This window comes from Pleurodeles waltl, chromosome 5, assembly GCF_031143425.1.
Source record: "Pleurodeles waltl isolate 20211129_DDA chromosome 5, aPleWal1.hap1.20221129, whole genome shotgun sequence".
In the NCBI taxonomy this organism is placed as follows: Eukaryota; Metazoa; Chordata; class Amphibia; order Caudata; family Salamandridae; genus Pleurodeles; species Pleurodeles waltl.
This window is the reverse complement of record NC_090444.1, coordinates 786,845,635-787,954,072: the sequence shown is the minus strand read 5'-3', so window position 1 is coordinate 787,954,072 and position 1,108,438 is coordinate 786,845,635. Positions and strand designations below refer to the sequence as shown.

The following is a 1,108,438-nucleotide window of genomic DNA, read 5'->3' as shown; positions in this document are numbered from 1 at the left end:
CCGCCTTTGGAGGGAAGGCAGATCTACATACCAAGGGTGATGGGCTTCTTTGAAGCTCCATGCCTTGGAAAGCAGATTTGCAGTTCATCCTGTTGGGAGGGGTGTTTTAAACACCCCTGCCAGAGCAGGCTTTGTTACTGATCAACAGAAATCTGAGGCTCTCACCCCTGGGGGTCAGAAATATGTCTGTTGGTGGCAGGCTGGCTAAAAATAGTCCGGTAGCACACCAGCAGCTGGTAGACTTTCAAGGGACACCTCTAAGGTGCCCTCTGGCTGCATGTAATAATAAATACATCACTGGAATCAGTGTGGGTTTATTAATAAGATTTGTTCGATACCAAACATCCCTAGTTTCAGTGAAGCCATCATGTAGTTGGGAAACTCGTATTGACCAATGTCCAGCACTTGTACTTAAAATGGCTACTCTGATCAATTACTATGTCTAAGAATAGGCAAAGACATAGGGCATATTTGCTATTGTCCACACGTGTAATATCCTGCCTTAGGGCTGGAAGGCCTTCTGTATGGGTGATCTATATGTATTGAATGCAGTGTTAGTGGACATGGCACACAGGCTGTGTGCCGTATCGTGTTTCCGCTTTTAGCTGCACCAAGCCACGCAGCCTGCAATGGCAGTCTACATGTCCTAGGTGAAGGGTCCCTGACTGTGGCACAACACATGCTGTAGCTCTTGGGGACCCTCTTTGATGCTCATGCCCTAGACACCTGGTGTACCATTTACTAGGGACTTACATGGGTGCCAAAGGTATTTCCATTTGGGAAACAATTGTACATTTTTAGGGAAATAGATCTGGCACTGGGGACCTGGTTAGCAGGAACCCAGTGTACTTTCTGTCAAAACTGCATCAAATACCAGGCAAAAAGTGGGGTGACAAAAAGGAGTACTTTCATAAAGTAACCCACTCAGCTAGCTATATAAAACACAGTTATGTGTTTTGATTAGCAGCAGGCAAATTAACATGCTACAGTACTTTATTATGAGTGAGAACTGTGACCAGGCAAAACATTAATCTCTCCAGCGAGTGCATAGTTATCTTACTGTTATTATTATCATCCCCTGAAAATGACTTGGCCCACAAAGAGCTCTGCAGCAGATGTCTTAAATTTTGTTTTTAAAATGCACCCTGTTTGTGACCAACTAAGTAAGCCAGAACAGATTAAAACATTTGTTCTTGTTGCCAATTAATTCGCAAGTCTAAATTTTTATATATATATATATATATATATATATATATGTGTAGAAGTTGACTGTGAGAATCCACATTTCCTGACTCCAAACTCTTTCTGATACCACACTGTGACCCCTAAATTGTGGGACCTTGTTTTTCCACTCTTGATGTTGACTGATAATCTGGAGTTTTGGAACTCGGTCATTAGCTGGAAACTTCACAAAATATCAGAAAACCGTTTTGGACTAAAGACATTTGCGAAAGAATAACATTTTGTATTCCAGCTAAATAAACCAATCACTGCAAGAAAGACAGTATCCAGATTCAAAAACTGAGCTACAGACAGTGTTTAAACAAGATGGTAAAACCATGCTTTACAGAAATGCCTGCTCTTTGTTTTACACACCAGGCTGGAGCCGAACCCTGGGAAAAGGGAAGAAGTAACCAGAACCAGTTTATGGTTTGACAAAGCAGTGACTCCAACACTCAGACTGGCACTCGGTATAAAGGTGGTACTCTCAGAACCCTTTATCAAAACACTCTTGAACCTGTGGGTGATTCAGAAGAAAGACTGCCCTCCTGTCTGAAGAAGGAAGATTTGACCTGTTTGCCTTCACCTCCTGATCCCCATAAGTGTCTTCCAGGGTCAATTGGCAGACCCCCTGTTTGAGCTACAGGGGTACAGCAAGCTTCCACAAGCCTTCCTTGAAATTGCCCCACTGACAGCAGGAACTGAACCTGCCTGAGCCGTGCAGCTGGCCCTGCTGAAGTGAGTCCTGATCACTAAGAGGTGCTCCACCAGGTCCTGGACCCTTGGTTTGCATCAGAGTAGATCTCCTTCTTCAAAACCTCAAAGACTAAGGTACAGGTGACAATCCAAAGGTTTTGGGCTCTTCACAACCACGAGAGGACTCTTCGTATCAGCATCAACCACCAAGTCTCCCACCATTGCAAAGATCCAACAGTGACCTGTTCTTTGTGGCAAAAACGACGGACCATGTCTTCTACCAAAGTGATGTGCCAGTGTTGACTTGCTCTTCGAACCAACCACGGTCTCTGCACAGCTCCTCCCATTGCTAAGGTCTGGCTGAGGCTCCTCACAAAGACAGACTGTGTGAGAATGTAAAGTCTTTACCAGAGCGAACCTGGTCCCTGTATCTGATCCATCGAAGTTGGCCTGAACTTGTGACTTTGACCTGGTCTAGAGTGACTAGATAAACACAAGTGTTGTTTTGTGCTTTTGTGGAGCTATTTTCATCTGAAAAATCATAACTCCAGTTCTTCTTAATTTGGAGTTTGTAATTTTGGTGTCAATTATATATTTTTGTAAACATTTACTTTTTTTTTTTAATTGGATTGGGATTTTACTTGTATTACGCTTTCACTTTATCACTGCTTGAGTGCTGCATAAATACTTTCCACTTTGCCTCTAAGATAAACATGACTGCTTTTGTGACAGACTACCAAAGGGTAAAGCACAGGTTTATTAAGTGAGTCTTGGACCTCACCCTGGCAAGGATTGTGTTTGTTATTTAAGTAGAGCTTCCACCCCTGTCAGCTAATAACCAAGTTTCTTACAAACTTTAAAAAAGTTCTTTGATTAGAAGTGTACATCCCGGAAGACTGAGTACACTCCTCAAATCCAACCTAGACCATAATTTAGACCCAACGATCGGATAAGTGCATGGAAGAGGATTTTAATGTAAGTACAGACAAGCTTGAATGGTGTCAAAACATAATAGTGGTTATTGTAAGGTACCTTCAGGTAAAAAAGCCCACAAAATATCAATGGGGTGAATTTACCAAAGCAATTACAGAAAAGGAAAATAGTTTTGAATCCGATTGTCATGAGTTAAGGAAGAAACTCCATTCATTACAAACTCACACACAGGGAATTGGCTAAGGACATTGAAATAAAAGAAATAGCAAATAATTTAAAGGGGGAAAAAACTTGTCTATTTAATATGCAACTGTGTTTATTGTTTTTATAACAACAAACATAAAGGCATATCTGCCACCATCATAAATAATTTTTTCTTAGGGAGTTAAATGCAGCTTCATAAGAGACAGTTCTAGGATTCAGTCAAGAATTGGCCTGTCCCCATGTGAGTGAAATCAATAAGCAGATAAAGGCTGTAGCCTAATATCTTTGTGCTAAGTCTTGTTTTATCGACACCATCGTGATTGAAGGGTGGGTAGTTAAGAGTTTCCCTTTGTTCTTGGGGATATGCACTTCAGATATATAATGGACCTTGTAGGAAGTTGGCTCTGTATGTGCTATTTCAAAGTAAGGAATAGCATGCACAGAGTCCAAGGGTTCCCCTTAGAGGTAAGATAGTGGCAAAAAGAGATAATACTAATGCTCTATTTTGTGGTAGTGTGGTCGAGCAGTAGGCTTATCCAAGGAGTAGTGTTAAGCATTTGTTGTACATACACATAGACAATAAATGAGGTACACACACTCAGAGACAAATCCAGCCAATAGGTTTTTGTATAGAAAAATATCTTTTCTTAGTTTATTTTAAGAACCACAGGTTCAAATTCTACATGTAATATCTCATTCGAAAGGTATTGCAGGTAAGTACTTTAGGAACTTCAAATCATCAAAATTGCATGTATACTTTTCAAGTTATTCACAAATAGCTGTTTTAAAAGTGGACACTTAGTGCAATTTTCACAGTTCCTAGGGGAGGTAAGTATTAGTTAGGTTAACCAGGTAAGTAAGTCACTTACAGGGCTTAGTTCTTGGTCCAAGGTAGCCCACCGTTGGGGGTTCAGAGCAACCCCAAAGTCACCACACCAGCAGCTCAGGGCCGGTCAGGTGCAGAGTTCAAAGTGGTGCCCAAAACGCATAGGCTAGAATGGAGAGAAGGGGGTGCCCCGGTTCCGGTCTGCTTGCAGGTAAGTACCCGCGTCTTCGGAGGGCAGACCAGGGGGGTTTTGTAGGGCACCGGGGGGGACACAAGCCCACACAGAAATTTCACCCTCAGCAGCGCGGGGGCGGCCGGGTGCAGTGTAGAAACAGGCGTCGGGTTCGCAATGTTAGTCTATGAGAGATCTCGGGATCTCTTCAGCGCTGCAGGCAGGCAAGGGGGGGATTCCTCGGGGAAACCTCCACTTGGGCAAGGGAGAGGGACTCCTGGGGGTCACTTCTCCAGTGAAAGTCCGGTCCTTCAGGTCCTGGGGGCTGCGGGTGCAGGGTCTCTCCCAGGCGTCGGGACTTTGGATTCAAAGAGTCGCGGTCAGGGGAAGCCTCGGGATTCCCTCTGCAGGCGGCGCTGTGGGGGCTCAGGGGGGACAGGTTTTGGTACTCACAGTACCAGAGTAGTCCTGGGGTCCCTCCTGAGGTGTTGGATCTCCACCAGCCGAGTCGGGGTCGCCGGGTGCAGTGTTGCAAGTCTCACGCTTCTTGCGGGGAGCTTGCAGGGTTCTTTCAAAGCTGCTGGAAACAAAGTTGCAGCCTTTCTTGGAGCAGGTCCGCTGTCCTCGGGAGTTTCTTGTCTTTTCGAAGCAGGGGCAGTCCTCAGAGGATGTCGAGGTCGCTGGTCCCTTCGGAAGGCGTCGCTGGAGCAGGATCTTTGGAAGGCAGGAGACAGGCCGGTGAGTTTCTGGAGCCAAGGCAGTTGTCGTCTTCTGGTCTTCCGCTGCAGGGGTTTTCAGCTGGGCAGTCCTTCTTCTTGTAGTTGCAGGAATCTAATTTTCTAGGGTTCAGGGTAGCCCTTAAATACTAAATTTAAGGGCGTGTTTAGGTCTGGGGGGTTAGTAGCCAATGGCTACTAGCCCTGAGGGTGGGTACACCCTCTTTGTGCCTCCTCCCAAGGGGAGGGGGTCACAATCCTAACCCTATTGGGGGAATCCTCCATCTGCAAGATGGAGGATTTCTAAAAGTTAGAGTCACTTCAGCTCAGGACACCTTAGGGGCTGTCCTGACTGGCCAGTGACTCCTCCTTGTTTTTCTCATTATTTTCTCCGGCCTTGCCGCCAAAAGTGGGGCCTGGCCGGAGGGGGCGGGCAACTCCACTAGCTGGAGTGTCCTGCTGGGTTGGCACAAAGGAGGTGAGCCTTTGAGGCTCACCGCCAGGTGTGACAATTCCTGCCTGGGGGAGGTGTTAGCATCTCCACCCAGTGCAGGCTTTGTTACTGGCCTCAGAGTGACAAAGGCACTCTCCCCATGGGGCCAGCAACATGTCTCGGTTTGTGGCAGGCTGCTAAAACTAGTCAGCCTACACAGATAGTCGGTTAAGTTTCAGGGGGCACCTCTAAGGTGCCCTCTGGGGTGTATTTTACAATAAAATGTACACTGGCATCAGTGTGCATTTATTGTGCTGAGAAGTTTGATACCAAACTTCCCAGTTTTCAGTGTAGCCATTATGGTGCTGTGGAGTTCGTGTTTGACAAACTCCCAGACCATATACTCTTATGGCTACCCTGCACTTACAATGTCTAAGGTTTTGTTTAGACACTGTAGGGGTACCATGCTCATGCACTGGTACCCTCACCTATGGTATAGTGCACCCTGCCTTAGGGCTGTAAAGCCTGCTAGAGGGGTGTCTTACCTATACTGCATAGGCAGTGAGAGGCTGGCATGGCACCCTGAGGGGAGTGCCATGTCGACTTACTCGTTTTGTCCTCACTAGCACACACAAGCTGGCAAGCAGGGTGTCTGTGCTGAGTGAGAGGTCTCCAGGGTGGCATAAGACATGCTGCAGCCCTTAGAGACCTTCCTTGGCATCAGGGCCCTTGGTACTGGAAGTACCAGTTACAAGGGACTTATCTGGATGCCAGGGTCTGCCAATTGTGGATACAAAAGTACAGGTTAGGGAAAGAACACTGGTGCTGGGGCCTGGTTAGCAGGCCTCAGCACACTTTCAATTGTAAACATAGCATCAGCAAAGGCAAAAAGTCAGGGGGCAACCATGCCAAGGAGGCATTTCCTTACACAACTCCCCCCCAAACGAAAGAGGATGAGACTAACCTTTCCCAAGAGAGTCTTCATTTTCTAAGTGGAAGAACCTGGAAAGGCCATCTGCATTGGCATGGGCAGTCCCAGGTCTGTGTTCCACTATAAAGTCCATTCCCTGTAGGGAGATGGACCACCTCAACAGTTTAGGATTTTCACCTTTCATTTGCATCAGCCATTTGAGAGGTCTGTGGTCAGTTTGAACTAGGAAGTGAGTCCCAAAGAGGTATGGTCTCAGCTTCTTCAGGGACCAAACCACAGCAAAGGCCTCCCTCTCAATGGCACTCCAACGCTGCTCCCTGGGGAGTAACCTCCTGCTAATGAAAGCAACAGGCTGGTCAAGGCCATCATCATTTGTTTGGGACAAAACTGCCCCTATCCCATGTTCAGAGGCATCAGTCTGCACAATGAACTGCTCAGAATAATCTGGAGCTTTTAGAACTGGTGCTGAGCACATTGCTTGTTTCAGGGTGTCAAAGGCCTGTTGGCATTCCACAGTCCAGTTCACTTTCTTGGGCATTTTCTTGGAGGTGAGTTCAGTGAGGGCTGTCACAATGGATCCATATCCCTTCACAAACCTCCTGTAATACCCAGTCAAGCCAAGGAATGCCCTGACTTGAGTCTGGGTTTTTGGAGCTACCCAGTCCAGAATAGTCTGGATCTTGGGTTGGAGTGGCTGAACTTGGCCTCCACCTACAAGGTGTCCCAAGTAAACCACAGTTCCCTGCCCTATCTGGCATTTGGATGCCTTGATAGAGAGGCCTGCAGATTGCAGAGCCTTCAAAACCTTCTTCAGGTGGACCAGGTGATCCTGCCAGGTGGAGCTAAAGACAGCAATATCATCAAGATAAGCTGTGCTAAAGGACTCCAAGCCAGCAAGGACTTGATTCACCAACCTTTGGAAGGTGGCAGGGGCATTCTTTAAACCAAAGGGCATAACAGTAAACTGATAATGCCCATCAGGTGTGGAGAATGCTGTTTTCTCTTTTGCTCCAGGTGCCATTTTTATTTGCCAGTACCCTGCTGTCAAGTCAAAGGTACTTAAGAATTTGGCAGCACCTAATTTATCTATGAGCTCATCAGCTCTTGGAATTGGATGAGCATCTGTCTTGGTGACAGAATTGAGCCCTCTGTAGTCCACACAAAACCTCATCTCTTTCTTTCCATCTTTGGTGTGAGGTTTGGGGACTAAGACCACTGGGCTAGCCCAGGGGCTGTCAGAGCACTCAATTACTCCCAATTCCAGCATCTTGTGGACTTCCACCTTGATGCTTTCTTTAACATGGTCAGACTGCCTAAAGATTTTGTTTTTGACAGGCATGCTGTCTCCTGTGTCCACATCATGGGTACACAGGTGTGTCTGACCAGGGGTTAAGGAGAAGAGTTCAGGAAACTGTTGTAGGACTCTCCTACAATCAGCTTGCTGTTGGCCAGAGAGGGTGTCTGAGTAGATCACTCCATCTACTGTGCCATCTTTTGGGTCTGATGACAGAAGATCAGGGAGAGGTTCACTCTCTGCCTCCTGATCCTCATCTGTTACCATCAACAGATTCACATCAGCCCTGTCATGGAAGAGCTTAAGGCGGTTCACATGGATCACCCTCTTGGGGCTCCTGCTTGTGCCCAGGTCCACCAGGTAGGTGACCTGACTCTTCCTTTCTAGCACTGGGTAAGGGCCACTCCATTTGTCCTGGAGTGCCCTGGGAGCCACAGGCTCCAGAACCCAGACTTTCTGCCCTGGTTGGAACTCAACCAGTGCAGCCTTTTGGTCATACCAAAACTTCTGGAGCTGTTGGCTGGCCTCAAGGTTTTTGGTTGCCTTTTCCATGTACTCTGCCATTCTAGAGCGAAGGCCAAGTACATAGTCCACTATGTCCTGTTTAGGCTCATGGAGAGGTCTCTCCCAGCCTTCTTTAACAAGGGCAAGTGGTCCCCTTACAGGATGACCAAACAGAAGTTCAAAGGGTGAGAATCCTACTCCCTTCTGTGGCACCTCTCTGTAAGCGAAAAGCAGACATGGTAAGAGGACATCCCATCTCCTTTTGAGTTTTTCTGGGAGCCCCATGATCATGCCTTTTAATGTCTTGTTGAATCTCTCAACCAAGCCATTAGTTTGGGGATGGTATGGTGTAGTGAATTTATAAGTCACTCCACACTCATTCCACATGTGCTTTAGGTATGCTGACATGAAGTTGGTACCTCTGTCAGACACCACCTCCTTAGGGAAACCCACTCTGGTAAAGATACCAATGAGGGCCTTGGCTACTGCAGGGGCAGTAGTCGACCTAAGGGGAATAGCTTCAGGATACCTGGTAGCATGATCCACTACTACCAGGATATACATGTTTCCTGAGGCTGTGGGAGGTTCTAGTGGACCAACTATGTCCACACCCACTCTTTCAAAGGGAACCCCTACCACTGGAAGTGGAATGAGGGGGGCCTTTGGATGCCCACCTGTCTTACCACTGGCTTGACAGGTGGGGCAGGAGAGGCAAAACTCCTTAACCATGTTGGACATATTGGGCCAGTAGAAGTGGTTGACTAACCTCTCCCACGTCTTGGTTTGTCCCAAATGTCCAGCAAGGGGAATGTCGTGGGCCAATGTTAGGATGAACTCTCTGAACAGCTGAGGCACTACCACTCTCCTAGTGGCACCAGGTTTGGGGTCTCTGGCCTCAGTGTACAGGAGTCCATCTTCCCAATAGACCCTATGTGTTCCATTTTTCTTGCCTTTGGACTCTTCAGCAGCTTGCTGCCTAAGGCCTTCAAGAGAGGGACAGGTTTCTTGTCCCTTACACAGCTCCTCCCTTGAGGGTCCCCCTGGGCCTAAGAGCTCAACCTGATAAGGTTCAAGCCCCAAAGGCTCAGTTCCCTCAGAGGGCAGAACTTCTTCCTGAGAAGAGAGGTTCCCTTTCTTTTGCTGTGTTGTAGTTGGTTTCCCAACTGACTTTCCTGTTCTCTTGGTAGGCTGGGCCATTCTTCCAGACTCCAGCTCTACTTGTTCACCCTGTGCCTTGCATTGTGCTCTTGTTTTCACACACACCAGTTCAGGGATACCCAGCATTGCTGCATGGGTTTTTAGTTCTACCTCAGCCCATGCTGAGGACTCCAGGTCATTTCCAAGCAGACAGTCCACTGGGATATTTGAGGAGACCACCACCTGTTTCAGGCCATTGACCCCTCCCCATTCTAAAGTAACCATTGCCATGGGATGTACTTTTCTCTGATTGTCAGCGTTGGTGACTGTGTAAGTTTTTCCAGTCAGGTATTGGCCAGGGGAAACCAGTTTCTCTGTCACCATGGTGACACTGGCACCTGTATCCCTCAGGCCCTCTATTCTAGTCCCATTAATTAAGAGTTGCTGTCTGTATTTTTGCATGTTAGGCGGCCAGACAGCTAGTGTGGCTAAATCCACCCCACCCTCAGAAACTAGAGTAGCTTCAGTGTGGACCCTGATTTGCTCTGGGCACACTGTTGATCCCACTTGGAGACTAGCCATACCAGTGTTACCTGGATGGGAGTTTGGAGTGGAACCTTTCTTGGGACAGGCCTTGTCTCCAGTTTGGTGTCCATGCTGTTTACAGCTATGACACCAGGCCTTTTTGGGATCAAAGTTTTTACCCTTGTACCCATTGTTTTGTGAAGAGGCTCTGGGCCCACCCTCCTGTGCAGGTTTTTGGGGGCCTGTAGAAGACTCTTTACTATTTTTAGTTTTGGTTGTCTCATCACCCTTCCCCTGGGGAGTCTTTGTGACCCCTTTCTTTTGGTCACCCCCTGTTGAAGTCTTGGACACCCTTGTCTTGACCCAATGGTCCGCCTTCTTTCCCAATTCTTGGGGAGAAATTGGTCCTAGGTCTACCAGATGCTGATGCAGTTTATCATTGAAACAATTACTTAACAGGTGTTCTTTCACAAATAAATTGTACAGCCCATCATAATTACTTACACCACTGCCTTGAATCCAACCATCTAGTGTTTTCACTGAGTAGTCAACAAAGTCAACCCAGGTCTGGCTCGAGGATTTTTGAGCCCCCCTGAACCTAATCCTGTACTCCTCAGTGGAGAATCCAAAGCCCTCAATCAGGGTACCCTTCATGAGGTCATAAGATTCTGCATCTTTTCCAGAGAGTGTGAGGAGTCTATCCCTACACTTTCCAGTGAACATTTCCCAAAGGAGAGCACCCCAGTGAGATCTGTTCACTTTTCTGGTTACACAAGCCCTCTCAAAAGCTGTGAACCATTTGGTGATGTCATCACCATCTTCATATTTTGTCACAATCCCTTTGGGGATTTTTAACATGTCAGGAGAATCTCTGACCCTATTTATATTGCTGCCACCATTGATGGGTCCTAGGCCCATCTCTTGTCTTTCCCTTTCTATGGCTAGGAGCTGTCTCTCTAAAGCCAATCTTTTGGCCATCCTGGCTAACAGGAGGTCATCTTCACTGAGAGCATCCTCAGTGATTTCAGAAATGTGGGACCCTCCTGTGAGGGACTCACTATTTCTGACTAACACAGTTGGAGACAGGACTTGAGGGGTCCTGTTCTCCCTATTTAGGACTGGAGGAGGGACATTGGCCTCCAAGTCACTAATTTCTTCCTCTGTGAGGTCATCATCAGAGGGGTTGGCTTTTTCAAACTCTGCCAACAGCTCCTGGAGCTGAATTTTGGTAGGTCTGGAGCCAATGGTTATTTTTTTGATATTACAGAGAGACCTTAGCTCCCTCATCTTAAGATGGAGGTAAGGTGTGGTGTTGAGTTCCACCACCTGCATCTCTGTATCAGACATTATTCTGCTAAAAGTTGGAATACTTTTTTAAGAATCTAAAACTGTTTCTAGAATCTAATTCAAACTTTTAACAAACTTTTAAACTCTAAAAAGACAATGCTAAACAGGGACTTAACACACAAGGCCCTAGCAGGACTTTTAAGAATTTAGAAAAATTTTCAAATTGCAAAAATGAATTTCTAATGACAATTTTGGAATTTGTCGTGTGATCAGGTATTGGCTGAGTAGTCCAGCAAATGCAAAGTCTTGTACCCCACCGCTGATCCACCAATGTAGGAAGTTGGCTCTGTATGTGCTATTTCAAAGTAAGGAATAGCATGCACAGAGTCCAAGGGTTCCCCTTAGAGGTAAGATAGTGGCAAAAAGAGATAATACTAATGCTCTATTTTGTGGTAGTGTGGTTGAGCAGTAGGCTTATCCAAGGAGTAGTGTTAAGCATTTGTTGTACATACACATAGACAATAAATGAGGTACACACACTCAGAGACAAATCCAGCCAATAGGTTTTTGTATAGAAAAATATATTTTCTTAGTTTATTTTAAGAACCACAGGTTCAAATTCTACATGTAATATCTCATTCGAAAGGTATTGCAGGTAAGTACTTTAGGAACTTCAAATCATCAAAATTGCATGTATACTTTTCAAGTTATTCACAAATAGCTGTTTTAAAAGTGGACACAGTGCAATTTTCACAGTTCCTAGGGGAGGTAAGTATTAGTTAGGTTAACCAGGTAAGTAAGTCACTTACAGGGCTTAGTTCTTGGTCCAAGGTAGCCCACCGTTGGGGGTTCAGAGCAACCCCAAAGTCACCACACCAGCAGCTCAGGGCCGGTCAGGTGCAGAGTTCAAAGTGGTGCCCAAAACGCATAGGCTAGAATGGAGAGAAGGGGGTGCCCCGGTTCCGGTCTGCTTGCAGGTAAGTACCCGCGTCTTCGGAGGGCAGACCAGGGGGGTTTTGTAGGGCACCGGGGGGGACACAAGCCCACACAGAAATTTCACCCTCAGCAGCGCGGGGGCGGCCGGGTGCAGTGTAGAAACAGGCGTCGGGTTCGCAATGTTAGTCTATGAGAGATCTCGGGATCTCTTCAGCGCTGCAGGCAGGCAAGGGGGGGATTCCTCGGGGAAACCTCCACTTGGGCAAGGGAGAGGGACTCCTGGGGGTCACTTCTCCAGTGAAAGTCCGGTCCTTCAGGTCCTGGGGGCTGCGGGTGCAGGGTCTCTCCCAGGCGTCGGGACTTTGGATTCAAAGAGTCGCGGTCAGGGGAAGCCTCGGGATTCCCTCTGCAGGCGGCGCTGTGGGGGCTCAGGGGGGACAGGTTTTGGTACTCACAGTACCAGAGTAGTCCTGGGGTCCCTCCTGAGGTGTTGGATCTCCACCAGCCGAGTCGGGGTCGCCGGGTGCAGTGTTGCAAGTCTCACGCTTCTTGCGGGGAGCTTGCAGGGTTCTTTCAAAGCTGCTGGAAACAAAGTTGCAGCCTTTCTTGGAGCAGGTCCGCTGTCCTCGGGAGTTTCTTGTCTTTTCGAAGCAGGGGCAGTCCTCAGAGGATGTCGAGGTCGCTGGTCCCTTCGGAAGGCGTCGCTGGAGCAGGATCTTTGGAAGGCAGGAGACAGGCCGGTGAGTTTCTGGAGCCAAGGCAGTTGTCGTCTTCTGGTCTTCCGCTGCAGGGGTTTTCAGCTGGGCAGTCCTTCTTCTTGTAGTTGCAGGAATCTAATTTTCTAGGGTTCAGGGTAGCCCTTAAATACTAAATTTAAGGGCGTGTTTAGGTCTGGGGGGTTAGTAGCCAATGGCTACTAGCCCTGAGGGTGGGTACACCCTCTTTGTGCCTCCTCCCAAGGGGAGGGGGTCACAATCCTAACCCTATTGGGGGAATCCTCCATCTGCAAGATGGAGGATTTCTAAAAGTTAGAGTCACTTCAGCTCAGGACACCTTAGGGGCTGTCCTGACTGGCCAGTGACTCCTCCTTGTTTTTCTCATTATTTTCTCCGGCCTTGCCGCCAAAAGTGGGGCCTGGCCGGAGGGGGCGGGCAACTCCACTAGCTGGAGTGTCCTGCTGGGTTGGCACAAAGGAGGTGAGCCTTTGAGGCTCACCGCCAGGTGTGACAATTCCTGCCTGTGGGAGGTGTTAGCATCTCCACCCAGTGCAGGCTTTGTTACTGGCCTCAGAGTGACAAAGGCACTCTCCCCATGGGGCCAGCAACATGTCTCGGTTTGTGGCAGGCTGCTAAAACTAGTCAGCCTACACAGATAGTCGGTTAAGTTTCAGGGGGCACCTCTAAGGTGCCCTCTGGGGTGTATTTTACAATAAAATGTACACTGGCATCAGTGTGCATTTATTGTGCTGAGAAGTTTGATACCAAACTTCCCAGTTTTCAGTGTAGCCATTATGGTGCTGTGGAGTTCGTGTTTGACAAACTCCCAGACCATATACTCTTATGGCTACCCTGCACTTACAATGTCTAAGGTTTTGTTTAGACACTGTAGGGGTACCATGCTCATGCACTGGTACCCTCACCTATGGTATAGTGCACCCTGCCTTAGGGCTGTAAAGCCTGCTAGAGGGGTGTCTTACCTATACTGCATAGGCAGTGAGAGGCTGGCATGGCACCCTGAGGGGAGTGCCATGTCGACTTACTCGTTTTGTCCTCACTAGCACACACAAGCTGGCAAGCAGGGTGTCTGTGCTGAGTGAGAGGTCTCCAGGGTGGCATAAGACATGCTGCAGCCCTTAGAGACCTTCCTTGGCATCAGGGCCCTTGGTACTGGAAGTACCAGTTACAAGGGACTTATCTGGATGCCAGGGTCTGCCAATTGTGGATACAAAAGTACAGGTTAGGGAAAGAACACTGGTGCTGGGGCCTGGTTAGCAGGCCTCAGCACACTTTCAATTGTAAACATAGCATCAGCAAAGGCAAAAAGTCAGGGGGCAACCATGCCAAGGAGGCATTTCCTTACACAACTCCCCCCCAAACGAAAGAGGATGAGACTAACCTTTCCCAAGAGAGTCTTCATTTTCTAAGTGGAAGAACCTGGAAAGGCCATCTGCATTGGCATGGGCAGTCCCAGGTCTGTGTTCCACTATAAAGTCCATTCCCTGTAGGGAGATGGACCACCTCAACAGTTTAGGATTTTCACCTTTCATTTGCATCAGCCATTTGAGAGGTCTGTGGTCAGTTTGAACTAGGAAGTGAGTCCCAAAGAGGTATGGTCTCAGCTTCTTCAGGGACCAAACCACAGCAAAGGCCTCCCTCTCAATGGCACTCCAACGCTGCTCCCTGGGGAGTAACCTCCTGCTAATGAAAGCAACAGGCTGGTCAAGGCCATCATCATTTGTTTGGGACAAAACTGCCCCTATCCCATGTTCAGAGGCATCAGTCTGCACAATGAACTGCTCAGAATAATCTGGAGCTTTTAGAACTGGTGCTGAGCACATTGCTTGTTTCAGGGTGTCAAAGGCCTGTTGGCATTCCACAGTCCAGTTCACTTTCTTGGGCATTTTCTTGGAGGTGAGTTCAGTGAGGGCTGTCACAATGGATCCATATCCCTTCACAAACCTCCTGTAATACCCAGTCAAGCCAAGGAATGCCCTGACTTGAGTCTGGGTTTTTGGAGCTACCCAGTCCAGAATAGTCTGGATCTTGGGTTGGAGTGGCTGAACTTGGCCTCCACCTACAAGGTGTCCCAAGTAAACCACAGTTCCCTGCCCTATCTGGCATTTGGATGCCTTGATAGAGAGGCCTGCAGATTGCAGAGCCTTCAAAACCTTCTTCAGGTGGACCAGGTGATCCTGCCAGGTGGAGCTAAAGACAGCAATATCATCAAGATAAGCTGTGCTAAAGGACTCCAAGCCAGCAAGGACTTGATTCACCAACCTTTGGAAGGTGGCAGGGGCATTCTTTAAACCAAAGGGCATAACAGTAAACTGATAATGCCCATCAGGTGTGGAGAATGCTGTTTTCTCTTTTGCTCCAGGTGCCATTTTTATTTGCCAGTACCCTGCTGTCAAGTCAAAGGTACTTAAGAATTTGGCAGCACCTAATTTATCTATGAGCTCATCAGCTCTTGGAATTGGATGAGCATCTGTCTTGGTGACAGAATTGAGCCCTCTGTAGTCCACACAAAACCTCATCTCTTTCTTTCCATCTTTGGTGTGAGGTTTGGGGACTAAGACCACTGGGCTAGCCCAGGGGCTGTCAGAGCACTCAATTACTCCCAATTCCAGCATCTTGTGGACTTCCACCTTGATGCTTTCTTTAACATGGTCAGACTGCCTAAAGATTTTGTTTTTGACAGGCATGCTGTCTCCTGTGTCCACATCATGGGTACACAGGTGTGTCTGACCAGGGGTTAAGGAGAAGAGTTCAGGAAACTGTTGTAGGACTCTCCTACAATCAGCTTGCTGTTGGCCAGAGAGGGTGTCTGAGTAGATCACTCCATCTACTGTGCCATCTTTTGGGTCTGATGACAGAAGATCAGGGAGAGGTTCACTCTCTGCCTCCTGATCCTCATCTGTTACCATCAACAGATTCACATCAGCCCTGTCATGGAAGAGCTTAAGGCGGTTCACATGGATCACCCTCTTGGGGCTCCTGCTTGTGCCCAGGTCCACCAGGTAGGTGACCTGACTCTTCCTTTCTAGCACTGGGTAAGGGCCACTCCATTTGTCCTGGAGTGCCCTGGGAGCCACAGGCTCCAGAACCCAGACTTTCTGCCCTGGTTGGAACTCAACCAGTGCAGCCTTTTGGTCATACCAAAACTTCTGGAGCTGTTGGCTGGCCTCAAGGTTTTTGGTTGCCTTTTCCATGTACTCTGCCATTCTAGAGCGAAGGCCAAGTACATAGTCCACTATGTCCTGTTTAGGCTCATGGAGAGGTCTCTCCCAGCCTTCTTTAACAAGGGCAAGTGGTCCCCTTACAGGATGACCAAACAGAAGTTCAAAGGGTGAGAATCCTACTCCCTTCTGTGGCACCTCTCTGTAAGCGAAAAGCAGACATGGTAAGAGGACATCCCATCTCCTTTTGAGTTTTTCTGGGAGCCCCATGATCATGCCTTTTAATGTCTTGTTGAATCTCTCAACCAAGCCATTAGTTTGGGGATGGTATGGTGTAGTGAATTTATAAGTCACTCCACACTCATTCCACATGTGCTTTAGGTATGCTGACATGAAGTTGGTACCTCTGTCAGACACCACCTCCTTAGGGAAACCCACTCTGGTAAAGATACCAATGAGGGCCTTGGCTACTGCAGGGGCAGTAGTCGACCTAAGGGGAATAGCTTCAGGATACCTGGTAGCATGATCCACTACTACCAGGATATACATGTTTCCTGAGGCTGTGGGAGGTTCTAGTGGACCAACTATGTCCACACCCACTCTTTCAAAGGGAACCCCTACCACTGGAAGTGGAATGAGGGGGGCCTTTGGATGCCCACCTGTCTTACCACTGGCTTGACAGGTGGGGCAGGAGAGGCAAAACTCCTTAACCATGTTGGACATATTGGGCCAGTAGAAGTGGTTGACTAACCTCTCCCACGTCTTGGTTTGTCCCAAATGTCCAGCAAGGGGAATGTCGTGGGCCAATGTTAGGATGAACTCTCTGAACAGCTGAGGCACTACCACTCTCCTAGTGGCACCAGGTTTGGGGTCTCTGGCCTCAGTGTACAGGAGTCCATCTTCCCAATAGACCCTATGTGTTCCATTTTTCTTGCCTTTGGACTCTTCAGCAGCTTGCTGCCTAAGGCCTTCAAGAGAGGGACAGGTTTCTTGTCCCTTACACAGCTCCTCCCTTGAGGGTCCCCCTGGGCCTAAGAGCTCAACCTGATAAGGTTCAAGCCCCAAAGGCTCAGTTCCCTCAGAGGGCAGAACTTCTTCCTGAGAAGAGAGGTTCCCTTTCTTTTGCTGTGTTGTAGTTGGTTTCCCAACTGACTTTCCTGTTCTCTTGGTAGGCTGGGCCATTCTTCCAGACTCCAGCTCTACTTGTTCACCCTGTGCCTTGCATTGTGCTCTTGTTTTCACACACACCAGTTCAGGGATACCCAGCATTGCTGCATGGGTTTTTAGTTCTACCTCAGCCCATGCTGAGGACTCCAGGTCATTTCCAAGCAGACAGTCCACTGGGATATTTGAGGAGACCACCACCTGTTTCAGGCCATTGACCCCTCCCCATTCTAAAGTAACCATTGCCATGGGATGTACTTTTCTCTGATTGTCAGCGTTGGTGACTGTGTAAGTTTTTCCAGTCAGGTATTGGCCAGGGGAAACCAGTTTCTCTGTCACCATGGTGACACTGGCACCTGTATCCCTCAGGCCCTCTATTCTAGTCCCATTAATTAAGAGTTGCTGTCTGTATTTTTGCATGTTAGGCGGCCAGACAGCTAGTGTGGCTAAATCCACCCCACCCTCAGAAACTAGAGTAGCTTCAGTGTGGACCCTGATTTGCTCTGGGCACACTGTTGATCCCACTTGGAGACTAGCCATACCAGTGTTACCTGGATGGGAGTTTGGAGTGGAACCTTTCTTGGGACAGGCCTTGTCTCCAGTTTGGTGTCCATGCTGTTTACAGCTATGACACCAGGCCTTTTTGGGATCAAAGTTTTTACCCTTGTACCCATTGTTTTGTGAAGAGGCTCTGGGCCCACCCTCCTGTGCAGGTTTTTGGGGGCCTGTAGAAGACTCTTTACTATTTTTAGTTTTGGTTGTCTCATCACCCTTCCCCTGGGGAGTCTTTGTGACCCCTTTCTTTTGGTCACCCCCTGTTGAAGTCTTGGACACCCTTGTCTTGACCCAATGGTCCGCCTTCTTTCCCAATTCTTGGGGAGAAATTGGTCCTAGGTCTACCAGATGCTGATGCAGTTTATCATTGAAACAATTACTTAACAGGTGTTCTTTCACAAATAAATTGTACAGCCCATCATAATTACTTACACCACTGCCTTGAATCCAACCATCTAGTGTTTTCACTGAGTAGTCAACAAAGTCAACCCAGGTCTGGCTCGAGGATTTTTGAGCCCCCCTGAACCTAATCCTGTACTCCTCAGTGGAGAATCCAAAGCCCTCAATCAGGGTACCCTTCATGAGGTCATAAGATTCTGCATCTTTTCCAGAGAGTGTGAGGAGTCTATCCCTACACTTTCCAGTGAACATTTCCCAAAGGAGAGCACCCCAGTGAGATCTGTTCACTTTTCTGGTTACACAAGCCCTCTCAAAAGCTGTGAACCATTTGGTGATGTCATCACCATCTTCATATTTTGTCACAATCCCTTTGGGGATTTTTAACATGTCAGGAGAATCTCTGACCCTATTTATATTGCTGCCACCATTGATGGGTCCTAGGCCCATCTCTTGTCTTTCCCTTTCTATGGCTAGGAGCTGTCTCTCTAAAGCCAATCTTTTGGCCATCCTGGCTAACAGGAGGTCATCTTCACTGAGAGCATCCTCAGTGATTTCAGAAATGTGGGACCCTCCTGTGAGGGACTCACTATTTCTGACTAACACAGTTGGAGACAGGACTTGAGGGGTCCTGTTCTCCCTATTTAGGACTGGAGGAGGGACATTGGCCTCCAAGTCACTAATTTCTTCCTCTGTGAGGTCATCATCAGAGGGGTTGGCTTTTTCAAACTCTGCCAACAGCTCCTGGAGCTGAATTTTGGTAGGTCTGGAGCCAATGGTTATTTTTTTGATATTACAGAGAGACCTTAGCTCCCTCATCTTAAGATGGAGGTAAGGTGTGGTGTTGAGTTCCACCACCTGCATCTCTGTATCAGACATTATTCTGCTAAAAGTTGGAATACTTTTTTAAGAATCTAAAACTGTTTCTAGAATCTAATTCAAACTTTTAACAAACTTTTAAACTCTAAAAAGACAATGCTAAACAGGGACTTAACACACAAGGCCCTAGCAGGACTTTTAAGAATTTAGAAAAAATTTCAAATTGCAAAAATGAATTTCTAATGACAATTTTGGAATTTGTCGTGTGATCAGGTATTGGCTGAGTAGTCCAGCAAATGCAAAGTCTTGTACCCCACCGCTGATCCACCAATGTAGGAAGTTGGCTCTGTATGTGCTATTTCAAAGTAAGGAATAGCATGCACAGAGTCCAAGGGTTCCCCTTAGAGGTAAGATAGTGGCAAAAAGAGATAATACTAATGCTCTATTTTGTGGTAGTGTGGTTGAGCAGTAGGCTTATCCAAGGAGTAGTGTTAAGCATTTGTTGTACATACACATAGACAATAAATGAGGTACACACACTCAGAGACAAATCCAGCCAATAGGTTTTTGTATAGAAAAATATATTTTCTTAGTTTATTTTAAGAACCACAGGTTCAAATTCTACATGTAATATCTCATTCGAAAGGTATTGCAGGTAAGTACTTTAGGAACTTCAAATCATCAAAATTGCATGTATACTTTTCAAGTTATTCACAAATAGCTGTTTTAAAAGTGGACACTGCAATTTTCACAGTTCCTAGGGGAGGTAAGTATTAGTTAGGTTAACCAGGTAAGTAAGTCACTTACAGGGCTTAGTTCTTGGTCCAAGGTAGCCCACCGTTGGGGGTTCAGAGCAACCCCAAAGTCACCACACCAGCAGCTCAGGGCCGGTCAGGTGCAGAGTTCAAAGTGGTGCCCAAAACGCATAGGCTAGAATGGAGAGAAGGGGGTGCCCCGGTTCCGGTCTGCTTGCAGGTAAGTACCCGCGTCTTCGGAGGGCAGACCAGGGGGGTTTTGTAGGGCACCGGGGGGGACACAAGCCCACACAGAAATTTCACCCTCAGCAGCGCGGGGGCGGCCGGGTGCAGTGTAGAAACAGGCGTCGGGTTCGCAATGTTAGTCTATGAGAGATCTCGGGATCTCTTCAGCGCTGCAGGCAGGCAAGGGGGGGATTCCTCGGGGAAACCTCCACTTGGGCAAGGGAGAGGGACTCCTGGGGGTCACTTCTCCAGTGAAAGTCCGGTCCTTCAGGTCCTGGGGGCTGCGGGTGCAGGGTCTCTCCCAGGCGTCGGGACTTTGGATTCAAAGAGTCGCGGTCAGGGGAAGCCTCGGGATTCCCTCTGCAGGCGGCGCTGTGGGGGCTCAGGGGGGACAGGTTTTGGTACTCACAGTACCAGAGTAGTCCTGGGGTCCCTCCTGAGGTGTTGGATCTCCACCAGCCGAGTCGGGGTCGCCGGGTGCAGTGTTGCAAGTCTCACGCTTCTTGCGGGGAGCTTGCAGGGTTCTTTCAAAGCTGCTGGAAACAAAGTTGCAGCCTTTCTTGGAGCAGGTCCGCTGTCCTCGGGAGTTTCTTGTCTTTTCGAAGCAGGGGCAGTCCTCAGAGGATGTCGAGGTCGCTGGTCCCTTCGGAAGGCGTCGCTGGAGCAGGATCTTTGGAAGGCAGGAGACAGGCCGGTGAGTTTCTGGAGCCAAGGCAGTTGTCGTCTTCTGGTCTTCCGCTGCAGGGGTTTTCAGCTGGGCAGTCCTTCTTCTTGTAGTTGCAGGAATCTAATTTTCTAGGGTTCAGGGTAGCCCTTAAATACTAAATTTAAGGGCGTGTTTAGGTCTGGGGGGTTAGTAGCCAATGGCTACTAGCCCTGAGGGTGGGTACACCCTCTTTGTGCCTCCTCCCAAGGGGAGGGGGTCACAATCCTAACCCTATTGGGGGAATCCTCCATCTGCAAGATGGAGGATTTCTAAAAGTTAGAGTCACTTCAGCTCAGGACACCTTAGGGGCTGTCCTGACTGGCCAGTGACTCCTCCTTGTTTTTCTCATTATTTTCTCCGGCCTTGCCGCCAAAAGTGGGGCCTGGCCGGAGGGGGCGGGCAACTCCACTAGCTGGAGTGTCCTGCTGGGTTGGCACAAAGGAGGTGAGCCTTTGAGGCTCACCGCCAGGTGTGACAATTCCTGCCTGGGGGAGGTGTTAGCATCTCCACCCAGTGCAGGCTTTGTTACTGGCCTCAGAGTGACAAAGGCACTCTCCCCATGGGGCCAGCAACATGTCTCGGTTTGTGGCAGGCTGCTAAAACTAGTCAGCCTACACAGATAGTCGGTTAAGTTTCAGGGGGCACCTCTAAGGTGCCCTCTGGGGTGTATTTTACAATAAAATGTACACTGGCATCAGTGTGCATTTATTGTGCTGAGAAGTTTGATACCAAACTTCCCAGTTTTCAGTGTAGCCATTATGGTGCTGTGGAGTTCGTGTTTGACAAACTCCCAGACCATATACTCTTATGGCTACCCTGCACTTACAATGTCTAAGGTTTTGTTTAGACACTGTAGGGGTACCATGCTCATGCACTGGTACCCTCACCTATGGTATAGTGCACCCTGCCTTAGGGCTGTAAAGCCTGCTAGAGGGGTGTCTTACCTATACTGCATAGGCAGTGAGAGGCTGGCATGGCACCCTGAGGGGAGTGCCATGTCGACTTACTCGTTTTGTCCTCACTAGCACTCACAAGCTGGCAAGCAGGGTGTCTGTGCTGAGTGAGAGGTCTCCAGGGTGGCATAAGACATGCTGCAGCCCTTAGAGACCTTCCTTGGCATCAGGGCCCTTGGTACTGGAAGTACCAGTTACAAGGGACTTATCTGGATGCCAGGGTCTGCCAATTGTGGATACAAAAGTACAGGTTAGGGAAAGAACACTGGTGCTGGGGCCTGGTTAGCAGGCCTCAGCACACTTTCAATTGTAAACATAGCATCAGCAAAGGCAAAAAGTCAGGGGGCAACCATGCCAAGGAGGCATTTCCTTACAGACCTTGTGGCCCAACAAAAGGAGAACCCGGCTCAGTTTGGCTACCTCATCCTGCCAAGTGTCAAATTCAGGGCTTCCGATTTATAGTAGTTAGTTTTATAGCCAAAGACCAAGTTGAAGGAGTGAAGAATATCTATAACCATGGGGAGAGAAGATCGAGGAGAACCCAAGGCTAGCAAAACATCCACATATAGAGTGATTGTTCATCAATTCCAAGTTCGAATTCCCACAACAAATCTGAATGCCTAGTCAGACAGGCCACTGGTTGGATAAAAAAAAGCAGGGGGTACAGGTGGCATTGCTGTTTGGTGCCCCTGCACAAATTACTGAGAGATTAGAATATTCAGTGCTATGCTTGCAAATCAGTCTTGGTGCTGCTCGCCATGGAAACAGTTCCTGAACTGCCAGATCCTTCCTGGACCAGAAACAAACATCATAGGACCAGTTTCAGGTTTTTTTTTTTTTTTTTTTTTTTAATTTGCCATCCTAACTGGGAACGGTATGTCCCAACGTAGGTCCCATGCTCACTGTGCCACTGGATTCAAGCTAGCCAGGCTGGTGAAGGGTGATACCCCAAAACCAGCCCCAGAATGCTTGTTTCCAGACCAAGGAGGGCCTGGCCTGGCAGGTCTGGCTAGACTGTTTCCATGGGGAGCAGGGTCAAGATGAATTTGCATATTGCTGGGTCCAAACTGGGATGACCTGGTGAGGAAAAACACAATGGATCAAACACAGGTGTGTGATTGGGGTGAATGTTTGCATTGTTCAGCATTCCGTCAGTCATCTGTTATTTTTGTTGATGTAATTTTCAGGGTCTGAGGCTTCATTGGCCTTCAGAGTCTTAATAGACTACTTAATGTCTTCTACTTGGATCAGCAGTTCCAATTGATCTCTGCAAAGCTGTACGTTTAGGCAGGTGGACCTCATCAAGAAATTCATGTTGCCTTGTTTATGGGCAGGGTTCATTAGCATAATTGGCTGGCTTGCAAAAGTGGTGAAATTCAGTTGCTTTGTCTTCATCTAATAATTATTCTCTCTATGGGTTGGTAAGAGCCTGGATAAATTCCCTCTCCCATTTGCCCTAGTACAGCCTAGGCAGTGGTTTCCCTGTTTTGTGACCTTCCACATACATCAGTCGCTTGAGGTGAAGCACAGCCAATTTAGCGTTGCTCCATAATATATATATAGAGCTGGCCCCTATCTGCAATCAATATGTGTGTGTAAATTGTTGGGTGGGCATGGGGACCTTTCTCTTGCAGCAGGGAGGGGTGAAGATGCCATCCTATAGGACGTAACAGTAACTCCAGCTCAAGGGCGTAATCTGAAACCAAAATGACACCAATATCCAATGAGTACAGTGCTGCCATAAGGGTGTTGCTAACCAGGGCATAGCCGATACGAGTGTTTCTGGTGTATATGGAATTAAAAGTAATTTGCAGATTGAAGCTCCTGAGCAAACCAAAGGCCTAATTTCCTCAGTGAGCTCTATAGGCACTTGGAAAATGCATCCTCTTGTTCCATCCAAAATGCCTCTATACTTATTGAGAAGCACACTGCATTAAAGTCCTTAAAAGGCAGACTCTCATCCTGAGTTGTGTCACTTACAATTCTCAAGAATTCGATAATGAAAGTGTTTTGTGTGGTATTAGGGGTTTAGACCGTAGCTATAGTAAACGGTCGGCTCTCAAGTGTGCTTAGACTGTTCTTCTAAAGAACTGCACAAAACTCTAAAAGAATTACACAATCCAGAGTGCCTAAACAGAGAGGGCTATATTTACAAGGTATTGGCATAGGGCAGCGCCATAAGTCTTGCTGCGCTGCCCTACGCCAATGGGAAAGGGCAGGAATGAAGTGTTTTTATGCAATACAGTACATATCTGTCCTCTCCCCCTGCACTGACGCACAGTTGGCTGCTTCGTGCCAATGCAGGCACCCTTGCACTATGGTGTAAGAGTGCCTGCGTTGCATGCAGGATTTTATTTGAGTAGCAAGGGTCACCTTCAGACACACACAAAATCCAGACAGATGCTTTCCTCTTTCTGCAGTACACATGGAAAGAGGAAAAATTGGGAGAAATTTAAATATTTCTCCTCATTATGCCTCCTCTGGGGAAGCGTTAGGTTCCATTTAGTTGTGGGGGGCCATGGCCACCGTTCTATTTTCTTTTTAAAATCACTGACGTCTAATAGGGTTTCTGCTGCCGACAGGGGCCAGATCAGGGGTAATTACCCCTATCTGTTCTTCAGGGGCAGAAAGACTGTTTGCCCATTTATTTGGGGTAGGGTCATACCAATGCCGATGCTGGGCAGACCCACCCCTATATTTCTATATAATTAAATAACCCTTGTGCCTAGTGGGATTTCTGAACCTCTGGGGGTCAGGTCAGTAGTAATTGTTCCAATCCGCACCCCAGAGGGTGGGGGGGAGGGAACAACAGACTGTTGTCCCATTTAGTGGAGGTGGGGTCATGACAATGCCCATGGTGGCGCACACCACCCCTCTATTTGTTTTAATTTTTGTATCTTATTTCCCTGGCATCTAGTGGGCTTGCTACCCCCTTGCCCTGGCGCAGATCAGGGGTAATACCCAGATACTCTTATAGCCTTGGTAGTCCATATTAACCTGGAATGGTGGAATAAATTATATGCTATTTTTGTTCAGGTGGATATCAGTGACAGGTGAAATCTGTGAATCTTGGCAGAGGCAGTAATGAAATCTATTTCTTAAAAAAGGTGTGGAAGTTTATTCCAAAATTATAGGTTAATTTGTCTCACCAATGTAGGTTGGAAGATTTTTGAATATATTCTCCTATTCCGTTTACAAGAATGGAGTTTAACAGAATATTGTATTCCTATAGAGCAAGGTGGATTCTGAGAAGATCATTTATGGCAGAGAACTGTTTCACATTGTGGGCTATGAATGGAAGTCACTAGAGCTTAATTAAAGACTCTGCGCATGTTTTGTTGATTTCCGAACAGCTTTGGACACAGTACACAGAGTTCAACTTTAGAATAAACTGATTACCTTGGAAATACCACCTGGACTACTTTCCCTTATCTAACAACTGAATAGTGGGCAGAGGGAGAGCTAAATGGATGCTCTTACACAAAATAAAATATTGGAAATTTATCTGAAATTAAATATTGATAAAATAAATATAATAGTATTTGGCAAAAAGCAACAAAAATGTAAAAGGTACACAGCAACCACAATTCTGGTTAGGTTCAACCACAAAACTCACTAAATTAACCTATGCTTAACCATTTGATAGCTTGGCACAAAGCAGTCACATTTAACTTAGAGGCCATATGTAAAGTATTTATGCAGCACACAAACAGCCATAAAGTGAAAACACAACACAGGCAAAATCCCAAACCACTGTAGACAAAAAGAGTAAACTTTCATAAATAAAATTATACCAGAGCGATAAAAATCCAATCAGTAGAACGGCAGATAAGCTATTTTAAAGTTAACGTAGATACAGTGCGTAAAAACACAAAGTGGTCATCTAGTTGTGCCAGATTGAGGAAGAAGTAACAATTTCATGCCTACCGCAATGGAGCAAGTTAGTCCGGTTGAAAGAGTTATCTTCTCAAAGCTTGTCATGATGCGTTCCATTTCAGAGGGAGGAGGTTGCGAGGAGCAAGGACAGCACTGCAGATAGTCGTTGATGTAGCACAAGGAGCAGGACAGGTCTTGTGGGCTGTCTTTGCTGCAGTGCGAAAAACGGGTCAGACGTCCTGGTCAGTCGTTGTGAGAGCTTAGGGTAATTGGTCACCGCAGGCTGTAGTTGCTCTAGTGGAAAGTGCAGATCTTGCCTTACTGTTTTTTGCTGGCAGTCGCTATAATGTGAAGAGCAGCTCTTCACTGGAGCTTTACGTTGGCTGTTGTCACAAGTAGAAGAGTCTCAATGCAAGGCAGCCCGTTCGTGGTCACAAACAGCCCATAATTCAGGATTTTACCTTTCTTCTTCGGAAGAACTTCGATGATGCCAGACAAGGATTCTAGCATGTTTTAGGAATCAGGAATTCATTCTCTGAGGCCAGCTGGGCCCAGATAGGTCACGTTGGAGGCCCATGAAGGTCCTATGTAGCAGGTCAGCTGGGCAGTTACAGGGAGGCCTTTGGAGCTTATCATGTCACGGTAGCTCAGACAAGAGGTCAGCCAACTGACTCTAGGAGTCACTCCGATTAACCTGGGATGAAAAACGCAGGTCAGGTCTTTCTTGTCAGTGATTAAGGCAGTCCTCAAGCATCAGGGGATTCCTCTGGTAGCTGCAGGGAAGCCCTCTGGTGACAGAGCAGTCCTTCTGTAATCTCCACAGGTCCAGGAGAGTCCTGATGAGTGGCTCTGGAGATCCAATATTTATACCTGGTGCCAGCATTTGTGTGGTGGTGATTCCCTAAACTACTGCCACATGTGGTTCTAGAAATTCTTCTGTTATCAAGACTCCAACAAATGTGGGTGACAAAAGGCTGGTGTCGGGGTCCTTTGTGTGTGTTGGATGTAAACCCTTTGGAGTGCAAGTGGGGCAGGGCACAGCTCTGTCCTCAGTCATCCTGGCAGGATGGCCCATTCTGCCCACTCCTAGTTCCCCTTGTGTCATTGTCTTGGATGAATGCACAAATGCCAATGGCAGAGCCATTCACAGTCATATGATCCAGGAAACTGGCACAAGGCACAAACCGTTAGGAAAATAAAGTGCCAATTTTCTTAAAGTGGCATTTTCACAATTCTCACTTTAAATCCGACTTTGCCCTTGAAGAGAACTTTAAATTTCAATTCATTTGACTCTAAGCATGACAGCTCTTGCTGCTCCCACTACAAAAGTTAGCACTTGGTAAATATAATGAAGCAACCCAGTGATAGTCAACAGGAGAGATAGGCATTACAGCAATGAAAAACAAGTGTAGGAGTTTTTCATTACCAGGACATGAAAAACAAACCCACATGTCCTACGTTTTTAAAACCATACATCCTGCACTGTGTTCTCTAAAGGTCTAACGTAGGAGTAGGAAGGTTTAGACTTGGTGAAAGCTTTACTATGCCAGGTCGAAAAGGAAGTTTACAACTGCATGACAAGGTTCAGTGACAGACCTGAGACATGTTTTAAAGTGGTCCTTCAGTGGGTGGCACAATGAGTGCTGCAGGACCACTAGTGCCATTTAATTTACAGGACCAGAGTACTTGTAATAGCTTATACTAGGGACATGCAAGTACATTAAATGTGCTAATCAGGTGTAGACCAATTTTACCATGTATTCGGGAGCAAACTCAAGCACTTTAGCACTGGTTAGCAGTGGTAAAGTGCAGTCCACAGAGGCTTAATGCCGGAAAAGAACAGATCCATAAAACAGAAAGATGAAGTTGCAGGAAATGCCATGCCACAGATGTCAGGTATAACACTGAAGGAAAGTGTAGAAGTTAAAAAGTTACAAATATTTAGGCCTGCTTTTTACAGATAACCTACAATGATCAGGTAATTTCCTGGCAAATCTGGATTAAAAAAAAAAAACTGTTGCTATGATTCCAGATCAATATGTTATTAAACATTTGTGTACAATGCGCTCTATTGACTCAACACAAGAAGAACTAGTAAGTGATGAAATGTTCCCTTATCTATATAAATGAATAGATACAATTTTACGTCAAGTGATTTTTAGGTTTTAGAATTTGATTTAGAACTTTACAAACAAAATATAAGCAAATGATGGCAAGTCTGTTTGCTTACTTACCACTTTAGTCACTTTGATATTTCAATGGACTGTTTTTTTTATCTATGAACATTTGTATACAGTTTTAAAATACATTACCTTGTAAAAAAAAAAAAAAATGGCGATTTAATTATTGGTTAATATGTGTTGTTTAAACATGGCCATATTTTAGGCGCTATATCTTGATGCTATAAGAAGAATTCATTTAATTGCTTTAAATATGTAAGTCTATAAATCAGATTTAAGTATCTTTTTATAGGATTTTATGGACTTATATGTCCCAATACATTTATTTTTTCTTGACTTTGGAGTCCACATAGAAGTGACACTGGAGCAAACCATCAGAATGGTCACTATGCAACTAGCCATCATATATGCTCTGAGACACAGGGACCACAGAAGAGCAATCTTTAGGAATGGACATTGTACGACGAGTCATAATATGTGATCTGATGGAGCCATCCAGCAATGACCTTGGAGCAACCTAGGAGAACAGGGAGTATACAACCAGCCGTTGTATATAGTTATGGAACCCACTTCCCTCCTCCTCCCCCTCCAGCGGCCCAAGAATGAAAAGACACCACATGTACATGGGTCAATGAGGACCACCTAAAATTCACTATATCATGGTGTGGGTGTTACTAAGGAATCAAGGGGCATATTGATCAAAGTTTTGTGACTCCCTTGCGCAAAGCAAGGGGATGTAAGGATGGCACAAAACTTAAATGAGATGTATCAAGCCATGCAAGGCCCTGAGTGGCTTGATAAATCTAGAGTAATGCAAGGCAGTGTAAATCGCTGTCCTGAGTTATTCTGCAGCAAGGAGGTGATAAATCTAGAGTAATGCAAGGCAGTGTAAATCACTGTCCTGAGTTACTCTGCAGCAAGGGGATGTGCCATGGGTGGAGCATGGGTGATCCCATACATCCTTCCATGGTTTTTGACACATTTCCAGATTTACCAACACTAGTAGCCCTTGAAATGCATCAGACCTGAAAACCTCCTCACCAGAGGCACAACAAGGAGAAATAACTCTATTTCTCCTCCTTGTTTCCTATTTCTAGGAAAATGACTCTGAGGATTGTTTTTGTGCAATATGGGACTCATTCTTGCACAAAAAATCCTATGTCACAGGAGATCAGGGATTAAAATCCCAGGCATTGCCACCCCTGTTTAATGGGTTAAGTATGATAATCATTTGTCCTTAAGAAGGAAGAGCCCCTAACCCATTCACGCTGAGTTTGCCGTATAATGTAGGACGGAGCCGATTTGTGCTGATATTAAGTCATGAGATAATATTGTTAGCTTCAGAGCGTTACAGAGCTACAATTGGTGCACAGACTCATGTTATGTTTATTTCAGTATAAGGTAATCCTCTGAAGTTTAAAGATGAGGACCCCGAAGATCAAAACATACAATCAGCATGTGTTTCGTCCCCTTCTGGCATGAAAGCCTGACTCATTTTCAAGGCTGACAGTCCATCAAATCGTATATCCTGGAAAAGATGAAAAATCATACCAGAAGTACAGTGTATGGTAACAAATAGGTAATATTTAATATAGAGATAAATCTTTAGCCATAATAAAGAAGAAAGAAAACAGAAAGAAGGTAAACAAGGAGTAAAAACAAAGAGAAGAAAAAATCCTGCCTGCAACATGATGCAAGGGTATCTGCATTGGCGCTAGGCAGTCAAAAGTGCTGAGGCCTTTGGTTTTGTACAGCCTGGCATGCGTGAATCAACAGTTTTGAATTTACATCTTTCTGTCTGGGGAGCCAGTGGAGTGTTCTGACGTGGGAGGGATCAATGAGGGCAGTCAAGGATGAGTCTTTGTTAGAAATGGGATTTGTGATTGGCTAGGGTATGCACCTAAGCCAGGCAGAACCCACCCATTCTAGTCAGGATGAGGGAGTTACACACCCAAGATAACCCCTGCTCACCCCCCTGGTAGCTTGACATGAGCTGTCAGGCTTATCCCAGAGGCAATGTGTAAAGCGTTTGCACAACACATACAACACACGTGATGCACTATCCCCACCACAAAGGAAACACACCACCAAGTTATATAAAAATAAACTGTATTCTACACAACATCATTAGACCAAACACAATATGTCAGTAATACTCTGCTACCCAAGCAGTTGTCAGAAGATTATACAGTACTATTACTTGGCGAAAGTCAGCAGTAGTCACATAGAACACATAGGTTACTGATTATTCTGCAACATAAGCAGTAGTCCGGAAAACATTACTAAAATAATGCACGTCATAAAATCATCATAAATGCCCATAAAAGGAACATCAGAAAAAACATGTCAAGTCATGAAAAACAGATCATCATAAATGCCCGTAAAAGGAACATCAGAAAACACATGGCAAGACATTATCACTGAAATTATGCATAGCATGGAACATTCCCATCTGGTAGGTCATCATAATCCCCCAAAATGGCCATATTATCATAACCCTGAGAAGCATAGAAGCCTGAAATGCCACATTACCCTAAAACAGGGTGAGCAAAATGGGGACATCTGTGTCTCAACTGTGGAGCTCCTCTGCTCCATTTTCCACCCTGTGGCAATGTGGGGTTAATTTCTGCAGGACCAGGGACCTCTGTCGAGGGCTACCACCCCAGCCTACCTACGTGTCTTTAATAACCTGTTGGGGGGCCCAGCGGGGACGGGATACCTCCAGCGAGGTCACTACCCTGTCCGCAAGCCAAAAATAGGAGGAGGGGGCCCAGCGGTCTGGGCGGCCTCTGTTGAGGCTTCTGCCCCGCCTGCGAGGCACACAGCCTTAATGGGGGGGTACAGTGGAGCGGGGGTGGCCCTTTGATGAGGCGTCCACCCCACCTGTTTTCCTTACAGCCACTGTAGGGGCCCAAAAGTAACGGGGGCAGAGCTGCAGGGGGTCTCCATTGAGGCTTCCACCCCACCCGCAATGCACGCCCACTGGATGGGGCCCGGTGGAGCAGAAGGTCTCCGATGAGGCTTCCTCCCCGCCGGTGCAGCGCCCGCACCTGACGTGGTACACGAGTTCGTATGGGCCATGGCAGTGATCCTAGGCCAAAGAGGATGCTGGCTGGTGCCCTGGGGCACTCTTCTCAGTGCACCTCTCCCGAGGGACACTGCTAGGAGTGCGCTTGCTCCAGGTTCTGCTTTTCGTGCTCTGGGGGCACAGACCACAGCATGCTTCAGAAGCGCTTTGGCAAAATGCCCAGGTCGCGGCGGTGATTTGCCCTCGCAGACAACAAGGAAAGCGCTCTCCAGGCACTTTAGAAAATAGCACAAGGCACTCTCAAGGCGCTTTAGCAATCTAAAGGAGAGGTGCTCTCAAGGCGCCAGGGGCTAAAGCATAGCGCTCACCAGGTGCTGCTGCAACCCAGGCAAAGCTCTCCTTTGCGCTGGAAAACAAGTAGATGTAGGGGCCACAGCACCCAGTCCCAGGAGGATAACAAGTGGAGCATAGGGCTGTAGGGCCCAAAAGCAGGCCAGCACAAGGGATATGCAGTCAGTGGTAGTTCCTCCTAGTGACCCAGCAGGTCACAGGTCAGCACAGCAGCAGCAGTCCAAGGTGGTTCCTGATGAGTCCCTCCAGCAGCATTCTGTGTCCATATCCTTAAGATGTTTCTTGTGTGTTTTACATGGGGAAAATCTCCTGTAATTATACCTAGTTTTGCAAAAAACTTTCAAAGAGGGCGAGAAGTGGGTGCAACCAGTTACAACTGGTTCTAGGAGTGTCCCCTCACTCCTCCAGCACAGGCTCCAGATATCAGTTGTGGGTAAACAAGCCCTTTGTGTGAGGCCAGGGCACAGCCTTTACAAATGCAGGTGTACCCCACCTCCCCTTCGCTCAGCCCAGGAAGACCATTCAATATGCAGATGCACCTCTATGACACCTCCACCTTCCCTGTGTACAGGCTGTCTGAAAAGTATGCACAAAGCCCAGCTGTCACTCTGCCCCGGACATGGATTAGAGTCAAGCTGCAAAACACCAGAGTAACAAGCACAGAGAAATGCTCACTTTCTAGAAGTGGCATTTCTATGATAATAAAAAAATCCACCTACACCAGTAATCCGCATTTCTCACAACCATTTCAACCGTACCTAACATGCCTGTGCTACCCCTCATAATTCAGACAATACCCTCTAGACATATGGCACAGCATTTCTAATGCGAGCCTATGAGCAAGGCAGCACTCACAGCAGTGAGAAACAAAATAGGCTGTTTGTCACAACCAGGACAGACCACGCAACCAGGCACATGTCTTGCCTTCTACATACATAGCACCCTGCCCATAGGGCTAGCTAGGGCCTACCTTAGGGGTGACTTACATGTAGTAAAAAGGGGGGTTCTGGGTCTGGCAATTAAATTTAGATGCCAGGTCCATGTGGCAGTAAACTGCGCACACAGGCCCTGCGCTAGCAGGCCTGAGACAGGTTTGAAAGGCTACTTCTGAGGGTGGCGCAAGCAGCGCTGCAGGCCCACTAGTGGCATTTAATTTGCAAGCCCTGGGTATAGGGATACCACTGTACAAGGGACTTACAGGTAAATTAAATGTGCCAACTGGGTGTAAGCCAATCATACCAACTTAAGAAGGGACAGCACCTGCACTTTAGCACTGATCAGCAGTGATAAAGTGCTCAGAGTCCTAGAGCCGACAGCAAGAGGTAAAAATAAATAGGAGGAATGAGGCAAAAGGTTTGGGGATGACCCTGCGAAAAGGGCCAGGTCCAACAGTCTGGTTTTGGTGTTCTGTATGGTATGAAGTTTCTGTAAGGGGTGGGTGGAGATGCCTGAATAGAGAGTGTTGCCATAGTCCAGTTGCTGGTGATAAGGGCTTGTGTGACAGTGTGTCCTGTGTCCTGGGGGAGCCAATTGAAAATTAGATGTAGCATGTGCAGAGTGAGGAAGCAGGCAGAGGAGCCTGCATTAATCGGGACTTCATGGTCCGTTTTCTGTCCAGGATGATGCTGAGGTTTCTGGCGTGTTCCGCGGATGTGGGTGATGGTTCTATATCCAAGGGCCACCAGGAGTTATTCCAGGGAGTGGTGTTGTTGCTGAAGATTAGGACTTCCATTTTGTCAGAGTTCAACTTCAGGCAGTTGTCCTTCCTCCGGTAAGTGACACTTGTCATGCACCTAATGAAGCTGGGTCTGGTGGTTGTGGGGTCTTCAGAGAGGGAGAGAATGAGCTGGATGTCATATGCATAGGATATAATGTGGGATCGGAAGATGTTGGCCAGAGGGGACATGAGGATGTTAAAGAGGATGGGGATGAGGGATGATACTTGGAGGACGATGCATGTGATTTCCTTGGGTTTGAAGTGAATGGTGGTAGGCGGACCTTCTCAGCTCTTCCTGTAGGAAGAAGGCAATCCATTTGAGTATGTCTTCTTGTATTCTATTGTGGTACAGTCTTGTGATCAGTATGTGGTGGGATAAGGGCTGAATGCTGCTGTCAAGGAGGATCAGTTCCGCCATTTCTTCCTTGTCGAGGAGGTTTCAGATTTTATCCGTTGCAGCTATCAGATCGGTCTCTTTGCTGTGGTTGCTGTGTCCAGACTGAGAGGTGTTGAGGCAGTGGGTGTGTTCCAGATGCTTTGTGAGTTGCTTGTTGATGACGTTCTCCAAGACCCTTGCTGGGAAGGTGAGCAGGGAGATGGGGGCTACAGTTTTTGAGTTCGGTGGGGTAGGCTGATGACTTCTTGAATAGTGGTTTGGCCCTGGATTGTTTCCAGTCTTCTGGGAAAGTGGCCGTTGTTAGTGAGGTGTTGAACAGAGTGGCAAGTTTGTGGCTGATCCTGTGGCTTCTGAGATTGAAGATGGGGGTGTGGAGAAGAATCTCTGGGAACTCCTGAGTGAACGGTGTTCATGATGGTGGTAGTGTCCTGGGTGGTGAGCTAGTTCCATATGATCAGCAGGTGGTCAGTGCTGGTTACAGCTAGGGGGGTGAAAGTAGAGGGATTCTGTCGGCAGGGACTGGGATTTGCAGTTTCTGTAGATGGTGATGATCTTGTCATGGAAAAAGTAGGCGAGGTTGCTGCAGGGATCTTAAGAGGGGGGTTATGCTGTTTTTTTTGGGGGGGGGGCTGCGCAGTTGGAGATCTCCCTGATGATCTTGAAGATTTCTCTGCTGTTGTTGGAGCTGGAGATTATCTGATCATCTAGGACATTCTTCATCTCTCTCAGCATTCTGTGGTGGGGGTTGAGGGCGGATTTGAAGGTGGTCCTGTTGGTGGTGTTCTTGCTTGTACGCCATCTTCTCTCCAGTGGTTTGCAGTCACATTTTGCTGTTCTCGGTTCTTCGGTGTACCATCTTGCTTGCTTTATTGATCTCATATGCCTGTTGGTCTTGATGGGGCTGATGCTGTTAGCACTGTTGGTTATCCAGGTGTTGTAGTTCATGATACTCTAGTCCAGGTTTGTGGTGGTGTCTGGGTTGGATGTGTTGAGGGGTTCAGTCCAATGGTTCTGTGCCATTTTACTCCAGCTGCAGTGGGGGGGGGGCATTGGGTGGCATGGTAGTGGCAGTACGCCGGCTGGAGATGTTGAAGTGGATGATGGTGGTTGGTCCAGGTGAGTTGGTGATGTGGCTGTATTTGACTCCTTTTCTGGAGGTGAAGATAGGGTTCATCGTGTGTTCTCCAGAGTGAGTGGGGTCGTTGATGAGTTGGGTGAGGTCCATTGTGTTCACACTGTCGAGAGGGTTAGTAGTGTTTTGGTCATTGGGGTCATCAAGATAGAAGTTTAGGCTGCAGAGGAAATGGTAAGATGTAGTCATTTAAGTCTATGGCAAGAAGGGCGATGAAATCAGCGATGATGTTACAGAAGCTGGGGCGTGGTCTTGGGGGTCTGTAGACAAGGGTGTCTGTGGTGGATTTGCCATCTGTTTAGAGCTTAAAATTGAGGTGTTCCAAGTATGGGATGGTATTGTGTGTTGTGGTGGAACACTGGATGAATTCCTTATTATCAATGGGGATTCTTCCTCTGTGTTTGTTGCTGTGGCTTGGTGTGTGATCTTATATCCTCTGGGTGTTGCCTCAGAGATGCCCAGGGGAGAGAAAGAAGTTAGCCAGGTTTTAGTGAGGAAGATAACATTGGTGGAAGAGGGTAATGATGAGGTCCCATAGCTCAGTGGCATGCTTGCAGAATGAGCGTGTGCTGAGGAGGATTCAGGCAAGCCATGGATGTGCCGGGGTTGTGTGTTGGTGGTGTGCTTGTGTATGAGTCATTGCAGATGAAATTGCAGTAAGTGCAGGTAAAAGATCCTATTGCAGAATGTGGTGAGGCATGGTAGCAAAGTATGTTGGGGAGGCCTGGGTCCAAGGTGCAGACTTTGGCGGCAGTGTAGCTGCATAGGAGAAGGGAGCCAGGATTCCTGGCATTGAGCAAGGTTCAGGTGCGGACAGGCACAGATGAACTTGCCTTTGGTGCACCAGTAGGTAGTAAGTAGGTCTTGGAAGGTGGGAGGAACAGTGGGTGGCGGTGGGTGGGGCTTGCAGGAGGCAGGAAAGCAAGGTGAAGCAGCATGTGTAAAAAAGACAGGAAACAGGAACAGGGCGAAACAGTAAGAAATGCAAAGGGAATTAGCAAGAGGTGAGACGAAGATAAAGAGGCAAAACAGTGGGTAAAGTTTTTAGAACAGAAAGAAAGGCAGAAAGGCAAACGGCAAAAAAGAGGATAAAGAGGCAGAGAAGGGATAAAGAGTATAGAACAGAAAGAAAGGCAAAAGTCAATAAGCGCAAAGAGGATAAAGAGGCAAATAGGGATAAAGTGCACGCGGAGAGAGAAGGCAGAAAGGCAACAGGGCTGCTGAGGGTTCTAGCTGTCCAGGAGCCTGACAGCCATGGAGAGAGCATGTCTGTGTTTGCATTTGCTAGCACGCTAAAGCCAGGATTTTTTTATTTGCCTTTACTTTTTGGTTTTGGTTTCTGTATGTTAGATAAACTCAGTGGCGTAACGGAACTTGGGCGGGGGGGCTAACCTGCAAAGTACATGAAGGGCCGCCCCATCCAGTCAGGACCTCTCAGGCCAGGCACCCGCTGCCCATGACCAGTGTACTTTACTAAGGGGCCCGAAACTCGAAGGCCACCGTGCACCACAGGGGCTGCGGGGGCTATTGTTATACCAATGGATAGACAGAGTCCATTCAATGCAAAGCACAAGGGGAGTAGGATATGTTTCGTTCTTCTCCACAAATGTCTCCTTCCCATTAGTCTGTTTGTGAGGTTCACATCTATCATGGTCTCTAGCAGAGGCGCCCCACTAAGCCATCTTGCCACACTCTGCATCTCTTTGCTTTAGTATTGCAGCTTTTACATGAAAAAAAGCGGTCTCGCAGATCATTTGTTTGCATGCAAAAGCTGTAATATCACCTTGCCAGCAGAAGAGGCTCCACCAGCCGTGTCGCGCATGTGTCAGGTGAGGGCCATTACAGCCCATCCTAGCACAACACAATACATATCCGACACAGTGCACTAGAGACAGACAGTGCAGCCTATCAGATAGAGGTGATTTAGGGCAATGTCCATCATGCACCCTTATGCCCCATCAGAAGCTACATAGGAAAATGGATAGCCTCCCGTCCTTTCTAAGGTTCTAATTGGGCATTAGGTAGTGAGCCTCGCTGCCCTTAGAAAGTTTGGGGGCATATTTATACTTTTTGCTGCAAAGCTGCACAAACACAGTTGTGCGGCAAAAATTATAGCGCCGGCTTGCGTCATTCCAAAGCACCAGCCGGGCGCCAAATTTATGGAATCCCGAAAGCCGGCACTCAGGGTGAGTTAGCGTCATGCAGGGGAAGGGGGGTTTGCTTCTAAAAATGACACTAGGCTGGTTAGAGGCAAAAAAATGCCTCTAAGCAGCCTAGCATCATTTCCGGACACAAAACCATCCATACCACATGACTCCTGTCTTAGTAAAGTCAGGAGTCATGCCCACCACCCCAATGGCCAGCACAGGGGACAATGGTCCTCTGGGCAAGGCCATTGAACCCAGTGCCATGAAGGGGGGGCCCCATGTCAGGGCCCCCAATGGCACTTTAAAAAAAATACTTACCTATACTTACCCTACTTACCTGGGATAGGGTCCCCCATCCTCTGGTGTCCCTCTGGTGTGGGTGGGGGTGTTCCTGGGGCTTGGCGTGAGCACCATGGAAATGCGTCCACAGGTCCCCTAACACCTGGTCTGACCCAGGTGTTAAATAATGATGCAAACCAAGCTTTGCACCATTATTGAGCTCCTTCTCCCACCTGTGAGTCATTTTAGCACGGGGGATAGATTTGAGGCTATGGGGTTAGCACCATTTTTTAGATGGGAACGCTTACCTTGCATCTCATTCACGCAAGGTAAGTGCACACATCCCAAAAATGGTGCTTACTACAATATTTTGACACTAGACGTGTCTAGCATCAAAATATAAATATAGAGTTAAGTTTATGCCAAATTTGTGTAAAAAAATGACGCAAATTCGGCACAAACATGAGGTTGTCATTTTGTCAGAGGGAAAGAGTAGCAGACAGTGGAAGTGGGAGGCCAACTGCCGAACAGGGAGAGCCCATACAGGCCTTTTTAATGTGTGTCCTGGAGTGAAACAAGGATCACGGAGCCTGAAGAGTGGTGCTCTTGCTGGCGGCCAGCAGCAGGAGTTTTAGACTGACACCTTTAAGCGGCGCAATGGACATGAGGTGATGGAGGAGAGCACCACTGGCGGAAAACTCTGGACAGGTGGGACCAGAACAGACGCCGATTCTTCTCCATGCTTGGGCGCAGTAGTGTGCTGTTCGCCTTGGAGCGCTTCTGTGTCTTATCCGGGGTCGGAGTGAGTGCTATATGGATGCAAACGCAATTGCAGTTAAAAAGGAGCGTCGTAAGAGAAAACTGTAGGGTGAATTTCTTTGACACCCGATGCATTTACCTTAGGCATGTCAGATTGTGTCACATCACTGAAGAGTATTTATTTAGGTGTCACATTGAAAAGTATATATTTAGGTGAGAGTTTTTCAACATGAGCTTCCTGCTGCATTCACCGTTCCTTTCATCACTGTTGCCTTTTACTTTGTGCTCTTAGCTTTCACATTCAGCAGGACTGTCTTGTAATTTGCGCTGTTGGCTTTTCTCTCGCATCGCTGTACCTTTTATGCGGGCTAGATGCTTTTTGTGCACGTAGCAAGTTGGTGACCTGTTGCACCAAACTGAGAATTGTTTTTGGCTGCAGGGCATTCCCTGAAGTCATTGTTTAAAGGTCCTCTGATGTATGATGGTGAATGGGAGTAGGAGTTTAGGTTCAGTGAAATGGAGTGTTTGCCTAGCATCACACCGTTTAGTTGGGCAGAGAAGCTGAGATTTTCCCTGATTTTTTATTTCACACTGTGCAGTTTGATCACTGGATACGTGTCTTTTTCTGACATTACATTTTGCTTCTTTGTCCTTGATTCTTAGGATTAGAGCGTCGGATTGGAGACACATACAGAGTTGCGTCTTTTCAGCACAGGGAGATTTGCTCCCATTCGGGGCGGCTTCCCCATGTTGCATGGTTGGCAGCTGTGTCCACTGGGCCACCTCGCCCCCTGTGTTTTTGGACATGAGCTAGAGCCACGCCATGTCCCCAAATAGCCCCCACCGTGACAATGCCATTGGTGAGCTGATGGGAGAGGATGTCTGTTGTGGTGCGCACTCTGTATAGCCCAGTTTCTTGTTATATATGAAGCAACATTATAGTCTTTTGATCAAACACAGGAGAGATTTTTATGTGGCACTTATCCTGGGCTACAGTGTTTTGGGTGCTCATGTCTGGTGATGGAAGAGGGGGAGGCTTGCTGACGTGGCGTGCTGGAATTAGTTCCAGGTTTTCTGCTTCCAGATTGTGTGGTTCTGCCATTGGAGTGGTGTCTCTCGCTCCTGTTTTTCACCATGGTGTTGTTCTTTGTGTATCATTCTTGGTGCATGGGTTTGGAGTGTGGATGACAGTCAAGGGCGACATGGAGCGTTTGGTTATTTATCCTCAAGAGTCAAAGAGGATCTCTGACTGAATCAGGCATTTAGCTCAGGCTTGTAGTGGCTCACACACTAGATGGAGTTTTAGGTCAATGTGTGAGAAGATTGTGCTGTGGGTTTTTTTAGGCAAACTTTTTTAGATGGAGGGCTCAGTCAAGGTCATGGACTTTGTTTGCACCCTACCACTTTCTAGATTCACCAGCCACAACTGGTCTCTGGGCTCAACTAACATAATTAACATTGTTCCCACAGTTATATATGTCTTGTCACATTTAGATTCCACAAGATATAAGGATTCTGTAGAGGTTTCAGACTCCTCTTGATAAAGCGTAGTGGTGCAATGTATTAGGGAGTGAATGTACAATCGATGCAGAGTCTGATTGGGAAAAAATAAAAAAGCTGCATGGCAGGCCTCATGTATCGTGTGAGCGGTTTGTGGGGCACTGTAACAGATTAGCAGGTTACCAGACAAGCAAAAAGAATCTGCCAAGAAAAAAGCATTGATATCACATTTAGGGCCATATTTACAAGAAATGACGCATCACTGCGTTGCGTCAGCAGTGCGTCACAATAACTTGAGTGTCGGTATGTCAGAATGCTATGCCATGGATGCATCATATTTATAAAATGCTACACCATGGTGTAAGGAACCTGGCTGCATTAGAAAAAATTATTCTTCAATGTGCACCATGTCATAGCGAAATCTGCTGCTACTGTTACAAAAGTGATGCAGGGGCTGACTTGCAGCACATAAAGTGACACACATCGGCCCTGCATCACTTTTGAGTGTGGAATGCGCCAAAAACATACAAAACATGGTGCATCTTTGAAACAACAAATGGCACACCTCACAGAAGGCAGCATGTACCAGGGTGTAGCAACAGAGACAATAACCCCAGCACCAGCCAGGATGCCTGGACAGACTCACAGGGGAAGAAGAAGTGTAACTTAATTGATGAGGAGAATGCCATATTAATCACTGAGATAACAGGGCACCAACATCAGCTTTTTGTTACATCTAGATTGCCACTAGGGAGGAAGGAGACCATTTGTCAGTCCATCGTGGAGAAAGTCAACAGTGTGGGACAAGTGAAAAGGACCATTAATGACTGCAAGAAGTGCTGATACACGATTATAAGAGCTGTACAAAGGAGAAACTGGCTAAGAACTTGACAAAAGCAATGCAGACTGGAGGAGGGAGCCCTGCACCACAGGAGGAGCTTGATGCCTTGGAGGAGCGGGTGGCAGCTGTCATCCCAGATGAGTTGGCTGCTGGAATTCACAGACAAGACAACACAACACAGCACACTGGGAACAACCACAGACACAGGGTAAATATCAACAAAGGGCAATGGGGGCAAAAAACGTCATGTTGTACAGTTCAGCTAGCTATGTCCCAGTGCTCCACTCTGCTGTCTGCAGGGCATAGAGTAGGAATCTGGATCATATCCTGTCAAATGCCACTGAAATGTTAGTTATACTGCCCAGTAATATATTGCACAACTCACCCAGGCTCCATCATATGAATCCATTACATGTTTTAAGTGTACTGCCAGTCCAGTCCAACCTTTGTATACTCTCACTGTAAAACAATGCACAAAATGAGTCACCAGAACTTCAAGTCATACAATACAAAGTCAAAAACATGGGGGCCCTATCACAAACTAAGTGGTGCAGAGCAGCAATGCAAGTTATCTTGCTGTGCTGTCCTGTGCCACATGGAAAGGGGAGTATTGGCCTGTACCAACAATATGACATGAATTCTTGTCCTCTCCCCGTGCGCTGATGCACACTTGTCTGCTGAAGGTCAGGCGCCAGCACACTGGCATTCATATTGCAAGGATGCCTGCATCACAGACAGGATTGTCACTGTGTAGGAAGGAATACCTTTCAGCACAAAAACAATCATGTCAGGCTTTGTCCTCTACCTATGTGTGTGGCAGAATGCACCACACATAGAAAAAGTAACACACCTAGGATAATAAAGATTTCACTCCTTGTTATGGCTCCTCTGGGGAGGTGTAACACCTGGGGCACAAGACCTTGGAAATCAGGAAATGCAATTAAACATGTGTTTTGCATCTGAATACTAACCACAATGCCCATGCTATGGCCCCCTGATCCATAGTTAAGCATTACAGCAACTTGTGCTGCCTTACCGCTTTCCACATCTCCAAGCACAGGAAAAGCCATGTAAAGTGGCCTTGTCGAAAAGGGTCTTCAGTTTGCACCGCCGCTGTGTCACAAAAAGTGATGTAGTGGTGATGGAAGCTGCATCAACATATGCCCCATAGACTGGAATTACACATCATGCATGGACACCTGGCCCCTATACAACCTGACGTTAACAATTAATACCACCTTGTACTATGAGGCCACTGTTGTGTTGTGCCTGGACACAAAAACATTATTCTGCATTGTTTCAGAACTCAAAGGAATTTGCTTGTCAAAGGAGTATCAGCTCACCTAAGTCAGTGGTCGGGTGTGGGGGATGTGAAGTATAAACACGTAGGAAGATACCAAGAGCCTTGTGTACATTGACTGGCATGACGATACATCATACACAGCTGCCTTGATGTGCAGGGTGGAACCACACTTGTTAGCTGCCATCGTAGGGACCACATGAACTCATGCTATGTACTGAATCTGACTGGGTCAGAGTAAATACAAGTGATGCACATCAGAGGGCCATGTGTGTTGAAACCAAAGATGATCTGTTGCCGAGGTGGGCCCATGGTTGTGCATTGTAAGTGATGGCTGAGTAGGTGGCCCTGCCACTGTGTCTGAATGGGGAGACCCTGCATAGCAGGATATCTGAATGGATATGTGTTTGTCAAGGTAACCTAACCAATACAGGCGCACTGCTGTGTCTGATGGTGTCACACTTGTGTTGCAGCTGGGAAGGAATGGCAGAGAAGAGCCCATTGGGGTACAACATGCTACATGTCATGTGGTCCTGGGTGAATAGGTATCATCTGGCAGGAGGGAGTCTAAAGGGAAATTATACCACCTTGCCACATATTTCTCAGTTGGAGGATGTGAAATATGGATCGATCAAGGGATATGGTAAAATAGAATGCTAACACAAGGGGCAGGAGTAATGGTTAGAGACTGAAGTGGTTGCTATTGGAAACTGAGGTGGTTGCTATCAGTCATGTTGCCAAACTAGGTAGATACATGTCACCATTTCCAGCAATACTACCATGTGGAGTACAGCTCGAACCATAGCCCGTAATAACATCCAGACATGTAAGTACATTGGAAATGGTCACATATATTGTTGGTTTTGTAGGTACCTGAGAGTCAGTGTATGATCTGGGTCACATCACTGTGTGGCAGTAAGTTGTATCCCTGGGCCTACGTGAGGAGTGGCAGAGGAGGCATGTGCATGTACAAGTGAGCTGCCCAGAGTCACAGGATGTATCAACCTATGCAGATAATCTAGTCTGGCAAGTATCAACTGGGGTGAGTGTCAGTGCTAGTAAACCACCTAGTGTCACATTGACCAGAGCCACAGATTTGGTACAAAGTGCCCACTGTCCACATTGAAGGACTCAAAAGTATATTCAGTCATTACAGATGAGGAGACAGAAATAGCAATTACATGGGAAGTACATGCTCTCACACATTCCTGTAGTATATCAAGTTAGTTTATGTGTGTAGGGTTGTGCGGTATAAGTGTAACAAAATCAACCCTTGAACACATGAATGCATGATGTGCATGGTAGACAGCACAACAAGGCGGAGGCACATAGGCCCTCATTCCAAGTCTGGCGGGCGGCGGTAGCCGCACGCCAGGCGGGAACCGCCATTTGGCCGCTACGCGGCCAAAAGACCGCTGCCGGCATTACAACATTCCCGCTGGGCCGGAGGGCGCTAACCATGTTAGCGCCGGCCGTCCCAGCGGGAAGGAGGCCTGCGACACAGAAGCCGGCTCCGAATGAAGCCGGCGGTGTTGCGGGCGTGCGACAGGTGCAGTTGCACCCGTCGCGCTTTTCACTGTCTGCTAGGCAGACAGTGAAAAGCTTCATGGGGCCCTGTTAGGGGGTCCCTGCACTGCCCATGCAGGGGCCCCCAGGGGCCCCAAGACACCCGTTACCGCCAGCCTCTTCCTGGCGGTGAAAACCGCCAGAAACAGGCTGGCGGAAAGGGGGTCAGAATCCCATGGCGGATTTGCCCAGCCGGGGGAAAGACGTCGGGAAACCGCCGGCCCCGGTTTAAAGCCGCGGTCAGAATGGGCTTGGAAGCACCGACAGCCTGTTGGCGGTGCTTCCGTCATTCGCGACCCTGGCGGGCTAATGACCGCCAAAGTGTTCAGTGTGAAACCCAGATGGCAGAATCATAACAGAATCACAATCAGAGCCACCTCACATGCACAGGAGCAGTGGGATGAGTACTGGCACAGGAAATGCAGCCACCCCGGGTATTAGGTGCTATCTGAACAGTAGTGGGGTCAACATGTCAAAAGACAATCACTGTAGGCATCATGTCTACCAATTCAAATTACCTTAACAGATGTTGACACTATCTCTTTTTCTATGTCCAGGGTCTGTAGGCCCAGTGACCTGTGTTACAGTGTTACAATATGTGTCATGACTCCAAAAGTCTGTCTGGGCGCACAGTGGTTGTGTTGATAATGCAGAGATACTGCATTTGAAAGGCAAATACAGTACAGTTCGGAAACAAAGACTCAGTGTAACAGACATCCCATATACAAATGTTGTTTGGAAAGTCAAACTTTACCAAGTCAGGTTGTAAAATAGTTTCCCCAGTCAACATCTCACCTACGACACCCTTAACAGTGCACTCTCATTGCAGAGTATGTAACTACACCTCCTGAGTAGCTGCCTGTCCGGGATGGTGATCCGGCTGAGAATGACAGTCTGCCCACCCCACGAGGCATCTACACTCAGCAGCTCTTTGGAGTCCAACAGTTCCTGGCTGATATTCCTGGTGTCAAGAGGCAGAGGCATGAACAACTGCCCTGCCAAAGTGATACCATGTAGGTTGCCGCACAGCTGGGGGCTATACACCTGATCCTGGAGTCTAGGGATTGGAAGCAGGACAAATACATCACCACTATAGGTGCCTACCACTGTGACCTTGGTGCATTGCTCGCAAACCAGCAGGCTCATCTCAGTGCAGTGCTGCCTCACTTGTTTACACAGAGAAATGCTGCTGCGGACTGGGGATCCACATCTGCCCCTGATGTGTGTGTGCATCCTTTGCCGTCATCATCAGCACCTTCAACAGGCCCCTCACTTGAAGCACCACACACATCAGAGGATGAATATGTGGACTTGCCCTCTTTCCAAAGTAAAACTGCCTGGTAGCAGGCGCGGGGGTCCTCCGGTGAGGCTCCCTCCCTGCCCACAAACTCCTTATACTAATAAGGGGCCCGGTGGGGTGGGGAAATCTCCTTCGAGGCTTTGTCCCCACCCAGAGTGAGAAGGGGCCCAGGAGAGGAGCGGGGGTCCTCTGATGAGGTCTCCCCCATCCACAACCTTCCAGTGGGCAGGATGCCCGCCCAACAGTCCCCTGAAGCCACAGAGTGGCTCCTGGCTCTCCCCTTGCCTGTGCCAGGAGCCGCACTGGTGAGGCACTGAAGTAGGTGCCTGCTTGTGCCCCGTCGATGCCTCTCTCAGCGCTCTTCACCCCATGGGCACTCCTAGGAGTACACCAGCTCCAGCCATCACTCCTTCGTGCCCCGGGGGCACCAGATGCAACGCATCTCCGACGCGCTCAGACGTTCAAATAGCCCGGGTCTCGGCGGTGATCTCCTTCATGGCAACACACTCCCAAAGAACTGGGAGGGGCAATTTTGAAGAGCGCCTGTCACGGCAGTGCAATTGGCACAGCAACACGCTTTCAGAGCGCGAAGCAAGTAAAAAGAAAAGCGCTTCCAAGGAGCTTCAAGATAAAAGGAGCCCTTTCCAGGTGCTATGCAATCAGGGTGAAGCGCTCCTCCTGCTCTTTAGCAGATTATTGCAAAAAGAACAGATGATGGACTGAGCTGGAATGGCATGGCAAGCAAAAAAACTGATGGATTAAACCCAGATCTGTGACTGGGGGTGAATGTTTGATTTGTTCTGCATTCTGTCCATCTTTTGTTGTTTTTGCATTTGTTGCCCCAAGTGGGAAGGGTATGCCCAGACGTTGGTCCTGTGCTTGTCATGCCACCAGATTCAAGCTAGCCTGGCTGATGAAGGGTGATACGCTGAAACCGTACCCAGGATGCTTGTTTCTGGTCCAGGGAGGACCTGGCCTGGCAGATCGGGCTGGACTGTTCCCATAGGGAACAGGGTCAAGACTGATTTGCATATGGCTGGGTCTGAGCTGGAATGGCATGGCAAGCAAAAAAACAGATGGATTAAACCCAGATCTGTGACTGGACGGTGAATGTTTGATTTGTTCTGCATTCCGTCCGTCTTCTGTTGTTTTTGCATTTGTTGCCCCAAGTGGGAAGGGTATGCCCAGACGTGGGTCCCGTGATTGTCATGCCACCAGATTCAAGCTAGCCTGGCTGATGAAGGGTGATACCCTGAAACCGGTCCCAGGATGCTTGTTTCTAGTCCAGGGAGGACCTGGCCTGGCAGTTCTGGCTGGACTGATCCCATAGGAAACAGGGTCAAGCCTGATTTGCATATGGCTGGGTCTGAGCTGGAATGGCATGGCAAGCAAAAAAACTGATGGATTAAACCCAGATCTGTGCGCCCTAAGTGGCAGGGGTATGCCCAGACGTGGGTCCCTTGCTCACTGCGCCATTGGGTTCAAGCTAGCCTGGTTGATATCCTGAAACCAGTCCCAGGATGCTTGTGTACTGTCCAGTGAGAACCTGGTCTAGCAGTTCAGGCTGGACTGTTCCCCTGGGGAACAGGGTCAAGACTGATTTGCATATGGCTGGGTCCAAACTGGGGTCATGTGGCGAGCAAAATAACAATGGATTAAACCCAGATCTGTGACTGGGGGTGAGTGTTTGAAAAGTTTCAACACTCCGTCCATCGTTTTATTTTGTGATGTTGCTTTGTGTATTCTAAGTGATAGGGGTAGGCCCAAATGTGGGTCCCTTGCTCACTGCGCCACTGGATTCAAGCTAGCCTGGCTGATGAAGGGTGATACCCTGAAACCAGTCCCACAATACTTGTTTCCTGTCCAGGAAGGACCTGGCCTAGCAGTTCGGGCGGGACTGTTCCCATGGGGAACAGGGCAAGACTGATTTTCATATGGCTGGGTCCAAACTGGGGTGATGCGGCGAGCAAAATAACGATGGATTAAACCCAGATCTGTGACTGGAGGTGAGTGTTTGAAAAGTTTCAACACTCCGTCCATCATTTTTGTTGTTTTGTGATGTTGCTTTGTGCGCCCTAAGTGGCAGGGGTATGCCCAGACGTCGGTCCCTTGCTCACTGCGCCATTGGGTTCAAGCTAGCCTGGTTGATATCCTGAAACCAGTCCCAGGATACTTGTGTACTGTCCAGGGAGGACCTGGTCTAGCAGTTCGGGCTGGACTGTTCTCATGGGGAACAGGGTCAAGACTGATTTGCATATGGCTGTGTCCAAACTGGGGTGACGTGGCGAGCAAAATAACGATGGATTAAACCCAGATCTGTGACTGGGGGTGAGTATTTGAAAAGTTTCAACACTCTGTCCATCATTTTAGTTTGTTTTGTGATGTTGCATTGCCTTTGCGACCCCTGGCACCAGAGGTGGCAAATTTAGTGCCAGGAATACATTATGCAGCTCTTCCTTATAGATGTCAGTTGGAGCTTCACTTTCTCTGTTTTCTGTCGATTTTTTATTACACTAATAGTGAATAATAATATATTAATCACAATTAGTGTAATAAAAATACAGTAAAAGTAGCTGCAATATGTCCTTCCATGGCAGCTGAGGTAAGTAATAAATGCTTTTAAATGTATGTTGTGTGCATGCTTGCGGATGAGAGTGTTTCTGTGATAGAGAGTGTATGTAAGTATGAATTTGTGAGTATGTATGTAGTGTGTGTATGCGTGCGTGTGTCTGTGTGTGAGAAAGTGGAGGTTGAAGGGCCTGTGATGTCACTTCCGCTACCCCTGGCATTTTGGTGAATTAAAGTCCATGGGAGATAGCACAACAGTGCGATTTCTACAAAAATGTAGCGCTATTCTGCTCTCTCTCCTTGCACCAGCAAACTTTACGCTATACTGTCATGTGCAAACGAAGACACCTTCTCACCATAGTACAAAGTTTTCTGCATTGTGTTTAACATAGTTTGTGTGCAGGAAGAGTCCCTGACGGGGTGCAGTATTTAGGGGCAAACCCATATCTACAGATACTAGATATATTTATTGTTCTGCTACTAAAAACAATTCCAATAATACATATGATAACATACTAGGAAACAAAATTGAAGACAACGTACAAATGTGGTAAAAGTTACACAGTCACTGTGCAAATATTTAAAGTTCAAAGATTCAGTGCAAACGTCCTTGTAACAGCCTTCCTTCGCAAGTAAAGTTATTTTTTTCGAGGAAAATCAGTCCTCTAGTCCGAGGCTGTAGGGACTGCAAGGCTGGGGATACTGGCAATACTAGAGAAGGTACCACTGAGTCACGATGCTCAGGGTAGTTATCTATAAACATGGTTGACCCGACGTGCCTTATGCTTTTTTAATATGATGTATGTTTGTGAAGAAGCTGCTGCTTTGAGTTAGTACACAAGCCATTTTACGTTTGACATATATTTAATAAACCTTGCGCTAGTTGCTGCTGTTTTCTACTGAATCAGAAGGTGACTGCATGCCGGCAACTACTGGTACAATGCACAAGGAGCAGTGGTCTAAGGCAGTGGTTTTATAACCTCTTACTTATGCGGAGCGCCACTTTGTCATTACTCGAGCCTGAGGAACGCCAATGAACCACCATTGGAATCACCCCCCGACTCGGAGGACGGAGAGCAAGATGGCGGCCGCGTAACGCAGCCGTGAAGCGTCTGCTCCGACCAAGGAAACCTCCCAGTGTTGCGGCAGCTCTCCCGCGGGTCGGAGCTTCCTTCGGCAGTTGCGCTTAGAGGAAAACAATGTAGCGGCATTTTAGCAACATTGTGCCGACTCGCGTTGCTTCACCTGCTCCCTCTTTTCTTGGGGATGACTGCCCCAGGACTCTCAGGAGGGGCGGCACAGGGGAAATATTGCGGGTGACATGGCTTTTTGAAGGACTGCTTCTCATGTGAGGATTGTTCAAGGCTACTTGGCTCTTGGTTTCTGCGGGGCCTTTCCTTTTTTTTTTTTTCTTTCTTTCCTGGGAGAAGTAAAACTACGTGGATTTGCTGACGGAGGCCAAAAGGATTGCAAAGTGTTTTCCCGGGATGCGATCTGGACTGCTCCTGCTCCTACCTGAAGACAACTACAGGTCTGTGCTCACGGGTCCCAATTGGGGGCAATTTTCGACATGGACTCAAAAAACGGTCAGAGTTTCTTTATTGTATTACAAGTATTTGACACTGGGCGTATATTATAATAACGCATTTTGCATTAAAAAGCAAAAAAAAAAGGTAAAAATGCCACCTAAGGGAGTGAAAAATGTGACTCTGTCTGGACGAGGCAAGCCGGTAAGAGTAAGCCTGTCGGCACGGCAGGGGGGGGGTACGGATATAAAACAAGGCTTAGGTGAGAAGGTTGTCTCCAAAAACAAGAGTGCTTCACTGGACAGGTATTTTGAGAAAGGGAAGGACATACTGGTGGGGGGCATAGATACCCCCCCCCGCCGCTGTGGAGGAGGCTGATCCTCTAGTAAACGAAGAGATGACGGCTATAGATGTGCCCCCCCCGCATAAAGGTGGGCAGAGTGATGCTGAAGATGTGGCAACTTTACAAAAACAAGCTACCGGGAGTCAGATGGAGCAGAGGGAGCAGAGGGAGGGCGCACAAGGCGCTAGGTCATTATTACAGGTGGAGCGGAGGCCAGTGGGATTACGCGATAATGAGACAATACAAGGAGACAAGTTTTTCTCACTATCAGATCATTCAAGTTGGTCAAGCAACGAGCAGCTGGATTTGGAGGCGGATAAAACTTCTTCTGAATTCGAATCTGAGGTGTCCTCTTTGGCACTGGGAAAGGAATTACAGGAGAGTGGCAGGAGTGCCACTGTCAGGAAAAAACAGAGGAAGAGAAGTGAGCAAGTAGGACCTAATAAGCACTCCACTAACCCATTGGACACTAAGGGCCTGATTCTAACTTTGGAGGACGGTGTTAAACCGTCCCAAAAGTGGCGGATATACCACCGACCGTATTACGAGTCCATTATATCCTATGGAACTCGTAATACGGTAGGTGGTATATCCGCCACTTTTGGGACGGTTTAACACCGTCCTCCAAAGTTAGAATCAGGCCCTAAGGGTCTTCAGGGGCTTCAGTGGGAGTATTCCAAGGATGATTTAACTCTATTTGATAATGGTGAAAAACAGCCTAATCCTGTGTCACTGGAAACCATATATCAAAGCATTATGGAACATCGAGAGGAATCTAAATTAGAGAGCCGTAGGACTCAAATGGTTTGCCGCAAGATGCAAATCCAAATTCGTCGAGTAGCTAAGACATGTTCAGAGTTTACTACACGGATGGAAGAAGCAGAGACCCGGATCTCGCGTCTGGAGGATGAGGCTGGAGCTCGCCAGTCATCTCGAGAAATGGTGGAGAAACAACTTGAGGACACTCAGTGGAAATTGACAGATTTAGAGGACAGAATGAGGAGGAATAATCTGCGCATCCTGGGTGTACCAGAAGGACTTGAAGGATCAGATATACATAGCTTTATGGTCGCACTTCTTAAGGAAGCATTTCCGGACTTACACCAGTGGGACTGGGACAAAGAGGTTCAAAGAGCCCATCGATTTCCTTTTAGTAAAATAGGACCAAACTCAGAAGGAGGAAGTGGTAGACCTAGAGCAATATTAATCTCTTTGCTTAATTATCAGGCAAGGCAGGCTATATACGACCGAGCTCGACCCAATGCTAGAAGTAAGGCTAAGGGATGTGAGTTTTTTGTGAGACCAGACTATTGCCATATTACTGTTGAAAAAAGGTGGAGGCTCCGGCAGTTAATTCAGCCACTTCAAAGTAAGGGGGCACAGGTTTTTTTATTAAATCCGGCTAAACTGAAAGTAGTAATGGAAAATAGGACTTACTTCTTCACGACAGAGGAGAAAGCAAGGGCTTTTTTGGGTGGACTTAACGGTCCGGTTCCCTAAAATAGATTTTCTGGATTGGGACATAGGGGTGGGGGTAAAGTAGAGAGGGTTAGGAGTTAAGCCCTGAGAAGTCGAGCCGGGGGTAAGATATTGTTTTGGCTGAAACAGGGTTAGATAGAGAGAGATAAAGACAAAGAAAGGGAGAAAAGGTAAAAGAAAAAAAAGAAAAAGAAAATCATGCACTGGGTAGGGACGGTCGGAGCGGAAGCTTTACCATCATTAGGGACAGTGAGATCCCATACTCTCCATAAATTGGGTGTAAGGGTAGGGGTAAGGGGTGTAGGGGGGTGGGGGGGGGGGGTTGGTAGCAGGGTTGGGGTATAAGGGGTGGGAGGATGGGAGAGGGGGGAGAGGGGTGTTGGGGAGTGGGGGGGGCACTAATATAGGTAGAAATGTTCAGAACAATTTAAAGAAGACATATCAAAAGAAGAGGATGTATAGGATTCAATATCAACAAGTTGGTTTCTTTAAGGGAGAAAGTATTGACGTGAGTTTGGTACATCAAACTGAGTGATATGGCAAATAGATTAAGGATTTGTACACTGAATATTTGCGGTCTAAATAGCCCCCAGAAAAGGAAAAGAGTGGCAGCTGGTCTTAAATTAATTAAATCAGATTTATATTGCTTGCAGGAAACACACATTGCATGGAGTAAGCGAGAGCTCATACGAGAGCTTGGGTTGACGCCCCTTGTTTGTACCAGACAGGAGGTTTCGACACGTGGGGTGACGATACTTGCCAGAAATAACAATGTACAAGTTTGTAGATCTCGAGCAAGTAACGATGGGCGGTGGGCTCTCTTAGAATTATCTGTGAATACATTTAAATTTACCCTCTGCACTATATATGGATCAGTTTTGGACGAGGCTGAGCCTCTGGATACGTTGAATATGGAACTAGTTGGATGGCCCTTACCAATAATTATTTGTGGCGACTTAAATATTCATTTAGAGGTAGGTAGCAGGAGCATGGACACCCAGAGTTTATATCAGGGACGAAAGCCTAAAGTATGGAAAGCTCTAAGGAGGTTAGTAAGGGAACATGGGTTGAGAGATGTCTGGGAAAATATTAAAACTGTAGATCCAGGGTATACCTATTACTCGTTCCCACATGCTAAATTGGTAAGGTTGGATTCTTTTTTCGTATCACAAAACTTAATCCATGGGGCTGAAATAGAATGCAAACCCAGATTCTTATCAGATCATAATCCATTAATATTGTCCATAACAATTAAGGGACCATCTAATTCGCGTCGCGTATGGACATTTGATAGGAAATTGTTGGTTGACCCAGGATATGTATCCCATATGAAAGAGTGGATTCACCACTTTTTTGATATCAATAGGAATACGGCAGATCCGGGGATGGTATGGGATTCATTTAAAGCTGCAATGAGAGGTGAAACTCTTAGTTATAGTTTGGGAATACAGAAAATTAGGGGGAAGGAAATTGTAGAACTTCAAGAAAGATTAATAACAAAAGAGAGGGAATTAGCTAGTAAAATTACTAGTAGAGAAGACATTACTCTCACTCAGACCCAAATGGTGATTCTTAAGGCTAAAATAAATGCTTACTTGAATAAAACAGTGGCAGCCGTCTATCAAAGTCACCGATTGGAGTGTTATGAATATGGTGAATCCACAGGAAAAGTCTTAGCTAGACGGGTCAGACAAAAGGCAGTTAAACAGAATGTTTTGAATATAATTGATGGTAATGGGCGGAAACATACAGAGTTAGAAGGAATTCTAGAGGTTTTTAAGGGTTACTATCAGGAGCTGTATAGTGAAGATATAGTGTATTCTGAACAGCTACAAAAAAAGGTTAGTGAATTTTTGGGGGGATTAAAGAGTACAAGGCTCTCTTCTGAGGAACAAATTACATTAGATGCACCAATTCGTATTGATGAGATAATTGAGGCAGTAAGCTCCCTGGCAACAGGGAAAGCTGCTGGACCGGATGCAATACCACTTGAATTTTACAAGACCTTCCTGATAGACATTAAAAAGGATATGCATAGCATTTTTTGTATAGCGCAGGCAGGTCAGGCACCCTTATCGTGGGAATGTGCAAGTATTATAGTGCTAAAAAAAAAGGATAAATCAACAGAGTTCCCCAGTTCATACAGACCCATATCTTTGTTAAACGTAGATGGAAAGATTTATGCAAAGATTTTGGCCAGTAGATTGGCAAATGTGATAGTCAGGCTGGTTAGAAAACAACAACATGGGTTTATTCCGGGTAGAGATACAATAGATCATATAAGAAGAATAATAGCCATGTTTGATCTTGCAGAACTATATCAAACAAATTTAGGATTATTACTTTTGGATGCCGAGAAGGCATTTGATCGTGTATCGTGGAAGTTTCTATGGGAAGTCATGCGCTGGAAAGGTATAGGGAGTGGATATATTACAGCTATAAAAACTTTATATGTAGCCCCAAAAGCTAGAATTTGCATTGCTGGTTTGGAATCAGATACTATCTTAATCTCTAGGGGGACTAGACAAGGGTGTCCATGTTCCCCCTTGCTCTTTGCTCTATATATTGATTCTTTCTTGCTGAGATTAGAAGAATGCAAAAATATTCAACCTCTATTATATCATGGAGAAACATATAAGGTGTTTGCATATGCTGATGATGTAGCTATAGTGACAAGCAACACGGAGGAAGCTATTAGGGCAATAGAAATAGAGGCAAGAGAGTTCGGAAAATACTCCGGATATAAGCTGAACTCAGATAAAACACAAATAGTATGTTCTGGGCACGTTTCACTAGTAGATAGACGATTGGTATCTGAAGCAGTGTATTTGGGGGTGAAGATTACATCAGTGGTTAATCGGTTGGTGGAAATTAATTTTATCCCATTATTAAATAGAATAAAGAGGGATTTAGACCGAATGCATAATTTGCACTTATCGCTAGAGGGTCGCTGCAATGTATTGAAAATGATGGTTCTGCCAAAAATCCTATATTTATTTCGGGCTATTCCCCTTGAGGTTGATAAAAAATGGCTTAAAAGATTGGAAAAGATGGGGAATCATTTTTTATGGGGGTATGCTAAAACGAGAAGGGCAATGAAGTATATGACACTTCCCAAAGATCGAGGCGGGTGGTCAGTCCCTAATTTTACACTGTATTACTACGCCTGTTGCCTTCAACATATGGATGAACTTATAAGGGGAAGTTTTAAGGGTAATGAAGAAGTAAAACCAACCCCTATTTATACTATGATGGCGGGTGGGGAGGCAAGTGGTTGGTTATCAAAATTTGAGGAACCAAGTTACTTTAAAAAAGTAAGATTTAAGCCTTTTTTGTCCGCCTTCAAGGTTTGGGCTCAGACAAAATGGAGTATGGGACTGGGAAAGATTACGGCTTATACACCAGTGAAATTTTCAGCTATCCCAAATCATATCTTTAGGGATCCCATACTAGATTTTTGGCGTTCTAGGGGAATAAATAAAGTCGGAGACTTGTATTGTAAATCCGGTTATAAATCATTTACGGATCTGCAGTCTCAATTTGGCTTACCTAAGACCCATTTTTTAAAATTTTTGCAAATACGAAATTTTTTACAGTCTCAGAAGTGTGTTACAGTACAGTTGTCGGAGATCCCGGTAGTTGAGGCTGTTAAAAATGGGGCAAAGATTGGCAAGTTATATAAGTTACTAACAGAGCTACAAGTAGATGATATGGCACAACAGAATGAGAGATGGATTGCACGATTTGGGGTGGCTGGAGAGTGGGTGGACCAATCCTTAGCCATGGCTGAGACAACATTTCTATCAGCTAATTTGAAAACCCAGCATTACAAAACACTGATGGACTTATATTATACTCCAGCAAAACTGAAAAAGTGGGGGATATCCTCTGGAAGCTGCAATCGATGTGGGGAAGTTGAAGCTGAGATAATGCATATGTTCTTTGTATGCCCAATGTTGCAGGGAATATTAAATGAGATAGAGGTATTCCTTAAGAAGATCACGCATTGCAATATTCAGGTTACTGTTATGCTGGTAGTATTGGGAGTCGTGGACTCACCTGAAAGTACGGAACCTGCACTGTATAAAATAAGGCGATTTTTATTTTTGTCCATGGCAATATACTGCTTATGTATTGCTACAGATTGGCTCAAAAAAGAACCCCCCACGTTTGAGAATTGGCGCTCTAGATTACTTACCATCTATAATACTGAATTAAGTCTTTATAAGTTAAAGGGTCATAAGAAGAGACATAGAGGAGAACGAATGTGGGCACCACTGACTAGATGGTTGGAATATCAAGACACAGTTTAAAAAAAAAAAAAAAAAAAAAAAATGCTAATTGTTTCGATATGTGATATATATAACTGAGGTTTTTTTTAAAGGTCTTCTTTCTCCCGTTGTTTTGTTTACTTTACTTTCTTCGCACGGATATATTATGTCTTCTTCTTTTTTTTTTCATGTAACCCCCTCCCTCCGACATATTAAAATAAAATAAAATAAAAAAAAAGGAATCACCCCCCACCCCAGAGTCATTACTGCAACCGGAAACTCTGGCAAAAACACCTTCGATTATTTGAGCTGCAAAACAATACACAAAAAATACAGATACAAGCAATCATCAAACAAATACAAAAATGACGAAGTATTTTATTAATTCACAAGCAAATATAAAGAAATCAGAGTTTTAATTTTGGTGCAAAGGTTGGAGCTTTTCGAAGTTCCACAGGTATCCCTCATTGTCCATACTATATTGTGTCCGATGTACATACACTGCTCCCACCAATCAATCTCAGGATACTAACTTAGCGAGTATATTTATACTTTTTGGTGCAAAACTTTATTAACGCAGTTTTGCACCAATAAGTTTAGCACCAGCTTGCGCCATTTCTGAGCACCAGCCAGGCACCATAATTATGGAATGGCACAATGGTGCAAAGCGTGGGCTAGCGTAAAAACAATTATGTTAGCCGGGCTAGCGGTATGGGCACCAAAAATGACGTTAGGCTGGTTAGAGTAAAAAAAGATGACTTTAACCAGCCTAGCGTCATTTTCTGACGCAAAACCATCCATACCACATGACTCCTGTCTTAGAAAAGTCAGGAGTCATGCCCACCACCCCAATGGCCAGCACAGGGGACCAGTGTCCCCTGGGCATGGCCATTGCACCCTTTGCAATGCAGGGGGCCCCATGTTGGGCTCCCGATGGCACTTTAATAAAATACAAAAAAAGACTTACCGGAACTTACCCTACTTACCTGGGATGAGGTCCCCCATCCTCTGGTGTCCCTCTGGTGTGGGTGGGGCTGTTCCTGGGGCTTGAGGAGGGCACCTGTGGACCCATTCCATGGTGTTTAACCATGGAAATGGGTCCACAGGTCCCTTAATGCCTGGTCTGACCCAGGCGTTAAATGATGGCGCAAACCAAGCTTTGCACCATTATTTAGCCCCTCCTCCCACCCGTGCGTTTTAGCACGGGGGGATAAATATGGGGCTATGGGGTTAGCACCGCTTTTTAGATGGGAACCCCTACCTTGCATCTCATTGACGCAAGGTAGGTTCACACATCTAAAAAAATGGTGCAAACTCCAATATTTTGACGTTAGACGTGTCTACCATAAAAATATAAATATGGAGTTAGTTTTGCACCGACTTTGCATAAAAAAATGATTCAAATTCGATGCAAATGGGGTATAAATATGCCCCTTAATTTTTTGCCTCCAATTTCAAATCCCTTCACCTTTCAGAACATTAAAAAAGTTTCAACCTTAAATTGGGCTTCTTCTTTTATATTAAATTTACTTAATCTGTTATTATTTGAGCCCAGACTAGTTGTGCATCAAAAAACTTACCGTGAGCTGACACCATTCCCTAGCGCCTTCTGTGCGCCATATTAAAAAAGGGAGCAAGAAAAAAACTTTTGGGAAGACAAGATGGAGAATGCAGGCCAGGAGAGACCCCAGGGAGATCCCAATCAGCCAAGTACCATCCAGGAGGGGCCAGAAATGACCCAGGAGAAGGAGAAGAGGAAGCAGAAGTGTTGCTTCAGTGAGGAGGAGCATGACATCTTGGTCAGAGAGGTGACGAACACCAACAGCAGCTCTTCGTCACCTACAAATTGTCAATATGTAGGAGAGAGGCCACATGGAAGGCAATAGTAGACAAAGTCAACAGCGTGACAGAGGTGAAGAGGACTGTTAACGATTACAAGAAGCACTGGCACGATTGCAAGCGCAGAACTAAGGAGAGACTGTCCAGGAAACGAAAGGCAGCACTGCAGACAGTGGTGGAAGTCCCATACACCAGGAGGGCCTGGATGAGCTGGAAGAGATGATGGCAGCCATCATCCCAGAGGAGCTGGTCACTGGAATCGCAGGACAGCGCAGACTACTAAGAACTACCACAAATGCAGGGTAACTTGCAGGGGAGGACTATCTGGAATCTCACAAATGGCAGAAGGTGGAGGATATTCACTATGGTGGAAGGATCCCTACATTGGTGCAGGGAGAACAAATCTGCGCAGGTGCTGGGGGAAATGCAGGGTATGCCGTATTCCAGTAAACATTGCACATTCCTGTGTTCCAAAAGTGGCACAGCGCCATGCAACTTATATTGCTGATACACTAAACTGTGCCACTTGAGAAAAAAATCAGGGCCTACGTTTGTAACCTGTGTAACACAAACCACACAGAGTGGACCAGCAACAACTCTCACACACCTCCATGCACCATTTGGGAATGGACACCATAGTGAACTCATACAACACATGGGGTATGTCTGTGACCATCATTTGTGCTGCTGTACAAGTAACTTCAATCTTACCATGTGAAAAGGTTGTCTGTGTTGTGTGAATGGTTGGTGTTCAGCATAATGGGACACCTACATGCGTAAGAACTGGCACAAGTGGAATCAAAGTTGCACAATATCTATAGCCCGTAATGCAACTGTACCACCGTACAAAGAGTTGCCCATGTGGATCCAACCTGCACATTGCCCTTGTGCCACATCAACAGTCTCAAAATGCATGCATTGATCCACATTCCACATCCTTACACCAACATATGCCTTTGGCAGATATGCTGTGTTAGAAATGGGGTCTTTGATTGACAGTCAGGTTAACTCCTGTCCAAGCAAGGACCCTCACTCTATTCAGGGTAAGTCACAAAAAATCCAAATTATCCTGTGCACACCCTCTGGTAGCGTGGCACTTAGCAGTCAGGCTTAACTTAGAAGGCAGTGTGTAAAGTATTTGTGCAATAAATCATACAATAACACCTTTTAGAACCACAAAAATAGACCACACAGTGTTTAGAAAAATATATAATATTTATCTGGATAAATGCAGGTCAAAACGATTTAAATGCAATAAGTATCTGTTGAGATATCACTGTACAGGTAATTTAAAGTGTCTTACGTCTTTTAAAAGCAATCAAAGTCTCTTTCAAACACAAAGTAAATGGTTTGCATGCAAAATCTCTGCAGAGAACCGCAGAGGAGGAGATGCGTGAAAACAAAGGGGGTGTGCATTGATTTTTTGGGCCGCACACTGCGATGTGTCATTTAGTTGTCACGCAGGGATGGCTGTGCGTCGATTTCCGGCACTCGGTTGTGGATCCTCTTTAGGTTGCAGGGTATTCGGACGCCCCGGTAATGATCTGTGGATTTCCTGCGCTGGCAGGACAAAGTTACAGGAGCTGCGTCGATTCGGTGGGCGTTGCGTCTAATTTTCTACCGCACGGCAGGCCTGTGTCGATTCCTCCCTGGAAGTCGGGCTGCGTTGTTCCAGCTTGGCTGTGCATTGAATTTCTGGTTGTTACGCTGGCGCTGCATTGATCTTTTCGATGTGAAGTTGGGCTGTGTCGTTCGGTTTGGCGTGTGGTGAAAATTTCACCGTGGTGCAGGCTGTGCGTCGTTTCTGGCAGTCTGTGCTTCAAATTTTGCCGCACAAGGAGTCCTTCTTGTAGAGATGAAGTATTTTTGGTCCAGAGACTTCAGGGAACAGGAGGCAAGCTCTATCCAAGCCCTTGGAGAGCAGTTCTTCACCACAGCCAGAGGGCAGTAAGGCAGCAGGGCAACATCAAGGCAGGGAGTTAGGGGGTGTAGGGTGGGGTCTACCCTCATCATGATAGCTCTTCAGTAGAGCAATGCGCAGTCCCCTGCAGACAGACACCTGCACAAATGTCATCACATGGCCTGGGATTTTCAATTTCCTTTGGGGTACATGATGTCAGGTTTGCCCTACCATGTACATGGGACTGGCTGCCTGTACGTGTAGGACATGTCTTATCATTTGGCATGGTCTGACAGAAATGGTTATACATTGTTAGTATTTTCCATATCCAACTTGGTTATGGCATGTATTTCTTGTGTAACTTGTTTATGTTTTACGACCAAGGGGACAGATGATGTCATCTGTCACTGCCTTCTGTCAGAATAGTATGTTGTTGTAGCAAACATGAATATGTACTGACCTACAGATCCTCTGTGAACATATGTCAGGTGATCCCATGGTAACGGTGTGTTGCTCAGTCAGTATTGGTCTATGTGTGTACCTTCTCCAACATTAACAGCATATCTTGTTTGGAATACATTTGGCCCTACATTGCTGGCATTATTTAGGCTGCTTACACTTTGCACAGATCTTCTATTGCACATTGTCCGGTCATACATGGACAGGATGATACGTGTGACTTGTGTAATTTGAAGATGTACACATCTTCTACTACTGGCTATGTGATAGTTTCCCTCCCATTTCCAGGCTTTGCGAGATTACATGACTTCCACACACACAACAGTACACCAGTCACAGCACTTGTGTAGTCTCCAAGTGACCCCCACATGTTGTATCTCCAATTGTCTGTGGGAGTCTCTCAGTTGTTCTTCCACATCCTTTGCAGTACATGAGGATGCATTCACATCTGCATTCCACAACCTATGTCACTGTCACCATGAGTGTATCTTGTTAGTATGCAACATCATCTCAGCTCTGGATTTTTGATTTGCCACATGCAACATATCTGTCTACTTTTTCACACGTACAATTTAGGATGGGTTTGTGACATGTTTGGATATTGCTAGACACATCTTAAACTGGACTGGCATGTTGGAGACCTAGATATTTTCGGGATTTAGTCCCAGTAGGTAACTTTCTCTTGGTCAGGCATGTGAGTGTCAGTGAGAGGTGTGTTTTCATATCTGGTGTGTGTTGGACTTGGCCCTTTTTGCAGGATCATCCCCAATCCTTTTGCCTCCTTCCTGCAATTTTTTCTGACCTGTTTTTGTTGGCTTTAGGACTCTGGGCACTTTACCACTGCTAACCAGTGCTAACGTGCATATGCTCTATGTGTAAATTGTATTGTTGATTGGCTTTCCAACGATTGGCGTATTTGATTTTAATAGTAAGTCCCTAGTAAAGTGCACTAGAGGTGCCCAGGGCCTCTAAATCAAATGTTACTAGTGGGCCTGCAGCACTGGTTGTGCCACCCTCATTCGTAGCCCTGTAAACATGGCTCAGACCTGCCACTGCAGTGTCTGTTTGTGCAGTTTTAAACTGCCAATTCGACTTGCCAAGGCCTAAACCTTCCCTTTTATACATGTAAAGCACCCTAAGGTAGGCCCTAGGTAGCCCCATGATCTGGGTGCAGTGTATGTTAAAGACGGGATATGTATTTATGTGTTTTACATGTCCTGACAGTGAAATACTGCCAAATTCAGGAGCATACGCCGGATTTGCGTCATTTTTTTTTACGCAAATCTGGCGACAACTTAACTCCATATTTATATTTTGACGGTAGACCCATCTAGCATCAAAATATTGGGGTTAACGGCATTTTTTGCCTGCCGAAAACTACCTTGTGTCAATGAGATGCAAGGTAGGCGTTCCTGGGCAAAAAATGACTCTAAGGCCTTTGCACCTTATTTATCCTCCCCTGCAAAAATCACACATGGGAGGAGGAGGGCCTTAAATAATGGCACTAAGCCTGTTTAGCACCATTATTTAATGCCTGGGTAAGGGCCCATGGAAACAGCCCACAGGTGCCCTTCCCTGCACCCAGGGACACCCCCACCCACCCCCACCCACACCTGGAGGACACCTAAGAATGGAGGGACCCATGCCAGGTAAGTCCAGGTTTTTTTTTTTTTTAAGTGCCATGGGGTCCTAACTTGGGCCCCCCTACATGGCACTGTGCCCAATGGCCATGCCCAGGGGACAGAAGTCCCCTGGGCATGGCCATTGGGCAGTGGGGCATGACTTGTGTCTTTACTAAGACAGGAGTCATGTTCATGGGGTTGTGCGTCAAAAAATGATACTAGTCAGGTTAGAGTCATTTTTCCTACTCTAACCTGACTAGCGTCATTCTTTGACGCACAACCTCCTATTTCCCTACGCCTCCCCCAATCAGTTAGCATCATTTATTTTGACGCTAATCTGGCCTTACCGCCGGCTAGCATAATTCCTTAAATATGACGACCGGCTGGTGTCCAGGAATGGCGCTAGCTGGCAGTAAATGTTTTGAGGCAAACCTGCGCTAACCCAGGTTTGCGTCAAAAAGTATAAATCAGGGCCTCAGTTTTCACTGTTACAAGGCCTATGTCTCTCATGGGTTAACATGGAGGGGCTGCCTTTAAATATTACTAAAGTGCAGATTCCCTTTGGGAGCAGATAGAAATGAGGGGTTTAGGGTCTCTAAACTCACAGATTAAAAATACATATTTTAGTAAAGTTTCTTTTTAGATTGTGTGTTTGAAAATGACACTTTTAGGAAGTAGGCATTTTCTTGCTTACACCATTCTGTGACTCTGCTTGTTTGTGGATTCCCTGCCTGGGTCAGTTTGACAGTTGGGCAGTTTGCACCTCTCCTCTAGACAGTGACACAAAGGGAGCTAGGGTGTAGCCTGCATATCCTGATGTGCCATCTGGGCTGGAGGGGAGGGGAGGAGTGGTCACTAACACCTGAAAGGGCTGTGCCTGCCCTCACACAACGCAGTCTCCAACCCCCTGGTGTGTGTCTGTGGCCTGGCCTGGGCAAGGCAGGATCTTGTAAACAGAGACTTTTCTTTGAAGTAGGCCTACTTCAAAGGCAGAAAGGGGTATAAGAAGAGCACCCAAAACCCCTGAAAATTAGATCACTTCTAGAATCAAGAGGAACCTCTGCCATGGAGAAGAGCTGAAGAAAAGTGCTGCCACTGCTTGTGACTGTGCTTTGTTGGACTATCATGCATTTGCTGCTTCTGCCTGTGAAAGGGGACAAAGAGTGGACTTTGTGCATTCCTGCTTGAGAAGAATCTCCAAGGGCTTCGACTGAGCTTGCCTCCTGTTGTCGAAGTCTCAGGGACAACAAAGACTTCTCTCTGCCCGCGCTTGGGCTTTCTGCTGAGAGTCCTGCCTGACAAGTATTGGCCTAACCTTTCTCTGGGCCCTTGAAAGGTGCAGCTGGTGGAAAAGGACAGAAATCCATGCAAAGACCGCCGTGCTGGGAAACGTTCAACGCACCACCTGCTTTGCGGCTGATAAACAAGGTGCTGCCGGCCTCATGGCTAATATCGACACTTTACCTGCATCGCGGCTAGGAGATGACGCAACATGGCTGGAGAAACAACGAGCAACACCCGCAGTGGCAGCTGTTAACGATGCAAGCCCCCATGCAGCGTAATTTCTGGACACTGTGTGAAAGGATTTCAACACATCGCTGGGTGCTGACAATCAACGCAAAGCCTGCGCAAACTCGAGGTGCCCATCTGGATCACTCTCTTCTGGGAGAGAAGAAATGACGCACACGCCAACCTGACGGAAAGAGGAACGATGCACGTTCTCGCTTGCGGGTGAGAAATCAACGCATCGCTGCCCTTTTTCGACGCACACTCGCCCGTGCAGCTTCATTTTTACGCTACCCAGGTTCTTTTGAGAAATAACAGCATTCTCACTGTTTTCTAAGGATTAAGGCCCTCATTACAACCCTGGCGGTAAATCCCGCTTACCGCCGTGCTGAAGGCCGCCAACATACCGTGGTGGAAATCCGCTACAGGTATTACGACCCACATCTCGTAATCCGCCACAATACAGACACCCACACAAGTCCGCCACACCAAAGATCAGTGATAAACTGGCAATATCAAAACCCATACCATCACGCCAAGAAGAATACTCCCACACTATCACGACCCACGAATCAACGCGGTGGTCATTCAACCGCGGTAATCCATTGGCGGTACACACTGCCATGCTCAAAATACACACACACTTACAAAACACAACCACATTGGACAATTCGAAATACACACACCTGATACACATACACACACCACACCCACACACTCACAACACTATAAAACACACACCCACATTACCCACAACCCCTAACAACAACATTTTTGGAAGAAGCATAGAGAGAATAGCAAACACAACACTAGCATCCACAGGCACACAACACCATCACTCATACAACATCCACACACCTCAAAAAACACACACCAACACATCCCCCCACACAGCACAACAAACATCACCTCACCCACACCACATCATGGCACCTCAAAGACACCCTAGGTTTTCTGAGGAGGAGCTCAGGGCATGGTGGAGGAAATCATCTGGGTAGAGCCACAGCTAATTGGATCACAGGTGCAGCACACCTCCATTGCTAGGAAGATGGAGCTATGGTGGAGAATTGTCGACAGGGTCAACGCAGTGGGACAGCATCCAAGAACACGGGATGACATCAGGAAGAGGTGGAACGACCTACGGGGGAAGGTGCGTTCAGTGGTATCCAGACACCAGATGGCAGTACAGAGGACTGGCGGTGGACCCCTACCTCCTCCCCCACAACTAACAACATGGGAAGAGCAAGTCTTGGCAATACTGCATCCTGAGGGCCTCGCAGGAGTAGCAGGAGGACTGGACTCTGGTAAGTCATATCTTTACTACTATATCCCCCTCACCCCATCTGCATGCCATCACATACCCCACCCTCACCCTCACCCTCACCGCCATCACTCCAACACCTCAAATATGCCCCACCATCACAACCCACCCATCCAAATACCAAGCACTGCATGCAACACCCCTGCATAGACACCCATCACCAAAGCATGTCCAGTACAGATACTTACCCAGGCCCCAAAATCACTAATCACAGAAGGGCCAACACAATAATGCAAGCACAGGAGTAGAGGGTAACTCACCCATTGCACATGATGGCACACACAGATACAATAACTATGCATTTACACCCCAACAGGAGCCATACCCACCGTCACCGGATAGGAGGTGCCAGACATATCCAGTCCCCCCACAGAAGAGACCCACAGTGATGACAGCAGCTCTGCACGCCTGGATCAAGATGACCAGCCCGGCCCATCAGGGACCTCTGGACAGTTGGTTCCCCTGCCACTGTCACAAACCACCACAGACCCTGCCCCCTCAGGAAACACCAGCACAGCACACACCCAGCGGGTCCATCCCTCTGTCCTCAGGACACGTCAATCAGCAGTGTGTCCACCACTACAGAGACCCCAGGACACCCCACTAACCCAAGACAATCAGGGACCTGGGATAAGTGGCAGTGGGCACACGGTTCAGGGGACAGAGGTACAGGATAACAGGGAAACTGGGACGACTGCTGTGCGACAGGGGGAGGACAGGCCCAGGGAACCCACTCTCCACGAGGTACTCTCAAACATCTTGGGAGCATACCATCATTCCCAGGAGACCATGGGCACGGTACTGGACAAGTTTCAGGAGACCCAACGGATGCAGGAGGAACACTACCTGGGGATCAGGGAGGACTTCAAGTCCATCAACACCATCCTGGTCACAATTGCAGGGGTGCTGGCAGACCTGGCCAACACCATGAGGGACACAGTGGCACACAAACGGGCTCCTGACAGTAGCCTGGATGATGAACAGCCCTCCACCTCCACCGGCGCTAGTGGACAGGAGGTCCCGCCACAGGAACAACAGGCCATCAGCACCCCACCCCCTGCAGAAGGAGAACCACCCCGCAAACGGTCCCTGAGATCCAGGAACAAAACAGAGAACATTGCCAAGACCCCCGCCAGGAAATAACACTCTCCTGATTGTCACCCTTTTGTCCCACTTTGTCACCCTGACAACTTTGAACTGCCATTACTCCACTTCCTATGCCCCCTTGGACAATGCACCTGTGAGACCAATAGACTGCACAGCCCCCTCCACTTATATGCGCAGAAATAAACACCCTTGAATCACAAATGAATCTGGAGTCAGTCTGCACTTTCACAAATGTGTAATTGCAACCTCTCAGAAATATAGCAATGTCAATGTTCATGTTCACATACCAATGTTAGACATTTGTTGGGCAGCAGTAAACATAGCAGAAGGCAGAAAGTGGGACCCAGATCTGTGAAATGGAAAGCCAAAGTGACATGTCAGTGTCCATACACAGAGGTAAAAAGGCAGATTTATGCTATGTCCTACATTAGTATGATATGAGAGAAGCAGTGCCATCCTCTTACCTGTGTCTCACTGGAAGTATTGAATGATGATGTTGTTTCGGTTGTCTATATCTTCTTCTTCTGCCTCCTCTTCTTCACTGTCCAGAGGCTCCACAACTGCCACAAGACCATCATCAGGCCCATCTTCCTGCAGAAAAGGCACCTGGCGTTGCAAAGCCAGGTTGTGCAACATACAGCATTCCACGATTATCTGGCACATCTTCTTCAGTGAGTAGTATAGGGAGCCACCTGTCAGAAGGAGGCACCGGAATCTGGCCTTCAGGAGGCCGAAGTTGTGCTCTATTATCCTCCTAGTTCGCCCATGTGCCTCATTGTAGCATTCCTCTGCCCTTGTCCTGGGATACCTCACTGAGGTCAGTAGCCAAGACAGGTTGGGGCAACCAGAGTCACCTGCAAATATCGAGGGACAACTGTTAGACATCCTCCAACCCTTAGGGACTCTCCCATACCTAGACACCTATGCCAACTGCGTTGGGACCTTGGGCTCACCTATTAGCCACACACATGGTCCCTCTGGAGTTGGCCCATCACATAAGGGATGCTGCTATTCCTCAAAATGTAAGCGCCATGCACTGAGCCAGGATACTTGGCATTCACATGGGAGATGTACTGGTCTGCCAAACACACCATCTGCACATTCATATAATGGTAGCTTTTGCGGTTTCTGTACACCTGTTCATTCCTGCGGTGGGGGGGCAAATGCCACATGTGTACCATTAATGGCACCAATGATGTTGGGGATATGTCCCAGGGCATAGAAGTCACCTTTCACTGTGGGCAAATCCTCCACCTGAGGGAAAACGATGTAGCTGTGCATGTGTTTCAGCAGGGCAGACAACACTCTGGACAACACGTTAGAGAACATTGGCTGTGACATCCCTGATGCCATGGCCACTGTTGTTTGAAAGGACCCAATGGCCAGGAAATGGAGCACTGACAGGACCTGCACTAGAGGGGGGATTCCTGTGGGATTGCGGATAGCTTACATCAGGTCTGGCTCCAACTGGGCACACAGTTCAAGGATTGTGGCACAATCAAGTCTGTAGGTGATAGTGATGTGTCTGTCTTCCATTGTCGACAGGTCCACCAGGGGTCTGTATACCGGACGATGACGCCATCTCATCACCTGCCCCAGTGGAAGTGCCCTATGGAGGAGAAGGGTGAGCAGAGGATCATACACCACATAGGTTTCACAAGGCTGTTTAGAACAATCGTGATGTAATAGGTGTGTGGCGCTGTCTCTCCGTATTCCTGGCCAAAAGTGCTGTGTCGCAGTTAGTTGCCCTGCCATGTGCCCCCCTGAAATGGCGGCTGCCTGACCTGTAAGGAGGGACAAGGGGAAATGAGGTAACTGCGCTGGCGTGGTGCGTCGCGGTAGGCGGTCGAAGACCGCGGCGCAATTCAGCGTTGGTTATCATTGGGCCCTATGGGTTCCAAGAGCCAATGACGATGTACGCCGGCCGCGGACGTGACCGTCATTTTCTATCTGTTCACTCACTTGATACCTGACCTTCAACAGGAGAGGACCTACACTGTAAGTGCTGCTGTGACCTAAGTCTGGAAGCGACAATGGCTACAGTGTCTGTGGAAAGGGCCCCTGCCTTCACTGCAGAGGAGTTGGAGAAACTGGTGGATGGGGTCCTCCCCAGTACACGCTACTCTACGGTCCTCCAGACAAACAGGTGAGTACACTGTGAGCATGATGCATGGCACATGAATGTATGGAGTGTCGTGGATGGTAGAGACAGGGGTGGGCAGAGGCCAGCATGTGAGGATGGTGAGTGTAAGTTATTCTGGGCCAGGGTGGGAGGTTTGGGGCCAATGAGTAAGAAGAACCGGACGGGGGAGTAACAGCCATTCTTACTTCGCTATTCCTCTAGGTCAGCACCCACCAGAAGAAGGGTATTTGGCGTGCCATCGCCAAGGAAGTGCTGACCCTGGTGGTCTACCATAGATGGAGCACCCACTGCTGCAAAAGATGGGAGGACCTGCGCCGCTGGAGCACAAAGACGGTGGAGGCCCAGCTGGGGATGGCCTCCCAACGTGGAAGGGGTGCCCGTCGCACCATGACCCTCCTGATGTGCCGGATCCTGGCGGTGGCATATCCTGAGATGGATGGGCGCTTGAGGGCATCACAGCAGCCACAAGGGGGTGAGTACAGTCTCATTCAGCTGACTCTGCACGCTATATGAGGTTTCTGGGTGGGGGAAGTGGGCTGTGGGTTCCCCTAGGCCAGGGCAGATGTGCCAAGGTAGATCCATTGTTTTGCAGGCTCAGTGCCAATCCAACCCTAAAAGTGGTAGTGGCCCTCTACACCAAGTCAGGCTCCAGTGGGTTCCAGCTGTGCATCAAATGGGTCTAGGCAGAGTCCCCCATGGGCAGGTGCTTTTCCCCTGAACTGTTAGTGCATGGGCTAGTGCATAGGGCTGCTCCCTGTGTGTTGTGTCCACCAACGGTAGTGGTGTTGCAGGCATTGACCATGTGTCTCTTCTGTCTTTCCCCCCCTTTTTGTTTTGTCACCCTGTCCTTGTGCGCATTAGCATAATCTGGCGGAGGAGTATTGGCACCGGAGCAGGAGGGAGCTGAAACCCACACGGCCCTGGAGGGTGAATTAACGGAGTCTGAAGGCACCAGTGGGACGGAGGGTGAGGGGAGCTCTACGACGGGGACAGGAGGAGACACCAGCGACAGTGATTCCTCCTCTGATGGGAGCTCCCTTGTGGTGGCAGGCACCTCTGTGCAGGCACAGCCGCCAACCCCCTACCAGCACCGCCCTCCCAGCAGCCCCTAAGCGTGTTTCCCGTGCCCGCTCACCCAGGAGGGTGGGCATCTCCTTTGCCCCAGGCACCTCAGGCCCTGCCCCAATCAGCCCTGCTGCCCTAAGTGAGGAGGCTATTGACCTCCTGAGATCCCTCACTGTTGGGCAATCAACCATTTTGAATGCCATCCAGGGTGTTGAGAGGCATATGCAACAAACAAATGCATACCTGGAGGGCAATCATTCTGGCGTGGCGGCCCAACAGAGAGCATTTCAGGCTCTGGCCTCAGCACTGATGACAGCATTTGTCCCTGTGTCCAGCCTCCCCCCTCCAACTTCCACTACCCAGACCCAATCCCCTGTACCTCAGCCCATCCCAAGCACACCATCAGACCAGCATGCACACTCATGAACATACAAGTGTGGACATTGCAAACATAAGCACCACACATCCCACAGGCACTCACACAAGCACCATCCCCATGCAGACACAGCAACATCCACTGCCTCCACTTTGTCCCCCTCCTCCACGTCCTCCTCCTCCCTCCCAGTCTCGTCTCCACTCACACCTGCGTGCACTACATCCTCAGCCACTACCTCCATCACCAGCACGCCCATCACCACACACCGCTCACGTGCAATCACCACTGCACTACCATTCACACGTCCCCTGTGTCCTCTCCCAGTGTGTCTGTGAGCCTTCCTCCCAAAGTACACAAACGCAGGCACACACCCACTCAACAGCCATCCACCTCACAACAGCCTCCAGCCCATGCACCTTCACCCAAACTCAGCAGACGTACACCTCCTACAACCACTACCTCTTTCTCCACTCCCATATCCCCTCCATCTTCCCGTCCTAGTGTGTCTAAAAAACTTTTCCTGGCTAACATTGACCTCTTCCCTACACCTCCCCCCTGTCCTTCCCCTAGGGCCAGGATGTCCAGATCCCAGCCCAGCACCTCAGCCACCAAATCCACCAGCACTGTGGTCCCTGCAAGTCAGGGAACATCGAAGGCGGCACCCATCAGGGCTGCCAGAGTGCCACCTAGCGAGGCCAAGGATCAGCCCATTCCGCCACCTGCCAAGGTGAAGATGCCCTCATGCCGTAGGGAAAAGCCGCACCAACCACCCAGCAAGGCCTCCTCCAAGCCAAAAGGGGACAGTGCTAAGGTCCCAGCAGCCACTTCCAAGGTGGGGAAGGAACACAAGGCTAAGGAGAAGTCAGCACAGGGCACGGAGCCTCCGGCTGAGTGACTAGCAAACAGAGCAGCAACCTGTACGGCGGTGGACACCGACACCTGCCCCGCCACCTGCACCGCCACCTACACCGCCAACTGCACATCTGCTGCCTCAGCAACAGTCCCCAGCATCATCCCCAGTGGGCAGCCATCCGAGGCTGCAGGAGACGTCCTGCTGTCTCCCTCCATAGGTGCTGACACATACACCACCGGCAGCATCTCCACCACAGACACCGCCGCTGCCACCGCCACCAGCCCCGCGACGTGCACAGACAGTGCCACCACAGCCGACATGGACAACATTCCCAGTGGACAGCCGTCCGAGGCTGCAGGAGACATCCTGGACCCTGCACAGCGTACATGAGGCACCACAACCAGCACTGTTAGTACCAGCAGTTGGCAGGCAAAGTCGCAGCAGGGTGGAGTGTGTCTCTGACTCCATGGATTATCATGCAACCTGTTCCCAGGCAATCTCGTGGCATACGCACCCAGGTGAGGGAATGGGACCTGCCACAAAGCATGTGCAGCAAATCTGGGCACAAAGCCCCCTCCAGAACCAGTGGAGAGATACATCCACTACCCCAGTCCTTTGCAGGATGAAGCACTCTGGGCACAAAGCCCCCTCCAGAACCAGTGGAGAGGTACATCTACTACCCTAGTCCTTGGCAGGATGAAGCACTCTGGGCACAAAGCCCCCTCCAGAACCAGTGGAGAGATACATCCACTACCCCAGTCCTTGGCAGGATGAATCACTCTGGGCACAAAGCCCCCTCCAGAACCAGTGGAGTGATGCATCCAGTAACCCAGTCCTTTGCAGGATGAAGCACTCTGGGCACAAAGCCCCCTCCAGAACCAGTGGAGAGAGGCATCCACTACCCCAGTCCTTGGCAGGATGAAGCATTCTGGGCACAAAGCCCCCTCCAGAACCAGTGGAACATGTCACACACTTGAGAGACTGTGGCTTTGCACTCCCCAGGAGCAAGCAGTGGGCAAACCGCCCACTTGAGAGACTTGAAAGACTGTGGCTTTGCACTCCCCAGGACCAATCAGTGGGCAACCCACCCACTTGAGAGACTTGAGAGACTGTGGCTTTGCACTCCCCAGGAGCAAGCAGTGGGCAACGACCCACTTGAGAGACTTGAGAGACTGTGGCTTTGGACTCCCCAGGACCAATCAGTGGGCAACTCACCCACTTGAGAGACTTGAGAGACTGTGGCTTTGCACTCCCCAGGATAAAGCAGTGGGCAGTGCACCCACTTGAGAGACTGGCTTTGCACTCCCTAGGATAAAGCAGTGGGCAAACCACCCACTTGAGAGACTTGAGAGACTATGGCTTTGCACTCCCCAGGATAAAGCAATGGGCTTGGAGCCTCCTTGTGGAGCAGTGGTGTTGTCCCTTCATCCGGCTGATGTGACCCCCCTCCCCTTCCCCCTGAGGTGCCTGTTTATTTCTGACCTGATGCCCCAGCAGTGTTCTCTCCGTTTACAGTCAGGTATCATCTGTGGGCTTCACCCATGCATTTTGGGACCACTTGTCCACGGACAATGATTGGAACACTATCAGGACTTGTGTAGTTGCTGTACATATTTGTATATACTGATCTGTTACAGACCTGTTTCCATATCTGAATTTTCGATGTTTACACTTGTTACAATCATTTCCTTTTGTCCTTGCGTTCTTCCAGGGGGTTTCAGAGTGTATATGTAATGTTGCGGCATGTATTTGTGTGTATGGTGTTGTGGGTGAGGGTGGGGGTGGGGGTGCTGCGTGTTGTGTGTGTGTGTGTGTCACTCTCTTTTTCTTTCCCCCCTCCCCTGTGTGCTAGGTGCAGTACTCACTGTGGTCATCGCCGCCATCGTAGCTGCTCCTGGTAGAAGAGAAGGTAAACCAACATTGGTAGCACCTGAAGTTCGGGCTCCATGGCATCCTGGTTCCTCGTAGGGTGTCGAGAGGTGAGTGGTTTCCTTTCTAAGACCTGTTTCTGCCGTGCTTTTGATGGCATTGGTACCGCCCCGGAAAAGGTGGCGGATTGGTGCCTTGTAATACAGTGGGCGGTACATTGTGTTCCGCCTGATTGTTGGCGGTTACCGCCACGGTGTTTGTTTCTACCGCCGTGGCAGTTGGAGTGTTAAAGTGGCTGTCTATGTTGGCGGTTTCCGCCATGGTCGTGATCCCATTTTTTTTAACGCTGGCCTGTTGGCGGTATTACCGCTGCTTTAACACCGACCGCCAGGGTTGTAATGAGGGCCTAAGACTCTTATTCCTCTAAAAATTCATAACCTGATTTGTGAATGTTGGATTTTTGTCGTTTTGGTCTTGTTTTGTTTAGATAAATATTATCTATTGTTTTTAAAATCTGTGTTTTGCCATTTTGTAGTGTTTTTTTTTTTAGTTACTGTGTGTGTTGGTACAAATACTTTACACATTGCTTCTGAAGTTAAGCCTGCCTGCTCGTGCCATGCTACCAAGGGGATGGCTGGGATTAACTGAGGGTGATTCTCCTTTACCCTGACTAGAGTGAGGGTCCTTGTTTTGACTGCCAACTAAAGACCCCATTTCTAACAGTGTGTGATGGTATATACTGGGTTACCTTGCTGACACATATCAACCATTGTAGTTAATTGCAAATTCTTTCCAACCTAGGCCATACACTGGTACATCAGTCTTCACATGTATATCCGGATTAGCTGCAGGCATGTGTCAATACAGCAGAATTGTGGGGCATGTGTGTTAGAATGTACAAAGGAAGTGCCACAGACTCTGCCTACATTCCACCCACACATTCATGTGGTGGTGCATTCTCCCATTTTTGTTAATTCCTGTCTATGGGGCTTTTGTGTGGAGAGTGGACCAGCACTCATTGCTGATTCCCTTGTCTAGCAACTATTAGCGCACTCCACAGCCAACATGTGTGTGCTATATTTGAGGTACGGCACACCATGTGGCAGGGTTGGGGCCAATAGTGGTGATGGTACATAACGCCATTGATATATGGTGCAGGGTTAGGCTCAAACTTTTGTGCCTAACCCTGAATAGTCCATGAAGGTCCATTAATACCAATGGTGTTCCCCCCTGTCGCACGTGCTTAGGGCTGGTGTTACAGCTACCCTCCTGAGATGTGACACAGTTTAGTCCCTTATTTTCATTTACACCATTTGTAAGCAGACCCTACCGTGTGTACGCCCCCTTGCATACATCTTGCCTGATGTGGGTATGATGAGGGTAAAGGGGTATGAATTTGCATTATGCCTAATTAAACTCACTTTGTTTTTCTGGTGCATGGATCTAGGCCCCCGACAGCCACATGAACGTGCGCTTTGTGACTCTGATGTGTGGCATAGAAACGCTAAACCCTCTGACATCACAACCTATGTTCCAACCATCCTTGTAACTGTTGTGTTTCTTTTGTGCTCTCTGATGTATGAGCAACTCTCCAATGGATTATGTAGTGGAGAATTAGTACACCATGGACATTCTGGTGCAAAGTGATTTATTGGTGATATTTATAAGGTGATATTAGTTGTGCAATGTCTAGGTGTAGAAGTTCTGTACAATTTGTTGTCTCATGCGAACTCCAGCTGTAGTGTTTTGTTGTTCCACCACCACCTGTGCTGCACCATTGTCATCCTCCTCCTCATTGGGGACATCTTCCAGTCATCCCACGGGGCATTAGTCCAAATACATATGTTATGCATGATAACACATACAAGGATCATCTTGCATACCATGGGTGGTGCCTACAACAGACTTCCTCATGTCAGGGCCAGGCACATGAGCCTTGACTTCAAGAGCCCAAAAGTCCTATCCACCACATTTTGTGTCCTAATGTGCCCATCATTGTATGCCCGCTCTTCCACCATTGTCGGGTGCCAAAAGAAGTCATCATCCATGGCTGGATGCCGTAACCTTGGTTGGCTGCAAAGGAATGAGAGAACATGTGTCGGTCATGCATATTTGTGGTTTCGCATGTGCCATGGCAGATGTTAGTTTTAAGTAGAGTGGTGACTCAGACTTGCTTCTGGTATTGTGTGTTTTCCTGTTTTGTGGAATGGTTGCAATGGTGTGGGTGATGGACATTACTATCATCGGTTGTGGCTCAGGGACCTGGTGATTGTCAAATGAAATCTGGACTGACAGTGCGACCATGCCAAATATGTGTTGTGCTGCCCATATTTGAGGCTGTGTCCTAATGTTAGTGAAACCTACCACCTCCTTGCACCACAATGGTGTCATTTGTATTGACACCATGATAGCCCTACAAGGCCAAACTCAGGCCTCCATGTTACCATGTGGAACTATGCATGCTGTGCAAAACTTAGTGACCCTTTGTAGCAGATTATGCCTGTGCCAAACATCATGTGTACAAGGGTGAGATTCATGCAATTGTGGGAGTTGCAAAATTGTTGCAGAGGAATCTCCAAGGTTCCTAGACATTATTTATCACAGACACTTTCAACACCTGCACAGAGCAGGCATTAGGAGGGAGCACACCATAGTTTTGAATGTGTCCCCATGTACGGTTCATGAAAGGTCAGGTGCATGATAACACATACAAGGATCATTTTGCATACCATGGGTGGTGCCTACAACAGACTTCCTCACGTCAGGGCCAGGCACATGAGCCTTGACTTCAAGAGCCCAAATGTCCTATCCACCACATTTTGTGTCCTAATGTGCCCATCATTGTATGCCCGGTCTTCCACCATTGTCGGGTGGCAAAAGAAGTCATCATCCATGGCTGGATGCCGTAACCTTGGTTGGCTGTAAAGGAATGAGAGAACATGTGTCGGTCATGCATATTTGTGGTTTCGCATGTGCCATGGCAGATGTTAGTTTTAAGTAGAGTGGTGACTCAGACTTGCTTTTGGTATTGTGTGTTTTCCTGTTTTGTGGAATGGTTGCAATGGTGTGTGGTGATGGACATTACTATCATGGGTTGTGGCTCAGGGACCTGGTGATTGTCAAATGAAATCTGGACTGACAGTGCAACCATGCCAAATATGTGTTGTGCTGCCCATATTTGAGGCTGTGTCCTAATGTTAGTGAAACCTACCACCTCCTTGCACCACAATGGTGTCATTTGTATTGACACCATGATAGCCCTACAAGGCCCAACTCAGGCCTCCATGTTACCATGTGGAACTATGCATGCTGTGCAAAACTAAGTGACCCTTTGTAGCAGATTATGGCTGTGCCAAACATCATGTGTACAAGGGTGAGATTCACACAATTGTGGGAGTTGCAAAATTGTTGCAGAGGAATCTCCAAGGTTCCTAGACATGATTTATCACAGACACTTTCAACACCTGCACAGAGCAGGCATTAGGAGGGAGCACACCATAGTTTTGAATGTGTCCCCATGTACGGTTCATGAAAGGTCATGTATGTTCTCAATACTCCTAAAGAGTCCTACTATGGCATCCATTATCTTGACAGAATTGCACCTACTGTGCACCATGGTGAGCCATTTCTTGTATTCGGCGCACACATGGTGGCATTGGGGGGGCACTAAGGGGCGCAAGTAAAGTGGCGTTGGACTAGGTGCTGTGCCAATTTTTATTGATCTGCCCCATGGTTTTTCATGGCTGGTGATGTTGTATTCCTATGGTTGCGGCACAATGCACCAGACAGATGAAGTTGCGCAAAACAGGTAATGGCAACACTTCGATGGCATTTGATATTGGTGCCGCCAGAGGCTTCGACACCATGACAAATGTGGGGCTGTCTCTATATGTGACTTTCTTTATATTGACATGGGCAATGCCATTCACATAGCTGCGCTATTCATTGTTAGGTGTCATGTGTGTGGAATCTGTATTTAGTTGTCAACCAGTGGACACCTGTAGTGGTTTGGGCCCAGCTTCTGTACGCTCCACCTGTCCTTCATGTGGTGTGACAGTCAGGTTGTGGCTGTATTATGTACATATGGGTGTATGTGTGTGGGATGTGCAATGAATGCGGTGCAGTGTGGCATGAAGCATATGTGTTGTTGTCAGTACATCTGCGTTCCCCTGCTCATGTGTGTGTACTGTGGTGTATGTATTATTTGTCCTACAAGGTTGGTTTGTTGTCTTTGCAATGATTGGTATGGTGGCTGACCTACGAGTAGCCCATTGCCATAATGCCCATCCTGGAACCGCTCGTTGATGGTGGAATGCCAGGATATGTAGACATCATGGACGCTGCTGGGATATTTGGCTGGGCTGTTCATGAAGTGCCCACAGTGGTCCACAAAGGCCTGCACATTTATTGAATGGGTGTGTTTGCGGTTCCTGTAGAGGTGTTCTGTTGCAGTAGGTGGCACAAGTTGGACATGGGTGCAGTCCACTGCACCCAGCACATGCGGGAACCCAGCAATTTATGGCACTAGAGGAAACCCAGCAATTTGGTAAAAACCTTGTTGGTCTCCTGCTGCAGTTGCTGGATGGTGGGGAAGCAGATGTGGTGGGGTGTGAGGCAGATGATTGCGTCCAGAACCTTTGGTAAGAAGGCCGAGAAGGATGCCTGGGAGATACCAGCCATTTGTGCGCCCTTTGTCTAGAATGGTCCTGAAGCAAGCATATGGAGGAAAGGCAGGAGTTTGGTCATGGGTGGAATAGTTGTTGTTGGAGTTTCCACCCTTGCAGTGATGTCTGGTGCAATGTGGTGCAGCAGGCGTACAATGGACTCCCGCTTCAAACAGGAGGTTCTGATGATATCTTGTTCCCTGAGCGCAAGGATGGTTGTGTGCTGTGTAAAAATATCCTCTCTCACCTTCTGTGCTGCCTTTGTGGCTACTGTAGAGGTGTTTGGGGTTGCTGTGGTGGTGCTGGTGGACCTGTTGTTGTCGCTGTCATCTGCAGCGGGTGCTAACCTGGAGCATTAACAGTTCCGTGTTGTCCAGGAGGTTGCTAATGCTCCTTCTATGTATTTTCCTTAAGTAGTAGTGTGTGGGTCTCATTTTGATGCCTGGTCTGACCAGTCATTGAAATTTGACGATAAGCAGACTTATCTTCATTTTTTGGGACCGGTTCCTTGAAGTGCGTCGTTTTAGCATTGGGCTGTAAATATGGCACTGGACGGCTAGAGTCATTTTTTGGAAGGGAACGCCTACCTTGCATATCATTGTCGCAAAATGATGCAAGGCTGGATGGCGCTCCCAAAAAATGACGCTAACTCTGAATTTTTTTCGCTAGATGAGTCTAGCGTCGATTTTGCAGAAACAAATGGCACAAAGGTGGTGCTAACTTTTCTTAAATATGGGCCTTAATTTGCTAAGCAGTCATGGATGCTTTGAGTAGGCTTGGTGGATTCCTAGACATCCCCAGACCAAAGGTTGAGAACCACTGGTCTAAGCCATGTCCACAGATTTTTGTAGATATAGATTTGTATAAAAATCCATGGGTGGATGTACGGGAACTCTTCCTTGATGTAAAGTAATACAAGGGAGCGCATTGCGCTGCAATGCATTACTTTGGGTTACAATCCAATGCAAATCGTGTTTTGTGATCTCATCTGAGTTAAAAAAAAGTAATGAAAACCCAACACACAGCATATGCAAATCTGGGCCTATTAATTTACCCAAGATCTACATATTTGCTGTGCTTCCCTATTTCTTTTGGCTGGAGAATCTATTGCAGGTGACTGGCCCATGGCATGGTAATAGTACATTTCCAAATCCTCATGCTTTATCATTACAATGCTCAATCTGTGCTTTTTCCACCTCTGCTAGTAGGCTATGGAATAGTATCTTCTTTACCTGGAAGGTGCACATTGTCTTAGTTTTCACAAACTACTAAAATGTGGCATTTTGACAGAGTTTTTCCTTCTTGGTGCTCCACTGATAAGTTTTGTGGATGCTGCTGAGCTGTGTATTATTTTGTGTAGGATTAGTCACAATTAATCTTTTTCCAGCCTGTCTCAGTTTCGGTTGACATTGTGGCAAAACCGATAGAATGTAGTCTGAGCTTTTTCCAGTAGCTGGGGTTATCCTAGGCATTCCTTCTATCTATTTGTTGTTTGTTATAGTAAATGGCTTAAGAGTGGATGAGTTCAGTTGTTGGTCTGGTGCTTAATGTGTCACAGAACACAAGCTATATCTCACTGTCTAGGTCTTTGTAGACTGAAGCTAGTCTGGGGTTGGTTGTGTTCCCATCTGGAATTGACATAACCTGGCAGTTCAGCCTCAACGTTTGGAGCAGGATCAAGACTGATTTGCATATGGCTGGTCTCGATCCATAATGGAATAGTGGATGACAAACAAATATTACCCCCAAGCGCTTGCTAGTGTCATTATCTCAAGCAGTCCTTTCATCACTTTTTTGTTGCTTTCATACAGGCATAAAGGAAGGAATTAAAACTTTGAATGAGCTTTTGAAAGAGGAATGCCGAAGTGTTTTTAAACTACACATATTTTGAGGAGTGTTTTTATACAACTGAAAATAAATATTCTTATTATGAACACTCCTTTTATACTAACAAAAATCCCTGACCCATTTCCACTTCCATTTATTACAATGAGGTTTGAAAATCCCATTACTTGCCTTCTAATAGCATTCCATGTAATACCTTCAGGATTAAGAGTCCTATCACTTTACTACCTCTGAATGTTTTTGCTGTCAAAGGCCATTTGGTGTGCTACTTAATACCTTAACCCCCAGATCATCCTGAAACGTGGTTTCACTTCCTGTGATCTCATGAGGGACTTGTAATGTAATTCTGCTACCATTCACAATTTGGTGCATTGATGTCAAGAAGCAGTGGCCAGTGAGAGATAGGGAATGCCTGTCTGCTGAAAGTAATACAGCATTGTAAAGAGAAACATGAAGTCATGGGTCATATAAAGTCTTGGGAAATAGTTATTGGCTAATCTGAATTATAAAACTGCCAAAATTATTTCAGAGAAACATGATCTTATATATTTGTATACACAGCCCTCTATTGACTTAACAAAGGAAGGACTAGGAGGTGATGAAATGTTCGCATATGCCATTAGTGGTTGAGGATGACAGGAGATCTGCTTATGGACGACCTGCCTGATCCCATCATGGCGGCCTGAAGCTTTCCATGTCTAGATGCTAATTCGGTGGTCTCTCCTCGTAGTCGCCACCACCACTGCACTGTTTGTTTTAGGATAGCTAGGAAATGGTGCACCTCAAGGAAAACATGAGAGGGGAGATGCCCACAGCATGTATGACGAGGGCACTGCTGTGGCTTTGTAGTGGCAGCAAGTTGAGGTGTTGCACAGACATCTGAAGCTAGTTCTACAGCGGCTAAAGGTTTCCAGCTGCTCGGAGGCTCACTGCTAGGGCCCTGGAGGACTGTCCACAATAAAGTCGGTATGCGGATGCAGGGGATATGAAGCCGAATAGAAATGGGATGTAAGCTTCTGTTTTTCACTAGTTGAAGGTGGCTATATCTACAAACAAAGTGTGCTCTGGTCTTATTCTCTTTTTTTATCCTGAGACTGGATTTTTTGCATGTCAGGACTGTTTTTGCTACTCCTCCCTTCAGCCTAAATAAACTAAGTTCTATTTGAGTGATACTCTTTTAGAGACAGATAACAGAACATTTTTTTTCCAAAATAAAAAGTCCTATTTTGGGAGAAAAAGTTCAGAGGTTCCTTAAGTACAAGTAAATTGCTTGTGAGTAGTGGTAGTTTAAGGGATCGACCGCAGGGGGCCAAGCAGACAAGTGGGGGCAGTAGAGGAAATAGAAAGCCCTCAAACACAGATTGTGATATCACAGCCACTGCTGCGACAGCCCCAGGAGGAGATTCCACAGCCACCACCACAAGATCTGAGGGTGCACACTTGGGGAGTGCTAGAGATGAGAGACATTGGGAGTGCCGAGGTGGAGAAGCCAGGATGCCATAAAAGTATCATAGGATTTGCTTTGCCAAGAACTAAGTCTGTCCCTAAGAGTAGACAAGAGAACACAACTGCAGCTGGTAGACTAAAACTGAATACAGTAGTCCTGACAATGACCCCATAGGCAACAGATCCACAGTCCACCTGATGTGTGCACCACAATATCTCATTTTTAGTAGATGTTCAACCTGAGGTTTACAGGAGGCAAATGTGCGAATAACTCAGACTCTTGATTAGACTGACACAGCGGCAAAAAATAGTGAGAATTTGCCTGTCAAATTAGTAGCTTCTTCAATCCAGTCACGCAAAGATGTGGAGGGCTTATATATCTAGACATCCCCTCGTTGTCAAACAACAATCAGCTCAGGACATGGAGGTCTGCTTTGAGCCACCACAACCAATTCTTCTTGAGCATCCGGCAGTGAATGGAGCAACTGAGCAAAATCTTGAAAATTCCAGTGCTTTGTTCTGTGTCCTCCTTAAACAGGCTGGTGCTAGAGGTTCAATTAATGAAAGCTGCATATAAGGAAATGACAGAGAAAATAGACAGGCGGCTGGATTTGATAGAAAAGGGTCTGCAAAACCTGAGCAATTGATGTACGGAGCTGAGAAAAGGATATCCAGCTTGGAGGATGCTCAACAGCTCCATTCTGAGACTACAACCAGACTTCTTATGATATGTAGCTAGTGAAGGATAATGTAAAGGACTTGGAAAACAGATCTAGGCAATCAAACCTGAGGCTCACTGGGATTCCAGAGACTTTTGGGCAGCACAAAGCCTTTTCTGATGAAATTACTAAGTTGCTATCAAAACATGTTTTGTCTGATTCACATATGGATCTTTTATCACAAGGGCCCATAGAGTCCCCCCGACTGCCCTCAAGGTTGACGCCAAACTGTAGACTAGCTTAGACTGCATTCAAGATTTCAGAATACAGGAGGAGATACTCAAAAAAGTTATTCAGCTGAAATTTGTTAAAGTGGGGGACAATTTTTCATGTAATGTCTTTCCAGATATGGCATATGACACTGTTGTTGCCCCAGCTAAGTTAAAGGTTTGTGGGGTGGGAGATTCTATATGTTTACTAATCCAGTTGTTGTTGACGATCTACTGTCCCAAGTGGGGGAAAACCCTACGGTGTAATTTGGGTAAGCTTCAGGTCGCCATTTGTGCAGAACAAAACGTACCACGGTAGCTGATCTTTTAGCTCCTGGCTTCCGGGGCCAGGAGATAAGGAGGTGGTTGGGGGGTGTTTCACCAGATGGGAGATAGGGAGTAGGAGATGGTGGGGGGATGGTGGGAGAAGGGGGGTGTTTGGTGATTGGGAGGCCACTGAATAGGAAAATGTTTGCTTGAGAGCAGTAGATAAGTATTGTCGAGATGTATTAATTGTGTCAAATGGAAACATTGGTTTCAAGTGTGGGAGATTTGATTTAAAGCTTGTGAGGCTTGCATTATTAGCCTTGAAGGGATTTGTAAGTAAGTAAAAGCTTATATAGTGCACAAATGCTGAATGACGTCTTGGCACAAGCGTTCTCAGAAGATGCCATAAAGTATTTACAATTTGGTGAGAGACAAAAAAACAGGTTTTCAGCATTTTCTTAAATTGTGTCAGAATAAATTGAGATCTTAAAAGAAAGGGAATAGAATAGCATAGTTTGCAGGCAGAGTAGGAAAAGCTCTGACCTACCCATCTTACTTTATTGATTATAGGGATGGCTATCAGTTTGGCTGCGCTAGACCGAAGGTCACGGCTGGGCACATGCCAGCAAAAGATTGTTTGAAAGTGTTGAGGGCTGGTCTTGTGAAGCACTTAATGAACCAAGCAGAGGGCCTTAACTATGATCCTCTCGCAAACAGGCAACCAGTGAAGGCCAAAAATGTTATGAGAGACAGGGCTAAATTTCAGAGTGTCCAAAAGTAGCAGTGATGTTGCATTTTGCAGGGATTAAAGTTTATGCATCAGATGCTTCTGTAACCCCATGTACAAAACATTACAATAGTCAAGTCTGGACAAGACAAGAGCCACAATGACTGTTTCTGTAGATCTTGGGGAGTGTAGGGAAAAACCTTTTTCAGAGTCCTGAGCAGGTAGAAAAAGGAAGGAACAGGACGTTTAATTTGATCAGAAAAGCAAAACCTTCTGTCAAACAACAACCCTACTAAGTGCTTAGCTCCACTGCAGCGCAGATGTGATCAGAACCAAGTGCATCAATAGTATCAGTAACAGAAGGGGCAGTGTCCTCGCTCAGCATATGAGTCTGGTACAGGTGGGAGTAAGAGCGCAGTTGCTGTAGCTAGCCGCTGCAGAGTGTTGAGCCCTGCGGGTTCACAGAAGTGGCTCAACTAGGTCTGGGTGGGGCTTGTGAACTCGTTAGTGAGACCCACTTGTTCTCGCTTCTAGAGTGAACCCCTGAGACTTCCGCTTTCTTCAAGCAAAATGGGAAACCTTGTTAGTAAGGTTGCAGAATCTATTCAGCACATTACATCAAGAGCTAGTGCCAAGTAGCACGTCAAAGCAGCACGCAAGTAATGAACCTTTGATTGTTGGGGAAATAAGGACTAACATGAACAAATCCCACCATTGGTTACTTCCCCTTTCATTGTTAGTAAGCTAGTATAATGCGTTCCGGCAAGCGTTGGGTGGATCCCGATGGTGGGAGGCCGAGACCCCAAAAAAGAGCAAAGCATTGCCACCCAGTGAGCTCCCCAGTAGTATGTTTAGGCACCTCTGGAATTGAAGGGATACAGTCCACTAAACAGAGGGAACCCAATTTAGAATCATCTTCAATGCCATCAGCAAAAAAAGTGGAGTACAAAATCACAGACTTTTTTACTACTGGGCATTGACGTTCGCAGGAAAATAAAGTATCGACAGATCTACCAGTGCGGTAACAGTTGTGGTAACCAGGCTCAATTCTGAGGAAGATCCCCTTCCGGAAGATCATTCTTTCACTCCACAAGATCCTGAGAGGTGGGACTTCAGTAAGGAGAGATCGAAAGTCGAAACTGACAGACCAGATTGTTAAGGGTCGATTCTAGACCTGGATTTCAGTGTCTAGGAGGATCCACCTCCAAGCACTCAGATAAGGAAGGAGTCGGACTTGCCAGCCGTGGATAGGATTTCTGACCATCCTCTGATAGAACTCATCGATATGGGCTCCCTTGAGGGTGATACTAGTACGGTACAAGGGAAAACTGTTACTCCTCATGAATCCAGTCAAAAGCACGAAGAAGACATGTTGCGTACCACCATTTCCCTTAGTCCATTTCAAGATAGTACCCGCAATTCCCAATCCCAATCGGATGTTCCAGTCAACACGTGGGGCTCACTCCTGTCGACATTGGATGTCATGGAAACCACAATAAAGCATCAAGCAGACAAGCAAGATAATCAAGTCGACTTACTCAACATCATGGCTAAATATATTGTGGGTATTGATTCAAAGCTACAAGCCCTCAATGATTTGATCCAGAGAGCTCAAAAATAGAATTATGTACAACAAGTGGCGTGTGGTTGTGTGGTCTCAGGGAATAATCCTTAGAGCATCGTCCCCATACTAAATGATATATTAGTGGAAGTCAGAGCCCAGGCCCTAAGTACAAGGGAAAGTCTCTGTGTTTTAAAACCCGACGGATCTGAAAAATGTAAAGAAGAAAACACTGTCATGGAAAATCTGTCAAGAGAACCCTTTAATGCATTTTCCCCACAAGCTACGGCACAAAGAGTCCGTAAACTCACTTAGCAGTTCACATGAAGGGGTCCACGACATAGGGAGCCAATGCAAGAATTTAAGTACTATTAGAAAAATTGAGGTGAATGCTTTCCATAGTGCCTCACAAAACCGAGTACATTAAAGGTCAAAAAGGGAAAAGGAGAAGGAAAGGAAAGCAAGGAAAAAAGCAAAATCAGTTAAGAAGAAAAGTATATGTCAATATTTTATGCATCACAAGCAGCCAGCCGTCAGCAAAGTAGTGACATCAAACTATCCACAATGGTTGAGGAATGTCCTAGTTCAGGCCCAAATTCTCAAAGTGCTTCTGTACCCCAGCAACAACGGTTGAGGAATATCCTAGTTCAGGCCCAAATTCTCAAAGTGCCTCTGTACCTCCCACAACAGATGGCCAGAGACACAAGGAACAAAGCCCTCTCTTCGGTCAATCAACGGCGGGAAAAACTAAGGTGGCAAAACTGTCATATTCAATTAGAAAGTTGATCAGTAAAAGACCAGTTCACAGGGTATGTACGCCAGTGAATTCTCCATTAGTCACAGAGTCTCATAGCATAGTAGAACATCAGCATTTCATAACAGAGGATATCAATCAGGATTATGAGAAGGCGGGAAAGGCCCAAAGATGGAATGAAAGGAGTTCATCCAGCCCGAGCACGCAGTCAAACTATCTGCCGCAGCATCGACCGGATACAGGTTTTAAGCGCTCAATCCATAGCAATGAAGCATTTACAAATGTCTTATTGCCGGCTACGCACATAGAGGTGCATAAACTACTTCTCATTCCCCATTTTAAATCAGAGGGAGATTTTGACACCCTGAATAGAGGAAACATTCTTAAACTGACCGGGGAAATAAGAGGCCTATCCCAGATCTCATCAGTGGATCTGCTCTTTGTTAAATTTAAATTCCATCCACTTGGGAGCAATCGAGAGACCACACTCACCACTTGGTCTACAGCAGTCCATGTGCAGCAACTAATGTCATAATCCGACACCTTTTTATCATGGGGCATTGAACTACGTCAAATAGACCTTCCTCGCTACCCAGGTCCATTGCGGGCCCCCAGGGACTGTAATAAATCAATGTTAAGAGGGGCGACAGGGGCAGATACAATCCCTTTGGCAAGGGGAAACTTAGTAGTTGTGAAACATGATGGCGAAACAGGAATAGGCGACATATTTTGGGCCTCCAAAGAATCTCTCCCTTCTATTTTGCAGAAATGTCCCTGACAGCAGTCAAAAGGTCAGGAACCAGGGTGCAGTTAGTCCATATGCCAAAATTTGTTCATGGAACATCCATGGTATTCAAACGCTTTTACATGATCAAGAAGTACAATCCTTTTCCCAGGAATACAACATTATCCTACTCCAAGAAACCTGGTGCACAGAGCTGATTGCGGTGGGGTACGACGCCTCATACATTCCAGCAAGGTCCAATGGCAAATACGGCCATGCAAAGGGAGGCTTGGTGACCCTGATTTCCACGTCCCTCAAATACCACAAAACTTCAATCGATATAGAGTCAAACTGGATCCAGGCAACTAAGATCACATTAGGCAGACCAAGTCCAGCCAACTAGATCTAATCCTCATAAATGTGCACATTCACCCGAAAAAAGTTCTTAAGAGGGGGAAATTGGAAACTCTGGGTAAATTCATCAAAACCATATTGCGCAACCGGAAATTACAAATTGCGCGTCAAACCAGGAAAGCGGTAAACGCGTTCCAATGGGGAGAAGGTGGAGAAAATCACATTTTATGGACATTAAAAAAAAAGTATTGTCTCGATTGTTGGTCCGCAAAAAGAAGCTATCAGGAACATGCATGGTCCAAATTATTGTGGGCAAGCTGAATGTCAAACAGCAAGCTCTTTTAGGGGTTAGTGAACGACCTGGCAGTGGGGAAAAGCAGACACCACAATTGTGGGATAACTCAAGCAGCCTGGGTGAGCCATGTCACTAGTCTGTATGGGCTGACAACCAAGCCGTCAAAAGGCGGAGCCAGGCTTCTTCCCATAGGGATGGGGTCCAAACCATCGATAAGTAATAATCAATTACTAAATCTCCAAGCCGAGGGTAGGACCCTGGATACCGCCGAAAAGGATGATCAAAAGCAAGTTTGGGAGCTAGCGCAACTAGTCGGTCTGCTCAAGAAACTGAAGTCTGAAGGGGCAGCTGGACCAAACGGACCTCCGAATGCAATCTTCAAAGCCGACCTAGAATATTGGGCACAATACTTTTTGCCACACTTCAATTCTATTGCCCACTTCAACCCGATCCCAGAATCTTAGAGAGGCAGTATAATACACGCCATCTATAAAAGCGGAAATCCCACTCTGCCTTCAAATTATAGGCTAATATGCTAATAGCCCTTACTGATGTAGAAGCCAAGCTATATGGCTCTTGTTTGCTGCAGCATCTTCAAGCCTTGGCTGATGAAAACAAGATGCTCCTGAGGTTTCAAACAGGTTTTAGGGCAGGCATGGAACGTCATCAAATTTAATTGCACTTTCCCTTATAGTGGAAAAAGCCAGTCGCAAGAAGCTGGGCCTCTATGCATGTTTTATAGACCTGAAATCGGCCTTTGACTGGGTTCCCAGGGAAAGGTTGTGGGCTAAACTGGCTACATTGGGGTATTCCCAACAACCTACTGAGGGCCGTTATAGATCTCTACACTGATACCTGGGTCCAGATTAAAATCACAGACGGTTCAAAATTAACAAATAGAATACCTACAAAATCTGGCCTAAAGCAAGGCCTAACATCAACTCTCTTTAACCTACATCTGGCAGGCCTTGCTGGCATATTAGCACAAGTGAATAGTCTTCCCCTGAACGGGGGCTTACAATATGCAGATGACATCATCCTGCTGAGCCATATCCCCCAAGGTTTGCAACTAATTCTATCAGCACTTAACATCTTTATGGCCGAGCAAGGCCTAGAAATTAATTTGGATAAAACTAAACTGATTCGGTTCCTTGGGGCTAATTATAAACAATTTAATTGGTAACTGGGAGAGAAAAAAATAGAGATGGTGCAGTCGTACAAATATCTAGGAGTCCATCTTGAACCACGCTTGAAACGGAAGCGCCAACTACAGTTGATCAAGGCAAAGGCCAACTCACTAACATATAGCTTTAACCTGCTCAAAAAGAAGCTGGATTGCTCAATCTGGTCCCAATTAATAAAAATCATGTCTACACAGCTGCTTACAGCCATCTCATACGGGTCCAAAATATTGAAGGGCAGCGAGATCGATGCTCTGAATAATAGTCAGATTAAAACATACAAGGCTGTTTTTAACATCCCGAAAAGTGCCTCCCTGGCACAGGTTAGACTGGAGATGGGCTTAAAAAATAAAAGTTTCCAGCGTCAGGGTGCCTTTCTTAAAGCATCATGGAAGTTACGTGCGGCAGACGATTCTTCCATACTCTATTCTTGCTGGCAAGAAGTGTAGGCACAGCAACTTGGTAATACGAAAGGAACATGGGGAAGCTATCTAAGCCAGGCTAACATTAGCCTGGGTATGGAAGAAGTCTGGAAACATACCATTGGGAAGGCAGAATTTAACATATTAGTTAACATTACTGTTCGCTCACTCTCGCTCATCACAGACAAAGCTATTCTGGCCAAAAGACGGCATGCCTCACAGTCCTGGGGTCCTACTCGACATTGTCCCTACAGGGGTACTTGGCCGACCGCTTTTCTTTTCACACCAAACATCAATTCCTGCGATATGGGTTTTTTCGACACCAAGGAAAATAGCCCTTCCTGGAAAGGCCAACATATCAACCAAAACTGCCGCCTATGAGGCTATAATCATGAATCTTTGCTGCATGCCTTTAGTATTTGTCCCGCTCTAGGTCTGGAAAGAAGAAAATTGTTAAAAAATGATTTTTTAGCTAATAATATCCGCTCATGTAGACCGGCGGTAATAATTAGGCTTAAGTTAAGGGCAAATCTATTTCATTTTGCTGTAAGGGAGTAAAAGTTTTACAACTTCTCCGTAAGAAATTGAACAAAGTGGACTTGGGAAAATTGCTGCAGGTTAGCTCTTAAAGATTGAACTTAAAACTTTATGTTGGTTAGAAATGATTTTTAGCTGTTTAGCTTTTTTAACTTGTTTTATTGTCAAGTGTTAAGCTTATTATGTTTATTACGTTTGTTTTATATTGCAATGGTTTTTACTAATTGAGCAATAACATTATCATTCATTCATTCATTCAAGTGCTTAGCTTTCTGTACAGGTGTAGGAAGTGGGCCAAGATTGGAAGGCCACCAAGAGGTGGTCCAAAAAGGAGTACCTCCGTCTTCATGGAGTTCAGTTTCAGACAATTCTCATGCGTCCATATCACAATTTGCATCAAGCAGTTGCTTGTTGGCCACCTTGTCGACATTGGATGATACTGACACTACTATTTGAGTGTTATCGGCATAGAAGACAACAGAGAAGCCATGCGATCAAATAAATTTGGCTAAGGGGGCAACACAGATTGTAGGGCTTAACGAAGAGCCCTGAGGCACCCCACGCTGGAGAGAAAAAGATGTCCAAATAAAATCTCCAAAAGCAACCATTTGCTGTCTGTCAGATAGAAAGGAATTGAGGATGGCAAGGGTTGCTCCTTGAATGCTGATTCTCCCAAGCCATTGATAAGCAAGGAATGTTTCACTGTATCAAATGCGGCAGAGAGATTAAGAGGAATCAGCAAAGCCCTTCCTCCCCTGTTGACCATCATTCTGATTTTCCTCTGTAGCAGCAACCAAGGCTGGCTCCGTACAATGGTGAGGTCTGAAGACATATTGCGAAAGGTCCAGAAGATGATTGACATCAAGAAAGGACACAATGTCCTTATTTATAGTTTTTTCCAGTATCTTGGCAGAAAGTGGAAGGCACTAAATAGGCCAATAACTCTTCAGATCACTAGTTTCAAGGGAAGGTTTCTTCAAGAGAGGAAGCACCAAAGCCTTTTTCCAGACTGCCAGAAAGTAACCTATGGTTAGTGTGTTATTCAACAACTCAGTAAGATGGACTAAGACTGTAGAAGAAACCTCAGGGCATATTTATACTCTGTTTGCACCGAATGTGCTTCAAAATTGTTGACGCACATTCCGCGCAAACTTTGCCCCATATTTACACCACAACGCCCGACCCTGCGGACATCAAAAATCCTTTGTGTGCGTCATTTTTGGATGTGGGAAACCGCCTTGCGTTAATGACATGCAAGGTAGGCGTTCCCGTCCAAAAAATGACTTTAAGACCTGTGCACCTTATTTATACTCCCACGTCATTTTGGTGCACAGGAGGGGACGGGCCTAAAAAAACGGCGCACAGGCTGATGTGCGCTGTTTTTTAATGCCTGGGTGAGGGCAGGCGTTAAGGGGACTGTGGGCTCACTTCCATGGTCTCTGACCATGGAAGCAGTCCAGAAGTGCCCTTCCCTGCCCCCAGGGACACCCCCTGCCTGCCTCGCCCACCCCTGGAGGACACCCATGGATGGGGGGACCCATCCCAGGTAGGTACAGGTAAGTTGGGGTAAGTATCATTTTTTTATTTTTTTTAAGTGGGGGGCCTAATCTGGGGCCACTGTGCCCAATGACCATGCCCAGGGGACCACGCATGACAAGATGCATCAAAAAGTATAAATATGGGCCCTCTTGTAAGAAACACGACGGGCAAGGATCAGCTGGAGAGCCAGGCTTGGTTGTTTCAACAAATTTTGCTACTTTTTCTTCCAAAAGAGAGGTGAAATTGGTAAGAACATTAGGAGCCAATCGATGTTCAGTATCAAGGCTTCTGAGACTGTAGGAATCGAGATAGGGGCTTCTATGGAAGTACCGCCCTTGGTTTGAGGTAAAGTCATTAAATATAATGTTAACCTTTGACTGAAAGAAATCTGCTAACTTATTGCTTATTGACCTGGGCTTAAGACTTTGCCGTTATTATAGTTGGGCAGAGTAGTGACTGTCTAAAATATTTTCTTAGTGGAATCTTTGACCGTGTTGATTCTTTCAGTACAATGTCTTGGTTTTTCAGAAATGGTTACAGCTTTATAATCATTGATAAGAAGCTTATATTTGATTTTTTCTTCAGAAAAAAAAAAGAAAAGATCAGGCGAGTACGAAGGAGCCGGTCGTTCCCTTCTATGGTTAGCCATTGTTCTTTCAGGAGCCAACAGAGTGATGGCAGAATCAATCTAATTAGTAAAATTAGTGGTTGCATATTCAATATTGCTTCATAATATAGTAGTAGAGCTTCTGGGAATTATGTCAAGTTCCATTTTCACACTTTTCTGCCACTGACGAAACTTAAATGATGTTTAAGAAATAGATTTAAGGGAATTATTTGTGGGAACTGTGAGGGTAATTAAAACAGCTTTATGGTATGACCATGGTAATGGTAGAAATTGCTGGTGAATACCCCATCCAAAATATGGTTGGCCTGATTTGTTGGAAGATTGACTGTCTGAATAAGGTTAAAGCTGAAAATGCAATTGACTAAATTGTTGGTATCTTTATTTTCAGCTAGATCTAAATAAAAATAGAAATTCCCCAAGACAGAGAAATTGGGGGACTTCATGCAGTATTCGGGGTAGGTTTGCAGTGGTCTAATTAATCTCTGTTTTGGTCCACGCAGCTGGTAAACAAAAATGCCATTAAAATTATTAATATTATTAAATTTAAAATTAAACATAAGAGCTTCACCATCCAACTGATTGGCAGGCTTGAATGTGTTCTTAAAATGGTTTTCATAGATAATCGCAGTCCTAGCTCCGTGTCTAAGATGCCTATCAGCGCTGAAAATAACGTAGCCCTCTGGAATTGCCACTCTTAAATCAGGGTCAGACATTGTGTCAACCTATGTTTCTGTTACAAACACTGGGCCAGATTTTAGGAAAAATGACGTGCGCGTTGCTGCGCCAAACTTGGCAGCGTTGCGCACCGTAATTTTCACAACGGAGGGATGCACCGCATTTAATAGAATATGGCGCACCCATGTGCTTCCCCCTGCGCCGGCGCTGTATTTGCTGCCATTGTGCATGGATGGCTGCATTGAAGGGGAGATTGGTTTTGTACAGGAAGGAACCCCTTCTTAAAAGCCGATTTGCTCTTCAGAGCAAAAAACGATGAGAAATGATAGCATTTCTCCTTGTTGTTCCCTGCTAATGCCACCCCTGGTGTGGCGTTAGATTTTGGAGCTGCCTTAAGTTTACGAAAACTCAAATCTGGGGCAGGTTCAAAATGCAATGGGTGTTGCTGTGGCACTCCCACAGCTACACCCATTGCACGCCCATTCTGCGTGTGAAGGGGCCATATTTACAAGGTGGCGTTAAGCCACTTTTTGTGGCTTAACACCAATTTGTAAATACGGTGCAGTGCATTGCGCTACCCGAGCGTCACTAAAAGTGATGCTCCAGTGGCGCTAGGGGGCTTTTAAATATGCCCCACTATATCAGGAGCATAGAGCTTGACAAAATCTGCAAATTCATGCTTATTTTTTGATCAGCGATCTTGTGTTTTAAGAGAACACGCATAAGGGACTCTGGAACGTTTTGTAGATCTGCAACTATAAGAGGGAGAGGTAGGAAAGTGTTACCTAGTTGAAAGCTGGTAAGTTCAGGGCTGAAGACATAGTTACCGGCAGAACCCTCAATATTGAGGAGAGATCACATTAAAATCATGAATGTTACACTGCTGTTGCCTACCCGAGCAGTGGAGTTCCAATAACAAGTCCCTTGTATGCGCCAAGTCTGGGAAATCGACATGGTTCTTGGCGCATGGCACATTTGTGCTGTGGACCGGTCCAGACAGGCTTGCCCCTGACATGACAGCGGTGTGCCCACTGTGCACTCCGCTGCATGGTCGTGCTAGTGTTCATCTTTTGTAGTCTTTGTCAAACAAAACATTTTAAAGCTGCACCCAAGGTGGCAGCCAGGGATTTGATTGCTCTAACAGATGAGTCAAACAGCTAAAGTGTTAAAGTGCAATAATAATGATGTCAGGTTAAAATCTCTGCCCACTTCAAATGCCTCCAAAGGGGGTGCGTGGTCTGGCCATGGGTAAAATGGGCACCTGATTACCTCCGTGGCCCGGTGTGTGCTTGGGGGTGACTGGCCACTGCGGGAGCCTCATCCCTCCTCCTTCCCCACCCAGACAACAGAGTTCACCATCGGCTCAGACTGGGGGCCTCCGGCAGCCTTGCAGCACTACAGAGAAGCCCACAGCCTGCTACGAGGAAGCAGCCGCGGGCTCAGTTTTAAATATGTGACTTGGGGACCACGGCGGTGCGCACTAACAGATGCCTGACGGGGAGGCCTCAGGTGCGATTACCGCGCCTCACGAAGTGTCAGTAGAGCCCGCGGCCTGCAACGTGGAAGCAGCTGTGGGCCTGATCTCCAACATTCCTAGCATTTTCAGGCATCTTCCCATTCATGGCCTCCAGGTTGTCAGGACTTTCTGATTCCACACGCTCTATAGCGCTCCCAGCCCTTGTCAGAAACCCACAGCACTCTGGGTGACGACAGCATGTACTGGTGGAGACTTCATTGGAGATGTACCATACGTGGTTGATAAGTTGCTGTAAATTTGCACTACCCGTGCATTATGGCCCCCCTCCTTTTTACTACACGTATTACACGCCTGGAGAGGCGGTGTGAAAGGCAGCGGGCTGGACTTTTCTGACTCATACCCATGCCTCCCTCACTATTTTCACCCGCAGATTGCCACCTCTGCCTGGGGTGGGCATTATCGATAGGGTTGTCAGCCGACGGGACCAGTCGACGATCTGGTGCGTCCTTTCACCTTCTCCTCCTCCCCAATGGGCTGTAATGACCTACGGACCGCCACACAGGCCCCCTCGAGGTGGCCCCTCATAGCCCTGGATTACTGGGGAAGCATTTTGCATGCAGCACTCCTCCTCCTGAACCATGGACACGTGTGTTCCTCCACTGCCAGCCCAGATGGAGTACTCGCCTAGCCACTTGTACATAGACACATATTAGGGAAATATTTCCCTGCGCCTTGCTTCTCTCTTCCACCCTCAGGGGACGGAGTTGACCTCTAATAGTTGCTGGGGGTTGCAGAGGCGACAGCCCTCATCTCCAGGGTCTGTGCCCAATACTGCCGCGAACTTAGCCGACTGCGTGATCCTCAATACTGGTGAGCCCTACCACGCCACATTTTCGCGGTGGGACAAGAGCCGCTGGGCGACACGGCCCTACAGATCCGATGAAGTTGGGATCTTTTGAACAGCCCTCAGGCTCCCACTGAAGCTGCTGCCCCTCTGACACGGGGCCTCCGGCGTCCCTCCCGGGACTATTGATGCCCCCCTCCACAGAGATGCCCTTCGGAAAACTGCCTGGTAAATCTATGCGACAGCTATTCTTCTCTGAAACTGTCTCACAACCACAGCCAATGTCCCTAACTGCCGACACACCTGGCTGCAGCCCGGCAGACACCCCAGTGGATTCCTGCTCAGACACTGCCATGGAACGTATTCTGCAGGAAATCTCCGCAGTAGATCATCACCTGGAAGAATTGGACTCCAAGATCATGGATCTATCTGCAGACTCCAAGTCGATCCGTGCAGACATAGTCGGCTTCCAGGACAAAGTCACACAACTGGACCATTGCCTGACTACCGTTGAGAGCAGGATAGTAACCCTGCTGGACATTGACCCAGAACTACAATTCTCCTGACATAAACTCACAGACCTGGAGGACAGGAGCTGAAGGGATAATGTCTGCTTTTTTGGACTGCCAGAGAAAGAGGGGGGCGCAGATCTGATGGCTTTCCTTAAGGACTTTATCCCTTCTCTCATGGGCCTTACTTTTTCTCCTATACTGGAATTTCAGAGAGCCCACAGGATTGCCCCCCTCCACAAGAACACTGCCGGAAGGCCCCCTTCCATTATAGCGTGCTTCCTATGACAAAAACAGGTCCGCAAACTACTATTACTAGCATCGAGGGCACATGGACCATACCGCCAAGAAATTTGTATTGCTGCAGACTTCTCCCTTGAAACAAATGAAAAAAGGAAAGCATTCCTTGCATTCCCCAGTTGCGCCATCTGAACATTAAATTTGGACTCTTAGAACCAGCCCGCATGTGGATAACGATGGACTGTAAATCAAGGGACTTTTTTGAGCCAACTGACCTATGCACTTTCTTGGATGGCCTTTCTGACCAAACCATGGACCACGTATCCGTGGACCTGCCGTCAAGCATCTCCACGCTCAGTGACTCCACTCGCCCCACGGACACCGACCTTTCCGCCCTCAGCAATTACTTTGCAGCATAGAAAAGGGGACGATGTATGGATCGCCTGCCGAGATCTCAGGATGGCATAGACATGGCTCTTCGGCGGTGGCAGACATTACCCAAGGATTGCACAGAGACAAATCGAGATCCCCCTTGAAACCCCTGCCTCCTGCCGACTGATTCACTGGTATGGCTCCTTGGGACAATTGCTGGACCGCCTGTAGACTACCAACGGATGTCCGGAATGACCATCCGCTGAGCGGTAGGTACCATGCATATTTACCTCAGCTATTCTGTCATTGCTATCACTGTTCTTATTGTTGTTGCTGTTATTGATGTTATTGCCGCATAGATTGCCTTGTTGGGGGTTCCCCCCCGTCTCTCTAGATCGACACCCTTAGGCCCAGTACGTACTGGTTATTATGAACCTACCATTCTCTTTGATTCAAGACTATTGTTTATTTGTGTATTGTTCTCCTATGAGAAATGTCTATTTCTATGCTCAGGGTTCTGTTCTCCTACAAGGTACGGTGCCCCTCCACCAGTTCGATTCTGCTGGGCTGCCTCCTCCTCCTGTCCTACCCGGCTGGTGACTAATAGGAACCCCAATCCCCCCATATTCTTAAGAATTTGTCTCTACTTCTTTGCCCACATGCCTCTGTTCTCAACCACCATGTATCTGTAAGCACATTTCTGCTGTTTAGGGAGCACCTCCAGCGATGCATTCTTTCTGCCCTTGTCTGCCATAACCTCTGTTATCACCCAGGTCTAAGGGCCCACCTGTGGCTATACCAGGGTCCCCCATCCCTCATCCCCCCTCAAACCACCTCCCCCTTCCTCTCAGACCCCCTTCCTATCCTCTCCCCTTTTCCCCCCTTCCCTGATAGTTTCACTTATCCTCGCCCCGTCATCGCTGCCCCTCGTCTGAGCTCTACTATAACCATTTCCCCCGCCAGTGCCACTATCTCTGTGAGAGTCTAATGGTTGGGCCTCCATATTCAGACTATATCTCCCCTCCCTGTCGTCTCCATCCCTCTACTGCCCCCGTCGCTCACTCTCTCTCCCTTTTTCCTCCTCCCCTTTTTTCTCCTTCTCCCCCACCTCTCTGACTCTTGGCCTTCCCACACTCATTCTGGTGCTGAAGTTTTCTTTTCTTCCCGTTGACTCCTTACATGACCCCCATGCGTACTCTGCTGTGGGTTTCACAGGATTAGACTCGCAGTTTAGGAGTTTAGCTCACACAGGGTACCCCTCCTGGTCACAAAACAAACCTAGGTTACATCTCCCTCACTCTCTGTGAGCCTTGTAACTTTTTCTCCTCCTTCCTCTTTGCTTCTTTCTTTACTCCCTCCTCTTCCCCCCTCTTTTTCCCTTTTTTCCCTTCCTGCCTCTCGCCCTCCTTTCCTCTTTGCCACTTACTCCGACATAGAAAGTCTGAATCACCGCCTCGTGCTTTCTAGACCTGGAAGTACCTATTTTACCCTCACAGACCCCTATGACAGTCCCAGGAATGGGGACTTCCCTGCCATTGACGACAGTATCGTGGAATGTTCATGGCCTCACGCACTATATCAAAAGAAAGAAGGTCCTCTCCTATTTACACTCCAAATGTACAGATATTGCCCTCCTGCAAGAAACACATCTCTTACCCTTGGAATCGGAAAACTTTGCAGCGACTGGGTAGGCCGAGTGCTCTATAGTGGTAGTCTGCCGTCCATGTCGGGAGGCTCTGGCTCCACGCACCAATGTGGGGTTGTGATTCTTCTTTGCCGTTCCCTACAGTTTAAGGTGCTCAAGTCATGGTCTGACCCGTATGGTCGATGTATTCTTACCAAAACTCAAATTCAGAGATCGCACACTTTGCATTGGGTCAGTGCATGCCCCTACGGACTCCAAGCATTCATTATTTTTACGTTTAAACTGTCTCTTGACTGAGATTGGAGCCTCCCAGTACTTTCTAGGTAGAGACTGGAACCTGGGCCAAGCCCTGGTTCTTGATAGAACGGGCAGATTGGACATCGGCAACAACATGGACAAAGACTACTTTCTCATCTCTCATAAACTGGTTCCCATGGTCAGAGAATCCCGGATACTGGAAGCAGCAATCTCCGATCATGCCACAGTTTGTTTGGTGCTAGACTTGGGCCTTGCTTCTCCAGTCCGCAAACCATGGCGCCTAAACACATCGAGCTATTGTATGCTGCAGGGCAAGGATCAACTACGTGCCCACGTCTCTTCCTACATAACTGACAATAAAGGCTTGGTCTCTTTTCCTCAGGTGTTCTGGGCTGCGGCGAAGGCGACAATAAGAGGACAACTTATGAGACACAGCCCTCACTAACGCCCAGAGACGCGCTCGACAACATGCACCCGTGACTACACTGCGACTCCCTCCCCGGCCATGCGCTGTTGTCTCAAAAAGGCAAAGATGGAGCTCAATGCTCTATACACCTCCCAGGCAGAGTACACTCAACAGAGGTTGAAGGGCAGACACTACAAGCAGAGTGAAAAGGCAGGTCGACTGCTAGCGGCCCAACTACATCAGCGGGTGGCAGCGCTCGACCATCCCTGCCATTCGGGATATTGACAGGACGCTCCTCACACATCCACAGGTTATAGCTGGTGCATTTGGGCGCTTCTATTGGACCCTTTCTACCCCCGCAACGGAAGCGGACCATGACAGACTCGCTGTGTTTTTTGAGGAGGCCCGGATACCTAGTCTCACCGTGGAGGGCAGAGGGCTACTGGGGGGAGAGATCAGCAAGAAAGATAATCTGCATGCTGTATCCAATTTACCCTACCACAAGGCTCCTGGGGAGGACAGATTCTTGGAATATTACAAATGGACGGGAGCGGAAATGCTGGACTCCCTCTATGAAGCCCTCTGGGATGTGGAAAATACAGGCTTTCTGAATCCTATTTCTAACAGGGCGTCCATAGCGGTCCTCCCGAAACCAGGGAAGGACCCTTTATTATGCGGCAGCTATCTCCTCATTTCCCTCCTCAACGGGGATGTTACTGGCTAGCGATTGGCAGCTCACCTCAAAAAGGTAATTCCATCCCTTATCCATCACACCCAGGTGGGCTTTGTACCCAGACGATCCTCTAGGAACCACCTTCGCACGCTACCACATGCACTCTGGGCCACCAGAGACTCTAGAGAGGAGGCAGTGGCTCTCTCCCTTGATGCTGAGAAAGCCTTCGAAAGGATTGAATGGTGGTATCTCTCTGAGACCCTGAAATACTTTGGTCTGAGAGAGGAGTTCATTAATAAAGTCTGTTGGCTGTTGGGATTCCTCTCTGTCGTGTTTTCCATTAAACGAGGAACTCAGCAAGGCTGCCCACTGTCGCCGCTGCTACTCCTTCTGGCAGTTGAGCCTCTGGCAGCTTCTATCTGACCTATACCGGGAGGACGCTCCACGATTTACATGTATGCCGATTAAATATTACTCACACCCACAGACCTTCCATGCTCCCTCCCAGCACTGCAACCTATCTTGGCGGAATTTGAAGCAATTTCAGGATATAAAATGAACTGGGATAAGAGTGAAGAATTACCCCTGTCCCCGGTGACCATGAGCACAGCTATTACTGCCTTCCCAGTTTCCTGGAAACAATCGTGCCTTAAATATCTGGGAATCCTCGTCAAACGGGGCCTAGACCAGATGGTGGAGGAAAATCTGGAACCTCTGCACGACTGCACCAAACAAGATTTTGAAAAATGGTCCCAACTGGGGCTCTCCCTATGGGGGAGAGTACAAGCCGTACGCATGGTCACCTTGACAAGCACACGGATGTACTAGGGATGTTACTGCTACTAGAACCTCTGCCAATGCTCAGGAAGGTAGATACCTGCATACGTAAATTAGTATGGGGCTCTATTAGACCACGGCTTTCCAAAGCTAAACTCATTGCGCAACGGGAATGCGGGGCTGGGATTACCTTTAGTAGAACACTATGCGTTGGCGATACACCTTTTGCAGTTGACCTTTATGCTTCTGGGTGTACCAGACCCACCCTGTGGGTCAAGGCAGAACGAACACTTTCATATATGCCGCCGGGCCTGAATGTGCTTTATGGCACCAGAGCCCCCCCACCCCAACCTGCTCATCCAGTGGTACAGGCCATGCTGCACTCTTGGCGCCAGGCTCACTGCCTTCTGGGAGTGGATCAGCGGATTCATAAACATGCGCCACTCTGGGGCAATGCCGTTTTACTAATAGAAGGAAAGTGGTTGACTGGGAGGACTGGCCGGCTAAGGGCATCCTATCTACTGATCAACTCCTAGATAATGGGACGCTGAAGCCGTTCCCGGCGTTACAAGCTGAAATTGTGCTCCACGGACAATGCTCTTAGCAATACCAACAGCTCTCACACTGTCTCCAGAGCCGATTGGGGACCCACCCGTGGACCGTACAACATTCACCGGTGCTGGATTATTTACAAATCTGGGGTTCCTTCCGGGGAGTGACTTAAGGACTGCACAAGCTATTAAATCAGCACTTATTCTCACTGACCCTTTTAACCTCCCTCAGGGCCAAATGGCAAACCCAATTACAGGTAGAATATGATATAGAAAAGTGGACTGCCTTATTGGAGGCACGAGAACGGGGGGCTCGGGAGGCAAGAATGAAATTCTATCTTTTCAAATCCTTACACAACTGTAACTGGACACCCCAAAAGCTTAGAACTGCTGGACCATTGCCCCAAGCGACTTGCTGGCGCTGCCCCCACCGCATTGCAACTTCCTACATCTACTCTGTGACTGTCCAAATATACAACCATACTGGGAGGCAGTTGGAGTTACGTTGAGGGAGATCTTGCCTTTACCGCCTTCACTTCCGAAAACCCTGCTCCTTTTGCATAACACTGTCGATATCCACGGCATGTCCCGCACACAACTCTGCCTCTTGCACACAGGGCTGGCTAAGGCTAAACTTTGTATTCTTCAACACTGGCGTGCAGCATTGTCTCCCTCACACGACAAATGGCTGTCCGCAATGTTCCAACCAGCTGCCCATTAATGTATTATTTACAACCTACAGGATAGGACAGAGATATTTCTACAAACGTGGTCCCCTTTCCTCCAGCTAGCGGACAGTTGAACCTCCCACTCATTCCTCTATTCCTTTCTCCCCCCTCTCACTTCCCCTCACCCCCACACTTCCACCCTCCCCCTCTTTAATCTCTCCGCTCCGCCCTTGCCTCCCCCCTCTCCCTCTCTTTCTGTTACCTCCCGCCCGTCCCGCTCGCTCTCTCTTTCTCTGTTTCTTCCTCTCTCTCTCTCTCTCTCTCTCTCGCTTTCTCTTCTTCATTCTATTTCTCCTTTTCTCCTTTCTATCTCTACCCTCTTACCTTCCCTCTCTTCTTCTCTCTCCCTCTCTCTTTCTCCATCTCTTTCTCTTTTCTCTTTTGTCTCTCTCCTTATCTTTATTATTTACTCCCCTTCCTTCCCCTTCTTTATTTCTTTATACCTTTCCTTCTCTTCTCCTCTCACCTCTCTGTATTTGTTTCCCCCTCTGATCCACCTCCTTTTCACCCTTTTCTTTTTTTCTTTCTTCTCCTCTCGCAAGAACTTGATTCTAATCTCCATTCCTTTCTACCCTTCCACCCATGCATGACCGTCACCTCTATCTCCATAATAATGAGATATTAGCTCCCAGCGATTGATATTACCCCTCTGACGCCCCCACCCCCTTCGTCGTGCTGCTGAATCCCGCTATGACACTGACATACCCAGGGTTCTGGACCTGTTATTGATAACACCCCCTCCAATCGGGCGAGCAAACAAGTGATCCCTCTGGCTTACTGTTCCTATGAGTTTTGGCGTCGAGCCTTGATCTGTTCCTTCACCTGCGGTCAGCATTGTCACCTCCTAGAACTTGGCCTTTCGCGGCTGGCAAAGCTGGGGGTCTTGCGCATGCACTCATATACGCCCGCATCCATACCGCTCAGTTCTTATAAAATTATCGCATTGTAGGTCTCTGCTGAGGTCCCGGTTACTGCTAACGATCTGGGCGTACTACTGGAGGAGGCTTGGTATGCCCCCTCGTTATGCTCCTTTGTAATGTCACTGTCATGCATTACGCTTTTTTCTTGTTTATAATTTTCAATAAAGAATTGCAAAGCAAAACAAAAAATGCCCCTAAACACAGTACCAAATGCAATGTAAAATGTGGCAGGTCTCTGAGAACACTGGGCGGTCACACCAGCGTTCGTCTTTTGTCATCTTTGTCAAAAAAGGACTAAACTGGCACCCAAGATGGTGACCAGCGATTTGCTCGCTCTAACTGGCATCCTAACTGGAGCCTTTTACATTAAACAAATCTATACAGACAGTATGGGAGTGAAATATATTTCACAATAGTTTGCCATAGTTCCTGTAAGAGGGATGTTGTCTTTATTAGGTTGTTGCAGTGTGATCTTTCTGTCATTCTTTTACAAAAAACTGACTTTATTCAGGGGAAGGAGGGCAACAAACTCCATACTCTTCGGTTAGTCAGTGTTTTTTTTATCTGCACAGTGGGACTGCAATCTCACAGTGGGACAGCATTGGTGATAGTCAAAAATCTCAGGTCAGCTGTCTCCTTCCTGTACCAGATATTGAGTCATAGTTCCCATCGTAGCTTCTAACATGATATATAATGTTGCTTCTTTCTTTGGCTCTATCTACGATATTTTCAAGCTTCTTCAGTCACTATTATGGGAGCTATGCAATCTTCCTGTCATACCTATACTGGCGAGAGGGGGAAGGGAGGAGGAGATTCGAACTATCTTCCCTCACCAGGATTGAATTCATCAAACCCAAACAGCAAGCAACATGAGAAAAATAGAGAACAGATTTTAACAATCTCTGCTTTCAGCACAAGTTAAATCCAACAGCCAGAGTGTATTTTTGTTACTCTAAGAAATAACGGTCCACTTTGCGGATAGATTTATTCCTAGTACCCTTAACTATTCCAAAAATGTCTTCACAATATATCATGTCGGGGCCTTTTCAGACCACTCGGTAGTTGTTTTAAAATTTCCCCTATCACATTTGAGAGTAACCAGGATATGGGTTATGGACAAAGTATTGTAGGGCCAGGAAGCTTATTGTCCGTGTCAATAGAGATCGAACACTATTAATGCCCATACAGCGGAAAGTGCCACAGTCTGGGAGGCATTTAAGGACACAATCCCAAGGTCTCTGTTTTCCATCTCGGCCTTTCAAAGGAAGCAAGACAAAGAAAAGCAGGATAGTCTACAGAAAGCGTCTGATTGTAAACCTCTGGCCGAGCAGTCATCTCATTCTCTGCGCCTACGGCAGGAAAAGAAAGATGCCGAGAAGAATTTCTTTCAGGGGAAGGAAATCCTTAATAGCCCTGTTAGTAATTGCCAGGTGTATGAAGAGAGTGAGAAAATGGGACACTTTCTGACATGGATGGCCAAGGAAAAGACAAATCAAAACTTGATCATTAGTATTAATGATCCTGGTATTGGAGAAATAGAAAATGATAATGGAAGGATCGGGCAAATATTTTTGGATTACTAAGAGTCCCTATATAAGGGGGGAATGGAAAAAGGGGATCCAGCCTTGCAGACTCATTTTTGCAGGAAGGGCACCTCCTAGAATTAAGTAGCAATTCTGCTGCTCTCTTAATACATCCATTTAGTACCGAGGAGGTTAAAAGAATCATAAAAGCACTACCTGAGTCTAAAGCACTGGGGGAAGAAGGGATAGAGGCAGAATTTTATAAGTGCTTTTGCTCTTTATTAGCCTCCTCTCTTTCCAATTTGTTTAACTCCATTCCACGGGGGGTCACTGCCCACCCTCCTTTAAAAAAGGAGTTTTAATAATGTTTTTAGCCAAAGGGAAATATGAATTTGCTATTTCCTCATGTAGACCTATAATACTCCTAAATATGGATTACAGGATTTTCACAAAAACTTTAACTAATCGTATTGGTGTTTTGATGAACCGTTTGATTCACCTTGATCAAAGTAGTTTTATTAAGGGACACAGTTTGACAGCCAATACTTGCTACTTGGCCAGGTTTATTAATATGGTTACTACTGACAATATCCCTGCTGCTGTCATTTTTCTGGACGCAGAAAAGGCATTTGACCTTGTGAGCTGGGATTTTATTGTTTCAAATTCTGGAGAAATAAAATTTCCCGATACAGCTCACAAGGTCTATAGCTATATTATACGAAAATACTTTGCCACAAGTTATAATAAATTGCCAAAGTGTGGGAACTGTGGGCCTGATTTATACTTTTTTAGTGCCGCATTTGGGTCATTTTTTTATGCAAAAGCGGCGCAAACTTAAAAAATATAATTGAATTTTGTTAGTTTGTGCCACTTTTGCATCAAAAAATGACACAAATGCAGCGCTAAAAAAGTATAAATCAAGCCCTGCGTTTTCTTGCAGAGGAACCCGTCAGGGCTGCCCTTTATCACCCACTTTGTTTGCTTTATTCATAGAGCCCGTGGCCCAGTTTATTCCTTTACATAAAGATATATGTCTTCCCTTACCTTGTGTGCAAAAATAAAATTATATGCAGATGATGTTGCCTTATATCTATCTCATGGCAGGCAGAACATTGAGACAGCTCTGCAAGTGATTTGGAGATACACCAGGTTGGTGGAATATGAAATTAACAAATCCAAAACTGAATTGCTTTTCTATAGTACTGCAAACAAACCTCCGGACATTAGGGCTAATTATAATTCATACCCCAGAAGATATTTAAGGATATTCTATTCCGATTCAGTTCTAGATAGCTAATGTCAGAGATTACCCATTAAATCAAACTTCCACAGGAGCAGATGCCTTTTACCAAACTCCCTCCAACAGATGCATGCTCAGACTTTAACTGATTATCTGAACCCTGCATCCGCTAGACGGGAAATGGGAATGGGAATAGAAAAAGAGAGACAGCCTTAAGATCCAGTTCCAGCCTGTGTTTCCCACTTGAAGATAGGAGATTCAGGCCCATATTTATACTTTTTTTGCGCCTCATTTGCATCACTTTTTGACGCAAAAGTGGTATAAACTTACAGAATACAATTATATTTTGTAAGTTTGTGCCACTTTTGTGACAAAACGTGATGCAAATGCGGCGCAAAAAAAGTATAAATATGGGCCTCAGTGTGTGTCCCTGAAAACCTGCACCTTTCTTCTTATAGGGATTTCTTTAAAGGAAGGACCTACAGTCGGTTGATAAGAGCATAGATAAGTACATTCCTACTGTGCATTCAACTGTTCAGCCATTCACATTCACCCAATTCTATTGTTCTCCTAACCTGGATCTTTTGAGAGACTAGCCTCTCTCTAAGAGAACAATGTTAACTTAATATCTTCTTTTCTCCAGGAGTCAGAGGTTTCCAAGGTTCTCTGGAGAACAGTTCAAAGGTTCACGAATATACAAACTACTTATTTCTTTTAAAGGAAACGAAAACTCCTTGTCAAGGTTCAGTTTTCTCAATCACAGTCTCTAGGAATTAGTCTGAACACTGGGGTTTTATCTCTAAGACTGCCAAGTCTGCAAAGCAAATAGTTCTTGAATATATATGTACATATATATATATTGGCAAGTCTGGAAATCATACAAAAGGATTCCTTACTGCAGTTGTTTGAAGTTCTGCTAAGCCAAAACAAATTCTCCTCAGAAAGCCAAAAGCCAGTTGTTGAAAAAAGGAAAAAGTTCAGCTTCTTCAAAAGCGAAAAAGTAGCTGGTGTGCACACCATAACAAAAAACAGAATTAGTTACTCAAAACTGGAAGAATTCTCGATGAAACGAAACACCTCAGGAACACTGCTCTTTCTCCTCAGGACGACAGTTGAAGTGCAGGGCTCCCAGAGAGAAACAGCTGGAGGGAAGCTTCAGCACGAGACTAATGTAGAAACACTAGAGCGTTGACCTCACAAGCATTTGCGGCCATCATCTCGAGTGGCAGTTAAACCTGAAGAAGCTAGTTCTAAGAACAGCCTCCGCAAGAGCCACCCAGAGTGAGGATGCCGCTGCAACCAACGTGGGTACAAGGAAAAGGGGAATCGTTTTTGCTGAGGGAAGAACTTAACAACTCTGGCAATAGTTTTTTCTGACAGCTGTTGACTAAATTCTATCCCTCTTTTATAAAAAATTAATTCTCTTTTAGCCATCAGGAAATCACTTCCCATCACGCTGATTGGTTGGATATCGTTAAGAAAAATGTCAATTCTACCTCCTTTATTACTTCTTTTTATAAATGTCCCTTGCAAATTGGAGGCAGATTTTTTCAATAAGCTGGGGACTAGTCTGATATCATTTATATGTGGAAATAAATCTCCCAGAGCCAGCCTAAAGATACTACAACTGTCTAAGACTGAGGGAGGCTTGGCACTCCTTTGCTTTAGAACTTTGGGGCATAATTGCAAGCACCTTGTGCTGCCGGAGCGTCATTTTTTCTGATGCTCCAGTGGTGCAGAGTGCAGACCCATATCTATGAGGCCACACAAAGTCACTTTATGTGGCTTTTCCTGGCCTAGTAGATATGGTATAAGGCAACACAGCACAAGTCACTGCATTGCCTTACACTGCGTCAGGGGGGCATTCCATGAGAATTGTGGTGGGTTTTCCCATGCAATACTTATGGGATTTGATGCATTCCCAGATTTACAAGGATGTGTAAACCTAAGAATGCTTCAAAACTGTACGCCTCGCCAGGGGAGGCGTAACGAGGAGGAATATCTTTATTTCTCATTTCTTACTCTTTCTATGTGTGCAAGGGTTACTGCTTTGGCACTAGGCACCAACTTGTGTACCGGATGAAATAACTGGAATACACCGTTCCTCGTAAATACGGTGCATTCTTGCACTTTCAAATTGGAGTAGGGCAGAGCAGCAAAAAGACTTGCGGCGCTGCCCTACGCCAATTCATTGTAAATATTCCCATTCTTATTTAGCTTCCATTGCTGTTCAGATGCGTCGTTTTTCTGTGCCTGGGTCTCAGTTTGATAATTTTAATATTTCATATTTCTGCACCACTGTAGTATAGCCAGTTTGACAAGAGCCAGCAATGAACCAAAAAAAACAAAGAAAGTGAGGTATAAGACCTTGCAGAATGTTAATGTTGATAAGCAACAATTCTTGCACATGTAAACTATCAGCCATTCAGCTGTCCCTTAAAAAAGCCCTGGACCTGAATGTCGAATGTGGGTGAAACACGTGTTGGCTGCAAAATTACCGACTATAAGCTTTACAAATTTGGACAAACAAGACCACAAGTTCTTCAAGTGAATTAAGAAAACAACTTCTTGCAATGCGTAATTGTGTTTTGTGTTACTCAAAATCTAAATTAACTTATTACAATTTCCACAATTGTAATAATGTAACCATATCAGACACTATTGAAAGTCCCACTTATCTTTGTGGTGGCTGTATCCCATATTTTGTATAACTATTAGGTGTCTTAGTCCACTTGTTGAAGTATGCTTCCCATTGAAGTGCCCTAACGGTGAAGCACAAATGCCATACACTGCAATGAGGCATGTTTGTGCTCCAAAAAATTGTTTCCACACACCTGTTGATGCTGGATGAACAGAAAATTTGCACTTAAGTGTGTTTTTGCTTTTATGTGTGTTGCTGTGCTTTTGCTGATTCTGCATCAGGCTGATTTTACTCCTAAAAGTGATTTTGTTCCCAAACGTGATACTACACTGCGGCTCACTTTGTACCAAGTGCGATTTTTTTCAATCCAAAAGTTCTTTTACACCTAAATATGATTGAGACCCCATTATGTTTTTCACATTTATATTACTGTTGCATCAAGACTAATTTTGCACCTAAATGTGCTATCAACCAATGTGATGTCAAATGTATGCACCTGTTTTGCACCCAATGTGGCACATTACCTCAACATTTTCCTCCTCCGTCTATACTATATCCTGTTTGATGCACATGCACTGCTCCCACCAATCAATTTGAGGGTAACTAACTTTTTAGCCTCCTTTCAAATTCCTTCAGCTTTCAGAACATTTTAAATTTTTCAACTTTATATATTGCTTCTTCTTTTAAATAAACATGTTTATTCAATTTTCTAAGCGTTCGCACATTCCCTGAATAGGCTCTGCAGACCCTCAAGGATCCCCTCACGACAGGCTGAGAACCACAGGTGTAAGCCATATCTATGGATATGGATTTACATCAAAATCCATAGTTGGATGCAGGGGAACTCCCATGCACCACCCATAGACCGTCTCCTTGATTCAAAGTAATCAAGGCAGTGCTTTACGTTGCAATGCACTTCTTTAGGTTACAAATTGTGAATTGTGTTGGATTATAAATATCAACCCAACACTTTGGATTGGATCTGAGTTCAAAAGTAATGAAAACCCAACACACAGGCCCTCATTACAAACCTGACGGTCTAATGAACGCGATATTACAACCGCAAGGGTCGTGCCATGGTCAGACCGCCAGCACCGCCAGGATTAGTTGTCTCCATTGTCTTGTGGTCCTAATCCACCAGGGCAGCACTGCTCTGGGGATTACTGCTTCATTTTCGGCCAGTGATTTCATGGTGGCAGCACCGCTACGAAAAGGCTGACAGAGAACGGGTGCAGGAGGCCCCAAAGGGGCCCCGGCACTGCCCATGCACTTGGCATGGACAATGCAGGGACCCCCCTGGCCAGCACCGTCGCAATGTTCAATGTCTGCTTTGCCTGCGCACTACAGCATTGCTGCTGGCTCTATTACAAGCTGAAGACAATGCTGTATGCCGTTTCCTGCTAGGCAATTGGGTAGAAACTGAGGATTCCACCCAGTGGGAAATTTGTAATGGGCGCGGCAGGGAGGCAGCCACAATGGCGGGCACCTTCTCGTCGGAATTTCGTCGGACGGGCTTTTCTGTCCACCGAAATCGTAATGAGGCCCACAGTGTTTGTAATTGTGGGTCTAGTAATTTACCGAAGGTCTGCCGGTTTGCTTTGCTATTGTAGGTGACTAACCCATAGCAAGGTAATATTAAATTACGAAATCCTCATGCTCAAGCATTCCAATGCTCATCCTGTGCTTTTTACATTGCTGCTAATAGGCTCTGGAAATATATCTTTTTTACCTGGAAATTGCAAATCATCTTCATTTTCATAAACCACCAAAAAGTGGTATTTTGCCACAGTTTTTCCTACTTTGTGTCCTGCTGTGATGTGTTTTGGATGCTGCTGATCTGTTTATTATTATGTTTAGGATTAGTCACAATGAAACTTTTATCAGCCTGTCTCAGTTTAGAGTGACACTGTGGGAAAAAGGATGGTCTGGAATGTGGTCTGAGCTCTCGTCAGTGGCTGGGGTTAATTCAAGCATTCCTTCCATCACTTTGTTGTTTGTTGTAGTGAATGGTATAAGAGTAGATAAACTCAGGTGTTGGTCCATTGCTTAGCATGCCACCAAACTCAAGCTATACCTCACTGTCTAGTCCTTAGTAGGCAGTTCAGCTGCCTAAACTGTTGGAGTAGTATCAAGGCTGATTTTTATATGGCTGGTCTTCATCCAGAATGGCATAGTTGATGAAAAACAAGGGACTGTAATGTTACCCCAAGTGATTGCTAGTGACCATGATTAATTCAAACATTCATTTCATCACATTGTTTTCTTGTTGCTTTCATAGAGGCATAAAGGAGGGAATTAAAACATCTGAAAGAGGAAAGATGAAGTGCTTTAAATTACACATCTTTTGAGGAGTGTCTTTATAAAACTGGGTATGTATATTCTCATTGTGAACACTGCACTTATAGTAAGAACATTCCTGCTCACTTAAAATGTCCATTCGGTTTGAAAATGCTGTTGTTTACTTTCTAAAATCATTCCATGTGATACCTTCAGGGTTAAGAGTCATGTCACTTTATTACCTCTGATGTTTTTGCTGTCAAAGGCCATGTGGTGTGTTACTTAATTACTTAAACAACCACCAGATCATCCTGACACTGAAATAGCCACCTGAGTTAGACTCCTGCAAACTAGTATCTTGCCTCCTCACTATTGATGATCATGTGATCAAGAATCATTGGAAACTGAACAGAAACAAGACTGAAAGCACTGACGTGTTGCATTTGCCCGTGCTCCCAAATATTCTTTTTATGGTTGAGAGACCTCCTCCCATTTCTTCCAACTATTTGAGGAGTCTCAGAGTCTCCTTGGGTGTTGACTTCAACTCAGTATCCACCTCATCATAGTCTTTTAACAACTGCTTCATTTTCTTAGAGTGTCATTTAGAGTACAGGTACAATTGTGTTTTGGTGTGTCTAATCCAGACTATACTAACGGAATGCATTTTGTTTCACCACAATACTTTGTGTGCAAACTCTAGAATGTTCCAAATTCACTTAGAAATTACCTTGCACATCACCATGAATTGGGGGAGGGGGGCACATTTCACCAGTTCACTGACTGCCAATTGCCTGAGGACTTTCTTTTGAAGCACTTTGGTTTGTAAATTAAGCTCCATGTGGAATAGGGCCAGTGACATGCTACTAATCTAGACTTAGGTTGTCATGTAGAGTATGCCTGATAAAGATCATCTACCAAGAAGTAGCAGACGTCCAGGCCATAAAACCAGCTGGTCGCCCACAACATTTATGGGTGGGTGAAGCACATTTTCATCTGGCGGTGCCTCAGCTGGCTCTGTTGTCTGAAAGATCTGTAGCAAAAGGATGATGAGCAGAGTGCTGAACAATGCAAACACTCACCCCCATTCACAGATCTGGGTTTAATCCATCGTTCTTTTGCTCACCATGCCACCCTAGTTTGGAACCAGCCATATGCAAATCAGTCTTGACCCTGTTCCTCATGGGATCAGTCCAGCCCGAACTGCCAGGCCAGGCCTTTCCTGGACCGGAAACAAGCATCCTGGGACCGGTTTCAGGGTATCACCCTTCATCAGCCAGGCTAGCTTGAATCCAGTGGCACAATGAGTAAGGGACCCACGTCTGGGCATACCCTTCCCACTTAGGGCAACTTTAGCAAAACAAAAGGATGATGGACAGAGTGCTAAACAATGCAAACACTCACCCCCAGTCACAGATCTGGTTTAATCCATCAGTCTTTTGCTCACCATGCCACCCCAGTTTGGACCCAGCCATGTGCAAATCAGTCTTGACCCTGTTCCTCATGGGAGCAGTCCAACCCGAACTGCCAGGCCTGGTCCTCCCTGGACCGGAAACAAGCATCTTGGGACCAGTTTCAGGGGATCACCCTTCATCAGCCAGGCTAGCTTGAATCCAGTGGCACAGTGAGCAAGGGACCCATGTCTGGGCATGGGGAACAGGGTCAAGACTGATTTGCATATGGCTGGGTTTAAACTGGGGTGACATGGCGAGCAAAATAACAATGGATTATATCCAGATCTGTGACTGGGGGTGAGTGTTTGAAACGTTTCAACACTCCGTCCATCATTTTATTTTGTTTTGTGATGTTGCTTTGTGTGCCCTAAGTGGCAGGTGTAAGCCCAGACGTGGGTCCCTTGCTCGCTGCGCCACTGGAATCAAGCTAGCCTGGCTGATGAAGGGTGATACCTTGAAACCGGTCCCAGGATGCTTGTTTCCTGTCCAGGGGGGACCTGGCCTAGCAGTTTGGGCTGGACTGTTCCCATGGGGAACAGGGTCAAGACTGATTTGCATATGGCTGGGTTTAAATTGGGGTGACGTGGGAGCACAATAACGATGGATTAAACCCAGATCTGTGTCTGGGGGTGAGTGTTTGAAAAGTTTCATCACTCTGTCCATCATTTTATTTTGTTTTGTGATGTTGCTGTCTGAAAGATCTGACCTACAGCCATTGCCAGAGGGAGGTCAGTCAGTATGCATCAGAAGGTCTGCCTTATTTACGGCAATCCATTGTTCCTGTCCGGATCGGCAGCACATCAGGATCTGTGATTTTCATTTCTTTTCTTTTTCAATAATAGACTTCAGCTTTGGGAGCTTGGTATTGAAAACAATACACTTTGCAGAGATGGCACATCAAAAAAGATGCCTGCTTGGCAAAGGATCTGCGACTTCAATGAAGGCTCCAGAGTAGCAACTCTACAGAAGGCACAGATATCGGCAGGCAGGTGATACATTTCTAAATCTAGCCGGCACACTTCTACTGGAACTGGAATGAGACAATTGCCTCCTGTGATCTTGCGTGCCACATGCCAGACAGAAAATGACTCTTAAGGGTAACTTTACAAACATTTTGTGCTGGGTTAGTGTCACAAAAGTGAAGAAATGGTTTTTAGTAATTTACTTTCAAGTGCAAAACTTGTTGTACTCTAGAAAGTACCCTAAAAGTAATGCAAGGTAGCAAGAAGAACTGCTTTATGTTACTTAGGGGCAGATTTCTACTTTTTGCCGCCAACCTGCGATAGTGCAGGTTGGCGATAAAAATTATAGCGCCGGCTAGCACCATTCCTAAACACCAGCCGGGTGCCATATTTAAGGAATAGTGCTAGCCGGCGCTAAGGCCCTGTTAATGTCCTTTGAAAGGACGCAAACAGGGCCTGGGAGGCGTAGGGGGAACCGGGGCTTGTGCGCAAATTGTGGCGCTACACTGTTTAGAGACAAAAAAATTGCGTCTAAGCAGTGTAGCGCCATTTTCTGGCGCACAAGCCCCATGGGCATGGCTCCGGTCTTAGTAAAGACAGGAGTCATGCCCACCACCCCAAAGGCCATGCCCAGGGGACGAATGTGGCCACTGGGGCCAGTGCCGTGCAGGGTGCCCCAAGTCAGGGGCCCCCAACGGCGTTGGACAGAAACAAAATTACCTACCCAGACGTACCTTTGGATGGATCCCCCTCCGTGGGTGACCTTCTAGTTTGGATAGGGGTGGATGTAGGTGTCCCTGGGCATGGGGAAGGGCACCTGTGGCCAGTTTCCATGGTCTTTGACCGTGGAAATCTGCCTGCAGGTCCCCTTATGTCTGCCCATATGCAGGCGTTAAATAATTGCGCTATGCAGGCTTAGCGCCATTATTTGAGGCCCTCCTCCTCCTGTGCGTGATTTTTGCACGGGAGGATAAATAAGGGCCTTTGAGGCATATTTTTGCCTGGGAATGCCTACCTTGCATCTCATTGACGCAAGGTAGTTTTCCGCAGGCAAAAAATGTTGTTAACTCCAATATTTTGGCGCTAGACATGTCTAGCGCCAAAATATAAATAAGGAGTAAGTTCGCGCCGGATTTGCATAAAAATATGATACAAATCCGACACAAACAGAGTATAAACATGGACCTTAGTGCCAAGGGGGCGTTACCTGGGTGGTACATGTTCATTCCCATGCAACCTCCCATGCGTTTAGATGCAAAATCCTATATACTGACAATAGTAGACAGGGTTCCGCACCAAATGTTAACGCAATTTGAAAGGAGAAGTCAAAAAATAATATTTTAATTTCTCCTTTCTTTTTAGACTTTACATGCATGCTGCAATGTGCAGCACACATAAAAAACTGAAAAAAAGTTTTAAATTGTGTCTAAGCGTAGTATTTTTTACTGGAAGGGAACCCTTCCAGTACAAAGCCTACTCTAGCCTCACGTGCACACCCTTGCACTTTGGCAGAAAGGTGGGTGTGTGTGTGGCGTGTGGCAGCTAAAATCAGCACCTGCGCTAGGGAGAGAGGTAGTTCCATATCTCTGTAGATATGGCGCTCTCCTGCTCCCTCACTGTCACGCAATGCAGCACAGCAGTTTTAGCTGCTGCGCTGCGTTCTGTGTCCGTTTTGTAAATCTGGGCATTATTCTCTGAAGAAAAACTCATTTTTAGAATTGAGGAACTCATGACTCTACAAATCGTGCTTGGAAGACATTTGGGGCTGATGACGCAGAAATGAAGGTTTTACATTTATTAGTGCATAAACGTAGTGTGAAATAGTCATGTGTGACTTTAACCGAACTAATAAAGATTGTACGGGGACAAAATGTGCCCTTAGAGTAGTTTGCCAACATTTATAAGCGTGCTTTATATAACGTGATGTATTAGAAGTGCACTAATCCGACATAATCGTAAACGTGTGCTATGATTAGCTTGTTTGAAATGTTTTAGCTTAGCATAACTTTAGTGCAGGCTTCGGCCTAGTTGCCTGGTCTCACGATTTAGATGCTCGTATTTTTCCAATGTGCTAATAAACGTGTATTTTTGCTTGAAGCTGTACTTTTCCACTGAGATCGTTCACATGCTTATCTTAAGGTTTCGTGCCAGCCTGGCATTTTTCTCTTTGCTCCAAGGTCAATCTGCAGGTGCGGAAAATGGAAGCTCTGAAAGTGAGTTAATTGGTATAAAATGTTGCAACTTGCGTACCCGTCTCCAAGGATAATGTATGCTTAAGTAAAAGCTTGAGAACTGTTGTTTTTGATTGGACAATTTGAAGCCAACCTATGAACCCTCCAATGGAAGACCCTACTGGATTTGAACTTTTGTCTATTTAAACCAGGTGCACGAGAAGAAAGTAGCTATTACCCGACATTGCACCCATTGCGCCATTTTGCAGCTATTATGGCCCATCTTGCTGCGACGCCATTTTGAAAAGGACTTTGATGCTTTCTCTAATCGAGAGAAAGAGACTTTAAATGATTCTTACCCTAGAGACTTTAACTTTGATCCCTTTGCATGAAGTAGTAGTTTATCTTGCCGCCGTGAGGCAACTGCCCCGTCCACCCCTGCCCCTTTGCCCCGTCCCATGCTGATCGAGAAACGGTACCTGTGAGACGAAGACTTCCTTGAATGCTGATTGTAATTGGTAAATATGAAAGGAAATTGTACAATTGCATTGTGTTTCTTTTAGGTAACCAACTGCTGATTTTTGATAAGAGCCCTAGTTAGAAGTTTTTCTAAATTAATGTTGCTAAATTGTTTTTGCATGAAGTCCCACATGCCGATGCTAATTTGAGGTTAGATGAGGATTCCTTTTGTTGCACGATGCAATTTGAGACCTTGTTATGCTGACTAAATGTATGCAATTAGCTCATTACAGATTATAGTTTTAGTGATTTGCATTGCTATCATCGAATGCCTTGTTATTCAAATGCTGCATAGATTGCACATGTTTCGTCGTTATGGACAGCTATTAATGTTCATTTACGTTTATCATTTGGTGTTGAGACACATCTATATTGTGCTAGCTTTGTTAATATAGGGAAATAAATTCATTAACTTTGAATAAACTGGTGTGGTTATTCATGACCAAAAGGTCATGGTTCGCCGAAATGTATTCTGGATTAATTGTTAAGTGTTATGTTGATCAGGGCATTGCTTATGTTCATTATTGATTATCGATTACATTAAGTTGGCTGGTCTCGGGTGAAGAGAGTCCCACTTAGCCAAAAGATTCATCGGCCTAAAGAGCGTCCAAGTACAGGTAAATTATTAGTACGGAACGCTCTATCAGTAGATGGTAGCAGAAGACGGTTTAGACTTTTGGGACCCCACTCGAGACATACATGGTGTTGAATTAACGGTTTAGACTTTGGGACCCCGCTCGAGAGGTATATGGTGTTGAATTAGATTTTTCTTGGGTAAAACAGATTGAGAAAATGATGATGGGCTAGGTCCACCGCGACTTTCCCGGGATCTCGGAGCTTGCGAATGGAGAGAATGGAGGTGTGAGATCGGCGTTGGCGGTACTAGTGATGGTATGAGTGAAGTTAGGATTTTGCGCTTGCACAGCTTATTGCCGCAGATTGTGTGAAAAGGTTGCGAGGATTTTAGAGAATAGCGGAGGTGCGACTCCGAGTGTAGGAGTAGGGAAGTCGTCGAACTTCATAGAAAATAGCGGAGGTGCGACTCCGAGTGTGAGAGTAGGGAAGTCGTCGAACTTCATGTGCATGTGGCGCTTTGTGCAGAAAAAGGTCCACGTGGTTGTTGTTGTTGAGACGGGCCCTGCGAGGTCAAGAGACTCCGGAGTATGTTGAAAAGTGTATGAGACACTTGTTTTATGTTGTGGTCTGGTCGGTTTAGTAGGTTGATCGGGCGTGGTCAACGAGTCAGTACGTGTGTTAAGGGAGTGAAAGGAACTTCGACTTCGGGCTTTGACAAAATTCTAAGTGCACTAGAATAGATCACTGACAAGTTGAGAGCAGTCTGCGGGTCAGATTTGCTTGCGAACGTGGGGACCGAGAAAGATGGAATAACTGCCGAGGCTAGTGAAAAATCCCTAAGGTCCTGAAGCGATCGTGTTACCCTTCCTGTAGTAAACCGACAGATCTGTTTTATTATTTTTTTTTTTGGTAGCTCGCAATACATGCCAGAAGTTGTTACGAGAGGAGCTGAGTGAAGGAGGACTAGCCGCGAGGCTTTGTCAGCCGCAGTGTGTGAGTGTGGCGTCACTAGGAGCCGCGCTGGGATAGGTTGGTTGGTGAGAAGGGTCGTGCACGGATTGGACGCAGTCCGTGGGGCTCGATTGGAAGGGGGAAAGGCAAGCGAAGAGTATTCCGGGAATTAAAGGTCACCTATTGATTACAAACTTTGTGAAATAAAAGACGAGAAAATGAAATTTTTTAAAGCATTAAGGAGTGCGATGAAGGGGGAGTCTTACATTAAAGCGAGCGTAGGAGAGGAGACGCCGCCCGAAGGTACACCAGCTTACATTGTAATGGAGGAAAAGGGGGTAGCTCCGTGCCTTTGGCTAAAGCAATGGCACAAGCTGACAGAGAAACATGGGAGCGTAGCGTTCCCGATCCATGGGACATTCAATATAAGGATCCTAGAGAATTTGAGATTTGCGATGTACGACATGAAGGTACCTCCAAGGCCAGCACAGTTTGAGGCTCTAGCAATTTGGGAACTGATGGCTAGACAGCAACAGCAAAATAAGTTCGAGACCAGGATAAGAAAGGTAGAAAAGACACTAGCGGACGCTAGGTGGGATAATGCACAGAAGGTGTGGAGGTCAGATGTATTGCAGGGGATAAAATTGTTTCCCGCAATTACTAAGGAAGAAGAGGAGACAGGTAAGAAAGCTACCTGTAAGACAAACAGGAGGTGTTCCAAGGATAGAGAGGACGAGGAAAAGTTGAGAAGAGAAGAGGAGTTAGAGGATGAGGAGTAAATCATGCAATTGCTGAACGACCGTCCACCACCTTATGCAGAGAGTGGACAAGGTCCAAGTACCAGTTCTGCCCCTCCGGTACCGGTACAGAACAGTGAAACTCAGAGTTCAGGAGCATCATCGGGATCTAAGGACCCGAGTTTACTGTTCACCCCGCAGATACCGCAGGTTAGGAGAATATATCCAGATGTGCCCATATTGAAACCAGCAGAAAATTATCAGCCGCAGGTCCCAAGGTACTACAGCAGTGACAACAGTACGGGAATGATTCTAGATCCAACCGTAATGGGAGGACAGAATGGTCACAACCCAATATTGGCACAAGCTGAATCAACCCAGTTTTTGATGCCTCAAAAACAGATGCAGGGGGGAACCGCACATGCTCAGATGACGGGGAGTCAGATGGGCATGCCGGCAATGATGACCCATAGTGTGGGAATGAACATGTCTCAGAACATGGGGAATGGACAGAACGCAGATGCGATATCCCTACCCATTACTGTAGGTCCACTGGTACCTTTGTACATTCAGCCTAACCCAGGTATGAGCAGTCAAAGCTCAATGGTGCAGAGCGGGATGGAAAGGAGGTGCATACAAAACACTCCAGAGACAACTCCGATAGCGGCTCTGCCAACTGGATCTGGGTCCTTGATGGAGTTTAGTCCCATATGTGCTCAGTCAACAGTGGTGAGGTCGAGTCCCCCACTGATGATACCGCTATAATCGAATACTGAAAAGTTGCCGCAACCATCAATGGCAGTCGATGTAAATGCTACACTGATGGGGTTGAATGCGCAACAGCTGACACAGTGGTTCAACAGTCTGAATTCCACACAAAGCTCAGCCAGTGGGAAGGGAGAAGACTATCTGAATAGGGTCAGGTTGAACATGGAAGCACAAGAATTGGTGGAAGGGACTATGGGTGTAATTAGGTTAGAGTCCTACTCGGAAGAAGAGCTGAGGTATCTATGTCCCAGGATTACGAGAGAAGTGAACAAGGTACATAGAAGGTTGCAAGAAATAGCTGACAAAAACGGGGTGGAGATAGACAAGACAAAACACTTGAGCAGGAGCTATAGATTGGATTTTGGGACCACAGACTTTGAACACATGAGGTCAGCAGGCATGAAGGCGCACCTTAGAGTATTGCTGCAGAGTGCACAAGTGTGGAGGTGCTTAGACAAATGGGAAAGCAGATGGGTAAAGAGAAAGGAAAAGAGGAAAGACAGTGTTCCAGAGCTCAACGAGAAAAGACCACAGAGTAGTGATGCAGTAACCATGTTACCAATGAGGGAGACAGCAGGGGGAAAATTAATACATGTACCATGGCACAGAAGCGACATTCAGTCTTTTACGGATGATTTTCCCAAACTGAGAGAGAAACCGATTGAATGGAATCAACAGACTGATAGGTTTGTGAAGCTTGCAAAATGTCTCTGGGAAGACCTGAACACTCTCTTTGAGATTGTGGTTCCGGCAGATTTGTGGGAGGATTGCAAAAGAGCTGTAGGTTGGCCGACAAGTGAACCGGAGAGAGACAGGGATACCGGTGCACCATCACCTATGGTGATGAGCTTGTACTATAAGGTGATTGAGCATTTGAAGACGAAGGTTGCCGCGAAAAATGTGGATTGGCAGAAGATCGATCGAACTGCCCAAGAGGCTAAAGAGTCGATTCATAGCTACTATATAGGTTGTTGAAGGCGTTCAAGAACTACAGTGGCACGGAAACAATAGAGGCGAAGGACATGCTTCATTTTGTGTTTAGATTTGTGGAAGGGCTGAGACCAGAAATAAGTCAGATGATAAAGTCGCATTTGATTTGTTGGCAGTCGAAACCTATTGATGAGGTGTTGAATTATGCGAAATACTGTAGCGACGAAATTGAAGTGAAACAGAAAAAGTTGAAGGAGAAAGTGATGATGATGCAACTTAAAGCAGCTCAGACAGGTCTGCAAGGTTTGCAAGGGTTGCAAGGGTTCCAACAGCAGGTACCGCAGCCGCAGTTGCAGGGAAATATGATGTTTCAGCCACAGGCGAGAGGCAGAGGCAGAGGAGGTTTTGGAAATAATGGTCCGGATTTGAACACTGTTGTGACTCCGAATGGTGTGCAGGCATTGAAAAAGGTGATGCCATGTCACGTGTGCGGAATTGTCGGTCATTGGAAACGCGAGTGCCCGATGGTGGTGCAGGAAGGTGCAGGTGTTGGTCAGCAAAACAATGATGTCAATGCATTTCAGACAATGAGGGGACCGAAAATGAGAGGTCCAAACCCAAATTTTCAGACCGTAAATCAGTTGCAGGGATTACAACCTATGCAGCCGCAGCAGATGCAGATGCCCCGTATGCAGATGACGCAAATGCAGCCAATGCAACAGCAGTTTCCCATGGTACCTAATCAGCAAATGCAAATACCTTTGGCACCAATGAGTCAGCAGCAAGTGATGGTTCCTCCACAGGTCTCGGGTCAGGTAATGAATACAAATGGCACCGTACAACAGTTCCCATTACACAGTGAGAGTGGAATAAACAATGTATGGGAGAGTGAAAGTTCAGGAGAGGAAGGAGATTGTGTGCTTGCAGCATCCTTGGAAGTTGATCAAAAGGGTCCGTACGTGGAGGGAAGAGTAATGGGTCATCGTGTCTCATTCTTGGTTGACACAGGAGCCACACGTTCAACTGTTAAGAGCGTTGAAGTACCAAATTTGCCACTCTCAGGGAGAACAGTTCAAGTGGTGGGAGTAGCAAACAGGCACCTGACAAACCCAATTACAGATCCGGTACCAGTCAGCATCGGTAACTATCAAGGGTTACATAAATTTGTGGTATGTGATTCAAGCCCGATAGCACTGTTAGGGAGAGACCTATTGTGCAAGTTGGGATGTTCGATTATGTGTTCGAACGATGGAATTAAAATTCAGACGAGCAGTGATGGGGAAGAAGAGGACAGTGTAGAGGGGGATGAGATGGAAACTGTCGATGAAGAGTATCCTCTGATTTGTCTTTTCCCGATGATAACTGAAGAAGATATTCCAGCTGAATTACAGGAAACAGTCGGAAAGGAAGTGTGGGATATGACAGGGAAAGAGGTGGGATTGATGAAAGGAGTGGAACCAGTGAAAGTGACTGTAAAGCCCAATGCAACCTTTCCCCAGACCCCACAATACCACATGGCACAAGACACCCTCATGAAAGTTGCCCAACTCATTGACGAATTTGTAAAGCAGGGAGTACTGAAAGAAGTGTTAAGCAGTCCATGTAATTCACCAATCATGGGACTAATAAAGCCGAGTGGAAAGGTCCGAATTGTACAGGACTTGAGGAAAATAAATGACATCATAATTAAATGTTGCCCTGTCGTACCAAATCCAGCTGTGATAATGTTTCAAGTCCCTTGCGATGCCGAGTGGTTCTCAGTCATTGACTTGTCACAAGCATTCTTTTCGGTGCCTCTTCATGAGGACAGCCAATTTCTCTTTTGTTTCAAATTCTTAGACAGAGTTTACAGTTGGTGTCGAATTCCTCAAGGGTTTTCTGAGTCACCGTCAATATTCAATCAGATTCTAAAGAAAGACTTGGAAGCGCTAGAATTGCCATTCGAGTCAACCCTAGTACAGTACATTGATGACTTACTGATTGCATCGAAGACAGAAAGTGGCTGCACAGCCGACACCATTGCTCTGTTGAACCATTTGGGAAGGAATGGACACAAGGTGTCTCCTTCCAAGTTGCAGTTCTGTCAGAAGAAAGTGAAATACTTGGGTCACCAGATAGAGAAAGGGTCACGGAGAATAATGAAGGAAAGAATAACAAGTGTACTTCAAATGAGTCCACCAAAGACAAGGAGGGAGGTGAGGAAGTTTTTGGGGATGGTAAGCTACTGTCGCCAGTGGATTCCCAACTTTTCAACTCTAGCGAAGCCTCTACTGAAACTGACCCAGAAGGATGCCTTGGATCAAATTGAGCTGAAAGGAGATGAGATGGATGCTTTTATTGAATTGAAAGAATGCATGTTCAGGGCTCCAGCTTTAGGTATGCCTGATTACACAAAGCCTTTCACATTGTTTTGTCATGAACGTGATGCATGTTCTTTGTCTGTCTTGACCCAAGCCCATGGTGGCATAAACAGACCAGTAGCGTATTTTTCAGCTACTTTGGATCCGGTCGCAGCAGCACTTCCAGGGTGTTTGCGCGCCGTAGCAGCAGTTGGTATCAGCCTCACTCAGAGTGAAGGAATAGTGATGGGACACCCAGTAACAGTCATGGTCCCTCACTCAGTTGAGATACTTTTGACCCGCTCCCGAACGCAACACATGACTGGAGCAAGACTCACAAGGTCTGAAACAGTAATTCTGGGCTCACCGAACGTGCAGCTGAAAAGGTGCACTACGTTGAATCCAGCAACCTTGCTTCCTGGTGAAAATGCTGAAATTGAGAACGCTGAAGACGTCGAGCATGACTGCCTTCAGGTGACTGAATTTTGCACAAAACCTCGACCTGACATTAAGGATACTAAGCTTGATGAAAATGACCAAATTGTTTTCGTTGATGGTTCATGTCTAAGAGATGGGATGGGAATTTTGAAAGCAGGATATGCTGTATGTACTGTAACAGGTGTCTTGGAAGCATCCTGGCTCCAAGGAGTCTATTCTGCACAAGTAGCAGAACTTGTAGCCCTTACAAGAGCATGTCAACTGTCTGCATTGATGAAAGTCACCATTTACACTGATAGTCAGTACGGGTTTGGAATTGTGCACGACTTTGGACAACTATGGTCACAGAGAGGTTTCCTGACTTCTTCAGGATCCCCAGTGAAAAACGGGGAGAGAATAAGGGAATTGTTACACGCCATTCAAATGCCAGCTGAAGTTGCAGTGGTAAAGTGTAGTGCTCATACAAAAGGATCACCAACAAAACAAAGGACTAAAGAAAATTTGAACGACGGAGAAAGGCCAAAAGTGAAAGAAAAAAGAAAGGAAGTGTCTGTCGTGGTACCATCCTCAAGTGAAGGAGAAGACTTGGCCAAAGAGGAAAGTACCAGTGAGGCAGAATCGAAAAGAGAAGCAAAATTGAAAAGGAAAAGGATACCAAACAGGAGATATTCCGGTCCAGAATGGGCATATGTAGTCAATGACGATTGGACTGACGAATTTGTATCTCTTAGCCTCGAGAACGAAGAAGAAGAGATACCAATAGAAAAGAAAAGTTTTATGGACTCTGTCGATTGAAAGGGTAATAAATGATATTGCTTGCTACAATCTAACGTGATACAACCAGCTGAGACATTGCTAAACCGGATAAGACACTTGCTGAACTGATAAAAGACTGAGTTATTGCCGAATTGAGACAAATGCTGCTAACCGATAAATGACTGGCCTCTTGAAGAAAACTGTGTGAACATTGCGCTCGTTCAGCTTTGTAACTGAATTGCTAAATAGTTTCTTTATAGGTGCTTCTAGCTCTCTGATTCTATACAGATCATGGCTACACAAAACAGTAGAGTGAAATATTGTAAATATGCGTGTATAGGCTTAATAATTGCATGTGTACTAATAATAATGGCAATAGTGCTTGCAATGCATGGAAAGGGTGAGAATGAGAAAATTGATGCTTCTACTTTTGCTCCTGTTACTGTCACTGAACTAACCGCATTGAAAAGACTAGAATTAGATGAGAGACACTTGCATGATAAGAAAGAACTTTCGTATAATGTTTTCTATCGCTTGCTAACAGAATATGTTGAGACTATGGATGCGAAAGATTGTTATGTGTGTACACAGATACCGACATCAGTAAAGGAAGGGGTGACTTATCACCACATGCCTCTTACATACGGGATTACATGTAGTATAGTAACTTCTAGATTTTATGGTCAGACAAACATACAGTATTTTTACTCAAATTATGATGTTACCTTTGCATATGTTCCTATAATAGCGCAGCTAAGCCAGATTGCTAAAGATTGGGATGCTAAAATAATGAGGGAATTTTTCGAGCCAATACAACCTTTTGAAACGGCTCACGCTCATAGGGAAAACCTTACCTGCTCGCTCTCTGCAGTAGAAATAAGCTTTTTAGATCGCACAGATGATAGAAGGGCACAAATGAATGCGAAATTAGAAAAGGAGCTAAGTAAGAGGACTTCAGTAGATCATTATGATTTTGCCGCAATAAAAACACAAGGGAGAATAGCTTTAGATGCTTGGCATGTAGGGAAATTTTGTATATATCGAGGTGAATCTTATTATGACAACATTTTCGTAGGAGCGAGTGAGTGTAAACATACGTTTATCTTTAAGGCCAAATGGACATTCATGATGAACGGACTTGACCCTGTCATACCAGGTGTATATTACATTTGTGGGTATAATGCCTATTATCGTCTTCCGAAAGGATGGTGGGGGAGATGTTATTTGGGTATAGTGTTCCCAAAGGTTTATCAACTGGATGACCTATCGATGATTCCAAAGACATCTGGATCCCATCGTATCCAGAAAAGAGAGACCGCAGCTGCTGTGGTAGGAGATATATTTGGAGCCATGATTCCTTCATTGGGAGTTGTGTTGAATTCCATCAAAATAAGAAAGTTGTCTACTATAGTGGATAACATGTTGACAAAGTTTTCAGGTGCTATAATCCTGATAGATGCTGAACTTGCAGCGGAAAGAGCTATGACTCTTCAAAACAGGCTTGCCTTAGACATTCTTTTAGCAAAGGATGGCGGCGTTTGCAAAATGCTTGGTGCGCGCCACTGTTGCACGTATATTCCCGACAACAGTGTGAAAATTAAAACTATGCTTGCTAATCTAACAAAGGAGAGTGCAGACTTGAAGGAATTGAAAGAACCAGGAGTGTGGGAGAAGGTTGGAAAGGGACTTGCTTCAGTGGGAAATTGGATTGGGGGAATTTGGAATGGAATATTACTAAAAATAATACAGGGAATATTAATAGTACTGATTTGTATATTTGGAATTTGGGGAATAAAAAGGGGAATAATAATGATTATGGCAAGAATTAAGAGAAGAAAGGAAGAGAAAATGATGAAAAGAATGGCAGAAGAATACAAAGCGAAAACTAGGGGAATTAAAAGGAAAAGAGAACTGACAGAATTTTAATGGAATAAAATTTGTGGGAATAGTTTGTGTGATGACAAGTAGTCATCAGAGGAGGGATTGATGATGCAGAAATGAAGGTTTTACATTTATTAGCGCATAAACGTAGTGTGAAATAATCATGTGTGACTTTAACCGAACTAATAAAGATTGTACGGGGACAAAATGTGCCCTTAGAGTAGTTTGCCAACATTTATAAGCGTGCTTTATATAACGTGATGTATTAGAAGTGCACTAATCCGACATAATCGTAAACGTGTGCTATGATTAGCTTGTTTGAAATGTTTTAGCTTAGCATAACTTTAGTGCAGGCTTCGGCCTAGTTGCCTGGTCTCACGATTTAGATGCTCGTATTTTTCCAATGTGCTAATAAACGTGTATTTTTGCTTGAAGCTGTACTTTTCCACTGAGATCGTTCACATGCTTATCTTAAGGTTTCGTGCCAGCCTGGCATTTTTCTCTTTGCTCCAAGGTCAATCTGCAGGTGCGGACAATGGAAGCTCTGAAAGTGAGTTAATTGGTATAAAATGTTGCAACTTGCGTACCCGTCTCCAAGGATAATGTATGCTTAAGTAAAAGCTTGAGAACTGTTGTTTTTGATTGGACAATTTGAAGCCAACCTATGAACCCTCCAATGGAAGACCCTACTGGATTTGAACTGTTGTCTATTTAAACAAGGTGCATGAGAAGAAAGTAGCTATTACCCGACATTGCACCCATTGCGCCATTTTGCAGCTATTATGGCCCATCTTGCTGCGACGCCATTTTGAAAAGGACTTTGATGCTTTCTCTAATCGAGAGAAAGAGACTTTAAATGATTCTTACCCTAGAGACTTTAACTTTGATCCCTTTGCATGAAGTAGTAGTTTATCTTGCCGCCGTGAGGCAACTGCCCCGTCCACCCCTGCCCCTTTGCCCCGTCCCATGCTGATCGAGAAACGGTACCTGTGAGACGAAGACTTCCTTGAATGCTGATTGTAATTGGTACATATGAAAGGAAATTGTACAATTGCATTGTGTTTCTTTTAGGTAACCAACTGCTGATTTTTGATAAGAGCCCTAGTTAGAAGTTTTTCTAAATTAATGTTGCTAAATTGTTTTTGCATGAAGTCCCACATGCCGATGCTAATTTGAGGTTAGATGAGGATTCCTTTTGTTGCACGATGCAATTTGAGACCTTGTTATGCTGACTAAATGTATGCAATTAGCTCATTACAGATTATAGTTTTAGTGATTTGCATTGCTATCATCGAATGCCTTGTTATTCAAATGCTGCATAGATTGCACATGTTTCGTCGTTATGGACAGCTATTAATGTTCATTTACGTTTATCATTTGGTGTTGAGACACATCTATATTGTGCTAGCTTTGTTAATATAGGGAAATAAATTCATTAACTTTGAATAAACTGGTGTGGTTATTCATGACCGAAAGGTCATGGTTCGCCGAAATGTATTCTGGATTAATTGTTAAGTGTTATGTTGATCAGGGCATTGCTTATGTTCATTATTGATTATCGATTACATTAAGTTGGCTGGTCTCGGGTGAAGAGAGTCCCACTTAGCCAAAAGATTCATCGGCCTAAAGAGCGTCCAAGTACAGGTAAATTATTAGTACGGAACGCTCTATCAGGGCCATATGTATGAACACATTTTCCCATAGACACAAAATGGGTAAAACTCTTTGATACATCTGGCCCTTCATTCTCTGTATAACCTTCTAATTATATTTTTTAATCAAAGACACACCACCACATCTCCTTGACACTATTACGTGTAGCTGGTGCCTCAGGTTTGTTGTGACATGTTCAACGATATGTAGAAACTGTTCTGCAATACATTGGACAATGGAAGACCACTTCAAGTCCATGCTTATGGCAATAGCAATTACCAGAGAATATGCGTGTGATAATGTCAGTACAATGAAGGTTACAGTTCAGACAAATTACGCAGTTTTTCTGAGACAACAGTAATAAGAACAATAAAAAATATATTGTTTTGTAAAAGCATGCAAGTAACAGTTATTCAAGATGTGTTCCTTTCAATAAGAATATCGTTTTAATATATATTACATGAACTACCGGTCTGTAACAATTTAGGTTTTTGGAGAAACACACATGTTTGCACATAGATACTGCAATACAAGCCTACTGTCACAGGGATATAAAAACAGCCTATATTTGTTTAATAACAAAATCCATTACTTGTAATATGTTTCTGATCAATTATTATATCAGTCATACTGGGGTCATCCCATCACATAATTTGCAAGTGGAAAATATGTACTCCAAAACATACAAAACACTTTTATGTCACAGCTGTCCTACATTCCATGTGTAAGAAATGGCTAAGAATATAGTTAATTGAACACTACCTTGAACCCTTAAAATCCCCACACTTTAAAAATAGTTTTGTAAAAATACATTTATTTGCCTCTTATCTCATTTCGTATTGTAACATTACATTACATGGGGTAGGGTAAGCTAGGTGATGGCATGGCAATGGGCCAGTGCGGCTAACGATTTATAATGTACGACTAACAAATCTATTATTTCTGAAACATTTGCAGATTTTTTCTTATTTTATAAAATGATCGCCTCCTAGAAGCCTATGAGATTCAAGTTGCTGCTAAGCGACTTCAGCCTTCCTGGTAGACCGCCAATGCTTGTGCGACTCATTGCTTTGTTGGGCTATGATGTTTCATTCAGCCAAATACAATTACTTAAATATAATATTACATCTATTATGGGCCCTTTAGTGAGATAGTGCACTGAAAAGGGAAGAAAATATAGGTTTTTAATTAATCACTGCCTTCCATGCTTATAAACCTATGGAAAAGTGAGTATATGTCATTATGTTAGAGGCATGTGTATACATTTATTTTTCTGTGTAGAACTTGGAGTCCATTACCTTCCAGCCCGAGGTTCAAAGATTTTGTCCCCGGAGTCTGGTTTAGGTTATGAAACTGTAACATTCTGTTATTCTTTTACTTTTTCCAGCTAAGCACATTTTAATCACTGATATGGCGGCCAGTTACGTTGTTTGATTGGTGTAATTGGCTGTAGATCTAAGGGCCTCATTTACAAAGTTTTAGCACAGGCCAGCATAGTGTCTTTTTGCTGCACTGCCTTATGTAAAAAAAAGTCAGGAATATGCCATATTTACAAGATATGGCACATTCCTGTCCTTGTCCCCTGCGCTGGTGCAGAAATTGTTGCCAGGCACCAATGCAGGCACCCTTGCACCATGGTGCCAGGATACCTGTGTTGCAGGGATGATTGTTTATTTTAGGAAGGGGAATCTTGTAGAATGCAGCACACATAGAAAGAGGAAACAACAGGGAGAAATAATGTTATTTCTCCCCATTGCGTCGGGGTGGCATAGGAAACTGACTCTTTCCCATGTTTACGAAACCTTGTAAACCTGGGAATGCGATAGATTCGATGGGTCTTGCGTGAGAACACCCACAGCAACACCCATGGAACGCCTGTTTCACATAGAGTAATATTTTAAAGGTGGCCATATCTACAAGCCCATGTAAAGCCACTCAAAGTGGCTAGGTGTGGTCTTGTAGATATGGCCCTGAAGCCTGCGCCTCTGGTGGGTATAAAAAAGTGACACACCGGAGGTGCATGCCACTTGTTAATGAGACCTTATATTTCTTGGGTGTTGTTAGTCTGAAGTACATTCATTTTAAATTACACTTGGAATTGGATGTGTACCTGTCAAGGATGTTCTAGATTCATGTGCCACACTTTTTTTCTATTGGTTTCCTCAAAGCAAGTGAATTGCTTCACTGCCTGTAAAAGCACATGGCAGTGATCCAGCACTGCTCTTTCCTTCTCATTTCCTTCTCAGTTTGAAGTTATTTGGGATGGGGCTTTAATTCCAAGAGATTGACAGTTCATGGATGTCAATGTGTATTGATTGCACTGTGGTTACATGAATCCACAATGGCACTTTTGCTTTAATGGATCTTTTTAAAATAAATATTTTGCATTTACATTACATCATTAAACAGACATGATAATGCTATTTGTAAAAATAAATTATGTTTATTCACATTTAGATTGACCTTAGCTGATGCCGGCCTGATTTTTAGAATGTCTGATATCGTTTACCATCTTTGCTTTGGAGCACATGACCATTTTTTGTCTGACCAAGCTGAAGTTCTAATTGTTGGATGCAATGTTTTTTGTCCTTCTTTCCAATGTGAAGAAATATGTGTTTTCTTTGTAATCATTATGGAAAATTTTAATCAATAGCACATTCAAGAGACGCCTCTAGTGTGTAGATGAATCCATATATTTTATATAGCTACTGATAGGGTAAGTTTGAAGGATGCAGAGGGAAGTTTGTTAATGAGAAAAGTTTGACAAACCTACAGAGTGTGTGATTGTATCATCTGGCTTTAACCTTATTGAGCAGCCTTATGAGAACCATTTGTAGGTGTGTTTTTAATACAGTGAAGAGCTGAAGTGAGCAGAAGCGGACCGAGAATTATATTTAGAAAAGAGCAGAGCATGAGCCTTTTGAGTATTCTCTTGCCAAGAGGGCTGATTTCCTTTGTCCTTCATTCGAGGTGACCACATGCAGGAATGTACTCCAAATATATGACTTTGATTTAATTTGATTTGCATATTATTTGATTATAATTTGCTACAAACCTATTTTTGGTCTTATATAAACCATTAACTTTTAATAAACATTTATGATTGAAATTGAATATTCTCTGTCCATTTTGTGGAGCCTAATGCGCATCACATATTGTTGAATGTATATGATTTGCTGACATAACTCAGTTGAGGAACTCAATTGCTTTTTGGTTATGCTGTTCTAATTGTGATTTTAGAGTTATGGTGTTTGCAATTTTGATAATTTGTCATGTTTTTCAGTCAAAAGTCCAAGTGTATTGAGACTGAAAATCTGAGTGTTTTTTCATGTTATTGCTTGCACTTGTTGCAATAAATGTGCTGATTGTTCGGGGTTGAGGTTTAGATTATTGGATTCATTGAAATCCAAGATCCCGGGATAGATCAATTGAGCTGGTATTTGATTTGTCTCTCAAAACTGAAGATTTGGACTGTGAGGTGTTACGGCTGCACTAATGATAGGGACTTATTACCTTCTACTGTGAGAGTGTAATAAATGGGATTGGTGTTCATTTTATCCTAAGCATGCAGAACTAGGCTGTGGGAAAACAGGGCTGATTGCAGAGGCCCCCTAACTTTTTGCCCCCATTTTCCACTTTTTGCTGGTGTTTTCCTGACTCAGATGGTGCCCTGGGTACTGCTAACCAGTCCCAGGGCCTGTGCTCTGTGTAAAATGGATATGCAAATTAGGCTAATTATAATTGGCTAAGTTAACCTACCTATAAGTCCCTAGTATATGGTAGGGCATGTAGGTTTAGGGACCACAGTATAGGTGGTGCACCCATAGGTGCACTGCTGAGGTGCCCAGTGTCATTTTAAAGGCAGGCCTGCCTTGCTGGCTGCTTTTAAATTAAAGTTACATGAAAATTCGACTTTGGAATTAAAAGTAGTTCCAAAGTCTTAAACTACCTTATTTTTACATATAAGTCACCCCTAAGGTGTGCCCTATGTGCCCCTCGGGCTGGGTGCCATCTAACTATAAGCAGGGACTTTATAAAAATAGTTTTATAAGCCCTGGTGAGGTAAAAACAGCCAAATTCGTTTTTCCCTCATTGTAGTAAATGGACTTCATAGGCTAGAATGGGCAGACTTTATTTTAATTTTTAAAGTCTCCTTAAATGATGCATACCAAGAGTTTGGTATCAAATTAATTGTTGTAATAAATCCCACAACTTCCAGTTGTTGGATTTAATATAACTTGTTCAGGTAAAGAGTTCTAAACTTTACCTAAAAAGTTGCCAATTTCAGCCCTGCATTGTTTTTGCAGCTGTGCTCTGATTGGCCAGCCTTTAGCAGCTTGGCCAAGCTGCCTCGATGAGGTGTGAAGTGGCCTGGCTTCACACAAAGGAATGTGCCTGTGGGAGGGAATCTCCCCTCAGCAGATGGTGAGGCAGGAAGGGGGAGGGCTGCCAAACTGGTCTTCAAAGGCAGAGAAGGACATTTGGAGCAACCAGCAACACCCCCACATCCTGCAACCCCAGACAACTAGGTGCCCCCTTGATTAGATTAGGAGAGGGCAGGAGAGGGGTGTGTTTATGATTTTTAGCCACACCAGTGGGGGGGCTCAGCCAGATGTAACCTCCAAAAATCAGATTCAGCCATGATGGATTTTTGGAGGATGTTGCCTCCTGGGATTGATTTTTGCCACACTTCCCAGGAAGTGGTCATCACAGGGGGAAGGACCCTGCACCTGATTGGAGAACCAGGACCCCCCTGCTTTTCACCCTGGAGCAAGGATAAAACTGGCAGACCTGCACCCACACCTCAGTTCCCTACCACATCCAACAAGGAAGAACAACAGAAGAAGAAGGACTGCCCTGCTGGACCCCTGGCCTGCACCTGGAACCTGCACTCAGAAGGACTGCACCAGCTGCACACTTGGGCTTCACCACAAGAAGGACTTTGCCTAGCTTCAACTGGTTCAAGGAGGGACTCCTTGTTTGCTACAGGTGAAAAATTGCTAACCAGAGTCCCCTGCACCAACTCCTGAAGAAAGCGACCAGCTGACCACTGTCCAGTGGCCAAAAGGGAGATTGCGCCAGGTGCATTCTGGGAGTTGTAGTCCGCACCCCCCAAGGACCATCTCAGAACTTCTGGACCCTTGGGGTGAGCTGTGGACCCCAAAAGAACCTTAAAAGGACATCTGGGAGAAGCCCCAGAAGTTTGGAGAAGTTTGGACAACTTTTGTAAAAAAGCTCCATAGAGGGACCGACCCGCCGCGGCAACTCTAGCCGGCTTGCCTCAACCGCGACCCGGCCTGATTTGCTGGTTCGTCCCGGTAAAGAAAATCTCCGAAAAAGAGACTAAGTCCGAAGGTAAAAAGTTGACCGGGACCTTCCAGCCAGCGTATCCGAGGAGGGCTCCATGGACGTCGGATCAAGATCCAGGTTTACCCCGGTAGAAGGATTATTACCTCGAAAAAACGACTAAGTCCGAAGGTAAAAATCTCCACCGAGGATTCCAGCATCGCGTATCCGGAGAAGGGCTCCAGGAGGTCGGATTGGACTGGCAGGTTCGTCCCGCTGAAGAAAAATCTTCAAAAAAGAGACTAAGGGGGTCATTCCGACCGCCAGGGCCGCGGATGATGGAAGCACCGCCAACAGGCTGGCGGTGCTTACCTGCCCATTCTGACTGCGGCGGTAAAGCATGGCGGCACTGCGACCCCCTTACCGCCAGCCTCTTTCTGGCGGTTTACACCGCCAGGAAGAGGCTGGCGGTAACGGGTGTCTAGGGGCCCCTGCACTGCCCATGCCACTGGCATGGGCAGTGCAGGGGCCCCCTAACAGGGCCCCAGCCTGCTTTTCACTGTCTGCCCAGCAACTGCACCCGTCGCACACCTGCAACACCGCCGGCTCCATTCGGAGCCGGCTTCAGTGTTGCAGGCCCCCTTCCCGCTGGGCCGGCGGGAGCTAACAATGTTAGCACCGGCCGGCCCAGCAGGAAGGTCGGAATGGCACCAGCAGTCTTCTGACCGCAGTGCGGCCAAATGGCGGTTCCCGCCAGGCGGGCGGCAACCGCCGCCCGCCGGGGTCAGAATGACCCCCCCAAGTGTGAAGGTAAACTTTTAACTGAGGCCTCCCGTGGCCTGTAGCCGAGCAGGGCTCCATCGCGGTCGTCCTGAAACTTTGACTTTGTCCCGGTCGAGGTGCAACCAGATGACCCGTTTGGCGCTTTTTGTTTCTAGGCTCTAAAAAAAAGAAAAAAATCTTTAAAAATTTATAAATTGGTTTTGGATTTTTAAACTGTTTCCTGTGTTTTATTTAAATACTGTTTTGTGATATTTGAATGCTTTACACTCTGTCTCCTAAGTTAAGCCTTGACGCTGGTTGCCAAGGCACCAAGGGTTGAGCTGGGGTTAATTTACTGAGACCTAACTGGACCTTAGTGGAGGTTAGTGGCCTATTGCTAAGTGTAGGTACCTACCTGCCCTTACCAATAACCCATTTTCCAACATAGGCACACCAGTCAAAGTCGGGTTCCTGCTGGATGAAAACTCTCTTGTGTGCTTGGTAGGACCATGAGGGTACTATTCCCTATGCCACGTGGTTCTAATTTTCTTTAGGTAAAGTAGGCAAGGAGTTTAGTAATTTGTGCTGTTTTTGCTTGTGCAAAGCAGATAGAGTGAAGTGAGAATCAATGCATGCTTTGCTGTGGGTGACATAATTAGGTGTCACAGTTACATATTGTAATGTAGCTTGCGTGCTATGCTGGGATTAGTTATTACATTGTTAGGTGTTGCATTGCAATTAGCGGGGTCTGTGGAGTTGCACTGTCATTTGGTGTTTGTGTCGCTGCGTATTGCATTGTCATTTGCTGGAAGCTGTTACTAATTTCAATGGAATTGACAAATTCTGTGCTTATATCTCAAAAACTGCAAAGATGAAGTTCTTTAAGAAAGTAGGAGCTATATAGGAAGTGATGATGTACCTGTTTGTGAGGGGAGGAAGCTCCTCCAGAACACACATCCACAACAGAAATGGCCACAAATGTTCGACTTCACACACGTTTGGGTCAACCAATAGAATAAGATCACAGCAACAGACGGATGTTTGTAATTTACCCTGTATGATATATTCAATATGAAAAAAAGTTGAAAAGTTGAGAAGGGTGATGATTGAGACAAATCCTCGACCTAGGCCTGTACAGTTTGAAGCATTGAATGCATGGGACCATGCTGCATACAAAAAAGAAAAGCAGAAATAAAAGAAGCAAACGACAAATAAGATCCATAGTCGGATGGAGTAAAAATGGAACATGAGACAACAGGGGTAGCAAGAGAGGGCACTTGAGGGTGTGGGTGTTTATCCTGCAATTGTAAAGGAACAGACATGGGTGATCAAGAGCTGGGAATAACAAGAGACAGCCTGAGAGTGACAGCAACATGGATGATGAGTTCTTGGATGACTGCTGAATTCTTAAGCACTTACTTAGAATGTTGTCCCTCAACCTGCAGTTTAACATCAGTTGGGGGTCATAGGAAGGGGCACAGACCTTGTAGAAAGTGTGAATGTGCCAGCTGAGCATGGCTGCCTTGAGGGAGGTTTATCCCCTCTCACATCAGGTCCATCTCCAGAAGTCCCTAGTTTATCTGCTGTCACCACAACTTTAATTGCAGAATCACAAACTATGGAAGTCTCTAGTGCATCAATTGTTATTACAGCTTCAGCTTCAGAATTATAATCTCAATTGGAAGAGGCTCCCATCAAAGAGACTAATGTGGTAAAATTAGCAGCATGTGAGGAGATTGTAAGGGGAACTCTTGATCTAGAATTCATAACCCCATATGATGAAGCTGCACTCTTGCTTTCTGAGGAGAGAAGCTGCAAGATTTGCTTGCAAGGCGCATGCCAGATTATAAGAGTTGGATGAGGAGTTTGGAATTGATTTGACTAGAAATAGGAGCTTGCAAAAGAATTTCAGGATGGTGATGAATTGAAGAAAATAAGAGTGCCAAGTTTGAAATTGAATGCTAAGGAGCTGATGAAATGCATTAGAGAGTGGAGGACAGTAAACAATAATAAGAACCAAAGGTCAAAGCATGAAGGAGATAAGAAGAAAAAAAAGGGAGGCCACTGGAGGAATGACTCACAAGTAGGAGAGTTCCCGTTAAGAAAGGTACATGGTGGTGCAGACATTGTGCTGATCTTTTTTCATTCACAAATCAGTTTCCAAAGTTGAAAGGATCCCGACAAATGGTACACTGATGTGAGTAAACATCTAGAAAGTGCTTTGGGTGGACCAGAACACATTTTTTAAAAAGAATTCTGTCCCCCAAGGATTTGTGGGCAGAATGCAAAGTGGTTGTGGGTTGGCCAGCCAATGACCTGCAGAGAGATGCCCAGATACAAGCACCTTCCCATACTGTCACAGACTAATAATGCTAGGTAATTGCTCATTTGAAAACAAAAGTCCAGCAAAAAGAGATGGATTGGATCAAGTCCAAAGAGTTGGTACATTTATTATCACGAGAGTTTGAGGCAAGTCTTTAAACAGCATAGTGGTGTTGAAAATCCAAAAGGCATCTTAGTGTGCTCTTGCCTTGTACTTTGTTTGCATCCAGAAGTTAGCTCTCATAAACAGTATACACAGCAGAATGTGATATGTCGGTAGTCAAAGTCCTTAGCTGGGACGCTTAGATATGCAAAGTATTGTAGTGACAATTTAGAAGCAAAACAGAAGATGATTTGGGAGAAATTCATATTTGCACAGACTAAGGTGGCACAAAAGGGATGTCAGAATGTTCGGTATGTGGCGGATTCAGGGTTTAATTTTGTTCCTGGTGTTGGTACAGGGCTGCAAGGAGTTGGTTTTCATTGTAGTGTGCTCCTGGCAGTGACAGGGAATTTTGGTCTGCCAAGGCAGAGGTCAAGCGATGCCTGCTGACTTGCATGTAGGGATGGACGTAAACATGTTGGAGAAAACACTGCTTGGCGTATTTGTAACAAGGATGGCCACTGGAAGTGAGAATGTAGACTAAACCCAAATCAAGTGCAAAATGATGTTTGAATGCAGATATGGACACAATTCAATGCAGAATATGTAAATTCAAAACTTATATAATGTTAAGGTTCCCCAATCTCCAATGGTGCAGAAAAACATGGTAACCCGAAGATGCAATTTAAATCCAAGCTTTAAGATTCAGCAGAATCATTTCATAATTGCTGACAACCTCCATCAGTTAGCAGTGTTTCCCACTAGAGTGGACCCAGATCAATCACAATGATGGTGTCTGAAAGGGGAGGAAGATGGTGTGCTTACCGCATTTTTATAGGTAGACGAGAGTGGGCCATATGTGGGTGGAGAGGTGAATTGGTACCCCAAATCTTTTCCAAGTGATAATGGTGCTTCCCACTCTACTGTGAGAATATTAGATATCCTTAAATTACCCATCTTGGGAAAACAAGTCCAAGTTGTAGGCATCTTCAATAGACAGAGTACGAACACAGTTTCAGCTAAGGTCCCTGTAAGATAGGTTTCCAAGAAAATGACCAACAATTTGTGATATGTGACTCAAGTTCCATCAATTTGTTGGGCAGGGATTTACTCTGCAAAAATGATAGTGTGATGTATTGCACACTGGAGGGTGTAGAGCTTCAAACACACAATGATGATGTAGACTTTAAGTTGAAATCATGAGAAGCAGCAGTAGGGTTGTTACCAGTCCTAACAAGGGAATACTTCCCTCCCGACTTAAAGTGTAAGGTGAATAAGAAAGGGTGGGTCTTTGCAGGCAAATACATTGGACTGATTATGAAGTGTTTAGCCAATAAGAATCAGAGTGAACCCTATTGCAGAGTATCCCTGAACACCTTAAAACAACCATACACCTGAGATGGTAGCAGGAATAGTTCAAATCCAGGCTAGTAAAAGGTGTCTTGAAGGAAGTGGAAGAGATTCTTACATCTCCATAGTGATAGGTTTGCATAAACCTTACAAGAAATGGCAGATAGTTTAGGGCCACAGGAAGCTGAATCACCTTGCAGACCACAGACAAAAGGTGTCCCCATTAAAATTCAGTACTGCCAGAGGAATGTTCTCTACTTAGACACCATATTGAGCGAGGAGCTAGAAGAGTGTCCCAAGAATGCATTGCCACAATCTTTAGAGTAAACACCCCTACAACATATAGAGAATTCAGGATCTTCCCTGGATTGGTGGGCTTCCCCTAGTGGCCAAGCCTCTACTGAGACTTATACATAATTATGAGACTTATACGCTACCCTGGGACAACACATATATGAGATCCTTCCTAGAGCTCATAGAGAAACTATGACATGCACCAGCACTATTAATGCCTGTTTACAACAAGGGTTTTTTCTTTATTGCCAGAGAGAGAGAGAGGGGTCCGCGCTGTCAGTGTGGACATAAACCCATGGGGAAGCAAAATGGCTAATGGCTTATTTCACTGCCATTCCTGAACCAGTGGCCGCAATGCTTCTTGGATGCCTAGAAGCCATAGCAGCTGTGTTAGTATCCAACGGTGCAAGGGAATACTTACTGTATCCTGACTTATTGTGATAGTCCCAGACTTAGTTAAGAGCTTACTGAGCCACACTCAACTCAGCACATGATAAACAGCAGGCTTACTAAGTATGAATGAGTGAGTTTGACAGCAAACTTTTTTTTTCATAGGAGGTGTTATCTTGTAAACCATGCTACTCTTTTGCCTCTCCCAGAGAGTGATTCACACTGTAACAATGTTGACCATGGCTGCCTTGATGTTACTGAATTGGGCACCAAGCCAAGACCTAACATTACAGATGTCATACTGGAAGACCCTGATTTTACTTTAATTTTGGATAGCTCTTGTTTAAGAGTTAGATGAAGAATTTTGAAAGCAGCAAATGCCATTTGTACTATAGGTGGTGTTGTGGAAGTCTCCTACTGCAATGTAACCTTCGGGCATGTGGGTGAACTGATAAATTGAATATCACCATTTACACTGATAGTCAACATGGTGTTGGCATGGTCCATGATTTTGGCAGCTGGGGTCATAGAGGGGTTTTTCTAATCGCCCCTATTTCTCCCATTCATAACGGAAGTTGTGATATGGATTTGTTGGAGGCATTGCAGTTACCTAGAGAGAAATCAGTCATGAAATGTGCAGTACACCACAGCGGATGTGATGTTGTTATCTCACGAAATCGCTATGTGGAAGAAATGCCCAGGTATTGCACTTGAGTCCTGTACATTTTATCTTGATGAACAGTGTGAACTTGTCAATGGTCCTGTTTCAAACAAATTAATGAATACTGTTAACTCTTATGAGGAATTGGGAGCGTTGCAAAATGAAGACTCAGAGAAGAAAAGTGGATGAGGTCTGGATGTGTAAAAAATTAATTTAAGCAAATTTTGTTTTTTGATTGATGGGATACCTGTTTTACCTGATGCTATGCTTTCCTCAATGGCCAGACAATTCCCTGGTTCTACCATGTAGGAAAAGACACTATGGTCTGTACATTCAGATATTATTGGCACATTCTCAATTTCTGTGTCACTACTGAGAATTTGTTTTAAAGGTGCATCACTTGATAGCAGTTAAATGTGGGCACTAACACAGGTGTGACGGTGAACCACACAGGGAAGTCTGATTGTCCCTTTAATCACATGCACTTGGACTTTGTAGAAATGCCCATCTGCAATGGGCTTTGTTATATTTTAGTAACAGTTTGTCTCTTTCCCCGTTGGGTTGAAGCATACCCAAATAGGAGGCGTGACAGTTTCTCTGTTGCCAAACCTTTTTTGAAATAATTGATTGCGTGTTTTGGATTACCGGTTTCTATGGAGTCTGGCTGTGGGAGACAGTTTAAGAATGAAATCATGAAATTTCTATCTGTAGCATTAAAGACTGGCCAGAGATTACACTGTAGTAAACCGACCAGAGGTGTCACGCATACTGGAGCAGATCAATTGTACTGTGAATTCCCAAAATGGCTAAGGTGTATGCTTCTCCTCTTTGAAACGGCCTGATGCTCTTCCAATATTCTGATGAACTTTTGAAGCACTCCCAATCAAAAACTGGACTTTCCACACACAAAGGCCCTGATTTATACTTTTTGACGCAAACCTGGGTTAGCGCAGCTTTGCGTCAAAAAGTATACCACCGGCTAGCGCCATTCCTTGACGCCAGCTGGGCGTCACATTTAAGGAATGACGCTAAGCGGCGGTAAGGCCCGGTTAGCGTCAAAATAAATTACGCTAACTGGGTGGGGGAGGAGTAGGGAAAACAGGAGGTTGTGCGTCGAATAATGGCGCTAGTCAGGTTAGAGTCTGAAAAAATGAAAAATGACGCTAACCTGACTAGCATAATTTTTTGAAGCACAACCCCCAAGGACATGACTCCTGTCTTAATAAAGACAGGGGTCATTCCCCCCTGCCCTATGGCCATGCCCAGGGGACCAAGTCCACTGGGCATGGCCATTGGGCACAGTGCCATGTAGGAGGGCCCAAGTTAGGCCCCCGTATGACACTTGTAAAAAACAAAATGTAAACTTACCTGGACTTACCTTGGATGGGTCCCCCCATCCTTATGTGTCCTCCAGGTGTGGGTGGGGGTGGCTGGGGGTGTCCCTGGGGGCAGGGAAGGGCCTTCCACCATGGAAATGAACCCAGAGGTCCCCTAACGCCTGCCCTGGCCCAGGGATTAGGGGACCAGGCTTAGCGCCATTATTTAAGGCCCTCCTCCTCCTCCTGTGCGTGATTTTTGCACTGGAGGATAAATAAGGCGCAAAGGCTTCAGGGTCATTTTTTGCCCGAGAACGCCTACCTTGCATCTCATTGATGCAAGGAAGGTTTTCACTGTAAAAAAATGACGTTAACTCCAATATTTTGACGCTATGCGGGTCTACAGTCAAAATCTAAATATGGAGTTAAGTTTGCGCCGGATTTGCGTCAAAAAATGACTCAAATCCGGCACAAACAGAGTATAAATATGCCCCAAAGTGTTAATCGGGAGAGCCATTAGAATCCCACCTCTTGCGCTTCTGAATATAATGGATGATATGGTTCTTTATTATTGCAAAGGAATGGCTGATTCCATTCTGTTTCTCACCCAGTTAGCTTGGTGACTCCAACCTGCAAGACAGGAACTGTGCATTGACTTTATTACAGGCAATTGGATATTGTTGAAAAAACATGTCAGGAAAAAATGCCTTGAGCTGAACTGGGAAAGACTCTTTGAAGTGATTCTTTTGACGAATACTGTTGTTAATTTTGGTGGATTATCATGGATTCATGCCTCCCACACCAAGAGAGTGAGACAAACCCGTGGAAACAATCACAGATTCTCAGAGCCAAACGCAAGTTGAGAATGGATGTTCAGAGGGAGGAGAAGATTGTATGCAAAGGTCCCTAAGTCAAAACAAAGAGCATGAACAGAGACTGAGGCACCAAACCTCCTAAAATTTGGATAAGAGTTGTGATGCTGTGAATGATCAGTTTGTGACAAGTGCACAATCTGTGGTGAATGAGCTGAGAATAACCCCATTCAAGCAGCTGAGGATGTGTGTGTGTGCACACCAGAGACTGGAAGAAAGTCCAAGCACTTTAGTTAGCAGAGTGCAGCGGGAAGAGAAGTGGCTAAAAAGTGGAGAAAGACTGAAAACAGTTGTGAAAGAACAACAAATTCCAGAGACAATTAAGAAAAAACTAAAGCCAACCGAACAGTGTGCTAGTGACAGCGAATAACCAGAAGTAAGAAGAACTAAGTGACAGAGAATGCAAAATCAAGAGTATTGATCTCCTGAGTGAACCAACTGTGTAACTAATGATCGTTGTCTGAGAGTTTATGAATATGAACATTGTCCAAATGTGTTTGAGAAACCCAAATAAACAATGCTACCACAGTTAAAGAGTGAACAGAATTGTGAATGATGAACTCAAGTGAGGCACATCTATATGTTTGAAATTTTCATGTTTTGCACTTTAGGTTACTAGATGAAGATATTATATTTCTATACGTCTCCTGTGCAAGAGTATGATTTCCTTCTAGTTAGGAATTCAAAGATATTGGTTCCTTAACCTTAGAGTCTGATATGAACTAATCTTTTACAGTGAAAGAAATTAAAGTTTTGCTGATTTTCACAGTAATGCCAATAAGTAGATTTTTTATTTGTCCTCTTTTCTTTTTGATCTGACTTGAGAAAAACCATGGCGCCAACCACAAACAAGGGTTGCAAAATGATATTAGTAGTTTTGTCATTAGTCACAGTTTTATTAAAAGTAGGTTCATTGGTGAGGCTTACCTCTACTGTTGAGCATGTTTCAAGTAATCTTACCAGACCTATTTCGATGAGCAACATACATTTGATGTGAAAAACATTTGCATAAGCATGTTTCAGAAGGAAATGTTTAGTATATATTGCTAAATGAGCATTCCAAAGTCAGAGGTGTTGTCTGTGGGAAAAATATATAATTATATGTGGTCTATCGAACAAATTAATGTGACTAACCTGACAAATTTTTTAATTGAGTAGGGGGAAGAAAGATTGTATAGAGGAATTGAATAAGCGAAGGGCTGAAGAAGAGGGAAGGAAAGAAGAAGGTACTGGTTGGGAAAAAGAAGAAGAAGCAGACAAGGAGTTAGGAATGCATCAAAACCTTATTTTAGATTTACAAAGGAATATCAGGGCCAAAGGCCAGAGATGGCGTGCCGGAGTCATTGTATACAAGAGTTCAGAAGTTTGAGTCATCAAGTTCTGATAGGGAACAAACCTATTATTAGAGGAGTCTATTATGTGTGTGGAAAGAATGACTATTTTCAGCTTAAACCAAATTGGGTAGAGAGTTGTTATTTAGCTTTAGGGGCATATTTATACTCTGGTTGCTCCGAATTTGCGCCAACATTTTGGGTGCAAATTTGGCGCAAACCCAGCACCATATTTATACCTTGACGCCGGACCCTGCGAACGTCAAAATTCCTACGTGTGCGTCATTTTCTGGATTCTGGAAACCTCCTTGCGTTAATGTCATGCAAGGTAGGCGTTCCCGTCCAAAAAATTACTTTAAGGCCTGTGCGCCTTATTTATACTCCCACTTCATTTTGACGCACAGGAGGGAGCGAGCCTTAAAAAATGGCGCACAGCCTGATGTGTGCCGTTTTTTAACACCTGGGTGAGGGCAGGTGTTAAGGGAACTGTGGGCTCATTTCCATGGTCTCTGACCATGGAAGGAGTCCACAGGTGCCCTTTCCTGCCCTCAGGGACACCCCTTACCACCCTCGCCCACCCTTGAGGACACCCATGGATAGGGGGGACCCATCCCAGGTAAGTACAGGTACGTTGAGGTAAGTATAATTTTTTTATTTTTTTAAAGTGGCATAGGGGGCCTAACTTGGGCCCCCCTACATGCCAATGTGCCCAATGACCATGCCCAGGGGACAGACGTCCCCTGGGCATGGCCATTGGGCAAGGGGGCATGACTCCTGTCTTTGGTAAGACAGGAGTCATTTCAATGGGGGTTGTGCGTCAAATAATGGCACAAGTCCGGTTAGAGCCATGATTTTTTACTCTAACCTGACCTGCACCATTTTTTGACGCACAACCCCCCATTCTTCCCTACGCCGGTGCTGCCTGGTTAGAATCATTTTTTTTTTACTCTGACCAGCCCGCAGCGCCGGCTAACGTCAATCCATAAATAAATAAGGTGCCCGCCTGGCGCGTTGGAATGGCATTAACCGGCGGTATATTTTTTTAAAGTATAAATATGGGCCTTAGTGTTTCCTGTGTTATATGGTGCGGATGACATAAATGACAGGAGTGTATTGCTCTTTGAAAAAGTAAATATAGCTCTTCACAAGTAGTAGGCAATATAGTTGCAGCAATAGTGCCTTCTGCAGGTGTAGTTTTAAATGATTTTAAGATTAGAAAATTGCTTTGGTAGATCGTTTGGCTACTAACAAGGCTGGTGCTTTAATTGCATTGAATTCAGAGTTTAAGGACATAGGAGATAGGATTTTAAAAAAGACTTACTTTAGACATCTTATTAGCAAAAGGGGATGAAGTCTGCTGCATGCTTCTTGTTCAGCAACGTTGCTTTTAAGTAACCGACGCAAGTAACCAGATTAACAAGTTCATAGCTAACATCATAGTTATCTCTCACGAGGTAAAGGATATCGAGAAGAGAGGTGCTTTGGAAGTGAAAGAGAGAGGATTTTCAAACATTGGTAGGTGAATTTGTGGTATTAGAGGACTGTACTAACCCCAATACTAATTGCTGTGATTTGTGTGATATGCATTAAAGAGATTTCAGTAGGTGAAATTGCACAGGAAAAAAGAAGCTGTCTGGAAGGAGAAGAATGAGGCAAAGAGAAGAACTCAAAATGGACGACATCTAAGACAAAGTGTATTGTGAACCCATAGGGTTTGAGGAGTCCAGAGTCATGCTGCCAAAATCAACAACTTTTGTGTAATGGACAGTTCAATTAAGTGATTTTGTGATTTGTGGTGATTATCAGAATAGCTGGATTTTTGGTGCTTTTTTTTATATTAAATGTTTTGTATTAACGGGACATTATTGCATAGACACATAATGCTATTTGTAAATAAAAATGTTTACTCACGTTAAGATTGACATTATCTGAGGAATAACTGAATTATAAAATGTCTGCTGTTGTCTACCATTTTTTCTTTGTGACATATGACCATTTTATTTCTAAGCAAGTTGTAGTTCTAATTGTTGGACACAATGTTATTTTTCCTTCTTTCCCATGTGAAGAAATGTTTTGTTTTCTTTGTAATCATTGTGGAATGTGTTAATGAAGAGCACATTATAGTGCAGAGTGAAACCGAGTGGAAGAGAACCAAATATTGGAATTAGAATAGAGTAGTGCATGAGACTTTAGAGTACTCGCTTAGGCCCATATTTATACTCAGTTTGCACCGAACCTAACTCCATATCTATACTTTGGCGGTAGTCACGTCTAGCGCCAAAGTTATGGAGTTTGTGTTGTTTTTTGCTTGCGTAAAACTACCTTGCGTCCATGAGATGCAAGGTAGGCGTTCCCGGGCAAAAACCCACGCTATGGCCCTAGCGCCATATTTATCCTCCAGTGCTGAATTCATGCACGGGAGGAGAATAATGGTGCTAAGCCTGCTTAGTGCCATTATTTAACGCCTGGTTATGGGCAGGGGTTAGGGGACCTGTGGGCCTTTTTCCATAGTCAGAGACCATGGAAACAGCCCACAGGTGCCCTTCCCTGCCCCCAGGGACACCCAAACTTACCCGCATCCACACCTGGAGAACACCTAAGGATGGGGAGACCCATCCCAGGTAAGTCCAGGTAAGTATTATTTTTTTTTGCTTCCAAAGTACCACGGGGGAGGCTAACTTGGGCCCCCCTACATGCCACTGTGCCCAATGGCCATGCCCAGGGGACATTTGGCTGGGGGCATGACTCATGTCTTCTCTACTACAGGATTCATGTCCATGGGGGTTGTGTGTTGATAGAATGGCACTGATCAGGTTAGCGTCCGTTTTCGGACTCTAACCTGACTAGCTCCATTCTATCACACACAATCTCCATTTTCCCCTACAACTCTTCCACCCGGTTAGCGTCAAGAATTTTGATGCTAACCAGGCCTTACCGCCCGCTAGCGGCAATCCATAAATATGGCGCCCGGCAGGCGTCCAGGACTGGGGCTAGCCGGCGTTATACTTTTTGACGCAGGTTTGCGTCAAAAAGTATAAATATGGGTTTTAGTGAGAGGACCGTCTTTCCTTTGCCCTTTTCTTTGACATGACCCCATACTAGATCCTTCTCTGATTAAATGACTTCGATATCATTTGCATTGCATATTATTTGAAGCATACACATTCTGATTGTGGTTTACTAGTTTACTACGCTCTGTACTTTTTGTGGAGCATAATGTGGTCAACATATTATTGAATGTATCTGATTTGTTGATCTAGCTCTTTTGTGGAATTCAGTCCATCCAATATTGCTTTATAATCCCTGAAATTAGCATGTAGAGCTAACAGCTTGAAGCACTATAAATGTATAACCCTGTTAAACAGTTTTTATCAGATGCATAAGACGGGTGTAACAGCAATTAGAAAACTAATTTAGACAAATTTAGACATCCTCACCAATTCAAGGCATAACTGAGACTAATGTGTAAAAAAGGTTAAGGCCACAGTTATTAATTAACAATATTACAATAATGCAGTTAAATGTAATGCCAACTTCTGCTTTACAATTCAAATATAGCATAAATGAGAGGTAAAATAGCGATAGCAGATAGTTATTTTGGCAGCTGAAAATATATCATTGGCAGAGATGGTAATAACAATGATGCTTTTCTCAAAAGTGTTATACTCAGTGAATAATATTTTTAACACATTAAATCTCAGCACTATTAAAATTATATCTGGCCACTCCCTTTATTGCTCTTAGTTACATGCAATGTATGCATGCTTGTCATCTCCCAGATGTCCCCATTTATGAGGATCACCCTTGTTTTTAGGACATTTAGGGCCGTATTTATACTTTTTGGCACACAACTGCGCCAACGCAGTTGTGCGTCAAAAAGTTTAACGCCGGCTAACGCCATTCCAAAGCGCCATGCGGGCGCCTTATTTATGGAATGACGTTAGCCGGCGGAGCTGCCTGGTGTGCGTAAAAAAAAATGACTTACACCAGGCAGCGCCGGCGTGGGGGAAAATGGAGCTTGGGCGTCAAAAAATGGGGCAAGTCAGGCTGAGGCAAAATTTTCGCATCAACCCGATTTGCGCCATTTTTTTTTACTCCCAACCCCCATTTAAATGACTCCTGTCTTAGCAAAGACAGGAGTCATGCCCCCTTGCCCAATGGCCATGCCCAGGGGACTCCTGTCCTCTGGGCATGGTCATTGGGCATAGTGGCATGTAGGGGGGCACAAATCAGGCCCCCCTATGCCACCCAAAAAAAAAGAAAAAAATACTTACCTTAAGTTCCCTGGGATGGGTCCCTCCATCCTTGGGCGTCCTCCTGGGGTGGGCAAGGGTGGCAGGGGTGTCCCTGGGGGCATGGGAGGGCACCTCTGGGCTCCTTCCAAGCCCACAGGTCCCTTAACGCCTGCCCTGACCAGGCGTTAAAAAATTACGCTAAAGCGGCTGGATGTCATTTTTTTTTACCCGCCCACTCCCGGGCGTCATTTTTGCCCGGGAGTGTAAATACGGCGCACATGCCTCGGAGTCATTTTTTAGAAGGGAACGCCTACCTTGCATATCATTAACGCAAGGAAGGTGTCCACGCTAAAAAATGACGCAAACTCCAAGATCTTTGGCGCTAGACGGGTCTAACGCCAAAGTATAAATATGGAGTTAGTTTTGCGTCGGATTTGCGTAAAAAAAAACGACGCAAATCCGGCGCAAACAGAGTATAAATATGCCCCTTAATTGTTTATTTTTCATATATTTTAGTTCCATTCGCATCTGTAGGTCAACCTTTCTATAATGTTTTTTTAAAATATTTAGGGCCACAGTCTGATTGATATGGTAATCCTGATTCTGGTAGAAACAGGGATTTGAGTCTGAATTGCACCAGAATTGGAAATGGAAAATGTACAAATTAGTTTTTTTTATTTGTTTTTCATACATTTCTCTGGGTTAAATCTGCTAAGTGTGTGTAGGTACAAAGATGTATGTTTTGAGTCTGACAGCTTGAAATGGGGAAAGATGATGTTGGATAGGTTATCCTCCATTATCTTGAGCTACGGAACTCGGATTGACTTGGTAATACTGCAAAGGGGAAAATCTGAAACCTTTACTATTGTTCAGCGGTAGTGCACCAAAATACTTTGAACAGCAGACTAAAAATTAAGGTGTTTTGGTGGCATTCAATAGGTGAACCCAAATATATACATTATATATTGACATAATGTATAGATTTATTCCTTCAAATGAGTTGTTTTACGTCTTTTTGACGTTTTACATTTTCACATTGCTAGGGAGATTTCTAGACACCAGGGCAGACCTCCTCTGGGGGCTTCTGCATACTCAAGAGCATCTCTCATCCCAAAGGACTTTCAATCAGCTGTTCTGGCCACTTAGGTTTGAAAGGGAAGGGATAACCTTCAGATGGCAGAGATATCCGAATATGGTATCTATTGTCAGGGGGAGATTCTTCATTTTAAAGCATTTCTCAGGAATGGTGTTGGTGATTAATGCCATTTAGGTCACACTTATTGAAAAATTGCCTGGTTGTGGTGGGTAAGGAGTTTTGTATTTGTGATGACCTTGAGTCCCACTATAGACTCAAACTCTGCCTCGGTTACTAGTAGAATATCAGAGGTACATCAGTTACTGCTTACTTATGGCTTACAATTCGAAACCCATTGTCTAGCACCTCATGGAGACCGGGATATCAATCATCAAGTTATATTGGTATTTAAAAGTTATAGAATATATATGATTAGGTTATATGAGACTTTAAGGTCACTTTCGCCAGTAGAAAGAACACTCACATCTCTAGCAAGTATTGGCCTGCACTTATTTTTAACTTTAAGTTTCTGCACATGTGGATAACGGTATGGTCGCTTTGTTTGATAATGGTGATTTTATAGCCATAAACAACTAACTAAGGCCCATATTTATACTTTTTGACGCAAAATTGCGCTAACGCAGTTTTGCGTAAAAAAAATTAGCGCCGGCTAACGCCATTCTGAAGCGCCATGCGGGCGCCGTATTTAATCAATGACGTTAGCCGGCGTTAACCGCCGGCGCTGCCTGGTGTGCGTGGAAAAAAAACGACGTACACCAGGCAGCGCCGGCGTAGGGGAAAATGGAGTTTGGGCGTCAAAAAATGGGGCAAGTCAGGCTGAGGCAAATTTTTCGCCTCAACCCGATTTGCGTCATTTTTTTTCTCTCCCAACCCCCATTGAAATGACTCCTGTCTTAGCAAAGACAGGAGTCATGCCCCCTTGCCCAATGGCCATGCCCAGGGGACTTATGTCCCCTGGGCATGGTCATTGGGCATAGTGGCATGTAGGGGGGCACAAATCAGGCCCCCCTATGCCACAAAAAAAAAAAAAAAAAATTACTTACCTGAACTTACCTTAATGTCCCTGGGGTGGGTCCCTCCAGCCTTGGGTGTTCTCCTGGGGTGGGCAAGGGTGACAGGGGGTGTCCCTGGGGGCATGGGAGGGCACCTCTGGGCTCCTTCAGAGCCCACAGGTCCCTTAAAGCCTGCCTTTTGCAGGCGCTAAAAAAGGCGCAAAAGCGGCCGTACGTCATTTTTTTTGACCCGCCCACTCCCGGGCGTGAATTTTGCCTGGGAGTATAAATACGACGCACATGCCTCGGAGTCAATTTTTTAGACGTGAATGCCTACCTTGCATCTCATTAACGCAAAGTAGGTGTCCACGCTAAAAAATGACGCAAACTCCATGGACTTTGGCGCTAGACGCGTCTAACGCCAAAGTATAAATATGGAGTTAGTTTTGCGTCGGAATTGCGTCAAAAAAAACGACGCAATTCCGGCGCAAACGGAGTATAAATATGTCCCTAAGTGTAATTATGCTCACTAGACACAAAAAACGTTTAATGTTGGTTGAAGGGTTTGCTAATGTGGCAAGGGTAAAGAAGTTTTCACTTTTAACTTCACCTTCAAGGTCAGCCTCAATTTTTTGTGGTATGGACAGGCAGAGAAAAGGGTTTCTCTTTCGGTTGACAGTTGTTTTAATCATTTTAAATGTGATTTAGACAACCAATCTAAGTCTGACACCAAATCGGGGTATGAACAAAATGATCTATGTCCAATAGTAAGTTGGGTAATATTAACACAGGATATCTATGCTTCACAGAATATGATCGACATTGAAATAGAGTAAACTGGGCAATTCCCCATATGTTTCAATAGACAGCAATTTTTATTCTACATGTATCAATTCTTCGAAACTCGCAGGGCGTGCCACCCAACATCACAAATTTGCTGCAGACCTTAAACATTCAACACAAATTTGAATTTGCAGCAGTGTCTTGAAAGAATACCCAGTCGACCACTCAAGGTGACATTTTGTTTTATTTGATTATTTTATATTGTTATTTGATCTGGAGGGAGATATTGTACCTCCCATCCCAAGTCCTGTGGTTTGAGGGGCCTGACAAAGTAACAAGAGATTCATCATTTTGATGACTGGAATTCAGTAACTTAATTGAATTAAACTTCTGATTTCATTAACCTATATGGACTCCTTGAATTTTGAATGGTACAGCAGACACAATAAAATGCCTGATTTTGCACTGTGGTAGCCAACTGCAAATTTTAGAAATCATTTGGGGAATAAGATTTATGTAACCTACCTGAAAGTCAGTGCGTGAGTCAGGCACACTATTTGTCAGAATAAAAGTCCACATTTTGATCAGACTTTCTGAAGCCTTAAAAATATAGAGGTAATGTTGTCGGTCTTGGTAAATTCTGAAAAGATAAGGCAACTTCCATTTTTGTCTCTCTTCATTGTAATACACAAGTAGCAATTCCCCGGCTTTCGGTGTGAATATTTGTATTGTGCAAAGAAGAAACAGTGCATTTGTTTTTGTTCTTCAGCTTGCCTCAATAAATGCATTTACTGTGTTTTCCTGCACTTTAATATCTTGAAACAAGTAGCACTGCGTCAGACTCCCAGCTTGCTCTCAAAATCATCTCCAAGTTAATGTATACAATGGTGCCTGTATAACGTCTGTATATTGACACCAAAGTTTAAGGCCTATATATTCTATGAGTTCTGTTTTTTTCCACATTGGTATAATCAGTGTACTTTCTTTACATCTGCATTCTATATTTTGTGCCATATGTTTTTCCACATATTACTGTCAATTATTTTGTCAAGAATCAGTTTCAGTTTATGCTTGTCTATGCATACTGGATAAAAGCATCACTCTTGTTTACACAACCCTGTTTTGAAAAGTGTAATGAACTACATTCTTCTTGTTATTTATATTTACTTTTAGTAAAAAAGTGTATTTTATAAACACCTGAAACAAAATATTGTTCTCCGGTCATGATATCTTAAGTGAGATTTCCATAGATCTCAGCGAGTCGTCATTTTAAATACATCGCAAAATAAATTGTCAGTTGAGTTTACACATCCCTAAAGTCTCTGGCTGCCTATGTCTTTGGCTAGTGATAAAAACTCCTGACGTTTGGGACTGCCTGGAGTGAGATCTCGGGAGCTTGAATTAAATTCAGTTTTTTACCTATTCTTTCAGACACTGGCGTTTTTCACAGCACACACTGATGGGACAAATTTCATTCCACTCCATCAGTTTAGCTTGAACAGATAAAAAGTGCATTATGTCTCATGCCTCGCTTTGGATAATTTTATGTGCATTGCATCTCACACAATTAAAATGAATTAGGTATTGACGTAGGATTCCGAAACTCATCATAAAACCTGAAATATAAACAAATGTTTAAACAATTTTTGTGTGTCTTAATCGAGACATATTAAACGCGAATTGTTTTGTGTGTTGCTCTCCCTTCTCAACATTAGAATGTAAGAAACTACAAGTAAATCAATAAACAGCTTTTCTGTGTTTGTGCTCTTTAGTTCAACATAAGACACTAATAAACTATAAGTAAACCAATGATCAGCTTCTCTGTGTTTGTGCAGTTTTGTAAAAATACTAGAACAATATCAGATCTTAAACACAGACGTAAAATTGAATCTAAATTATGAAAACTGGGGAAATGAATTTGCATGGCAATCTATTTAGGCTGAAATAAACTATATTAAGGTGAATTGAGAACTGATTCCAAGTTTTTGAACTTTGCCATAGAAGTCTACATCAATTGTGACAAATGTAATGCAACTATGGCTGCTTTGTCCCTACATTTGCTATTTCAATTGAGAAGTATGTACATACTTTAGGGGTCAGCCCAAAAGGAATCATCAAAATGAAGACCAGAATATATGTTCTGATAGCAACTGTACAACATTGCACACAATATCGGTCACAATAAACGGCCATTTAAAAAATACATTTATACTTATAAGCAAAAACATCGTTCAGTCCTTCATCCTTGGGAGGTCTTTCAGTAAAGGACCTTATTTTTATTTGCTCCTCATGGAAAGATTATTCTAAACGACCCATTTTAGATACTTTTTCAATTTTCTAGAACAGAAAGAAGCAAAGATAAAAGAATGTACGCATTGAGTGAGCATGTGCATGGGAACTCAGTTCCATGTCAAATAAGAGTAACATATAAATTCAGTTTAACACTGGATATCCTCTTCATCTTCTGGCAATTGAGTTCCAGCAACAGAGCAGCTCTGAGCACTAGCATGAGCAGTAGAGTTTAGAACTTCTTCAAAACTTGCTCCAACATTACTTGCTCCACCAACTTTGGTCTGAAATGAAAATATGACAAATAGGTCAATAGGTTAATGGAATTCCACCGAACAAGGTAATTTAATTCTAGTTATAGAGCTAAAGTTTCCCCCAAATCCTAGCTATAAGCCATGACTTCCCTAAATCCCGGGTCTTTCGGGACTGCAGGATTTGGAAAATGTTTAATCAACAGTTTGCACATCAATATTATGAGCCAGTAAGATACCTAAACAAATACAGAACTCACTGCTGAGTTCTATGCATAATTTATATGTTACAGGCTAGAAGTCCAGCATGGAAGAATTAATGGTTTTCAATTATTAATGCTCCACCATGTGGCTGAAGTCTATCCAAAGCAATGATTCTAAAAACTGTTTGACTTTAGGTTGCTGAAACACTAATTAGCAATTCCAATTGATTATTATTTATCGTGTATAAAATGATTTTAAAGGGATTTCGATGAATTGGTATCTAAATAACATTATTATTACAAGTGGGATACATTAAAATAGTCTGCTCAACCACTATATGGTCTTCACCATATTCAAGTTCTATAGATGCCTTGAGATTAGAGACTAATTTTAAAAAGCTGCAAAGGAGATGGATGGCCACAACTTTCCTCATTGATCACTTTTTAAGGTAATCTTTGAAAGGGATATCACATTTTTAGCATATCTTCAACATACTTCTACAAGTTGATATTGAGATGTTGTAAGAAACTGGGGTATTGATGGGGTGGTGGGGTGTCTGGAAGCACCACTCAGGCAACAACCCCAGTCCTTTGCAGGGTGAACCACAAAAGTCACTAAATTAACCAGTGCTTAACATTCTGGTAGCCTGGCACAAAAACAGCCAGGCTTAACTTAGAGGCAATGTGTAAAGTATTTTTGCAGCACAAAAACAGTAATAAAGAGAAAACACAACCCAAGAAAAATCTCAAACCAGTTTAGAAACATAGAGTACTTTGTAATGAATAAAATGACACCACAACAACAAAATCAGTAGGACGGGAGATATGCATTTAAACGTTTTCAGTATATGTAGCGCCTAAAAGCACAAAGTGCAATTTGAAGTCATCTGGTTGTGCTAGACCAGGGGAAAGGCACAAGCTCAAGCGGACAGTCTATGGAGCATGGGTCGAACACAGGGATCAGATTAGTCCCACTAAAAGAGTTACCTTCTCAAAGTCTGGCACAAAAGCCACAAAGAGCTTCACAGATGGTCACCGCTATAGCAAAAACAGCAGGCCCGCCAGCATGCGCTGTCATCGCTGTAGCAAAATCATCAGGTTGGGTATCACAGATGGTCATGGCTGGAGCTTTGTACTGTGGTCACTGAAGGCTGTTGTTGCTCCAGCCCAAAGTGCAGATCTTGGGTTGACGGTCGTCTCTGGAGGTCATTATTGCACAAAGAGAAGGGCTTCACTGGAGCTTCGCATTAGAGGTCATCATGGAGAGCAGTGTGTCGGTGCAAAGAGGCACGTTCGCAATTACAAAGATCCCAAACTTCAGTATTTCATCTTTTTTTCTTGGGAGGAGATCAGCCTGATTCCAGCACAGGATCCAGGAAGTGGGGGGCACGTCTTGAGAATCAAGAACTCAGTCCAGTAGAGGCCAGCAGGCAGATCCAGTAGCAGCATGTCAGTAGCAGCATTTCCGCTGGGCAGTTCCAGGGAGGCCTCTGGAGCTTGTTATGTCCCTGTAGCTCAAACAGGAGCTCAAGGCACTGAATCTTGGAGTCACTCAGGTCACTCTGGGTTAAAGCTAAGCCATTCCAGTTTTTCCTTCTCAGACAGCAAGGTAGTCCTCAAGCAGCACAGCAGTCCTCTGGCAGCAGGGCAGTCATTCTTCTGTAAAGTACACCGGTCCAGAAGTCCAGAAGTGTTTTGAAAATCTGTTCTGAGGGTCCAATATTTATACCTGATGCCAGCCTTTGTGTGTGTGCAATACCCTGTTTTACACCCCACAGCTGGTCCTGGAAAGGTCTTCCCTTCCCCTGTCAAGGCTTCAAGACGTCTGGGGTGACAAAAGGCTAGTGCAGGTTCCTTTGTCTGTGCTGGAGGCAAGCTCTTTGAAGTGTAAGTGGGGAAGGGAACAGATCTGACTCCAACCATCCTAGCAGAACGGCCCTCCCTGTCTACACCAAATCCCCTTTGTGTCCCTGTCTGGGAGGAATACACAAACCCCAATAGCAGAGCGAATCACAGTCATGTGGCCCTGAACACTGGCACAGGGCACAAATGATTGGGGCAAGAGGAATCCAACTTGCTACTTAAAATCCGGGTTTATCATTAGAGCATTTTAAATTTCAATTCATTTGAGCTTAAACGGCATTTCATGATCTGTTCCTGCTCCAATGTTAGCATTTACTAAATCCAATAAGGTAGCAAAGTGTTAGTCAATGGGAGAGATAGACATAACAGTAGTGAAAAACAACTTTGAAAGATTTTCACTACCTAGGCATGTAAAACTTAAACCCAGAAGTCCTACTATAGACATACCATGAACCCTGCCCTGGATCTTTATAAGGCCTACCTTAGGGGTGACTTATAAGTATTAAAATGGATGGCTTAATTCTACAAAAGATGTCTTTTGTCAGTTTGAGATGACAGTTTAAAACTGCACTACAGACCGTGATGGCAAGCCCAAGACGTTGTAAAGTACTACTTTAGTGGGTGATACAATGAATGCTGCAGGCCCACTAGTAGCATTTAATTTAGAGACCCTGGGTGCATGTAGTCTCATATACTAGGGACTTACAAGTAAATTAAATGTGCCAATTAGGTGTAGGTCAATTCTACCATGTTTTAGGGAGAGGACACGATGGCACAGGTTAGCAGTTGTACAGTGTTAATGTCAACAAAAATGTATTCAGCAAAGCAAAAGGGAGTAAAGGCAAAAAGTCTCTGCAAAGAGGGCCAGGTCCAACACATGTGGACATGTAGATTTTTTTAATGGATCTCCTATATACAGAAGACATAAGTGAATGACCAACAACAGAACCTCACCACTGGGTAGTTATAGTTAGGATCATGTTTCCATAGGAAATTCATTTTTTGTGTTGCTAAAAACTTTGGCACCGTTTTTCGAATCACCACAAAACCGTCTAAAAAATTGCTACTTTTTGACTAGAATAGTTGTGCATGGAAAGTTTCGGGGTGATCTGTCAAGTGGGTGCTGAGAAAAAGGGGGGTCCCAATGTGCGTTTCCCCCATTCATTTTTGCAAAGGAACTTTATACACAGCTACATTCCAAACCGCTGAACGGATTGACACCAGATTTGGCAATAAGCTAGATCTCTGTCCAGAAAAAGTGCTTTTTGTGATTTGATGTAAATCTGTGTAGTAAGTTTTGAGCAATTAGTGCTCAAAAACATTATATATCTACGGACACGGAGCCTCCACGAATCCAACAGATCTCCTGCTGGGATCTGACTGGCTGCCATCACCTCAACCAGGAAGTGGTGGCAGCCATTTTAGGACTCAAGACCCAGTCCAGAGTTCTAAGAAAAACTGTTAAAAAAACATAAGGGGACAGGAAACCCAGCCCACCCCCCCCATTGGTCTGTTGGTGGGGTTCCAGAGGGACCCTGCCTTGGGCCATTTGTTTTTTTGATCTTGCCATGAATACTCAGAGAATCTGTGGCAAAATATAAAAAAAGAAGTGCTTTGTTTTGAAAACTCTTCAGGTGGACCAGGGCATAGTGGGAATGACATGTTTAGTTTTATTTGGGAGGGGATGCGTGGTCCCCTCCCCAGGCTGTTTTCGGCCATGGGGACCCCATCCTCTGAAACCTGTAGTATTTTTAAGTTGTACTTATCTGAAGGAACTATAACTCATTCAGAAAAGTAACTTTAGGCTACAAGTTATAGTTTCTTAAGATAAATTTAACTATAAGTATAGCTAAAACTGTTGAATTTCTATGGTTTATTGTGGGTAAAACATGAACCTAACTATAACGTCCCTGTAACCTTTGGCTTTTCCAGTGACTATATAATATAGTTGCAAATAGGAGCTTTTAGCCAGCACTTTTCAGTCATTTGCCTGTTGTTAGTATTTCTGATATTTCTTCTGCCCACTGAAGCACACGTCACAGGCTCAGCCTACTCCAGCTATTGGCTCACTTCACTGTCTGTGACGGCTTACTGCTTTTTCACAAGGAGCACATCTGCTGAAAAGAAGTTCCCATAAATGCCAGGAACTATATGACATTCTATGCTTTTTTAACGCAAAAATGTTTCTGCTTTCAGCCAATGGTTATTTTTTATGGTGGCAGGCCCCCCATATCCCACCACATCAAAGTTCTACAAAAAACAAGCATTGGCAAAGCCGAAAGACTAGCGGCCAATGCAAGACCAAGTGGCTTTGCCTACGTTTGTTACTGATACACATGATTGACTGGTTTTACATGTGAGTACAGTCTCATTCTATCTCACATATGTAATGTATGTCAGAATTATAGCGTTAAGGGATTTTTTATATATATTGGTTTAATATTTGTTTATATCACACCTTTTATCTTGTTCATTTAAGTTTCACTTTTGTGACTTTCTCATGTACTCCATTTTTTCAGTTCTCCTCTCGCTATACTTTCTCTCACCTTTCATTTTCTTCCTTTTCATTGTTTTCTACAATACTTTTCTTCTCTGTTTCTTTTTTTTACTCCTTTACATTATGGAAAATCCTTTACGTCTCCCTGCCGTAGTTTACAAATGTTTGAAAGTCAATCATTACATTTCTTAGAAGAGACACGCTTATTGCAGCTGTACTGCCCGTGCAAGCGTATCACATGATTCATTTGCACGAGAGGCAGTATTATTATATACGGAGGTTGATGTAATAGCTCTAGTCAGCACCAAGGAAGAGTGAGCTTTGTGATTTAATTAAATCGTTTTCTCTAACAGCGACTCGGAGGCCGAGCAGTCACTTTTGCTCTAATCAGGGGAGCTAAAATCCATGACAGTTTTTAGGAAGCACTCAAACGTATATACGTCTGTCACGCCCCTGGAGATTACTGAAGGCAGAAGGAGTGGAGGGGGCGCTCATCCCTGAGGGTAGGTACCACAGCACCGTGATCATGTGAAGCTTTTCTTCCTCGGAACTAGAATATATTTTATTTGAAGTACACTCTACAGTGCGAACGTTTCCAAGGATTATTTTACTATATGAGTTAATAACTATAAAGGTGACTGCCGTCCAAATAAAAAGCTGATTTAAGGAGGATTTCTGTCGTGCTGCATTACCACGTTTATATTAAAGCATTCTGCAAACAAAATTGTTCATACTATTTCAGAATGACTACTCCTCCAGTCACAATGGCTGTGAGTTCCCCCCACGGTATTTCCACAAGATCTTTTTTTTTCCTTGTTGGTGGGATTTCGTGAAAAAAACGAAACATTTTGTACAAAATGTGATGGTACTGAGAGGCACCATGGAATCTACACGCCACAATAAGAAACTCTGCATGCTAAAAATGTTTAAAGTTTATTGGAAAATGTGAAAAATCAAACATTGACCAATTTGGCGATCAGCACTAACTGTTTTTCTGATCCAAATTATACCACAGATCACTGCGGGCTTGATTATGAGTTAGCAGGGAATGGGTGTTATGTTTACCTCACCGAATACATGCCACCCCTGTGGAGTCTGCTTTTTCCCGGGTCCTGTAAATATTTCCTATCTCAAATTTGTCTCCGGTAAATCAGAAGATGCATGTGCAATCTTGTGCTTTCTGGGCTATATTCTGCCTGTATCGGAATGTACTCAGGGGCATATTTATACTCTGTTTGCACCGGAATTGCGTCGTTTTTTTTGACGCAATTCCGACGCAAAACTAACTCCATATTTATGCTTTGGCGTTAGACGCGTCTAGCGCCAAAGTCCATGGAGTTTGCGTCATTTTTTAGCGTGGACACCTACTTTGCGTTAATGATATGCAAGGTAGGCGTTCCCGTCTAAAAAACTGACTCCGAGGCATGTGCGCCGTATTTACACTCCCGGGCAAAATTCACGCCCGGGAGTGGGCGGGTCAAAAAAAATGACGTCCGGCCGCTTTTGCGCCGTTTTTTAGCGCCTGGTCAGGGCAGGCGTTAAGGGACCTGTGGGCTCAGAAGGAGCCCAGAGGTTCCCTCCCATGCCCCCAGGGACACCCCCTGTCACCCTTGCCCACCCCAGGAGGACACCCAAGGCTGGAGGGACCCATCCCAGGGACATTAAGGTAAGTTCAGGTAAGTTTTTTTATTTTATTTTTTTGTGGCATAGGGGGGCCTGATTTGTGCCCCCCTACATGCCACTATGCCCAATGACCATGCCCAGGGGACAGAAGTCCCCTGGGCATGGCCATTGGGCAAGGGGGCATGACTCCTGTCTTTGCTAAGACAGGAGTCATTTCAATGGGGGTTGGGAGTCGGAAAAAATGGCGCAAATCGGGTTGAGGCGAAAAATTTGCCTCAGCCTGACTTGCCCCATTTTTTGGCGCCCAAGCTCCATATCCCCCTACGCCGGCGCTGCCTGGTGTACGTCGTTTTTTTTCACGCACACCAGGCAGCGCCGGCGGCTAACGCCGGCTAACGTCATTGAATAAATACGGCGCCCGCATGGTGCTTCAGAATGGCGTTAGCCGGCGCTAATTTTTTTGACGCAAAACTGCGTTAGTGCAGTTTTGCGTCAAAAAGTATAAATATGGCCCCGAATGTCTTTCGTCGCCTACATTTCAGTAGGCTAACCTGCCGAAATATAGAGCGAGAGAGAGAGAAAGAGAGCGTGTGTGTGTGTGTGTGTGTGTGTGAGAGAGAGAGTGTGTGTTTTTTTTAACACACTTCAGACATTTAGCCGTCGATGCTTCGGATCGATCCAGTTAAAATATATTAATTTAAAAACAAACAATGGACCTGAAAGGGATTCGTGGTTTATATTTGATGATTGATTCCAAAGCGGTAACCTCCTCCTGTAATCTATGGTAGAATCATGTAGGCAGACTGCAAGTACTCTGTGAGTTAAGTGTTTTTTTTAATGTAAGCTTTGCAAGGTTGTCAGCAGAGCAATTGAAAGCATCTAATGATCGTGTAACTCAGTATATCTGCAGCCTGTGGGTAATCTCTCGCTCCCTCGTGGTACCAAACATGGGACCCTAAAACCTGCAAGAAGAGCTCTGTTGTTGGTATTCAAATGTTACAAATTCGAGAACACTCGGGCGGGATAACTGTTTTCTGTCAACGTTTCCTGGTTCTCTGCCCTCTAGTTCCGAGTAAAGCTCTCAGGCGAATATCAAAATGGCCAATTTCATGTTTTGTAATGTGTTGTTTTTGTGTTTTAACAAAATAGGAAAGAAAGCAACTGAAATGCGAATGTATGGTACAAGTAAAGGAAATTAAAACTGTAAAGTCACAGCCTGTATGTAATAGTTTGCATAACTTTTCAGCTTTATCATTAACTCCGTTAAAGAGATACAGTCGGAAAAGAGACAGAGGAAAAGTAACCAGTTATCTCCATTTTATGGCAAGACCGGAGGCTCATATTATTATGCATTTCTTTTCTTGTTTTAATTAATAGCAGCAGTCAAGACAAAGATAAACAAATCCCAGAAGGCCAAAGAGACATGGCCAATGGGAGAAAACTAGTAGTCCCAGTGAAAGCACCAATCACAGAACAGTGTTGCTGTAAATACTCATCTTGACTGTGAACAGCCCTCTTTTCTTGCTGCTCGCAGTCAAGATCAGTATCACAAATCATTTACCTACTTTATTTATGTCTGCTTTTTTACATTACTAACTTGTGCTGCGCTCCATTCTAATGCACTGTAGCTTTTATATTTCACGTTCAGTTCGGCTTGTAGCCGCATTATCAAACGTGCATCTTCTTCCAAGTGTGCGCTTCCCTTTAACGTTTCATTTCAAATGTTCGGCGTTTCTCTCACCGCGCAGCCATTTTCCTGGGAACGGTTGAGAGAAATGTCGTTCGTGTGCCCATAGTTTCCGTAACTGCTATTTATTGTTATTCTGGCATTTTTTGCTTACCGCTCCTCTTGTTGCTGCCTTCGGTCCTGCTCTTCCTCCTCTGGCGTTATTTTTCTCCTTCCTGAACCGCCCTTTTCCCCGTCCATAGGCGGAGCAGAGTTAGTTTTCCTCTAAGCTGAGGAATTCTTAACCCTTGCTTTTCCACTTCGTTTTTAACAGTTTTTTCTGCCTTACTTGATGGAAATAGATAGTTCCCCTCTAAGGAAAACAATGAATGAGGAGGAAGAAGTGGTCAATGATAATTTAAATAACTTTATTAAACTTTCTATTGAACAGGCTGTTTCAGCCTCCATAAACAAACTTTCAAAATATTTGGAGAATTCAGTTTTGAACTTGGTATCCAAGAAGATTTTAGCCCAGTCTGCGGGGGATAGCAGAAAACACCCTAAAAATACTCCAAAAGTGGCATTGGTTAGTGAGGTTTCCTCACAAAAGGCAGAGGACACGGCTCCTCACAGGCCTCCCTTGGGGAAGGGGTTTCCAAATAAAAATAAATCAGCTTCAAAATGTCTAAAAAAATCCAAACATATTAATATGCCTATTGTCATCTCCAGTATTTTGGATACCGGTGATGAAATGCCAGAGGTGGTTTCAGATGTAGACAAATCTGAAAATGATGATGGGGATACTGTCAGTTCTCCTCCCCCAAAAAAAGCATGGTTTTCGGCTCAAGAGGCTTCCAAACCTCTATTAATTACCGACTCGAAAGGGGTTCCTATGCTTGACCCAAATGACATACACCATCCGCACTCCACTGAATGGTTTCCGGCAGATAATGTTGGAGATTATGTTGTTTCCATACTGCGCACTCCCCTAGGCAAACAATCTAGAGCGAAACTTCGTTCTTAATGTATGCGTCCTTCCCTACATTCAAAATCACTTCTACACCGACTATTGATCCTTTCCTACTGACATTCTTTACTAAGTTCGGTAAGAATCCTCGCAAGGGGGATGATATGGCATGGTCCTCATGCCAAGACAAACTCTTGGACGTCGTGGGTCCGTTGACTTGCATATTTGACATGGCGGAAGCAGCCCACATAGACAATTCATCTATCAATCTTGCTGATTTATCCTTATGGGTCCAAAGATCATTGTGTCTTTTGGGGAATGCCAACGCTGCAATCACTCACAAACGCAGGAAAGGTTTACTTTTAAAACTTGATCCCAAGCTGGCCAACCTGGAGACCTCAGATCCAGGCATCAAAGCAGAGGGTCTCCTTTTTGGTGATTCCTTTATAAAGGTAAGCAAGTACGTGTTAACCTTCGCTTCACTGGATAAAACCCAGCAGTCCCTCAAAAAGATGTTTCACAATCAGGTTTTTGCCATGGCCGGGAGAGGCAGGAACCGCTTTGCCAGCCACTCCTACTACAACCAGGGTTCCTGTGGTGCCTTCAATTCCTCCTATCAAGAGTACAGACCTCAATTCTACCCACAAAGAGGTTGTGGATTCCGCAACAAAGGCAACAGAGGCTCCAGATTCTCAAACCAAACGGTAAGTTCTGTTTCTGGCCTTCCTATTGTAGGAGGTCGTTTTGCGTTATTCCTTCACAAATGGCAGTCGGTTACTGCGGATCCATGGGTGTTAAACACGGTTCAGGGCTATTCTATCGAACTTTACTCAAAACCTGTTCAACGGGTGTTTCCTCATCCTCCCAAATTCTCTGCAGAGATGACAAATCTAATTTCCACAGAGATACAATCTTTACTGTAAAAGCACGCAATTGTCCTTTGCCAGTTAGATCCTACATGTTTCATAAGTTCTGTTTTCCTGGTTCAAAAGAAAAACAAGAACCTGCGTCGGGTCATAAACCTGAATTCTTCAACCGATTTGTCGTTTATTGACATTTTAAAATGGAAACCATTCTCCATCTCAGAGATTCTCTTCTAACAAGCGATTGGATGGTTCGTTTAGACCTTCAGGATGCTTACCTTTCCGTTTCCATGCATCCAGAGTCAAGGAAATTCTTGCAATTCGAATGGTTAAACCAGATTTATCGTTTTTTTCTCTCTTCCTTTCGGTCTTTCCTCAGTTCCCTGGTGTTTTACAAAGCTCATGAGACCCGTAGTAGCCTTCCTCAGAGCCGAAGGAGTCAGACTTATTATCTATCTTGACGACATCCTTATCAGGAATCAGAGCGTTTCGTCTCTTAGATATCATCTCCAACTAACCTGTTCCCTTCTGTCGAACCTTGGTTTTCTCATAAATGTTGAAAAGTATTTTCTAGTCCCAGTTCAACGTCTAGAATTCCTGGGTAAAATCCGAAATTCTTCAGACCTTACGCAAATTCGCTATATCTCTAAGATCCCTAGCAAGGATAGTAGGTCTTCTCTCTTCCTCGATTCAGGCCATCTTTCCAGGCCCTCTCCACTACTGAGCCCTCCAAAGATTCAAAATACGTCACCTTTAAAAAGGACTCTGTTATTCAGACATCGTTCTTTTAGATCAAAAATCTCGTGCAGAACTACAGTGGTGGATAGACCATTTAGATGCCTGGAACGGCAGGACAATCTTCGCATCAGCCCCAGATCTAGTATTAGAATCCGAGGCAAGCCGCTCCGGTTGAGGAGCCTGGTGTGGACCAATCTCGACTGGATGCACATGGTCTCTTCAGGAGTCAAAGTTGCCCATCAACTGTTTAGAGATGCTTTCCGGCTGCTTTACAATAAAAAGCCTAGCCAGAGACAGGATTTGTTGCTCAGTTCTGCTCAAAATGGACAATATCTCAGCGGTCCGTTATATCAACCACTTGGGAGGCACAAGATCCAAACCTTTAGGGGAATTAGCGAAAGGGTTTTGGGAATTTTGCCTCCAAAACAGAATCTTGGTTCAGGCAGAATATTTACCGGGCAACCTCAATACGGTGGCAGATTGGCATTCCTGATATCTTCTAGACTCAAGTGATTGGAGGCTTCATCCTTCAATTTTCATGGCTATTTCTCACAAATGGGGCCCTTTGAACACAGACCTATTTGCGTCTCGTCTCAATGCTCAATTACCCCTTGTCTTCAGTTGGTGTCCAGATCCCTTAGCTCTAGCATTCAACGCTTTTTCTCAGGATTGGTCATCCTCCCTCAATTACACTTTCCCTCCTTTTATTATGATAAGCAGACTTCTAGCCCAGGTCAGACGTCAGCATGCCGTGGTGGTTCTCGTAGCCGCCTTTTGGCAATCCCAAGTGTGGTTTCCTTCCCTTCTAAAGTTATCAATATATACTTCCCTTGTCTCCTTCCGTCCCTTCCAGACCTCCTCTCCAATCCACTCGGTCTTCCTCACAGCTTGATTCTACAGAATCTTCTCACCCTTTCAGCGTGGAAATTGTCGGAGATTCCTAACCAATCCCTTCTATTTCGACAGAGGCTTCAATCTTCATTGAACATTCATGGACCTCAGGTACCAAGAAAGCTTACAAATCAGCCTGGTCCTTTTGGCATAGCTGGTGTATGGGAAAATATATCAATCCCCTTTCAGCGGATGTAACTTTTATAGTTAATTTCATTGCGGCTGAAGCTAGTAAAGGTAAGTCTTATTGTACCATAAATTTGTATAGGTCGGCCATTTCCTCTGCTCATCCTTATATCAATGGAAAGCCGGTCGACGAACATCCTTTGGTTTGCCGCTTGTTAAAGGGGGTAAAGTTTTCCAATCCTCCTACTCCAAGGTACAGCACTCTGTGGGATGTTAATACTGTTTTTATTCTCTTTTTGTCTTGGTCAGATAATACTATGCTTTCTTTGAAAAAACTTTCAGCTAAACTTGCTATGTTGCTATGCACGGTTTCGTCTAAATGACTTTCAGATGTTAGAGCTCTTTATATCTCCGCTTGCCATTTTACTCCTTCAGCTGTATTGTTTAATGTTCATAGACGTACTAAAACCAATTTGTCAACAGTTTTTTATCCTTTCTTTCCTGATCAGCCTAAACTTCGTGTGGGACAATGTTTAAAAACACATGAACAAAAGACAGCCGATTTGAGATCTTCTTCTGCTTCCCAGCTTCTGATTTCCTTCAGAAAACCTTTCAAACCCGTTTCCTCCTCAACTCTGGCCCGTTGAGTTAAGTGGGTCATGTCTCTGGCAGGGGTTGACATTTCTGTCTTTGGGGCTCATTCTGCTAGAGGTGCTATATCCTCTAAAGCCTTCTGGGCTGGTTCTCTATTGCAAGACATTTTCAAATCGGCTGACTGGTCTAATGATAATGTGTTTTGAGTTTTTTATTGTAAACCAATTCAACATGCCTCGTTAACTGTGATTAATTCGCTTTAAACTAGCATAATATGACCTCCGGTCTTGCCATAAAATGTAGATTTTCCTAGTAATTTATGAAGGAAAGTCTTAATTTTATTAAAGACACAGCAGCGAGTATTATCCTGCCTTAACATATCTTGATACTTTATTGTTTCCCTTCCGTTCAGCACCTACTACTCCTTCACAACCGTCATCCTGATCATCCCATTCCGATGAGCCTACGTTGGACTCTTCCTGCCCCTCCAGTTGGTCAACACTGCCTCCTGCATCCCAACAACTTTCTGTTCTCCAGTTCCAAGTCTCTGTTGCTGAACTTCGTTCAAGAGCTCTTGGCTTTGGTTATGGCTATTTGCATAGTTTGTTTCATTTTTCCTTTGTTTTTGACTTTCTAATCCCTCGCATCAAGAAAAGAGGGCTGTTCACAGTCAAGATGAGTATTTACGGCAACACTGTTCTGTGATTGGTGCTTTCACTGGGACTACTCGTTTTTTCCCATTGACCACGTCTCTTTGGCCTTCAGAGATTTGTTGTTCTTTGTCTTGACTGCTGCTATTCATTAAAACAAGAAAAGAAATGCATAATACTCGCCTCCGTGTCTTTAATAAAATGAAGACCTTCCTTCATAAATTACTAGGAAAATCTACATTAGCTCCCAGAGTAGAAAGTTTGGAGCTGGCCATGTGTGGCTGTCAGCTCCCTGTTTCTCTGGTGTGCCTTGCGCCAGGACTCACCATCATCCCCAAGGACACCATCATCTGTAGCACTTCCACCGATGAGAACACAACCATAATGGAACATTAGCATTCCCGATTACAAACTGGAAACCACACCACCATCAAAGGCACCCTAGCTTACTGACCACTCGCCACCTTCAGCAATCTCCTCATGGACTTCATTGTCCCCATTGCCATCAGCTTGAATGACTTCATAGTGCTCGGCAACCTCACCTGTCATCGCAACAACCAAAAAGATCCCAATTCGAAGGCTCTAATCGAGGGCCTGGGAAACCTAGGACTCACCTAGATCATCCAAGGTCCTATTCACAACTTAGGGCACACCCTGAACCCCATCTTCACAGTCAGAACCAAGGTCAAGTTTAGCCACCTCACTCCACTCACCTGGACAGACCATTCCATGGTCCACTTATTCATTGATGCATCTGAACCCCAACTGTCGACTACTAACAACCTCTGACGTAGCTGGAACAAGATAAAGGACACAGACTGGACCACCACCTACAATGCCTACCAACAAACCTCATTGGCGACATGTATGCTGACATCAAAGCCTTCAACAACTGGATCACCACTGACACAAACACTCTAGTCCCCACTTAAGAATGTCAGACACTCAAGAACCAACACACAAGCTAGCTGGTCCACCGAAGAACTAAAAAACTCCAAACACCACTGCAAACAGCTGGAGAGAAAATGGAGAACCAGTCAGGACACCACCGCAAGACACACTTACAAGTCTGTACTCAGGAAATACCACACTCAACTTCACAAGGCAAGAAAAACAGCCCTAGCTCTCATACTGGAAAACAGCTCCAACAACCAAAAATAGCACTTCAACATTGTCAAAAAAATTCTCCAACCACCACCAACAGCCACCATCTCTGTCATACCTTTGCAAGACCTCAGCGACAACCTCTCAAATTTATTTCACAACAAAATCCTCAAGATCTACAGCAAATTGTACCTCCAATGCAAGACACAAGAACTCATCAACCAGTTGTCCACCACCACCAAACTGGACCACCAGATCACAAACTGGAAACCCCTCATCCCAGAAGACACTGACAAAATGATGAAAACAATCCACTCTGTGGCCCCCACTGACACTTGATCCAACCATATCTACACTCTAGGAGGAACACTGATCAGCTCCCATCTTACCACCAACATCAACACTTCCATTCAAGGTTGAACCTTCCCAGGCAACTGGAAAAATGCAGAAATCACAGCTCTCCTAAAAAACAACGGCAGACCCAAAAGAGCTTAGCAACAACAGAGCCATCCACACCTGCTCTTCCCAAAGTCATGGAGAAAGCTATCAAGAAACAACTCTCCAACCACCTTGAACATCACCACCTACTAGAAATCTCTCAGTCTGGATTCCGCTGCAACCACACCATGGAAACCGCTCTCATCACAGCAACTGACAACATCTGTACCATCATGGATATAGGGGAAATCACAGCACTGCTTGACCTCTCTGCAGCTTTTGACACCATCTGCCACAGCATACTCGTAACAAGACTCCACAATCGCGGAGTATGTGGGCCTGCCATGAGATGGCTAGCCTCTTTCCTCTCCAAAAGCACCTAGCGAGCCAGGCTCCCACCCTACACTTCCAAACCCAAGAAGCTCATCTGCAAGACCCTCACGGATCATCGTTGAGCCCTACCCTCTTCAATGTCTACATGGCACCACTCACTCACATCATAAGATCACATGGAATCAATATTGTCTCCTTCGCAGACGACACCCAGCTCATCATTTCCCTCACAGACAATAACCACGCCACCAGCACCAACTTCACCACTTGCATGTCACATGTAGCAAACTTGATGAAACAGAACTTCCTATAACTCAACATGGATAAAACAGAGGTCCTAATCTTTGGGAACAAGTACTCTTCATGGGCCTCCTGGTGGCCAACAGACCTGTGACCCAGGGTCACCCCTAGTGACCATGCCAAAAACCTCAGCATCATCTTGGATGACAGACGCACAATGGCCAAACAAGTGAATGCCGTTACCTCCTCCTGCTTCCTCATCCTATGTATGCTTCACAAAATATTCCAATGGGTCCCCACTGAAACCAGATGCACAGTCACCCAGACCCTCATCACCAGCAGACTAGAGTATGGCAACGCACTCTATGCCGGCATTACAAATCAACTCATACAAAGACTCCAGAACACCCAGAACGCCGTCGCCAGAATCATCCTCAACATTCCCTGCAGTGCACATATCATGCCCAACCTCAGAGAGCTACACTGGCTTCTGAACCAGAGGGATGCCAATTCAAATGGCTCACCCACGCATACAGAGCCCTCCATAAATTTGGACATGCTTCGCTTAACCACTGCATCAACTTCTACCAACCCACCAGGAAACTGCGCTCAGTTACATTCCACCTCATGCGGAAATCCCACATCTGCAGGAGCAAATCAGGAAGATGCTCCTTCTCTTACATCGTTGCTTAATCCTGGAACAGCCTTCCGCACCACATCAGGACCAACCCATCCCTACTCAAGTTCCACAAGAAACAGAAGACCTGGTTATTCAACTAGGAGCCCAGTCGGCTTACTCATCTACTCCAGCATCTGGGCACCACTCAGGTGACAGGCGTGCTATACAAATGCTCACAACAGTTTAACAATCATAGTAGTGGTCAACAACTGACGTTCAATTCAAGGTAGTGGGCACTCCTCTGAAGGCTGTATAGCAGCATTTTCATAGGAAACTACTCTCACTTTGCATGCCATTCCCTTTTATTGCTCAGCGGGAAATGTTAAACCCTAAAACCCTCAGAGAAGTATAACAAAATAAAAAAAACTTGTGTTTGCCTTTTTTTTGCTACTGTTCTGTTGCATCTGAGTTCATCTTCCCACTTTGAGAAGGGGGGGGGCTTGTAGAGAGTGAACGTAAGAATTGCATCTGAAAAAACAGCTGCTACTGCAGCTTTCAGAGGAATGCCGGCACCTTGGACCGAAGGTGAGCTGAATTCATCGCTGTGGAGGATGGGAAGGATGTGGTCGTAGACTTTTTGTGCTTATCTGCAGGACAATAACACTGTCTGCTCAATATGGGCTCTTGCCCCTGGCTCAGTGCCATAACTGTGGGGGAAGGTAATTAGCAGCCATTATTAGATGAGGCAATAACGCTTCAAGCACAAAATTTGGGAGAAGCACTCTGTATACATCAATCTAAAATTGTTTTTACAACCAAAGCCAAAATATGTTGAAAATCACATATGTATATTTTGTGCAAAAGTCCAACTCTTTGCTTATAAATGGAAGTATACACAGGAATCCATTTAGTTGCTCGAGATACCATGGTTGACTGCATAGGTATGTTTTACAACTTGTTCTTCTTGTTAAACATAGACATACGTAGATAAAAAAGGCAATGGCATACAAAATACAAAAATCTATTCAGTTTAGAATTAAGAACCTTAGCCAAGTTCAAGTCTAAACACTGAAAAAACACACAATCATATTATTTCAAGATATAATTCATGTCTGTTCACCCAAACAGTTAGTAAACTATATACGTACCTATGTGTTCAAGATAAATATCCCGAATCACATGCTTTTTGATCATTTGCTGTTTTTATCTGTTATTAAAATCTATTGGAATCATGTGGCTTTTGAGTGTGCTATGCACGTTGCTATGTCTGTTGCTTATTTTGGCATCTTATATGTTTTTTTATCAGCCCTGAAAAAGCCTTTTGTCTATGGGGTGAAACGCATGGGTTGTGTCCATGTTCTTTTCATGTTTAACAGGAAGAAAATGAAGAACAAGTTTTAAAACATACTTTTATAGTCATCTGTTGTAGCTTAACCCATTAATTGGATTCCTGCGTAAACATCTATTTATAACAGAGTTGGACTTTTGCACAAAATGTACTTATGTGATTTCCGGTATATTTGGCTTTGGTTATAAAAACTATTTTTTGATTGACGTATCTAGAGTGCTTCTCCCATATTTTGTAAAAAAGAACAGAGGATGGATGGATTGCTGAACACCATGCCACCCCAGTTTGGACCCAGCCATATGCAAATCAGTCTTGACCCTTTTCCTCATATTTTGTGACCCATTTCTGAAAATGCCTCTTTCAGAAAATTGACATTTTCTTGTCCTAACCATTTGCTGCCTGTACCCTGTTTCTGGGTCACATGACTAGGTGGTGTTTATATTTGGTCTTTGTGTATTCCTCCCAGACAGCTACACAATGGAAGGATTTGGGTGTTGGCCGGATGGGGAGGGGGCAGGCGGAGCTGTGCACAGCCCCATCTGTACTTCAAAGACACTGTTTCAGCACAAACACAAAGAACTTCACACTAGCCTATTTTGCCCCCCGACATCCTGGGACCAAGGCAAGGAGTCAGGAAACTCCAGACACATCTGTGGGTGAGGAGCCTCCAGAAATTTATCCTACTTAAAAACAGGCACCAGGTGTAAGTATTGGACCCTCAGGCCCAGTGTTCAGATCAGTTCTGGACTCAGAAGGACTGCTATGCTGCCCTACTCATAGAAGGACTGTTCTCAATCAACAATCAGTTATTTTAGAGCGCACTACTCAACCATAGGGTCTTAAGGCACTGTGGGCTATGCTCTCAGGGTTCATTCGAAGAGCCAGGTCTGGAGGTCATTCCTGAATTTAGGTAGCGATGGCGACTGTCTGAGGTGGAGAGGTAAGTTGTTCCAACCTTTTGACACCAGTTAGGTGAATGACCTTCCTCCAGCCGAGGGCTTCTTTATGTGGGGTTTGGTGGCGTGTGACTGCTGGGAGGAGCGGAGGGGTCTGGAAGGGGAGTACAAGGTGATGCAAGGTTGAGGTTGTTGGGTCTGACGTTGTGGAGGGCTCTGTAGACATGTATGAGGAGCCTGAAGTTTATCCTCTTCTCAACGGGGAGCCAGTGGAGGTCTTTCAGGTGTCCTGTGATGTGTTCTCGGCGGGGGATGTTCAGGACAAGTCTGGCGGTGGCATTCTGGATTTGTTGCAGCTTGCTCAGGTTCTTCTTGGTTGTTCCGGCATAGAGAACATTGCTGTAGTCGTCTGCTTGTGATCAAGGCTTGTGTCATGGTTTTGCGGCAGTCGCTTGGTATCTATCTGAAAATCTTCAGTAGGAGTCGAAGGGTATGAAAACAGGTGGATACAGCGTAGTTGACCTGTCTGGTCAAGGTGAGCGCTAAGTCGAGGACGCAGCCGAAGTTTTGTGTGTGATCTGTGGGTGGGCTGCTGAGTTTTGAGGTCCACCAGAAGTCATCCCAAGCTGAGGAGGATGATCCCAAGATAAGTGTCTTGGTAAGGCAGCTCTCCTTCATCCAAGCGGCGACAGCTTCCATCCCTTATTTGAAATTCTTATTAGCTGTTCAGGGCTTTCGTTCAGGGATATGATCAGCTGGGTGTCATTAGCGTAAGAGATGATGTTCATACAGTAGTTCCTGACGATTGGGGTGAGCGTGGTCATGTAAATGTTGAACAGCGTGGGGCTCAACGAAGATCCTTGGGGTACTCCACAGCTGATTACTGTAGGGTCTGACAGGTGTGGCGGGAGCCTGACTATCTGTGTTCTGCCTGTCATGAAGGTGTGTGTCCATCGAAGGGCCTTGCCGTGTATGCCTGCTATGTGGAATCTGGCACATAGGGTGCGGAGGGACACATTAATGAAGGTGGCTGAAAGATCTAGTAGGATGAGGGCTGCTGTTTGGCCGCAGTTGAGGAGGGAGTGAATGTCATCTGGGGGAGCGAGTAGGGCGGTCTCGGTGCTGTGGTTAGTTCTGAATCCTGATTGGAAGCTGTCCAGAATGTTGTTGTCCTCGATGTGTTGGTGGAGCTGTTCTTTGATTGCTTTTTCAGCGACCTATGCTGGGAAGGGCAGCAGTGAGATGGGGCAGTAGTTCTTGAGATCCGTTAGGTTGACTGTGGGTTTCTTCAATAGCAGGCGGATCTCGGCGTGCTTCTAGTCCTCGAGGAAGGTTTCTGACTCCGAGGAGCAGTTGATGGCCTTGCGGAGCTCGGTGCGATCGAGGCACTGGCCTTGTTGAAGATGTAGTGGGGGCAGGGCTCTAGAGGAGCTCCGAATGGATACTTCTCATGATGGAATAAGTCTCATCAGTCGCGTGGGCGGTCCAGACGTGCAGTAGCTGTAGGGGTTCGGTGGATTCTGGTTGGGGCATTATTGGTGAGTTCAAAGAGGCTTGGGGTCTTAAGCTTTCGTAAATGCCCTTGACTTTCTGATGGAAGAAGGCGGCTAGTCTGTCGCAGAGGTCCTGAGATGGAGGGATGTTAGTGGTTTCAGCTTGTGGTTTGTGAATTCTTTGATGACGTTGAAGAGTTCTTTTGTGTCGTATGTGGTGGCGTTGATGCGGTCCTGCAGGGCTGTTTTCCTGATGGATCTGATGAGGCTGTGGTGGGATCTTGTGGTAGATTTGAAAGCTGCAAGGTCTTCTGGGGATTTGCTGTTCCTCCATTTCTCCTTTAGCCTCCTGCAGGTGCGCTTTGATTCTTGAAGTGCAGGTGTGAACCAGCTGGCTTTCTTGCTGGCTCTGTTGCCATGCTACAAAAGGACTGCCCTGCTACCTGAAGAAGGAAGACTGGACATGATCATTGAACCCAAAACTAGCAAAGTGACTTTAAGGGCTTGCTGAGTGGCCTCCTGGTTTGAGCTACAGGGACATAACAAGCTCTAGAAACCTGCCCTGTGTCTACCCAGCTACCCAGAATCAACTGGACCTGCCTGTTCCCAGCTGCTGGCCTCTGCTGGAGTGAGTCCAGATCCCCAAGGGGTGCCCCCCAGGTCCTAGATTTGTGGCATCAAAGTGTACTCCTCCTGGCCTGTGGGTTTCCTCAGAACCGATGCAGCACAATGCTACTCCGAATAGCCCAACGCAGGACCTTGCATCACAGCACCTTTCAGCCCCTAATCAGTGGCCTCATCGGAAGCAACAAAGCACGGTGCAACTTGACGCAGGACCTTGCATTGCAGGACTTCTCAGCCCCTGATCAGCAGTCTTATCAGAATGAGTGGAGTGTGACGCAACTCGATGCAGGACCTCTCCTCACGGCCCTCTCATTTCCTCATCCGAACCAATGCAACTCCTCACCAGAAAAGAGATAGCGTGACTCAACTTGATGTAAGACCTCGCTTCACAGCCATTGCAGCTCCTCATCAGAACCAACTTATTATGATGCAAATCTGAGCAGGACCTCGCATCGCAGCCCTTGCAGCTCCTCCTATACCGATATAGTGTAGCAGAACGCTCCACATCAAGGATATAAGGTACAAGTCACGGACTAACCTGGTCCTGCATAAAGCCTGCCCTCCATCGCAGTGGGCCTGAACTTATGACTTTATCTCTGCCCTACGTGACCAGATAACCTAAGTTTGCCAAGGTACCAAGGACCATACTTATACTTTTTGACGCAAACCAGCGCTGGTGCTGGTTTGCATCAAAAAATTTACCGCCGGCTAACACCATTCCAACCCGCCAGGCGGGCTCCTTATTTATGGATTGACGTTAGCCGGCGCTGCGGGCTGGTCAGGGTAAAAAAAAATGACTCTAACCAGGCAGCGCCGGCGTAGGGGAAAATGGGGGTTGTGCGTCAAAAAATGGTGCAAGTCAGGTTAGAGTAAAAAATCATGGGTCTAACTGGACTTGCGCCATTTTTTGATGCACAACCTCCATTGAAATGACTCCTGTCTTAGCAAAGACAGGAGTCATGCCCCCCTGCCCAATGGCCATGCCCAGGGGACTTCTGTCCCCTGGGCATGGCCATTGGGCACAGTGGCATGTAGGGGGGCCCAAGTTAGGCCCCCCATGCCACTAAAAAAAAATAAAAAAATTACTTACCTCAACTTACCTATACTTACCTGGAATGGGTCCCCCATTAATGGGTGTCCTCCAGAGGATGGTGGGGGTCGCAGGGGTGTCCCTGGGGGCAGGGAAGGGCACCTGTGGACTGCTTCCATGGTCAGAGACCATGGAAATAAGCCCACAGGTCCCTTAATGGCTGCCCTCACCCACGTGTTAAAAAACAGTGCACATCAGGCTGGGTGCCGTTTTTTAAGGCCCGCCCCCCTCCTGTGCGTCAAAATGACGCAGGAGTATAAGTAAAGCGCACAGGCCTTAAAGTCATTTTTTGGACGGGAACGCCTACCTTGCATGTCATTAACCCAAGGTGGTTTCCCACATCCAGATAATGACGCACACAGGGGAATTTTGACGTTCATGGGGTCGGGCATCATAGTATAAATACGGTGTAAGGTTTGCGCCGAATGTGCATCAAAATGTTTGACGCACATTCGGCGCAAACAGAGTATAAATATGCCTCCAAATGTTTAAGCACAGTTTAATTAAATTACTTTTTTTTGTATTTCACCCTGCCAATGATTGTGGCTGTTGGTTGGCTAGGATTTCACTCTCTGTCAACCAACAACCTAGTTTCTAACACATTCTTCAAAAATGAATTGTCCTTCTGCAAGTATTGCAAAATGCTACAACAGCTCTACCAAGTTAGCTAAACTTCGGAAGTTCAGGAATTTGTACTGCTTTTCTTTTTTCTATTTTGTAATGATATACTTTGGTTATATCTTGTGACGGTAATTTGTTGATAACTGCAACAAATTTAGGACTAAATTAGTGAATTAATTTTCTTCTTTTAGTTTTTAAAATGCAGATTGTTTTTTCTTTGATACTGTGCATTTTGTTTTTTGGCATTTACTGCAGAATAAACATATTTTTGATTTGCGGTAAATTGATAAACCCACAAAAGACCTACTCTGATTACCAGTCCTTCAATACAAGGGCATATATTCAATTCGATAGTCGCGAGACTGCTCGAGTGTATAACCTCAACTTCAACGAGCAAACGTCTTTGATTTGGGAGTGCTGTTGTATTCAGTTATGGGGAACGCGCAGAAGATTACTTTATTTGATTTACATTATTTTCTGTTGGGTTTGTGCTGTTGTATGACTTCCTCGGAGGGCAGACAGGGTAAATATCAGACAAAAGACACTTCTTTTCCTAGCCTAACAAGGCAGTTGACCAGGAATCAAATAGTAATGTCACAGCATACGCAAAAGGGGCCGTTAAAACGATGTAAGCAGCTATGATGCTGTCAGCCACACCCCAAGATAATTCATACTCGCCATAAATGATTCTTACCTTAAGGGTTGAGACAGTGCTGTCAAGCCTTTCCTCAAAGGACTTAAAGGTAGGAGTATTCCTAGGAAATGAAAAAAATCAGTTATAAATGATGGGTTCGATATAACACTGTATTCAAATTGATCTGTAATTTCTGCATTGCCCTACCAGATGATTCAGTTATCTTCCAATGATAAAATACGTTATAGGGACCGGACAGTGCACAAATTTACAATGCCATATGCAGTGTGACACACCCTGAATTCTCACCTGAAGTCAATAGAATGCAGTTAAACTAGCTACAATAAACACAAGAAACATCAAAACCATGTCAAATGGATTTTGAGGAAGTATACACCCTCACTTGCATCTCTATAGGCTTAAAGAGCTTCCTCACATGTAACTCCAGGTGAGGGTCGAAGCGCCTCGCTCTGGGTCACCCAAACCAGTGGTTGCACACACAAGCAAGGGATCTACAGAGAAATACTGTCCAAGGGAGATGCCTCATAGAAGCCCTGTGGCTTGGAGTGGGACATTGGGGGTTAGCGTTATTTCTCAGATGGTGGCCCATCGCCGATATTTCAACCCTCTCCCTTGCTTCCTGTCCATATTGTAATCAAATGACGAGCGTCGCTTCACAATTCTAGCATGATATTTATTTGATTGGTGTCCCACTGGTCAGAATAGAGGTGAGAATACCACCACATGATTTGCCATCATTACCTATGAGGTGAGCCTCAGAGAGTTGGCTGCCTGGATGAGGTGGAAGACAAACAAAAAGAGGCGACCCCGCCATTAAGGCAAACGTGAAAAATAAGGTTTTATTTTTCACTGCTCCCAGCCCGAGCAGTGTTTGGGGGCAGGGAATTGCTGCTGACTGGCAGCATGGGTGTGGTGCTCACTCCACCAGGTTACATTGCATATGGCAGTTTGGCCAGCTGTTTTGAGCTGGCCAGCCTCACATGCGCTGTGCCTTCTGGAGCATTGAGGCTGCCCTCTCCAGCCAATTCTTGTGCTGCTCTCATGCAGCTCATCTGCAGCATGAACGCAGCATCAAGGTTTGGAGAGGGGAGATGCCTTGTGCTCCAGGAAGTGCCGTTGTGCTGACTGGATGACGATGACGAGGAGCAGAAGGAGGAGAGTGGTAAGTATATAAATATTTTTTTTTGGGGGCCCACTGACAGGCACTGTGAAACTCCCTTTGCCTTCAGCTTTACTTCCAGAGCTCTCAGTCACGGCCCGTCATAATAACGAGCCATGATTAAGAGCTTTGGAATTTGAGCCTATAGGCACTGTGTTTTTCTCACAGTGTCTGCCACTGAACTGAGGCTTGTCGACCCTCCACTATTAGGAGTCATCGGCCGCTACTGCAAACAAACGAGCATTAATATTTTGTATGTGGAAGTGCTGTTCCTTGTGAAAGAGCAGAATACAGTTACTCACAGCGAAGTGAACCAGTGGTTGAAGAAGGCTAACCTATTGCCCCATATTCTATACTGTAGTGGGTGGACGAAAAATGTGAATGAGACAACAGACCAATGAAGGAAGTCGGTTGACTAAAAGGCTCAGATAAGTAAGCATATTACATATATTATTCTACAAAAATCAAGAGTTATTGACTAACTCTAGATCTAAAAATACCAAAGGCTGATTTATAGGCCAGGTATTGGGATCAAGGGGGCTATCAGCTCTTTCCAGCTGTGAAATATTGGACTTCTTGCATTAAGCTCTTAACACAGATGATCCAAATAAATAGGCTGCATCCTGCATAGCTATCATTGGTGCAACAGGTTCAGTGGCACGGTGGTCCAGTACCCCTGATTACTGCTTTCATTTACTACAAAACCAGAAATCATGTGGGTCATTTTCCATGCTTACTCTAGGGTACATGGCATTCTCAGCATACCACGCCTCAGCATTAATATGCAACCAAGTAAGGAAAGGAGGTATCACACAGGAGACCCTTGGAAGCGGCTCACTGGTAAAACACCAGAAGCATAACCCTGCTAACACTGAGGCCCATATTTACACATGTTTCATGCAGTGTAGCACAGTATGCACATTTGTCTTGCAAAGGATTTGTACTGATGCAAACCCATCCATTCCAAATTTGTATGCATAGACAGTTTCCCCACATTGGATACATGCTGTGCACTGTTTTTTAAATAGAAGTTAACATATTTCCTCTATTTTGTGCCTGCTTGAAGAAGGTGAAGTCATACCACTTCGTAAAAACCATCTGTTGATCCCAGCGAACATAAAAACTACCAGCTAATCACCCTGCTCCCATTCCGAGTGAAGGTACTGGAAAAGATAATCAAGAAGCCACTCATGCAATACCTGCAGCAGAACTAGTTACTGGACACCTCCCAATCCGGTTTACGCAGCAATCACAGCACTGAAACTGCCCTGATCACAGCCACCAATAACATCCAAACCCTCCTCAACAGAGGAGAAACAGCAGCTTTGATCCTCCTTGACCTCTCGGCAGCCTTCGACATCGTAACCCCCACATCATGCTGATTGAAAGGCTCCACTATATTGGCATTCTTAGGGGACATGTTCAGATGGATCACCTCCTTCCTCACTGGAAGAACCCAGAGGATCCACCTCCAACCTTTCACCTCCAAACCCAAGGAGATCACCTGTGATGTCCCTAAGGCTCATCCATCAGCCCCATGATCTTCAACGCATATATGACCCTGCGGGCCAACATTGTCATATCCCATGATCTCAACATAATTTCCTGCCCAGACAACACCCAACTAATACTCTCTCTCACCGACGACCCCTCTACTACCAGAACCAACTTCCACAGATGCATTACAAGTGTTGCTGACTGGATGAAGAACAACTACCTGCAGCTCTACACAGACAAGTCAAAAGTACTGATCTTTAGCAACAGCAGCAACACATTGGTGTCCATTAGATCTATGATCAGCACTCACTCCCTCCCTCTGACCATGCCAGAAACCTCAGAATCATCATTGACAACAAGCTGACCATGAAATCATAGAACAATGCTGTTTCCTCGACCTGCTTCCTCACTTTGTGCATCCCACAGAAGATCTTCAAGTGGCTACCCCTACACACAAGGCACACCGTGAAACAAGCCCTCATCACCAGCCGACTGGACTACGACAACACCCTCTACATAGGAATTCCCGCACACCTCCTACAGAGACTTCAGACCATACAGAACACCATAGCCAGACTCATCCTCGGCCTCCCCCAACGAAGCCACATCCACCCCACCTCAGGCAACTCCACTGGCTCCCCTACAGAAGAGATGCCCATTCAAGCTGCTGACCCATGCACACAAGGCTAAACACAACCAAGAAACCGTGTACATTAGCCACCACCTAACCTTCCACCAACTGTCGAGAAGACTACACTCTGCTTCCCTTTCACTTGCCCATACTCCCCACATCAGCAGAAGTGGAAGTTGGTCCTTTTCTTGCATCGAAGCAAAAACTTGGAACAGCCTCCCCATGTACCTCCGGATCATCACCTCACTTCCGGAATTCCAAATGGCCCTCAAGACCTGACTGTTCGAATAAGCCTTGGGGACCTCCAAGCGCCTCAATACCCTATCAAGTGATTAGCAGCACTTTATAAATCCTGATTGATTGACTGAGTTATCCTACTGCAGAGCTCAGTAACAATAACAGCTGTTCCGTCAAAGTGTAAATAACACAGGACATAATATGGCTGTCTCTGTGTCCTTTGTTGTTCATTGTTCACGTAATACTCTGGGCCTCTATTTAACATTATAAGAAAGCATTCTGATGTCGAACGTTGTATACCTTATCTGCATTTTGAGATTTGTCATCATGCAGTCATTATAGTGTTTGTTTTAAAAAAATATATATTTTATTGGATTTTGCATATCATCATTCAAACTGTCAGCAGTTCCCCCCTTGATCCTAATGATATAATCTATGTTCACAAACTTCCATCATAGCACAATATTTCAGTAGTGTTCACACAAGTTTGCAATATCTGCAGTTAGCATCAGAATCACTGCTTTGCATCCTTATCTGCCTACTACTTGGGGTAGAACGACTAACCCTTCCATGCTGGTGTGGTGCAGCAGTATGCCTAGTGTGTTCTTTGAGCCCATGCAGGTCAGCAGCGTAGCTGTTGTGTATCTGCTGTTTTTTGGGACTTTCTCAGTCCTGTAGGCTTTTCTTCTCTTTCTTATTCATCCTGGGGGGTTTTCAGGGCCATGACTAATAGTTCCCAGGCTTGTGCATTTTCCATTGTTCCTATCACTTTGTGTGCCTCTCTACGCAGTAGGGTCCCTTCACATGCTGCCCATTTCTCCAACTCCTTTATCCAGGACTGCAAGGTAGGGTCTGCAGGGTTTTTCCATTGTCTCATGATTTTCCTCTTGGCTAACAACAGACCCAGATCCTGAAATCTGCTGGTGGTTTTGTTCTTAGTAATGTGTGGATACCAGTGTAGTAAGCAAGGGGCGGGTGTGGATGGGATACATTTTTCGATAATTTCGGCTAGTCGTTTTACAACCTGTGTCCATTATTGGTTTAGAACAGGACACATCCACAGCATGTGAATAAAGGACACCCCCACCTCTCTACAATGGTAACATGCCGCTTCTTGTGTGTTAAAATATCTATTAATCCTTTCTGGGTATAAATATGCTCTGTGTAGGATATAGAAATTGATGAGCCTAAATCTGGCATTTCTGGAGGTTCTGGGCATTCTATCCAAAATGCCCTCCCATTCAGTCTCTGATATAGAGGTGCCCAAGTCTGTCACCCACTTGGTCCGTACTCCATCTTTGGGCCTGGGAGGCTCTGTTTGTAAATGTCAATATAGTCAAGTAATCGCTTTCACTGTCCCTGTTGCTTGTAGAACATAAGAACAGCATGCGTGAGTTCGCGGTTCTGCATCTCCCGTTTCCCATTGCCTACGTATGATTTTCAGTGCTGCCCTGTGGTTCAAAAATGTACCTCCTGGAAGATTAAATTCTGCGCTGAATGTCTCGAAGGGGGGCAGGACCCCATCCCGGAATGAGTCACCCAGTTTAGGTATGCCTGCTGCAGTCCATGTCCCCAGGCCATGCTAATTCCGCCCCCCCCTCAGTAGTGGTAAAACAGAGAGGGGGAGTTCTGGGGAATATGGCTATTGAATAAACAAATTCTTTCATGACTGCTCTCCAGCAATTCTGCATTGTCTTAAACTTAAAGGCCTGCAGGCCCAGTCCAGCAGGGGCCTCAGCTCTCAGGATCAATCCAAATAGCGCCCGATATGCAGGTATAAACCCATCTATGGGCCCATCCTGTTGCCGCCTACTTGTCATCCATCTAGCAAGCCACTGCAACTGCGCTGCCAGATAGTACAGTTTGAAGTCCGGAGCCACATGTCCTTTCTGCCGTACCAGACACCGGAGCATAGTATATGCCACTTGCTCCCACCCCCGTCCCATACCAGTGCTGTACTAAGTGAGATTAGTTATTTAAAATAACACTGGGGCACCCACAGAGGGAGCAGTAGTGCCACCTTTTTCAAGAGAGCAATTCTGGCCTTCACCGAAATGGGCAGTGTTTGCTGAAAGGCTATAGATGACTTCAGGTTGCAATTGCCTAGCCATTAATTACCCTCAACCATATCCTGAGCAGTTTGATATATTTTGACCCCCAGTTATGGTAAGCAATGGGGCCCCACCTCCAAGTCCCTGGGCAAGTCAACCGGGATCTCATTTTCCTCGATAAGGAACAATTTTGTCTTGGACCAATTCACCTTCGGTCCTAAAACCTCTGCAAAGTGGTCTAACAGGAACTGTGCCCTCTGGAGATCGCTCCCTGTGTCTCGAAGAAATAATAACAGATCATCCACGTATAATGTAATATGCTGTACATCTTCCCCTGCTGTGATGCCTTCAAAGTAAGTTCCCTACCTGGCTAACACTGCCAAGGGCTCCACGGAGATAGCGAAAAACAAGGGGGATGGTGGGCATCCCTACCTCATACCTCGCTCCACCCCAAAGCCCTCTGAGATAGTCTGGCCAGTCTGCACCCTGGCTGTGGGTCTAGTATATAAGAGCTTTGTCCAGGCCACAAATCTCTGTCCGAGTCCCATATGGGTCATGAGTTCGTAGAGATAGTCTTACTCGAGGCTATCAAATGCCTTTTCATTATCTATAGATAATATAGCAGCAGTTGTCTGGTCATATGAGGTATCAGCTAGTATATCCATAAGACGACTGATGTTAGCTGCTGTGTTACGTTTGGGAATAAAACCTGATTGATCAGGGTGATTTAACTTGGGCACGAAGGGAAGAAGTTGAAAGGCTAAAATGCTACCCAGGATCTTATAATCGACATTCAGCATGGAAAGCGGCTGATACACTCCCACTTCCGAAGCCTCTTTTCCTGGTTTAATTAACGGGATGATCAGTGCCTATCTGCTAGTTGGTGGCAGATGACCTAGTGTATATGCCTCGTTAAACATCTTCACGAGTCTCAGGGCCAGCTCTGATGAGTAAGTACTATAAAATTTGATCGGTAGGCCATCCTATCCTGGAACTTTGCCTTGGGACGTTCTTTTAATGGCCCCCCGTACTTCAGGCACAGTTATTCCTTCCCCCAGTGCTTCTGCATTGTCACGACTCAGGCGAGGAACAGTGATATCTTGCAAAAATCTAGTTCATTCAGTGGGGTAAGCTAAAGGTCTGCTATGGTATAAGGTGCGATAAAAAGTGGCAAAGCAGGCATTTATTTCTTCCAGAGTTTCCAGAGGGGTCATGGAGCTCGAGTGTATTTTCACTATTAGGGAGCCCCTTTGCGCTGAGTTTGCAAGCCAAGCCAAAAGTTTTCCCGCCCGATCCCTTCATTATGTTGCCATGCAATATAAGCCTTATAATCGAAGGAGCAGAGCCACTCTGTGAGCTCCGCTACTTGCTCCCTGACCTCCTGCAGCTCCAATTCTGGGTGGCCTGGTCTATCCGACTCCAAAGATCGTAGTTTAATTTCTGCATCCCTAATGTGCTTTAGCAAGGTGGAGTGAACACTAACCCTTTCCGAAATACAATGGGGCAGATTTATGGAAAGTGGTGCTGCACCAAGTGCAGCGCTACTTTCCCTGTGCCCCTTAGCAACCCCCTACCGCCACTATGTGTGCGCCGTACTTAAAATACCGCTCACCATGGCACAGGGTAGGGGGCAATAGCATAATTTCTCATGATGCTATTGATGTACTCTGCAGGAGTAGTGCCAAAAAAGTGGAGCTACTCCCGCAGAGTACATAGTGCCCCATTCTAAAGAATGGAAGCCCTCTTTTAATGCCTGCTCTTGAGCAGGCGTTAAAAGTGCCATAAAAAATGGCACAAGGAAATCTCATAGATTTCGTTATGCCATTTTTCTAGCTCCCCTAACGGGGGAATGCCCTCTTTGCATACATTATGCCTGGTGCAGGCATAATGTAGCACTAAGGGCTACAGAGTGGCGCAATGCATGCGCTGTAAATACGGCACAGGGATTTTGGCCTCGTTGGGCCACATTAGCGTAATAAATAATGACGTTAATGTGTGGCGCAAGGTGGCGTTAGGGCATTATAAATATGCCCCCATGTCCTCTAGTCACCACCTTGAACGTTTCCCACTCTACTCGAGAGTCCGAGGCTGAGCCCTCATTTTCGGCAAAGTAATGCACTATTTGCTGTTATGCCTTTTCTCGAAAGGGGGGATCCTCCAGCATTTCCAGATTCACCCACCAGCTCGGTATCGGTACGAGCGGTTTCCCCCAGGACAATCTAAGCAGCACTGGGTTGTGATCTGATAGTGTGAGAGTGATTTATTAGATACCTGCCACCTTGATGTGAATTTCTGGGGAGCATAGGAAAAAATCTAGGTGGACATACAGCTCACGTATCCTTTTAAAAAAATGAAATAGTCCCTTTTTAGGGGATGGAGTATATGCCAGATATCCTGGAGCCCCCAGTGTTCCTACCACTCCATCAGCGCCTTTGCTACCCTGCGAGCAAGGGGGGGTGAGACCGATCCATCTTGGGGTCCAGTACACAGTTAATATAACCCCCCTAAAACTACCCTGCTCATTAATACATGAGGTAAACGTGTTGAAAATTGATCGAAGAAGAGTGACTGGTGTATATTGGGGCTATAAAGGTTAATCAGTGAGATGTCCTGTCCATCTAGCCCACCCATCACATGTGTTATTTCAGAAGGCTATAGAAAATAATATCAACAAGATGTTCAAGGGAAGCTCTGTTTTCACAACAGTAATGTATATATATTATAGTTTCCACACTAAGCACTATGAGGAAACGAAAATGATTATTGGGTGTTAACATTGTATAAGTTACTAGCTCCTACAGAAGCAATGGCAATCAGTTGGTAGCTCGTTTCTTCTTCTCTTCATGAGTAGGCAGGGATGTTGTGTGCGATGTTGGCTTTGGGAATGTTAGGGTGAAAGATGTAAATATGAAGTGATACAGAAGTTACGGTGGATTACCTAAGGGGATTATCACAAATGCTATCCTGCCCTAGAACATTGGGGTCCATCACCATGCTTTAGGTTCCATGATGTGAAGCATAGGATGTTAAATGGGGACTCGCCTTTAAGACTCCAAAGAATGATCACTGACAAACGCATAAGGTGGACTGTTTAAGTGTAATAGAAGATTTCAGGTCATCTGGCTCACCTGAGGTTGGGTGCTTCCAAAATCTTAGGAAACCGTGGTAGGTCTTTGAGGAATGAATATTTGATTATTTTTGGAACTTCTTTTAGCTAGTTAGTAAAAAATCAATAGAATAGCTCAGATTAAAAAAGAAATACCATCGCAATAGAAACATTTTTTGTTTATGCTACACACATCTCACCCCAAGTCTTTATGAGCCAGAGGTGTGAATGTGCCCAACTGCTACCAGCAATTCGTTGTCTCTATCAATAGCCAACAACCAATGTCTACAAGACTTAAACTATGAACGTCTTATACAACTGCAATATAAACAATGATGGAGTCTGCCACTAGTGGGTAGAATCCACTCAAAATGATGGTCATACCCCAATTTAGGTTTCTTCCTTTCCCTGCTTCTTGCGCATTGTCACAAACATTCTTTCGAAATCTAATATTTGTGTATCTGGAAGTAATAAGAGATCAAGAATATGCAGGTGGAATATAGTCTGCGCACTGGAGGCTGTCCCGGACAATGCAAAATAATATAATGCTCCCTCATTAGTTCATCTAATATTGCCAATTACCCCTGAGAATTGAGAGAAATTTGATTGCTCTGGCCATGGTAGCATGGCACACAAGGAGCTTAAGTGTGGCTTTCTATTTAAATTCCAGAGCCTCATTTGAAAAGACGACCTAGTGCTCAATGCCGACTCTTGCAAAGTATAATGTGTGGGTACATGAGCCATATATATATGAGTTCTACCTAAAGTAGGCAAAGCCCCCGTGCACCTGCTAGTATTACATCTACCGGATATGAAGGTTGGAAATAACACAATTTTCGTAATTGGATTCATATGTCTTCTGTTCTAATGTTATTAGGCTGTTCTCAGAACTAAAGGGACTCTTTGGGCTTCCCTACCGTTGCTGTATCTACAAGGATATACAGCTCTGGAGTTGGCACTGAAATTAATTATGGAAGAATTGTTAGGACCTGATAAGATTAAAACATTCAGAGCAGTTTTTCTATAAACAAATGATAGATAAGGAAATCATAGAAACATGGAAGGAGAAAGTGGATACTAATGTAAGCCCAATCACCCATTCCACCATTAAGGAAGCCATTGTTCGTAGCATACAATTGTTTTACATGGATGTTTGTGTGACAAAATGTCGAGAACAACATCAAGTTACATGAATATCATGGCAAAAACATTACCTACAAAAATATTGTGTTTACATAATTTGCATATAAACTACAAAAATATAATGTTAAAAAAATCTCGGAAGAGGATATTGCCAAAACAGGTAAGAATTTTTTTTTTTAATAAATATTGACGCATAAGTAATGTATTTAAAATATGAAATTTGTAAGAAAGAATATAAAATAAATTGTTTTATTAAGTTATATTAACAATTTTATATATGTATATATCTGACTTGCTCATTAAGTTGTATTTTAAATTGCAATTAAATGAGCCCCGGGATCATTTTCAAGCATCTATCAAACCGAAATTAAGCACTATAAGTTTTTATAGGGTAAGCTAGTATTTTTCTGTGAGAGAGCGATCCTTGACATAGTGAAAATTACTTTGGAGGTTTTCACTGCCAGGACATGTAAAACAATAAATATACACACACCCTACTTTTTTAAATGCCATGCACCCTGCTGCATGGGCATTTAAGGCTTGCCTTAGGGGTGACTTATAAGCATTAAAAAGGATGGTTTAGGCCTGGCAAAAGGTTTACTTTGCCTGGTCAAAGTTGCAGTTTAAAACGTCACAGCGAGGCTCACTTAGCATGCCTGGAGACATGTATTACAGTGCTACTTTAATGGGTGGCACAATGAGTGCTGAAGTCTACTAGTCGTATTAAAGTTACAGGCCATGAGTACATGTAGTACAATATACTAGACACTTATAAATAAATTAAATGTGCCAATTAGGTTTATTCCAGTTTTGCTAGGTTTGAAAGGGAGACTACAAACATATTAACACTGGTTAGCAGAAGTAAAGTGTGCAGAGTCCAACAGTCATCAAAACAGGGTTCAACCAAAGGTGGCAAAAATCTAGGAGAATACTACTCAAAAGTTGTTCATTTCCAATGAAATGGGTAAATAGTGCAGCATGCCGCAGATGTAGGTCTAGATGGGAGTCCTGGGAATATGTGGTGCAGATTTGTATGTAGGTTTGTGTTTACTGGATATTAGTCTTCAGAGACGTAGCTACTACCTTAGAGTGTGAGCTTACCCACTATGAGGTGGTCCCTGCTATGTAGGCTGTTATATCATGGTAGTTTATGATAGTTTAAAGTGTCCAAAATGTTGTACGATCTCATTTAATTTATTTTTCTCTCTCCCAAATAGTTGTGATAACATTTCTTTTTGCTCTTCATTTGTAGAACTTATTTTATGATTTTTGTGACTGCCCTATGTGACCAAATGAAACAATTAGGATGCATTGATAATAGCACACCCAATCGCACTAAGATGTCAAGTCGCACTAACCCTGGCCAACTATATATCAGCTCGTGGGGATACACTACATTTGTGCAGCCTGATGAAGGAGGTTACCTTGAACGAGCCATTACTGTTTGTATAAGACATCACTATAGCTCCAAGCTACGTAGGTATCGATGGTGCAGCAGGTGCAATGGCACCAGTTGTCTGCATCCTAATTACAAGTTCTTTTACTACTCAGAATGGGAATAGGGCCTAATTTACCGTTTTTTTAATTAGGACACATAGCACTGTTGCTAAGCAACTTGCCAGACTTTGAACTACATCCAGATCTGGCAAAAATGATTACATCTGCAATTCATTGGCGCATGCAAGCGAGTGCAGTGAGCAAGAAGCATCCATTCCATTGAGCTCGAGGGTTTGTTCTCTAAAGAAACGTCTTGAAAAAATGGTTATCACACCACTGTTTTTAAAATTATAATGTACCTCATCCAAAAGCAAAAGCAGCTCAGTTACTTGCAGCTTGTTTGGCTTATGCCAGAATGGCCTAATGGCAGTCCCTCCCTGACAGTAGGATCACAACCTCTCTCCAGGTCACTATGACAATGTCTCCATTCCTAAACTCTTCCGCAATAAATCACTGCTTTCAGGTGTGTTAGTCTAAGAAGGTTCAATGGAAACGAAGCAGGACTACAAAAAACAGAATGCATTAGGCTATCACAGAAATGCCAAGGACAGGAATCAGTGTCCATAATGACCATAAAGGAGGTGGTGACCATTCTTGACACCCACCCCTGTTGAAGTCTTATTTTTACTAAATATCAACAGTATCTTCAACTGAGCCTCTTTAAGCTCTCTCTGTCAGCAATAACACACTTCTTGGACCATGATTCTTTAGTGATTGCCTTGCACAGAATATGAGTGCATCTGGTAAAATTCCAAACTAGTCAACAGATGGTTTCTCTGCCAGATGAGACATCTCAGTATCTTTTTCTAGCCGGATATATCGCAACAAATATAAAACAAAAAGAATACATGTTTTCCCTCATGCTTGCTTAGTGCCTGTTTTTTTTATTTGTGATCCTACCTACCTCAGATTTTCTAAAGGGGACGATCTTTTCTGTCTCCTGATCATGTTAAAAACCATCACCAACGTTCCTGAGGCGGCTAGCGTGTTCTACATATCCCAGATGTGATGCTGATATCACAAATGTCTATTTTAAACTTAGACTGTTATTCCTCTTAACAGTGATGAGTCCAATTGGCTCTATCTCTCGTTACAAAGAATATTCACACTTTCACGCTGACCCGTGCTTTCCCATAACCACTTCAGTTTTTCTAGCAATGCAAATCAAATCTGCTGAGGCCCAAAACAAGAAAGTCACAAAGAGAACTACTCAGACACACAGAAAAAATTCTATTGCAGTTCGTAGAAAAAGTATATACATGTGTTCCTGAAAGAACAGTAAAACATTTCGGGCCATATTTATACTTTTTGGCGCACAACTGCGCCAACGCAGTTGTGCGTCAAAAAATTTAACGCCGGCTAACGCCATTCCAAAGCGCCAAGTGGGCGCCTTATTTATGGAATGACATTAGCCGGCGGAGCTGACTGGTGTGCGTAAAAAAAAATGACTTACACCAGGCATCGCCGGCGTAGGGGAAAATGGAGCTTGGGCGTCAAAAAATGGGTCAAGTCAGGCTGAGGCAAAATTTTGGCCTCAACCCGATTTGCGCCATTTATTTTTACTCCCAACCCCCATTGAAATGACTCCTGTCTTAGCACAGACAGGAGTCATGCCCCCTTGCCCAATGGCCATGCCCAGGGGACTTATGTCCCCTGGGCATGGTCGTTGGGCATAGTGGCATGTAGGGAGGCACAAATCAGGCCCCCATATGCCACAAAAATATATATATATATATATATATATATACTTACCTGAACTTACCTTAAGTTCCCTGGGATGGGTCCCTCCATCCTTGGGCGTCCTCCTGGGGTGGGCAAGGGTGGCAGGGGGTGTCCCTGGGGGCATGGGAGGGCACCTCTGGGCTCCTTCCGAGCCCACAGGTCCCTTAACGCCTGCCCTGACCAGGCGTTAAGAAATGACGCAAAAGCGGCTGGACGTCATTTTTTTTGACCCGCCCACTCCCGGGCGTCATTTTTGCCCGGGAGTGTAAATACTGCGCACATGCCTCGGAGTCATTTTTTAGAAGGGAACGCCTACCTTGCATATCATTAACGCAAGGAAGGTGTCCACGCTAAAAAATGACGCAAACTCCAAGATCTTTGGCGCTAGACGGGTCTAACGGCAAAGTATAAATATGGAGTTAGTTTTGCGTCGGATTTGCGTAAAAAAAAACGACGCAAATCTGACGCAAACAGAGTATAAATATGCCCCTTCCTTTTTATGCTAAAAAAATATCAGGGGGCACATTTATCAATATATGATGCAGCGCAGCAAGCCACCTTGCTGTGTAAGAGGTAAAGGGCAGGAGTGCGCTATATATAATATAATACGGCATATTCCTGCCTTTTCCCAGCTCTGGCGCACAATGTACTGCCCAGCACCAACGCAAGCACCCTTGCACCATTGGTGCAAGGGTGCTTGCATTGCAGGCAGGATTGTTTTTGTGTAAGGGGGGAGACCTTCCTTCTGAAAAACTACTGTCGTTTTTGTCTTTGTAGGCGTGCGGCACATTGCAGCACACCTAGAAAGAGGGAAAAACGAGGAGAAATAAATATATTTCTACTCATCATGCCTCACCTGGAAAGGCGTAGCAGTTTTGGTGCATTCTCAGGTCTACCACTCATGGAAAATCTGAGAATGTGTCAAAATCCATGGGTGTTGCGTGGGAACACCCATGCACTATTCATGAAATGCATCCATGAGGCAGAGTAACTCAATGCAGCGATTTGCGCTGCATTGTGTTACTCTGGATTTATCAGATCAATCAGAGCCATGCAAAGTGGCCTTGCTTGGCTTGATAAATTGGACTTAAGAGTTGTGTTGTGCTTGCACCCTGTTGCATGGTGCAAAAGCAATGCAACCTATTAATAATTCTGGACCCATATTTTTCATGCTGTGGTGTAGATGAAGTGAAATATTAACACTGAATTAAGTACCTGCCAAATCTTCAATCCCAGTGTTTTATGATCTCCAAAGATCACCTTCCATTATACATTCATCATATCCTGAACATGCCCTTGATCAAAGTAGCACTATAACGCAGAGGGCATTTTGAGTTCCGCGGATCCAGGGCATCAGCTATTATACCATGGATTCTCCACCAACTACATTTGGGTACCTTTCCCCTGCTAGGTGAACTGCAGGGTGTCTGCTGACTAGGTCACAGATGGCTTTGTTAGAGGAAACCTTCACATGGCTGCCTATGTGTGACAGGGCTGCTAGGTCACAGTGACGGTTGCCCTGCCCTAAATAGTTTTTAGCCAAGGCAAGGCAGTCCTGGGCAAGGAAATCAATCAATTAAGCATTGTATGCAAGTCAGAACATTGCTTGTTTGGTTTTCTGGAATAAACTCCTGATTTTATGAAAATCATAAAAAAATGTATGAAAAAAGCTTTTGCTGAGCAGAGCCAAAATAAAAACACAGCACCCACTCGACAAACTGTTCTGCTCACAGTGCATCTGCCATAGCGGCGGATGCACTGTAGGTTGCAAGATCTCCACCCGGCCACAGGAATATCAAAATATGGTGAGACATTTTACATAAGGGCTTGGAGGACAGGGCCTCTGCTAATCTCATAAACTATCTGTTGATGTTTTAATGACCTTCTCACACTCTTCAGCTGGTTGCAACAATGTCCTCAACTTTAAAAGGAGTTTCCTGCTTTGCTCATTTAAAAGTAGTTAATACGGGATTCAAAATGTCCTCACTACAGGGGAGATTCACAACTGTCGTTCTAATTATATCTTAAAGGACAAGATACAGTTCTAAAATGAATAGTGAAATCTGGCACGTAGTACTTGTGAAGGATGAATATCCGAAGAATCCCTTTTAATGACGCACGAACCTCATTCAATATTAGTTGAACAAACCATAAAGGAAAACATGTCTCGCCTTGACTTTGGACAATGAGTATAGCTTTGTGATCGAAGGGCTTTTGCTTAGCAACTTCCGTTACACATGTTTGAGGCTCTAAAGCATAAAGAACTATTTCCAGGGTGATGTTGGAGGTTATCTAGGGTCCCACAAGCAGAGGGTGTCAGATTGTAAATACAAAAATCCAAGTTCGCTCCCTGGCACAGCAAGACCTTGTGGACCTTGGAGACCTTGGAGACGCAAAATGTAACTTCCTTATTGCAGCAACAATCCTAGCATGGGCTTCTCACTATGTCCCTTTTAGTTGCCAGTTTTGTATGTTATGGGGAGGCTATAAAGGTAAGAAGACTGTGCATGCCAGCAGAATACCGTATATTGAACAGCCATCATAAACATATCCAAGATAAAAAAAAAAAATCACGCTGTTCTCTCACCGGTCTAGAAATACCATTATCGCTCTCCAGAAAAGGCAGCACTAATTTGACAGTTCCCTTCCTCAGTTAGGGCTGTGCCTTGCTACTCTACAGGTGAAACAGTCACAAAAGATCACAAAGAAATGTAAGGAGTTTGCAGGCAACCTGCAGGGGAAATGCGTGGAATTATTAAAACCTACAATTATGTATGTCAATTCACCAAAATGCCTAGGATACTGGAACTGACATCACACTCACTTGACCTCGATGACACAGCACACTTGACTCAGAGTTGGGACTGAAAAGTCTCCTGCATGGTAAGGACATGAACTCCTGTCCTGAGTGCCCAGCTACTGTGATAGCTGGATCCCTGGTATCAATGTTTGGTCATAGGTGAACAGGGAACCTACAAGTACACCATAACCTAGTCCTCTGGTTAGACCAGGAGAGGTGGACAAAGTGTTATCTTCACAGGGGTAAAGGGCACCCTCCCATGGCCTGTGTTGTGGGTCAATCAACCTTGAAGACGCTCTTGCTATAAGACACTGCTTCATGGATAAAGGACATTACACAGGAGAGGGCACTTCAAAGTGGGCATCACCCATAGCATGAACATCAAAGACTGAGGCCCTGATTTATAAATTTTGGTGCAAAACTGCACTAATGCAGTTTTGCACCAAAAAGTTTAGCACCGGCTTGCACCATTTCTGTGCACCAGCCGGGCACCATATTTATGGAATGGTGCAAGGTGATGCAAAGGATGACGTTAGTCGGGTGGGCGGGCGGTATGGGAGAAGGGGGTTTTGCACCAAACAATGACCTTAACCTGCCTAGAGTCATTTTCTGATGCAAAACCATCCATACCACATGGCTCCTGTCTTAGAAAAGACAGGAGTCATGCTCACCACCCCAATGGCCAGCACAAATAAAATACTTACCTGTACTTACCTGAGATGGGGTCCGCCAAACTCCGCTGTCCCTTTGGTGTGGGTGTCCCTGGGGCCTGGAAAGGGCACCTGTGGGTTTATTCCATGGTGTTCCACCATGGAAATAGGCCCACAGGTCCCCTAACGCCTGCCCTGACCCAGGCGTTAAAAAATGAAGCAAAGCAAGCTTTGCACCATTTTTTGACACCTCCCCCGTGCACCATTTTTACACAAGATTATAAATATGGTGTTAAGGCCATAGAGTCATTTTTTGCACGGGAACACCTACCTTGCATCTCATTAAGGCAAGGTAGATTTCCACGTCCAAAAAATGACTTTAACTCCATACATTTGGTGCTAGACAGGTCTAACGCCAAAGGTATAAATATGGAGCTCATTTTGCACCGAGTTACAGTTAAAAAAAATGACGCTAATTCGGTGCAGAGTATAAATATGCCCCTGAGACTCTACATCACAACTGTGCCAGAAAATGGATTATAAGAAATGGAGTTTGAGTTCCCCAAAACAAACGTTGAACAGTGAACCCGAGCTGTACAAGAGTGTCGAGCAGGGCAGCAGAACTTTGGTCTCTTGTGACCAGGACTGGCGATCAAGGTTTGCTTGTTTACCTACTGGGAGAGAGGACATCACTCAGGAGATTAAAGGCCACTTGACCAGGAGCCTGGAGCACCAGCATCTGCCTGCTGCAGACACCAGAAGACCCTGGTCAGAGGAGGAGTGTGCCTGGAGGGAGTAAGATCTAGTGGGATCCTGTTGAGTGGATCCCTGAAGTGAGGTGGGAGATTCCAATCCAGTTGGTTCCGCAGTACCGATTGAGCCATCTGTCTGTGTGCCACTGTGTGTGAACCTGTTGTGCCATGTGGGGGACATGGTGCAACGCTATGACCAAAGAGGGCTATTGCCATGTGCAGTTCTGTGACCTGGAGGGGCAATAGCCCTGTGTGCCGCTGTTCGTGGCTCTCATTGAAATGTGGAAGCCACAGTGGAGAGAGAGGGCTGTCAACCTTGAGCACTATGCAAATGTGAAGTGTAGCCAGTTGTAACATGTGTAACCAAAGTATGGACTGAAAGAGCCAAGAAGCTCCTCAAGGCTTGCGGTTAGAATCAGAAAGACTCAATGCACGATGGGAGGACTGCCTTGGATGCCGCCACCTTGCAAGCAGCATTCAGACTACTGCTCATCGTTAGGCCAATGACACGCCTCCCAGGCCTTTCATATTGCAACAGCAGTGACAGTGAATAAGTCTGATCACCGGGCCACAGAGCTCGTGGGGGAATTTGCTCTGATTGTGGCACTATGGCACTGAGAAACTTTGGCCCAGAATTAAGAGGGCCTAGCGCATACTTGCACCACATTAGCTTCATCTGTTTTTTACGCTAAGGTGGCCCAACGAGGCCAAAATCACTGCAACAGATTTACAAAGTGGAGCAATGCATGCATTGCGTCACTTTGTAATCCCTTGCGCCACATTATGCCTGTGCCAGGCATAATGTACACCAGGGGGTTGTGCCCCCGTTAGGAGGGGGGAGCGAAAAAATGGCACAGTTTGCTCCAATTTTTTCATAATTTTTTACGCCTGCCCAGAGCAGGCGTTAATAGGAGGCAGACCGTTGCTTACAATGGGCCCCTATGTACTGTTCAAGGTTAGCGCCAAAATGTTGGCGCTAACCCTGATCAGTACATCAATAGCGTAAAAAATTATTTTGCTACTGTCCCCTACCCTGCGCCATGGTGTACCCTATTTTAAATACGCCGCACACATGGTGGCTTTAAGGGGGGCTAAGGGGTGCAAGGGAAGGGGTGCAAGGGAAGGGGCGCAAGGGAAGTGGCGCTGCACTGGGTGCAGCACCACTTTTCTTAAATCTGCCCTTAGACTTTTAAAAAGCCATTGTGGAACATCAGACTCATACTCACTAGCGTGATCTTGTCTGCATGTTGTCCCATATACATGCAGAATAACCCTAGTCAATAGACTGGGAGTGGACTTAGGATTTTACTCAGTCAATGCTAGAGTGACAGCCTCGGGGAGACTGTGGGGGTGATTCTAAGCTACCGCCGCCGCCAAGCGGGAACCGCCAGAAGACCGTACCGCGGTCAAAAGACCGCGGCGGTCATTCTGGGTTTCCCACTGGGCTGGCGGGCAACCGCCGAAAGTCCGCCCGCCAGCCCAGCGGGAAACACCCTTCCCACGAGGACGCCGGCTCAGAATGGAGCCGGCGGAGTGGGAAGGTGCGACGGGTGCAGTTGCACCCGTCGCGAATTTCAGTGTCTGCAAAGCAGACACTGAAATTCTTTGTGGGGCCCTCTTACGGGGGCCCCTGCAGTGCCCATGCCATTGGCATGGGCACTGCAGGGGCCCCCAGGGGCCCCACGGCACCCCATACCGCCATCCTGTTCCTGGCGGGCGAACCGGTATGCGGTGTCAGAACCCCCATGGCGGCGCAGCAAGCTGCGCCGCCATGGCGGATTCCCATGGGCAGCGGAAAGTCGGCGGTAATTACCGCCAGGGTCAGAATGACCCCCTGTGTGTGTTATTCCTGATGTGCTGTATTTCACTTTGTGTTCTTTCATATATAAATATAACTTTTTTAAAGCAAGTTTCTGGCCCGGCATTCATTTATTGGGCTGCTGAATGTATTTTGAGTCTTTGTTACCATGCAAACCTTGCATCTACTGCTCCTGAGAAGCCTTTGACTGTTTCACCCCCACTACCACTGAGAGTGGTGTGCTGAAGAGGTAGTACTTGACCAAGTTACTTAGAGCCCAAAGCAAGGCAGGACCTGGGATATCAACAGGTAAAGACCTGAACCCCCATGGTGGGGTCCAGTAAGTCCTGTGTCCCCTTGGACCTCTAAGAGGAGTTCTGACAGACAATATCCCACCCTTTCCTTTCAACTTTTACCTATTTGCAGCTCAGGGTTTGAGAAAAAGGACAATGAATGCAACATGCATACATTGCTCTCATCTGCTAAGATGTATGTGTCTACTAGCCGAATCTCCTAAACCAAGGAGTATTGGACAAAGTAAGAACAGACCAGAGAGGCAGGTCTCTCTCCCAGTAAGTGAATCCATGCAGCACATCCAGATGCATAGACAGCTCGAGTCGAGAGCGCACAGAAGTGGCCATAGAGTGCCCATGCCCCATCAGTCTCCTCTCAGTTTCTCCTCATCTGGCATTCTGAACCCGCTCTTCGTGGCCACTAAAGGATTCCCATGCACGGTCAGACCCTCACCAGCAGAGGCTTAGCGGTGAGTGCAACAGGGGACAGGCGTAATGGGGAGGGTACAGAGTGGGGTTTAGGTTTTTTACCTTGGTGTTCTGGCCCATGTGGCTTGCGAACTTGGTGCTTACCTAGAAGTATGTCAGTCTGGCTTGAAAAAAGTGGAAGTTTATTATTTCACGTAAGAGAACAAATTGGACTTGCGAATTGGAATTTCTCTTGTATATACAGATTTCTGCTTTGGTGGGAATTTGGTCTTTTTTTCTAATTTACCTAAATCTTGCTTCTGTGTAGTGATGGACCTGATGTTGATACTTCATAAACATACAAAAAGTGGTAACTAAGCCCCATATTTATACTCTTTTTGCCCGGATTAGCAGCATTTTTTTTTACGCAAATCCGGCGCAAACGTAACTTCATATTTATATTTTGACACTAAACCCATCTAGCATCAAAATATTGGAGTTAACGTAATTTTCTGCCTGCGGAAAACTACCTTGCAGCAATGAGATGCAAGGTAAGCGTTCCCGGGCAAAAAATGACTCCAAGGCCCTTGTGCCTTATTTATCCTCCTGTGCAAAAATCACGCACGGAGGAGGAGGGCCTTAAATAATGGCACTAAGCCTGCTTAGCACCATTATTTAACACCTGGGTATAGCCAGGCATCAGGGGACCTGTGGGCCATTTTCCTTGGTCAGAGACCATGGAAATAGCCCACAGGTGCCCTTCCCTGCACCCAGGGACACCCCCACCTACACCTGGACGACACCTAAGGATAGGGGGACCTATCCCAGGTAAGTCCAGGAATTTTTTATAAAGGTGCCATAGGGTGGCCTAACTTGGCCCCCCTACATGGCACTGTGCCCAATAGCCATGCCCAGGGGACAATAAGTCCCCTGGGCATGCCCATTGGGCTGGGGGCATTACTCTTATCTTTACCAAGACACGAGTCATGTCCATGGGGGTTGTGCGCCAAAAAAATGACGCTAGTCAGGTTAGAGTCATTTTTTTTACTCTAAACTGACTAGAGTCATTCTTTCCCGCACAAACTCCAGTTTGCCCTACGCCTCACCTACCTGGTTAGCATCATTTATTTTGGCGCTAACCGGGCCTTAGCGCCGACTTGTACCATTCCTTAAATATGGCACCCGGCTGGCGTACTGGAATGGCACTAGCCTGCGCTATACTTTTTGACGCAAACCTGCGCTAACGCATGTTTGCGTCAAAAAGTATAAATCTTAGCCCTGCCATTTTAGAGCAATTATTTTTAGGCTAAAACATTTAAAAGCGAGGCTGTGAGGCCAGATTAACAGTGTTATGTTATTTTGTTATGTTATTTTTTATTTGTACCGTGCACAGCTGCCCCAGCAAAGTGGCGTCCCGGCGCTTTGAGAAGGAAAACACAACACAGCACTAAAAGCGGGCAAAAGAAGACAAAACACAACAAACAAACTTAGACAAATAGGAAGGTCTTGATAGCCCGCCTAAACTGAATAAGCTCATCAATGGCCCGGATTTGAGGAGGAAGAGAGTTCCACCAACACGCTGCCAGGACTCGAAAGGAGCGACCCCCAATTCTGCTCAGCTTAAAGCGCGGAACGACTGCTAAGTTCTGGCCTAACGATCTAAGAGTGCGAGAGGGAACATAAGGAATCAGCAATTTCTCCATGATTTTCGGGGAAGTACCCTTTAAGATTTTAAATGCAAAACAGAGAACCTTAAATCTAATCCTCTGTTGCACAGGGAGCCAGTGGAGAGAGCGCAGAGTGTTGGACACCGAACATCGTCTGGGGAGACCAGTCACCAGTCGGGCCGCAGCGTTTTGAACCCGCTGGAGCCGCCGAAATTCTGACTGGTTTATCCCCGCCAATAGGGAGTTGGCATAGTCCAACCTAGACAGCACTGATGCTTGAACCACCAGCTGTCTTGTAGGTGCATCAAAGAATTTGAGGATAGGTCGAAGTCCTCTGATAATGCCATAGCAGGAAGCCGCCACCTTCTTGGTATGACAGATGAAACTCAGAGAAGAATCAAACCATACCCCCAAGTTTTTCATCTCTACCGCTGGGAGGGGAGTCACACCCAACTCCGAAGGCCACCATTTATCATCCCACAAAACCGCCTGTTTACCAACCACCATAATCTCAGTTTTTTTGGTGTTTAGCTGGAGACAGTTGGATTTCATCCAGTTAGCCACTTCCCGCAGACCCTCACAAAACCTGGGAGCCTCCAGGTCTGAGTCCCCACTCAGTGTGACCGCCAGCTGCGTATCATCTGCGTAGGACACCATAGTTAGGCCCCACCGCTTGACGACCGCAGCCAATGGTCTCACATACAGATTGAAAAGGGTGGGACTCAGTGAAGACCCCTGTGGGACTCCCTGGTCTAACGGGTAGAATGACGACTTACCGGGCGGGATCGCCACCTGGAATGACCTATCCGTAAGGAAGGAACGTAACCAGTGCAAGGCGGAGCCCGAAACGCCCACCTCCTCAAGACGCCGAACCAGAATTCCGTGCGAGACCGTGTCGAAGGCGGCACTAAGATCTAATAACAACAGTGCCGCCGTCCGACCGGAATCCATCACAGAGCGCAGATGCTCGACCATCGAGAGGAGGGCCGTCTCCGTACTATGACCCGCGCGGAACCCGTTCTGGGTAGGATCAAGAATGTTAAACCTACCAAGGTGGTCTGTGAGAGTGGCATTCACATGGGCCTCTGCTACTTTCGTGGTCCAAGGAAGAAGGGAGATAGGGCGGTAGCTCTCAGGTTTAAGGGGGTCAAGGGTCGCCGTCTTCAGAATTGGCGTAACTACTGCCTGCTTCCATCTAGCGGGAACCACTCCAGAAGAAAGAGACAGGTTGATCAAGGACAGTACCGGGGAGCGGTAGTAGTGTGTAGTAAGGAAGTGGAATACAGTCTCCGACACTAGAGGACAGGACAGGAATATTATCCTGAAAGCAGCACGTTTATCTATATGTTTCTCATATGGTTCCAAAAGCTCAAACCTGGTCTGAAGAAAATCAACACATAGAGAAGCCATGAGTGCTTTGCCTCCAATTCCTTCCTTTTTTCAACGAATGAGCAATGGAGATGTTGATCGAGTTAGGGATGTCAATCAAGTTACACATTCAGAAGAGCCTGCAGACTTGGGTACAATAGGTCGAGTGCAAAGTCCCCAAACCTGCGCCCTAGAGACTCCGACAAGTCTCACGCCTTCGAAAGTTGAGACCCACAGCAAAATGGTAAGCGCCTGGGAAGTTTCTAGAAAATGCTCAATCTTATAAAATTATACTCAACTATATAGTTCTGGATAACAGTTTTGATTACCAACATTCTCAGTATAGAGTGGACAAATCTTTCTTGGAAGCTTCAAAGGAACTGGATAATTCCCCTCCACCAAGAGAATTTCGAACACATGCTGGAAACTTCATTAGCCACTCTCTTCACTTTAACATAGGATGCTGTTAAGGTGGGAGGTCACAAGGGAGGTTCATTTAACTCTTCAACCCCTACCATTTAAGACAGAAAAGAAGAATAAAGTGAAAAATATAGGGGTAAAAGTAGGGTGCCCTCACTGGGTAAGGTGATTAAAGAAGAAAAAAAACAACAAGCAGAGGACTATATCTACTCCCTTCAAACCCAATTTTCCCCATCTATCTGTTTCAGTCGATGCTATAGAGAAACTGGCACTAGTCCCTTCCCTCTTAGCATCTACTGATCAAACGACCTTGTTACCCTCGATCAATTGAAAGAAAACAAGCATTGGCAAAGCCAATAGTGTCTTTCGTAGCGTATAACGATGAAGATTGGAGCAGAGTGCTGTAGAGTGGTGTGGCATAGAGTGTTGTGTATTGGTGCATTACCTGGGAGTGTTGCAGAGTATAGTGGCATTCAGCGGCATATAATGTAGAGTCATAGAATGCATAGTGGTGCATAGAAAAGTGCAGTGGTGCAGAGTGGAGCAGCAGAGTTGAGTGACGATGAGTGGAGTGGCTCTGAGTGGAGTGGCGCAGAGTTGAGTGATGCAGAATACAGTGGCATAGAATAGAGTGGCAAAGAGTAGGGTATCTCACAGTGTAGAGTGGCACAGAGTAGAGTGACACAGAGTAGAATAAAGTGGCATAGAGTGCAATGATGTTGAGTTGTGCAGAGTACAATGGAATCGAGTCGAGTGATGCAGAGGGCAGTGGTGCAGAGTAGAGTAGAGTGGCATAGAATGCAGTGAAGTAGAGTGGTCCAGTGTAGAGTATAATGCCATAGAGAGAAGTGACATAGTGTACAGTGGAGTAGAGTGGAGTAGTGCAGAGTAGAGTGGCATAGAGTTCAGTGATGCAGAGTACAGTGTCACAGAGTAGTGTGGCAGAGTGCAGTGGAGTAGAGTGGCGTGGAGAGCAGTAACAAAGTACAGTGATGCAGAGTACAGTGCAGTGGCACAGAGTGCAATTGTGTAGAGTGTAGTGGTTAAGAGTAGAGTGGAGAAGAGTGCAGAGGCATAAAGTGAAGTGGCGCAGAGTGGACTAGAGTGGCATAGAGTGCAGTGGCGTAGAGTAGATTGTTTCAGAGTAGAGTAAAGTGGCATAGAGTGGAGTGGTGCAGTGTAGAGTGCAGTTGTGTAGAGTGGCATAGAGTGTAATAGTGTAGAGTAAAGTGTTGTAGAATGCAGTGGCATGGATTAGAGTGGTGTACAGTGAATTGGCGTAGAGTGCAGGAGCACACACTACCACACTTTTTGCTCTGCACCTATTCTCAGCAAATGCTCCTCTCCTTACACATCCAGATTGCTGCAATGCAAAAGCTTGCTCAGGGCAGTCAGTTAGTGTTGAGTAACATTGGTTCTCTCAACTTTTCAATAATCATAACCATGCAAAGGTACTTGCAACGCATAAACAGTTCCTGAAGTAATTGCAAGTAAACACAGAACCTTTGCTGAAGGGCAACCTTCACTAAGCGCTGCCTATCAGGTGTAAAAGCATAAAATGCAACCACATACTCCTCCCAGGACAGGCTGCCTGACACAACGCCTAATTACTACACCAATACTACATAAGCAACTGATCATTCCTGGCATCCAAACCAAACGTGCACCCATGCATGACCAGATAGCCAAAACAAACCCTACTCTAACCTGAGTCAGGTCCTTCACCTTAGCCCATTTCCTGGAAAACATGGCTTAGCCATTCTTCACAATATTACTTGCAGCACCTGCAACTGGGCTTGATTGAGGCAGAACATCCTACAGATGCTACAATTCTCCATGTATACCAACAAGGCCGGACTGGCAGTACTGGGCATTAAGCATTTAGGTGGGAGGTTTGAGGGTGGGGGGCTCTTTTGTTAATGAGGGATTGGTTTTGTATTAGTGCAGCAGTTTTGAAAGCACTGGAGAATTCCTTGTACATCCAGCAGTTTTCATTCAACAATAATTGTACCAAGATAACTCTGGTCATTAATGTACCTCCTGGAGAAAGATAAAGTTTTGTCTGGTGGCAGTTTTGACTCATCTAAGGTGGCGCAGAAGGTTAATATGCCTGCTGCAGAGAATATGTACTATGCAGATGATAGAACAGTATTTTATGTACAATGCTCAATAGGATACTACTTTTGTCACTGTGATCCTTTTGTTACTGTGCAGTTCATAAGTTACAATCATACTGTATACTGTGAAATGCTGTCGAAGAGCTGCATGCAAACTGCATGGTACAGGTTAGAAAGTTCTGTTTTTCCCAGTCTTTCATTATCCTAATTTTGCTGAAAAAGGTATGTTTGGGTAGAAATAAATTCTTATTAGGAAAGTCAATCCTAACCACTGTTACATTCTGAATCCTGTGTTTATGCTTCCTCAGACCAAGCACTCTTAAAAAATGCCTAATAGTATGGATGACATGAATCCTACACCCTGTAGTCCCCTTTGTCTAATGTAACATTTTCTATACACTGATTTACACATGTACAATTCACTGTCATTGTATGAGTGTGTGATGTAAAGTACTCCAACACTCTGCGCCGGTAAGAGAGGCGCTATAAAACAAATGAAATTCATGTGAGAGAAGGGCTATAGAGAGATGAGAGACACTGTTCGAGGGTGATGGTGAGGGAATCATTGAAGTGCCCCAATAAAGTTGGCCATATCCTGGTGCACAGTAAGGCCATCATTTAATATGCTTAAAATTTAATACAATTGAATAAATAATCAAAAATGTGTTGCAAAATGCACCGTTTTTGCCATTCTTCCCTAATTGTCCGAGGGGAGAACTCCCCAAGCTATGTTGTATAGGTCAGGGTTGCTTGCTATGCACTCTATGGGAGCTGGTCTGACAACATTTGCAGGGGCTACTTTGGGTTCCCAGTCTGGCCCTTATATGCCAATTATAACCTATTCATCACCACCACGATCCAACCTTGCGCTGACAAATCAGCCATAAAACATGATAACCAAACTTCTGAGCATGGTGGGTGCTTTCACATGAGAATAGAGGTTTACCACTGGGGTCTGGCAAAATGGTAATCCAGCCCGTCAGAGCTTTAACCAGGAAATATAAATATGGGGCAAATGTGAGGATAAGGCGAAACTGGAGATGGCGAAGAATGAGTCTGTCTTGAAATAAGTTCAAAGAAATCCACTTCGGTGAGGAGGTGAAACAAAGCTGAAAGAGTCCACCGCCTAGGCTGATGAACTCGACTGACTCTAACTTTTCCCCTGCTGCCTCCCCGCCTAGAAAGGAAATCGCCTCCCCAAAGCCTGAAAACAATGCACAAAGGGGCAAGAAGGCTGATGTAGATGAAAGTAACATAGGCAGTTGGTCAGGTCCTTCTTGCCCTAAGGACCAGCACCACCATGTTCATTGTAATGTGAATACACATTTGCTTTCGGAAAAATATTTGAGAAGGCCGCTGGTGTAGGTTGACCACCCGTCCGTAAATTTCACGGACTCCCCGTAATTTCACCCTGCCGGTGTCCGTGATGGATTACTTAACAGACGGCATTTGTCTGTGATTTTAGCTTTAGGGTAAATGCACAAAACTTAATTTGACAATTAAGTTGCCCCAGCTGGAGTGCAAGGGAGGGAGTCTCTGTGCTTTGATGCTAAGGGAGGGGCAGACAGATAAGAAGCAGGCCTTCTTGCCAGGGTGCCTACTTCCTGAAAGAAATGCAAATGTGGGCAACTGGTTAATCTGCAAATGCAAAGGGGCTTGGAAGCATGTATTAGCTTTAATGGAAGGAGTCACTTGAAGCTTTTTGAGGGCAAAGATATTTTCTTTTAGAGATGTACTGGACAGGTGTTCCAAGCTGAGCTGTGGATTGTGTGTTTTTAATTGACAGTTATAAAAAATATTTGCCCTAAGTATAATCTGTATATTATTAAAATCTATAATTTAGAAGCACTTTTAATGTTTAACCTAAATTCATATGCACATTTGTGGCAGACTTGCACATTCACAGTGCTTTCAGGGACCTCGGTACCCCATAGCACTAATAAACATTAGCAAAGCTGATAGGTCTCGTCTATGCAAGAGTTATTGGCTTTGCCAATGTGTTTTAGCCATGTTGGACACCAGACTGGCTGCTGTTCAGCATGGCTAAAAGTTAGTGGCATAGAGGAGAGTGGGGCAGAGTAACATAGAGTGCTAGGGTGAAGAGTGGAGTAGAGTGTTGTGGAGTGGCAGAGAGTGTTGTGTTTAGGAGTGGCCCACAATAGAGTGGACTGGTGTAGAGTGCATTGGCATAGATTGTTGCAGAATACAGTGGTGTAGTGGTATTGAGCACAAATGCATAGAAGTCAGTGGCGTGCGATTCAGCAACATATAATGCAGGGGCACAGAGTGGTGCATAGTAGAGTGCAGTGGCACAGAATAGACTTGAGTGGCATAGAATCCGGTGCAGTATAGAGTAGCATAGAGTGGTGTAATGCAGAGGAGAGTATAGTGCTATACAGTGTAGTGGCATGAAGTGATGCAGAGTAGAGTGGCTTAGAGTGCAGCGGCGTAGAGTGTATTGGTATAGAATGCAGTAGTACAGAGTAGCGTGGTGTAGAGTACAATGGTGGAGAGGGCTGTGGCATAGACAGACATGGCGTGGACTACAGTGGTGCAGAGTAAAGAGGCGTGGCATACATTGCAGTTGCTTAGAGTGATTTGCCATAGAGTGCATTGACATAGAGTGCAGTGCTTTAGAGTGCAGTGGGGCTGAGTGGCTTAGAGTGCAGTGGCGTAGAGTGGAGAGGTGCAGGGTAGAGTGCAGTGGCGTAGAGTGGGGTGCTGCAGGGTAGAGTGCAGTGGAATAGAGCGTAGTGGCGTAGAGTAGGTTGTTTCAGAGTGTAGTGCAGTGGCATAGAGTGGAGTGGCATAGGGTAGATTGTTTCAGAGTAGAGTGAAGTGGCATAGCGTGGAGTGGGGTAAAGTAGATTGTTTCAAAGTAGAGTGAAGTGGCATAGAGTGGAGAGGTGCAAGGTTGAGTACAGTTGCGCAGAGTGGAATTGAGTGGAATGGCATAGAATAAAATGGTATAGAGTGCCATGCCACAGAGTGCAGTGGTGCAGAGTAGGTTAGAGTGAAGTATAGTGTATTGGCGTATTGTGCAGGGGCATAGAGTTGAGTGTTACATAGTAAATGCACAGATAACTTAGTGGGGTATGGCTTTCCTTTGGATGTGTCTGTAAAACTTATTTTGATCTTACATTTCTGTCCTGAATTTTGACCCTTTGTCCTGAATTTTTGTCCTGAATTTTGACCCTTTGTCCTGAATTTTTTAAAGTCCTGTCCAGAATTCGCCTCCATGCCAGGTGGTCACCCTATGCTGGTGAGTGTTTTTTCCATTGAGAATCTCTGCCCTTCAAATAAAGGGCTCACCCACTGCTCAGTGATTGTAAGTGCTCTGTAATTCTGGTGTTTGCTTATTTCAAGCTGGAAACGTCTTAAAGCTGCTATTTTTCTCCAACCGAATGCAACATTTCTACTGATTTATCTTTGGCTCGGCATCTCAGCGGATGGTGCCTGACAGGCGGTGATTCGGCCCCACACACGTCAAGCATTAAAGTGCGAGCAAGCTGCCTGTGACATCAAATATATGCTAATAACAGCACTGGCGTCCGCCGAGTTAGACTGTATAATCCTTTCCCGCATCTTTAAAGTACAGAGACTGCAAGAGTGAAGGAGTAAGTGCCGAGAAAGTTATAATTAGCTCAGAGACAAAAAAGACATCAGCGTTGCTCAGCCGGACGAAAGTCGGGCTCAATTTTAGCAGCTAATTTGCACAGTAAGATACATGTGCACAAACTAATTTTCAATCAATGCCCGGCAATTGTTTACAATGTGCTTCTAGACTTTGAACTCACAAAACCCCAGACTTATGTTCAATGATAACTGTAAGCTTAAACGTCAAATCGAGATACCCAGGGGTATCAACTGCCACACTGGCATGCGTGTTACTATCCCTGGCACTTCCCTTTCCACATCTAGTCTAAGGGGTCATGAAGGTATTGGCAAGTCTTTTGGAGCAATGTATGTCTATGGTATAATTTTGGAAATTCCTAACTAGAACAAAATTTCACTCTACTATAAGAGAGATCATTTTTGTCAGGAAGGATACTCTGAATTTCAGCTGGCGATAGTGATTTCAAAGCTGGAAACGATTATAACAACTTTAAAATATTGGCCCTTTTGAAAGGGACAACTTCCAGACTAAACAGCGAACAAAAAATAAGTAGGGTGGGGGTAACAATAAACCCTCTTCAGAGACATTTTGCAGGCCCGCAATCTTTGTAGAAGGCCTGCAGAGTGCAGGAGAACTAGAGTAAGGAATCTAGGAATTGATGTCAATTTCAGGGAGCTTACTAGAGTTAAGAAAGCTATGGCTAAAGGATTCAGACTAGAACCTTAGGAACATTCCAAAGAACTATTCCTTGCTGAGGCCATTTGTCCTGTTTGATCGTCCCCCTCGATGCGGGCTCTCAATGCATTACTAGGTAGTGCCACAGAAAGTTGTAAATTGCTAGGATTAGGGCTAGCTGAGCTAGACTCGTCTAGGTACACCGTTAGCTTTCTTTTACCTTTTTTGAAAACCTCAGTTTTTTTTTTACTTTTCCCTTTTTGTTTTATTGCTTCCTGGAGGTTTTAATACTTGGATTTGAATAACACTGTATTTCCAATGCTCATCCTCTTTTTGAAAAAAGAACAGTTTATGGATGGAATGTAGACCGATCAAACATTCAACCCCAATCACAGATCTGGGTTAAATCCATCAGTTTTTTTTGCTAACCATACCATTCCAGTTTGGACCCAACCATATGCAAATCAGTCTTGGCCCTGTTCCCCATGGAACAGTCCAGCCTGAAGTGCCAGGCCAGGTCCTCCCTGGACCAGAAACAAGCATCCTGGGGCTAGGTTCAGACTATCACCCCTCTTCACCCAGGCTAGCTTGAATCTGGTGGCATAGTGAGCACGGGACCCACATCTGGGCATACCCCTCCAACTTGCAGCAACAAATGCAAAAAGCACAGTTGATGGATGGAATGTAGACCAAAGCAAACATTCACCCCCAGTCACAGATCTGGATTAAATCCATCAGTATTTTTGCTCACCATGCTATTCCAGTTTGGAAGCACCCATATGCAAATCAGTCTTGACCCTGATGCCCATGGAACAGTCCAGGCCGAACTGCCAGGCCAGGTCCTTCCTGGACCAAAAACAAGCATCCTGGGACCGGTTTCAAGGTATCACCCCTCTTCAGCCAGTCTAGCTTGAAACTGGTGACATAGTGAGCATGGGACCCACGTCTGGCCATACCCTTCCCACTTGGGGCAACAAAAGCAAAAAGAACAGTTGATGGACGGAATATAGACCAAATCAAACATTCACTCTCAGTCACAGACCTGGTTTAAGTCAATCAGTTTTTTTGCTCACCATGCTATTCCAGTTTGGACTCAGCCATATGCAAATCAGTCTTGACCCGGTTCCCCATGGGAACAGTCCAGCCCGAACTGCCAGGCCCTCCCCGGACCAGAAACAAGCATCCTGGGACCAATTTCAGGGTATCACCCCTCTCCAGCCAGGCTAGCTTGAATCTGGTGGCATAGTGAGCACAGGACCCACGTCTGGGCGTACCCTTCCTACTTGGGGCGACAAATACAAAAAGAACAGTTGATGGACGGAATGTAGGCCAAATCCAACATTCACCCCCAGTCACAGATCTGGGTTCAATCCATCAGTTTTTTTGCTCACCATGCCATTCTGAGGCCATTTGTCATGTTTGATCGTCTCACTCGATGCAGGCTCTCAGTGCATTAAAAGGTAGTTCCACAGAGAGTTGTAAATTGCTGGAATTAGGGCTAGTTGAACTAGGCTCATCTAGTTACACCCTTAGTTTTCTTTTACTTATTTATATAACCTCAGTCTTTTACATTTCCCTTTTTCTTTGATTGCTTCCTGTAGGTTTTAATACTTGGATTTGAATCAAACTGTAGTTCCTATCTCTTTTTGAGTCATTGTCTTTTCGGCTGACCTTTTTAGGTCGTAGCTTACCCATCTGGTTTGCTAAATACATCTAGGGAACTTTCAGAAAGTTGACCTTGGAATGCGTTCCGCTCATTGATTAACATTGTCTTTGTGGTTTGTAACTGACATCTTCTGGCTTTCCATTTTCTGGATTTATTTGCTTTAGGCTCTCCAGGTTCAGTTTATCCCTCCCATTGCTTAAACCATGTTTTCTGTATCCTTCCATGAACTCACTTCCGGTTAACAGGCCTTTAAATCTTGTTCTTAGCTCATCACATATGTTGTGTATTCAAATACTAAGGCCAAATGTCAGGTACTGTCTTCCAAGAAAGCTTGTTTACTTTCTTTCTCTGACTTCAGAATGAGAAGATTTATGTGACAATCTTGTTCCATACTGGAGGAAAGAACGTTTCTTTTCTAGCACATGACAACATTTAAATGAACTGTGTAAGTATTTCAGAATATATCATAATTATAAACGCCCAAATGAAGCAAATGTTTTGTTATTTCTGATTTGTGTTGATAACAAATACTTTAATATGATTCTAAAAAATCATTAATGTAGGTGATGTATTTTCCACACATTTTCCTCTATGCACAGGATTGGTATATTAGTAAAACTGTATTTCTGTGTAAATGTAATGGCCATTTCAATTGAAAATGTGTTGTTTGTAATGGCAGTCGGCTACAGCACCATGAATACTTCACTCTATTCTGCACCATTCCACACCACTGCATTCTACTTTGCACCACTTCACTTTAACACCACTTCATGCCACTGCACTCTGCACCACTCCACTCTACGTCACTGCATTTTATGCCACTTCACACTACGCTTCTCTACTCTACCCTGTACCACTCTACTCTTTGTCACTCAACACCACTGCACTCTTCGCCACTGCATTCTACTGCAGTCTAGGCCACACCATTATACTCTGCATATACTCTGCATAACTCCACTCTACGCCACTGTACTCTATGCCACTCTGCAACACTGCGCTCAATGTCAATACACTCTATGCCAATGCACTTTAATCTTAACTCTATGAGCCAGATGTACGACTGTATGTTTTGCAGCTCACAATGTGTGACTTATTTGCAAGTCGCAAAACCAAATGTTCAATAGTATCAATGATACTGTTTGTGATTCCCAATGGGATCGCAAATTACCTACCTCATCAATATTTATGAGGGAGGTCGCAATTTGCGACCCCACTGGGAATGGCTGCCCTCACAGGGATGGAGGCTTGCTGGGGACAGCAGACCACCATGTCTATGACTGCTTTTTAAATACAGCAGTTTTTTTTTCTAAATGTACCCCGTTTTACTTAAAGAAAAAGGGAGGGATTTAAAAAAAAAAAAAAAAATGATTTTCTCTTTCATTTTCAAAGGAAAAGGGGTCCCATGGCGATCCCTTCCCATTTGCAAATGGGTTAATACCAATTTGAAATTGGTGCTAACTGCGATTATTTTGTGATCACATTCACGGTCACAAAAAAATCATGCATCCCCTTGCGAGTCGCAATTAGGAAGGGACGCCCTTGGGATACCACTTCCTAATAGCGAGTCGCAATCCTTTTTTTGTGAGCTGGTAATTGTGTGCCGACTTGCAAAATAGGGATGATACAACATACCTGCCCATGTGTGGTTGCAAATGGTGATTTTTGCTGTTTGTGACTGCAAAAAAGTGTCAACATCGGGCCCCAAATCCCTGTCCTGTATGCCAATCCACTGTACACCAATCCACTGTACACCAGTCTAATCTACTCTGCACCACTGCACTCTACAACACTTTACTCTATGCCATTAGACTCTATGCCACTCTACGCAACTGCACTCTACCCTGCACCACTTCATTCTACACCACTTCATTCTACACCACTTCACTCTACACCACTTCACTCTACTCAGAAATATTCTACTCTACACCACTACACTATACGTCACTCAAGTCCACTTTATCTCACTGCACTCTTAACCACTACAGTCTGCACCAATGCACTCTACACAATTGCACTCTGTCACTGCACTCTATGCCACTGCTCTCTACTATGCATTACTGTACTCTACACCACTGCTCTGTCCACTAGTCTACTCCACTCTACACCACTGCACTTTGTCACTCTACTCTGCAACACTGCACTCTCTGCCACTGAACTCTGCGCCACTCTACTCTGCACTACTCAACTCTACAAACAAACACAAATGATAGACGGAATGTGGAACCAATCAAACATTCACTCCCAGTCACAGATGTGGGTCCCTTGCTCTCCCTTGCCACTGGAGTCAAGCTGGCCTGGCTAATGAAGGGTGATACCCTGAAACCAGGCCTAGGATGCTTGTTTCCAGTCCAGGGAGAACCTGGCTTGGCAGTTCGGGCTGGCCTGTTCCCATGTGGAGCAGGGTCAAGACTGACTTGCATTTGCCTGGGTCCAAACTGAAATGGCATGGGTAGCAAAAAATGATGGATTTCGGCCCAGATCTCTGTACTGGGGGTGAATGTTTGACATTGTTCAGGATTCTGTCCTTCACTTGTTTTTTTTGCACTACTCCACTCTATGCCACTGCACACTATGGCACTATACTCTGCACCACTCTATGCTACCCTACTCTGCACCACTCAATGCTGCTGCACTCTATCCCACTTGACTCTACTCTGCACTCTGTCATTGCACTCTATGCCACTCGACTCTACTCTTCGTCACTGCCATCTACATTACTTAACTCTATGCCTCTCCACGCGGCACCACTCTACTTTATGCCACTGCACTTTACGCCACTGCACTCTACTCTGCACCACTCCACTCCGTGCCATTCTACGCCACTCCACTCTGAGCACTACTCTAATCTACACCACTGCATTCTATGATGCTGCATTATATGCAGCTGAATTCAAAGCTACTGCACTCCATGCCACTGCACTCTACACCAATATAATCTACACCACTCTATGCCAATGTTCTCTACACCACTCTGCTCTACTCTATGCCAGTCTAGTGTATGCCATTCTACGTGACTCAACACTATGCCACTCCAATACATGCCACTCCCTGCCATTCCACTCTACAACACTCTATGACACTACATGACACACTCCTCAATGCCACTAATGTGTATCCATGCTGAACAGCAGCCACACTGATGAATAACATGGCTAAAACATATTGGCAAAGCTAATAGCTCGGCATAGGCGAGGCCTATTAGGTTTGCCAGTGCTTGTTTTACATCTGCACAATAGGTAGCCAGACCTTACCTTTCCTTCCCCCTTACCTCTATTTAACCCCTTTGAGGATGTGGTAACATCCAATATCGGGCATATGAATTACTGTTGCACCTCAGGAAGGCAAAATTGAGGACGTGCTGATGGGTTATAACACAAAAACCATTTATAATTTGCACTGCAATTTATCTGGAGGGAGTGAGGTTTTGGCCATTGCTGGAGACAGTGTATTACCGTTTAGCCAGTCTTCCTCACTACCTTATTTACATAATGAACTTGCGCTCCCCCAGAGAATCCTCGAAAGCACATTTTACAGTCTAGGCATTCCCATCCCTTCCCAATATGACTGACTTCCTAAATACAGACTCACAAAAGTAAATCATGTCCACCCCTTTTCCTATCCATTCCCAAGACTCAAAAAGACATGAAGCAGAAAAAGAAAAAGGAAAGGAGGGCTGGGAAATTAACTGTGGCAAAGAGTATTAGGGCTCGAAGTAATGAAGATGATTGGAAAGTAACCAGGGCATTCTCTCCTTATTGGTGTTGTAAGAGTGGTAGAGGAAAAGAAAGGTACATAGTTTTAGGGCTTGGATGCATTTTATCATCCTTTAAAATGTCACTTAAAGGGGACATCAAGTTAATGATCACAAAACCCCAGATGACATTATCAAACAGAGCACATTCTGGAATAGTGCCTTTTGCTGGTGATTATTTGTTAGAGACGCAGAACTGGATAAACATAACTGTTTTTTTTCTCTATATTGAATGGTCCTTTTAAGGTTAACAACTAAATCCCAATAATCCAGGCTATACCATCAGTGTCAGATAGAAGATGTACATGAGGTCCTTTGATAACTCAATGATCGCCAGGATAGACAGTAAAAAGCAGAGGGAAAACAGGCCAGTTAAGGATCATGGATCAAATCAGCAAAATTCTGTGACCTCTGGCGCCATTCCTCTCGAGCTAAACCAAATAGAGTTAATGGGGCAGCAGATGGCAATGTCCCATGTTAGACACACCTGTTAATGTCTCTAGTTGACAAAAGAGTTGACTCGGTTTCTTTGACTTTCCCCAGATCACAAGACCAAGTAATTTCACCCAGTGGAGACCTGACAAACATTCTCACAATAGTACAAACTATCTAATTGTTGACATCCTCACTCAGAATGTAAATGTATGGGGAACCAGGCAACCACGGACAATTCAAAAAGTGTGGGGTACCCATTGGTCCTGTAATTTTCTGCGATCTCACCACTAAAAGTGGCTTTAATAGTCTCTTCTGAAGCACAGTTTCCCCATTTCCCTATTCTTCAGTGGCACTTTCGGTCAACAGAATAGCTTCATGCCTTGGGTCGGGGTGGCTTCAGTGCTTTGTATTATATTCTGGGACACAGCTTAATACTCATAGTTGGCAAGCAGAGTTTTCATAAAGCTGATGCAGTAGTGGCTATGATAAAACACAGGTTACAGGCAGAGGTTGTATTAAAGTAGATGTTTTTTGGAAGCAGGCCTTGTTGTTTTACCACTGATGATATCATGCTACAAAAATAAGAGCTGGTGGATTGCAACCCTAACATAAACACATCTGCAGGGCCTAGAGGGGAAACAACTTTGGGAGGCAGCACCCAAACATATGGTATTGATGGTAAAACAAAAAGCTGGCAGTATGCTGGTTAGGTGATGGGGGATCAACACAGTCCTGTTAATTCACCAATCCTTAACTTACCGGCAATACCATCGTTCTATTAGGTGGCCAGGTGCTCGATAAGAGCTTATGCATATAAAGCTGAGCGAGGGCATGGACAATGCCTTAACTTTGTAACCCAGCTTCCCAGCCCTGCATTTAAAAAGGCAAGTGAAGGATAACATTTGGGACCAGATGTATGACTCTTGTTTTGCAACTCGTAATTTGCGATCCATTTGTGAATCAAGAATTGCGAGTCGCAAAACAAAATGTACAACATTGTTAACCACACTTTTTGCAAATCCCAGATGGGCCACAAGGGACCTGCCTCATAAATATTCATGAGACAGGTCGCAATTTGCAACCCATTTGGGAATGGCCGCATGCACAGGAATGGTGGCCTGCTTGGGTCAGCAGGCCACCATGTCTGTGACCGCTGTTTTAATAAAGCAAATTTTTTTTAAATGCGACCCGTTTTCCTTAAAGGAAAATAGGATGCATTTCAAAAATAAAAACGAAAAGTTTTCTTTTAGTTTTTTTCAGAGTAAGCAGTGTTCTGTGGGACCACTGCCTGCTCTGAAAACTTTGTTCGCTACCATTCACAAAGGGGAAGCAGTCCTGTGGGGACCCCTTCACGTTTCCAAATCAGTTTGAAGTTGGTGTTAACTGCGATTGTTTTGAAACCGCATTTAGGGTAAAAAAACAATCCTATATCCCCCTGCAAGTCGCAATTAGGAAGGGACGCCCTCAGGACGCCCCGTCCTAATAGCGACTCGCAATCCCTATTTTGTTAGTCGGTAACTGGATACCGACTCGCAAAATAAGGATGGTACATTGTACAAGGCCATTTTGAGGTCGCAAACGGCGATTTTCGTCTTTTGCAACTGCAAAATCACTTCGTTCATCCAGCACTTGGTGTAATGAATATATAAGTATCTTCTCCCTGCTTAATTCAGGGTAAAGAGTCTTGAAAATACTATGTCTCTCATTACAAGTTCAGGACTAACTTACTAACCCATGCAAATCTGAGTTTACACAGGGTCGAAATTACGAGTTGTGCTGTAATTATCACACACTCACAATTTTCCCCTGATAAATTCCAAGAAGTCAAACCTGCTGAAATATATTGGTGCAAAAAGCTCTGAAAGCTGCTGAATTTGGTGTGTTTAAAACCAACTCTGTGGAACAAAACTGACAAAAGCACTTACAAATCAGCCCTAAGATTCTACCACAAGATACACCAGGTGATCAGCACTAACAAACAGATCAGAAACAGCACAAACAATGCTAGAGAAATCTTCACAATTGTGAAGAATTTCACCTCATCTTCTGCAGGATCTACAACCATTAATCCCTTGCAAGACCTCTGCGCCAAGCTCTCCCACTTTTTCTGCAAAAAGATTAGCAACATCCAAAAATTCATCCAACAGCCAGATCTGTCCACTATCATTGCACACCTGCTCATTTAGAGTAATGCCCAGAGCCTCACCATCACCAGCTGGCCCACCATCACCACATCAGAAACCCAAATGACCATGTACTCCATGCAGTCAGGAGCACCATGAAACCCCCTACCCACAATACATCCTCACCAAGGGACTGGACCAGGTCAGCCATGCTCTGACCCTGATACTCAACAGCTGCACCAACAAAGCCAATTCCATAAACACCTGGAAGCACACCACAGTACTAAAGTTCCTGAAGAAAATTTCAGCCGTCCGAAAACATTGGCCATCTATTAACCAATCGCCTTGTTGCCCTACCCACCTTACGTTATGGGAAAAGGCAACAAGCTACTATCCAACCAGCTAAACAACAACCATCTCCTTGACCCCACCCTTTCCGGATTCAGGCACAACCACAGCACCAGGACCACCTTCATTGCTGCCTTAGACAACATACAACTGATCATGGACAGAGGAGACACCGGCAGCCTTCATCTTACTTGAATTATTTGCCACTTTGACACCATCTCCCTCCCATTCTAATTCACTCATGGAGTCGGCATACAAGAACAAGCCCTCCATTGGATCTGCTTTTTCCTCACCTAGTCAGTAATCCTGGCCCCTTACTCCTCCATCAAGCTCATCTGCAGAGTACACTATGGATCTTACTTCATTTCCACACTGTTCAACACCAACATGGTACCTTTTGCTAAAATCATCCGAGCCCTGGAAACCAATATCATTTCCTATTCCAATTACACCTATGTCATCCTTTCCTTCTCTGACAAAACATTGCGCACTCAGACCAACTTTACCGCCTGCACATCTGAAGTTGCCACTTTGATGAAGAACAACTGTTTGAAACAAAACTCAAGTGGCAGTCTTCACCAAAGACATCTCACAATGAACTCCAACAAGTGGCCAGCAGATTTAGGGCACACACACCCTGTCCAGCTAACCAAGCCAAGAATCTAGCAATCGTGACGGATATCCAACTTGCGACAACCTACCAAGGCAACACAGTCTGCACCCTCAAGATCCTCACAAAGATCTTGAAATGGCTCCAAATCAACACCTGCAGAGCTGACAACCAGGCCGTCATCATCAACAGGGTGGACTATGTTGCCATCATCACCCAACTAAACAGAAAACAACACACCATTCAAAAGGTGACAGAAGATCCAACTCAGGCTTCTACCCTGCACACAAATCACCTCACACCTCAGAGACCTCCAGTGGTCCCCTATTCATAAATGTGCATTCTCCAAACTCCACACACACACACAAGACATCTTGCACAATTTAGATCTCTCCTACCTCAACAACCAGATCAATTTCCACATCCCTTCCAGAAATTTCAGTTCGGTTGACCTCCTGTTTACACACATCCCCAACATACGGAAAATCAGAGTCAGAGATTGCACTTTCTCCTACCTGTCTCTTAAACCCTGGAATCACTTCCACCCACACATCAGGTGTGCCTCCTCAGTCCTTGAATTCTACAAGATACTGAATGCATGGCTCTATACCTAGGCCCCAGGCACGGCCAGTGCAGGCCCCATCTTAATAGTACTAGGAAACCCTCTCAGGTGAATTGTGCATTCTACAAATAAACATAAGATAATATAACATGTTATGCCTTATTTTCCAGAAGAAAACTCAGAATAGCAGGTATTTTTCTACACATTGTAAATACCTCACTCTGGGGTAATGTTATTTATTCCGACAAACTTGTATTGAGGGCCTTAGAAGAACGAGGATAAGGAAAAAAATTGGGTTGGCAAGATGATGACCAAAATTTTATATCTCTGTGAAAAGTGTCCAATTTTATTCCACAGATCTCTGGATCCCTAACTTTGAAAAGCAATGCTCAAAATGTTTATACTAGTAATTCTTAGGTGAGTACGACATCAGGTTTCACCACAATGAAGGCGAACATGCATGAAACGGGTTGGTATGAGAGAGTGTTGAACCTGTTGCCTTGGGTTATGAACACCATCTTTTAGGCCCTAAGTCAAACTATTTTGCAATAAAATGAAGAGAGATGAAAACAGAGGATATATCAAACATTTTGATAAGCCTTGCAAATACAAGCATGCCTGCTTATTTATCGTAACAGCACATCAACCATTAACGGAATGTTCCAAGAATCCTAATTCAAAGATATAGCCAAATAGAATACTTTTTTATAACAAGTGTCATTGTTCATTAAATATTAACAGCCCCTTCGATAGGGTGTTTGAAATTTTCCCAATTCGCTTTTGCACAATAACATCTCATTTTGGAAATATTATGTGAAATATTCTCCAAGACAGATGAAGTGCAACTTTTATGCAGAAGTGTTAATGAGAGCTTTGTGATCCATATGTTCAATACCAACTCACAGTGCAGCCCAGAATTAGAAATTCTCTTACCACTCACCAAAGGCAAGGAGAGGAACCAGAAGGAGCTGGACATGGGCAGAGCTGTTGACTCCTCCTTTGAACCACTAATGGTGGACGGAGGGACAGATTTATCTACACGTTGCACCAGTGCAGAGTCACCAAAAGTGAAGTAAACCGTGTTGATTTTGGACTTGCTTTACAGCACAAACCCTGTGTGTTGCCTAAAAGTAAGACATCGTTATGCCTAGTGGTCGTTTCATGGGTGGTGCATGGGCTTCCTTATGCAACCAACTATGGTTTTTGGTGCAAGCCTCATTTACATATATCTGTGGACAGGGCTTTGCACCAAACAATACACCCCCTTAGGACAGGTGCAAATAAGAAGAAAAATGCTATTTTCTTCAAACGTTTTTAACATTGGATGTGTGCAGCTTTGTGCAGCATACAGTATTGCGAAACTAAAGTAAGTTTAAGCAAAATATTTTGTACTGGAAGGGTAGCCTTTCAGAAGAAATCCAGTGCTTGATTCAAGCTGACACCGCAGCACTTTGATGTTAAGGTGTGTGCTTGACGCCATGTACCTATTACATGCACCAGCACATGGGAAGAGAGCAGCATCACCATATCACAGTAGATATGGCATTCTCTTCCTCTCACACAACATAGTACAACAACTTAGGTTGCTGCTCTGAACTGCATAAAATATTAGAAAAACTGATCCATTTTTTGCCCTCATCTAGGATGAGTTCACATGACGGACCCAGTTTAGGATGTCATAATCTCCTTTCACTAACACTACTTTACTGAATGATGGTTCAGCTTAATATTGTTCATTCAGTCAGGCAGTACACAAAGTGCATTGGGTGGGTAGGAGGGACATTGAAGCCATGTCTGATATAGTGTTGGTCAGGGCCGGCTCTTGGGCGGTACGACCAGTGCGACCCCACCAGGTGCTGACCTCCGGTGGGGGCACTTTGTTTGCAGCTATAGTATGGCTTTAAAATCACCTGCTGTGGCTTTCCTTGCCTCCAGCAATTTTCAGGCTGCAATCAAAATGTCAAGAGAGCTCTAGTGATTAATAGTCTGCCTGGGGAGGGATCAGACTTTTCCTGTAAGACTGAGCAGAGGGCTAATGTACCTGCTGCAAAGAATGTGTACCATACACGGAGCGCATATAATGAAAAAAGGTCAGTGGGTTACTCCTCTTGTCAGAGAGATCCTTTTGTTACTTGTAGTTTATTAGTTAAAATCCTAATATAGAACAGTAAACTATAAACTATCATCAAAGAGTTGCATGCATACTGCAAGATATAGATTAGAGCTCATGATTTTTCCCCAGTCTTTCATAATTCTTATGTTGCAAATATGGTTCATTTGTGTAGAAATCAATTCTTATAATTAAAGAGAACACTCAACCATGGTGTTACATTTTAAATTCTGGGTTTGTGCTTCTCCAGACCAAGCACTATTAAACTATACAGCCTACCAGTATGGATGGCATGTGACTCCTATGCTGGCATAATGAAACCGGAGTCCCCCCTGCAGAGAACTCAGGCCAGTTGCTTTGCTGAGGGGGCTCCCTGAAGCTCGGAGGCCCCATTGCACTGCAGGGGCAGCGGGGGCTTTATTATGCCACTGGACTCCTAGACCTTGTAGTCCTTTGTCTTATGTAATATTTCTTCTACACTGATTTACACACATATGATTTATTGTCTCTGTGTAATGTGTGCAATGTAAAGTGCTCCGACACCCTACACTAGAATAGGTGGTGCTATAAAATGAATTAAATGCATCTGAGAGAGAGTGGTTATGGAGACTTGAGAGGCACTGTCAAAGATTGGTATTGAGTGAGTGAATCTGTGGTGTAGGTGATCATTGGCGGGTGCCAACAAATGTTGTCGCACAGGGCACCACCTGTGCTAAAGGCGGCCCTGGTGTTGGTGTTTAAATTACCCCCAAAACTACCTTAGAATTTCTGTGTCCACGGATTGATGAATAAAGAATCGATTTTTCCTTGACAATCCATCTCATTTGCTGCTTTGTGTCTTGTGCTAACTTTGAAATGGTTAGTTGTTTCTTTACAGTAAATGATTAAATCAACAGAGCGATCGGAGTACATAACCCCCAAAGCCCCAAGGAGTGTAGCATTATATTAAACATGCAGATATTCTAGGCCTGCCTCACTCCATGAGAGGGCTCGAGGAAAAGAATAAGGCAGATCAGGGACAATGATATTTCTGCCTGAACTGATGTTATTGAGTCACACACTTTAACAGCGTACAAGAATTCAATCACTCCTTTCTGACATGCTTAGGATTGAAAATTTTAAGAATGCACCATTGCTGATTTTGGTAGGGCAACAGGATTTTAGTTCAGTGCATCATTCGTGGGGGCTGTGCATTTTCCAAAAATATAGCTACTGCGCTGTCTTCTTTCGGAAAAAGCACCAGTATAGGGTTGCAGCTACGTTAAGGGAATGACAGGCAGATACGTTATGGAACCAGTAAAAATGACCACAAAATGCTGTGATGCTGAAGCCAGAACAGGCCTTGTTGAGTTGAAAAAAAAGTCATAACTAGACCTGAGAAGGGTCACTGCCTGCACTACCGAAAAACCTTGGATCGGAGCTGCCACCATACGAGACTATCTATCCTGCAGTTGTGGTTGCATTTTCTGCCATTGTGGTTATGGGGGGTAGCTGAGCGGGGGAGGTCTCCCCCCTGGAATTATTAGGGCAATGGAGCAGTCCATGATTGCTCCGGCTATTTTTGGGCTATTTTTGCGTGGTCTATTTATACTGCCATTTTATGGGATTGTCACCATTTTGTCGTAGGCGACACAGTGGCTAACTGGCTGTAGGAGCAAGATTGAATTAAGGATTAAGTTATTTGGGTAAAATACTAGGATCACAGTAGGGATCTAAATACAGTGAATACGCAGTTATAGCAAAGAAAGGTAATTACATCAGGTGAACTGACCATGTTGGAGGAATTGGTGCATCAGGCCTTGTCTTTGCTTGAGGAGGTGGGTAGATTGGATTTGCTGGTGCCGGCTGCGCATTCCCATGCGCGACTGGTGAGAAGAGCGGCGGCAGGTGTGGCGGTGGTCGTGTTAGCGTGATCGCCGCCACGTGGTTATGTGAGCACAGCAGTGGAGGTGAGTTTAAGAGGCTGCTCATGTACTCGGTGACCGGCCCCCATGGGGAGGAGCAGGCAGCAGGCGACGCGGCCTGCATCAGAAGGCCGCTTAGTGAGGCGCGGTGTGATGCAGGGTGGAAAAGAACACATTAAGGGCAACGAGCGCGACGGAAGTGCGCCTCACTTGATGGGTGGGGATGACGCACAACAAATAAAGAAAAGGGGCTGGGACTCTCATACGCTTGGGCTAATGCGGTGAAAGGCGGAGGAATGGGAGGGGGGGAAAGGGAGAGAAGAGAAGGACAGTTTTTTGGAGCAGGGTTTGCTGATTTCAAGCAAAAAATGGGTACAGGGTAGGATGAGGAAAATAGTAGTGGGGCTAGTTTAGAGCAGTATGGAGTATTGGGTGCACAGGTGGAAGGGGTTTCGCAGTTTGGCAGTCATGGAGAGCACACGGAGATGGAACTCCAGGGTGGTTTAATGTGATGCAAGGTGCTCAGACCATTGACTTAGATAGGGATATGGTGGGGAGTGAAAAAGTGGAGGGGTATGGTGAGCATAGCTTAGAAATAGGGCAGGGCCCGGCAACATCGCTGGTAGCGTCCCTTTAAGAGTGGAGTGCTGAGGAAGATGAATGGCACTGTAGGCCCCCCTCAAAGGTCTATTGCAGAGGAAGCAGTTTAGGTCAAAGGTTTAGGGAGCGTGGTGGAAAAGCAGCAAAATTGGAGTTGAGAGTACAGGGACGTCAAGGAGTGGAAGGTTGTGTGGGGATGAGCCAGAGTTGGGAGACGAGGTGACGAAGGTAGGCGGCAACAGTAGAGAAGTGTTTGAGAGGTTTAAGGCCAGCACACCGGGCCCTTTTTCTCTTCCTTTTTCGCAGCAAGTGATGGCGGATATGATTCGGAGTTCGAGGGAGCCTCGGACGGCTCAATACCCTCGAGGAGAAGAAAAGGCTGAGCCCTGAGCGGCCGGCTGGATCTACGAGGGATCGGAAAAGTCAGCTAGATTCCACGGCCGTGACATTGGAAGGGTGCCATGGGATGGCAGATCTGGTTCATCCGCCGGCGTCTCAAGGCATCAACAGACAGCAGGTATGGTGGCTAGGTGGGAGAGTGGGTTCCCAGCAGCCCCTCGACGCCCATCAGCGGCTACCCAACAAACCCAATAAGAATCATATAATTACTTGGAAGAACAACCAGGGCCGTCGGGTGTGGCGTTGCAGGTTTTCAGTGGGAACACGGTACTTCATTTTGATGAAGAGAGTTTAGAAGAAGGGGAGATGCAGGAGGAGTATGGGGTAAGAAAGAGAGACGTTGAATGGTGGCAGGGAGAGAAGATACAAAAAGAGAGGGTGGGGGAGACAGATGGTCCTGTTTTTCATATTTTACAGGGTTCATGCTCTGGGGGACAGAATGGCTTGCAAGGTGCGGCAAAAAGGGAAGAGCTGGCAAGGCGGAAGAGTCATGAGCGGCCACTGACCTTGGCGCCAGGTGAGAAAGCTCAGAAGCTAAAGGAAATGGTGTCAGCGGCAGTGTAGACCACTGAAACAGTTAGCAGTGAGGCACACTTTTGGAAAGGGGTATACATAAGGACATGGCTGTGAGCACAGAAGGGTGTTTGGGGTCAGAGGTCGACTCAGTTCCTAAGAAAGGCATGGGTGGTCAGTCAATAGAAGGAAAGGCAGTAACTGGGGGGGAGAAGGGGATGGGAAAGTAGACACAGAATCAAGGGAGAATAGGAAGGAGGGTTTAGAGACTAAAGAGGTTAAAGTTTAAAAAAAAAACTCCCATACATGGGGACTTCTAAGCCCTTGGGATCCCACTTAATGATCACTACTAAGGAAAAGATATGGGAAGGAGAGTATGTTGAAATGTTGAAACTACTCCATAGAGAATTACGAGTAAAGGAAGGGTCAGAGGAAGAAGAAACTGAATTGGCTAAACACCTTAGGGCACCTGTAACAATTGAGAATTGCACTACACCCTTTTTGATATTCACTAGTGTGTACTGTGAAAAGTACCTGGAGCGTTCAGTAGCACTTCTTAAATACTTGGATGTGATTAGGTTAGCGCAGTTGAAATACAGCGGTTATGCCTGGGTGCAATATGATGAGGAGTTCTGGGCCCGCATTGGCGGTGACCCCGAAATTCAATGGAGAGAGATTGATGCAGATCTTTGGCAGCATACCATGGGTCCGGCCAAATGTGGGAAGAAGGTGTGTACTGCTAGTGGTCTTCCTATATCGTATCGTCCCTTTCGGGACCATCCCACCCGGGGTGGGTTGGGGGCTGCAAGAGGACAGGCCAGCCAGTTTGGTAGTGGACTATTGGGAGCATGCTGGGACTTCAACAAAGGGCTATGTACAAGAGAGTATTGCGGTTTTAGGCACGAATGCTCCAAGTGTGCAGGCAGGCACGCCTTGGTTAACTGTTGGTGGGGGGGGCAAGCAGCTGGGGGTTCAGGAGGTCAGTGGCAATCATCACAAGGAAGTGGAGGATCACAACAGTTCCATACGAACACAATATGAGGAGGAAGAGGCGCACATGGCTCTGGGGGGTAAAAGTTCCTACTCCAGTTAAATTGGAGAAGTTGGAGATTTGGTTGCACAAATATCACAGGCAAGGGGATGCTAATATATGCTAAGGGAAGGTTTCACATGGGGTTTCAGGCGGGGTTACACAGGTCAGAGGGGGTGTAGATGGGCAGAGAATTTTAAATTAGTAGCACCAAACAAACAAGTAGTGAGGGAGAAGTTAAAGAAAGAGATTTTGGAAGGTCGCATGACCACACATTGTCCGACGTGTCTGTGCTAACTTTCATTTATGCCAGCATCATCTAAAATAATTTCTTGCATTTCAGGTAACAGTTGTTATGTGAAATGTCTTAGAGTACACCAATTGGCATATTTGAGATTTAGGGTAAAAATCCTATTGTGGGATTATGAAAAGAACACAAATTAACTGTGTATAACCAGGACAAAAGTGGATGCAAGTTTACTTTTTTCAAACTAAAAATACAAAACACCACAACCTGCATTTCCTGCAGTCACGTGTAATTTTGTGGGCATTTGGGACTCTCACGGAGGTCTAATCTGGTTCCCCTTCTTCCAGGACTGACTGCTTTTAATGTATATGATCAGTGTCTTTATGCTGGTTTTGTTGGTCAATGATTGTGCGCCAATTTCTTGTAATTGGACGCATATTCTCCAGAAAGCAGTAGCCTGGCATTTTCTATTTCTAAACTAGGACAGTTAGAAGGATACTATAAAAATCCACATTAGGGTATGGTAGGATGGACCACGTTTCATCCGCCTCCTGCCAAATTGCACCCACACCATTCCATCAATTCTCCGAAATGCCAGGCGTAGCGGAAATGACATCCCACTTCCATTGATCTCCACTTTCAATCACACACATACACACAAATTCACACTTCCATACACTTTCACATAAACACATTCTTTCCTGCAAGCACACACAACAAACATTTAAAAGCATTTTGTTACTTATTTTAGCTCGAATGACGTATTCCAGCAACTGATACTCCATTTGTATTACACTACATTATTTACTTAGGCCCTGAATTACACTTTTTGGTGCAAAACTGCACTAATGCAGTTTTGCACCAAAAAGTTTAGCACCGGCTTGCTCCATTTCTGTGCACCAGCTGGGCACCATATTTATGGAATGGTGCAAGCCGATGCAAAGGGTAGGCTGGCGTAAAAAAAAATTACGTTAGTCGGGTGGGGCTGGTGATATGGAAGAAGGGGGTTTTGCACCAAAAAATTACGTTAGGTAGGTTAGAGTAAAAACATATGACTCCAACCTGCCTAGAGTCGTTTTCTGACACAAAACCATCCATACCACATGACTCCTGTCTTAGAAAAGACAGGAATCATGCCCACCACACCAATGGCCAGCACAGGGGACCAGGGTCCCCTGGGCATGGCCATTGCACCTAGTGCCATGTAGGGAGGGCATTTCAGGGCCCCCAATTGCACATTAAAAAAAAAAATACTTACCTGTACTTACCTATACTTATGTGGGATGGGGTTCCCGATCCACTGCTGTCCCTCTGGTGTGGGTTTGGGTGGGGGTGTCCCTGGGGCCTGAGGAGGGCATCTGTGTGCTTATTCTATGGTGTTCCACCATGGAAATAGGCCCACAAGTCCCCTAACGCCAGCCCTGACCCAGGCACGCTTTGCACCATTTTTTGACTCCTCCTTCCCCCCGTGCGTGATTTTTGCACAGGAGGATAAATAAGGCGCTAGGGCCTTAGAGTCATTTTTTGCATGGGAACTCTTACTTTGCATCTCATTGACGCAAAGTAGGTTTCCACATCCAAAAAATGACTTTAACTCCATATATTTGGCGCTAGACAGGTCTAGTGCCAAAGTATAAATATGACGTAAATTCAGGGCAAAACAAGTATAAATATGCCCCTTAGTGTTATAAAAAATTGACAGAAAACAAAGTGATTGGAGCCCCAACTGATGCCATAATGATGTTCTTTTTCCCCTGTGCTCCTGGCACTGATTTGCCACCTCTGAGGCCAGGGGTCGCAAAGGCAGTGCCAGGGGTCGCAACAGCAGTGTCAGGGGACGCACTGCGCAAACATATAACGTCCATGCCACCAAGTGGCCTCTCAGCTTCGGTAAACTCTACCGCTTGATGTTAACTCAATCTAGCGTCTATTTGCGTAATGTCAAACAGCCGAATCCTAGTCGGCTGTCATTCTTCTTCACAATTAGAGACGTTTAAAGCGAATTCCCCACCGCTTGCATACATTTGTTAAGGAAATTAATGCAGATGTAGGGAAAAACGGGTGGCTGTGCTAGTATAAAAAACGAGCGATATTAAGGAGAAAAGCAAACACCAGTTTAATATGAATTCCAGGAAAGGCTTCAGCTCTAATTACAAGTAGGCGGAGCTGATCTGTCAAAATACACATCTCCACTGGGCGCGCACAGAAACAATGTCGTCCTTTTTTACGCAGTTGCTATTTTTGTCTCTTTTTAATTTCTATTATTCACAGGGTGAATGCATGAAAGTAGGAATTGCCCAGAGCTAAACGTAAATGGACGTGGCAGCTGCTAATGAGAAAAACAGGAAGGGAGCATGCAATATATAATAAGCTTTTTCCTTCACATTGGCATTTTCTCAATTATGGAGTAAACAAGAGAGTCGAGCTAACACCCTGAAATAAATGCATGTTTCGGTTTGTGTATACCAGGAAGTAGGATAGCATTGCCAATTAATTACCTCATAGCCGGCATGCTCATGGAATGGCGGATTGAATACCTTCCGTATGTAAGCAGTGTAAAAAGAAGCAGAGAGAGAAAGAGCAATGAATATCAAAACCATCCAAAGCAGCAAAAGAAAAGCACAGATGAATGCGAGGAAAGGAACTACATCGTCTGTGCAGCGCATGTGCCAATCGATGACGTGATCAAAGAAGTGGACTCTCAGTTACTCACCTCCAAACTTCATTATTTATTTCTAGTTTAACGACTCTAGATGAAGATGATGTAGAGTGGAAGTCCATGTGCTTTGAGAAAATTGTTATACATTCCCCAGGCTGTCCTGGGAAATCATCCCCCCCCCCCCCAAAAAACAACACCCCCACCATTTCAAGGCAGCTAGCACAATATATTCTCTGGTGCCATTATTGGTAAAATCAGTGTTTTTAGTTTCTCACGTTGTCGCAGTGGGCCCCCATTCAGCTAAGGCCTATGAATATCTGAGAGGTACAGGAGTGTCTGGTATCCATCACAACATTCGGGAGGGAGGGGAGGGTCATCGGTTAGCATACGCTCCTGGAAGTGACTGTTTGGGCATAATAGAGACGACCGAGTCGAAAAGCAGAACAGTTCGGAGGTCCGCACGCAACATCTCCCTGGGGCGGGATGAAGCCGGGGCGGGCAGAAGAAGCCTGCGAAAATGGTGCACCCGGATTGCCCGGCAACCTTTGAACCAGCCAATCCAGGAGCGCAACACTAGTCAATAAATGAAGGCCGGGCAGGGCCTTCCACGACCAACGGTACACACTCACTGGTGTTTGGTATATTTACAAATAGTGGAAGTGCTGGGGAGGCAGGGTGGTCGCTGGTTGGGCGTGAGTCCTTGCACAGATGGGAAGGGTTAGGCTTTAGGTTCGAAGATGCAGTAGGTCGCATAGGAATCGCCTTGTGTTGTAAGGCAGAGTGCTCAAAGTTTGAGAAGCAAAAAGCAGGATAGGCCAGATATAGAAGTAGGACTAAAGACTTTCAAGCACTGACAACCGTTTGAACATTTGACAAGGCTACATTCCTCCGCCCTGTGCCCTCCTGGCCTCCTCAGCCACCCCACTCTGTCTCCACTCTGCTGTGCATGCACCCGGACTCCTCTTTAAGTTTTTTTTAGACTGTGTGGGAACAAAAAATGTTTCAATTCTGTTTTACAAGGTTACTTTACGCTTGTCTCAAATACCGGGACATGTTTTTAAAAGTGAGAAAAGCATCAGGACATATACAGTCCTCTGAAAACTGTGATTGTCTGGGGAAAACCTGGATGTCTGGTCCACCCTGTATAAGGACACTAGATAGTACTCTACCAGTGGCACCTTGTAGCACTAGAAACCATTGCTCAGTTTGTTTCATTTGTTCAGCTGGTGGGCTGCAGCACTCATTTTTAAGGATCGGGGAAAAGAAAGACAATAGAAAAAGACACGAACAAACTTACATAGGAAAAAGCATAGATTACAAACAAGCATTAAAACGTCCATTGGTTCGCGCTATTCCAACATCAGTAAAAATCTCCTCTCTATTCTTCATTTAGATCAGAATATCTTCTTTACATTGCCAATTGGAAGAATTGTCATACAGGTAACAAACACACTTACAGCAGGCACATGCTCGCGGTAATCCCGCATTTTCAATACATAAAGTGATTAATCTTGTGATTCATAACAATTGATAATACCAAAATTGTTTAGAAGACAGCACTGGAAAATTACTTTTTTTCAGCCTAAATCCATATTTTCTCTGTGTCAAGAGTCTTGTAATATATTTTTAGGTACATTCTAACAGTATTATCATCATGTTTTTCTCTCAGGAAGGTGACACATTTTGGTTCAAATCCAACCATCACGTAACCCAGATGTTCCATTAGTTTATAGCTCTACCAGAACTTCAATAGCCTTTAAATGGGCCTGAAGAAAGGATTTGAGTAAATGGGAAGACTTAAACAATTGGAGTGATGTGTACATCTTAGAGAGAACCACAGTGTGCATCTGAAGCTTGTTGTGGAGCCGAATGGCTCCAGTTTATTCATGCTGGTCACATGACTGTGCTTCAAGCCATTTATCACATTTTGTCTGAGTTTAAAGAGACACAAGAAAACACTCACACTCCTCTTCTACTCCGTCACCTTTTATCTTCAACAGCCAGGAAAACAAGAAGTTAATTAAGAACTTCAATATTTATATTTAGGCAAGAGGGAAACACGCCTCATTGTAAAGTTAATCCTGGCACTTCCCACTGAACTGATTTAAATGAATAATGGCTACTATGGTCCTTGTCTTGTTTCTTGTAAAGCCACATTAGTTGAGTCTACCTAGAGGTCCACTCTTCCTACTACCAAAACTGCAAAATTTCAAAAAACGCTGCAAGAAGGCAACCCCATTCTTTTGCGTACAAGACCATGCAGAATTAGCCCCACACAATGGAATTATCCATCTGTACCCAGTTGCATTTTGCCATGATCTGCATTGTCAGGACAACAGTTGGTATTTTAGGATAACCATGTCAGTTTTCACAATCCTCAGTAATGTAAAATGCTATAATACCAGCTATATTAACATTGCCACAGTATAGGAAACAACAACATGATTGGGTTCATTTCCACAATATCAAAGATTGTACACACCAGTCAAGTCAAAACTACAGTATAAACAAAGCACCCCAACAAGGTGAGATTTTCCTCAGTATCACAAGAATCACAGCTAGATCAGTTTCCAGCTAGTACCCTCGAGGTTTGTAAAGCACCATGTCTAGGTAGGTATCTGCATTGGCTGCAAACTAACCACAATGTTCCTGGATGCAAAGCACTACACCTTCTACATTGTCGGCTCAGTATTTATTTAGCTGATGTGGCAATCCTAGACTGTCTGTGTTGCTTTCCATTTTTCTGGTACACACATACACTCAGAGCATCTATGTAGTTATGGTTAGGTTTGAGTTTCCACTGAAAATCTATTTTTTTGTTTTCCTAATATCTTTGACATCATTCAATGAATCTACATGAACATTTTAAAAAAAGTCATCAATTATGTCATTTGAGACGGCAGTGCACATGATAGGGCCTCACTATGGTTAGCTTTCTGAACTATAAGAGTTTTTTATGTTTGGTTTTGTAACCATAACTGCACTTTTTGTTGTTTCAGTGAATGTCTGTCTATCTATCTATCTATCTATCTATCTATCTATCTATCTATCTATCTATCTATCTATCTATGTGTTTAAATAGATGTTATAGTTAGGTGAAAATGTTAGTTAAAACATCCTGTTTCAAATGAAGAAAACCACTGAAATTCAGTATCAAGTACCTATTGCTCATGCCCTAAAGTAACTATATCCTGCGTCCAGGTCCTGTGACCAGCCCTACTTAGGCAGCCAACCCCCTGGTGTGCATGGTTTTTGGCTGTGTATGGTTTAGGGTTGATGCTGAAACCCACTTTATGCCAGACCCTTCACCCAACTCCTGTGCTCAGCAGGGGGTTGGTCAAAGGGCCTAGCGCCCAAAACCACAGCCGCGCACAGCTGACATTTTGATATTACAATATAAAGGGTATCATTGAAAGTAAGGAAGACCTACTGACTTTGTCAAAGGGTCAGAACATCAAAATATAAAAAGTAAGCCTAGTGGCTTTATGAAGGGGTCGGCATATCAACATATATAAAGCAAACCTATTGTCTTTGCGTAAAAATCACCAATAATTATACTTAAACATATATTTAATTCATTCACACAATGCAAACGTTGATAAAAGTGAATGTCTTTCATTTTTTTAAATAAACTTCTATAAAAAAGCACCAACATAGGTTTGAGTCGTTCTTTTAATATTTTTCATTCCACAGCATGCAGCCATAACAAAAACCACATCACGGTCCTTATCTCCAGCAGAACATAAAGCTCCAGTTAGGAGTGCTTTAAAAAATATATGGCAACCTCTCCTGGGATCATGGATTTAATGACCCTGGAGACGTACTGTTTTTGTTTTTTAATTTTGCTGGGGGCTGCTGCACTTCCCACACCTCCTTTATTATTAATTTATTATTTATTTTTGGGATGTCCCGGCGCCCCCACAGGACACCATATGTTTAATTTTTGTTGGGGCTGCAGGGGGGGCCCTAGGGTCATTGCGGCTCTGCCAGCTCCCTGCAAGAGGAACCATAGGTCAGTGACTGTTTTTTTTTTCAACTGTGGTTCTCCAGTGCCCACCTGGTCTATCCCACAACATCTTTCATGTTGGGGGCTGTGGAGGTGCTCCAGGGCCCCCATGAACCCACTGGCTCCCTGCTAGCACTGGAGTCAGCAACACTTTGTTTATTTTTTTCTGGGGTGCCCCCCATGCATCCAACACTATTTCTAAGTTGTGGGCTCTGGGGATATGGAGCCCCAAACCCACACAGCCCCACATGCTCTCCTGTCAGCTCATATCCCAGGTGCAGCAAGAGCTGACATTGCTCCCACCGACAGGAGCAGCTTTAGATTTTCTCCCACTGAGTGGGAGCAATTTTGTGTTCTCTGACCAAGAATGTTGGCATAGAGAATGTTTTTTGCTCCCATCCAGAGGATCATCCTTAAGCAAGAACAAGAAGATTTCCCTGCCCACACTCTTAGGCAAGAAAATATGGTGTCCCAGTGGATGGGGTCTCTGGGTCACCATCCCTGCAATCCCCTCCCTAATTAAAGAAAATGACCCAAGGGTTGGGGTCCTGAGGCCCGTAAAGGGTCAAGGATGGTGGCCATGTGCTATCTACCCTAATATTCTAAAAAAAGGGGATCCAGTGGGGTCCGTGGGCTCCCCCCACAGCCCACCCCCAAAAAAATGATCTGGGTGTCTAGGATGGACGCTGGGACACCCAATGTAAATATCAAAAGAATGAATAATAAATGCGCCGCAGGAGCCACATATTTATTATCTACTGCTCCTAGAAAGAAGCATCCCATAATGCCCTAGGGCATTTTAAATTATTATATTTTCATGCTTGTGGTGCACCTACAAGAGGCAGGGGGCCACCAATCATTTTTTTAATAGTGTGGGGGCTGCAGGGAGTTCAACAGCCCCCTCAACAATGTTAAATAAAAACAGTAAGTCTCCTGGGTCATTAAATTCACAATCCCAGGAGAACGTATTATTTTCTTAAAGCCGTTCTCTACTCTTGAGCTGTAGTGTAAGACTCTCTTCTGTTTGTTTTTATGATTGATTTTGTGGGCTGAAAATTGTTAAAAGAAAGACTCAGAGATATGTTTTTTTGAAGAGTCTTTTAACATTTTTAATGTCAAAAGAAACACTCACAGGCATGTTGATTTTGTCTTATTAAAACTTTATTAAGCATTTTTAGAATCGTCACTATTATTAAACATAGCATTGGGTGTTTGCTGAAATACACGTTTAATTAAAAATATTGGTGGTTTTTGGAGAAAGATGATAGAGTTCCCTTATATATTGATATGCTCACCCTATGATAATGCCAGTGAGCCCACTTGTTACATATTCATGTTGTGACTCTTTGAAAACGTCAGTACGTCTGCCTGAGTGCAGCCAGAACCTGCAAGGCCAACCATACACTGCGCATGCCAGACTGCCATGTGCGGAGGGGGGTTTGGCTATCCACAAGAGGAGGCCTTACGGCCAACCCCACGCCGCATGCAGTTGATGATGTCCATTGTGTGGGCTTGACATTAGGTATGGTAATAATATATTACTTTACTTAAAAAAACTCTACAAATTCACTGGAAAAAAAAAACAATGGTTAGAGTAACATAATAGTTAGGTAACTATGGTGGTCATTCTGACCTCGGCGGTAAAAGGCGCCTACCGCCGGTCAGAAATCCTCCATAATCCCGCCGCGGTCGCGGAAACCCGCCACGGTCATTCTGACCCGCAGAAGGCAAACCTCCGAAAATCCGACCGCCACAACAGACCGCCAGACCAGCGGTCGGCGGAAAGGTGGAGGTGACCAAACCTCCACCGCCACGCCAACAGAAATACGCCCATCCCATTACGACCCACGAATCCACGCGGCGGTCATTCAAACGCGGTATTCCATTGGCGGGACACACCGCCGTGGTCAGAATACACACAAACGAACAAAACTCAGCCACATTGGACGATTTGAATCCCACACACCTGATACACATACACACACCACTCCCACACACACAATACAATATAAAACACACACCCACATCACCCACAAACCCCTACGCTAAAAAATTCGTCAAGAAGGCAAGAGCGAGACACCAGCATCCAAAAAATAACAGCCACAGCCACTCAACACCATCACCCACACACTATCCACACACAAAACAACACACACCACCACACTCAACTCACTTAAATACACATACTCCACCCCACACATCATACACACCACCCCATGGCACCCCAAAGACAACCCCGCTTCACAGACGAAGAACTCAGGGTCATGGTGGAGGAAATCGTTCGGGTAGAGCCCCAGCTGTTCGGCACACAGATACAATACACCAGCATTGCCCGGAGGACGGAGCTATGGCAGAGGATTGTCGACAGGGTGAACGCAGTGGGACAGCACCCCAGAAATCGGGAAGACATCAGGAAGCGATGGAACGACCTACGGGGGAAGGTGCGTTCCATGGTATCCAGGCACAACATCGCCGTGCAGAAGACTGGCGGAGGACCCCCACCTCAACCCCCACAATTCACATCATGGGAGGAGGAAGTCTTGAACATCCTGCATCCTGACGGCCTCGCAGGAGTCGTCAGAGGAATGGATACTGGTAAGTTGAAGCTTCAATACTGCTTCCCCCCCACCTGCATGCCAAATCAGACCCCAACCCTCACCCCCATCCTCGAACCCCACCCTCACCCCCACCCCCATCCTCACCCCCACCCTCACCCCCACCACCATCCTCACCCCCACCACCATCCTCACCCCCACCACCATCCTCACCCCCACCCCCAGCACACCTATTCCCCGCCAATGTCTCACCATCACAACCCACACATCCCAAAACCTAGGCCTGCATGCGTCCACTAAGCATGGACACCCATCACCAAAGCATGCCCAATGCATATACAAATCCCCCCCACAAGCCACCCTCACCAAAGCCCCCACACACGAATGCCAGCACTTGGGGACACGAGAACCCACAGATACACCCATATGCCACACATTGAAACTATAACCATACCTCTATACCCCTGCAGGACCCGACCGTCAACACACCGCGGCGGAGGGGCCAGAATTCTCCACACCCCCCCACCCAAGAGGCCGTCAGCGATGACAGCAGCTCTGTCGACCTGGACACCGATGACCAGCCCGGACCATCGGGGACCTCTGGACAGTCGGTTCCCCTCACACAGGCCCAGGCCACTACAGACCCAAACCCCTCTGGGAACACCAGCACAGCTCCCACCCAGCGGGCCCATGCCTCTGTCTCCAGGGCGCGTCAATCTGCGGTGTGTCTACCACTACAGGGCACCCAGGATAACCCACCACCCCAACAACAACAGGGACCTGGGGGCAGTGGTAGTGGGCACACCGGCCAGGGGGCAGAGGCCCAGGGAAACAGGGGAACTCGGAGGGCAGCTGTGCGACAGGGGGGGGAGGAGAGGCCCAGGGAACCCACTCTCCACGAGGTCCTCACCACCATCATGGGAGCATACAACCGCTCCCAGGAGACGATGGCGACGGTACTGGCCCGGTTCCAGGAGATCCAGGTGCTGCAGGAGGAACACTATCGGGGGTACAGGGAGGACATCAGAGCCATCAACACCACCCTGGTTACCATGGTAGGGCTGCTGCAGGACCTCGTCAACAACAGGGCGGACACTGAACAACACCCAAGGGCCCCTGCCACTAGCCTGGACCAAGAACAGCCAACCACCTCCGCCGGCGCTAGTGGACAGGAGGCCCCCGCACAGCAGCAGCCCACCAGACCCCCACCTCCTGCAGGAGAAGAACCACCCCGCAAGAGGGCCCTGAGATCTCGCAAGAAGACAGAGTAGGATGTCAAGACCCCCGCCAGCAATGGATACCACCTGATGTCATCCCACTGTCCCACATTGTCACCCTGTCCATCCTTGAACTGCCCATGCTCCATCTCTCCACAGGCCTCTGGACAATGCACCTGTGTGACTGTTACTCTGGACTCTGCCATGGACATTCCTTCACCATAGCCCCCACCCACTTGAAACCACCCATCCCATTTTGAGCACTTAAATAAACACCTATTTTGCACCAAAATATCAGGAGTCTGGCTGTGATTTCAATAGATTGTAATTGACATGACAGTGCAAATATGTCCTTGTACATGGTGAAGTCAACAAACAGCTGCCACAAAGCTGTAGTCCATGGGGAAACGAAGCACAGGACTCGTAGTGGGGACCCCAGATCTGAAATAGGGAGGGAAAAGCCAAAACTCAGTCATCATACACTGGGGCAAATAGACAGGCAGCAGAGATGCTGGAGAGTAGTTAGCATTTACTAAATTATCTTTGAAATGTTACCTGTGTCCTATTGGAAGTACTGTTCAATGATTCTGTCCCTGTTGTCTGTTTCAGCCCCGTCGTCTTCCTCCTCGTCACTCTCCTCAGGTTCCACCGCTGCCACAACACCACCGTCTCGACCATCCTCCTGCAGGAAAGGCACCTGGCGGCGCAAAGCCAGGTTGTGAAGCATGCAGCAGGCCACGATGATGTGACACACCTTCTTAGGTGAGTACATTAGGGATCCACCTGTCATATGCAGGCACCTAAACCTGGCCTTTAGGAGGCCAAAGGTGCGTTCGATCACCCTCCTAGTACGCCCATGGGCCTCATTGTACCGTTCCTCTGCCCTGGTCCGGGGATTCCTTACTGGGGTCAGTAGCCACGACAGGTTGGGGTACCCAGAGTCCCCCACTAGCCATACACGGTGTCTCTGTAGCTGTTCCATCACGTAAGGGATGCTGCTATTCCTGAGGATGTAGGCGTCATGCACTGACCCTGGGAATTTGGCATTTACATGCGAGATGTACTGGTCAGCCAAACACACCACCTGGATGTTCATTGAATGGTAATTTTTTCTGTTCCTGTACACCTGCTCCCTGTCTCTTGGGGGAACCAAAGCCACATGGGTCCCATCAATGGCACCAATTACGTTGGGAATATGTCCAAGGGCGTAGAAATCACCCTTCACTGTAGCCAATTCGCCCACCTCAGGGAAAATGATGTAGCTCCTCACGGATTTCATCAGGGCAGACAACACTCTGGATAACACCTTCGAAAACATGGGCTGAGACATCCCAGAAGCAATTCCCACGGTTGTCTGAAATGACCCACTTGCCAAGAAATGGAGTACTGACATGACCTGCACCAGAGGGGGAATCCCTGTGGGTTGGCGGATGGGGGACATCAGGTCGGGCTCCAGCTGGGCACACAGTTCATGGATAGTGGCACGGTTAAGACGGTAGGTCAGGATAATGTGGCGTTCTTCCATTGTCGACAGGTCCACCAGCGGTCGGTACACGGGAGGATTCATCCGTCTCCTCGCCAAACCCAGCGGACGGTGCCTAGGAAGGACAACATGGAGCACACAGTCAAGCAACCCACAGGTACGTACTCACAGCTAGCACAGTAAACGATTCTCTATGCAGTGAATGGCATGTCTGAGTGGCTATGCAAGGCCTAGGCCTGTGTGACGCTGTTGAAATTGAGCCATGTGGGCCCTGGAAATGGCGGCTGCCTGACCTGTGAAGTGTGACAATGGGATGTGAGGTCAATGCGCTGGCGTGGCACACCGCGGCGGGCGAAGACCGCGGCGCAAAGCCGCATTGGTTAACATTGAAGCCTATGGGTTTCAGGAGCCAATGGCGAAGGGCGCCGGCGGTGGCGGGACGCACCGCCGCGGTACGCACCGCCGCGGACGTCACCGCCATTTTCTATCTACTTATCCACTTGCGACTTGAACTTTCACAGGAGAGGACCTATACTGCAAGTGTTGCTGTGACCTCGGTCTGGAAGGGACAATGGCTGCTGCGCCTGGGGAAAGGGCCCCTGCCTTCACTGGAGAGGAGTTGGAGAAACTTGTGGATGGGGTCCTCCCCCAGTATGCCCTACTCTACGGTCCTCCAGACCAACAAGTGAGTTTAATTGAATATGGATTTGGGGCCACTGGCTGGCTTGGGGGCCTGGCGGGGGGCCTGGCGGGGATGGGGGGCATGTTGGGCCTGGCGGGGGGCCTGGCGGGGATGGGGGGCATGTTGGGCCTGGCGGGGGGCATGGCGGGGGGCCTGGCGGGGATGGGGGGCATGTTGGGCCTGGCGGGGGGCATGGCGGGGATGGGGGGCGTTGGGCCACTGGAAAGGAAAATGCTGAGAAACTTGAACGTGGTATTTCTCCCTCCCTGTACGTGTCACATAGGTCCGCGCCCATGAGAAGATCGGGATTTGGCGTGCCATCGCCAAGGAAGTCCGGACCCTGGGGGTCCACCATCGACGGGGCACCCACTGCCGCAAGAGGTGGGAGGACATCCGCCGCGGGACCAAGAAGACCGCCGAGTCTCTGCTGGGGATGGCCTCCCAACGTAGGCGGGGTGCCTGCCGTCAACTGAGCCCCCTGATGTTCCGGATCCTGGCGGTGGCCTACCCTGAATTGGATGGGCGCGTGAGGGCAGCACAGCAGACACAAGGGGGTGAGTACAAGCATTATCTACTCTGTTGTCGCGCAGTGGAGGTGTCTGGGTGGGGGAGGAGGGCTGGGGGTCCCCCTAGGCCAGGGCGATATCTGTAGGCTGGGCACCCCCGTAAGCCCCTGTGTCCCCAGCCACCACCCTCAGTAGTTTGTCAGTACAGCCATCCCTGGGCCGTGTCATCCATGGGTGCAGTTGTCAACTCTAGGCGTGTAGGGCATGTTCCACGGAATGCGTAGCGGACCCCAAGTGCGCAACTTAGTGCAGGGGGCATCTGTGTCTGTCATGTCCGCTAACTGTACCGGAGATCCATGTACTCAATATCCCTTTATTTCTCTCTCCCCCCCCTTTTTGTTTGTCTTTCTGTGCTTGTGTGCATCAGCATCATCAGGCGGAGGAGAAGTGGCATCGGGGCAGGAGGGAGCTGCATCTCACATGGCCCAGGAGGGCCATGCCACAGAGTCAGACTGGACCAGTGAGACGGAGGGCGAGGGGAGCTCCACGACGGGGACGACTGGACCCTGCAGCGACACGGACACGTCCTCGGAAGGGGGCTCCCTTGCGGGGGTGGCACCATCCGTGCCCCCCGCCATTACAGGTACAGCCGCCACCCAGCGCACCATCTCCGCCCTCCCAGCAGCCCCTCAGCGTTCGCCCCGTGCCCGCTCTGCCAGGAAGCCGGGCATCTCCTTCGCCCCAGGCACCTCAGGCCCTGCCCCTGTTACCCCCGCTGCCCTCAGTGAGGAGGTCATTGACCTCCTCCGAACCCTCATTGTTGGGCAGACTACCCTTTTGAATGCCATCCAGGGGGTGGAGAGGGAGGTTCATCGCAGCAATGCGTACCTGGAGGGCATTCATTCGGGTCAGGCTGCCCATCAGCGATCGTTCCAGGCTCTGGCCTCAGCACTGACGGCAGCCATTGTCCCTGTCTCCTGCCTCCCTCTACTAACTCCCTCCTCCCAGTCTCCTGTTCCTCTGCCTGTCCAACCCACACCATCAGACCAGCCTGCACACACCTCAACACCCAAGAGAAGCTCATCCAAACATAAGCACCACAGATCACGCAGACATTCACACACGCAACATTCCGATGCAGACATGCCAACAGTCACTACCACCTCTGTGACCCCCACCTCCTCGTCTCCCTCCTCCCTCCCTGTGACGTCTACACTCACACCTCCATTCACCTCACCATCAGCCAGTGTTTCCATCACCAGCACACCCTCCACTCCAGTCCGCACACGTGCAGTCACCACCCCCACTGCCATTTACACGTCCCCTGTGTCCTCTCCCACTGTGTCTGTCACCCCCTCTTCCACACCACACAAACGCAGCCACCCACCCACCCAACAGCCATCCACCTCACGACAGCCTATCCCTCCTGCACCTGCACCCAAAGACAGCAAACGTGACTCACCTACAACCACATCCTCTCCCTCCACTCCCATTCCCACTGTACCTACCACTCTCCATTGTCCCAAGAAGCTCTTCCTCGCCACTACTAACTTCTTTCCTGACCCTGAGCCCCCCCCTCCTTCTCGTCGGGGTAAGAAGAGCACCTCAGCCACCACCAGCCCTGCAGCCCCCTTGACAAGGGTGCAGGGGTATTGGAGCCCGCCAGCCCGCATGTCTGGATCTTCGCCCAGCAGCAAGGGGACAGCCAGCCCACCCCCTGGGAAGAGGAGCAGAAGGCGGAAGGGTCGCCGCAGGAGCCCGCGTTCTACATCCCCCCCGGACACCACCCAGAGACAGTCACCAGCCACAGCTCCAAAGGGAGGAAAGGGCCACAGGCCCACGACTAAGGAGGGCAAGGGCAGCAAGTCGGAGAGGTCAGGCAGCAGGCCTGCTGCCCAGGAGGAGCCCACAACCCCCATAGCCGCTGCCCCGGGAGGAACCGGCACAGCTGCCCCGGGAGAGCCCACCACCCCCATAGCCGCTGCCCAGGGAGGACCCAGCCCAGCTGGCCAGGAGGGCCCCACCACCCACAGCCCAGGTGGGCAGTGAAGGAGCACCATCCCCGCTGCCCAGGAGGGCACCACCAGGCAATTAGCAGTTGGCCATAGACCGGCCGCCGTCTCAAGAACCGCTGAACTGGGCCCTTCAGGGCAAGGACCGCTGAACTGGGCCCCGCCGTCTCAAGAACCGCTGAACTGGGCCCCGCCGTCTCACGCACAGCTGAACTGGGCCCCGCCGTCTCAAGAACCGCTGAACTGGGCCCTTCAGGGCAAGAACCGCTGAACTGGGCCCCGCCGTCTCAAGAACCGCTGAACTGGGCCCTTCAGGGCAAGGACCGCTGAACTGGGCCCCGCCGTCTCAAGAACCGCTGAACTGGGCCCCGCCGTCCCACGCACCGCTGAACTGGGCCCCGCCGTCTCAAGAACCGCTGAACTGGGCCCTTCAGGGCAAGGACTGCTGAACTGGGCCCCGCCGTCTCAAGCACCGCTGAACTGGGCCCCGCCGTCTCAAGAACCGCTGAACTGGGCCCTTCAGGGCAAGGACCGCTGAACTGGGCCCCGCCGTCTCAAGCACCGCTCCGCTGGGCCCCGCCGTCTCACGCACCGCTCCGCTGGGCCCCGCCGTCTCAAGAACCGCTGAACTGGGCCCGCCGTCCCACGCACCGCTGAACTGGGCCCCGCCGTCTCAAGAACCGCTGAACTGGGCCCCGCTGTCCCACGCACCGCTGAACTGGGCCCCGCCGTCTCAAGAACCGCTGAACTGGGCCCTTCAGGGCAAGGACCGCTGAACTGGGCCCCGCCGTCTCAAGCACCGCTGAACTGGGCCCCGCCGTCTCAAGAACCGCTGAACTGGGCCCTTCAGGGCAAGGACCGCTGAACTGGGCCCCGCCGTCTAAAGCACCGCTCCGCTGGGCCCCGCCGTCTCAAGGACCACTGAACTGGGCCCCGCCGTCTCAAGCACCGCTGAACTGGGCCCGCCGTCTCAAGAACCGCTGAACTGGGCCCTTCAGGGCAAGGACCGCTGAACTGGGCCCCGCCGTCTCAAGCACCGCTCCGCTGGGCCCCGCCGTCTCACGCACCGCTCCGCTGGGCCCCGCCGTCTCAAGAACCGCTGAACTGGGCCCCGCCGTCTCAAGCACCGCTCCGCTGGGCCCCGCCGTCTCACGCACCGCTCCGCTGGGCCCCGCCGTCTCAAGAACCGCTGAACTGGGCCCTTCAAGGCAAGGAGCGCTGAACTGGGCCCCGCCGTCTCAAGAACCGCTGAACTGGGCCCTTCAGGGCAAGGACCGCTGAACTGGGCCCTACAAGGCAAGGAGCGCTGAACTGGGCCCTTCAAGGCAAGGAGCGCTGAACTGGGCCCCGCCGTCTCAAGAACCGCTGAACTGGGCCCTTCAGGGCAAGAACCGCTGGCCCTTTGGCAGACGTGGCAGGGCAGGATCTATCTCGGGCAGGGCTGCAGGATGTCCTCTGGCCAACTTGCCTCCTCCAGTGGCAGTGGGGTCTGTTATGGACTGTATGGACTGTGGCTTTGCTCTCCCCAGGATGGCCCAGTGGGCAGGCCACCCACTGTATGGACTGTTTGGACTGTGGCTTTGCTCTCCCCAGGATGGCCCAGTGGGCAGGCCACCCACTGTATGGACTGTATGGACTGTGGCTTTGCTCTCCCCAGGATGGCCCAGTGGGCAGGCCACCCACTGTATGGACTGTATGGACTGTGGCTTTGCTCTCCCCAGGATGGCCCAGTGGGCAGGCCACCCACTGTATGGACTGTATGGACTGTATGGACTGTGGCTTTGCTCTCCCCAGGATGGCCCAGTGGGCAGGCCACCCACTGTATGGACTGTATGGACTGTGGCTTTGCTCTCCCCAGGATGGCCCAGTGGGCAGGCCACCCACTGTATGGACTGTATGGACTGTGGCTTTGCTCTCCCCAGGATGGCCCAGTGGTCATGGAGTCCCCTCGTGGATCTGGCGTCGTGTACTCAAGTGGCTGAGGTGCCCCCCCTTCCCTTCCCCCTGAGGTGCCTGTCCTATTTTCTTTCTGATGCCCCTGCAGTGTTCTCTCCGTGGAGTTCTTGTCGTGGGACTGGGCCTTGCCCCTTTGCACAGGACCCCTGTGATCCACGGACAGTGGTTGGACTACATTTAGTAGCTGTATATATTTTGTACATAGTTTATTTATTTATTGGGATTACTGGTGTACATATTTCAATATATCTGCCCGTTTATGATCTCTTCTTTTGGTCTTTGCATTATTTCGGAGGGGGGTGGTTTGTGGGTTGTGACAGTGATCTGTGGGAATGCATTGATGTGTGTGTTGTAGTGGGTGTGGGTGGGTGGGTGTGTGCCGGTAATCTTTTCCCTCCCCTGTGTCGTAGGTGCAGTACTCACCGATGTCTTCCGCGCCGCCGGGCGTGCTCCTGGTATATGAGCAGGAATAGGAGTGCGGGGATGACCTGCAACTCTGGTTCCATACTGCCGGAATCTCGCGTGGAGTGCGTAGAGGGGAGCGTTTTCCCGTTCGTAGTCTGTTTCCGCCGTGTTCTTATCGGCGGTGCTCCCGCCCCGGAAAAGGTGGCAGATTGGTGGGTCGTAATAGAGTGGGCGGTACATTGTCTGCCGCCGGGCTGTTGGCGGGAACCGCCGCGCTGTTTGTTTGTACCGCTGTGGCGGTCGGAGTGTTAAGTTGGCGGGCTGTGTTGGCGGTTCCCGCCAGGGTCAGAATTGCATATTTTAGACCGCCGGCCTGTTGGCGGCTTGGCCGCCGCTTTATCACCGACCGCCAGGGTCAGAATGAGGGCCTATGTGCCCTAAAGTAGCTATAACACGTGCCCCTACTGTGCAGTGCTAATTACCCCACATATTACATTATGCATGACATATTCTATGACATCACTGATAACATCACTGCAACATTTGAAATGACTTCATTGATGCCAAAACTGTGCATAACTATAACTGGTGAATTTCAGTGGTTTGTTTTAGTTTAAAATGTTACATTGTCACTGAATTTTTCACCTATTATGTTACTTTAATCTTTGTTTTTTTCACTGAAGCTCCAAGTTTTGTTTTTGTAATTGGAAGTAAGATATTACAATTCCTAACTATAATGTTACTTTATCCTCAGTTCTCCATCACAGACTTTCAGACAGTCACTGAGCATAAACGACTAGTTGAATACATACTTCATACAGGGTAATAGTGCTTGTGTGACAAAAGAGTTTGGGTAACATTGTATGTGATGAATTTTGCAAATTGATATTTTGTTTATAATTAAAAATCTTCCATTGAGGAAATATTAAAAAAATATACATTAGATTAGAACGCATGTTTTTTAAATCAAACATATTAAAAAAGCAACTGTAGCTATGGAAACTCGGCAGGTTTTCAGACAAATAGTGAAGGATTGAATCAAAGCGCCATTTTCACAGTGATGGCTCCTCCGGGCCTCTAGTGGTGCCTCCTGCTGGCCCTGCTCCCAGGAGAGGCCCGTTGGCGTAGGAAGGGTGCCATTGGCCGTAGTGCAAACAATTAAAATGGACTTTCATTGCACTAGATTAATAGTTAAAAACAACCAGAGTTTGGGTGCAGTTTCCCCTTCCACTCGTGAGTCCTGGTGCCTCTGCTCAAGAAAGACTCTTTGCTTCAGGCCCTACTAAGGCTCTCCCTGACTGTACCCAGGTACAACAGGCAGTGAAAGCAATAAAAGCCCTAGTCCACCGCTGCACGTTCATTTTTCAAACTGTCCTTTCGGAGTGTCAGATACCAGCTTTGATCGGGGACCCCTGAAAGCAAGTTCGGCAGCATGAACTGTAATGCATTTCACTTTTCAAATGTAAAACAAATATTTTGTAAAATTAGTCACTCGTTACCCCACGTGTGAACTTGTGTGGCTGTTATAGATCATGGAATGATTGCCTTTTAATTGTAAATTGCAAGTAATAATCTTGATGTATCTGAGGCTTAAGAACAGCAAAGTGCCTCCTACCTTCCCTATTAGTTTTGACACTGCCCTTATGGGCCTGAGACAATAACGAATTGGCCTCCTGCTGGTCTTTGGGTGCGTTGAGGTGCAGGATTTACAGGCCAAGGGGTCCGGATAGGGCCCTAGACGCCACATGCAGATGTCATTACGAAATCTTTCAACACAGTTGACAGTGTTCAAACCACGAAAGCTTAAAAGGTGACGGAGTTGACAGCTATCAAATAAGGCTAAGGAATTTTTGGGTGGCATAAAGAAGAGTTCCGGACTCGTGTCAGTAAGGCTTAGGAATAAAGGAAAGGACGGCAGCGCTAGGTGATGCCACATATAGTCCAAAGTTGTCACATGCTGCGCAGATGGAGCTGTAAATGGAGCCACATGGCACCGCCTGTCAGAGCTGGCGATACGGTTTTCCAGATGAGGTCTGGTGCCTGGACAATATTCATAAAATGAGAAATCTGCAGGAATATGTATTCATGAGAATCCATCAGAGGTAATTCCTTACATAAGGATTCGTATTCCGTGCCAGTGAGGACGAACATATCCTTTTACTTGTACCCAATGCCTGCAGCAATGCTGGAGTAAAGCACATATTTTCTAATTTACCAAGTGTTGTAGTAATTCACACTGTTTGGCTACATTCAACAATGACAAAGTAATGCACGTTTGCCAGTTTTCCTCATCTGCAGTGGTAATGCACACTGTTGCCCAAAGCCCAGAGTGACAGCACTTAAAGTATTTTGTTTGACAACTGTTATATCTCTTGAAGTGTCATTGACTATGCCCGGTGTTAGCCACAACCATTTGATTTTAGTAAAACACTTATATATAAAATACTTGTTTTTAAGGGGATTTCAGCCAGACTTTTTCGTCCATTGTTCTTTTGTGCCATTCACATTTTTCTACATACACTATGGGGATAAACCCACTCCATCCACTGGCTAACTTCACTGTGAACGAAAGCATTCCGACTCTTTCATAAGGAAAACATCCACACACAAGCTAGTTCCCATAAGCGATAGTGACTACTGTGGCCAAAAAAGTATTTTTGCCTTTTGTCAATGATTTTTAGGTTAGTGAGGACCCAACTGGCAGAGAAAGCCATGGATATACACAAGGCAGGAATTTGCTCAAAGCACAATCTTGAATTAAAGCTATTGATTGAACCTAATACAACAAGAAGTTGTTTCACTGTAGCAGGGCAGTGCCAGTCTGGAACAAAAAGTAGACCGGGCAATAAAATAAAAGTTGCCCTGATTAACAAACCACATAGCTTAAAAAAAAAGTGGCCCACCTTCGCAAATCAGGCAGTTTCAGGCTTCTAAAGACATGCTGGATGGGTAATTTTCAAATAATGGGAGACAGAGTGCTCGTGAGTATGCTGCAGGCAATGTTTGTTGTGTATGAAAGAAATCAACACTAAAAACGCACCCACCTTGTCGTAAAACAGGCCCTCAATCTGCTAAAAAACCTGCCCAAACACTGATCTATCAGACTAGCCCATCGGGAACTGCCTAATTGCTCTATAGGCCAGTCCCTACCCTGTATCAAATTTACACATATAAAAACGTAAAAATGAAATATTTAGCTGTATGTTTGTACATTCTTCTCATTTGGTATGTAAGTTTGTTATAGATATGAAACATACAACGCGGGCCAACAGCCTCTGTTATCATCAACTCCAGTTTTCACAGACAACTGTGGTGCAGGCATGGATGCCCAGACTGTTAACTTGTAACTAATACATTTCACTGAGCCCTCCGTATTTTACTTCTGAGTTAATTTTGTGATGTGACTTAAATTAGTTTAAATTAGCACTTGAGTCACACCTTAACCGACCCTGCCCCTCACCCATCTTGTTAAAAAATATGACGATAGAAGGTGCAAATCCAATGTACAAAGCACCAAAGCCAGTTTCCTTGAAGATCAAATAAAAGCATTAAAGAAATCGACCTAGAAAACTAAGATCACAATCAGTGACCAATGTATTGTTAGCAACACCTTAAAAAAAACCTTATAAAACCCATCATATATAAGGATGACCTGGATGGCTGTAGCAACTATTGTCCTGTCACTGGGCTTTCTGTTTGTTGCCAAAATTACGACAAAACATGTAGCTCAATAAGTAAATCAATATGAACATGAAAATCAACTATTCAGCAATTGCCAGTCTGTTTTTAGATCACACAACAATTAAACTGCTTTGCTGTGATCACAAATGATGTTCACAAGATGCTTTGTAAGGGTGACGCTTGTCTGCTGATCAACCTGGGCCAAATGGCAGCTTTGCTACGGTTGACCCTGACATGCTGTCACTCACGTTGCACGCTTAGAGTTGTTGGAAGTACTGCAGTGGTTCATCTCCTCTTTACACAATTCCACACCGTTAAGCAACATCTCCTCAAACCCCATAACGAGGATTGGTGTTAGAAAAAGATTGATTCTAACCCCATTCTACTTAATCTGTATTTCGAACCTCTAGGAAATTTCTTAAATACACTTGGCTTCTCTTAACACCAACATGCAGAGGATACACAAATGCATATAAGAAGCAAAAAGTATTTTTCCACTATTCAGATTATGGTGTGTCTATCTAAAATACAAAATTGGATGACTGTTCAGCAATCAAAACGGAATCAGAACTTAATGGACGTCCTCCTAATTAGCCACGCCATTAACATTAGGATTGCAAAAAGACAGCAAACACACCTTTGCTGTCTTTTTGCAATGGTAAGCCTTGATAAATCTAGCCCTCAGTTCCTGAATACAAGTCCAACGCTAAAGTCTGACCCCTTTGCAAACAGGACTTTGCACAGTGACTGAAATTACGAGTTGTATCATAAGTAGCCGGGATTCATCCCATGTTTTCTGGTTTCACATTGTGCAATCCTATTGCATTCCAGTTCAATATACAAGTTGCTCGACTTCTCTTCTATAGACTAGGGGCTTATTTTAGAGCACAATATGGAATAAAACCCTCAAGATAACTCCATGAATCGCTGACCACATCATGTGCATGCTTCACTTACCCTACACTCACCTTACCCCTTGCAAAGCTCCACTCCTATCTAGCTGGCATCAACGCAGCTCTCAGGCACACCACAGAATGTGGCCTCCAGGAAAATGTTTGCGAGTACCAATGGAATGGATCTTCATGCCCGAAAAGCAAATTGAATGGCTATTATTGTGATATACAGAGCTGCTCCTGAAGTTAAAGTAAAACACCATCAGAACATGAAAACATGTCTTCAATGGTGTATCCCTACAACCAATTTTCTAGTTTCATGAAGTATCACAGAAAGAATCATAATCCTACAAGTTTGCAATGATACACTCATTACTTGGATCCCAATGCTAAGCAACATAGGTTAGAGACACTAGGGCCCATATTTATATTTTTTTAGTGCCGCATTTGCGTCATTTTTTGATGCAAATGTGGTGCAAACTTACAAAATACAATTGTATTTTGCACGTTTGCATAGTTTTTCCATCAAAAAGTGGCTCAAATGCGGCGCTAAAAAAAATATAAATATGGGCCTAGATTTCCAAAGCCAAAAAACAGAACAGGCCACGGACATAGTAATAGGACAATAGTTTGTCAGCCATCATGACTATCTGACTACAGTGAGAGAACTTACTCCCACGGAACTCTAGTAACTCAGTGCTCACACGCCATTGTTATATATACTCCACTTTTAAACCTATCACAAAGATAACCACTTCATAAGTAAAACATACCTGAATCACACAGCGAAACAAAATCATAAAACTGTAACCCATTTGTAAATCTGGAGGAGTGAAAACTCTAGGGTTGTAAATCTTGCCATCGAGGCTGCTGTGCTGTTAATGTCATATGATGAATATTTACATTTTCTTTCCCGCCAGCTAGCCCCAGCCCATAATGCAAAGCACAAAAAGTTTACCTTTCTGTAGATGGGATGCACTTCATACTGACGAGTTAGTCTATATATGTGTTAAAGCCATTATTCCATGTACAGTTTTATAAACGACTTTGCTCCTAAAGACTCACAGAGATTTGATTGTGCCAGCACGAGAATAAAGCTATGAAAACAACTCGATAGCTCCTCTCATAAGGAACCATTTTTCTAGGTACTGTATTTGTAACAGTCTCTAAAATTGAATTTCATAAATGCACATTGATATTAAAAAATTACTATTATTAAGAGGAAAGGAAATACATGTACCAGTTAGGCATTATAAAATAAGGCTTAGACACACATAGCTGGGCTCTGCCCTCTTTACACAAGGTCACTCTGCCGCCTCTTTCTTATCTTGTAGGTGATATCTCTCCTCCTTTTCTCTCCTTTTCTGTGTTTGTGTTCCTCTGTCTGACCACCCGAATCATAGTCTAACAATTCAACCAAAGGAGGCACAGCTAAAACTTTACACAATGGAGTGAAGCTCTGCTTAGAGCGAGTCAAGAGAATAGAATGATAAATTGTGGAAGCTACCAGGCCTAAGGAATTTGCAAAAAATAAACTTTCCATGAAATAACTTTGCAATATATGGTGCTTTAGCATGCAAAAGATAGGAGTATTCCTACAAGCCCCTGAACAAAGAGAACATGTGACTGATGGTCAATTTCCTGGAAAGAGGACACTCCAATAGATACAGACACAGGGGGTCATTCTGACCCTGGCGGTCACCGACCGCCAGGGCCAACGACCGCGGAAGCACCGCCAACAGGCTGGCGGTGCTTCCTGGGCCATTCTGACCGCGGCGGTAAAGCCGCGGTCAGAAAAGGGGAACCGGCGGTTTCCCGCCGGTTTTCCCCTGGCCCAGGGAATCCTCCATGGCGGCGCTGCTTGCAGTGCCGCCATGGGGATTCCGACCCCCTTCCCGCCACCCTGTTCCTGGCGGTTGTTACCGCCAGGAACAGGATGGCGGGAACGGGTGTTGTGGGGTCCCTGGGGGCCCCTGCACTGCCCATGCCACTGGCATGGGCAGTGCAGGGGCCCCCTAACAGGGCCCCATAATGATTTTCAGTGTCTGCTTTGCAGACACTGAAAATCGCAACGGGTGCCACTGCACCCTTCGCACCCCAGCAACTCCGCCGGCTCCATTCGGAGCCGGCTTCATCGTTGCTGGGTCTTTCCCGCTGGGCCGGCGGGCGGCCTTTTGGCGGTCGCCCGCTGGCCCAGCGGGAAAGTCAGAATGACCGCCGCGACCGCGGTGCGGTCTTTTGGTGGTCTCCGCCCGGCAGGCGGCGCCCGCCGCCTGCCGGGGTCGGAATGACCCCCACAGTGCCTTTTAACAGCATTTGCTAGAATAAAAATCATGTTTTCAATTTTGTTCTGAAGCCCCCAGCACATTAAGGGGGTCATTCTGACCCTGGCGGTCACCGACCGCCAGGGCCAACGACCGCGGAAGCACCGCCAACAGGCTGGCGGTGCTTCCTGGGCCATTCTGACCGCGGCGGTATAGCCGCGGTCATAAAAGGGGAACCGGCGGGAAAAGCCGGTTTTCCCCTGGCCCAGGGAATCCTCCATGGCGGCGCTGCTTGCAGCGCCGCCATGGGGATTCCGACCCCCTTCCCGCCACCCTGTTCCTGCCGGTTGTTACCGCCAGGAACAGGATGGCGGGAACGGGTGTAGTGGGGCCCCTGGGGGCCCCTGCACTGCCCTTGCCACCTGGCATGGGCAGTGCAGGGGCCCCCTAACAGGGCCCCATAATGATTTTCAGTGTTTGCTTTGCCACTGCACCCATCGCACCCCAGCAACTCCGCCGGCTCCATTCGGAGCCGGCTTCATCGTTGCTGGGTCTTTCCCGCTGGGCCGGCGGGCGGCCTTTTGGTGGTCGCCCGCCGGCCCAGCGGGAAAGTCAGAATGACCGCTGCGGTCATTTGACCGCGGTGCGGTCTTTTGGAGGTCTCCGCCCGGCGGGCGGTGCCCGCCGCCCGCCGGGGTCGGAATGACCCCCTAAGTGTCTAATCCACTGGAATAACAATGTTGTTTTTGTGTACTGTGATGGTAATATGCTTTATAAAGTGCAAAGTTTGTTACCATTTTCTTCAAAATTCCTTTAAAGAGAATCACCACAGGGGTTCCTAAATGTCTATACTAATTATAATAATTAGCCTGGCTTAGATAAAGAACAGGACAACCGTGAATGGGGAACAAAAGAGATTCCAGGCAGACAACATGGTTTTGTTTGTCACTTGAACAATTAGTGCACAAAGTAGTTTTTCCATTGTGCAGTGCTTGTGTGTTTCTAATGTACCATACTAATATCAGAGTTATGCAGCTGTTGACAGACCCAGACTTACTTTGACAGCAGAATAACATTTCACCAGAATTTTAGCTGCATGACTTCACAAGTTTGAAGAGTTAGGGCATAAGATGTAATACCTACATAAGGGGAGTGCGGGTGTAGTATCTCTGCATTAACACCATCCACAAGACAAGGTATATGTTAAATCAAACTGTACATCTGTCTTACAATGCACATTGAGAAACTGATCATAGAAGTGTTTGCTTTAGGTGCCAGAGGTATGCCTCTGGTTGCACCTCAAATTATATGTTTAGGCTTCACATAGCTGAGCTATCTCTCAGTCTGCCCCTAAGCCAGACATCTGACACTTGAGCTACCACTTAGGTGACAATGATTCAACACAAAAGAATAAGAGCTGCAAACCATAATTTCTGCTGGATTTAAAATTGCCATGGACCCTGAGTTTAATGCATGAGGGCATGCACTAAATATACTGAAAACATATACATGTAAGAAATAAGGTGAGGTAAGTTGTTACCTATAAAGAGCAACACACTCACAAATACATCTTTGTGCAGAAGTGACAAACAACACAATAAAACATATAAAGATAAGCCATAAAACAGTTACATTTTCATAGTCTTCTTGTGAGAAAATGGGTTATTGTTTTGGGTGAATGGGAGTACACCAAAAGTCATAATGTTACTATCTTACTAGGTCCATTGAAGGTTTTAGTTATTTATTTAAACTTGAGCTTAATCTCGAGTGGCTATGGCACAGAGCAGACAGGCTTAATTTAAGAAAATGTGTAAAGCATTTAGAAGTAGCTGAACACTTAAAAAGTTGAAAACACAACACAGCACCAATCCTGCTCTAACTTTTAAAATAGAGAGTAACTTAATGAAAAACATTTCACCAAAACAACAAAAACAGTCAAGGTATCAGAGATATGATTTTTTGAAGATTTAAATTTGAACAAATAGCACCTAAAGGTGATAAGTTCCAACTGAGGACATCTGGTTGCACTTGACTGGAACCTAGGTGTGATTTACCAGGTTTGACCAAATTAGAAGTTTTACCTTCTGACTTGGTCTCTGAAATGGAAATTATTAATCAGCAATGGCACAAAGCAGCAGGCTGTGACTAAAGAGGGATCCAGAAGGCCGGATAGCCATCAGGAAAGGTCCTAGTGAAGCTATTGACTTTTGACAGGAAAGCTCAGAGAGGGAGAAATTCAAAGCTCACTTACGAGTAAGGCCCCTCGCTGACTGGAGAAGTAGTGAAGATTTCTCTATTCAGACACAGTCACTTTTTTGTAGCTTCGGTTCCTCCAGCGGGGCAAGGCTTCAAGTTGTAGAGAAACAGGGTTCTACAAGGCCAGATACCCTCTGCGTGTATCCTGCTGAAATTGATTTTCTGCTACTAAAATACTGAACCTTTGGCCCAGTGGCAACACGCCTTCATCAGATTGACTTGGCAGGTTTCTCCAGGTCCTCTGGGCATTTTTGGACCCAAAAAGTTTCTAAGTCCCAGGTTTTTCAGGATGCTAGGAAGAATACACTTCACAGTAGCCAACAGTCCCAGAATCTCAGGATCAGCACTTGAGGATCAAGGCTCACCCTGGCAGAAGCCATCAGCATGGGCCAGGACAGGTCTTGTTGGAACTGGACAGCTAAGATCTTTAGCTAAAGTAATGTTTGGCAGCTTTAAGTTGCCCTGTAGCTTAATTGGAGGTCAGACAACTCATCATTGCAGTCCACTTCTTTATCATGGGTACAAGTGGGAGCAGGCCCAGCCCTTTAGGTCTCCTCATGGGTTGCAAACAGCAGGTGCAGTACTTTTCCTGTTCTTCCACAGGTCCAAGGTGCTCCAAGGAAGGTACGCAAGGGTGCCACATTTATGCCTGTCACCAGCTTGTGGAAGGGGAGACTCTTGGTCCCTCCTTGACCAATAGGGAAATGTTCCCAGGGGTAACCCTACCCATATTTGCAGAAGCTCCTGTTTGCTGTAAGGTAAACAATCCCACACATCACCTCTACCTAAATCTAAGATGGCAGAACCCCTCTTGCTCTTTGCAGAGCCTGTGTGCAAATCCCACAAGTGTGGCCAGGAAAATGAGTCACCTCTCCTCTATGATCACTTCAAACCAGTTCTGGGGGCAGCTACTATCCCACTGGCATTGGTGCCTGCCTGACTGAGGGAACAAAGATGGGCCGTGTCCAGGTGTCAGCTAACATTTGCCTGTGACAGGCTAGGTGTCTTTGAAGGGCACAAGTTCCAGGGTACAGGCCAGATAGTCGCCCTGCCAGAGAAAAAGAAACACCTCCCCACATTGAAGGTCTTTGTCCTTTTCTGGGAGCAGTTTTCACACCTCATGAACAGGGCTATGCAGCTGTCAGTTGACAGTTGGAGCTCATGAAAATGGGGCTCCATAAGCTTTAGGCATGGACAATATTATTTTCTAAAAGTACCTTTTTCTTAATCAGTTATAAAAAAATAGCTTTTACTGTCAAACTGCATTTTGATTAACTTTTAAAATCAGTCTTTGAATTAACCTTTTAGCTGTTTCCTAAGCAGAATTAGCAATATTAAATGTATTATTGTGATCACTGTTTTCTTATGGAACAGCAAGCACTGTTACAGTAAAAATAGCTTTTGGTGCAATTTTTACTGTAAGGACATGTTTAACATTAAACATTTATATGTCCTACTTTTAAATACCATGCACCCGCCTTATGGGAAGTAAGGCAGGCGTAGGAGTGACTTATTATTATATAAAAAAGGAAGAAGTAGGCATATCAAAAGGGGTCCTTTGATGGTTTGAATTTGCAGTCTAAAACTGCAACAGCCAGTCTACAATGGCAGGACTATGGTCATGTTTGCACTGTCACTCTAGTGGGTGCCACAATGGGGTCTGAGGTCCTATAGTGACATTTAACTCACAGGCCCTGGGTACACTTTGTACCATATAATAGGGACATATAGGTAAGTTAAAAATGCCAATTAGGAGTAAAAACAATTTCAACATGTTTTAAGGGTCAGAGCACATGCAAAGAGGCCTGGTTAGCAGAGACCCATGCACAGAGTCAAAAAACCAACAGTGTCAGTCGAAACAAATAGGGGGGAGGGGTGATCATGCAAAAAAAAAGAGGTATTTTCCTTACAGAGAATGGTCCTGTATTTTACACAGGAAAGCAACACAATAGAAGGCACATGCCCCCCACACCTCCACACACACTCTCAGCCTTTATAAATCAGAGAACGAATAGCAGGACGTAAGAGCCACAATGAAGAGGTTGTCCAGACTTGGAATCAAATGCATAAGCATTGGAAGGTTATGTTTCATCTAAAAACTGTCAATCAGTGCAGCTTATGGTAAGCCTCATAGACCCTATCTACTTACTTGAAATTAATGAAAAGTCACACAACCATTTTCTGAATGCCTTGAAGCTTGTGAATAACTGACTCCGGAAGGCCAGCACAGCAAGCATTAGCATAGGTTAATGAGGGATGACTAGGTAGGAAGCACAATGAGGCAGGTGGAAATGTCATAATTGTGCCACAGGGCAGTGTTGTTGCCTAAGTCTGGACTTAAATCCATCTAATTCACAACTAATAAATCGTTTTCTTCAAGATGTTTAGCAAGCTATTGAGCCACCAATTTTAGTCACTGTTGGCAAACCAAAGGTAAAACCTGTGGTCCATGTTTGACCTCTATAAAAGGAGATTGACGACCCCTTTTTCCATTCACCTGAGATAGGGCTAACTGAAAACAAGTGTTAAGGATATAGGTAAAAGCTGGTGCAATAAATGAAGATAAAGATTTTAGAGTACTGACTGGAAATACAACATCTAAGCTAATAGAGGCTATAAATTGTCAGTATGTAGAAAAATGGTCAAACTAGGTGAGCTTGGTGACCCCAAACTAAGACTAACATATTGTTTCCACGGCATTAGGAAGGGGGCAGGGCCAGGAGCCCCCATAAGAACTTGCTCGCGCTCCCGCTTTGCGGGAAGCGCGTTTCCACAGCACTAGGAAGGGGGCAGGGCCAGGAGCCCCCATAAGGATCTGCTTGCGCTCCCGCTTCGCAGGCAGCACGTTTCCACTGCACCCTTCCTGTGGACTTGGAGGTGCGCGGGTATTAGGATTTTTGACAGGTACTTTTAACTGCTGTTTTCTGTTGTCGGGTGACTAATATTGTATTACTACAACTATTCTCCCAAACAGACACCTTTTTTTCTTCTCTCTGTGCAGGTTATTCATATTAATATCTATATTTATGTCTTTTACGTTTTAGATTTTATAAAATAGTTTTATCTGTGTTAGCTCCTTCAACCCTAGCTCTTACCCAGGAGTGCTTCAGAGCAATATTGGTTGACTTTTCTAGCACAAACATCAGCTAAAATGGGTAAGAGGAAGCAACTCAGTGTAAAAGATATCACTTCTCAGAAAGACCATTCCTCAATATTAACATTGATTTCAGGAGCAATGGGTGCTATTGACAAACAGATTACTAATGTTGAGGAAAAGATACTAACTCAGAAGGGTCCGATGGGGCCCTCCAATAATTCACCTTTGCTAGTATCAACCTCTCCAAATCCGACTAAGTTGCCGGAATGCGGAATTCAAACCAAAGGGTTAAATGGATGCACTCAATTCCGAAATGAGTCCATTTCAGATATAGATGAGCATCCACCCTCACCCAAACGCATAAGGGGACCTAAGTCAGTTAGAAAGGGTAGAGTCCCTAGTCAAGAGCTACCTGACATAAATAGACATGGCAAGTTCGGCGTCCAACCTACTGAACAAGTTCAAACTGATCGTGAAAACATTAAAATTGGTCAGAAGCCTAAACAGCCCACAGCGAAAGCAATAACTCACACTTTAGACACTATTAATGGCTTGGAACATCTAGTTAGGTCATCCTTCGAGCTAATGATAAAGCATCTGACCCAAGTGGAGGAAAATGTAGAGTTAATGCTCAATCTAATGAAGGCTCAGCCTTTGGGCTTAACATCTGCAATTACTCAACATAGTGGAGACATTGACTCAACTCGAAATCCAATCTCCCGTAAAGAGTGTCAACACCCACCTATCATCCCTCAGATCCCCCAACGACATGTAGACTCTTGTTTTCCATCAACCAGTATTAGAATTTCCCAACATTTAAAGGTAAACTCTTATGGTTCGGAAACACAGAACAGTCTGAAACCTCTCCAGGATATTCCTCAAGCACCAAGACACACATTAGATCTTCCTCCTGCGGCAACTCTCTATGTGGTAGTCCTCGCAAATGTCCCTACCCTTTCCGTGGATAATAGGGAATCATGGTCAGCTTTGAGAAATAAATCCCTGAACTGGATAGGGACACACATGAAACCTGGTATGACAGAATCACTCTTTGAGGATATTAAAATGGTCAGAAGGGTAAAATGGGTGGGCAGAAACCGTAAAATATTTGGACGTGATTGCGTGGTGCTCTTGTTTAAAACTCCAAATTTGGTCGAAGACATTCTGAGAAACTTAAGTTTGCGACAGATTCCTGATCATGGCATTTCACTCCTTCCTTTAGGTTTCTTTTATAATTGTAATGTAAAGCACGATCGACCTACCCTGAATTCTGCTAAACAATCAAGCAGGTTTGAGAGAAATTACATTGTCCCCACCAAGAATAGATTTCACGCCCTTTCCTTAGAACAAGTCGATTGACTGTCAACAGATCATGGAGCGGGCAGGATCAGGTGTATTTCTACGAGCTCTACTCCTGATCTGTTGAAGGGTGGTGATGGTCTGGCAGGGAGTACTGGAGTCGAAAAGATGGTCACAGGAAAATCACTAAGACAGAAGGTTAGTGATGAAATTTTAATAGGTGGAGTGCCTGCTCAAATGACCTCTCTTATAATAACTTCCACATCTCACACAGAGAGTAATATCCCCCCACCAACAATGAATGCAACACAACATGCACTTCTGGGACAGGGCACAAACACATTGAGAGATTATATTTTATTTTGGAACGTTGCGGGCTTGCGCACTAAAATTGAGAATAAGGATTGGCTAGATTTTATCAGACCTTTCTCCTGTGTGTGCTTACAAGAAACCTGGTTAGTGTATCCTATCCACATAAACGGGTTTAGGACATTTCATACCCCTGCAGTTCCTGGCTTACGGTGTAGGGCGAAAGGCGGATTGTGTACTTTTTATCTCCAACAAGTTTGATTTAATAAAGCACATTAGTATAATTTCCAACACGTTTTATCAACTGATCAAATACAAATTAAAAAATAAAGCACAATTGGCGATTATTAACTTTTATAATAATGTCCCCCCAACTAAGATTTTTATCTATACTTAGGCTATTGCAGGATGACTTGGATCGTGTATGTGAGTCCTCACATAAAGAGACTTTTATTGTTTGGGGGTGATTTTAACTTACACCTGTGCCCTCAAATTGATGTAAAATCCTGTTCCTCTGGCACAGGAGGAAATGAAGATTCACTTCATTTTATACATAATAATTAAGGTAATTTGCTGAATGATGCATTATTTAAATTCAACCTCCTTTTATGTAATAGCCTAAATGATAGTAATTTACAGTTAAAACCAACTTGTGCTAATACAATAATTGATTTTATATTAGTGTCTAACAACTTCGTTTTTTGAATATCTGAGTATAGAATTCACGATATCGCCTTTAGTGACCAATATCCTCAAAGCTTAAGCCTTGTGTTGCCTCAGCTTACAAAAAAAACATAAGGGTCCAGTAGAGAAGGTAGTGAACATCGAACTGGGTGCAAGAAATGGTTATACTATTCGGTGGTCACAGATCGAACCTATAGGCTTTATGACACAGCTGTTGAGTAAATTCACTAATGAGTTTGAAATTTGTCTATCAGATAACATCAGCCCACAGCATTGTATTAAAGCATTCACTGCAATTACTACTGGAATCAAACAGTCTCTCACTGCAAGTTGGGGCAAGTCTCGATCTCGGGGAGACAAATGATGGTTTGATAGCAAATGTACACAAGCCCATAAGCGACTCAAAGAGCATTTACATAGCCAAAACCCCGACAAACATGGAACTACTCTCCTCAGGAAAGAGTATTACAAGGCCATACAAATTAGGAAACAGACCCTGAAAAACGAGGTCTGGCACTCTCTTCACGAAGCAAGTCTCCAGAATGATAATGTTAAATTCTGGAGGATTGTGAACTCCCCCCTTCTGTATGATGGAACGTCACCAACTATTGAATTAGCCATCACGGAAGAGGAGTGGGTTACCTACTTTTCTGGAATATATTCCTCAAAACACTTAGCCTTGGACTCAAACGCCCATAGACTGGATTTCCACCCTATTACTCCACCATTTAGCTTAAATGAGGTTATTGATGCTAACAGCACGAGTAAGAGTGGGAAAGCTCCAGGCCCAGATGGGGTTCTAATTGACATCTATCAGTCCAATGTTTCGTTATGGGGCCCACTACTGACACAGGTCTTGCAAGCCTATTGTGCCACAGCCTTTATCCCAACCTGGGCAGAGTCCATTATTGTCCCAATATTTAAAAAAGATCGACAAAATCCTGCATCTTATCGCCCAATTTCCCTGCTTGATACCCTTGCAAAGATTGCTGGATGAATTGTCCTAAACAGGTTGCAGGAATGTACGGAACTTAACAAGATTCTCTCGGACCTACAATATGGCTTTAGGGCTGGAATAGGGACCATGGAACAGGCCTTGAATTTAGATTTTATCATCGGTAAATATACGAAGGCTAAGTCAGGAGCCTTATATCTTGTATTCGTGGACCTGACCTCAGCATTTGACTATGTGATCCATAGCAAAGTTTGGTCTATCTTATCGGATATGGGGGTAGATATCACTGTAGTTCATTTCATCAGGGAACTATATACTGGAGCTAATGCTAGGGTACATTACGGGTCTCAGGGGGAATGCACCTCAGTTTTTTCTATAAAACGGGGGGTACGTCAAGGTTGTGTTCTAGCTCCTCTATTGTTTGCTTTATATATTAATAAATTAGAGGAGGCACTATCTACTGCTTGCAGAGACCTCCCACAAGTTGTCCCCCGAAAGATCCCAGCACTCTTATACGCGGATGAGGCTGTTCTGAAGGCACGTACCCCAGTAGCTTTGCAGCGATTACTAACAGTCTTTGATAATTACATGGAAGACTTAGGCCTCAGAATTAATTATTCTAAAAACTTTTCAATGACATGTGGTATAAAAACTGTTAAAAAAAAAAACTCATGTTAAAAGCCGTGAAACTAGATGATACAGAAACCTTCTCATATTTAGGCGTCATGTTTGACAACAAAGGCTCCTGGTTGCAAGCTGTGAGGACTAGAAAATTATTATTCATGAAAACTATTATGGCTGTTAAATTGTTTTCTAAAATAGGTTGGTAGGGTTATCCATAGAGACATGATGGCAATTTATAATGCAAAATGTGTTTCTGTTGCACTGTATGGGGCAGGCCTCTGGGGATATAGGATTTGCAATGCCCTACAGCTAGTTGAAAATGATTTTTTAAAGAGTATCCGAAGTGTTCCAAAATCTACTTTAACCTTGGTGTGCCATACAGAAATGGGGGCAACATACATTACAGATCTAATAAATATGCAACCAATTTTACTATGGGACAAAATTTGGACTTCTGAATTTCCCAGGCTGAATAGGGCTATCATAGAAGATGTTCAATTATTAACCTATTTGTTGCAAATCCCATGGTTGAACTATATAAAGAAATATCTTATGGATCTGACCATCCTGAGCTTTATTATACTCCTGAGAAAATGGAAACCATTTCTAGGAAAAACTTGAAAACCATCTGCCTTACTCATTTGGCTGATCTGAGGTGGGCCACCGAGGCAAAAAATCTAGTGTAAGAAGGAATCTACTGCTACAAGTTGATGGCATGGAACCATATCTAAAATATGTATCGAACTCGAGACATCGATATGTCCTCACACGCCTAAGACTAGAAAATTTCCATCGCCTCGTCAGTTTCCCGCAAACCAATGATTGGACTTTAGCTCTGGAAAAATGCCCTTGTGATTCAGTGTCTGGTCAAAGTACCATGCACACAGTCTTGTTTTGCAAATATTATTCTGAGTTGAGGAAAGTGTACGTGATTCCTCTTTTAAATTCCATGCATTTTACACAATGTCACCCAGCTTTTATATACTTGCTGTCTCTTCCATCAATTACGATCTGCAATGGATGAGCTTTATATTTATGTGCAATAATTAAGGCCAGATCTTATTATTAGGTAAATCAGGGAGGTCTTCAACTTTTATATTTTTTTAAGCTAGACTTCTTTTTAATGACACTGTCTTATCGATTTTATATTGTTTTTAAGAATAATATATGAATTTAGATTTTTGCAGTGAATTTATCATATGGAACCAATTGTTGTATGGTTTGATCTATTTTACATTCCCCTTTTTTTCTTTTTATGTGATTGTCGATTGGTGCTATTTGTATGTATTACCCGCTTTTATGATTGTGAGATACAATCGAATAAAGAGATATTGATGATGATGATGATGACTAACATATTGCAAGCTATGTACCCTTTTGGATATCATCATAATAAAAGCACAAAACCTATTTGGGGACTAAGATTCCACGTTATGTATAATTTGAGTGATATTTATTTCATACAGTAAATTATGTTACCCTGGTGTTCACTGCATGCTTTGCATTTATGTCTTAGGGCCTCATTACGGCTTTGGTGGTCTTTTAAGCAGACCATTGAAGCCGCTGCAGTCACAGACTGCCTGTGCCTGTGGTCTTAAGACCGCCCTAATACAACTGATCTCTGACTTCTACCCGAAATCGGGTGGAATTCCAAAACCAGTAATGCTGGTGGTCGGCGGTGCAGAGGTGGTACCGCCACTCCAAAAAGAGACCGCACACCGTATTACAACCCGTAATACGGTGTGGCAGTGTCCAGATGGCGAGGCACTGCTGGCAGTGGAAGTGCCAGGACCCGTCCCCTCCCCGACGACCTCCTCAACGGACGAGGTAAGTGGATCATCCGACAGTGGAGGTTGTGTGTGTGTGTGTGAGTGCGTGGTAAATGTCATGAATGCGGGGGGTGTTTGTGGGTGCATGTCTGCGTGTGTGAGTGATTGGTTGTGGACGGGGTGATTGGGTGAGGGAGTGTTTGTGGATGGGGTCGAGGGGTGTGAGTGTTTGTGGATGGGGTGAGTGCAGGAGTGCAGGTGTGAGCGATTGAGTGCATGAATGCGATTCAGCAGATGGAAGGGGTGAGTGCGTGTGTGCATGTGCATGTGTATGTAAGTGGACGAGGAGGAGGGTGCGTCTTTGTGTGAGTGAATGGGGAGGGGAGTGGGTGTGTGTCAGTGGACGGGGAGAGCGGTGAGTGCGTGTATGCAGTGCAGGGGGGAGTGAATGTATGTATGCGATGGGGAGGGGGTGTGAATGTATGTATGCGCTGGGGGGAGGCGGGTGTGAATGTATGTATGTGCCCGGGGGAGTGACTGTATGCATGAGTGCTGTGTTTGTATGTTAGTGTGAATGGGGGTGTATGACACAAGTGTGTGGGTGAGTGGGAGTGTGTTTGCTCGTGGGAGTATGTGGGTGTATGTGTGCGGGTATGTGGATGTGTGTGCGAGTGTATCCTGGTGACAGGAATGCTTACTTCTGTTGACAGGGTGCAAAACGTCCAGCTGTTTCTGGCAGTGCGACTGCTAGAAAAATGCTGGCGGTCTCCCGCCATGTGATACCACTAGCGATGTCACGCCATCCGCCGTGCTGAAGGTGCTCACCTCCAGCCCGGCGGACCGCTGTAATTTGGCGGGAAGGGTGGAAGCTCGGCTGTTTGGCTTTGGCCAAACCACCAAACACCTAATTTGCTGTTCTTCACCGCCGACCCGTCAGTGATGAGACCGCCACCACGGCCCTGGTGGTCTTCAGACCACCAGAGTCATAATGAGGGCCATAGAGTCTTATCCTGACAGTTTTCTTCAAGATATTTTTGTGAAATCTGTCAGGAGAAAATTTGCAGAATGTAGTAAAGGATACAAGCCAGGATTCCAATATGCATACAAACATCCATTTGGCCATGGATTGGAATTTAAAACACAACTTCAACCAGGGTTTGAGGAAAGCTCTTATGTTCAGTGAAGACGGGATAGATTATGTAAATAGAAATTGGCCTAGCACTGTGTGGCCGTTAGTATGGACTCATAGTGATGTAGGGTTTGACTATGTTGTATCATAGTTGTAATCATAAAGTGATTCATACTCTTAATGAGACAGCAAATTGCATCTGCAAAGGAGATGCATGCTACTCCGTGGAGTGCCAATGATGGAATAGTGCATGTTTGTCATGTAGCGTGCATAGAGAGTTTTTTGAGGTTATGTGCCAGAACCAGAGGTATGCTCTTAATAGATTCTGTTGCTGTGCCTCTACATTAATTAGAAGAGAACATGAGTGAGAGATAGATTTCTTAAGCTTTCAATTCTAATTGATGGACAGGCATTTGTGAGTTCTAACTGGACTATGTTTAAAGTGCTTTGGTGTGTGGATATGCCGCAGCGTCTAAAGCAGTGTTAAAAACAAGCATTTAGCTTACACATTGGTGTAGGATAGAAGTGATAGATGTGGCTGCAAAAGCCAATACCTGCCATCCGTGGAGTGGTCTGTGTTTATCCAGTTCGAACTACATAGAATACAAATCTAAGAGAGTGCGCAGAGAGTGCACAGAGATGACAGGAGCTACCGTTGGGTGGTGCAAACTCAAAGATTAAGGCAGTGATGATGCCTAAGAGTGCACGTAATGAATACCCAAAAAACCCAGGTGGAAGGAGAACGCCACTTCAACCTCACAAATCAACAAGACCTACAGCAACTACAATAGACTTTGCTTACAGCAACATTTATCTTGGTTGAGAAAAGTAAGCCGGCTTCGGAGGGCTGGGCCTTTAATTAGAGTCAGTGCTAAAACCTGATCAGAGAATATATATTTTTTCAGTTTGAATAGTGGATAGTGTTATAAATAAGTTCAAAGCATTAGGAAAATAATAAAATGCAATGTTTCTGCTAGATATGCACGCTGGGCCTCTCAAGGGTTAGGAAAGTCTCATATAAATGACAATACGGTATAATACCACTGTCTCTCTATATTACATTCTTGTAGAATCTTGCATTATCTGTCTTTTGTTGAAGTTAAAGTGTGGTGAAATAACCCTTTTATGTATTTCAAGAAGTAGTGGGAGTTGATAAGTGGGCCCTTTCATTCTGACATAAAGCCCCTAATGTTCAACTATGTGATATTCAAATATTGTTTTGTTTTTCTGCTGCTGGCTCTTAAACAGTGAGGCAACACTCCTCTGCCTACCCCTGTATATTATATACATATATAATTATAAGCGATACCTTTCAAACTTTAAAGAGGAATAAAGCATAAAGGACGAGTGGCTCTGCGATCCAAGGCCCACCGGTGTAGGCTTGACAACAGGCTATATGAAAAGATCGCAATACCCTCTCTGAAATGCATTAGTCAAAACAACTGTAGCATTTTTAAATTACGGAGCAGAGCCATCCACAAATGAAGCACCAAACTCTGAATTAAGATAATGGTCAAATTCACCATATTGTCTATGTTATCTAGCTCGGAGACTTCCGGTGCGAGTTTTAGACTGTTTGAAAAAAAATCTACAGTTGGGGTTATACAGTGCTTAATTTGTAAATTAAAACATTCCGGTGCTCTGAGCCCTTCTCTTAAACATGCGACTTCTGCAATCAAATGTGCTAACAAGAAAACTGAGGCAGCGTAATCTTGAAGCCATCTCTGGCCTCTCCAATCCATTTAAAGCCACCCCTTGTCCCTTTAGTTCACTCTTGCAGCTTTCTGCTTTCTCCCATTGTGACACTTTTTCGTTTTTCTCTGTCTCTGTCTTTCCCATATGTGTCTTTTGCTCGCAGCAAATGCTTGGGGCAGAAGAATAAGCGCCGGGCCTTAAAAATAAGTGCCGGTGCTCAGCACCGGAAACAACAAGCACAAATTAAGCACTAGGGTTATATCACTTCGCTCCTTATTGATCGGCTTAACTAACAATGCATAAACGTACTTTTTGCTACAATTTTGTGACCTTATCAAAAGTGCACAAAAAATAATCAAATGTGTGGATGGGTCTTAAGAGTTAATTCATTATCTAATGGTGCTAATCGATGAAGGTCACTACAGTAAACTTGGATTGAAACTGTGGATATATATAAAAATACTACCGCAGGTCCAGGTGTGTTTCATCAGTTTTCCACAAGCAACAACCATGAGCTAAAAGAACAAAGGTACTGTCGAACTAAGGGCCAAATGTACGAAGATCCGGTTTTGCGACTCGCAAACTGCGAGTCTTAGCGACTTGTGAGTCGCAATACTGGATGTACAACAGTGTCAATGACACTGTCTGCGATTCGCAATGGGGTTGCAAATGACCTACCTCATGAGTATTCATGAGGTAGGTCGCAATTTGCGACTCCATTGGGAATGGCGGCACTCACAGGGATGGTGGCCTGCTGGTGTCAGCAGACCACCATGTCTGTGACTGCTTTTAAATAAAGCAGTATTTTTTTAAAAATGCATTTCGAAAAAAAAAATGAAAAGTTTTCTTTTAATTATTTCAGAGCAGGCAGTCGTCCCTGGGACCACTTCCTGCTCTGAAAAAATGTTTTTGGATGTATTCACAAAGGGGAAGGGGTCCCATAGGGCCCCCTTCCCTTTTGCGAATGGGTTAGCACCAATTTCAAATTGGTGCTAACTGCGATTGTTTTGCGAGCACATTCGCGGTCACAAAACAATCATACATACCATTTAGATTTGGTATTAGGAAGGGACGCCCTTGACACGCCCCTTCCTAATACCGAATTGCAAAACCCAAACTGCGATTCGGTAACAAGTTACCGAATCGCAGTTTGGGCTTTGTACATCCCAAAAAGCATTTTTCTAGTTGCAAACGGGCCGATTCAGCGAATCGGCCCCTTTGCGACTGGAAAAGCGCTTCATAAATCTGGCCCATAGTCACAGAAAATGCCCTTCAGCTTTTATTTTACATCTGACTTAAAATCACAAAACTGAATGTTAATTGCGTCACAAAATGATGACTGAACATTAGTAAACCTACACAGCAGGGAGTTAATGTATCATGTATGCATGTGTTTGTATGTTTATTCTGGTGAATCTGTGTTGCTATGAAGTCCCACAGTGTGGCACTTAATATCGTTAATAATATGCTTAGGAGCCCATAATTGGCACTGCTTGTCTACATTTTACTAATATATTTATGTTGCTATTTATGAAATGCACAGCATTTGGGAGTAGTGCAGTTTCTAGAGACAGAAGACAACAAATAAACAGACAGAAACAAACACAAATGGGCAATAAGTTTGGAAGCATGGCAGCTCAAGGAGAGAAGAAACAGTCGACAGTAAAACTGACAGCAGAAATAACACATCTGGAGTAAAATGAAAGGAAGGTGATAAGAGGTAGTCCGGAAAGATAACCTATGGAGGAGACATAGGAAAGAGATGGAGCGGAGTTCAGGGAGGGAAAAGGCGTGGCAAAATATTCTTGAAATAAAAATAATAACTATTTGTAATCTAGAGCATTAATCATTTTCAGCTTTGCCTATGGCTAGAAAGGTTATTGATCAGTCAAGAGTCTTTGGGAGATAGTTATGGTGACGTATTATGACAATCATGTGTGCTGTTTGAGCGGGAACCACTTTAGGCTTCTTGTGAAGCTCGTGAGGTTGTTAATCGATCCGAGGTGCGAACGGGAGGTTGTTACACAGTTTTGTATATCTTACTTTCACTGATCTGACTCAAAATGTGGATTGACGCCTTTTCGGATTTAATCAGTGTGCAGCCCGGAGTGAAGTAAAGGGGAGTAACATGATGGTGAAATTGGAAGAGATTAGAGAGGTAGTTGTGAAGTTTTATTTTAGTTGCTTTCCAGCATCTGCCAGGCAAATTGGGATCTGAAGGCTGATACATGGTCATCCTTTTCAGGTCAGGGATGATGCCGATGGGTCTGTATTGTACCGAGATGGCTTTGCTTCGCATGTTTAAGCAAACAGACATGCACTATTGTAGCATGGCAATTGCAATTGCTTGGGCTACATTTTGTGGTGTGGGACTGTCACTACTACAAATTTATGATAGTGTACATAGGTGTAAAATTATTGATCTGATGGTGCCTTGACAAGTACTCCAATACTTCTGGTCACCTCTGCAGGGGCTAAAGAGTGGTCTAATTCAAATGAGTAGTCACCAGTTATTGGAATAGTTAGATTCTTAATTATAAAGAGGATTTACGTTTTGTCGCTGTTAAGACAGAGGTCGTTGATATTCACCCACTGTTTGATTCCCAAATGGCAGCCAGAGGGCAGTTTTGTTAGAGTTGTTAATTAGGTCTACTAGAACATTGGTGTCATCTGCACACATCGAGCAGTGAAATACTTTCTATTTTTTCAGATTCACCATTGACACTGCTAGTGCGCCTGGTCCTCAGTTAGTAAACTTACAAGGGGACGCGTATAGGCCGATGAACCTTTTGGATCGCATGGAGTATCCTAGCTATGTAGTAATCGGTGAACATCAATTATCAATGTAATCAATCAATAACCACTAAGAGAATCATTAAGCATGAGGCAATAAATCAATATTTCGTGAATAACCACAACTCAATTATGCGTTTTATCAATTTTATTTCCCTATCAGTTAGAATACTAAGTCATGAGGTTAATTCAAACTTTATTCAATCAGCTCAGAATTAGTTCATTAATGACTACCAATAACATATTCTAATCAGAACTTGAGAAAACATATGCTTTAATGTTTCAGCATAAGCAATCAAACATGAATATATTGACATTAATAGTAGAGTTCAGCAATCAGTTTGTCAATTATTTGTCACTGTTAGCGTCACCCAAAGAATACCTTACCTAACCCAGATTAGCATTAGCATGTGGGACTTCATGCGAAAAAACAATTTAGAAACACAAATTTGGAAAACATCTAGCTAAAGGAAAAATGTATTCAAACAGCACAGTTGGTACCTAGAAAGAAAAGGCACAAAAAGTTAACAGTGACATTGTCATAGCTACCTATCCACAGAATGGATCAGCAACAAAGTCAGTCTTCTTTTTCAGGTCATCAATCGATCAGCAAAGTATCAGGCTCTCAAGCCCATAAGCCCAATGACAGAATCTCGAATCACGTCTCCTGACATCAGCAATTCACCCCTTACATCTCCTCATCGCATCTGAAATGTTTGCCCCTTGTCATTACTTTTTATTAAGGTTTTCCAGTCCATCCCCCTAATTCCTATTTAGTCAGTCAATCACCAGTTATTACCCTAACCAATAATAATATTTTTACAAATCTATGAATTCTAATATTTCACCGTTCTCAGTTCATTGATTGGTTCACTGTACGATGTCCTGATCATCCGGCTCATCAGGTATTTAAAATGTTGCATCTTCTTCTCTAGTCAGTGCTTCTATTGTTCAAGTTCTGGGAAAGTACATCGAGTCTGTCTTACACCAAAGTTGTTACATATCATAGTCCCTCATCTCCTGTTCGTCGGTACATTGCAGAAAATTCTAGCTAAGCAGATTTTATTAACGTATGCAGTTCAGGGACAGGTCAACGCACCAGCTTCTCTGCAGTGCGCTAGAAATTCAGCTTCTGCATGAGGCCTGGCAACTAAGCCACAACTTCGACTAAGTTAACTCTACAATATAATGCAAAACATAGGTCATACATCTTAATATGACATACTAATACATTATTTTTGTTCATTTTCAATATTTTATGCATTTTTAATCATTTTAGTACAAGTTCGTATAAACTGACTGCCACTCTCCATGGGCACATTTTAAAACGTGCACATTAATTTTTCTACAATTAATTTCTCTATTAACTTTTTGTTATTCAAAACACGTAAACATACATTTATAATTTATAATTTGCATATCTGCTTCAACAACACCATGTAGAAGTTGAAAAGGAGGAGTGTTATTCCACAGTTCACAGCGGGAAGCTTCTGAGATACCTTCAAACCACTTTCATTTGTTGTCTCTACTAATGTAGCAAGGATTTAAGTTATTTACAGACATTCTCATAGGTGTTGAACCACGTTTGAATTTGTTTTAAAGGCACATTGCTGTCCACAGTGTAGACAGCTGGAGAGAGGCCTAAACGTGTGATGCTTGCGCTATAGTGTATATAATGTAAGGCCTGTTGACAAGAGGCCTTAGTGTGGACCCTAGAAAGTTACAAGTGCATTCATTTTGTCAAATAAAAAATATGGCGATACGCTTTGTAGCATCGTTTGAAGTAAAAAAGGTCAGTGGTGGAATGTTTCTTACCCGACAACCAATCCTCTCTCGAGTCCTAAAGGAGTTTTGTGGTCTGACTGGTGGAGAAATTATGAGCATATTGTATTTCGATAGTTATATCTAAGAACATGAATTAATGTATGTAGGGAAGAATGACTCATCTGTGATCTATTCCATACGGGTAGTGGATGGTTCTGTACCAGATATCGAAATCATGTCTGTGAATAATGACAGTACTGAAACCAATGATGGGTGAAACAATGTTAGAGCACAGAGGAAGAACCATAAGGCATGTTCAGATTAGTTAGACTAACCTATTGTGTGGTCAACAGGTAGCACTGATGGAATATAGGCCAGAAACAAATAATATAGACAATGTCAAGAAAACAACTTTTCAAGCAACCCGTCCCTTTAATGTATTAAGCTAGATTTCGGGGAAGGTCCCAGTATTCACAGAAGTGGCTTAGTAAGACTGACAGAAGCCTTAATGAAAATAAGGAAATGGGTCAGTGGCCACAGGTTGGATAGTAAAAGACAGCTGTAATAGAGATGCACTGGAACCTAACAGCCCTGGAACCCACTGCCACTGCACATGCTGCGCTAATGATAGAATGCCCCTGCCTTACTCAAGTAAAGTGCAAATGGAGACAAGTATGATCAACCCTGGCCATACGCTTTCTCTTCATGAAACAAAAACATGAGGTCTTCACTGTCGGACTTGTTGAAGTGAACGTGGAACGCAGCATATGCTTTGAAATTACATATTTATTAGGGTTACCTCCGATGTAAAGGGCACAATCAACTAAGCTAAAAATTGCACCAGAAACCATTCAGCATTAACAAAGACAATCTTGACCATAAAGAAATACCAATGCCAAATGCCTTAATCAAGCAAATATATCACTGTCAAAGTTCATGCAAAGTGTAAGGGTAGATCCTTGTCAAAACCCCTTTCAGAAGGCCACAGGGCCCAACCATGAGAGTTGTGGCATTTTACTCTTGCTGTCTCAGGATCCAATCTTCTATGGGACCTGAGTAACTGGAAAAAGTAGTACCCCTTTCAACACTTGACTCTCGTGGTAGCATAGGTCACACAGTTCAAGGAGCAGGTAGGTGTAAGGTGTACATAAGGGAAAGACTCAAAAGACAAACAGTATTGACAATAGGTTGATTACCCAGTGAAATGCTTACTTTTAGGTAAAAAACAGTATTTTAATATAAACGCGCAAAACATAGAAACAACACTCCAAATAATTCTTACAGTTTCTAAAGTTCTGTGACCTTGCATCACCAGCGCTGAATCCCCAAGTCTCTTTTTCCCCTATTGTGGGGTTAGTTATTTTCCATACAATAATGGAGCCAACATCCTGATGTGTCCCATGCTAGTTCCCATGCAACAAAGTCCACATTTGGCGTTAAGAATCAATTTTGGCAGGCCTAGATACTAATTTTGTGCAGGTCCCCAGTAGCCCCAAAGGCCTAGAATAGTCTTTCCTGACCCCATGGCAGCTGGCAAGGTCAGGATAACCAATGTGCTTCTTCGAGGGCTGCGGTCTCCTGCTGACATGTGGGGCCTACAAAGTGTTTGGATGACCCACTTTGGTGTTGGGCGTCCTCTCACAGCTCCTGCAGCAGTCAGCAAGTGTTTACAGGCACGATGATCCAGGGTGATGGCCCAGACTGCATGGAGACCCCATCCTATCACATGGGGGGGTGTCACTGACTTCAGGCCACACTCAGACAATGGCCTTTGCTTCACGCTAGTCACCCTCCTTGTCAAAGAAGGGTATCGACTTTGGATTGCAGATGGGCGACACTGTCATCTTCATTGTGGTCCCCTTCCTGGCACACAGGGGGTCACTGACTTTAGCACACACAGAGGCGATGGTCCTAGCTTCATGTTGGCCCCCTCCTGCCAATTGGGTGTCTCCTATCTCAGCTCTCACAAGGTCGATGGCACTAGCTTCAGGGTGGCCCTCTCCTGGCACCTGGAGAGGTCATAGGTTTCAGATGTCACAAGGGCAACAACCGTAGCTTCCTTAAGCGCAGGTGGATGGCCTGCCTTCTTGCAATGGTCCTAATTGGACCTGTAGTTCCACACTCCTCTCACTGGGATCCACACTGCGGAATTCCTGGTGGGCCTTGCTTCCCATTAGGAATTCCTATCTTCCTCACAGGATCTGTGGATCTTGTCAGGCAGGCAGGCAAAAGGCTGGTACTCCAGACTCAGGGCAAGTGGTCTTGAATCCCTACCATTAAGAGGGCAGTGCTTGGTGCACCCCTCCTGATATAACACAACTACATTACCCTGTGACAGGCCTAGGTCATGGCACACATGCATGGTCTGTGTTCCCCAATGACCACAAAGGGACCTTTTCCGTTCCAACAATCCCAAAAAAACAATATATGGCCACAGATTATGAGACTATCATACACCCACAAGGAAGTGAGCTCTCATTCAAGTCACTTTCCTTTTATGCATACACATCCAACAAATGCAATAATACATCGGTAGCTAGTTGTAACTATGCATAGGTAAGATATCAAGGCCAAGATAATTTTCAGTCAGGAAAATGTACATAGTGTTACACAATCAACAAACATTGTTTAAAAAGGGGATAACAATAACACAATGAAGTCTATTGTTTAGATATAGCTTTTGCCAAATTACTTTACACATTACATTATTGTATACACTTACTGTATACAGCCTAAGCATTGAGTAGCCCTCTTAGCACAGATAACACAATCTGACAAGGCACAGCAAGGCAGATGGTGCTGAAGACACAAATAGCAAGATAATACACATGGTCCAATAGGTCACAGTCATAGCAAGGAGCAATATGAAATAAACAACTATGCCAAAATGGCCATACAATTTATGGTGGCTGCAACAGTAGCCATAGAAATTGTCCAATGGCTAGTATAAAAAAGATGTTCTAGTACCACTGATAATGACCACAGGACTGCAAAGTGACCCACCTATAAAGTAGACCATATATCTCAAGCATTGCAGGCTGCAACGCCATGACCAGGGTATAGCACTATTCAACCAACAAGTCAATACTGTTCCAAAACTCAACATCTCCTTCTTACAGATAACCACAGGTACCCAGGGGTGGTAATTGTCACAGCCCATTATCCAACCGGAAAGCCACATCTGAACACAGTAGCAATATCACCACCAGATTTTCTTCATGCATTTCTAGCCCAACACATATACACAGTAAGGAGCCATAACCTAGTTAGAAGGACCCAAAACATAGAAATGCACCTGAAATCATTGTACAACCCGTCAAACCCAGGACAAGAAAACTCATACTCAATCACACTGGTCATACAAGCTAATGCAAACCACATCTGCAAACCTGCAAAACAATAAATATCCAGAGAGATACATATTTCCCGTTTTTACACTGAAGCGAGGGAAAACAATCGGATTAGGTAGGCAAGGCTAATAGAATTAGACATACCAAAGAACATGACGCCTGTCTTTCGGGATTTAGCAGTGAGTCATACTTTGTTAACAATATTGCCTTCCCCATGAGAGATGAAATCTGCATGTTCCTGCTTGTCAGAGGTCATTATAAGCCTTGTCCATCAACAAGGGAACATTTTCTGCATAAAGCCCCCTTCTGCTAAGGGAAGTGTTCGTTGAATGAAGTCTTGGTTTTGTGAACGTGATTGTCGGACTTATAGGATGACAAAACAATTGCAAAAGCAAATTCATCATAAAGATACCACGACAGCTCTAATAAACTCTGTTGGCACAAAAAAAAGCTCTGTCATATGCCCTTACAGTATATTGATGTGGCTAGACATAGAAAACAGTATGACCCCCATAATCGGCCTTCTCAAGTGACACTACATATGTACTGTTTTATTGTTAATTCGCAATTGTATAGACCAGATAGTCCGGGGTATGCCTTTTCAACGTTTCCATCTGAGACTGGAGTCTAATTCGAGCTTGTTGAAGTGTGCGTTCATTAGGCTGGTTATGACAGTTAGAATGAGTTGTGACACTCTCTTAGCATATTTGACGGAACTCTGAACATGCATTCACCACATACCAAGAAGGCAATTAACAAGGTATCAAACAGTACTTGCATCCCTAAGTTACCTACCTACCTGCACCTTTTGGAATCCAGTATATACACATATTAAGCATCTCTTTGCTGCTTTTTTTGCTGTCACAAATGCTAAAAAGCATAAGATCTTTCAGTATGTGTTAGACTTTTCATCCTTGGCGTGGTCTCCCTTAACATTTTGCCTCTGTTTCCCAGGTTGTTGATGTGTGCTTGACTCTGTTTTTGCTGTTTTTGTTACTCTGGGCACTATACCACTGCTAACCAGTGCTAAAGTGCAAGTCTCCTATATCAAATGTGTATGTAATTGGTTCATCCATGATTGGCATATTTGATTTACTAGTAAGTCCCTAGTACAGTGCACTAGCGGGCCTGTAAATCAAATGCTACTAGTGGGCCTGCAGCAGTGGTTGTGCCACCCACTTTAGTAGCTCTGCAAACATGGCTCAGACCTGCCACTGCAGTGTCTGTGTGTGCAGTTTTAGGCTGTAAATTTGACTTGGCAAGTGTACCCACTTGCCAGGCCTAAACCTTCCCCTTTCTTACATGTAAGACACCCCTAAGGTAGGCCCTAGTAGCCCCAAGGGCAGGGTGCAGTGTATGATTTAGGTAGGACATATAGTAATGTGTTTTATATGTTCTGACAGTGAAATACTGCTAAATTCGTTTTTCACTGTTGCAAGGCCTGTCCCTCTCATAGGTTAACATGGGGGCTACCTTTAAATATGATTAAAGTGTATATTCCCTTTCAGAGCAGATAGACATGTGGAATTGGGGGTCTCTGAGCTCACAATTTAAAAATACATCTTTTAGTAAAGTTGATTTTAAAATTGTGTGTTTGAAAATGCCACTTCTAAAAAGTGAGCATTTTCTTGCTTAAGCCATTTCTGTGACTCTGCCTGTTTGTGGATTCCCTGTCTGGGTCAGTTTGACAGTTGGGCTGGTTGCACCTCTCACTAGACAGTGACACAAAGGGAGCTGGGGTGTAGTCTTCATTTCCTGATGAGCCATCTGTGCTAGGAGAGAGTGGAGGAGTGGTCACTCACACCTGAAAGGGCTGTGCCTGCCCTCACACAATGCAGTGTCCAACCCCCTGGTGTGTGTCTGGGGCCTGGCCTGGGCAAGGCAGGATTTCACAAACAAGAGATACTTTCCTTTGAAGTAGGCCTACTTCAGAGGGCAAAATGGGTAAAAGAAGGGAACCCAAAACCACAGACTTTAGAACACTTCTAGAAACCAAGAGGAACCTCTGCCTGGAGAACAGCTGAATAGCTGGTGAAGAAGAGCTGCCCTACCTGTGACTGTGCTTTGTGGAGCTATCCTGCAGTTGCTGCTTCTTCCTGTGCTAGAGGACAAAGACTGGACTTTGTGTTGCTTTCCTTCTTGTCAAGAACTCTCCAAGGGATTGATTTATAGCTTGCCTCCTGTTGTTTGAAGTCTCAGGGACAGAAAAGACTTCTCTCTGCCAGCACCTGGAGCCTCTGGAGAGACTCCTACCCTGCCAAGTGGTGCCCATCCAGTTACTGAGACCAAGAAAAGAGAAGCTGGCAGCCTAAGAGGGAGAAATCCACGCACAGACCGCCGTGTGGGGAAAAGATCGACGCGACTCTGATCTGCGGCTGAAAAATCAATGCGCCGCCCGCTTCAAGGCTCAAAATCGACGCTCGTCTGCAACGCGACCGGAAGATCGACGCCCGCGGCTGGAGAAACGATACGCAGCATCGCTGCCGGAGGCTGGTAAGAGCGCAACCCGCGCTGCGTGGTTTTCGGACCATCGTACGGCTGAATTTCTGATGCAAACACCGCTGGGCATGTAAAAATTACGCAAGGCCTGCCCGGACCCGAGAGTGCTGACCGGATCGACGCATCGCTCTCCTGCGGAGAGAAGAAATGACGCACGCTGACCGAACTAAAGGAGAAATGCCGCAAGGTCTCACTCATGAGTGAAATCAACGCATCGCAAGCCCTTTTTGACGCACACTCGCCCGTGCGGGGTTATTTTTGACGCACCCAAAGTACATTTTTCACACTAACAGCATTAGCCTTGTGTTTAAAATTACATGAAGACTCTTTTTGTTTTTTAAGTGATAACTTGACTTGTCTATTGTGGATTTTTGTTGCTTTGGTCTTGTTTTGTTTAGATAAATATTTTCTATTTTTCTAAACCTGTGTTGTGTCATTTTGTAGTGTTTCATTAGGTTACTGTGTGCGTTGGTACAAATACTTTACACCTAGCACTCTGAAGTTAAGCCTACTGCTCGTGCCAAGCTAGCAAGTGGGTGACCGGAGGTAAGCAGAGGGTGATTCTCTTTTACCTTGACTAGAGTGAGGGTCCTTGCTTGGACAGGGGATAACCTGACTGCCAACGATATACCCCATTTCTAACATTGGTGATCAGCGGTTGGGATTAACATGTAATTGTACTTGACATACAGTGATTAAGTGCACACTACTGTTTTGAGTTCAGACCACTAGGTGACCACATATGACTTGTCTTGTGATTTTTTTTTTTTTTTTTTCTTGGATTTTTCCCTACATCAATTTTTGTGGTAATCTTTGCTTGACTTGTGAACTTCATTGGGAACTTGTTTTCTGCCTTTTGAAACTTTGCACTTTTGTTGACTTTTCATCATGTCCCAATCTGGAGATGCATTAGTTGGAGCTGCTTTTTATCTAGAGAAATTAGAGAGCTATACAAAGGCTCAGTTGAAGCAGGTCTGTAAAAGCTTTGACTATCCAATTAAGAGCTCATCCAAGAAGGAGGAGCTGCAAAAGGCACTGAGGGCCTGGGTGACAGCCAAGAGCACTGAAGGGCACACAGAGGATGAGGAGAATAAGGAGGAGGAAGAGCATTCCATACACAATGGTATTGTGGGTGGGCCTGTTATGTCCAAGGAGAGGGTCTCCAGGGCAGGTAGCAGTGTCTCATCTAAGGGTCTGACCCCTGAAGAGTTGCAGGACAGACAGACAGAGAGGGGGCGCCAGAGGGAGTTGCAGAAAATGAGGATGGCCATAGAGGAAAAAAAGTTGTTGTTGGAGCATGAGTTCAGCTTGAAGGAGCTGGATCAGAGGAGCCAGTCTAGTAGGGATGGTGGCAGCCGCATCACAGTGCAGCCTGAGAGGAGGGTGCACATTCCTAAAGATCTTGTGAAGGATTACAAAAGGGAGGATGACATATACTTGTGGTTTAAGGGGTATGAGTCTGCTCTCCACATGAATCTGGTCCCTGAAGCTCATTGAATGGCGGGTCTCTGGAAGCACTTTGAGGTAGAGGGGAGTGATACACTGAAATCCTTAGGGGATGCTCAGAATCTCCCCTACACTGTCATGAAGAATGCTCTACTCACGAGGTATGGTCTCACCCCTGAGCAGTATAAGGATAAGTTTAGGTCCTATAAGAAGAAGGAATCCTAAACATGGTTGAAATGTGTTGATTCTTATTGCAGGTCACTGGCTGGTTGGGTGAAGGGCAGTAAGGTAGCTATGTATGAGGGGCTTTACAATCTGATTGCTTAGGAGCATCTGTACAGTTTATGTTTGCCAGAGCCGCGCCAGCACCTGATTGACAGCAAGCTGACTGATCCTAGGAAGCTTGTGCAGGAAGCGGACAGCTCGGAGAGCACCATGGTCCAAAAGAGGTATGGGGGAGACCACGCCAAGGGTGGGCAGGGTCCTTCTCCGAAGACAGGGGGGGTAAGGGTATACAGGGGGAGCTCTCTAAAGGGCCCCAAACTGATTCCCAGGGTAAGGATTCTCAACTCCCCAGTGAGAAGAAGCCATGGTTCTCCAAAGGGAAGCCAGTGGCAGGTGGTCCCTGACGTAAGTGCTATGCATGTGACCAGGTGGGTCATGTGAGGGGGGACCCCAAATGCCCCAAGAGTACACCGGCACCCACTGGTGTGCCATCCCAGGGTTTGGCGAGTGTAGCGCTTGGGGAGGAGTGGTTCCAGGTGGGTGGGATCCAGCTGAGATGACCCTTGTCTCACTAAGGGACAGTGAGATGGTCCAGAGAACCCTCGTGCCTGAGAACACTAAGATGTACAGGCAGTGGGTGACCTTCAATGGACAGAGGGTGGAGGCTCTGAGAGACACAGGAGCCAGTGCGACTACAGAGAGGAGTCAGCTGGTGTCTGAAGAGCAGATTGATCCCCGGGTACTTCACCAAGTAGTTGCAGTGGACAACTCAGAGCGCCAGTGCGCCAGGTCTCAGGTTCCTTGAAGGTAGATGTGAGTCCAACCAGGCCTGTTGATTGTTTGCTAGGCAATGACCTGGAGGATTTCCCTTGGAAGGAGGTGGAACACAGGTCTCACTTGGAGATGTTGGGTCTGCCTGGGTGGGTACGCATATCCACCGGTCAATGGCAGCCCGTCAGGGTGGTCAAGAGCCCCAGGAGCCTGAAAAAGTGGCCCAGGGGACCGACAAGAAGAGGAAGGGCAGGGGGCGCAGGAAACCGACCCAGAAGTTCCCACAGTCTGGGAGGAGGCAGAGCCTGAGGGTGAGGCCCCGGAGCTTACAGGGAAACAGGTGGCTGAGCTGGGTGATGTCCTTGAGCTGTCAAAGTGGCAGCAGGAAGGGGGGCCCACCAGGGAAGCATTCTGTGCACCACAGAGGACATGCCCTACTCTGGAGGGTTTGCGGCAGCAGGCTGCAGACCAGGCGGCTGGCAAGGAGCCAGAATCGCACTTGATCTATTGGGAGGATGACCTCCTGTATAGTGAGCCTAAGGTTCCTGAGCCTGGGTCAGCCCGTGTGCTGGTGGTACCCCAGTGTTTCAGGGCCTTCCTACTGGGGTTGGCTCATGATGTGCCTTTAGCTGGACATTTGGGGCAGGACAAGACCTTTGAGAGGCTTGTCACCCTCTTTTACTGGCCCCTAATGCACAGGCACTCGGATGCACATTGCAGGTTCTGCCAGACTTGTCAGTCAAGTGGCAAGAGTGGGGGGAAATGTAAGGCTCCCCTTCAACATTTACCTGTTGTCAGTACTCCCTTTGAGAGGGCAGTTATTGACATTGTGGGGCCTCTGGATTCCAAAACAGCCATGGGCAACAGTTTCATCCTGGTCTTGGTGGACCACGCCACCCGGTACCCAGAAGCGATTCCTCTGAGGTCAATCACTTCCCCTATGGTGGGTCGTGCTTTGATGGGGGTTTTTACCCGCATGGGGTTCCCCAAGGAAGTGGTATCTGATAGGGGTACCAACTTCATATCCACGTATATGAAGTCTCTGTGGAAGGAGTGTGGGGGTAACCTACAAGTTCACCACCCCTTACCACCCCAAAGTAATGGTCTGGTTGAGAGAATCAGCCGAACCTTGAAAGGCATGATTATGGGCCTGTCAGAGCCCTTAAGGCAGAAGTGGGACGTCCTCTTGCCATGCCTTCTGTTCGCTTACAGGGAGGTGCCTCAAAAGAGACTTGGGTTTAGTCCTTTTGAGCTCATCTATGGCCACCCTGTGAGTGGACCTTTAAGTCTGGTCAAGGAGGCTTTGGAAAAAGCTCCTAGTAAACCCTCCCAGGATGTATTCAGTTACATGCTGGCTTTGAGAAACCAGACTGCCCTCTTCAGGAGTCTCGCACAGGAGAACCTGGAAGCAAGCCAAGAGGACATGAAACGCTGGTATGACCAGAATGCCACTCTGGTCGACTTTCAATCAGGACAAAAAGTGTGGGTGATGGCACCAGTGGAGCCTAGGGCGCTCCAGGACAAATGGACGGGCCATTTGAGGTGATGGAGCTCAAGAATGAAGTCACGTACCTGGTGGACTTGCAGCCTCCAAGTAACCCTTAAAGGGTCCTGCATGTCAACCGCCTCAAGGCGCAATTTGAACGGACTGAACTGTCCATGCTCCTTGCAACAGATGATGGGGTGGAGGAGGAGAGTGAGCCTCTTCCTGACCTCCTGTCTGCAGGAGAGAAAGATGGGTCTGTGGAGGGAGTGATCCTCTCTCCCTCCCTGACTGAAGAGCAGCAGGGTGACTGTCGCCATGTGTTGGGACAGTTCGCCTCACTATTTTCCCTGATCCCAGGGGTCACACACCTGTGCACACATGATGTGGACACTGGGGATCGTACACCCATTAAACAAAAGGTTTACAGGGTGACTGACCGGGACAGGGCTTGCATTAAGGATGAAGTATCCAAAATGTTAACCCTAGGGGTGATTGAGCATTCCAGCACTCCTAGGGCCCGCCCAGTGGCATTGGTCCCAAATGCTGCTGCACCTGGTGCCACTCCAGAACTCAGGTTCTGTGTGGACTACTGGGGGCTCAATGCGGCCAGCAAGACTGACGCACACCCCATCCCCCGAGCTGATGAGCTCATAGACTGGTTGAGAGCTGCCCAGTACCTCAGAACGTTTGACTTAACATCTGGGTACTGGCAGATTGCCTTAACTGAGGGGGCCAAGGAGAGGTCATCATTTTCTACCCCAGATGGACACTTTCAATTTAAAGTGATGCCATTTGAGATGAAGAATGCCCCTGCCACCTTTCAGAGGTTGGTCAACCAGGTGTTGGCTGGGCTGGATGAGTTCAGTGCTGCCTACCTGGATGACATTGCTGTGTTTAGTTCCACATGGGAGGAACATCTGCAACACCTCTGGAGAGTGTTAGAGGCCATGCAGAAGGCAGGCCTCACTATTAAGGCAAGCTATTGCCAAATAGGGCAGGGTTCTGTGGTGTACTTGGGACACCAGGTGGGGAGTGGCCAGGTGGCACCCCTACAGCCTAAGATTGATACCATTCTGGCTTGGGAGCCTCCCACGACCCAGACTGAAGTGAGAGCCTTCTTAGGTCTCACAGGATACTACAGAAGGTTTGTCAAGGGATATGGTACCATTGTTTTCCCCCTTGACTGAGTTGACTTCTAAGAAGCAACCCAGGAAGGTGATCTGGACAGAGGCTTGCCAGACCGCTTTTGATGCCCTGAAAGCTGCCATGTGCACAGCACCTGTGCTGAAGGCACCTGACTACTTCAAGGAGTGTGTTGTGCAAACAGACGCCTCAGAGCATGGTGTTGGAGCAGTACTCTCAAAGCTTAATGAAGAGGGCCTAGATCAACCCATAGCCTTCATTATCAGGAGGTTACTTCGCAGGGAACGTAGGTGGAGTGCCATAGAACGTGAAGCGTTTGCTGTGGTCTGGGCGCTGAAGAAGCAAAGACCCTACTTGTTTGGGACTCACTTCTGAATTCAGACCGACCACAGGCCCCTCAGATGGTTAATGCAGATGAGGGGTAAGAATCCAAAACAGTTGAGGTGGTCCATTTCCCTACAGGGGATGGACTTTACAGTGGAACACTGTTCTGGTACAGAGCACATCAATGCTGATGGTCTGTCCAGGTTCTTCCGCCTTAGAGATGAGAACTCCCATGAGGTTGGGTAGTTGCTCCACACTTTCAGCTGGGAGGGACACGTGTTATACATTTCATCCTTGGCATGGTCTCCCTTAACTTTTTGCCTCTTTTTCCTAGGTTGGTGATGTGTTCTAGACTCTGTTTTTGCTGTTTTTGTTACTCTGGGCACTATACCACGGCTAACCAGTGCTAAAGTGCAAGTGCTCCTAAACCAAATGTGTATGTAATTGGTTCATCCATGATTGCCATATTTGGTTTACTAGTAAGTCCCTAGTACAATGCACCAGAGGTGCCCAGGGCCTGTAAATCAAATGCCAATAGTGGGCCTGCAGCACTGGTTGTGCCACCCACATTAGTAGCTCTGTAAACATGGCTCAGACCTGCTAATGCAGTGTCTGTGTGGGCAGTTTTAGACTGTAAATTCAACTTGGCAAGTGTACCCACTTGCCAGGCCTAAACCTTCCCTTTTCTTACATGTAAGATACCCCTAAGGTTGGCCCTACGTAGCCCCAAAGGCAGGGTGCAGTGTATGGTTAAGGTAGGAAATATAGTAATGTGTTTTATATGTCCTGACAGTGAAATACTGCTAAATTAGTTTTTCACTGTTGCAAGGCCTGTCCCTCTCATAGGTTAACATGGGGGTTACATTTAAATATGATTAAAGTGTAGATTCCCTTTCGGAGCGGATAGACATGTGGAGTTTGGGGTCTCTGAGCTCACAATTTAAAAATACATCTTTTAGTAAAGTTGATTTTAAAATTGTATGTTTGAAAATGCCACTTCTAGAAAGTGAGCATTTTCTTGCTTAAACCATTTCTGTGACTCTGCCTGTTTGTGGATTCCTTGTCTGGGTCAGTTTGACAGTTGGGCTGATTGCACCTCTCACTAGACAGTGACACAAAGGGAGCTGGGGTGTACTCTGCATTTCCTGATGAGCCATCTGTGCTAGGAGGGAGGGGAGGAGTGGTCACTCACACCTAAAAGGGCTGTGCCTGCCCTCACACAATGCAGTCTCCAACCCCTTGGTGTGTGTCTGGGGCCTGGCCTGGGCAAGGCAGGATTTCACAAACAAGAGAGACTTTCCTTTGAAGTAGGCCTACTTCAGAGGGCAAAATGGGTATAAGAAGGGCACCCAAAACCACAGACTTTAGAACACTTCTGCCAACCAAAGACCCCATTTCTAACAGTATGTATCTGTTCAACAAGTTAATTGTTAAGTAATTGACATTAACACTAATAGACCTGGAATGTGACAAATTAAACTGCATAGGCGTATCTCTATGATTGTACCCTGCAAGCCAGAGAATTAAGCCTATTCTTCAGTAAGTATTGGAGCTTTTATTCTGGTTATCTAGCATCGGACAAATACTAACTTCTGTTCATGCTATTGTCGAAAGTTATTACATTGTAAATTAGTTGTGAGAAGTTTATATTCCTTTTTGTTTAATAGTCAAAAAATACAAATCATGTGCTGCTTAGTTACACGAGAACTGGTCTCTTGAACTTCTGGTACATTATTCATTTTAAAGCAGCATTCATCTTTATCAGGTCTCTTTGAAATAAATGTTGTAAATTGAAATTCCTGTGACTGTGGATAGAGCCACATATGTATGGGTTTGATGTGGGGCAAATTGCGAAAGGGGAATCTGCCAAAAGAGTCTCCTTTCGCACCTTTTGTGATGCAGCAGACATTTCCACCAGTTGTGGAAGATTTGCTGTTGCAGAGATTGAGATATGATGGTGGCTCCCCCTCCCATCGCACCCCACCAGTTTAGAATGACTTATTAGCCACCATGTCTAGCAGAGTCCACACTCTGGAAGGCTGTCATGGAATAGGTGGCAGACTTTCATAAAATGTAAGCAAAGTGTCCTAACAGTGTACCCGCACAGTTGGTGTTAGATATTCTGCTAGCAATATCACCATTGAAGAGTTTTATGTCAAGTGCATTTTTTCTTAAAGTCCTGTATTGACAGCAGATACAATAACTTCTCTGCAGTGGTGCTGAAACAGTTTTCAGAGTGGGGGTGCTGCCAACAATGTTACTTCACAGAGGTCAAAGGGAGTGCAAAAAATCCATGCAGCACACAAACAGTGCACCAAATGTGACAGGCTCATACAGAAGGAGATTGGTAACGGTGTTGTATATAGTCAGTGGTGCATTTTGGAGCACACTGTTGCAAATATATCACTAAAGCATGGTATGATCTCACACTATCATTTACAGACAGCACACTTTCTATCAAAATGGCTACTAAATTTGCAAAGATGGCATGGTATCAGACTGTCCTAAACAGACCGTTTTCAAACGGCTGCTAAATTTGCGAAAACGTGCAGTTTTATTGCTAAAACTAAATAGTGCACAAACTATGACGATTTTGAAAATTAAGTTTCAGTGAACAGTATTCATTTGTGTTTCACAAAGTAAAGTCTCTTGATTTGTTTTAATCCTATTAAAATCTTGTTTCCATCACTTTTAGACTTACAAACAATTGCTGGTATATTTTCAAATATTTGTAAAGTTCATTATAGTGTTTTACACTTTGTCCTGTGTTACAAAAATAGACATCCCACAGCCTTCCCTTTTACACTTCCTGTAACCCAATATGATAATAAGAGTGCTCCACACCTCTCTTTACAAACATTAATCCGTATATTAAAATAGTAAGCAGCTATTTGCCTGAAAACATTGCCTGACATTTGACCTCTGTCTTTGAATGCACAACAAATGTGACAAGACAGAAACACAATTTAAAGGCGTCTTTATTGCTAATTCATCTTCTGACATCCAGCATGGATATGTTGGGGGTTCTGCAGTAACGTCTGCACCCCCACTTCCAGCACCTATGCTTTTGTGGAGGAACCTTAACTGCACTGCTGGCTCACACTAGATGTGGCAGACTTTCCACCACTACCTGGGCAGATTTAGTTAAATTAATAATTGTTTAATCCAGACTTTGAATGGTTAACCAATTCAATTATTCAATCTACTTTAAATATGAAATACAAGTCCCAAACACTTTCAGTTTCAATGTTTTAATCACTGATGTCTCCATATTTGTAAATAGTCACCCAATTCCGTTTACGGTCATTCCAAACCTACTTCTAAATTTCTCGTATTTTGGTGTCCAGGTTGTCTCGATCACCCATTGAATGGAAAAACAAGATCAATCTCATTAGCCTGATATTTCTGAAGAAAAGCTATGTTTGTGTTGAATAAGGTCATTCTGAAAACAGTGCTGTAAAGACAGTAAGACAGCAGTAATTACCAGCAACCTAAAGGCGGGATTTAATCCAACCTATTACATATAATCCTTTGGCTTTTTATCATTATTATTTGGCAGAGGTGTAGAGCAAGAGGTACGTATGTTAAAATTGAAATAACTCAGAATGGCTCACTCAACTCTACTATATTTGCATGAGCGTCACCAAAAGTATAATATCATAATATCAGGGTAAGCAATAAGGCTAGCATGTCCTGAACTCACAAGTACACATCATTAGAAACCTCATACCCAAGCCTTCATTGTATAACCAGTATGTACATACATAAGGATCTTTAAAAAGATTACATACTATTATATCATACCCTCTATCTGTATATGTCCTCATGCAGTTTTAGCCCTTTTCAAAGGGGTAATCATACTTTTAGATTTTTCAAGCTAGTATATTTCTAAAACTTCCTGTACCCCACAATAATAAGGGTTTGTAAGAAATTGGGTTTCTGGTTGATGGGATGAAACCCTATTCAAGCAGCAACCACAATGTTTGTCAGGATGAAGTCAAAGGCAAACCCGAAACTAACCCATCCTTAACGCTCTTGTACCTTGGCACACAAGTAGTCAGGCTTAACTTAGAGGCAATGTGTAAAGTTTTTAGCCAGCACTTCAAACAGTAGTAAAGTGAAGCACAACACAAGACAAATCCCATATCACTTTAGAAAAATAGCGTAACACTTAATAAATAATGTAAGACCAAAATGACAAAAATCCAATCAGTAGAACCGGAGACATGCAACTTTAAAGATTTAAGTGAAAATAGTGCCAAAAAACCACTAAGCGTCAACTGTAGAATCTTATCGCCCAGGACCAGGACAATGTCAGAAGTTCAGGCCAACAGCAATGGAGCGTGGCCAGGCTGCAGGGACCCAGTTAGGCCCAATGAACAAAAGTACCTTAAATTCTGGTTGCGGAGCATTGCAGAGTCCCCTGTTGAGGATGCGCTGCATGCGGAGTCCTGTGTCGTCATTGTCAAGGACGTAGTCGACGAGGAGCTTGCAATGTGAAGGCCTGCATTGAGACTGTGTCATGCTGCAGTGGTTCCTGAAAAGCTGTGTCCAGCAATGCGAAGTTCTGCACTGGAGATAAACCGCGCATTGGTTCCGATGTTGAGTTTGGTGAGGTGGTGCATCAGGCAGCGGGGCTCTGGTGCTAAATTTCTGGTTGGCGATGCATCACACTGCGGCCCGATTCATAGATCCTGCTGGGGCCACAGTTCGGCTGGCAGAGCACCTTTCAGGCCCACTTCCAAGTGTCTAGGGCTGGAGTGGCACCACTTAGGAGGGCAAGACTCACAGTTGGCACAGTCCTGGTGCTGGGTTCAAGGTAGCTGGAGTTTTTTGTCCCTGAAGTTCAGGTCAAGAGGCCAGCTAACTAGCCCTTGGAGTCTGGCGGTCCTGGTTCCAAGAAACCAGTCCTTCACGCAGGCAGCAGGGCAGCAGAATGGGAGTCCTTCTTGCAGAGGAGCATAGTAGTCCTTCTTCTGAGTTTCTCCACAGCTCCAGATGCTGGGACTAAGGGTCTAGTCTTTATACCTGGTGCCCACTTTGTAGTAGAAGAAGGCTCTGGGGCTTTACACACCCCTGAGGTGTCAGGTGATCCCTTCTTCCCTCCTCTGAACCCAGCTTTTCTGGGGTCGTTAAAGAACAGTGTCAACCCCCTTTGTGAGAGTGCTCAGGCAGAGCCTTTGTTATGTGCAAGTGTGGTAGATAACAGCTTCTCCCCCTCATCAACCCAGAGTGGCCTTTCCAGCCAACACCTATCTTCCTTTATTTTTAATCTCGCTGTCTGGGAGCAATGCACAAAGACCAACTGCCAGATTCACCTAGCATGTGACCCAAGGACAGGTTGTAGACTCTAAGGCGGTCATTCCAACCCTGGCGGTCATGGACTGCCAGGGCCGGGGACCCCGGATGCACCGCCAACGGGCTGGCGGTGCATCCCAGGGCATTCTGACCGCGGCGGTACAGCCGCGGTCAGAAACGGAAAACCGTCGGTGTCCCGCCGGTTTTCCGCTGCCCTGAGGAATCCTCCATGGCGGCGCTGCAGGCAGTGCCGCCATGGGGATTCCGACCCCCTTACCGCCAGCCTGGTTCTGGCGGTTTTGACCGCCAGAACCTGGCTGGCGTTAACGGGTGTCGTGGGGCCCCTGGGGGCCCCCTGCAGTGCCCATGCCAATGGCATGGGCACTGCAGGGGCCCCTTAACAGGGCCCCACCAAGATTTTCAGTGTCTGCATAGCAGACACTGAAAATCGCGACGGGTGCAACTGCACCAGTCGCACCCTTCACACTCTGCCGGCTCCATTGGGAGCCGGCATCCTCGTGGGAAGGGGTTTCCCGCTGGGCTGGCGGGCGGCCTTCTGGCGGTGCCCAGCGGGAAACTCAGAATTACTGCGGCGGTCTTCTGACCGCGTAGCGGTATTCTGCCGGCGGAACTTTGGCGGGCGGCCTCTGCCGCCCGCCAAAGTTAGAATCACCCCCTAAATGGTTAGGACAAAAAATGGCAACTTTCTAAAAGTAACGTTTTCAGAATTCTGAATAAAATTCCATCTTTATCGTTAAAGAGGGCTTTTAATTACAGTTCTTTAAACACCAAACTCGAATTCTCTACCTGATCCTAATTGAAAGTTAGCACTTATTAAATGTAAAAATGGTAACCTAATGTTATCCTATTGAAGAGGTAGGGCTTGGGGTAGTGAACATTTTTTTCACTACCAGGTTATGTAAAACATAACTGTACATGTCAGATTTTTTAAATACACTGCACCCTGACATCTAGGCTGTTCAGGGCCGAACCTAGGAGTGCCTTATATGTACTAAAAAGGAAGGTTTAGGCCTGGCAAAAAGTTTATCTTGTCAGGTCAAAATGAAGTTTAAAACTGCACACACAGGCTGCAATAGCAGGCCTGAGACATCTTGAGAGGGCTACTTAGGTGGGGCACAATCAGAGCTGCAGACCCACCAGTAGCATTAATTTACCCAGAGTATATTTAGTACCAATTTACTAGGGATGTACAGTTAAAATAAATAGTCCAATTGAATGTGAGCCAATTTTAGCATGTTGAAAGGAGAGAGCACACACACTTTAGCACTGGTGAACAGTGGTAACATGTGCAGACTCCTAAAGGCAACAAAAGTGAAGTCAGCATAAACAGGAGGCAAAAACTTAGAGAGAAAACCATGCAGAGGATGTCAGGTCCAATGGGTGAAACTGTTATTTTCCATAGCTGAGCTGCTTGCCAGCTACCCGTAAAATGGCAAAAAGAAATGGGTTATTTATGACTTGTTATTAAATCTCATCATAATCAAGACTGTGTCAAACATATTAGAGTCTAGCACAACAAAAGGTATCCGAGTTAATACTTCCTCCCAGAAATCTCTAATCACTGGAAGATTGTAAGCATATGTAATCAATCTGCTCCCTTGAGCTGACATCCAGGGCAAGTAGAAACTTTAGACAGATACCACTTAGTCAGCTTTGCAGGTGTAATGTAAAAATCACAGCAATTCTGGTAGTGTTGCAATCACAATTCGGCTATTTGAATAGTTTGCTTACATAGATGTACAGATTGCACAATCTGATCCTGGGTGGGGTGATGTCTATTTCTAACCATTGTGATCATTCCTTAGCCTCTGCAGAGATAATACTTTATTGGTTTCCATAAGTATTTCATAGTATCCAAACTATCCCTTAAGGGTTCTTTTCAAGAAGGGTAGTGTATAGCTTTGGAAAACAACCTAGCTACAAGAATCGGCCTTTAACCACAAAGACTACTCTAACTTGAAGGTAGCAGAAGAATTCTTTTGTGTTAGTTTTACATTCTTCTTGTATGTTCTGAAAGTATTTGAGAGTGTCCTTATCGAATAGTTGGTATATGAACTGTATGTTGTGACAAGCAAAGTTTTTTGGGCAAATCTATTTGTTCATCTATATGCCCCAAAAAAGTAGTAAATCCATGTAGCTTGGGTATTTACATAAGTGTAGTGATATTTAGCTAGGTTGATCTTCAGTCTCCAAGACATCTGTATGATGTACATTTCGGATCATGTTTACTGTGAAAGGAGTGAAAGAGATCTTATGGAGGGTGAGCCAATGTTGCCTCCATAAATATCGAAGCGCTGTTTGATTTTTGAATAATTTAGTAAACCTTTCACAAAAAAGGGCCCAATAATAAAGTTGAACATTTGTTATGGCCCATCCTCTCTTTACATAAGGTTGTTTTAGAAAATGCATTATCCTATGTGACTCTCTGTGGGTCCCAAAAAGGCAAAAAAAGAGGATAATACGTTTTCTAGGTTTTTGAAGAAGATAGAGAAACGATATATGGGTAATGATCTAAACAATCATAATAACCTAGGGTGTATTATCATTTTGATGATATTTGCACTACCTAATAGTGTAACTGGAAACCTTTCCCATTTGTTCAGTATACAAGAGATTTCAGATAGGGCTTGCTTATATGAAGTCCGTTGTATGTGTTTGTGAGCCTAACCCCTAAGTATCACATACTTGAGACTATGTAGATGGGAGTTTCAGAAGCACCTATGCAGATACATTTGTTTTTTCCTACATTTTGCATTTAGCAAGAAAGAGTACAAAATTCTGCTGTAATCTCATTTACTGCTGATAGTAACAGGATTCAGAATGGCCAATAGGTTTCAGTCTGTGCCTGCCATTAGCTTAATTTTGTCTCTAAGCAGTTTAATAGGTTTGAGATCTGGATTGTCAGTTATGATTTCTAAATGGGGCTCAGCATACAAAGCAAAGAAATGGAAAAGAGGGCATCCTTAGTGTGTGCCCCGTGTAATAGATAAATAGGAGTTATACCCCATTGACTGAGATTGTTGATGGGGTGTCTGGTTAATGTGTTTAATTACTTTCCCTGGCTGTATTAGGATGCCTGCTGTTTGGATATCTGCCATAAAAATGGCCCTTCCACCCTATGAAATAACCTTCTCGGCATCTAGGACAATGAGGGCTAGGGATTGTGCTGAGTTTTCTTCCCAGTGAATGAGTTACAAAGCTAGATAGGTATGTGTAGTGGGGGTCTCTGGCTAGAACAACTCTGAGCTGCCAGGTTGATATTAAACTAATATTTATACTATTATGCTTTGTGGTGATATTGGGTGATATGAGGCTACTAATACTGGAGGTTTATTCTACTTACGAAATACTTTGATACGACCATGGTTGCATGGCTCCAATATTGTCACCCCTTACCATATCTCAATGAGCAGCTGGAAAAAGAGATGTGCTATTACTGGAAACATCAGTTTTTATACATCAGAAGGATTTGCTTCGGTACTGTTAACCTTGACTAGTGGAAATGATTTGATGGTGTTGACCATTTCCTGTTAAGTAGTAGGCTGAATCAAGACCGCCATATCCTGCTCAATAGAGGTTAGATACGTTGCTTTCCTCTAAGGACCTTGTAATGTTTCTTTCCTAGGATTCAGTCTCTGTAGTATTATGGTGACATGTGAAGTAAATGATTTGTAATAGCTCCAAAACTCTTCAGCAATTCCTGATTGATTAGTAAAAGGCGCGCCCTCATAGATTTGATAGACAGAAACCTCTGAGGGGTGGTGTTTATTTGTGTTTGTAAATAAAGTACAATTTTATCTCTCTGCTCGATTAGTAAATGGTTATATCTCCTAGCTTGCCTGGCAAATTGTAATTTATAGTTTTAATTTGTGACTAGGATTTTAAAATGTCCTGCCAAGTAGCTGTTTTTAAATCTGTATCATCTAAGCATTTGGTAAGTTTGATATGCACTTTCTCTGGAGCCACTCAAAGAGGCAAACGATTATTTTCTTCTGATTGTTTCAGCCATCTAGTGTGAACCATATATTCTCTAGCAATCCCTCTTATATACTAGGCCTTTAATGTAACATCAAGGTGTGCCCCAGCCCCCTTTCTTTTCACACTTTATATAAATAAGTTGGATAGTCGTTTTAGGCTTAGCAGGCCGGACATGCTACAGATAGGCTCCTGCCAGGTCCCATTTCTCCAGTATGCTGAACACGCAGTCCTAATGTTCCATATGGAAAATTGGCTGCAAATATTGTTGCCTCCTTTTGAAATGTTCACAAAGTACGTGGATAAAAAAACAAGGTAACAAAATCTTATATGATGGTATGCAGCCTCAGTTCCACAAAACAAAGCCCCATTATATTGATGCCATGATCATACACAATGTCAAAACGTCTCGTATTTGGGAGTGCCTTTTGCGGTATCTTTTAATTGGGTCAATTAAAGAACATCTCGAATACAATAATTTGAAAGATATTGAGAAGCTGTCTTTAGATTTTCCAGGAAACTGAGGTTTAAACCTGTCAGAGATTTGTTGGCTGTTATAATAATAAATGCTTACCAGTAGTAACTCACGGGCTGAATTCAGAGACGTTTTATGCCAGGGGCAAAGAGGGCTCTTGCCCCCAACCTTTCGGAGGCGGGGGCTCTGATCGAGCCAGTCCTGTTCAGCCCAGATTATCTTGAACAATTCTTAAACAGATTGTTTAAAAAAAGTTTTTCATTCATTTATGTTTTGTGGGTGCTGTTTTAGAGTCTTACACACATTTTACAGAGAAATGTTGTGTTTATGTTTTTTGGAACAACCAAAAAAACGTCTTTTTTTAGATCAAAACAAGACCTCATATGAGAAGTGGTAGGGTGTCACAAAGATTATTTACAGTAATATTAGTGAGCTGCTGCTGTCTTGCAATTTTGAAAATGCGTATCACTATCCCTGAATTTTGGGGCATATTTATACTCTGTTTGCACCGAATTAGTGTCATTTTATTTTACTCTAATTTGATGCAAAACTACCTCCATATTTATACTTTGGCACTAGACCCGTCTAGCGCCAAATATATGGAGTTAAAGTCATTTTTTGGACGTGGAAACCTACCTTGCCTTAATTAGATGCAAGGTAGGCATTCCTGTGCAAAAAAAGACTCTATGGCCTTAACGCCATATTTATACTCCCGTGCAAAAATAGTGCATGGGAGGAGTCAAAAAATGGTGCAAAGCTTGCTTGGGTCAGGGCAGGCGTTAGGGGACCTGTGGGCCTATTTCCATGGTGGAACACCATGGAATAAGCCCACAGGTGCCCTCCCCAAGCCCCAGGGACACCCCCCCACCTACACCAGAGGGACAGCGAAAGATGGGGGACCCATGTAAGTACAGGTAAGTATTTTATTTTATATTTTAAAGTGCCATGCATGCCCTGAAATGGGTACCCATACATGGCACTAGGTGCAATGGCCATGTCCATGGGACCCTGGTCCATTGGGGTGGTGGGCATGACTCCTGTCTTTTCTAAGACGGGAGTCATGTGGTATGGATGGTTTTGCGTCAGAAAATGGCTGATTGGTTAGAGTCATGTTTTTTTACCCTAACCAGCCTAACGTCATTTTTTGGGGCAAAACCCCCTTCTTCCATACCGCCACCCCCACCCGACTAACATCTTTTTTTTTTTTTACACTTGCCTACCCTTTGCACTGGCTTGCACCATTCCATAAATATGGTGCCCAGCTGGTGCACAGAAATGGTGCAGGCTGGTGCTAAACTTTTTGGTGCAAAACTGCGTTATTGCAGTTTTGCCCCAAAAAGTATAAATCAGGGCCTTAGAGTTTGGACGAGTGAGTCTTTAGAATGTCAGTGATCTGTCCGAAAAGAGGACATGAAAGAGCCGAAATTGGATCATAAACTCAAAGCTGTTCCAAACAGGGGGCCCCAAAGTACATTTAGCCCAGGACCCCCACAATCCTTAACATGTCCCTGGCTGATTATTTAATTAAAGGAAATACAATGGGCAGAAAATGTTATTTTTTTTTTTACATGGACTACTTTCACTCACGGCCTTGGCGAGTTGGGATTCAGAACCCTGGAGGTTTGTTGTGGCTTACACTTTGGTACAAACAGAAGTCCTCATTTAATCATAAGATTATCTCTGATTGTTTGTCTCTAGCTAATGGCCACTTTGTCTGTTGGTTTAACTATATTAAGGAGAGTTTTGAATAGCTAGGTAGACTTGACATTTTTAAAACGTGCATTACTGCTAATCTTTACACGAACATTAATTTGAAAAAAAACTGTAGTATGGAAAATGTAACAAAACGATGGATCTAACTTAGTCACCTAAAGCAATTGTGATTTAGTATGTATTTCTACATCACATCAAATTTGATTGAATTTTATCACATATACATAACAGATGTCAACCGTAGATTTCTCTTTTTAGGCTAAATATAGTTGCAAGCATTAGTCACTTTTCCTTACGATGGGCTATGGGTGTATTTCTCCTGCCGTCCCTGTAACAACATTTCAGAACAATCTACTATTCATTTTATACTGTTTTGTACATTTTATACAGAGTCAAGGAGTACAATTGTGTTACCACTATTAAGTCTCTCTAATCTTAAACACCACAGGCCTTTGTTTCACTTTTACAACTATTCACTAAGGAATTCAGGTGTTGCACAGGTATTAAATTTATCCAGCACTTACTTAGAAATTTGACTGACGAGTCCACAAAATATTTAGGGAGTAATACATGCTGCAGTTGCACGAATATCAAATATGTTATTCTGTTGATGTGTTTACTTTGTAAACATTTTAAAAGCTTTTCTAATTTATTGATCAATGAATTTTATCCTTCCTGGTCTGGCAAATTTGTGGGCGAGCACTGATATGTGTAATGTATAATACAGAGTATTGGTTGCATTTAAAGTTGCCTTAATCAAGTAATCCCCTAGTGTATCCAACACAACTGTGCATACTTCAGTAAAGAAGGTTGGATCATCCTTATTTGTTCCATATACAGAGCGCATACTAAGAGTGGTAGTTTCTAGATGTAGTGTAGTTATTATCTACCTCCATGCCAGATCACTTTTTTGATCTATAATTTGGAAATGTGTTTTAAAAAATAAAATAGTCACCCCTTTTATCGATGCACTAGCAGAGGTTGTGTCTACCAATTTATCTCCTACCCACTTATATAGTAATTTACCCTTTTCAGACATTTGGGTCTTCTGTAAACAAGCTAAGTCTGAGTTTAACCTCATTTCAAAACTGAGGCCTATGTTACAAGTCTGGCGATCCGGCCTCCACATTACGACCGTGGCGAAAGCGTCACAGTCGGACCACTGGCACCGCCACATTTGCGCCGGCCAATGGACTGGTGGTGCCGGCGGTGAAGCGCTGCCCTGGGGTTTAGGACCGTAGTGTCTGCCAGATTTGGCATGGCAGTTCGACTGCCATGCAAAGGCTGGTGGAGACGGGGTGCCCAGGGCCCCAGGGGAGCCGCTGCACTGCCCATTAACTTGGTATAGGCAATGCAGCGGCCCCCATGGGCAGCCCCGTCGCACTTTTCACTGTCTGATTTGCAGGCAGTGAAAAGTGCAACGGGCGCTGTCGCACCCGATGCACTGCAACATTGCAGCCGGCTCTATTATGAGCCAGAGTCAATGTTGTAAGTAGTTTCCTGCTGGCCCAGTGGAAAACTCATTATGGGGCCAGCGGGCGGAATACCGAAATGGCAGTCTTCCAGGCACGTGAGTTTGGCGGGTGGCCTCTGCTGCCCGCCAAACTTGTAACGAGGCCCAGAATCTTTTCTCATTTAATCTCGTATTTAACCCTTTCATGTTGAGTGTAACTATTCAGTGGCGGCTGGTGACATTTGAAAGTGGTGGGGTGTAAAAGTTCTGGTTGAGTGCCCGGTGGCGAGCGAGTATAGTGAGCGAGCCTGACCGTGATAAGATGGGTTCGGGGGGTTCTTCCCCACAAACATTTTGTAACAAGAGTGGGCAAACTGTACATTTTCAAGCAAATTTGAGAAAGCCAGAAATTTACTGAGGAAATACACGTCACTGAGATTTGTCAGACTGGATACAATGAGAGAGCAAGGAATAAACATTCCATTGCCTGCATTTCTGAAAGCGTCTGCAGCAAACCAATTTACGTAGGCTGCAATGCCTGCTGCAAAGAACAGATCTGTATGCTATATGAATAGCTGAGTGGGTTGGTAAAGCAAGCCTTTACCAGTGCTTTAAAAGAAATTAAATGCTTGTGGTAGAGGGGTTACGGAGAGATGAGGGGCTCTTTTGGCAGGATGAGGTGAGGTAATCTACGGAGGTGGTCATGGTTGCACAAAAGAAGACCGTCGCACTGGGCGCCAGTAGTGCTAAAGCCGACCCTGACTGCAAGCCATTTGTCACTAGGCCATAAAGACACACAACTGTCTGAGGGCTCAGGAGTCAGATGGGCTAAACTGTTGCTGGAGAACTAAGAAAATCGACAACAGCCCGAGTCCATTTTGAAAATGTTTTTTACATTGCATCATGAGAGGAGGCGGCGAGCCTTCTGGCATTATCCTCTTACGGAGATAAATCTGTGTGACCTGCTGCTGCAATTGGGTGCTTAAATAAAAATGATATGCAGTCACTTATCCACCATCTTACTCCTTGGCCCACTGTTCTCATTTAGTCCCCCGCCCCTCACCGGAACCTCTGCAAGGCTGAACCAAAGTTACCTCAAATAGCCTCCTAGGTTAGCAGCACGGCTCTCTGATCCGTGAATATTGCTTTCAAAAGTTAAAAACAATGCTAGAATGTGGGGCCAATGAAACCACCAACCTACGTCTTGCACTATGATGTCTGCGGAAGAGATGCAGTGCCTAGGAGCAATTAAATTATGCAATGCGTGAGCTACTAATAAGCAAAAAACAAACATAGGCATGTGAAATGGGGCCACGTGGCAGCTTTGGAATTGTAATACTTGTTTATAAATAACAGTTCTATGTAATTAAAGAAATAAATCAAAATCCAGGATTTGTAAAGGGCAGCAGACAACCTGTGACGGTTTTATGGCGCTGAATTGTAGACTCTGGAGATTTGCCAAGAATCACATGATGATGATACCGACACTGAGACTTGAACCTGCCTCCCACTGGCTCAGAGGTCAGCAGCTCAGACCATTACACCACAGCCTCTCCCAAATTTAGAATGAAAGTTACACAGTAAACAAATAACATTACATTTCCCACTACCCTGTTAAGCTGCACAATAGTGCTGTAATGATTTCGGACTATAAATTACACTGTAAACAAATAACATTTCCCCCTACCTCTTCAGCTTCACAATAGTGCCGTAACGCCAAATAATGCCTCTCCCCTCCCTGCAGAGCGTGACAAGGGGCCACTAAAGCTCCCATATTCTCACAAATATTCACGGAGAGGGCCGCGTGTCATGGTGCTGCAATTGGATGCTTTAATAAAAATGATATGCAATCAATGCACATATCCACCATTGTTAAACACCACACAAACGTCCTGTCCTGAGTTCGAGCCAGGCTGAACTGTTGTTGATGAACTAAGGAAATCGACAACAGCCTGAGTCCATTTTGAAAATGTGTTTTACAGTACATATATCATGCGAGCAGACGGCAAGCCTGCTGGCATTATCGTCCTATGGAGAGAGGGCCGAGTGACTTGGTGCTGCAACTTGGTGGTTAAAAATAACATGCAGTACAAATGGTAATAACGAAAATTAACACCGACACAAACTCGTGCCTAAACTATAACTTACAGGTGGAAGGCTGAAGCTCAGCACGTTTCAAATGCATGCCGTACTGCAAATCTCAAAGGGAGAGGCGGGCGAGTGGAGGGACAGAGGGGTTAGGAGGGTTAGGGGGGGATGGAGCGAGGCAGGGGATGGGATAAAAAATTTTTTTTAAGGTCAAATACTTACCTTTTGCCGTTGCCGCTGCATGCAGATCACTTCGTGATCAGCCAGCCTCGTGTACACCGCAATCTTTTCCCAGCTACTCCCGGAATGAGGTGGGACCATGGAGGCTTTTTCCCACCCACCCTGTGACGAAGGGCTGCAGTGCTACAGAGCCTTGCTGATTGACAGCCAGCTTTGGAAACCCAGGGCTTATGCTAAAGCGCCCAGGCTGTTTTCTTTTTCTGAGGCTTCAGTGTGTCATAAGAGGCAGTACCTTACAGTGTTGTAGGCTGCCGGAGGCCAGGGCTGAGATCAGGCAAGCCCTATAAATCCTGCGACGGCCAGCACATGCGCTGCAGCACATGTGTCTTTCAAAAGTGCCTGGTTTTGCCTGACCCTCGCGCAGAGCGAGGGTCACACTGTTTGAACTTTAAATGTATGAAACATTTTTTTTGATGCAGAAATTGAAGCTGGGGAAGAAAACATTTTGATGCAAAATTTAAGCTGGGGCGGAGCCCTGCCGCCCTAATGAAGAAACCGCCACTGTAACTATTCTAAATACATAATGGCTAATATGCATGGCCCGTAAGTAACAGCAATAGCTGTGGTACCTTCCATCTTTTATATGGTTTTTCCCTTTAGGCCCTCCCTTTACTTTCTTACTTGCCTCCACTGCACTTCCATCCTCTCCACCGCCACACCTTAGGTGCCTTAAGATGGGTACTCTACTCCTAAACCAGCAAAAAATAGGACAAGGGACAACTCTGATAGAGTCAAGTAATGATGAGGTTCAGATGCTGCTTACTTCCAGCTGTGATAAACTGCAGAGCTTCTTAGGGTTAAAACAAATCTGACATATTTCATGCTAATTAATTCTTAAGGTGACATCTTTCATTGAATCAGCAATCGAAAGAGGCTTAAATTCAGGGATCAGGGCCCTCCGCTCTCTTTGTTTCTTGTCAGTACTGCATGTCAAATCCTGCAATATAGAGATCGAAAATCATTGTCCTGTGGTATTTGTGTCCTTTGTACTGGCCAATGCCAGTACTACTTCCTTAATACTGAAATTCTGAAAAAAGACAATGATAGTCCAAAGCTTAGTCACACTTTGGGTGGGACAGAGGGGAATCAGTGAGCAATATTGATTGACAAGTCCTTTGTCAGGGCATGGTTTTTCAAATCAGTATCAATAGTGTCCTGCACCAGTCGAGAAACCCACTGACTCATATCCAAATGACCAGTATCTGACCTCTCTACAATCCAATTAGTTGCAGGTTAGCACACCTGGACCAATTTTCAAAGGTCATCAATTTTCAAGGGGCCCCGGAAAGCTCACTTTGTAGTGAAGAAAGGCTATGCTGTGAAAAGGGGCTAAACTAGGCTCCAAAATTGTGACCAAATAAAGGTGTGATTAAACCACAGGGGTCCCTCTGTGCGTACAGTTATCAGACGTACCATGGAGTCAACAGTCCAGACAGGAGAATAAGAGGGTGGGTTGTAAAACATGGGACTGCATAACTGTGAAGGCAAAATAAGGGGGGGCACCCAGAAGAGATACCAGCACATGGGATAGTGGAGACTAGAGTATTTTAAGAATGTGATTCAGTAATCTAGGGTCAACCACAATAGGCACATGTGGGAATATATCAGGCCACCCACTACCTCACTGAATCACTTGACCCCCACAGAATGTCTTCATTGAGCCCTTTGGAATTCGTTGCCAACTTATAGACCCAACTTTGTTCCTTGTTGAACAGTCTTGATTCACAGTTAACATCTTCCTATGGGTGCTCCAAGATTACCCACCGGTAATCTTGTTCAGTGTGCCCCTTTCCTAAGAAATGGCTTACATCTTTGTAGTAGCCCATCTGCACATAAGCTTACTACGATCTTCTAGTATTCTTGTCTTAATATTCCGGGTGGTCATGCCTATGTAATGGAGATTGCACGGGCATATTATCAGATATTTCACCCGTTGGGTGCTACAATTAGTGAAGTCTCTTAGGGCCAGTCTGGTATCATGGCATACGCTACAGTTAACACAAGGATAGTGACCTACCATTGGAACATCTGAACAGTTCCTCCTGAGCCTGAGGAACTGGACAAAAGGGAGATTGTTGCGTAGATGGTGTGGGTGGAAACTATCATGGAGTAGCAAGCAATTCTTTGCAGTGGGTTTTCATGGGTCGTGGGACGTAAGACCCCTTGGTCTCCTACGATGTTAAGATCTAGATAAAACAGCTCCTTGTTGCTTGTCGTGTGGATGAATTTAAAGAACTGATCTTGTCTGTTAAGCCAGCTCAAGAAGTCTGTTCACTTAGCTTTACTCTCCTCCCATAGGACCAGAACATCATCAATGTACCTTTTCCTTAGTTTGATGTGATTTTATATGAATTTGTGGATGTCAGGATCTTGTGAACTTCAAAATAATGGACATAAAGGCCAGCTATTCTCGGTTGCTCATGCTCATGCTGGTCCAGTGTTTCTGGAGGTATAAGGTGTTCTCAAATTCAAAGAAATTCTTAGTGAGGGCCCAGTTACAACATTCCATAACCATATTACGTGATGTCTGATGTTTCCACTCCACATCAAAAAGGATGTCCTCGATTATACTCAGGGTCTCCGCATGGGGAAGGCTAGTATAGAGACTATCTATGTCCAAACCAATCAGGAGGTGAGTGTCAGGGTCAAAAGTGAGATCTTTAATTATGGGTAAAACATCTTTCGTATCCTTTAAGTATGTATCAGTATTCTGAACAATGGGTTGTAGAAAAGCATCCACAAAAAGGGATAAGCATTCCAAAATGGATCCTATACCTGACACAATGGGTCGTCCTGGAGGATTCTCCCAATTTTTGTGTATTTTAGGAATGGTGTAGAAATAATGGGTCGTCCTGGAGGATTCTCCAAATTTGTGTGTATTTTAGGAATGGTGTAGAAATAAGGGTGTCTGGGGTTCTTATTAATGAGGAATTATCTTTCCTTCTGAGATATCCCATTGTGAGCCAGAGCCTGCTTAACAAGGCTGCTGATTGGCACCCTCAAAAAGTCTGTAGGGTCCTTGGTACGTTTCTTGTAATTTTGTGTGTCCTCTGGAGGGCAGAAGCATTCATTCCGGTATGATGTGGTGGACTGAATCACTATGGCTCCACCCTTAACCTGCGGTTTTATGACTATGCTCTGGTCACTTGATAGTTCCTTATTGGCTGCCTTCTCCTCCTTTGTGGTGTTGTGGAAAGCCTTTAGGATGCCTGAGTTAATCTCCCCATTATCTTTCAAAACTGCTTCCTCCAAAGCAATAAACTCCACTGGGATAGATGTAAGGGGAGGCTTGAAAGCGGACTTGTTTCTCAGGCCCGCGTCTCCCTGTGTGTTCTCCAGCACAAGTTTACCATCAAAGTAAGCTCCAAGTTTAATCTTTCTGATAAATTCATGGATCTCACAGCTGAGCTTGAATTTGTCTACAGGGGCTGGGGTACAAACCCCGATCCTTTTTCTAATACTTGCATTTGGATAGGTGTGAGTCTCTAATCATAGAGATTCACTACTAAGCTGGTCAGCTGCCAGGTTGCTTGGGCCCGAAGCTGTTTCTTTGAACAAGCTCCATGTTGTCATCCCTACTTGTTCTAGAGTAGGAGCCTATTGGACTTGGGACTGCTGTTTTGTTTTGCCCCTCATGCGCCCTTGGCCTGCCCCTAAAAAATGGCCTGGGCTGCTTGGTATTGTGAAAAAGGGGCACTAGGGGATCCCAATGGTTAAATCGTGGTGCATACATCTACGGAGGTGGTAGTAGGGTTGCCGGTGGTACACGATAAAGAAAGGGCCAGGCTACATGCGTGATCTGGTGCAGGGGCCCCACCCTCTGGTTTGTCTATATCCTGTTCTCCTGCTCCTCCTGTTACTCCATCTGGTTTGGGAAAATTCCCTTGCTCCCATGCTAGAATTGGAACCACTGGAACTTGTGTCTGACAGGTCTGAATCAGTATTGTAGCCCGGATTTCTCCAGAGACCACATAGTCATCCCTAATATAAGGGTACACTCATTCATGTGTGAATCTACTTGTATCTTTTTGGAGTTTATGAAATTTGGTTGGTTTGAGATGGATCTCAAACTCATTCATAGTCTGATTAAGGTCTTCCAATCTTTTCTTAAGGGCCCCAATAGTCTGATATTTTTCAAACAGACCTCAATCGTGTGTATTTTTGTTTTCAATTCTTCTGGTAACCTAGCTGCAGTTTTAATTATCAGGATTAGCCAATCCTGTGTGCAGTGCCAGGAAATCAGTGACCACTAAGTGGCTGTATCAGTTTATGCTCTATAACTCTCCTTTTATATGTTACAGGTGATATACAGTGAACAACTCACCAAATAATAGGTGTAGTATTCTTTCATTAGTAACACATTAGGTGTGTTATGGCACTATCCTTTATGTCAGGAGTGGTACCAGGGAGTCACAGCTGGTCCTTATGAAAATGAAAAGCTAGGGGTAGGCCTGAAACATGTAGACCTTGTACTGGAAAGATAGGTACATAGTATACCACCCTTTCCACCCACCCCACTTTTAATCACACTGCCACCCATATAAAATTAAAAACATTGGTTGTTCTAGTAGGCAGCTGTTTTCACATTTGTATGACCCCCCCACTCCGATTTCTACACCATCAAAGGGAATTACAGATTAAGTGCTCCCATGAATCTGTTTGTCGCAGCACGTCTCGTTCTACAACAAAAATTAAAGTCTATATTATCTGTACTACTTATACTACCAGAGGTACTAGTGGCACCTGGTGAATTCATTACTGCTTGTCAAAATGATCATTTGTTGTACCTTGGATAAGTTTAGAGTGAGGGTGAGAAGGAGTCACAGATGTGTTATGTGTCAACAGATGAATGTAGGGAAAAGAACTGCAGTGACTTTAAGACACATAGGAAGATCAGGTGGCCCTTTTAACAGGATGCAGTTGGACTTCATTGAAATGTCTGTGTGTAACATGCTGAGATATATCCTGGTGGTTGTGTGCATTCTATTGCGTTGAAGCTTCTCCGACCACAAGAAATTATAGTCTCACAGTGGCTAAACTGTTGTTGAGTGAACTCATTCCTAATTTGGTTTACTGACTTCTCTGTAATCAGACCGAGGGAACCACTTCAACAATGAGGTCCTCAAATTGTTGTTTGCAGCATTGCCGGTGAGCAGAAACTACATTGTAGCTATCAACCTGAGGGTTCAGGGATAGTGGTACATTTGAATTGCACACTGAAATCCAGACTGGCTAAAGTGCTTTCACATATTTGACATGGCCTGATGCTTTGCCCCTTGTGTTGATGAGTCTTCGCAGTATTCCTGATTGGTGGACAGGATTGTCCCCCCATGAGATAATCAATGGCATAGCAATGAGACTGCCAGCTGTGCCCTCGAATGCACTTGTGAACATCACAAATGATATGATTCTTGATTACTGCAAAGGACTGGCTGACATGGTGTGTCCTCTGTCACCAGGTCGGAGCAGCCACAACTCCGCCACATCAGGAGCAGTGCCACAATCTCAGTACCAGAGACTGGGTCCTGTTGAAGAAGCATGTGAGGAAGTCCTGTTTGGAACCTCGTTGGCCGGGCCTTTTCAAGTTATCCTGACGACAACTACAGCTGTTAAATGCGGAGGTCTCCCTAACTGGATTCATGCTTCCCATACTTGCAAAGTTGAGTGTCCCCTTGATGATCTGACAGCACATCTCTCAGTTGTGACTGAGGGACCAGGTCAGACAAGCTGTCTGGGACCAAGCAGATCCTGAAACAGCACATGTTCGGTCTGAAAGGGATTCGAATAAGTCAATTGCGGAACCTGAGACAAGAGATCATTGGCATGTGTTGGTGGATGAGTCAGATTTTGACCCTGATGAAGGAAGTAGTGCTGTGAGAACATGAGTGGGAGCTGGAGACCACTGGCCGAGGAGGCAGGAGAGAGAAAGGCTGAGTACGCCTGAGGAATGTGTACCTCAAACTATTCCTGAGGATACCAAGGATTCTGGCTTGAGTGGCAGTGAGGATGAACATTCTGCATTAAGGAGGTCAAAGAGAGAAAGGGTACCTTGTCGCACCTACTCCTCACCTGAATGGACATACTTTGCTACTGATGCCACCCCTGGCCTAAATGGACATACTTTGCCACTGATGCCGTAGAGAGTGAACTTTTGGACCTTGAGAATAACAGTGGAAATGCAACTGATCCTTTCGAACTGAACTTTGTGGCTGGATTGTGTTTTAAAATTACTCTGCCATTGAATGGATTGGCTTGATTAGTTATTACTGTGATTTCTCAACTGTGTGCATAGTAGAGACTTTAGATGAATGTTGATAGAGCCTTAAGAAGAGTACTGAGACCCGAGGCAGCTGAAGGAGCGTAAGGGTGTCATTTAAAAGAACATGGAGTAGGGTTAAGGAAGCCTCATTAATATTCTGTATATAAAATCATCACATATATTGGACTTTGCTTCGCTGTTTGCACAGGTGGAACTCAACAGAGAAGACTCTGCTGCTGCTATATTTAACCCAACAGTCTAGTTTTAGAGAAGACATGGAAACTAATAACACAAATAGACATAGAAACATATTGTAGGCACACTAATGGTTGTAGTTGTAGCACTAGTTGTTTGCTTACAGGGTTATTTTCACCTACATCTAGTGCAGAAGAAGACCAACCCAAGATTAACCCCACACCTTCACATCCCGGTGATAATAGTAGGTATTATTCACTTAGTGGAAAGGAGTTACATTTAGACATATCTGGAGGAGATTTGTCTTCAAAGGCTTATTTCAAATTGCATTATGAGTATTTTGACACTATGGACGCAAGGGATTGCTACTTTTGTACACGATTATCCACATCAGCTGTAGAAAGTATCACATACCATCATATTCCCTTTACTTGTGGAGATGTATGTTGTATTTTGTTGAGCTTGTTTTGTGTACCAGAACACTTCCAAAATTATTTTTCGAATTATGATTTGGTTCTTTCAGAAATTCCCACATTGGAGCATTTGAACTGTTATCCCACTCCAAAGGAAATAGGGGTAATCGCAAGATTTTTTAGACCTAGTATAACATCTGACAGATGTTGAGAAGAAATGTTTGAACTTAGTTGAAGACAAAAGGAGGGATTTGGAGTCGAAGTCGAAGACAGAGAGAGACCTTAGGAGTCAGCATAGATGGGCTAAAGAGGAAATCAAGCATCAAGTAACAGGAACTCTAGATGTTTTGAGATTGGATTGGAAACATAAGGGGAACCTGAGTATACTTACGGATAATCTACAGTTGAAACTGCATTCCTGGGAAAGAGTGAATGTGATTATACATTTGAAGTAAGAGGAAATTGGAGGTTGTTCCTGGATGGAGAAGATCCTGTTTTACTTGGAGTTTATTTTATTTGTAGAGAACATGCCTATTTTAAGTTGCCCAGGGAATGGTACGGCATCTGTTATCTAGCAGTAGTTTTTCCAATCATGGGGAGCATTTTAATGATTTTGTATGAGGAGGGCGCAGGATGATAAAGGTTCAACAGTATTCTACCTACATACCTGATGAAAATAAGGATTTGAATGTATATATCAAAAACATTTCAGGGTTGAAAGAAGATTTGATGGAGCTAGAAGTGGCAGGTGCTTGGGAAGCATTTGGAAATGGAACAACTGCAGTTGGCAGATGGTTTGGAAATTTGGGAGGTTGAATAGTAGGTTCAGTTGTGAGACCACTTATGATAATTGCTATATCTTTGGTTGTGATCTTTAAGGTGTATAAGAGGGTTAAAGCAAGAAGAGGAGTGACCAAGAAGAGAGAAGAGATTGAATTGGAGAACAGCCCACGTAGATCTTATGATGAGATGAAACATCTGGAGAAGGCTAGATGAAAATACATGAAATCTATGAGGTTTTGTTGATCCATCTGATAAATGTCTTTTCTGGATTGTGATGACTTCATTTGCCATGAGGGGGGGGATCGGAGTAGCGAAATTTTGGCTACACCCCTACATGTTACAGAAGTAACACGACAATGAAAGCAACATCATATATTCTGTTTGCCTTAACCTTATTAACATAAAGTGAAGCATCAAAATGTATTTTTTTTAAAGCATTCAGTGAGGAAACTAGTGTTTTCATGTACACATGTGAGATGTAATGTTTAGCTTTAACATACAAATTTGTGGTTCTCATGCTGCATTTATTGAAAAGTGCATTGCATATGTAAGCATGAGTATGCATTTATTTTTATATCATGGTTGCAATTGTAATCAAGTGTTTAAAAGTGCACATTAACAGTGATTCATTAAGTTAGCATGAGTACGCCTTCATCAAACACATGAAATGTATTTTCTGTGCTTTGTATGTTTTTCTGTTGCAGGTGCACATTATTGATTTCTTAGCTAGGGAAAGGCTTATTGGGGCATATTTACAAGAAAGTGGTGCATCATAAATGATGCACCACTTTTCTTGCGCCTTTTCTACCGGCACCTAATGATACCATGGTTGCGCTGTATTTGCAATACAGTGCACCATGGCGGTCGTTAGCACAATAGCGTCAAAACATTTGACGCTATTGTGGCGCTTTGCTACAATACCGTAAAAAATGTTGACGCTAGTGCATCAAAGCACAGGGATGCCCATTGAATATAATGGGTGTGTCATTTTAATGCGTGTTCTGAGTAGGGGTTAAAAATGACGGAACAAATGGTGCAGTGAAATGTTGTAAATTTCACTGCACCATTTCTTTGGACCTCCCTGTGCCGGAATGCCCCCCTTGCATACATTATGCCTGATGCAGGCAAAACGTGGGGCAAGGGTTTACAAAGTGGCGCAATGCAAGCATTGGGCCACTTTGTAAATATGGTGCAGCAGAAAAGCCACCTTAGCGTAGAAAAAATGACGCTATGGTGGCACAAATGTGGCACAAGGGGCTTGTAAATATGCCCCATTGTATATTAGAGATAGAAAGTTCTGAGAAAGGAGATCTTGACACAGATTGAATGATTTAACAAGCAGAAGAGGGGTAATCATTGTCTATTGGAGGTGAAAAAACTCAAGGCTAACCTGGTTGTTTGATTCGTGGGATGGGAGAATTACTCCAAGTTGCGAGGGTGCTCCATGAGAAAGAGAAATATCTGGGCTTCTGGGGACATGTTCACAAGACACAGATGCTCCTAGAACTTTCCACTTTAAGTTAGTGTTCACATTGTTAGAGTGACAGCAGATTCCTTTACACTTTGAGAGGTACAGTCCTCTTAGACCCTTTGCTCTTACAGTGCATAGCTTCATGTTAACACTGAATTCTTCATTTCTGAAGACTTCTTCTGGAGTATTTGCAATGCTGACACCTACCTTGCTCTACCCACAAACCTTTGAGATACAATCCTATTTAACTTAGAACTCAACTAGATGCCTTTAATTGTGTTAATTTTGAGAAAGTGTAATCCATGTTCCTTTAACGAATGCCAATGTCGGTTTCTTAGTTTCTGTATTGTTGTGACTGTAATTTCTATATGCTTTATGCTATTGTGACTGAACTTTTTTCAGCAGTTCAGCTACCTTGTTCTGATTCTGTACCTGTATATTCTGATTTTGATATCCTCATACATTGGAGTGATTACTAATCTGTAATTAATTTACTAAACTTCAAAAATGATTCCTGGTCTCCTTTGTGTGGCCAAATTGGTATAACGACTAACAATTGTGAATTTGTCAGTAACCCCCTTGCCTCCCTGGACACTCAAAGATTAATCAGTTGGAGATCACCAACTCCTTCTATATACATCCCTTCACCTGTGTGGGCTTTGTCACTTCAATTGAAGAGCTCAGGCAAGTCAATCCTTTGCCCACAGGGTGTATTACTTGTTCTTTTTTGTCTTCGCTTTTCAAAAGCATAACGGAAATCTCTGAGCTCTACATTTAGCTGAGGGAAATCTACTAGACCCAATGAACATAACAAACTGCCAGGCACAGCAATAGACAACACCCAATAGTCAAGTTATCCACTTAAAGTATCACCACAATTGTCACTTATCCCTCTTTGACCTCTTCCCTTTTGCTTTCCACGTCCCAGGTCACAAATAGTAAAGAGCAGCCACTAACCAGGAAGGTGAAGGAAAACGTGTTGTCTAGTTAAGGCTGCTGGCATGAGCATTCATAAAATAGTAGGGTCTGAGCAGCATTCACAATGTACCTCAGATGAAAAAGAGTGGTCTGTGTCAAAGTAATTGCCCAGATAATCAGTTTTCAGTTTCTGGCTCCTTTTTATCACCACATTTGGGCCCATATTTATACTTTTTGACGCTAAACTGCGCTAACGCAGTTTAGCGTCAAAAAATTTAGCGCCGTCTAACGCCATTCTGAAGCGCCATGCGGGCGCCGTATTTATGGAATGGCGTTAGCCGGCGCAAGCAGACCGGCGCTGCCTGGTGTGCGTGGAAAAAAAACACGTAGACCAGGCAGCGCCGGCGTAGGGGGAAAATGGCGTTAGGGCGTCTTAAAATGGGGCAAGTCAGGTTGAGGCAAAAAAATCGCCTCAACCCGATTTCCGCCATTATTTTCGACGCCCAGACGCCATTTAAATGACTCCTGTCTTAGTAAAGACAGGAGTCATGCCCCCTTGCCCAATGGCCATGCCCAGGGGACTTATGTCCCCTGGGCATGGTCATTGGGCATAGTGGCATGTAGGGGGGCACAAATAAGGCCCCCCTATGCCACACAAAAAAAATTAAAAAATATAAAAAATTATACTTACCTGAACTTACCTGAATGTCCCTGGGGTGGGTCCCTCCATCCTTGGGTGTCCTCCTGGGGTGGGCAGGGGTGGCAGGGGGGGTCCCTGGGGGCAGGGGAGGGCGCCTGTGGGCTCATTTTGAGCCCACAGGCCCCTTAACGCCTACCCTGACCCAGGCGTTAAATAGTGGCGCAAATGCGGGGTTTTTTGACCCGCCACCTCCCGGGCGTGATTTTTGCCCGGGAGTATAAATACGACGCATTTGCGTCGCCGTCATTTTTTTAGACGGGAACGCCTTCCTTGCATCTCATTAACGCAAGGAAGGCGTTCACGCAAAAAAATGACGCTCTTTACTCATACTTTGGCGCTAGACGCGTCTAACGCCAAAGTATAAATATGGCGTTAGTTTTGCGCCGAATTTGCGTCGAAAAAAACGACGCTAATTCGGCGCAAACGGAGTATAAATATGCCCCTTAATGCTCCCTTTATCACTTTCGTTATGAGAACAAAAAAAGTTTACCTTAGGTCCAAACCCAAGCTGAAGCCGCCAAGGCAGCTGACTCAAGCTCTTGTTTTGATCTTCGTGCCATGTCTGTGCCTCTTCAAGCAAGGATCCCATAGGGATTAACAATCAAAGGTCGGCAGGAGGTTGTAAGCTGATTGGCTGTTCCTAAACTGTTCCTCAGCTGAGCAGAAACTAGCCACCAGACCATAACAAGGAGTTTGTGCAACAGACAGACTCAATGTGCTCTGACAAGGTGAGTGCTTACTATCCAGCACAGATGAACCACCCAACTTGTAATCCTGCTGGTAGTATTTCTCTTAGAGAGCTGCATGAACGACAAGTTTACACAGACCCCTTTAATGGCCCATACAGGAACTGTAGTATTTGAGCCAGATAGCCAAAGTACAACACCAAAATAAAACAGGTACTGATAGTAAGTACTCATTGGCAGTCAGCCCTGAGAGGGCTAGAGGGTAATTAGGCAGCATCCTGCCTCTTGAACTAGCTCCCGGCCACCATATTTCTTTCTAGATTCACCATTATGGCTTGTCTACTGTTAGCAAAACCAAAATAAAATGATGTACAGAGTGTTGAACCTTTTTAAACACTCTCTCCCAGTCACATATCAGGGTTTAATCCATTGTTATTTTGTTTGCCACGTCACCCCAGTTTGGACCCAGCCATGTGAAAATCAGTCTTGACCCTGCTCCCCATGAGAACAGTCCAGCCTGAACTACCAAGCAAGATCCTCCCTGGACCGGAATCAAGCATCCTGGGACTGGTTTCGGGGTATCACCCCTCACCAGCCATACTAGCTTGAATCCAGTGGTGTAGCGAGCAAGGGACCCACGTCTGGACATGCCCTTGCCACCTAGGGCACACATAGCAAAACCAAAAGAAAATGATGGACGGAGTGTTGAACATTTTCAAACACTCACCCCCAGTCACAGATCTGGGTTTCATCTATTGGTATTTTGCTCACCACATCACCCCAATTCGGACCCAGCTGTATGCAAATCAATCTTGACCGTGCTCCCCATGGGAACAGTCTAGCCATATTAGACATATTGTCGTTATGACAAGGTCCTTCTTAATTTTCCTACACTGCTTCTAATGTGCTATAAAAGTCCTCTGGAAAACTGAATGTCTGGGAAAGAGATTGCAATTATTATCTGTTAGATTGAGTACCAGTATATAATGCTCTGCTCATCCTCCTTGGGTTGGAGGAGATTACCAACTTATCGTCATTACTCTGAGTCCTTGTCTTCCTTATCACAGTCATTGATTGAGGAAGTGATACCTTCACATACACATTGTTTGCCTATCCAAGCAAGCTTTTTTTAAACCACTACAAGGCCTTCTCCTATGCTTCTTGAATGCCCCTTTCTAGAATTTGCAAAAGTGAGACTGCCTATTACCTTTAGTCTCAAATTTAAAATAACGTACAATAATATAAGAAGAAGCTGGTTGACCAAGTCAAAATATTTCAGGCAGGTGGGTGGCAAACTAGGACTTTGAAGAGGAAAAAATCAGGATTCAGTGTAAGGAAGATTTCAGGTAAGTGATTGGCCCATTACTTTCTCATCAGTCTTCCTCGTCCAAGACCTTATATGTGAGGCAATACTCAAGCAGAAGAAAGCTGAGTGATCCAGACGAACATGAAATCACTCCCAGGTTTTAATATTGCAACACCTTGTAACTTAATTTAAAGTGACATTTTTTAAACCAGATGTTTAATTGAGTCCAGTACACACATACCAAAGTCAAAATCATACACTGTCTCCTACCTAGAGACAATAATGTGTCATGAAAGCATGTGCTCTTGGTTGGTGGAGCTGTCAGGGAGGATGGAGCGGATTAAGAGATCGTTCTCATAGGACCTGTGACTTCCCCATTATCGTGATGCTCAGGGACCCATCATGCAACAGTATTCTCCTCCACTGAATGTGGGGAGCTGAGGGACCCCCGCTGAAGAGACCTGAGGAGACCTGGCACCTCCACTATAATGGAGAGAGGACTGGTCCACATTTACAATTCTCCTCCAAGGCGCCAGCTGATTAGTGAGGCGTGCCTGCTGAATCCAGCACTGGCGGCCCTGCCACTGTGCCTGATCCCCTCACTTGTGGTCTCTCTCCTGGTGCCGCAGAAAGATTTGGATCAGAACAGTGGGAGGCTGGGTTGGGACTGTGCCGCACCTATGCTCCTCTGTAGCTTTCACTTGGAGGTGAGCGCCACCTGCATGCTGGCTAGCATCTTGGCTCATGCTCACTGTGTTGCTGGCACAGCCTTGCCTCCTGTGGCCGACCTCACAGCTCGACTAAGTATTTTGACCTGTGTTATCTGGTGCCCATCTGCTCTACTCTGCACATCTTCTTGCTGTGGCCCAGTTTTTTTGCCCTCAGTTCTGACCCAGCTTGATCCGGTGAACGCGACGCAGTGCCCTAGTCCATCCCCACCACTGCCTTACCCTCTAGCCCCTAGACCCTTCCTCCCTGTCTTCCTGTACTGAGTGCCCTGGACAGACCAAGGGATGGGCGGCCCAGCTACAGCACTCTGGTTCCCCTGATTGGACTGTGGGCACCCTGTACCCGAGTTTCAGGAAGTCAAAGTCACCTTCTGGGACTAGTTCCCTGATGGCCCACCATCCTGTTTGCACCCTGTCTCTGCTCGATCTCTGGGGGCCACACTTTTTGTGTGGGTTCCTGCAAAATGATGGCTAAAGTCTTTCATTTGGTGGACTAGGTACCTTATATTACAGGAGAGGGTAACTCAATCTTGGCTCTGCACCTAAGTTTGCAGCCTCATGGGGAGCGGTTTCTTCTTTCCAAGTATTAGAGGGGGTTCCACCTCAGGTTTGTTGTAACTCACTTGCATCTGCTTCTGGCCTTTAGTGGATTGTTTCATTGGCAGTCTCCTCTCGCCTTTGACCGGAGTCATGGGGAGCTCTTATCACTTTAAAGTGGATGCTCGCTGCTCCCCTTCTTACTACTCTGGCCCCTCCTGATGAATTGGATACCATCTTAGCTGCTATAGGTTCCACCTGAGATGTAATTGACACCAAATCGATTCACAGGTTGTCAACATACGACTTTTGCAAAACAATCATAGGAGAATGTCAGAGCATGTCAAACATGCAGATTCAGAATATTTCCTGCTACACCAGGCACTCAGTCATTGTCCCTATCAGGTGGATAATACTGGAGTTTCAATCCTACTCGACTTCACGACAGCAGTCCAGAAGCAGAGAGTGTCCTTCCTGACTATGCTTTGGGATCTGGGGGTCCCCTAAGCACTACTGTTCTTGGCAAGCTACAGGTCCTCCTATAAGAGAAGTTCATCTTTTTCATCACCCCAGAGAAGGCCTGGCAGTGGCTGGATTAGTACGACAAGATAGGCCACTGCTGACAGATGTCACCCCTGGCATGGCTGATGCAATAATTTAACTGGTACTTTGTAATATTCATCCCTCCTTTTCTTTCAGGGTTGTACTCCTCTGTGCTATTGCTTGGTGCCCATGGGCCTAACATTTTAGGCCCATGGGTGCCCGCCCCCAGGGATTGGAATTAACATTCCCCCCTTGGTGCTATGAGAGAATGGTCCTGTGCCATCCTTTCTGAGAGCACATGTATAGTGTATTTTGTGTTTGCTTTGGACATTGCACACTGGTATCATTGTCCTGACAGAGGTCAGTTGGTGTTTCTTTTCAAAGTTTCTTGTTGGACCCTGCTGAGGGTTTCCTGTGGGTACGGGGTAAGGTGCGGGGAGTGGGGCCTGTGGAGTAATGCAGAGTGCCCCCTCCATGACAAATGCTATATCCATAATCCGTCTTACCCTTGGAATGTGAGGGGCCTTGATTCCCAGAGTAAAAGATACAGGGCTACGTTAAAAGGCATAAAGTGCAGGTTGCTTTCCTACAGGAAACATACCTAACTACGGTTGAGTGGCTTGCATTGCAAAAACAGTGGAAGGCCGTGTTTACCATACGACCTTCTTCGCTTTCTTTCGGGGAGGTGTTCATCTGGGTGTAGCCCGGGGCAACCCTTTCTTCGACAGATTGAGAGGACTGACCCTGAGGGTAGATATATTGTACTTGGGGGTGAAGTAGAGGTTAAGGATGGTACATTGATGAACCTATATGCCCCAATACCGACTAACCTACTTTTCTTTTCTCTCTCCCTCTGTGCACCTTTTTACAATATTACATTACCCATTGGTCAGGGGGGTGAATTCAGTTGCATCCCAGATGTGTCACTAGACATGTCACACCCACTGTTATCTGCCTACCTGAACCACATTGTTGCAAAGTTCTTTTGAGGTTGGATGGGGGTTGAGGGCTCGCTGATACATGGAGGGAACACAATCCACAAGTCTGTGAATATTTGTACCACTTGGGATTGCATGACTGTTTTATTCAACTAGGTACCCTGCTGTGTAATGGCCTTTCTTGGGATAGGGAGGCCCATTCTGAAAACCTTGCCAAGACTCACTCAGATTACAACCCCTTTCTTCCGACAGTGTGCTTGGACTCCTCTAGGCCCCAGTCCAGACTTGGAGGTTGAATACAGAGGCCCTGGAGGATCCAGTTTTTAGGAATCCTCTGGGACCAACTTATGCTATTACCTGGCTCAGAATGAGGATACAGCTTTCTCCATTCTCGACAAGTAGGAGGCTCTTAAGGAGGTGGTGAGGGGCCACTGCATAGCCTCGTCACTTGGGAGCCGCTTGGAGCTCCATTGTGAAATTCTACTGCAGTAACCTCTCCTGCACTCATTAGATAGGCTGGGGCCTCACGACCATGAAGTGCGCTTTTGAGAAAGGGAGAGGGTGCTTGTGTTAATCAAACATCTTAGAGGGCACAACAACCTCCTCTATATTATCAAGGCACATAGGGAACAGGATTAGGCTGGGTGACTATTTGTAAGGCTTGCTAACCCCGCTCAGCAGGCAACTATACTCTCCTTGGCTGATCATACAGGGCATAAGGTGTACACGCTAGTGGCCATAAATGCCATGTTCTGCGACTACTACACTACTGTGTACTTCGCTAGTCCTGGGCCCTGCCAACAAGAATTGCATGCTTATGTCATGGCCGCCAGGATTTAACATCTTCAGCTGGATATGGCTACACAACGTGGCAGTAACATACTGGTTCAGGAAGTGAGAGAGGCCATTAAGTCCCTGGCCAGGGTAAAGGCACCAGTAACAGATGGACTTACAATCTGGTTTTACTCAACCTTTGTAGACATTCTGGCTCCTTCGCTAACAAAATTTTATAACTTTGTGAGGGAGAGCGGTGACCTTCCCCTTACTATGCAAGAGGCTTTGCTTGTCACTCCCCTTAAAACGGGGCAAGGAGGTGGATCAGCTTTCCTCCTACAGGCCACATAATTATGAAATATTAAGTAATATCTTAGTCACTCGCCTGCTGCCTTGACTCTTGACCCTGAAATACCGTGACCAGTATGGATTTATCCCAATTTGTCGCACAGTCCATAATATTAGACAAGTTGTTCATATACAGCATTCTCCACTTAGGGATTACACCAAGGCCAACGTCCTTGCGGTCGACATAGAGAAAGCTTTTGATTCGATAGGTTGGGACGTTCTCTATAGAACTATGGCTAGTATGGTCATCTGTAGCGGATTCCTCTTCTGGTCAAAACTACTGTACGCCTTCAACACTGCACACGTTACAATGGATATGTTCATAGCTGACTCTTGCAGCACCGAGTGGAGTACCAAGCATGGTTGCCCTCTCTTTCCTTGTGCTGTTTGCCATGACGATTGAGCAGCTGATCACAATGCTTCAGCAGAGCAGCTTTCCAGGGGCTGCAACTGTGTGGTATGCGTGTTATATTATATGCAGATGATATGTTGTTATATCTCTGAGGGGAGGGCACAGATGTACAGGGGCCTTGCACAGGACTTGTTGTGTTTGATGCTCTGTCAGGAGTCTGGGTAAATTGGTGTAAATCTAATGCTTGCTCTCTGACCCCCCATGTCTCAGAGGATAGACCCTCGGAGATTGGAGAGTAGATCAGGTGGGAGCCACTCGCCTTTCGCTATCTAGGGGTGCAGATCTATCACACTGAAACTCAAATAATTGAGAGAAACAACCGTAAGTCTCTTGCATCCTTATGACACTCTCTTGCCTTTTGGCACACTCTGCCTCTCTATCATGAACCGGCTGCCCTTGCGCAAAGATGATAATTCTTCGCCCCCCAACTCCAAGTATATTACTTCATGGCTATTCCTGTGTGTATGCCTCAGCCTGTCTTTCGGGAAATCGATGGTTTATTATTGTCCTTGCTGTAGGACAGAGGCAGATGCAGGGTCTTGTTGGTTAAGCTCAGGTAACCTTCCACTTAGGGTGGTTTAGCAGTTCCAGACTTTGGGCTTTATTATTTGGATGCCCAACTTGTCTGCTGACATGGTGGAGAGTGACCCCAGGCAGCATGGCCAGACTGGAGATGGAGGACATCCCTAGCTCTCTACCTCTTGCTACTCAGTACCATGTGGCGGTGTTGGAGTACACTGGAAATATGCTACTCAAACACTTTAATATGTCTGGGCCAAGGCGCCTCAGCAGACACACAGTATGCTTCACTACTGTCTGAAACTTCCACTATCGGTTTTACTTGTCTTGCACCCAAGGGGTGACTGGGGTGGGTTACATGCCTGCTTGAATTGGGTGTTGGTGCCTTGGGATCTCTGTTTGGAAATGGTGTGCTCAAAGATCTTCAGTTCGTCAGAGTGGAGTTCAGGATTCCTCCACACCATTTCCTTGTCTATGGCTCCGTTAGGGCCGCACTACATGCCCACTGGAGGCTGGAGTCAACATAACCTCCAATTCATGCTGCTCTGCAGGTTATCTACATGATGTTGAATAATATCGGAGTGAACTCTTTATCATATAATGCCTTACTACAGCAGGCTAAATCTCATTTATGAGGCTTAAGCTTACTCAATATTATTTCCTACCTCACTCCAATGAGGATCAACTTGATGTGTCTCCGAGAGCACATGAGGTGTGCCCCAGATGTGCCACTCAGGGGTCAGACTTTCTTCATATGGTTTGGTCTTGCCCTGACATTAATTCGTACTGGGACAAGGTGATCCACTTTACTGCAGTGACTACTTGACTGCACCTCCTGAAATCTATTGCTTACTGGGGCTGTTTCCCTGGCCTCGGGCATGACTATTGAAGACCAAATTTATGGACCTTGCATTACTATTGGGGCCTCGCAGTTGGCAATGGCCTGGAAGCCTCTTTGGGGACCTAGCCTCATGCTGTGGCGGTCTGAGGTGATGAAGTGAATGGATGGAGTGTGAAGGGGCAGCCCTCCGGGGGAAGCATGATGCAGTCTTCAATCGCTCGATCATCCACAAGCATGGGACACAATACTGAAAGATTGTCCTCAAATAGATGACTCTGATGGTCTCCGATTGCTCCCTGCAACTCCACAGAGTGTTCCTGACTGATTCAGCACCCTTCCTCACCGTCTTGTCATGTCATTTGGCCTATATATTCCCCCCCTTTTATCCGTGGGCCCTGCCTCTTTACCTTCTTTCCACCCCATGGTTATAGTACTGACATTAAATCCTCCTGGTCATCTTTCACTCCTGTTCGCCTATTTTTCAATTACCTAAGCAGGTTGTTCAGTTTAATTGGTTTTTCATTCTATTAGAATTGATCTGCAATGCTTACATTGTTGTTTAAACCCCCATAGACTGCTCTGCCATTATATGATAATGTCTTTGAAGTCCTCTCTGCTCCTTCAGGTAGCTGATAGGCTAGTCTATATCCACTTCTTTTGGACCATGTATTGTCCCTTATGCTCACATGGCTTAACTCATGTAACTTTGGGTGGGGAACAAAAGCGGCATATATGTATTGGTCATTATCCTATGTGCATGGAAAATCAATAAAGCATGTTACAAAAAAAAATGAAAGCATATGTGTTAGACCTGGCAGCTTTTTGGCATGTCTCCTCTGTCTTTTTGCCTTCTGACCTCCTGTTTTTATGGTGTACAGGACTCTGTTTTTGCTGGTTTATTGTCTCTGCGCACTTTACCAATGCTAATCAGTGCTAAAGTGCAGGTGCTCCCTATATAAATTGTTCTGTTGATTGGTTTATCCATGATTGGCATATATGATTTACTCGTAAGTCCCTAGTAAAGTGCACTAGAGGTGCCCGGGGCCTGTAAATCAAATGCTTCTAGTGGGCCTGCAGCACGGATTGTGCCACTCACATGAGTAGCCCTGGAAACATGGCTCAGACCTGCCATTACAGTGTCTGTGTGTGCTGTTTTAAACCCCCTTGCCAGGCCTAAACCTTCCCTTTTACTACATGTAAGGCACCCCTAAGATAGGCCCATGGGCAGTTGTACAGTGTATGTCAAAGGTGGGACATGTACTAATATGTGTTAGGTGTCCAAACAGTGAAATACTGCTAAATGCAGTCTTCACTGTTGAAAGGCCTATCCCTCTCATAGGTTAACATGGGGGCTGCCCTTAAATAACTTTAAAGTGCAGATAGAAATATGGAGTCTGGGGTCTCTGAGCTCCCAATTTAAAAATACGTATTTTAGTGAAGTTGGTTTTTAAATTGTTAGTTTGAAAATGCCACTTTTAGAATGTAGGCATTTTCTTGCTTAAACCATCCTGTGACTCTGCCTGTTTGTGGATTCCCTGTCTGGGTCAGTTGACAGTTGGGCTATTTACACCTCTCCTCTAGACAGTGACACAACGGGAGCTGGAGTGTAGCCTACATATCCTGATGAGCCATCTGAGCTAGAGTGGAGTGAGGAGTGGTCACTTTCAACTGAAAGGACAGTGCCTGCCCTCACACAATGCAGTCTCCAACCCCCTGGTGTGGGTCTGGGGCCTGGCCTGGACAAGGAAGGATCTTGCAAACAACTGAGACTTTCCTTTGATGTTTGCCAAGCTCAAAGGCAGAGAGGGGTATAAGTATTGGACCCAAAACCCCTTACTTTTAGAATCTTTTTGTAAGCAAGAGGAACCTCTGCCAAGGAGAAGAGCTGAAGAGCTGGAGGAGGAGTACTGCCCCTTTGCTGTGCTGCTTTGCTGGGTTGGCCTGCAGCTGCTGTTTCTGCCTTACAAGAGAGCAAAGGGTGAACTTTGCTGTGTCCTGCTTGAGAAAGTTCTCCAAGGGCTTGGAGTAGAGCTTGCCTCCTGTTGGAAGTCTCTGGGATATCAAAGACTTCAGTTTCATCTGCCTACAGCACTGGAAACTGTGTGTTTTGTGCTGTTCCAGAAGAAAAACCACTGCAATGCCGCCAACAATACCGCTGGCCTGCACCGTGACCTGCTGACGCCGCACAGAGTCGCACTGCCCCGCTCTGCACCGCGATCCTGGTCTCACCGATGTGGTCATCTGACACTGCCACTTCTTGCACCGTGACCTGTGGGCCCCACAATCCGGCATCGCATTGCTCACACCGCAACCTAGGCATCCCCAACGACGGTGCTCCAGCTGACACCGGCACTGCTGCATGCACCGTGGCCTATGGACACCGCTCATGAGGTATACAAAGCACCGTCCCATCACGCACCGCAGCCCCGGGCCACCGACGCCAGACCATTGACACTAGTGTCGTCAACAGACGTCCCTGTCTACAGTGCGACCCATGGATGCCGCACGGAGCCCATGCCGCACTGCCGCTTTTGCCTACCGACGACAGCGCTTCAGCAAGGACGACGACGCTGCCTGCACCGTGACCTGGTGACACTGCACGTCACACCGCCCTGCTTCACACCAAAGCCCTGGTCTCACGGACCCCGCTGAACGACCGTCACGAGCCGCTGCCTGCACCACGACCAGCCCAACGCCATCCATGCCGGCGCTCCTAACTTCATTAGCACAGAGTTCGATCCAAACAGCATGTGACTTCAAAGGCCCGACGACCCCCGCACTGACTCCGGATCTGACACTGCAACGCCAGCAATGCCGCACTCTGGAGCTCACCATGAGGATTATGACACCGTGCAATTCCAAGGTACTGTTTGCGGGTCGTCCCGACACCGTTGCTAGCCTGTGATGCCGCGGCCGGCCTGACATGTTGGTTTTGTTGAACACGATGCCATGATAGCCCCAGGTGGAGCAATCAACTTCAAGGAACTGTATTTTTAAGTTAATTCTTGCAAAATGTATATCTTTATTACTGTATGTTGGATTTTTCTTAATTTGGTCTTGTTTTATATATAGATAATTATTGGATATTTTTCTAAAAATGGTGCGGTGTCCTTTTGTAGTCTTTTCACTGTATTACTGTGTGTTAGGTGCAAATGCTTTACACATTGCTTTTGAGATAAGCCTGTCTGCTCATGCCAAGCTACCAACGGGGTGAACAGGGGTTATCTGAGTGGGTATCTCCCTTATCCTGACTAGAGTCAGGGTCCCTACTTGGACAGGGTGCAAACCGACTGTCAACTAGAGACCCCATTTCTAACAATGTGGATTTGACAAAATGACAGCCAAACATTTATCCCTCATCTTCACACCTTTAAATACTGCCCAGGAAGTTGAAATACCTCGGGTCAATCTTACTTGGAATGGTCCTGCAAGTTATTGTCCTGCTTTCTCATAAGCCAGTAAAATTGTCTCTCTGAGCTGGCTATTAACAATATTAGAGATGGCCAGAGACCTTGACCAGAAATCTCACTCTCACAAATGAACAGTCCATCTTCCTAAAAGGATTGGTTCTACTCACATACATGGAAAGTGCTCTGGGAAGATCTAAGGAATGCAAAGTTTATTCTAGTGAGGCTGAGAATGGAAAATACACCATTGGTACCAAATCATTGGATGAATTAAAAGAGGATAGAATTCCTTGCAGAAAAGGAGGACTTGGATGCAAAGGTACTTTATCCAATAGAATGCAATGAAATAGCCCCTATTATCCCATTTCTTTTTCCTTAAACAAACCCAAAAAGAGGCAATTAATTGAAGGGAATTTGTGGTTTAAAAATGTTTAGGGACAGAAAAGAAGGTGAATGTAATGCCTACAATGCCAAGGGAAGATCCCAGGACGGAACAGGCAAAGGTAATGCTAGAGCAGAAATAGGCAGCACCATTTCTCATTTAAATGCCTGGATTGCCACTCTTGGGCTTATAAAAGTAATACTGGCAATCCTAAAAAGAAGTACAAAATTCAAAGCCCTTGCTGGTGCACAGGGAAAAAACTAAGTCCCTTTGATCAACACCATTTATTGAGATTACTCCAATAGCAGGAGTAATCTTTCAGGGTCTATAGACTTCTTGACTGTTGAAAGCAATAAACAACCCCAGAAGAACAACCGTGTGTCTGTAAACCACAACTTCTGAAGCTCCAAACACCCAGATTGAGCCATACTAAGGTGGACTCTTGAGGAAGGAAAGTTCTGAGGGGAGAAGGACCAACTGTGATTATTCAGTTGGACCTGGGCGACAGCAATAGAAAAAGATTGTACCATGGACAAAGTGGACAGCATGGAACACCCACTAATCAAATTGCCCGATCTTCCTGAATCCTCTGCAATACCCTTGAAATCAGAATTATTGAGATGAAGGCATGTAGTAGACTCTGCAGCCATAACTGAGATAGAACATCCACTCTGCATGCCTTTGGAAAGGGAATCTGACAGCAAAACCTAGGAAGAAGACAATTCTCTGAAGTAACTAAACAGTCTAACCATGGACTCCTGAACTCCTGAAAAATCTACTGAAATATGAGGGGATGAAGGGACAAATAGGTTTATGATGGAAGTACCTGACTCAAGTGGTCTGCTGGCCCGCTGGTCCTCCTTGGAAGATAAACTGCTGTGAGAGACAGGAGATTCTCCATTGCACATAAATATATATTGTGAGCTAGGACAGAAAGCCTGAATGGTCACATCTGTCCTTGATGGTTGAGGTAGAATTTAATAATCTGGTTTCATTCTAGATTCAGACTGCTAATGTCTCAGAGATTGGGAGGGATAAAGTGGACTACCTTCAATCTATTCTGATTGGATTAATTTTCTAGTTCCATGCGATCCTACATATGCTAAGCTGACTCCTTCCACGGCTGCTCCTGTGTGCAACCCAGACCACTAAATTAGAGGCTTTGCTTAGTTCAATTAGTACAATATCTGTATTCCAAAATTAACAGGCTTGTATTAGCAATGGGAATGTGTGGTTGTTAGAATTTGTAAGTTATTTTTTGCGAAAAAATGGGTGAATTCCCAAACTATATTTAAAACTGATATTTTATTGATACATCATATGGCTTTGTGAAGACTTATTACTAATATTACTACATTGGGCATTGCAGCCATGGCTGTCATATATTACTGATGTAGAGGAATTCCGGACTGATAAAGCCTTTTTTACTGTTAGCACCCTGTGTGATGCGCTGAGGTGATCACTACTGGTAATATGCTGGTAATCGTGCATGTGGGAGCCACTAATATAATCTTAACTCATGGGGTCACATTTACAAAACTAATAGCTTTAGTACCTAGGGATGATTTTCATTGAACATAAATAGCTCTTATTACACAAAAAGGCTGAAAACCCCTGATCTAGAGCCTTGTGCATCTGAGAACTCGGACTCAATTAATACAGGAGATGTACCAATACTTGATAGTGAACTCACACACCAGAGAGAATTGCTTGATTTGATTTACTCTCCCCTTGAAACTGTAGTCAGTCTCTTGCTGTCGCTTCTGGCCCTAAAAGAAGAGACTTGAGGCATGCAATAAGCTTTTGTTTCCTCGGGCAGGAAGAGCACGGCCCTCACTGCATCCTTTGGATGGCACCATGTGGGATTTCTCTAAATTTATGTATGGCAAATGCATCGTGCGAATATTGCAGACAAGTTAAGTCTCTTCACATCCCTTCAGAAAAAGAAAACTAAGATATTAGCCAATTGGTTAAGTATAGAAATGTTTGAATGCCCTGGGAATGTATTATACCCACCACATGAGCTAATAGATACGTGTAACTTCTTGGGGCTGACGTAAGGCTAAATGGTAGTAATTGAAATTGAAAATGTTAATTCTGGGATCAAAATGTTAGGCAATCTTGTGCATGGGAACATGAAGGCAGGTGTTCAACAAATTCAATGATGTTAAGAAGTTTCCTTATTTCACAAAGGTTAAAATGTCCCTTACGGAAATCATTTTTTAAGTTTGAAACATAATGCGTGAGATCCCTTTCCTCGAGTCTAGTATAGTTTCCCGAGTCTTCCTGTTCCTAAGGAGGACAGAATAACAGCCTATCCTCTTTTCTTTCTGTGAAACAGGTACAATGCCTGCCTTAGTCAACACGCTCCGGTAGCACCTTCTGAGGAATAACTACACACTAACAGCGTTTGGCAACAACGTCTTTCTGGAGTAGAAGGGAAATATATTAGGTACCCTTTTGTTACGACCTCAACGGCCCACATAATACTGACTTTTCCAAAAATACAAAAATAAAGGAAAAATATTGTCAGCGAGCCTTAACTGGAAATTCGGCTGGTGTTCAGATGAGGAGATGGGTTTGTTGAAGGCACTGGCTGCAACTGTTACTGGTCTGCAAAATGGTCCTGCTGCCCTCACCCCCTGTCATGAAGCCTCCCTCGAAAGGGCTGGTTCAGAGTTTTTTGTGCAGAATTAGGTCCAAACCCTCTTTTATGGCCAAAGCCTTTTTCTCTAAATTCTCTGCACAACTTCTAGCTGCAGATCAAACAACTTACCCCATTAGAAAGGGAAGTGTATTAACATGGCTTTCTCAGATGCACCTGCCTTCAAGGAAAGCATCCATAAGTGCCTTCTTTCTGCAAACAACAAACCTGAATCTGCAGCTGCGAAAGTAATGAATCAAAAGAAATATCCACCCAAAAACAGGCATTTTGTTCTGCAACTAATATATGTGATACAGTGCTGGATCTGATTTGCCAGTATTTAGAAGAGGTGAAACTGTATTGTATAGTTTGTACTTGCAGATTCTGATGCTGCATTTCATCTTTTTCCTACGGTCACTCCTTTTAATCCACAGAATATGTTGATGCTTCTGCACCGTTTTCCTTGGCTGCTCCACACTGTTTTATATGGGAAGAGCTTACTTCCCCTTTTATTTCATTGCCTGGAAAATTAAACATGTGGACATTGGAACCCTTGTGATGCTGCTGCCACTTTAGCTTCTAATGCCACCATTTTACCTCTGCCACCAGCAGCAGTTGTTTAATTTATTTAATCCATGAAAATATCAAATCGGGGAATCTCGAAAATCTATATGTATTTATTTCAGCCGAAACGTGATAGCAGATTTCTCTGGCCGTGCGGAGGAACCTTAAATACGCACATAGCTCTGCCATACATGCCAGCATTTTAGAAGAATAAAGTAGAAAATTAAAAAACAATATTCGGGAGACTGTATTTCCCCCATGCACCTCTATTGAAGCAGAGGCAATTCAGGTCGGAGACAGCCAAAATAAATTAATAAATGAAATAAAGTTTGGCAGGGCTGGTCCTAAGACTTTTGGGGCCTCGGGCAGAAAGGGAATGTGTGAGACCCCCTAATCTGCATACACGGTCAAACCACAGAACATGACATCATAGGAATGACCATCAATTGACTATTGTTGACTGACTTTGCAAGAAGCAACTTCGTGGTGCAGATATCAGTAAAGCAAAAACGAATTTTAACACTAATAAAATAAGTGCATTTAGATTACATTTCAATTAACTGGAAATATATTATAGTAGTCACACTGGATGGAAAGGTTTGGCCTAGGTCTCTCCTAAATTTATAAATTCAATCAAATGTAAATTTGTTTCCAGATTAGTGCATTAGATACGTAACTATGTATGCAGTATTTATATAGCACAAAACAAGCCAAAAGGCTGCTAAGCACTCTACAGGGTCAACAGTCAACATGTGGTAGGAGGAGTAGATGGTTTATGTGTTGTGACTGATTCACAATTAAGTTTTTTTTTAAATAAAAAAAATGGAGAGTATTCACCATTTTCTAAATTGGAGCTGACTTTAAGGCTGTCCGGATGCATAAGGGAATATAATTCCAGATTCTTGGGGCCTAGACGGGAACTGACTTTTCCTTGTTTTCTCTCTTTTTAGCATCTCTTCTTCTTCTCTCTGGAGGTGGTCTTGCGGTGGGTGTGTGACGAGCCACTGGAGAGGGCATGCTTGTTATCCAATAGGGCAGGGTGTCAGTCAAATAGTACAAACCTAGCCAAAAGCAGCAGAGCACTGTGCAGGGTCAATGCCAGGCATAAAGTCAAGGAGTGATGGGAAAAGTAGCTAGTTTGTGGACTGTTACCATATTGTGATATCTTTGCAGATAATGCAGCTGAGCTTGAAGATTGTGTAGGACAGCAAGGAAGACCTGTGGAGTTCCATCAATGTGTTATGATGTGGTCATATTTCTTTATGCCCATGTTAGGTGTACTGTAGCATAGAAAGCCCTTAAGGGGCAAAGTGTGGTTTCCAAGACACCCAACGAAATAAACGGCATGTGCAAAAAACAGATCTGAAAGCAAATAAAATAGTTGAACATATCTTGACCTCTATTAAAGGAATCATCCTAGTCTCTGAAAAATACCATAAGCTACCAGAATACAATCATATGTAGCCTAAAAGAGTTTAATGTCATGTGCCATGAGCCATGGGTACAACACCCCATTCAACACTCTATGAAGCCTTTAAACATTCTAATAGTATTAATTAGTATATACTTACAAGGTTCTGGAGTGCATTTCCTTTCCTAAATGAGTATGATGCAAATTCAGTTAACAGATTTGAGGTACAGCTCCTCTCATTTGATTTCTCCTAATTTTGAACAAAAGCTGGAAAGCACAAGTTCAGATGCAATTACAAAATGCTGCATGTCAGGCCTACTAAACGGTCCATTCCCTTCGGCCTCACAGTGCTGTACTATGCCTGCAAGGCCAATGATAGAGAGGCCAGGTCTCTAGGGGTGTGTCTGGTAAGCATTTTAGTAATTGATAATTTTTTCATGTCTAAAAGAGAGACTTGACAGCTCCCAATTGCATATTGTGAGCGACAAGTTTAGAAAACGAATTCCGATATTCAACCAGAATGAAATAGTCTTAAGCTTTGAAACACCAGTAGTGAATATCAGCATCTACCAAGCATACTGTCCGGTAAGTACCCACTACCACAGGACCTTGTCCAACTGGTATGTTTTAACCAGTGAACTAGGATATTTGACATCTTATCTCAGTTCTATGATGGAAATAATGCCCATGTTCTAAAGTTGAGCAGGGCCCATAACAAAGTGGTGATTCCCTAGGATGGGCAGCCCATTCGCCTTGCTATCAAAATCACTGACACCCCAGTTGTGGTCTAGTAGACTAGTTCGAGATATAGAACTAGAGACGTGTTTTTTAATTCTGTATTCCCATTTGGCCAAATTGTGTCTCCTTGTGCAATCACTTTCCTGAATTTATTGTCAGGGCCACTGGAATTATGTAATTGTGCGACAGCTGCATTTTTTGCATAATTGTAGATTTTCCACATTTGCCACATAATCCACCATCTACTGCATAATCTGAAGTTGATGACTACATCTTTTATACTGAGGTGCTATGCGCTGAGTATGCAATTTAATGTTCCATTATTAGCTTTATTTCGGTAAATATAAATACCATAAAAGCACATCACATTTAAAAAGGGAACAACAAACTACATAGTAGACAGTTTTAGTAATAAAAGTTTAAAAAGAAAAAGAAAAGGAAGAAAAAGGTATTTAAACATAAGCATTTCCCTACTGTAAAATCGCACCTTATAATTTTATGTAAAAGCGCATAGTGGGTATTAAAAGATCAAAATACAGACCTGGCAAAACATATCAGATAAAAAAGACATTTCTGTTTAAAAGTATGAAAATATCTGAGACAGAACAAAATAAGAACAACAGATGGGAGATATGTCTAGACCAGTTAAAATAGTAGGTGCATACAATAATAGATGCTTCAATTACTGCTCCCCACGTTCATTGTTAGATTTCCCTCTGCTTTTTTGAGCGTGTTCAATCTGATATGCCAGATTGAATCTAAGTATTTTGCCAGACAACAAACCACTAAAACAGATAAGTCAGATTTTAGAATTCTCAGAGCTGGCGAGCAATTTTTAAAACCCATTATCCTGCATAGAGGAATGATCCAGCGGGCTCTTTGTTTGCGGTATGCGGGGCATTGGAAGAGAATGTGAGTTACTGATTCTTCTCTGGCACAGCCCATCGGACACATCTTAGAAGAACAACTAAAATTAGACCATTTATATGTGAGGGTGCGCAAAGGAAGAGAGCCCACCCTAAATCTGATGTATAATGCACGAGCGAACGGAGAAGAAACTATATCCATATATTGGGCAAATTCATAATGGCATTTAAAATTTAGAAAATTTCCTGTCATGGAAGATGCCGAGACAGCAGACAGTTGTGTAAGTTGAACGTGGAGCCAGAATGCATCCTTTAATTTCTGAGTTGCATTCTTTGGAATGGATAATGGGTCCTTCCAATAAGACCCCAAGCCAAGTAGCGAGAGGGTCCGTTCTACATATGCACACCACTTAATTTTGGAGCTGGTGTTATTGGCCATCAGGTTAACTAGCCCACATCTATAGTGGACGAGAGAATCTGATGACCATAAGCGAATCCAATACAACAGGGGCCTAAGTGCGACGATCTGGCTAATGGAAGGCAGATTTAGGTCCATTCGTATTGGAAGCAGTGGGGTGCTGGAAGGAACTCTTAGCAGTGACCTTAAGAAAGAGTTTTCCACTTTTGACAAGTCATCTAAACAACAATGGCCCCACAATTCAGCTCCATAAATTGCTCGCCCTCTTGCTTGTAATTTATAGATTTCCACAGCGGGCGTCATGGCAAAGCTGGGGGATCTAGCTGTGAATCTTACAATGCCACTCGCTCGCTGTTGCAATCGTAGGGTGGCCTTCTGGATGTGGCACTGCCACTTGTGTGAGTCTTCTAATTTCAGGCCTAAATAATCAAAGTCGCTGACTCTTTCCAACACAACACCCTCTAAATAAATAAGTCGTCGCATTCTGCCTTTTCTATCTCCAAACACCATACACTTGGTTTTTGATCGGTTAATTTCAAGGCCATAATCATTACAAAAGTCCATGAATCTTGAGAGCAGGGTTGAGAGGCCTGTGGCTGTTTGAGATATCAGCAGGGTGTCATCGGCAAATAGAAGGCAGGGAATCTTCTGCCCTCCTAGTTTAGGGGAGTCATTGGAGCACTCCATGAGATAAGGGATGCATGCGTTTATGAAAAGGAGGAATAAGGTAGGGGCAAGCACACAACCTTGTCTTACACCTCGAACAGTAAATAATTTTTCTGTTAATTCACCTTGTGGGCCCCATCTGATTCTTCCATGGTTACCAGTGTAGAGATCTCTGATAATGTTTAAGATAGGGCGCGGGACTCCTATTTTAGACAAGACTTCCCACAGTTTATGGCGGGGTACTAGATCAAAGGCCGATTTTAGGTCCACAAATGCTACATATAGGTGGCCTAAATCAACATCGACGACTTTCCATTTAATAGAAATAAAACGAAATATCTGATCTATTGTACTAATTTTTTCTCTGAAGCCCGCTTGAAGGTGGTTTAAGATTTGGTTTTCAACTAACCACTTGTTCAGCCTGCTCAACAACTGATGGCAGAATTTTTTTTGGAGGTTGTCGAGGAGGCTGATAGGTCTATAATTACCCGGAATGTTCCTCTCTCCTTTCTTGTGGATGGGCACTATAATTGCCTCTTTCCATGAGTCAGGATAAATTCTGGTAGTCAAGATGGCCTTAGAGAGCCTATTGATATATGGGCCCCAGGTGCTCTGGTCCGCTTTAAACATATCAGAGGGGATCCCATCCAACCCAGGAGCTTTCGCTGCTTTCTGAGCTGCGATGGCCGACACAGTTTTGTTCAATGAAAAAGGAGGCAAAAAGGACGTGGGCTCGTCAAAAGTTATTAGCTCCCCTGGGGTTATGTCAGGGATATGGCTGGCCAGAGAAGGCCCATACAATTCCTTAAAATAGGAGAGACAAATATCAGGAGGGATATGGGACTCCAGAAGAGGTGCTCGGTTCTGATCGCCGCAAGAGACTAGAAGCCAGAACCGTTTGGAGTCATGGACGGTAGCTGCCTCAAGTAGATTGCTCCATAGCCCCTCTTCATACTCGAGTTTGCTTTTATTACAGGTAGAGGCATAATGGCGTCTAGCATTGATGATACCTAATCTATCCTTAGTCCTTAGCGCGATGGTCAAAGTGTTTTTGGCCTCCCTGCACCTCTTGTTAAACCATTTAGTGTGTGGTTGGATACAAGAGATAGTCAGTGGCCTAGAACGTTTAGTAAACAGCTCTTTCAAGGTAGCAAAGAGGTCCAGGTGGAGAGGCAGTACTTCTGATGGAGCCAGAATAAGATTGATATCAAATAACTGATGGGAAGAGGTTAAAGCACGCAGATTTCCTTGAAGCTTGTTTGATTGCGCAAAAAATTCCCATCTGACTGTACGCCTGTTACTAGACAACTCCATAACAATAGAGGAGACAGGGGAAAGCGCGACCCCTGCTAGGAGAGGTCTCTTATACGTGATCTGGAGGGGAGCGTGATCACTAGTATGGGGAGTGCCCACCTCTAGATCTAAAATGTGGTGCCAAACTCTTAGGTCGAAAAAAATATAATCCAATTTGTTGCTGTATGAGCCCCTGAAGAAGGTTGGTCTGGCCGGAATGTCCGCTGGGAAGCGGCCATTGCCCAAACGGAGGCCATGGGATATCATAAGATCCACTATCTGTGTGGCCCTGACACATGGTTTATATGAGTTTTGCTGGATGGAATGAGAAATCACGGGAGAAGGGATATTCCACACACTATCTTCAAGCTGCATGACCTCTATGTGGTCTGCGTTAAGTTCAAGTAGAACGTTAAAGTCACCAGCTATTATAATATGATATTTAAGACGGAGGTCTGAGATTAAAGTATTCAGTAGCTCGATAGTGGAAGAGCGGTGATTGGAGGGTCCCGGCCTACTGTAAATATTTACACAAAGGACAGGAGAGCCCGAGGCTGGGTGGATGGCAACAGCCAAAATATCATGAGAGTCCACATATATCTCCTTTGTACCTCTCCCCTCTGTAGATTTTACCCATGTGATTGGGCCCCCTGCCGCCCTGCCAGCTGAAGATGGCTTAGCAGGTTTGAAGAAAGAGCTATACCCTTGTTTGTATGTGCAATGTGTTGCCCATGTTTCCTGGAACATGCAGACATTGAAGTTTCCGACAAATGCCCCCCACTCAGTGTCAACGAGTTTGCTGTTAATACCAGCCACGTTCCAGGACAAGAGTTTTGCTGTGTCCTGGGTGCTAGAGATGTTTAAGTTCGTAGTAGTATCAGCTTGAACGTAACTGGCAACAGGATTCGCCTTGGATGGGTTTGTGGATTTATTAATAGTTCCAGGTTGAGGATCCAGTGGAAGGAAAAAGCCCGGGCTAGGTGGATTAGATGGAAAGTTCATAGCTGCTGTAACTGGGCAAGAGTTGGTGAGACATAGTCTGTCAATGTCCGAGGTAGCCCCAGGATCATGTATTATTTGGGCCCTTAAAACAGGACCGGAGCAGGTCATAGAGGCCAAATCAGGTAGTAGATCTCTCTGGACCTGATGGCCTATTGGTCTTGAATCTTGAACAATTGTAAAGTGGTTCGGGACCAAATTGGCTGATCTAATGGAAGGATTCGGGCACATATGGCTGGCAGTAGGACAGCTAGCTGAAAGAATAATTGCTGAAGGCTTCCTGCTTGTGGTCCGTGCTTCCATTTCCAAAAGGCCTGCTACCAATTGGGGACTTTTAAGGTTAAGTGTTATAAGGTCACTGGGACCAAGGAGACCAGGGGAACCGTTAGATCGTTCAACAGATACAATGTCATCGTGGATGATTGAACCACAGCCCCTGACATGTCTCACCCAGTGCGAGACCTTATTTGCTAATGAAGCTTTGTCTTCTCTCACATTTGGAGGCAAGGGTGGGACATTGCACACATATATATAGATAGTTATTGTTAATTGGTTTATGGTTGTGTTGTGAAGCTTTAGTAATGTCCCATTTAAAGGGAACATTGGGAGGAAGGGAAGTAGTTCTTCCAAAAGAGGGCATAAACTGTTTTACGGGACACTGATCTTCTATGGGACCAGCTGCGCAAGCTAGCGGCAGAAGGGGCCCGTTTGATAAGACGCCTTTTACAGGTGGATGCTTGGTTGGCAAAAGATTTAACTTAGGCTCGCTGATGGAGGAAGAATGTTTATTTTTAAGGAGGGTGGTGATTTCAAGCAATAATGATCTCAACTCGCCAACTTCAGTCTTAAGGCTACACACCAGTGTGAACAGATCATTTTGTAGAGGAGCACTCACTGTACATGGCGAAGTTGGGGAGGCTGATTGGTGATTGGCCAGGTCAATGGATGCCAGAGGAGAAAAACGATTGGAGCATGGAATTGTAGGGTGTGGTGTGTAATCTCTAGGTGCTTCTGAATCAGAATAGGGTGTAGAAAGGACAGTGGGGTCTCGGCAAGCCAGCGACTGTTGAGATGGCTGGTGAGATAAGGCGACAGATTGTGAATTGACTACAATATGTGAACTGGATGTTTAGAATGGAATGAGCGTTCCAGATTTTAGCCCCTTTCGTTTAGGCCTCTCCTTGTTATTTAAGATCTGTTCTACCTCTTCTATTAGATCATCTATTTCCTTGGCAACGCAGCTGGTGTGGGGTAACATAGCCTTCTTTGTTTTAGGTATTTTCGATTTGCCAGAGCCTGAAGCCGGGCTGTCTTTTGCCTTACGCTTCCCCATTGGAGAATGATACTATGTCACGATATAAAGGAGAGTTTGGGGTGCTTCCCTATACAAAGGGGGCAGTTGCCGTGCCTTAGGGCCAAGAGGGATGGCCCAGCCCGGCCTCCTTCGGCCTCTGACGGGCATGGACGGGCCCGCCCTTGGCCCGGACTTGGCCCGGGCGCGCCCGTGCGCGTCCCGCGGGGACGCGGGAGCGCAATGAAGGAATTTAAAGGGCTCCTGCCCTTTGGCTCCGGTGCTCGGCCCCAGGTGGAGAGAGTCAGGCAAACAGACAGCGCGTCCCGCGTCCCCGCGAGCGGGAGCGCAATGAAGGAATTTAAAGGGCTCCTGCCCTTTGGCTCCGGTGCTCGGCCCCAGGTGGAGAGAGTCAGGCAAACAGACAGCGCGTCCCGCGTCCCCGCGAGCGGGAGCGCAATGAAGGAATGCAATTTAATGTTGATTCAGGGGCCTGAGCGATTAATAACAGTGTGCAAAATGTGCTTGTGACCATAACAGGCCAAGTAGAAGCAGTCTCAACGAGTGTTAAGCTACTAAAATGCAGTCAGCATTGTTAAGAGCAGTGTGCGAAAAATGCTTGTGACCATGACAGGCCAAGTAAAAGCAATTTCTTCTAACATTGAGCAACTAAAGTGCAATAGGCAAAGTATTGCAGAAAACTTTGAGTGACCCAGCGTATGTACATCCGCTTAACCATACATTAATAAAACCAAACGAATAAGCATAAGGTCAGAATGTAAAATACACAGCAAATGCAATTCGATATTCGAGTAGTATACTGTTGGGTTTCTAAAGAAGCTGATTTTGTCCTATTCAGTTGAGACCACCCCTAGATACTTAACAGTTTTGACATTTAGAAGAGTATTAACAGGATTCAAGCTTGCAATTACTGCCTGCCGGCAGGTGCGAACTCAAAGGCGGATGAATTCAGGTCGAAGTATTCTTCTTAGCTGCAACAGAGCAGGGCAAATGCATAAAATATGAATTAAAGTTTCTTTACCTTGGCCACAAAGATGGCAGCGCGTTTCGTGGCAGTCCGAGCCCCCCCATGCTGGAAGATGGGCATTGAGGTTCCACTCACCCAACCTTATGGCCATAAGCCCAGCCTTGATCTATATAGGGTAGGTGGAAGTGATATAGGCTGCTGCCTGCTGGGGGCATAAAAAGTTAATGACTGACCATGCATGAGAAAGCTTAATTAATACAGCCAGGACCTCCCGTTTTGAACATTTTGTTGCTGTTAAGGTTGTTATTTTCTTGAAAGACTGGTAGGAAATTCAGTTGTTCCAAGTGCTTTAAGTGAAAATTCAATCAGTCTGTTGTCAAGGTGCTGCCTGTACAATGAATGTAGGAAAGTCCTCCTTTTTGCCCTGATCACCCCCACACTTTTTGGACAGGTACTGGTGGTTACTGACTCTTGGCTGTGCCCTGGGTACTGCTTACCAGTCCCAGGGCCAGTGCTCTGTGTAAAATGGATATGCAAATTAGGCTAATTATAATTGGCTAAGTTAACCTACCTATAAGTCCCTAGTATATGGTAGGGCATGTAGGTTTAGGGACCACAGCCTAGGTAGTGCACCCAAAGGTGCACTGCTGAGGTGCCCAGTGTCATGTTAAAGGCAGGCCTGCCTTGCTGGCTGCTTTTAAATTAAAGTTATATGCAAATTCGACTTTGCAATTAAAAGTAGTTCCAAAGTCTTAAACTACCTTATTTTTACATATAAGTCACCCCTAAGGTGTGCCCTATGTGCCCCTAGGGCTGGGTGCCATGTAACTATAAGCAGGGACTTTATAAAAATAGTTTTATAAGCCCTGGTGAGGTCAAAACAGCCAAATTCGTATTTCCCTCATTGTAGTAAATGGCCTTCATAGGCTAGAATGGGAAGACTTTGTTTTAAATTTTAAAGTCTCCTTAAAAGATGCATACCAAGAATTTGGTATCAAATTAATTGTTGTAATAAATCCCACAACTTCCAGTAGTTGGATTTAATATAACTTGTTCAGGTAAAGAGTTTTAGACTTTACCTAAAAAGTTGCCAATTTCAGCCCTGCATTGTTTTTGCTGCTGTGCTCTGATTGGCCAGCCTGTAGCAGCTTAGCCAAGCTGCCTTGATGAGGTGTGAAGTGGCCTGGCTTCACACAAAGGAATGTGCCTGTGGGAGAGAATTTCCCCTCAGCAGATGGTGAGGCAGGAAGGGGGAGGGATGCCAAACTGGTCTTCAAAGGCAGAGAATGACATTTGGAGCAACCAGCAACACCCCCACATCCTGCAACCCCAGACAACTAGGTGCCCCCTTAATTAGATTAGGAGAGGGGTGTGTTTATGATTTTTAGCCACACCAGTGGGTGGGCTCAGCCAGATGTAACCTCCAAAAATCAGATTCAGCCATGTTGGATTTTTAGAGAATGTTGCCCTCTGGGATGGATTTTTGCCACACTTCCCAGGAAGTGGTCATCGCAGGGGGAAGGACCCTGCCCCTGATTGGAGAACCAGGACCCCCCTGCTTTTCACCCGGGAGCAAGGATAAAACTGGCATACCTTCACCCACACCTCAGATCCCCATCAGATTCCAACAAGGAAGAACTAAAGGAGAAGAAGGACTGCCCTGCTGGACCCCTGGCCTGCACCTGGAACCTGCACTCAGAAGGACTGCACCAGCTGCACACTTGGGCTTCACCACAAGAAGGACTTTGCCTGGCTTCAACTGGTTCAAGGAGGGACTCCCTGTTTGCTACAGGTGAAAAATTGCTAACCAGAGTTCCCTGCACCAACTCCTGAAGAAAGCGACCAGCTGACCACTGCCCAGTGGCCAAAAAGGAGTTTGCGCCAGGTGCATTCTGGGAGTTGTAGTCCGCACCCCCCCAAGGACCATCTCAGAACTTCTGGACCCTTGGGGTGAGCTGTGGACCCCAAAAGAACCTTAAAAGGACATCTGGGTGAAGCCCCAGAAGTTTGGAGAAGTTTGGAGAATTTTTGTAAAAAAGCTCCATAGAGGGACCGACCCGCCGCGGCAACTCTAGTTGGCTTGCCTCAACCGCGACCCGGCCTGATTTGCTGGTTCGCCCCGGTAAAGAAAGATCTCAGAAAAAGAGACTAAGGCCGCCAGGGCCACCGACCACGGGAGCACCGCCAACAGGTTGGCGGTGCTCCCACGAGCATTCTGACCGCGGCGGTTCAGCCGCGGTCAGAAGCGGAAAGTCGGCGATCTCCCGCCGACTTCCCGCTGCTCGGGGGAATCCTCCATGGCGGCGGAGCGCGCTCCGCCGCCATGGGGATTCTGACACCCCCTACCGCCATCCTGTTCCTGGCGGGTCTCCCGCCAGGAACAGGATGGCGGTAGGGGGTGCCGCGGGGCCCCTGTAAGAGGGCCCCACTGTGTATTTCAGTGTCTGCAATGCAGACACTGAAATACGCGACGGGTGCAAACTGCACCCGTCGCACCCCTGCAACTACGCCGGCTCAGAATCGTTGCAGGGGCATTTCCTCTGGGCCGGCGGGCGCTCTTTTGGAGAGCGCCCGCCGGCCCAGAGGAAATGTCTGAATGGCCGCCGCGGTCTTTTGACCGCGGTGCGGTCATTTGGCGGCGGTACCTTGTCGGACGGCCTCCGCCGTCCGCCAAGGTCATAATCACCCCCTAAGTCCGAAGGTAAAAAGTTGACCGGGACCTCCCAGCCATCGTATCCGAGAAGGGCTCCATGGACGTCGGATCAAGATCCAGGTTTACCCCGGTCGAAGGATTTTCACCTCGAAAAAACGACTAAGTCCGAAGGTAAAAATCTCCACCGAGGATTCCAGCATCGCGTATCCGGAGAAGGGCTCCAGGAGGTCGGATAGGACTGGCAGGTTCGTCCCGCTGAAGAAAATCTTAAAAATAAAGACTAAGTGTGAAGGTAAACTTTTAACCGAGGCCTCCCGCGACCTGTAGCCGAGCAGGGCTCCATCGCGGTTGGCCTGAAACTTTGACTTTGCCCCGGTCGAGGTGCAACCAGATGACCCGATTGGCGCTTTTTGTTTCTAAGCGCTAGAAAAATAATAATTATTTAAAAATTCATATCTCCGGTTCCCTTTATCCGATTTTATTTGTTTTTGTGTAATTTTAAAGATAAAAATATAAACTATTTTTATAAATTGGTTTTGGATTTTTAAACTGTTTCCTGTGTTTTATTTAATTACTGTTTTGTGATATTTGAATGCTTTACACACTGTCTCCTAAGTTAAGCCTTGACGCTCGTTGCCAAGCTACCAAGGGTTGAGCTGGGGTTAATTTACTGAGACCTAACTGGACCTAAGTGGAGGTTAGTGGCTTGTTGCTAGGTGTAGGTACCTACCTGCCCTTACCAATAACCCATTTTCCAACAATGAAGATAGACTGACGCCCTCTGGTTCACGCCAAATTAGGCCATGGATGGACTCCTCCTGTGCAAAGCAAAGTCTGTGGCCGAAGTTGAGAAAACAGCTACCTCCAGCCCAAGACTGTTTTGTAATAATAAATTCAAGCTTCACTTGGGCTGGAGAAGCTCTCTTTGGAAGTCGGAGAACGGTTTTATAGATTCCAATGATCAATTTGTTTGTTACCCTAGCCTCCTTGCCCAGGGTATTTCACTTCCATAAGTTAGCACAGCAACAACCTTTGCTTTCATCACCTGGAGGAGGGGGTCCGGGCTTGGGCTTTGTAGTTTAGTTGCGGCTACTGATAGACCAAACTTTAAGCTAGATCCTTTATTGTTCCGAGCACGCATTGGTGATGAATGATCCTTTACTGTCCAAAAGTATGCTCAGATATTTATAGTCAATGCTGTGGCGTGCTCCATTAAGATGTCATCTGCTTTGGCAGGATGTTTTCAAACCGAATGTAACTATCATATTTTTTGCTTGGTTGATTTCCATTCCTTCCCTGGCAGTGTAGACACTTAGGGGGTCATTACAACCTTGGCGGTCTGCATGGCAGACCGCCGAGGTTGCGGGCACCAGAATACTGCCATTGCTGGCGGTATGGCTGGCTCCCTATTTTGACTTTTCCGCTGGGCCAGCGGACAGTAACAGAGTTACCGTCCGCTGGCCCAGCAGAAAAGTCACATCAACATTGCCGCCGGCTCGTAATTCAGCCGGCGGCAATGCTGATGTGCAGCAGGTGCAGTAGCACCCGTCGCGCATTTCACTGCCCGAAATTCGGGCAGTGAAATGCGCAACGGGGCTCTGCCTGTGGGCCCCTGCACTGCCCATGCCAAGTGCATGGGCAGTGCAGGGGCCCCCAGGGGCCCCCTGAGTCCCCTTACCGCCAGCCTCTTCCTGGCGGTGCAAACCGCCAGAAACAGGCTGCCGGTAGGGGAGTCATAATCCCCAGGGCAGCGCTGCTTGCAGCGCTGCCCTGGCGGATTATCACCGCCGGGGCTGAAATGGCGGTATACCGCCGGCCCTGGCGGTGCGACCGCGGCGCTACCGCCGCAGTCCGAATACGCCGGGAGGCACCGCCAGCCTGTTGTGTAGACACTTAGGGGGTCATTACAACCTCGGCGGTCTGCATGGCAGACCGCCGAGGTTGCAGGCGCCAGAATACTGCCATTGCTGGTGGTATGGCTGGCTCCCTATTTTGACTTTTCCGCTGGGCCAGCGGACGGTAACAGAGTTACCGTCCGCTGGCCCAGCGGAAAAGTCACATCAACATTGCCGCCGGCTCGTAATTCAGCCGGCGGCAATGCTGATGTGCAGCAGGTGCAGTAGCACCCGTCGCGCATTTCACTGCCCGAAATTCGGGCAGTGAAATGCGCAACGGGGCTCTGCCTGTGGGCCCCTGCACTGCCCATGCCAAATGCATGGGCAGTGCAGGGGCCCCCAGGGGCCCCCTGAGTCCCCTTACCGCCAGCCTCTTCCTGGCGGTGCAAACCGCCAGAAACAGGCTGGCGGTAGGGGAGTCATAATCCCCAGGGCAGCGCTGCTTGCAGCGCTGCCCTGGCGGATTATCACCGCCGGGGCTGAAATGGCGGTATACCGCCGGCCCTGGCGGTGCGACCGCGGCGCTACCGCCGCAGTCCGAATACGCCGGGAGGCACCGCCAGCCTGTTGGCAGTGCTCCCGTCGTTTTGGCCCTGGCGTTCAAAGACCGCCAGGGTCATAATGACCCCCTTAGAGTGGTGAGCAGCCTCTGGAGGCCAATCCTTGTCTGACTGAGAAGGGCAAGGTCATCGACATAGAGTAGGTGGGTCATCCGATAGTCACTCGATTTGGGTGGGTGACAGTTTGCCTTATTCAGGAGCTTTGACATATTGGCTACATACAGATTAAAAAACAGGGGGCAAGTACACTACCTTCCTTCAAACCAGATTTGGTAAACATCTTTCTTGAAATGTGTGATCCGTCTCCTAACATGACCTGCACCCAAGTACTGGTATGCAGGTGTTCTATCACTCTTAGCAAGGCAAACAGCAGCACCCAGCACCACAGTTTGCACCAAAGTGGACCTCTTGGGATACTATTGAAGGTGGCTTTGAAGTCCAGAAAAGAGTATTAGAGCACCCATTTGCCCCTTTGAAGCTTTGTCAAACAGTAGAGTCAGAGCCATCAGATTTGAGGTGGTACCACATTTGTCTCTGAAGCCGCGCTGGTTCTTTGGAATGAGGTGTAGCTCCTCTTCCCAGGGTCTGAGGCTGTCAAGTAACAGGTTTGCATAGATTTTAGCATTGCTGTGTAATAATGCAATAAGACGGTAATGATAGGGGTCATATTTTGAACCCCTTTTATAAATAGGCGAATAATTGACCTTCTCCATGAGTCTGGGATAATATTAGTTGCCAAGCAGTAGCTCAACAGGGTGGTTAGCACCTTGATACAAAAAGCTGTGTCAGATGTAAGGAGAGTCATGGGAAGCCTGTTGGGGCCTGGAGCCTCATCCTTCCATAACTTTGCGAGCTTCATTGCACAGCGTTCCTCTAGTTAATTGGATGAGTATGTGGGTGATGATACACCATCTTCCAACAAGGCCTTTTCTGGAGAATTGGTGCCCTCTGCAGCATCGATTGGCAAGCTGGATGCAGGATTAGTGAGCAGGCAGTGGGTCACGGAGAAAAGTGCGCCGTCCGGAACAAGACCCAAGCGGATCTGGTCATGTTTGAGTTGTAACCCCTCTTGCAACCAAATATAACTTGATTAACCAATGGCCAAATGTTTTTTGGGTTCCTTGCCTTGGTAGCAACCAGCAGTTGTGCACAAAAGACCTAATTTATTTCCTTTTATGCCTGCCAGATTGCTCTCCTCTAGAGGGACCTGGCTTTACTTAAGTTGGATTTCGCAATTAGTGAGGAAGGCTGCTTTGCAAGGGTTTGCATTTTGAGATTAACTTCACGTTTCATGATTTTCAAGATCCCCTTCATTTTGAGTTTCAATAGAGAGGGCTCTAACTGCTTACTGCATGCAAAAACGTGGGCCCCGATTTATACTTTTTTTGCACCGCATTACCATCATTTATTGTCACAAAAGTGCCGCAAACTTACAAAATACAATTGTATTTTGTAAGTTTGCGCTGCTTTTGTGTCAAAAAATGATGGTAATGCGGTGCAAAAAGAGTATAAATCAGGGCCTTGGTTTGACATTTCTGGAGGATTTGACCGACGAAGGGAGACCACTGCCTGGTGGGAGAGGCACTTTGAGCAGTCAGAGCAGTGAATAGGGCTCCAACGCATGGCAAGGCAGACCTGCTAATTTCATCATACCGTTTGAGTCTTTTAAAATCTTCGGTCCACACCCCAGAACTGGTGGACGGGGCAGCTTCCAGTTTTAATGGGCACATTGAGAGCCCAATATGCTGTGGTCTGTGATCGCTGTCAGACCTAGGGAGAAATTCTCAATATGTTTGAAAAGACCAATTGTGCAGTAGGAAAAGTAAGTATAGGACATCGACTCTCCCGCAGACCTTGTCCAGACCAGTGGAATATCGCTACTGAAGCATCCATTGAAGAGCCTAAGACCTATGGAATCAGACCCAGTTAAGAAAAACTCTGCTATTTCGCTCCCGTGATTTGTCCCTGGTAAATTGTGAGCTGAAAAATTGAACTCTATGTTCTCTTGGCCTGTTAGACCCCCAACCAAGTTGGTGTTGAAGTCACCGGTTAACAGGATGTTTTCAGATGGCAGGCTTAGCTTAAAGTTGGTGAAAATTGAAGCTAGAGGTCTGAGTTTCTCCTTCTTTCCAATTTTTAAGGGATTGATGTGAACATTAATGATGACAAGCAAGTGGTTTTCGTGGGCATGCTGTATGCTTAGGAAAATTGCTTGGGCCCAGGTTACTTCCAGGGCAATCTCTTCTGACAAATTATGTAATGATGAAGAAATATAGGCCCATAATCATACTTTTTTAGCTCTGCATTTGCGCCACTTTTTGATGCAAAACCGCGCTAACTTACAAAATACAATTGTATTTTGCAAGTTTGTGCCGCTTTTGCATAAAAAAATGACGCAAATGCGGCGCTAAAAAAGTATAAATATGGGCCATAGATTGGTAAGCCGCCCATTGGGCACCTGTATCTGTGCATTTTGTTGGCCAGTTTCTGAAACTCGATGTAGCTGTTCAGTGGGATGGTAGTTTGAGCCCAGGTGTAAAATAAGAATATCAAAACCCCTCCATTTTTTGTGTGAGTTCATGTATGTTCCATGTGCAAAGGCTAAGGTTGGGCCTGCCTAAAAGCTTTGTGTCACCTCCAGGCTTGCCTTGTCACAAATAATTCCTTGTCTAAGAGCGGACGTTAGCCAGTTCCAATCAAATTGATTGCTTGCTGTCTTCCTAAGACCATCTGCCCCCCTGTTGTTACTTTCGCCAAAGAACCTGATCTGAGTGGTCAAACTGAGAGGCCATATAGAAGTAGTTGGATCTTCTCTTCCTTGTGCGTTTTTTAAGATGGAATATGTTGGAGAGTTGTGCTGGGGTATAAACACTGTTGGGTAGCCACTGCCCTTTGGTCTCTCAGCCTTTATACCCCACGCTTCGAACACTTCGGATTTCGCCATGATCTATTTCACCCATGTTGGAGAGGAGAATGTGACCTGAGTTGGCTCAGAGTTGCCCCTTGTTTGTGACTCCAGAAACTCAATTGTATGAATGTCCACTGATGTCATATGATGGAGGTCAAGGAATGATTTTAGCAGCAGAATAATGTTGCCCCTATTTAAGATGTTGTGGGCCCCCCTTGATTTGTACTCCGGTACCAGTTTTTTAGAGCCCAAAGGGCTGGGCAAGTGCATAGAAGTGACACAGGCATTCGGCATTGAAGGAGGAATGCTGGGAGGTGAGATGTCCATTTCCCTGCATTCCCTATGGAGAGCACTGCCAAATGCTAGGAAACCAAGACCCTGGGAGGAGTCGGGCCTATTGCCTATTTCAATTACTTCATGTTTTTGCACAACGCTCAGGTTGTTTGGGCTGCTTAAATTTATCAGTGCTGTTGGACGGGTCTGAGATGGCTCTTCTTGCTTAGTTGGAGACACTTGTCCTTGGCCCTGGCTAGGACTTATAGCCAGAAGACGAGGAGTTTTCGAATGAGTTTCCACTCCAGAAAGTGTCAGGGGAGCTTGATTTGTCTGCTGATTGGAAGCTGATGTTACAGGAGATGCCAAGACTTGAGCTGCCGAGCCCGGAGGATCTGTGGTTCTGACATGCCTGTGCTTACTGGATATGGGAAAGAACCGCTTTTGCACCGAGTTTGTGATGATAGATGCTTGATTATCCTTGTTCCGTTACCTCATTAGTCGTTTGCGAGATCGTTTACGTTGCTTTGCCAGAAGCAGGTTCCCAGATGGAGAACGGGAGACAGCGGGATGTCGAAGAGGCTCGAGCTGTGACGTGGATTCAGGGGAAAGTAATTTGTTCATAGATGGAGAGGCAAAAGGTATTTCTGCACCCATAGCGCTCCTGTTTCTAGGCAGGGAAGAAGAAGCAACAGTATGTTGAAGAGGCTCTAATGGAGAAAGGGAAGCAGCAGGATGTTGGGGTGGCTCGAAATGTCACGTGGATTCGGGGGGAGGTACTTCATTCACAGATGGAGAGGCCAAACGATATTACTGCTACCGTAACGCTCCTGTTTTTAGGCAGGGAAGTAGAAGCAACAATTTGTGGAAGAGGCTCGGTGATGGCACAGGTCCAGAGAAAGGAGCAGTTATTGCAAAAGGAGAGGAGAGCAAAGACTCTGCATCCTTGGCTTTGATTTGTAGAATTTGCGAGACATTGGTGCTCCTTTTAAGATTCTGTATTGCGCACTTTCTTGCTGAAGGGATAAGAAGGGAGGTGGAAACTGTGCCCTGAGATCCTGAAGCAAAGTTTCCATGGCTTGTGGGAGAGTGGACAGCTTGCTTAGAATCGGAGAACACAGGCAAACGTCCAATGTCCTTAAAGTTGCTTCATCCAGGTCTGCTGCTGATTGCACTTGCTTAATTAGACCATTCAGGGTGTCCAGCTTTCTATCCATGCTCTTGATAAGAGTAACTAAGGAGCTGAAAATATTCACTTGGGCTTCTAATTTATCAGAATGGTATGTTAAAGCAGCTACCGTCAATTGAATAGTGCTCAGAAAAGAGAGACACAGATCCTCTGATTGTGACGTTGGAAATCATGAATTGCTGACTGATGGCTTGTGGTCAGACTTTATGGGGCCCAAGTGGACAGGAAAAGCGTTGGCCCATGGGTCCCTTTGAGCAGGTGCGACAGCTATGTCATGTGTTATTTCTTTAGAGAGGCTTGGTGTAAGCAGGAGGAGCCCACATAACAGGTATCGAGTTGGTGATAACTGAGGAGACTGAAGTCGGGGGCACCCTGAGTTCCTCATTTGTACTTTCCAAGTCCAGGCATGTGCAAGCATAGCACTGGGCCAATGCCCCTCATTTGCTTGAATAGCTGGGGCTACTTTGACGCCTCCAAATCTTCCATATCAGAGTCCGGGCCCAACAGACCTCAGTGCTCTAATGGAGCTGTAGAGCTAGACAGACTGATATGGTGACCCTGCAGAACTATGTTGGCAGCATCAGCTGTAGTAGTTCTAGCTTTGACTGTAGTGCCTGTGGCCTCTCTGGGGGATGAAGCTCACTCGAGGAGCCTCGATGTCTGGCGGCGACTGCTCCCATGTGTGTACCTGTGCTTGAGTTTAGGAAATCCTGGGCGGTATGACAGGCGGTGTGTGTAGTAGTGCAGTTGTTACGTCCACGCCTGTCCCATACAAGGTGACTTCATCGGCACTGATGCCGGTATCAGTGCCAGCCTCAGTGCCTTCCACAGCTGCTCCATCGACCGTCCTCCAAAAAAAGTCAGTGATCAAGTTCCTAGAAACAGATGGATGGTCATCAACTAAATTGACCATAGGAACTGCTACGGACCCTAACTGCTCTGTAGAACAAGGGCAGGGGCCCAGAAATGAGACCGTAGGTACATCTACGTCAAAGTCTATGCAAATTGTGTATACTTTTGCGTAGTTTGTGACCAGAGATGATATTACTGGTGAAAACCCAGCCTTCTTCAGTGAGACCGTATTTTGGGAGATCAGAGCATGAATTCCAGCCAACAGAGGGACTGGCTTTTCTTCTTTCTTCAGTCCGAACCAAATCAGCAATATGATAAATTCAGTTAAATAAGCTTTGCAACAGCAGCATCAGGTAGAAGAAGATCCATGTCCTCAGCCACTTTGAAACTTTCTGGTAGGCTGTGATTTATTAATGACTTGTAGTGATTTTCCAAACGTTGGCAAGGCAGTTGGGCTTATAAGTTTGCAACTTCATTTGTTTTTGCCTAAAGCTGACACAGCTTTTTTTCCAGCAGCCACTTTATTGGTACAGTCTCGAAAAAGCACCATGGAAGTATTATGTGTGCTGGATATTCCAGACAAAGAAGAGCTGTCTTCAAAATCAAAATTATCAAAGCAGAAATTGTACTATATCCATGGGAACCTTGTAACTATGTCATGAGGTATTTGTGGAATGTAGAATGCATCATGACATAGTACAAGGGAGATGCTATTGACAGTTGGTTGTGACGCTATTGCTGACTGGATGGGACTTCTTGGATTCATTACTTAAATTAATAAAGGAACCCTCTATCATCAAACAACGTCTCATCTAATATGTATATACCACAACATTCTCACTAGAAAAATCCTAATTTCATTATTATGGCCCAATACAGTTTCATCAATGTTGACCATTATTTCTCAGATGTCAGAAGACGTAGCCAGCACTCAAGAGTGGCTTTAAAACTTAATTTGCTTTATCAAAGAGTGCAAACTTAACTGAAGACTGGCAGTTACGTTGCTGCTGGGAGTTAATTGTACATTCATATTTTAAAATGTACACATGCATGCGTGCAGCTCGGGTGGGCATACACATCCAACTGCAGATACATTCACCTTGCTGATTAGATCAGCTATTTGGCTGAAAACTTCATCTTGGAAGAAGCTAGCTGCAGATAAAAACACGTTTGCCCTTTGAGACTCACAAACTCTGTAGTTTTTTCTTTTGTCAATCCATTGGGCCCTTGTTCTGGCTAAACCACATATAACACATTGAAGATCATCTGCTTTCTGATCAGTTGTTGGAAGTGGATAAGGTGTAGCCATTGATCTTCTAAGTGAATGGGCATTGGGTTTGGTTGTTGTCGCTTTCTCAGACGACCCAAATTCTTTTTGTGATTCATTGGTTTCTGCTATTCTTTTACAGTTTTTTCCAGGCCTATTGTATATGACTTGTAGCACTAGTTGTTGCAATGATAAAATAGTCACCCATCAGTTTCAATCTTTTGTGAATTTTGTCTTGCCATACTTCTGCAGCATTTGGAACTCTCTTTTGTTCAGCCACAGTTGATGTTAGCTTTTCGTTTGGATTAGTTTGGCACATGACACATTTTAATTTGTTGAAGGAGTCCTCAGATTTTGTAGTTAACAACACTCTGTCAAGAGGTAAAAATCCTCTGCTACCACCTGCTTTACCCATGTTTACAAATTTGAATCAATTAAAAACCTGAAACAAAACTAATATTAAAATAAATTACCAATATGATGGCTAAAACACATCATTATAGAACCGCCATTTTGGAAAGAGGCAGAAGGGTTGCTCTGAGGAGTTATTTTCCTTCTCTGTAAGACTACTGGACCCCCAAAACCTATGTTTTCACACCAAAATGAAGTATATAGGTCTCATGGTTCCTGAAATATTACATCATCACTGCAACACATCTGCCATTCTTAAAAATGTTGTCCACAAAAATTCAGCTCCGCTCAGCAATGTTTACGCATGATAAATTACTTCTCTAATGATCCATAAATATAAATCAAAAATGAAAATCTCTGGACAACACTTTTTTTACAGAGGGGCCAGAATTATCTGTAATGTTACCCGTCTTTGGGGTAATATGACACAGGAATAAATCCTTACCCATGATAGTGAGGTAATGTTCTAAGGAAGGGCTGTCGTGGAATGTTTGTGCACATCCACAAACTTACATTTTTGTTAGCATTCAGAAACGTGCTCTAAACCCATTTCCAACTTTAAAACAATTCTTTCAAGGACAGGAGTAAATCTGTTACATACATGCAAACACCTGATTTAGGCAGCAAGCTACCAATCATCAGGCAAGCATACTACTTACTTCAGAAAGCTCTACCGCTTTGCAGAGCACTGCAAGGCCTTCTCTCACTAACAATAAGTCACAATCACTGCAAAGGCTTTTCTGCTTAGTCATGATGAGCCCCATCTCTTTAATTAGCTGTGCTCACGCATCCACTGGTGGCCGCTGTTGTGCAGTCCTGCTTTCTCTGGTTAACTCCATGGTTAGAGCTCATGGGTTTAAAAACGATCCCTTTCTCATACTGCATGCAGAGCCAGACTGTAGAGAAGGAAAGGGACACCTGAGCAGCAGGTAAGCTGCACATTGAACCTCTTTGCAGGAACCATGTGTGGAGAGCAGAGACGCACATGAGCACCCAGAGGGTAAATCTGTTTGTGTAAAGCTGGGGAGTGCCCTGTCCTGTCATTTCAATGTGTTTGTGGGTTGATCATTAGCATTTGAAAAGGATTTGTAATTCAAATGTGATCTGCTTTACATGCTTCATTACACTGATGTGTTGAGACCTAGCATTTGGAGTTGGGGCACCAAAGATAATCAACAATGTTTGAGAAGATGGCCTTGACAATTAGGTGCACTTTGGTTCCTAGTCTCAGCTCTCTATTCTTTCTTCCTATGTATCACTTGTATCCCTTTACCCCTTTTTCCTTGTATATTGAGCCTTACATTTCTTCTTTCCTTGACTGCCTACCTGTCAACATTTCACTTCCTTTTCACCTTTACCTCTTTTCCACCCCCTTCCTCTGTGCTTCTTCTTTAATCTCCTCTATCTGTCACCTCTTTTTCTCTCCCTTCTTCCCCTACCACTATTTCTCACTCACACTGCATGATCTCCCACTCATCTTCAATCTTTCTCTCTAAATCTTCCTGATTCACTCTCCTATTCTTTTTTCCTCTAACTCCCTCATTTCTCTGCGCGGTCCTCACCTTCTCTTCCATGCATTTCTTTCATTCTCTACATCACACTGTTCTGTCTCTTCCACTTCTTTTCTCTTCCTCCTTTCTCTTCCAACCCTTCTTTTAGTGACTTGTCAAATTAATTATTCCTATGCTTCCTTCCCCAGATCGTTTGCCTTTTGCTACACCTTTTTACTGCTCTTGTCATTTTGTTATCCATCTCTCTTCCCTCTTTTTCTCACAATAATATCTCTTTGATTTCCTCTTCTATTATCTTACCCCCTCCTTTCTTTAGTTTCCTCCATCTTACTAACACTCTTGCATTTTCCCTCATTCTTAGGTCCATCTTTTATCTTCCCTGTTTCCATTTCTTTGATATCTCTTCTCACTTATCTCCAAAGTTTCTTATGCTTTCTAATGTTCTGCATATTTCCATTTCTGTCTTCCTCATCTTTGCTCCTCCTTCCCTGGATTTTTTCTATATCCTCCCACCTTTGTCTATATCCCCAAACCACCTCCCATTTGTCAAAAATAGCCCCCCACCCTTTTTCACCTACCTCCTCTTTCTCTACCTTGCCCTTTCTGATCTTATGCCTGCTTTTGTATCGTATGTTCTTCTCTATGTTATTGCTTCATTTAAAGATACAAACAGATAATGACTAGACTATCGTAATGACTCATTGGGGTTCAATAACATATCTCAGTTTAGTCTAGCGCCAAGAGGTGATTCACTCTCTATTAAAAAATCACTGTCATTATCTGCAATTTGTTTTACATCACTCCATGTGAAGTCATATGCAGTGATTCCCCAAACCATGAGTGATCTTAACACCAAAGCATAGGGGATTAAAAATATGTCACTGTGTAAAATATTAGTTTTGGGGATTCAGTATTATATCTATTTGAATAGCACAGTACCAGTGCTTGTGTATTAATCTGTCTTTTCATTGGCAAATATTTTCCTAAATTATTTATTAACCTGACGTTCCACTAACCACTCAAAAAGCAATTTTGTCACATCAAATTTCTATTTTATTGTTGCAAATGGGTGACAATAAACCACCAACCTTAGGTTTTTTTTATTGGTGACTCTTAGCAACTCTAGTAGTGACAGGCTTCACCATCAGGTTGCATCCTGGCCCATTAAAACCAGGGTGCGCTCAACTGTATTTCAGGGAGCATTTTTTCAGATTATAGTCTTTCAATGTCTAGAACAAAAACACCTTAAAACACCTGGGTGTTACTTCTAATAAATGGTGTGTTAGGTATAGATAAAAACAGAATTGTGGGTGAATGGCGGGATTATGGCCAGGCACCCTAAAACCAAGTCAACATATTTCTGGCCTTACTCATAAACGGCCCAAAAGGGGTCTGTGGGCCTTCATCAGGGCAAGATGATGCCCCGGTCTGAATGTTAGGGATTTTAGGGAGGTTCTATGGGCCTCCTAAACATTGTCTTGTGTCCTACCCTATTTGGTAGGCAAACACACAGAAAAATACACACAACATGCAAAGGGGCTACTCGTGCTACACATGAGTCAGTCACCTCAGATTCCTTTTGGGAAGAGAAACAAATCATGGAATGTGTCAAAATGGGAATATATTGGAGTGCAATACTTCTGATCATTGCCCACATTAGCTTCCCTTTTCCATCATGATTAGTCTAGCTTCGGAGATCATGTACTACAAGCCATGTTTGGAGTAAACCTTTTTTCCCTCCTCTCCCCAAACTGTGAACCATCTGGTTCTCTTGGGCATTTTTAAGGGCACCTAGAATTGGCCAGAGGGACCTGCCATCTAGAACTTTGGACCCCCGTTGAAAACTAGAAAGAGAGAAAGAGGGTGGACCTTGGAACTGGATTGCATCAGCAGCAACAGAATGGAGAGCTGGAAGGACAAGCCCCCTAATGGACTGACGACTCTGCCTATAGCTGACCCAATGGGTCTCCCAAGGACCAGTAAGGCTAGTCCATTTACTCCTTGTAAGGCTCAGTTGGAGAAAGTTGTGGACTTTTGTGGTACAACAGGAGGTTAGGAGCACCAGAGTCCAAGAAAAGGAGAAGGCTGGCACAAGGAGCCATTGAAATCAGCTTCCTGCAAAGTGCGCTCTTTGGAGGCCAGGAGGTCTGCTTAAAATGTTCCTGGTGGCTAGGGCTCACCACCAGGACTAATACGAGCCCAAGATTATCAGAATTGGCCCAACAGTGCCTGAGTTATGAGCCTTTTGAACTTTTTCCCCATTAGAAAATGGTGCATGTGGTGTTCCGGCTGCTTTAAAAACTACCCCCAGGGTGAGCCAGTGCCTGGGGGTTGGTGCACATTCATTAATTATTTATGAGCTCAAGAGTGGGCTGTGTGGGGCTCCCTCCCCAGAGCTCCAAGAGGCCTCAGCACTCCGTTCCCTAGTTCAGTGTACGCAGTTAAGAGTCCTAGGACCCTAACCCCGGGCCTCCCATTAGAAGCAGTGGGAGCATCATTACACCTCCCCCCCACAAAAAGAGAAAGGGGCCCAGGACCCTATTCCTGTGCCCCTAGCACAGGAGGAACAGGGAAAAAATCACGCCACCTCCAATGATGGTTAGAAGTGGGCCCAAGCCTGAGGGGGGGGCCGGACGGCCACACGAGAAGATCCCTGCCCACACAGAGAGTGCAGGGGAAAATCTAGCTGCTGGCTCCCATGCCAGCAGTCAAAGGAGCCTGGCGGGGAGCTAGCTGGGCAGCGTTGGAGTGGGCTTTCCATGCTGCCCTAACCAAAAGAGATGTAAAGGTGCCTGGGTGGGACCGGGCATACCCAACAAAAGAAAAATAAAATGCATAAGGAAAACAGTTTTCCTGGATGCAGCAGGAGAGCCGCTCATAAAACATTCACTGCTTCCTGACTGAAAGCACCCCATAGTGCCCTGTCAAACTTAATTTAAAAATGTTTTTCTGCTTGCTGTGGCCCCAGGATGGCAGCAGCATCATCAACATTCACAAAGGAGTGTTTGAGACTGCAGGAACATAGCAATCCCCTTTCACCAGCTTTTAGAAATTAACCCTATATCTCTGAAGTCAAAGGAAGCATGACCGTTGGGTACTTTTTAATTATTTTTAAACATTGCCAAGGCTGGACTTTCTGATCTACAGTCTGAGAGTGCAGTGATCTCTAGTGGTTGGTCCTATGGCTACGTTTCGTCGCCTGAAGGCGTTTAAGAAAGATACAGACACACATTATGTTCATTTTAAATGCTTTATTAACAATATATGGCTGACAGTGTTTTTTGATAAACACTGAAATTCTTTATTGGTAACAATTATTGCATTTACACATGGTTATTCATTATGGTGATATAATGATGGAATTTTCAACGTGTGGTTATGGGTCTTTATAATATGGGTCTTTATAATGTGGTGACCCTTGACAAAATCCAATAGTCTTGCCTGTGTTGACCTTGACAAAGTCAATAGGCTTGCCTTACTTAAAGTGATACCCCCTATATATTCTGAAGTTCAGTCTGGTATAGCTATTGGGATACAGGGGTTTGGTGGTCATGACACATTAGGGGTCAAATGTGATGTCAGAATGTCACACAATGTATTTCTATCTGCTTGATCTATATATTTTTAAAATATTGAGCAGTGTTTAGTTGTGTGTGTAATAAAAGTACTTTTCATTTTTCTAAACATAATTCACTGACTAGACAGTCATTTGTTGAGAGTTATTATTGCATGTCAGTGAACGGTGATTACTAGCTCACACGACCACCCCTAAATAGGCCTTGGACTGCTCTGCTTCGCTACCCTGAGAGAATCAAGTGGTGCAATGGGGTGCTTAGTTCCCAGTAAGGAGAAACTGTGAGCCTATTACTTGTGCATATCTCAGATCCTGAACAACTAATAGCCCAATTTCTTACTTTCATCAAAAGTTATACTACACATTATATACATTTTTATAATACAAATTGTTCATTTCGATTAACATGGTAATTTCCAACAGATTTCCCTATCAAAATCAAAAACTCTTGTCATCTACCCTGTCTTTGAGATTTCTGTTTAAACCTTTCTTACCTACCCCTGTCTTTCTTTTCGTGAGCTACCCTCAACTGATAAAACAGGAAATTACATCAGAAAATAAAGCATTTATATCAAATGATGCAGTTAGGCTCAAGGCAAAACATTGTATTTTCCTGCTGGTGGAAATAATGTGTAACCTATTGCTTGCATTTTGGATGCTATATACTTCTTTGATACCACTAAGTGTTTAAAATGTTGAGGATAAATCACCAATGACCATATTCACAACAGGAAAGGAAAGGAACACACAGTTGTAAATATACATTTGTAGGGTTACTTCTAAGTTTGGAATAATTTTGTGACTCTTGAAATATTCACTGAATGTCATGAGAACTGGTGGAAGTCTTTACAAGTTACAGATTTGCAGGAATACACACATGCATTCAATTTTCACAGACAGAATGTTAAAACTATGCGATCATTTAAATACCATAATTATTTTTTTATGTTTCTTTATGAAGAAAATATAAATCCCCAGTGGAAACCCTTTACCCTACTGCTTGCCACTTTAAATAGAGAATGCTCCATTCCCACCTTGAAAACACAGCTACTACAGCCCTGTACAGGAGTACATTTGCCTGTATTTCCATGGTAGGAAACTACCTTCATATTAATAGGGATTACTTCAAAACCTATGAGACTGAATGTCCACCAACATTCCCACCTGTTATAAATACAATTGAATTAAAACAACTCCACTATACAAGAAAAACTTTCATCTTAGCAAAAACACTCTTTGTGAGCACCAGGATTGGGAACTTCTGTGTGCAAAGTAGACAAGTTGTACTTATTTCCTTGAAATACCCAACCAATATAGAATCAGGCATATGACATGCTTTACACTTTTCCCATCACCCATTTTCAAAGGAACTGACATTGCTGGATTTCCCATCATCCATCTGCAAATGAAGTGACATAACTGGTTTCCCACCCACGACATCCTGTTCTCCTCCCCTCTCCCATGACCTATTTTATGAATGCTATGCACATCCACACCTTGACTATGCCCGTGCCAGGAAACCTGGTACTCCCCTACTCACCTCTAACTTGCAACTCTCCCTTGTGCCCTCAACCCCGGCCGCTGCTCACCCCACTGCTGCCACACTGCACTACACAACACAGAAGCCGTGTTCACCCACCACTCCTGCACCAACATCAGTGAGCACACCACTCACTCACACATTCCAGCCACCAACTCGCACTCACATGGACCAAACACCACCCACACAACATGCTACACTTGCATGCCTTCTCCTAAACACCTGCACACGCACCAAACCAGCCACTGAGATATAGGACCTACTACACAACCATGCTATGTACCTGCGTTTCCTCATGGAAATATAGCTAAGCCCAACCTCTGCATTAGACACCGCTACAGCCATCCCTGCCGGCTGCATATTGCTAGGCACAAGCCTTGAGATGGAGTCGCCATTATATTCAAAGATACCATCAAAATATCATCAGCTGCTCCACTTATATGAACACTCCCACGAGCTACATGGAACACCTCACGTTCAAGATACACATCACAGCCATCTTTTCCCTGGACAGGACCCTCATATACATACCACCAGTACCATGCACCAATTTTTCGCTGTGACACCAGTCACTTTTTCACAACTCTCATCACCATCAGCAGCACTTTTATCCTCCTCAGAGATCTTAACTTTCACCTAGAAGACTGCACCGAACCAAACTCTATGTCCTTTCTAGAAACCTTTGGCCTTAATCAGCATATTATCAAACCTACCCACACCACTGAGCACCTGTTGAACCTAATTCTCTCCTGAATCAGCAACATCACAGTCTACAAACCAGCAGGAAAAACCTGGAGAAATCATGCCATCAGTTTCAACATACCCATTCTGCAACACCACAGACCTATCACCACCGGCTGCAGCTGGAAAAGCACAGAAGTGGGCTTCTGTCCTATCCATGCACCGGCCCCTAGCACACCAGCAACTTGCTGAAAGCCATCAAGAACCTCAACAGCTGGATCACCGTAATGCTACAAGACCCTGGCTCTCCTCAAGTGTAACCCAACACCATGAGTGAGACCCCAGGTCAGTTGGTACACAGAGGAACATGGGCTAAAGAAACACCACTTCAAATAATTGGAGTGCAGATGGAGAACAAGTCATGACACCACAGATAAAGGTATTTTCAGATCAGTCCTAAGACACTACCACAAGCAGATATTGAACACCAAGTGCACTGCTCTTACAGACTGCATTGACGGAAGCAGTAACAGCAGCAAAAAATCTTTGCCATCATCAAAGATTTCACCATGCCTCCTGATGCCTCCAGCAACATCACCCCCTCGCAAGATCTTTGCAACAAGCTCTCTGTTTTTTTCTGTAACAAAATCATATACAGCAACTTTGACCCTCAACTGGACCCCACCACAGTTACACCTCATCTTCCTGTCATGATCTCATAGCCTGCAATCATCACTGCCGAAAATGCTGCTAGCATGAAGACCATACACTTGTGGGACCCATATGACCCTTGCCTCCACCACACCTTTACCAAAGGTCTCCTAGTGATCAGTGAAGCACTAACACCCACTGAGTCAGTTACATTCCTGGACACCTGGAAACATGCCACCTTCATGCCCCTGCTCACGATACCATATGCTGACCCAGCCACACTTTCCAACTACAGAACAATCTCACAGCTACCATACCAAGCAAAGGTCTTAGATTAACTAATCAGCCAACCCCTCACTGACCACCTCAGCAATTATTAGCTCCTTGTCCCCACGCAGTCCAGATTCAGGTATAAACCACAGTACAGAAACTGCACTCATCACCGCCACAGTTGCATGATCATGGACAGAGGAGACCCACAGCCCTCATCCTCCTGGACCTCTCTGCAGAATTTGACACAGTATCACACCCTATCCTCGGCATGAGATTGGCATCCAAGTACCCACTTGCCACTGGATCTTCTTCTTCTTAAAGGATAGAACACAACCTTTCAGCCTCACACTATACTACGCAGAAGTCCGAAAACTCATCTATGGATTGCCTCAAAGTTCATCACTCATCTCCACCCTGTTCAACATGTACTTGACTCCTTTGGCCAGTGTCAACTCCGCACACAACAACCACATCCTCTCCTACTCCAATCACATGCAACCCATGCTCTCTCTCTCAGACAAGGCCCCTAACAGTAGAAACAAGTTCCATGAATGCATGACCGAAGTCGCTAACTGGATGAAAGCCAACTGTCTCAAGCTCAACACTGTCAATAAAGAAGTAGTGATCTTTTCACCATGGAACTCCAGCAGGTGGCCAGGCCAAACTCAAAACCCACATCCACACCCAGCACCCATGCCAGGAACCTCAGAATAATAAACAGTAAAGTGGACATGATCGCACTAGTCAATGGCTTCACTGCATCCTGCTTTTACACCCTGAAGATGCTGAGGAAGATCTTCAAATGGCTCATAAGCAACGTTAGGAAAATTGTGACTCACACCCTAATCACAAGCAAGTTGGACTACAGGTAAACCATCTATTCCGGGATCACCACGCAACTCACTAAAAGACTGCAAACCATCCAGAACTCGGGAGCCAGACTCATCCTCCACTTCCCACACAGAACTCGCATCACACTGCACCTTAGAGAGCTCCATGGCCCCCTGATGAATAAACGTGGTAATTAATTTCAAACTCCTCACACATTCAAGGCACTACACAAACTACACTTAGAGTGGCATCTCCTTCCGCCAACCAACCAGATTCCGCCGCTCCACAGGACTCCTACTCACACACATCCCTTGCATTCACAGCACATGATCAAGAGGACAGGAGTTCTCTTGCATTGCTCCACTCCACATCAGAGCCTCCTCCTCCCTTCTTGAATTCCACAAAAATCTAAAACCTGGCTTTTCAGTTGCAGGTGATACTGTATTTTACAAGTGCACATAACATAACAAAGATAACATAAAAATGAGGTCCGTAATTTGAAACAGCAACATTAGAAAAATGTTCATTCAAAACTCAAGAACACAATACAGGGAGTGCAGAATTATTAGGCAAATGAGTATTTTGACCACATCATCCTCTTTATGCATGTTGTCTTACTCCAAGCTGTATAGGCTCGAAAGCCTACTACCAATTAAGCATATTAGGTGATGTGCATCTCTGTAATGAGAAGGGGTGTGGTCTAATGACATCAACACCCTATATCAGGTGTGCATAATTATTAGGCAACTTAACAAAAAACAAATATATACCCATTTCAATTATTTATTATTACCAGTGAAACCAATATAACATCTCAACATTCACAAATATACATTTCTGACATTCAAAAACAAAACAAAAACAAATCAGTGACCAATATAGCCACCTTTCTTTGCAAGGACACTCAAAAGCCTGCCATCCATGGATTCTGTCAGTGTTTTGATCTGTTCACCATCAACATTGCGTGCAGCAGCAACCACAGCCTCCCAGACACTGTTCAGAGAGGTGTACTGTTTTCCCTCCTTGTAAATCTCACATTTGATGATGGACCACAGGTTCTCAATGGGGTTCAGATCAGGTGAACAAGGAGGCCATGTCATTAGATTTCCTTCTTTTATACCCTTTCTTGCCAGCCACGCTGTGGAGTACTTGGACGCGTGTGATGGAGCATTGTCCTGCATGAAAATCATGTTTTTCTTGAAGGATGCAGACTTCTTCCTGTACCACTGCTTGAAGAAGGTGTCTTCCAGGAACTGGCAGTAGGACTGGGAGTTGAGCTTGACTCCATCCTCAACCCGAAAAGGCCCCACAAGCTCATCTTTGATGATACCAGCCCAAACCAGTACTCCACCTCCACCTTGCTGGCGTCTGAGTCGGACTGGAGCTCTCTGCCCTTTACCAATCCAGCCACGGGCCCATCCATCTGGCCCATCAAGACTCACTCTCATTTCATCAGTCCATAAAACCTTAGAAAAATCAGTCCTGAGATATTTCTTGGCCCAGTCTTGACGTTTCAGCTTGTGTGTCTTGTTCAGTGGTGGTCGTCTTTCAGCCTTTCTTACCTTGGCCATGTCTCTGAGTATTGCACACCTTGTGCTTTTGGGCACTCCAGTGATGTTGCAGCTCTGAAATATGGCCAAACTGGTGGCAAGTGGCATCGTGGCAGCTGCACGCTTGACTTTTCTCAGTTCATGGGCAGTTATTTTGCGCCTTGGTTTTTCCACACGCTTCTTGCGACCCTGTTGACTATTTTGAATGAAACGCTTGATTGTTCGATGATCACGCTTCAGAAGCTTTGCAATTTTAAGAGTGCTGCATCCCTCTGCAAGATATCTCACTATTTTTGACTTTTCTGAGCCTGTCAAGTCCTTCTTTTGACCCATTTTGCCAAAGGAAAGGAAGTTGCCTAATAATTATGCACACCTGATATAGGGTGTTGATGTCATTAGACCACACCCCTTCTCATTACAGAGATGCACATCACCTAATATGCTTAATTGGTAGTAGGCTTTCGAGCCTATACAGCTTGGAGTAAGACAACATGCATAAAGAGGATGATGTGGTCAAAATACTCATTTGCCTAATAATTCTGCACTCCCTGTAGAAGGAAAACGTTTTGTTATTGGGAAATCTATGAGAAGGAACATCTTTAATAGTAAGGAAAAGCATTAAAAAAAAACATTTACTTCCTTTATCTGTACATAAACACAAACTGTTACAATATATAGAAACAAGAAATTGCATCAAACACATTTAGAAGCGCATGCTCGTAGACTCTTTTGGGTTATCACAATGTGGCTTAGCAAGGCCTTGTCAAACCACAACTACTGTGCAAAGGCAAAGAAAATCAACACAACATGCATCTTACCCAATTGAGTGTGATCTTCAGCAGCAGAGGGGGAAACAAATGTCAAAGTAAGAGTTAGAGAGACAGAGGTTCAAAAGTGGAACATGATTGATCGAATGCTTACATTTACTAAAAGCACATAATTGTGTAGATGAATTGGTCCTGTAAATCACTTCATAAAAATAGACGTTTTAAAAAGAAGAAATCAGCTCTGATTCAGCCCTGATTAAGCTGTGCCATTAGCAGCAAGAAGAGTAATTATGTGGCAATTACATGTTGCACGAATTTCATTCAGAACATATTATTTTCTCCCTTAGAAAAGGTTGTTAAAACATTTATGGTGGATAATTTTAAAAGATGAAAGTACTCTTCAGTGAAAAATGTATAGAAAGGAAGACGGTTTCACAATGGGTTTGCGCATATTAATTGTGGTTGCATAAATTGAGAAACTGCAGGAAAATGATAATGGAAAAGACATCTAGTTCAGAGGAAAGATTATTTTCTTGGTCCAGCCTTTTAGCCTGTTTTCACGGAATTGCACGCACAAAACACATTTGCATTTCTTGAAGCTTAAGGTATGGTATACATTTATTGTTTGGTTAATTGACATCATTACAGTCACCTATTTCAAAACATTAACAATATCATTAAAACATAGCTTAAGGTACATTATCCATAAGATGCTTATATGATCATATTGACAACATTATTATAAGCAGCTATAAAAAACAAAACGTATTTTTCCAGAGTTCCAACCCAGATGATAAAAAACACATGAAAGTTTTCTCAAGTGCAACGAGCATAACGAACAAATAAACTAAACATTACATAGCGGCAGAGCTAGGACCAGTGAGTAAACATTTGCATACATTTGCCTGCTGGTCTTATAGACAAGTATCTCATGAGTTAAAAATCTTTATGTCCACTAAATTAAAATTGGTCAAAGTTGCTTATTGGCAGAACATGGGCAAATCATTCACAGAACATGTGCAAATGTTCTAAAACGCATACTGATAGATGATTTTCCTTTTCAATACTCGAGTAACTCAAAGACTCTACTAAAAGATTAAGACGTAATGAACCAGAAAATTAAACTAATGTAGTCATATATGCAGCATTACAACAGGAAGGGTTGAAAAGCAAAATACATTTTTCCAATGTTTCAGTGCTGCGGATAAAATGTATAAAGGTAAGTCATAAAAGTGCAAAGCGCATGTAAACGAAAAGATAATCTAATTTTTACTTGGCAGTAGAATTAAAACCTGTGAATTAACAGATTGTACCAATTTGCTGAAATTAAACTGTAGGGAAACCTACTGTCAAGCTAGGGGAGAGAAAAATCATTGCATTGATGTGATCCCCGACTAAGCTCTGGTGATGCTGAAACAGAAAAGCCCTTTAGAAATAACAAGTATTGCCAAAGCAAGTGCTTGGCTAAATTTGACAGTTTGGAGCAAGCAGAAACGCCAACAAACATGCATGAGGGTTTTTTTTTATATAACAAAACTTAGAACAAATAACACAGTTTGAAAATACAGAGGCCTATTGACAACGACATTTTGGAGTATGTAAAGAGTACATAAAAAAAGTACTCCCGAAGTACTGCTTCTCATACTTATAAATGATTTTGTGAATTAGGCCTATGAAATGTAATAGTGAAAATCAGTTTTAGACATAAAATACATGTGCATATTCACAACAACACTTTGGAGTATGTAAAGAGAACATAAAAAAGTACTCCTGAAGTACTGCTTCCCATACTCGAAAATGCAGTTGTGAATCAACGAAAAGATCATACATAGTCCAGTGTTGATTAAAGAAAATCTATCAGTTGCATAAGAAATTATGGAAATACGCATTTCAGTGTAACTCTAGGTAGGAGTTGAAAGCGTAAGAAAATATAAATGTTCCTTGAGTACCAGATGTACACCCAATTAGGTAAATGTTAGGGGATTGTGGTAGTCAACATTTTTAAGTTGACACATAGAAGTCTTTCTGGGTATTACTAAGAACACAAAAGTTAAGCCAGAAGGCTTCATCTGGCAAGACACACTTAAAGCTGACATCAATCTAACAGCTAGGTTTTCACAAACTGAATGCCAGTTTTACTAAGATATTGTATCGGATGCGTGACTTTTTTGGTGCAGCAAGACGCAAAAGCTATATTGGTATTTACAAAGCCAAATAAAGCCTGATCTTTGTGGATTTGCGTAAGTTTGTAAAAAAAACAAAAAACAAAAACAAAGGCAATGCTAGCACTGCCTTGCATTACCCTGCATCAGGAAGGTGTAACATAGTGGATTATGGATGTTTCTGTGCATCCACCCATGTATTGGTAAACTGGGATGACACCAATATGGTGAGCCTACACAGATTTGGTATAACAAGGAGAAATATCGTTATTACTCTTTGTTACTTCAGCTTTGCATGTATGCTGCATTCTGCAGCACACATACAAAGAGAAATACACCTCTAAAGATAGTTTTTATGCAGGAAGGTACCCTTTCCTGCACTAAAACGATCCTCCCACAATGCAGGCACCCTTGCATCATGGCACAAGGGTGCCTGAGTTGGTGCTAGCGAGTCACAAGTGCTCCAGCACAGGAAGAGAGCAGCACCATATCTTTGTAAATATGATACAGGTCAGCTCCCTCCTGATCACCCAAAGCAGCTCTACAACTTGCCTTGCATTGTAATGACTGTGAGTAAATCTGGGTCTTCATCAGGGGCAGAATTAAGAACTCTATAATCCAGCTTTGCCCATGCTACTTGTGTATGCTGAAGCAAACTGACCACAAATTGTAACCCTATTTGGGTGATGTAACACTTAGGCCCTCATTCTGACCTTGGCGGGCGGCGGAGGCCGCCCGCCAAAGTCCCGCCGTCAGGTTACCGTTCCGCGGTGGAAAGACCGCAGCGGTAATTCTGACTTTCCCGCTGGGCTGGCGGGCGGTCTCCTTCAGACCGCCAGCCAGCCCAGCGGGAAAGAGGCTTCCACGATGAAGCCGGCTCGGAATCGAGCCGGCGGAGTGGAAGCTGTGCGACGGGTGCAGTTGCACCCGTCGCGTATTTCACTGTCTGCGCAGCGGACAGTGAAATACATTTAGGGGCCCTCTTACGGGGGCCCCTGCAATGCCCATGCCAGTGGCATGGGCACTGCAGGGGCCCCCAGGGGCCCCGCGACCCCCCCTACCGCCATCCGGATCTCGGCGGTCCGACCGCCGGGATCTGGATGGCGGTAGGGGGGGTCAGAATCCCCGCGGCGGTGCAGCAAGCTGCGCCGCCGCGGAGGATTCAATGGGGCCGCGGTACACTGGCGGGACCCCGCCAGTGGTGCCGGTCCGACCGCGGCTTTACCGCCGCGGTCGGAATCCCCATTGAAGCACCGCCGGCTTGTCGGCGGTGCTCCCGCGGTCCTCCGCCCTGGCGGTCAAAGACCGCCAGGGTCAGAATGAGGGCCTTAGACTCTATAATATGTAAACACATCACAAGAGCCTCAGCAAGAAAACGTGGCAGAGTGAGGTACACTTCTATTGTGTTTACAGGTTAAGAGAACACACTACTAAACATTTTCCTTCATCTTGTAGGAATAAACAGTATACCTAGATTGCTCTATAACAGTTTCAGAGGGATTTGTTTTACCACTTTTGAACTTTTATTCTGGCTGTGGTGTACTCAAGGATGAGGTGTATTTGCGTTATCCTCAAGGCTGCATTTGTCTACAACCTGGGATTACCAAAATGTATGTGGCACAATTACTAACATATTTCAACATAATTCACCACTTACCTAGTTTTTTTCAAGCATTGATCAAGTTGATTCAGGCCAAGACAAGTAGTAATATCTTGTATGGCGCAGAGCTCTGGGGTCAAAATATGGTGCCACAAAAGGAAATTCTGGGTGGTACTATTGATGCTAACCATAGGTTTCCCTCATTTGCCTTAGAAACAGATATTGGCTACTCCTCGACCCTGAATAGGAGTCTAATGGCACCGATAAAATATGGTTTAAAAAGGCACAGGTCTGCCAACTCCAACTTGGTTGACAAGGCCTGGTAAGAGCACTTTAATCAAAGCCTCAATTCGGCCTTCATAATCAGCCGACCCACTCTAACTCGAGAGGCATTCCTCTAAAAAAATGACATAAAAATATAAAGAAACAAGTCAAGAAATGCAAACAAAGCTCAAAACCATTGAAACCGTTTGACCCTCAGGTTACAAACCTGCAAATCATGCACAATCATACATGGTCAAGTTAACTGATTACATATAAGGGAGGATGTTCGCCAAAGCTAGAAGAGGGACGATCCCCTTAACAGGCCTACTAAGAAGAAGAAGCTAGTGCCTACAGCTCTGTGCATAAATGGACAAATGGAAGACCTGGTTTACGTTCTACTACACTGACGAATTTACCAGGAGATATGAGATCACACCATTAAGTCACTTCTGGAAAAAGAACAATTACAGAACGACGAGGAGTGTACATTCTTACTATTAAGTGACATTTCAGAGAAAGTAATAAAACACATAGGAAGATATTTGGTGGACAGCTGGGATATAACAGTGAAGTAACTGCGTCTCTTTTAAGATGAATTTGCGTTACGTTTTGAACAAAATAAATGTAAATATAAGATCCCTATAGCATATACCACAGATTAAGGATCAAATCTGAATGAACTATGAGTGACTTTTGTTTCATTTTACTTTACAAACTAAATTCACTCCAAATTCATTTGCATTTAATTAACATTGACTCACACGTTCTGTGATTTATTAACATTGTTCTTAGTGTGAAAGGCACAGGCACTATACCAAAAGCACCCTTTAGTAAAAGTAATTGATTAAAATAATTCACCACTGAGCTGTAACACAACACCGTCAGATGCACACAAAAAAAGCACATTTTATAACCTCATCCCCTCACCAAAACCAAAAATCCATTACGTTTAACATGACACGTGGTGCTGAAAAGGCTGCACACATTTCATACCGCATTACAGTGGATCTGCTATCTGTGTGTATGACTACCCTCCGCCCACCCCTCAAGCCAATCTTTGGCAAACTGTATGAGTTTTTTCTCGAGCAGCATGTGTCAGTTGTATAAGTTCAAATATACCATTCTTTGCCTTCAAGGCTGCCCTGGCATAAAACCAAGATATCTATAAACCATAAATAGAATACTTTGTACCTATTGAGTCTTTTATGTTAATTTAGTGTTGTAATGGAACAGCCTCAAATTAATTCACTCCCACCCATTTCCATAGCCTAGCATGGGTTCCCGATGCAAGACTCTTAGCACAAGCGTTTGCAACAGACATTGCAGTCCACTGCATTGTGACAATTCTGCTCCCATTCTCCCAAGGAGCAGGTAAGATGTAATCCTTCTCTCTTCTGCGTGTACGGTGGCTGCTTGTCGCTAGTCTTTGGGAACCAGAATGACCTCCATCTGGTGGTCTATTTCCAACCATTCACTCACGTGCCCTTCCTGCAGCCACCCTTAGCCAGTGGGTGAAGTACAGTATGTGGTGTTTCCTAATCCATTACTCATTTTGAAATGTTTATGTTACTACATTTTAGAAAATACATATTTTAAGGGCATTACATAGAAGATAAGCACTGGCAAAATAAGTACATAAGGGACGATTCAACAATGCATTTAGGAGTATGAATAATATTAATGGATGAGCACAGTTTTTATGTACTCACAAGTACCTTCGTAAATAAGCCCGAAAAGGTTTAATTCTAAATTAGAAAAAGTACAAAGAGGGCACTTTTTTTTTTGGTACTCTTTATGAATATTTTCTAAGCGTACCCATTTTAATCGCATTCCAAATGTTTTGGGGAAGTTCACAAATGCATGCAGTGTTTACTTTCTAAAAGATTAAGAGCTGGGTCTTAAGTATTTGCTTATCAGCACAGGGCAGGTGCTACAGAATGTTGGGGTGATTTCACCTAGTGCCTCTTTTATCAACCACCAGTCTCTCCTGGCCTTTTACCTCACTCATGCAGGTTATTTTTAAATTTTGCTTTCTCCGTTTGTCACTGTTTTTCCATTGTTCTATTCCTACTTCTTTTACTTTTTTGTGGTTTCCTCTCTCCTTCTCTGGGTCAACGTTGGATGAGAAAAAATAAGTGATGATCCCCAAAAATTAATGCTGGTAGGCCCCATCTGCCCACACCGGCTCGAATTAAGAATTGGAAGCATGTAAGATTATGTAAAAGGGAGCTACTGGTGTTACTTCTCAATGCCTTTGTGTATGGGCACCTAAAGAATGAAAGGCCGTTCATGAATGTTATATGTGTGAATTGACTTTTCAGTCAGTTTCATCTGAAAGGCTGATTCTTTCTTTAGGTATCACTTGACAGTTTTAGATGTCTGAAAGACCTGTAGTTTACAATACAAAGAGAGTAGGATTACGGTTATCCCACTTCAGACAGTGGAGCCTAGATTTACAAAGGTTTGAGATATTTTTTTTAATGCAGACACGATAGAAAATCCTGGATTTCCCCAAATCCTGTTTATGATTGCCAAACACACTACGTTTTTACTAAACTCCAACTTCACATGCTGAGAGATGAAGTTCTGTCTTTTATGAATTCCGGTTACAAAGCCTAATTTGAGCTAAATAAAATACCTTTTAATGTGTTATATGGGCTTATTAAACTAAAAATGATTTCGAAAGGCAATATCAAATAATTACAGTTAGCAGTGAATATGGGACATAGCTATACAATGTGTGTAATTTCACATAGGTAGACTTTCTTTGAGTCTTTACTGCCTGGCCTATATGTGTCCTCATGCAAGGAAATACTGTTCAAAATGAATGGCTTGAATAATACAAAAAAGTTGATCAGTACGGGTCATTTACATCACTTACTTACCTTCCGAGAGCACAAAACGGTGCACACTATGATAACACAGCATTCTGGCCCCATACATGCAAGCCTGACCTGTTTTTGTTATCGCAATTCAAATATTTTGCAAATAGCTTTGAAACTGCTAATGCACTGGTACTTCTCAATAGTCCTGGCCTCGCTTTCAGACTAGCCCACGAAGTCTTCTGAGCCATTTTATTATACACTCCCTTATGAATAGTGCTGTACTTAATTTGTGCCACTGTTTGCAGGGGTTTGACAGCGGTACTTGTTTTTGAACACTAGCACAGTTTTTAGGACTTTCCACTACATGGTGGTGATGCTCATCTATTTTTAAACAGAGACCATAAGCAGTGTATTTAATACTGCAACGTATATTAAAAAGAAAAAAAATACCAGCACGCTTAGGCCATTTTTATAGCTTTGAGTGATCCAGAACAAGCCAACCTGTCACATTTTTTGGAGTTTGATGGGTAGCAGGTAGCGCTGGTACTAGTGGTGTAACAAAAGCCCCACAGCCCGAGCTCTAGGGGGCCCCTCAGCACAGTACATTGTGCATGGGCAGCAGGCCTCTGACTGGGACCAGGGTGGAGGGGACGTCCTACAGGTACTTTGCAGGGGGACCCCCATTATGTTTCGTTACACCACTGGCTGGTTCTGCCATTTGTACATGCAGTTTTCAGTCAAGCTATCCTCGTCTGTTGCATAATTGCATTCTCTTGTCTGTTTCAGACGTTCATCCATGCTGCCTGCTTCTGTCTGGGATACAAACCTCAACAGCTGTGCAGATGCTGCACATCTGGGGCTCTTAAGAAGAGGGATATCCGGATTAGGCAAAGAGTTATACTCAAGCTGTGCACATAGTGTGTGTTGGCCTTCTTAATGTTCAATCAACAGTTAATGTGTTTAGGGTCTTTGTGCTTTGGTGAGAAATGAGGCACCTCATCAAAAATTCAATTTTCATAGCTTCCCCAAGCATTGCTCATGTCAGGCCAGATTTCTGCTTGAAGAGTGCTCGGATCTTTCATCAACTTACTGCACTGTGCCCACTACATCAAGCCCGCTATTATCAATGCATCTCTCTAAAGGACATGTAGAGTTCGCCACATTTTATAAGCATCAGTAGAAGTGGACGTAGGTAAAAGGGCCCTGCTGCTGATTTGTTATGGCATAAAGAACAGTAGGTCTAGGAGTTAAGGAAAGATCTTATGGTAGTAAGGCAAAGAGGGATGGAATACACTGCCCTCAGAATAGCTATACAAGTTGCCAATGGACAGGACAAGGGCAGATGTAAGGAGTCAGTCACTAACATAAACAGAATAAAATTCTCATCAGTGTACATTCTAAGGATATTGCAAGTCACTGAGGAGGTCCATGTCTAGATAAAGAAACAAGATCATATGCCAAGTTCTTTTATAAGGTCATGGAAGTCCAAGGGGACGTGCAACATCATTTTAATGTATAGCTGAGGGAATTCAATTAAATATAATACATGACAACACCATCACCCTTCCCACATACCAGTTAATCTTTGGTGTCTTGATCTTTCATATGAAAGAGATATTACCTTTGCAGACATGAGACATAAAAAGAGAATCCTAGTGCAAAACTGAACATACAAAAAAGCAGTCTGCAATTTGTTTAAAAAATACATTAGAATGAGATTAGGGTAAATTAGATTTAAAATAGCTGTAACTCAGAATGTGTAGAAATAAGCAGAGATTCCATCTTTTCTGTAATGATCTATAGAATACAAAAAAGAAACATTGCTATGAATTGCTCCTTTCTAACATTCAATATGCACTTTATAAAAAACAATGAGAGGAATGAAAAAACATGTTTTTGTTGTTTCAGCTGGAACTGTAGTAATGCACTGCGACCTGCCTTTCGCCTTGGCTCTTGGCCCTGGCTACAGGCATTATGATGTCACAACTCAACGGAAATAAGCTATTATGGTTGAGCAACTATGTCATTCATTATCATAGGTGACTAGAGATGTCACAACTCAACCGTATTAAGGAAATTACTGATGGGCTGGGACTGGTTGGAGAGAAAACTAGAACCTGGATATTTGGTGCCTAGAAGCCAGCGCCCTGGGAAAGCTGAAGGGAATAGAGTCCTAGGGGAATGTGATTGTGTAATCTCAACGATTTTCGAGTAAGAGTCCTTCTCTGTGAAAGGTCTTGCTATATTTACAATATTTATTCAGCAACCAACCATGGCACGAATCGCTTGTCCCCAGGAAGTATGAAAGAACTAGCGATCAAAGTTACTTTTGTTATTAGGGTGGAATATGATTGAGTACTGTTAATGCAGCAAGTCACCGATCTCGCTTCCAAGTCCCAGCAGGCAGGGATCTGCACAAACGTTTGTATTGCTAAACTTTGTGCATGTGTCTTAGGGATACCACCTGAACCCTACTTCAGGAATTCACTCTAAAAAAGTTGATCCATTAAAAGTGATGATTTCCTGAAAGGCATCTGACCTGCAGATTCACAACTAAATGTCTCTTCTGTATTGAAATGCCAGGGAACTAGAGGAATAAACCATTCCTGATTAATAGATTTACACACAATAAACCTATCAAAGTTAACAGAGATAGGCAAAAGAATCTTATCTTCTTATGAAGCCATTTATTGCCATGACTCTATCAAGCTCTCGCAGAAGAGCATAGTTAGTGATTTCAACCAATATCCAAAAATGACAGCATAGAAGGCTAACTCTAATAGAGGATCTCGACTCTCAGTTCAAAATATACCAAGATTCATTTATTAAAATATTCTGCTTTGACAGACGTCAGTACTGGTCAGCTTAAAAGAAAGAGTCATATTAGTGGCTACAATGATCATTTTACCTATACTGTTCCAAATTCATTCTCCACAGGATAGGGGCTCTGACAAGTTAGACATGTAACATAATTGAGACACTATACAATTAGAAAACAAATGAGGAGTTGTCTTACCCCCAGTTAAAATTGTAAAATTGTTCTGCATCAGGATTTTGGAGTTGGCATTGTCCAGAAGAGCAATTTAAAAATCTTGAGCTGAAATATTGCAGGGTTGAGTATGAAGATAAAGGACACAGTGGTTCACTGTTGTCACAAAATAGTTTCTATATTATGCAAGAAACATGGCCCATGGTAAAGTTACATTTAAAATGGTGACTCAGCTTTTTTTTAAACCAGCTTACAAAGGGTTCAAATTATCTCCTTCCTGAAAACCTATGATATTGAGTTCTATTACGACACCCATCACTACTTTCTTTATTACTTCATCTGATGAAAATGTTATATGAATCAGACTTAAGAATGTGTGACTATTTGAGTTGGATAATCTAATTCTATTATACTTAGAAACTGATAGTACTCAATATTGTCAGAAATGAACACCATAGTGATCCTCAGCAATTCTAACATAGTCTGATTATAAATAAAATCAATGAAAAAACACTTTGGATGGGACAGTTTCAAGGGTGATACATCACCTCATTAGAGTTAACAAGGCAGGCCCCCAAAAGCCCAAAAGTGGGTTATTTTGAGCACCTACACTGTAAGCCTTTTGAATGCCAGGGCCCATGTGAGTCACCTTGCTAATTAGGCTTGTAGATCAGGTTCAATGAAGCAGGGTGCTAAGAGGCATTAACCTTTTCATTAGTCTATGAATGACCATGATCTGATGTGGACCTACTGGACCCAGGAAAGCCTCATAAGTTGTGAGTAGACATCAGGTCTCTAAGAAACACCTGGGGACCCTGCACTTATGTTTCACCAGAATAAGGGAGGCACACCCTGTTATTGGGTATTGAATCAATTTATACCTTTCCAAGGATATAGTGTGGGAAGTAAGGAGTTCAGGGTCTATGTTTTCTATAGGATGGAGTGTATCGCAACACTCTGGGAAGCGGAGGTTCTGAAGGTGCTGGGTGGGATTCTAAAGAAGGATGGGGAGAAGTTCCTTGGGGTTGTGAGCGTGCCCAAGGCTTATCTGTTTAGTTACAGTAACTATTAAGAAGACGTGTCTTAAGGCCAATGAACCTTTTGACTTGTTTAAGATATAACTATATCCTAGGTAGCACATAAAACCTCAGATTAAACAATACAAATCATTAGAGAGTCGGTAAAGAAGGCATCATGACCTGTTTGGTCACAAATAATTACACCTTTGATATCAATTAAAATGTTTATTTCCCTATTTTAGCAATGCTAAGATCACGTAAATTTGTCTCAAAACCATGTAATAAAAATATAAAAACAGCACAGGCTGTCCAAAAGGCCTAATGAATCTTAACTTTATCAGAGCTACAACAATCATGATTTCAAAAGCGACAGTACAGATCAATAGTAATAATAATTGAGCAAGGGTAAGAACATACATTTGGTCAGCAAATTAATGTTGTCAGTTTGTTGTCAATGCATATGTATAGAAGAAAACAACTCACTAATCCAGATTAGCATTAGCATGTTGGGCTTCATGCAAATGTTTTAGTAACATGAATTTAGAAAACATCTAGCTATGGCTCTATCAAAACAGCAGTTGGTACCTGGAAACAAAAGACAAAACAACAATACACAACTTTCACATATTATCTATCCTTAAGGATCAGCAAACAGCATAAACTTCATCAGGAGGACATCAGCATTAGGACAGGGGGAATTTTGAAAAAGAATAGAGGGTTCAGAATGGGGATTCTAAGTTCCTCAAACCATCAAGTTAATGTCTAAGGCAGGCAGAAACACTACAAGCTCTAAGCATTGAGCGCTAAAGTAAGCACCAGCATCATTGCATGGAGCACAGGAAAATAAATCAAAATAATAAAGTACCAGAATGTCAGTAGACAGGCTGGCAAGAGTAAAAGTGACTCATCAATCAGTAAAGAGAAGTGGCTCCATGAAACGGCAAAGAAAGAAGCGCCTCAACCTCCAAGTGCAGCATAGTTAAGACAAAATTGTCCCACGTTGTCCATTGGTCAGAAACATCTTGCGGTGAATATTGTCCAATTACAGATTTACTACATAATCGAAAATATGTTAGACAGACATCCACACATCAATGATTAGTTCTTCTCCATTTGCGTACATCCAGTCGATACAATAAGAATCAACGTATGGAACCTTCTGTTTGTTATCAGAGAATTAATTGTTTTAAATTAACAGTTACATGATGTAGAAACATTTTTGGATTATACACCATTTCCTCAGGAGAAATACATTTTGTTAATACAAGCTCTGAACAAGTTTGAAATTCAGACAAATAACTTGTTATACAGCGGACATGAGATGGTTCTACTAGTGTAACAACTTACAATGTTTTGGCAGATACTCAATTTAACCATATTCTTGTTAAAACTTGATGCCTTTTAGTTACTACAAAATAAAGTCCATAATATTTAGTTGCAAGTTTGACAGAGTAATGCATTGTCAAGCATATATAGATTCTTAATTCATATTAATACATTATTAATGAATGAATACACGGTGGTAGCCAATCAAGTAGGCACATTATGAGTCACACCTTATTTTCTATGTTAATTACATCTTATATGTTTAGTCAAATACAGGAATACATGTCAAAATTATTAATGTTAATTTCAACGCTCACAGGGGTACTTGATTTCTATGGCATCATTCTTCAGAAACCTTTATGTTCAGAAACATCTATGTTTCAAGGAAATATTTGCTTCACCGGCTCGATCAAGCTTGGTCTTTCAGGTGCTGAGATGTTAACGAGGTACTGATACTGAGGATAAGAAATGTAGATAACTGCAACAATCATAGGATTTTTACAGCTGCATGTCATGCACTTTCAGAGGAGAGCAGAATATGGCCAGTACTGTGAATAAAATAGCACAATGGGATTGAACAGCTTAGGCAGACAAGATGTGCAAGATTTTTGGGTAGCTGAAAGGTACAGTTGAACATGTGTACATGACATTTTTTGTTAGAGGGTAAGCCTTTCTCCACTGTGTCTTAACCAGACTTACCAATGAGAGGGTTTACTGAGTTGGTTGTAGTGAGTGTATCTGCTGGGATGGAAAGGTGCTCTGCATAGTAACGGATGTGCACCCCTGCCCTTAGTGCTCAACTGTGCTGATGTCTGGATCCCAACATTGATTTTTGTTGTCACAGGCAAACACAGACCATGCATGTGCACCTTGACATAGGCCTGTCTTATGGATTGCGGTCTTATTGGATCAGGAGGGCCCCCCAAAGTACCACCTCCATAGTGGTGGAAGGCTACTGCCTTCACCAGTAGTTAAGAAGCGCAACCACAGTGGTGGTGATCAGTAGGTGTGAACAGGTTATTTTTAACCTGTGTCACTGGTTGGAACCCTACTACCTCACTCACCTTTAAAGATCTGGCACTGTGTGCATAACTCAACCATGGCCTCCTTTAGGTTGAAGTGTTGCTTAGAGGTGGTGAACCTGTGCTGGGTGTATGTGTGCTTGGGAACGGTACAATACAGGAAAAATGCAGTACTAAGCAGTGAATGCATGGTGAATGCATATGTTGGATGTACTTGTTCCTATAAACGGTAGGATACCTGAAGTATATAGTGCTGGGGAGTGGCTGTGGGACAAATGCATGTGCCGGATGTATGTGTACAAAGGAGTGGTATAATACATGAAAGGTGCAGTGCATGCATGTTAAGTGCATATGCTTGATGTATGTGTGCCTATGAGTGGTACAATACAGGAAGTATACAGTCTGTGCATACTAAATGCATATGCTGGATGTATGTTTGTACTTGAGTGGTACAATACATAAATGAACAGTGTTGTGCAGTGCATGCATCTTAAATGCAGGTGCTGGGTGTATATGTGCCTATGAGTGGGACACTACATAGTTGGTACAGTACTGTGTAGTGCATGTATGCTGTATACATGCACTGAGTGTATGTGTGCCTGTGGATGGTACAATATATGGAGGGTCCTGGGGTCTATTTTGGGAGGCCCAGGCCTGCATGGTAAAAGATGAATAGGAGGTAGAGAGATTCCTCCAGACAAATCTGTGGATTGCTGTATTCCTGTAAGTTCTCAGGAAGGAGATGGGCTGATAAGGAAATCAACAAGAGTAGGGCTGGGGGCCCTGGGCTAAACCTCTGAGTCACATATCACTCTGGCTGACATCCAGGTGTGAACTCTAGCCACTGTCATGGACAGTGTTGTGGGACTATCAGCTTTGGGGGCACTCCTGCTGTGACAGACTGCATTTCAAGAGGAAGAGGGTGCAGAGGAGTGGACCCTTTAAAAGAAGCAGAACCCAAGTATAAAACGTCAAAGACCCAGACCCTAAATCACACTTGGTGTAAGGAAATGGAGGATAAGAAGTGTGGTTTGAGACCCCAAAAATTGTTATCTGCCAAGCAGACAGATGGGATGCATGGGGAGGGGAACCTCTGCAAGACTTCTGTCTGGCGCCAAGATTGGGGGACAAGGCCTGGTAGTCTCCTTACTGAATGAGGGAACATCACACAGGGAATCCAAGACCATCTGCCATTGAGCCTGAAGCACCAGCGCCTATTTGCTTGCCTGACAAGACCAGTGTTCTCTGTGAAGAAGAGGAGAGCATTGGAGGGAGCGAGATCCAGTGGGGAGCACTGTTGAGTAGACACCCTGAGTAAAGTGTGAGAAAATGGATGCTGCACCGATCAGGTCAAAGTCCATGTGCAGGACACAGGGAGTTACCCTTATACACCAGGAAAGGGGTGCCATAAATGTAGCCATGTGTTGTATTGTGCTGACTGGGCTGGAGCCCGTGCATAGCAGTGAGACAGGGACCCAGAATGCCAGGAGGAGCCACTGTAAAAAAGACTACCTTGCGGTAAAGGCCGTACCCTTATGCTGTAGAGTGGCGGCTAGCCCATATGCCAGATGTTGCCTCTGTTGAAAAGAGTGCCAAGCTGGAAGGGCCATAGCCTTGTGCAGTAGCCAGGTGGCGACCCCGTGTGCTAGGAGGTTCCTCTGTGGAGAAAATCACCATGTTGATCAGGCTGGAAACCATGGACTGTGAGTTGTGGTGACCATAGGTACCATAGGTAAATGGGATCACCAAGCATTGTGACTTTTTCTGCCTCCCCTGACGGAACGTGAGAATGCAATGGGAGCACCTCTGAGCCATCACCCAGGTGAGGGACCCCGACAGAGTCATCCTAGCCAATTACCATTGGGATACGAACCAAAAATGTGCCCTCAGGAGAATTCATAGAGGGCCTTAAGTTGCTTCAGGTTTCAGGAGCCCGAGTGAGAGACTCTGCACCCCCTGAGTCTGCTGCCCGGTCCACTTCACCCCATTTACCTGCTGCTGCTGCGATTGTCCTCACAGGGGATGCACTCAGGAACTCTGAATGCTTCACATCGCTGGTGCGGGTAAGAGTGGTTTTGGGCCTCTTGGCCCTAGGGAAACTTTGCTGCCAATTTAGCATGATAGTGCTGGAACACTATTGACTTAAAAGTTAGAATCGTACTGGACTCTTGAGACTTGGATTACAAGAGGGGCAAACCCTGGATGTTACCAATAGTGAATAGGGAATAACTACTATTGCTAACGTGAGGAGGGAGTGGCAGAGGGAGTCGATATAGAAACACTAGAGCCCTGATCTCAAGGGTGATTGTGTAATTGTTTGTGAATTTCATATTTCTCCTTTGTGTGAGTAGCACTAGAAAATGAAAGAAGTCTCTTTTTTTAAGTGAATATTTGGCTGGACAATGATTTATTTCTACTCTGCGTGCTTTATGAGTTGTGAGCCCGTGTTCACTATCCTGTATCCACACCACTTCCCCGACGGAGCCTTGGAGTGCTCGTTCCTCGCATAACCTGAAAGTAAAGTGCATTAGGGGTTCTTGGATCCGTTACACAGAATCTATAGTAAGTCAGGCTCGAGAGGAGTAATAGGCCTCAACCCACAAAGTTAGGCCCAGTAGCTCCTGCATGCCCCATAGCCCTCTGAGTGGGGTTCTGACAGTATTCATATGTACCAGACAGTACAAAGTTGTCACAATTACTGTGATATGAGGGTCAATCCACACCGAATGGTGACTAGGAATAGCAGACGTTAGACAATGTGAGGACTCTATGAAAGACTTATAGATGAAAGTGGCATTCTGAATATGGCCCAATGGACAAATGGCAGAGGGAGTGGATGGAGTGACAGTGGGTGAGCATGCAACTATACTAGACAATGCTCAACAAGCTCTGGAGAAGGGAAGGCTGAAGATGAACAGTAGGAAAGGTGACATAGCTTGCAAATAGGTACCATTCCCAGTGGTTGTAGGCAACACCATAGCGTAAAAACATAGCGAATGACTGATTGCAGCTGATGATGAATCTACCCAGTCAACAAAAATGGCACTGATCTTTAATTTGCCCTCAGATTTGTGGGTTATACTATGATTTAAATATCCATATTTTGATTTTGTTGGTGGTGTCTTCTTACTGATAGATCAAGGATTGCCAGTCTGTAACACTGTACACAACTGTATGGCGTATTACATGTAATGTCGAGCTCTGTGTCTCAGATACAATCTCTGATTGAATAGAAGTGCATGTGTGAACACAACATGCTGGTGTTACACTAGATTATGAATGTTTTTGAGGAATGGAATGATTTCCTGTGTGGATTTCCTCTCTGCACACTTATAAGTAAGCCAATGTTCCAGCAAACAGATTTTATGGTTGTGGGAACGCTTGACCCAGTGTTACCGGATAGAAAACCTGTCCATACAAATTGCATTAGGAAAGTGTTTCTTTGCAGCCCGACCCAACTTCCTTGTTCTCGACCCCTGCCTGACCATCACCCAAAGCATGGAGGGAACATGGAATGCTCTCCTCTTTGACAGGTAACATCCTCTCCATTCCTCTATCATCCTTGCCTCCACAGCCCACCCTTCAACTCCCGCTTTGCACCGGCCTTCTAGTACATACTGAACACCTGCTCAGAGCAGATGTAAAGGTGTGTGTTATAACCCATGTAACTGGGAATTAGAATTCTGCCTAGTAAATCTGGATCTGCATATTTATTTTTCATTCCATTGGGTTTAACGCATAAAAGGGTGAAATATGTGTGGAAATACAATGCGGTAACAGAAGTACCAACCACCTGGACTTTCCACACATATCCCTTCACACTAGTAATCAGGGCTTAAGTGGACATTCAAATTGAAAGTGTCAAATACCACTCCACCCTCTTGCCACATCCAGCTGGTTGGGAGATTGTGCATGCACAATGGCAGTAGCGGAAGTATTTCATGTGAACTCTGAATCACTTGAATTTTCAAGATTTGAGATTTGAATGCTCACTAAACACGTGCAGCAATCAGAAGTCTGACTTAGCATTTTTTTTTAAAACATATATTGTTTCTTTATTTTTATTTTGAAATATTATAGAATTTCCTAATGGAGTTCCCAAACACCTAACAGAATGACCATACTTTGCAATGAAAAAGATAGCCGTATTGTTACGTGTTAATACCTAATACAGGAACTATCTTCTGCAACATTTTAGATAGATCTCCCTAAAACAGTGATTGTAATAAGGATGTTGGATGGTGGAAGAATTGTCAGTGTTTGGTGCAATGAGGTTCTGCTATGTAAACAATGGTCAGCTGTGCAGTGGTCCAGCCTCCTCTGTAATATATAATTATTATGGATAAATAAATATTACTATTCTGTTGGGGAAGGGGTCACAAATATTTTCCCAAAATTGAATGAAACAATATTTGTAGGTCACTCTGCAATTGATGTGGTCATGCACTTCAAATATTCATGGGAGAAATCTGAAAAAATGTGCATCCAACTGATAGTGATGCTAAGAAACAGTGTCAAATATCTGGTGGAGAAACAGCAGTTCATGGAGTAACTTTGATGGGGACATGTCAGGTCGACCTCATCAGCACACTTGACCTAATTCTCAAGAATGTGCATTTAGATACAGTGCCCAGGTACATAGTGGTATGCTGATAGAAGCCAGTACTGTGCAGGAGTTGTGAGATCAGCAGCGGGGTGACAGATAAATAGTACTATGAGTAGGAAGGTAAAGAGCCATGGAAATTGATTCAAGTATGGCCATTAACCAGATCTGCCCTATAAACTGAATTGTTGGCGGCAGTAATTGCCCTGGACCACACAAAGAAGGAGGAACAAGCTGCAGGTATTTTGTGGAAGGACTACACTGCACGATTACTGTTCTGACTTGGACCAGATTTGTACTATCATCAGTGCATCCGCTTGCATTTTCCACATGCTAAAAAGTAAAAACGTGCAATAAGCAATCCAGCAAATACTGGGACTTGCAGACTATTCTGATTCAAAGACTCAAGGTTGTTAAGGCTGGTAAATGGAGTGGTAATACCAGCCGATAACGACAATAATGTGCCCAATATTACTGCCCAATTTTAACGGCCAACTCGTAATGGAACCCTATTTCTTTGTGTCTCTTGTGATGCACTTAAACTATTGATCTTAGAATGGATTCAGACCTTGTAATGGAAGAAAGATGAACTTTGCAGGAGTGTGGCTTTAGATGAAGAGGCCATCAAGGCAAATTGAGCAAGTTTTGGTGGTAAAGGCTAACACTCATTAGAAGAAAGTATGTGGGGTGCACAAGATCAGATCTCCAAACAAAGCAGCAGAATGAGAGTTCCTGCAGCAGTTGGCAGTGGGATCTGGGATAGATGGTGCTGGCAGTAGTTGCATTTTCCCAGGTAAAATGTATAAGGGAAAAAGGTGAGGGGGAGGAGGTCTGAGGGGATGGTAACTCATTTGACGCAGAGCAGGTTCATGCTCATCAAATGAAGGCAGCTGTAACCCAATTAGTGAAGCTTATAGGAAGCTAAGGGAGAAGATACAGAAAAGCTGTGGAAAGTGCAATGGTTTTTTAAATGTTTTTGGGACATGCATATCTTATGGATGTACAAATATTCACACTATGATGTGTGGGCTAAATTGGATACAGACAACTGATCACTGATTCAGCACTGGAAACACTAGCAAAATTGGGAAGGAACTTTATTAAGTGGGCACACAGAGCACGGGCACACTTGGGAATCAAGGAATTATTTTTTAGCACTGGAGCATGTGTCTTGATGGGTGAGTGACAAAAAGGCATGTGGGAGCACACTTCCAATTGTATCCAATTCTCTGGCATAATCAGTAAAGTTTAAAGTTCAAGAAGATCTTCTATTAAAAATGAACCCAGCTGAAAGACTAAATGGTGTGGTGCAGCTCCACAATTTCTTTTCTTTTCCCTGGTATTAGAACAATGGGTGTTCAAATAATCCAACTAGTATCTTTTCTTCCTACACTGTTAAACAGTTGAACAGATAAAATAAACAAATGGTTTAGAAACTTGGTTGTGATGAAACATTTGAAAAAGTGTTAAGATGTTTTCCTTTTTGTTCTTCTTCTCATACAATAAATGTTTGAAATGTGAAAAGTCTTCTTACAAAATATATAAAAATTATGAGAAACTGGGTTATTAATTTGGGACGGACTTGCCCTCTACTATAAACACAATCTTTCTAGGCCAAAACACATTTCTTAGAAAAGCTCTGCTGATCCCTTAGTAATTATGGCACAAGCAGTAGGCAATACTTCCAAACTTGAGTGTTCAGTTGGGTACTAATACGTTTAAGGTAAAGAACACAATGCAATAAAATCCCAAACTAATTTAGATGAATAGGGAAAAACTTAATTAGTCAGACTGTTGGACCTGGACATTTTGGCAGGGTCATCCCCACACTTTTGCCTCATTCCTCCTAATTTTATGACCTGTTTTGTTGGAGTTAGGACTGCTAACCAGTGCTAAAGTGCACATGCTCTCTGTCTAAATTGCATGGGTGATTGGCTTATCCATGATTGGCATATTTGATTCACTAGAAAGTCCCTAGTAAAGTGTACTATGTGAGCCCATGCCCTGTAAATTAAATGCTACTAGTGGGCCTGCAGCACTGATTGTGCCACCCCCATGAGTCGCCCTGTAAACCTGTCTCAGACCTGCCACTGCAATGTCTTGTGGGTACAGTTTTGAAGTGCCAGTTCGACCTGGCAAGTGCACCCACTTGCCAGGCTCAAACCTTCCCTTTTACTACATGTTGGTCACCCCTGAAGTAGACCCATGGCAGCCCCATGGGCAGGGTGCAGTGTATTTAAAAGGTAGGACATGCACTGGTGTGTTTACATGTCCTGATAGTGAAATACTGCCAAATTCAGGCCCATATTTATACTTTTTTAGCACTGCATTTGTGTCATTTTCTGACGCAAAAGTGGCGCAAACTTACAAAATACAATTGTATTTTGTAAGTTTGCACCGCATTTGCGTCAAAAAGCGGCGCAAATGCAGGGCTAAAAAAGTATAAATATGGTCTTCAGTTTTTCAGTTTTCACTATTGTAAGGCCTAGCTCTCCCATAGGTTAACGTGGGAACTCTTTGAAATATCTTTTGAGTGTAACTTCCTATTGGGAGTAGATCTCTGAACTCAAAATTTAAAAATACATCATTGTTAAAGTTGTTTTTTAGATTGTAAGTTTGAAAATGCCACTTTTAGAAAGTGGGCATTTTGTTGCTTAACCATTATGTGCCTCTGCCTGGCTGCTCAATATACGTCTGGGTCAGACTGACAATTGGGCAGCTTATGAATTCACTCTAGACAGCAACACAAAGGGAGCTGAGGTGTGTCCTACATACCCTGATGTGTCTTTCTTTCCTAGAGTGGAAGGAGGCACTGACACTTGCACCTGAATAGGGCTGTGTCTGTCCTTACAGAATACAGTCTCCAATCCCCTGGAGTGTGTCTGGAGATAGGACAGGGAGAGGCAGGGTCTTGTGCACTACAAAGACTTTTCTTTGACGTTTGCCTACTTAAAAGGCAGAAATTAGTATAAGTATTGGACTGCTGACCCCACAACTTTAGAACACTTCTGGATCAAGAGGAACCTCTGCCAAGGAGAACAGCTGAAGAGCTGTGAGGAGGACTACTGCCCCTTTGCAGTGTGCACTTTGCTGGATTGGCCTGCATTTGTTGCTTCTGCCTTAGAGAGGACAAAGACTTGTCTTTGCAGTATCCTGCTTGTGAAGTTGGGCTTGGACTGAGCTTGCCTCCTGTCAAGAAGTCCCAAGGCCACCAAAGACTTCATCTGCCAGTGCCTGAGCTCTTCCGCTGAGAGTCCTGATGTGCTAAATCCAGTCCCTGTGCTCTTAGAAGTAGAAGCTGGTAACGTGTGAAAATACATGCACTGGAACTGTTGCGGCAGAAACATCGATGCAGCACCTGTACCGCGGCTGAAAAATCAACACAGCTCCTGTCTCACGGCTGCATTATCAATGCATCACCTGCTTCAGCAGTGATCCATTGTTGCAGTGCATCTGGATTTCCATGCATCATCCCTGGGAGTCAAATCTTAAAACATCACTGCACAGACCTGAGGCTGCGTGTCCATAAATTGAAGAATCACCCTTCTGCAGGGAAAGAAATGATGTATCACCTGCCTGGCGGGGAAAGAATCAATGCATGACCTCACTTGCAAGTAAGAAATCAACAAATAGCTTGTCTTTCTGGTGCATCACTTCGCTTGCGGTTGCGGCTTTATTTTTGATGGTGACCAGGTACTTTGTCCTAAAACAATGCAATCATTGACTTTTAGAGATGAAGATTCTTTTAATTTTAAACAGTGGTATATTTACTTGTGTATGTTGGATTTTTGTTGTTTTGGTTGTGTTTGATTCAGAAAAATATTGACTATTTTTCTAAACTTGTGTGGGGTCCTTTTGTGGTGTTTTCACTGTATTACTGTGTTTGTATGTACAAATAATTTACATATTGCCTCTAAGATAGTCCTGGCTGCTTGTGCCAAGCTACCAAGGGGCAAACAGGGGTTATCCTGGTGGGTGACTCCTTACCCTGACTAGAGTGAGGGTCCCTCTTTAGACACGGTGTAAACTGACTGCCAACTAGAGATCCCATTTCTAACAAAGACAATAACAAAATCATTTAAATTGGATAAGGTGAACTGAAGATATGAATTTTAAAATGTTTAAATGAAAGAGCCCCCAGAAAAAGTAAAGTGGCATTGAAAAACAGAAGTTCACAATTGACTTTGGTGTGATTTCAGGTCAACCGCGATGGTGAAGAGATCATAATCAAAAACAAAAGATGATGGACGGAATGCAGAACAAATCAAACATTCTCCCCCAGTCACAGATCTGGGTTTAATCCATCATTGTCTTTGCTTGCCATGCCATTCCATTCCAGTTTGGATCCAGCCATTTTGCAAATCAGTCTTGACCCAGTTCCCCATGGGAACAGTCCAGCCCGAACTACCAGGCCAAGTCCTCCCTGAACCAGAAACAAGCATTCTCAGACTGGTTTCAGGATATCGCCTTTCATCAGCCAGGCTAGTTTGAATGTGATGGCATAGCAAGCCCAGGACCCACGTCTGGGCATACCCTTCCCACTTAGGGTGACAAATGCAAAAACAACAGATGATGGACGGAATGCAGAACAAATCAAACACTCACCCCCTGTCACGGAGCTGGGCTTAATCCTCTAGTTTTTTTTTGCTTGCTATGCCATTTCAGTTTGGACCCAGCCATATTCAAATCAGTCTTGACCCTTTTCCCCATGGGAAGAGTCTAGCCCAAACTGCCAGGCCAAGTCATATACACCAAGCGCGCCACCCGAACAAAGCTTATATCTCATCACTTAGTTGACGAAATGGAAGTCAAAATCCTTCAGCTGGACTAGGTCCAAGGGTGAGGCCAGCGAGGGTCATTGTTGAGCTCCTGCTAAACTGTTGGTTTTGTCACCAAAAGCTGAGTGTGGGATAAAACTAGTTTCCACAGCAAGCAAGGTCACTCAGTGGGGTAGACTAATTTGCCATTTCACTATGGTCTAGACTTAGTCACTTTCTGGTCCTCCAGCAGAGCAAAACTGGAAGCAATAACCCAGTAGGGTACGACGAGATTAATACCATACCACAAGATCACGCTCAATGTAGTATCAGCACAGCAAAAAGCTCAGAGTGGGATGAACTTGGTTGTATTGCCTTTCTGTGGTGTGAATTCCATGGATCAGACTCAGTAACTTTTTTCAGTCCTCCAGAGTTGGAAACAGTTACAAAATCTGACTTTTCTCCAACTGCTGGGAGAGTTTTCTGTGATCAGCTCTTCAACCCCAAATCCTCATGGCAGACTTCTCTGCATTAGGCCTCTCTCCAGTCAGGGCTCCTGCAGGGTCCAATCCTCATCTTGTTTACCCTCCTGGAATAAGGAGTCCTTCTTTCAGTGTCCCTGAAGCAGCCAAATAAGAGGCAAAACATTTGACCCATTGAAGCAGTTCATGTCTCTGGGAGCCATCAGGATACCAGAGTTCATGAGTCATTGATTCTTCTTCTCCCAGCAAAAATCAGGAGTCATCTTTCTTCAAACAGGGTCTTCTTCTTCAGGTGGAGCCATCCACACTCCAGAAATGTTCTGCAAATGTGGTAATGAGATGCTAGTCTTAACATGTGCACTAGCCAGTATTTAGAGAATTTTGCAGAACCCTTCTGCCACCAAGTAGTTCTCTCTCCAGCTCAGAAGCCACTCCTTTATTTAGACAAACTCAGCTCCCACCTGGCACGGTTAGAATTTGTTCTCCCTTATGCCAGATTTTGGAATCAAATGGTCTATAAGGGCTCTAGGAATAAACTGGAACAGATTCCGTCATCCCCATTTGGGATCAGCAACTGAGAATTAAAAACATCAAGGCTGCCTTTGTTCTACCAGCTGAACTGCTGCCCCTCCCTCCCCCCACACATCAATATTCCTTTCTAATTGACCAGCAGCTATCACCATCCTGTTCCTTATGGGTTCAGAGTGAGATTATTGTCTCCTGAGTTGTTAACTCTCCCAGTTCTAGCTCAAACAGCCTAAAATACATTTTTATGAGTTTACTTTTCCACTGAATGTACCAAAAATCAGATCTCAACATTAAATCATATGCTAAAGTTAAATGGAAAATAACTTTTAATTATTTTTCTAGAAATATCCAAAATTAAAATAGAAGTTATCTTACATGTGTTACTGGAGTGCCTTTAAACTTCAGCCCAGCCAGATCACAGTGCAGCCCACTTATTTGACCAGATTTACAAACACCATTTTGTAGTATGTTTAGTCCTACTAGACTAGCACTACTAAAGTACCTCAAAATGCAATTCATTAACTTAGGTGTTAAGATCCCCTGCCTTCTCTACTCCTATATTTCCTGTTTGGGGAACTCCACCATGTGATCTAGGCACATATATGCCTATGTTTTGGCAGTATATGTGGGTAGGACTTGGGGAAGTGGCTGGAAAATGCATAATATGTATTAATAGAAGGGGTTTGGGAAAAGTAGGGACTGTTAAGGAGGTGTTTAGGAGAGGACAGGTGCTTAAAAATGACCTCCCAGAAAAAGAATAACATCATTGTTATTAACAAATTGCACTTCTACAGTTCCTACTGGTAAAATAGTCTGAAAACAGTAGTAAATGTGCTCCAGTTCAGCCTTGGAATATGTCTAGAACTACACATGTCCACTCACAGGTAGTGCAACATGAGTAGCCCTGACCCGGTCTGTCGCCACTCACCTGCCGCTGCCCAGCACAGAGGAACCACTCCCAGTCCTCCAGCTGAAACAGCACTGTTCAAGACTGGCAGATGCGCCTGTCTTGCCTTCAGCTCGCTCCTGCATCTGATCCTCCCTTTATTACCTTTTCACTCCTTTTTCTTGTCTATTACTCTTTTTTTCACTTTGTCACTCCTTTTTCTTCCTCCTTAACTTTTGCCTTTTGCCTCCCCTTCTGCCCGCTTTGCCTCCTCTTGTGACCTCGCCCAGCCACCTGCCCCCCTCATCCCTCTGGTTTTCCCACCCTCTGGTCTGCTTCTCCCTTCTCCCAGGGCTACATAATGGAGGCAACTGCATGGCCACACAGCTGGCGTGCCAAAGGCAAGCACAACTGTGCCCATCCACCTCTGGACCATACCCAGCGCAAGGACCCCTGGCACTGCTGACTGCCACCGTTACTCCTCTAACGAGATCCTCAACCTAAGACCAAAGACACAGAATGACCACTGCATCATTGCCTCACCCCAAACCACGAAAGGTCTTTTTCCTGCCACCACTGCCACTTTTCCTGCAAATTAACACCCTCCGCACACACTAGTCAATGCTCCCTCGGCCACAGACCCAAAGTCCATTGTGCACTACTCAACGTCCAATCCCTCAGAAAACACACCATGGAAATTTGGGACACCATAACCACCCTCGCCTCTGGCGTCATGTTCATCAACAAAACTTGTCTCTCTCCTTCATCAGCCCTTGACATCGCCACTGCAACACCCCCTGGATAGGATGCAAGATGATCCACCACGACCGCCCGGACAGACAAGGCGGAGGCATTGCCATAATCCACAAGGACTCCCTCAACTGCATCAACTCAAACAATGACACCACTTGCATCATGGAACACCTCAACTTCCAAATAAAGTCAGATGCCAAAACCACCATTATAGGAACCTTTGCCTACAGACCTCCAGGCCGCCGCCACAAATTCTGCAACACCATTCTGGACCTCATCACCCCCCTGGCTACCGACTCCAACCACTACATCCTCCCTGGCGACCTAAACTCCCACCTAAAAGACCTGAAGGACCCCAATCCTACCTTGCTCCTAGAAAATGTGATCATCATCGGCCTCCCACAACTAGTCACCTCCCCACGCACCGTGCAGGACACACTCTGGACTCCATCTTCTCCACCACCAGTGGAGCCTTTGACTCGCACACCACAAAGGTAACCTGGAAAGACCACCACATTGTCCACTTCACCACTGATGGGCAACCACCAGCCCTGGAAGGTCCCCCCTAACTCCATTACCGAAACTGGAGTAAAATATTGGTGTCCCCCTGGATCTCTGCCCTCAAAGAAACCAGGCTTAGCCCCGTAGATACTCTTGAGCTCTGTATCCAAAACTTCTCCAACTGGATCACCTCGACCGCCGACACCATCGCTTCCCTAAAGAACTCCACCACCAGCTAATGCACCAAGGAAGCAAGCTGGTTCACCCCAGAGCTCCTGACCCTCAAACGGCACTGCAAGAACTGTGAGAGAGATTGGCACTCTAACAAGACCTCCGCCAACCTCTACGCCTACAGATCCATCCTCAACAAATACCACCACAGACTCAGAAAAATGAAAAAATCCCTCACCACCCACTTTGAGGCAAGCGCATACCACACCAAAGAACTCTTCAGCATCATCAAAGAATTCTCCTGCCCCTCTGCCACAGAAAATTCGATCCACCCATCCCAAGCCCTCTGCAACAAGTTATCTGACTATTTTCACCACAAAATTGTCAACATATACAACAACTTTGACCCCAGCACACGATACTCAAACACTTCTGCATCCAAAACCACACCCTCCTCCCCTACCTGCTCTCTGACTGGAAACAACTCACCACAGAGGACATCATCTCCATCATGTTCTCCATCCACTCCTGATCACCTTTGGTTCCTTGCCCCCACCACATCTACAATCTAGGCAGTGATGTCATTGGAAGCATCCTCACAGAATTCATCAGCACCTCCATCTCTACGGCCACTGTCCCTGACAACTGGAAACACCCCGAAGTAAGCCCCTCTGAAAGAAACCTTCAGCCAACCCCTACGAACTTAAAAACTACTGTCCTATCTCACTGCTCCACTTCCCTGCAAAGGGATAGGAAAAAGCCATCAACCACCAGCTCGCAGACTGCCTTAAAGGTAACAGCCTTCTAGACTCATCCCAATCTGGATTGAGACCCAGCCACAGCACAGAAACCTCCCTTAGCACAGCCACATCGGATGCCTCATCGACCAGGGAGGTTCCACCACTCTCATCCTTCTTAGCCTATCTGCAGCCTTTGATGCTGTCTCCCACCCCACCCGCATTGCCAGAGTACACCGCATCGGCATTCAAAGCAATGCACTCAGCTGGATATTCTCCTTCCTATATGGCCGAACACAGACAATTCACCTACCACCCTTCGTCTCCGAACCCAAAGCCTTCATCTGTGTCATACCTCACGGCTCCTCCCTCAGCATCACCCTCATCAATACCTTACATGACACCTCTCACAGACATTGCCCACCCCCAGGGGCTCAGCAGCATCTCTTACGCCAATGACATCTAGCTAGTCCTATCCCTCTCAGATGTTGCCGTCACCCCGAGGACCAACTTAAAGACCAATTGCCTCAAGCTCAATTCAGACAAAACAGAGGTCCTCATCTTCAGAGACAGGCCTTCCCCCCGGGATGACACGTGGTGGACTGCCGCTCTCAGCCCTCCACCCACCAGCCACGCACACAGCCTCGGAATCATCCTGGACACCCACCTAACAATGAAGCAACAGATCAATGCCATCTCCACCTTTTGCTTCAACCTCCTCTGTATGCTCAGAAAGATCTTCCACTGGATCCCACTGTCAGTCAGGAAAACCATCACTCAGGCCCTCATCACCAGCTGACTTGACAATGGCAATGCACTGTACACCAGAACCACGAAACAACTCATTAACTGCCTCCAGAACATCCAGAACACAGCTGCTAGACTCACCCTCAACCTCCACAGAAGAAATAGGATCGCCCCTCACCTCAGGGCTCTCCATTTGCTCCTATTCCAGCAAAGATGCCTCTTCAAGCTCCTCACCACAGCTACAAAGCCCTTCACAACTCAAGTCTGCCTACATCAACAACTGCCTCTCCTTCCACCAACCAATGAGATCCTCCTCCCTCACCCAGGTCCACATCCCTCGCATCCGACGTGACTGCTCTGGAGGCCGTTCCTTTTCCTACATTGCCGCCAAGGCCTGGAAGTACTGCCCTCTCCATCTGCGAACCTCCCTTTCCCTACAAGAGTTCAGGAAGCAGCTGAAGACCTGGTTCTTCGACCAACATCTCCTCCCTGCCAAAGCTCGCTGAATCTCAACAGCGCCTGAAGACCCCTGGGTGACAAGCCGCACTTTACAAGACAATAGATTGATTGATACTCCCATAGAAAATAATGGCGGCAGGGCTTAATTTACCATCCCATTGGAGATATTATATAAACTAAATTATTTGACCTTTTAAATTAAACATATAATTGTTTTTAATTTTGAAAAGTTAGATTGAATAAAACATTAAATATTTCATATTTTTACAAAGTGATAACTAACCTATGTTTTAAAAAATAATTATATTAAACGTTCAAACTTTTAATTAAAATTTAAAGTTATCTCTAATCAATGCAAAAAATAACTACAATTAATTTACTAAATATTAACAATTTGAATGATAGTGAGGGTGGTACTTTGTAATTTTGATAAAAAATTATATTTATGAATTAATTTTTTATACCTGAATATTTACTTATTAAACATTTTATTTGCTGGATTAATGTGCAGTTATATTTTATTTGACTAGTTCTTGGTTAATAATACGTCTTCTAAAATACTTACATCTTTATTTTACATCAAAATGTATTTTTAAGAATTAATAAACTTTATTATTTTTCCCTGTACTTTACCATGTGGCGGAAATCTCTGCCTACATGTAAACAATTAATTGTGGTGACTTTAGACTACTGAATTCTGTCATAGATGCCTCCATCGCCGGAACTGTCTACATTTATGGAGAACATCTACACTCGGAAATGGGGAATGGCAAAAAGTGTAGTCTTACACCTAGTAATTCTAAACTTGTATATATACCGTTGTGAATCAGGTCATAACATTTATCTTCCAAACTAAGGGTGATTTACTGCACCATTCACTATGGCCCAAAAGGAAAGTTAAATATGCCAAGTAGGGTAATCCAATGCAAACTACATACTTTAGGGAGAATGTACAGACGTGATAATACTACCTACCAGAGGCGTAGTAAACAGATCCCTGCAGTAAACAAAACCGGACAGGAAAAAATATGAAGGGGAGGGATAATGGCAAAAAATATGTACTTTACTGTGAAAATATTTCTCCCCTGCTTTCTATCTATTCCATTAATAATGAGAGAACGTAGTTTAAACATTACCTATTTTTAGATGTGAAATGCTTATATTAACAACGCTGCATTAATAATATTATTCATTGAAACGTATTTAAACGTGGAGAATTATCACATGCATAAACTAATGTCGACTGTAAGAAATAATTGCTTGTATTATGATTAATTGAATATGTTAACACGTACGATGATTGCATTTATTAGAATCCATAAGCTTTAAGTTAGCGTGAATCGAAAACTAGCTGTGTAGCTCTCATATTAAAGCATATTTTTTCTGTTTCTCCAGTGTGCTGACTTGCAAAAGGCCATGACCCAGCATTTGTTCTTTTTCTCTGCTTATTGTATCATTGACCGTTATATTCTCATCCGCATGCTAGTTGCTTTAGTATAAAATTGTACGCTTTGCAACAAAATATGGACACTTTCAAGGACACTGAACCACGGAAAAGAGAACTCTTGACCCGAAGAACGTGCCAGAAAATGAAGTAACCCCGGAAGTGCCACCTACGAAAGACGTCAATTATGAAGACCAATCAAAAAGTTGTAAATTATCGTAAAATGACAAATGCATTACTTAATGTATAATTTGATAGGTTACAGATAGTGGGGTGTAGTGACTATCCAATAGAATTTTGGGGGAATGTATTATGAAAAAGGGATAAAAACCCATGACACAAGAGACTCGAGAGCATTAGTTAGGGAATGATATCGATTGCATCCAGAAACTCTGTCACTTTGTTTGGTGACTTGAGACTTAATAAAACCATCCTCACCCTTAGTCGCCCCATTGCATTTTCCTCCTTATGAGGGAAGTGCCCCCTGCCCTTAGACTAGATAGACTGACGGCGATCTAACTGATGTCCTGAAGATGAAGACTGATCCTGTATGCTGACCTATTCCGAGGAGGGTAATTATGTTGTTGCTATTGAAATTCATTTATTTGCCTTTTCTTTCTAGGTACCAACTGCTGTGTATTTTTGATTAGAGACCTTAGTCAGATGTTTTCCAAATTGATGTTCTAAATTGTTTTGCATGAAGTCCAATATGCTGATGCTAATTGTGGTTAGATGAGGCATTTCATCTTGACTGACGTAACTGACGTGACTGACGTGGTGCTATGCTGAACTAAACATATATGAGGTTTTACGCGTTTAGATTTGTTTATCTTCATATTACTATCTTATGTTTGTGATCTTTGCATTATTACCACATTGTGACTATGCTCTTTTGCTTCTTGGTTTTGAGATTAATACATTTGCTATTAGATTGTAATCAATAGGGAATAAAATTCACAAAAACTTCAATAAGGTGTGGTTATTCATGACTGAAAAGTCATTGTTGCGCCGACGGTTTAACTAATGTCTAAAGTGTAATATATTGTGGTGATATATGTTTACAATATTATTGATATATTGCTTGATATATTGATCAGTTATCTCGTCTTACGGTGTCTCACCACTGGGTCCAAAGATTCATCGGCCTAAAACAAGTCCTGATGTGTATAAATTAACATAGAAGGACGCGCTAACAATAATATTTTGAGTACATGTGATTCAAACCTCAACGACAAACAAAAATTCGAGAAATTAAAAAATATATATATATATGTTTGAAAAATATTTCTCCTTTTGACTGTTTTAATTAAAAAATCAATTTGAATATGTCAATTCCATCGTGTGGCTTCCATTTGGAAATGTTACAGGCCTTTATTGAATAGGTAAATTAACTTGCATTGACAGCTTGCTGTTTGCACACATGATAAGTTCAGTCATTTGTCGCGCACTAGGTTTTATAAAGGGTGCCCCGGAAGGAGCACCGTCTTTCTCATTTGCTTGATTTTCAGGATAACCAATCATTGTTTACATAGGTTCCATTTAGAATTAATATGCAAATGTATCTAATATTGAGTCCTGAAAATCTAGTTTAGATGGAACCCTTATAGATCTACACGATTGTTTTATGGACACTTCTTTCAGCTTGCACTGGCCAAATTGTGTGGGGATCAGTGCTTAGTTTGTGCTTATTGTTTCCGGTGCGGGGGCACGGCACTTATTTTTTAGGGCTGGCACTTATTTTTATGCCTCAAGCATTTAGGCCCTGATTTATACTTTTTTAGGCAAACCTGCACTAGCGCAGGTTTGCGTCAAAAAGTTTACCACTGGCTACAGCCATTCCTAGATGCCAGCCAGGCATCATATTTAAGGAATGATGCCAACCGGTGCTAAGGCCCGGTCAGCATCAAAGTAAATTACACTAACCATGTAGGGGAGGCATAGGGAAGACTGGAGGTTGTGCGTCAAAGAATGACGCTAATCAGGTTAGCGTAAAAAATATTGACTTTGACCTGACTAGCGTCATTTTTTGATGCACAACCCCCATGGACATGACTCCTGTCTTAGCAAAGACAGGAGTCATGCCCCCCTCCCCAATGCCCATGCTCAAGGAACTTTCGACCCCTGGGCATGGCCATTGGGCACAGTGCCATTTGGGGGGCCCAAGTTAGGCTCACCTATGGCACTTTAAAAAAAAAAAAAACTTACCTGGACTTATCTTGGATGTGTCCCCCCATCCTTGGGTGTCCTCCAGGTGTGGGTGGGGGTGTCATTGGGAGCAGGGAAGGGCACCTGTGGACTACTTCCATGGTCTCCGACCACAGAAATTAGCCCACAGGCCCCCTAACGCGTGCCCTGACCTAGGCATTTAATAATGGCGCTAAGCAGGCTTAGCGCCATTATTTAAGGCCCTCCTCCTCCTGTGCGTGATTTTTGCACAGGAGGATAAATAAGGCGCAAAGGCCTCAGAGCAATTTTTTGCCTTGCATCTCATTGACGTACCGTAGTTCTCTGCAAGCAAAAAATGATGCTAACTCCATAACTTTGACGCTAGACGGGTCTAGCACCAAAGTATAAATATGGAGTTAGGTTTGTGCCGATTTGCATAAAAAAATGACAAAAATACAGCGCAGAGTATAAATATGCCCCTCAGTGCGCGCAAAAGACACATATGGTAAAGATGGAGGAAGAGAAAAATGAAAAGGCGTCACAATGGGATAAAGTAGAAAGCTGCAAGAGTGAGCTGAAGAGGCAGGGAGTTGGCTGTAAATGGACTGAAGAGGCCCAAGATGGCTTCTGGACTACGCTTCCTCAGTATTCCGTGTTCGCACATTTAATTGCAGCAGCCGCGTGTTTAAGAGGAAGGCTTTTGAGCACCAGCACGTTTTTATTTACAAATTAAGCACTGGTGGAGATTCCTACCCCAGCTATTGCTTGCTCATATGTTTACTATCCGGGTGCCCCTCTAGGACTGAGTGCATTTACTGACACACAAAAAGGAGAATTGGAGGAAATCTCACCAGCTGACGTCGCCACCACCAGAAAACCACATCATCACTTTACAAAACCACAGCTTCATCAAAGGTTTTTCAGAGTACACACACGCACCAGGAACTCTTTTTTATTCTTCAGGTATAAACTCTTCCTTTACCAATATTGCCATTGATAATATCATTAGAATTAGAAGCTTTAGGTGAGACTGTTCCCTAAAGTGATGGTACTCAGTTTACCAGCTTAAAAGGTTAGAAGGCTGAGCTCAACTTGGTTGGATTGAACTTGCGAACTGCGATTTACAATACCTGGAAAAGGCAAGAATTTATCACACTGAACCACCTTGCGAGCTGTGTGTTCTTTCCTTCTTAAGTGTCAATTCAGAGTGACTTATTATATATATTTTTTATATAATATATATTTATGATATATTTGTCTTTTTGTTTTAAACTCATCAGTCCACAGCCAGAGACGTGCCATGATGATGAGGCGCCCTAAACTACATAATTCTTTCAAACTCACTATCAGTGGAGACCTATGAACATTCCTTGCAGTTAGAAATACATGACATAGGGGACTGGGGCAAGGTGTCTGGTGTGATTGAATGTGCCTGTAAGATTTATTATGTTGCAGGTTACGTTTACTGTGTTGAGGTTTCAAGGACATTGTACGAGCAACTAAAGTTCTGGGAGGTTATCTTGGGCCCCACAGTGCATTCAATGCAGGAAGTAGCTGAGTGTTTAGTAGCTCATCCATGTCAATTATCAACACAGGCTGTAAAAGAGCAAGACAGGAGATGTGAACAGATCCCGACTGCAGGTTTTTATTTTTAAAACATAAGTGCAGGGGCCCAGAGCATTTTCTTAGAAGCCCTCCCCTTGATCCTACCTCATGCCTCTTTTGCCACCGCCCAGCCTTTTTAACTCATTTTTGCTTCCCCCTGCTTTTTCCCTTTGTCAGCATTTGCTTTTCTTTTTTTTCTGCCTTTCACTTCCTTTCTATTGATCAAAGTCTGATGATGAAAAATAGGTCAATGTCCAAACAAGCATTTGCAATGCAATGGGTCTCGCATTTGTTCGACTTGGAGCTATTAGCATTATAAAGTCCTAACCAGACTTTTATTGTCACATAAAATGAAAATGAAAAGTAGTACAGTATTACATAAGCGAGCCAATTTAAAGTGTCATGCCATGAGCGTGAAGGAGTACACAAAATTAAACAGAAGTCCGTTCGTAGTCAAACGTATCGGCAAATGTGCAGCGAGATCGCGCTGCATAGGAAATAAAAATAAAAGTAGTCCAGAAACCATGCTGAAAACATGGAGCCTCGTATGTTTTCAGTAGTTGGCTTGTGTGCTCGAGGAGAGCTAAACACCAGAAAAGGCATGATATATGCATGCCTTACACAAGTAAAATCAAGCGATTTTTAAAAGCCAAGCACACGAACTAACCAAACTGATGGGCATGCGGTGTTTAAAAGCCCACAGTGAGATTACAGCAGGCTACAGTTGCTTGCGCGTTCGACCCTAAAAACGGAGTGTGGAGGCCCACCTCCAGCAACCACAAATTAAGCACTACCAATGTGAAGAACGAACGAACTAAACTCTGTAGGTGCTGAGATAATTAGGAAACTAGAGCAGCAGTGCTAAAAGCTAACAAGGAAATAGATAAGCTAAGAAAGGAAAAGATACGTGACATTAAAAAAAAATAATACGAAGATTGGAAACTGCAGTTTATCATTTGTAAAAAAAAATAATTAAATAAAAACAAGACAAAGGTTAGAACAGAAGTACCGACAAACAACTGTATCAAAGTACGGACTTGAAACAAAAGTGATTTACAAGGCAAAGGGCCGAAATGCGAAATCAACCTTGGCAAAAAAGTTCGAAAAAGACCCATATTACTCCGTGGGACAAGGGCTCAAACCTCCCCAACCAAAAATATTTTTTAAACTAGGAAAAAGCCGAAATAGTACGTTTTACGGTCAATATGTCAACAAAGTGTCTAAAAAATGTACATTAAGGAGAGGGACCTGGAAGCTCTCAGTGTTGCATCCATCTTTAAATAAAGTGCACTGGGAAAATACAAGAGTGCCGGGAAGGACAGGTGGGCCATGTCAAGTCAAGACATTGATTAAATATATAGCCTGGGGAAAGACAGAGAATGCTTTTGTTCCAGAAGCATTTTTACAGCTTTCCTGAAAAATAAAGTCAGGTCGTATTACAGCAGCATTCCAATACCCCTGTCACATTCCTGGAAAATAACCAGTGTTGTGAATGATGCAGAAATGCATATGCAGATATCTTTGTTCTTATTTGTGCGGTGGTTGTCTCAGTTATTAGGACTGCGGTGGCGATTTACCAATATGTTCTTGCAGAGTGATGTCTCACATTTTTAAACAACTGGTGTCACACCCACACTTTATTAATGTGTGGCATACGAGTTAGAATCCAATGTGCATGTCACGATTTGTCGGCGCGCTTAAATAGCTGCGTCTTTCCTGTGCCAGTGTGCCAGTCTCAAGATGGCGGGTAAATGCTGTCTAGGTCACATAATCGTTCGTATATTGCTACTCAGCGCCATAGAGCAAGTACAGAAGTTCAGGGTAAAGAACGACATTAGCCTACAGTACACATCCGTGCATCTCCTATGAAACACTCTCTAGATCTATAGAAGTCTGCATCTAGTCGGAGGAAAAGGTCCAAGTGTCCAATTGCACACTGCTAGCACATTCTTTCCATCCAGTGATGTTTTGGCCACCCTCATTTCAAGCCTGACAAGTTACCGCTGGGCCCTCCAATTAGTCCCTCGAGTCCATTTTGATGAAATTCCATCTGCCGATGGGGACCCACATTTCTCTGCTTTTTCGACGATCAAGTCTTTGCCGTTTGCATTGGACCAGAAATTGGGGACGCTGAGCTATGTTCATAGTGTTCCCTTCACTCCCTTTACAGTTCTGTTACCTGATGCGAGGGTAACACTGTGATAGGTCACAAGGCGATAGTGGAAGCTGGAGTCAAGTAAAAGCAACCAGCAGCCTATAAACTGACTGTAGTGCAGAAGGCAACCGCTGTTTATTCACATACGCATTTAGGCTACATCGCTGGGGAGAGTGTAGTATATTACCCATATGAAATATGTCTTGCGTGTTCCTTTTATGGAGACACACAACTAACCACAAGGATTCCACTTCTTGCTGTCCCGTTTTCCAAATGTAAAAGTTCTGTAAATTAGGATCTGCGACTCGTGCCTGTCGTTATTTTGAATATTTGAAGGGCATTTTACCTTGGTGCGCAACACTCCCACAAGTAAAATTAGAAATCTCTCTATTGGGTAAAATGTTAAGAGGTATATACAGAGCTCGAGACAGAATGTTATTAAATAATGCACACCTTTATGTAGCCCAGTTGCTCTGCACAGCTTTAATGGATTCGTACACATTAGGGGATTAAGGAGAAGAATATTTGGCCTTGCTTGGAATCTGAACAGAAAGTGAGAATTTTTTGCCAGCTAGAAGTCTCTGGTGCAGTGGCACTAGGATCCACTGAAGACAGTAGGAAAGTTTGAAAGTATTTTGTAGTGCAGTAGGTCAGTTCACTGTTGAAGAGAGGTCTTGCCTGTAAGAAATCAATCAATCAATCAATCAATCAATCAATCAATCAAGGTATTTATAAAGCACGCTACTCACCCGTGAGGGTCTCAAGGCGCTGTGGGGGAGGGGGGTCACTGCTGCTCGAAGAGCCAGGTCTTGAGACGCCTCCAGAAGGCGAGGTGGTCCTGGGTGGTCCTGAAGTGGGCAGGGAAGGAATTCCACGTCTTGGCTGCCAGGTAGGAGAAGGGTTTCCCTCCAGTGTTGGTTCGGTGGATGCGAGGGACGGCGGCAAGAGCGAGGCTGGTGGAGCGTGTAGAAGGTGAGGCAACGGTTGAGGTATTCGGGGCCCTTGTTGTGGAGGGCTTTGTGTGCGTGGGTGAGGAGCCTGAAGGTGATCCTTTTGTTGACGGGTAGCCAGTGCAGGTGTTTCAGGTGGGCAGAGATGTGGCGGGGTACGTCGAGGATGAGGCGTGCAGAGGTGTTTTGTATGCGCTGAAGACATTTCTGAATTTTTTAGGTGGTTCCTGCGTATAGGGTGTTTCAGTAGTCCAGGGGACTTGTGACGAGGGCGTGGTTCACAGTCTTTCTGGTGTCGGCGGGGATCCAGCGGAAGATCTTTCGGAGCATGCGAAGTGTGTGGAAGCAAGAAGACGAGACGGCGTTGATTTGCTTGGTCATAGTGAGGAGGGGGTCCAGGATGAATCCGAGGTTGCGTGCGTGGTCTGAAGGGGTCGGTGCGGTACCCTGGGCCGTGGGTCACCAGAATTCGTCCCAGGCGGACGGGGAGTTTCCGAGGATGAGGACTTCCGTCTTGTCTGAGTTCAGCTTCAGGCGGCTGAGTTTCATCCATTCTGCAACATCTTTCATTCCATCCTGCAGGTTGGCTTTGGCGGTGGCTGGGTCTTTGGTGAGGGAGAGTATCAGCTGGGTGTCGTCGGCATAGGAGATGATGTTGATGTTGTGTTTGTGATCGATGTCGGCGAGGGGGCTCATGTAGACATTGAAGAGAGTGGGGCTGAGCGAGGAGCCTTGTGGGACGCCGCAGATGATCTTGGTGGGTTCTGAGCAGAAAGGTGGGAGGTAGACTCTTTGGGATCGGTCTGAGAGAAAAACGATGATCCAGTCCAGAGCCTGTCCTTGGATACCGGTGGAGCGGAGGCGGGTTGTTAGGGTGCCATGGCAGACGGTGTCGAAGGCAGCCGAGAGGTCGAGGAGGATGAGGGCGGTTGTTTCTCCGTTGTCCAGTAGGGTTCGGATGTCGTGGTTGACTGCGATGAGGGCGGTTTCCGAGCTGTGGTTGGTCCGAAAGCCAGACTAGGAGGGGTCGAGCAAGTTGTTTTCTTCGAGGAAGTTGGTCAGTTGCTTGTTGACGGCCTTCTCGATGACTTTGGCCGGGAAGGGGAGGAGCAAGATGGGGCGGAAGCTCTTCAGGTCATTGGGGTCCGCCGTAGGTTTCTTCAGGAGAGCATTGACTTCCGCGTGTTTCCAGCTCTCGGGGAAGGTGGCAGATGCAAACGAGCTGTTGATGATGCTCTGGAGATAGGGGGCAATGCTGGCGTTGGCTTTGTTGAAGATGTAGTATGGGCATGGGGCCGAGGGGGCACCGGAGTGGATGCTGTTCATGGTAGTTCTGATCTCTCTAGCGCTGATGGGTGTCCAGGCGTTGAGGGTGATGGTTGGGGTGTGAGTTCCGTGGTGGTTGGCGGGATCTGTGGTCCGAAGCTGTCGTGTAGGTCGGTGATCTTTCGATGGAAGAAGGTGGCGAGGGAGTTGCAGAGTTCTTGTGAGGGCATGATGGAGTTGGAGCTGGTGTTGGGATTGGAGAGCTCTTTGACGATGTTGAAGAGTTCTTTGCTGTTGTGGGTGTTCTTGTCCAGTCTCTCTTTGAAGGATGCTCTTTTGGTGGCGTGGATCAGCTGGTGGTGTTCGTGGGTGGTGATTTTGAGGGCTGACATATTTTCTGCGGTGTGTTCTTTGCGCCAGGTTTTTTCGAGGGTACTGCAGGTTTTCTTGGATTCTTTGAGGGCGTCTGTGAACCATGGAGGTTTCCTGATGTTGGTCTGTCTTGGGAGGCATCTGAGGGGGGCGAGGTTGTCAGCGCAGTTGGTGATCCACTGTGTGAGGTTGAGGGCTGCATTGTTGGCGTCGGAGGTAATGGCAGGTTGGTTATGGTTGAGAGTGGAGAGTAGCTGTTCTGTAGAGATTTTGTTCCAAGGTCTGCAGTTGATTGGTTGTGTGCGAGGGTGGTGGGTCTTGCGTCTGAAGGTGAAGTGGACACATCTGTGGTCGGTCCAGTGTGTCTTGGAAGAGTGGCTGAAGGATACGTGGTGGCTGGCGGAGAAGATGGGTCGAGCGTGTGTCCAGCGATTTGGGTGGGGGTGTTCACCAGTTGCTTGAGACCGAGGTTGGCGAGGTTGTCGAGTAGGGTGGTGGTGTTGGTGTCGTTGTTTTTCTCCAGGTGGAAGTTCAAGTCTCCGAGGAGGATGTAGTCTGGCGAGGCTAGGGTGTGCGGGGAGATGAAGTCTGTGATGGATTCGCTGAATAGGGTGCGTGGTCCTGGGGGCCTGTAGATGAGAGTTCCTCTGAGGGTGGTCCTGGGGTCGGTGTGGATCTGGAAGTGCATGTGTTCGGCGACGAGGAGGGTGTCTTCGGTGGAGGTAGTGACGTTGATGGAGCTCTTGTAGATGATGGCGATTCCTCCTCTGACTTGGTTGGTGCGGTCTTTCCTGGCGATCTTGAAGCCGTCGGGGATGGCTAGGGCGATGTCGGGGGCTGATGAGGCGTTCATCCAGGTCTCAGTGATGAAGGCGACGTCTGGTGCGGTAGAGTACAGAAGTCCCATAGTTCAATGGCGTGCTTGTGGACGGAGCTGGCATTGATGAGGATGCACTTGAGGTGGTTGTTGGAGCGTGGGCTGGTGGACGGATTGCAGTCGCGGTGGAAGGTGTGCTTGCATGTATGACAGGCGAAGGGTCCATGGGTGCGTTTCAGGCTGGCTTGGTAGCAGGTGGTAGTTCGTCCGGGGTTGAGTGCATGGAGGGAGGCGGCGTCGTATCTGTGCTGGGGGTTTTGGGAGCGCTAGGGGCCAGGGGTTCTGGCGCTGGGCGCGGTCCAGGCGTGGACGGGCGCAGATGGGCTTGCCTTTGGCGCGCCTTCGGCGTGCAGCGGCCGCCATAAGAGGGAAGGGGGGGAGGAGGAGTCAGCTGGGAGGCGGGAGGCAGGAGGGAGAGCGATGAATGGGAGCAGGGGGGGCGGGGCCGCACGGGTGGCAGCGGCGGGAAAGCGGGGAGTGGGGAGGCAGGAAAAGTGAAAAATGTGAGAAAAAAGAAGAAATTCACTGGAGAAAGGCGAGGATGGCAAGAAAAAATAGAAAAGTCAGAGGAGGAGAAAGCGCAGTGGCAGAGTGTAGAGTGGGAAATTCACGAGGGGAGAGCCAAAAGGAGAGGGGAAATGAGGAAAGAAGAAATGGACAGGAGAAGCGCAAAGAAGTTCACGAGGGGAGAGCCAAAAGGAGAGGAGAAAAGAGGAAATGGACAGAAGAAGCGCAAAGAAGTTCACGAGGGGAGAGCCAAAAGGAGAGAAGAAAAGAGGAAGTGGACAGGAGAAGCGCAAAGAAGTTCACGAGGGGAGAGCCAAAAAGAGAGGAGAAAAGAGGAAATGGACAGGAGAAGCGCAAAGAAGTTCACGAGGGGAGAGCCAAAAGGATAGGAGAAAAGAGGAAATGGACAGGAGAAAGCGCAAAGAAGTTCACGAGGGGAAAGCCAAAAGGAGAGGAGAGAAGAAGAAATGGACAGGAGAAAGTGCAAAAGAGCACCTACGGCCTACAAGAGGTGGCAGGGGCCTGGGCAGGTGGAGCTGCAGCGGCAGGGAAGCGACCTACCCTAGGGTCAAGGGTCGCTAAGAAATACCTGTGCCCTCTTGATTTAGACAGGATTTTCCTTGTGAGTCTAAGCAACTGTCACAGAACTTAACTACTCAGTGCTCCAGGAAAGGAGGTAGTAAGACATATGAAACACAGAAAAGGATGAATCTAGGCTTCTACAGGCATCTACTGACATACCAGGATGTATCCCAGCTTTTCCAAAGACAGCGCAGTCATTGACTCCTGGGCACAATGGAACCCCAGTCCGCTGCAGGTGCCTGAGGTGTGCTGCTGCAGATGCATGCCTTTGTGCTGCAGCAGGTACGTGCTAAATACTGATGCAGAGCCTTCCTTCTGAGTACTAAGTGCCTTGAGGCTGAAAGATCCCGAAACAGAGCAAACCGTCTGCCGCCTGCCACCTTGAAAGACTTCCTATTCATTGGTATTGTACTTTCATGAGTCTTGGACCAGTTCTCTAGCATGTGGAAAACTCCCACAGCGGTCTTGAAGTTGATTTGGTCTATTGAAACCAATCCTTAATATCCAACATTAACCAGTTTTACTAAACAAGCATTGATAAATGCATTAGGTGTCACTGAGAGGCTGATGCAGTGTAGGATCTTGAAAATATGTTGGCAGGAAGAGGATGTGTGGGGAAGGACATGAAAGAGTGCATCTAGGTACCAGACCAGAGTTTCATTCATAAAAAGTGGGATATGGTGGACTGGACATTTGGCAGGTAAACACTGCACCTAAAAAAAGGAAGACAACAGCACATAGTTGCATGGTGAGGCAAGCACCCCCCCCCATGATGAAGTCGGAGCAACAGATTAATTGATCGGGTTGGTTGCAGAAAAGAGGGTAGTGCAAGGCAGTTAATCTGAACCCATCCAACCTGAAGTCCTTGACTCTGCTTCGTACCAACAATCTTTCTTCAAGGTGGCAGTCTATCCCACCATCCTCTCCCATGCCCAGCACAAAATATTACCATACCCTGATGCAGGGATTCAGGGTACAACAGGAAACATTGAACTTGACATGGCAGTCTAGGAGGAGACCAGAGATAGATGAGGGGCCAGGTAATGAAGACTGGAAAGGACAGGTCAATGCAAGACAGCACTGGGCCAGCAGCAGGCACCATCACAATGAAAAACATTGGAAAGAACTTGGTGGGACGGAGTGGCAGAGAGAATACTGGTTAAGAAAATATAGGTATAAAAGTGCCTATCTGTAGCTTAGTCTCCCAAATAATAAACTTGAATAGTGTCTCTAGAACCCCATAAGTCACTTCCAAGTGGAGTTCATTCTTCTCTCCGATCACGAAAATTCATTTCTGCTTTATTTTTCTAAATTCGTTTGTGAATTGTATTGTGTTGTTCTTTTACTTTAAACTTGAAGGTACTGCTTAATTTTAACAGATATTTGTCTGGGTGATAAACTGCTGCTTGTACCACAGCTGCAAGGGGTTTGGAAGTTACTTTTACACATTTGTTGAGCCCTAACTAGGGTGTGTTTATTAAGCTGGTAAGGGACCCCCTCCCCAAAGAACCATCTTTCTGACAGCGGTGGTAGCTGTGGGACCATGAACAAACATGTGGCTTCCCACTTTGTAGGCTAGATCCTTCTCGTTACCCCTGGGCATGGTTAGTGGCCCAAAGGTGTACAATTGCAATGTGTGGCTCACTGACTTGATTTTAATTTGACCCTAGGGAGGGCCAGTGCCATGGTGGCAGCAGAGAAGTGAATGGGGAGAGGGCATTTCATAGGAGCATGCAGTTGTTTCACAACCCTGCTCCCTGACGCCCTGCACCTCTGTTCCCCATGTCTGGGAGAGTAGGGCTGAGGCAAGGAGGTAGGATACAGGAGAGCATGACCAGCAGAGAGTGAAAATGTCTGTCCCTCCTGTCCGAATCAGCAGTGTGCGTGTGGCCAAGAGGAAAGAGAACTCTGGCTACTATACAAACAGAGGAGTGCTGAGCTGGTAGGAAGCCACCCAAGCCACACAGGACTGGGCTCCTGTGCAATGCCTTTGCCCAGCATTTGCATTTGTCCAATAAACATACATGGTAATAGGCCCAATTTAGGTGGGAGGCTCCCTCCAGTGAGCAATATAATGGATGTTTTTACTGGAAACAAATGTTTTCACTGTTCAGAAGAAATATAACCCACTACGAAGAAAAGTAGGTAGAAGTTCAGCATGTAGAATTTCAACAAAATCACCTTCTTCTGTGTCAGGCGTTCATCCACTAGTTTTTTTAACAACTACATTCTGATTCTTCCAGTATTGCTATTTGCACTTTAAACATAGAACTACAGGGACGTAAATGCAAAAAGGGAGAAGTGGGGATCTCAACCAGTGCACCACTTTACCTGTGAAGCTCCTTGCGTTAACTGTCACTCTCAAGGCATGCAAATATCATCCAAATGCATAAAGATAACACAAAAATCATGTCACACACACTCAGGCTTTAAAAATTGTTTGCTATCCACCTGCGTGATGGAAGATCTACTTCATTTCGCTATGGGAGTCCTTTCTTTACTTCAGTTAAGCTGTGCAGTGTGACATTAAAGATATGCAGATGGGAGATGGAGTCTTGTTGGATCTCAAAATAATTTGGTGTTATCAGTAAGGAAGACAAAATGGAATACATTTCCCAAAATCCAATGCTTGATTGAAAGCCTTTCTTATTTCCAGGTACACAGCCAAGCGTAAGTGAGGAAGTCAGTTGTGACATTGCTGTAATTTACTTTGAAGTAATTTTACTATGTTCTTATCCTTAACTCACAGGAAACCATTTTTATCATCTGAATTATCATTTGTGGACATTTCAAACTATGCTACGCGCGTGTGAATATGACCCTGTGTTCATGGTGGCCTGTATGAAAAAAGAAGAGCTGGTTTAAAAGTCTGAATATACCACGTGTTTTAATATTGCACTTGAGTACTGACATTCTTAACTATACAAACAAGTGCTGGCCTCTGCAACAAAAGGGAGTACTACAGTGGCTCTCTGTTTCAGCCCCAGGGGGACTGGTGAGTGTGGATTGCCCCAGAGGGATTGGTGAGTGCCGTTGAGATGGGAGTGTTGGCTTCTCACAACGCACACAGAACTGGGATCACAAGAGCTTCACTGAGACCAGCACAGCGCGCAAAGCCCATGGCACTCGGGCAGCGCTGTAGCTTCAAAGTAAAGATCTGGTGGTATTAGCAGGGCTACTGACAGCTTAAAAGAAGTTCCAGCAACACAGATGAAAACAGTACTTGGCCCTCAGGAAACTGATAAGAGCAAACACAGGAGAAAAAAAGCATTAGTAAATATAGGGCATAGTGCTACACCAATAGAAACGGAGGAAAAGTAAGTGGCAAGCACAGGGACCAATCAAAAGCAAGGAAAGCTAGGGGGCAGGATGTATGCCCCTTTTAAATTTTATATTAAATACCATAGATTTTACAAGCACAGCACAAGCACTGTGCAGGCAAAACCTAAACACTATCTTTACCTATATTTTGTTGCTGGACTCCAATTTTACTACCAGTGGAAAAATTATAACTTTTGTGGACTTTCACTGAAGGACCAGGACAACTCTGCCCCAACAGTCCAAAAAATATGTCACCTTGACAAATAGGATATGCATCTTGCACTGCTCGAAGGATTTATATCTCTGCAAAACCTGTCTGTATATAACTTAGGTGCTGCCTCACCAGGCATAAGCTTTTTGTCTGACCTGCTCAAAAGATGTCTGCACATGCAAGAGACGAAGGACCTGACATATTGTTTGCCAGGATACCTGCCTTCAGTTAGTGTGGTAGATGAACTTACACCCGTTACCCTGACTGAATACTGCCACCTGCCAGATTTAGAGATCACCAACAGCCCATCAGTGATCTCTGTGTCTTTAGAGGTACCACTGTCACGACGGATCCTCCAATGGTACTACGTTTGGTGGATTGCGGCCACCTGTTAGGCAGTCGTTCACCAACATTTTCTTTTTTTAAAAACAAACTCCAAAAGCAGGAGTTTTTTTTCCTGAAACACAAAAAGCTATTGGCCCCCATAACCTGGGAGTTTATTTCCCAGGGTGGAGGGGTCATTATTTTTTTTTTTCTGGCCACCACTGGACAGAAAAAGAAAGACATCAGACCATCTGCTCTAAATAGAGTGATGACCTGGTGTTCTTATTAAGAACGCCCCCATTCAGTGAGGCCATCTGAGTAAACTTTCCAAAGGTACAGCCAGGTGGGAACTACCATTGCAGAGATGTCTGTTCACCAAACTCAGACTAGAGTGAGTGGCCAAGGGGTTGGTGGACAGGGAACTGTTTCACATTTCTGCTGGAGTACGCTTTCTGCCAAAGTCTAAATCAGGCCCTAAGTCTAAAGATAAAATTGCAGTCTTGCCAAAGTCCCCAAAATCAGTGTGACCATGTGCACTTGTGAATCAGCTAGACCTGGTTCCAGGGTGCAACTGAACTTCCACGGGGAGACTTTGCCTTTTTACAGATAATTCACCTTTCCTACTGAATTTCCATTGCTCCAATAGGAACATTTTTTATTTCAATATTATTTGAATCCTTTCTCAGATTCACTCCTTTTCTCTTCTTAACAGACATTAGTGTGGAACTTTGGCCGTACTATACATTCAATTGCTCTGTTATTTGGGTGTGCTGTTAATGAGCATTCAGCACACATGAGCTATATGTTGGTTTACCCTTGAAGTTCATTCTGTCCAGGCAGTGTGGAGGCACAGCCACAGGTCACAACACTGCCTGTGACCACTCTCCTCACAATCTGCTTGTTGAATTTTCTCTAACGTTCTGACAATAAATTATCATTGCTTAAATCTGCAACATTCAGAGTGCTAGTCCTCAATCTTTTTGGAGAGGCAGGTGCTGAGGGCTGAATTTCACAAGTTGATTGGTTTCGATGTGAATGCATTCAAATCCCTCAGGGTCAAAGAGACAGGTGTCAATCCTAGGCACAGAAATGAGTAGCATCGGCAATCTGCACATATTTGGCACAACGTGTATCTCCTACACCCTAAGAAAGGTACACAGTTCAAAAGATTCTACATGTTCTAGCACATTTCGTAAACAATTAATTTAGAACATGACGTTGTGGTACAAGGCCTGTGAAAATGTAACAACACATTTAAAGACACATTACCCTGAATCTGTTATCTCTATCTACATGTACACCGCTTCCTGAGCCCAGCGATATAAGTCAAGGCTCAGTAGCCAATGCCAGTTATGTTGGAGTAGAGCATGTCAAGTACTGTTGTTATCAGATAGTATTTTGTTATTAGAGCCTAGTGCTAAGACAAAATTAAGCTCTTATCAAGCTAAGCGCTGCACTTTTTATCTATTAGTGTTGATTCGTTTTCACTTAGTGTACAGTGAAGGACCCACTCTCACACTAAATACACCACCTCCATATCAATAGCCCGCATGTGCTGCTGGTGAAGTATCCATCAGTTACTTTCTACTCACACCTTCTTTAACCTGTCGTCAATTCATTGGCCTCCTTCTTCCAATGCTTCGTTCAATTTGGGCCCACCCTACATCCAGTGCTATCCTTTACCCAGTGCTTTCTCCTCTCTGCAACTTCCCTTTAACAAATCCCCTTTAATTTTGTGCACCATTCTAGTACTTGTTCCGTTTTGGGCCCACCCTCCATTCAGTGGTTTACCTCAGTTGGTGCATGTTCCAGTTCCAGTGCCTTTGTTTTGGTTTCCCCTGACCAGAAGTTCACAGCTTCCTCCTTCTTCTTGCAAACAATAGATTGCAAAGAGAGATTCCTGAAATTGGTCTCAGTGTTAGACCCGTCAAATACACAACCTCTGTCTACAAACAAGTTATAATAATGTGGCAGGAATTCTCTTTGACTAGTGTCAATGGATAGAGACATCTAAGACTAGTGTTGGGTGTCACTGATTTCCAACCCTTTTTGCCAGGTTCAGGAATAGGAACATGGAAGATCTGTAACCTGGCATGAGAGCTGCCTTGAAGCCACCTTGAAGGAAAGAGCCCACTGACTACTAAGGAGTGACACTGGAGGCATCCTTGCATGATGGAAATGCTATCTAGAAAAGGAGTGAGAGGACGAGGTCTTCAGAAAGAATTGAAGCTGGTCTGTTGTAGGCCGTGGAAAGATCAGCACTACCAGGGTATGCAGTGAGCCCTGGTTGTCCTGCAGAGTACTCCAAAGCAAGATAATCTGTGAAGAGTCTGTGCTGGTGTGGGTAAAACTAATCTTCCTCTGTCGTGTTCAGAGAGCACTGCGGAAAGCAACCTAAAGTGGCACAAATGATATAAAACAGTGAATTGACAAAGGAAGTGATGACTTGGATTGAAGGAAACTCATAAAAATAATGGTCAGGTTGACATTAGAAGGAGAAGCTCCTGTGATGGCTAGGCGCTAGGAAAAATCAACCTTAACAAGATCACTGTTGCAATTGGGGTGGGCTCTTCACTTTGTTTGAGTGGTAGGTTTGACCTCTGACATACAGCTAATGAAGATTTTAGTTACCTGAGCAAAAACAGCTTTTATCCACCAGTTCATATGCAGCCTTACTCTGCCTGAATCAAAGGTGTGAGACTGGAGACTGCAGGGCCGAAGGTGTTACTACTTACAGAGAGTGTGTAATTGTGCAATCCAGCAAGTTTAGTGCCTGAGACCAGACATCAACACAAAACAGGAACGCCCGCACGGCAACATCCAGGGGAACTGTGTCCAGTGGAGGCTGCGCGAAGACAAGATTATTTGATAAACCTTAGGACACTTATACTCGGAAGCTTAGACCCAACAGCATAGTACCTGCCCTTGTCTAGCAGTACTTTCCCAATTGGTGTGAGAAAATAAAGGTACTGTATCACATGTGCCTTTGTATGCTGCTGACCTTATGATGCCCCTATCTTGTTTCGTTACCTGAAAAGACTTGCGAGTAGATACCAAATTGTGTCATTTTTTTGTAAATGTGTATATTTCATTAACGTGCCATGTAGCTGTGGGTCACGAATATTTGGTTATAGCATTGCCATCCATGCAGTTGGCTATTGTGCCCAGTATTGGGCTTCCTGTGCTTAATCTTCAATTCCAGTACCTTTGTATTAAGAACAGACGATCATTACCGTTTACCAATAAGTGTTATCCTTAGGAACTAGAAAGCAAACATCAATAGACTTTACCTTTTGCCTGCCGCAGTGAAAGTGGATAATGCTCCTAGGAGAGGTGGAGGGCCATACAGACTCTTGTCGAAGGGAGCGTCATGCAGTTCCAAATTGTGTTATTAGTGATATATATGATATTTACACCATCTGTGTCAGGCCTCTTCAATCGCTTAGTTTTAGCTGTCTGACTGCAAATCGATAATCAATTCTAATAGAGTATGATCTATTCCCCAGTTAGACAAAATTCGACATAAATGTATTCTGGTCTACCTTATCAAAAGTGTTGGAATCATCTATGAAACAAGTGTATCCTTTCTTATGTTTCGCATTTAAAATGTTATTAGCATGGCTTGAGAGCATCATATAGATGAACAAAGAAAAAAAACCTTTTATTTCTTAAAGCTAATTTATTGAAAGTTGAAATAATCATTGCTCTCGCAATAATAAATTAAACATTTGTGACAGAATGAAGGCAAGATCAAAAAACACCAGAATACTTCTTAGAAATGAGGTACCTTTTGGTGTAAATGCAAAATGTTGAATTGTACCGGCCCATAAATTCAGTCCGCCCAGTCAGTCTCATAGCCACTAGACAAACAGATTACTGGGGAGGGCTTCTTTTTTCAACTCCCATAAACTTGGAACACAAATGAGAGGCAACGGTCAGGGAAGTTGGAATGAGGTGGGGTAGCCGGGGAGTGGGGAGCTATAGGTGGTATGCAGGAGGCTTCACTGGTTCTCTGCGTGGGGAAGGAGTGTCAGTGACCACTCATGGAGGGGTGGAGGGGAACAAGAGGTAATGTCCAGAACTTCAGAGTCAAGGCACCCTTGTCAAATCTCGTCCCGTCATTGTCAGTTGGAAGCGGGCCCAAACTTGCAGGTGAATAGGTAGCTTGTCAGGAACTGTGTAAATGATGCATTTATAGGACACTGTCTTAAACATTGTTATAAGCGCTTTTGCCTCTACTAGAGCAGGTGTTCTAATAAAAATATTAATGAATATTCATGTATTCTGAGTAATGGATTTGCGTAGAAAATGTAATAATATAGATACAAATAATGCCCACTTTTGAAAATGTGTCCAAGTGAGTGGCCGCCAATGTTCTCGAAGTATACTTATTAATATGAAATATGGAGCTCATGTTTGATTAATATAGTAGTACATCATATTAACGGCTAAGCATTATGTCTTAGCTTCATTAATGGTAGGCCTTAATTTAGCGGAGGTCTTGGCCTAGTTGCACAGCCTCACGTCAAGCTATATTTCTGAACCGATAAATAAAATGTCTGCTCAGGGAGTTAAATTGTAATTTTTCACCTTGCTGTCTAAATGTGCTCGTAGCTAAAAGTCTTTCTCATGAGAACCACTTGCTAGAAGATGATGTTCTTCTAAAATGTAACAGTATCAGTGTAATGCGTGTAAGACTGACTTTCTCAGGAGGAGAACAATAGAGGCACTGACTGGAGTATAAGCTGCAACAATATCATTACCTGACAAGCCGGACGATGAGCCAATCAGCGACATGTGAACCAAGTACTAGTAGAAATTATAGATGTGATATTTTAATTTTATTGGACATAGTGCGAACATGCGATCCCTTGACCAAAAGGGACTTGGGAAGTAATTTTAGGAAATCTAACTTAGCCGGGCTGCACTGATGAAAGACACCGCATTTGCCCATTTTTCTTCTTGATGAAAGGCCATTACTTTACTAAGCGTCTTGATGAGAGACATGCTTTAATTTAATGCTTAAAGGCTTTGCGGATTCCTGAACTTTGATGTTGAATCCTGATGCCTTGCTGACCGGACTGATGTCCTGATGACGAAGACTATCTTAGCTTGCTGATCCACTTGAAGAGAGGTATACTGATACGCATGTGTTATGTTATGCCTATTTGCTTTTTCTTTATAGGTACCAACCACACTATTTTGATATAGCCATAGTTAGATGTTTTCTAAATTTGTGTTGACCAAATTTTTTGCCTGCAGCCCAACATGCTAATGCTAATCTGGTGTTAGGTAAGGATCCTCACTAACGAAAGTTTGCTATATGGAGTAACAATCAATGTCTTTTCTTTGCAGAATCCAACTGTATGGGATATCGTTTGCGCAATTGTTCTTGTTATTAATTTGCACCATAACCTTAGAATGTGTAATGGTTCAAGCTTTGATTAGATGGCGTTTCTTTCGTAGATTTGGACAGCCAGTGATGTTTCTGTATGTTGATCATTTGATTATGAGATTATCCGACGTGACATTAACATTGTTAATGTAGGGTAATAAATATTCTAACTTCTACTAAAGGTGTGGTTATTCGTGACCATGAAAGGTCATGGTGTGTGATAATTACTGACTCCAATTGATTATTGATTGATTATTGATTATTGATCCGCATGTACTGGATCTATGGTGGGAACATCTTAAATGCGAGTCAAAAAGTTCATCGACCTATTCGTGTCCCCTCGTAAGTTTACTAATTAAGGTACGACGCGCTAACAGACGTGGTAGCAGACTGATGGTTAGTCTCCCTAAGAGCCCATCATAGATGCCTGGTATATGTTTTAGATTTCTTTTTTCATTGATACAAATTGGAGATTCCCTTAAGACCTGAAATGACTTTCCCAGAATCTTGGATCTTGCCAATGGTTGTTTGAGGATGTTCTCTACATTCTAAGTGATAGTGTGAATGGAGTGGGTTTTGTGCTTGCACAGCCTATGCAAATCGCAGGTGAATTGTGAGGTTTGTGAGGGTTTAGGGAGTTTGCATACTCCAAATAAAGTTGTAGAAGGAGTGTGCGTACGCCTCAGTGTGAGCGTAGGGAAGTCGTTGAACTTCACATGTGTGTGGCGCTTTGTGCTAAAAAATTGTCCCCGTGGTTGTTTATGTACGAACCCTGCGTGGTCTAAGACTCTGGAGTATATTGAAAAGTGTATGGGACACTTGGTTTTATGTTGTAAGTTGTCTAGTTTAATAGGTCGATCGGGCATGGTCGAAAAGTCAGAGTGTGAGTTAAGGAGAGTGAAAGAAACTTTTGACTGAGATCTGGCGAGTCATGTGCACCAGGACAGAATAGTTGAGAGTAAAATTTGCGGGTCAAATTTTGCTTGTGAATCAGGAAAGCTGAGAAAGAAGGAGTAGCTGTAAGAGCGGGAATAGCCGTCAGTGAAAAATCCGTAAAGTTTCTGAAGCGATTGTGTTATCTTTTCTGTAGTAAAGCAGCAGATTTGGTTTTTGATTTTGGGTTAGTGCTCAAAATTTTGGCATTAGTTTTGTGTGAATCAAAGTTTGGGAGGACAAGCCACAAGACTGTCAGCTGCAGTACGTGTGAGTGTGATGTCATTGGAGCCACGCTGGGATAGGTTGGTTAGTAAAAAGGGTCGCGCACAGGTTGGCAGCCGTCCATGAGGCGCAATTGGTTAAGAAGGTAGGTGAAGAGAATTCTGGGATTAAAAGTCACTTCCTGATTTGATTTTGAATAACAAAGGTCGAAAAGATGAAATTTTTCTAAGCTTTAAAGAGTGCTTTAAGGGGAGATCCGTACATTACAATGAGTATAGGCAAGGCTACAGTGGCAGAAGGTACACCAGATTACATTGTAATGGAAGAGAAGGGTGTCACGCCATGTCTTTGGCTAAAGCAATGGTGCAAAGTGACAGAGAAAGATAGAAACTTAGCATTTCCTACAAATGGAACGTTCAACTTGAGGGCTTTAGAGCATTTAAGGATGGTGCTATATGAATCGAAGCCCCTTCAGAGACCAGCACAGTTTAAGGCATTGGCGATCTGGAAGCTTGTAGCCAGACAGCAACAGCAACAGAAATTCGAGAGGAGAATAGGAAAAGCAGAAAAGACTTTACCAGAGGCAAGGTGGGACAGTGTTCAGAGAATTTGGAGAAATTAGATTTTGCATGGAATTAAGCCCCATATTTATGCTTTTTTAGTGCCTCTTTTGCGTCATTGTTTGACGCAAAAGCAGCGCAAACGTACAGAATACATTTATATTTTGTAGGTTTGCGCCTCTTTTGCTTAAGAAAATGATGCAAATGCGGCACTAAAAAGTATAAACATGGGCCTAAGTTGTTTCCAGTGATTACGCAGGACAATGAGAAGGAAGGAAGAAAAGCTACTGGAAAGACTTACAGAAGCCCGTCCGAAAGCAGGGAGGCTAGAAAGTCTTCAACAGTGGAGGAAGAATCGGATGATGATGAATATATTTTACAGTTATTGAGAGATTGTCCACCACCATATGCAGCACATGAGAGTGGTCCGAGCACCAGTACTGACTCTACAGCTCTGATACAGGTTAATGGGACAGTGAGTCCGGTACAGGTTAATACTAGCCTGACACAGAGTCCGATGCAGAGTAGTCTTAACGTGTCTACTGCTCCAGTGGTACAAAATCAGGTGCAACTTTCCCAGGTTCAGAGAATTTACCCTGATGTACCCATTATGGAAACGGCTACAAATTTAACAGTGCCTATGGACAGGTTTTCCTGAGACCGATGTTGGTTCAGACAGAACCAACTCCACTTTTACTGCCCCAAGTGCAGCCACAAGTCATGCCGAAATTCACTCCAGTAACAGGGACACAGTCAAATACGTCTTCAATAATGAATCAGAACATGGGAAATACTTTCCCACAGAACTTATGTACCAGACCAAACCCAGATACTATATCCCTACCTGTTACTGTTGGTCCGGCCGTACCTTTATTTGCACAAAAGAAACCCAGTGTATGTGAACAGGGTGTCAGGACACAGAATTCAATGGAGTGAGGACATAACGAAAACACTCAAGTAGTTTCTCCCGTGTGACAGACTTTTGGCAGATTGAGATCACTGTTAGACCTTGGTCCATTCGGAGTACTTCCAGATACTATGGTAGGGTTAAACATTAGTTAGAGTTTGAAATTACTGACACCACAGACCCCAAATGCAGTTGAGCAGCATGTATCACCTGTCCAAGCCACCAACATATTGTTGCAAGGTTTGACTGCTCAGACCGTAGACTGAATGTTAGGACAAGCTGAATACCCCGCAGAGTGCTCTCAAGTGAGAGGAGTATTTGAATTACACTAGCCTAGGCATGGAAGCGGGTGAGCTCATTGAGGGAACTATGGGTGTGAACAGGTTAGAATCCTACACAGAAGCAGAGTTGAGATATCTGTGGCCGAAGATTATTAGGGAAGTGAGCAATGTGCATCAGAAGCTAGCAGACCTGGCAGAGAAGTATGGCATAGAAATAGAGAAAGCGAAGCATTTGAAAAGGAGTTACAGATTAGACTTCAAGAGATTTTTAACACATGAGATCTGCCGGAATGAAGGCACACCTTAGGGAATTACTTCAAAGTGCCCAGACCTGGGGAGCATTAGACAAACGGGAAGGCAGATGAGTAAAGAAAAGAGACAAGAGAAAAGGGATTCTGTACAGCTGACTGCAAATGTGCAGCAAGGTCAAGATCCAGTGAAGATTTTGCCAATGAGAGAGATTCCAGGAGGGAATTTTGTTCTTTGGAGCAGAAGTGATATTCTATCATTTACAAATGATTATCCAAAATTGAGAGAGAAGCCAGTAGAATTGTACAATGTAAACAGGTAGGTTTGTAAAACTTGCTAAGTGCTTGTGGGAGGATTTGAACACCTTATTGGAGATAGTAGTCCCAGCTGATCTGTGGATAGAATGTATGAGGAGTATAGATTGGCCAACAAGAGAACCACAGAGAGATAAAATTACAGGTGCACCATCTCCCAAGGTAACAAATTATTAATATAAGGAGATTGAATGTTTGAAAGAATTTTGCCCAAGAACATTGAGTGTCAGAGAATTGACAGGACAGCTCAGGAAGCAAAGGAATCAATACATGCGTATTATGAGAGATTGTTACAGGCGTTCAAGCATTACAGTGGTACAGAGACAATTGAGGAGAAGGACATGATTCATTTTGTGTTCAGATTTGTGGATGGATTGTGGATGGATTGTGACCTGAAATTAGCTAGATGATTAAGAGTCATTTGATTTGCTGGCAAGCAAAGCCGATTGATGAGGTGTTGCAGTTTGCAAAGTACTGTAGTGATGAAACTGAGTTGAAGCAGAAAAAGCTGAAAGAGAAGGCAATGGTGATGCAGATTAAAACTGCTCAGACAGGCATGCAAGGGAATTTCTACAACAGCTACCACAGCAGAAGTAGGGAAACATGGTATTTCGGCCCCAGATGAGACGTAGAGGTCGTGGAGGTACTAGGAATCGCGGACCAGACTTGGGTACTGTAGTAGTTCAGAATGATGTGCAGGGGATGAAGAAATTGTTGCCTTGTCACGCTTGCGGAGCCATCGGACATTGGAAATGAGAGTGTCCGATGTTGGAGCAGGAAAGTGTTGTTCAGCAAACTAATGATGTCAATTCATTCCAGAACACGAGAGAACCAAGAATGAGAGGTCCTAATCCAGATTTTCAAAATAATATGAATCAGGTACAAAAGTTTCAACCCATGCAGCAGGTGGAAATGCCACATGTACAAATGACACAGTTGCAGCCAATGCAACTGCAGGTTCCCATGGTACCTAGTCAGCAAATTCAAATACATCAAGCCCCAATGGATCAGTAGCAAATTATGCTTTCTCAACAGGCCACAAGTCAGAAGCTTAACCAAAGCAATAACACAGTACACCAATTCCCATTACACAGTGAGAATGTAAGAAGCGTTGATTGGGTGAGCGAAAGTTCAGATGAGGAGCCATGTGTGCTTGCAACCTCCTTAGAACTAGATCAGAGAGGTCCCTATGTGAGGAGAAAAGTCATGGGTCACAGAGCTTCATTCTTGGTAGACACGGGAGCTACACATTCTACAGTAAGGGCAGTTGAGGTTCCAAATCCTGACCCTTTCCAGGTAAAACAGTTCAGATTGTAGAGGTAGCGAATCGGTTTTTGACCAACCCGATTACAGAACCAGTTCAGGTTAAAATTTGCAACTTCCAGGGATTGCGCAAATTCGTACTCTATGATTCAAGTCCAGTATCGCTACTGGGAAGAGACTTGCTGTGTAAAACAAGATGCTCGATTACTTGTTCAAATGATGGAATAGAGATTCAAACGAATAGCGATGATGAAGATGCCCAATCCCCAGAGACAGATTGTGACACAATAAATGAGGAATACCCTCTGATTGAATGTTTCCCAGTGTTCACAGTGAAGGAGCTTCCTCCTGATTTACAGGGAACTGTTAAGGAGAAGGTGTGGGATATGACAGGAAAAGAGATAGGTCTGATAAAGAGAGTTGAGCCAGTTAAAGTTACAGTAAAGTCGAATGCTATTTTTCCTCAAATTCCCCAGTACCACATGACACAAGATGTTCTTACGAAGGTCACCCAAATAATTTCAGAATTTGTAAAACAAGGGGTTTTGAAGGAAGTATTGAGCAGCCCATGTATTTCACCGATAATGGGTTTGAAAAAGCCCAGTGGGAAAGTTTGAATTGTACATGATCTGAGAAAAGTGAATGACATTGTGGTCAAATGTCCTGTGGTGTGATATCCAGCTGTGATAATGTTTCAGATTCCACGTGATGCTGAGTGGTTCACTGTCATTGACTTGTCGCAAGCCTTTTCTGTGCCTCTTCATGAGGACAGCCAATTTCTCTTTTGTTTCAAATTTTTGGACCAAGTTTACTAATGGTATCAAATTCCTCAATGGTTTTCAAAGTCACCTTCCATATTCAATCAGATCTTGAATTTATATATGGAGTCATTGGAATTGCCTTTCCAATCGTCCTTGGTACAGTACATTGTTGACTTGCTGATTGCGTCCAAAACCAGGGACGAGTGCAAGTATGACACGATTGTCTTGCTGAACCATTTGGGAAAGAATGATCATAAAGTGTCCCCAGTTAAATTGCAATATTGTCAGAAAGAAGTGAAATACTTGGGTCATCAGATTGAGAAGGGATCGAGAAAGATATCCAGAGAAAGTGTTACAAACATATTGCAGATGACTCCCCCGACCACACAGAGAGATGTCAGGATGTTTCTAGGGATGGTAGGCTACTGCCGCCAATGGATACCAATTTTTTCAGTCATTTCAAGACCATTGCAGAAGCTGACTCATAAAGAAGTCACCGATCCCATAGTATTAGACCAGGCTGAAATGAAAGCTTTTACTGAATTGAGAGAGAGTCTGTGCAAGGCTCCGGCTTTGGGTATGCCTGACTAAACAAAACCTTTCACATTGTTTTGTCATGAGCGTGATGCATGTTCTTTGTCTGTCTTGACGCAGGTCCATGAAGGTGTAAACCGCCCAGAGGCATACTTTTTAGCTACTTTGGACCCAGTTGCAGCAGCCTTACCAGGTTGTTTGCGTGCAGTTGCAGTGGTTGAACAGAGCCTTGCATAGTGTGAGGGCATTATGATGGGATATCCCTTGACTATAATGGTCCCTCACTCTATTAAGATCCTGCTTACAAAGACAAAAACTCAATATCTGACAGGTGCCAGATTGACCAGATACGAAACGAGTATTCTAGGGTCACCAAATGTGTAATTGAAAAGATGTACAGTGCTGAACCCGGCAACCTTACTTCAGAATGAAAATGTTGGAATTGAAAAATTGGAAGAAATTGAGTATGATTGTCTTGAAGTAACTGACTTGTGCACAAAACCAAGACCTGACATTAAAGACACTCGATTGGAGGATAATGACCAAATTATCTTTGTTGATGGTTCTTGTCTAAGAGGAAATACAGGGGCACTCAGAGCAGGATATGCTGTGTGTACAATTACTGGTATCCTGGAAGCTTCTTGGCTTCGAGGAGTGTATTCTGCCCAAGTAGCGGAACTGGTGGCCCTTACTAGAGTGTACCATGTTTCTGCCCAGCTAAAAGCTACCATCTATACTGATAGCGAGTATGGGTTTGGAAAGGTCCATGATTTTGTCCACTTGCGGTCACAGAGAGGTTTCAACCTATTCTGGTTTACCTGTGAGGAATGGTGAGAGAATTAAAGATCTGTTGCATGCTATTCAAATGCCTGAAAAGATTGCAGTGGTGAAATGCAGTGTACATCTGAGGTCTTAGGACTTTGTGTCAATGGGAAATGGATATGCGGATCAAGTCGTAAGGTTTTGCGAATTGAGCTGTATATCGTTCAAAGATAAGTGGGAACTGCTCCCTGGAGAAGATGAAGCATGTCCAAGTTTAGCAATGAAAGTAATTGATACATTGGAGAAATTGAAAATGTTGCAGAATAATGATGAAAGGGAGGAAAAACGTTCATGGAGCAAAATGAAATGTGTGCAATGACAAGATGAATGGTGGGTTTCATAAGAGGGTCAATTAGTTTTGCCTAATAGTCTATTGTCTCAAATGGCTAGGTATTATCATGGCCAAGTATATGTTGGGAGGGATGCCATGATTCGTTTGTTAAAGCACGATTGGTTCAACCCAAGGTTTAGACAAGTTGCTGAAGCAGTTTGCCATATTTGCGTCATTTGCTAACAAATTAACACGGGGAAAGGGACAGTGGTTAATTTGAGCCACATGGGAAGAGCAGGAGTTCCATTCAGCAGAATGCAGATGGATTTTATTGAGATGCCTGTGTGTTGAGTTTGAGGTATATGTTGGTGATTGTTTGCATCTTTAGTCACTGGATTAAAGCTTACCCTACACAGAGAAACGACAGTCTCACAGTAGCGAAACTACTGCTTAGGGAACTGATACCACCTTTCAGGTTTCCGATTTCTTTAGAATCAGATAGAGAATATCACTTCAACAATGAAGTAATGAAATTACTGTGTGCAGCATTGAACATTGAGCAGAAGTTGCATTGTAGTTACTGCCCTGAAGCATCAGGACTAATGGAACAAATGAATGGTAACTTGAAGTCAAGAGTTGCAAAGATGTGTGCGTCCATGAATCTGAAATGGCCCGACACGCTGCTTTTAGTTCTGATGACAATGAGAAACACACCTGACAGGAAAACAGGATTGTTTCAGCATGAGATCCTTATGGGCCAAGCCATGAGGTTGCCAGCGGTGCCAGAAAATGCACTTGTAGACATTACAGGTGATATGGTGTTGGACTACTGCAAAGGTCTGGCTGATGTGGTTCGCTCTTTCTCTCAGCAGGTGGAAGCCACCACACTACCACCGATCCATGACTCAGGGCACAATCTGAGGGCCAGTGACTGGGTTGTGGTCTGCAAGACGTGAGGAAAACATGTTTGGAGCCTTGTTGGAAGGGTCCTTTCCAGGTAGTTCTGACAACTACCACAGCTGTGAAGTGCGCTGGAGTTCCAAACTGGATCCATGGCAGTCACACAAAGAAAGTGATATGCCCAACTGATGAAGAAGAAGAGTTGTTGAAGGTACCAAAAACTGCAGAACAATTCTCAGTGCCGGAAGGAGAACAAAGGGGAACTGAGACCGCATCTGAGCCCGTTGAGAATGGTTCAGTCACTCCTGTGAGAGACAAAGGAGAAGACTTTCAGGAGGAAGACAGTGAGCCTATCTCAATTGAGGCAGCAGGAGATCCTAATCAAAGGAGGGCTTTCCCAGAAGCAGACGATTTTGAGAGACAAACAGAGCAATTGTCAGGCCAGAGGTGGAAGGAGTTGAGGCAGATCAAAGTCACTGTGATCTGACTCCTCCTTGACCAGTTGAAGGTCCGTCAAGAGAAGACACCATAGCATAAGGAGATGTTTAAAGTTCAACACCGAAAAGAACATTGACCAAGTGTTCACTGAAAGGAGATAAGTGGCCAGAGTCACAAGCAAAGGCAAAGGAGGTAGATGTTGAAACAACAATCGAAGAAGAAGTAGCTACAAGGAGAGAAGCGCTAAGTGAAGGAGAATTGAATGGTGATTTACAGATCTAAAGTAACATTAGCCAGCAGGGTAGGAAAAATAGGTTTTGTAAATATATGAGTATTGGTTTGGCGATTGTATGTGGGATATTGTTTGTGGTATTGATTGTGGAAATGCTGTTCTTGATAAGAGTAAAGCCAACCATACTTCTGCTTTTGAAGTAACCTCTGCACTAACAGCAATAGAGAAGTTTAGGTTAGATGAGAAGTATTTGTATGAGGGAACTAATGCACAAAGAGAACTTTCTTCTAATGTCTTCTATTGCTTATTGAGTGAGTATGTTGAGACGATGGATGTGCAGAATTGTTATGTGTGTACGCAGATTCCACCATCAGTTGAAGAAGGAGTTACTTATCACAATTTGCCTCTCACTTATGGGATAGTTTGCGGTCTGTTACTAAGAAGATTCTATGACCAGGAGTACATCCAAAACTTTTACTCTAACCACGATGTTGTGTTTTTGTTTGTCCCTATAATTAGGTATTTGAGTAGAGTAGCTAAGGATAATGACATAGCATTAGGACCCAGCGATTCTGGGATATATTACATCTGTGGTCCTAATGCTTATTACCGTCTTCCAAGAGGATGGTATGGGACATGTCATTTGGGAATAGTTTTCCCAAAGATCTTTCAAATGAATCACTTGAAGAAGTTTCCAAAATTGACTGAATTACATCATGTGAGACAGAGGAAAAAGTCTCCTTCTGGTATAGTGGGAGATGTATTTAGAGCAATAATTCCTTCAGTGGGAGTTGTTCTGAATTCAATAAAGATTTGAAAGTTGTCTACTATTGTGGATAACATGCTGACAAACTTTTCAGGAGCCATGCTCCTGATAGATACTGAATTAGCTGCTGAAAGAGCTATGACTCTTCAAAATCGCCTTACTATAGACAATCTTTTAGCAAAGTATGGCGTAGTTTGTAGAATGCTTAATTCTAGGCATTGTTGTTCGTTCAGTCCTGATAATAGTAAAGAAATGAGAAGCTTACTTACTAATCTGACTAATGAAAGTGCTGCTTTGAAAGAATTTAAGGAAACAGGTGTTTGGGAGAAAGTTGGCAAAGGTTTTGCTCCAGTGGAAAATTAGCTCAGCAACATTGGGAACGGGATCTTATTGAAAATTATACAGGGGATGTTAATTATCATGGTTTGCTAATTGGAATATGGGGAATATGTAAATTGTGTAAATTAATACACTTGAAAAGTTCAAAGAATAATCAGAGGAGGGAAGAAAACAAAATGGGAGAAATTGTTTAGGGAAAATTCGAAAGGGTAACAAAGATTTGATGGGATTGAAATGACAGAATTTTAGCTGATGCAAAACTTTTGAGTGATAGGTTAGTGTGATGACACACTTGGTCATCAGAGGAGGGATTGCTAGAGGAGGTGTTCTAATAAAAATATTTAATGAATATTCATGTATTCTGAGTAATGGATTTGCGTAAAAAATGTAATAATACAGAGAAAAATAATGCCTGCATTGGAAAATGTGTCAACGTGAGTGGGCGCCAATATTCACAAAGTATACTTATTAATGGCTTATTAATATGAAATATTGAGCTTATGTTTGATTAATGTAGTAGTACATCATGTTAAGGGTTATGCATTATTAACTGTAGGCCTTAACTTAGCGGAGGTCATGGTCTAGTTGCACGGCCTCATGTCAAGCTGAATTTCTGAACTGATTAATAAAATGTCTGCTCAGAGAGTTAAATTGTAATTTTCCACTGTGCTGAATAACTGTGCTCGTAGCTAAAAGTCTTTCTCATGAGAACCGCTTGCTAGAAGATGATGTTCTTGTAAAATGTAAAAGTATAAGTGTAATGGGTGTAAGACTGACTTTCTTAGGAGGAGAATAATAGAGACAGTGACTGGAGTATAAGTTGCAACAATATTGTTACCTGACGGGCCGGACGATGAGGACATTACAATAGGAGCCAATCAGCAACATGTGAACCGAGTCCTAGTAGAAATTATAGATTTGATATTTTATTTTTTGGGACAAAGTACGAACATGTGATCCCTTGACCAATAGGGACTTGGGAAATAATTTTAGGAAATCTAACTTAGCCGGGCTGCACTGATGGAAGACACCACATTTGCCCATTTTTCTTCTTGATGAAAGGTCATTACTTTACTAAGCGTCTTGATGAGAGACATGCTTTAATTTAATGCTTAAAGGCTTTGCATATTCCTGAACTTGATGTCCTGATGACGAAGACTATCTTAGCTTGCTGATCCACTTAAGGAAAGGTATACTGATACGCATGTGTTTTGTTATGTCTATTTGCTTTTCCTTTTTAGGTACTAACCACACTATTTTGATAGAGCCATAGATATTTTCTAAATTTGTGTTGACTGAATGTTTTGAATGGAGCCCAAAATGCTAATGCTAATCTGGTGTTAGATAAAGATCCTTACTAATGAAAGTTCGCTATATGGAGTAACAATCAATGTCTTTCCTTTGTTGAATCTAAATGTATGTGATATCGTTTGCGAAATTGTTCTCGTTGTTAATTAGTACTGTAACCATAGAATGTGTAATGGTTGAAGCTTTGATTACATTATGGTGCTTTGTTATATTAGGACAGCCAGTGATGTTTCTGTATGTTTATCATTTGATTTTGAGATTATCTTACGTGACATCAGCATTGTTATTATAGGGAAATAAATACTCTTTTACTAAAGGTGTGGTTATTCATGACTGAAAGGTCATGGTGTGTGATAATTACTGACTCCAATTCATTATTGATGTTATTGATTGGTTATTGATTATTGATCTGCATGTACTGGATCTATGGTGGGAACATCTTAAATGCAACTCAAAATGTTCATCGACCTAATCGCGTCTCCTTGTAAGTTTATTTATTAAGGTCTGACGCGCTAACACCTCTGTAGGTATATTACGAGAGCGCCAGTGTCGCAGGAGGCAGAACTTTATAGAGCTTAATGCCATGGCTAAAAAACAGTGTTTTGGTGTGTCTTCGGAGGGTGTCTGTGAAGTCCTGCAGAAGTGGGTTAGTTGAGATAATGGGTGGGACGGAGTAATGTCTGTCCTATTGTGCCCATAATTGCTGTCCACAGCTCGTGGACGGCACGGCAATCATTCAGAATTTGCAGAGTATCGCAGCCCTGTTGATCGCACTGCCAACATCGTGGAGGGCTTCATTAACAAGTCTGTCTTTTACATGTTTATTAAAAGTTCTATTGATAGCGTTCCATTTGAAATAGGTGATCTGCCCCATTCTAATAGGGGTTACAAGCTCTTTTTTGGGTTGAGCAGAGCAGCGCACAAATGCTGCTTTTCCGACATGCTGGTATGTATCTGGGCTTTTAACCACACCCATCATTATGACTCGTTCAAGGGCTTGCCTTTCAAAAATACTTTGTTTTCGTTGGTAAATGCTTTCTGTTTTCGCTCCTTATGGCGGTTTGGTTACCGCCTTGGCCATTGACCCTGTTACATGGATAAATGTACTTTTGCCGAGTTTAACTGCAAGCAAACTTCTTTCTCCTTTTGTGTCTCTCCTTGGCACTCACGCTCATAGCGGCGGTGGAGCCTTGAATCGGCTCACTTATGTCAACTATTGTAGTTTTTATTTTCAGTTTGTGTGGCAAGAAAAGTCCAGTTAGGAATTTACAATGCTAATAGCTCTAACTCGAGCAAATGCAAGACCCGTTGTATTGCAAATGTTTGTTTTCAATATTTTTTTTAAAACCTACAGATCTTTTTTAGCTACTGTTTGATTCCACACAATATTCTCTTATGAAACTGATTTGTTTTATAAACACATTTAGTTGGTTTTAATGGCAACAAATCAAGATAGAATCAAAAACAGAACCATTGCTCCCCAATCCTGCCCCTGCTCCCTGTCCTCTCCCACCACCAGCCGATCACAAATGTAAGACAACATTTCAAGGTACAGATATCACTATGGATGACAATCTGTAATAGTCCGACCAATTTCTGCAGACACCTCTGGGCAATATAGACTGGTTCCTCCTGTTTGGCACAACAATCCATGCCAGCATGCCATATCTTCAGATTCAGTGGGCTCTGTTCCAGGATCATGCAATGTCTCTTTTGACCACCAGGTTTACCAATCCCACCAGAACTCTGTTCCCTTTTGTTTCCCCAAATTCATCCAGTAACCCAGCAGAGCCATCTTTTGAGTTAATGCAACAGGAGTATTGAGAACCGCTGCTAGGATGGCACCTATATGTGTCCAGTAGTGGGTAATCTCGGACATTGCCGTACTATGTGATATAAGTCTCATAATACTTTTTTACTATGGAAACTGCAAACGATGAAGAGAAAAAACAACGCAGACTACAGTTGTTGAAGGAGGTTGCTTTCAATGCAATCTTGGTACTAGTGGGTAGATTCCAGAGAAAACGTGTTTTATATTGCTACTTAAGGGCATTGAAGATTTTCCTTACTGAATAAAAAGCCATGCATTATTTATCATCTTTAATTGGCAGGCATTATATAGGTTTCCAAGTGTGTAGTATTTTTATAACAGATTCACAAAACTTTATTTAGATACACAACTCTTGGAGTTGTAGGGGGAAGACTGTATGACTTCCCTTGTGAGACACATTTGGAAATAACATAGCAGCATAGCAGTTTTATTTTTCTGTTATCAAAGTTATGCTGAGTATGCACCAGGGCAGAGGACAATCAACATGCTGAAAATAGGTCTAAAGATCCAGGCCATCAGGACTATAAATCATTGTGAGAAAGTGGATTATTAGTTGAGGTGGATGGTAGTCTACCACATACAATAATGGCACTATTTTGTTAGGTCTAGTAAAGGTTTCAGTAATTCAAATCTGAGCTGAACTCCTGGTAGCTGTGGCACACACTCGTTACTTAAGAAGATATGTAAAGTATTCTAAACAGTTAAAAAATTCAAAAACAAAAAACACAATAAGAATCTAACTCCATTTGATAGCAATAGAGAATGTTTCTAATAACAAAATAGAACCAAAACATCAACAATTTAATAAGGGAAAACTGAGATATGAAGTTGTAAAGTTTTAAATAATAATAGAACCAAAAAGCACAAAGCGTCGATTGAAGGCGACCAGCTGCAATAGACTGGGTTAAACTCAAAAGTGAAGGATGATTGGAATGAAGGATGTGCAGAAGTTTGGTCTCACACCTGAAGAGAACTGGAAGATCCAGGTCACACACAAAAACAAACACAATCCTCATTGACCTTGTAGATGTCTCACTAAAGGCACTAGAGAGCTGGGTGAATTACCATATAGTCACTATTTATGCAATCCGATTACGGACAAACAGTAATTGTCATTAAGAGTCAGACCTGCATCTATTAGAATCCAAGATGTTTGACAACTGGCAGCTTGGTAAGGCAGGTCGTGTGGAGACCACCAGCATGTCTAAAAAGTCCTGAGGAGTGGGGGTCATCACAAGAAAGAGGGGAGCGACAAGGATAAAAATAAGGTCTCACTAGGGCCCCAAAAGTCTACTCAAGAGGGAGAATCCTATGCCTTTTCCAAAACCAAGTGGGAGGGTGCAAAGGGAAGAAGTCTTTTGAACCCATGATGGCTGGCATGTGCCTGGACTGTCACAAGGCAGAACATAAAAAGGGGGCCTCAGCCTGTTCCAACAAGTCCTCCATTGGTGGACAGACCAAATGGCTTGCTAGGGCAGGAACTGGAGTGGGTGCTTTCACAAGGGAAACCAGGGGTTGGACTGAAGCCACCGTAGTCTCTGTGGGTGAGGCGGATGTTGAAGTACCGGTCACCTTAGCACCTAGAATGGTGAAGTACAAGCGAAGTCCTCATCAATGAGACCAAGGTAGAGACTGAGGGATTCCGGAGCCAAAATGACCAAAGTGGTGGTGCACAGGCTGGTTTCCCCAGCGCAGATAATCCCAGATACTCTCCACAGGGTAGTCAATGCTGAAAATGAGGTCATGTTTCATTCCATGGCAATGATCACCTTTGACAGGGAGGGGTTACTGGCCTAAAGAAGGTAACTGTGAGCCCTGCCATTCCAGTGGATTGTCTGTTGGGAAACAAACAACCGTGACATCACTGCATGGGCTGAGGTGGAAGGGAAGACTCCTGCAGAAATGATGGGTCTGGCTGAGTGGGGATTGTGGACACAAGGGCCCAGACAGCTGTCAGAGATGTCAAGGGAGCCTGGACTCTGGAACAATGGCCCAGGTTCCCACAACCAAGAGTAAGGGCAAGGGGAGTGAAAATCTAGCCTCAAAATGGAATCTTACCCCACGGGTAGGATCTGGAGACTAAACAGGAAGAACAAACTACCCTGAGAGGCCTGCCATGACTCCCTGAGTTGCATGGAGCAGGAGGACCCTCCAATGAGGAATTCTGTCAAGCACAGAGAACATACCCAACCTTTGAGGGCCTTTAGCATCAGGCTGAAGTCCAGAAGCTGGGGGATACCACTGGCACCCATAGGATCATCTGGGAGGAAGGTGTCTTATTCAGTTAGTCTAACCACCGAAAGCATTGGACAACCAGGAGATTAGCGGTCCCCGAACAGTACAGGGACTTTCACTTAAATGTAGCCCATTATATTTCCTTGGCTGGGCATTTGGAACAGACCACAACCTAAGACAGGTTGGTCAACTACATTTACTGGTCCCAAATGTCTGTAAAGTAGAAGGTGTTCTGCTGCTCCTGCACCACCTGTCAAGGCAGTGGTCAGTTCCACTATCTGTGGTTTGAGCACCTTTCGAGAGGGTGGGGACTGATATAGTCGGCCATCTGGTCCCTAAAACTGCTTCAGGCAATATGTTCATTGTGGTGGTGATAGACCATGCCATTAGATATCCTGAAGACTTAGCTCTAACAACAATAACTTTGTTCGGTAGGGCACTGCTTGAGATCATTACCGCAGTAGGTTGCTTAAAGAGGTCATCTCAGATAGGAGAACAAACTTCATGTCTGCATACTTGAAGGCTATGTGTGATGACTGTGTGGTGACTTATAAGTTCACCACACCCTATCATCCCAAACCAAGGCGTTGTAGAGAGATTCAACAAGGCCTTAAAAGATTTGTTTATAAGGTTGTCTGTGAAACTCCTTAAGAAGTGGGATGTTCTACTCCTATGCCTTTTATTTGCCTCTAGAAGGAACTTCAAAAGAGAGTGGGCTTAAGCCACTTTCAGCTTTGAAAGGGAATCCTGTAAGAATCCCATGAGTCTGGTTTGAGAAGGGCAGAAGAAACCTCTCAAGGATCAGAAACAGGAAATTTCTGACTATATGCTGGGAATGCGTTCGCACATGACTGAGTATATGAAAAGGGAAGATGGGTGAGGTCACCTAACAGATGGGGCTTGGTACCCCCTTACACCCTCACTGGGTGATCCATTTCAATGGTCTGAAGCTTCACTTCGACAAGGCTGACATGCTGTAGTATGTAGGAATCATTTAATGCTAATTAGGTGCTGGACAGGGGCACTCCTATGATGAATGTGTGACACTAGGCATTTCCTGCTGGTGACTAACTATGGGACCTTTAGGTCCATAAAAATGAGTACCAATGGGTAATTCCCAATGCCTAAATTATGCTGGTGGTACAAGGAAATTACAGTATTAGTACACATGTGATTTCATGCGTGGTTTGAGTGTGTGACACTGTCTCTCATTCATTTATATTCATAAGTGATTCATTTTAACAACCATTACAGGACTTGAAAGGTCATGAAGGAAGCTGGATGACCTTTTATCAAAACCACCTAAAACATGGTGAGCCTGGGAGCAGAGTTTATTAATCCATCCCATACTCCCCATTGCTTATTTTTAATGATGCAAAGGATGCTAGATATTATTAGAGGTTTATTATGCAACCTTAGGCATTTTTAAATCTCTGTTTCTCTTCCTGTGCCTTTGTCATAATATCTTTCAGCTACCTAATGAAGTGATTCCCCTCATAAGCGGGCTTGAGCCCATCCGGTGGTGAAATATCCATACCAGTTGTGGACTCAATGATGAAACCCTCCGCATAGTAATATGTGGGTGACAGTCAGCTAAAAAAACAGGAGCTCTGCCTTATCTCTGTTTTCTGTAGAACTTTTAAGCATTACTCTCTTTTGATATTTGCATGTGTACATTAAATTGGCACTGGTAACAGCTTACTTGATAAGACTAAAGTCTACAGGTTAAGGGCAAGTATCAAGGAGGACATTTACAAAATGCTGTCCCTGTGGGTAACTGAGCCCTCCAATAGTCACTGGTCCAGCCCTGTGAAACTGGTATCAAGGTCAACCCAAAAGGGGGAGACTCAGAACTAAGATTACGTGTGGACTACAGAGGACTAAATGCTGTCACCAAAACCGATACAAACCCCATTCCCAGAGCTGATGACCTCAGTGACCAGTTAGGGGCTGCCAAGTACCTCAGCATATTTGATCTAACTTCTGGATATTGGTAGATTGCCCTAACTGAAAGAGCAAAGGCGAGATCAGCATTCTCAATTCCTGAGGTCAACTTCCAACTTAAAGTAGTGCACTTTGGGTTGAAGAATGCCCCTGCCACCTTACAAAAGTTGGTGAGAAGGGTACTGTCAGGAGTCGAGACCTTCAGTGCAGCATATCTGGATGATATTGCTGTCTTTAACTCCAACAGGCAGGAACAGCAGATGGCTCTCAGGAAAGTGCTTCAGGCCCTGCAGGAAGCAGGCCTGACCATCAAACACAACAAGTGCCAGATAGGGCAGGGGTATGTAGTGTATCTCTGCTACCATGTTGGAAGAGGACATGTGCAGTCTCTCCAGGCCAAGATCCAGACAATCATGGCTTAGGGACCTCCCAGAACCCAGACTCAAGTCCAAGCTTTCCTGAGTCAAACAAGTTTGTGAAGGAGATTTCCCAAGTGGTATGGCTCCATAGTAGCCCACGACAGAGCTAACTTCCAAGAAGCAGCCCAAGAAAGTCACACGGGTTGAAGAGTGTCAGAAGGCCTTTGACATTCTGTAAGTTAGTTAATTTCAGCAAGATGTTTGTGACCTAAACAGATGCTTAAGAACATGGGGTTCGGCTGTGATATCACAGCTGAACAAGAGCCAAGTTTAACCAGTTGCCTTTATCAGCAGCCGTCATCTACCAGAAAGCAGCAATCGTATAGAGAGGGAAGGTTTTGATGTGGTTTGGTCACTGAAGAAGTTGACAGCATACCTGTTTGGGACTCATTTTAGGGTTCATTCTGACCTGGGCCTTTCAAATGGCTCATGCAGATGAGAGGGGAAAACTCCAAACTACAGAGGTGGTCCTTCTCCCTAGAGCATATGGACTCTATGGTGGAGGAGAGTCCTGGATGTGGCCATGCCAATGCAGATACCCTTTCCAGAGTCTTCATTTTAGATGATGAGAACTGCCAAGGGAATAGCTTAGTTGCTTCTTACCTTTCCCCTGGGGGGGGCATGTATGAAAATGCCTCTTTGTGCATGGTCACCCCCCATTTGTTTGGACTGAAGCTGCTGTTTTTGGACTCTGTTCACTGGAACTCTGCTAGCAAGGCCCCAGTGCAGATGCACTGACCACTAAAACATGTTGAAACTGGCTACACTCCTAACTGGCATATTTAACTTACCTATAAGCCCCTAGAATATGGGTCAAAGTATCCCCAGGACCTGTAAGTTAAATGTCACTACAACATATATTGTGCCACCACTAAAGTGACAATGCAAACATGAATGCAGGCCTGCCACCAGTAGCTGGTTGTGAGGGTTTAGATTGCAACTCCAACCTATCAAAATAACCCCTTTTGACTGGCATAAACACTCCTTTTGAATATGAAGTAACCCTAAATTAGCCTTAAATGCCTATAAGGCAGGGTGCATGGTATCTGAAAAGAGAACATGTAACATTTTTCATTAAAACGTTCTTACAGGGAAAAGGCCTCACTGTAGCAGGGTTAGCCTATCCACACAAAAGCATTGGAAGTTAGCCCTATGCGTGCACTTCAGCATCAGCCCTCGAATCACCTTTCCACCCATTTGTGATGTCACAGATTCTACACTGAAGTTCCGGGCAGAAGGAGGTGAGTGCTCTCTACTACTCCTCTGGTGAAAAAAGCTGAAAAAGGCCTCCCCACATTTCAGGAAGGAATCATTGGAAAGGAGAGAGTTTCCCCTTTCCAATGAGGCCTCTCTGAAACTGTTTGTTGGCTGTGGATTGTGGTCAAGCCCTGAACCACAGCCAGGAAACCCAGAAGGGCACCAGGGATCTATGTTAGTGGGTCGACGTTTGTGGCAACAGGCAGAACCCACCCCCTAGGCGACAGCAGTTTCTTTCTCTTTTCTTTTTTTTTAAAGGTGGCTTTCCCATGGGGGGTGCAAGTGTGCATCCAGGTGAATGTAAAAAATTAAATACATTTTTAAAAAAGGGGTAAAATTGTCAGCAGTCGGCCCTTGCAACATACGCCAGAGGACTCCCATTGACCTTTGTGTAATTGATTTCTGTCACAGCCAGTTGGCCTAGCCACACAAGTAGGACAGCACTTTTTATCAGCACAAGTGGGGTAATTCTGGGTGGTTGGAATTTTGTAGGTTCCTGCATATTCCGGCAGTTTCCATCACAGAAATTTAAGACAAATGCATCATTTCAGGCACTGTTTGAAGTTTGCAGGGCATTATGGGTAAGAAAACCTTGTGGGGTCCATGCAAAGCACACCACCCTGGACTCCTCCGGTTGTCTAGTTTTAAAAAATGTCAGTGATTTGCATAGGTGATGCCACAGTACAGCCCCAAATGCAGCAACTACCCCTATTCCTTATATCTCAATGTAGTGCTTTAGGGCCTTTTGTGTTGTGGTCTCTTTGCGTACCCACACAGTGGGGTACCTTTCTTTTCAGGAGAAGTCTAGGGGCTCGGAGTGGCAGTGTCGCATAGGTTCTCATTATAAGGCTACTGGATTTGGGAAACAGGATCACATGGATTGTGGCTACTAAGTTCCACACCACATGACGCCTGTCGCCGAATCCAGGTTCTCCTGCTAACTAGCAGTACCTCATTTCGAGTTGAGATGATTGTGGCAACCGGGCATATGACAAAATGACTACTCAGGGGAATTGTGGTCGATCAGATCTCATTCCTTTCTCTCAGCTACCAAAAGTCTCATGCAGACAGACGGCAAAGGCAGGATATAGTTCAATAAGAATTTATTGAAGTAACTGCAACTGTCACTAGAAGTGATGCATATATTTCTCCTACCTACACTATGTCTGAGCACAGCATAATAGGCCTAATCTGCCCTTCGGGTTTTCCCCCTGGGGATACACCATCCCTCATACCTGGAGGAAGAAGCCTGTAGTCTAGAGAGACACTGTGCCCATGTGGATCAGGGGTCCGGCCGTCTAGGCAAGTACCTTCAGCAAAGCAATCAGCATACAATCGTGATCATCTGGCTGGAATCTCCCTCTGTCGTGTCTGGGACAAGGGGGTGGTTTTATAATAAAACAGCTGACATTCTAAGAAAAGGTCCCCAAGTATGAGTGTGTGTTTTCCGTGAATGTTGGAAACACATTACCCCACGTTTGTTAGCAACCCTATCTGACTGTAGCCTTGGAGAAAGCACAAAGTGAGATAAATGTCCTACAAAGAACAGGCCCTCATTACAACATTGGCGGTAAATGCCAACACACCGCTGCAGCCGCTGAAATCCGCTACAGCTATTACGACACACAGGCCAGAATCCACCAAAATCTAGACACCCACACAAGTCTGCCACACCAAAGGTCAGTGATAAACTGGCGGTACAAAACCTCCACAAAACCTCCACCGCCAAGCCAACAGGAATACGCCCACACTATCATGACCCATGAATCCACGTGGCAGTCTTTCAACTGCGGTATTCCATTGGCGGTACAACAAAATAGACACACTTTAACAAAACACAACCACATTGGACAAATCGAAATACACACACCTGATACACATACACACACCACACACACCCACTCAATACAATATAAAACACACACCCACATCACCCACAAACCCCTATGACAAAAATTGAGAACGAAGCACAGAGAGAGACACCACCATCAACAAACTAGCATCCACGCACCTCACACAACACATACAAACACATCCCCTCACACATCACAACACACACCACCTCACACATCACCCACACCACACCATGGCACCACAAAGACACCCCAGGTTCTCTGAGGAAGAGCTCAGGGTCATGGTGGAGGAACTCGTCCGGGTAGAGCCACAGCTATTCGGATCACAGGTGCAGCACACCTCCATTGCTAGGAAGATGGAGCTATGGCGCAGAATCGTAGACAGGGTCAACGCAGTGGGACAGCACCCAAGAACACGGGATGACATCAGGAAGAGGTGGAATGACCTACGGGGGAAGGTGCGTTCTGTGGTCTCAAGACACCAGATTGCAGTTCAGAGGACTGGCGGCGGACCCCACCTCCTCCCCCACAACTAACAACATGGGAGGAGCAGGTCTTGGCTATACTGCATCCTGAGGGCCTTGCAGGAGTAGCAGGAGGAATGGACTCTGGTAAGTCAGATCTTAACTACTTCATCCCCCACCCTACCTGCATGCTATCACATACCCCCACCCTCACCCTCACCCCATCACTCCAACACCTCACATATGTCCCACTATCACAAACCACCCATCCCAACACCAAGCCCTGCATGCAACACCAAAGCATGGACACCCATCACCAAAGCATGTCCACTACAGATACCCACACAGATCCCCAAACCAAATATCACACAAGGTCCTAGACAAGAATGTAAGCACTGAGGTACAGGGTCACCCACCCATTGCACACAATGGCACACACAGATGCAATAATAATGCCTTTACACCCCTGCAGGACCCCTATCCAACATCACTGGACAGGAGGTTCCAGACATGTCCACCCCCTCCACAGAAGAGGCCCACAGTGATGACAGCAGCTCTGTCCAACTGGATCTAGATGACCAGCCTGGCCCATCTGGGACCTCGGGACAGTTGGTTCCCCACACACTGGTGCATGCCACCACAGAGCCTCCCCCCTCAGGAAACACCAGCACAGCACCCACCCAGCGGGCCCATATCTCTGCCTTCAGGACACGTCAAGCAACAGTGTGTCCACCACTACAGGGAACCCAGGCAAACCCACAAACCCAAGAACATCAGGGACCTGGGGGCAGTGGCAGTGGGCACACGGTTCAGGGGACAGAGGAACAGGAAAACAGGGGAACTGGGAGGACTGTTGTGCGACAGGGGGAGGACAGGCCCAGGGAACCCACTCTCCACGAGGCCCTCTCCATCATCATGGGAGCGTACCATCATTCCCAGGAGACGATGGCAACAGTACTGGCCAAGTTTCAGGAGACCCAGCGGCTACAGGAGGAACAGTATTTGGGGATCAGGGAGGACTTGAAGTCCATTAACACCACCCTGGTCACCATTGTAGGGGTGCTGAAGGACCTTGTGAACACCAGGAGGGACACTGTGGCACAGCAAGGGGCCACTGACACTAGCCTCGATGATGAACTGCCCACCACCTCCGCCGGCGCTAATGGACAGGAGGCACCGCCACAGGACCACGACACCAGCACCCCACCCCCTGCAGATGGAGAACCACCCCGCAAACGGTCCCTGAGATCCAGTACAAAGTCAGAAAACAATGCCAAGACCCCCGCCAAGAAATGAGACCACCCTGAATGTCATCTTTCTGTCCGAATTTGTCACCCTGTCCATCCTTCAACTGCCATTGCTCCACTTCCTATGCCCCTTTGGACAATGCACCTGTGAGACTAATAACTGGACTCTGCCATGGACATTCCTCCACCATCACCCCTGACCATTTTCCAACCCCTCCACTAATTTGCACTTAAATAAACACCCTTGAATCACAAAACAATCTGGAGTAAGTCTGTGCTTTCAAAAATGTGTATTTGCTATAACTAACGAAAATAGCAATGTCCATTGTATTGTCAACATACCTATGTCTCACAGCTCTAGTCCATGAGGTAACATAGCAGAGGTCACACAGTGGGACCCACATCTGTGAAATGGAAAGGCAAAGTAACAGGTCAGGGTCCATACACTGGGTGAAAGTGATAGACATATGATAGGTCTAACAATTGTATGAGATGAAGGAGGCAGTGATGTCTTCTTACCTGTGTCTCACTGGAAGTATTGCTGGATCACGTTGTTTCTGTTGTCGATATCCTCTTCTTCTGCCTCCTCTTCTTCACTGTCCACAGGCTCCACAGCTGCCACAAGACCTCCTTCTGGACCATCCTCCTGCAGAAAAGGCACCCGTCGTTGCAAAGCCAGGCTGTGCAGCATACAGCAGGCCACGATGATCTGGCACACCTTCTTTGGTGAGAGGGAACCACCTGTCATATGAAGGCACCGGGACCTGTCCTTCAGGAGGCCGAAGGTCCATTCGATTACTCTCCTAGTTCGCCCATGTGCCTCATTGTAGCATTCCTCTGCCCTAGTCCTGGGATTTCTCACTGGGGTCAGTTGCCATGACAAGTTGGGGTACCCAGAGTCACCTGCAAATGTTGAGGGACAACTGTTAGACACACATTAACCCTTATGGACAACCCCAGACCCAGACAACTATTCACAGGGTATAGGGTCCTTGACCTCAGCTATTAGCCACACACGGTGCCTCTGGAGTTGCCCCATCACATAATGGATGCTGCTATTCCTCAAAATTTAAGCGTCATGCACTGAGCCTGGAAACTTGGCGTTCACATGGGAGATGTACTGGTCGGCCAAACACACCATCTGCACATTCATTGAATGGTAGCTCTTCCTGTTTCTGTACACCTGTTCACTCCTGCGGGGGGTACAAAGGCCACATGTGTCCCATCAGTGGCACCTATGATGTTGGGGATATGTCTGAGGGCATAGAAGTCACCTTTCACTGTGGGCAAATCCTCCACCTGACTGAAAACGATGTAGCTGCGCATGTGTTTCAGCAGGGCAGACCACACTCTGGGCAACTCGTTTGAGAACCTAGGCTGGGACGTCCCTGATGCAATGGCCACTGTTGTTTGAAAAGACCAACTTGCCAGGAAATGGAGTACTGACAGGACCTGCACTAGAGTAGGGATTTCTGTGGGATGGCGGATTGCTGACATCAGGTCTGGCTCCAACTGGGCACACAGTTCCTGGATTGTGGCACAATCAAGTCTGTAAGTGATAATGATGTGTCTGTCTTCCATTGTCGACAGGTCCACCAGCAGTCTGTACACCGGAGGATGCCGCCATCTCCTCACCTGCCCCAGCGGACGTGCCCTATGGAAGAGAACAGCGAGCACAGAGTCAGCCAACACTGAGGTAGTAAAAAAGAATTTATTGCACACATGTGTCAATCCGCTATGTGCCTGTCACTGTGTGTACGCAAGGCCTAGATATGGGTGACGCATTTAAAAATAATGCCATGTGGCCACGTGGAATGGCAGCTGCCTGACCTGTAATGTGGGACAAGGGGATATGAGGTAACTGCGCTGGCGTTGTACACCGTCGCGGTAGGCGGTCGAAGACCGCAGCGCAATCCTGCATTGGTTAACATTGGGCCCTATGGGTCCCAGGAGCCAATGACGATGTATGCCGGCGGTGACGGTACGCAGCGCCACGGACATGACCGCCATTTCCTCTCTGTTCACTCACTTAATACCTGAGCTTCGACAGGAGAGGACCTACACTGCAAGTGCTGCTGTGACCTGTGTCTGGAAGCGACGATGGCTCATGTGTCTGGGGAAAGGGCCCCTGCCTTCACTTCGGAGGAGTTGGAGAAGTTAGTGGATGGGGTCCTCCCCCAGTACACGCTACTCTACGGTCCTCCAGACAAACAGGTGAGTACACTGTGAGCATGGTGTATGGGCAATGCCTGTTTGGAGTGGTGTGGATGGAAGATACAGGGGGGGGGACTGAGGCCTACATGAGCGGACGGTGAGCGTATGTGTGTCAGGGCAAGGGTGGGAACGTGGGCCAATGACTGTGATGGTCCGGACGGTTAAAGATCATCCTTTTCCCCTGTACTATTCCTCTAGGCCAGCACCCACCAGAAGAAGGATATTTGGCGTGCCATCGCCAAGGACGTCTGGACCCTGGGGGTCCACCACAGACGGAGCACCCACTGCTGGAAAAGATGGGAGGACATTCACCGCTGGAGCAAGAAGACGGCAGAGGCCCAGCTGGGGATGGCCTCCCAACGTGGAAGGGGTGCCTGTGGCACCATGACCCCCTGATGTTCCGGATCCTGGCGGCGGCGTATCCGGAGTTGGATGGGCGCTTGAGGGCATCACAGCAGCCACAAGGGGGTGAGTACAGTCACATCCATCTGACTCTGCGCGCATTAGGAGGTGTCTGGGTGGGGGAGGTGGGCAGTGGGTTACCCTAGGCCAGGGCAAGCTTTGTAGGCAGGGACCCTTTGTGAGGCAGGCTATGTGGCACCCCAACCCCACCAGTGGTAAGAGCCATCTACACCTAGTGAGGCTTCTGTGACTTCCATGTGTGCATTAATAGGGCATAGGCCTTGTTCCCCATGTCCCTGTGATTAATTAGGGAACTCTAAGTGCATGGTGTAGTGCAGAGGGCTGCTGTGTCTGTAGTGTCCGCCAACGCTAGCGGTATTGCGTGCACTGAACATGTCTTTCTTCTTTCTTCCGCCCCCCTTTTTGTGGTCTCCCTGTTCTTGTGTGCATTAGCATCATCAGGCGGAGAAGCAGTGCCACCGGAGCAGGAGGGAGCTGCATCCCACATGGCCCTGGAGGGCGAGACAACGGAGTCTGAAGTCACCAGTGGGATGGAGGGCGAGGGGCGCTCCACTGCTGGGACAGGAGCAGAGATCAGCGACACCGACTCCTCCTCTGATGGGAGCTTCCTTGCGGTGCTGGGCTCCTCTGTGTCCTCTGTGCCCACCGCATCTACAGGTACAGCCGCCACCTCCCCACCAGCACCGCCCTCCCAGCAGCCCTCCCAGCAGCCCCTCAGCGTGTGTCCCGTGGCCGCTCACCCAGGAGGGTGGGCATCTCCTTCGCCCCAGGCACCTCAGGCCCTGCCCCAGTCAGCCCTGCTGCCCTCAGTGAGGAGGCTATTGACCTCCTGAGATCCCTCACTGTTGGGCAATCTACCATTCTGAATGCCATCCAGGGTGTAGAGAGGCATTTGCAGCAAACAAATGCATACCTGGAAGGCATTCATTCTGGCCAGGCAGCCCAACAGCGAGCATTTCAGGCTCTGGCCTGTGCACTGATGGCAGCCATTGTCCCTGTGTCCAGCCTCCCCCCTCCAAACTCCTCCACCCAGACCCAATCCCCTGTACCTCAGCCTATCCCAAGCACACCATCAGACCAGCATGCACACACCTCAACACACAAGGGTGGCTCAGGCAAACATAAGCACCACACATCCCACAGGCACTCACACAAGCACCATACCCATGCAGACATACCAACATCCACTGCCTCCACTGTGTCCCCCTCCTCCACGTCTCCCTCCTCCCTCCCTGTCTCGTCTCCACTCACACCTGCATGCACTACATCTTCAGCCACTACCTCCATCACCAGCACGCCCATCACCACACACCGCTCACGTGCACTCACCTCCCCCACTACCATTCACACATCCCCTGTGTCCTCTCCCAGTGTGTCTGTAAGCCCTCCTCCCAAAGTACACAAACATAGTCACACACCCACCCAACAGCTATCCACCTCACAACAGCCTCCAGCCCATGCACCTTCACCCAAAGACAGCAAACGTACACCTCCTACATCCACTACCTCTTCCTCCACTCCCAAACCCCCTCCATCTACTCATCCCAGTGTGTCTAAAAAGCTGTTCCTATCAAATGTTGACCTCTTCCCTACGCCTCCCCCCCCGTCCGTCCCCTAGGGCCCGCCTTTCCAGGTCCCAACCCAGCAGCTCAGCCACCACATCACCGGGCACAGTGGTGCCAGCAATAGCGGGATTTTGGAGTGCGCCAAGCAACAGGGCTGCCAGTGTCCCAAGGAGCGAGGGCAAGGACATTACCCCACCTCGAAAACAGAAAAGTTGCCCACATCCCGGAGGGAGAAGGCGAAAACACCTGCCACCAAGGGCTCAGGCAAAACAAAAGTGGAAAGTGGGAAGACAGCTGCGCCACCATCCAAGGTAGGGAAGGGCCAAAAAATCAAAGGCAGGTCCACGTCGACGCCAACCTGCACGTCGACACTAGGTCTACACATGCAAGTAAGGTACCATGTTTATCGGAAGGCATGTGAAAACAGAGAATAGAATAGAATTTGTTATTACCAGTTGTATTTCACTGCATTTGTGCAGTCTAAATGTAAGCCAGTGTGTTAGAAAGAAATCATTTTTAAAAAGACCATCTAAACCAAATGCTAGTTCAAGTACCCACAAGCAGAGATGTACAAATAACCACTGCTCTTAAACTCTATTTCTTGTACCCATTTCAGAAATACATAGGTTTCCTCGATACCTGTTGGAAATGGCCCTTTGTGCAGGGTTACCCCCAAAGTTTTTGCCTTTCTCCTTCTATTTTTTTGATCTTCTTTTTGCTGGCTTTGGGATTCTTGGCACTTTACCGCTGCTAACCAGTGCTAAAGTGCTTTTGCCCTCCCCCTACAATGTGGTATGGTTGGCTTACACCTGTTAGAATAATTAATTTACCTGTAAGTCCTGTGTAAAGTGATGTACCATATACACAGGGCCTGTAACTTAAATTCTACTAGTGGGCCTGTGGCACAAACTGTACTACCCACAGAAGTAGCTTTTCAAACCTGTCTCAGGCCTGCCACTGCAGGGCCTGCGTGAGCAGTTTATTGCCACATTGACTTGGCATTTTAAACCATTTGCCAAGGCCTAGACTCCCCTTTTACTACACCTAAGTCACCCCTCGGGTAGGCCCCGGGTAGCCCTATGGAGAGGGTGCTGTGTGTGCAAAAGGCAGGACATGTAATTTTATGTTTTGCATGGCCTAGTAGTGACAAACAGTCTATTTCATTTTTTACTACTGTGAGGGCTGCTCGTCTCATACGATAGCATTAAGAATTCCCTTACGTCTTTCTAAGTGGTAATTTCTGATCCTAAATGAGTAGCGTTGGCGTGTTTGGTATGTTTAGAATGGTAGTGAGAAATCCTGCTTACTGGTGTAGTTAGATTTTATATTACTATTTTAGAAATGCCACTTTTTAGAAAGTGGGCTTTATTCTGTGCTTATAACTCTATTGTTTTGCAGCCTGCCTCCAATCCTTGTCTGGTCTGTGCTGGGTGACATTTCCCCTTGTGCATTACATCAAGGCGTGGGAACACCTACGCTCCACCCAGGGAACGCCTCCCCAAGGCAGAGTAATGCAACACAGCAATTTGTACTGTGTTGCGCTACGCTAGATTTATAAAGCCAGGCGAGGCCAGGCAAGGTGGCTTGATAAAACTAACTGAAGAGTTGCGCCGCTCTTGCACCTCGTTGTGTGACACAAGAGCTACACAACTCTTTGTTAAATATGCTCCTATATTTTTGCTTTGCCATTGGCAGGTAGCGCGAAGAGCATGTAACATAAACTTTTTCTCCGCTGGTCACCTCTGTGTAAACAATGAAGCATGGAGTTGTCATCCTCCTCAAGGAAGCAATGGGATATTTGACATATTCTGTTGTTTACTCTGGTCTGGTGACTTTGCATTTACTAGCATTGAACGTATCTTTTCTGTAAATGACTACGTGGAATCGTACATCAATGTTTTAGAGAAGGAAAGTGTGAAATTTAAAATAAAAAACCAAGAGAATATATTTCCCCATTGACTTCTGCTGAAGCAGAGGCAATTTCAGGTGGGAGACAACCAATATAAAGCAATTTTTGGCTTAAACAATTGGGAGTCTGCCGCCTGAATCGGGTCTCTTGGCATACATGCGGAATGATCTGATGAAATGTGTACAGAACTGCTGTTTGCAGAGCTGCATTTAAACATATTTGTAATTTGTAGAATTTAACTGCAAACATATCAGACTTAACAGGGTTGGCTGAGACAAAAACTGGGAGAGGGAGAGTAGGTGCCTGGAAAGGAGACACAGGAGTATCTAAAATCAAACAATATCTCTGGCCATTTACTATAAAAGTTCTGATATAGAATGTTTTCTTTTTTGTATAAATTTATTTTGTACCTACTGTACTCTCTTTAATTGCATTAAAAGTGGCTAGGTAGAAGATTTGACCTTTGTGTGGTGAAAAGGCTTTCTCAAGCGGTGGCCAGCAGCAGTGCACGTTTCACTCAAACAAAGAATAGAGGGAGTATAGCGGGGCAGCATAAGATTCTCATTTATTTCAAACATGGATATCACAAAGCAACCATGATATGATTGAAACCAATAAAAGGCCCAATTTTAATTGATTCTGTTGGTGAGCTATCCTTTCACATCACTTGTGCACTAACTTCTTTTTGTGTGCTCTTGTAAGTTTTTTTATATGTATATAGTTTAGCCACATCACATTAGCAACCTTGAGTAGGGCATGCTACTTCAATTCAGTCTCCTCTGCATTTTCCTAATTCAATTAGTAAAAAGAAAATAAGGAAAATGTGCATTTTAAAGCAGATGATGCTATGGATCCTCAAGAGATCTTTTTAAATACCCATTGTAAGCTGGCCATGTATTTTCTGGGTAATGCTTACTCCTTGCTTCATGAGAGTCAAGAGCTCAAGGCTAATATAAAAACCCTTAGTACAGCAGATAAAAGGGGTCTTGTTTATTTATTTCTATGTTAGTTTGTTGCCCTATCTCTTGTGACATGCCACTGTTATGTATGTTCTCATTACAGTCCCCCCATCTTATCCATATCTGATAATGACAACAATTTGTCCACCTCCTCTGTATCAGAACCAAGTACTAGGCATCATTTTGAGCCTGAGTCACAAGCTGGAATATTCTTTTTTGTTTTCTTTGTTCTGCTTGAATGCTTTGGCACCCTCTTAACAGACCTGGGTTTATGAGGTTCTCTGTCCTTTATGAAGGTGTGTACAGCTGCCTGTGTCTCAGGAGAAAACAGACGCCATCCTCTAGGCAAGGGTGCCAGATTCACATTTTGAGATGAATGTTCGAGACCTACTATTGATTGCATGCGTTTAATAACTCCATGTTATTAGTAACCTGGTATTATTTCTCCTGAGTTGTGGAAGGCACCCTAGGAAGAATGCAGAACTCAACTTAAAACATCACAGGATCACCTAGAAATTCTAAACCTCCTTGAAAAGCACCTAGATACGTTGGACAAGGCTTTTCCTCTGCTATCATGCTCTCAGGATCTACGTGTGGCTGGCCTTGTGTTTCCTGGATAATTCTAATGCCACTACTACAGCAGAGGGCCACAAGTCTTCCATTAAGATGTTATACAATAAGATTGCTTATATGGCTCCATCAAGACATCTTGATCTGCTTGTAGACCTTCTCTTTAGAGACCAGTTCCTCAAGTACATTTCCACCTATTCCTCTCCCTTGGCTTAGGTCAGCCATTCATGTGCTACATCTTATACAAAATGTGTTTATTAGACCTGGCAACTAACAAGAAAGTTTGATTCTTTGGTAGAAGGTGCCTGTCCTCTGCTTCTTCAGACAAAGCCTTGAATGTGGACAGAGGTGCGGTTCTATACCCAATTACAAGCCCTTCTTACAATGAGGAGCTACTAGAGATGGAACAGGCATCAGTACAATCCTTAGAAACTTCCTCTGGAACCCAATCAGGTAAGTCCTCTTATGTCACTGCCCCAGATGAGGGTGGGCAAATGCATAATACTTTTTCTTCTAAGTTAAGAAAAGTTACCCCAACTTCATAAAATAATCAGAGGTCACCATAGAGAATTGTTAGGACCTCCCATGTAACACTACAAACCCTGTGCTGTGTCTTTTCTTCAGAAGGAAATTATTGTGTGAATCTGAAAGTAGCACAAATAGTCAAAAAGGAGGAAGTTAAGTTTGCCCTCCAAGGCTTTCATCTCCTTCATCTTCCTAGTCTATAAGAGGTTTAAATGCTTACACCCAGTAATAAATATGCAATCACTGAACAGATGGGCCCTGTACCAAAATTTCAAGATAAAAAGGGTTTATCTTCTTGAAGATACCCTTGTCACTGCAAATTGAGTGGTACACCTAAACCTAAACTGTACTGGTTTATTGATCCCAATTTGCAAAGACAATAAAAAAATCCTAAGTTTCCATTAGGGTGGTTAAATGTGGCAATTATGTTGTCTCCCTTTCTGACTGTCCTAAGACCCTTGATATGTTACCAAGGCTGTCTGGGCTGTGATAGGCCATCACTTTGCCTGTGTTTTTGATTTGTGTTCTAAATAGATGACATTCCACTTTTGGCCCTGTGTCCTCACGCGCTTCCTCACTACAGTGTAGATGTCTCCATCAGCTAAGATTGCTGGTGAATTTCAGCAAGTTAACTTGTATTCCATCCCAAGTTTCAGAGTTCCTCAGCTTTGTTATGGATAGCAACTTTTTTTTTGTAACATATTTTTTATTGGTATTTTGACAAAAACATACAATCAAATAGCAACCCTTTGGGACCAACAGTGCAAGAAAAGTACCCATCTGGATGATAGGTGTTACTCAATCATGTGCCCACAGTTGTTAGTAAGCTGCTACCTTCATGAGGACTCTGCCCACCCCACCCCTAGTATCCCTACATCCCCCACCCGCATCTGCTCATTCCGTACTTCCACATTTTTAAAGTATTATGACTTCCGTGACTGTGGTGTGGACCCAGGTTTCGAGCTCAGAAGTTTAATTCTGCTCTTGTTCTCCTTTTTCAGTGAGCACTATGGATTTTGTGGAGGAATTCAGTGATGTAGAATCTGGCTCTTTTAGGCAGTCTAACAAGCGGTCCCAGGTTCTAGCTATATCTATTGGACTGCAGCTGCCTCCAGATGTGGGCCCCGCCGATCCTTCCAATGTAGGGTGATTTCTCGCTTTGCTAGAAGCAAGGCTAGGTCTATGTATTTATTTGTTACCTTTTTAGTGTTGGGTCGGGGAAATTCTCCCAGCAGAGCCATCAGTGAAGAGACAGGCAATTCACGATCCGTCACCTCTGCAATGTTTTGGAACACTTCCTCCCAGTATTGCTTAAGTTGTGGGCACACCCATAGCATATGTGCGAGGCCTGCTTCCTGCTCTGTGCAACATGGACACCAACTATTCATCCCATCAAACATCTTGAATATCCTTTTGGGCATGAGATATGCCCTATGGAACACATAGAAGCTAATCAGGTTGAATCGAGCATTTCTGGATACTGTGTATATATGTGATGTGATTCTAGCCCACTGGTTCTCATCTATGGGTGTCCCAATGCCTCTTACCAATGCTAGCCACTGAGTGTCTAGTGGGAGTGTTGTGTATTTTTTCAGAATTCTACACAATGTGGATATGGCCTTCCCTTCCTCATTAATAGTGCATATAGCCTGACATCCTGCATGTGTTGGTGGCTCTACTGCCCCTTTTTTCCAGAGATGCTGTATGATGGTTATCAGTAATCTGTGTAGTAGAAACAACCCTGGGGGAGGTCGAAATTGACCGCAAGGGCTTCAAAAGACAAGAGCTCCCCATTTCTGTTCAGATCCCCCATTGTTGAGACATTGTACTCCGCCAGTCATGTTACTCCCACCAGATCCTGGCCTCCTGGAAGTATGGAGAGTCCAGTGATGGGCATTTCAAGTGCATAAGGCAAGGCAGTCCTAGTGCACTGTAAACTGCATAGCCAACAATTGCACAGCATGTGCATTCCCGGTTGGCTCTCAGGGTGTCACCCTCTATGGTTTAGCAGGAGCTGAAGCAGGCCATTTCTAGAATTCTCCATTTGGTGCCCTGGTCCTGGAAGTGGAGATGCTGTATGCATCTCACTTGCGAGCCATTGTAATTGCCACACCAAATAATAAACTTCCACATCAGGCGTTGCCAACCCTCCCTCGTCGGTGGGTCACTGGAGTTTAGTTAGGGCCACTCTTCATCTGCCCAAGCCCCAGATAAGGCTGACCAATATGGAGTACCTGAAATTGGGAGCAAGAAAGAAAAAGTGGTAGAGGGGCAAGTAATATGTTAGTCTAGGCAGGGCCACCATTTTAATCAGGGATATCCGCCCTGCCACCGACAATGTAAGTGTTTTCCAGAACAGGGCATCCGATTTTAATTTCTGAATCGCTTGACCCACATTGCCCTCTAGGAGATCCTCGGGCATGTGGTATATTTGGACTCCAAGGTAATGAAAGATGGAGGCCACCCAAAAGAGACCATTCATGTTCCCCACTGTAGGAGCGCCTTTCCACAGTGGAAAGATATGAGATTTCTGCCAGGTAATACACAGTCCAGAAAGGTCTCCGAATTTCCCAAGCAGCTCCATCGCACCTGCCAATTCCTTGTCCTTGTCAACTTTGTGTAGGAAGAGCACCATATCATTCGCATACATCGCAATTCTGTGCATTCGACCCTCAAAGCTTCACCCCAGGAAGTAGTCGCCCGTTTTTGCAGCTTGTGCCAGAGACTCTATTGCTATGGTGAATAATAGGGGTGCTAAAGGACAAGCCTGTCTGGTCCCTCTGCCGACTGCATATGGCTCTGATATTGTGCGACCTGTCCGGACACGGGCCGTTTGTATTCGTGTATAGTATTTTCGTCCACTTGATAAATCCCTGTCCTCAGCCCATGCTCTCCATCACTTGGTATAAGTAGTCCCATTGGAGACTATCGAAGGCTTTCTCTATATCAACCGATATAATCACTGCTTTTTGCAAGTCTGGGGATTGATGTTGAAGGACAAAGATTAAGCACCTAATATTGATGGCTGTATTATGATGAGGAATGAATTCGGTCTGATCCGGGTGAATCAACCTGGTCATATAAGGTAAAAGGCGCACGGCTAGGATCTTACCTAATATTTTGTAATCCATGTTCACATCTTCAGCAGGGTACCCGGGTTTTAGAAGTAGTATAACTACGGATTTGTTTGTGGAAGGGGAGAGAGTTTCCATTTTCCGCGCCTCTGAGTGTTGTCGGGGAGGGGTCAACAGCCATTCTAGTAGAATTATATAATTTTTATGATCGAAACACCTTAGTTGTTCAATTGCTACCGCAACCTTTTCCCTAGCCTCCACAAGTAAGGGGTATAGTTCCGGAGCACCCGGTCTCCCCCGTTCTAATGTTCTGAGTCTACCTTCGCTGTCCTCAATTTCTCTCTCAAGGGTCCTGTTAACCCCTCTACACTGGCCATGCACTTACCCCAGCTCACAGTTTTAAAGGCCTCCCATTCCACTGTGCAAGAGGACGCAGTTCCCTCATTGTCCACAAAATAAGTCTGAATGGTCTCGCCAGTCGATTGCCGGAAGGCTCTATCTTCCAGTGTTTCCACTCTGAGCCACCAATCTGGTATTTAATGGTGCTCTTTGTGCCATGCTATCGGAAGCAGTAAAGGATTGTGATCTGAAATCATGCGGCAGAGGTATTCTGCAGCGTGAGCAGTGCTGTTGACCTCTGGTGATGCCAAGAAAATGTCCAGTCGGACATGGAAATCATGTAGACTCAAATAGAATGAGTAATCCCGTTCCATGGGATGTAAATGTTTCCATGAGTCTATGAGGGCACAGTGCTCCTGCCAAAAAGTGAATGCCTTGGCCGATCGAAGTGTAAGGGATTGTAGCAGCGGGGTGTGATTTATCAAGTTCCGTGCTAGAGACACAATTGAAGTCCCCTACAATGATAGTTGTCTGTATTGGCTGAGGCCCTAGTGAATGCAAAAGTAACGCCATTAAGGATCCCTGTTCATGGTTAGGTGTGTAAACCCCCTCTATCATGATGTCTCTTCCCTCTGCCTTCCAGAAGTCAATACGTAGTGGCCCTCCAGGTCTATTGTATAATTTGTTATTTGAAAGGGGACCCCCGGCCGAATCCATATTAGGAACCATCTGACGAATGCTGAATATGTTGTAGCATATACCTGCCCATGCTATCTCTTGGTTATAGCCTTGGCCTCTGGACCTGTAAGATGTGTTTCCTGGATGACATCTATATGTATACCTCATCTTTTAAATTGTGAGTAGACTTTGTAGCGTTTAGCCATGCTGTTCAATCCGCGGACGTTCCATGTCAGGAAATTTATAACCAAACATCCCAACTCCCCTTCCCCAGGATCGGTATCACAACCATCCCCGTCCAAACTTTCAATAATGTTTCTAACAGCCATTCCAAAACCTGTTGTGGGGAGGTGAAGAAAAGTACGTTGTTGTTGGTATTGATCCGTAGCTTGGCCGGGAACAGCATAGCATACTGAATTCTCCGTTCCCTGAGCTGTTTTTTGGCCTTAGCGAATTATGCTTTTTGCCTTTGAGTGTCCCTCATGAAGTCTGGGAAGATCATTATGCGTGGTCTCCTATCCTTATCTCTCCCCTCAATCTGGCCTGAGAGAGGATGTGTTCCCGGTCATTAAAGTGGAGAAACTCTGCGACTTCCGGCTGGGGTCTTGCACCCGACGGTATGGGCAGGGATGGTACTCGATGGGCGAGCTTGATCACAAATTATGGGGAGAGGTCTTCAGGGGCAACTTCCTTTGTATCCATTGTTCCAGAAATGCAGTCATATTTGTCCCTTTCTCCTTTACATTTTTTGGTAGGCCCACTAGTCATATCTTGCTTCTTCACGCCCTGTTTTATGCATCTTCCGCTCGTGTCTCCAGAGTTTTGATGCGAGCTACCATTTCAATCGTGGTTGTGTTCAGCTGCTGCCAATTTGGAAGAAGTTGTTCCAGGGACCTTTCATTAGCGGAAACTCTGTCCAATAGCCGACGATGCTCGTCCCTCAGGAGGTTCAGGTCAATGGCAATGGTGTCTATTTTCAGCTCAAGGGCCTCACAGGAAGCCGCTATGGCCTGGAGAATAGTGTTGAGGGTAAGTCCCGGTTTGGAGCTGCCGATCCAGTGCCACCACTCTCATCATGCAGGCCCAGCACGGCACCCCGGTCCGTACCCTCTCTCTTTTTCATCTTGCCCATTGTATGCCCTGATTGGCAACATCAGTGTCCAGATGGCCGCACAGGTCATTCTTATTTTAGTATTGTTCTTTGATTTCTGTGCTTCCTGGCGGTTGCATTTGATGTACGGCACTGCAGGAGAGTGGTGTGGATTCAGGGGGCGTGTCCCGTCGTTCTGCCTCCAGCGCAACTTCTTTCAGCCCTTGTTTGTCTATTGAGCTGGGACTCGGTGTTAGGTCTCGGTTTCTAGTAGTTTCAGTACCGTGGAGTCAGGGTGTTCACTCCGCGTCACGTTTCGCTGGTGCAAGTATTCCACGAGAGTCCCACTCAGCATCTACCCACCTCGTTCCAAACTCAAATGTTTCGGGTGGGGGCCTGTCTTTGGTTTCCTCCCTTCAGGACACCTCCAAAGTCCAGGCATCATCTCCTGGATCAGGGAGTGCCGTTTGCTGCCACACTTCCTGGGCCGGTGCCACAGCAGCAATACCCGCCCCCACTCATCCAGAGTCCAGCGTTGTTTACTCCTCCGGTGATCAAAAGACGGCATGCAGCACTGCCCAGCAGCCCGCCAGCTCCTGCTATTCCTGTCTCTCCACTCAGTATCTTGGGCCACTCTGTTTTCCCCATCCTCCGGTCTGTCCAGGGTTTCAACTATCAACATCTAATCCCTCTGGACATGGCATTTGTATAAGCCACAATGGCGGATGGACAACATGTAGGCTTGGAATGGAGGTGTAGTTTTGGTTCCAAATGGATGGGATTCCAGAACCAGGTACAAACTGGCTTGTTAGGGTGCTAACCTGTGGGAATCCACTACTGAAAATGGCTGGTTCCACAAAGACCTTCTATTCATATTGACTACCGCTAATTGCTAGCAGAGACCTTCCCTATAAAAAGCCTGACATGGAAATTCCCCAGATGCATCATACGTCCTTGAATGGACAACATCTCTACAGTCACCTACATCAACACGCTGGGGGGAATCAGACTAAAAAAGCTAACTGCAATAGCCAAATACTTTTCACTCACTTGCATACTATGACCAGTTAAGGAATCTCAAAGGCTCCAGCTACTGAATGCTAGAAGCCTGTTTTCCTGATGCCGGACTGCCCCACTAAGCCATCTCTTTTAGTCACTGTCTTTCAAGCTCCAGCCCCATCAGGATGAACTTGATTGTTCATAGTCTGATGAAGAGAAACTACATTTGTATACTATAACCTGCGGTGTCATTTTGGTTTCCATTGAAAGAATAATTTACTTCATTTTTCAGAGAACCGAGATGAGATGCTGTTCGGTCTTGTAAAATTACTTTCCAGACTACCACAAATTGTATATTGCAGTTTCTCCTAACGAGAATGAGACATAAATAGCTTCTCTTCGCTCCCACAAACATGCAGCTCAGGCCTCTATCAGGTAACCTCATCCTATCTCCTCACCAGGGCACATTGGCTGTGATGGATGATGGTGGAGTTAGGGATTCAGATATCCAAATCTGGAGCATCCTCGGCCCGTGGCATGGTTTGCTCTCAGTTGTGTGGTTTGGTCTAGCTCACACATTATGGACAGCTGGTTGGCAGAGGCAATTTCTTTATTAGGGTGTGTAGATTTGCCCTTTTGATCCCAGACCCCATATTACATAATTTCCCCAGCTGATTCCCTTGTTTATTAGCCGCAGTAGTGCACAGCATGGCCCGGGTAAAGTTTGCCATTTTGTAGTCAGGTGAGGGAGGCCGAGTCGGACGTGGGTGGGGGGGTGCTGATTGAATGGTGCTTGAGTGTGACACAATACTGTTCCTCCTTAGTGTGAAATGCGAATGTAGGTGAACAGGTGCCTTGCTCTGACCAGCCTGACATGCGCACTTGAACCCTTGCCTGCTTGCAATGCTAGGAGCCAGAGGGATTACGTAACACAGCCCCCAAGTCTCCATAGGAGCATTGGTATCCCCTGACTGAGCCAATCCTCACGCTGCTCTCTTGCAAGGGAGCAGCATCTACATTGGCTTAGGTGTCCTAGGGGTTGGAAGTAAAGGGCATAGCTGGTGAACAGTGAACCCCATGCATGTTTAGATGCAAAATGTTATCTTCTTTGTGACTGTGATGGACAAGATGGTGAGCATGCCTGCTCGTTTTTGTTTTGAAAAGTGGCTTTCTGGTGCCTCAGCATGTGTTTCCTTTTCCCTGGACCTATGTTTTTCTGTTCCTCGGCCCTGCTTAAACACATTGACCCCATATAATTTTCGGAGGGTAAAGGCATGAGGGAGGAGATCAGCAGCTCTGCTACAGCATGGATTTCCCAGGCCAGTCCAGTGGGGAAGTTCACGTTACGATGGAGAGTTTCTGAGGCTTCATGTTTTACTTCTGTTGGAGGCTGGAGGGCAGCAGCCATTGCAAGTCATATTTGGTGTGTCCTTGTCGGTGCCTCATTGGCTGACTTTCTGGCTGTCCTGTCTGCACTGGCGGGTCGTGCTGTCGGTCTCCTAGTTTCCTGTTGTGCTGTGCAGAGTACAGTGTATTGCTCAAGATGCTTTTGAAGGGCTGCACACTGAACACTGAGAGAAATTCATGAATGCTTAGGTTTCAGAAAGGCTGAAGTGGTGCATATGTGGTTGTTGAGAGTAGAAATGTCAGAAGTGCCTTTTTGGGGCAGCGCAAGAAGAGTTCTTGGTCGTGGGACGGGTTATAAGAGCAGTGCATGCATGACTGAAAGGCTGTACCAAGGGTTCCAAACAGGAATACTTGACCAGGAGGGCTTGTAAGAGGTCAGGCACACTGATAACAGGATGGCTATGAGACTGCTCTAGTGCCTGGCTACCCTACTGGGTGATAAACCACGCTAGACAAACCAACCTAACATTAACATATATACATGGCAAAGCGGGTGCTTGCATACAAAGAGCTGGAAGAAGTGTGCTCACTTTTCATTGAAAAATTAGCAGTAAATGTATTCTGTAAAATCCATTTGAATCTATCTTTTCACAGTTTTACTGCGGGGACCAGTGCCCTACTCTCCCACTCTGGGCTCGCTTGCTAATCGGTCACGCATTATACTCATGTCTGAAATTTTCGCCTCAGCTGCCACTGCTGATTGGCCCATTGCATCTACCTTGAGATACTTCTATTCAAGCCCATCAAGCCGGAAGCCACATTGGTGCTTTACAGACTTTAAGAATGAAACTTAATGTGCACCGATTTGCCTTTCAATGGAGTAGAGATACTCTTAGCTTATGCTAAAGAAATAAGATTTTTTTGAAGATAAGAAAGCAAAATTATATTCTACACCTGCAATCCCTGGTTCTTTCCTTTGTAGGGAAATGCCATCTATTTTGCTTTCTTTCTTTTCTTGAGTTGGGTCTGGAATCTGGCCTTGCCGGTAGTATCATTTCTCTATGGTTCTGATTGTCATTGCTTCAACCTGTTGCAATCACATTGTTTCAGTTTTATTCCTAGCTGTAAAATATGGTTTCTCCTAGCAAGTTAGATTTCTCTTACCATTGCTCTTTTGACCGTCTCACCAATTTCCCTCACTCTACCCTGATTTGAAATTGGGCAGCTACTTGCTTATATGTTCCTCTCAAAGCTTCCTGTTGATTGTTTTGATTTCTGATTTCTAAGTTGGGAACCTTCTTATTACTATTTTTTTTTAAATAATTCTATCTTCCCTATTGGAGTTTATAAGACTTCGATAAGCTCAACAGAATACATCTTATCCTATTTTGTTGTTTACGTTTGTCATTCATACTAGTGCATTAGTTGTTTATTCTCTCAAGTCATACCATCAACTTAAAGAGGGTGTATTCTTTGTGTCCGAGCCTTTTGTTTAAAAAAAAGATGGTTACTTTGTGATGCCCATGCTGCTCAGAGTTGCAATGAAAGAAAACTTCCATTATAATATCCGCCTTAAAATCAGAAATGAAATCTTGATTTTCTCTTCTCAGACCCGGATATTCTCAAATGTTCTTAGTGCTATAACTTCTATTACATTAAAGAAAGCAAGATAGGTATTACTCTACCCTGCATAAAAAATGAGTTTATCTGATAAATTTACCCTGCTCTGATATGCTTTATTCTCGTTTTCTGACCCTGCATCTGCATGCGCAACAATATTACTGTGGTTGCTCTGCAAAGCACATTGTTTTGATTGCTTTAGCCTGTATTACAATGCAAAACGTAATTACTGCAATTACGTTGCTCTTATTTGATTAAACATTCATTCCACTCTGGCTGCCTAACTTTACATTAGCTTAAAGGAGTGCGTTATTCTTTGTTTACAAACATAAATTATTTTACAGTCATTATCATTCAATGATTAAAAAAATGTAATACTTTCAGTGCAGAAAGTGAATGCCCTGATTGCATGACCCTACATTGAATTTCGGATTACAGTGATTGCTTTGTCCTGTATCGGATTACACAATGTGATTACTCGAATTACTTTTTATGAGCGTGTTTGCAGGAGGAGACTAATTTGATTCCTTTACAGTTTAATGGATTACATAACGAGAACCAGTTCGATGTTTTTCTCTGCCTGTCGTTGTAGAAGACATTTGTTCTCACTCCCTTGCCCGCCAGTTCATAAAGAAAGAGTTTACCCTTACTCCATTGCCTGCAATGAACTATAAAATGATATGACTTTGGTTAAACTGAATTGCATCTGATTGCAGGAGATTACTCAAACTACTTTATCTTGTGCCAGTTTACAGAAAATGACAGTGGTTCATTAATTGAATGTTATTGGCAGTGGATTAAATACTTGTAAAACAATGCGAGAGCTTGCAGAGGCCGGAGTAAAAGAACAAGAAAGTGGTCAGGGTAAGGAGATAGAAACTAAATGTGAAAAGGTTTTTACTCCTTCTGTTCCATTATCAGGGTCATCAGGAGAAAGAGCTGATAAATTTCTCTAAGCCCTCAGTTTATTACAGGTAGACCAATTTACCTCTCGAGCGGGGGAGTGTGTTAGGAATGTGACAACCTGATTTATTTGTTGCAAGTTACCGGCATCCTTGTCCTCTACTCGAGCACACATATGGAAAATGTTGCAGAAATAAAAATAATAGTAATTAATATGCATGTACAGACTAACAGAATTACAGAGGCAGGCAGCAGGTTGAATTGTGGAATTTTCCTTAAAATCTAACTTAGCTAATAACATATTCGCTTAAAGGCATGCCGTTCTAAGAGAGTTCAGCATTTAGACGTTTGTCGTCCAATACCTGAATTTCGCTAATATTTTCAGAACAAAGCCTATCTGCAGAACAAGGATACTTTTCGCCTATTTGGTCGCTTCTTGTTATCTAGTGATAAATAGCCTTGGTGCTATTACATTAAGAACTGTTCTTCTCCTCTGGAATTCAGAGCTATTTTATCCCTAGAGGAGTTGTGAAGGCTCATATTATATACTTTCTCAACATTAATACGAGAAAATATGCTGTGATGCACGATGTAAGGTGGGACTAAAAGCCTAGGAACTCACATCTTCAATTTAAAGTCACTGTGGAACAGTATTTTGTTTTAGCATAACTGTAACTTGCATCACGCATGTTATTTTCCTGATGCCTAAAGGAAGTGCCTGTGTCTGACATTGTAAGTTTTTCTATCACATCTTTGCTCCTGAGACAAGCAAGCATTGATTAGTTTGCTGGGATGAAATGTTTTCAGACTTGTTGAAATGTCGAGGTCGTCTTCTTCCTTTCTCGGGATCTCATTGTTCGGATGCCCAGCCACTGGTCTAGCCCAACGTGTTTGTCCACCATACAAACTCAGATTATGCCCAATCCGATACAAATCAGCCTTGGTCCTATTGCAATAGGAACAGTCAACCCCAAACAGTCAAGCCATACCCTCTCTGAACGGAACATAAGCAATCCAAGATGGGTTTTGGCCTAGTTTGGCGTCTTCAGTCAGGGACCCATGCCTAGGCACCTAGGAAGTTGAACTGCATAATACAAACAAGTGATAGGTGTAATGCTTAAAATAATCTTAGTCTGTGGTAATTACTTGGGCTGGTTCCCAGTACATCATTTTTTGTCCACCATGCCACCTCAGATGAGACTCAGCCGTTTGGAAATTAGCCTTCATCCTGTTCCAGTATAAACAGTCCCGCCCGAAACGCCCAGCTAGGCCCTTTCTGAACTGCAAACAAGCAACCCAAAACTGTTTTTAGGCTACTTAGACCTCTTCAGGCATGTGCAGGTTTGTTCCCGTGGCACAGTGAGTACTAGACCCCCGTCTGGGTTTACCAGTCACACTTAGTGTGTTGCACTAAGGAATACAAAAAAGGGATGAATGGACTACTTGAATTAATCTCAACCACTGGTGATTAATTACTTGGGGCTGCATTATAGTCCATTGTTTTTTATTTAGCCCACTATTCCATCTTAGGTTAGATCCTTGTCGAGCATACTAAAGCCAGGGGCACATCTGTCTGACTTGATTGGCCATTCAGACAACTTTTTTAGGTAGACTGCAAGCACTCTGGCCTGTTGTAATCTCTCTGTGGGCTTCTAACCACGCCCACTGCATGCCCATCACTATCACTCGTTCACTGCCTTTCAAAAATCCTTTGTTATCATTGATAAGTGTTTTACGTTTGTCCCTCCTTGGGGCAGTTTTGTTACCGCCTTAGCAATCTACTGTGTTACATGGATAATTAAATTTTTGCTGATACATCTGACTGTAAGCAAACTTCTTTTTCCCTTTGTGTCTCTCCTTCGCGCTCATGGGGGCCGTGATGCTATGACTCGGCTCACTTAAGTAAACTGTTTTACTTCTCATTTTCAATTTAAGTGGCAAGAAAAGTCCAGTTAGAAATTTACAACGCTGATAGCTCTAACTCATTCCTCTTTGACAATACTTGTTTTGTTACAGCAGCTGATGCAGCCTTATAGGCTTCAAGTACAAAACACATTGGCACATTCATTGTCTCAGAAAGAATAGCAACGAGCCAGCAAGCATTCTTTGACGTAGAGATATAAAAATCTTCTTCTTTGGTGCCAGTGGTCCTCACAAAAGCCCATATGAGGCACCATGAAAAATGTGCAGAGTTAAAGAAGTCAACATAACGATATGAACAAAGAAACTATTGTGGTGCAGCCTTTCCTGTCAGGTGACCTACGACTAAATTTACATACCCATAATTCCGTGTCACTTCTGAGTCCTCCTGTTGCTTCTTTTTGTTGCAACCATTGTTTTATCAATGTACCGGAATACAGCAATTATTCTAAATTGGTTGTACTTTAAAGGGTTTTCTAAGATGAACTTAGTCAACTAAATTACCCTGACAGTCCGTGGAAGGGTGTTTGCTGGCACCACAGACAGCAGCGACTAAATATATACTCAGTTTTCTCTTCAAACTGAATAAATCTTTCGCCTTTAACTAAAGATTTCTGTGGAGAGAAACATTTAAGAGTTTCACTCAATTTTTGAAAGCCCTGCCAAGTTCAGGGTTACCTTTATTTAGTAAATGAAAGTATAACTATATTATAGACAGATTGATTGTTTGCTAGTTCCTCGAGTGTGTCAATGTGGTTAATCTCCTGTTACATGACATATAATAAAGGTGCAATAACAACAGGTAAGTAAGGCTCAGTTGGTAAATGAAACACGTAACTGTATCCAATCTGGGTTTTATTTCTTGATCAGCTCTTGCTTCTCTCTTCTCATTGATTATTGAGATTTTATTCAAATCCACTCTGTGACTTAATTGTAAAGATGTATTAAAGTATATATTTACACTTTTATAGATATATATATATATATATGTATATCCCCTTCGCTGCCAGGCCTTTTCCCCCTCCTGTGCAGAGCCTTTTTTTGGCTATTTGGGGCAGTTCGCGCTTAGGCCCTAATAACTATTTGTTCACATAAGCTACCCATGCCAAATTTGCGTCCTTTTTTTCCAACATCCTAGGGATTCTAGAGGTACCCAGACTTTGTGGGTTCCCCTGAAGGAGACCAAGAAATTAGCCAAAATACAGTAAAAATTGTGTTTTTTCAAACAAATGGGAAAAAGGGCTGCAGAAGGCAGCTCGTGGTTTTTTCCCTGAAAATGGCACCAACAAAGGGTTTGTGGTGGCAAGATCACCATCTTCCCAGCTTTCAGGAACAGGCAGACTTGAATTGGAAAACCCAATTTTTCAATACAATTTTGACATTTTACTGGGACATACCCCATTTTTACTATTTTTTGTGCTTTCAGCCTCCTTCCAGTTACTGACCAAAATGGGTGAGAAACCAATGCTGGATCCCAGAAAGCTAAACGTTTCTGAAAAGTAGACAAAATTCTGAATTCAGCAAGGGGTCATTTGTGTAGATCGTACAAGGGTTTCCTACAGAAAATAACAGCTGAAATAAAAAATATTGAAATTGAGGTGAAAAAAACAGCCATTTTTCTCCACGTTTTACTCTGTAACTTTTTCCTGCAATGTCAGATTTTTTAAATCAATATACCGTTACGTCAGCTGGACTCTTCTGGTTGCGGGGATATATAGGGCTTGTAGGTTCATCAATAACTCTAGGTACCCAGAGCCAATAAATGAGCTGCACCTTGCAATGGGTTTTTATTTTATACCGGGTATACAGCAATTCATTCGCTGAAATATAAAAAGTGAAAAATAGGTATCAAGAAAACCTTTGTATTTCCAAAATGGCCACAAGATAAGGTGTTGAGAAGCAGTGGTTATTTGCACATCTCTGAATTCCGGGGTCCCCATACTAGCATGTGAATTACAGGGCATTTCTCAAATAGACGTCTTTTTTACACACTGCCTTACATTTGGAAGGAAAAAATGTAGAGAAAGACAAGAGGCAATAACACTTGTTTTGCTATTCTTTGTTCCCCCAAGTCTCCCGATAAAAATGGTACCTCACTTGTGTGGGTAGGCCTAGCGCCCACGAAAGGAAATTGCTCAAAACACAACGTGGACACATCACATTTTTTTACAGAAAACAGAGGTGTTTTTTACAAAGTGCCTACCTGTGGATTTTGGCCTCTAGCTCAGTCGGCACCTGGGGAAACCTAGCAAACCACCGCATTTTTGAAAACTAGACACCTAGGGGAATCCAAGATGGGGTGACTTGTGGGGATCTGACTAAGTTCTGTTACCCAGAATCCTTTGCAAACCTCAAAATTTGACCCATAAAAAAAAAACTTTTTCCTCTCATTTCGGTGACAGAAAGTTCTGGAATCTGAGAGGAGCCACAAATTTCCTTCTACCCAGCGTTCCCCCAAGTCTCCTGATAAATATGGTACCTCACTTGTGTGGGTAGGCCTAGCGCCCACAAAAGGAAATGTCCCAAAACACAACGTGGACACATCACATTTTTTCACAGAAAACAGAGGTGTTTTTTACAAAGTGCCTACCTGTGGATTTTGGCCTCTAGCTCAGCCGGCACCTGGGGAAACCTAGCAAACCAGTGCATTTTTAAAAACTAGACACCTAGGGGAATCCAAGATGGGGTGACTTGTGGGGCTCTGACCAGGTTCTGTTACCCGGAATCCTTTGCAAACCTCAAAATTTGACCAAAAAAACACTTTTTCCCTCTCATTTCGGTGACAGAAAGTTCTGGAATCTGAGAGGAGCCACAAATTTTCTTCCACCCAGCGTTCCCCCAAGTCTCCCGATAAAAATGGTTCCTCACTTGAGTGGGTAGGCCTAGCGCCCACGAAAGGAAATGGCCCAAAACACAACGTGGACACATCACATTTTTTCACAGAAAACAGTGCCTACCTGTGGATTTTGGTCTCTAGCTCAGCTGGCACCTGGGGAAACCTAGCAAACCAGCACATTTTTGAAAACTAGAAACCTAGGGGAATCCAGGATGGGGTGACTTGTGGGGCTCTGACCAGGTTCTGTTACCCAGAATCCTTTGCAACCACAAAATTTGGCCAAAAAAACACTTTTTCCTCTCATTTCGGTGACAGAAAGTTCTGGAGTCTGAGAGGAGCCACAAATTTCCTTCCACCCAGCGTTCCCCCAAGTCTCTCGATAAAAATGGTACCTCACTTGTGTGGGTAGGCCTAGCGCCCACGAAAGGAAATGGCCCAAAACACAACATGGACACATCACATTTTTTCACAGAAAACAGAGGTGTTTTTTGCAAAGTCCTACCTGTGGATTTTGGCCTCTTGATCAGCCGGCCCCAGGGGGGGTCAGAAATGGCCTAAAATAAATTTGCCCCCGTCCCCCCAACCCCTCCCGGGGAGCGACCCTTGCCTACGGGGATGCTCCCCTTGCGTGACATTGGCGCAAAAAAAAAATCCCCGGTGCCTAGTTGTTTCTGCCCCCCGTGGGGGCAGATTGACCTAAAATCAGCCAATCTGCTCCCAAGGGGGGCATAAATGGTCTAAATACAATTTGCCCCCCAGGGGAGCGACCCTTGCCTAATGGGTCGCTCACCATCTCTAAAAAAACAAACAAACAAAAACAAAACACAAAAAAAGAATTTGCCCTGGTGCCTAGAGGTTTCTGCCCCCCCCCTGGGGAGAGATCGGCCTAATAACAATAGGCCGATCTGCCCCCCTGAAATGGCCTAAAATAAATTTGCCCCCCTAGCCCCCCCGGGTAGCGACCCTTGCCTACGGGATTGCTCCCTTTGCGTGATGGCGCAAAAAAAAAGATCCCTGGTGCCGGGGGCAGATTGACCTAAAATCGGCCAATCTGTCCCCAAAGCGGGCAGAAATGGCCTAAGTACAATTTGCCCCTCTAGGGGAGTGACCCTTGCCTAAGGGGTCGCTCCCCATCTGTAAAACAAAAAAAACAAAAAAATTCCAGCTGCCTAGTGGTTTCTGCCCCCCTTGGGGGCAGATCGGCCTAATTAAAACAGGCTGATCTTCCCCCCAGGGGGGGCAGAAAAGGCCTTAAAAAAAATGCCCCCCTGGGAGTGACCCTTGCCCAGGGGGTCGCTCCCCTTGCGAGTTTCATTTCCAAAAATAAATCCCTGGTGTCTAGTGGGCGTTTCAAAAGCCAGATTGCTTTAGAATCCGGCTTTTGAAACGCTGAGAGAGACTTCAAAGGGAAGGAAATTCCTTTCCTTCCCTTTGAAGCCTCTCTTGCCTCCTCCACGTGATCGGAAGAGAAATGCTTTGCATTTCTCTTCCGATCGCGATGGAAGCTCAGCTTCCAGCGCGATGGAGGAGGCCCTCTGTGACAATCAGCATGCAATCGCACGCTGACGTCACAGAGGGGAGTGGGGGGGTCGGGGGTGGAAGGGGAAAGTCTTCCCCTTCCACCCTGACTTTGAAACTGGTGAATGAAGTTCGATCCTGGGAAAATCACTTAATCAACCCTTGCCTAAAAACCACAAGCAATAGCAAAGCAAATAGGTTGTACTTATGCAAGATCTATTGGCTTTGTCTATGCTATTTCTTAGCCAGGTATAGCAGTAAAAAAATAAAAAGTGATATGGCACGGTCAACTCTTGCTCCATCATAGCGCTTTTTAATTTTATTTTATTTCTAAATGTGCTACACAGCAGACGCGCAGCTGTACAACATGGCAAAAAAGATTGACAAAGCCAATAGGGCTTGCATAGGTGAGACCTATTGGCTTTATCAATGCTATGGGAAAAAAGCGATATGATGAGGCTAGTGCTGGATGTGTCTAAGATATTCATTAGGTTGAGCGCGCAAGAGCTTTGACCTGTTGTAATCTATCTGTGGGCTTTTAACAACGCCCATCACATGCCCATCACTGTCACTCGTTCATGGGCTTGCCTTTCAAAAACCCTTTGTTATCCTTGGTAAAGGCTTTATGTTTGTCCCTTGATGGGGCGGTTTTGTTACTGCCTTGGACACCAATCCTGTTACATGGATAATTGCATGTTTGCCGAATTGTTTGACTGCGAGCAAACTTATTTTTCCTTTTGTGTCTCTCCTTTGCACTCTAGTTGGCTGTGGAGCTTTGAATCAGCTTGCTTATGTCAACTGTTTTACTTTTCATTTTCAATTTATGTGGGAAGAAAAGTCCAGGAATTTACAACTCTAGTAGCTCTACTCAAGCAAACGTAAGACCCATTGCATTGCAAATGCTTGTTTTCTGTAGTTAATGAAACTCTTTTCAACTTCGATTTTATTTAACACACCTGGTGAAGTTGGCCAGCAAGTGCCTGCACTTCACTGGATGCGGTAATCAAAGTAAATCCAGACTCCACATGACAGCCCCAAACACCCTATGTAAGACAGAAGATTCTCTATGGTGGGAGTCGGTTGAGGAGAGTCTGGCATTTAACTTTCATTTAACCTGCTTTTAACTTGCAAATTAGGTCAGGCAGTGTCAGCACACTTCCAAATTATAAAATTGGAGGTCTGATTTTGCTTATCTACTGTGAAGGGATATTTTTTGTTCTAGAAATTGAAATATTATTACCTGGGCAGGTGTCGACAGCCTAAACCAGTTTGAGTATGTACAGTAAGAACCAGGATACTAGACATCACATTTGTGCATGAAATCCACAGTACAAGAGCAGAAGGCTCAAGATAAATATTTAGGAAACAAGGGTTGCCTAGGATTCCTAGTACTGATCCATAGGATGAATGTGTGACTGAAAGAAGTATGCTGATCTAGCCACTCCCACAATGTCTACAAGCCCCAAAAGGAAGTGACTTGTTTTCTCTGAACACAAGGGTTTCTTTCAGCGGACAAGCATGAATGCACCTTCTTACCTCCCTCCATATGAATTGATGGGAAATTATGTTAGACATATCTTTTCTGTTACTACTCTTCTACCCAAACCCTTCCACAGGGTGAGTTACACACAAGGCCCCCAGAAAATTAAATGTTTACCAGGTTGTGAATGAAGGCGTAGAGAAGAAAGTGAAGACAGGTAAATTAGAACTGGATAATCCATAGTAAATAGACTCCAGCCCGTGTGCTCAAAGCACGAGCTGGATATCGAAGATGACAAAAAGTGCAATAGGAGTGAGGACAAGATGTATTTTGCAGAAAAATGTACCTTTCAGATTAAGCAATTAAATAACCTTCAAAATTATTGAAAGATAAATAACCTTAAAAATGATTGCAAGATCCTAAATATAAATTGAACCACGAGCCGTGGGCAGCCTTCAGAAATTGATATGAAGGAGCTATGAATCAAAAGAATAACCTCAGGTGTGAGAATGGTAAGACATCCAAGTGAAAGTGAGATATCAAATTAGCCGTATCTGGGACAAAGTTTGTATTTGTGCACCTATATGTCAGTTGCAGCTCCTCCATTAGGGCAAAGGAGAGTCGCCCCCCCACCTTAGCTGCTGGTGCAAATCCTTTAACAATGCAAATCCTTTATCATTTCGTTTGTTAAAGGGGCAGGGCAATGGGGAAGACAAGATGAGAGGAGTGCACTGTGCACTCCCCTCACTGCACATGTATGTTTGGCCGGCCATCTCGGGTCGGCCAAACAAACATGCGCAGTAGGCACTCTCCAGCCCAGCAACAAAGTTGCCCCGCTGGAGACAGCATGCACAGGCTCCCAGTCTGCCGGGAGTGACCTGCCTGGGCACTCTCAGCCAATCCTAATGCTGCTCTGAGCAGCGTCAGGATTGGCCGCAGGGCAGGCTGGGGGCCTGTGCCTGCCTGCAGCGATGGGAGAGGAGGGAAGCAGGTAAGTGATTTTTAAAAAATGTTTTGTTTTTTTTCCGTTCCCCCCCTCCGGGTCCCACCCGCACCCCCTGGGGTACCCCACCCCAACAAAGCCCTGCGAGCGGCTCCTGTGATTTGTTCTCCCAACTTAATACGGAAGCCCCAGAAACAGCAGGTGTTACCGGGGATTCAGTGCAAGGATTGCCTGGGAAATGAATCAGCGCCAGTAAATCGACTGGCAGGAGGGCACAGATAAACCCTACTCATGCAAGGACAGTGTTATAGCAAGAGTGCTAATTGCAGCAAGGAGTACCATGTCAGGTGTAAGAAGAGAAGCTAACACACCACTTACCATTTTAAAGCTATCTTGTTCGCCACCAATCTGAAGTACCACATCAAAGCCGTCAGCCTTGCAGTCCACACAAGATAGTCTAGGGACGACTGCATGACAAAGAGCGAGAGAGCTCCCTGACTAGAGAGACACATGCAAAAACAACAGATGATGGACGGAATGGAGAGCAAATCAAACTTGCACCCCCAGTCACAGATCTGGGTTTAATCCATCAGTTTCTTTGCTTGCTGTGCCATTCCAGTTAGGACCCAGCCATGTACAAATCAGTCTTGACCCTGTTCCACAGTTCGGGCTGGACTTGGGGAACAGGGTCAAGACTGAGTTGCATATGGCTGGGTCCATACTGGGGTGGCATGGTGAGCAAAATAATTGATAGATTAAACCCAGATCTGTGACTGGGGGTGAATGTTTGATTGGTTCTGCATTCTGTCCATCATTTGTCTTTTGTTTGCTTTTGTTGCCATAAGTGCATCGGGTATGCTCAGACGTGGGTCCCGGGCTCATTATGCCCCTGGATTCAAGGTAGCCTTGCTGATGAAGGGTGATACCATGAAACCGGTCTTAGGATGCTTGTTTCCAGTCCAGGAAGGATCTGGCCTGACAGTTTAGCTGGACTGTTCCCATGGGGAACAGGGTCAAGACTGATTTGCATATAGCTGGGTCCAAACTGAGGTGGCATGGTGAGCAAAAGAACTGATGGATTAAACCCAGATCTGTGACAGAGGGTGGATGTTTGATTGGTTCTGCATTCTGTCTTCATTTGCATTTGTTTGTTTTTGTTGCCATACGTTTGCTGGGTATTCCCAGATGTGGGACCCGGGCTCACTATGCCACTGGATTCAAGCTAGCTTGGCTGATGAAGGGTGAAACCAGTCCTTGGATTCTTGTTTCTGGTACAGGGAGGACCAGGCCTGGCAGTGCGGGCTGGACTGTTCCCATGAGGACCAGGATCAAGACTGATTTGCATGTGGCTGGGTCCAAACTAGGGTGGCATGATGAGCAAAAGAATTGATGGATTAAACCCAGATCTGTGACTGGGGGTGAATGTTTGATTGGTTCTGCATTCTGTCCATCATTAGTGCTTGTTTGCTTATGTTGCCATAAGTGCGCTGGGTATGATCAGGTGTAGGTCCTGGGCTCACTATGCCACTGGACTGAAGCTAGCCTGGCTGGTAAAGGGTGATACCCTGAAACCAGTCCCTGGATACTTGTTTCCGGTCCAGGGAGGACCAGGCCTGGCAGTTCGGGCTGGACTGTTCACATGGGGAACAGAGTCAAGACGGATTTGCATATGGCTGGGTCCAAACTGGAGTGGCATGGTGAGCAAAAGAAATTATGGATTAAGCCCAGATCCATGACTGGGGTGAATGTATGATTGGTACTGCATTTGTCCATCATTTGTGTTTGTTTGCTTTTGTCGCCATAATTGCACGGGGTATGCTCAGACGTAGGTGCCGGGCTCACTATGACACTGGATTTAAGCTTTTTTGAATGCTGAAGGGTAATACCCTGAAATCAATCCCAGGATGCTTGTTTCCGGTCCAGGGAGGACCTGGCCTGGTGGTTCGGGCTGGACTTTTCCCATGGGGAACAGGGTCAAGACTGATTTGCATATGGCTGGGTCCAAACTGGGGTGGCATGGTGAGCAAACCAATTGATGGATTAAACCCAGATCTGTGACTGGGGGTGAATATTCGATTAGTTCCGCATGTCGTCCATCATTTGTGTTTATTTGCTTTTGTCACCATAAGTACACCGGGTATGCCCAGACGTGGGTCCCGGGCTCACTGTTCCACTGTTTTCACGCTAGCCTGGCTGATGAAGGGTGATACACTGAAACCAGTCACAGGATGCCTATTTCCGGTTCAGGGAGGACTTGGCCTGGCAGTTCAGGCTGGACTGTTCCCATGGGGAATAGGGTTAGGACTGATTTGCATATGGCTGGGTCCAAACTGGGGTGGCATGATGAGCAAAAGAATTGATGAATTAAACCTAGACCTGTCACTTGGGGTGAATGTTGGATTGGTTCTGCATTCCTTCCATCATTTTTGTTTGTTTTCTTTTGTTGTCATAAGTGTGCTGGGTATGCACAGACATGGGTCCTGGGCTCACTATGCCACTGGATTCAAGCTATCCTGGCTGATGAAGGGTGATACCATGAAACCAGTCCCAGGATGCTTGTTTCCGGTCCAAGAAGGACCTGGCTTGGCAGTTCGGGCTGAACTTTTTCGCATGAGGAACAGGGTCAAGACTGATTTGCATATGGCTGGGTTCAAACTGGGGTGGCATGGTGAGCAAAAGAATTGATGGATTAAACCCAGATCTGTGACTGGGGGTGAATGTTTGATTGGTTCCGCACTTTGTCCATCATTTGTGTTTGTTTGCTTTTATCGCCATTAGTGTGCCGGGTATGCCCAGACGTGGGTCCCAGGCTTATTATGCCACTGGATTCAAGGTAGCCTGGCTGATGAAGGGTGATACTCTGAAACCGGTCCCAGGATGCTTGTTTCTGGTCCAGGGTGGACCTGGCTTGGCAGTTCGGGCTGGACTGTTGCCATGGGAAACAGGGTCAAGACTGATTTGCATATGACTGGGTCCAAACTAGGGTGGCATGGTGAGCAAAAGAATTGATGGATTAAACCCAGATCTGTGACTAGGGGTGAATGTTTGATCAGTTCTACATTCCCTCCATCATTTGTGTTTGTTTGCTACAGTGACACACTCCTTCAGCTTCTGAATGGGACAATGACGACCCAAGTGGCTTTTCTCATATTCAAACAGATGCCCTTCCCTGGATGACGGGGGCGTTTTACCCATATAGTTCTCCATCTAATCTCCTAAATATAGCATGCTAATCTCCTAAAGTGCATGATAATCGCCAAATGTTTAGTAAATAATATCAAACGTTTTTGAATGCTCTACACTCAATTTGGCTGATGTCGATCAATTGTTAGGTGACAGCCTGATTGTTAGACAAAGCTAATTGTCGGCACCAAGTGCCTTTTTATGAACCTGCTCTTATTGCTTTGAAAGATGCACTGTTGAATGCTGTTTTTTGAAGTATGTGAAGTATGTCCTCTTAAAACTAATTTAAAGATTATGACTTGCAAACAAAACAAACGTGAAACCCCTAGAGATTATCACAGCTATTTTAAGATGTTTTCAACTGCTCTTCTGGCATTCTTAATGATATGTAAACAGCTCAAGAGGATGTAGGGGTGGTGTTCATACAAGGGCTATTGTCAAAGATACAGGAACAATTAAGAGCAATATGTATTTTCTCGCAACTTTAGTTCAGAATTTGCTATATTTGCAAATCACTGTGTTGCTATGCAAGAATGAAAGAAGAAATCAAGAGTATTACAGAAGCTAAACTAATACCTTTCAAGAGCAATCCTTCCAGCAAATGGCCAGAAGAAGGGGCTAGGTACGAATGGGGCACCAAAGTTATCCTTGATGGAAAGGCAGGGGTTCTGGCAATTCTGTATAATTAGGTATTGTAAATTAGACTATCCAAACATACCCCATTATTCACATGATCAGTCCAAACAAACTGATTTCCTTCCTCTCCTACAAAATCCATACCCAATTTTATGGGACAACCCATGGGGAATTGACTGCTCTGTCAATGCTTTTATCCCGGTAGATTAGCAGGGACTGTACTGATGATGTGCCATTAATGGAAAGCCTATGTGATACCTCATGAACACTGGTGCTAGCAGATCTGCATTGAAAACCGCTGAGCTTTCCTCACTACTTCAATCAAATGAATCAATTGAAGCATTTGGTATTTCTAACTCTTCTGTTTCTCACTTGAAATGTGTGAGGTTTCACCAGTAGCAACTACAACTTTATGCTCCTGGCAGCTGTTAGATGGACTCTCATTTCTGATTTATGAGGAGGTCTAGTATGTGCATTCCAAGTGAAAAATCAAGACTAAACAAGTGAAGTAGTAGAACACAGAGACACAGTTAAAAGCAAGATATTTTCTACACTACAAAGAAAGGTCCATTATGAGTAGATGACTAGAGTGCAAGAGGAGAGTTACCAAGTCACCAGCGACAACTGCTATTATCTATGAACCCATAATATATGTATGCGAGTCTTGGTATATTTGAGAAAATAAGCATGCACATGCACCGATATCTGTATCACTGACCAGTAGTCTTAATATAGAAAGTGTCCTAGGGTATGTGCGCCCGTTGTTGGTGTTCTGTTAGGATGAGATGTCCCCCGCATGGTGCACAGTCATGTCTCCTTTCTAGAGAGCCCCCTGCAAGTACCTGCTGCTAGAAATTAGGGCCCGTATTTATACTTTTTTAGCGCCGCATTTGTGCCGCTTTTTGACGCAAAAACAGCGCAAACCTACAAAATACAATTGTATTTTGCAAGTTTGCGCCGTTTTTGCATAAAAAAACGCAAATGCGGCGCAAAAAAAGTATAAATACGGGCCTAGGTCTCTAGTTGGCCGAGGTATGCACCCTGTCCAAGTAGGGATGACAGTCCTAGTCAGGGTAAGTCCGACACACACCATAAATTAACCTGTGCTCACCCTCTGATAGCTTGGCACAGAACAGGCAGGCTTAACTTAGGTGGCAATGTGTAAAGTATTTGTGCAACACTTAAACAATGACACAATGAATAAAGTTAGAATAATAGATTATGATTTTATAAATAAAACAAGACAAAAACTATAAAAGTCCATCTAGTATCAGTCGAGATATGAATTTTTAAATATTTAAGGGAAGTACAGGGCTTAGAAGCAAATAGTTCTCAAAGAGTTAATGGGTCGCGCTGGACCAGGACAAAGTCAAGAATTCAGGCTGCCCGCGATGGAGTGCAGGCTGGATACAGGACCCACACGGACCCTGGAACAACAGTACCTTGATTCTGGTGGCAGCAGCGGTATGAGTTACTGATCCCAACATAGGTGAGGTGTTGCACCGAATTCCTCCATGCAACTGCAGCAATGCGTCAGATCCATGAGTGAAGCGTTGGATTTGAAGTGCAGCAGTTCCGAATGGGATACAGCAGGTTTCTCCATGCTGTAGAGGTGATGTGCTGATCTTCTTCATGCAGTGGCGGCAATGCATTCCTTCTGTAGTGGTCGTTCCAAGTGCGATTCGCCACTACGGTTCCCGCAACAGCAGCTATGTGTCGATTCTGCTCTCACTGCAGAGGATGCATTGGTTCCACTGGAGCCAACCCTTAGGTCCACTTCCAAGAGTCCGGACTGGGGGTGCACCACTTGGCAGGACAGATCCAGAAACAGATGAGCCCAAGGGTTGGAAAAGAAGGGTTCTAAGGTACATATTTACAAGGAACTGGGCATCAGCTACGATGCACCAGTTTCCTTGCATCACCCTGCGCCCCCTTAGCGACACTATGGTAGCGCTGTATTTACAATATAGTGCACCATGGCTCATGTTAGGACAATAGCATTAACATTTTTGATGCTATTGTTGTGCTTCGCTGGACAAGCACCAAAAATGCTGGCAGTAGTCAAGCAAAGCAAAGGAGGACCATAGGCTAATTCACTAGCATCACATTAATGCTTGCCCTGAGCAGGCATTACAAAAATTACACTAGAGTGATGCAGTGAAATCTTGTAAATTTCACTGCACCATTTTTTGGGCCTCCCTGCGGGGGAACGCCCCACTGGTGCAAGTATGATGTGGCACAAGTGGTTACAAAGTGACTCAATGCTTGCATTGCACCACTTTGTAAATATGGCGCAGGGTGGGAGACTGGTTCGTGCCGCCTTAGCGTAAAAAATGACTGTAAAAGTGGCTTGTAAATATGCCACTGAATCATTTGTGTCCGTGAAACTTAGGCAAGAGGAGGCAAGTCAACAAGTCCTTGGAGACACTCTGGGGTCATCAAGTGATGCATCTCCAGTCTTTCTCACCCAGGCAGGGGAACAGCAAGGAAGCTTAGCAAGCAAAGAGCACAGCAAGGCAGAGCCCAGCAAAGCAATAGTCCAGCAGAGTAGCAGACCTTCCAGTACAGCAGTTATTCTTCCTGGCAGAGTAGTCACAGGTCCAGAAATGCCCTGAGTTGGTGGTGTCAAGGGTCCAGTACTTCTATCCAGCTGTGCCCATGGAGTGGGGAGACTTTAAAGAAAAGCTTTAAAGTACACAAGGTCCTTGCCCATCCTGCCCTGGCTCCAGACTCACTACAGGGTGGAATGCAGCTCTTTGTGTGGGGACAAACCTAGCCCTTTCAGGTGCAAGTGTCAGCTCCTCCCTCCCATCCAGCCCAGGAAGACATGTGTGCCTGATGATGGGCTCAGAGTTCTAAAGCCAGCAAAACAAAATCAGAAAAAATTGAAAGAACCCACATTGTTGCACTAAAATCCTCAGTGCATGTGAGTCATATGCTTGTTACACACTTTGTGAGTGTGTGAGAGAGCCAGAGTGAAGGCGGCCTGTGGGTTCCATATGTGCAGTCCCTGGCCTATTCATGTGTGCACAATGGCAGAGAGGTTCCTTTCGCAGACAGTGGAAGAGTATTGCTGACATTCCTGATACTGAAGGGAGGGAACCTAGATACTGTAGTGGAGAAAGACGAGACAGGCTCCCCAAAGAAATTCAAAAAAGTTATTTTGCCGCGGAGGGCTGCCGATTAGTCTCTTACCAAGTACTGCCATTTGGTTGATGGTGTTGGTGAAGGGTAGAATTGTAGTCCCTGTTGTTTAGAGTATGAAGGGTTATTTAGTAAGGGTCAGCCTTTTGACTTGGTTTGTGATCAGTGTCAGATATGGCCAGGTGCAGACTGCTCACTCCTCTTTAAGCCTCATTTGGGGTTGATCCAATGTGGAGCCTGTTGTGAGGAGTGTCACTCTAGCCAAAGACTCAGTCTGGAAGACAGCCTGAGAATGACACATGAAAGAAGAACTGATCCAAATTGATTCTGAAGGTGCAGACAGCAAACACACACATCCTCTGTCTGCTGTACCTGTACAAAAATGTGAATCATTGACCCTCTTGTTGTTCCAGTTCCAAGTTCAATCTGACCATGAAAAGGTTGTTCCAGAGAGTTCCCAGAGAAAATACTGGACAACCAGAGGTGGTGTCTGCCCTATCAGCCAGCTTACCCAAGGTGAGAGGCAATTATGTGGTGTCAAGAGCTAATTAAGCATCCTGGAATGCCTGGAGACTCCTGCTTGAAAGATGAGGGAAGGCACAAGCCAACCCTACAGGAGGAGATGACTACTGGTGTGGGCAAGAGCACCTAACCGCAGTGCTGTGGGTCTCCTAACAGAGACTCCTGAAAGTGAGACTGGCATGCCCTAGCTCAGAGTCTGCCACCATCACTGAAGCAGAGGGTTTGGGCACTGTCAAGATGTGCTGCATTGACCACCATGCATCAGCTGTGGCACTTGCTGAAGTGTACTTAAGCAGTCTGTGCCATTGGGAAAAGACTACTGCCAAGCCATTGCACTTGTCACTTGTTCCTGAACCAACTGTGCTGCTTAGACCTGTAGCACATGACCAAAATGTGGCTGAGTAATCTGTGCAACTGAGAAGAGACCCACATCAAGCCTGTAGCATTACCAAATTGTGCCTGAATGGACTATGACACTATAAGTGACACTGAAGCCTCGGGGACTTCTGCACTGTGTGCCTGAGTGACTCTGCTTCTGACAGAGCAGCTGACCAGACGTGCACCTGATTGGACTAAGCTCCTACCAATGAAACTTGATGCAACTCTCCTTTTGTGCCCAAACAAGAGACTGGAAATGGACTGCATGGCCCCTTTGACTCAGGGAAGCAGGTTCAGCTGAATCACTGACTCATCAAATAATCCATGAGGAAGGATACCCTGCCACAACCTACAATGTCCAGCCACCACTGTGAATAAAGCAGGACTGCTGACTGAGAAAAGGTGTGCTCCTGTCACTGCCTTCATACTCTGACATGCAACCCATGTCAACTCCCAGGGAATGGCACGGACGACAGAGGCATCAAGCTCTGGCACATTTTCCAACCAAGAGGGAAGACCAGGACTGAAGTGCAGGAGGCCAGAGTGAGGCCTACCACAGACTCAAACTTGAAATACCACTTTAGAGACTGAGGCCCTCATTTAGGCTGCGGAAGTCTTTTTCAAAGACGCTGAAGCCACTGCAGCCAACAGACCACCAGTGCTGGTGGTCTGCTGACTGCCATATTTGGAGTTGATGGAAGACCTCTGCCCATTTATGGGTGGAAGTCCCACTCCGTCGGTCTGGCCACTGGAATCGAAGAGGTGGGTGCATCGCCAGCACTGCCACGCCGGCAAGACTCCGTCTGCTGTATTACAAGCTGTTATATGGCTTGGCGAAGTCTTGCTGGTGTGGTGGTGCTGGCGGTGCAAAACCACCAGGACCCATCCTCTCCCGGACAACCAGCCCACCAGAAAGAGTAAGATGATCATCTGAGTGGGTGGAGTGTTGGGTGCATATGTGTGGTGTGTGCCTGTATGTGTGTGCGAATGGGGGTGTCTGAGTGCGTGTTTGTGAGTGAGTGAGTGGGATGTTTGTGAGCAAGTCTGCGAGTGAGTGGAGTTGCATGTGTGCAACTGCGCATATGCAGAGGGGGAGTGTGTTAATGTATGCATGCGTGGAGGGGGTGGAGGTGTGAATGATTGTGGATGGGGGTGCGTGTGTGAGCGATTGTGGATGGGGTGAGTGGGTGTTTGTGGATGGGGAGGTGGGGGTGTTTATGGGTGCGTGGGAGCGTGTGCATGTGTTTGTGTGAGTGAACAGGGAGAACGGGTGAATGTATGTATGCGGTGCATGGGGGAAAGTGTGTGGGGGTTTGAATGTTTGCAGAGGGGTGTGGGTATGTGTGAGTGGGTGTGTGTGTATATCAGTGTGATAGCGGGTGAGTGTGTTTGGATGGATGTGTACAGTTGTAGGTTTTTTGTAAGTGCATGGACGGGTGTTTGTAAGTGTGTGGACGGGTGGAGGGGGGTACGTGGAGGTGTGGGGACGTGTGCGAATGTGTGTGCCCGCGACAGGAATGAAGATTCCTGTCGCTGGGTGCATTTCCACCAGGGTTTTCGTGGCAGGGTGACCTCCACAGAAAGCCTGGCAGTCTGCAGCCTAGTAAACCGGCTGGCAGGCTGAGGCGGGCCGGGGGCATTGTGGCAGTTTGGCTTCTGCCAAACCTTACAACTTATAATGTGATGGTCTTTAAGACCACCACAGCGAAGCTGGCAGTCTGATGACTGCCAGCCTCGTAATGAGGGCCTGAGTATCTCTTATGGCCTTCCATACAGGAGAGAGCACTGCATCTGTGCCCGAGACCCACACCAGGGCACCATTAGGGAGGTGGAAAGGTGTGTAGAGGGGGCATCATTACTGGAAAGTTGTAAACCTGCAACAAAGACTGTGAGTACCTTATAATGTTTGTAGTATGTAGTATTAGTTTATTGTGTATGAAAGTACCTCTCTTTTACAAAGATAGGTATTGGGCTGGATAATCAACTTATTATGCTGTTTGGTGTCTGTTAAGTTCTAACTTGCTTTACCCCCACTGTAACCTCCCTGAAAGTCTGTGACTGCTTACCATAACTACATTGAGAGGCAAGCTCTGAAGGGGGTGTACATGGCCTGGTTTGCAGAACCATTGTAGGATAGGTCATAACAAGGTCTTACATGTCCCCATGGTTCTGTGGTATTACAGCATGTGCTGCAGCTCTTGTGCAGACCAGTCAGTAATATAGATTGTGCTGGCACAAAATACACGCTACCACAATCAAAAGCGAATGCCCTCTTATTTGCATGGGGCATATTCCATGCAAAAGATTGACCCCCTCGCCATTGCACATGCGCCCTATTAAATACTCAGATGCAAATGGCAAAGAACTATCAGGAGGCACACTGATTGTGACTCATATACAAGATGGTGCACAATAAGTGCACTGCCATGAGCACATTACCTTATACACACCTAAGGTGTATTCCCTGCCCCCATTTGAAAAAGAGGCCAAGTCTCTGCCTTCAGTGAAAGGTAGACTAAAAGCTTTAAACAGCCAATATGCCTTTCACTTCTGCATTCTTCACAGTGCAGACATAAGGTTGAACCTGTACTGTGAATAGTGCATTTACTTTAATATAATGCACTGTCCTCATATTTATTAGAGGTGCACTGCAGCTCAGAGGCAACTCTGCACCCAATTTGCAGTACAGCCCCAGCTGTGTGGTGAACTTATCTGCTTCTACTATTTTGAAGTAAAGGCTCTAACTTGTGAGAAGACACATTGGGGATGCAATAACATACACATCAAACTGCATTCTTAAGTGATCTGGTAATCAAAGTGGGATGTGGGTTTCTAACATCATCGCTTCCATAAAGAAGAGGGGCACAAATGTTAGATGCTAGGCATACATGCAGTTTTGCGATGTTTCCAATCCTCTTCATTTGGACAATTCAGTTCCTCCTCCAAGTGGAGTACAGAAGAATATGTTCTGGAAACATGCATTTCTGAAGGCGTTCAGAAAAAAATTGCTTTAGTGAAAACAGTAGCATATGGTCACTGGTACTGTGTCATTTATTCAAGGACCAACATGGCAGGCTGTTTCTGTGCCTGACCTACTTTGTTAACCTACTCAACTTAAGTTTGGAATGGGCATCTCATGAAGCTGTGAAAAATATACTATGCATTCTGTGTAATTTCCATCATCAATATCACTTGAAGCCTTTGCATAGATTATGATAGTTGTGAGAAAGTAGCCTCTTTCTAGCATGGTTACCCCCATTTTTAGCCTGTTTGTCAGTGTGTTTTAACTGTGTCACTGGGATCCTGCTAGCCAGGACTCCAGTGCTCATGGTGTGTGGCCTACTTGTCAGTCTGTTTCACTGTTTTTGTCAGTATGCTTAACTTTGTCACTGAAGTCCTGCTAACCAGAACTCCAGTGCTTATGCTCTCTCTGGTTCCAAATTTGTACATACATACTGGTAACCCAGTATTTCACTCCAAATTTACATACTGAACCCCTCTTATAAGCCCCTAGCATTTGGTACATATGTACCCAGGGCATTAGGGTTCCAGGGGATCCTTATGGACGGCAGCATTTCTTTTGACACCAATAAGGAGCCTATACAAAGGCTTTGACAGGACTGCCATTGCAGCCATTTTAACTGTACCAGATCACTTATAAGCCACCTGTATATCAGGTCTTCCAACCCTGAAGGCTGGGTGCAAAGTACCTCTGTGTGAGGGCACTTTCCCGTACTTCTTGAGTGCGGGGATGCCATTTTAAGTGTGCACTGTCCATAGGTCAATACCTATGCACAGGTTCAAAATGGTAACTCCGAATATGGCCAAGTAAGGTGTCTAACAATTGGGAATTGTACCCCAATACTTATTTAGTATTGGTTGCACAATCCCATGCACTCTGGGGGCTCCACAGTGGACCCCCAGTACTGCCATACCAGCCTTCTGAGGTTTCCACTGCAGCCCCAGGTGCTGCCTCCTCACAGAGAGGCTGCTGCCCTCCTGGGGTTGAGCAGCTCAATCCCAGGAAAGCAGAACAATGCATTTCCTTTAGGAGAGGGGTGTAACACCCTCTCCCCTTGGAAATAGGTGTTACAGGCATGGGAGGGGTATCCTCCGAGAGCCTCTGGAAATGCTTTGAAGGGAAATACTTAATCCAGTCTACACTGGTTCAGGGACCCCCAGTCCCTGCTCTGGTGTGAATCTGGACAAAGGAAAGGTGAGTGACCACTCCCCTGTCTATCACCGAACCAATGGTGGTGCCCAGAGCTCCTCCAGAGTGTCCCTGGGCTCTGCCATCTTGTTTTCAGGATGGTCAGGGAACTCTGGGAGCATCTGAGTGGCCAGTGCCATCAGGTGACATCGGAGACCCCTCCTGATAAGTGCTTACCTGGTTAGGTGACCACTCCCCCTCTCAGGACTGTTTAGGGTCTCTCATCTGGGTGTTTATTCAGATTCGGATTGCAAGCCTCCAGCAGGAATCCTCTGCATCCTTTACTTCATCTTCTACTGACGGATAAACCCCTGACTGCTCCAGGGTCTCTACAAAACTGCAACAAAGAAGCTAAGGTGAGTTCTGCAACATTGTATCTTCAGCTCCTGCCAGCAACTGCAATGGTTTCCAAGTCATGCATCCTCTGAGAAATGCCTGTCTTCAGCCTGCACCAGAAGAACCAAAGGAATCTCCCGTGGAGTGATGGAGTCACTTCCCTGCTTCAGCAGGCACCTCTCTGCAGCGACGATCGGTGGCTTGGGTCCCCTCTCCAGACGACAGGCGTGGATCCAGTAACACAGATGGTGGACTAAAGTGACTCAGGCAGCCCCAACGTCCAGCTGTCCAACTTTGGTGGAGGTAAAAGCTTGCTTCTCACGCAAGACAGTACCCCCGTACACGGCGTGACTTGCAGTTGTTAGGGCTTGTGTGCGACCTTCCAAAAAGTTCTTTGTGCACAGCACAGCTTAGTCCCCCAGCACTCCATCCTGCGAAGCACAGCTTCCTGAGTGGTTCTCTGGCAGTGTAGGAATACTTTGTGTCGTGCTGCATGGGCCTCCATTTGCACCTTCTTTGTCCCCGTGCTGAGGGACTCCTGTGCACGCTGCCTGGTCTTCTGAGGGCTCTCTGAGTTGCTGAGAGCCCCCCCGTCTCTCCCTCCTGGGTAGAGCCCACCAGGTCCCTCCTGGTCCCGGCAGAACAATTTTCCACTAACTGCGAGCTTTGAATGTGCCAGGGCTTGTTGGCGGAATCCAGCGACGCAAACCAGAGTGCATCCATCAATCCGGAGTGCAACATCTTCTGCACCAACCAGGAACCCGCATCTGTCTTCTTTGGTGCAATACTGACTTTGTCTTCTCACCGGTGGTTCTTCTTTTGCACCTTCATCCAGGTTAGCAGGGGCTCCTGTTCTCCCCGGACTCTTCAGTGCCTCTTGGACTTGGTCCCCTTCATCCACAGGTTTTCTGGTCCAGGAATCCGTTGTTGGTGTCTTGCAGTCTCTTCTAGTTCTTGCATTATCTTCTATCACGACTTCTAGTGTGTTTTAGGAAAATTGCTGTATTTTACTCCTGCTTTCCTGGGCTCTGTGGTGGGGTATTTTATTTACCTTTGGTGTTTTCTTACGCTCCCAGCACCACTCTACACACTACAATTGCCTAGATGGGAAACCGACTTTTACATTCCACTATTTTAGTACATGGTTTGTGTCCCCCCTAGGTCCATTGCAACCTATTAGGAGTTTCACTGTTTGCACTATTGTCTGACTATTTACTTACCTGTTTTTGGTTACTAGTGTATATATTGTGTAATTTACTTACCTCCTAAGGAAGTATAGTCTTCAAAGTATTGTTGGCATTGTGCCACTAAGATAAAGTACCTTTATTTTTTATAACACTGAGTATTGCCTTTCATGTGTGTGAGTACTGTGTGACTACAGTGGTATTGCAAGAGCTTTGCATGTCTCCTAGTTCAGCCCTGACTGCTCTGTCTATAGCTACCTCTAGACAGCCTGGCTTCTAGACACTGACTACATTTTACTAATAAGGGATAACTGGACCTGGTATAAGGTGCAGGTACCTTTGGAACCCACTACAAACCAGGCCAGCCTCTTACAACAGCCAATGCACTTCATGTGCTGTATGTACTGGATAGTTATTTATAAAATAATATTTGACAGCATGAAGCAGAATTTCAAGTGCCAACTGTGACTTTTTCTGCAAAGGTGAAGGGAATTGCCATGATAGGTGGTGAGCACAGAGGTGTAAACTAAGGACGTAATTTAGAATTTGGTGTATGGGGTACTTCGAAACAATGTGACGGATATCTGTCAGCTGAATTACAAGTGCCATAGGATCTACAGTAATGCACTTGCAATAAGACAGACAGGATATCCATCACGTTTGTGAAGAGTAACCCATCCGTCAAACTCTAAATCAGTCCCTACGCTACAAAATTAACTTATTATTGCTCCAAATGGGTATGAGGTAGGAACCTACCGACAGAGCAACGGAGCTCTTTCCAGGAAGTGGGGTAAAACAAAGGAGTAAGTGTCCTGCTAGGGTATGACGGAAGTGGCAGGAGAGGCATTAGAGAACATATAGGCAGGGGCAAAGTACAACAGAAGGAGGAGGAGTAATGTTAACCACCTGGCGACAGAAGGGGTTGCTATGAAACAAAGGACTCCAAGCTTCTCAATGCCACAATCCCTACTTAGGCTAAAAAAAAAATTAATCCGGCCCTACAGAAAATTGGTAGCTCTGAACATATTTAGCAATTCAAGCATTACAGTTATGTTCAATTATCCCTTTAAAAAATGCATTCATGTACATGATTGCAAATGTGCCAGTGGCAGGAATTGTCCCCACCCCTCCCACCTGAGATCAATTTGGCCCCACCAGAGAGCCCCACTCGTGGGCCCCACCTTCCGCCTGGTTCGAAGATGAACACTTCTACTAAAGATACAGTTGCATGGCAATAGTGTCATGGACGCTGATGCAAATGCAGAAAATGCCCGCCCTTCCCGTATTTGGGGTAGTAACACACAACCACTAATGAGGCTGGTGTGCCCAAGTATCCATGGGCTAGGTGCCACTGCCTTTGTTGTTCTCTTGATAGTCCTGGCCCCTTGTTATACCTCCATAAAAAATGTTGTTCAGAGATTTTCATTTTTGATTTGTGTTTTTTTGACATTAGAGAAGCAATTTATCTTGGGTAGACATTGTTAATCTAGGTCGATTTTTTCTGGATGACATTTTCAAAAATGGCAGATGTGTTGCAGTGATGATGTAATATTTCAGGAACCTTGAGACCTAAATACTTCATTTTGGTGTCAAAACATAGGTTTTGGGGGTCAAGTAGTCTTAATAAGACAGAAAATAACTCCTCAGAGCAACCCTTCTGCCATTTTCCAAAATGACAGCTAAATAATGATGTTTTTAGCCATCATATTGGTAATTTATTTTAATATTGTTTTGGGTCAGGTTTTTGTTGATTCAAAAATTTGTAAACATGAGCAAAGCAGGTGGTAGTAGATGATCATTACCTCCTGACAGAGTGTTGCTAACTAGAAAAGCTGAGGACTCCTTCAACAAAGAAAAATGTGTCATATGCCAAACTAATCAGAAAGAAAAGCTATCATTAACTGTGGCTGGACAGAAGAGATTTCCAGATGCTGCAGAAATACGGCAAGACGAAGTTCACAAAAGATTGAAACTGATGGGTGAAGAGGATCAAATATTTATCATTGTAGCAACATGTGCTACAGGTTGTATACAATGGAAAAAAGCCTGTAAAACAATTGTCTAAAAATAGCAGAAACCAATAAATCACAAGAATCTGAGTCTTCTGAGAAAGCAATGACAACCAATCCCAGTGCCCATCCACTTAGAAGATCGATGGCTACCCTTTGTCCACCTCGAACAACTGATCCGAAAGCAAAGGATCTTCAATGTGTTATCTGTGGTTTACCCAGAACAAGGGCCAAAGGGATTGGTGAAAGAACAAAGTACATAGTATGTGAGTCTCAAAGGGCAAACATGATTTGATCTGCAGCTAGTTTCTTCAAGATGATGTTTTCAGTTGAGTAGCTGGTCTAAAGAGCAAGGTGAATGTATTTGTAGCGGATTTGTATGCCTACCCGAACTTCATGCATGCATACATTCAAAAATATGAATGCACAGTGAGATCCCAGCAGTACGCAAGCAGCAGCCTTCAGTTAAGTTTGCACTCTTCGAAAAAGCAAATGAAGTTTTAAAGCCACTCTTGAGTTCTGGCTACATGCTCACACTGAGTGAGATCAGAGGAATAATGGTCAACATTGATGAAACTGTATTGATCCGTAATAATGAAATTAGGATTTTTCTGGTGAGACTGTACAATATAAGAATTCGTTTTTGGCAGTCTAACAAAAAGAATAAGCCACTTATGGTGTTCTCAGCTGATTTGACTTCTGAAGTTCTTGCTGTCAAAATAAGATCACAGGACACAGTAAAATCAAAAGGAGCCATTTTAACAAATATCCTGAAAGATCTTGAATTTGGACTTAATGACAAATTTTGTGATGCTCTAGGGCTCCACAGATCATGGGAGTCAACAAGAATGGCTGGTGTTGTCTTAACATTTTTTACATTATTGTTTAATATCAGCAAAACTGTTACAAACTAAAGTTCTTGAGTTTGGAACAGAAGCCAACAACATTGGTGATGGCTTTGAAGATATAAGCGAAGAAGTAGAAGACAACCCCATTAACTGGCAGGCTTATGTGTACAAATACACTGTCTTTTCGAAATTGTGCTTTAGGAATTACACCACGACAAAAGAATACTCTGCTACACTTGATGACTGTTCACACAATCTATGACAAATGCAAAAGTAGGGAGCTAATCACTTCAATGAATAGGATTGGTGTATCAACAAGTTATAATGGCATAGCATGGAGCATGAACTAGTCAGCAGCTCGTTCTGTAGAATCTTGTGAATCTGACACCACACCACTTCCAAATCACTTTACCAGGAAAACATTTACAATTGCTGCTCTTGATCATTTTGATTTTGAAGACAGCTCTTTGTCTGGAATATCCAGCACACATGATAATGCCTTGATGCTTTTTCAAGACTATACCAATAAAGTCGCTGATGGAAAACAAGCTGTGTCAGCTGTTGGCATATACAAACGAAGCTGCAAACTTATAATCCAACTGCCTTGCCAACGTGTGCAAAATCACACATTGGCAAGGCAAGTTGTCAGAACGTCCCAGTCTACCAGAAAGTTTCAAAGTGGCTGAGGACATGGATCTTCTTCTACCTGATGTTGTGGTCTGCAAAGCTGATTTAACTTAATTGATCAATTGCTTATTTGGAGCAGACTAAAGGATGACAAAATGTCAGTTCCTCTTTGGGCTGAAATTCATGCTCCGATCTCCCAGAATACTGTACCACTGAAGAAGGTTGTGTGTTTACCAGTAATACCATCTCCAGTCACAAACTACTCAACAGTATACTCAGCTCTAAAAAAATCCCAAAACGTGCATGCTCAGCTTGAAGACCAGCCTATCCTGCCAATTTTCTGAGATGAAGGTGTTTTCTGTATTGTAGTTGCCATTTTTATGAGCAATCCAGTAGAATGTGATGATCTTTATTCCATGATGTGCATTTGCCACATGACAAAAGTTGGGTTGCGGTGTGTAGGATGTTATCTCAGTGGATGTGGCATAGACAATGCACTTATTGAGGCTGAACTCTTTGGAAGCAAAACTGTCCAGTCAGTATTGAGGGGAACTCATTATGCTTGTTCATTACAAAGTATACTCATCAATCTGAAGCTATAGAAACATTGCGTTGGAATGCTTTCAGGAACAAGAATGACAAATTAGGTTTTGCATCTTATCTCACAAATAAACAAGACACAGGGTGCACTTCCTTCAAAAGGCATAATGCAAAGCCAGGCAATGTTCAATAAATACAGTTCAAAATCAGAAAACCTGATAACCAAGTGTGTAGAGTTTGTCAAAGAATGTGAAGAAAAATCAGAACTTTGCAGGTACTGGGGAAATGGTTTATACATGATAGCTCTAGTGAAACTTGGGGGCATATTTATACTCTGTTTGCACTGAATTAGCGTCATTTTTTTTTAACTCTAATTCAGTGCAAAACTAACTCCATATTTATACTTTGGCGCTAGACCCATCTAGTGCCAAATTTATGGAGTTAAAGTCATTTTTTGGACGTGGAAACCTACCTTGCTTAATGAGATGCAAGGTAGGCATTCCCGTGCAAAAAATGACTCTATGGCCTTAATGCCATATTTATACTCCAGTGCAAAAAATGGTGTACGGGAGGGAAGAGGGGTCAAAAATTGGTGCAAAGCTTGCTTTGCCCCATTTGTTGATGCCTGGGTCAGGCCAGGCGTTAGGGGACCTGTGGGCCTATTTCCATGGTGGAACACCATGGAAATAGGCCCACAGGTGCTCTCCCCAGGCCCCAGGGACACCTCCACCCACACCAGAGGGACAGCGGAGGATGGGGGACCCCATCCCAGGTAAGTATTTTATTTAATTTTTTTAAATGCTATAGGGGGCCCTGAAATGGGCTCCCATACATGGCACAGGGTGCAATGGCCAGGCCCAGGAGACCATTGTCCCCTGTGCTGGCCATTAGGGTGGTGGGCATGACTCCTGTCTTTTCTAAGACAGGAGTCATGTGGTATGGATGGTTTTGCATCAGAAAATGACTCTAGGCAGGTTAGAGTCATTTGTTTTTTTTTACTCTAACCTGACTAATGCCATTTTTTGGTGCAAAAGCCCCTTCTTCCATACCGCTAGGCCCACCCGACTAACGCCATGTCTTTTTTTTACACTAGCCTACCCTTTGCACCGGCTTGCACCATTCCATAAATATGGTGCCCTGCTGGTGCTCAGAAATGGTGCAAGCCGGTGCTAAACTTTTTGGTGCAAAACTTTGTTAGTGCAGTTTTGCCCCAAAAAGTATAAATCAGAGCCTTGGTACATGCTGATCGAGAAGGTGATTGGGAGCTGCACGCAAAGACTGTGGAGTCACTGATTACTGTGTTTCGTAAATTCGATTGCAGAAACTACCTGAGATATGTGTCCTGGCATTTGGAAAGAGTGAAGAAGCCAGAGGTGGAAAAACCATACCCCTAAAGAAAATTAATCCAAAGACATTTTGTGGTTAAAGACAAAGAGAGGGAAGGTTCAATGTTTGGGCTCCAGATATAAAACTGGAACAGACGATCCAGAGATCACAGAAAAGCACCAAAAGAATTGTTGGTCAGACACATAAAAGTGAATATGTTGCCCAATAGCAGCTAGTTTAAAATGAAGTAATTTCTAATTGCAGTGTTTTATAGAGATGACAAATTAAAAAATAATGGACCATCTTGAAACTGTTCCTCATCACAAACTTGTGGGAAAGAGAGGGGAACATTTCAATAAACATGTTGACAGTCTTCTTCATTTAATGCAGCAGCAAGGAAACGCCTTTGAAATGACTGAGCCTGTGCGACTACACAACTTCGTGACCAAACAATGTGTGGATAACGATATAAAGACACATCTACTAGATGTCCTGGAACATGGATCGAAACCATACTCAGAACTGAAGCAGGAGGGATTTGTATTGAAAGGGAAAAAGCTGTTTGACATAATCGCTAAAGCTAGACTTCCATGCTTTAATTGCCACAGTAAGATTTTCATTCAACCAGCCACTACAAAACAGGTTACAAAAAAAAAAAAAAACTTTCGCAAGTACGTAGAGAGATGGATGTAACAAAAGAAAGGGGTGAATTTATCAAGGACATTCTGTTGCATGATCTTCTTCCAACAAACGCATTATTTGATGAAGATGTTGCAACCAAACCAGTGTAGCACAAACTTGTACAAGAGATTGAAAACTGTTGTTGTTGTGGACTATATGTCACAATGCCCAATGGTCAAGATTTCATCCAAGCAAAACTTTGTTATCATGAACTATCTGTCAAAGAATGTGAGAGAATCAGATGAATGTCTACACGTGTAACAGTTGACCTTGCCTGCATCAACAATTTCACACCTATACTTGTGCAACTTGTTCAATTCTGGCCATTAACACCTAAGAAGATGAACGTGGAGATGTTAACTCACGAAAACATTGCAGATGGCTCAGTGAACACTGAATTCCACTTATTGCAAGTGGAAAGATTCTCAATGAGGAGTTGGTGCCTGCAGAGAGATATTCAAAAGGCATGAGCAGTATTATTCAAGAACTTAACAGCAAATTGGAGGAAGCTGACTTTCATGTTGTGCCATATGTTGAGTGGGCTGTTCGAAATGGTTCTAATCGAGTTATTGTACTGTCAAATGACACAGTTGTTAATTTTATGATACTTAGATTTGTTGCAATGATCATTTGTCAAGGATTGTCAGAGCTATGTATACGTTAAGGAACAGGTGAGAAAAGACACTTAGGGGGTCATTACGACCTCGGCGGTCTTTTCGCAAGACCGCCGAGGTACCGCCGTGCTGAAGACTGCCAGTGGTGGCGGTCTTCCGTGCCGCGTATTATGACCGCTGGCAGGCAGCCGTCCTTTTTCGTACGGAAAGCCGCCAGCAGCCATACTGGCGGACGGCAGGAAAGTGGTGGTTGCTCAACCTCCACCGCCACGTCAACAGAACACCGCCCACTGAATCACGTCCCATGATTCAGTATGGTGGTGTTCTGATGACGATGTTCTGGTGGCGGAGCAGCCCCCATGGATCCCGTCCCCTCCCAGAGGATCAACGGACAAGGTAAGTTTATCGTGCGTTAGGGAAGGGGGTGGGGGGTGTTGTGTGCGTGCATGGGGGTGTGCGTGTGAGAGTGTAGAGGGGGTGAGTGAGTGAGTGTATGCGTGCGGGGGGTGCTGTGTGTATGGGAAATGTGTGCGGGTCAGACGGTGCGCATGTCTGTTTGTATGTGTGCGGGTATGTGTTGTCGGGGTGTATGTGTGCGTGTGCGTGTAGGGGTGTGTATATGTGCATGTTGGGGGAGTGTGCGTGTAGGGGTGTGTATACAGGGAGTGCAGAATTATTAGGCAAGTTGTATTTTTGAGGATTAATTTTATTATTGAACAACAACCATGTTCTCAATGAACCCAAAAAACTCATTAATATCAAAGCTGAATATTTTTGGAAGTAGTTTTTAGTTTGTTTTTAGTTTTAGCTATGTTAGGGGGATATCTGTGTGTGCAGGTGACTATTACTGTGCATAATTATTAGGCAACTTAACAAAAAAATATATATACCCATTTCAATTATTTATTATTACCAGTGAAACCAATATAACATCTCAACATTCACAAATATACATTTCTGACATTCAAAAACAAAACAAAAACAAATCAGTGACCAATATAGCCACCTTTCTTTGCAAGGACACTCAAAAGCCTGCCATCCATGGATTCTGTCAGTGTTTTGATCTGTTCACCATCAACATTGCGTGCAGCAGCAACCACAGCCTCCCAGACACTGTTCAGAGAGGTGTACTGTTTTCCCTCCTTGTAAATCTCACATTTGATGATGGACCACAGGTTCTCAATGGGGTTCAGATCAGGTGAACAAGGAGGCCATGTCATTAGATTTCCTTCTTTTATACCCTTTCTTGCCAGCCACGCTGTGGAGTACTTGGACGCGTGTGATGGAGCATTGTCCTGCATGAAAATCATGTTTTTCTTGAAGGATGCAGACTTCTTCCTGTACCACTGCTTGAAGAAGGTGTCTTCCAGGAACTGGCAGTAGGACTGGGAGTTGAGCTTGACTCCATCCTCAACTCGAAAAGGCCCCACAAGCTCATCTTTGATGATACCAGCCCAAACCAGTACTCCACCTCCACCTTGCTGGCGTCTGAGTCGGACTGGAGCTCTCTGCCCTTTACCAATCCAGCCACGGGCCCATCCATCTGGCCCATCAAGAATCACTCTCATTTCATCAGTCCATAAAACCTTAGAAAAATCAGTCTTGAGATATTTCTTGGCCCAGTCTTGACGTTTCAGCTTGTGTGTCTTGTTCAGTGGTGGTCGTCTTTCAGCCTTTCTTACCTTGGCCATGTCTCTGAGTATTGCACACCTTGTGCTTTTGGGCACTCCAGTGATGTTGCAGCTCTGAAATATGGCCAAACTGGTGGCAAGTGGCATTGTGGCAGCTGCACTCTTGACTTTTCTCAGTTCATGGGCAGTTATTTTGCGCCTTGGTTTTTCCACACGCTTCTTGCGACCCTGTTGACTATTTTGAATGAAACGCTTGATTGTTCGATGATCACGCTTCAGAAACTTTGCAATTTTAAGAGTGCTGCATCCCTCTGCAAGATATCTCACTATTTTTGACTTTTCTGAGCCTGTCAAGTCCTTCTTTTGACCCATTTTGCCAAAGGAAAGGAAGTTGCCTAATAATTATGCACACCTGATATAGGGTGTTGATGTCATTAGACCACACCCCTTCTCATTACAGAGATGCACATCACCTAATATGCTTAATTGGTAGTAGGCTTTCGAGCCTATACAGCTTGGAGTAAGACAACATGCATAAAGAGGATGATGTGGTCAAAATACTCATTTGCCTAATAATTCTGCACTCCCTGTATGTGCATGTTGGGGGTGTGTGCGTGTAGGATTGTGTATATGTGCATGTTCGGGGTCGGGGTGGGGAGGGGGGTTGTGTCACCTTTGGGGGGTAGCAGGGGGGGTGGGCGTTGTGGGGGGAGGATTCATGGGGGATAGCGGGGTGTGGGGGAGACCCCTATCAGTGCCAGGGAAGGAATTCCCTGGCACTGATAGTGCCTACCGCCATGGATCTCATGGCGGTTCCCAACCACCGAGATCCATGGCGGTATGCAGGGTCCTGATACCGTCGGCGGTCTAGTGACGACTGCCGGGCTGGAGACCGCAATCTCCAGCCCAGCGGTCTTCACCGCCATGGCGGTCGGAATGGTGAAGTGGCAGATGACCGCGGCGGTCATAATTCAATTTTTTTTCCACCGGCCTGTTTGCGGTCTTACCGCCGCTTTACCACTGACCGCCAGGGTTGTAATGACCGCCTTAATCCTGCTTCATATTCTGTACCAGAACCTTGACCCAGAGATGCCCAGTGTTCTTATCAAGGCACATAATCTTGTGGGTGATGACACTATGAGCAAAACTGGAACAAAGTTTGGAGCTTTAACTGCCGAACCTGTGAAGTTTCTAAAAGCCTTTACTGAGAAAGAAGAAGAATATGACTCTAAAGACATAGAAAGATACCTTATGCATGTGCGGGAAAAATTAGTTCTAACTGTCACAAATTTGACGATCTTCGGTACAGTGAGTTCAAGAGATCAGTCCCACTCATTGTCCTTCCACCGACATCATATTCTGTGCATGGACACATTAAAAGAGTGTTCTACTTGCTCAGAAGATGTTTGAATGTTTTGGATCATGCATATGTAGAGAAAGATCCATGTGCATTTGGTTGGGAAGATATTGATAGGGTGCTAAAACCTACAAAATTTCTTAAGGCTCTACACACAGAACTTACACGTACATGTACTTGCAAAACCTGTTCTACAAACGATGTCCCTATCGATATGCTCTTCTCAAATGTTCAACATTCTGCAAATGTAGCATGAGCAATTGCTGAAACAAATAAATAAAGTGAACTATGAAAATATGTGTAAAACAGGAGTGATACATTTTTCTCATATTCAGATCATAAACACTGGTATATACATAAAGGATTAAAAACTCCTATTATTTTTTTCATTTCTGTATATCACTTCTTCCTCTATTATAGGCGCCATTTTCAAAAATAGTTTTTTTCTGTCTCTATAAGACCCTCAAAACCTATGTTTTGACACCAAAATGAAATATGTAGGTATCATGATTTCTGAAATATTACATCATCACTGCAACACATCCTCTTTTTAAAAAAATGTAATCCAAAAACAATCATCTCAGCTCAGCAATATCTACCCAAGCTAAATTACTTCTCTAATGATGCCAAAACACAAATCAAAAATTAAAATCTCTGGACAACAATTTTTTTTACAGAGGTGTATCAGAGGCCAGACTGATGATCGCTACATCACTGTTTAAAGGTCGGAGAGTTGTAGCAAATATTGAGAAGTCTGGTGTAACAGGACACTGCAGAGGCAAACCATTTAGCAATACAAAGAACTTTTCAAGGTACAAGCTGTAACCCAACTAATTATGTTGTTCAGTGTGTGCTACTAAAAGCGAAACAAAACAGATTTAGAATGTATTTTGCAGTACCTCATGTCGCCGAGCTTTTTGCCGATTGCACTTCCCACGTTAGTAATGGCGGCTGTGGCTTTCTGTCCTGCCTGGCTCAGCGTCTCTTGCGTTTTCTTGTAACTGGAAAGAAAAAACGGCACGGTGAGACTTCTTTTGTGTTCAAGAAAAATCAAACTGCACAAGAGCAAAAGATGCAAAGTGCTTCTTACGATGCCAGCTCTGATTCAAATTGTCTTCCACTTAAAACACAGCTTGACTGTGAGAAGCTAAGAACTGGCAGAGACATTTTTCATATTCATGAGCAGGGTCACAGCATGAAAAAACGCTGAAAATATAAATCTGTAATGTTCCAGGCTATGGGTTGTACCTTCAGCAATAAGAAGTTGAATTTATTAATATAATAATAAAACGCTTTCCCTTGAATCGTACACAATAAGGACAGTTAAATAGACTCATAAAACCATGCATAGTTTCAAGCAATTTTGTAGTGTATTAATACTCATCAAAGCTATTCTGACCAAAAGGAAAAAAATGTTCAGCAACTGTAAGCATTATTCCTGACTGAAACAACCAACCTCAGTGGATGGTGCCTATATGCAGAATATAAATTAGAATGTAACTATACTCTATAATTGTCCATGTAGTAATCATGGAACTAGCACATGCGGCTGATTGATTCAGGCAGTAACGTGGTATTAGTGGACACAAACCATATCAGCCAGTGAAACATGTCTAAAGGAGAACGTGAATTATCACTGTCTCTTCCTCCCGAGGGTACGACAAAAATCTTTCAGTGAGAAATTAGAAATATTGGTATAATAAGCAAAAAGCATCCCCAATTATTTTATACCTATTTGACACGTCTTAAGAACATAAGTGAATAGAAATGAACAGTCCTTTAATATATTTTGTATACCACAGGTTTTTCTTTCTCTTTTTGCGTAGTTATTTCTTTAGAACAAACAAATACGAGACACCATGAATACTTTGAAGGGGTCATTCGGGGGGGCATTTGCAATGACCAAACAGAAATCCGCCATTTTGCTAAGCGCATGATATTTAACATTGACTTGAAAAAGCTGAGGGAACATGGAGTCTAAGCGAAACATGTTTCGGATGTATAATATAACAGCATCTTTTAAAAACCAGTGCCATCAAGAAACTCATAATTGACTTGTATTGAGTTTTTTAGAGACCACTTTGTTACAGTTAAATACATGCTTGAACGTACAGTGGGCAGGAGGGCTTCCATATGATAGGCTCTGTTCTAACACTCCTTAATTAGGACCTATGGAATGTTTGTGCCTATTGTATTAATGTCTTGTTATTCGTTACCGGGAGGGCGGTTTCTGAGGAGAATGAGCAACTTCAGACTGGCTAGCCATAATGAAATGTCGTATATGCCCATATAAATGACATCTCTGGGGACTGGAGCCCAAATCTGCATACATCAGGTGTGGCTTGGGTGTGACAGGAGTGCCCAAAGTATCTTTCTTTAACAGATTGCTGTTGTCTATGTCTATAGAACCGACATAAGCCTAGTGCAGAGGTCTTCAAACTTTTTGATTCCGGAACCCCACTCAAATGTTTTTAAGCATAAGGACCCCCCTCCTGACAAAGGGTTCTAGAACCTGGTACTTCCCATCATCATTACGGGGAGAAAATAATATTAAACAGAGTTTAGCAAACCAAAGGTCAGCGAGGTTGGGGGTGTGGTCAAAGGCTGGCTAAAAGCAAAGGTCCTCATTTATGAGGAACTGGCGTAGGGCAGCCCCGCAAGTCTTCTTGCTACATTTCCACACGCCAATATAAAAGGGCAGGAATGCATCATATTTATGAAATACAGTGCATTCCTGTCCTTTCCCTTTCACTGGTGCACAAATTGCTGCCTAGCTCCAGCAAAGACAGGGTGTTTTTTGTGCAGGAAGGGTCGCCTTCATGCACAAAAAACATCTCAAGAGGCATTTTCTTTTTCTGTGTGTGCTGCAGAATGCAACACACATGGAAAGAGGAAAAAAACGAGGAGAAATGCTAAAATTTCTCTCCATTACGCCTGCTCTGGGGAAGCATAAAATATTGCCACTGCCCCAGTTTACGTGATTTTGTAAATCGGGGGCAGCATCAAAGTCCTTGGGTGTTGCGTGGGTACATTATGAAACCTCCATTAGTTAATGTGCTGCAGAGGTCTGTGTGCAAACAGAGAGAGAGAGTTACATCTTGGTTGGTTCAGTGGAGGATAGAGACTTGTGTATTTTTACTGCTTCAAGGACACAGCCTGTGACAGAAAGCACTGTGAATATGTAAGTCATTATTTTATACTTGCAATACGCACAGTATACGATAGACTGCTACAATACGTGCAAATAGTTTTACCATAAAATGGTGCTTCCAAAATGTAGATTTAAGTAATACCAGACCATATGTAATACAATCTTTTTAATAGCTGACCCTTCAATACATCCAGGGATAGTAAGCTCTATGTGAATAAAATTAAATTTAAAAGCACCACTCCACAGCTCAGTTAACTCTTTGCACTACCACTCAAAATGAACAAATCTTTGTCATCACAAGGCTTCCAGCGAGTTGACCAATTAAAGTCAGAACCCACTCCCAAGCATCCTTTAGGTTTGCATATTTTATCCTTTGCATTTTGAGATAGTGCACATTTCAATTTCATTCAAGAAGCAGGCACCCTGGAAGGAAGGCTTCTTTCACTGTCTGTAGGGCTTTGTTTCACAGCCCAGGAGACTCAATGAATGAAAGTTCAGCTGAAGCATTTTAAGGATCGGGTGTTTGGTTGTCTTTTTCCAAAAGTAGTGAGGCTGGGGGAATAGGTGTGCAACCCCCTTCCCAGGACTCCATGGCCCCCTCGGTGGTCGTGCCTGACAGATTGTAGACCTCTGGTCTGGAGGTAGGGGAACTGCATATGCAAATGTAATTGGAACTCAATCCGAAATCCAGCAAGGAGAGGCAGGCAGCGTTTTATAATCAAATAAGACCTCATTATGAGTGCTGGGCTGGGAAGGTGATTATTGCACCTTTTAAAATGAGATGCCACAGGGATCAGAATTCAAAAGCTGTGATAATTATCACTGTTTACTATTTGTTCCCTTTAAAAAACACACCAAAGTCCGCATGTTTTGTCTGTTTTACAGGCGTCTTACCACGACCGGCCAGAATTTATCAGAGGAACACTCCGAGGTTGCGATAATTCTCACACAATTAAGGTTCAGTAGGCCACTCAGGCCCCCGACACCCCCTCCCACCAACTAGGTTGATCTGCTGTCTAAATCACATTAGGAAGGCATTTTACTTTGAACTGATTTTGTTTATTCTGTAGTTGTTGGACGCAAAAAAACAACAAATTTTCACTTGCCAAAAGCAGTCATTTTGTCACTATGTTTCTATTACCTTTCTCTATAATACTGCTTGTTAACTTAGCATTTTCTCAAACTCCCTAAGCTGGCACTTTATCCTTAAATCTGGTGTTGTGCTAGATTCATCGTGGTATTTGATTCCTAGGGAGTCTCCATGTGATCACCATGTGTGCGCCATATCTAATATATGGCGCACCATGCCACAGGGTAGGGGGCAATAGCATAATTTTTATTTACAGTATTGATGTACTCTGCAGGAGTAGCGCCAAAATATTGGGGCTACTCCTGCAGAGTACATTGGGGCCAATTATAAAAAATGGAAGCCCTCTTAACGACTGCTCTGATCAGGCGTTAAAAGTGCAGTAACAAATCACTGAAGGAAATCTATTAGATTTCCTTGCACCCTTTTTTTGACCCCCCCTAATGGGGGAACGCCCCCTTTGCATACATTATGCCTGGCAAAGGCATAATGTAGCTCAAAGGGTTACAAAGTGGCGCAATGCATGCATTGCGCCACTTTGTAAATATGGCACAAGGATTTTGGCCTTGTTGGTCCACATTAGGGTAAAAAAAAATGACACCAATGTGGCACAAGGTGGCGCTAGGGGCTTATAAATATGCCCCTTTGTTCTCAAATTCATGTTTATCAAGAGCTAGTCTGTAACAATGTCGTTCCATTTATCTGTCGGTACTAGTCGTTTCAAGTTTTGGTACTGTTATGAGGGATCAGTCGGCGATGTATTTGATGGGTTCAAAGCACAGTAAAAGCTTTCATAGTTTCTATTATTTTTTTTTAAATTATTTTATTCTTCTAGCACACCAAAGATTAAAACTGTCAGTGTTCTTTATTTGTTAAAAGGATCAGTAACATAAAATCTATTGGTTCTCGAAAATGAGCTGGGAACAAACTGACCACACATTAGTGGACAAAACATTACAAATATTCAGAAGGGTCTTTTTTAACCTCCTATTTTTAGATCTGGCATTAGCAAAAAAATGTATTTTATAAAAATTATCCAGCCAGCCCTCTTCTTCCACTGATCTGTTGTGTAATTGACATTTTTCTTCGATTCACTACAGCACACTGTATGGAGCTATAGATCAGCCCACTGTACAATTGGCTAACTTCACTGTGAGTTAGGATATTCTGCTCTTTCACAAGGAGCACAGTCACACACAAAGTAGTTCTGATCAGTGCCAGGGATAACTAGGGAAATACATGCTTTATGAAATTAAAAACTATTTTCTTTTTCCCAATATTTTTGTTTAATGGTGGGTCTTCTGCAGCCCAACTAACAATAAAGTTTGCTAAAATTATGACAAAACAAACATTGACAAAGCCAAAAGGCTTGCATCTGGCCTCAGTTCTACTGGATTTGCCAATGTTTGTTTACAATCTGCGGTCAAAATATGTATGACTGTTTATTTTTAAAAGTGCACAGGACATTTAGAAGTGGTATGTTCATCATGCTTAATAACCCTTGTGATGCATGATCTTCAGGGAAGTGACTGTGAGAGTGCGTAGAAGCAGATTCCATAAGAGTTATCTGGCTTACTCTTCCTTAGTGCTTTGTGTAAGGGCCCTGAAACAGCCTGGTGCTTCATGTTGACATTATGAGCATGTGTTCAACATAAAAAAGTAGTAGGCCTTTCTTCAATTTGATGTTACTGTTTTTATTAAATTATGAGCTGTTAGCCTTAGGGTGGTCTTCCCCCAAACATTTTGTCTTCACCCCTCCTAGTTTTTGCTGAACCATTTTTTGTTGGCCTTAGGCCTCTGTGCACTGTACCAGTGCTAATGTGCTTGTGATCTCTCCCCTAAACAGAGTAGAATTGGCTTGTACCCAATTGGCACCCAATTGGCACATTTATTTACTTGTAAGTTCCTAGTAAAGTGGTATCCTATGTACCCTGGGCCGCAGCTACTGGTGGGCCTCCAACACTGATTGTGCCACCCACCTAACAAGCCCTGTAAACCATGTCCCAGGCCAGCCATTTCAGTTGTGTGTGTGCAGTTTTAAACTGCCATTTCGATCTGTTAAAATAATCCTTTTTAGTAGACCCCAAGCTTCCTTTTTAATACATATATGTCGCCCCTATGGTAAGCCTTGAATAGCTCAGAGGGCAGGGTGCAGAGTATTTAAAAAGATGGACACATTATTTTAAGTTTGACTTTTTCTTGTAGTGAAAAATACTTAAACTTGAGGCCTACCTCTCCCATAGGGTAACATTGGGTTGCCTTATTACATTTAATAAATGATAACTTTCAATTGGGGGCAGGTAGACAGGCCGGTAAGTAGGTTGAGTTTGGTGTCTAGAAAATTTTAATTAAAAGCCCTCTTTAATGGTAATGTCAGATTTTGTGTCACATTTCTGAAAATGGCAGTTTTAGAAAGTTGGAATTTTCTTGTCCTAACCATTTGGGAGCATATTTATACTCTGTTTGTGGTGAACTTGCATCATTTTTCTTTACGCAAATTCAGCGCAAACTTAACTCCATATTTATATTTTGACACTAGACCCATCTAGCGTAAAAAAAATCGAGTTAACGTAATTTTTTGGATGCGTGAAACCACCTTGTGTCAATGAGATGCAAGGTAGGCGTTCCCGTCCAAAAAATGACTCAAAGCCCCTAGCACCTTATTTATCCTCCCGTGCAAAAAAGGTACACGGGTGCCTAAATAATGGCGCTAAGCCTGCTTACCGCCATTATTTAAAACCTGAGTCAGAGCAGGCATTAGGTGTACTGTGGACCCATTTCCATAGTCAAACACCATGGAAAGGGCCCACAGGTGCCCACCCCAAGCCCCAGGAACACCGCCACCCACACCAGAGGATGGTGGACCCTATCCCAGGTAAGTAGGGTAAGTATTGGTAAGTATTTTTTCCTGCATGGCACTGGGTACAAAGGCCATGCCCAGGGGACGCTGGTCCCCTGTGCTAGCCATTGGGGTGGTGGGCATGATTCCTGTCTTTCATAAGACAGGAGTCATGTGGTATGGACGGTTTTGCGCCAGGAAATGATTCTAGGCTGGTTAACAGCACTTTTGCCTCTAACCAGCCTAGCGTCTTTTTTTAAGGCAAAACCCCTTCCCCCGTACCACCACCCTCAACCGGCTAACGTAATTTTTCCTGATGCTAGCCCACCCTTAGCACCGGCTTGTGGGATTCCATAAATTTAGTATTCGGCTGGCGCTTTGGGATGAGGCTATACTTTTTGCACAAAACTGTGTTTGCACAGTTTTGTGGCAAAGAGTATAATATGGGCCTTAGTAGCCTGTCCCTGGGCCTCATGAGTAGGTTTATCTGGCTGTTGGTCTTTTTGTATTGTTTCCAGACAGTGAGACAAAGGAAGGATAGGTGTTGGCAAGATGGGCCACTCTAATTTGACACAGAGGAGGAAGAAACATCACTTACAATGCAGTCAATGCAACGCAATGCATTTACCACGCTGCCATCGCCACCCATATGCATTTAGCACGAACGCCTTTACTATGCATATGCGGTTTAGCTTTCCATGGGCGGAACAGGCAGGAGCAGAGGAGAGAGTAAGTGGGGCTGGGGTTGGGAGAGGTTGGGAAAGTTTTAAGGGCAGGGTCGTGGGTCGGGGTAGTTTTTAGGACAGGACAGATTAGGTTTTAGGGTTCAGGGCAGGGGCTGGGGGTTGAGGTTGTTTTTAGGACAGGTGAGGTAGGTTTTAGGGTTTAGGGTGGGGGTCAAGATACTTTTTAGGAGAGGGTAGGTTTTAGGTCGGGGTTGGGGTAGTTGTTAAGACAGGGCGGGTAGGTTTTTTGGGTGATGGCCAGTGGTGGGGGGTCAGGTCGTTTTTTAGGTCAGGGTGGAGTAGGTTTTAGGGTTCAGGGTGGGGCGAGGGTCAGGGTAGTTGTTAAGACAGGGCGGGTAGGTTTTAGGTTTCAGGGCAGGGGTTGGGGTAGTTTTTTTGTTTTTAGGACAGGGCAGGGTTACATTTAGAGCTTGGGGTGGGGAGGTTAGGGGAGTTTTTAGGACAGGGGGAAGTAGGTTTTAGAGTTCAGGGCAGGGGTCCTGGTAGTTTGTAGGACAGGGCCGGGTAGGTTTTAGGATTCAAGGTAGGAGTGGGGGGTTGAGTAGTTTTTACGACAGGGTGGGGTAGAATTTAGGGGTCATGGGGGTCAGGGTAGTTTATAGTTCGGGCAGGGATAATTTTAAGGCTTAGGGAAGGGGGAATGGACGTTTTTAGGACAGGGTGAGGTAGGTTTTAGGGTTCAGGACGGGGGTGGTGGGGGCAGGGTCGTTTTTAAGACAGGGAGGGGTAGGTTTTTCAGTTCAGGGCAGGGAGGTAGGGGTAGTTGTTAGGAGCGGTGGAGTAGGTTTTAGGGTTCATGGCGGTGTGGGGGTCACTGTAGTTTTTAGGATAGGGCAGAATTGCTTTTAAGGCTTAGTACGGGAGCGGGGTAGTTTTAGGACAAGGCTGGTTAGGTTTTAGGGTTTAGGGCAGGAGCTGGGATCAGGGTTGTTTTTAGGACAGGACAGGGCATTTTTAAGGGCTAGGTGTGCTGGATTGCAGATTATGGTATCAGGTGTAAGGGGGCATGGCGGGGGACAATTTATCACACATGTTCCTTTACCAAACATGCTTTTACCACAAAATTTGTGGTAAAGGAATGTGTGGTAAAGATGCGGTCCTTGTTGAGACCGCGTTCTTAAGGCATGCATGGTTCAGGCATGCCTGATTCCATCATACAACCCAGGGGAGGAGCTGCCACCTGCCACAGTTGCACATCACAAAGACTCTGCCTGAACACACTCTCTAAGAAATTGTCTCCAGACTTTTGTTTCCCCAGACAAGCCAGGGCAGGGTAGAAAGGATGTCCAGCACCTCAGGGGTGGGGAAAGCTCCAGAACCTTCTCCGATTTCAAAGTGGGTACCAGGTACAAATAATGGACCCTCACACCTAACTCTTCAGTACACATCTGGACCTGTGGAAGAATCAGAAGAAAGACTGCTTTGCTGCAAGTAGGACTGCAACTCTTCTGCTCTTCTGTGCTGCCAGCTGCCCCCTGCCTGAGTGAGAAGGACAGGACAAACATTTTGAATCCGGGACCACAAGAGTGACTCCAAGGGCTAGTTGGCTTGCCTCCTGATCAGAGACTCAGTGACAGAAACAGGCTCCAACAATATTGTACCCAGCACCAGAACTCTGCCACCTGTGATTCCTGCCCTTCCAGGTGATCTCACCCCAGTCCTGGACCCTTGGAAGATGGCCTGAAGGTGCCGTGCCAGCCCAGCTCTGGTCTCAGCAGAACCAATGCAGCATGACCCATCACATCCCACAAAATCTGCATTGGAACCGCAGTGCAATGCGTCGTCTCACAAAACTCTGTATCAGGATTGCAGTGAGATGTATCCCTGACACATTGCAGCCCTGATGCATCCCAGCCTGTGGCTTCATTGGAACCATCTGATGCCTGGCGCATCCTTGACGCTGTTCTTTGCATCATAAGCCCCTCATTGACAGCATCCTCAATGATGAATCAGGGCCTTAAATTGCAATCTTGAAGTTTCCCTGAACCATTGCTACAAGACGCATCACCATACCAGGCCCTTAAATCATCTTGAATGCGCAGCACATCCTCAACACGGAATCACCAACACTCTGCAGCTGGGATTTAAGATACTCCTGTCCAGCAGCCTAACTGGGTCCCAGTAGCTGGCCTTTGCTCCATCATGGTCAGCTTGAACTTGTGACTTTGTCCCAGTTGAGCACAACCAGATTACCACAGATGGCGCTTTGGGATTTTGGCACTATTTTAACATACATCTTTAAATTTGGATATCTCTGTTTCTACTGATTGGATTTTTGTCATTTTGTTCTTAAATTATGTATTACATTTTATTAAATTTTTCTTAAATTGATGTGGGATTTTTCTTGTGTTGTGTTTTCACTTTATTGCTGTTTGACTGGGTGCATAAATACTTTACACATTGCCTCCATGTGAAGCCTGAGTGATTGTGCAAAGCGACAGTGGGCTCAGCACAGGTTAATTTGGGGAATCATGGAACTAACAGGGGATTGTGGTTGCTGTTTCAGTACGGTTTTAACCCCCCTCAACCAGTAACCCAGTTTCAAACATGAGTTATTAGCAAATTAGCCCTTTAAAAATTGTCAAAATCCTCCTTCTCTGGTATGTTCTTTGGTATGCTCCTTATCATTACTTATCTACAGATTAATCATTTTTATGCATTATTGGGTATTGCTTTCCACAGCTAATTCTCAACCTTATAAAACATTAAGGCAAACGTTAGCAAATTAATCAGATATAGCTATTTGATGGGTGAAATTGCTCCTTCAATAACTGGGTGAATGCAAGGATTAGTGGTGAATAAGTGAATGCATAGATGGATGTGTTCACTTCTAGAAGATTGGGAGTCAGGGTTTTCAGGAGGGATATGAAGAAGCTCCTCACTGACCTGCGGCAATGAGGTTTCAGCAATTGCTACACTGGTGAAGATAACATCAGGGTCCCATTCAGGGATAGGGAAACAGACACCATAAACACCAGAGGAACGAGAATCAAGAAAAATGGTAAATACTTGGAACATTGTGGAATCGCAAAACCCTGTATTTTCACTACTTTATTTGCTGTCCTAAGTACTCGATTTTCTCAATGCTATCATCCATTTGTGGAATCTGGCAGGTCATAAAACAAAATAGAGGAACAGCTAGGACTGACGAACTAGAACAAGAATCAGGGACTCAGGTGCCAGGGGTCAACACCTAGATGTCAGGTTAGAATTCTGTTGAATTAAAAGAGATGGTAAAAATGACAACAGGCAGGAAGCAAGTGAAGTTAAATATCTACAGTGTGTCAGAAGTAAAGAGGCTGTAGTACAGCTGGACTGACAAGGTTCTCCAGAGTCAGTGATAGCTGCAAAAACACTAGATTCTCTTTTCTATTATTTTACTGTTGTAGTACAACTGTTCCAGCCCACTCCCGCCCTAGACAGTCTGTTCTCTGGTGCGTGTACTTCTGTTCATGTCAGAGGGAGGAGGAGCCAGAGCAGAATCAACATTTGCTACCTTGCATTGCAATAGACCTGAATTCCTTCTAGTCACTTCTGCTAAGCAGGATGCCACAGCAAGAACAGCCCAGTCCTTCATAAAAGCCACTATCTCCACCCACTTAGACAAAATAATTTTCCCCGGCCCTGAGGCATGCTGTCTTTCATATCCACCCAAGGAGCGTTTATGTGCATGATTGTATAGGAACCTTGGTCAGTGTTCGGAGTAAAAGGGAAAATTTGGTAGGTGTGTGAACGCTGAATTTGTACTAATACCTATTCATGTATTCTAAATTTTGAATCTGCATGGAAAACGAAGTAATATACAAAATAATCCACAACTTAGAAAATGTGCCTACTTGAGTGGCCCCCAGTAATCATGAATTGTCTTTATTAATTGCTTATTAATATGAAATGATGTGCTAATGTTTAGATTAATGAACTAGTATGTTATATGTTATGTGTTCCTCCAAGCACAGTCAAAAGGTCCCTCGAACCTCTAACACGTCCACTTATGAATTAAAGATAAGAAACCAAATAAGGTCAGACGCGATAACAGAGGTGGTAGCAGAGTATGATGGTTTGTCTCCTTAAGAGCCCATCGTAAATGCCTGGTGCATGGTTAGTCTTCTTAAGAGCCCATCATAAAAGGCCAAATTGCATTTTCCCTCTAGAGAAGGTAAGAGAGTAGGATGGTTGTGTCTCCTTAAGAGGCCACCACAAGTGTTTGCACTTGAGAATAAGCTGGTACCCAGATATTGTAGTGGGGTAATGGTTAGTCCCCTAAAGAGAGAAAATAATTTGCACATTGTTTAAGAGAAATTGGTGAAAGTTCAGATTTTCAGATTGGATTAAACAAAGTGGAGATAAAATGTGTCCATAGGAACTTAGAATGACTTTCCCAGAACCTTGGTGCTTGCCAATGGTTGTTTGAGGATGTTCTCGGTGTTCTAGCATCAGTGTGAATGAAATAGGTTTTGTGCTTGCACCTCTTATGCAAATCTCAGGTGAATTGTGATGTTTGTGAGTGTTTAGGGCATTTGCGTACTTCAAATGAAGTTGTGGAAGGAGTTGCATACTCCTAAGTGTGACAGTAGGGAAGTCATCGAACTTCGCATGTGTGTGGCGCTTTGTGCTCAAAAATTGTCCTTGTGGTTGTTGGTATACCGACCCTGCGAGGTCTGAGACTCCGGAGTATATTGAAAAGTGTATGAGACACTTGGGCCCATATATATATTTTTGTAGCCCCACATTTGTGTAATTTTTTTATGCAAAAGCAGCGCAAACTTACAAAAGACAATGTTATATATATATATATATATATATATATATATATATATATATATATATATATCATTATATATATTAAATACAATTATATTTGTAAGTTTGCGCCACTTTTGCTTCAAAATATTACGCAAATGCAGCGCTAAAAAAGTATAAATATGGGCCTTGGTTTTTGTTATAATTTGTATGGTTTAATAGGTCATTCGGGCGTGGTTGACAAACTCTAGCGTGCGTGTTAAAGTGAGTGAAAGGGTTTTGTCTGAGATCTGGCAAGTCATATCTGCACCAGGACAGACCCACTGAACAGTTGAGAGTAAAATTTGCAGGTCGAATTTTGCTTGTGAATCAGGAAAACTGAGAAATAAAGAGTAGCTGTTGAGCAAAAGGCCGTCGGTAAAAAATCTGTAAGGTTTCTGAAGCGATTGTGTTACCCTACCTGTAGTAAACGGACAAAATGGGTCTTGATTTTGTTTAGTGCTCACAATAAATTTTACATTAGTTCTGCGTGAGACCGAGTTTAGGAGGACAAGCAGAAAGACTTTGTCAACCGCTGTACATGTGAGTGTGACGTCATTAGGGCCGTGCTGGGATAGGTCGGTTAGTGAGAAGGGTCATGCACGGATTGGCGGACAACCGTGAAGCATCATTGTTTAAGGTTGGCGAAAAGGATTTTGGAATTGAAAGTCACTTCCTAATTTGATTAAAATTAGTGTGAAATCACAGAAGATGACATTTTTCAAAGCTTTAAAGAGTGCCCTAAGGAGAGATATGTATCTTTCAACGTGAATAGGAGAAATTACACCGCCAAAGGGTACACCCGCCTATATTGTATTCGAAGAGAAGAGTGCTGCGCCATGTCTTTGGCTGAAACAATGGTGCAAAGTGACAGAGAAAGATGGGGGTTTAGCGTTCTCTGCCCACGAAACATTTTATTTGAGGAGCCTAGAGAATTTGAGGAGAGTATGGTATGACGTAATGAAATATTACTATAAGTTGATTGAGTTTTTGAAAACGAGAATTTCGCCCAAGAACAGTGACTGGCAGAGAAAAGACAGGACAGCCCAGGAAGCGAAAGCATCAATACATGTATATTACAAAAGTTTGTTGCATGCGTTCAAACATTACACTGGTACAGAGACAATTCAGCCAAAAGATATGATTCATTTCGTTTTCAGATTCATTGAAGGATTGAGACCTGAAATCAGCCAGATGATTAAGAATTATTTGATTTGCTGGCAAGCAAAGTCGATTGATGAGGTATTGCAATACACAAAGTACTGTAGTGATGAGATGAGTTAAAGCAGAGAAAGTTGAAGGAAAAGGTAATGGTGATGCAGATAAAGCGGCACAAACAGTGACATCAATTATTTTCAAAGCATGATAGGACCGAGAATGAAAGGTCATAAGCCAAATTTCCAAAACAATGTGAATCAGATGCAAGGTTTTCAGCCCATGCAACAAGTGCCAATGACATGTTTGCAGATGCCCCAGTCGCAGCAAATGCAACCACAAGTTCCAATGGGACCTAGACTGCAAATTCAAATACCTCAAGCCCCAATGGAGCAGCACCATGTGATGCTTCCTCAGCAGGTCAAAGGTTTAATCAGAGTAATAACACAGTGAACCTCACCCGAAACCTTACCACCGCCAAAACCAACCACCATACTGGACTCCTTGACACCGCCACATGGATGACAGCAAACCACCTCAAGCTCAACTCCAACAAAACCGAAATCATCATCTTCGGCCCCAACAAAACCATATGGGACAACTCCTGGTGGCCCACCACCCTATGTCCCCCACCAACAACCGCAAACCACGCATGCAACCTCGGCATCATCCTGGACCCCTCCCTCTCCATGACCCAGCAAATCCATGATCCATGACCCAGCAAATCAACGCCATCACCTACTCCTGTTTCAACACCCTCCGCATACTGCGAAAAACCTTCAAATGGATTCCTTTAGAGACCAGAAAGACCGTCCCCCATGCACTCATCAGCACCAGGCTAGACTATGGAAACTCCCTCTACGCCAGCACCACACTCAAACTCAAACTCCAGAGGATCCAGAACGCAGCCTCCCGCCTCATCCTGGACCTCCCACGACATGAGCACATCTCCTCACATCTCCGCACATCTCCTCACACCTCAGATCCCTTCACTGGCTTCCGATCGACAAGAGGATCACCTTCAAAATCCTCATCCATGCACACAAATCCCTCCACAACACTGGACCAACCTACCTCAAAAAAAGAGTGAACTTCCACACTCTGACTCGCCACCTCCGCTCCGCCGACCTCGCACTAGCCACAGTCCCCCGCATCCAACTCACCACCACCGGAGGCAGATCCTTCTACTACCTTGCCCCCAAGGCCTGGAACTCCCTCCCCACCAACCTCCGCAAGACTCAGAACCTCCTGCTCTTCAGAAAAAACCTCAAGACGTGGCTGTTCGAACAGTAAGCGTTATTGTGTAAAACGAGATGCTCAATTACTTGCTCAAATGATGGAATTGAAATCCAGACAAACAGTGAATATGAGGATAACCCGACTCCAGCGACAGATTGTGAGGCAGTGAATGAGGAGTAACCTTTGATTAGCTTCTTTCCGGTTTTCACAGGGAGAGATCTTCCTTCTGACTTACAGGGAACAGTTAAAATGAAAGTGTGTTTTTTTTTTTTACAGGAAAAGACATTTGTCTAATAAAAGGGGTTGAGCCAGTTAAGGTTGCAGTCAAGCCAAACAAGATTTTTCCCCAGATTCCTCAGTACCCTATGAAACTTGAAGGGATCGCCCCCCATAATTGCAGAATTTGTAAGCCAAGGAGTTTTACATGTACTCACCAATAATGGGATTGTGAAAGCCCTGTGGGAAATTTCAAATTGTCCAGGATTTGAGAAAAGTAAATTACATTGTAATTAAATGTTGTCCCGTAGTGCCAAATCCAGCAGTGATTTTGTTTCAAATCCCATGCAATGCTGAATGGTTTACTGTACTAGACCTGTCACAAGCATGTTTTCTGTACCTCTTTCTGAGGATAGTCAATTTCTTTTCTGTTCCAAATTTTTGGATCGAGTATACTTTTGGTGTTGAATTCCTCAAGGGTTCTCAGAGTCACCCTCTATTTTCAACAAGATTTTGAAAAAGAACCTGGAGTCATTGGAAATTGACTTTCCAGTCGACATTGGTGCAGTAAATTGATGATTTGTTGATTGCATCCAAAACAAAAGAAGAATGCAAGACTGATACAATTGCCTTACTGAATCATTTAGGTAAGAATGGTCATAAAGTGTCCCTAGTGAAATTACAGTACTGTCAGAAAGAGGTGAAATATTTGGGTCACCTAATTGAGAAAGTAATTAGGAAAATCTCTGAAGAAAGTGTTACAGCCATATTGCAGATGAATCCACCAGCCACACAGAGAGATGCCAGGATGTTTTTGGGAATGGTAATCTATTGTTGCCAGTGGATTCTCAACTTTTCAGTAATTTCAAAACCATTCAGAACTGACTCACAAAGGAGTTACTGATCCCTTAGTCTCACATCAAGCCTGTATAAGAGCAATTTCGGAGCTGAGAGAAAGTCTGTGCAAACCCTTGGCTTTGGGAAAGCCTGACTACACAAAACCCTTTACTTTGTTTTGTCATGAGCGTGATGCAAGTTCATTGTCTGTCTTGACTCAAGTCCATGGTGGTGTAAACTGCCCAGTAGCATATTTTCAGCTACTTTGGACCCAGTTGCAGCAGCTTTACCAGGCTGTCTGTGTTAAGTCGCTGCAGTAAGATTGAGCCTTACACAAAGTGAAAGCATTGTGATGGGACACCCTCAGAAGGTTATTGTCCCTCACTCCATTGACGTTTTACTAACCAGAATCAAAACGCAGTACTTTACAGGTGCCAGGCTGACTCGTTATGAGACGAACATCCTGGGGTCCCCAAATGTGTAATTGGAAAGGTGTACAGTGCTTAACCCAGCAACCTTACTCCCGAAAGATAATGTTGAAACTGACAAATTGGAAGAAGTTGAACATGATCGTCTCGAAGTAACTGATCTGTGCACAAAACCGAGACCTGATATTAGAGATACCCGATTGGAGGAAAATGACCAAATTATTTTTGTCAATGGTTCCTGTTTAAGAGACAACACGGGAATAATGAGAGCAGGATATGCCGTGTGAACCATTTCTGGCATACTTAAAAGCGTCTTGGCTTCGAGGAGTATACTCTGCACAAGTGGTGGAACTGGTAGCCCTTAATAGAGCATGCCATGTTTCTGCACAGCTTAAAGTTACCATCTATATGGACAGCCAGTATGGATTTGGAATAGTCCGTGATTTTGGCCAGCTGTGGTCACAGAGAAGATTCCTGGCCTCTTCTGGTTCACTAGTCGGAAATGGCGAGAGAATTCATGAATTGTTACAAGCTATTCAAAAGCCTGAGAGGATTGCCGTGGTGAAATGCAGTGCACGCCTGAAATCACAAGATTTTGGGTTAATGGGAAATGGATATGCGGATCAAGCCGCAAGGATTTGCACATTGAACTGTATATCGTTCAAAGATAAATGGGAATTGTTATCTGATGAAGACAAGATGTGCCTGAGTTATGCAATACATGTTGTAGATACCTTGGAAGAATTGAAAGCTTTGCAGGATAATGTTGACAAAGGGGAAAAAAAGACTTGGATCAAATTAAAATGTGTTCAGCGTGAAGATGATGCTTGGATTTCAGGGGAGGGACAATTGGTTTTGCCAAATAGTTTTCTGACTCAAATGGCTATAAATTATCATGGTCAAGCACATGTTGGGAGGAATGCTATGATTCGAGTGTTTGGACAATATTGGTTCAATCCAAAGTTTAGACAGGTTGCCAAAGAAGTTTGCTATTGTTGCATCATTTGCCAGCAAATGAACGTGGGGAAAGGGACAGTGGTCAATTTGAGCCACATTAGAAGAAGCAGGAGGTCCATTTAGCGGAATGCAGATAGATTTCATTGAGATGCCTGTGTGTGGAGGATTGAGATATGTGTTGGTGATTGTTTGCATCTTTAACCATTGAACTGAAGCTTACCCTACATGAAGATATGATAGCCTTACAGTAGCAAAATTACTGCTTAGGGAACTGATACCACGGTTTGGGTTTCCGGTCTATTTAGAATCAGAAAGAGGAAGTCACTTCAACAATGAAGTAATTAAATTACTATGTTCAGCTGTAAACATTGAACAGAAGTTGCATTGTAGCTACCGCCCGAAGCATAAGGACTTGTGCAGCAAATGAATGGTATTTTGAAATCAAGAATGGTGAAAATGTGTGCGTTCACAAATCTGAAATGGCCCGACGCACTGCCGCTAGTTCTGATGACTATGAGGAACACACCCAACAGGAAGACAGGACTGTCACTGCATGAGATCCTCATGCGCAGAGCAATGAGGTTGCCAGCAGTTCTTGCAAATGCTCTTGTGAACATAACAGATGATATGGTGTTGGACGTCTGGCTGATGTGGTTCGCTCTTTCTCTCATCAGGTGGAAGCTACCACACTGCAACTGTCTCAAGATCAAGGACACAACCTGAGAGCAGGTGACTGGGTTGTGATCAGAAGGCACGTGAGGAAGACGTGTTGGAGACTTGGTGGAAAGGTCCCTACCATTTGTAAAGCATAGTCTAAGGACCAGTATCAGAAGTCTGATCACTACTACAGCTGCGAAGTGCGCTGGAGTTCTGAACTGGATCCACGCAAGCCATACGAGGAGAGTACCATGTCCGTTGGACAATGAAGATGAGTTGTTGAGAGTACCAACAACGTCCAGACCAACTCCAGATTTGGAGAGGGGAGAAGGAGAGACTGAGACTGAATCTGAGCAAATTGAAAGCTGTTCAGCCACTCCTGTGAGAGACGAATGAGAACACCCACAGGAAAGTGAAAGTGAATCAACCTCAACTTAGGTAGCAGGAGAGTCTATGAGGGCTTTCCCAGAAGCAGAAGGTTTTGAGAGACAAACAGAGAAAACAACAGACCCCGAGGGGGAAGGAGTTGAGGCGGATCAAAGCCAATGTGGTCTGACTCCTCCTGAACCAGTTGCAGGTCTGTCAAGAGAAAATCCTGCAGAGCAAGGACAAATTACAAGTCCGACTCTGAAAAGAGTGTTAACGAAAGGTCCACTGAAAGGAGATAAGTGGCTGAAGTCACAAGCAAAGAGAAAAGAAGCAATTTCAGTGACAACGATTTAGGAAGAAGTACACACAACAAGGAAAGATGACTTGAGCGATAGAGAGTTAAATGGAGATCAAAGATTGAAAAGAAAGAGAATTGCAAGTCGAAGGTACACTAGTCCTGCATGGGTGTATGCAACAAGAAGTGACTGGCAGAGTGAATTGGTCTTTTTGTTTTGATCGAGACATCCCAAGTCAATATTTAGGCACTTGAAGAGAATAAATGAACTGAACTGTTGAGAACTGTAAACTGAGAAAGTAAAAGAGACGATTGAAAGCAACTGGAAAATACTCTTTTTGATAACCTGATTTTGACAAATTACCAATTTTTGAAAAGGATCCTGGAAGAAAGACTGAAAGCTGTAAATAATTGCTAAAGAAGACTGAAGTTTTGTTTTAGATTTTTGCTGCATAGTCATAAATTTTCTCTTCTACTTTCGGATTCTTTTCAGATCATGAGTAACCTTAGCCAGTAGGGTAGGAAGAATAGGTGCTGTAAATATATGAGTATTGGTTTGGCGATTGTGTGCATGATATTGATTGTGGGTATGACTGTTCTCGACAGGAGTAAAGCCAACCATACTACACTCACAGGGGTAGAGAAGTTTAGGTTAAATGAGAAATATCTGCTCATAGATGGCACAAAAGGAGAACTTTCTTCTAATATTTTCCATAGCTTATTGAATGAGTATGTTGAGACGATGGATGCAAGAGACTGCTATGTTTGCACGCAGATTCCTTCATCAGTCGTGGAAGGAGTTACTTATCATAGTTTGCCCCTTACTTACGGATAAGTAGTCTGTTACGAACAAGATGCTATAACCAGGAGTACATTTAGTATTTCTATTCCAATTATGACGTAGTATTTTTGCTTGTCCCTATAATAATTACCTGAGTACAGTAGGTAAGGAAAACACCATAGAATTAGTGAGAGATTCTTCGAGCCTATGTTGACCTTTGGCACAGCTTATCCACACCGCCACAATTTAACATGCTTGCTTACGTCCATAGAAAAGAGCTACTTAGATCAGACAGATGATAGGAGAAAGGCATTAAAGGAGAAATTGGAAAAGGGCTTAGAGAAAAGGACATTTAGAAATTATTATGCATTTAGTGAGATAAAGACACAAGTAAGGTTAGCTTTAGATGTGCAACACGTAGGAAAGCTTTGTGTATATAGGCCTAAATCTAGAACTGATATGTTGTTTGTGGGAACGAGTGAATGCAGAAGTTTTTTTGTTTCAGAGTAAATGGACGTTCATGTTGAATGTACAGGATCCAGCAATTCCAGGAGTTTATTACATCTCTGGACCAAATGCCTATCACCGTCTTCCAAGAGGATGGTATGGCACATGTTACCTGGGGATAGTTTTCCCAAAGATATTTCAGATAGAGAACTTGAATAAATTACCTAAAATGAATGACTTACATCATGTTTGACAAAAGCAAGAATCATATTCTGGCATAGTTGGAGACATATTTGGAGCAATAATTCCTTCATTACGAATTTTTCTGAATGTATTGAAAATTTGAAAGTTGTCTACTATTGTTGATAACATTCTGGCAAATTTTTCAGGAGCCATGATCCTAATGGATACAGAAATGGCTGCGGTAAGATCTATGACTCTTCAGAACAGCCTTGTTTTCGACATTCTTTTAGCAAAGGATGGCAGACTTTGCAAAATGTTGAACTCGAAGCATTGTTGCTCAAACATTCCTGATAATACCAAAGACATTAGAGGCTTGATTAGCAATCTGACTAATGATAGTGCTGATTTGAAAGAGTTGAAAGAACCAAGAGTTTGGGAAAAAGTTGTCAAAGGATTTGCTTAAGTGGGAAATTGCCTTGGAAATCTGGGAAAGGGGATAATATTGAAAATAATACAAGGGATATTGATTATTGTGATTTCCATAATTGGAGCATGGTGAATATGTAAATGTTATCATGTAATTAAATTAAGGAAAATTAAAAAAGATCAGAGGAGGGAAGAAATTAAAATGGAAAAATATTTTGGGAAAATTCAAAAAGAGGAAGAAGACGTAGGGAAGACAAATTTTATCAGAGCAAAAATTTGTGTGGGAAGATGCAAGTGTGATGAGATATTTGGTCATCAGAGGAGGGATTGTGAACTCTGAATATTTCCTAATAAATATTCATGCATTCTAAATGTTGAATCTGCATGGAAAATGAATTAATATTTAAAATAATCCACGACTTGGAAAATGTGCCTACTTGAGTGGCAGTCAGCTATCACAAAGTGTCCTTATTAATTGCTTATTAAAATAAAATGATGTGCTAATGTTTAGATTAATGTAGTAGTATGTTATATGAATGATTACTTATTATGTGTTTGCTTTATTAATTGTAGGCCTAAGTTAGCGAAGTCTTGGGCCTAGTTGCACAGCCTCATGTTAAGTTCCACTGCTTAAATAATTCACATAAGATAGCTGTTTAGAGAAATGAATACTTCCATTCATGGTTTCTTTTCCCATAAGAACTGCACGCTCGAATATGCTGTATTAGCTATTGTTACAATGTAAAGTTTAGTGTGTGTGAAAGCAATGTTCCCAGGAGCTAACAATGGATTCACTGACTGAAGGACAGAGAGATACAAAATTGTTACCTGTCGAATCTAACAATGGGAACAGGAGAAAAGGAGCCAATCGTCGACATGTCAAAGACAGTTTAGTTATATCTTAGATTTGAAGTTCTACTTTCATTTGGACTAAATGTAAACATACGATTCTTTGACCAATGGCAATGTGGGAGGAGTTTTAAATGATTTTAACTTAGCCTGACCGCACCGAGGAAAGAGAGACATTTTCACGGTTTCCTTCTCCATCGATGAGGTGTATTTACCTTGATGCCTTACTTAGAAAATACTATGGGGCATATTTATACTCCGTTTGCGCCGAATTTGCGTCGTTTTTTTCGACGCAAATTCGACGCAAAACTAACTCCATATTTATACTTTGGCGTTAGACGCGTCTAGCGCCAAAGTTCATGGAATTAGCGTCATTTTTTTGCGTGAACACCTTCCTTGCGTTAATGATATGCAAGGTAGGCGTTCACGTCTTAAAAAATGACTGCGATGCTATTGCGTCGGATTTATACTCCCGGGCAAAAATGACGCCCTGGAGTGGGCGGGTCTAAAAAACCCGCATTTGCGCCGGATTTTAGCGCCTGGGTCAGGGCAGGCGTTAAGGGACCTGTGGGCTCAGAATGAGCCCAGAGGTGCCCTCCCCTGCCCCCAGGGACACCCCCTGCCACCCTTGCCCACCCCAGGAGGACACCCAAGGATGGAGGGACCCACCCCAGGGACATTAAGGTAAGTCCAGGTAAGTATTTGTTTGTATTTTTTTTTGTGGAATAGGGGGGCCTGATTTGTGCCCCCCTACATGCCACTATGCCCAATGACCATGCCCAGGGGACAGAAGTCCCCTGGGCATGGCCATTGGGTAAGGGGGCATGACTCCTGTCTTTGCTAAGACAGGAGTAATTTCAATGGGGGTTGGGCGTCGTAAAAAAATGGCGCAAATCGGGTTAAGACGATTTTTTTGCCTCAGCCTGACTTGCCCCATTTTTGGACGCCCAAACGCCATTTTTCCCTACGCCGGCGCTGCCTGGTGTACGTGGTTTTTTTTCACGCACACCAGGCAGCGTCGGTCGGCTAACGCCGGCTAACGCCATTCAATAAATACGGCGCCCGCATGGTGCTTCAGAATGGCGTTAGCCGGCGCTAATTTTTTTGCCGCAAAACTGCGTTAGCGCAGTTTTGCGTCAAAAAGTATAAATATGGGCCTATGTTTAGCTTTATTGCTTAAACTTCTGATACTGGTCCTTAGACTATGCTTTACAAATGGTTTGGATAGCGTAGAGTCCCCTGTTTGGAACCATTTCCTTTCATGGTTCAATGCTGATGCTGACCAAACAGATGTCCAATTGACGAAGACAGTCGTAGATTGCTGATCCATAATGAGGAGCGGTATTAATCAAATGTTATTGTGTTTAATGCAATTTGCCTTTTGTTTCTAGGTGCCAACCGCAAATTTTCATAGAGCCATAGTTAGATGTTTTTCCAAATTTATGTTGACTAAATAATTTTGCATGAAGCCTAAACATGCTATTCTAATCAGAAGGTTAGCTAGGAGACCCACAGAAAATATTTGCTAAATATTAACAACAGTTGATGTTGTTTCTTTGCTGAATCTAAAAGCATGGTATTTCCATTGCGCAGTTATTCTTGTTAGTGATTTGTACTGTAATTCTAGAGTGCGTAACAATACATGCTTTGGTTACATTGAAATTCTTTCAAAGATTTGGTGAACCGGTGTTATTTCTGTATTTGTACCATCTGATTTTGAGACTATGTTATGTGATATTAGCATTGTTATCATGTAATTAAATTAAGGAAAATTAAAAAAGATCAGAGGAGGGAAGAAATTAAAATGGAAAAATATTTTGGGAAAATTCAAAAAGAGGAAGAAGACGTAGGGAAGACAAATTTTAGCAGAGCAAAAATTTGTGTGGGAAGATGCAAGTGTGATGACATATTTGGTCATCAGAGGAGGGATTGTGAACTCTGAATATTTACTAATAAATGTTCATGCATTCTAAATGTTGAATCTGCATGGAAAATGAATTAATATTTAAAATAATCCACGACTTGGAAAATGTGCCTACTTGAGTGGCAGTCAGCTATCACAAAGTGTCCTTATTACTTGCTTATTAAAATGAAATGATGTGCTAATGTTTAGATTAATATAGTAGTATGTTATATGAATGATTACTTATTATGTGTTTGCTTTATTAATTGTAGGCCTTAAGTTAGCGAAGTCTTGTGCCTAGTTGCACAGCCTCATGTTAAGTTCCACTGCTTAAATAATTCACATGAGATAGCTGTTTAGAGAAATGAATACTTCCATTCATGGTTTCTTTTCCCATGAGAACTGCACGCTCGAATATGCTGTATTAGCTATTGTTACAATGTAAAGTTTAGTGTGTGTGAAAGCAATGTTCCCAGGAGCTAACAATGGATTCACTGACTGAAGGACAGAGAGATACAAAATTGTTACCTGTCGAATCTAACAATGGGAACAGGAGAAAAGGAGCCAATCGTCGACATGTCAAAGACAGTTTAGTTATATCTTAGATTTGAAGTTCTACTTTCATTTGGACTAAATGTAAACATACGATTCTTTGACCAATGGCAATGTGGGAGGAGTTTTAAATGATTTTAACTTAGCCTGACCGCACCGAGGAAAGAGAGACATTTTCACGGTTTCCTTCTCCATCGATGAGGTGTATTTACCTTGATGCCTTACTTAGAAAATACTATGTTTAGCTTTATTGCTTAAACTTCTGATACTGGTCCTTAGACTATGCTTTACAAATGGATCGGATAGCGTAGAGTCCCCTGTTTCGAACCATTTCCTTTCATGGTTCAATGCTGATGCTGACCAAACAGATGTCCAATTGACGAAGAAGGTCGTAGATTGCTGATCCATAATGAGGAGCGGTATTAATCAAATGGTATTGTGTTTGATGCAATTTACCTTTTGTTTCTAGGTGCCAACCGCAAATTTTCATAGAGCCATAGTTAGATGTTTTTCCAAATTTGTGTTGACTAAATAATTTTGCATGAAGCCCAAACATGCTATTCTAATCAGAAGGTTAGCTAGGATACCCACAGAAAATATTTGCTAAATATTAACAACAGTTGATGTTGTTTCTTTGCTGAATCTAAAAGCATGGTATTTCCATTGCGTAGTTATTCTTGTTAGTGATTTGTACTGTAATTCTAGAGTGCGTAACAATACATGCTTTGGTTACATTGAAATTCTTTCAAAGATTTGGTGAACCGGTGTTATTTCTGTATTTGTACCATCTGATTTTGAGACTATGTTATGTGATATTAGCCATGTTAATATAGGGAAATAAACATTCTAACTTTTACATAAAGGTGTGGTTGTTCATGGCCGAAGGGGTCTTGGTGTGTGGAATTACTGACTCCATAGAACACTGATACTGTTGGTTGATATTTGTTATTGATTTGTATTGAAATTGAGTCCTAGGGTGGGAGTTACTCTAAGCGCAGTCAGAAGGTCCATCGAACCTCTAACGTATCCCCTTCTGAATTAAAGATAAGAAACCAAATATGGTCAAACGCGCTAACAGGTGTGATCCCTAACAAGATGGTTGGTTAATTGGGTGAGTGAGTAAATACATGGATGGAGTCAGGCAAGTTACACTAAATATATAAACCAAAGCCTCATCACAAAAGAGAATGCAATTAAAATACTGAAAATAAACAACACAATGCCAGTTCAACAGGGCTACTCACATTGGGTCAACAATGTCCATGAAATATAAAGAATTATCACCAGTATTCAACTGAAAGCATTACATTGAAACGGGCACAACATTGTCATAGATTTCAACAGTAGGTCAAGAATTAGCACCATTAAGCCATGAACAACATTGCGCTTGCGGTGGCCATGACTGTGCAGTGGATGGCCACATTCTGTCAAGGATTATCACCATTATGCCAGAAATCGTCACCTTAATGCCAGGACAGCATTTATGCCTGAAGCAGGTTCCATCATTCCATGGGTGTACATAGTACATGCATAGAAATAACATCATTTTGTTAGGGCATGTAGTATGTTTTGGACGCCCATGACCAAGCTACAGACTGTTTACAATGATTTGCAATTCTATTTATATTGTGCTTCAGATTCTGTCAAGAGCTAAAGAGCTTTAGTTGCACTGGAGCATGCAGGTTCATAAATTATGGACCACGAGGGAGGTCTAGAGGAACCAAGATTGACTTTGATCCTCAATTGGATAAAAAAAAATGTACTGCAGGCACCTCCTTGCCCAGATACGTCATACCCACATTAAGTCTCAGAAGGGTGCCTTATATTCCTTACATTCAACTACACATGCATGCAATGTCTAATGTGTAGCCCATCAAAAATGGACACCAAGGGCAAAGCCTCATAACATTAACTTTCTACAGCAAATACATGTATATGCGTTGCCAATGCTCCTCCTTCCTACACTCCCAGAAATGTTTCAAAATCATGGCACTTCCTTCCGAAAAAAGACCATGATGTATGATGCTTCTCAAATAGGCCGAAAACCCACAACAGAACCCTCAACATACTACAATAAGACACCATAAAACAACATCATAGGAATTCAACAGCACATCACAATAAAAACACACCACAACAAATAAAACAAAAACACAACACAAAAGCAATACAAACCTACAATTCACAAACACAGAATACAAATGCACTATTCGGTTGTTGTTTTCTTAGGGCCAGATGTATCAAGTGATTTTGCATTCTCAAACGGTGTGAATCGCAAAATTCGGCCGTTTGCGAATGCAAAAATGCCGTTCAGAATGTATGAAAGGCATTCACAGTGCAATTTTAAGGAATCGCTAAAATAGCAATTTCTTTAAAATTGCAACCCCATTTAGAGAATCGCAAATTGCGATTCTCTAAATAGGAAATCGCAAATAAGGAACCCTTATTTGCGATTTTTTAAGCACATGTATCAAGCATTTCCTAAATGTGAATTGGGCATTTAGGAAATGCAATTACAACAAACTAAAGTTTGGTGGTAACCATGTGCAAATATAAAAAATGCATTATAAATGCATTTTTAAAATTGACATTGTTGGAAAATGGGTTATTGGTAAGGGCAGGTAGGTACCTACACTTAGCAATAGGCCACTAACCTCCACTATGGTCCAGTTAGGTCTCAGTAAATTAAACCCAGCTTAACCCTGGGTAGCTTGGCAACGAGCGTCAAGGCTTAACTTAGGAGACAGAGTGTAAAGCATTCAAATATCACAAAACAGTAATTAAATAAAACACAGGAAACAGTTTAAAAATCCAAAACCAATTTATAAAAATAGATTATATTTTTATCTTTAAAATGACACCAAAACGAATAAAATCGGATAAGGGGAACCGGAGATATGAATTTTTAAAGAATTATTATTTTTTTAGCGCCTAGAAACAAAAAGCGCCAATCGGGTCATCTGGTTGCACCTCGACCGGGGCAAAGTCAAAGTTTAAGGCCGACCGCGATGGAGCCCTGCTCGGCTACAGGCCACGGGAGGCCTCGGTTAAAAGTTTACCTTCACACTTAGGGGGTTATTCTAACTTTGGAGGAGGTGTTAATCCGTCCCAAAAGTGACGGAAAAGTGACGGATTTACCACCAGCCGTATTACGAGTCCATTATATCCTATGGAACTTGTAATACGGCTGGTGGTATATCCGTCACTTTACCGTCACTTTTGGGACGGATTAACACTCCTCCAAAGTTAGAATAACCCCCTTAGTCTCTTTTTCGAAGATTTTTCTTCAGCGGGACGAACCTGCCAGTCCAATCCGACCTCCTGGAGCCCTTCTCCGGATACGCGATGCGGGAATCCTCGGTGGAGATTTTTACCTTCGGACTTAGTCGTTTTTTCGAGGTGAAAATCCTTCGACCGGGGTAAACCTGGATCTTGATCCGACGTCCATGGAGCCCTCCTCGGATACGCTGGCTGGGAGGTCCCGGTCAACTTTTTACCTTCGGACTTAGTCTCTTTTTCTGAGATTTTTCTTTACCGGGACGAACCAGCAAATCAGGCCGGGTCGCGGTTGAGGCAAGCCGGCTAGAGTTGCCGCGGCGGGTCGGTCCCTCTATGGAGCTTTTTTTCAAAAGTTGTCCAAACTTCTCCAAACTTCTGGGGCTTCTCCCAGATGTCCTTTTAAGGTTCTTTTGGGGTCCACAGCTCACCACAAGGGTCCAGAAGTTCTGAGATGGTCCTTGGGGGGTGCGGACTACAACTCTCAGAATGCACCTGGCGCAAACTCCTTTTTGGCCACTGGACAGTGGTCAGCTGGTCGCTTTCTTTAGGAGTTGGTGCAGGGGACTCTGGTTAGCAATTTTTCACCTGTAGCAAACAGGGAGTCCCTCCTTGAACCAGTTGAAGCCAGGCAAAGTCCTTTTTGTGGTGAAGCCCAAGTGTGCAGCTGGTGCAGTCCTTCTGAGTGCAGGTTCCAGGAGCAGGCCAGGGGTCTAGCAGGGCAGTCCTTCTTCTTCTGTTGTTCTTCCTTGTTGGATGTGGTAGGGAACTGAGCTGTGGGTGCAGGTCTGCCAGTTTTATACTTGCTCCTGGGTGAAAAGCAGGGGGGTCCTGGTTCTCCAATCAGGCGCAGGGTCCTTCCCCCTGTGATGACCACTTCCTGGGAAGTGTGCCAAAAATCAATCCCAGGAGGCAACATTCTCTAAAAATCCATCATGGCTGAATCTGATTTTTGGAGGTTACATCTGGCTGAGCCCACCCACTGGTGTGACTAAAAATCATAAACACACCCCTCTCCTGCCCTCTCCTAATCTAATCAGGGGGGCACTTAGTTGTCTGGGGTTGCAGGATGTGGGGGTGTTGCTGGTTGCTCCAAATGTCCTTCTCTGCCTTTGAAGACCAGTTTGGCAGCCCTCCCCCTTCCTGCTTCACCATCTGCTGAGGGGAGATTCCTTCCCACAGGCACATTCCTTTGTGTGAAGCCAGGCCACTTCACACCTCATCAAGGCAGCTTGGCCAAGCTACCAGAGCTGGCCAATCAGAGCACACCAGCAAAAACAATGCAGGGCTGAAATTGGCAACTTTTCAGGTAAAGTTTAAAACTCTTTACCTGAACAAGTTATATTAAATCCAACAACTGGAAGTTGTGGGATTTATTACAACAATTAATTTGATACCAAACTCTTGGTATGCATCATTTAAGGAGACTTTAAAAATTAAAATAAAGTCTCCCCATTCTAGCCTATGAAGGCCATTTACTACAATGAGGGAAAAACGAATTTGGCTGTTTTTACCTCACCAGGGCTTATAAAACTATTTTTATAAGGTCCCTGCTTATAGTTACATGGCACCCAGCCCGAGGGGCACATAGGGCACACCTTAGGGGTGACTTATATGTAAAAATAAGGTAGTTTAAGACTTTGGAACTTCTTTTAATTCCAAAGTCGAATTTGCATATAACTTTAATTTAAAAGCAGCCAGCAAGGCAGGCCTGCCTTTAAAATGACACTGGGCACCTCAGTAGTGCACCTTTGGGTGCACTACCTATGCTGTGGTCCCTAAACCTACATGCCCTACCATATATTAGGGACTTATAGGTAGGTTAACTTAGCCAATTATAATTAGCCTAATTTGCATATTGATTTTACACAGAGCCCAGGCCCTGGGACTGGTTAACAGTACCAGGGCACCATCAGACTCAGGAAAACACCAGCAAAAAGTGGAAAATGGGGGCAAAAAGTTAGGGGGCCTCTGCAATCAGCCCTGTTTTCTCACAGACATGTAGCACACACATGCCCCTAAAGCATGTGTGTGCTTCACATGTCCGTAAAAATATTTTTGGGGTGCAGCAGAGGGGCCTTAGGCCCCCAGCACCCTGGGATTTGCATTTCCTAATTTGCGAATTCCTAACTGGAATTCGCAATTTGGGAAATGCAAAAACATTCACAACAGACTCATAGGCGCAAATAGGGTCTGATTCTCTATTTGCGATTCGGTAATAGCATTTGCAAATTTTAAGAAATCACTATTACCGAATCGCAAAAATCCTACGTACCATTTTGCATTTCTTAAATAGCGATTTCTTAAAATTCGCTATTTAAGAAACGCAAATCGGTTTCTTGATTCATCTGGCCCTTAGTGTCTTGTTGCATTTTTGCTAATGGTACTGTGTTGTGCAACTCTCCTGTTATCGTTTTCTTCTCTGTTGGTTTTGTAGTAATGAACTTTTGCCTTCTTGGGCATTGTGGTGCTGCTGTTATTGTGTTTTGTGCTATGTCCTTTTGTTAGCTTGCAGTTTACTGCTTTGCTATATTTTTGTGTTGTGAGTGTAATGTTATTGTTCATGTGGTTTGCATTTTATATTGTTATTCTTGTATTGCTACTACAGAGTGTTGGTCTGTAGTAATTATTTTAATGTGATTTGTTGATTGTGTTGTTGTTCTTTTACACTCCTTATTGTCTCATTGTTGGAGTGTTGGTGTACTGTTGCTGTGTATAGTTGTTTTGCATTGTGTTGGTGTGTCATGTAGTTCACATTGACCTATTTTATCAAATTTTGTTTTGTGGTTCTCTGTGTGATGCTGGATTGTGATGTATTTTTGATGCAGTATTGTTATTGTGTTGTTTGAATATATGCATTTTGTGTTGCGTGGTGTGTTTTCTGTTGTCTTATTCTGTTGTTGCAGTTATATTTATGTTTTGTTATCTTGTACTAATACTTTGTTGTGTTTTCTGTTGTTTTGTGTGTAGTTCTGTATTTTTTTTTATTGTTGTTTCATTGAGTCTGTATTGTTGTTGGTGTTGTGCTATTGAAGCAATTTTATGTCATATTGTTGTGTTTTGTCACTGCTGTACCTCAGCTGCAGTTCATCAACAGTGAATGGCTGCACAACAATGTGCGGATTACAGTGTGATTTTAGGGGTGTTAGATCAGAGGCTTAATTTGGTGCTGTGATTTGGTAATGCAGTGGTAAAGGGTGGTGGTGCTTTGGAGGTGGGTGCTGTTTATTGGTGGGAGCAGGCAATATGCTGTTAGGTGAAGTTCTTTGGTCTGCAGTAGTGGGAGGTGATATCATAATGGCAGGTATGGGAGGGAAGATAGGTGGTATTGTGGTTCTGTTAGGTGGTAGACCAGTGGTGGGGGTCACAGTGCAGTGATGCAGTTAGGTAGTTTGATGGTGATGAAAGAACACCTGAAACTGTGAGGTGGTTTTGGAGGGGGTAGTGTCTGCATGGCGGCATTGGTAGTGAGCTGCTATGGATTGGTTTTGTGCTGCTCTAAAAGAGTGAGAGTTTGGTTTTATTTGTGATGATGTATAGTGATGAAGGGACTAGTACATACATAATATAACTGATAGGGTGGTTGCAGTGGTAGTTCAGTAGCAAGAGGTCGTAGACTGGTTCTTTCGTGATAGAAAGATGCTGTTTCAGTGCGAGATGCTAAGAGGTGATAGAGTATTTGCTGTTTTGTGGTAGTCTAATGGGTAAGTGAAGTACTTTCAGATGGAACTGTAAGAATATAGACAGCAGTTGAGTTATGGTGTTTGGCACTTTCATGGTGCTGAGTCGTAGTATGCTGCTTGGAGTGTTCTTGTAATGATAAGGGTGGTAGTGTCATGGTGGGATGGATGTGCTTTGCTGTGGTGTAGGAAGATTACAGGTCAAGGTTAGTAGTGGAGTAGTCCTAACATGGTAGTGTATCGTAATGGACTCATACTGTGGTAGTATGGGGTGGCAGTGTGTTAGTATTTGGTGGTAAAGTAGTGAAACGCAGATAATGGAGAGGTGATCTTGGTATTTCTATAGTGTGCACTGTATGTATAGTGAACATAAAGTGACAAAGGTGTGATAATGCATTGTAGTTTGGACAGGTAAAATAACCCCTCCATGAGCCTCATTCCCTGCAGTTGAAACACTTCAGGCAGAATGACACACAGGAAAACAAATTACGTTTGAGATGTGATAAGAAAGAAATTCTCCAGCAAAGCCACAATTTAGGCAAGCATTGCTAAGCCAACAGGTCTCACATATGCAAGAGCTATTATCTTTGCCAATGTGTTTTAGCCATGTTGTACACCAGTGTGGCTGTTTTTCAGCATGGCTAAAAGTTAGTGGCATAGAGGAGAATGGCCTTGAGTGGAGTGTCATAGAGAGGAGTGAAGCAGAGTGTCAGAGTGGAGGGTTGTGGAGTGAGTGGAGTAGTGTAGACTGGAGTAGAGTGTCATAGAGTGAAGTGGCATAGGGTGGTGTAGAGTGGATTGGCATAGAGTGGAGAAAATGAGTACAGTGGAGAAATGGAGTAGAATGGAAAAGAGTGTCGTACAGTGGAGTGGCATGGAGGTGGAGTGGATTGTTGTGCATTGGAGTGGCATAGAGTGGAGTGGATTATTATCGAAAGGAGTGCTGTAGCGTGGAGTGTTTCAGAGTGGAGGCTCATAGCATGGAGGATCGTAGAGTAAAGAGTCGTAAAGTAGCAAGGATTGGCTTGAGCATAGAGTGGAGCTAAGTGGTGTGGTGTGCTGAAGAATGGAGTGGCATAGAGTGTTGTACAGTGGAGTGTCATACAGTGAACTGTAAGAGTGGAGTGGCATAGAGTGGAGTGTCATGCCCTAGGATGTCAGAGTGGTGTGTCATAGAGTGTCATAGAGCGTAGTAGAATGACGTAGAGTGGAATAGAATGAAGTGGGGTACAGTGGAGCATGCATGGTGTGGTAGTGCATAGCCATTACAGACAATACATTTTCAATTGAAATGGCCATTACATTTGCATATCCAGTTTTACTGATAAAACTATACAGGTCGCAAACGACTTTATGTAGAAATGGCATCATCTAATGTATAGAATTGTTTTGATCGTATTAAAGTATTTGTTTTCACTGTGCTTGAGAATTACAATAAAATGTGCTTGATTCTTGCTTTCCTAATCCTGATATATTCTGAAAAAAAATTCAGTTCATTTACAGAGATTTAAATTGTTTTGTGGGCTAGAAAAAAGCCTTTCCTTTCCTGCAAGATTGTTCATAAATCATCTCACTTTGATGCCAGAGAATGAAAAGTAAAGACCAAGCTCCAACAGACAGAGCCTGACATTTGACCTCCGTCTTTGAATACACAGCAAATGCTACAAGATAAAAAATAAAATGTATAGGTCTGTTTACAGAAAGTGAGCACTCATGGAATAATACAGTAAACAAGCCATGCACCACAGGATTGACTAGCTCAAGCTCAACAGCCTAAAACAAGTAAAGCCAGCAAACGGAAATCAAGCAAACATGAGTTACAACAGCAAAGCCAATAGGAATCAATGGGAGGAATGTATTCCTAGGGAAGCTTTCAGAATGTCCACAAGAAGTCTTTTTGCAACCAAACAGCCTGCTGTCTGGTAGGCTTTGACATAAAAAGTAAAAAAAAGAGATGGCAGACAGTGAAAGTTGGTTGTAGCCAGAGCAGATGACTTGGTGTAGCTAGCTACGGAGAGAAAAGTGCAGGTTGATCCAGTTTTTGCAGTTGCATAGGAAAAAGTATATCCGTCTTGTCTGCTACAATGGATAATAGTAACCTTAAAGTTATGGATGGATGAGAATTGTCGAGTATGCATGGTAATGTCTTAAAATGCAAAATTGGATAAATGAAAGACTCAACATTAAAAAACACACAAGATAAACAAAAGATCGAGACTGCTCACAGCATGTTGACTTATACACAAGCACTTGAAAATGATTCTCTCTGTAATGGGTAGTCAATATAAGAAAACAATTGTTTTCAACCCACATATCTGCAGGGTAGACTATAGAGGAACATAGCAGTGGCATTCTGGGTGATATGTAGCCACATGACAGAATGTTTGGGCAAACTGAGCAGCAGTCTGACTAACATGTTGCTATGGGATGCACAAATGATTTATGATTCTGCATCAGAAAAAGAACAATAATGTTTCTTTTTTTTCAGAGACAAAACGTGAAAGTATGGTTCGTCATTCATGGTGAAAAAGACTGAGGTTTGTTGGTGAGGGTGCGCAGCCTTCATACAATGGTGGAAGGGCTAGCAAGAAAAGCCATTGAAGAATACCCACAAAGTATTAGAGCTTCTGTTGATTCACAGATGAGCTTTAAATGGCTATGGTTTGTGAAGAAATGGCTTTTGCAGGTTTACCCCCACTTCTTGCTCCACTTTTTGACTAATTGGTACTGGTGTAATGACTCAGAGTGCACTGAGACCTGCTAACCAGACCTCAGTGCCAGTACTCTGACCCTTAAAAGTACTTTTTAATTGGTTTATCTCTAGTTGTCATTAGTTACCTTACTTGTAAGTCCCTAGTTTATGGTACCAGGTGTACCCAGGACGTGTAACTAAAATGTGCCTCAAGGCTTCAGCGCTTACTGTTCCACAATGATTGGTGACAAAGTAAAACATATCTCCCAGCCTGCAATTGCAGACTAGTAGAGCAGTTTTAAACTGCTAACTTGACTTTGCCATCTAAACTAATGAAAAGTCTAGACCTTTCCTTTTAATATCTAAAAGTCACCCCTAAGGCAGTCCTTTTGTGCCCTAGGTAGGATGTTGTATATTTAAAAGAGGGATCATGTATTTTTTATATGTCCTAACAGTAAAACCCCCAAATTGTTATTTTTACTTTAGAAAGGCTAGTAGCCCCATTAGCAAGTACAGGATTACACACTGACAACTCAGCTGTGCTAACAATGGGTGAGCTAAAGTTGGTACTTCAACATATCAAAAGAATCATTACATTAAACTCAACTTGATGCCCAAGTTGAACTTAATGTAACTTTTGAATAAAACGCAACTTTGGAAAGTTGCCTCTTTATTGCCAAAGTTTTCTGTGACCAGTCGCAGATATGTGTAGCAATACAGCCTTCTGTACTCCCAGGAAAGGACACAATAGAGGCCTGCCATTGGAAGAGGTGTTAGCTCTCCCTGGCAAGAAGCCATACAGGGTGTGAGCCCCAAAGGTGCGCTTCAAAGAGAAAGCCACCTTTGAAGGCATATGGTGGACACAAATGAGAAGAGCAGCTCTTTTGTTCTCCAAGACAGGCTGGTGTTGGGGATAAAGAGGGGAAAACAGTTGCCAACCCAGTTTTCCTGTGGGTGTGTATCTACTAGGTAGCCACACATCTAGAGTGGGCTATGAAGCTCCACGCACCAAGAGAAGGGTTCTTCCATCTTGGCAGTGGACAGGATTTTGCACTCTGGGATAGCTAGATGTCACACATTACAGGAAGTGATCATCAGGCAGGAGGGTACCAGGTAGCTCATAGGTTGCCAGTCACCACATCCCCTCAAATGCAATTTGTGGGCATAAAAGTGGCACCTCCAACACCCAGACCTGAATTTGCATCTGCATTGGATGGAGGACTAAAGATTGACTGCACTGCTGTTCGCTGAATCTGGCAAAGGAATTCTGCACTTAAGACTGGACTGCACATTCTGACCCTTGGACTAACACACAGAGGACTATACCTGTAGTTCCCTGCTGTAGATAAGTCATCATCAAGTCCAAGTCAGAAGAGGGGAATTCCAAGAGTCAGTTGGCTGACTTCTGTTACAGCTCCAGGGCAACAAAAGCTGAAGAGGATGCCTTTGACAAATTGGTATCCACAGTTGCTCGTTCGCTACTGAATGCCAGAGCGAAACCTGGGAGACCAAACCCTGACACTCAAAAGTTGCTCCCGAGTCAGCTGGATCCAGGGGAGTTGTCAAAGTGCTATTTTGTCACCCAAGACAGACACTAGCAAGAGTAAAAGGAAATTTCTGGTTTTGCTGTGATCGGAGACAAGTAGATAAGTGGCAACTGGTTTTTGTCTGTACTCCGCCTGGACTTCAAGGGATATCAACCTTTGTGGCCAAAGTGGCTCCACCGTGTTTGTGGACAGAGAGGTGGCCCCAGGAAGACACCGTTGACTAGATCAGAATCCTCAGAATCTTCAGCATCCTGTATCTCTTGCATCAGGACCACTCCATTGATGTTTGCTCTTAGAGCTTGGAACTGGACTGAAGACTGCTTTGACTAAAAGGTAAAAGGTCCTACTAAGCCTTATTGGCCCATCTGACTTGCTTACGGCCATCATTGGTCAGCCAAAGCAGGACGTAGAAACCAAACACAACTTTATATAATGTTTTCAAATGTTTCCATAGTAACCATTGACTGTGGTATTTGCCAATGTTTGTTTGCATTTTGAGTTAAAAGCACTGATTTACGAGTTGCTTAATAATGTATCTCTACAGAACCCTGTGATGGATGTACATTTTGTAATCCAAAAATTCATAAAAATAAAATTAATTTTTACAAATTGTGGTTGGATTTACTTTGTGTTGTGTTTTTTTCTTATCCAATTGTTTGGTACTTGTTAATGCTTTGCACTCATTCCTTTGTTAAAGCCTAAATGCTCTTAGCTACAGCTACCCCGGATTGAGCGAAAGTTTTACAAACATGCCTGATTTGTTCCAAGAAGGTGTTTGTGAGTGTATTACACTGTGAGGTCACAAAACTACACCATATACTAAACCACATTTGCTCACAAGGCTTATTCATTAGGCAATGATCAAGGTTTGGACGCATTGCAATCAATGTATTGCCTAATGAGAACAATGGGCATTTACCGTGTCTGAGTGAGTTCATTGCACTGAATATTTCAGAAAGCCTATCTATATATTGCAGAATACTTTGGTTGAACACGCTGAAAAGAAGAATTGTCCTAACCTTACTCAAAACCAAATTCTGTGCTGTACAAATTTCATAAAAGCCTGTTCTACTAAACTGCAATATAGCCTGCCACTCCAGCATTAGGGTACAGTCTGCAGAAGCTGATCAGACCACAAAAGTGATGCATCAGCTGCATACAGTATAGTCTTTAAAACAGATTTTTGTTGTCCACCTCCACATTTTGGACATAGCGGTGGCTAAATAGAATACACAAGCCAAGGTGGTGGTTGGGGTGGGGGAGCAAGAGCTGGTATTTTAGTGGCATATTACCATGACACCCTGCACTAGCCCCAATCTCCATTGGTTAGAATATTGAGCCATCCAAGAACATTCTGAAGCTGAGAACGGGGATAGTAGCACTCCATATCCGACAACCCTAGTCTACCCTATAAATATAACAATTTCAAAGCTTTCAACTTTACTCTGGACTTGGCATCTGACCAAATCAGGGTGTAAGGCATGCTTTCTAACTCACTAGTTAATCACTTCAGGACAAGGTAAAATTACACTTTGGAAATTGTATGAGAACGTAAGAAGAATTACCGCCTTACTAAAAACAATACTTCCATTAATGGACAGTGGATGCCTCTTGCGGAGAGGTAAAGATTTACGAATATTAGTGGGTATTCTATCCATGTTTCAATTAATTCAATCTTCCTTGTCAAGAAATGCTTTTATATCCGATCTTCCATTCTAGACTAAGGTTCAAATGTTCACTCCTATTCATTGCAAGTAACCCTAGTGGGAAGAAGCATGTCTTGGGCCAATTTGTTTATAATCCAGATACCCCAAAATGTTTATTTAGTTTGTCATGGATATTTGGGTTGGACCATCCCGGTAATTTCAAGAAGGCCAAATTGTCATCCACACATAAGGCCAATGCATGCTACGTTCCCTGCTGTAATCCCCTGTCCTTCCGCGGTATCACCTTCTGGATTCTCCTTGCAATGGCTGCATTTATGCTTATGAATAAGAGTGAATGGTAAGACCTAACTCAGCAGTCATTCCAGGTTTTGGACTTGCCATTATTAAAACCTCTGGCATCCTATCTAGAAGCTTTCCTCTCGCTAGAGACTCCCCTTAAAACTCTAACATTTTGCACACAAATGTATCTGCATATGAGCTACAAAGCTCAACCTGGAGTGCATCAGTGCTGGGGGTTTTCCATTTTTTCATATGTGCTGTCATGACTGAAATTGTCTCTCTAATAAATGACCTATCAAGTTCCACTGTTTGTTCCTCATGTTAGTCAAGGCACCGAGGTTCTAGGCACCAAGGTTCTGTCCAAGTAGACTGGAATGCAGCTGTTGCATTTATGAGGTACAAGTAAACTTGTCTCTCAATGAATGCAGTTCTCCATATTGACATCTGCATTCCACAAACCTATAATTGTTTTTGTGCTTCTGGAGAACCCTCACCCCTTTAGGACAGCTTTTTATTTTCAGGTTTTGAAATAGTTAATGGTCGGCATTGACTTACTCCATAGGCCTTCTTAACACATACTCCCATCATCACCACTTTCATTGCTTCTCAGACAATCACGAACCAGACAATTAAAGTCACCTGTCAAGATCATTGGGTCATCAATCCATGAGGTTCCTAATCACTACATTTAGAAACAAAAGGATATCTTTGGTATATTTGAAGTGTATATATTACATAGACCTAACTCTTCTCTTTCCACTGTCCCAGTAAGCAAAGTGCTAGTCCCTTGGGCTAACTAAGTATCTGAAAGACCTCAAACAGGGCTTCAATGTCCATATTGCTTGAAGTGTGAGGAACAGAAAGAAAAACACAGTCTGTCCCTCCATTTCCTGGCACGTTTGTATGTTCTAGGGAGCATAAATGTGTGTCTTGTAAATATGCTATGCCTACACCTGTCAATTTAGAAACTTGTGTCCTCTGTGCCTTTTCATTTAGTTATTAAGTCTCTGGGCATTACAAGTCATGAATTCTACCTTGGTCAGCATCAGAGTAATTTACAGTAATGGCCTGTAAAATTCAGAAAACACAAAAAGGCTACCCTTCTACATGAATGATAAAACTAGGTCACTAATAGCTAGAATTTAAACCAGCTACCTGTTGTCCCTTTCTCAATAATACTGACAAGTAGAAAAACTGCAAAAGAAAAATAAACCAGGAACTGAAACATTTGTAGGACAAAGCATTAGGAAGACACTGGCAATGTACTGTGAGCATGACTAGGTTTATTTTGAACTTGCCTCATGGACCACTTCTCCACAAGTTGTCACCACTGGTTGCCTTGTTTTACACTCTCTTCTCAAACCTTTATTCTCGTGAGCCAACTGGCATCACAACTTCCCACCCAGCAAGCGACGCATGAAAAACACATAACCACGCCTCATTCAAACACACGCACAAGACATGACAAAACTAAGAATATAATACAGCTGCCCCACATTTTCTAATTTAACTACCCACAAATGGAACACAAATACAAACTCATCCAGTACCTTGCTCTAAACAGGACTTTTCCTGGAACGGTCATCTCAAAACCATTCCCTTTTGGAATTTTTTCATTCTTCTTGATTGTCCAGTTTCTTCTTTGTTCATGCTCCTATTCACTCTGGATTTTTCTGGTTGGCAGTCTCTCAAATCTCCTTTGTTTAACTGCTTACTATCTTTTATCCTTATCACTTGACCTTTGTTTCGCCACTAGTTGGATTCTACTTTGACAGCTGGAGGAGAAACCTCTTTCATGCTGGTTACCTCCCAGGTGAACCAAAGTTAGGCCCACCCTTAACTGGCATTCCATCTGGAAACTTAAACATTACTTTATCTTCTACTCGTACATATAAGCCTTTATGCACTTCAACCGATCATATCACGATTTTCTCATCTTGCACTATTTTGAATTTAGCTTTCATTGTTTTGGAGATGCAGTTTTAGGTATACCTTTTCCTCATCAATTAGGTGCAACCATACTGGAACAAGTTCAGAAATCCCTTTGTGCTCTGTAAGAGCACTGAGGAGAGCAACCTTTATAGTAGAATTTGAGTGTTGCGCTATTTCTCACACAGTCAGAAAAATTCAACTTATTTCTCACAGCCAAGCTTACAGGCATGCTCTAGATGAAGGAAGGTTAGAATCACTTACAACATACAGGAGAGGTTTGTGGGCAGTCCTCAATATAAACTTCTTAAGAGAGACAACATTATTAAACCTGTTTACAGCCCAAGTACATGCCAGTAACTATTTTTCAATAACAGAGTACATAAAGTATACCTTCTCTAGATCCTTCAGAATCCTTAACGCAACATCCACTATGGACTCACCACCTTCACTGTTTTGTGTCACGATTACACCCAAGCTTTTATCACTGACATCTATTGTTATACAAATCTTCTTTTTGGAATCAAACCTATGAGGAAAAGGTGCAGATCATAGGTATTTCTTAATGTTGATAAAAGCATAGTCTTGTTCCTCAATCCACCTGAATTGCTCCTTTATTTTATTAGTTTGGAAATGGGTCCCATACTAATCTGCAAAATTGCTATTAATGACTCTTGCAGAGTCATAAAGTACATTATTTCCTTCTTGCAGGTGGTTTAAAATGCGTCCGTAACAGCTTTAATGAAATTATGCTTGGGCTTAATATCCATAGATGCCAACAAGTGCCCTAAATATTGAATTTGTCATTTGGCTAAAATACATTTGGTATTTCTCAACCACTCACTATTTTTCCAGATTAGCAAAACGTCTCTCATGATGTTATGCTCTGTCCTATTCTTACCAAAATGACAATTATCATATTTACAAATAAGCAGTCCTTTCCCCTTAAATTTACCATTGATCTCTGAAATATTGCTGCTGCTGATCTAAAAGCTAACCTATAAGGTAGTTTGCAGAATTAAAAATTACCACCAGGTGCTATAAAGGCAATTAAGTACCTACAGCCTTCTACTAAAGGAATATGGTGATATGCTGACCTCGGATTAAGCTCTGCGAGCACATTCCATTCCAGTACTGTAGCTAACAGTTCTTCAGTTGGATGAATGTCCATTCACCCACATTTGCCAAGTCAAGCTGCTAAGGTCAATGCATACTCTCTATTCACTGAACCCCTTTTGTGTTACACTTATAGGCAAAACCCAAAGAAATGTCTCTATAGGTTCTATTATATTCTCTTAGCACATATTTTCCAAATATTGTGTCAAAATGTGTCTTATGCTTAAAAGAACAGACCAAAGCTTATGTCTTACTGATGTAGCTCCTTCTTTGAACTTGATAGCATGTTCAAAACCATTTAGTTTACTCCATCTTTTAATCAAAAACCTCTTTAGATTCATACATAATTCCCTCTCACTCGCCTATTGGTTCATCCACATCAACCAACATCTTTTTCATTTCATTCAATTCATATAAGCCCATTTTATTTAAAACCATGTCATTCACAGCTTCATTCTCTCTCTCTTTCTCCAAAACAACGTGCACAGGTTTGCCTGGTTTAAAAACCATGTTGAATAAAGCTTGATGTTGCAATCCTTAAAAATGTTTACCACATTTCATAACATATACTTTGTAAAAGTATTTTTTTATGTACTTGATGTTTGCCCAGAAATAACTTTCTAGGTCAATTTGTTGTTTATTGCATGCTGTAGGTGTAACATCAGATAGCCACAACTCATCAAATAGCTTCAACAATATTGAACAATATTGTGAGTTTGGCACCTGAATTAATCAAAACATAAATCATCTCACCCTCACTCATTACGTCTCCTCTTATGTCTTTGACCCCATCTCTCATGTTTCCGTCAATTGTATATACACATATGTAGAGAACTAAAATGATATGTAAGGCTACATTTGGCATCTTGCCAATGCCAGGATAAAATTTAGATTTGGCTAAATATCTAAGAGATTTACATCTGTAACATGCGTTGCCAGTTGACTGCTTACAAACATCCATGAGTTGTCTGTCCTTTATTTCAGTTGTTTTGTAAAGTTTTGAAAGTAGCAATTGCCATATTATCTGTGTGATTAATTTGCCAAGCTTCACCTTGTGCCGATTGAATACCTTTGGCAAAGCCAACCACGTTTTGCAGAGATGATCCTTATTAGATTTTTTTTTTAACCAAAACAGTTCACAAATAGAAGATCCATGATGTCAGAGTTAGTTTGATCCCCAATTTCACATTGAGTTGCGAGACCCCTTGAAGTAGCAGTATATGAGTAAATGCTTTGTTACCTGGTAAAGAATTTAAAGCTTCTTTAAACAGAACTTTGTTTGCATGCCAGAGGGCTTCCCTAGTTTCTTTAATGCTTCCTCTTATTCATTCATTGTTTCTTCTGCTGCTGGCACTAATTCCTGGTCTTCCATTTCCAGGCAATTTTTAAGTGTAAACCTTTTCCTTTTGGCTCTGAATCTGTGACAATCTATAATCCTAAAAATTCAGTAAGGCCTGGATTTACTAAGGCTTCGTGCAACAGCACAGCAAGAGAAGTTTCTGCACTGTGTTGCTTGAAAGGGAGAGAGCAAAACTGCACCATATTTACAAAGGTAAGGTGAATTTTGCTCTTTCCTAGCACTGGTGCACTACTGGCTGACTAGAGCCAATGCAGGCACCCAGCTCACAAGGATGGCTTCAATGTGGTCAGGATACCTTCCTGCACAAAAACTATCCTTTGAGGCTATTTCCTCTTTGTAACCGTGGTGCAGAATGAAGATATTTATCTTCTTTATACAGCCTCGGGTACGTGCACCATTTTAGCTCAAACCCATGTTTACAAGTCTTTGTAAATTGGCATCAAAATACTTGGCCATGCTCCACCAATGTAACACCACCTGATGCAAGGTAACCCAAAGCAGAGCTATGTGCTGCACAGTTAAATTTTTCTTTTTATTTACAAAAACACGCAAATCAGGCTTTGCATGGCTCTGTAAATACCAAGACTAGAATGTGTGTCAAGCTGCACCAAAAAGTGGTGAAACCTGATGCAAAATCTTAGTAAATCTAGAACTAAATGCATTGTGTCATTCCTTCCAAGGACTAGGCAATTCTCCTGGAACTTGCAAAAATTGTGGTATTGGTGACAGAGCATCCACAATGTTCACAAAAACAGTGTAACAGATGTCCATGTGAGCAATATCAGGGTCACCCAAGCAAAATAACATATACCAGAAAATGTGTTGAAGTACTAATGAAATGCAAAGAAAATAATAAGGGTAATAATTAATTCGAGAAAGTAAGTCAATTAATTAATCTTAATGTTTAGTTTTATCTCCTTTCTGTTCAGTGTCTCTCAGTTTGCTTCAAAACGACACATGGACCCACATTTAAAAAGTTGTCACACAATGTAGTGCAGCACCCAAAGTTGCTGCACTGTGCTGTGTGAGAGAGCAGCAAAGAACCAAATCCGCTAAGATATTGGGCTGTGTAGCTCTCTCCCTAGTGCTGGCGCACAGCTAGAATGCCTAGTGCTAAGCACATACCTTTGTACTGTAATGGACTGCTGTCTGGGTCATATCTAGCATGAGGATTGTACTTGAAAGGTACCCTTCCAGTACCAATTGCTATACATTGACAATCAAAAACATTCCTACTTTTGATGTGTGTTGTACAATGCAGCACACATGCACATTTAGAAAAGCTTGGAGAAGCAAAAAGCATTTCTTCTTTTAATATCTGTCTCAAAGAGCCATTATATTATAGTGCAAAACTTTGGGTCAGATTTAGAATTTTGCAGATGGGGGTTAATCCGTCACAAACCACCATCTAAAAGTATTATGATTCCATTATATCCCATGAACATCATAATATGGTGGGTGGGATATCTGTCACATTTGTGATGGAGTAACCCGTCTGCCAAAGTCTAAATCAGGCCCTTTCTCCATTATTGTTAGTAGGCAGGGTTTTCTTTCCACAAGTATGGGTGGTTGCATTGAAATCACTTTTGTGACACAAACGTGGTACAAAATGTTAGTAGCTCTGCCTCAAATATGGAATCATACAAACCACTAATTATTCAAAATTAACATGACATTGGCATTTGTAAACTGAAGTTAACTGAATGAGATTAAGTGTGCCACTCACAACTGAGGACTTCACTTCCCAGGTAAATTGGACTAAGTTGACTACAGATGAAGTCTGGGTAAAGACGAATCAGCCAATAAGCACTGAGAATAAATTTCCCTGTTTACCACCCTTCCTTCCAGTTCCTCAAATCTGGCTGGTTGTCGTTGCACATGCACCATAACCATTGTGTAATTCACCCAGCAGATCAACAATCAACTGCCGCTGCTTCATAACTGCCCTCTGCACCGAGAAGCATTTGGAGACACAATGCTTAAAATAAATATGCTCACCACCAGTATTAGGAAGACACAGGCACCGCATCGTAAGCATGACTGGGTTTATGTTGAATTCAGCTCATGGACCGCTTCTCAATCTGTCCTGACCACTAGTGATTATACGTCACGTCATAACCCCAATCGCACATCACAACTCTCTTTCCACTCATGTATGAGGGGTCACCAAAGCATTTCTGGCATTTTAAGTGTATCCCCATAAAAGGACGAAAGGAAAATGCGAGCAGAGGCCATCCTCTTCTGCTACTCTCATCAAGGATCAACCAATGCCATTCAGTTGTGTTTGATTCATTCTTGACTCTTCCACATGGTCTATTTCAATAGATTGTTTGTGAGCATGTCACCTTGAGGATTCAAACATATCTGCTCAAAGTCCTTTAGCCGAAGTGCTATCTTCCATTACAAGTATGCTGTGGACATAGTTCATACTTCGGTGCCTGTCTCCTGATGCATTTCTCAATGGGCACTGGAGGTGATGTTCTGTGCTTCTCTCCTTTTTGTGTAATTTTTGGGGTTTGGCACGGGTTCCTTCTGCCTTCCAGTTAATCTCAGGCCATCTCTGGTAAGCCTTAAAAGTGTGATTTTCAGCATTTTAGAGAAATATAAAATATATGCTTGTAGCCCATTTTTCAAACCTTACTTTTCACTGCATCAAATTGTTTGGAGGATTGTTTGGATTGAAGTGGGGCAGACTGGTTTGGATTGCAGAGGGGAAGATTAGAATGGGGTAGATTGTTTTGGACTGGAGTGAGGCAGATTGTTTTGGACTGGAGAGGGGCAGATTGTTTTCAGTTGGAGTGAGGAAGTTTAGAGTGGGGCAGTTTGGAGTGGGGCAGACTGTTTGGGATTGGAATGGGACAGACTGGTGTCGTGCAGGTTGCTTTGGATTGGAATGGGGCAGATTAGAGTGGGGCAGACTGATTTTGATTGGAGTGAGAATTATTTTGGATTGGAGCAGATTGGAGTGAGACATATTGTGGAGTGGAGTGGGGCAGATTGAAGTGAGGCAGACTGTTTTTTCAACCGGAGTGGGGCAGACTAGAGTGAGGCAGAATATTTTGGATTGGAGTAGGCAGATTGTTTTGGAATGAAGTGGTGCAGACTGGAGTGGGGCAGATTGTTTTGGATCAGAATGGGGCAAACTGGAGCAAAGCAGATTTTATGGAATGGAGAGTGGCAGATTGTTTTGGAGTGGAGTGGAATGGTGTTAGGCAGATTGAAGCATGGCAGATTGTTGTGGATTGGTGTGAGGCAGATTGGAGCATGGCAGATTGGATTGGAATGGGGCGACTGTGGTGGACTGAATTGATTGGGGTGCATTGGGGAGTTGTAGGGTGGATTGGCGTGGGGTGAGATGAAATGGATTGTGAGTGGGGTAGATTGGATTTGGGTGGATTGTAATGGTTTGGTGTTGTTGGAAAATGGGTTATTGGTAGGGCAGGTAGGTACCTACACCTAGCAACAAGCCACAAACCTCCACAAAAGTACAGTTAGGTCTCAGTAAATTAATCCCAGCTCTACCCTTGGTAGCTTGGCATCGAGCGTCAAGGCTTAACTTAGGAGACAAAGTGTAAAGCATTCAAATATCACAAAACAGTAATTAAATAAAACACAGGAAACAGTTTAAAAATCCAAAACCAATTTATAAAAATAGCTTATATTTTTATCTTTAAAATGACACAAAAACGATTAAAATCGGTTCAGGGGAACCGGAGATATGAATTTTTAAAGTATTATTATTTTCTAGCGCATAGAAACAAAAAGCGCCAATCGGGTCATCTGGTTGCACCAGGACCGGGACAAAGTCAAACTTTCAGGCCGACCGCGATGGAGCCCTGCTCGGATACAGGTCGCGGGAAGCCTCGGTTAAAAAGTTACCTTCTGACTTAGTCTTTATTTTGAAGTTTTTCTTCACCGGGACGAACCTGCCAGTTGGATCCGACCTCCTGGAGCCCTTGTCCGGATACGCGAAGTCGGTTTCCTCGGTGGTGATTTCTACCTTCGGACTTAGTCGTTTTTTTCGAGATGAAAATCCTTCGACCGGGGTAAACCTGGATCTTGATCCGACGTCCGTGGAGCCCTTCTCGGATACGATGGCTGGAAGGTCCCGGTCAACTTTTTACGTTCGGACTTAGTCTCTTTTTCGGATGTTTTTCTTGACCGGGACGAACCACGAAGTCAGGCCGGGTCGCGGTTGAGGCAAGCCGGCTAGAATTTCCGCGTCGAGTCGGTCACTTTATGGAGCTTTTTTCTAAAATTTCTCCAATCTTTTCCAAACTTCTGGGGCTTCACCCAGATGTTCTTTTAAGGTTCTTTTGGGGTCCACAGCTCACCCCAAGGGTCCAGAAGTTCTGTGATGGTCCTTGGGAAGTGCGGACTTCAACTCCCAGAGTGCACCTGGCGCAAACTCCTTTTTGGCCACTGGGCAGTGGTCAGCTGGTCACTTTTTCAGGAGTTGGTGCAGGGGACTCTGGTTAGCAATTTTTCACCTGTAGCAAACAGGGAGTCCCTCCTTGAACCAGTGGAAGCCAGGCAAAGTCCTTCTTGTGGTGAAGCCCAAGTGTGCAGCTGGTGCAGTCTTTCTGAGTGCAGGGTCCAGGTGCAGGCCAGGGGTCCAGCAGGGCAGTCCTTCTTCTCCTTGTAGTTCTTTCTTCTTGAAATTTGGTGGGGATCTGAGGCGTGGGTGCAGGTCTGCCAGTTTTATCCTTGCTCCTGGGTGAAAAGCAGGGGGGCCCTGGTCCTCCAATCAGGGACAGGGTCGTCCCCCTGTGATGACCACTTCCTGGGAAGTGTGGCAAAAATCCATCCCAGAAGGCAATAGTCTCTAAAAATCCAAAATGGATGAATCTGATTTTTGGAGGAGAGATCTGGCTGAGCCCACCCACTGGTGTGGCTAAAAATCATAAACACACCCCTCTCCTGCCCTCTCCTAATCTAATCAAGGGGGCACCTAGCTGTCTGGGGTTGCAGGATGTGGGGGGTGTTGCTGGGTGCTCCAGATGTCCTTCTCTGCCTTTGAAGACCAGTTTGGCAGCCCTCCCCCTTCCTGCTTCCCCATCTGCTGAGGGGAGATTCTCTCCCCCAAGCACATTCCTTTGTGTGAAGTCAGGCCACTTCACACCTCATTAAAGTAGCCTGGCAGAAGCTGCTGCAGGCTGGCCAATCAGAGCACAGCAGCAAAAACAATGCAGAGCTGAAATTGGCAACTTTTTAGGTAAAGTCTAAACTTTTTACCTGCACTAGTTATATTAAATCCAACAACTGGAAGTTGTGGGATTTATTATAACAATCAATTTGATACCAAATTCTTGGTATGTAACATTTAAGGAGACTTTAAAATTTAAAATAAAGTCTGCCCATTCTAGCCTATGAAGGCCATTTACTTCAATGAGGGAAAAACGAATTTGGCTGTTTTTACCTCACCAGGGCTTATAAATCTATTTTTATAAAGTCTCTGCTTATAGTTACATGGCACCCAGCCCTAGGGGCACATAGGGCACACCTTAGGGGTGACTTATATGTAAAAATAAGGTAGTTTAAAACTTTGGAAGTACCTTTAATTCCAAAGTCGAATTTGCATATAACTTTAATTTAAAAGCAGCCAGCAAGGCAGGCTTGCTTTTAAAATGACACTGGGCACCTCAGCAATGCACCTAGGTGTGCACCACCTATGCTGTGGTCCCTAAACCTACATGCCCTACCATATACTAGGGACTTATAGGTAGGTTAACTTAGCCAATTATAATTAGCCTAATTTGCATATCCATTTTACACAGAGCACAGGCCCTGGGACTGGTTAGCAGTACCCAGGGCACCATCAGAGTCAGGAAAACACCAGCATAAAGTGGAAAATGGGGGCAAAAAGTTAGGGGGCCTCTGCAATCAGCCCCAGTTTCTCACACAACCCCCCCCCCAGCCCACACGCCCAGGAGACTCAGCCCAACCCTGGGAGAGTCTTCCTGGCTTGTTAGGCGAGGAAGACAGTGAAGAAAACTGGCTGTCCCTTTGCAGGGCCTACTCTGCCTTATATCCTCCTGTCAGGGTCACTCCCTCTGGGTAGTGAAGCCATTCCAACAGTAAAAGGACCCAACCCAAACTGAAACTTCCCTCTAGGGGGGTCTTCCTCCTCTCTCTCTGCCAACTTGGGTAGTGAGGTGCCCACCTCCCCTACTCCTAACTTTGCTAGGGCAAGACCTAGCTTACCCAAAGAGGTCACCCAACACTTGAGCAACCCCACCATGACCAACAGGGTCAGGGGGCCTACTTTGCTATTGGCCTTGGGGTCTGCCTCCCAGGCCAAGTACAGTGCTGCCAGGAAGGCTAGCACCCAGCAGAGGCTACTGACAGCTGTCAGTACCCAGAACCACACCCTAAGCTCTCCACTGACAGGTGGCTGAGCTGCTTTAGGGGCATCTTTGGGGTCCTGGCACCCCTCTTGCTGTCTAGAGTGGGGGGCTACCACCTCCTGTGGCAGACACCCTCCTTCCACTCTCCCTTCTGTCAGTGCAGGGGCAACACCTTGCATCTGGACAGCTGCCTGACTACTCAGGACTTCCTTGGGGTCAGGTGAGGCCTCACCAGTGCCAACTCTGGGCTCCCCCCCTACTGGGGCAGAAGGCCTTTGGCTCCCTGGAACTCTCTTTAAGAGTGGCCTACCCTTCCTTTTCTTTTTTCCTTTTCTTGGGGACCCCTGTCTCCTAACTGTAGGGACTGACTCCCCAGGACTTTGGGTTGGGGGGGGCGCCCTGGGCGACCACCCCATCTGTGACCAGACTCACCTCTGGGAGGTCATTGCCCAGGATACAATCTAGGGGAAGGTCAGCACTGACTACCACCCTAATCCAGTCAAGGATACCCTCCCTCTCTAGGGGCACTATGGCTACAGGTTTGGAGGTGACCTCCCCTGTGGCTATCCTGACTTTCTTTGTCTTTCCTGGGACATACATGTCTGGGGTCACTAACCGGTCACTCACTACAGTGTGACTGGCACAGGTGTCTCTCAGGCCAGTGGTAGGGATCCCATTCACTTGAATGTGGTGGAAGTGCCTACTCCCACCCTCAGGGATCACCAGCTTACCATCTGGTCCTGTCTCCCAGCACAATGCTAGGAGGACTTCATCATCTGAGGAATCCTCCTCTATGGCTACACTGGACAGCCCAGTGCTAACCACTTTCTTTGGACAGGCTGCATCTCCTCTGAAGTGACCTGTCTGCTGACAGTCAAAGCAAGCCCTACTGTCCAAGAGCTTTTTTAACCCTGGGTCTCCCTGTCTCTGCATGTCAGAGTGGGAGTGGGATTTACTCTCCTCCTTCTTAGGGTTCTGGGGTACAGAGGGAGTCTCTGTGGTGGGCTTACCACCTCCCTCCTTAGGTTTTTGGGGACCTGTCCCCCCCTTCTTGGAGTCTCCCCCCTGGGACTTGACAACCACCCTGGTTCTCAACCACTCATCAGCTGCCTCCCCTAGCTCTCTAGGGTTGGTTTGCTTAGAGTCCACTAGATGCTGGCGTAACCTTTCTTGGATACAATTGGTCAAGATGTGCTCTCTCATGATCAGATTGTATAACCCCTCATAAGTATTTACTTTGTTGCCAATAATCCAGCCCTCTAGTGCCTTTAGTGAAATGTCCACAAAGTCAACCCAAGACTGGGTACTGACCTTCTGGGTGTCCCTGAACTTCATTCTATATTGCTCTGGGGTCAGACCAAACTTATTGACTAAGCACCTCTTCATACTAGGGTATGAATCTGCCTCCTCCCCCCTTAAGGTCAGAAGCCTATCCCTCCCTGAGTTGGGGACCAACTCCCACAAAAGGGAACCCCAGTATTGAGGCTTAACCCTTCTCATTTGGAGTGCCCTCTCAAAGGCCCCTAGCCACTTATCTATGTCATCCCCCTCTACATAAGCAGGGACCACCCCCTTGGGTAATCTGGGGCAAACTCCCCCACCCATGGACACCTCAGCTTCTTTATCGCTGCTTCCATCTCTTTTTTCTTTGTATGCCCACTTTTTCTTCTCTAGGGCCAGCTTCTCTGCTTCCAAAGCTATGTAGGCTAGCTGGGCTTCCAGCTCTCTTTCCCTGATGGATGGGTTCTCTCCTCCTGAAAGGACCCTCTTCCTACCACTAGCTTTGGGTCTGCCCCTAGTGACTGTATCCAGTGAGGACCGTTCCTCCTCTTCCTCACTTGGGGTCTGATGCTTTCCCTCCCCTGAATGGTTAGAGTTAGCATCTTCCTCTTTTTCTTCCTCCTCTGGAGCTTCCTCTGTCTCTACCTCTTGGGCCTCAGCCCATGCTGTCAGGGATTTAATTAGGATTTCCTTCCTGAGATTAGTGGTTGCAGGCAACCCTCTCTCAACACACAACCCCCTAAGCTGGACTACTGTCAGTGTAGGTAGGCTAGCCAGATCAAGCTCCATGGTTCCCTAGTTTTGTGTCAACAAAAACTTTTTGCAAAAATTGGTAACAGGAATTTAGAAAAATTACAAAAATTCAATAATTGAAATTAATCCAAATTAATTTTTTTTAAAAAATTAAAATTAAAAATTAAAAACAATTTTTGCACTAGGACAATTTAAAGGATTTTTAATTTGTTTTATCTAAAACTGTAACGTGATATTGAACACAAGTACAGGATCCCGTCGCTGCTTCCAATTATGTTGGAAAATGGGTTATTGGTAGGGCAGGTAGGTACCTACACCTAGCAACAAGCCACAAACCTCCACAAAAGTACAGTTAGGTCTCAGTAAATTAATCCCAGCTCTACCCTTGGTAGCTTGGCATCGAGCGTCAAGGCTTAACTTAGGAGACAAAGTGTAAAGCATTCAAATATCACAAAACAGTAATTAAATAAAACACAGGAAACAGTTTAAAAATCCAAAACCAATTTATAAAAATAGCTTATATTTTTATCTTTAAAATGACACAAAAACGATTAAAATCGGTTCAGGGGAACCGGAGATATGAATTTTTAAAGTATTATTATTTTCTAGCGCATAGAAACAAAAAGCGCCAATCGGGTCATCTGGTTGCACCAGGACCGGGACAAAGTCAAACTTTCAGGCCGACCGCGATGGAGCCCTGCTCGGATACAGGTCGCGGGAAGCCTCGGTTAAAAAGTTACCTTCTGACTTAGTCTTTATTTTGAAGTTTTTCTTCACCGGGACGAACCTGCCAGTTGGATCCGACCTCCTGGAGCCCTTGTCCGGATACGCGAAGTCGGTTTCCTCGGTGGTGATTTCTACCTTCGGACTTAGTCGTTTTTTTCGAGATGAAAATCCTTCGACCGGGGTAAACCTGGATCTTGATCCGACGTCCGTGGAGCCCTTCTCGGATACGATGGCTGGAAGGTCCCGGTCAACTTTTTACGTTCGGACTTAGTCTCTTTTTCGGATGTTTTTCTTGACCGGGACGAACCACGAAGTCAGGCCGGGTCGCGGTTGAGGCAAGCCGGCTAGAATTTCCGCGTCGAGTCGGTCACTTTATGGAGCTTTTTTCTAAAATTTCTCCAATCTTTTCCAAACTTCTGGGGCTTCACCCAGATGTTCTTTTAAGGTTCTTTTGGGGTCCACAGCTCACCCCAAGGGTCCAGAAGTTCTGTGATGGTCCTTGGGAAGTGCGGACTTCAACTCCCAGAGTGCACCTGGCGCAAACTCCTTTTTGGCCACTGGGCAGTGGTCAGCTGGTCACTTTTTCAGGAGTTGGTGCAGGGGACTCTGGTTAGCAATTTTTCACCTGTAGCAAACAGGGAGTCCCTCCTTGAACCAGTGGAAGCCAGGCAAAGTCCTTCTTGTGGTGAAGCCCAAGTGTGCAGCTGGTGCAGTCTTTCTGAGTGCAGGGTCCAGGTGCAGGCCAGGGGTCCAGCAGGGCAGTCCTTCTTCTCCTTGTAGTTCTTTCTTCTTGAAATTTGGTGGGGATCTGAGGCGTGGGTGCAGGTCTGCCAGTTTTATCCTTGCTCCTGGGTGAAAAGCAGGGGGGCCCTGGTCCTCCAATCAGGGACAGGGTCGTCCCCCTGTGATGACCACTTCCTGGGAAGTGTGGCAAAAATCCATCCCAGAAGGCAATAGTCTCTAAAAATCCAAAATGGATGAATCTGATTTTTGGAGGAGAGATCTGGCTGAGCCCACCCACTGGTGTGGCTAAAAATCATAAACACACCCCTCTCCTGCCCTCTCCTAATCTAATCAAGGGGGCACCTAGCTGTCTGGGGTTGCAGGATGTGGGGGGTGTTGCTGGGTGCTCCAGATGTCCTTCTCTGCCTTTGAAGACCAGTTTGGCAGCCCTCCCCCTTCCTGCTTCCCCATCTGCTGAGGGGAGATTCTCTCCCCCAAGCACATTCCTTTGTGTGAAGTCAGGCCACTTCACACCTCATTAAAGTAGCCTGGCAGAAGCTGCTGCAGGCTGGCCAATCAGAGCACAGCAGCAAAAACAATGCAGAGCTGAAATTGGCAACTTTTTAGGTAAAGTCTAAACTTTTTACCTGCACTAGTTATATTAAATCCAACAACTGGAAGTTGTGGGATTTATTATAACAATCAATTTGATACCAAATTCTTGGTATGTAACATTTAAGGAGACTTTAAAATTTAAAATAAAGTCTGCCCATTCTAGCCTATGAAGGCCATTTACTTCAATGAGGGAAAAACGAATTTGGCTGTTTTTACCTCACCAGGGCTTATAAATCTATTTTTATAAAGTCTCTGCTTATAGTTACATGGCACCCAGCCCTAGGGGCACATAGGGCACACCTTAGGGGTGACTTATATGTAAAAATAAGGTAGTTTAAAACTTTGGAAGTACCTTTAATTCCAAAGTCGAATTTGCATATAACTTTAATTTAAAAGCAGCCAGCAAGGCAGGCTTGCTTTTAAAATGACACTGGGCACCTCAGCAATGCACCTAGGTGTGCACCACCTATGCTGTGGTCCCTAAACCTACATGCCCTACCATATACTAGGGACTTATAGGTAGGTTAACTTAGCCAATTATAATTAGCCTAATTTGCATATCCATTTTACACAGAGCACAGGCCCTGGGACTGGTTAGCAGTACCCAGGGCACCATCAGAGTCAGGAAAACACCAGCATAAAGTGGAAAATGGGGGCAAAAAGTTAGGGGGCCTCTGCAATCAGCCCCAGTTTCTCACACAACCCCCCCCCCAGCCCACACGCCCAGGAGACTCAGCCCAACCCTGGGAGAGTCTTCCTGGCTTGTTAGGCGAGGAAGACAGTGAAGAAAACTGGCTGTCCCTTTGCAGGGCCTACTCTGCCTTATATCCTCCTGTCAGGGTCACTCCCTCTGGGTAGTGAAGCCATTCCAACAGTAAAAGGACCCAACCCAAACTGAAACTTCCCTCTAGGGGGGTCTTCCTCCTCTCTCTCTGCCAACTTGGGTAGTGAGGTGCCCACCTCCCCTACTCCTAACTTTGCTAGGGCAAGACCTAGCTTACCCAAAGAGGTCACCCAACACTTGAGCAACCCCACCATGACCAACAGGGTCAGGGGGCCTACTTTGCTATTGGCCTTGGGGTCTGCCTCCCAGGCCAAGTACAGTGCTGCCAGGAAGGCTAGCACCCAGCAGAGGCTACTGACAGCTGTCAGTACCCAGAACCACACCCTAAGCTCTCCACTGACAGGTGGCTGAGCTGCTTTAGGGGCATCTTTGGGGTCCTGGCACCCCTCTTGCTGTCTAGAGTGGGGGGCTACCACCTCCTGTGGCAGACACCCTCCTTCCACTCTCCCTTCTGTCAGTGCAGGGGCAACACCTTGCATCTGGACAGCTGCCTGACTACTCAGGACTTCCTTGGGGTCAGGTGAGGCCTCACCAGTGCCAACTCTGGGCTCCCCCCCTACTGGGGCAGAAGGCCTTTGGCTCCCTGGAACTCTCTTTAAGAGTGGCCTACCCTTCCTTTTCTTTTTTCCTTTTCTTGGGGACCCCTGTCTCCTAACTGTAGGGACTGACTCCCCAGGACTTTGGGTTGGGGGGGGCGCCCTGGGCGACCACCCCATCTGTGACCAGACTCACCTCTGGGAGGTCATTGCCCAGGATACAATCTAGGGGAAGGTCAGCACTGACTACCACCCTAATCCAGTCAAGGATACCCTCCCTCTCTAGGGGCACTATGGCTACAGGTTTGGAGGTGACCTCCCCTGTGGCTATCCTGACTTTCTTTGTCTTTCCTGGGACATACATGTCTGGGGTCACTAACCGGTCACTCACTACAGTGTGACTGGCACAGGTGTCTCTCAGGCCAGTGGTAGGGATCCCATTCACTTGAATGTGGTGGAAGTGCCTACTCCCACCCTCAGGGATCACCAGCTTACCATCTGGTCCTGTCTCCCAGCACAATGCTAGGAGGACTTCATCATCTGAGGAATCCTCCTCTATGGCTACACTGGACAGCCCAGTGCTAACCACTTTCTTTGGACAGGCTGCATCTCCTCTGAAGTGACCTGTCTGCTGACAGTCAAAGCAAGCCCTACTGTCCAAGAGCTTTTTTAACCCTGGGTCTCCCTGTCTCTGCATGTCAGAGTGGGAGTGGGATTTACTCTCCTCCTTCTTAGGGTTCTGGGGTACAGAGGGAGTCTCTGTGGTGGGCTTACCACCTCCCTCCTTAGGTTTTTGGGGACCTGTCCCCCCCTTCTTGGAGTCTCCCCCCTGGGACTTGACAACCACCCTGGTTCTCAACCACTCATCAGCTGCCTCCCCTAGCTCTCTAGGGTTGGTTTGCTTAGAGTCCACTAGATGCTGGCGTAACCTTTCTTGGATACAATTGGTCAAGATGTGCTCTCTCATGATCAGATTGTATAACCCCTCATAAGTATTTACTTTGTTGCCAATAATCCAGCCCTCTAGTGCCTTTAGTGAAATGTCCACAAAGTCAACCCAAGACTGGGTACTGACCTTCTGGGTGTCCCTGAACTTCATTCTATATTGCTCTGGGGTCAGACCAAACTTATTGACTAAGCACCTCTTCATACTAGGGTATGAATCTGCCTCCTCCCCCCTTAAGGTCAGAAGCCTATCCCTCCCTGAGTTGGGGACCAACTCCCACAAAAGGGAACCCCAGTATTGAGGCTTAACCCTTCTCATTTGGAGTGCCCTCTCAAAGGCCCCTAGCCACTTATCTATGTCATCCCCCTCTACATAAGCAGGGACCACCCCCTTGGGTAATCTGGGGCAAACTCCCCCACCCATGGACACCTCAGCTTCTTTATCGCTGCTTCCATCTCTTTTTTCTTTGTATGCCCACTTTTTCTTCTCTAGGGCCAGCTTCTCTGCTTCCAAAGCTATGTAGGCTAGCTGGGCTTCCAGCTCTCTTTCCCTGATGGATGGGTTCTCTCCTCCTGAAAGGACCCTCTTCCTACCACTAGCTTTGGGTCTGCCCCTAGTGACTGTATCCAGTGAGGACCGTTCCTCCTCTTCCTCACTTGGGGTCTGATGCTTTCCCTCCCCTGAATGGTTAGAGTTAGCATCTTCCTCTTTTTCTTCCTCCTCTGGAGCTTCCTCTGTCTCTACCTCTTGGGCCTCAGCCCATGCTGTCAGGGATTTAATTAGGATTTCCTTCCTGAGATTAGTGGTTGCAGGCAACCCTCTCTCAACACACAACCCCCTAAGCTGGACTACTGTCAGTGTAGGTAGGCTAGCCAGATCAAGCTCCATGGTTCCCTAGTTTTGTGTCAACAAAAACTTTTTGCAAAAATTGGTAACAGGAATTTAGAAAAATTACAAAAATTCAATAATTGAAATTAATCCAAATTAATTTTTTTTAAAAAATTAAAATTAAAAATTAAAAACAATTTTTGCACTAGGACAATTTAAAGGATTTTTAATTTGTTTTATCTAAAACTGTAACGTGATATTGAACACAAGTACAGGATCCCGTCGCTGCTTCCAATTATGTTGGAAAATGGGTTATTGGTAGGGCAGGTAGGTACCTACACCTAGCAACAAGCCACAAACCTCCACAAAAGTACAGTTAGGTCTCAGTAAATTAATCCCAGCTCTACCCTTGGTAGCTTGGCATCGAGCGTCAAGGCTTAACTTAGGAGACAAAGTGTAAAGCATTCAAATATCACAAAACAGTAATTAAATAAAACACAGGAAACAGTTTAAAAATCCAAAACCAATTTATAAAAATAGCTTATATTTTTATCTTTAAAATGACACAAAAACGATTAAAATCGGTTCAGGGGAACCGGAGATATGAATTTTTAAAGTATTATTATTTTCTAGCACATAGAAACAAAAAGCGGCAATCGGGTCATCTGGTTGCACCAGGACCGGGACAAAGTCAAACTTTCAGGCCGACCGCGATGGAGCCCTGCTCGGATACAGGTCGCGGGAAGCCTCGGTTAAAAAGTTACCTTCTGACTTAGTCTTTATTTTGAAGTTTTTCTTCACCGGGACGAACCTGCCAGTTGGATCCGACCTCCTGGAGCCCTTGTCCGGATACGCGAAGTCGGTTTCCTCGGTGGTGATTTCTACCTTCGGACTTAGTCGTTTTTTTCGAGATGAAAATCCTTCGACCGGGGTAAACCTGGATCTTGATCCGACGTCCGTGGAGCCCTTCTCGGATACGATGGCTGGAAGGTCCCGGTCAACTTTTTACGTTCGGACTTAGTCTCTTTTTCGGATGTTTTTCTTGACCGGGACGAACCACGAAGTCAGGCCGGGTCGCGGTTGAGGCAAGCCGGCTAGAATTTCCGCGTCGAGTCGGTCACTTTATGGAGCTTTTTTCTAAAATTTCTCCAATCTTTTCCAAACTTCTGGGGCTTCACCCAGATGTTCTTTTAAGGTTCTTTTGGGGTCCACAGCTCACCCCAAGGGTCCAGAAGTTCTGTGATGGTCCTTGGGAAGTGCGGACTTCAACTCCCAGAGTGCACCTGGCGCAAACTCCTTTTTGGCCACTGGGCAGTGGTCAGCTGGTCACTTTTTCAGGAGTTGGTGCAGGGGACTCTGGTTAGCAATTTTTCACCTGTAGCAAACAGGGAGTCCCTCCTTGAACCAGTGGAAGCCAGGCAAAGTCCTTCTTGTGGTGAAGCCCAAGTGTGCAGCTGGTGCAGTCTTTCTGAGTGCAGGGTCCAGGTGCAGGCCAGGGGTCCAGCAGGGCAGTCCTTCTTCTCCTTGTAGTTCTTTCTTCTTGAAATTTGGTGGGGATCTGAGGCGTGGGTGCAGGTCTGCCAGTTTTATCCTTGCTCCTGGGTGAAAAGCAGGGGGGCCCTGGTCCTCCAATCAGGGACAGGGTCGTCCCCCTGTGATGACCACTTCCTGGGAAGTGTGGCAAAAATCCATCCCAGAAGGCAATAGTCTCTAAAAATCCAAAATGGATGAATCTGATTTTTGGAGGAGAGATCTGGCTGAGCCCACCCACTGGTGTGGCTAAAAATCATAAACACACCCCTCTCCTGCCCTCTCCTAATCTAATCAAGGGGGCACCTAGCTGTCTGGGGTTGCAGGATGTGGGGGGTGTTGCTGGGTGCTCCAGATGTCCTTCTCTGCCTTTGAAGACCAGTTTGGCAGCCCTCCCCCTTCCTGCTTCCCCATCTGCTGAGGGGAGATTCTCTCCCCCAAGCACATTCCTTTGTGTGAAGTCAGGCCACTTCACACCTCATTAAAGTAGCCTGGCAGAAGCTGCTGCAGGCTGGCCAATCAGAGCACAGCAGCAAAAACAATGCAGAGCTGAAATTGGCAACTTTTTAGGTAAAGTCTAAACTTTTTACCTGCACTAGTTATATTAAATCCAACAACTGGAAGTTGTGGGATTTATTATAACAATCAATTTGATACCAAATTCTTGGTATGTAACATTTAAGGAGACTTTAAAATTTAAAATAAAGTCTGCCCATTCTAGCCTATGAAGGCCATTTACTTCAATGAGGGAAAAACGAATTTGGCTGTTTTTACCTCACCAGGGCTTATAAATCTATTTTTATAAAGTCCCTGCTTATAGTTACATGGCACCCAGCCCTAGGGGCACATAGGGCACACCTTAGGGGTGACTTATATGTAAAAATAAGGTAGTTTAAAACTTTGGAAGTACCTTTAATTCCAAAGTCGAATTTGCATATAACTTTAATTTAAAAGCAGCCAGCAAGGCAGGCTTGCTTTTAAAATGACACTGGGCACCTCAGCAATGCACCTAGGTGTGCACCACCTATGCTGTGGTCCCTAAACCTACATGCCCTACCATATACTAGGGACTTATAGGTAGGTTAACTTAGCCAATTATAATTAGCCTAATTTGCATATCCATTTTACACAGAGCACAGGCCCTGGGACTGGTTTGCAGTACCCAGGGCACCATCAGAGTCAGGAAAACACCAGCATAAAGTGGAAAATGGGGGCAAAAAGTTAGGGGGCCTCTGCAATCAGCCCCAGTTTCTCACAGGTGTGGACTGTGGTTGATTGGAATGGGGTGAATTGGAATGGAATGGAGTGGATTAGATTGGGGTTAGGTGGAGTGGAATGAAGTCGGGCACATTGGAGTGGGGCAGACTGTTTTGGATTGGAGTGTGGCAGATTGGAGTGGAGCAGACTGTTTTGTATTGGAGTGGGACAGACTTTTTGGGATTGGAGTGGGGCAGATTGGACGGGGGCAGATCAGAGTGGGACAAACTGTTTTGAATTGGAGTGGGTCAGACTGTTTTGAATTGGAGAGGGGCAGATTGTTTTGGACTGGAGTGGGGCAGATTGGAGTGGCTTAGTGCGGGTGGATTGGAGAGGGTGAATTGGAGTGAGGCAGATTGTTTTGCACTGGATAGGGGAAGATTGGAGTATGGCAGATTGTTTTGCCTTGGAGTGGGGAAGTTTGTTTCTGACTGGAGTAGGGCAAATTGTTTTGGACTGAAGTGGGCCAATTGAAGTGGGGTAGATTGGGGTAGATTGGAGTGGGATCGATTGATTTGGATTGGCGTGGGGCAGATTGATTTGGATTGGAGGGGGACAGAATGGATAGGGGCGGATTGGAGTGGGGCAGATTGTTTTGGATTGGAGTGGGGCAGATTGCTGTGTATTGGAGTGGGACAGATTGGAGTGGTGTAGGTTGTGAGGATTGGGGTGGGGTGAATTGGATTGGGGTGAGTGGTTTGGATTGGAGTGGTCTTGATTTGAGTGGGGTGGATTAGTTTGGGGTGGAGTGAATTGAGTGAGGTTGATTGGATTGAGTGGGTAGAGTGGGTAGATTGGTGCAGGTGGAGAAGGGATGGATTGGAGTGAGATGGATTCGATTGGTATAGGGTGGGGTGGATTGGGGTGGACTGCACAATTATGTGTTAAAGCATAATTCTGGAAATTACACATAAGAAAAAAATATGTCACTTTGCCATATTTAGAACAAGATAATCCTCATCCTTGGAGAACAACGCCCCGGGGCAAATACAAAAGACAACATGAGTGCAAAGTGAGAAGAAGAGATCTGAAAAACTAAAAGAATAGAGTTAACTATAGAACAAAAAAACTTCACAATTTTGTTTGTCCTGCTGGGAATGTTTTGCCAATCACACATCTTCGATTTGCAGGACACTGGAAGTTAAAAAGAGCAAAATAGTACCTCAATCATGTGGGAGCAGAGGACGGGCACTGATTAAGTCAAATAGTCAGTTCTTGGAGCCTGCTCCACAGTCAGGAACGGAAAATATGATATTACGAGGCTGTAAAGAAGAGTGCCACGCAAGCCAACAAATGGTGAGTAACAGACAGTCTCCAAGCTCTTTTTTGTTTAGAAGGATGTTTCGCAAGTGAGAGTCATGTGCTAGCACATGCGATCGCGGGTTCAACCCTAGAAAAGGACTAAAACACAAGGGTGGAGGCAAATTACAAACAAATCAAAGCAAGCAAAAGCTTAAGAATCACATCATATTAACCCGGTGGGTGGGGGAAAGAGGGTGAGTTATGGGACGTAAATGAATTTTAATGGGGCATGCAGGTGGCAGCCTGAAAAGTGCTAGCATTGTTTTCCTGTAGGAGGGACCATTGCCTGGTAGCACGCCATAGAAAGAAGTAAAAATAAAAGGGACATGTGCCATCCTTACAAAAACACTAATTCATCTTCTAGAATTATAAATGTACATACTGGAGGAGTGAGAAGGAAACCCAGTGACATGAATAATAACATACATTTAAGAACAAATTGGTTTAAAAGACTCCACAAGGATAACTACACCGGTAGCAAAGAGGACCAAAACACATGTAACACAACACTTCCAAAAACACTGTATTTGATAACATTGAGTCTACTAACAGTGTCAGAAATAATGTTTAATTGCATATTTAGTTGTTTATTTACTTTATATGTAGACTCTGTGTGGGTGCACCCATAGCCAAAAACAGCAAGGTTATGGAAGGAATTCATCTCTGCCACTGGCAATGCTCGGGCCGATTTCCAAGCCATCGTTCTTTACTCACTGTGTAATTCTAGCAGATACCCCCCTTATGCAAATCAGTCTTTGTCCTGCTTCAACAAGAGCAGTCTAACTCGAACTGCATGGAGCACACGAGTTAAAGAGGAACTACACAAACAATCTCTCCCCACAATCACATCCTCATCCCAAGAATATAAGTATATTACATACATTTTCATTGTGTGAACTGTTTTTTGCTTGCTCCCTCACCAACCGTCATTTATTCACCCTCTCCTTAAAATGTTAGCATGCAAAACTTTTGGCGTTCTAATATTATGCTTGTTGCTACTCAATATAGCACCACCGGTAGAAATTACTCTTCTAAATAATTAGAAAAGCAAAAATAATTTAGACTATTTGCAACAGGTTTGAAAAGGCTACCGAGTGCTCTCATTTTAAGTAATCCGAGAAAACAGGCAGGCCCAGATTTAGAAATAAAACAAGGTGTAGTGGGGATTTATTACCAAAGGCTTACTCTTCACCCAGAGCATGCAAATTACCCAGGGGCCCAAATGGTAAATTAAATCTACACTTTTCATAAATCCTTTACAAAAAAAGGTCCTCAGTCTCCAGTGCCATCATCATTCATATATATTTATATCGAAAACAACACTGTCTTGTGAACGCATTCACACAATACAATCATTACATGATTTTCACCAATTAAATAACATCAGTGTCTTCTACTAATCACTTATTTTCGGTTGCATCCTTATTTCTAAAGCAGTCACTGGACAGGAGGAGCATCATGCTGAAAACAGTGCTGTGTTTTTAGTGAAAGAAGTCGGTAAAGCACTATGTAATGGCCCATCATTAACTTTTTTTGTCACTCGTGACTTGGCTGGTACTAGGTGCCAATCTGGGGGCGCTCCAAATAATCCTCATAGTCCTGCTACCCCATTTCGCAAAAAGGAACACACTTAGAACACATTTACACTTTTGGTAGACCAGGCTGTCCATAGCATGCTGGCAATCATTTATTTGATTGCATTTTTAAAATATGTGACTGTACATAACTGCTACGTTTGAATTGTTAAACGCATTCAGACCTGCCAATTTGATCAGTGCCTTTGAAATATATTTGTCATTCTGGGGAGCCTGTGGGGTAGGGCATTAAAACTTTTGAGGACCACTCGTCTAAATGATGAAGTATGATCAGTGCACGGCAGGAATGAAACCAGTTTAGTTGGCCCAGTGATATTTCCGGTCTCAGTATATACCATCACACCATTTTACTGATTGATTCAATAAATGTTATTGTGTGGTTAATACAAATACATGCACTACAGTAATACATATCAACGTAGCTCTAAAAATAAGATACAAATCTTTCAAATACACAAAAGTAGAAAATCATCTGCCTCCAGCCAGATCTTGTAAAACAGAAAATAAAAATAATAGTAATTATGGCTGGGCAAAGTATATGTAAATACACAAGAACACATTCAGCAATGTTTCCTAATTAATTTAAAAAATCAACACACTTGCATAATTGTAAAGCATAACTTCCAATAACAATCCAAATCTTTTACGATTCACATAAAAAGGTACAATAATAACATACACCATGAATTTCTATAGGCTTTTTCAACAGCATGCTTGAAGTCTTTCTCAATTCTGTCCATCAAATTGAAATTATCCTGCATAAATTGTGATTTATTCACTGCTTAATAGTTTGGATCATCAACGTAAAATATAGTTGAAGCTGGGTAAGGTGACTTGTTCTTAAACAATGACAGCAACACAAAGGGTGGTCAATATCTAATGATCAAGATCTATGTAGACTGCAGCAGCCACATGTGAATGTGCTATTTCTCCAAGATAGACAAATGTCCCATTACAAGGGGCCATATCCAGCCTGGAGCGTTAACTCAGAGGTGTTACCACACTAGGCCAGTAGTAGTAGGCCAGTGCCTGGGGACTTTATATGTCCTGGCTCAGAGACACCAGATCTATTTTCACCAGGTTAGGATAGCAGGGGCATGGGGGTGCAGTCCAGATCACAAGTGTCCTCTGCTGACCTACAGAGGGCCACGGAGAGTGCACAGAACTCTCCCCCGTGCATCACCATACCCTGGCATGGCTTCACCCAACATATTGCCTCATGTCCCTGACATTTTCCTTCTGCTGTGAGCTGGGATTTCTTGTGGGAATACTTGCCTGAAAAGGAGAGTCCAGCTCTGTGATATCCGCACACTAAGATCTGGCAAACTGGTAATGGAGGCCTAAGTACGTATGTGGCATAGCCAGTAAGCAAACGCGCCAGTGTGGTCTCTTAAGATATTTACCAGGAGTGTTAGCCTGTAGGCCTAGGGTCTAAATTCCTCGTAAGACTGATTCAAAAGTAGACTGAACTTTTGTGTTGCAAATTTGGTAACAGTCATGTTTAAATGAGAACGCCAACTACTTTTCTTTAATTGCTGGCTTAACGAGTCCATATGGGGTGAATGAAAACTATAATGAGTTAAAGCAAAAGCAGAAGGATATTTAACCAAATAATGAGACCAGTAATTAGTTTTCTGTAGTAAATAATTTAATTGCTATCCGGATCAGTGCCTTAAAATTATGAGTTAGTGCTGCACACAGTGAAAACATATTGCAAATATGATGTCGGTAGCTCAGCTGCTAGTGATGCTCCCAAGCACAACTCTACCTGAAATAAGGGGTGAACTTAATGACTTTTCAAAGTGACATATTAGCTCCAAAGGGCAGAGAGGGAAGAAATATAGGTTTGATAAATGTAGTTAATTTACCTACTGTTATAATGGATGGACAAGAGACTGTGGAACCAGCCTGCTTGAGACAAATTACAGCACACTTGCATTAGACAAAATTGTGTGTATGAAATGTACAAATGCTCAAACGAGATTAGGCTAGCACAATTTCAATTCTATCTTGTAAGATATTCTTTTTTGTATATATTCTATCTTCAATTTTATCTTGCTTTTTCTACGTAGTCACCCTTGATTTTTCACCATCTGTTGGACCATATATTTTTGATGGTTCAAGAAATATGCATTTTCCCTCTTTAAACATGTGTGAATTGGTATATTCTTAATTGGTCTATTTAACTTACCTATAGTTTCCTAGTATATGGTACAAAATGTACTCAGGATTTGCAAGTTAAATTCCCACTAGTGGACTGCAGCACCTATTTTGCCATCCAGTTCAGTGACAGAGTAAAATATGTCTTCAGGCCAACCATCATAGCTTAACAGTAGCAGTGTAAAAACTGAAATTCAACCGATCAAGGTAAACCCATTTGACAAGTCAAAACCTCCCTTTTAAATGTTAATGGCCTATATAGGCCTTGTAGTCCACAAGGTATGGTGCATTATACTCGAACAAAGGATATGTAGAACGTCTTTACAGAGACTAGGAGTAAAAATCTATTTTTTATCTATCGTATCTATCCTAGGTAGAAAAGCAGAGTACAGAATAAAATCATAATACTGTACCAATTAAACAACTGTTTTTAGTAATTATTTAAAATCGAATTCAGTGGTGAAGATGGACTTTATTAATATTATAGGGAAAGTAACTTTTAGAAATGTACCTGTTCCATACCAGAAAATCCAGGAGGCTAATTTGCATTTGCTCTCAAACTTGTCCTAGCCACTGATTAGCATTTGAATAGGAAGGAAAAAGCTGTGAAATGCCACCTAGGCACATAGAATAGAATGGGAAGATGATCCTCTGAACAGCCTGGAATATGCAGGATGGGGCTGTGACCATCCTTTACGACATTACAGCATCAAATCTTGCTTGAGTGCCAAAGCCTGAGTTTCTACTATGTCTCTGGATTCTACAAGTAACAATTCGGGCACACTTGAAAGGATGGTAACGAGAGAGCAAGACAATTGTTAGCTACCCACTTTATGGTTGGTGATGAACCCTGTTTTGTTGTACCAGGCTCCTGTCGCTGGGTTTATTGTGGCTAAAACTGGGTTTTAGTGTTAGATGTAAGAGGACCCTAGGATTATCATTGTACACTCTCCACATATTCCCTCAGCCCTAGAAGACCAAGGGCATATTTACAAGCCTCTAGTGCCTCTTCGTGCCGCCCTAGTGTCATTTTTATTACGCTAAGGTGGTGTCAAGGAGGCCTTTTCCCCCACCCCAGATTTACAAAATGGCGCAATGCAAGCATTTCACCACTTTGTAATCCCTTGCACCGCATTATGCCTTTCTTGTAACTATGCCCTCAAGTTTAGTGTAGCCAAATAATTTAGCTATCTTGAAAATGTCCAAGATGTGTAGGGCTGGCCCTGGGAACTTTTAACTCTTTGGTTAAAGCATGCCCAGGAGTCATTCCCATCCACTAGCTCGCACCATTCATAAATGGGACACCTACAGACACCCATTTCTGAACACTACTAGACCTAAGGAAGAATAGAAGGTGACATGACCTGCTGTCTGTAACACAAGGAACTAGACATGCTCCCTCTTGTACCACGGACAAAGAAGTAGCCTCCAAGGGTCATAACTCTGACCTCCTGTTCTTTATTTAATATTTGTTTGATCAACTCAAATCAGAGCAACCTAATTACATATGAACATTTAATCTATTTCAAGTTATAATCCTACATCCACATTAATAAAATGAAATTAAAACACATTTTTAAAAATCAATTATGTTAAAAACTTCCCTCTAATAAGCCATGCGGACTCCAAGAAAAGAGAGACTGAGAATACCACAAGGGTACTCAAATATATTTTGTATATCTGCAGAGCTAAGATGTGGTGTCTGATCACCAGTAGTCTGAGGAGGGGTGGGTTGGGGTGGAATCCATTTTCTTCTAGGTCTACAATATTCTAAGCAAAAAATAAATAAATAACAAATGCTCCTCACTCTGTTTGGCAGTGTTAAAGGGTGCCAAAAGCAAAATGCCATGTTTAAACTGAGAAAAAGTTTGATATACAGTGCTTGCTGGATTAATTGTACGAATAAAACAGGGGAAAAAACAGTCAATTATGCTAAAGATTATTCTTTTATATGCATTGCAAACTCCAAGAACTTAGAGACTGCGTAAAGTACCCTGGTATTAGAATCTGTTCTGCCTATACATAAGGCTGTTCTGCAGGGACCAATATCCAGGAGTCTGCACAGGGGCACAACCTACTTTATTCTAGGTTTGCAGTAATCTCTGCCAAAAACACATAACAAATGTTCCTCGAAGTCTTAGGGAGTGGTATAGGCTGGACACCTAGTGGAACTTTGCTAATTATTTTACTACTGAATGGTAAAAACTTCCAAAGGCAAAATGCCAAATCTGACTTTCATATAAGGTTCTCGGGTACTAGCTGGACAAATAGTGCTAAGGACTCTTCAGATTTCAAAATCCGTTTAAATTCAAGAAAGCTGTTTATTAGACACATACCATCCTCATGTAAGCATCTTGCCTTTGCAACTTTGGAGCCACTTTGGGGGGTCGAAGAAGGGTTCTCCCAGTAAGCTCATATGCTTAACTTCTCACATCAGGTGTTACGTTAGGAAACAGGGACAATATGAGGACAGTTGGTCTCTGTAATATAGACTGCGTGGCCGCACTGTTTGGTTCAAGTTCTTTTATTGTCCAAACACCTGACTTTAAGATTAAAGATTAAAGATTTGAAATTAATAACATGAGAAAGGGGTATAATGCAAAATCTAGTTGTATCTGGACTGTAGGAGCACTCTTTGGGACCTTCAGTAGTGATTTCACGAATGTATTTCCATTCTGTAGAGGTTACCTCGGCTTAAATCAACTGTTTTCATTTCACTATAAGGGTGTGAAAGACCCGGTCTACAATGCTAACTCTTGGCTTGAAACCTGCCTGAAGATGAGAAAGAATTTGATTCACTTCCATCCACACATTTAGCCCATTTACACAAGTTTGCAAAATATCTTTTGCAGATTGTCTATTAGACTGATGGGATGGTATTTCCAGGACTAGTACAGGAGTTTTTTTGTATACAGAGTTGATCTCAGCAAACCAGCATGTATCAAGGATCGGCGCCCCAGATGCTATTTTTATGGATTTTTTCTTTAAATATGGACCCCATATATTAGGCTCAGAACTAAAAAGGTCATTGGCAATTTTATCTAGGCCAGGACCCATCCCAGTTAATTTTTTTATTGTTTAAGCTTTATATGTATCATTCAAAGAAAATTGGATTTCCAAGTTTGACCTAAAATTTCAAATAACTCAAGATTAGATGAGTTATGAGTTGCCAACTGTGTTGCCCCATGTAAATCAGTTAAATGAGAGACCCGCTATTTTAGCTATATTTGGTGGCTCCATTCAATATGGGCTATACTATGCCAAAACACCTTTGCATCCTGGTGTTTGGATGCATCAAACAATTCATTCCAGTATTTACAATTCCAGTTTTGTTTTGCTAACTTTTGTATAATTTTGTAGTTTGCCCCAGATTATAATATTCTAATGTATCCCCATCCTTAGTAGCAAGGATTAAAGCTTACTTTGCTGTTCTGCAATCAGTGGCATACCAACCACACTTCCTTGCAGTTGGATGAAATATTCTAGCTTCTCTTGTAAAGAACTGATTTACATGCTTCAGCAATCTTTCATGACATTACTACATCAGTGTTTAATTCTGCAGCAGCATTTAAAGATAACACTGTTATGAGGGTTCATACATTTCATAAATTGTATTCTCTGAGGAGATAATATCAGCCCACTTTACAATTTCTCTATTATTAGTAAGAAATTGTGGATTGTGTGGCAGTCTCAATTTACAATGGATTGTGCATTCCTCAACTAATGGTAATCTGAGCTCCAGCGATACCAACCCTTGGACAAGAATTAGGGCCATCAAAATGATCATAATGTGGTCCCATTGGTCAGTCGGAGCTGAGATGTTGTTTGGCATACATTATTTCAATGGACAGTATCTATGAATACACCAGATCTAGTGGATGGATGTGTTCTTTATAGGTTCCTGATTTTTATGCACAGTTTTATCACAAATTTTTGAAACTTTTTTTTACAATTTTGGATGGAATATTTTTAGGAACCTAACATTCATCAGTGATTCAGTCTCTTCTTCTGTCAAATTGTCTGTATCTTCATAGTGAACATTTCACTGAATGTTTGTTCACTCATGTGACTTTGAGAGGCAACAGGACTACTCTAGCCTTATTTTTGTCCATAATATAAATGATAAGCTACTGGTCTTCACAACTCTAAAATCCACAAAATGTGATTAATGTCAATGGAAAGGTTACATTTTAAGGGAAATGTCCTGAACAATGCGTTGGGAACAACATGGATGTTTCCCACACAATCGTAACCACACTTGCTGGAACAACGCATGGCTTTTTCTCTGCCTTGACCACGCATGTGCTGAACTACGCATATGCGTGGTTAAGGCAGTGAAACATGCATAGTCGGTTGGGAGAGGACATAGTCAAGTATGTGGGGTTGGGGTAGGGCTTGTGGTAGTATTTAGGGGTGGAGGTGGATAAAGGGCTTGGGACGGGGGTTGCACTATTTACTTTTTAGGGGTGGGGTTGGGAGGAGTTTGTGTTTTTTTGTAACGGTATTAAGGGTAGGGTTTAGGGTGGTGGGTCACATAGGGTTGGGGTTAGTTTTTAGTGGTGAGGGGTAGATAAAGGGCTTGGGGTGGGCTTTTTTTTTTAGGGGCGGGGATGTTTTTTTTTTTTAGGGTGGATTGGGATAGGGCACAGTCAGGTAAGTGGGGCTGGGTTGGGGATAGTTTTTAAGTGTGGGGTGGATTAAAGGCTTGGTGTGGGGGGGTTAGGCTACTTTGTTAGGCGTGAGGGTGTGGGGGTCGGGTTGATTTTGTTTTTAGGATGGGTGGGGGTCAGGGTAGTTTTGTTGTTATGGGCAGGGTGGGGGTTCGGGTAGTTTTGTTTTTAGGGTGGGTGGGGGGTCAGTTGTTTTTAGGTTGGATTGGGGGGTCAGGCACGTTTTTAGGACTCAGGATGGGTGGGGGTGTCGGGGTAATTTAGTTTTTAGGGGCGGTGATGAGGGTGTTAGGATAATTTTGTTTTTTGGGGCGGGTGAGGGTCAGGATAGTTTTGTTTTTAGGGGCAGAGGTGGGGGGTCGGGGTAATTTTGTTTTTAGGACTGGTGGAGGTGTTGGTTGTTTATTTGGAAGAAGATCATTACAAGGGTTATCCATGAGTATTATAGGAGTACCTGGAAGGCAAGTGGACTACATGCAGACTATAGGAACAACTAAGTCCTCTCTGGCATGGTTTGTTCACCTTTGATCCAACAAAGTCCATTTAGACATGCTACACTTTAACTTTCTGTGGTATAATAGCTTACTGGTTGTGCTTGAACAGCTGGGTTTTCATGTCACAGCCACAATTTCCATCTCTTAGCTACAACAGATCTGCTGTGCTGATTCTGCATGCGGAATCCTTACCCACCTCATTGTTCTTACACACCGACGGATAGATTGAGGCGAATAGAGAGGCAAACCCTTAGATAAGTGGCTTCATTTTACGTTGCCATATTGGAGTGGGTATCTTAATCCAGAGCTTTACTATCTACAATATTTTACCGCATTCCAAGATTTACTATGGGATTTCAGCTAATTATTTTCTTTTCTCTGATGAGCAATCCCAGTCCCTCATGGAGGAGAACCACTTCCTGTTCCCTAATTTTCTGTTCAATCTCATTGCACTACACAAGGATACCTGACGGCTGGCTTGGTGCCTCATAACATTGTTCTATCTGGTTAATGTACACTCCAGAAAGCCTCTTGCTCTGAATTCTGCTGTCTTCTTCAATTCTCCAGTTCTTCCATTCTATCTACGTGAATTTCTTAGAGGTTTTTGCTTTAATATTTTTTTCCTCCATAGGATTTATGTTTTCTTCTGTGTGCTTCCTTCCACTCCTTGTCTAATTATCATCAAGGTGTCAGAGGTGCTAGTACAAAGCAGCATTCCCAACTATGTGTTAAGGAGCATTCACCTACATTATCATATAAATCTGCTCATGACAATGAGTCTTTTCAAAGAACATTGTATGCCTGCTGCAGTGTAAGCTAATATTACTTCTAACAGTTACCATCTGCAGAAGACATGACCTGAATCATGTTTTTTTTTGTTTTGAGGACAGCATTCAAAGTGCTCCAGTTCTAAGCCTGTCTGCAGTGTACACAATAGCTGACAAGTTTTCAGATTGCTGATGTATGACATCTCTATGGTTTAAATGTGGATATGACTGACATTTTAATGTCAAATGTGTGACACTTTGAGTCATACTTTCTCTGGAGTAAATCAAAGGATTATTCACTATTTGAGTCACTGTGAATTGTATTCTCTTCTATTGAGAAATTACACAGCAATGAACATAGGCCTAAAACTAGCCAGTCTGTTTGCCTTTCTAATGCATTTTAGCAGTATCAGATCAATAAGGAGTACCAATGATTGTGTTATGAATGAATGGAATTAAACATATTTAAATTCTGAGAATAATAGACTATGAATTGAAAATTGATATGGTCTACGGAAGGGACCATGCACGCACACACACACAAACACACTTTCCTCACCTGTAAATACAGCAGTATTTCAACAGTTGTATACCTCCTTCAAACAGAATTATTATAATTGTCACATGTGTGATATTTGGTATGTGGGCTTTGTAGAAGGGTAACGAATAAGCATGTAGTTGAAACAACGTAATAACCCATCCAGAGGCACTGAGAGGAGCTTTTACTGACTTCATCATCGATTCCAGAGTAATCAATTGTGCACTGTCATGCACACTGAAAACCCAGCTCCTTTGAGTCAACTATGTTCACGTTATGCACTATACAGACAGATGTTACATTCTAAAAATAAAGAAACATAACATCAAAAAAAGGATGAACTATTAGGAAATGCAAGGTCAAGTAAAATGTAAACAGAGTATGTGTCACTGACATGACTTAACAGAAGGGAAGTGTTTACTGTCTTCCTGTGCTCTCTGTAGAGAGGTCAATGATTGGATGCAGATCCAAGGTATGAACACGTTTATGAGTCACCAAGAGGCACTGCAAGAAGCTTTCACTGACTTAATTCTCACTCCAGATCAGTGGTTCCTAACCTTTTGACTTCAGTGGACCCCCGCGTAATCATTACTGGAATCTGAAGATACCCACTGTGTCATTATTGGAATCCAGAGAGCCCCTATGGCTCCCCAGACTAGCGATTAACAACTGCAGCCCTAGATCTTTCAGACATGCTCCATAATCCACACCACCCATAATGTGAATTTACACAGACCTTTAGAAGTAACTCAATTAAGCTTTTATGCACCGTACAAGAGTCACACATTGAATGGTAATAAACTACAGAAACACAACTATTAAAAGTCTTATTTATACAGCATACAACATTAATTAAAACAAGACTGCATCTCTCACATGGATTCACCTTGTTTAAGCACTGAATAATCTACCTGGGCCACTGTGCTGGGTACCTTGTTTAGGGATTGAATAATCTACCTGGCGCCACTGTGCTAGAAATCCAGGCTACAGTCCGGGTGCACCACCCCGGCCGTGTTAGTGATCTGTCAGTTTCAGACTGGAGCAGGGCACGACTGGGACAGAAAATAGGCTTGGACATCAAACTAAAAGTGACACCCATTATCAAATTAGCTATAGAAATGGCCCACACTTTCAAATCAGGGTAGTTTTAAACTTGCTAAAACAAGCTGTACAGATGTTTTGAAAGGCACTGGAGACTACATGGATTTGTGCTTGCTGCAGGCAACAACAGTAAAACAAAATCCCAAGCAGTCTGTAAGGCAAGCCCACAACAGCCATAAACTGGCCCACACTGACTTTATAAGACTAAGGGGCATATTTATACTCTGTTTGCGCCGGAATTGCGTCGTTTTTTTTAACGCAAATCTGGCGCAAAACTAACTCCATATTTATACTTTGGCGTTAGACCCGTCTAGCGCCAAAGATCTTGGAGTTTGCGTCATTTTTTTGCGTGGACACCTACCTTGCGTTAATGATATGCAAGGTAGGCGTTCCCGTCTAAAAAATCACTCCGAGACATGTGCGCCGTATTTACACTCCCGGGCAAAAATGACGTTCGGGAGTGGGCGGGTCAAAAAAAATGACGTCCAGCTGTTTTAGTGTCATTTTTTAACGCCTGGTCAGGGCAGGCGTTAAGGGACCTGTGGGCTCGGAAGGAGCCCAGAGGTGCCCTCCCATGCCCCCAGGGACACCCCCTGCCACCCTTGCCCACCCCAGGAGGACACCCAAGGATGGAGGGACCCATCCCAGGGAACTTAAGGTAAGTTCAGGTAAGTATTTTTTTTGTTTTTTTTGTGGCATAGGGGGGCCTGATTTGTGCCCCCCTACATGCCACTATGCCCAATGACCATGCCCAGGGGACAGAAGTCCCCTGGGCATGGCCATTGGGCAAGGGGGCATGACTCCTGTCTTTGCTAAGACAGTAGTCATTTCAATGGGGGTTGGGAGTAAAAAAAAATGGCGCTAATCGGGTTGAGGCGAAAATTTTGCCTCAGCCTGACTTGCCCCATTTTTTGGCGCCCAAGCTCCATTTTCCCCTACGCCGGCGCTGCCTGGTGTAAGTCATTTTTTTTGACGCACACCAGGCAGCTCCGCCGGCTAACGTCATTCCATAAATACGGCGCCCGCATGGCGCTTTGGAATGGCGTTAGCCGGCGTTAAATCTTTTGACGCACAACTGCGTTGGCGCAGTTGTGCGCCAAAAAGTATAAATACAGCCCTAACTCTTCTACCAGATTTCCCGAAAGACCAGTCCGTTCCTGGGTTAGAGGACGAAGCAAATCACAAAAAACTTGCTTTCAAGAATTGTATGCAGCTCAGAGTCGGTGTGTCTTTGCAGAGACTCTGATCAGTGTTGTTTTCAGACTAGAGCCAGAAACAATGTATATAAATTGTAACACTCTGGGCCCAAAGGAGGTTTCCATAGTAACCAGTGGTACTTCTTCCCTGGGCCGGCTCACACTGCAAAGAGATAAAATAAATGAGCTCTGGCTGTACTCAAGCCAGTTGAAAGCAAATCAGCTCAAGCAATGCACAGAGGAGTTATATATGAGTGAAAATTGCATTAAGTTCAGGAATGCGGGAATGAGCACTACATTGTGTCACAATATCCCCTTATGCGTGGCAGGGCTGATACACACCATATAACAAATGAGTCTTGCTTCACCCTAAAGCAAATTTTCCCTCGCCAGATTTTGTTCTAACCCAGGTGGCACACTAAAGACGAATCACTTTTGGAATGGATGGAGGAATAGCCCATTTTCTTTACTTAGCCCATACTAACGCATAATTCATGTTAGAACACAGCAGTTTAGTCGACGATGCATGTGCTATGTATGAATTGTCCACCTAGCTAAAATTAGCAAATCAATAACATTGTCAATGATTTCATTTTTAGCTCTGACCCCTGCTTGTTATATTGGTAGAAACAATGAGTTTGATGTTTTCTGAAAGAGAGTGCTTAACCAGGGTACACATGTGCTTTTCTTATTTAAACCATATATATATATATATATATATATATATATATATATATATATATGTGTATACATGTGAATGCCGTTCCTGTCAGACTGTTCTAGAATCAGCCAGGGCGAAACACTCTGTGATATCACTTTGGAGTTTGAGGCAGGTGCTGAGTAGAGAGAGAGCACGTCAGTAAAAAGCCTAAATCCAGCGTGCAAGGTTCCAATTTATGACAAGAGATGGATGGTGGTCCGATGCGGTGCTTTCAGTTCTTCTGAGGATGCCATCATGCACACATCCACTGGAGAAATTCTGAAATGTACAGCCCTAGCTGAGATTTATCTAAGGCAAGGCTCCAACAAATGTGTCAACTAAGCAGACTTGCTACATCAATGCAAAGCTGCTGCTTGAAAGATGGGCTGGGTGTAAAAAGTTTCCAGGTGAGCCATGAGGAGCAACCTCAGCCGCTTTATGAAATAGATGACATCCCTTTGCTAAAAAAAACAGTTACAAATAGAACTCCATGAAGGATGTGAATTAGAAAGCACACTTTCTGTCTGCAATACGTTGCAGCATGTGCTGATTTCCGTTACAGATTGTGTGTGGAAATGTACAAACCTCAGAGGAATGACGTGTGATTGAAGTAACAATTAGTTCACTACAATAGAATGAGTACCTAAAGCTGATGAAGACTGAGATTGTTACTATGCATTTGATATATATGTATATGTATATATATATATATATATATATATATATATATATATATATATATATATATATATATATATATATGTACATATATATATATATATATATATATATATATATATATATATATATATATATATGCTCAATCCAAATGGTCTGAAAATAATTATACGTTGCACGCACTCCACTGCCGGTCCTAATGGCGGAGGAGACCAACCTCAGTTAAAATCAATATCGACGAAGTATTCATCGTACTCCAAGAGGTTTTCCAAAACTCTATTTTATTGTGACTGCAACCACCAGCGTCTTTCGACTTCCAATTATAATATATATATATTCACATCAGCGCCTAAGTGGTGGAATACTTAAATATTTTATGCCAGACTGAGGTGTCAGTTGGTTTAGATATTATGGTGCATACTACTGAAGGCTTGATTAAAGCTATAGTTCATGATGTAAGTTGGCCAATGGCAGGGTCGGTCTGACCTATAGGTCAGTCTGCAAGTGCCAGAAGGGCTGGCCTGACAGGTGTTAACGCAGTAATCATTAATGAATATTCATGTACTTGAGTGTTGATTTTGCGTAGAAAATGTATTAAAGTACAGAAAAATAATGCACACATTTGAAGGTGCGCCTACCAGAGTGGCCATCAATGTTCACGAAGTATACTTGTAAATGGCTTATTGATATGAAAGGTTGAGCTTATGTTTGATGAATGTAGTTATATGTCATACTGAGGGTTATGTATTATGTATTAGCTTTATTGATCGTAGGCCTTAACTTAGCAAGGTCTTGGCCTAGTTGCATGGCCTCATGTCAAGCTGCATTTCTTAATCGACTTATGAACTGTTTGCTTAGAGAATTAAAATGTGATTTTCCGCTGTGCTGACCTAATGCTAATAGCTGAAAGACTTTCTCATGAAAAATTGCCTGCTAAAAGATGCTGTACTTGCTAGTGCAACAATGTTTAATGTAATGTGTGTAACACTGACTTTCCCAGGAGAAGACAATGAATGCACTGACTGGATTGTAAACTCCAACAATATTGATACCTGACGAGCCAAACGATGGAAACAGAAGTAAAGGAGCCAAGCATCAAAATGTGAACCATGTACTTGTAAAATTATAGATTTTAAGTTTTAATTTCATTGGACTAGATGTGAACATGCGATCCCCTGACCAATTAGGATGTGGGATGCAGTTTTCGGAAATCTAACTTAGCCAGACTGCACCGAGAGGAGATACGCCATTCTCCCCCATTCTTCTTTAGAATTTAGGCCCATATTTATACTTTTTGACGCAAATGGGGGTTGTGCGTCAAAAAATGGTGCAAGTCAGGTCTGAGGCAAAATTCAGGCCTCAAACCGGATTTGCGCCATTTGTTTTGACGCCCAACCTCCATTGACATGACTCCTGTCTTAGCAAAGACAGGAGTCATGCCCCCTTGCCCAATGGCCATGCCCAGGGGACTTATGTCCCCTGGGCATGGTCATTGGGCATAGTGGCATGTAGGGGGGCCCAAATCAGGCCCCCCTATGCCACAAAACAAATCGGAAAAAAATACTTATGCGAACTTACCTTTAGTTCCATGGGATGGGTCCCTCCATCCTTGGGTGTCCTCCTGGGGTGGGCAAGGGTGGCAGGGGGTGTCCCTGGGGGCAGGGGAGGGCACCTCTGGGCTCCTTCCGAGCCCACAGGTCCCTTAACGCCTGCTCTGACCCAGGCGTTAAAAAACGGCGCACATCAGGCTGTGCGACGTTTTTTAAGGCCCACCCCCTCCTGTGTGGCAAAATGACACCAGAGTATAAATAAGGGGCACAGGCCTTAAAGTCATTTTTTGGAAGGGAACGCCTACCTTGCATATAATTAATGCAAGGCTGGTTCCCCCTTCCAAAAAATGACGCACATGGTGGAATTTTGACGCCCGCGGGGTCGGGCGTCAAAGTATAAATATGGGGCAGGGTTTGCGCCGATTGTGCGTCAAAATTTTTGACGCACATTCGGCGCAAACAGAGTATAAATATGCCCCTTAGTCTATTATTTTCTTGACTGTCTTGAGAAGAGAAGTGCTTAACTTTGCTGCTCAAAGAGACTTTGCTTTTCCTGAACTTTGATTTTGAATCCTGATGCCGTGTTGACCAGACTGATGTCCTGATGACGAAGACTATCTTGGCTTGCTGATCGAAATGAAAAGAGGTATACTGTCACTGTTTTGACTGCTATGTCTATTTGCTTTTGTTTCTAGGTACCAACTGCTATTTTGCTAGAGCCATAGCTAGATGTTTTTCCAAATTTGTGTGACTAAATTATTTTGCATGAAGCCCAACATGTGATGCTAATCTAATGTTAGTTAGGGTTCTCAAAGATGAAGTTTGCTACATATAATAACAGTTGATGTCTTTTCCTCGCTGAATCTAAATGTATGTAATACAAGTTACTCTTACTATTAATTTGTACTGTAGCCTTAGAATGTGTGGTAGCTCAAGCTTTGATTAGATTGCGATTCTTTCGCCGCTTTGGACAGCCAGTATTTTTTCTGTATGTTTATCATTTGATTTTGGGATTAAGTTATGTAAGATTAGCATTGTTAATATGGGGAAATAAACATTCCAACTTTTACCTAAAGGTGTGGTTATTCATGACTGCAAGGTCATGGTGAGTGAAATGTGCTTACTCCTAATGATTATTAATGTTATTGATTGTTATTGGTTATTGATCTGTACCTGTACAGGATATATGGTGGGAAAACCTTGAAGCGAGTCAAAAGGTCCATCGACCTATTCGTGTGTCCTTGTAAATTTACTTATTAAGGTCCGACGCGCTAACACAGGTCAATGAGTATATCGTTTTTGTCTGTTTGCCTGGCTGTTATGTCATCTGGAGGACTATTTTTTTACTGAGGATTTTCTAGATTACCACAATGTAATTGTTCAATACGATGACTGTGTGAATGAAGGTTATTGAAGTACTAGTGGCCCTTAAGGCAGTTTCTTGCGCTCCTTTATGGAACCTCTATGTTATGAGGATTCTAGGAGTGTTGGTTAGGAACACAATTGGGAGCTGACTGCGAGCAGCCTGCCTAGGTTGACTGTCGACATCTGAGTAAGGAAATAAACACAAGAACCAGTGTTCAGTGCCTGCATGATTATTTCTACTTACTTCAATGGCGACGAACGGATGTTCTTCCCAGTGGCAATGAACCACCATGTGTGCGAGCGAGATTGGGCTGTGAGGATGAGGTGAAGCGCAGCCTTCGAAATAAAAGATTGAGGCATCGGACAACGGAGGTTGCAACGATTGTGCACAGCACTAGAGGATTGACGGGAGCAGCTTTGCTGGTGAGGAACAGTTGTTTGTTTGTCATTTTGCCATGTGGAACGTATCTGCACTCCATCACCATGGTTGACAACCGGCATGCTCAATTTCCTTTAGAAACAAGGAAGCAGATTTCCAAACAAGCTCTACTTGCTTTAGAAAACGCACTGAACGTTTCTATATCGCAGCCATTATGGAAATTTCAAAACAGGCTCTACTTGCTTTAGAATACGCACTGAGCATTTCGACATGGGGGCCTTTTTGGAAATTTCAAAACAAGCTCTCCTTGCTTTAAAAAATGCACTGAGCGTTTCAACATCATGGCCATTTTGGAAATTCAGGAAAAATAAGCTAATTTCCCATAGGAACAAGCCACATTGCTTGTCAGTAGATCCATGGTGGCCATCTTGGAGGAGTTTTGCATTATAGATGGAGAACATATTTGCACACTTTGAAATACACTAATGTATCCTATCCAGCATTTGTCACATTAGTGTACATACACTAATACTATTGAGTTGTAATCAGTTATAGAAAGTACTACTCGCATACATTTATAAACTCGATTGCACTCCCTTGGAACGTTTATTTACAGGTGTGTAGTGGTTGTAACCAAAGATTGCACATTGTGTGAACCCATCTTACTGACATTTCAATTACCTTCATTTAAGAGTTCAATTATTCCACGTCATGCAAACCGTTTCACCACCCCCACTATTTTTGGAGACACCGGGAGAAACACCTATTTCACGGAGACAATGGTACAACACATTTGAGATTTACCTAGGTGAAATTGGAGCATCAAGATTTTGTCGGAAAGAAAAAAAATGTACTTCTTCATTCACTAGGATATCAGGGAAGATCTATTTTCAAACATCCGCCCAACATTCATGTGGCAGAATGTGAGGATCTTGATGAATTCCAAGAAGCGGTTAAAAATAGTTGAGAGACTTGATGTACCACCCAGCTTAGTTATACTGAGACACAATTTTTTTAATAGAGAGCAAAAAGCCAGTGAGGGCGTAGATACTTTTATATCTATTTTACGTAAACTCATTGCAGAATATCAATTTCAGAGTTTAACAGAACAATTGATTTGTGATCAGTTTATCTTCAATTGCACTGATAGCGTGATTAATCAAAAGTTACTCTCAATGGACAATCCCACGTTGGCTGAAACTATTAAAGTGGCAAAAAGCATTGAAACTTCTTCAAAAGTGGCAAAAGAATTAGATGAAAAAACTCAAGAGCAGTTGAATAGCTTTAAAGCTAGAGAGTGTAAGGGTAGCAAGACAACTGCACATCAATATTTAGAAATGAGATTTTCTCAAAACAGTTCATTTTTCAAGCAATCTAATGTTTGCAGCAGGTGTGGTAATCCGCCTCATGCTAAAGGAGGAAGGGTATGTCCAACGGAAAATGCCCAATGTCATCTTTGTAAAAAAATTGGATATTTTGCAAAGATCTGCCACAGTGCCAAACAGGAAACTAAGAACGTCAGTGCAGCATGCTTAGACTGTGCAAGCAATGTGAACGAATTGACAGATGAATTGCATGACATGGTGCTTGTGTTGTCTGACGTTGTCAAGCAGGGTAATCTTGAACATTGCATAGATCCTTATGATGATGTTCAGATTGGTGACAAAATGAGAACGTTACTGGTTGATTCCGGTGCCAGACTCACTATGGTCACTCAATAATTATATTAGCTAAAATGGGGTGAACGTGATTTTATGCCACCAGATAGATCTCCAGTATCCTATGAAGGAAGAAAAATAGAATTCCAAGGATATTTTGAAGGTTTCTTGAAGTTTAAGGGAAGGAGGATATTTGGCAAAGTATATATGGCAGTTAAAGGTCTTAACATATTGGGTTGGTTTCACCAAGGACTTTTTGTTATGAATTTACAGCCTGGTATGAGTGAACAAGTATCTGTTGTACGTGATGACAACACCATTGAGGAAACTTAAAATCAGTTTCCTGAGGTGTTTTCAGGAAAACTTGGAATGATTAAAGGTTTTCAACATAAGATTAAGATCAAAGACAATGCCATACCTATTAAGCACAAAATGAGAGGAGTACCTTTCAGTGACAGGGAAGATTTGTAGGGTTTATGCCGCAAAGGTATTATTGAAAAAGTTGAATCTTCTTTGTGGCTCTCTCCTTTAGTTATAGCTCAAAAGAATGGAGAACTCCAAGTGTGTGTGGATCTTAGAACACTAAACAGAGAGATATTGGTTGATGTTCACCTTCTTCCCAATATTTGTGAAATGTTGTCGTCCATTTCAGGAGCAAGGTACTTTACTAAACTTGATCTAGCTTCGGCGTATCATCAAGTGGTATTAGAACCAGAATGTCATCGTCTTACTGCATTAGTTTCTCCATGGGGCACTTATCAGTTTTGTTGCATGCCATTGGGCCTAACATTGGCGGCATTGGTTTTTCAAAGGGTGATTAGCAATATGCTTAAAGGTATTTCCAGTGTAACTGTCTTTCAGGGTAACATTTTGATATACACCAAAGAGCGAGAGGAGCATGATGTTGTGTTACGGAAAGTGCTATCTATTTTCAAATCTTCTGGCATTGTATTAAAAAGAAATAAAGGTGTATTTTTAAGGGAGTCTGAGATTACTCAGGACATGTAATTTCATCTAAAGGAGTAAGACCAAAATAGGGGCTCATTGAAGTCATTATGAAAGCGCCTCCTCCAACAAATAAGACAAGTGTCAAATCATTCTTGGGTCTTTGTGAATTCTATTTGTGGTTCATTCCAGACTTTGCTGCAAGAGTCAGGCCTATTTCGTTGTTGCTGAAGTCATGTGTTTATTTTATATGGGCAACTGATTGTGTTAAGGCCTTTAATGATACCAAATGCCAAATATCGTTGGTAGATGTGCTTCAATCATATGATCCTAATCTTACATACTTTCTATCGGTTGATGCAAGCAATGTGCTCATTGAAGTCATTATGAAAGCGCCTCCTCCAACAAATAAGACAAGTGTCAAATCATTCTTGGGTCTTTGTGAATTCTATTTGTGGTTCATTCCAGACTTTGCTGCAAGAGTCAGGCCTATTTCGTTGTTGCTGAAGTCATGTGTGTATTTTATATGGGCAACTGATTGTGTTAAGGCCTTTAATGATACCAAATGCCAAATATCATTGGTAGATGTGCTTCAATCATATGATCCTAATCTTACATACTTTCTATCGGTTGATGCAAGCAATGTGCGTTTAGGTGCAGTGCTAGCACAGAGGTCCGGTGTCCAAACTTTTACCATTGGCTTTGCATCAAAAGTTCTTAGAGACTCTGAGAATCACTATTCTGTCATAGAAAAAAAAGTTTACCGTTTTGGTGAGCCATAGAAAAATTTAGGACTTACCTATGGGGAAGACATTTCATTTACATTCTTCAAACTGACCACAAACCACTGGTAGCTATTCTCAATGGAACTAATGCCAAAGCCAACACACCCAGGTTAGCTAGGCTTGCCACAAAAATACTCCAGTTTCATTTTGAGGTAGACCACATATCTGGTGGAAAGAATGATAGAACTGAATACTTGTCAAGATTTCCTGTCACAGAAGTAATTTCAGAAAGAAATAACAAAGAGGATGAGGCATGTTTGATTGCAGCAATTGAAATTGAGAACGTAAGTTCATTTTCAGAACAAAGTTGGAAGGAGGCCACTGAAAATGATTATGTACTTTAAGATGTTTCTAAGTATATAGTGGAAGGTTGGCCAAGGGAAAAAACAGTAAGTGTGATGATTCAACAATTCTGTAAAACTGCTGAAGAATTGACAATTGAAGATCGTATTGTCATGAGATCAGACAAATTGGTTCCTCCTGTTGATCTTAGGAACCAAATTGTGCAAAAGGCTCATGAGGGACATCTAAGGGCTTCTTTAACCAAAAGTAGGATACGTGAATTGTATTGGTGGCCACAAAAGGACATGGACGTCGATTTGTTGGTAAGGAAATCTGTAGTGTGTTCAACTTGTGACAAGTCTTCAAAAATGTCAACTCCACCATTTATATCTATAGAGTATCCCTTGGAAAAAACTAGGTAGAGATATGGTAGTACCTTTTTACTCCCTTCCACACCATTCCGAGTATGCGTATGTAATCATGGATTATTATTCTAAGTGGCCACATGTCAAATTTATGAGTGAATCAAATTCTAAATCAGTGATAACATTTTTAAAAGATGTTTTCATGTGTGAGAGTTTCCCTGAAGAACTGGTTTCAGACAATGGAGTTCAGTTTGTGTTGGCTGAGATGGAAACATTTTTAACAGGGAGCTCTATTAAACATTTAAATAGTTTTTTATATCATCCTCAAACCAATGGTTTGCTTGAGTTCTTTAACAGAGTGCTAGAAAAATGTGTGAGATGGGCTTTACTGAATAAACGTGTGGTTTCTTCTGCGGTCAAACCATGTTATGGTTCTACAGGACAATGCCTCATTCATCCACAGGTGTATCTCCATTTGAACTTTAAAAAAATAGAAAACTAACTACAAAGTATAGACCAGCTTGGATGGCCAAATTATTGAAGAACAAACAGACTCCAAAATAATTAGAATGTTTTGCGCAAGCTAATGCTGAAATAGCTCAAGCTAAACAAAGAACTTATTATGATCAAAGACATGGGACACAGCAAAAACCCATTGAGGTTGGTGACACGGTACGCATAAAAAAAACCCGGTTTTGTTAAAAAAGTGAACAAAAATTCAATGAACCTACAGTGGTGGATAAAGTATGTGGGTCTGCTGTGAGGGTGTTAGGTTGTTACTGGTGGAACAAAGCAAAGGTAAAAGAAAATTCAGACAAAGAAAATAAGGAAGATGCATTGGGTTTTTCTTATGGTATGAAGTTTCAGGATCATGTGGTCAATGATGGGACTAGCCAAAATCAAAAGAGTCTAGTGGCTGTATGCAAAAGTGCTAGGTGCAGTCAAGTGCCTTTGAGATGCAGATTTTTTATTTGAATTCATTTTTGTTTACCTCATGCTTTTCTCATTCTTTTTATTGTTGTTTGTTTATAAGTCCTGTTGTTTTTTGTAAAAATATTATGATAACTGTGTGAATAAAGGTTATTGAAGTACTAGTTGCCCTTAAGGTCATTTCTTGTGTTCCCTTATGGAACCTCTACGTTGTGAGGATTCTAGGAAAGTTGGTGAGGGACACAGTTGGGAGCTGAATGTGAGCAGCCTGGGTTGACTGTCGACATCTGCGTAAGGAGATAAACACCAGAACCAGTGTTCAGTGCCTGCATGATTATTTCTACTTACTGCATGCGTGTGGTGTCTGAGCTTGGCTGCCCGTGGAAGTGCACACTTATGTCCACATAGGAAATAAAGTGTGAACATGTGTGATGAGCACTACTAAAAGTGAAGGTTAGACCACAACTGAATGTTTCATTGCATGCAACTGATTCTGTAAAACAACAGGGAGAGGTGTGCGTGGTTATGTGTGTGTTTGGGTGAATGTTCTGTGTGTATTTTTCCATGTGTGCAGGCGTGTGCGTGTTCGTCTGCTGTGTGTGCATGTTCCAATTTGTGTGCAAAATAACCTGCATTATAAAGAAACGGAGGTTTGTTCTCACCTCCTTTGGATCACCTCCTTTTTTTTGTTTAAATGCTCTAGAAAAAAAGACTCCAAATTCATTTCATTCACGTCTGTGTGTATCTGTTGCTGTCAGTGGCACTATCCTTGTCTATGAGCTGCACGCCTTCCCTTCCCACAAGCGTGAGCACACAATGCTGTACCTGTGGGGGCATAGGGTGCCTATGCACGATGGCTAGTGGCAGTGATTAATTTGAGCCGATGAGTTCTGGTGCGGGACACCAGCACTTATTTTTGAGGGCCGGCATTTATTCTTCTGCCTCAACTATTTCTTGCGAGCAAAAGACACATATGGGAAAGACTGAGAAAGAGAACAATGAAAAAGCATCACAAAGGAAGAAAATAGAATGTTGCAAGGGTGAGCTGAAGGGGCAGGAGGTGGCTCTAAATAGATTAAAGAGCGATGGCTTCAGTATTACACCTCCTCAGTATTCTGTGATTGCACATTTAATTGCAGCTGCCACATGTTTCAGAGAAGAGCTTTGGGCACCAGCATGTTTTTATTTCCACATTAAGAACTGACATATGGGAAATTAAAGTGTGAACATGGGTGGTGAGCACTACTAAAAGTTAAGTTTAGGTCAGGACTAATTGTTTCATTACATGCGACTGATTCTGTAAAACCGCAGAGAGAGGTGTGCATGCTTGCGTTGTCTGTGTGTGACAATATGTGTGTATGGGTTTATATTGTGTGTGCTTGTTTCCATGTGTGTGCGCGGGCGTATGTGCATTTCCTGTGTGTGCATGATTCCTTGTGTGTGTGTGTGGAATAGCCTGCATTATTAAGAAACAGAGGTGTGTTCTCTCCAGAAAAGTCACCGCCTTCAGATAGCCTCCTTTTTTTTTGTTTACATGCTCTAGAAAACTTTTCTTGCCACCCAAACTGAAAATAAAAAGTAAAACAGTTGACATAAGCAGGCTGATTCAAAGCGTTTATCAAAACACAAAAGAGAGTGGCGGGAGTGGTGCAACCCCACACGTACTCCAGAGAGAAATGAGCACATCCATATACCACTGGAAGTGTGGGGTGATACAATGAGGGTAAACTGGATTAGTGGACCCTCGACTAGTGGCGCTGTCTCAGCGCATAATTGCTGGATAAAGGGCTGTGTGTAGAGAATGTCTATAGTAGTGGCTGTATCTACAAGAGGTAGTTCCTTTTACGGACTAGGTGGTCTCACACACATAATAGTGCCATACTTCATCATTTGACCACCTAGTCTCACCCAGGTAAGATAGTACTACCTGGGCGGACTCAACCTTGTTGTTAAAAGAACGACAGAGGGAGTGCTGAAATAAATCTAACTGGATATTTCACTGGGATCCAGATGGGGTGAGAATAAAATTACCTTACACGTCACCTATCACGGTTAGTCGGATACTTTAATAGAGGTGTATGTAGGTAAGGTTAAAATTATGATTGGGACTCAGTTGAGTTTTAATGACTCACGGAGCCTAAAAACTAGGGACCAACATGTTTCTGCCCTCTCTATGTGCTGGAAGGTCAGGGGCATTCGTCAGGGTCATGGATCCCCTAGGGATGGATGCTTTGTAGCATGCTCAGTGGGTGGTAGAGGGTAGAATAATGAGCCTACCAGAACTGATTGTTCATATTAAGGTAGGTCTGTAGAAAGAATAAAATAGTAGTTATAATAAGGGTGGTGAATAAGTGTCATAAAAGACAGCACACAACACAGCACACAGGGTGATAAAATGCAGTGTAGAAATTTAAACACACGCAAATAAGGTGATTTGCCTCTGGTCTTGGAGATGCCGGAGGGAGGGTATCCCTTGTAGTCACACTCTGTGAGGAGATTGAACAGTGATAAAAAAGAAGAAGCAAGATCTACAAGATGCAATAGTGGTGGAAGGCATAAGGAAGCACGCCAGGTGGTAGCTCAATAGCTCAACTAATAGGCTGAGTAGGAAATGCCTGGTAGGAAAAAATTTAGCTGCAGGGAAAGAGGAATAGCCCCCGTTTAGAGTAATGCTTTAAAGAGAGAAGTCATGATGATAACAAAGCTTCTACATGACTTACCACTCGAAAGGGATTACCAATGGGTGTACCTACTGCCCGGAAACCAGCCGCTCAAATGCCAGGACGAGTGAGCGCTGGGTATTTAAGAATGTCTGTTGAGTCAATAAGGCATGCCATTAATAGTGCGCCGGTAAATTCCGACGTAGGAAAAACGTTGAGGCGCTGCCGCGACTTGTGTTTAGAAACACGGTCGGAAACGTGGTGATGATGTGTCGCGGAAAGCCGCGGCGCGTCACGTTACTCCCAGGGAAGACGGGAAGTGTAGTCTCCCTGGGTGAAGTGTGCAAGGGGAGGCGCGTTGAGAAGTGGCGTGGTGCAACCCAGCCAGCATCGGTTCGATGGGGGTTGTAGTCTCCCCAGTAGCTGGTTGCTAGGAGACTAGGAGCTACCAGAGCAGTGGCTCATAATGAAGCCAAGCGGCCCTTTAGAGGAAAAGAGAATCTGGAAAAACTCCGGAGGGGGAGAGAGGATCGGAGGAGGAGGAGGGAGGGGGGGTTTGAGGAGATGAAAAGAGGAGAGGACGAAGGTTTTAAGAAAAGCGAGTCAGCGTCACAACCGCCGTGAGCGCGAAGCAGAGACATAAAAGGAAAAAGAAGTTTGCTCACAGTCAAAGTTATCGGCAAAAGTGCAATTATCCATGAAAAAAGGTCGATGGCCAAGGCGTTAACAAAACCGCCCCAAGGAGGAACAAACGCAAAGCATTTACCATAGATAACAAAGGATCTTTGAAAGGCAAGCCCATGAAAGAGTGATAGTGATGGGTGTGCGGTGGGCGTGGCTAAAAACCCAGATATAAACCAACACGTTGGAAAAGCAGCGCTTGTGCGCTGTTATGCTCAAACTAAAAAGGGAACGCTTAAAAGGGGTAATATAATACTATGTATATATATTTACATTAACTGATAAACAAGTGTTAAAGAAGCTTAGATTCATGAGAACTCTGAGTATGTTCTCTAAACCCAATCTTTAGTAGACAAATCCTGGTCTATGCTAGTGTTGCTAGCGCAGGTGTTTTAATAAAAATTATTAATGAGTGTTTATGTATTCTGCTTAATATGTTCATGTAGAAAATGTAATAATGCAGAAAAATAATGCATGCATTTGAAAATGTGATCATGAAGAATGGCCACCAATGTTAACGAAATGTACTGATCAATGATTTAATAATATGAAAATATTGAGCATTTGTTTGATTAATGTAGTAATATGTCCTATTTAGGGTTATGTATTTTGCTCTAGCTTTAATTAATTGGAGGCCTTAACTTAGCGAAGGTCTTGGCCTACTTGCCAGGCCTCATGTAAAAGCTGTATTTCTTGACGTTTAGTAAAATGGCTGTCCTTGAGAGTTAAACTGTGATTTCTATTGTATTGTTTAAATGTGCTCATAACAGAAGTTTTTTCATGAGAACCTACTGCTAGAAGATGATGTTCCTGCTAGATGTAACATTTTATGTGTAATGTGTGTGAGACTGACTTTCTCAAGAGAAGAACAATGGAGATACTGACTACAGTGTAAGCTGCAACAATATTGTTACCTGAAAGCCGGATGATGAGGACATTGCAAGTCAAACCAATCAATGACATGTGAATGGAGTAATAGTAGAATTCATAGATTTGGAGTTTTAGTTTTATTAGACAAAGTGTGAACATGCGATTAAGTGACCAATAGGGGTTTGGGAAGTAGTTTTAGTAGTTTTGACTTAACGGGACTACACTGAGAAGAGACAGACATTCTACCTGTGCATTTTGCCTTAAGCATATTGCATTTTGCCATAGATTAATTGCCCATTTTCTTCCTGACCGAAAGGTCATTACTTTTTTATGCGTCTTGACAAGAGATGTGCTTATCTTTAATGCTTAGAGACTTTGCGTTTTCTGAACTTTAATGCTGAATCCTGATTCCTTGCTGATCGACTGATGTCCTGAGGACGAAGACTGACTCTGCTTGCTAATCCACACTGATGATAGGTATTACGACTCAGACTGTTGATTATTATGCATTTGTTTTTTCTTTCTTGGTACGAACTGCACTCTTTGATAGAGCCACGGTTAGATGTTTTTCCAAATTTGTGTTACTAAATTGTTTTGCATGAAGCCCAACATGCTGATGCTAATCAGGTGTTAATTAAGGATCCTCCCTAATGAAATTATGCTAATAGGGATTAATGCTTGATGAATTTCTCTGCTAAACAATGTATAAAATTACTTCGACTTAGTTGACTTTGTTATTAATTTGCACCATAACTTTAGAATGTGTTGTAGTTCAAGCTTTGATTAGATCGCGTTTCTTCCGCTGCTTTGGACAGCCAGTGTTGTTTCTGTATGTGTTTAATTTGATTTTGAGATTAATCTACATGACCTTAGCATTGTTAATATAGGGAAATACATATTCTAACTTTTACTAAAAGGTGTGGTTATTCATGACTGAAAGGTGATGGTGCGTGACAATTACTGAATCCATTGATTATCGATGTTATTGATTGATGTTTATTATTGATTATTGTATATTGATTATTGATTATGTACTGGAGCTACGGTAAGAACATCTTAATTGCGAGTCAAAAGTTTCATTGACCTATTCGCGTCCTCTTGTAAGTTTACTTATTAAGGTCAGACGCTTTAACAGTGTGGAAGAAAAATCACCACACACTCCTGTGTAAATTTCTGTGGTATACGTATAGAAATATTTTTAAGACAACATTGATCAATGTGAGCCCAAGCCAACAAGCATGTCCTAAGGCTCCACAGATATACAGATGAATACTTTTTGATTCACTTCCTGTGGATACCGAGATCATTTGATTATACACAGCCAATTGGAGGCATACCGTGGCCAGTTGACTATGAAATAAACTATAGGTGCTGATCACAAATTAATGACACTGCATGTCAGACATTATTGCTGAATGAAAAATGAGGCATTCTGAAATCCGCCTATCCACAGCACATTTTCTAAACAAAGGTATTAAAAATACAGGTTCTAGGTGTGTCACCATAAGGAGGAAATTCCTTTACTACCTATCTGACCCTCAAGTTCTAGATCATGGGCCTAGTTACCAAAAAAAGGTTTGTTCTGTTACATAAGTATGCTGAAAGCATATGATTGCTGCAAGTCCTTTGCCACATCTGTATCTTTTCTCCATGCATCCTTGCAACAGGTTGCTTGCTCAGATGGCATAGCACTGTCATTTTTCCTTGAACACAAGAGAGCTGAGAGCAGATTTACAAAGATGTCACTCAACGCAGGCCAGTAACCAAAGCTGCTGCTCTGCACTGCATGAGGGGTGAGAGCAAGAATGCACCACATCAATGAAGAAAGGACACTGTTCTGCTCTTTCTCTAGCAGTGGTAACAAAAAGGCTGCCTAACACCACACAAACCTTTGCACTTGAGTGCAAAGTCGTCTGTGTCATATCTACCATAGGTTTGTACTGCCAGGGTACCATTTCAGATTTTAAAAAACTATACCTAGCCACACTTTTCTGAAGTTGGATGTATACTTTCCAGGGTAGCACAAATGCAAAGTCAGTAAAGTTTGGAGAAACAAAAGCCTTTCTCCAAGTTAACACCAATGTAAAAGAGGTGTTATTTTGTGGCCCAAATCTCCGTCTGATATTGTTAGTAGCTAGAGCTTTGTTTAAAAAACCACAGGTGTTTGTATGACAACGACCCAACTATCTGTGAACTACAGAGTGCGTCCACCCCCACAATGCAAAGAAAAGCAGCACAAAACGCTGATTTGCATTTCTTTAATGCAATTTACAGTTTTTGTGCTGGAAAATAAATTCCAGATAAACATTGTGCACCAAGTTTACGTCACAAAAGTGATGCAAACCTGGAACAAAAAATATTACTAAATCTGCGCCATAAGATTTTCATGTACATGGTTCAGTAGTTGAATTAAATGGAAAACTATACACCCAAACATGACAGTATAGTATTTTATAGCAGTTCACAAAGTATATGTAATGTGAATTACATGGGAGACACTAGAGAACAAGCCACGAAAGAAAATCACATCATACATTACATTAGTATCATTACTTAGGCCCTGATACCCAGTTGGTTCGTATTTCCTGGCCTCTGCAAACCGCTGTTTATGGTGAGTCGGATTCCCGCTTTCGGAGGACTTCACTGCAATTACTGGGTGCGGTAAATGCCCGACCCTTCATTAAAATTTCGAAGCTAAAACCTGCCAGAATTTAACAGAGGGAAACAGTACAGTATTTCGAGCACCAAAATCCTCATGTCGTCCCCCAAAATCTCGGAATAAGTGCTATTTATCGCACCTGATATGTCGTTTTCATCAGGCGCACTAAATAGCACTTACTCCTTGGATTAGAGGCTTGAATATCACTTTAGGTGGATTACTACTATAAGGAATGACGTCAATTTATATTCATTGATGATGAGAGGGTGATATCTCTTCTCATGACTTGTCTGACAGTAGAGCTTTGGGTAAAGTAAAACAGAACCTGGCTAAGTTACCAATGTTCACTAAAGAAGTAATGGATCCATGTGCAAATAAAATAGGTAGTTGGGTGCTGCACGACCATTTTCTAATGAATTTTTGAAAGTAACAAGTCTTCCTAGTTTTTGGAAAGATTGCTTTCAAGCAAGGACACATTATATTTGGCTTTCTGTATGCCCTTAAAAAAAGGAAACTTACATTCCATCACCACAAATGTAACAGATATCCTGTCCTCTGTACTACAAGTCCCATTGAATGTGATGCACTTGTAATATTGTGAACAGGGTAACCATCACATTTGTGAAGGAGTAACCCACCCGCCGAACTTCAAATCAGGCCCTTAGTTTGTTATTTTTATAGTAAATTATCCAAAATAAATTTCATTATTACCATCTATGTATTGTTAAAGCGGATTCAACAATCTGAAGGCTGCTTTTAACTACTGCGATTTCTTGCATTGTACGTTCAGTGTCAATAGGAAGCACAAACTTGAAGCAGTCTGACATTGTGTGAGTCGGTTGCTGCTGGGTGAGATTAAGGAAATGGACATTAGTATTCTCTCTGCTCACCTGCCTCAAATGACCACTTCAAATGAATGTAGTTATGGTTGTCATGAAATTACATGGTCCGCAGACACTGGGCCTCATTACAACCCTGCCGGTCAAAGACCGCCAGGACTGTTTTGACGATTGTACCGCCAACAGGCTGGCGGTACAATCTGGCGTATTACGAGCACGGCGGTAGCGCGGCGGTCGCACCGCCGGGAACGGCCGTTTCCCGCCATGGTGGTCCCGGCAGTTTTAATCCGCTAGGTCAGCGCTGCTTGCAACGCTGCCCAGGGGATTACGAGTCCCCTTCCCACCAGCCTGCCATGCCGGTAGAGACTGCCATGGAAAGGCTGGTGGGAAGGGGACTCGCGGGCCCCTGGGGGCCCCTGCACTGCCCATGCACTTGGCATGGGCAGTGCAGGGGCCCCCAGGCACAGCCCCACCCTGCTTTTCACTGTCTGCACAGCAGACAGTGAAAAGTGCGATGGGTGCAGCTGCACCCGTCGCACGGCTGCAACACTGCCAGCTCCATTAGGAGCAGGCTACAATGTTATGGCCGACATCCCCGCCGGCCAAGCAGGGATGTCATAATGGGGCTGGCGGGTTTGCGGCCGCATAGGCGGCAGCTCAGCGGTAAAACCTTGGCGGGAAGCCTCCGCCATCCGCCAAGGTTGTAATGAGGGTCACTGTATTTAGAAAATCCACTTGGGATATTTTGAATCTTCATTCATGACCAACAAATGCCTGCCCTTGGGTAGGCTCCCACCATCAGCACTTTTACACCAAAAGGAGAGCATGAATTCCTTCCATAATTCTGTGCACTAGTAATATGATAATGTGGCCAGTCATCAACAGTTCATCTAACCTCAGGAATCAGACTTTAAAGTACACTTGGGTGGTCATTACAACCCTGGCGGTCGGTGTTAACGCGGCGGTAAGACCGCCAACAGGCCGGCGGTAAAAAATTAGCAATTACGACCGTGGCGGAAACCGCCAACAAAGACAGCCACTTTAACACTCCGACCGCCACGGCGGTACAAACAAACAGCATGGCGGTCACCGCCAACACACAGGCGGGAGACAATGTACCGCCCACAGTGTCACAACAGGCCAATCCGCCACCTTTTCCGGGGCGGATTCACCGCGGCTAAAAACATGGCGGAAACTGGAATTCCGAAGGGAAAACGGTCACCTCTACACACCCTACGAGGAACGAGGACACCATGGACCCGGAACTCCAAATTCTACCTGCGATAGTCTTCCTGCTCCTCTACCAGGAGCACGAACACCGGCGGCGAAGACCACGGTGAGTACTGCACCTACGACACAGGGGAGGGGGGAGGGAAAAAACAGGGACATACACACGCAACACGCAACACCCCACCCCCACCCACTACAACACACACACTAATGCATATTAATACATCACAGTTACACCCCCCAAACCCCCCGGAAGAATGCAAAGACAATAGAAAATTTGTGTTATCATTGTAATATATTAAAATCAAGTAGGCAAAAATATATATATACACCATTTACAAAATATATACCAAGCATAGTAGTCCAGGTAGTGCTCCAATTAAGTCCGTGGAACACTGGACCCACACAATATGGGCGAGGCCCACACAAGATCCCCGACCATGACGGAGAGAACACTGCAGGGCCATCAGACAGCAACTAAACAGGCAACTCAGGGGGAGGGAAAAGGGGGGCACCTCAGCCGGTTGAGTGCACGACGCCAAATCCACGAGGGGGCCACATGCCCACTGTTCCATCCTGGGGAGTGCAAAGCCACAGTCTCTCAAGTCTCTCCAGTGGGTGGGTTGCCCACTGTTCCATCCTGGGGAGTGCAATGCCACAGTCTCTCAAGTCTCTCCAGTGGGTGGCTTGCCCACTGTTCCATCCTGGGGAGTGCAAAGCCACAGTCTCTCAAGTCTCTCCAGTGGGTGGCTTGCCCACTGTTCCATCCTGGGGAGTGCAAAGCCACAGTCTCTCAAGTCTATACAGTGGGTGGTTTGCCCACTGTTCCATCCTGGGGAGTGCAAAGCCACAGTCTCTCAAGTCTCTCCAGTGGGTGGGTTGCCCACTGTTCCATCCTGGGGAGTGCAAAGCCACAGTCTCTCAAGTCTCTCCAGTGGGTGGCTAGCCCACTGTTCCATCCTGGGGAGTGCAAAGCCACAGCATCTCAAGTCTCTCCAGTGGATGGCTAGCCCACTGTTCCATCCTGGGGAGTGCAAAGCTGCAGTCTCTCAAGTGGATAACAGTCTCCACTGGTTCTGGAGGGGGCCTTGTGCCCAGAGTGCTTCATCCTGCTAAGGACAGAGGCAGTGGATGGATCTCTCCACTGCACTGGTTCTGGAGGGGGCATGGTGCCCAGAGTGCTTCATCCTGCTAAGGACAGAGCTAGTGGATGGATCTCTCCACTGGTTCTGGAGGGGGCAGGGTGCCCAGAGTGCTTCATCCTGCTAAGGACAGAGGTAGTGGATGGATCTCTCCACTGGTTCTGGAGGGGTCATGGTGCCCAGAGTGCTTCATTCTGCCCATGACGTACTCAGTAGCATCAGTGCCCTTGGCGCTCATGGGCCAGTGGTTCTTGAGGCGGCGGTGCCCTGTTCAGCGATGCTTGAGACAGCAGTGCCCTGTTAAGCGGTGCTTGAGACGGCGGTGCCCTGTTCAGCGGTGCTTGAGGCGGCGGTGCCCTGTTCAGTGGTGCTTGAGACGGTGGTGCCCTGGTCAGCGGTGCTTGAGACGGCAGTCTCCATTGCAGGGACTCAGCTGCTGGTGGTCCTTCATGGCCCAGCGGGGCTTGTGCTGGCGGTCCTTCATGGCCCAGCGGGGCTTTCGCTGGCGGTCCTTCATGGCCCAGCAGGGCTTGTGCTGGCGGTCCTTCATGGTCCAGCGGGGCTTGTGCTGGCGGTCCTTCATGGCCCAGCAGGGTTTTCACTGGCGGTCCTTCATGGCCCACCAGGGCTTTTGCTGGCGGTCCTTCATGGCCCAGTGGGGCTTGTGCTGGGGGTGGCCTCCTGGGCAGCTGGGCTTGTGCTGGCGGTGGCCTCCTGGGCAGCTGGGCTTGTGCTGGTGGTGGCCTCCTGGGCAGCTGGGCTGGTGCTGGCGGTGGCCTCCTGGGCAGCTGGGCTGGTGCTGGCGGTGGCCTCCTGGGCAGCTGGGCTTGTGCTGGCGGTGGCTGCCTGGGCAGCGGGGATGATGGCGGTCTTCTCCGCCGTGCTGCTCTTCCCAGACTTGCCGGGTTTCTTGTGGCCCTTCCCCACCTTGGAAGGTGTCACAGCTGACTCCACACTCCCACCGGGACTCCTAGGAGGGGCTTTGGTGGCTGGAGTCTTCCCCCTTTCCCGCCGGGCCCTGGCCAACTTCTGATGCTTCACAGGTGGGGGACTGTCTGTGCTGTGGCTCCGTGCCACACTGGCTGCCCTGGTGGCCGGTGCACTCCAGATTCCGGTGACTACAGGCCCCACTGGTCCCGGAGATGTTGTGGCTGAGGTGCTAGTTCGGGACCTATGAGACGGACGGGGTGGGGGAGGTGTGGGAAAGAGGTCAAGGTTGGACAGGAAAGGTTTTTTTGACACACTGGGACAGGGAGCTGGAGGGGGTTTGGGAGTGGAGAAAGAGGTTGAGGTTGTAGGAGGTGTTCGTTTGCTGAATTTGGGTGAAGGTGCATGCGCTGGAGGCTGTCGTGAGGTGGATGGCTGTTGGGTGGGTGTGTGCCTGCGTTTGTGTATCTTCGGAGGGGGCATCACAGACACACTGGAAGAGGACACAGGGGACGTGTGAATGGTAGTGGGGGTGGTGACTGCACGTGGGATGTGTGGTGCTTATGTTTGCCTGAGCTTCCGTTGTGTGTTGAGGTGTGTGCATGCTGGTCTGTAGGTGTGCTTGGGATAGGCTGGGGTACAGGGGATTGGGTCGCGGTGGAGGAAGTTGGAGGGGAAGGCTAGACACAGGGGCAATGGCTGCCATCAGTGCTGAGGCCAGAGTCTGAAAAGCTCGCTGAGGGGCCGCCTGACCAGAATGAATGCCCTCCAGGAATGCATTTGTTTGTTGCAACTGCTTTTCTACACCCTGGATGGCATTCAAAATGGTAGACTGCCCAACAGTGAGGGACCTGAGGAGGTCAATGGCCTCCTCACTGAGGGCAGCAGGGGTGACTGAGGCAGGGCCTGAGGTGCCTGGGGCGAAGGTGATGCCCACCCTCCCGGGTGAGCGGGTACGGGGCGAAGGCTGAGGGGCTGCTGGGAGGGCGGTGCTGGAAGAGGGGGTGGCGGCTGTACCTGTAGATGGGGGGGCACAGATGTTGCCGCCACCACAAAGGAGCTCCCATCAGAGGACGAGTCCGTGTCACTGGTCTCAGCTCCTGCCCCGCCGTGGAGCTCCCCTCGCCCTTCGTCCCACTGGTGAACTCCGAGTCCGTGGTGGCCCTCCATGGCCATGTGGGATGCAGCTCCCTCTTGCTCCGCTGCCACTGTTCCTCCGCCTGGTGATGCTAATGCACACAAGAACAGGGAGATCACAAAAAGTGGGGGATGACAGAAGAAAGACATGTTGAGTGCATGCATTACCGCTACCGTTGGCGGACACGACAGACACAGAAGCCCCCTGCCCTACACTGCGCTCTTAGGCTCCACTGTTCAATTCCTGGGAAATGGCCTACAAGGCTATGGACGACATCTGCACACATAGATGACACAGGGGCATGACTAGGTGTAGTTGGTACTCTACAGAGGTGGGGTGGGGTGCCACAGGGCCTGCCTTACGTAGGGACCTTGCCTACGGAACTCACCCTGGCCTAGGGAAACCCACAGCCCACCTCCCCCTCCCAGACCCCTCCACTGCGCGCAAAGTCAGCAGAATGCGAGTGTACTCACCCCCTTGTGGCTGCTGTGATGCCCTCAAGCGCCCATCCAACTCCAGGTACGCCACCGCCAGGATCCTGCACATCAGGGGCGTCATGGTGCGACGGGCACCCCTCCCACATTGGGAGGCCATCCCCAGCTGAGCCTCCGCCATCTTCTTGCTCCAGCGGCGAATGTCCTCCCATCTTTTCCGGCAGTGGGTGCTCCGTCTGTGGTAGGTCCCCAGGGTCCGGACGTCCTTGGCGATGGCACGCCAAATATGTTTTTTCTAGTGGGCGCTGACCTACATGATTTGTACAGGGGGAAGAGAAAGTTATTACCAACTGCACCGTCAAAGTGATTGGCCCCATCCCTACCCTTGCCATGTGGCACATGCATTCACCGTCGTTTCATGCACGCCGCACTCTCCCCCCTTCCTTCTTCCATCCACCCCTCTCCACACAGGCATAGCCCATACATCATGCTCCGAGTGTACTTACCTGTTTGTCTGGAGGACCGTAGAGTAGCGTGTACTGGGGGAGGACCCCATCCACGAGTTTCTCCAACTCCTCCGATGTGATGGCAGGGGCCCTTTCCCCAGACACTCGAGCCATTGTCTCTTCCAGACCGTGGTCACTCTCCTGTAGAAGATCAGGTATTGGGTGATTGAACAGATAGAAAATGGTGGTCACGTCCGCGGAGGTGCGTACCGTCACCGCCGGCGTACATCGTCATTGGCTCCTTGGAATTTGCGCCTACCGCGACGGTGTTCAACGCCAGCGCAGGTACCTCACATTCCATTGTCCCACTTTAGAGGTCAGGCAGCCGCCATTTCAGGGGCCCACATGGCTTCATTTTCAACTGCGTCACGCATACCTAGGCCTAGACTCAACACACATACAGGCCACTTTTTGAGTATGAATGGTGTTCTTTGTAAGCTGTGGGTACGTACCACTGAGTTGTTTGACTCTGTGCTCGCTGTTGTCCTTCATAGGCACCGTCCGCTGGGACATGTGAGGAGATGGTGGCATCCTCCGGTGTACCGACCGTTGGTGGATCTGTCGACAATGGAGGAAAGACATGTGATAATCACATACAGGCTTGACCGTGCCACAATCCAGGAACTGTGTACCCAGCTGGAGCCAGACCTGATGTCAGCTATTGGCCATCCCACAGGAATCCCCCCTCAAGTGCAGGTGCTGTCAGTGCTCCATTTCCTTGCAAGTGGGTCATTTCAAACAACAGTGGCCATAGCATCAGGGATGTCCCAGCCTATGTTTTCCAACGTGTTGTCCAGAGTGTTGTCTGCCCTGCTGAAACACATGCGGAGCTACATCGTTTTCCCTCAGGTGGAGGATTTGCCTACAGTGAAAGGTGATTTCTATGCCCTCGGACATATCCCCAACATCATAGGTGCCATTGATGGGACACATGTGGCTTTGGTCCCCCCCCACAGGAGTGAACAGGTGTACAGAAAACGGAAGAGTTATCATTCAATGAATGTACAGATGCTATGTTTGGCAGACCAGTACATCTCCCATGTCAATGCCATGTTCACTGGCTCAGTGCATGACGCTTACGTCCTGCGGAATAGCAGCATCCCTTGTGTGATGGGTCAACTCCAGAGGCACTGTGTGTGGCTATTAGGTGAGCACCTGGAAGCTAGTCAGTTGAAATGGTTGTCTGGGTCTGGGGATATCCCTCCAGGTTAGTGTGTGTCTGACAGTTGTCCCTCGCCATTTGCAGGTGACTCTGGTTACCCCAACCTGTCATGGCTACTGACCCAAGTGAGGAATCCCAGGACAAGGGCAGAGGAACGCTACAATGAGGCACATGGACGAACTAGGAGGGTGATCGAACGCACCTTCGGCCTCCTGAAGGCGAGGTTCATTCAGGTGCCTCCATATGACAGGTGGATCCCTATTCTACTCACCAAAGGTGTGCCAGATCATCGTGGCCTGCTGTATGCTTCACAACTTGGCTTTGCGACGACAGGTGCCCTTTCTGCAGGAGGATGGTCCAGATGGCGGTGTTGTTGCAGCTGTGGAGCCTGTGGACAGTGAAGACGAGGAAGCAGAGGAAGAAGACATGGACAACAGGGACTCAGTGATCCAGCAATATTTCCAGTGAAACACAGGTAAGAATGCAAACCTGCCTACTACATGTACTTATACACTACTACCTCTCTACTGTCTGTCTTTTTCACCCAGTGTATGGTCACTGAGTTGTCACTTTCTGTTACGATTTCACAGATCTGGGTCCCACAGTGTGACATCTGCTTTTATTCCTCATGGACTAGAGCTGTGTGACATAGGTATGTTGACATTACAAATGAAAGAGCTTTTTGCCACAGTTATTGCAAATACAGGCCCTCATTCTGACCCTGGCGGTCGGCGGAGAGACGGCGGTCGGACCGCGAACAGACCGGCGGTATTAAAAATGGCATTCTGACCGCGGCGGTCCCCGCCGCGACCGACCGCCACTTCTCCACTCCGACCGCCATGGCGGTCATGACCGCGGGGCTGGAGTTTGCGCACTCCGGCCCGGCGGTCGTTCCAAGACCGCCAAGGGTATTATGACCCTGCCTACCGCCGCGGTTTCTTGCGGGCGGGAACCGCCGTGCGAACCATGGCGGTAAGCACTATCGGGGCCAGGGAATTCCTTCCCTGGCACTGATAGGGGTCTCCCCCACCCCCCACTACCCACCCGAGTCCTCCCCCCACACCCTCCACCCCCCTGCCACCCCCCAGAGGTGGTACGAACCCCCTCCCCACCCCCACCCCGACATGCACATACATGCACCCCGACATGCACACACCCCCAACATGCACATATACACACCCCCTACACACACACATACACAACGGGGACACATACCCGCACACATACATGCAGACATGCACACCTGCCGAACAGCACACATTACCCATAGACACAGCAGCACCCCCCGCCCGCATACACGCACTCACACACCCCCTCTACACACTCACACGCACACCCCCATGCACGCCCACATCACACAACACCCCCCCACCCCCTCCCCTCACGGACGGTCAACTTACCTTGTGCGTTGGTCCTCCGGGAGGCGACGGGAGCCATGGGGAGGTGACCGCCAACAGAAGACCGCCAACAGAAGACCGCCACACAGAAATGTGGGTCGTAATTCTGTGGGCGGTGTTCTGCTGGCGTGGCGGTGGAGGTTGACCAGTCTCCACTTTCCCGCCGACCGCCAGTGTGGCTGCTGGCGGTTTTCCGGCGGAACGCTCCCAGCGGTCAGAATGCGCACAGCGGCATACCGCCGCGGTCGGCGGTCTTCACCGCGGCGGTAACTCGGCGGTCTTGCGAAAAGACCGCCAAGGTCAGAATGAGGGCCACAGTATTCTGAAATCACAGACAGACTCCAGATTGTTTTGTGCTTTAAGGGTGTTTATTTTAGTGCTCAAAATTGGAGGGGGTAGCAAAATGGTGAGGGGTGATGGCGGAGGAATGTCCATGGCAGAGTCCAGTCTATTAGTCTCACAGGTGCATTGCCCAAATGGGCATAGGAAGTGGAGCTGGGGCAGTTTAAGGATGGACAGGGTGACAAAGTGGGACAGTAGGATGACAATCAGGGTGGTCTCATTTCTTGGCGGGGGTCTTGGCATCGTTCTCTGTCTTGTTCCTGGATCTCAGGGACTGTTTGCGAGGTGGTTCTCCCTCTGCAGGGGGCGGGGTGCTGGTGTGGTGGTCCTGTGGCGGTGCCTCCTGTCCACTAGCGCCGGCGGAGGTGGTGGGCAGTTCATCATCCATGCTAGTGTCAGGGGCCCCTTGTAGTGCCACAGTGTCCCTCCTGGTGTTGAGTACTTCCTTCAGCACCCCTACGATGGTGCCCAGGGTGGAATTGATGGTTCTGAGTTCCTCCCTGAAGCCCATATACTGTTCCTCCTGAAGGCACTGTGTCTCCTGAAACTTGGCCAGTACCGTTGCCATCGTCTCCTGGGAGTGGTGGTAGGCTCCCATGATAGAGGAGAGGGCCTTGTGGAGAGTGGGTTCCCTGGGCCTGTCTGCCTCCTTTCGCAGAGCAGCCCTCCCAGTTCCCCTGTGTTCCTGGGCCTCCGTCCCTTGGACCGTGGCCTGTGACTGGGTGTGGGGAACCGACTGTCCCGAGGTCCCCGATGGGCCGGGCTGGTCATCTAGATCCAGTTGGACAGAGGTACTGTCATCACTGTGGGCCTCTTCTGTTGGTGGTGTGGACATGTGTGGACCCTCCTGTCCGGTGACGTTGGGTAGGGGTCCTGCAGGGGTATAAGGGCATAATTATTGGATCTGTGTGTGTCAAGGTGCGCAATGGGTGGGTGACCATGTACCCCAGTGCTAGCATTCCTGTGTGGGACCTTGTGTGATGATGGTTTAGGGGGGTGTATGGGTATGTGCAGTGGGCATGCTTTAGTGATGGGTGTCCATGCTTTGGTGTTGCATGCAGGGCTTGGTGTTGGGATGGGTGGTTTGTGATAGTGGGACATTTGTGAGGAGTAGGAGTGATGGTGGTGAGTGTGAGGGTGGGGGTATGTGCTGGCATGCAGGTAGGGTGGGGGATGTAATAGTAAAGTTTTGACTTACCAGAGTCCATTCCTCCACCTACTCCTGCAAGGCCCTCAGGATGCAGAATCGCCAAGACCTGCTCCTCCCATGTTGTTAGTTGTGGGGGAGGAGGTGGGGGTCCGCCGCCAGTCTGCTGAACCGCCAGGTGGTGTCTGGAGACACCCGATTTCTTGGGTGCTGTCCCACTGCGTTGACCCTGTCCACTATTCTTCGCCATAGCTCCATCTTCCTTGCACTGGAGGGGTGCTGCACCTGTGATCCGAATAGCTGTGGTTCTACCCGGATGATTTCCTCCACCATGACCCTGAGCTCCTCCTCCAAGAACCTGGGGTGTCTTTGCCGTGCCATGGGGTGGTGTAGGTGATGTGTGGGGTGGTGTGTGGGGTGATATGTGTGCTGATATGTAGTGGGGTGTTGTGTGAGGTGCGTGGAAGTTATGTGGGTGATGGTGTTGTGTGCCTGTGGATGCTAGTGTTGTTGATGGTGGTGTCTCTCTCTGGCTTTCGTTCGTGATTTGTGGTCGTAAGGGTTTGTGGGTGATGTGGGTGTGTGTTTTATAGTGTATTGAGTGTGTGGGAGTGGTGTGTGTATGTGTATCAGGTGTGTGTATTTTGATTTTTCCAATGTGGCAGTGTTTTGTAAATGTGTGTGTATTTTGAGTGCGTCGGTGTGTACCGCCAATGGAATACTGTAGTTGAAAGACCGCCGCGTGGATTCATATGTCGTGATAGTGTGGGCGTATTTCTGTTGGCGTGACGGTGGAGGTTTTGTTATCGCCAGTTTATCACTGACCTTTGGTGCGGCGGACTTGTGAGGGTGTCTGAATTTTGGCGGATTCCGAACCGTGGGTCATAATAGCTGTGGCGGAATTCCGCGGCCGCGGCGGTGTGTTGGCGGTCTTCTGCACGGCGGTAAGCGGCTTTTACTGCCAATGTCATAATGAGGGCCTTGGTGTTTTAACTGTGCTAATTGGCATGCATGGACAAGTTGCATCATCTTTAGGATAAGGGCTTAAAGAATAACTAGATTTCTGACATAAAACTTGGGTGGTCCTACATTTGTAAGTTCCACTGCTCCTTGTCGGTGAAAACGATTGCTAATTGCAGACCGTTATCCTCCAATGTGGCACAGTGGGGGGCTCATTCCAACTTTGGCGGTCTTTTGCTTAGACCGCTGAAGTCGCGGGCGCCAGAGGACTGCCAGTGCTGGTGGTCCTTCGACCACCATATTCCGAGTACTGAAGGATTTCCGCCACATTTTCGGCAGAAATCCTCCAGTACTCGTACTGGTGGTCGGCGGTGCAGAGGCAGTTCCACTGCCGGCCCTGCCCAAAGGACTCCGCCAGACGTATTACGACCTGTAATACGGCCTTGTGGTGTCTGGATGGTGGGATGAGGCCGGCGGTGGGAGAGCCGGGTCCTGTCCCCTCAGGGAGGAGCACCACGTAGGACGAGGTAAGTGTCCTCCTCAAGGGGAGGGTGGTGGGGGGTGTGAATGGGTGTGTTTGAGTGTGTGTGTGCGTGTCATGAATAGGGGGGTGGGAGTGCAGTGTTTGTGCATACGTGCATGTGTGATTATGTGATGATAGTGATGCATTTGTGTGCACATCAGTGAAGGGTGTTGTGAGTGAGTGTGTGTCAGGGTGTGCATGTCTTTGGGTGCGTGTGTGTATGCGGGGGTGGGGTTAAGTACGGGGATCAGGGTGGGGGAGTCACTACTGGGAGTGGGGAGGTGGGGGGGTCACTACTGGGGGTGGCGGGGTCACTACTTAGGTCACCTACCGGCAATATGAATGCAAATTCCTGTTGCCGGTAGCCTTTCCATCAGGGATTTCGTGGCAGTGCTACTGCCATCGAATCCCTTGTGGAAAGGGGACTCGGAATGCCAGCGGTGGTACTGAGTGGCCTGCTGGGTCGGAGATGCTCGTCTCCGGCGGGTCCAACCACCCTGGCGGTAGGAACAGGGAAATGGCGGTTTGGCACAGGCCAAACCACTACACTCGTTATATGGCGGTCTGCACAGCCACCCTGGCGAAGGTCAAAAGACCGTCACCGGCTTGGTGGTTCAGTTCCCGCCATAGTCGGAATGATCCCCTGGAAGTCTTCAAAGGACACTGGAAATGGGTGAAAGCATATTACAAATAATTGGACATATTAGTCTCAATTGTACACTGTATTTCTGCTGATATGACTGGTCGCAGACGCCTTGACAGATAGCCAGGTTATGCGATCCTGGTTAGAATCCAACAGGAAAAGAGTATTTTTGTAAGTGCATAATTCATTTTATATGTATGGCAAAGACATTGAAGGTGATTCATGGAAAAAAGAAATCAGAGTTTTATGGTCCCTAGTGACTGTGAGGAAATGTCTGTACCAATAAAGATGTCCTTTCCTTTTCTTAGATACCTGTTTTTTTAAACAATTTATGTGATACTATTATCATATTTGCAAGTGCCTAGCACTGTGCAGGCACTTCATCCATGTTCCCCTCTTCCTTTGTGCCTCAGACAAAATGCTTGCTCTCTGGTCCAGCCCCTTTCCTTAAGAGAAAATTTGAATTTGCAGGGCAGCACTCTGTGGAAATGAAAAGCTGCTGAAGCAACCAAAGAGTGACTGAGCAGCAGTGGGAAGTTAAACCCGCCCCTCTTGACTGCTTTTAGGTTTTGCAGCTGTGATAGTGAAACAGAAAAACACTTTTTTAAATATTTTGCTTTAAAATGATTCATGGCTTTTCAATCATTAAACTATTCTTCCATTGTCACTACTGTGAGAGCTTATTGCACAGATTAACTTTATGGGTGCTTTGGTTATCAGTTCTGCTTATTATTAAGGGATGCTCTAGAAATAGTGAATTAAAAAATGAATGTTCCTGAATCAAGGATGTATTCCATCACTGTTGAATAGATATCAAAAAGGGAGTAAGCTGATTATTTATGGCTGTTCCAGAAATCTGGAAGAAAGAGCTACAATAATTAGGGTCTGATCGCACACAAAACATCCTTTCCTGAAGAAACTTGCAGAAAAAATGCTTTGGGATGTTTACTTTTCCATTATCTGTCAGAGGTGAAGAAAAATCCAGTCAGTTAAGGTTTTTCCTCTTTCAGGAGCTGTGCCATATGGATCGCCCCACCATCACCAACAACATTACTTTAGCACCACTATCACCACCATGACTATCCCCATGCCCATCTCCATCACTGCCAATGCCACTTCCGCCATTAACACTGCAAACAGCATTATTTATTTTGTGTATTCATTTCTAAGAAAAGACAGGAGGTATCCAGTTTGTGTCCAGACTCTTCAGGTGATTAGCACCTGAGAACTGGCCTCCACCAACAAAGTAGAGGAAGGAGGGAGGAGGAAAAGAGGAGAAACGGTCTCTTACCCTTAATTCCTCCTTGTTGTGCCTTGTGTCTTAATCATTGGACTTTCGCCAGTTTGATTGTCAAAGCGGAATTAGGTATCCCCCAGGTTAGAAACAGGAAGACTAGCTTAGTAAAATGATAAGAAGGGTTCCCACTTTCCAAGGTATTTCTCTGAACCATTACTGTAATCTAGGTTGGCTATTCTTTTAACTGACAATAGCCAGTCCGCCTGAGTAGGGGGAGACCTAGATAGCCATTTAATGCAGATTTCCCAGTGGCTATCAATACCAAATAAAAAATAAGATGTGCCTGATGCTTCCCTTCCTTCTCATGTGGACTTGTCACAGGTCCCTCATGCAGACCAAATATAACCATTGGTAGGTTTACCTCTATTCGTCTGTTCATTATAGCTGAAACCATCTTACCCACTTCTTCCCAGAGGTTTTGGATTTCCGGGCACTGCCACCAAAGATATACATCGTCCGCATCTTCGAGGGTACATTTCAAACAGGAGCTCTTCCTCAGGGCTCCAATTGTAGCCAATTTTCTAGGTGGCGAGTAGGTCCTGTATACCGTGAACAAATGGTTCATTCTGAGGGGTGCAGACTTCACAACAGACCAAAGTGTACACATTGATACTCGCCAAAGATGCAAAAGATTGAAGTACAGCAGGCCCGGTTCCCAAACATCTTCCGGTAGTGACAGAGAGGCATCATCTGCTTGAACTAATGACCAGTACCATCTTGATTTCTCCTTCCTTAATTTCCGCGTATTTATTATTTCATTTTCCCATTCCATTTTAAGCCCTACCTCAGATTTTCCTTGTGCCCAGCTTTTAATTTGTATGTATTTGAACCTGGATAGCCTGGCATTGGTCCCGCTGGATAAAGAGTCCCACGAAATTGCAGAGCCCCCATAGCTAATTGTCCCCAATGTGTAAATCCTGTATCTATTAATGGAGTTGCCAGCACATCCTGTAGACATACCGGGGTGCCACTAGAATTCCAAATTCGAGCCATCTCACTAGAGTATGGAATTCCTAGCTTTCTTCTCACTTGAAACCATGTCCTACAGGCCACATTAAGAACTTTTAACCTTACTTTTCTGTAATACCTTGGATGTCCACATTTGTAGAGAAAATATGAACCCTGTTCTCAGAAATCTTTTGTTAATGCCTGTAATTGAGGGGATGTATAATCCTTAGCCAATAGTAGTCTAATATTTTTTAAATGAAAAGCCCAACAGAATAACTGGAAGTCTGGCAGTACAATTCCCTCGTCTAGCTTATTTTTCCTCAATTGTTTCCAAGCAATTCTTGGGTTTTTATGTGACCAAACAAAACTGATTATTTCCCCCTGAAGTCTTTGCAGCCAGTCAGTCATGAAATGAAGAGGTAAAGCATTGAATATGAAGGTAAATTTGGGCAAGATCATCTTTTTCATTAAGTTTGTTTTTCCTAAAATAGTAAGTTGTAGATGTGACCTTTGCTGAAGGAGCCTCTTCATTCCCATCATATGGCCTGAAAAATTTACCTGGGCCATATCCCCCAAGTTCTTCATCACCTTTCATCTTTTTCTAATGGATTATCATGTGGTCCATTCCAAGTCATCAGCTCTGATTTATCAGCATTGACAAGGTAACTGGAAATTTTCCGAAAATCTGTTATGATTTCTAAGATTGCTGGAAAGGACCTTTGGAAGTCTTGTGTATAAATCAACAAATCATCTGCATAAAGAGCTTCCTTCTTAACCCAGCTTTGATGCTGCAAGGGTAATTTTCTCTGATCTTGCCTGATTCTCCTGGGTAATGGTTCAATATATAAGTTAAAGAGAAGTGGAGAAAGTGGGCATCTCTGTTGTGTTCCTCTTCCTATTTGAAAGTGTGGCAAGAGGTTACCATTGACGAGAATCCTAGCCGTAGGTGATTTGCAGATTGCCTTAACAGCGTTAAAGAAGTTATCTCCTAGATTATTCTGCTTGATTATTGTCTGCAAAAAGGGCCAGCTCACTCTATCAAATGCCTTTGCAGCTTTAATAGTCATAATGGACAGAGGAGAGTTAGTAGTTGTTGCAATGTCGATTGTGGAGGCCAGGTCATGGATCAGATCTTCTAGATGCCTATCTCTCATAAAACCTTTCTGATTGTCATGGATGAGCCTACCGATCACTTTATCAAACCTCTTAGCCAGCACTTGTACGAAGATTTTATAACCGTTATTTAGCAGCGAGATAGGTCTGTATGACTCGCATCTACTTGGGTCTTTTTGTGGTTTTAAAAATAAGGTTATAGTAGCTTCATTCCACGAGACAGGGATCGTAGAAGTCTCTATGAACACAGAGTTCATCAATTGAGTTAAAACTGGAGTGAGCTCCTCTTTTAAAACCTTATACAGCTCAGCTGGTATACCATCCGAGCCCGGTGCCTTCCCATTCTTTAATCTATCAATGATCCCATCTACTTCCGCTGTCAGGATCCGCTGATTAAGGATATGATTATGGTCTTTCTCTAACCTGGGAAGATTATCCTCCCCCAGCCATTTATCAATTTCCTCCTCCGAAACTGATATATCCTCACTGTATAGATCCGTAAAGAAGCTGAGAAAGGCCCTCTCGATAGCTCGATCTTCTAAGCAATTATCACCAGTCTCATCAGTCATTATTTCTTTAATCACATTCCTGGCACTCTCTGTCCTGGCCTTGCATACTAATAACATCCCTCAACACTCGCCTTACTCAAAATGTGCCAATTTACTGGCTTCCCATTTTTTTCTTACTATTGCCCCTAGGAATACCTCAAGTGAGCTTTTAGTTTGACAGATAGGGTTCTGTAGAGCCGCTTCAGCTGTTGGATCGTTACACATATCAATCAAACTCTGTAGTTCACTAATCTTTCCCTCCAATTTCTCGGCTGTTCTTTTACTCCTATTCGTTCTAAATGCTGCATAACTATTCAACTTCCCACGAATAAAGAAAGGCCTTGTATGTTTTCCAAACCATACTTATTGGGGCCGAACCCTCATTTAATGAAATGAAGTCCTTGGTATCCATTTTTAGCAGCCTATAATCTCATCTCTTCTAGCAAGGAATGTAGTATAGAGTCGGTATAACTTGTTGCAGACAGTACATTATTTGCCTCTTGTATTAATACAGAAGCCCCCCTCTGGCTGCCCCCAATACTGCCCCTGGAAAAGAAAGGCTCTGAAGTTGGTTTAAAGATATTGAATCTGTTCCTGCCAGGGTAGGTTTCATACTTAATGTAGGGGTCAACATGTTCTGTTGGTTAGAGACCCCTCCCTCGTGATGCAATAATGGCAAATTTGCCATCTTCACTTTAATAACTTGCCCATTCCTTACTACAGGACCAGATAGTGGTTGACTTGTGGAGGTTACTGAACCCTGATTGTCCACAGCAGAATTAGTTGACAAGAGATTTCCCTGCCCTCTGTCCTTGCCATCTCGTCCTGGATTCAGGCCCCGATGAGCATTTGGGGGTCACACAAATATGATCGGGAGCAGTCTGTGTGCCCTTTGTGACCAATACATGCTATCCAGAGCAGCCGGCGAAACACCCTGCAAACAACGCTTCCTGGGACTGCGGGGAGCTTGTGCTGACTCTTCCGAAGCCGCCCCAGAACGCCAACCTAGCTGTGGCTCTCTTGCCGTGACAGACCTGCCAGGCTGCCTGAGACCACAGCAGCAGGCACAGCGGGATCTCTGCTTTTGCGGAGAAATGTTCCACTGATACTGGTGTCGGGGAACCCATCTGCACCGTGCCAAACCGTTGCTGCCGAGGAGCCAGATGCCTCCACTCGGGTAAGCTCCTCTATCTGTCCGTTCAACTTCTTGTGGTTCCAGAGAGGTGGAAGACTCGCAGCCGGCATGCTTAGCTGGCCGCCATGTTCTCCGATGTCACACTCACGCCAACAGCATTATTGCCATCACATTGTACCAACACCATTACCATTAACACACCACCACCTTTAACGCCAACACAACCACCATTATTTCCATCCCCAGCATCACCATCTCCATCATGACCACTATCAACTTTCCCACTGTCACTGCCACCACTATGCCTAACACTTCTACTGCCATCATCACCACTACTACAGCCATTACTATCTCAAACATCATCACAACCATCAACATCACCACCATTATAAACACTGCTGTCACTGCCTCTACTACCTACATTACTACATACACCACAGTCATCATTACTACTACCAATGTCACTCCATCACCAGCATAATCACTATTGCCGCTCTCACCACCATGATCACCATAGCTACAAAAGACACCGCTCTCATTACCATTATTACCACAAAGTCCACCAGCACCACTGTGGCCATCACCATTATCACCATCAACACTATCACCACTGCTACCAGTACTACTATTATCACCACTGCTACCAGTACCATATACTGCCACTAGTATCACCATTACCACAACATTCCCTGTAACACCACTATTAATGTAACTACCAACACAACAGCATTCTTGTGTGTTTATGTGTGATAAAGCATTGCATATTTGACACTGTCATGTGCGTGGCTTTCTGAGTATGTTTGTGTGAATGTGTGTGTGTGGGTGTGCGTGTGTGTGTGTGTGTGTGTGTGTGTGTGTAAGAGAAAGGATGGTGTGACTATGTACGATTGTGAGAGAGGAACTGTGTGTTTGCTATCAGTAGCAAAAACACCAGAACTTTTCCCATGCTTATTATCTTAATGGTATATTTACACCCACAGATTTCCCCCACTTTATCTTCAAAGACATTTTTGTACCTACTCATTGTCCACCATAAAAGAACTTGTACCTTCTTTTCAGGTCTAAATGCCATCTTAAAATCTGACTCATGCCACCATCGAAGAACATGAAGGGCCTGATTTAGGTTCCGGTGGATAGGTTACTCCATCACAACCTTGAAGGATATCCCATCTGGCAAAACATAAATCCCACTATTTCCTATGGCATTTATATTTCAGCAGATGGGATATCTGTCACCGTTGTGACGGTGTAACCAGTTCACCGAAATCTAAATCAGGTCCTAAATCCTTTCTTAGCTAGGTAGACTTTAAATTTAATGGCTCTGCCTTTAAACATACTACAAGCCCAAAGTACCCCAAAAGATAATCTTTCTGCTTTCAAAATCCACAGTGGTGACATAGGGTGGTAAAAGAAGTTTAGGGTGCCATCCTTCCTCAGAATTTTAAACAAAGATGATAATGATTCTTCCTCCGGAGTAAAACCCAAAACAGTGTATTTATCATCAACTGTCGTTCAAACTTTTGGGTCCTTGTGTTTCTTGAGAGAATGTTCATCATGGATGGAATTAAATCAACAGCAGGGACTACTTAATTCACTCCGTCATATACATCACCATCTCTGATTTCCTCTTTCATAACACAGCTGAAACCAAACCCAGAATACACACACTTTTGAACACTTTGCTATAATGGCCTTCTTTACTGCTTTTCCTGCAAATCTGCCCAACTGCCGAACATCATTTGAATTGGCTAAATAAGCGGGTGAACCAGATTTAAAACAGAGTGCCCCTTGCTCTTTGGCTCATGTTTGTTTAGGTATAACTACAGAAGATTGGTGCTTGCCACATGATTTATGGTGATCTCTGCTTTTCATACTTTGAGCCACTGGAACAAGTTGATCAGATGTATGCAAGTTCAGCTGTTTGGAGTTCTCATGGAAGTTTCCATACTACTAGCTGTATCAAGTGTGTTGTTTATTGATGGATTTTCACAAGCTTTAAACTCTCTCTTGTATTTCCTTAGAGTTTTATCTTATAACTAAGTGGATACAAATGAGCTAAGTCAAATCCTGAAACTCACATTTTGATGCCAAGACCTTTAGACCCATATTTATACTTTTTAGTGCCGCATTTGCGTAATTTTTGGACACAAAAGCGGCGCAAACTTACAAAATACAATTATATTTAACAGCTCAGACAGACAGCCACTTTAACACACCGACCGCCAGGGTGGAAGCAACAGGCACCACGGCGGTAACTGCCTACAGCCAGGCGGAATACAATGTTCCGTCCACTGTATTAAGACATGCCAATCCGCCACCTTTTCCGGGGCGGTACCAACGACATCAAAAGCCTGCGGGAAAACTGTACAGAAGGGAATCAACTCGGCTTTGGAGACTCAGGGAAGAACTACGCCACCACGGAGCCCGAGTTGCATGTCTTCGACATGATCTTCTACGTGCTGCTCCACTACGAACACCAACGACAGCGAAGACAACCACAGTGAGTACAGCGGCCTAGCACACAGGGGAGGGGGGAGGAAAAAGAGAGTGACAAACACATGCATCACCCCCACCCCCAACACCATACACACAAGCAGATGCACTAACATAACATATTGACCGTGTACCCCTCAGGAATAATGCAAGGACAACACCAATAGATTAAAGTGAGTGTAATAGGATAAATATAGTAGGAATACGTGCATCCAAATAAAAATGTATGTACATATTTAAAAATCAAGGGACACTGCCCAGTCCGCAATATTCGTGGGCCACAGGGCCACATCACAAAATCCAAGGCCCCACCTCACTCCTGCAACTACATGGAGAGAACACTGCAGAGGCATCAGGTCGAAAATAGGCAGGCACCTCAGGTGGACGGGGAACGGGGGGCACCTCAGCCGGAAGATGGTACAATGCCACTGGTCCTGGAGGGGGCAACATGCCCATTGCTCTGTCCTGGGGACTGCAAGGCCACAGTCTCTCAAGTGGATGACTTCTCCACTGGTTATGGAGGGGGCATCCTGCCAAGTGAGCTTCATCCTGGGTAGGATGGGGTGAGTGGATGGCTTCTCCACTGGTTCTGGAGGGGGCATTGTGCCCAGTGAGCTTCATCCTGGGGAGGATGGGGTGAGTGGATGGCTTCGCCACTGGTTCCGGAGGGGTCATCGTGCCCGGTGATGCAGATCTTGGGGAGTGTAAGGTCACAGTCTCTCAGCTGGGTGTCATACCCACAGGATTTGCCGGGGCCAGTCTACACAATAGCCCAGGACTACACACTGTTTGGTGGTGGGGGCTCGGGCTGAGTCCCAGCACCAGGCCCCTTGCCCTTCCTGCCAGCAGCTGGGGATGACTCCTTGCCCCTTTTGGCCTGCCGTAAACCCCCAGGGTCCTCACGTCCTTGGCGATGGCACGCCATATACCCTTCTTTTGATGGGCTCTGACCTGCAGGAAAATACACATGAGGAAAGGTATTAGTCCGACCGTCCTGCTTGTTACACTTATGGCCCACCATGCCCCATCCCATCGCCATTAGCACAGATATGGCCCAGCGTACATGCTGCACGCTGCCCATTGCCCATCCACCAATCCCCCCACACGAGGCCTTCACACACAGTACTCCATGCATTCATGGCCCATGCATCGTACTCACAGTGTACTCACCTGTTGGTCTGGAGGTCCATACAGCAATCGGTACTGGAGTAGGACCCCATCTACCAGTCTCTCCAACTCCGCCAAGGTGAAGGCAGGGGCCCTTTCCCCCATGTCACATGAGCCATGGTCTGTTGCACACACAGGTCACAGCAGCACATGCAGTGTAGGTCCTCTCCTGTTGAAGGTCAGGTAGTAAGTGAGTGAACAGATGCAAAATGGCGGTCACATCTGCATATCGTCACCAGCGGCGTACATCACCATTGACCACTGTACCCCATAGGGCCGAATGACAACCAAAGAGGAGTTGCACGTCTGTTCTCGACTGCCTCCCGCAACGGCGCACAACGTCAGCGGAATTACCTCACTTCCACCTGTCCCTCCATACTGGACATGCAGACACCATTTCAGGGGGGTTGCAGGCCATGGATCCTAACTGCATTACAGTACACAAATTCACATTTTGGACCTATCACACCTAAAAAATGTAACAATCACAATATGCATGGAACTGTAGTGGTTGCAATGTATAGATAATGACCAGCTACTCACTCTTTTGCCACATATATTGCAACCGCTGTGGATGAATAGGAGATGGAGACATCACCCGTGTACAGACCCCTGGTGGACTTGGCAACAATGAAGGACAGGCACATTATCATCACCTATAGACTTGACAGGGCCACAATTTCGGAGCTGTGTGCCCAATTGGAGCCTGACCTAATATCTGCTATCGTCACCCCACCGGGATCCCCCCTCTTGTGCAAGTGCTATCTGTGCTCCATTTCCTGGCAACTGGTTCTTTCCAAGTGACAGTGGGCTTGGCAGCAGGAATGTCACAGCCAATGTTCTCAATAGTGCTGAACAGAGTGTTGGCTGCCCTAATTAAACACATGTGCAGCTACATCGTTTTTCCCCAGGTGGAGGATTTGGCCACAGTGAAAGCTGACTTCTATGCAATGGGACATATCCCCAACATCATTGGGGCAACTAATGGAACACATATTGTATTTGTCGCCCTCCCCCCCGGCAGAATGAACAGGTGTTCAGAAATCGAAAGAGTTTTCACTCCATAAATGTCCAGATGGTGTGCCAGGTGGACCAGTACATCTCCCACATCAATGCAAAGTATCCTGGGTCTGTGCATGATGACTTTATCCTGAGGAATAGCAGCATCTCAAATGTGATGGCTCAACTCCAGAGGCACAGGTTGTGGCTAATAGGTGAGCCCTGGTTCCCACCCAGTGGATGTTGGTGTATGGGTATGTTGTGGGCCCTAAGGGTGAGTGTGTGGCACAGTTGTCCCTCGATATTTTCAGGTGACTCTGGTTACCCCAACCTCTCATGGCTACTGACCCCTGTGAGAAATCCCAGGACAAGGGCAGAGGAATGTTACAATGAGGCACATAGGCGAACAAGAAGGATAATAGAAAGGACATTCGGCCTCCTGAAGGCCAGGTTTCGTTGCCTCCATCTAACTGGTGGATCCCTGTGCTACTCACCCAAGAAGGTCTGCCAGATCATTGTGGCATGCTGTATGTTGCACAACCTTGCCTTGCACCATCATGTGCCTTTTCTGCAGGAGGAGGAGGCTGGAGATGGCTGTGTGGCAGCAGTGGACCCTGTGGACAGTGAAGATGAGGAGGCAGAGGATGAGGACAACAGAAGTGCATTCATTTGTCAATACTTCCAATGACACACAGGTAAGACAGTGTTATTTCACATTTCATTTACAGTTTGATGTGTGACATTGTCACTGGCAGGCTGTGAATTCCTACTTCTATGCCCACTCACTGTACCCTTTGGCATCTCTTTTTGCAGATGTTGGTGCCCCACTATTGCTCCTGGTGTGTTCAGTGCTGCCAACTACAGGTCGTACCTATATAAACATTACTGTACATTTGAATTGTAATGTTTTAACCTTGTTAAATGAATACATTTTGAAATCATTTGACATACACCATACTTGTATTTTTTCGAAGTATGTTTATTGCAGTGCTCTGAAGAAGAGGGTGTAGTGCAATGGGCTGGGTTGATAATGGAGAAAAGTCCAGGGTAGAGTCCAGTCTAGTTGTATCACAGGTGCAGTGCCCAAGGGGGCATAGGAAGAGGAGCAATGGCAGTTCAAGGTGGACAGGGTGACAGAGTGGGACACAAGGGTGACAATCAGGAGAGTCTTATTTCCTGGCGGAGTCTTGGCAATAGCCTCTGGCTTCTGCCTGGATCGCAGGGAATGTTTGTGGGGTGGTTCACCTTCTGCAGGGGGAGGGGTGCTGGTGGCCTGTTGGTCCTTTGGTGGGGCCTCCTGTCCACTAGCGGCAGCAGAGGTGGAGGGCTGTTCAGTAGTCAGGCTAGTGTTAGGGGCCCGGTGGTGTGCCACTCCCTCCCTCATACTGTTGGCCATGTCTGCCAGCACCCCTGCAATAGAGACCAGGGTGGTCTTACTGGACTTCAAGCCCTCCCTGATCCCAGGTACTGTCCCTCCTGCATCTGCATGTTCTCCTGCATCTTGTCCAGAATCTGGCCCAGCGTATCATGGGAATGTTGGTAGGCTCCAAGGATCGCGGTGAGTGCCTCCTGGAGGGTTGGTTCCCTGGGCATGCCCTCCCCCTGTCACACAGCAGTCCTCACAGCTTCCCTGTTGTCCTGTGCCTCTGTTCCCTGAACCGTGTGCCCACTGCCACGGACCCCAGGTCCCTGATTGTCCTGGGTTTGTGGTGTGCCCTGGGGTCCCTGCAGTGGTGGACACACTGCTGACTGCCGTTTCATGGGGACAGAGGTATGGGTCCTCTGGGTGGGTGCTGTGGTGGTGTTTCCTGAAGGGGGAGGCTCTGTGGTGGTATGAGACTGTGCCTTGGTAACCAACTGTCCAGAAGTCCCTGATGGGCCAGGTTGGTCATCCAGATCCAGGCGAGCAGAGCTGCTGTCATCACTGTGGGCCTCTTCTGTGGGGGGGCTGGATGTTGCTGGAACCTATTCTCCAGTGACATTGGCTGGGATACCTGTGGGGATGTAAATGCAGTGTTATTGTTTCTGTGTGTGACATCTTGTGCATGGGTGAGTTGCCCTCTATGGTTGTTATTGCCCTGGCAGCTTTGCCTTGTGTGAGTTGGGGGTAGTAGTAGTATAGAGTTGACTTACCAGTCCTCCTGCTACTCCTGCCAGGCCCTCAGGATGCATGATTGCCAAGACTTTCTCCTCCCATGTTGTTAGTTGTGGGTCCACTGCCAGGCCTCTGTACAACGAGTTGGTGTCTTGCTGCAATGGAATGTACCTTCCCCAGTAGGTCATTCCACCTCTTCCTGATATCCTCCCTTGTTCTGGGGTGCTGTCCCACGGCGTTGACCCTGTCCAAGATTCTCCGCCATAGCTCCATCTTCTTAGCAATGGATATCTGCTGCACCTGTGATCCACATAGCTGTGGCTCTACCAGGTTGATTTCCTCCACCATGACTCTTTGCTCCTCCTCAGAGAATCTGGGGTGTCGTGGTGCCATGAGTGTAGTGTGAGTGGTGTGTGTGAGGGTGTGTAGGGTGATGTGTTGGGGTGTGTGCTGTAAGGTACGTGGGTGGTGTATAGGTGATGGTGGTGTGTGTGTTTGGTCTTGTCAGTAGTCGTGATGTCAGTCTGTCGGCAATGGTTTGTAGTCGTAAAGCGTTGTGGGTAATGTGGGTGTGTGTTTGATAGTGGGGTGGGTGTGTGGGTGTGGTGTGTGTATCCGTGTCAGGTGTGTGTAGTTTGAATTGTCCAATGTGGTGCTGTTTTGTTTGTGTGTGTGTATTTTGAGCACAGCGGTATATACCGCCAATGGTTTACCGCCATTGAATGTCCACCGTGGTGATTGGTAGATCATAATGCCAATTGTTCTGTTGGCGTAATGGTGTGGGTTTTGCTACCGCCACTTTATCACTGACCTTTGGGCCGGCAGATTTGTGTGTGTGTCTGAATAGTGACTGATTGGTGTGTGTGTGTCATAATATGGTTAGCGGATATCCGCGGCGGTATGTTGGCAGCAGTCGGCACGGCGGTAAGAGGAATTTACCGCCAATGTCATAATGAGGGCCATAGTCTTGTAAATATGATGGACGCTTAATCTCTCTGCCACTCCTGCTGTTCATCTGTATTTACTTATTTTTTTCACCTATTTTATGCTCCACAACCACACTTTTGCCTCTATTCCTTGTAACAATATCATTCTCCTCATGAAGATCTTCAAATCTACTAAACCCATCACTACTGCCTGACATCCACAAATCATCCAGCCAGTTGTGCTCATACAAATCAACCTTAATCACTTCCTCTCCTTTCTTACATTTCACCAAATGACTCACGTGCCATACTTTCCCATCACTTAACTTCATGGAATTAGTGAATATTTCCTTTACTTCTGTTGGCTCAGAATACCTGGATCCCCCCTTGCTATTTTAGAGGGAAAATAACTCACACTATATCTCCTTTATCAATCTTACAATCCCTAGGTCCTCTTTTGATGTACTGCAGTCTCCAGCCAGGCCGCCGTCACAAGCCCGCCTGCGGGATTATGACCCTGCCTACCACCATGGTTTTGTGGCTTCCTTACCGCCACGAAAACCATGGCGGTAGGCACTATCAGTGACAGGAAATTCCTTCCCTTAATTTTCTCCCTTAAATTCTAGGGCGGTACAACTGTCACACCTCTTAAAATGTTACTGTTCATCTCCGTTAAGTATTTGCGTATTTTAAAAAAACTCTTATATTTTTCTTTCAAAAATCTTTTTCCTGGCCAATCTTCCACCACATTTGTTCTAATCTTTTCCAAACTAACATCCTCTTCATAAGCCTTCTTCTATTCTTCCTCAGTTATAGCTTTCATTTTTTCTACACCTGTCCATGCAATGTTAAGATCGTCACCTGCACTTCTGGAAATTTCTTCCAATGGTAGAAGAAGTCTGCTCAGTCAGTCAACCACTTTGTTTTTAAGTCCTGGTATGTAGCAACATTTGTACCAAAAATCCTTTAATCTCACAAACATTCTTGCTAAAATAGGTGTCACATGTACAAATCCTTCTGGAGATAAAACTTTAAGTAAGATCTTATGGTCACATCTTACCTCAACTTCATAACCCTAAATAAAGTTCCTAAGATGTTCAAGGCCCCATACAATTGTTAACATTTCCCTTTCAATAACAGAGTATCTCCTTTCAGAAGGTGATAGATCTCTTGATGCGAAAGCTACAGAATACTCCATATGCTAATTGTCTCCTTGACTCAACACACCACTAATTCCCTTACAGCTGGCATCTGTTGTGAGAATACATTTCAATTTTGGATCAAACCCCTGCAGGTTTCCTGCTTTACAAATACTTCTCTTTATGCATTCAAATTCTGAATAGAGTTCTTTTGACCATTTAAATTTCACTCTGTTCTTTAGTAACTGTCATAAGTTGTATGTCTTTTCTGAAATTGTTTTGTCAAATTTGGCATAGAACTCAGCCAGTCTAAGGATCTATTCATCCTTGGTATTCAGAAAAGGAGCTTCTTTGATAGCACATAAACGTTCTTCCTTTGGTTTTATACCCTCTGATGTGACTTCATTGCCAAGGCAAGTTCAACTTTTCACCTTGAATTTGCCCTTTGTAAATTCAGCAGTTAGTCCATGATCAGGTAAAATTTGGAGAACTTTCACTACCCTCATATCATGTTGTTCTTCACTCTCTCCCACATCCAATATATCCTGAAAAAAGATAGTGCCTGTTACATCCTTAAATAATATGCACATACATTTTTGAAACACAGCTGCTGCTGAAGCAAGTCCAAATAGCATACGCAGATATCTGTAACAACCAGATGGTGTCATGAAAGCTGTTAGATTCCTGCTGTCTTCATGTAATTTGATCTAATGATATGCTGAAGACAGATCAATTGATGTGAACCATTTCATTCCCCTGGTGTGTGCAAGCATCTCATTTATCTTAGGCAAACAAAATTGTTCCACAATAATATTGCTGTTTAAATATCTCAAATCTACGCATAAATAGAACTTTTAATTAGCTCAGCTCGCAACCACCATTGGAAAAATCCATTCTGTGGCATCAACTTGTTCAATTATTTTTTCTTCAAGCAATCTTTCTATTTCCAGGTCAATCCCATTTCTACCTCTCCAAGGAAGTTCCCTACATTTGTGTACTCTAGAAACAGCATCTCTTTTCACTATTATTTTGTGTACACAACCCTTGAGCGTTCAAGTGCTTCTGGAAAATACCCCCCCCCAAAATTGTAATTTAAATTCACTTCCATCACTCTCACCACGCTTGGTAACTAGGACTTGCTCCTCACTATTAGGATCTAAAATAATACCTAGAGCTCTCTGATCAACCCAGCCCAAAACGGATGGACCATGTTCTGTTACATATAGTTTAATGACCATTTTCCTTCCCTTAAATTCAAAGGTTAATTTTCTGTAACCCACCATAAGGATAGGTTCTCCTGTGAAACTTTCAGGAGTCACATCAGATGGGCATAAAGTGTTTCCTAAAACTCTTGCAAATTTTTCTTCCCAGACTTCCTTATCTACAATAGTACATGGTGAGCCTGAATCTGCAACTATGAGTATTTCTACCCCCACCACATTTAACATTGCAAACAGGTGTATTTCTGGATTGTTTGGAAAGTAGGTTGACACTACCACTAGCCATAGTATCTATTACTCCCAATACATACTCCTCTTTGTTTTTTATATAATCTTCATTTGACTTCTAAGATTGTACATAAGAATCCGAATCAGAATTGCTCTGGACAACTTTGATTCTCTTACTAAACTTACTCTTCCTTCAGACTTTAGCGAAATGCCCCACAACCCCACATTCACCACAATTTTGGTTACGAGCAGAACACCTCCTAATATAAGCTAAATGGTCATTGTTGCCACAATGTAACATCTTTTCTCTTATTTTCTTTCTTTAATTTATCCTTTTGGAGTCTTCGTGTTCCTGAATTTCTTTTTCTTATTTTGTTTGCCCTTGCAAGAAAAAAAATGTGGTTCCTCCTTTTGCCCTGTGTCAGCTGCTTTGACACATTTGTTGGAAAGCTCTGACTTTACAACTACTGCAATGACTTCCCTGAGAGGTGCTGCACCATATATCCACAGCCTCTCCTGCACATTCTGGTTGTTTACATGCATGATAATTTGGTCTCAAACTAACTCATTGTGTAATGTACAAAACCTGTAAGTGAGTGCTAATTTGTTTTTTATAGCAGATACGTACTCTTCTATAGACCCTTGTTTATTTTGTTTTCTAGAAAATAATTTGTTGCTTTTGATTGCTATACACTCAGAGGTAGAATAATATTTGTCCAGATCTTTCAAGGCATTATGAAATACATCTGTTTCACTTAAACTGCATAGTTGTTCTCCATGGAATTACATACAATAAGACCCTGTGGTCAAAGTGAATGTAATAAAAAAGAAGTCTTAATTTGTGAGAGTTCTTTATCCTCTATAGTTTCAATGTAATTCTAGAAATATTGTTTCCATGTATTCAATTTGATAGGCAAATCCCCTAACCTTGTCAAAAATGGTTGTGGTGGTGTCAAAGGAATTGTGTGTAATGCACACATGTTTTATCCAGAAGCTAACAACAGGATATGTGTACTGCAGAATTACTATTTGTAAAATATTCACTACTAGAATACTTCAGTATTATAGTTCCCAAACTGAAACTTTACTCTAAACATGGTCAAACAAAATTGTACAAATTCTTCAATCCGGTATAAATCCTCTGTGTCACATTGTTCTATTTAAGAAACATAGGTAAAACTAAGGCAGCGTATACTGATCAACGTGCATTGCCAGTGTGAAACATTGTGTGGAAGTTTGTTTACTTACCAATGAATCCAAGTCTAGAGTGTAAAATTCCAATAGTTTAAAATTGTTCCTGGTGTGTAGTTTCCTTCAGACTCAGACGCAATCAATATCACATTTGCGTCTCAACTGCCAACTACACCACACAGGATGACAGTGCAACATACTTTACTTATCTGATGCTGCCTCTTGAGTGCCAGTCTGTGTGTGCTTCCAGTTTCCGTGTGCCTGGCAGTAATCCATCTCTCTGCGGCCCCCAGTCGCCGTGCACCTGTAGTAATGCATCTAGTAAATTATTGTGGCCCAAAATCCACCGCTTACTTCTCTTGACTTACTCATCTTGCCTCTTGGCATTGCCAGTGTTGACCCACTATTAGCTCTGGCTTACTGCAATTATATATCAGCCACAGTACTGATCGCGTTCTGCCACAGGAACCTCAGTGGACTAAAAATGTCTATCTCATGAAGCTGAAACTCGTCAAATTGTTGTAAGAAGAAATCGTTAAGGTACGGAAATTTCCTGGATAAGGTTTATTAGATGAATCTTGTAAGGGCCAACACTTCTCACCTTGCCAGCCCCAGGGGTGCAACTGATATTCGTAGAATGTCTGGTGCACATCGAAGCACCTTACATCATTACATTCCATACTGGCCCACAGAACATAATACAATCTAGAACTCAACACAATTTTCAACCCCTGTTACAAATGTAAACACAACAACTTTGTTGACGTATTGATGTAGGGATGATTGTATGTCTAGTTGCATACAATACTTCTAATTGGAGAGAAGATGTGTAAGTGCATTGTGATTTGTAGGTATGGTCATAAAAATGTCTGAGTAATGTTAACTGTTAACTGTAATGAATTGTTGCTGAACCTGTACTGATTAGTTTGAAAAAAGTATTTGTGTTTAAAAAGTTTGCTCTAAATGTAAATTGTTTGGAAGGCAATCACAATCAATATTCCGGATTAGTAAAAGAATTGACCTCTCCCAGGGTTTCACAGAATCACACTGCAAAAAAGGACTTGTTTTGAGAGCGCCCCTAGATAGGGACAGAAGGAGAGGGTAGAACTCTTAACTCTTTTTAAGCAGGTACCAAACCCATATCAGAGAACACATTTCATCCCATATGATCAAATATTCCCATTCTCAGCCAAAGTGGTATACCAATGGATACTCCTGGAGAAATCAAGCCAGAGCAAACCACAGCACCAGCAATCTAACTTGACTTCTCATCTTTCTGTCCTCCTCTTTCGGCAGCCTCCTTCCAGTGTTTATTTTGTAAAAAGTAAGTGTCACGGCCCAACTCATAAGGTCACTGCAGCATACACCACCCATCGTACCTGCCTGTGCTACCAGTGACAGTATCAACACAACTACTAACCATTGCACTCCTACAAGTAGGTCAATTCAGACTATTCCAGGCCACCCACACCTAAAAAGGTGTGGGCAGCAGGTATTATTAATTCATGTGTGCTTAATTATTAAACACTGTTGTGTTCATCTCAAAATAAGAGAGATAGCACCATCATGTGGGGGACGTCATTAGTGTCCGTGTTGAGAATTAAGTGCCAGTACTAAGCACTGGAAACTACCTGCTTAAATTAAGCACTGCCTCCTTCATAATTACAGATCTGCTATAGCTCGTAATAATTCAGCTGACAACTACATGGTTTCCTTGGATATGGACCTTCTAATCCTCAAAGTGGCTTGATTTAAAAAGTGTATGAATGCACAACTTATTGCCACCTCCGTCTGGGGCTACTCTGACATACATATTTTCAGAGATGGCAGTGTAGGAGGGGGTGTAGCCTTAGTCCACAAAAATACTGTCTGCTGCAAACCTGTAAAATATTCTTTCCCAACTTATTCTCTTAATGAAGAATATCTTCTTTACTGAGGTTAGCTTACATTTGGCAATTACTCAGCAGAGCTGTCTCCACACTTGCCTCTTTCCTAGATAACAAAGTCCTCACCAAATACTGTTGCATGGTATAAAATTCATCCTCTCTGCCACTCCTGTCTTTTCTGATTAGGAGATTTCCACCCAAGTGCAGAGTCTCCACAAATGTAGGCATTTATTTTAGCAGTGAATACGAAAGGGACACGGAGACGGTCTGCAAATGGGGAATACTAATAATTAAAAGGAAGGGGAATGGGCAGAAATAAGTTGGTGTTAAAGGAGGTTATGGACGATTAGCGAGGGGTTTAATGAGGAAATATGTCCAGCCAAAAAAGAGGAAGCCCATTGCTATTCACAAACAGCAATTCTGAATTTACTACAGCCAAAAAGGGACCCAACACAGTGGTAAGTTACTCAAGATCAGCGCTGAAGTATGTCCAGCACCACAAATATCCAACCACTTGTGAGTTGAGCTCTTTAAATTAAACTATATAGACATAGGCCCTCATTATGAGTCTGGCGGTCACTAGACCACAAGACTCGCGGATGGTGGTGGGACCGCCGCCATAGTGGTGGCTCGAGTGCCATATTTTATCCCTGGCGGTCGGGCCGTGATGGGACCACCAGCTCTGCCAGGATCAGGGATCCCGGCAGTCTGGTAGTAGGTGGCGGTCCTAATTCGCCAGGGCAGCGCTGAAAGCAGTGCTGCCTTGGGGATTACGACCTCATTCTCCACCAGCCATTTCATGGTGGTAGCACGGGTGCAGGCAGCCCAAGGGGGGGGCCCTGCACTGCACATACACTTCACATGGGCAGTGCAGGCCCCCTTCCTGGCCAGCAGCCTTTCAATGTTCACTGTCTGGTGTCAGACAGTGAACATTGCGAGGGTGCTGGTGCACCCTGCATCTACAGCATTGCCGCTGGCTTGATTACAAGCTGGAGACAATTCTGTAGGCTGTTTCCCACTAGGCCAGAGGGCAGAAACTCACGTTTCCGCCCCCTGACCTGACGGTAAACTCTTAATGGGCTTGGTGGGGAGGTAGCCAATATGGCAGCAACCTCCCCATCTGAAGTTCAGCAGACGGTGTAAACCGTCCTCCAAACTTATAATCATGCCCATAGTGTGAAATGAAATAAAATAGTTAGAAGTATATAAATATAATTTGATGTTGAAAAATATATAACATTTGTACATATTTCTTGTTTAATTATAAAATATTTTAATAATCATTTTTCAAATGTTAAATTAATGTAGCAATAAATGTTATTACATTTACTTTAATTAATTAATTAGTTCTAGACATCACCTTTAATAATTAATGATGCATACTTCAAATATTTCAGTTTGGAATTTATTGTTTAATTTAAACTTGAGAACGAACAGTTTTATTTAATGTAATATATTTACATAAATTAGAGGTTTATTTAAAATAGTTATAGTGCTGTAGCATTCTGGTTTAGTTCTACATTTAAAATAAATGACATAAATATACATTGCTATTTAACATTAGAATATTGTTGCAATTTTTACCACATTTGTTCAACGTTTTACTTTTTCCTATGACTTACCATAGGGAGTTTCTACAGGTGGGTTGGAGATCTCTGCATGGTAAAGTATAGGGGAACGTAAAAAAGTTATTGAAGTTGGAAACATTTTGAGAAAATATTTTAATGTTAAAAAATACTTTAGTAAGTAATCAATGTTCTATACTTATTTTAACCATAGAACAAAATGCTACATCATTAGTAACTGCATTTTTCAAAATACATCTTTATTGTAAGTATATTAAATTACTTACAAATGTTTTTTCCCCAAAGTAAAAAATAAATCCCAACTAAAATTATAATCTTTTTAATTGTGCATTAATAACTTTTAAAAGTAATGCATGGAATTAAATGAAGGTAATTTAATTTTATTTTACTATCATATACTGTTACATTAATTTTAAATTGTAAAAAAAATATTGAAATAGTTTATAATTAAATAAAAAAATCCATACTATTTGTACATAACTGTTTAACATTAAATTATAGTTTTTGTATTTTAACTATTTTAAATAATTTAATTTAAATTAGCATTATTTTCTACGGGCTTTACATTTAAGTCTCTGCGTCCATTGTTTCCTATAGGAGGGTGTTGCCATACCAGGTGTTGGTGGTAGACTTACTACCACCCTATTTTTCAGTAGCAGTAATGTACACTTGGATGTTAGGCTCCTCACATGTTTTTGAGGGGGTCAACTTGTGTGAGTCAACACTTTTGAGTAACTTTACACTTGATTTTATGAATAGCCAAAAGTAGTTGAATTACTCAAAAGTGTAAGAGTAAAGTTACATGTGTAAATTATTCACAAGTGTACGTTACCATTGTGAATAGCCCTGATCATCTCTGAGTTAGGAAGTCTCCAGATTGACGATCCAGTAAACTTTGACAGGTCAGATCAACTCTAAATTCCATTCTTTCCATGCTCCAACAAATCCCTGGTCAACGCAAATGAGGCTCAATTTGGCTGATAAAATTTATTGTGAAGAACTATAACTTCATTAGTCACTTGGTGCCTTGGCACTCCACCTTTACTGATGGCAACTCACTCATCTTACAATACAATGAACCTGTATAATGAGATTCTATGCTTCCCCTTCAGAAAAGGGAGACTGTCTAGAAATGATCCAAATGGTTCCTGTGGAAACCAGAAAATTGTATTTTGGAGTGATTGCCCATGTGTGACAAAAGACTTACCATATGGCGTAGGTTGTTGTCATGGTGTCTTAGTCAGTGTGTGGCTCTAGGCAGTTATTGTTACAGTTTCTTTTGTGATGGCCTCTTGGTGGCAGCCTCTCTGTAAGCTTCTAGGCCTAGCGCAGCTTCCTGCGCTAGGAATTATGAGACGAGACTCGATTTCATTCAAGTGCTGCACCTGTGTAACACTGCCTTGGAAAGTTCTGATTATTCAACATCTATTGCATCTATGTAATGTTGCAGAATCTTGAGTATGTTTTTTAGTGAAACGTTATCCTCTTCCTGAAAAATCAAATCACTTTTTTACTGTTGGATTTCCATTCCATTTTTGACACTCTGCATTATTATTTCCCAACCTTACCTGTTGTGGTTTTACTTCCTATTTATTACAGAACTACTTTCTGGTTTATACAAATACAAGGAGTCTGAATTGAATTCACGTTGTGTTACAACTATACTTAATGCTTGTCACCCGTTGACACATTTGGTTCTTCTTTCATGCTCTAACTTTTCTGTGCCAACCGGCCTGTATTTGGAATTCTGTCCTCTCTTCTGATCATCCTGTTCATTGACCTGAAGTGGCTGGAAGATTTTTCTGATTTCCTTTTTTTTCATTCCTTCCACATACTTACCTTCTGTGAAACCTTCAGGTTTTTTTTTAAACCTGGATACTGTTATTGTTGCTGGAAGTTGCAAAGTTTTGAAGCCTTTGGCTAATGTATGTTTTTTAATACATATAAATATCAACTAGGTTAGGTCTTTTCTATCTCCATACACCCACAGAGTCTACCTTGACTCCTTTCTGTTCCCAGATGCAGTTCCTCCATTTGATCTCCCACATGCTTCCCAATTACACCCTGTTCTTTTTAGTAGCTACTAAGCCACATCATTTTACATCTTTTAACAACAGATCCATTCAGACACCAATAACATTCAGGACTCTAGGACTTTTGCAATGGCAAATGAGCATTGCACCCCCTGGCTAACCCAGCCGTTGAAAAATAAAACAATAGTTAGCTATTGTTTTATTTTTCAGCTGCTGGCTTGGCCAGCAGCATGTGCAGGGAGAGGCGGGCTAGGCCATGGGAGGGGGAGAGGTAAAGGGGAATGGAGTGCACCTAAGTGTGCATCTGTGTTTTGCCAGCCATCCTAGACTGGCCAAACACACTTGTGCACTTAGGTTTCTCCAACCTGGCTGTATTAGACAGTCGGGTTGGAGACACTGCACAGACTCCTATGCAGTGTGTGAGCGGCAGACCAAGCCACTCAGACTAATCCTGACACTGCTCTCATGCTAGGCATAGCATGACAGCAGCACCAGGATTACATGGGGAGCCTGAGCTGATGTCCCAGGGACTGCTGGGACACAAGAAGAGCAGAGCAGTGAGGTGGCAGCATCGGGACAAGTATGTTTTTAAAAATATATATATTTTTTTATTCCACCTGTTCCTGTCCCCCCCACTTGAGATTTGAGGCAGCCGCAGCTGTAGGCCTCCCATAATAAGCGCCTAAGACTAGCACCAAGAGATTGTTTGGGTAATGCACACTATAGAAATGCTATGATGATAATGAGGAATAATGATTAATTGATAAAAAGGTGGATTGGGATACGGCCAAATGATCACCAGTGCCTAAGATTAATTCAAGCATTCCATCTACCACCTTTTTGTAATACGTTGTGTCAAGGGGCATTCCATGAGTGCTGCATAGGCATCGCTATGCAACCACACATGCCATGGGTTTGGATGCAGACCTCTATCTACAAAGAATTGTCCGTTGGAATTTGCTCTAAAATTGTGCGCCTCCTTGAGGCAAACATAAGGAATAGAAATGTTTTCATTTAGCCTTTTATTTCTTACTTTGCATGTGTACTGCATCGTACAGCACACATACAAAGTGAGAAAAACCTTAAAGCACAGTTCTCGTACTGGAAGGAATACATTTGAGTAGTGAAACTATGCTTCAGATAACAGAGACACCCTTGCACTATGGTGCAAGGGTGTCCACTTTGGCACATTGCTGCCTGAAAGTGTGCCGGCACAAGAAGTGAGCAGAACAACACTTTATCTTAATAAATGTGGCACGATTCTGCTGTCTCCTGTTCACACAACGCAGCACAGCAGCATTACTTGCATGACTTCTCTGTAAATCTGGACCCAACACATCTCCTAGCCTAATCACATGCAGAATATGTCATCACAGCATATAGAAGGCTAAACAATTATTACAAACAAAAGATCCCTTATGCACAACACCTTCCCTCACAACACCAAAAGAACATTTCATTCAGATGATCAAACCACACACCTCAGACAACCTTGTTTCAAACAAATATTAGAAGATACTATCTAAAGAGCATCACTTAAACACATATCCAGCTCAGTAGCTGAAAATTCTCAGAAGATGTAGAAAGGGCATCTGGGTTCAGAAATCAATAAAAAACCAAACACAATGCAAACATGGAATATGAAAATGTTTTAAAATTAATTGCTGAAATACTTTGGGTCACATAACCTATGTGGCTCGAGATTAACTTTGACTGTAAAATAGCATTACTGTTTTTCAGCTGTTACACATGGGATTACTGTCATTTTCTGTTCGAGAGCAGTAATTAGTCTCGTCCTATTTTGGTGACAATTACTTGTCTCTTCCTTTCCTGTCAACAGCCAGGGACAACAACTACAATAATTCCATACGAGGAATAATAAGATGCAGACGTACAGAGACAAACAATTAGATTGGGTTTGATTCATAAAAGCAGGCTTCAGAAACACAGAGGACTGCTCCTGTGCAGATGATCCACGTTTGGAGTAGATTTCCAACGGCACCAGGACATTTTCAAGAGTGCTCCAATCTGCATGATTCTGTTAGTGCGTCAGACCTTAACAAGTAAACTTACAAAGGGACGCGAATAGGTCGATGAACCTTTTGACTCACAATTAAGAAGTTCTTCCCATAGGTCCAGTAAATAATCAAAAATCAATACACGATGATCAACAATCATTAGTAATCAATCAAATCAATAATCAATGGAGTCGGTAATTGTCACGCACCATGACCTTTCGGTCATGAATAACCACACCTTCAGTAAAAGTTTAGAATGTTTATTTCCCTATATTAACAATGTTAAAGTCATGTAGTTGAATCTCAAAATCAAATGAAACACATACAAAAACAACACTGGTTGTCCAAAGCGGCGGAAGAAACGCAATCTAATCAATGCTATAACATGTTCTAAAGTTACGGTGCAAATCAATAGCAGAGTCAGCTGTGTCAACAAGATGAAATACATGAAGTTAAGCAGAGAAATCTATCAAGCATAAGTCTCTATTGTCATGAGTCAGGGTCCTCAACTAACATCAGATTAGCATCAGCATGTTGGGCTTCATGCAAAACAATTTGGTAACACCAATTTGGGAAAACATCTAACGATGGCTATATCAAACAGCGCAGTTGGTACCTAGAAAGAAAAAGCAAATAAGCATAATAATCACAGTTCAATTTTATACCTATCCTCGGTATGGGTCAGCAAAGCAGAATCAGTCTTCGTCCTCAGGTCATCAGTCGATCAGCAAGGCGTTGGGCTCTCAGTCAGGGAATATGAGCCCAGTGAGCCACAATATTGGAATGATCTGTCTTCTCTAAGAATGTCGGAATGAATTGTCTGAATTGTCTCCTTCTGCAGTGTTGTTATATCAAAGTCATCTAAACTATCCCCTAATTCCCTATTGGTCAGTTAATCATATGTTCACACTCTGTCCAATAAAACTACTATATCAAGTCTATAAAATGTAATATTTCTTCATTCTCATATTGTTGATTGGTTAGTCTTGCGATCTCCTCATCATCCGGCTTGTCGGGTAACAATATTGTTGCGGCTTCCACTCTAGTCAGTATATTCATTGTTCTTGTCCTGGGAAAGTCAGTCTCACAAACATTACACATAAAATGGTGCATTAGAAAGAACATCATCTCCTAGCAGTCGGTTCTCATGGAAAGCTTCCATTATGAGCAAATTTAAACAATACAATAGACATTTCACAGTTTAATTCACTTGGTCGGCATTTTTATTACTGCATTAGTCTAACACATATTCAATATGTCATAAGTATTAATTATTGATTAGTACACTTTATTAACATTTGGTGGCCATTCTTCATGATGACATTTTCAAGTGGGTGCATTATTTTTCTACATTATTTCATTTTCTACATAATCTCATTATTCAAAATACAAAAAACTCAATAATAATTTCTTATTAAAACACCTGCGCTAGCAATCCCTCCTCTGATGACTAAATATGTCATCACACTAACTATTACCCACAAATGTTCTCACCAGTTAAATTTCTCTTAATTCAATCCCTACATAATTTTGCTTTCCCCTTAAATTTTCTCTGTAAACTTTTTCCCTTTTCTTTTCTTCCCTCCTCTGATTATTCTTTGACTTTTTCAATTTAATCCTTTTACATAATTTGCATAATCCCCTTATCCCCAATAAACAAACCACAACAATTAATATCCCTTGCAGTATTTTTAATAGAACCCCATTGCAAATGTTGCTGAGCCAATTTCCCACTGAAGCAAACCTTTTGCCAACCTTTTTCCAAACACCTGGGGCCATAGGTACGAACACATTTTCCCATAGACACAGAATGGGCAAAACTGCTTGCTACATCTGGCCCCTGGTTCTTTCAATTCTTTCAAATCAGCACTTGCATTAGTCAGATTAGTAAGTAAGTCTCTTATCTCTTTACTGTTATCTGGAATATACAAATAACAATGCCTAGAATTAATCATTCTACAGACTCCACCATCCTTCGCTAAAAGAATGTCTAAAGCAAGACGATTTTGAAGAGCCATAGCTCTATCAGCAGCTCACTCAGTATCTATAAGGGGTATGGCCCCTGAAAAATTTGTCAGCATGTTATCCACAATAGTAGACAACTTTTGAATCTTAATCGAAGGAATCACCACTCCAAATATATCTCCCACTATAGCAGAAGAGGACTCCCTCCTCTGTCTCTTATGATGTAATTCAGTCACTTTCGGAAACTTTTTCAAAGCCTCCATTTCAGAAATCTTTGGGAAAACTATTCTCATACCATCCTCTTGGAAGACGGTAATAAGCATTAAGTCCACAAATACAGTATATCCCTGGAATTGCAGGGTCCGGTCCATTTAACATAAAAGTCCATTTACTCTAAAACAAAAACACATGCCTACATTCACTCGTACCCACAAATAAAGTGTCAGTGCACGATTTAGGCCTATATGTCCAAAGCTTCCCTACGTGTTGTGCGTCTAAAGCTAATTTCCCTTGCGTTTTAATTGCACTATAAGCATAATCATTCTTGTAAGTCCTTTTCACTAAGCCTTTTTCCTAATTTCTCCTTTAATGCTTTTCTTCTGTCATCTGCGTGATCTAAGAAGCTCTTTTCTAAAGGTGTAAAGCAAGCATGTCAACTTATTTCTATGTGCATAAGCTGTGCCAAATGTTAATGTAGGTTCAAAGAAACCTCTAAATAATACTATGTCATTATCCTTAGTTACTCTACTCAGATACCTAACTATAGGAACAAACAACATGATTTGAATAGAAGTATTGAATTTACTCCTGGTTAAAAAACCTTATTAGTTACAGACTAAAACTTATCCTGTAGGTTAGAGGTAAACTATGATATGTGACTCCTTCATCGACTGATGAAGGAATATGCATACACATAAAACAATTTTTCTCATCCATTGTCTCAACATACTCACTCAATAAGCGATAGAAAATGTTAGAAGAAAGTTCTCCCTGCAAATTAGTATACTCATACAAATATTTATCATCTAACTTGAACTTCTCTAATGCCATTAGTGCAGTAGTTGTTTCAAAAGCAAAAGTAAGGTTGGCTTTTCTCATTTCATGAACAGACATACCCACAATCAAAACCACAAACAATATCCCACACATAACCGCCAAACCAATGCTCATATATTTACAGCGCCTAGCATCCCTACCTTGTTGACTAATTTTACTCATGATCTGTAAAGAATCAGAAATCAAAAGAAATTTAGGAAACTTGCAGGCAAAATCCAAAATAGGCAACTCTTCTTTCAGCAGTTCAGTTTCACTTCCAGGAACCCTTGCCAAAATCGGTTAGCAGCTTTGTCAAAATCAGGTTTCAAAAGTCAAATCAGGTTATGGATGTCTCTTCTGGTCACTTTGACAGTCTTTTTCTAGAAAAAAAAGTGTTCCCTCAGATTGTTTCAACAGTTCGGTTCATTAACTTCCTTCATGTGCCAAAATACTGACCCGGAACTTCCCTATCAAAACAAAAAGACAAATAACCTTGCTGCCATTCGTTAGTAGTTGCATACGCCCACCAGGACCTGCGTATCTTCGATTTGCTATTCTCGTTCTCTTCAATATTCAATCACCATTCAGCTCCCCTTCACTTAGATCTTCTTTCCTCGTGGTATCTACTTCTTCCTCGATTGTTGGTTCAACAACCACTTCTTTCCTTTTCTCCACTTGTGATTCCGGCCACTTATCCCCTTTCAGTGAGCCCTCTGTGAGTATTCTCTTCAGGATTGAACTTGAACCTTTTCCTTGTCCTGTTGTGTTTTCTCTTGACAGACCTGCAACCGGTTCAGGAGGAGTCAGATCCCCTTGACTTTGATCTACCTCAATTCTTTCCCCTTCTGGGTTTGGCAATTGCTCTGTTTGTCTCTCAAGATCATCTGCTTCCGAGAAGGCCCTCTTCTTACTAGGGTCTCATGCTGCTTCAGGTGAGATAGGCTCTCCGCTACCCTCCTGGAGGTCTCCTCCCTTGTCTCTCACAGGAGTGACTGAACCGTCCTCAACTAGGTCAGATCTGGGTTCAGTTCCACTTTGCTCTCTTTCCGCCCCTGAGACTTGTCTCACTGTTGTTGGTACGCTCAACAATGCTTCTTCATGATCCAGTGGACATGCCACTTTCTTCATGTGGCTTGGGTGAATCCAGCTCGGGATTCCAGCACACTTCACAGCTGTAGTAGTTGTTGAGACCACTTGATAGGGTCCCTTCCAACCAGGCTCCAAACACGTCTTTCTCACGTGCTTTCGGATGACAACCCAGTCTCCAGCTCTCAGGTTGTGCCCTGGGTCATGCATTGGTGGCAGTGTGGTGGCCTCCACTTGCTGAGAAAAAGAGTGGACTACATCAGCCAGACCCTTGCAGTAATCCAACACCATATCATCTGTAATGTTGACAAGTGCATTTGCTGGCACCGCTGGTAACCTCATTGCTCTGCACATGAGGATCTCACAGGGCGACAATCCTGTCTTCCTGTCAGGTGTGTTTCTCATTGACATCAACACTAAAGGCAATGCGTCAGGCCATTTCAAATTCGTAGCTGCACACATCTTTACAATTCTCAACTTCAATGTGCTATTCATCTGTTCCACTAGTCCTGACGCTTCAGGGTGGCAACTTCTGCTCAATGTTCAATGCTGCACACAGTAATTTAATCACTTTATTGTTAAAGTGACTTCCCCTGTCTGATTCTAAAGGGATCGGAAACCCGAAATGCGGTATCAGTTCCCTAAGCAGCAGTTTCACTACTGTGAGATTATCATTTCTTCGTGTAGGGTAAGCTTCAATCCAGTGACTAAAGATGCATACAATCACCAACACATATCTCAAACCTCCACACATTGGCATCTCAATAAAATCAATTTGCATCCTGCTGAACGGACCTCCCGCTGGTCTAATGTGGCTCAAATTAACCACGGTCCCTTTCCCAGCGTTTAACTGTTGGCAAATGGCACAACAATGGCAAACTGCTTCAGCAACTTGTCTAAACTTTGGATTGAACCAATCATGTTTGAAAATATGAACCATGGCATCCCTCCCAATATGTGCTTGTCCATGATAGTACCTTGCCATTTGAGACAACAGGCTGTTCAGTAAGACCAATTGACCCTCCTCAGAAACCCACAATTCATCTTGTCTTTGTACACATTTCAATTTGCTCCATGAACATTTTTCCTCCCTGTCAACATTATTCTGCAAAGATTTTAATTCTTCCAAAGTGTCAGTTATTTTCAATGCATAGCTTGTACAAGTTTCGTCTTCTTCAGGTAACAGTTCCCACTTGTCTTTGAACGATATACAGTTCAATGCCGAAAACCTTGCGACTTGATTTGCATATCCATTTCCCAATGACACATAGGCCCTCATTACAACCCTGGCGGTAAATCCCACTTACCGCCGTGCTGAAGACCGCCAACATACCGTTGCGGCAGCGGAATTCCTCTACAGGTATCACGACCCACAGCTCGGAATCCGCCACAGTACAAACACCCACACAAGACCGCCACACCAAAGGTCAGTGATAAACTGGCAATACCAAAACCTACACCGTCACGCCAACAAGAATACGCCAACCCTATCACGACCCACGAATCTACGTGGCGTTCTTTCAACCGCAGTAATCCATTGGCACACACACCGCCGCGCTCAAAATACACACATCTACAAAACACAACTACATTGGACAATTCGAAATACACACACCTGATACACATACACACACCACACCCACACACCCAATCCAATATAAAGCACATACCCACATTACCTACAAACCCTTACAACCAAAAATCTGAAAGAAGGCCAGAGAGAGAGATTAGGTAACACAACACCAGCATCCACAGACACACAACACCATCCCTCATACAACATCCACGCACCTCAAACAACACACACCAACACATCCCCTCACACATCACAACAGACAGCACATCACACATCACCGACACAACATCATGGCACCTCAAAGACACCCCAGGTTTTTTGAGGAGGCGCTCAGGGTCATGGTGGAGGAAATCATCCGGGTACAGCCACAGCTATTCGGATCACAGGTGCAGCACACCTCCATTGCAAGGAAGATGGAGCTGTGGCAGAGAATTGTCGACAGGGTCAACGCAGTGGGACAACATCCAAGAACACAGGATGACATCAGGAAGAGGTGGAACGACCTACGGGGGAAGGTGCGTTCCGTGGTATCCAGACACCAGATTGCTGTACAGAGGACTGGCGGTGGACTCCCACCTCCTCCCCCACAGCTAATAACATGGGAGGAGAAAGCCTTGGCAATACTGTATTATGAGGGCCTCGCAGGAGTAGCAGGAGGACTGGACTCTGGTAAGTCAAATCTTTACTACCATATCCCCCACCCCACCTGCATGCCATCACATATTCCCACTCTTACCCTCACCCCCATTACTCCATCATCTCCATATGTCCCCAATCATAACCCACACATCTCAATACCAAGGCCCTGCATGCAACACCTATGCATGGACCACTGTCACCAAAGCATGTCCAGTACAGATACCCACGGAGATACCAAACCAGCTATCACAAAAGGGCCAACACAATGACGCAAGCACAGGAGTAGAGGGTGCCGCACCCAATTCACAAGAAGGCACACACAGATACTAAAATTATGCATTTACACCCCAACAGGACCCATACCCAACGTCACCGGACAAGAGGTGCCAGACATATCCAGTCCCCCCACAGAAGAGACCCACAGTGATGACAGCAGCTCTGCACGACTGGATCAAAATGACCAGCCTGGCCCATCAGGGACCTCGGGACAGTCGATTCCCCTGACACAGTCACAAACCACCACAGAGCCTCCCCCCTCAGGAAACACCACCACAGCACCCACCCAGCGGGCCCATGCGACTGTCCCCAGGACACGTCAATCAGCAGTGTGTCGACTACTACAGGGACCCCAGGCAAACCCACCAACCCAAGACAATCAGGGACCTGGGGTCAGTGGCAATGGGCACACGGTTGAGGGGACAGAGGCACAGGACAACAGGGAAGCTGGGAGGACTGGTGTGCGACAGGGGGTGGACAGGTCCAGGGAACCGGCACTCCACAAGGAACTCTGCAACATCATGGGAGCATACCACCATTCCCAGGAGACCATGGGCACAGTACTGACCAAGTTTCAGGAGACCCAGCGGCTGCAGGAGGAACACTACCTTGGGATCAGGGAGGACTTGAAGTCCATTAACACTACCCTGGTCACCATTGCAGGGGTGCTGGGAGACCTGGTCAACACCAGAAGGGACACAGTGGCACACAAACGGGCCCCTGACACTAGCCTGGATGGTGAACAGCCCTCCACCTCCACCGGCGCTAGTGGACAGGAGGCACCGCCACAGGAACAACAGGCCACCAGCACCCCACCCCCTGCAGAAGGACAACCACCCCGCAAACGGTCCCTGAGATCCAGGCACAAGACAGAGAACATTGCCAAGTCCCCGCCAGGAAATAAGACCCTCCTGAGTGTCACCCCTCTGTCCCACTTTGTCATCCTGTCCACCTTAAACTGCCATTGCTCCACTTCCTATGCCCCATTGGACAATGCACCTGTGATACAAATAGACTGGACTCTGCCATGGACATTCCTCCACCATCACCCCAGCCCATTGCACACCCCCCTCCACTTATTAAAACAGAAATGAACACCCTTGATTCACAAATCAATCTGGAGTCAGTCTGTACTTTCACAAATGTATAATTGCAAAATCTCTGGAATATAGCAATGTCAATGTACTTGTTCACATACCAAGGAAACACAGCTGTGGGCCAGGAGTAAACATAGCAGAGGGTACAAATTGGGAGCCACATCTGTGAAATGGAAAGCCGAAGTGACAAGTCAGGGTCCATACACAGAGTGAAAACGGCAGATTTCTGCTAGCTCCTACAATAGTATCAGATGTGAGAAGCAGTTGCATTTTCTTACCTATGTCTCACTGGAAGTATTGCATGATGATGTTGTTTCGGTTGTCTACATCTTCCTCTTCTGCCTCCTCTTCTTCACTATCCACAGGCTCCACAGCTGCCACAAGACCAACATCAGGCCCATCCTCCTGCAGAAAAGGCACCTGGCGTCACAAAGCCAGGTTGTGCAACATACAGCAGGCCACGATGATCTGGAACACCTTCTTCGGTGAGTAGTATAAGGATCCACCTGTAAGATGGAGGCACCAGAATCTGGCCTTCAGAAGGCCGAAGGTGCGCTCTATAATCCTCCTCGTTCGCCCATGTGCTTCATTGTAGGATTTCTCTGCCCTTGTCCTGGGATTCCTCACTGGGGTCAGTAGCCATGACAGGTTGGGGTAACCAGAGTCATCTGCAAATATCGAGGGACAACATTTAGACATCCTCCAAACATTAGGGAATCTCCAATACCCAGACACCAAATGGAACTGTGTGGGGACTTTAGGCTCACCTATTAGCCACACACGGTGACTCTGGAGTTGCCCCATCACATAAGGGATGCTGCTATTTCTCAAAATGTAAGCGTCATGCACTGAGCCCGGATACTTGGCATTCACATGGGAGATGTACTGGTCTGCCAAACACATCATCTGCACATTCATTGAATGGTAGCTTTTGCGGTTTCTGTACACCTGTTCATTCCTGCGGGGGGAAAAATGCCACATGTGTACCATCAATGGCACCAATGATGTTGGGGATATGTCCCAGGGCATAGAAGTCACCAAGTCACCTTTCACTGTGGGCAAATCCTCCACTTGAGGGATAACGATGTAGCTGTGCATGTGTTTCAGCAGGGCAGACAGCACTCTGGACAACACATTAGAGAACATTGGCTGGGACATCCTTGAAGCCATGGCCACTGTTGTTTGAAAATACCCACTGGCCAGGAAATGGAGTACAGACAGAACCTGCACTAGAGGGGGGATTCCTGTGGGATGGCGGACAGCTGAAATCAGGTCTGGTTCCAACTGGGCACACAGTTCATGGATTGTTGCACCATCAAGTCTGTAAGTGATAATGATGTGTCTCTCTTCCATTGTCGACAGGTCCACCAGGGGTCTGTACACCGGAGGATGCCGCCATCTCATCACCTGCCCCAGAGGACGTGCCCTATGGAGGAGAACGGTGAGCAGAGGGTCATACAACACTTAGGTATCACAATGTGTTTTTGGGAAAAAAGTTACAAATTCGCCATGTGCCTTTGTCTGTCCATATTCCTGGCCTTAATAGTTGTGACACCGTTTTTTTGCCTGCCATGTGGCCCCATGAAATAGCGGCTTCCTGACCTGTAAGGTGGCACAAGGGGAAATGAGGTAACTGCGCTGTCGTTGTACTCCGTTGCCATAGGCGGTCAAAGACCACGGCGCAATTCAGCATTGGTTAACATTGGGAACCTATGGGTTCCAGGAGCCAATGATGATCTACCCCGGCGGTAACAGTATGCACCGCCGCAGACGTGGCTGCCATTTTCAAACTGTTCTCTCACTTGATACCTGACCTTTAACAGGAGAGGACCTACACTGCAAGTGCTGCTGTGACCTGTGTCTGGAAGCGACGATGGCTACAGTGTCTGGGGAAAAGGCCCCTGCCTTCACTTCGGAGGAGTTGGAGAAACTGGTGGATGGGGTCCTCCCACAGTACACACAACTCTACGGTCCTCCAGACAAACAGGTGAGTACACTGTGAGCATGGTGGAGGGCACATGATTGAATGGAGTGTCGTGGCTGGAAGAGGGTGGGGAGGGGGACAAGCCAGCATGTGAGGATAGTGTGTGTGTATGTATGTCTGTGCCAGGGTGGGAGGTGTTTAGGCAATGCGTGAGACGAACTGTACAGGATAGTAACATCCATTCTAACTTCACTTTTCCTCTAGGTCAGCGCCCACCAGAAGAAGGGTATTTGGCGTGCCATCACCAAGGACGTCCGGACCCTGGGGGGTCTACCATAGACGGATCACCCACTGCCACAAAAGGTGGGAGGACCTGCGCCGCTGGAACAAGAAGACGGCGGAGGCCCAGCTGCGGATGGCATCCCAACTTGCCATGACCCCCCTGATGTACTGGATCCTGGTGGCAGCTTATCCGGAGTTTGGAAGGGCGCTTGAGGGCATCTCAGCAGCCATAAGGGGGTGAGTATAGTCTAATTATCTGACTCGAGGTGTCTGGGTGGGGGAAGTGGGCTGTGGGTTCCCCTAGGTCAGGGCGAACTTGGTAGTGTAGGTCCCTTGTTAGGTAGGCTCTGTGGCACTCCAAACCCAATAGTGGTAATAGCCATCTACAAATAGTCAGCCTCCTGTGGGTTCCAGGTGTGCAGCAAATGGGCTTAGGCATAGTCCCCCATGGGCATGTGAATTTCCTAAGAACTGTTAGTGCATGGCTTAGTTCATAGGGCTGCTCCCTGTGTGTTGTGTCCGCCAACGGTAGTGGTGTTGCATGCACTGGCCATGTGTATCTTCTGTCTTTCCCCCCATTTTTGTTTTTTCACCCTGTTCTTGCGTGCATTACCGTCATCTGGCGGAGGAGCAGTGGCACCGGAGCAGGAGGGAGCTGCTTCCCACATGGCCCTGGAGGGTGAAGTAACGGAGTCTGAAGGCACCAGTGGGACGGAGGGCGAGGTGATCTCCACGACGGGGACAGGAGCATACACCAGCGACTCCTCCTCTGATGGGAGCTCCCTTGCGGTGGCGGGCACCTCTGTGCCCACCGCATCAACAGGTACAGCCACCACCCCCCTACCAGCACCGCCCTCCCGGCAGCCCCTCAGCGTATGTCCCGTGCTTGCTCACCCAGGAGGGTGGGCATCTCCTTTGCCCCAGGCACCTCAGCCCCTGCCCCAGTCAGCCCTGCTGCCCTCAGTGAGGAGGCTATTGACCTCCTGAGATCCCTCACTGTTGGGCAATCTACCATTTTGAATGCCATCCAGGGTGTTGAGAGGCATTTGCAACAAAAAAAGCATACCTGGAGGGCATTCATTCTGGGCAGACGGCGCAACACAGAGCATTTCAGGCTCTGGCCTCAGCACTGATGGCAGCCGTTGTCCCTGTGTCCATCCTCCCCTCTCCAACCTCCTCCACCCAGACCCAATCCCCTGTACCTCAGCCTATCCCAAGCACACCATCAGACCAGCATTCACCCAAATCAACACACAAAAGTAGCTCAGGCAAACATAAGCACCACACATCCCACAGGTGCTCACACAAGCACCATACCCATGCAGACACAGCAACATCCACTGCCTTCACTGTGTCCCTCTCCTCCTCCCTCCCAGTCTCGTCCCCACTCACCCCTGCATGCACTACATCCTCAGCCACTACCTCCATCACCAGCACACCTATCACCACACACCGCTCATGTGCCACCACCACCTGTACCATTCACACATCCGCTGTGTCCTCTCCCAGTGTGTCTGTGAGCCCTCCTCCCAAGGTTCACAAACACAGGCACACACCCACCCAACAGCCATCCACCTCAAAACAGCTTCCGGCCCATGCACCTTCACCCAAGTTCAGCAAACGTACACCTCCTACAACCACTACCTCTTCCTCCACTCCCAAACCCCCTCCATCTTCCCGTCCCAGTGTGTCTAAGAAACGTTTCCTGGCTAATATTGACCTCTTCCCTACACCTCCCCCTTCCATCCTTCCGCTAGGGCCAGGCTTTTCAGGTCCCAGACCAGCACCTCAGCCACCAAATCCCCAAGCACAGTGGTGCCAGCAACTCCGGTCTCATCGAGTGTGCCACCCATCAGGGCTGCCAGTGTGCCACCTAGCGAGGCCAAGGAGCAGGCCATTCCACCATCTGCCAAGGTGAAGAAGGTGCCCACATCCTGGAGGGAGAAGCCGCACCTACCAGCAAGCAAGGGCTCCTCAAAACCAAAAGGGGACAGTGGCAAGACTCCAGCGGCAACATCAGAGGTGGGGAAGGGACACAAGCGGAAGAGAAGGGCAGGACAGGGCATGGTGGCTCCGACTGAGGGACTAGAGTCACCCCTTCTGTCAACCACTACACCAACCTGTATGGTGGTGGACACCGCCACCTGCACCGCCACCTGCACCGCCACCAGTGCCGCCACCAGCACCGCCACCTGCACGTCTGCTGCCTCAGCAACAGTTCCCAGCATCATCCCCAGTGGGCAGCCGTCTGAGGCTGCAGGAGACGTCCTGCTGTGTCCCTCCACAGGTGCAGACACATGCACCGCCGCCAGCACCTCCGCCATAGACACCGCTGCAAGCACCGCCACCAGCCACGCGACGTGCTCAGACAGTGCAACCACAGCTGACATGGCTATCATCCCCAGTGGGCAGCCGTCCGAGGCTGCCGGAGACGTCCTGGACACTGCCCAGCTTCCATGAGACATGACTCTCAGCACTGTTTGCACCTGCAGGTGGCTGGCGAAGAAGCAGCAGGGTGGGGTATGCCTCTGCATCCATGGCGTATCATGATACCTGTTCCCAGGCAATCTCGTGGCACACACACCCATGTGTGGGAATGGGACCAGCCCCACTGCATGTGAAGCACTCTGGGCACCAAGCCCCCTCCAGAACCACTGGAGAATCACATCCACTACCCCTGTCCTTGGCAGGATGAAGCACTCTGGACACCAAACCCCCTCCAGAACCACTGGAGAATCACATCCACTACCCCAGTCCTTGGCAGGATGAAGCACTCTGGGCACTAAGCCCCCTCCAGAACCAGTGGAGAATGTTATCCACTTGTGAGACTGTGGCTTTGCACTCCCCAGGATAGAGCAGTGGGCAAACCACCCACTGGAAGACTTGTGAGACTGTGACTTTGCACTCCCCAGGATAGAGCAGTGGGCAAACCACCCAATGGAAAGACTTGTGAGACTGCGGCTTTGCACTCCCCAGGATAGAGCAGTGGGCAAACCACCCACTGGAAAGACTTGTGAGACTGTGGCTTTGCACTCCCCAGGATAGAGAAGTGGGCAAACCACCCACTGGAAATACTTGTGCAACTGTGGCTTTGCACTCCCCAGGATAATGCAGTGGGCAAACCACCCAATGGAAAGACTTGTGAGACTGTGGCTTTGTACTCCCCAGGATAGAGCAGTGGGCAAACCACCCACTGGAAAGACTTGTGAGACTGTGGCTTTGCACACCCCAGGATTCAGCAGTGGGCATGGTACCCCCTCGTGGAGCAGTGACGTCTTGCATTCATCCGTCTAAGGTGCCCCCCCTCCCCTGAGGTGCCTGTTTTATTTCAATCTGATGCCCCTGCAGTGTTCTCTCCGTTTCGAGTCAGGTATCTTGTGTGGGCTTTGCCTTGCATTTTGGGACACTGATCCACGGACGATGTTTGATTATTATCCGGACCTGAGCAGTTGGTGTACATATTTGCATATAATGATTTTTTAACTTGCACTATCTGATTTTTATTGATTACAATTGTTACAACCATTTAATTTTGTCCTTGCGTTCTTCCAGGCGGTTAGGGGGTGTACATGTAATGTTGCTGCATGTATTTGTGTGTATGGTGTTGTGGGTGAGGGTGGCGGTGGGGGTATGGCGTGTTGCATGTGTGTGTCACTCTCTTTTCCCTCCCCCCGTGTTGTGGGTGCAGTAGTCACTGTGGTCGTCAACGGCATCTTTCATGCTCCTGAAACAGAAGGAAGAAGACCAGCATGGGCAGGATGTGTAGCTCGGGCTCCCTGGCGTCCTGGTTCCTCGTTGGGTGTCGAAAGGTGAGTAGTTCCCATTCCAAGTACTGTTTCCGCCGTGCTTTTGATCGCGTTGGTACTGCCCCGGAAAAGGTGGCAGATAGGCCTCTTGTAATAGTGTGGGCGGTACATTGTCTTCCGCCTGTCTGTTGGCGGTTGCCGCCGCGGTGTTTGTTTCTACCGCCGTGGCGGTCGGAGTGTTAAAGTGGCTGTCTGTGTTGGTGGTTTCCGCCATTATCGTGATTCCATTTTTTTTTCCGCCGGCCTGTTGGAGGTATTACCGCTGCTTTAACACCGACCGCCAGGGTTTTAATGAGGGCCATAGTCTTGTGACTTCAGATGTGCACTGCATTTCACCACAGCAATCTTTTCAGGCATTTGAATAGCATGTAACAATTCTTTAATTTCTCACCATTTCTCAGGAAACCCCTCTGTGACCACAATTGACCAAAATCATGAACTATTTAGAATCCATATTGGCTATCCGTATAAATGGTAACTTTTAGCTGAGCAGAAACATGGCACGCTCAAGTAAGGGCTACCAGTTCCGCTACCTGGGTAGAATACATTCCTCAAAGCCAAGAAGCTTCCAAGGTACCTGTAATTGTGCGCACAGCATGTCCTGCCCTCAGTGTCCGTGTATTGTCTCTCAGACAAGAACCATTGACAAAAATAATTTGGTCATTTTCTTCTAATCTGGTATCTCTAATGTTGGGTCTCGGTATGGTGCACAAAGTCAGTTACTTTGAGATAGTCACATTCAACATCTTCCTCTTTTTCAATTTCAACATTTTCACTCGGAAGTAAGGTTGCCGGGTTCAGCACTGTACACCTTTTCAGTGTTACATTTGGCGACCCCAAGATACTCGTTTCATATCTTGTCAACCTAGCTCCCGTCAAGTATTGGGTTTTCATCCTTGTCAGTAGAATCTCAATAGAGTGAGGGACCATTACAATCAGGGAATATCCCATCACCACGCCTTCACACTGTGTAAGGCTTTGACCAACTGCGGCAACTGCGCACCAACAACCCGGTAAGGCTGCTGCAACTGGGTCCAAAGTAATGGAAAGATATGCTGGGCAGTTTATGCCTCCATGGACCTGTGTCAAGACAGACAAAGAACATGCATCATGCACATGACAAAACAATGAGAAAGGCTTTGTGTAATCAGGCATACCCAACGCTGGAGCCCTGCACAAACTCTCTCTCAATTCAGTGAACGCTTTCATCTCATCCTGGTCTAAAACTATGGGATCAGTGACTTCCTTATGAGTCAGCTTCTGCAATGGTCTTAAAATAACTGAAAAATCTGGAATCAATTGGTGACAATATCCCACCATTCCCAGAGACATCCGGACATCTCTCTGTGTGGTTGGGGGACTTATCTGCAATATAGTTGTAATCCTCTCTCTGGATAACTTTCTCGAATCCTTCTCAATCTGGTGACCCAAATACTTCACTACCTTCCTACAGTACTGCAATTTCAGCTGAGGCACTTTGTGACCATTCTTTCCCAAATGGTTCAAGAGGGCAATCGTACCATACTTGCACTCGTCCCTTGTCTTAGACGCAATTAGTAAGTCATCAATGTACTGTGCCAAAGTTGATTGGAAAGGCAATTCCAATGTCTCCAAATTCTTTTTCAAAATCTGATTGAATATGGAAGGTGACTCTGAATACCCTTGGGGAATTCTACACCAGCAATAGACTCAATCCAGAAATGTGAAACAAAAGAGAAATTGACTATCCTCATGAAGAGGCACAGAAAAGAATGCTTGTGACAAATCAATGACAGTGAACCATTCAGCATCATAAGGAATCTGGAACATCATCAAAGCTGGATTTGGCACCACGGGACAACATTTGACCATAATCTAATTTGTTTTTCTCAAATCCTAAACAATCCGAACCTTCCCACAGGGCTTCTTCAAACCCATTATCGGTGAGTTACATGGACTGCTCAACACTTCTTTCAGAACCCCTCGCTTCACAAAGTCTGCAATTATCTGAGCCACTTTCATCAAGACATCTTGTGGCATATGGTACTGTGGAAGTTGGGGGAAAACTGCATTCGGTTTTACAGTAACTTTGACTGGCTCCGCTCCCTTAATCAAACCCACTTCTTTTCCTGTCAGATCCCACACCTTCTGTTGTACCATTCCCAGCAAATCAGGATGGCGCTCTTTCACTGTGATCTTGGGGAAAAACTCAATCAAGGGGTACTCCTCATTCTTAGATTCACACTCTATCTCTGGGGCTTGGTCTTTATCATCACTATTCATCTGAATCTCAATTTCGTCATTTGAGCAAGTAATCAAGCATTTTGTTTTACACAACAAGTCTCTTCCCAGTAGGGATACCGGACTTAAATCACAAACTACAAATTTATGCAATCCCTGAAAATTGCCAATCTCGATTAGAACCAGATCTGTAATTTGGTTTGTCAAATACTGCTTGGCTATCCCCACAACCTGAACTGTTCTACCTGAAAGGGGTAAATTCGGAACCTCTTTACTTCTCACTGTAGAGCGTGTAGCTCCTGTGTCCACCAAGAATGAAACTCTGTGACCCATAACCTTTCCCTTCACATAGGGTCCTCTCTGATCTACCTCAAAGGAAGTCACAAGCACACATGGCTCCTCATCTGAACTGTCACTTGTCCATTCATCATTTATTCCATCCTCACTGTGTAACGGGAATTGATGCACTGCATTACTACTTCTGTTTTGCTTCTGTCCTGTGACTTGTTGAGAAAGCATCATCTGTTGCTGCTCCAACTGGGCTTGAGGTATTTGAATTTGCTGTCTAGGTACCATGGGAACCTGCTGCTGCATCGGCTGCAACTGTGACCCTTGTGCACTGGGCATTTGCACCTGCTGCAAGGGCTGACAATTTTGCACTGGATTCACATTATTCTGAAAATTTGGATTAGGACCCCTTAGTCTCGGTCCTCTCACATTCTGGAAAGAATTAATGTCATTACTCTGCTGAACAACACCTTCCTGCACCATCATCGGACACTCCCGTTTCCAATGTCCCACGGCTCCACAAATATGACATGGCAATAGCTTCTTCATTCCATGCACATCATTCTGAACCACTACAGTATTCAAATCTGGACCACGATTCATATTACCTCCACGACCTCTACTTCTCATCTGAGACCGAAGTATCATATTTCCCTGCTGCTGCTCTGGCAACTGCTGTGAAAAATTCCCTTGAACTCCTGTTTTAGCTGCTTTAATCTGCATCACCATTGCTTTCCCTTTCAACTTTTTCTGCTTCAACTCAATCTCATCACTACAGTATTTTGCATACTGCAACACCTCATCAATCGGCTTTGCTTGCCAGCAAATCAAATGACTCTTAATCATCTGGCTAATTTCAGGTCTCAACCCTTCCACGAATCTAAACACAAAATGTAGCATGTCTTTCACCTCAATTGTTTCTGTACCACTGTAATGTTTGAATGCCTGTAACAATCTCTCATAACACGCATGTATTGACTCCTATGCTTCCTGAGCTGTCCTGTCAAATCTCTGCCAATCAATATTCCTTGGCGAAATCTTCATTTTCAGAAACTCAAACACCTTATAGTAATATTTCATTACTTCGGGAGATGGTGCACCTGTATTTTTATCTCTCTCCAGTTCACTTTTTGGCCAGTCTACACTCCTCTTGCACTCGATCTACAAGTCAGCTGGAACCACTATCTCTAGTAATGTGTTCAAGTCTTCCCACAAGCGCTTCACAAGTTTCACATACCTATCTGTCTGCTGATACCACTCTCCTGGCTTTTCTTTCAATTTTGGATAATCATTTGCAAATGATAGAATGTTACTTCTGCTCCAAGGGGTGTGAACAAAATTTTCCCGGGGAATCTCTCTCATTGATAAAATCTTTACTGGATCTTTATCCTGCTGCTCATTTTCAGTCAACTCTAAAGAATCCCTTTTTCTCTTGTCTCTTTTCTCTACCCATCTGTCTCCTCATTTGTCTAATGCTCCCCAGGTCTGAGCATTCTGCAGCAACTCTTTAAGGTGTGCCTTCATTCCGGCCGACCTCATGTGTTCAAAATCTTCTGCTGCAAAATCTAATCTGTAGCTCCTTTTCAAATCCTTGGTTTTCTCTATCTCTATGCTGTTTTTCTCTGCTAAGTCTGCTAATCTCTGATGCACCTTGCTCACTTCTCTCACAATCTTTGGGCATAAATATCTCAATTCTGCCTGTGTGTAGGATTCTAACCTATTCACCCCCATCGTTCACTCAATGAGATCACCTGCTTCCATGCCTAGCCTAGCACAATTCAAATACTCCTCTCCTTTAGGGACATTCTGTGGGGTATTCAGTTAATTGCTGAGCTGTCAGTCCCTGTAACAAAATGTTATTTGCTTGGACCGGGGGCACCTGTTGTGCAACTGCATTTGGAGTCTGAGGTGTCAATAATTTCAAACTCTGGCTAACATTTGGTCCTGTCGCCGTATCTGGAAGCGCTACGAGTTGACTAAAATCTAACAATGATCTTGAGCCATCAAAAGTCTAACCCACAGGAGAGTCTACTTGAACATATTCCTTAGATCCTCCCCTAATTAGGCTCTGGGTCATTGCTCTCTGTTCACTTACAGTCGGTTTATTTTGTGAAAATAATGGTACGGCTGGTCCAACAGTAATTGGTAGCGATATAGCATCCGGGGCTGCTCTGGCACCTACACTCTGTGGGGGAGTAACTCCCATACTCTGATTCATCATCGGAGTCATGTTTGACTGTGTCCCTGTCACTGGTGAATCTCAGCATTACCTACGGCTGCACTTGGGGTAACAATATCGGAGTCAGCTCAGTCTGTACCAGTATAGGTCTCAGAAAGACCTTCTCCGCAGGCACCACTAAGTTCGAAGTCGTTTCCATAATGGGCATATCAGGGTATATTCTCTTCACCAGTGGCGGTTGCATTTGTGTCTGCACTACAGGAGTAGTTGGCACATTAGGACTACCTTGCACCGCATTCCGGGTCTGGTTATCATTATCCTGCACCAGTTTCGCTGTCCCATTACCTGGGTTGGGGGTGTCGGATCAACACTAGTACTCGGACCACTCTCATGTACTGTATATGGACGTGGTCGATCTCTCAATAATTGTGTAAGGAACTCATCATCGTCCAATTCCTCCTCTTCTGTTGAGGACTTTCTAGCTCCCTTACTTTCGGACTGACTTTTATTAGTCTTCCTAGTTGCCTTCTTTCCTTCCTTCTTGTCCTCTTGTGTAATTGCCGGGAACAAATTAATCCCTTGCAAATTCTCCGTTCTCCATACCTTCTGAACGCAATCCCATCTAGCCTCCGCTAGAGTCTTTTCTGCCTTTCTCATCCTCCTTTCAAATTTCAATTGTTGTTGCTGTCTAGCCACTAGCTCCCAAGTCGCTAATATCTCAGCCTGTGCTGGTCTTGGCAGGGGCTTCGATCCATATAGCGACATCCGTCAATGCTCAAAAACCCTTAAATTGAACATCCCATTTGTAGGAAACGCTAAGTTCCCATCTTTCACTGTCAATTTGCACCATTGCTTTAACCAAAGACATGGTGCGACATCTTTCTCTTCCATTACAATGTAAGCTGGTGTACCTTCCAGTGGAGTAGCCTTGCCTACACTTGCTGCAATATACGTATCTCCCCTTAGGGCACTTTTTAATGCTTTGAAAACCTTAATCTTTTCTACTTTTTGTTTATTCAAAATCAAATCAGGAAAGGACTTTTAATCCCAAGATTCCTTTCACCCACTTTCTCAACCAATTGCCTCTCATGGACGGCTGCCAATCCATGCGCAACCCTTCTCACTAACTGACCTATCCCAGCGCGGCTTCAATGACGTCACACTCGCACATACTGCGGCTGACAAAGTCTTGCGGCTCGTCCTCCTAACCTCCAATCCACACAAAACTAATGCAAAATATTGCGAGCACTAATCAAAACCCAAAAAATTAAAACAAATCTGCTGGTTTATATAGGAAAGGTAACACAGTCGCTTCAGAAACCTTATGGATTTTTCACTGATGGCTCTTCCCGCACTTACACCTACTCCTCTTTTTCGGTCTCCCAGATTCGCAAGCAAAATTTGACCTGCAAATTTTACTCTCAACCGATCAATGGGTCTGTTGTGGTGCACATAGGACTCGGCAAATCTCAGTTGAAATTTTCTCTCACACACTTTAACTCACACACTGACTTGTTGATCACGCCCGATAAACCTACTAAACCAGACAAATTACAACATATAACCAAGTGTCCCATACACTTTGCAACATACTCCAGAGTCTTAGACCGTGCAGGGGATCGTACATCAACAACCACGTGGACAATTTTTTTGCACAAAGCGCCACACACATATGACGTTCGATGACTTCCCTACTCTCACACTGCAGAATAGGCACACTCCTACTACAACTTCATTTGGAGTACACAAACTCCCTAAACCCTCACTGTTAGAAATGGGGTCATTGGTTGACAGTCAGGTTACCCCTTGTTCAAGCAAGGACCCTCACTCTAGTCAGGGTAAAAGAGAATCACCCTCAGCTAACCTCTGCTAACCTGGGTGGTAGCTTGGCAGAGCAGTAGGCTTAACTTCAGAGTGCTAGGTGTAAAGTATTTGTACCAACACACACAGCAACTTAATGAAAACACTACAAATGATACAACACAGGTTTAGAAAAATAGGAAATATTTATCTAAACAAAACAAGACCAAAATGACAAAAATCCACTATACACAAGCCAAGTTATCAATTAAAAAGCAAAAAGAGTCTTTAAGTAGTTTTAAACACATACCAACGCTGTCAGCATGTAAAAGTACCTTGGGAGTGTCAAAAATAACCCCACATGGGTGAGTGCGCATCAAATAGGGCTTGCAATGCGTTGATTCCACTCACGAGCGGGACTGTGCATTGTTTCTCCTTTCACTGGGTCGGGCGCAGAGTTGTGCGTTGATCCGGTCAGCACTCTCGTGTCCGGGCAGGCCTTGCGTTGTTTTTCCACGCACAACGGTACTTGAGTCGGGATTCCAGCCGCACGATGATCCGAAAACCCTGCAGCACGGGTTGTGATCTCCTAGCTGCCGTCAGCGATGCTGCGCGTCGTTTCTCCTGATCCGTGCATCGATTCTTCGGTTGCGTTTCCTGCGAGCGTCGTTTCTCAGCTGCGGAGCCGGCGGAACGTCGTTTCTTCAGCCGCAGATCAAAGTCGCATCAATCTTTTCCACGCACGATGCTCTGTACGTGGATTTCCTTGACTTTAGGCTGCCAGCTACTCCTTTCAGGGTCCCAGGAACTGGATGGGTACCACAGGGCAGAGTAGGAGTCTCTCCAGAGACTCTAGGTGCAGGCAGAGAGAAGTCTTTGCTATCCCTGAGACTTCAAACAACAGGAGGCAAGCTCTAGATCAAGCCCTTGGAGATTTCTTCTCGAGATGGAAGGCACACAAAGTCCAGTCTTTGCCCTCTTACTCTGGCAGAAGCAGCAACTGCAGGATAGCTCCACAAAGCACAGTCACAGGCAGGGCAGCTCTTCTTCCTCAGCTCTTCAGCTCTTCCCCAGGTAGAGGCTCCTCTTGTTTCCAGAAGGGTTTCTAAAGTCTATGGTTTTGGGTGCCCTTGCAACAGTGAAAAATGAATTTAGCAATATTTCACTGTCAGGACATATAAAACACATTACTATATGTCCTACCTTAACCATACACTTACCCTTGGGGCTACCTAGGGCCTACCTTAGGGGTGTCTGACATGTAAGAAAAGGGATGGTTTAGGCCTGGCAAGTGGGTACACTTGCCAAGTCGAATTTACAGTTAAAACTGCACACACAGACACTGCAGTGGCAGGTCGGAGACATGATTACAGAGCTACTTGTGTGGGTGGCACAACCAGTGCTGCAGGCCCACGAGTAGCATTTGATTTACAGGTCCTGGGCACCTCTAGTGCACTGTACTAGGGACTTACTAATAAATCAAATATGCCAATCATGGATAAGCCAATTACATACACATTTTGTAAATGAGCACTTGCACATTAGCACTGGTTAGCAGTGGTAAAGTGCCCAGAGTAACAAAAACAGTAAAATCAGAGTCCAGCACACATCAACAACATGGGGAACAGAGGCAAAAAGTTAAGGGAGACCACACCAAGGATGAAAAGTCTAACAGCGTGTATGGGGGATCAGAAGGTGGGAGCTTGGATGGAGGGGGTGGTGGGCATCTTGGGAGTGTTTGAGGGGGTGGGTGAGCCTCCTACCAGTGACAGGGAATGAATTCCCTGTCACTGGTAGGGCCTACCACCATGGTTTTTGTGACATTGCTAATGCCATGAAAACCATGGAGTAGGCTGGCTCAAAATGCTGCCGGCGGTACTATAGCGGCCGCCGGGCTGGAGATTGATATCTCCAGCCCGGCAACTGCTACCGCCATGGCGGTATGAACCAATGGCATAATATGGCAGGATGTACCGCCAGCCTGTTGGCGGTACTGCCGCCACATTTACACCTACGGACGAGGTCATAATGACCCCCATAGTCTTTCAAGCAGAAGCCACACTTTTACTTCAGCGTCTCACAGGAGTCTTTCTGATAAAATCCTGGACAAATTTGCCCTGGCTCTACTCTTATTGCACAAGCAGTCACACCACCAGCTTTATACTTTCCAATCAATCCATCGAAATGCATGGGACTTACTTAAATGTGCTAAAAAAGGGTCCCTCAGCGTACTTATACTAAAATATCCTTCAGCTTCTTTCAATACTGTGGGTCATAAATTCCGCTGCTTCCAAAACAAGGCCAACGTATCTGACAATGCTCTCAGTTTTAATCCTCCCAGAAACAAAGATTAAGACTATGCATCCTGGCTTCCGCTCCTAAACAAGTCTCCTGTAGAGTCACACAGGTTTCTCCCTTCTACTCTTTTCATTAACATATTAAGCCACTCATGGATCTCCTTCATTCCCAAAACCTCCATTTTTGCTCCTGTCAACAAAACTAAAAAAAAAACAAGTCTTAATTTGAAAAAAGACCAAATCTAAACTGTGACTTGCAGTCTAAAAGACAGAGAGAACCTGAATGGGATACATGAATTGATGAAGTGCGGGTATCTTCTTCCTGCAGGGTTTTTCCCAAGGTGGCGGCTTAGGAGCATGGTAGGTGGTAGTAGTAGTAGTAGAAGGCTAGCACACAGACAGGGAATACAGAAGGTATGACTCCCACGAATGTGAATTCCATCCGCAGGATTAATCAAAGGATCATCCATCACTGTCAAGTAGATTGAAAGAAAACAGAGTTGGTGAGTCATATTACATCCGAACTTTAGGAAGACTGAGACTAGACTACCATAGTGACAGTACTTAACACACAACAAAGTAGACCTGATGTGATGATAAAAACTAATGATGTCAACTTTTCTGAGCAATGGTGGGGAGCTAGTATTTAAAAACTAAACTTAGGAAATGAAATCATAGAGTCAGGAGAAGTGGGCAAGGAGTTAAGAGTGGTTGGACAAGGTTAATCGTTTAAGCAACACACAATACAAGGCATGAATGATGATACTGAGGGGCTGGTGTGGAATATTACTCGGCTAATAGAAGACGATGGAGTGAGTTGGTGTCGCTTTCACCACATCCACCGCAGCAACGTGCGATCCATTTATGGTGTGAAATAAGTCACACCTCAATAAGTCACAGAGCCATGGGGAAAAGGGTTAGGGGCTCAAGGAATGGATGGGAAAGGGGATTTGGGGAAAGGTGTGACAAAGACAAACACTACACAAAAGAAACCACAACAATATTCATCGGGGCACTGAGTAGCACACCATCATCCATCTGTTGTGGAAGGAAACGATGAAGGGATAAGTATGGCACAGTTCAGTTAAATGCATTGCAAACAGTCCTTCTGCCCCAGAGGGACCCAAGAGAGTATATTTCTAAATGTTATGTCTTCTAGTCTTATGGAGAATTCAAGTACTATCACCCACTTCTGAAAAATATGATTGTTAAAAGGAAAATGATACTGTATTTCCAAATTGAGCGGTGCATCACCATTCTTCTTGGAATGCACATCACTCTTCGGTGCCTGGCTGAACCTGTCTTGTAGGTAAGCTGGGGTCTTGATCTTTTACCAAGTTTTGTTTGTGAAGGAGGGGACTAGGAGAAGGGCTGAATATTTAAAAAAACAGTAACTGTATTATAGCATAAAGGAGAAGGACAAAAGAAAGCAATGAGGAGTCAGGAGCGTACCATGAAGACTCAAAGGCAGAGCAAGCACATAAGAGGAGTTTGACGTTTGCTCAAGCAATGCAGCAAACACATACTCAGCAGCATATCACTTCAGTCCATAGAGTTGAGTGAGTACTAGGCCTCAGAGTCTTCACCATCATCATGGTTTCTCTTTGAAGTTGATAACTTTCTTCTTCAAGCTGCTGAGGTAGTTTCACCCTGGTTCCTTCCATCTACCTCCTCCTGATTCTGGGGAACACTGCCTCAGTCCTACACCAAGCGAGGTAGACATGTGCAGTTGTGTGCACTGCTGTTGAAGAACAAATATAGAAACAGAACTGGAGCATTTTGTTCAGATTTGTGTTTGGTAACTAATGTGACTGATCCAGTCTGAGAAACCAGGAAAAGGAGTAAACTTCACTAAGTTTGAAAGCCCAGTCACTTTCAGGAATAAAAATATCACCCATCAGCCCCCAAACATTGCCAATCATCACAATCAAGTTTACAAATTAGTTGAACTGAACTCCCTCCCTCACTGTCAGCTACCACATACATCATCAATCATAACTCACAATCACTCAATATATCACCACTCATTGGTGCAATAGTTAGTAGCTACCTCTTCCAATCCAGGCATGGTGGTTGAACAAAATATTATCGCCTCCATTGGTAGCAAGTAGCAATACATTGGACTATGGCATTGGCACGGGCAGTCTTTTAATCAATGGTCTTCTGGGTCAGCCCTGCAAGGCGATGTAAAAATAGGATAGGCAATGGCACGTGAGGTAAGCATGCATCATCTCCAATGTCCCGAAGGGAATGTGGGGTCTTCTTCACTGCACAACCCTGCCGTATAATTTGTGACCAAATAATGGTGGGGCAGCATAATTCTGACACAAACTTAATGTTCCACTAGAAGTTTTATTTTTTGGAAAGAAAGAAAAAAGAAGTTCAATGAGAAATAATTAAAACGTTCAATGTTGGCACTGGCATACTTAGTCTGGGAAGTAGCATCCGTCCTTCACCCAGAAGTTGGTCAGCAAACACATTTGATTCTGACCAATCATCCTCTTCCTCCTCCTGTGGTGTTTCGGGAACAGTGTAATCAGGTGGTATAAAAATCTGGTTCATTTTGATCATCGTTAATCTCTCCACATTCTGAGGTGAGAGACTGGTCCTTCTCACTGTAACAACTGTACCAACTGCACTGAACACACATTCAGCAGACACACAGGCTACAGGACAAGCCAGATATTTTATTGCCAGCCTGCTGAGCTCTGGCCATTGGCGCATCTTCCCATACCAATACACCAATGAGTTTTGATCCAAATACACCTCTTTTGGGTCATCCGGATACTCATGGAACATTCTCTGAAGTGTCATTGGTCCTGCCACTTGCTCGACCTCTTGTGCCTTCATCTCTGCACTGGACTTAAGACCTGCCACTTGAAACCAAGCAGATGCAGAGGTTGGGTCCAATTCTTCTGATGCTGTTGTTGCCGGTGTTCTTCTTGCTGGTGTTGGCTCCCTCTCTGAAAGTTGAGGGCAGCACCCCAGAACTGTGGAGTGGATCCCTAAGTTCCAGCCGTACTTCCAGTTTTCTGGCTTGCTCAACAATCCACCTGCTGCATTTTGAACCATCCCCTTCAGAAAAAGGAGTGAAAGAGAAGATAATTTTTTGTAGCATGGATCAAATAGGGTGGCACAGATGTACTCTTTGGATGACATAATGTCATTTTGCAACATTGCATTACAAGTCAAGTGATAGATTAGGCTCTCAACCAAGGCATGCACTTCTGGGTTTTCGTTCACATCTCTGAGTGCGAACCTTTCAGACACCTTCTTTAGCTGGTCCTATAGCACATGCAACAATGCTTAGTCCATTGTATTGTCCTCCTTGCTAACTTCCCATGGGAGAATCTCAAAAGGTAGCAGCATCTGTGTCAGGCATTTGACTAGGCCCCATTTGTCCGCATCCATAGTCATAGCTTTCCCAATAGCATCCTCTCCTCTTTGAATGACAGTCATTGATCTGCCTGTACTGCTCAAACAGGTGTTGCATCATATAATAGGTTGAGTCTTCTTTTTTGAGAAATTCTTGCACAACCAGGTTGATGATGTGCGCCAAACACAGGACCCTGAAATAGACACCATCTACCACGGCCTTAACTATGTTACTGCCATTTTGTGTCAACAAATCCAATTTGAAAACCTCTTGGTCACCTTGCTATTAAATTTGACCAAGATGTTTGCAGCTGTGTGTGATTTCTCCATCACGTACATGTTTGCTGTTGCATGCCGGTGAACGGTTTTGCTTTATCCCCACAAAAGAGATCAAGTGAGCAGTGATGCACATGTAATCAGTAGCCTACATGTATGTCTCAGGTGGATAGTGCGGACAACACTTTGCTGCAAAGCTTGCCCAACCAATCGCAGCACTTTGTGGTGCAGCAGTGGAACAGCAACTCTGACAAAATAGGTCTGACTTGAAAACCTTCCATTTCGGGCAGAATCCTACTCCTTCCACCAAAAAAAGGGAGGAGGTCCAGCACTAATGTTTTTGCTAGCTTCCCATTGTGCAAAGGTGCCACTGGGTGGTTGCGGTTGTAGGGCTCCTCCTGCCTAACCATGTCTGTAATTGTAGCCTGGATTTTCTTCTTTCTTTCTGGGGCTATTGAAGCAGACGTCTTTTTGAGATGTAGCCGGTGGAAGTCTAAATGTGTGTTGTGGTGAAGTCACCTTATGCCGTGATGCCTCCATCTGACTCTGAGTCTTCTTGTGCCATTGTGAGGTTACTGTGGTGGGTGATTCTGGTACACTGCTAGAGACAGAGATGCTTTGCGTATGGATGTCATCCACTTTTTCCTCACCTTCCACTGTGATTTGACCAGCTGTAGGTGATGTTTCCTTGCTCTCCTCCCACCGGATTGCATGATGTGTTTTCATATGGGTTGTCTGGCCTCCAGTACCATAATGTGAACCAGACTAAACTCAGTGAACACCTGTGTGGCAAGTGGAGCATATTGCAATGTTCTCCTCCTGTTTTCTAATCGTAAAAAAGTCCCAACCTGATGAGGGGTACTTTCCTATTGGGCCACAGCCAATGCCTGAAGAACTGGAAGTAGGTGGGTGGATTGATTGCCTCTCTGCAGTGCATATTTCTACTGAGGTACGGGTTTGTGCAGGTCTCTGCTGGGCCCTTACAAATATGGGAACTGGCAGTGCTGATTGTGCCACATCCCTCAGAGCAGATGGGATAGTAATTTTGGACTCTTCTGTGCCAGCTTCCACAATGACTCACTCGTCGTCATCATCCTTCTCATCATCATCCCCTTCCATGATTCTGACCTTTCTGGAACTTTTCTTTCCCCTTGCCTCTCCTTGCGTCTCCTGGACTCTGTCAGGGTCCAATCCATGTCCCTGTCATCATTATCAGAAGTGGTGCTTGGAGAAGATGGTGGTGTAGTACCATTCCTTTTTCTTGCTGGAGATCTAGTAACTTTTGATTCTGAAAAAAGAGGCTCTTGCTCGGCAGGAAGCTCAACCTCCTTTTCTGCTCCAATTTCGGGAAAATCTACAATTGCTAACTGCGACTGCTATCCACTTTCCTCTGTTTCCTGAAACAATTGGTTACTACTTTGCGAAAGGGGCAAATCTAATTCAATATCATTGCTTGTCAGCGTTGCTATGATTGCAGTGCCTGCCCCTCTGACAGACATGATCTTAGGTTGGGGTGGTGCTGTTGATATAGGACTACTGTTCCCAGGTTCCTCCCTTGAGGCCAGTGTGGCAGGCACACATCTCCAGAAAAAGGTTGCGGTTGGCACGCCACCGGTGGAAAGCTGCTTCTTCTCACTGATCACTTTCCTGGGAGCAACTTTATTTGGGACCATCTTAAGCTCTAAGTTTGCAGTGGCACTAAGATGCACAAGTGAAAGAGTTTGGAGGACCAAAGTAACTATGAGGCCTTCTCTTTGGCAGTACTGCAGGTGATATGAGGTCTCTTCTCTTGTACACCTAAAAGTAACGAAGCAAGAAAAACATGTAGTTAGGGAAACATGACATTGTCGCAGGTTGAAATACTAGAGAGAAATGAAATCTTAGTGCGGTTTGTTACTTACGTAATAAATACCAATTTAATAAAACATTGTAAAGTCAAAGCACACCACCACACCAAAAAATGTCATTTCAAATCAGGCAGCACAACATGCAGTTTATCCCCATCTGTTGTAAAGGAGACACCTGGGGTAGTCAGAGAGAGGTGCATAGGTAAATAGAATAATCATTAAAAAAACATATTTTGGGAAGGTGATCTAGGGGAAATAGAATAATCAATAAAAAAAATAATCAGTCTGCTGATTTGTCAGCAGTGCTCTGCAGCCAGGGTGTTCAGGAGGAAATGGAATTATTATACACCTAAAGAAACCGAATGCTGTGGTGCGACTGTGCTCCTCTGGTAGATGGATGGGTGGATGAATGGATGTGATGGATGAATGAATCAAGGCAAAATGCAGAATTAAATAAAATGAAATATAAAATTGAGAAAAGAAAACAATCTATAAAAACTTTTTTAAACTGACATAAAAATTGAGAAACTAAAGACATTAAAATATTAAAAGAAAACTAAAATACAAAATAAATAGAACAATTCAAATAAAAAAATTCAATTAAAAATAAAAAAGTAAAAAAAAACAAGTATAAACTTAAAATAAACAAATGATCAATTATTAACAATGTTTTTATGAAAGCCTACAGCAAAGACACACTGGCTGGATGCCATCCACATGGTAAGACAGCAACAACAAGGAGCAATGAGGCATGGGGAACAAAGAAAGAACACATGCAAGCCAATAGCAAAGGAACATTGGCTGTACGCACAGAATGGCTGCAAGCCCCATGGTAAAACAACAACAAAGAGCAAGGAGGCATGGCAAACTAAGAACCCATGCAAGCCTATGGCAAAGGGAGACTGGCTGGATGGACAACACATGCAACCCTAGGGCTAAGGATCACTGGCTGTATGTACAAAATAGCTGCCAGTCAGTGGTAAAACAACACCCAGGAGGCAAGGAGGCATGGCAGTCAAAGATCCCATGCAGGCCTATGGGAAAGGGATACTGGTTGAATAGACAAAACAGCCACCAACCACATGGTCAAACAACATCAAGGAGGAATGGGGAACAAAGAAAGAACACATGCAAGCCTATGGCAAAGGATCACTGGCTGTATGCACAAAATGGCTGCCAGTCAGTGGTAAAACAACACCCAGGAGCAAGGAGATATGGCAAACTAAGAACCCATGCAATCCTATGGCAAAAGGAGACTGGCTGGATGGACAAAATGGCTGCCAACCACATGGGTCAAACAAAAACAACAAGGAGGAATGAAGAACAAAGAAAGAATACATGCAAGCCTATGGCAAAGGAGCACTGGCTACATGCACAAAATTGCTGCCAGCCACCTGGTAAAACAACAAGAAGCAAGGAGGCATGGCAAACAAAGAACATGTGCAAGCCTATGGCAAAACAACTCTTGATGGATGGACAAAATGGCCGCAAGCCACAGGGTCAAACAACAACTGTGAAGAAGGAGGCATGGGGAACAAAGACGCATGCAAGGTCTTGGACATAGACTACACAAAATGGATCCTGGCCACACAGCATGGAGAACAAAGACAAATGGTGGACGGTGACAAACACACTCACACACACACACTGACCATAAGCAGGCATGAAGGTAACACTGAAGAAAACATTAAAATAATTCAGCAATGCAAAACACAAAAAATAACTGAGCATTAAAACTTTCACAACAAAAGTACATACATCCTCCTATGCCAGCAAATATTACCACACGACATATACACATTTTGCGAAAAAAATGAAAAGCAAAAATAGCCAACATTTTTTATTTAATCCAATGCTATCCCTACCCTAAATGAAGTTTTAAAGACATATACCACTGAAATATGTATTTCATGCACTAATGACTACTAGTACTGAGCCTACTGGCTAGATGGCCCTTTGGAAATGTAGGCCACACAGTAAAATATTATTGCAAAGGTTCCAAACATGTAGAAGAGGACAGCTGTGCAACAATTTTCCTTTACAAAAGATGAAAAATCAATGAAATGCAAAATAAATAATTTGGCCCATACCTAAACCCACCACTATAAATTTTTAAAATCAAATTAAAGTACAAAGAAATATTAGTGCATGTCCAAGCAAGCAAACAACACAAATTTTCAATAGTTTTGGAACTTACTTGTGTGATTTCCCAAAAACAAAGTCCTTAAATCTAAAGGTAAATCCAGGAGACAAAGATAGTGATGTTTCCACCTCAAAATCCAAGTGAAAAGTGACTAGGAGATGAACAAGGTACTGGGAGGAGCCTGTTTGGCAGGTACAGGAAGCTGGATTCTCTGGAACACTTCCTTCCTGTTTAACAAAAATGCTTCTCAATGTAAAACACAACTTTAAGGGTCCATTGGAGAAGAAAACCCACTCAAAAAACACTTTTTGGCTAGATTTAGATGTATCTGGAGTAGAAAATCTACTCCAGGTGCATTCACACTAGTGAGCGGGACTGTTTTGGCTGCCATCGCAGCCGTAAGCAGCGTGAGTAAATGCAAAGTTTTGCAGGGGCCAGAAACAGCACGATTGAACCCAAAATCTTGCGTGCGCTTGCTAGCGGGCCAGGTGTAGTGTGACACTCAGAAGAGGGCGCCAGAACCCAACCTCACGTGCTTGAACAAACTCCATTCCGTGCTGGATTGCAGAATTCTGGAACTCAATGATCCTCCGTACAGCACAAAGTTACCAAATTCCGCAAACTCAGGCGGTGGATTTTTATGCCCTGGCCTAACTTTGATTACAGCAACAACCGCTACACAAGGCAACTCAAAAGACTACCAAAAGCCCAAAATGCAGCTGTCCACTAATCTCCGGGTGCAAAATATGGTAGATTACAGCACAAATAAGAAGCCTTCCTTTGTTTCTTGTGTGAGCTAGAACATTTGTCAAAACACTATTTCCTGGCCTAGACAGGGTCCATTCCTAAATTCTTGAAAGGAAAAATACTCAATACCAAATTCATCTCTACCCAGCAAAATGCAACCTGATTTTCATCCCTATAACCAGATGTAAAAGCAAAGGTGGCAGATGCCTTTCAGCAGTTCTGCCATGCCTTTGGAACAGCGTAACCAAAGACTTCTGCAACACACCTCACTCCTGCTTTTCAGGTCTAAGCTGAAAACCTACCTCTCCTAACCCATGAACTCAGGGCATTCATGTCTGTCTAAGGATAAAGCTGAACACACGCTATCCTATAAGGGTGCAAGGTTTACCCACATCTCTACCATTGCCATGTCTTATACCCAAATTACTGCATGATAACATTTCATTTGTGTCAAACGGTCAAGGCCACTATGACAGTACGGCAATGTTTCTTCCAGTCTCAGAATGTATGCCATTATTCAAAATCTTCCAATTGAAGGTGACACATATACATCTATTCTATGTTTTTCTCTTTTGCTAGCACCTAGAAAAAAGTAGGTCCTGAAGTGTTCACTACACAACCAAAACTATATAGAAGTAGATAAAAACAATAACTTATACGTGCTGTGCCATAAACAATCCATGCAAAGTCCCTCATTACATGGTGCTCCAAGTCACATCCTAGGGAGATACAACTTCATTCAACTAGTAGATTTCTGGTGTCTGGATCCAGAATTAGTGGGTACTCAAACTCTGGACCTGAAGATTCCAGGCCCAGAGGTGCCAGACCCAGAGACTTATGAAGAACTGTGGGAGCTGCAGGCAGTTGATCTGCCTGGACTCATATTTCAGCAAAGGAGAGCAGAATAAGTTCTTCCCAGGTGAAGTTACTGAAACTCTGCCCTACCACTACCATCCACCCTCTGACCCCTCCGAGCAAAGGAAAAAGCCACAGTTACATTTACCATCTGCTCCAAGCAGATTTGGAGCTGGTGCTCTGTTGCAAATAATTCATGGGAAGATATCTGATGGAATAATTAAGTCTGGCCCTGGATCTCCCCAAGGAGTTAACATGGAATGTGAAATTAAGGCCTACGTGATAAATGTCTAGCTTATGATAGAGGGTATTTTAACTTTGCTAACTAAAGCTTTTGTGACCTATTAATACCTTCTATTTCCTGTGCCATGATTATTCTATGTATTTCTTTTGAGACCATTTTTATATCTCAGCTATTTCACAATTTTTATTTAGTTACCTATTTGTATAGGTTTTGTAAAGTAGCTAGCACAACCAGAGGATGCTTCAAAGTGCGTATAGAAAAATGGAGGTTGTGGAAAGAGAAACAGCAGACAGAATGCATATTCTAACTCAAGTTTAAATTATAAAACATGTAACTATTGGTCTGTACATATGGGTGAGTGCACGTATGCTCATCCATGTGTATAGGTGCCTGTAGGTCTTTTTGCCTGTGTAGCTGATTCTCTGCTAGTCTATGAACATAGGTGGCTGTTGGCAGATTGGTCTATTTCAGCATATATGTTTCTAGGTATTTTCGGCCTGTTTTCCTGTATATGTTGCCTATGTCAATGTATGAGCTAATGTCTGCATGTGTGAATACACTATACAAAAGCCAATCCTAATAGCTTTATCAGTTTTTATTCTATTTACTGTAATAAAAGCCATAACAAAAAAAATGTCCAGGCCCAGCTGTACTGCTGCTCCATCCTTACCATTTATCCATTATGTCTTGGGTTTCCCATAAATCTTTTCATTTTAGCCTGTGATCCCTTTGAAAGCCTTCAAACTGCAAATGTGGTGCTCCTCAGGAAAACCCTGTAAATTGCTCTGAGATGGGGGCAGCTTCCTTTGGGTTCCAATGCTCTAGTCTTGAGAGACATAAAACAAAGAAGAAAACAGCACAATAGGGCACAAAACAGTAAAAACAGAACACAACAACCACAGTACAAAACAAGAGTAAGACAATGCAATAATGCAGCACAAAAACACAACACTAAAAACAACACAATGCATCAACACCACAGCGGATTTCAACAGAACAAAGATGCACAAACATTCTTCTCACACATTACAAACTCCACAAATCTGCTTTCTGAATACAGAGGTAAAAGTGTTTGCACTAATCACTGCTTTTTCTTTTACTGCCAAGCATATCTAATAGTGCTATTTCAAAATACTTTTGACCTGACTCTTGAAGCCTAGATCTATGACTTTGTTTGTCTCTCTCTGTTAAAATAGTTTTCGTCCACACCCTATGCAGGCAAGTGAGAAAGTGATTTTTGATCTCCTGGTATCTTGAGGGACAACTGAAGAGTGATTCCTCAACTTACATAACTCCTTAACAACTTTGGCAGTCTCTGGAGTTGCTGTAAGGGTTTAAATAATTTTGTACATGATAAGGAAATTGGGTTGCAAGTTTTTTAAACATTATTTCCAGATGATGTTACACTCAAACCTATTCATTATTTTTTAGCTAAGTTAATGTAGCAAGTGGGTTCAGACCATTTAATCTCCCGATATTTTCTTCTGTCAGACTACCTGAGTCTTACTTAGATAAATCCTGTGTAAATACACGGAGAGTGCTCATCGCCAGTGTCAGTCTTTTAAGTTAAGGTCCACTGATGTGCAGCTTGCGTAAAAGGCTTTAGGCTGGTTACACAAGCATTTGTGCATATGTGCGGGCTGCACATGAGACTACTGTGTCTCTCCGCCCAGTATCTGCACTCAGGTAGCCTGTCGCAAAAGGGGTGGTGCTGACTAAGGGTATGCCTTATAATGTGAGTAGGCATTCATGGTGTAGGTCTGCATTGTTTATTGAAGGGCTTGAGGTGCTTAACTGAATTACACATAATAGGAAAAATCTGCACCAAAGAAGAGCTTTGCTTTAGTTAGGTCTGGAGTGTAGAAGATCCACAGTGCCTTTCATCCTATCTACAATTTTTATGGCACTCTGAGAATTTTAATATTTCTCTGGCTGCGCTCATAATCAGATTCTAGGCCTCTGTCCCACCTACTGGGCCAGCAGCATTATCAAATGCATCCTCACACAACAGAGCCATTAAGAGAGCTTGACCCAGTTCCTGGGAAAGGAATGGGAGGGGCAGAAATCTGTATATGCTAATTAACTTCTCACACTGCACCCGGACTGGTAGCCCAAGCATACAGAAACAAAAGAGGAAGGCCGAACCGCTTCAGCCACGAGGAGGGGCTCCTGCCTGAAGTTTTGGTGGGAATGGATCAGCCAGCTATGTGAGGTGGGGGGCGGAGATGAGGCTCCCAAGGAAGGATTTTTCATAGACCACTTGAAGTTGCCACGTTTAAAAATCCCAGAATGCTGCTTAGGAGGGTTGGTGATGGGGTGGAGTGATGACGTGGCATCCTAGGATTGACGAGGGGTGCCTGGCTTCAATAGAACCTTCCACGCCTACATAAAAATAGAGACCAATGAAAAGACACTGGCCCTAGGTGCAATGATAGCATAAGAATGTTAGCAAGAAGGTGAAGTCACCTGATGCCATGCAAGGATTGACTGAAGGGTTTTACATCTTGCTTTGCCCCCTGGCCTTAGATGGTTCTCTCCAAAGCCAGTGGCACTTACCCCCTTATGCCTGCAGAGGAACCGTTGGAGGAATTGACCTGTTGGGGAGCCTGGACAGTTCCCCTGCAACTTTTGTAGACTGGCCCTTGACACATATGCACCATTCAAGACGCCAGCAGGATGTGTGATGTACTGAGTGTGGTATGGACAGTGTTTTTCTGGCTGGCTGTGATGGGCTGTTGAAGATGCTCACCAAGCAGGAGAAAGCACCAGGAACCCAGGCAGAAGACCGGTCTGGGTGCAGGGAACAGAAAAATAAATCCCCCCCCACAAAAGTATCCTTTAGCAGATAGGAAGGCAGGTGAAAATTCTCCTGGTGGCTAGGGCTGGCAACCAGGAGCAAAACGAGTTAAAAATCATCAAGATCGTACATACAGGGCCAACAATATCAACATTTAATGCACAGTCACCTGGGGAGACCAAACACAAAAGGAATTAGCACTCATGTATTGTTTCTAAAAATCCCCTGGGGAGGGCCAAGCCTCTGAGATTGGATGTTCCCTGACTTAATAATTTCCCTAGGTAGGGGGTATGTATTGGGTCTCCTCCTCAAGCCAAATTTGGCCCCAGGGCCTGATGCAAATCAGCAATGTCTCAGGGGATCACATTGAACAGAACACACAGATAATAATGTTGGGTGTTTTTAATGCCACTGTACCATGGGGTGGGGCACACCTGTACACTGCCTCTTGCCCACAAACAGGAGAGAATAAATTTGCTCCTGCATGCGGGAGGAGCCAAAGGAGAGTTTCATTGCTCCTACCTAAGGCAGCAAAGATTGTTGCTGGCTCCTGCAATGGATCAGCCAAGGCAAACGGAGAGCCGGTAGGGTCTGTGTCAGCACTGTGGCCCCTCCACAGCACTTAACGAGAAAGGTCTGTAGGTGGGATCCCTGAATGGGGTAGGGACACCCATAAACAACAAAAGAAGTGCAGCATGAGGCTGCCAGATCCAAAGTAACATGGCACAAAATTGCTAGTATTAACTTTAAGTGTTGAGCAAATGGAGTGCCCCATAAGAACTTGCAGGAACTTCAAATTAGCATATGTGGCTTTTTGTTCATATCTTAAGAATGACCCGGAACACCAACAATGGTTTCAAGGTGTTGTGGGGACTGCAGGAGGTGCAAAAACACCCCCAACTTGAAGGTTTCTTCCACAGTCACACTTAGGGCTCAGGCTTAGAACTTGGCACATGGAATAATCTATCACAAACGAAACAAATATCCCGTCCGCCATATTACGACCCCCATAGGACATAATGGGATCATAATACAGAGGACGGGATGTGGAATCATAACATGGAGGATGGGATATCTGTCACATTTGTAATTGAGTATTCCCCTTTGCCAAGTTCTAAATCAGGACATTAGTGTTCCAGGGCATAAAAATTGTGACATCAGGAAAGGCTCTCTACTGACTCCATCAGTGCTGGAGCTGGGGCTGTTGCACCTCTGGTGGATGGTCCAAAAGCTGCAGTAGCAGCATAGTGAACAGACAAGAAAGACTCTTGGACACATATGATTAAATCTGATGCTTTATTATCAACGCTGATGGTTGACAATGCAATGTTCTACGGTATAATGAATGCCATTGAATGTTGGTGATATCCACAACCACTTATATGGTGAGTTATAACATGTTTTGCATAGTGCTATAGTCCTCACTTATTTTTAAGGTGCTTCAATTGTGAAGTGTAATATGCTGCTGCTTTTATAAATGTGGAGACATCCTGCAAAGCCAGGAGGCATGCCTTATTGGTAATTATATCCCTATATTGTGATATTTTATCTAGTGTGGGAGGTAGTGTGGTTATAGGATTCAGGACCCACTAAGGGTGTTCATGATACGAGGACATCACCAAAGTCAGCTCCATCTAGCTGATTGTATATATTTGTAATTGATGTGTAGTATTTAGTAGTGTGTGTACCAAAAGTAAGATTCCCTTTTTTATAAGAAAATATTTATTCCATGTATTGCTGCAAACCAGTGAGATGGGGTTACTAGCCCATCACACATCGTGTGAGGTGGCTTTGGACTGCTCCACTTCGCTACCCTGAGAGAATGAAGAGCTACAATGAAGTATGTCTTTGTCAGTAAAGAGAGACGAACTACTAGTGAATTACTCACATCTTTCACAAACCCAGTCTCTTAACTTTAACATTTGTGGCACACAATAATGTTCTATTTTTTTCTTAACTGGTCTTCACTGACAAAACTGATTTTGCACTTTCAGGACAAACACAAAGTCTTTCCAAAAGATGGAGAAAAGGTGACTACATGCCATACTGAGGAGTTGTTTCTTAATTTCAGACCAGCATGCAGAGGTTAGAGTTTTTTTATTCTATGCATAACTACTAGGTTCCATCATCAAAGTAAATGGGGCAGCCAGACTGGCTTCTCTTGGGACAATATGTTTTGCTCTCTCTCTTAATCACCAGAAAGGTGTACAATATAAAAAGCATGACTGTTAAGATTCAGTGCTTATTCAGTAGGCTGATAAAGAAAGATAGATGTCATTATAAAACAAGAGGAGACCAGCTCATCCATCATCCATGAAGGGCCGGAGTCAAAGGGCAACATTTGAGGACCCAGGAAGATGGCACAGCATTTATCCAAAACTGGAACTAAATAAAATGATAACTATGCTGGAGTTCAGAAGGTGAGTAAACAGTAAAAATGCCTATAAATTGGAGTGCATATTTATGGCCAAGTCACACAGTGTAGCAAATCACCTTGTTGCATTGCGTGACAGGGAAAGGGAAGGAACACTCCATATTTAAGAGAATACAGTGCATTCCTGTCTTTGTCCCTGAGCCGGCGCCATTTTAGCCGCCTATCGCCAATGGAGGCACCCTTGCACCATGTTGCACGGCTGCCTGCATTGTAAGAAGGATTGTTTCTTGTGCAATAAGGGGCATCTTCCTGCACAAAAACAGTCCCCTGGAGCATTTTCCTCTTTCTACGTGTGCTGCAGAATGCAGCACACATAGAAAGCAAGGTGAAATCAATATATTGCTCCTCAATACGCCTCATCTGGGAAGATGTAGCATTTTGGCACATTCTCAGGTCTACCACTTCTGGTAAGTCTGGGAATGCATCAAAATCCATGGATGTTGCATGGAAACACCCATGCAACACCCATGGAATGCCTCCCTAGGGCAGAGTAACGCAATGCAGTGATTTACTCCACATTTATGAAGCCACTCAGTGCCATGCAAGGTGGACTTGCATGGCTTCAAAAATCGCATTTTGGTATTGCGTTGCACATGCACCAGATTGCATGCTGCAAGAGGGACGCAACCCCACTTATAAATATGTCACTTTGGCCCATATTTAGACTTTTTTAGCGCCGCATTTGCGCCACTTTGTGACGCAAAAATTGAGAAAATTTACAAAATACAATTGTATGAGGCAAATGCAGCGCTAAAAAAGTATAAATATGGGCCTTTGTTTTTATCTTTTCACATTTGCTGTGCATTCAAAGATAGAAGTCAAATGTGATTCTATGTCGTCTGACAAATTGCTGGCTATTTTTTTAACATTCAGATGTTTACTTTTCTTTCTCTGATTATAAAGTGAGATAATTTTGTAAAGTGAACTATGTGACAATCATGCTGGTGGACAGGGAGTGGAAAGGAGAGAATGTAGGATATAATTGTTTTTCTAACATAACAAAATGTGAATTACTGCAAACATTTCAAAATATATCAGCAGTTATGAAAGCATAAATGAAGCACATTTTGGTTTGTGATTCTGAAGTATGATGGAAACAAAGATTGTAATAGGCTCAAAATAAACCTTTGTGATGCACAGCTGATAACTATTTTATTGAACTGCATCACTGGTATCACGCCTACTACTTACCTACAAAGGCAGCAAGCTTCGCAATATAGGGTTTGTGGTTGAAGGATGTTGCCTTTGTTTTGTGATCCAATATGGAAAGTATTCCCATGTCATGAATGATGACCACCAAGATGCAGTTATCATAGAATAGGATGCAGCAAATGGCAGTGTGGTGGGAGATGTGGTGTGAGAGACACAGGCATGCAGGACATGGATTTTCAATATGTAGGCAGGTTTGAAGAGCTCTGCAGGTCGCTTTATGGTATTTCTTATGATTATAGTCTGCTAGCTGGTCACTGCACTAGGTTGTTCAATTATAAATGTTGTGTATGGTTGGTGCTTAAGATGGCATGGATGGAGTAGAGAGGTCTGCTGAGATGGGCATTGTAACTATCATACCATATCTCAGTGTTATTGTGAGAGGTAAATAAGGGAACATAGTGTACAGATATTTGGGACTACATTAAATTCCGCAATTGGCACACAGTGTGTGACAGACATCTTCCGTTACTCCATGCCTGTTCATATGGTGATGGCTGGTTCATTGTTTGGATAGTACTGGTGATGGACAACCATTGTAGCAAACATGGCTTATATGAATGTAAGAGGTTTAAATTACAGTTGGCTGCTGAATGAGTGTTATGGTACTAGTGCGGGCAAGAAATGTTATATTTGAAATTATGTAACTATTTAAGCCCCCCAAAAAAACATAAATGAAACCTTCTTTACTTACCTGCCTATAGAACTTAGTTTGCTGTTTGGATTGGGTTTCCATCCTGTGAATTGTAAGTTGGAGGTTGAGTTTCAGGGTGCAACTACTTTTCCAGGTTCTGTTGCTGGGGTGTGAGGTGTGTAGTTGTCTTGGAAATGCCATGTTTTCAGCTGTCTTCTGAAGTGTACATAACTCCTGGATGCTTCAAATGCTGGAGGGTAGTGAGTTTCAGATGTTGGTGGCTTTTACTGAGAGAGCAGGGTTTCCTATGAATTTCTTATGGTATAGTGGTATGATTATAAGCAATGCAAGCTCAGAAGACAGTGTTCTGATTTGTTTGTATTGCTTGCATTTAACGTGTAGGTATAGCTGAACTTTTTCCAATAAGGCATAGTGCTTTAATTAGCCTAGTGGGCTGGGGCAGAGTCATCATAAGTCAGGTATGACTTAGATTTAACTAACAATGCTTCACTCTACAGCCATTTCTAGGGGCACTTGTCTGTTGTGAAATATAGCCTGGCGAGATAAGGTATCTGTTCTTGAATTATTTATTTTGTTTGCAGGAGCTAGGCACTTTGGTAGGTTAATTTGCCTGCTGCAGAAGGCTGCAAATACCATAACTACCAGTAGTGTGAATCTGAAATAACCCAGTATAGCCTGCCATGTAACAGATTACCTTTCAAAAATGGTTTAATATCTAGATAATCCTTTCAGGGTCAACACACCAAGAATTCATCTTATGGAGCTAAATATTGCAGAAACCATAATCAGGGCATCGGAGACTGAAAGCATTTTAATTTTAATTGATCTCTCTAGACATCTCTGCACAACATCTACTAACAATTTCCAATTCTTTTTCTGTAAATTTAAATCTGTTGACTCTATTGAAATTCTGCTTTATCTTTATCTGATGTATGGTCATAGCAAATATATTGTTGTTATGAGATATTATGTAATTAATGAATAACACTTGGTGAATATTTGGGGTGCTGTTTTTATTGGGAGACGTGAGAATGCCGGGGGGATTGGAATTTTATGGATCTTGCAGGATTCTAGAGTTTTCCTTCTCCGAAATAAGAGGAAAATCTATGATTTAGACAAATGGTGATTTCAGGGCATTCTAGGTAAGAAAAGGTATTGAGATCAATGTAAACCACAACACCCTATGTACCTTGTTTTCAGAAATGTCTGGGTCTTGCAGGTTTCCAAGGGTGCTGACCTAGCCCTAGCATAAAGGCCACAATTGTCAACATTGCACTTACTTTCTAAAAAAGATCTTAGTGTGAGATCCAGAAATCACCTAACAGTGTGATCTTTGAAATCTTTTAAGGTCTAAACATTGTTATTTTATTCACATTGCTTTTTATAAAATGCTTAACAATGGAACCCTCGTGCCATGTTGGAGAGAGCTCAATGCGTGTGTGTGTTTGGACGGCCAAACACATATGCGCACTGAGGGGAGTGCTGTGTACTCTCCCTCCTTGCTCGTCATGTCAATTGCCCCATCCCTTAAAGTCACACAATAATCTATTCTTTACCATGCCTACCGGTCTTGCTAGCTGATGTGTGACAAAGGTGTCCTTTTGTTCAGCACCTTTCACACAACCTGAACGTAATTATGAGGAGGTATGCCAATGATGGATCCTGCTTCAAGTCTATGTAGGACTGACTGATGCTTTTGATGAATAATATATTAACTATCCATCTTTTATCACAGTCTTATAGTTAAATTCATTGTGGGACCTTCCTAACTTCCCTGTAAATGTCAAGGTTTTCACTGGGCTTACCGTCGAAGTTGATGAGAGTTGGGGAACGACCCCGGTTCCGGCAGGTTCTGCTCTGGCCGAGGTAGGGGCGACCCCTTCCGGTAGCCACGGTGCTGTTTGACAATAGCAAGCCACTACAGTCCATGCCCTCCAGAAGGAGTCCCAGAGGAAAAACCCCAAAAGGGTAAAATACCTCCAACAGGAACTCCCTGAAACAGAAGGAGGACACAAGGACGTTAGAACTGAAGATCCGAGAGTACAGGAAAACTGGAGACGAAGATAGGTCAGAAATAACTGGATCCACGAGAGGAAAGCAGCCGGAGCGTGACTACCACCAAAGGAGTGTTGCAACGCAATGAGCAAGAAGCTGAATTCCCCTTATATACCCCTAGACAGGAAGTAGAAAACAGGAAGTAGAAACACCACCATCTTGGATTGGGGAAGAGATTATAACAATGAATAAAGAACATGCGTCCAAACAAAGAGAAACAATGCATGCTGGGAAGAGAGGAAGTGAGCAGCATGCTGGGAAAGAGAAGGACATGTATAAAAGAGAATCATGTGCAAACATCCGGCTTTTGCTGGTATGGCCGGTAAGTGGTGGAAAAAGAGGGTTTCCTAATAAGCCTAATGTGCCAGAATGTTAAGTGCACTAAATGCGCTATGCGCGGCAGGTTCGAGACCCAACTCGGGGTCTCATCTCCCGCCGTCGGCAGGGCTTGGACTTGCGGCTAACCCCTATTACCACCCAACCCTGCATAATCGCCCCCCCCCCCCAGGCCGATGTCACTCTGTGGACACCTTTCACCAGAGCCTGGCCTAAACATTTATTTTTATTGGGGGGTGAAGGATGTACACCCCCTCCCTAGGCTGATCTTGGCACCGGGTACCTTATCCCCGAGGCCTGGCCTAATTTTGTTTTGGTGGGGGAAGGAGTGGCCACACAGCCCCCTCCCTAGGCTGATCTTGGCCGTGGGGACCCCACTTCTCAGGGCCTAGCCTAATTATTTTTTTGGGGGGAAGGGAGGCTGGGGGCTGTGTGGCCTCCCTTCACAGGGCTGATCTCTGCCCTGGAGACCCCAACCCCCAGGGCCCAGCCATGTGATGTGGGTGCCTCCAGAGCGGGTGTTGGGGACTTTGGGAGAAGCCTGAAGGCCCCACAGTCCCAGCTGGCTCCCCACCTCCTGCAAGAGCCAGGATTGCTGTCACAGAGCGGGAGCTGCTAAGAGAAATGTTTCCTCTGTCTCCCTGCCCGCATCTCCGCAGGCAGGGAGACAGGAGAAACCTCCACTCCAATGAAGGGGAAGCTGTTTGCTGTGGCTTGGTGGCAGCTGTCAAAGCTGCCATCAAGCCACAGCAAACTGGTATGTCCCGGAGGTGGGCACCCAGTGAAATAGCAGGAGCCGGGCCTGGGGTGTGGTGGTCCCAAGGGCCATTAGTGCCTCCTTGAAGGGGGTCGTGTGGCTCCCATCCCACAAAAATAGCCCCAGGGAGGTGGTGGTCCGCAGGGCCTGGGGGTCTGAAACGGACCACCATTCTATTTTTTCCATTTGCCCCAGAGCTGTGGGGGGGTCATATGCCTTCCCCGCAATGAATTACATTATAGCCCCAGGGCGGTGGTGGTCCCAGGGGATGCAGGCGGGCCACGCAGCCCAACGCATTGAATTTGACAATAGCTCTGGAAAGGTGGCAGTCCCCAGGGGTGCGGGTGGGGCGTGCAGCCCCCGCATTACATTTAATATTAGCCCCGGGGAGGTTGTGGTCCCCTGGGCTGTGGGGGGCCCAGGTGGTCCCCCCTTACAATTCAAGAATGCCCTGGGGAAGTGGTGGTCCATGGGGCTGGGGGGGACCAGGTTCCCCCCCCACATTAAAATAAATTAACAATGCCCCTGGGACTTGGCCCACCTAGGTGCTTAAGAATTATAAAGCTAGGAAGTCCACGCTTCTTTTTTTTAACAAATGTTTTGCCACAGATTCATGACCCTGTGGTGAATCTGCAGCAAAAAAAAATATATATGCTTTTTAGCTCTGGGGAGGTCCCTCTGGGACCCCACTGCCAGAGATAAGAGGGCCAGGGTGTCCGCACACTGCCCCCTATCTTTATTTTTAACCTTTTTCCTGGTGTTTAAGACAAGCCCCAAAATGGCTGCCAACACTTCCTTGTTGAAGTGTTGACAGCCAATTAGATCTCAGCACGAGATCAGGAGGGGTCGCAAATCCTAAGTGTCCCTGTATATACAAATTTGGACTTTCTTTTATTGCCCTAAAACTACTGAACAGATCTACACTGAAGAACAAAAAAGTTGCTTCTGGATCAAGAGCTACCTTTCTGCCAAATTTGGTATAATTCTGTCCAATAGTTTCTGCACTATCGCTGCTCACAATCCCTATGGACAAATTAATGGGGAAAATGCATTTTGGGACCCCTTTTTTTCTGGGCCCCTATATGACAGATCACCTTGAAACTTTCCAAACAGCAACTGACGTGATTGGTGAATTTGTTTGGCAAATTTCATGAAGATATGTCAACCCGCGCCAAAGGTATAGGCAAGTAAAAAGACTCTATTTCTATAGGAACTAGGACCTAACTATAACTACCTCTATATCTATATGCACTTATTTGTCAATATATTGCCTTTGATATTTTTGTACCATGATATTCTGTAGGACCAACAATGATTTAAAAAAAAAAATGCATTGAGTGCTTCAAAACCTTGCATGCTGCACCTTTTTCTCTACAAATAATTGGGAAAGAAAATACCTATAATGCACAGCCTTTCGTTCAGAACTCAGGGCCATGACCACATAAAAATATGGATCTGACTAAGGCCTGTATCAGTGGCATGACAATTCAACCATTCAAACTGTTCATGAAAAATTTTGTAAGACATCAAAGTCCATTGCCGGTATTACAAAGGATCAAGACCTTTCACGGATCCTGACATTTTGTCCATTTTCTCTATATGTTGAAGTTTCAACCTGTCATCTGGGTCTTTTTCCTCGTCAAACTTCCGTGGCTTGCAGCATCGAAACCTGTGCTTATTGCTGCGTCCAATGCGCTACTCGTAGATTCTTTAGAACTTCAATAGTATAAAAAAAGAACTGCAGAGGCATAAAACTATAATGTAGATCTATTGTCTTTCAATACTGAAATAGCCCTTCTTAAGATTTTCCCAGCATGCTCCTTGTTGCCAGGGGAACCTTTAAGCTATAACGGTAAGTCAGCAGCAGGGTTCTCAATTATGAAGAATGCTATAAAAAGTGCACGATCTTTTTCTTGGTGTTTAGTTGTATTTAGTACTACGTGTAAGTGCATAAAATTTGGCAGCAACTGACAAGGCTACAATTTCTATTCTTGTTTCTTCCTCCAGCAGCGGCCCCGTACATCTTTCTCGATTAGCAATGGCTTATTTCTGAATGTGAATTGATGCAACCCGTCCCAGGGTACCATGCAGCATTATAATCGCTAAAGTTGTGTGGAGTAATTATGCAAGACATGAACAAATAAACTATTTTCATATTCTACTTGAAACACAGAAACCTTTTCTTAAAAGTGCGGGCACAACCTTTAAATGCGGACCAAAATGAATTTGAGTGTTTCACTTTACCAAACTATTTGTTGGGTGCTGTTGCGTCTATATTTTGCACATGAAATGAAGGAGCCTGATTGAAAGAAATTGGGTCTCTCTGCAAAATTTAGTGAAAGCTTCATATGATTTTACCTAAAATGGCTCCTACCCACATATATAGTGATCTTAGGACAAATGAACGCAGGGCTAGATTTTGTGGCGTCCTTCGTGACAATCTTTGTTGGTGCCCTTTCCTTGCAGTGACCTCCGTCACGGATTCCTTCACTAATACCCTCTAATGGTGCCACTCCTCTCTCCTTAGCCCCTGTCTTACATTTATTTATTTTATAACGCTACTCACCCCAGTGAAGAGTGTCAGATCGCTTTACATCCCCACATATATGGAGACAGTGAGCCATACAAGTGTGGAATTCGATGTTATTTAAGAAAAAGAGAACAACAAGGTTTATGAGTCACATGTCATCCATACAGATACGCATTATATTTTAGGAGTGCTTGGTATGGAGATACAAAGGTGCAGATTTACTAAGCTGTCACACAGTGTAGTAACCAAAGTTGATGTGCTGCGTGAAAAGACAACTGTACAACAACTCCATATGTACTGCTGTTGCTCTCCCCTCTAATGCTGGCGTACCTTAGGCTGCCTTGCACCAATGCACACACCATTGCACCATTGTGCAAGGGTACGTGTGTGATGTCAAGCATAGGTTTTATATTGGGAAGGCACACTTCCGGCACTAAATTCCATAATTTGACAAAGTTTAACACTTTACCACTTTGCATGTGTGCAATACGGCGCAGTACACATGCTATGCGCCAAAGGGTTGGAAAAAAACAAGGCCCTTTTTTTATAACATCCTAGGGATTCTAGAGGTACCCAGAGTTTGTGGGTTCCCCTGGAAGAGACCAAGAAATTAGCCAATATACAGCTAAAATTTCATTTTTTAAAACAAATGGGACAAAAGGGTTGCAGAAGAAAGCTTGTGTTTTTTCCCCTGAAAATGGCACCAATGAAGGGTTTGTGGTGCTACAATCACCATCTTCCCAGCTTTCAGGAACAGGCAGCCTTGAAACAGAAAACCACACTTTTCAACAAACGTTTGGCATATTACTGGGACATACCACATTTTTACTATTTGTTGTGCTTTTAGCCTCCCTCCAGTTAGTGACAGAAATGGGTGTGAAACCAATGCTTGATCCCGGACAGCTAAACATTTCTGAAAAGGTGACAAAATTCTGAACTCAGTAGGAGGTCATTTGTGTAGATCCTTTAAGGTTTCCCAACAGAAAGTAGCAGCTAAAATAAAAAAATATTGAAATTGAAGTGAAAAAAGAGCCATTTCTGTCCACGTTTTCTTCTATAACTTTTTCCAGCTATGGCAAATCTATTAAAGCAATATACCGTTACATGTGCTGGACTCTCATGGTTGCAAGGATATATAGGGCTTGTAGGTTCGTCAAAAGCCTAGGTACCCAGAGCCAATAAAGGAGCTGCACCTTGCAATGGGTTTTCATTGTATACCGGGTATACAGCAATTCATTTGGTGAAATATAAAAAGGGAAAAATAGGTATCAAGGAAGCCTTTGAATTTCCACAATGGGCACAAGAGAAGGTGTTGAGAAGTAGTGCTTATTTGCACATCTCTGAATTATGGGGTCCCCATACTAGCATGTGAATCACAGGGCTTTTGTCAAATAGTCGTCTTTTTTACACACTGTCTTGAATTTGGAAGGAAAACAATGTAGAGAAAGACAAGGGGCAATAACACTTGTTCTTCTATTCTGTGTTCCCCCAATTCTCCAGATAAAAATTGTACCTCACTTGTGTGGGTAGGCCTAATGCCCAGGACAGGAAACACAACATGGACACATCACATTTTTACATTGAAATCTGACGTGTTTTTTGGAAAGTGCCTAGTGCTAGTGGATTTTGGTCTCAAGCTCAGCTGCATCCTAGGGAAACCTACCAAACCTGTGCTTTTTTAAAAACTAGATACCTAGGGGAATCCAGGATGGGGTGACTTGTGGGACTCTCACCAGGTTCTGTTTCCTAGAATCCTTAGCAAACCTCAAGATTTGGCAGAAAATAATGCTTTTTCGTCACATTTCGGTGCTGCAAAGTTCTAGAATCTGAAGGGAGCCACAAACTTCCTTCTACCCATCATTCCCCCACATCTCTGGATAAAAATGGTACCTCACTTGTGTGAGTAGGCCTAGTGCCCGCGACAGGAAATGCCCCAAAACACTACATGGACACATCAAAATGACCAAATACAAAACTACCTGTTTTTGCGGAGGGCACCTGCGTTTTTGGTCCTGGGCTCAGTATCCATCTTGGGAAACCTACCAAACCTAGACATTTGTGAATACTAGACACCTGAGGGAATCCAGGGAGGTGTGGCTTGCGTGGATCCCCCAGTGTTTTCTTACCCAGAATCCACAGCAAACCTCAAATTTGGCTAAAAAAAAATAATAAATACCACATTTCCCTGTGTGGGATCACCACACCGGCACAAATTTCCTACCTTCCAATGTTTCCCTCAGTCTCCCAATAAAAATGATACCACACTTGTGTAGGTGGGCCAAATGCCTGTGACAGGAAAGAGCGAAAAACATGTTGAAATTGAGGGAGAACCAAAGCGGGTCCAAAAGGGCAGTTTGGGAAAAAAACGCTTTTAGGCTGTCATGTGGGGGAGAATTTTTATTTGTATAGATGTGAAAATGCTGGGTGGTAGGAATTTTGTAGATTTCTACAGATTCTGGAAAGTTCCACCCCAAAAATGTGGGGAAAATGTGTGGTTTCAAGCAAAGTTGGAGGTTTGCAGGGCATTGTGGGTAAGAAAATGGTGCATGGTGCATGTGACGCACACCACCCTGGACCCACCCAGATGTTTAGTTTTCAGATGTGTCTCGGTCTCGTAGATCTTTCTACATGGCATCGTCCCAAAGTCCAAAAAGTGCAGCCCTCACCATTGGAAGTGGGATGATTTTGAGAGTTAGACAAGCTCTCAGGGCCCAAATGTAAAACCAAAACCCAAAATAATCAAATGTCCTCTTGCTTGCCGTTGGGATAAGGTATTTTAGTGTGCAGAGGGGACAGCTGAAAGACTGTTACACCCTTCAGTTGGGGTGGGGACATAACCATGACCACACTGGTTGGTAACCACCACCCCACTATTTTTCTTTTAATTACCTGGCATCTAGTAGGCTTTCTGCCCTCTTCCCCACCCCGCGAGTGGATCGGGGCTAAGTGCCCCATCTGCCCACCGGTGGGCAGAAAAAGTTTGTCCCCATATATTTGGGGTGGGGGTATGGCCATTCCCCCACCCTCTTTTTTTTAAAACAAAATCTTCCCTGGTGTCTGGTGGGCTTTCTGCCCCACTTGGGGACTGATGGGCCTTACAAAAATAGGCCGATCTACCCCCAAGTGTAGCGACCCTTGCTCAAGTGGCTACCCCCTCAAACAAAACACACACACACCTATCTCTGGTGCTAAGTGGTTTCTGCCCGTCCTGGGAGCAGATCAGCCTAATTAAAATAGGCCAATATGCCACCAAGGGGGGCAGAAATGGTCTAAAATAAATTTGCCCCCCAGGGGAGTGGCTCTTTTGTGAAATTGTCACAAAAAAAAATCCCTTGTGTCTAGTGTTTTCTGTCCCCCTTGGGGCAGATCAGCCTAATTAAAATAGGCCGACCAGCCCCCAAGGGGGGGCAGAAATGCCCTAAAATCAATTAAGCCACCAGGGCAGTGACCCTTGCCTAAAGGTTCGCTCCCCATGAGTAAAAAAAAATGTTCCCTGGTGTCTAGAGGTTTCTGCCCCCCATCGCTTCACGATCTGGCTGCAGAAATGCTCAGAAACACACCAAAGAAAGGAAAGGCCTTTCCTTTCCTTTGATGCTTTTTTGACCGCACCTACCCCCCGATCAGAAGAGAAATGCAAGCATGGGGTGGGGGCAGGCAAAGAGGCAAGCATTTCTCTCCTGATCGTGCTGGAAGCTGAGCTTCCAGTGCAATGGGGCACTGACATCATCAGATGTCACTGGAGGGGGAGGGAGTGGTTGGGGTGCCTGCCCTGGGGGGTGGGTGAGAGGCTCATGGGGGGAGCGCTAGCGTTCCCCCCATGAACTAGGTGCAGGATGTAACCGTTACGTCCTCAGCACCCGAGCAGTGCTGCCGAGGACGTAACCGGAACGTCCCAGGCACCAAAGGGGTTAAGAAACAGTGGTGCTGATGCGCCACTTTTTCTGCATCCCCCCTTCCGGCACCTAACAACACCATGGTTGCTCTGTATTTATAATAGTATGGTAGTCGTTTGCACAAAAGCGTCAACATTTTTGATGCTATTGTGGCACCTTGCCACACTCGCATCAAAATTGTTGACCCTAGTGTAGGAAAGTGCAAGGAGGTCCATAAGTTTCTATGATAGCTTCATTTTAATGCCTGCTCTGAACAGGTATTAAAAATTATGCCAAAAATGGTGCCGTGAAATCTGTTAAATTTCACTGCACCATTTTTACCGGCATCCTAGGACGAGAACGCCCCCCTTGCATACATTATGCCTGGCTCAGGAATAATGTGGTGCAAGGGTTTACAAAGTGGCACAATGCATGCATTGAAAAAAAGTTGCTATAGCGGCACTAAGGTGGCGCTAAGGGCTCTTAAATATGCCCCTAAATCTTTTTTCTAACGTAATTCCTACCTCGAGAAGGCATAATTTTTTGATGCAAAATTCTGCCAAATTAAGTAGATAGGGATTAACATAAACATCTGTGGGTGGGTACATGGACAAATCTATGTGCCACCGACGGTGCACCTCCTTAATGCTAAGTAGCGCCTAGAGCTAGTTTGTTTTACTTTAGGGCTGCTTTGAAATATAATTAAGTATTTTGCTGGAAAGTAAACCTCAAAACACACTATGCACCAGGTTTGCGTTGCTTTTGTGATGCAAACCAGGCGTGAAGTGTTTGTAAATACATTTCACAAAAAAAGGATTTGTTTGTACCTAGCATCCTTGGTGTGTTTTTTCCCCTAATTTTTTGCCTTCAACCCTCCTGTTGTGCTGACTTTGTTTTTGCTGGCTCTAGGACTCTGCACACTTTACCACTGCTAACCAGTGCTAAAATGCTTGTGCCCTCTCCCTAATGATAGAATTAGATTGTATCCACCTGTCATATTTAATTTACATGTAAGTGCCCTGGAAAAGTGGTACTACATATACCCAAAGCCTATAAATTAAATGCTCCTAGCTGGTCTGCAGCACTGATTGTGACACCCACTTAATTAACCCTTTTAAATATGTCTTCGGCCTGCCATTGCAGCCTGTGTGAGCAGTTTTAAACTGCCATTTCAACCTGGCAAACTGGACATTTTGCAAGGCCCAAACCTTTCTTTTTAATACTCATGTCACTCCTAGGTTAGGGCCTGGACAGCCCAGAGGGCAGAGGGCAGAGGGCAGAGTGCAGTGTATTAAAAAAGTTTGGCATGTACTTTTAGGTTTTGCATGTCCCAGTAGTGAAAGACTCCTACATTCACTATTGCAAGACCTACCTCTCCCAAAGCATAACATTTGAGTTACCTTATTACATTTAATAAACAGTAACTTTCAAATGGGAACAAGAAACCAGTTTTTGTTTGGTGTCTTTGGAATTCTAATAAAAAATCCTTGGTTATTGTAAAGTCAGATTTTAAATTACAATTTTGAAAAGGCCACTTTTAGAAGATTGCCATTTTTCCTGCCTTCTACATTTAGTGCCTGCACCCTGTTTCTGGGGTTCATGACTGAGTGTAGCTGACAGTTGGGCTTTGTGTGTTCCTTCTAGACAGCCACACAGAATGATAGCTTAGATGTACCTGGATGGGCCATGACTGGCAAGATGGAAGGGTTGAGCTGGGCACAGCTCTACTTACACTTGAATAGCCTTTGTCCTGCCTCCACACTAAGGGATGCATACTCCCTGTAATTAGTCTGGAGCCAGAGCAGGAAAGGCAGGAAACCTGTGAAGTTCAAAGGGAAACCTCTAGAAGCTTCTGCCACTTCAAAGGAACACCGGGTATATAAATAATAGACACCAATTCTTCTGTTCTCTTCTGGGCCTGTGGAGACTCTGCCAGAAAGAAGCAACGCTACCCGGAAGGACTTCTGCCCTGCTGTGCTGACCTGCTGTCCTCTTGTCTGGTTAGTAAGGACTGGACCTGCATCTGTTGAACCCAGGACCCCAGAGCCACTCCAAGGGCTTGTTGGCTGGCCTCCTGACTAGCACCTCAGAAACAGAAGGCTTCAACAACCTTGAACCCAGTACCTGGACTCTGCCATCTCTATCATCTAAGCAAGGGGTGGGAACTGTAGGTTCAAGGCATGGTCAGTCCTAATCATTGTTTTATTTTTCAGCTGCAGGCTCTGAACCAGCATGTGAAAGGAGGGTCCGGGATGGGCCATGGGAGGGGGAAGGAGGAGTTGAGTGTGTGCACCTAAGTGTACATGTCAGTTTGTCCAGCTGTCTTAGGCTGACCAAACTGACAAGCACACTTAGGTTTCTCCAACTCAGCTCTGTAGTACAGCCAGGTTGGAGAAACAGCACAGACTCCAGTGCATTATCTGATCTGCAGACCTAGCCGTTTAGATCAATCATGGCGCTGCTCTCATGCAAGGTATAGCATGAGAGTAGCACCAGGATTGCATGGGGAGCCTGTGGTGGTGTCTCAGGGACTGCTGGAACACCGAAACCATCGGGAGAGTAGCGAGGTGGCCGGCGGCAGCAGACTTGTGATTTTTTTTTTCATGTATTTTTATTTTATTTTATTGTTTTCCCATCTCCCCACCCCCTTTGAGACTTCTGGTGGCCGCCACTGTTCGCAAGATGCTCTCCCACTGCTTCCCACCATGGAAATGGCTGGAGATTTACGCTAGCAGCCAAAAGTTTTGCATTTCAGTGAAATTTTCATTTTATTTTGGAATAGCTGCTCAGATTGAACTTGCATTGTTCTTTTACAAAAACATATCAAAAGGTTGTGCTTAAAGAAATTGTTTATTCAGTTTTTTTTATCAGGCTATAGCCCCCTTTTCTCATATGATCATTTTACTTATTGGGAACGCAGTGTGAGGTAAAGTTAAAGGCATTACACGACTACACGCAAAGCAAAATGAACAGACGTAGCAAACAATCTTTGCATCTAAGATGAAGCCAGACACACACAATTAGCTTGCTGAGTATTACCAGTCCCATTCATACTTTTCTTTTTCGCACAAAACACTTATAGAATATATTCATTAACCTTTGATGTGGGCTGAGGGGGATGGCGTCCTTTGGATGTCCACCCCTGGGTTTTCTCAGATGGGTGGCGCAGTCCAAGCCACACAGGGTTCTAATTGGCTAGTTGGGGTCAGGTGGGGTGCATTGGCACTTAGTGATCAGTTGGACTATTACCCTCTCAGCGCTGTGGCCCTTGTCAGGCAGGCCAGATAAATCATTTTTCCCTCCCTTGCTACCTATAATTATTTTTAAGTTTAGCTCTTTGTACTATTTCGTATTGGAAGGGAGAAAACTGAGGCTTTGTGTTGTACATAGGACAGGTGACAGAAAAGCAGAGCAGTCAGGAAATGGGACGCAACAGTTGAGGATCGGCAGGGCAGTCTTGGCAGACGGTGCACAACGGAGTGAGGGTTGGGGTTTCGATGAATGCAGGGCAATGAAATGAGAGGGGGTGGTGTGAAAGGCTTGCATGGTTTGTTGGGGGCTTTCTTCGTGGGGATGATTCAGGGTAGGGGGAAGTTAGTTTGAACTTTGTATTAGCAAGGTGGGTAAGTCAAATATCTTGTAATGTATTTAAGGTTTCAGTGGCATGTCTGAATAAATAAAGCAGCCTTTTAATCTCTAAGCTGGTGTGGTTTTATATGCGCTGTCACGTGTGATAATGGAATCTGTTGATTTCTTATTACATTTTGTAAAAAGATAGCTGTGAATATATTTTTAAGAAGTATGCTTAGTTTATCAGTCTGCTCCTTTGGCTGTTCTTCACAAGGAAGTGGGCCCTGAGTATGTGGAAGACAGCATAAAAATGTCCCCACTCTTCTTATGGCTCACCCTGTGGAGTAAACCAGCAGCAACGTTTAATAGGGAACTCAAATTTGACTGTCTCTCGCTCAGTTTCAGGAATAAAATATCCTGGCTGATATACTTTGAGGGCGTTAGCTGAGCTGTGGGCCCAAACTGAATTATTTAATAAACTGAAAAAAATGCAGTTCCAGACAAATTGGGCTTTAAATCCTTGTTTTAAGCCTGCAAGACAAGTGAGAGTGATTGCCTGGATTTTTTAAAAGTTTAGTCAGAATGTACTCCGTTTATAAAGTATGCTAGTGGGATGGAACCTTATCTGAGGTTTGCAGACAATCTTTTTGAATATTGTTGGACTTGGCCGTTTTTACAGGGTCATCCCCAAACCTTTTGCCTCCTTCCTCCTATTGTTCCTGACCTGTTTTTGTTGGCTTTTGAACTCTGAGCACTTTACCACTGCTAACCAGTATAAAGGTACATATGCACTCTGTGTAAATTGTACTATTAATTGGTTTATCCATGATTGGCATGTTTGATTTACTAGTAAGTCCCTAGTAAAATCTATTAGAGGTGCCCAGGGACTGTAAATCAAATGCTACTAATGGGCCTGCAGCACTGATTGTGCCACCCACATAAGTAGCACTCTAATCATGTCTCAGACCTGCCACTGCAGTGTCTGTGTGTGTAGTTTTAAACTGTAAATTCGACTTGGCAAGTGTACCCACTTGTCAGGCCTAACCCTTCCCTTTTCCTACATGTACGACACCCCTAAGGTAGGCCCGAGGTAGCCCCATGGGCAGGGTGCAGTGTATGGTTAAGGTAGGACATGTACTTATGGGCTTTATAAATCCTGACAGTGAAATATTGCCAAATACGGTTTTCACTGTTGCAAGGCCTATCCCTCTCATAGGTTAACATGGAGGCTGCCTTCAAACATGATTAAAGCATAGCTTCCCTTTGGGAGCAGATAGACATGTGGAGTTTGGGACCTCTGAACTCACAATTTAAAAATACATCTTTTAGTAAAGTTGGTTTTGAGATTGTGTGTTTGAAAAGGCCACTTTTAGAAAGTGGGCATTTTCTTGCTTGAACCATTTTTGTGACTCTGCCTGTTTGTGAATTCCCTGTCTGGGTTAGTTGACAGTTGGGCTATTTGCACCTCTCTCCAGAGAGTGACACAAACGGGGCTGGGGTGTAGCCTGCATATTCTGATGAGCCATCTGTCCTAAGAGGGAGGGAAGGAGTGGTCACTCGCACCTGAAAGGGCTCTGCCTGCCCTCACACAATGCAGACTCCAACCCCCTGGTATGTGTCTGAGGCCTTGCCTGGGCAAGGCAGGATTTCACAAACAAGTGAGACTTTCCTTTGAGGTAGGCCTACTTCAAAGGCCAAAATCGGTATAAAAAGAGGACCAACAACCACAGACTTTAGACACTTCTTAGGGTAGACACTCTACCTCGCAGACACTTCTGGACAAGAAATCTGCTGGTGAAGAATCCCTGAACCAGACCTGCCAAGAGGAACTGCCTGGCTGCCCAAAGGACTCACTGGGACTGCTTTTCTGACAAGGAATGCTGCCTTGCTGTTGCCCTGCTGCCTTGCTGCTCGATAGCTTTGCTGAGAAGTACTCTTCAAGGGCTTGGATAGAGCATGCCTCCTATTCCCTGAAGTCTCAGGACCAAAAATACTTCACTCCTGCAACTGGACTCCTTGTGCGGTGAAAATTCAAAGCACAGCCTGCCCCGTAGTGAGAAATTCACAGCGCGACGAACCAGGACGACACAGCGTGACTTCGCAAGGAGAAGATCGACGTAGCGCCTGCGTTGCGACTTGAACTTCGACGCACGGCCCACCGGATCGACGCACAGCTGACCTGGGACGACGCAGCCCAACTTCCAGAGAGGAATCGACACAACGCCTGACGTGCTGGAGAAATTTCCACACAGCGCCCACTGGATTGACACAGCGCTTGTGACTTCGCTCCACAGGCCCAGGATTCCACGCACAGTCCCAGGGGCACCAAAAAAAAACACAACGCAAAGAGGAACCAAGTCTACCCGCCAGAAATTGATGCAAAGCCTTTCCCTGCGTAGAAAATAACGATGCAAGTCAGTGTGCGAAGGGGCTAAACTGACGCACACCTCCCCATTTTCCATGCATCGCCTCCTCTGCGGTCCCTTGCAGAGATTTTGAACGCGAACCAGGTACTTTGTGCTTGCAAGAGACCTTTATTGTTTTTAAGAGACATTTACTTGTTTTGCAAAGACATAAGACACTTTGGCGGTCATTCTGACCCTGGCGGTCATGGACCGCCAGGGCCGGGGACCGCGGGAGCACCGCCAACAGGCTGGCGGTGCTCCCAAGGGCATTCTGACTGCGGCGGTATGGCCGCGGTCAGAGACGGAAAACCGGCGGTCTCCCGCCGGTTTTCCGCTGCCCTGAGGATGGTGGTGAGGGGTGTCGTGGGGCCCCTGGGGGCCCCTGCAGTGCCCATGCCAATGGCATGGGCACTGCAGGGGCCCCCGTAAGAGGGCCCCACAAAGATTTTCAGTGTCTGCCATGCAGACACTGAAAATCGCGACGGGTGCTACTGCACCCGTCGCACCCTTCCCACTCCGCCGGCTCCATTCGGAGCCGGCTTCCTCGTGGGAAGGGGTTTCCCGCTGGGCTGGCGGGCGGCCTTCTGGCGGTCGCCCGCCAGCCCAGCGGGAAACACAGAATAACCGCGGCGGTCTTCTGACCGCGCAGCGGTATTCTGGCGGCTCCCGCCGGCACCGCGGTTACCGCGGCCGGCGGGAGTCAGAATGACCCCCTTTATATCACTTTTAAAGTGATATCTCAACATCTTCTTATTGCATTTTAATCGTTTTGACCTGCATTTATCCAGATAAATATTATATATTTTTCTAAACACTGTGTGGTGTACTTTTGTTGTGCTACACTGTGTTATTGTATGAATTATTGCACAAATACTTTACACATTGCCTTCTAAGTTAAGCCTGACTGCTCAGTGCCAAGCTACCAGAGAGTGGGCCCAGGATAATTTGCATTGTGTGTGACTTACCCTGACTAGAAGGAGGGTCCTTGCTTGGACAGGGGGTAACCTGACTGCCAACCAAAGACCTCATTTCTAACAAATATCATTTGATTTAATTTAGAAGTAGCACATTTCATCACCTATTGCTGCCAACTAGAGGCCCGATTATGATCTAGATGGAAAGGGTTACTCTGTCACAAGTGTGACGGATATCCCGTTCAGCAAATTACAATTCCATTATATCCTATGCAACTCGTAATATGGCGGACTGAATATCCATCACGTTTGTGATGGAGTATTCCATTTGCAAAATTCTTAATCAGTCCCCTATTCTTCATCTGGGAGGCACACCCATGACCTATGTCCGTGTGATGATCTATCAAATAGAAATGAACTTTTTCTTCTTCTGTTACATTTGTGTTTGGGGCCGGCACTAGCCACGGCAGTGTGGGCAGCATCCAAAGAACCAACACTCAGCCCACCAACATGGGGCCCCAGACCAGTGGGACACAGCCAGGCCTCCGTGGCACCCCAGTACTCTTCTGGTCCCTGACAATCCAATTGAAAGAAAGATGTCTTGGTGCATTCGGGCCCATAAGAAGAGGCCTCCTCCCCTGTGCCTTACAACCATGGAGTGGTGTAGCAAGGCTTAAGGGAGGGGAACTCATCCTATGGTCCCAGTTGCAAGAAGACACATTCTGCAAGTTTGTCTTCCAATCAGGCCACCTTCCCTGTTGCCCATTCAGAGGCACATCAGGATGCCCATTGTTTGCACTGTAGAGGGGCAGCCACATTTCCTTTCTGCCTTCTGCCCGAAAAAATCATAGAATTGTTACTGTTTATGATACACCCAAAGGCAGTACTTAGATCTTGTGTTGAAAAAGAGTCAGCTTAGGAATTGCCATCCAATGTTATTGTTTACTCAGCTACTTTCAGACCCTCTGATTATGCCTGCCGTAGTATGGTTTTTGATATGTCCTGTTGGCATTAATAAGAAATAAAGAGTGAGTTTTTTGCTGGGTTGTTTTGTTAAAACTTTTAATCCAATGTATTTGTTCTGTTTTATGTTAATGCATATTGTTTGTTGTTTTATTTGTTGTAGATGTTATTTTTAATATTTTCTTATTCCTGATCTTGTATGGTTTATGTAAACTGAAATAAACTAATTGAGAGAATATCACACATAAGAATATTTTTTGTTAATGCATGTGAACTAATGCCTGCAATATTGCACAGAAAAATGACAAAAGGGAACCCACAATATAAGATAAAATACTATTTACAAATATAATTTAAATAAATATATCAATATACTGAAATATGAAAGGAATGACTAAGAGTGTGGTTCTTTTGACCATCAAAACCAGGACAAGTCTTTTAAGAAGAGAAAAAAGTATATTTCTCATTTTTTATCTTCTGTGCCACATTCAACCTGGAGAGCTATTCTACCCAGTATTTTAACTTATTTTTCAATACTGCTGTATTCCTAGTAAAAATTAACTTGCATGCAATCTACATTGTTGTACAGACGTACAAAAGGAAGAACCTTAAATAAGAAACGGGAGATGGAAAGAAAACATTAAGGCCCTCATTATGTCAATGGCGGTAATGACCGCCTACCGCTGCAGCGACGGCTGCCAAAACACCATCGCCGCGGCACCTACCGTCCACCGTATTATGACCAAAGCCGGAATTCCGCCAGAAGGTGGGCGGAATTCCAGCTACGGTCATGGCGGCGGATGGCGGTAAGGTGGCGCTGCTGCCAGCAGCAACACCACACCAGTAGACCGCCACAGACCGTATCATGATCCATGATACGGCCTGGCGGACTGCTGCTGCTGGCAGCAGCGTCACGTCCCGTCTCCTGCCGGAGGACCCCCTGCAAGCAGGTACGTCGGGTGCTCCGACAGGTGAGGGGGTGTTGTGTTTGGGGGTGTGGGTGTATGTGTCTGTGTGCATGCATGCGGATGTGTGGCATGTGGAATGTGTGTGTGCATGAATGGGTGTGAGTGTGCATGTATGTTGTGTTGTCTGAATGCGTGGGTGCTTGAATGTATATCAGTGTGTGTGGATGTGTGTGTGAATGTATGTATGCATGCATGGGTGAATATGGGTATGAGTGTGTGTATGCGTGTGTACATTGGTGCGTGTATGTCATGGGGGGCTGGGAGGGTGAGGGGGAAGACTCTGGGGAGGGGGGCAGGGGAGACCCCTAAAAGTGTAGGGGAAGGAATTCCCTGGCACTGATAATGCCTACCACCCATGGTTTTCGTGGCGGTAAGGAAGCCACAAAAACCATGGCGGTAGGCGGGGTCATAATCTTGCAGGTGGGACAGTGACAGCCACCTGGCAGCTGTTACCACCCTGACAGACAACGTGGTACATTGGCGGTTTGGCTTGAGCCAAACCGCCAATGTCATAATGTGGGGAAAGGTACCGCCAGCCTGTTGGCAGTACCTTTCTCCAAAATACCGCCGTCCACCAGGGTTTTAATGAGGGCCTGAATATTTTCAAACTCCACCTGTTTGCCGTATTGAATCTATCATCAAGCAGCTTCTAGCCACTCGAAGAATCGAATAAAATACATTGCAATATAAGATGAAAATATTTCTTTGTCGCCTTCCAAATTGTATCAGTTTTTCAGATTTGAAAATGATTTCCAAAGAGAACGTTTACATAGGTGGAACAATCTCTCATCCATTTTAGCCTTTTAGAATAAACTGTATGATAGCGTGAACGACTAGTACATGCACCACTCTTATCTGATTCACCTAATTTCTTCACAGTCGTTTACACTCTACACACAAATAATACTTCTGATGCATACTGATTTGATTGTTCCATTAAACTGTTCTATGGCAGTCTTTTTATCAGGATGGATTGGAGCGATCCTCATGCGTGGTGAGGTGAGTACATGCACAGTGAGCCAGGAGAGGGTCCCCAGGTGGGATGGGTTCGGAGATGTGCATTGTACTCGAAGGTAATCAGAGAAACTTTTTCAAACGGATTCATGTGAGAAGAGGTACGTAACAAGGGATTGAGGTAGATGCAGGGCTTGTTCTGAGCTCTACAAGCGTGTTGTCCCTAATATCTGCAGCTGTTTACGTCGATTAAGAGTACAAAAAACAAAGTATTCACCCATTTTGAAAGTTGTGATAATTTATACACTAAAAAGAAACTAGCAAAATGGTGTTTATCAGTAAGGTGACTGTGACTGTTACAGAAGGCAATTTATACGCTAGATCAAGCTAACTGACGAGTCTTTGCACTCAGTGATGCGATAAACGTGGTAATCAGTGCTTACAGAGCCTACGTGCTAAAATGATCAGAAACTGCAGCTGATGCCCTTCATGTGAGAAGCTTCAGTGGTGTTCAGGTCACTGATGAACAACTGTGTTCATTAGAGTGTTTGAGCTGATGCAACAAGGACAAGATTTGCCATTAGTGAGGGTGTTTAATATGCACACTGATTTCTGTGAGCAGATAGTCTACCATATAATTAAACATAGGTTCCTGCATCTTTCCAACATTATGAAACAATTGATTTTTTTCATTACATTCTATGCTTCCAAATGAGTCTCTGAATTAAATTATCGTTGGTAATGATTTCATTACATTTCCAAAATTGCACATAGAAAAAGCGTTCATTAATTAAATCTAAATTACAGCCATTCTCCAATGTCAACCCACATTTTAAAACAACAATCATTACAATTTGTTTGCAAAAATAACACTTCTCCAATCATCAAATCCATACAGAGCCACATAAAATGCTTTATAACAATCATAATAAAGTGTCCGCCAAAGCCCGATTTCACGTCTCTTCAAAGCACATCTAATAGAATCTGTAGCTGACTATTTAACCTTGTCGTTTTGCACACTCAATAAAAGTAAAGGTGCATCATTTTTAACACATACCCCATATTTGATTAAAACCATGGGCACAACTTCCTTAAATCAGCATGTCCTCAACTATCTACAAAAAAGGGGGGTAACATTTCTAGTGATCCGATCCGACAGCTGCACAAGTTATTACAATACACACTTATTTGAGTGGTCTTGTAGTAAGCGCTCATTCAGCCTCTTGTAAATGCCACTCAAGGGGAGGCCCTAGTTGTCAAGTACTACTCCTTGTTCTAAACTGTGTAAATTGAGAGTGCAAAAAGCTAATAGCTGTCCTGACCATAGTTTGGTCGTAAATAGCCAAGTCCTCCTTTATAGCAAGTAACACAACCATCCCACTCCAAATCCCACATCATCGACCTTACCTTCTCAAGATCATCAACAATCCAATGCAAACCGCTCATACTCCTAGACTGGGCTGCCCAGATTGCCATCCATATCTCCAAGCTTTGGGTCCTACCAAGAAACCAAGGTTAACACAAAAGAGAAGAAAACTTTTCAGATCCTTCAAAGATGTCTCTATACACGACCTAATGCTTGAACTAATCTCTCAGCCTATCAACCCCATGTCTAACACAAACATCCATCTAAACAACTTCAACAATTTTTGGGGATGCTATGTGAACATCCACAACACACAAGTTCAAGCAAAAACCTTCATCACCCTGGTAGTCTAAAGACCTTGCTGACTATGAACTATCTATCTATATACAAGAAAGAAAATGGAAGAAAAACAGATCTCCTGAGGACCTCTTGAGGCCCTTCACCAAAGATGCAACGAGCTTATCACATCAGCCAAAGCAAAGTACTATACTAACAGAAGCAGAATGCTGTTCAAGACAATCAAGCACTGCATCAACTCACTGTCGGTCCCACCTAGTCCTCCCTCCACAAAATAGTGCAATGCCATCAACCTCTTCTCGTTTGAAAAGTACAGACGATCTGACATCAGATTAATGACACCAAGCCTACTTCAATTCTTATAGCCACCCTCCGTATATCCTTACAATGGTCTGATCTGAAGTACTCAACTATCTCAAAGCCACTTCTTATGAAAATGATGTCTTCCCATTGTCCTTCATCAAAGCTCACTCTGGAAATGCTCTCTTAGCCCTACTTACAATTGTCAATGCCTCTCTCACTGAAGGCATCTTCAGAGGAGCTCTCAAGACAGCCCAGATCTTCCAACTCCTAAAGAAACCCACACCAGACCCTGATTGCTTTGCAATTACTGACCCGTCACTCACCTACCATTTATTGGCAAGTTAATTGAAAAAGCTGCCTCTGTTCAACTGCAAGATCACACCATTTCTAACCACCTCCTGCACGACTACCAGTCTAGCTTCAAATCATGCTGTGGGCATGGAGACCGCTACCTTACAAATTGAAGATGATGCAATCTTGAAGACAGATGAAGATGACACCTGCCTCTCTTCATACTTCGTCTTCTCAGTTGCCTTCGACACAGTCAACCATTCACCTCTCACATCCTCCTATGTTCCCTGGAGTCTCCTGAGGGATTCACTAACAATGCCCTTCACTGGTTCCCCTCCTAACTTTCTATCCAACACCAGTGTGTTTGCATCAAGGTCACTAAACATCCCTGTTGCCTGTGGGCTCCATACTGTCATCTACCATTTTCAGCATTTACATGAAACTGCTTGGTGCTCTACTCGCAGACATCAGCATCAAGATTGACCAATATGCTGATGAGAGACAAGCCTGCTTAAAAGTCTCCTCTGCATCAGACTTCCAACACCTCATACACCGATTGCCCATCATCCAGACCTGCTTAATCAGTGCCTACCTTAAGCTCACCCCAACCAAGACAGTATTCTTGTTATTTGCCAAGAACAGTAAATAATATGCAGTACAAATCTGTCTCAATGACAAACCTTGACGGCTTCGAACCAAAGCTTTGAATAAATAGCAAGTCACCAGGCATTCCCTGGAAACTGTGTTCACCCTTAAGAGAAACATTGCCAAAAACACAAAGAAAGATGGCTTGGTATCAGATCTCTCCTTGAAAGAAAGTCAATTCATTCCAGAAAGGGACTTCAGAAATGCTGTAAGAGACCTCGTGCATCTGTATGGTGGTAAAACCCTAAACTATGGCCAGCCTCCACTCTGACACATCTCGACGGGCGACCTACATCCTGCAGCACATCTCATCCAGGAGAAATGTAATATTAGATCACTCCATGCTGATGGAACTATATTGGCTCCACTTGCCAGCCTGCACCATCTTCAAAACCATTCTGTATAATTTACAAATTTATCACAACCAGAAATCCCACTTAACTTGCAGACAAGTTCACCATCTCTAATGGATTTCAGACACCATCAGAGTGCAGGCGATGAAGTGTTAAAAGAAAAAACAAGAGAACATGCCTTTTCCATCTATGCACCCATGTTCTGAAACAACAGCCACATAAACACTGGGACCATCCCAACACTGCTCCAACGTAGGAAAGGGTTGAGGACTCATCCCTATAGAACACACTACATCACAATGCACTAACCATCCATAACCCAACTTCCTCTCCTCTTAGTCATAGACTTTATGCTTGTCTTTCCCCAATGACAGCAGTCTGCTGCCATTTGGCTAGGTTTGCGTTATAGAAATACCGAAAACAATCACATGTACATACATACAAAAGTTCATTTACAACAGTTGGTATGCACTCAGTTTTGATCATAACACCACAATACCATGATACAAGTTAATTCTTAGTAAAACATTATAGTCAAAGGAAGAGTATTCTTCAAGTGGGTATGTCTTTTTCGATCACTTTAATCTCTATTATTCATCAAAATTCAGTTAAAAGTTTCACATTCCATCATTTATTGGCAGCTGACACATTTCGTTTACATTTAGACTTTTTCAAGGCTGTAAGCGACAGACACATACTTACCATTATCAAATTTTATTTTAAAAACAGTCACTGCCAAGCTTGGCAGTGACCGTGCATCTCCGCATATATTTTGCTGGTGAAATTGAAGGTAGCCATCTAGAATAGGTCAATAGCACCATATGAATTCAGAAAAGATATTTATTCAGTGGGAAAAAATGACACACATTTGTCCCTACTCTTTCCATTTGCTAAAGATAAAGGTGGGGCACATGTGATCCTTATCATAAACTGATGTAGAGATGAAGAATACCTTCAGACCATATTCCTTAAAAATAACTCATCTCAGCCCATATATGGTTCCAAATGTGTTTTTTTGTGCATCATCTTGACACTAATGCTACCTTTAAGACTATTCACCCCATAGTGTAGATGGTATAAATTATTAACCTTCATGTAGGGAGCGGGAAGTGTGTTAGATGTATATCAAACTTTACCACTCCAGTATTTAAATAAGGTCCCAGTCTCTGGAAGTTAGGTCAATTCTTTCTCACCTAGAATGAGGGTTATTTCTACATGACTTCCTTTATGATTGTGCAGAACCCAGGAAAATATCTGAGTGATTCAATAATTAACATTAAAGAAGCAAATGAATATAAAAATCCCTGAAACCACAAACTGCAGCAATTAGAAGTGTCTCACTCACTTCCACATATCCACCATTTTCTGTTTTCCTCGAGTACATCAGACTACATTTAAAATAGGAAGTTGGTTAAATAAGAAGAGCATAAATTTGTTCTTGCTGTGAAATAATTTGGGTGGTTAGAAAGCAAGTTATAATTTGGGGTGGATGGTAGTCTACCACAAGTAATAATGTCACTATTCGCGTTAGGTCCTCCAAAGGTTTCAGTAATTTAAAACTAAGCCCAACCCTTGGTAGCTATGAAATACAGCAGACAAGTTTAACTTAAGAAAATGTGTAAGCATTTAGAAGTGCTAAAACATCTAAATGGTTGAAAACACAATACAATAAAAAAACACTTTGATCTATAAAATTAGAGCATTATTTAATAACGAAATGACGCCGTAATGACAAAAATCCAATAAGGGGAACTGGAGATTTGAATTCTTAATGTTTTAAATACAAAATAGAGGCAAAATGCTTTAAGCACAATATGCGGTCATCTGGTTGAGCATGAATGATAACTGCGCATGGCATGCTTGCGCTTGATCAATATCTACACGTAGCCAGCCACTATGGAGCACAGGATTCAATACAGAAACCAGTTTTGAACTGGGTAGAAGTTTTGCCTTCTGATTTAGTCTCTGAAATGGAAGTCAAAAACCTTTTGTGGGCAAAGGCAGCAGACTGTGGCCAAGAAGGGCTTCACAAGGGCAGATAGCCATTAGACAAGGCCCTGGTGAAGTCGATGACTTTTGGTGTGAAAGCTTCCAGCAGGAGAAGTTATAAAAAATAACAACCAAGAAAGGACCATCACAGGCCAGATACTTTTTGCTACTTCGTCTTGGTCAAATTTCTACATTTTGTGACTTTTTTTGAGCTCTGATTCCTCCAGCGGAGCAACACTGAAAGCTGAACAGGGCTCCACAAGGCTGGAGTCCCTCACTGCGATGTCCCTCTGAATCACATTTGCTGATGCGAAAAAGCTCATTGTGGGAGCAACCTGAATCTTTGGCTCAGCGGCAATGCACCTTAACTGGATTGACTTGGTAGATTTGTCCCAGTCCTCCAGAGGTCTTTTTAGCCAAAAAGTTTCTAATTCTCTGGTTTCCCAGGTTGTTAGAAGGAGTACACTTTGACAAAGTCAAGGGTTTCAGGGCCTCAGGAACAGCACTTTTGCATCTAGACTCACTCCAGCAGAAGCCATCAGTGGTGTCCAGTTGGAACTTGTCAGTTGGGTCTTCAGGAAAAGGGCTTATTTTAGATTGTTGTGTCCATGTAGCTTAACAGGAGGTCAGTAGAATAAGGAGATACCTTTCCTCATCAACTGTAAAATGACAGTTATCCCGCCCTGGAAGTGAAGTCACTTCCGTTACTGGGACTTCCTGTGCCCCAGAGAGCCCTCCCCGGAGGTGACATGGGGTGTAGAGGTGTCACGTAGTTTATGACCTCATGATGTCACGTGTTAGCCATGTGTCTGGGTCCTAGCCCCTGGGTGTTGGTCTATGGCCTGTGTAAAATGAATGCTTTGGTGTTGTGCAAACAGTTTTAGAGCCTAAGAGGACAGGTCTGGACATGTCAGACATTCCGGACCAAGTGGCTGTTTGGGGCTCCCCTCACAGGGCTGTGAAGTGGGCGGGCTGGCCAGACCTCCTCCCGGTTGGCTAGTCCAAAAAGAGGGAATGGTCACATGGTGCAAAAGCCGTGACATGTGGTTAGCACCACGTGTAACCCGGCAACGTACCAGAGTCGCCAATGGGTGCATGTGATAGTTGTGGGTTGTAGAGGCATACGCCCTTTTTGAACCATTGAATACATATAAGTGAAGGTTAGAGCAACTAGCATTGGAATAGGGTGTCTAGGCAACATGAAGAGATATAATCCGATAGCCAGAAAAGCCACTGCCTCAGGAGTCCAGAACCCCATCAGCAGATACTATTGGACCATCGCACCGATGGTGACGGATGAGAATGCACAGCAGACTCCTCCTAAAGACGGTGGTTCCGACGTTACAGGGTTGCACGAGGAACTCTGCCAGCGACTTGAAAAGCTCAGCCTCAAGGATTTGCCGCAACTGGTGTCACCCATCAAGGTTGATAGCAGCGACAGTGAAGCCTCGAAAGACGAACTAAGTGATGCAATCAACTTCAACGACGTTGAATATGTTGAAGGAAGTGTAGCACCACCAAATTCGCCAATCTATGAAGACATGGATTTTCAGGAGGGCCCAGATCCAGAGACCATCCTGATGCAACCAGCAACTGTAAAATCCGAAGTAACTTATACACCAATGGACCTGTGTGACTCGCAAGATTTCAGAGGCGCCGCAGAGGGTTGCGAAAATGTTGAGGTTAATAAAGACTCTATGGATAAATATCCTGTATACAGCGTTATCATAATTTTAACTAATACTATGGCCCTCATTCTGACCTTGGCGGTCGGCGGAGAGGCGGCGGTCGGACAGCGAACAGACCGGCGGTCAGAAAAATGGCATTCTGACCGCGGCGGTCACCGCCGCAATCGACCGCCAATTCCCCACTCCGACCGCCACGGCGGTCATGACCGCCGGGCTGGAGTTTGCGCACTCCGGCCCGGCGGTCGTCCCAAGACCGCCAACGGTATCATGACCCTGCCTACCGCCGCGGTTTCTGGCGGTCGGGAACCGCCATGCGAACCATGGCGGTAAGCACTATCGGGGCCAGGGAATTCCTTCCCTGGCACTGATAGGGGTCTCCCCCACCCCCCACTACCCACCCGAGTCCTCCCCCCACACCCTCCACCCCCTGCCACCCCCCAGAGGTGGTACAAACCCCCTCCCCACCCCCACCCCGACATGCACATACATGCACCCCGACATGCACACACCCCCAACATGCACATATACACACCCCCTACACACACATACACAACGGGGACACATACCCGCACACATACATGCAGACATGCGCACCTGCCGAACAGCACACATTACCCATAGACACAGCAGCACCCCCCGCCCGCATACACGCACTCACACACCCCCTCTACACACTCACACGCACACCCCCATGCACGCCCACATCACACAACACCCCCCCTCCCCTCACGGACGGTCAACTTACCTTGTGCGTTGGTCCTCCGGGAGGCGACGGGAGCCATGGGGAGGTGACCGCCAACAGAACACCGCCAACAGAAGACCGCCACACAGATATGTGGGTCGTAATTCTGTGAGCGGTGTTCTGCTGGCGTGGCGGTGGAGGTTGACCAGTCTCCACTTTTCCGCCGACCGCCAGTGTGGCTGCTGGCGGTTTCCCGGCGGAACGCTCCCAGCGGTCGGAATGCGCACAGCGGCATACCGCCGCGGTCAGCGGTCTTCACCGCAGCGGTAACTCGGCGGTCTCGCTAAAAGACCGCCAAGGTCAGAATGAGGGCCTATGTCTTTTACCTTTCTGTTTGAACCTGTATAAAACAACTACCGAAAGAGATGCACCAGAGGGGACTACGCCAAAGGTTAACAATGTACATTTTCACTGCTTATGCTGTTCCAGACAGTCTGAAAGTATTACAAGCCAGAACAAAGAGCAGAATAAGTAATGTGTCAGCACTTACACTAGCACCGATTATGAAAAGGAAACTCCGAGCGTGCCCTACGACGCCATATGGCCTGTTAAGGTTTTACGGCAGCTGTTGTGAACACATGTGTTAAACGTGACTATTATAACCTGTGTTACGGGCATAAAATTAACAAGCCACAGCAGGAGGCTCACGACTGTCTATATGAGTTGTACACTGCCAGAACAATTCGAAACATATGCAGTCGTTTAGACCCGCACAAAGTATATAGGTTGTTAAGGCTGGTGTATGGGTTGGCAGCTGTGAAGAAAGGGGTCCACGATGATATGATTAAGATCTTGGCAGATACTGTCAATGAGATCCGATATGCTTCTGAGCCCTGTTCAAAACTGGAGCGCATGCAGGGGCTATGTACCTATTTTGACAAAAGTTTGATAGAAAAGGTTATAGAAAGACGTATGTGTGATATTTATTATAAAAATAGAAGAATTACGTCTTTAGCCCCTAGAAAGTTGTTTTAAAGAAAGAAAAAAAAAAATTATAATAATAAATAAATAAAAACAGCGGTCTTGGAAAGCAGACCATAACGGTGTTACTTAACGATCCATACTTACTCACTTTTAGGACGAGAATCAGAGTGTCTTAGGGCAAGATGTCTATGAGTTACACCCTGGCTACATCTTTATTGGGAGATTGATATATGTGATGGTTAAAGAGAGAAGAGCTGAAATACACGCTGTGACTCTGCGTTATCGAAACATCACGGAACCGGCGACGGTGCTGCAGTGCAACAGTTCAGTGTGTATAGCCAAATGGTGCATCAACGCATGGCTACCCGCAGCGGATAAAAACTGGAGCACGGCCTGAGACTGGACGTGTGAGTTAAGACTTTCACCAATGATGGGACTGCACAGTGCTTTGCAGCTCATGACTGAAGATTATTTCACAAATAAAGGTTCTGTACTGTCCGACCTAGAACTGAATGAACTGCTTAATGCTGTCAGCATCCTGAGCGTCCAGAGTTATAGGCGGGGGGAGCGGGATGTCATGTCTAGAGCTATTGAGAGTACAGCTATAAAAATATCAAAGCTTTTAACGCTGAGACCTTGTAAAAGGAACAACTTGGAGTAACATGTGTCATGGTATGTATACGCCGTCATATGACCTTAATGTGACTAGCAGTCTTTTATGTTTTTTATGTTTAATAAAACGAGCTTACACAAAACAAATGTCTTTCATTTTGTGGTTGCTGTGTGTGACAACATGGCAGGGTCTACTTTAAGGAGGTTTTATTACAATGCACGGGGGTTGGAAGTTTTGGTGGCAGCGAAGCTCTATTTAGAAGGGCGCAAGCGAGTCTTTAAACCGCTCAGTGGTGAAGACCTGGTTAGCGGGGGAAGAGGCGTATTTGCTCCACAAGCCGGCCAGGAGACGTTTTAAGAGGCGGGCCACAGTCGTTGGCGCGCAGCTAGATTATCAGTGGCAGGTGGATATAACCAGTCTTCAAGATCTAGCAAAACATAACAACGGGTTGTTGTATATATTAACAGTCATAGACGTGTTGTTCAAGTATGCCTATGCAGAGACGTTAAACAATAAAAGTGGTAACAGTGTTACAGCCGCCTTTGAAGACATCTTTGCGAGAGGTCGAGTACCTCAAAAACTACAAACAGTCACCCGAAAGGAATTTTTAAACAAACCTTTCCAGAAACTATTAAAGCAACACGCTGTTCAACATTTTGTAATGCATACAGAGGTAAAAGCAGCGGTTGTAGAGCGTTTTAGCAGAACTTTAAAATCAAAGATGTAGCGATATTTCACAGCCAACAATACCTACAGATTTGTGGATGTTCTACAGGCTTTTATAGCTAGTTATCATAGAACAATCTAACTGGCCCCCGTGGAGGTAACAGCTGATAATTTGTTAAAGGTGTGGAGAACCATGTATGGCAGTCGTCTCTCGTCAGGTGTGAAGAAACCGGTTTTAAAAGAAGGGGATCATGTCAGGGCCTTTGACCTTCATGCAGACCTTGTTGTTAGAGGTTTTGTAACTGTAGGTCTTGGGCCCTGAGGACGTATATTTGAGTATGTACTCAGGGCCCAAGACCTACAGTTACAAAACCTCTAACAACAAGGTCTGCATGAAGATCAAAGGCATCACTTTAAATATTAACAACACAGTTAAAATAAATTTTGACAGTCTGAAGGGGCTTGTGCATGAGTACTATGCATCAAGCGACCATGAAAATAGCAGAGCAATGGTTGTAAATCACCCCAGCATAGTCAGGTCCAAAAAGAGGTGGGAAATTACAACACAACCATTGTATAAAACACTGCACGTAGTGTTTGATAAAAGGGTTCTTGCTCAGGACTACAAAACACTACCGTACGGTTATTAAAAAACATTAGCGTGACGACCCCCAACCACTATGGACACCAGGCTGCAACACCAATTCTCATGCGTTCTAGCCGGCCCCTCAAATAGCGGTAAAAGTTATTTTATAAAGAAACTGCTTGAAAATGCTCCTGGTGTTTTATCTCAGACCCCTAACAACATTGTATGGCTTTATTCTTGCTGGCAAGATCTTTACACGGAACTCTCCCTAAAGTTCCCACACATCAGGTTTATAGAAGGCATCCCTAATAACCTCAACGATGACGACTTGTTACCTAAACTCCTTGTAAACATGGTTGTGAATGATCTCATGCGTGAAGGAGGTGACCAACCCGACATCGAGAGAGCTTTTACTCAATATTCACATCATCGTCATCTGAGCATATGCTACATCATGCAGAACTTGTTTTACAAGGGCAAAAGCAGTAGTTCTATAACTCTCAATGCCTCATAACTGGTCTTATTTAAAAACCCCTGCGGCAAGCTACAGATATCAATTATAGCGAAACAGATGTACCCCAGAAACACCCAGTTTTTCATGGAAGCTTTTAACGATGCCACCATAAAACCCCATGGTTATTTACTGGTCGATTTAAAACCCAACACTCTAGAAGACTACCGCCTACACACCGGTATTTACCCCCGGACTTTCCAGTCGCTCACATACCTAAAACAGCCCCCAAAGCTTATAAGAAGACTTTTATAACATTATACTCTAAACCTTCTAATATACGGTCACCACAATGTCTGCGTGGCTATGGCGGAATTTAGACCTCCTAAAAATGCTGGTCACAGCCAGCCCCATGAAAAGAAAAGCTACTGCTGCCTCGGACGATTTAGTTGTGGCCATTTCAGAAATAGTCCTAAACACCCTAAAAGGTAATGTTCCGATATCAACGAGCCAGTACCGTATGCTGAAGAAGAAGCACCACATTATTAAGAAGCTCAGCAATAAAAGGGCGTCGCTCCTTTCTAAAAGGAAACTGGTCAAACAGTCAGGAGGCTTTATAGGTTCCCTGTTGGGTATAGCTATACCCTTAATAACGGGTCTCCTGTAAAGGACATGATGGAGCACTCCAAGAAAATGTACCTTGTGCCTCGCCATCAGCTGGAACAGTTGGGCCCCTTGACCGCCGATGTTTGGGACATCTGCAGAAATGAGACACAGCGTCTCGATGCTGAGATCAAAACCACTTTGAACTGAACCGATTTAAAACGACACAACAAAGCGTGGCTTTACCCAGGAACACTTCAAAACTTTTTACAGTTTTACAAGCAACTACACGATGAAAAAAACAAACTAACGCTGTACACCCCTGCCGAGGAACAGCTGGCCGCTGACACAGTAGCTCCTCAAGACCTTGGACCCTCACCCACCACGGACTCCTTTGTCGTAGACCTTTTAAAAAATATATTCAGACCTATGGAGGGGCTGCTCAAATGTTGCTCAGTAAAATGGATGCTACTAAAGATTTGACCTCATGGAACGACAGGGGTGAATTCATTTGCAAGGGGCAGCCGGTTGCTGGATCCCACATGTATGATCTGGTCAGAGGTCTTACGCACGGTAAAACCCTATTGACACAAGACGCTCCTAGAGGTTGGGAGCAGTTCCTAAGCGCCGCTGCGGAACTCAATATCCCCTCCACGATCATTGGTAACGCCGACCACCGGCAAAGGCTTGAAAGTTTGAAAGGTTCCAGCGCTGGTGCTTTTACCAGGGGACCCCTCGAGCTGACATCGCCTTTCTACCCGCAGCGAACACCGTCTAGGAGCGCTGGCGCTCTACAACTGGTTCCTAAAAAGAGACTGTTCAGAATGGACACCTGGTTACCGCTCTATTATAATCCCGAAATCTGAACCAATGTACATTATTGTTAAAAGGTTCGCATGTTGTAAGATTTTTACCTTATTTTATTTTTACCCTTGTACATGTTTGTGGTGAAAACTGTTTCTAATAAACGCATTTAACATTTCATCAGTAGTCTGACATCTTTATTATTTTATTTTTTTATGGTTTTAAAATGTGTCCTGGGGGGATGAAAATGCAAAGTCTGTTTTCAGGTTACAATGTTTGTGTTATTTTTTTATTTTAGACAATCACCAGTACAATAGAGGCTTTACAAAGCTTTGTATACACCATAATCTGTTTTAACAATGCTCGACAGTGGCCTAGTCTTTTCATTCACATATTTCATAACAGTACCGTCGATGTTTACTATATCAGTGGAATACAGTATTTAAAAAATTCTAAATGTCATACCCTCAGACATTTTACTAACAAAATATATACAATGTTCCCCACATGTGATGGCTAGAGAATCCTGTACACGCAGTTTGTTATACACAACAGTGGGTGATGCTTTTTTTACATATTTGAATATCGTTTTTGTATAAATGTCATGTTCGGGGAACTCAGCTAAACTGTCAAACACTATAACCTTGTCTACATCGAGAAACATTGCAGCCCAATGTGTACCGCCCTTGTAAGGTGGGTCAGTGTTAAAGAGTAGGGTGCGAGGTCTTTACAGGGCCTATCTTTTCAGGTAGTCCATCGTTCAGAAATACACCTAAAAAGTATTTCTTAGCGTATCTATGCCTACTTAAGAAGTCACGTATCTCAGTAGTGTCCATATTACAAGCTTTTAATGATAGTCAAACATAAGTTGGCGGGCGTGATTGACCTGAATAACGCTGTCAAATACAGAGAATACAATCATGTTCACATTGGTCGCCAAGGCCTGCGTAGAACGTATTTCAGCTTTTGAATTTCTTATTTTGATCAAATTGTAGTGGTCACCATCTTCTATATCAGGCTTCAGGTCGAACGCAAACAGTGTATAGCCAGCCCCCTACCCCTCTCTTGAAACAACGACTCCTGAGTCCCGCAGATGGACCAGAGTGGCGTAGTTGATATCATAGTGTTTGAAGTTGACAGGGTTCGAGGTATAGAGTCCGCTAAAAGATGTATTGTCCACAAACCCTATGATGATGAGTTTCGGTAACTGACCCGGAAACAGGTTCTGCTGCTGTGTTAATCTAGTTCTAATCTAGTTCTGGCGGGGATGCTGAATATCTTCAGAGCAACTCTTTCAATGGCGTACTTTGCGTTCGATAGTTGTAAAGCTTCAGCATGGGCCAGTCTGACACTCAGTGACACTTTCACTTTCACTCTCTTTACAAACAGACTTGCGGTCAATATAAACAGTTTATACTGTTCCGCATCGCCGCTGATGAGACAGAATGCGTCCTTGATGCGGGTGAGCTTGATTTTAAGATCTATACCGTTGATTAGAAGCTTATCTTGGAAGAAAAGGTCTGAATATATGCGCCCCAGGAGATCAAATTGTCTACTGCCGGCTGCGAAGCTGGCTCTTTTTTTAAACCAACGTTGGAACCGTTCAACGCCGTGGCCTTTAAATGATCTTCAGTATCTTTGTAGAAGAGGCCTGCTGAAAGTTGTGTGTCCAGGGTTTCGCGACTATAATTTAGAATACTCTCTATGTATGCCCTGTAGGCATACATGTTATCACTCTGCATGACGAGTCGATCGCCCAGGTTAATGTCCACTTGATTAAACATGGTTGCGATGGGGTAGGCGATCGACGCCACTTTAGCATCATCCTCGATGTTGGTGCCGTTCGCTTTGGTTATTTTACATACGAGGTGTAACAGGGTGTTGTTCAGATCTAGATACATGTCCGTTGACCCTCACACATAAAACTCTATTGGCGCCAGAGGTGTCAGAGCGGCTAGAGGTGATACTTCCATGAAAAGACTGTTCTCGATGCTGGTCTGGGTTGGTTTAAGTGAAAACAGATCTAGCTCTGATTTGGCACATTCACCCTAGGCACAGTGTACGAAGGCCATGATTGCGGCTTTAAAAAATATTTGCACTAGAACGCACCCTCTTCTTCTTCTTGGAAGATTTCCTCTGTCTTATGACTCTTCTTTTGTGTGGGCCTTTTGAAGAAGTCCTCTGTTTTTTAGACGGCGTTGGCGGACCCCTACGTCGCGAAGTCCTTTGCCTCCTTTTAACACTAGAGCGCGTCTTGTACAGCAACCCTGCTCCTTCCTGGGGTTGTTTATTCATGCTCTCTGCGACAGCCGACGTTACAGAGCCCACAACATCATGGGCTACGTTCGAGGCAGCGGTTTTAACGTGAGGTTTTGCAATTTCGTATCCCTGTCTCAAGAACAGCATGGCACTTCTAAACAAACTCCGAAAGAAGCCCCCCAATCCGGCCCCGTACATAATGAGGGCCCCTTGAAAGTAGGGCAGTGGGCCCCCATAACCGGCCTGAACTCTATAATAATCCCTGTACATCGAGGGATCCCCGTACATTTTCATAATGACCATTGCGTCTGCCTAATAGTCACCGTCACAACGAGGCCTTAAATTAAGCTTAACAATAACTTTCCCGTATTTAAAGGCCACCGGCTCTGACTGATCGTCGTAGATCATGATAGTTATAGTGTCAAAATGTTTTTGGGAAATTGCCACGTAGTCGGGTTTGTGATGTTGTATATTAATCATCGTGTTATTTTCCCCCTTCACTGGGACCCATCTCAACAATGGCGAATAACTATCACCAATCCTCTGTGGATCTATGATGTCGCTATACAAGTAGAGTGTATAAAATCCACAGTTAATATCAGGGCACGTAGGGTCTGGATCCAACTGCCTTTTCACATGTTTTACAGTCCCTAAAACCCTCTGTAATTTACCGGAGCAGTTGAACACTGTACTGAACTCCGGGGCTTTAAGAAACACTTTTCTTCTAACGTTATCCGACCCCAGATGTATATTCGCATACGTCTCGATGCTGCCTATAGATTTGGTGATGGCATCGACCACCGAGGAAACGGTTGGGTAATAGTATTGAGGAAATCCCACGTGGATGCTCAGAGGGACCTGCTCACGCTTTATACTAAATTTAGCCTCTAGCTTTGTAAATGTATTCCACATTCTAGGGTATTGTATCTCTGTTAGGGCCACCTCCCATGGCCCTTTCAAGTCCATGGGTTTCACCAGTTTCACCGTATAATTAGAAATCTGATTGCTGGGGAACATGCCCTTCGAACCGTTGGATGGTAGCGTAATATAAAAAGGTGAGTTCTCCATCGCATCGCTTACAGCGTAGCCTCCCACCCTATGTAGCGAGCTGTCCAACACCCAACTGTTAAATTTCTCAGGCCACCCCCGCCATTTGACCAGCGCCTGTCTCCTAGCTCCAGTGCCTTTCCTTTTCAGAACCTTTTCAACCCTGTACACCCTGTTCGGATCGTAGGGCACCTTTTGTAACTCTTCAGTGTAAAAGACACCCAATACCTTTTCCCCAGCGTAGTCCTTAAACCTGTAAATATATACCCCTTCTTTAAGCTCCACACTTTCCCCTATGAATATCTCATCGCTGAATGTCTTCTTGGTAGCCTTTTGTGAAGACACCCTTCAACTCTGAAACCTTGACATGATTCCCTTCTTTTAAAACCGGTTTCTTCACCCCGATGAGAGACGACTGCCATACATGGTTCTCCACCCCTTTAACGAATTATCAGCTGTTACCTCCACGGGGGGCATTTTGAATGTTCAATGATAACTGGTGTTATAAACATCTATAAAAGCCTGTAGAACATCCACATATCTGTAGGTATTGTTGGCTGTGAAAAATCGCCACATCTTTGATTTTAAAGTTCTGTTAAAACGCTCTACAACCGCCGCTTTTACCTCTGAATGCGTTACAAAATGTTGAACAGCGTGTTGCTTTAATAGTTTCTTGAAAGGTTTGTTTAAAAATTCCTTTCGGGTGACTGTTTGTAGTTTTTGAGGTACTCGACCTCTCGCAAAGATGTCTTCAAAGGCGACTGTAACGCTGTTAGCACTTTTATAGTTTAGCGCCTCTGCGTAGGTATACTTGGACAACACGTCTATGACTGTTGATATATACAACACCCCGTTGTTATGTTTTGCTAGATCTTGAAGACTGATTATATCCGCCTGCCACTGATAATCTAGCTGTGCGCCAACGATTGTGGCCCTCCTCTTAAAACTTCTCCTGACTGGCTTGTGGAGCGAATACGCCTCTTCCCCGCTAGCCAGTTCTTCACCACTGATCGGTTTAAAGACTCGTTTTTAGCTGGTGCCCTTCCAAATAGAGCTTCACTGCCACTGAAACTTCCAAACCCACGTGCATCGTAATAAAACCTCCTTAAAGTAGACCCTGCCATGTTGTCACACACAGCAACCACGAAATGAAAGACATTTGTTTTGTGTAAGCTCGTTTTATTAAACATAAAAACATAAAAGACTGCTAGTCACATTATGTCAAAACCCAGCTCACCTGAGTTCTTGTTCAGTTCTGATGGAGGTTGAAGACAATCCGACCCCACCCTGAAACTGCTTGTTCCAGCACACTAGTTTTTAAAACTGTGCACTAAGAACAGAAGCTCAAGGGAAGGGGGGAAGTGGATAAAATAAAAAAAAGAGAGACAACACCGTTCTTGCGTTTCCACTGTTGAAGTGCTGCACAAATCTGCGGCCCTTTCTGACTTCTGTAGAAACTGGTGCCTAATGAAACATAAACAAAGAACAGATAAGTGCAACCTATTCCTAAATGGGTTCCTGACTATCCCTTTATTTATTAGAAATTCTCTTCTAAAAGTACCTCTTGGATCCTGGTCTCTAGTTTCCAGGTTTGGAATGTGTTACTGCTCTGGGATGTGTTTTCTATTACTGTAAAACTTTTTTCCCATATTTCCAGAATCTTTTATAAAACAAATACTGTACTTTTACATCAAAATACAGCATGTAATTTGTGCAAGTCCTTGATTTACTGTTTGCCTTGCTGTTAATGGTTTCCACTGTTCGATTCTTAAAAGTTCCATGAGAAAAAACAATGTTTGCTTCACAAAGTTCTGCAAAATATTCTTGTAACAAAGAGTTTGAATCACAATGTTCGTGGAAGGTATTTCGTTTCAAATTGTCTATACACGAATCCAGAAATTGTTGTCAAAGTTCTTTCAGGTAATAAAAGGTTTTGCACTTACTTGTTGCTGGAAAGAGATACTGATCAGTCTAACCTTGTCTTCTTTCTCTTTTGCAGGTTACTCATAGGAGAGAGGCTGAAGCAAGGAGGAACCGGAAACCGGAAGAAGGAAGAGCCAGAAGCTGCGCCCATTGAAGTCAATGAAAGTCTGTAAAGAGCAGGAGTGCCAGCGCCGAGGGATCTGTTCTCAGGTAAGCGGGAGGTAGACGAGCACAAGCACTGGGTGAGGCTCGGGGGATGCCTTTTATAGACAGGGCTGGGTGTGGTTTGAAGGGCTGGGTGTGGTCCTCACATGCTGCACATGTTCTTGGAAGGTGTGCAGAGCTGGGTGTGGTTTGAAGAGCTGGGTGTGGTCCTCACATGCTGCACATGTTCTTGAAAGGTGTGCAGAGTTTCAGTTATTATGCAAATGAGTTGGATTAACACATGGCCTAGGGAGGAGTGTTTTAAAGAAGCCTTGGTAAAAGCAAGGCCCAATGTGTAAACAAACCAGCACATTAAACAACATACACAGAAGCCTAGGGGGGGGAGGTGAGATAACAAGAAAGGCTTTCAATAGTAAGTTTAAAAGGGAGCTATTACAGAACCCACTAGTGCAGTGAGAGGGGACATGCTCTTTGCTGTGTACAAACCCTAACAGTTGCCCCCCTCAAAGGCCCTCCTACAGGACGGGGTTTTCCTGGATTTTTTAAATAAAACCGTCTAATCAGCTGTGGGGCATGTACATATGATGCTGGTTCCCATGAATTCTCAGATTCATCATATCCTTTCCATTCTACTAAATAAAACAGACGTCCACTAATTCTTTTTGAGTCTTTTATGCTTTTCACTTCATATTCCAGATTTCCCTTAATTGGTATGGGTGGAGGTGGTGGTTCAGGTCGGGTTTTTGAGTTGTACGGCTTAAGCAAGGACACATGGAATGTAGTATGTACTGGATATTCTTTTGGTAAATCTAATTTTACTGTTACCAGGTTTACTATGGCAGTTATACTAAAGTGTCCAATGAAACGTGGTTGCAGCTTTCGGGATCCCTCTATGTTTAGGTTCTTTGTGGAGAGCCATACCTTGTCACCAATTTTATACATTGGGGCCTCAGACCTGTGTTTGTCTGCTTGTCTTTTCATGCTTTCCTTGTACTTTAATAAATGTTTCCTGGCTTTGTCTTGTATGTCACCTAACCTCGTTAGTCTATCCGTTACTGTAGGCAACAGGGAATCTTCTAACAAAATGGGTATAGCTCTTGGATGATACCCCTGCAAGAAATAGAATGGTGAGCAAAGTAGAGCTGAATGCTCAGTATTATTATAAACAAACTCTGCTACAGGGAGAGCTTCCAACCATTCACTAGAATAATCAGTCAATAAACAACGTAGCGTTTGAAGTAAGGTTTGGTTCAGTCGTTCAGTCTGTCCATCTGTCTCTGGGTGGAAAGCAGTGGATAAGGACACATCTATTTTCAGTTTTTCACATAATTTTTTCCAAAATCTGGAGTTGAACTGGCTCCCCCGGTCTGAAACCACTTTGCTTGGCAAACCATGTAAACGCACAATTTCCCTTATAAAAATATCGGCAAATTCTGCCGCCGTGGGTAATTTCCGTAATGGTACAAAATGTGCCATTTTAGATAAAAAATCCACTATAACCAACACTGTTGTGAAGGATTTTACAGGTGGTAAACCTACAATAAAGTCTACGCTCACAGTGTGCCAAGGTTGTTTGGGTGTTTGCATTGGTATTAACAAGCCGTCAGGAGCCTTATGAGAAGATTTATGTCTTGCACAAATTGGACAGGTAGTGACAAATTGCTTAATGTCCTTTCTTATAGTGTCCCACCAAAAGTGTTTTTGCACATTTTCCAGGGTTTTTACCCAACCAGGATGACCTGCCAAGGGTGAGGCGTGATGCCAAATCATCACCTGTGTTTGTAATTCAGAGGTGGGCACTAACAGCATGTTGTCGTGATACAATAAACCTCGTTGTATTGTGTTATGGGAATCCTTTAACCAATCCTGAGGTGCTATTTGCATGTGTGCATTATATAGATCTGTGATGAAATCCTTCTGTTGTACTGGTGCCAACAACTTTTGGGGCGGAATAATGGGTTCTCCTATTTTATCTTGTTTCATGTCTGAGGTATGTCCGTATCTAGATAACACATCAGATTGAATTTGTTGTGCACCTGGTCTATAGGTTATAACAAAGTCAAATGTGCTAAAAAAAATTAACCACCGCATCTGACGTGGTGTTAGTGCTTTAAGTGATCCAAAAAACTGTAGGTTCTTATGGTCAGAAAAGATTGTAACTGGGTACTTGGCTCCCATTAAATGGTGCCTCCATTCTGAAAAGGCTACTTTGATAGCTAGTAGTTCCCTTTCAGCCACAGTGTAATTTTGTTCAGCTGGCAATAACTTTTTGGAATAGAAGGCTATAGGATGTAACTGGCCATCTACTGCATCTCGTTGAGAGAGAACTCCTCCTAAAGCTACTTGTGAAGCATCCGCTTCAACAAAAAAGGGCAAGTCAGGATCAGGATGTTTCAGAATTGGGGCTGAAGTGAACTTTTGTTTTAGGAGTTGAAAGGCGTGTGCCGCCTCATCAGTCCAAAGAAATCGTTGCCCTTTCCGCAACAAGGTAGTTATTGGGGCCGCAATGTCTGCAAAATGTGCAATAAACCTCCTATAAAAATTGGCGAAACCCAGAAATTTCTGAATATCTTTTACAGAGGATGGTTCTGGCCAATCAGCAATAGCACTGATTTTCTTTACATCCATAGTTATTCCTTGAGGTGACAGGCAGTATCCTAAAAAGTCCACCTTGTTGACATTAAAAGTACACTTTTCTAACTTAGCAAAAAGATGATTTTCTTTTAACTTTGATAATACTGCACGAACATGTTGGGTATGTTCTTCTGAGTTCTTAGAGTAAATGAGGATGTCGTCTATGTATACTATGACACAAACGTCCAGGAATTTGTGTAGGACCTCATTTATAAAGAACTGAAAGGCCGCAGGGGCATTACATAACCCAAAGGGCATTACTGTGTACTCAAATAAACCAAACTTTGTCTTGAAAGCTGTCTTCCACTCATCCCCCTCTTTTACTCGGACCAGGTGGTAAGCTCCCCGCAGATCTAGTTTAGTGTATACAGTAGAATGTCTTAATTGATCCAACAACACAGGTATTAGAGGAAGAGGATATTTGTTCTTTATTGTAGCCTTATTTAGTCCTCTATAATCGATACACGCGCGCAGGGATTTATCCGGCTTCGGGATAAAAAAGAGTGGAGATGACACCGGAGATGTGGAATGACGGATGAACCCAGACTGTAGTAGGTCATCTAGGTAGGTTCTTAAGTATTTGGTTTCTTCGTCAGTCAAAGCATATACTCTGTTATTAGGTAAAGGGGCCCCTGGGATAAGATCTATACGGCAGTCATAAGACCGATGTGGGGGCAGCACACTAGCCTTTACTGGATCAAAGACGTCTTTAAAGTCAGAATATTCAGGAGGGAGACTTGGTTCATCTTGTGTAACACTAGCACAGTGTAATACTGTGCTCTGTTCTGTACCTGCTTCTTGATAGCAATTGGGTCTACAGAAAGAGGAATCCAAAGTAACAGTTCTATTCACCCAATCAATTTTTGGGTTATGAGTTGTTAACCAGGGTACCCCGAGAATCAAACCAAAATTAGGAGTATCTATCAGATCAAAGCTAATCACCTCTGTGTGCCCGTTCTGACAGACCATAACAAGTGGACTTGTTTGTTTTGTGATTAATCCAGAGGTCAATTCTGACCCATCCACTGCACATACTGCTTCTGGACAAGGCTTTAGGCACAGAGGAAGTCCTAAGATTTCAGCTAAGTTATTATCCACAAAATTTCCTGTCGCGCCTGAGTCCAGTAGGACAGGGAGAGAATGCCTCACTTGGGTAGTAACAATTAAAACGACCTGAATTATGAAATGTCTAGGTATGTGCGGTACCCTGAAGGCTGCAGCATTAGAGGTTTGATTAAGATGTTTTCTCGAACAAGTAACCTCTCCCCTTGTCGAGCTTAATCGTTTCCCGATTCAGTTGAGGAGGTGGAGGAAACAGCACCCTTTCGTGGAGTTTTCGGCTTTACTGGACATTCTCTGGCAAAGTGACCTGCCCTGCCACAATATAAACATAATTGAAATTTTCTCCTTCTTTCTTTTTCCTCTGATGTGAGTGGACCTCTGAGTGTCCCTATTTGCATAGGCTCTGGTTCAGGGAGTTTATTATCTGTGTCTTTCTTCTCGTGTCTAATAAAAGTTAACCGTGATTCCAGTTTGTATTTATCTCCCTTTCTTTCTCCTAGTCTATGTTCTAATTTCACAACTAAATCTACAAAGTCCGAATAGTCTTTTGGCAAATCAACGATATGAGCCAGCGCGTCTTTTAACTCGTCTCTCAAACCTTTATAAAAAAGGGAGACATGCCTTTCTTCTGGCCACAGTGTCTCGGTGAGTAAACGATTAAAACTAGTGAGATAGGTCAATAAATCCTTGTTACCTTGTTTAAGATTTAAAAGCTCATTATCACTTGCCTGCATGAAAGTGTGTTTTGCAAAAAGGCTGGTCATGGTACGTTTAAATTGATTCCAATTATGGAGGATGGGATCATCTCTATCCACAAAAGGAATTGACCAATTGGCTGCTGTGCCACCCAAATAAGACAAGACGAATGCCACTTTCGTATCATCAGTAGGGAACTGTTGTGGCTTACAAATGAAGTGTAATTGACATTGATTGATAAAAACATGGAATTTGTTACTATCTCCATGAAAACGTTAAGGTGCTGCTAAGGGCACAACATTAGGAACATTAACAGTAACCTCAACTGGGGAAGGCAAAGTTGTATGTTTTGATTGCGCCCCTGTCTCTGAGGAGGTTTTAAACAAAGGCGTAGAAGCTGTGTTCCACTGAGATCCCCTAAATATATACCTGCTTAAATCCTGTTTTAAAGAGGTATTCTCCATCTTTAATCTCTCTATTTCCTCTTGCATATGTTGCAAGATGCCAGACACTGATTCATTATGAGCCAAGTCCTCATTTAGGGCCTGCGCCATATCCGTGACGACAATGCCCTCTATTTCTTCCCCGGTATTCATCGTCTACCAGAACTGAAATTTTTTAAAGGCTTGTGCTTCTGTCAAAGCCCAGCTCACCTGAGTTCTTGTTCAGTTCTGATGGAGGTTGAAGACAATCCGACCCCACCCTGAAACTGCTTGTTCCAGCACACTAGTTTTTAAAACAGTGCACTAAGAACAGAAGCTCAAGGGAAGGGGGGAAGTGGATAAAATAAAAAAAAGAGAGACAACACCGTTCTTGCGTTTCCACTGTTGAAGTGCTGCACAAATCTGCGGCCCTTTCTGACTTCTGTAGAAACTGGTGCCTAATGAAACATAAACAAAGAACAGATAAGTGCAACCTATTCCTAAATGGGTTCCTGACTATCCCTTTATTTATTAGAAATTCTCTTCTAAAAGTACCTCTTGGATCCTGGTCTCTAGTTTCCAGGTTTGGAATGTGTTACTGCTCTGGGATGTGTTTTCCATTACTGTAAAACTTTTTTCCCATATTTCCAGAATCTTTTATAAAACAAATACTGTACTTTTACGTCAAAATACAGCTTGTAATTTGTGCAAGTCCTTGATTTACTGTTTGCCTTGCTGTTAATGGTTTCCACTGTTCGATTCTTAAAAGTTCCATGAGAAAAAACAATGTTTGCTTCACAAAGTTCTGCAAAATATTCTTGTAACAAAGAGTTTGAATCACAATGTTCGTGGAAGGTATTTCGTTTCAAATTGTCTATACATGAATCCAGAAATTGTTGTCAAAGTTCTTTCAGGTAATAAAAGGTTTTGCACTTACTTGTTGCTGGAAAGAGATACTGATCAGTCTAACCTTGTCTTCTTTCTCTTTTGCAGGTTACTCATAGGAGAGAGGCTGAAGCAAGGAGGAACCGGAAACCGGAAGAAGGAAGAGCCAGAAGCTGCGCCCATTGAAGTCAATGAAAGTCTGTAAAGAGCAGGAGTGCCAGCGCCGAGGGATCTGTTCTCAGGTAAGCGGGAGGTAGACGAGCACAAGCACTGGGTGAGGCTCGGGGATGCCTTTTATAGACAGGGCTGGGTGTGGTTTGAAGGGCTGGGTGTGGTCCTCACATGCTGCACATGTTCTTGGAAGGTGTGCAGAGCTGGGTGTGGTTTGAAGAGCTGGGTGTGGTCCTCACATGCTGCACATGTTCTTGAAAGGTGTGCAGAGTTTCAGTTATTATGCAAATGAGTTGGATTAACACATGGCCTAGGGAGGAGTGTTTTAAAGAAGCCTTGGTAAAAGCAAGGCCCAATGTGTAAACAAAACAGCACATTAAACAACATACACAGAAGCCTAGGGGGGGGGAAGGTGAGATAACAAGAAAGGCTTTCAATAGTAAGTTTAAAAGGGAGCTATTACAGAACCCACTAGTGCAGTGAGAGGGGACATGCTCTTTGCTGTGTACAAACCCTAACACCTTAAGGTCATATGATGGCGTTTACATACCATGACACATGTTACACATATTACTCCAAGTTGTTCCTTTTACAAGGTCTCAGCGTTAGAAGCATTGATATTTTTATAGCTATACTCTCAATAGCTGTAGACATGACCTCCCGATCCCCCCGCCTATAACTCTGGACTATCAGGATGCTGACAGCATTAAGCAGTTCATACAGTTGTAGATTGGACAGTACAGAACCTTTATTTGTGAAATAATCTTCAGTCATGAGCTCCAAAGCACTGTGTAGCCCCATCATTGGTGAAAGTCTTAACTCACACGTCCAGTCTCGGGCCGCGCTCCAGTATTTATCCGCTGCAGGTAGCCATGTGTTGATGCACCATTTGGCTATACACACTGGACTGTTGCACTGCAGCACCGTCGCCGGTTCCGTGATGTTCAGATAACGCAGAGTCACATGGTGTATTTCAGCTATTCCCTCTTTAACCAACACATATATCAATCTCCTGATACAGATGTAGCCAGGGTGTAACTCATAGACATCCTGCCCCGCGACACTCTGATTATCATCCTAAAAGTGAGTAAGTATGGATCGTTAAGTAACACCGTTATGGTCTGCTGTCCAAGACCGCTGTTTTTTTTTATTTTTTGTTTTTTTAAAACAACTTTCTCGGGGCTAAAGACGTAATTCGTCTATTTTTATAATAAATATCACACATGCGTCGTTCTTTAACCCGTTCTATCAAACTTTTGTCAAAATGGGTACATAGCCCCTTCATGCACTCCAGTTTTGAACAGGGGTCAGAAGCGTATCTGATCTCATTGACAGTATCTGCCAAGATCTTAATCATATCGTCGTGGTCCCCTTTCTTCACAGCTGCCAACCCATACACCACCCTTAGCAACCTATATACTTTGTACGGGTCTAAACGACTGCATATGTTTCGAATTGTTCTGGCAGTGTACGACTCATATAGACAGTCGTGAGCATCCTGCTGTGGCTCATTGATTTTATGCCCGTAACACAGGTTATAACATGTGTTCACAACAGCTGCCGCCAAACATTTAACGGGCCATATGGCGTCGTAGGGCATGCCCCGAGTTTCCTTTTCATAATCGGTGCTAGTGTAAGTGCTGACACATTTCTTACGCTGCTCTTTGTTCTGGCTTGTAATTCTTTCAGACTGTCTGGAACAGCATAAGCAGTAAAAATGTGCATTGTTAACCTTTAGCGTAGACCCCTCTAGTGCATCTCTTTCGGTAGTTGTTTTCTATGGTTCAAACAGAAAGTTAAAAGCCATACTATTAGTTAAAAGTATGGTAACGCTGTTTACAGGATATTTGTCCATAGAGTCTTTACTAACCTCAACATTTTCGCCACTCTGCGGCGCCTCTGAAATCTTGTGAGTCGCACAGGTCCATTGGTGTGCAAGTGACTTCGGATTTTACAGTTGCTGGTTGCATCAGGATGGTCTCCGGATTTGGGCCCTCCTGAAAACCCATGTCTTCATAGATTGGTGAATTTGGTGGTGCTACACATTCTTCAACATCTTCGTCGTCGTTGAAGTTGATTGCATTACTTAGTTTGTCTTTCGAGGCTTCGCTGTTGCTGCTATCAACCTTAATGGGTGACACCAGTTGCGGCAAATCCTTGAGGCTGAGCTTTTCAAGTCGCTGGCAGAGTTCCTCGTGCAACCCTGTAACGTCGGAACCACCATCTTTAGAAGGAGTCTGCAGTGCATTCTCATCCATCACCACCAGTGCGATGGTCCGATAGTATCTGCTGATGGGGTTCTGGACTCCTGAGGCAGTGGCTTTTCTGGCTATCGGATTGTATCTCTTCATGTTGCCTAGACACCCTATTTCAACGCTAGATCACCATTTGACATGTTGCTCTAACCGTCACTTATATGTATTCAATGGTTCAAAAAGGTCGTATGCCTCTACAACCCACAACTATCACATGCACACATTGGCGACTCTGATACGTTGCCGGGTTACACGTGGTGCTAACCACATGTCACGGCTTTTGCACCATGTGACCATTCCCTCTTTTTGGACTAGCCAACCGGGAGGAGGTCTGGCCAGCCCGCCCACTTCACAGCCCTGTGAGGGGAGCCCCAAACAGCCACTTGGTCCTAAATGTCTGACATGTCCAGACCTGTCCTCTTAGGCTCTGAAGCTGCTTGCACAACACGAAAGCATTCATTTTACACAGGCCATAGACCAACACCCAGGGGCTAGGACCCAGACACATGGCTAACACGTGACATCATAAGGTCATAAACCACGTGACACCTCTACAACCCATGTCACATCCAAGGAGGGCTCTCAGGGACACTGGAAGTTCCAGTAACGGAAGTGACGTCACTTCCGGGGCGGGATAACTGTCACTTTACAGTTGATGAGGAAAGGTATCCCCTTATACTACTGAGGTCAGCCAACTGACCTTTGGAGTCCATTTCTTGGTACTGCATTTCATAAATCACAACCCCTAATTCTAAAAACCCTTTTTCTGAAACTCAAGATTACCTAATCACCGCCAGCCTATCTCACCCAACCATTCACATGAAACCACAGAGCACTAATAAGCACACCTAATTGGTAATAATATAGTCTATCACAAAGTGACTGGAGTAAATACATGTGTTTTTCTTCTTGAGAGCATGTGACTAATTTCAGTTACTAACAATAACAACTTGTTTTACAACTAACTTTGGGTTCCAGAGTAGCATTCAGTAGCATCCAGTGTAACGTACTTCAACACCTCATCAGGGGTAGTAAGTGCTATATAAATACAATTGCATTTACAAAAACAGGCATCTCCAACATGAACTAACCAAATACTTTTGGACCTAGCCATGGACTGAGTTCTCCAGGCATATTGAAAGGATTTTATTTGCTTAACTGCTCCCAACTCCATGACTTGAGCAGCATTTAAACATTTAAAGCTTTTGGGCAGCAGTTCTTAACTTTGGGTCTGCAACACCTACTCTGGGGTCTGTGACTGTTTTAAAAATTAAGTAAGATTAATAAGGTGTATACACAAAAAAACTTTTTGAAAATGTTAAAATACTCTGAAATTTTGAATTGGAGGCAACAAATTACATGGGGATCCTTAGCATAGGAGCAGCTCAATGCAAGAATTAGAATATAGAAAGGACCCTTGGTGCTCTAAATTAAACTACTGGTATGCCTTAACACAAAATGGAGCATGCTTTAGGTGAAAACAAAACAAAGTGATCTGCTAGAGTCTAGCAGATCACTTTGTCTTTTACCCATAAAACCACATTTTGAAAAGCTTCAACCTTCTCCTTAAAAACACATTTTTTATTGTAAGTGTGGTTGATATATACTTGTTTCCCTATGTTGTGCATTGTTTTTAGGTTCACATCATTGAAATTGCAAAGGCTAGCGACCCCAGATTCCAGTAGTGAGTCATTGGTGGGCAAAAGAATTCAAAGATTTAACTGCATCAGTGATTTCTACTATCCATGGTAGAGACCTGGAACTCACCCAAAATTGAAGTTTTATGTATGTGACTGGCATTCCCAAGTACTTGCACTGCAGGGTTATGAATATCTCAAAAGGTAATAACAATTTACACTGTAGTGTCTAAGCCTTTACCGGGAACAAGAGCAGGGATCACTGCTTCTCTTTGTGAGGCAGGCAGCTGGGGAGATTTTGGGGAGATCATCCTCCTCCCGCCTCACTTCAAATTTGCAGATTGTGCTCCTCAACCAAAACGAGCACCCAAAAAAGAGTGGTCTTGTGTTTAGTACCAGTTTTTGATCTTTCTAAAATGATACCATGGCCAGGTATTATTATTACCCAAATTGATGGTGGGGATTCAAACTAGTAAACTGCACATCTCACCAGTTCTCTGCTGAAGTATAGAACAACCATTTGAGAATACCACAGACCCCGCTGGAGTCGGACTCTGTGAAGCGGGACTTAAAGTGCAATGCCATGTAGCACACTGGGTGTGAAGGGCTATATAGAATGTCCAAAGGCTGACCCTCCCTGTGGTGGAGATCATGCAGTATACCTGGACTACAGGTATTCGTCAACACTCCACAGGGAAAATGGATACACTTGCACATTGCGTTGCTACACTAAGAGGAGTACCTGAGGCCATGAGCTGCTTTTAACTTGCTGCTATAATTTGCTATCCGATGAGAACACCATTGTTAGACATGCCTCTTCTTCCAATCATGTATCTGACATGGAACTTAAGTGAAACCTATAATCATTAGACAGGTAGGATGCTAATTTGCATGTCCTGCTGTCTTCTTAGCATTCACTGCCAGTGTTAGCAAACCAACCCTGGCTGGGCTTTCTGAGAAAGAGGTGGATTATGGAAAATCAGCATTTTATCTTATATTCTCTCTGGGTAGCTGGAAAGCAAGAGCAGCAGCTTTGTGCCTTGAGCAGGCACAAAGAGAAAGGACCTTATGTGAAAGGGGCAATCAGTGAAACCAATGCCCTGAAGCTTTCTTCAATGTGGGGGGCTTTGGCATGTGCCATTACTTGACAATCCCTGTCAATGAACTGAGATTCTTTCAATAGATACAAAGACTACCAGCATGGGCACGCTGAACTTACAGCCCACTTTGTTTTCCTTGGGACAAAGTAAGACCTCCCAGCTCTTACCACACTGTACACATGTGATGTCGAGTACACCTCTGACTTTCACCAAGCACTGATCTAACTGTGCCATCTTCCCAAGAATGGAAAACCAACAAGTGTGCACAGAATTTTGTACCACTAAGGGTACAAAAACACTGTTACAACCTCACAGAAAATTAGATATACAAGGCATGAATTAATAATAGTGGTCATCTGGTTCAAACCGTGACAGCTGAGCTGTACACTACCAAGTCTGCTCCACAAGAAGTGCTGCTCTCCCTCACCAGCTTTATTGTAGCGCCTGTCATTCTTATACCGGATTGAAACCTACTGTGTAAATGTTACACTGGCCCTTCAGAACTAGAATTCGGAACCCTTAGCCAGTTACCAGAAAAACAAGTTCCACAACTGCCTACTCCAAAGCACAGGTGACACCAGTAAGCATGCCGAACAGAAGAAAGTGAGACTGAATTCACCGAGTCAGGTAGTGCGGAAGAACAATTTAGACTAGGATAGAAAGTGGAACCCTTAGCACTCCCATAGAGAGGATAATCATATTGCTGAATTCCATTTCGTGTGTCAAAAATCTCCAAGCCTCGGGAGTGAATACGAGCACCTCACCCAAATCTGCTCATAAGAGTGTAGCGCTGGGTAGTATCACCCAGGCACAGGCCAAAAAAGGGAAGGGAGGGGGAGAGTAGACTCAACTGACAATAGAAGGAACATTTTAAGCCCACACGCCACTGTAAATGCTCTGCCCTGGCTAACTCGAGAACAGCCATGGAGCAACCCAGGGAACAATGAAGATATGCCCCATAGCTCGTGGCAGCAGAGCGGGTCAGTTGTTATAAACAACATCCACAAGCAGAATGTACACTGAAAGCAGCACTTACTGACCACCTGGCAGTTCTGTGTGAACATGTGATCCTTCTATCAATGTGGACAGAAACTAGTGGAGCAAGGTGTAGGTCGGGGGCTTTTGTAGACAAATGAGGTGGAGCGAAAACATTTTTTTTTTAAAGTCTTAGGTCTAAGAGAACAACTTTATCTTTTTTTGTGGGAGAAAGCACATAGCCTTTTCCTGATAAAACTTGGTGACGAGGTTTTGCACATGATTGCCTTGAGATGGTTTTCTCTTACAAAATAAATTGTAAGAATACGTTTTACGGTCGGTGTCATGGGCAAAACTTCCAGAGGAGTTTGAAAGGGAGGATAAAACAATCTTCAAAAAAACTGTACTTTCCTACACTGTAAGAATCACAACTTCTGAAATTCTATATAACAAAATAAATTCTACGAGTACCAGCCGTATTGTCTCTTTGAAATGCAAGACTTCCATACCAAGGAGTCATATCGCAGAAAGGATCATCTTTGCACTTGTTCCAAGATGTGTATCAGTGTAGCGCATCGAGCTAAATGCAACAGGTGCTGTCTCTCATTTCGTGGTGCCAACCACACTTCAGAGCTGCCAAAATGTTTTCCTCACTGGCTGGCTGGAAGCTTGTTGTTCCCTGGTGTGCCTACGCACCTCTGTTGAACGAGAGCACTTGCTCATTATTTCCTTTTAATGCTGCAGATGCTTCATAACATTCGCTCCCTACCCCAGCAGCACACCAAGTGCCTGAATATTGTTCGTTTCTGCAGAGTCTTCTTGGAGACAAACAAGTGTAGTGAACCAAGAAAGTAACCCACTCGACTTTGAATAATAGCCAATCAAATGGATGGTGGGCTAACCAGGTAATCAACTAGAGTTTGAACAATAGGCATTCACATTGGTGGTGGGTCAATCAGGAAATCAGTAGGACCTCGAACCATTGCTAGTCACAAAGGTGGTGGGCCAATTACTTAATCGACGGGCCTTTGAACAATAGTCAGTCAAAAGGTTAGTAAGCCAATCAGGTAATTCATGAACTTGGAAAAATAGCCAATCACAAGTGTGGAGGGCCAATCAGGTGATCTAAAAGACTTCCTATAACATCCTATTAAAATAGCGTGCCAATCAAGTAATCTACGGCACTTTGATAATAGCCCATCATGCGTGCATGAGGCAATGCTAAACAAATATTTTTTTTTACAATAGATAATTAATACCAAGGGACACAATTAACATTAATATCCTCTAGTCTGGGCAGCTAGGAAGTAGCCAACAACTTAAATAGTTCAAGCAAACAGATGGTCCTTTCGAAATTGCATTTATAATGATCTTGTGTTCAATCTGCATGAAGTCTTGCCATAACGTCTACATGCAACGAGAAATATCGTAAGTGTGGGTGTTCCCCAAATAATGCAGGGGTGTAGTGGGCATTCCTTGTAGTGTGGCAGGGTAACAAATCATAATTAATTTAAACACTCAAAGAGCTGTACCTGTTTGGATAGCCACAAACATTCCCAATGCATTTACCACACTTATGTACACTTCGACACTTAACCGTGGAATGAACTAGGGTGATGTACAATGTATGAGAATGGCCATGAATTTTCTTTCCATTGTGTTCAGGACACGTGACGAAAGGGAGGACGTCACTAGGAACTAACATTGGGAAAGCAGTCGGTTTAACTTGCATGCACATGTTCCGACCTAGCCAGCGAAGTGGGCCGGTGTTGTCAGGCACTGAGTACCTACCCTTTTTAAATGTGAAAGGGAGAGTATCAGCATTACATAAAGTTTAAATGGTTGAGCACCACCACAGCTCAGTAGCAGAAAATCATTTCAGGAATGTGGCAAAATAAAAAATACATTTTCATACAGGAAGGCAACATATTAATTGTACGTGTATGAAGACAAAAACTGTAGAAAAAAGACTCATACTAAAATCTAGGAGAAACATACATTTTTATTAGGCAGAGAGGGAAGGTTGTATGTAGATTACATTTGTAAGGAAGATAGTCCAAGTGAAAAAGGATTAGGAAGTTATTTGGAAGCTGGTGGATGTGGGACTTCTGCCAAACATTGTGGGCTACCTAGTCCATACTATTTAGGGTGTATCACCATGTGATGTCCTGCATCTTCCAAACTATAAATAATCTCATCTGGACTAAATAAGGGATTCAGGAGGAGACTTGGGACATGAATTCCTATTATTCAATTTCCAAAAAGTGAAAGTAAATTCTGTACTGACTTTTTGACCGGAACAGTATTCTGTGAACTAACCTCTTTACTAATAATATGTCACTTCGCAAAAAACGACCTGCTTAATTAATATTCATAAGGTGGGTCACACCCTCTGACCACTTATGAGTGACTGCAGTCACAGGGATGTTTATCTGCTGGGGACAGTAGATCACTTAATCCATGACTGAGTACTAATGAAAGTGCCTGGTGATCCTGAAAGGAAGAAGTGCTACTTTTAAATAAACAAAAAGTTTTCAATTTTAGAAAACCTTAGGGCGAGCAGACAGTGGTCGGCTGGACCACTGCCCACTCTCATGCCCCCTCCCAGAGGTTGCCAACACCATTAACAAAGGGGAAGAGATCCTAGAGGGACACCTTTCCCTTTGTGAATCAGTTATCAACTAAACATGGTGGTCGAAACAATTAATACATTTATTTTGCATAGGAAATAAGGAGGGGGACACATTTTCTACACCTCCACCTATTTGCAATTTTGGAAAAGATCGTAAAAGTCTTTTTATGAGGTGGAAAGACTTTTTGACACATAAGATGGCTTTTCTACATAGAGAAAACCCTTTTTTGCAGCTGCAAACCATGTGAGTTTGCAAATTGTAGGGTTTACAATCGCAAAATGGCTTTGTACATGAGGCCCTTCATGTCACACCAAGAAACTTGCTAATGATGACGCACAATACATGATCTATTGTGTGAGACTGATCTGTGTCACTGTTTTCTTAGTGTTCAAATGTTGATGCCATGGATTTCATATCAATGTAGAGCTAAAGGAGGGTCTCCTTGCTCGTGCATCAAAAAGAGAGCATGGTCTGTCACAGAGTAAAGGAATGATCCAGAAATGAAGCACATTGCTAGATGTCAGTGTTTGTTCAAGTGAATGATGTGGACTTGACATAGCTGGTCATTATGACCCAGGCAGTCTTCTGATTGCCAGGGCAAACGTGGCGGTATCACCGCCAACAGGCTGGTGACAATGTCTGCCAAATTATGACCATGGCGGTGATCCCTCCCATAGACAGCCAATGTACCACACCAACCGCCAGCACAGTCCGAACACCGAACACAGTGGTAGCCACCTACAGGCAGGCGGAAGACAAGGATCCACCCACCATATTATGACATTGCACACCACCACAATTTCCGAGGCGATAGAAATGACACTAAAAGCCTGGTGGAAACACATCACTTAAAAGGAGACACTCACCTCCAGGGACACACAGGAGTCCGCGGCTGCCATGGAATCAGAACTGCAAGTATTCCCGATGCTGTACCACACCATGGCTGTCCTAGATGCACCAATGTCGACGAAGACAACGACAGTGAGTACAGCCGGCTAGCACACAAGGGTAGTAGAGAGTGGGGAAAACACACACCATACACACACCCCACACCCAGAAATGCATGTACAGGAATAAACAGCAACAGAACCCCAGAGTAAATTAAAGCAGGACACATACACAGTTCCAACCACTGTATTTCTTTTGTATGAATATGTAAACTTTAAAAACATGCACAACTGCAGAAATAAATAAATGTAGGCCCAAAGGCCAGTCCAAAGTCACTAAAGCCCACGGGGCAATGTCCAAGCCCCAACTTGACTCCCGACAACATCGGGACTCCACTGTTCAGGGGCATCATTTTGGAAATGGGCAGGCATCTCAGAGGGTGTGGAGTGCTGTGGGTGGGGTTTGTAACTCATTGTGAGGGAGCTCCTAGCACACTGGTTCTGGAGGGGGCTTCCTGTCCACAGTATGAGGAGGAGGCTGGCTGCCCACAGGATGAGGAGGGGGCTGGCTGCCCACAGGATGAGGAGAGGGCTGGGTGCCCACTAGTTCTGGAGGGGGCTTCCTGCCCACAGGATGAGGAGGGGGCTGGATGACCATTGGTTATATGATGGTAACCCTTGGCCTCTGGTTCTGGATGCTGCTCCTTGGCCTCTGGTTCCAGATGCTGCTCCATGGCCTCTGGTTCCGTATGCTGCTCCTTGGCCTCTGGTTCCGGATGCTGCTCCATGGCCACTATATTGTAGGACTCCTGGTCCAGGGATTTCTGGGGGTCCTCCTTGTCCAGGGATTTCTGAGGGTCCACTCTGTCCAGGGATTTCTGTGGGGCCTCCTTGTTCAAGGATGTCTCGGGCATCCTTGGCCTTTGATTTCTGGGGGGACCTCCTTGGCCTTGGATGTCTGGGTGGCCTCCTTGGCCTTGGATGTCTGGGGTGCCTCCTTGGCCTTTGAATTCTGGGGTGCCTCCTTGGCATTGGATGGCAGGGGGGCTTCCTTGGCCTTTGATTTCTGGGGGGCCTCCTTGGCCTTGGATGTCTGGGTGGGCTCCTTCGCCTTTGATTTCTGGGGGGTACTCCTTGGCCTTGGATGTCTGGGTGGTCTCAATGGGGAAGGACTTTGTTGGGGCCTCCTTGGCCCTGGGTTTTGGAGGCAGTCCCATGGTCTTGCCAGTCTGTTTGAAAGCGGGCAGCACTTTAGCCCTCCATTTGGGGGGAGGGAGGAGTGTCCATGTTGTGGGGGTCCGTCTTAACACTCCCATGTGCCCCAGAGTGTCAGCTGGAGACTTTGGGGGTGGAGATGTGTCGGACTGGGTGCATGAGGTATTGGCCTGGGGTGGTGTGACCTTCCTTTTATGGGCAGGACGGGGGCAGAGGGAGGGAAGAGGTCAAGGCGGGCAAGGAAAAGCTTCCTAGGGACAATGGAGCGGGATGTGGGAGGAGGGATGGGAGTGAAGGTAGAGGGAGTGGTTGTAGGAGGAGGAGGTGTGCTAGACTTGGGTGCAGGTGCACGGACAGTGTGCGTGTGTGAGATGGATGGCTGTTGGGGGTCTGAGTGCGAGCGTGTGTGTGTTACTGGAGGGGGCAAACAGGGTTGGGGAGGACAAACATGACGTACAGATGGATGTTGTGGCGGTGTACGCAAGTGAGGTGGGTGTGCTGCATGTGGTGGTGGTGGTGACTGCGCATGTGGTGTGTAGGGTGCATGTCTGTGGGTCTGCTGTTGTGGTGACTGTGGACAAGGCTGTGCAGGTGGCAGGATCTTGGACTGTTGATGCAGTGCATGCAGGTGTGAGTGAGTATGTGACTGTGAGGGAGAAGGAGGAGGAGGAGACAGTGGAGGCAGTGGTTGATGTTGTGTGTGCATCTGTCTGTTGGCTGTGAGAGTGCTTGTGGACAGAAGTGTGCTGCTTGTGTTTGCCTGTGTGAGTCTTGTGTGTTGTTTTGGGTGCATGCTTGTCTGAATGTGTGCTTGGGATGTGATGGGCTGGGCATGAAGAGACTGGGACTGGGTAGTGGTAGTTGGAGGGGAGACGGATGAAACAGGGACACTGGCTTTCATCAGTGAAGAGGCCAGAGCCTGAAACGATCTCTGTAGGGCAGCCAACCCACTGTGGATGCCCTCTAGGAAGACATTGCATCGCTGCATCTAGGATGCCAGCCCCTGGATGGCATTCACAGTAGTTGACTGCCCTACAGAGATGGATCTCTGGAGGTCAATAGCCTCCTCACTGAGGGCAGCTGGGCTGACTGGGGCAGGGCCTGAGGTGCCTGGAGTGAAGGAGATGCCCACCCTCCTGGGTGAGCAGGCACGGGTAACTCAGTGGGGGGGATACTGGGAGGGTGATGCTGGTACAGGGGGTGGCGGTAGAACCTGTAGCTGGTCCCAGAGGGGTCCGCCACCACCACCAGGGAGCTCCCATTGGAGGATGAATCAGAGTCAGTGGTGTCACGTCCTGTCCCAGCTGTGGTGCTACCCTCGCCCTCTGTCCCACTGGTCCCCTCAGCATTGGTGGGCTCTTCCTCCTGGCTCCTCTGGGCTGCAGCTCCCTCACTCGCTAGGGCCCCTGCTCCTTCACCAGATGATGCTGAAGCACACATGGACAGGATGACAAAAGGAGAGGGGGGAGAGAGAAAGGCAGCACAGGGTCAATCTCAGCACCAACAGCACAGATGACAGACACATCACTGTCACACACTGAGACTGAGAATGGGCAGTATGGACCACACTGGCATACCATTGGCTAAGAACCACAGCAGTTAGGTGCTAAACACTGCCAGCTACTCACCAACTGGGACCAGCTGAGCCCTGCCTGACATGGGAAGCCACCTACCTAGCTATCTAATACATGATTTCACCATATGATCCTGAGCTGGACCACAGAGTAATATCTGAACTGGCATACTGGGGCAGCCACAGACTAGTACCCTGCACCCAAATCCCATGCCAGGCAACAGAGATGGTTGACATACACACTGTACTCACCCCCTTGTGGCTGCTGCGATGCTCTCAAGCGCCCATCCAGCTCTGGGTAGGCCACTGCCAGTATGCAGGTCATCAGGAGGTCATGTTCTGATGGGCACTCCTTCCCAGCTGGGTCCCTGCAGTCTTTCGGGCCCAGCGTCTCAGGTTCTCCCACCATTTCCTGCAGTGTGTGCTCCACCTGCTATAGACTTCCAGGGTCCGCAAGTCCTTGGCAATAGCATGCCACAATACCTTCTTCTGATTGGCACTGACCTGCAGAGGAAACACAGAAGGCGGTACACCATGAACCTGACAATCCAGCCTGTCACACATATGGCCAACAAAAAGCATTTCCCCTCATTAGGCACACACATGACCCATACCCCTGCATTGACGCTGCCACCAGCCATACTCCCCCACATGACACACTGCCAGCACACACACATCACCATGCAGTCATGTCCCATGCAGTGTACCCATGGTGTACTCATCCGTTGGTCTGGAGGCCCATACAACTGGCCATACTGGGGTAGGACCCCATCCATGAGGTACTCCAAGTCCTCCGACATGAAGGTTGGGGCCCTTTCCCCTGTAGCACGAGCCATGGCAGGTTGCAGATGCAGGTCACAGCAGCATACGCAGTGGAGATGTTGTTCTGTGGAAAGTCAGGAATCAAGTGAAGTGATAGAAAGGAAATGGCGGTCACGTCCATGGCATCACCACTGGTGTTGATAATCATTGGTTCCCATACTCCGTAGAGGGCCATGTTAGCCAATGAGGCATTGCACAGCGGTGCGGACCGCCTTCCACCATGACACCGTCAGCGGTGTGAGGTCACTTCCACCTGTCTCTGAATACAGGACAGGCAGGTGCCATTTTCTAATGCTGGTTCACATGTACAGATTAATAAGTGTGTCATTGTAGTTGAATGTAGTCACCTACACAGTTCCAGTGTCCAACATACAAACATGCTCTGTGTACACTGCAGTAGTGTGTTTATGGTTCCTGACAACACTCCTTTTCTACATTTGGGTTCCTTAGGTACCAGCCACTGTGGAGGAATAGGAGGAGGCAAGCATGCATGTACAGATCCCTTGTGGACTTGGCTACACTGGAGGACCGGTACATCATATTCACCTATCGTCTCGACAGGGCCACAATCACAGAGCTGTGTGCACAATTGGAGCCTGATCTGCTACCTGCTATCCGTAGCACCACAGCAATAACCCCTCTTGTGCAGGTACTCTCAGTGCCCCATTTCCTGGCAACAGGCTCCTTCCAGGTGACAGTGGGTTAGCTGCAGGTATGTCACAGCCAGTGTTCTCTATTGTGCTTGCAAGGGTTTTGTCTGCCTTTCGCAAACACATGTGCAGCTACATCGCATTCCTCCAGGTAGATGATTTACCCACTGTGAAGGCTGGATTTTATGCAATGGTACATATACCTCATGTTATTGGGGCCAGCAACAGGACCCATATTGCCTCCCCCCCAGGGCCAATGAACAAGTGTACAGGAATCGGAAGAGTTTCCACTCACTCAATGTCCAGATGGTGTGCCTCGCTGACCAGTACATCTCCCACATCACTGCCAAGTATCCAGGGTCGGTGCAAGATGCCTTTGTCCTGAGGATTAGCAGTGTCCCACATCTGATGGCACAACTACAGAGGCACAGAGTGTAGCTAATAGGTGAGCCTATGTCCCCACCCAATGTTTGTGAGAGTATGCCTTCATGAGTCATGGCCGATGCTATTGCGCAGGCAAGGCTAATGTGTGTCCCTTATTTCTTGCAGGTGATTCCGGCTACCCAAACCTGTCCTGGGTCATGACCCCTGTTAGGAATCCGAGAACAGGGGCTGAAAATAGGTACAATGATGCCCATGGATGTAACAGGAGGATTGTTGAAAGGACCTTCGGTCTCCTGAAGGCTAGGTTCAGGTGCCTCCATCTGACAGGTGGAACCCTATGCTACTTCCCTGAGAAGTCTGCAGAATCGTTGTTGTGTGCTGCATGTTGCACAATTTGGCCCTCAGGCAGCATGTACCTTATCTGCAGAAGGAGGAGGGTGACAATACAGCTGTGACAGCAGTGGACACTGAGGACAGTGAGGAGGAGGAAGACGAGGAGGATGAGGACAACAAGTCACATTTAATCCAGCAGTACTTCCAATGACACTCAGGTAAGACTGTTGAAATAAGCAAGACTACATTTTAATGTTGCACTGTGTGACTGCATCATGATGCCAGTCATTCTATTTGCATCCCACCTGACTGTCACCTATATCTTCCCGTATTGCAGATGTTGGTGTTGTTCCAACAGTGTACTGCTGTGATGTGTACAGACTGCTGCATTTGTTGGATGGGTCAACATGTTACTGGACATTTACACAGGATCATGCAGTTCATTACTCTTCGTTACATTTTACATTACCTGTAGATAAATCACTATTACTCAAGTTATGTCCAAGGGTGTTTATTGAAAATAGTTCTACAATGGGAAGTACAATGGAGTGGGGTGGTGGTTGGGAATAGTCCAGGGTAGTGGTCCGGTCTGTTTGTAGCACAGGTCCAGTGTCCGAGGGGCCGTAGGAAGGGGAGCAATAGCAGTTCAAAGTGGACAAGGTGACACAGTGGAACACAAAGGGGACATTCAGGAGGGGCTCATTTCCTGGAGGTGGTCTTGGTAAGTGTCCCTGGTGTCTGTCTGGGTCGCAGGGAACGTTTGCGGGGTGGTTCACCTTCTGCAGGGGGAGGGGTGCTGGTGGCCTGTGGGTCTTGTTGCAGGGCCTCCTGTCCACTAGCTGCAGCAGATGTGGTGGGCTGGTCAGTTGAATGGCTAGTGGAAGGGGCCCACTGGTGTGATGTGTACTCCCCCATGATGTTGGCCATTTCACCCAGCACCCCTGCTATGGAGACCATGGTGGTATTCAGGGCCTGAAATTCTTTCCTGATCTCCTGGTGGGGTTCCTCCTGCAGCCACTGGTTCTCCTGCATGATGTCTATCAGCTGATCCATCTTGTCCTCGGATTATTGGTAAGCCCCCAGGACAGTGGTCAGTGCTTCCTGCAGCGTTGGTTCCCTGGGCCTATCCTTCCCCTCCAAGTGTCCCTGGCCCCCTGTGCCTGTGTCCCCTGAACAGTGTGCCCACTCCCACTGACCCCAGGACCCTCAATGTCTTGCCTGTGAGGTGTGGAGTGGGGTCCCTGAATAGGTGGGCACACTGCTGATTGACATGTCCTGGGGACAGAGGTCTGGGTACGTTGGGTGGCTGCTGTGGTGTTGGATCTTGAGGGGAGAGGCTCTGTGATGGACTGGGTGTGGGCTGGGGTATCCGACTGACCAGTGATGCCTAATGGGCCAGGGAGTTCATCCAGATTCAGGACTCCAGAGTTGCTGTCATCACTGGGGGCATCTTCTGGTGGGGGACTGGGCAACTCCTTGCTGCTGAGATTGGCTAGGGCACCTGTGGGGGTGTAAGTGTTGTATTTTGCAACATGTCTGTGACATATTCTGCATCCTTAGCGTCCCCTATATTATTGCTGTAGCCCTGCCACCTTTGTTTGTGTATGGTGATGTATTGTGGGATTGTTAGTTCTCCATGCTGTGCATGCATTGGTGGTGGGTGTACATGTAGGGCTTGAAGGGATGTGCATGCAGTGGGTATGGCATGCAGGGCTTGGCATTTAGGTTAGTTAATTGTGGTGGTGCACTGTGTGGGATGGTGTGGAGTGGTGGGTGTCAGGGTGAGGGGTGGTGGTGGCATGCAGGTATGGGGGGCTAGGTAGTAAAATTGACTCACCACTGTCCAGTCCTCCGGCAACTCCAGTGAGTCCCTCAGGATGCAGGATTGCTAAGACTTGCTCCTCCAATGCTGTCAGCTGTGGGGGAGGAGGTGTGGGTACACAGCCAGTCCTCTGGATGGCTAACTGGTGTCTTGCGGCTATGGAACATACATTCCCCCCGTAGGTCGTTCCACCTCTTCCTGATGTCGTCCCTTGTTCATGGATGCTGTCCCACACATTCACCTGGTCCATGATCCTCCACCATAGCTCCTTCTTCCTGACAATGGATATCTGCTGGATCTCTGTGCCAAACAGCTGTGGCTCTACCCTGACTATTTCCTACACCATGACTTGCAACTCTTCATCTGTGAAACAGGGATGCCTTTGTGGGGACATGTGCGTGTGTGGTGTGGATGTTGTGCAGAGGGTGTTGAGTAATGTGGTGGGGTGTGGGGTCTGTGGTGCGTGACAAATGAATGGGTGGTTGTGGTGTGTGTGTGTGTAGTTGTCTCTGTGATTTGGGTGGCTAGCTACTGCGGTCTTTTTGTGTTAGCAAAGGATTGTGGGTGATATGGGTGTGTCTTTTATAGTGCTTTTTGTGAGTGTGTGGGGTGTGTATTTGTGTCAGGTGTGTTTTTTGTTCTGGCCAATTTTGCCTTGTTTTGTCTTTGGGTGGCCTTATCCGCCGCAGTGGTGTTCACTGCCAATGGTTTACCGTCATTGAATGTCCACTGTGGTGATTGGTGGATCATTATTTGGAAGGCATAGTGTTGGAGGGGTAACGGTATGGGTGGTAGTACCAACAGTTTATCATATTCAGTGGGTCTGGCGGGTTTGTGGTTGTGGCTGTTTTCTGTCAGTTTTGGATGTATGTGTCATTATGTGGCAGACGGAGGTCCTCCTCCGTGGCAGCACGGCGGTATTAGTTTTTTACCGCCAAGGTCATAATGAGGGCGATAGTCTTTACACTTTTAAACAAAGATGACTCTTTTATAGAAGAGAGTGGATTGAGGGCCAACATCACTGTAGCATGGGTATGTCATTGGCTTGTGCTATGGGTTTTGTGGACTACAGCAAAGATTTGTCTCTCTGGTTTTATTCCTAATGAGACCAGGATAACTGAGAAATAATACTTTAAAAAAAATTGACCTCATTTTCTGCAGTATCTTCTGATGGTCAATTTTGCCAAGCCTGTTTTACTTATTATCATTACAACGTTACTACCATTGTAATTGCGTTGTCTCTGTCTACATCCGCCATCTAGTGGGTCCAGGTTGATGCTACCATTAGAAATATGGACTCTTTTATTCCCTTCGCAATGCCAAAAAGACATTCTTTGTGTATCAAGCCAGATGGTCTGCACATAGTTCTGTGGACCATTTTATTTGGAATGAAGCATAATTTAGTAATGCATGTTTGGCATGTCCTACAGTGACATAGCAACCAGGTCTTAAATGTAGTTTCCTCTCCTCTCATTTTTTTGTTTGAGTATGGTACTTCCTTGCAGATACACTGGAGACATTTAATACGAGAATGGTAGGTCCTATGTAGGAAACAGGGTTCCCATGAGTTGGATATCAGGAGATTAATGGAACTGCCCTCTTCCATTCGAGCCTAACGCCAGTTCAGAGTAGTGTAAAACACAATATGTTAAACAGTTCTTCCTGACTCAGGGCGCGGCTACCGCCAAAGACTTCCTAAATGCGCCACAGCTAGGATTTCCTAACTTTCTATCTAGGGCCGATGACAATCAACAGGTAAATCAAAGGCTCCTGAATAAATATCTTCGCCTCACCCTGTTTTACCATTAGCTGAGCCCATTCTGCCGTTGGAGGGAGAGTGGATCACAAACTTAAGATAGCAATAAAAATAAAGAAGTGCTATTCAGAAAGCCAATTGCTCCTTGTAGTGAAGTGACCCTTTTGACATGGTCACACTCCACATTTTGCCTGGTTTCTGGGATACTTGCGTCTGAAAATGCACCTGGTTCTTGCTAACCAGCATCTCAATGCCAGATCTCTTTTAGGCCGTACTGTTACTCTAGGCCAGTGGATTCCCAGTTTCTCCTTATTGATATAGGCACTCAGCTCTATGCTCCAAATGTTTTCCTAAGTGCAGCATAGTTTTAATTTAAAATCCACAATTGCCATTTTGAAGACTTTGAGGACTCCAAATAAAGAAGGGCTAATCAGAAAGTCAATTGCTCCTCCTGAACACAAGCAGCCAGCAGGGTCATGGACATAAAGACTTACAGGACTGTCCTCAGAAGTCTCTGGAGCTCCTAACATATGGTTAAAAACACATAAGAAATTCACTTAAAACAAAGATAAAGTACAGATATTTTTATGAATTATAACTGAAAATGCATTGATACTTGCAAGTTACATTCAGTTTTGCAATCAATATTTTCCAACAGCATTGCAAACATTAACTTGCACACCAAATGCAATGTCTATGAACTCACAATATTTATACCAATTATTGGCAACGCTGAAAAACACAATGTTATTGAACAACAAGAATTCCTCAAACTAATAAATAATACTACATTAATAGCTGTCTTCCACTAAGTTATGGGTGATTTGATATGTAATCTGTAAGATTATGTAAAAAATGTGTCTTTGCATCTCTCACATCAAGAGTGAAGTCATGGTAATGCATTTGGCGGGTGTGGCTTTTGTGCAAGTCACAGATTGTGGTGTTAACTGTAACTTGGTCATTTCACGGTTTGTAGTCTTGATTCATAGCCATAACTGCAATTTAACTGTGTTTTTTAAGTGAATTTCTGAGTTATAAAAAAAAGTTAAATAGTTATAACCAAAGCGACCATTAACTTCACTCTAATATAAATACATATAGATGAAAAAGCCAACGGTTACAGGGACGTTACAGTTAGGTTGGCATTTTACCCATACAAAACCATAGAAATTCAACAGTTATAGTTATGCTTATATTATGAAACTATAACTCATTGCCTAAAGTTACTTTCCAGCATGGGTTATAGTTTCTTCAGCTAAGTATAACTATAACTGCTGAATTTCTCTAATTTTGTATAGCTAAAACGTCAGCCTAGCTATACTGACCCTGTAAACTTAGTTTTTTTCAGTGTATTTCCATGATTTTTTTAAACAAAAAGTAATATAAAATTACAGCATGTTAATACACCCACCACCACATGTGGTTTTTGACCGTGTATGGTGTGGTTTGGCCGCAGGACCTGGCCTGCGGCCAGAGCCTGCAGCCCACCCCCATATGCATCCAGCCCCATGCCGTGAACGCCCAGAGTGGTGCTGGATGCAGTGGGTGTAATTTTCCCATTTCTTTTGGATCCTCAGATTCTTAGTGAGTTTACACTGGCGTGGGGGGGAGCTGTGATGAGCCCCTTAGTGGAACGCAGATATGGGTTTCGAAAAAAATTAGACAGGTTTTTTTGCAATGTGTCCTATGATGTCAGGATACTTGTGTCCTGACCCTTATATGTTTTTACATATTTTTTTCCCACCTTTCCAGCCAATGTGAGAAACAAAATGGCAGACACAACTTTTCTGTCAGGTTGCAGCCAGCCAATCAGGGCCTTGCTTTTCCCCCTAATCCTCAACTCCTTCGCAAGTGGATCTGCAGAGGATCTGCATCCTTAGATATACACCTTTCTTTTTCCTTTAATAATTCCAAAACTACTGAAAGGTTTTACACCAAATCACAAAAGTACAGTTTGTGACCAAGATCTAGCTTCCTGACAAATTTGGTGTAAATCCGTTCAGTGGTTCGGGCCTTATCCATGTCTAAAAAATGCAAAATCCTCATAGACACAGAATGGGGAAAATGTATTATGGGACCCCTCATTTTTCTTGGCCCCCGCTTGACAAATCACCCCAAAAAATTAAAGGAAGCAGCTGAACTAGTTGGCATGCCAATTTTGTGACAATTCATCAAACGGTGCCAAAAAACAAAAAAAACTTTGTTAATCTGAAAAGTTGGCCATAACTGCCTACCACCAGTAGGTTATATATATATATAGAGAGAGAGACTACACGAATAAAGGTTAAAGTGACATCACATTTAGATGAAAATGTGAAAAGTACAATTTTAAGCCTAAAAACACTGAAAAACACCAGGTATAGTTAGATGAAATAACTCTTGCACATTTTTCATGCACAGAGACGTCACTAACATTTTCATATCATATGTCATCAGTGATGTTACCAATACTATCACAGAACAGTCATGAGAGGTGTAACATGCAAGGTTATAAGCAGTGCATGGTCAGTGCAAATTTCAGTGTTTTGTTTAGTTTTAAATGGAATTTTTTAACAATGTTTTCACCTATCTATAACATCACTGTATCTTTTGTTTTTTTCAGTGAATTCTAAGGTTTCTTTTAAATGTAAAGTAAGGTATGCCTTGCCTAACAATAAGGCTACGTAAACCTCTGTTTTTTCAGTGAATTTCTAATTTTTTTTTTAACATGAAGTAAGCTTTTATTACCATACCTAACTATTGGAACCCACCTGCAGTGTATAGCCTTTGGTCATGGGTGGACGGGGGATGGACGCAGGGCCTAACCTGTGCCCAGACCCTGCAATCGACCCTCTGCGGCACCCAGCCACAACGCCGTGCACAGACTTTGGCCCTACAAGGCTTAGGGCAGAACCCCGGACACTCAGGGTGTTTAGTAGTGTGCTTTAGTTGGGTTGTGAGCAAGGCTTGGTCTGTAGCAAGCGCCTGTGCCCAAACTCCTATGGTTGTGTAACACCAACAGCCACCCATTTACCTTTTTGTCTTTTTTTGGTCTCTCAGTAATCTTGCAGTAATTTTGTGATACTTCTGCAAATTTTCAGAGGTGGGTGTGTTATAAATACCACAAGAGCATTGCAAGTCTGTGGCGATGCACAAAACGTTTTGTTGTAAATCTGAACCCAGGGGGTGCCCCTCAAGGACCCTGCCCCCAAGAAGGGCCAGAATATCAGGGTGCCCCTCCCTGCCCTCTTATATTTTGTATTATTTTCCAGCTGTATTTCTCTTCATGTTGCAGCCAACTAATGACAGTGCTCTCTCTCTGGCAGGACCAGTGAATCAGCAGGCTTCATTTGTCATTTTGTACCTTGGTACTCTTGTGGTGATACCTCAGTACTTCAATGGCACTCCCTCAAGAGTATCACAAGTCTGTGGTGATGTGAAACAAAATGCTGTTTGACCCTTCGGAGGGCAGTCCTTCTGAACCGCCATCTCAAAAGGGACATGGGGTCAGGGTACCACTAACCTGCTCTCTTATATGCCATTTTATTTGAATATATATTTTACTTCAATATATATTAGGTGCTTTCCACCTGAACCTGGGAACTACCCAGAGTTCTCTCTTCTTTTTTGCATAATGCAGCATGCCACTTTAAGACTGCATTGCTTTGACTTATACTGGGTGCTCCCTGGTGTCTGGACAAAGCTAAACCTCTCTGGAGACCTATGGTGATACTGAGACATGAGTAGGGGGTTACCTTTTCTCATTCCAGCATTACTTGGGTGGTGTTTTGCCAATCTAAAGCTGTAGTACTATGCCTGGAGTGGTGAAAGACTTTGTCAGTTTACACATTGGAGTGGATGGCAATCCTACGCCTAAAGACGTGGCTGTATAAATGGCAAAAGGCTTTGTCCCATTCTAGCTTGGTGTGGATAGCACTTTGCTAATGCTATGCTTAAAAACCTTTTTAGAAAAGCAGACATTTGAGGTGAGCAATTTTTGAGTGTTGCTGGTCTTGTATGGCGCTCTGTACTGGAGCTGCTCTCTACCTAAGTGTGGGAGTTACCCAGAGTTCTCTTTTTTTGCATAATATATGTGTAACTCAAAGACTGAAAGGGTATTGCTTTGACTTATGCTGGGTACTCCCTTGTGTCAGGTCAAAGCTAAACCTCTCTGAAAAGCTATGATGACGGTGAGACACGTGTCAGGGTTGCTTTTGCTCGTTACGAGTTGGATTGCTTAGTATTTTCCCAAACCAATCCTGTAGTACTGTGTCTGGAGTGGTGAAAGGCTTTTGAAATTTTACAGCTAGGGGTGGATGGAACTGTTCTTATCCTATGATTAAAGAATTTGCTGTATAAATGGCAAAAGACTTTGGGGCATATTTAAGAAAAGTGACACTGCACACAGTGTAGCACCACTTTTTTTGCACCCTTTAGCGCCTCATGTGTACGCCGTATTTAAAATATATGTATATATACACCACTAGGTAGTTCTAGTTAGGACCATGTTTTCTTAGAAAACAAGTTTTTTGACTTGCCTATATCTCTGGCACTGTTTGACGAATCCTGACAAAATATTCCCAAAAGAAGGGGCCCAGTGATTCTTGTTGCAAATGGAAAGTTTCAGGTTGATCTGTCAAGTGGGTGCAGAGAAAAAGGGGGGTCAAAAATGTTGCATTTACCATGTTAATTTCCATAGGACCTTTAGACATAACTACAGCCTGAACCGCAGGGCAGAATTAGACTTAATTTGGCAAAAAGCTAGCTTTAAGAACACAAATCATGCTTTCGCTTATTTTGTGACTATCCATTCAGTAATTTTGGAGCTATTTGAAGGGAAAATAAATTTGTATATCTAGGACCGCTGATCCTTCACCAGGATTGGCACAAAAAAGATGTGCTGTGGAGGGAAATGAACAGCTCTGATTGGCTGCTAACACTTCAAACCAGGAAGTTCTGGCAGCTATCTTGGGACTCGGCTTAAGCTGACTCCCAGAAAAAAAATAAAAAAAAAGAAAAGGGGCTAGGGTAGGGATACCCTGACCCCCTTAGCTCTGGTGATAGGGTCTGAGAGGTACCCCACCAAAAGCATTTTATTTAAAAAAGCGTTGCTGGAAATCCACAAAATTCGCAAATTCGCAGCAACCTTTTTGTTTTTTAAAGCTCACTGGTGAGCCAGGTCCAGGAGGCATTTATAATTTTTAATGTGGAGTTACATATTACCTACTGGTCGTCACCATTAGGTAGCTATATCTGGGACCAGGTTTCCAGAGAAAAAGCATTTTTTTACTTGCTTATATCTTTGGCACCTTGCCAAATCTTCACACAATTTTCCGAAAAGAATGTATATCAGTGATTTTTTTTGCGCATGGAAAAAGCAGGGTGGTCCGTGAAGTGGGGGCTGAGAAAAGGAGGGGGTCAAAAAAAGTGTGTTCGCCATGTTAATTCCCATAGGAGTTTTGAACAAGACTACAGCCCAAATCGCTAGACGGAATTACACCAATTTTGGCAAAAAGTTAGCTTTTACTCTTCAGATTATGCTTTTTGGGTCAGATGTATCAAACGTTTTTGCATTCGCAAACGGTGTGAATCATAAAATGTGGCCTTTTGCGAATGCAAAAATGCCTTTCATAATGTATGAAAGGTGTTCGCAGTGCAAATATAAGGAATCGCTAATAAAGCGATTCCTTGCAACTGCGACATGTACTTGCGTATAGCAATTAGCGACATGAATTTGCGAATCGCATTCTGTGTATCGCAAATTGTGACCTGGATTTGCGAAGCGCAGAATGCGACTTGCAAAATCATGTCACTATTTGCGATAAGCAGAATGCGATTCGCAAACTCCGTCTCGCAATGCAATCCATCAACAATTCGCAAAATCAATTATTCGCAGAATGGCCTTGTGCACGTGCAATTTACCATGAAGTGAAATCAGGTGGTAACCAGGTGCAACCTCCATAAAAAGGCTCAGAATGACTCAGCCTCTTTTCCACAATGGCTGCACTCTACATCATAACAAGGAGGATGAGGATCCTGGCAGGTTTGAGGAGAGGGAGGAGGAGACAGGAGCGCATTTTTAGAGTGTGCATTACCCCTTGTGACCAGACAGAGGAGGAGATGTATGAGAAGTACAGGTTAAGCTCAGCCATGATACTTGACCTGATAGCTGATCTACAACCCATACTGCAGCGCACCACACACAGGACCAATAGTATACCCACCCATGTGCAGATATTATGCTCCCTGCACCTATTAGCCTCAGGGAGCTATCAAGGGGTTAGAGCAGGAGCTGGAGGGGTCTCACAGAGTGCTCTCTCACGATTTTCAATGCATTTCTCAATGCCATCCTGAGCAAAATTCAACAGCACATATGATTCCCCAAAACCCGACAGCAATTACTACAGACAAAATTCTATTTCTACCAGATTGCCCGATGCCCACATGTAATAGCTGCTGTCGATGGGACACGTGTAGAGATCTGTCCGACATCGGCCACAAAGTATGTTTATCGGAACCGTAAAAATTCACATTCCATGAACATACAAGTAATTAGCAATGCCTCCATCATTATAATTGATCTTGTGGCCAGATATCCAGGTAGCACACATGAGTCCTACATCTTTCGGCACAGTGGAATTTACACAAGACTACTGACTGGGGAGTTTGGTGAAGGATATCAACTGGGTAATGTAATAGTTGACAATGTCGCATTGATGTAAATGTGATGTCACATATAACAAGTACTCATTTTACTCTCCTGTCATTCCAGGAGACAGTGCCTACGCCGTGCGGTCATTCATACTGACGCCCTATCTGAATCCTGCAACGCCAGCCGAAAGGAGGTATAATGCTGCTCACAGGACAACCCGCAGTGTTGTAGAGAGGACCTTCGGCCTGCTGAAGAGCCGTTTCAGATGCATACACAAGAGTGGTGGTGCACTACAATACAGCCCTGAAACAACATGCAAAATCATGGCTACATGTGTTATGTTGCACAATATAGCTACAACGAGGGGCATACCTGTGCAACCCACCGAGCTGGACTCAGATGAGGCTCTTGATCCCTTGCCATCCCTTCACCCAGTAGACAGAAGCAGCGTAGCAGAGGGCAGACAAAGACGGGCTGACATCACGCGCAGCCATTTCTGATGCATGTGATGACAATACCAAGTATATTATATGTATTGCTGTATGCAGAATCTTTATTGCCTTGACTTCAGGTAAGATATGTGTGATTAGGACATAGCTATGCACTATACACAAACAGGTGCGAGTAACAGTGTCACACTATTAACATCATAATATAACTGTTTTGCTACATGTTAAGCTAGTCCCCGCCACCCCTCAACATTACTTCCTACGTCCACGCACTCCACTTGAGTGCTCAGTGGCCTCGGTGGCTCCTCTGGTAGTGGGTTCAAAGACAGTACTGTGTCTGGTACTGCGATGCCTAGGATCCATCACAGGGGCTGTGAGACTGCTGAGGCTAGAGAGCTCCGCACTTTCCCCACCACCCAGTTCGCTGTTTGCGGCACTCCATGCTGTCTGCATTGTCTCCAAAACATTGGTTATTTGCACCAATCCTTGTGCAACATCCCCACTGCAATGTGCCATCTCCACTTGTATGCCCACAGCATGTCGTGATATCAAGGCAGTTGAGGCGGAGAGCCGATTGACAGATCTGCAGAACCCATCCAACCTGCCCATCAATTGGTGATGGCGCCTACGGTGGCTGACATGCTCCTGCTGAATCACAGTGCAGAGTTTCCTAATGGCGTTTGTCATCTCCTTTGCATTTTTTGCTGCAGTTTGCGGTCCCTCATGCAGCTTGCCCATGTTTTTATTAAGAGACTCTAACTGCTTGTGCATTACTCCCATGTTGTCATTGTGAGAACCAAACTACCTTGTGCATTGTGCCAATGTTATGATTGATTGACACCAACTGCCTGTGCACTGACCTCATGTGTTTACATTGCAGGCGCTGCACTTTCAGCATGGAAACCTCAAGGCCGCCAAAAAGTGATGGGCCCTCACCTTCCTCAGTGCACTGTCTGCCTTCTTTGTGACGCCTCGTGAGTGGAGTGGACTGATGCTGGGGCAGGGACTGCTGTCTTACTGTGATTCTAGCCTCTGGGTGTGGTGTGGGTTCTTCATCCGGCCTTTCATCAGAGTCCAGGTTATACTCTGGGAGAGGTAGCACTCTTGCCCTGTGTCTAGTTGGTGCAATAATGAAGGACTGACTGGTGTTTGAGTCGGACTGTGGCTGTGTTCCGCTATCCCCCACATTTCCACCTTCTGCTGCATCCGGGCCCGTAACATCTACAACAACAATGTACAGCATGTCATTTTTGATTATTACACAAATAGTTGCATAATAGTATTAAATGTACACTGGCATAGTATCACTAAGAGTCCTTTGCGTTGCTTCTCTATTTGGCTTAACACTATTTTGCTATTTATGTGGTATTTGCACTTTAGGGGTGTAGACTACCACTCCCGTAAGGCATTGTAGTGTTGTATGCAAGATGTGGCATGGACTACTTATCACACTGCATAGTGCCAATAGCTATTTTCTAAGGGGCATTTGTACATGCACATATGGGGAGACACATAATTACTGCCCTTACCTTTGCTAGTGCTGAGTGTGCCTAAGGTGTCAATGTCAGTGACACCACTGACAGCTTCAGGAAGCAGTGTCGACTCCACCATGTCGTCCATTGGTGTGGATGGTGTCTGGGTGGTTGGTCCTCCTCCGGTGCTCCTTGCCTCCTTTAGCCTGCTGGCTACCCTCTCTTTGGCACGGGAACGCAAGCCGTACCAAAGCTTGCATATCTTCTCCACAGAGCGCTGCGCAACACCCACTGCACATATTTTGGTCTAGATGTCTGACCACAGTTTCCTCTTCTCACTTTCAGGTACTTGGAGTGAGTTCTTCCCAAAATGTTTGTCATGGTTTCTGACCACCCGCTCAGTGAGCACCTTCAATTCCTGCTCACTGAATTTGAGCTTGCGCTTCCTGTCACCTTTCTCCTTCACATTCCCATCAGTGGCCATGTTCCTATTTGGTCCTGGCTGGCTCACAAGACTGCCTCCCTGGTGCTGAGCATTGTCTCTCTGCCTGCTCCTGTGGGTGTGGCTTCTGGAAACAGCATGGGCTGACTCACCTCATGGTTGTGATGTCATCAGGCTGTTCCGGTTTGCCGTTTTTTTCACAATTTGCGATTTGCAAATACCAATTAGCTATTTTTTGCGATTCGGTATTTGCAACTCGCAAATTGCATTTGCAAATTTTAAGAAATCGCTATTACCGACTTGCAGCTTTCATACATTCCATTCTGCATTTCTAATATAGCGATTTCTTAAAATTCATCATTTAAGAAATGCAAACCGGGAGCTTGCTACATCTGGCTCTTTGTTGTTTGGTGTAAGTAGTTTAAGAGAAATTAAAGGAAAAACAAATTTGTATATCTGGGGCCACGATTTCTCTCCAATGGAATTGTGAATGATAAGAGCTTGTGCAGAGATCTGCAGCGCTCTGATTGGCTGCCAACACTTCAACCAGGCCATTTTTGGACATCCTGATGCCTTAGCTCTGGTGCAAAAAAAAAACATTTTGTTAAAACAAAATTGCAGCAAATTTGTGACATAATTGCAAATTTGCGGCAACATTTAAAAAAAAAAAAAACAAGTGCAGTATCCTGCGCTTGTATTACTAAAGCCACTGGGTGGGCCAGGTCAAGGGGGCATGTCAATTTTTTTTTAAAGTAAAGGAGGGGGTCACAAGGGGCCCCCCTTCTAGAGCATTTTTATACCCTGGGGACCACCACCTCCCCTGGGCTCCTATTTATAAGTATCCCCGGGGCAAAAGATGAAATTAACATATGGGAGCCTGCGTGCCCCCCTGCACCACCAGGAGCTGCCACCTTCCAGAGGCAATTCATTCATATTAAGGGGGGCCACGCAACCCTTCAACAGCCGAGGGACCCCCACCTGCTGGGGCTGAAAAAAGATAATGAAGAGGGTCTGTTGCGGACCCCTGTCCACGAGGACCACCATCTGGGGTCAAATGCAAATCTTGGAGGAGGGCCAAACGGGTCCCCCTCAAGGATGAAATGATGGTCCAGCAGACTGCCATCCCCAGGGCATACTCCTACTCACTCTGCCCACCCCCAGGACATAGCTATTTTCTATGACTTGGCAGGAGCTTTGACAGCTCCCGCCAAGTCAGAGCATACACAATTCCACTGCCAAACAGCTCTCGCTTCCACGGACATGGAGCTGCATGTTTAGCAGCTTCCTGTCTTTGACAGCAATGCTGGCTCCCTCAGGAGATGGGAAGCTGATTGGGACCACAAGTGCCTTGAGGCTCAACCCGCGGTCACCCTGCAGATTGGGTTCCCTGTGAGGCACACAGGACAGAAGGCCAGACCCCAGGGGATGGGGTCCCCGGAGCCAAAATCGGTCACCCCCCCCCCCAAAATATGTTAAGGTCAGGTCCCGAGGGATGGGGCTGCCAGGGTGGAGATCAGCCAGGGGAGGGGGCCATGCAGCCCCCTCCCACATTGATTAAAGGTGGGCCACAGGGGATGGGATCCCTAGGCTGAAATCAACCCAGTGAGAGGGGCTGTGCAGCCTGGGTCCTGGAAACTGACCATTCACCCAGCGAGGTAGCACTTACTCACTAACCAGTAAAAAGCACTCAAGTTGTATAGAGAGATTGTGCAAAACCGTGGGCTCTTGGATAAACAGGCAGGTGAGCTTCCGTTTGGGCCTTGATATTTATTTTCTAGAAATTAAACCTCAACAGGAAGCATTTACAAATATAAACAGAGTAGGTGCCCCAGTTGAAGCGCCACTTCTGGAAAGGACAAATGATCCCACCTTCTGGGCTTGGGAAGGCAAACCAAGTGTGTTTAATTCATGATTCCATATTGAAAAACAATCTGAAACTCTTCATGGAGGTGAATGCATCTTTCATCTATTGGAGCGCAATCAGAAACTCATACACCCACTATCACACCTACTCACACCAACTCCCACACCCAGACAGACACTCTCACACCCACTCCCACACCCAGAGACACACTCCCACACTTATTCTCCTACCCAGAGAGACATGGCTTGCGGCCAGCTCCCACCATGCATGGCCACAGGCCGTGCACAGCATAGGGTTGGGTGGTAAGGGAGGTTGGTTGCGTAGGGTTGGGTGGTAAGGGAGGTTGGTTGCAGGGTCTGGCTGGAGGCAGGCCCTGTGGCCAACCCCTACTGCACACAGATAAAGGCCTTGTGGGATGTGGTGTTGATGGTTATAGGGGTTATGATCCTGTGCTGAATTTCATTTTTTCTGGCTTTAGGACTCTGGGCATTTCACTACTGCTAACTAGTGCTAAAGTGCAAGTACTCTCTATCTAAATTGTATTGGTGATTAATTTACCGATACAAATTGCCATATCCTATTTACTAGTAACTCTCTAGTATATGAACTGTGTGCCCAGGGCCTGCAAATCAAATGCTACTAGTGGGCTTCCAGCACTGATTGGGCCACCCAGGCCTACCATTGCAGTGTCAGTGTATGCAGATTTAAACTGTTATTTCAATCTGGCAAGTGCACCCACTTGCCATGCCCAAACTTTCCCATTACTTTTACTACATACATGTCACTCCTAAAGTAGGCCCAAGGCAGCACCATGGGCAGGATGTGATGTATCTAAAATGTAGGACATGTACTGGTGGGTTTTACATGTCCTGATAGTGAAATACTACTAGATTTGTTTTTCTCTATTTGAAGGCCTAGAGTGACATGGGGATCTCCTTGAAATATCCTTTAAGTATAATTTCCCATTGGGAGAAGATACAGATTTGGAGTTTGGGGGTCTCTGAACTCACAATTTAAAAATATATCCTTTGGTGAAGTTGGTTTTTGAACTGTAGGTTTGAAAGTGCCACTTTTGGAAAGAGGGCATTTTTTAGCTCAAACATTCTGTGCCTCTGCCTCTCAGCTGAATACATGTCCTGGTCAGGATGACAGTTTAGCTGTTGGTGCATTCACTCTAGACAGTCACACAAAGGGAGCTGAGGTATGCCCTGCATATCTTAATGGCCCCATCAACAAGCTGATGGGTATTCTTGAGCTACAGTTTTGGGCTGAGCTGACACTTGAACCTAAATATGGTTGTGCCTGTCCTCACACAAAGCAGTGTCCACTCCCTGAAGTGTGTCTGGGGCCAGGGTAGGGAAAGGCGAGTCCTTGTGCACTATAACTACTTCTCTTTGAAGTTTGCTTACTTTAAAGATAGAAATGGATATAACTACTGGACCTGCTACCCCACATAATTAGAACACTTCTGGACTGAGGACATTTTGAAAGGAAGAAGAGCTGGATGCTGTAGCAGGTACTGTCACTCTGTCTGTTGCTTGGTTGTGCTGGCATGCTGCTTGTTGCTTCTGTACTGCGAGTGAAAGGACTAGACTCCATCCTGCTTTCCAAGGTTCTCCAAGGGCTTGCACAGAGCATGTCTCCTGTTAAGAAACCTCAGGGACATTAATTACTTCACCTGTCAGTGCCTGGGCTCTCTTGCTAAGATTCCTGACTTGCAAAGTGGTGCCAAATCCAGTTCCTGGCCACTTAGAAGTGAGCTCTGGTGCAACCAGGAATAAAACAAGCACATCGACTTCCGAGCGACTTCGGAACGAGCCCCGCTGTCTGACTCCGTGCTGCTGCCTGCACAGGAGCTGTGGTCCCCGCTGAGCACAATGACCACGACATGCAACACAGGCCTGACACCACCACAGCGCTTCCAAAGCCCCCCACCACAGCTTGAGTCCTGAGTGTCGTGTAAATGGCGTCAGTAAAACCAGACTCTGACTCCGGTGCAGCACCTTTGGCCCCATGGTGTGACTGCCACATCATAAAGTCGACGCCTCACATCTTGACCTGCTGGATTCATATACCCCGCCTTGTCGTAAGGAACCGATGCCTCGCAACCAATGCTGCATCACCTCCCCTGCAACCGTGACAAACTGATGTTTCACCTCCTCTGCTTAGCAGTAAGGACCCAATACCTCACCTCCCCGGTAGCAGTAAGGAACTGATGCCACACCTGCTCCAGCGAACCCTCACCTCCAACTCCATGGAACATCTTTTTTTCCTCAGTGTTTTCCAAGGTACTGTACCTGGGGTTCATGCAACTTTGTGGCGGGACCCCACTCTCCTGCAAGTGGCGTTGGACTGTTGGGAACGACTCCATGAAGACTCCATGATAAGGCCAGTAGGAGCTATTGTGTTTCTAAACATTTTATTAAAATTTAACTTTTGAAAATTAGTATCTTTACTTGTGTGTGTTGTTTTTGTTGTTGTTTTGTTCTTGTTTTACTCATATAAATATTGGCTTTTGTTCTAAACTTGGGCCAGATGTAGGTACAGAAAATTTTGCGAGTTGCAAATTGCGAGTCATACCGACTCGCAATTTGCAACTCGCAAAAGTTTATGCAGAAAGGTGTCTCAGACACCTTCTACGACTTGCTATGGGGTCGCAAAGACCCACCTCATGAATATTAATGAGGTAGGTCGCAAATTGCGATCCCATAGCGAGTCCCTGCACTCACAGGGATGGTGGCCTGCTGGAGACAGCAGACCTCCATGTCTGTGACTGCTTTTTTAATAAAGCAGTTTTTTTTTTTTTTGAATTGCAGACCATTTTCCTTAAAGGAAAACGAGTTGCAATTCAAAAAAATAATGAAACCATTTGGTTTCATTCTTTCAGAGTGGGCAGTGGTCCATTGGAACACTGCCTGCTCTGACAAAATATTTTCAGCGACATTCACAAAGGGGAAGGGGTCCCATGGGACCCCTTCCCGTTTGCGAATGAGTTACCACCCACGTCAAGTGGGTGTTAACTGCGAATTGCTTTGCGACCGATTTCGCGGTCACAAAGCAATTCTACATCACGGTGCGATTCGCAAATAGGAAAGGAACACCCCTTCCTATTTGCGAGTCGGATTCACATTTTGCGAGTCGGTACCGACTCGCAAAATGTGAATCAGCATTGCGATGGCCGTTTTGCATGTCGCAAACTGCGTTTTTCGCAGTTTGCGACATGCAAACCGGTTGCTACATCTGGCCCTTAGTGTGGAGTATTTTTGTGGTGTTTTCACTCTGTTACTGTGTGTGTGTGTGTTTGTGTGTGTGTATATATACAAATACTTTACACATTGCCTTTGAGATAAGCCTGAGTCTTGTGCCAAGCTACCAATGGGGTGAGCAGGAATTATCCTAGCTGTGTGACTCCCTTATCCTGACTAGAGTGAGGGTCCCTACTTAGACAGAGTGTAAACCACTGTCAGCTAGAGACCTCACTTTTAAAAATGGGTCTCTGAGGTACCCCTCTCGGGCACGAAAATGCCCCAAATGTTTTTAGTGGGGTGCGCAAGGATCTGCGGATCATCTGCAGTGCTGAGCACAACCGAACTGTGTGAATCTACAATGGATCTGCAGATCTAGACCCCAATTAAAAAAATACACCAACTCACATACACCCTCACACACTCACTCACACACCCATTCACACATTACATGCCCTCTCACAGACCCACAAACCCACTATCACACCATTACAGACCCACACATGCACTCACACATCCATTTACACACCCACAAACCCACTATCACAGTCACAGACCCACACAGCCCTTCACACACCCACTTATACACTCACTCATACACCCACTCACAGACCCACAAAACCACTTGCACACTCAATCACAGACCTGTACAGCCACTCATACACCCACTTACATATCTACTCACAGATCCACAAAACAACTACCACACCCAGTCACAGACCCACACAGTCACTCACACACCATCATACACACCCACTCACACACCCATACAGCCACTCGAACACCCACTCAGAGACCCACAAAACCCCTCACAAACCCATTCACAGACCCATGCAGCCACTTAAACACCAACTCATACAGGTGCATGCCCTCTTGCATACCCACACAACCACATACACCCAGTTACACACCCATACATCCATTCATACACCTACTCTTAGACCCACAACGTGGGGTTGGCTGCATGTAGAAGGTCGACAAAAGGCCTGGCTGCAGGCCAGGCCCTGCAGCCAATTCCCTGCTTCACATGGCCAAAGAACATGTGCAAGGTGGGGCTGGCTGCATGAGGGGGTTTATCTCCATGTGGCCAATTCCCCATCATGCAAAGCCAAGGGTGGTGCATGGCGGAGGTTGTATTACTGTATAGTAATTAAGTACTACTTTATGTCCAAAAAAACACAGAAATTCACTGAAATAAACAAAGGTGACAGGGACGTTATAGTTGGGAAATAGAATTTAAGAAACCTTAGAAATTCACTAAAAATATAAAGGTTACATGGACATTGTAGTTAGGTTAAAATTTTACATGCACATAGAAATTCTGCAGTTATAGTTATACTTATCTAAAAAAAACTATAACTCATGTCCTATGGTGATTATAACTTGTGCCCTCACCATGCACTGACAATTACCTCATATATTACATCACCTATGACCTCTTCTATCACATCATTGATAATACCACTGGATCATTTGCAGTGAAATTATTGATGAGAAAACTGTGCATGGCAGGGGCACCAGGTATAGTTACCATAGGACTTGAAAAGCCTATGACACAATTGGGGCCATTAAGCTTTAGCACAACAAGTTTGGATACACTTGGCAAGACAACGAGCTAACCTGGATTTGAAAATGACAAACCACTTGTGTGGCTTGGACTATGGCATGAAGAGTTGTTGGGTCTTATGAAAGGGTTTTGTTCTATCCACATAATACATCAATGCCCTTTTGACATCCAGGGTATGCAAGGCACATTCCTCTACAGACTCTTGATGTGCAAAGAAAACTGGCAACTCTGATGTTTGATTGAGATGAAAACTGGAAACCACTTTTGGGAGGAATGTGGGATTGATTCTGAGGATTACCCTATCTAGATGAGCCCGGAAGAAAGGCTCTTCCAAGGTGAGAGTGTGTACCTCACTGACTTGCCTAAGGGAAGTAACAGCTACAAGGAAGGCTACCTTTCATGAAAGAAATTGAAGCAGACATAATAAAGGGGATCAAAAGGAGGACCCATGAGCCTAGCTAGAATGATGTTGCGATTCCACATTGGAAGAGGAGGTGTCACTGGCGGTATAACCCGCTTAAGCTCTTCCATGAAAGCCTAAATGACTGGTACTCTGAACAGTGAAGTGTGATGCATATTCTGTACTTAAGCAGTCACAGTGATCAGTTACACATGAACGGAGATTTGCGCAAGACCTGACTTCTGAAGGTGAAAGAGGCAATAGACAATGTCTTGTACAGACATTTAAATTTTACCGAGAGGATGTACTTGTTGAGGGGCTGGAGGTCGAGTATGGGCCTGAGGGAGCCAGCTTTCTTGGAAATGAGAAAGTGAAGGGAGTACACCCCTCTGCCATGATGTAGTGGCGGCACCAGCTCTATGGCCGCATTGGCAAGTAGTGTGTGCATCTTCTCTTGGAGCAGGCACTGATGTTCTGTGGACAACTTGTGTGGGTATGGGGTGGTGTTTGGATAAGTTCAAAACAATACCCCTCCCCTATGATTTCTAGAACTGAGTGGTAAAAGCTAATTACTTTCCAGTGAGGCAGTAACCCCTACAATATGCCTCTGACAGGTGTTGGATGGTCGAGGGAAAGGAGGAGAGCATCTCTGTTGTAGTTCAATGGCTCCTTTAGGAATTGCCCCTTTGCCTCTACCGTTACCATTGTCCGCCATGCTCCCCCTGTAGGAACCCCATGAAGGTGTCTGCTGCTGTTGCCTGGATAGATGGTGGAAGTCTCAAGTGTGGCAACTGTCTTGGCTACACCACGGTACTGGGGGTGCCAAAAGGAGCCGTGGGTAATGCAGGTCTGTAGGGCACCCATGGCCTTAGCTGTATCAGTGTCCTTCTAGATCTTTTTGAGCATCTCATCGACCTGAGGGCCAAAAAGATGCTTGCCTTAGAAAGGCACATTTAGAAGGTGATTAAAACCAGAGACACATAGACATACATGGCGGTGGAGAAGGAGACTACAATTAATGTCTCAAGCAATTGTGTCCTCAGCATCCAGAGCACACTGGATGTTGATATTGGAGATAATCTTCTGCTACATTATCAACTCATGGACCCCTTGAGTTGTTGTTCTGGGAGATGTTAGATTAGATCCTTCATGTTGTCCCAGTGGCCATGTTCATACGGGGCATGCAAACTCACAGAGTTGGTGATGTCCCACTGCGTGGCAGATTGCTCTGCCACACATTTGCCAGCAGCATCTGTTTTCTTGCTCTGTCGGTCTAGAGGAGGGGCATCACCTGTGCCCTGCAAAATTAGCTCTCTTCCTGGATGTATGTACCACTAGAGAACTGGGAGTAACTGCCCAATGATGTAAGAGAGGGCTGAGGGAGTAGCCTTACATTTTTTGTCAACTTGTGGTGTGATGATACAGGCTATCATGGGCTCTTTGTAGATGTGCTTTGCAGGCTTGAGCATGCCCTTAAAATACTGGAGAAAGCTCTATGTGGAAGAGAGGGTTTCCAGTAGGAAATCATCTTCCTCAGATTGGACACACAGATCAACAGTAGCTGCTCTGTGTAGAACCTCGAGATACAAGGTGGTATTATCAGGGGTAGAGGATTTTATGGGGGATAAATCCAGGTTGGTGTTTGCTGGGGGATCAGCCTGATAATCTTCCCGAGGGTCAAGCAGGAGCCTTGAGTCACATGGAGGATTATAGGGATCATAGGGAAAGCCGGAACTGTCCCTATCCCCTGAATATGGAGATCCTCTTGTAAATGTGGGTGAGAGTCCCCAGGCAGCAAGGAGAAGGTAGGAATAGGAGGATATGGAGAAGGTGGTGGAGGAGGCGGCAAATGAGGAGGAGCAGGCATGGAAGGGCCAGGCAGCAGTGGAGATGTGCCGCTATCCTGGTGCTGTGGCTTTTTGGGCTTCTGTTCCAAAGGAAGGTAGAAATCCTTCTCAAAAGTTAGTCTCCTCTTTTGGGGATCCTTGGGTGGTGGAGCATGCCGAGCCAGGATCCTGTCCATGTCCGGCTGGATGTGGATCCTCTACTGGCCAGCCTCTAAACATTTCTGAAGCCTCTGTGGGATGGGTTGGTCAAACTCCTCCGATGATCGCGTGAATGGAGCTGTAGACGGATGGCATCCAGAATGCCCCCAAGTGAGTTTTGACTCCTATGCATTTGACTCCAAATGTGGCACAGCAAGCATCTTTAGATATGGTGCCAAAGTGGGGGTCGATGTCAAGGGGCGAGGCTTTGAGGCAGACTTCGACACCAAGTTTTCCAAGGGCATCAGATCCAGCTCGGTAATTTGGTACCGAACATTGCCATGAGCCAGGAGCTATTTCAAGAGGCACAAGAACTAGATGCTGGTACCTCAGAAGAATGGGTGATAGTGGTACTCACTGTTGTCCTGGGCAATGAACGTTTGGCTGGCGGGGGCCCTTTGGCTTGCACGTATGACTTGGAGGCAGGCTTCTCCTCAATCAGATGTGCCTGGCTTCAGCAGAGCTTCCTCCTTCCCTTTACTGAAGGTTTCTGGAGTGTCCTCCTCTCCTCTGCACTGTGCCATTGAAGCCAAGGCAATGCAATGCACCCTACAGTTCCGAAGAGGTTTCTTGTTACGGAACGGAAGACATGCTTCACAGGAATCCTCTTGTTGGTCAGGGGTCAGGCACAGGTTACATACTTCATGGAAGTCTGTCCTGGGATACTTGCTCTGGGATACTTAGCATAGCAAGATGGGCAGAACCAGAAAGGAGCCCTTTACATTATGTGGACATTCTTGACTGTTAAGGGTGAGGGGAGTCAAAGGGGCAAAGTCCCAATAATGACAATCCATTGAATACGAACAAACCACTTTGAAGTAACACCGGACGGTTGACCAAAGTAAAGTGGGATTGTTGGAACCGATGAGGGACGGTGCTGAAGGCCCAGTGAGAACACCAGGTGGTGTCAGACCAGAGCTCCTGTATAAATGTCTGAAACAGACAGTGTAGAAAAACAATTTAACTATGGAGTTGATGCCCATGCGTGTTACCTACAGCAGGTGGAGTCACCACACCTTATGACTCGAAAAGACTTCTTCAAACAAAAACAATTTGCACATGTTCAAGCCCAACACCAGAAGGCTGGAGTATGCACATCTGTATCTACAGCTACACATGCTACAAACAAAATGTTATTAAAAAAATACTTACCTGCAGGGTAAAATACTGCATGTTAAAGTATAAGGGGTAAACATAAAAACTAATTAGCATTACTTACCTGCACGGTATTTTCCTACGTGGTAAATACTGTGGGGTAAAGGTTACATACCCACCTGCCTCCACGTAGGTTTACCATGTTGGCATTGAGTTAGGTACAATTTATCAAGAAGGGGAAAGGTGGTGGTTAACTGCACCCTTCTCTCAGCTCAGATCCAGAGCATCTCAGGTCCACATCCTCACTTTGAAGAGGAGGCTGAATAGGCCCCACTGAAGAGATGAAGTCATTAAGGCTAAAGTCTAGTTTACATCTCAAGTATACAGGGCTTGAAGGAGTCGCTTCAGTTGCTGAGGTAGACATTAGACCAATCAAGAGTGACTGAGAATCACAGTTCAGCAATTATAGAGAGTTGGAGACAGAAATTCCACTGCATAGTAAGAGTTCCTTCTACTGCAGTGTCATCTTTACGTTTGCAGATCCCAATGTGATCAGGTGGTTTTCAACATGCAGGGGCCATGTTCCAGCCCACTGACATAAGGCATGGAAGGAGTGAATAGTGACTTTTCATTACATCCATCTTTACTCTCAGGGAATAATTTTGATATTCTGCCTGATCTCCACATTGAGAGAGATATGGTTCAGTACCTCAGTTAACTCTACTGATGTACAGAGATTTCCAACATTCCTTATTATAGCCTTAGAACCCGCCGTAGCGGGCTCTACCAGCTATTAAAGGCCCGCTCCCTGCGTTCGGCGAGGGCATTTAACAAGGGAGAGGGACTTTAATAGCCGGTAGAGCCCGCTACGGCGGGTTCTAAGACTATTAGAACATTCTGCCACTCGGGGCAGAATGTTCTATTAAAAAAAAAAATGTTCACGGAGCCCGAGGGGATTAAAATCCCCTCGGGCTCCGTGAGGCTTTGTTCACAGCTGTTGCTGTCAACAAAGCGAACATTGGAATGTTGGCACTGCGGGCTTTTACCAGCCAGTAAAAGCCCGCAGCACTCCATTGTTTTCAATGGAGCCCCCAGCATTCCAATGTTCTAATGAGTATTTCAAGTGGAAATGTGATCATAAAGAAGAGCAACTCCTTGGCATAGTCATGCCTCCACATGCCAGTATATGAGTTAAAATTAGAAACATATCAGGGTGCCCTCCCTTCTAGGGGTACAGCTAACAACAGTTGTCCTGGGACCAAGGACTGTGAGATGCTCAGCGGACCCCGATTATGGCTGTCTTTTGCTACCCAACCAATGGGCTGAGGTGCTCCTTTTCTATCCGTGCATTACGATATATGGTACACATTTTACATTACTGGTCCCTTCCTTAGTTTTGCAAACAGGGCTTCTTTTTGTTCTGTCGGTTTTTAGACCTGTTACTAGTAAGGAGGGATTAATTCTGCTATCATGTAAAAAGTGGCAGTTGTCCCGCCCCCAGAAGTGACACCTCTTCTGTTACCAGGACTTCCAGGCCCCTGGGGGTCCTTCCCCCAGCAGTGACGTCACTTCTGGGGAGGGGTGGAGTCACATGACCGTGTTGGGTCATATGTGTTATGGCAGCATCCTAACCACGTTTTATAACTATGAGCACGTGACTAGGGCTATGCGGCAGCCCTCAACAAACCAGTTTTGCTTGAGCCATTTTTTAAATATTGGCGAGGGAGTCGTTTCTCCCCGAACAATAAAGCATGTATAAACAAAGCAAGCACTGACAAAGCTAAAAGGCTGCGAGCGACACCAGACTTATTGGCTTTGACTTTGCTTGTTCTTTTCAACTTGTTTCTCACCAGAAGATTTATTGCTGTATCCCTTCTGAAAGGCGAATCTAAATGCAATTGATGAATTAAAAAAAAACTCAAATGGACATTTTTTATACATGTTCTCTTCCTACTTATGAACGTCATCTTTGCACGGATGTCCTAGATCTGTCAGTCATTTCCATTTGCGCCCCCGAGTAGAAGCTCAGATTGCAAGCTCTGTCTGCTGCAGCTCTGTCTGGGCGCCTTTCTGCTCAGCTTATGGCGCATCACTTTTAACTTTCTTTGCAGGCCTTGCCTTCTGCAGCTAAGCAGAAAAGAAGAAAGAAGCCAGCACACACTTGTGATACCGCTTTGCATCAAGAGTACCTTATTAACACAATGAGAACTGTATTAAGAAATAGATGAAAGCCTTTCAAGTCTCGGCTCATTCAGATGAAGCACTGTCGAGTTTTTGCCTGCTTTGTAGCGCAGTAACTGCCTTTTCCGAACGGTCTATTCTGCAAATGCTCTTAGCAGAATTGAATATTATGAGGTACTGGGCATCACATCCTTTTTTAGTACATGAAGGTACAGGGCTGCATTATAATCGAGTGCAGATCCACTAGGTATTCTTATTCATTCTAAAATATGCGCTTCTCTGTCCACATCACTGTCCTCCAAGACCCAAGCCGCTTACTCACAGCTTCAAGTCACAGCAAGTTCACCTCACCTCTTAGGACCGCAAGAATAGCACTGCTTAAAATGTTCATTACAGTGCAGTGCAGTACATTGAATCATAATTGAGTAACATTTGGCATTCACATCACCGCATTATTTTTAGTTATTACATGCACGATACCAATTTTGTGCCTTTTTGATACACATCATTAGTCACTGATACTAGAACTTTATGTTGCCCAGGGGAGGATGTCCCAACCAGGCCCTGCAGAACAATCCACATTTAACGACTATTTAGTGACATTGTGCCCCACCCCCACAGAACGTATCATTCAGGATCATCTGTTTGTGGGTTGGTGCTAGAAACATCAGTTGTTTAGATGTATTGGCACAGTGACCCTCAAGGACCTATAGGTCGCTATGTCATTGTTAACAGTTCCACATAGATTTCCAACTGTTCATTACAACACACAGGCTCTCATTTCCAGGAACAGAGTGTGGGTACTCGACCTTTACCCCACTCTGTGGCCAATTGCCCTTAATCTAACAATTATGCCAGGCCAACTAATTTCCTACAATCTGGGACATAAGATGGTACATCCGGCATTACACTTACAGGTCCCAAGCAAGTCAGTCTACATTCATTGAGGGAAACCACCTCATTCTATGTCAATACCACACTGTCTTCAGTCTTTCACTTTTTACCTACAAATAATTGATTCTACTTAGTTCAATAGAAGCAAAACAAGACTACAGCACCAAGAGCACACTTGGTGATCACATGAAAGTCCAGGAATGGCAACAGTGTCTGTAGTGACCTGAATGGATATGGTCCCCCAACATTTGTGTGCTTAACCAACCAGCTTCAACCAGTGCGGAAAAGGGAACTGTACTTAAGCGATTGAGTCTAACAGGGCTGACAAGGCCTACAAAGTGCTATAGAACCACATCAGTGCAATAATGCGCTATACAGGTACCAATACAGTACAAAAGGATACTTACGCAGAATGGGTCTGAACATCATACCAGCTCTTACTAAAGTTCTGTTTCAACTCATTCATCACGTTAACTCCAAGCTTGTGTTTGATCTCCATCAGGTGTTTTTCCTTGTCTGCTAGTACTTGCCTCAGGGTTGAAATTTCATCTTCAAGCTGAAAAGAAAGTAATGAAGACTTACTTTAGAATAAACAAATCGGTTTAAAGTGAAGTCCAGCCCCAGAGCTACACAGCATAGACTGTATTACTATTGGGTCTTCTATTTGCAACAGACGGGATCAGTTGCCCAGTTACCGAAATTGCACACAAATACTTTCTGTAACTTTTCTTATGAATTTTCGAACGAGAAATGTTATCAATGAAATTTGTAGATAATGACTGAAAAATATGTTAAAAATTCACTGAGAATAAAATAGTACATTAATTATGCAATCTTAATATTCAAGTACACATGTTGAAAGAATGTGAATTGTAAATTAATTGCTCTTCAGACTACAAATGAGATGAGCAATATTCAATATGTGGTGGTGATTTTAAAACTGTGCTACACAACAGAAAGAATCTTTAGAAAAATAATCATTGGCAAACGCTTATTTGTCTGTCATTGGCTGCAGGGCAATTTGGCTTTGACAATGTATATTTTTTAAAACGTTTCTTGTAAAACTTTAGTACAAAAACTATTCAAATATAGCTGCCCGTGGAATTGTTTTTGTAGAAAATGTGTACAAAAACATTCACAGATGACTCAAATGTTTCCATTTTTGAATTTGTTTTAAAGTATCAAAAATGTGTGTATGACCATGCAGTGGCAAGCATGGCAGGCCATCTTTATAAAACGATGTAAATCTCAATCAAAGTTTGATGCAGTGCTCACGTGGGCTGCGGTGCACTGCAGGCAAAGGCGACGGCCCACTATCAGTCCCTGCCGAGCTGCGGGATCCTCACAAAGTAAAAAAAAAATATGTTTTATAAAAGGACGCATTAGCCCATATGTCTGCGGCACTGAAGGTGACTACTTTCTATGTCAGTGAAGACACTGGGGGTTATTACAACTTTGGAGGAGGTGTTAATCCGTCCCAAAAGTGACGGTAAAGTGACGGATATACCACAAGCCGAATTACGAGTCCATTATATCCTATGTAACTCGTAATACTGCTGGTGGTATATCCGGCACTTTACCGTCACTTTTGGGACGGATTAACACCTCCTCCAAAGTTGTAATAGCCCCCATTGTGTTTGGGTAGAATGTTGCTACTCACACTGAAGAGAGCACATGGCTGAAGGGGGGATGACCTATTGTCTATGCTGTTTTAGGTCAAACAAAAATATTAATAACAGTACAGCAGACCAATGGATATACAGGACTCACAGAAAACCCCTAGTATTTATTTTATCTGGATATTGTTAGCAAAATATCTTGGCTAATGCTATACCTGTTAATGTATACACTGAGGTATAAATGTGATTATTGGCTCGTTTTGTATATTTCGAACAGCAGCAAAAGAGGTGCCAGCTTGAGCTGAACGCCTTAGGCGCGGCTAATCTGTTTGGTGAAGAGAGCCACCCGGGCTCTTCTATACTTTGTTGCCCTTGCAGGACGCAAGGGCGGAGTTAAGCCGCAAGTTATAAAGTGTTGGAAATGCGTAGGCAGTTCTCGGACGTGCACCGAAGACAGTGTCCGTGTGATTATTGTGCTGGAGGGTACGCAGGCCTAGGTGGTAGTGGGGGCCCAACCTTACACTGGTGATGAGGCGGACCAGAAACGAACCCGCGCCTCATCAACGGAAGACGGGCGCTCAATCGTGCATCCTCCGGTGTCGGTGACGCAGTTTCCCTGGGAGAGGGAAACAGCAGTAGCAGCAGGCCACGAGGCCGGCATTCTCCCTGTTTTTCCACATAATTCAACGGTGAGGCTCGGGCTGCTGCCTGCGACTTACCAGGAGAGCTTCGTGTTCCGGCATCGCTCGCCGAGGTGGGCAAAGGCTGCAGCGTGCCTACAGCCAGCGGGGCGTCCTCTGCTGCTCCTCGCATCCATCGCCTGTGGCAGCTACGCGCTACGCGCCATCTGAGTCTCGGAGGCGCCTGCCATGCCGCCCAGCTCTCCAGGCCTGCCACGCCCCCAACAGCCGCGTGTGTGGAGCAGCTGCTGAAACGAGGTCAGAAACGCGACCCTGGCCCCCAGCGTTCAGAGACACTAAGGAAAAGCATACTGCCAGCAGCATAGAAGGTACAGAAAAAAAAATAAAGACACACGTGGAGAGGAAGGTGGTGTTTGGCTCTGCCTTAAAGACAGCGTGTTGTGCTGTGACACTGGACACTACAGAGCTTTGTGTGAAAAGACACTTACCTCCTTAGTTTGGTTTTCTTTTCCAAAGGGCACTGGCAGTCTTACCCTTCGAATTCACATCCAGAGAGGGTACAGACAGGTTAACAGGGTGCCCCACCTCACTCCATAGCCTCTCTCACTGGGAACAGTGACATTAGTGCACCACAGCAAGAGAACGAACCGCACCCAGCACCTACTACCTCCAGCGCCCAATCCTCGGTTGCTGCAGTCCCTGTGCTGAATAAGCACTTTGATCCCCAGCTGAACCCGGATTACGAGCGGTTCAAATTGCGCCAGGCCCAGCAAACAGACGTTGAGTCTGTCGACCTGTTTTACGCACGGCTCAGGAAGCTGGCCAGCAAATGCGTTGGCCTAAACCAGCACGAGGAGATCAGACCCCAGATCATCCAGGGGTGCAGGTCCAACATGCTTCGCAAGCTCATCATGCGGCAACCAGGCATTTCCCTAGACAAAATCCTGATACTGGCTCGCTCCCATGAACTATCCACTGTCCGCGTGGATGCTATTGCTGCGGCAAGAGGACAATCCATTTCTGCTGCGTCAGCAGTGCACCCAGGCCGGGTGAAAGAAGAGCAGGTGGATGCCATCCAGCCTCGGCAAGCCCCAGGGCACCGGCTGCCCTAGTCAAAATCAGGAGAGGGAGTCTGCGGCAGTTGTGGCTATGAACATAGGTTGGCGAGTGGATGCCCAGCGACAGGGAAGTCATGTAATCACTTTGCCAAGATGTGCAGGACAGCAAGGGGCAGACTGCCTGAATCCAAAGGGAAAGAGGCCAAGGTCCAGAATGTCACCACAGACGAGGAATCGCCCAGAGGACAGAAAACCAAGAAAATGGCAGTTTTCAAGGAGGACGAGGAAGAAGACATTTTTGTCATCTCGTTCACAGGGGGAAGACAACACAAACGGCGACCACCCCCGATGAGCAAGGTGCTGATCAACGACACCCCAGCGACGGTGCTCATAGGCACGGGGGTATCAGTCAACGTAATGGACACTGCCATGTATCAGCAGCTATCCCCCAGACCGCGGCTGGTCCCGAGCAACACTAGAATTTACACATATGGGGAACGTGACCCCCTTCCTCTGAAAGGAACACATAACACCCACCTTGGACGACATCATAGCAGATTTAAATGGAGCACAGTGGTTTTCCAAACTCGATTAGAATTCCGGATACCACCAGTTAGAGCTTGACCCGGACAGCCGAAACATAACAACCTTCTCGACTCATGTGGGACTACGCCGTTACAAAAGACTGAGCTTTGGAGTGTCCTCAGCAGCAGAAGTATTACAGAATGCTATCAAGGAGACACTGTCTGGCCTGTCTGGGGTGATCAACCTCAGTGAAGATATCTTGATCTACTCAAAGACATGGGAAGAACATCATCAACATTTCAGGGCCACTCTGCAGAGGCTTGCTGATGCAGGTCTCACACTCCACAGGCGCAAGTGTGCATTCTATCAATCGTCCATCGAATTCTTTGGATACATCTTTTCGAAGGATAGTCTGAGAGTGGACCCACGGAATGCAGATACCATTCGCCAAGCCCCAATTCCTAAGAACGCCACAGAAGTCAGGAGCTTCTTGGGGATGGCAACATATTGCGGCAGATTCATACCCCAACTAGCCACAATGGCAGAACCCCTCAGACAACTCACCAAAGTGTCTCATCGTTGGGAGTGGGACCAAGTGGCGGAGAAAGCCTTCAAGAATATCAAGGCGGCACTTCTTGACAAATCCACTATGGCCTATTTCAACTCCCAGCGACAAACCGACATAGTGGTGGATGCCAGCCCAGTAGGTCTGGGGGCTGTTCTTCTACAAGAACAGGGTCATCAGGAGTGGGTTCCTGTTGCGTATGCCAGCCTTGCCCTCTCGGCTGTAGAGACACGGTACGCCCAGATCGAAACGGAGGCGCTTGCGATCCGATGGGCGTGCAAGCACTTTCATCTCTATGTCTATGGGCACGAATTCTGTATAATAACGGATCACAAGCCACTGGTTTCACTATTCGAAGGGACGGTACGCTTGGCACCGCCGAGAATTGCGCGATGGGCTGTTCTGCTCCAACCCTACCGATTCCGAGTTCTTTACCGGACTGGTGTAAATAATCCAGCGGACTATCTCTCCAGACACCCGTCAGCAGCTCTGGCTGGAGAACCCCAAGGAGAGGATGAGGAGAATACCGAGGAGTTCGTAAGCATGATTGTTCAATCGGCTTACCCAACCACTCTAACTGTGAGAGATAGCGTACAGGCAACAGAAGAGGACACAGTGCTCCAAAGAGTCAAAGGAACACTCGGCAGCCAACAGTGGAAACACTTCCTGGGAAGAGTAAAAGGAACCGATCCAGAAGACAAAATGGCCATGCAAGGAATGTGGAGAGTGCGAGACGAGCTGTCCGCAGGCAGCGAAGGCTTAGTTTTGCGAGGAAGAAGAATAGTACTGCCAAATTGCTTAAGGCATTGAGTAGTAGAACTCGCCCACCAAGGCCATCAAGGGGCTGCAAAGACAAAGGCGCGGCTTAGGGCCAAGGTATGGTTCCCTGGGATGGATGCAAAAGTCGACAACGTAGTCGGGAACTGTCATTCATGCCTAATCACACCAGGGGAGCCGCCATCACTGAGGACCCCAGTCTCAAGCCATGGTCTAATCTGAGTATGGACTTTGGCAGCTTCCCAGACGGGAGACTGACAATGGTCATGTTAGACTCCCACACCAAATTTCCTGTAGTGGAAGTGGTGGTGTCCACCTCATTTGAAAAAGTGAAGCCCGTGTTAGACAAGACTTTTGTTGTGTTTGGGCTCCTGGAGGAAGTCCGGACGGACAACGGGCCTCTCTTTCATGGGCAAGAGTTAAAAAAACACCTCGAGCAACTTGCCATACGCCACCGTAAAATTACGCCATATTGGCCTCAAGCTAATGGCGATGTAGAACGATTTATGAGGACCCTTAACCGTGCCCTCCGGATTGGAATTGAGCGGAAGGAGGATAGCGAACAATGCCTTCACCAGTTCTTAAGAGCATACAGACAGACCCCCCACAGCACAACTGGTTGTGCTCCTGCCGCCCTATTGTTCAAGACACCGCCGCAGGATTGCATTCCAGCAGACTCGCAATGGGAGCACCCTGCACTGGATATAGAAGCCACCCAAAGACGCCGGCAACTGACCAACCAGGAAGCCAATAAGAGAAGGAGAACCAGCGATCGTGGCTTTCGAGTTGGTGATCGTGTGGTGGTGAAGAATCGCCGTGGAGGTGGAAAGTTCCAGACACCGTTTGAACCAGAAGTCTGGGAAGTAGTGGCCGTACGAGGGTCCATGGTGACTGCCTGTCGGGGTTACCGACGAGTGACCAGAAATGCCTCACACTTCAAACCAGTGGGCATCCGGATGATGGCTGAAGGCGAGGAAGAGGAAGCAGCGGATGATGGCTGGGTAGTACCCCAGGGCCAACTTGATGGGTACGGTAATGCTCCAGAGGAAATGCCCCGTGATGAGGCCAATCGATCCGGGGTTATGGACCCTTAGGGAGCAGTTAGTCGGAGTGAGAGCTTCGTCTCCGACCCAACCCTGCACCAAACAGTCAGCTGTGAGATTTTGCATGTTGAGCTAATGCCGCAAATGTTAAGGGGGACGGGTGTTGGGGGGTCACAGCAGGGACAGAGCAAACAAACAATAAAAAAAAAATCAATTACCTTTCCCTCCCCCTCATGCTGCCTCGCTCCTTTGCTCGTCTGGAGTCCCAGCATTCACTGGGGCACCAGCACAGGCTTCCCAGCAATCCTGATGCTATTCTCATGCCTAGCAGTGTCAGGATTTGTCTGAGTGGCATGGTCTGCCACCTTGACAGTGCACTTGGGGCTGTGCAGTTTCACCAGCCCGGCTGTGCAACACAGCCGGGTTGAAGAAACCTAAGTGTGCATGTGTGTTTGGCAGGCAGTCCTAGGCCGGACAAACATACATGTGCACTCCACTCATCATCTCTCCTCCCATGGCCCAGTCAAACCCCTCCCTTCATATGCTCGCTGAGCCAGCAGCAGAAAGATAAAATGATAATGAAATATCTTTTTATTTTTCTGCTGCTGGGTCTTAGCCAATGGAGCGACGCTCCTCAGCTATTGCGGAGGAGCCACCCCTGGTTGAAGGTGTTAACAAATATCAGTGAGATACCTCTAAAACTGTAGCCCATAGTGATATAGTAATAGCTTCATTTTTTAATAACTTATTTTTTGTAGAGTATGTAATACTGTACTTCTGCCACCTCTAAGGGCTATAAATAACAGATGTTTCAATAAAGCAATTTAATGCCCATTTACAAACCTCGGAAATAAGGAACGCTGAGTTTGTCTGCCTTGAATTCGAACTTCTGACCTTCAGATCACTGCAGATGAGAGAAGCGTGCGTTTACTTGCCAAGCTATTTTGTTCTGACGCTAAAGAGTCTTTTCAATACTCTGCTCGCAGATGATAAAAAGGGTATAGAGGAATCAAGATAATATCGTCTAATTCTCTTTCACAAATGAAGTCAACCTTTTGCTTTTCTCAAGCCGGTACATTGGCATTTTGCCTAGTTGTCCACAGACTTTGAAATGTTCTTATCTTGGTCATTAGGGCTAGCATAACACAATCCTTCTTACAGAAGTCAGTTGAAACAATCCCGAATTTTATGACAAGACCGGAGGCTCCTATTATGCTTTTCTTTTCTTGTTTAATTAAACAGCAGCTGCAGTCAAGAACTACAATTCCCAGGAGGCTAGAGAAAATTGACCAATGGGAATAAACAAGTAGTCACCCCTAATACACCAGTCATTAACAGGCTGACCCTATAATACGTATCTTGACTGAGAACAGTCCTCTTTTCTTGCTGCTCGTAGTCAAGATAAGTATTATTTCATTCATTATATTTTAATATATCTGGTTTGTTTGAACTTATTGGTCTTAACATATTTCTGTATGTTCTGCTACGCGCGTTATATTATCGCGCTTCATTTCATATGACAAGTCGGCTTGTAGCCACACATTCTCCCTGCGGCGCACACGCTCTGTGAAAACATTTGTTTGAGCGTTTTTCTCTTCAGTGCGACTGCCATCTTTCTTCAGCAGTCGCAGGGAAGAGACAGCATCTCCTTTAGCCTCCTCACCTCAGACAACAGTACTTGCCCCATTTTCTTCATTGCCGGCTCCTGTTTTCAGCCGTTGGACGTTCCGACAGCTTCTTCGGCAGTGCCATTCTCCCAGCCTTCGTTTCTTTTGGTTTTTTTCCCCATCCATATGCGGAGCCAAGTGCCTCTCCAGCTTGCTGAAGCAATTTTAACCCTTACCTCACTGTGTTCTGTCTCCTTCAGGTTTTCTATATATATATTTATTATACTATGGATAGTTCACCATTTTCTCATGCTGCCACTGAGGAGGAGGAGATGATTAAAGAAAATCTTAATGATTTTATTCAATCATCAGTGGAACAAGCAGTCTCTGCTTCTTTAGAAAAATTATCTAAGACATTAGAAAATTATGTTGTGCAATTAATGTCCAAGACGATTTTGGCCCATTCTGCGGGGAAAAGCAGAGAGCGTCCTGGAATTTTAAAAAACAATAAAACAACGCTATTGAGTGGTGAGGATCCCTCACACAAGGCAGAGGACGCGGTTCCTCAAAGGCCTCCCTTAAGGGAGGGGTTACTTTCTAAAAAATCATCAAACAAATGCGCATTCAAGACAAAGCATATTACTCCCATAGTAATTTCAAAAATTTTGGACACTGATGACGATGATTTGTGTGACAATTACCTGGATTCAGATCTTTCCAACAAAGATAATAGAGACTCTGTCTCTTCTCCTCCTCCTAAAAAAGCAAAAATGCAAGCCCCTTTGGGTTCCAAATCATGCAAAGTTATGGACACAGACGGAGAGCCTATGTTTGATTCCAATGACATCCAGCATCCACACTCTACCGAGTGGCTACCTGCGGATCATGTGGCAGAATATTTGACCTCCAGATTACGTTCCCCCCTTGACAAACAGGTCAGAGCAAAACTCAGATCAGAATATCCCCGTCCTTCCCTTTCTTCAAATCTTGCAACAACTCCTATTATTGACACTTCCCTCATTACCTTTTTCTCCAAATTCGGCAAAGACCCACGAAAAGGAGTTGACAAGGCCTGGTCCACCTGCCAGGATAAGCTTTTTAGATGTGGTGGGCCCCTTGTCCCGTATTTTTGATATGGCAGAAGCAGCCCATCTGGATAATGCTGTTTTGGACCCTGTTGAACTGTCGTTGTGGGTGCAATGGGCCGTTTGCTTATTGGGGAATGCTAATTGTGCTATAACCCATGAACGTAGAAAAGGATTGTTGCTTAAGCTGGATCCTAAGCTCATCAGTTTGGCAACCTCTGATCCGGGGGGTCAAAGTGAAAGGTTTCCTATTTGGAGACTCATTTATCAAAGAACTAAGCAAATACGTTGCCACGTTCGCATCTCTGGACAAAGCTCAGCAATCTTTAAAAAATATGTTTTCCAGTCGGGTTTTCTCCATGGCCGTCAGAGGCAGGAACCGCTTTGCCGGCTGATCGTACAGTAATCAAGGTGCCCGTGGTGCTTACTCCAGCTCCTACCAAGAGTACAGACCTCAGTTTTATCCCCAAAAGAATCGAGGATTCAGGAACAGGGGCAGCAGAGGCTCCTGATTCTCTTCTCAACCCGGTTAGTCATTCCATTATTCTTCCGGTGGCAGGTCGTCTTGCATTGTTCCTTCCAAAGTGGTAGTCTGTCACAGCAGACCCTTGGGTTTTGAACACCGTTCAGGGATACACTATAGAGCTTTACTGAGAGCCTTTTCAGTCAAAGTTTCCTCATCCTCCCCAGTTATCGTTGGAAATGAAAAATAGGATTTCCGCGGAAATTTGATCGCTTCTCCAAAAACAAGCTATTGTCCCTTGTCCCCTCAATCCTTCGGGCTTTGTCAGTTCAGTCTTTCTAGTCCAAAAGAAAAACAAGAAGATGCGTCCTGTGATCAATCTCAAACTTTTCAACCAATTTGTAGTTTATCGTCACTTCAAGATGGAAACCATCTTACATCTCAGAGATTCTCTTCTACAAGGCGACTGGATGGTTCGTTTGGACCTCCAGGATGCTTATCTCACAGTTCCCATGCATCCAACTTCAAGAAAGTTTTTGCAATTCCAATGGGTCGGTCAAACGTATCAATTTTCATCCCTTTCTTTCGGCCTGTCTTCCGCCCCTTGGTGTTTCACAAAACTTATGAAACTAGTGATAGCCTCCCTCAGAGCTCGGGGAGTCAGACTAATTATCTACTTAGACGACATCCTCCTTATGAACCAAAATCATTCGGCTCTTCTTGATTACGTTCATTTGACCTCTTCGCTTCTCTCAGATTTAGGCTTCATTATCAACAACGAGAAGTCTTCCCTGGTTCCAGTCCAAAGAATCGATTTTTTAGGTTTCCTAGTGGATTCTGTTTCTGCCATCCTTCTTCTGCCATCAGCAAAAATAAAGTCTATCAAGTCAGAAATTCTTCAGACTGTGCGCAGTTCTCGCCTTTCCATTAGATCCCTAGCAAGAATAGTAGGCCTTCTATCCTCTTCAATCCAGGCCATTTTTCCAGGTCCATTACATTATCGAGCTCTTCAAAGACTAAAGAGTCATCATCTTCAAAGAGGGTTGGCTTATTCGGATTCCGTTATCCTAGATCAAGACTCTCGTACAGAACTGCAATGGTGGATAGACCATTTAGATGCCAGGAACGGCAGGACTATCTTCGCATCAGCCCCAGATCTTGTATTAGAATCAGATGCAAGTCTGTTGGGTTGGGGAGCCGGGTGTGGTCCAATCTCGACTGGAGGCACATGGTCTCTAGAGGAGTCCAAGTTGCACATAAATTGTTTAGAGATGCTTGCCGGGTCCTTCGTGATCAAAAGTCTTGCAAGAGACAGGGTTTGTTGTTCAGTTCTTCTCAGGATGGACAATATTTCAGCGGTTCGTTACATAAACCACTTAGGAGGAACAAAATCCAAACCTTTAGCGGAATTAGTGAAAGGGTTTAGGGATTTTTGTCTTCAAAACAAAATACCAGTCCAAGCAGAGTACTTACCAGGCAATCTCAATACAGTGGCAGATTGGCAATCTCGTTATTTTCGAGACTCAAGCGACTGGAAACTTCATTACAAAGTCTTCCAATCCATCTTCCGCAAATGGGGGCCTTTTCGCATAGATCTTTTCGCTTCTCGTTTCACCTCGCAACTTCCGCAGTTTTTCAGTTGGCGTCTGGATCCCTCGGCGTTAGCCGTCGATGCTTTTTCTCAAGATTAGTCAACCTCCCTCAACTATGCCTTCCCTCCTTTTATAATGATCGCCCGTCTATTAGCTCAGGTTCCTCGTCAACAAGCTACATTGGTCCTCATTGCTCTTTTTTTGCAGTCCCAAGTGTGGTTTCCCACTCTTCTGGAACTATCAATCGAACCCCCATTTCTTATTCCCTCCTTTCCGGATCTACTCTCCAATCCCCTCGGTCTTCCTCACCCCCTCATCCTAGACAATCTTCTAACCCTTTCAGCATGGAAAATATCAGGGAATCCCACTCTTTCCCTTCTATTTCGACAGAGGCTTCAAACCTCATCGAACTTTCCTGGGCTCCAGGAACAAAAAAGGTGTATAGATCAGCCTGGTCCCTCTGGCATAGTTGGTGTTTGGGAAAACATGTTGATCCCTTTACAGCAGATGTAACTTTCATAGTCAATTTTCTTGCAGCAGAAGCTAGTAAGGGTAAGACTTACCGTACTATTAATTCATATAGGTCCGCTATTTCTTCTTCACACATACACAGCAACGGAAAACCAATCAGAGAGCACCCTTTAGTGTGTCGCCTTTTAAAGGGAGTAAAAGTTTCCAATCCTCATAAACCTAAATATAGTTCTTTATGGGATGTAAATGTTGTGTTTAATTTGTTTATGTCGTGGCCGGACAATGCTTTGCTACCTCTCAAAAAATTATCGGCCGAGCTTACCATGTTGTTATGACTTGTTTCTTTTAAACGTCTTTCTGATGTTAGAGCGTAAGATATTACAGCATGCCATTTTACCCCAACAGGTGTTCTATTCAATATTCACAGATGTACAAAAACTGGTCTTTTCTCAGTCTTTTATCCTTATTTTCCAGAGTACCCTAAATTATGTGTGGACCAATGTTTAAAAGCTTACGAACATCAGACAGCTGATTTGAGAACTTCCTTGCGTCCCAACTCCTTATCTCTTTCAGAAAACCTTTCAAACTTGTATCCTCTCCTACTCTGGCTCGTTGGGTCAGATGGATTATGAATTTGGCAGGTATTGATACTTCCGCTTTCGGGGCCCATTCCGCTAGGGGAGCTATGGCTTCCAAGGCCTTTTGGGCTTGTTCCCGTATGGAGGACATTCTCAGATCTGCTGACTGGTCTAATGATAATGTTTTCAAAGTGTTTTATTGTAAACCTGTTAACCATGCTTCTCTGGATGTTATTGATTCGCTTTAAAATAGCATAATAGGAGCCTCCGGTCTTGTCATAAAATGTAGATTTTCCTAGTAAATTTATGAAGGAATGTCTGAATTTTATTAAAGACACGGAGGCGAGTATTATCCCACCTCTACAAATTCAAATTTTTATCTTTTTTCCCTCCCAGCAACATCTTCAACGACTCCACAGACTTCCTCTTAAGGACTTCTGCGTTCACCGCCACGTTTCTGGTACCACCTCGTCTGCAGCGTTTAAATCCAACTTTCAGGACCCCAATGTTCAAGATCTACCACGTTCTATTTCTGGACTTTTGATCGTTATTCAAGAGCTTTTGTCGGTGTTCATGGCATTATGTATATATTGTTCCATTATTCCTTTGTTTATTACCTTTTAAGCTTGCATAAGAAAAGAGGGCTGTTCCCAGTCAAGATACGTATTATAGGGTCAGCTTGTTAATGATTAGTGTATTAGTGGTGACTACTTGTTTATTCCCATTAGTCAATTTTCTCTAGCCTCATGGGAATTGTAGTTCTTGACTGCAGCTGCTGTTTAATTAAACAAGAAAAGAAAAGCATAATACTCACCTCCGTGTCTTTAATAAAATGAAGACTTTCCTTCATAAATTTACTAGGAAAATCTACATTAATACATACTAGACTTCTTGACGTAAATGTCTCAGTGTTCTCAATAATGCTTTCTCACAGCACTACAGCCTTAAATGGTGTGAACATTCTGGAAACCAAACAGCAATTCCACAACATACAAACATCTGAGCAGAAACCAGCAAGGGTTCCACCAAGCTTTGTGTTTCTTTAGCCTCGGGGACAAAGTACTTTCAGTTTGTGATCGCATGCTGTGTGTTGATAGAACCGCATTAACAGCCTTTACACTACTGGACTGGAAATCAGTAAAAGCGTAAAAAAATACAAGGAAATAAAACGTAAGCATCCGGCCCTACATTTCAGAAATGAGCTCTAAACCCTATTTTCATGGGGCAGCTCTTCAACTCATCCTGTCTATAAATGTTTTTTCTCCACTAGAACCCTGTGGTAAAGAGAGAACTCCCCCTTTCCCCACACACACTTCAGAACTGTTCATTCGTCTTTGATGTGGTTAGCTCTCTGCTGCTTGCCTACTAGAATTGCACTTCGTACGTTCCAGTAGCTGCTTGCATATGTAGACGCAAAAGCGCTTTCCCCCATACCTGCCAAGTGCTGGGTGGGAAAGACCGTTGTGAAAAGATTATAAATCACTTAAATTGGTGCCTTGTCTTCAGACTAGCTAAGGGCATATTTAATTGAAACAGTATTATAACTGAGCACCAAATACACTCACTTGAGATAAATACAGAAAAATTGAGAGAAATGTGAGAGGAAATGTAGCAAAGCGGCCACATTCGAATCCTGGTCTCAGCCGGATATCTTGTGATTTTGAGCAAATCACTTAACCTGTGCCTAAAAAACATGTGGGACGTGTAGGTCTCTTGTGAAGTATTCTATGCTCTTGGGCAATGTTCGCAATACATAAAAATGTAAGAACATGCCGTAGCTTTGACATTTGTTTTCTCAATCAGTACATCTACAGGCATGGCTGGCTTAACCTTAGGGGAGAAATGCTGTCAAATTGCCCATTACTGGCATCAGAACCTGCGAAATAATACTGAAATGCATTGGTAGATGCAGAGCTGTCATCTGTCGTGTTGGCGCAAACACAGGAAATACACCATTTTGAGTGTGAAAAAGGCCGCATTCAAGAGACAGGTATGTATTACAACATATAAACCTCTTGAACTTCCTTACAGACTACCTGAAATCTCACTCAGCATTTTAACATTTTTAAATCTGTTTATGAGTTTTTAGCAGGGATATTCGAAAGCATGCCAACATTCAAGTATCTTGGGCTTATCTTGTAGCAGAGTAATATCAGTCCCAATATTTTATATATCATTTCTCATTTTGAGGTTAATATTGCCTCGATCACTTATAAAAGTTTTTCGGATCATTGGAACATTTTAGTGCACCCCGTGATTCCCACAATAGATTCCCACGTTGCTTAGCAACGGTCGAACAATAACAGACAGATTTATTTTATAGAACAATAAACAAAACAGTCTCAGTGAATCCATTGGCCTAAACGTTCATAATCTAAAGTCCGTAGTACAGAATTCCATTTATAACGCATACGAATTCTTGAACGTGTCAGAGTCAAGTAGTTACAAAAACCTCTTTCACTCTCCCCACAAGAGTCCTCTTTCGGGGTTGTGTCAGGATTATCAAAGCAAATAATATTTCATACCATAGATAATCTTTTCGGCGTTTACTACAAAACTTTTATTTCTCCATATCATACTCTCACACACAGCACACAAATCTATTGAGGCAAATAAAGGCCAGATCGAAACACTTATTTCCAGCTCTTTAGGATTCAGGTCTCGGAAATTTCCTCAAAAGGCAAGCCTCGGGGCTGTGCAATTTCTGTCTAAGAAGTACTAGCTCCAAGTGACTTGTGACTGTTCCCCAAAACGTTTGCACAGACACTCGACCATACTCTATGAAAAAAATTCGCATCAGGGTAATCTTATTTGGAACTCTGTGCAGCAATGGAACCCTTAATCAGGCTCAAGCTTAGTCTTATATATTTATGTCATATGTAAACAGTTAAAGCGATTATATTTGAATGTCATGTTCCTAGATACTGTCCCTGTAAGCGCCAGAATGGTGTTAACTCTTATTGCTGAATTACTTATTAAAAAATAGCTTTAATTTCTCTCGGAGTTTTGCTAAGGATGCTTTGGTAATATTAAGCAGGGATTTATACATCCACGCTGTTGGGAAGGAAAAGTCATCTGCATGGTAAGAGATGTGTCCCCCTACCCTAGTGCCCAACTGTATTGTTGTCTGGATTGCTTATGCTGATTTTTTTTTTCATAGGCGAACATGGAACATGCATGTGCACCATGATATAGGCCCGTCTCACAGATTGTGGTCTTGTTGCACTGGGAGGGGCTCTGAAAGTGCTATCCTCATAGTGGTGGAGGTCTACTGCCTTTACCAGGAGTTAAACAGCACTTGCGAGGTGGTGGCAGGATACCATGTAGTGATCAATAGTAGTCAACAGGTACTTTTTAACCAGTGTCACTGAAGTGAGGCCTACAGACTCACTCACCTTTTGAAAATGTCTGCTCCTCTGTGTTTAACTCACCCTTGGCCTATATCGGTCCCCAGGTATGTGAATTAGCCCAGGAAACGGTATTGTATTTTGTATAAGTTCCTTTTCTTTATTAATCAAAATAAGTATAGTGATATTTGAAAACCAGCGTTGGTTAATCTTTCTTCTCTTTCCTTTTAGTGATGTTGGCAATTGGGACCAGCGTTCTGGAAAGTACCCCTCAAGAGAAGGAGAAGAACTCCAGTAAGTGTTTATTTTAATGAAGTAAATATCAAGGTTTGTGCTCAAGAGAAGGATCATCACCCTATGCTCAATGTTATCGAGTACTTACTTCACCAGATGAAAAAAAAACATGACTGGGCCTTTGCGCAGAGGACCTTAGCTTAATTTCTAGTTCCCAGCCACTAGAATGTTGATGCCACAGAATACCAAAAGATATAAAATTAATAAACACAGCTCTTTTGTAACGATTTGTCTAGATTGGGTCTAGCGCACCCAACTTCTGGCTCCTCCTACCGCTCCTCCTACCCCTCCCTCCAAGAGAAGCTGTTTGATTACTCTCTCCTAGCCAGTTCCTTTCCCCACCTCCTGCTTCTACCTAGGAGCCAATCGCGTAGCTGAGTGAGACACGTTTCTCCAAGAACGTGGAGGGGCGACTTGTATCGATAGTGGCCTCCTGGCATCTCAGTCTTGCCGCCCTTGGCCCCTTCTTCGTTCCCTCTTCTTGGACCTTGTCCCGCTTCTCCAGCTTCTTCTACGTCTTGGAAGCCTTTGTGCACACCCTCCAAACTCTCCAGCTCTCTAAAGGGCTGACTTTCTTTTTTTTCCTCCCCATGGTCCAATCCCATGAGACTTGTCTGTCCTCCACTCCTGGAAGTAGAAGGAACGGGAATGTTTCCCTGATATCTCACAGCTGACCCTGCCTGACCCTCAGGAAATGGCTGTAAACAGAGGACATCACTTTCAGCAGCGGGCCTCGGGACGTCCTGCACATGCCAAGGGGAATCGCCCAACCTGTCCTCAGCGGTAAGTCCGTAGTCACCCTCTTTGTGACACACTTCCCCACCCCAGGGTTTTCCCGATCGGGAAAAATGAGGAACCTGTAAAGGAAATCAGTGTTACTCTGTGCACAGCCCTTGAGATGACATACCTCGAATTGGAAAGGTTGTGAAGACAGGAACCACCTTGAAACCATGCCATTGTTTCCTTTGTTATGACTCATCCACGGAAGAGGGACATGATCAGTTTAAAGAAGAAAGGGCTTACTCTCTATGTAGTAACACAATTTCTCTACAGCCCATTTTACTGCCAGGCACTCCTTTTCGATTATGGGGTACCTGTGCTCCCGTGGAAACAGTTTGCTGCTAATAAAGATGATGGGAACCTCAAGGGCCTCTTCATTAGTCTGAGACAAGACACTCCCTACTCCTACTTCGGAGATGTCTATTTGTACTATGAAGGAGATGTCAAAATCTGGGGAAGATAACACAGGTTAGTGGTTATGGCTTGCTTAAGGTGTTGACAGGCCTGTCTGACCCTAACTGAGGAGTTTTGTATGCCCTTAGTGGAGGTACCCTTCTTCATGAGATCTGTTAAGGGTCCAGCAATGTGGGCATATTGGGAGATGAACCTCCCATAGTATCTCAAAAGTCCTAGAAAAGCCCCAACTTACTTTTTGGTCTTGTGAAGTGGGCTTCAGTTAAGCCTCGGTTCTTTTCTTCGTGGGTCTCTATTAACCCATTTCCAAGAATATAGCCCACCTACTTCACTTTGTTACAGGCTGCCTTAGATTTCTTTGAGTTTATGTTTGGAGTGGCCACTTGTAATGTTGTGTCACCTTTCATTTTCATTTCATTAGCACCTTGTTACAATGAAGAAGGTGTTGGTTCCAGCTTGGGATGAAGATGGTTATATCATTGCGGTAAGCAGAGGAGTAGGCTTGCTGGTTCTGTAGAACCTTGTTCATAAGTCTTTGGAATGTTGCGGGCACCCGGTGTAGGCCAAAAGGGAGGACAGTGAACTGAAACAGCCGTGAAGGGGTACAAAAAGCGGTTTTCTCTTGTTCCTCTCTTTTAAGAGGGTCCTGCCAGTATCCCTTAGTGAGATCTAGCGTGGTGATGTATCTGGTCTCTCCTAGTCTTTCGATTAGTTCATCTATTAGAGGGAGTCGGTAAACATCAAACTTTGATACACGATTCACAGCAATAAAGTCAATTCAGAATCAGATTTTCCCATCAGGTTTTGGTATCAGCCTTAAGGGAGAGGACCAGTTGCTTTGGGATGGTCTTATTACCCCCATCCTTAACATTATTTGTATCACCTATTTTATGGCTTTCTTTCGGGCTTCAGGTAGTCTATAGGGATTTTTGTTAGATCACCATGCCTGTGGGACTAGATATGACATGCTTGGCTAAGTTTGTTCTTCCTGAGCTGTCTGAAAACAAGGAGGCAAGGGATCCGAAGGTGGATTTCAGTTCCTCCTTCTGTTCTGCAAAAAGTTTTTGTTGATAGGCAACTGGTCCAAGGTACTCAGGTTAGAATCTACAAGCTGGAGGTCCTGTATTTTCTTTGGTAAGCGACCCAACCATTTCTTTAATAAGTTGATGTGATAATTCTGTTCCTTTCTAGGGATCATTTTGAGTCGATAGGTGACTTTACCTATCTTGACTATGATCTTTTAGGGCTCCTACCATTTCATTTTTAACTTATGTGTAGAAGTGGGCAATAAAACCAATATCCAGTCACCCACGTGATAGTTATGCCATTTATTACCCTTATTGTGTATGGCTTTCTGTTTCTTTTGGCTTTTGTCTAGATGTCTATGGGGAAAGTCTCTGTGTTTGCCAATCCTAGATTTTAACTTATTGACATTGTTAGAAGTGGGGGTCTCTGGTTGGCATTCAGTTTGCCCTCTATCCAAGCAGGGACCCTCACTCTAGTCAGGGCAAGGGAGATATTCACTTAAGATAACCCCTGCTCACCCCCTTTGCAGCTTGGCACAAGCAGTCAGGTTCATCTCAAAGGCAATGTGTAAAATATTTGTAACAACACACACAATAATACAATGAAAACACTACAAAATGGACACCACACCAGTTTAGAAAAATAGCAAATATGTATCTAAATCAAACAAGAGCAAAATGACAAAAATCCAACATACACTAGAAAAGTGAATTTTTAAAATAATAGAATCTTACTCCATAGGAAACAATGGAAACGTTGTTACACAAAGCTCCTGGTTTGCGTAAAAAATAAAGCCGCACAGACAAGTGTGCACCGGAAAAGTCAGCAATGCGTCAATTCCTTACTCGCAAGTGAGGCACTGTGTTATTTCCTCTCCGGTCGGGTAGGTGATGTGTTGTTTTTCTCTCATGCAGGAGAGCGATGCGTCGATTTCTGGACGGTCACCTCAGGTCCGGCAGGTTCACGTTGATTTTGATGCCCATCGATGTTGCATGTGCAATCCGGCCACACAGGATGAGAATCTGTGCTGCGTGGGGTTTACATTGATTTCAGCAGCCGCAAGCGTGTGTTGCCTCGTTTCTCCAGCCGGGATGCAGCTGATGCATCTATTTCCCAGCTGCGATGCAGGTGGTGCATTGTTTTTTTGATGCATCAAAAGTTTTCCCGCACTGCTTGTGTGCGTGGATTTCCACCTTTGTTCTACCAGCTTCACTTTTCAAAGGCAAAGGTACTGAACAGGGCACAGCTTGGCAGGGTAGGAGTCTCAGCAGAGAGTCCAGGTGCTGGTAGAGGAAGTCTTTGATGGCTCTGAGACTTCAAAACAGGAGGCAAGCTCAGTCCAAGTCCTTGGGGACACTTCACAAGCAGGAATATACCACAAAGGCCAATCTTTGTCCTCTTTCAGACAGAAACAGCATCTCCAGGCCAACCCAGCAAAGCACAGTCACAGGCAATGGGGCAGTACTCCTCCTCCCGCTCGTAAGCTCTTCTCCTTGGGAGAGGTTTCTCTTGGTTCCAGAAGTAATCTGAAAATCTGGGGTTTGGGGTCCCCTACTTATACCTCTTTCTGCATTTGAAATAGGCAAACTTCAAAGGAAAGTCTCTGTTGTTTACAGGATCCTGCCTTGCCCAGACCTGGCCCCATACACACAGCAGGGTGTTGGACACTGCATTGTGTGAGGGCAGACACATCCCATTCAGGTGTGCCAGCTCCTCCCTCCATTTTAGTACAGATGACCCATTAGAATATGCCGGCTATACCCCAGCTTCCTTTTGTGTCTCTGTCTAGTGGAGATTCAAAACAGTCCAACTGTCAGTCTGACCCAGACAGGGAATACACAGCAGACAGAGTCACAGAATGGTTTAAGCAAGAAAATGCCCACTTTCTAAAAGTGGCATTTTCAAACTGACCATTCAAAAACCAACTTTACTAAAAGAAGAATTTTTAAATTGTGAGTTCAGATACCCCAAACTTAATATCTTCATCTGCTCCCAAAGGGAAACTGCACTTAAAAGGTATTTAAAGGCAGCCCCCATGTTAACCTCTGAGAGAGAGAGAGAGAGGCCTTGAAGTTGTGAGAACCGAATTTGGCAGTATTTCACTTTTAGGACACGTCAAACACATCAGTACATGTCCTTCCTTTAACGTACACGGCACCCTTACCACAGGGCTACCTAGGGCCCACCTTAGGGCTGTCTTATATGTACAAAAAGGGAAGGTTTGGGCCTGGCAAGTGAGTACACTTGCTAGGTAGAATTGGCAGTTTAAAACTGCAAACACAGACACTGCAGTGGCAGATCTGAGCCATGTTTACAGGGCTACTCAAGTGGGCGGCACAATCAGTGCTGCAGGCCCACTAGTAGCATTTGATTTACAGGCCCTGGGCACCTCCAGTGCACGTCACTTTACTAGGGACTTACTAGTAAATCAAATATACCAATAATAGAAAAGCCAACAACACATACAGTTTACACAGAGAGCACTTGCACTTTAGCACCGGTCAGCAGTGTTAAAGTGCCCAGAGTACCAAAAGCCAACAAAAACTGGTCAGAAAAAATAAGAGGAAGGAGGCAAAAAGTTTGGGGATGACCCTGCAAAAAGGGCCAGGTCAAACAAACATATTCTAGTAATGATCTCGGTTCTTCTTCAGTATCCCTTTCCCAGTCGTTTCCAAGAGACTACAGGGTTGTCTACAATACAAGATCTCAAAAGATGACTACCCCAAACTACTTTGCATGTGTCCCCTGAAGACAAAGAGGGCTAATGGTAATAGCTGGTCCCAGTTCCTCCCCTCACTGGTTAACAGCTTCTTTAGGGTGAGTTTTAAGGATCCATAGTACTGTTCTACAAGTCCATCTGTCTGGGGAAGATATACCAAGGTTTTAATGTGGGAGAGGTTTAATACCTTACAGACCTGCTGCATCAATCTGAACACAAAGGCGGTCCCTTGATCTGTTAGGATCTCCTTAGGGAATCCTAACCGGCTAAAAACTTTGATCAATGCCCGGACACTGGTAGAAGTCATAGGGGAACACAAGCGTATGGCCTCGGGATACCTAGTTGAGTAGTCTACTATGACTAATACATATTGGTGTCCTTTGCTGGGTCTTGGAAGAGGACCAATTGAATCCATCCAAATGCATTCATAGGATTTTCCTATAATAGGAAGGGTCTAAAGGGGTACCGGAAGGGGATGATAGGGATTGCTCTTTTTATAGACCTCACACTCATAACAGTATTTCTTTATTATGGCATGGATCCAGAGCCAAAAAAAGTTGCGTAAGACAGCTTGTGCAGTTTTGCATGTACTGGCATGACCAGCCCTCAAATGTGAGTTAGAGAAAAACGTGATATGTTCCCAGAATTCATGAGGTACTAGCAGCTGTGGATTTCTCCCCCATCTCACCTATCCAATACAGCAATCCTCTTTTTATGATAAAGTGGGGAAAATGGTTTTCTACCTGACCTCCCTAGAGGCATGCCGTTGCCACGCATTCTGCAGAGTGGCATCATTCATCTGAGTATGTTTAAAATTCCTATCTATTCATTACCCATGGTTAAGGGGTGAGGATCATGTTTTAGGTTTGGGGTTTCTAATTCATAGGTGGTGGGTTAAGGGGTCAACTGTTTGGGGTTCGTCATGAACATGTCCAAAAAGTCAGGTTTATCGGTGCCTATAATAATGTCCTCTGGAAGGTTACGTAACGCTCCTACCTCTATTGGTCTTGCCTGGCCCTCAGAAGTGACAACGGATAAGTGTGCCATGGGACAGGTCTTAACATCCTCATGTATGCACAGAATATGAGCAACTCTTCATGAGAGAACCTAGGAGTGGTGGATTATCATCTTCTGGACTACTGACTGTATAAAACTGGAAACTAATAGGGCAATGACTCATTTGTTGTTTATGTGGAGAATTACATCAAAACAATGTCCAAGATGCTGGGTGTATAGAATAGAGCTGGCGCATAGTTGATTTTCATGGGTTCCTCCCTGGTCTTTTTCAAAGGGTAGAATCGAGTGATGTGTCCCCACTCCCTGCAGTCAAAGCACTGTGTTCCCTTTGATACCGTGTACTCAGCCAGAGGGGGAGGGGAGAATTGATTTTTGTTGGATCTGCCTGAAAACTCCTCCCTTTTTTCTCAATATTTTCTGAACTGTTGGCAATTGCAGGGGTGATGCCTTTTTTCAGTCTCTTATGAAGAGAACCAGGGTTGGGCTCTGGAGAAGGTGGTTGCAAATTCTATGGCATGTTCAACTGTAAGGTTGGGGTGTTGGAGAGACCACTTTTGGGTGGTCATAGGGAGGGCCTCCAGATACTGCTCCAAGTATATCATAGTCATAATATCCTTTTTACTGCTTTCTCCTGGTTTCAACCATTTATCAGCAGCCATCTTTAACTTAAAAAACAATGTCTTCGGATTATCTCCTAGGGCTTCTTATTCCTTTCATAACCAAACCTGGTAGGATTGGGCATCCATACCCAGATTATCCGGAATGAAGGTTTTAATCTCCTCATATGGAGTGTTTCCATCTACCTTGGCTACTTGATATGCTGCTTTACTTTCCCCCGTCAGAGGGATGCTAGAAAGAAAGACCGAAAGGCCACTTTGCTGGCGTTCAGCCACAGGCCCTCACAGCCCTTTCAAAGTTCAGCAGAAAGGTGTCTGGTTCTTCTCTAGCCACGTATTTCTGTAAAGATACGTTGTGTCCGGTAGCTCCGTGGGCTCCTGACAGGCTAGAGGTGAACTGGAATTGGTCATCTGCTACTTTGTGGAGACTAACTACTTGGGCTTTCCCTGAGTCACAGAATATTTCTCGATCCTCCTTGGTGAATGACATTTGCCTCTCTGTGGCCCTTTCTGGCTTTCCCTGTCCCTGTATCAGTTGTTGGACAACCGCCTCCATTATTACAACAATGGAGCTATTCCTGCATACTCCACCACATGTCCAGGTATGCAGGAATTAACACAGGAAATTGTAATGTATTTTGAATTACATTTATTTTCTTTATAATTCAAAAGAAGTATAGGGATGTTTGGAGCCCAGCGTTGTTCAATCCTTCTTCCCTTTCCTTTTAGCGTTGCTGGCCAACCAAACCTCCGTTCCGGAGAATACCCCTCAAAAGAAGGAGAGGAACTCAGGTGTTTATTTTACGGAAGTCAATATCAAGGTTTGTGCCGATACGAGGTATCTTCCCCCTATGCTCAATGTAATCTGGTGCTTTCACCATGTTGAAAAAAAAAAAAACACTAGGCCTTTGTGCAGGGGAATTTAGCTTACTTTCTAGTTCTAAGCAACAAGAATGTTAATGCCACAGCATAACTAAAACACATAAAAATCATGAACACAGCTTTTTTGTAATGAGTTGTCCTGGTTGGGTCTAGCGCACTGTGTGACTGCCCCCAACAAGAGAAGCACTTTGAACTTTGCATGTCGATTGTTTACTCTGTCCCAACCGGTTCCTTTCCCCACCTCCCACTTCCACCTAGGAGCTGAACACGTACTTGAATGAGAAACGTTCCTCCAGGAATGTGGTGGAGTGACTCATATGAACAGTGGCCTCCTGACATCTCAGTCTTGGCATCCTTGGCTCCTTCGTTTTCTCTTCTTCTACATCGACCTGCTTCTCTGGCTTCTTCAACATCTCGGTAGACATTGTGCACACCTGCCAAACTCTCTGGCTCTTTAAAGGGCCCTCTTTCTCTTTTTTCCTCCTCGATGGTCAATCATGTTGAGTCCTCATCTGTCCTCCACTCCCTGAATTAGAAGGAAGGGGAGTGGTCTCCCCATGTCTCACCTGACCCGAACTGACCCTTGGGAAATGGCTGCAAACAGAGATCATCACGTTTAGAAGTGGGTCTTGGGACGTCCCACACATGCCAAGGGGAATCGTCCACTCCATCCTCAGCGGTAAGTCCATCTTCACCCGCCTTGTGACAATCAGTTTGATGTGGAAATGCATGCTTGATGAAAACATGTGGTGAGTACATGTGTACTTGCAAGAAATAAACTACACCTAGGGTGAAGTGTGGTACAGTGTGCATATCGTAAATGTGTGTGTGCTGGCAGGTTATGTTTTTCAAGAACACTCTTATGCAGTACAGAGAGACTGTAGTACTGAACAGTCTGTGCAGACTAAGGGGGTCATTCCGACCCTGGCGGCCGGCGGTATGTTGGCGGTAACACCGCCAACAGGCTGGCGGTGTTCCGCCAGCAATTCTGACCGTGGCGGAAAAGCCACGGTCATACCGCCGGCCCCTCCACTTTCCCGCCAGGCTTCTGCCTGGCGGGCATAATCCCCAGGGCAGCGGTGCAAGCACCGCTGCCCTGGGGATTATGAGTCCCCGACCGCCAGCCTGTCCGTGGCGGTAAACACCGCCATTGAAAGGCTGGCGGTAAGGGGACTGGGGATGCGCCTGGGGGCCCCTGCACTGCCCATGCACTTGGCATGGGCAGTGCAGGGGCCCCCAGGCATAGCCCCATCGCACATTTCACTGCCCGAATTTCGGGCAGTGAAATGCGCGACGGGTGCTACTGCACCCGCTGCACATCAACATTGCCGCCGGCTCTATTACGGCTACAATGTTGAAGTGTCATTTCCGCTGGCCCAGCGGAAATGTCGGAATACGGAGGCATGAATACCGCCAGCAATGGCGGTATTCTGTCTCCCCCGGCCTCGGCGGTCTGGAGAAAAGACCGCCGAGGTCGGAATGACCACCTAAATGTGCTGCAGATGGGAATGTTGGTGGTAGCATGGTACCTGGGCACAACAGTACTAAACAGGGACGTGTGTTTTGAATGTACACTGAGTGCAGAAGTGCCTGCACTGGTACATTACATGAAGTACCTTGGATTACATTTTGGGAAGCCCAGGCCTGCGTGTGAAAACATGAGGAGTAGGGGAATTCCCCCCAGACAGAATTGTATATTGCTGCATTACTGCAAGCTGAGTAGGACAAGGACTGCATGAGTGGAAGACAGGCTCTCCTCGTGCATTCCAAAGGGCTCTTTGATTCAGTGACAGATCACAAGGAAAGGGTCTTGGCACATCTCAGGAAGACAGAGATGGGGCTGATAAGGGAATCATAAAGGGTAGAGCCAAGGGCCCAGAATTACATTTTGATGCACATATCACTGTGGCTGACATTCTGGTCACTTCAATTAATCCTGTTGTGGGTTATTTAACTTCAGAGTCCTGCCTGTTGTGACAGACATCCTTCAGGAGGAAGACTAGAGGGAGAGATGTATATTCCAAAGAAGCAGAGCCCCAACATAATGCTTCAAAGGTCCAGACCCTAAATCACATTTGGTGCCTGGGGAAGAACTATAAGAAGGGGAGTGTGAGACCCCATACTTTGTCATCTGCCGAGCAGCCAGCCAGGATGTGTGAGGAAGGAAAGCTCTGCATGACTTCTACCTGTGACCAGGACTAGGGGCACAGGCTGCTAGTCTCCCTGCTGTGGGAGAAGGCATCACCCAGGGAAACTAAGACCACCAGCCCTGAAGTCTGGAGCACCAGTACCTGCCTGTTTGCCAAGCCTGGTGTGCCCATGAAGAAGAAGAGCATGTTGGAGGGAGTGATAGAGCGTTCCTCCCTAATAATTTACCTGTGTTTGGACGCTCTTTGGGTATGAATCTTTTGGCTAAGTGAGACTCTCTTCACCCGAGATCAATCGATTTAATCTAATCAATAATCAGTAACGAACATAAGCAATACCCTGATCAACATAACACTTAACAATTAATCCAGAATACATTTCGGCGAACCATGACCTTTCGGCCATGAATAACCACACCAATTTATTCAAAGTTAATGAATTTATTTCCCTATATTAACAAAGCTAGCACAATATAGATGTGTCTCAACACCAATTGATATATGTAAATGAACATTAATAGCTGTCCATAACGGCGGAAAAGATGCAATCTATGCAGTATTTGAATAACAATGCATTCGATAATAGCAACGCAAACCACTAAAACTATAATCTGTAATGAGCTAATTGAATACATTAGTCAGCATAACAAGGTCTCAAATTGCATCGTGCACCAATGATTCCTCATCTAACCTCGAATTAGCATCTGCATGTGGGACTTCATGCAAAAACAATTTAGTAACATTAATTTAGAAAACTCCTAGCTAGGGCTCTTATCAAAATCAGCAGTTGGTTACCTAAAAGAAACTCGATGCAATTGTACAATTTCCTTTCATATTTACCAATTACAATCAGCATTCAAGGAAGTCTTCGTCTCACAGGTACCGGTTTTCCGCTCAGCATGGGACGGGGCAAAGGGGCAAAGTGGACGGGGCAATTGCCTCATGGCGGCAAGATAAACTACTACTTCATGCAAAGGGACAGTTCAAAGTTAAAGTCTCTAGGGCGAGAATTTCTTAAAGTCTCTTTCTCTCGATTAGAGAAAGCATCAGAGTCTCTTTCAAAATGGCGTCGCAGCCAGGTGGGCCATAATAGCTGCAAAAATGGCTGCTTTCTTCTTGTGCACCTGGTTTAAATAGACAACAGTTCAAATCCAGTAGGGTCTTCCATTGGAGGGTTCATAGGTTGGCTTCAAATTGTCCAATCAAAAACAACAGTTCTCAAGCTTCTACCTAGGCATACATTATCCTTGGAGACGGGTACGTAAGTTGCAACATTTTATACCAATTAACTCACTTTCAGAGCTTCCATTGTCCGCACCTGCAGATTGACCTTGGAGCAAAGAAGAAGATGCCAGGCTGGCACGAAACCTTATAGATAAGCATGTGAACGATCTCAGTGGAAAAGTACAGCTTCAAGCAGAAATACACGTTTATTAGCACATTGGAAAAACACGAGCATCTAAACCGTGAGACCAGGCAACTAGGCCAAAGCCTCCACTAAAGTTATGCTAAGCTAAAACATTTCAAACAAGCAAATCATAGCACACGTTTACGATTATGGCAAATTTGTACAATTCTAATACATCACGTTATATAAAGCACGCTTATAAATGTTGGCAAACTACTCTGAGGGCACATTTGTCCCCGTACAATCTTTATTATTTCAATTAAAGTCACACTTGATTATTGCAATACTACGTTTAAGCGCTAATAAATGTAAAACCTTCATTTCTGCGTCATCAGGAGCGAGATCCAGAGGAGAGCCTGAACTTGTGGGGCTCCTGAGCATGGGGTGAGGAGCAGTGCTGCATTGATCGGGCTGTCCCCCTGTGTGAAGATTGGTGAAAGTTTGGTGACCCTGTATGCCAGGAGGCGCCATCAGATGCCAAGGAACTTTTTTGCACCGATCGGGCTGTGCGCAGGGAGTTGCCATGACCCTGTATGCCAGGAGGGTCCACAGGGGAGAGGGGAAGGTTGGTGGCAACCTGAAGACAGCATGACCAGACAGTGAGGATCATTAGAGCGACCCCTCATGCAAGGAGTGATCACTTGGAACACTAAGGCCAAAGGTACATGTCCTTGCCTGTAACCCAAAACCGCTTCTACAGCTAAGATGTGGGCGTTTTATGTTTGAACAAGAACACTGAAAACGCTGTCGGTGCCCCACCAGAGCAAGGAGACTGCTCCCGGAGCGGAGTGAAGGAGAAAAAGAACCTACCACTTGTGTCTGGAGCTGGAGCAACTCCGATCGCCTGGAGCCTGGCAAGCATGGCGCAGGGAAGAGAGCCGGTGACTGCCAGGAGCTGCATGTGTGAAAGCCTAAAGCCCGACTTTGCTGATCCAGGCCAGGCTCGCACTGCACTGCTGCCAGGTTTTATGTTGGCAGAGCGGGTAAGCTGAGAACTGAAACTTAACCTCCCCGCCCATAATTAATGCTGTGCCTGAATTCCCAAACACCTCTGCTAAAAAACAGCATCCAACAACGTGATCCCCCATAAAGGACATCACTCCCTGACCAAGAACCCTGTTAAAACGTCATGATGGTTTCATAACTCACGTCAACCCTACACCCTGTACCCTCTCCTGAGAAAATCTGCCCAACCTACAGAAAGAGCATCCATGAATGCAATTTACCAAATATCCTACAAACTGCCACCCAGAGAAGCCCTATTTAGAGGTAATTTTCTGTCCCTTAACAAACTTACCAAACCTACACTCTTAATAAATGTGCCAAGCATCTTTAATAGAGCTTCAGACTCATAAAGGCAAGACGAATGCCATAATTCCCGAAATGGTCATCAGCATTACAATTTCTCTATATTCCCCATCTTAGGCACCCGCTTATTTGAAAAGACCCTCAGAAAAATGCTATAACATTCTCTACGGCCTTTATGAAACCCTCCTTTTTTAACAAAAACATGCCTCTAACACAACTATATCACCCCAGCTACCCATCAGAGCCCTCGCTCGTACCCTAGAGGGTAGGCATGTGGGGCTTTATTATTAACCTCACAGCCTCAGGTAACACAATCGCCTGTTGTGTCCACTAGCCAGCACAACTCACATGAAAAGCCATGGGGTAGAGCGCCACCTGTCACCTCTCCTCAAGGTCTACATTTTAATAGCGAGGATGGCAGAACCATACATTGTTTTGACACTCAGTGAACGTGGATGTAGAACAAGAAGAGGATTGTATTACCATGTTATCTATTTAGGTTGTGTGATTTATCAAGCAGCTCAGATTAAGTAAAGCAAGTCATAGACCCAGAAAGGCAGATTACTCGAAAAAAGTATGTTTGCAATTCACTTACAAGTAAAGCTAAATTAGCTTGCCTGTGGCTGTATTGTAACACGAAGTCGCTCTATATAAAATAACACTTCTCCACTGAGACCACGTAATGTGGGAGGAAAAATACTTTCCGAACATATAAACGCAAGCATTTCTTTTTAAATAAGCACAACGTGACATTTGAAGCACAGCATGATGCTTGAAGTACAAAAAACAATGAAGGAGGACTTTCTAATTATTATTTTGAAAATGCACTTTCCAAATCTCAAACTTTGGACTACTGTAGATCAGTACACTTGATGAGGAATTCAAGAACGTCAGCTGGCACATTGCCAAACCCTCGTAGAGCAGCAGCACATAGCGGAGCGAACTACAAGCAGCACTGGTGTGGTAAAACACGCATGTGTACAGCTCTTGGAATTTTGAGGCTCACAGATGGAGATATATAAGTGAGAAAAATGCCTTCACTTCCTGTATTGGGGATCCAGGCTGGAACCGGTGACTCATGGAACCAAGGTACATCTCAAATGCATCTCTGGTGCCGGTGACACAGATGATGCTGTCTGTATTTAACCCAGGGATGGCAAAGCAGTGAAAAAGCCAGTAATTATATTACGAGGTTTTAAGAACGTATATTACAAAGTTTAAGGCAGTTTTTATTTTTTATTTGTTTGGTTTTATTCACTTGTTTATTTCATCTTGTTTGTTTGAAAAGAAGGAGATGTGTAATAGTGAATTTAGATTTTAGAATCTTGTGAATGGAACGTTTTCTGTCGGCTTACGATCAGAAGCGTTTTGTTCGTTAGGAGCGTGTGTGAGTGCTCCAATAAAGGTTACTTGCTTAAGGACATCGTTGTTCCTGGTGTCATTTGATTACAACAACCGGTGACTCATGGAACCAAGGTACATCTCAAATGCATCTCTGGTGCCGGTGACACAGATGATGCTGTCTGTATTTAACCCAGGGATGGCAAAGCAGTGAAAAAGCCAGTGGCGTGATGGACACAGCAGTTGAAAAGACAAGGCCTTTGTTAGTGCAAATTTTTTAATAGAGATTAATATTCAATTTGATGTGTTTAGGTTAGCGCAAGCAGGCCATAAGAATAATTTACTGAACCTCCGGGCTGGTTGCATAACATGCATGATTTCTCGAAGTTTCTGTTTTTTTTAAAATTATCATAAAATAGATGAACATTGGATCTGTTTCATTATGTTGTTTATTTCTACTGCATCAAACATCAAATGATGTGCTTCTGAGGAAGCCTGCTGGAGAAGATGTTCTGTGTCTTAAATTGAGGCTATTGTTTATTCACATGCTAATAGTTTATTGTTCAAACATGTTATGGTAGCTCCCCCGTATATATGGTGGGGCGGGAGCAACTTATTATTCATCCATTGGGTGTTCTTTAGAATAGCTTGTTCTTTGTAACATAACTTTTGCAATATTGATTGATTTGTGTCATGTAACTTTATTAGTTCAGCCCATGTTACCACCACACCTCCTGAAGTTTTGTGATGGACTCCTGTGAACCTGCAAATATTACTTTATATGGGATGTGTGCCACAGCATTTATCATTTCTCATGAGGCAGACTTCATGTCGGCCATCTTGTTGATCTTATATTTAGTTTTATTTCTTGTGACTATTGAGATGATCAACTTTTAGTTGGAGAATTACCTCAATAAAGGTGTGGCATTTGATTTACCTTTGGGTTTTGAGGCAGGGTTATGGCGATCCAAGAGGTAGGAGGTGTGCAGGAAATTTGAGGTCACTAAAAGGACATGATGAGGTGATGCAGTCAAAGCTAGAGAAAGATGGCTGAGAGCAGAATGGAAGGCTTTTGATCTTTAACCATTACTAAGCTTGATACCTTAACTGATAGGTGTGGTGCCAAAGAAAGAGAAGGGACATTTTTAGTTGATTCAGATCCTATTGTAGCTGCTAGGGCAATCAGCCAATGACTTCACTGAAGAAGAAATTTAATAGGTGCACTATTCACAACATGGTCAGTCTTCAGAATAGGCTATTCAATGTAGCATAATTTCTGCATTGTTGATTGATTTGTATCTTGTAACTTTATTAATTCACCCTATGTTACCACCTCACCACATCACGTTATGTTACAGGCATGATTCTCTACCCCTGTGAACCTATAAAAACTTCCTTATAGTGGATGTGTGCCAGAGATTTTCTCATTTCTCGAGAGACAGACCTTATGCCATTCCTTTTGCTGATCCTATACTTAGGTTTTTTTTCTCTTCCCATATGACATATAATGATGCTGTCTTGAACAGACTAACCAGTTGCCTTTTTGCTATCTGTAAAGATTCCTAATTTTTTAATACAACTTAATGGTATGGACTTTGAATCTTGTATTGTGTAGGTTTCCTTATTTTACAAAGGGCCCTTGTCCTGTGGGATTCACACAGCTTGATCCATAAAGTTAGCCCTTTGAGCGCAAGCCTGACAGATTTTGGTGGCAGAGGATGTTTTTGGTAAATTGGATGGTTGAAGCAAATTGAGGAAATTTGTGAAAATTTATGTTCATTATTTAACTAAAAATCTACACCTGAAAAATTTACAGAAATAAGGAATCCTACTCTTGTTAAAATTGTCATAACTTGCATTATGTGAGAATCAATAGGACTTTGTGAAGTGAATTGTCTTGAGTGGTCAGTTGCTTTTTGCAGATTTTCATGAGGATTGTGACACCATATTTGTGTTGTCTTGTGGTTTGTGATTTGGAATGAATGAATTGTTCTGCATTGTGTGCAAATCATATTACAGAGGTATCATGTCAATGGAGTTTTGTGTTCGGTGTAGAATAAGTGTCTAAGTTGAAGTTGATATTGAAATTTGATTGCCATTGTAATGTGTTACATGAACTGCTAAAGCTGCTTTAAATTGTGCTTTAATGAAGAAATTCTGAGATTTTATGAAATTGATATGCACAGGGTCATTAGTTGATTTGTGGAAAACTATGATCTTAAGATAAAATATTGAGATTGTCTGCTGACAGGGTTGTAGCATCAGGTCAGGTTAGAGATCAGAGTCCTATCAGTTAGAGTCATATGAAATCCGTAATAGTCTAGTTGCATGTGAACTAATCAGAGTGGTGTTATTCATTTCTTTTTACACAGGAACAGAAGTACTGACTCAAAAGATGGGTTATCACTGGCTGAGAATGTGTTTTAGTATGATTGAAAGCATTTAAGTTGTTTACCTATTCATCACTGAGTTTGATTTTCCATCATGTATCCCTATAGGCAGACAAGATACTTCTTTTGTTTGCATTTTGCGTTTCAAGTCTGGTTTTTAAATTGTATAGTGATTGTTAATGTTAGCATTGCGTATTGTTATCTAGGATGAGATTACAATGGATGCATTTTGAAAAAGCAGGTGACTTCTGATGATGGAGAAGATGATCCGCCCCCAATTGGTACCACCTCCCATGAAATCCTGATGGATAATGGGTTACATGCATGTCTATGACTCAAAGTATGGAATCAAATTATTGGTCACAGTAAGAAGGTACTCCTTCCTGTGCATGGATGATTTGAGGTCAAAAATATTGAGAACTTGAGGCATGCTATGTTTGAGATGAAGCCACAGCCTAGACCTCCACAGTTTGAGTCCTTGAATAACTGGGACTATGTGGGCAAATGAGAAAGCACATAGGAAAATGGTAAGGCTGTAAACCATTGGATAGATATGAAATTGTGTTTATAGAAAAAAAGCATGGTGACAGGAAGCATTAGAAATTATAGGTGCTTACTCTGTGATCACTTATGAAGCAGACATAAAAAGAAAAGAATGAGAGCTATTCTGCAGGAGAGGATGAGTTAATGGACAGATTGTTTACTGAAGCGAGACCACCTCTGTATAACGAGGCTCATGTGCATGCACAAGCAAAAGAGGTGGGAGCAGGAGAGCAGAGTGTCAGGAGGAATGAGATAGTGTCTAGTTTGTCTTCACGTAGTGAGGCAAGAAGAGAAGTGAAAATTAAAAGTTTCAATCTCCAAGGAGAGTTGGACATAATGGCTGAAACAGGAATTTATAAAAATACAATTTCAAAGAATAACAAAGATGGATTGCCACATTTGAATGCAGAAGCAGGAAATGACCTGTTTCTATTATCTGAAGTTTAACAAAACATTTGAGAAACTTCATGAACTGGTTAAAGAATTGGGAGTAAATATAAGACAAAAGAGAATTCATGAGTATTATATAAGATAGCAATGTTGATGAGTTAATTCATGAATCTGAATCCCAACGTATTGTAAGATACTTTTGTTGAATTATTACAGACAATTATGAAATGGGAAGAACTAAATATCAAAAGGAAAGTATGGAACATATGATAAGTCTGAGCCGTCAAAAAAGAGTAGAACAAAGAAAAATGTGAGGCTGAGTGATTCTAAATATGAACAGATTGTTGAAAGGGGGTTTCCATTAAGACAAATGCATAGAGAAGTAAAATTGAATGTGCCATGGATGAGAAGTAATCTGTTCACATTGACAACACATTTTTGCAAGCTTACAGCAATACAACAGAACAGGTGGAAAGGGTTGTAACTATTTCAATTGTGTTTTGGATGGATTTAAATATGCTATTTCGAATTATTGTCCAAGAGACTTAGGGAATGTCTGATTTAGAGCTTGGCAGATGTAATACTCCCCCACAAATGTGACAGATATCCTGTTCTCTGTATTTTGAAATCCATAGGATGTAATGGGATCATAATACAGCAGATGGGATATCTGTCATGTTTGTGATGGAGTATTTCCCTCCGCCAAGACCTAAAGTAGGCCCTAGGTCAGTTGGAAATTGACCAAATGAAGAACCTCAGAGAAAAGCACCTCAAAATAAACCATCTCCAGTTGCTATGCAAAAGTATGAAGAGATGACTTAACAAATTAGTTCACATATTCATCAAAGTGAAATGTGCCAGCTGGCAGGCCAGATCTTTAGATGAGATCCTGACCCATAAAGTATTGTTGTGATTGTTGTGATGCTAAGAAGAAAATGACAAAAGAGAAATTGATGGTGACTCAAGCAAAGTTTTTCCAAAATGGTAGTCATGGTAAATGTGGTTTTCAGGTGCCTATACCTGGTTTTGCATGTGGATATGGTCCTGATTTTGATGTTAGTACTGGTGTTGATGTGCAAGATGGTAATGCACAGTGCAATTATATGCAATTTGCATAAGGTGTGAATGCTGGTCCTTATAGCAAAGGTAGGGGTTTTATTCATAACATGCCTAATTAAAATATTAACAATGCACAGATGAGAAATGACCCTTGCCACATCTGTGGAAACAATGGCCATTGGAAACAAGGTTGTAGGTTAAATCCAAATGGGTTTCAGAATGAGTCCCAAAAGGTACCCAGACGGCAGCAGAATATGAATCTTATGGCCCAAAATGGGAGGATGCATTCAATTGCCCAGCCCTACTGGCTTGTGTGCAAAATATGCTGAATCCAAGAAAGTTCATTGGAAATATACATTTAGTTCTATTTATGCAACCACCAATGCAGAATAATATATACGATTTTAAATACAGTTTTAGATTTCATCTAAATCCCTCATTGATTATTGGCAAGTTCCCACAATTCACAAAAATGCTCAGCAGAGTTCCTGTGGGACCGAGTTCAGAACAGTGACAGTGCCTGAGGGGGGAGGAGGATTGCATGCTTGGTGCAGTCACAGAACTAGACCAGACTGACCCTTTCATTGAAGGACAACTGAATCACCATCCATTATTATTTTTGATTAATACAGGTGCTTCCCATTCCTCGGTTTGACCAGTGGGGTTGTCGCACTGCCCCTATCAGGAAAATTAGTCTAAGTTGTACCCATAGTCTAATGAACAAGTGATTAATGAAGTGTCAGCTAATATCCTGTTAAAAATGCCATAATCAGTGAAATAAGTGCAGTTAATCTGTTAGGACGCAACTTGCTCTGCAAATTAAATTGCATAATTTACTGTATACCAGAGGGTGTTGCGATTGAGGCAAATGGTGAAGACTCAGATTTTTCCATAGAATCATAAGAGTCAAGAATTAAATTGTTCCAGGTTTTTAGGAAAGACTTGGTTCTAGATTTAAAACATACTGTGAACAAGGAGGTTTGAAATTTTTCAGCAAAAAAGAGATTGGATTGATCAAAAGTGCAGAGGCTGTGCAAATCACTGTAAAACCAAATGTAGTGGATCCCCGCACTCCTCAGTACAAGTTTACTCATAAAAAAGAGGAGGAGATTTCACTGGTTATTGATAAAATGATTGAACACCTCATTCTAAAAAGTATTGGGAAACTTATGCAGATCTTCAATTATAGGAATAAAAAAGCCTAGTAGAAAATTGAGGATAATAAAGGACCTGCACAAAATGAATACATTAGTAATTCCTTGTTGTCCTGTGGTACTGAATACTGCTGTAATATTGCCTCAGATTCCTGCAGGTGCCCAGTGGTTTGCAGTGATACATTTGTGTAAAGCGTTTTTTCACAATTCCTTTTCATGAGTAAAGTAAATATCTCTTTTTGTTTAGATTCTGCAATAGAATTTTGAGGTGGTGTAGGATCCCACCGAGCTATATGGAAAGTAATCCAATCATTTCCCAAATCCTGAAGAAGCATCTGCAAAGGCTGAATTTATCCTGTGACTCAGTTAAAGTCCAATACATAGATAATCTGTTAAACTCAAGGAATACCAATTTTGAGAAAGATTGTTTTGATTCTGTTGTGAAAGAAAAAGGTGGTACTCCACAAATGCAAGGGGACAAAGAGAACAAAGCTGCCCATTGCTTATTTTTCTGCCACACTAGATACAGTGGCCGATGGGGTTCCTGGGTGTTTCAAAATGTTGCAGCTATATTCTTAGCATTTTTACAAACTGAAACAATAGTGATAAGACACTCACTTATTGTATTGGCTCACCATTCAGTTTTGACATTTCTGACTCATATACACACTCATCATCTTACAGTTGATTGACTACAGACAAGCAAATTGTCCTGGCAGCAGAAAATATTTTATTTAAATGGTGTAGTACTGTGTATTTTGCAGCTCTTTTGTAATTGCCAGGAAAAGAGCTTAAAAATGTAACAGATGAATGTAACCACAATTGCAAAAATGGGACAAAATTGAGCACCAAACCAAGAACAGGTATTTGAGATGTTCCACTTGAGTTGAGCAAATCATGAGAGAAATGAAGATGAAAACTGAACAAATCAGGCTGAAGATTTAAACTTACTTTATTTAAGCTGATTGGTCTGATGGTGTGAGAGAAGTAAGAAAAGAGTTGCAAAGAGTAACAGATTGGAATGTTCAAGATGCTGAAAAGCCTAAGATCAGAAGATCAACAAGAATAAGAGTGCTAAACAAGAAGTACATAGCATCTGTATGAACATATCTGATGAAGGTTGAACCAGAAGGAAAATAGACATTGATCTGAAACACTATTCATTTCTGCTGGAAGATCCTCCATGAATAAACATGAACTGTTAATGAAGATGATTAAAACTGAATAATTATCAAATTGAGTGATAAGTTGACGTTTCTAACCATGAGAAGCAAATATTTGACCTTTTGATTTTTCATTATTATGAGAAAGTGTGTTAATAGTTAGGGTCACCAGTAGTCCACTTAAATATTAGTGGCACTATTCTAATTAAGTACAGTAAGGTTTCCGTAACTTAAACCTGAGCTCAACCCCTGTTTGCTATGGCACAGAGCAGACAGGATTAACTTAAGAAAACAGTTAAAAGGTTAACAATACAACACAAAAATCCAATAAGAATAACCACAGATATGCATTTTTAAAGATTGAAATACATTTCAGCAGAAAAAGCACCACCAGCTGGCAACTGATTGCGTAAAACAGAGTCAAAGTTAAAACCAACCACAATGGAGTGCATGTTGGATATGAGGCCCAGGCAGGTCCTTGTAAAAACGTTACCTTCAGACTTTTACGTTTTTAGTTTTTCTGTAGAAAAGGTGGCTGTTGACGAGTCATCCAGCTGCAAGCTGGATCCACGTTAGAGCTCAATGATGGCGGTTTGCTGAAGAGTGAGGTCCCGGTACACTCCAAAACAAAGGAAGGTCTGAGAGGGTGAAGTCTGACCACCATGGCCAGGAAGGTCTTGACAATGAGTGGCTTTGGCATCACTCTTAGTGAGCCCCTCTATGTTGAGACAGAGAAACTTCTCTGGAAATCAGTTCTCCATCAGCAGGGTAGACCAGCAAGTTGAAGCGGCATTTCGACATAAACAGGTTCAGCATGACAGCAGTCCTGGTCTCCCACTGGTTCTTTTGAGAAAAAGTTGACAGTCTCGGGTTCTGTAATTTGGACAGGAGGAGTTCACTCAGACACCTATCAAAGGGCCCTAGGACCTTAGGGACATCACTTAGGGATCAGGGCTCACTGCAGAAAACACGAGCAGAATCAAGGGCACATCCAGTGGAACTGGTCAGCTGGGCTCTTCAGGAGAGTGAGCCTCTGGCAGCTTTTGTGTCCCTTTAGCTTAGCAGGAAGTTAACCAACAACCTATGGAGTCCAATTCTTGATCCCAGTTACAAATAGGAGCTGGTCCAGCCCTTAAGGTTATCCTCAAAGGTTACAACAACAGGTGCAGTCCTTCTTCTATCTTTCACAGATCCAGCAGTGTTCTGAAGAAGGCACTGGGGTCTGTCCCTCTTATATCCAGTGCCAGCCTGTGAGTGGAGGGAAATCCTGGAAACTTCATAACCTGTGTGAATAAAATTCCAGGAGTGACCGTATGCACTTTTGCCGCACTTCCTGTATTTCCACTGTACACTATTCCACAGTGCCCCTCTCTGCCTAAAACCAAGAAGGCAGAACCTTTCTTCCACTGTGCAGACAATGATAGCACAAGCACTCTTTGAAGCTATGAAAGGGGGTTGGGCACAGCCCCTCAGGGTGTTCTACTCAGGGAGTAAAGTTTCTCCTCACATCTAAGCCCCATGTCTGTCTGGAAGTAATACACATCCAACCATAGGGAGACCATTAACAGTCAAATGACGGTGAACACTGGCAGAAAGTCACATTTAGCTTAGGCAGGAAAATTACAACTATCTAAAAGTGTCATTTTCAAAATAGTAATATAAAATCTGAATTCACCATTATTTTGTATTTTAATACTATTACAATTAGTAATGTATTCCTTTTTGTAGCTCTTCCCAAACTGAAGATATGAATTATGAGGCGTTATAGTGTAACTTATGCTTTTCAACAGGAGAGCCAGCTTTACCTCAGTGAAAAATTACTTTGAAGGTTTGTTTCACTACCAGGACATGCAAAACATAAGCACTTATGTCCTACTTTTTAAATAACATGTGCCCTGTACTATGGGCATTTAGGGCCTACCTTGGGAGTGACCTAAAAGCATGAAAAAGTAGGAGTGGGCGATAAATTCCACTCTGCCGGTGGAGTTGGCAGAAATTTCACCACCCTGCATTTTTGCAGCCAATTTCTGCCAATCTCTGCATTTCAGAATTTTTTCTCAATTGTAAGTTGGCAAGCGAGAATTAGTGTGATGATTTTAGGGCATGAGGTGGCACCCAGCAAGATTTTCTCTACTCGAATGGTCGTGGACAGTCGTGACCATTTGCAGTGAGAAAGCTGCTGCTTGAGTAGAAAATATCCTTGAACAACAGCAAAATAAACTCTAGCAGCAGCGCCCTATGGCACGCAGTGTGGTGCTGTTTGTGCTAATTATTCAGTGCGAAACGAGCTTCTGGTGCTAAAAATCAGCATGAGCTGCATGACATACAGATTTCCGCCAATTCTGAACTCCACAGAATCTCACAGAGTTTTCATGTAACTCCAGGGAATTTTACAAAGTGAAACTTTGTGAGTTCCACCCACCTCTATTAAAAAGGAAGGTTTAGGCACTCCAAGTGGTTTATTGTGCCAAGTCGAATTGGCATTTTTAAAACTGCCTACTGAGGCTTCAGAGGCAGGCCTGGAAACATGTTTTGCATTGTCACTTTAGTGGTGACACAAGATTAGCTGCAGTCCACTAGTAACATTTAACTCACGGACCTTGGGTACATTTCTGTGCCATATACTAGGGAATTATGGGTAAGTTAAATATGCCAAACCAGAGTGTAGCCAATTTCAACATGTTTTAGGGGCCTGTTCATTATTCCAGAAAAAAAATGGACGGTGGCCACACAAAAAGAGCCATTTTTTCCATGTCCCTCACAGATGAAATTAAGGTAGTAACTTAGTGATTCCCCTGGCAGTACCCATCGCTTAAGTAGAAGGACCTATAATGGTCAACTGTATTGGCATGGTGAGTCCCAGGTCTGTGCTCTACTGTAAAGCTCATACCCTGTAGAAAGATGGACAACCTCAACCATTTGTGGTTTCTCTCTCTCATCTGCATTATCCATCTGAGAGGCCTGTGCTCAGTTTGAACCCTGAACTGAGGCCAAAGAGCTATGGTTTCTGTCTTCCACAGCTTCAGCAGTGTCCAGAAGAGGACGCTGGGACTGCCACATTTATGCTAACTACCAGCTTGTTATTGGGGAAACTCTTGGTAATACCCTACCCAATAAGGTGAAAGTTCCCCAGGGGTTACTCTACCCACGTTTGCAGCAATTACATTGTGGTTTACTGTAACATATCCCATAGTGCCCTTTTCTACCTAAATCCAAGATGTCAGAACCTTTCTTCCCCTTTTCAGAGGTCTCTCTGCCCAGCCAGAGGTGTGGCTATGATAATGATCAAACCTTCCCTTGTGGTCATTCCAAACCATTTCCGGGGTATCTCCCCGCCCCCCCCCCCCCCCCCCACTGGGGTTGGAGACAGATTAGCTATGTAGACAAATGAAAAGCAGGACTAGATGTGGGGTATATTTGCCAGTGACAGGATTGGCACCCTTTGAAGCTCTGGCTTGGCAGAGGTCCCAGGCTATCCTGGTCAGGGAGAAAATCATCGCCCCACACCTGTACCCTTTGTCCATTTTCTGGGAGCAATACACATCTCACCACTGGGGAGCCAGTAACAGCCAGGTGACACTAAACTCTGTCAGAAAAGGCACATTTGGTTCAGACAGTAAAAAGACAACTTTAAAAAACTGTAATTTTCAAAATAGCAATATAAAATCAGACCTAGCCAATAAGTTGGGCGTTAAATTATTATTGAAATGAGTTCTTGAATCATTGTTCTAGCTATTCCCAAACTGATGTTTTGCATTATAATTGTTATTCTGTGGGGAAGTCAGCCTGGCCACAGTGAAAAACGACATTGGAGGTTTTTCATTGGCAGGACATGTAAAACATAAGTACACATGCTTGCTTTTTAAATATCATGCCCCTTACTCTGAGGACACTTTGGGCCTACCTTTTGGGTGACAATATTAAAAAAGGAAAAGTTAGGCTTGGTAGATGAATTATTTTCCCAGGTTAAATTAGCAGTTGTCAGACTGGCTGCCCACACTGCAGGGGCAGGTCTGGAGGCATTTGTTTGCATTGCCATTTTAGTGTGGCAGACTATGTGATGCAGTCCACTGGTGACATTATAGGTCCTACAAACACTTTTTTACCATATACTAGGGACACATAGGAAAGCAAAAAAATGCCAATCAAGAGTGTAGCAAATTACAACAGGCACTGGGCCTGGTTAGCATTTCCCAGTGTGCATAGTCAAAAAACCTGTAGCATCAAGTTAGAAAAAAATGGGGGGAGGGTGATACCAAAAGAGGCATTTTCCTAAAATAGACATGGCTGCATAACTCACTTAGATTAGAAATAGAGTTAGAAGATTATTCATTTATGCTCTCTTTTTTAATAGTTAGTTCATTTTTGAAGAATTGTTTACCTTCTGTTTCCTGCTGAAGATAGCTTGGTGTCTGTAATTAACTCTATGAATTGTCCTTCTGAAGTATGTTTGTATCTGCTTGTAGCAATTAACTTTGTGAACTTAAAATACATCAGAATATGTAACATTTTGAAGAACGTGTTTTTTAAATGTCTGCCTTTGTTTTGAGATTTTGGGCCTCAAATATATTTCGGAGGTCAGCTCATCCTCTGCCAGGGTGATAGAGTAAGTTACTGTGTTGTCCTGACAGAGGTGCCAACAGTCAAATTTAAAAATTTCCACCTGCCTGTGGACATTTGTAGCATTGCCAGGAACCACTATCACGCTGGTTTCTGCAATGCCTTGCAATTTTGATGTATGTCTATGTCAATATGACGGAGCCAAACAGCAAACTTACCAAAGTGTTTTTTTCTACTCAAAGAGAAAATCCTAAAATAGGATTTTATTTTTGAAAAATAAAAAACAATCCTCCCTTCAAGGAGGGCATTGTGCCCTTACAGCTAGATTTTTCCTGACCCTGATAGGCATTAGAAAAATGTCTATATATCCAATATTCTGAATTAGGTGGGCAGAAAATTAGGCAAACCTCCAGCAGCCCTTTCTTCATCGGGCCATTGGAGAGCTTGACAATGGCCGAGATGGAGTAGTCTATGCCGTCGCCAATCTATGGTTCACTCGCAGTTAAAAAGGGCAGCCGGACCATTGTGTTGGTGGGTAGGGAACTCCTATGCCTTTGTGATGGAGTTCCCTCATCATCAACATTTAAATCAAGCCCTTGGTTTTTGCTTTTGATAGAAGAAAATGCCTACTTATAATAAATGCTTGGCTCTACAAAAAAATTATTATAGGGAACAGGGGTCCCTCAACAACAATATAAATCACAATCTTCACATAGAGATACAATTAAATCTATTTACAGTTCAGAATACAATATTTATTGAATAAATAATAATTTCAAAAGAATTAAGAAAACAACAAGAAGGACACTTAAAATGTGTGACATGACTCTTTCCAGCATAGTTATCACAGTTATTTAGCATCTGTATTTACAGAAGTGATAAGTAATGGGAGTCACTAATAAATTTGTGCCAACGTCCTTTAGCCAAACTCAGGCATAAAGAACTGACTTGATATAATATATGACAGATTAAGGTAGTACCCATACTCATACTGAAAACTAATTGGCAATCACATTATGAGTTATGGTACAACTGTTGACGTTTTGATCCCTTAAAGCAATGTGCATGGGATCATCATCAGGACTCAACCACAGAGCCAGAAAGTCAAGATCTATGTATTTGCTGAAAGGAACAAAGAAGGGAAGAAAGGGGGGAGAATTAAATAGAATCTAAATTAAAACCGATATAACCATGTTGCCCAATTCCTGTAGAGCTTAAGTGATCACTCAACCAGTACCAAGACAGTCGTGAAATACATCAATTCATGCTGCAGAGTGCAAAGTGATGACAGAACCGGAGAGAATCAAAAGCTGGGTAAAAATGCTGCTGACTCATTAAAAGGGAAGAAGATTGTATGCTAGTTACCTACAAGAGCAGACAAGGAGGAAATATATGTGTCCAACAAATAACAATTAACACCCGAATGGAAGGCGGATAGGAGCTTCAGTTAGAAATGATAATGTAAGCATATGCCATCATGCAGCCAAGAATCAGAAAGTACCTTGCAAAAACACTGTAAATCAATAGTTAGAAGCAGCCAATAATATAGCCTGCAACGGGAAAAGGGCATACAAATTATCAATAACAATCAATGGAGATATTCGGAAAAGAGAGAGGCACACCTAAACTTAAGGCCATGGACAAACTTTTACAGGAAGAAACAGTCTGGCCTACATTCAATAACTATGCATAGGATTGTGACATTAAGCAGATATTGAATAAAGTTCCTAAAAAATATATAAAGAAAATGGAACACAATGTCGGCCATGCTCTGATCGCCCAAAACAATATATAAGGAAATCAAAAAATAGTCGCTCACAGACACGGAAAATTACAAAGTAAAGAACGACTAAACTCACCAAAAAACAATAAATGGGAGCATCATCACTCAAGGGCAGTGGAAAGTGGCGTCGTCCAGGAGAGTGCAGGTCCAGCTCTCATTAGTCAAGAATGTAAGGACAGGGGAGCGTCTGAGTGAGGTTAATGGGGTAACGAGTTGAAGGAGAAACAGACGACGGCCTGAGGTAGTCAAATCATGTTGAACCACCCAGAATAGTCACTCAAAGGAAAAAAAAGGGCCAGACTGCCTACTACTACATAGTAATGAGAGAGCGTATTTTGATATTACATACTATAGACGTGAAATGCTTATGTCTAACAATGCTGTATTAATAAACATATTAAAAGTGTATTCATAAAATGGAGAATCGTTCACATGTATAAACTAATGTCAACTGTAAGGAATAATCATTTATAGTTTACCTAACTGAGCACATTAAAACGTATAAAACTGCATTCATTAGAACTCGTATATCTTAAGTTAGCGTGAGTCAAGCAGAAGCTGTGTAGTTCTTATATTAAAAGTGTATTTTTCCTGTTTCTTCAGTGTGCTGACTTGCAAACGACTATGACCCAGCTATTGTTCTTTCTGTATTAGTTTGTAACATCGGGATATTTTCCCATTCGCATGCTAGCATCTTTTAGTATAAAATGATTGTGCTTCGAAACATTTGTAGATACTTCCAAGGACAATGAGACGAGGGAACGAGAACTTTTAACCTGAGACGTGTGCCAAGCTGATGAAGTAACCCCGGATATGCCACCTACGGAAGACTGATTATGAAGACCAATCAGAAGCCAATTTTTTATCGAGAGATGACAAATGCATTACTTAATGTATAATTTGATAGGTTAACAATGATGGGGTGTATTGACTGACCAATAGAATTTTGGGGGAATGAATTACTAGAAAGGGATAAAAACCCATGACACAGGAAATAATCGTCCATTAGGTAGGGAATGATATCAATTGCATCCCGAAACTCTGTCACACTATTCTGTGACTGGAGACTTAGACAAACTATCCTTGCCCATATTACTGCCCCTTACACTTTTCTCCTTATGAGGAGAGTGTCTCTTGTCTCTAACTTAGATAGACTGACGGCGATCTGACCGATGTCCTGAAGACGAAGACTGATCCTGAATGCTGACCTAATCAGAGGAGGGTAATTATATAATTGCTGATGGAAATTCATTTTTGCCTTTCTTTCTAGGTACCAACTGCTGTGTATGTTTTGATAGAGACCTTAGTTAGATGTTTTCCAAATTGGTGTTCAAAATTATTTTGCATGACGCCCAACATGCTAATGCTAATTAGAGGATAGATGAGGTATTCACTCTGTGAGAAAACAGGGCTGATTGCAGAGGCCCCATAACTTTTTGCCCCCATTTTCCACTTTTTGCTGGTGTTTTCCTGACTGTAAAGGTGCCCTGGGTATTGCTAACCAGTCCCAGGGCCTGTGCTCTGTGTAAAATGGATATGCAAATTAGGCTAATTATAATTGGCTAAGTTAACCTACCTATAAGTCCCTAGTATATGGTAGGGCATGTAGGTTTAGGGACCACAGCATAGGTGGTGCACACCTAGGTACACTGCTGAGGTGCCCAGTGTCATTTTAAAAGCAAGCCTGCCTTGCTGGCTGCTTTTAAATTAAAGTTATATGCAAATTCGACTTTGGAATTAAAGGTACTTCCAAAGTCTTAAACTACCTTATTTTTACATATAAGTCACCCCTAAGGTGTGCCCTATGTGCCCCTAGGGCTGGGTGCCATGTAACTATAAGCAGGGACTTTATAAAAATAGATTTATAAGCCATGGTGAGGTAAAAACAGCCAAATTCGTGTTTCCCTCATTTAAGTAAATGGCCTTCATAGGCTAGAATGGGCAGACTTTATTTTAAATTTTAAAGTCTCCTTAAATGTTACATACCAAGAATTTGGTATCAAATTGATTGTTGTAATAAATCCCACAACTTCCAGTTGTTGGATTTAATATAACTTGTCCAGGTAAAAAGTTTAGACTTTACCTAAAAAGTTGCCAATTTCAGCTCTGCATTGTTTTTGCTGCTGTGCTCTGATTGGCCAGCCTGCAGCAGCTTCTGCCAGGCTGCCTTGATGAGGTGTGAAGTGGCCAGGCTTCACACAAAGGAATGTGCTTGGGGGAGAGAATCTCCCCTCAGCAGATGGTGAGGCAGGAAGGGAGAGGGCTGCCAAACTGGTCTTCAAAGGCAGAGAAGGACATTTGCAGCACCCAGCAACACCCCCACATCCTGCAACCCCAGACAATTAGGTGCCCCCTTGATTAGATTAGGAGAGGACAGGAGAGGGGTGTGTTTATGATTTTTAGCCACACCAGTGGGTGGGCTCAGCCAGATGTAACCTCCAAAAATCAGATTCATCCATGTTGGATTTTTAGAGACTGTTGCCTTCTGGGATGGATTTTTGCCACACTTCCCAGGAAGTGGTCATCACAGGGGGACGACCCTGTCCCTGATTGGAGAACCAGGGCCCCCCTGCTTTTCACCCAGGAGCAAGGATAAAACTGGCAGACCTGCACCCACGTCTCAGATCCCCTCCAGAATTCAACAAGAAAGGAACTAAAGAAGAAGAAGGACTGCCCTGCTGGACCCCTGGCCTGCACCTGGACCCTGCACTCAGAAGGACTGCACCAGCTGCACACTTGGGCTTCACCACAAGAAGGACTTTGCCTGGCTTCAACTGGTTCAAGGAGGGACTCCCTGTTTGCTACAGGTGAAAAATTGCTAAACCAGAGTCCCCTGCACCAACTCCTGAAGAAAGCGACCAGCTGACCACTGTCCAGTGGCCAAAAAGGAGTTTGCGCCAGGTGCATTCTGGGAGTTGAAGTCCGCACCCCCCAAGGACCATCACAGAACTTCTGGACCATTGGGGTGAGCTGTGGACCCCAAAAGAACCTTAAAAGAACATCTGGGTGAAGCCCCAGAAGTTTGGAAAAGATTTGAGAATTTTTTGAAAAAAGCTCCAGAGAGGGACTGACCCGCCGCGGAAATTCTAGCCGGCTTGCCTCAACCGCGACCCGGCCTGACTTCGTGGTTCGTCCCGGTAAAGAAAAACATCCAAAAAAGAGACTAAGTCCGAACTTAAAAAGTTGACCGGGACCTCCCAGCCATCGTATCCGAGAAGGGCTCCATGGACGTCGGATCAAGATCCAGGTTTACCCCGGTCGAAGGATTTTCATCTCGAAAAAACGACTAAGTCCGAAGGTAAAAGTCTCCACCGAGGAAACCCACATCGCGTATCCGGACAAGGGCTCCAGGAGGTCGGATTCAACTGGCAGGTTCGTCCCGGTGAAGAAAAACTTCAAAATAAAGACTAAGTCAGAAGGTAACTTTTTAACCGAGGCCTCCCGCGACCTGTAGCCGAGCAGGGCTCCATCGCGGTCGGCCTGAAAGTTTGACTTTGCCCCGGTCGAGGTGCAACCAGATGACCCGATTGGCGCTTTTTGTTTCTAAGCGCTAGAAAAGTAATAATTCTTTAAAAATTCATATCTCCGGTTCCCCTGAACCGATTTTAATCGTTTTTGTGCCATTTTAAAGATAAAAATATAAACTATTTTTATAAATTGGTTTTGGATTTTTAAACTGTTTCCTGTGTTTTATTTAATTACTGTTATGTGATATTTGAATGCTTTACACTTTGTCTCCTAAGTTAAGCCTTGACGCTCGTTGCCAAGCTACCAAGGGTTGAGCTGGGATTAATTTACTGAGACCTAACTGTACCTATGTGGAGGTTAGTGGCTTGTTGCTAGGTGTAGATACCTACCTGCCCTACCAATAACCCATTTTCCAACATAATTGGAAGCAGCGACGGGATCCTGTACTTGTGTTCAATATCACGTTACAGTTTTAGGTAAAACAAATTAAAAATCCTTTAAATTGTCCTAGTGCAAAAATTGTTTTTAATTTTTAATTTGTATTAATTTCAATTATTGAATTTTTGTAATTTTTCTAAATTCTTGTTTCCAATTTTTGCAAAAAGTTTTTGTTGACACAAAACTAGGGAACCATGGAGCTTGATCTGGCTAGCCTACCCACACTGACAGTAGTCCAGCTTAGGGGGTTGTGTATTGAAAGAGGGTTGCCTGCAACCACTGATCTCAGGAAGCAAATCCTGATCACATCCCTGACAGCATGGGCTGAGGCCCAAGAGGTAGAGTCAGAAGAAGCTCCAGAGGAGGGAGAAAGAAGGGAGGATGCAAGCTCTAACCACTCAGGGGAGGGAAGGCATCTGACCCTAAGTGAGGACGAGGAAGAACGGTCCTCAGTAAATACAGTCACTAGGGGCAGATCCAAAGCTAGTGGTGGGAAGGGGGTCCTTTCAGGAGGAGAGAACCCATCCATCAGAGAAAGAGAGCTGGAGGCCCAGCTAGCATACATAGCTTTGGAAGCAGAGAAGCTGGCCCTAGAAAAGAAAAAGTGGGCATACAAAGAGAAAAGAGATGGAAGCAGCGATAAAGAAGCTGAGGTGTCCATGGGTGGGGGAGTTTGCCCCATATTACCCAAGGGGGTAGTTCCTGCTTATGTAGAGGGGGATGACATAGATAAGTGGCTGGGGGCCTTTGAGAGGGCACTCCAAATGAGAAGGGTTAGGCCTCAATACTGGGGTTCACTTTTGTGGGAGTTGGTCCCCAACTCAGGGAGGGATAGGCTTCTGACCTTAAGGGGGGAGGAGGCAGATTCATACCCTAGTATGAAGAGGTGCTTAGCCAAGAAGTTTGGTCTGACCCCAGAGCAATATAGAATGAAGTTCAGGGACACCCAGAAGGTCAGTACCCAGTCTTGGGTTGACTTTGTGGACATTTCACTAAAGGCACTAGAGGGCTGGATTATTGGTAACAAAGTAGATACTTATGAGGGGTTATACAATCTGATCATGAGAGAGCACATCTTGACCAATTGTACCCAAGAAAGGTTACGCCAGCATCTAGTGGACTCTAAGCAGACCAACCCTAGAGAGCTAGGGGAGGCAGCTGATGAGTGGTTGAGAACCAGGGTGGTTGTCAAGTCCCAGGGGGGAGACTCCAAGAAGGGGGGGACAGGTCCCCAAAAACCTAAGGAGGGAGGTGGTAAGCCCACCACAGAGACTCCCTCTGTACCCCAGAACCCTAACAAGGAGGAGAGTAAATCCCACTCCCACTCTGAAAAGCAGAGACAGGGAGACCCAGGGTTAAAAAAACTCTTGGACAGTAGGGCTTGCTTTGACTGTCAGCAGACAGGTCACTTCAGAGGAGATGCAGCCTGTCCAAGGAAGGTGGTTAGCACTGGGCTGTCCAGTGTAGCCATAGAGGAGGATTCCTCAGATGATGAAGTCCTCCTAGCATTGTGCTGGGAGACAGGACCAGATGGTAAGCTGGTGATCCCTGAGGGTGGGAGTAGGCACTTCCACCACATTCAAGTGAATGGGATCCCTACCACTGGCCTGAGGGACACCTGTGCCAGTCACACTATAGTGAGTGACCGGTTAGTGACGCCAGACATGTATGTCCCAGGAAAGACAAAGAAAGTCAGGATAGCCACAGGGGAGGTCACCTCCAAACCTGTAGCCATAGTGCCCCTAGAGAGGGAGGGTATCCTTGACTGGATTAGGGTGGTAGTCAGTGCTGACCTCCCCCTAGATTGTATCCTGGGCAATGACCTCCCAGAGGTGAGTCTGGTCACAGATGGGGTGGTCGCCCAGGGCGCCCCCCCAACCCAAAGTCCTGGGGAGTCAGTCCCTACAGTTAGGAGACAGGGGTCCCCAAGAAAAGGAAAGAAGAAAAGGAAGGGTAGGCCACTCTTAAAGAGAGTTCCAGGGAGCCAAGGGCCCTCTGCCCCAGTAAGGGGGAGCCCAGAGTTGGCACTGGTGAGGCCTCACCTGACCCCAAGGAAGTCCTGAGTAGTCAGGCAGCTGTCCAGATGCAAGGTGTTGCCCCTGCACTGACAGAAGGGAGAGTGGAAAGAGGGTGTCTGCCACAGGAGGTGGTAGCCCCCCACTCTAGACAGCAAGAGGGGTGCCAGGACCCCAAAGATGCCCCTAAAGCAGCTCAGCCACCTGTCAGTGGAGAGCTTAGGGTGTGGTTCTGGGTACTGACAGCTGTCAGTAGCCTCTGCTGGGTGCTAGCCTTCCTGGCAGCACTGTACTTGGCCTGGGAGGCAGACCCCAGGGCCAATAGCAAAGTAGGCCCCCTGACCCTATTGGTCATGGTGGGGTTGCTCAAGTGTTGGGTGACCTCTTTGGGTAAGCTAGGTGTTGCCCTAGCAAAGTTTGGAGTAGGGGAGGTGGGCACCTCACTACCCAAGTTGGCAGAGAGAAAGGAGGAAGACCCCCCTAGAGGAAAGTTTCAGTTTGTGTTGGGTCCTTTTACTGTTGGGATGGCTTCACTACCCATAGGGAGTGACCCTGACAGGAGGATATAAGGCAGAGTAGGCCCTGCAAAGGGACAGCCAGTTTTCTTCACTGTCTTCCTCGCCTAACAAGCCAGGAAGACTCTCCCAGGGTTGGGCTGAGTCACCTGGGCGTGTGGGCTGGGGGGGGGGGTTGTGTGAGAAAACAGGGCTGATTGCAGAGGCCCCATAACTTTTTGCCCCCATTTTCCACTTTTTGCTGGTGTTTTCCTGACTGTAAAGGTGCCCTGGGTACTGCTAACCAGTCCCAGGGCCTGTGCTCTGTGTGAAATGGATATGCAAATTAGGCTAATTATAATTGGCTAAGTTAACCTACCTATAAGTCCCTAGTATATGGTAGGGCATGTAGGTTTAGGGACCACAGCATAGGTGGTGCACACCTAGGTGCACTGCTGAGGTGCCCAGTGTCATTTTAAAAGCAAGCCTGCCTTGCTGGCTGCTTTTAAATTAAAGTTATATGCAAATTCGACTTTGGAATTAAAGGTACTTCCAAAGTCTTAAACTACCTTATTTTTACATATAAGTCACCCCTAAGGTGTGCCCTATGTGCCCCTAGGGCTGGGTGCAATGTAACTATAAGCAGGGACTTTATAAAAATAGATTTATAAGCCCTGGTGAGGTAAAAACAGCCAAATTCGTGTTTCCCTCATTGAAGTAAATGGCCTTCATAGGCTAGAATGGGCAGACTTTATTTTAAATTTTAAAGTCTCCTTAAATGTTACATACCAAGAATTTGGTATCAAATTGATTTTTGTAATAAATCCCACAACTTCCAGTTGTTGGATTTAATATAACTTGTCCAGGTAAAAAGTTTAGACTTTACCTAAAAAGTTGCCAATTTCAGCTCTGCATTGTTTTTGCTGCTGTGCTCTGATTGGCCAGCCTGCAGCAGCTTCTGCCAGGCTGCCTTGATGAGGTGTGAAGTGGCCAGGCTTCACACAAAGGAATGTGCTTGGGGGAGAGAATCTCCCCTCAGCAGATGGTGAGGCAGGAAGGGGGAGGGCTGCCAAACTGGTCTTCAAAGGCAGAGAAGGACATTTGCAGCACCCAGCAACACCCCCACATCCTGCAACCCCAGACAATTAGGTGCCCCCTTGATTAGATTAGGAGAGGGCAGGAGAGGGGTGTGTTTATGATTTTTAGCCACACCAGTGGGTGGGCTCAGCCAGATGTAACCTCCAAAAATCAGATTCATCCATGTTGGATTTTTAGAGACTGTTGCCTTCTGGGATGGATTTTTGCCACACTTCCCAGGAAGTGGTCATCACAGGGGGACGACCCTGTCCCTGATTGGAGAACCAGGGCCCCCCTGCTTTTCACCCAGGAGCAAGGATAAAACTGGCAGACCTGCACCCACGCCTCAGATCCCCTCCAGAATTCAATAAGAAAGGAACTAAAGAAGAAGAAGGACTGCCCTGCTGGACCCCTGGCCTGCACCTGGACCCTGCACTCAGAAGGACTGCACCAGCTGCACACTTGGGCTTCACCACAAGAAGGACTTTGCCTGGCTTCAACTGGTTCAAGGAGGGACTCCCTGTTTGCTACAGGTGAAAAATTGCTAAACCAGAGTCCCCTGCACCAACTCCTGAAGAAAGCGACCAGCTGACCACTGTCCAGTGGCCAAAAAGGAGTTTGCGCCAGGTGCATTCTGGGAGTTGAAGTCCGCACCCCCCAAGGACCATCACAGAACTTCTGGACCCTTGGGGTGAGCTGTGGACCCCAAAAGAACCTTAAAAGAACATCTGGGTGAAGCCCCAGAAGTTTGGAAAAGATTTGAGAATTTTTGGAAAAAAGCTCCAGAGAGGGACCGACCCGCCGCGGAAATTCTAGCCGACTTGCCTCAACCGCGACCCAGCCTGACTTCGTGGTTCGTCCCGGTAAAGAAAAACATCCAAAAAAGAGACTAAGTCCGAACGTAAAAAGTTGACCGGGACCTCCCAGCCATCGTATCCGAGAAGGGCTCCATGGACGTCGGATCAAGATCCAGGTTTACCCCGGTTGAAGGATTTTCATCTCGAAAAAACGACTAAGTCCGAAGGTAAAAGTCTCCACCGAGGAAACCCACATCGCGTATCCGGACAAGGGCTCCAGGAGGTCGGATTCAACTGGCAGGTTCGTCCCGGTGAAGAAAAACTTCAAAATAAAGACTAAGTCAGAAGGTAACTTTTTAACCGAGGCCTCCCGCGACCTGTAGCCGAGCAGGACTCCATCGTGGTCGGCCTGAAAGTTTGACTTTGCCCCGGTCGAGGTGCAACCAGATGACCCGATTGGCGCTTTTTGTTTCTAAGCGCTAGAAAAGTAATAATTCTTTAAAAATTCATATCTCCGGTTCCCCTGAACCGATTTTAATCGTTTTTGTGTCATTTTAAAGATAAAAATATAAACTATTTTTATAAATTGGTTTTGGATTTTTAAACTGTTTCCTGTGTTTTATTTAATTACTGTTTTGTGATATTTGAATGCTTTACACTTTGTCTCCTAAATTAAGCCTTGACGCTCGTTGCCAAGCTACCAAGGGTTGAGCTGGGATTAATTTACTGAGACCTAACTGTACCTATGTGGAGGTTAGTGGCTTGTTGCTAGGTGTAGATACCTACCTGCCCTACCAATAACCCATTTTCCAACACACTCTGACTGACAAACTGACGTGACTGACGTGGTGCTATGCTGAACTAGTATCTTAGAAAGTTTGATGTGTTATAATCCACTTATATCTATCTGATTATTCATGTTACTGATCTTTGCATTATCGAAAGCTTATTGTGGTTGCCATCTTATCATCGTGCTTATGTGTTTATTGACTTTGAGATTAATGCCTTTGCTACTAGATTGTAATCAATAGGGAATAAAACTTATTAACTCCATTAAGGTGTGGTTATTCATGACTGAAAGGTCATGGTTGTGCCGAACGTTTATTAATGTCTAATTTGATGTTAAACGTTGACAATGTTATTGACCTATTGATTGATATTTTGATTAGTTATCTCGTCCTACGGTGTCTCACCACTGGGCCCAAAGATTCATTGGCCTAAAACGAGTCCTGATGTGTATAAATTAACATAGACGGACGCGTTAACAGTTCTACCAAGGATGTAATACCCCAAAATTAATATTTTAACGGAATACTGCCATACAAGTACTATAGAACAATAAAACAAGGGGGATCGGGGAAATGAGAAACTGACAACAGCCAGAGGCAGCCAAGCGCGAGCAAGGTAAATTATCCATCATATTGAACTGCCCAGGATTATCATCTGTTTTCACAGTCATACCAAGGATATAAGACATACTGCCATACAAAAGTGATCGAATACTAGCACATAATGGAACAATGGAGAGTCGGGCCCGCAATCATTCTGATGAAAAGTTAATCTGCATTACAAATAGTGCAAGGAGTCTTGTATCATAAGTAGGACATGAGAATAAAGCTTAGAAAATTAGAATATGGAGCCATTGTGTCTTAGGTGAGTGACAGCGCATGATGTCACAGGGACGCAATTGTTCACAAGACAATGGACCGCTAGTATGCTGAAAAACACCCATAAGTGAATGAAGTAAGTGACAGTGCATGACATCAAAAGGACACAATTGTTCTCAAGGAAATGTAAAGTGAATAACGTGATCAGTATAAATACAATACTCCATAAGATGGGAGCATTTAATCAGGTGACACAAAAGACTCTGTATACATTGAAGGAAATTTCGCCAATTAAATCAATGAGGACCAATCTTCAATATGGTGAAGACCAGTTTTAAAGCTATTCACACGTAAAATCCATTTCAGTTCTTTTTTGTTAAGTAGTGCACCAATATTGGCTGCTCATGGTGGGGATTTGATGACAGTGATTACTTGCCAATGAAGGTCGTTCTCATTATGGCCAGCTAATACAAAATGCTCCACCAGCGGGGCGTTGACAACTTTATAACGTAGACAACTTCTGTACTGACAGATGCAAATCCTGATTTTCTGCATTGTCTGTCCAATGTCAGGACAAAAAATTGCATAAATAACATTCACGGTATTGTAATTAGAAAAATCTCATAGTACATATTTAAAGTTGCAATAACAAAACTCTTTTGATTCAATCGCAAATTGACAGACAATATATTTGCCACACTTGAAATGTCCCAGCAACGGGGTCATACCCCATCATCATTTAATGTATGCCCGCCTAGTATCGATGGATGGCTGGCTCGTACCAAATGTCCTCTTAAATTCTTAATTTTCTGAAATACAAAAAGCAGGCCCTCAATGTTGAGGTCTCCCATATTCAAAATTGGCCAGTGTTACACTTTTTAACAATGTTTGAAAAATGGGAGAAGGTTGTCACACAAACCAAATGTTCTTTATTTCTTTTTTATTTTGGGAGTTAATGGCACTTCAAGTGGACAGCACAGAGCCCTCTTCATAAAACGTTTCACTAATTTGCGTGGGTAACCCCTGCGATGGGTTTCTTAGAAAGAGTGTTGGCTTCTTGGAAGAAATTTTCCTTGAAAAAACCATTCCTTCTGATTCAAAGAAATTGTGGGTAAGGAAGTGAGCGGTGCAGTGCCCTGGGGGATTACTTGTGTATGACAAAAGAGTGTTATGCTCTATTGGTTTACGATTAAGCGTAGTATATAGTTCACCCCCTGAAGGCTTTATTAAAAGATCTAAAAAAGGGATCTAGGATTTATTGTATGTCACAGTGAACTTGAGCCCACTGCAATTGCCATTGAGCCATTCTGAAAATTCAATCAAAGTCTCTGTGGGGCTTTGCCAAATCATATAGGGGGTCATTCTGACCCTGGCGGTCCATGACCGCCATGGCGGAGGGTATCGGAAGCACCGCCAACAGGCTGGCGGTGCTTCCTGGGCTATTCTGACCGCGGCGGTAAAGCCGCGGTCAGAAAAGGGGAACCGGCGGTTTCCCGCCGGTTTTCCCCTGGCCCAGGGAATCCGCCATGGCGGCGCTGCGTGCAGCACCGCCATGGCAATTCCGACCCCCTTCCCGCCAGCCTGTTTCTGGCGGTGTGCACCGCCAGAACCAGGATGGCGGGAACGGGTGCCGTGGGGCCCCTGGGGGCCCCTGCACTGCCCATGCCATTGGCATGGGCAGTGCAGGGGCCCCCTAACAGGGCCCCACAAAGATTTTCACTGTCTGCTTTGCAGACAGTGAAAATCGCGACGGTTGCCACTGCACCCGTCGCACCACTGCAACTCCGCCGGCTCCATTCGGAGCCGGCTTCATTGTTGAAGGGGCTTTCCCGCTGGGCCGGCCGGCGGTCTTCTGGCGGTCGCCCGCCGGCCCAGCGGGAAAGCCGGAATGGCCGCCGCGGTCTTTCGGCAGGAACCGCTTGGCGGGCGGTGACCGCCAACCGCTGCGGTCAGAATGACCGCCATAATCTATATAATGTTTCCATATTACAATTTTGCAAAAATGGGTTGGTATGAGAAACTATTGTTTTATTGTCAAGGTCATCCATAAATAGTAGTAAAGTTTGGGGCGAAAACAGCTCCTATGGATGTCCCTTTCACCTGTTGATAGTACTGTCCATCAAAATAGAAAAAAAAGTTAAACATAAATCTAGGAGTAACAAGATAAATGAAGTTGGAACAGAGCGTGCCCTTTCATCTAATAGTTTCTCAATGACTTCCATTCCATCATTTTGAGGGCTAGTAGTATAAAAGGATTCAACATCCAAAGTATACAACAAACAGGTGTTTGGGTCAAAAGGAAAGTGTTAAAGTTGATTTATCATGTCCATGCTGTCTCTTACATAGCATGGGGTATTTGGTACAAGGTCTTTAGCAAAGGAATCAACATGGCGGGACAATGGTTCTAAAATAAACCCACATCCTGATACTATTGGCTGTCCTGGGGCAGTGTTGTATTTTTATGTATTTTGGTCAGAGTATAAATAACTGGTGTTCTTAGAGATGTAGTGTTTAGAAACAGGAACTCATTTTGAGTAGGGAATCCATCAGCCTTGCCTTTTTCAGTAATAGTTTGGATAAGCCCCTGGATGTCTTTGGTCGGATCAGACTGCAGTTTGAGGCAGTGATCAGTATTGGTAAGATCTGTATATTTCAGTTTTATATGAGTCTATATTTTGTATAACAATGCCGCCACCTTTATCCGTTGGTTTGATCACTAAAGATGTGTTACTTTTAAGCTTACTCAGGGCCTGTTTTTCAAGAGCAGAAAGATTGTAGGGAATGTACTGACATTTTCTTTCCAAGGCATCAATGTCTTTAGGGACCATTTGTTCAAAAGTCTGTATCTTCGGGGTTAGGGAGTTAGTCGAGGTGGGGAGAAAGTAGAGGGTGTAAAGACTATTCTGAAAAAATAGATCCAAATAATATACACACAGTTCCAAAACAACAAAAAAGGAGGGTTCTCTAGACCAAAGGTTTCCAAAGGAGAAAGCAATATGCTTGAAGCAAGGGCCCTCACTAACCTTTCGGTGACATGCTTCATCATAGGGCCATGCTCCTCGTCAGGCCGGCACTGCAATGCCTGACGGGCCCCACAGGCAGACTTTTCTAAAGAATCGTAAGAATTCTGTCTTGAGATCAAGAAGAATAGGTTGAATGGTGGGGACAAAGGATAAGCCTTTAATCAGTAGGGAAATCTCAACTGAGGACATTTGATGTGTAGAAAGATTGAAATGGATATAGAGTCTAGACTAGATATTGCATTGTCAGTGCCACGCGTCAGTAGCCCAGTATTTCTGTCAGGTCTGACGGTCGCCTGGAGTACTGAATCATCGCTGTCTCCAGCCTTTTCTTCACCTTGTTGGATGTCCCTAGCCCCTCCCTAAAAAAGTAGTTTTGGGTGTGCTTAGAGTGGAACTAGGTCCGTCTCCAGAATCTGAGTTGTAGGATGAAAAAGCAAAACAATTTTATGCATTTTTGTTATATTAGTTTTAATCAGCATTTAGTGAGTTTATGTGCTCCTGTTGGATATGCTTCTGAAGATAATCATGGCTCGTATTATAATAATGCTACAAAGGAGAATGGATCAGGTCATACTGATGTCTCTGCTGTGAATTTTAAGAAAAATGCTCCTTTTAGTTAGCTTTCCAATTATAAAAATATAACAAATGTCTCCAATTGCTATATCTGTACGTACTTATCTGGTCCTGTTTCAGAGGTGGTGCCCTACTATCAACTTCCGATATAGTGCTGTATATAGTTGTCAATTTTATTGAAACAGAATTTGTTGATCAGTTTGAAACAGACTATGAGCTACTGTTTGAAGAGGTTCCTAAATTAAGAGTTTGATTTCTGAGAACAACAATAAAAGACCCATTACGCTATTTCATGAATCTAACGCATCTAACAAGAACACTGTGTAAATGGACTGATGTGGGATGTAATGCTATTAAAGAATTTAATAGCACAGAAGTGAACATTAATAGAAGAAATGCTGCAGATGTGAGGGAGATTTAATTTTGAGAATAAGCTGGGGGAGTATTTATAAATTCAAAGATGCATCCTAGACTTAGAATAAATCAGGAGAAGAAAGAAGGTGTGTGAAACATGAAGGATGGGAAATTTCAGAAAGGATTGCAAAAAAGTGAGCATAGTTATAATTATAGTTAGCAGAGATAAAATATTGGGCAATGTTCCTATATTTAGGGGCATTTACCTTGCCTGCGGAAAAACATTTTTTTTCACATTCAATGTAGGATCATGCTACTTAGCATTAGTCTTTCAGAGAGTGTAACGCGGGAGTGAAATTAATACGATGAGTGAAACAAGGCTGAACGAGTGAGTTTTAGATTTCCACAGATGCTAATGAATATATTTGGTGTGATGATTCCTTCTTTTATTTTGGCTTTGAATGATGTGAAGATCAGAAAGTTGTCTATTTTAGAAGGTTGCTTGGCTGCTAATACTGCAGATGCATCAACTAAGATTAATCAAGAGACAATTGCCATCCTTGCGATGACTATCCAAAACCAAATGAGAGAAAAAAATTGACATGGATTAGATCAAATCTAGAAATGCAGATTTTATATTACATTAGAACATTGAAATGTTGGGAGCTCCATTGAAGACAATAGAGTGCTCTGGTCTTTTAATGGCTGGTAAAAGCCTGAGGCTCCAACATTCCAATATTTATCTCACATCAACAGCTATGTACAAAGGCCTCACAGAGCCCGAGGGGATTGAAATCCTCTTGAGCGCCACAAAGCCTTTGTTTTATTTATTAGAACATCCTGGCCTCTAATGTTCTATTAGCCTTACAGCCACCAGTAGATGGGCTATACTGGCCATTTAAGGCCCACTCCCTTGTTAAAGACCCTCACCTTTGGCTTGGGCCTTTAATACTGGAGAGGGCCTTCAAAAGCTGTAGAGCCCTCTACAGGGGATATAAGGCTATATTAAAACCCTTGGACACAATGAAGAAGTCAAAAGTAATGAATGATCTATAGAAGAATTAAGTAGTATGATTTTCAATGGTTTCAAATACTGTCAGAGAAGGGGGGGTTAGAGGAGATATGTTAGTAAACATTAATGTTTATTTTTGTGTGTTTAAGTTAGCATGAATAGGCCACAAAACTAATTTACTGGGTTTCTGGCCTAGTTGCACCAGTAGCTAAGAAAAGTGACTTTTTTCAACGTTTTTCCTTTTTTTTATAAAATAGACAAAAATGTGATCTGTTCTGTGGTGTTGTTTATTTCTACTGTATCAAATAATGTGCTTCGGAGGAAGTCTGTCAGATTTTCCACTGTTTGACAAATTCAAGGCTTTGCTTCTTATAGTCACAACTCTAATGTCTATTCACATTTTAATAGTTTACTATTCAATCATGTAATGTCAATTCCCCTTGTATGTATGGTAAAGTGGACAACTTCTTATTAATAATGTGGGTGGTCTGTAGAGTAGCATGTTTGATTTAACATTATGTATACAATGCTGATTGGTTTGTGTCATGTACTTTATTAGTTCAGTCCATGTTACTACCTCAATCTTTGTTGAGCAAAATATTCTCTACTTCTGTGAATCTACAAAAAGTGGTTTATATAGGATATATGCCAGAGCTTTTCTCATTTCTCGCAGTGCACTCTTTCCTGTCAGTCCTCTTGCTAATCCTGCTCTTAGACTTTTTCTCTTGACTTAGGATATATATTCAAGTTGATTTGAATTGACTAGCAAAGTATCCACCTCAAATCTCCTTGGGAAGGTCGAAGTCTCAATTCATAGTTTCTAAATCAGCCAGTACCAAAATGTGACCTCTTTCGTCCTCTGAGGCATTTTCCACAGATGTTCTTCCAATTCATTAGTGTTCCAGTCCTTCGCCCTCAATGTCCTTGACTAACCTTTTAGTTGGAAGTATTTATAATTGAAGATATTTCCCTGGGCTACACTCTGCAAAACCTCCCCTGGGTGAAGCTTCCCTTCCCGTATTAGCTGGCCCCAGCTGTGTACACCCATCTCCCTAAGATGGTAATTTATCCTTTAGGCATTCTGGTGTACCAGGCTATTCCAAAACAGGATCAGGTCTACTGTAATACAGGGGCTTTGTAGCTTGTCTGATCTGTGACCACAGAAGAGCTGTTGCCAGCAAGACTTTTAACCTCACCTTTTGGTAAACTTTCACAGGTCTGAATTTGTACAAAAAAATGATTCATCCCCTCTTATATCCTTCAGCATTACTTTAAACAGGGCACCAGTTCATGGGTCTTCTATCTTCTTTAGCAGACACCTACTGTTATTAACTGGAATGCCCATGCATAAAGCTGAAGGTCCAGCAGTAAGTGCACACCCTTATCTCATCTCCTACAGAGCTTTTACCAGGATATCCTTGCTCCCTTTGATGCTCAGATGAAAGAGTTGACTTTCTCTTGCAACTTCTCCAGCCACTCTGTCTTAAAATATAGGGGGGTTGCGTTAAAAAGGAAGGTGATTTTTTTGAACTTTGGTAGAATAGTGATTTTTATCAAATTGGTCCTCCCAAATATTGTTAGAGGTAGGTAAGACCAGCTTGTTAATAGTTGGGTCCTTTCCATCAATACCCTACGTAAGTTAGATTCTGCAATATTGTCTATGGGTCTTGGGGAATTTTGACTCCGAGATATTTCAGCTCTGTTTTTTATTAGTCAATCTATTAGTCAATTTCCCCTCTACAGTACAAGTCATTATTTCTGTCTTTACAGGATTTGCAGCAAAACCCATCACTTCCCTTAAAGTCTGCTGTCAGCTACTCAATAATCGGGAGGGCCGAATGTAGATTTGAAGTGTAGGGCATAAATCATCGGCATATAGCGATACCTCTTTTTCCCAGATGGCACATCTAAAGATGCTTACTGCACTTTCTTTACTGATCTTTTGTGCCAAATGATTTATAAATGAATTGAATAGGATGGGTAATGGACATCCCTGCCATGTACCCCTTGTGGTTTTAATCTCTGAGGTCTACGTACCATTTATGGAGATTAAAGCTGTGGGGTTCTTATAGATTCGCTCTACTGCCCTACAAAACTTATCCCCTAAGCTGCATTGTTTTAAAACTGTATTCAGGTAGGTCCAATCGACTCCGTCATAGGCTTTATCAGCATCCAATGTCATATTGGCCAACAGGATTTTAAAATTTGTGGCAAGGTCTATTGAGCTTATTAGCTCATGAGTCAACCAATACAGGTGGCTCATGAAGTCCTTCTGATCCTTCTGAAGGGTAGGTTCTGAGTTGTTGCAAGATGTCAATCCAGGTATTTGCTGGAACTTATGAGAAGGAGTGTCCCACGTTTCTGGCCTTCTTGATACGAGGGAAGTGTGCTCTTGCCTGGGATCTAGATTGAAGATGTCTGATGGGTTGGCAGAAGTTGAGATGGTGGTTGGGTGTTGTGGAGAGCTTTGTAGGCATGGGCAAGGATGACTAATAGCCCCTTTATTAGACTGACATCCTTGGGTGATAGTTCCCTAAACTTTTTGCCTTCACCCCTCTTGTTTTTCCGAATTTCCTTTTGTTGGCTTTAGGACTCTGTGCACACTACCACTGCTAACAAGTGCTACACTACTTGAGCCTTCTCCCTAAAAGAAGGTAAAATTGGCCTACATCTAACTGGCACTATTAATGTAATGGTAATCCCTAGTAAATAGTACTACATGTACCCAGGGCCTGTAAATTAAATGCTACTAGTGGTCTGGAGCACACATTGCCTCCAACCATTAACGCAGCACTTTAAAAGATGTTCCAGGCCTGCCACGGCAGCCTGCAGTGCAGTTTTGAACTGCCATTTCAACCTGGCAAAATAAACCTCTTAAAGGTCCTGGTGAAGGGTGCATGGTAATTTTAAAGCAGGACACGTGGGTTTAAGTTTTACATGACCTGGCATTGAAAAGCTCCTAATGTTGTTTTTAACTTTGGTAAGGCCTCGCCCTCTCCACTAGGACAACACTGGGTTGCCTTATTACATTTTATAGGTTCTAACTTTAGTTTGGGAGCAAATAATAAAATACTTCTTGGTCTCTTTTTAATTGTAATTTAAATCCTCCATACTGGTCAAGTTGGATTTTAAGTTACAATCATAAAAATTCCACTTTTATAAGGTTGGTCTTTTTGTGCCTACACTAACTGTGCCTTTCTGCCATTACCCGGTGTCAGATAACTCTGCTGTTATGGGCTCTGAATTGCTGCCAGACAGTGGGAAAAAGGAAACCTAGGTGTGCTCATGATGGCATATAAATCTTTATGTACTACATGTCCTAGTAGTGACAAACAACCTATTTAGGCTCTCACTACTGTGAATGTTGCTCCTCTCATAGGATTGCATTGGAAATGCCCTGACATATATCTAAGTGGTATCATCTGATCTATAAGGAATAGCATGTTTAGTATGTCTGGAGTGGTAGTGAGAAATCCTGCTTACTGGTGTAGGTGGATTTTGCATTGCTATTTTAGAAATGCCACTTCTAGAAATTGGGCATCTCTCTGTGCTTATAGCTAGTGCTTTTGCTACCTGACACCAATCCATGTCTGGGACAGAGTGACAGCTCCACTTGGTGCATACTTTCCAGACAGCCATCTCACAGGAGGGTCTGGGTGTGACAGAATAAGCATCTGCATACTGACAGTCTTCCTGGGTGTGGGGAGAGAGAGGGTCGTTTACACCTTATATATGAATAGGCTGTGTCCTGCCCTCACACAATGGAATGATTACACCCTACTAATGTCTGAAGGAAGGGCTGGGTTGAAAGGGTGTTGTGCTTGACTTGAAAGGACTCCTTTGCGGTTACCCCCCCTGAACAAAGGCATTTTTGAGTGTAAGTAGAAGAGGCTTGCCCCCTGATTTTTAGAGCACTTTTGGAACTGGGACTGAAACTCTGTCAGAAGGATTGCTGGGCTGCACAAAAGACTCATCTGGAGTGCTCTTCTGTGGTCACCCTGCTACGAGATGCTGATGGGTGGCATAAAGGACTCCCCGGATTGTTTTTCTGCTTGTTGCCCTGCTGCCAGCTGCTCCCTGACTGTGTCCCCTCCAAAGGCATTGGGGTACTGCCAGAAGGAACCGCACGGGAACCATTGGCTCTGTTGTATGTTGGTCTGCTGCATCACTGCCCGACTTTGGGCCCAAGTGTTCTCCAAGGGGCCCCAGAGGAGGGGGAACACTGTTTCTTGCCCTTTATCCACTCAAACCTTCAACTATAGGGCTTGGAGAGTGCTGTATTTTAAAGCTGGTTCCCCCTCACCAAAGAGATTGCATATGGTGAGTGCTTGATGAATTCTCCTCCTTTCTATGCCAGCTCAGTACAAGCACTTCACCCTTTCCCTATATTGATTTTCATCACAAGTGCATCATGAGTGCTGGGTCCTCTCCCACTGTCATCCTTTAGTAAAGTCAACGTGAGGCTGACCATGGTGAAGCTATCCCCCTCCTTGCACCCAGCACTGACCCATACTGAGCACAGGGTGTCAGTGGGAGAGACATCAGATCACAGAGGCCACGAGCATGCCGATACAACACCCAGCTGACAGCCTTGGTGACGGGTGTGCATCACAATGCCTTACTGCCTCTGCTCCCCAGACCGACCATCCATCGGAGGGCCACACAGCAACACAAGCTACTACCACGCAGGAAAGGAGGCACCTCATGACGGCGGCTTGGCTGTCACTCACACTGGTGAATTCCCATATTTCTATTTGAGTCGCTGGCTGCTGGGTTATCCAGATGACAGACCCTTCCCCCGAGGCCCAACTCACAGCCCGTGCCTGGTGGGCAGCTCAGTTGCCCGTCACTGCTGTGGGACTGGGGGAAATTAGGCCCGGGTAGTCCCGAATCAGTTCTCCTCATTTTGGCCAAGGAGAATAAGGCCTAGGTAGCCCCAAAGGACACTGGACTTACCAGTTGTGGGGACACTGTTTCTTGGGCTTTATTCTGGTGGGAGGGAACCTTGACATAGGCCTTGGACGAGGTGCCGGATCATCACTATGAACTCCCTGTTTTGGAAAACTGTGGAGTACCGCCTTTCTGGTAATAGATGCACCAGTGTTTTGATGCCCCATCTGGGGAAAAATGAGTACCAAATAAAACGTAATTGAATGGCAGGTGTGCCGCACCCCACGTGTTTACCATAATATTTGGTGACATAGTACATTATTCATTACATGCTTTAAAAGTGATGGCGTGTCGTTTTATTCCTTACATTGTCAGGATAGCGCATGCTATGTCAGCAACTGCAGAATGTGCACAGTAATCATGCTTTAGGGTGCCACATAGGACCATATGTGTTATTATGTCCTGTTAGTATGCTATTTACCATTTTCCATGTGTGGTTTTTCACTTTGTTACCATTTGTGTGTTCCTTGAATACTTTGCATATTAACTCTAAGTGAAGCCTCACTCCTATTGTGCCACATTATCAGGAGTTAAGTACAGGTTAATTTTGTGACTTTTCGTGGTTCTCCCTGAAAAGTATTGTGTTTATTATTTGAGTGTGGCTTCCATCCCGCTCAGCTAATAAAGCAATTCCTTACACTCTTTATATAAGTTTCTATATATATATGTATGTTTTATCACTAGTGTTTGGTGAAAAACAAACATTCTTGGCTAGCGGCAGAGGCATAAAATAAGGTAATGATAGAATGAAGATATATTGGGAAAAAATTATAACTGAAGTTGGAAACCAACCTTGTTTGATTATAGAGTGTCAATGGAAAATAATTTATTGAATGTGTATTTGTCCAATTGCAGATTACATCAAACTTTGAAACATATCTGAGGCTGAAAGTTCCATCCATATCAATTTGAAGTCACTTCATTAGAGGGGCAATGAAACTTGTTTTTAGGTGGAGTGTTTGTTCATTCTATCAGGTGATACACTTCTGGTGTCAAGGATTGGAGGGGTTGAGGAAGTGGATGTGGGATGTCTCTTTATCAACTTCTCAGGCATCCCATTTATTGAGTCACAGACATTTTGGTCATCAGGTTTATTACTCAGGAGAGTTGAGAAATAATTTATTGAAGTATGTGGGCTTGTGTGGCATCTCTGTGTCTGTAGGTGGACAAGGCTTGCTCTGCTGGAATACTATCTTTTGAAAATGTTGGCGTTTTCATAGCAATATTTTGATAATGTAGCTTCGGTACTAAAAATAGAAATTGAATTCTATAGATAATGTAGTTTCTGAACAATAGTTAGTGGATCAATGCAAAAACTTAGGGTGTTTTGTTGGTTGGATTGAATCTCTATTGTGCTCCATTTTAAAGATGAATGCTGGCGTATTTGGAGATGGATATCAATTAAGTGGTGGTAAGTGGCACCAGTTTCTTACCTCAGTTTCCTGTTTTCTACCTTAGATTCCAAGAGTGTAACTTGTGGCAGTAAGATGGTAGTCACAAGGCAAAGGAAAGGAAGTTAACAGGGATCTCTAAAAACCGAAATCACTTTCTGTTGCTCTAACTGTACCCCCCACCTCCCGAGACCCACATCAGCAAATGGTAGATGATGAGAGGTGAAGGGAGGGACACAAGCTGGAAGGCCCATCGTGGGCTCCTCTCATAGCCCAAAAGAAGAACACATATTTGATTCTGATGGGCTAAAAGAGGGCCAGGGGATGAGACATTTTCCTCCTCTTCCACATGACAAGAGCATGGAAGTGGGAGACATTTGCAGAGGGAGTCAGGTCTACTGAGAAGGGGAAACCACATGAAAAGACAGGTGTCCACATCTTATCAGACCCTAGTGGCTCTCTAGCGCTGAAAGAAACTACAGCATACACACTCTCCTGCTCTCATCCTCTCCAGTACCTCTTTACTCCTTGCATCAGGATAGGAGAGTATGAACCACTCTTAGGGGTGGAGAGACACTTGCTTGTTCCTCAACAGCAGTACCAGTTATATCTGCAACAGACTCACAGGCTTCAGCTTCAGCTGCAGCCTGATCCAGAGTTCTTGCCCACCCTGCATAGGCAGGTGTGTTTAAATGGTAAAGTGTGCAAGGATGGGGTAGGATCAAGGCTAAACCGGGATAACGAAGCTGGACTGTACATAGATTGAGGAGTTATAGATATGCCTACAAATCTGCATTGACAAATGCTACCCATCAGTATACTTAGTGTTAAACCTCCGTGAATGAGCCTAGACTGTTCATATGGAAATACACATACTAATCAGATAGGACAAGACTTGAGTCTGTACCTCAGTGTATCAGGTTACACTAAGATAATACGTCTTTACCAATCTGTATAAGGCTGCTTTGAGTAATAGAGCTTTACCACATAATTTAATGTTCTATGAAACATATGAGACTGTATCTGTGCCTTTGATGCCTCACTAAACAAATGAGGATATAGATGCCCATTTGACTTTGTTAATGGCCACAGTAGGTACACATTATTTGGGGGCTAAACATGAGCATATTTGGCTATACATATGCATGTGGGACAGCAGTCGCATGTACAAGGCCATACCTATGCGTTTGAGGCTTAGCTGGGCATCGGAACCCATCTAGGGACTTATTATGGTTGTGAAATGGCACATGATGGTAGTATTTGGCATATGAAAGTTGCCACCAAGACTTTTAGACCATGTCTAGGCAGTATGAATAGTGGCCCCCACATGTGTAGCTGTGCCTGGACAAATGAGACCGCATTTGGGCACTTTAGGCATTGTCTGGGTGACACAAACCATGACCTATGATTTTGGGAGGCACCAGGATTTGGCAGTTCTCAACTGTGAAGTCAAAGGAAGTTCTTCTCTGAAACCTCTGTGTATCTGTGTACTATCGGTGTTATTGGGCATTTAATACAGAAAATCCTTACAATGTTAATCTACTAGTCGACCTGAAACCAAAATCAGTTTACGCTGCTGTGGTGCTGGGTGTCATGGACATAGAAGCTGCATCTAACACTATGTTCTGCTCCGATTGACTGGAATATACTTTTTGCAATTTCCCCTTCCGCTGTAACTAAAAATGTAACCAATGTAGTGGGAGCTTATACATCCCACGATTCATTGAATTGCACTACCAGTTATTGCAGAACTAAAACTTGTGTCTTTCTGACTTTCTGATTCAGTAACCATGCAACCAGAAACAACAGTTTTTAGGAGCCATTGCAGCTGTTCACGGACCTGAGTGCCAATTCCTCGCACGGTGCTCTGTTCCCGTTATTCCTGCAGTGAGTTTGCTTCTCTAATTCCATGTAAATCCAAAGCCTGACTTTCTCTACTTGCAACTGCACATTCCTGATGCCAATCTGAGGCCTTGTCCTTTAAGCCTGTTGTTTTCTTTTTTAAGATTCTATGATGTGGAATCTAGAATTTATTTCAGAAAAGTCTGCCTTTGCGCACCTAAATTGAATTTAGGTGCATACAGATTTGGTCAATCAAGCGGGCAGATGTATTATATTTATTACAAAATAAAAAAATAGTGCATGGCCAGTTTGCCTTATTTTACCTACTTTATTTACTTTCAGAACATGTTTTTTATTTAAAAACTATTGTGCGCAAAAGATTAACTATAAACATTAAGAATGTTATGCATTCCTACCAATGGATCCATAATCCATGTCCTCCATTGCTGCCCTAATGCAAAAATCTTTCTGTCATGTAGAATGAAGAATATTTATTTGTTCCATTTCCTATTAAATGAGCATAAAATAGTGGTAATGGATTTATGCTGGCTTAGTTTCAGTGCAGGTATCCATAATATAGCCACTGGCAGCGTATTTGAGATTTAGGGCCAGATGTAGCAAAAAAACATTTTGCGACTTGCAAATTGCGAGTCATAGTGACTCGCAATTTGCAACTCGCAAAATGTTATGCAGAAAGGTGTCTCAGACACCTTCTGCGACTCGCTATGGGGTCGCAAAGACCCACCTCATGAATATTAATGAGGTGGGTCGCAGTTTGCGACCCCATAGCGAGTCCATGCACTCACAGGGATGGTGGCCTGCTGGAGACAGCAGACCACCATATCTGTGACTGCTTTTTAATAAAGCAGGTTTTTTTTCTTTTTGCAGCCCGTTTTCCTTAAAGGAAAACGAGCAGCAAAAAGAAAAACTTCCGAAACCATTTGGTTTCGTTTTTTTCAGAGTAGGCAGTGGTCCATAGGACCACTGCCTGCTCTGAAAAACTATTTTTTGGGCCATTCACAAAGGGGAAGGGGTCCCATGGGGACCCCTTCCCTTTTGCGAATGAGTTACCATCCACTTCAAGTGGATGGTAACTGCGAGTTGGTTTGCGACCGCATTCGCGGTCACAAAGCAACTCAGCATGGCGATGCGGTCGCAAATAGGAAGGGAACACCCCTTCCTATTTGCGAGTCGCAGCCTCAAATTGCGAGTCGGTACCAACTCGCACTTTGCGGTTGTGCATCACGTTTGTCCTTTGGCGCGTCGCAAACTGCATTTTTCGCAGTTTGCGACGCGCAAAAGGCTTCCTATATCTGGCCCTTAATTTCCACAGAGTGAATGCGAGTTTACTGCCACTCCTCAAGGATTAAGGCCTTGTGCTCAATGTACATTTGGGAAGGTGGACCCAAGCTTGTACACTATGAAGTTATTGCAAGTCACCGAAGTGTTCCATATCCAGAATTCATTCACAAGGTCTGAAGTGGCATGCAATCTTGTTTTAATGTAATGCAGAGGGTATATTTTATTCCTAATAATACATGGTCACTCCATCACCCTTCCCACAAACAGCTTAAGTACTTAGGGCCAGATGTAGGTAGACAGCAAATTGCGACTTGCAATTTGCGAGTCCAAGCGGCTCTCAAATTGCAACTCACAATTTGCTATGCAGAAAGGTGTCTCAGACACCTTCTGCTACTCGGTATGGGGTCGCAAAGACCCACCTCATTAATATTAATGAGGTGGGTCTCAGTTTGCGACCCCATAGCGAGTCTGGGCACTCACGGGGATGGTGGCCTGCTGTAGACAGCAGACCACCATGTCTGTGACTGCTTTTAAATAAAGCAGTTTTTTTTTTCTATCTGCAGCCCGTTTTACTTAAAGGAAAACGAGCTGCACAGAGAAACAAAATACCGAAACCTTTTGTTTCGGTTTTTTTCAGAGTAGGCAGTGGTCCTTAGGACCACTGCCTGCTCTGAAAAAATTATTTTGTGATCATTCACAAAGGGGAAGGGGTCCCATGGAGACCCCTTCCCTTTTGCGAATGAGTTACCATCCACTTCAAGTGGATGGTAACTGCGAGTTGATTTGCAACCGCTTTCACGGTCGCAAATCAATTTACATTGCGGTGCGAGTCGCAAATTGGAAGGGAACACCCCTTCCTATTTGTGAGTCGGAAACGCATTTTGCGAGTCGGTTCCGACTTGCAAAATGCGTTTCTGCATCGCGGGCGGGCCTTACTGCCTCGCAAATGGCGTTTTTTTGACGTTTGCGAGGCGCTAATGCCTCGCTACATCTGGCCCTTACTGTTTTGCTCTTTTTTGTTCTTTGCAGACAGGAAATGAAAGCAGAATATATAAGGAGAAATTAAACTCACTAAAAAGCAGATATTATATATATATATATATATTTTTTAAATGCAGTGGTTTAGATTGTGTAGAACCATGAAGAGAGTCTATCTTTCCTTCACTTACCTACTGGGAAAACAGTAAACATGTTGTCATAAATATTTCCGTCCTGCTGATCCCCTTTTCTTTTTAGAGAAATATATAGGAAGAAAAAAAAGCCAGTTTCTACTTTCTTTGTTTAAATTGTGCATGTAATTAAGCTCTATGACCTGCCTTTTGCAATGGTCAACTTAATAACTTATTACATGTGAGCAGCTTTTCATTATTGCAGGCGATTAGAGACCTCACAAGTCAACTGTAATAAGGAAAAGAGTGACAGCATTTTGAAACAGGAATTGCTGTCTCCCATTTATTATAATGTGATATGTATTTAGTCACCAGTGGTTATACAAGCCTTGTGTATAAAGAATAAGAGATTTACTACAAGAATATCAGAGAATCTGTAAAATGGATTAGGTCGAACACCGAAGTATCCACCTATTTAAAAAAAAAATGTGTTTAATGTCGCCTTCTTGAAGATAATATGTTTGTTTTGGAACTTTGTTAGCACAACTATATTAAATTACTTTTAGAAATACATCACAAATTGATAAATTAACTGAGGAAATCTATTTTGTTAACTAGAGATATTTTATGGCTAACTTTAAAAAGAATGAGTGATTTAAAGAGGTCTTTTAAGCAAATATCTGCTTTACAGACTTAACATGCTGAAATCATTCTCCCTAGTTGGGTGAAGAATTTGAATCTCAACAAAGATAAATAGAAAGATGTGACTAAAGAGCAACAAAAATATACATTATTTTAGTGCTTTCTCTGAGATGTGTAATCGTTGCATAGCAATAAGCACACCTTTCAACTATAAAGGCAAATGTAGTGCCTCAAAAATAAATATAGTTGTGTCTCTTTACCACCTCAGAAAAAATACATTTTGGAGCCAAAGCAAAACGTAAATAAAGGTTTATGTGATTTCTTCTGCAAGGAAATTTAGGAAAAGTGGAGCTTGGAGATGATCATCAAAACACCATAAGTCTAAGTTCCGCTCTTGTGTGTGATCAGTAATATCTGACTCTGATGCTTGGTAAATGAACAAGGTGAACACAACTGGACACCAATAGCAACTTTTTCGCATTCTTATTGCCATTATTACTTAAGGAGTGATGAAGAGTAAGGCCAACATTTCAAATACCAAGGAAATTCCAATTCGGCTGGTAGAGGGATTTGCCAGCCTTATTGGAATTGTAAGGGTTGTGTTTTATAAAGGAACTATTTTGCAAATCCAACCTGGCTGAATAAGTCTTTTGAAAACTGAAATGTGGGAAAGCGCTGTGGAATTTGGTACAGGAGCACCAACATTCTAAAGTAATTCCTCATTCCTTATGTGAGCATTCAGAATAGTGTGGATATTCCATACCCCAGAGTTAGTGAACCTTGAAGTAGTGGTAATTCTGGATTTGAAAATATGGGTGTGGTGTACCTGCAGTACTCATAATGAGATCTTAACTGGAAAAATGCTAAGCAATTTGCATGTTTTTACTCAAAACCAACACCAATTATCCAAATAAAAGGAGATTTGGATATTGTACATTTTGTAACTAGAGAAATACGAGCCACTGGAAAATAATAAGAGGAGGTGCAAACTACACTTTGAGTTTTGATTGATTCTTGGGTGTAATGAAAAGCCTTCTTACATCTTTTTGTATGAGGCTGTAAAGAACTTTAAGTCTGTGTGTTGTTTTGGTACCTGCCTCTATTACTACAGCTAGCCTTCCTGAAGCACCGACCTCCCATTTTTTTTCAACAGTTTTGTTGTAGAGTATTTCAGGTTTTTTGGATCATTTAATGTATCAAAAACAGTACAACATGTAATCACATTTACTGTCAAGAGACTATATGGACTGCAACAGTTAGCAATTAGTTTAAGGTTGCTAATTTAAACAAGCCCATGAGTTTCATATACCACCGAATTATTTGTTGTTAAGAAGAAACTCATACTAATGGGCTACATGGAAATGCTTCTACCCAGTGCCAATTTGTGCTGGTGGTTGCAGGTGGTGAGGACTAGGCTCAGTCTTGGAGGTTTATTTTAATCATCAGATTTTTGACTCAGAACAAGAGAGAAAAGAGAGAAAGGCGGAGATAGAGAAGAAGACGAAAACACAAGGATGAAATAGAAATAAGGATGAAAATCACAATTCAGGAGCGAGATAAAGATATAGGCAGTGTAGGATGGGACTTAAAAAGAGGCATGAGGTGGGATAAAAACTAGGCAGTCTTGGTATACGGTAAACCTGGTATTTGGCAGCACAGCTGATGGGGCGATAAGAAAAATATTGGAGCCTGGACTTATACTTTTTAAAAATTAGTTCAGAATTTCAGGATTCAGCTTCACCTCATATCCCTGACAACATTCCTTCTGCCTACTTAAAGTCATTGAATTTGAAAAAAAACAGTTTTAATGTGAGCATTGCACAACCATGCTGTACATACCACTGTGGTGTACAGTACACCAACCTTTAGGTTACATGTCTGCACAGCATTCCTGAATGGTGAATGTTGAAGCTTCTGAAGGCTTTGTCAGGCACATGGTTGAAGGCCCTCGTTACAACCCTGGCGGTCGGTGTTAAAGTGGTGGTAACACCGCCAACAGGCCGGCGTTAAAAAAAAATGGGATCACGACCATGGCGGAAACCAGCAACACAGACAGCCACTTTAACACTCCAACCACCACGGCGGTAGCAACAAACACTGCAGCAGTAACCGCCAACAGCCAGTCAGAAGACAATATACCGCCCACACTATTACAAGGCACCAATCCGCCAGCTTTTCCGGGGCGGTACCAAAGCCATCAAAAGCATGGCGGAAACAGTACAAAATGAGTTTCACTAGTGTAATATTGGAACAATCAGATAGATCAAGAGAACAGCAAATAATCAGTATACACAAATATTTACAGCAAGTACACAAGTCCGTACACTGTCCCATTAAATGTCCGTGAACTAGTGGTCCCAAAAAGCATGGGCAAAGCCCACACATGACACCTACCTCAAAACGGAGAGAACATTGCAAGGGCATCAGGTCGAAAAAAAAACAGGCACCTCAGGCGGAAGGGGAGGGGGGGCCCCTCAGCCGGATGATGGTACAACGCCACTGCTCCTCGAGGGGGCTCCATGCCCACTGCCTGGTCCTGGGGAGTGCAAAGCCACAGCCTCACAAGTCTCTCAAGTGGGTTCACTGCCCACTGCTTGGTCCTGGGGAGTGCAAAGCCACAGTCTTTCAAGTCTCTCAAGTGGGTGGTTTGGCCACTGCTTGGTCTTGGGGAGTGCAAAGCCACAGTCTCTCAAGTCTCTCAAGTGGGTTCCCTGCCCACTGCTTGGTCCTGGGGAGAGCAAAGCCACAGTCTCTCAAATGGATGCCTTTCTCCACTGGTTCTGGAGGGGGCTTTGTGCCCAGAGTGCTTCATCCTCCCAAGGACTGGGTGAGTGGATGCCTTTCTCCACTGGTTCTGGGGGGCTTTGTGCCCAGAGTGCTTCATCCTGCCAAGGACTGGGTGAGTGGATGCCTTTCTCCACTGGTTCTGGAGGGGGCTTTGTGCCCAGTGATGCTGCACCTGGGGTGTGGCAGTTGACTTCGTCTCACCTGGGTGTCCTAGCCATGCGATGCACCTGGAACAGGTAGCATGATACTCCATGGAGGCAGAGCCACACGCCATCCTGCGGGGAATTAGGCTGCCATTTGCTGGTTCGTGTCAGTGCTGGAGGTGGTGACACAAAAGGATGATGGACGGAGTGCTGAACAATGCAAACACTCACCCCCAGTCACAGATCTGGGTTTAAACCATTGTTCTTTTGCTCATCATGCCACCCCAGTTTGGACCCAACCATGTGCAAATCAGTCTTGACCCTGTTCCTCATGGGAACAGTCCAGCCCGAACTGCCAGGCCAGGTCCTCTCTGGACCGCAAACAAGCATCCTGGGACTGGTTTCAGGGTATCAGCCTTCATCAGCCAGGCAAGCTTGAATCCAGTGGCACATTGAACAAGGGACCCACGTCTGGGCATACCCTTCCCACTTAGGGCAAGTTTAGCAACACAAAAGGATGATGGACGGAGTGCTGAACAATGCAAACACTCACCCCCAGTCACAGATCTGGGTTTAATCCATTGTTCTTTTGCTCACCATGCCACCCCAGTTTGGACCCAGCCATGTGCAAATCAGTCTTGACCCTGTTCCTCTCGGGAACAGTCCAGGGAAGACCTGGCCTGGCAGTTCGGGCTGGACTGCTCCCATGGGGAACAGGGTCAAGGCTGGTTTGCATATGGCTGGGTCCTAACTGGAATGGCATGGGCAGGATGGATTTAGGCCCAGATCTCTGTACTGGGGGTGAATGTTTGACATTGTTCAGCACTCCATCCATCACTTGTTCTTTTTGCATTTGTCGCCATAAGTGGGAAGGGTATGCCCAGACGTGAGTCCTGTGCTTCCCATGCCACTGGATTCAAGCTAGCCTGGCTGATGAGGGGTGAAACCCCGAAACCGGTCCCAGGATGCTTGTTTCTAGTCCAGGGAAGACCTGGCCTGGCAGTTCGGGCTGGACGGTTCCCATGGGGAACAGGGTCAACACTGATTTGCATATGGCTGGGTCCAAACTGGAATGGCACGGGCAGCAAAAAAACAATGGATTTAGTCCCAGATCTCTATACTGGGGGTGAATGTTTGACATTGTTCAGCATTCCGTCCATCACTTGTTCTTTTTGCATTTGTCGCCATAAGTGCTGGAGGTGGTGTCTCAAGTGGCGTGTCCAGGGTCCAAGACGTCACCTACAGACTCTGACGGCTGCACACTGGGGATGGGGCTGACGTCTGACAGAGTGGCATCGGCTGTGCACGTGGCGGTGCTGATGGTGGTGCAGGTGGCAGTGTCTGCGGCGGAGATGCTGCCAGTGCTGGCCGTGGTGCAAGTGACTGTTGTGGTGGATGGAGACACCATACTGTCTCTGGCAGCCTCAGATGGCTGATCCTTGGGGAGGATGCTGCAGAATGACGTTGTAGCAGTGGCGGTGCAGGTGGCGGTCGTTGCGGTGGTGGTGACTGTGGTGCATGTGGCTGCCATCCCTGATGATATGGTGGTCACCAGCCCCTCACCAGGAATCATCGTGCCCAGAGGTGATGTGCCCTTTGGCTTGTGGCCCTTCCCCATATTGACAGTCGCTGCAGGGACCTTGGCACTGTCCACTCGGTGTTTGGGCGAGGCCTTGCTGGGTGGGTGGTGTGACTGTCCCCTGCTGGAAGCCAGCCCCTTTTTAGGTCGAGCGTTAGCGTTCGGCCTGCTGTATACTTTTAAGTATACTATAGAGTGAGTTCCAGTCTTTTTCATTTGTTAGTTGCAGTGTCCTTCAAAAATCCTTGCTTGCTAGTGGTCAGTTCTGCCTCTTTGTCCTGCCTTTTTTCACTTTGGGAGCAGCACAAAGTACTGTGTAATTACGCTATGTACTGTTTATCTCTTCTGTAAGGGACTTTTTTGGGGCATTTGCCTGTTTCACCTCAACAGGGTGGGTGCTTGTTCAGTTACTCCTCCCCACCAGCCCCCTCTGTAAACAGAAACCGACGGCAGAGGGGGACTTTTCCAGGGCCAGCTCCCCCTCGCTCTCTTCCTTTTGACATTTTCAGTCTGTGTGGCAATAAAAATCCAGTCAGTAATTTACAACGCTATGAGCTCTAACTCGAGCAAACACGAGACTATTGCATTCCAAATGCTTGTTTTCCTGTTGATGTTTTGTTCTATGTGCACACTTTATTTGTAACTCCTGTGTTTTTAGCTCCTGTTTGCTTTGTTAAAGGTGTGCATGTTTTTTTTGTTGGCTTCTTCAATGTGTACCATGTTAACGCTGTTGTAATGTAATAGCCAGAGTTATAGGTTCGCTTTATTCTAATTATTTAGGGCATTTAAAATCATGCTTCTTTGCTGTTTGTTTGAAGTGCCAAAAGTGTATTTTGTAATTGCCTTAGTTGTTGAAGTTGCTGTAATTTTATGTCTGCTTATTTGTCTGTTTTATTGTAATTTTTGGGGGGTTTAAAGTCACGCTTGTTTGCTGTTTATTCGATGAACCCGCCGTTTTTTTTTTGTAAGTGCCTTTTTTGTTAAAGTGGCTGTAATTTTATGTGTGTTTATTTGTTGTGAAAAGTTCATTAACTAAATTAGGAAGGTTGTGTGTGTTTTTTTGTGTAATGGGTGTAATTAAAATGTTAACATCTGATCAATATTTAATGATTTATCAGCTTCTAAATGTTATGATTTTCCAAAAAAATAAACAATTGGAAACACTCAAATGCAATGCTATTGCTTAAAAATTCATGAAAGCGTTAGCCTTGATTTTAATATATAATGAATTATTTGCTTTGTAGCAGGATAAAAGATTAACTTTATTTTTCGGTATGTTTATATGTTGTTGAACGTTTTTAATTGGTAGTTGAAATGCTGTGTGGCTTTGTATTTAATTTATTTATTTGCGGCATAATGTATTATGTTTAGGCTTGGAATACATTTTGCTGTAAATAAATAAATTAAAGAAAAATGCCACGCAACCTTCCGAAGGCCAAGGTAGAGCTTTTAAAAACAAAGTTATTTTTTTATCCTGCTAGAACACAGATACATTATTGACTCTGAAATGCAATGTTGACGTTTTCATTGTTTTTTAAACGCTGATGTTGCATTTGTGTGTTTCTAATATTTTGCTTTCTAGGTAAAATTAACAATTATTTGCTTTGTAGCAGGATGAAAGATAGACTGTATTTATAGGTATGTTTATATGGTGTTAAATGTGTGCTATTGGCATTAGGTAGGTCACTTGGCTATTTTAATTTATTTATTTATTTATGGCAAAATGTGTTACAAACTTAACCAAAACATAATAAGTCATAAAAATTAATTAAATACAAAGGCACAGAATATTTTCACTGTCAATTAAACGTTTCAACATCTCATAAACAAATCTTACCGTTTCCCTAAAAAGATTAGAAACACTTCAATGCAACATTAACGTTTAGAAAGGAGTGAAAACGTCAACTTCGTTTTTTCACATTTAGTGACGTATCTGCATTGTGGCAGGATAAAAGATTAACTTTATCTTGAGGTGTATTTATGCGGTGTTAGATGTGTCTAATTGGCAGTTGTGGGCTTTTACGTGTCTGTGTGAAGCTCAGCATCCATGCATTCAGCCATATCACTCACAGTCTTTCTGAAAGAAACATTCACAGATGCTGGTTCTAAGAAAGATACAAATCTTTATGGCTGTGTAAATTCTCTTTTTGCTCGAGAGGTCTGCTACTGTAACACATTGACAGACTATTTAACTGTTTCACACCACTCCAGACTTCGTGTTTGTTATTTGGTGTTGTTCCGTGGTTCGTTTCAAACTTAAAAATACACGCAGATAAATTATTCACTTTTGAATGCGATGTTGGGGTTTTCATTGATTTTTAAACATTGGCCTTGTCTTTGTGTGTTTCAATATCTTTTTTTTTAGGTAAATATTATCATTTATCTGCTTTGTAGCAGGATGAAAGATAGGTTGTATTTATAGGTATGTTTATATGATGTTCATTGTGGGCTATTGGCATTAAGTAGGTCGTGTGGCTATTTAATTTAATGTATTTATTTACAGCAACATTTGTTACAAATCTAACTAAAAGACAATATGCCGTAAAAACATAATCTACCATTTATGCTGCTATAAAACAAATCAATGTTAAGAGTTTCCCTAAAAAGAACAAACATTAGATACTCTCAAATGCGACTTTAACGTTTAAAAAGCATAAAACACTTCAATCTTGCTTTTCACAATTTATGACTTATCAACTTTTTAGCAGGATAAAACATGAGCTTCACTTTTAGGTATCTTTATACAGTGCTAAATGTTTTTAATTGGCAGTAGAAATGCTGTGTGGCTTTCTGTTTCATTTATTTATGGCATAATATGTTATGTTAAGCTGTGGATCAAATTTTGACGTAAATAAATAAATTAGAAAAAAATCATGCATGCTTTCGAAGACTGAGGTTGAACATTTAAAAACAGAGTTAATCTTTTATCCTGCTATAAGGCGAATACATTATTGACTGTTAAACGTGCCGCTCTATAACTTCTAGCAGATACTCCCCTTTACACGGCAGGGGAGACATTGATACTTGGACCTTATAGCTATATAAAAGACTACCTGAGTCTCACTCCCAACAGGACAAAACTTTAATTGGATACTTACAAATATTTGCTTTGTAGAAGGTTGCAGGGAAGCTGATGAGACTTCTTCTTCTGTAATGTATTTACTGTCCTGTGGCTGCGAGCATGAGGAACTATAGGGGGTGATTCTAACCTTGGCGGACGGCGGAGGCCGTCCGCCAAGGTACCGCCGTGAAATGACCACACCGCGGTCAAAAGACCGCGGCGGCCATTTAAACATTTCCTCTGGGCCGGCGGGCGCTCTCCGAAAGAGCGCCCGCCGGCCCAGAGGAAATGCCCCTGCAACGAGGACGCCGGCTCAGAATTGAGCTGGCGTAGTTGCAGGGGTGCGACGGGTGCAGTTGCACCCGTCGCGTATTTCAGTGTCTGCAAGGCAGACACTGAAATACTTTGCGGGGCCCTCTTACGGGGGCCCCTGCCGTGCCCATGCCATTGGCATGGGCACGGCAGGGGCCCCCAGGGGCCCCGCGGCACCCCCTACCGCCATCCTGTTCATGGCGGGTTTCCCGCCATGAACAGGATGGCGGTAGGGGCTGTCAGAATCCTCATGGCGGCAGAGCGCGCTCCGCCGCCATGAAGGATTCCCCCGAGCAGCGGTAAGTCGGCGGGAGCCCGCCGACTTGCCGCTTCTGACCGCGGCTGAACCGTCGCGGTCAGAATGCTCGTGGGAGCACCGCCAGCCTGTTGGCGGTGCTCCCGTGGTCGGTGGCCCTGGCGGCCACCGGCCGCCAGGGTCAGAATGACCCCCATAGTGTCTAGAAACGGACTTCATCTATAGCTGAACAGTATATACAAGTTTAGTTGCAACAAGTTTACATATATGTATTTGCTTGATATGTATAGTATTTCGAAACAGGACAAACAAAAATGGCTTTTATAAAAGTTTGCATCTAAATTTAAGTCCTGGGCACGGCTAGCCATTGTAACTAACTAGGTGGTATACTAAGTACTTGGGAGAGTGTAATGTAGGCGCTACAGGGAAAAACAATGAGAGCTGTAATGCTTGCCTTTGAGTAGCTGCAATCACTTGTCTCCGTGCTTCCCCAGTAGCTGGAGGCTTATACTCCCTTCTCCCTGGTGAGTTAGGCTTGTCAGGAGCTAACCTTCACTCTTCCTCCTCAACTTGGGCTGCCCACTGCATGAGTATTGCCATAATGCTTTACAGGGCATTCCTTTACAAAATATGTTCTCTCATAACTCATCACACAATGTGCTCTTTATGTAGATATCATCTCTGGGTCCCCCGACTACAGTAAGAGAGACTCCAAAATAATAATATAAAACAATAAAATAAATATTAGAAACATTTTCAATTTGTACTTCAGATAGAGGAAAAAGGTAAATTGAAATGCTTTCGTTATATACAGGGCCACTAACTTTGTATGGCAAAAGGACCTAATTATGCGGCGGAGTTGACCAATTTATATGTCAAGAAAAGTCCACTTAAGCATTTACAACACCAATAGCTCTAACTCGAAAAAATGCGAGACCTATTGCATTGCAAATGCTTGTTGACCTTTGCAGGTGGTGGAATAGGATGGTCCTTCTTTTCTGTTGGTGGCACACTGGCAGCTCTGACGGGTGCCCACTTAGACCTTACTGGAGTACCAGGGACCACAGCGGATGCAGATTTGGTGGCTGAGGTGCTGGGCTGGGATATAGACATCCTGGCCCTAGGGGAAGGACAGGGGGAGGTGTAGGGAAGAGGTTAATGTTAGCGAGGAAAAGTTTTTTTGACACACTGGGATGGGAAGATGGAGGGTGTGTGGGAGTGGAAGAAGAGGTAGTGGTTGTAGGAGGTGTACGTCTGCTGAGTTTGGGTGAAGGTGCATGGGTTGGAGGCTGTTGTGATGTGGATGGCTGTTGAGTGGGTGTGTGCCTGCGTTTGTGTACTTTGGGAGGAGGGCTTACAGACACACTGGGAGAGGACACAGAGGACATGTGAATGGTAGTGGGGGTGGTGATTGCACGTCAGCGGTGTGTAGTGATGGGCGTGCTGGTGATGGAGGCAGTGGCTGATGATGTAGTACATGCAGGTGTGAGTGGAGACGAGACTGGGAGGGAGGTGGAGGACGTGGGGGAGGGGGACACAGTGGAGGAAGTGGATGTTGGTATGTGTGCATGGGTATGGTGCTTGTGTGAGTGCCTGTGGTGTGTGGTGCTTATGTTTGCCTGAGCAACTTTTGTGTGTTGATGTGTGTGCATGCTGGTCTGATGGTGTGCTTGGGATAGGCTGAGGTAGAGGGGATTGGGTCTTGGTAGTGGAAGTTGGAGAGGGGAGGCTCGACACAGGGACAATGGCTGCCATCAGTGCTGAGGCCAGAGCCTGAAATGCTCTCTGTTGGGCCGCCACGCCAGAATGAATGCCCTCCAGGTATGCATTTGTTTGCTGCAAATGCCTCTCGACTCCCTGGATGGCATTCAGAATGGTTGACTGCCCAACAGTGAGGGATCTCAGGAGGTCAATAGCTTCCTCACTGAGGGCAGCAGGGCTGACTGGGGCAGGGCCTGAGGTGCCTGGGGCAGAGGAGATGCCCACCCTTCTGGGTGAGCGGGCACGGGAAACACGCTGAGGGGCTGCTGGGAGGGCGGTGCTGGTGGGGGGGTGGCGGCTGTACCTGTTGTTAGGGTGGGAACAGAGGTGTCCGCCACCGCCAGGGAGCTTCCACCAGAGGAGGAGTCACTGTTGCTGGTATCCCCTTCTGTCCCCGCCGTGGAGCTCCCCTCGCCCTCCGTCCCACTGGTGCCTTCACCCTCCGTGGATTCACCCTCCAGGGCCATGTGGGATGCAGCTCCCTCGGTCGCCGGTGCCTCAGCTCCTCTGCCAGATGATGCTAATGCACACAAGGACAGGGTGACAAAACAAGAAGGGGGGGGAGACAGAATACACACATGGTCAATGCCAGCAACACCACTACCGTTGGCGGACACAACACACAGGGAGCAGCACTATGCACTAGGCCATGCACTAGCAGCTAGTAGGAAATTCACCAGGCCATGGGGTACAATGCCTAACAACATTTGCTGCACACCTGGAACCCACAGGAGCCTGCCCAGTTGTAGATTCCCACTAAAAATATTGAGGTTGGAGTGTCTCAGAACCTGCCCATCAAGGGACCTACCCTACCAAGTTCGCCCTGGCCTAGGGGAACCCACAGCCCACATCCCCCACCCATACACTTCGTAAAGCACGCAGAGTCAGCTTAATGACACTGTACTCATCCCCTTGTGGCTGCTGTGATGGCCTCAAGCGCCCATCCAACACCGGATATGCCACCGCCAGGATCCGGAACATCAGGGGGGGTCATGGTGCGACGGGCACCCCTTCCACGCTGGGAGGCCAGTCCCAGCTGGGCCTCCCCGTCTTCTTGCTCCAGCGGTGCAGGTCCTCCCATCTCTTGCAGCAGTGGGTGCTCTGTCTATGACAGACCCCCCCAGGTTCCGCAGTTCCTTGGCGATGGCACGCCAAAAACCTTTCTTCTGGTGGGCGCTGGCCTAGGGGAAAGGTACAGGAGGAAAGGAAATTACTCACCCGTCCGGACCGTCGTATTCATTGCACACCAGTTCCCACCCATGCCCTGATGCACATACACTCACCATCCTCACATGCAGGCCTCAGCCCCCCCACATGTATCTTCCATCCACACCACTCCAAACAGGCATTGCCCACGCATCATGCTCACAGTGTACTCACCTGTTTGTCTGGAGGACTGTAGGGTAGTGTGTACTTGGGGAGGACCCCATCCACCAGTTTGTCCAACTCCTCCGCGGTGAAGGAAGGGCCTCTTTCCCCAGACACTCGAGCCATTGTCGCTTCCAGACTCAGGTCACAGCAGCACTTGCAGTGTAGGTCCTCTCCTGTTGAAGGTCAGGTATCAAGTGAGTGAACAGATAGAAAATGGCAGTGACGTCCGCAGCGGTGCGTACCATCACCGCTGGCATACACCGTCATTGGCTCCTGGAACCCATAAGGCCCAATGATAACCAATGCTGAATTGCACGGCGGTCTTCGACCGCCTACTGCGACACTGCACAACGCCAGCGCAGTAACCTCATTTCCCCTTGTCCCTCCTCACAAGTCAGGCAGTCGCCATTCCAGGGGGGCACATGGCATGGCACCTAACTAACAGCACAATTTAGCAGATATATGGACAAACTACGCCACACACAGATTTGCTCACATTACTGCAAACACACTTGTGCAACCTATGTGGTACATGACCCTCTGCACACCATTCTCCTCCATAGGGCACAACCGCTGGGGCAGATGATGAGATGGCATCATCTTCCGTTGTACAGACCCCTGGTGGACCTATCGACAAAGGAAGACAGACACATCATTATCACCTACAGACTTGATCGTGCCACAATCCAAGACCTGTGTGCCCAATTGGAGCCAGACCTTGTCAGCTATCCGCCATCCCACAGGAATCCTCCCTCTAGTGCAGGTCCTGTCAGTGCTCCATTTCCTGGCAAGTGGCTCCTTTCAAACTACAGTGGCCATGGCATCTGGGGTGTCTCAGCCAATGTTTTCTAACGTGTTGACCAGAGTGTTGATGGCCCTGCTGAAACACATGCACAGCTACATCGTGTTTCCTCAGGTGGAGGATTTGCCGACAGTGAAACCTGACTTTTACGCCGTGGGACATATCCCCAACATCATTGGTGCCATTGATGGTACACATGTGGCAATTGGGCCCTCCCTCTGCAGAAATGCACAAGTGTACATAAATTGAAAAAGCTACCATTCGATGAATATGCAGATGGTGTATTTGGCGGACCAGTACATCTCTCATGTGAATGCCAAGTATCCTGACTCTGTGCATGACGCCTAACTTTTGAGGAACAGCAGTATCCCTTATGTGATGGGCCAACTCCAGAGGCACCGTGTGTGGCTAATGTGTGAGCCCAAGGTCCCCACACAGCATGAGTAGGTGTCTGGGTATGGGGTAGTCCCTAAAGGTTAGTGTGTGCCTAACAGTTATCCCTCAACATTTACAAGTGACTCTAGTTACCCCAACCTCTCATGGCTACTGACCCCAGTGAGGAATGCCAGGACAAGGGCAGAGGAACGCTACGATGAGGCACATGGGCGAACTAGGCGTATAATTTAGAGGACGTTCGGCCTCCTGAAGGCCAGATTCCGGTGCCTCCATCTAACAGGTGGCTCCCTATACTACTCACTGAAGAAGGTGTGCCAGATAATCGTGGCATGCTGCATATTGTACAACCTGGCATTGCGACGCCAGGTGCCTTTTCTGCAGGAGGATGGGCCTGATGATGGTCATGTGGCAGCGGTGGAGCCTGTGGACAGTGAGGAAGAGGAGGCAGAGGAAGAAGATATTGACAACCGGACGAACATCATCATGCAGTACTTCCAGTGACACACAGGTAGGAGACTGTAACTGCTCCTTACATTTCAGAATACTGTAGGACATTGTATAAGTCAGCCTCTTCACCTCTGTCTATTGACACTGACAGTTCACTTTGGCTTTCAATTTTTCAGATCTGGGTACCTCATTCTGCCTTCTGCTATATGTACTGCTGCCCAACAACTGTCATACATTGGTATGAGCAAATGAACATTTACATTGATATTTGTTGGTGATGTTGTAATAATACATTTGTGAAAGATCAGACTGACTCCAGATTGGTTTGTGATTCAAGGGTGTTTATTTAGGGGCTGATGTGTATAGGGGTATGTGGAAGGGGCTGGGGTGATGGTGGAGGAAGGTCCATAGTAGAGTCCAGTCTCTTGGTATCACAGGTGCATTGTCCAATGGGGCATAGGAAGGGGAGTAATGGCAGTTCAAGGTGGAAAGGGTGACACAGTAGGACAGAAGGGTGACAATCAGGAGGGTCCTATTTCCTGGCGGGGGTCTTGGCAATGTTCTCTGTCTTCTGCCTGGATCGCAGGGACCGTTTGCGGTGTGGTTCTCCTTCTGCGGGGGATGGGGTGCTGGTGGGCTGTTGTTCCTGGGGCGGGGCCCTATGTGTACTAGCACTAGCCGAGGTGGAGGGCTGTCCCTCAAATTTGGCTAGTGTCAGGGGCCCTTTGTTGTGCCACTGCCTCCCTCATGGTCTTGCCTATGTCAGCTAGCACCCCTGCTATGGTGACCAGGATGGTGTATATGTTGGTGAGGTCCTCCCTGATCCCCATGTAGTGTCCCTCCTGCAGCCGCTGGGTCTCCTGAAACTTGGCCAGTACCATGCCCATGGTCTCCTGGGAATGGTGGTATGCTCCCATGATGTTTGATAGTGCCTTGTGGAGGGTCAGTTCCCTGGGCCTGTCCTCCCCCGTCGCACAGCATTCCTCCCAGTTTCCCTGTTGTCCTGTGCCTCCGTCCCCTGAACCGTGTGCCCACTGCCTCTGACCCCAGGTCCCTGATCATCCTGTGTTAGTGGGGTTGCCTGGGATCCCTGTAGTGGTGGACACATTGCTGATTGACGTGTCCTGGGGACAGTGGCATGGGCCCACTGGGAGGTTCTGTGGTGGCTTGGGACTGTGGCAGGGGAACCGACTGTCCAGAGGTCCCGGATGGGCCAGGCTGGTCATTTTGATTGAGGCGTGCAGAGATGCTGTCATCACTGTGGGCCTCTTCTGTGGGAGGACTGGATATGGCTGGCACTTCCTGTCCGGTGACGTTGGGTAGGGGTCCTGTTGGGGTGTAAATGCATTGTTATTTTATCTGTGTGTGCCATCTTGTGCAATGGGTGTGTTTTCCTCTATTACTGTGCTTGCACTATCGTCTTGGCCCTTGTGTGAGTGGTGATTGTGTGCCCTGGGTGTGTCTCCCTATTGGACATGCTTTGGTGATGGATGTCCATGCATGTCTGTAATTGGTGTCCATGCATTGTTGTTGCATGCAGGGCTTGGTTGTGGGAGTGGTGGGGCGTGATGGTGGGGTGTGTGGGAGATAGTGGAGTCATGGGAGTAAGGGTGAGGGTGGGAGTATGTGATGGCATGCAGGTAGGGTGTGGGGGATATAATAGTAAAGATATGACTTACCAGAGTCCAGTCCTCCTGCTACTCCTGCGAGGCCCTCAGGATGCATTATTGCCAAGACTTGCTCCTTGCATGTTGTTAGTTGTGGGGGAGGAGGTGGGGGTCCACCGCCAGTCCTCTGTACGGCTACCTTATGTCTGGATACCACGGAAGGCACCTTCCCCCGTAGGTCGTTCCACCTCTTCCTGATGTCATCCCTTGTTCTTGTATGCTGTCCCACTGCATTGACCCTGTTGACAATTCTCCGCCATAGCTCCATCTTCCTTGCAATGGATGTCTGCTGCACCTGTGATCCGAATAGTTATGGCTCTACCGGATGATTTCCTCCACCATGACCCTGACCACCTCCTCAGAAAACCTGGGGTGTCTTTGAGGTGCCATGATGTGGTGTGAGTGATGTGTGATGTGATGTGTGGGGTGATGTGTTGAGGTGTGTGGTGTGCTGTGCATGGATGGTATATGAGTGATGGTGTTGTGTGCCTCTGGATGCTGGTGTGGTCTTTGCTTTTCTCTCTCTCTGCTTCTTCAAAATCTTTCGGTGTAAAGGGTTGTGGGTAATGTGGGTGGGTGTTTTATAGTGGTGTGGGTGTGGTGTGTATCTGTGTTTCAGATGTGTGTATTTTTAACTGTCCAATATGGTGTAGTTTTGTAAGTGTGTGTGTATTTTGAGCATGGTGGTGCGTACCGCCAATGGATTACCGCGGTTGAATGTCCGCCACGTTGATTCGTGGGTCGTGATACTGTGGGTGTATTCCTGTTGGCGTAACGGTGTGGGTTTTGCTATCGCCAGTTCATCACTGACCTTTGGTGTGGCGGACTTGTGTGGGTGTCTGTATAGTGGTGGAATTCTCAGTGTGGGTCATAATACCCATTGCGGATTTCCGCAGCGGACACGGTATGTTGGCGGCCATCAGCACGGAGATCAGTGGGATTTACCGCCAGGGTTGTAATAAGGGCCCATGTTTCTAACTTGTTAACAAGCCATCAATCATGTAGCTGACACTGATCCAACCACGTAAACCACCTGGCACATACTAATGCTCACAGACAAAAAGAAAACGTTGTACAGTCTACCTCCACCCTCACACACAAACTGTAAGAGCAAAACAGTTCGCAACAGCATAAAAGATATCCTAGACAAACTTCCTTGTAACCTGAGCCTTCCATAAGAGCAAAACAGTTGACCTGGAACAAACTTATTAACTTGGAAATTGAGTAGAACGACGTTTTTTCCACAATTCTCCCAAAGCCAGGCTCTTCTATCTATAATTCTACTTCATGTCACCTCCTTGTTTATGCTACATCTAATCTTAAATTCCAGGATATGCTTTGGGTACCAATCAAAAATATAATTTTATTAATTCCTTATTCGTTCAACAAGATGTCCACTAAGTGCTGAAGTTCCCCAAGTCTATCCATCAGTGCAATCCACCTGTTACTTCACTTTCAGGTATCCCAAAAGGTCAGCAAGCCTGTGCTCTCTAAGTACCCAGCGCGAGCTGTATTTGCATGATCTCTACTTGAGGTGAGTGCTCTGTATTCAGGGCACTCCTTGTGACTGAGAGACCATTACATCTCTAAACAGGTGCTTAAAGTGTCTTGTATTTTATTATTGACTACTGCCCTGTCCTGTTTTATCATATTGTAAAGCATATAAACCTTAAATTAAATCAAGAATATTCATAAATAAGTAAACAAATTAAATCCAAAAATGAACAGTGAAGGACCGGACAACATGCCATGCACCAACATCAATCACCCACTATACACCGTGCAAAGTCACACATATCTCACCTATGCCAAGCACGTTGCCACAAGTGCCACACTAGATAGAGCAAAGAAAACAGATGTATTGCATGATGGCAGACAGTGCCAGCCTCTGTAAACTTCAGAATTGTCTTCTTGGAGGTCTCTTTACCCCTTTGTTAGGCCGATAATGAAAAATTATTTTTTTCTACTGATATGTATTTTAGCACTCTGGGTAGATAACTACTGCTTCGTGAAGCACAGAGAACTAAACCAATAAAAAACTGAAGTCACTTATGAAAATAAATAATGACGTTCTTTATTGAGAGCACAGCTAACAACTGTCAACCTTTGTCTCAGCTTTAGATATGTAAGCCATACAATAAAAATTTAACTTTTTAAAATACAGATCAAAATCAACTGCTATTAAAATCAGCTTGTGTAGCATCTAAACAGGAAGTAGGCAATAGGTGGGATTTAGTTAACAGAATGTATGATGTACTGCACAGTACTTTAGGGTAAGCCAATAACGCTTGAACGCAGCTCTCGTGTGGCGTAGTTCCTTTGTGTGATCCAGGGATGAAAAAGATGCTATAATTGGCGATGAGTCATGGATGAGTGTTCCAAGAAGACAAGACTGCTCTACCTGGGAGTTTGCAACAATACTGCAAACTACTTGTGCGTCCCATGTGTGCCCAAAATTGATACTGAGTGGCCTGCGACTTGCACATGTGAAGTCAAAGCTCTGCTCTAAATCGCACACAGCCATGGAAGAGATAGAAGACCCTGCAAAGAAGCACACTTCAAAACTCCCACCAAAACTCCTTGGGAGGTAGTTGATATAGACGCTGCATGGTGCATCAAGTACAGAATGAATATTCAGACAAAGCAAGAAATAATCGCATCAGCAAGGTATGAAAGACAGAAAATCTACTCACCGTCAAGGGTGATTGAAGTACATGGCACCACAGGTCACATAAGCAAGCTCTGCTTGCAGAGGTTGTTGGGCCACCCTGTAAGGCAAATGCTGTCTGAACAGCATGTGCTCTCAGTAGCAGCAGACAGGAGCTCGAAATAAAATGCAGATGCGTTCCTGATACCACCACCACCTGTTGATGCTTCGAAGAAGCAAAATATCAGTGCCAGGTGCGCTGCGTGGATTGAAACATTTGACAATTTCAGAGATGCACTGGAGGAAGAATATGACAAGAAGCTCATCAAATACATAAAAAAACCTTGCAGGTGACAGAGTGAATGAAGTGCTAAAGAAAATGTCACCGACTGCTATGAAATCATACCAAAAGGTAAAAGAAACCTTAGAAGCCAAGTTCAATACAATGTCAAATGTCGACTATGAATGGTATATCTTCAACCAAGCACAACAACAGGTTGGTGAAACAATGGATGAGTTTGTTAAAAGACTTGATGCACTCATTGAACACTGCAAGGTCTGATACTTCACTGACGAAGAAGACTACTCCTCAGAATCATTGATGGCTGCCTTTCAGACTCAATTAGAAGGCGCACGCTAAGAGAAATACACAATCTAGAGAAAATGCTATGGCTATGAGGGCAGAAGAACGAGCAGATTGACAAGCTGCTGATAGGGAAGCAGGAACTGCGCACCATAAATCAGCATTGACTGTGAAAAGCAAGCACAAACATAAACAATACACACACAGGTTGACATCATCAGAGAAAACTATTCTATGATTCCGATATGAATTTAATTTCCCTGTGAAGGTAAATGTCCTGCAATGGGACACATTTTCACAGGTTGTGAAAGAGAGAGCCACTTCATAACTGTGTGCCAGCTTAAAGAAAACTCAAATGCATCACGACTACAAGATAAAATGGCCACAAGAACATTTCAGACGCATTTCCGCCACACCCATAAAACCCATATCCACCAAAAGATGGTGTGCACATGTGGTGTTGGCTGCCTGTAAAGAGGATCATAATTTAAAGAAAGTTCCCCAAACAGATACAACAAACGTTATTTGGACACCATTCCAAAATCAAGTTGAAGATCAGCCAATAACCTTCATCATTGGCAGTGGTGTATCAATTAACATCATGCCAATAGAAAAGTTTAACAGCCTAACTGCTGTGCTTTGCGTCACTTCATCAGACATGAAGGTATAGACTTGAGCTGCTTCTGAACCACTGCAAAGTAAAGGGTCATTCTTAGGTGCAATGCTATACAAAAAGACATCAGTGTGCGCGACCGGTCATGTTCTACAAGGAGCATAGTTGAGTGCTTGTTTACTTAGCATTGCCAATGCTGCTTATATGGGACTGATATCACACAACTACAACCTCTATGTCCAATGGGAAGTTATGAGCCAATTCCCGTTGTTGTTTCATGGCCTGGGAAAAATCAAGAAAAAGAAAGTACAGCTTCATATTCAAGAAAACATTCTCCCTGTTGCTCAGCTTGCTCAGTGACAACGCAGAGTTGCTTTTAAGGGTGGGCGGCAAACATCACTCAGTCGGGTGAAGTTCTCTGAATTTTTGCTACTCAGTTTGGCAAAAAACATCACCTACCACTGGCAGACAGAGTTTACTGGTGCGCTCGCGATAATGCCTGATGAAGAATGCCCAAGAACTGTAGGAATCAGCATTCTAGTTGTCAAGGAACAACAGAAGGGGTTTGAGAACATACGGGTCGTGTCCAGACTACAGAGGCGATGGAAGAGAGAGAGGAGGGAACCATAATGGAGAGAACACAGCCAATGCGAGAGAATTGGGAGTTACAGCGTGGTCAGAAGAACACCAGCACTGGCAAGCTTGCGTAAGGAGGACAGCAAGGACCAACTTCTCAGTGAAGAGATATAAGAGGGACAGGAAGCACACCGGGTGGGTGTCACAACACCACGGGAAGAAGTCATCTGGGTCCCCACTGCAGCAACTCTTCCCCAGATCTGTGGTTGGAGGCATGTACCTTATATTTCTCTGTTTAAATGCATGCTGGGGTGGAACCACTCACTCAACCACTGAGGTTTGCTATATAAGAAAGGGTCTTCAGTGCAGATAGGGTCAGATGTTTTGTTAAAAACCAACAGCACAGAGTCATTTGGTTCTTCAAGGTTTCCTCCTTTTGTGTTAAATTTCTGGCCATGTGAATGTTCTTTCTTTTCCTACTGGTGATAAAGGGCTAACTATGTGAAAGAATTTTGTAAATGCGATACTCGGGGCGTGTATGTCAATACCATGCATTGATGTATCTGACAGGGATGTCCGTAGAATCTAGTGTGACTAGCTGAAAGACAGCCCTACTGTAAAGCAGCCGCGTTGAGGGTTGAAATTGTGATTTTGGACGATATAATGTGCTTGCAACTATTTCTTGTTCTTGACCTAAATATCTATCAGCCAGTAGAGACCAAACGCAGGCGGCATGTGACTATCTCCATGTCGTGGCAGTGTGTTCGTCAGGAATTCGTTAGCGATGATGCGAGGCTGGTGAATTTAACCCAGTTGCCAGTAGGGGTGGCTGAACTTCGCCTGCACAAGGAACTTCGTGGAATTCCATAGAGGTTTTTTGGTGACAGAGTGAAACTCTGTGAACTCCGCTGTAATGCTGTTTGTATTTAACCAACAACTCCATCTCGACTACTGACTCCATTTTGTGCCCAGCTTTAGGTGCTGTCACAGTGGTGGCACAAATATTTTTCCAAAAAGCTTGTTTTCTACATTGAACTTGTTTTCGTTCTTCTCACCAGAGCAGGGAATATGTTGTGGGGGATGCGGAGGTGATAAGAGTGTAGCAGGGTAAGAATGTTTCAGCAGACAAAGGTACAGCTCTGGCTCAGGAACGCACATTGGGGCCTGGATAGTTCTTTTGCATGTTTTTGACAGAGACCAATTACAGCCAGCCTTTGACACCAATGCCTGAATGGAGGGGTTGATTACTAGAATCTTCCTGTTGAGTTAATTTAACACTGACACAGAAGAGCTTGTTTTGGGAGTGGACGCACTGCCCAATCAAATCCCACAGGGGAAGTTCTCCTGTCTCAGCTGTTCAGGATTCCCCAGCTTGATGTTGATAGTGATCATGATGGAGTCAACCCTCATTGTGATGCATTTTTATTTTTAATTATCCAGCTTGGCTGTGCACATATATCTATTTTCACTGCCTATATTAATTGTTGATGTATTGCACTTTTTATGTCATTCATTGTTTAATTGCTGTGAGTATTTTGGCATTTACATGTGTTTTACTGCTTTCAAGTTAAATTTTCATGTTCATATTTTTGTGTGCATTTATTTGATATCTGGGAAGTGCCTTAATAAATTAATTACTCAAACTGGGAGTGCTGCATTCCTTGGCATTGTTTTCCTCTTAGTTTGAATCAAAGCAGAACATCCGCCCAGCCCTATTGTTTTCCATATACAAGAAGCTGTAGAGTTGGAAGCCCTTTTAAAACGTGACATCATTGAACGCTCCACAGGCCCCACACCATGTGTTTCAACCATAGTAGTAGTACCAAAAAAAAGAAGAGTAGCGGAGCAGTGCACAGTTGGGTTGATCTGCACCAGGCAAACAAAGCCATTGAGAGGAAAAGACATCCTGGTCCACACATAGCAGACATGATCATGTAAATGAATGGAGCCAAAGTGTTTTCCTGCCTTGACCTGAGTAAAGGACACCCTCACCTCGAGTTGGAGGAGAACTGCAGGTACATTACTACCTTTTCAACTCATGTTGGTGTCTTCAGATATAAGAGACTAAGCTTTGTGGTATCTTCAGGTGCTGAAATATTTCAGGATGTTATTCGCTGAGCAATTCAGCTTGGTACACATGCTTTCAATTACAGTGATGACATACTGGTTTTTGGGTGAGCACAAAAAGAACATGCTAAAGACCTGACCTAAGTGTGCCAGCTACTCAGTGATGCAGGCCTCACTCTGAATGCAGCAAAGTGTGAGTTTCACAGTACTAAACTCAAATTTATGGGCTCATATTTTCTGATGGGGGCGAGGGGGACTCCAGATCCAGACAAAGTGCGAGCACTGTCATCCACCTGCCCTGGCCCAAGATGTCACCATGCTGAGATCCTTTTTAGCCATGGCCAGGTATTGCGCTAGAAATATTCACAACTTTGCTACAGTGAGTGCCCCATTGAAAGACTTGACAAAGCGAAATGTACCATATCAGAGGTCTCCAGAATGTGACCAGAGTTTCAAAGACATTAAACATGCAATTGAGAATGCAATGGAAATGGCCTACTTTGACCCTAAGTTACATGCTGAAATAACAGATGATGCAAGCAGGTGGGGCTAGGGGGGCATTCTTGCTCAACACGGTGGTCATCCAAATGCTCCAAGACGTACTGTGGCCTATGCCACTGAAAGCCTGTCTGATACAGAACATGCTTACTCTCAGCCAGAGAAGGAGAGTCTGGCTGTGGTGTGGGCCTGCAACACTTTCATGTATTAATCTATGGAAAATTATTCACCATCATCATGGACCACCAGGCATTGTTTATAATTGTTGGGAACCCGAAGACTAAGAAGCCCACTCACATAGAGAGGTGAGGGTTAAGAGTTCATGTATATTTCTATGAAATTGTCCACAAACAATGGAAGGATCAAAAGCCAGCAGACTATTCTTCACGAGTGCGGCTGCAGTGTCACAGTTCAATATCCAAAGCAACTGAGGCATATCTCAACTTTATTGAGCACTCCAGCACACCAGCAGTTCTAACTGTGGAACAGATCGTTGCTACAACAAATGCAGAAATTCCCCACCCTCACTCCTTTTCCGTTATAGAGTGATTGACCATTACCTCTGTTTCACTCTTGTGACTATTTTTAATCTTGGCCTCTATCCCTCATTTGGATTAATAAATTGATTACCCACTATAGGTTTCGAGAGCTAATTTTAACCCCCATCTTTTGATCTCCTAGTTCTCCCCTTCCTTTCATACTCACACTTAGGGTCGTGGCATCATCACTGATAAGATCTCCAACAAAGAGCCCCCCCGTTTGGGGTGGTGCCCATCAGACATTGCAGTGCCGGTCTGACGAGGAGCAACTCCGATGATGAAGCATGACCCTCTTCTGGGTGTGTGAGGTTTTTTGCTCCTAAAATTTAGGACACTTCCCCGGTATCCTCTCTCTATTTCCAGCTGGAACAGTGTATTATCTATATTGGCAAGTTTTTATGCCACAAATATTATAGTATGTTGACTGCAATGCTCAGAATGACCTCTAGAGAGCACCACAATAAAAATAGTATGTGGAAGAAACATTAGCATGCAACTGTACAGTGAACCTGTACAAAGCATAACCACATGAAAAAAAAATAAGAGAAAATAATGCAGTGTAACCATATATTTAACCCCTCGAGAGCTTACCAGATTACACATTTTCAAAGCTAGCAGACCCATTGCAATGATACTACAAACAAGGCCCATAAAACATAATTTTTCCAAGCTGTAAAACAAATGATCCAGCCATGAGAGCGCTTGTAAAAGATTGAATGGTGGGAGGGGTTATTATTTTGAAGTCCCTACTAACATAGTGTGGGGGCCCTGGAGATGATGTAGACAGAAAGAGCAAATTATGGTCAATGTTATGAAGGAGGTCCCATTGTCCTAGGACTGCCACAGGCGGAGTTATGAGCAAAAATGTTTTTTTAAAGTAATGCCCTGCAAAGCATTATGGGGCAAATTCCCCGAATGCAGTGAATATTTTGGTATTGGCTCTCCCACTGTGCCGGGAGAGCCACTTTCACTTTGAGGATTTCTGTCTTAGGTACAGCATTTACCAATTTCAAGTGATTTCAGTGGAGAGCATCAAGAAATTACTTTGATTAGGTAACTGTGGATAATGTGACCAGTGCCCCAATACCCCCGATCTATTTCACACTGTTGTACCTGTTCACGCTGTGAACGCCATGGCCACCATGCAACATGAAGGGGAGAGGCAAAAGAAAAAAATAGCTTGCCCACGCTGAAGTATATCGGCAACTGTGCAATATTCCATGTAATAGGGGCAATCTGCAAGGTGTGACAAAACAGCCTCATGGCAGGACAAACATAAAGCATTTACCAATGACATAAAGTGATTTTTGAAAGGCACGCCCAGGAAGAAATGAAAGTGATGGGTGTGAGTTAGGTAGAAGCCCACAATACTTACAACAGGTCAAAGCTCTTGCACGCTCGACCTAATAATGGCTACATGACCACCCATCTAAACTGGGTAGACGAATAACTATTTAATTGACAGCCCCTAATCCTTTAAGCCGCCAAGAAGTTTGGCTGGGGTGGAGACAGTGTGGTCTCTGCTGTGCCCAAGCTATGGTCCACCTGCATCTAAATTCAGAGGGCAGACCATTTTTTTGCCAGTGTGGCTACTCCGTTGCTATTGTGACAGAGTATGCGTGCTGGCAATATGTAAATCAGGCCCTGTGTCTACCCTTGTTTCACAATGCGCGTAGCAAATACTAGGCAGAGAGCCGCCAACTCAAGTAGAGGGAAACAAATTGTGGGAAATATTTCTGGTGGCTTTCCATGCAACACAATTATAAGAAGACACTGGAATATAAAAAGTATCAGAGTCGGCTTGGAGGCAAAAAGACAAAGCTGCTTTGCAATGTCTTATATTGAATCTGATGAAAAGATGTCATAGATACAGTTTCCTTGCTTGCAAAGACTTGTTTCAAAGGTAAGATAAAATGCAAAAAAGTTTTGTCTCCCTCTACTTTGCAATCACATGCAGCTGATCTCACAGCTTTGCTGGTCCAGTTTTTGGTGAAGGTCCAGGCCGGCAGAGTGCCCAGTCTAATCCTAATATACAGCGTCCTTTTCAGTTCTGGGAAGACCGGTCCATGTAATGTTCAAACTAAGTGATGGGTTTGGCGGCCATCGAACAAGTAATGGGAGCACCCCACAGCTTTGCTCTTATGAATGCCCAGCACTTGCTCTTAATTAATTGAATGCTTGTTGGAGTCAATGAATTTGGATTAGTCACAACCATCCGTAACACAGAGGAGACCAAAGGGTTGCTACAATCCAGTCTGTACTTAACATTCTAACTGACATCAGCTGCGACATAAGGGCATTCTATTCAAGAACATGTTGGATGACCATACCAGGGTATTACAGCCAAAACAGGCAGATAAAACATAAACATTGCCCAAAACATGATCTTATCATTAAGAGATATGATAACCAAAACTTCTACGCTGACAGTGCTACCCCTTTGGTTGGTCAGGCTGTTCCACAGCACTCAAAGCCCTCATTTACTATAGTTTTTTGCAGGCACCCATGTGTCACCATGTGATGTAAAAGAAAGCATGAATTTAATTACTTTTTAAAGGACCGCCCAAGGAATTCTAAATAGTGTACATCATGTAAACATCCACAAAAGTCTTCAGTAACTGAGGGCCTTTGTTGCTCACAGGACACCAATTCTAGCAACAACACTCAAATAGCAGTAAAACTGTAAATCCGTCTCTCCGAGACAGAGTAGTAACAACATTAAAAGGTACACGCTATAGTGAATCTATAGTAAATCAAATGCCCAATTTTTTTTATTATAAACAATAAAACAAATAAAAAGGCATCCTTGATTATCTATGGCTAAAATTATCCAAGTTGCAAGTAACAACTCCCGATCTTCACAGTCTCAGAAACGGAAACAAGCATTGGCAAATGTTTTTTTTTTTTACATATTGCACAGAGGGCTGCTGTTTCACAATGCTTAATATTTTTAAAAAAAGCCCTATGACACAGCCAGCAGTGACCGCATCATAGTGCTTTTTATTAGTTTTTACTTTTTACTGACAAAACAGCACACGTGTGGGGCACTCAAAGCAACAGGAAGGATGATCGCGGGAAACATTTCGGCGAGTGGGAGAAGAGGGAAGGGGGAGGGGTATTTGAAAACAACAGGGAGCAGGAGGAGGGCCGAGTGAAGTTTGAAAACAGCAGCGAAAGGGAGGGGTGGTGGGTAAAACAACAACGAAGTGAGACAGCAGCAGGTCACGAAGATGGCAAAAGCTCATTCTGCTCTGTTCCCTTTAAATTGCATTCTGGTACATGTAGTCCGCTATTTAAAAAACTAGCAAAACTAAAGATAGCTGAATTTACAGAACAGTATAAGCATGGACGTCATTTAGGGTTATCTAGGGGTCGCCACTACGACCTGTGACTTGTCCCTTGCGACCTCTGGCACTGCCTTTGTGACCGCTGACCTCAGATATGGCAAAATCAGTCCCAGGCACACAAGGGCAGACCTACTTTCCTTGTGTTTTTGTCAATTCTTTATTACACTAAGTGAATATTATGTTCTTGTTCACTATTAGTGTAATAAAGGGTAAATTACAATTTGCAGGAATATGATTCTCCCAGGCAGCTTTGCCGCATATGTTTTCTTAAAGAAATAATGTCTTTTAACTGATGAATCAATAAAGAATTGATTTGAATAAAGATTAAATTAACAGATGATTAGAATTGTAAGCAATAGGGAATAAAACTTGTTAACCCTTTTCCTGAGTAGTGGTTATTCTTGAGTATTATGGTTTAAAGTTGTTTTTCATAGAATGTATCTTGATTATTGATGTCAACTACCATTACGGTGGTCACTACATGGCTGGGATACTCCATGTGATTCAAAAGGTTCATCGACCTATACGTGTCCCCTTGTAAGTTAACTTACTAAGGACCGGGCGTACTATCATGTGTAAATGTGTGTGTATGAGTAAGCATGCATGAGTGAGTGAAAGTAAAGGTAAAATGGCCCGTGATGTCACCTCCGCTACTCCTGACAGTTTAGTGACTTGACCTTCATGAGTATTACTAGGTGAGCTACTACCGGCACCAGACACTGAGCATCTGTCTGGGAAATTAGAAGCCAAGGGACGTTTCAACAAGATGAATTAAAAGGGCAGAAAAAAAGTTGATCAACTAAACTACATTTAGCAGTTAGCATTTGCCAAAACAGCACATAGTTCAGTAGGTAGGGCAGCCAATGGAAACTAAAGTCTCAGGGAAAGTTCTGAATCCCTTGTACTTTGGCACCTGTCTTCCCTGCTCCCAGCTTTCAGGGGAGAGGGAGACTAGAGAAGGCAGCAGCTTTCACATCACCCCCAATCAAAGCCCAGAAAAGTGCAGGGGATACCAATGATTGGGGTAGTTTTAACCAGGTTATGCCTCTCTGAGAAGCAGGCAGCAGATGTGTGGGACTCACGCTCAGCAGACAGGGATACGGGGCTGCTGGAATTTAGTTAAGCCAGCCTGAAACGCCCCACAGAGATGCCACTTGTAAGGGTAAACAACTGTGTTCACAGAAATTAAAAGTTAAAATAATTGCACACAACCTGTGGTTACACACCATTGTCCTTTGATAAGGAATACCAGCTCCTGTAGGGCCACTGGACAGCTGCAAACTTGTGGCCAAGTAGCACACTCTTAAATGGAAGAATTGTGGCACAGTACACACAGGATATGATCCAAAGCCTCCTTACATGAAAGGGGGAGAATGTGGTGTAACAGCCTGAGCTGCTAACTCTGGAGTTGGGGAACCAGGTTTGTCTTGGTGTTAGCTCAACATTCTGTGATTCTGGGCAAATCACATATTCTCCATGTGCCTAAACAATGGAAAAAAAGTGAAAACAAATCGGTGCATACTTGTGTAATGTAACTGGTGCTCATGTAAAGCACTCCAATACCTTTGGGTAGGGAGTAGAGTGGGAAGAGATGGTGGGTGGTGAATGAGGAGGACTGCAGACACATGCACTGTCAAGAGAATTAAACAAGAGTACCTGCAACAAGTGAAGGACACTGGCCAAAGGAAGCAGTCTTGGGCCATGCTCCAGGAAGAAGCTGGGGCCGGGACAAGCTGCTGACCAATAGGAAGACAGGAAAAGACAGGAAATGAGAGTAACATGGGAGCCAACCAATGGTAAGTAAAGGTAAGGAATGGTGTAGGCTCTAGGCACCTTTTAAGATTTGTTTTTCTTTACAAGATGTTTAGAAGCACTGCACAGGCACTGTGCAGGTGAAACTTAAAAAAGAACTGAACAATTCATAAAAAGAGCTAACTTTCACAACAACAGAGTTAGCAAAGTTATACCTGAACTCAGCATACCTCAGAAAACTCCACCTGATCTGAACCATGTCAACACAAAAACTCCAGAAAAAAATCTCAAAACAAAACAGTCAATCAATTCCACTGCAATCACAACCAAAATCTAACACTTTTTCTATAGTGAAATCCACTGGAGGAATCAGGGAACCAGAAAGGAAGCTTTGTGAGAATCAAAAGTGAGAAATCAGAATTGCATAATGGAGTATACAAGCTTCCAAAATATGGCAACATCAAAACCAACATGAAGATTTCCCCAAAAGGTCAAGTGAGGAATATCTAATGGTTGTTTACTGTGGATGCTCCCAGTATCTAAAGAAAACTACAAAACAATAATCCGTATAAAGTGGATTTAAGCATATTTTAAGAATGTACATAGGTAACAAAGCAGCCTGCCCAAGGTATTGTGTTGATCCCAGCCTGTGTATGGAGGCACAAGAGACTTACAGTGTCGCTTACATTTATTTCTAATCCGTGATCTCTTACAATAGGCATACTCATGTAGGAGCTGGTCTCCTACATGTCTGCTTTTTGTTGCTTCATCCCACAAAACCGTTTTGTCCTCATTCCTTTCCCGGTGTGCAATCCCAGGTGGAAGTATCCCGTGCCTGTCTAGAGTGCTGATGTGGTAAGATCTCTTCATGCTGTGGCACTCTGTCAGTGACATGACACAAGAAACAGCAGGAATAACACATTTTCCACCCCTGCTTCACTACCCTGAACTGTAGTCCTAGCACCTGTATCTAGAGACTCATGCTCCTGTCAGCCCTTATGTGTGGATGAACGAGCAAACTATCTGTGTGTTCCTCAAAGGTGTGATTTCATACTGTGTGTGCAGCTTGGTAGATCCTGGAATATTTGGAATAATATCTGAGTTGTAACCTCACTGTATACTCACAGCATGGGACCCATAGTGGTCCCATGCGGTGCTACATTGCTGACAATTCTTCACTTTTGAGGGATGATCTGTGAGTACCCAGGAACACACATGGGAAAGTCTGAGTATCTGTGAAATCCTGGTCCTAGCATACATGCCAATTTAGCGAGGAGACTCCAGATTTTTGAAGCCATAAACGGCTTTATTTTGGCTGTCTCCCACCTGAAATTGCCATTGCTTCAAGAGGCAAGGGGAAAATACATTCCCCTAATTTCGCTTTCAAAATCTCCCACTTTCCTGTTCTTAAATGTTGGTGTTGTGTCCTAGACCCCAGAGGGTTTCTACAGAAAATAGCAATGGTAAGAGAGTTCCAAGCACTCCTGGACAGTATGCAAGGGCGATGCCCCGCTTTGGTTCTGTAGGTAGTTAGCAGCACGGTTATTGTGAAGCCCCATATCCTCCAGTAAAGTGATTAAGGGGGCTAGTACACTGAATCACCATTAAGGACACTAATATTGCCTTGACATTTAGGCCCAGATTTACCAATGCTTTGCACCATTTTCCGTAACATTTATGATGCAAACCTGATGCAAAGTGTTTTTCTGGGATTTACTATCCACTGCAACTCAGTATTAGTGTTGGATAGTTTCCCAATGTAACGCAAAATTGTGCTATGTGTTGCTTTGCATTACTGTATTTCAAGGGTGTGTTCCATGTGTTTTACACGGGTGTTCACATGCAACCATTCATGGGTTTTGATGCAATTTCCTATCTACAAATATTCGTAGAAAAGGATTTGTGCCAAAAACTTTACTCCTCCCCAAAGCAGGCTTGCCAGGAGAAATGCTTTTATTTTTTTCCTCTTTTGTCCTACTTTTCATGCTTGTTGCATTGTGCAGCACATATACAAAGCAGAAATAGCTTTAAAGGATAGTTATTATACTGGAAGCGTCCCCTTCCCTTACAGAAACTATTTCTTACACAACGCATAGAACCATGCACTGGCCCAAGGGTGTGTACGTTGGTGAATGGCAGCCTAAAGTGTCCCAGGAGAGAGGAATATGCAGATATGGCGCCGCTCAGTTCTTACCCTTTTATGCAATTCAGCACAGCAACAAACGTGTAGCATCATTTTGCGTGATTTTTTGAGAAATCGGAGCCCCAGAATTTGATGTGAAAGTTAGCCCAAGCAATAGGAATTGGCTCACCTCTAAAAAAAAAAAAAAACATTTCTCCCATCAACCCATAACCATTTCTTGGATTTGAGATAGTGTACCAAATCTTGCTCCATACGGGAAGGTATGGAATGGAATTTTGAGTTTAAAATGGGGGGATTTAATTCTAGCTATTAGGATAGATGTGTCGGCCTACACCAGTAGTGGCAGACTGGTAGAACGTCTGCCATCACACATAAACGTTTTTTGACGTATATATTAAAGACAAGATTGTAAAGTTTATTGAGGTGCTTTTGACGCAAGTGCTTTTTAGGTGAAGACGTCAACACACAGCAATACATTGAGAAAAACAAAAAAGTGATAGGTGAATTGCTTGAATTAATGTCAGTCACTGGTATCGTAAATTCTCAGGCAGCAATGCAGTCCATCGTTTTTTTGCCCACATGCAGGCTCAGGCAGGAACCAGCAATATCTAAATCAGCCTTGGTCCAGCTTTAAGAGGAACAATCTACCCGAGCTTGCAAGCAAAAGGAAAATACTAAGAAATGGAAATGTAACAGTTAACGCGCTAGAACATCTACGTGGGAGCATTTAGTATCGGTTGAATATAGAAGGCATTTGATTCTGAGGTGCTTCAAGAAAGATGCTTTCAATCTGTTTACTTCTGTGGTTTCTCACTCCCCCGCCTCCACCGTAGTTCTGGCAAGTGCTTTGTCTTTTGTTGCCAGTTACTTGTTAGGAATTGACCAATCAGTCTTCTTGTTGTATCAGTCATGCTACTGAGCAGGTAAAACACTATTTTCTCCATTGTTTGGAACAGTTGTTTATTGCAAGCAAAATCTCCTCCCTTTGAGTAATCATACAGGGGGCATTTCAGGATAAAGTGGAACAGACCTTTGTGACTGCGTAGGAGCCTGCTTTTACACTCTCATCTGATGGACCTTTTTACGTTGGTCGAGATACACAGGAGAGTTACAATAATACACAAAATATTATTCTGTGAAGCCCATTTGGCCCCACAATAAGGACCAGGAATCAATGATAGAGGTTCAGTTGATTTATTCCCAATCAATATTCAATTGAATATATATGCATATCAGGAAAATATTTAAAAGATACAGAATCACAGCTGGCAAGCTGAATTATCACAATTTGTTCAGCCTCAATATATTTGGATAGACAGCAGTTACAATCACGTTAATAGAGATAGGGCCGGCTTTAGGGCTGGGCGACCGATGCATACACTCCAGTTGCTGACTCCGAGAGAGGCGCCATGTTCAGAAATAACTTTTCGTTTTAAAAGCACCTGCTGTTACCTTGCATCCAGCAGTTTTCAGGCAACAACAAAAATGTCAAAATAACACAGTTGATGAATGTTTCCGCTGGAGAGAGATGAAGTTTTATCTAGTGGCAGTTTTGACTCATCAGAAAGTAGCACAGAGGGTTAAATGCCTGCTGTAAAGAACGAGTTCCAGGCAGATCACAGAATGGTATTCCTCATTGTATTGTGTAACATTTCCTACAGAATGATTTACACACATAGGATTCATTACCTATGTATAATGTGTGTGGGATGTAAAGTGCTTCCACACCTTAGGGTTGGTATGAGTAGTGATCTAAAACAAAAGAAGTGCATGTGGAGAGATGAGTGGCACTATTGGAAAGTGGTAGTGAGGGAATCCATGGAGATGGAGGTTATTCAGGGCTGGGGAGCCAAACAATTGTTGCTCCAGGCGCATCAAACTATAAAGCCAGCCCTGATAGAAAAGCTAAGAATCAGAAATAGGTGTTCCATGAAGAAACTCCTGTTCTCTCTCAAACATGAAATAATGCTAAGTTCATATAGTGTGAATTCTAAGTAACAAATGAGGATGGTTTGGAAGCAAAGCTTAAGAATGGTTGGAATAAAGGCTCAAGAATGAATGGAGAGTTGCTTAAGGCAATTTGGGAATGTGAGGTGTCAGCAAAGTGAAGACTTCAGTAGAGGTCTTCCACATAGGAGTAAGTATTTAGCATAAAGCTTCACACTTGCAAGAATAAAGGAAGCAGAAAGGTTTGTATCTTTCAGAGTCTAAGGGAGTCTGCTTTAACTTCTAACAGCATAAGCATTAATTAAAACAAACAGAATCTTAATCAGTGGAATTTTCTCCTCCCTTTCAGGGGCCAACGGGAGCTTCATCTGTCTCATAAATTGTACCATCACCAAGCTTTCACATCCCATGGAAGTAGAACAGTCTCTGCAACCTTAAACGTCCCACGTTCAATGTACAGTATGAAAAGGAGACTTCAGCTGCTCATTAGATCTTCACGTTTTGTGCCAAGATTTTCTCTTTTCAGGCCTTACTATCAGGGAATCTAATACACATGTTATGCTCCTTTCTTTTAGCTACTGAGGCCTTGAAACACACCTGCAAAGAAAGAACACACTAACTTAACAAAGTGCATTTCACAATTAGGGCCTTTAGTCTTGCTAACTTACATTTGTGCTACTCTAATCCCTGCTCTGATGGTGATGAAAGCCATCACAAAAACACACGTGAATCCATATCAGGTGAGACCAAGTCAAAGCCTTGAAGCTCTCTTCAACTTTCTTCTAGTGCTTTCCAGGTGTTTCATGTCATCATAGAGTCTACACTGACTCCTCCATTCCCATATCTCTTCTAGTTCTTTTCAATCCCTTCAATTAATGCGTTTTCTTCCTTGCCTTTACATATTTATATCCCTTGAAAATAATAAACAGACAAATTGCTCATATGGCAATAGCAATAAGAGGTCTCAAGATAGAACCAATTATTCCACTTCCCAGGTTTCCAAACCACCGGTCAGTCACAGAAAACCCATCTCTAATTGCTTCCCAAAAAAATGTAGCAATTCCTGGAAATCTCTCTTCAGGTCAGTAATGTTTCACGGCCTCACTTTTGTCTGGTGTGTAGGTGCAGCATTACTGAACCTTTAATACCTTGCAGATGCCACCCTCTTTTATGAGACTGATGTCTAACACATAACAATTCTGAAAAACCATGGATGTCATAGCTGTCATTTCAGTCTCTACAGCTACTAAGGTGCTTGCTGTACTCGTGGACACCGTATCCACTATGGTGGACAACTTCCTAATGTTGAAATCACTCAAGATCACACCAACATTTAGAATCACTGCACCAAATACGTCTACCACAATTTCAGCACCATTTACATCTCATTTGGTTCTAGGTTTCATCTGCCATACGGGACCATTCAAATGGTCCACATGATATATCAATGGGAGAACCACACCTAAATAACATGTACCGTACCATCCCTTGGGCAATTTGAAATAATCTCAATCGCCACAAATAAAACAAACTCCGAGAATAACGGGATCATGTCACCCAAAAATGCAAGCTAAATATTTCCATATTTGAAATCATCATCAGACTCACTCTTACCATGAAACATTTCTTAAGGGAAGAATCATTCCTACTCACACATAGTTTCCCTTTGTGTTGCCAATCTAAAAGTAGTACAGACATAACCCTGTAATGGTGTTGTCTCCCTTCTTCATCCCACTGTCCTCTATACTTCCAATCCCATCCTGTCTTCCCCCTTTCATCTATTGCTCTCTTTCTGTCTTCTACTGAATCTAAAAATGTATTGTCAACTTCAGGTAAGGAACATGTTAGATTGTATCTTTGAGCATAAGCCCTGTCCTAAGGAAACTGCCAACTGTCTCCATCATCGTAGTACGAAAATGATGATTCAAATGCTTCAACAAAGGACCTTCAGTAAACCCCAAATCATAATTAAAAAAATAACATTGAAAATGTCCTGTCCATTAAAACAAAATTAACAGAAGACTACACGTAACACTATATGAAAGAAGAAAATGGTGATAGATAATTCCCTCTGCTGCTGATATCTGCGTACAGACATAACAGTTCTTCGAATCCATAGTGTCAACACATTCGTAAAGCAATTTTTAAAAGCATGTGAAGACTAATTTCCTGTAGACTCGTGCAAAAAATGATAATTTAGTGCATGTAAGCAATCATCTACAGGACTCAATGTAAAAGGGGTAATAATAGGTTTAGGCTTAACTACTGTAGAAGGTGTGGGTGAGGATAGTCCCTCAAAAATAACAAGTAATACTACAATAATGACAAACAATACTTCTACTAATATATGTCTCCATTTATTTGTGTCATTAGTTTCCATAACTTCTTCAGAATGAGACGGTTGAGTAGCAATTTCGCAGCAAACAGTCTTCTCTGTAGGTGTCTACTGGTGTAAATGGCAAAACAAAGGCCCTAATTTAAGGAAAGTGGACCTGCACCCTCGGTGCATCACCACTTTTCTTGCACCCCTTAGTGCACCTCTACAGCCACCATGTGTACACCGTATTTAATATATGACACACCGTGGCACAGGGTAGGGGCAATAGCATCAAACTTGTTGATGCTATTGATGTACAGTGCAAGATTAGAGGCAAAAGTTTGGTGCTAACCCTGCACAGTACATAGGGGTCCAAGGAGTACAATGGTATGTCCCCTTTTAACGCCTGCTCTGTGCAGGTGTTAAAATAGCCACTAACAATGGCACAGTGAAATCTGTTAGATGCCTGGCACAGGCATAATGTTGAGCAAGGGGTTACAAAGTGGCACAATGCATGCATTGCACCACTTTGTAAATATGGCACAGTGAATTTGGCCTCGGTGGGCCACATTAGCGTCATACAAAATTACGCTAATGTGGTGCAGGGAGGCAATAGGCCTTCTTAAATCTGGGACAAAGTTCATGCAATGTGTAATAAAGTTATTTACAGAAACTTAATGAGACTTCCTTAGCCCTACTCCATCCTCTTCTAAATGACACCCTAACACTGCTTCAGCTGCCTTGGGGACCCTTCTTAATTCTTCAAAACAATGTCATTTTTTTATTTACAAGTCAAAGTTCAGTTCAAATGATCATACCATTAATACTTTGATTCCGTTCATTCAATAAGAGCATAAGATGAAGCTCAGCTCATGTTGGAATTCAAATTAACGGAGGTTCGACTAGGATCTCACTCTTGTCTTTCAACTCACAAGTTTCCTCCTTGCAATTATTATCAGCAAAGTATGTCCATTCAGGGGATGGGTACCTCCGACATGGCACTCTAGCTCTTTTGATCTCCTGGGTACAGGTTGTTCACTTTCTTTGTCACTCAGATCCAAATACTCAATATCCACTGGGATGGGACAGTACTCAGTCCTCATTCTGTTGGCGCCCTTATTCTTTCTCTTTCTTGCCTTCTCGGCCAACTGTCCTCAGTCTCTACCCGGAGTGACACACCACTAGTCCCTTTGTCAGGTTCTGAGTCTGACTCAGGTAGGGATTCAGACCACAACTCCTCAAGTGTCAGTTCATCAAGACCCCCCTCCGGCTGAGGATGTGTTGTCACAGGCTCTTGCAGAGTCTCAGCACTATGTGCATCTTCTTCTGGCAGTCTCTCAGTTCTGTACGCATCAAGAGGACATGCCACTGTACAAGTGTGGGCCACATGAACGAACAAAAGAATGAATGAATACATTTTTATTGCATAATTAATTAAAATCATTGTAATCATTGCAACAGCAGAACAATAAATGAAACTAACTATAAAAAAAATGCACAGTACCTAAAAAACATTGTGTAGCAAAAGACAACCCCTTTCTTCTAACAAGACAGAGAAAAATGCTTATGAATGGATAGATACTTTTTCCCCACAAACCGCCCTGTCTTCTAGTTACTCTTTCTTATGATAGGCTTGTGCAGTTAAGGGTGGGTGGACCCACTCGCCACTATAAAGCATGCACCCAAAAGCAGCAACCATTGCAGCCCAGGAGTACACCCCTTCTCTCTGGTTACTCTTTCCTAAAAAGTGCTTGATAAAGGTGAACGTGTCCCACAAATCTGCCCCTTCTTTCAAGTCCCTCTAACATATACAGTGCTTATGCATTTTTGGCTGGGCTGGGCTGGCCTGCTCATCATTATAAGGCATGCGTACAAAAATAGCGGCCATTAAGACCCTAGAGACCACCCCTTCTTTCTGATTGCTCTTACATATAAAGAGCTTGTGCAAAGATAAAGGCAACTATGGGCCATATGTAGCAAAGTTTTGCGAGTCGCAAATGGCCCGATTCGCTATTTGCGACAATGCAAAATCGGAAATGGGATTCAAAAACCCCATTTCCGACTTGCAAAAAGCGATGCGAGCCGTTTGCGACTCGCAAAAATTGCGACCCGCAAATAGCAAGTCGCATTTTGCGAGTCGCAAAGCTTATGCAATTGCAACTCGCAAATTGCGACTAGTCGCAAAAAGCCCAGTTTGCATGTCCCATTTACCACTAACTCAGAGCAGGTGGTAACCATAACCAAAGCATAAAAGGAGACCCAGAAAGCATCTGGGTTACTCAAGATGGCGGAGATATACCTGATAGCAGTGAGGAGGAGAGTCCACGCCGCACAGCAGAGGAGGAGGAGGGGCCACAGACAGGAGAAGATATATAGAACAAGGCAGACTCTTTTTCAGCAAACTGAGGATGAGATATACAATAAATATCGCCTTAGCAGCGCAGCCATACTAGAATTAATTGATTTACTGAAACCACAGCTAGAACACCAGACTCTGCGTGGCTGCGCCATCCCTACGCATGTGCAAGTGCTATGCTCACTGCACCTCTTGGCCTCAGGGAGCTATCAGGGGGTCATTGCTGTGGCAGGTGGGGTATCCCAAAGTGCAGTGTCAAGGTTCCTCAGGGCATTCCTAGATGCCTTAGTCACACACATGGCACGCTTCATATACCTACCAAGGAATGAGGCAGAAATAAACAGCACCAAGCGGGACTTTTACAGGATTGCAAACTTTCCCCATGTCATAGGATGTGTAGATGGGACACATATTCAAATATGCCCCCCTGCAAACCTGGAACATATTTTCTGCAACAGAAAGTGTACCCACTCACTGAATATTCAGGTTGTTTGTGACGCCCATTATGTCATCACTGACATTGTAGCTAAGTTTCCAGGCAGTACCCTTGACTCATACATTTTTAGGCATAGTGGGATACATCAACGCCTGGAACGTGGGGAATTTGGAGACGGATACCTCCTAGGTAGAGCTACAGACACCTTGCAGACATACACACAGGTCACTGTGCACACCAATCAGGACTTCCTAACAGTGTACTTTTTGTGCCCAACAGGTGACAGTGCATATGCTCTAAGGCCATGGATTATGACTCCGTTTTTAACACCCAGCAATGAATGTGAGAGGCGATACAACAATGCACATAAGAGGACCAGGAACATCATAGAGCGCACCATTGGACTCCTGAAAGCAAGATTCCGATGCCTCCACCGCAGTGGAGGTGCCCTCCAGTATACCCCCATTACAGCATTCAAAATTGTGGTCGCATGCGTCATCCTCCACAACATAGCCACCCGACGTGGGCTACCTCTCACCCCTGCAGACCCAGATCCTGATGATGAAGAGCAAGAACAACCACATCGCCATCATGGAGATCGGAGTATAGCTAATCAAGGCAGACTGAGACGGGAACACATCGCAAACCAATACTTTGGAAGGTATGTGTCAACTCCAACCATACTCACCTATTGACCAAAAACACCATTTGTTAAGTGGAACAAATAAACTATTTAATAAGTGCAGAAATTGAACTATATACAAGTAATGAATGTCCATGGGCATGAAAATGCAAACCAGGCATGTGGCACATTGACGTCATGTGCCACTTCAACAGGACCAGGGTAATCTCTATGACCTTCTGCCCCTCCTGCCAGCCTGGCTGGTCCCTGGTGCTTCTGCTGTGCTCTGCCTGGTACTCCTGAGCACCCTACTGTCAGTGGCAGAGACACTGCTCACTGTAGAGCCCTCCTCACTGTCCTGGGGTGTTTCCCATGTGCCCCTAGACAGATGCTGTGCCTCCATCAAGTCAATGACGTGGGTGAGACGTCCCAGGCCCCTAGCCACATCCCCAGCGAAATGGCCCATTTCCACCTGCAGCCCAACTGTCCTCCTCGACAGGCCTGTGGTGTTCATAGCCAGCTTGCCGATGGATGTGGCCATCCTGTCTAGTCTGTGCAGGAGCTGACGGTCCCTGCGCCACCCACCCTCGGCCTTGGCCAGTAGTCCTCCTGCCAGTTCCCTCATGGCTAGGGCAAGGTCCCCAGTGTTCGTGCATATCAGGTCCATCCTGGAGTTCAGTTGCTGCATGCTGGCCTCGTTAGTGCGCACGAAGCGGTGCAGCACACCACTAATCCTCCCTAAAATTCTATTTTGTAGGCGCTAACCATGCAGCAGCTGTGCCTCACTGGTGCTGGGAGGTTGTTGGCCAGACTGCAGCCCTGATGTCCTGGACCTGCGTCGCCTGCGCAGCGGTGGCTGCCCTGTGTGTTCCACTGTCTCACTCCTGCCAACAGCCAGGAGTGAGAGGCGCAGCCTCTTGGGATACAGTTGCAGCAGGTGTGGATACTGCAGGGATGATGTTGGCCGTGCAGGTGGGAGTGCTGGCGGGTCCTGAGGTTTCCTCATGGGGCTGGATGATTTGAATAGTGGTGGTGTCTTGTGGGAGACCTGTGGAACATGGGGAACAGACTGTCAGTGTCTACTATCTGTTGCACACTTCCTAATAAACATTTGCCTATGAACTGCCTACTTGACTACATTTCCCATAATGCATCATTCTGGTGTTTGCTACCCTGAAATGGAGCTATCTTGGTTGAGCATGCCCCTGTGTACATGGTGGGTGGGGGTATGGCATTGATAGGGGTACAGGCATGTCACATGGTACTCACCAGGTTGATGTGCTGGGCTCTGAGGTGTCCAGGTCCCCAAATCCGGATACTGCCTCCTGCTCCAGGGTTTCCTCCACCCTTTCTTCCAGGGGTGTGGGTGGTGGCACTGACGATGGTCCCCCTCCTGTGCCTCTCATCTCCCGGAGCCTTTCAGCCACCCTCTCCTTGGTCCGGGAGCGGAGGTCATACCACCTTTTTTTGATGTCATCTATGCTCCTGTGGCTCACCCCCAGGGAATTTATTTTGTCCTGGATGTCCTGCCACAGCTGTTTCTTGGTGGCTTCAGGCACATTTAGGGCTGACTTGCCAAATAATTCGTCATAGTGCTGACAGCATTCGTCTGTCAGCACCTCCAGCTCCCTCTCTGAGAACTTCAGCTTTCTCTTCCTTGGAGTTCCTTCCATGGCAGCTGCTGTTTCTCCTGTGTGCAGTTCAGCAGTTATAAAAGGGTGTGGTCCTCCCTCCTCCCAGGTGTATTAGTAAACTTCCTGGCTGTGATGTCATCATCATGTGCCAGGAAGTGTTTCCAGAGTGTTCTGGAGTGGTTTCTGGAGAGTTCTGCAGCATCTGTAATCAATTTACATGCAACTCGCAATTTGCGAGTTCGTTTTTTGCACGGTCGCAAAAAGCGACCTCGCAATCGGCGGACTCGCACACTGCGTTGCGACTCCGGGTGCGAGTCGCTATTTCGGCACTGTTGTTTTGCCTGCATTTCGATTTGCGACTCGCATTTTGCGAGTCGCTAATTTTTTTTTTCCTACATCTGGCCCTATGTCCCCTTCTTTCTGGTTCCCCTTGTATATAAAATACTTATGTGTTTTGGGGTAGGGTGGCCCACTCGTCACTTTGAAGCATAGTCCCTGGAGGCTGCCCCTTGCTACCAGTGTGTTTTGATGTTCTTTGGCTGGCTTATTGACACCATTATTTCTTCATGTTCTACTAATCAATTATGGAGTCAAAAGGTTGGTGGCCTTGTTCAGTTCTGCCCGGCCTGCTCTCATATACCTTCCAAACTTGGTAATCTCTGAGGGCACTTTGCAGGCCAAAAGCCATGTCACCGCCTCAGCGCATGTCGCTATCCCATGCTGCAAAAACATTGGTCTTAAGAGGGTCCTTCGCTGTTGAAGCAGAGCAGGGCAGCAACTGACAGGTTGAAGCAGGGTTTCCATGCTACAATTGCACAGTCAACATTTAATTATCTGTTGTAGGTTTTTCCATCCTGGATTTAACTCTGTATTGGGGAGTTTAACTATCCGAGCCCATTGCATGTCAGGCTTTTCTTACCCAGAGCACTTGTCAGATATGGCTGAATGGTGTTAGCCTCATAGAAGAGGACTAGACCTACTAACCTTCCATTTTCTTTGCAACTGGTCAGGTCCTTGTCCCTTGATAGTTTGAAGACTTGTCTATTTGGCTTTTTTTAATAGTCGAATAATGTACTTCCTCCTGTGTCCAGTAGGAAGTTAATAAGTTGAGTTTTGACATTGTGATTTCCAAATAGTATTTCCTGGGGTTTGATATCCCTGCAAAAATCACTTTAAACACTTCTTTTAAATTTCCTATGTCTGCTTTAAGGATCTGGAAGTAATACTTTGCCAAACTACCAAGGCATTGGTACATCTGCTGAATCATACCAAACTGTAGATGAGTCAAAGAGTTACTTGTGTATTTAGGTAAACTGGAGATATAATTGTAGCCCTGGGATTATGATTTTTCCATTACTAGCTCCATTTGTCCTTGAAATGTGTGCTGTTCGTACCCTGCTACTGCTAGCAGTTTAGTTTTTAGCACCTTCCTCGTTGATTCTGTAGTGAAGCTATGTAATTTCCCCTGTAATTTGCATAGTGTAGATATTGTAGCTTGTATTTTAGAGCTCAATTTAGAATGGTATAATGATGGTTTACCAGAGTCACTTAACTGTGCTCCTGGGTAATTATGATAGGATATCCTTTTTTCTATCATCTGAGGGCCCAATAACAACCTGAGGAGAGCTTTCCTTGTGTATTGTCCATAGACCACAACTTTGGTCTTGCTCGCGTTATCTTCTAACTCATTGGCCTTGTTGTGTAAATTGAGGGCATCTAGTCCTCTTTGCAAGCCAACTCTAGTGTGATCAAAAATTAGCAGGTCATTTGCATACTGGAGTAGGTGTAATTTATACAGTCCTATTCTTGGGGTTACCATTGTAGCTCCATGGAAGGCCTTTCCCAGATCAGCCATATATAGGTTGAATAATGTCGTCGCGAGGACACAACCCTGTATTAGACTCTATCCATGAGGGGCTTATAGGTGACCTTGTCCTCATCCAGTTTTATTCTCACCCAAGTGTTAATATATAGCGAGATGATTACCTTCAGAAGTTTGTCAGGGATCCTTCAGCTTTTTAATTTGTTCCACAACTTTATGGACACCCCATCAAATGCTGCTGAGTAGTCCACAAAGCAAGCAAACACAAGTAAGCTGTTCTTATTTTTTGCTTGCTGTGCTAGATAGGAAACTATGGCCCTGGTGTCAACAGTTGCATCACCTTTACGAACCCTGTTTGATAGACGGGAAGAAAGTAATTTCTCTTGATCCGTCCATTCATTTAGCTCAATTAATAATGTGTAAAAAAGGGCGAGAAGCATGTAGTGCTTCGGATCCGTTTTTTGGGCCTTTATATGTATCGGTGGCAGTAAGGAGCCTCGCCAAAAGTCCAGGATGTCTCCTTGTTTTCTACAATCTATACACAAGCTGGATAGAGTTCCTGCCCAATATGTAAGCTTTTCTTTAAACAAATCTCCCGGGCGGCTGTTGGGCCCTAGTACCCCATCTTCTCTTATCTTTTTTATCATTTTTGCTACTGCCTGCTGGCTCTGTGCCTTACATCCTCCCTCCTGTTGGGGACCAGTGCTGAATAATACACTGTCTAATAATCGTGTCTCGCAGCTCCCCTCCCCGGGTTCCACTGAGACTATATATATACTTGCTACAGGTGTTAGCCATGCTTCCACTGTGACTGCATTGCACCTATCAGATGACTCATTCTCCAGTTAAGAACATATTCCCAGAATTGCTTCTGATTATTGCTTTGGCAGAGGCCATATATTTTGATCCATTCCTTTTCCATGTACTTTTGTTTCCGACTCCAAGCACAGCATTTGTAGTCCTGTTTTGCCTGCTTGTATACTCCCTCGGTGTCTTGCGTGCCAGTCTTTTGGTGGAGCCTCTTTGCCTTCCTTAAAATCCTGTCACTTTCCCTCAGGCTTCTTTTGTAGAGTTGGGTGCCCTCAGCTTTCCCAATCCTCTTGAGATGGATCGTCCGTGCTCTCCTTACTAGGGTTGTATGCAGGGCAATGATCTAGAGCCCCCAGTTTTGAATAAGGGTGGTCGATATCACTGTAATCCCTCTGAAATGCTGCTCCGCTGTCCATTTGTTCAATTTTCCTGAGTTAACTGGGTTCCACTTGATCCTTCTTACCAGTTTATGCTCCTCAGTGCCCCTATTATGGCTAATGACCTCAATTTGGGACCTTTGCTCACTATGGAGCTTAAGTTCTGACCTGAGCGTGGCGTGGTCAATTGACTCTTGTCGCAGCATCTCAAATTTGATCCTCTTTTTCCTAATATTCTTGCTTAAAAAGGTGTAAACGATGGTTGTGCAATTATTAAAAGAAAGGATTCCTACAATTTTAAGATGAAGTGTAGTAGACATATATCCTCAGTTGCCCATGTTTACCCATGTTTACTGGAGGCAGAGTATGTCCCCATCTTGCAGCTCTTTCCTTGCTGAGTAGTTATTTATGGTACTTGTGATGCCTGCCACATTCCAAGAAATGATTTTAAGGTTGGCCTTTTTTTCTCAATGATGTACTCCATCAGCATGAGTTGTTTGTGCTACTGCCCCCTTCTCTCTATAGGGGGGGGGGGCAGTACTGCTCCTTTTTGCTAGGAATGATTGGAGTTTCTGCTCCACAGGGTGATGAGTGCATGATCCTTGTCCTCACGTGCTCTAGCTCCTAATATGTGTTGCTTTCCAAGACTTCTCTCCCGGATTGGCCCTCAATTGTTCTGAATTATATACTACAGTTCTGAAAGTGGATCAGGGGTTACCAATGGGACCGCCCCTTAGGAGACATTGCATATTTTCACTTTTCCTGTCAGAGCTACCTCGGAAACCTGCAGGATGGGCTAGCACATGAGGGTATTTTTCTTCTGGAGATTCCTGAGCCCTTATGCCCCAGTCCTCAAATCACTGTTTCTGCTGCAGAATCAAATGTGAGATCACAGCTGTCCCCCAGGGGGCTATCGTGTACTCTGTGGCACTAGACTGTTTGCCTCCCTCAAAATGAATGTTTAGGAGGTCTCTACTTGTTATGTGAGCTAATGAAAGAATGTGTTGGAACAGCTTCAAAGATGTTGGCCCTATTGAGGATATTGTGCCTCCCTCAGGACCTAAATAGCGGGTAGAATAATATTTTCTGTGTGGCACCGAGTTTGACCACGGTTCTGCCTCGTTAATGGTTACTGGCTGTTGGGCCGAACTACCTAACCAGCCTTCATTAGATCTGCCAATTTTCTGTCCCCTTAGTTCCTGATTGTGGGGTGCGGGTATGGAACACTGACTTGTTCCTTGATGCTCCTATAGTTCGGCCAGCTGAACTTGGGAGATTGCATCTACCCATGTTGCCCTGTGTCTCGGCTGTCCCACCGGGGGAGCTGATTCAATTGCCAAGTGATCTTCCTCTACGATCTCTTGGCCTGGGCTTTGCCCCTTTTTGGAAATGATCATTCTTTTGTCACTTAGGGCCGCTATTTTCTCAAATATTCGGTAGAGATTTGAGCTTGATTTTTTTTCCATTTTTGCTTCCCCCAACCTTGGGATCTGCTCCAAACTACTATATACAAGCATCTGCCTTGTTGTTTTTTGCTTTTTGTTCTCAAGCCTGGTTAGTAAATTAAAATCCATTATTCATGGCCTTGAGTTGCAGTTGTTATTGACAGTGTTGCTGTTGTTAATGTTCTTGGGACTACTCGTATTGTTCTGACCTACTGAGATCCTGTTCATTGGCTGGATATAATTTGCAGTACTGCCTGCAAGACTGCTGACTGTGTCTGGCAAATGATTCTGCTCTTTGTGGGCCTCTGGTGGGGTGGTGTTTGAAGTTAAAGACTCTGAGCTTTGCCCCATTTTCACCCACGCCTGTTTCCCATACTGATGTTTCTAATACCCTATTTGGAACAGTGTACCTCTTTTTCTTTAGTTTCTAATACACTGTCATTCAAGGTTATTCTCTCTTTGCCCATGGAGATGTTTATACCGCCCATCATCTTAAGGCTTCGCAACTCCCTGATCATTGATGTGAAGACCTCTGGTAGCACTGATAATTTGTGTACTGTGATCTTGCAATGGCCTCCATTTGCACTAGCTCTTTCTTCCATTGTTTCCAGTTTGGTGGCCATATTTGCTACTGCAAGTGCTAGTGTTTGCATTATGTCCATTTGAACGTCCAGCTTGTGTGATTGTCAGGTGAGGGCGTTTGTGGCTGCCAAAAGAGTGACGTTAATTGTTGTCAATAGATTGTTTTAAGTGACATGTTTTTGTGGAGATCTAAACTTGATTTCGGGCTAACCTACTGAATACTGCCGACCAAATTGGTCTCCTTAATCTCCTTAGCATGCCTCAATCCATGGCCCTGCTCTATCCAAGTCTGACCCTTCCGGGCTCCTTTGAGATGGTGGGCACATCAAGATATTATCACTCTGCTCCCCCATGCTATACTCCATATGTACTTCCGCGATGGTCACCCAATAACTTATTTGCTGCTCTGCGGACCTGTGTCCCAGTAATCTTAACGGTATCTCAGTTCTTTCTAGATCCCCTATGTGGCACATTGCAAGTGAGGTTGAGGACAGCTATATCACTGTATATGCACTCTCTATTTCTCTTCCGAGCTCCTGTTTTTCTTGATTGCATGGAGGAGAGATGCACGCTGTTCCACTGCTGCTTAATCTAAAATGACTCAGGGCTGCCATAATATACATTGGAGGTTCTCTTTAAGTATGTTTGATGACCAACTCTTCTGTGTGTTTGTAATACATATCTTCCATCTTGGAGTCTCCCTCTTTCTGGGCAGTCTCTATGGCAAATGATGTCTCTCGGGTACCTTTATCAGGTTTACCAGGTGCCAGACACGGACCAATGGTTGAAGTTGGACTCCCTATCATAGATTCTAGGCCACTCCTGAAGTACTGAATCAGGGTCTTTGTGTCCGTCACCGTTGCCGCTGTCACCTTTTGAGTGCCTCCAAGTTTTGGTTGCTGTTTCCTTCTTCCCCCTTTTACCATGGCTGTCGCTCTTCTTTGTAGAAAGATTCTATGGATGACTTTCCAGGCTGCTAAGAAACTCGACAATTGCCGGGCCAGTCTGGCCCCCTGCCTCCTTCTGTTTTGCAATGAGTTGGGCTTTATTTGATTTCCTGATGCCCCCAGTGCTCTCTTTGGCGTATTGCAGGAACAGGTCCTGTATAGGTCATTAGATCACACTTTCCTTCGGTGATCACCTAACACCTGTCCCCTGGCCCCTGGGCGTGGGCTTTCCTTTTTGTTGCTTTATCGTTTTTTACTGCTTTACCCCTTCACTCTGCATTGCGGTGTGGCAATGTAACGATGCTATCAGATGCTGTCAGATTTTTTATTCTGGAGGGTGGAGGGGGCGGGAGCTCACCCCCCAGCCACAAGCCACACCTGTTCCTAGAGGGGACGGCTCTGTGATTTGGGGAGCTCAACCTAATGCCTAGACTCTATCACCTATGCTCCCCCAACTCACCCTCCATTTAGCACCTTGCTCTTGCTTTTTATTGCCTTGCTGCCTTGTTGCCTATTATTATTGCTTCTTATTTGCGCACTATTGAGGAAAGTTTAACTGTATGATGCTTGTTGTGTTCCCTCTTATACGGCCTGTCCACGTGAGCACGGAGCACGGGACTCACTTCTGCCACTAACCGCTACTGCTGCCCCCTGGGGCTGTGAGAGTAAACAGGGGCCGTGAGATTAGAGGGGCCAGGTATCCGCACAGCCATCCTGGCCAGGTGCACAGAGTGAGACAGAACAAGTCAGGGGTGGCATGGCAGGGGGGTGGGCCCTGGCTACAAAACCAGTGGGAGGACCAGCTATTGTTGTAACCCTTGCCCTCGCCCTCACTGCTCTCGCTGGACCACTGTCTTGCTGTCTCGTTGTCTCCATGGCCTCCAACGCCTCCCCGTTCTCTGATGTGCAGCCTTGCTGGAATCACTGGCTCTGCCTCAGACCTTTGATTCCCACAAGGACACTCCTAGCTCCAAATCTAGCTTCTGCCAAAGTTGGTGTTATTTGGTGTAAATGGACCGTCCATAAATTCAGTTCAACGCCCTCACACATGACAGCAGTATTCATCACTAGGATTACCTGATATGGTCGATGCCACCTAGGCTCTAGAAACATGTTCGGAATGTGCTTCTTCACTAAGACCCAGTCGCCAGGACTAAGGTCATGGCACTGCTCCAGACTTGGAGTAGCACTAACAGCTTCAACCTGGCAGGACACAGAATGGCCCACGGCAGCTAGTACCTCGCAATAGTCAAGAACCATGTCATCTGTAATGTTCACAAGTGCATTTGTAGGTACTGCAAGCAATCTTGTGGTCCTCCCCATGATATGAGGGAACAATCCTGTTTTTCTGTGAAGACTCATCAACACAAGGGGCAAAGTGTCTGGCCACTTCAAAGATTTTGATGCAAACACTTTGGCTAATCAGGCTTTCAGCATGCCATTTACTTGCTCCAGAATGCCAGAAGCCTTTGGCCAATAGCTGCAATGTAGTCTCTGCTCCACTTTTAATGCCCACATAACATTCTCAGGACCTCATTATTGAAATGAGTTTCTTGGTCTTACTCCAGCAAAGTCAGAAAACTGAACCAAGGTATTAACTCCCCCAGCAACAACTTGGCTACTGTGAGACTGTCATTTCCCTTGGTCCGGTAGGCCTCAAGCCAACCCATGAAGATGCACACAATCACCAGAACATATATCTGCCTGTTACAAACAGGCATTCTGATGAAGTTCAGCTGTATTCAACTGAATGTACGTCCTGATTTTCCTATGTGGCTCAATGTCACTGGAGTTCTTTTCCCTACGTTCATCTGTTGACACCACACATCTGTCACAACTCTTCAGTCAACAGCCTAACCAATATCCATTAAACAACCAAACCATGGCATCCCTCCCAATATGAGCCGGTCCATGGAAATGTCTTGCCAATGGGGATAGCATGCTGTCTGGCAACACTGGTCTGCCATCTACAGAAACCAATATACAGTTCTCTCTTTTAACTCTTCCTGCTCCGAACCAAACTTGCTGTTCTGCCCATCACTTCAAGGTATCTCTTCACTTCCTCCCAGGTAATAATTAATGATAAAAAAGGTTATAGTTGGTCTCACTTTCAGACTCGTTTACATATTCACCATTGAATGTTCCTGACTGATATGCACAACAGGCGACTTCATCAGCATAACGGTTGCCCACTGTTAAATAATCATCACCACTACGATGAGCAGAGCACATCACAGGCACAATCTGTACAATCAGTTGTAATGCCTCAAAAAACTTCATGCCATACTCATGAGATCATAAATCCCTGTTGTGACCATAACTGTCTGAAGTCATGAACAACACCAATGCCGTACTATCTGTAAATATAGTCACTCTCAGCTGGTCAGAGATACAGCGAGCTCCAGTGAGAGCTATCATTTCAGCCACTTGTTCAGAGAACACCCCTCGAAGGAAGGCTTCGACTTCTCCTGAGACAGTGCAGACTGCATAGGCAGCTCTCAAGTTTCCCTCATTGTCTCTCAGGGAAGCCTCACACATAAACAGTGTGTAATCAGACTCTACCAGTGGCCCATCCTGTTTAACTGGTCTCGGCTTTTTGGGTGGTTTAGTGACATTGAGACAATCATGCTCATCCTCCCCATCATCCTTTTCATTCTTTGGAAAGGGCATGAATGTGTCTGGATCCAAAGTGGCACATCGTCTAAGGGTGACGTTATCTGCCGCCAGTATAATCTGCTCATACTTTGTCAAGCGGCTGTTGGTAAGGTATTGTGTACGAGTATGTGTCAACAATATCTCAACCAAATGTGGGACTAAAACAATTAAAGGATACTCCATCACAATGCTTTTGCAATGTTCCATGCTAACACCTACAGCTGCCACAGTCTTAAGAAAGCCAGGCAGTTGTGTGGCCACAGGGTGAAGAGTAGCAGAGAAGTAGGCCACAGGGTGTCTTGCATACCCATGCATATGTGTAAGCACTAAGAGAGTGCAGCCCTCCCGCTCACTGCAGAAAAGACTAAAAGCTCTATTGTAATCAATCATTCCCAGTGCCGGGGCATGCCAGAGACTTTCTGTAAGCTCTAGGAAGGCAACCAAACAGTTGTTATCCTATGGTGTCAGATCGGACACATCCTTGAGTGTCAGCCTCCAAAAAGACTTGGCCACTAGGGTAAAGTTATGTATCCACTAACAACAGCAGCCTACCATTCTCAAAACATTCTGACTTCTCAATAGGTGGTTGACACATTCCTTTGAAGAATTGCCAAGATTGTTTCTAGTGACATCTTCCTCACACCCTTCTCAATGTGATGTCTGAGAGTAAGAACTTCTTTCTTACAATAATGCAACTTACTTGGGGGGACTTTATGTCCATTCTCAGCCAAGTGTTTCAGCAATGCAATGGTGTCTCTTTTGCAAGCTTCTTGAGTATCAGACACCACCAAACAGGTTGTCTATATATTATATTGAGAAAGAGTTACAGGGCTTGATCAAAGACTCAAGGTTCTTTTTGAGAATCTGAGTAAAAATTGAGGGACTCTCTGTATACCCTTGTGGGAAATGGCACTATGCCAAAACACGGTTCTGGAAATGAAAAGCGAAAAGCTACTGGCTCTCCTCATGCAAAGGGACAGAGAAAAAGGCCTTGCACAGATAGATGATGGTGAACCGATCAGCCTCCCCTGGAATTTGAAACAAAATCACAGCAGGATTTAGTGCCACGGAACAACAATATTGTTGATCCTTCTCAAGTCCTGCACTATACTGTACTTGCAGCTAGGCTTCTATAAACCCATAATGGGTGAATTACATGAACACCCCACTATTTCCTTCAAAAATGCCTTGTTGTATCATTGTCTTAATCATGAGGGTAATCTCAGCAATTGTTTCAAGGGTCAGATTGTACTGAAAGGGGTTCTTGTGTAATCCACCCTGAGCTTTACTTTTAGGTGAACAGGTTCAACTTCCTTTATGAGGACGATCTCTTTACCTGGGAAGTCCCAGACCTCAGGCTTCACGTTACCCTTAAGATCGGGTGGCAAATCTTCAGATGTCATCGCAGGGCACAACTCAACTTCTGGACCTTGACTCAACAATTTAAAACTTACATACTCATCATGTGTCCAGAATTCTACACCCTTTGGGGTACAGTGAATAGTGAGGGTCAACTTGCATAACAAATTGCGTCTTAGTAAGCGTAAAGAACTTGAATCACACCAGAAATTGGTGATTCTCCTCAAAGGACCCCATGTCACCAGGTTTGCAACTCCTACAACTTGGATTCTTCATTCCGAGAAGGGTACGTTTGGAACCTCCACTGTTCTCACAGTAGAGTGTGGCACCAGTATCTACCAGGAACAATACAGTGTGGCCATTCACCTCACCTTCTACAAATGGACCACTCTGGTCTACCTCTAAGATTGCACCAACTAAGCAATCTTCCTTTCCCCTTGATCACTGTCATTGTGACTGGTCAGAGTTGTAGACCCCAAAGGCCTCAAACACAGGAAACTGCTGGAATTGGTTCCAATTTTGGAAATAATTTTGGTGTAGGGTTGAAACTTGGTTTAAATTAAAATGGGAACCATTTGTATTTTGTTGCAGCATCGGGGCTTGTGGAACTTGCATCACTGAAGCTTGGGGTGCATTAGTGTTTTACATTCTCAGTATATTCTGTGATTGTACAAAGTTATTGCTCAGCGGCTGTACAAACACTGAATTCTGAATCTGGTTCTCACTCATAACTCTATTTGGATTAAGGCAGCATCACCACTTCCAGTGGCCTAACTTATTGCAATAATGACAAGGATTCAGTCTCTTCTAAGTAACCACATTAATTCCAGTACTTGGATCGATTGGAACACCACAACCTCTACCTCGTTGCAGGAATCCATTTCCACTTTGTACCATAAAAGCACTCTGCTGAAACACTCCTTGCATTGAACCAACGTTCCCTTCAGAAGGTTGACTCTGACTAGCTCTCTGTGCTTCTTTCATTTGTGCCACCATTAACTTCTCCTTCAATAGTTTCTTCTTCATTTTCAATTTATCACTAAAATATTTTGCAAATATGAGGATCTCCTCATCAACTGCCTGCAAATCAAATGCTGTTGACTGATCAGACTATTTTCAGGCCTCTATCCTGTCACAAACCTGGCACAACATTTTCCTAGGTCTCCAACTTTGAAAGTCTCCATTCCACTATGCTGCTTGAACACCTGCACAAACCTCTCATAGAAAGCATGCACTGACTCTTTGGGATCTTGTGTCATTCTGTCAATCATAACACAATCAATGTCTTTTGCTGGTATCTTCCTTTTCAAAAAGGTAATAACCTGTTGATACTTTTTCATCACAAAAGGTGAAGGGGCATTTGTTATCGCATTTCCGCAAATGTCCTTCTCATCAAAACATGCATGATAGCTTCTCCCCAATGACTTGGTTTGATTTAAAACTACCTCGTAAGTTTGAGCCAAATTCAGACAATTTATCATAGAATACAAGTTTGTTCTCTCGATAAGTAACTAATCTGGAAAGATCAAGGTTTCCTTGTATCATCTCATCCAATTCTAACTTTAATTTAACCACATCTACTGCATTTTCTCTCACAGGGGACTCCATTATAGCCCTGTTTGATCCCGAACCTTCACTTTCTCTCAGGGACCCATTATAGAATGTAATCAATTTGTCTAATGCTCAGGATCAATACCGCTTTGTATCAAAGGAGCACTGGATTCTGCTCTTTCTCTTCCTGGGATCACTGTTCTATCACCCTGAGGTGTTCCAATTAGACATGTTACGATTTTGGGACCTTGGAGTGGACTCTCCTATAGCAATGAGTCCTGTCTGATTCATATTTGTTTGCAGAGAGGCAACACAAGGAGTATTCATCTGAGTTGAGACCAAAGGAGTTCCTCCCATTCCTAGGGCTACTGGAGTGTTCTTCGAATTACTTCCTCCAGTAGTGAGGGTCAAAGTATGTATCATAGTTTCTGCGGACTCAGGTTTGTTAAAGGAACTAAGGGACCAGTAGTGACCAGAACAGTGATTGTATCTGGGGTATTTGGAGCAGTAGACTTAAAAGGGGCACTAATCCCTGAACTCTCTCCCATCAATGTCTGACTCACTTTTAGTGGTGTAGTAGCTATTTCTGAATTTATACCGGTAACTACACCATCTGTTCCCTCGGTTTGGGCCACATTATAAGGAGGTGGGCGTGCTGATAACACATCTAGGATATCATCGCTGGAATCAATATTACTGTCTTCACCTAAACTTTTTGGATTTCCTGTCTTTTTCCTCCTTCTTTTGTTTTCGTTCCTTCTTTTTCTCAGATTCTTCACTCCTCAATGTAGTGTACAAACTTGTTTCCTCTAGCATGTCAGTCTTCCACCACTTCTGTTCTGCATCCCATCTAGCATCAGCAAGACTACACTCTGCCCTTTGAACTCTTCCCTGATATTTTTCACTTTCCCTAACATGCACTGTGTGCTTCCAAGCATTAAGTGCTTCAAACTGTGTAGGTCTAGAAAGCGGTTTAATTTTGTACAATACTCATCTAAGATTCTCAAATTAAATATCCCATAGCAATGAAACATCAATGCACATCTTTCTCTTTGATCCTATGCCACTGACGCAGCCAAATACATGTGTGAAGCCCTACATTTATAGCCTTATAACGACCTGGGATATCTTCGGGTGGTGGTTCTTCTTCCTCTCTAACAGGTATTCGCACATATCCCCTAATCAAATTTCATTGAGCTTTACAGAATTTCATTTTCCAACAATAAAATCAAGAATCACAAACAGAATTTTGAATTAAACTGGGAAATAATGTATTTTTACCCACAACTCTTGTTTGATGTTAACAAACAATAGCAGTGTGGCACTCTATGACATAGTCAACCAATAACAGTGGGGCACTTATGGCAACCATCTAATCTCAGCACGGCACACTGTGAAGTCTCTCTCACTCCTCTCAGAGGCTCACCCTTCTTTACAGTTCTTCATGAGTGTTGCAAAACAAATGCAGAGCAAATTCAACAATTTTGTCTGCTCCACTAAAGATTCAATAATATTAAATCACACAAGAAATGGTCCAGAGCAACACTTTCCAGCCTATTCTGACTCACACTAGAGTGAAACCTCGACCAGAAGGAAATCACCTGGATTAATGCAGCTTCACCACTGGAAAAAGGATCCACCACACTAACCACACGCTACTCTCACGCAAAGGTATTTGTCCCTATCTTAGTTATGTTGCTAAGGGTACCTCATGACTAACACCATCAAACTTAACACACAATTACACAATTACAGCACAGTGGCCCTCATTCTGACCTTGGCGGTCTTTTCGCAAGACCGCCGAGTTACCGCCGCGGTGAAGACCGCCGACCGCGGCGGTGTGCCGCTGTGCGCATTCTGACCGCTGGGAGCGTTCCGCCGGAAAACCGCCAGCAGCCACACTGGCGGTCGGCGGGAAAGTGGAGACTGGTCAACCTCCACCGCCACGCCAGCAGAACACCGCCCACAGAATTACGACCCACATATCTGTGTGGCGGTCTTCTGTTGGCGGTCTTCTGTTGGCGGTCACGTCCCTATGGCTCCCGTCGCCTCCCGGAGGACCAACGCACAAGGTAAGTTGATCGTCCGTGAGGGGAGGGGGTGGGGGGGTGTTGTGTGATGTGGGCGTGCATGGGGGTGTGCGTGTGAGTGTGTAGAGGGGGTGTGTGAGTGCGTGTATGCGGGCGGGGGGTGCTGCTGTGTCTATGGGTAATGTGTGCTGTTCGGCGGGTGCGCATGTCGGCATGTATGTGTGCGGGTATGTGTCCCCGTTGTGTATGTGTGTGTAGGGGGGGTGTATATGTGCATGTTGGGGGTGTGTGCATGTCGGGGTACATGTATGTGCATGTCGGGGTGGGGGTGGGGAGGGGGTTCGTACCACCTCTGGGGGGTGGCAGGGGGGTGGAGGGTGTGGGGGGAGGACTCGGGTGGGTAGTGGGTGGTGGGTGAGACCCCTATCAGTGCCAGGGAAGGAATTCCCTGGCCCCGATAGTGCTTACCGCCATGGTTCGCACGGCGGTTCCCGCTCGCAAGAAACCGCAGCGGTAGGCAGGGTCATAATACCCTTGGCGGTCTTGGGACGACCGCCGGGCCGGAGTGCGCAAACTCCAGCCCCGCGGTCATGACCGCTGCGGCGGTCGGAGTGGAGAAGTAGCGGTCGGTCGCGGCGGGGACCGCCGCGGTCAGAATGCCATTTTTAATACCGCCGGTCTGTTCGCGGTCCGACCGCCGTCTCTCCGCCGACCGCCAGGGTCAGAATGAGGGCCAGTGTCTTCTACACTGATTACTGTCCCGGGATCTTAGGCTACTCCGAGCCTGATTACCACTTCAACTTAGCATTAGGCGCTTCCACATCCACACAACAACTTAAAACATCACAGCATCATCTCACCCAACCTCAGTAAAACACTGCAAGCTAGACAAAGGCAATTGCAATGTGTGACCCTAATGATGCTCACTACTCTGCTGCTACAACTTCATTTCAAACTCTGGAATACAGCTACTCCTCTGAAACGGGAGAGGGCTTTGGAATTGGGAATGGGCTTGGGCAACTCGGCTCTTACATGGATACAGTAACTCTTGTGATCTCAACAACAGAACTATTTCACAAGTTACCATTTGTGAACATGCAAGAGTGTGATTTTACACTCTTGTCCGATTGACCATTTTACGGTAGTCGAGATACACAGGAAAGTTACAGTAATAAACAAATTAATTTTCCATGAAGCCCATTTGGCCCCAAGATAAGGACCAGGAATCAATGATTGAGGTTAAGTTTCTTTTTCTCAATCAATAATCAATCAAATATATATATGTCATGAAAATATTGAAAAGATACATAATTACAGCTGGCAAGCTGAAATATCACAATCTGTTTAGTCTCACTAGATTAAAATACAGAGCCATTAAAATCAAGGCAATACAAAAGTTAAGAATTAGAAATAGGGGTTCCATAACCAAACTTCTGTTCTCTCTCTTAAACATGAAATAATGCTAAGTTCCTCTAGTGAGAATTCTAATGACAATGGGATGATTCGGGAAGCAAATATTAAGGATGGTTGGAATAAAGGCTCAGGGGTGGATGGGGAGTTGCTTAAGGCAATTTGGGAATGCAAGAAGGTGTCAGCATAGTGAAAACTTCAGTACAAGGCATCCAAATAAGGATGTGTTGAGCATAAAGTTTCACACTTGCAAGAATAAAGGAAGCCGAGAGATCTGTACCTTTCAGTCTAAGGGAATCTGTCTTAACTTCTAACAGCATAAGCATTAATTAAAACAAATAGATACTTCAACAACAGTCTCTGCAACCCTGAACGTCCCATGTTTCTGATACATGATGAACAGGAGTCTTCTGCTGCTCATTGAATCTTCACGTTTCATGCCAAGATTTTCTCTTCTCAGCCCTTACTATCAGCGGAACTGATACACAAGTTATACTCCTTTCCTCTAGCTACTGAAGTCTTAAAATTCACATGCAAAGATAGAACATGCCTACCAAACAAAATGCATTTCAAAATTAAGGCCTTTCATCATGCAAACTGTAACTATAAATTTAGGCCGTATAATGACCCTGGCGGTCATGAGACCCCCAGGGCTATGGTGGCAGTCGACCTCCACATTTTGACCATGGTCAGACTACCGGCACTGCCAGATTGCCGCCAGTCGACAGCCTGGTGGTGCTGGCAGTCTTAATTCAGCAGCGCTACCCTGGGGATTACGACCTGTAAAGCAGGCAGTGAAAAGCGCAATGGATGCTGTCGTACTCGATGCACCTCAACATTGCCTCCGGCTACATGATGACCTGGCGTCAATGTTCTGGTGAGTTTCCCGCTGGGCCAGCGGGAAACTCTTAATAGGGTCAGGAGGCGGAAGACTGGACTGGCAGTCTTCCATCCTAAAGAGTTTGGCGGGCGGCCTTCACCGCCCGCCAAACTCCTAATAAGGCCCTTAATGTCCATTTCGAATGCATAGTTATACATATTTACATGTTCAACTTTTCATAATAGATGTAAATAAGGAAATACATGTACTTTAACATATGAAACTCAAAATATAAATGTAAACCTGAATAAGGAACTCATGTAAACATTTAAAATGAGCATTAGTATGCATGTTTATGAAGTCTTTCAGTAGTTACATTTCATTAATGTGTCAAGGTATGCACACATGTTAATAATATTTAAACATAGCAAGTATAATGTCAAATATAAATGTGTATTTGCGCAATGATTGACGTATAAAGGATGGAGTTTAAATTTGCGCTACTCCACCTTCTTTCTGCCCACACCCATATCTAAGTCATATTCCTTTTGCTTAGGGGTGTTCATAGCAGGAGGGCTCTCCTTTTGCCCAGGTCAAACAGTCTCCTCTCTCTGTCAGGTATTGCTGGCATTAAATATCCCAATCTGACTTGTATGAAAGTTGTTTAAGGCATTCGGGTTTCTTCCTTTGTTGGAACTATTTTTTCATTAACATGTCAGCTCTTTGTAGTAATATAAATCTCAGGCTGAGCTCTAAAGTTTCTGTTACAAGTTCAAGAAGTAGCATTTCCTTTATCCAGCCTAGTGTGCATTTGATGCATGGCTGATAATACAATGCGCCTTCTAGGCTTCGTCAACTAACTGGTTTCTAATACCCTTCCAGCATTTCAGACTGGATTTTCTAAGTGAAATTTATAATCTAATGAAGATGAAGCCTTAGCTGACATCTATAGCACGGAAAGCCTGCCAGGAGCAAGAGCATGGGTGTCAATTCACCAAAATGCCAGGGGTAGCGGAAGTGACATCACGCGCTATTTGATCTTTACTTAGGCACACACACATATGCTTATACATACGCACATTCCCTCTCACATACACACTCTCTCACCTGCAAGCATGCATACAACATACATTTAAAAGCATTTTTTGCTTACATTAGCTGCCAGATAAGGTCATATTCCAGCTAATTGTATTGCTATTTTATTACTTACAGAGTGAATACAATTATTCACTATGTGTATCATAAAAAAATTGACCGAAAACCAGTAAAGTGAAGCCCCAAACAAAGCCCGTTATGACGAGCAGCACCCGAGTTACAGGCACTGATCTTGACACCTCTGGTGGCAAAGGCAGTGCCAGGGGTCGCAAGGGGCAAGCCAGGGTTGCTGCTTCCACCCCGACGACCCCTAAATGACGTCCATGAGCAGGAGCAGTGTCTCCCAGAGTTTCCTTCAATTTGGGATGTTTAAAGACCCACATTAGTCCAGGCCCACATTTCCATCTCAAACTATTTGGCTTTGCACTTTTACCATAGGTCATTTTGTTGATTTGCTCAGAAAATATGCTTCAAGAGAGCGTTCAAGCCAGATGATTAGTTTATTGATGCCTCTGATTTACAAAAACTTTGCTTTGGGTTTATGCTACTTTTTTTAATGAAAACCTGATGCAAAGTTTTGTGTTGGTATTTACAATCCAACCCCAATCGTGATTTGGGTAACGCAAAGCTGCGCAATGAGGGTGTTCATTGGGTGATGCATGGGCGTTCCCATACAACCTCCCATGAGCTTTGACACAAATCCCTTTCTACAAAGAAGTGTAGACAGGGATTTGTGCCAAAGTCTTGCACAACTTGAGGCAAGTGTAATGAGGAGAAGTATTTTAATTTCTCCTTATTTTTCATTCATTCCACGTATGCAGCATTCTACAGCACACATCCAAAGAGGTAAATAACTTAAAGCATATTTTTTCTAGAAGAAGGGACTCCTTCGTATACAAAAGCTATACTTACAACAACACAAACACCGTTGCCCTGTGGCACAAGGGTATCTGCATTGGAGCATGGCAGTCTAGAGTGTGCCGGAGCACGGAGAGATCATAACGTGCCAGTGTAGACATGGCGCTGTTCTGCTCTCCTCAGCTCACACAGCGCAGCAACTTCACTTGCTGCGCTGCATTCCATGATAGCTTAGTAAATCGGGGGCCTGATATGTTATTCCCAGTTCATGCTGGTGGTCACAGGTAGGCCGATGTAAGAGAATATACCGACCTCCTCAGGCTTTATGAACCTAACGGTAAACGCTCTGTCATGCTGTGAATTTTTCTTGAAGACCATTCCATTTATCACTCAATAGTTCTCCGTGGCTGTTAGCTACATTTAAAGCTTTTTTGGAGTTCGATCAACGAGCATATCATCTTGAGGAGCTAGCAAAACCTCTTTGTAGATGTAATTCTTGAAAAAGTGAAAACATTAGTAGTGCGAGCAAGCTGCTTTTTTTTATTCTGCCAGAGGTTGGAAATTGTCTGCTCAGCACTCATTTGGGTTTACCTTCAATGGAGTTGTTATTCTTGAGTACTGCATTCATATGAAGGAGGGGAGAGTGTACTCTAAACTCATGTCCATCCGTTTGCTCTATAGTCTGCCCCATACCAGCTCAAAGGCTGACATGAAGTACAGACACGGCACGTACAGCAGCTTATTTTGCAGTATTCTATTAGCATTCTAGGCCGTCTATAGTGGAGAGTCCTAATCCCAATCTGCCTTCAATTCGAATTAATAGGTTCCGATTTGCATCCAATATTCCAAAGCAATTAGGCCTACTTTGAAGAATAATGCGTATAGTTTATTGCGATTAAGTTGTGGTGGTCGGTAAAATGTTGGATCATTCTTGTGACCCTTTTTTTCTGTAAAGGGGTAATTATGCTCTTGGGCTATGAAGGAGAGCAGGCCAGTTAAACAGAGATTTATGTGAAGAGAGTGCCAGGATTTCTCCAGAGTTTCCATCTGAATTACTTCTACTTCCTTTCTCTTTATTATGATTTTGTAGCTCTCTCTAACCATCTTGATTTCCTATATGTATGGCCTGGTTCGAACAAGGCTTCCTAAAATCCTGGCTTCCAATGTGTGTTCAACCAGGCAATAATATCTACTCTCTTTTGTCATCTTTATATTTTCTCTATTGGGTTTAGCATGTCTAGAGGTTTTATTGAAGTGATCCAATACACAGAGTTTGCTGCTAATTTCCTTGATGGGTGAGCTCTATCATTAAATTGGATAAGTTTGATTTTGTTTCCCTCTTATTGTTCCATTATTGATGTTTTAATTCCATGGTCTGGTGCAAGGCAACACTTTTTTAGAACTGAACTCATATGTTTTTCAGCGTGTGTGTTTGAGGTACTCCATCAACTCTTTCATTTGATGTCCAAATGGAGATCAGTGTGAGTTCTCTCCAATCTTCACATGAGTCTGCTGTTTTTGTACTTGTACCAGTCTTCCACTCTCACTAGAAAATACTGAAGTATTATTTTGGCACTATGTGCTTTCTAAATTTGCTGGTTATAATGTTCTTTGTTCTCGAAGTTGTAGCACAGGAAATTGATGTCCAGGGTATTTTTAGTGCAAATCTCCACTTGTAGTAATTTCTCCATTCACCTATCTTGCAATTTAAGTCTCTGCACATAAGGGAGAAGGATTTCGACTCTTCTGCTTCCTGCAATGAGTCTCCAATTGCACCTAGGCATTGGATGTAATTCAACTTTCTTGTTTACTAAGCATTTACTTATTACTCTTAAGATGGAATTGATGAGCATAGCGATATCACACATTTGAATGTTATTATGCATGTTGTCTCAATTCTTTGACTCTATATAGCTTTAAACCCTGTAGGCTATGTGAAGTCTTCCACTGTTTACTGATCCATTTTTCTGTGTAGTTCATTTTGTATGGTTAATATAGCTTTGGAACACCCATGGTAATGCAGTCCATGCTCTTTACAGAACCAAGATTTCATGTTTCAACCAGGGCTACGAGAGGCAATCAATGGGGGTACGAGGCCAACCACTGCCTGGATTTGGGGACGTGTGGGTTTTATATTTGTTTCTATGCCTAGTTCCACTACTTCTCAACATCATACTGTGGGCTCAGTTAGTCGCTCTGTTGTTAAGAACAATCATTTATGTCTGTGTCTGGTGTATCAATTGTGCAAAACGTAATGCAATTTTGTAAAAAAGTTTAAAAACAATAAAACAAAAACAAAAAGACGTCAAGTTTCATCAGAAATCCACCAGACCCAGTTTTACTACTTTTTTCAGAATAAGAATGCCAGCTATGTTCCACACCAGGATGGTAGTTTTCTTGCCCAAGGTGAGCAAACTTGATCCTTTTGTGGCTGGATGCTAATCAGTCTGCCCCTATATTTGTGTGGTGTACCTCGCACAGCGCTCTTCAGTCTTTTGGCTAGATTTGGCTATAGAAATCCTACATGCATACTGTTAGAAATGGGGTCTTTGGTTGGCAGTCAGGTTACCCCCTGTCCAAGCAAGGACCCTCACTCTAGTCAGGGTAAAGGAGAATCACACTCAGTTAACTCCCCTTTGCCCCCTTGGCAGCTTGGCACAAGCAGGTAGCCTTAACTTCAGAGACAAGGTGTAAAGTATTTGTACCAACACACACAGTAATATAGTAAAAACAACACAAAATTACTCAACACAGGTTAAGAAAAATAGCCAATATTTATCTAAACAAAACAAGACCAAAACAACAAAAATCTGACATACACAAGTCAAGTTATGAATTTAAACTTAAAAATAGCACTTAGAAACACAAAATGCTTCGATGAGGTATTAACACAGCATCATGATGGGGTCGTTCCCAACAATCCTACACCAACGGCACCGGGCACGGAGTCACGCAGAGCCCCAGGTACAGTACCTTATTAAAGTGTGAAAACAAGATGGTGCGCGAAGTCGGGGATCGCGGTGTCGCTGGATCCCAGACGGCGTTGGTTCTGGTGGTTTGGGGCGGTGGAGGTGAGGTGGCGTCGGTGTGAAGCGTTGAATCTGTGCACTTCGGGCGGAGTCGATATCTGGCAGTCACGACGTGGTGCGGTGACTTCTATGGAGTCGTGGACTTCGGCGGGCTGCAGCAGTGTCGGGCCTGCGAGGGTCGTTGCACTCCAGCGAGGACCACGGAGTCGGGTGACATCACAGGATTCAGCAGCGGCATCAGTCCAGAGTCGTCTGAAGTCGGTTTTCTTGGATTTTCACCAGCTTCTCATTTCAAGGGCCCGGATAGGATACCACTTGTCAGGGCAGGAGTCTCAGCAGAGAGTCCAGGTGTTGGTGGGGGAAGTGTTTGATAGCCCTGAGACTTAACAGGGGGCAAGTTCAGTCCAAGCCAATGGAGATTCTTCTCAAGCAGGAATATACCACAAAGTCCAGTCTTTGTCCCTTTTCACAGGCAGGAGCAGCAACTGCGGGATAGCTCCTCAAAGCACAGTCACAGGCAGGGTAGCACTTCTTCTCAGCTCTTCAGCTCTTCTTCTTGGCAGAGGTTCTTCTTGATTCCAGAAGTGATCTAATTTTTAGGGGTTTTGGGGGCTCTTCTTGTACCTCTTTCTGTCTTTGAAGTAGGCCTACTTCAAAGGAAAGTCTCTCTTGTTTGTAAGATCCTGCCTTGCCCAGAGCAGGCCCCAGACACACACCAGGGGGTCGGAAACTGCATTGTGTGAGGGCAGGCACAGCCCTTTCAGGTGTAAGTGACCACTCCTCCCCTCCCTCCTAGCAGAGATGGCTCATCGGGATACGCAGGCTACACCCCAGCTCACTTTGTGTCACTGTCTAGAGAGAGGTCCAAATAGCCCAACTGTCAAACTGGCCCAGACAAGGAATCCCCAAACAGGCAGAGTCACAGAATGGTTTAAGCAAGAAAATGCCTACTTTATAAAAGTGGCTTTTTTAAACACACAACCTAAAAAACAACTTCACTAAATGTATTTTTCAATTGTGAGTTCGGAGACCCTAAAGTCCATATTTGCTCCCTAAGGGAATCTGCACTTTAATAATAGTTAAAGGCGGCCCCCATGTTAACCTATGAGAAGGATAGGCCTTGCAACAGTGAAAACAGAATTTGGAAGTATTTTAGTGTTAGGACATGTAAAACACATAAGTACATGTCCCACCTTTTACATACACTGCACCCTGCCCATGGGGCTACCTAGGGCCTACCTTAGGGGTGCCTTACATGTAGAAAAAAGGAAGGTTTAGGCCTGGCAAGTGTGTACACTTGCCAAGTCGAATTGGCAGTTTAAAACTGCACACACAGCCCCTATAGGGGCTGGTCTGAGCCATGTTTACAGGGCTTCTAATGTGGGTGGCACAACCAGTGCTGCAGGTCCACTAATAGCATTTGATTTACAGGCGCTGTGGACCTCTAGTGCACTGTACTAGGGACTTACTGGTAAATAAAATATGCCAATCAGTAAAAGCCAATTACACATACATTTTACATAGGAGCACTTGCACTTTAGCACTGGATAACAGACTCCAGCATACATCAACAACCTGGGAAACAGAGGCAAACAGTTAGGGGAGACCACACCAAGGACGCCAAGTCTAACACATACATAATTACATACATCTAATCACACAGATCTATTCAGAGTATACTAAACAGGTTTGGTACATTTAGGAAGAGCAGTTATCCAAGGCATGTATGAAGTATTGCAAGAGTCAAGCACTGTTGTGTACTTTTGCTGTCCCAAATCCATGATAATAACTGAAATGCAAGCCTCAGTTCCTGCTTGACCAACTATACTCCAAAAGGAGGACACCTCACTCCCTGCTGTTTCAAAATTAAAGACAATATTTGATAAGGTCAATAGGTGGCCTGTGCAAATTCTGCTGTATGCTTTCAAATCATATCACATTTTTCAAAGTTTGTTCTGTGAGAGACTGATTCAAGAAGAAAATGTTTTGTTGGAGCAGGAAATTTCCAGCAGAAGTCTTTTCTCCTGGAACTCCCATTGTAGTATCTCCTGCGACTTGTTAACACGAGGTATATCCTCGCATTCAGTTTTCTATTTTGTGAAATGTACTATAGTTTCATGTAATCTTCACTAAATTAGGTAAATATACACAAAACAAATGTCACAGGGTTCACAGTTCTCCAAGCCATTTTGTGAGTATCAGAAGGGCCAAGCAAGGTCATGCCTTTGTGATTGTGTAGGACTGAAATGAAGCAGGACACTAGGTATCAGATCTATGAGTGGGGCCGCACTGCAATGGAAGCCACCATTATAGCAGCCAGTTTGGCTTCCTCCTTCAAGTTGCTGTTTTATCCCTGTTTCTGCCTCAGCATCGTCTCGGGACCTACCATGATCTCTGACTATCTACTGTCTTCTCAGACAGTGTTGACACTTCAGTTGTTTTAGCATCCTCCTCAACCTGGCAAGAAATGAGCCAAGCCACCATGGGGGTTCAGGAACACCCAGGAGACTGGTAATGAGGTGGGAGCCTAGAGGCTTTTTACAAGGAGTGCTAATTATAGGTTATTAGCAGTGAGATTATCACATTTACATTTCAAAGGCCCTCTCTCCCAATGTTTAACGCTTGACTGTCTGTAAGAAAACATGCATTAGCAAAGCCAGTATGTCTCACCATTGAGAGCTATTGGCTTTGGAAATGATTTTTGGCCATTCTGTACAGTAGTATGGTTGATGTGCAGCATGGTTAAAAATAACTAAAAAGGAAAAGTGCTACGGTGTTGGCTTGGAGTGGGTTCTAGAACATGGCTGTAAGGAAGGACACAGGTTTAAAGAGAACATGAAAGAGAGAAGCACATGATCGTTGAGGGTGGGTGGAAAGGACTGGGAGGCAAACGGACAACAGAAGGTGGGTAGGATGGGCTAGGGAAGGAAACAGACAATAGAGGGTGGGAAAGGGGGTTAGAGAAACAAACTGATAATGGAAGGTAAGCAGGAGGGGTAGAGAAGCAAGCTACCAACTGAAGGTGGGTTGGAGTGGCAGAGGGAGTAAGCTCACAACAGAGAATGGGTGGGAGAGGATGGAGGCAGCAAGCTGACAATGGAGGATGGGCAGGAGGGGGTGGTTAGGCAAAACGTGGACAGGAAGGGCTGGGAGAAATGGCTGACCAAGGAGAGTGAGCAGGAAGGCTTGGGCATCAAGCTGACAACATACAATGGAGGACTGGACGAGTTGGGGGAGTGCATGGACAACAAAGGGCAGGTGGAAGATAAGGGTGCAGATAATGGAGCATGGGAGGAAGAGGTTGGAGATTTCTACTTACTGTTATATTATTGTTAGACCGAAAATAAATATGTCTGTAATATCAGCCTTTTGTCCTGAATTTTTGTCCTGCATTTTGACCATCAGCTTTTACAGACCTAGCTGAGAAATTGCCTCTATGGCAGGTGGTCCCCCTAATTTGTGCATCAAAACACGACAGGCCTAGGAGGCGCACGAGCCGCCAGCCAAGATGGCCGTCTGATAACGGAGCTACGTGCTTTGTCGGACGCGTTTTAGGAGCCGGAACCGTTTTTTCTGCATTTGTTATGGCGCTTTGCAAATATTAGCCTGTTGGATGTTTTGGTGGGCGTTTTTAATGTTTTAAATGCTGCCTGGCTTCTTGACTCTTAAAATATGTTTTTAAATTTCTCCTCACAAGAGCAGCCATCTTAAATAATTATTGCTCACCAATATAAAGTACTTATTTGTTTGAACTTTGAATCTTTGATGGCTTTGTTCGCAGGTTTTGCGTAAGCCATGTAATTCATTTTTGCTGCTTCATCAATATGTATTTGGAGTTCCTGTGTCATTCACTTCCTTATTGAAGGCTTTTCTTTTTATATGGGCAAACTAAAGAAAATTAAATCTCTGTCACATCAATTCTCTTCAACTGACAAACTTTTGCAGTTTTTACAATTGGATACTTCTGCTGCAGCGTCTTCTTCTACCATGTCAAAGATGTCTTCTTCATCTTCTTCTTCGCCTAAAGTCTCTCAGAATATTTCTACAACTACTCATAAGAGGGTCAAACACGACCCACCTTCACCAGTAAAATCTCCCTCACCCATCTCTCTTGTGAACTTGTGCTTGACAAAATACATGCACTGTGTCCTTTTAATGAAGAAACTAATTCTTGAATGCAAAATCTTGATACTAAGTGGTCTCAAATGGAAGTAGGAATCTCTATTTTGGAGCAAAGAGTCAGTGATGTGAAAGATGAAACAAATAAAATTACTAGTTTGGAGAAGAAAGTGGCAACTTTGAAGACACTTGTGGAGGATTTGGATAACAGAAATAGGTGCAATAATCTTCGCCTTTATGGACTACCAGAGGGTCTTGAAGGGAGTGACCCAGTTTCATTTTTTTCTTCATTCTTTCCAAAGTTAGTGGACTTACCATCTTCTACAGTATTGAACATCCAAAGGGCACACCGCATTGGTCATCGTCCTCCGCATACTTCCTTATCTAAACCAAGAGGCGTGATTGTTGTCTTTCTCAAATTTACTGATCTATTGAGAGTTCTTAATGCTGCAAAAGCCAAAAAACAAATCTCTTGGCAAGGAATTAAGATCTTCATTTCACAGGATATGTCCAAAGCTACAGCAAACAATAGGAAATAATTTTTGGATCTTCGTCCACAGCTTTGTGACTTGGGAGCTTGTTTTGGATTATTCCATCCGTGTTTGTTTAAAGTGACATATCAAAATAAGACAACTTCATATACCTCTCCTGCAGCTCTTCGCAATTTCCTAAGACTATACTCTACAAATCCTATGGAAACGGCTGATCCTTCTACATGTTGACCATATGCATCTCTTAATACATTATGCCCTTGATCATTACTATTACGATGTAGTTGATGGTCCTTCATATGCAGTTTATACATTATATTATATTGATGTGACTATAGGTCTTCTTTGTTAATGTATTGTTTTCTTTCCACAGATTCCTGGTGTTCTATAGATCATTATTCTTGCTCGTATCATTTGTCCTTTGATGCGTTCCGTTTCCTTGCTGTGCCGTCTTCAGTCTGTGCTGTCACCGCTCCTGTCCCATTGTCCATTCATCTCAGGTATGTTTTTGCAGTCGTCTTTATTTGACATGGATCGTCTCTTCTTTTTCACTTGAATATTTTCCATCTTTTCTCTTATTGTTTCCCCTTTACTCTTTTCTCTCTTTGTTTTCCTTGTTTTCCTGTCCCTTCTATGTATTTTCAGTTATTTATGGTACAAGACCTTTCGTGTATATATATATGGTTATGTGACATAAAAATTCAGAGTTATTTCTTGGAATGTCAAAGTGTTTATTAACCCAATAGAAAGGCAGAGAATTTTATCCCATTTAGCTAAATATAACCCAGGCTTGGTTCTTTTACAAGAGACCCATTTGACAGATTCTGAAGCAATGCAACTTGAAAGAGGTTGGGTGGGCAATGTTTTTACTTCTCCTACATCCATAAAGAAAAATGGTGTAGTTGTGCTTTGCCATAAAAAATTATTAGTTAATGTTATTTCTCAAGACTCGGATTCTGGTGGTAGATGGCTCTTTGTGAAGCTAAGTATTAATGGGATTATAATGATTGTATGGTCCTAATCACTCAGATTATCTTTTTTGGTCTAATGTTACTAAACAATGTTTGCATTATAATGATTAATATTTTCTTCTTGGAGAGGATTGCAATCAAATTATTGATCCTTTTATAGATGGGCAAACTGTAATAAAATTTTCTCCTTATAAATTGGATGAACAATTTAAGGCATTTCTCTCACAATGTAATTTAATTGATTCATGGAGAACCTGTAATCCTGATGATAGGGATTTCTCATTTTATTCTCCACCACATGGCCACTTATCTAGACTTGACCATATTTTTAATCCAAAATAACTTTCCCAAAATCTTATTAATTCCTCCATTGAACCTATGGTAATATCTGATCATGCTCCAGTCATTACGGATTTTGATTTGCTCCTGATGCATCCCAAGCCCAATAGGTGGCAATTTAATAATTTGTTGTTGCTTTATTCTAAATTTTCCATATCCTTTGCTGCATTTGCGGAGGAATTTTTCCAATTTAATGATGATTCTCAGATTTCCCCACAATTGTTATGGGATTCGTTTAAGGCTGCAGCTTGGGGACATATAATACATTTTGTCTCTAATAAAAAGAAATATTTTAATGCACATCATCAAACTCTACTTAAAAACTTAATCCTTTAGAACATCAATATTATTCTTCCTTTCTAATTTTAATCTACAAGAATTTGTTCAAGCAAAATTGCAATTAAACCCCTTCGCTGTCAGGGCTTTTCCCCTCCTGTGCCGAGCCTTTTTTTGGCTATTTGGGGCAGTTCGTGCTTCGGCCCTCATACCTTTTTCTCCACATAAGCATCAGATGCCAAATTTGCGCCCTTTTTTCCCAACATCCTAGGGATTCTAGAGGTACCCAGACTTTGTGGGTTCCCCTGAAGGAGACCAAGAAATTAGCAAAAATACAGCAAAAAGTTCATTTTTTTCAAAACAAATTGAAAAAAGGGCTGCAGAAGAAGGCTTGTGGTTCTTTTCCCTGAAAATGGCTTCAACAAAGCAGTTGCGGTGGTAAAATCACCATCTTCCCAGCTTTCAGGAACAGGCAGACTTGAATTAGAAAACCCCATTTTTCAACACAATTTTGACATTTTACTGGGACATACCCCATTTGTACTATGTTTTGTGCTTTCAGCCTCCTTCCAGTTAGTGACAGATCCTATCTAGATCCTACAAGTGTTTTTTACAGAATGTAACAGCTGAAATAAAAGAATATTGAAATTGAGGTGAAAAAACTGCCATCTTTCTCCACGTTTTACTCTGTAACTTTTTTCTGCGATGTCAGATTTTTTCAAGTAATATACCGTTATGTCTGCTGGACTCTTCTGGTTGCGGGGTTATATAAGGCTTGTGGGTTCATCAAGAACCCTAGGTACCCAGAGCCAATAAATGAGCTGCACCTTGCGATGGGTTTTCATTATATACCGGGTATACAGCAATTAATTTGCTGAAATATAAAAAGTGAAAAATAGGTATCAAGAAAACTTTTGTATTTCCAAAATGGCCACAAGATAAGGTGTTGAGAAGCAGTGGTTATTTGCACATCTCTGAATTCAGGGATGCCGATACAAGCATGTAAATTACAGGGCATTTTTTAAATAGACGTCTTTTTTACACACTGTCTTACATTTGGAAGGGAAAAATGTAGAGAAAGACAAGGGGCAATGACACTTGTCAATGACACTTGTTTCGCTAGTCTGTGTTCCCCCAACTCTCCTGATAAAAATGGTACCTCACTTGATGGGGGTAGGCCTTAGAGCCCCCAACAGAAAATGCCCCAATACACAACGTGGACCCACACATTTTCACAAAGAAAACAGAGCTGTTTTTTGCAAAGTGCCTAGCTGTGGATTTTGGCCTGGAATCAGAGAAGAGCCACACATTTCCTTCCACCCAGCGTTCCCCCAGGTCTCCCAATAAAAATGGTACCTCACTTTTGTGGGTAGGCCTACTGCCCGCGAAAGGAAATGCCCCAAAACACTATCTGGGCACATCAAAATTATCAAATACAAAACTACCTGTTTTTGCGGGGGGCACCTGCCTTTCTGGTCCTGGGCTCAGCAGCCATATAGGGAAACCTACCAAACCCAGACGTTTCTGAAAACTAGACACCCGAGGGAGTCCAGGGAGGTGTGACATGCGTGGATCCCCCAATGTTTTCTTATCCAGAATCCTCAGCAAACCTCAAATTTAGTTAAAAAATCTAATTTCTCCCACATTTCTGTGTGGGATCACTGCACTGGGACAAATTTCATACCACCCAGTCTCCCGGTAAAAATGATACCTCATTTGTGTAGGTGGGCCAAGTGCTTGTGAAAGGGAAGAGCCAAAAACATGCAGATATTGAGGGGGAACCAAAGGCGATCCAAAAGGGCAGTTTGCACAAAAACATGTTTAGGCTGACAAGTGCAGCAGAATTTTTATCAGTATAGATGAGACAATGCTGGGTGGTAGGAATTTTGTGGATTCCTGCAGATTCAGGAAGGTTCCATCACAAAAACGTGGGGAAAATGTGTGATTTCCAGCAAAGTTGGAGGTTTGCAGGGCATTGTGGGTACGAAAATGGTGCGGGTGCATGTGAAACACACCACCCTGGAATTACCCAGATGTTTAGTTTTCAGATGTGTATGAGTCTAGGTCTTGTGGATTTTTCTACATGGCAGCGCCCCAAAGTCCATAAAGTGCAGCCCTCACCATTCCAAGTGGGATGATTTTGAGAGTTAGCCAAGCTCTCATGGCCCAAATGTAAAACCAAAACCCCAAATAATCAAATGTCTTCTTGCTTGCTGTGGGATAAGATGTTTTAGAGTGCGGGTGAGAGCTGAAAGACTGTTACCCCCTTCAGTTGGGGTGGTGGCATAACCAGGCCCATACTGGTTGGTAGCCACCACCCCAATATATATATATATTTTTAAATTTCCTGGCATCTAGTAGACTTTCTGCCCCCCGGGTATGAGGATCAGGGGTAATTTCCCCATCTGCCCACAGCTGGGCAGAACAACTTTGGTCCCATTTATTTGGGGTGGGGGTATGGCCATACCCCCACCCCCTTATTTTGGAAAAAAAACTTCCCTGCTCTCTGGTGGGCTTTCTGCCCCTCCCCCCTTTGGGGGCAGATGGGCCTTCCAAAAATAGGCCAATCAGCCCCCAAGCAAATATGGTCAACAGTAATGTGCCCCCATGGGGAGCGACCCTTACCCAAGGGGCTGCCCCCCTAAAGAAAATACACACATACACACACACCAATCCCTGGTGCCTAAGTGGTTTCTGCCCCCCCCCCCCCCGGGATAGAAATACGCCGTTCTGCCCCCAAGGAGAGCAGAAATGGTCAAAAATAAACTTGCCTAAGGGGTCTCTCCCGACCTCTAAAAAACAAAACAAAACAAAAAAAAAAAACACCCAATGATCCCTGGTGACTAGAGGTTTCTGTCCCCCTGGGGGCAGATCCGCCTAATAACAATAAGCCAATCTGCCCCCGGGGGGCAGAAATGGCCCAAAATAAATTTGTCCCCCGCGGGGAGCGACCCTTGCCTAAGGGGTTGCTCCCCTTGCGTGAAATTGGCGCAAAAAAAAATCCCCAGTGCCATATTTTTTCTGCCCCCCTTGGGGGCAGATTGGCCTAACAAAAATCGGCCGATCTGCCCCCAAGGGGGGGGGGCAGTAATTGTATAAATACAATTTGCCCCCTAGGGGAGCGACCCTTGCCTACGGGGTCGCTCTCCACCTCTAAAAAAAATAGGAAAACAAAATTATCCTTGGCGCCTAGAGGTTTCTGCCCCCCAGGGGCAGATCGGCCTAATAACAAAAGCCCGATCTGCCCTTGAGGGGGCAGAAATGGCCTAAAATAAATTTGCCCACCTGGGGAGCAAACCTTGGGTAAGGGGTCGCTCCCCTTCCATGAATTCACCATAAAAAAACCTCCCTGGTATGTAGTGGTTTCTGCCACCCTTGGGGGCAGACTTGCCTCACAAAAATAGGCCGATCTGCCCCCAAGGGGCCAGAAATGGCCTAACTATAATTTGCCCCCTAAGGGAGCGACCCTTGCCTAAGGGGTCGCTCCCCAACTCTAAAAAACAAAAAAACAACAAACAAAAAACAATAATAAATTGATCCCTGGCATCTAGTGGTTTCTGCCCCCCTGGGGGCAGATCGGGCTAACAACAATAGGCCAATAGGCCCCCGGGGGGCAGAAAAGGCCTTGAAAAATATTGACCCCCTGGGGGGCAACCCTTGCCCAAGGGGTTGCTCCCCTTATGCCAGTTTCACTTTTTATAATAAATCCCTACTGTCTAGTGGGCATTTCAGAAGCCAGATCGATTTACAATCCAGCTTCTGAAACGCTCTGAGAGACTTCAAAAGGGATGGAAATTCCTTTCCCTCCGTTTGAAGCCTCTCAGGCCCCTATCACATGATCGAAAGAGAAATGCGAAGCAGTTCTCTTCAGATCGCGCTGGAAGCTGAGCTTGGGGGGTGGTGGAAAGCTCACAGAGGGAGCGCTAGCGCTCCCTCTGAGCTCAGTGCCGAGGACGTAATGGTTATGTCCTCAGCACATGAGCACTGTGTCGTTGGACATAACCATTACGTCCACGGCAAAGAAGGGGTTAACAAAAGTTCGATGGATAATGCCTCTTCCTTTCTTCTACGTAGTGGCGCCTGCTATTATGGGTGTCGAAATAGATCGGGTAAGCTTCTTGCTAATTATTTAAAAGTACGAAAGCAAAGCCACACAGTGAAGTCTATAATTACAGATACTGGTAAGTCCCTTTTTAAAGATGACACTATCTTAGCTGAATTTGTCAGTTATTACCAAACACTTTATACTCCTGAGTCAGTCCCGACCTCCTTCAGATCGATGATCATTTAAAGAAAATTCCAAACCCTAATAAGACTCTAGTTGATGTTTCTCCACTTGAAGTACATATTTCTTCGTCAGAAATTTTGAAAGCCCTTCATTCTCTTAAAAAAGCTAAAACTCCTGGTCCGGACGGATTCACAGTGGAATTTTTTCAACACTTTTCTGACATTTTACTTCCCAAACCTTTACAGCTTTTTCAATTCTTAACAAGTTCTGGCTGTACAGGGGGAACATTTGAAGAAGCCTCGATTTGTTTAATTCCAAAGGAAGGTAAGGACCATACTTTTTGTAAAAATTATAGGCCAATTTCTCTGCTCAATACAGATTATACAATATTCTCTAAATTTTTAGCCTTACGTCTTGATCCCCTTTTACCTGCGGTGATAACTAAGGAACAAACTGGTTTTGTCAAAGGTAGACTTGCTTCTGACAACTCTAGAACATTCTTCAATGTACTCAGCAAAGCTTCCTCTCTTTCGTACGCCTTAGCAGCAATTTCCATAGATGCTGAAAAAGCGTTTGATCGGTAAGACTGGTCTTTTCTATTAAAAGCCTTAGCTTGCCATGGTTTAGGGCCCCATTTCATTTCATTTATCTCTTTGCTTTATCAATACCCAATGGCATCAATATTGGTGAATGGGAAATTGTCTGGATACTTTTCATTAAGTCAAGGCATTCGTCAAGGTTGTCCGCTCTCACCACTCCTATTTATGCTAGCTCTAGAGTCTTTTATATCCTGTATTAGAAATAATATTAAAATTGAGGGTTTCCATTATGGTGAGAAACACTTAAAATTAACATCATATGCAGATGAGATACTTTTATATATTTCAAACCCTGAACTCTCGATTCCATCTCCACTTTGGGAGATGGAAGACTTTTCTTTGATTTCGGGTTATAAGATAAATTCGGATAAAACTGAAACCTTTCCTTTAACAAAAGTTTGTTTTAGATCATAGTTCGATATTACTGGCTTTCATTGGAATACATCCAAGATTAAATATTTAGGTATTTGGTTCACCTTTTCCATTAAAAAGTCCAATGAAGTAAATATTTCTGATGCTTCAGAGAAGGTTGATAGATCCCTTTTATTATGAAATCCCTTATTTTTATAATGGTGGGGTCATCTTGACTCTATCAAAATGATGATTTCTCCTAACATTTTATATATCCTATCCATGATTTCGATCCCTCTTCCTGTTACTTTTTTTTTAATAACTTGACTCCAGATTGTCTAAATTCCTTTGGAACAATAAGAAATCTAGAATTTCTCTTAGTCCACTTCATCATTCTAAACAGGTGGGGGGATCGAACTTTCCTGATTTCCGACTGTATCACAAATCCTTTTGTTTGTGGCAAACTTCTAGATGGATATACATGTCAAGCTCTGTGTTTACTCCCTTATGGTTTGATATTGAATGTTCTTTTCTTCTATCTTTTTCTCCTCGTGAGGTGGTATCCTTTTCCTATAATATTTCGATTATCTCCTCCCTGCTTCTTAAACATACTTGTGCTCTTCTGCTTTCTCACTATTTATCTCCAACCGTCACTTATTCCTCTTTTCTGAATTCCCCTATTTGGTATACTCATCACTATCAATAAAAAATGTTTATTTTGGAAAACCTGGAGACAAAGAGATATAGCGTGGTTCAAATATTTATTTTCCAATGATACTACACTTTCATTTTAACAATTCTAACTTCTATTTCATTGTCCTAATTCCTTCATGCCTAAATATCTTCTTCTTTTTAATATTATCCTTGATGTACTTTTTTCATTGCCTTCTCTTCCTTCTTCTTCAGAATTGCCTTTTTTCTTTGTCCTCCTTTCTTACCTCATTTCCTAAGGCATCAAGTATTTATAAACTTTTTCATTCTCCTGTTTTGACACGGCCTAAATCTAAAATCGAATCTCAATGGGAATTGGATTTGGGATGTACTTGGACTATTCCCTTCTGGAATAAGATAGGGCATAGATCTTATAGAATATCTAGATCAGCTTCTACCACACAGTCACTTTTCTTTCTTTACCACAGACTTTATTTTACCCGCTCTTATATAGTTACATTTTCTGTATCCTCAACTTCAAATTGTTGGTCTTGCGATAGACCAAAGGGAGACCTTATGCATGTCCTCTTTGAATGTCCTCTTACTGTCTCCTTTTGGAGAAAAGTTTGGAGTCAGCTTACCTCCACTTTTCATTTGCGATCTCAATTATCTCCCTCAGTGCTTTTTCTAGGTAGTGTCTCTGCTGATATTGTTTCAGATGATAATTTAAAGTTGTTGAATCTTGTGTTAGCTTTAGCCTTTCAGCAAATAACTCTTAATTGGAAAAATGCATCCAACATTTCCTATAAGGCTTGGTGGTATAATGTTTGCCACTATCATAGACTAGATATTGATTTTACCTCTTTATGCTGCCCCTCCATAAATAGAGATCTGTATTGGTTACCTTTGACTGATTATCTTAATGCTGTTGCTTGCAATCCTACTAATTGTACATTATCTGAGAATTTTAAGCCACCAAGAATGGTTTGTTATCTCTGTTCTTTGTTCTCTGTAATTTTAGCTATACTTTATGCTTTACTGAGTATCACTGTTTTTAGTTTTTTAATACCCTTTGTATCTTTCTTATTTTCATTGGTCTTGTTCCTTTTTTATTGTTTTCCCCCATTTTACATTTTAAAACAGCTTTTACAATTCCTTTCAAATTTATATTATTATTGTTGTGACAGATATCTTGTATTGTTATTATGAGATCCATATGTATTTTGATTTTAATAAAGTTGATTTACCTTAAAACAAAACATGACAGGCCTTGCACAGGGTATTGAAAGCAGAATGCAAATCTAAACAGAAAGAATAGGTGAACTTGGAATTGATTTAGCGCCATATATTCAATACTGAATATGCCTGACTCAGCCAAGCAAGCTGATCTACTCCGCAGGTAACAAAAAACAAGCAATTTGATGAATAAAGCGTATTGATAAACCTAAATGTACTGACAACTATTATAAAGTCTTCGACTGTCTAAAAAATATAAAGATTAAACACAGCCATGGACCTTGGTAGACTAAAACAAATATGATATTATTTCCACCGACTGAAGACAGCAAATATCCCTTCCACATTGGACCAGCTTGGAATGCTGGACTGGCTTACCGCTGATCATATAAGCATTTTAGACCCTCATTCCGACCCTGGCGGTTTCAAACCGCCAGGGTGGAGGGCAGAGGAAGCACTGCCAACAGGCTGGCGGTGCTTCCCGGGCCATTCTGACCACGGCGGTAAAGCCGCGGTCAGAAAAGGGGAACCAGCAGTTTCCCGCCGGTTTTCCCCTGGCCCAGGGAATCCTCCATGGCGGCGCTGCTTGCAGTGCCGCCATGGGGATTCCGACCCCCTTCCCGCCAGCCTGTTCCTGGCGGTTTACACTGCCAGGAAGAGGCTGGCGGGAATGGGTGTTGTGGGGCCCCTGGGGGCCCCTGCACTGCCCATGCCACTGGCATGGGCAGTGCAGGGGCCCCCTAAAAGGCCCCACAAAGATTTTCAGTGTCTGCTTTGCAGACACTGAAAATCGCGACGGGTGCCACTGCACCCGTCGCACCCCTGCAAATCCGCCGGCTCCATTCGGAGCCGGCTTCCTCTTTGCAGGGGCTTTCCCGCTGGGCCGGCGGGCGATCTTTTGGAGATCGCCCACCGGCCCAGCAGGAAAGTTGTAATGACCCCCGCGGTCATTTGACCGCGGTGCGGTCTTTTGGAGGTTTCTGCCCGGCGGGCGGCACCCGCCGCCTGCCGGGGTCGGAATTACTCCCTTAATTTGTGTAAAAAACACAAAGCAGAAGCTAACAATCATGGCAACTTGTTTATTACCAGTTTTGAGAGTTCTTCTCCTTTGGTAATCAGCTGCTCCAAAAGTCACCCACATGACAAATACCCTCGACTTATAGAAATCAACCGATTGTTCACAATGCTAACACATGGCTGAAATCATACTTCTAGCAGAGCACAACCAAAATAAGCAATAAACACAGTTATAGAGAGAATAAAGGGACGGGGGTGAAGTGATGAGCCAAAGATCACACGATTCCATAAAATCCAAAGGCTGTAATTCAAACGCACACGTCAAACATACTGATCCTTGTGAAAAAAAGAGGCACAAATTGTCATCCATTAAATTTGCCCACAAATGGAGAAGCGCAAAGAGAAACATATCCCATAAAATAATGGAATAAACTACAACAAGCCTGCATTGAGATGTCTTTTTAATTGCCTTCTTCATGTAAGAATGCCGACCCTTATGGTCAGACGTCCTATTCGAAAGGAGAGACAAAGAGAAGAGAAAGGGCAGTCATCGTAAAAGTAAAAAAAAAAATTGTGATTGAGGAGCTAAACGTTTTATTGACGTTAAAGGGTAAAGAAATGCCAAACCCGCAAATAGAGGAATAACAAAATAAAAATAAAACAAGAAGGGGCAGTCATCGTAAAAGTAAAAAAAAATGTTGAGATTAAGGAGCTAAACGTTTTATTGACGTTAGATGGTAAAGAAATGCCAAACCCGCAAATAGAGGAATAACAAAATAAAAATAAAACAATGTACCAGCATTGTCCAGAGTTTCATTTGTATGTTTAAAGGGCGGTGGCCGTATTAGTTGAAGGAAGACCCTTCAATAGTCAAACTGAGTGCAATAGAAGCACTCTTTCTGCAAGCACACCACATATTGTAAATCAAATTGTGTAAAAATGGCTCCCAACATGTGGGGGCAGCCACAGTCCCTCCCCTAGTAATTCTCACATAACTGCCTGGGAACAGCCACAGCATAGAAATGTTTCTGTCAAGAATGAACCACCTTGAACCACACAGAAGAAATGAATGCAGATCTTTAACAAATGGTGCATGTTGATGCCATGGTATCTACCCTAGCCAGATGGGTCTCAATGGTGACATAATATATGATCCCAAAGGATACAGGCAGAAAGGAAGATGGACATTTCATTAAAGAGTATGTAGTTTGTAACAAATCTTTCCACGACTTCAGTGTTTATTCCTCGTCTGTTGACATTGCATTTGCTTGTCTTGCAGTAATAACATGCTGCCATCCAGGAAGATGTGGAATGCAAGGAAAATACGTTCACAATTTTATTTCCTCAAGTTTTTTTAGGCATTTAATATAAGACTGAAATAGCTCCAAAGAGCAATGGGCACTTTGGAGAAAACATTTTTATGGTAGCCGAATTATCTAACGTACGATAGCTCATTCTGATCCACTGTAAAGTCAAAGTGGCCATGGGCAGGTTTTTGCACCCGAACTGTCATTATAAACTGTACAAAATGTACACACTCACAAGATTTTAACTTGAGCTAATATCAGAAGACAATGCATGGTGAAATATTCAAAGAGGTCGAAAACAATGATAATCTACACAAATTGTATGCCCTATCACTGATTCCATAGGTTAATCCTCATTTCTGAAACCCAGTATTGGCCAGTAATTTCACCCCAGCATTTCATCGAATTTACCACTTCATCTAAAGTTTCGAGCACATCACAGGCTAGCATGTTATGATGTGTTTCTAGCAAAACACCATGCAGTTGAAATATCACATAATACATGTTTTTATTTTGTGTTGCAAGGATTTCCTGACAATACATACATGGCACTTACAAGGCAGGCCTGAGTGCATCCCAATAATTCCCTAGAGTCTGTGCATGACAGGATTATGGCCTAGAAAGCTTACTAACCATTTGACTGGTGATGCTAACAAACGTGTCATTGATTGCCATCCTTTATACACAGCTAAATCTTTAGGTCGAGCCTTCCAAACAGTGCAGCTGTCAGGTTGAACATATATTGCGGGCTTACCTAAAACACAGAGGGGCTTGGAGTCCACAAATTAATTACTATTGGTTGGCCTTTCTGTCACTCTTATTTGCCTGCTTATTATTCACTTATTATTTGTGTCTAAACATATCAAACTTGGGGTTGTTCATCCCATGTAGCATAGGCTCTTTGCCATCTATTTTGATTAAGTGGCTTTTGTATGGCCAATGCTTGCTTTTCAGTCACCACATTTTTATTTTTCGATTATGTACTCCAAAAAAGTGCATGTGTTTTCAAGCTGTCTCCCGTGTGTACTTCTCTCTCTCTTTAGTCTGTATTGCTCTCTGTCATCTGGATGAGTCTCCCTGCCCCTCTTTATGTTGCGCTTGCCCTTATGTACTTCCACACATTGCTGTCTTGCCCATGTGCTTCTCCCCACCACTCAACCCTGTTTCTCCTCCCCACCCTGCCATCCATGATTCTTCCCACACCCTCACCATGCTTCTTTCTCCTGTTGCTTCCCCACCACACCCCACCCTCCATGTTTCTTCTCCCACCCGCTACCTCCTTTTCTCTTACCCAATGCATCTCCTCCCTAGCCCTGCCTTTTGTGTTGCTTCTTTTCCCCTCACTTTGCTTCCCCCCCACTCACGACCTCCATGATGCTTCCATTCATCCCGGCCTTCCATGTTCCCTGCTGACCCACGCCCTCCACTTCTTCCAAACCCAACCTCTCTTTCAATACTATTTCACTCTGCTATTTTTGTTTACTTTCTGATACAAAACTGCATAAAAAATGAATGCATCACGTAGTAGACATACACATGCATGCTGCGTGCCACTGGGACCACTGCATAACAGCACATTTATTTTTACGTTGTTTTCTTGATCTGCAATTGCATTTGCATGGAAAAGAAGGATTTAGTGCCAGGAAGACTCTACAAAGCCATTCCCTTAAAATACCCATTGTCTCGCCTTCAGGATTCGCTTTCCCCGAGGAGCTCATCAACTAACCTGGGGGGCATTCACTGCCAGTTTCAGCATGAACCCCTGTGAAGCATGCCTTCCCTTCAGCAGAGAGGAAACACTCAGAACATACTTCTCGAGGGAAGCAGAATCCCAGTGCAGTTAAGAGGTTGATGTGTGAGCTGAGAAAGGTACAGAACAGAGTTTCATTCTTCTCCTTCACCACACGTCATGGCCAAGGAAGATGGAACAATGACCAGAAGCCCGAATGAAGACCAGCATCAATCAATGGCATCAAGGACTTGTTACTGAAATTAGTAGTCGCCACTGCCTGACGCCGTGAAGTTACAGTGGTGTACCACTCAACATTGTGGGAAGGTGCTGAGGATACTATTTTGTTGTATACACAAAACCGCACTGTAGGGGCCTACCCTCAACAGATGGCTCTAATGAAAACAAAAATATCTATCTGCCCTGCAGAGTCAGCTTTCTCCTGCAGTACTTAAGTAAAATAGGGCATATTTGCTTTGGGTGTGCCTTGCTCCCCAACTCCTGATTTCGGGTGATTTTGTGTTCAGCCAAACAAGTTTGCTAATGTGAATCCTTCATTTTGAATACTAAAGACTGAAGACGGTTGAGTGCCCTTAGATCTGCGGTACACAGCGCTGACTCTCAGGAAGTCCCACTTATCTTTTAGTCTATCCAGAGTCATTGAAATTAACATTTTACTTTGAACAAATAGCACCTTTAATTTTCAATCCCTAAAGACAGATCGTTTTGTAGATCGCGCTACAGAGTAACTGTGATTCTTTTATAATGTTATTTTAAGTAATATAATAAACGTTGGTATTGCGTTTGGCAGTGTTGCTTTGATCGTTGTTGGTACTGCAATTGTTACCAACAGCCCGCGCAACAAATCTGCAATGCCACAGGTAAGCAGAAAAAAACTGATTTTTTGGGGGTGGGAACAGTTAAAAGACGTGGGGGCTGCCGTTAGTCCGACGCAGTGCAGAGGATGCCGATAAGAAACTGGCAAATCAACAGGTCTTCTCAACGTAATAATGCACGGAAGCACAGAGATGCACAAAAGCATCTGAATACAAATTTCAGCAAGACCGTCTGGCTTTGCCAAAGCTCGTCTATATTTGTTAAAAAATATAAATTAAAGGCAAAACAAACATATATCATTATAGCAGGTACACACATTGCATGCATAGAATCAGGCATACAAATGGCTATTCAAATTCTGCAATGTATGCTTCCTCTTCAGTTCTTCCAAAAACGTACCCATCACCACCCAGATAGCCCAATGAGCCCAGTGAAATGCATTAATTTGAAAGTTTGGAGTTTCTTTATAGTGTAGCACGTCATGGTAATGCTATTGACTTTGAGTATACTTCTATGATATCTTTATTAGTATATTCATAGTAACGATGTTTTGAAAAAATAAAAATATTAAAACACTGAAAGTCATGGGTTAGGCAAATTTAGGCATTAATACTTCCAAAGTCAGTGAAGTAAATATTATGAAGGAGATATTATTATTATTATTATTATTAAATTACAGTATGCAAAAGTGCCAGATGGAGTGCTTTTATCTGCTTAAGAGAGGTACCTTAAACGGGGGAGAGTTGAGTATGGTCTGACTGGCCTATAGGGTAATCAGGCCATGCCCAAAGGGCTGGTCTCATAAGTGAATATATGAGCCTTTTTTGGCTGTTTGTGGGCATGTTTTATGGTCTTCTGGGACAAGTTTTACTGCTGCTCTCCATTATTTTAAAATAAACATTTGTATGCAGCAAGCTCAGTCATTTGTATGCAGCAAGCGCAGCATGCAATCTTCCATACCGTGCAAACACTTACACAGCATTTCTTTAGAAATTCAAAACTGCTTCAGTTTCCAAACATGGCACTTTTTAGCTAGCTAGTTTACTGATGGGGGGGCACTTTTATTTTGGTGACCTGACCTTTTTTCTGCACTGGTCCTTCCCTGGACTTGTGTCCTGTCCAGAAGCAAGTGTTTTAAGAGTACGTCCATCAGTTTTTATCAGGAGGCATTTAAAATATCTTGGGAAATAATATCCTCACTTTTATTAACTATTTCTTCATTGGGGGATGGAGATCAATTTCTGTCAATGGAATGATTACCAGACAGCTTTTAGAGATCAGAGATTTTTCAGCTTCTGTAAGGATTTAACCTTCTGTGTTCTCATCCTTAAAATGGCGGGAGGTTCAAAAATAACATGGACAATTTTGTTCTAAGTTATAAATGCCCCAATTACTGGTAATGACAAAGCTTTATCCTCTAGAAGAAATGGAGACTGTGCTACCTGATATGATCCAGGTTGATTTGGTGGTGGCCAGTTGAGAGGGTCGTTCATCCATGGTATAAGAAAATATGCTAAAGGAACCCACATACAAGAAGGTGGATTCTTTACAAAAAAGCTTTTACAGGATGCCAGATTGTGTTGAGAGCTGGATTTTATGGGGCATATAAAACACAATCATTGGTTACAGATTTTAAATTGCTGTTTCAAGCCATCCAAGAAGAGAAAGACTGCCTTTTATAAACTTTTTAGATGTGGCAATACGCTTTGTCGATATTTAATTTTAGTAAAATGGCACAAACTTTGTAATGTTTTTTTTACAAATGTGTATTGTAGTAGTTTATCAGATTAAGGGCCACGTACAAACTGCGAGTCTTAGTGACTCTGAACTTTCGAGTCACAAAACTGGATGTACAACAGTGTACTTTACACTGTTTGTGATTCCCAATGGGGTCCCAAATGACCTAACTCATTAATATTCATGAGGTAGGTCGCAATTTGTTACCCCATTGGGAATGGCCACCCTCACAGACACGGTGGCCTGCTGGAGACACTGCCTGCAGTGGGACCATTGCCTGCTCTGAAAAAATATTTTCACTGCCATTCACAAAGGGAAAGTGGTCCCATGGGGACCCCTTCCCCTTTGCGTCTGGGTTAGCACCAGTTTAAAACTGGTGGTAACTGCAATTGTTTTGCGGCCGCATTCGCGGTCACAAAACAATCATACATACCGTTTGGATTCGGTTTTAGGAAGTGACGCCCTTGACACGTCCCTTCCTAATATGGAATCGCAAAACCCAAACTCCGATTCGGTAACAAGTTACTGAATCGCACTTTGGGCTTTGTACATCTCAAAAAAAAAAAATTCAAGTCGCAAACTGGACGATTTTGCGAGTCGGCCCGATTGCGACTTGAAAAATGCTTCGTACATCTGGCCCTCATTTGCCTAGATAAAATGTATTTTTAACTGAACTAAATGTTACATAAAAACAATTTTTTATTATTTTTAGCATAATGAGAAGTAGTGAACAGCTAATGCAAATGAGGCGTTGGAAATGTTAAATATGAAGAAGAAACTTTAAGGTATCTCTTTAGCTGCACAAATATTGCTCTAAGTTCAATACTCCAGTGTACAAATAACATTTATTGGATGAGAATTCACGCTTGAAGGACTTGCAGATGGTAGAACGTGGATAAATACCCCTATGTTACAGCAAACCATTTATTGTCACTATTATTAATATGTAGTATTAGTATAACGATGATGAAGAAAAAGACGGAGAATAACATTATTTTTGTTATTATTATTATTATTAACATTAGGGGAAAAAGAGGAAAAGGAGGAGGAAGAGGACAAACAGCAACATAGTGGCTTAGACTCATTCCATTTAATATAACTTCCAATGTACAAAGTCACATCCATAAATTCCTTCTCCTCACAGAACATACATCTTCTCCAGTGTCTCAGCAACGGGCCCATGCACCTTTGCCTGCACTGGTCCATGTTAAATGAGCTAAAGCCAACCCGCCTACATGAATATAACATGTAACAGAGAAGGAAAGAGAGAGAGAATAAAATGTGTTTCAATCCAACGGAACGCATGCCAGGCAATACAAATGTTTATTTCACTTTCAACACCTTTCTACAACCATTGTTTTCAAATATATATTGAAGAGGAAAATTAGACTTAATTATAGTCCTTTCACATTGTGCTTCAAATATCAACAGAAGCTATATGCACAAATGGAGTCCTCCTCTTCAAAGTCTTGCTCCTTCCCCTGTAGGTGGTATGTAAATAAACGTTCGTAGTTCTTTTGAAGCTTTGTCTTATTGTGGAATACTAACAGCTCAGGATTCATACTAAGAAAGCCTGGAAATGCATGGCATATACTTTGTCATCATGCTGTAAATGCTAACTCTATTTGGTATCAGCAAATCCAGGAGCCCCATTAAAACACAAACTAAAGGCTTACTTGAACTGTGTTCAAGGATACCCTTATCCATAGGAGCTCTACTTCAGCTTCTGATCTTGATGCACTTAGGCTCGGGTCCATCACAGCCTGACCCATGCTACATCTCATGTCGATATCCTGAAAATCTGGCCGGTGTCAGCCCTTGAAGGTCGATGTTATCCATACCTAATTTATTACAGGGCCTCCCACTGGTGTACTATTTATGTTCTCTGTAGGGGTGACCCCTCCGCTATGGCGGAAGAGTGTCATCCCACTGACGATAAGCAGAAAAATGAAGGGATAATAAAAGTATTTTATTATTCTTTCATTTTTCCACCTTCATAGCACGGGGCAGGGCCAGCCTCAGGAGGGGTAGATGCGCTTCTATGTTCGCATGTCAGTTTGGCCAGCCGTCAGAGGAAGGTCAAACTGACAGGCGCACTTAGAAACTCCCCACCTGGATGTATTTTACAGCCAGGTGGAGACCAAGCGCAGTGCCCCAGTCCCTCCCTGAGCGGCATTTCTGCCCGCTCAGGCCAATTGCACCACTCCTTTCATGCTGTGTAACAGCAAGAGAGAAGTGTTGTGATTGGTTGGGGAGGTAAGTACACGAGGCGGCTGGTGGGAGCAGCGGATCACGGAAGGGCAGGTAAGTCTGTTTTTTTTTTTTTTTTAATGCCTCCTGCACTCTCCGCTCCACGCAATGCCTCCCCGCCACTCCCTCCCCACCTTCCTGACAGCAGCTGCGACTGGTTATCGGCCTTTATATTAAAGCCTGACAGCAAATAAGGTCCAACGCATCTCTTCTTAGAATTTTACGTTTGTCCTGTTCATGTTTCATGAATTTGACGTGTTGGATGAAATTTTGCGAATTGTACAGAATTCCGAAACAGTGAAACAACAACACAAAAATCATAAACTGGAGAAATTTTGTATTTTTGGCCAAGGTGGTGGTGTACTTTATTTCAGGAAACAAAAAAATAATTTAACTCAAGGCTTTTACAGGCATAATGATTGCTTGCCTTTAGACGCACATCACCTTTATTTAAGTAATAAAGAACACACTACAAACTATGCTTGGCATTCATCGCGCTTACATTATAGAACTTTAAATTATAGATGATTTACCCTAAGAAGACTTTTATTTCTTAAGTGACGCAACCTTTCATTTTAGGTCTTCACTTAAAGGAGCGATTATTATATGAATCAATTTAAACTATTCTAGTCGACAACAGTTTTACCGAAAGACATTATAAGTGCATCCTCTTCACTGCTAATAACATCCCTCAAGTGAAGGGAAGGAAGGGAAATAATAGAAAGTAATAACACAAGAAAAAAAGATCGCCTCCACATCTTACCTGCACCACCTCTGCGCTCAACTCTTCTTTTTCTTCTTCCGAGAGAATGGGAATGTCGACTTCGGTCGCCATTTCTTCATCAGTTTCCTGCAAGGGCTGGGTCTCCAACAGATCTGGAGAGAGACGAAAGTAAATTCAAAATCAATTCAGAGTATTCCTTTTTTTTAACTATTTCTTTAGCATGTCATCATGCCATTGTGTTTTATGCTGGCAAATAAAAAGTCAAAGGTTTTCCATTTCATGTTAATGCCTTTTTGTTAACAGTATCATGGGCTTGTCAGCCGTGCAATGTATCTATTCATATTTGCAATTGGTTACTAAGGGTATCTTTGTTGCCCTTATATTATTAGACCTCTCTGCTGCCTTTTATATGGTCTGTCATGATATCCTGATGCGTAAAATGGCAGAGGTAGGGATAACACGCTCTGCAAAGAGATGGTGCAGATCTTGCGTGGAAAATCATAGGTAAGCAATACATCTTTTACCTTTCTACTCAGACTTCAGGGCCACTAATTGTGGGAACCCACAGGGCTCATCATGGAGCCCAATTTTATACAACATCTGCCTCAGACCGCTGACTCAGATGATCAACAGACAAGGGAATCTCATTTATGAACTGTGCAGATGATACTCAACTAATCATCTGAGTAGATTACTCTTCTCCTGGATCTTTCAAAGCATTTCATACTTTTATTCACAACATCACTAACTGACCCACTCTGAATTCTCTGAACTTCATTGTAGCTAAGACAGAAGTGATATGTTGCTCTACAGGCAATGTACCCAAATCACTACCGCTGAGATCTGTCCTTGGTCTAAGGAGCTCCCTCCTGCTTCTGTCTGAGTGACAAGAAACCTAGGCCCATATTTATACTTTTTGATGCAAAACTGCGCTAACGCAGTTTTGCGTCAAAAAAATTAGCGCTGGCTAACGCCATTCTGAAGCACCATGCGGGCGCCGTATTTAATCAATGACGTTAGCCGGCGTTAGCTGGCGGCGCTGCCTGGTGTGCGTGGAAAAAAACGACGTACACCAGGCAGCGCCGGCGTAGGGGAACATGGAGTTTGGGCGTCAAAAAATGGGGCAAGTCAGGCTGAGGCAAATTTTTCGCCTCAACCCGATTTGCGTCATTTTTTTTCACTCCCAACCCCCATTCAAATGACTCCTGTCTTAGCAAAGACAGGAGTCATGCCCCCTTGCCCAACGGCCATGCCCAGGGGACTTATGTCCCCTGGGCATGGTCATTGGGCATAGTGGCATGTAGGGGGGCACAAATCAGGCCCCCCTATGCCACCCAAAAAAAATAATATATATACCTACCTGAACTTACCTTAAGTTCCCTGGGATGGGTCCCTCCATCCTGGGGTGTCCTCCTGGGGTGGGCAAGGGTGGCAGGGGGTGTCCCTGGGGGCATGGGAGGGCACCTCTGGGCTCCTTCCGAGCCCACAGGTCCCTTAACGCCTGCCCTGAGCAGGCGTTAAAAAATGACGCTAACGAGGGTAGACGTCATTTTTTTTGACCCGCCCACTCCCGGGCGTGAATTTTGCCCGGGAGTATAAATACGACGCACATGCCTCGGAGTAAATTTTTTAGACGTGAACGCCTACCTTGCATCTCATTAACGCAAAGTAGGTGTCCACGCTAAAAAATTACGCAAACTCCATGGACTTTGGCGCTAGACGCGTCTAACGCCAAAGTATAAATATGGAGTTAGTTTTGTGTCGGAATTGCGTAAAAAAAAATGACGCAATTCCGGCGCAAACGGAGTATAAATATGCCCCCTAGGGTTTCAATTTGACTCTGACCTGTCTCTTTCCACTCAAGTCAATAAATTGTTCTGCTCGTGCTTCTCATTGCTTAAAACTTTGCATGATAGCTTCAAACTACCACAACATCTTTGGCTTTAATTTGAGAAGGGTGGTTAGCAGTGTGTGTGTGTGTGTGGAAGGGATGGGGGGCAGGACTTATTTTTGAGAGACAGCACTTATTATTCTGCAGCAGATAATTGCTGTGAGCAAAAGACACATATGGGAAAGATGGAGCAAAGAAAGATGGAAAAGTGTCATAAAGGGGAAAGCTGAAAGCTGCAAGACTGAGCTGAAGGGGCAGGAAGTGCCTGTAAATGGAATAAAGCGGCCCAAGATGGACTTAAGATTACGCCACCTCAATATTCTTTGCTTGCACATTTAAATGCAGCAGCGTGTTTCAGAGTAGAGCTTTGGGCACCGCACGTTTATTTACAAATTAACCACTGGGCTCCGGACCATCTGCTAAAGCGTCTCTAAAGAATACAGACAGCTGTTGCACACTGGCTCTGTCCCTGATGCGCTTGACTTCCGTGTTTACACCCTTATATTGACTACATTGACGTAGTCATTTTTAAATATCTTCGCTTAGTGCACAGAGCCAGTTACAGAATCGCACCGATATACCTCCAAGACAAAAACCACTGTGCTCTGTGTATTCTAATCTAGTGGTTATGCCTAGGTTCAAACATATACGTATCAGATGAAGATATTTTTTACAGTTCAAGCTTCTCATCTGTTGAATGATTTGCCCCTTTTCTCTGTCTCCTTCATTTTCACAAATCATTAAAGACCTGGCTTCATACTCTTTCATTGAGATGAAGGAGTTAATTCATGTTTTCGTTTTACTAGCTCCACGATGTCTTTCAGGTAACAGATATGCTTAACAAATAAATACAATAAATACATTAGCCATCATTACCAACGTACAATTGTAATATTTATGAAAAGCAGGGTCACTGGTTCTTAATTTTTGACAAGTCATGCTGCAAAACATGTAAAGATTAATTATGTGGTGTTGCAAGTAGGACCTGAATCTGTGTGGGTCAGTAAATTCCAATCCACGTGCAAACAGATCAGAAACAAACTGTGTCATTACCGCACCCTCCACAAGACATGCAATTTGTCACCGGTAAATATCAAGAGTTCAAACCTGCTAAAATGTACTAGATGGAAATATGTGGTAATTTCCAATATGTGTCGAATTTAGGTCATATAGCACTAATTTCTGCAGATAATTCTCATTTTTTAAGAAAAAAACCTGGAATTGTAAGTTATTTCCATACTTAGTCATTTCTGCACTCATTCGTATCTGTATTTATTGGGTGTGGTAACACCCCAGCCTCATCCAGCTGCTCAGAATGCGGGTCCTAACGCAAAATTCCCGTCAAATGTGCGGTTATCTCGACTATGTTTTGCAGTACTCGAAATAAATTAAATGAAAAATTATGCACGTTAACATTCCGTTTCATCGCAGAAATCAGGCAAAAAAAGAGTCCACATTCAAGCCAGCAAACGCATGAGCGCCTCAGAAAGTAAATTAACTGTCCTATTATTCACTGCGCTAATGGCACTGTTTAATTGGTTTGTCAGGTACTTTCAAGGTAGACTTTCACCTTCAGCATTAATGAGGATTTTTCTCACAATTATGCACAAGACACCCCTTGAATCACTCTGAAATAGCAGAATCTGTGCTCTTGCTTTGAACAGAATCACAAACACACACTAGGCTACTTCAAGGAACTCGGGCTGAATATATTGCAACCACCCAGGTTTCTTTCAGTAATGGGATCCGGGTGAACACTATCCACCTATCTCTAAAAACATAGTGGGGGTAATTTATTAACATTTTGCGCTGAGTTTGTGTCATAAAAGTGACGCAAACCAGTATATTTTTTTTAGTTATTTACTTTCCAGAGCAAAAATTGTTTTGCACTGGAAATTGACAAAGTAATGTAAAGTGGCGTGAAGCGCTGCTTTGCATTGCTTAGGATCAAGGGGGCGTTACTTGGGTGTTCACATGCAGCTACCCACCTTTTTTGATGCAAAGCCCCATCTAGTTAAAATGTGAGACAGGGATTTGCTCCAAAACTAACTCCTTTTAAAACCAGGCATTAAAACAAGAAATGTTTTCATTTCTCCTTTCTTCTCTCACTTAGCATGTGTATTGCACTGTGCAGCACCTACAAAGTAAGAAAAGTCTTGTCTACGCATAGGGTTTTGTACTGAATGGTACCCTTCTAATATAAAATCCATGCTAGACTAATGCACACACCCTAGCACTATGGCACAAAGGTGTGTGCGTGGCGCACTGCAACAAAAATCTGCTCCACAACTAGGGACAGGAGAGAGCCATATCACTGAAAATATGGCACTCTCATGCTCCCTCCTTGTCACGCAACGCATCACAGCATTTTTGGCTACTGTGCTGTGTTGCATGACAGTTTGGTAAGTCTGCCACTCTGTTATGCATATTGACACAAATAAATAGTATTCTGTTTTTGTGATAGTTTTGTTCAGTCATCCATGCATCGCTCACTCAACGTTAACACAAAACAGTAGATAAACAATGGCGAATCATAATATGCTGCCATGGGGCAGAGAAAACAGAAATGAAGAAACTGTGACTATATATATATATATATATATATATTTTTAATCAGTTTAGATGAGTGAAGGCCTGAGTTAGGGCCTGAGAAAGAAGGTGAAAGAAGGAAAGCTTACAAATATGAGTAAATAGAACAACCAAGCCACAGACTCTCTCACAGGAGCCATCCTACTGAATTTCGAAGTTCAATGGGTGAACATACAGCAGTATGTACAGTACACCCATACAACAAAGATATACATAAGGCTATATGTCAAGTCTAACTAATCAACCCTGTAAAGACATTAGATTCTTGGAGAAAGACATGCATCCACACCTGCAGGTTTACTACCTTGCACAATGCAAATTTGCAAACTTTAAAAATTCTTAAATTTTTACCAGATCATGCCTGGAAATTTTTACCAGTTGCAGCCTTCCAAGGTTAATATTGGAAAAAGATTGGTTTCAATTTCCTAGCACATTTTTTTGTTGCATTGGGGCATGGACCATAGATGTAATTGTGGATTTTTTACATCCCAACCACTACAGGTCCACAGACTAACAAGTGTCTCTCTGTTATTTAGAGTACTTGGAGAACAACAGCCAGAAGATGATGCTTTTTCCAACAGCAGAGAGGCAGTCATGCAATTGCAATCAGAACCCACTGCAGACCACCCTCACAGTGGCACCAACAGTGCAGTGTGTGAGGACACTGAGGATCCAGTACCACCTCATCACTGCCAATCACCAGTCCCACCTCGTTGGTCTATATTTTGGGTTTCCATGCTGCAAAGAGCACAACCAGGTTCTCTTGTTACAACTATTCAGGGCTCATCCATCCCTAGCACCGTCCCTGGGGGTAACCCAGGTACAGATCCTGTCTTAGCCTACTTTACAGCCTACATTCACCACAACACACTCCCCTAAGTCAGACCTCCATCTCTAGTTCAACTAAGTGGCCAAGGGAGACAATGAATCATGAATGGCTGATTGACTAGGCTAAGGGCATCGCTGTAGGAAGAGTGCTTCTTAGCCCAGCAGAACTACTACGGCGTCGTATTTTCAAGGTGAAAGAGTACATGCATGCCAATGCTACCTACTTGGGGAACTTGAACACCTAAATACATCACAACAGCATTCGAAGAGAGAGCCAGAACCTTCCCTATAGAGTACATTGGAGTTTCACTGCCAACGTCTCAAAATTGCAAGGAAGAACAAAACTAAATGGATGAAGGAAACCCAGAGGCTTATTTGTAGCATGGTTAATAGACCATCAATCACTCCTGCAGGTACAAGTTATGCACTAATACATCTAGTCAACAAGAGTTACCTGCAGGGCCTCTGAACTTCACTCATCCACTTGCTCCTATTCATAAACCAGATCCAAATTCCAATCTAGACCCTGTACTGTGTAGGCAGGGAACTGGCTACCACCACATGGATGTTGATTTCAACTCAGTGCCCTCAAACAAAACCACATTCCCAGTCATCTCTCTTATGTCTATACAGTGATGGAGTACCCTGTCTGCCAAGCTGATGGCCCACCCGTCTCTTTTAAAGTCCAGTGGACCATCAGCATTCTGTTGTCCACTCCAATGGGCCTATGGAGAGGAGGCTGTGGGAGGAAGGTCATTACATTTCTGCCTTATTTAAGATGAGGAATATAATGTCCTTTTTGTTCAGAGAAAAAATAAATAAGGACCCCGCTTACACTCATGGGAAAAAACTCCCACTATTTGGGTTTCATTTTTTTTATTTTTTTTTATGACTAACCGTTTGGGAGATTGTTTTTGAAAAACAAAAACTTTGGTAAGGTTTGGTGAATAGTATCAACACCAACAGTATCATCCACCAAACATTTTGTACCATGTTGTGATACAGAGATCACTGTTGGGCCAGCGGTGAACTCTAAATGTGGCTGATAGGAGTCTCTCAGGGTGGCGATTGTTTTGTCTTCTGCCACCCCAATGGAATGTACTCAATCCCCCAAACTCTAAATCAGGCCTGATCACGTTGTCAGAAAGATACTGTTATGGAAATTTTAGGTAATATTAGATTCTTGTATCTCTGTATTTTCTGTTATGTCTAGCTATATTACTGGATTATATCTTTTTCGAAACCCTTTTTCTAATTCATCAGCCTTTTTGACAAGTTACCTTACATGTAATACTCTATACATTTATTTCCCAGTACTCTTTGTTTTTCTTGTTTACAGAACTTTGTTTTGTATTTGATATGTCTGTTGATTATTATGACATGTACCTTTGACGGTCCTCACTTGATGCAGTAGTAGTGGAGTTGTTCCATCTTCCAATGTCTTTAAAACCTCTATGGGAATTTTTGCCTTTAAAATAATTATTTCTTGCCTTTATCTTTGCTTTCCCTCCATCATTTACCTCTTTATTATATTTTCTCCCTAATTGTTCCTTTTTAATTATGATGTCTACTTTATTTTTCATAAACGGTTTGGTCTGTTTGAGCAGTGGAGAATTTTTTTTGTGTGTTTTCTACATTTGGTGAAATGTTCAAGAAGTCTCTTGGAAGGACAAGGGTCTCCATACTCCAGTAAAAAGGCAAAGTGTTCTTTTGCATTCATGGAGGTAGAAAGCTGATGCTGTCTTACCGAAGGAAAACCACTTATCTAACACTGAGTTGCAAAAACGGAAAAGACTTGATTTAGATCATGTGCTTTCTTCTCCTGCTCTATGGAAGAAAATGGTCTAACTACTTTATTTCAGAAGTCTCTTAATTTAGATACCAACTCTCAAAATACTCTGAAGGAAGGTGGTATTTTGCTCACTTTAATGTAAACGACATTCAGTTATTAATCCTTAATATTCAAGGCCCTAATGCAGTTGTTAGATCTTTCTGGAACATTATTAATGAAATGTTTATACTATGTGATGCAGAAAATGTATTGTTGCTGGTGAGTGTAAAAACTCTTTAACACTTTTAGAAAGGAAATCTAAATCTAAATATATTCCTAATAATCTGCAGAAATTATTTGAGAAGTTATCTCAGAGTCCTTTCGCATTTTTGGAGAATATGTTATCTTGAATTGCAAGTTTTTTCTTATTATTCGCCCTTGTGATTTTCAATCCAGGTTAAATTATATTTTTTCAAGTGACAGTCCCACTGCTAATTTAATTTAGAATTAAATTAGAATGAGAATGGTTAAAACTTGATTTTAAATCGTGTTCCTGTGATTTAAAACTTTGATATTTTGTATTATACAAAGGGAAATACTAGAAAGTGATTTAGTGCCTGATTTAGATATTGGTGAACATGTTACTACATCGCAACAGTGACGGATATCCCATCCGTCGAAATCAAAATTGTGATTGAGCAGCTTGTCCGCCAATGTCTACATCAAGCCCTTAGTGTTAATGTTGAACTTAAAGAAATTTAATTTTTTAAACTATTCCATTTTTATTGTGTTTTCAAACATGGTACATTATAAGTTTAGTTTGTTAATGCTAATATGTGAGTACATTCTTAAACCAAAAAAGAACCATAATAGAGGAATGTCCCTCACCCCCACCCACTCCAACATAGGGAACACGTCTGAGTTTGTTGCTATTTTTCCAGAGTCTCTTCAGTCACCCAAGCCCAATAAGCATAACTAATCCTGCTGAGTGTCAGTTACTTCTGGTGTATTGCCATTATCCTTTAGTGCCTGAACGGATTCAGGGGTCTCAGATTGAAATGTTACTAGTGGTTCCTAGGTGGTCTCAAGGGATTTCAGGATATCGTGCTTGGTGACAGTCAGTCTCTCCATTGTGAGTGTATTCTATAGTTTTACCATGCTGAGGTAGGTGGAGATTCTTCTTTCTTCCAATAAGTCATCAGGGTCATTGTGGAAGATCCTATGTGGGTCCACATCATCACACAATCACTTTCTTTTGTTGTTGAGAGGTCAGTGCCTCATTATTATTATGGGAAAATCTGCCTATATTGGGTATCCCAAGGTCGTCTTCATGGCCGCCAGGATTCCAGCCCAGAATAAATTTACCCAACAATGTTCCAATCAGATGTGCTGCAAGATGTCCTGCATGCTACAGTTTCTCCAACACATGTCACTTACACCGTGGTAGAATTTTCCAAGTTTGATAGGGTAGAGAGATTAGTTATATGCTAGTTTTTAGTGTGACTCTGCTAATCAGACTATGAGAGTTTTTATAGTTATCTCACCAGAGGTGATTCCACTGTTCCTTTAATTTTAGTGGTTCTAGTCCTCCTCAGTCTAACAATAGAGTATTACATATTGCAGCAATTCGTTCTTTGCCCCTCTGCACAGTTTCAAATTTGTTTGGGGGGGAATGCCTGGTGGCTGCCCCACACATGGCTGAGTGCAGCATCCAGTGCTTGATTTGTGTGTACTGGAATCATTCACTCTCCTCCAAATGATATTTTTCTTTACAGGCAGCAAAAAGTAGTATTTTTGGTTTCTGAAGGTTTGAAGGGATTGTCAGCATTCACCTGACTTCCAACATTCAAAAGGCCCTGGGTATAGGGCTGGTGTGAAAGTGGGGTTGTAATGTATACACGTAAAGGTGATGGTAAAACTGAAACCCCTCCCCCCCCCCCAAGTATTTAACACAGTTTTCTGAAATCTCTAGAGTGCTCTTCATGGGAGTGCTGAGATAAACGTTAATAGGTATATCTGTTTTGGTGTTCCACAACAAGTCCCATTAAGTCATCACAGCTATAGCCCTGTCCATATATACCAAATTGTTTATCAGTTGCTATTAGTGACCAGTCTTGTAGCACTCTGAGTTGAGACACTTTTATTAATGTAAAAGTCCAGTAGGACTAGAAATTCCTCCTCTTTTGGAATTTTCATTTTTTTATGACTATTATGCTCTCCTACCATGTCATATAAAGCACTAAATTAGTGTTTTGAGCTACCCAAAAAGGTGTGGGACAGGAATTTGAAGGACCTCTAATAAATTCAGGACCCTTGGGAGAAAGTTCACCTCAACTGTATTGACTAGGCCGAACCAGGAGAAGTTAAGAAGAGGAGACGATCTCCGATAGCCCTCTCTCATAGAGGATAGGAGCTTCTGCTAGGTGAAGTAAGATTGATCCCCTAATACCTATTGTACTTTTTGTCCATCAGGTATGAGTTTGTGTCATAAACTGTTTCATTTCATGAATCAATAAGTTGGGATTTAGGAACTCTGATTTACCTGCTTTGATTTTTTAATTGTGCTCCCGCTTTGAAGTTTTGGAGTTATTTCAGTAGTTGCTGTATTGATGTGGCTTGGGAGGTCAGAGAGAGCAGACTATCATCCCCAAAGAGTGTAATGTTGTGCTTCTCACTGGCAAAGTAAATAACACTTATCTTTGGGTGCACTCATATCCATACTGTGAAAGGTTCAATGCTTAACACAAAGAGCAGTGGAGAGAGTAGAATACTTTGTTTTGTTCCCCTTTGCATATCAATAGTGGGGAGAAACTTCCACGTAGGTTTGAGGGCCTATAGTCAATTTTAATGTTCACTTCCCTTCACATTCACACTCAGCTATAGGATAAATACATCCCTTTGCAAAAAGATCCCCGGCAGAGAGTCGCCTTGTGGACATTGCAGCACCGGTCCGACGAGGAGCAGGTCCAAGGATGAAGCATGACACCCAATTGGGTTTGTGAGGGTCCTTGTTTCTATTTATAGAAGTACCTGGATTGACCTGTATTTAACCTAGGGGTCCCATTAGGATCTCACTACTCCAAGAACTGTGTACCTCTCCATACTATTGGTAACCTCACATGTCTCCATTGTGTTCTCTCTGGTGCTCCCTGAGGTGAAGGACTTTAGGACATTTTTACATTTTGTAGAGAATGCAACTTGGAGGTTTGTCTAGATCTATCTGAGAGGTCCGATACAGAGTTCAAATTCCCCATGAGCACCAAAGCCCTGATTTACAAAGATGTCACACAATGGAGCTCAGGAACCAAAGTTGCAGCTCTGCACTGCGTTGTGTGATAGGGAAAGAGCAGGAAAGTACCCTTTAAGTAATGACACTCTCCTGCACTCTCCCTTCTGCTGGCACACAATCAGGCTGCTGAGTGCCACACACACACCTTTGTAACATAGTGAAAAGACGTTTGCATCAGGTGTAGTATAGGTAGAGAGTAACTTTAAAATGCTTCCTAATTTGGATGTGTTATAGAGTGCAGCAACATGGGAAAAATTAGGAAAAATAAAATGTTTCTCTTTTATATGCTTGTTTCAAAGTGCTGTTATTTTTTGGTGCAAAACACTGTCTACTATTTTCAGCAGATAGAATTCTGCATCACAAGCCATGAGTTGTTGCATGTGTATGCCCATGTAGCACCCATGGAACACAAACACAGTGTAATGCAAAGATGAGCTTTTTGCTGCTTTGCATTAATATGAGGCAACATTCTAACACAAAAAAATTATTATGCACAGTTTTGCGTCAATTTTATGACACAAACTGAGAGCAAGATTTGGAACCCAAGTCTCCTGTTGCGAAATTGCCCAGAGTTGTATATGAATATATTTAAGATGGGTACCTGTTTCACCCAATCTGTATAAAAGAGAGCCCAAGACTACGAGACTAAGAGGTATCACTCCTCCCTATGTCCCTTGTGAGCTAATGGTTTGAAGACAGATTTATGGACAAATACAATTACTTTGTTATGTTTGTTTGGGGCTAACGAATGGAACCTTACATGGCACACTTTATGTCGGGGGCACTGACCCGCTGGTCACAAAAGGTGAGCCTCCTTTAGAACTGCTGTAGTAACTCATCCCACCCAAACACGCTGTCATGATTTAGTTTGTCTAATAGGGGAATTCAGCCTCTTCACTCGATTTAAGTGTCATGGTGTGCCATTTGGGGATTTATCTGCCTTATCTCAAGTTCAACTTTCTTGTGCTCCACACTTTGAGTGCCTTGCAGTATATTTTTGAGCATGGGTTAAAGAGTTGTAAGTATGTTCCCTGTTTTTTTTAATCCCAAAAGCAACAAACAAACCGAGTTTCACTATCTAACTGAAATCTCAGGCGTCATTATTAGACTACTTAAAGAAGGGCAGTGCAGATTGTGTCGGGCACCTTGCTGGTTTGTGGCCCACAGTGTGCCACCCTCTTGGCCCAGCAAGATATAGGGCATCATTATGAGTTTGGCAGATGGAAGTACTCCGTTACAAGTGTGACGGATATCTCGCCGGCCATATTGCAAGTTCTATTATATCCTATGGAACTTGTAATACGACAGGCGGGATTTCCGCCACGTTTGTGACAGAGTAATCCCCTCCACCAAATTCTTAATGAGGCCTATAGTGGGTCAAGGTTCCTATACCAACAACCTCCTCTCCTAATGGGTGGCTCATGTGTTATGGTGGTTAGATCTACAGGCCTTCCAGTTTTATTAGGAATTGTCTCTATTACATGTTTCTTGATGGGTTGAATAAAATCTAATAAAATGAAGATTACCCTCATATATTTTATATTCACGGCCAATGATACCTGTTATCTTATCTCAATATTTTTTTTTAAGCAATTATTTTTTTGTCTACATTTTTATGACATGATAGTCCATATTTTACTTTCCTAGACTAAAATTGCCCAAACAGAAAAGTGGAGTGAAATTCAGTGATCCTTCCTTATTACTCTATTTCACATAGGAACATTTGGAATAGGCTGAATGACATAAAATAATATGAATTTGGTTAGATTAGAAAATGCTTTTGTGGCTCATTGTTTTTCATCAGTGATACTCAAAGTACGGCTCGGGGGCGCATGCAGCCCTTCTGACCTTTAAATGTGGCCCCCTGGTCAAAAGCAGCACTAGGCTTCTGTTTACTCAAATCAGCCCTTACGTAAAAAAAAGATGTTAACTAAACAGGCAAGCATTTGTTTTCAGGTTAATTGAAGTTTATGAAAGGAAGTAACTAAGGTTTCCTGCACCACATAACTTAAGAATACTTTTATTTTTTAAGACATCTTGCATCAAGTGTATGGAAATAGGATAAAGTCAATTCAATGTTCAAAAAGTGTTTTTCATTAACATGCAGAACAGTTTAACCTTAGTGGATCAGACTATATCAGTGCATTGAGAAGTGTTTCTATTTCTAAAGTTATATTTTTTTAAACATGAATATAAGAAACACGCATGCTTCCTTCGACCAACACCGATAACAATCACAATAGCGAGCTAAGAGGCAAGTCACTTGTTATGTGAACACTTTGGTTGGCTACTTTACATGGACAACATTATAGTTTAATAATTCATACACAGCAGAAGGTTTCGTACAGCACACATCTTCCAGTCATGTATTTCAAAGTCCTCTTACCGGTGATAACAAAGAAAAAGGAGGGAAAGTTAAATTAAACAATTTCCTAGAATCACACAATTTGGTCAAGTGGGGAAACTAGGTTTTATCCCAGGTTTTCTGGTTTCATATTGTGCAATTCAGCCACTAGATGAACATACTTCACTTCTTCACTTCTCCTACACCCACCTTAAAGTCCCCAACCATCCCCCACCACCCCAAATGCCACTCTGCTGGCATCAAGGCATCCCTCTGTAACACCACAGATCAAACCTTTCGGCCCTTGGGGAGTACCCATGTTTTTCATCAATGTGGTATAATAAACATATTAAACTTAATAGTATGGTACTATTTAAAAAACGTTGGTTTGGGAATAGGTATTTTTGGGTACATCAATTGTTTAATAATGATGTATATGGTGTTCTTTCTCACGATAATAGGATAAATAACATACCATCATGTTCTTTTTTATACATTAGAATAAATGACAAAAAGCTAAAATATTTTTCAAAGTTTTGCTACATCTGATGCTCTGTTCATGCACATATTATTGATTTAGAACATAATAATTTGCATTCTAAAGCTTCTTTAATGTATTCATCTCTGAGAAATTTGACTTCCAAAAAATAAAAGTAAAATTAAAATTGATTGTGTGAGTGATCTTGGGGTGTCTTTTCCCAATATATATGGAACTATAAATGGTTTAGAATTGCATTTGTTTCTTGTGACACAAATACTACTTATTTCTCCTCTCAGTTGTTCTTTCAGTTTGTAGCTCTATTTATTTAAATTGGAAACAAAATAAATCGGAAAGGAGTCAGCACAGTTGCAGTGTATATGACTTGTAAATGAAAAAAATATATGTACATTGACATCACATTGTGACAAACTTAAAACTTGTAGGCTTGAAATCTCTATTCCGATGTTAGCTAAAGTGCATTATACTCTGTCTCAGTTCTTGGCAGTTCATCCTAAGGGGACAGCAATTTACATGCATACTTTTTAATCAAATACACTGCATCATCACCAGGCTCACTCGAACATTATCCATAGTACACTGTGCAAAATATGACTGCAAGGGTGGCCATCTATCTCTAAGCTTAGACCTAGGTGGTATAAGCATGGTCAAGATGTCTGACACAGTATTGCATTGAATGAGGTCTTGTACCTAGTTGTTTATATTATGGAGAAAAGCCCTACCCTAGCTCATTGCAATACCCCTTTTGGCTAGTAGTAGTACCAATGTAGTGTATTTTTTGACTGCTGTAGGAATATCTTTCACAAATCAAAGTAATGACATAAAAGAGTGTGGTGTAATTCTGATTTCAGCTAATATTTACACGAAAATGTTTGCATGCTTGGTCTGTCTCAAGATAAATGTATACAAACAGCCACCAATTCTTGGCACCTATATCATCTGCTGTCCTGTCTGAGGCCCAATCTGTGGAGTTTAGGAGCTTTGTAGTAGAATTTAAACTGTATAAGTCTATGTCTACTATTCAGAGAAAGGTTTTCAATGGCTGAGAAGCAAAACAACCAATGTTCATTAGATGTGTCAGGGTAACTATAAGCTTAAGACTGAAAGTTGGTATCAAATGAGTTAGCAATATAAAAGAATCAGACTCAGTAGAGAAATCAACAGTCACAACATGGAATGCATTGCACGTTCATTCTATAGTAAAGAAAAATATCAAACAGACTGAGTGCTGTACTTTTTCTACGGATCAAGCCTAAAGTCTTGAATTTAGTTCATGTAACAGGTCTCCAGTGCATACAATTTGTAGTTTTTATGGCCCTTCGCGCACACTTTTCTCCAGACTCCAACAATGGATTTGTGCAATATTGTTAGAGCATTCCTATGAAGTTCTTCCCACATTACATAATTTGCAAGGGGACACTTTCTATTGATGGCTCTGGAACTCACAAAAAGAGCAGTTTCTTCAGCACTCTCAAGAAAAGGGGGAAATTTCAACTTTCAGGGAGCTTGTTGTTTCTTCATCAAGTTTAACGATTTATGGGGCATGGTCTGAAGCCCATGGAAACTGGAGGATCTCTTTTTATCTCAAGCAAGCCCTCTGCTCCTACATACTGACACATCCATTTTGCTATCTCAAGAAGCACTTTACCCAGTGGGGAAACGAAGATCATCTGTTGAGCGCTTTGTGGGTCTATTTTTGATTGTGATAGATTGCAGCTTCCTGTCTCTGGCTTCAAGTCAGGAAAGATGGCACCAAACGGCCTTGGAGGTAAACATGTGTCTTTGGCCTATGCAATATTCTCACACCTACATTTCCTGCAGTCGTGCAGAGTGACATTTATGCGTCAGCAGGGTACCTGTATTCCCACATCTGAAGATTACACTCTAACAAGCAAATACCTAATCTCCCATATGGCGGCTTCCCGGAATTCCATTGCTACCCCCCCAGCTGCTCTGTTCTCTACAGTGAGCTCAGCTCCAGGCCATGTTCTATGATTGACATCAGGCCCCAGATTGCCTCACCACCTTTCCATGCACAGTATGTCCATGGAGTTCACTCTCCAATGAGTGAGGCACTTTCAAAGGTGTGTTCTTTGGAGATATGAAATCGAGTTTCTTTATTTTGTTGTTGCTGGGTATATTTGTGCAGAGAATATGCATGCATATTTCGAGCCAAGCAACTAACCAACAGTATTGATGTCATTCTATTCAGCACATAACAGGCAATCACAGCTGGTTTTCTCTCAAAGCAACATCTTATTGCTCACTGGACCTCATTAACCTAGTTAAGTTACACACAATTTCAAGTCCGTCTTCTGTTTGTACACCATTGCGCTCTTCTCAAAGTCTCGCCATGGTGGAACCCAAGGATTACAAGGCTAAGGATGTCAAGATCAGCCGAAAAAGGGCCAACCAGGAATCCCTGACTCACTGATGAAAGATAAGGCAGAAAAATTTATCACAATAATGGCTATCTTAAAAAACTGAACTCTGTGCATGATATTGCCCAAAGCACCAAAACAAATATAGCCTTACTACAAGTAGAGGCTACTAGAGTCAGGAAAGACCTCAAGGAACTAAACATCAGAATCATGAAGTAGGAAGGCAGGATCAGTGCAACTGAGGCAACATTCATGCAAAACAGATGCTGAAATCTGACACTTGGACAGACATCCTAAAATGTGATATCAATTACATGGAAAATCCCAGCAGAAGAAGCAATATCAGAATTTTTGGTCCCCCGATAGTTGCAAAGGAAGCAGCTCACTCAACAATCACCTTTCGAGAATCATGTATTCCTTCAAAGCTCAATATTAGCATTTTATAAAGACATTACAAATTTAATGTACTCATCATATTCCTACCTTTAAACCCAAAAATTCATCTTCTCCGAGACCTGATCTTTAAACCATTATGACATCAACCCTCTAAGCTTATTCTAGTGCATGCGAGAATAGTTAAGTTGATCACAGGGTAGGGTGCCAGAATTTCCATCACTCAGGACTTGGTTACCAAGAGAAAGGGCTTTTTGGTTCTTAGAAAGATACTCCAAGAAAAATGAATCCAGCACTCCTTCATTGGTCCACCTAAATTCAAAATTATTTTCCAAGGTCAAACAATCATCTTAATGGAATCTTCCAAACTTGAGACTTTTTTAGAGAATACATTTGAACCTTGAACGGATGACGAAAACAGCATCATTTGACTTTGTCTTAATTACCCTTTCAATCTACCCTTATGTATGTTAGTATGCTTGGCTTGTGCTCCCCCATTTCATCTCACACACTCCTCAACGTTTGGGGTGTTCAGTATTTTTGGTAATTGTCCCTGAAGGTACTAATCTCCCAAGTTTATTTCACTGATCCACAGCCTCAACATATATCAGTTGCACTCATGTATGTTTTTCTCCTCCCTATGTTTAGTCACTGTCTTCTAATCAGACAATCTGATGTCAGAAATGTGATTTAAAAGACTATAACATGTTTGCATGCTGAGATTTTTTGAACTGCAGTCTTTGTTCTTTAAGGTACTGAATATGCAGTTCCTTGTGTGTTATGTTTCGCAACCCACTACAGGCCAACTACTGGTTTCACAGGTTTTTTTTATTCAGCAATATTTCTTTACGGAAGTGTTGGACTTTTTTGCTTATGCAGGGTCATCCCCAATCTTTTTGCCTCCTGCCTCCTATTTTTTTCTGACCTGTTGCTGTTGGCTTTTGAACTCTGAGCACTTTACCACTGCTAACCAGTGCTAAAGTGCATATGCTTTCCGTGTAAATTGTATGTAATTGGTTTATCCATGATTGGCATATTTGATTTACTAGTTAGTCCCTAGTAAGGTGGACTAGAGGTGCCAGGGCCTGTACATCAAATGCTACTAGTGGGCCTGCAGCACTGGTTGTGCCACCCACATAAGTAGCTCTGTAATCATGTCTCAGACCTGCCACTGCAGTGTCTGTGTGTGCAGTTTTAACTGTAAATTCGATTTGGCAAGTGTACCCACTTGCCAGGCCTAAACCTTCCCTTTTCTTACATGTCAGACACCCCTAAGGTAGGCCCTAGGTAGCCCCAAGGGCAGGGTGCAGTGTATGGATAAGGTAGGACATATAGTAATGTGGTTTATATGTCCTGACAGTGAAATACTGCCAACTTCGTTTTTCACTGTTGCAAGGCCTGTCTCTCTCATTGGATACCATAGGGGCTACCTTTAAATATGATTAAAGTGTAGACTCCCCTAGAGAGTAGGTGGACATGTGGAGTTTGGGGTCCCTGAACTCACAATTTACAATACATCTTTTAGTAAAGTTGATTTTAAGATTGTGCGTTTGAAAATGCCACTTTTAGAAAGTGAGCATTTTCTTGCTTAAACCATTCTGTGACTCTGCCTTGTTTGTGGATTCCCTGTCTGGGTCAGTTTGACAGTTGGGTTGTTTTTCACCTCGCACTAGACAGTGACACAAAGGGAGCTGGGGTGTAACCTGCATTTCCTGATTAGCCATCTCTGCTAGGAGGGAGGGGTGGAGTGGTCACTCTCATCTGAAAGGACTGTGTCTGCCTCTGACAATGCCGGCTCCAACCCCCTGGTGTGTGTCTGAGGCCTTGCCTGGGCAAGGCAGGATTTCACAAGTAGGTGTGAGTCCCCTTTGAAGAAAGGTGACTTCAAAGACTAAAATGGGTATAAGAAGGGCACCCAAATCTACAGACTTTAGAAACACTTCTGGAACCAAGAGGAACCTCTGACTGGAGAAGAGCTGATAGCTGAGGAAGAAGTGCTGCCCTGCCTGTGACTGTGCTTTGTGGAGCTTTCCTGCAGTGCTGCTTCTGCCAGAGTAAGAGGGCAAAGACTGGACTGTGTGTGCCTTCCATCTTGTGAAGAAATCTCCAAGGGCTTGATTTAGAACTTGCCTCCTGTTGTTTGAAGTCTCAGGGACAGCAAAGACTTCTCTCTGCCAGCACCTGGAGTCTCTGGAAAGACTCCTGCTCTGACAAGTGGTGCCCTATCCAGTTTCTGGGCCCTTGAAAGGAAAGCTGGCAGAAATCCAAGAAAATCGACTTCGGACGACTCCAGACCGACGCCGCTGCTGAATCCAGTAATGCCGCCTGCACCTGACGCCGTGACCTTCGCTGGAACGCAACGCTCTTCACAGGCCCGACGCCGCTGCAGCCCCGCTGAAGTCCGCGGCTCCGTGGAAGTCGCCGCACCCTGCCGTGACCAACGCCGCTCGAAGCGCGTGGATTCAACGTTTCGCACAGACGCCGCGATACCCGACTTCATGCATCGGCTTGTTTTCACTCTTCACCAAAGGTACTGTACTTGGGGGTCTAAACGACTCCGTGTCCGGCGCCGCTCGTGTTGTCTTGTTGGGAACGACTCCGTCACGACGCCATGTTAACATCTCATCGAAGCATTTTTGTTTCTAAGCGCTATTTTTGAGTCTAATCTCTAAAAATTCATAACTTGACTTGTGTATGTCGGATTTTTGTCGTTTTGGTCTTGTTTTGTTTAGATAAATATTTCCTATTTTTCTAAACTGGTGTTGTGTCATTTTGTAGTGTTTTCATTAATTTACTGTGTGTGTTGGTACAAATACTTTACACCTAGCACTCTGAAGTTAAGCCTACTGCTCTGCCAAGCTACCAAGTGGGTAAGCAGGGGTTAGCTGAGGGTGATTCTCTTTTACCCTGACTAGAGTGAGGGTCCTTGCTTGAACAGGGGGTAACCTGACTGTCAACCAAAGACCCCATTTCTAACAGGAAGACATACAGGAATATAGGGAATGGCATACAGGTGAGTGGTGTGGAGTGGAATAGCGTAGCATGGAGCAGGGTAGCATTGAGTGGTGTAGAATAGAAAATAGCGAATAGTGGAGTGATCTACAGTGAAGTGGTGCAGAGAGGAGTAGTGAGAATGGAATAGCATTCACTGCTGCATACAGTTGAGTGGCTTATAAAGGAGTAGCATACAGTGGAAAAGCATACATCAGAGTGGCGTACAGCAGAGTTGCATACAGTGGAGTGCTAAATAATGCAGTGGTGTAGAGTGGAGTGGCATAAAGTGGTATAGAGTAGAGTGGTGTAGAGTCCAGTGGCATAGAGAGGAATAGCATAGAGTGGAGTGGCACAGAGTGGAGTGGTGTAGAGTTGAATACCATATAGTCGAGTGGCATTCAGTTGAGTGGCATCGAGTGGAATAGAATAGAGTGAAGTAGCATACAATGGAGAGGCATAGAGTGGAGTGGCAAAGTAGAATGGGATATAGTGTAATAGGATACAATGTTCTGACGTACAGTGTAGCCCAGAGTGAATGGTTTTGAGTGAAATAGTGGAGTGGCGTAGAATAGAGTGGCATAGAGTATGGTGGTGTAGAGTGGAATAGCAAAGAGTAGAGTGGCATAGAGCGGAGTGGCATACAGTGCAATTGCATACAGTGGTGCAGCAGAGAGTGGAGTGGTGTAGAGTGGAGTGGCGTAGAGTACAGTGGCATAGACTGGGACAGCATAGAGTGGAATAGCATAGAATGGATTGACGTAGAATGGAGGGGCATAGGGAGGAGTGTCATAGAGTGGAGTGACATGTAGTTGAGTGCCGTGGAATGGCATAGAGTGGAATTGCATAGTACGGAGTGGCATAGAGTGGTGTAGAGTTGACCGGTGTAGAGTGGAATACCACAGAGGTGAGTGGTGCAGAGTAGAGTGACATACAGTAGAGTGGCATTAACTACAGTGGCATAGATTTTAATTGTTTAGAGTGGAGTTGCATAGAAAGGAGTGTTGTACATTACAGTGGCATGGAGTGTATTACCATGGAGAGGCGTAGAGTGGTGTGGTGTAGAATGGAGTTTAATAGAATGGAGTGCCAAAGAGTGTGGTGGTGTAGAGGAGGATAGCATAGAGTGCAGTGGCATGCAGTCTTCCCTGGATACTCGCTGACCACTCCCTACTGATGTTCTTTCTACAAAAACCTACCCCACATAAAAATTCATATGGCTGCTGCTTGCATCACTCTGAGCCCCAAGTCTTTCGAAGTGAAATTCAAGACATTATAATTGACTTCTATTGTCTAAGTAAAAACACTGTAGAAGTAGTATTGACACTGTGGGAAGCTTTTAATACCAATATTGAGAGGCTTATGAATTTGCAAGAGCTTAAACGTGCTAAGGTCGATATGTACCCGACTTGCTGACCATGAGGTGGAGCTCTGGCTTCTAGAGATTAATTATGTGGCCACTAGGAATAAGGCATTGTTTTCCCAGTTCCAGGAGATGCTGAAGGAATACAGAGGTGATATAGGCAGTGAAATCCTCTACCTAGGTTGTGGGGCATGTGTGAGACTTTATAGGGACGCTTGCCTGGATAACAGGGTTAGTGCACACCTTAACATATCACTAGCCTCAAATGCGATGGGACTGGGATTATGATGGATTCAAACTTCATAATAGGAGAATTTAATGCTTGAGGACATTAAAAATGCTGTGAAGAGTTTACCTAGTGGGAAGGCTCCATGGAAGGATGGGTTGACAGTAGATTTTTATGAAATGTTTTCTAAGCAGAGTCTCCACCCGCCAAAATGGCTGGTATTATCATGGTGCTACTTAAGCCTAACCGAGGCTCCAATATACGTTCCTTGTATAGGCCATTATATTTGCTCAATACAAACAATATTTTTTTTTCCAAAATTCTATTGTAGTATTTGCAGTACCTGTGGTAGTTTCTGGTACTTCTAGACCATTACAGCGTTATTCTACAAAGATCCACAAGATTTAATCTTAGAACATTAATGGCTGTACTTCACAGAGGTAATTCCCAACTAGTATCTGCTGTGGTACTTCTAGACACTGGAAAGATATTTAGTTCACTACAATGGCCATTTATGTTGGAAACGCTCCATACAATACGTCTGGGAAACTACTTTTTATCACTTATCACACTCTTATATATCCCAATGCTAGAGTTTGGGTTGGTAAAGTTGAAAAACTATATAGAGAGACAGATCTGGCTCTCCCCTTCCTTGATAGGGAGGATCTCTGTAATCAAGATGGAAGTGCTGCTTAGGTTCTTCTATTTATTTGCTAAAATAGTGGTTTTCTTACCAAATAGCTGAGGCAGGTTCTTCCCAGATTGAGCTGAAGTGGTGGCCAACCTAGGGTGGACTGGGAGGTAATCACTAGTTGCTAAAGGTGGGAGGGCTCAGCCTGCCAGATTTTTATATATACTATCTGGTATCACAAGCATGTTACTTGAAGTACTGGGCTACATCCCAGTCTACAGCTACGCAAGTAAGGATGGAAAGGGCCTGTGAAAAATTGGGTTGTTGGTTGACTAGGGTCTGAGCACTAGTCAAGCACAGCCACAGTCCCCTTCAGGATGAACCACAAGACATCACTAAAATAACCAGTGCTTAATCTTGGGTACCTTGGTCCAAAGAGCAGTCAGGCTTAACTTAGAGGCCATGTGTAAAGTATATATGCAACACACAAACAGTAAGTGAAAACATAACACAACAAAAATCCCAAACCAATTTAGAAATATAGAGCACATTTTAACAAATTATTTGACAGCAAAATGAATAAAATGCAATCAGTAGAACCGGTGTTATGAATTTTTAACATAATGGGTCTAAATAGCGCCTAAAAGATAAAAACGGCAACCACGGACATCTGGTCATGCAATACCGGGTCAGCGTCAAAAGTTAAGGGCAACTGCGATGGAGTTTGGTTCGGATACAAGAAGTGGAATAAGCCTGGTCAGCGCTTATCTTCGGGCTTAAAAAAAATTGAAGAGAAAATATCTGAGAAGGTAGAGCTTCAGAGCTTCAGTGGGGCAAGGCTGCAGGTGTGACCAAAGAGCCATCATTGTTGTTGGATGATCGTGGAGTCAAGTCACAGTGAAAATCTTTACCTTCACAGTTAGTCATCGAAATGTAAGTTAAAAATCTCAGTGGGACAAAGCAAAAGACTGTAGCCAAAGACAGTTCTGGATTCCCCTTTGGAGAAGGACCACTGAAACAGGTTTGCTGCTGTGGGGAAGAATGTGGCAGAAGAAGCCACAAAGTCAGTCTGACTGGCGATGCACCTCGGGCGGATAGGCGAGCATGTTTGTCTTGGTATTTTCCAAGTTCAAAGAGACTTCTTGGGTAAATTTTGTCTAAGTCCTCAGTTTTGGAAAAGAGTCATCTAGGCACCTTTAGCACTGCAACCAAAGGTCCAGGAGTGGGTGGAGCCCTCTTAGCTGTTCAGGACTCACTCCTACTTCCAGGTGTGGGTTTAAGATGGTGGGAGCCTGTTATGTCCCTGTGGCTCTGCACAGGAGGTCAGCAAACTAGCCCTCGGAGTCACTTCAGGAAGTCCTGGGTGGTGGTAGAGGTGCAAGGCTCACCTCTGGGGTTCAAGGTAGGCTCCAGGCAGCAAAACAGTCATTCAAGCTGCAGCAGCAGCCTGGCAGAGGACATAGCAGGTCACAGCAGCAGGCATTCCTCTGAGAGTCCTTCCCAAAGTCTAGAAGTGAACTAGTAATGAACTGAAGAGTGAGCTTGAGACTCAGCTAATGACACTATTGTGTTGCTATCTGGGATGATTTTACAAAGTCTGTCAGCTATACCCAAGTCATATGTCCCAATACAGGTTTCAGGCACAAAGGGCTAAGGCAGGAAATTGGCATCTTTCTAAAAGTGGCATTTTCAAAATTATAATGAAAAATCTGACTTTACCATTAAAGAGGGTTTACCATTACAATTCCATAGGCACCAAACATGAAATACCTACCTCCTCTAAATAAGGAATTTCAGCTTGCTAAATGTGATAAGAAATCTCCAATGTTATCGTATGGGATGGATCGGCCTCTTAGTAGTGAAAAACTCATTTTGGAGTTATTTACTAGCAGGACATGTAAAACTTAAAAGTGCATGTCCTTCCTTTTAATTACACAGCACCCTGCGCTACAGGCTACATAGGGCCTACCTTAGAGGGGATGTAAATGTAATAAAAGGGGGCGGGGTTAAGGTTTGGCAAGGGAGTTTAATGCTAAGTAGATGCTGGAGTGTGACATTGCGTTAAGGATGCAATGGCAGGCCGGGAACAAGTTTGAGAGGGCTAGTTAGGCTGGTGGCACAATAAGTGCTGCAGGACCCTGGTGGCATTTATTTACAGGCCCTTAGTATACAGTATACCACACTACAAGGGACTAACAAGTAAAGTAAATATGCCAAATGAGTATACACCCATTTGACCATATTTCGGGGAGGGAGCACAAGCACTTTAGCAATGGTTAGCAGTGGTAAGGTGCAGAGAGTCCTAAGGTCAACAAAACAACTTCTTTAAAAAAAGTGGAGGAAAAAGGGAAAAAGGTTTTGGGTGACCCCGCAAAGAGGGCTAGGTTCAACAAGGTCATTGTACATACACATATTTTGGGTGCTGTCTGCGTCCCACCACACAGGCAGGATGTTGACACTACTGCATATACTTGTTGAGCTTGGTGGTATTAGCCAAGTGGTTTGGCACTAGACAGGCCATATTCACCATTAATACGATTGATAGACAACCCTTTTCTCCCACCCACCAGTGAAATGGCTGTGAAAGTACTTCTATGTCAAATGGGGTTGATGACACTAGGAGACCTGTTCAAGGATGGCATCTTTATTCCATTGCAGTTTCTGAAAGCACCACGACACAGCACGCCAGAGGCCAAACAAAGGTGAGACAATGCCTTAGGCTATCCTCTATCAAAATCTGGCCTCATTGCTGCACACAGGTCAAGGACACCCCCTGCTACCACAGAAATAAACGAATGTAATTCCTATTCCTCCATCACTACTATTACACTTCTGAGCATATTGCTGAACCTTGGGAGGGTGGGTGTAACATCTGCGCTAGGTGCTGGTTAGAGAATGCAGATTTGCTCCATGTGTCTTGTAGTGCGCTTCTGTTTTGATTTACTGGCAAGAGGTATTTATCATACTAGCTACAATACTGGAAACCTCCTTCACCCTTTGTCCAGATGGCCCTGCTGGGCAACACCTCCAATATACCCACCACGATCAGGGAACTGGCATCCACCCTCTTGTTATTAACTAAAAGGCATGTCGCTATGGTGTGGATGCAAAGGAGAACACAATCAATAACTCAGTGGCTTCAAAATGCTGCCTATTGTAAAGATATGGAAGAGCAGTATGAAAGAAATGCAACCATCTGCTCAGCCCAGAGACATATGGACTCTCTTCCAAGCATACATCCTATGTACAGCTGAAAATGATTCACCCAGTCACTCCTTGGACTCTCCTACATCGACATCCTAAAGCAGAAAACCCATAGAGTTGCTTTGCCTCCGACTAACATTCATGTATTCTACATACACCATCTGTTTACCACCTGTCCTCTAAATTCATTGTAACTGATGCATCATGACACTGTGATTAATATTTTTTTATTGTGTTCTTTCTTTGGGATGTTTGTTTTCTTTTCTTACTGTTGTTTCTTTATGTGAAGTGCAATAAATGAAAAAAACTATTCAGTAGCTATAAGATTCTCCTAGATATAAAATTCTCCTTTCTGTACAAAGTTATGGTTAATATTTTAGAGTGACTATCAAATCACAGGCTAGTTGTGCAATGTCCAATGCCATGCAAGGATGCCAGGGCCTTGCCAGATTTTAAGCATATTCACATAAAAAATGGACATATAATTTCTCTTAAGGGTTTTTTAAATGTAGAAAGTGATTTTTTGGAAAAGTGTAGTAGAACCAGCAACATGTTACTATTGTTGGAAAGTCCTGCCCTAGTTCTTGCTGTTCCATGCTAAGGCTAAAACACTTTTCTTCCTTCTCATGTTCCCACACTACACAGACATCCCCAAATGTTAATTTCATCCCATGGGGCCCACCTGCACTTAGCTGTGGGAACCAGGACAACGGACTATCCCTGCTTGTGCCATGGTACACCATTAAGTTGGTGCATCTGGCACAAAAAGGGACAGTGACACCTATTACAATCAATGTGCTGCCCCTAGTGCAGCCACAAACTTGCACTCCTCTAACCTCCGCGCATTCAATGAAATGAGGAACAGCTGCTTACAAGCCACTCCATGTTTCACAGTGCAGACGACTGCTGCCTTCACTTTAAAGAGAGGACAAAAATCCATAAGTGGGAGGGTGTAGTAAGTGACTGCACCTGTCTGCAGGGGGATATCTGAGATGGTCCATGGGACCTCCTCTACCCCATTCAGAGGACTGTCCTGAAGAGAAACACAGACATTTTGCTAACTTTTTGTGGTATACTGTCAATGCACCCATTAGGCAGTGGCATAGCAAAACTTGCAGGGGCCCCTGCAAAGTACTTTAAAGGGTCGCCCTCCCCACCGTGACCCAGTAAAGGGGGTGGCACCCATGCACAGCACACTGTGCTGGGGGGCCCCCTGGAGCCCGGGTCACCCCTGCACTACAAGGGCTACAGGGATCTTTGTTATGGCAGTGCCATGAGGGCCTATTAGCATCTGCACCCATGGCTGTAAAATAGTGAATAGGCAAAGTAATTTCCTCATTTGTGTGGGACCACACCTCCATGCAAATGAGGGGATGACCTCTCAACATAACGTTATTAGTGGCCCCTTCTGTATCTGTATAAATATGGGCCTTCGTCACTCAGCAGGATATCGGCTCAATGCACTCAGAGACACTCATTATTTGAACCCAGTTGATTTATCAATTCACTGTCTGGACTTTCGAATTTACCCCAAGTTATTTGGCACAGGTAACCAGTATCCTCTGCCATGTGGCTAATAAGAATAGGCCCTTGTTTAGTAATCAAAATATCTCCATTCCAAGATGGCTGCAAACAATTGATTGGTCCCGCCTGGTGGGAATCTGACATGCTCTTTCACCCAGCATGCTATCAGCCGCAAACACTTAAAGACAGTAGTCACTTGCTGGCCTTGAAGGGACTGTGCACCCGTCTGAAAGGTTCCCTATTGCATCTGGCTATCACCATGTACGCGGCTTTTAGGTAAGAAATGAGACACTATAGTCTCCGTATCTCCAAACTCTGCCTCGCATGAGCTGATTTAGGTTTCATTTCTGTTCTTCGAGGAACACAGCCCCCAGTATGAAACCAGTGGCTCAGTGCTAAGGCCCAACGGTAGTAAATGAACATACATGGGACACCAGTAATTACTCATGAACTTTTCACACATTAGTGTGTGCACGGGCTGGGCCTCCCTGTTTTATTCAATTAGCCTCTGACCTCTTGTCTGAGGTGTCCTGCTATGCCAGTTTCCTGGCTATTTGGGATCACTCACAGATGTACTCCTCTAACCTCATAAGTCAAGGGTGTGGAATTTAACAAAATATCTACTTGTCCTTGGGACAGGCTGTGCCCGGTAAAAAAATCTCCTCGTCCCTTTGGTGCCAATTAGTGCAGCAACAAATTATGGTAGAAATGTTATTATATATTAGCTCTGATAATAGCTTCTCTGATTATTCCAGAGCTCATACAATAGTACAGTATGAATACTAACAATTCCTTTTGCTACCTTTCCACAGTTCACATACTGGGGCCGGAGGTAGCGGTGCGCACTAGTTCCAGTGATAGAATGCCCATATGAATCTGTGCAAACCTTCTAACTTGCATGCTTTAGGGATTTTCACCCACTCTTCTTTGGTCTCTTTCCATACGGAGAAAGGTTTGAAATTGACTCCTGACAAGGGCAGAAGTAAAATGTCTCCCAGGTTTGGGAACAAAAATGGTTGGAGGAAAGCTCAACAGATATTTGCATGAGCAAATCTACTCATGCGTAGTTGCTCGTGCTAAAATGAAGTTCACAAAAACTTTCTAGTAGTACGATTTCCTTGCCCAATTATGTAAATTCTTGTGAATTCATGAAAGTCATAAAAAATCTGCACTAATGCAAGGACGTATAGCATGGGTGCACTTTTGTGACTTTCGTTAAGAATTGAGCCCCTAATTAGGTCTGACGTTAACCAAGACCGTTTGTTTTTATTAAAATTCTATCTATCAATGGCTTCACTGTGAGTGACAGAATTTAGCTCTTTCACAAGGAGCACATCTGCACACAGTAGTTGTGTTCAGTGCCAAGAACCTCTGAACAACGGCCCTCATTATAACAATGGCGGTAAAAACTGCCTACTGCTGTGGTGATGGCCACCAATATAGCGTCACTGCGGCTACCATCCATCCGCCAGATTATGAGCACTGCCGGACTTCCACCACAAGAAGAGCAGATATCCGGCAGTGATCATACTGGGGGACGGTGGTAAGTTGGCACTGCTACCACCAGCACCGCCACGCCAGTTGAATGCTGCCAGAAATATATTGACCTGTGATGTGGCCTGGTGGTGTTCTGCTGGCGGCTGCTGCTGGTGGCAGCAGCGCCCCTTCCCGTTCCGTGCGTGTCTGCAGGTGTGTGCGTGTATGGGGATGGGGGTGTGTGTGAGGATTGGAGGGGTGGGGGTGTGTGTATGAAGAGGATCAGAGAGGGGTTGGGGAGTGTGATGATCGGTGGTGGGTGTGTGTGTGAGACGATCGCAGGGGAGTGGGGGGAGTTTGGATAAAGGGGGGCATCAGGCGAGTGTTGGGCGGTGGGGGAGCCACCTAATGGTGACAGGGAAGGAATTTCCTGTCACCGGTATGGCCTACCGCCATGGTTTTCGTGGTAGGCAGGCTCATAATGCCGCCAGCAGTACTATGCCAGCCTCTGGGCTGGAGATTGAAATCTCTGGCCAGGCGGCTAATACCGCTGTGGCAGTATAAGTGGAGAAGTGGCGGGTTGGCTGCAGCCAACCTGCCATTCTCATAATGTGATGGTATTACCGCCACATTTCCACTCACCACTGGGATCATAATAACCACCAACGTGTGCTTTTCAAGAAAAAAAAAAGTTTCTTTTTTCCTTTTTGCCAGTGTTTGTTAGAAAGGTGCAGGCCTCGCAGCTCCCACAACTATAAAGTTTTTCATAAAGCATGTCAAAACAATACACGCATTGACAAAACAAAAAGGCTGACCACTGATGTCGGACCTATTGGCTTTGCCAATGTTTGTTTTCATGTTTCCCATAATCTTGTTAAATATGGGTACACCGATTTTCCATTTAAGCATGCATCAACACATTTTACTAAAGGATGCTTCAAGGAAATAGTACTTAAAATTTCACATTAAATTAACAAAACCTTTTTTTCCCTGTTGCATTTTTATGAAAATTTTATTTTGAAAGCTAAGAATCAAACTTGCTTTCAAGCTTCTTCAGATATTTGCATCTAATCAGAGAGCATTTTATGTAGCTTCATATTGTTCAACTTTGCAAACATCTGTACACATTTTTATAATGACCAATCCTGTTAGTGCAGTTCGAGCTTACAACATTTCTTTAAAGCACTCACCCTAATAATAAAGAGTTTGCATTAATGAACCATAAATACAAGTTCAAACAGCATTAACATATGAACACACATATTAGTGTGATTGCAGACAATGCCTTTCCCTGATCCCTTATGACAGACAGAGCGTTTGTACTGCAGTGGTTTGGACCTACTTGTCCTAAGGACAAAATAAACATGAAAACAATGTGCAGTCTATAGAACTTCCACATCCCTGCAGGTGTTGCATTTAAAGACAGATCTTCAATGAATAGGTAACATAGGTTTTATGATGAAGTTTATTTGAAGAATAAAGTCTTAGTTACAGGCAACAAGTATAATAGTAAATGCCTATGTAAATGCCCCACCAGGGGCAGCATCCTTGCTGCTCAGCCCACTGTCTCCAAGTGCCCTCCTTCTTCCTAGCCTTCATCAACATTCTATTGCATTCCACTCACAGTGGCTGAGCAGCAGGGAACTGGTTAATAAGGAGAGAAAGCATACCAACAATTCAAGTAACAACACATCTCCTCTTCATAAGGAAAATAATAAAAATACATAATGGGCATCTTTGAACCCTCATCAAAGAAGTAAACAAAAGGTCTCTTACAATCCAACATTATATTTAATCATCTTCCAACCTTCTCTGCAGTAGACCAAGTAAAGGCATCTTTTAACCTACACTCACCTCCGAAAGACAGGGCATCCTGTGATGATAGGAAAGGTATCTTTCAACCTCCACTTATCCCTGAAACTTAGGCCATCTTGTGACCATAGAAAAGGGTCTCTTTCACCCCCACAATCCAGAAGGGAACTGGTAACTAAGGAGAGGAAGCATAGCAACAATTCAAGTCACAACATTAGGCTTCCTAATATGAGGTCTTTGCTTGTACGAGTGCCCTTACCTTACTGGGGATGTGATGTTGGGACCTGGTGCTTGTTGTAATGTAGTCTCCTCCCGACAGGGTTTAATCACCTTCCGTTGTGGAGGTTGGGGTACTTTGATGCGGTACTGTTGGTCACACTTGTGCCCCTTCTCCCACGCTCCAGTGGGTGTATTGGAGATGTGCTTCCGGTTCACCACGTGATTGCGGGTGCCGCTTAGTGAATGTTGACACATATCTTGTGACACAGTCATGATTGTTCTTTGTAGTTACTATTGTGCTGTTCTGGTCGACTTGTGGAGAGCGTGTCTCAAAAAGTACTCAGAACATATCCCTTGTTTGCTGGTTACGTACTAGAACCCAATGATACTATGCCGAAGACCAAGTCTCGGGCTCTTCCAGTTGTCCTGACATTTTGGTTGTTCTGGGTCTTTCTACAATGAGTGTTTGCTGCATTGAGTTGCTCGAGAGCCACAGGTCGGCATGGGGAATGTTGTCTTTCACAGCCCTTCCAAACAGGATGTCAGCTGGTGCTCTTTAAGTTGTGCAGTGTGGGGTGGGTCAATAGGTTCCTGAGGCCTTGTGGATAACATTCTCCATGTCAGCCTGTTGCTCAAACCTGATGTGGATTGTCTTGCTGCCTGTGTGCATTAGTTTCTCAACTTCCCAGTTGGCTAGGGGCCAGCACAGGTGATATTCTTTTGAGTGACGGTAAGGGACCACATGTATTCTTTAAAGTCTTGGTTATGGAATGGAGGGCCTTTGTCACTTTTGAGTGCGGAGGGGACCCCCAACAAGATTTTGTCAAGACACTTCCACGTTTGTTCAAAATTCATGCTTGTCAGTATACCCACAATGGGGCATTAGGAAAAAGACTCTGACACCACCAGCATATGGCTTCCGTCAGGTAGGAATCCAAAGTCATCACTGATGCCATTCCAGGGACAAGCGCTAGGGAGGTTCGTGTTGAATGGAAGACGCTGGTCTGGAGCCTTGCAATTGCATACATGTCACCAGTGGCATTAGCAACCATTGTCTACCTCTGCTTCTAGAAGGGAAATCAGACTTTCCATCACAGGCTTGTTTTTAGTTTTGGTAGGTCATAGGTAGGGTGCAGCATTACTTATCCTAGCAGGCAGGGGATGTTGATTCTGTGTCCTCTCAGTAGGATACCTTGCCCGATGGCACTGAGTTCATGTTGAATGTTCCACATAGTGGGCAGGTCGCATTGAGATATGCCATCACACTTTCCTACATCTCAGAAGAAGTCACTCCCTTTGTCAGTCCTGATCACTTCCAGAGTCTTTTGGAGGCATGGATCCATGCAGTTGTGTCAGTGATGTCTTGTGGGGCTACAGCCCTTGGGCAGCTGACTTCAGCAATTCAGTGGGCATATTCATCACAATCTAAACTGAGTGCTTTGGGATTAATGGGAGTTTGTCTTGGGTGCCTGGAAAGTTAGTTTGTGGATTGTCGCACCTGGGTCTGTATCCTACCATCAGCTGGCATTTCCACAGCTGAAGACCCCATTTTTCATTGCGTGGGGGAAAGTGCAGTGCTGTGCCTGTGAACAGTGGTATGAGCAGCTTGTGGTCAGTGATGACTCAGAAGGGGCAGCCATAGAGGTATAAATGAAAGTGGTGTCTCTCCCACTTCTTTTTTATGCGGACTTTACACTTCCCAGTGCCAGTGAGTGCTCTACTGGAAAATGCAATGGGTGCTCAGTGCTGGCATCTACCTCTAGCTCTGACTCCTTTGCGGGGGTTGCAGAAGTGAGTGTCCTGGAGGAGGGAACTATACATGGTTTGAAATCATTCATCTTCGTCCTTCCCTCATGACCGGAGGTGCAGGCTGTGGTGAGGAGTCACAGGTGGTCTACCAGCGTTGCTAGGTTGGGGATGAATCTCCCACAGTGGGCTGTGAGACCTAGGAGGTTTTGGGCTTTGGTAGAGGATACTAACATGCTAGCGTCCTTGATGCCTACACACTTGGTTAGGTCACCTTTGATGCCGGTGGCTGTAGCAAAAGAATTCCATTTAGTGGCAGAAGAACTGGCACTTGTTTCAACTGAGGGTGAGTTAGGATGCATTAATCCACTTGAGGGCCACCTGCAGGCAGTGGTGATGGCTCACAATGGTGGAAGCATGGATAAGGATGTCATCACTGACATTGATGATGACATCGAAGCCAGTGAAGATTTGGAAGATCTCCGTCATCTCCGTCATCTGAAGTTTAGTCTGCTGTAGTATAGGAGACCGACATGAGTGCAAAATATCATGATATACCTGCTGTCATCATGTAGCTCAAGCTGGTGAGAACTGGAATTCAGATCTAGCTTCAAAAACCACCTGGGGCCTTTCATTTGTCAGTGGTGAGGCCATCATTTGTGGGGGAAGATGTGATGTTATTTCTTAATCTGGAATACACATTACATTACAGATGTGAATGCATCCTGCTTTTTTGGGCTTAGTTGTTACCACCATGGATGACACTCATGAGGTGGGCCAAGACAGCTTTTATATGAACCCAGCATCTTCAAGTTTTTGCAGTTTTGCCTCCATGGCAGTGAGAAGATGTAAAGGCATCCTGCAGTGTCTTAATACAATGGGTCACACAATATATTGCAGTTCATTTTAGGTGCCCTACGCTGATGAACAGATGTAGGAAACCAGCAAGCAGGTAGTCAATGTCACTAGAAGTGTCACTAATGGCTGTGACAAAGAGGTGAGCTGGCGACCTGCTGCTGTGTCGCAGATGAGAAGCCTTTCAGAGTCAGATGAGGCAACAAAGAACCTTGGGTGAGTTTGTGCCCCATGTGTGACGGAACAGATGAACACTTCTGGCAGTGGGACAGGCATCAAGCTTCCATAGATGAAGATCTTGGCAGTGTTTGGCGATGTTTGGACAAAATATCAAGTTACAAGTAACGTGTGGACAAAATATGGTGCAAAGACTACCGACCCAAAAAATATTGCGAATGTAAGTTTCTATGGGTAAGCAAAGTTTTACTATACTTCACTCCACATATATGTACCTTGACAATATATATATGTATATATATGTAAAGTGAGAGTGTTGCAGTGTCCTCAAGGGTCTGTTGAGGGATTGTGTGCTATGGAACATACTCCTTGGCATTGGGGTGTGCCATGCCCATGGTGTGTGGACGTTCTGCATCCACCATGGCAGACTTTAACAAAGTGGTCATGTCCCTACCATTTGAGCAGGTCTTGCTTTCTATGTGGCACTCTATGTGGCACTCTTGGAGAGGGTGTGGTGGGAATTAGCAGTAGCTGCAGGGGGCTTTGGTGTGGTCCTTAGAGTGAATGGTTTTGGGGGCTCCTCGTCACTGGTGGCCTTTTGAGACAGTGGCCACCATCTCCACTGTGACTAGCCTAGGTGTGGGCTCTTGTGTCGTGGTAAGTTTGTGGAACTCCATCTCAGTGTGTTCAGCCCGTTCTTTAGACAGTGTATGGAAGCAAGTGAGCATGAAGATTTCATTTAGCGGCATGCCAGGGCAATGCAGAATGTGATGCCTCAAGGCAGTCGACCAAGAGCCTTGAATAATTTGCATGCGTACCTCTTTTTGGGTGTAATCTTTAGGGCAGGTGCTGGTGAGTTCCTTTAGTCGTGTGTAGAAAAGGTCAAAAGATTCCCTCTCATGTTGGCAAGCTTGTAGAAGCTTGAATTTTTCAAAGTCTGGAGTGGGTTGAAATATGTGTTGAAGTCTGTTATGGCACTGTTATAGTCAGCATCCCCTCTGGTAACAGGAAGATAATGAGTTTGAACATTTTCTCACCAGCATAGTGAAGGAGAAGGGATTGTTTTGTTTCCCTACCAGTTTCTTTGGTGACCCTAAAGTAGTTGCTCAATTGCACGGCCCAAATGTTCCACCATTCACTGAGTATGCTGAGGGTCACTGAGTATGCTTTGTGGAGGCCATTGATTGGACACCCCCCCAATGATATGAGCATGCATGAGGCATTGCAGAGGAGCACCAGCAGCTTGAATTGTGGGCAGAGTGACCTATTGGTTTGGTGCAGCATGTGCACCATCCTATTGAGCATCGCTCAGGATGGAAGGTAGGTGTGTGCTACACTGTGTGTCACGTTGCAAGTGTCGGGGTGTGGGGAGTAGGCTGCACAGACAGTACCGGTGGTGGCAGGATGATGCAGCCACTCCATGAAGAAGATGGGGCTTGTGGGCGTGCCACGCCTAGACTCTGCTGCCATGGTTGGAGGAATTGAGGCCAGAGCAAGGTGTTTTACTGAGCCTTGAAGGATGGGAAAAATGCAAAAGATTTTGGACATTTTTCCAAACTGCAGCAGCAGTTGCCTCACATCAGTGACACCCTCCTCTGAGATGTGGTATGCTGGGCGGGCCTTACTGGATGAAGACAGGGGAGTGGCTGGCTTGCCTCTCACATTAACAGAGCACAAGATGGGTGCAGCGGGGCTAGAGACACCTTATCACCACTGTAATGGTGCAGTGCTAAAACTGTGGTGGTAATAAACATACTCAGTACATAAGTAATAACTCTCTGACTCTCCATACACTACTGCAAGCAGGTGGGGCCTCCCCCTTTTATTCAATCTCACCCTGACCTCTCATCTGATGTCAGAGTGTGAACATGTGCACAGCCTTGACACCACAGGGCAGGGCCCAGCAGCGTACTAGACAAACCAGTCCTTAAGCTTAGCAAGCTTTCATGGTGTAAGACACAGCACCAGATTCACCCATGTATTTCTGGGAGCACGATGAACCTAACTAGCACCAATTTTTATTTTCATCTGACATTTGTAACCACTTCAGCACGCGTCTGCAGTATGATGATGTTTTGCATGGCATAACATATTTAGTGCACTGCTTATTAGCATGTTGCGATCTAAGGTAGTGTTTGGATCATTGCCACACATGTTTGGAGATTGGCACACTAATTCAGCTAGTAGTGGAAATCGGCTAGTAGTGGAATGTGGTCTACCTCATGTAAAACACTGTTTTTGATAATGAGGATTGGAAGTCAGTTGTACAACTTAACCGAATGTAAATAATGAGGCGGTTCATTCATCTCATGTAAGGCACTTTGTATTTTATGGGAATGAGGATGGGATGTAATTTATATGACACAAATGAAATGTAAATAGAGAGTGTAATTCACTTCTATATACTTTGTGGCATAGAAAGGAAAATAACTCTTTGCCTATATTTGTAAATAAGTGGTGTATGTGGTATGTATTCATTTCTTAGGTAATAGTACCCATGTCTTTCTCTGTCCTCAGGAGACCACAATTTCCCATCCAAAAGAAGTCAATCTTCTCAATGGAGGAGTTCTGATGCTAAAATGTACTAATTAATTTTGATTACTAGGAGTGAGCAAACAAACGAGGGTTGTTCATTTATCTCCTTGAGATTTGAATGAGCTCTAGGTGGATTGTGAACTAAACAATTATATAAACACTTACAATTTTGTACCAAATATGAAGGACAAGAAACTGTAATATCTCTGTAATGTACGGCCTAATTTAGTTCTGGTGGTAACAGTCCTGCAGTCATTTTTTGACTGACGACACGTCTGTCACTGTGACAGTCCATCCGCTGTATTTAAATGTTGGTGGTCCCATAGACAAAAGTCTGCATTCAAACCACTGTCTCTGCCAAGAAATACCACCTGTGTCGATGGCGAGAGGGAAATATAGATACTGGCAGGGACCCAGACAACCTTACTGCTGTGCAGATTTGGATGTGCCTTGCCAATGAGCAAAAAAGTGGTGGTCCAACTTGTATGTCTGAGTTGATGACTGTGGGGAGGAAGAGGTGAAAACTCACCTTTTGCCACTCCCTCCGTCTTTGACTGGACATGACTAGGATACACCTGCCATCACTGCTGCGACCAGCCAGCGGAGAAAACACAAACCCCGTCGCCGGACTCGAAGGTAGGGATGCCGCATTGCCAGGGTACATTGGGTGGGCACTGCACAGGAGGTCGGGAACACTGCAGTCATATACATGTCACAGTAATTGATTTAAATTACTGTGACATGCATATGTGGGGTACACAATGGTATCACACAAGGCTAGGAGCAAGCTTGCACACATGCATATCGCACACATACACAACTGTCATTGTGGTATCAGTATTCATTGGCAAATGAATGCTGACACCACAATGACAGTACACTCACACTGGACAGTGGTGTTCATGTGGGAGCATTGCAAGGGAACTTGTACAGGTAGGTTTGTGCTATCTGCGGCATATGTGAGTGAGTATGTGTGTGTGTGCATTGGCTGGTTGAGTTAGAGGGAGCTTGAGTGGGCAGTGTGGTTTTGTCTGTATTTGTGTCACTTTATGTGGGACCGAAGTTGTTGTGTGTGTTGTGTTGCTGTCTGTCACACTCAGGTGAGTGATGTTGTGTGGCAGAGTTTGTTGTAATGAGTGTCGTTGTGCATGTGTATTAGTGTGTTTGTGTAGCTGAGTGTGTTGGCTGTTGTGGCTGTGTCCGGTATGGGTACAGTGCCAAAGGTCTGTGTTGTGGCATGGATGTATGTCAGTGTTTTTTTTTTACATGTAAGGGTTGTGTTGTGTTGGAATGGCAATGGATTATTGTGTGAATGTGGTGTGTTGTGTAGTGCAGGGGTACACAGATGGCTAAGGGACAGCATCTTTGTGTCACTTACCTCTATTATATAGCCCCTGCCATTGAAGGAAGTCATTTGGGTCCCACCACCATCTCCCTTCGTTAGCAATCCGTTACCAGTCAATCCGCTTGAAGAGGTGTAACATCTAAATAAGATGGGAGGATGACCGCCGATTTGATGGTCAATTTGATGGTCTTCTCAGGTCTGCGGCCAACACGGCTTGGCGGTGCGACCACCAAGATCTAAATCAGGCCATAATGATGTTGCATGCCTTGCATATATGTGTTAATCAATGTGTGTAAATCTCCTATCAGACTAATGAGTTTAACTAAAGGTGTAAAATAATCTTTTACTTGGCATTTTGAATAAATAATGTTGAGCAGATGGCAATACTATTTATATTCAGATATTCAATTATAAATGATTACTTCATTGTTGAGAAATTACTAGAGGCCTCAATTAATTCTCATAAGAGGACCTTATCTTCCTTTCTTTCTAGTAAAGCCAGATTCTATGGAGGGGGTATTTAGGCAGGCCCTCTTTTTTGTATATGCTTTGCTCTGCCGCAGCACCTTCATGAGATTGTGAGACCACTGTCCCTCAGACTTCTGTCAGTGTGCTGTCCAGACCTGCAGACTCATGCCTAACCTTTAATCTTTTGTACAGGCTTGACTTGCAGACATCTTGTGTGCCCATACTAGTTGTCTTACAAGATTGCTGCTTTTGTGGGCTGATTAGGGTTGTAACGTTTGAAAGCACTTTTGAGAAAAAAAAGCATTTTTTTTTAAATAACCGAGGTTACAGTGTTTCTTCTTCTGTCTACAACTGTGAATGCAGTCTGAGGAGATCGCCAAAGGTTCATGTTTTATGTGGTATCCCAGCCATCAGTGCATGCGTTGGAGGTGTTGTTACACGAGGACGTATGTCGTTCAGCAAGGTAGAGACTTGACCATATGTTCAAGAGCCCTTTTCTTTTCTGTTATTACATGTTATTGTTTTTACACAGGTTTACCTACTTTAGCACCAATACTTAATCATTGGATTTACTCATAATTTACACTTAAGAATGAATAAAATGTATGTGCACTCTTATATGTCAAATAAAACTTCGATTAAAAACAATGTAAATATGATTATCTATGACAGGCCCCATAACAACTGACGTTTCTCAGACATTAGTACTTACCCCTTGTTTCAAGTAATCTATAGTTGGGGCGACTGAAAATATGCGATTTTGCAACTGCTGTGTTTTACTATAATTATGGACTTACCACATGTGCTACCTAATGTCTCTGGTTCAAATGGACCAAAAGTTACAAAAATGCAATGACACATAACTTGACTAGTGGTCCTAAAAATACAAAATCAAAAGGCTTTTTTATAGGGAAATTCCTCTGTAGGCTCTAATCCATCCCCAAATCTACCGCTAGTTTCATTTCGCATTTTGAACCGGGTATTGAGTTTTTGGAAGATATATGGCCCCACTTCAATTGTGTATTAAAATATAGAGCACCCCTGAAGCCGGCTTCTCTAGGTGTGTGTTGAAGGATTGCTTACATTTAAGTAACAGCAGTTCTATCCCATGGATGGCCTATGTTAGGAATACCTTATCCAATTTAGAACTTGAAACACTTTTTGATTCCCCAGACAGTACTGGACCACAAATAAAAGCTTTAGCAAAATGAAAATATCTCTTATATAGAGAGGAGGCTTGATTGGTGAGAACTTTAGCTATGGTATCAGTGTTGAATTGTGTACATATTTCCACCACTTCTAGTATAGAGACGTATCTAGAATGCATAGAAAACCCACAGATTTTACTTACCAAGGCTAAGACTGAACACTATCCACTTTTCAGTTGCCTTTCCCTCCCCTGGATCTTGGTTTGCATTCTTGTCCTGCTGCCTATATAATGCCTCTTCCACTCAATCTACTGTGCACTCTATGTTATTTTGTACTTTATATTACACTTTAAGAGCTCGCTTTTAAACTCTGAGCATTTTACTTGTTAGCAAGAAGGAAAGGATTTTTTTAATGTTTATTTTCTCAGGAAATTTGTTTTGGTGTTCTCACATATAGTTCTGCTGCTGTCAAATTGAGAAGGAGATATGTAAGCCCTATGAAACTGGAAAACTGGTTTAGGGTTGTTGATTGTATGCTTTTTGGTTCTGTGCTTTTGTGGTCATTTTAACGACCAAATAAAGATTATTGAAAAGAAACTAAATGCATTGACACATACTGCAGTGCAGCAGAAGGCCCTTCACAAATGTTGACTGGTCACAATAGCTGTATTTGGGATTAATCTGGTACTTGAAAGTGAAACCTTAGTATAGACAGTGCTAACATGTAAAAATGATACAATAAGTATTAATATCACATAATGTGCTGAATTGCACTGGAACATTTGTATTTTCTAGCTGCATAATTTAGTCAAACCTGCTGCTAATGTTCATCCTCCCATTAAATAATACCACGGATCCTACCTACACTACATTTCGCTTCATACAATTACTGTAGGTAGGATCAGTGGTATTCCCTTTGTTCCCTTAACAAACTAATTTTAGCAGTGCTAAACTGTTGAAATGTCTTTAAACAGTATACATTTATAGTTTTTTAGGCTGCTTGCTTCAAGAGGCCTTGCAGTTTCTCTAGTTTAAGGAGTCTCCTTTACTTTGGCGAATGGCTAGGTTCCCTTTGCTTCTTTTTTTGGCAAACTGGAGTTAATGTTCCCACCTCCCTTGTCTGGAGCAACTTCTGATAGAACAAGCCACTTAATTTCTTCAGGTGTGTATTTCTCTTGTGACATGTGCTACTGTTTTATGTGAAGCGTTTCCATGTTCTGAAAATAATCTTAAATATTTTACTATGCAAATAATATTTCCATTTGGTAGGTTCTCTCACAAACTTTGAATGGCAAACATTACATTATCCCTTTTCTGGTCACTTTCCTCATGCAGTGATGCTTTGCATGCGCAGAGTAATTTTGCACATTGAGAGACATGATAAGTCATTTATTTGCAGAGGGCATTATGAGTCACCATGGCAATATTTTGAGTCTCATTCAATAGAAGACTTCTTGAAATCAGGCACCTAAGGCCAGATTTAGGCCCTCATTACAACCCTGGCGGTCAAAGACCGACAGGGCTGTTTTGGAGGTTGCACCGCCAACAGGCTGGCGGTGCATACTAGGGTATTACGACCGCAATGGAAACGCTGCCCAGGGTATTATGAGTCCCCTTCCCGCCAGCCTTTTCATGGCGGTAGGAACCACCATGGAAAGGCTGGTGGAAAGGGGAGTCGCACAGCAGACAGTGAAAAGCGCGACGGGTGCAACTGCACCCGTCGCACGGCAGCAACACCGTTGGCTCCATTTGGTGCCGGCTCCCATGTTGCGGCCCACATCCCGGCTAGACGGGTGGGCGGAAACTCTGTTTCCGCCCACCGGGCCATCGGGGATGTCATAACCGCACAGCGGTTACAACTTGGCGGGCGGCAAAATTGTAATGAGGGCCTTAGCGTTTGGCAGGCAGGTTACTCAATCACAAATGTGGCAGAGTACCCTGTCCGTGAAACCTACAGTACACCCACCTCATTCAAAGTCTGGTGGACTGTTAGATTCAAGCCAGAAGGGCCCCTAGTGGCTCCACTGATGAAAAGCTTTATCTGATGGTTCAACAGATTAGGGGGCACCAGAGGAAAAGCATGACAATGCCTGCCCTATTTAGGGCAGACAGTATGATGCTTTTCTTTTTCTGTCTGCCACCCAGAGTGTGGGATCATTAGTTTTTCAATAATAATCTTCCTCTTTGGGAGTTTGTTTTCAAAAAACAAAAACATTGGTAAAGCTGGGTGAATGTCCTTTAAAACCAATTGTGGATATCCACCACACTTATTGAATCTTGACAGGAACTGTCATGATGGTAGTTCATACCAAGATACAGAGATTGCTGACCTCTAAATTTGGCACACAGTAATCTGTCAGGGTGGGAGATGTGATGTCCTCTGTCACCCTGATGGGCTGCACTACATCCACTAAAGTTTAAGTGCCTTTTCTCTTTGGAGCTCTTCTGCTTCCTGATCTGATCAAATGTAATTAATATTTTATTTCTATTAGTAGAGGGTAGCCCCTATGCCCAGGTACACCCCTCAAAGGCAGAATCAGAATAAGCCAGGAGAGACTACTTTAAGGGTTCAAGCTGTAAAATACAGAATATTTTTCTTTACAGCAAAAAAGATTTTAAAATGTTAGATTATAAGATGTCAAAAAGTCCTGCATGGGGTTTGGTTTTGGCACCTACGGAGATGGCGGTGCCCCCCTGAGCTCCGCATCAGATCTGGGGCTTACTCTAGGAGACCTCCACCAAGAGCGAACCTCTGCCAGCTCTTACACCGGGAATTACGACAATAAGGTGCCAATGAGTCTCCTGACGTGTTTAGTCCCCTGATTTGATCATTCCATATAATTTATTTCGCCTTCAGTCATCACTACAGAAATCACACAGGGATGCCACCTGCCAGTTTGACTGCCGTCAGAAACTCGTCACTGCAATACATATGTCCGTGGTCACCATTGTCTCAACACACTCTTCATATATTAAAGAGCTCACCTCAGTAAAATACAGAGGATAATATAATGAACCAAACCTTTTTGTTTTGATTTTCGGCAAGTGCTTTCTCCTGACTGCTTCTTCACAAATGTTTTTGAACAACTTTCCCCACACTGTGTTGCTTTTTTAATGAATGTACTTGCTCAATACCACTTCCAGTGTTTTCTCTCACTGAAAGTGCCTGCAGTGAATGTTCATTACAAGTTGACTCAATGATATTGCATGCAAATACTCCTTCACACAAAAACCTTCCTGGTTAGTAGACTCTCCTTTCAGTGCAGTTTAAGGAAATTTCACCTTTTATTCAACCATCCTGCTTTTGTTTTTTGCATCTCATCCTGGCTCGTTGTTGACTTTTACTATCCTCCTTGTTTATGGGGAAAACTAGGAACTTGAGACTTACCGGAACGCTTACAAAATTTCCTCTCACAGATCTTGACTCTTCACTTGAGATGGAAAAACCTACATCCTCGAAAACAGACAATGCTTGATCGTCTACCTCTATACCTTCCACATTTACCAAACTACCACTAGGATCTAATAAAAGACCTAAAAAAGATCCCTTTTCCAGTTAAACCATCATCTGTTTCAATGGAAATTCTATAACAACAAATTTGTACTCTAAAACCTTTTATGGAAGAAACTAATGCCAACTTACAATACCTTGATGATATATAGACTCTAGCGTGTTCACAGTGGAACAAAAGGTTCTGATCTGCAGGACACCTCTTTATGAATAGACAAACTAGAATCTAAAATGTCCTCACTTAAAAAATATACAGAAGATCTTGAAAATTGCAATTGATGCAACAATATTCAAATTTGTGGCCTTCTGAAGGAACAGAAGGCTCTAATTCCGATGTCTACTTCCAATCCTTTCTTCTGAAACCTCTAGACCTACCATCTACCACAAATCTTAACATACAAAGAGCTCACAGACTTGGTCCAAAAGTTTCTTCCGAACCCAGAGGAGTTATTTTGCTCCTTTTACAATATAACGACTGCATGACCATATTATCAGCAGTTAAATCGAGAAAACAAATAATTTGGTCAGGTTGTTGACTATTATTTTTAAGATATGGCCAAAAGTACTGCAGATAGACAAGAACAAGTTTTAGATGTGCACCCAGCTTTGAGAGCCATCAATGCAAGATTTGGGCCCATATTTATACTTTTTGACGCTAAACTGCGCTAACGCAGTTTAGCGTCAAAATATTTTGCGCCGTCTAACGCCATTCTGAAGCGCCATGCGGGCGCCGTATTTATGGAATGGCGTTAGACGGCGCAATCAGACCGGCGCTGCCTGGTGTGCGTGGAAAAAAACCACGTAGACCAGGCAGCGCCGGCGTTGGGAAAAAATGACGTTAGGGGGTCTTAAAATGGCGCAAGTCCGGTTGACGCTAAAAAATCGTCTTAACCCGACTTGCGCCATTTTTTTTCGACGCCCATCCCCCATCAACATGACTCCTATCATTGTAAAGATAGGAGTCATGCCCCCTTGCCCAATGACCATGCCCAGGGGACTTATGTCCCCTGGGCATGGTCATTGGGCATAGTGGCATGTAGGGGGGCACAAATCAGGCCCCCCTATGCCACAAAAATTAAAAAAAAAAATACTTACCAGAACTTACCTTAATGTCCATGGGATGGGTCCCTCCGTCCTTGGGTGTCCTCCTGGGGTGGGCAAGGGTGGCAGGGGGGCTCCCTGGGGGCAGGGGAGGGCACTCTGGGCTCATTTTGAGCCCACTTGTCCCTTAACGCCATCCCTGACCCAGGCGTTAAAAAGCGGCGCAAATGCGCCGTTTTTGGCCACGCCCACTCCCGGGCGTCTCTTTTGCCCGGGAGTATAAATACCACGTAAAGGCCTGGGAGTCATTTTTTAAGACGGGAACGCCTCCCTTGCATATCATTAACGCAAGGAAGGGGTTCACGCTAAAAAATGACGCACACTCCGGGCACTTTGGCGCCCGAAGCGTCTAACGCCAGAGTATAAATATGGAGTTAGTTGGCGTTAGTTCTGCGTCGAATTTGCGTCGAAAAAAACGACGCAAATTCGGCGCAACCAGAGTATAAATATGGCCCTTGGTCTCATACACCATTGCCTCTTCCAAATCACTTACAAGGACAAAACAACTACCTACGATGATCCTGCTGCACTCAAGAAAGTTCTTCAACGGCATGAAGGAGAAGCTATGGAAGCTTCAAAATCTTCATAAAACTTTTAAAAATATATACGCATTCTACTTATTATTTTTGTTCACCTTCCAAATTTTTTAATATTCTTTCTTTTTCATAGCATATAATAAGTATTCATCATTCATTGATGTTGTTTTTCTCTTGCACGTCAGCAATATCTATGTCTCAATGCACTTGTGACGTCTCTCCATTGTATTTGAACCAGTTACCTACTTTCCGCACCCTTCTTCAGCGTGAAGTTTTTGTCACCGACATCTTCATGCAATGCCACTCCCTTTTCATGTTGTTTGTGTTCATTGGTACCCATTTCAGTCCTCATTTATTTGGCATGCACTGTCTTTCATTTTCTTTGAATTTTCTTTCTTCTCCCCTTTTCTACGTTTTTCCCCTTATTGCCTGTTACTATCCCTTTCCTATTGTTTCATATTTGTACCTCTCTCTCTCTTTTATTACTCTATGAAAAAACATCCAATCTTCTGTTTTATCACAATATTTCAACTTTCATTTGATGTCTTATAACTAGACATAATAATGTTCATACGATCTTTGTATAATTACATTCCAGGTAACTTCATGGAATGGTAAAGGCTTAAGTAGTCCTATTAAACAACAGAGGATCATTTCTCATCTCGCCAGACTTAAAACAGACATTGCCCCAATTCAAGAATCACATCTATCGGAACTGAAAGCTAATAAATTGAAAAAATGTTGGAGTGGCAATATTTACACCTCCCCAGCTATGGGAAAAAATGGTGTAATGATCCTCTGTCATAAACCATTATGCATCTCAGATGTTCATCAAGAAAACGATTTAGAGGGCAGATGAATTGTTGTTAAATTGCTTAATAATAATAGTATGGTAACTATTGCCAACCTGTATGGTACAGTATCTGTTGACAAAACTTTTTGGCTTACTATTTCTAGTAAATTACTTAAATATGATCAAGATTATTCAATTTTTGCAGATGAATGCAATCAGGTCATGGATCCAATTCTAGACAGGAATTCAAAGGTCAAATGTTCCCACCACAAAATGCATAAACAATTCAAATCAGCTGTCTGTAACAGATCTCTTAATGGTATTTGGAGACTGTGTCACCCTGATCTCCACGAATTCTGTTATTATTCACCACACATCACTAACAATCCCGCATTGATTATTTATTTTTCAGCAAATCCCTTACACAACTTCTCCAATTCAGAAATAGGATCTATCCTAATCTCTGACCACGCTCTAGTATTCTTGAGTCTTGTACTCACTGCTTTTGCACCACACTCAGGCAGATGGCGTTTCAACAATTCCCTTCTTTTAGGCACAGATTTCACCTCACAGTTTTAGAAAGTTCATCTAAGGTTTCTTAACCATCAGTGACACTAATCACACCTCATTCTTAACAATTCGGGATACATTTAAAGCAACTGCCTGCAGCTTCTTCATAAATTTAGTATCACATAAAAATAAACTTGTGGAAATTCAATCAAACAACCTTTGAATGCTATAAAAAAAACTTGAATATAAATTCTACACTGTAAAAATGAAGTTTTACTAATATTATTAATGGGTGCTAAAATAACATTCAATTATATCACTACTATTGCTGCTTCAAATTATCTAATAGAACACGTGTTGAAAATAAATTTTTGCGCAGGTTATGCGCACAGTGTACAGCAAATTTCATCAGTCATGAGGAAGTGGGTCAAAGTTTTCTGGAGGACACGGTTTCTATTGCCCCTCTATTGCTCTGGATTAGATGCTGGCTGAACCCAGCGGCAAGCCTTGTCCAGGATTGTATTTCTGATTTTTTACAGTTGGACAATTCAAATAGGATTCCCGGCTTTCGTACTTGCGAAAATCTTTTGGAAAGCTGGGGCTCAGGTATATGTTTGAAGAACCCCAACTGTTAACTACAAACTCTAGGTCTGTTCTGAAATCACATCATTTTGAGTATACTTCAGATCTGAGATTTTATAGTTCCCTGAAACTGAAATCTTGCTACGGCTTCATACAGGGAACCTTATTTGACCTGGTTTTCATGCCCTAAATTATGCTCTCTTTTAACTCTTTTTAGATTGAATTTGATTCATTTTAAGGTGGCCTTTCCTAAACAGTGTATTTGGCAAAATGATATACCACCCTGCCCTTGTGATTCTAGATCAAAGCAGAGTACTTTTAATTTTTTTCTTTTTTGCTCTTTATATGCTATTCCTAGAAATGCTTTTATTTTACTCATTTTACGTCAACAAAAGACCCATTCATTACTATATAATGAATATATTTTCAGAAACTGTCAGACATTCAAACCTGCTATCATGCATTACATTTTATCAGAGCTTCTATAGGTATTAGAAAACAGAATATTTCGATCTAATTTTTAAATGCCTATGACAGTTTCCGTTTAACATCATAAGGTAGTTGATATTAGCCTATGTCCTGAGAATTATTTTTGTACATTTGCACACTTTTAGTGATTTTAAACTGTGTCTAGTATACCTATCTGCTACCCGTAAAGGGGAACTTTGATTAGATGATTATGTGCTGTTTAGGTAAATTTATTTTTTGGTATTTAACTGTGTTTTAAATCATTTTATAGATTTTTAATATGTGTTTTTGTTTGTACTTTTATGGCAATTGCCGAATAAAGTTTCTTTGACTGACTGACTGACTATCTACTATGGAGGCCAAAAGAAGATGGGCAAATTACTTATTAACTACTTAAAAATCACAATAAAAATGAGCTCTCTCATTAATATAAAGCGGAATGCACTTGCTAAAGATAAAGATACTCTTTACACATTTTTCCAATTTTATAGACTCTTATATACTCCAGACTCAAACCCCTCTCCTTCAGATATATTTAATTGTTTTTCAAAACCTGGACTCTCCAAACACTCCCAATGTTGAATTTAACATCATTAGATGCTGATATTACCTTAACTGACATTATCAATGCAGTAACTCTTCTTAAAAGAGGGAAAGCACCCGGGCCTGATGGCTTTACCATTAAATTCTATACCCATTTCTTGAAATTTCTTCTCCTTTATTTCCTACGTCTTTCTAACTTTTTCATTTTGCAAAATGCGTCCCAAGGTACCTTACAAGAAACTATCATATGTTTCATTCCAAAAGATAATAAAGATCTCAACTATTGTAAAAATGATTGTCCCATTTCCTTAGTCAACACAGATGACAAAATGTTTGCAAATATTTTAGCCGTGCAGATTGATCCCATTATTTCAGATCCTATTGGACCTGAACAATCCGGCTCTGTTAAAGGAAGACATCTCTCTCACAACTCACGGGCTCTCTTTAATATACTTGTCCATACTCCTTTAATAGATCATTCATTAGCTGCTTTCACATTTGATGCTGAAAAGGCAATTGATAGAATCAAGTGGGATTTCATGTTTACTGCACTAAAATGGATTGGTTTCCCCCAACATTTTGCAACCTTATCTCTTTACTGTATATTGGACGCAAAGCTGCCATATTTGTGAATGGAATTTTATCTGACTATTTCTACTTGTCTAGAGGAGTACGACAATGATGCCCTTTATCTCCTCTTCTATTTATTTATTATTGCATTGGAACCTTTCCTAACTAAAATCTGACTTGACCCCGATATCTCAGGTTTTCAACTGGGTACAATTGATGGAGATCAGATTTTACTAATACATCAGTGGCATAGAAGTCAACATATGGTGACTTATAAATCTTCATTTAAAGCCTAACTGATGACTTATAAATCTTCGTTTAAAGCCTAACAGAGAACATCAATGTAAAATGTAAAAATGTGAATGTTTGAAGTATGGCGGACATTGTGCCCTCCACTTATTTGGGTATCACGTTTTGCTATGGCAGATTTTGTGCATTTACATTTTATTGAACTACTGACGTAAATTCATGTTAAAAATATAATTTTTAGAGATTATACAGATGTGAAAAGAATATTATGAATAATAAACAAATGATTTAACAGTACTTATATTGATGTGTAGGAATTTATTAATGTAGGGTTATATGTGTGCAGAGAAATAAATACATATTTCAGTTATTTCTAATGTTATGCATTTATAGTGGCTATGATTAAATGATTTTTCTTTCCCTATGTGTTAATTAAATGATACGCATCAGCAAAGTGTTTAGTAATTACTAATATGTATTAAGGCATTCTTAGCCAGAATAGGCCTGCAAATTGTGCACGTTTGAAGTATGGTGGATATTGTGCCTTCAACTTATTTACCACACTGAAATGGAATGGTTTCCCCCCCAACATTTTGCAACCTTATCTCTTTACTCTATACTGGATCCAAAGCTGCCATATTTGTTAATGGAATTTTATCTGACTATATCTACTTGTCTAGAGGAGTACGACAAGGATGCCCTTTATCTCCTCTTCTATTTATCATTGCATTGGAACCATTCCTAGCTTAAATCCAACTTGACCCCAATATTTCAGGTTTTCAATTGGGTATGACTGATGGAGATCAGATTTTACTAATACATTAGTGGCATAGAAGTCAACATATGGTGCCTTATAAATCTTCATTTAAAGCCTAACTGGTGACTTATAAATCTCCATTTAAAGCCTAACAGAGAACATCAATGTGAAATGTAAAAATGTGAATGTTTGAAGTATGGTGGACATTGGGCCCACCACTTATTTGGGTATCACGTTTTGCCATGGCAGATTTTGTGCATTTACATTTTATTGAACTACTGATGTAAATTCATGTTAAAAATGTTATTTTTAGAGATGATATAGATGTGAAAAGAAAATTATGAATAATAAATGAGTTAACAGTACTTATATTGATGTATAGGAATTTATTAATACAGAGTTATATGTGTGCAGAGAAATAAATACACATTTCAGTTATTTTTAACGTTATGCATTTATAGTGGCTATGATTAAATGATTTTTCTTTTCATAAGTGTTAATTAAATGGTATGCATCAGTAAAATGCTTAGTAATTAGTATTATATATTTAGGCATTCTTAGCTATACTAGGCCTGAAGATTGTGCACGTTTGAACTATGGTGGACATTGTACCCTCCACTTATTTGGGCATCGCATTTTGGCATGGCTGATGGTGTGCATTTACATTTTAGTGAACTACTGACTTAATTCACATTTGAAACATTAATTTTAGAGAAAACATAGATGTGAAAAGAATATTACAAATAATAAATTAATGATTTAACAGAACTTAAATTTATGTATATGAATTCATTAAGGTAGGTTTATATGTGTGCAGTGAAAGAAATACACATCTCAGTTATTTCTAACGTTATGCGTTAATAACGGCTGCAATTAAATGATTTTACTTTGCATATCTGTTAATTAAATGGTACTCATCAGCATAAGTGTTTAGTTAAATGAATCTCATTACCCCCTCTTCTCTGAGTCCAGAGATCCCATCAACCTCTAGTGTGGGTGGGATAAGCTGTTGTGTCACCCCCCCACCCACAGATTGTGGTTCCTGAATCCAAAATTTGAGGAAAAGGATTGCGCTCTAGCACTACATAGGTCTCCCTTTTCCCTTATTTATCAGGATATAAAAGAAACATGGACAAGTCAGAAATGTTACAACTTAACATCCATTGTACTAAACAACAATTTACTATAATCAACTTTAAATGACAATCTTCCAAAATAAAATACCTGGGAATATGGTTCACCACACAATATCAAAAACTCTATAAAACGTAACTTTGAATTTGTTAATTCCATATTAACTGATACCATCAACAGATGGAACACACTATTCCTATCCTGGATTCCATAAAGCTTATGCTAGCCCCCATTATCCTATACATCATGTCTATGATTCTGTCTGACATACCGCATTTGTACTTTGAACCAATATTTCTCATTACCTAAAATCTTATGGAAAGGAAATCAAATCTAGGAAAGCACTTTTAACTTTAGAGAAGTCTTTACAAATTACTATACCTATTATAGTAAGACCAAAATCAAAAGTGGAACTTGCATGGGAGGCAGATTTAGCGGTTTGTTGCCCCACTGATATATGGAATAAAATTTAGGCTAAAATTCATAAATCCTAAAGTGCAGGCAACACTCTAAAATCTCTATTTTTTATCTAACATCGAACACTTCATACTCCTAATACTATACAACGCTTCTCCCCAGATTCAAACATATCCTGTTGATCATGTAACATATCAAATGTGGACTTAAAACATGTGACTTTTGAATGTCCAAATAGTTTTTCCTTCTGGAGTAAAGTCTGGAATCAAGTTAATAGGATTTTAATGCTAATAATCCTTTCTACCCTTTCTACATGTTTTAGGAAGCCTTGCTCCTGCATGGTTTGAGCAATCCCAAGGCCACAAACCTATAGACCTTCTACTCGCAGTTGCATTCAATCTAATTACATATAACTGGAAAATGCAGAGGCTATAACATTTCAAGCAAAGTGGCAAGCCATTTGTTTCAATCACATACTTGACACTTGTTCCACTGATATCCCTAGCAAAACAAAGAGATCTGTTGAGGTTTCCAGTCACCACCTTTTTATCTAATTCTAGCCTAGAAGCTAATAAAATTATTTTAACTTCTGATGAAACTCGCAAACCACCTGAAGACCATCACTAATAATATTTTACTGTTTCATTCTGTTTTTTATTGAGAATGAAACTAAAATAAAAAATAATCTGTATTATAAAGTTTGAACATTTAGTCCAGGAATTTCCAACTTTTCTCTCCTAATTACAGTTTTTTTGATACATCTGTGATCCAATCCCTCTTCCTCTTTACCACAATACTCTGGTATTAACAGTCTTGAATTTGGTCTAGTGGCTGCCAATGGGAAATTCAAGCACTAATTTGTCACTGAAGTACCTATGTTCCATAGTGACCCCCAAAATGTGGTCTGGGAGCCTTCCACATAACGTGCTAGTACAGACCCTATTCAGCTGATAGTGATTATGCATGCTGACTGTGACTCAGCTCAGTGGCCACAACCGTCAGCTACACCAAGGACCAACTAGGAAAGAGCAACGACCAGATGCATCAACAAAAGAATGCTTATCAAAACACACCAGCAGAAGCCAGTCAGAGCAAGTAACATACATGTTACACGTCACTGCATAAGCTGCTAAGATCTTCAATTGGAAATGGTAAAATTCTAAAGTGACCCAGGTAAGAAGACTATTAACTGTGGGATCCCTCCTGATGAGGGGCTAAGTTGATGTAGCTGATATAAATGTTGTCTCTGAAGAGTGTACATATAAGGTACCCTTCAGAAGCATGAATCAGGAAAAGTAATGAGTGTTCGATACAATTCTATTCTGCCCAATAAGAACTGGTCCTTCTTTCCCCTTGCATGAAATGTCAATAAGACGTTCACTGATTGCCCAAAAAATCATGAGTACAGAAAAAGGAGAATTACACTCCATTTGACATGACTCTAGGACATCAAAGAAATTAACAGGGCATGACCATTGAATTTGGTGGATAAGCGTGTTTTGTTAGAAATTTTCTTTGGAAACTCAACAATGAGGATAACAATAAAAATGGATTAATATTGTACAAAAACCCAGCTACTTGAACTGGCAAAATCACAGTTATATTTTCATTTGGTTAAACCACATGAGTTTCAAAGCTATCCGCTTAGCTTGCAAGCATCAACACAGGATAGCATTTCCTACCCTTGGATATCCCAAATTACACCATGTTGATATGCATAGTCAGGTTATTCAAGAAATTATGGTTAGCATTGGAGAAAACAAATTTCTAGAGTGTGGCTGACATCACCTGAGGTGTAGCTACAACCTTCTTGGCCCATCAGCATAGCAGATTACCTGGCACAGGATGTTCCATGGGCAGGAGATCCTGTGCCAGGAAATTGTGAGGCCAGTCTGTACAAGTCCTCTCTATGCAGATAAGAATTGGACAGAAAAGCTAGTAGATATTGTGAGTCCAGAATCAAAGCCTTGCAGCTCAGGTAGGTGGTGATGTTAGGGTCAGCATCAATGTGCGCCAGAGGTGGGGGAATCCAAAATTCTGCTTATTAGTGGAGCTCAGAACAGTTGATAGTCGACTCCTGGTAATCAATAGCAGTCCGCCCAATGCCCTATATGGCTTTTGCAGCAGCAATAAGAGTTTCCAGTTGATCTAAAGAGCCCACTCAAACTCTATGTATTTTTCTCTACTGTGAGCTTCAGAGATCATCAAGCTTGTAAGCTTTTAAAAACAATTTGCTAACTTGCAGAGCTTGGGGATTTTAAAGCTTCAAAGGGTCCTACTAATGACTCCCCTAGAGAAACTTGCAAACTCCAGTCCCTCATAATCAATGTGGTTTACATCCTATCTCAAGAGACAATGGTGGTGAGAAGAAAGGCGAGAGTGAAGGCCCTAGTCTATTGACATTACAGTATCCCTGAGTCCAACTCTTTCTCCAACATCATGCATTCTAACATTTAACCCATAAAATAAGAGTGGAGGTAAACATAACTGATGCCACATGAAATGTAGCATGACATTCAATTAGTGACTTTTGATTGAAAATGGCAACCTAAATCGCAGTTATAACCTATGGGTAACTTGGACTAAAAAGACAAGTGCTAAAGTTATATTCCATTAAGCAAAATACTTTTATTGCAGCTATGAGAATAAGTGTGGGGAATGTATTTTCTATTTCCATGCATAATACAGTGAATTGATGCAATAATTGCAGGTATTATTATTGTTGTGCATCTACATGACATCTGTGTGAGTTGTGCCCTCCCATACAAACTTCAGACAAGGTACGTGCTCAATGGGGTTTCTCTACAGTTTCTAAAGACATGCAGTGAATGTTGCTTGTGCAGTGCATATTGTTAGAGAATACACCCAGTTTTACAAGTTCTCTAAGATAGTTACTGCTTCACAAAGATGTGTTCCACAAGAAGTTACATTTCCAAGTTAACATATGTTAACATAAAGGCAGCAACCTTTCTGACATATGATTTAAGTAAGTAAAGTGTGAGTTAATGTGATGGATGGAATTTCATAGGGATGTGGCCTTGAAAAAAGGCAGTGTCAGATATGCAATGTGAATTTTGTGAACACAATTGAAGTCATAGTAAATTACATGTTCCTGCTACACTTAGAGGAACATCTAATTTAGGCTGAAAAGGATCAGTGGGAAGGACACCATTAAATTTGGAATTCACAAAAGAATGTCAAAATGTGTGATATTCACTCGAGCAATGTTTATAATGGAAAAAAGAAAAATTAACTAGAAAAAAGAAGCAAAATATGTTCATGTCCCTGTACATGACTAAGATATTCATGAGTAGATTTCATATGATCAAAGACAGAGAAATAGGTGAACATCAGGTATCCTTCCTTGAGGTATTTACCATTGGGAAAATTTGCAGTATTAGACATGATACTTATAGAAATGTTTGTGATTTAGCAATTAGTGACAAGTTAGTGAGTAAGCAAAACATACAAAATGAGAAAGTTACTAACTCCTGTAATTACTTTTCTGACACATTCCCATTCTAACATAGTTTTAGATTAAGGGCCTGATTACAACTTTGGCAGAGGGGGTTCATCCGTCCCAAATGTGACAGATATCCCGACCACTGTATTACGAGTGCCATAGGATATAATGGACTTGTAATACGGCGGGTGGGATATCTGTCACATTTGGGACAGATTAACCCCCTCCGCCAAAGTTGTAATCAGACCCTAAGTCTGTGAGAAATTGGTTTGCTGATTGAGTAGAATGATAGCCCTACTCAAGCAGCAGCTACAATCCATGTCAAGGTGAACTACAAAACTCACTAAATGAACCCATGTTTAACCCCTTTTGTCACAAAAGCAGTCAGTCTTAACTTAGAGGCAATGGGTGAATTATTTATGCAGGGAACAAACAGTAACAACACACGAAAAATCCCACACCAAGTGAGAAAATAGGGTAAATATTAATAAATTAGCTTATACCAGAAAATACAAAAATCCAATCAGTATAATTCGAGTTATGGATTTTTTAAGTTTAAGGTAAAAACTAGTGCTTAAAAGATGAAAGCACCATCCTCAGGCATCTATTCGCACAAAGCCGGATGAAAGTCGAAAAATATGGCTGACCACAATGGAGTGTGAGTCAGATGAAAAAAAGTGGATTAGGCCCAGTCAGGGCTTACCTTTGGACTCAAAAGAAATTTCAGCAAAAAGCCTCTGAGAAGGAGGAAGTTCAGTATGCTAAGGCTGCAGGCGGTGTCCGATGAGGAGGCATCATCGGCATAGAGCCGCAGGTCAAAGTTGTGGTGAAGAGCTCCACATTTGGACTTAGTCTCTTTTTTGGAAGTTGAAAATCTCTAGCAGGAGGAAGCTGGAGGTTGTAGCTGATGAGGGCTCCACATGGCAGGATAACTCTGCTACGAAGGACCACAGAACTGGATTGCTGCTGCGGAGAATATGGTAACAGGAGCTGCAGAAAAGTCAGGCTGACTGGCGATGTACCTTAATCAGAGGGCTGGTCCCAATCTCATCTCAGTTCTCAGAGCCATTTTCAGCACAAAAAAATTATGTCTCAAGTTTTTGACTTTGGCTATCTGGGCACCTTTAGCACCACACACAAGTGTCCAGGACTGGGGAGGCACCACTTGAGGAGTTGAGACAAACTCAGGCTGGGTCTAGGATTGGGTTCAGAATAGTTGGTGCCTTTTCTGTCCCTAAGACTCTGATCGGGAGGCACTCTGGCAGTCCTGGGTTCAAGTAGTGGAACATAGCTCAATCAGCAGGGTAGGCCTCTGAGGTTTCAAGGCAGGCATCAGACAACAAAGCAGTCTTTCTAGGTGCAGGAAAGCAGTCTTCTGAAGTACACATCAGGCCACAGCAGCAGGCAATCCTCTGAGAGTCCTTCCACTGGTCCAGAAAGTGTACTGAAGAGTGGATCTTAGGGTATTATTTTATACCTGATTCCTTCTTTCAATTGGGAGGAATTTCTAGAGAATTCCCTTTGAAGTGCTTGGAATTTCCTGGCTTCCCTGCCCTGGCTCCAGTGGGCTGCCTGAATAATGAAGTGGTGTGAGGTACATTGTGGGAAGGCAGGGCACAGCCTATTGATTCCCAATTGGGGATGTGCCCATTTCTGCCTCCCATCCATCCTGCCCATCCAGGCACACCTAACCCCTCTATTGTTTGACTATATCAGAGGAATAACCAAAGTTCGACTGCCAACTACATCATGTCATTTGACCCAGGACAGGCTACAGGCACAAAATAGCTAGGTCAGGATAATGCCAACTTCCTAAAATATGGCATTTTCAAAGTTGTAACTTGAAATTCGACTTTACCGTTAAGGAAGATTTAAAATTACAATTTCTAACACGAGGCATTAAGGCGGTCATTCTGACCCTGGCGGTCAAAGACCGCCAGGGCGGAGGACCGCGGGAGCACCGCCGACAGGCCGGCGGTGCTCCAATGGGGATTCCGACCGCGGCGGTAAAGCCGCGGTCGGACCGGCACCACTGGCGGGCTCCCGCCAGTGTACCGCCGCCCCATTGAATCCTCCACGGCGGCGCAGCTTGCTGCACCGCCGCGGGGATTCCGACCCCCCCTACCGCCATCCAGATCCCGGCGGTCCGACCGCCGGGATCCGGATGGCGGCAGGGGGGGTCGCGGGGCCCCTGGGGGCCCCTGCAGTGCCCATGCCACTGGCATGGGCATTGCAGGGGCCCCCGTAAGAGGGCCCCTACATGTATTTCACTGTCTGCTGCGCAGACAGTGAAATACGCGACGGGTGCAACTGCACCCGTCGCACAGCTTCCACTCCGCCGGCTCGATTCCGAGCCGGCTTCATAGTGGAAGCCTCTTTCCCGCTGGGCTGGCGGGCGGTCTGAAGGCGTCCGCCCGCCAGCCCAGCGGGAAAGTCAGAATTACCGCCGCGGTCTTTCGACCGCGGAACGGTAACCTGACGGCGGGACTTTGGCGGGCGGCCTCCGCCGCCCGCCAAGGTCAGAATGAGGGCCTAAATGTCCAACTGTCCCCAATCAAAGTTACCATTTATTAAATTGTTAATGTTATCCTATGGGAAAGGTAGACCTCTCCATAGTTAAAACAAGTTAAGGAGTTTCTCAGTACCAGGACCTGTAAAACTTTAGAGTACATGCCCAACCTTCTAATAACATTGCACCCTGTCCTATGGGCTGTTTAGGGTCTACATTAGAGGTGACATATGCAATAAAAGGGGAGTTTAGGTGTTGGTAAGTGTGTTATTTTGCCAAGTCAAACTGGCAGTTCAAACCTGTTCAAAGTTCTGGCCGGAATGGCAGACCTGGGACATGTATAAGGGGCTACCTAAGTGGGTGGCACAATGAGTGCTGCCGGCCAACTAGTAGCATTTAATTTACAGGCCCTGGGCATTTGGTTTACAACTTTACTAGTGACTTGTAAGTAAATTAAATATGACAATCAGATGTAAGCCAATTTTAACATAATTTAGGAAGTGAGCATAACTATGGTAGCACTGGTTAGTAGAGGTAAAGTGCACAGATTCCTAATGCTAGCAAAAAAATAAATCAGAAAAATTGGAGGGTAAAGGCAAAATGCTTGGGAGAAGACCATTCTAAGGCTGACAGGTCTAACAATGTCATTCTTGTTAAATAACGCTAAATTTTCTGTGTGCCAAGATTGTTCTCTATTTCCACATTCCCACTCAAGCTCTAATTTGAGAGGCAAGGGTTGAGACATTTTTTTAGGCAGTGATGAATACTAAAAATGAAGTACACATCGCTGATTCTTAGCATGGCATTAACTAAACTGCATGAGTGAATTAATTTTATTCTCCTGTATCCAGAGGTTACACAGACATTAACATATGCCTTAAACTAGCTAGCCGTATTGGCTTTGTTAGTGTTTGTTAGCAGTTTCAGATCAAAAACTAGTATCAATGATTGCGTTGTGAATAAATGGATTTAAAAATATTAAAATTCTGAGAATGTTAGACAGTGAACTGTAAACTTTTAGAACTGTGGATAGGATATTAGTCTTCAGAGTGTCTCAATCGCTTCTGTTCTTTCCTACACACCAATTTAATGTGCAGTTTCTTACTGTATAAGCCACTTATGCCCTTTTTCCTCATATCTTTCGGAAATGCTCCATCTGGATATCTCACATGGCAGCTCCTTCCTCTTTGCCACTGTCTTTTCACATTGCTTCCTTGTGGTTCCCCATGAGATATATATGTGTATATATTTATATAACTTCTCCCCTCATCTCCCTCCTCCCTCCTCCCACCCCACCTCCCTCACTCTCACCCTCTCTTTCACATGGACATACAGCAGTATTTCAACAGCTGTATAACTCCTTCATACAAAATAGAAATTACAATTGTCAAATGTGTGACAGTCGGTCTCTGCGCTCTGTAGAAGGGTACGGATTGGGTAAGCATGTACTCGAAACAACTTAATAACTCATCAAGAGCCACTGTGAGAATCTTTCACTAACTTCCGCCTCAAGTCAATTGTGCAATGTTATGCACACACATAACCTGAACTTGTTCAGCTACCAGAGGCAAGTCTGTCCACCGGGACCCTGGCCTATGCAACTTTGATCATTTGAACTTCAAAACAATACACAAACATACAGAAACAAGCATTCATCTGACTAATACACAAATTATATTTAATTAAATTAATTAATAAATAACAAATCTAATTTTCATTGGAAGGTTGGAGATTTTCTAAAATCATTTGAGGCCCCTGATATTCTGTACCACATTCTCTTTGATGCACTTGCACTGCTGAGGATACAAACGTAATTAGGATACCAACTTAATTATTAGCCTCTGATTTCAAATTCCTTTCTTATTTACAGAGCGTTTTAAAAATGTCAGCTTTACATTTTGCTTCTTCATTTCTATGCGATTTATTAACCTGTTAATATTATTTTATTTTTTAAGTGGTCGTGGATACTGTGGGTAGGCACTGTAAACTCCCAGGGCTTCCCAAACCACAGGTTAAGAACCGCTGACCCAGATCTTTCAGTCCTTATCCATAATGCACACTACCCATAACGTGAATTTACACAGACGTTTAGAGGTAACTCAGTCCACCTTTTTTGCACCATATAAGAGTCACACATTGAAATTAAATAAAGTATAGAAACACATCTGTTAAAGTCTTATTTATACAGAATGCAAGATTAAGTAAAACAGGGCTGCAGCTCTCACATTGATTATCTTGTTTAAACATTGCATAATATACACTGCTAGTTGCCAGAAATCCGAGCTGCAGTGTAGGTGCACCAGCCTAGCTTCATCAGAGTGAGTGATCTGTCAGAGTATGAGACGGGAGCAGGGTTGGACTGGGACAGAAAATAGGCAGTGACACTCATTATCAAATTAGATATAAAAAAGAGGCCCACCTTTGCAAATCAGGGCAGTTTGTAATTTGTTAAAACAACCTGTATAGGTGCTTTGCAAGATATAGGAGAGCGGATGTATTTGTGCTTGCTCAAGGCAATAACACTAAAAATGTCCTAACTAGACAAACCTGCAAGCAGCCATAAAGTAGCACACCCTCAGTTTGTAAGACTGGTCATACCGCAGGGTTGCCTTAAAGGCTAGTACGTCCCTGGATTAGAGGACTGAGCAAAGCACAGAGAATGTATTCTTAAGTGCTGTGTGCAGCTCAGAGTCTGTGTGTCCCTGCATAGACACTTAGGTCCGTATTTATACTTTTTTAGCGCTGCATTTGCGTCATGTTTTGACACAAAAGCGGTGTAAACTTACATCGTACAATAATATTTTCTAAGTCTGTGCCGCTTTTGCATAAAAAAATTATGCAAATGGGGCGCAAAAAAAGTATAAATATGGGTCTTAGATCGTTGTTCTTTCCGGATGTGCTCCAGAAACAATGTATACAAACTGTAAAGCTGAGCCCAGAGGAGGTTTCCATAGTAAACTCCTTGGGCCCTGCTCACACTGTGCCTAGAAATTAAACAAATGAGTGCTGGCTGTACTCAAGCCAGCTGAAAGCAAAGCACCTCGAACAATGGCCAGAGGAGCTGCATAGGGTTGATAAGTGCATTTTAGTGTGGGAATGCAGTAATGTGCACTAAAATGCGTTACAATAACCCCTGATGCGTGGTATTTGGCTGAGCTGCAAATTCCTGCTAAGTGGCAGCTGTGTCGGCAGATGTGACACAGGTACTGTTAGAAAGAGCTTTCCTGACAGGAATACTACTGAGCAGCAGAAGTTTAGCAATTAATCTTTTCGAGTACTGTACACCATCATTGGTATTTTGAGACTAAACAACCAATGTTGTTAAATATACTATACCCCGATATTCAAGCACATTACCTGATGTCTTGAGGTCATTTTGCTGAATTGAAATGCAATTGTTTGTAAATGTTGATTTAAAAGTGAAGTAAAGGGATAGGTTAACAAGCACTCTGTGACTCTGCGATTATCAAAAACAGCAGTGACAGGAAATCCTACGTTTCCATAAACACAATTCCAATTTAGCTCAGCATTAACACTAGTGTTTTTCAGCTAAATAGACTTAAGACTAAAATATCACAGGTAGTTTATATCTTTGTCATACTGCTGTTAACTACAAATCTGCAGTATATCAAACACAACACTAGCAAATGACTTCACCATAAAAACACAAGAAATTGGGAAACGGCATTCATAGAAAGGGAGTTTTTCATTCTAATTTACTAACGTGCTTTATGTAGCAAGGTATTTCATGAAATGTACATTTTATACAATAACAATATACCCATAAATGTTTAAAGGTGGTATTTTTTAATCAATTGCTATTTGGTAAATACCATTTTAATGCAATTAAGTTTTATTTCAAATTAGTGAGTCCTAGTAGGTGTCAAATCAACCTACCTGATGTATATTAAGGAGGTAGGTTGCAATTTACGGGTCAGAAGGGATGACTCACCAAAATCCAGAGCACCACACCAAACAGTTAGCAGGCACAGGCTAACCAGTGGCAAGTGCCAAACACTGAAGTTAAGATGGACCCAGAGGCACAAGGTAATGGTACATAAATATGACATTTTAACCATCATTACACCATATACTTTTTTAATCAATGTTGTGACTACATAAATATAATAGAGCATAACATCTAAAATAAGTATTCCTTTTTTGAGTTTGTCTATAATATTATTGTTAAAAATAGTGCTTGCTAAAATATCATGGTCTTATACTGGTAATACTTGCAGAATTAATGGAATTTTAATGTTTTAACTTGATTTAAAAATATGTGTTTGTAAGACGTTAATTGTTATATGTATTTTATGTTATCTTTTGATGTTTCTGTATCGGTAGTGGGTTATTTTGGGGGTTTGGATGGGTAATGATTTATTTATAAATGAGTGAAATTATATTGTGTTTATAAATGTCTTAATGGTATATTTGGAATACATTTTTGTAAGTGATATTTTGAAATGTGGGGGGTTGTGTATTTGTGGGTGTATATTTATTCATTTATTTTCAGATTACCGGATAGGGAATATATTGGGGGGGGGTGTATTTTTTGATGTTAGATTAATTAAATCATTTTTCGGGAATACTATTATTTGTTTGTTGTTTCCAATTTTGTTTCAAAAGTGAGGTACATTTTGGGGGTTATTCTTAGTAAATTAAATCTTACAGTTTTTTCGGTTTTATATTTTCAAACAAGTCAGGTCAGGTCAGGCCAGAGGTAATCAGGTGTGTCTCCAATTCATATGGTCAGCCATCAGTGTGGTGCCTGCCATGGTCTATAACTGTGAGACACTGTAGGACTGCATGTTGTGATGACTTGTCCAAATCTACGCCCTAATCACAGCGAAGCACCTGTGTCAAAGCATTAAAAGTGAAAAGGTTCCCAGTGGGAGTGTCACAATTGATTCATAATTTTGTTAAAATCGAGGAGCACTCCATCTTAAAAAAAATCTCTGATGTTCGTTAGGCCAATCGTGATCCAGCAGCACAGAGTCGGAGCTGCCAGAAAGCTCTTGTCCCATGAGAGGCTTAAGAGAGAGACGGCAGGTGCATAGGGAAGTGTTTGGATCGTAAGACACAGATCCATTTTAAAGCATGAATGGCCCACCTGCAAAAGATGGAAGCGAGACAGTCTAGCCATGCCACAAGGAGAGTAAAGTATTTGGTTCGTCTCAACTATCAATGGGGGTATGAGGGTAGTAATGTTTGGTAAGAACAGTTCGGACAACAAGCAACACATCCATTGCAACTATGAGGTCAGAGAGTAATGCTCTAGGTTCGGGACCTTTAGTCCTTTCAAGCCCATAGGAAGTCACAGCTTGGTCAGTGCCACACAATAGCGGCACCTACCCCAGATTAAGTCATCCAACAGTGTGCATTGTTGTAAATAGTAACCTATGGAGGAGTATCGGTAAATTGACAAAATACATAATACAAAATAATACGAGTCTTTCAGGAGCATGACCATTTTCATGAGTGTCACATTCCCATCATTAGATAAAGGAAGTGTTCTTGAGAGGGCCACTTTGTCTCGGAGCATTGTCAGTGCTTCAACAACGTTGCCCACTGGCAGGTAAGTCCTGCTCCTTTTAGTAGATTTGGATCCCCAGGTAGAGGAATGTATTGGTCTGCCTCTAGACGACCCCCTGAAAAAATGTACAGCACTCTCCGGCGTAGTAGGCAGTAGGGGAAATACACAATATTTACATAGGTTAACCCCCAATTCACATACTTATTCTAATTGCGTAGAACCTATGCTATATCCATGTTGTCCACTGTGACATCCCTTAGGTAGAGTTGCATTTCGTCCACATAACGAAGATGGAATGTGATCCATCAGCCAGGGGAATATACCAAGTTCCCCCCCTCAACGCAGGCGAATAGCTATGGACTCCATCACTAGGGCAAATATGAAAGAGGAGAGCGAGCAGCCCTGTCTGGTCTTTCATGGATGTCAAGTGGGTCAGAAATGAGGCACCCAGTCCTAACCCTCACTGAGGGGGTTATATAAAGCTGTCTGACCAGCTGTAAGTAGAGATTTCCAAGGCAAATCTCTGCAAATCTCAAAAGATAAGTCCAGTCTAAAGAGTCAAAAGCCTTTTCAAGATTTAAGGCCAGGTATGCTGCTCTGAGGAAAAGTATGGGTGTGAATTACATGATCTGATAAAGTCTACAGAGATTTAACAAGGTTATTATACCCTGTTCAAAGCCTTTCTGACCTGGATAGATCAGCCGAAGGAGATGGGGTAGTAAACAGTCAGTTATGATCCTGTCAAGTATTTTGTAAACAGTAGTCAGGATTGCAAGGGGTCTGTAGGATGAAAGATCAGTAAGGTCCACGCCTGGCTTTGGGACAGAATCAGGACAGCTTCAGTAAGCAAAGGAGATAATCTACCCTTAGAAAAGGCCACCTCATAGAGCTGTACCAGCTTTGGGATAAGGAGATCAGAGCATGCCCAGTAGAAGTTCAAAGGCAAGCCATTAGGGCCAGGCATCTTTCCTGTCTCCAATGATTGTATGGGCCATCATTTTTTCTCTGGAGTAATAGGGGAATCGAGACACCGATCTACAGTAATACACAGTAGTGTAACGTTGCCCAGCAATGATGCCAAAGCCCCATGAGAACAACTTTGCGGGAATGCACGAGACCCAGGAAAGCAGCGTGAATTTCAGACTGAGTACAGACCAAGTATTAGGGGTGACCTGGATGGAGAAAATGGGACACTGTTCACACAGTGCAGTCTTTCCAGTAAATCACCATGGCAAGCTCAAAAAGTAACAAGGGCCTGAGTGCTGGCCACAGAGGTGACTGCTTCCTTCTTGAGACGGAGCATGCACAATCTTTGACTGCAGCTCTGTGTCCAATGCTTAATGCATTCCCAGAGTAACATTTATACAATGCCCACACATCATAACTTTAAAGGCCTCTCCTTCCACCCTGCCAGAGGATGCTTCATGTAGGCTGTGTTGAATAATAGCCTGTGGCTCTAGTGCAGAGCAATACCTATGTGAGCACATTTCAGTGTGTACAATTGCTACCCATACTCCACAACTGCTGTGTGGTGAGTGTAGTAAGGAAGCATAGAAAGTCATCACTAGTGGCCCAGTTGAAAAAACATTATCTGCTGTCTGAGGGGGTGACCAGTGGAGGGTCATCCTCCTCCAGAGCTGAGAGGTGGCAGAGTTTTCATATATATCTTTATTTTGGCAAGAAAACCATTACATTTTTCATCACAGTAGAGCAATAAATGCATTTATAAAAAAAATAACCATAGTCCTAGATATGAAGTTAAAAACAATACACTAAAAATCTTATTTACAGATTTAAATAAAGGGTATTACAACTAGTAATAGGAGATCTAATAATAGACCTGAAACAACCTTCCTCAAGCAGCAATAGTCATAAAAATCTAATCAACTGGTTATCAATTAAACACTACAACTAGACACAGTGGTAAAAAACATTTCTTAAGGGAAACTGGATAGCTGATTGGAACATAGTGCTTTATATTTATTCGTATTAAAGTCAATTTGGCAAGCACTTAGGTAGAGAGCTCCTTCTTTCTCAATTTCCTTGCCCACAACAGTAATCAAGAGACAGCAAACACAATCTGTTCACTTGTGTCACTTTTCAAAATCCTAAGTGTCTCCTGATATTTCCTACTCCCAAGCAGCTTGAATAATGAAATGATCCACTTTGACGGGGCTTTTGATATTTAGGGCCAAAGAAGAGAAAATGTGCTACTGTCTCAATATGTGATGGACAATATGGGCAATCATTAGTTTGCCGACCTGCTTTTCCCCATTTTGCTCTAACAGAATTTGGAGGTGAAATGCCCAGTATGAATTTTACATACTGATGTTTAGTCTGGGACGGATAAATTCTATCCAGGTATTGCTTCTACTTACAGGAGCACTTGTAATTAAAAACTTGCCCAGTTATACTTTCCACTGCCTGGTCTTTCCAGATCTGCTTTAGCAGAGATTCTCAATATGCTTGCTTTGTTTCCGGGTAAGACCTTTGGTTATTTTCAGTGGCGAGTCCCATATCTTACCCATTTTAATCGTCTGGCGCTGATTCTTAATGTGTCTGAGCCATGGGGTGCCAACATAGTTGTTCTGTAAAAGTAATTTTGACAAAGCATACCCAGTAAAGAAGTGTTTTTTTAAAATTACATAGTGAATATGCTTAAGGGCTTTATTAAAATCGGAGGGATGGGAGCAGGGCATTTATAGGCAAATTCAACAAAGCCCTAATGTATGTACTTACAATCAGCATGAGCCCATGGCAGCTAGTAAAACCCCAAAGCTCAGTGCCATATATTGCCACTACCACCGATGTAGCTTTATACACACACTGAGGGCTGGTGAAATATGCCCCCCACCCAAAGGAGGCATAGTGTTTCCTGCCAATTGTTACCCCTTCGGTGAAGGATAGTTCTACTGTTTTGATTTGTGGGGCCCAAGTCAGGTTGTCCGCCATCCTTACACCTTAGTGCTCAATGGCAACTCACCCAACAGCCATTCTGTCCCAGAATTACTTATGTGGGTTTAACACCATATACTTAGATTTGGAAAGATTTATCTCCAGACCTCGCAAATGTTAAAGTTGGAATAGGGGCTCCAACTAGTTTAGGGCTGTCATGTTAGCATTGTACTAGTGAGTCAACTGCACCATTAATATAGAGGCTGAACAGAGTAGGTGCCGACACACATCCCTGTTTGACCCCTTGCTTTACTGGAATCTGGGACAAAATGTCCTCCCCAGTTCCACCTCACCCTTGCATACATATCAGTGTGTATAAATCTCAGCACCTGTAGGAGATCATCCGGGAGGCCATAAGATTATAGGACCCTCCACAAATTTTCCCTCTGGACCAAATCAAATGCTATTCTTCAATCAATGACGGCAACATAGAGATTTTCCTGCCTGAGAGTAACATATTTCCAGACCAATATTTGAAACTGAAAAACTTGATCAAAGGTCCTTGCCCCTTTCCTAAACCCTACCCGAGAGTCCTCAAGAATATGATGTTCAGAGATCCAGCATTAATGCCCGGCCAAAACTTGCCTACAGAGCATCATTTGGCTGATGTCAACTCTGGAATATTCCTCCAGGGTCACAGGTGTTAAGGTTTGATGATGGTAAAATGCAGTTGCAGTAGCTATCGCCAATCTTCTGTCCTCCGCTGCTTGATGCCCGGATGGAGGGATGTCTCAAATAGCCTAGGCAGGGAAATGATTAGAGTGTCTGCGGCCCAGCAGCAATTCCTCTTCTGGAGATGTTCCTAGCCCCCATGTGTAGCTGGGCAAGCTTTACTTATCCCAGTCCCATGACTCATAGGGATTGTAGAAAAAAAGGGTTGCCTGGACATCAATAATCTTTAGTTTAGCTCGGAATAGCAGTGAACATTGTAACCCATCTTGCAGAGTTTCCACTTTACCCCAGAAAAGAGGAGCATTTATGCTTGACCACTATCCTACAGCATGGGACAGGCATGATACAGAGGTAAATTTCCAGCAGAGAAGCCTTCTGGACTTCAGTGAGTATCTTGGTCCTTGTAAAATGTTGGATCTTGGCAGGACCCTTCGAGCCATCTCTATGGAAAAGAAAGGGGTACATTTGAGCAACAGCATGAAGCTCCTAATCCATGTCTCAAGGTATGTGACAGGATCTTGGCCCTCCAGCCCTTCGGCAATCCCACTATTCTGAGGTTACTCCTGCAAACCCAGCCCTCTGCTTCTTCAGCCCTGCCCTCCTAGATCCGCAACTTGTCTAAGAGTTTAGCGAGGGTGTTCTAGACCTCAGTCATCAGCGACTTAATGTTTGATAACGTGCCCGCTGTATGGGACACTCACACAGCACACGATGATCATTGCAAAGCAAGGTGAGCTCAAACGAAGTAGCATCAATTTTGAACTCCAATGAGGAGCATGTGCTTCCTATGGCTTCCAAGATGGAATCTAAATGTCAACATTCTCCCTGGAGTGGTGGAAGGAGGAGCATCACAGTGAGTTCAGTATCTGAGAGGCTCACTTGGATGACATTTTATAGGACTACTGTTCTGGTGCGGGTTTACCCACTGTATTGCCACAGCATAGAGATAGAAGGCAGCCTGATGTTCAGGTGAGAACCATCAAGTGGCCAGGCTGCAGGACCGCCTGCAGGGGTCACACCACCACCACCACCACCACAGTGATAGGAAGGAGGAAGACAGAGGATCACCTGTAGCACAAGTGCCCTCGCTGCTCCGTAGCGGAGTCCCCTGTAATGAGGTGGGCTGCTGGGGTAAAGTGAGAAACAGTGGCACCTCTCCAGGGTTGAATACTGTGAGTCAGCAAGAATTAATGCCCTCAGAAGGACTGGCCAATCCTGCGCTGTCCTCGGCGAACCAGCAAACAAACCCAAGGCCGTACTAGTGAAGGGTAGGGGTCCAATGAATGAAAGACGAAGGACATAGGTTATACACAGGGGATTGTATGACGTCCCGCAAAACCCCCAATCGGATGTGTCTGGGTCTGTCCTCTCAACAGTGAGTTATTAACGGAAATCACTGGGAGTTGCAGGGCCCGGGTGGTCCCAAAAAGTCCTTATAAAAAGAACCAGGAATCAAGACGTCCAATGAGTTGCAACTTCAGCATGTATCAGCAGTAGACGGTCACAGCAGAAGGTGAAGACAAGCTAGCAATGAGACAAGGGCACAGCCAGCAAGGAAGGAAGAAGCATGGGAGAAGGAAGGGAGCAACCACTATGTCATAACACATTACACAGGATCCAGCCCCCTTCCTGAAGTGCCCCCAGTGGTTTCTCCGACATCCAAAGGTGGGAGACCCAGCGCCTACTCCTTCAGCCAGTGAAGGGGCTTGTCGGGCTCTCCTGCCCTTTCTGCAGATTTAATGGTGGGCATGTCGCAGGCTCAGGGGTTTAGTGTCCAAGATGGCCACACCTCCAACTTCAAGGCATCCTCAGTGCTCTGAGCGATCTGTCCTCTGTCGGAAATCCAACCCTGGGGTGAGCCACCATCAGCAGGGAACCTTGCAAGGAAATCAGGAGCCATCCATGGACGACTATGCACTGCAGCAGAGGCCTTTGAGTCTTAGCCAGCTGTGTCCATTGGTGCTCACTGGGCTCCGCATGCAAGGACCGCACTAGGCCACAGTGTCTTATGCCATCCAGGGGCCACATAGTGCAGAGTGCTGACACAGGATAGCTCCCTGCGGCTGCTTGAGCACATAGGGGACCGTTGTGCTTGGTGCTTGTTGAGGCCAATTTTGGGGGGATAAAGAACCTTGGCAGCAGCGCAGAAAGATTATGTAACCACATCTTCGCTCTTGTTGGCACGCCTCAAAAAATAATCACTTCTTTTTTCTGTTTTTATAGTTTGGGTTTATGAAAGCATACCAAAGAAGTAATATAACCAAAATACATAAAAACTGTTATATTTTGAGGGCGTGGCAACAAGGGCCAAAGTGGCAGTTGCATAATCTTTCTGCTCTTAGGCTATATATATATATATAAATCTACACAAAGCGATCTAAAAACAGCACGCTCTGTCTGCTGGTGCCAGCATTAGGACGTGACCAAAGCCCTCAGACATAATTCACCAAAGAGTAAAGACGCTGCACTCTTGTGGAGCTTAGATTCAAGTCGATTTATTCAAAACGTTATTCCATCACCTACGTGTTTCAGCCATTACGGCCTTGTTCACGTGTCAAGTCTGTTAACAATTGCACTGTTGATTACTCTTCCTTTTATCCCCAATGGGAATACTGGCACTTGCAGTATCATGGTGTTTCAACTGAAAATAAAAGCAAGTTGTATTTTTGTTTTAAAGGCACAGTTCATGCCTGATTTACAGTCTTTATGTAAAATGCTCTCGCAGGGACGCTGGAGGCAAAGAGGAAGATTAATCCTCATGCAATGTTCCCCAATAGCTGCAAAGTTCACTGTCTGCTTTGCAGCGCTGCCCTGGCAGATTAGGATCGGCATTCCGTCCTGTGGAAGAAAACTGGCGGTGCTGGCAGTCCTACTGTGGTGTTACCTCCGTGGTCCTAATGTGGCGCTCCAACCAACACCGCAACCCTAGTAGTCAGTAGACTGCCAGGATCGTAATAAGGATCAAAGTCTCAATTCTACCTGACACAGCTGCTACCCATTCCCCTGTTAGAACAGCGGAATCCCCACACGTATCCCTCTTGGGAAAGAAGATCTAAGTTGTCGGTGTTACAAACAAACAGATCACAAATACAGAGTCTTGTAAATCTGTTGTGATGCAATCTGTTGTGCAAGTTAAATTGCACAATCTATTGTACTCCTAATGGGGTTGAGTTCCAGATACATGATGAGGACATCGAATTCAAGCTTGCTCAACAGATTACGGTAGAACTTTATCCTACATGAACAGTTGAGGAATTACCCCCTGAATTGAAAGAGACTGTGAATTCACAAGTAAGGGATTTCAAAGGAAAATATATTGGATTAATCTAGGGTGTAGAATCAGTCCATATTACAGTCAAGACCAGCACAGTTTTCCTGAGAATACCACCATATCACATGACCCCAGAAATAATAGCGGTGATAACACCAATAATTGGGGACATGTTACAAAAAGTAATCTTGAGAGAAATAATCGAGAGTCCATGTAACTCACTGATTATGGGATTAAAAAAGCCTATCGGCAAGTTTAGGACAGAACAGAAAAAGGTGAATGACACTGTAATCAAATGTTGTCCTGTGGTTCTGAATCCAGCCACCATTCTTTATTAAATTCTGTGCACAGCAGAATGGTTCACTACTCTGGACCTTTATCAAACTTTCTTCTTGATTCCATTGCATTCCGTTGCATGAGGATAGCCAATTCCTATTCTCGGTTGTGTTTGGAGAGAGAGCCTTAGCATGGTGTTGAGTCACACAAGGATACATTGAAATCCTTCAATCTTTAATCAGATCCTAAAGAAAAATATGGAGACATTAAATCCTTTGATGACCTATTGTTTCATCAAGCACAAGTGAAGCTTGAAGAATGGACAAAGTGTCCCCAAACAAGTTGCAGTGCTGTCAAAAAAAGGCCAATACTTGGGACAGATGTATGAAGGAATACCGAATGCCATTAGGATGAATGCCTTTGTAATGCAAGCGTTGTAATTAAAATGTCTTTACAACAAAAGGGGTTTAGATGGAGGTTTTTACAACACATGTGCCTTTAGAACAAAAGCCTTTACAACAAAACATAAGTATTTAACACACCGACCTTTTAACCAATAACCTCTGAACACTAAAAAAATCCTTTCCCTCGCGAATAATAACAAGCTTGTTCCGGCGAAATGCAGACTTTGATTTGCTGCCAATACGTCATCCAGGAAGTGTTGGCAGTCATCTTGGGTCTCTGCTTCAGTCGAGTCCCACAACAATTTTTTTTTTAAAGGGGCAGGGTAGGGTCACCATGACCCCTCAGCCCTGGTGCTGGAGTCCCAGAGGGCCCCCCAGGGGAAATTATATATTTTTTTGTAAATGCAGCTGCTAATTTGCAGTGGCTATGTAAATTCAGGGCAAAAATATTTCTAAAAAAATGTGGCCTGCTGTACTTGTTTTTAAGTAGCCCGCAGGTGAGCCAGGTCCCGGGGCATTTTGAAATAAAGGAGGGGGATGCACGGGCCCCCCTCTTAGGGCGGTTTGATACCCTGGGGACCGCCACCTCCATGGGGCTGTAATCATATACAATGTTGGGGGGGCACTCACCCCCTTCCCAGCCCCAGGGACTACCACCTCACTAGCATCAAACAAAATGCAGGGGGGACAGCCAGCCCCCGGGCAGCCCTGGGGACTGCCACCTTTCTGGGGCCATCATCAAACCAAATGCAGTGGGGCTGCTCAACCCCCACACAACCCCAGGTACCGCCACCTCTTCAGGGCTATCATCAAACTAAATGTGGGGGGGACGCACAGCCTTTGTACAGCCCCGGGGGCCATCACCTCCTGGGGGCTATTTTACAATAGAGAGGTCGGCCACGCAACCCCCCCCCCCCCCCCCCCCCCATTGTGGATCCAATGATTGCCCTGGGGACCATCATCCCGCAGGGCCGTCTCCTTCTATGTTTCAGGTTCCCACCCCCCCCAGAACATAGCCGTTTGCTCTGAATTGGCAGAAGCTTTGACAACTCCCACCAAGTCAGATATGCGATGATGAAAACATTGCTCTTGCAAGCAGGGATCTGCTATTTAAAGCAGCTCCCTGCTTGCAGTAGCAATGCTGGCTCCAGCAGAACGCTGAGAGCTGGCTAGGATTGTGGGGGCCTCTAGGCTCCCCCTGCAGTCCTGTCTCTCTCTCTCTCTTCCATCCCATAGGGGAATGGAAGAGAGAGAGTAATTGTTTTTACAATGGTCTCTCCATACAATGACCTTAAAGAGTCAGACTAGCAAGATGTCTGATAAGAATGCAATAGTTAGATTTGGATGCAGAACTAAGTCACTTCTAGTCAAATGGTCAAGGTCTTGTGCTGTCACTTAGTAGGCTGAAGGTTAAATTTCTACTATCACTTGGCAGTGTGTCTGTTTATTTTCTAGTTTTTTTCAATGTTAAACATTCCTAGTGATGGAACATGGATGTGTTTTTCCACTCAAACTCTGTGGGTAGAATATCATAGCTAAGTCTGGACACTGTACTGTAAGGAGTTACCTCTGGCATAGTGGTTAAGGTCTCAGACATGCACACTAAAGGTTAAGGGTTCTAGTCTAGGTGAGTTTGTGGTCATTTCCAGCTTTAGTTTCTCTTCAATTATAAATATTTACCTTACATACTTAAAGGGGATCTCACTCTTTTTAATTGACCAAAATATTTTTCTGTTAGATTTTTCTGGAAATATTCATTCTAAGGATATCATTTATCAACTCCTAAGTTGCTCTCTCACTCTCAATCTCTCACTTTCTCTCTCTCTCAGGGTTGGGTGGTTAGGGGTGTTGGCAGCAGGGACTGGCCGCAGGTAACCATAACTCACGCCTTCGCCATGCACTAGCTAATTACCCCAGATATTACAGCAGTCATGACATCTTTTGTAACATCATTGATAATATCATTGTAACATTTGTTGTAAAATTATTCATGTGCATGGCGGGGGCGCAAGGTATAGTTGCCTTAGGGATTGAGTTCTAGTTGTTTGAAATAACTATAACTATAATTGGTGAATTTCTAAGGTTTTGTATGAGTAAATTCAGAACCTAACTAAAACATCCTTGTAACCTTTGGTTTTTTAAGTGAATTATATATATGGATACACATTTTATAAATTATACACGCACATACATTTAAATATATATATATATATGAATATATATTTATATATATACACACACATACATATATATATAAATATATATATATGTATATATACACACACACACACAAATAAATATATTTAAAAGCTGTTTACTTACTTGCAATATAATTAGATTCCCCACGATTTTCATGGTAAAGGCTTTCATTCGAAAGGCATAATCATTGTAAAACAAAATTTGTTCTAAAGCCTTTGTTGTAAAGGCTTCTCGTTCTTTAGCCTTCATGATAAAGATGGTTTTCCACTCAGGACATATCATTGGAAAAGGAATGAAGAAAGTATCACCTGAAAGGTTGGAAGTCATTCTATGGACGGATCCTCCAAAACTGCAGAGAGAAGTCAGAATGTTTTTGAGAATGGTTGGCTACTGTAGACAGTGAATACCCAACTTTTCCTTGGTGGCTACGTTTTTACTGAGGCTAACACACCGAGCTGTGCCTGACCCAATTCCATGGGGCAATGAATGCATGAAAGCCTTCATGGAGCTGAGAGAAAAACTCTGCCTTGCCTCAGCACTGGGGATGCCTAATTATGCTAAGAGATTTACTTTGTTTTGCTGTGAGAGGGAGGGCTGCACTCTCCCAGTGCTTACTCAATTGCATGGAGATGTGAGAAAGCCTGTGGCCTATTTTTCAATTACCCTTGATCCCATTGCCGCAGGGCTGCCTGGTTGTCTTGAAAGATGAGAAAGCATAGTCATGGAACATCCATTAACTGTTATGGTCCCTCACTCGGTTGAGGTTTTGCTTACCAGAACTAAAAGCCAGTATAAGACGAGTTCTAGATTAACCAAGTATGAGCAGCAAATCCTTGCTTTGGAAAATTGATCATAGATGTGCTAAGTTTTAAATTCCAGGACCCTACTTCCCCTGCCTGAAGGTGATGCGTCTGACCAATGTGAGAATGACTGTCTTGATGTCACAGAATTATGCCGCAAGCCGAGAACCGACATAAATAAAGAGCCTTTAATTAGTTATGATTATATTCTGCTGGTTGATGGCTCAGGCTAAAGAACAAATGATAGTTCCCTGAGAGCAGCTTACATTGTCTGCACAATACAAGAGATTGTGGCAGCCTCCTGGCATCAAGTAATTTCCCCAGCACAAGCTGCAGAATTAATTGTTATTACTAGAGCTTGCAGCTTAACCATCCAAATGAAAGTGACTATTTTTACGGATAGTCTGTACGGCTTTGGTGTGGCCCATGATTTTGGACAGTTATGGTCACAAACAGAGTTTCATGGCATCTTCCAGTTCCACAGTCAGCTATGGGGAACATGTAAGAGGACCACTGGAAGCTTTGCAGCTTCCAACTAAAATGTCTGATGTAAAATGTGCAGCTCACAGAAGCAACAGTGGTTATGTCACAATGGGCAACAGATATGCAGACGAAGTGGCACACTATTGTGCAATTGTGGCCTGTGCATTTAATGGAACATTCATAGATGAATCTCAAGAGGACACTGTCTTTTTCAATATTGATGTCTATAGCTGACACACAGAAAGAACTAAAAGTTTTGCATGAATAGGTTACTGAAGCAGAAAACATGGTTGAATTAGAGCAGGATGTGGAAAGGATGCACATGACATTTGGGTTTCAACAGATAGGAAACCAATGTTGCCAGACAGTTTGATATCATCTATTACACAACATTTCCATGGCCCCACAGATTTAGGTAGGGATGTGATGGTTAGGTCCTTCAGACAGATTTGGTTTAACCCCAGATTTAGAGCCATGCAGAAGAACTGTGTTGCTGCTGTGTAAGATGCCAACAGATGACTGTAGAGAAATGAGCACCAGTTACACTGAGTCACATAGGGAGATCAGCTGGTCCATTAAACCAGATGCAGATGGACTTAATTGGAATGTCTGTTTGTAATGGACTGAGATACATCCTAGTTATAGTGTGCATTTTCTCTCAATATGTGGAAGCATACTCAACTAGAAGAAATGGCAGTCTCGCTGTAGCTAAACTTCTGGTAAGGGAACTGGTACTGAGGTATGGGATATCAGTTTCTCTGGAGTCAGATCGAGGAATTCACTTTAACAGTGAGATTGAGATGTTGTGTGTAGCATTGCAAGTGGAGCAGAAGTTGCATTGTAGCTTTCGTCCTGAAGATTCAGGTATAGTAGAGCAACTCAATGGTACAATCAAGTCCTGACTCATAAAAGTTTGTGCATCCACTTCACAGAAATGGTCTGATGCTTTACCTTTTGTGTTGATGAGCCTTCGAGGTACACCGGACAGGAAGAAAGGTTTATCACCCCACGAGATACTCATGGGAAGAGCCGTGAGACTGTCAGCTGTACTTGCAAATGCATTTGTGAACATAACAGATGACATAGTACTCGATTACAGCATAGGATTGGCTGATGTGGTGCGTTATGTCTCTCCACGGGTTGAAGCTGTCACTGCAAACCGGCATCAAGAGCAGTGCCTCGATTTGAACCCAGGAGATTGGGTTCTCATCAAGAAACATGTGAGACAGTCCTGTCTTGAGCCAAGGTGGGAAGGCTCCTACCAGGCGACTTTAATCACAAATACTGCTGTCAAATGTGCTGCAGTGCCAAACTGGGTGCATGCACTGCATACCCATAGAACAAGAGATCTGTATGAAGAAATAGTGTTCTATGAGCCAGAACCAAGAACATTGGTGACTGGGCCACTGCAAACTGTACAAGTCACACAAGCTTGAGGTGGACAAAAGCAAGAGGAAAGGCGAAGAACTGCAGAAAGGTGACGAATTCCAATTGTTGGATGTCTCGCAGAATGGAACTGGAGCTCTTGATATAAAAGGTGGAGAAGCAATAAACTAGACTTAAGTGACAGTAGAGACACTTTCAGAGCAACAAGAAGATCCAGGAGAAAGAACGAGCACTGAATCAAGAACAAAAAGAGACACCCATAACGGTAGATAGCCAAAAGCCTACAGTCAAAAAAAGTTAAAGTCAAGTGTGTCAGTTGGATCTACACTGCCGGCAATTGATGAAAAGAAAGATTCAAGAGGTATAAGGGACACTGAAGGAGATCATCAAAAACTGAGAAGATCCAAAAGAGCCAGAGTACCTTGTCCAAGATATTCAGCACCTGAATGGACTTACTAAGTGAGCCAAGTGCTAAACATCTCAATATCAGACTTGTCTGGAGTTAAGAATTACCTGAACCTCCCCTTGAAATCATTTAAAGTAAGACCCAGTCCTGAAAAACACACGGAATAAACTGTCCTAATAGACTGAAATAAAAACGGATACCTTGTCAAAAAGAATAAAGAAGATTTACCTAGATCCGAGGCAGTAGTAGAAGAGTAGGGATAACATTTTAGAAGAAAATCGACTAGGGTTAAGGAACACTATACGAAGATTGCAAAAAATCCAGCAGAAAATAACTTGAATTGCAAGAAGAAAAGAAGAAAAACAAAAGCCCAGTAAGAATAGGGACTTTATGATTTCTGGTTAGGTTGATGAGATTTACACTATAAACCAAAAATTATTTATTTAAGGTCCCAATGCTTTGTTATCCCAGTGCCTTTGTTTTCATTTCTTCTTTTCCTTCACTAATCATTCAGTTGCCTTCCGCTTTAGAGCGTTCCGGTGCAAAAATGTATTGCACATAGTGTGTTATGAAAAAGTATAAAATATTCGTGGGTAATGATTTGTCTTTTTGACTTGGATTTCTGTGGTCGCCTGGAGAATTAAGTTTTCTTGGTGTAATTAAGGTTAATAAAATATTGAAACCTATATTGATTTTCGTTTCTCATCCACATCAAAGAATGAGTACATTTCACAAGGTAAATAAACAATAATTTGAAGTTAAATAAGTCGATGTATATTAATATCAAAAAGGTTTCTTTAATCAAATGTTGCTCCACAGTCCAGTTAGGTGAAGAATTCCACGCCTGCGAAAAGATTATGCCTCACCAGAATTACAAAGGATGCACTGCCTCTTATGTCGAATTTCCTGCTCTCTGCCAATCATGTAATGTGTTAATGTTGACTCATCAATGATTCTAGTGCTGATGTCATCATTAACCTGATAGTTGTTTGAGCAAGGTTCTTCACTAAATATTGATTTCATTTCTGAAAGGTATTTTTGTTATGGTTAGCAGTTCGATGTACTTCCATAATGCGTGGTTGCTAGAAATCACTATACTTTATGTGCTTGACTGGTCACATACAAATAAGGATTTCTGATGGCCTTGTCGCATGTCTTTTGTGCAAGTCATCTTTTCTATTTTCATTACCATGAAAACTCAGATGCCATTGCTGGGTCTGGGCCAACTGGGTCAGACGTCATTATTCAGAATAATAAATGAGAATGACCATTCTTCTGACACTTTCAATAACTTACACTGCTGCTTTCCTACATACACTGTAAACGCTTTTGTAGGGCATGCGACAAGCAGATGGGTTCATTATACTTCAGGTGTTAAAGAAGGCTTAAAGTGTGCAGATGGCTGAAGTGGTGGGAGCTGGTACTCATTTTTTCACCATAAAACTGTGACCCATAGTAAGAGAGAGAAAGGGAAAAAAGGGAGGAAAAGGAAGATAGGAAACTGTGATAAAGGGAGAAAAAGGTGTTGAAAATAAGCGTGACATAAAGAAAAGGGAAATAATGGGTGGTGGAAAGAGGCATGAAAAGGAACCAAGAAAAGGGCAGTATTGGCATGTAACAAATCTGAAAATTGGCTCCATTAGCCCCAGGGTCTTAAAAAAAACTTTGTCCCTACATGTCTTTATTTTTTTATTTACAGTTAACTAAACAAGTACTGGAAGTGAGGGGCAGTTGGTAAGTAAATGAAGTCTCAGTTAGGTAGTTATAGTTAGGATCTAGTTTCCATAGGAAAAGTGTTTTCGGTTTGCTTATAACTGTGGTGCTGTTTGATGACGCTTCATGAAATTTCCCCCAACAAAGTCCCTTCTTTGTCTAATTCTGCATGAAAAGTTTCAGGGTAATCTATCAAGTGGGGGTTGAGAAAAAGAAGGGGTAAAACATTTTGTATTTCCTATGTTATTTCCCAAACTGCTGAACAGAATTACATAAAATGTGGCAAAAAGCTATAACTTGGTCCAGAAAGATCTTTTTGTGATTTGGTGTAAATCCGTTCAGTAGTTATATTAAAGGAAAAAGAAATATAGATAAGTAATGATCCAGATCCCCTGTGGATGCGACAGATCTCCTGCTGAGATCCGATTGGCTGCCAACACTTCAACCAGAAAGTGCTGGCAGCCACCTCTGGAATCAAACTCAGTTGATGTCCAAGAAAAATATCAAGGAATACCCTGATTCTCTCCACTTGCTTGTTAGTTCTCACAGGGACGCTGCTATTTAAAAAAAGAAAAATTTGCCCCCAAAAAATCAGAGTGGATCCGCAAATCCACAGCAAAAACAAAAAAAAGACACAAATCTCCTTGTGCTGTAGCATCAGTATTGATCATGTCTTCTCCTTTTCCCCTGTTTTTGGAGTGCCTTCTGCTTGCTTTTCCATCATTCTTAATGCTTTTGCCTTGTTTTTTCCCCATTTTTTGAGTGCCCTCTCCTTGCTTTTGCCTCATTTTTTTAATGCTTTCTCCTTGCTTTTGCCCTTGTTTTTTGTGTGCCCTCTCCCAGCTTTTCCCTAGCTTTCACTGCTTTCTCCATGCTTTTTCCACTTCTTTTGAGTGCCCTTTCCTTGTTTTTCCCTCATAGCCAGCTTTGCACAGCCTGGGGTTGGATGCACAGGGATTGGCCACAGGCTGCCAACCCCTTTCCCTGCTGAGTTAAAACAAAACTATAGAAATTCACTGAAAAAAACAAAGGTTACAGGGTTATAGCTAGGAATTAGCACATAAAAAAACTTTAGAAATACACTCAAAAATCAAAACGTTACAAGGATGCTATGGTTAGATCAGAATATACATGCACAAAACCAAAGAAATTAATCTGTTATAGAGTTATTTCAAGTGGCTAGAACTCGTGCCCTAAGGTATCTATAACTTGCGCCACCGCCATGCACTGCTAAATACCCCACATATTACATCAGTAATTGCATCTTCTGTGACGTTAATGACAATATCATTGCAACATTTGCAATACAATTATTGGTCTGAATACTGTGTATGGCGGGGCACAAGTTATAGTTACCTTAAGGCACAAGCTATAGTTACTTGAAAATAACTAACTATAAGTGCTGAATTTCTATGGTTTTGTGCTTGCAAATTCGGATCCTAACTATAACGACTCTGCAGCCTTTTGTTTTATTAAGTGAATTTTTAGGTTTTTTAAATGCTAATTCATAACTATATCTTCCTTGTAACCTTTAGTTGTTTTCAGTTGATTAAAATATGTATCTATATACATATATATGTGTAAAAACCTACTGGCGATAGCCACTAGGTAGTTATAGTTAGGACCTAGTTTCCATAGGAAAAGCCTTTTTTTGTTTTGCCTATAACTTTGGTGCAGTTTGACGAATCGTAACAAAATTTTCAAAAATCATTTGGCGCTCAATTCTGCTGGTAGGAAAAAAATTGGCCCCAATTTTTTTTGTCTGATTCACGGCTCTACCTCTGTGCTTAGTGTGACCTTCAGTGTAAATCAGTGATGGATCCATGGATCCAAAGTCCAATGAAAAAAAAATCACACCCTCTCACACACCAAAACCCGCTGCGCTTTGCCAAAGGCCATTCATGGCATAGGATTAAGTGAATGCAGGTGGGATTGACCATAGGGCATGACTGCAGTAGAGGCCCTACGGGCAACTGTGCCTGGCCATGGCCAAAGGCCATGCGTGGCAGTGGTTGTATTAATACACAGTAACTATATATTACTTACTGTTAAAAAAATAAAAAAATTCAGAAAAAAACAAAGGCTATATGGATTTTATAGTTAGGTTGTAGTTTTGCCTATACTGTACAAATAGTTACACTTATAGTTATACTTATATAAAGAAACTATAATTTGTGCCATTAAGTAACTGTAGGCCACGAGCTATAGTTTCTTAACATTAGTATAACTATAACTATTAATGCTGAATTTCTATGGTTTTGTGTGGGTAAAACATCAATCTAGCTATAATGTTTGTTTTTTCCAGTGAATCTCTCTGTCTGTCTATATATATATTACATATACACTTGCCCAGCCCTTCTTACCAGTTGCCTCAGGATGTGTCAGCAGTGCATTCATATCTATTTTGTGCAGCTCCATCAGCATATTCTCAGTTTCTATCAAATTCATCACACACAGGGATACCATGTCTGAGATGTGTGGGGCTATGCATTTTCTTTCACCACAGTGGGCCTGTATCAACAAGATGTTTATGTGTAGTAAAGTTATGAGTGTGGAGTCTCCTCACACGGGGAGGAATCTCTGCACTGCAATATATATTCTCGGAGGCAGCATTGGTGAATAAAAGTTTTTTGGACCTCCATTTGGTGTCCGGGAACTTTCTGCATGTAACAGGAGGATTGTTGGCAATATATATAAATATATTTATATTTATATATATATATTGCCTGATAGGATTTACAGAAAACATGCAAGAGCTCATATGGTAATAAAGTGAAAAGTTGAAATGTAACAAGTAGATAAATGTGGCATTGCATCTTATGGCTTGACACATTGTGATAAGCAAGAGAGATGGAGGGCATGATAGAGAATATAACTGATGTGATTGGGGTGATGAGTATATTAGGCATAGTTTTAGGGAAAGAATGGAGGGGAGGGAGATAGGCAATCAGTGCCCAGAAATTACATTCTGCTTACTAATTATAAATGGTCTAACCAATGTTAAACTCTATAATAGATTTGGTTTGCAAATCCAGACGTTGGACTCATTTCCAAAAAATTATCCAGTCGCCAAAGTGTGTAGATGTTCCGAGCACGCAAACAAGTAGGTGCAAGTCAGCTGCACATTAACCAACTGTGTGAAAGTGATGTGACACACATAATACATTTATGCTTAAAAATGCCCACTCTAAAACCCGCAGCTGGAACAGAAATGCAAACATCTGTGTTACAATAATTTATTAAGACACTGAAATCTAAATAGAGTCAAAAACACATTTATTTTTCTTGCACACACTTCAATAAACATTTGACTAAGAACCTCATCCGTGACAAATATAAATAAAAGCAAATGTTTTAACAACAGTGAATGAAAATCGGAGTCCATCCAAAATATGCAGATACAGAGGCCCGTATTTATACTTTTTGACGCAAAACTGCGCTAACGCAGTTTTGCGTCAAAAAAAATAGCGCCGGCTAACGCCATTCTGAAGCGCCATGAGGGCGCCGTATTTATTGAATGGCGTTAGCCGGCGTTAGCCGACCGGCGCTGCCTGGTGTGCGTCAAAAAAAACGACGTACACCAGGCAGCGCCGGCGTAGGGGAAAATGGCGTTTGGGCGTCCAAAAATGGGGCAAGTCAGGCTGAGGCAAAAAAATCGCCTTAACCCGATTTGCGCAATTTTTTTACGACGCCCAACCCCCATTAACATGACTCCTGTCTTAGCAAAGACAGGAGTCATGCCCCCTTGCCCAATGGCCATGCCCAGGGGACTTATGTCCCCTGGGCATGGTCATTGGGCATAGTGGCATGTAGGGGGGCACAATTCAGGCCCCCCTATGCCACATAAAAAAATATATATATATACTTACCTGAACTTACCTTAATGTCCCTGGGGTGGGTCCCTCCATCCTTGGGTGTCCTCCTGGGGTGGGCAAGGGTGGCAGGGGGTGTCCCTGGGGGCATGGGAGGGCACCTCTGGGCTCATTCTGAGCCCACAGGTCCCTTAACGCCTGCCCTGACCCAGGCGTTAAAATCCGGCGCAAATGCGTTTTTTTTTTGCCCCGCCCACTCCCGGGCGTCATTTTTGCCCGGGAGTATAAATACCACGCACATGCCTGGGAGTCATTTTTTAAGACGGGAACGCCTACCTTGCATATCATTAACGCAAGGAAGGTGTTCACGCAAAAAAATGATGCTAACTCCATGAACTTTGGCGCTAGACGCGTCTAACGCCAAAGTATAAATATGGAGTTAGTTTTGCGTCGAATTTGCGTCGAAAAAAACGACGCAAATTCGGTGCAAACGGAGTATAAATATGCCCCAGAGGCTCAAGCATAAATGGAGCAAATCTCATAAATGTGCATTACATTTAATAACAGAAATCTGTAAGAATATATGCACAATTGAAGAGATGATGCTTCTTAATCTCCACTAACCCACACTGAGGGCCTAATTCACTTATGTATTTATGTGTAATAAAGTTGCAAGTGCAGAGTCTCTGAACTTGTGCCAAGTGTCTGCAATCAGGGTGGAATCGCCGCACTCGGGGCAGAATTTCCACACTGAGAACTGTAGTGCAGAGATTCCGTCCCATGTGCGGAGACTCGACTCCGAGTGCGAAGACTCCGCACTTGTAACTTTCCTACACACGAGTACTTGGTTGAATCAGGACCACTGTGATAAAAGAAAATGCACAGCCCTACACATCACAGACATTGGATCCCTGTGTGTGATAGACTTAATAGAAACTGAACATGCTGATGGAGCTGCACAAAATAGATATGAATGCATTGCTGATACGTCCTGAGGTAACTGGTAGCAAGGGCTGGGCAAGTGTATTAAAATATCCCTCTCCGAATATTTACACAGACTAGGACTATCTGCAGATATTCTGTTTCACAATGGACCTCAACACCCATCTTTTTTGATGATCTACCAAAATATTGAGTTTTTACAAATCCACCGGCAGTTAAAACAGCTCCACCATATTGACTAGCATTATATCATCAAGCAAAGCAGAAGTAGAGTTAAGTGTAGTCAACTATATTTCCCTGTGTATGCTTACATCGAGAATATGTTAGTAGTCGATGTTCTAGGGTGAAAATTATTATGGACCTTGACATTTTGACATGCAACATTTTTTAAAATAATAATCACAACAAAGAGACAGCAGTGACAGAGTGTGAAGAAATGTTTTCTTAGCTGGAAATCCTACGTCTATAAATCATTTTTCACATAGTCCATCAAAACAATCACCTGGGAATCCATCAGACACTTATAATCATCAAACATCATTGCTATTTTGCATATCACAGACACACTTAAAACACCTGTTTCCACCATTTTGCACACCCCTCCTAAAATGTAAGCTTTTATGAAATGTTGATGCTAAATCCCTGCTCCTCCCAAGAGCATGCATTAAGTCCTTTAGGCTATGTTTATCTACTGTAGCCATGAAGTGTAAACAAATACCCCCCACATATATTGCTGATGTGTTATGACAGCAGTGATGCCAATGGGAACACCACAGGACACAAAGCTCCATAAACTGAATTATCATACAGTTACTTCTGTCCATGAACAAGCAATGTGCAGAAGCAAAGATATTAATGGAACTGAGGACATGCTGAGCATATAGATTTGATTTCATATGGCAAACACGACAAAGGACACATGACAACCTACCTTACATAACCATGGATACCGTGGGAGTGAAGCACTAAACACATTGCATTTCAAGGAACTCTCAAGTGATTAAAAAACTGCTAACATTGAACCCCTGGGAAGCAAAGAACAGTAGCAATAGCAAAGTATATGGACTGTTAATGGACACAGGACAAAGGACACATGACAACCTACCTTAAATAACCAAGGATACCGTGGGAGTGAAGCACTAAACATATTGTATTTCAAAGAACTCTCAAGCGACTAAAAAGCTGCTAACATTAAACCCCTGGGAAGCAAAGAACAGTAGCAATAGCAATGTATATGGACTGTTAATGGACACATTCTACACATGTCCATAAGATCAAAAATAGGATGGCTGTCAGTGTTCTCTTTGAATCTATGAGCTCCACCAGCCTACACACAACTTGGGTTGAAAAGCCTACATATTGTTTTACCTACAGAGGCCACAGATGCACTACTTTGCACCTTGCCTTTCACTTGACGTGATGTACTGTATGAAGTGGCACAAGGGCTTTGAAAGGTATACTCATCAGTTCCTGTGCACCATACAGTGTCTTAGCATGCATTACATTACTGCATGTATCATATCACTCATCCTCATGGAATTCAAATGCCTTCAATTGCTCTCAAACCTGTTGTATTGCTTACAAATCAAAAAATATTGCTGCCACTAATATCGTCCAATAATAGACAAAACTATTGATTTTACTAATATAAATAGAGTTTAAAGTAGTAAATGTTAAATATTTTAATATATACATTTTAAATAATATAAATTAAATACTTTCCATTGATATTAAACACATATATTTAGATAAACAGAAAAACAAGTATATGTGTTTATATTTACATTTATATTGTAACAATAAAAACACATACTATATATTATATTTTTATTGCATTACTATTTAAACATATATAAAGTGATTAATTAAAATATTTACTATACATATTTTTTAAATGTTAAATTAACATATATGTCTAAATGTATTTGTAGTAATACACTTAAAATATTAATAAAATTAATATAACGTAAAATAAATATTTTTATTATTGATGCTACACCATATATATGTATATATGCACACACACGTATATAGGTAAATATATATATATATATATATATATATATATATGTCAACAACATTCATGAAATACTTCACGAACGACCGCACTCCGGGATCTCTTATTTCACAAAATTCATTTATTCAGGCTCCGAAATGCCCGTGATCAAGGTCTCTCAGACCGAAACGCGTAGGGCAGGTGATTGTTGAGCTGTAAACGAAGTTAACGGAGCCTGAATAAATGAATTTTGTGAAATAAGAGATCCCGGAGTGCGGTCGTTCGTGAAGTATTTCATGAATGTTGTTGATAAATTACGGCGTGTCCTGCCGTCACCAGCACCACCGCTGAACTAAGCGCGCTAGTACATGCCAAAACAGGGACAATCTTTGAAATGCTTGCATATATATATATATATATATATATATATATATATATATTACAAAAATGGTAAGAGAAACTCATCTAACCACCTGCACCATATCGTAGTTTATAGTCTATTCATATCTGCTGAAAGGAGGAAAAGGAGACTTTCCCATACAATCGACGGCTTTATTAAATGAGTTATAAGTGAAACGCTATCTCCCATGTAAACTGTCAACGTGTTTCGGCAAACGCCTTCAACCGGACATATTTTCCCCCCACACAAAACACCATTACAAAGGTACCGCCTGTGCACCATCATCTATTTCCATTGGACCATTGAATTCACAAAAGCGGCTGCCATCTTTGAGTGGAAATTACACTAGACCTAAACCATATGATTCATCCAAACAGATTAATATCTCTAAAGATTCATAAAGTTCATATACAATTCAATCATAAGAAACTAGATGATACTACAATCGGAATATTAGCAGTTATGTTGTGACATAATGACATATGAAAATACTTATTTTGGGCACCCATCTTCTCCAAGCATAATTATTTATCGCCCTTAGGGGATAGATGGATAAGATTTATCACGTAAATACAGTTTTCTGTGGGTAAGACGAATATTTCTTTAAATGACAAAGATCTAATGGTCTTATTTAAAAATAATTTACATATAGAAGCATGTTATCATATCTAAAAAGTTTCATATGTAAAATCTTGTTCCACTAAGAAAAACATAGATATATGCTCATATAAAATCATTTCATAGAATGTCACATCATAGATTATAATAAAGGAAACAAATCTCCTAGTCAATGAAGGAGTGTATCAATCGTTCATCACAACTCAATTTTCCAACAACCTTATCTAATTATCATAAACCAGATCATCACACTGTATCTCCTATCCTATGGCTATATTACAAGATGAGGGTCGCTATTGAATTCTAGATGGACACATGGGCCTGTGCCCTAAATGCAATGTGCAATTAAAGTGCTTATGTGTAATGAGTAAAGACACTAGTGCAAAAAAGTACAGTCACAGAGACAAAGGATAAGTAAAAATGGAATCAATGCAGCATTGTTGTTAAAAACTGAACTAGTAGCATGCGCCATCCATATATAGATCTTAAAACACATGTGGCTCAATTGGTAATCCTAAAATGGAAAAAATGGAAAAAAGGACAAAAATCTAAATAAGTTGTTTGGTGATGTGGGAAATCATAAGTGTACATGGAGTGTACATCAGCATCAAGATTGTGGCCCCATGGATTCTCCGAGCCCAATAAAAGGATCATCCTCGATTCTGTTCATCTTAATTCAGATAATCTGTTGCCTGCTCTTGGGCCCAATTTAATCGATTTGATGCCATAAACACCTATTGTACTACAGTCACCTCCATGTACTTCCCAAAAATGTTTAGCCAAAGGATAGGTTCTGTCTTGATTCTTAATAGCTCTCAAATGTTGTAAAAATCATATTTTAAGTTTGTGGATGGTACTGCCAACATATTTCTTATTACAACCACATTCAATGACTTTTACAACCTACTGAGTGTCACGTGTGATTCTTTCCTTGATATCGCATTTTCTCCCATCAAATGTTAGATAATCCTGTATATTCCATGCATAGTTACAGGCCTTACAATGGCCACATTTGAAAAAAACTAAACTTTTCTTGAACAACCATGACCAGTTGTCTTTTGGAGCAAGAAGACTCCTCGACAAATGATCTCCCAAAGAGTTAGTCTTACGAAAAGTAATCTGGGGATGCTGACCAATCTTTCTATTAATCTCCGGGTCTTGTTGGAGAATTTGCCAATTACGTTGTAGGATATTTCTTAAAGTATTGTGTTGTTGATTAAATTCCAGAAACAGTCAAGAGGAGATGATTGATCTGAATTGGAGCTATCCAACTTAACTTTATCCTTAAAGAGTAACTCATCTCTGTTTTTACTTCTCACCCTATTACAGGCATCAATGAGGATTTTATAGGGATAGCCCCTCCTCAGAAATCTCTGGACCATATCCTCCATAACCGTCCCAAAGCCCTCATAATCAGAGCATATCCTGCGTGCCCGCAGGAACTGACTGTAGGGTATGCTCCACTTAAGAGCTTTTGGATGGCCACTATTACCATGCAGTATGGAATTGCAAGCTGTCGGTTTGCGGTAGACAGTAGTCATCAGTATGTAATTTTTGATAAATAGCTGGACATCAAAAACTCAATAGAATCTCTACTCCAGACTGTTTCAAGATGGATGTTGAACTGGTTGTTATTGAGCAAACCAATATATTCCAATAACAGTTCTTCTTCACCATCCCAAATCAAAAACAGGTCATCAAAGTAGCGTACCCATAGTACTACCTTATCCATGAGCCTATCATGTCTATCTGACCAAGGTATCTCCTTCTCCCAACTATCCCATATAGAGATTAGCATATGTGGGAGTGAAGGAAGCACCCATGGCTGTACTCTGTTTTCGGAGATAGAATTTGTTGTTAAATATAAAAACATTATGGCGGTCATTCTGACTTTGGCGGGCGGCGGAAGCCGCCCGCCAAAGTCCCGCCGTCAGAATACCGCTGCGCGGTCAAAAGACTGCCGCAGTAATTCTGAGTTTCCCGCTGGGCTGGCCAGAAGGCCGCCCGCCAGCCCAGCGGGAAACCCCCTTCCATGAGGATGCCGGCTCCGAATGGAGCCGGCGGAGTGGAAGGGGTGCGACGGGTGCAGTTGCACCCGTCGCGATTTTCAGTGTCTGCTTGGCAGACACTGAAAATCTTGGTGGGGCCCTGTTAGGGGGCCCCACAACACCCGTTACCGCCAGCCAGGTTCTGGCGGTCAAAACCGCCAGAACCAGGCTGGCGGTAAGGGGGTCGGAATCCCCATGGCGGCGCTGCCTGCAGCGCCGCCATGGAGGATTCCCCAGGGCAGCGGGAAACCGGCGGGACACCGCCGGTTTCCCGTTTCTGACCGCGGCTGTACCGCCGCGGTCAGAATGCCCATGGATGCACCGCCAGCCTGTTGGCGGTGCATCCGCGGTCCCCGGCCCTGGCGGTAGTCAACCGCCAGGGTCGGAATGACCCCCTATGTGTCAGGCAAAACGATACATGGATATCAACATCTCACTGTGCTGTAAAAATTCTAGGGGATGTGTTTTGAGAAAATATGTGCATGCCTTGATGCCAAACCCATGCTTTATCGATGTATAAAGTGAGGCAATATCCATCGTGACCATCAAGTAACTCTTCTGCCACGGAATATTATGAATTTTAGCTAAAAAATCATTAGTGTCACATAAATATGATGGTAATTCAGTGACATAAGGACATAGGAAAGGATCCAAATATCTTGAAGTGTTTTCCAAAAGGGACAAATTCATGCTTACAATAGGTCGCCCAGGAGGATGATGTGCATTTGTATGGATTTTGGGCAGGAAATAAAGGCAAGGAGTTTTGAGAAAATCAGTTTTTAGATACAAATATTCATTTTGATCAATTGAATTATCACCAAACCATTGTTCTAGCAAATCATGATATATCTTCTGGTATTGTCCAGTAGGGTTAGTACCCAGCTTTTCATAATGGCACTCGTTACTTAATTGTCGCTGAGCTTCCTGTACGTAGTCATCCATTTCCATTACGACAATGTTGCCACCTTTATCAGATGGTTTAATAATGATGGAGTTATTGGCTTTTAGGGAATTCAAATCCCTCCAATTGCTTGCAGTAAAGTTGCTAGAAAGATTACTTTTTGATTTTATGTTATTAATTTTGCAGTTCATATAAAATGTATCTATGTCCCCCTCTGTAAATTCATGAAATAAATCAATCAAATTGCCACTTGGGGACTGGGGGTTAAATCTGCTGGATGGTCTCATCATACTATTACCAGTGCGATTGGTTATGAAGCCCATAGTTTGTAAAATGTCTTCACCGCCACATTCAATATTACAAGTTGTCAAATTATCTGTAGTTTCCTCAGCTAAGTCATTGATAAAAATTAATGCAGAAGTGTCTTCAATGGTATAACCTGAAGATGCAGGATTGACAATTTGCACATTAGACCAAGAATCAATAGATTGGGTGGAAAAATGTTTCATAAGTCGTAATTTACGGACAAATGTGTATAATTCAATACATGTTTTGACATAGTCCCACTCTATGGTAGGACAGAAACTCAATCCTAAATTTAATATACGATGTTGATTTGGTGTGAGACTAGTTTTTGAAATGTTCACGATAATGTTAGATTTTTCCAACAACTTATTTGCTGAACTGGAATGGTTTAATCTTGATGTTAATTGCTTTTTCCTCTGGCCCCACCTCTTCTTGTGCCTCCTCGCCCTCTGTTTTTGCTTGGATGTGTCATAGCCATTTGCATCAATCGCATCTCCCCCTGAAAATCCAACCTATTGAGTGGTGCCTCATCAGCTGAAGAGCTTGGATCTGAGCTCACATCTGTGAGCTGAGCATTCATATTCTCTCTAATATCCATTTTGTCCTTTAATCTCAAAGTGTCGTATTTCCTTGCAAAAGTATACATTTTACCATGTTCATAATACCTTTTGTCTCTGTGAAATTTGTGAGCCTTATGTGTCTTTATTTCATCTTCTTTCTTTTTAATGCGTTCTTCCATTTTTTCCAATAATGCTGGAACTCCCGGCTGATTAGGGATGCCCTCATGTTCTTTAAGCAAAGTTTCTATAATGTTCATTTGTGCCTCCATTCGTCTTTTAGCTTGTGTGATGAGAGTACCCATCAGCTTGCATGAGCATGCAGCAGTATGAGTTCTTCATTCTTCCAATAGATTTGGATCCATATCATCTAAAGTGGGTACTATCAAAATACGTAGTCCTCTAGGTACTCTGTCGTTTTCCATGTATTTGGTGAGTGATGTCATTTCTCACTATTTTTTTAGTTCCCAAATACGTGCTTTTTCCAAATCTTTGATGATATTAGCGCTTGTGCGCAATCTTGTGGTGACTGATGTATTAGTATCTGGATCCCGATTGGTATCATTAAAGAGTTCTGCTGCCGCTTGCTCCCATAATAGCCTGCGTTCAGCCATAATCTCAGCCTATTTATGTATTGCTGAATATTCAATGTTTCCTCAATAAATTAAATGGCACTGCAGATCTGAACTAAGGGAATCACTCATCCATAAGGACAAGAAGTGAAAAAATAAAAATAAAAAAATAAATAAAAAATAAATGGGGCTCGTCAGGCCAATTTTATGTCCCGACAAATACGGAGAAGCAAAAGAAGAAAGTGAAAGGGATACCGTCTATCTTCACTTGATCCTCAGTAGCATAAAGCAGACGTCAATCAACACAGTTGACAGTAACGTAGAATTAGTTTACTGGATATTCTCTGTTAATCGATATGCCAGGCTAATACCATCAAAGGAATGGATCCTGCCCGGACCGGCATCAAATGGGATGGGGAGAAAATTCCTATGACTTTGGGTGGATGTTTCGTATACTGTAGGCGCCCTCCGACCACCCAGAAAACAAAACAAATCCCAATGTAAGTCTGTTGTATTAAAATCTTTCCCAGCAATCTGATGCAGTGCTGCGTGTTCCAACAAAACTTGATGCCACACGTCTGGTAAATGCACGCGCACTCTTGTCGGTGTGCCAGCTGTAACGCGTACAGGGGAAACACGATTCGTATATTACAAAAATGGTGAGAGAAACTCATCGAACCATCTGCACCATATCGTAGTTTATAGTCAATCCATATCTGCTGAAAGGAGGAAAAGGAGTCTTTCCCATACAATCGACTGCTTTATTAAATGCGTTATAAGTGAAACGCTATCTCCCATGAAAACTGTCAACGCGTTTAGGCAAACGCCTTCAACCGGACATGTTTTCCCCCACACAAAACACCATTATAAAGGTGCCGCCTGTGCACCATCATCTATTTCCATTGTACCATTGAATTCACAAAAGCGTCCGCCATCTTTGAGTGGGAATGACACTAGATCTAAACCATATGATTCATCCAAACAGATTAATATCTCTAAAGATTCATAAAGTTAATATACAATTCAATCATAAGAAACTAGATGATACTACAATCAGAATATATGCAGTCATGTTGTGACATAATTACATATGAAAATACTTATTTTGGGCACCCATCTTCTCCAATCATAATTATTTATCATCCTTAGGGGATAGATGGATAAGATTTATCATGTAAATACATTTTTCTGTGGGTAAGACAAATAGTTCTTTAAATGACAAAGATCTATATATAAATATATACACATTAAAATCCTTAAAAATATATACAATTTAATAAGAAGAATATATTAATGTGGATATTAAATAAAACATTAAAAAATCAAAAATCAAAAAACATTTAAAAAAACTACTATAAGCATTAAAGTAAAAGCAAAAAATATAAAAAATAAAACAAGTAGTGCTATAAAATCTTTTAACCAATATGAAAATGATTCAAGTCTAAGAATATTAAATAGACCATTCCCACTCAAGTTTATGCAAAGCTAGGGAAAGTGTTGGACTTTGAAGAGATTAGATTTCCTGTTCCTACTCCAGTCAGTGCAACAGAAGGGAAAGCGTTGGACTTTGAAGAGGTGAAATTTACTATTCCCACTCCTGTCAGCGTAATAGAAGGGAAACTGTTGGACTATGGAGGGATTAAAGTTACTATTCGAACACCAGTCTGTGTAACAGTACATAAAGCGTTGGATTTCGTAGGGGTGAAATGTACTATTCCCACTCCAAACAGAGCAACAGTAATAGTATTGAACTGTGAAGAGGTTAATGCTTCTATTCCTACTGCAGTCTAAGCAAGAATGAGAACAATACTACACTTCAAACACATTACATATGAGTAACCTCATAAATGTAGAAAAAATACGAAACGTATAAAAATATATATATATACATATATATATATATATATATATACTAAAAACAATGAATCAATTTACATATTTACTACTCAATAAAAAAGTAATTCTCTATTAATAAATGTTATTCAATTATTAATTAACTTCCCACCCTGTACTCCTACAAACCTAGCAAGCCACACCTAAAATATAACTAAAAAAATAACTATTCCATAACTTACATATTGAAAATAAATTTAATAATTAACAATTAATAATTGTTAATTACTTAACTACCCATCCTATACCCTTAGGATGGGTAGTTAACAAACTTAGCATCCCACAACTAAAATAAAAACAAATTAAAGAAGTGTTTCACAATTTACATATTTAACATTCAATTAAATAATTTTTAATGTTTTAGCTAAGTAATTATTACTTAATTAACTTCCCACCCTATACCCTCTACAAACCTAGCATCCTGCAACTAAAATATAAGTAAAATGAATCAGAATTCCATATTTTACAGAATTAAAAATCAATTAAATAATTAACGTGTAATAATTAATTGTTATCACTTAATTATTATGCCATTCTACACCCGTACAAACCTAGCAGCCCACAACTAAAATGTAAGTAAACTCAATTAATACTCCATAATTTACATAATTTTAAAATCGATTAAATAATTAATTAGCAATAATGCATTACTAATTGTTACTAATTTGCTTCCCACACCATACCTCTACAAACCTTACAAACCTCTACAAACCTAACAGCCAGCAAAAATATCAGTATTACATAAATTACATAATAAATAAAATAATTCAATAAAATGTATTGAGTAATTCTTAATTATTTCTTAGTGAACTAACTTCCCACCATGTCCCCCTACAGACTCAACAACTCTATAAATCTCTATTGAAAATTACTAAAAAATTCTAACTCACTTAAAGTTGAAAACTATATTTGAAATCAGTTAACATTTACATAAAAAATTCTAACACAACATTAATATATCAACTAAAACATATTAAGAAACTGCACTCTATCCAGTATCTCAGCCTCACTATTACTAACTCCCTTAACTTGTGGACATGGGCAAACTGGACACGCTATTGCAGGGAGATCCTAGAAGACATCACATGATGGAGACCACTTCACATTTCTTTGGTGGGTCATATCAACGTGGTCAAAATGAATATTCTTCCCAGACTCCTCTACTTATTTCAGTCCCTCCCCACACCTATCACAGCAGAGGGCATTAAAAAGCAACAAAGAGACCTGCTCCCTTTCATCTGTAAAAAGAAACAACCCCAAATCTCCAATGACTTACTCATGATGAACTGAGGCAGCCTGGCAAGTCCTAACCTTCAGTCCTACTACTGGGCTGCGTACCTCCACTTCATCTTGGAATGGGTAGTTAGAGAAAGCAAGAAACAGTAGATACACATGGACAGAGCGGTGGCCTGTATACCACTCTGGAATCTGGCTTGGCTCCACAGACACCTACAGCCTCTGAGCTCTTACACAGCCACCCCAACTCGGACAGTATTGGAGTTATGAGATAGGCTTGCAATAAGAAGGGACCTAACCAGATCCCTCTTCCCAAACACCCCATTAGTACACAACCTTGACTTTACATCTGCGCTCCCCCGGACTCATTCCTGGCCTGGGTCAAGCGCAAATGCAGAATACTGCAAGACCTCTTTCAGAGGGCAACAATTAAATCCTTTGAGCAATGTAAAATGGAATTCGGACTACTCCACACCACAGGGCACTAATACTTCCAGTTGCATCATTGGGCACTATACCCTCCCAATACCAATGCAGCTATTCACACCCTCACTCCCTTTGAATCCTTAGTCTGCAACTTTGAGGGTACTCGAGGCTGGGTCTCCAAGACATATGCAGTGTTTCAGCAATTCCACCTGTTGCCCAGCCACCTGTACCAGACGAAATGGGAACTTGACTGTGCCCAGGATATTACAGGGAAGCACTGGGAACTCCTATGGTGTGACACCCAAAAGATCCGGAGAAGCATGCCTCAGCACCAAATTGCCTATAAGGTTATGATGCAATGGTACTAAACCGCTGCCCACTTATGCTCCATCTACCCAGCAGCGTCGACGTCATGTTGAAGGTGTGGAGCTCAGATTGGAGACTTCCAATACATATGGTGGACATGGCCATCGATCACTTTGTTTTAGAAAGAAATCTTGAGCCACATAAAAGCCACCTGCTCTCAGCAGACTACTGCACGACTATTCTAGGCCTGCCAGTGACGCTTGAAGCAATGACACATGCAGACTGGTACCTGGCACAACATATGGCAGATGAAGCCAAACAGCTGATAGCACTGGCCAGGCCACAGTGTCCTGTTTCATGAGCCCTGCACACCCTAGCAATGGAGCAAATGACTCACAAAATATCCTGTTTTGACAAAAAAATAACACACCTCTGGCATTCCATCATCGACTACATGTCTAGGCTAGAACAATTAAGCTTTCAACCTAGAGCACCTAATCTTTCAGCCACCAGGCTTTGGGCCCTCTACCTGTTTGACGACGCAATAAGGAAAGCTATTGCGGCACACCTGCCCTCACTACTGAGCTAAAGGGTGGACCTCCCTTCTCACCACCTTCCTTACCATCCCTCTAGCACAGCCTTCTCTGTGTCATGGCTAAAGGCTTACTGTCCAAGATTCACCCCTCCTGTTATATGTTCATACTTTGAGAAGATCACCCCTCCCCCTTTCCTTCCCTCCCCACCCCAGGCATAGCACCATAGGATCCCTTCCTCCCCCTTTTTCCCATTGGGATCCCCCACCTCGCACCTAGGCCTACAATAATAACCATGCCAGCCCTTCTCCCCACTCCCATATGGAAGAAGCAGTAACAGTTGGTTATCTTCCGCCTCCATGTTCCGACATTTCTAATGATAATGTATAACGTCCCTTGGCCACAATCGCTGCTGCACATTATGCTCATTCTGTTGGCCATGTTACACAATGTCAGATGGGCGACGTAATTGGACTGCAGTTTTTGCGTTAATTATTTACTGTGCTGCCCGAGGACACGACACGCAAAAGCAACACACACCTAGGATTTCACATTATTGGGCAATATTTTGATTTATTCTGGCCCAGACCTCTCTACACCAAACACATCCACCCCATTTTACGTGGGCACAACTGGAGCAGGTTTTCTTCCTCAATCTGGGGCAGGTTGCTCACAGGCTGCATTGTATGAGAGCTCAATGTTCTGGTAGCTGGATGGTTTCTGAGAACTAATGCCATGTCCTCAGTCAGATGAACTTCCCTGCTGCAGTGCACTCTTTAAAGCAGAGATGACGGGCCGCACTGCATGAGCCGGTCTCTGAAAGGCATCAATATGAAACACAATCACTTATAATAATAATTATATTTATTCTGTAGTTAACTAAAGCCATTACAATTGGACAATCAAATATTCATATTAAAAAAAAATCCAGGTCAAAAGAAAAATGTACACGTTCCTAACAATTGACACCATACCAGTTCACATGGTGGACATTTAAGTTGACCAAACCAATAAGCCTAGTCAGCTTTCAAACTCGTGGCTGAAAACAAGGACGAGGACCTGCCTGTATCCAATAAAACAAAGTGCAATGTGCAGTGAAAGTAACCGCTTTGGCAACCAGAAAGGCACGCATGGAGACTGTTGTACATGCCCAAAGCAGAAGCCTTGTGGAGCGTTGCAGAAGGGCTAAAACAGGCCACGTGTTAAAAAGGCTTATTAATTATAACAAGGTGCAGAGTGCAGTATCACAATGGTAGCAGCAAGTTTACATAGGTCGGGACAGGTCGATGGGCCGTCACAGGACAGCCTGTTATTCTTACCTAGAGATAGCACTTGTGCCAACATAGGTCAAAAGAAAGGAGATCCACAATAATAGTGCAAAATAACAGATAAACGGTAACAGTTGTGGGGCCTATATGGGGCTAGACCTGTTGCTGGTATCATGCAATACTGGGGCAACGTTAAAATAACAAACTTGTCTCATAAAAGGTGTGCGCCAGCAGCTAGTGATGGGTAATCGCAAAGTGCAACAATTAAAATAACAACAAAGTTCCAAAAACGTTTCATAAGTAAACACAGAGGTGAACCAATAAGAAAATTACACATCGCAGCAGCAGAAGACTAAAAGGTCATAGATAACACACATTAAAAGGTAAGGGTCACTACAATCCAGGGCATTCACAGCAGTTTTTTAAAGCTATTGATGATTCAGAGAGAATGTGAGCCTTTATCGGGGTGGCTCCAGCTGGCAATCCAATAAGGGGCTCAAAGCTGGGACCACTCTGTGGGACCACCAGGCAGTGGAGTTTCTTAGCTGCTATTGTTACAAACTTAACCAAGGAAGTGTTCAAAGCAATGTTACCATGATTGAGGGCATCATTAATGGGCCCCAGGGATGAGTAAATGCAATTTTTTTCTAATCCCACTTCAGGGGAGATTTTTGTTTCCCAAACATAGCAGGGCAGCTGAAGACATGTGCTCAAAGAATTATTCATACAGACCACACCCCCTGCATTTGACAGTCCTGTACCACCTAGCTAAGTGTTTAAGGAATGGCTATGCCCCAAGTCTCAGGGCCATGAATCATCATTTTTTGTATTTTGACTATGTGCAGGACAGGTAGGGTAAGGAAACTGCTTGTTGATAGGAGCTGATGACAGACTGTGCTTATGGTTTGCTTAAGAGTCCTTGTCAGCCTGACAGGAATGAATTGCGTTCACTTTATAATACATTTCTTAAAGGCATATTGACTCAAGTGGGAGGCCTAAAGCTCTCTAACGTTCAAGGAACTAAGACGATGCTCAAAATACGGATGGTGAGGTTGTCTAGAGCCACCAATTTGGATCTCGTCCCACAAAAGGGCATTTAGACTTCCTCTCTTAGCGAGTCTGAGTTTGGGATGAGATTTAAGAAAGTTCCTTCTCTGGCCACCTGCTGGTCGAGAAGGCCCAATTCCAGTAGGATCTGAGCAGCTGAGGAAGATCTCAGCAGGTGAAGGACAAACGTGTATATCTTATTGAAAAGTATATTCAGGAGTTTTCCGTTCCTCCCCAGTAAAATTGCACTACCATAGGGCACAAATTAAATAATTTCTGCCCTCATTACATTCAGGAGAGGGAAAAGGCTTGCCTCCAACAGCAAACTTGCTACTTTTGAGAAGGACACCTGGAGGACCAAGGCTTTGATTTCCTCCTTCCTTCATTTGCCAGACATGAGTGTACCTTGTATCAATGATGACCCCCTCCCAAGTATTTGAATGACTGTTCCTATGTGATCATTAAAGTGCCAAGAGCCCCCCTTGCTGGATTTCCTGCCCAGTATTACCATTTTGGTTTTCTCAAATTGACCTCCAGGCAGTTTGCAATTTCATTGGAATGCAGTCAAGCACTGTCTTGAAATCAATGAAACAGCAGTGCAGCGAGGTTTGCAAACTGATTGCCTTTTCAGATAGCATGGATAAAGCTAACAAAGTTGTCAGGGTGCCAGATTTTTCCATAAACCCAGTTTGGCTTTCCGGAATTAGCCCCCTCGACTCCACCCATTGCTGCAGATCTTTCAGCAGTAGACTGGCAAAGAATGTTGCTTCATTGTCCAAAAGCGCCATCAATCTATAATTGCAGGGATTGGGCTTGGAGCCTCCTTTGTCAATGGGTTGAATAATAACCCCACAACAGGACTCTGGAAATACCGAGCTCTTCAGGCAATAGTTAAAGAGCAGGGAAAGATTACTGGCCCAAAAAAGGAATCTCCTACTTAAAGAGGGCCTGGGAAAGGCCATCGGGCCAAGCGTCTCCATCTGATCTGGCCTTAACCACAACCTTATGCAGCCGGCTAGTTAGAGATGGTAAGTCTGCAGTGGAGGAGTCCAAACTTTCATGATCTCGAAAAGTATTGGTAATAGTAACCTTGTTTAGGCCAGTTTGGCAAGTCTCACCCCTTTACTGGTGCACAGTCTGGGAGATATAGCAGTTCTGGAAGTCTGAGTCACTAGACATAAGATGCCTGGAGAGAAAAGATGAACATCTAAGTTAGAGATGTTTGCACAACCAAATCTGACAGACCCATTCGTTTGTCAATTTACGAAGACCCAGAATTTCCTGGAGTTTGTGTTTTTCCTTTCATATAAAAGAAATGCCCAGAAGTGGTCTACTCATATTGCCTTCGCTTCCCAGTCAGCTTGCTTGTATTGACTTTGTGCCTGCTTGAGTGCAGTTACTAAGACGCTAATGCCAGGGTATTTTTGAGCTGCTATTAAAGTAGCGTTCCAGGCTTTCTTTAAGCTTAGAATCATAGCTTTACGGGGAAAAGGCTGTGTAGCTCAAATGTGAAACAACAACAATGGTGGTAAGTGGGATGTTTGAGGAGCAAGGTGAGAAGTTAGACCACTCAGCTATCAGGGAGATGTTTCTAATGGCAGCCCTTCCAGAGACTGTTAGGCATTCAGCCATAATTTTACCGTGGGTTTCATCTCTCCATTTCAGTTGCCTGAGGTTGTCAGCATAAATTCCCTTTCTGGTGGGACAGGCCAGGTGTGTTGAGTCAGGTTGGTGTTAATTCTCAGGACCTGGGGACGATGGTCAAACTTAGAGCAGGAGGCTATACAGTAGCTTTCCACTAAGATAAACATTTCCCTGTTGCATATTGAATAATCAAGATAACAGATGATTTTATGCCTGATCTTGTCCAATTAGGTGGAACATCTTGCAGAAGCCTTCCATTTAGAATTTTAAGACCCTGATTACTGAGCTACAAGACCACAGGTTCCCACAATAAACTTTGTGGGCATCTTTTGGGTCTGGTTTGTTCTGTAATGTTCCAAGCACCTTCATCCAAGGTCTCAGATGTTTCATCATGAAGATCTTGAGAAAGGTTCCAGTTGAACTCCCATTAACAAGCAGTCAAATGGTGGATGGTCTCAGGCCAGGTTGCAAAGAACTGATATAAGCTAGTTTAATTTGGGCCTTTTTTCTCTAGAACTTGTGTTAATGTAAATGTTGACTAGCAGAAGCAAGCGATGTGGACTCCAATTGTAGGGTTTGATTGATGGGAACCAATTCTCCTGTGTAGTTAAAGATTCAATTTTTGCCCAAAACTTTACAGAAATATATGGCAGGCCACCTTACAGTGTCCCATATTTATGTTCTTTCAAAGCCGGTTTGCTGTACTCAATCAAGCCAATAATGGGAAGGCTGGTCACAAACCAAGTTTCTCAAAGGGCGATGATTTTGAAACCGCTCCAAAAATCTGGAAAGGCCTGTGAACTGATGCTTCCAACTGAGACCACTGATGTTCCAGGAGCCTAGCATAAGGTGAGAGATAAAGACTCAGTGGTGTGTAGATGTGTAATTTCTTTAACTCAGTCGGAACATTTACGAGCTAGTGCTGTGGGCAGCCAGCTCTACTCGTCCCTAGATGGATCTTTTGTTGCCCTCTCTTGTTCACTGTAGGCGCCAGTGGAACACCCCAAAACATTTTTTAAAACAGAGTGGGTCTCTTGCCTGGGCACACCTGGGGCTGTCTGGTGTTTTGTGAGAACTGCAGGATAGTTAGTTTTCTTAAGAGCACTAAGGCTAATGCACCAGAAATGGAATGACTCTTTTCTAGCTAAACTCTTTTGCATAAGTGCTACACAGGTGAAGGCCATCAGCGTAGGTTCAAACATTTGGGAGCCAGGAACTCGATTGATATGATGTTTTGTGATTCCAAAACGTTGAGCTCTGGAATAACCTCCATTAACCTTAGGATCCGTCCCCTGTTCAGGATATCATGGGTACCTTGCAAATTATACTCTGGGATGAGCAATAGTTTAGCGCCAGGGTGCTTCAGGGCTGTTTGCTTGGTTGGTGAATCCTTGGCTTCTGGTGGGACAAGGAGCAACCAGAGTGTGATTTAGATCACTAATTCTCCCTGATTTTCATTCACAGGCGGGCCACATGGTGAGGACTCTGTTTTAGGCCCTTTTTGGATTGGAGGTTCAACCTCTCCTGTCCTCTTACAATTGTGACCAGGATATTTTCTCTGTTAACCTGAATACAGGGTCCAGGGAGGGTCAGCCAGGTAACTTGGGTTCAGCACAACCCCTTGCTCTTGCTTGTTCTCCTTTTGGACAGAGACTCTCTTGTGATGGCTTCCTTAGTGCTCAAAATAGTTTGACTCACAAAGCTTTCAGTTCGTCTTGACTCTGACACTGGGGTTTAGAGGGAAATTTAGACTGGTATTCTCTGGACAAGCACTTTGATACTATAGTTGGGCCTTGATAAATTGAATATAGTGCCTCTCTCTTCCTTAGTGGTCACTGAACTCCTTGTGCTCTGTTTAATAAACAATTGATACAGTTTGTGTTTGTCTGAAGGAGAGGCTCTACAGGTTGGGTTTCATTGCTTGCAGGACTATTTCATTTCCCTCTTGCTTAGGGGTGGAGCGAGCTAAGAAGTGTCTGGACCTGAGATTCTAAGAGCAGACTCAGGTTTTGTTGTTGAAATGGCTGCCAGATAATTCCAAGAGAGAATGCCTGCAAATTCAGGGCTAGGGCCAGTTGCAGAAGAGAGGACTTCTGAAGTTTAGTGGCATCCAGGGATTGGAAACGATGTGTCTCAGTCAAATTGGGCTCTGATCTGAGCCTGCTTGAAACCCTTTTATCTCTGTTATGATGGTGTTAAGGATTTCTAGGAGTGATGAGAATAAGGGAACAGCACCAAACAGCATGGTCGAAAATTGTGGTAGATTGTGCCCTGTGAATAAGTTTAAGTTGTCAAGCTTGCTATTGATCCCTGCAGTAAAAATGCAAAGGAATTCAAGAGGTTGACTTGAAGATCTAGCTTGTCGGAATGGTAGTTAAGGGCAGAAACTGTAGACTGGAGAGTCTGCAAGAGCTGTGGCCAAATGGAACATGAGGTGGCCAAAGGGATGCTTAACCTAGTGCTCTCAAGTGGGCCAGCATTGCCCGGCTCCTCTGGCAGGAGAGCGACAACTCTAAAACAGATTTATAGTTTAGTTCCATATAGACAGCCCTAGGCTGAGTGTCACCTGAAGCATCAGGTTTTAGTTTCATTGGAGAAAGTAAGGCAATCTTTCCTGCTGGCTTCCAAATCTGTTGAACAGCTGGTGGGCTGAAGGGTCAATCCATGCATTGTTCCAAGATTGATTCCAGCCGAGGTTGCAGTCCTGAATGTGCATGAACACCTATTTGAGGACTTTGGATGGCAGAACAGGTTGGCTTTGCAGGTGAGGAGAATGTGGTAGATGTTGTGGGATCACATACCTGAATGCTAATAATGAGAGCTGGCTCATGAGAAAGGTAGCCAAAAGAGAACACTTGGGGCAGCTGCACGGTGGAAGTAACTACTGCAGAGGAAGGCGATAAGCAGAGTGGGGGACTTAAAACAGGTGAGGCTGATGAAACAGACGGTTTCATAAGTGGGGCTCTCAAGCCGCCAGCAGTGTTTCCGCCATTGCTGCTGTAATTCGGTGACAATATGGCTGCGTGGACTATGGCTTGAACAATTGACCTTGATGGCTCCATCTCAGCTGACACCAGACGTTTGTGAGCAGTGGACCCCCACTTTTGCGCGATATGTATGCAAGTAATAGTCAAAGGATTCTCAAAGAAGTAAAGAAAGGTGGGTGTACGCAAACCTGACTCACCTGCCATTTTACTAGGGTTGGCTATGGTGTGGTTAAGTACAGAGGATGGAGCCAAAGTCTGGGGGCTAGATTCAAGGAATGGAGGATCCCCTATTGAATCAGAGTTCACTGAGCAGATGGCCTGCTTTTTCCTATGCTTCTAGGCCATTGGTAATGCTCTCATCCTGCCAGAGGTCATTGAATCCCTGCTTTTGCGGAATGTAATACAGAGGCTTCTTCTGGGCACTGAAGAACGGTGACACTACAGCGACTCCATGGTGGTTTGCGTGGTTTTCGGGAAAGATACACACATTAATAAACAGAACATAAAAATCATGAACTTCTGGGCATAAATCATACTTGGTAATATAACTAGCAGTACTAGGCCCAACTGCATTAAAATAACATCAACAGCATGTACACTTGGGAGAAATCCAACATTACCCCTCAGCACCTTTATGCTGTGCGAAACATTGTCAGAACTAGGCCCACCATGGCAATTATTATAACGCAATACCACACCGAGTTATAGGATGCACCCCGGATCACAACGATATCAAGAATATGTACACACAGATAATGACAGCACTTTCAGCAGCCCAGTGGGCAAAGGCCACATGGGTAGAACCACTGTCAAATATAGTATCCAGCTGGCAAGAAATCAAGGTGTGAAGCATCACAGCCGATCAATGTAATCCCTAGCAGACGATCTTCGTGCAGGCACTCCCACACGCACACATCACTCAGGACTGATACACGGTGCTACGGATATCAGGCAGGTCCTTATGAAGCACACTAACACCTACACATGCATGCAGCACCGTAAGCCGTACAACTACTATCCAGCAGGTCAATTGGTAGCATAATGCAGACCCCATGACCCAAACCCTCCGGCACCCTCTGTCTCACCCGACTACCCCACACCCATGAATTAGAAACAGATCACCCCTCCCAAGATTAGGCCACTCACAGCCAGAGTCACACTTAGTTGAGGTCTGAGGGAAGAAGGTGGGGGTAGGTAGCATGAGTGATTAGGAGGCAGCTGACAAACAAAAGGGTTTGGCCATCACTCAGGAAGTTCACCCACAGGATGTGGAGCAGAAGTTCATTCAATTAAAGGATTCCATAGGTGCCTTCCAGCATCAGCCCAGTTCTGCAAAGCACTGGGTGGGGGAGAAAGAGGTCATGCAGTCTCTTGACCTGCTTCCAATTACTCTCTGAAGCGTTCCTCCAGCTTAGTCAATTACTCTTGCTACCCAGGCCCAGTCCAGGCAATACTACCTGTCACAAGTTGTCATGGGGGGCTGGGTGAGGAGAGGGCAGGTAGTTCGTCTCTCAGAATGCCCAAAAAGAATGACTGATGAAGAGGAGAATGTAGCAGGGGAGCCTTTCAGATGGTAGAGGCACCCAGTCAAGTACACATTGAACAGAGTTGCACCCAGACAATCTGGGTACAACTTCTGGTACGGAATGATCTGAGTTGTACCAGACAATCCCGGCTTCACACACAACAATGAGTTGCAAATCCCTTGCCTCCCTGAAAATGAAGCACAACGCTCAGTACGTATTGATACTATGTGAACTAGACAGTTCTGGTCACACACCACAAAGAGTTATAAATACTGTTCCTCCCTGAAAATGAGGCACGATGCATGGTGCACGTTGATACAAATAGGACTAGACAGTTCCCGTCACACAAAATTGAAAATATGCTAATTCAGTTCCTCCCTGGAAGTGAGGCACAACGACTGGTGCCTGTTGATACTGGTGGCACCAGAGAGTTCCGGTTCCACACACAGGCACAAGTTCAGTAGTGCCACATGAGGTAGAATGAGCCAGAGTGGCAACCTGTGAATCAGACAACACATGAGATGAGCATGGAGACAGTGTGATGCATGAGATAGATGCAGCACAATCGATGGAGCAGGCCTTGAGGGGTCCCGCAACCTGTGAATCTGCTCACCACCATCAAGATGCTTATGTGTGCTGGGGCTCCATGATGCATGGTCACACTCCTTAGATGCGGGCAATGCTATTGGCTTTCCACTCCAGGCAATCCAGTCTCCAGGCACAGTTCTTAGTTTTCACACACACTCCGACTGTCAGTTGAAACCCAGCAGGCGATGCAAGCACTTATGAGGGCGCTTCTCAACTGGTGTCATGAGCAGACACTGTGGGTCTCTCACAGGAGGTCTTTGATGCCCCTGAGACCTCCGCAAGAGAACAAGGGACAAGCCAACAAACCCTTGAGGAGCACACTTCAGGGTGCCACACAACAGTAGGCAGTCTGCCTCGGTCAGTCACAATTCGGGAAGGGTGCTTGGTCTCTTCCAAGGGCAGTAATACTGTTTGTGCACAACAGACTCCTGAGGCAGTGTGCACCACACAGACCAGGTTCTCCGGTCCCATGTCCCTGCAAGTGTATCTCTACTCTGCTGCAGTATGGCACCAGTAATACTGTAGTGTGCCATCTGAAGTTGGGAATGGGGGTCAAGGGTTCTTCCTTTGAACCACAGATGTCTCCCCTACATTTCTGTCCTGTCTGCCATGGAGCCATCTTGGCTCCCAGAGGCCAAGTGTCAAAACCTCTCCCTCCAACCTATCTAGCCAGAGGTTTGTCATTCCAGATGCACGCCCAGTGTTTATAGCTGCTGCTGGGGAATGCATACATGTGCTCCTCCATCCTCCGAAGTTGATTGGAACTAGGTAGAAAGGCACACAACAAACTTTAGAGCAGAAAAATGCCCACTTTACAGAAGTGGAACTTCTCAGTAATTAATGACAAAACCACCCTTATCATGAGCCTGCTCCACTGCAACCCAATACTGCAGTTGGGAGTGATTTCAATCATTCCCCCATGTTAGCCTATGGGGAGAGCAACCCTCCGCGGCATTGAGAACACACCTGGGTATTCTTCAGTATGTTTAGAAACACCCTTGTTGCAAGTACACACCCATTGGCCTGCAATGGCAGGCTGGACACATTATAACACTATTGTGCAACTGCACACACACTAGCCTGCAACGGCAGCCTCAGCACAGACGGGTTAGGCCACTTCCTAAAAAATATAGAAATGGCGCACTCACTTTCACACTGTACATACAGTGGGAAAGTGCCCAGGGCCCATAAGGCCACTAAAGAAGAATTAGCAAAAACCACAGGAAAAAAAAAAAAAAAGTTGGCTAAACAACAACTCAGCTTGTCAGGGCTAATGCAGTGACACCTTGTTTTTTTCTTCAAGTTGTAGCTTCTGGTGAAACTGAAGTCTGTTGTTTGAGTTTGCTGTGAAAGCATGTGAATGATGTGCGATGCCCTCTGTTGACTTAGCACAGTTCACAGTGTGGAAAGAAGAGACAGGTGGGCACTGTGGCCACAATTGTGGGTTGCAAATGATGGGCAACAAATGGGCAGAAGTGAGTGGTAGACAGGCGGCTGTTCCATCGTTGAATAAGGTGTTGAATGGTGTGTCGGGAAACGAGTGGGCAGGACAGCTCAGGGGCAAGTAGAAGAACTCAGCCTGACACAGACAGGCACAAGGGGGGGCAGGAGCACACCCAGGTAGCAAGCCGCACCTGAACCTGGTTGGACCACTTCCGTGGGCTTGAGGCTCAACTTGTCATCAAGGCTTAAGCCCACTGAACCCACTTTGCTCTTGATGTGACAGCTACTGGCTCTCCCCACTTCTCCTTGCCACTATTTTGTGTCCAAAGTTATAATGCAGGTAATGCAAGCTGCAGCTGGCTGGCCAGATTCTCCCGCCAGGTGCCAACAAGCATAAACAAAGCCTTCAAAGGAGTTGGCAGAGTGAACTAAAGGCAGGCACATGTATGACTGTGAGCGAGCAAGTGAGGAACTGTGTGGGAAGAACAGAAGAACAAGAGAATGAAGACGGGGTAGCAGGCGCCTGCCACTAAACTTCGTACACGGCCACTCCCACTTCATATTACATGCCATTCAAAGACCAACATCTTGTATGTGAAAGCCTTTTGGCCGCAGCTTTATTTGCATTTGTTACAGTACCGCCGCTCATAAAGCCCAAACGAAACACATTATCTTGTAAAAGTTCATAAATCATAACATCAGTCATAAATCATTGTAGACAGGTCATAAATCGTCTTACATGCCATAAATCAATCTGTCACTGACCCCTTGTCATAAAACCGTCCATCGTTACCCCATGACATTGCTAGCTGAATGCTTAGCTGTTGTGCCAGTTTGGCGTTTACTGTTGTTGGTTGATTCTTGAGCTGGAGTTTACTGTCTGTACCGAGAGGAGGGGTGATGCATTATTTCATAATCTTAGGCCCAACTCACTACCTTGCATAGTCTGTTGTGCTCCACCGGCTGGTGGTCCGGGCTGCAAGTGCCGTGTCCTGACCCCTTTTCCTCTCTGACCGCCTTACCCTGCCGTGAGGTATCCCAGGTCAAGGGACCGGTCTGCCACCCCGCGGTGGCCCTTCCAACTCCAAGAGCTTGTTCAAGTTCCTATCCCACGCTGCCCGGGGGCTTCTGTCGACAGGCACCTTCCCCTGCTTTCTGGCTCTTTTAATTGACAGCCGGCCGTCGCCATGGCTGCCCAAAGGTTGGACCAGAATACCTCTAGAACCTGTATCGGATAGGTGCACCCCATCCTGCGCAAAATATTCTGGTCACCTCAAGTTGACTAATCCTTGCCTAATGGTTTCCCATCCATTTGCCCCGCAAAGTTTTGCCACCCCCACGTTGAGCTTCTTCCTGGACCTCTCCAGGGTGCTGGAGGACCTGAATGCTCTCCACGTTTGTCTAGGCAAACTTTCTGACCACATGAGGCTTGCGCTGCCTACCATCCTGGCTACCCGAAACCAGGCCTCCTCTAACCATCTCCAGCAGCTCTTGTCTCCCTAGCTGCGCTAGTTTCCACCAAGGTGAATTATAAACAAGTCATGCTCTCCTGGGTGCCGCTGACACAGGTTCTCTAAACTGGCCTGCAGGTGCTCCCAACGCATACCTGATTGAGCTGCCCATCTTACGATGGTGCTGGATGGCCTGGGCTTCAGGGTACCCCCCCCCCCCTTTTGCTCCACCAGCATTCCGCACCCTGCAAAAAAGAGTGGCCCACCATCCACACTGTTCTCCTCCATCCGCCTGTCAAAACAAACAGTGACAGGTTGGGTGCTGTGGGACACCTATATCTATCCCTCTCATTTTTTTGGGGGGGGGGCCATTGGGCTCTAAGCTTTTCCCTCCGATGCTATTCGTATGTAACTCTTGAAGGCTGCCGAACACTAGCGCTCAATTCCTTTGATGCTGTCTGTTGAGAGACCCCATTTGGCTGCTGTGGTTGCCACCCCAGTGCGGAAAGAGTGGATGCCAAACTCATTCGCCGGTAGGCCTGCCTTTTCCAGCGCCACTTTTACACCACCTTGACCTGAAACTTGATAAGGCAGGCCCCGTCCTTGTGCTTGTATAGAGGGCCCCCCCCCACCAGGCAGCTGGATCGCTAAGTACTCCTCCATCCAGCTCACTGGGCACACATCGCTCCTTGTTAACCTTGCTAGCCTAACTATCGCACCCCTGCCCTGTTGATCGGTCTTGGACTTTTTTAGGATGACTTCAAGGCCCCCTGCCATGAGTCGCCCGTTCTGCACATGTAGGCACAACCATCTGGTCTCCGTCCGTGCTGGCGCCACCAGTTCACCGACTCTGAAAGTCCCAAAGAATCCCAGCGTGAAAGCAGCCTCAAACAATGTGACCTCTGAAGGGTCCCTACTTGTTGCTGGTAATGCCTTCATTAGGGGAGCAAGCATGTCCCACTCAATGGGCCTTCTCATATCCTTTCTAGTGCCCTTTAGGCACTTCCAGCCTTTAATCACTGTCTTCAGGTAGTGGGATGCTGTTGGGTCTACCCCAGCGTCTAATTTCACTCAGTGGGCCACTGCGGCCAGGTGTGCTTGCACCCACGATCTGGTTTTGTTATCCTCGAATGCCCACCTGATGAAGCACTCTGCTGCCTGCTCTGTGGCTTGTCTGTCATTAAATAAATGCAACCCGGTGATTGCTCTGAATGTCATGAGAAAGCTGCATACCTACTCGTTGTTTTTGGTGCCAATGCATGTTGTACAGATTGCCCTAGGGCATGCCTGCCGGAAAAGGTGTCATGTTCTTCTCTGCTGTTGGGGCCAGCACCCCGAACTTCTCCATCTGGGAATGAGACAGAGCATCTTCCTGAGCATTGTTGATCCCCTGCACATGTCTCGCTCTCAATTCCAGGTTGTTCCTCAGCTGAAGGAGCACCAGTCTCTTCAACAGTCGTTGGGGCACGTTGCTGCCCCTGTGTTGATGGCATGCACCACCGCCTGGTTATCTGACCAAATTGTTAGTTTTAAATTGCCCAGCTTAGCACTCCAGATAGTGAGGGCCACCACAATGGGGAAAAGATCGAGGAAGGCTATATTCCTGGTCACCCCAGCTTCTGCCCACTCCAGAGGCCACAACTTTGTGCACCAGTGATTGCCAAGTATCGCCCCAAAACCCAGGCTGCCTGCCGTGTCTCTGTACAAGGCTAGATCCTCGTTGGTAACCCAACCTTTTCTCCATTTCAAGACCCCATTGAAGTCTGTTAGGAAAGTTAGCCAAGTATTAATATCTTGTTTTGCCCCAAAGCTAAGCCTAACATGGGGGTGCTTTCTCTTCAGACCTCTGGTCAACTGGGTTAGTCTCCTCGCAAAGGTCCACCCCACCGGGGTGACTCTTGCGGCAAAATTAAATTTGCCGATCAGTTCCTGTAATTTGCCCAAGGTACCTTTCTGTTTCTTGGCCAACAGTTTGATTTTTTGCTTTATGTTTTGCACTTTGTCCTCTGGGATTCTTGTCATGCCAGCCCCTGATTCTAACTCGATGCCCAAGAACACTATTCTGGTGGCGGGCCCAACATTTTTTCTGCTGCTAGTGGCATCTCTATCTTCTTGGACAGTGCCTGGAATACCCGCAGCAGGTTCCCACACTCAGCACTGTCCTTCTTACCCACAAACAGGAAATCGTCCAGGTGATGCAGTTTACCCCCTTTGGGGTGGCGCTTGTGAAGGGACCATTCTAACATGCATGAAAACTTCCCAAAGTACGCATAGGATATGGAGCAGCCCACAGGCAAGGCCTTGTCAAAGTAAGTCCGCCTTTCAAATTGGACGCCTAGGAGGTGGTAGCTATCAGGGTGAACAAGTAGCAGCCGAAAGGCTGATTCAATGTCTGCTTTTGCCATCAGCGCCCCGGGACCTGCGGACCTCACGAGGTCCACTGCATCATCAACTGATGCATAGCAAGCTGCGCACTCTGCTGGCTTGATCCATCGTTGACTGACTCCCCTTCTGGGAATGATAGGTGGTAAATCAGACAGTGTTGGCCTTGTTCCTTTTTGGGTAATACGCCTAGTGGGGATACCACCAGACCCTCAGGAATCCCTCCCAGCAGGGGACCTTCTACACTGCCCAGCTCTAATTCTTTTGTGATCTTCTTGCGCACAATGTCTAGGTGGGCCTTCGCCGAGGGGAGGTTCTTGGATCATTTGGGGTGGACCTGTCTCCCCTCCAGTATTCTAAAGCCCTTCTCAAATCCCTTGCATAGCAAGAGAGCGTCTGTCTTATTGTCATAGTCATGAGCAAACCCTCTTAATGTGTTAATGTTGATGGGGAAATGGGTTAGCATGTACCCCTCCCAGCAGGGTCCTGGTTGTCACCTGGGGGGGGTATTTCTTCTTAGTTTTATTTTTCCTGTCCCTATTGTCCCTGCTTCTTTTGCATCTGACCGCAGGGTGCCCTCGCCCACAAGTGGAGCATACGTGTCTGAATTTGCATGGAGAGCCCCAGGTGCACGCGTCCTTGTCATAATGGTAGCACACTGATGTGGAGACTTTCCCCGACTGCCCCCCTCTCCATCCCTGAAATTGCTTCTGCTTAAGAAAGGACATCTGCTTGTCCTGGTACCCTCTGAACTGGCTTTTGCAAGAGGAGTAGTCATGTTTCCCCATCCCACGTCTTGCCTCCCTGGCCACCATTATTTTATGCATGTAGCTGGACACGTCCTCCTCATCCCATTCCATGTTGGGTTGCGCTTGCATCTTAACTTTAAAACTCTTATCATAATTTAACCATGCGTCACCTACAAACTGCCTGTAAGCTTCTTGGATCTTAGACTCATACAACCATAGATCCGTCGCACAGTGTGGGAACTTCTCCACAATCACACAGGCCATTATTCTAAACGAATCCAGCCAGTAGTCAAAATTCCTTTCTCTCCTCACTTGAGACCTTTCCCTCTTCTCGTCATCCTTCCTATCGCATGTGGCGAGGTCCAGCCCCTCTAACTGGATCTCCAATAGGGAGAAGATGTCCATGACCTCCTTACGACAAATGCGCTCTTTAACTGCTAATGGTATAGAACTAGCTAGCCCTTTGGCTCTTGTTACCATGGATGGGTGCCCTTTTGGTAAGCCTCTGGCGCTAGGCCCTCTTTATTAGTGGTTTGTGCACTGGACCTTGGATGGTTGCTCCACTCCTCAGTGGGAACAGTCTGTGTGGCACCCCCCAGCCCGGTCCTGAGCCTGTGGCCCCTGTCTGCGCTCCTATAGCTGCTCTGCTCGTCACTGCCGTGCCATCCCTGACATTCTCTGGCCCCCCCAACTTTGGAAAACAGCAACGGCGCAAAGGATTTCAAACAGGCCTGCACAATTGAATTTATATGTTCACCCTCCTTTGGTATTGAATTTCTGCTGGTGCTGGCTGCTGCCTCTTGCTGCGCCTTTAGCCCGACCCCATCAGCTTTCTTTTTCTGTCTTCTTGCTGTCTCTGCTGGCGATTCGTTTCCTCTTCTTGGAGCCCTCCTGCTCCTCAACTCCTTCTGCCTGATCCCCGCTGAGCTCTTTGCTCTCGCCACTGTCACTGGGGACCTCCAAACTTTGCTGGCCATTCTGAATGCACCACAGCTGGGCCAGCATCCAGACTTTGTTGTGTGTGGTGGCTGCTTCCCTTGCTGCCTTTTCTATTTCTTCAATATCCTCAGGGTGGCACATGCTTGCTGGCGCATGTAGGAGGCTGGCCTGGCTTGTAGTGGGTACCAGAGGTACTTACACCTTGTGCCAGGTCCAGTTATCCCTTATTAGTGTAGAAGAGGTGTTTCTAGCAGCTTAGGCTGATAGAAGGTAGCTATGGAAGAGCAGCTTAGGCTGAACTAGGAGACATGTAAAGCTCCTACTATACCACTGGTGTCATATGCACAATATCATAAGAAAACACAATACACAGATATACTAAAAATAAAGGTACTTTATTTTTATGACAATATGCCAAAAGTATCTCAGTGAGTACCCTCAGTATGAGGATGCCAAATATACACAAGATATATGTACACAATACCAAAATTACGCAGTAATAGCAAAAGGAAGCAATGCAATAGATTGCAATAGGAGCACATAGGTATAGGGGCAACACAAACCATATACTCCAAAAGTGGAATGCGAACCACAAATGGACCCCAAACCTATGTGAGCTTGTAGAGGGTCGCTGGGAACGTAAGAAAACAGTGAGGGTTAGAAAAATAGCAAACCCCAAGACCCTGTAAGGTAGGTGTTAAGTGCACCTACAACCCCCAGAGAACACAGAAGTCGTGATAGGGGGATTCTGCAGGAAGAAGAAACACCAGCAATGCAACAACAGTGGATTTCTGGACCTGAGTACCTGTAAGACAAGGGGACCAAGTCCAATAGTCACAACGGTGTCGAGAGTGGGCAGGAGCCCAGGAAATGCCAGCTGAGGGTGCAAGGAAGCTGCCACCTGTTGGAAGAAGCTTGGAGTTCTGCAAGAAAGAAGAGGACTAGGAACTTCCCCTTTGGAGGATGGATGTCACACGTCGTGAAGAAGCTTGCAGAGGTGTTTCCACGCAGAAAGACCGCAAACAAGCCTTGCTAGCTGCAAGGGTTGCAGTTAGGGTTTTTGGATACTGCTGTGGCCCAGGAGGGACCAGGATGTCCCCACTTGGAAGAGGAGACAGATGGGGTGCCCAGCAACAATGGGAGCCCTCACAGAAGCACGCAGCACCCACAGAAGTACCTGAACAGGCACTTAGAAGAAAAGTGAACCGGAGTCCACCCAAAGTCACAAAAGGGAGTCTCATGACGCCGAAGGACAACTCAGAAGGTTGTGCACTACAGGTTAGAGTGTCGGGGACCCAGGATTGGCTGTGCACAAAGGAAATCCTGGAAGAGTGCACAGGAGCTGGAGCAGCTGCAATTCACGTGGTACCCAGCAATTCAGTCTAGCGTGGGGAGGCAAGGACTTACCTCCACCAAACTTGGACTGAAGAGTCACTGGACTGTGGGAGTCACTTGGACAGAGTTGCTGAGTTCCAGGGACCACGCTCATCATGCTGAGAGGGGACCTTGAGGACTGGTGATGCAGTCTTTTGTTGCCTGCGGTTGCAGGGGGAAGATTCCGTCGACCCACAGGAGATTTCTTCAGAGCTCCTCGTGCAGAAAGGAGGCAGGCTACCCCCAAAGCATGCACCACCTGGAAACAGTCGAGAAAGCCGGCAGGATGAAGCGATACAAGGTTGCAGTAGTCGTCTTTGCTACTTTGTTGCGATTTTGCAGGCGTCCTGAGCAGTCAGCAGTCGATCCTTTGGCAGAAGGTGAAGAGGGAGATGCAGAGGAACTCTGGTGAGCTCTTGCATTTGGTATCTGAAGTATTCCCCAGAGCAGAGTCCCTAAATAGGCAGAAAAGGAGGTTTGGCTACCTAGGAAAGAGGATAGGCTAGTAAGAAAGGTAAGAGCCTATCAGAAGGAGTCTCTGACGTCACCTGCTGGCACTGGCCACTCAGAGCAGTCCAGTGTGCCAGCAACACCTCTGTTTCCAAGATGGCAGAGGTCTGGGGCACACTGGAGGAGATCTGGGCACCTCCCCTGGGAGGTGCAGGTCAGGGGAGTGGTCACTCCCCTTTCCTTTGCCCAGTTTCACGCCAGGGCTGGGTGATCCCTAAACCGGTGTAGACTGGCTTATGCAGAGATGGGCAGCATCCATGCCCATCAAAACATTTCCAGAGGCTGGGGGAGGCTACCCCTCCCCAGCCATCACACCTATTTCCAAAGGGAATCCTTTGTTCTGCCTTCCTGGGCCAGGGCTACCTAGACCCCAGGAGGGCAGAAACCTGTCTGAGGGGTTGGCAGCAGCAGCTGCAGTGGAAACCCCGGAAAGGCAGTTTGGCAGTACCCGGGTTCTGTGCTAGAGACCCGGGGGATCATGGAATTGTCTCCCCAATGCCAGAATGGCATTGGGGTGACAATTCCATGATCTTAGACATGTTACATGGCCATGTTCGGAGTTACCATTGTGACGCTATACATAGGTAGTGACCTGTGCATAGTGCACGCGTGTAATAGTGTCCCCGCACTCACAAAGTCCGGGGAATTTGCCCTGAACGATGTGGGGGCACCTTGGCTAGTGCCAGGGTGCCCTCACACTAAGTAACTTTGCACCCAACCTTCACCAGGTGAAGGTTAGACATATAGGTGACTTATAAGTTACTTAAGTGCAGTGGTAAATGGCTGTGAAATAACGTGGACATTATCTCACTCAGGCTGCACTGGCAGGCCTGTGTAAGAATTGTCAGATCTCCCTATGGGTGGCAAAAGAAATGCTGCAGCCCATAGGGATCGCCTGGAACCCCCAATACCCTGGGTACCTCAGTACCATATACTAGGGAATTATAAGGGTGTTCCAGTATGCCAATGTGAATTGGTGAAATTGGTCACTAGCCTGTTAGTGACAATTTGGAAAGCAGAGAGAGCATAACCACTGAGGTTCTGTTTAGCAGAGCCTCAGTGAGACAGTTAGTCATCACACAGGGAACACATACAGGGCACATACTTATGAGCACTGGGGCCCTGCCTGGCAGGGTCCCAGTGACACATAGACTAAAACAACATATATACAGTGAACTATGGGGGTAACATGCCAGGCAAGATGGTACTTTCCTGCAGCGCAGCCATTCAGTAAGCTGGTCTTGGCACTTCCTGATATTGCTGTTAAGCTGCCTGGCTTGCCCTTTGCTTGGTTTGGGTGAGGTTGCCCTTCGTGGGCTGTCCCTCAACCACTAGTCTGTTTTCTCGGTCCTTGGCTTGGGTCACGCCGCCCCCAAATGGGGCTGTCCTCAGCCAAATTTGCTGCTACGGCTTTGGTTGCGTCTCCCACTGGAGCTGTACCCACCGGTGTCCTCTGCTCGCTCTTATGTCTTTTGCGGTTGGCCCAGGGCCTCCCACGCTCGGGCCACATCAGCTCTTCTTTGTGGCTGTTAATTGTTGTTATTATCTCGTGTTCTCACAGCCTTTCTCTACCCCTTATGTGCTGGCTCCGCTGCCCCTGGGCCGGTCCTCATGCTGCTGCTTGCCACGATCAATGCCTATCGCGTGTCTTCGCTTCCTGGTAGCGGGCTTGCTTGCACCTCTTTCTTAAAGATGAAAGAGCCTATATGAGAGAAGGCTTGTGCGCCTTCTCCTCCGATGCTGCCCTGCCCCTTTAAGACGAGGGAATCCCATGGAGGGTGGGTTTCTGCCTACATGCCGGAAGCGTTGTTTGACCTGCCGCCTGCCTGGAGTGCCGAGCCAGCACAGTAAACACGAAAGACCTTCTCACTTTATGTTGTGGTGCCTGCCCAGCAGTGTTGCGTTGCCCATGTGACTGTCCTCTGCTGGGTCAAATCTCTGCGCCACGGAAGACCTCCTCACCTCATGCGGTGGTACCCTCCCAGCAGAGTTTCATCGCCCACGTGGCTGTCCTCTGCTGGGACCGATTCTGGGATGCTCCAGTTCCATTGTTTGAAGAGGGAGGGGTAGAGGGTGTAGTATATCAAATATGAAAAGAAGCAGATATGCTTGTTGTAGAAGTTGTAGGTTCCTTTATTGAAACATCCCATCCACGATCCAGCTTGGCTAACAGCTTCCACAAAATGACATCTTCATCTCCACTGCATTCCACATTCCACCCCTATGTCATGGATGACCTCAGCCCAAGGCAAGGCTAGTGAGCATTCCGATCAGGCTGAACTCATCCAATGCCTATACCACACATCCTTCCCCTTAATAAAGAATAAACATACAAATGAATAAAAGAACTAAAGAAAAACAAAAAAGAAATGAAACAAAACTACACACCCTTAAATTTAACCACTCTATTAAGATTCCAAATCCTACTATCCTTAACCTTAACAGCATTTCTAAACAATTTGATTATCTCAAACGGACCTAAAAATTTACTCCCACCATTTCTCCATGTTGGTTTCTTTACCATAATAAGTTCTCCAACTTTAACATCAACCGTTTGTGCACCTTTTTTTATATCAACATATTCCTTTCTTTTCTGCACACAATTTTTTTCAAAATTACTCTCCCCACTCACACAACTCCTACACTCTGAAACATTCTTGCTCCAGTACACCCATCCTGGAGAAAGAGAGGTATTTGCTTTCCTGCCTCTAAATAGATCAAATGGAACTTTCCCTATTGTGGAGTGAGGTGTAACTATATACGTATAAAGAAACTTTTTCAACCCCTCCTTCCAATCTCTACTTGCCGCCACTTCCAACTGAATACACTCCTTCACACACCTATTAAACCTCTCAACTGTACCATTTCCTTCTGGATGATACAAAGAGCATACTCTATGTTGGATCCCATTCCTTTGGAGGAAATCCTCCATTTCACGTGACACAAACTGGGATCCATTGTCTGTCAAAATATCCTCTGGTAAACCTTCTCGACCAAAAATGTCTAAGAGAAAATCAATAATTCTTCTGGACTCAGTGGAACTACATATGCCAATCTCTGCCCACCTGGAGAACTGATCAATCAAAACTAACAAATAACTTGAACTACTTCTTCCACCTATGGGTCCAACAATATCCACAGCCACTACCTCCCAAGGTCTCTTAGGCATATCCCTCAAGCACATAGGAGGAACTCTAGTCTTATAGACTTTGTCACTACTACAACAACTAACACACTCCCTTACAAACCTTTCTACCATCAAATCCATCCCAGGCCACCAATAATCCAACCTAATCCTTGACTTCGTCCTGCTCATACCCTGATGTCCCTCATGTCCCAACTCAATGATTTTTTTTCTTAGTTCAACAGGAACAACTATCCTTAAACCTCGTAAAAGAATACCATCGTCTACAGACAATTCATCCTTTACTCTTCTGAAACTTAAAAAATCCTTGTCCAGTTTAACATCATTCCTCCAACCACCCCTGATTAGTTCACAAACCCGCTGCAGAATCTCATCATCTCCCACAGCTTTCAACCACTCATCGTGTTTGATCACACTTCCCGTGACCATACATACAGAGACATCACCATGTATCTCCTTCTCATGTAACTCTTCTACCTCCACACTCAGTCTCGAGAGACAGTCTGCAATCTTATTGTATGCCCCAGGGACATATCGCACTGTATAATCATAATCTTGGAGACTGACTACCCACCTACTGATTCTACCATAGATCAAATCAAGCCCCTTTTTCATGAAGACCTCTACCAAAGGCTTGTGATCAGTAAGTATTTCAAACTCTCTTCCCCATACAAAAATTTCACAATTTACTGATAGCCCAATACACACACAATGCTTCTTTTTCTATTGTGGAGTAGTTGATTTCAGCTCCTCTTAAAGTCCGGGAACAAAATACTATGGGTTTAGGACTTCCATCATCCAGATATTGCAACAACACAGCCCCCAAACCATTCTCACAAGCGTCCGTCATGATGACACATTTTTTGTTTGGATCAAACGAATTCAATGACCCAATTGAGACTAATTCTTCCTTGATACAATCAAATTCATTCTGACATTCCATACTCCACACAAATTCAACATTCTTCCTGACAAGTTTCCGCATGCTGAGTGTTTTGATCGCTAAATTAGGAATAAATTTAGCATTGAACTCTAACATTCCTAAAAACGATAATAACTCTTCTTTTTTTTCTGGAGCCCGCAAGTTCAAAATGTTTTTCACCAACTCAGGTTTTGGACTCAAACCATTTGCGGTTATTCTATGCCCAAGGTATTCAACTTCCGTTTCACCGAAAGAACACTTCTTTGGCTTTAAAGTCAGACCATGCAGCTTGAGTATGCTTAAAACTCTTCTCACTCTAGAATTGTGTTTGTCTTCGCTCCTCCCATATATCAGAATGTCATCTTGATAGCACTTAACCCCAGGCTCTGATCCAAATAAATTATACATTAAACGTTGGAACACCGTAGCTGCCGAAACCAACCCAAACGGCATTCTTATGAACCTGAAAGTCCCAAACGGAGTGATGAAAGTGGTGTAACTACGCGAATCTGGATGCAATTTAATTTGATGATACGCAGAAGTTAGGTCGATCTTACTAAAATACTTAGAACCTGACAACATCGTGACCATTTCCGTGATGTTGGGTAAGGGAAATTGATCGCTGATTATACACTTATTGAGGTTCCTTAAGTCTATGCATAATCTTAATTCTCCTGTAGGTTTCCTGGCAACTACAATCGGGGAAATCCATTCAGCTGACTCCACCGGCTCAATGATCTCTTCATCACATAGTCTCTTGATTTCATTTTCCACATCATTTCTTAACGAGATGGGAACCGGACGAACCTTGGATGCCACAGGAATTGAACCCTTCTTTAACTTTATCTGGTGAAGGTACTTTTTGAGACAACCCAATTTCTCACTAAAAACTTCCTTGAATTCTTCAACTAAAACGGGCAAGATAACATTTTTTTGTACTTGCAATTCCTCAATACATGTTAAAGAGTTAATATAATCTTCCTTAGTCATGACAGGCGAAGGCGAATTCGGATCCAGTATTACCTTTAGATCCCCTTGATGAGGCCAACTCAGAACATTGTCCCCCTTAACAGGGACATAAACCTTCCCACGCAAGATGTTAGACCGGTAGGCAATCTCGGTTTCAAAATATCCCCTGAGATCAATAGTCTGACCGCCATAACCTCCAGGAATAACATCTGGATCTTTTAATGTAACTTTATGACTGAAATGTTCATCAAAAACCTCATTTGATATGAGGGTTAGCCAAGCTCCCGAGTCAAACAACATTTCACACGATACCCCAAAAATGGTTACAATATCTTTGGGGTGTTTTCTCTTCACAGCTCCCATGGAAACCGTAAGGATGCAGTCTTCAACTACCCTTACCGAAGTCTGACTCTTGGAAACTCTGCAACACTTGGCAAAATGCCCTCTTTTATTGCATAGTCTGCAAATCGAGTTGGCCGCTGGACATTTTTTATAGGACGCATAATGTCCTGAATTCCCACAACGGAAACATTTTACATCTTTAAATCGTGTCACCATAGAAAGATTATCCTTGCCCTCTTCGCGTTCAACACTATACTGCATTGTAGCACTTGGTTCAGATTTCGTAACAATCTTGCTCACATCCACCCTTTCACTATTCTTTTCTTTCTCCAGTTCATGAACACACGCCATGGTATGTTCTACACTCTTGGCAACCAATATCACCTCTTGTAACGTTGGGTTATCTCTGCTCCATAACTCCTGTCTAATTTTATCATTTGTGCACTTCAACATAAACTGGTCACGGATTCTTTCTTCCAACGTGCTCCCAAATTTGCACGTCGATGCAAGCTTCCTAAGAGCAGTTATATACTGTTCAATAGTCTCTCCCAATCTCTGTTCTCTCATGCCAAAATGGAACCACTCCATGATGGTACTGATCTTAGGTAGGAAATGTAAGTCCAGTTTTTTCAAACACATTTCAAACTCATTGGTATCTGAAGCCTCTTCACCAAGATCAGGTAGATTTTCAAAAATATCTTGGCCCTCACACCCTAAGCAATGCATGAGAAGAGCTGTCTTTCGTTCACTAGATAAGTTTGTACCACACACCCTGGAATAGTGCAAAAATGATTTTTTCCATTTGGACCATTTAATTTGCGGTTCCCCGGGAGAAGTTAAGAAAAACAGTGGAGGAGGAATATTTTGCATGTTTTTTATTTTTTTATTTTGTTGTCTCACTTAAGTTAAGTGTTAAAAATTACATGTTGCAGCAAAATAATGAATTCCAATGTTTCCTGCTGAGATTTTATAACGCCTGAATATGTCTTATTGTCACATACATTAGTTCCAAAAATGCCCAAAATTATGGATTCAAATTACATCGAAAACAAAGATCTTCAAACACATCTGAAAATTTCCTATTCGAGTTCACAAATACAGTATTTGAGCTCCCTCTAGTGGTGTTTGAAATATTGAGAACTTCACAAAAACAATTTTCAGAGTAGGAGTGCTCGTCTTAAATGCACGCTGATAAAACGAAGACGTTACGTGATGACTTCAAACAAAAGAAAACATGCGATACTATGCACGCTAAGAATAAATGCCTTCAGACATAGGCCCGATGCGCGCTGACAGCGCGAGACGTCACTTGATGACTCATCGTGTTTGCAAACAAACACACGCGCTCACAGAATTGCCTGATGAAAACGGCTCGCGTTAGATGCACGCGATCAATACTCTCTCGTTTCCGACAGCTGTCTCACGCGCTCATCCGTTAGATTGAAGAAGTCGATGAAAAGACGAAATCCAAAATAATAAGAAAGAGCACATTGAACAGTATCTTATTTATCACTTCCATAGGCTGAAGAGAAGGTAACAAACGAAACTGTTTTCATCTGTCACGGTTGAAATAAATGCAGCACTTGTAGTAAACAGACATAGACTTGCTTGAGATAGCCTTCTGTGTCTCCTGTGTTGAGATGTTCAATCCCATCCTCGTCGCCAGTGTAGTATATCAAATATGAAAAGAAGCAGATATGCTTGTTGTAGAAGTTGTAGGTTCCTTTATTGAAACATCCCATCCACGATCCAGCTTGGCTAACAGCTTCCACAAAATGACATCTTCATCTCCACTGCATTCCACATTCCACCCCTATGTCATGGATGACCTCAGCCCAAGGCAAGGCTAGTGAGCATTCCGATCAGGCTGAACTCATCCAATGCCTATACCACAGAGGGGATATCGCTGCCAGTCTCCTGCTTGTCTGTGCTTGCTGTCCCTGCTTTTCCTGCCAAGTTGCATTCCAAAGGCTGTGGCGGTCCTCTGCAGGCCGAACAGGAGGTCCAACAAAAGGAGAGATGGCGGCAATCCTCCATCGCGGTAAGTCTTCCACCTCACTTCCTGCTTCCGGTGATACTGGTCTCGAGAGTGCCCTGACCTTGCGGGCCCCACCACTTATAGGACACAAGTGCCCTGTGGGCACGATTCAAACACTGCGCAGCCTCCCCATTGGCCAGAGCTTCGCGCCACTTATGCTTCTCTTGGTGCCTTGCCTTGCACCACACCCCCATTTCTGGCCACGCTTGGGGGCTTGTGGGGGCTGCGGCTTGCCCCTGCCATCTTGCCCTCGCATCCTCAGGCCACCATTGCTGGGCCTTGGCATGGTTTACTGCGCCGGCCTCCTGAGAAATCTGCAAGTGTGGGCCTCTGCCATTGCCTGCCTTGCCACTTTGCCTGCTTGTCTGCCGGCCTTCGAATCCGACGACCTCCACTCTGGCCGCTCTGTCCAGCCTCCTCCTCCTGCTATTGCATCTGCATCCCAGGCACTACTTTCAGGTGAGCAAATTCCAGAACTCTCCGGGATAGCTTCCTCTCTGGCAGTGGCGGCTCCAGTTCCGGGGCCTTCGACACTCCGTGATTTCTGATTAGCAAAGGATAGCACTCCAGTTCCCTGCAATGACTCCTGAAGTGCATTTAATGACATTTCTCAAGCAAATGAGAGAGGCACCGCAGAACTTATTTTAAACACAAGCCACACGTAATGAGTTGGAATGTTTGTTTTGCAAGACGACCAGGCACAAAATAACTTTTCACCCAGGGTTGTATGAGTATTGGAATATTCAAATAGTTCCACTTGGACATTGAAAATATTGTGCTTTAAAATGCACTGTTTTTATTTTTAGTTTGCTTCATGTTTTATCGTACTGCATTAATGTTTATGTAGTGTGTACGAGAGCGTCGTCTATTTCCTGTCCTGCAAGAAACAAAGCAATGCAAAAGCATTTGCTACATGTTTTACACCAAGGCTCGCACAGGCAGCTGTTCACTGATCCAGTCAGATGTGAAAGTTCCTATAAGTGTGATACAAGCGCGCTCACACGTGTGAAAGCTTTTGCTGAGGTCAAATGTGCATAAAATTGCATCCTATTTGACACTGAAGCCTATGTTATGCCGTGAACAGGACATTCCCTAAGCGACCCCGAGGCTGTATACACCTGTCACTGCAGTAACCAGTAATGTTGTCTCCTTGCCCGCAGCTGTGACCTTTTCTCGTTTCTCACAAGGTCACATGGTCTGTCAGCGACTGCATATACTACAGCCCTGAACTTTGCCATTTGTGATGCCTTTCAGCGACCTGGCTGCAGTACATCCACAACATACTTTGAGGCCTATGTATGGTGTAGACGTACTGTAGACAGGTGACTGAAATGCATCACATTTTGAGCATGACCAGTGGTGAGACTGGTTGCCCTCAACGGTGTTGGGCCGACCAGTAAGCTGGAAAATGACATAGCATAAAATAAAGAAAAAAGCACCATGAGATGGCCAGCTTTGACAGCATCACAGCGCTATTATTTTTTTCTTTACTTTGAGTCATCTTGCACAGCAGCGCAGTCGTGGCTGTGCAGCATGGCTAAAAAGTAGAGCTGTGCCACAGCTTGAAGCAATGTTGGACAGCAACCCATGATGCATGCAGTTCAACATGTCTAAACAACACTGACAAAGACATTACATCTTGCATAAGCGAAACCTATTAGCTTTTGCCAGTGCTTGTTATTTCAGTTACTCCCAACGATGAACAATACTTTAGCCCTGATTTCGTGAATAACACAGAACCTGCCAGTATAGTGCTATTGAGTTCTTTTTATACGGAAATGAACAAGGACATTTATAGTTGTAGAGCAACCATGAAAGAAAGCCCTTGAGGACAGAGGAAAAATCCCTTATCTGACTTGTTCATGTGAGCTATAGAAAAACAGGACAGTTGATGGCCTGGCACTTAATTTTAGAAGCTGAATGGCTAATGTTAGTATTCAACAGGCCTTTCATCTCAGCCCTAAACCACTGTGGTGTACTTCAATGCATTCTTTGTACAACCTGTAGTCATGTTAACATGTAGCAAGGTGTGCACTGCATGTAACATTAAACAAACATTTTCTAAAAGCTATGCCACACGCATCAGTGGCTGATGAAGGGTGATACCCGGAAACCAGTCCCAGGAAGCTTGTTTCTGTTCCAGGGAGAACCTGGCCTGGCAGTTCGGGCTGGACTGTTCCCAATGGGGAACAGGGTAAAGATGAATTTGCATATGGCTGGGTCCAAACTATGGTGGCATGGTGAGCAAAAGAATTGCTGGATTAAACCCAGATCTGTAACTGGGGGTGAATGTTTGATTGGTTCCACATTCCATCCATCATTTGTGTTTGTTTGCTTTTGTCACCATAAGAGCACCGGGTATGCCCAGACGTGGGTCCCGGGCTCACTATGCCATTAGATTCAATCTAGCAAGGGTGATACCCTGAAACTGGTCCCAGGATGCTTGTTTCTGATCAAGGGAGGACCTGGCCTGGCAGTTTGGGCTAGACTGTTTCCAATGGGAAACAGGGTCAAGACTGATTTGCACATGGCCAGGTGCAAACTGGGGTGGCATGGTGAGCAAAAGAATTGATAGATTAAACCCAGATCTATGACGGGGTGAATGTTTGATTGGTTCCGTATTCCGTCCATCATTTGTGTTTGTTTACACGCGTTGGTGGGGTAGGAAAGATTGAGAGCTGAAGCAGTGGTGGAAAAGACATTACTATCAGGCGCACACAGCATTCAGGAAGTAAGCCAATCAAGATGGATTTAGGCAAGTCTAACTCTGAAGACACTCCTTCAAAGAATGGTTCAAATGATTCAGTTCACAAAAGAATTTTAGGCATGCAAGGGAAAAACTTAGGGCCTCATTTACAAGAAACTGGTGCATCGGAATCGATGTACCAGTTTCCTTGTGCCAGCCCTGGGCCCCGTAACGACACCATGGTAGTGCTGTATTTCTGATACAGCTCTTCATGGCGCACGTTTCCACAGATGCATCAGAAATTCTGATAAATCTGTGGAGCTAAACTGACGCTTTCCTGGTCTAACGTCAGAAAAATTATGCCACTCCAGCAACCCAAGGGGTCCAATGTAAAAAAAAAAAAACAGCGTCACTTTAACACCTGTTCAAAGCAGACAGTAAAAACTTGACACTGTGAAGGTGCCGAATGGCGCAGTGAAATCTTGTAGATATCACTGCGCCAGTTCAGTGCGTTTTTTAACAGGGGAACGCCTACCTTGCATACTTTGTACCTGGCTCAAATATGATGAGGCACAAGGCTTTACAACCTGGCGCAATGGTCCCATTGTTCCAGTTTGTAAATGTGACCCTGTGTAGGGGACCACTTGTGTTGCCGCAGTGTAAAAAAGTGATGCCACAGCAGCGCAAGAGGCTTGTAAATAAGCTCCTAAATCTTTAGGAATGCATTTAGGAAAGATTTCACCCAAAATGCCAACTGATACCATGGAATGCAATACAATATCTCACGTGTCTACAGTACACACATTGTGCTGCTTACAGGATCATGCTTTTGTTCATGCATGCATAATCTGACTAAAGACCTATCACCGCTACATTTGCCAACCTTGTTCTCACAAAAAGAAACCTTGACTGAAAAAGTATTATCAGGTACTTCATGAAGTCTTAAGTGTTAGAGAAAATTCGGAAGAAAGTGGCATGAAATATTATATTACTTCTAGGTCTTGCACAGTGTCCATAAGCTCCATTTCTCCACATCAGCATATCAGGTATGTACCTGTATGTAATATGTGCAAGTTCATAAAAGCGGTTTTCCAGGCCTGTAATTCCTGAGTATGTAGGTTTGCACATTACACACTGAAATAAAGTTAACCCTGAGGAATTGTGTGATATAATGGCCAGAAACATGGCTGTACGGGCTACTTGGATTCTTGCTCTCTTAGCAATAGCTAAGAGTTGCTAAAAGTGACTTTTCTATAATATCAGCCGCAATCTGTCTGCAGGCAAATGCTTGATATTGAAGTTTTATCCAGCATTGAGCTATGACAGTAAGGTCTAGCCAAGATGGTACACTGACTGGTTTTAGAGAAACTGTGTACATCCAAAGGTAATATTAGAAGCTACCACGAGATAAAGCATATACAATCAATAACTTGCAGTCGATGGCTAAGTCTACGTCATCTTGTTTCTTTTTTTGTTTGTTTTGTTTTACCTATCGCAAATTAGGAGAATTAAATATCAGCCTATTTTCACATTAAATACATTTTGCTTTCTTTTATGTGATCCTGTTTAATTTTGTTCACATCAGTAATTTATCCATTGTGCCATTTTCTTTTTATTGTTTTCGTGTCCCTGGAATGCATCTTCATTGAAAAAAAAAAAAAAAAAATCCACAAAAAAAGTTTGGAACAGGATGCCTTGTAAGGTTTTGGGATGTTAGGGGAACTCAAGAAGTTTAAAAATAATTGAGCTTAAGGTGACTTTAGAAAACGTAGAACCCTTGCCTCTCTTTCAACAAACTCTTGCTATCCAGGGACATTTGAGTTAGAAAGGCTAATACAAATAATACAATCTTTCCATGAAAAGAAAGATGTTCCTTAAAACAAATTCGGGTGCTCCTAAATCTGAGTTTTAATGCAATTTTAATTTGAAGATTATGTATGTTTGTCAAAGTAATCCAAGCTTCCTTGGGTTATCAGTGTACTGTACCACTTCTCACTTTGGAACTTTGTTAACAAGAATGCCATGTTGGAGAATTTGTGCGTCACCTGATACAAAAGGTTTCAATGGAGCTGTTCCCATTTGGCCATCATGCAGACCTGGTGTTTGCAAGACATATGACTGCAATGATAGATACTACAAGCTGCGGTGATCATATGGAAAGGTCAGGTGCGGTAAGGGCACTGTGAACGTTCAAATAGGCTGATAAGAGCTATCTTAGAGTAGGATGTTAAGAGTCTGTGCCTGAAGACTTAGCATATTTGGAGTTGGCAGCACCAGAAGTTAGAGCTGGAATCTGGAGCTAGAAGAGCAGGCACATTCAGGTTGAAATGCACTGGTGTCATCTTTTGCCATATAAGGAGAGGACCCTGTCACAAAGCTGAGTGCTTCAGGTGTGGTGACATCACTCTATGAAATCAAGGCCCAGACTGACTAACACTTTGTCGCCGGTTTGCATCGCAAATGTGACACAAACTGGTGCAAAGTGTTAAAGTGGAAATTACTTTCCAGCACTGCAAAGCATCCCTAAAGTAACACAAAGTAGCACATTGTGCTACTTTGTATCGAGGAGGCACACCATTTATGTTACATGGGTTCTCCACATGCAACCACCCATGGTTTTTGTTGCAAAGCTATGTTTACTAAAATGTAGCCATGGCTTTGCTCCAAAAAGTGTATGCTTCTTTGAGGTAGGAGTAAGGTTGCAGAAAGGTTTTCTCATCTCCAAACATTTCCAACTTTGCAATTGTGCTGTTATGTACAGAGCACATACAAACGTGGGAAAGATTTAAAATATGGTGAAACACAGTATTTTGTAACTGGAAGGGCCCTCTTCCTTTACCCACCCTATTCTAGAAATCATGTGAACACCCTTGCCGCATGGTCATAGGGTGGGAGTGTGTGGCGCAAGGCAGCATAAAGGATTTGTAAATTTGGCCCGATAAGTGGATGAGAGCACAATCTTGAATATTTCAGGTATGCTTCATGATTCTATAATCTTTTCAGACAGTGTGGGACAGGATTTTATACCTGACTTTTGAAAAAAACAAATATGACCTTTATCATTGAAAAGTGAAGATGTATTCCAGGCACGCAAAAATAACAAAAACACGATGACTCAATGAATAAATCACTGCAGGGAATAAAAAGTGAACAAAATTAAACAAGACCATAGATCATAGAAAAGAAAAGAAAACGTATTCAAGGTGAAAATAGTCTTGACTATACCAGGTACGCAGATCCGAAGAGTCCTTTTGTAAAGAATATGATGCACACTCTTCTTAGTTTTAACTGACATGGAAGTGCAGATGGTTTAATTTCAAGGTAATTATTTACCTCAGCTTTCAGAAGGCTGGTCGATTCTGTGATTTCCTCTCCACACAAGATGTAAGAGTGACAGACAGCTTCTTTCCACAGAGATTTTAGTGATCCCACATGAGTTTAGGCCTTGACAACATAATTCTGCCCATCAGCAAAGTGGAAGAATCCAGGGTTTATAATCTAATCCAGATGGTTAAAGGAGTTAATTGACATGCTCAGATGTTCAATTATCCTGCCTGGCAAAAGGGGTCGATGGCGTCCAGTGAATAGAGATGACTCGGCTCTTTCTTGGTTTTGCTTATTGCCTGATCGTCTTTATATTATTTTTTACATTATAGCATTATATTACATATTATTTACATATATATTTATTTCAGTTTAAGGCACAATGCTTCCTTTTTCATTTTTGGTATATTTGATTTTATAATAAATCAATATGGATCTTCGATTTATTGAGCTGGGCTAATAAACCATTCGCTGGACCTTGCAAAAGTAGAGAAAGCAATTTGATTGCACATAGTTTGAACTGGTATGGAAGCTAATTGGAGAAACTCTTAACACTTGCTTGAAAACTCCCGAGAGCCACTGCATACCAAACCTTCTGACAACCTGAAACACAGGTTTAGTGACTGAGGAAAGGAGATGAAGAAGGCCGGCGCACGGGAGCATTGCGCCTTGATGTGCCTGCTCTACGGCACGAACAGAAATGACGTGGAGAAGATGGTGCATGAAGTTCGATTATAAGCTTGACCCAAGGTGGCATTTGCCATTATTGTGAAATGCATAGGGCCGGTTTGCTGCTAGTGTGACTGAATCAAAAGTCAAGGTTCACTGAGTTTAACTTTCTTTTAATCGATAGTTCTGTTTGATTTTAAATTGCCGACTGCTTCAGACACACTTACATAATGGCTTTGAGGTCAATGCGAGTGTCCCCAATCCAGTCAGTGTATGCTGTCTATTTTCAGATTGCTTCTACCAACATAAGTCTTACAGAGGTGGAGTGATGATTTGTTTACTCATAGTGAAAAGTCCATAAAGGAGAGCATTCTTTAATATGTGTGGTAGGCCAAGCAGCTAGGGGCAGTGAAAACAACATTACCAGTTATTTTACAAAAGGGAATACAAGGTGCTCTCGTCGAGTGTGCTAGTCGCCGCATGTTTACCTTGATAACATATCACACGGTGCCCTGAGGCACGCGGGGGAGCAGAACAATAAACTCTCACCATGAGGCACGGACTCCGAGGCAGTTTTTATCTTCAAACTTCTACGTGTGTTTGTTTTAAGTGAACAGACTCAAGGGCCAGAGCAGCGCTATCTCCGAAGCAGTGGTTCACCACTGGTGTGAGTATCAGAGCGCGGCGCGTGGAACAACACTGAAGGACGACACACAAAAGGGCTTTTACTGTTCCCCTTGCAATTCTTACTCTGCACTGCGTGTATTGATTTATTTAGCAATTCAGCCATGAAGGTGTCAGCGCACAGAACAGTACATTACGGGCATACTGTACATAGAAATACATTTCTTGAATGTGCCCGTCTGATAACACAAAATGTAACTGATGTTAAATGAGCAAAAGAAAGGAGCAAAATATAGGATTTATGGTATTTGTATTCATACTTGACACTGAGATGTTGTGTTCAAGACAAGCAACAAAGAACGTTACACCCTGAAGTCCTCACTGGTCATCAGTTAAGTTCTTCACTCTAAAACACACCGTAGCGATGCTGCTTTTCAAACGACTAAATCTTGAGCATAGTGAGCTGTTGACTTGTCAATAAGTTTCTAACACCTTGTATTTGGACGATATGTTTGAAAATGTAGTACTCAACCCTAGAATTTGGTCATTCTAATTATAGGAGGTGGGCTTTTCATGAGAGCCCTCCTGCCATACTGGGGGTGCTTGATGACATCAGAGGGTAACTTGCCAGGGCATGTATCGTCCTCCTAGCCCTTCTGTCCCTCTTCAAGGCATTTGTCACTTTTGAACACACCCTTATATGAGTTGTCAAAAATGTGGCATTAAAAATTTTGGTGTCTGTCTAGCTTCGAGTCAATGAACTTTTCCTCCACGAACAGCTTCCAGGCTCATCCTCTCATGCTGTGGAGGCAGTCAAGTGTCAATGCTATGGTGAACTTTTATAACATCAGCATTTTCCCTTCTTAAAATAATCCACTTGTCTAGTTGTTTTTTACAACTATATAGATGACACCAAGGACATAGTGAAGTTAATGGCACAATCTTGCCTATGTCTTTGGGGCATCGATGTATATACATAGTCTACAGTGATCTTAAAGGAAATCCTAGCAAAATGGAGGGAATCGTCTTCGTCACCCAGGATCAACAATGGACAACCAATTTTTGACCACTTTCTATAGACTCTTAAACCAACCGATCAACTCAGTTGAAGGTTTATGAATAACTGCGTAGATAAATTTAATGTCCACCTCTCATCACAGTAGTTGTGTAGATTTTCTGAATTCATTTAAGGACCAAAATCCAGAGAATGCATTCCGTGACAGCATATGTTTCTGAACGAACCACAATACTCGTTGGCTATTTCAGCATAGTGTTCTCTACACCGCATTGAAAAGTGGAATTCCTTTTTGTTCATCCACGTTATATGCCAAAGGCAACCCATTTGTGGCAGAAAACAGTCATCAATAGTTCACTGATTATTCTCTTTGATGGTCAGATGCTTTCATGTTGTAAATATGTGGACAAAAATGATCAAGTAGCGTCTCTCACATATTTCATTGCCAGACTTCAAAATGGTCTTCTACCCTTTGTTAGACACATTTTGCCCCATCTGGTGTGCCCTAGGCAACTGAAAAAACCTTTTTCAGATGTCTTGCAGTAACTCAGCTTCTGATTTTCTCCATATCTTGCTCTATCATCAAGATTCCCTTATCGGGTATAAGCTGCCCTCTAAACATTCGGGAGGAAACTACATGAAATAGCATGGCATGATATGGCACTCCATGACATGATAGGATATGGCATAGCATGTATGGCATAACACAACATGAGGACAAAACACATCACCATATCCTGTGTGATGCCATGCCATGTCAAACAAGACAAGACATCACTACATATTTCTTGCCTAGATATCACTTTAGCATTATAAGACAAGATTCTACTGTAGCAAATCTTGATTAAGAGGCATCAGCACATGTCATGGCTGTCTGGTATTAGGCTGTGTCGTGTCTCACAAAACCTGCCAATTTCATGACTGGCTCCCACTGTGCCATTTTGTTGCTAGATGGCAAATTGGCATTTAATGGTTGCATAGCACATGGACATTGGCTGACTATACACCATAATATTGCTGGATGAAGCTGTTAACTTTAATTGCCAGATGGAAGTAGAACAGTTCAAAACTGGATTTCAATTGAGCCACCATATGCTTTGGGACAAAGAAACTTCTGTGCCCATTGAAACAGTGGGCTTTCGTTCTGTTTTACAAACCTTTTTTAACATTATACAGTTATGGACTTAACAGCATAAATAATCACACATCTAGTACAAATAATGTTAAAGAAACAAGTTACCAGGACATCTAATACAATAACAAAACATGCAACAAAATGCAAAAATCTAGAATGTCTATAGCATTTGATATGTGAACACAGCACGTCGAATTTCACTCAAGGTAATATGTAATTAGAGTGTAAGTCTTCCTTATGGAAGGAATAGTTTTTACTCCCATGCCCATACCTATTGTCAGTCGCTCAGTAGCCCCAATATCTGGGAAACACACTCCCAGACCACTGCTTAATATGACTCTATTTTCATTTTTCCAGGGTACTCATGAAAATGCCAAGATTAAATGGACGATATTGCTTGGAATGAGTGCATAGATTAAATAAATTTAGTGTACTAATACACTAAATAAACTATACTTAATTACACAAATAAAAAAGCATGACAAATTTAAAAACTCGATAACATGTTTTCAGTATTAGGAAGAAATAACAAATCAATATCAGCAATTACAGTAAATTGTTTCTCAAAAATATTGGAAGCAAATTCATGTTGACCAGTTGAGACAATCCAGGACAGAAAAAAATGGAATGTATTTCATTTTAAAATAGACTTGAGCAACAAGCGTTAGCAAAGTCAATAGTCCTGGTATTGTAAATCAAAGACATTACTGCTGCAACAAATGTATTTATTTATTTTACTTTTTGTGACCATATGACACAAATTAAAAACATAAAAGTAAAAATCATGCTGCCTAAATGTGGTGGTTGTATGCTTACTATAAAAGTAAGCAGAATCAAAACAAAACATCCCACCAGCCTTTGCCAATGTTTGTTTTAGCCGTGGTTACATTCTTTATAGAAGAACCAATTTACATCAATAAAGTTACAATGATGTACCAGCAGTTGCGGACGGGTAACTTTACACAGATAACTTCATATATTGGATGTTCTTACACAGAAATAGGCCACCTATGTTTTTCCATTTTCTATTGTTAATTTAGTTTTTCATAGCTCCCAAGGTTTCAGATTGCTTATGTGTGACATTTTAATTTTTTCATGGTTTTTGTGTACGTATGAGTGACATTCAACTACTAAATGTGTGACACTTCGAGTGACACTTTCTCACGAGTAAAACCAAGCAATGAAGTGCATAAAAAGACATAAATATTTGAAGGTACAACCTTTTGAGCAATTACAAGCTGTCAAAAGCTATTGAAACTGCTGCAAATCCTCTGAAATGAAAGGTCACTACCCTACAGACCCTTTTTAAGAAGCGAGTTGCATATTGCCTTTGCTTCTAGTCTCAATTTGGAACCTTGTAGCTCTATGAATACAGAAATCACTATTCTCCACTGTGCAAACTAGAGTTCAATTTGGATTCCCTCTGGTTACAGGCACAGACAATATCAGCAGTGACTGCATTATTCAATTTAGCTTTCATAAAGTAAACATGAAACAAAGGTACATTTTCCTATCATTTTAACTTACATGATTTTTCTTACAGGTCATGTTATGCCTAGTTACGTTAAGATAAAATACCAACAAAACAGTTATAGAATATTTTGTACTTTAAGTGGGGCTATATGTTTGACCTACCCCCCCCCATCTTTGACAAACATTGCCCCTCCCATTGCCTTAAAACTAGAACACGTCCACCCACTTTTAAGCACAATAATAATTTTCTGTGTTGACGTAAAAAATGTATGTATGCAAAGGCGTTTGTCCTGGATTACATTGTGGGAGTGCTATGCACAGCACTAAGGATGACCAGGACTCTATTTGCATGCAGTAACTGGCTCCTTTACACACTGTTCAGTTTGCCCCTGACCTTTCTTGGTGAGTGGGTCTATCGCACTCTCTTTCTCTGTCAGTTAGTGTGCAGCGGGCTCTCCCACCTCTGCCCCGCTGTCTGCATCGGTTGTAGCACAAGTACTCTTAAGAATTTAATAAAGTCTCCCCTCACCTTTTCTTTTTGAGGAACTGCACATCCTAATTAGGTATTTTTTGCCACAAAAACAAACAGAATGTCATGACTACAGACGTGGCCTGGCGAGACTCACCTTGTTTAAATCATGGTTGAGGCCAAGGCTGCTGTAATGAACTGGGCAGCATACATTAGGTTGCCTGAAACAGGTGGTGACACAATCCTGAAAAGTGCCCTGACACAGTCCTGAGATCAGATGGTGGTTGCCCCCCATCCCTGGCAGAAATAATAAAGCACACCTCCCACGACTAAGCACTGAGGTAGAAGGGAATACAAAGTCACTTTGAGCTTTATAGAAAACTGGTGTTTTTGTTGTGGGGTTACAGTGAGGGCTAGTTGTCCGAGGTACAGCGGCTTCCCCAGGGAGAGTTTGAGAACCTGCTGCCTAGACTCTGCAGTCAGGCAATGTTAAGTACAGGTCACGCCGGAGATATCTACCTACTTTCCTGCGGGCTGGCAGTAGGGGCCCTGAAGACTTTAAAAACGTTCTGCAGTGTCTGCATTCAGACTGTGTGCCCACCCGCCCCAACGCACATGGAACTGCAAAGGTGATGTTTTCAATCTGCCAGTACTAGGAGCTGCTGTGGAAGGCAGGGCTGCAGGTTTTTAAATGAGGGCTCCTGGGGATAGCATCCAAAGCATGTCCACCTCAGAGCGTCTTCGGGCGGGTGGTGAAGTCCAGGCCTGAGAAGTCTAGATTGGTGGGTTCATATGTGGGGCCAGATTTAGGGGTTTGTTAGTTGGCAAGGGCCTTTTTTTGTCATTCTGACTCTGTGGTCCTCTAGTGAGGGTGCCATCCAGGATATTCCTTGGCCTGTCAGGATATTAGCTGTAGATTTAAAAATGTCTGAAAAAGCAGTCAGAAATGTGCTATAAGTATTATGTAAAGCAAGCAGGGCTGATTTAATACAGCCCAGCATGCTATCGCAGGCATGGGTCAGAACGTAATGATCGAAATGCGCTTCGGCGAGCACTGTGGCAGCAGCTATTTTGGCCTGCTCACCGCCACAGTCAAAAGTTAAATTACAGAGTGCTCATAAACAAGGGGTTGGGCACAATGAAACAAGTAGCTGAGCTGTGAAAATGCATCAGATGCAACTCCTACCGTCGGTGGAGTCTGCTTCACCCTTTGAAAGAGGCAGGGGCTGTAGCACTTTCCTATACATGCAGGGAAAGCGCGCTACATGTGAGAGGTGGACCCTGGGTGGTTATGAGCAAGAGGTGTAGGTGGGCAAGCTATGTCAGCACCGCTGGTAAGGAATGCGGTGCAATCGTTTGAACAGGAGGGGGCAGCAGAGAGCTCCAAAGCGCAAGCTCTCAATTATCAATGGTTCCTATTTTTAAAAATACATTGAAGCAGACGCTCTACCAGGAACCAAGTGAAACGTTTAATGTGACAATATTATCAGCTTTAATAAGCACAACTGAAGGGCAAATTTGTAAATATTTGAGCAAACATATGAACGTAGTTAGAGGGAAAGAAGTGGGGTGCAAGATAGGAGAAAAAATTTGACACTAGCAATGCCTTTACGAACAATGATTTGGCAATGATGGAGTGGGTACGCACAGACACGCCTAGTAATAATTTGAAGGAGACTTTCTATGAACACCAAAGCCAGTTAGGTTTAGGGAAATGGATTTGGGTGCCTAGTGAGGAGGTTTTGCCCCAGAGCAGGGTAGGTAGGATGGAGAAGAGGACCACAGTCCTTGCAGGTTTTAGTGGCCTACAGGGCAACAAGGGGAGAATGCTGCACAGCTCAACAGGATGCAGTGAAGTACGGCCAGCTGGGTTTCGGCGTCCCGGGTGGACCAGCCAGAAGACAGGAAGAGGTTTGGCGCAGCCATCCCAACGGCAAGGGAGAAGAAGACTGTGTTGCAGATGAATATCAGTTCCAAAAAACTAGATTGAAAGTATTATGACGGGGGTGTAGGTGATAGGGAACGTCCAAGTGTGAGTGCTGCACCTGTTGATGGGGAGATGGACTGTGAGTTGGACTATGAAAAGGTAGAGGATGATTTGGAAGGGGGGGGGGAAATACCTAATTGGCATGAACCAAAAGATGTTAAAAAAGGGAAGGTATAAAAAAAGGGAGCGACGCTAAAGATTGGTCCCAAGATCATGTTTTCCAGGCAAGAGAATCACAAGTAGGGCTGCAAGAAAGAAGGGGTATTAAGCAGCCGAAGAGCAAGAGTAAAAAAGGAGACCTCCACCAGGGGCGATAAATAGGCTGACAGCAGGTGAGACTCAATAGTGGAGTAACTGGGGGGAGGGAATAGGGGCAGGGGCTCAGCAAACATTAACAGGTAAAAGGGCAGATATTAAAGGACAAAGCTGTGGGAATGGAACGGAATATTGAAGCCTTTGAAGAAACAGATGAGAAAGGTGCAACCAATGAGACAACAGCAGATGAGGATATTAAGGTGAAATGCAAAAGTGATGAAACAGAGAAGATGGGGACGGATAAAGAAGAGCAATTGAAAAAAACTGGTGAAAAAAGTTAAACAGAAGGTTTAAAAAGGTTGTCTTAGATGGGACTTTCAATGCCTTTAGGTGCAAATCTAAGTAGTGCAACAAAAGAAAAAATTTGGAAGGTTGAATTTGTTGACATTTACAAATTATCACACAGAGAATTGCAACCAAAAGAAGGATCTAGAGAAGAGGTGTGGGGATTAGCAAAAAGACCTAGAGTACCAACTACCATAGACATGCACATTGGCATTTTCGTCATGGATACCAAGGGCCCAGAGAACACAGGTTTGCAGAGAATCTAAAATCAGCGAAACAGCATCATCACATTGTCCAGCAGAAATTAAACAAAGAAGTGGTGGAAGGAAGGATGGCAGGCCCTTTTCAGAATACCCTTTATCAAACTTTATGATTTCCCAAGTAGGGGTAGAACCTAAAAAGAACGAGGCGTATTGTGCATGATTCATCACTTATTATGGCCACAAGGGTTGTCAGTCAATGACTACATAGCAAGAGAGGGTGCTGCAGTACAATTTTCTTCAGTAGATGTAGCTATAGTACGATTTGAGCAGTAGGCCCTGGAGCAAAACTTGCTAAATTTGATATTAAATCAGAATTTTGCCTGCATCCTGTACACCCTATGGCTTTGCCTTTACTAGATATTCAATTTGAGAATATCAATTGGATGTTGACAAAGTATTACCCATGGATTGTGCCATCTCTTGCAGCTTGTTTGAGGTTTTTAGTACATTTCTGCAGTGGTGTTTTATGTACAGCACAGGCCATGACAATATATTTCACTATTTGAATGATTTTCTGTTTGTTGGTAAAACCGATTCCCATGACTGTGAGTGGGCTCTGCACCAATTTCAAGGTATGGCAGATGAACTAGCTGTGTCTTTGGCCCCTGAAAAAAAAGAAGGTGCCAGTACATGCTTAGTTTTTCTTGCCATTGAAATGCACACAGTAAGGATGGAAGTGAGGTTGCTTGAGAAAATGGTCAAAGAAATTGTAGCTTTGCTTGAAGAAGCATTGGCAGCACCTAAGCTTCAACTCCACCAGATCTAGCACCTGTTGGGGCATCTTAACTTTGCATGCAGGGTGGTTAGAGCAGGCAGGTCTTTTTGCAGGCACCTGGGTTTTGCTATGTCAGGAGCAAAATTATTATACCATAGGTCCAGGATTGTTGCTGCTATAAGAGTGGATATTGGAAGACGGTTAATGTTTCTGAAAGGCTTTAATGGAGTCACCATGTGGTCGTTGGACTTGGATTTTAATTGGATGGTTCAGATATTTTCTGATGCAGCTGGGTCCACTTGTTTTGGTCTGTTTTGGGAAGAAAAATGGTGTGCTGAAAAATGGCCAGAGAAATAAATCAGAGAGAGGAGGAGCACAATTTTTTTTTAATTCTTGCCTTTGCTGGCAGCGTTGGCAGTTTGGGGAAAACAGTTGGAGAATAAAACAGGAACATTTAATGTGGACAGCAAGACTTTAGTGGATTTAGTCAATGGCGAAGGTGTTGCTCAGTAGGATAAATGAGTTAGTTATTCACGTGACTGCATGGCCACATTTTAAAGGTGGCGGGGAGCATTTCAGGTATGATTTATGCTCCCCAAGATAGAGCACAGGTGACAGCAGCACAAATCCTTGGGGTAATGAGGAAGTCTTTATGTGAAATTGGGGAGGACCCTTTCCATTATGGCACCCATTCCTTTCTAATTGGAAATTTCTAGCTGCATCTGAAGCTGATATGGTGGATTTTTCTATAACAGAAGTAAAAAAGTTAGGTCACTGGTCATCAGACTGTTGCTTTCGTTACATTAGGATGATTGAGGATGCTTAGCTAGTGAGACTTTGTTAATTGTTGTCTCTCATTCCAGGTTGCATGGCAGGACCAGCATTGGCTTTTCTTTCTATACCCATTAGAGGGTGGCAAAACAAGCAGAGAAGCAGCCTTTTGGAAGGAATGTGGGCTTCCGAAATAAAGATTGATTGGTGGTGTGGGGGCATGAAATGAAGTCAGCCTTTACCTTGCTTATCTAACCTATTATCAGTTAGAGTCTGTCCTGAAGTCCTTCTATTGCACTTCGGGGAAAATGATCTTGTACAATTATCAGGGCTTGGGCTCATTAAATAAATGAAAAATTACCTACTTATTACTGGACGGTCCTAGAATGGCACAAAAGTAATATTCACAGAGCTCGTTGGTGAGGTGCTGCTAAGTTTACAGCAATAGAAAGAGCAATAAAAAGAGTGAGGTGCAAGGTTAACAGGAAAATGCAGAGATTTTGTAGGAGTATAGTTTGGCTAGAACATTCAGATATCAGAAAAGAAGGCTTCCAATTTTATAGGCACAATGGAGTACACCTCTCCTTTGTAGGCAATGAGATTTATTTGCTCACAATAAGGGAAAAACTATCCTTGACTTTAGCTATTCCGAGATGGTGCTGATATACTTTGAGGCTGTTATGACAACAGCCTATTTGTTCATAGCCTGCTATAGTAGGCACCTAGCTTTTTTGGTAAAAATTCGAAAGAAAGGTATTTTAAGGTAGGAGCCTGAAAAATGCCTTGGCAGGAATTACTCCTGGTGGCAGGAATTAAGAAGGTCACGACAGGCTGGAAGGGTTCGGGGCACTGCAGAATTAACTTTGGCAGAGGGACACACTGGGACCCATGGCTGGTTCAGGGGTGAAAGGCTGGGGATGAAAGAAAGGGGATGGTGAAGTTTGAAAGTTGTACTAATGGTTTGGTGCAATTTATTGCTTGGGGGAGGTTTTTGGTGGAGTGTTAGGTTGTGTTTAATGTATTAGTGAGGAGATGAATTAAAATTGTAAAATGTTAATGAAGTGTCAGAGCTGCATACTTGTCCTATTATAGGCGGCCTTTCACTCTTACCTGTTCTGGTTTGTTTCACCATCTTGCCCAAACATCATTCTGAATTCATGACTTCTGTCGCCTCCTGGATGATGCTGGTAGCGCATGCCAGGCTTTGTAAAGGAGCCAGTCCCTGACTCAAAAACAAAGCTGCTGCGACCTTCACAGGGCCAGAGTGTCACTGCTGCTGGCCAACCAGACCCTGATTCGTCACAGTGGGGCAGGTGCCTTGCCAGAAAACAACAAGCAAGATACCACCCCATCGATCCACATAGGACACTCTGATAGTAGGGAATTATCATTAGTCACTCAATGAAATCCAGTTCTCATAGAGTGCTCCTTGTGGGTGGTTGGGGACACTATAATTGCGTGACTATTGCATTTTATTGCAATGATGCGTGGTAGTTGCCAGGGCTGGTTTTTACATTGTTTCTCTTACCGCACTTTCTCACATGCTAACAATTAAGAAAAGAAGATTGCTTTACTTTCCTTCCAGCAATTCAAGTTGAAAAAAAGGCAGCAATTCTGTCTCATAATGGGCAAAGGTCAGAGGGATCCAGTCAGCTGTCAACCCCTCTAATGACAACACAACAGTCAGGTGGCTTTTGTGCCACAGCTGGTGACTGTCTGTTGAGCAAGTGCTATCTGAGAAATAGAAAACCATAATACGGCATGTGAAACAAATATGGCGCTGACTCATGAAATGCCCTCACAAATATAGGAAGGACAGGATGCCAGGAAGAGAACACCTATATAAAATGTGAGAGGTTAGGAACAGACATTTTTGGAATGTGTTTACACTTTGTCTGTTTTGTTGATTATACTTTAGAAATGTAAAGGGACCATGTGGTCAACGATACCAGAAAATGCCCCAAAACCCAACACAAAACCAACAAACAAAATGGTGTCCTACAATCCTTCTTGTTGTTTGAGTATGTAACGGCACTCAGAGGGCACAAACATGGCTCCAAAGACAGGGGTGTAAAAGGATTTTGCCACAAGGAGCAGGCGAGGCTCTACACGTCAGTTGCTGTAGGTTAAATCTTGAACTACGAGATGGGTTAAATAAACTTCATAACTTCACCTTTGTGGCTACTGCTATTGGAGGCACGAGGGACTGCAAGTCCCAGAACCCACTGCTGGAGAAGGGGGAGGTCACCTAAGGCACTACAAAAGTGTTGATGCAGCCCTGCTTCTCGGGACCCATGCAGGCCAAGGGTGGGCCCGTACTGTACCTGTCCCTGACCGGAAGAGTCTGGGCCAGCCCTCATGCTGTTTGGATTTATCATTAGGTCACACTGAGCCACCTCAGTTTGGAGTACGGAATCTTGCATCCCCTGATGGGGGTCTATCCAGAGGCAGTATGGCTAAACACACGCTGCTCTGGAAAATAGATCCTGCCTCTTCAAAAATTCCAGGAAGCACTACTCTTGACTCTTTTATGGCCAGTGAATGCAGTCATAGTTAAAGAAACTGACCTTGTGGAGAGGTGCTGGTCTGTCAATATAGGAGAGGGAGAGGGCCCCTTGGGACATGTGGGGCATCAATTGAGTGAGTGAAGTTTGGGCATCCTTATGCCTGATTTGCAAGTACTTCCACCACTATCTGGTTTGCATAATAACTCTGACCCCCTGAACGCCAGTGCCTCTGCCAAAAGAAAGTTTAAACTTTAGCAAATAGGCATGCCCAGAGCTCCTGGAGCATCCAGAGCCGAGAAGAGTCCCAACAGGGTTTTTGAGCCCTTGTTCTTACAGCCTAGTGTGGGCTCATCCTCTGTTATGGCCGTATTAAAAGAAGCATCAGAATTAATTGGGACTGTATCTATGAAAAATGTAAATCCTTGGTGGTTACGTGCATGACCAAGCTGGTGGACAGGATACACAGCCTGGAAGACGCCAGCCTAAGCTAACATAGGCCCATGTAGACTTCTTGGCCCACTAGGCCCCAGCCAAGCATCCTACATTTGATTTTGCAAGGCCCACGCCCTTGAGCACTGCTTTTATTTAATCTCAGGGAGCTATGGCTGTTGCTGAGGACCTGCCCTCCTCTTCACAAACCCAGGGTGCCTTGGCATCATGGAAGGGAGGTGGAGGTTTGCAAGGGGAATTTAGAACCCCAAAAGGGCTGCCAGACCAAGAAATTGACACCCAGAACCCATCTTTCTTTTATCAGTTTTGTTTAAAGCTCTCCCCGACTGTTCTTATGTGGCTTGCTTGACTGGTATGCTGTATTCAAACCCCGGCTCAAAAATAAAGTTGGTCATTGGCTTTGTAGAAATTCCGATTCTAACATCAACAAATACAATGATATTTTGTTTATTAGGAGGGTTGGGTGGGTTGGCCCCTTGATTAAAAACCAGACAGGGGACTGTATTGTCATCAACTGCAAATACCCAGGGTTGGCTCATTGGTTAGTTTTAAGTGGAATTAGAAGGCATCCTCTAGTGTGCTGATATCAGCATTGTCCCTCTAAGTTATTTTTACAAGCATGAGCAACCTAGGAAGGAGGATGGACAGGGAACCTTGTCTACCAAGGCCGATAAGTTATCAAGATTCATTGTTCCTGTCTCAACAGATTCTTTCCCTTGTCAAATTTGTCTAGTGTTGACTGATGCCAAGAGCCCTCAGATGCACCCACAGAGCCTGTCCATCCACCCCAGACCAATCTTATTATGAGGGAGCAGGCTAGGGAAGAGGACATGCTATTCAAGATAATTAGTTGGAACATTGAAGGGGTGAGGAATAAGCAGTAGGATCCCAAGTGGCATGGGTTCATCTCACAATTTGATGTAGTCATGCTGCAAGAAGCCTGGGCCCTTGGGGAGCTCCCATGGGATGGTTTTGAGAGTGACATAACACATGCCATGGCCTCCCTGGGGTGAAGAGCACAGGGTTTGGCGATACTAGATCAGACCGTGCTGCTGCTAAAGATTCCCCCAAAAACATTTGATCACAGTGGGATCCAGATAGCGTGGATCATGGTACCAAATAAGTTCAATTTCTTTTAAATTATTTTTTATAATTAATTGCCTGAATTGGGCTATCTGATAGGTACTCTCTTTAAGCGATGTCCACTTTGAATCTTAGGTCATCCAATCTGGGCTGTGATTTTAATGTTATCCGGAAAGGGGGGGTAACTTTAATGCTAAATTAGGCACAGCCACTACAGTAGTTGACACTTATTTGCTGCAGGACTTGCCCATCCACCATGCACCATCTGACCATAGGGGTAGAAGGTTGCTCAAAGCTTTTGGTAACTCGGGTCTTTCCATTGTAGTAGAATTAGCAGGTGACCCATCGAAACAGCCCCCTACATTTTTGGGGTGGGGCCATGGAATCACCATTGACTATATATTTATTTCTAGGAATCTAAAATATTGGTTTTTCGGGTGGGGGGGTCATCAAATCTTGTTATAGTGACCATAACTCCACTGGATTCTCCTTGAAGCTACATTATTGCCCAAGTCTATGTAAAATCCCTGGGATTACCAGTCTTTCGCCAAAGGATAAGAGCTTAAGACCCAAGTGGTGGTCAATTGATATTCTCACACTGGTGCATTTGCCGGTAGCAGACAATCTGGCAACTTTGGTTGGCTGTTGCTTAAACATAGACTCGCAACTGCTCCTGATATCTTAGAGTCCTTTACAAGTTTAGGATTCTCCAATAGAGTTATTCTGCTTAGTCGATCTAGCCAGAAAGGGTCTAGCAAGCAGAGTTGGTTTAATAAGGAGAGCAGTATTGCCAACCGCAGGATTAGAGAATTGTTCAATGCCGGACCCCGAGACCGGCTGAATATCACAGCTGCAAGATTGGAGTATAAGAAGGCTATAAAGAAATTTGAAATAAAGGAGGACAGATGGGAGCACCTAGTTTCTACGTGTAGAGACAAAGATACTAGGGGGGTTTGGGAAACTGTTAATGGCAAGCAGGCCTTTCTTCATGTACCTGACAGCCTAGGGTCAAATATTAATTCAGAGAAATGGGTGGCTCATTTTAAACAAATCTACTGATCAACCTCTGACCCTAGGCCAGCGCCCGCTGAGGCTCTCTTCTAGTTCCCCCTTGGAGATTTCCTTTGAGTATTCAGAGTTCATTAGTTCAGTTATGGTCAGTCCTGCTAATAAGTCCCCTGTGCCGGACGGGGTCCCTGTGGATTTGTTTAAGGCTAATGTTGAGCTATAGACCCCTCTTGCCACCAATGTTTTAAATGCTGCTGCTCCAGATAAAGTCCCTGAATCATGGAAATGCACCATAATCATTCCGGTATTTAAGAAGGGCAAGAGACAGAAGCACTTGTTACAGACCCATATCACTGTTGGACTCCGCGGTCAAGATAGTGGGGCAGGTCCTTCTTAGTCGAATAGAGACCAGGGTGCAGGATGATAATGTTCTCTGTCCAGTACGATATGGCTACAAGGAAGGTCTGGGGACTTTAGAGCAATGTCTAAACCTCAACCTTATTATTTGGAAGTATGTCACATCTAAGAAAGGAGTGCTCTACATTGCTTTTATGGATTTAAGCAGCTCTTCTGACTGAGTTAACACGTCTAAGTTGTGGAATGTTCTAACATGCATTGGTATACCGTCTTCATTGATCGTTTTTTTACGATCTTTGCATACGGGTGTTAGATGTTCCATCGGATACAGTGTTGAGGGAGCATGCACAGAACTATTTGAGCTTCCCGGGACATCCAGAAAGGACGCGTCTTTGCCTCTACTTTATTTTTACTGTACACCAACGGTCTTAATGAGTTTTTAACTATTAATGGTAAGGATATCCCCAAAGTAAAGTCTGCTTTCATTCTGACCCTTATGTATGCAGGCTATTCTGTCCTGCTCTCCCATACTCTCAACAGCCTTGAGGGACTTGTTGATGCCTATTTAAGGTTTATGGATGGTTTAGATCTTGACCCTAACATTTTCAAAGACACACTAAATGGTGTGTGGCAGGAAGACCAGTAAATCAAAGCAGATTTCCATCAAGGATAAAGTTATCAGTAAGGTTAGTGAGTTCCATTATTTAGGCTTAGTGTTTGATGCTTGTAATAGTTGGCCACCTTGCCTCTCTAATCACTGTATTCATTTTAATCAATCTTGTGCTGCTCTATTTATGTTCACTTCTACTGTTGGCAGAAAATCTATCTTGCCCGTGTTGGAAGTGTACAGGCTGAAGTGTCACCCGTTCTGACCTATGATGCAGGCTTGTGAGGATATCACAACTGCACCAAATTGCAGTGAGAAGAAAATAGCTTTTGCAGAAGACTGGTGGGACTGCCCCCTGCTACCCCTACATTTTTATACATGAAGAATTAAATTTAACTTATGCGAAGGAAACTATCAGATTTGCCCCTATGAATCTATGGTTGGCAGTACAGAACAACCAGTTTACAGCCCATAATGGAAATGTGATCAAGGACTGTTTGAACTGTGAGTTTGTCCATAAGATTCTATGAATTGCCCATGTTAGGGGTCGGGCAGATCTATTGGTTATACCTGAACTTTATTCATCCCCTCAGGCAATGAGTAAGGGAGAGCATGCTAAGATTCGAGAGAAATGTTTCTGTGCGCGAAGGAGTCCAGAGAGAGAGAGAGAGAGAGGCCCTGGGCAAAGTTTTGTTCAGAGATTACTTGACTATTAAAACTTGTATTGGACCTGAGCCTTACATGTCACTGGTGAGGAATCCCTGAGAAAAGTTCTTGTTAGCGAAATTGCGAATAGGCTCTATCAGAAGCTGTCTCTGTTTTCCAGCTGGCCAATTTGAGTGTGCAGCCCTGTCCATGTAATGCATTTCCCGCCATTCGCTTGAAAATTTTACCTTATTTTGTAATTTTTATGCACTTTTGCTACAGGCATTTACTACCCATCCTTAGAACCCAAAGATTGCGCAAACACAGGCTGAAGTTTTTCTTCTTTACAAGTGTTGTCCGGCCTGGTAGTGTTTTTTGCCGTAGGAGCATTCTTACATTTAAAAAGTACCCTATACTGGAGATATACAGAAAATGTGTAGCCCAATTTGTTCATGTCGCACTGTGAGTCTCATTTACGAGGCCTTAGTGGCACACTGCACCAGCGGAGCATAATTTTTATTGACGCTCTGGTAGCACAGTATGCTGGTCCATATTTACAAGTCCACGCAAAGCCACCTTACATGGATTTCATGGTCTTGTAAATATGGAGCCCTTTCATGCATAACACTTCATGATAGGGGTGTTCCACGGGTGTTGCTGTGGGTGCTACCACGTAACACCCATGGATCCGATGGAATCAACCACGTTCCCAGATTTATGTCTGGTAATGCATCAGATTTCCACATCACCTCAGGCACGTTGGGAAGAAATAACACTGATTCTCCCTATTTTTACTCTTTTGGTGTATGCTGCATTCTGAAGCATACATAGAAAAAGGAAAAAGCCATTAATGTTTGTTTATGTGCAGGAAGATGTCCCATCCTGCACATAAACAATCATTAATGCAACGCAGGCACCCTTTCACTCTTACAAATACAGCGCATTCATGCCCTTTTGTTTTGACGCAGGGTAGCGCAGCAAAAATGCTTGCGGAACTGTCCTCTGACAAAACTTAGTAAATGAGGCGCTGTGTATTTATGAACTTACCGATTTTATGTGTTTTTAGGGATCTCGTCTTTCGAGCTATATTCTTGTGTATTTTATTTATGCTAGTCTTACTTTATTACTAATATCCCTTGATGGATATATGTTTCAGTATTTTATGATTATTTAAAAAAAATCGAATAAAGACTCTACAAACAAAAACAAAAAACCTACATGCAGCATGCAATGTGTGGAAAGTAAAAAATGGGAGCAAATGTTGGTAGTGAACCTATAAAGCGCTTGCGTGATGAAACGCTCAACTATTTCTTTTATGCATCACTTTGGGTTTAAGTTGAGTGGCTTGTTACACGAGATTGAGCTTTAGCACTACGAAAAGGTTCAAGTAATAGACGCAAACAGTCAAGTTCCGACAATCAAACCCAAAACATCATAAAACGCTTTGATATACTAACACAGAAATGTGTCCTTCTTTGTGTAGTGTAAGGCGCCCCGCTGTTTCTGGTAAAGCCCGACTGCCCATTCAAAGGTTTCGAGTCACAAAAGCAACATAAAATACTAAGAATGCATACAAAAGTGTAACAGTGCAGCTTTTAAAACCAAATCTAACGTCCACACTATTCACAGTAACACATCCCAGCGAGGGAAGTATGAAATAAAATTTAGGGCCAGATGTCAACCCTACTATTTAGCACAGCTGTCCGCTCGAAACACGAATAATATTTGGGGATCTGCTTGCCAACCATTACTCATAGAAAAACTTGATATTTTAAAGAGGCAGAAGATAATAAAGAAACTTAAGAGAGGCTACCCTCCAATAGGGGGTGAAAATCACATTAAGCATGATTTGCTGCTCGGATGATGGATGCATGGGAAATATGCGGTTAGGCAGAAATGGAATCTGCTTTCTACTGTGAAATGCTAGAGGGTGACCAAGGGATATAAAATAAAAGGAAAACACATTTTCAAACGAAGAAATAAATCAACCATCTTTGGTACTAAAGTGCTCTACCTTTTAGGCTAGTGTGGACATGAGATAGAACAAAATGCCGACACTCACAGTGCCATAGAACCAAAGGCGGAAGTAGGCTACTCTGTTGCTCCTGTTGGTATGCTGTGGTGGGCAGAAATAAATTGCGAATGACACATGGATAGTCTACTGGATGAAGAGGGCTGACTCAAAGCACTTCTGTATAACTGTAGAATGTATTATTTTTCATGATTTTGTTTTACATAAGGATTCTGAGACTAGGCCAGACCTAAAAAGTACAGTATTTGGTCCCTAGTTGCACCATCAGAAGTTCAAAGATTACTCCTGACTTGGTGTTCACCTGACTTAAAATATAAGAAGAAGCATTTAACTTTATGGTCCTAGTTAGTACACATAAAGAATTGCCCGTTATTCTACTTGGCAGTCCTACAGATTGGAAGTAAACATTATATTTATAAACAGTGTAGATGGTCTGCCACAAAGCAGTTTGATATAATTAGACTCTTAAGCTAACTTTTGAAATAATGCTTGGTAGCTGGAACACATGGATCTGATTCATACGTAAGCCAGACTTCTTTGACATATTTAAGTAATCTGGAAAACCTATACTCATCAATCAATCAATCAGAGCATTTGTAAAGCGCACTACCCACTCGTGAGGGTCTCAAGGCACTGATGGGAGGGGGGCTGCCTCTGCTCGAACAGCCATGTTTTGAGGTGTCTCCTGAAGGTAAAGTGGTCCTGTGTCTGTCGCAGGTGGGTGGGAAAAGTGTTACACGTCTTGGCGGCGAGGTGGGAGAACGATCTGCCACCGGCAGTCGTTCTATGGATGCGTGGACGGTGGCAAGGGCAAGGTCGGCGGAGCAAAGCTGTTGGGTCAGTATGTAGAAGGAGAGTCGTCTGTTGAGGTATTCTGGTCCGGTGTTGTGCAGTGCCATGTAAGCGTGGGTTAGGAGTTTGAATGTGATTCTCTTGTTGACGAGGAGCCAGTGTAGGTCTCTCAGGTCGGCTGTGATGTGGCAGTGGCTGGGATGTCCAGGATGAGGCGTGCAGAGGCATTCTGTATGTGTTGCAATCTTTTCTGGAGCTTGGCTGTGGTTTCTGCTGAGAGGGCATTGCCGTAGTCCAGTTTGCTGCTTACAAGGGCTTGGGTGACCATCCTTCTGGTTTTAGCGGCAATCCATTTGTAGATCTTTTGAAGCATGCGGAGGTTGTTGAAGCAGGAGGAGATGGCGTTGACTTGATGGGTCATTGAAAGTGATGAGTCCAGGATGAATCCCAGATTGCGTATGTGGTCGGTGGGTGTTGGTGTGGTTCCCAATGTGGCATGCCACCAGGAGCTGCCCCATGCAGAGGGGGTGGAGCTGAGGATGAGGACCTCAGTTTTGTCGGAATTCAGTTTCAGGCAGCTGTTCTTCATCCATTCGGCAATGGCCTTCATTCCTTCACGGAGGTTGGTTTTGGCGATGGTGGGGTCCTTGGTGAGGGAGAGGATCAGCTGGGTGTCATCGGCGTATGAGATGATGTTGAGGTTGTGAGATCGGGCAATGTTTGCGAGTGGAGCCAAGTAGACGTTAAAGAAGGTCAGGCTGAGGGACGATCCCTGGGGTACGCTGCAGATGATTTTGGTGGCTTCAGAGCAGAATTGAGGGAGGCGGACTCTCTGAGTTCTGCTGTGAGGAAGGAGGTGATCCAGTCCAGGGCACTGTCGCAGATCCCTGGGTCGTTGAGGCGTGTGCATAGGGTGTGGTGGCAGACGGTGTAGAACGTGGCTGATAGGTCCAGGAGGATGAGGACTGCGGTTTCGCCATTGTCTAGTATGGTCCTGATAGCGTCAGTGGTGGCGATGAGGGAGGTTTGGGTACTGTGGTTGCTGCGGAATCCGGATTGGGGCGGGTCCAGAGTGTTGTTCTCCTCAAGGAAATGGGTCAGTTGTTTGTTGACAATTTTCTCTATGACTTTTGCCATGAAGGGGAGCAGGGAGATGGGCCGGAAGTTATTGAGGTCCTTTGGGGGTGCCTTGGGTTTCTTGAGGAGGGCATTGATCTCGGCGTGTTTCCAGCTCTCCGCGAAGGTGGCAGTCTTGAAGGAACTGTTGAGGATCTTCCGGAGTTGGGGTGCGATGACGGAGCTTGCTTTGTTGAAGATGTGGTGAGGACAGGGGTCGGATGGTGAGCCGGAGTGGATGGTGTTCATGATTTTGATGGTGTTGTCGTTGACGTGGGTCCAGGAGAGCAGGAGGCTGGTGGGCGGTGAGTCTATTGTGTAGGTGGTTGACGGGGCGGTCCGAATATTTAAGCTGTCAGGAATGTATGCGATCTTGCGTTAGAGGAAAGTGGCTTGGGTGTCGCAGATGTCTTGTGATGCCAGGATGTCGTTGATGTTGGAGCCAGGGTTGGAGTGCTCCTTCACGATGTTGAAGAGCTCCTTGTAGCTGTTGTTGTCAATGCGTTCTTTGGAGGTGGTTCTTTTGGCGTTTCGGATGGGGTGGTGGTGTCTGCAGATGGCATTCTTGAAAGCTTTGTGGTTGTCCGGTGTCTGATCTTGGCACCACTTCTTCTCGAGTCTTTGGCATGTTTGCTTGGATTCTTGGAGGTCAGCGGTGAACCAGAAGGCCTTTCTGTCAGTGCGTCTATTAGAAGGTTTCTTGATCAGGGCAAAAGTGTTGGCACAATTGTGGATCCATTGACTGAGGTTGCGGGCTGCTGTGTCTGTGGTGTCGATAGGTAGTTTCCTGGAGAGGGTAGTGATCAGCTGGTCTATGGTGACCTTGTTCCATCTGCGGTGGGGAATCCGTTGCGGGTGATGGTGTGTTGTGGGTTTCTCGAAGGAGAAGTTAATGCAGCGGTGGTCGGTCCAGTGGTGGTTGGTGGTGTGGCTGAAGGAGACGTGTTTGCTGAAGGAGAAAATGGGGTTGAGCGTGTGTCCTGCGGAGTGGGTGGGTGTCGTGACGAGCTGCTTGAGGCCAAGGTTGGCGAGGTTGTCAAGCAGGGTGATAGAGTTGTTGTCATTGGTGGTCTCAGGATAAAAGTTCAGTCCCCGAGGAGTATATAGTGTGTGGATGCGAGGGCGTGCGTGCTGATGACGTCAGAGAGGGAGTCGCTGAACTGGTGTTGGGGGCCGGGGGTCTGTAAACGAGGGTACCTCTGAGGCTGGTGTTTAGGTCAGTGTGGATCTGAAAGTGCAGGTGTTCGGCAGTGCTGAGGGTGCCTTCGGTGCTGGTCGTGATTCTGAGGGTATTCTTGTGGACGATGGCGATGCCTCCTCCTGGTCTGTTGGTGTGGTCCCTTTGGGTGATCTTGTAGCCATCCAGGATGGCGATGGCGGGCGCTGAGGAGGGGTTCATCCAGGGGTTCATCTCATTATTCCTAGTTTTAAATTTATCAAAGATAAACACTGGCGACAAAGCAATATGCTAAACACTAAAGACAATGCTGACCGTTCCCAATTGTAGCTGTATTGCCTCGATGGACATTGACTTTCTTACTGATGAATTAAGGTTTCCAAAGGTGAATTACCAAAGCATCAACTGATGTACATTCCTTAAGTGACATTCTAAATGACAGGGTAATATAGCTGTCACTTTCGGAGTTTAGACTCTTATCAATGCACCTATTCTTGAACTATCAACAGAAGTAAAAAAGCGCAATAGAACTTATTCAATTGTTGATGCTTTACTATATTGAGATTGAATATGATATTTTATGGGTAGGTGTGGTATTGCATTAAAAACCATATCTAAGTAAATACATTCTGGATTATATCAAATGTTGTCTTAACAATACACCAAACACAATTAACATTAACGGGTCATTTTCTAAAAATCATAACATTTGTTGTTGAGATATACATATTTGGACATAATGCTTGTTAACAAATTTCTGCAAAGTCATTAGTTTTCCTATGACCTACGTGGTTGACCTCTAAAAGCACAATGTCTTCAGCAAACATAAGTAGACTGATCAGTTGTTTGCACAGTTTTGATGGAAACGCTCAAGTAATACTGAGGCCCATATTTATACTTTTTTAGTGCCGCATTTGCGTCGTTTTTTGACGCAAAATCGGCGCAAACTTACAAATTACAATTGTATACTGGAAGTTTGCGCTGCTTTTGCGTCAAAAAATGACGCAAATGCGGCGCTAAAAAAGTATAAATAAGGGCCTGAGTTCTTTTGTAGATACAGGGAGACCACGCCCCTGCACTTTAGTTCTCCTTGTTACAGCCTGATACATGCATCCGGGCTTGACAGGGCAACTTTACGTTTATCCGGGCTTCAAGCAATGGCAGAGATTGTTCAATGCTTTGCTCATTAAGTACACGTACTGAGGTATGAAATACCTATGTGAGGTGACAGTCTAATCCGATTTCATGGCATAAATATTCTTTACAAAAATATCTCCTTCTTTCATTTACATTTTCTAATATTGACTCCAGTGTGGTGATATTTTAGTAAACAATGCATAGAACATCCACCATATTTTTATCAGGCAGTATTGTGACCACGATATTCTGGCATCATTGCCCTCATCCAGCAGAGTGCTCTGTCCCTCACCTGCTCACTTTTAAACCATGTTTCTAATTTTTGTCCTGGTGACCCACTAACACCTTTCCTGTCACTGCTAGGCTCAAGAAGTATCACGGTATGAGCACCTGTTCTCTACTTTCCTAGGCCCAAGTGCTGTGAACTTTCCCTCTTGATGCTCTATGCTCCCTGACTGGCCAACCTTGAAATAATTTCCTTAGTGTGATTGTACAGGGAGGAAAATGTTGGTTTCTTTGTCAGTGGGGGCATGGAAAGGAGACATGCTTTGGACTTCCTTGAATGCCTGAACAACCACACATACCATACCCCACAACACAAAAGAAGTCATCAGGTACCCTCCAATGTTCTACAAGGTTCCTATCTCACCATTTTTGTTGACCATGTGATAGTGATTCTTTACCTGGTGGCCATGTGATGAGTGTCAAAACCGTGGTACCACGTGAGTTAGGAGGTATGTGATACATATCACAATGCTATTTTACTGGTTTGCACCCAGTGACTATTTCACTTCCTTCCATGCATGGCAGATCTCCATGATAATGCCCTGTCCCTCCTCTTGATCTACATGTCACCATATCATTGTTCCCTGCCTCCTACACTGTGGTCTCCATCACAGGGCCCTGTTTCTTTGCTTGTCTTTCCTCCCTCCACCACTTTTCCCTTTTCCTGCAATGCCCCTGGGCTTCTCCATGCCTGCCCATCTTTTTGTAATTGTCACCCATCACTTCCCTCAAGACAAACCTGGTCACCATAAATTTTCTCTGTACTTCAGTCACGGCTCGCAGGTTATAAAGGGGGCAGGGAGGCGCAGGGGAGGTGTGCGGGGAGGGACTTTAGGGGGAATTAATTAAAAAAAATGTAACTTACCTTCCTGCGCTGTGCCGTCGCCATCACGCTGCTCTTCTACTGCAGGCTCCAGGCACAGGCTCCCATCCTGCCCTGCGCCAATCTTGAAGCTGCTCAGTTTAGCCTCAGGATTGGCTGGGAGCACCCAGACAGGGGGCTCCCGTGCAGACTGGGAGCCTGGGCAGGCTCTCTCCAGGTGGAGACAGCCTATTGCGCATGTGTGTTTGACCGGCCCGAGACTGCCGGGCAAACACACATGTGATCTGAGGGGAGAGCACAGTGCACTCCCCTCCTCCAGGTCACCCCACAAGGCCCCACCCCTTTCACAAGGAAAGGATAATAAACATGGTTTATTATCCTTTCCTTGTGAATGGGTTTGCAGTGGTTGCTGCTGGAGGGGAGGTAACGCTCCTCCGCCCATACAGAGGAGCCGCCACTGCTGTACTATCTCATTTCCCACCTATTATAGGTCCCCCCTTGATGGCTAACAATTCACCTCTCGGTGCTTGGACCTCATTTGATTCAGTGTTCCTATGGTTCCGTGTTCCTCTCCTTGTCTACCTGACAGGTAACATGGCAAGAGAGGAAAACCTGATATGGTGGGTAAGTTGATGCCCTATCAGGGCGTCATAAGCACCCAGGCCCATCACAATGTCATAAAATGCACTCCAACCACTTTCTGGGGTTATAATTCACCAGAGAAAACACCATGAGTAAGTGCTGCTCTGCTCACTGCTTACTTCACGCCACAATGAATATGCATATTGCACATCTGTATATCCCTTAGAAGTTGCAGGTTATGTGACTGTCTTCACCTGTGAAATTTATGCAATTTAGGGTATTCAATTTATTGTCAAATGTACTTGCTGGATCAATGTCAACCGACCAAATATATATTGTTCTATGTTCTATTTATTTCTAGTATTGTAAAGCAATCCTATTCGAAATATTAAAGCTTCTCCTTCTCAATACGTAAATCATGGCACACTCAGAGAACGCGTGAAAAAAATCTGATTTAACGACGATACATCTCTACCAGTGGCCCTAATAAAAGCACTAAACTTAAAACAGCACGATATGGGATGCCTCGTTGCAGAAAAACTGGCAGGAATCCGTTTTGCATTTTGTCTCTAAGGAGCAGTCTAGCGCATATAAATGCCATAAAAATATAGTCTGATTAACGAATAAATAATCTAACAGCGGCCTTTTAGTCTTTCTTTGAGTTTCCACTTCCCGTGTAATGTCACACTTCCATTCCACATAAGACATGCCTCATTAGGTGCGCGTTCTGGGTCTGTTTCAATATCATGCTCATATGAGTTGCTCTGCTGAGGAGCATTTCAGTTTCAGGTGGGTCGGTTTATAAGGGAGACACGTTTTAGGTCTAGACTGCAACAGCTGCCAGTTGTCACAAGACGTACTGTGTACAATAGCAATAGTTACAGGGGCTTTGGGCCAGTCCATTGGTTATCTCTGGGTGGCTTTCTCTTTTTTTATCAGTTTAATTTGCCTCCTTCTTAGTATATAGCTTTCCTTCCTCTTATGTTTGTCCAGAGCAAAGCGTCTGTACTATCCTTTTGACTGGATGACCTGCATCTTTCTTCTGCTTACATTCAGAGAACGTTATGCGTTTGCTGGCAGCACCCCTATGAGTGTCTACGTGGTTTCCTAGTCTCTCTCCTTCTCCCATGTGCTACTCCCCCGTTCATCTCCCAGCCCCAAAGTGTTCTCTGTGTTGTACCCCGAGCCCTCTCATCCCACTCAGCACCAAAGGCTCATTCATTGCTTGTTGCTGCTCTGTCTCTCTTTGCTCACCATCATTCGTCGATGGCAGTGATGTGCGCCCGTCATCCTGAAATGGTAAATATAAAAAAGAGTCCGCTGCGGAATCATGATGCATGTTGACACATGCAGGCATATACAACATCCGGCTGGGGCTTTATTCCCCTCATGCGGTTTAGAAATAGCAACGTCCAGTGTTTTTTTTTCCTTTTTGCTGGTTCCGAGCAACAAAAAGCATTGACAAAGCCAAAAGGTTGACTAATTCCTTTCAAATACAAGATATATATAGCCTTTGCCAATGATTTTATTTCTCATTATCATCCCACTACCCGAATACTCTCTTGGCCATCAGCTCGGCAATGCCTGCCACTTTCTGAGTGGCCCTCTTCCACTAAAATACAAGTAGTGCATTTAAACCTCCTCCAGGCTGCAGTGTTGTGAAGTGAGAAATACTCGCTCACATCCCGATTGAGACATAGCTTGCATTTTACCACCAAGCAGAGGAAAGTAAAGCCTTGTTAAGGTTAGGTTTGTTTCTGCTGACGTATTCCCGAGAGTGAGCAGAATACCGCAATATTCCTGGCACATGACAAGACAATACAGCGCACGGGACCAGGCTGTTGGAGAATACGCTTCCATTAAAACTCGGCAAATCGTTTCTAAAACATTGCAAGACAAAGGCTTTTATTACAGCCATTAAACACAATAGCATTTTTGCCGTTTCCAAACAATAATGCGTTTAGAAACGGCGAATTCTATGCACAGAATAACAAACGTTCTAAGAGCCTGCCAGGCTGCCGCCCACGACAAACCTTTCCAAGGGTTTTGTAGGACTCGACATGAGGCATTTCGTGTTCAAACAGTCGGGGTTTAGAATCATGCCTTCTCTGTGCGGAATAAAAGCTTTGCAACCGCAGCGCGAGCTTTCGGAAATTACAGAGTTATCAAAGCCCGATTCAGAAGATGCAGAACAGTTGAAATGACATGTTGTGATTCAGTTCCATTACATAAAATCTCAAAACAAACCCCTGGGTTGGGCTCAGAAATTCTGAACATGGTCACCATAAACAAAGCAATTGGAGGAGGCTACAAAGTGACATTTTAGACGCTGCACAAAACTGATAAAAAAAATAACACATAAATATACCCACCCTCCTCAAAAAAGAGAGAAGGAGTGACATAGGACATTGGAAAGAATGCCTCTCCCACTGGACCAGTGTTATTAGTGGGATGAAAGAGGTGGCTGGACCCTCAAACGGGTGTGGTTTGAGATGCCTTTACACAATTCATGTGAAATAGCATCCTATGCTTGACAGATTCCTAAATGGGGTCTTGCTAGGAAAAAAATAATACAAATAAGCAGAATATTTTATTTAATAGTTTGTGTGGCACCCTTATCCAGTGCTAGAAGCCAAAAAAAGACTTGATTTTGCTAGTCAAAAATTAAGTGACAACACCTTCGTTATTTAGTTGAAATAAAATAATGCTGTAGGCCCTCAGACACCAATGGTAATCAAGAGTAGCCACCTGTAACTCAGACCCTGTGTTACAAAAGAGACCTTGCATTGTAGCAATTTCATGCGACAGGCAGGAAGGTAGTTTGCTTTTTAGGGTCGAGCCTGCGTCGCATGCGCTTGCGCATGCGTATCGCTTGAAGACGCTCTAGGAATTAGAAAAGGGTTTGGAGCCCCATTCACGTCACGTTAGTGTCTTTCATTGGTTCGTAGGCTTGCTGCTGAAATCTGCTTGCTTTCATTAGTTGAAGGCACGCATATGTCATGCCTTTTCCGGTTGTTAGCCCTCCTCGATCACAGCGACCATGTACAGCAAACATGCGAGGCTCGCTATTTCCCTTCAGGTTTGTGGACTACTTTTTCCTCTATTTCAGCAGCGCGATCTCGCTTGGCAGAAGTCGAGCGCTTTGCATAATATCGACCCTGTTACATAGTTAATTGCACTTTTGCCAGTTGCGTACATAATTGCACTTTTGCCGATAGGTTTCATTACGAGTGAACTGTAGCAGCACGATCGCGCTGTTTTTTTTCTTTTTTTTACACTTATTTTCCCCTTTGCCAATATACTTCTCCCCCCTCCCATCCCTCTTATCTCTTGTTTCCTTTCCTTATGACGTCTCTCAAGATAACCAGACGCAAAAACAGAGGAAACAATAACTAATGAAAATAAACATATACAATGCAAAATTTATTGGATATAAACATAATCTCATCATCTATATAAAGCAATACTCGAACCTAATATATCTACAAATAACACTATAGTGAGCGTCCTTGATGTGCACCCTGAAAGAGACAAAGGGGGTCATTCCAGTCTTGGCGGGCAGCGGGAGCCGCCCGCCAAGCGGGAAACGCCAGAAGACCGTACCGCGGTCAAAAGACCGCAGCGGTCATTCTGGGTTTCCCACTGGGCTGGCGGGCGACCGCCAAAAGGCCGCCCGCCAGCCCAGTGGGAAACACCCTTCCACGAGGAAGCCGGCTCCGAATGGAGCCGGCGGAGTGGAAGGTGTGCGACGGGTGCAGTAGCACCCGTCGCGAATTTCAGTGTCTGCTAAGCAGACACTGAAATTCAAAGTGGGGCCCTCTTACGGGGGCCCCTGCAGTGCCCATGCCTTTGGCATGGGAACTGCAGGGGCCCCCAGGGGCCCCACGACACCCCTCACCGCCATCCTGTTCCTGGCGGTCCAAACCGGCGGTGAAGGGGTCGGAATCCCCCATGGCGGCGCAGCAAGCTGCGCCGCCATGGGCGATTCCTCAGGGCAGTGGAAAACCGGCAGGACACCGCCGGTTTTCCGGTTCTGACCGCGGCCATACCGCCGCGGTCAGAATGCCCTCAGGAGCACCGCCAGCCTGTTGGCGGTGCTCCCGCCGACCCCGGCCCCGGCGATCAAGGACCGCTGGGGTCGGAATGACCCCCAAAATGTTACAATCATACTGACTTCATTCATACCATGTCAACCTTGCTGTAAGTGTTTACTGGCAGGTCACGTGGTTAAGCTGGTCTGATGGGTAAATCTTTAATTGAAAGCAGATCCCACAAAACAAAAAGAACAAAGACATGGCAGACGTACTTAGAATAAAATGATTAAAATGAAAAAAAAATAAACATTGCATATTATTTAATAGAACAGTGTAAGTGCCTTCTAGAGTGCTGATGTTCCAACACTGGAGGTATAGCTTCTATACTCCTGTTCATCCATGGCCTACTTGTCATCATCCCCCGCATTATTTGTGAGGTGGCTTGCAGCCTTCAAAAGTCACAGCTCCAAAAAATTCTGGCGGATTGTAAACAATCTTGAAAAAGGACAGGTAGATGCCAATAATGCCGACATCTTGGAAGTTGCCTGGGTCTCACATCTCCAATCCTCGGAGCACTCGAGGGGCCCCAGGACTCAACGCAAGCACATCCTCAGGCCCTCTCAGGCCATTTCATTCATTCCATGCACAGAATCAAAAACAGAGTGCATCATCAACAAAAGTAAGGCTGATGGACCTCCTTGCCACTACAGCCTTCCACAGGCACTGTTCAAAGTCAACCCATCAACATGGGCCAACATCTTATTCCCACTTTATAATCAAGCACTCTTGAGCTTCCAGGGCCCAGACTCATGGTGAGGGGCCATCAGACATCCGATCTTCAAAGGCGAAGACCCCTCTATCCTGTAAAAATACAGCCAATCTTGTTGCTGGACAGTGATGCAAAATACTACGGGAGCTTCCTCACTGAGGGCCTCGAGTCTTAGGTATCTGATTATAACATCATACCGTTAAACCAAACTGGATTCAGAAAAGGGAGGGACACCACCACCATCCTAATGGCCATCACACTCATGAAAGGAAAGATAAAATTAAGCTCCTCCTTTCTTTATGTTCGTTTCATAGACTTCAAGAGGGCCTTCAATTCAGTCCCAAGAGACCTTCTAAGGACAAAACTGACCTCCCTCGGGGAACCACACCCCCTTCTCAATGCAATACAGGAGCTCAACACCAACACGTGGGTATGCATAAAGGTAGGGGTTGGGAACACTGTCTTAAGAAAAATCCCAACTACAGTCTGCTTGAAACAAGGATGTGTCCTTATTTCCCTCCTCTTCAACACCTTCCTGGCAGATCTGGCAATCACTCAGACCTACCTCTCAGCCCATCCTCCCAAACTTGGAGGAAAGCACATGTGGGGTCTGTTTTACACAGATAATGCACTTCTGATGAGTTGCACCAAAGTTGGCCTCCAGAGACTAAAATTTTTTTCACCTCTACTCCACAAAGAACAACCTGGTGGTGTACTTACAGAAGACAAAAATGATAATAGGGAACGAATAAAAAATAATAATGGCGAGTGGTTCCTGAACAGTAGTAAGATCCTTAAAGCCAACACCAACGTGTACCTGGGCGTCCAAATTGATAGCAGAGGATCCTTCCTACCGCACAAAAAGCATATTCGTAATAGGGCAGGATCCATCATATATGCCTTCAGAAAACTGGCAAAGCATCTGCCGGGGTTGGCTTCAAAGTCCCTCTTGGAGATAATCAAGGAAAAGTTGATATTGTTGATCGCATAGGGCTCAGAAGACCTGTAAGTTAGGGATGCGCAGCTCTATGACATCATGGTCCTAAGACCATGTCAAAAGATTTTCTCACTACCTTTTGGGGCCTCCACAGCCGAAATACGCCTGGAGTTTGGTCTTACTAGCCAGAAAGTAATGTGTACAGAGTAATTTGTAAAATTATGCCACAGACTTCAGAGTGAACATCTGGACACATTAAATCAACTCCTTTGGAAAGAAATGGAGGCCCAAGGAGCATGCTTTGTACCAAGGGGATACCTGGATCAGGCGATTGTTTATCTACAACCGGATTCAGTATGGAGTGAGGCAGCCATGTCCCTGGCCCTCAAAACCACAGTTATCAAAGCCTCGCGGCACCTGTCCATCACAGACAAAAGCACGCTGGCAAAGCGGTCACATGCTTACTTGGTGATAAAGAGCTACAAGACCCTGCATTTTAAAACCTACCTGCCAACCGGCCTCTCTGCAACAGTGAAATTGCAGATCAGACATCGGCTTGGAGACCTACCAACCCTACACCTGGCCATGAGATAGCGGACCCAGATGGCAGGACCAAATGCTGGCTGGGCAACGTCCCCCGGGAATCGATTGAACAAATAGCATGTGCTTGTCCTGCCTCCTGACAGTGCACAGATACTGTCTCAAATCAATTTTTATTTTAAGAGGAATCTTAACATATGAAAGAGCAGTGATTGAGGCCCTGCTGGTCACTGAACTCAGGCTAACTGTGCGCTTTGCTAAATTCCTTGCTTGTGCAGAAAAAGGCTAAAAAAAGAAGCTAAATGGTAGAGTTCTCCTGGAAAACGTGACAGCATGCCCCCCACCACTCCAGCCTGGACAATGACTCTCCGTCTCACATGGCTTTGCCCAGCACTATATTCCCAGTGGCAAGTGTAATAAATTTTATACACAAAAAGTATACAGACAGGGAGGTTAACTGGTCCAGTGTACAGCCTCGTATATATATCAAAACAAGTTACACTGTTCCAAAAAAGGTGACACCACTGGTGAGTTTAGTGCCCTAAGAAGCAAAGACCCTCAAGTTTCATCACTGGGCTTGCTCCACGCCAGACTGGTGCTGCAGTGTCTGACGAGACCCACAATGGGGTCACGAAACCAGAGTACTGTGCAAACCAATACCAGGAAAAGTGGAGAGAAATGTAAAATTAATATTGACTCAACTCCCCTTAGGAAAATCCCTTTAATTGGAGTCAGAGGGAGGTGGTCAAGATTAAAAACAAAAAAACGAGTGTAGGGGAGTGATGATCCATTTTCTCGTAAACAAGTGGTTGAGAAACACTATTTCTTATGCCACTGTACCAGTCAACATGTTTCGCGCCTTACCTTGTCAATACAGATATAATGGTGCTTCTTCAGGACTGTGACAAGATCCTCTCCAACAAAAAAAGATGCAATGATCTATAATGAAAATAATGATATCGCAGTCTCTACTCACTCAGTTGCCCAATGAGTGTATTTTCAGATGGACCAACCAATCAATACTGTGGCTCGGACTTTTACTAATTCAGGCGGGTAGACAATTAGTCCTAATCGCTGCAGGAACTGGAACTATTATCCCTCATATCCGTAGCGCCACCAAACTACTGAAGGTCTACCTGCCTGAATTAGTAAAAGACCAAGCCAATCCAGTGCCTCTCAACCTTTAATCCATTACCTCTTTCTGTATGCTGCTGCACTTATATTCCCATTCCTGTCTCCCCTCCTCTTTCTCTCTTACTTTTCTCTTTACTCTCCTTTCGTTCTCTCAGTCTTCTCTCCTTTTTAGAAACCCTGCTCAATATCTTCTCCTCTGTCTTATTTGTACTTCTCAATAGTTTATAGTCCCACTCTAGCCCTCTCTTCTCCATAGACCATGTATGGCAACAGAAATTTTCTCTTGGCTGTCCACTGACATCAGTAGCACCTCTAACCATACTTTGACCACTGTGCTTTTCTCTGTTTCCCAGTCCCAGAAGCTTACCATCCTGGGAGTCACCTGGAAATGAAGAAGTCCCCTATGATAATGGAACAAAGAAGTTAGTGAAATGCAGCCAACACATTCATGCAGTTTGTTGTCAATTCTTGTCGGACAGGGCATTAAGCTCCATGGATTTGGTGGGTTTTAACTGCTTAAGGACAGACGACAACCCGTTGATGTCCACCACGAAACATTCACAGTGCGGTGTACTTCAACGAGTCATCCCCAGTACTGGAAAGAAAATGTTTCTGGTAAAAACACTAGAAACATTTTCTTTTTCAAAATCAAAGTCAGCTTATGAGGGAAATGCTTCCCACAAACCAAGTTTGATTTTTTGTTTTGCTTTATTGAGCATTATGCTGTACACATAGCAGATAAAAGTGAAAGCGGCCACCCTAGTGGAATTCTGCAAGGATCTACAAATGTCCTACAGACAGCATTTCTACACTTCTCTTGCTAACAGTAGTATCACACTTGTGTGACTAAGCTATCATCCATGAAAGGGACAGTTCCTTAAGACCTCTAAGACACAAGGAAATATCACAGTTTTGGCAATGTGGGTAGCTGCAATATTTAGACCAATGGTTCATTCAGTACCCAGGGATACCTGCCAGGCCCGGACATTTCTGAAAACAACATTACTAAGGTAGTCTAAAGTTGTGTAGCTTGTGTGGATCCCAATACCATTTTTACCCAGAATGTCTGCAAACACCAAACTTAGGCTAAATCACCGATTTTCCTCATATTTCTCTGAAGGACAATTCTGCAATCTGTGAATTCCGACCACGCAGTGTTCCCACACTTCTCCCAATAGAAAATATATCCCAAATGTTAACCAAATATTAATTTAAGCATTTAGTACATTAATTACTTAGGACCTCAAACAGCAATATATTTGCTAGGACCGTGAGTTAGATAAGGAAAAAGCAGCATTTTATAGGAGTCAATAAATTATAAAAATCAGCTTCAAGAATACAGATCTTAAAATAAAAAAATACAAAAATCTGAACATTTTATTCAATGTTCTGCAAAGATGGCTAGAGAGGTCAATTATAATACAAATGTGTTCAACCTCAGAGGGTGTGATTATTGTTTCCACAAAATGTGGTTTAAGGAGGTGAATCCTAAATGTGTTGACCAGGCATTTTGAAAGATATTCTTTTATGGCATTGCTTTGTGAAATGGCAGACCAAATTGGGTCATTTCAGATTCACACCACGGCTAGTCAGGGTATTTGCAGCAGACACATTAACCTAATGAACCATCCAGCTCCTGCAAACAAAATAACGATTTGTAGAGCACATATATTATCTCACCAGGCTATTTTTCACAACAAGTCAGTCTAGGATGGAGAAATGTCAGTCAAATGTAAGTCATACCTGACTTATGGTAACTCTGCCTTGCACAATAGGCTAATCGAAGCCCCATACTTATTGGAGTCTCTCTAGTTTCCTGATTGGATATTGCTCCTGAGTGACTAGTAGGTTTAGGTAGTGACAACCACGTTTGTATCAGGAACGGGGATTGTCATGAAAGTTACTGGCTTAAGAACAACATGACCCAATGTCCTGTACAGGTGTGCAATCTTTTCACATAGAAAATTATTGTTTGACATACCATATGTTAAAGGTGAGAAGGGGGTTCAGCTAATGCCAATTACATTCTTGGCCTCTCACCTTGACAGTTAACTGGTGTTAATACCTCCTTTCTTGTAAGCTTCTCACAAACAAAACACTGCAGTGTCCACAGGGGCCCATAAATATCCCCTCTATTTTTCAACATCTACCTTAATTCCTTACTAAACGTGATTAAATCATTCAACCTCATCTGTTACAACTATGCAGATGACACTTAAATAATTTTTTTTTTTAATTGATGGTCTAGAAGATCTCTACAATTTAAAACTTGATTACTGCCTTTGGGGCAGAAATACATGGATGGTGAATATGCATTGAAAGTTAACTACCACAAAGAACAGAGCTTATGACCTGCTGACAATGACAAATATACCAGCCCACTGCCATATTGCTAAGGAACATGAGGTCTTTTCAACAATATCAACATGTCAAAAACCCACAGATAACCATGGATTCAGACCTATATTTAATATTACATGTTAAGAATGTAATACAGAGTGGTTCTACACAATAAAACACTCTTTTGCATCCTCCCATATCTTGGATACCCAAAAAAAGTGCAAGTCTTCCTCATGCTCTTAATCTCCAAGCTTGACTATGCTAAAAGCCTATACCTTGGCATATCTGCATTCATCATATGCAAATTACAACTCATCCAAAATGCTGCTGAAAGACTCTTCTCTGCCTTCACCCAAGACAATACAAGTCCATTCTGGCAGCCATTCCCCTGGCTACCAATAACAAGAAGGACAATGTTCAAGGAACTTTGAATTGTTCACTGAGCCTCCAAGAAAAAGGATTGCTATACAAACAATCTAAGTTCAAACAATACAATCAGCTCAGGACACCCCACTCAAGTCTTGCATCCCTTATCATTATACCACCTTACCTTGATAAATCTGTAGGTGGCTGCACTGTTTCCTCAGTACAAGCCACCAACTCACTACCAGCCAGAATTTGAAGCATCCAGAAGACAGTTGAAAATATGGATATTTCTAAGACAACTACTGCATCACACATCTCAATCTTTAGCTTACAGTCTACAGACTTGAAACAACCCAACCAGCAAACTACTTTCTAAAGGCAGGTAAGTTAAGGAGAACTGACCAATGCTTTACCGGGGTCTTACATATTTATGTAGGATCATAAGTAACATTTCTGGCCCACAATAACACCTTAACATTCAGTGGTTGGCAGCCAAATGGAACTTACATCTCTTACATTCAATGAAGGCCTATTTGCTACAAGGGTTGTCCATCGCTAGTATGTTCAGCCAATAAAACAGCCACCACTAAATGAATAGGCATGGAATAACTGAAGAGATCTGTTACATATTAGGGATCAATCGGAGGACTTTGATCAACTATACACTATGGCCACTTCTTTAGATCTCACAATAACTTTCAGATATGAAATGACAGTGTTGCAGCAGATATGCTAATATGAAAATATTCTATTGATTTGCATATACATACTAATGAGAAAAACGATATTGAAAACTAATAAAAGACAATAACGTGTAATGTGCAAATTGTGCCCACGGGGAGTGGTCACCATCTGTGTTAACAGTACTAAATAATGTGAAATGTTTACAAGTTTTGTATTAACATATCATAATTAACAATATAATCTATGTTTGTAATGCCATATGTTCTTAGTTTAGCCAGAGGCCTGGTCGGCGCTGGGCCTTGCTTGTTTAAACATGGGGACGTGATGAGCAGCCGTGGACTGGACCTGGAGAAAAGGACCTTGAACTGTACAGAGTTCAGCCACGAACTCTGCTAGAGAAATCTGCAAACTCACCAGTGGACAGGAAAAGATCAGAACAAATTGATACAATTATGTGTAGAGTAGGCTAAATGTACTTTCCCAGGACTTGAACAATGGAGCCACTCACTAAGAGCTGGGGGCAACATTTTAGTTACCTGAAGAACCGGACGATGTCCTCATCGACAGAAGAACCAATCATGTTAATGGAACTTGACTCTCAAAATAACGTAGACAAGTGGTAAACAAAAATGATAGGTTAGAGTCATAACCCTTAATAAGAATGACCCATTGGATAATTGTGGGACGGACTGAGAGACCCTAATAAAAAGTCATGCTATGAGGGGAAAAATCAGAACAGAGAGGCGAAAGTTGATGACGTGAGGAGACAATGTCCGAAGTGCTGAAACTTGGGCTTGCTTCCATGAGCCTGAGCCTTGCTGATGACTGATGACCTGGAGACGAAGACTGACTCGTTGCTGATCTATCTTGGATAGGTAGCTATAACCTGACTGACTAATGAATGCTTTTTCTTTCTAGGTACCAACTGCGCTGTTTAAATTTTTTTTTTTTCTCTTTAATTAGAGTTTTCCAAATGTATGTTTTTGACAAAATTATTTTTGCTTGAAGACCCACATGCTGATGCTAATTGGAGATAGGTAAGCTGACAAGGGGCACTTAGGGTGACTTGACTGACTGACTTATATTGCTGGATTATTCAATTGCTCATGAATTGCTACGATTTGCTTAACTTTGGTTGCATATTAATAAAATGCTGAGAATTCATTGCTCATGTTGCTAATAAAGTTTGGAAATCATGGTTTTGCTGAATAAAGGTTTTTGATTAGAATTGTAACTAATAGGGAATAAAACGAACTAAATTCCATATGAGTGTTGGTGGTTTCTGATTAGATTAGTTCATGGTATTCAAAGTTGATTGGTTTGATTTGTTGTGGATGTCTTTTACGCACTATACTTGACTAGGATACCCTATGCGATCCAAAAGATTCATCGACCTATACCCTTCCCCTTGTAAGTTTACTTACTAAGGACAAGACGCGCTAGTAATAGTAACAATGCACATCCCAGTAGATCGCTCCACTTCTCTCTCCCTTCAACAATGCCAGCTCTGGCTGGCCCAGAACTATACACTAGAAGGCAGATTTACTCAGATTTTGTCTCACTTTTTTGGGATGACTTGACGCAAAGTCACTTTTAGTATTTACTAAGCCATGCAAAGCCACTTTGTGTGGTTTTATGCGGTTTAGTAAATACAAAGTAATGTAAAGTAGTGCATATCATGCCTTTGCATTTCCTTGCATTGGTAAAGTGTTCCATGGGAGAATTTATGGGTGTTCCCATACACCCACCCAAGGATTTTTGTACATTCCCAGATTTGCTAAAGGTAGTAAACCTGGGAATGGGTCAAAATGCTATGCTTCCTCCAGTGAAGTGTAACAAAGTTAAATATATTTATTTCTCCTTGTTACCTCCTCATTCCAGGTGTGTTGGATTGGGCGGCACACAGAGGAAGAGTAATATGCCTCTGAGATTTGTGTCTGTGCAGGAAGGTACACTTTCCCACACAAAACATCTTCAAAGCCTGATAAACACCTTCATTTAAAATAACAATACCCCACAAATAGTGAGCAGGATACTCTACAGATCGTTGACACAGGGAAGGTCCTCAGGGCCACACATTTTCGTGTACTTTCAAGTTTCTCAATTATGGTTCCTTTTGTAATAGGGTAAGAAGGAGACCTCGAAGCAAGGGTGCTTTATTTTACACTTCACAGCGGGCACAGCTCCATACAAGGTCCTTTGGTTGAAGTAAGCACAACAGAGCTGGGGACTATACTCCTGCCACAAGACTTGCTCTACCAATCTGGGATAAGGTATCAACGAGGCAAGGATCAATTTATTTCCCATCCCCTTTCAAACCCATATCCTCCTAACCGTACTTTATAACTGCACTAGCAGTATCACAGTATAAAGCCTGTCCAAGAAAAGAAATGTCTTAAACTTGGCTCACATTTCTCCTATCAACAGATAATACAGTTTGAACAATACAAACGCCATTTCGGCCCCCTCGAAACTCATAGGTTTGCTTACATGCTTCACCATCACTGTGTTCTTCACTCATCAGTAGGGGAGAGAAAGAGCCTCAAGACTACTCATTAGGTTTGAAAAATGGTGCAAAGACAGTCCTCATGATAAGGCCAGTGACGCTACATGGCAGGGTAGGACTCACAGATGGCAGAGTCCAGGTGCTGGATTCAAAGTTGTTGGAGTCTTCTGTCCCTTACACTCTAGTCAGACTAGTCCTTGGAGTCACTCTGGGGTCCAGGGAGCCAACTAGTCCTCGGACTCACTCTGGGGTCCAGGGTACAACCAGTGCAGGACCAGACCTTCTAACCGAGGCAAGAGGGTAGAAGGCATGCACTGCAGGGCAGCAATTCTTCAGAGGAGCAGTCCAGCAGAGTGTTTTTCCTTTCCACAGCACAGCAATTCTTCTTCCTGAAAGATATCTACAGGTTCAGACGTGTACTGAGGAGTTGACATCAAAGGTCTAATATTTATATGTGGGACTTCCTTTGAAGAGAGAGAAGCTTCTAGAGGTTTCTTTTTTAATGTCCAAAGGCTTCCTAATTTGTCTGCACTGGCTTCAAGTCCAAAGGATTCCTGCCTTCCCTGCTCTGCCTCCAGGCTAGCTACAAGAAGTGTGCAGCCCTTTGTGTAAAGGCAGGACACAGCTTATTCAACTATAAGTAGGGCTGTGCCCACCTACGCCCTCCCATCCTGCCAGTGATGATCCATACAGGCACACCTAAGCCTTCTATTGTGTTTGGCTGTCTAGGAGGAATGCACAAAGCCCAACTGTTCGCAACATCCAATCTTGTAACCTACAGACAGGCTGAGTACCTTCAAGGGCTTAAGCAGGAAAATGCAACTTTCTAAAGGTGCCATTTGCAAAATTGTAATTTAAAATCCGACTTTAACATAACAGAGGATTTTTCACTACAATTCCTAAGACACCAAACATGAACTGGCTACCCGTTCCCATTTGAAGTTGCAGCTTATCTTATTAAATATAAGGCAGCTCCAAAGTTATCCTATGGGAGTGGCAGGCTTAAAAAACAGTGTTTTTCCATCCTAGGACATGTGAAACCTAAAAGTGCATGTCATACGTTTTAAAAACACTGCAGCCTGCTGTCTGGGCTGCCCTGGGTCTACCCTATGAGTGATTTATATGTGTTAAAAACAAAGGTTTGGAACTGGAAAAAAAGTGTATTTTGCCAGGACGATATGGCAGTTTAAAACTGCACACACAGGCTGCAGCAGCAGACTTGAGACATGTTTTAAGGGTTACCCAAGTGGGTGGCACAATAAGTACTGCAGGCCCACCAGTAGCTTTTAATTACAGGCCCTGGGTACATGTAGTACCACTTTATTAGGAACTTACAAGAAAATTAAATATGCTAGTTTGGGATAAGCCAATATTACCATGTTTTAGGAGTGAGCATATGCACTTTAGCACCGGTTAGCAACGGTAAAGTGTGTAGAGTCCTAAGGCCAGCAAAAATGTGATCTGCAGAAATGAAGCAGCAAGGAAAAAACGTTTAGGGGAAGACCACCTTAAGGTTGACAGGTTTAAATCCCAAAACACTAGGGCAAAGGAGATTAGAACAAGATGTTGGGTGGGAGCCAAAAGAATGGAGCAAGCTTCACAACAGAGCCCGCACATCGGTCACCAAAGTCAGACAGTGGAAAACACAATATAAATTGGTAACGTATTGATACAGAACCCATGAGAGGATAACTTTATGGAACACATTTGGTAGTGACATGTGCTACAGGACATCCCCAAGTTAGTGAAACACTGGGATGAGATCATTGACAAATAAAATAGTGTGTTCTAAACTCAGATTTCCAAAGATCCCAGCGTTACGCTTCTGGGTTTCCAGTACACCTTTCAGAGAGCAACAAGATCAGTAAGGGTCAAGCAATTGGCAATGGCTGCAGGAATACACACTTCTTCCACTCTGGAGCAAGAGCACAACTACCTACTTTCTCCTCGTGAATGGCCAACCCATTGGACACATTAGCCATAGAAAAGATTGCTCCAGCTCTTGATAGCAAACTCAAATCATAGAAAACTGATTGGAACCTTTTCATAAAGATCATGGCCTATGAGTTCTGAGAAAACTCTTCCCTTGACATCTCAAAGTAATATGGTTCATCCCAGAAGAGGTATCCTAATTCATGCCTTGCTAGATAGCAGAGACATCCGGATGCCCTTTATATTAAAAGATCTAGTTATCTCCAATATACAGACAATGTGACAATAGGTGTGTTCTATGCACACTGCAATATTGTTTCAATGACCACACAAGGAAGAGTTAGGGAAGGAGCTTAATGTTAAACCGCTGCAGCACTATATTTGTCTTTTTCCCTATGAGCTCATTGCTGGCCAGACATATTGTGTAATGTGTTCAATAATAAAACCCATTAAAACCTAAAACAAAGATAACACATTCTCAACCATACATCCTACACCATGTAGCTTGCTAACCACGTGAGTAAGGGCTTCAGCACCCCACACTGGGGTAGTTAGTATTGTACAAATGTTACAAATTGTACACCGTAAATGATTCCTAGAACAATCCAATAACAAGTTTATATTTCTTTCAGCTTTTCAGCAGTATTATACCAGTTTAAGGATCAATTAATTTAATTTTCATTGGATCATCTGTAGATGGGAAATTATGCTTGAGCAATAGCTGACACACAATGCCCTCTTGCAATCCATGCTGAGGCAGTTCAGCATAATTAGCAATTTGTTTGTGACAGTTTATGTCATCTCTCTACAGAGCTTGCATAAATGCAGACTCTCCAAGGCCGGACCTTGACTCCCATTTTTCCTACTCACTGCTCTCTTTTGGAATGGCACTGCTTGTCCTACCTGGAAGGAGGGGGCACTGCATCTTGCCTGCAGGACAATAGTGGGCTACATCCCACCATTAAAATTACAGCCTTTGCCCGAAAGTGCAACAGTGATTGGCTGTGTGAAAGCCAGGGATGTGCATTGAGTTAAATAAATTCTTTATTTGGCTTAAAAAAACATAGAAGCATACAACATAAATACACAATACAATGGTACATAGAAATGATCTGTCACATAGCTTACACCCGCCTGGTGGTTCTTAATTCATAACAGTTCATAATTATAATGCCCTCCTAATAAAGTCCAGTATTATTTTACTAGTCCTTTATTCAAAGTTCCTTTACAGACTATATTACAAAGTGCATTGAAAGACCAGCCTAACCCGATTAAATTCCCAATAGAAACAAGGATTCTTACAGTTTAAGTATGACAAGTCTAGATGAAGCTTTATCTTTAACACCTGAGTCTAAAGATATAGTGATAACACATTTGTCCCGTGTCACTCGGGAGGAGAACAACTATGACATATATAAGTTACTATCCAGCAGTAGATAAAATAGTAACAATAATTTCATTTTTTTTTTGTTTTTTTTTCCAAAAACAATTATAAAAACAACATTTATCTTATAAAATGCCATCTCAATACTATCCCTCGCATACTACACTCTTAAACATTGCAAGGGACCAGCGAGCCCCATTAAGTTACATCGTATTTCAATTGAAAATCAGCCAAGCGCACAAGTCACATTAAAAAAACCTCATATCTACCAATAGTTTGAGTGCTTGATCCCGGTTATTAACATTATATTCCCAAAAGATTGGCTTTAAAAACTTCTTCTGTACTTCTAAAAACCATAAACAATCTAATAAAATGTGTTGGGCACTACTTTTTTGTTGCAAGCCATAATTATGGCTTTTATATTAGAGTCCATATAACAAGGGTTTAACTTGACCCTGAATTTTAACACCACAACTCTTAGCTTTGGGTCAGGTAGAGCCTCTATATAGGGGAAATTGTCATCATTTCTCCACTCACACACCATAAACTGGGTTGACATTTTCCCCTCCAGGTACCCTATGTCTGCTACTCTTACATTTTTATTTACCACAAAATGCAACTCCTGCTTTGGAATGTGTTCCCCTCGCCACTGCTTTGCAGCTAAGCCTAAGTGGACACAAATCTTTTCTAACCGTCCTCTCATTTGAGATGCCCAGTTTAATTTTCTTTTCTTTATTTCCCTTTTACATAATCTCACGATTTTAGAAATTCCCTCTTCCGACAGGCTAAACCAAAATTTCAGCGTGGCTTGTGTTCCCTGGTAACTCTACAACATCATTTTGGCGCTCTGCTCTTATAGCCTGTATCATACTTGAGGGAGGTAGCGAAAGGAAGCGTTTCACAGATTTACTTTCTTCTGCATCCCTGCTTAACTTCCCAGAGAGTGTTAGAACTCCTACCCCATATTGAAATTAAGGACGTACAATAACATTAAAGGCAAAAAATACTGGACAAAAAGAGAGTCCTCATATTTCCTACTAAACTGTTTTAAACCCCAAACTGATGTTAAAGCTCTGGTTTTAGAGACTCAGGCCCATATTTATACTTTTTTAGCGCTGCATTTGCTCCGCTTTCTGACGCAAAAGCGACACAAACTTACAAAATACAATTGTATTTTGTAAGTTTGCGCCGCCTTCGCGTAAAACAATGATGCAAATGCGGTGCTAAAAAAGTATAAATATGGGCCTCAATATGCTCTTTCCATCTTAATTCAGACTCAAACCACATGCCTAAATATTTATATTTTTCATCTATTTCACTTTATCTCCTCCCAGATACCAAGAAAATGCCCTCTTCTTTTTCGCTAACACATTTTTTTTTTGTTTTATGCAAATTTACTGTAAGCTTTTTCTTTGACAATAAGTATTAAAAGCATCTAATTTCCTTTGCAGCCCCAACTCGTCAGATATGGTTGCCATCCATTTTTGGGCAAATACCCTTAGCTTCCTTTACTAAGCCTGGCAGATCAGACAGAAACATAGCGAACAATAGTGGGGCCAGAACGCATCCTTGTTGCAACCCATTCTTTATGGGGATCTTCTTTGAGAATTATCCACGCGTATCTCAGATCATTTGGGCCCAATTTTGTATATGTAGACCCTGAGGTAGATCAGAATCGACCCCAAGCCATTTCAACATATCCCATAACAATTCTGATCTACCAAATCAAAAATGGCTCGGAAATCAATAAAGCAGCAAAATAGACACCCTTGTGTTCAAATTGACATTTTTGCCAATGACCAAAGACTACAACAGTGGTCTATTGTCGGGTGACCTTTTTAAACCCACTTTGCTCTACTGGGATCAAATTGTTTAACTCTGCCTAGGATTTAATTTGACCCAGCAATAGCTTTGCATGAAAGTTTTCGCATACATCCAGTAAACTATTTAGGCGATAATTATTTGGGTTCTGTTAGGTCTTCTTTTTTGTAGATCGGCCTAATTATGGCACCCTTCCAGTTCTCAGGGAAACAGCCGGAGTCAAGAATTTTGTGAAAAGTGACATAAAAAAGTCTTGCTGACCAGTCGGTGTTATTGTTTATTATTATGGCTGGAGGGTTGTCTGGGTCGCTGCTTTAGTTAGCTTATGAGCTACAATTGTTTCTTTTATCTTTTGCAATCAGATAGCTGATCTTAAGTCCCTACCTTTCTCAACTTTATTTCCACGTTCTACCTCAGCATCCTTCCTTGTGTATACATTGCACAGATGTTTATTCAAATTATCTTCCCCAACTAAACACTGCATGTCCCCAGTGGCTTTTCCCTCCCTCACCAACTGCCAGAACCCCCTAATGTTGTGCGTTCCCATCACATCTATCATAACTTTCCAATTCCTATTTATGTACTCCCATTTCCTCATCTTTAAGATTTTTTTATAACCTTGCTTAGTTAGGCAGGGCTTCTGTTCTACTTTCTCAGTGTGTGTTTTGCTGAAATCCCTTTCTAGTTTCTGCACCTTGCGCTTCTGAATCAGGTACTCGTGATTATACCAGGTATTTTTATTGACCCTTCCGACTTGTCCCTTAGTCTTGTTTTCCTGTGTTTTGAATTTTGCTTTCAGACAATCTACTATTTGCTCAATTACCTATTGTATCCCCTAAAGACATCATTAGGATCTTCCACCACCCTAAGCTCCCTATAATTTACTATCAGCTCATTAAGCACTTATAGACTATTTTCTGTGATTCTGGTAGTTATCCTACGCTGATACTCTACCTGTAGAGCCACTACTTTTTCTTTTTCTCTTGGGGCATTGTTCCCTGTCCCGAGTGTTAACTGTATGGGCCAGTGATCACTACCCTCTAGATGCACAATTTCGAAGCCCGACACTTCTTCAAAGTGGCAAGCATTTATGAAGGCATAATCAATAGGACAAGCCTGATTACCTTTCGAAAAGTCTGTTTTGTCGGGCGGTCTGTATTCATGCATCTGTTAATGCAGAACAGGCCTGGAGAGCCAAAGATTCTTACTAGGCCATACTCTCTGTCTTGGGGAAAATACTTTGCGGTATCCATGCAGCACTCTGCAGCTCTTTATACAATTCATCAATACTTGCAGTATCTAGTTTATGATTAAAATCTCCCAAGATCAGAACCAACTGTTCCACTTTACTAATACATATCTCCTCCAAATCTTCCTCAAGTAGACCCAGTTGAATATCATAATCATCTATCATCTCTGTCTGAATATATACATTGATTATCATGAGCTGTCTTGACCCTCCAATATTATCATAAAGGTTTACTTGACCAGCTAGTAGCCAACAACTTTTGTTTTTTATCTCTGTGAGACTGTTGGCTGTTCTAGTCGAGGTCAAAATAATGAGACCATCCGAAGGACGACCTGAGCCTAGCTGAGTGGCACCCCTGAAAGGCCTCAGAAAGCCATCTACTGGTTCGGGTTCTTCGCACAACCAAGTTTCTTGGAAACACACTATTGCATAATTTTCCAACCTTTCTTTGAATAAGTTTTGTTTCAAGTGTTTTTTATACCCTTCTAAGTTCCAGGAAACAAAACGATGGCTGTGGAAGAGACTGATTCCTATTCCAACTCACTCAACTCCCCCCGCTATAATTATCAAGGGGGTTCAAAATGGGCTCAAAAGGATTCCTCAACATTGGGGCTTTAGGCTCAGTAGCTATGGTTACATTTAACCTGCCCTTATTTCCGTCCACACACGTTCTTGGATTTTTTAGGAGCTTTAGGCTGTACAGAACTTGATCAGGGAGCAGGCCTGCATGATGATTGTACGACGAAACAACGACTTTAAAAACAACTACTGCCTTAACAACGAGGTCGGAACACCGACCTCGTTCTTACTACTAATTATTTTACCACAAATGCCTTAACAATGATATTTCGTTGTAAAGGCATTCCTGATAAAAGCATTAGTAATAGGCACCATTCACCCTACATCCCTCACCCCACCCCCCCAACCCCACCCCAAAACCTAAAACCCTCTAACCCCCCACCCTCTCCCCAAAACCAAAAACGCCCCACCCCCCCAACCCCACCCCAAAACCTAAAACCCCCTAACCCCCCACCCCCTCCCCAAAACCAAAAATGCCCCTCCCCCAACCCCACTCCAAAACCTAAAACCCCCTAACCCCCCACCCCGTCCCCAAAACCAAAAACGCTCCACCCCCCAACCCCACCCCAAAACCTAAAACCCCCTGACCCCCCACCCCCCTCCCCAAAACCAAAAATGCCCCAACCCCACCCCAAAACCTAAAACCCCCTGACCCCCTCCCCAAAACCAAAAACACCCCACCCCCCAACCCCACCCCAAAACCTAAAACCCCCTAACCCCCACCCCCTCCCGAAAACCAAAAACGCCCCACCCCCCAACCCCACCCCAAAACCTAAAACCCCCTGACCCCCCACCCCCTCCCCAAAACCACGCCCCACCCCCCAACCCCACCCCAAAACCTAAAACCCCCCCATCCCCCACCCCCTCCCCAAAACCTAAACCCACCACTTACCTTAGTCGACCCCTTCTCACCTGCGTCGTCCTCCTTCGCTAACTCCCTTCTTTGTACCTTAACCATGCATGTTCGTTGTTCAGAACATACGTAGTTAAGGCACAAAATAACAGAGTCGTGGTTAAAAAAAGCGTTGTTGCGCTTTCGTTAACCACGACTTTCATAAAAAGAAAGTCATAAAAAAGGATGTTTCCCCTGCATGAGACTTGAGGGCTCTACTATTTCTTTCTCCATTCTCAGATTCTCTCATTTGGACCAACCTTAAACCATCCTTCTCCAAATCCTTCTCTGCTCTCAATACCAATTGTCTAACACATCCTGAATAAAAAAGTGCCTTTGTCAACCCAATCCCTTCAGAATTTATGGTGAACCCTATTTACTTTATGTCCTCTGACCCAATCTCACATAGGCTTGGGCACTTGCCCATAACTTCTAATAGGTGCAAACGGTTCAAAGACTTAAGCTTCCTCTGCTGTTTCCTTCCAATCTCCCTTTCCCCGGGTTCCCACTATACCCACCTACTCTTGCTTCCATTTACACATTCCATTTTCCTCTTAATTCCGGAGCCCTTTGGTAGTGGTAAGGGGCTACCCTATTCCTGGCAATCTAAATTTTCTTCCTCTCCATTTTTCCACTTGTTACCAAGGTTTTCGTGTCACTACCTTTCTTTTTTTCCCCTCCTTTCTTTCATTAAAATCTCCTGGGGACACCTCTTCCCTTTTACTAACTTGGTGCCTTCTATATATGATACTCTGGATCCTTTTTGCGCTGTACTCCCTTTTTTTGGGGTAACCGCTTCTGGTTCCTGTTGTGGGTTTGTCTTTGATTTCATATGCCGAACTATCCTCCCCCCTCTTTAGATGGGCCTTTTCCTTCTAATATTATTTTGTTTACTTCTTAAGATATTGAAGTAGGGTATATAACCCCTCTTTTCCCCAACCTTGACTCCTTTTCATGACCAGCATTGGTTGTTTAGAGACATATACTGATGGGCGCTCCATTGTCTTTGTTACATCTCTTAACTCTCTTTCACTACTTCCTACAGGTGTACCTGTCTCCTGATCCCTTTTCTCTGGTGCTGGCCGCACGAGTACTGGCAAACAGCTATATATTTGTTTCAATTCTTCCATTATCCCTCGTAGTTAATTCGTATGTTCTTTACCTAAACCGTTATTCACCGTCAGTACTTCTAGAATAGCCTGTATGGTTTTCTGCATTAAGAACTTTACTTCTAATATGGACGCAGCAGGTATGGCGGTTGTTAGAAATGGGGTCCTTGGTTGACAGTCAGGTTACCCCCTGTTCAAGCAAGGACCCTCACTCCAGTCAGGGTAAAAGAGAATCACCCTCAGCTAACCCCTGCTTACCCCCTTGGTAGCTTGGCAGAGTAGTAGGCCTAACTTCAGAGGGCTAGGTGTGAAGTATTTGTACCAAAACACACACAGTAACTTAATGAAAACACTACAAAATGACACAACACCAGTTTAGAAAAATAGGAAATATTTATCAAAACAAAACCAAAACAACAAAAACCCACAATACACAAGTCAAGTTATCCATACAAATGCACAAAGAGTCTTTAAGTAGTTTTAAACACACACTAACACTGTTAGCGTGAAAAAGTATCTTGGGTGCGTAAAAAATAACCCTGCACGGGCGAGTGCGCATCAAACAGGGCTTGCCATGCATCGATTCCACTCACCAGCGGGACCTTGTGCCGTTTCTCCTTTCGCCGGGTCGGGCGTGTTGTTTCTTCTCTCTGCAGGAGAGCGATGCGTCTATCCGGTCAGCACTCTCGGGTCCGGGCAGGCCTTGCGTAGTTTTTCCACGCCCAGCAGTATTAGAGTCGGAAATCCAACTACACGATGATCCGAAAACCACGCAGCGCGGGTTGTGATCTCCCAGCCTCCGTCAGCGATGCTGCGCGCCTTTTCTCCTGCTCCGTGCATCAATTCTTCGGTCGCGTTTCCTGCAAGCATTGATTCACAGCTGTGGAGCCGGCGGCACGCCGTTTCTTTAACCGCAGATCGGAGTTGAATCGATTTTTTCCCTGCACAGCGCTCTGTGCGTGGATTTCCTTGTCTTTAGGCTGCCAACTTCTCCTTTCAGGGTCCCAGGAACTGGATGGGCACCACAGGGCAGAGTAGGAGTCTCTCCAGAGACTCCAGGTGCTGGCAGAGAGAGGTCTTTGCTGTCCCTGAGACTTCAAACAACAGGAGGCAAGCTCTAAATCTAGCCCTTGGAGATTTCTTCTCAAGATGGAAGGCACACAAAGTCCAGCCTTTGCCCTCTTACTCTGGCAGAAGCAGCAACTGCAGGATAGCTCCACAAAGCACAGTCACAGGCAGGGCAGCTCTTCTTCCTCATCTCTTTATCTCTTCTCCAGGCAGAGGTTCCTCTTGTTTCCATAAGGGTTTCTAAAGTCTGTGGTTTTGGGTGCCCCTCTTATATCCAATTTCTCCTTTGAAGTAGGCCTACTTCAAAGTAAAGTCTCTTTTGAATGTGAAATCCTGCCTTGCCCAGGCCAAGCCCCAGACACTCACCAGGGGGGTGGAGACTGCATCATGTGAGGATAGGCACAGCCCTTTCAGGTGTAAGTGACCACTCCTCCCTTCCCTCCTAGCACAAATGGCTCATCAGGAAATGCAGACTACACCCCAGCTCCCTTTGTGTCACTGTCTAGTGTGAGGTGCAACCAGCCCAACTGTTAAACTGACCCAGACAGGGAATCCACAAACAGGCAGAGTCACAGAAATGGTATAAGCAAGAAAATGCTCACTTTCTGAAAGTGGCATTTTCAAACAAACAATCTTAAAATCACCTTAACTAAAAGATGTGTTTTTAAATTGTGAGCCCAGGGACCCCAAACTTCACATGTCCATTTGCTCCCAAAGGGAATCAGATTTAAAGGTAGCCCCCATGTTAACCTATGGGAGGGACAGGCCTTGCAACAGTAAAAAACGAATTTAGCAATATTTCACTGTCAGGACATATAAAACACATACTATATGTCCTACCTTAACCATACACTGCCCCCTGCCCTTGGGGCTACCTAGGGCCTACTTTAGGGGTGTCTGACATGTAAGAAAGGGGAAGGTTTAGGCCTGGCAAGTGGGTACACTTGCCAAGTCGAATTTACAGTTAAAACTGCAAACACAGACACTGCAGTGGCAGGTCTGAGACATGATTACAGAGCTACTTATGTGGGTGGCACAACCAGTGCTGCAGGCCCACTAGTAGCATTTGATTTACAGGCCCTGGCACCTCCAGTGCACTTTTCTAGGGACTTACTAGTAAATTAAATATGCCAATCATGGATAAGCCAATTACATACACATTTTATAAAGGAGCACTTGCACTTTAGCACTGGTTAGCAGTGGTAAAGTTCCCAGAGTAACAAAAACAGTAAACTCAGAGTCCAGCACACATCGACAACCTGGGGAACAGAGGCAAAAAGTTAAGAGAGACCACGTCATGGATGAAAAGTCTAACAGCGGTGGTATCTAAGGCAATAGCGGACTGCCTACCCGAGGGAGAGGGAGTATCCATTTTACTTGCGACTCTGTCCCCCTCTCCTAAACCCTCCTTCTTCTCTAAAGCAGTATAAAACAGGGGTCTTTCCTCTAAGATAGAGCTTCCCCTTACTTGGGGAGAGAGACAAGGTGATGAGGATAGCCTAGGCTCCATCAAGAGAATCCCCCAATGGTCTCATCTGTCCCTCCCCTAGGAATAAATCCTCAATCTGTGGGGAATCTGAAGTTTGGAAGTCATTCGTTATACACCATTAAATTTTACTCTGATTGGTTTCTAGAGGATTTTATCTTTTTATAACATGGGACATATTAGAAGTCTTTTTAAAGTATTTTCCCATGAATTCTTTAATTTATGCACCCAGTGGTGTTACAGAAAATGTTTTCCCCGCTTTCTTTCGGGGCGTCCTCCTGTTTGATGTCGGATGACGGACGGAGTGCTGAACAATGCAAACACTCACCCCCAGTCACAGATCTGGGTTTAATCCATTGGTCTTTTGCTCACCATGCCACCCCAGTTTGTCGGAAGCATTTCACTTCCTTCGAGATTGATAACTGTATCGCCCAGAAACTGACACTCATTAGGGATTCCCTTTGTGCTAGAGATACCTTTTGGTCCTTTCTTTGGGTCACATGCTCCACGTGTCCGAACTTTATTTGAGGGCATGCTATATTCCTATCCCTTGGGAATAGATGGACTACATATTTATTTGGGAACTTTTCCTCTGGCTCCTACTTCTGACGCCACTACTGCCACCTCCACACTCTGTGTATCTTATCTCAAATAGACTTCAAATAGGATTCAAGCTCTAATCCCCTCACAGTTTTTCTAAAAGTGGAGCGTAGTTGCACGGGGGCACATACACACAGTTGGCGGGCACAAGCACAGTAGCAGTGAATCGGGCTATGCTTTTCTCCACTCGAAGAGCACCAGTCACACAAGTTACAGCAGATACATCATGCTCTGCTAAAAATATAAGGGGTAAGTCACTTACTCCAAACAGGCAAATTACCCACCAGGAAACTTCCTCTCCTCCTCACCTCCTGGTAATCTCCTGGTGTCCTCCTGCTATTCTCCTCAGAATATTTCAGGGTATAGGGCATAGGCTGCCCTTCAGCAATGGTCCTCAAGGGTCGGGGAAGCCCTCTGTTCAACCAGCACGTCTGGTGCACCATGGCTCGGTAGCCTGACTCCTCGGCTCCACAAGCCCCCACCTCAGCTTCACATGAGGGGGGTGAAGCTCTGCTTTTACCTTCTGGTGCACCTTTATTGGTATCCCACCACACCCTCTGAGGGCCCGAGGGCTCATCAGTACCATCAGTGTGTGTGGCGTCCCCCGCGGCCTCCCCCTGCTCTTCTCGGCTCCGCTCATGGCATTCACCGCAGCTAACGCAGAGACCCGGGAGAATCCGGGGGATCTTCCACTACTTCTCCTGCTCACCCAGCAACCAACCAGTGACTGGTCACTGTCTCCTTTCAGCTGCAGGGGGCCAGAAAAAGAGCATAGGGTGGAGAGATGCCAGTCAAGAACCAGTCTGCCACATGCCGAACACCGAATGCTGGGTGCTGGACTGCCTCTGCCTTCCCGCTCGCTCGCTTGCCCCGGGACCGCAAGGCAATGGCAGCAGCAGCAGACCAGCAAAAGTAGAACAACGAACAGCAAAGATGGATCGAACTACGCTCATCTGCCCAGTCAGGGCTGGCCTGGGCAGATGAGCATTCAGGCGTTTGCTCCATGTGCTCTGACGTGGAGGGCTAGATGGGCAGCCATGATCAAACCCTACAGACTAATAATCCATATATTTGAAAAAAATGTGATGTAATATACAGCCTTTATGTATGGTTTATTTTCTATGTTGAGGACCATCTCTCTCAAACCCAATGGCAAGGGTCAGACTCACTTTCAGCACTCCTCCTTACAGTCCAACAAAGAGCTAAATATTTTTGATATGGCTTTCTTTGATGCTCAGTCCAATCTTGTGACTTATGATGACATCACATATTTGAAACGGAAGGATTTATATCAGAACATTGTGCTGAAATCGGTAAAGGTACAATTTTATACCTAAACTTAAAAATATAGCAAACAAACGAATATGATGAGATCTGGGGTTTTAATCCATGATATTTTAGTTGATGAACAACTGCAGCTACTGCTTCTGACTGATACTTGGATCCTTGCTGATTGTGAGCCAACTTTGGAAGGCCTAGTAACATTTTGATCAATATCACATGCACCCATTCGTTGGTACAACCTTGCCACAATATATTATGAAAAGTGTTTCAGTAAATCTCATTGCACCAGGACCGTGGTCCTGAAAATATGTATTTTATTTTCTTAATGTGCAAGTTATGACTGTGTCCTTTGTCACTACCACCAGTGCTGGAAATCCAAATTTTTCACCTCTAATAAATTATCTTGCCACATTATCTTTACAATGCTACTTGTAGATTTAAATGTTGTGTTGCTTGATCCAAACAACATATTATAAATCCAGTTGTAGATAATTTGGCTACTCTTAACTTAATCTTATAAACCATGCACTTATGTACAAGGTAGGACAGTTGTATTGGCCTATTGTGGCCTCTTGAAAATGGGAGCTGATTTCTCCTTTGAATATCCCTGGATAAATCACTTTTCAATTTCATGTCAGATTCTATTACAAATAACCAATGACTAAGCCAAGTATTCTGACATCATTTTCAGTTGTATGGCAGTTACATTGACTCTTCTAAAGCTGCCAAGCATGCTGAGTTTGTATTTCAGCAGTGCACTTATATAGGTGCAGTAAAACCGCTGGGCACTGGATCATAGCATTTTCCAGGCAACTGAAAGTAGTTGAATGAGACATCAAACGGGTATTCCTCTAATGGAAGCTAGTAGTGAAATAGCTCTTTGATGAACGTATCAGTTTATTAGTTTTGCCAGAAGGTGAGCCAATGTATCCTGAGTGAAAAAGATAACTGAAAAGGATTTTCTTTTCCGTATTCCATGTAAGTGAGATTAAGAATTGAGTGTGGGGCAAAAAAGTGAAGATTAAGTGTACTTTCACGATGTAAAATAGTCTGCATACATTTCGTTGGATGCACGAAATAGGAGATACATAATACACCCAAACAGTCAACAGCCTAAAAAGTCCCATTGCTATATGTCTATGTATCTAAAACGGTATACAGGTCTTAAAGGACCTAAGTGTAATCCAAGTGTAATCCAGGAAATAAGGATGCATACCTCACAGTTGTTTTATTTTACAAAGGACACAGAAAAGAAATGTTAAATTCTACATACTCGAGACTGCCTTCAAGTGCCCTTTACCTAAAGATATTTGCCATGCAAGTCTTTCAATCTTTATGGGACGACATGAAGCACCATTTCTAAGACAAAAACTACAGAAAATCAGAGAAATCAAAGGAGTGGATTAATTTAAAAACTTTGTAAATCTGCACTCAAATATAGATTTTAAGAATTTCTGAGATTCACAAATGTTCCCATGAATCCACATGGAAAGCTGTTCTGGGGCAGGTTTCCATGCGGACTACTGAGAAGGTCATATGACATTTCCTTCCGTGTCCTATTTCCACAGCGTGTTCTCCACAGTGCGGAAATATAATCCAATGTGCAAGGGCACACTTTTTTATCCATGCGGAAAATACTTGAGATACCCCTTTTTCTATGCCCCTAGACAATGTTCGGGTGAGACATTCCCCTTCAAAATCCAGAAAGGGATTTAGACCACTGAGTGCTTAATCTGAGCATGTGGTTCCAGGTAGGGCACGCAAGCACTCTTTTTTTGGGACCAGGACTCATTTTTAATCATGCGAATTTGACCCAGAGCAGGAGGGAGAATGGAAGCAAATAGGGAAAGGAGAAGAAAGAAGTTTTCAGAACAACTGTGACATTGGGAGAAAGCAGGGATGGAAACATAGCCTTCAAGAGTGAGCTAAAGGGGCAGGGAGAGTACGGTGTTGACAAAAAGAGTCATGAGGTGAAATGCAGCCTTCATTTCCAGCAATCCCGACATTGCGCATCAGTGCCGAAGGCTTCTGAGAAAAATTGGGCCCCATCAGTTACTTTTCAAATAAACACTGATGCCACACATTGAATGGAAAACAGAACCTTTTCCAGGGTGCAATGGGAAACGAGAAGAGTTTGTGAATGTAAATGTCCACAAATATCAAAACCCTACCGCACCTTGCAGTGACCGTTTGCCCTCCACTTGGATGGGATTTGCAAGCACAAGGAGCTCTAGAATTTTGGTGGGGATTTCCCCCACCTGTAAATGGGTTTATGTCTGCCTGAATCTTTGTGACTCCTTGACAGTTGTAAAACAGGTAAATGTTATTGTAAATGCATGTTCATGACCAAAGTTATCTTTGCAAATAGGTTTCCTTGTGTGTATGCAAGCTGTTTCATTAATTAATTAATACAACCAGTGCTTAATTTGTAAATAAAAACTTGCGGGTGCCCAACGCCCTACTTTTAAACTTGCAACTGCTGCAATTAAATGTGCGAGAATACTGAGGCAGCGTAATCCTGAAGCCATCTTGGGGCTGTCAATCAATTCAAAGCCACTCCCTGTCCCTTCAATCAATCATAGAATTTGTAAAGCGCACTACTCACCCGTGAGGGTCTCAAGGCACTTTCAGCTCACTCTTGCAGCTTTCTGCTGTCTCCCATTGTGAGGCTTTTTCGTTTTTCTCTTCCTCCGTTTTTCCTATATGTGTCTTTTGCTCAGAGTAAATGCTTGATGCAGAAAAATGAGTGCCGGCCCTCAAAAATAAGGGCTGGTGCGACCCACCAGAAATAACAAGCACAAATTAAGCACTGAATACAAAACGTTTGTTTCATTTTGATTGTTCATACCTTCTCTGAGTAGGGGCGGCAGTCACTATGTATCCTTTGTCAACTTTGGTTCAATGCAGCCAGCAAAACCAGTGCCCATCCAGAGGGCTCAGAGAAACCCATCTATGTATAAGCATTGCAGAAATCTGACCGCACAGTGCTCAACGTATTGGCATTAGTCGTTTATTTGGCACAGCTACCTTAAAGTAACTACAGAACTATTCATGTCCACATGCTGAATGACTGTCTCAGAGCTGAAATTATATTCTTTCTCACCAAGCCTGCTCCTTTCCTGTGTATTTGTGACATGGAGTGTTTCTCTATAGATCAACCCAGAGGCCAATTATCTTGGTTTTTCTGCAACCCCAAGCTTAATATGTAGGTCCACATCAAATACTGTGTGAACAATTTCTAGAATACTTTGTGAGCAGATAAAAGTTTTCTGCTTTTGCTTGAATTCAGGACCGTGGTTCATGATTTTTTTTTTCAAAATGTACGGGTGAAATCCTGTCTTGGTTGAAGTTCTCCAAGGCCCCTTTCTCTTCTTAAGTCAATTCTCCATTGTGCCATGAAACAGAATTATTTTAATATTCGTTGTTTAGTTTATTTCTAAAGCACTTCATACGAATCACCTCCAAAAAATGACAGGCTCATTAAGGGATTTCGGAGGTTCTCAAACGTCTCTCATACATCTATTTTACAGCATAATTTCACTTCAGTGTGGTGACCTCATTTTAGAAAACCTTTCAACCAACCAAGCATACTTCCTCTCATCAATTTCATTTTAGAAAAATGTTTCAAACTTTCCTTTGTCATTCTATGACTGATTTTTTTTATTTTTTATTTTTTGCTATCGTCTGTTTTTTCCATGGCAGTGCTTTTAGTGCTTTCACATGTTTAATGTAGGGTGACACCCTCCTAGCTTTAGACAGTTAGGGGCATCGATGGGCACCCTTCTGCTGAATTTCAGTAAATGTGTGCAAGCATAGATGGAGAAACTCTCCACATGCGTATAAGGAGATGATTTGTAGTCATGTTTCGATAATTTTGAAGAAGTATAACGGGTCTCATCTGCACGGGGCAGGGCACTGTGAAGCCCCTTAATGGTAGGTTTTCCAAAAGATTGCTGCAGAGCACATGTTCTGTGCGCTCGTCTTTTGGACTGAGGTTTATTGGAAACTCCCATTTTACAGCATTCACGTTTTGGTAGACACTCGTCCAAATTTTCCGATGGCACAGATGTAAAGTTCCCTTTTCAAGTGGTAATCGTTAGAGGAAGCCCCTTAATTGAGATGATGATCTTTCAAGGCCAGAGAGTTTTGGCTAGATTTCATCCCTTATTGGAAGATACGTGCAGTGGCGTGCAAGATACCTTGGATTGCAGGCTGAGCTAGAAATCCCAGGCAGTAGGATATTACTACAGGTGGCCTGGTTCCTGAACAGTTTTTTTCAAAATCTGCTTTTGGGAGGTAAAATCTAGCATGCAGCAGAGCTGCATGTCTATTCTTGGGGATGTGGATGTAAATAGAGAAGTCAAAGATAATGGTCTAGCCAAGTAGTATTACACTAGAAAAACAATACTCAGGCAAGTTAAGTGTTCCTTTATAGACCAGAACTACTGGATGAATGAATTTTGAAAAAGGAACCACATTTACTATTTCATTAAATGTTGACAAGGCAGTTGGTATTGTTCTTAGGGAGATTGATTTAGGTCAAGGCCAGCTCTGGAAGTAGGCACTTTGATGCCATAGCACAACTGTCAAAAATAAGTACATCTTTTTCTGGCATCAAACCCTCTCTGAAAATAAATTCAATGTGGTTCATATGAATATTAGAGGCACGCACTACAATGCATTAGAAGGGAATAGTGAGAATCAGAACGTAATAATTATGAATTTAGGAGTATGGTTTCATTTTAAAATTGCATTTTGTTTCTTTTGAAATATTACTCTTGAGGTTCATAAGCAACATTTATAGTATTTTTAAGATGTTCCAATGTGGAAGCTTTGTTTGAGAACTCTGGTGTCTGCCTGGCAGGGACAGGAGTGCACCTCCCATGCCTCATCTGGTGCTTGAGGGAGGAGGAGTCAAAGCACATCTTCAGTGCTATTTAGGGCTTTTCAAGCTCCTACTGCACTGGGCTTTGTTTGTGAAATCTGGGTCTGCCGCCTGGGTGAGAGAGGTCCTCAACTTCCACATTTAATCTAGTGCTTGAGGGAGGAGGAGAAGACAGAGCATACCTTCAGCACTAGTTAGAGCTTTCCCAGCTGCCACTGTGCAGGATACATGTGCGAAACATTTGGGCTGTGCCATGGCGAAGACTTGGCCAAGAACTGGCTCATCTGCACCCATCTGTGTCCGAACAAGGCCCAGCTATGCCTGGTTCCTTCGCCTTAGTTTAACATTGCTAAAACGAAAGCAGCTGGTGTTTATTGAGCTTACGGATCAGTCCTCATCCACCTCTATCATGCATATATTGACTACTGTAGTGGTGCCCTAAACAAAGACACTGCTTCCTCTGAAGAGCAGTAGGGCTCGTTAATTAATACTTCTGAAGTATCTCACTGTTGTGTCTCAGCAGTTGCTGCTGTTAATACTGATACTACTGCACACAAAGGAAGAATTAACTTGTGTATTTCTATTAACCCTTTGACTGTTAAATGCTAAATTCACAGCTTTGCTTTCTCAGACTCAAAGGTCTTGTTACCTCTGGCAGAGAAAAATAAAAGTTCATCTGTTAGTAGTGTGCTGCCTGGTCTCAAAAGTCTCAACCCGGCTAGTGCCATAACAAAAAAAATTCTGTGCTGAAGCCCACTCATGCATCTGTGGTTTCAGAGACTCCTTTGAATACTCTTGAACTTAATTACCTTGTTTGACTCTGTCAACAAACTGTTTCGGGCAATTGAATTTCACACTTATCTTATTTTATCTAATGTTGCATCCTCTAGCATTATAATCCAATCAACGATTGTGCTCCTTTCAGTGCGTCTACAATCTAATCTCCTCACTCTGCCCTCACATTTTAATTTGTGTGGTTATCTCCAAACATAAAGCCCTACCTTTTACTTCAGAGCCTATTCCTATCAAACATCGCTTGTCTTGTCTTGTCCTACCTACGGTCAATCCAGGATTTTCACATGCAGTTTCTCATTACTTGCAGGCTGCAGCATTACCTCAGGCAAAATCTCCTATTCCAATATCTCACTTCCCACAGCACTCACTACCTAGAATTAATTTTCTTCCTGGAGCTATCCTTTATGTTTTGGTCTTAACCAGGGTTCCCCTGTTGAACACTAAATGTGCTAAAAATAAAATCCTCAGTTGAAAAATATAGTTGTCCAATGACTTGAACATGAGAGAGGTGGTGGATGTTTTTTACAAGGAAATAATTATGGCCAGATGTGTGGCAATGATTGGTTCTAGAGACAGAACATTACTTGGGGGCTGGATTGTTAACAATTTCAGATATGTTGGCTTGCTGGGAATATTTGTATCTATTGATCAATCCCTTATTCAGAAGTATTATGGCTTTGCCACAGGGATTTTCTATAGACCACAGTCTTATGGGCATGTTAAAACAGTCTGCATGACCCATCCTCTGACTAACCCTTCCTTCTAAATTTATAGTGATGTACTACTCTGAATGGATTTGAGCCTCTGACAGATCTTATTTATCACCTATTCAGAATCACGTAGGCCTCCCTACCTTGAACAGGTTTCAACCCTTGACCTTGACTGATTTGAAGAAAATGATTGACACCACTTGACTATCCCCCCAATCATGAGCACTGAAAGATCCGACTGAAAGTTTCCCCCATTCATTTCTGTGGTTTCTATGAGGGTTATCTGGAGATCTCTCCATGGAATATCGCTGGTTTTCAAACAAAGACAAATAATAATAACTGGATATCTTTCTAAAGCATTATAGTATTATTTGCCTGCACGGAACACGCTTCCAAATGTGTTTTTGTAACATTTATTCCTCCTTTTCCAGTCCAGCAACTCCTTCTTGTGGAGGTAGGGTGAAACAGAGACTATCCACCTGGATCGCACACTCTCATTACTGTAATGCAGCTCTTGTTGAGACCATGTCTTCCGGTTTTCAAGCTAAGTCATTACAAAGCAGGAAGTGGCAGAAGTTACTTTTTGTAGCTTTTTGCAATTATTACTGCAATCAATATAACTCAGGTATTACGAATACTGTGGGTAAACTGGTAATGAATTGGATGACTTCTGTGATCTTCATTCTTCTATTATTTTGTTGGGGATTTTAATTTGCATCTTTGTTTGCTTGATTGTCGGCTTATGATAACCGTACTGCTCAATCAGATGATTGAATCCTTACTTTTAGAAAGCACCCCTCAGAGAGAGGATATTAATGACGTTCTTCATGATGTTCATTTAATAATCCCCTTTGCGATTCTTCTTGGAACATTCTTTCCACATAAAGAGGCAGCAGCCAAAATAATATTATGGATTTAAGTTTTATCTAGCTAAATTGCTCAACACGTTATTGGATTTCAAAATCAATTTAACTGGCATTAGTGATCATTATCTTGCTTTCATTTCCGTAAAATGGGAAATTAACCAGCCGTCTGAGGCCACAATTTACCCTAGACCTGAGTCTACCCGTGACCAGGATCGTAGACTCTGATGGATTAAAATAGATCCAGACAGGTTTAATAGGACCTTGTTTTCTTCTTGCCTGAATTATAGTTACATCAGTCTTGCATATATTATTTCACAACCAATGTATTCAATGTATGATTTTCAGTTAAGTCCATGTGTCTTAACCTAAAAAGTATTTTGACTGTATCACTACAAATTAATCGATTGAAGTCTGCAAAGTAGTTCTCCACAACCTGTACACTGACTCATCATAACATCATGACTACCCTGGAAAGAACCCCTCATTTCAAGTAAAGAACTATCGTTATGTAGATTAAATTATAAGGAGGCCCTACGGTTTAAAAAAGCGGCCATTATAGCGGAGCCTAGGACAAATTAGAAATCACATGTTTCACTAAAGATTATGAGGACTTTTGGCAAGTTGTAAGTTCACCTTTCCTAATAGACAGTGATTCACTATCCATCGATTTATGTGCTCAGGCTGAAGTTTGGGCTTCCATTTTTCAGAAAGATAAGCTTCTAATTTAAGTAATCTCAGCTTCTGAGTTACTTTTTACCCACTCACTTTATTTTACCTACAAAAAGGTTACTGAAGCAATTAAATTACCACATAACTTAAGAAGTAGTGAGAAGTCAAAAAGGGGGGGACCCTCAATACCTCAATATCTGAAACATTAACTACAACAAGGGAGGGTCAGTCCAAAAAAACAAGGATAATTTTACTTGAGGAAGCGTGCCCATCCAAAAACACCATCAGTGTTCGTAGGATGCATCCGGGTAAATTGGTGCTCACTTCATGTCCAAGGAGATGCTCTTGGCTATATTGGTAGGGTTCTCACCCACAGGTACCACCCATGGCCTGCTTCATCATTGGACCCCCACTTGTATCACTTATGTGATTAAAGTGGGCTTTAAGCGTTTGTAAGCAGAGCATTTCTAAATGACACACTCAAAGGGCTGGGGGTTAGGGTGGTTTAAAAATACCTCATATAACCTATAGAATACCTTTACTAAACTAGGTATTGTGCAAGATTAAAAACAATGAGATGTCATGAGGAAAGCAGTGAGCCTCAACATGCATAAGGTCGACATGTTTCAGCCGTTTCAAAGCCTAAAAGGGATCAATCAGCTTCCTTCAGGACCAAAATAATAACTCCCCGCTTTGTATAGGTAGAAAATTAAAACCACTGCAATACTATTGCAACAAACAAATAAGAAGCATGCACGCAATACCATACTGCAGAAGATGTACCTCAATATGGAAGTATGTGGCCGATACCCTATAGAGACCTCATAGGGAATTGCAAGGGAATTGTTCCAGTATTCACACATTCGTCAAGTGATCAAGTCCTCCATAACACTCATAGTGGTCCCTGCAAGCCTGCAGTTCCTCAAGTAAAATTATCCTTCTTTTTTTGGGCTGACCCTCCCTTGTTGTAGTTAGTAAATCTAATTACCTTCTTCCTGGTCACATTATTTGGTTGTACCGGTCTTCAAAAGGGGCAATAAGTGTTATCCCAGCTGCCATAGACCCATTTTCTTTATTGACTCAGCTCGTAAGATTGCTCAGTGCATAATTCTGGTTTGATTTGCTGTCTGGGCTAATGCTAAAAATGTTATTTCTCATTTTCAGTATGAATTCAGATCGGGTCTAAGTTTGATTGAGCAACGTTTAACCCAAAACCTCATTATTAAAAAACACTCAGTAGCTAAATCAGGTTAAGTTCACATTATCTTCATGGACCTCAGTTCAGCTCTTGACTGTCTAATTCGGGGTACACATTGCCACAAAAAAAACTTCTCCAGGAACTTCATCACAACCCGAAAGCAAGAGAGAGGTACGAGGCGGGGAAGAATGCAGAGATTCTTTTAAAGCTGCTAAGAGTGTGCATCTAGATTGCAATATCGTCCCTTTTTTATAATATACATTAACCAACTAGAGAATGTACTGCTTAGTTAACATCAGTACAGTATATGCCATTAGCTGCTTCACGTCACATAACGACCCTTCTGCATGCAAATGACGCTGTCCTGCTCTCTCAGACAGTCATTGGCTTTCAGAAAACATTAGCCTCTTATTTGGGTCATGGATAACATTGAACTTAGTACTAACAATCTCAAATCAAGCATTATAAGTGTGGGCGCTAAAACAGCCAGAACCTGCTCTTTCACAAACAGGTAAAAGACAATTAGAAAGGTACATTATTATTCTTACTTGTGTATCTCGTTTAATTCCTATAATAAATGGAACCACTTGGTGACTGTAAAGACACAACAATTTTTAGAGCCATTAGTTCAATTTTTGATTTTGCCTCTTGGTTGTGCTATGTTGTTATATTCAGTAGTATATAGAAACGTGTTTTACCTACATGCCAAAGCCACAGGGAAATTAATCTAGGTATCAATAAGCAGAGGTTGTTGAATGGATACCAGGACTCAAAACCTGGTTTGCCAGTTCCATAGTCCACAGCTCTGGCCACAACGACACATCCTCTCGCATATTCATAAATATTTTTGAAAATTCAATTGTGTGATATTCACAATCATTGTAATCAATGTAGGTAGCAAATAAAATACGTGACCTAGACTAATAATTCACACTCTTCACCTCTGGGCCTTCCATGATGAAGGTTTCCAATTGTCTGTTTTCATTCTTGTGAATATGTCTTTATTCACCTGCCACAAAGCGGTCAAGCATTTTTGAAATCACAGATTCTTTTTATGGAATGTGTTGATGGTAAATTGTTGAGACAAGTGCTTTAGAGCATTTATAAATGCAAAATGTTTCTAAAGAATGTGTGCTGCATAATGGGTTTAGGCTGCTTCTCCTTTCAAATGTCCTTTGTATAGTGGCGCCCACTCACAATGGGGTGGTCTCTGGCTTGGAACATCCCAAAAAGAGGCACAGAGAAGTGTGAGGTTCAGCATTTTCCTGTCACCGGCCACACTAAAAGTGTGAACAAGTAAGACACAAGTTATGACCTCCTCTAAGGGATAACCTTACCCTTAACTTTGCAGAGCAAAAAATGTGGTTCTGCTTATCACCACCATTATTTTATAAGGAGCAGTGTACCAGAAAGTCTAACCTGCAGCCTTTTGTTAACAAATACTTAATTGAACCGCTAAAGAAAATTCCCTTCAGAACTCCACACACAGGTATGAAGGCAATACACTTCCACTGTCTGAGGAATCCGTCTTCACACTCTGCCTTGTGTTATGTCAAACTAGAAGCTCCCACTGTGCTTTATGTTTATTAAGGTGGGCCAAATTTGAGGCTGAGGACTAGCAGGCATCCACTCTAGCATTTGCATAATTTCCTATCAATGTTTGCATCCAGCCATTACTTTAAACATTCACCTGTTGAACTGAACAGCTCTCCTTGCTGAAGCAGTGGTCTTGTGGTAATCTAGCAGTGGACAGATTTTTCACCTGCTCAGGCGCGGTACCACTTTCTTAATATGCAAATAATTATTTCTAAACTTCTTCCATCCCCAGATTGCATGCTTTCCCTCAAATCTGGCACGAAAAATTAATGTTTACTTGAAACTTTTTAAGGTCACCGCTTCTATTTCCTTTAAAGTGGCTCTTTCCTTCCTTTCCATTCTCTGCATGCCACTTCTCACTGAGCACAACTTTCTCTAAGTAAATACACATTTGCCTTAATCTCTATTAATGAACCTCTACACATGACCTACAGTTAATTTCAAAGATCACAACCTCTCCTTTTTTTGGAAAGTCAAACCTCTGCAACATAAGCTACCTCCATCCTTGGTATTAACCTCACCAATTTCTGCATGAACTTACTAATGATCACATCTAACCTCTAATACTTGAATCTTTCACAAAGAAACAAGAGAATGCATTGAATAATTTGCTTGAACACACAAGACTAATCGCAATAACCAGCAGTATCCAACAACACTGGACTAACCACTATCGTTGGGTTCTGAGCAGCATGCTGTCTGGCATAAAGCACTTGAAAGACTCAGAAAGTCTAAAAGGGCTATATAAATGCAACTATTAGTATATTTCTTAAGACTGTTTGATAGTAGAATCAACACATTTGCAGGCAGCACACAAAAAGAATCAGTGTTTCACCCCTCATTGTGATGGAAAGGAGTACCATTGCATGGGCCTGATCTGCCATCACGTCTCTTCCCCCGGCATATCAAGTAATGAATCTGCTAGATCTCACAAATAAACATGCAATACAAGAAAGGAAACAAGGAACCATCTTTTGCCATGCAGACTTTTCTATGCATGCCTTTTCCCCCAGAGACTATGACTCTCGCTATAACATTGGTGGTATACCGCCTACCGCTGTGGTGAAGACTGCCAAAAGACCGTTGCAATGGCTACCAGCCATCAGCAGTATTATGACCACAGCTGGACTTCTGCCAGAAGGATGGTGGAAATCCGGCTGTGGTCATGCCGGCAGATGGCGGTAAGGTGCGCCAGTAGATTGCCGCCGACCGTATCATGACCCATGATACTGCCTGGCAGTGGTCTGCTGGCGGACGCTGCTGCTGGCAGCAGCGCCCCATCCTGTCTCCTGCCGGAGGATCCCCTGACATCAGGTAACTTGGGTGCTCCGACAGGGGAGGGTGGTGGGGGGTATTGTGTTGGTGTGTATGTCTGTCTGTGTGTGTATGCGGGTGTGTGATGTGTGTTGTCTGTGTGTGCGTGTATGGATGTGTGAGTGTGTGTATGTTGTGTTGTGTCCATGCGTGTGTGCATGTATGTATGTCAGTGTGTGTGGATGTGTGTGTGAATGGAAGTATGCATGCATGGATGAATATGGGTATGAGTGTGTGTATGTATGTGTTCTTTGGTGAGTGAAGGCGCGTGTATGTTGCGGGGGGGTCTGGAGAGGGAAGGCGGTGGTGTGGGAAACAAGGGGAGGGGGCGGGGAAGACCCCTATCAGTGACAGGGAATTAATTCCCTGTCACTGATAGTGCCTACCACCATGGTTTTTGTGTCGATAAGGAAGCCACGAAAACCATGGCCGTAGGCGGGGTCATAATCCCGCAGACGGGCTAGTGATGGACGCCTGGCTGGAGACTTAGGTCTTAGGACTTAGGACTGTTGTTACCGCCATGGCGGACGGTGTGGTACATTGGCGGTTTGGCTTGAGCCAAACTGCCAATGTCTTAATATGGGGAAAAGTACTTCCATGATGTTATCAAAGATGTCATGAGTGATGCAATATGTGGGGTAATTAGCAGTGCATGGCAAGGGCACGAGTTATAGTTACCTTAGGGCACGAGTTACAGTTCCTTGAAAAAACGGTAACAGCTGAACTTCTGTAGTTTTGTACATTTAAAATGTAGGTGCTTCCTGTTGAGGTTTGATTTCTGTCAAATGAACATCATGCCAGAATTAATGCTTCCCTGCATATTTATCCAAGAAGATGCCACTGTTTTGTGCAGAATGTCTACCAAACTGGAGTACTTTCTACTTGGTAATTAGTAAGTGCTACCTCGTTGGGTATATCCATAGTACATTTCCTACACTAGAGCTTGAACAGATAATTTTTCAAGGTGGGACAGCTGATCTGCAGTTTCACCTTGAAAAGCTATTTATTTATTTGTTATCTCTGGGAATGCGAGGGGAGCCTCAAGGCCCCTGCGGTCCCAGCGTCTACCATTTCATGCTCAAGCTCCCACCAAGCAAATGCAAACAGCTACCTCCTAAGGGGGCGCACCTCAGGAGGCAGCAGGAGTCAGCCCTTGGGCGTGATGGTCCTCAGGGCCATCTTTGGCTCCAAGAGGGGGGCCGCACGCCCCCCATCTTTAAAATTTTGCCCTGGGGAGGTGGTGGTCCCCCGCCGTCCGTGACTGAAACCCTTCTTATTTCTATTCGTAGCCCAGGGGGACATGGTGGTCCTGAGGGCCAGGGTGGTTTGCATAGCCCTGCTATTATTTATTTTTGTATGTTGCCCCAGGGAGATGGTGGTCCCTGGGGCACAGTGAGTGAGGCACAGGGGATTGGCCAGCGCAGCCCCGCATATTTCTACATTATGGGCCCACGGTGATGACGGTCCCTGGGGGTGTCTGCAATTGATGTCGCCCCAGGGAGGTGGTGGTCCGTGGGGTGCGAGGCGGCAATGCAGTATCCTGCATACTTTACCAAAATTGCCCCGGAGAGTCTAGAGGACCTTCCCCCACCCCCAATTATATAAATATATATTTTTTATTTCATCATTCAGATAAGAATGATCATCACAATAAGGCATAAAACCAAATGTCACGAACAATATAACATTTGTTGTATCATCAACCTTAATGTATCCATATACTTCTTCTCCCACTGTTCTTCCATTCATGCAACGTCGTTCTTACTAAAAAACCTTAAATTATTAGTCCCAGATGGATTGATTTTTGTTTTTGGCTTCCAACCTGTGGGCACGTAATTTTTCCGTAGATTTAACCTTGTCCATTTTATGGAGCCAGGATTCGAATAATGGCACCTTAACTGATTTCCAGTTCTGAAGAAGCATAGACTTAGCCACAAGGGAGGCAATGAAGAATAACTGTTGTTGCCGAATGGTTAAAGATTGTGCAATCAGAATCCCAAGCAAGACCCCGGGGTTACGTCTGCTTGCAACTTCTCACTTCTTCCATTATGGTCTTGAGCGAGCAAGTCTGCAGTTCGGCCACCGCCTTCATCTATATAGGAAGATGAACAACAGAGCTCATCTTTCTGTGTGGATTGTGCTGAGTTAGGCGCTGTGCGCGTCCCTGATCGAGGTTAGGCACAGATTTGTTACAAATAATAGTAAAAAGTATTTTAATTAGTGTGATTGAGTCAAGTTATGTAATTTATTGTTCTTCAAGAGTTAGCTCCGTTGTACAAATGTTGCTGTAAAAAGATAAACAGACAAGAAGAATGGAGCAGCCAACACGTTTCATTCTTCGTACCTGATCAGGCTGCAATGTGACATAACAGAAGAATATATCAAGATCTACCAGTCAATATAATGTATATTACAACAGTGTATCATTATAACCAAGTAATAAAGAGTACAGATTTGGAAATAATAGTGAAAGCCTGGAGTGATGCGAGTATTAGAGATGACAGGGAAAAGTCTGAAGTGTTCAGACCCTTAGAAGACAGAGAAGGGAGTGATCCTAGATTGAATATGTAGTCAGAAAAGTGAATGGTTCATAGATTTACAATAGTATATAGTGTGTATATGTGCGTAAGAAACGAAACCACAGGCACTGGGTGAAAAGGCATAAGTCACACCACAAGGACACTCGTTCTTACAATAAATGCCTGCAGCCCTACTGGTACAACTAGGTCTTTGAATATCACAATATTCCACCAACATGTCAGTGAATCTACCTTGACCTATGTTCAGAAACTTAATTCCTCACACTAGAACATTACAAACTCATTCATCATAGCAGTACTTCTTAAAACATGTCACAAAACGTTTCTCAAAAAGAAACTACAAGGTCCTGCATGACCCTTCACACTGCAGATTTTTTTGTTACACCTGATGTGGGTTAGAGGAAGACCTAATCCCAGATTGTACACCATCCCACACAGAAAAGTATAATATATCACACTCCTACTGATCAGGTTGGGATGCTGCAAGACCAAGCAACCAATATAACACCATTGTGAGGATAATATACATCCTCCAAACCATATCACAAATACTAAATGGTGTTAGGGTAAAGAAAAATTCCTTCTCCAAAATGGACATATTTGAACGAAAAAAACCTGCAGCAACAGACGAAAGTTGGCATGATTAGGCGCCACAAGGCAAAGTAATTGGTCGATGTTGTGCTATAATAAAACCTAATACATAACAGTTGTTAAATGTACTCACTTTCAAGGTATGTTAGTGGTAGGTTTTGGACTGTCGGACAGTGAAATGGCTTGATTTCCTATTGCATTACACCAGGAAGCTTTCCCCAAGTCCAGAGAGGATTAACATCTACTTTTGGCACTGTCAAAGAAACCTAAAGGCTGTTGGAGATGTTTCCCCACAGGAAAGTCTTACTGGTGAGAAACGTGCTGAAAACCTTGCTCCTTCTGCCCACATAACTGCAGAGCAAGAAGACTTGGTGCACACACTGACAACAGCAAGCCATTTCTGCAAGCTGTGCTGCGTAGCAAGGACATCAGCAAAAAGCACTCAAACAGAGATTGGGGAGGTTTCTGTGGGCGTGCTTGGATGATTCGATTCTGATCCTGCCCTGCAGAACTGTATTCCTAGAAGAGTGGGTGCTGCAGAAGACACATATATTTCTGTTTGTATAGTATTTGGATTTGTAGAGTGCATTAAGCCAGAAAGACGTCTAAGCGCTAGCACCGGTCAGAAACAGAGACAGTGAGACGACAAGAGCATCATTATGGTTAAGAGAATTACCAGGTTTTCAATTTCCAGCTTTATTTCGGTAAAAAAATACCATAAAAGCATACTGGCAAAATTCTTACATTTCTAAAAGGAACAAAAACACTTTTTAAAAGAAAGAAAAAAGACAAAGGACAAAAAAAAAAAAAAAAAAAAAAGAAGAAAGAAAAAGAAAAAAAAAGAAAGCACTAAAAACGGATCAAGACCAGGGCTCCCTCAGGGCCATACAGTGCAAATAGGCAAGTTATGGGTATAAATGTTATTAAGGATCAACAATTAATCCATAAAACACTATAAAATATACAGTACACATCATCATGCAAATCACCATATAAATATTATAAAATTTTATAAAATTCCCCTAAAATATAAACCTTTATACAAAAAACAGTTAAAAATTGCTATCTCACTAGTAGTAGCATTAACTATGGACTAGCTCAAAAAGTGACCATTATGAAAATAGGATATATGCTTTTGAATGATTATTTGCCTCTAGTAGGTTCGAGTTGCCTCTACAATCTTAGCAGTATAGATACCATCATCACGTGAGGGGTTATTTGACTAATTTTTAAGAAATGATTAACAATCCCTAGGGCCCAACGTTTCCTTTCTTTCTTGCATGCCTATATTACTTAGAGGTCATATGCAATCAAGTAATACAAAAAGGCACATTGTTCTAGCAGCAGCTAATATTCACTTAACTACTACAGACAAGTTATCTGATGTTGGTCTTAAAAACAATAGATAAAAGTCGATTACAGTATTTCATTTGAAAGACCCATAAAATGTACCTCCCGTGCCATCAGGCACTTGTTTGCCTAACTAAGAGGAGATTTTTTGGGATAAAAGTAGATAAATATCAGAATCCAGGAGCAAGTTTCATAAGTGACAATGACCATTCTAGGTAACTTAATCAACCTCCCAGTAACTACGGTCCTCCCGGGCATAGACAATGTCCCCTGGGCTAGATATATCCTTGGCTGATTGTAGGTCCCAAGGCCATTGAATTGCAGAGGGTGACTCCCAATTATCGATTTCAGGACCATAGGTTAAGTTTGGGAGTTTTGCCTGAATTAAAACGCCTACAACCTCAGGCCCGCCTTGTCTCTCATGAATGAAATTGCTATTAAGAATCGGCTTAGACCATAAACAACATATGGTGTCGAGCTGGATCTCAAGAATCTGGCAGCTTCATTGTAGTTCCTGATTCCAACGTTCCTGCAGATGGGTCGGATCCATTTCTTCCTTAGTTTATCGTAGGCAATGCAATTTAAAAGGACATGATCCGTCGTTTCTGGTGTCTCCATATTACATAGCTCGCAGGTCGCCTCATGATTACTCCCATTCAGGAGGCCCCATTTAACGGTAAAAGCCTTGACCTGGAGAATCCCATATCGATACTTCATAAATAAAACTTTTGCTCGTCTAGGTTGAATAGTATCGATCCATTCCTCAGCGCTCGGTGATGGTTTAAAATCCAGAAAGCTTAAGGTTAGTCTACCTGAATCTTTGCTATGAAAAGGGCTATTAAAGATGAAGTTCCAAAATACTTGCTTTAGTCGGATATTTGATTGGGTTGTGAGTATATGCGGTTCATCCCAATAGAATTTCAGCCCTAAATTGTAAAAACTTTGCCTGATATAATGAAGCCACAGGAGGGAAATAGTCTTGTCCAAGCCCATGATCTCAATTAATGCTTGCCTGTATTGGATCAGTTCAGGGGTTGTCCAAAGTCTACACCAATAGAGCAGGGGCCTCAGGGCTGCCAATTTGCCTATTTGTTTCATATTAGTGTCATAGGCTAAGGGAATCAACGGAGTGGATGGAGGGAGGCCCAGTACCCCCCTCATGAAATTATTTTCCTGAGTGGCCAATGGAGTTAGTTTTGTGAATCCCCAGAGTTCTGCGCCATACAGAGCAGCGGCCTGTGCTTTGCACCTATAGATCTCGAATACTGGTGACACAGTGCTCGACCTTGAACATTTGTAATTTTTACTAATTGCCATGGAGCTATGAGTTAAGCAGCTTTGTTGATGTGCGGTGCCCATGACAATTTGGCATCAAGCAGTATCCCTAGGTAGTTGAAATTTTTAACTCGTTCCAGTACCTGCCCTCTAATCCAAATGTTTCTCTTGAGCGCTTTGTGGGGGTTAACAGTTAAGTATTTAGTCTTGTTTGCATTTATTTCTAACCCCTTCAAGCTGCAATACTCACTAAATTTATCTAGTAGAGTTTGCAGGCCCATTGGAGTTTGAGACAATAGGATGGTGTCATCTGCAAAAAGGAGGGCGGAGACTGGATCATCATTCAGTCTTGGTGAGTCGTGGTTACTTTGTTTCAGATGATGAACCAGATCATTGATGTATAATGAGAAAAGTGTTAGGGCGAGCACACAGCCCTGTCTCACCCCCCTCTTGATAGGTATTGGGTCTGTCAGCTCTCCTTTTGGCCCCCACCGGACCTTTGCGAATGTATTTTCATGTAGCCTCTCCAGCTGGCCCAGGAGGTTCCCTGGCATGCCCTGTTTTCCTAATGCTGCCCATAAGGAGTCTCTCGGTACCAGATCAAAAGCTGCGCGCAGGTCCACAAACGCAATATACAGGTGGCCTTTCTTTAGTCTAGTGTATTTCCATATTATTGTCAATAGCCTAAAGGCCTGGTCGACTGTACTGGTCTGTAGTCTAAAGCCTGCTTGGTATATAGACATTATGCTGTTCTCTTCTATCCAGGTGTTGATTCTATTCAGGATCTGTCTAGCATACGTTTTTTGTGTAACGTCTATGAGGCTAATTGGTCTATAATTCCCTGGGTCTTCCCTGGATCCTTTTTTATGGATTGGGATTATTTCTGCCCCTGTCCATGTCTCAGGCATTAGGCCTCCCCTTGCTATGGCGTTACTTAGAAGGTTTAGATAAGGTGCCCAGATTTCCATGCTAATTTTGAACATATCCCCCGGAATCTTATCCAAACCGGGGGCTTTTCCTGGCTTGATTGCTTCAATGGCAATCACCGTCTCCTCCAGACTAAACTGTAACTCAGGTAAAATACCCCAAGTAACTGGGGTTTTATGTCTTGAGGGATAAAAATCGAAGGTGGGGGGGTCAGAGTAAAGATGTGTAAAGTAGTTAACCCATGTTTTGGGGTCTATGTGATGGTCTGTAGTAAATATCCCCTCTTTGCTACCATGGGTAACTATTTTCCAGAAGGTCCTTGCATCATTGCTTTTTGCTGCTACCAGCAGGTCTTGCCATTTTTGGTCCTCCCAGTTGCGTTGGGCAGTAGCCAGCGTTTTCTTGTAACTGGCCCTTGCCTGCTGTACGGCTAATTGATTTTTTTGCTTTAGTGCCTCTACCAGTACTCTTTTCCTCTCTCTACATCTGATAGTGTACCATGGACTATTAGAGGTGGTTTGGGCCTTCTCCTTTTTGTGCTTATTCTGTAGCTGTTTGGTCAGGACAGGTCTTAACATTGTGCTCAGTGAATGGTGGATAGACGTAATAGGAATGTCACTAGGTTTATTTTCTGCATAAGGCTCCAGGAGATCAGAAAATATGTTGTAAATATTTATCATAGTGACCTGATTGCCTAATATTGCTGGCCATTTTACAACCCTTCTGTTGTTACTGAGGGTGGGTTGTAACTCCACCTTGTCATGTTCTATATATTTCGAGTCCAAATCTAAGAAGTGTGCCTTGAATTCAATTATTAGCGGGAAGTGATCGCTATCCCTTCTTTTATCGATTTTAAAGGTCGCTAGTCTTTCCCATGTATTTATACTATGCAGAATGTAATCTATTTTTGAAGTTGAGTTGCCTCTCTGGAAAGTAACCAGATTAAGGCCGACTTCACCCACTCTGCCATTACATGCCCTCAATCCATGGTTTAATGTAAGGCTCATGATTTGCAATGCGGCCACTGTGCCTGGGACAGTTTTTTCTATTGTTAGGTAAGGAATTGTTCTCATTCGGTCTTCCTCTTCTGCTAAATGTTCGAAACCAGTTATAGGTTCATAATTACAATTAAGGTCACCCCCTATCATAATTGTCTCTCCTACTGGGATTTTTTTGAGCAGGTCGTCTAGTAGAGTTATTTCTGGAGACTCCACGTTTGACTTTCTAGGTCTTATATATACATTAAACAAGTGGGTTATTATCTTATTTTTTTTTCCCATTATCAACCATAAAATGTCCTCCGACTCAGTGGCTTGCATGCGTATCTCAACATTTAATGAGATCTTCGCCCATACAACCAACCCCCCAGATGGTCTCCCTCTGGCAGCTGAAGTTGCACTGATAAAGTAGGTTTTATATCATACTTTATACGGTGGATCTTTAAACCACGTCTCTTGGAAGAGACAGACATGGTGTCGATCAATATAGTCCTGCCATTCGGGGTCTATAAGCTTATTTTTTAAGCCAGCTACATTCCATGAAATCATGGTGATAGGACCCCTTCCGTTTAGGCTTGTGGCATTGAAAGTATGGCTCGGATAAGTTGTTAAATTTTTCTTACCATACAAGAGCTCCACTGCGCTCCCTGCCCCTATAGCATGAAGATCATTCCCTTCATGGGGCTCCCCTACTACTGGGTCCCCATTGGGTTCCACTTGTGCCTGATCTATCTGGATTAGTCAATCCACTCTCTCAAGGTTTGAATCATAATTTCTCTTTTGCAGTCCCTCATTGTAATTGTGTTTGTGCCTTTGTACTCGAAGTTTGGTAATTAATGGATCCAAGCTAAACCTCATGTCATTGGAATTAGGGGCAGGGGTTCTCTGTTCCATGTCAATCAAACCTCTGATTAATCTTCCATCCTTGAGTGTTAATGCAATGACGTCAAGTTGGCCCCTCTCTCCAGGGATTCTTTCTGCCCCCCTAATATCTGATCGAATTATGGATAAACAGTGTCTTTTGGCCCTAATCCAATGTGTAAGCTTGTTTTTTAAGGAGTCCTCATCTTCTCTGCTATTTAAGGGCAATTTTGGAACATTTAACAGATGAACAACATTTGTCCTAGTAGGAAACCTATCCTCCTCAGAGTATGGATTCCATATAGTGTTTTTGTTATAATCATTAGATACTTGGGGATAGGAGTTCAGAGTAAGTTCCAAATTTCCTTTTTGGGGTCCTTTTACCAAACGGGGATCTCTTTGTGGTTTCCCTGTTCCTTGGCATAAGTTACTATCATTTCTTCTCTGGGAATTGCGTGAACCAATATGTTCCATATTGACCCCTATCGTGCATCCCTGTGGTTGTTGTACAATCTTAGCTGTAGCTGGGGTAAGGTTAGGGTTAGTAATCAAATTTTGAGCAGTTCTCACCCGCATTCCTAAGTTTTTTTACAGAATTCATCTTTCCCCTTGGGGGTTCTGATGCCTTGCGTTTTCCCATGGATTGAGCAGCCTAAATAGTGCTTTGGCTCTGTGAACCAGACCCCAATATGTAATTATAAAGGAGAGTAGGAGAAGGGCTAGTCGAGCGTTGCGACAATAGGTGGAGAATACGGTCCAAAGGCCCTCTATAAAAGGACCTATTTAGGAGTAAGTATCAAAACAGTACCTTCAGGCAGGCATACGTGCCCATGCAACTTTAGATGAATGTCAGGGGGGTGGCCCTGCCCTGCCTCTTCCTGGCAATGACGGGCAAGGACGGGCCCGCCCTTGGCCCGGGCTTTGCCCGGGCGCGTCCCGCGCGGCGGGAGCGCGATAAGAAATTTAAAGGGCTCCTGCCCTTGACACGCCACTCTGGACCTCCTTGCGCTTCCCGCGACGGCGGGAGCGCGATAAGAAATTTAAAGGGCTCCTGCCCTTGACACGCCTCTCTGGACCTCCTTGCGCTTCCCGCGACGGCGGGAGCGCGATAAGAAATTTAAAGGGCTCCTGCCCTTGACACGCCTCTCTGGACCTCCTTGCGCTTCCCGCGACGGCGGGAGCGCGATAAGAAATTTAAAGGGCTCCTGCCCTTGACACGCCTCTCTGGACCTCCTTGCGCTTCCCGCGACGGCGGGAGCGCGATAAGAAATTTAAAGGGCTCCTGCCCTTGACACGCCTCTCTGGACCTCCTTGCGCTTCCAGGTTTTCAGTTGCTTAAGAAACACAATGTAGGAATTTAGACTCGCAATATGCATTGGTGACATGCTCCACAACATGTCTGCTGCCACAAAAAAAAGCAGACCTTCCCATCTAACCTTCCAGTACCTGGAAGTGATCACCTTCCTCTGTGCTGCAGATTTAAGCTGTCTTTTAGGAGGCAGTTGAAAGTGGGTCTCAGGTTGCACCGACCTGCTGATGAAGAGCCTTAGAGACCATGCAGAGAGATTTGAAAATCAGACGCTGCTTTAGGACTAGCCAGTGAAGTGAACGTAATCCCTTCCTATCAGAAAGATGTTAAGGGACATCCAAAACCATGTGGGCAGCCGCATTTTAGATGACCTGAAGTTAGTTAAGAGAGTACTTGTTGGAATATAAATATAGAGCAGTAAAGTAGGCAAGGCGAGATGTAATAAGGGCTATGGCCAATAAAACTCTTAATTCCCCTGGTAAGAAGCGAAAGATCTTCTTTAGGATCTTAATAATGAAGAAGCAAGAGCACACCGTCCTTTTGAACTGAGAGTCAAAGGTAAGGTTGCTGTCAATAATCACTCCAAGATTTTTAGCGGAGGCTACAGGCATGGGTAAAGGGCCGCACCTCTCAAGCCATCAGAGCGCAAACCACACAGAATTTTCTACCCCATAGTCCACAAACCCAGTCTTCTCTGCATTAAGTTTTACCTCATTCTCCTTCAGCCAGGTGCTGATTTCAAGCATACAAGACCTGAACTTGTCTGCCACCAGTGCCAACTTGTCAGATATAGGGAAAATGATTGGATAGGACAACACCTGGAATCCAAAGGACTGCACTAATTTCGCCAGTGGGGCCACTTTAAGATTAAACAAAGAGGGACTGAGAGAGGACCTCTACAGGACTCCACAAGGAAGCTGGAAGGATTTAGCCCTGTAGTCTGGGCAGCTGACAGTTTGGTCCTGTTCTCCAAGAAGGACCCCAAGAGATCCAAAGCAGTGTCCCTCAGCCCAGTATGTCACAATCTTTGCAGCAAACAGTAAGGAGATATTGTATTGAAGGCTGTGGACAGATCTAGAATAACCAGTCCTCCCGGATCCACCTAGCATCAAACAAAATCTGCTGCAGCGACCAGTGCTATGGCCACTACGAAACCCATTCTGAGATGGGTCCAGAAGTTTGTGTGCAGTCCAGAACTGAGCTAATTCTTGATTGATGCACTTCTCAAGACGTTTTGACGGAGATGACAGGAGAGAAATTGGGCAAGGGTTTTTTAAGTCTCGAGGATCCCTATTCAGTTTTTTTTAAGGGGGATAACAATTGCCTTTTTCCAGCACTGAGGAACACTTGTGACTCGAGATTCTGATTATAACGCGTCTCCAAGAAGGCTGCAATTAGGACTGGCACAAGTTGCTACACTCTGGGAGGACAAGAATCATGTGGCAAACCAGATGTTATGTGTGAAAGGAGAGTTTTTATTTTCAGGGAGAAGATGATGGAAAACGTAGACAAAATACCATTAGCATCCTGGTTAATGGAGTCACATTCCTTTTGTATGGGATCCTGCATGTCCTCAATACTGGTAAATGCCAAAAGAATCTTCAGAATCTTGTCCCTGAAATAGGTAGCATGGCTATTATTAGAACTTTGGGAGTTTTCCAATGCCTGCTGAGCTGGCAGAGATGCAAGATATTTTACTACCTTAAAAGGTTAATTTGGAAAATTAACAGCTGATCTTATTTTGTTAATAAAATAAGCCAACTTGGCTGCTTTGATGGCATTTTCATACCTTTGGATCATTTCTCTATGTTTGTTCTTCTGTTCCGGATTAGGTATAATCTTCCGCCTCCGTTCTTGTGTCCAACACAACCGTTAGAGGTCTTTGAGTTTCTCAGAGAACCAAGGTGCCGAGGCTTTTAATATAAATTCATCTTTTTATAATTGGGGCCACATGATCAATGGCTGTCTTCATCCAATTGTAAAAGTCCTCTGCTGTCTGTGCCTGACAGCTATAGCCTGCTACCTGGGTCATACTAAGAGCTGCTTCCATATCATTAATAAAGATTTTACTCCACTTTCCATTTGTGATAGTTGTATCCTGTTTACGCTTCTCAGCCTTCTGCCTAAGGGGGTCATTCTGACCCTGGCGGTCGGTGACCGCCAGGGTCACTGACCACGGGAGCACCGCCAACAGGCTGGCGGTGCCCCGTCGAGCATTCTGACCGCGGCGGTTCAGCCGCGGTCAGAAACGGAAAGTCGGCGGTCTCCCGCCGACTTTCCGCTGCTCGGGAGAATCCTCCATGGCGGCGGAGCGCGCTCCGCCGCCATGGGGATTCTGACACCCCCTACCGCCATCTTGTTCCTGGCGGGTCTCCCGCCAGGAACAGGATGGCGGTAGGGGGTCCCACGGGGCCCCTGGGGGCCCCTGCAGTGCCCATGCCAATGGCATGGGCACTGCAGGGGCCCCCGTAAGAGGGCCCCACAAAGTATTTCAGTGTCTGCCATGCAGACACTGAAATACGCGACGGGTGCCACTGCACCCGTCGCACCCCTGCAACTCCGCCGGCTCCATTCGGAGCCGGCATCCTCGTTGCAGGGGCATTTCCGCTGGGCTGGCGGGCGCTCTTTTGGAGAGCGCCCGCCGGCCCAGCGGAAATGTAAGAATGGCCGCCGCGGTCTTTTGACCGCGGTGCGGTCATTTGTCGGCGGGACTATGGCGGGCGGCCTCCGCCGCCCGCCATAGTCAGAATCAGGCCCTAAGTGTTTTGAACGGCTCAACTAGGTAATCTGTCCAACTCTAAGGAAGACATTCTTTCACCACCAGGGCCAAATGGTTAGTTCAAATCCAATCCAGCATGTGCCCAGCGATATGAGCAAAGGAGTCGACCAGTTGAAAGAATCCAAAGCTATTCATGAGTTCTACAAATGCAGTAGTGCCATTACAGCCTTTGTCTTCCAAATAAAAGTTAAAATCCCCAAAATAATAACATTGGGGCATGCAATATAAAGTTCAAAAGTTTTGTCCCGATTCTTGATAAACTGCATTCTTGGTCCTCGAGGGCAGACTGTAAGGATGTGTGGTTAATTTTGATTCTAAACAGCGGCACCTCACACCAGTCAGATAACATTGCACTTGTAGGCTCTAGAGAACAAATGATCGGGTCCCTGACAATAATGGCCAATCCACCTTCTCTCCGAGAAGACCAATCAAATCTTACTTTGGTTTATCCCGGAGAGGTGGCTGTCAACAAGTCAGGTCCTGAGTCTTCCCTCACCCATATTTCCCTGATGAAAATACACTCTTATTGCGAGCTTAGAATTAGCTTGCAAATTTCTGTACTGTGTCTGATCATAGAAAGGGCGTTCACCAGAGCACAACGAATCGGCCTCATCCCAAAAGTTCCCCCTGCATCTGCTCTTTACCCAAGATTGGAGATGGCCTTTCATTCACCAGCATGCCTCCAGAGTCCCAGCTACAGTGAGTGCAGCTCCACATAGTGGAGTTCATAGGTTCCTTAAAGGCACACCACTCTCTCTTCACCTTGAGGCACAGTTAAGGAGGTCAAGCTTGGAGTAAGACATACGCTCATTTTCTTTACCTAAACGGGCAGCATCCCTGGCCCCTATCACCATCCAGGCAAAGACAGATGAAGACGGGCTTGCCTTTGGTGCGCCAACGGCACGTCCATGTATTGGGCTGCTTTTTAGGCGTAGCAGTGCACATGTGGTCAGCGCTAGAGTGCTGACCTCACCCTCTCCGTGGCAAACTCAAGATGGCCACTGGGCATGAAAAAACAATCCCTCCCACATTCAAAAACAGGACCAGAAAGGTAAGCCACGGACTCTAACAGGCCCATAGAGATGGAAGGCGTGATTTAAAAAAAACTCAAGCGACCCACCTATCAGGAGCCCTTCCTTCTCCTTCTAATGATAACAATGATGTAAAGGGCTTGTAAGGTTAAAATATAAATTTAAAATACATGCCGATGAAACAGCAAGCAAAGAGCTTAAATCCCCCTGAAAGTTCTTACCAAGAAAGAAATCCACACATCTGTCAGCTTTTTAAGCGTAGCGGTGCACATGTGGTCAGCTCTAGAATGCTGACCTCTCCATGGCAAACTCAAGATGGCCGCAAGGTGGTAATAACAATCCCTCGCACATCAGAAAACAAGACCAGGAAGATAGAGAGCTATTCGACTGGTGCAGATCCTTGCTGCAGATCCTTCTGTTATTACATACGAAGGTGTAATAAAAATCACTGGAAGTCAGCAGCTGGGCTGACAATTAACGGGTGGCGAATGTGGCTGCAGTACAGAAAACATACAAAGCGTTTGAGAACTGGCTACGATGACGAGAGTAAGATCAGAAGGACTAGCATAGGATCAGAAAGGCAAGCAAGAAAGTAAAGGAACTGTAGAGTCCGAAAATTAATAATTTTAAGTTAATATCCCCACACCCAAAGCACTGGAGCAGAGTTAAGTAAATATGTCTACCTCATGTCCACACAAAATCTCTTAAGGTGAAACAGAGGTAATAGACACAATTTCAAGAATGAGGACGCACACTGTATCTGGTGACTTAGTAACCACAATGAATGAGTCTATCATTGGATCTCTTGTTGTTCCCCTACAGGGTGATGTGCATGCAATAAAAGTTACAAACCAAAGAGCTGACTAAGCTGGAATCCTTGGACTCAGATACAGATTTCACAGAAGAAAGTTTCACAGGCTTTCAGAACAGAACAGTGAATTTTGTTTACAAACTGCCTAACACAATGGAGGGAACAAAAACCTCCGCTGGATTGAGGTGGGGAGATGAAGGGGAGGTAAAGAGAACATTTGCTCACTCTTTATTTGGATACAAACTACTCATGTGTCCAAGTGTATTTCCTGTTGAGCTATTGAGAGTATTTATGGTCACCTTTAGGAGTGCAAAAGGAGCAACAGAATGTGAACGCATGACAATAACACCAGAGAATAGACCAAATGTAAACACAACAGTCTCTCAAAAAAACACACATATTGTCAGACAAAAAAGTAATTTTTCTTTCTCACCAAAGTCAAACATCTCAGCAACCGATAAAGGCCCTGCTAAAGATCAGGAAGGTGCAATTCCAGATGAAAATACCCACAGAAGTACAATACTCAGGCAGACTTAAGATTGGGCATGATGAGAAAACATTAGCGCATTCACAGGCTGATCAGGTTTTGCTTCTCAGTAAAACATGTACACCAAAGCAACAAAATCATCACAAAAAATGCATATTGTGCTAAATAGAGGATGATAGAACTCTGCAGCCAGGACCATTCCTGCCCTCAGGATGGACACTGGACATTACTTACTGGCAGGAGCTGTACCAGTAGTGGGAGCATGAGAGAGAGAAAGGACTGTTCTCAAGAAGGGACTGAATGGATAAAGCCATGGTGAATAAATATTAGATAATACTCTGGCTCTGACTCCTCTGAAAGCATAGTTAACTATATTTGAAGGATCACAGGGAGCAAAGTGGTCCTTGGAAAATAATGTTTGGCCTTTCAGCTTCCCAACTTTTACCCCTCCCCAGGCATGATAATGTGTTGGTATAAATACAGGGTGTAAACTTTGCATACAGTGAGCTCGCGACCTCAACAATTCTGAAACAGGTGAATAACTTTCATAGTATGACTGTGAAAGATCATTAGTGGCATAAGAGAAGGCTAGATATGACCACATTTGCTGATCAACATCCATAGCAAGTTCCAATTGAACATGCTTGATGTCTAATTTTTCCAACCATATGCTAAATATCTCAGGTTAGTCTTTTCCCTTATTGTTGTTACCAGCCATTCTACCTACTTCTCTGATAGAGCTTCTGTCTTGTCAGAAGTCCACATTCCTCCAGGCCAAAAGCCTTTTTGTTCACTAAATCCATCATTTTCCCTATACTTGCTTGTATAAGCTATATTTTGCACAATTGCCTACCACATTGCCAAGAGTTCTGAATTCTGAGTTACATATCTACCATCCTTCTACCAGGAGGACATGCACTTTCTATAGCTGAGGGTTTTACAACACCTGAGGGAATCCTAATGTTAACATGCAGTGAGTAGCTCACAAGAGCCATAAAGAGGAAAAGAGGCTAGTGGGGTTTAGGTAAATATATCTTACATAACCTCAACTAAACAACACAGGGAATAAGATCATCGTTATGAACCTGAGACCTGTGGGTAACTTAGGCCCTCATTTTGAGTGTAGAAGTCTGAGGTCGGGCCGCCACAATCCAGGCAGTCCAACCACCACATTACAAACCTGGCAGGTGGACCAGCCTAAAGACCGCCATCCCCGCCAGCAACATGGTTCCCGATGTGGTGACTGCGGCCTAACTTTTACTCAGCCAGGGTGGCACTGAAAGTGCACTGCCTGGTTGATTACAACTCAGCGTTCCACCAGCCTTTTCATGGCAGGACGTCACCATGGAAAGGCTGGTGGAAAGCCAGTTCTGGGATTTACAGGGGGCCCTGCACTGCCCATGCCATAGGCATGCCTATGGCATGGGCAGTGCAGGCCCCCCCGCCCAGCACCATCTGAATGCACACTGTCTGCTTTGCAGACAGTGAGCATTCCGAGGGTGATGGAGTGCAACGTATTAGCCTAGGCTTCCTTAAGGGAACCAAGACCAATATTCCCGCTGTAGAGCCCTGCAGGAACCACATATTACAATATTTCCACCAGTCAGGAATACGCTTGGGTGGGACATCATAGCCATGGCAGAGAGACCACCAACTCATAATGAGTCCCTAAGTCTTACTTAACATTAACTGACCATCCCACTGGAGAAGACCATCATATGTGTTACCTGACAACATCTAATCATCATGGGTGATGAGACCATCACCATGAGACTAGAATCTCTTGGGTCCATCCTCTCCATGTACTCTTAGTTATGTGTCCTGATTTTTCCCTCCTTTGTACAGGAAGTTTGAGATTTGCCTCTCTTGCCTGGAATTTCTAAAGTAACTATTCCAAGCTGCTCTGAAGTTTTGAGAGACATATTGTCTATGAGCTGCATCTAATTGTTGGTAGATGGGAATGAGCAATGTGTGTGTTTATTTCTCCGTGATCACTTGTGGTGTGGTAGTTCCATACCTTTCCCTGCTGTTAGCCAGGTGTGCTCTTTATTTTTTGTAACTCCCAAAGATATCTCCATCTTTTCGATATACTACAAGTAGAATTTGGTTATGGTACCTTTTGGGAATATTGGCTCAATTATCCCAGAGATGCCTCATAGTCAATCAAGGCAAGATACTTTGGCTGTATGGATCCTGCCAAGGGTTCACAATGCTTTCTGGTACTTGTTCATGGCGTACTTGGAAGCATACCGAAGCCTGAACATGTTAGCCACAGACTTATAACTAGGGGTGGTCGGTAAGTTCTGCTCTGCTGGCAGAGTTAATGGAGTATTTGGCAACCTACGCTCCAAGCCAAAAACTCCACTAGCCCGGCAGTGGAGCTTGCGCTGTGTGGGCTCACTGGGCTGCACCTTACACTCAGCCCAAAATGAAGACAGCATTTGCCCTACGACAGTCAAGGACACCCCTAGCTAAGGCTTCGCTTTCTGCCTGTCAGCGGCATGGAGATGCTTCAAGCTGCTGCTGAAGGGCTGCGCCAGCACCATCTCCGGATCCAGGCCTCCCTCCTTTCACTTTCTTCAGCAGCCAGGGTGTAGACGGAGGCAGAGTGCCAGGCCACTGGAAACAGGGACCCTGGGCCCAGCAGCATGAGGTCAGACTCTCATTTCTCTTTCTCTTCTATGTGTGCACACGTAGGCCAGCACTGGGAATGGGCATGATTTGCATATGAGGGGGGCCTGTGCTTGGAAAAAAGGAAACTTGCAGTCAGAGCTCCACTTGAAAAGAACCTGTCTTCCCAGAGTCTCTAGGAAAGGAAATGGTGTTATAGGTTATGGTGCGGAGGCAAGCAGGGAGAGCTGGAGACCAGGGGAGCATCAGCTGCTGAGTGGTAGTCTGGCAGCCCCCGGCAGTTAGAGATGTGTGTGGCCTGAGAGAGTGCCTTAGAGCCCAGTGGCAAGCAAGGCTAGGCACTTTCTGAAAATACAGGCTGCTGGTGGTGATCTGGTGTGCTGCTGCTAGTGATGGGCCCTAAAAAAAGGGCGGTCTGAGGCTGTGTGTAAGGGCAGAGGAAGCCATTGCAAGGCTGGTGCAAGACAGGGGTTATGCTTGGCCCTCTGTAGCAAGTTTGTGAACGAGGGCAGTTGGGGAAGGTAAGTGTGCAGGTGAGGTTGAGAGCAGCAGGCGCCAGGCCGGTGGCTGTGTCAGCACACAAGAGGCCTGAAACTGCAGCTTTCACAGCATATGGCATACCACCCTGGCCTGAATGTGTCCTATCTCGGAAGTGCTAAGCAGGGTCAGGCTTGGTTAGCAGTACTAATCAGGTCCGACCCTGCTTAGTGCTTTTGAGATCAGGTGCATTCAGGCACAGGTGGTAGGGCAAGCATCATTCCATTGCACGTGGAACTCCATGGAATTTCACTGAGTTTTTAGCTAACTCCATGGAATTCCACAGAATAGAACTCCATGAGCTCCACCCACCCCTACTCATAATACATCTAGATACTCGCTTATCCTCCCTCTAGCCAACAAGGGACGTTGCAGGCTTAAGTCCTAGGCAATCAGGAAACTTTTTCAGAAAAATGCCCTGTATTGCTTTGCAAAGTTGCATGAGGTGGAGTTTTTAAGAAGCCTTTTTGCTCATTCTAATGATGCAAAAAAATGGATTTTAGAAAGATTTACATGGTCACATCAACTAGCAAGAATTTATTGATGTTCTTTTTTAGGTCCCACCAGCAGGCAACACACATGTGCTTTGCTTGCAAGGATCTATTGACTCTTTAAAAAAAAAAAAAAAAAAAAAAAAAAATATAAAGAGAGGCTTTTAGTCGCCCATTAGTTACAATTAGTTGGGTTCCTCATCACTCATTTTCTTTCTTCTCATTGGTCTGCACCTGTAGACTTCACTTCTTCCTCATGCCATCTTTCCTTTGACGTAGTATTGATCAAGTACTGATTATTGTCTCTATGAGACTCTCATTTGCTTGCATAGATCTGTCAATTTTTTGGACCTATCAACGGATCACATGAGATTCTTTAGGAAACGTAGACTCAGAGGTTACTGTGGAGACAGCAAGATGCTTAGTCCTACCGAAGTGATGGATCTTCTCCCACAACTCACATTCTCCCCACCAGTGAGTGGCATTCCTAATGAAATAATACGTTTTGAAGAACTTGTTATCAAGGATATTCTTACCTTGCAGCAGAACAAGTTTACATTTCTTGTAACGTTACCAGAAAAGAATGTACCGCTTTTAACACACTGAAAGAAAACATGTTCCTCATAATCAAGCCCACAGAGAAGGGAGTGACAATAGTTGTACAAGACAAAGAGGACTACAAGTTAGACATTCATCATCCACTCATTAACATACAACACTATACCAGACTCAATAGGGATACCGCTAGTGAAATCCAGGAGGCCATCATGAGACTTACATCGAATGCAAGTGAGAAAGGGTTTCCTAATAAAAATAAAGTTCCTTTTTTTAAACGTCAAGCATCCACAGAACCCATTATATATCCTACGAAAGTAAACAAAAAGTACAGATGCTCCTCCAGGGAGACCTTTTGGCTTTGAGTGTGTCTCAGTACTGGAACCTATTGGGAAATACATGCACTTTTTCCTTAAACCCTTCACTCCACTGATGACATGCTTCATCCGTAACACAAGAGATTTTATCAATAGGATTGAGGATGTACTTTTGCCTCCAACTGAGTGACTGTTGACAACGCTGGACATTGAATTACTCTACACAAATATCTCCCAGGCTGAAGGTATGATTGTTGTAAGAAACATGATATCAGACCAAGAACACACCATGTACCTACTGGTTTTATCATGGTCTATTGTATTTGGTACTGACAACAACTTCTATTTACATATCAAAGACACTTCCATGGGGGCTGTTCTTCCTCCAGATTTTGCCATTTTGTACATGGATTTTACAAAGTTTTCCATAATTTTGGCCCTGTTCGATTTCTTCCAACAACATTTTTTGCAATGGAGAAGGTACATAGACAATACCTTTTTGATCTGGCAAGGCACTCCTGACACACTTACTTTATTTCTACAATGGCTCAATCAAAACTGCAATGGGCTCACCTTCACCAAGACCAGTGACTGACATAAGTTTCCTTTCTTGGTTTTCTTAGTAAAAGTGGAAACCGATAGCCTGTATTCAATTTTATACCAGAACTCCACATAAAAAAAACACCCTGTTACACTATTTTAGTTTCCATCGGCGCTCAGTACATGAATCACTCCCCTACAGCCAATTCCTGAGAAGTAGACATAACTACAATCATCTGAAGGATTTTCTAAGAGAGGCAGAAATCCTTTCTGGCAAGTTAATCTCTCGAGAGGAACCTAGACATCTGACAAAACACTACTCAAAATATTTCTGGTACTGCCCTAGGGATGTCTTCCTGTCACCTAATTCCAAAAGACTAGTATGTGTTACTATATTTTCATCTGTATCAAATCCTGTTGCAATGTGAATTAAGAAGTACTGGAAAGTGCTGACTGCAGGGAAGATTTCCCTAGAACCATCCATGTTTGCTAACAAGAGAGAGAAAAATTTGAAAGATCACTTGGTTAGGGCTACCACTGCACCAGATAGGACACGTGGATGAGTTTTGCATTTGCCTTTGCTCTGTCTTCTGATATTTTTTTTTAGTTATTTTAAGTCCTTTCTACATTCTTTTTCTTTGACTCTCACCCTTTTTATGGGCAAGCACAAAGCGCTCCGTCCATTCTGTAATCTCTCTTTGGGCTTCAAACCACACCCATGTCATGTCAGTCACTTACATTGGTTTGTGGGCTTGCCTTTTTAAATCCGCTTGCTTTCATTTGTGAAAGGCATGCATACGTCAAGCCTTTTCTGGTGCTTAGCCCACCTACACAGCAACAGTAAATGACTAAAAACATACGAGGCTCAATGTTTTCAGCCAGGGGTCCAGACTACTTTATCTGTTCATTTTCCACGCAGCGCAATCGCGCTGCATTTTACATAGTGTGATAGCGCTGCGTTTTTTTTTCTTTACAACACTAATAGTTCTAACTCGAGCAAAGGCGAGACTCGTTGCATTGAAAATTCTTGTTTCCACTTCTTTTCAATTTTTTATCTTTTCTGACTGAACCATCCTTTTTTGATGGCCTATTTTTCATGTTGTTTTTCTTCATTTTTCCACATTTATTTTTACTTCTCCCAATTTATCCTTTTTGGCCAGTCCTTATTTTTTGATATTTATTCCCCCCCCCAACAAGATGGCTGCAGTGCCTTGGACCTATCTGCCCATCTCCTCTTTCTATCATCCTTATTCCTAATTATTGGACCATATCCAAATGCCTGAACAACTTTCACCCTCAGACGCTGACTGCCATTGTGCCGTTCCCAAGCTTGCATTCACTGTTATCAGTCCCTGACCTGATTCTGCTGCCCACAGACTTCCACACTTGTGTCCTGGCCCTCCGGTAGCAGTGCCAAGTCAGCTCTAATTTTGGCTACACACAGAGCATTTGAGCAACTTTTTACTCAATGGGATGCCAGTTGCCATTCAGCTGTATTTCTTTGATCCGGATTTCCATAGAAGCCAGTATCACTGTGTGGAGCAGCACTAAGCCAGGTATTTTGTTTCCACCACTCTCAGCTCTTTCAGGCATTCATTTGTTTTTGACTTATTTACCAGTTCTTGGTCCTTTTTTCAGGTCCTCAGTCATATCCCCTATTTTCCAAGGTAAGCCATGAATTTTACCTCTGGGCATTTTTAACGCTGGGGAACTTTGAAGGGAGGCTCTACACATTTGTCACTTATCGTTACAGTGGTTACACAGGCCTTGCTGTCATGTGAACACTATTTTCATTTACCATTACCACTTACCACTTTTTCTGTATATTATTTCAGAACAACCTTTCTTCTTTTTCTTCTTTTTTCAGAATGAATCTCAGGCTCAGCAGTAGCTAAGGAAGTCATGATGATGATCCAGTTATTCCTTAGGGGATCGAATAGTGGACTTGCCTTGCGGACCCTTCTGAAATTGCATATTTATTGAAAATAGGTCTTGCTATTCTCACCTTTTAGATACACACCTTTGATTATCATTTTCACATGTGTTTATTGCTGTTTTTAAGAGAGCACCAAGTACATTTGTTCCATCCACACCCACTGCGCTGATGTGTATTGGTTTTAGCAAGGAATATATGTTTTTTGAATAAATGATCATTTGATTGACTGTTGAACTTAGTTATGTTTAGGGAACACTGTTTGGACTACAATATAATATTGGTGAGTGCAATGTGATTATAGAACCAAAAAAGTTAAAAAATAAATTGAAAGCATCATTTCTGGTCAGTACAGGCATCCATTTTGAGTCACATTATGAGAAAAATACTTCAAAAATTCCCAAATATGGGGGAAACAAATAAGCAGCACTGCCAAAACTCTAATCATTTAAAAGTGACCAGCAATGAACCACTTCGCTGCTTTTCCCCCACCACCTGCCAGTGCTGAGCCCTTTTTGGCTATTTGGGGGTAGGTTGCGCTTAAGCCTCCATAGCATTTGTTTCACAGTAGCTATCCACGCCAAATCTGTGTCCTTCTTCACCAACAACCTGGGGATTCTAACGGTACCCAGGGGTGTGAGGATTCCCCTGGTGAGGTCTGAGAAAATATGCAAATATAACAACATTTTGAGTTTTTTTTTTTTAAAGTAGGGAAAAAGTGCTCCATGTAAAAGGGTCTGTTTTTCCCCTAAAAATGGCCTCCACAAGCAGTTTTAGCATTTTTCTAAGAGGTAGTCTATTTTCTCAATTTATTTTTTTGTGCTCTCAACCTAGTTACAGTTTGTGGTGGAAACCAGTGTGAAACCCATGGGTGATCCAGAAAAGCTATAGATTTCTGAAAAGTGCACAACATCCTAAATTCAACAATGGGTCATATGCAAATATTCCTCAAAGTTTTCCCAAGGCAAATAACTGTTGGAAAAAAGTAATATTGCAAATGAAAAGGAAAAAATGTGCATTTGTGACAAAATTTTCATCTGTAACTTTTTGTCACGATGGCAGATTGACAAAAGCATTATACTGTTACATCCGCTAGAACTTTCTGGTTGTGTGGATATATAGGGTTTGCCAGTTCTCCAAAACCACAAGGTACCCAGCACAAACAACTGAGCTGCATCATATAACCAAGTATAGACCAATTCTTATTGCGAAATAGGCAGGGTGAAAAATGGGTATCAAAGAAGCTTATGTATTTCTGAAATGAGTACAAGACATAGGCCCTCATTCTAAGTCTGGCGGGCGGCGGAGGCCGCCCGCCAGACTTCCCCCCTCCAAAGTACCGCTCCGCGGTCCAGAGACCGCGGAGGGTATTCCAAGTTTTCCCCTGGACTGGCGGGCGGCCGCCAAAAGGCCGCCCGCCAGCCCAGGGGAAAACGACCTTCCCACCATGAAGCCGGCTCGTAATCGAGCCGGCGGTGTGGGAAGGTGCGACGGGTGCTACTGCACCCGTCGCGTATTTCACTGTCTGCTACGGAGACAGTGAAATACTAGCGGGGCCCTCTTACGGGGGCCCCTGCAGTGCCCATGCCATTGGCATGGGCACTGCAGGGGCCCCCAGGGGCCCCACGACAATCCTTACCGCCATCCTGTTTCTGGCGGCTCGAGGATGGCGGTAAGGATTGTCAGAATCCCCTCGGCGGCGCAGCGAGCTGGGCCGCCTTGGAGGATTCTTAGGGGCAGTGGAAAACCGGCGGGAGACCGCCGGTTTTCCCTTTCTGACCGCGTCCAAAGCGCCGCGGTCAGAATGCCCAAGGGAGCACCGCCGGCCTGTCGGCGGTGCTCCCGCCCCCGTTGGCCCTGGCGGTTCTCTACCGCCAGGGTCATAATGAGGCCCATAGTCTAGTAGCAGTGGTTATTTCTACATTTCTGAATTTAAGGGTATCCGTACTAGAGTATGATTTGGAGGGCATTTTTTTTTTCATGTCATCTTTCCCATACACTGGCTTATATTTGAAAGGCACAAATGCAGCATAATCCAATTTTTAATAACAGATGTTACACTATTCTATGCTCCAGCAACTCTCCAGATAAAAATGGTACCTCACTTGTGTGGGTAGACCTAGTGCCCAAGAAGGAAACAGCCCAAAATGCAACATTGACGCAGCACATCTTTCCAACAAAACCTGACCCTCCTTTCCCAATGTGGGTAACTCCAGATTGTGGATTCTAGTTCAGCTGACACCTTGAGAATCTTACCAACCTGGTATGACTTGCATGGATCCCACTGTTTTTTACCCCATTGCCCTGCAAACCTCCAACTTTGCCTGAAATCACACATTTTCCTTACATTTCTGTGATGTTAACTTCCAGAATATGCAGGAATTGACAAATTCCCACCACCCAGCATTGCCCCATCTGTACCAATAAAAACTCTGCCCCACTTGTGTGGCTGGGCCTAGTGCCAGTGACAGGAACTGATCCACCTCTGGTCAATAGGAGTCTCCATGCAAGGTCTCCCCTTGTCCTTTGTTGGATCTGTTCCTTTTGCGACATGAGGCCCAACCACAGAAGTTGGGCAGCACTTTTATTGGAAATGGTAGGCAATGCTGGGCGGTAGCAAGTTTGTGGATTTCTGAAGTTTCCATCACAGAAATGTAGGGAGAATGTGTGAATTCAGGCAAAGTTGGAGGTTTACAGGGTATTATGGGTAAGAAAATGGTGAGGTGTGCATGTGAAGCACGCCACCAGGTACTCCCCCAAATGTCTAGTTTTCATAAGTGTCTGGGTCTGGTAGGTTTTTCCTGGCAGCAACCTTCCAAACCCAAAAAGAGCAGCTGTTCACTATTGCAAGTGGGAGGATATTGGGAGCCAGTCAAGCTCTGCTGGCCCATATGTAAAATCAACACACAAAAGAGTCAAATTTCATTTTGCATTTCATTTTTGGGGAGGGGGCATTGTCATACTGATTCTGGGCAGCTCCTACCCCTCTTTTCTACAAACAAAAAGTCCTTGATGTCAAGAGGGCTTTCTGCCACCCTGGGGGCAGATCAGGGGTAATTACCCCCCCCCCTCAGGAGGGGCAGAAAGACTGTTCCCATTTGTGGTTGAGGGGTGGGGCATTGGTATGCCCATTGTGGGCATGCCCCACCTCTCTCTCACATAAAATAAAACATCCCTGGTGTCTAGTGGGCTTTCTGCCCCCCTGGGAGGCAGATTGGGGGTAATAACCCTGTCTGCCTTCGGGGGGGGGGAGAGAAAGACCTTACTTATTTGGAATTGGGGATGTATGGGACATTGGCATGCCAATTGTGGGCAGCCCCTACCCCTCTTTCATAAAGAAAAAAAATCCCTGGTGTCTAGTGTGCTTTCTTTCTCCCCCCCCAACTTCCCCCCCCCACTTGGGGAAGATCAGGGGCAATAACCTCCATCTGCCCGGGGGGGGGCAAAAATACTTTATTTGTCTTTGAAGGTGGGTGTGGGCATTGGAATGCCCATTTAGGGCAGCCCCCACCCCTCTTTTATAAAAACAAAAAGAAAAAAATCCCTGGTGTCTAGTTGGCTTTCTGCTCCCCCCCCCCCACCCCCGGGGGCAGATCAGGGGCAGTAACCCCCATCTGCTCCTGGGATGGGCAGAAAGACTATTTGTGTTTATGAGCAGTTGGGGGCATTCGCATGCCCATTTTAGGCAGCCCCTGCATATTAAAAAAATATAAAATAATCCCTGGTGCCTAGTGAGCTTTCTGCCCTCCACCCTGGTTGTTCCATCCATCCCCCAGGGGGGACAGGAAGACTAAATTTGCCTACAAATTTAGGGGGGGGAGCAAAAGCCCTTGCCCAACAGGCCACTCTCCCCTCGCTGGCACCTAGTGGAGTGAATCCCTGCTTGAGGATGGCCCTCCTGATGTGATCCTCAAGCAGGAATCCACTAGGAAATAATACCATTGGAAAGGGGAAGTTCTCACCTTTCCAATGATACCTATCCTGTCTGCCTAGGCACTGAGGGGGATGAGATAGCCCCACAAGCACCTAGGCAGTGAAAGTGAAATGAGCTGATCAGCTCATTTCACTTTTGTTTTTACTGAAATTAGGTCAGCGGCTGATCATCATTTCACTAAAAATCAAAGGAGCTGGGAAAGCTCTTTCCCAGCTCCCAAGGCTATCTTTAGGCAAAAGGAAATCCCTCTGCTGTTAACAGCAGAGGGATTTCTGGGGCATGTGCAGAGGGTGGGACGGTTCTATAGACCACCTGCTTACCAAACACTGCAAAAGTTTACTCCTTTAATGTACAGCATTAGGTCGGTCAGATTTAAAAATGAAGCACATTAGATCCCAATGGATATCACTGTTTACAAGTAACCAATGTTAATAACAGTCAGTAATTTTCATTAAACGTCTAGCTGGAAATGACCAATGATAGATGCCAAGCAACTCGCAAACATCCAGCAGTGAGAAAGGCTTTCTTTCACAGTTTTATATAAAGGTCTCCAAACCCCCAGTTTGTCATCCCATGTGGTCTTTGTCTGTCTTTAGTGGAGAAAGAGTTTCATAGGGTTAAATGCAATCTGAGGAAGATGCACACCCAGTAAAACAATCATTCTGATAGTTAATGAACGAATGAATTAATAAACTTTATTTGACTACTTAAAACCATTGCAAATCCATAGCACCAGCAGTAACGAAAAGGCAAAAATATTACACTCAAATGATTACAGAACTCCCACATCATAATTGTCCCAGTAGGACACGCCAGATTGATGGTATTTCTTGGATAAGGCTTTGTCATGAACACTGGGGGGTTAAATAATAAGTGCCACATGCTTGCTAACATGTAACTAGTTGTGCTTATTACCATCAGAAAGTTTATAAAACCTTTCATTACAATCCATAAAATCGATCGTTTATCTGATAAAGGAAAAACAGAGCAGTAAAATGGCAAGTAATGTTGTAAAAAAACAAAGTTTTCATAAAATCATCATAACAATAAGATAGTAGTAAAAGCTATAAAGTGCCTTGTGCTTCCTGCTTTTACTAACATATCACAAGGTGTGCATATTTCCATCAAAGAGTGTATAACAGCGTTCACTACAATCCATCAAACTGATCATTCTTCTGGTATAGGATAAACGGAGCGGTAAGAAAGCAAGTACTGCTTAAAAATTCAACTTCATAAAATCTAGTGATAAAAACTAGAAGGTACACCACTAAGTGTTAGGAGCTTGCTCGAAAGGTAATATCCGCTCTCAATTCACAAAGCATTTTCGGTCAGCAGTGATTTCTTACACTGTGGTGGGAATTAAAAAAATTGTGCTGTAGCATCCTGGGATTTTGGTGTGGCAGGAAGGGGGTGGGGCCATAAGAGGGCATAATGAGAGGCGAGGACAATGACAGTCATCCCGTCCATTATTTGTAACAGCTGCTGCCACCAAAGAAATTGGCAATATGGAACTATGATAATAAAGCTATTCTTGTACAAACATAATATATTTTTAGATGATTGGGGGTTTAAGCCATGCTTAAAGTTGGCTGAAAAAGATGGGATAGGTCTCTAAAGGGGCCATGGACAAGAGGAGTAGGTCAGAGTTGTTTTTAAGAGGAGTGACCTCTGAAACTAAGGGTGTATCATTATATTGAAATGGCCTCCTCCTCTTCCTTCTACCTTGGTCTTTTCCAATTTGTCATCCTACTAAAAGACTTTTTTTTAGGGGGCGGGGGGAGGTTCATACTTCATTTTTTCTAACAATAATTAGAGCAAGACTCTCACTCTGTTCCTTGAAATCTTTTTCTCTCTTTCGTTATGTCTCTTTTTCTCTATCACCCACCTCATGTTCACTTTTAATGGCTGCAGAGGAGCAGTTGGAAGTTGGGCTGCACTTAAGCAAGACACTAGAAGTCTTTTTAAAGGAGATGCCCGTTGGCCTCCTTTCCTCCATAGAGATTATCCTGCCAGCATTACTCCCTCAAGGGATGTCCTTGTCCGAGTCATTATCTAGCGAACATGGCCGAACTCCTAGGCAGGCCCTGTCCCGTGTAAGTCCTTCTCTTGCGTCTATGGCGACACAGATTAAAGGCTCCCTAACAAACTCCTGTTTTGTTTGTTGTATCGTTGACAGGTAAGAATTCACACAATATTTGATTTTTTCATTTTTGTCATAAATTAAATTCTGCTTACTACATTGCCTTTAGCAAACAGGCGTATCATGTGTGACGCCCTCGGCTTCGCTCCTCGCCCAGGTGTAAGGCTAGGATGGGGAGCAGGTTGCAGCGGTTCCTGGGCCTGCCATTGAGGAACCTAGGATCCTAGCTGTTCTTTGGCCTTGTATAATGCACAAAGGTGCATGTTATGCTAGGAAGGCAGTACACTGCTTTGTTAACATGAAAAGCTTGTTGGAGATGTAACTTCATTGCTAAGCAGCCAAAATAAATAGTTTTAGACTTGTCAGCCTTAAGGTGGCCTTCCCCCAAACTTTTTGCCTGCTTGTCTCCAATTTTTCTGGATTTTTGCTCTGTTGGCCTTAAGACTCTATGCACTTTAGTGCAGCTGACCAGTGCTGAATTACTTGTGCTCACTCCCCTAAACATGGTTTGATTAGCATATATCTAGTTTACTTCTAAGACCCCTGTAGCATGGTATGCCATATACCAAGGACCTGCAAATGAAATGCTACCAAGGGGAATGCAGCATTTATGTGTCACCCACCTGATTAGCCCTCTAAAATTTATCCATCCCAGGACTGCCATTGCAGCCTGAATGCCATGTCCCACTGCCATGTCGACTTGGCATTTAAAACCTCTTGCCAAACCTTAAATTCACTTTTATTACATATGTTATCCCGAAGTTGGCCCTAGGTAGCTCATCAGGCAGGGAGTTGGGTATTTAAAAGGTAGGACATGTACTTTTAAGTTTTACATAACCTGGTAGTGAAAAACTCTCAAATGTGTTTTTCACTACTGTGAGGTCTACCCCTCCCATAGGATAACATCAGGAATTCCTTATTAGATTTCATAACCTGTAATTCCTAAATAAGAGGAGGTGGGTATCATGATTGGTAACTATGGACTTGTAATGTTAAACCTTCTTCAATGGTAAAGCTAAGTTTTTTCATTACAATTTTGAAAATGCCACATTTAGAAAGTTGGCATTTTCCTATCATTAGCCCTCTGTGCCTGCAGCATGTCTTGGGCCACATGATTAGATGTAACTGATAGTTAGGACTTTGTGAATTCCTCCTAGACAGTCACACAATAGTGGGATCAGCAGAGCCTGGACTGCCCATAAACTGGCAGGATGAGCAGGGGGCAGAGCTGACACAGCCCGCTTGCACCTGAATAGGCTGTGTTCTGTCTTCTCACAACAGGCCTAACGGCCCTGCATTATCAATGCAGCCAGCTTGGAGCCAGGACAGAGAAGGCAGGAAACTCTCAGAACTTAAAAGAGCCTTTTCTAAAACTTCTCCCACATTCTAGGAGCAAGGCACCAGGGTATTAAACTAATGTTCTATGACCCACTCTTCAGTTCACTACTGGCCCTGCTGCTATGCACTCTGCCAGACTCCTGGTGTACCTGGATGGACTGCTTTGCTGCCTGGAGCCTGCCTTGAACCCTCAGGGGCCAGCCCTGCAATTGAGCCCTGCATCTTCACCTGCTCCTAAATCTTCCAGAAGTGACTCCAAGTCACTCCTAGTTTTCTGGCCTCCTGTTCAGCGCCACAGGGACATAACAGGCTCCTACTATCTTGAACCTGCACTTGCTCCCAGCCTGAGTGAGTCCTGAACCACCAAGAGGTCTTCATCCACTCCTGGACTCTTGGTTGTGGTGCTAATGGTGCCCAGATGGGCAGTTTCCAAAACTGAGGACTTAGACAAAATTTAGCCAAAAAGTGCTCCGAGAACCAGGAGGAGACCTCCATCCAGGTCGCCTATCCACCCGAAGTGCACCGCCAGTTGGATTGACTTTGTGGCTTGTCCCACTACATTCTGCTCCGCAGAAGCAAATCTGTTTCAGTGGTATTTAGCCAGAGGGTATCCAACCTCATGGAACTGTCTTTGGCTACAGCCTCCTGCTTCATCCTGCTGGATATCTTCAACTTCCAGCTCAACAACTCTGTCCAAAGGTAAAAACCTTCACTGCAGCTTCACTCCACGGCTATCCAGCGACGATGTTCCCACCTCAGACACTTCTGCAGCATTGCCCGCTGAACTTCTATCATCTCAGATATATTTTCTTCAAAGATTTTCTAAGTCTGAGGGTAAGCGTTGACCAGGCCCATTCCACCTCGTGTATCCGAACCGTGCTCCATCGTGGTTGACCTTAACTTTTGACTTTGCCCCTGTTTAGCGTGACCAGATGACCACGGTTGGTGCTTTTTCTTTTTAGGTGCCATTTTGAACCTTGAACTTTAAAAATTCATAACTCTGGTTCTACTCACTGGATTTTTGTTGTTTTGATGTCAATTTATCAACATGTACTCTATTTTTCTAAATCTAAATTGGTTTGGGATTTTTCTCGTATTGCATTTTTACTTTACTACTACTTGTGTGCTGCATATATCCTTTACAAGCCACCTCTAAGTTAAGCCTGACTGCTTTTTGCACCAAACTACCCAGCGTTAAGCACAGGTTAAGTTAGAAGACATTTTGTGGCTCGACCTGCAAGGAACTTTGGCTGTTGCTTGACCCATATTATGACCCACACATAGCAATCCGTCACTATACATCCATACACACAAGTCCACCAGCCCAAAGGTCAGTGATAAACTGGTGGTAACAAAACATTACGCCAACAGAACTATGCCCATCACATTATGAACCACGAATCACTGCTGCAGACATACAATGGTGCTAAACCATTAGCGGTACATACCGCCGTGCTCAAAATACACACACTCAAACAAAACTACACCACACTGGACAATTCAAACTACACACACCTGACACACATACACACACCACACCTAAACACCCACACAACTATAAAACACACACCCACATTACCCACAACCCTTTACCAATACAAACAAGTGCCACAAGAGAGATAGCAAGTCCACAGACAAGACCACAGCCACAAACCACCATCACCTATACACCATCCACGCACCCTACATCACACACCCCAACACAGCACCCCACACACCCTCACCCACACCACTCACACTACACCCATGGCACCGCAACGACACCCCAGATTCTCTGAGGAGGAGCTGAGGGTCATGGTGGAGGAAATTCATCTGGGTAGAGCCACAGCTATCCGGATCACAGGTGCAGCAGATGTCCATTGCAAGGAAGATGGAGCTATGGCGGAGAATCGTGGACAGCGTCAACATCGTTGGACAGCACCCCAGAACAAGGGATGACATCAGGAAGAGGTTGAATGACCTACGGGGAAGGTGTGTTCCGTGGCAGCAAGACACCAAATAGTTGTACAGAGGACTGGCAGTGGACCCCCACCTCCTACCCCACAACTAACAACATGGGGGGATCAAGTCTTGGCAATCATGCATCCTGAGGGCCTGGCAGGAGTTGGAGAAGGACTGGACTCTGCTAAGTCAACTCTCTATTACTATCACCCCCCCACGTGCATTCCATCACATACCCCCACCCTTACCCTCACTCCCATCACTTCACCACCTCCCACATACCCCAGCATACCATCCCACTCATCCCAATACCAAGCCGTGCATGTAACACCAATGCACGGACCCCCATCACAGACCTGCATGGACACCCATCAAAGCATGCACCTAGCCCACAAAATCACTACTCACACAAGGCATAGCTGCAAGGGCAATAACAACCATAGAGGGCACCACACCCATGCACAAGATGAAACACACAGAAACAATAACACTGCATTTACACCCCCACAGGTCCCCCACCCAACGTCACCAGAGAGGAGGTGCCAGCAACATCCAGTTCCCCCCCCAGAAGAGTCCCACAGTGATGACAGCAGCTCTGGATGCCTGGATCTGGATGACCAACTTGGCACATCAGAGATCTCGGACAGTCAGTAACCCGGGCACAGTCCCATACCACCTCAGGAAACACCACCACAGCACCCACCCAGCGGACCCATACCTCTGTCCTGAGGACACGTCAATCAGCACTACAGGGACCCTAGGCCACCACACAAACACAGGATGATCAGGGACCTGGGGTCAGTGGCAGTGGGCACATGGTTCAGGGGACAGTGGCACAGGACAACAGGGAAGCTGGGAGGACCGCTGTGCGACAGGGGGAGGACGGGCCCAGGGAACCGACTCTCCAGGAGGCACTCACCAACATCCTGGGAGCATACCACCATTCCCAGGAGACGATGGGCAAGATACTGGACAAGTTGCAGGAGACCCAGCAGCTGCAGGAGGGACAGTACCTGAGGATCAGGGAGGACTTGAAGGACATCAACACCACCCTGGCCACCATTGCAGGGGTGCTGGCAGACATGGCCAACAATATGAGGGAGGCAGTGGCACACCACCGGGCACCTGACAATAGCCAAACTGATGAACAGCCTTCCACCTCCACTGCCACTAGTGGACAGGAGGCCCCACCACACGAACACTAGGCCATCAGCTCCCCACCCCATGCAGAAGGAGAACCACCCCACAAACGGTTCCTGCGATCCAGGCAGAAGGCAGAGACTATTGCCAAGACCCCCGCCGGGAAATAAGACTCTCCTGATTGTCACCCCTGTGTCCCACCCTGTCCACCTTGAACTGCAATTGCTCCACTTCCTATGCCCCCTTGGACAATGCACATGTGATACAAATAGACTGGACTCTATCCTGGACATTCCTCCATCATCACCCCAGCCCATTCCACATCCCACTCTAATCATTAGCACTTAAATAAACACCACTTGAATAAATACAAGTATGGAGTCTGCCAATTCTTTTAACCATGTATTCATTTAACAAGCTGTAAGCACTGCAATATAACTGTACAGTAATGTATACATATGAATGACCTGTAGTTGGCTGCAGTCAACACACCAGGAGCGATAGTGGGGCACAAATATCTGAAAATAGAGATGCCAAAGGGTACCGTGAGTGGCCATAGAAGTGGGAAAATCAGCCTGCCATTGACAATGTCAAACAAAAAACTGTCAATGTAAAGTGAAACTACCTGTGTGTCTTTGGAATACTGCCATATTATTGCACATCTGCTATCCTCATCCTCATCCTCTGCCTCCTCATCTTCACTGTCAACAGGGTCCACTGCTGCCACACGCCCATCTCCAGCCTCATACTCCTGCAGAAAAGGCACCTGGCGACGTAAGGCAAGGTTGTGCAACATACAGCAAGCCACGATGATCTGACACACCTTCTTGGATGAGTAGTACAGGGATCTGCCTGTTAGATGGAGGCAAAGAAACCTGACCTTCAGGAGGTCAAATGTCCTTTCTATAATTCTTCTTGTTCGCCCATGTGCCTCATTGTAATGTTCCTCTCCCCTTGTCCTGGGATGCCTCACAGGGGCCACTAGCCATGAGAGGTTGGGGTAACCAGAATCACCTGAAAATATCGAGGGATAACTGTTAGACACACACTAACCCTTAGGGCCCACACCATGCCCATACACCAACATCCACTGGGTGGGAACCAGGGCTCACCTATTAGCCACACCTGGTGCCTCTGGAGTTGAGCCATCACATATGGGATGCTGCTATTCCTCAGGAAAGGCATCATGCACAGACCAAGGATACTCTGCATTGACATAGGAAATGTACTGGTCCGCCAGGCACACTATCTGCACATTCATGGAGTGAAAGCTTTTTCCATTTCTGAACACCTGTTCATTTCCCCGGAGAGGGACAAATGCAATATGTGTACCATCAATAGCCCCAATGATTTTGGGAATATGTCCCATTGATTAGAAATCAGCTTTCACTGTGGCCAAATCCTCCACCTGGGGGAAAACAATGTAGCTGCCCATGTGTTTTATCAGGGCAGACAACACTCTGGTCAGCACTATTGAGAACACTTGCTGAGACATCCCTGCTGCCAAGCCCACTGTCACTTGTAAGGAACCAGTTGCCAGGAAACAGAGCACAGATAGAATTTGCACAAGAGGGGGTATCCCGGTGAGGTGACGGATAGCATATATCAGGTCAGGATCCAATTGCTCTGTGATTGTGGCCCTGTCCAGTGTATAGGTGAGGATAATGTGCCTGTCCTCCATTGTTGCCAAGTCCACCAGAGGCCTGTACGAGCGGGATGTCTCCATCTCCTATTCATCTGCAGCGGTTGCAATCTGGGGGGCAAACAGTGAGCATCTGGTGAGTATTCCATATTTTCAAACACTACACTGCATTGCATGTTGTGACTGTAACAGTATATTGTTGGATAGGCCTAAATGGTGCCTATGTGTACTGTTAGGTTCCATGGCCTGCCCCCCCCCCTGAAATGGCGTCTGTCTGTTCTGTATGGAGGGACAGGTGGAAATGAGGTAATTCCGCTGACGTTGTGCGCCGTTGCGGGAGGCGGTCCAGAATCGCCATGCAACTCTTCATTGGATAGCATTGGGCGCCATGGGTTACAGTGGCCAATGGTGATGTGTGCCGGTGGTGAGGGTATGCGACGGGGAGAGCTGCATCCCACAGGGCCCAGGAGGCCGAATCCACCGACGGTGAGGGTTCCAGTGGGACAGAGGGTGAGGGGAGCATCACACGGAGACTGATGGGGACAGTTTTGACAGTGATACCTTCCTCCAATGGAAGCTCTCTGGTGGTGGTGGACACTTCTGTGCCCACCCAAACTACAGGTACAGCCGCCACCCCCGTACCAGCACTGCCCTCCTAGCAGCCCCTCAGTGCGTTTCCCGTGCCCGCTCACCCAGGAGGGTGGGGATCTCCTTCGCCCCAGGCACCTCAGGCCCTGCCCCAGTTAGCCCTGCTGCCCTGAGTGAGGAGGCTATTGGCCTCCTGTGATCCATCTCTGTTGGGCAGTCAACCATTGTGAATGCCATCCAGGGGCTTGCAGCCCATTGCAACAAACAAATGCATTCCTGGAGGGCATTCACTCTGGCATGGCGGCCCAACAGAGATCAATCCAGGCTCTGGCCTCCTCCCTGATGGCAGCCATTGTCCCTGTTTCTAGCCTTCCCCCTCCAACCTCCTCTGCCCAATCCCATTCCCCTCAACCCCAATCTATCCCAAGCATACAGGCAGACCAGCATGCACCCAGGACAACACACAGGAGTGGTTCAGGCAAACACAAGCAACACACATCACTCACACAAACACCATCCAGATGCATACATACCAACATCCACTGTCTCCACTGTGTCCCCCTCCTCCTCCTCGTCCACCTTCCTCCCAGTAGTGTCTACACTCACACCTGCATGCACTACATCCTCATCAACTCCCACCATCACCATCACGCCCCTCACTGGCAGTCACCCTTTCCACATCCATGCACACGTCCCCTGTGTCCTCTCCCACTGTGTCTCTGCCCCCTCCTCCCAAAGTACACAAATGCAACCACCCAGACATCCAACAGCCATCCACCTCAGAACAGCATCCAGCCAATACACCTGCACCCAAGCACGGCGGACAGACCCCTCCTACAACCACTTCCTCTTCCTCTACTCCCAAACCTTCACCCTCTTCCCATCCCAATGTCCCTAAGAAGCTTTTCCTCACCATCATTGACCTCTTCCCTACCACTCCCCACTCCCCGTCCTTCACACCGGGCCAGGGGGGTCAGAACCCAGGCGAGCATCTCAGCCACCTAGTCCACAGCCACAGTTGTGTCAACAGCTACTGCAGGTGGGAGAGGATTCCGGGAACCAGGTAGCAACGCTGACAGGGTGCCTGCACCAGGTGCATCAAGGAAGGGCAAGGAGGCACCACCAGCTGCAACTAGGAAGGGCAAGGAGGCACCACCAGCTGCAGGAGAGAAGGGCAAGGGCCAATCCCCGGCTGCTGACAGGAAGGGCAAGGGGCCTGCAGCAGCAGGCAGGCAGGACAGGAGGCCTGGTGCTGGGACTCATTCGGAGCCCCCACCACCAACCATGTGGGTTCAGCCATCCGAGGCTGAAGGGGATGGGCTGGACCCTCCCCCACCACTGCTAGCACCGCCACCAGCACTGCCACCAGCACCGCCACCAGCACCACTGCCAGCAGCAGCAGCCCCATGGGTAGCCATCTGAGGTTGCAGGGGAAAGGCTGGAGCCTCCCACCACCACTGCTAGCACCACCACCAGCCCCGCCACTGCCACCACTGAGCAGCCGTCGCCACCGTCGGACAGTGTGTAGTCCTGCCTCCATGGGCTGTTGTGCGTCCTGTCCCCTGCAAATCCTGTGGGTCTGACACCCAGGTGAGAGACTGTGACCTTGCACTCCTCAAGATCTGCATCACAGGGCACAAGGCCCCCTCCAGAACCAGTGGAAAAAGCCATGCACTCACCCCATCCTTCCCAGGATGAAGCACACTGGGCACAAGGCCCCCTCCAGAACCGGTGGAAGAAGCCATCCAGTCACCCCATCCTTCCCAGGATGAAGCACACTGGGCACAAGGCTCCCTCCAGAACCAGTGGAGAAGCCATCCACTCACCCCATTCTTCCCAGGATGAAGCACACTGGGCACAAGGCCCCCTCCAGAACCAGTGGAAGAAGCCACCCACTAGAGAGACTGTGGCTTTGCACTCCCCAGGACCAAGCAATGGGCAAACCACCCACTTGACAGACTGTGGCCTTGCACTCCCCAGGACCAAGCAGTGGACAAACCTCCCACTAGAGAGACTGTGGCCTTGCACTCCCCAGGACAAAGCAGTGGGCAAACCACCAAGTAGAGAGACTGTGGCCTTGCACTTCCCAGGACCAAACAGTGGGCAAACCACCCACTTAAGAGACTGTGGCCTTCCCACCCACTTGAGAGACTGTGGCCTTGCACTCCCCAGGACATCACACAGGACATGTAGCCCCCTCCAGGACCAGTGGTTTTGTACCATCTTCTGGCTGAGGTGCCCCCCAATTCCCTGTCCCCCTCAGGTGCCTGTGTATTTTCAACCTGATGCCCCTGCAGTGTTCTCTCTGTGTTGTTGCAGGAGTGAGGTGGGGCCTTGGCCTAGGTGTTGTGGCCCTTTGGTCCACGTACATCGAGGACTGGGCAGTGTCCATCCATTTGTAAATATGAATATACCTTTGTATTTTGATGCACTTATTCATGTTATTTAATTGTATTACACTCACTTCAATCAATTCCTTTTGTCCTTGCATTATTCCTGAGGGGTAAGAGGTGTATATGTTTTATTACTGCATCTGGTTGTGTGTATGGTATTGGGGGTGGGGGTGTTGCATGGTGCGTGTGTGTGTCTCTCTCTTTTTCCTCCCTCCTCCCTTGTGTGCTAGGCAGCAGTACTCACTGTGGTTGTCTTCGCCGGCGTTGGTGTTCGTAATGCAGAAAAAGGTAGACGAGAATGGGAAATATGTACAACTCGGGCTCCATGGCATCGTGGTTGTTCCCTGAGTCTCCAGAGATGAGTCCTTTGACTTCGGTCTTCTGTTTCCGCCGTGCTTTTGATGTCCTTCATACCGCCCCGTAAAAGGTGGCAGGTAGGTGTGTCATAATAGTGTTGGCGGTACATTGTCTTCCGCCTGGCTGTTGGCGGTTACTGCCGTGGTGCTTGCTGCTACCGCCGTGGCGGTCAGTGTGTTAAAGTGGCTGTCTATCTGAGCATTTTCCACCGCGGTCATGATTCCATTTTTGTTAGCACCGGCTTGTTGGCGGTATTACCGCTGCTTTAGCACCGACTGCCAGGGTTGTAATGAGGGCCTTAATGACTTAACTCCAGACCAATGTTTTTTATACAGCAAAAATATATTTTCTAAATTTATTTTTAGAACCACAAGATTCAAGTTGCAGGTAAGTACTTCAATAGTTTTGTATTTCACACATGTATCAATAGCACTTTGAAATAGATAAATTATACAGTTTTTTAGATATTAGCAATTATTTGCTTTAAAAGTTGACAATGCAATTTACAGAAACAGTTTCTGGGGGGAGGAAAAGTTAAATCAATTTGCAGGTAAGTACAACACTTACAGTTCCAGTCTCCGGGGGTTAGGAAGTCCACAGGTTGGAGTTCAAGTTAACCCCAAACACCCACCACCAGAACACGGGCCGGCCAGGTGCGGAGGTCAAAGTGTAGGCAAAATTAACATGGGCTTCTGCAAAGACTGCGGGCCCTCGGTTTCAGATCTGCAGGCAGGTAAGTACCCCCGTCTTTGGAGAGCAGACCTGGGGCGTTTAGAGGAGCACTCGGGAGACCACAAGTAGGCACCAAACATACACCCTCAGTGGCGCTGACGCGGCCAGGTGCAGGGTGCAAACAAGGTGTCTGGTCTCCAATGATTCTCTATGAGGGGACCCCGGGGTTCACTCATAGGCTGCAGGTGAGGTCCAGGAGGTCGGATCAGGCAAACCACAGGCTAGACAGGGAGGAGGGCCATCTGCTGAATGTTGCTGCACCAGAGGTTGGGTTCTCCAAGGCCTGGGGGCTGCGGGTGCAGGTTGTCTTTTGGCGTCAGATATCTTCGTCCAGCGCTTTCATGGTCAGGGAGGTCCTCGGGATACTCTCTGCATGCATCATCATAGAGGGGTGGAGAGGTCAACCCAGGGTGGGCACTTACTCAGAATTGCCTGGGGATCCTCTCTAGCTGGTTTGGCGATCTGGACACGGGCCGTAGGCGATGGGTGCAGAGTGGTCAGAACTCATGTATTCGGAGTGGGGCTGGAGTCCTTGGTTATTGTTCCTTCTTTGAACAGGGCCGCTGTCCACAGGAATTCTTGGTCCTTTTAGGTACAGGGTAGTCCTCTAGAGCTTGGCAGAGGTCGCTGGTCCCGCTGGATGCGTCACTGTTCTTGTGCAGGTTCTTTGAAGCACAAGACAAGCCAGTAGGGCTGGGGCCAAGTCAGTTGTCATCTTCCTTTTTCGCTGCAGGGGGTTTCAGCAATGCAGTCCTTCTTCTACTTGTCAGGTCACCAGGAATCTGGTGAGCTGGGTTCAGAGAGGCCCTTAAATTCTAGATTTAGGGGTGTTTTAGGGGTTGGAGGGCAGTAGCCAATGGCTACTGTTCCAGAGGGTGGCTGCACCCTCCTTGTGCCCACTCCCTTTGGGGAGGGAGGCACAAACCTAATACTATTGGTCCCTGTCCTCCAAACCAAGATGGAGGATTCTGCAGGAAGGGGGTCACCTCAGCTTCTGGACACCTTAGGGGTGGTCCTGGCTGGGGTGGTCACTCCTCCCTGTTTTCCCTAATTATCCCACTGAACTTGCTGCCAAAAGTGGGGCTTTGTCCGGGGAGAGGGCAGCTTCACTAGCTGGAGAGCCCTGGGGCACTGTAATCAGAGGCTTGATCCTTTGAGGCTCACTGTCAGATGTTACAGTTCCTGTTTGGGGGAGGTGTGAAGCACCTCCACCCAAGACAGGCTTTGTTTTGGAGCACAGAGAGTACAAAGGCTCTCACCCCATGTGGTCAGAAGCTTGTCTGAAAGTGGTGGGATGGCACAGACCAGTCAGTCCTGCACAAGTAGTTTGACTAACATACAGGGGGCATTTCCAAGATGCCCCTCTGGGTGCATTTTTCAATAAATCCCACACTGGCATCAGTGGGGGTTTCTTGTGCTGAGACGTTTGATATCAAACTTCCCAGTATTCAGAGAAGCTATTATGGAGCTGGGGAGTTGGTAATGGCAAACTCCTAGACCATTTACTCAATACGGCTACACTGCACTTACTATGTCTAAGAATGGACTTAGAAACTGTAGGGGTATATTGCAAATGCAGCTATGCCCTCACCTGTAGTATAGTGCACCCTGCCTTAGGGTTGTAAGGCCTGCTAGAAGGGTGTCTTACCTAGGCCACAGGCAGTGGTTTGTGGGCATGGCACCCTGACAGCGGTGCCATGTCCACTTTGTATTTTTCTCCCCACCAGCACACGCAGGCTGCAGAGGCAGTGTACATGTGCTTGGTGATGGGTCCCCCAGGGTGGCATAATACATGCTTCTGCCCTTGGGACCTTCCCTGGCCACAGGGCCCTTGGTACAAGGGATTTAACTGTGTGCCCTGGGTGTGCCAATTGTGAAAACAAAGTTACAGATTTTGGGAAAGAACACTGCTGCTGGGGCCTGGTTAGCAGGATCCCAACACACTTTCTATCAAAGTTGGCATCAACATTAGGCAAAAAGTGGGGGGATAACCATGCCAACAGTGGCACTTTCCTACACACCTATAAAGACCTATATAGGGGGGGGTGAATTAACAACTGTATCTCCATTAGTCACTAGATTATTAAAAAGACCAGTTGTTCAAGTAACCCTCACAACCTGGGATTTGCCTACAGTTCTAAGAGGTCTATAAAAAGAACCATTTGAAACACCAGAGAAAGCAAAGATGATATGACAATCAGGTAACACAGCTTTGTTAATAGAGATTACATTTGCTAGATCGTTTGGCGAGCTGGCAGCTCTTTTAGTTTCATATCCCCATTTGAAGATTCTTCCAGATAAAGTGGTTTAAGACCAGACCTTGAAGTTCATTCCTCAGATTAACACCAGATTTCATTTGCGCAAAGAAATAGCCCTTCCAGTTTACCAGGAACACGAATGCCTTCTTTCTTGGATGATAGGAGAACATTGTTACTATACTTACAATGAACAAAGGAATTCAGGGAATTAAACTCACTTTTCATTTCTTTTGGTATGGTAAAACAGAGGCAATAAGGTCACCTCTTCAACTGAATAGAAGGGTTTGGCAGGCTATCTGTCAAGCTTATAAATCAATGGGTGAAGTTCCTCCAACTCATGTTCAGGGTTGCTGAAATAGATCAGTTTCAGCCTCTTGGGAGGAGGTTGGGGGGCCTCAATACCAGAAATATGTAGAGCAGCCTCATGGGCACCCACCCATATGGTTGTCAGCCATTACATGTTGAATATATTAGAGTCAATGTATGACAGCTTCTGATCTGTGATTGTCAGACAAGCAATAGAGTAATAATTGTATGCGAAAAATGTAATTAGCAACATAAAACGCTTTTTGTGATATCCTCATTATGTAATGAATGGGAAGAGGCAGTCCTATGAGAAGGTAATGAGTGGGAAGAGAAGGACCCCATTCAGTGTAATGAAGTCATTGGCAAGTACACCTTCCTGCCACTTTCGTTCACTAATGTATATATGCAGAAGAAAGGCAAACAGAATAAAGAGAAACAAGCTAGCAAAATAGCTTCATCTCACCACTACCCCCCACTCCCCATGCTTTTTTATGACGATAAGGTATCCTTTGTAATGAATTAATAAAAATGTTTTATGAAAATATAAATCATAGTTCTTACACTACCATAACTAAATGACAACTATGGTCTGCCGAAGTAATATCTTACATTGTTTACCACGAGAGAAAAAAAATACAACAAAAATAAATAATTACGAATATATTGTACTGATTTATGTGCACTTCGAAAGCAGTCAGGAACACAAGGGCTTCGGGGCAAACGGGAACAAAATCGCCATTAGAGAAAAGACAGCGCATCCTAAGGAGGTCAGATGCCATATATTAAGCCGTTACGACAAATTAAGCCAACCGGGAGAGAAGAGTTGCCTGTGGCGCGAGGCTTTGCAGTAATGAGATGCGGATGGCTGGATGCCATCGCGCATCGGGAGCTCCGCATTTGTGGCAGTCACCATAAAGGTGGATGAGTCCGATCAGATTCGTGCAAAATAGATGACAACACTTTCCTTCATATATGAAAGAAGTTAAAGATTACATTTACGGTGATTTGTCATCTGATGACTAACTTGTACCTAGTTAAAACAAAGGTCGGTCTGCAAGACAGTGAGTATTATATGACCCGCACTATGAAACGAAATCTGGGGCACAGACCCTCGTCGTGTGATACGGAAGCAAGTGTGCATGCTCCAGCGAGGCTGACAGCTGCGTGTTGCCGAGGAGCTCCAAGGTGAGCAGAAAGGGAGGCGACCCCCAGACTTGTGAATGAGGAGGGTGCGTACAATGTTCGTCCCACAGCCAAGGCCCTTTGAAGCAATGTCACAGTCTAAAGTGGAGAAAGGTACTCCCCTAGAGGATTAAAAATGAAGCACCTGAAGGAAATGGACAGTTTTTAATAGGTTCTTTATTAATGTCAGTAGGTGAATGGGCGTCAATTGGAGGGGGAGTTCCCACGACCACACCTGAGTTGGGGTGAGAGAATGGGGCGACGCACGGTCTTGCAACTGAAACAAGAAGCTCATGTCTTAACTCTGTAAGCAGGGCGTCAGCCGTCATGGATTTTCCATAGTGTCATTACATCAAGAATATAATACTAACTGCAGCATGGGGTTCGAGCTTCCAACCGGCATCGCCATGGGGAAGGGAAATAACCCTGTCAGCCGTCAAGAATTCTGCAGCTGTTGATGTAATTGCCCATAAGGCGATCCCTACTTTTGCATTTTTCGAACATCTTTCACAATTTCCTCGGTGCTGCAATAGAAAAAAATTCAATCGGCTTTTCTGAGCGCCTCACAAAACGTGCATTTCTAGGTGCGCACTGTGATTGTAAAATCAGCGAGTGACACTTTCATACCGCCAGTGACAGACATATACAGATGTAAACTTCCCCTGAAGACCCACGTAGCCACGTTTTACCGCCGGCTTCGTGTAGACAGGCTTTGATAAAAGGCATCTATTTCCAAGCTCCACGCATCCCGCTCTGCTTGCGCTTGTCTGTCCAGACACGGCAACGAGCAGTAGGTACCACACTAGGAATACAGTGGGTCACTCACTTTTAGATCGGCATTCTCTGGAGCTGATCACCAACTCTCTCCTCAGGCTCTTTCACGTAGTTTTGGCCAATGACCCCAAAACGTGTTTTCCTGACTTCCACTGCCCCCGCCCCGCAGACTGACCAGCCATCAAGTTCTCCGGTGTGTCCAACCCACCTGAGGTATACGGCGAACTGAAGGAGGGGCGTGCCTGCACTCACCTGGCTGTCCCTGGGTCTCCATCCTGGGCTCTGGGCGGTCCCTCCACCTGCTGTGGGCGAGCACCTGCGGCTGTGAGGGCACCGGCTTCGGATGGCGGTCCCTGAAAGGCTGGCGAGGCTGCTGAGTGTAGGGATGCTGCTGCTGCCGCGGCCGTCGAGGAGCTGCTGTTCACTCCTGAGCTTCCCTGAGCACGGGCGAGGGAGAGCGAGAGAGCGGGAACAAGGCGTCACCTGCAGGCGACAGCCGCAAAGGCATCCACGAGCTCAGTGATTGGCAATTTTCACCCGCCCACCACACTCTTGTCAAATACATACCTGCATGAGAAACGGTGTTGCGAAATACCAATGGTCCCACTTTTAACCTAATAGGTTTATTTTTTCATAATGTTTTGAGGACACAACAAGAGCACATTGAACGTTAACCCTAAAACATCTGGTCGAAGCAAGAGGTGGAGCGCGTTTCATTCAAAATGTTCGATGCACCATTTTTGCTTCACTGGAACAGTAACAGCGAAGATCTGTTCCGGGTAACTAGTTTGAAGTAGACCTGTGGCATTGTTACTCGGTAAATCGTGCGAGTACATAATCTGTTGAGGGCTGATACACTTATTGCGTCTTTCATTGCTTTCTGTCAACACTACAATTGAAGAACATAAATTACCTAAAAATGGCACGACTCAATCCATATTCGCCAGCACGATGGAGCAGGGTACTTGCATCCCTCGCGACCTGTTCCGCCTTAAAACCATTCCCTTTTCCTCACCTCCACTTCATTAGGTCAATTTATCTAGCTTTTCTTCCACTGGCGCCCTAACCTCATAATCTCTACTTTGTTCCAAATTCTATCCGTTGCCAATTCATATTTATCTCCTTTTACTCAGCCCTCCCACTCTCACCTCTCCATCCACGTGCTTGGTCTCCCTATTCCCGCCTCTTCTTCCTTTCTCCTCCTTTCCTTAACCTCACCCCTTTACCAGCTCATGCTTCTTTTCAGAGCTTTCGGTGGTTTAAAAGGCAAGAGTCTCAAAAAGTTTGTATCCTAGTAGCCTAAGAACCACTTACAATGCAAGGGCATCTCGAAATACTCGTGTCTCAGAATAAAGTGGGCCTCACTCATGATGGAGCGATCTGAAATTATCAGATACGCCTGGCATTCAATTTGCATCCCAAAAATTTGAACACATCTCTGTAGGAACCTAGATCACGTATTATCTGCAGATCTACCATTTTGGATATGCCACCTTGTGCCCTTGACTGCAGTGAGCAGAACAATGTCCATACAATCGAATGTTATCACACTGAGTGGTATCCTTTTTATTCAAACCGTAGGGTTAACAAAGGGTAATCTTTCACACTACGGTCCTAAAAACATTTGTTGGGTAATCTGGTATCATGTGAGGTTTCTCTTTCACTCACGGAGTGCAGGGAGGCTCCTTCTTATCCCATCCCCTCCTGCAAATTGATACTTTTACATCAGAGCTGAGTTATATTAGTAATGTGCGGATCTAGGTCCTGTGTAAGCAAGATATTTGTGTGGTGTATGAACATGAGATCAGGTTTTTCATAGATTGAGAATTAGGGTTTCTATCTGACAGCAGGGAGGCCTGTGCCCCGGGGGTATTTGGGCAATACAGATGGCACAATCTAGAAGACTGTGCTACCTTGGGCTGCATCCGGTAAAGGATGTAGCCCAGTACTTACAAATCACCATTTTGGGGGCTCCCAACCAGCATTTTGTGGTAGGTCAACCCAGTGGCAGTCCCACAAGCCTAGTGTAGGCAGAAGAGATGGGCACAGAACTGAAAGTCAGGAAAAAAACATTAACAGTTGGTAGTTGAGACATTGAAGAAAGAAGTCAGAGAAGGGAGGATTGCAGGACCATTTACTGACTGGCCAATGTAGCGGTTGAGAACCTTATCCATTGGTGTTGTGACCAACAAGGAGCTGGGTCAAAACAGACTGATACAACATTTGTCCAGGCCTGAATGGGCATTAGCAAATAATTTCATAAGCAAAAAGGTAACACCAGTGTTATAGTCATCAGTGAACTTAGCTATGGCTCTTCTGGCAATGGCAGGTCAGGGAACCTTCATGGCTAATTGTGACATTAAGTCGGATTTCCATTTGTTGCCAGTGCACCCGGAGGATTTCTAGTTGCTAGGCATTCAGTTTTGTGGAAAATGGTTTCTGGATAAGGGATTGCCCATGGGATGCTCCACATCTTGCATGCTGTTTGAAACGTTTAGCTCATTCTTGCAATGGTTGTTTATGTGGCACACTGGACATGAACTGACAACACACTACTTGGACTACTTCTTTATAGTCTCAGACTCCTGCTCCACAGACTGCCAGAGGTTAAAGTCAAGCTTTCAGGACCTCATGGAGGACGTGGAGCTGCCGTTGGCACTGGAAAAGACAGTCAGACTGGCGGTGACAATCTAATTTTTTGGGCATAGAGTTGGACTCAAGAAACATGGAGGCATGCCTTCCATTACACAACAAGTTAGGGATGCGGCAGTTACTGGATACTATGCTGACAACGAACAAAAGTCACAATGAGGAAGTGCAAGTGTTACTGGGGCACCTACATTTTGCCTGTAGAGTAGTGAGGGCAGGCTGAATTGTTTGCTGAAGACTGGGGTTGGCCCTTTCAGGTTTATCCCTGCTACATCACCATGTTAGACTGTCAGCAGGAGTTAAGGAGTATTTGCATATGTGGCACCTCTTTTTGGAATCCTTTCAGGGGATTCCTGTAAGTCAAACAGCAGAGATGTAATGGGATGTTTTCACATGTATCAGGGGGAGTGGAGTTTGGACTTTAATGACAAGGAAAGTGGTGCGCTGAAAAGTGGCCAGAGGCATGGAGATTTGGGGGAAGGAGCATCACGTTTCTGGGGCTGTTCCCTCTGGTGGTGGTGGTTTATTTCGGGGGAAAGGGGCTACAGCACATGAGTGCTTTTCAAAGTCGATAACATGGTGGTGGTACAGGTTGTAAACAGACAATCAGCTAGGGATCCACAGGCGTTGAAGCTCTTGAGAGTTTTTGTATGGACTTGTCTGAAACTGCACGTTATGTTTAAGGCCAGACAAATTGCGGGGGTGGATAATGAGATTGTGGATGCTTTGTCTCATTCACAGTGGGAGAGGTTCCAAGGTCTGGCTATGGAGGCGGACAGAGAGAAGACTCCGATGCTTCCAGTGTTTTGGAGAATAGGAGAAAAAGAATGCTTCAACTGGTGGCAGAGTCCATGTCAGTATCTACACAGAAGGCTTATGTGCAGGCTTGGGGAAATGTTTTGCAATTAGGGGTGTGTAGGAGGTCAGATGAATGGGAATGGGTGGAAGATGTTGTGCAAAACATTCTGAGGTTGGTGGAGAAGGGGCAGTCATGGATGACTATAACAGGAAAGTTATCAGGCATTGCGTTCATGGGTAAGATGTTCTGTGGATACACGCCTTCAGCAGGGGCACTAGATAAGCATATATTAGAATGATGGGCTAGGGCAAAAGTTTGGCAGGGCAATAACAAGGAAACCTTTAATTTCGGACATATGTTGGCAAGTGGTGAGGAAGCTACAAGACATTTGTTACACGCATTATGAGGTGACCCTTTTTGCCCCATTAATTTCCTGTATGTTCTGCGGGGTGTTTAGGGAATCAGAACTGCTGGGTAGTAGGCAGGAGCAAGGTCTATGGCCCTCATTACAACCCTCGCGATCGGTGATAAAGTGGCATTAATACCGCCAACAGGCCGGTGGTAATACATGCTGGATTATGACCATGGTGGAAACAGCTCAGACAGAGAGCCACTTTAACACACCAACCGCAAGAGCGGAATCAATAGGCACCACAGCAGTAACCGCCAACAGCCAGGCGGAAGACAATATTCCGCTCACAGTATTATGACACACCTATCCGTCACCTTTTCCGGGGCGGTACCAACAACATCAAAAGCCTGGCAGAAACAATACACAGAAGTCAAAGGACTCACCTCCGGAGACACAGGGAACAACCATGCCGCCATGGAGCACTAGCTACATGTCTTTCCGATGTTGTTTTACACCCTGCTCCATTACGAACACCAACACCGGCGAAGACGACCACAGTGAGTATTGCTTCCTAGCACACGGGGGGAGGTAAAAGAGAGTGACACATACATGCAACACCCCCACCCCCAACACTACACACACAACCAGATGCAGTAACATAACATATACGCCCGTACCCCTCAGGAATAATGCAAGGACAACTACTATAGTGTAAAAAGGTTGCAATAAGATAAATATAGGTGAAATACGTGCATCCAAATAAAAAAGTATATACATATTTACAATGCAAGGGACACTGCCCAGTCCTCAATGTCCGTGGGCCACAGGGTCACATCACAAAGTCCAAGGCCCCACCTCACTCCTGTAACAACACGGAGAGAACACTGCAGGGGCATCAGGTCGAAAATAGACAAGCACCTCAGGGGGACGGGGAATGGGGGGGAACCTCAACCGGAAGATGGTACAATGCCACTGGTCCTGGAGGGGGCAACATGCCCATCACTCTGACCTGAGGAAAGCAAGCCCACAGTCTATCAAGTAGGTGACTTTCCCACATGCTCTGGAGGGGGCAAGATGCCCTGTGCTTGATCCTGGGGAGTGCAATGCCACAGTCTTTCAAGTGGATGACTTGCCCACTGGCTCTGGAGGGGGCAACATGCCCTGTGCGCTGTCCTGGGGAGTGCAAGGACACAGTCTCTCAAGTGGGTGACTTACCCACTGGCTCTGTAGGGGGCAACATGCCCTGTATGCTGTCCTGGGGAGTGCAAGACCAAAGTCTCTCAAGTGGGTGACTTTCCCACTGGCTCTGGAGGGGGCATTGTGCCCAGTGATCTTCATCCTGGGAAGGATGGGGTGAGTGGATGGCATCTCCACTGGTTCCGGAGGGGGCATAGTGCCCAGTGAGCTTCATCCTGGGGAGGATGGGGTGAGTGGATGGCATTTCCACTGGTTCTGGAGGGGGCATCGTGCCCAGTGAGCTTCATCCTGTGGAGGATGGGGTGAGTGGATGGCTTCTCCACTGGTTCTGGAGGGGGCATCATGCCCAGTGAGCTTCTTCCTGGTGAGGATGGGATGAGTGGATGGCTTCTCCACTGGTTCTGGGGGGGGGCATCATGCCCAGTGAGCTACAACCTGGGGAGGATGGGGTGAGTGGCTGGCTTCTCCACTGGTTGTGGAGGGGGCATCGTGCCCAGTGAGCTTTATCCCGGGGAGGATGGGGTGAGTGGCTGGCTTCTCCACTGGTTCTGGAGGAGGCATCGTGCCCAGTGAGCTTCATCCCCGGGAGGAAGGGGTGAGCGGATGGCTTCTCCACTGGTTCTGGAAGGGGCATCATGCCCCGTGATGCAGATCTTGGGGAGTGCAAGGTCACAGTCTCTCGGTTGGGTGTCATATCCACAGGATTTGCAGGGGCCAGGCCGCACAACAGCCCATGGATGCAGGACTACACAATGTCCGCTGGCGGTGACGGCTGTTCAGTGGTGGCAGTGGTGCTGCTGCTGCTGGCAGTGGTAGGGGGAAGCTCAAGCCCATCCCCTGCATCCTCGGACGGCTGCCCACTGGGGCTGCTGCTGCTGGTGGCGGTGCAGACAATGGTGGGGGGAGGATCGAGCCCATCTCCTGCAGCCTCGGACGGCTGACCACTCTGGCTGCTGCTTCTGGTGGCGGTGCTGGTGGCTGTGCTGGCAGTGGTGGGGGGAGGCTCCAGCCCATCACCTGCAGCCTTGTATGGCTGCCCACTGGGGCTGCTGCTGCTGGTGGCAGTGCTGGTGGTGGTGCTGGCAGTGGTGCTGGTGGCAGAGCTGGTGCTGGCAGTGGTGAGGGAGGCTGCAGCCCATCCCCTGCAGCCTTAGACGGCTACTCACTGGGGCTGCTGCTGGTGGTGCTGGTGGTGGTGCTGGCAGTGGTGGGGGGAGGCTCCAGTCCATCCCCTTCCGTCTCGGACGGCTGCACCACCATGGTTAGTGGTGGGGGCTCCGACTGAGTCCCAGCACCAGGCCTCTTGTCCTTTCTGCCTGCTGGTGCAGGCCCCTTGCCCTTCCTGCCAGCAGATGGGGAATGCTCCTTGCCCCTCCTTTTAGCAGCCGGGGATTGCTCCTTGCCCTTCCTTTTACCAGCTGGGGGTGCCTCCTTGCCCTTCCTTGTAGCAGCTGGGGGTGCCTCCTTGCCCTTTCTTGCAGCAGCTGGGGGTGCCTCCTTGCCTTTCCTTGCAGCACTTGGTGCAGGCACTCTTTCAGTGTGGCTGGTGCCCAGGATCGTCTCCCACCTGGAGTAGCTGTGTACACTACTGTGCCCGTGGACTGGTTGGCTGAGGTGCATGCCTGGGTTTTTGTCATCCTGGCCTGACCTGAGGGACGGGGGGGGGAGGAGGATTAGGGAAGAGGTCAATAGTGGAGAGGAAAAGCTTTTTAGGGACATTGGGGTGGGAGGAGGGAGAAGGTCTGGGAGTGGAGGAAGAAAGAGTGGTTGTGGGAGGTGTCGGTCTGCTGTGTTTGGGTGCAGGTGGATGGGCTGGATGCTGTTGTGAGGTGGATGGCTGTTGGGTGTCTGGGTGCTTGCATTTGTGTACTTTGGGAAGAGGGGGCACAGACACAGTGGGAGAGGACACAGGGGATTTGTGCATGGATGTGGGAGTGGTGACTGCCAGTGAGGTATGTGCTCTGGTGTGCTGGTGATGGTGGTAGTGGATGAGGATGTAGATCATGCAGGTGTGAGTGAAGACACAACTGGGAGGGAGATGGAGGACAAGGAGGAGGGGGACACAGTGGAAATAGTGGATGTTGGTATGTCTGCATCTGGATGGTGTTTGTGAGAGTGCCTGTGGGATGATGTGTGGTGCTTGTGTCTGCCATGTCCACTCTTGTATGTTGTCCTGGGTGCATGCTGGTCTGCCTGTGTGCTTGGGATAGGTTGGGGTTGAGGGGAATGAGATTGGGTAGAGGAAGTTGGAGGGGGAGGGTGGAAACAGGGACAATGGCTGCCATCAGAGAGGACGCCAGAGCCTGGATTGACCGCCAAGCCAGTGTGAATGCCCTCTAGAAATGCATTTGTCTATTGCATTTGGGCTGCCAGCCCCTGGATGGCATTCACAATGGTTGACTGCCCAACGGAGATAGATCGCAAGGAGGTCAATAGCCTCCTCACTCAGGGTAGCAGGGATAACTGTGGCAGGCCTGAGGTGCCTGGGGCGAATGAGATGCTCACCCTCCTGGGTGAGCAGGCACAGGAAATTCACTGAGAAGCTGCTGGGAGGGCGGTGCTGGTACGGGGGGTGGCAGCTGTACCTGTAGCTGTGGTGGGCACAGAGGTGTCCACCACCACCAGGGAGCTTCCATCACAGGAGGTATCCGTGTCCGAACTGTTCCCTCCAGTCTCTGTCGTGGTGCTTCCCTCGCCCTCCGTCCCACTGGTTCCCTCGTCGTCGGTTGACTCTGAGTCCAGGGTCCTGTGGGATGCAGCTCCCTCCGTCGCCGGTGCCTCTGCTCGTCTGCCAGATGATGCTAATGCACATAAGGACAGGGTGACAAAACAAATAGTTGGGGGGGAAACAAAGGATACACTTGGTCAGTGGCAGCACCAACAGCACCGTTGGCATACACAGCACACTCGCACGTAAGAAACAGCCCTACGCATTAGGCAATGCACTACTAGTCTCAATGCTAGGTATGAGCCCATGGATAGAGACACCTAACACCAATTGCAGCATACCTGAGACCCTTAGACCCATGCCCAGTAGTGGATGCCTACTAGACTGTTTGGAGGACTTTCACATATGAACCCTGCCCAACATAGGACCTACTCTGCAATGCCAGGCCTGGCCTAGGGGCACCCACAGGCCTACAGCCCCACCCGGAGACCACCCCACCAGGCATAAGTAGTAATGAAGAGCACTGTACCCACTCCCTTGTTGCTGCTGTGATGCCCTCAAGCGCCCATCTAGCTCTGGATAGGCCACTGCCAGTACGCAGGCCATCAGGGGTGTCAGGGTTCGACGGGCACCCCTTCCTCGTTGGGAGGCCATCCCCAGCTGGGCCTCCACGGTCTTCCGTGCCCAGCGTCTCAGGTCCTCCCACCATTTCCGACAGTGGGTGTTCCACCTGCCGTAGACCACCAGGGTCCGCACGTCCTTGGCGATGGCACGCCATATACCCTTCTTTTGATGGGCTCTGACCTGCAGAGGAAATACACACAGGGAAAGGTATAAGTCAGACTGTCCTGCTTGTTACACTCGTGGCCCACCATACCCCTTCTCATCCCCATTACCACAGACAAGGCCCAGCATAAATGGAGCACGCTGCCCAGGGCCCATCCGTACCATCCCCTACATGAGGCCTGCACATACAGCACTCCATGCATTCATGCCCCATGCATCGCACTAACGGTGTACTCACCTGTTGGTCTGGGGGCCCATACAGCAGTCGGAACTGAGGTAGGACCCCATCCACTAGTCTCTCCAACTCAGCCAAGGTGAAGGCAGGGGCCCTTTCCCCAGTGACCCGAGTCATGGTCGGTTCCAGACAGCAGCACATGCAGTGTAGGTCCTCTCCTGTTGAGGGTCAGGTAGCAAGTGAGTGAACAGATAGAAAATGCGGTCACGTCCGCATCAGTGCATACCGTCATCACCATTGGCCACTGTAACCCATAGGGCCCAATGATAACCTATGAGGAGTTGCACAGGTGTTCTCGTTCGCCTCCTGCAACAGTGCACAACATCGGCGGAATTACCACATTTCCACGTGTCCCTCCATACAGGACAGGCGGACGCCATTTCAGGGGAGGGGCAGGCCATGGATCCTAACTGTGTCACAGTACACAAATACAAATTATGGACATATCCCACCACATTAATGTAAGAATCACAAAATGTATTGCTCTGTAGTGGTTAGAATGTAAAGATAATGAGCAACTACTCACTCCTTTGCCTCATAGATTGCAACCACTGTGGCTGAATAGGAGATGGAGACATGCCCGTGTACAGACCCCTGGTGGACTTGGCAACAATGGAGGACAGGTACATCATCCTCACCTATCGACTTGAGAGGGCCACAGTCCCATAGCTGTGTGCCCAATTGTAGCCTGACCTGATATCTGGTATCCGTCACCCCACTGGTATCCCCCCTCTTGTGCAAGTCCTATCTGTGCTCCGTTTCCTGGCAACTGGGTCTTTTCAAGTGACAGTGGGCTTGGCAGCAGGAATGTCACAGCCAATGTTCTGAATAGTGCTGACCAGAGTGTTGTCTGCCCCGATTAAACACATGTGCAGCTACATTGTTTAACCCCAGGTGGAGGATTTGGCCACAGTGAAAGCTGACTTCTTTGCAATGGGACATATCCCCAACATCATTGGGGCAATAGATGGGACACATATTGCATTTGTCCCCCCCCACAGTGAAATGAACAAGTGTTCAGAAATCAAAATTTCAGTCAAAGAATGTCCAGATGGTGTGCCTGGCGGACCAGTACATCTCCCATGTCAATGCTAAGTATACTGGATCTCTGCTCATGCCTTTATCCTAAGGAATAGCAGCATCCCAAACGTGATGGGCCAACTACAGAGGCACCAGGCGTGGCTAATAGGTGAGCCATGGGTCCCACCTAGTGGATGTTGGTGTATGGGTATGGTGAGGGCCCTAATGGTGAGTGTGTGACTAACAGTTGTCCCTTGATATTTGCAGGTGACTCTGGTTACCCCAACCTCTCATGGCTACTGACCCCTATGAGGAATCCCAGGACAAGGGCAGAAGAACGTTACAATGAGGCACATTGGTGAACAAGACGGATTATAGAACGTACCTTCATCCTCCTGAAGGCCAGGTTTCGGTGCCTCCATCTAACAGGTGGATTCCTGTTCTACTCACCCAAGAAGGTCTGCCAGATCATTGTGGCATGCTGTATGTTGCACAACCTTGCCTTGCACCACCATGTACCTTTTCTGCAGGAGGAGGAGGCTGGACATGGTCGTGTGGCAGCAGTGGACCCTGTGGACAGTGAAGATGAGGGGGCAGAGGATGAGGACAACAGAAGTGCATTAATTTGTCAATACTTCCAATGACACACAGGTAATACAGTGTTATTTCACATTTCATTTACAGTTTGATGTGTGACATTGTCACTGGCAGGCTGTGAATTCCTACTTCTATGCCCACTCACTGTACCCTTTGGCATCTCTTTTTGCAGATTTTGGTGCCCCACTATTGCTCCTGGTGTGATTGAACCTTGTTAACCGAATACATTTTGAAATCATTTGACATACTCCATGCTTCTATTTTTTCAAAGTGTGTTTACTGCAGTGCTCTGAAAGAGGGGGTAGTGCAATGGGCTGGGGTGATGATGGAGGAAAGTCCAGGTTAGAGTCCAGTCTATTAGTATCACAGGTGCATTGTCCAAGGGGGCATAGGAAGGGTAGCAATGGCAGTTCAAGGTGGACAGGGTGAGTGAGTGGGTCACAAGGGTGACAATCAGAAGAGTCTTATTTCCTGGTGGGGGTCTTGGCAATAGTCTCTGGCTTCTGCCTGGATCACAGGGAACGTTTGTAGGGTGGTTCTCCTGCAGGGGGAGGGGTGCTGGTGGCCTTTTGGTCCTGTGGCGGGGCCTCCTGTCCACTAGCAGCAGCGGAGGTGGAGGGCTGTTCAGTGTCCTGGCTAGTGTCGGGGGCCCGCTGTTGTGCCACTGCCTCCCTCATAGTTTTGGCCATGTCTGCCAGCACCCCGGCAATGGAGACCAGGGTGGTGGTAATGGCCTTCAAGTCCTCCCTGATTCCCAGGTACTGTCCCTCCTGCAGCTGCATGTTCTCCTGCAACTTGTCCATGATCTGGCCCAGCATATCCTGGGAATGTTAGTATACTCCCAGGATCACGATGAGTGCCTCCTGGAGGGTCGGTTCCCTGGGCCTGTCCTCCCCCAGGTGCACAGCGGTCCTCCCAGCTTCCCTGTTGTCCTGTGCCTCTATCCCCTGAACCGTGTGCCCACTGTCACAGACCCCAGGTCCTTGATTGTCCTGTGTTTGTGGGGTGTCCTGGGGTCCCCGTAGGGGTGGACACACTACTGACTGACGTGTCCTGGGAACAGAGATGTGGGCCCGCTGGGTGGGTGCAGTGGTGTTTTTTCCTGAGGGGGAGGCTCTGTGGTGGTGTGCGAGTGTGCCTGGGTAACCGACTGTCCAGAGGTCCCTGATAGGCCAGGTTGGTCATCCAGATCCAGGCGACCAAAGCTGCTGTCATCACCGTAGGCCTCTTCTGTGGGGGGACTGGATGTTGCTGGCACCTCTTCTCCGGTGACATTGGCTAGGATGTCTGTGGGGATGTAAAGGCAGTCTTATTGTTTCTGTGTGTGATATATTGTGCATGGGTGTGTTGCCCTCTATGGTTGTGATTGCCCTGGCAGCTATGCCTTGTGTGAGATGTTATTTGGTGGGCTAGCTGATTGTCTCTAGTGTGCATGCTTTAGTGATAGGTGTCCATTCAGGTCTGTGAGTGGTGTCCATGCATTGGTGCTGCATGCAGGGCTTGGCACTGGGATGAGTGGGTTGTGATGGTGGGATGTGTGTGTGAGGTGGTGGAGTGAGGGTAAAGGTGGGGGTATGTGATGGCATGCAGGTGGGGGGGTGATAGTAGTATTGAGTTCTTTTACCAGAGTCCAGTCCTCCTCCTACTCCAGCCAGGCCCTCAGGATTCATGATTGCCAAGACTTGCTTCTCCCATGTTGTTAGTTGTGGGGGAGAAGGTGGGGATCCACCGCCAGTCCTCTGTACAGTGAGTTGGTGTCTTGCTGCACTGGAACGCACCTTCCCCTGGAGGTCGTTCCACCTCTTTCTGCTGTCGTCCCTTGTTCTGGGGTGCTGTCCCACGGCGTTGACCCTATCCACATTTCTCCTCCATAGCTCTATCTTCCTAGCAATGGATCTCTGGTGCACCTGTGATCCAAATAGCTGTGGCTCTACTCAGATGATTTCCTCCAGCATGACCCTTAGCTAGCTCCTCCTCAGAGAGCCTGGGGTGTCGTTGTCGTGCCATGGGTGTAGTGTGAGTAGTGTGGGTGAGGCTGTGTGGGGTGATGTGTTGAGGTGTGTGATGTGGGGTGCGTGGGTGGTGTATAAGTGATGGTGGTGTGTAGCTGTGGTCTTGGCTGTGGTCGTGCTATCTCTCTCGTGCCAATGTTTTGTTGTCGTAAAGGGTTGTGGGTAGTGTGGGTGTGTGTTTTATATAGGTGTGGGTGTGGTGTGTGTATGTGTGTCAGGTGTGTGTAGTTTGAATTGACCAATGTGGTGTTTTGTTAGTGTGTGTGTATTTTGAGCGCAGCGGTATGGACCGCCAATGGTTTACCTGCCATTGAATGTCCACAGTGGTGATTCATGGGTCATAATGTCGTGGGCGGAGTTCTGTTGGAGTAACTGTGTGGGTTTTGACACTTCCAGTTTATCACTGACCTTCGGTGTGGCAGACTTTTGTGTGTGTCTGAATAGTGACAGATTAGTGTGTGTGTGTGTCATAATATGGATAGCGGAAATCTGCCACAGTGGCGGTATGTTGGCATCAGTCGGCATGGCGGTACGTGGGATTTAATGCCAATGTCATAATGAGGGTCTATGCTGGGAAGAGGTCATTATACACCCGCAAGGTGTAGGTTTGTACCTCTGCAAATCAAAGACAGATCAAAGTGGGCAAGGAGCATAGGTATTGCTAGCAGAACAGGAGAATCAGGCAATCTGCCCAGTACTGTGTGGGAGAAAATTAAGACGCAGCATGACACATAGTTCGGGATTAGTATTCCGACATGTCAATGGGAGAGTGTAAAAGCATGCCTGCTCCTTGGCCTGCTGCGGAAAGCTTTGCAGAGTGTAGGCCTCCACGGTACTGCTCATGGCACGAATTCTTTTTGCATTGGGACAGCAGTGATGGCAGGGAAAAGAGGGTAGTCCAGGGAGAGAATAATGAAGCTGGGACGGTGGTCTCCAAATTGTTTTCAACGGTATGTCAGGAAAACAGGGGTTGAGGGAGAATATTGAGAATAGACATATCAGTAATTGTACTTTCTTTTTCAGGTTCAATTCTGGGTCCTCTGTCAGCTGGTATGCTGGTCTGGGTCATGGGACATTAATTTATAAAAATGGCCAGCCAGAGAAACCAGAAATTTCAACAGTGCTCATACACTGGGTCTACAGGAGCACAAGATCTCTGTTTTTTGGCATGGAAAAGGCGGGATGAAATTGAGGGAACTGCTACCATTATTAAATGCCTTGTGGTGGGGGGGCAGATTGTCTGGATATTTTAGTGATCCATCTGGGGGAGAAGGAGTTGGTGCAGAAAAAAGGCTTATCTATTTTTCAGGCAGTGAAGCAGGATTTAAGGAAACAAAAAACCCAGTTGGCAGGTTTTGTTGTTTGCTGGACTGAATTTGTTCCTAGAAGAGTGTGGAGAGGCCCGCATAAACCTGCTGCGATAGACAAGGCCAGGCATAAAATAAGCAGAATAAAGAGTCGCTATTGTAGGGACACGGGAGTGGGTTGAGTATCTGACAAGGATTTATGTTACGAGGCAGTTTAATTTTTCTGTGGTGATGGTGCACACCTTTCACAATTTGGTTTAAGGCTCTATCTATTAGAGTTTAGGGAGATCCTCAGGAGGACTCTGAGATTATAAACACCAGTACAATAGAGTAATGTGGGGGTGGAAGGCAGGGCAGCTACTGCCCTACCTGGTCGCAGGTGGCCCACAAGTCTGCAGGGCTTTACAAAAGGTTATTGGGGTTTTCAAATTGGAGGAATAGGCTGGAAGAATAAGGTGAGCAATCTCACATCGGAAACAGAGCAAGAAGTTACCTCACAGGAGGTTTATCTGTAGGCATGCTTTCAGGTTTAAGGTTGAACAAGGGAAATTAGCAAGTATTACAAGTTTGCAGGGCAATGGGTCATGGTGTACACAATGTCTGGCACGTTTAAGGGGAGGGAGGAATATTTAAGGGTGAGGGGAGTAGGCATTAGGAGAATTGACATGTATAGTAAGGCCATAGGCCAGGTGTTTGAATTGTGATGCATGCCTGTTTCAATAAAGTGTAATTTTTCACACACAATTTGAGAATCAGAGGACATCTGTGCCCCAGAGTTTGCCCAATGTGATCACCTGGCATTGCTACTTTAATTTTTTGATTGCAGGGTGCCAGGGCCCAGGTGTAATATTCCTATTATTTCATTAGATTTGTCCAGACTTAATGCTAAATGGCCCAGTTCTACACATCAGACACTTCACACCTCAGACCCTTTGCTATTTCATTTTATCAAGGTTTTACACCTAGAGCCCAGGGGCTCTCCACTAAAGACCCAATTATGGGCCGGTCAGCTTTCTATTCCGACTGAGCAGCTCCATTCTTTTTTCCTCCTCCTGGTTCACCACACACCCTAAAACTTTCCCCTTTTTTCTCACAAACACTTACAAAAATTATGAATCAGAAAACAGTAGAGACTTTGGGCATGAGTCCAGACACCGCAGTGTCTCCTTTTCAGGTCGAAGTCTTGTTGCTTAAGACTTCTTGGGGACATTCTGAAAGCTGACTTAGGAATGCATTTCACCCATTAGTTACCACTTGCTTCACGGTTTGTAACTCACATGTGTTTGCTTTCTATTTGCTGACTTTTTTTGTTTTAGGCTGTCCTGCATGTCTTTGTCTTTCATGTGGATCATAGCTTGTTTACTGTATTATTCCACAAGTGCTTGTTTTCTGTAAACAGGCCTTTAAATGTTATTCTTATCCTTTCACTTTTACTGTGCATTCAAAGACATAGGTAAAATGTCTGACTCTGTCCTGCGAGGGAGCTTGGTGTTTACTTTTCTTTCTCTGACTTCAAAGTGAGAGGATTCATCTGCCAATCTGGGGTATGAAAGGAAAGGCTTTTTTATCATACAACAAAATGTAAATGTCTGTAAATGAACTGTGGAAATATTTTAGAATATGGCTTAGTTAGGAAAAAACAAAGGGAGAACCTTTTTTTATAATTCTGAAGTGTGGTGGAAACAAATATTTAAATACGATCAAAACAAATGAATACACTAGGTAATGCCATTTCTGCACATTATCATTTGTGTGCTGTATAGTTTTATCAGTAAAACTGTATGCCTGGGCAAATGTAATGGTCATTTCAATTGAAAATATGCTGTCTGTTTTGGCAGTGCACTAGCATACCATGCATACTTCAATCTAAACCACTCCACTCTACATTATAATCCACTCTATGCCACTCTACGAAACTCTACACCACTCCACTCTGTGCCACTCTACGAAACTCTGTGCCACTTTACTGTACTCCACTCTTTGCCACCCTATTCTACTCCACTCTGCGCCACTCCACTCTATGAAACGTTACTGTATGACACACCACACTACTTCACTCTGACACTCTACTCCACTGTACATCACTCTACACCCCTCTAGGCCATTCCAGTCTATGCTACTCCACTCCACCCCACTCCACTCTATCCCATAACACTGTACTCCACTCCATGACAGACCATATTACTCCAATCTACTCTACAACACTCTGCTCCATTCTGCACCATTCTACGGTGCTCTACTGTGACACTCTGATACTCCACCCACAACACTCTACTACACTACTCCATTCTACAACACTCCACTCTAAGACCCTCCATTCCATTAAATGACTCTCAATGCAAGCTTATGTAACACCATGCCACTCTACTCCACTCTACTACAGTCCATGCCACTTTACTCCATTCTACAACACTCCACACTATGCACTCCACTCTATGACTCTTTACTCTACTCTGTGCTATGCCATGCCACTCCACTCTAATCCAATCTGACACTTTACTCCACTCTACAACACTTTACTTCACACTATGTTGTAGCACTCTACGACACTCCACTCTATGTCCCTCTACTCCGCTCTATGCCACTCAACTCTACAGCACTCTACACCACCCTATGGCACTTAACTGTAGGCCACTCTATGACAGTCAATACCACTCAACTCTACGGCACTCAATGCTGCTCCACTCTACAACATTTTAATCCACTCTATGCCACTACATTCTATGCCACTGTAGTCCACTCTATGACACTCTGTGCCCTTCCACTCTGATACTTTACCACACTCCACTCTGACACGCCACCCGATGACACTCCAAGCCTCCACTCTACAACACTCTATGCCCTTCCACTCTGACACTTTAATCCACTCCACTCTGACCCTCCACTCTATGACCCTTCACTCTACAGTGCTCCAGGTCACTGTAAACCACTCTGTTCTACTCTATTCCACTCTGCTTTACTCCACGCTGTGACACTTTAATCCATTCTACGTTACGCCACTCCACTTTACTCAACTCTGTGACACTCCATTCTACAACACTCCACTCTATCTCACTCCACTCTATGCTTCTCCACTGTAGGACACACCACTCTAGGACACTCCATTGTATGACATTCCACCCCAAGCTACAACACTCTACAGTACTCCACTCTATGACACCATATTCCAACCCACCCTACTCCACTCTGGCACTCTACTCCACTCTAAGCCCCTCCACTCTACAGTGCTCCACTCCATGCCCCTCCCTTCTATGACTCTCCACTCTATGGCACTTTACACCACTTCACAACACTCTATGCCTCTCTATTCCACACTACACCACTCTCCTCCAAGCTATGCCACTCTACTCCACTCTATGCTTCTCTGCTTAACTATACTCTACTAGGACACCTTACTGCACTTTGCAACACATTACTCCACTGTACACTCCACTCTGCTACACTCTAATCTATGGCACTCTATTCTATGACACTCTACTTTATGGCACTCTAATGTATGACATGCCACTCCACGATACTCCGCTATATGACACTCCACTCCGTCTATGGCGCTCTGTCACTCTACTCTACTCCATGACATTCCACACTACACCACAACACTCTATGAAACTTTACTTTAAGCCACTTTATGCCACCCTGCTGTACTTCACTCTACACCACTCTGACACTCTGCTCCACTCTATAGCATTCTGTTCCTCTCTACTCCACAGCCCTCTACAAGCATCCATTCTATGATCTTCTACTGTACAACACTCCATTCTATGACGCTCCACTCTATGACACTCCACTTTATGGCACTCAACTTTACGACACCCTATGCCACTCCACTCTAATGCACACTATGATACTCTACTTTACTCTAGGCCACTGCTTTCTACTCCACTTTATGCCCCTCCACTCAGTACCCCTCTTCTCAATGCCTCTCCACTCAACGTCTCTCCACTCCATGCCACTTTACTACACTGTACAACACTCCACTCTATGCCACCCCACTCTGTGACACACTACACCCCTCTATTCTATGCCCCTATAATCTCCACCCATTTACTCCATGCCACTCCAAGCCATTCTGTGCTACTCCACAACACTCCACTCTACTCCACAACATTGCACTCTACTCTACTATGCTCCACCCTACACCAGTCAACTCTACACCACTCGACTCTACTCAACAACACTCCACTCCACTCTACAACACTCTATTCCACTCTGCCATTTCACCCTGTGACACTCCACTCTTCTCTATACCACTAATGTTTAGCTAAGCTGAACAGCAGCCATGCTGGTATGGAACATGGCTAAAACACATTGGCAAAGCCAATAGGTCTTGCATAGGTGAGACCTATTGGCTTTGCCAATGCTTGTTATCTTGGTCTCCAGTTTCCACCCATTTTATGAAGTGGCCAAGCCCTGCTTTTTGTCATACATGGAAGGCAGTATCTTTCCATTTTCATTACAGGCAGTTCCCACTTTGCCCTTGTGGGGAAGATGGAGATACCACTTGCTCTGGTTGTACTGTTCAATATCAGCCTCCAGAATATCGTGGTGCAAGAATATAGAGGGCAGAATATCAAGGGACAAAATACCAAATGGTAAGTGCAAATAAGTAAGTATAGATTTACTATTCCAAACTCAATATCTACAGACCTTGAAGACATATGTACCTCGTAGGTACATATATGTGAAGTTAGCTATAGTAAGCTTAGGCTTACTTGTTAATATCGCTTTCAATATTTTGCCTTTGCTATTGTCTCCCATTGATATTCTGGTTTCGATATTCAGGATGCACAACATTGTTCCTAATACCCTGCTCTTCTTTCACAAATTCTCCTAATGTGCAGCTGCAATACTGTAATGTCTAGCAGTGCATCTTATAGCTGTGCAACTACTACCTCTTTTTTAGTCCCAAAAGGGCTTCAACGTTTAATCTGCAAGGGAGGGGGGAATGAGATTCTATTTTTGACCAGAGTTTCAGTTTCAGATGATTCAAGGACATTTTACTGCTGTCCAAATAATTCTGCCTACTAGCCTCTTGCTGTGAAGGACAGCTCAGAGCTTGGCCAGTCCAGATATCCACTTTTCCTCACATCGTGATGAACTGCCTCCAAATTAGATGAAGGTTAAAACTGGAGCTCTTCAGATCTCATCATGTAGATTCCTTACTCCTGGAAGTTCCACTCTACAGAAAAAAATAACCCCTCTACCGATCCTTCACAGCAAGGGCTGTCAAGATCTGTAAATCAATTCCACCTGAGAGATGAAAAATCCAGCCTACAATTGTTTTAAGAAGCCTGAAAATCCTCCTATTTCAAGAGAGGTACAGACAACAGGCTGGAGCTTGAATTTGTCAGAGTAGGGGCCACCCTGATCTTGTCCTCCCAACAAAGAGGTGACCAACCCCCACCAAAGATGTAGGGGGCAAAAGCATGGTAAAAAAAGAAGACCTATGCCTCAGGAGTGAGGAAAAACGAGCTATTAAATTGCAATCTTCTGCTGACTTCTTTACAAGCTTCTCAAATGAGTACTGAACAACGTTACTCCATTGAAAGGAAGATAGATGAGCCAATATGGCTTTCTGAGAGTTGTTTGCTCTGTAGGAACTCATCCAGATATGCATCTACCTGTTATTGCTGACCCTGGTGCAGAGGCAGATATGCAAAGACCATGAAGTGATATGTCAGCCAAGAACCTGACTTGCTGCTCCATCATCCCTGCTGCAACTCCTCTGCCAAAGTATGAAAACCTCACAACAGTAACTGAGTGTTATAGGTAGCATGGATACCAGCTCTTAAAGACAAAATTGATGGAGTATCAGATATTTTGATGGCACTTTCAATCTTCTTGTCTTCAGCGTCAGATGGCGCTGCATCCTCTGAGATAATAGTTCCATTAGAGGACAAAGGCACTACAAAGCGATCGAACTGTTAACGCGTCCCTTTATGTTAATTTATTACACATTAGGACTCGTTTTAGGCCAATGAATCTTTTGACCCAGTTGAGAGACGCCTTAGGACGAGATAGCGGATCAATATATCAATCAATATATCAATAATAACATCAATATTTATCACAACAATACATTTCACTTTAGTCAAAGTCATTAATCAATTCAACGACGCTACCATGACCTTTCAGCCTTGAATAACCACACCAGTTAATAGAATTTTATGAATTTTATTCCCTATTGGTTACAATCTACGAGCAAATGAGTTAATCTCAAAACCAAGAAGCATAATAACATAGTCACGATATGGCAGCTGTGATAAGATTTCATTAACGCGAGAATCACAAACATCAGAACATAGCACGGCGTAAACATAAGTCAAGAATAGCAGAGTGTCAAAAACGTGTCAGTTCAACATAGCGTAATGTCAGTTGTTAGTCTATTTGCATCTGTTTTGGTGAACCCCTGTCCTAACCACTGATTAGCATTCGCATGT

At 44.3% G+C, this 1,108,438-nt stretch overlaps 1 protein-coding gene and 1 non-coding gene across 4 annotated transcripts; one reads left to right on the top strand and one right to left on the bottom strand.

Moving 5' to 3' along the window:
- Positions 1–145,299: 145,299 nt before the first annotated feature.
- Positions 145,300–1,088,811, bottom strand: TPD52L1 (TPD52 like 1). 3 transcript variants are annotated; one of them, XM_069234805.1, is made up of 8 exons: positions 1,088,629–1,088,811; positions 859,833–859,945; positions 709,430–709,578; positions 463,064–463,165; positions 340,719–340,733; positions 216,542–216,580; positions 168,178–168,238; positions 145,300–146,029 (listed from the first exon to the last, which is right to left on the bottom strand). In XM_069234805.1, the coding sequence occupies exons 1-8, from the start codon at positions 1,088,648–1,088,650 to the stop codon at positions 145,895–145,897; spliced, it is 636 nt and encodes a 211-aa protein (XP_069090906.1). In that variant the 5' UTR covers positions 1,088,651–1,088,811; the 3' UTR covers positions 145,300–145,894. The 3 variants fall into 3 exon arrangements, 2 of the variants coding, with proteins under 2 accessions (XP_069090906.1, XP_069090907.1); XM_069234806.1 differs by lacking the exons at positions 216,542–216,580; positions 340,719–340,733 and having other exon boundaries at positions 1,088,629–1,088,810; XR_011203732.1 differs by lacking the exons at positions 216,542–216,580; positions 340,719–340,733; positions 463,064–463,165; ... (1 more) ...; positions 859,833–859,945; positions 1,088,629–1,088,811 and adding an exon at positions 283,226–283,495 and having other exon boundaries at positions 145,953–146,029.
- LOC138297654 (U5 spliceosomal RNA) lies at positions 432,722–432,837 on the top strand. Its single transcript, XR_011204198.1, has one exon. It is a non-coding gene; the product is annotated as a U5 spliceosomal RNA (small nuclear RNA).
- Positions 1,088,812–1,108,438: the final 19,627 nt, after the last annotated feature.

Excerpts from the sequence above, each read along its gene's own strand:
- TPD52L1 (XM_069234805.1), bottom strand. The coding sequence starts at position 1,088,650 with ATGGAGACCCAGGGACAGCCAG. Across the intron at positions 859,946-1,088,628 it reads GGAGACCCAGGGACAGCCAG|ATCTGTTGGAGACCCAGCCC; the intron begins GTGAGTGCAGGC and ends GTCTCTCTCCAG. Across the intron at positions 168,239-216,541 it reads ATGAGCATGCCGGCTATGAG|GAATACTCCTACCTTTAAGT; the intron begins GTAATTAATTGG and ends TTCATTTCCTAG.